Genomic DNA, 1,153,433 nt, shown 5'->3' on the forward strand with positions numbered 1-1,153,433 from the left:
CTACAATGCCTGTTGATCGCATTACGTCGTTCTTTTTAGTTCTGAGCACACAGGGAGCACATAAAGATACCTAGAAGAGTAGTGTCTCCCGCCAAGTACGAGGGCTTGGTGAGAAACTTCGCCTGAAGCTATGCAGCCAAGATTACATAACTGTCGTGCGTTTTCTTCCTGAATACAATTCTCACCCGCTTTCTGCAGGAGCAATAAAGATGCTACTCCATCGTTTTCAGTCGGAAATGTTTCATTACTCACAATACAGCTCGTAATTGTGTCCCTCTGAGTTTCATCTCTGGTCACATGAACCGCTGGCTATGAAGACAACATTTTGGCACAGACAACGGGCTGTAGGCCAGCGTAGAGAATTGGCGCAAAGCACTGGCGGTTGCCTTCTGTAACGAGAGTGCTGGAAAGTTCGTATAACGTTACGACAAACGTCTAAGTCGGATCGGCGACTATGGAGATAAGTAGCTGGAAGTTGTAGCTAACTGTTGCAAATAAATCAGTTTCAATTTTCACTGTGGTTTCCATTCGCGACCTATTGTTCCTTACTTTCCGAATACTCCCTCGTATGTCGGATCTTGGCAGTAGAAGAAATAACTACCAAAATACAAACAAGAGTCAAAACAAGTTATCATTAGCATCATCATTATCTCTTTCTAATCATCATTCTGGAAACTTTAATTCATATCTTTGAAATAATCCATTAACCCCGCACTAAAGTTATTTCTGACATTGCTTAAACAAAGCTCACATCTTCCACAGTCACGGCTAGGTACAACGTTGCCAAGCAAAAAGGTATGGACTGAGGGTCTGAGGTTGGTAGTAGGGAAGGCGAATGTTCGATTTCATTTTATTGGGAAACTTTTGGGAAAGAGTAGCTCACCCATAACGGAAATGGAGATTAGAACGCTATTGCAACCCATTCTCGAACACTGCCTGAGTGTAGGGTCCCCACCATATCGGATTAAAGGAAGGCGTCGAAGCGATTCAAAGGCGTGCTGCTAGATTTCTTACTGGTAGACTCAATCAGTAAGCAATCATTATGGAGCTGCTTTGTAAACTCAAGTGGGGATACCCATGGAATAAACGTTTTCAAGAGGCACAATTGAGGAAATTTAGAGAACCAGCATTTGAGGCCGACTGCAGAACGATTCTACTGCCACCAATGTACATTTCGCCTAAGGACCATGAAGATAAGATACGAGAAGTTAGGGCCCATATGAGGCTTTCGGACAGTTGTTTTTCCCTCGCATTATTTTCGTACTGTACGCTAAAGAAAATGGGTAGTAATGATATAAGTTATCCTCTGCCATGCAACGTACGATTGTTTGCGAAGTATGTAAGTAGATATAGATGGAGATGCACTGGTGTACTGGCCTTTGAAAACGGAAGACCGCTCGATCAACATTATTGTGACACTACGTTTCTTCCATGTGTGTCTTTTCAGGGGTGCATTCGGCTCTGAGTTCATTTTTACGGATGACAGCGCGCGACTGCATCTAACAGAAAAGGTGGAGGAAATCTTCGGACAAGAGAATATTTGGTGAATGGACTGACCTGCCTGTTCTTCCAGCTTAAATCAGATCGGGCACGTGTGGGTTATATTACGTAAAGGTACTTCAGTACGTACATGTGCAACAGTTGTCATTCAACATTTGCCAACAGCGCTGGTGGAGGAACGCAACGCTCTACTATAAGAACCGCTTGCCATCTTTGGGGCCAGTGCGGAAGCAAATTGTAGAACATTCATTGCCGTCCGTGTTGGTGGTAAACCATGTTGAGACCCATGTCTCACCCTTGTTAATGTCTACAGTACCATCAAGAATCACAGGGACTTCAATGCAATTATTGTCATTGAATAAAAATATCGTTAGTTACACCCTTAAGTTATGCACATCATTTTATCTATTACAGATATGTTTAGTACATGGCTTTCATTATTTCAGCGTTAAAATAACTGACGATGCCCGAAGTAGAGAGGATATGAAAGGCAGATTTTTAGCAGCAAAGAAAGCGTTTCTGACAAAGAGACATTTGTTAACAACGAATATAAATTTAAGTGTGTGCAAGTCTATACTGAACGTACACACATCAAAAAAAGTTTTGCATCACCTCGGTTCGGAGGGTTCCAGAACCTGTAAAGAAAATTGGAACAGAGGTCAACATAAACCTCATTTCCGCCTTTTTATTGCTCATGAAAACCACACATTGTATGTTGTTCACCATACAGCGAGACCTTCAGAGGTGGAGGTCCAGATTGCTGTACACACCGGTACCTCTAATACCCAGTAGCACATCCTCTTGCATTGATGCATGCCTGTATTCGTCGTAGCATACTATCCACAAGTTCATCAAGGCGCCGTTGTTCCAGATTGTCCCGCTCCTCAACGGCGATTCAGCGTAGACCCCTCAGAGTGGTTGGTGGGACACGTCGTCCATAAAAAGCCCTTTTCAATCTACCCCAGTCATGTTCGATAGGGTTCATGTCTGGAGAACAGGCTGGTCACTAGTCGAGCGATGTCCTTATCCTGAAGGAAGTCATTCACAAGATGTGTACGATGGGTGCGTGAAATGTCAATGAAGTCGAATGCCTCGCCAATATGCTGCCGATATGGTTGCACTATCGGTCGGAGGATGGCATTCATGTATCGTACAGCCGTTACGGCACCTTCCATGACCACAAGGGGCGTACGTCGACCCCACATAATGCCACCTCAAAACAACGAGGAACCTCCACCTTGTGCATTCGCTGGACAGTGTGTCTAAGGCTTTGAGCCTGACCAGGTTGCCTCCAAACCCGTTTCCGACTAATGTCTGGTTGAAGGCATATGCGACACTCATCGGTGAAGAGAGCGTGATGCCAACACTGATCGGTCCATTCGACATGTTGTAGGGCCCAACTGTACCGCACTGAAGCTGCACATCATGCAGCCTATTGCGCACAGTTTGAATCGTAACACGACGTCCTGTGGCTGCATGAAAAGGATTATTCAATATGGTGGCGTTGCTCTCAGTGTTCCTCCGAGCCATAATCCGTAGGTAGCGGTCATCCACTGCAGTAGTAGCTCTTGGGCCGCCTGAGCAACGCATGTCACTAGAGTTCCTATCTCTCTGTACCTCCTCCATTTCCGAACAACATCGCTTTGGTTGACTACGAGACGCCTGGACACTTCCCTTGTTGAGAGCCCTTCCTGGCACAAAGAACCGCGGTATTAACAGTCTAGGCATGGCAGAACTACAGGCAACACGAGTCGTGTACCTCCTTCCTGATGGAATGACTGGAACTGATCGGCTGTCGGACCCCCTCCGTCTAATAGGCGCTGCTCATGCATTGTTATTTACATCTTTGGGCTGGTTTAGTGACATCTTTGACCAGTCAAAGGGACTGTGTGTGTGATACAATATCCACAGTGAAAGTCTATTTTCAGGAGTTCTGGGAAGCGCGGAGAGGCAAAACTTTTTTCTTTGTGTATTTTTCTCGAGTGTAGCCTTGTGCTGAGATGAAACGATGATAAACAGTTCAGATAAGAGGCGATTAGAAGCTTTCTTAATGAAAAGCTATAGAAGAATGCTGATTACGTGGGTACATCGGGTAACTAATGAGGAGGTGCAGAAGTGTATTGGGGAGAAAATAAATTTGTGACACATCTTCACCAAAAGAAGGTATCGGTTGACAGGATTGACAGGATGCAACTTAAGTCGTCAAGGAATCGTCAGTTGGCGTTGAATGGGAGTGTGGGGGTAGAAATTGTAGAAGTTCGCCGAAGATCGACTACATCTATCCGATGCTTACGGAGCGTGTTCGCTTTATGACTGCCAGCTTGTGACGCAGAAGTGTAGTCGCTGTGGTTGCGTTTCCCCATGCAAACCTATGAACGGTGGTATCTTCCTGCCCAAAAATTTCGCATGCTAATTTTGGGACACACAAATTTTATTCAGTTTTTCGTTTGCGAAGATTTTGTTAGTTATAATGAGATACCACTGTGAATTTATGAATGATGGTAGATTTGGATGTCGAACGTTTCTCCAGATGATGTTCCACTTTCAAAATGGTCGTTTCTACACTACACGATTTCTCATTTTGGATTCAATCAGGAATTCTTGTAGTTTAGAGCGACCTTCTGCAAGTAGCTGTACTGGAAGTAATACGTCGCATCTTGCGCCTCTGAAATACTGAGGAAAAGACGCTTGTAACTGTTTGCAACAATTATTTATTGGCTGACTAGTTTCGAGCTTTGCCTATTTTACAAGCGACCTATTACGACAACAAAGAATGTTTATGAGCGAAAGCGTCGAAAGTTAATAACAACGGTGTCAGTATTAATACAGGCCAGGCGGTAAGTGCTTTCGTATTTTGTATTTGGGATATACAGGTACTTGGTGCTGGCAATTCTGTTTAAGGCATCACACTTTAGATCTGCATCGAAATGCGTCACCACTACAGTTAAGTCCTTCTGTGGAATGTCAGTGTGTGAGCATAAGATATATTTGTTTTGATTGTGGTATCTTCATTATCCAACATGATTTGATCCCCATGACAACGATATTTCATATATAATGCAGAACTTGTTCTCACTGCAGTTCAGGGTGGGTAATGCTGACTTATTTTCGTAGATATTCTCGTAATATTGACGGATGTTGAGAGAAAAGCTACTATAGTTGGAATCTGTTCTCCTTTCGGCTGCATGATTTGGCTTTAGTTCCATGACTTAGTCCTTAATAGGAAGAGCGATTTTTGTTTTTTACCAGGAAATATGTGCGGGAGAGACGTTAGCAAGTAAACCAAGTAAATTTTGCTTTTGTACTAAGAGGTATATCAGTATATTAGAACAATGAACTGACTGAACAATGATTCACTGAACATCCGCATTAAGCAAGTACTGCAATGTGTATTACTTTCATGAATACTCGTATAATGGAGATCTACAAAAATACATGAACTGTGTAAAGAAAAAATGAACGTCATGGATAAGCTTTTAATTCACAAATATCTTTTGTTCATTAGCTTATTAAACATTTAACGCACATTTTTTTCTGAAAAGTTCGAGGCATACAGTTTTATCACAATTCGCATTCTTATATGAAGCTTTCTTTTTGTTCTGGTGACGACAAAGACTATTTTCTCTTTTATTTCATGCATATCACGCAATCCTGTCTGTACTGTTCCAGTTTAACGCTTATCTCCTTCATAATTACTTCTATGAGTTTATGATCAAACATCAAAGATCAAATATCTTCCCATTAGGATTATCGCCTAAATTATTAACAGTCGTTGTATTCGGTATTCCCCAGGTTATGTTATGTGGTAGTCATCCAGCTTTAGTTGGTTCTTTTGGTTGAAAAAAAAATCCACTTTCCTTTTGTGAACAAAAGGACTGAAATTTCATAATCTGATTGGTCACCTGTGCAGGAAAAATCAACACCTGCAACAGAGTTTTATTCATCAGAGGAAGATCTTGTAACGTTCTTTATAAATAACTAATGCGTAATGTTTGTCTTACGAAAATTTTCTGTGTGATATGTTGTTGAGCAAATGACTATCTGAAAAATCAATACGCAGTTTTCATAATGAAAACAATCCCTCTGAAATTTACCCAGTCTCGTGAGCACTGAATTAGTGGCCATGTGCAATAAAGTGATAAAACTTTTTATGCAGATAAACAATGAAAAAATTTCCCTTAGCTCTACAGTCGCAACGGATGTTATCTTGGAATTCTGTTCTCTGCACAGTAGGCATAGCAAATATTCAATTTTGGCGCAGCGAAGTGCAATGCCAGAAGTAAACTAACTTCATACAAATATCAGTAGATAGGTTGGTAAATGAATAATCTCGCAAATGTTCAGTGAAAATACTGGATATTGGCTCAGCGCTGTGCACTGGTGCCCGCACTGAAGCTGTTACGAACAGTTGGCACGGTAGTATTTTTCTGACTGGTTGAAAAATAATTCCTTTTAAAAAATATTTATTGGGTTCAGATAAACACGACATGGAAGAGGTTGAGGTACTGATAGGGGAATATCCTAAGACAAAATGCTTCGGTTTGAAAACTGTATTCAAAATAAGGTTTCTCATTCACAAAATCTGATATGAAACATTTTACATTAACTTCAAAATCAGTGAACTTCTCAGCTGTTCTACAATTCTCACTAACTGTCGTAATTAAAAACACATGAGAAATAGTCTGACATCGTTTGGCAAAATAGATTCCAAAATTTAACTTCTCTGTATCAGGATAACAAAACACACAAAATACTACAAATCGGGTATACCTAATAAACCTGTACATTAAACCTGATGTAAAGTACCTGGTTCCTACATTCAAGGGTCAGTACTCTAAAAACTAGCGAAATCCACATTTCGTTGCTGCATACTTAAAACCGAATACACGCAATTTCCTTATCTTACACATTTGTTCCAGTTGCTTTACCTTCGAGTTACAGTATCAGTTCATTACTCTTCTCTAATTGCATTGAAATGTAGTCAATATTTGTTAACGATAAGTATCACTTCAATTCTTGATACTCTTGTAGCCTTACAAATTAGTAACACACAGTTTACACTTTTATAGAAATAACAACGACCTATCATATACGGGCTGTGTGTGATCACAAACAATATCGTTCGTCCATAGACCAACAACTAAATTCTCCCAGCTAGCCACTAGCTTGAAGTCTTAGATTCTACATATAACAGAGTCCAAGGGCAAGTGCCACTGCGGTCCTCGCACCCCTACTTGCAATCGATTCTGCCACTCATGCAACGTCTTTGGTTCAGTGGTGTCAAAAATACAATCCCTTCTACATATGGCAGTCGTTTCAAGTCATTTTTCATGAATTATATTAAAAAATCTGGCTCCACGTACAAGTGGACCCCTCACAACCTGTAGGTTGCTTTTTCAGTAGAAAATAAAGGATCATAATCTGAATCGTCAGATAATAAATCCACGACCCCCATTTCCTCTCCATCTACTGCTTCCCACAGACTAACTAGTTTCTCTTCAAACTTTATGGCATCCCCTGTCAGTGTTTCGCTTCGTACTCTTTTTCGTTACGTAGATGGAACCTCAGCTTTTCCCACCCGAATACTGCAAATATGCTAAGCCTTGTAACTTACGAAGATGTCTAAAACAAAAGCCAATTAGCTACATATTGTTCCACGCACCAGAAATAAATATATCACTTTCGTAAATACGACACGCAAAAAATTGCTTTACTCGGAATGTGTGTTCCAAGGACACCGTGGTATTTGAGAAAACAACTGTTATTCAATGTGTAACTGTCACCATCAACAGTGATTCGTACCACAACGCTGACAATTAAACCGTACGAAAAGACAGAGGTATCCCTGGCAACAGTGCAAACGGTATTGTCAATCTGACAAAAATGCATGCGTGCCCCTCACGGACATACTTCCTTCATACTTCCTTTTAGGGGCTAACAGTCTTTCTGGTGCAGCTAACCAGAGGAGTCTTGCATTTGTGGTGCACTTTTGTGAAACTGAGGCAACCTTCCACTAGAAGCTTTGTGAAAATATCTAACATGAATATGTTGCCTCTCATTAGAAACCACCACAGAGTTCGTCCGATACTTTCGGCGAGATAATACGAGATCGGGAGAATCTGTGGGAAATTGCGTAGCCTGTTCACTACAGACGCATTAAATGTCTGCACATTTTGTAAAATATTCGAATTCCTACCAGAATGCTTGTTCACGTGCCCCTCAATTTATATACTAAGTCTAGCCAGTTGCATATGAAATTACTTTCTGAAGCAGCCTAGGTGTACAGTGATTTGTCGTAGGCCACTTCTTCGAACCAATAGGCTTATTAAAATTACCAATGCCAACCTTAGTCTGAAGTAGGATGGTTTTGGTTTCATTTCTGACAGTTCTAGCACAGTGAGGTCTCGTGTTTCAATGACTGCCACAGATATGTGGCGATGCAGGAACGTGCTTTCGGTGACTAAACCGAGTATTTCTGAGCGAATATACCTAGCAAAGGCTCCATGACAATGGCACACAACTCCATTGAATGTGAGCAGCCTTGCTGTACGAACCAGCCAGCTGCAACCGGTTTGCTAATGTGACAAAATACATCACATTTCCTGCGATATTCCTGATCAAGGCTACGGAGCTGTTCTCATATTTACCTTTTTCAGCATTGGCTTATAGAAACTGATGTGATTTATTCTGTACAAACCTTTTTTAAAATCCAAAACCAATAGTGATTCAATCTCGACATTCACTGGCAACTGTTACGACACTACGTCTTCGAACTACACTGTATTGATAGCTTACCAAGCTCACCTTTACAACGTTTTGTATGCGTATCTTTATCGCTGTCGATATTATTTTAAAATTGTTGTTCAGTACTGTAACAGGACGCATTTTGTTACCCTTGCTACTATTGCCCTTCTTTGGCATGATTACTATGAACTCATCCTGGAGTTTACTGTTCGGTCGCTGAGAAAACTGACGTTGCCCGGGTATTTACTCATAACTGTGCCGGAGTTTTCATAAGCGCGGTATTTATTTTTAACTTATAAAGCTTCTGTGTGTGTAAAGTTCTAAGTAATATGACTGTGGACATGAACGATGATCTTCTTTGCTTCATTAACATATGACAAAGAGCCACATAGAACTGACCGCGCGAAACCTAACGGGCATGCAGCCTCTGGCCTTGCGCTTTGTTCATAGTATAGCAAACGCTCACCGGGAATAGTACATTTTTAAAGTGAAATGGCAAATTGTCAAGAATAAGCGGGATATTGTGGTATGAGAACTGACTTGCCTGTACCGCTTTCCGTGAAAATTTCCAGTTATATGATATTACATTTTTCAATCCTCTGTGGATGAAAGGTTCAGAGGAGCGAGATAATCCATGACGCCCTCCATACGAGCTACATCGCGCCTCGCTCTCAGAAGGAGTTTCCGAAGAGCGAGTCCAAGCCTGATGTTCTTGAGCTATAGGAAGTTTCGTCTCACAATCTTCGTTGAATTCTCAGGAGTGCATAGTTCTCAGCCTTTCAGCCGTTCTGGTGTATTCAGAAATACTCTACCGTCTCCTTGGCATTCTTATATGAAAAAAAAATCTAAATGTAATGAGCAGGTTGCCAACCAAGAAAAGACTGTGAATAAAACATATCGAAAGGCGCAAAATAATGCCGTTACGTTTTTAATCCACAAAGCGAAATCAGTAAATCTGTATATCTTGGCCAAATAAATTCAATGCTGGTCTGTATTCGTTAAGATAAGATTGCGGAGCTTCGTACCGAAACTGGCGTAAAGTTCCGAAAATACATGTCACTGAGTAAAAAAACTAAATGCACTATCTACTTGTTCTTTGGTGCACTATGAAAGTAACATCGTTATCTACTGTTTCTTCGTGTATTACACCGTTGTGATTGAACACGTGAACTACTAAACCGAGTAGACGATTTAAGACAAAACTTTAAATTACGTTGTCTTTTTTCCGTGTTGCGCTTTTGATGAAATAAAACCTCTATGTTGTCCCAGGCTACACTCAAGTTACCTGTGAAAACCCCAAGCAAAATCGTCTAGTAGTTTTGGAGAACTAACGTGTTCTAACAAGCAGACACGATGATTTTATAGTTTTGTTATTAGCATAGACTGATCATCGTCGTCATGCAGGGGATAGGCAAAATAATGTGAACAGTGGTAGTAATGGGATGGTTGTGTTTGACCGTCAACAGCGCAGGTAAGGCACATGTAGCGCTGGACTGTGCGTGTTCAGTACGGACTAGAAATCAGTGCAGGTTGTTTACGAGTAGTGGCCCGCATCTCGTGGTCGTGCGGTGGCGTTCTCGCTTCGCACGCCCGGGTTCCCTGGTTCGATTCCCGGCGGGGTCAGGGATTTTCTCTGCCTCGTGATGGCTGGGTGTTGTGTGCTGTCCTTAGGTTAGTTAGGTTTAAGTAGTTCTAAGTTCTAGGGGACTGATGACCATAGATGTTAAGTCCCATAGTACTCAGAGCCATTTGAACCATTTTTTTTGTTTACGAGTAGTGCACACTTCATGTTTACATTCAGAGGCCGAGGTCGACGTGCAATGAAAGACTTAATAGAGCTCCAAAGAGAGCAGATTGTGGGGGCCCGATTACCTGGCGCATTAGTAACCAGGACAGGCAACTTATTGAATGCTTCAGGAGCAACTGTTTCAACAGTCATGACAGGCTACACAAAACACTGAAAGACATCATCGTGGGCTCAAATCAAAACTAAATGGCAGAGATCGTCGTACGCTAACACGAATTGTGTCAAAACAACACAAAACTACGGCGGCTGCAGAGCTTGATGGCCATCTTCGAGAACCAGTGCCTATCGACACGGTCCGCCGAGAACTCCATAAAGCGAATATTCATGGACGAGCTGCTGTACCGAAACCATTATTGACGACGACCAACGCAAAGCAGCGTAAAAAATGGTGTCAGAAGCATAAATCCTGGACCGTTTATCTGTCCAAACGCGTCATATGGTCCGACGAGTAAACATTTGCATTATTTCCAATGTCAGGCCTGGTTTACGTCTGGAGAACGCCAAAAGAGGCCTACAATCCTGATTGCTTGATTTCAACGGTTAAGCATGGAGGTGGAAATGTGATGGTCTGATGTGGTGCGCTGTGGTATGGTTTCATCATATTCTCAAAGGCCGTGTTACAGCCAACGATTATGTGAACATTTAAGTTGATCAGGTCACCCCTTGATTCAAATGCTGTTCCCCAAAAATGGTGCTATAATTCAGGACGATAATGCACCCATTCAGACAGCCAGTACAGTACAATTGTGGTATGAGGAGTATGCAACTGAACTGCAGCGTCTTCCCTGGCCAGCACAGTCCCCGTACTTTAACATTACCGAACCCTTGTGGGCGGTATTGGAGCGCAGACTCCGGTGCAGATTTTCAACGTCACTACAGGTGTTAGAAGAGGTTATGATCGAGGAATGGCATAACATTCCACTGCATACTGTACAATCATAATATGCCAGTATTCCAAGAAGAACTGTAGCTGTATTATGGGCAAATGGGGGTCTGACCTCTTATTAATGAACCATTCCCAAGTAAGTACAGGTGTTCCCATTAATCGGCTATCCCCTGTAGTTCCCGATTCCATTTGCTATTTTCAGTTAGTCTGGTCTGCGAATGACCATGTACTGTTGATAGAGCTCTGCAGTGACGCCGTTAGGTCCCTGGTATTTTCACTGAGTAGTACAGTTGACTGAAACTGCAGTTTCGCCGTAGGTCAAAGGCGTCTCAAGATTTGTAATTTCGCCCTGTGATAAAGGGCACTGTAGAAGGTTTCCATAACTAAAGTTCCAGTTTCAAGGATGAAACCACTGCTCAGAATGACGTCAAATTTGCATAGCACATTATTGACACGGGGGGAAACCTCATGGAACAGAAAAAAATTCAATTAATAAATGGCGCTGAAAACGTCAGAATACGGACACCAACACACTGGTGTTCCTCTGTTCAGACGCCCAACATGGATGATTCCATCAAGTATTGGTCGCTACTGGTGAATTTGTTTTCAAGAACAGTGACTGTGCTCCAGTAGCCCTGCTGCGGTTCCGGACACTTAAGGGTATGAAAAAAGACATAGGTTCGATGTCTGCTGAGAGTTTAGAGAAAATGATTACAAAATTCGAAAAGGCAGGTTCTTTCGAAGTGCAACGTGGCAGTGGGAAAACAGCAGTTGAACCGACATCTATCGAAGATGTGGCCACAGCATTGCAGCGAGAGTCGAACGATGGTGTGCAAACATGCAGCGCGCGAGAAATTGCCCGAATGTTGGATACACCGACGTGAGCGGAGCTTAAAATTCTATGGGACCGCCTACTTTGCTTATCCATACTTAATTAACCGTGTTCAGCAGTTGCTTCCTGTTGACCTTGTAACACTCATATCGATTAGGTGTAGGTCTATTTTAAGTAACTGTGTATCTGCAATTGATGAAGTGCGCATTCTGTGTTGTTTAAGCTCCTTGATGTATCGCAAGAAAATTAGAGTTTTGTAATGTATATACGAAAAAAGCAAAAGAATATGTTATTTTAAATTATTATAATACGAATATGTTTATGAAAGATGTATGTTTGTTAAAAGCTGGCTCACGCTTAGGGCACTTGTATTTGTAACAAGTAAACGCTCTAAGAAAGTCACTCCGCAACGAAGTAACATTGGGCGATGTAAAAGCTGGGTTTGGCGGTCGAACTGAGCGGCTCCTTTGTGTGAGCGGCACGCAGTGTGTGGCCTAGCCTTAGCACGGTACACCTCGACGGTGCTAAGAGAGGCAGTTGGAAGCTGCATTAGAACAGATTTGCCTCGCATGTGGATCTGGCTATTATTTGGTATTCACGGCATAATGGAATGACTCTAATATGTTGAACATCCGACGCCAAGAAGAGAATTTATAGAGCATTCGCACATCAGTAGCCTTGAGTACAGTTAGCCGCCACTTCGCCTGCCATTAATCCTCGTCTGTGCTTCACAGACTTCATACATTCAGTTGCGTAACGTATTTGGCATGGACCAGCTAATTTGTGAGTTGCTTCAATAATAATCACATAAAACATCAATTCGTGTTCGAAACCATAACTTAAATCCTGATAACAAACCTACGCAGGATCCTCAGCTAAGCGCTACTAAAACAGAGCATCCTGATTTAAATGAACAATTCTGGCATCCATGTGTTTAAAAGTGATTTTTTGTCTAAAGTAAAAGGAGTAGCAAAAATTAAAGTAAGAGTAAAATTTGGATGCTTTGTTTATGGACTACACCAAGTGAAATTGTTAAGGTTGGAATTTTAAGTACAAAAATTTAAAGATCAATCAATAGGAAAGTGAAAACCTTGATTATTTAAAACCTAAAACATAAAAGTGAAGTTGGATATCCTTTTGCTAAAGTATCCTTAGTTTATTATAAAATATAGTTGAGTAGTATTATAGTGCAACATATTATTGACAAGAATATCTACTTCACAGGTGATTAAAGTACAAGTACATATAAATCATTTATGAACCAATTTTCGGTGGTACTATTATAAGTTATGCAACATTTTTAAGGGTAGTGTAGTTCTGGTACACATCACTAATGGTTCCTTTTGAAGTTAATGAAGCCCAGTGTTCCATTTTATTACTTTGCAAAGTAAATTAAGTGAATGATTAACTTATAGAGATAGTTTTTACCTTTGCAATAAACAAAGAACCTTGGTTAGTGAATCTATATCAGTTTATGGTTCCTCATCATGTTGTCCTCCTATTAAGAAAAAAATCAAGTATTAGTGTTACTAATGAAAATTTATATATGTAGAGGAGTTTAAGCAGAGTATGTAAGGTGGAAATTTAAGGAGATGAGACCTGGATCAACTGACTAAACCAGAGGTTGTACAGAGTTTCAGCGAGAGCATAAGGGAACAATTGACAAAAATGGAGAAAAGAAATACAGTAGAAGAAGAATGGGTAGCTTTGAGGGATGAAGTACTGAAGGCAGCAGAGGATCAAGTAGGTAAAAAGACTAGGGCTAGTAGAAATCCTTGGGTAACAGACAAAATATTGAATTTAATTTAGGAAAGAATAAAATATAAAAATGCAGTAAATGAAGGAGGCAAAAAGGAATACAAACGCCTCGAAAATGAGATCGACATAAAGTGCAAAATGGCTAAGCAGGGATGGTTAGAGGACAAATGTAAGGATGTAGAGGCTTATCTCACTAGGGGTAAAATAGATGCTGCCTACAGTAAAATTAATGAGACCTTTGGAGAAAAGAGAACCACTTGTATGAATATCAAGAGCTCAGACGGAAACCCAGTTCTAAGCAAAGAAGGGAAAGCAGAAAGATGGAAGTAGTATATAGAGGGTCCATACAAGGGCGATTTACTTGAGGGCAATGTTATAGAAATGGAAGAGGATGAAGATGAAATGGGAGATATGATACAGCGTGAAGAGTTTGACAGAGCACTGAAAGACCTAAGTCGAAACAAGGTCCCGGGAGTAGACAACATTCCATTAGAACTACTGACAGCCTTGGGAGAGCCAGTCATGACAAAACTATACCATCTGGTGAGCAAGATGTATGCGACAGGCGAAATACCCTCAGACTTCAAGAAGAATATAATAATTCCAATCCCAAAGAAAGCAGATGTTGACAGACGGGAAAATCACCGAACAATCAGTTTAATAAGCCACAGCTGCTAAAAACTAAGACGAATTCTTTACAGACGAATGGAAAAACTAGTAGAAGCTGACCTCGGGGAAGATCAGTTTGGATTCCGTAGAAATACTGGAAAACGTGAGACAATACTGACCTTACGACTTATCTTAGAAGAAAGATTAAGGAAAGGCAAACCTACGTTTCTAGCATTTGTAGACTTAGAGAAAGCTTTTGACAATGTTGACTGGAATACTCTCTTTCAAATTCTAAAGGTGGCAGGGGTAAAACACAGGGAGTGAAAGGCTATTTACAATTTGTACAGAAACCAGATGGCAGTTATAAGAGTCGAGGGACATGAAAGGGAAGCAGTGGTTGAGAAGGGAGTGAGACAGGGGTGTAGCCTCTCACCGATGTTATTCAATCTCTATATTGAGCAAGCAGTAAAGGAAACAAAAGAAAAATTCGGAGTAGGTATTAAAACGCATGGAGAAGAAATAAAAACTTTGAGGTTCGCCGATGACATTGTAATTCTGTCAGAGACAGCAAAGGACCTAGAAGAGCAGTTGAATGGAATGGACAGTGCCTTGAGAGGAGTACATAAGAGGAACATCAACAAAAGCGAAACGAGGATAACGGAATGTAGTCGAAATAAGTCGGGTGATGCTGAGGGAAGTAGATTAGGAAATGAGACACTTAAAGTAGTAAAGGAGTTTTCCTATTTGGGGAGCAAATAACTGATGTAGACTGGGAATGGCAAGGAAAGCGTTTCTGAAGAAGAGAAATTTGTTGACATCGAGTATAGATTTAAGTGTCAGGAAGACGTTTCTGAAAGTCAGTGTGTGGAGTGTAGCCTTGTATGGAAGTGAAACATGGACGATAAATAGTTTGGACAAGAAGAGAATGGAAGCTTTCGAAATGTGGTGCTACAGCATAATGCTTAAGATCATATGGGTAGAACACATAACTAATGAGGAGGGACTGAATAGGATTGTGGAGAAGAGGGGTTTGTGGCACAACTTGACTAGAAGAAGGGATCGGTTGGTAGGACATGTTCTGAGGCATCAAGGGATCACAAATTTAGCATTGGAGGGCAGCGCGGAGGGTAAAAATCCTACAGGGTGACCAAGAGATGAATACACTAAGCAGATTCAGAAGGATGTAGGCTGCAGTAGGTACTGGGAGATGAAGAAGCTTGCACAGGATAGAGTAGCATGGAGAGCTGCATCAAACCAGTCTCAGGACTGAAGACCACAACAACAACAACAACAATGTAAGATATTGATTATCCTTATTTGTGTTATTCAAGTCAGTCAAGACAGAAGCCCCTCATGTCCAATATTAGTTCTGCACTTCATGCAGTGATGTTTCAGTGTTTTGATTAAGTAATGTTATTAATTGTGGCCGTCATTAGCATGAGCTCAGTGCAATTTTGCCCCCCATAATTTACTGGTGTGTGTGTTATTGGTAACTGCTGCTACACACCGTAGAGAGTGCACTGTGTCAGTTGGTATCGTGTTTGCTATTACAAGGGAAATATCAACCAAAGTAACGTCAATAACTAATATCCAGTTTTATCAAATAAATATTTCCAAATTAATGTGCTTAATTAGGCTGTCGACCGCTCATGTTTTTATTGACTTATAATTTTACCATTTCTGATAACTCCCAAGGTTAAGGCTCATTTGGTTTTACTGCCAACCTCACAAAATTAAAATTATAGTCCGATACCCATAGTCCGATACCTTCTTCCATTACACACACGCACAATCGAACTTATAGACCCTCTCAGAGGTTAACAATAGCGTGTTTCACGGCCCGTTAGAGTTATAGACTGCCAGCTAGGCAAACATTCGCTCTGGAATTTTTGCTCGAACGGAAGTGGACAATGAATGGCCACGGAACATTCTGTGGACAGACGAAGGTCATTTCCATTCCCAAAGATATGTCAACATGCAGAATTGGAGAATAAGGGCAAGGAAAATCCGCACACACATCAAGCGGTACCACATCATTCTGCAAAGGTCACCGTGTAGTGCAGGTTGACTGTACTGTAGGGTTCTGTTTTTCGAGGAGATGAGACCCATGGGTCCTTTTAGCTGTACCGTCACTGTCACGCCCTACGACAGTGTTTGTGCACCAACCTTATTTCAACCCTTCAACGGCGTGAATGTACGCTTAGGTTCATTTTTATGCAAGATGGCGATCCAGTGCACATTGCACAGCCAACGAAGCGGCTGCTGCAGAGACACTACGGAAATGCTTGAAATATCAGCCTTCATTTCCCTACAGCCTAGCCGACCAGATCACCTGATCTTAATCCGTGTGACTTCCGGCTGTGGAGTTATCTGAAAGACGTATTCAGTGCACCAGTTACGAACGTAGATGAATTGAAGGTATGCACTGCGCTACGCACTCTGAACGTGAACCCCGAGACACTCCAATTTTTCGTCAACATCATGTTTCTCGATTTCAACTTGTGGCAAAATACAGTGCAAAGCAGTGAACACGTCTTGTAAGTAGGCTGTTTAAGTATTTTTATTGGTAACGCCAACACCACGTAGCGCTCTGTATGAAAAATCGCTGGCTGTGCCGTGTGCAGTCTGTGGCTGGTTTGCATTGTTGTCTGCCATTGTAGTGTTGGGCAGCGGCAGCTGGATGCTAACAGCGGGTAGCGTTGCGCAGTTGGAGGTGAGCCGTCAGCAATGGTGGACGTGGGGAGAGAGATGGAGGAGTTTTGAAATTTGTAAGAATTGTTGTCATGAACTGATATATATATTATGACTTTTAGGGTAAATACATTGTTTGTTCTGTATTAAAATCTTTCATTTGCTAACTATGCCTATCAGTAGTTAGTACCTTCAGTAGTTTGAATCTTTTATTTAGCTGGCAGTAGTGGCGCTCGCTGTATTGCAGTAGCCTTAGTAATGAAGATTTTTGTGAGGTAAGTGATTTGTGAAACGTATAGGTTAATGTTAGTCAGGGCCATTCTTTCGTAGGGATTTTCGGAAGTCAGATTGCGTTGCGCTAAAAATATTGTGTGTCAGTCTTGTATAATTTTTCTAAGGGGACGTTTCAGTCTTACGTCAGTCTCCGATGTGATTTTGCTTTTTACGCGGTTTTTGGTTCCAGGATAATCGAAAACCGATGCTACTTTGCTTTTATGCAGTTTTTGCCCTCAGGACAATTAAAAATCGATTTTTCCCACCCGATGTGGGTACGATCTTGCCGTGGAGGATGGGCTTACCTAACTAACAGTGCCACAACTGTTGACTGCCGAACTTGTGCAGTTAAGTACATTGAGCAGTACATCTACATCCATACTCCGCAAGCCACCTGACGGTGTGTGGAGGAGGGTACCTTGAGTACCTCTATCGGTTCTCCCTTCTAATCCAGTCTCGTATTGCTCGTGGAAAGAAAGATTGTCGGTATGCCTCTGTGTGGGCTCTAATCTCTCTGATTTTATCCTCATAGTCTCTTCGCAAGATATATGTAGGAGGGAGCAATATACTGCTTGACTCCTCTGTGAAGCTATCTTCTCGAAATTTCAACAAAAGCCCGTACCGAGCTACTGACCGTCTCTCCGGCAGAGTCTTCCATTGGAGTTTATCTATCATCTCCGTAACGCTTTCGCGAGTACTAAATGATCCTGTAACAAAGCGCGCTGCTCTCCGTTGGATCTTCTCTATATCTTCTATCAACCCTATCTGGTACGTATACCACACCAGTGAGCACTTTTCAAGCAGTGGAAGAACAAGTGTACTCTAACCTGCTTCCTTTGTTTTCGGATTGCATTTTCTTGGATTCTTCCAATGAACCTCAGTATGACATCTACTTTACCGGCGAATAATTTTATATGGTCATTCCATTGTAGATCACTCCTAATGCTTACTCCCAGATAATTTATGGAATTAACTGCTTCCAGTTGCTGACCTGCTAAATTGTAGCTAAATGATAAAGGACCTTTCTTTCTGTGTATTCGCAGCACATTACACTTATCTACATTGAGATTCAATTGCCATTTCCTGAACCATGCGTCAATTCGCTGCAGATCCTCCTGCATTTCAGCACAATTTTCCATTATTAAAACCTCTCGATATACTACAGCATTATCCGCAAAAAGCCTCAGTGAACTTCCGATCTTATCCACAAGGTCATTTATATATATTGTGAATAGCAACTGTCCTACGACACTCCCCTGCGGCACACCTGAAATCACTCTTACTTCGGAAGACTTCTCTCCATTGAGAATGACATGCTGCGTTCTGTTATCTAGGAACTCTTCAATCCAATAACACAATTGGTCTGATAGTCCATATGCTCTTACTTTGTTCACTAAACGACTGCACGGAACTGTATGAAACTCCTTGCGAAGTCAAGAAACACGGCATCCACCTGTGAACCCATGTCTATGGCCCTCTGAGTCTCGTGAACGAATAGAGCGAGCTGGGTTTCACACGATCGTCTTTTTCGAAACCCATGCTGATTCCTACAGAGTAGATTTCTAGTCTCCAGAAAAGTCATTATACTCGAACATAATACGGTTTCCAAAATTCTACAACTGATCGACGTTAGAGATATAGGTCTATAGTTCTGTACATCTATTTGACGTCCCTTCTTGGAAACGGGTATGACCTGTGCCCTTTTCCAATCTTTTGGAACGCTACACTCTTGTAGAGACCTACGGTACACCGCTGCAAGAAGGGGGGCAAGTTCCTTCGCGTACTCTGTGTAAAATCGAACTGGTATACCATCAGCTCCAGCGGCCTTTCCTCTTTTGAGCGATTTTAATTGTCTTTCTATCCCTCTGTCATCTATTTCGATATCTACCATTTTGTCATCTGTGCGACAATCTAGAGAAGGAACTACAGTGCAGTCTTCCTTCGTGAAACAGCTTTGGAAAAAGACATTTAGTATTTAGTCTGTCATCCTATGTTTCAGTACCATTTTGGTCACAGAGTATCTGGACATTTTGTTTTGATCCACCTACCGCTTTAACATAAGGCCAAAATTTCTTACGATTTTCTGCCAAGTCAGTAAATAGAACTTTACTTTCGAATGCGTTGAACGCCTCTCGCATAGCCCTCCTCACACTACATTTCGCTTCGTGTAATTTTTGTTTGTCTGCAAGGCTTTGGCTATGTTTACGTTTACTGTGAAGTTCCCTTTGCTTCCGAAGCAGTTTTCTAGCTCGGTTGGCTCTTTTCCATCTCTTACTATCTCGCTTGGCACATACTCATCTAATGCATATTGTACCATGGTTTTCAACTGTACTGATGGCGTACTGTACAACTCAAACCATAACCATTGCACTGGAATTCTGTCGTTTCTAGTAGAACCCACCTATGCTAAGGCAGTACACCAGGTTGACGCTCGATTTTGGAACCGATAGTCACGATTGTTTTCAATAAAATAAAAATAAAATTTCGAAAATGACTAGCCTTTACTGTACACTCTTAAGGTTCTGTTCTGTATTTTTTATATAACAGAACACCACAGGTCATCGACGAAATACCTTCGCGGAGTTTGAATGTGGTTGGTGGCAACACTGAACGCCACGATTTTCGACTTAGAACAAAATTCCAATAACTGCTTTGCAACCGATGATATTGTCTGAGGTACTCAGGGATATTTTCCAAAAAATGGTTTTTAAGAAAATGGCGGCACTCTGAAATAAATATCAATTTTTTTGACAGAAGATTCGTTATATAAATGTGCACCAAATATCGCATTAAAACGTATCGTAAAAACCCTATACACTAAAGTAGAAAGAACGCAGACTTGCAAGTTACATAGAGTGGTAATATAATTTCATGTATATTCATACTCCCGCCAACTTGAAAAATGTTGTCTGACAAAAAGGAAACAAGCTTTTAAAATTTCAAATTGTCTGTTTTAATACTGAAATTGAACAAACCCTTAACGTATAATCGGCAATGCCAGCACTGTACAGTTGGCTTTTTTTTTCACCGATGTCGTAACACACTCATTTTGACGCAATTACATCGATTAACTGGCATTCTGCTTACCAATGGAAGCGGTTTTTTGCATAATTTCGATTACTTTTCGAATTTTTCCCATCTGTGTAATTACATTTGTTCGACATTTTCAAAAACTCACGTTTTACTTCGAACGAAGAACAAACGGAATGACAAGTTAACCATACATGAGACAAGCACGTGCTTTCGAACTGTTTACCATAAACGAATCATGTTACCAAGAGAAATCTTGCTGAGAATGGTATTTTAGTTGATACTAATGCCCTTTGTGACACTATCCGAAACTAACAGGACCACCATCCTTCATTAACTATTATAGTGTTACATAGTTTGCATTCAAGCGCTCAGAGGCGCTTTACCACCAAGCAGTAAATCGCAGTTTTAACATATTTTAACATTTATTGTACACTTTATATGAATGAATCTTAAAACCAGACTCTCTATGGAATATTTTAAGCCAATAAAAAAAAGGCTACAAAAATTTATACCTTATCTACCCCCTTAAAATGCTTACAGTGCCATCTATTGATCAAACTTTCATAAACATTTTTTTCTTGACGTTTACCCCTGTGTCAATAATATGTTGTTCAAATTTGGCCTCATTCTGATGAATGGTACTCTTCCTACAGCATTTTGAAATTGGAACTTTTCTTATGGACATCCTGTATGCTTTCTAGGACGGTGTTGCAGTGTTTCATTCATTTCCTGGTTTCTACATTCTTTTAATGTAAGTCAGACATTCATCTCAAATTCTATTAATAATACTTTAACATCTATATCAGGTTTTTTATTAAATTTTGAGTGAACATAATAGTCGATGGGTTAAAATTCGCTCGCCCTCTATGCATATCTGGCAGTTTTAGACGCAAGTACAGATCGAACCTCCTTTAATGTATTCCAAAATTAGCGTTTGTTGTTGGGAGGCTCTACTTTCACTAAGGCTCTCACAGATCTAAACTATCACCAGATATACTCCACTCTTATTTAGCCCCTAAACTGAACTTTCATCATTCAGCTACATCCTGGTAAATGTCTGATTGAACTAGATACCGTAAGAGACATTTGAGCTATCTTCGATCTTTACGGCACAAGAGTTACGAACGAAATTCTACACTGAGAGGCGAGCACATCATTATCAGTGAGGCCATGGGCGGTTTTGCGGAAGTTAACAATAGAGGAGAATAGCGCATTGCGCTTACATTAGACGTTAGGTAGCTAGGCTTACCGGTAGTAGCCGATGAGTTTAATTTCAGAGCACCGTATAAACGTGACGAAGCTCGTTAGTTAGTGTCCAGTGGAAGATCCATATTCGAACAGAAGCTAGGAGGGATTAAACTGAGCTTGCGACCTACTAATCAGGACTCCTCTGGCCATGATACATAAGCTCATTCTATAGGGAATGATGTCATAAGGCCGTTGCATCCGGCCCTGAACCAAGCTGGCAAGGGAATGTGGCTGGTCCTATGTACCCTAGACACTAGCAATGGAAGAGACTCTACGTTCGAGCTGGTACCATACATGTTCTATGAAGGAATTATCTGGGGATCTTGCTGACCACAGGAGCACTTCAACATCACGTCGACTGTTCAAAGAGACACGTGCCATGTATCCACAAGCAATACTCTTCTGAAATAGACCATCACAATACTGAAACATGAGAGGCAACGTACTAGAATCAAGTGAGGTGGTGCGGTGTTTAGTACAAGAGACTCGCATTCGGGAGGACGACAATTCAAATCCGCGTCCGGCTATCCTGATTTTAGTTTTCTGTGATTTCTCTAAATCGCTTCAGGCAAACGCTGGGATGGTTCCTTTGAAAGGACATGGCAGACTACCTACCCCATTCTTTCCTAATCTGGTGGGACTGATGACCTCGCTAATTGGTTCCCCTTCCACAAATCAACCAACCAACAACATATGAGGATGCGGGATGTAAGGATGTCCATAACGCACCATTGTGCCACCAGAGTTCCGTCAGCAACTCATCCGCCAAAACACTGGAAGAATGTGACCTCTCCCCATGTCATCGCCATACTTACTGGTGATAGTCATCATGGGTAGGCAGAAACGCGATTCATCAGTGAAGACAATCCGATGCCATTCACGAGCAGTACATACTTATCAGTCATGGCATCAATCCAAACGCAGTCGTCTGTGTTGTGGCGCTTATGACTGCCTACGTGTGGGACCGTAATTCTCTAGTCTGGCAGCTGCCAGTCTCTGAACAATGACGCAGAATGACACAGAATGTTGCAGGGAGCCTAGCACTTCTTGGAAGGCGTGAGCGGATGTGCAGGTGTTACGATGTACTTGGTGCACAATATAGCGACCCGCTGGTGGTGGTCAGATGTGGTCGACCAGAGCGTTGATGTCGAGAGTGCCATCCCTCATGTTCCCAAGCAGACCAATATCGGGCGACTGTTAAATCCGAATGCCCCAGAAATCTCGATGTTACACGAGTCGACCAGCCGTCCAAATAGAGATCCACAATGGACCTATTTAAATTCTGTCAAGTTCTGGTATCGCTGCATCACATGACTATACAGCATCTACGTGTCCTTCATACTGATCACTCAACACCTGAGGCTGTTCACGGCTCTTATACACGCTACCAGGTGTGCTGACGACACCAAAACACGAAGAACAGGAACACACTCTGAAGAGCATTCTACCTGTCGCTGCATTTCTGCACTAATCATTTACATACTCGTCAATGGTGTGTGCGTGTATCCAGTGACACTAACATCCGACCATGTCTTCTGGATGCTTCCCTATTTTTCGTGTATGTGGTGTCTTTCCTCTGGGACATGCCTGAAAGAACAGACGCCATTTTGATCCCGCAGCCATTATGAATCAAGACACAAAGGAATTAATGACATTTAGCTGGTAGTGAGGATTGATTTACATCAATGGCGAAGTTGACAATTTGAGCTGGTCGGAATTCGAACGCGAGTCCGCCGTTCACTAGGCAGCTGTTCTGATCACAAAGCAATCTGGACACAGTGGTCATCACAGCTTCACAGACTCTGGCATGCCTCCCGTCAGACACACATTCTCACATTATACCACACACTACTTATGCAATGCCCCTGCCCATTATCCCCATTACTTGGCGCGTTTTGTCTATTCCCATAAGAGTTAGGACGTGGTGTGTATCTGCGTGGAACGGATCACTGGCTTACCTCACTTTAATTATATATTTTATGTCGTCTTGTTGTCTCTGTAGAGCTGTACCGTGGGAAGCTAGGAGAGGATGTTTGGTGGCCGTTATCCTCTTTCTATAACACAAACTGCATGTATTAACTGGGTTCTTTATTCCTAAGAATAGAAAATTACATAACTGTAGATGGTCATTGTGTTACAAGGTCTCTGTAATAGTCCACGCTAGCCTCACTGCTGGTGAAGTGCAAAGTCCCCAATGTACACCATTCTGGTCCCTATGTGCTGCCCGATTCTGAGCCAGAGGCTGTTACTGCGACTCGGTGACTCGTGGATGGCAGACCAGAACTCACTGGGTGTGACAGACTGGCCTTCCGGTCCGTGGTGGTGATCTAAATACTGGCGGCCAAGCGGGAGTTGGCGGTACGTTTCCTGCGATTCTCCCGTTGCAGTCTTCTCGCAACCTCTCGGCTGCCTGGTGTGCTGGTATCAGCTTGTGCCAGCACAATATGTCTGGTGTCTGTTGTTTCGAACAGGGGGCGGATGGCTTAGTGGTCTGCCAGCGTGGTAGCTCAGCGTATTTGGTCAGTGGGTTAGATGCCATGTGTAATAAAAAACAACTAAGTGAATGGATCAACAATGAACTCCACGTGGTGACATGGGACGTCTGCCCCAAACAAATGCACCAAACAGTAACAAATAAAATGAGATATAAATCAAAACGTGGGCAGTGCACCTACCTAATTAGCAGGAGACCTGGCTTCAAATCTCTGTCTAGCTCAAATTTTCAACTTCACCATTGATGTATACAGTGCATTCTAGCAGCTGATATCATTACTTTCTTTATGACTTTCAGTCGCCGTGTAAGTAGGCTGTTTAGGTTATGTTGGTAACGTCACCTATCGCTCTGTATGAAAATCACTAGCTGTGCTGTGTGCAGTCTGTAGCTGGTTGGCATTGCTGTAATATTCGCTATTGTAGTGTTGGCCAGTTGAATGTTAACAGCGAGTAGCGTTGCGCAGATGGAGGTGAGCCGCCAGCAGTGGTGGATGTGGGGAGTGAGATGGCGGAGTTTTCTGAGCGTATGATCTGGACAGAGACAGTAAATTTGTAATATTGGATATCATGGACTGATATAGATATGACTTTAGAACACTATTAAGGTAAATACATTGTTTGTTCTCTATCAAAATCTTTCATTTGCTAACTATGCCTTTCAGTAGTTAGTGCCTTCAGTAGTTTGAATCTTTTATTTAGCTGGCTGTATTGGCGCTCGCTCTATTGCAGTAGTTTGAGTAACGAAGATTTTTGTGAGGTAAGTGATTTGTGAAAGGTATAGGTTATTGTTAGTCAAGGCCATTCTTTTTGTAGGGATTATTAAAAGTCAGATTGCGTTGCGCTAAAAATATTGTGTGTCAGGTTCGTGTTGATCAGAACAGGGAAAGAGCGAAATGTCTGAGTACGTTCAGTTCTGCTCAGCACTTTGAAAATCAAATAATGTAAGAGGTTTATCAGCACAGTAATTCATTAATTTTTCTAAGGGGGCGTTTCAACTGTCAGTATTGTTATGTTATGTTAACCGGGAACCTAGAAACGACGGAGAGGCTTCGTCCCTGCCGTAGCCCTCAATGATTCACAGCCCCACAACAGGCTACAGCAGTCCACTTCACCCCTCCGCCGCCCCACGCCGAACCCAGGGTTATTGTGCGGTTCGGCCCCCGGTGGACCCCCCCAGGGAACGTCTCACACCAGACCAGACGAGTGTATGTTTGCGTGGTAGAGTAATGATGGTATACGCGGATGCGCAGATCTTGTTTCGCGCAGCACTCGCCGACAGTGTAGCTGAGGCGGAATAAGGGGAACCAGCCCGCATTCGCCGAAGCAGATGGAAAACCGCCTAAAGGCCATCCAAAGGCCGGCCGTCTCGACAAAAATCCACCCGGCGGATTGGTTCCGGGCACCGGCGCTCTTTCCCGCCCGGAAAGCCGTGCGTTAGACCCACTGTCAGTAAGGTGCCGGGACACAGAATACATACGAAAAACACTAAGGAACAGGTGTTTACTATTTTTCTGGAATTTTCAAGAATGGAAGGGAGAGGAAATTAACGAAGATATAAATTCAACAGTTTAGGAAAAACTTGGAAAGGAAAAAATGAAGAAAAAGTATTGGAAAGAATTTTTTTAGATTTAAAGTTTCGATACTGAGACGACTGGAATGCAAGGTAGGAAAGAGAACTGGCACAAAGTGGTCTAAAGTAACAGTGAGAAATTAAGGACTACTTAAAGAAACGGACTGGAACGTGGTCCCTAGAAGACCTTGACACATGCAGAAGAAAACGCAATAATAATCTTGTTACTGCCAGCTGCACTGAAGTGAATAAGCTACTGAAGTTCGATACACTAGTAACCGCACAGTGGCCGCACAGTGACCGCACGGCAAGAGACTTCCGTATGTGTGCGTGTACAAATTTTCAGGACTGCCTCATAGAGCGAGCTGACACCGCCAGCTGCCGCGGCAGCCCGGAATGGAAGCGGCTCTCTGCCCCTCTCCTGTGGCTGAGCGGCTGTGAAGAGCCGGCCGTATTGCACCGTAAAACGGAACCACCGGCACTTACTCCGCCTCGTGTAGAACTGCGGCCAGGACATGAACAAGACTTAGGACTGTCCCGTGACAGGGGTCTTTATCGTGCTCCCTACTGAGGTAGGACGCAAGACCGCCGAGCGAGTCAGTTGCATAGAGACGCGTTTAGGTCAGTGGACGGTCGCCGTCTGTGTGCATGTTCTGAGGATTCATTGCCTACAAAACGGGACCTAGTGACACAGTACTAAGCATCTCATTTATACAAGCACTAACTGGTACGCGAAATTTAGATGGTTAGTATGAGGCAGCCGTTTTCCTAAACCTATTTCTGAGCCTTCCCACGTTAAATATCATCTGAGGATTATTGCATCAGGAAACAAGAAAGTTTCTGGACGTAGTGTCATCTCCCCCTTCCTAATCCGCCTGGTGTATTGCGATATAACTGACCGTGATCGCCTATGCTTAATGAATATTTACAGTGAGTAAGGCCATAGTTACCGAAGGAAAACCACAGCGGTTAGTTGGAGGAAAGGGTACAACAGACTTCTGAAGGAAAAATCTATTCTAAACTTAAGCTAAATTCTGATGATAATTTGGAAACGGGAGCCTACAGTGTACTCGCTCACAAACGGCACAGGGGGGAAAAAGGGTAACACGTAATTATTATTATTATTATCGTTAATTCCCCATTGAGGAGAGCGTTAAAACACAATCATTAATCACAATGACAATATGGTACATAAATTGGTACATTTCAGACTCATGGCACTTTTTTCTGTCTCTTTCTTTTCTCTTCCCAAAAACCTCTCATAAATTCACTGTGCTTCTTCTTCCTCTCTTCTGTCCACTTCCTTCCTGCTTTCTCTTCTTTTGGTGGTTCATCGAATTTCTGTTTGTTGATTTTTTCTCTGTATTTTCCTCTGTTTGATATTTCTTCTGTAGAGATGTTAAGATTTTTAAGGTCTTCCATGGTTTCCTTTACCCAGTTAGTTTTCACCTTATTCGTCACCACTATGTTAAAAATCTTCTTGGTCAGCCTATTTTCATTCATCCTATGAATGTGCCCATAGAATTTTGCCCTTCTTTTTCTGATATTGTCTGTAATTGTCTCTGCCTGTTTGTACAATTCCTTTGTTGGTCTCTGTATCCAGATCCCCTGTCTCTGAACTGGCCCATAGATCTTTCACAGAATTTTCCTCTCTTGCTTTTCCATTTCCTTGATTTTAGTTCTTCCTCTGATTACTGTTGTTTCTGAGGCATACAAGGCCTCAGGTAAGACTACAGTTTTGTAATGTCTTAATTTGGCATTGATGGAAATATTTCTTTTATTGTAATGGTTCCATGTAAGTCTGAATGCTTTTTGTAGTTTTGTAGCCCTTTCTTCATTGGCTGTTGAATTCAGCCCTGTTTTCTGTATAATCTCTCCCAGGTATTTGAAACTTTCTACTTGTGTTATTTTTCCGTACTTTGTTACGTACTTTGTAACACGTAATATTTACTACAAAAATCACTTATACCAAAAATAAAACACTGGTTAGCTAAAAAGAAGGGTTAATTAAACGGTCGACAGCCCGCTAGGGCAATCAATCTCCAGAATCTTGAGAAAGGCAATGGCAAATAAATCTAACCAAATAATCACTGGCGTGGCAGCAGAAGCTTGTCACGCTTTTACACAGCACAAAAGTTAACAAGAAAATGAATGAATCAGAAATCACTTTGTTTGCAGTTATTTATTCTGAAATACTAAATTTTGAAAGTTAAATTAAATGAAGTTACTGGTTAGATGAACGACTTGCTTAACTTAAACTCTGTTGTGTAAAAAAATTACTTTGAGCAACCTCAGTGTAACGTAATGCAAAATTTAGAAAGAAGCAATCAATTTACTTTTCATTATTGAAAGATTGAACTGAATTTACTTTCAGCAAACAAGCAACTGATTTTACTTTTAAAATAACAACACTGAAATACATACCAAGCCTGCAGATGTCACTCGCTAAGCTAAACACAGGATAAATGAATTTGGGCGCTCTTAATTTATGCTGTATCTTTAGTTACTAGTTTTGCCAGTGAAATTTTCCTTTACTTCAAATAGCCCCTGTTGTGCAATACAAGAATGAACAGTAACTGTGGCAGAATATTTAAACTTAATCTGTTCTTTAGTAAACACACAGACTGGCAGTAATTAGTTAATCACTTTTCCTATTCTTACGACACTCGGTGATTGCATGGAAATGAATGAGGACAATGACAACATAGGCGCCTTATAAGTTTTAACTACTTGTAAGGTGTCCGGCAAATCTAACACCTTCCATGAAAACCCTGACATGATAACAAATCTGGCAATATGTCACATAGCTTCGAATAAATCCTGACATTAAATTAACCAAAGTAATACGATCAACAACTGAGCAAATGGAATACCACAGACTAACACAAGAACGCATAAATGCATGTCATACTTTCCCACTGTGAAACAGACGCAGTTCTGAGGGGAGAAACGATAATAGAAGCCGAGAGCAGAGCCGTGTAGGCTAGAAGGCCCTACGATAGGGGAGACTCGCATCGCCGGCCCACCACCGGGAGATCAATCCGCCAGCCCATGTTAAGAGATAGAGCCCTCCAGAAAAACAGCATAGATCTTACGATAACACTAAAAGGGCCACACCAGCTGTAAGTTTTAGCGTGACACTACACCCGTCTCTCTCACATAGCAAACATTAAAAACATTGCCCCACCACGAAAAGTATACCGTTTCTCATTGGATAGACAGAATTTTTGTAGGCAGAGCTTAAGGTTAACATTGAGACCCTGATTGGTCAGTTGAAAACACAGCCAGGTACCTTTTTCTTAAACCAACTTCGGTAAACAGTAGTAAGGAGAAGTTCGAGAGAGTTGCTACCGAGACGGCGTGGTGTGTGGAGCTGCGCCCCCCGCTGTCCCTGACGCTGCCTAACCACCGACAAGGTAATGAACGCACGAGATGCCGCATAAGAGTGCATACGTCTTCACTCAGAACTGCAGAAGTCTCATCTGTTACACCCCCTTTTTAAGTAATACTAGTGTCGATAGTCAATTAAACTTCGTGGTATTCACATTTACTACTTGAAGTTAAAATCTGAAACGCGATGATTTCTCTGTTATATAATTATTGAGAAACCACATCAGCCACTGTAACTTACGACAAGTTAAATAAGTAATCAAAGAAAATTTAGGGTCACTGTAGACCATTTTTCTCTTTTATTAAACTTAATTTAAACCTAGATTATAGATGTGATATGGCATAGTTCATCTTTCGATCCTTATAGAAGTTGGAAACGCATTCAGGGAATATTCGTTCACATTTTTGTTGAATGCAGTTGGTTTTTATCATCCTGTATTAAAATATTTCCTTTTATCAATAGTGCAATTTATAAACAATGTTTTGTGAGTAGAATAAAATTTCCAATGGTAAACTTAACTGCTTTTTCGACGTTATTTTACCAGCTAAGTAAAAATAGGAAAGCGTTGAACCCCTTCCACTAAATTTAGTTAGTATTAAGATTCTTTTACAGGGAGTGCAGTGGAGCTGACGCTGAAATCACTAAGTATTTGGTTATATCATCGCTAGTCTCACTGAACTCTTCTGAACTCTCCATGTCATGTGTGGTCTGACGTCTCCTTACCAGCAACACGTCCCAGGTTCAAACTAGTCAATTCCCTAAAAAACACACTCAGAGCGTCGTTGCGAGAAAGTGGTACGGAGACACGATTTAGAACAAACAGACACCACGCAGAACGTTAGATACTGCAGGTTATTATTCAAATTATTCATACTTTATGAAAGAAATGTTGCTGGGCAGAGCATGTATATTACTATGGTTGTCAGTTAACAGTCTTACAATGCTGTAGGTGTGCGGACGACGAAGAATGTAGCCGACGACAATGCTGAACTGCCGTTGCTGTTACTGCTGCTGCTGCTGCTGCTGCTGCTGCCGCTGCTCGATGAGAAGAACCTCGAGTCGTCTCCAGAGGCACGGATAATTATGGAACAGGCAATACTCGAAATCGCAGCTTCATCTGCCTGTCCACTTCTCCCGTGCGCTCAGTACTCGCGGGTTAACAAATCAGGCGCGTCCACACTGGCGCCAGCATAGCTGCCCACTGCGGCGGCGAGAGCGCCCAACAAACACTTCCGAACTGCTCCACGACTCGAGCTGCTCTGCCTCCTCTCCGCTCGCAAGGCGACAGAGACTCTCCATACGCAAAGATAAACAACGGCACAGCTGCTACCATTTCGTCGTTGCTATCGATACACTTCAACGAAGTTCCCTTGGCCATCAGCCAGCAGTTACAATATTTTCATTATAATTACAATCAATTATATACAGTCAAAAATAAATACACTAGTACATCGATGACGTATTAAATATAGTGTCTGTAATACAGCTTCCAGCTTCAGAATCAGACGTACACTGCAAGTTACCAATGGATACTGAACGACGAAAATTTTGGATAGTGCAGAAGGTATTTCATCTGCATTTTCGGTGTCACAATGGCTCAAAGAAGTTGTCGATACCAAGAAATCTTTATTTACGCTACTTAGTCAATGTTCACAGCTCACACTCATAAAATTCTATGGGAATGGTTCTGTTGGTAATACGCCACCTTCGATTCCAATATTTTATTATAAGTACTAGCAGAGAAATCCGAAGTTGCCGGGTACTTATTTATAGCTCTCCGTCCACGCCCGTAGCCGTCCGCTGTGGCCGAGCGGTTCTAGGCGCTTCAGTCCAGAACCGCGCTGCCCACGGTCACAGGTTCGAATCCTGCCTCGGGCATGGGTGTGTGTGATGTCCTTAGGTTAGTTAGGTTTAAGCAGTTCTACGTTCTAGGGGACTGATGACCTCCCATAGTGGTCAGAGCTATTTGAACCACGCCCGTACAAATCAGCGTCTGTCATTGTGCTTACTTGTTCATAACGTCATATTTCCTGAACTACGTGCCTTAAAATGACATACTTGCAATAAGCGGCATATGTGGTCCTGTCAGCGTAGTGTTTTGGGAACACACTTAGTAGCAAATAAGTAATAAATTTTAACGTTACGCATGATACGGCAGTTTTATACGCATCTCATTGTTTATGACGTCATATCTATAGAATTATACCTCGTAAAACGATATAATTTTGCACTTGCATTCAGTATTTTATGTGACTGCTGTCTGTAAAATGCGTCATCAATACAATTAGTAACAAAGAAGCCAAAAATTAAAACGTATTGCTCCATGCTGTAGTTTTACTGCATGAACAGCGAAAATGTAGTGAGCGGTAATATTATTATTTTGCGGGGATCGTCAGCGAGCACAAGTTTCGTAAAGGTTTGAAATTATCCTAAGTCCTCTTATCCTCAAATACTAGATAAATAACGTCTGGGAATTCGCGGGTCGCGCTCTACGCTCCTTCTCCCTACCCCTTTCATAGTCAGGTGGTTCTCTCTCCCACAAAAATTGTCGCCTGACACTAGTGTAGTACTGCATATATGTGTGCCAAGTTTGGTTGAAATCAATCTACTGGTTTAGGAGGAGATGTGGAGCACAGACACATACACATATGCATACACACAGATACATAGAAACATTAGATACATTTTTTGTTGTTGTTGTAATACACAGGGTGGTCCATTGATCGCGACAAGACCAAGTATCTCACGAAGTAAGCGTTAAACGAAAAAACTAAAAGAACGAAACTTGTCTAGCTTCAAGGGGAAAACCAGATGGCGCTATGGTTGGCCCGCTAGATGGCGCTGCCATAGGTCAAACGGATATCAACCGCGTTTTTTTTTTTTTTTTTAATAGGAACCCCCATCTTTTATTACATATTCGTGTAGTACGTAACGAAATGTGAATGTCTTAGTTGGGCCACTTTTTTCACTTTCTGACAGATAGCGCTGTAATGGTCACAAACATATGGCTCACAAATGTAGACGAACAGTTGGTAACAGTTACGTTTTTTAAATTAAAATACAGAACCTAGGTACGTTTGAACATTTTATTTCGGTTGTACCAGTGCGATACATGTACCTTTGTGAACTTATCGTTTCTGAGAACGCATGCTGTTACAGCGTGATTACCTGTAAATACCACATTAATGCAATAAAAGCGCAAAATGATGTCCGTCAACCTCAATGCATTTGGCAATACGTGTAACGACATTCCTCTCAACAGCAAGTAGTTGGCCTTCCGTAATGTTTGCACATGCATTGACAATGCGCTGACGCATGTTGTCAGGCGTTGTAGGTGGATCATGACAGAAAATATCTTTCAACTTTCCCCACCGAAAGAAATCCGTGGACGTCAGATCCGGTGAACGTGCGGGCCACGGTATGGTGCTTCGACGACCAATCCACCTGTCAAGAAGTATGCTATTCAATACCGCTTCAACCGCACGCGCGCTATATGCTGGACATCCATCATGTTAGAAGTATGATGCCATTCTGTCATGCAGTGAAACACCTTGTAGTAACATCGGTAGAACATTACGTAGGAAATCAGCATACGTTGCACCATTTAGATTGCCATCGATAAAATGGGGGCCAATTATCCTTCCTCCTATAATGCCACACCATACATTAACCCGCCAAAGTCGCTGATGTTTCACTTGTCGCAGCCATCGTGGATTTTCCGTTCCTCAATAGTCCATATTATGCCGGTTTATGTTACCGCTGTTGGTGAATGACGCTTCGTCGCTAAATAGAACGCGTGCAAAAAATCTGTCATCGTCCCGTAATTTCTCTTGTGCCCAGTGGCAGAACTGTACACGCCATGCAATTCCTGGTGGATAGAAATATGGTACGGGTGCAATCGATGTTGATGTAGAATTCTCAACAGCGACGTCTTTGAGAGCCCCGATTCTCGCGCAATTTGTCTGCTACTGATGTGCGGATTAGCTGCGACAGCAGCTAAAACACCTATTATCATAATTTGTTGCAAGTCGTGGTTGACGTTTCACATGTGGCTGAACACTTCCTGTTTCCTTAAATAACGTAACTATCCTGCGAATGCTCCGGGCACTACGATGGTGTCGTCCCGGATAGCGAGGAGCGTACATAGGACACGTCCGTTCGGCATTTTAATCACAATAGCCATACATCAACACGATTTCTAACTTTTCCACAACTGGTAAACGGTCCATTTTAACACGGGTAATGTATACCGTCAGCACTGGCAGAATGTTACGTGATACCACGTACTTATACGTTTGCGACTATTACAGCGCCATCTATCACAAAGCGAAAAAAGTGGTCCAACTAAGACATTCATATTTCTTTACGTCCACACGAATATGTATTAAAAATGAGGGTTCCTATTTTAAAAAACGCAGTTGATATCCGTTTGACCCATGGCAGCGCCATCTAGCGGGCCAGCCATAGCGTCATCTAGTTTCCCCCTTCAAGCTAGACGGTTTTCGTTCTTTGTAGATTTTTCGTTTGATGCTTATTTTGTGAGATATTTGGCCCAGTCACTATCAATGAACCACTCTGTATATGGAGTCCCCACCTCCCACCCAAGCAACCTATTCTTTAAAGAATTGAACTTCCACGCACACAACAGCTTTAACTATCTGATTACTTTGCAAGTGATTTAGTGTGTTAAATATATGACGATAAGCATGTAACACGTAAACGGAACATCACTCACGGATTAGGTGTAGGCTTGTTCTGACTGGGCAACTACGGCCTGTAGGACAGTAAAAAGAGCCATCTATGATCGTGGAACATGGGATCAGTGTGTTCCCAGTCCCTCCAGCCACTATAGCCAGTAGCTGAATCCTGAGGATGCCGCTGCTTATTTATTCAACCAGCTACTCATTTGGCCTTCCAACCTCAGACGAAATCTCAGCAAGAACCGGAAACCGAATACGGGTACTTCCGCAACAAATGAAGCGGCGCTAACCACTCGTCTGCAGAAGTGGTACGTTAGGCATATAAACCTTTACGGTTGAAGACGTTAAGTCCTAATTGCGTTGTTTTTATTACTTTCGGATCATTCACCCAGACACTAGTGAAAAAGTCAGAACAAAACCAGTGAACCTCAACAAACTGGGTTGTAATCAGAGTACAAGGCGGACCCAGAAAGTAATACACCGCATTTTTTTGTCAACAGTTCTTTATTTAACATAATGAGAATTACACAGACACGAAAGAATGGTGTTTTATCTACACGCCCTATTTTTCCACGTAATTTCTGTTCAGTTCTATGGCCTTCCTCCAGCCCGAAAAAAGGGTGTGTATGCACTGTCGGTACCAATCCTTGTTCTGCTGGCAGAGCCGGTACGTCACTGTGTGAATCACCACCCCATCGTCCTCAAAATGTCTCCCACGGATGGCATCCTTTAATAGCCAAAACAAGTGGAATTCAGAAGGGGCTAGGTCATGGCTGTCTGGTCGATGGGGTAACACTGTCCAGCCATGTATTTCGATGTGTTCAGCAATCCTCTGAGTTGCGTGGGGCCCAGCAAAACATCTACTGGGTTGCTGTGGCACCGAAGTCGCCGGAAGCGCGTCTTGAGTTTTGTTAATGTGTTGACATACTCTGAATTAACGGTACCGCCTCTTGGCATGACATCAATGAGAATCTACCTTCACAGTCCCAGAACACGGTGATCGTGACCTTACCGGCGAAAGCAGCTGCTCTGAATTTTTTTCTTCTGAGGGAAGTGGGGATGGCGCCATTCCATCGACTGACGTTTTGTTTCGGGCTCAAAATGGTGAACCGAGGCTTCATCACCTGTCACAATACTGGCCAAGAAGGCCTCCCCATCAGCTTCAAAATGTTGCAACAAATCAAGACAAATGTTTTTTTCTGTGCGATTTGTGATCCAGCGGGACCCATCTTGCACACACTTTGGAATATCCAAGAGTGCGGATAATTGCATCCACACTTACTTTGCTGGTTGACAGATGCAGCGCCAACTGCCGAGTCGTAAAGCGTCTGTCCTCAGGAATGAGAACATCAGTTCGCTGCAACATGTCAGGTTTGACAGCTGTGGACTGTCTCCCCGACCGTTGCAAGTCGTGGAGTTCCACCGAAGCCCCTTCAGATGACCTCACCCTCCGTGCCCAGCGCCTTACTGTACTTCAGTCGACAGCAGATGCTCCTTAGACTTTGCACAAGCGTTTGTGAATATTCCCCACAGTTACTTCGTCTGCAGTGACATCACCTACAGACGCCATTTTGAAACTCTCCTGCAGCTACGCTATCTGTCGGAAGTGGCGGAAACTTGGCATGCTGACTCAGTAGACTTGAAATAATACATACGTAACGTTTCGCATTAATAACATTCTTTTCGGCTGAGAAAAAAAAAACGACACATTACTTTCTGAGCAACTCTCATAATAAATTAAAACCTCATGACTCATCCAGAATGAGATTTTCACTCTGCAGCGGAGTGTTCGCTGATATGAAACTTACCTGGCAGATTTTTTGGTCGATGCATGAGAACGTGGTGTTGCATCATGTGACAGGTAGGCATGGTACACCCCAACTTTGAGGGGAGTCAAGGAAGACGCTGCGGAGATAACCGGCAAAAGTTTGTCGGTAAGATGGTTTTCGGGTCGGGAGGAGGGCGTAGTGAAAATTTGTGGTGTCTCGATGCCATGCTGCTGCTTCCTTGCCACATTGTATGAAGGCCTTTCTGACCGCAGGTTTGGCACATTTGAGCCACCAATGGAACGTGGATGTGTACTGCGGAAGGCCTCTTTCGCAAGACGGCCATGTAGTGGCAATACATTGTCGGCAGTGTGGATCATTAAGGAAAGAGGTATTAAGCTTCCAGTAACTGAGGTGGCAGAGCCAGGGAGGAAATGACGGCGCAGTGGTCCGAAAATGCAAGGGGCCATCGTTCAGCTTGGGCGACTTCATTGCCAAGGTGGGCAGAGACATAAAACCGGTTCAGTCTGCTCGCAGAATGTGCTGTATAATGGGTAATACCGGGGGTATTGTCATGAATTTTCTCCCAAACGTCCACTAGATGAAAATCTTCGATTAAGGTGAGAAGCGCCGGGAATGGTGAATAACCAGGCATTTGGTCCTGCGGATGGAGGACACAGTTGAAATCGCCTCCCATGATAAGGCGATCATAGCGTCCAGAAAACAGGGGCGCCACTTCATGTCCGAAGAAAGTGGACCGCTGCCGACGGTTCGAGGAGCCAGTCGGAGCGTAGATGTTGATGACGCGCGTGTCGAAGATGGTAACAGCCATGCCCCTTCCACAGGGAAGGATTGTCGTGTCCTTGAGTGGGATTCCTTCGCGTATGTAGAAAGCCACTCCACGCCCTGACTGATCACATGTGGACGTGTATGAGTCGTAGCCGTAGACTGGTGGTAGTGTGGCAACGCGTACTTCCTGAAGAAGGGCGACGTAGACGTCAGAGGCCCGAAGCATGTCACATATGTGCAGCTTGAGTGCAGTGCCGATCATGCTGATGTTCCATGTGGCAAACCGGTACGTTTGTTTCAGTGGTGGTGGACGCGCATCTACCATCACCAAGGGAAGTAAGAGGAGGACACCGACAGGAAGTCCCGTCCTATCAGCTGCAGTGTCTCGCTTTTAATGTTAACAGGCAGCCTTGTCCGGCGGAGGCAACTCATCCGGAGGAGGGGGCGTATCTTCCTCAATCTCGTCGGCCCATGTTCCTGTGCCGTGGGTCTGTCCAATGTCCATGGGAACTGCGCCGTGGTGAGAGAGATCTGGAGTTGTCGGCGGGGAGACAGGCATCTCAACCGGCACACCGATCGTTACATTGTGCGTGGCGACCTCCATAGTAGTCCCGTTCTGCGAAACGTCTTGTTCATCGTGAAAGTTGTCCGCCGACCTCTGCGTGGAAATGTCGGCTGGTTGGGTGTCGTCTTCGTCGTCGCGGGTGGTGACGTTTTGAGAGCCCGTGGGTGAACGGCGACTGCGTTTGCGCCTACGTGGAGCGTTGTTTGCGCACTTGTTCCTCAGTGTCGGACGACGGCAAGGAAGAGCGTCGACCTGGTTCGAAGGCGTCGGTGGGTACAATGAAATTGTCAAACAGGTGTTGTGAAGAAGTACTGTTCTCTTCAGCGTCCGGTGTGGGAGCCTGTTCGGCGGCAAGGTCGTCAGGTGGGACGTCCGCACCGTCCATAGGTGACTGGGACGGTGGGACGTGCCGATCGGAAGGACCGGGCGACGGACTGGACGAAACTGTAGACGTGGCAAGAGCCGCTGCGTAAGTGACCGGTAGGGCGGTCATCGTGGGTGTGACGGACGCTTCCGACAACGGGAGCTGCGCGACACGTCGTTGAATGCATTCAGACCGTAGGTGACCTTCTTTCACGCAACCGGAACAGGTTCGAGGTTGGACGTCGTACATTATAATGGCACGGCAGCCTCCGATACGTAGATAGGAAGGCACGTGTCTGCAACTCGATGCGGACCTGTCTAACACCGTTTAAAACGGGATAGGTCTGAAATTGTAGCCATCGTTCGGCAACATGTTCCAGAACGTTGCCATAGGGACGGAGCGCCTCGATGACGACATCTGCAGGTAGTTCTAACGGCAGTTCGAAGATCCTTATCGTCCGTGTGCCGAGACCTGCGTGATCGACGGTAACGGGTCCGACGTTGCCGTCGGAATGACAGAAGCGCAGTCCACGTTTTGCCTCTTGAAGCACCTTGTCGCACGCCGCACCGTTGATCATTTTGACGTAGACGGTACTGCTAACTATCGACAAGTGGATACCAATTAGATCCGTTGGTGGTATCTTAACTTCATCGCGAATAAATCGTTCTACCTCCAGGGCGTTGGGTCGTGCGAAGTCGGAACAAAAGTTGGAACGTAATGTCTTCTTCCGATAGTTGTGCGCCATGGTGGTCTAGAAGGGAAACCGGCACTTACAGCGGCCGAAGTAAACACAAACACACCGTGCGCGCCTCGCCCGCAGCGCTCTGGCGCGTGACCGCCTCGCAGCACTGCCGGCGGCAGACTGCCCAACTGAGCTACCGAAGCACGACTCACCCCCGGTACTCACAGCTTTACTTCCGCCAGTATCTCGTCTCCTACCTTCCAAACTTTACAGAAGCTCTCCTGCGAAACTTGCAGAACCAGCACTCCGCAATATCCTTCCTTCTGGTTCTGCAAGTTTCGCAGGAGAGCTTCTGTAAAGTTTTGAAGGTAGGAAACGACATACTGGCAGAAGTAAAGCTGTGAGTATCGGCCGTGAGTCGTGCTTCGGTAGCTCAGATGGTAGAGCACTTGCCCGCGAAAGGCAAAGGTCCCGAGTTCGAGTCTCGGTCGGGCACACAGTTTTAATCTGCCAGGAAGTTTCATATCAGCGCACACTCCGCTGCAGAGTGAAAATCTCATTCTGGAATTTCTTTGTGAATGTCCGCTGGTCGCTGACCTTTTGCATGAACAAAACGTGTGACGGAGAGTGCTTTGCATTTGGCGGGGTTCTGAATCGGCTCAGCCATTTTAAACACGACCTACTCCAACCAGGAGCAACGTTCAACTGCCGAACGACCGCGAGGAGAAAGCAAACGGTTCATGGTTAACACCAGTGTTGCCAACTTGCTCGCCAAAACTCTTCTGTTCCTCAGGCGTACGGTGTATCTTTACTTTCCCAAATACCCTCGTACCTAGAGAAATGTATCATTGTACAATACATAGTACAGAAAGTATTACATCAGATACTGAGATACGTGAAAAAATGCGACAACTTACATGTCATTTTAATTTATTGATTCTTTATTAATAACTGTATTTACAATATATTTCGCAGATATTAACAACATATACCACTGGATGCACTTGCAATCTTGTATGTTATACGACTCATAGTTCGAGTGGTACGCCGTCGTACACATTGGGCTGTGTGAAAGTGAGACTATAGAGTGACAGTCACAGGAGGTGCAAGTGGAATACGTGTGTAAATACGTGTGAAACATACTAAATATACGTGAAATATATTTTAAACGTGTGTGCGCGAGCAACGCCATGACTAGCTCATCCTAAACCCCTGGAATGATTTCAACGATGTTTGGTACACATATTAGTTACAGTCTGGAATGAAATGCTGTAAGGGTAAGAACCACCATCCTCCCATTGGGGTAAGGCTGATAACATGGAGAAAGAAGAGGGTAAGAGGAGACAGACAGATGGCAAGGGGAAAGAGGAGATAGAGAAGCAACTGGAATCACTCAACAGACGAAAGTTCACTAGATCTGACGGGATACCAATTCGTTTCTACACAGAGTACGCGAAAGTACTTGCCCCCGTTCTAACAGCCGTGTACAGCAAGTCTCTAGAGGTACGGAAGGTTCCAAATGATTGGATAAGAGCACAGGTAGTCCCAGTCTCCAAGAAGGGTCGTCGAGCAGATGCGCAAAACTATAGACCTATATCTCTGACGTCGATCTGTTGTAGAATTTTAGAACATGTTTTTTGCTCTAGTATCATGTCACTTTTTGGAAACCCAGAATCTACTCTGTAGGAATCAACATGGATTCCGGAAACAGCGATCGTGTGAGACCCAGCTCGGTTTATTTGTTCATGAGACCCAGAAAATATGAGATACAGTCTCCCAGGTAGATGCTATTTTTCTTGACTTCCGGGAGGCGTTCGGTACAGTTCCGCACTGTCGCCTGATAAACAAAGTAAGAGCCTACGGAATATCAGACCGGCTGTGTGGCTGGATTGAAGAGTTTTTAGCAAAAAGAACGCAGCATGTTGTTATCAGTGGAGATACGTCTACAGACGTTAAAGTAAGCTTTGGCGTGTCACAGGGGAGTGTTATGGGACCATTGCTTTTTACAATATATATAAATGACCTAGTAGATAGTGTCGGAAGTTCCATGCGTCTTACGCAGATGATGCTGTAGTATACAGAGAAGTTGCAGCACTACAAAATTGTAGGGAAATGCAGGAACATCTGCAGCGGATAGGTACTTGGTGCATGGAGTGGCAACTGACCCTTAACATAGTCAAATGTAATGTATTGCGAATACATAGAAAAAAGGATCCTTTATTGTATGATTATATGATACCGGAACAAACACTGGTAGCAGTTACTTCTGTAAAATATCTGGGAGTATGCGTGTGAAGTGGAATGATCATATAAAATTAATTGTTGGTAAGGCGGTTACCAGGTTGAGATTCGTTGGGAGAGTCCTTAGAAAATGTAGTCCATCAACAAAGGAGGAGGCTTACAAAACACTCGTTCGACCTATACTTGAGTATTGCTCATCAGTGTGGGATCCGTACCAGGTCGAGTTGACAGAGGAGATAGAGAAGATCCAAAGAAGAGCGGCGCGTTTCGTCACAGGGTTATTTGGAAACCTTGATAGCGTTACGGAGATGTTTAGCAAACTCAAGTGGCAGATTTTGCAAGAGAGGTGCTCTGCATCGCGGTGTAGCTTGCTCGCCAGGTTTCGAGAGGGTGCGTTTCTGGATGAGATATCGAATATATTGCTTCCCCCTACTTATACCTCCCGACGAGATCACGAATGTAAAATTAGAAAGATTAGAGCGCGCACGGAGTCTTTCAGACAGTCGTTCTTCCCGTGAACCATACGCGACTGGAACAGGGAAGGGAGGTAATGACAGTGGCACGTAAAGTGCCCTCCGCCACACACCGTTGGGTGGCTTGCGGAGTATAAATGTAGATGTAGATGTAGGAGATAGGCACCGTTTGGGCAGAGGAGGAGATGCACAGAGAGAGGGGAGGGTGAAATCGACAGAGCTTGAGAAGGAGATGCACATAGAAAGTAAAGAGGAAGAGGACAAATACAGGAGGTGGTAGAAGTAGGCAGAGAGCGGGGGAAGGATGAGATGAGGATACAGAGGGGTTGGAGGAAATATGGACAGAGAAAGGGAAGAGGAGGAGATGGACAGAGAGAAGGAGATAGACAGAGGGAGGGGGGGAAGAGGTGCACAGGGAAGAGGAGCAGATGAACAGAGAGGAAGGAGCAGATGGCCAGAGTGTGGGAGAGGAGGAGGTGGACTTGATAGAGAGAGGGGTGAAGTAGGAGGTGAGAAGATAGAGGTGGAAGGATGAGACAGGTTAATATAAGATTGGAACAAATGCATACCCAGGCAGTGCCAGGTACTCAGCTGGTACTAGAATAATATAGTCTAATTTGCGCCCCGTGATTTACGTTCCCTTACAACATATATACGATTTCTAACTTCTAAACCTTCGGCGTAAGATTTCACATCTCAATGAGTAGATTATCATAGCATTTTAAAACTTAAATCCCATGAAATTTATACATAATACTGCAAATCTAATTTCTGGTGCCCCTGGAAGCCGTTAGGTAGATAACCTTCACTGGAAGTGGCAATACCGATGCTGTTTTAGTCCAACACGTTTCGAACTTCCACCCCATTTTCACGAACTACACTGATGTTATTTCGGTGTTACACCTGATTCAGTGTAGCGCATAGCAGTAAATTAACGACTGACTTGTTACTTGTGAGTAATAAATTATCTAAGTGAGAACTAATCGGACTTTAAACAACAAATACAATAACGAACATCTACTCCACTTTTGCCAAGCAAAATGACTGAGAAACATTGAAACACTACTTCTTCTGTTAACTTATTGAGCTGCTCCTAAATGTCGATACTCAGTTCGTGGACGAAAGCTGCAATGTGTAAATTGTCAAGTGAGTCTAAAGAAGCACACTGCAAACTATATCTACATCCATATTTACATAATTACTCTGGAATGCACACTTGGGTGCCTGGCAGACGGTTCTTCGAACCATCTTCGAACTACTACTCCCCTGTTCCACTCTCGAACAGCGCATGCGAAAAATGAACACTTAATTATTTCCGTACGAGCTCTGATTTCTCTTATTTTTTATGGTGATCATTTCCCCCACGTATATTGGCGACAATAAAGTATTTTCACATTCAGAGAAGAAAGTTGGTGATTGAAATTTCAAAAAAAGATCTGGCTACAATGAAAGAATCTTTTCTTTTAATGATTTCCTCTCCAACTCGCTTATCATATCCGTTGCATTCCCTCCCCTGTTTTGCAATAATACAAAACGAGCTGCCCTTCTTTGGACTTTTTAGATCCCCTACTTCAATCCTTTCTGGTACGTTTCCTACAAAGGACAGCAATATTCTAGCATAGAACGGACAAGCGTAGTGTAGGGAGTTTCTGTAGTAGACATGTTGCATCTTCTAAGGGTTTACCCAATAAAACGCAGTCTTTGGTCTGCCTTCCCTACAACATTACCTACGTTATCGTTCCAATTTAAGTTGTTCATAACTGTAATTCATAGATATTTAGTTGAACTGACAGCCATTGGATTTGTGAGATTTATGGTTAAGCGAAATTTAAATTAAATATTAAAATGGCGCCTGTTGATATTTTCTGCGACCTATCAAAGGTATTTGTGTGACTCACATTATTCTCCAAGATAATTTGACGTCTTGTGGAATTCATTTTATAGCCAACCAATGCACAATGTCATACCTAACCAAAAGAACGCAGAACGTTGTAACCAAGGCTCACTTTTAGGTCCGCTATTGTCCCTCATGTGTGTAAAGGATCTTCCGTCCAATAGACAACAAACAGAATTAGTTCTTTATATAGATAACAGTAGTATTGCGATCAGACCAAGCGCACAGAGAGAAACAGAAGAAATGTTAAACAAAGTTCTTAAAAGTATCACTGCAAAGTTTTCTGCGAATAGTCCCACCTACAATTTTGAAAAGACCCAACATATTCAGTTCTGCACAGCTAGGGATACTACAACAATTATAAGTCTATCACATGATGAGCAAATAATAAATAGTGTGGAAACATATCGATGAGAGTTTAAATTGTGAAAAGCACAAATCACGAATCTAGTCGCACAACTTAAGCGATACTCCATAGATGCGAAATTTGCTTAGAAGTCCCTTGTGAGGGACCGTGTCAAAAGCCTTCTGGAAGTCTAGAAATATGGAATCAATTTGCGATCGACCGCCGATATCATTCACTACTACGTGCGAATAAAGACCCAGTTGCATTTCACAAGAACGATATTTTCTGTATCTGTACTGTAAATTCCGTGTGGCTAGGGCCTTCCGTCGGGTAGACCGTTCGCCTGGTGCAAGTATTTCGAGATGACGCCACTTCGGCGACTTGTGCGTCGATGGGGATGAAATGATGATAAGGATAACACAACACCCAGTCCCAGAGTGGAGAAAATCTCCGACCCAGCCGGGAATTGAACTCGGGCCCTTTTGGTATGATATTCCGTCGCGCTGACCACTCAGCTACCAGGGTCGGACTGTATCTGTATTGACTACGCGTCAATAGATCGTTACTAAGACAGTACTTCTGCCTTAATCTGGAGAGCCAGGTTTCCTTCCTCGTCGCCTGTACTGTTTTAAATTTTCGAATAAAGTAAGTTTGACGATGACTCGCTTATCAAAGCTACGGTTGACACCTTCTGCATAACTACAAAACTGTGATAGTTTGACCTCGACACAAACAGGACTCTAAATTTTACTCCTTGTTCAAGGTCCGTCTTTTTTTCAGTGGGTAGGAAAACCTGAAGAAGTGTGAGTGTAAGTACTGTTCGTAGTTCACTTAACCTGTCCGAAATTCTAGAGCGAAGGGGGGGTAGACAATAGCATTGCTTGCTAATCTCCGGAGGGGAGATGTTTATGTACTTTATGGTCTCTGTCGGTCTTCGATAAATATTTTGCAATTTAGTTGAAATAAGTGCGCTGTAACATGTTTGAACCATTATACGTCGTCCCCAGAAAGTTTGTGTATGTATCTAACCGTGTAACAGTTACTGTTGGCTTCTCTACAAATTTTAATATAGGAGCAATACACAAACACTGAGTAAGCTATGAAAGATAAGAAGATACATCTCACTGTCATTGACTGTTTTAGCCTTTGGGATAAGGTGCCTGACTTCCGCAACAAGTTTTTTCTTGATTCACTCCACTTTTGTGTCCCCACAACTGCTATAAATGTCTTTCGCCAACCAACTTGCATTCCTCTCACGCCCGTGACCGACTTCGCCACGGAAGTTTTGAGAAGTTCCTCCTGCGGCGGAGTTCTGTCAATCTGGCGGCTTTTTGTCGCCCACCCGCTGCCTTGAAGAGAGCGTGTCTGCCCCTTGAGCTCGGCTGAGTGAAGGGAGCTGGGAAGAAAGCGAAAGTGGAACGGGCTCAAGAACATCACATTCTTTATCGGTGCTCCCTTCTTCATCGCATATTTAACTTATTTCATACCAGTCACGAAGCATATTTCCCAATACAGCGATCTTTAAATAAAGTGACAAAATGAGGAGAAGGGATAAAAACATCAACACCACGGTATTCGTGGAACGTGTCACCCTAAAACGATGACAGTACTCAGGCTCGTATGTGTCGCTTCATTTATATGTTTCCGTCTCACACTAAAACGATGACAGTACTCAGTTTGGTATGTATCGCTTCATTTACATGTTACCGTTATGGATAGTTTTTTCCTTTCCATTCTTGGCGTTTTTATTTTATTTGCAGTAGACTATGATGCCTGTACGCGAAATTATGTTAGGTAATTGTAATTCTGTAAGTTAAAGTTCTGACTTACACAGAAATTGGAATAAAGTACGCAAGCATGATTGACGACTCGTATGTAGTATTATTTCCTTTATTGACTAAGAAATACACAGCCGTAAGAGTGGATGAAACAGAATTGCACTGATCCTTCAAGATTTGACACTGCAGTTAAACAAGCAGTGTATGAGGGCAAAGAGAATATTGTTCAACCTAATGCAGAGCTGGTGTTGCTATCAATGACATTTTGTTTCCATCACATTGGTACACATCGAGCAACAACTTTTTTTTTAAAGGTGATTGCCAACTAAACTTCATCCAAAAAATTTTTATGCTTACAAAGTGTTCACTTCTTCAGTTTCAACAAACGCATCATACCTCTATACTATTTTCCATGGAGTCATCGATATGATAACTTCTACAAACTTTACAAGTAGTAATTACAATACTTAACATAATGCATTACTGTTCTTATTCGCATTAGAATTACAGGTATCATTAGGGTATCACAAACCATAAATCCCAATTTTTTGAAATCATCTTACTTTTTTAAATAAGTATCTGAAATATTGTATGTCTAGCTTGTAAATATTTCACGTTGCAATGCATCCAACGGTTCTTACTATTTACTGCTTTAAAATTCTTTGAATGAATAGTTTTTTATTTTAAAAAACCTGGCTTCGATTTGAATAGTCTACGGTGACCAGTTTTTAGGGACTTATTATTTGGGGTGTACTATATAATCCCAGTAACGTATAGGTATCGGTCCATCGTCTCTAATTGTACTCTTGTCTGAAGTAGTGGTATTGCGATCGTATATATAACTACATTTACTCCTCTTTGGCAGACAAAAAATGCAATTGACTTATACAGCTACTGAAATTAGAGTGTGAAGCATCTGTGATGTTTTGAAATCTTCATGGATAGCTTCGTTTCTGTAGCAGCAGTACTCTGTTAACGTGACAAAACATAAAAACACCTACAGCCGTCCTTATGATATTATTTTATTTTGTCGCTGTCATCTTCAGGCTGTTTTGATGCGGTACCGGTTGATACGACCCCGATGCATACTCCATCAGTTGCCAGCATTACTGGATTCGCAGATAATGTGTAAGCACTTGGAGTCCGGACACATCTGCGAATCCAATTAAGCTTGCAACTGATGGGTATGCATGGGGATGGTATCCACCGGTACCGCATCAAAACAGCCTGAAGATGGCGCAATGAATCGTCGAAACTGGTAGCGACAAAATAAAATAAAATCGTAAGGACAGCTGTATGTTTTTATGTAAATATTAGTATCCGGGATTTACTTACATTGACCTCTAGTCCCTGATCACGGGAATTCCCTAGGTGCTGCAAATTCCCCTACCTCGTAGTCTTTGCCATAGAACAAGACTGAAGTGTCATCAGCATAATTTAGAACGTGATTTCCTGCACGCGCATGTAGGACTTTATTTTCCAAAATGCTTCTTACTTTTTCATACTAAATCAAACATAAGAAATCAATTTTCAGTAAAAACCCCATTTTAAAACAGTTTTATTTCTAATACGAACATCTTCTGATTGTATACAAACTTAGGAAACAAACGGGTAAAAAAGTTCGTTGCTTGCGAAAACAATACGTGCTCATCTCAGTACTCATCTCTTCCGTATTCATGTCAGTTTCCGTCATCTACCTTCTGAGATAAGTCATAGGGCCAATATTGCCTCGCATGTTTCTACATTTCCACGGAATCTAAACTGATCTTCCCAGGTCTGCTTCTATCAGTTTTTCCATTAGTCTGCAAAGAATTCGTATAGTATTTTGCAACCAAGACTTATTGAACTGATAGTTCGGTAATATTCACACCAGTCAGCACCCGCTTCCTTTGAAATTGGAATTACTACATTCTTCTTGAAGTTTGATGATACCTTGCCTGTCTCGTACATCTTTCACACCTGATAGAAGAGTTTGGTCACGGCTGTCTCTTCCATTGCTATTAGTAGTTCTGATCGAATGTCGTCTACCTCTGGGGCCATCTTTCGGCTTAGGTCTTTCAATGTCTTGTCAAATTCTTCTCGCAGTTTCGTATCTCCCATCTCATCTTCATGTACGCCTTCTTCCATCCTTTAGTATTACCCGCAAGTTCATGTGCCTTGTATAGTCCCTCTACATACTTCTTCCACCTTTTAGCTTCTCCTTCTTTGCTTAGGGCTGGTTTCCCGTGTGAGCTCTTGATATTCATACACCTGCTTCCCTTTTCCCCAAAGCCCACTTTAATTCTCCTATAGATGTTATCTATATTTCCACTAGTGAAATATGTTTCTAAATCCTTACATTAGTCCTATTGCTATTCATGCTAAACCATTTTGCTCTTCCTTTCAATCTCTTTTTTAGGGGTATATATTATTATGTTTACTATCGTGTGTTATTTTTCAAGTTAAATGCGTAATTCCCATCAGGGTAACCAGAAAAAGCTTCGAAAATGTGCGCCATGCTTTATACTTCGTAGAAAAATTCTCTTCGACCACTACTCATGCGTATTCTCGACTAGATCACTGTCACATCATCAATATATATATATATATATATATATATATATATATATATATATATATATATATAAAATACTACTAGTGTTTGAAAATAAGGTTTATAGAAAAATCTTTGGTCCGTATTATGACAATGAATCACAATGCTGGAAGAGAAGACACAACATAGAAATCCACGAACCATCACAACAAATAACTATAGTAAACATAATAAATGCTAGAAGACTACAAAGGGCTGGACATCTGATGAGAATGAAAGAAGACCAAACTGTGTTAAGAATGTTCAGGGAGAAGCCATATGGCAAAAGACCAAGGGGGAAACCCAGGAGTACTTGGTGCAATGAAACTGATTGCATATGCGAATTATTGGGAATAAATAACTGTCAAGAGGCAGCACAAGACAGGAGTATCTGGACGAATCATGTGAGATCGGCATGGGAGCTACGAGTCCCGTAGAGGCCTACTTCTACTACTACTACTACTACTACATATATTCCGTTTCACCTGTTTCATTTGTGGTATTTTTAAATTATCCATTTTCTTCAATTAAATTGAATATCTCCTGTGTTATCCAAGGATTTCTACAAGGCCTTGATATTAAGGCATAAATTTTGTTAATAATATTATGAATATAAACACCATTAATGCTACAACTGTGTATACCATCATTCAATTTTTTTACCTGTTTCGATAAAACAGAATGAACCCAATGGCGACGATGAAGCTTCACTGAAACATGCGTGGGTAAAAAGCAGAAAATTGTGTTTACTCAAGGCAGACCCCTATTGCCAAGTTCTCTCTTACGTCATTTACGTTTTGAATCTCCTGTAATTCTGATATCATATTCATGTTTCGTTCAGTACCGCAGTTCGCCACAACCTACAGCATGTTCTCACAGTTTCCCATGTTCACTAAGCTATACATTGCAACACCAATAGCTAAACATCAGCCACATACAGCTAGGGAATATCTAGAACCCCATTTTCTCAGGGGACAAGCAAAAATTTCTGCAGACATCAAGAACCAAACGCTGATTTATTCCACGGCCTTTAGTCAATAATCAATTTAATGCTGGTCTTTATTTTTCAAGTTAAAGGCGTAATTCCCATCAGGGTAACCAGAAAAAGCTTCGAAAATGTGCGCCATGCTTTATACTTCGTAGAAAAATTCTCTTCCAACACTCATGCGTGTTTTCGATCACTGTCACATCATCAAACAGCCATCAGCGGAGAGAGTGAAAGCAATAAATAAGCAAGTAAAGCGACCCCAGAATGTCCGACATGGTGCCGACAATAGGCACCTCTGTGATAAAAAAAAAAGATGAGTGAAGGAATCAACGATCAACTTGAACGGATGTCTTGTGACGTAAGCCCAGACCAAACGCAATGAACTATAAAGAACAAAATGAAAAGAAAGAAGAAAAAAGGGGTAGCGTCGTTGATTCACAATGAAAATGACTTCTGTACCGGATTAGAATCCCGCCGCTGCTTATAATAATCAGCAATGGCAGCCGAAGGCTTCCGCCATAAGAAGTCACCCCTCATTCTGCAAACGGCCTTGTCAAATAGGGCGGAGGAGCAAACAGACGTTTAGGCCCCTCTCTTGTCCTTGAGGTGGAAAACTGCTCCTAAAGGCGAGAGACTCAGCAATGATCAACGGCATGAGGATGCAGAAAGCAACTGAAACTACTAAATTAAAGAAACGTAACGTCCATCTACAGGACATGTGGCCTGTAATTGAAAAATGTCATGATGATCTCTCCGTTGGAAAAACATCGCGGAATAGTCCCCCATTCATATCTCCAGGAGGGGACTGCCAAAGAGGAGGTTACCATGAGAAAAAAAAACTGAATAATCAACGGAAGGATAACCTTCTGTTAGTCAGGGCATGGAATGTCAGAAGCTTGACGTGGTAGGGAAACTAGAAAATCGAAAAAGGGAAATGCAAAGGCTCAATCTACATGTAGTAGCGGTCAATGAAGTTAAGTGGAAAGAAGACGAGAATTTGTGGTCAGATGAGTATAGGGTAATGTCAATAGCAGCAGAAAATGGTATAATTGGAGTAGGATTCGTTATGAATAGGAAGGTAGGGTAGGGAGTGTACACTCCTGGAAATTGAAATAAGAACACCGTGAATTCATTGTCCCAGGAAGGGGAAACTTTATTGACACATTCCTGGGGTCAGATACATCACATGATCACACTGACAGAACCACAGGCACATAGACACAGGCAACGGAGCATGCACAACGTCGGCACTAGTACAGTGTATATCCATCTTTCGCAGCAATGCAGGATGCTATTCTCCCATGGAGACGATCGTAGAGATGCTGGATGTAGTCCTGTGGAACGGCTTGCCATGCCATTTCCACCTGGCGCCTCAGTTGGACCAGCGTTCGTGCTGGACGTGCAGACCGCGTGAGACGACGCTTCATCCAGTCCCAAACATGCTCAATGGGGGCAGATCCGGAGATCTTGCTGGCCAGGGTAGTTGACTTACACCTTCTAGAGCACGTTGTGTGGCACGGGATACATGCGGACGTGCATTGTCCTGTTGGAACAGCAAGTTCACTTGCCGGTCTAGGAATGGTAGAACGATGGGTTCGATGACGGTTTGGATGTACCGTGCACTATTCAGTGTCTCCTCGACGATCACCAGAGGTGTACGGCCAGTGTAGGAGATCGCTCCCCACACCATGATGCCGGGTGCCCTGTGTGCCTCGGCCGTATGCAGTCCTGATTGTGGCGCTCACCTGCACGGCGCCAAACACGCATACGACCATCATTGGCACCAAGGCAGAAGCGACTCTCATCGCTGAAGACGACACGTCTCCATTCGTCCCTCCATTCACGTCTGTCGCGACACCACTGGAGGCGGACTGCACGATGTTGGGGCGTGAGCGGAAGGCGGCCTAACGGTGTGCGGGACCGTAGCCCAGCTTCATGGAGACGGTTGCGAATGGTCCTCGCCGATACCCCAGGAGCAACAGTGTCCCTAATTTGCTGGGAAGTGGCGGTGCGGTCCTCTACGGCACCGCGTAGTATCCTACGGTCTTGGCGTGCATCTGTGCGTCGCTGCGCTCCGGTCCCAGGTGCACCTTCCGCCGACCACTGGCGACAACATCGATGTACTGTGGAGACCTCACGCCCCACGTGTTGAGCAATTCGGCGGTACGTCCACCCGACCTCCCGCATGCCCACTATACGCCCTCGCTCAAAGTCCGTCAACTGCACATACGGTTCACGTCCACGCTGTCGCGGCATGCTACCAGTGTTAAAGACTGCGATGGAGCTCCGTACGCCACGGCAAACTGGCTGACACTGACGGCGGCGGTGCACAAATGCTGCGCAGCTAGCGCCATTCGACGGCCAACACCGCGGTTCCTGGTGTGCCCGCTGTGCCGTGCGTGTGATCATTGCTTGTACAGCCCTCTCGCAGTGTCAGGAGCAGGTATGGTGGATCTGACACACCGGTGTCAATGTGTTCTTTTATCCATTTCCAGGAGTGTATTACTGCGAACAGTTCAGCGATAGGGTTGTTCTTATCAGAATCGACAGCAAACGAACACCAACGAAGGTAGTTCGGGTATATATGCCGACGACGCAAGCTGAAGCTGTAGTAGAGAAAGTGTATGAGGATATTGAAAGCGTAATAAACTATGTAAAGGGGAACGAAAATCTAATAGTCATGGGAGACTGGAAGGTAGCTGTAGGGGAAGGAGTAGAAGATAAAGGTTACGGGAGAATATGGGCTTGGGACAAGGAATGAGAGAGGAGAAAGTCTAATAGAGTTCTGCAACAACTTTCAGCTAGTAATAGCGAATACACGTTTAAAGAATCACAAGAGGAATAGCTCAGTAGGTAGTATAGTTGAAGAGGAATGGACATCTCTAAAAAGGGCCATCACAGAAGTTGGGAAGGAAAACAATTCATACAAAGAAGGTAAGAGCGAAGAAACCGTGGGTAACAGAATCAATTGATCGATGAAAGGAGGAAGTACAAAAATGTTGCGGGAACTCAGTAATAGCGAAATACAAGTCGCTGATGAACTAAATACACTAGGAACCGCGGTGTTGGCCGTCGAATGGCGCTAGCTGCGCAGCATTTGTGCACCGCCGCCGTCAGTGTCAGCCAGTTTGCCGTGGCATACGGAGCTCCATCACAGTCTTTAACACTGGTAGCATTCCGCGACAGCGTGGACGTGAACCGTATGTGCAGTTGACGGACTTTGAGCGAGGGCGTATAGTGAGCATGCGGGAGGCCGGGTGGACGTACCGCCGAATTGCTCAACACGTGGGGCGTGAGGTCTCCACAGTACATCGATGTTGTCGCCAGTGGTCGGCGGAAGGTGCACGTGCCCGTCGACCTGGGACCGCACCGCAGCGACGCACGGATGCACGCCAAGACCGTAGGATCCTACGCAGTGCCGTAGGGGACCACACCGCCACTTCCCAGCAAATTAGGGACACTGTTGCTCCTGGGGTATCGGCGAGGACCATTCGCAACCGTCTCCATGAAGCTGGGCTACGGTCCCGCACACCGTTAGGCCGTCTTCCGATCACGCCCCAACATCGTGCAGCCCGCCTCCAGTGGTGTTGCGACAGGCGTGAATGGAGGGACGAATGGAGACGTGTCGTCTTCAGCGATGAGAGTCGCTTCTGCCTTGGTGCCAATGATGGTCGTATGCGTGTTTGGCGCCGTGCAGGTGAGCGCCACAATCAGGACTGCATATGACCGAGGCTCTCAGGGCCAACACCCGGCATCATGGTGTGGGGAGCGATCTCCTACACTGGCCGTACACCTCTGGTGATCGTCGAGGGGACACTGAATAGTGCACGGTACATCCAAACCGTCATCGAACCCATCGTTCTACCATTCCTAGACCGGCAAGTGAACTTGCTGTTCCAACAGGACAATGCACGTCCACATGTATCCTGTGCCACCCAACGTGCTCTAGAAGGTGTAAGTCAACTACACTGGCCAGCAAGATCTCCGGATTTGTCCCCCATTGAGCATGTTTGGGACTGGATGAAGCGTCGTCTCACGCGGTCTGCACGTCCAGCACGAACGCTGGTCCAACTGAGGCGCCAGGTGGAAATGGCATGGCAAGCTGTTCCACAGGACTACATCCAGCATCTCTACGATCGTCTCCATGGGAGAATAGCAGCCTGCATTGCTGCGAAAGGTGGATATACACTGTACTAGTGCCGACATTGTGCATGCTCTGTTGCCTGTGTCTATGTGCCTGTGGTTCTGTCAGTGTGATCATGTGATGTATCTGACCCCAGGAATGTGTCAATAAAGTTTCCCCTTCCTGGGACAATGAATTCACGGTGTTCTTATTTCAATTTCCAGGAGTGTATACAGTAAGTGCAGGGAAGCTAAGACGAAATGGCTGCAGTAAAAACGTGAAGACATCAAAAAGAAACGATTGTCGGAAGGACAGACTCGGCATACAGGAAAATGAAAATAACCTTTGGTGACATTAAAAGCAAGGGTGATAACATTAAGAGGACAATGGGAATTTCACTGTTACATGCAGAAGAGAGAGCGGATGAGTGGATAGGATACACTGGAATCCTCTACAAGGGAAAGATTTGTCTGATGTGATAGAAGAAGTAACAGGACTCGATTTAGAAGAGATAGAGGATCCAGTGTTAGAATCAGAATTTAACAGGGCAGTAGGGATAGATAACATTCCATCAGAATCTCTAAAATCATTGGGGGAAGCGGCAACGAAACAACTATTCACGTTGGTGTGTAGAATGTCTGACTTTGGAGACATACCATCCGTCTTTCTGAAAAGTATCATCCACACAGTTCCGAAGACTGCAAGAGCTGACAAGTGCGAGAATTACTGCACAATCAGCTTAACAGTTCATGCATCCAACTTGCTGACAAGAATAATATACAGAGGAATGAAAAAGAAAACTGAGGATGCGCTGTTTGACCATCAGTTTAGCTTTAGGAAAGGTAAAGGCACGAGAGAGGCAATTCTGATGTTGCGGTTAATAATGGAAGCAAGACTAAAGAAAAATCAAGACACGTTCATAGGATTTATCGACCTGGAAAAAGCATTCGACAGTGTAAAATGAAGCAAGATGTTCGAAATGCTCGGAAACGTAGAGGTAAGCTATAGGGACAGACGGGTCATATACAATATGTACAAATGTCAAGAGGGAGTAATAAGAGTGAACGACGAAGTACGAAGTGCTCGGATTAAAGACAATGTAAGACAAGGATGTAGCCTTCGCCCCTATTGTTCAGTCTGTACATCGAGGAGGCAATGATGGAAATAAAAGAAAGGTTCAGGAGTGGAATTAAAATTCAAAGTATCAATGATAAGTTTCACTGATGACATTGTTACCCTGACTGAAAGTGAAGAAGTATTACATGATCTGCTGAAGAGGGATGAACAGTCTAATGGGTGCAGAGTATGGATTGAGAGTAAATCGAAGAAAGACGAAGGTAATGAGTAGTATCAATGAGAACTACGAGAAACTTAACAACAGGATTGATGGTTACGAAGTAGATTAAGTTAAGGAATTCTGCTACCTAGGCTGTAAAATAACCAATGACGGACGGAGCAAGGAGGACATCAAAGGCAGATTAGCAATGGTAAAAAGAGCATTCCTGGCCAAGAGAAGTCTGCTAATATCAAATATCAGCTTTAATTTGAGGAAGTAGTTTCTGAGAATATAAGTGTGGGGTAGTGAAACATGGACTGTGGGAAAACTGGAACAGAAGAGAATCGAAGCACTTGAGATGTGGTGCTACAGACGAATGATGAAAATTAGGTAAACTGATAAGGTAAGGAATGAGGAGACTCTGCGAAGAAACGGAGAGAATATGTGTAAAACACTGAGAAGGAGAAGAGAGATGATGACAGGACATGTGTTAAACAATGAGGGAATGACTTCCATGGTACTAGAGGAACCTCTAGATGGCAAAAACTGTAGAGGAAGGGAGATATTGGAATACACCCAGCAAATAATTGAGGACATAGGTTGCAAGTGCTACTCTGAGATGAGGAGGTTAGCACAAGAGAGGAATTCGCAGCGGGTCGCATCAAAGCAAGCAGAAGACTGATGACAAAAGAAAAAGATTCCTAAATACTGAGTGGACGCTGAAAACGACAGATAGTTCCGGAACTTAGAAATGATTCAACCAATCGGAAGCTCGGTTCAAACATCGTTATAATAGCGTCAGAGGCAACGGGGAAAGAAAACAAAGGAAACCTTTCAGTTCGGATTTCAGGACTCAGGTTATATACTAGGAGTTGTCTTCTCACATTGGGAGTAGACCACTGCGTGTACAAGAAAGAGAGAAGCTTTGAGGAATGGCATCACGTTCTGCAATCCGTGAGCCGCAACACGCTCATCTGCCAACACAAAGTGAAGGGTGTGACGCGAACATTAAATGTTCATCAGGGCTCGGCTCGCAGCGGGACTCATCCATCACTGAGGACAACAATTCTTCTCCAGTCAATGAGATTTCAGGCCGAAGACGTATCTAGAGACGCTTTGAACGGCAGTGGCATACCAGTCTGATTGCCGCCCGCAATATGGCCCGACAGCCAGTAGTGATGGTGTGGGGTGCGATTTATTTTCGTAACAGGACCCCTTTGGTCGTCATCCGCGCCTCCCTTAGACCACATCGGCACGTAAACAATGTTCTCCGTCCCGTTTTGTTGCCCTTGGCGGAGATCCATCCAGGGCATACGTACATTCCAGCAAGATAATGCACGCCCGCATACAGTGAAGGTTTCTACGACTTGTCTTTGCTAAATCCTACCTTGGCAGGCAAGGTCGCCGGATGTCTCCCCAATTGAGGATGTCTGGATTATTATGAGCAGTGTCCTCCAAACAGCTGGGAATTTTGACGATCTACTACGCCAGCCGGACAGAATTTGGTACGGTATCTTTCAGGAATACATCCAACAGTTCTATCAATCAATACCAAGCCGAATAACTGCATGCATAATGGCCAGAGGTGGACAAAGGCATTACTGACTTTCTCAATTTGCGAAGGTATTTACTTTGTGAGCTGGTGCGTTTCTGGCGCCAGTTGCCGTCGAGTCTCATTTTCATCTTTGAGTCGACTTCGATGCTGATTGCTCTTCTTCATATCTTTGGCGGCGGGCATTTAACTGCAGCGCGTGCGTTCTGTTGGGACTGTTGTGTGGGTATCCGCGGTGTGAGGGGCAGTGGCGTGAAACTGTGTACATAGGGCCGGCCGGAGTAACCGAGCGGTTCTAGGCACTTCAGTCTGGAACCGCGCGACCGATACCGTCGCAGGTTCGAATCTTGCATTGGGCATGGATGTGTGTGATGTCCTTAGTTAGGTTTAAGTAGTTCTAAGATCTAGGGGACTGATGACCTCAGATGTTAAGTCCCATAGTTCTCAGAGCCCTTTTTTTTTTTTTTTTTTTTTTTTTTTTTTTTACATGGGCAGCACGCGGAGAGGCCGAGTCTGCATGACGAAGGAGCGTGGCCAGCCGCTATGGCGTGTTGAATCGTGCAACGCCGATCCATTGGCCATGGTGATTTGGTTTTCCTAGAGGAAAACCAAATCACACCGTCAGGTGGTTTGCGGAGTATGGATGTAGATGTAGATGTAGATGTAGAGGTTGGAAGGACAAGTTCCTTCGAATCTGTTACAACTTACACAGGCCGAATGAATTGGAGTCGTGGAGTTGCTGAACATGCCAGTGTACTAAAAGCTATTTGGGATTGTGGTAGTTGTTTATCAAGCAACACGGTGTCGTGATCTGATACTTGACGACAGTTAAGGAAGTGTGACTACGTCATACAAACTGACATCAAGCGTGGCTAAATACGTAGCTAGAAGTGCAACGAGCAGTGCGTAAGCCAAGCATAGACATGTCTTCCATGCTACCTTGTAGTTCATTATTGTAGTTTGGCGTTTAAATGTGTGGCGAGATAATTCTTGTCATTTTAACTTTAGGACATTCTTTTAGTGGTCCTTTTGCGAATTGGTTAATAAAATTGTAAGGGCCGTGACTGGCCAAGTAACTCACGAAGGCTGATTTCATTGTAAGTATTGATCTAGACAAGATTGTGTATCTCATGCCTCAGAGTATCGTCCGCCGCTGATGTGTTTTATGTTGAAAATAATTGGCAGTGGTCGATGCGAGCTTACTGAGAGCCGAGTACCACGGTGGCAGAGTGATATTTAAGGCCCTGCCCCCCTCCCCCTTTTACATCTCGGGTTATGTTGTTACTGTCTTGTGATTTCATCCTTCCCGTGAAGAGTTATGGTGTCTGAAGTTCAATTCCAGTGCAAAGTTGAGTACATTTCTATTTCATTTGCTGTCTCGTGGATCTGTTGTATTGATTAAAATGCTTTAGTGTGCTCGCGTCTATCACTAATTCACACGCAGTATCGAAGAGGTCTCATTTTACGGGTTATTGTCATATGGTGATGTTCTAGTAGTACTTATTTCAACTGTTGGGTAATCAACTGAGTTAAGTAAACTTGAGAATTTGATTTGTCAAATTAAAGCACCTCCTTAGTCGTGGAAGTGATTTTTATTGTAATAAATCATTTAGGAATAGTGTTTTATTTAGGAAAGTTGGCTAGCCAAATCTTACAAGATTTGTGTTCTGTCACTTTAACTGATTGGAAGTAATTAGAGTTCAGATAGGAATCTTGCGGATATTAGTTCCGTCTAAGTAATAAAGTCCATCTGAGTTAGTTTGAATAGTTGTATTCAAATTTCATGTTTTATGGGTCTTCTTCTAGTTAAAGAAATTTGTTCGTCATTTATCCAACTGATCTGGCTTTATAAGGCAATCGCCTTTATAATTGTGATTTGATAATGCTTTATGATTGAGTAAAGAAATGTCTGGCAACTGTAACGGATCACTATTGTGATAGCGTTGTGTCCTTATGACCTACACCCTACTTTGAATAAATCATCCAATTTTTCTAAAATTGCAGTCATTTATTTGTCTGAACATGTACATCACATCTACTAACTTCCGTCCCATTCGGATAATTTCTTCGTGCTACGACTTTTTTTTCTTGGCACGTATTTCATGAACTACAGGGTGAAAAGCATTTAAACCGACAAACTCTGGGAGGTTGTAGTGGACATCAAAACAAGTATTTTCCCCTAATGTCATTTTTTGTTATGAGGAGTATTTAAACAGGTAGAGGAAGATTTCTCTGGCAGCAAATTATTTAAACCAACAAACACTTTTCCATTTTTTTTATCATCAAGGGACAACATATTAACACGATCCAATTTCTATTATAGTAGATTTTCAGAAATGCTTCCATTGACATGTAAGCAAAGGTTACACCGTCGGATCATGTTCTGTCTGTCACGGGCAAAAACCCCAGGAGTATCCTGAATTGTTCCTGCTGCTGCTACTATCCGGGCAACCAGATCCTCTTCTGATGCAACAGGAGTTGCGTAAACAAGGTTGCTCATCTCTCACCACACAAAAAGTCCAGAGGGGACATACCTGGGGATCGAGCAGGCCACGGTACAGGACCACCTCTGCCAGTCCACGTTTCTGGGAAACGTCGGTCCAGAAATCGACGCACACGACGACTGAAATGTGCCGGCGCCCCGTCACGTTGAAACCACATGCGTTGTCCTGTAGGGAGCGGGACGTCTTCCAGCAATTCTGGAGAGAAAATTGAAATAGTGCCTGCCATTTAATGGTCTAGGTAGCAGGTACGGCCCAATTATACAGTCCCCAACAACACATTAATGAAGAACCGCATTTGCTGAGCGCTAGTAACTGTGGCATGTGGGATATCCTCACTACAAACATGCGAATTGTGCATGTTGAAGATTTCATCACGCCCGAACGTTACTTCATCGGTAAACAACATAGAGGATGGAAATGTAGGATGCGTTTCACACTGTTCCAGGTACCACTGCGAAAACTGTGCTCTGGGTGGATAATCAACTGGTTACAGGTTGTGAGCACGTTGTAAGTGAAATGGACGTAACAAATGGTTCAAATGGCTCTGAGCAGTATGCGACGCAACATCTGAGGTCATCAGTCGCCTAGAACTAATTAAACCTAACTAACCTAAGTACATCACACACATCCATGTCCGAGGCAGGATTCGAACTTGCGACCGTACCGTCGCTCGGCTCCAGACTGTAGCGCCTAGAACCGCACGGTAACTCCGGCCGACTGGACGTAACAATTGCTCTCGAAGGACTGCTCTTGCATTCGTCTGATTCGTCCTCATGTTAAGTGCAATTGCACAAGTGCTGACTGAAGGATCCCACTCCACATGCTGCAAGACAGCTTCCTCACATTGCAGCGTTCTTACCGTGCGACGGCGTCCCTGTCCAGGTAATCTGCTAAATGACCCGGTCTCACGCAGACGTTAGTACACAGCAACAAAAGTCGTATGATGCGGGATACGGCGATTAGGACATTGTTGTTGATAAACCTGCTGTGCAGCTCGTCCGTTGTGGTGCGCTACGTAGTACGCAAGACGGACTCCACCGGTTTAAATAATTCTCGTTGGAATAAATGACATTAGGGAAAAATATTTATTTTGATGTGCCCTACAACCTCCCAGAGTTTGTCGGTTTAAATACTTTTCACCCTGTATAAACTGTAGGCATCGAAGAGGGGTTAAGAGCAACTTTACTTTAGAATGCCATCTTCCTTCATCAAAAACACAAGTAACAGACCCATGGGACTGATGTTACAGTACGAAGTAGCTTATTGTCTGCATCCCTTGCGCGACAAATTCGGGTGAAACGTATTTCTTCCATGAGCAACCCAGCTGAGTCCCGCCACGTGTCACGGTGACGTGGTGCCCCGGCTGCAGAGTCTGGTGCTTTTGAGGTAGAGTGCTTTTTAATTTCTGGCCCCCTCAATGGGTAATTATTTTTCTCCTCACTCGTGAATGCACGGTTCTGAGAAGTCGTGTGCTTTGCTGACAAAGGCTGACGTCATGAATGAGTGTATGACAACGGAGGTGGACTTGCGAAGGCGGGGCGCATTAAAACCTAAACAATGGCTCCGAATCCACCTGCATGTCAAATCACCAAAACAATGGTGGTGTAGCGAGCGCGTCAGCTAATGAAAGGGCGTAGCGCGCAGACACCTGCTGGCCGTGGCAGACCGAGAGGAAGGAGAGCGAACAGTGTGACTGACACAACACCGTGGAGCCTCGAGTTCCCTCGGTGCAATACAGGCGGCGATAAATGTTTTCCACTGTACTACATCGCGAACAAAGAGATGGCTTGAAAAATTTCAGTCGCGGTAATTTACACTACTGGCCATTAAAATTGCTACACCACGATTATGACGCACCACAGACGCGAAAGTTAACCGACAGGAAGAAGATGCTGTGATATGCAAATGATTAGCTTTACAGAGCATTCACACAAGGTTGGCGCCGGTGGCGACACCTACAACGTGTTGACTTGAGGAAAGTTTCCAACCGATTTCTCATACAAAAACAGCAGTTGACCGGCGTTGCCTGGTGAAACGTTGTTGTGATGCATCGTGTAAGCAGGAGAAATACGTACCGTCAAACTTCCGACTTTGATAAAGGTCGGATTGTATCCTATGGCGATTGCGGTTTATCATATCGCGACATTGCTGCTCGCGTTGGTCGAGATCCAATGACTGTTAGCAGAATATGGAATCGGTGGGTTCAGGAGAGTAATAAGGAACGTTTTACTGGATCCCAACGGCTCATATCACTAGCAGTCGAGATGACGGGCATCTTATCCGCACGGCTGTAACGGATGGTGCAGCCAATTCTCGATACCTGAGTCAGCAGATGGGGACGTTTGCAAGACAACAACCACCTGCACAAACAGTTCGACGACGTTTGCAGCAGCATGGACTATCAGCTCGGAGACCATGGCTTAGGTTACCCTTGACGCTGCATCACAGACAGGAGAGCCTGCGATGGTGTACTCAACGACGAACCAGGTGCGCGAATGCAAAACGTAATTTTTTCGGATGAATCCAGGCTGCGTTTACAGCATCATGATAGTCACATCCGTGTTTGGCGACATCGCGGTGAACGCACATTGGAAGCGTTTATTCGTCATCGCCATACTGGCGTATCACCCGGTGTGATGGTATCGGGTGCCATTGTTTACACGTCTCGGTCACCTCTTGTTCGCATTGACTCCACTTTGAACAGTGGACGTTACATTTCAGATGTGTTACGACCCATGGCTTTACCCTTCATTCGATCCCTGCGAAACCCTACATTTCAGCAGGATGATGCACGACCGCATGTTGTACGTCCTGTACGGGCCTTTCTGGATACAGAAAATGTTCGACTACTGCCATGGCCAACTTATTCTCCAGATGTCTCACCAACTGAAAACGTCTGGTCAATGGTGGCCGAGGAACTGGCTCGTCACAATACGCCAGTTACTACTCTTGATGAACTGTGGTATCGTGTTGAAGCTGCGTGGGCAGCTGTACCTTTACACGCCATCCAAGCTCTGTTTGACTCAATGCCCTGGCGTATCAAGGCCGTTATTAAGGCCAGAGTTGGTGGTTCTCGGTACTGATTTCTCAGGATCTATGCACTCAAATTCCGTGAAAATGTAATCACATGGCTGTTCTAGTATAATATATTTGTCCAATGAATACCCGTTTATAATCTGCATTTCTTCTTGGTGTAGCAATTTTGATTACCAGTAGTGTACCTTTAATCTGTGGTCGTAGTGCTCTAGTCCCCGTTGGTGTGACACTAAGGCTTACTGCACATCGAAATAGTGTGACCTACCTACAGAATTTCTTCTGTTGCGTTCCACTGCTCGAAAGTAATAAACGTAAACAGGACACTGAATTTGATGTCAGATGAAAACTAACAGTAGCCTTCTCCCTGGTTGCAGGCCAGAATTCATCACTAAACTAATAAGGTCAGCAGTATTTGAAGATGAGTGAAATAGTAAGATAAAAATAGCTCAAGCGGCTTTCTTATATCCCATTAAAACAGCCTTAGACGTCAACAGTGTTACCATGCCGGAAGATGGTGTCTACGGCGCTCCATACCCTCAACTGCAACACGATTGCGCTCGCGGAAATACATTATCTTATCAGGTAACACTTGTTAGTTGACATTAATATGTGGTGTGGCTGAGCTTGGCCTTTATGACGTCTGTAAGCCTGCTGGGGACTCTTTCAATGACGTGTCTGAACGTCTGTGGATGAGTGGCAGCCCAGTCTTCCTTTAAAGGCAAAACCCAAGAAGGTAGTAATGTTGGACGCTGGGGTCTGGACGTTCTAACTGGTCCCAAAGGCGTCCCATTTGGTTCAGACTAGGACTCTGGGCAAGCCAGTTCATGTCAAGAAGAGGGAAACAGTTTACTTAGAATGTCACAGTTCGGCTCGCAGAAGGGTTGCTCGTCTAAGAATGCTATCTATACATTCAATCAGCAAGAAGTACAAGCCTTAAATAATAAAATATCGCCAGTTGCCATTTTTTGTGTTCTTTCCAAGGCCTTTGTTCGTTAGATCCTGCAGATCTCTTCAAAAAACTCGAGTTTTATGTAATTGCTAGCTATACCCACACCTCATACGTGTCATACTTAACAAAAGCCATCACTTAACACTTCTGAGCTGAGATTCCGTGGTCCATACATAAGACTCTCCCCTGACGTTTCGCCTTCGACTGCGGAAGACATCTTCGCAGTATGGACCACGGCATCTCAGACCGGAAGTGTTAAGTGATGACAACACCTGCCGTGAAAGCCTTCATTCTATGATCAGAATGCAAAAGGTTGTGCTCAATAATTCAGACAATGTCGGAAAGGTAGAAAATTTGGGTGACTGGGGAGAAATCAGGAATGGAGTCCACACGGATTAATTTTGGGTCCACTCCTATTCCTTATACGTTTGAACGACCTTCCACTTTACATTCTACAAGCAAAATTTTTGCAGACGATACTAGTGTTGTGATAAATCTCGTTAGATTCAAAGCGCCAGAAGAGACAGTAAATGATATTTTCCAAAGACTTATAAAATGGTTTTCAGGAAATGAACCCTCCATAAATTTTGAAAAACACACTATATCCAGTTAATGTGGTACATGAGTCAGTAAATCGAGTAGAGCGCTCGAAATTTTTGGGTGTACATATTGACAAGATGTTGAACTAGAAGAAGCATATTACTGAGTTTCTCAAACAATAAAGTTCAGCCACTTTTGCTCTTCCTATAAAGCTCACCTTGAAAACAAACGAATCAATCTCCTGACATACGCCGGCCGCTGTGGCCGAGCGGTTCTAGGCGCTTCAGTCTGGAACCGCGTGACAGCTACTGTCGCAGGTTCGAATCTTGCCTCGGGCGTGGAGCGTGTGATGTCCTTAGGTTAGTTAGGTTTAAGTAGTTCTAAGTTCTAGGGGACTGGTGGCTTTACATGTTAAGTCCCACAGTGCTCAGAGCCATTTGAACCATTTTCCTGACATATTTTACGTGTTTCCTCTCAATAACATCTTACGCAATAGTTTTTTGGGTTTAACTGATCACTTAGAAGAAAGTATTGATTGGACAGAAGCGAGAAGTAAGAACAATTGTGGAGTTGACTCACGAACGTCATGTAGGTACCTCTATAAGGAGCTTGGCATTTTAACTGGGCCGACACAATACACATATTCGCGAAAGGAATTCGTCATATATAACCCATCACTGTCTGAGAAGAACATTGATGACCATATCTACAACACTGTCAGAGGCTGAGTTCAATATGGAGCAACAAAAATCTTTTACCATTTGCACAATAGCATGAAATGTCTAACAGGGAGCAAAGCCAGTTTTAAATCTAACTTAACAACATTTATACTGGATAAATCCTTCTTTTGCACTAACTATCTTGCACTACTAGCCAGAAAAAAAGTTTAAAAAGTATTTACAAGTACAGCTTTGCAGTAAAATATTTTTTTAATGTGTGTGAAATCTTATGGGACTTAACTGATAAGGTCATCAGTCCCTAAGCTTACACACTACTTAACCTAAATTATCCTAAGGACAAACACACACACCCATGCCCGAGGGAGGACTCGAACCTCCGCCGGGACCAGCGGCACAGTCCTTGACTCCAGCGCCTCAGACCGCTCGGTTAATCCCGCGCGGCAGTAAAATATTTAAGGCGTTTGTTAATGTTAGCCGTAATCACCTACCCTGTGAGCACTGTTATACACAACCCGTAAACTGACTCGTTACACATCACTTCAATAAAACAGTCGTTCAAATGAACTATGGAACTTGTGACTAACTAACTAACCATTGCCTCACAGCGAGCATTGCCATGCTGATACAATATATTTTCGTCTCCAAACTGTTCCTCTGTTCTACGCAGTATACAAAGCGTAAAATCTGTTCATATCATTGCGTATTTATTCGTTTTCTTGAGGGCAATAAGGGGACTACATCCTTACGAAGAAACACACCACCATACCGAAACATCACCTCCTCCACATTTCCCTTTTAGCACTGCACCCGATGGCAGGCAATGTTTTCCAGGCATTCGCCAAAAGCAGACCCTCCCATCGGGCTGACACAGGGTGCAGCGTGATTCGTCACTCCAGGTCACCCGTTTCCAGCCGTCCACAGTCCAGTACGGCCCCTCTGTGCGCGATCTCAAGCATCGCTTAGAATTGGCTGCAGAAAAGTGTGAGATATGGGGAGCTACTCGACCGTTCTATCAAATTATTTTTAGCTGCCTCCATACAGTCCTTGCGATAGCTGGACAGCTAGTAGCACTCTGGCGCACGCCAGTGATTCCCTTCGCTGATTTCTTGTGACTTGCTACAACCATCCTCTGCCATGATCAACTGTCTCTGTCCATCAATACAGGAGTTCTTCTTGATATTGGTTTAGCTATGGTTGTTCCTTCAGCTTTCCACTTCACAGCCATGTCACCAACGGCCGACACTGGCAGCTTTAGACAGGCTGAACGGTAGTGATAGATTTTTTTATTCAGGTAGCATCCAATGACTTTTCCATTTCGAAGTCACTGAACTCTCCTGGCCTACCCATTCAACTGTCACTGCTTCTCTTCTGAGAACACAACAGCCCCCGCCTCCCTTTTATACTGGGAGTTCCGCCTCTCATGTTATCGAGCGGTTGGTTACCCATAACTTAGCGGTGTCCAGATACTTAGATCACAAGTGTAGGAACAAGCAAGGAACTTCATAATATTACCAACGTTCTGTGTTAAAGGTCTATTCACCAGACGAAGTGTATCGTCGACTTGTAGATTAATACGGTGTCAATACCGTGGCTCAGAAATAGGTGTGTGTTTTGCTTACACAATTGCATAACAACTTGTAGCTAGATAACATAAGTGCCGTGTCCACTTCACTTGAGGAGCAGTTTCAGTTACATGGTAAGTACTTAATTTGCTGAGTTGGATAAAATGGCATATTGTGCCGCCTTAAAATACTTTATATAGTAAGTGGTTTATTTTCATCGGGCATTTATCAAATGACAAAAAAATGGCTCTGAGCTCTATGGGACTGCTGAGGTCATCATTTCCCTAGAACTCAGAACTACTTAAACGAAGCTAACCTAAGGACATCACACACATCCATGCTCCAGGCAGGATTCGAACCTACGACCGTAGTGGTCACGCAGTTCCAGACTGAAGCGCCTAGAACCGCTCGGCCACACGGGCCGGCATATTAAATGACAGTGTGATGGTTTACAAACAGTCTGCTTATGCAGTACCTAAAAAATACGCAGCTAAATTTTGACGCATCCATATTGTTCTCAAAGACGATCTATTTGACGATGTCTCACAACCTTAAGTTGTGCACTCAACAAAAAGAAGTGAGAAAACTAGCATGTACCTATAAACCCGTACATGTCACTTCCTCCAAACACTTTATTCCACGATACGCAGTTTAAAGAAGTATGTTTAGTAGAGCAAAATTTGCTTAATATTTCATTCGTGGAGCAGATAAACCGACAAGGCCGTATAAGACGTTTTATTTATTCTACTATAACTATCACTGTTTCGAATATTTGTTGTTGTTGTTGTTGTTGTGGTCTTCAGTACTGAGACTGGTTTGATGCAGCTTTCCACGCTACTCTATCCTGTGCAAGTTTCTTCATCTCCCAGTACCTACTGCAACATACGTCCTTCTGAATCTGCTTAGTGTATTTGTCTCTTGGTCTCGCTCTACGATTTTTACCCTCCACACTGCCCTCCAAAGCCTAATGTGTGACCCCTTGATGCCTCAGAACATGCCCTGCCAACCAGTCCATTCTTCTTGTCAACTTGTGCCACAAACTCCTCTTCTCCCCTATTCTATTCAATACCTCCACATTAGTTGCGTGATCTACCCATCTAATCTTCAGCATTCTTCTGTAGCACAACATTTTGAAAGCTTCTGTTCTCTTCTTGTCCGAACTACTTATCGTCGATCTCTCACTTCCATACATGGCTACACTCTATACTAATACTTTCAGAAAAGACTTCCTGACACTTAAATCTATACTCGATGTTAACAATTTTCTCTTCTTCAGAAACGCTTTCCTTGCCATTGCCAGTCTACATTTTATATCCTCTCTACTTCGACCATCATCAGTTATTTTGCTCCCCAAATAGCAAAACTCCTTTAACTGTCCTATTTCCCAATCTAATTCCCTCAGCATTACCCAACTTAATTCGACTACATTCCATTATTCTCGTTTTGCTTTTGTTGATGTTCATCTTATATCCTCCTTTCAAGACACTGTCCATTCCGTTCAACTGCTCTTCCAAGTTCTTTGCTGTCTCTAACAGAATTACAATGTCATCGGCGAACCTCAAAGTTTTTATTTCTTCTCCATGGATTTTAGTACCTACTCCGAATTTATCTTTTGTTTCCTTTTCTGCTTGCTCAATATACAGATTGAATAATATCGGGGAGAGGCTAGAACCCTGTCTCACTCCCTTCCCAACCACTGCTTCCCTTTCATGCCCCTCGACTCTTATAACTGCCGTCTGGTTCCTGTACAAATTGTAAATATTTATGTTATTAATACACTCCTGGAAAAGGAAAAAAGAACACATTGACACCGGTGTGTCAGACCCACCATACTTGATCCGGACACTGCGAGAAGGCTGTACAAACAATGATCACACGCACGGCACAGCGGACACACCAGGAACCGCGGTGTTGGCCGTCGAATGGCGCTTGCTGCGCAGCATTTGTGCACCGCCGCCGTCAGTGTCAGCCAGTTTGCCGTGGCATACGGAGATCCATCGCAGTCTTTAACACTGGTAGCATGCCGCGACAGCGTGGACGTGAACAGTATGTGCAGTTGACGGACTTTGAGCGAGGGCGTATAGTGGGCATGCGGGAGGCCGGGTGGACGTACCGCCGAATTGCTCAACACGTGGGCGTGAGGTCTCCACAGTACATCGATGTTGTCGCCAGTGGTCGGCGGAAGGTGCACGTGCCCGTCGACCTGGGATCGGACCGCAGCGACGCACGGATGCGCGCCAAGATCGTAGGATCCTACGCAGTGCCGTAGGGGACCGCACCGCCACTTCCCAGCAAATTTGGGACACTGTTGCTCCTGGGGTATCGGCGAGGACCATTCGCAACCGTCTCCATGAAGCTGGGCTACGGTCCCGCACACCGTTAGGCCGTCTTCCGCTCACACCCCAACATCGTGCAGCCCGCCTCCAGTGGTGTCGCGACAGGCGTGAATGGAGCGACGAATGGAGACGTGTCGTCTTCAGCGATGAGAGTCGCTTCTGCCTTGGTGCCAATGATGGTCGTATGCGTGTTTGGCGCCGTGCAGGTGAGCGCCACAATCAGGACTGCATACGACCGAGGCACACAGGGCCAACACCAGGCATTATGGTGTGGGGAGCGATCTCCTACACTGGCCGTACACCTCTGGTGATCGTCGAGGGGACACTGAATAGTGCACCGTACATCCAAACCGTCATCGAACCCATCGTTCTACCATTCCTAGACCGGCAAGGGAACTTGCTGTTCCAACAGGACAATGCACGTCCGCATGTATCCCGTGCCACCCAACGTGCTCTAGAAGGTGTAAGTCAACTACCCTGGCCAGCAAGATCTCCGGATCTGTCCCCCATTGAGCATGTTTGGGACTGGATGAAGCGTCGTCTCAAGCGGTGTGCACGTCCAGCACGAACGCTGGTCCAACTGAGGCGCCAGGTGGAAATGGTATGGCAAGCCGTTCCACAGGACTACATCCAGCACCTCTACGATCGTCTCCATGGGAGAATAGCAGCCTGCATTGCTGCGAAAGGTGGATATACACTGTACTAGTGCCGAAATTGTGCATGCTCTGTTGCCTGTGTCTATGTGCCTGTGGTTCTGTCAGTGTGATCATGTGATGTATCTGACCCCAGGAATGTGTCAATAAAGTTTCCCCTTCCTGGGACAATGAATTCACGGTGTTCTTATTTCAATTTCCAGGAGTGTATTTTAAATTTTTGGATTCCGCAGTATATGTAAGACCTCATACAACATCTAATGAATGTAAAACATAAAGAATCCAACGTTGCATGCAAGAGAGGGCCTAGTAGTCTTAATCTTGCCAGAATAAATAAATCACTAAATAAACAAATATTTAAGGACTAAGAAACAGACTCGAATCTAACTTTAGAAGTAATTTCGCCGTTCGTGTGATGTTTTCTTTTTGCACAAAATGAAGAAATTTCATCCATCGCTCAGTGAACCTTAAAGCGAGTGGTGCAATCGTGACTAGACAGCAACTGTCCGTAGCCTTCTTCATAATCAGTTATCAGCTCCAACAATTCAAGACATGTTGTAATTAATAACTCACAGATGCGTTTCCGTTGATCTAAAATTAGTGTCTTTCCTGGCGATCATAAAGAAAAGGAACGCGTTTACAATGAAGCACCTTTTATTCAATGTGCATGGAGCACAAATTTTTCATATATCGAATTTATTTGTGCCACTTAACATTTGACGTGTGCTCAATGCGAAATTCAAAAGGAGAGTAACTGAACTTTCTACATCTGCAGCTACATACATAATCCGCAAGCCACCGAAAGGTGCGTGGTGGAGGGTACCGTGTACCACTAATTGTCCCTTACCCTCCTGTTCCACTTGCACTGTCTGTACGCCTCCGTATGACACCTAATTTCTCATATCTTATCTTCGTAGTTTTCACTCGGGGTGTATGTTGGTTGGGGCAGAATCTTTCGGCAGTCAGCTTCAAATGCCGGGTCTTTAAATTTTCTCAATAGTGTATCCCGAAAAGAACGCCACCTTCCCTCCAGGGATTCTCACTAGAGTTCCCAAAGCATCCCCGTAACACATAACGTGTTGTTCGTACCTACCGGTAACAAACCTAGCAGCCCGTCTCTGAATTGCTGCGATGTCTTCCTTCAATCCGACCAGGTACCGATCGCAAACAGTCGAGCAGTACTCAAGAATAGGTCGCTCCAGTGACCTATATGCGATGTCCTTTACAGGTGAAACGCTCTTTCCTAAAATTCTCCCAATAAACCTAAGTCGATCATTTGCCTTCCCTACCACAGTTCTCACATGCTCGTTCCACCTCGTATCGCTTTGTAACGTTACGCCCAGATATTTGAACGACTTGACTGTATCAAATGGTTCAAATGGCTCTAGGCACTATGGGACTTAACTTCTGATGTCATCAGTCCCCTATAACTTAGGACTAAAACCTAACTAACCTAAGGACATCACACATATCCATGCCCGAGGCAGGATTCGAACCTACGACCGTAGCGGGTCCAGACTGTAGCGCCTAGAACCGATCGGCTACTCTGGCTGGCTTGACTGTATCAAGTTGGACACTTGTAATACTGTATCCAAACATTACAGACATGTTCTACCTACTAATGCGCATTAACTTAAATTTTTCCACATTTAGGACTAGCTGCCATTCATCAAATCAACTTCAAATTTTCTCTAAGGCGTCTTGTGTCTTCCTACAGTCACTCAACGCCGACACCTTACAGCACACCACGGCGTCATCAGCGAACAACCGCAGACTACTGCTCACTGTTTCCGGCAAATCATTTATGTACGAGGGCTGTCCAGAAAGTAAGTTACGATCGGTCGCGAAATGGAAACGACTATGAAAATCCGATAAAGCTTTGCAAAGATGTGTTGGGCAGTGTCTCTAGTATGACTCTAGGTAGAATTATGTCGCTCTTTTCACTCCTGAGCTCTAAGTGAGCGCGTAAAGATGTTATAGAAAATAGTGTCTCCCGCCAAGTAAGAGGGCCTGGTGAGAATTTTCCCCTGAAGCTATGCAACCAACATTACATAACTGTCGTGCGGTTTCTTCTTCAAGACAATTCTCAGCCTCATTCTGCAGGGGCAATGAAGATGTTCCTCTGTCGTTTCAATTGGAAATGTTTGATTACCCACAACACAGCCCGTAATTGTCTCCCACTGAGTTACATCTCTATTCAAACGAACCGCTGGCTATGAAGGCAACATTTTGGCACAGACAACGAGCTTTAGGCCAGCGTAGAGAATTGGCGGAAAGCACTGGCGGCTGCCTTCTATGATGAGGGTATTGGAAAGTTGGTACAACGCTACGAGGAATGTCTGAGTCAGAACGGCGACTACGTAGAGAAGTAGCTGAAAGGTGTAGCTAACTGTTACAAGTGAAACATTTCTGATTTTCACTGTGATTTTCATTTCGCGATCAAGCGTAACTTACTTTCTGGACAGCCCTCGTACATAAAGAACAACAGCGGTCCTGTCACACTTTCCTGCAGCACTCCTGACAATACCCTTGTCTCTGAAGAACACTCACCGTCAAGGACAACACACTGGGTTCTATTATCTAAGAAGTCTTCGAGCCACTCATATATCTGTGAACTTATTCCATTTACTCGTACCTACGCTAACAGCCTGCAATGGGGCACCGTGGCAAATGCTTTCCGGAAATCTAGAAACACGGAATCTGCCTGTTGCCCTTCATCCATAGTTATGAGTATATCATGTGAGAAAAGGGGAAGCAGAGTTTCGCAAGAGCGATGCTTTCTAAAACCATGCTGATTCGTGGGCATAAGCTGCTTAGACTCAGTAAAGTTTATTATCTTCGAAAATGTGTTCAAGGATTCTCCAGTGAACAGAAATTAGGTATATTGGTCTATAATTCTGCGGGTACGTTCTTTCTTATATACTGGAGTAACCTGCGCTGTTATCCAGTCGCTTGGGACTTTGTGCTGGGCGAGAGATATACGATAAATGCAACCTAGGTAAGGGGCCAATGCCGTAGAGGACCTTTTGTAAAATCGAGCTAGGACTCCACCCGGATCTGGTGACTTATTTGTTTTCAAATCTTTAAGTTGCTTCTCTACGCCAGGTGTGCTTGTTCCTATGTCGTTCATACGGGAGTCTGTCCGATGGTAAAATGACGGTATGTTTGTACGGTTGTCCTGCGTGAAAGACTTCTTGAAACTGACATTTAAAACTTCGGCTTTCGTTTTGCTGTCTTTAACTGCCACACCAGACTGGTCAACAAGGGACCGAATGGAGGTCTTAGACCCGCTTAGCGATTTTACGAGGGTCGTTTGAAAAGTCCGTGCAGAGTCTGAGAGATGGCACCACCGGCGCGTATTGAGGTCATGTTTAGTTAGCAACATCCTTGGAAAGAATGCACACCAAGTTTCAGCCATATTGGTCTATTTCTTTGTGTTTGGCATTCGTGTGAATCAAGAAAGTCGAGTGGTTGCCAAAAAATGGACGAAAAAGAATTTCGTGTGGTGATTAAACATTACTTTATGAAAGGCAAAACGCCTCAGGAGACTAAAGAGAAGCTTGATAAACATTACGGTGACTTTGCACTTTCGATTATAACAGTTCATAAGTGGTTTGAAAATTTTCGGAGTGGCCATATGGGCACAAGTGATGCTGAACGTTCTGGACGCCCTGTGAAGGTTATGACTCCAGAAATCTTTGCAAAATCCATGATATGGTGATAGATGACAGAATAGTTAAGGTGCGTGAGATTGCTAGTGATGTGGGCATCTCGAATGAATGAATACATAACATTTTGCATAAACATTTGGACATGAGAAAGCTATCCGCAAGATGAGTTCCGCGATTGCTCACGCTTGACCAAAAACGGAATCGTGTGGAGTGTTTCACGGATGGTTTGCAGCGGTTCAGGAAGAATCCGCAGTACTTTAAGCGTCGTTTCGTCACTGTGGATGAAACATTGATACGTTACTATACTCCTGAGACCAAACAACAATCTAAACAATGGGTTACCAAGGGAGAATTTGCACTAAAAATGTCGAAGACCATTCCTTCGGCCGGAAAGGTTATGGGGACTGTCTTTTGGGATTCGCAAAGGATAATCCTCATGGACTATCTGGAAAAGAGTAAAACTATCACAGGTGAATATTATTCATCGTTATTGGACCCTCTCAAAACCAATCTGCAAGAAAAAACGCCGGCGTTTGGACCACAAAAAAGTCCTTTTCCATCACGACAATACACCAGCACACACCGCAGCAGTTGTGGTCGCAAAATTAATGGACGTAGGACTCCAACTAATTTCACATCTACTCTCTTCTCCAGACTTGGCTCTTTCGTATTACTATTTGTTCCCTAATTTGAAGAAATGGCTGGCGGGACAAAGATTTCATTCAAACGAGGAGGTGATTGCAGCAACGAATAGCTATTTTACAGACTTGGACAATTCCTATTATTCGGAATGGATCAACAAATTGGAACAGCATTGGACGATGTGTATAAGACTAAAAGGAGACTATGTCGAAAAATAAAAAAGGCTTATCCCAAACACGTAAGTAGTTTTTATTTTTACACGAACTTTTCAAACGCCCCTCGTACATACGACTAGAATTTTCTCGGGTTCTCTTTGCTGAGGTTTGACGGTGGTAGCTGTATGGTTCGCTCATCGATTTTTCCACATACGCACGAATCTCTACTAACCTTCGCTTGTAGTCATTTGTGCGTCTCCTTTTTAACCTAGAATGCAACAGCTTCTGCTTCCTCAGCATCTTAAAAATTTCGTTATTAAACCTAGATAAGTCTTCCCCATGCATCCAAGATTCATTCGAAAGGAATTAGGTATATTGGTCTATAATTCTGAGGGTACATTTCTTTACCTTTCTTATGTACTGGAGTTGGGACTTTGTGCTGGGCGAAAGATTCACTATAAATGCAAGATAAGTAACGGGCCAGTGGCGTGGAGACTCTAAAATCGAACTAGGATTCCATCTTGACCCGATACCGAGTTATTCTTAAAACTAAATGAAACTTCGCAATCAGGCTAAAAACACCGCTTCATGCCGACAGGCCTCTGTATTACTGTCTGTCATACGGCGTAATTCGGATTCTTTAAGTGGGGGCGTGATACTGGCCATCACACGGCTCTTCTGGCAATCGCCGGCCTTGCAGACCTTGGAGCCTCTACTTTTTATTCAAGTAGCTCCTCAGTTGGCATTAAGATGCCTAATGGGCCGGACCTTTCCAGTCCTCCCACCAAGAAATAATCCTTTGCACCACTGGGAATTGAGACCGAGTCTTTCGCAAGGCAATCGGACGAGCTGATTACTCAGCTACGGAGATGAAGGGAAATTTAATCTTACCTCTGTTATATTAACATTAAGAGTGCGACAAGAATTCCCCTGCTTTTTTCAGAGGAGATTGGATAGGTGTAGAGTACATTTAAGTCCTCTACGACTGGCAGTAAATGTCTTACTACGTGACAGGAAAAGACACAAGAGTCGATGTACAAGTCATAGGTCTAGCATTAGAGGTTGACAGTGGTATGGGATAACTGCTATCAAATAAGGCGACACGTACACATCACACTCCTACGGAATTTCTGAAATCATTGCAGGAAGTGGCAAACAAAAGCCTACTCAAGTTGGTGTGTAGAATTTACGTTGCGCAACAGAATTAAACGATCACTTATTCGAAACTTCGTAATTGCCTCCCACAGCGACATACAAGTTTGAAATTCAAAACCTTCCTTTGTAACACTGCAAGACGGTGGCGCCCTGCGATCTTTGAGACCTTTCGAACAGCAGGGAGTCGACACATGCCAAGAACAGGCCAGAGCTCAGAGGTTCATCGAACGTGTAAGATGGGTTAATGACGTCATGTTGGCACCAAATTTCACCACAATTCATCTCAACGCCACCGCGGCTGTGTCACTTGATGTAAAGGTCGTCACATTCCCTATTACCCACATTTCTTTTGACGCCTCTGCGCTGTAGGTCAAAACCGCGACACCTAGAATTGGAATCACGTGGATTTCTTATGGCTGACCGTAAAAATCACTCCAGACACGCCATCGCTCAGAATGGACACGAAAAACTTCAGCGAGTGGCACAATTGGCATAAATGAAACCACCTCTTTACTTGGGCCGTTGATTCCACACATTTCGCGGTCGAAAACGACAGTTCGCAGTGAGATGAGCATTAAGACCATTCTCATGGAAACCTTTGATACTAATAAAATTTTCACGGGCTTTCAGCTGCGTCAAGTGGTTTGAAATACACGAGCTTTCGGCCGAGGTCCCCTCCTCCTTTGTCAAGTGGCGACAGTCTTCCGTTTGCTGCTGCCGTCGTTATATAGCCGCACTGCCTTCCGTGACGTCACTGGTACCTGCTCCAGCACCATCTATGGTAATGTTTACGTTGTGCGCCCTCCGCGCCCGCTTCAACCTTCCGATGCCCGGGTCCCACGCTGTGCTTAGCTGAACGCTGCCGTCTCTATCGATCGTGTTGTCACAAATTTTTCTTTCGATCGCTGCTTTTATTATGCTATCCCAGAAACTGTTAGTTCGTGTGATAATAGATGTCTCGTCGAATGCAATACGATGACTGTGTTCTAATGCATGCTCTGCTACCGCTGATTTCTCTTGGTACCGTTGTCGTGTCCCACTGACGAGTCCTGAGAGGGAGTCGAGGGACTGCAAGGATGCGCGTCAAAGAACTTACCTGACAGGAGGTCTCGTGGTCGTGGGCTGCCTGCTGTGCACCTGCTCCACTGAAAAGAGGGCTGTAGGGTGAGTTGAAATACTCGGCTGGGATCTCAGGGTACACTGGATGCAATCATAAATTCGTGCTTGCACCTCTGGCACATCCGTTCTATATACGATGGTTGTTTTTTAAGTAAGGGCCGTTTTTATTTTTAAAAAAAAGATACAAATACTTTTCTAAAAAAAACTTTTATTTTCTGATTCTATACGCTTTTACCTATTTTTCTACATAGTTGCCTTGTTTATTGAAGCACTTGTCATACCGTATAACTAAGTTTTTAATTCCCTCTTCAAAGAACTCGGTCGCCTTCTCCGACAGCCAAGAGTTCACGGCCGCTTTCACTTCATCGTCGTCATTGAAGCGCTGCCCGCCAAAATGGTGTTTCAGGTACCGCAAAAGGTGAAAATCGCTAGGAGCAAGGTCGGGGCTGTATGGTGCATGCTCCAAAACTTCCCAGCCAAAAGAATCAACCAAATCCCGAGTCTTTTGAGAGGTGTGAGGCCTAGCGTTACCGCGCAGGAGCTAAACTCCTCTTGTCAGCATGCCGCGCCTTTTGTTTTGAATTGCTCTGCGGAGCTTCTTTAGAGTTGCAGAGTAGGTATCTGAGTTGATTGTCGTTCCTCGTGGCATAAAATCCACTAGAAAAACACCGCGCCTGTCCAAGAACACAGTTGCCATAATCTTGCGCTTTGACAACGTCTGTTTGGCTTTGACCTTGACGGGTGAGGCTGTGTGTCGCAATTCCATCGATTGTCGCTTGCTTTCGGGAGTGATATGGGATACCCATGTTTCATCTCCAGTGACAATTTGACTCAACATATCATCCCCTTCTTCCTCGTAACTAATCAAAAAGTCCAATGAAGTGACAAATCTCTTCCCTTTGTGGTCCTCTGTGAGGAATCTGGGTACCCACCGAGAACACAGTTTCTTAAAGTTTAGGTTTTCAGACACAATTTTGTACAAAACCGATCTTGAAACTTGTGGAAATTCCAAAGAAAGAGAGGAAATTGTGAATCTTCTGTCCTCAGGAAGCTTTGTTTCGACTGCAGCCACCAAATCATCAGTGATCACAGAGGACAGGGCTGAGCGTTCTTCGTCGTGGACGTTTTGACGGCCATTTTTAAACTCTATAACCCATTGACGCACTTTACCTTCACTCATTGCATTCAAGCCATAAACTTCTGTTAACTGACGATGAATTTCTGCAGCTGATAGGCTTCTCGCGGTCAAAAAACGTATCACTGACCGTATCTCACACGCGGCGGGTGATTCAATAATCTTAAACATTATAAAGTAGCGCAGCGATGCGTACACGTGAGCTACGGAGCTGCAACTTGCATCAGTGTGAACGGGAAGGATGCCGGCAAGTGGCGCGGTGGCTTGTTGCGGCGTCCGCGCGAACTACGGGACTATACGCGCGAACGGCCCTTACTTAAAAAACAACCCTCGTATATACAGGTTTATATACAACGTTGACTAACTGACTTCTCAGTAGTGTAACTTCTCATAGTTCCTCGAGTTTAAGTCCCAATATCGCAAATTCGGGCACGCCGGACTAAGTGTTGACTACATGGCTATAAAGTCTCCTCGTAGGTACGCAGCACTGCAATGCGATCTCACAGCATCAGAACTCCAGCTAAACCCTATCTGACCTAACGACCTGCTGCTCCATCACAGCCATCGCTCCCATCAATGTCATCACTGTCTCAACAACATGGCGGCTAGCCCTTCTATAACGGTAATGCACCATGCAACACTTGTAGAAGTTTCCAGTACTCTTGAACATTGCGTGTGTGTCACGAGATAGCACGTGAGGCCTACGTGACAAACAGGCCGTGCGGCGCTGTCCAACGGTTGCGTCTTGCGACGGCTCTCGACCCTCGTGATGCAGTATTGCCCGCTCTTGTTAGCGTAGTCAACATTACACATAAGCCACGTCCGCTCACGTCCGCCTCGCTGGTAACAAGGGTTTCCACGCCTACATCTCACTTGAGTTTTAACTCTATTTTCCATCATTCGCGACACCGTAGACGAAAACATCTCTCGTGTTCTACGCAGCGCTGTTCAATGGTGTACACATTAGCTCCACGTGTTGCCAATCTGTTCATGGAGCACTTTGAGAACATAGCCCAGCTCTTGGAAAGCCTAGCTGCTTTTATCGTTACGTCGACGACACGTTCTCTCGTCTCATGGACGTGAAAAGCTGGGAGAATTCTTGGACCACATCAACAACATCCATGACAACATCAAGTTCACGATGGAGATAGAGACAGATGGTGCCTTGCCGTTCCTTGGTGTCCTCGTCCGCCGCAAAGCAAATGTGTGTCTCAGCCACAGCGTTTACCGGAAATCCATCCATACAGACCGATACCTGCACGATAACAGCTATCACCATCCGTCGGAGAAACGTTCTGTTCTGAGGACCTTACTGCATAGAGCCGTAACCTTCTCATATTCTGAAATCTTGCCGAAGGAACTGAGCCACTTACGGAAAGTATTCACGCAAAACGGCTACAACAAGCGCCAGATTTCGCAAGTTATCTTTCCGAAACTACGTAAGCAGGAAAACTCCGTGGAGGACTTGAAGAAGTTTGTGTTCTTGCCTTTCTATGGCCCAATAACAGGGAAGACAAACCGGCACCAAAAGAGGCTGAAAATCGATTCGATCTTCAGGACTCCAACAAAAATTCGACAACTCTTGAGGCCTGTGGAAGACGATGTAGGCCTCAGAACGCCAGGAGTCTATAAACTAGCACGTGGGTGAGGATAGTTCTATATCGGACAGACTCTGCGTACCATTGAACGGCGCTGTGTAGAACACGAGACATCTTTTCGTCTACGATACCCAGAGAAATCAGCGGCAGCAGAGCGGGCATTAGAAAACAGTCATCGTATTGCATTCGACGAGACATATATTATCACACGGACTAACAGTTTTTGGGATAGCATAATAAAAGAAGCCATCGAAATAAAAATTTGTGACAACACGCTCAATAGAGACGGCGGCCTGCATCTAAGCACTGAGTGGGACCCGGCCATCGGAATGTTGAAGCTGACGCGGCGGCCGCACAACGCAAACAGTACCATATATGGTGCTGGGGCGGATACCAGTGACGTCACGGAAGGCAGCGCGGCTATATAATAAGGACGGCAGCAGCAACCAGAAGACAGTCACCGCTTGACAATGGACGAGGAGTGCTCGGCCGAATGCTCGTGGATTTCAAACCACTTGACGCTCTTGGCATCTCGAGAAAAATTTATTAGTACATTGATACTGTTCACCGGTCCAGGGCAATTAAAGACTTCCCTAAAGACGTTGTGCGGATGCATTTGCGTCGAACGTTATCGTACCCCTTTGGAGTCCAGCTGGCCGCAATTATTGCTCTTCTGTACAGTCTGGAACCACTACCGCCAGTTGAACGTGATCCAAAGCATCAAAAGGATGCTTATTCTTTTTCAACCCTCCTGTTTCGCGTCCACATGTGGCGTGACCACGGGAGGCTGTGACATTGCCACATATGTGAATGAAAGGAAAAGAATCTCCCTGAAACCCTCACGGTTTGACAAAACCGTCGATGTTACCTAACCACCTTTACTGAGAATTTTAAAATGAACTTTCTAGAGACAACCTGCACCAAGACAACCCCCTGACATCCCTCCAATTCTGTTTCAAGTGTTGTCGAGCCCAAGGGTGACATCACAAGCCGCCACGGTTTTGCAGCGTTACAGAGGAAGGTTGTAGGCACCTTTGGAACAAATTCCAAACTTTTGCTTCGTAGTGGGAGACAATTACGTGATTTCGAAAAGGTGATTCTTTAATTCTGTTGTGCAGCGTATTATACCGGACATATGCTATCAGATTTTTGGTATACTATCATAAAAACAACACCAGAGATATCAAGGGAAGGTAAGTATGAAAACTATCGGACGATCACCTTAACAGCTGACATGAACAACATACAGAAGAATGAAAAAGAAAATTGTTCACCCTGTACATCGAAGAAGCAACAACGGAAGTAAAAGAAAGTCTCAGGATAGGATTAAAATTATGGGTGAACAATATCAGAGTTAAGATCGGCTGATGACATTGACATCGTCAGTTAAAGTGAGAATGAATTACCGGATATCTTGATTGAAAAGAACCCAATAATGAGCGTACACTAAGGAGAGTAAACAGATGCAAGGTGAAAGTAATAATGAGGTAACAGAAAAGAGATTATGATGAAAGTGAGATCATAGTTGGCGATCATTTCTCAAAGAATTCTGCTACCTAGAAAACAAAATAACACATTACAGGTGAAGAAAGCAGGACATAAAAAGCAAAGTAGAACACGAATAGTAGACATTCCTGACAAATAGAAGTCTACCAGTATCAGTCACTGGCCTAAATTTGAGGAAAACATTTCTGAGAATCTACGTCTGTACCACAGAACTGTAACAAGGAAGTGAATCATGGACTGTGGGAGGGAGGGGGGGGGATTGAGAAGAAGAGGATCGATGAGATTGAGATGTAGTGCTGCAGAAGGACGATGATGATTATGTAGACTGATAAGGTAAGTAATGAGAAGGTTCTGAGCAAAATCGGTGAGATGATGAAAAAGTGGAAGACATTGACAAGCAGAAGGGACAAGATGTAAGGATATGTGTTAAGACAGAAGGGAATAACTTCCGTGGTACTAGAGGGAGCTGCAGAGGATAAAAACTGTAAAGGAACACAGAGGATGGAGTATTCTCAACAAATACTTGAGGATGTAGAGTGCAAGTTTGCAACTTTGAGATGAAGAAATTGGTGCAATCCAACAAATCGTGGCTGGCCACATCAACCCAGTCAGAAGTGAGGCGACAGGGTGACGGTGTTCAATAAAAGTGTCTAATACTCTGAGAGGTGGTAGTACTCACTGAAAGAAGAAAAATGAGCCCGGCAAACATGGGTCCAGGAATGCATACTTTCTGAGATAAGTCCAATAAACATGGGTCCGGAAATGCATACATTCTGCAGTAAACATTTGCTTACAAGAGATGTTCAACCATGGTGTCCATTTATGACATTGCGCCCCTCTGTCCTCTGGCGTAAGGAATGATGCATCCTTTGAAGGGTACCTGGTTGTTGTTATACTTGTTTGTGACACTGTAGTGTCCGCACTTCGTTGACTGGCCTAAAGTAGATCAACTCCTTCAAGTGTCCCCAAAACCAAACGTCTAGGGAACTGATGTCTGTGGAACGAGCAGGCCAAGTTTTGCCCCCCCCCCTCCCCCCTCCCACTCCCCACTAATCCAACGGTGCTGAAATGTATGCAACAAATGTTCACGCACATTGTGATGAAACTGTTCTCGTGGGCCATCATGGATGAACCACATTTGTATTCGTTGCTGCAATGGCACAGCCTCTACCAAGGTAGGCAATACATGAACGAGAAAGTCCTGATAATGCTCTCCAGTTAACCTTTGTGGCAGCACGTGTGGCCCTATTAATCTATAACCAAGTACACCTCTCCTTACATTGATTGTGAATCAGTGTTGATGCCCTTTTTCCCGAATTGCTTGGGAATTTACATCTGCTCATACATGCTGGTTGTGGAAATTCACAAACACCATATCTTGTGAACTCTGCCTCACCTGCAAATAAAATCTTCGATGTGAACAGTGGATTTGTGGTACACTTCTGCAACAGCCATTGACAGAATTGCCGTCTGCCGTGATGATACTGTGGCCTTAGGGCCTGACCGTGCTGTAAATGATACGGGTACAACAACTGATCATGAAGTGACACCCCCCTCCTCCCCACATAAGAGAGTGAGACAAACATTCTGCTGTTGCTAATCGTCGCACACTGGTCCCAGGGGGTTCTCCCATCGAACGTAGGACACACTCCTCCATGTGAGGCATGCGGCTGTGCACGGCCTCCCACTGTTAGTCTTCTAAGGTGCAAGTTTACCTGTGTCTCTCACACACACTGGAAATACACTCCTGGAAATGGAAAAAAGAACACATTGACACCGGTGTGTCAGACCCACCATACGTGCTCCAGACACTGCGAGAGGGCTGTACAAGCAATGATCACACGCACGACACAGCGGACACACCAGGAACCGCGGTGCTGGCCGTCGAATGGCGCTAGCTGCGCAGCATTTGTCCACCGCCGCCGTCAGTGTCAGCCAGTTTGCCGTGGCATACGGAGCTCCATCGCAGTCATTAACACTGGTAGCATGCCGCGACAGCGTGGACGTGAACCGTATGTGCAGTTGACGGACTTTGAGCGAGGGCGTATAGTGGGCATGCGGGAGGCCGGGTGGACGTACCGCCGAATTGCTCAACATTTGGGGCGTGAGGTCTCCACAGTACATCGATGTTGTCGCCAGTGGTCGGCGGAAGGTGCACGTGCCCGTCGACCTGAGACCGGACCGCAGCGACGCACGGATGCACGCCAAGACCGTAGGATCCTACGCAGTGCCGTAGGGGACCGCACCGCCACTTCCCAGCAAATTAGGGACACTGTTGCTCCTGGGGAATCGGCGAGGACCATTCGCAACCGTCTCCATGAAGCTGGGCTACGGACCCGCACACCGTTAGGCCGTCTTCCGCTCACGCCCCAACATCGTGCAGCCCGCCTCCAGTGGTGTCGCGACAGGCGTGAATGGAGGAACGAATGGAGACGTGTCGTCTTCAGCGATGAGAGTCGCTTCTGCCTTGGTGCCAATGATGGTCGTATGCGTGTTTGGCGCCGTGCAGGTGAGCGCCACAATCAGGACTGCATACGACCGAGGCACACAGGGCCAACACCAGGCATCATTGTGTGGGGAGCGATCTCCTACACTGGCCGTACACCTCTGGTGATCGTCGAGGGGACACTGAATACTGCACGGTACATCCAAACCGTCATCGAACCCATCGTTCTACCATTCCTAGACCGGCAAGGGAACTTGCTCTTCCAACAGGACAATGCAAGTCCGCATGTATCCCATGCCACCCAACGTGCTCTAGAAGGTGTAAGTCAACTACCCTGGCCAGCAAGATCTCCGGATCTGTCCCCCATTGAGCATGTTTGGGACTGGATGAAGCGTCGTCTCACGCGGTCTGCATGTCCAGCACGAACGCTGGTGCAACTGAGGCGCCAGGTGGAAATGGCATGGCAAGCCGTTCCACAGGACTACATCCAGCATCTCTACGATCGTCTCCATGGGAGAATAGCAGCCTGCATTGCTGCGAAAGATGGATATACACTGTACTAGTGCCGACATTGTGCATGCTCTGTTGCCTGTGTCTATGTGCCTGTGGTTCTGTCAGTGTGATCATGTGATGTATCTGACCCCAGGAATGTGTCAATAAAGTTTCCCCTTCCTGGGACAATGAATTCACGGTGTTCTTATTTCAATTTCCAGGAGTGTATCTGCCGAACAGCTTACCAGAGGGCATTCTGCACTATGTGTAGGGTACGAGCTCGCAGGTTACGTCCATTTGCTAAAGCATAGCAGAATTTCGTATCCGACATTTCACTTGACGAATAGTAGGCTTCCATTGTTAATAAGTGGTGGAAGAGTTAAAATGAAAAAGTACTACTCCATTTTTTTCTACAAACAGCGCACGAACAGTAATCGCATATCCAAGGTTGACAGTACTGTACAATAAGGCACACAAACACAACGAAAACTACCATAGCCTACAGTACAACCCTAAAATCACAATTGACTGCAGACCACCTAATGGTAGTTAGAGTACTATGAGTAAAACACCATAATACCCGGCAGACACATTTGACAGACCGCCTATGCGATGACTACGCTAATATCCGCAACCAAGCGTCGTGCAGACGGACCTATAAACATGGGTTTATCTGGGAAAGCATGCGTTTCCGGATCCATGTTTACTGGATTCATTTTTCTTGTTTCGATGAGTACTAGCACCTCTCAAAGTATTCGAACTTTTTTTTTAACATCAAGAGTACACGGATGCGAAAGTACCATCGCGAAACGCTTATGCCTTTACAGTTTGGCGAGGTAGTCGTAATTCAGCGATCACTTTGTGATAGCAGTAGTAGTGGTAGTGCCAGACGGTGTGACCGAGCGGTTCTAGGCGCTTCAGTCTGGAACCCCACCACCACTACGGTCGCAGGTTCGAATCCTTCCTTGGGCATGGATGTGTGTGATGTCCTTAAGTTAGTTAGGTTTAAGTAGTTCTTTGTTCTAGGGGACTGATGACCTCAGATGTTGAGTCCCATAGTGCTCAGAGCCATTTGAACCATCTGAGTAGTGGTAGTACTAGAAACAGTAGTAGTAGTGTTAGCATTGCGTTATTCATCCGAGGGTTACTTTCTCAAGGGTACTGGACACTCATGATAGTAGAGCGTAACAAAAAAATCTTATATGTAGGCATTTGCGTACTTAAGATACTGCATACCTAGTTTGACAGGTATCATACTGGTGGTGTCCATGGCCTTATATTAGGAACCATCCGAGATTTGCCTGAAGTAGTTTAGGAGAACAACAGAATATCTAAACCTGGATGTGTGGATGGGGATTAGATCTTCCAGCCTCCTAAATACAAGGCCAGTCCGCATAAAACAGCGTAACCTCATTCAGTTTATTGATAGTGTACAATAACGTTACGTGTACACATTCGTCCAAAGGTGTTACTACGCCGCGTAAAAAGCTATTGCTACACTGTTCATTCATTTCTCAGCACCAATCACTGCTTACATGACACTCATTTTCGGACACTATCAGCTGACATCCGGACCATGACGGTGATATTTCATTTCCATTTTGTGTACGGCAACTTCCCATTTGATTGCCTTATAAATTGAATCCCTCTATAATGTGTCAAACATCGAGCTTTCAAAGTGGATAAGATGTTAATATTATTCACTGTAGAGTTATGGCGTAAAGTTTTCCATTTAAAAGAAACTAAATGCACGCAGTGATAGAAAAGCAGTAAAAACGAGTCTGATTTCTGACAAGTACCTCACATCCGACTAGAAACAATGGAATTAATAAGTAATGCATCTTATACTGTAGTAGCATACGATTTCTTTAGTATGGTCTTATCAATTATCCGTGAATTATTTCGACTGTGAAGTCTCATAACGAGGCAACTTCTTGTATTTCGTATATATCCTTGCTGACCGCTGTTCCTAGAACATGCGATGTGGCTCATTAACATCTAGTCACAGCAGCCGCAAAGAAAGGTCATCTATTTGATGCCAGATTTTCAAATGGGGAAAACTTTTTCGCAATATTCAAGGATCTAAGGGGTAGTTCGAACTGCGATACACGTTTACTCGTGTGTATAGTTTAATACTCAGCAAGTGATAAAAGCTCTTCGTAACGACTGAATAGACGGATACTTTTAACTGGCATTTTTTACAATATTTCATCAGCTGTGTTTCCCGCCGGTTTGATTAAATTGCTGATGGGCTGTTCATTTCCGGTCTTAAAGCTGCTAAACCAACTCAAGTTAATTGTGTTCATTGTCTGAATTAGTGCAAACGTCTTTAACTAAGATCCGTAGTTCCACACAAGTTACTAAATCTCAAAGAAGAAAACTAACGAAAAATCGAAGACCAGCGCTGATAACACTGTATACACACACCGACTGTATGTGTGGAATTGTTGTTGTTGTTGTTGTGGTCTTCAGTCCTGAGACTGGTTTGATGCAGCTCTCCATGCTACTCTATCCTGTGCTAGCTTCTTCATCTCCCAGTACTTACTACAACCTACATCTTTCTGAATCTGCTTAGTGTATTCGTCTCTTGGTCTCCCTCTACGATATTTAGCCTCCACGCTGACCTCCAATACTAAACTGGTGATTCCTTGATGCCTCAGAACATGTCCTACCAACCGGCCCCTTCTTTTTGTCAAGTTGAGCCACAAACTCCTCTTCTCCCCAATTCTGTTCAATACCTCCTCATTAGTTATGTGATCTACCCATCTAATCTTCAGCATTCTTCTGTAGCACCACATTTCGAAAGCTACGATTCTCTTCTTGTCCAAACTATTTATCGTCCATGTTTCACTTCATACATGGCTACACTCCATACACATACTTTCAGAAACAACTTCCTGACACTTAAATCTATACTCGATGTTAACAAATTTCTCTTCTTCAGAAACGCTTTCCTTGCCATTGCCAGTCTACATTTTACATCTCTCTACTTCGACCATCATCAGTTACTTTACTCCCCAAATAGCAAAACTCTTTTACTACTTTAAGTGTCTCATTTCCTAATCTAATTCCCTCAGTATCACCCGACTTAATTCGACTACATTCCATTATCCTAGTTTTCCTTTTGTTGATGTTCATCTTATATCCTCCTTTCAAGACACTGTCCATTCCGTTCAACTGCTCTTCCAAGTCCTTTGCTGTCTCTCACAGAATCACAATGTCATCGGCGAACCTCAAAGTTTTTATTTCTTCTCCATGAATTTTAATACCTACTCCGAATTTTTCTTTTGTTTCCTTTACTGCTTGCTCATAATAGTGTTTGTTTTCAATACCGTCCAGAGACAGGTAGTGCTATTTTCCTTGTTTCTACAAGAAGTGGTTAGCAATCACAGTTTAGCCAATAATCAACCGCCTTTAGTGAATTAGCAGTATAGTTAAAAGCTGATTAACACTCTATAGTAAATTGATTTCTTAGGATGGCTAGGATGTGTGGCTGCTGTGTACGGACGCAGGAGGAGCTGGCCACTCTTCGCGAACAGCTGAGCGTGTTGATGGCCGCGGTCAGCCGTCTTCAGGCTGCTGCCTCGGAGTGTAGCGGCAGTGGGGAGTCTGGTGCGTCGCATGGTGCACCCCAGGTGTTAGATGCTTCACTCACTGTCCCTGCTGTCGAGACATCTTGGCGGGTACCGGGCGCGGTTGGGCCAACCTCTCCCCAAGGGGAGTGGCGGGTTCAGCGGCGTTCGCGGCGCACGAGGTAGAGGGTCAATGTGGAGGCTGGCCGTGTGGCATCGCCCGCTCTGCCTGTGAGTGGACATGTGGCTGCTCCTTCAGCAAGGTCCGAGCAGGCACACGGGGGGAGGGGTTTATTAGTTATTGGGAGCTCCAACGTTAGGCGGGTGATGGAGCCCCTTAGGGAAATAGCGGAAAGGTCGGGGAAGAAGGCCAGTGTTCACTCTGTCTGCTTGCCGGGGGGTCTCATCCGAGATGTGGAGGAGGCCCTACCGGCGGCGATAGAGAGCACTGGGTGCACCCGACTGCAAATTGTTGCTCATGTCGGCACCAATGATTCTTGCCGTCTGGGTTCAGAGGTCATCCTCAGTTCGTACAGGCGGTTGGCGGAGTTGGTGAAGGTGGAAAGCCTCGCTCGCGGGGTGGAATCAGAGCTAACTATTTGCAGTATCCTTCCGAGAACCGATCGCGGTCCTATGGTTTGGAGCCGAGTGGAAGGCTTAAACCAGAGGCTCAGACGATTCTGCGGAGAGCTGGGGTGCAAATTTCTCGACCTCCGCTATCGGGTGGAGAAATGTAGGGTCCCCCTGAATAGGTCAGGCGTGCACTACACGCCGGAAGCGGCTACGAGGGTAGCGGAGTACGTGTGGAGTGCACATGGGGTTTTTTTAGGTTAGAGAATTCCCTCCCTAGGCCCGACAAGACGCCTCCTGAGACGCGGCAAGGCAGGAGTAGGCAAAATGCAACAAGGAATAACAATATTAATGTGCTAATAGTAAACTGCAGGAGCGTCTATAGAAAGGTCCCAGAACTGCTCTCATTAATAAACGGTCACAACGCCCATATAGTACTAGGAACAGAAAGTTGGCTGAAACCAGACGTAAACAGTAATGAAATCCTAAACCCTGATTGGAATGTATACCGCAGAGATAGGCTGGACAGTGAAGGGGGAGGCGTGTTTATAGCGATAAGAAGTGCAATAGTATCGAAGGAAATTGACGGAGATTCGAATTGTGAAATGATTTGGGTGAAGGTCACGGTTAAAGCAGGCTCAGACATGGTAATTGGATGTCTCTATAGGCCCCCGGGCTCAGCAGCTGTTGTGGCTCAGCACCTGAAGAATAATTTGGAAAATATTTCGAGTAGATTTCCCCACCATGTTATAGTTCTGGGTGGAGATTTTAATTTGCCGGATATAGACTGGGAGACTCAAACGTTCATAACGGGTGGCAGGGACAAAGAATCCAGTGAAATATTTTTAAGTGCTTTATCTGAAAACTACCTTGAGCAGTTAAACAGAAAACCGACTCGTGGCGATAATATATTAGACCTTCTGGTGACAAACAGACCCGAACTATTTGAATCAGTTAATGCAGAACAGGGAATCAGCGATCATAAAGCGGTTACTGCGTCGATGATTTCAGCCGTAAATAGAAATATTAAAAAAGGTAGGAAGATTTTTCTGTTTAGCAAAAGTGACAAAAAGCAGATTACAGAGTACCTGACGGCTCAACACAAAAGTTTTGTCTCAAGTGCAGATAGTGTTGAGGATCAGTGGACAAAGTTCAAAACCATGGTACAATATGCGTTAGATGAGTATGTGCCAAGCAAGATCGTAAGAGATGGAAAAGAGCCACCGTGGTACAACAACCGAGTTAGAAAACTGCTGCGGAAGCAAAGGGAACTTCACAGCAAACATAAACATAGCCAAAGCCTTGCAGACAAACAAAAATTACGCGAAGCGAAATGTAGTGTGAGGAGGGCTATGCGAGAGGCTTTCAATGAATTCGAAAGTAAAGTTCTATGTACTGACTTGGCAGAAAATCCTAAGAAATTTGGGTCCTATGTCAAAGCGGTAGGTGGATCAAAACAAAATGTCCAGACACTCTGTGACCAAAATGGTACTGAAACAGAGGATGACAGACTAAAGGCCGAATTACTAAGTGTCTTCTTCCAAAGCTGTTTCACAGAGGAATACTGCACTGTGCTTCCTTCTCTAGATTGTCGCACAGTTGACAAAATGGTAGATATCGAAGTAGACGACAGAGGGATAGAGAAACAATTAAAATCGCTCAAAAGAGGAAAGGCCATTGGTCCTGATGGGATACCAGTTCGATTTTACACAGAGTACGCGAAGGAACTTGCCCCCCTTCTTGCAGCGGTGTACCGTAGGTCTCTAGAAGAGCGAAGCGTTCCAAAGGATTGGAAAAGGGCACAGGTCATCCCCGTTCTCAAGAAGGGACGTCGAACAGATGTGCAGAACTATAGACCTATATCTCTAACGTCGATCAGTTGTAGAATTTTGGAACACGTATTATGTTCGAGTATAATGACTTTTCTGGAGACTAGAAATCTACTCTGTAGGAATCAGCATGGGTTTCGAAAAAGACGATCGTGTGAAACCCAGCTCGCGCTATTCGTCCACGAGACTCAGAGGGCCTTAGACACGGGTTCACAGGTAGATGCCGTGTTTCTTGACTTCCGCAAGGCGTTTGACACAGTTCCCCACAGTCGTTTAATGAACAAAGTAAGAGCATACGGACTATCAGATCAATTGTGTGATTGGATTGAGGAGTTCCTAGATAACAGAACGCAGCACGTCATTCTCAATGGAGAGAAGTCTTCCGAAGTAAGAGTGATTTCAGGTGTGCCGCAGGGGAGTGTCATAGTACCGTTGCTATTCACAATATACATAAATGACCTGGTGGATGACATCGGAAGTTCACTGAGGCTTTTTGTAGATGATGCTGTGGTGTATCGAGAGGTTGCAACAATGGAAAATTGTACTGAAATGCAGGAGGATCTGCAGCGAATTGACGCATGGTGCACGGAATGGCAATTGAATCTCAATGTAGCGAAGTGTAATGTGATGCGAATACATAGAAAGATAGGTCCCTTATCATTTAGCTACAAAATAGCAGGTCAGCAACTGGAAGCAGTTAATTCCATAAATTATCTGGGAGTACGCATTAGGAGTGATTTAAAATGGAATGATCATATAAAGTTGATCGTCGGTAAAGCAGATGCCAGACTGAGATTCATTGGAAGAATCCTAAGGAAATGCAATCCGACAACAAAGGAAGTAGGTTACAGTACGCTTGTTCGCCCAATGCTTGAATACTGCTCAGCAGTGTGGGATCCGCACCAGATAGGGTTGATAGAAGAGATAGAAAAGATCCAACGGAGAGCAGCGCGCTTCGTTACAGGATCATTTAGTAATTGCGAAAGCGTTACGGAGGTGATAGATAAACTCCAGTGGAAGACTCTGCAGGAGAGACGCTCAGTAGCTCGGTACGGGCTTTTGTTAAAGTTTCGAGAACATACCTTCACCGAAGAGTCAAGCAGTATATTGCTCCCTCCTACGTATATCTCGCGAAGAGACCATGAAGATAAAATCAGAGAGATTAGAGCCCACACAGAAGCATACCGACAATCCTTCTTTCCACGTACAATACGAGACTGGAATAGAAGGGAGAACCGATAGAGGTACTCAGGGTACCCTCCGCCACACACCGTCAGGTGGCTTGCGGAGTACGGATGTAGATGTAGATGTAGATGTAGATGTAGAACAACCGTGTCTCACTCCCTTCCCAACCACTGCTTCCCTTTCATGCCCCTCGACTCTTATAACGGCCATCTTGTTTCTGTACAAATTGTAAATAGCCTTTCGCTCCCTGTATTTTACCCCTGCCACCTTCAGGATTTGAAAGAGGGTATTCCAATCAACATTGTCAAAAGCTTTCTCTAAGTCTACAAATGCTAGAAACGTAGGTTTGCCTTTTCTTAATCTTTCTTCTAAGATAAGTCGTAAGGTTAGTATTGCCTCACGTGTTCCAACATTTCTACGGAAGTCAAACTGATCTTCCCCGAGGTCCGCTTCTAACCAGTTTTTCGATTCGTCTGTAAATAATTGGCGTTAGTATTTTGCAGCTGTGACTTATTAGACTGGTAGATCGGTAATTTTCACATCTGTCAACACCTGCTTTCTTTGGGATTGGAATTATTATATTCTTCTTGAAGTCTGAGGGTATTTCGCCTGTCTCATTCATCTGGCTCACCACATGGTAGAGTTTTGTCATGAGTGGCTCTCCCAAGGCTGTCAGTAGTTCTAAAGGAATGTTGTCTACTCCCGGGGAATTGTTTCGTCTCAGGTCTTTCAGTGCTCCGTCAAACTCTTCACGCAGTATCTTATCTCCCATTTCATCTTCATCTACATCCTCTTCCATTTCCATAATATTGTCCTCAAGTACATCGCCCTTGTATAAACCTTCTATATACTCCTTCCACCTCTCTGCCTTCCCTTCTTTGCTTAGAACTGGGTTTCCATCTGAGCTCTTGATATTCATACAAGTGGTTCTCTTCTCTCCAGAGGTCTCTTTAATTATCCTGTAGGCAGTATCTATCTTACCCCTAGTGAGATAAGCCTCTACATCCTTACATTTGTCTTCTAGCCGTCCCTGCTTAGCCATTTTGCACTCCTGTCGATCTCATTTTTGAGACGTTTGTATTCCTTTTTGCCTGCTTCATTTACTGCATTTTTATATTTTCTCCTTTCATCAATTAAATTCAATATATCTTCTGTTACCCAAGGATTTCTATTAGCCCTCCTCTTTTTACCTACTTTATCGTCTGCTGCCTTCACTACTTCATCACTCAAAGCTACCCATTCTTCTTCTACTGCATTTCTACCTCCCATTCCTGTCAATTGTTCCCTATGCTCTCCCTGAAACTCTGAACAACCTCTGGTTTAGTCAGTTTATCCAGGTCCCATCTCCTTAAATTCCCACCTTTTTGTAGTTTCTTCAGTTTTAATCTACAGTTCATAACCAATAGATCGTGGTCACAGTCAACGTCTACCCCTGGAAAAGTCTTACAATTTAAGACCTAGTTCCTAAATCTCTGTGTTACCATTATATAATCTATCTGATACCTTTTAGTATCTCCATGGTTCTTCCATGTATACAACCTTCTTTTATGATTCTTGAACCAAGTGTTAGCTATGATTAAGTTATGCTCTGTGCAAAATTCTACCAGACGGCTTCCTCTTTCATTTCTCCCCCCCAATCCATATTCACCTACTATGTTTCCTTCTGTCCCTTTTCCTACTATCGAATTCCAGTCACCCATGACTAATTTTCGTCTCCCTTGACTACCTGAATAATTTCTTTTATCTAATCATACATTTCATTTATTTCTTCATCATCTGCAGAGCTAGTTGGCATATAAACTTGTGTTACTGTAGTAGGCATGGGCTTCGTGTCTATCTTGGCCACAATAATACGTTCACAATGCTGTTTGTAGTAGCTTACCCGCACTCCTATTTTTTTATTCATTATTAAATCTACTCCTGCATTACCCCTATTTGATTTTGTATTTATAACCCTGTATTCACCTGACCAAAAGTCTCGTTCCCACTGCCACCGAACTTCACTAATTCCCATTATATCTAACTGTAACCTATCCATTTCCCTTTTTAAATTTTCTAACCTACCTGCCCGATTAAGGGATCTGACATTCCACGCTCCGATCCGTAGAACGCCAGTTTTCTTTTTCCTGATAACGACGTCCTCTTGAGTAGTCCCCGCCCGAAGATCCGAATGGGGGACAATTTTACCTCCGGAATATTTTACCGAAGAGGACGTCATCATCATTTTATCATACAGTAAAGCTGCATGCCCTCGGGAAAAATTACGGCTGTAGTTTCCCGTTGCTTTCAGCCGTTCGCAGTACCAAAACAGGAAGGCCGTTTTGGTTAGTGTTACAAGGACAGATCAGTCAATCATCCAGACTGTTGCCCCTACAAATACTGAAAAGGCTGCTGCCCCTCTTCAGGAACCACACGTTTGTCTGGCCTCTCAACAGATACCCCTCCGTTGTGGTTGTAGCTACGGGAACGGCCATCTGTATCGCTGAGGCACGCAAGCCTCCCCACCAACGGCAAGGTCCATGGTTCATGGGGAGGGTGTGTGGAATATAATTCTAAATTATCATGCATTCTAAAAATTCTCTCTTCGCTGTATCCACTTACTGGATTTTAGTTTACTGCTCCCTACCGCATGGTACAGAAAGTTGGTTAGGTCAGAGGAACGTACTTAAGGGTTGAGAAGAGTAATGTCGTAACTACTTAAAAGCGAATTCTCTTGCTTGAGGTATTTTCTTTATGGGAAAAGTTTCAGTCATAGCAGTAGCTAATTCATCGGCAAGGAATCCGATAAAGAAGTTTTCCTTTTCCCTGATCTGTGTTATAATGTTCCTCAGCTAACGAATGAGGCAGCAAGTCTTCTCCTTTTAAGCAGGTAGGGTGGGTGGCATGAAACAAAATGGCATACTTATTTTCGATTAATCATTCTAGTAGTGTCAGTTTACGAGCGTCCTACGTGCAGTAGGACCGAATACCTTGCTATTCGTCAATCAAGTTTAATAGCACCGCATTCCGTTTGTGTCTCGGCCGCAGTAATTCCAGACGCACATATTTTACTCTCTGTGCTTGCTGCCATTTCTCTTCTGCGTCCGCGTCTCTCAAATTTTCCCTAACAGCTTCCATTTGTAATTACTGCTGCTAGCTAGTGGTACGTACTTTTTAATAAAGTGGAAGGTACCGAACGCCTAGAAACACAACACTGGTGCTTTCAAAGTAATGAAAAGCTGACTAGCATTTCCTACTGCATTACGTTATTTGACGATGAGAGCGCAATAAATAAAAACTACTCCCCCTTTTTTAGATGCTCGCCTATGAGGTGAAACTGGGATTTATTCCGTGCGAAAATTTTGATGCAAATATAACAACTCGAGTGGTTGGTGAAAAGTTAATGATGAGGGGAGAGGGCGGTGGGGAGAATGGTGGCGAGAGGGTATGAGGGAGGGAAGCGAGATCTTTTGTGGCGGTCTCACTACTGAGGGTAATTCCACGGCTGCCTGCAACTGAGAAAGCTCGATTTCAGAGAAATTCTGAAAGCAGCCAATTAGTGAACTCAACTTTCTGTCATTAGCATTTCTGCTTCACCAGAAGCAAGATTCGGTTTCAGTTAACGAAGCCACATAAATGCGGAAACTTAACACTCTCTTAGTGGCGAGCACGACTCAGCTTGCAGTTCGATATTCAGAAGTTTCGTCTTCTGAAACATTTGCAGCACCGGGAGCGAAAAATTGGAGATGTTGGCTCTAGTCTCCTACGATCAATGTTGCAGTTTCTGTTATCTTTATTTCAGTAAAGTAAATCAGGCTCTGAACTGTTATAATTTTTTTTGCCGTCCTTGAGATTACTGGGACTACTTTGACTCTTGTTTTGCTGATGCGAAAATAATATAAAATTGTATACCAACTAGACTTTGGCTACCGTCGACAAGAAATATAAAATTACAGAATTCGTTAGGCCGGCACATTCTCCAACTTTTTGGGTCTCAGTGTTTCGGAAGTGCAGCTGAGACGTTTCTCAGCTTTAACTTTAGTGGCATCGCTGCAGGGGAGATTTACATACTACCAGACATTTTAGGTTTCTTCACACAAAATGTTTTTTAAACACGTGTAGGAAATACAAGTACAACAATCCTAAAGTTCAGATGTTTATTTATCACAAAAGTAGTAATTTTCATACTTTATCGCATCAAATAAACAAATGCTCAAAAATGACAATGGTGAAAGGCCATTGCCCAATATCGGGCACTTCACAAATTCATTAATTACAACTGTAATTGTTTATTGTGGGTATACACATGATACCTTTGATTACTTTATAAGTCAGTCTAATCAAATGGAATGTAAAAGAGATAAATGGGTAATGTTTATACATGGCAGTTTCCTCACTTGTAGTAAAGGAGATTTTCTTGGTCCTTACAAGCCACCTGAACCCACCTCTTGCATGGTGTGCACTGAACCCAATTTCATTCGTTGATTTCCTGCAAATAATACACTCTGTAGTACTCTCTTCTTCGTTAGTGTCAATTTTAGAACTTGTGTTCTGTGGAATATTTGTCCGGAAGTGAAGTTTTCGATTTATTTTCACTTTATTTGTTTCTTTTGCTGATCACTCTTCTGCCTGTTTTTGCATCTTCTATTTTTTAAGGCTACTTTAGTAAGCTTCTCTTCAGATTCTTTTAATTTCTTCTCCAACATTTCTTCATAGGGGCTGCCAGTTAATATTTTACTTTTTTCACTTATTCTCTTCCTACGGACAATTTTATTCCCCTCTTTCTCTGACACTGGCGAAACTTTGTCAATGACTAATAGGAATAAGGAAGAAACACAACGTACTTGCCCACCGAAGTACTCAGAAGTGCTTGGAGATGAAGCACAAGCAGAATCCACCGTGAAAGACTTGTTGATGCAATGACGGATAAGGTGGCATCTGCAGTGCATGATGGCATTAGTTCAGTCGTTGGCACAGGAGTTCCACGTATAGCCCCTGGTTCTTCTGATGAAGCAGTTAGGCTTACAGCACTAAAAACAGCCGGTCTTGAAAGAACTGGAAAGAAGTCAGTTGCAGCTAGGAAGTCTATATCTGCGAAGATGTCTTTCTTTAATGGATGGGGCCCAGTGCAGGAAAACCCAAATGTTACAAGATCCATCCTGTACACAGCAGTGTACAGCAGTCCCAACAAAACCGGCAATGCCCCTCTGAGCTGTTTTTTAAGTGGGCGATATTGGTTCATTCATCCAGCACAGACTTCATTTTAAGCTGGTTTGGAGGACCTTCATTGTACGGTCGAGCTTCTGAAGTTTGTGCGAGGAGGAATGCTTATCATATGCTCATTGTTGTTTCTTGTATACAAAATCACTTGCAGTTCCTCGTGTGAACTGTGGCCATCTAAGATTATAAGAGCAGGACTTTCCTTTGTTGGGTTCACACAAGCAACAAATACCTGTACCGAAGCAAAATAAATTTGCTGTGATCCACCGACTTCGTTCACAAGTGAAGATACTTCCCTTTGGTGCACCTTTTTTTAGCTCCTCAGCCATTTTCGTTCTTACAAATACAAATAAAGGGTGCAGGAACACATCACCTGTAGCGCTGACTGTTAGCAACACAGTTAGATATCTTCCTCTTTCCACTGACGTGATTTTTCTTGCTTGTTTTTTGATTTTTTGGGACAAATCCGTTGCGGCATTTTCATGAAGCACTAACACATCAGTTTCGTCACAGCTGAGGATGACTGAGGGATCAAACGTCTATTTTGTTAACATTGCCTCATACTTGCTATAAAACAAGTCAACTTATTCTCTGCTAAAACTGACAGCCCCTTAAATACTCGTTGATTGAGTTTTTCACAGAGTTCAGGATGGTGACCTATAAATTTGTAGTAAAATTTATCACCTACTGTCTTTTTTCTTTATTGAGTTGGTGCATAACTGTAAGGTACGAAGCCACTTCAGTTACAAATCACAATTTTTTTTATTGATTGGCATAATTCTATTATCTACATCTACCACGTTGTCAACTACGCTTGATTCGAATTCTTCTGAAAAGGTCTCCTTGAAACAACCAGTCTGTGGCTTCATTTCAACATCACCACGTTTTAAAAGATTTAATCTATCTGCCAAAGCACTTTTTGAGCAGAAAATTGAATCTAGATCAATCCTATTCCCATTTTGTCAGATAGGACTTGCACAATAGCAATTCTCGGACAAAGGTCCCCTTCGTTTCCTTTTACCCACGGCTAGAAAGGGAAAAATGGTATTAGTGCACTTTGCAGTTGCACTGATACTGTAGTTTAGGTGTCCGGAACTGAGCAAGTGATGCCTGTCCAGTAACGGGCAAAGGATGCGAGGGAAAAATATAAGTTTATCATCATGAACTGACGGTTAAAACCGCAGTTGTCACCGCTACCTATTCACAATGAAAGTGGTATCACCACAAAAAATAGATGAACACAGTCTACTCACCTAGTCTATTGCGATCTTCAGCGACAAATAGCTTCACATACAAGAGTGCACCCGCCCAACATCAATTGGAGTTATTCAGAAACATGCTCTGTTGGACGCTGGGCAGTGTCCGATTATATGCAAGTTTCCCCTGTACATTTTTAAATCCGAATTCCTTGAGGAAGTTGAAAATGTTCATGAAGCATGAAGAGAAAAGTAGTAGTTGTTGTTGTTGTGGTCTTCAGTCCTGAGACAGGTTTGATGCAGCTCTCCATGCTACCCTATCATGTGCAACCTTCTTCATCTCCCAGTACTTACTGCAACCCACATCCTTCTGAATCTGCTTAGTGTATTCATCTCTTTCTTTCCCTCTACGATTTTTACCCTCCACGCTGCCGTCCAATGCTAAATTGGTGATCCCTCGATGTCTCAGAACATGTCCTAAGAACCGATCCCTTCTTCTAGTCAAGTTGTGCCACAAACTCCTCTTCTTCCCAATTCTATTTAATACCTCATCATTAGTTATGTGATCTACCCATGTAATCTTCAGCATTCTTATGTAGCACCACATTTCGAAAGCTTCTATTCTCTTCTTGTCCAAACTATTTATCGTCCATATTTCACTCCCATACATGGCTACACTCCATACAAATTCTTCCAGAAACGACCTCCTAACACTTAAATCAATACTCGATGTTAACAAAATTCCCTTCTTCAGAAACGCTTTCCTTGACATTGCGAGTCTACATTTTACATCCTCTCTACTTCGACCATCGTCAGTTATTTTTCTTCTAAAATAGCAAAATTCCTTTACTACTTTAAGTGTATCATTTCCTAATCTAATTCCCTCAGCTTCACCCGACTTAATTCGACTACATTCCATTATCCTCGTTTTCCTTTTGTTGATGTTCATCTTATACCCTCCTTTCAACACACTGCCCATTCCGTTCAACTGCTCTTCCAAATCCTTTGCTGTCTCTGACAGAATTACAATGTCATAGGCGAACCTCAAAGTTTTTATTTCCTCTCCATAGATTTTAATATCTACTCTGAACATTTCTTTTGTTTCCTTCACTGCTTGCTCAATATACAGATTGAATAACATCGGGGATAGGCTACAACCCTGTCTCACTCCCTTCCCAACCACTGCTTCCCTTTCATGTCCCTCGACTCTTATAACTGCCACCTGGTTTCTGTACATATTGTAAACAGCCTTTCGCTCCCTGTATTTTACTCCTGCCACCTTCAGAATTTGAAAGAGAGTATTCCAGTCAACATTGTCAAAAGCTTTCTCTAAGTCTACAAATGCTAGAAACGTATGTTTGCTTTTCCTTAATCTTTCTTCTAAGATAAGTCGTAGAGCCATTATTGCCTCACGTGTTCCAACTTTTCTGCGGAATCCAAACTGATCTTCCCCGAGGTCGGCTTCTACCAGTTTTTCCGTTCGTCTGTAAAGAATTCGCGTTAGTATTTTGCAGCTGTGACTTATTAAACTGATAGTTCGGTAATTGAGATCTGTCACACCTGCTTTTTTTGGGATTGGAATTATTATATTCTTGTAGAAGTCTGAGGGTATTTCACCTGTCTCATACACCTTGCTCACCAGATGGTATTGTCAGGACTGGCTCTCCCAAGGCCATCAGTAGTTCTAATGGAATGTTGTCTACTCCCGGGGCCTTGTTTCTACTTAGATCTTTCAGAGCTCCGTCAAACTCATCACGCAGTATCATATATCCCATTTCACCTTCATCTACCTCCTCTACCATTTCCATAACATTGTCCTCAAGAACATCGCCTACTAGTCTTCGTCTTTTTACCTACTTGATCCTCTGCTGCCTACACTGCTTCATCCCTCAAAGCTACCCATTCTTCTTCTACTGTATTTCTTTTCTCCATTCCTGTCAATTGTTCCCTTATGCTCTCCCTGAAACTCTGTACAACCTCTGGTTTAGTCAGTTTATACAGGTCCCATCTCCTTAAATTCCCACCTTTTTGCAGTTTCTTCAGTTTTAATCTAGAGGTCATAACCAATATACTGTGGTCAGAATCCACATCTGCCCCTTACAATTTAAACCCTGGCTCCTACATCTCTGTCTTACAATTATATAATATATCTGAAACCTGTCAGTATCTCCAGGCTTCTTCCATGTATACAACCTTCTTTCATGATTCTTGAAGCAAGTGTTAGCTATGATTAAGTTGTGCTCTGTGCAAATTCTACCAGGCGGCTTCCTCTTTCATTTCTTACCCCCAATCCATATTCACATACTATGTTTCCTTCTCTCCCTTTTCCTACTGCCGAATTCCAGTCACCCATGACTATTAAATTTTCGTCTCCCTTCACAATCTGAATAATTTCTTTTATTTCATCATACATTTCTTCAATTTCTTCGTCATCTGCAGAGCTAGTTGGCATATAAACTTATACTACTGTTGTAGGCATGGGATTCGTGTCTATCTTGGCAATAATAATGCGTTCACTATGCTGTTTGTAGTAGCTTACCCGCACTCCTATTTTTTCATTCATTATTAAACCTACTCCTGCATGACCCCAATTTGTTTTTTTGTATTTATAACCCTGTATTCCTGCCACCGAACTTCACTAATTCCCACTGTATCTAACTTTAACCTATCCATTTCCCTTTTTTTATTTTCTAACCTACCTGCCCGATTAAGGGATCTGACGTTCCACACTCCGATCCGTAGAACGCCAGTTTTGTTTCTCCTGATAACAACGTCCTCCTGGGTAGTCCCCGCCCGGAGATCTGGAAGGGGGACTATTTTACCTCCGGAATATTATACCCAAGAGGACGCCATCTGCATTTAATCGTACAGTAAAGCTGCTTGCCCTTGGGAAAAATTACGGCTGTAGTTTCCCCTTGCTTTCAGCCGTTCGCAGTACCAAAACAGCAAGGCCATTTTGGTTAGTGTTACAGGGCCAGATCAGTCAATCATGCAGATTGTTGCCCTTGCAACTACTGAAAAGGCTGCTGCCCCTCTTCAGGAACCACACGTTTGTCTGGTCTCTCATCAACAGATTCCCCACCATTGTGGGTGCACCTACGGTACGGCTATCTGTATCGTTGAGGCACGGAAGCCTCCCCACCAACGGCAAGGTCCATGGTTCATGGCGGGAGAGAAGATTAGTGAAACAAAATCGCAATGAGTGGAACAGATCTGACACGTTTGTTCAAAGACAATAATTACACTCAATTCACCGCAAGTTTAACGGTCCACTGGACACAATTGTTAATCGGCTGTGTGATGACCGTGGACAGCATTGCATGCACTGCAATGTGCTCCCATTCTGGCCACAATGTCGGTATGAAGTTCTTGCTGCGAGGCGTTCCATTCCTCCACTAGTGCGGTAGACAGCTGTTGGATGATCGATGGAGCACATCCCAAACGTGCTCGATGGGGTTTGCAGTCGGGGGAATGGACAGAACCGTCCTTAGCTGTACATCGTCTCGTTCCAAGAGCTCTGCCCACTGCACTGTTCGATGATGTCACTCATTGACATCCACAGAGTTAGTGATAGAACCGAATGCATCACTGGAAAGACGGACATGGGGAAGTAGTATTGTGTCATAGTAACATTGAGTAGTTAGTGTGTCGTGTTTAAAGATTTAGAGGTCAATAAGCCCATGCAACGTTATGCCGCCCCGTGCCATAACACATGGACCACCCACCGATCATGTTCAACAATGCTGGATAGGTGGGATCACGTAATGCACCCAGGAACATTTTGGAACATGATCATTTGAGCGGTCAAGTATTCCGGTGTGGGTAAGCGTAATGCTAAATGAGCACGCTGACCTGTGCATCTTTGAAAACGGTACACCTGTCGCTCAACGTTACTGGTTGGTGCAATATTTCTGAGTGCGCAAGTCACAGCCAGGCGTGGGCCTGTTTGCAGTGAGTTACACTCACCAGCAGTTGTGAAGTAAAATAGAGGCCACAGGGGCGTAGAGACACTGGAAAAAGCATGCGCAACAGTTTGCATGGCGCAAGTCGCAAGCAGAACAGGCCCACTGGCCAATGTAAGTGTTATCAGTAAGTGACACTGAGCAGTGTGCTTAGCAAAAGAGAGGTGCACAGCTGCATGTAAATAGGTGCCGGTTCACTAACAAAACATTCAAGTGTGGCAGTTCTCCTGGGCGGCGGGGAGTGTCACAAGACTGGCTACACGCAGCAGCAGATGGGGCGCCGGCATTCCAGTTCACGGTGGGTGGCTGGTTCGACCCTCTGAGGCCAACGCAGGGTCCACAGCCAGCCAGCGGCTTGCCACGCAATGGCTCGCTACCGTGGGCAGACTTGTTGGCTCCCAGCACACGCCAGAGGCATCCTGAGGCGAGGGCCGCAGATGCGGAAGTCGGATACCAGGCGCTTGTTGTCGCCCATGATCTGAACCACGACGGTGAAGAAGCGTGCAGCGGGCCACCTGCGGCTCCTGGCGAGCTGCGCTGAGGTGGCAGGGGTGAAGACCACTGAGCGGACTGTCGGCTCGTCCTGACTTCGCAGCCGTACGTGGCCGACACACAATACGGCGTTGAACGGGTCACTCAAGCAGCCATTCCGTGCCAAGCCGTCTCACAGACAGCTAAGTGGCGTCCTCAGCATTGTGGGACCCGGTGATGCAGACTGAGGGGAATGCGGCACTGTAGTTGGAAACAATATATCACTTGGAAAGCTTGGACGAGTCTTAATACTGTGGCTTCTACCTCTTCCCGCCACATTTGGTGCAGCTGTTACATTCGGTGTCAGAAGTTGATACCACATTACTGTAAGACTGTACTCTTTTTCCCACGTCCGTCTCTTTAGGGGTGCATTCGGTGAATGGACTGGCCTGTCCACTTGAATCTCTTTGATCGCTTTTGAGGGGCATCGGGGAAACATATTCAGCACATCCACGTGCACCCACGACAATCCAACAGTTTTCAACTGCCCTGGTGGAGGAATGGTACACTCTATGACAACTCCATACCAGCCTTGTGGGAAGCTGCAAGAGCATGTACCGCCTTCCGTGACAATCAAGCATGGTGCAAGAGCTGAACCGTATGGCGCATGCTTCCAAACCTCCCATCGGGAACGTTGAAGCGAAGTTTACGTTGCACGTGCTGTGTGAGGTGTTACACTGTCATGCAGGAGAACAACACCTTCGCTTCAGTTTTCTCCCTGTTGTTCTGTACGATGCGGGCAGTAATGTCAGTGTTACAGTACAAATCGGCAGTAACGGTTATCCTTCTTGCCACAAACACTGTATACACAATTCCTTCACAGTCGAACTGATGTCATCACCTTCGCTGCTGATACCGCAACTTTGCGTTCCTTTTGCGCAGGCGAGGATTTGTTTCTCTCTTCCATAGATGCTCTCTTCCTTCCAAGTGTGAAATAATGCAGCCATGTCTCATCGCACCAATGATGCTTAGGGAATCATTGCCTTCCATGGAGTTACACTTACGAATTTCCAGAGACGCCTTATACGTTGAGCCTTTATATGCAGAAGACAGTGTCCACAGAACCCAGCGTGTGCCCTGTTTCTGATATTAAAAGCCTCCGTCGACGGAATGAGCACTGCCACTTGAGATGGGCATCTGATGGGCAATGTCAGAAGTAGTCACTCTGCAATTGCTGTGAATCAGTTCCTCGACTGCCTGTGGCTTATGTCGACTTCCTTCCTTCACGTCAGCATCACACACGTCTGTGAAGCCTTTATCAAACTGTTGGCACCATTTCACAGCATTTGGATGTGGCATTGCATTTGCTCCACATACCTCGAGAATTTCACAGTGTTATGCGACAGTTTTTCCCACACTGCCCGGTAACTGAAGTGAAACCTAGAATAATGAGATAGATCTAAATGGCGCAATTAATCCCCGCCGATGTGGGGATCAGTACCTGTGATTGCTAGTATTTAGCGTAGATAAAAACTTCCTATATTGCACTGCATGCTCCGCATTGTAGGTCATAAAAGCCAACCAGTAGACCCCTCAGGAGAATTCGCAAAAGGCCCTTGGACACCTGCAAGGGATAAGGCCATGTGGTCAGAGTGGTCCATGCTTTGAGGAAGCCATCACTGCGCACTGCTGAACGTCATAAGTCATTGTTGTTGTTGTTGTGGTCTTCAGTCCGGAGACTGGTTTCATGCAGGTCTCCATGCTACTCTGTCCTGTGCAAGCCTCTTCATCTCCCAGCACCTACCGAAACCTACTTCCTTCTGAATCTGCTTAGTGTAATCATCTCTTGGTCTCCCTCTACGATTTTTATCCTCCACGCTGCCCTCCAATACTAAATTGGTAATCCCTTGATGCCTCAGAACATGCCGTACCAACCGATCCCTTCTTCTAGGCTAGTTGTGTCACAAACTTCTTTTCTCCCCAATTCTATTCAATACTTCCTCATTAGTTATGTGATCTACCCATCTATTCTTCAGCATTCTTCTGTAGCACCACATTTCAAAGGCTTCTATTCTCTTCTTGTCCAAACTATTTGTCGTCGATGTTTCACTTCCATACATGGCTACACTCCATACGAATGCTTTTAGAAACGACTTCCTGACACATCTATACTCGATGTTAACAAATTCCTCTGCTTCACAAACGCTTTCCTTGCTATTGCCAGTCTACATTTTATATCCTCTCTACTTCGACCATCATCAATTATTTTGCTCCCCAAATAGCAAAACTCTCTACTAATTTAAGTGTCTCATTTCCTAATCTAATTCCCTCAGCATCACCCGACTTAATTCGACTACATTCCATTATCCTCGTTTTGCTTTTGTTGATGTTCATCTTATATCCTCCTTTCAAGACACTATCCATTCCGTTCAACTGCTCTTCCAAGTCCTTTGCTGTCTCTGAGAGAATTACAATGTCATTGGCGAACCTCAAGGTTTTTATTTTTTCTCCATGGATTTTAATACCTACTCCGATTTTTTCTTTTGTTTCCTTCACTGCTTGCTCATTATACACATACATACATATCGTATCTCCAGTTATACTGGGACAACAGAGTCTCTTTCAACGACCTGTGTGCAGTAGGGGGATGCATGCCACTTTTGGCACAGACCTGGAAGAACGCCATTGTGGACGAAACCGTAGAAAGCCAGGGTTCGTCGAAATGCACAGACCGCTGAAGATAACATTTCAGAATGGAATGAGGAACAGAAAAGTTTAGGACGCCTTTGAAGACTATGTGACACCATTACCAAGCTCAAGTCCTAGAAGACAAAATGTTTAACTCAGTGCGAAAATGGCTACGACTAGATAACGTAAATACTTTAGAAGTGACAGAGAGAGACATGGCTGTACTTACAGAGTTCAAGTCTCATTGGCCATAGACAGACAAGGAAAGCCAGTAGGACAATTCTTAAAAAGCTTGTTACTGGTTAACCACTTGAAATGAGAGAAAGGGCAGGTCAGCGTATTTCAACACAACCTGCATTGGTCGGCGCTCAGAATGTTTATTGTTCACCCAATCAGTGTTATTTGATGCCAGAATAACGCCAAGATCAGAGTCTTCCTTGTAGGAAGCATATGGCAGAAAATTACCCTGCAGCCAGATTCCATCACACAACGATCTCGACAACTAGAGATGGGCAATCCGCTCCTCAATTGGTTCAAGGAGCCAGATCATTTTAAGGAGTGGCTGATGGGTGGTTAATAAAAAATGAATGAAAGCTCACCTGATTTCCAAATGAGTCACTGGTGACTGTAATGAGCAGAATGAAAATTCTCCTGTGAGCTGCTACAACGATGTCCCACGCCACATCCTTAAGAAAACGTTTCCCAGGAAACAAAAAATATGTTATAGGCCATGGGCACATGTGGACTTGCGTACCTTGTTAGTATGTTAAGATTTTATCATCTGTGAAAACAACAGAAAATAAAGAAACGTCCTGTTCTTTTTTCAATTTGTTGACTGTCAGGCTGTACCCATTCAACTATCTCAATAGTAATCCCAGTTACAACAGTATGAAAGTAAGCACAACACAACAGACAATCCAGGCGTGGAAAAAAGATCTCAGCCCTGCTAAGAATTGAACTCAGGCCCACTCACTTTGTAGTTTGCCGCGCTGATTGCTTTTTTTTTTTATTTTCATTATTGACCGTTGTGTTTGGTGGTTGCGGGCGTCGCAAGACATCCTGTTCAAGTTCGGTGGTTGATCCTTCCACTCAGTTTTTTATTATAGAGGCCAACTAGCTCTCTGACCGAGCACACTGAGCTACCGTGCCGGCGCTGCAGGGCTACCGCAGCTAACGATAGATTTGTTGTTTAGTACAGTACATTAATGCAGAAAAAGCTTCCAGCATCATGTATGTGCACTTCATTTGAAAAGAAAACTTCAGTTTTCAGAAGCTCAATAAGTGTTTACATGCTTTTGAGTGAGTTGTTACTTCTTATCCTTTGACTAAGCATTGCACTCGGAATGTGTCGTCATGTAAGCTGCGGTCTTCAGTCGCCGCGCGGTAGGAGCGTATCCCAAGGCTAAGGCGGTCTACGCAGCACCCAGCTCTCAACAGCTCGGCACTTCCACCATTCCCTACAGTCGGACGTAAGCGGTCCACTAGCTCACTGCTCCCCACCACTTTAAGGAGTCGGACTGTAAGGTAGCTCACTAGCTCTCTGCTCTCCACCATTGTCAGGGATTGGATCACTAGCTCACTTCTCCCCACCACTCTTACAGATTAGGCTGCATGGTATCTCGCTGCTCCACACCATTCTCATGGATGAGATCACAGAGAGCAGATGACGTGGCGTCTTGAGGTTCACTTTGTTCTCTGTTGTCTACACACAGCGATACAGCTTGCAACTCGCTTTCCTGTTGAACACCTGTCCATCTGTGTTCAGCTTTTTATAAACATAACGGTACTTGTAACATATGATTATTTTAACTAAATGAGTCGATGCACACAGACTGTCTCAGGAAGAATGGTCAGTATTCAGGGGTTCGACAGGAACGATCATTTGAAGCAGAAAACTAGATGTGGACATATGCCCTATTCTAAAGTGTTTCTGAGATGGAATACATGTAAAGTTACTTTTGTACTTTTGTTTTGAATTACTCGAAATCCGCACCCTGTAGTAAAAACGTGTTGCACTGCAGATTTAAACGACATTAAATTTTCTCTAAAAAGAACCTACTCATTCTTTCTCTAGGACTTAAAGTTTGGGTGAAGAGATCGAGAGAATAATAAAAATCTTGTACGACATGCATGCGCTGAGATGCGGATATTTTGTAAGTCAATTAGAGGTGTTTCCCGACTTGATAGCTCACATGTCCTTTATCAAGTTATTTGTCTCTACTTTGTCTACACTACTCTGATACATTGTAAACAATGATAATGCACTGAATAATAAAAAAAAAAATAACAATGTAGTTAAATAAGTTCTGTTTCCGAAACCATTCAGAATAGAGGATGTGCCCACATGAAGTTTTATGCATCAAATGATCGTTCCTGGTATCTCTGAATACTGACCATTCATCCTGAGACAATCTATATGTTATGTTTATTTTTTTAATTAGTCATTTAAGCTGGACAGATTAATGTCTTCAGGGATCCTCTTACGTCAGGCCAGAGATTTATAAGTAATTACAAAACTTATTAAAATCACAGTTACTTAAAGAAATCATGATATTTTTAATATGATATCCCTTCTTCTCCGTGCATATGTTAGGCATTTGGCTGTTATGCCCTCCTTGTTGGAATTGTTGATTTTTCTCGGTCTTCTTAAATATCTCCTGCCCACTGGATAATAATATTATCAACAATACATCGAGCTACTCTTCTTAGCAATCGGATCTCTAGTGCTTGTATTCTGATGGGAACGAGTGTCTACATCTACTTCTACATCTACATCTACATCTACATCCGTACTCCGCAAGCCACCTGACGGTGTGTGGCGGAGGGTACCCTGAGTACCTCTATCGGTTCTCCCTTCTGTTCCAGTCTCGTATTGTACGTGGAAAGAAGGATTGTCGGTATGCCTCCGTGTGGGCTCCAATCTCTCTGATTTTATCCTCATGGTCTCTTCGCGAGATATACGTAGGAGGGAGCAATATACTGCTTGACTCTTCGGTGAAGGTATGTTCTCGAAACTTTAACAAAAGCCCGTACCGAGCTACTGAGCGTCTCTCCTGCAGAGTCTTCCACTTGCATGTATCATCTCCGTAACGCTTTCGCAATTACTAAATGATCCTGTAACGAAGCGCGCTGCTCTCCGTTGGATCTTCTCTATCTCTTCTATCAACCCTACCTGGTGCGGATCCCACACTGCTGAGCAGTATTCAAGCATTGGGCGAACAAGCGTACTGTAACCTACTTCCTTTGTTGTCGGATTGCATTTCCTTAGGATTCTTCCAATGAATCTCAGTCTGGCATCTGCTTTACCGACGATCAACTTTATATGATCATTCCATTTTAAATCACTCCTAATGCGTACTCCCAGATAATTTATGGAATTAACTGCTTCCAGTTGCTGACCTGCTATTTTGTAGCTAAATGATAAGGGACCTATCTTTCTATGTATTCGCATCACATTACACTTCTCTACATTGAGATTCAATTGCCATTCCGTGCACCATGCGTCAATTCGCTGCAGATCCTCCTGCATTTCAGTACAATTTTCCATTGTTGCAACCTCTCGATACACCACAGCATCATCTGCAAAAAGCCTCAGTGAACTCCCGGTGTTATCCACAAGGTCATTTATGTATATTGTGAATAGCAACGGTCCAATGACACTCCCCTGCGGCACACCTGAAATCACTCTTACTTCGGAAGACTTCTCTCCATTGAGAATGACATACTGCGTTCTGTTATCTAGGAACTCCTCAATCCAATCACACAATTGATCTGATAGTCCGTATGCTCTTACTTTGTTCATTAAACGACTGTGGGGAACTGTGTCAAACGCCTTGCGGAAGTCAAGAAACACGGCATCTACCTGTGAACCCGTGTCTAAGGCCCTCTGAGTCTCGTGGGCGAATAGCGCGAGCTGGGTTTCACACGACCGTCTTTTTCGAAAGCCATGCTGATTCCTACAGAGTAGATTTCTAGTCTCCAGAAAAGACATTATACTCGAACATAATACGTGTTCCAAAATTCTACAACTGATCGACGTTAGAGATATAGGTCTATAGTTCTGCACATCTGTTCGACGTCCCTTCTTGAAAACGGGGATGACCTGTGCCCTTTTCCAATCCTTTGGAACGCTTCGCTCTTCTAGAGACCTACGGTACACCGCTGCAAGAAGGGGGGCAAGTTCCTTCGCGTACTCTGTGTAAAATCGAACTGGTATCCCATCAGGACCAGCGGCCTTTCCTCTTTTGAGCGATTTTAATTGTTTCTCTATCCCTCTGTCGTCTACTTCGATGTCTACCATTTTGTCAGCTGTGCGACAATCTAGAGAAGGAAGCACAGTGCAGTCTTCCTCTGTGAAACAGCTTTGGAAGAAGACATTTAGTATTTCGGCCTTTAGTCTGCTGTATTGTCCAGGCAGGAGCTTCAAGGTCTAAGGAGCAGTGATTATTGTGTGCAGTAGTGGTCCAACAATGAATAAGCTTGATCATTTGGACTGTGAACAAATAAATAATGTCAGTTTATTACACGGCGTTTTTACTCTTAGCCACAAGTGCTAAAACGACTTCTTATTGTTATATAGCTGTGATTAATATCCTAGTTCACGTTAAGTCGCAGGTGGTCATTTCACTGAGTTGCATTTTTTGTTTTTATTTTTTTTCTCGTAGCTCCTTTCGATTAGTGATTAGTGCAGACAGAAAATAAGTAATTAATATACTCTTTTATACAACAATTTACGAGTTACCACGCTGTATTATCTGCAAAGAAAAATCGCTGTTCCCGTTACTCATAGTTCTTCTCGTCGCATTTCTGAATCAGTCGAATAAACCAAAACAAAATCTATGCCCATAAACACAAAGCTGCCGTTATCAATGTATGCCTGAAGAGGCCTTTGTTGCTGGGGCATGTTTTCTCTTCTGATAACTAGTTAGTTCCTGGTGCAAGTAGTAAAAAGCTGGCTGATACAGCATGCGTTGTATGCAGGTTCCATTTTTGCGGAAAGCGTTTGTTTCAGAGAACGCTCCAAAGTTGCATCGTTCCCGGTGTAGCTCGTTCTGCGGTATAGTCTTGCTCCCAAAGAACGTTATCAAAGTTTCAGAATGGGCAAGCCGACTTTTATGAGTCCGCAGCGCACGCTACAAGGCAGAGTACACAAAAGGCTTTAATTTTACGGCTGCAGATAGAATCCTACTGATCTTTACAGGAAACGTTCCTGCATCGAATTACAGCGCCGTCCAAACTAATAGCGCTGCGTTTTTTTTTTTTTTTTTAAAGAGGACACATTTTCGGGAAGTCCAGTCTGCTGTTCGAAACGTCATCTGTTTGGTCGCAAATTCGCTCACTTCGGTTGCGGTCGTTGTCAGGTGCGCAGAGCTTTCTGCCTGTCCATTCGCCATTGGTGGGCGCGCAGCCTGCTGCTGAACTAATGAGATTTTTACGGGTGATGCAGATCTCATTATCTTTCAGAGTCCATCTGCATAGGACGTGTGGGGCGATGGGTTAATTAAAAAGTTTGTTTAGTCTAGTTTAGTCCACCCACGCAGCAATAGGCTGAAAACTACGGAGACAGGCAACCCAAAAGTAGTCGTAACGAGTTACATGCAGTCTGCATTCTGCTGTCATTCCATCTCTCCTTAGCTAGAAAAAAAAATTACTTCATAATCTGGGGTAATTGTTACTGAAATCATACACAGTCCAGTCACATTGGCGGCCGGAGTGGCCGAGCGGTTCTAGGTGCTACATTCTGGAGCCGCGCGACCACTACGGTCGCAGGGTCGAATCCTGCCTCGGGAATGGATGTGTGTGTTGTCCTTAGTTTAGTTAGGTTTAAGTAGTTCTACGTTCTAGGGCTATACCATAACCTCAAAGCTGGAGGCAGTTTGTAAAAATGGAACTATTCTGTTAAAGTAATTATGGTATAAAGCAATAGAGCAGTGTTACCTTCTGAGAGGAATTGTGTTATACTGACCGTGTTGTACCTAACGGAGGTGGCTTATCGGAAGTGAAAGTCGGAAATACGTAAATATTTAAACAGTAATAAATAATATTTAACCTATACACACTGTTCAAAGGATAAAGAAAACGGTCGCCAGCCTAGTTAGGCAAGGGAATGATTAACATTCTTCTTCAAGAAAATAGTTATTAGTAGCTTTAACGGATAAACACAACTTATACTTTACCACACTCCAGTGCAATGAACTCTGACACCTGCATATGTTAGCGTTAAGGTTGAAACTAACAGCTAGAGCAGCACAAACTATTTGCAAAAATATAACAGACAACTAAACACACTATTACTTTCAGGGCTTATTCAAACTGAATGGTTTTTATAACATTACTATTAATATTCACTGCAGAATCATTAATTCGACATAGGTTCAGTATTATTGTTCAAATATTTTCCTGCCTGACATAAAATTATAAATGTAGTTCACTGCAAAATTATGAACTGGTCACAGATTAAATATCTCTTAACTAAATACTATTCTATTTAGAATGAAAGTTAAATGGAATTCACTAACAGGTTACTTCTCACTGTCTTTTGCATAAAGGAATTATTGTTTTCATAGAAGGTGGTAAAGGATAACCTGTGGATCTTATTACACTATTAATATGCACTTTCAGTACCCAAAAGAAACAAGTGCTTAGCAAGCACCCAACTTTCCACAACTGAAATCACGACTTTTCCTGCAGTGAGACACAATGTTGACAAATTTAGAAGAAACTAACTCACCTCTTAAAATTTACTGCAGGCAGCACTGTAGTCGTCACCTAAGCAAAACTTTATAAGCCTCAGTTTTAAGAACTTTTAACCTTTAAAAGAAACAGCAAATTGTCTTTATTACCACAGTCTCCTACTTTAAAGCAAATGATTAAAGAGGTGACTTTGACACTCCACAAAACTTTAAATTAGACTGTTTCCATTACTGGGAAGCTTTCAATTTTTCCACAAACTAGGACAATCGGTAATCATAGTTCCAATGGAGAGGAACCTGAGAGGTGTTATGATAGGGTAGGTACATAAATTCAGTTATAAGTTACCTTATATTTAAGCACACTAAAACATCCAATAAGCTGATCCTTCACTGTACATTATTATAGTATTCCGTTACAGTGATTGCGGAATGTGGTGGCAGCTGCATGTTCGTAGGTGGATTTGCAGGCACAATTGCTGGACTCTGTCCCTTCTTGGTGGCGATGATGGATACCAATTCCAGAATCGTTCCAGCTATTTATGCATCCATCCAAGGCATTGGAAAGTGGCAGAAAAAAACCTCTCTCGGAACTAGCACGTTATACAAGTTTTACATAGCAGTGCACAATTTGGTAGCTCGTTCCCGACTGACTCTCAATTCCATCATTCCACCTAGGCCAACCACAATTTGCGCGCGCTACTCAGTTCCGTTCCCGAGGGGAATCACACTATCTCTTACACACAAGATGACTAAGAACCCTAAGTGAGGATCAGATGTTTAACAGCAACCAAACGCATTAAATAAAACCGAATATTTGCACATATTCGTATTTCTACAAAAAAATTATTCACCAAATTCCAAATGTATACAATAAGTTTTGTCCCCTCCAAATGGGACAAATAATTTAAATGATAGATACACTACATTGCACAGAATCAGACCATGAACTTAAAGTTTTTACAAAGAAAGGAGTATACAATTCTGTGTTATCGATTCAATCAAACAACATTTACAGAAGCTGAACGATGTAACATTAAATAAAACAAAGCAAAATAAATCAGTAGAGTATTAGAGATATGGTGTTACAAGGGGAACGCGGAAAACAAGGCAGTCGTTGTCGTAACGTGGAAACGAAGCTGTTTACCTGATGTGAAAAGGGCGTTAGATGGGCTTTCAGGCCAAGCGTGAAAACATTTCCGAAACGGCTAAGTTTGTGAATTGTTCGCGTGTCTCCGAGGTTAAAGTGTATAGTGCATGGCAAAACGAGGCTGTCCAACACCGGAGCCGAGGCAACTGAGGTGCACTAGCGACCATAGATGGCACGTGTGAAAGACGTTGCGGAGATGATGTCGTGTCCTGACATAGATGGGAGAGCGAAAAAGGGGTTGCTGGTTAGTCTGCACTCCTGAGCGGTACATAGCAGAAGGCACAAGGACAATTCACAGTGAAGGCATTTACTAGAAATGCAGGTGGTGAGACTCGGTAGGTAACTCGTTGTGGAGATTCGAGGACAAACAGGGTTTTGAAATAATTGTTTATTCCTAACTAATACACTGGAGGCTAGTTCTAGGGTTAGAAAAAGCATGAATAACACTGTTACAACAGAAGCCAGTGCAGTAGTCCCAGGAGTGGATGCTAACCACAGTAGCAAACACTGGCAGCATCTTGAGGCAACAACTTAGTCGCAAAACAAAACATAATGAATGTGACACTGTTCACTGAGGCACTCCAAGAGAGAGAGCAGACTTACGCGGAGCTGGACCGAGGTTGGAGTCGACGGACGCGGATTCGGAGCCCAGATAGTCTGACTGAGAACTCTGCCAAAAAGCGGGATCTAGGGGTTTTAAAGCGTCGCGTGAGGGCACTGTTTTTCCCACTTGAAGCCATCCAGCCAAACCGCAGGTCTCTTGCAGGCGCCTGCCAATCATGGTTTAGTTAAGTCCCCTCTACTGCTCCTAAGGCGGGGATGTTAATGCAGCTGCACTAACTAAGTCTGTATTTGGTATCAACATTGTTCAGCTGAAAGCTAAACGTAACTTCTCTGCCAAATAAGGCTTGCAACATTACTGTTACACGTCATTTAGCCCCGCCCCTCGGGCTCCCCGGAGCAGGGGCTGCTGGGTCAACAGTTTTTGGTGTTTTTTCTCTCTTTGTAACCCTTGTGAGTCTACTGACGTAGCAGTTCTCAGGGTTGGTATCAAGCTGGCTTTACACAATAGTACGTGCCTGTTGGTTACAAAGTTCTATGGTGACAACCTACTACAGCGTCTAGACGACATATGAAGTTACACGTTAATTCCGTGAAGAGCAACTAACGCCCTGGGACCGCGTCTGGGGGCGTCTGCATTTTCTCAAGGCTCTCCCCTTACTGTTTACTTCATGTATAAATGTCTCTCCTAGTTCCGCCTGCCCTCAGCATCGTCTCTTCTTTGCTTCTTGGAACGCTTGTCCTCCTTTCTCACAGCTTTAAGATAACAGTACGTAGCATGGTGGCGCAGGTGAACGGGAAATTTTGAACGTTACAGTTGGCAGCACTGAAGCGCCGGCAGATGTTCGAAACTATGCACAATTGATGTGAACGCATTGCCATTTAGTAATCATGGAGAACTGGACTGGTGCGGAACGTGCAGTAGCTGTGAGAGCATTTTACATAAATGGTGATAGTGCGACTGCCACGCAGAGAACATTTCGACAGCACTACCAGCTTGGACGTCATGGACGTGTCCCATCTGCGCATGCGATTACAACGTCGGTGCGTGATTTTGAAGAAACAGGATCTGCCTTGAAAAAGAAACCTCCAGGTGGCATTCCAACGGTACATATCCCAGAGAACATTGCAGCTGCTAGAGGTGCAATCGAGAGAAGTCCTCGCCGCTCCGTTCGACAGCATGCATCTTCGCTAGGGATTAAGCGACGAAGCTTACAAAGAATACTGCACGAATTAGAGTTCCATCCCTATAAGTTGCAGATTGTGCAACACTTACATGAACGAGACCTAGCGTCACGTATGGAGTTTAGTAGCCAGATATTGGTTAAAATCAACGAAGACGTGAATTTCCTTGGTAACTTATGGATATCAGACGAAGCCCATTTCCACCTGAACGGATTCGTGAACAACAGAATTTTCGTTATTGGGCACAGGACAATCCTTGTGAGTTTCACCAGAGACCAGTACATAGCTCCAAGGTCACAATATGGTGAGCTGTATCATGTCATGGTGTAATCGGCACTTATTTGTTTGAACGTGAGGATGGTAGTGCAGTGACAGTAACATCCGTTCGATATGTTGAAATGCTTCAAACATTCTTTACACCGAGCTTAATGTTAACGTCGAAAACATGTGGTTTCAGCAGGACGGAGCCACGTCACACAGTGCTCGACAATCGATGGCAGCAGTTCGTCAATTGTTTGGAAGACGCATTATTTCACGTAACGGTGACAATGCATGGCCTGTGAGATCCCCTGATCTTAGTGTGTGCGACTACTTCCTGTGGGGATATCTTAAAGGCAAGGTGTACCGTACACATCGTGCAACAATCCATGAAGTGAAGGAGAACATTGAAAACGAAATCACTGCCATTCCCCAAGATTAGCTACACCGCGCATTCCATAGTGTTCATAACAGGCTGCTAGATTGTGAACGCCGAATGGGAGCACATCTTTCCGATGTCATCTTTAAAAAATAAAGAGACACTTTTGGACATTTTCATTGTAAAGACATACTGAATAATGGCATACTGAATACATTCACTTTAGTTAATAAATTACTAGTTTTATGAATTTAATCATGGAAATGACGTTATTTCGAAATTTCCCGTTTATCTGCGCCACCCTGTATATTACAACGTGTACAGGCGAATAGACTGCAACCATTGCGCAATTGACTGCCCAGATCAACCAACAGTGTCTTACATAATTCAGTAGGCTTCCGCGGCCAGAGTCAGTCAACATATAAGTTTTCAGGTTATGGTACCGGATCATATTGTATACAACTGCTGCTGGACAAAACCAACGTTTCGGCCACGGTTGCAGCGGCCTCCTTCTGGATTTACTGGTCCAAGAGTCATGTGTCTTCTCAGTGACCGTTCAACGAACGTTGTTACTTATGAACCTCAGCAGCAGGTTCCTGGTTCTTGTTTCAATGTTGACTGCTGAATGAGATTTTCACTCTGCAGCGGAGTGTGCGCTGATATGAAACTTCCTGGCAGATTAAAACTGTATGCCGGACCGAGACTCAAACTCGGGACCTTTGTCTTTCGCGGGCAAGTGCTCTACCAACTGAGCTACCCAAGCACGACTCACGCCCCCTCCTCACAGCTTCACTTCCGCCAGTATCTCCTTTCCTACCTTCCAAACTTTACAGAAGCTCTCCTGCGAACCTTGCAGAACTAGCACTCCTGAAAGAAAGGATACTGCGGAGACATGGCTTAGCCACAGCCTGGAGGATGTTTCCAGAATGAGGTTTTCACTCTGCAGTGGAGTGTGCACTGATGTGAAACTTCCTGGCAGATTAAAAGTGTGTGCCGAACCGAGACTCGAACAGCATTAATTTGCCAGGAAGTTTCATATCAGCGCACACTCCGCTGCAGACTGAAAATCTCATTCTGGATTTTATTTCTTTATTTGTATGGCTTACAAGGTCATTTTACAGTCTTATTTAAGGATTTCATATCTAAAAGTTTAAGTATACACCAATAATGTGCATAATATTAAAAAGGCAAACAAACAGTCCAGAGAAAATATTATAATTGAATACCTAGGTCACTTAACCACTCTACAGCTCATCGTTTCACGAAATGCAGCTCTCTGGGTCCTCCAGTAAATGTTCGTAGGTTACACTCTTCGGTCAGGTGCTCCACATTTTCTACAGGATCACCACAGTCACGCCGCCTGATATCATTGAACCCCCGTTCACACTAACAGGTAGCACATCTTCCATGCCATGTACGGAATCGATTCACAGGTATCCATAGTTTCTGGGGAGCCCAAATACTTTCACACCCTGTTAGTGTCAGATATAAGATGAGATGCAGTAGGAGAATACTTCTGTCAAACCTCTTTACATTCTTGATAAACATCATCTACAAGAGCCGCACCTTGCGTTGGCCAGGGTGGTTTTCTAGATTTGAGTCTGCTGGCAGGTGTATTCTGTAGTTGATGACATAGAAATGAGTACTGGTGAGTGAAACATTTTTGGAACTCTCTTATCGGTGCTGCTTCTCGTCTTATTAATGGAGGTGCAATATTACGTGATACAGACAGCCACGAAAGTGATGTTGATTCAGTAGTGATTATTTTCACTGCTTGATGCTATTTGACGTCAAGTATTTTTCCACACTGGAGCACAATAATCTGCCGTGGAGCACACTAATGCCAATTTAGCAGTACGAAGGGTGTCTAAATTTGCACTCCATCCTGATCCAGCTGTTTTTCTGACCATATCAGTTCCGGTGTTCACTTTTTTTCCTACGTTTTCTAAATGATTCTTAAATGTTAGAGACCGGTCTAAAACGGTCCCAAGTGTTTTCGTGTGGGTTATGTTTCAGAGGAACGTTTTCGAAGAGCACATTTAATTTCTCATTTGCCACACGGTTTTTAAGATAGTAAGCATTACCTCCGTTTTACCTGGATTTGTGTTCAATCTTCAGTTCTTGAAACAGTCGCCCATTATGTGTAAATCTTCGATCAAAAATCATTCACTCTCTCCCAGCTTTCTTGTTTGACGAGCTAGTGTAAGCTGTCAGCAAACTGTATCTTTTAGCGCTCGTGTTTGGCATATCGCTGGTATAAAGATTAAAGAGCGTTGGTGAAAACACAGAGCCCTGCGGTAGCCCATCATTCAGCCTTCACCATCTGCTCCCTTTGTCTCCAAGGAATACTTATAGTCGTCTGTTACTGAGCATGCTATCCATTAAATTAAACAACTTTTACGTGGTGTGATTCCTGAAAATTTAAGTAACAGACCATGGCGCCGTACAATGTCAAACGCGGCCATAAACTCAACAAACGCTACTGCAGTCACTAATTTGCATTAGTGCCCTGCTTCTAAGAAAGATGTTAGTGCCAACACCCGATCACAGTTTCTGCGATTCTTTCGAAAATCGGCTTGATACTGTGGAGTTATTTTGTCAATTAATGGTTGAATTCGGTTTAGCAACATCCTTTCTAGTAGTTTAGAAACGAAATTAGGTAGTGGTATGGCGATGCTTCACTGCCATCTTTACCATATTTTTTGGCAGCTACTGCCTTAGCAGCCATGAATTTATTTGAATATTTTCCAATGATCAGTATCATATCACATAAATGTAAAAGCCACTGCTTAGTTTTAGCGCCCGCGTTCTTCAGGAACTCTGGGAACATTTCGCCGTAACCAAGCGCTTTGTTTGTACGCGCACTCCAGCCCATCGGCTGTTAACTCGCGTGAGAGCTCTGGATAGGGGACTAGCTAGAGCGTTTGGAACGTAACTGTGTCTTCACAAGTATAGTACGGTTCTTTTTCTCAGCTGTTTTACAGTTCTACAATATGCGTGTCACGATTACGTTTGGTGTGCTTTGTGTTGGCATCTCTCAGGCTTAGAATCTGCACCCAGTTTCTTAGCTGCCACGCTTTACGACTCGAATGGGTGAAATAGACGCTCCCTGTAGGTTTTTGCTATTTTCATCTTCTGTGGCCATTCAGAGCTCGAAGAAGTTCGTCTGCTGTTGTATTTGAATGTATAAGTGATGTTTCTCTTATAGCTCATCACTGTCATGGGACTAACTGCATACTCTGGATATCGCTCTTTTGCGCGTGGGGCAAGGAAGGAGCTTTCCCGAAGAATGTGCTAAACATCATTATCAAATTCGGGCGTCTCCTTGGCAACAGTGGTTCACTGGCTTATCCTTCTGACCGGCACTGCAACACGGCAAACATGGTCACTGCAAAAGATGTTTATTCATGGTTTTTTGGCAGGTGGTCATATTAATGTGACTGCACGGCGTACAACCACATTTCCAACAAAAAGTTATTATACTCTCAGTTACTTTTGTTCTCATGCACAAAACGGAAAAATCCCATACAAACTAATATTGATTTTTCCTCAGCGCCTGGCACAGTTCACATTCGAAATTCTATCAAAGTGCCATTATTAGCAGTTTCTGTGCATATCACTGATGGGCTACTCTGGTAATCGATCGTTTTGTTCGCCCAAAAAACAGAATGTTTAGTGTCGTGCCCGCCACGCAAATTTTGGATACGGGTGGAGCAGATACTGTCGCAAAAGCGAAACGGATGATGCCACGATACCGTTTGGTCCTTTCGGTTCTCCTAATATTCACACGAAAATTCAAACTTATGGAGCACTACCTTAGTTCCACCCGCGAGTGCAATTACTCCGCGTACGCACTCACAGCTATCAGTTGCATCTTCCGCCATGAAGTGAACACACATAGCGACTTCAGCGTGCTAATTTTGCCTGATATAACGGTGTTGACTTTATTCTGTCAGTGCGAAGGCAAACGGAATTCTCGATCTGCGAGAGCTAGCGAACCCAACTCTGTGCTTACAAAATATCCTCTCCCCATATTCAGTCTTAAATCTCTCTCCCAATTGAAATCTTATTTCTTTGCCGATTTTTTTCTACAACACATTTATTCATTTATCCGAATGGCACTTTTACAGAGCACTTTAAATCAGTAAATCAGCTCTTGCTTTCTTCCTTCTTCTTCCTTTTTGCCCACATTAATTTCTTGCGTTCTGATCTCCCTTTTCAGAGCTCCTCGATATTATGAGGCTGCTTTCTTTTTCTCTCTTGTTCTTCCCTGAAGATCACCTTCTGAACTTTGCTCCTGCACAAGTTTCGGTTGTGTGTGTCCATTATTTCAATATTTCCTTCTTTGAGGTTATTTAAAGTCCTTATAAACCACGCTGGTTGTCCTTTAAAGTTCATTATTTTGTTAAGGATTTGTTTTGTGAGCCTGGCGCTTTCCATTCTCGCAAACAACCAAAGCATGACATTCTTACTTTGCGCATAGTATGTATTACGCTCACCACATCTTCATACATTTCTTTGTTGGGTTGTGGCCTGTTGTATTCTGTTCCTGTTAGCCATGGGGCTTATATGCTTCTAATCATGCTCCTTTCTATTTTCATTATTTTATTTATCTCACCTTTTCGCTCTAGCTTCAGTGTTTTGGCACCATACACAGCCTCTGTTCTCACGAAGGTACTGTAGTTATAAATTCTGGTGTGCCATGGTAATGCCTTCTTCTTGTATATGTTTCTGGTGCTCAGGAATGCGATTTTCACTTTTTTGCTCCTATTTGTAGACTTACTTCCTCATTACTGTTTATGGTTAGCCTCTCACATAAATATTTAAATATTGGAATGAACTGCCTTTCTTAAATCTGTTTTCATTTAAGAGTAGTTTCTCTGGCTGTCTTTGTGAAAGAGATTTGTAAACCGACTTTTCTTGGTTGCTCAGTTAGGTTTTCTATTTGAATTTTCGCATTCTCCGGTATCTCTGTGATCAGCACAATGCCATCCGCGAATTCCAAGCAATCTACACAGATATCGTGCTTTTGGTTTCCTAATTTCGTACTTTTTATATTTTTATTTCAAAGCTTTTGGAGAATTCTCCACAGAATCTGGCTTCAGATGAGGAGTTTTATCAATCTGTCTTTGAATATATATATATATATATACACACACACTCCTGGAAATTGAAATAAGGACACCGTGAATTCATTGTCCCAGGAAGGGGAAACTTTATTGACACATTCCTGGGGTCAGATACACCACATGATCACACTGACAGAACCACAGGCACATAGACACAGGCAACAGAGCATGCACAATGTCGGCACTAGTACAGTGTATATCCACCTTTCGCAGCAATGCAGGCTGCTATTCTCCCATGGAGACGATCGTAGAGATGCTGGATGTAGTCCTGTGGAACGGCTTGCCATGCCATTTCCACCTGGCGCCTCAGTTGGACCAGCGTTCGTGCTGGACGTGCAGACTGCGTGAGACGACGCTTCATCCAGTCCCAAACATGCTCAATGGGGGACAGATCCGAAGATCTTGCTGGCCAGGGTAGTTGACTAACACCTTCTAGAGCACGCTGGGTGGCACGGGATACATGCGGACGTGCATTGTCCTGTTGGAACAGCAAGTTCCCTTACCGATCTAGGAATGGTAGAACGATGAATTCGATGACGGTTTGGATGTACCGTGCACTATTCAGTGTCCCCTCGACGATCACCAGAGGTGTACGGCCAGTGTAGGAGATCGCTCCCCACACCATGATGCCGGGTGTCGGCCCTGTGTGCCTCGGTCGTATGCAGTCCTGATTGTGGCGCTCACCTGCACGGCGCCAAACACGCATACGACCATCATTGGCAGCAAGGCAGAAGCGACTCTCATCGCTGAAGACGAGATGTCTCCATTCGTCCCTCCATTCACGCCTGTCGCGACACCACTGGAGGCCGGCTGCACGATGTTGGGACGTGAGCGGAAGACGGCCTAACGGTGTGCCTGACCGTAGCCCAGCTTCATGGAGACGGTTGCGAATGGTCCTCGCCGATACCCCAGGAGCAACAGTGTCCCTAATTTGCTGGGAAGTGGCGGTGCGGTCCCCTACGGCACTGCGTAGTATCCTATGGTCTTGGCGTGCATCCGTGCGTCGCTGCGGTCCGGTCCTAGGTCGACGGGCATGTGCACCTTCCGCCGACCACTGGCGACAACATCGATGTACTGTGGAGACCTCACGCCCCACGTGTTGAGCAATTCAGCGATACGTCCACCCGGCCTCCCGCATGTCCACTATACGACCTCGCTCAAAGTCCGTCAACTGCACATACGGTTCACGTCCACGCTGTCGCGGCATGCTACCAGTGTTAAAGACTACGATGGAGCTCCGTATGCCACGGCAAACTGGCTGACACTGACGGCGGCGGTGCACAAATGCTGCGCTGCTAGCGCCATTCGACGGCCAACACCGCGGTTCCTGGTGTGTCCGCTGTGCCGTGCGTGTGATCATTGCTTGTACAGCCCTCTCGCAGAGTCCGGAGCAAGTATGGTGGGTCTGACACACCGGTGTCAATGTGTTCTTTTTTCCATTTCCAGGAGTGTATATATATATATATATATATATATATATATATATATATATATATATATATATATATATATATATATATATTTGCTGAACGTATTCCAATCTCTGTCTTCCGACACAGATTTTGCTTTCTACAGCTCCCTCTAGTACCATGGAAGTCATTCCCCTATGTCTTAACAGATGTCCTATCATCCTGTCCGTTCCTCGTGTTTTTAACCTATTACTTTCCTCACCCATTCTGTGCAGAACCTCCTCATTCCTTACCTTATCAGCCCACCTAATGTTCAAGTTTGGTCTGTAGCACCACATCTAAGGTGCTTCGATTCTCTTCTGTTTCGGTTTTCGCACAGTCCATGTTTCACTACTATGCAATGCTGTACCCCAGACGTAAATTCTCAGAAATTTCTTCCTCAAATTGAGGCCTATGATACTGGTAGACATCTCTTGGCCAGGAATGCCCTTTTTGCCAGTGCTAGTCTACTTCTAATGTCCTCCTTGCTCCGTCCATCATTGGTTATTTTACTGCCCAGGTGGCAGAATTCCTTAGCACCATCTACTTAGTGACCACCAATCCTGATGATAAGTTTCTCGCTGTTCTCATTTCCATTACTTCTCACTACTTTTCTCTTTTTTCGATTTACTCTCAATCCATATTCTGTACTCATTAGACTGTTCACATCACGTAAATCTTCACTTTGACTAAGGACAGTAATGTCATCGGTGAATCGTATCATTGATATTCCGTCACCTTGAATTTTAATTCCACTCCTGGAAACTTCTATTTTCCATTATTACTTCTTCGATGACTAGACTGAATAGTAGGGGCGAAAGACGACATCCCTGTCTTACAACCATTTTAATCCGAGCACTTCATTCTTCGTCGTCCAATTATTCCCTCTCGGCTCCTAATCATATTGTATATTACCCGTCTCTCTCGACAGCCTACCCTATTTTCTCAGAACTTGGAACACCTTGCACCATTTTACAATGTCGAACGCTTTTTTCATATCGAAAAAACCTGTGAGCGTGTCTTGATTTTTCGTTTGTGCTGTCGCCATTATCAACCACAACGTCAGAATTGCCTCTCTCATGCCTTTACCTTTCCTAAGACCAAACACATCATCATCTCACAAATCCTCAGTTTTCTTTTCCATTCTTCTGTGTATTATTCTTGTCAGCCCCGTGGATACATGGAGCTGTTAAGCTAATTGTGTGATAATTCTCCCACTTGTTAGCTCTTGCAGTATTCGGACCTGTGTGGATGATATATTTCCGAAAGTCAGATGGTATGTCGCCAGACTCATTCTACACACCAGCCTGAATAGTCGTTTCATTGGCACTTCCCCAATGATTTTAGAAATTCTGATGGAACGTCATCTATCGCTTTTGATTTATGAGATCTTAAGTCCTCCAAGGCTGTCATAAATTTTCATTCTAATACTGCATCCCCCCTAACTCTTCTAAATCGACTCCTGTTCTGGGTACATCAGACAAATCTTCCCCCTCACAGAGCCCTTCAGTATACTCTATCCTCCTACACATTCTCTCCTCTGCCTTAAACAGTGGAATTCCCGCTGCACTCTTGACGTTTCCACCCTTGCTTTTAATTTCTGTTACCCATGATTTCTTCGGGGTTACCTTCTTTGTACGTATGTGTTTCTTTCTAACTTGTGTGACAGCTCTTTTTTAGATGTCCATTCCTCTTCAATTGTACTGCCTACTGAGTTATTCCTTATTGCTGTATCTACAGCCATAGAGAACTTCAAGAGCATCTCGCTATTCCATAGACCTTCCGTATTCCACTTCTATGCCTATTGGTTCATCCTGACTAACCTCTTAAACATCATCCTACTCTTGAGCACTACTAAACTGTAATCTGAGTCTGTATCTGCTCCTGGGCACGCCTTACAATCCAGTATCTGATTTCAGAATCATTGACTGTCCATAATGTAATCTGCCTGAAATCTTCCCGTATAACACTGCGTTTTCCCAGTATACCTCCTCCATTTATGGTTCTTGAACAGAGTATTCGCTATTACTAGATGAAATTTATTACCTAACTTAGTTAGTCTTTCTTCTCTCTCATTTCTTGTCCCAAGCCCATATTCTCCTGTAACCTTTTCTACTACTCCTTGCCCTACAACTGCATTTGAGCCCTCCATGACAATTAAATTTTCATCTCCTTTTACGTACTGTATTACCTCTTCAATATCCTCATATACTTTCTCTATCTCTTTATTTTCAGCTTGCGATGTCGGCATATACATCTGAACTGTCGTTGTTGGTGTTTGTCTGCTTCCGGTTGTGATATCAATCCCATCACTGAACTTTTCACAGTAACAGACACTCTGCCCAACCTCCCATTATACCATTTTCTGCTGCTGTTGATATTAACTCGTACTTACCTGACCAGAAACTCTTATCTTCTTTCCATTGCACTTCACTGACTCGTAATACATCTATATTGAGCCTCAGCAATTCTCTTTTCAGATTTTCTAGCTTCCTTACGACGTTCAAGTTTCTGACTTTCCATACCCCGACTCTTAGAAAGTTATCCTTTAGTTGTTTATTGAACCTTTTTCTCATAGCCCCCTCGCCCTTGGCAGTCCCCTCCTGGAGATCCGAATGAGGGACTATTCCGGAATCTTTTTCAATAACAAGCCACATGTGCAGTGGATACACGTTACGTATCTTTAATGCAGTGGATTCATTGCCTTCTGCATCCTCTTGTCATTTATCATTCTTGTTTCTTCCCTCTTTAGGAGCAGTTTCCCACCCCAAGGACAAGAGAGTGCCCTGAACCTTTGTACACTCCCCCGCCCTCTTTGACAAGGCCTTGGCAGAATGAGGGTGACTTCTTAGGCCGGAAGTCTTCGGGCGTCAATGCTGATTATTAATCAAGTTTTGGCCGGTTTTGAACCCGGGAATGAGGACCTTTTGACTACTAATCAAAGACGCTTCCCCCAGACCTAATTTATATTTCAAAGCCGAATTTTTTTATAATACTGATGAGGGATTCTCTGTCAATAGAATCACATGCTTTCATGGAATCTACAAAGGTAACAGTTGTGCCTGTGTTTATCAGTTTTCTCATTTCAACGATGGTTGTTATATTCAAGATCTGATCGATCCCTGATTTCTTTTCCCGAAATCCACCTTCATATTCCCCTATTTGTGGATCTAGTTGATGTTTCATCCAATTGAGCAGTGCTTTACATAACGGACAGAAGTGATAACCCAATATAATTATTGGGGCCTTTCTTGTGCGGAGAGCATATGGTGACCGTTTTCCAGTCTTCCGGAATGTCTTCTTTCTTCCAAATTTTATCTGTTACATTTTTAAGTTTATGAATGATGTCATTAACTAGAGGCTTCCACAGCTCTGCCTTAATCCCATCCTCACTGGGTGCCTCACTTTTTTTTAACGTTCACATAATTTCTTTAAGTTCTTTTAAATTTGGGGCCGTTAAATTGTTGGTTTGAGCATAATTTTCACTACATCTACATCTACATCTACATGACTACTCTGCAATTCACATTTAAGTGCTTGGCAGAGGGTTCATCGAACCACAATCATACTATCTCTCTACTATTCCACTCCCGAACAGCGAGCGGGAAAAACGAACACCTAAACCTTTCTGTTCGAGCTCTGATTTCTCTTATTTTATTTTGATGATCATTCCTACCTATGTAGGTTGGGCTCAACAAAACATTTTCGCATTCGGAAGAGAAAGTTGGTGACTGAAATTTCGTAAAAAGGTCTCGCCGCGACGAAAAACGTCTATGCTGTAATGACTTCCATCCCAACTCGTGTATCATATCTGCCACACTCTCTCCCCTATAACGCGATAATACAAAACGAGCTGCCCTTCTTTGCACCCTCTCGATGTCCTCCGTCAATCCCACCTGGTAAGGATCCCACACCGCGCAGCAATATTCTAACAGAGGACGAACGAGTGTAGTGTAAGCTGTCTCTTTAGTGGACTTGTTGCATCTTCTAAGTGTCCTGCCAATGAAACGCAACCTTTGGCTCGCCTTCCCGACAATATTATCTATGTGGTCCTTCCAACTGAAGTTGTTTGTAATTTTAACACCCAGGTACTTAGTTGAATTGACAGCCTTGAGAATTGTACTATTTATCGAGTAATCGAATTCCAACGGATTTCTTTTGGAACTCATGTGGATCATCTCACACTTTTCGTTATTTAGCGTCAACTGCCACCTGACACACCATACAGCAATCTTTTCTAAATCGCTTTGCAGCTGATACTGGTCTTCGGATGACCTTACTAGACGGTAAATTACAGCATCATCTGCGAACAACCTAAGAGAACTGCTCAGATTGTCACCCAGGTCATTTATATAGATCAGGAACAGTAGAGGTCCCAGGACGCTTCCCTGGGGAACACCTGATATCACTTCAGTTTTACTCGATGATTTGCCGTCTATTACTACGAACTGCGACCTTCCTGACAGGAAATCACGAATCCAGTCGCACAACTGAGACGATACCCCATAGCTCCGCAGCTTGATTAGAAGTCGCTTGTGAGGAACGGTGTCAAAAGCTTTCCGGAAATCTAGAAATACGGAATCAACTTGAGATCCCCTGTCGATAGCGGCCATTACTTCGTGCGAATAAAGAGCTAGCTGCGTTGCACAAGAGCGATGTTTTCTGAAGCCATGCTGATTACGTGTCAATAGATCGTTCCCTTCGAGGTGATTCATAATGTTTGAATACAGTATATGCTCCAAAACCCTACTGCAAACCGACGTCAATGATATAGGTCTGTAGTTAAATGGATTACTCCTACTACCCTTCTTGAACACTGGTGCGACCTGCGCAATTTTCCAATCTGTAGGTACAGATCTATCGGTGAGCGAGCGGTTGTATATGAGTGCTAAGTAGGGAGCTATAGTATCAGCGTAATCTGAAAGGAACCTAATCGGTATACAATCTGGACCTGAAGACTTGCCCGTATCAAGCGATTTGAGTTGCTTCGCAACCCCTAAGGTATCTACTTCTAAGAAACTCATGCTAGCAGATGTTCGTGTTTCAAATTCTGGAATATTCCATTCGTCTTCCCTGGTGAAGGAATTTCGGAAAACTGCGTTCAATAACTCCGCTTTAGCGGCGCAGTCGTCGATAACAGTACCATCGGCACTGCGCAGCGAAGGTATTGACTGCGTCTTGCCGCTTGTGTGCTTTACATACGACCAGAATTTCTTCGGATTTTCTACCAAATTTCGAGACAATGTTTCGTTGTGGAACCTATTAAAGGCATCTCGCATCGAAGTACGTGCCAAATTTTGCGCGTCTGTAAATTTTAGCCCATCTTCAGGATTTCGCGTTCTTCTGAACTTCGCATGCTTTTTCCGTTGCCTCTGCAACACCGTTCGGACCTTTTTTGTGTACCACGGGGGATCCGTTCCATCTCTTACCAATTTATGAGGTATGAATATCTCAATTGCTGTTGCTACTATATCTTTGAATTTGAGCCACATCTCGTCTACATTCGCATAGTCAGTTCGGAAGGAATGGAAATTGTCTTTTAGGAAGGCTTCTAGTGGTACTTTATCCGCTTTTTTAAATAAAATTATTTTGCGTTTGTTTTTGATGGATTTGGAAGAAATTCACTAAAAGTGAATTTGGTTTTTGGGCTCCCTAATTGTAACGTTCGCGGTAAAAATTTGGCTAGTTCTTCCTTAAACAGTTGGTAATAGCTTCTTGTCTTGTTCCTTTTGAAATATTCATTGATTTTATGTAGCTCATTCGTGATGAACAGCCACAAACTCCTCTTCTCCCCTATTCTATTCAATACCTCCTCATTAGTTGCGTGATCTACCCATCTAATCTTCAGCATTCTTCTGTAGCACAACATTTCGAAAGCTTCTATTCTCTTCTTGTCCAAACTATTTATCGTCCATGTTTCACTTCCATACATGGCTACACTCCATATGAATGCTTTTTAGAAACGACTTCCTGACACATCTATACTCGATGTTAATAAATTCCTCTTCTTCAGAAACGCTTTTCTTGCCATTGCCAGTCTACATTTTATATCCTCTCTACTTCGACCATCATCAGTTATTTTACTCCCCAAACAGCAAAACTCCTTTACTACTTTAAGTGTCTCATTTCCTAATCTTATTCCCTCAGCATCACCCGACTTCATTCTATTACATTCCATTATCCTCGTTTTGCTTTTGTTGATGTTCATCTTATATCCTCCTTTCAAGACACTGTCCATTCCGTTCAACTGCTCTTCCAAGTTCTTTGTTGTCTCTGACAGAATTACGATGTCATCGGCGAACCACAACATTTTCATTTCTTCTCCATGGATTTTAATACCTACTCAGAATTTTTCTTTTGTTTCCTTCACTGCTTGCTCAATATACAGATTGAATAACATCGGGGAGAGACTACAACCCTGTCTCACTCCCTTCCCAACCACTGCTTCCCTTTCATGTCCCTCGACTCTTATAACTGTCACCTGGTTTCTGTACAAAGTGTAAATAGCCTTTCGCTCCCTGTATTTCTACGGAACCCCAACTGATCTTCCCCGAGGTCGGCTTCTACCAGTGCTTCCATTCGTCTCTAAAGAATTCGTGTTAGTATTTTGCAGCTGTTACTTATTAAACTGATAGTTCGGTAATTTTCACAACTGTCAACACCTGCTTTCTTTGGGATTGGAATTATTATATTCTTCTTGAAGTCTGAGGGTGTTTCACCTGTTTCATACGTCTTGCACACCAGATGGTAGAGTTTTGTCAGGACTGGCTCTCCCAAGGCCATCAGTAGTTCTAATGGAATATTGTCTACTCCCGGGGCCTTGTTTCTACTTAGGTCTTTCAGAGCTCTGTCAAACTCATCACGCAGTATCGTATCTCCCATTCCATCTTCATCTACATCCTCTTCCATTTCTATAATATTGTCCTCAGGTACATCGCCCTTATATAGACCCTCTATATACTCCTTCCACCTTTCTGCTTTCCCTTCTTTGCTTAGAACTGGGTTTCTTGTATATTCATACAAGTGGCTCTCTTTTCTCCAAGGGTCTCTTTTATTTTCCTGTAGGCAGTATCTATTTTGCCGCTGGTGATATAAGCCTCTACATCCTTACATTTATCCTCTAGCCATCACTGCTTTTATCATGATCTTTAACACGTTCTTGCGCAGTGTTTTGCTGCAAGCACGGTCAGGCACTTCGCATGCTTGTCCCGACAGGGATGATGAGGGTAGGGGGAATGGAAGGTCTCTCTCCCATCGGCCGTCGGTGCTACTATGCACTTGTCATCAGTGATGAAATTCACTTGCCTCCGTGTAGAGTGATACGTTTACTCCGCTTGTAAATTGTAGGGTAGGGTGTGTCACCAGAGCAGTGTGTTCAGCCGGCTGAAGTGGGCCTCTTCCTTATTCCACACAGTCCACCAGTCCGACGGTATTTACGATGCGTTTCGGTTTCTGGCAATGAAACGCGACGCAACAGGTGCCGATTTCTAGTTGGGTTCTGAAGAGTTAAACGGAAGGGTGTTGTTCTTTTGGGTGGAGGGGGAATCAGAGTGATGCTTAAACCAGACGTTCTTGTTGTTGTTGTTGTTTAGCACGTAGGCTACTTGTGTTGTGGATTCTGCACGTCCACAGTCACGGTCTCTCCAGTCATGCCCCATCACTGACAGTTGTTCAGCAGATGAATGGCCTGGGGTGGTTAATTCAACCAGTTTGGCTGAAAGCTATCCCCGTGTGCCAGCTGTCAGTCAAGCAATTTGGAACCTATAATCTTATTCCAAAACAATATATCTTCTACATGAATGAAAATAGAAACTTTGGATGAATTTTAGCTTACTATCAGGACTAAAAATATTTTATTTTCAAAGGGATATCCAATTTTACAAGGATATATCTTCACATGAATGCACATACAGCCATGGAGGACTTTTTACAGTCACATTCAGGATCAAAATTTTCATTTAGACTACTGCTCTCCAAAGACATACATTGTGCCTCGATTGGACGACCGACAAAAATTTAGATACAATCAACAATGGTCCATACTTCTGCAACCGTATACGAAATTTGATGTACCCTGGACTAGGAACACTTCTGCAAGAAACACACGAGCACTTAGTTCATGCTCCATATTTAAGAACACAATGTATTCAACACAACTGGTCATTACAAGTAACAAACTTTGTAAGTAGTTCCTAAGGGGACAATAAGCTCACAACTAAAAGCAAGAACTTGGAAAATAAGTCATGCTTGAGAAAACAACACAATGAAACCTTCTAGACTCAGAGTTCGTGCTGCACTAGTTTGACTACTAAATGTTAAAGTTTTCGCTCTCCTTGAGCGGAGCACATTGGAATAGACTGACACTTAAGTTATGGGCTGTGCGAGTTCACAGTTTCTACAGTCTTGTCAAATGAGTCTGACAGAGCACGTGGCCAGGTCCCTTAGCGACGAAGGCGGCTTGCGGTCGAGGTGGCGCTGGATCCGGAGAAAGCTTCTGCTCTCGGCTAGCTGCGTCGTAACTACCGTAATCACTTTTTTTTCTTTGTCTTCATTTCACTTCCAATAATGGGGTGAGCAGGCACTGGCACAATTCACCGCTCTTCAGCCAAGAGAGTTACAAAAAACATAAGCATATGAGAAAAGAATACATAAATGGTAATGCTAAAAATGGGTGGATAAACAATAACAAAAACAGATGGGTATAAAGGGTTGATGAAAAAACATAGATGACAGCCACACACCCATGTGGAGAATGATCACCGTAGACCAAAGTGAAAGCAAAGAACCACTACAGCAGGAACACAAATTAGTGACACTGGCGACACTGCTGGTGGTGATGAAACCTAGCACTGTACACGGCACTGGAGAATCACTGAAACCACACCAAAAACGTTAAAAATCACTGCACCAAAGTGGGTGAAGGATGGGGGGGGGAGAAAAGGGAGGGGGAGAGATGGTACGGTGAAACCAGGAGGGGAGGAGGGGAGTGGTGGAGGGGAGAAGGAAAGGAGCTGGAAACCTGGGGGGGGTGGAAAGGAGAAAGTAGATGGGTGGCAAGGGAACAGGAGAAAGAAGGGAAGGGAGGAGAGGGAGGGAGAGAGCGAGCCCTGATGACAGGTGGGGGGGGAGAGAAAGAGAGATTAGATCTGGTAGATGGGACGGCCAGAGTGGCCGTGCAGTTCTAGGCGCTACAGTCTGGAACCGAGCGACCGCTAAGGTCGCAGGCTCGAATCCTGCCTCAGGCATGGATGTGTGTGATGTCCTTAGCTTAGTTACGTTTCATTAGTTCTAAGTTCTAGGCGACTGATGACCTCAGACGTTAAGTCACATAGTGCTCAGAGCCAGCCAGGGGTAGATGGAAGGCGCGAGGAGTAGGCAGAAGCGACCTTGGGCGAGGGTATGGAGCATGTCAAGATGGAGACCAGGCGGCACACTGTGGTACAGGCGCGACAGTAGGCTGGGGTGGGAGAGGATGGGGGAAGCCAAAGGTGGGGAGGATCCAGTTTGTGGGAGACTAGGATTCGTATTCGTTCAAGGAACAGGAGGAGATGGGGGAAGGGGATCAAATCATACAGGATCCGCGTGGGGGATGGGAGACGGATGCAATAAGCAAGGCGGAGTGCATGGCGCTCAAGGATTTGGAGGGATCTGCAGTAGGTGGGGGGGGAGTAGATCCAAGTGGGGTGGGCATAACACAGGATGGGGTGGGTAGGATAGTGGAAGGGTCTAATACCCATGTTCGAACGGAAAGGAGTTTGAGGAGACGGAGATGGTTAAGTTCCTTGCCTTGGACTGTCTGGAGATGATGGACCCAGGAAAGGTGGCGGTCGAGGGTGACCGTAATCGTCGACGGTGCGGTACTAAATACCCGCACAGCAGAGGTACACTCCCTCCTGATTCGCTATAGTGACATTGGCCGATGCAGTAAAACGTTCGTGGCAGGAGCAACCTCTCTTGCTCAATCACATTCCATCTGTTGCTGTGGTCTGGTGAACGCGAAGCTCCTCTGTGGTCGCGCTGCAAACGGCGGAGCCCGAGCGTCTAATAGTCCCGGGGGCTGAGCTGGCAACCAATAAGACGGCGATGTGCTGCAGTGTGGCGTCAGAATTAATGGAGTAGTTACTGTTGTTACGCGGCGTCATACTTCCTCCAAAGTTGTTCGAAGGAGACGCAAACAGATCGTCTTTCACAAACCACCAAAAAAACAAAAAAAAGGCCGCATACAATGATTGCGCGAGCTGGATGCTAATAGTCCAACTGCAAGACCCGTACATCCCTGGTGTCGCAGACTTTACGATCGTGGACTTCGCTACCCGTGACGTCAACTTCGTGTTTCCGACCTCTAGGATTTTATCTGTGGCTTATTCCCTCGGCGAAGGAAGCCGCAGAAGTGTGAGAGACTCCGATCGGAAATAGCATGGTGCAAAAGTAGTTGGTTGTTGCTGTGATTTTTCCATAAGAACAACATTCCTTAAACTCCTTCTTTTATTTAATTTTTTTTTTACATTTTTGGTATTGGCTATGAACATAGTAAATTTTCGTTCCTTATTTTTTTTGCCAGACTCTTAATCTCAGAGCAGCACTTGCAACCTACGTCCTCAACTGTTTGCTTGATGTATTCCAATCTTTCTCTACAGTTTCTACCCTCTACAGCTACGTTATTCCCTGACGTCTTAAGAGATGTCCTATCATCATGTCCCTTCTTCTTTTCATTGTTTCCCTTTTTGCGAAGAATCTCCCCATTTCCAACCTAATCAGTCCACCTAATTTTCGACATTCTTCTGTATCAACGTATCTCAATTGCTTCGATTCTCTTCTGTTCCGGTTTTTCCACATTCCTGTTTGACTACCGTGCTCGAAACGCACATGCTCAGACATTTCTTTTTGAAATCAAGACCTGTTTTTGATACTAGTAGTCTTCTATTGGCCAGGAATTGAACTGTAGGGGGATAATACACTCCTGTCTTACACCCCTTTCAATCCTGGCACTTCGTTCTTGGTCTTTCAGTTTTAGTGACCCCTCTTGGTTCTCGTACATATCGTGTATCACTCGTCTTTCTCTGTAACTTAGCCCTGTTTCTGTCAGAATTCCGAACATCTTGTACCATTTTACATTGTCGAACGCCTTTTCCGGAACGACAAATACTATGAACGTGACTTGATTTATCTTCAGTCTTGTTTCCGCTACCAACCGCAATATCATAACTGTCTGTCTGGTGCCTTTGTCTTTCCTAAAGTCGAAATGATTGTCATCTAACAGATCCTCAGCTTTATAATCCATCCTTCTGCGTACTACACTTGACATCTGTTTTGATGCATAAGCTGTTAAGCTGATAGCGCGATTATTATCGCACTTCCCAGCTCTTGCTGCTATCTTCCGAGTTATGTGGATGAAGGTTTTCCGAAAGTCAGATGGTATGTCGCCAGCCTCATACATTCTACACACCAGTGTGGATAATCGTTTTGTTGCCACTTCCTCCACTGATTTTAGAAATTCGGATGGAATATTATACAGACATTCTCCCTTATTTGATCTTATGTCTTCCAAATCTCCTTCAAATTATACTTGTAATACTCTGTCTCTTCTATACGGATTCTTGTTTCTTCTTGTATCATATCATCAGAAAAGTCTTCCTCATCACAAGGGCCTTCAGTGTACTCTTTCCACCTATTCTCTCTATCTTCTGTATCTAACATTGGAATTGCTCTTAATATCAGCATTCTTACTTTTAACTTCACGGAAGATTGTTTTGACCTTTTTTATGCTAAGTCAGTCCTTCTGATTATCATTTCTTTTTCGATTCCTTCACATTTTTCATGCAGTCATTTCGAGTAGCTTCCCTGCACTTCCAATTTATTTAATTCCTAAGGGGCTTGTATTTCAGAATACGTGAGTTTCCATGAACATTTTTGTACTTCCTTCTTTCGTCAATCAGCTGAAGTATTTCTTGTGTTACCCTTGGTTTCTTCCCAGTTACCTACCTTGTACCTCTTCCCAACTTCTGTGATTGCCTTTTTCAAATGAACTGCCTACTGAACTACTCATTACTGTTCTATCTATAGCCTCAAAGAACTTCAAGCGCACCTCTCCGTAGCTTAATATTTTCATATCCCAATTCTTTGCGCACTGATTCTTCCTAACTATCCTTTGAAACTTCAACCTGCTCTTCACTGCTGAATTGTGACCTGGGCATATATCTCCTCCATAGTACGTGGAAATGTTTTAATAGCTTTTCTTTTGTAGTCTTATGTAAAAACGGATGAATAAATTGCAGTGAAACGAACACCAATGACACTTATATTTTTGCTCGACAAACATATTTGGCTGTTCATTTCCGAATATACAACGATTTACAAGGGTACGGTTAGGGAAGAACGTAAGAACACAGCTTAAAGTGTTGCGAATTGAACGAGCAGTAATGGCGATGCATCTCTATGTTTTTGCGCGTGAGGAATACGCAGTAGTGGGGGAGCTCTGGTTAGAAACACCACGGTGCAAAACTGGTTGGTCGGAGGTATCACTATACCTGTATAACCTATAACAGCGTCGGAATAAGGCGGAAAAGGTCCACGGAGCCCACCCTACATGGACGATCCATAGCTGGAGCAGAACAGTGTTGAGAAAAGCTGTTACACGCAGGTGCGAGTTCTGTGGTACTGCGTCCTGTTGAAAAATGAAATTTTTGGCGTGTTGTCCCAATTACGGAACTACCAGAGCTGGAACATATTCAGGTACGTGATATCACTAACCGCCTCTTCACAATTTTTTCCTCAGGAAAAGTTGCAAAAAGATAAGGCTCTGGAAAGTCTCTCTATGCTCGATTACTATGTGATTGCCGTCTCCCTGATGCTTTTACGTTGCGGCGGTTGACTTTTGCATTTAAATTGAACTTACTGCAGGGGTCGCCCACTGAAGGGCTGGAAATCCCTACTCTTTTGTCAGAATGCAGACAGAGAACCTGTGTTCAAGGTTATTCCATATATTTTTAAGAATACAAGTCGGTTCCGTATTTTCTGCTGCAGCTCTTAGCTATGTAATGCGGACAGGAATCTGCTGAATCTACCAGCGGACTCACGGCTGCATCAGCTCGGAGTAACAGTCGATGACACCGTGGTGGGACGGTCTGCCGTCCGCTGGCAAGCCCTGTTGATAGCCCTGCTTCAAGCTGGCAGCGACCGTGACGTATGCATTATGAAACGTCCCCTTTAAACAATTCTACAAGACTGTGCTTAAACTGACACACAGTAGTTTTTAGCGCAACGCAATCTGACTTCCAATAATCCCTACAAGAGAATGGCCCTGACTAACATTAACCTATATGTTTCACAAATCACTTACCTCACAAAAATCTTCGTTACTCGAACTACTGCAATACAGCGAGCGCCACTACTGCCAGCTAACTTTATAGTCATAATATATATATCAGTTCATGACACCAATTCTTACAAATTTCAAAACTCCGCCATCTCTCTCCCCACGTCCACCATCGCTGGCGGCTCACCTCCAACTGCGCAACGCTACGCACTGTTCACATCCAGCTGCCGCTGCCCAACACTACAATGGCGAGTATTACAACAATGCCAACCAGCCACTGACTGCACACGATACAGCCAGTGATTTTCATACAGAGCGCTACGTGGCGGCGGTGTTACCAATAAAAAAAACCTAAACAGCCTACTCACATAGCCCCCATGCTCCCCACAAAAAATTTTACAATTTGTTTTGGGCAGTGGCCAATACAGATTTGAAAAAAATTTTCATAATTATGATTACAATAACAAAGAAATCAAATGCAAACACTTATTGATACAATGTTGGTCAAAAGCTAAAATTTTCTCACAGTCCATATAGACAGTCCTGATCATTCATCACAGTAAAATTGCAGTGTTTTTCTCAAAGTCTGAGCAATAAAAGAAAATGCACACAGAAGTAGTGGATTTCCATGCAGTGTTGAAGAAGTAGTGTTGTCCTTCCAACGGAAAGACGGTGCTGACTCTTGACATGCAGACAGATAATAAGCCACAACAGAGAAAACCCACAGCAGAGTCAGTCGAAGTTTTGAAGAATATTGGCAGGTAGGTCAACACAGAGTAGACCCATTGTAGTCCTGGTAGAGATTACGGTATTGGTGGGCCACCAGAGGTGCAGACCCACTGCAGTCCTTGTAGAAATAATGGTATTGGTGAGTAATCAAAGGTGTAGACCCACCGTAGTCCTTGTAGAAATAACGGTATTGCTGGGTCATCAAAGGTGCACACCCACTGTAGTCCTGGTACAGACGGCCAGCAGCCATCTGTTGCAACCGTGCAGGTGCACAATCACCATCAAAGAGTCTTGCAGAGAATATAGCAAGTCCATAAACCACCACTTGTCCACTCACAAAGAATTTGTTTGAAATGTCCTTAGAACCAGCAATGCTGTTATCCAGTCCCTTGCTGAATTATTAACACACGTGCAAACACTATCAGTCCCTACTTCTCACATATTGTCCATATACTATGACCAACAGAAATGTGTGCAGTGAAATGTAATTTACAAGTTACTTAATTTGATGAACTGGTGTCAATTACAATTTTATAACATAAGAATACTATAACAAAGGTACAAAATACATCTTCAAAGAACTTAATAGTACAGATAACATTTGCAGTAATACAGGCTTTACAAAAGAATCTAAATAACATATACATCAGTGTTACAGGAATTATGACAGAAGCACATACATAAAAAAAATCAGAATAAATTTCGAAACATCAACTTCACACATGAGCATTAAAATAAAATAGAATAAATAATGTCTAAACATCTTTACAAAGTAAATAACATATTATTGATGCAAATTATATTTGAGGATAACAGTATTCCTCATCATAATGAATGTAGCTTAGTATCAGAACAGAAAAAATTCTATGAAACAGTACACAGAGACATGAAGAAAATAAATACACAAGGGTACATAAACACTTAGTGGGATAACACAAAAGGAAAGGACAGGGTTTGTTTTCAGGTTAACATTTGGTACTGGAGTTCCAACCCAAAACTTCATTCCATAGATCGCCCCTCTTATTTCAACATTTGCTCCAGCCAAAAAAAATCCTATCCAAGCATGCTTTCTGCATTCTGTTCTTATCCTCTTTCAAAAATAGTTTTCCTCCACTGTACACTACTTTTTTGGCCAAACCATTTTCTTATAGCTTCTCATTGCTTTTCTTCCAATTCATCATAGTTAGTTTCTTATATAGTCTACCCCCTCTTAAGCTAACTTAAACCTACTGAGCTCAGATGCTAAACTAAGGGACGAGGCAATGTAGCAGCACAAAATAATTGATACAAACAGCAATGACAAAAAAATGCAAGTAAGCATAGCGAGCAGCAATAAATGTAATAATAATTTATATCTAAACATGACAAAGCTGAAGCAGTAAAAATATTACAGTAAAAATGTTTGATATCTATGTCACAACTTAACACTAGAGTGATGCATCACTAGAACATACGCTAGCAGATAAGTTACCAAATCGTAAAAAAAATTATTTTTGTAAGTCCTGTGAAGGGAAATGTCTATTTGTGTTCTCTTTTCTAAGGAAGTAAATCATAAAATGATTCTTTACTGGGTCTGTAGACAGAAAGTAGTTATATTAGTACATGTATTAAATTTTAATTTAAACAATGCTGCGTTGCAACAAGAAACTAGATATTAAACAAAATAGGCAAAGCAAGGCGTGAAACGTCATTCGCTAGCCATAAGGCATTTCATAATGCAGTAAACAATCTTCCAGCTAGCAAGACAATAGGCATGAAACGTTTCTCATCATTTCATTTCAGTAAATATCATAAATTAAGAACTCTACAGTGCAATCATGTTTTCAAGTTTGAGGATGTCGTATTTACGATGCTTCCTACAAAGGAATGTCAATAGTGAGGATAATGGCCTCCTTTTTTTTTCTGTCTCCACCTGTGCCTCTGACAGGCACACACTAATGGCTTTTTTTCCAGGCGCCTGTCACGCAGCTGGGTGCCCACGACGCATTACGTGCAGGTGGTCACTTACTTTTCTTACTGAAAAATTTACGACAGCAGTTTCCGCTACAGTGACAGTCTCTTATAAAAATATTTTCACAGGTTGAGAATTTGCGTTATAAATGTGTAGAAAATAAAATCCTATAAATATAAGAGTGTCCAAAAAATTTTCGTCGACATTGTAATACATTCACGCATTTACGTACATTTCATAACTCTTAAAATACGATTCTTGGTTTCCAACAACCTTTTTCACAAACCAGAGTCCCTAACCACTACTCATTTTTGCTTACCTTCTTCAATATTTCATCATAACAGATACGTAGCATTATCAAATAACTCATATAGCATCAGCTTATTGATCATAAACATACCACAACAGCATAATACACATTGTCATCGTCATAATAACATCATAAAAACTCAGCTAAATCTCAAAATCATGGTAGATTTCTGCAATAACTTCAAAACCTAAAAAATATTCTCTGCTCATTTCAATAGTGTCATCTACCTCAAACGTACTTTAAAAATCATGATCCCATACCAAATACATCATTCAAAGCTCTCATAGTATAACAATGGTTCCAAAAAAATATGAACATTTCACAAAGTACAGACAAAATACAACTTCGTAAGTGTGAAGTTATCCAACGGTGTCATTACATAAACATCTGTCACTGATGTAGTAAAATAAATGTTTGTCTCTCTCAGTTAAATGATCAGATAGCTGTGTAATTTATGTTTTAGAGAAATATGGTACCGATGTGTAAAGTTGTATAAGTAAATACCATATCAGCTAGGGCTACTTGTGCTTGCCATACACATGGTACATAAAGTAAGCGTGTACCCCCCTGAGGATTAATGTAATTATACCCTCAGGTGTTACAGATTACAGCAATGGAATGAAATGTATCACGAAAAACTTTCTTTGTAATTCAACAATCTTGATAAGTAAATGGTTTAAGTACCAAATTAATCACTCAAATGCGTGCCCTGTAGTGCTAAATGTGCGTTTTTCTGTAAGATAATTCTGTGGAACTGTCGTAGTTATCGTCCTCTGTAAGCAAAGTTCTGCTGAAGTCAATGTACTTACCTCATCATAAACGAAGGTGAAATGCTTTCCGTATAGATATCGTAGTTATTACGTAACTTACCGTGATCAGGAAAGTACTGTGCTGTAACGTACTGTTGTGCTACGGAAAAGGCTGTCTCGTTGTACCTATACCACAAAAGTTACTACTAAAACATGTTTTCCTTTCCAGAATAATTCAGAAAAAACAGTGCAGATATAAAACAGAAACACCGCAAAAGCAACATTGTAAATTGTCACTCATGAGCAGCGTCGTGATAAAATCGTGTAGCTGTCACATAAACTAGCCACTGTGTCATCTGGTATCTCACAGAAAGTAAACCAAAATATTGCATTAAAATCTCATTCGCAGTACTGGTAAATGTTCTAAGTATGTGAGCCTTATAGTCGTTACGTAATCGTGCAACTAACAAGCAAGAATGTATAAACACAATAACACTGTGTCGTCTGTTCACAATAACAATGCATTCGTAATTTGTGTTTAAATAAGTTCTCTTGGTTCTTGCCTGGATATTTAACTTCAAACATTGTTGCATGTTAACAGATTCTAAGTCTGACAAAGCATATTAATATTGTAAAGTGAAAAGTTATATGCCAAAGACAAAGTTAAAAAGCAGATTATCTTTCAATAAACGGTTTTACATGTGAAATGTAGTACAATCCTTTACTCTCCCTAGTGCTCAGAGTTAACTTGAACGCAATTGTCATGCGGTATACGTCGGTAAAGAATACTGGAATTCTTCTCAAGGTTAGCGTCTATGTTATTTTTCTCTGAGCCAGCCGGCGCAGGTGGCTGCCTGCGGTGCGAGTCATTGTCTGTCTCTTTGTTGGCGGGCTTCGTTATTGGGATTACGAGACCTAACTTCTAAAAATTCACCTTGTCGAGAGTGCCCTGCTCTGTTTGAATCTCGCCAGTTCTGATACAATTCAGGTCTGTCGTTACGATCATATCGTCTGTCGTCATATCAGTAGATTCCATAATATCTTTCTTGTCGGTCACGTGGTGGAGAGCTTCTCCCGGAATTGTAACTGCGCGCTGGACCGTTGCGTCTAAAGTTATTCTGTCTCCCCTGATAATATTTATTTTGGTTCCCACATTGTCTGTTTCTCTGATTGTCTCTGTGATAGTCACTACCGCGGAGAGGTGATCTTTCCCTGTAATTATTACTACTCTGCCAACGGTTGTCATATGAGTGGTTTCTATTTTGGTCACGATTTGTATTGTGAGAATAGCCTTGTCGTGTCCAGTTATTATTTCTTTCATCGCGGAATTGTGACAGATGTGACCTGTAATTGTTGTGTTCCTGTTTTCGCGTTCCGCGATTGTCAGTGTCAATTTCCAGTTCTTGTAACAGTCCCTGAAAAGCTTCAATGTCGTCTTTGCATTGTCCTGCTAAAATAATCTGTCGTAAATGTTCAAGTAATTTGATTAAGCAAATGCGGATGAGTTCTGAGGGGCTGTATGGGTTTGAAAGATACTGATTCTTACGTAACGTGTCTTCAAAATACTTGACAAGACTTGAAAATTCAGATTGTTCGAAATGTTTCATCATTATGATGCCATGTTTTACTCGGTCTTGTGTAGCTTGAGACCAATATGCTGAGAGGAAGGCATCGTAAAATTCTCCTTCACTGTGGCAATCGTGAATGACCGATCGCATTCTTACAGCTGGTTAATCCTCCAAGTAGCCACACATAAATTCTAATCTGTGTTCTAATGACCAGTTGGGAGGAAAACATTGAGAGAATTGATGAAGCCACGCTTGTGGATGAATGTCGTTGCCAGAATTCCTAAATGTTTTGAATTTACGTGCAGTAATGAACAGCTTATAGCCAAATCATCGTGTCGGCGGATAGCATATCGGTCATTGTTACGTCGTGTCGGCGGTTCCATCTCAAAATTCGGTGCAGCTTGCCAATTTCTTTCATGATTTTCGAAATGCCCTGTGTTATTATTTTGTGGCTTTTCCGTATTTCTAAGTTCCTCTTCCCGTGTTGGAGCGCAAGTGTCCTCTGAAATATCAAATTTTTGTATTACCTGCGTCAACTGATCTTGTACTTTCTGGATTTCTCTTTTGTATTGCGTATTAATTTGATTCTGATTTTGTTTGAATTTATTAATTTGTTCATACTCTTCTGTGTCAGTGATGGCTACAGGTCTTGTGTCATTCAGATCATCATCTACCTTTGCAGATAAATTAGTGAACTGATCCGAAAGTTCGGCTACTTTCTCCGATAGTGAACACATTTCCTCAGTGTGTTTTTCTGAACCAAGTTTCAGAGTGTCCATTTGTGTTGAAATCGAATCTACTGTGTCCTTTAAGTTTTCCTGAGTTCTTGCAAGTTGTGTAACCGAATCGGTGGATGCAACTGAGTCCATTTTAGCTTGCAAGGTGTCGTGATTTTCACGAACAATAGTTTGCAATTCTTTTATGGCTGCTTCGTGATTCTGTAATGCACTTTCATGCCGCGAAAAAATATGTTGGAAATGCTCACAAATTTGTGTTTTTACGTCATTACAGATTTTTTGACATTTCGATTCAATGTTATGTAACTCAGTAGTTAAATCTTCACGAGTTTGTTCAAGTGTGGTGTCTAATTTCCGAAGATTTTGCTCCATTGTGTCTAACTTTTGAAGATTATGTTCCATTGTGTCCAACTGTTGCTGTGTTTGTCTTTGGTGTTGTTCCATTGTGTCTAACTTTTGGAGATTTTGCTGTGTTTGTCTCTGATTTTGTTCAATTGTGTCTAACTGTTGCTGTGTTTGTCTCTGGTGTTGTTCCATTGTGTCCAACTTTTGAAGATTTTGTTCCATTGTGTCTAACTTTGGCAGATTATGTCCCATTTGTTTCCGATTTTGTTCAAGCGTTGTGTCTAACTTTTGTAGCCTTTGTCCCACTTGTTGCATTAACTGTAATAACAGTGCACTGGTGTCTGAAAAATGTTCCTCAGTGCTTTTCGGCAGTGCATTTGAACCGGCAATATTCGCACTTTGAAAAGCAGAAAATGTGTCTTGATTTATTTGAGAAAACGGTGAGGACGCAAAACCTGAATCTACAGTATTTGCAAGATTGTGTCCTGTCATTTCGGAATCCTGAGGCGAGCTGTTGCCGACCGATCGATCGATAATGCTTCCCTGTTCACTAATTTTTTCACTGCCTACACCATTATTTGCAGCCCGCTCAATTTCCCTATGCACTATTACCAAATTACTACTTTGATCGTTAGTGAATTCATTACATGGTGACGCTAACACACTGCTTTCATCTTCACTGTCATTTCTCAGTTTACTTTGGAGCCTAGTATTACGTTTTTCACACGCCATTATTGTCACAATATTTCACACTACAACAGAGAAAAGCATAATTTGAAGAGCAAAATAAGACAACACATTAACATAGCACTGAAAATAATAACTAGTTAATTGAAAGCGCAGCTGCGAAATACTTGGTGCAAAGTTACATGTGTGCCACACCTGTTTTACTGTACAACAATGAAAGACTGCAACTACAAAGGAGATTCTCTCTACAATTACGAGCTAGCAATAAACAAAGTCTACACTTATTACACAAACTACAAGAAAAAAAATCAGAAGATTCCAGTGAGGTATCCTCGGCTAAGGGTCGACATATGAAACGTTCCCTTTGAACAATTCTACAAGACTGTGCTTAAACTGACACACAATAGTTTTTAGCGCAACGCAATCTGACTTTCAATAATCACTACTAGAGAATGGCCCTGACTAACGTTAACCTATATGTTTCGCAAATCACTTACCTCACAAAAATCTTCGTTACTCGAACTACTGCAATACAGCGAGCGCCACTACTGCCAGCTAACTTTATAGTCATAATATATATATCAGTTCATGACACCAATTCTTACAAATTTCAAAACTCCGCCATCTCTCTCCCCACGTCCACCACCGCTGGCGGCTCACCTCCAACTGCGCAATGCTACGCACTGTTCACATCCAGCTGCCGCTGCCCAACACTACAATGGCGAGTATTACAACAATGCCAACCAGCCACTGACTGCACACGGTACAGCCAGTGATTTTCATACAGAGCGCTACGTGGCGGCGGCGTTACCAATAAAAAAACCTTAACAGCCTACTTACAGTATATGATTCACACGTTGCTTCGGGGTGTACTCAGTCCCTCACAAATCGTTGCCCGTTTTGACCCACCAGGAGGACAGCAGTGTCGGATGTTGTGATGTCGTTATGAATGCTGACCCTAGCAAGCCAGTACGCTAGGAAACCAGATTCGTGCGACGCTGGAGTGTTAGGGCAGCTTGTGCCCTGAAGCGGAACCGTCTTGGTAGGCTCCTTCCTACCTACCAGTGCTGGCTGTTGAGCTGGATGCTGGATGCTGAACTTCATTATCGGAAAGGTTGAAATAGTTCTGAGCACTATGGGACTTAACATCTGAGGTCATCAGTCCCCTAGAACTTAGAACTACTTAAACCTAACTAACCTAAGGACATCACACACATCCATTCCCGAGGTAGGATTCGAATCAGCGACCGTAGCAGTCGCGCGGTTCCAGACTGAAGCGCATAGATCCGCTTGGCCACTCCGGCCGGTGAACTTCTTTGTCCAAGAGTATGGATCGCTGTAAGAACAACATTAGAGCAATCTCTCACAGAAAGTGTTACGCACCGTAACCAGAGAGTGGGGTGCGAACGACATGAACGCCGTCGATCCTACTGACCGAGTGCTCTCGGCCAGTGGGGGTAGGGTATTTAGGTCGTCGAGGAGCAGTTCCACTCTACCGCGTTTCATTCATAATGATCAAATTGGTTCTGATCTTCTCGAGTTCTCATCGACCTTCAGTTCCGCTATATGTACTTAGCGAATTTGTTACAGTGTCTTTATTCCTTAGCGGGGGCTAGGCGATGTTTATCCCTACCTAGTGTTTCTTACATAACGTTACGGAAGCGACTCGTTCTGCACTCTTCTAACGATTTTGTTCTGACCTTGTCTTGCTCTCAAGTGTGTAGGCTGTTGGCTCCCTGACCGAGTAACAGCGTTACACAAGTTCATTCTTTGTGGCTGGCGGCTGTTGATGCTTCCACGTGACTGAGCAACGCCGGCTGTTCGAACTCAGAAAATTTTACTCTCCCGTCCCCTTACTAATTTGACGCGTAACAATATCCTGATTACTGGACGCGAAAGTAAAATTTTATCTTCCACCTGCACGCCCAGAAATAATTCAAAAAACTACTCGTTGATTGTCGTCATTATGAAGGACTTGTAGGAATTCTATCCTGTACGGTTTAAAACAGAAACGTCGCCAGAAAACGCACCAGACAGACACATGAGACTGGCTAACTCTCGGATGGTGTGATGAGTAGACTTCCGTGGACCAAGTGAAAAACCCTGTTCAGTATTCTCTAGGTCTTTAATAAACACAGAGGAGTTCCGTTGTGTTATCCTTATACACACAAGCAGTGTTTTGAAAGTAGTGGTGCCAAGGTGCACCGTAGCTGTCTCAACGAAAACCACGCCCCGCATGTGGAGATGAACTCCATTTGTTGAAGCTGAGAAACCAAAATACCTGTTGTTGCTGTGCTATCACCATTTCGCTTTGACGCACCAAGAAGACCTCTAACGGTAAACACCTGTACTAGTTAATTACAAGTGGTGTCCAGATAAACTTTCAGTTTCAGATTTTAGCTCACGTCCTTACTTCTATCATGTCTAGGAAGAAGTGTTGCTGACCAGAATAAATCTTTTTGAAACAACCTATACTGTGCTAACGACGGCTTGAAATTTTCTAGAATCTCTTGCCATTATCGAGTCTCTTAGTTTTCATGATATTTTCTGTATCACAAGCTAGCTGAAATATGTGGAATTTGATACGTGCGAACACACAAACTGTTGTAGTAAACTGTGTGTATCCCATGATCCTCCAACCCTACCCTCCTGTGACGTTGGCCTGCGTGCCACCAGTTCAATATCTGCAGCCATCTTCGCAACTCAAGAATGCAGTGCCATATGTGGGTGCAGTCACTCCCATTTCTCCAGAAACTTTGGCTTGCAAAGCTACCAGGGAACTTGCCTTGGGCAGAAGCTGACGAAGTGACTTGAGACAGTGTAATCATGGCCTAAGTTCATACGAGAGCCATTCGGAAAGTATGTTCTGATTAGTTAGCTACACCTCCCAGCTACTTCTCCACATAATCGCCTCTACGAGTTAAAAAATTGTCATAGCGTTGTACGAACTTTCCAATACTCTCGTTATAGAAGACATCCACGTGTTCTCTCCAACAATACTCCGCCGGTACATAGCTCATTGACTGAACCAAAATGTTGTCTTCAAATCAGTGGTTCATGTGAGCAGAGATGAAACTATATTGTGGGTGATCAAACACTTCCCATTGAAAACGCTGCAGGAGCATCTTCATTGCCCCTGCACAGTGGGGACGAAAATTGTCATGAAGAAGGAGCCGCATGACAGATGTGTTATGTGGGGTGCATGACATCAGGCGAAATCTCTCACCAGGCCCTCACACTTCGAGGCACAAACTATTTCCTAGGCATCTTTCCGTGCTCACTGTGCACACAGGACTGAAAAGAGCGACGTGACGCGATCGATGGACATACTTGAGACACTGCCATACACACCTATCCAAATCTTCATCGGAGATTCCATTTCGCACCCGATCGAAACTTACTTTCCGAATAGCCCTTGTACATTCCACATTGGCCAGGATTTAGAGACTTTTCCAGGAGAGACTGAAATGGTTGGCACCCTATTGCCAGGATTCGCCGGTTGGTGTTACCTAGCATCGATCGTTGAAATCGAAAACAGCTCACCAGCGAAAGAAAGATACGACTGGAAATTCAGCGCCTTAAAGAACAAGAATGGGGGAAGAAGAATTCCCAAGCAGCACTTTTCCTGATATACATTTCAAAGAGATTTTGGAGATTACTTCCAAAGATTCGCATTAAATTTCATGCTAAGTGATTCACATGCCATTTCACATAGAGCAGTCTTGATTGCATTGTGTAGGTATGCCAGTCTGTTTTCCACCCTCTTTTCATACTTTTTAACTGGTTTCCGCATTTATCCCGATGCGTATGGTAATTTTGTGTCATTCTCAGTTTCCAGTCCGTGTTGAATGGTCGTTCTTTTGGTCCGATGTTCGAATCTATGAATATTCGACAGTGTTCTAGTGTTACTTGATTTCCACCTCCAAATATAACTTGGAAGTCACTTCTGCACCCTCCATCAGCAAAGTTGGAATTCAGTATGGTCTTGGCCCACCCTTAGCCTTGATGGCAGGTTTCACTCGCGCAGGCATACGTTCAATCAGGTACTGGAAAGTTTTTTGGGGAATGGCGGCCCATTCTTCACGGAGTGCTGCGCTGACGAGAGTTAACGATCTCGGTCGGTGAGGCCTGGTGCGAAACCGGTGTTCCAAAACATTCCAAAAGTGTTCTGATGCAGTTTAGAGCTCCTGTGTGATGCTCTGAGTAGATGTCTGCCTATTACACACTACGATCCTCGTCAGCTGTCGGCGGTCTCTGTCAGTCAACAGACGACGTCGGCCTGTACGCTTCTGTGCTGTACGTGTCCCTTCACGTTTCTACTCCACTATCACATCGAAAACATTGGATCTAGGGATGTCTCGCGTACAGACGTATGGCACAAGTGACACCCAATCACCTGACCACGTTCGAAGTTAAGCGGAGCGTCCCATTCTGCTCTCAGACACGATGTCTAATTACTACTGAGGTCACTGATATGGCGTACCTGGCAGTAGGTGGCAGCACAATCCACCTAATACGAAAAACGTATGTTTTTGAAGGTGTCTGGATACTTTTGATCACACAATGTATTATGAAAATTCACATACATAAGCAAGGCGTATGGAAAAAGTAAAGTGTCTAATTATTTATGTACCAAAGTTTTTATTATTTCAAACCACAATATTGTCCCCTTCAAAATAGTTCCCTTCGAGAGCCATACACTGGTGGAGGCTTCAACTTTTAGGGCCTTCTGTTCCCCAGGGTCCCTAAACGACATCAATTCAATTTCGCGAAAAGAAAAAAGTCTCAATGAGTGATATCAGCTGAATAGAGGGCTGTGGAACAACAGGAATGTCTTTTGAGCTCAAAAGCTACATGATGAAAGTGGCCGTGCGACATGGGGCGGTATCATGATGTAGCGTTCACTTGCGTCTGCAGTGTCCGGTCTTACTTGATTCACCGTTTCCCTGAGTCTTCCTTTCAAGCACATCTTTACAAAACACTTGGTTGATAGTTCGTCCAGGCGCAATACATTCTTCATGCACCATGCCCCTATTGTCAAAAAATAAAATCAGTGCTGTTTTGATCGTTGATTTGGTCATTCAAGCCTTTTTCGGTCGAGGAGATATCTCAGGGTGCCACTCCTCACTTCGCCGCTTTGTCTCAGGATCATACTCAATGAGCCACGAGTCATCGTCTGTGATCGCACGACTAAACCATTGGCAATCATTTCAAGAAAATCAACGAATGCGTTTCTTCGACTGTTCTGCTACTCAGCTGTGATGTTGTTGGGCCCTGTTGTGGCACAAACCCTTCGCGGTCAAAATCGGATTCTCATCGTTAAGCGTCGGCCTGATCTCACAAGAGCACGCATACGTTCGACGTTTTCGTCGGTTTTTGAAATTAAAGGTTTCCCTGGGCGAGATTCATCCTCAACCTTGTTCTCTGCCTTCCAAAAATGATTATTGCCAGCGAAAAAATTATGCTCTTCACAAGGAATGTTCCCCCGATAACGGTTGAAACTTTTCGAAGGTCACTGTCACGTATTCTCCAAGTTTAACACAAAACTTGATGGCATAACGTTGCGCTAGATTCCGCTGTTCCATTTTCGTACCACACAACAAGTACACAGCTTCACTGATGGCGCTCTCAGACATCATGTGACTGCTCTGCGGAGCTGAATCTCTGACAGAGCACCTGGAAGGGATGAACGCACCGGCCATCACAAGTAGAACAACACAGTGTTACCAGATCACTTGCAACATTGCTCGAACAGTCCAAGGGTGTACTGCCGGTGCATAGTGTCCAACGGGCACAATATTTCGGCGATCAGACATGTCGCCATCGTCAGGTGCGCTGACGAACTGGGTTCGGGCGGCCGTCTTAAATCCCCTCCCCTCGCTAGGTGTTCTCTCTGCGATCCGCGCCCGCACCTCAGCGGTCGCTGAGAAGCTGCTGGCGTCGGTGTCTGTGGTGGCGTAGGTGTAATTGGCTCATCCGCCCTAGTCGCCCGTTCGTTTTCTTTGCTGAAAAAAAAAAGACGCTCAGGAGCCCAATTCGTCAGAGCACCTGACAATGGCGACATGTCTGAGCGCCGAAATATTGTGCCCGTTGGACACTTTGGACCGGAAATGCTCCCGTGGACGTTTCGAGCAAGAAATATGCCGGGAGAAACTGAAGAATCACTCGCAATATTGTCAGTTTCATTACTTTTCTCACACACATCGTGTCATGTATGTACGTATGTTAAACATATCCTTTTAAACAACTGGACCAATTTCAGAGAATCTTGGTACACATATGCCTTATTATCTGAAAATCATCGCTGTGAGGTTAATAACCACCTACCTATCAAAATGGGTGGGGTGTAGCAACGTAAAATCTAGTGTGGCACACGACACGCTAATACCCACACTTCAGTCCTCCACTAGTGGAGAATGAAACCACTTAAAGATGTACAGCACACTTTACGCAAAATTTCAAACCAAATTTTCTCCATGACGATCCGCACAAAATGATGAAAGGGATAAAGATTATCGCTTAGTAAATTTTTTCCTGTTCATGCACTAAAACTGCTGCATGAAGCGTGACGTCTTAATTTATTACTTTTTTACTACTGACTGTATTTGGAGTATATTTTGCAGGCGGTATTCACATTTACGAAAATGGGTATGGCAAAAATGACGAAAGTATATGTTCAGTAGCTGAGGAAGTACATTAATCAAGTACACACTCGTTTGGCGTCCTGTCTGCAGTGTCTCGCAACTGGTCGTTCTGTTACATAAAATAAGTATTATACGTGGACTATGTGACTGCACTGATTATAAGATCACGTTCGTTTAGCATCACACGTACTTGTGAGGTAGGTCGTTACAGGTGAAATACGCCGACAATATCATCTTACTCAAGTAAACAACAGCAAAACAGCAACAGAAATAATCCTTCAATTACAATGTGCTGCCTTGACGTAATTTATCACTTAGACTAACACGTTAGATGAACGAACGCTGAAAAAGCATTGAAAGCAGCATCCACGCTCTGGATCAGAGTCGAGGAGCGGTAAGTGCAATGCTGGCTGTTAAACAAATTTTTGATCACGGAAGACGAGCGAGAACAATGCTTGTTCTTTTCTATGAATTCATAACGTATCTGATCGTTGAGTTTGGTGCACAACGATAACGCCATCACAGTGAGAATAACAAGCTTAGGTGTCCTTCTGGTTGTATTCATTGCTAGTAGGTCACCTAACGATGAAGAAGTTGTAGAACAATGTAAAGGACCTTAGAATCTAAGTCAAGACTTGTGGCGGGGCGGGTTTAAAAAACTCGAACGTTCGTCTGTCGTACTGTTCATATTAAATGTTCACCTAGCTGAGTATGGCTTCCGCTCTACGTCCCTTCACTCTGAAATCGTAGGTACTTACTAGACGGCGAAAAAGCAGCGTTGAAGAAAACGTCGCCTAATACCTACCCTGCTGAGTCCGCGGAGCTCTAGAGGTGGAAACAGTTCCTGTGGGTTCCTATTTATCAAGATTTCGGGTGGTAATACGGTGCATTTTGACTGAAATAAGCGTCCTAAAAATTCAAGACAATGTTTTTTATTGCTTTGGCAACACATAGGTATGGCTATCCAGTCCACATTTAGTGAATTACTCAGTTCTGCCACACGAATTTCACAGTCAAACAACAAATTCCACAAGAAAAGCAGCCAGAAATCTACATAAGTCCGAGCCAGTTACGTTTGCGATCTCAGTCTCTGCTTCCCCACTATTAACGAGTTCTACATTTGGTCTCATTCAGTGGTCTTCTACAAAAGACGTGCTCGCCGAATACTTCATAAATGAATACAGAAAACGCCACGTGGAATTTTCACTAAGGAAGGAAGTTCACACCCTATTAACTTTCCAACAAAACAATCCAAAAACTTCAAACTGTCCGTAATTGCAACAGAATTCATTGCGATTAGTTCTAAACGCGAGGAAAATATTCCTTCGTTTCACTCATAATGAGCACCGTGACATTTAACATGACCTTCTGCGTCCGATAGCTGGCGAGTGATTCTCTCAATGCCTCCCCAGTCTCTGCATATCTAAGTTTCTGCGCGTGGGAATAACTTAACCCTGACTGGCTGATAAGTCTGATGACCAGTCACAATGATCCCTCTACATCATTTTCGCTGCAAAACTTGCCTCAACCAACCACATCTCAGAGAGTAATTTGCGTCATTCTAAGTACAAATATTAATATAATGTTTAATAATAAAAAGACCGAAAAGAACAATAATCTTGATATTAGTTTAGAAACTGATTACACTTCAAACTGATATTCTGGCTGCCTTCTTACAAAAGCAATCACACCTTGACATACGTCATCAGCAATGTGGGTATAATACAGCTTACCCACGATCCAATTGTCTAATGTTTTACAGAATGTAACATCAAATTTTACGTGTGTCCAACATACACATTCTCATTCATTCCAATTTATTCACACAACAACATAATAAACAAATATTAATTTTTCATGACTTTCATACTACGGATTGCAACGTAATTAAAGTTTTTGAAAATAAAAATCCCAATTAGATGATTCTAGCCATTGGAAATTTTGGTTGTGATTTAAAATGATAGCAAAAGACAAACTGTTATTGTTCCTAACTGAAGTTTACACCCTAAGTGTCGGTTTTATGGTGTTTAGGTAATTTTGTCAATCTCCGAAACTACAAAAGTTGGAAAGATTAAGTTTTTATGAGATCTTCTACTGAATAACAAAAAGTGATATACCTAGTTTGAAAACCATTGGTTAATGTTTACTATGATTTATTTAGATTCGTAGGGGGTATGAATATACGGTCGCACTAGGTGACACGATAGCCCGTTCGCACCGCCACATAGCGTCAGCTGCGCTATGATTCATAGCTGATGTGTCTTCCTCCATCTTCCTAATAGCCACCGGCTCCACATCTACGTATCTTACTGCCACAAATGTGTCCCTTAATAACTTTCGAAGTCATAGACTGAGATTAACAGATATTTATTTGTTCTAACGACTCATAACAAAAATTAACAAAGAACAGTTCTCTAAAGCTCAAATCAAAATACAAAATGTCAAAATTCGAAATGCCGCTAACACTGTGGGGAGGTACTAAAAAGTGTGGAAGACCTTGGAAAAATACATCTACACCCGCTCTTCTGGGCAGCTCGAGAAATCAAAGCTAATGGTACATCAAGCTGCCACGAACTATGCCCAGATTAAGCACACATGTTGCGTGGCAACGTACTCAAGCAGCGAACTGCCTCACAATATGACTGGCACTATGGCAATTATAAGACTTACATTTCTCCAAAGCCAACAAACCGTGCGCCCATCAGGACAAAATGCCGGCTTAGAGACATGTGACGTTTACAGTAGCAAGTGATCGAATGATTACGAAACATATATCTTCCCCCACAACTTTCTACTTTCAAAAAATTCTACACGGAAGAAACGACTCTTGCTGTTCTGAATGCGACAGATGAAATTATTGTTTATGTGATGAAAAAGTTGAAAACTTCCCACTCTTGGTGTACAAAACGAATATCAACGAATAAGATATTTAAATGTCTCTGAGCACTATGGGTCTTAACATCTGAGGTCATCAGTCCCCTAGACTTGGAACTACTTAAACCTGAGTAACCTAAGGACATCACACACATCCATGCCCGAGGCAGGATTCGAACCTGCGAGCGTAGCAGCCGCGTGGTTCCGGACTGAAGCGCCTAGAACCGCTCAGCCACAACGGACGGCCACGAATATGAGGTTGGCAAAGGGATGGAGAAGTGTCCTATCGATCTTCCGGCATTTCCGCGCTACACGTGGTGGATGTGAGACGAAATTCGATTGCGTTCACGAAATTTTAGAGCTGATGAGGCGGATTCTCGGTGTCTCTTACTTTGATGTCCGAACAGAATAGGCAAACATGTTGTGCTCAGTTACTCTGTAAGGGGAGGGCACTGACGGTACGGCGCCTTCATTTTAGGGCTGAGAGGCGCCAGACACCAGGTCTCCCGACAGAAGCACAGAGCAGACTGCAGTCTTATATCCACAAAATCTGTCCGGCTCCCCGGGAACCTTTCCCCTCCCTAATGAGATTCTCTGTCTGCCTTCTGCCGAAAAAGAGGAACCAGAAACCCCACTGAGGGAACACCTTCCCAGTGACAAGGACGCAAAGCTTTTCTCCTATAAAATGTGTCCACTGTACTCTAAATAAAATCAGTCACATAATGCTGACAAAAATGAATCAATTTCGAGTACCAGTATGTGACAGTAATGTCACAGTAGACGTGCCATGAAGTGGCTTCAATATGGAATAAGTGTACCACGACTCAAGTACAAAATCAATACAGCACCTTAACAACGATTACATACACTACTGGCCATTAAAACCGCTACACCAAGAAGAAATGCAGATGATAAACGGGTATTCATTGGACAAATATATTATACTAGAACTGACATGTGATTACATTTTCACCCAATTAGGGTGCATAGATCCTGAGAAATCACTACCAAGAACGACCACATCTGGCCGTAATAAAGGCCTTGATACGCCTGGGCATTGAGTCAAACAGAGCTTGGATGGCGTGTAGAGGTTCAGCTGCTCATGCAGCTTCAACAGGATACCACAGTTCATCAAGAGTAGAGACTGGCGTATTGTGACGAGCCAGTTGCTCGGCCACCATTGACCAGACGTTTTCAGTTGGTGAGAGATCTGGAGAATGTGCTCGCCAGGGCAGCAGTCGAACATTTTCTGTATCCAGAAAGGCCCATACAGCACCTGCAAAATGCGGTCGTGCATTATCCTACTGAAATGTAGGGTTTCGCAGGGATCGAATGAAGGGTAGAGCTACGGGTCGTAACACATCTGAATTGCAACGTCCACTGGTCAAAGTTCCGTCAATGCGAACAAGAGGTGACCGAGAAGTGTAACCAATGGCACGCTGGGTGATACGCCAGTATGGCGATGACGAGTACACGCTTCCAATGTGCGTTACCGCGATGTCGCCAAACACGGATGAGACCACCATGACGTTATAAACAGAACCTGGATTCATCAGAAAAATGAAGTTTTGTCATCCGTGCACCCAGGTTCGTCGTTGAGTATACAATCACAGGCGCTCCTGTCTGTGATGCAGCGTCAAGGGTAACCGCAGCCATGGTAGCCCAGCTGATAGCCCATGGTGCTGCAAACGACGTCTAACTGTTCGTGCAGATGGTTGTTGTCTTCCAAACGTCCCCATCTGACACATTATTCACGTCTGATTTATTTCACTGTGTCCGTCCTGCTAATCTTGAACCCGCTGTTGATGTTGGTCTAATGAATTATAAGTTATAACATATTCGTGACTTCTATCTTGTGGTGAGGTATATAGGGGCTGACATCTTATGGAGAGCTGACCTTACCATGAAATTCCTAAAGACTCGATGGGAAGCAGTCCCTTGCCGGAACCTCGTTGAAAGAGAATCGCCGCATACAACCTGGACGACAGTTTGGTTCAATATCAGTCTTCCGATTTTGCCAATGCGTGTGGCGTCCTCGTGGTATAAGGCAGTGAATAACTTAATTTCAAAGAACGAGCTGCTTTTCCGTATTGGGATTAGTGCAACGGATTTATGTAGTTGTTGTACGCCTCCAGAAACGATACGACCTCGCTTTACTTGTGGAGGTCATATGGCAAATTGGTCTTGGATCAGGACAAAAAAATGGTTCAAATGGCCCTGAGCACTGTGGGACTTAACATCTGTGATCATCAGTCCCCTAGAACTTAGAACTACTTAAACCTAACTAACCTAAGGACATCACACACATCCATGCCCGAGGGAGGATTCGAACCTGCGACCGTAGCAGTCGCGCGGTTTCAGACTGAGCGCCTTAACCGTGAGACCACCGCGGCCGGCCTGGATCAGGACACAATTGCCCTTCCTTACTCTATCTTCTGAGGCTGCATACACTACGGACATCATATGGTGTCCAGATTCTTCTTTCTTCTCATGATCGAAAACCCATACCGATATGTGGTTGCTGGGACACTTCGTTCATTATGTTGCAGAAGGCGAGGCGGAAGTTGACATGAACTTCATGCGGTACATGATCACTGCCTATTGGACACGTTTGCGAATGCCTCGATATCGAGGCCTGTTCGCCAACATGTTGAATCTTGTTTTCCGTCGGCAAGGTGTTGGTTAATTTAATTTTTCTGATAAGTGTTTTTCTTTGTTATGTATATTCCACTCTGATCTGTTTCGGCTTGTCCTCTCCTGGTTTCCCTGTTTGTTTTGTTTTGAGTATTGACTCAACATCACTCCTGTTCTATTGTAAAGTGTGTGTAGATGAAGTGTAGATACACATGAGCGTCTGCAGTCCTTGCAATAAAATTGGGATTTTTCTAAGTTTGCTATATCGATTGTAATCTGGTTTCGTTTTCTTTCTTCTTTTAGTTTCTATTGCAAACTATAAAAAATAAATAAAAAAAACACAAAATTAAAAAAATTACTAAAAAAGCTGTCTTAAGATAATTGTTGCCACCTGTCGTGTGAGCTTGGTGGTGATTTGTTGGCTACGTTTTCCGGTTTATTATTATTATAATTCTGTTAACATAATTAATTTTTTCTCCCATTTGCAGCTTGTATTACATGATGATTTGACTATGGTATAGTGAAATGTCATGATAGTATCGAGTCATTCAGATAATTAAAAAATGGCTCGGTTCGATGAAGCGTCTGCAATGTAAGCAGGAGTTCCTATCGGGACACACATTTTACGGTATTTTTTAAAAAAAAGGTTAGTGTTCAAGCTTTGTAAAACGAACGTGCATGAGGTGACGGTTCGACTCCCAGCGAAAACTTTATTTTTGTAGTACAATTGTAAAATATTTGATATTCAAAAAAATTGCACCTACTTTAGTCGCACCTGCTGCATTAGCTACGTCTAAGTGATACGAAGGTTAACTGGCAAATGGGACCTGCCTCTGTGTCTGCCGCTCGAAGCGTTGAGGTGCGAAGTAGTTCCAGGTTCTATACCAGACTGCATGTTTAATTGATTTCGAAAATCACAACAGGCACTAATTTTCATGAGAAGTCTATGGTCTATGCGTTTTTTTAATTTACTTGTAGATAGTTATAAATATTTTTGTTCTAATAATTAAATTTAATTGAAGTAGTAAGTAGTCAAGTAACATAGAATTCACTAAAATACAGGTGGTTGTTTTAATTGTATTAGCTCTCAAATGTCATACAAATTATATATATATATATATATATATATATATATATATATATATATATATATATATTATAGGAAAAATATAGATTAAAAATTAAATTAGCATCGAATCGTCGTCTCATATGTGTCATATGTGTTCACCTTATGTAAATCAAACGGTAATCAGCAGACCACCATGAACTTTAATTTCAACACCTATGCAAAGATGCATCAGTTACATAATAGACGCGTTACGTAACAGAGACGTAGAACTTCTCTTGCGGTTTTTTCGGATTTGCTAGAGTAAGGCACCTTACTTCTTGCATATTATGTTATCCAATGTTTGAAGTAAATCTATGTCCCAACGTCGTGGCCTGAAGATGGCTTTATATATCACCACAACTGGTAACCCAGTAAAACAACAGTTTGGAAATTAGACAGCTGAAAGTTGTTTGATTTGACATTCTGTACTGAACGGCCGAGTCCAGCAACCATCTCTGAAAATATGGACATACAAAGGCGTTCTGAAAGGTACGGATTCATTTATAGTACAAAAAGTAGCGCTCGAAACTGCTGGTAGGAATAATTGTTTTCCCTTTAAATCACGTGCTCCCACAGCAGCTATGCCTCGCTACTGTCATACAGGCCACCGCTCTACCGAAGGTCCGCTGTTTCATACGCTGCCTAAGGAGTACTCAAACAACGGTCACACTAGTCGACGTAAGGTTTTTTCACATGTGACTGTCTCTTCAGCAGCCTTTCATCGTCACGAAATGCACAATATTTACTAACGTTTGCCATAAGGCGGAGTATTTTTATTCACCGGTCAGTTGCTCATCTACTAACATAGTTGTCACTCTGCCGCAATGAAATCGACTGTAGTAGGATGCATGTATATGTTTCCGAAACTCATGGCATCCTTCAAGGGAAGGTTCGTAACGCCATATTCTGGATTAGATCGGTTTCTGCCTGTGGATCATATGACGAGAAGTCACTGATTTCCGCTCCGACCAGAATATAGAAAAGAATGCATTAGAAGTTTTACCTAGAGGCAACTTTTGAGCAGTCTTGCAAGCTCCGTTTTAGTAATCGATATTAATCAATTCAAACTACACTACTGGCCATTAAAATTGCTACACCACGGAGATGACGTGCTACAGACGCGACATTTAACCGACAGGAAGAAGATGCTGTGATGTGCAAATGATTAGCTTTTCAGAGCATTCACACCAGGCTGGCACCGGTGGCGACACCTACAACGTGCTGACATGAGACCATGGCTGCGGTTACCCTTGACACTGCATCACAGGCAGGAGCGTCTATGATGGTGCACTCAACGACGAACCTGGGTGCACGAATGGCAAAACGTCATTTTTTCGGATGAATCCAGGTTGTTTACAGCATTACGGTGGTCGAATCCGTGTTTGGCGACATCGCGGTGAACGGACATTGGAAGCGTGTATTCGTCATCGCCATACTGGCGTATCACCCGGCATGATGGTATGTGGGGCCATTGGTTACACGTGTCGTTCACCTCTTGTTCGCATTGACGGCACTTTGAACAGTGGACGTTACATTTCAGATATGTTACAACCCATGGCACTACCCTTCATTCGATCCATGAGAAACCCTACATTTGAGAGGGATAATGCACGACAGCACGTTGCAGGTCCTGTACGGACCTTTCTGGATACAGAAAATGTTCGACTGCTGCCCTGGCCAGCACATTCTCCAGATCTCTCACCAACTGAAAACGTCTGGTCAATGGTGGCCGAGCAACTTTGTAAGTAGGCTGTTTAGGTTTTTTTATTGGTAACGCCGCCGCCACATAGCGCTCTGTATAAAAATCACTGGCTGTGCCGTGTGCAGTCTGTGGCTGGTTTGCATTGTTGTCTGCCATTGTAGTGTTGGGCAGCGGCAGGTGGATGCTAACAGCGCGTAGCATTGCACAGTTGGAGGTGAGCCGCCAGCAGTGGTGGACGTGGGGAGAGAGATGGCGGAGTTTTGTAATTTGTAAGACTGGATGTCATGAACTGCTATATATATTATGACTATTAAGGTAAATACATTGTTTGTTCTCTATCAAAATCTTTCATTTGCTAACTATGCCTGTCAGTTAGTGCCTTCAGTAGTTTGAATCTTTTATTTAGCTGGCAGTAGTGGTGCTCGCTGTATTGCAGTAGCTTGAGTAACGAAGATTTTTGTGAGGTAAGTGATTTGTGAAAGGTATAGGTTAATGTTAATCAGGGCCATTCTTTCGTAGGGATTTTTGAAAGTCAGATTGCGTTGCGCTAAAAATATTGTGTGTCAGCTTAAGCACAGTCATGTATAATTGTTCAAAGAGGACGTTTCACATAGACCAGTCTTGTATAATTTTTCTAAAGGGGACGTTACAACTTGATCGTCACAATACGCCAGTCACTACTCTTGATGAACTGTGGTATCGCGTTGAAGCTGCATGGGCAGCTGTACCTGCACACGCCATCCAAGCTCTGTGTGATTCAATGCCCAGGCGTATCAAGGCCGTTATTGCGGCCAGAGGTGATTGTTCTGGGTACTGATTTCTGAGGATCTATGTACCGAAATTGCGTGAAAATGTCATCACACGTCAGTTCTAGTATAATATATTTGTCCAATGAATACCCGTTATCATCTGCATTTTTTCTTGGTGTGGGAATTTTAATGGCCTGTAGTGTATGTCCCTTCCATAAGAGACAACCAGACAATTGTTTTAGTTTCTTCTCTATCATCGAGTGAAGCGGATCAACTTGGGCCACGTAATAAGGTTTGCATAAGACATATGTATCTAGTATTCGCACTTTCTAGAACAGAATAAGAGAACGCCTTTCATGCTCTAGTATTGCTCCCTGAATTTTTTCCGTAACAGACTTCCAGTTCAGCGTCACCATTTTGAGTGGACAACGATCAATGATGATACCGAGAGACGTATGCCGATGCACCGCACTAGGGAAGCTTGCGTTTACCTTCATTAGGTTTTGTACCTAAACTCTGACAAAAACCATCGATTACAGCCTTCAGTCGAGGTATTTCAGCAGAACTGCGAAGCAGAACCATCACGTCATCCGCGTATCCGCTTGCCCGCTGCAGCTTCACACAGATTCGTCAGTTACGTAATAGAAGTGTAAAACTTCTCTTGCGGTTTTCTTGGAATTGCCTGAGTAGTGCACTTTACTACTTCCACATTATGTTGTTTTGATGGCCTACTAAATGTGTACAAAGTTTTAAGTAAATCCGTGGGCCAACGTCGTGGCCTCCCCCTGTAAGAGCGATGTTGCTGGTGGCAGATACACAGTGAACAACAAATAATTTTACATTGGTACGTATAGCATAATGTAAGTTCACTTATGAAGTGTATCTTGTTATTGTTAACATTTTATGTGCAATATTCTGTATTTTAGATGAGAAGAGAGTGGTCAGTGAGCTGAAACTAGTTATCAGTAAAGATACTTTTGCGATCTAGACCTTGGATTTTTAATCTATACATCTTAACATAACACGTCGCTTGTCTCCCTGTTTGTCAGATAACAAGAAAATGACTCGTTTACAGCTATCCGTGGACCAATATCGATGATCCTGCGCCCACTATGGTCGTAACTGACGATGTCGTTGGGACAACATGGTAACACGTAGGGTTCATCTGCGGTAGCCCCATCTTAAACGCTTGTGTCTCATTAACCCATGTACTCTGTCGTCACAATTGTTGCAGATCGTCACATATCCACCTTCACAAAACGGGCCGGCCTTCGATCTGAGAGTTCTGTGATGAGGCGTATCCATCCAAAACTTTGTCGCCGACCCGTTGTCTCACCACCCTTCAACCAATTTCCACGCGTGTTCACGCACTATCACGCAGATAGCTGACCAGCTCCGCATTTCCCGAGAAAAGTTCGTGGCGCCCACCACCGGTAACGCCGGAATCAAATATGGTGTTGTCCCACCCTTAGCCTTGATGACAGCTTCCACTCTCACAGGCATACGATCAGTCAGGTGCTGGAAGGTTTCTGGGGGAATGTCAGCTGATTCTTCACGGAGTGTTACACTGAGGACAGCTATCGATGTCGATCGGTGAGGCCTGGCATGAAGTCGGCGTTCCAAAACATCCCAAAGGTGTTCTGTAGAATTCACGTGCAGGCCTGTCCGTTACAGGCATGTAATTGTCATGTAACCACTCCGCCACAGGCCGTGCATTATGAACAGCTGCTCGATCGCGTTGAAAGATACAATCGCTATCCCCGAATTGGTCTTCAACAGTGGTAAGCAAGGAGGTGTTTAAAACATCAATGGAGGCCTGATCTGTGATAGGGCCATGCAAAACAACAAGGGGTGCAAGCGCCCTCCCTGAAAAACACGATCACACCATAACACCTCTGCCTCCGAATTTACCTGTTAGCACTCCATACGCTGACACATGACGTTCACCGGGCATTCGCCATACCGACACCCTGCCAGCGGATCACCACATTATGCACCGTGATTCGTCACTCCAGACAACATTTTTCCACTGTTTAATCGCCAATGTTTACGCTCCTTACACCAAGCGAGGAGTCGTTTGGAATTTACCGGCGTGATGTGTCTCTTATGAACAGCCGCTGACCATGAAATCCAAGTTTTCTCACCTCCCGCCTAACTGTCGTAGTACTTGCAGTGGATCCTGATGCACTTTTTAATTCCTGTGTGATGGTCTGGATAGATGTCTGCATATTACACATTACGACCCTCTTAAGCTGTCGGCGGTCTCTGTCAGTCGGCCTGTACCCTTTTGTGCTGTACGTGTCCCTTCACGTTTCCATTTCACTATCACATCGGAACTGGATCTAGAGACGTTTAGGAGTGTCGAAATCTCGCGTACAGACGTGTGTCGCAAGTGACACCAACTCACCTGACCACGTCCGAAGTCCGTGAGTTCCGCGGAGCGCTCCATTCTACTCTCTCACGATGTCTAATGACTACTGAGATCGCTGATATGGAGAACCTGGTAGTACGTGGCAGGACAATGAACCTAATATGAAAAATATATGTTTTTCGGGGTATCCGGTTACTTTTGATCACATAGTTCCTAATACCTAGTCGATAACACCGTACGCTCCATGAGGTTATTCGCATACGGTACTGCTGTATACAGAAAAACTACAGCGTTAGAAAATTGTAGCAGAGCGTAAGCGCGAAAGTGTCCCGGAACTTCTTATGCTACCTCCACTATCAAACGCTGTAATAGAGGCACTGAGCATTAACGTGTATTTACTGTTAAAATTCCGACAGCATACGTTTTTAGAAGAGTCGAACAATAAATTACTTCCTCCTGCGTACATCTCACGAAAAGACCTTAAAGGTAAGATTAGAGAGATACGAGATCACACGGAGGCCTACTAACAATTGTTCTTCCCGCCCATTTAGAGGTTGAAGTTAAATAGTACACCAAGCACCTTTCACCACTTGCCAGAAGGCGGGTAGCAGGGTTTATATGTAGATGTAGATTACGCTATCTCGCAGATGCACTTTCTCGGCGTGCAACACTCCCAAATCAGTGGTTCAGATACCTCACTCGGCATAAATGAATAATTTCAGACAGGCGATAGGTGCTGGGGTAACTATAGGGAATGTTTTAAAAAATCTGAAACTGTGGCTCTACATTCTTAATATTAGCTGAAGTCGGATATTAAGCACAAACGTATTTTCGTAAGGTGCATGGAGATCGAAATACGCCCGTAGCCCAATTATTGTTAGATGCGTTGAATACAGCGCAGCTTCTAAATGATAATATTAATCTGACACAGGTAGACTTTGGGCTATTTCGGGTATCAGAAAGACAATAGCGGAGCAAATTTCTTTGATTTGGTGATCAACCCAGAAGTGGTTACTACAGAAAATTTCTGATGTCATATTGGGATCACTTAGATACATATCGTTAAGTTAGTACGTTTTTTATGTAAACCCAGGTAATAAAAGGTGTATTTTTTGCAGAAGGAGAATGAAATTTTTGTGAACATACTTCGAACATCTGGCTGTACGTTGCGACTGCTCCATGTAGCCTCCATCATCTGGGACGCATCTAGCCCAACGTTCTTTCTATGATGTACATGTACTTTGGTAAAATTCTGCGGATTGACTTTCAGACCACCGCTTGACAAAGGAAATAAAGTCTTTCTCGCTGTCAAATATTTGATCGCGCATGTGGGCCTTCAGACGACCAAAGAGGTAAAAGTCAGACGGAGCCAAGTCTGGACTGTAAGCAGGATGAGGAACAATTTTCCAAACCATTTCCCTGATTTTCTTCTGCGTCATACGGGCTGTATAACAGACAGTAACGGTCCCGGTTCATTGTAGAGCCAGGCTCCAAAAAGTCAATGAAAATGACGCCAGACTGATCCCAGGAGAAGAAGGCCATCACCTTTCGGCCTGCTTCTCGTGAAACTCTTGGTTTTTTCTTCCAAGGGCAACCGACGCCACTTCATGGATTGGGTTTTGCTCTCATGTGCGGACAAAAACAACAATCTTTAATACTGGATAATGACGCGTCAAACCACTGTTTCCACTCTTCAGTAAAGGTCGTCATAAGACACTTGCACACATTCGTCCTCACCGTTTTCATTTCTCTCGTAAATAATCTAGGCACCCAACGTACACATATTTTTCTGTACCCTAGTGACTGTACCAGTGCTACCACACTACCCAATGACAAACGAGTCATTTCAGCAAGCGGTCGTGTCGTAACACTCCTACCATTTTGGATGATTTTATCAATGGTCTCCTTATTCACATCACTCACCGCCGTCGATGGTCCACCTCATTGCGGATTGTCCAGTAGAGAGAAATCGCCTTCTTCAAACCTCTGCAACCACCGCTGGATACTGCTACAATCCACTGTGTCCTGTCCTTCCCATAAACATGGAGCAACTTCCTGTGAATCGCTGTGGCAGAGTCATCACCGGTCTTGAAGAGGAATTCCATCACCGAAAGTTGTCGCAACCTGAGATCTACTTCACGGTCCATTATGGGTCACTTATAAATAAAAGAAAATACTTTTATATACCACCTTATAGCTAAATGTTTCAAGTATGTTCACAAGAAATTTCATTCTCCTCCCGCAAAAAAAAAAAAAAAAAAAAAAAAAAAAAAAAAAAAAAAAAAAACCAGAGACGACTGTGCAAAACGTTTTGAACGCCCTTTGTAGTTGCTGGATAGGAACATTATCTGAAGCAGCAAATACTTTAGAAGAAGAGGATTGAGTTTGCCTTTGCTTTGTCCAGTAAATGGCCGTGGGCAACGGGAAGTTTCCATTGAGAAAATCTTAACGTAATTAGACAGATTCAAGCCTTTATTATCAAGAACCGCTTTTTCAATGTGCAGGAGGAAGTTTAACTTCACGATGAAATTTTGTATCCAAAAAGGTTTAGATTTTTAAGAGCGGCAGTGCCAAGGGAAGGGCGCTAAGACTCGCTGCAGTTTTAGAAAAAGTTCGTTATTCCAATAGTCCAAGTTTTGGGGAAGAGTTTTTCTTACAAGAATTATAGTTAATAGGTAGTATTACCACATAATTTAGAAAATTTTAGTCTTTCAAGAGGATTTCAATTACCTTTCTCAAGAGCATTTTAGTTTCCCATTCGGTTTTAATAGCAGAAGAGGCGCGTTTCGAAGTTATATTCCGTCTATTTCAAGGCTAGTAAGTTTAAATCCACCCTGTGATATTTTTCTGTCCTTTTTTTCGTATAAAGCCTGTAAAGGCCGAGAGCGGAGGCCAAACGGTCGAGGTCATTGAATACAAAACTGGCTGTGGAGGATGGAAGCACAAGAAACATGAATATATATTGAAAAACAAGAACCAAACTAAAAATGTAAAAAAATAGAATAACATATCGTCGCCAGATGCTTAAGAAGAAATCCCGAGTTCGATGACCGCCTATTATAGGGATTTTGTCAGGACGGGAAGATCTGGGTCGCAGTTCTCTCAGCTTCCTAAGGTCAGATGAGGAATGGCTTGTAATCAACCAATAGTTTTTATGATAGTTAAAAAGATCCGCGTTTTTATATTTAAATTTCTTGAATCGTCCAATATTTCACTTTCGGTTTTCTTCATAAGCAAAAGAAAGGAAGGTTAGATTTCAAAGTTCCGTCGACATCGGAGCGATTAGAGAGTTAGACGAGTGTTAGCGATGAAAGCAGACTTAGCCTACTGTGAGATGATTTAGGAAAATCGAATGAAAACAGCCCACAGTTGCACTAAATTATGTTTATTTTAAATCTTGACCAAGGAGCCTTCTATAATAATAAAGCCTTCTTCAGAAGTCACACTAATAAACGAAAAATGTCTTAGCCCAGCGGCTGCTTCAAGACCAATTGATTAGCATATATGATAATAATGCCTTCAAGTTCCCATCGAGTTGATTACATTTTGAGCCACAATACTATGTCTGATACGAATAATCATAAGTGCGCTCTATGCCTGAACTTAAATGAGGACGGTTGGGTGGGAATTCCTCAAGTTCGAAGATTTACGAATGTTCATGATCATCATTGTGGATCTTTTTCTGCACTAGTTTGCTTGAGGTCGCGAATGCTAATGTAAAGCAGTCTTTTATTATATTATTCTGTGAGGATAATGTAATGTGATCAAGGCAAGACAAACAAACGGGCGCGGGATTAGCCGAGTGGTCTAGGCCGCTGCAGTCATGGACTGTACGGCTGGTCCCGGTGGAGGTTCGAGTCCTCCCTCGGGCATGGGTGTGTGTGTTTGTCCTTAGGATGATTTAAATTAAGGAGTGTGTAAGCTTAGGGGCTGGTGATCTTAGAAGTTAAGTCCCATAAGAGTTCACACACACCCACCACACCAAACAAACGAGCTCGAAAAAATAGATCAGTTGTCACACTACCATTGTACGCGGATCGGTTTTTAAGTGAATACTGTCTATGACTGTCCACCCTGTGCTTACCGACTGTACCGTCACGCCGACAGTAAGTGACTGCAGAGTAGCTATCATACCTATGCAAATGTTCCGAGTATTTGCTGCTCGCTTGACAACGGCACCTCCTCCACTATGTTGTTGACGTTGACGTCAGTAGCAGGAGGCAGGTGGCAGCAGCGGCTAACAGCTGCAGCAGCTGTGAGTTCCATCTGTCTACATGTCCGCAGAACAGAGAGAAGCAAAATTGGACACACTCTGAGACCACCTGAGACAGTGTAAATTGATTGTTGATTTTAGGGAAGATACTACAGCTTGGCTATATCCTGTCAGAACATCACGAGTACTTTGGTTTATGGTTGTGAGTGTGTGTGTGTGTGTGTGTGTGTGTGTGTGTGTGTGTGTTTGCTCCTAGTGACATCATCACTGATTTTGTTCTGCCCATAGTTACAAGAGGAAGTCATATAAACGTATGGATAGGGTATGTGAAAGGGCCAAGGGCAAATAGATTATAGACCAACGTCTAAAAATGTATGAGAAGATTATCGTAACAGATGTAGGAGCAATACACAGAGTATTAAGGTAAAGGGCAGAGCCTTAGAGAGGGATTTGTACAAAGAAAGTAATTTGTCGGGTATACATGCAAGGCGGTGAACATTGTTAGGGCTAGTGGCGTGATTTCTGTTTCATGGGTAAAAGGCTTCGCAAAATTAGATATAGTTCTTATTACTTCTACATCTGTCTCTGCATACATACTCCGCAAGCCACAGTACAGTGCATGGCGGAGGGTACCCTGTACCACTACTATCACTTCCTTTCCTGTTAAACTCGCAAATAGATTGAGGAGAAAACGATTTTTTTATATGCCTCCGTATGAACTCTACTTCTTCTTATCTTACCTTCGTGGTCTTTACACGAATTGTACGTTGGCATCGTTCTGCAGGTACCTTCAAAATACTGTTTTCTAAATCTACTCAGTATTCTCTCGAATGAAAACAGCCCACAGTTGCACTAAATTATGTTTATTTTAAATCTTGACCAAGGAGTCTTCTATAATAATAAAGCCTTCTTCATAAGTCACACTAACAAACGAAAAATGTCTTAGCCCAGCGGCTGCTTCAAGACCAATAAAATAACTTCAACAGACGTAAGCCTGTTTCTAACATGGTCAAGGTTTAAAATAAACATAATTTAGTGCAACTGTATTGTTTTTCATTCGAGACAAAGTCATAACGGTTGCTGTTGTCGCTGCCATGACGAAAATAATTTCTCAGTCTTGTTCCTCGAAAAGACTTCGAATTCCCCCTAAGGAGTCCCATTTGAGTTGCCGAAGCATCTCCGTAATACTTACGTGTTGTTCACAGCTGCAAATCTAGCACCTCGCTTCTGAATTTCTTCGAAGTCCTCCTTCAATCCGACCTTGGGCGGATCCCAGACACTCGAGCAGTACTCAAGAATAGGTTCCACAGGCGTCCTATAAGCGGTCTCCTTTAGAGGTGAACCACTCTCTCTTAAAGTTCTCTCAATAAACCGAAGTCGTCCATTTGCCTTCCGTACGGCAGTTTTCATACGCTCGTTCCACCTCAAATCGCTTTGCAAAGTTGTGGCCAGGTATTTAGACACTATGACAGTGTGAAGCAGCACAAAAATAATGTTGTATTCGAAGATTACGTGCTTGTTTTTCCTGCTCATCTGCATTAGCTTACATTTATCCACTGTTAGAATTAGCTGTCATTCATTACACAAATTATAAATTTTGATTAAGTCATGTGGTATCCTACTACAGTCTCTCAACGATGGCACCCTCGCATACGCTACAGCATCATCAGCAAACAGCCGCAGATTGCTGCCCACCCTAGCCCCAAAATCATTCATGTACATACAAAATTATACCGGTCCAAACAAACTTCCCTGGGTACTCCTGGAGTTACCCTTGTCTCTGATGAACACTCACCGTCGAGGACAACGTACTAGGTTCTATTATTTAATGGGGAACGACAGGGCGACGGTCGAAAAACCAATTAGAAATTTTTTATTACGAAATTCGAATGTATGTATACTGAAGAATTGTTTCCTAAAATATTATGTGCCAGCTCCAAAAAGTAACGATTCTGTGAGCGTTTGAAGTCAAACGTGCAAGGCACGCCTCGACGTTAGAGAATCAGTTGCCACATGGCGTTACCGATGCCATCACACCTATTTTTACCGAACTCAGTAAACCTGATTTGCTGGAGTGCTGTTTGGGTGGTTTCACTCAAAATGTGAACGAAAGTTTTAATAGTATCATTTGGAGATACGCTCCAAAAATAACACCCGGCCGAAGCGAAATTGACAACATTGCTTCGAATTGGCTGTATGTCTATTCAATATATGCCATATTGCATTAATGCGGTTGGCAAATGCGCTTCAAATCAAAATCGGCGATGAAATGCCCCGATTCTGTGAAGATAGAGAAGCTAGTGGCGGTGCGTTCAGCGACGAGAAGGGCTCTGAGGACAAAAATGAGGTCAAAGTAGCAGAAAGCGGCCATCAACTAGCCGGAGCGTAAGTTTCAAGTTTGATCCCTTTTGTTTTATGTGATAAATAGTTGTAAAACTTCAAACACTTTTCTCTCAAAACCATGTTCTTCGGCATTGTTGTCGTCGTCCACGCTACAGTTTTCATCAGATTTTAATTATTTTTGCTCTCCCTTGAAGCAAACTGAATTCTCTTCCGTTCATAGTAGCCGATTTTTTTATGTTGATATTTAGCATTTTTTTCGGCCAAAACCGAGGGGCCCAAAAGTTGCCATTTTTTCATAGATCTATAATTTCGCGAAAACAAAATTTATTTTGCAAATCCCTACAATGAACTTGAGAGGTGGCAGAAGCCCCCTCTCATATTTGTATCTTACTCTGAGTAATTCGATTTTCGTCTCTAATTGCATGCGGTGAAAAGTTACTATTCCTTCACACGCAGACTTCCCACGCAGCGTCTCTCATCACCTGGGTGGTCCAGTGGCAGGCGAGTTCCGCTGAGCTTGAAAGGGTTCAGCCGACGGGTGTGAGGGAGTCGAGGGGATGCTTTCCAGAAGCCGACATTGTCATAAGAGCGGGAGCGACACGCCCAAATGCGCCTGAAGGGGCGGCTGGGCTAGAGATTCCGTTACTTCGCAGAAACTTAGCGAAAACACTTTCTGGCGGGCTACCAGCGAGGCATGGGAATGACTTGTGTTCCCCGGCAGTCTGGGCGGGCAAATTCCCGCGTTTTTTGCAAAATCGTAACTGTGGTTGGCTTGCTCAGGGCATAGATCCGTGACGTAGCAAAATCGGCGCAGAAATTGGCGCCAAGAATCTCCATTGGTGGAATAGTAGTGCTTCGGCAATAGAGTGGAATTCTCCGCGGTTTTCGAGTTGCTGATTGGAACGTTTAACCACGGCCACTGTCGTGGGGGCGGGAATGTTCTGTGTTCGGCTTGTAGGGGTGCTCATGTGGGAGTCGGCTCTCGCCTTTCGGCCGGGGTATGTTAGAAGACAGCTCTCGCTGCTCTGGACAGCCTGCCTTCCGTTGGCTGTCTAATATACTCTTATTTAATTGTAACTGTTTGACGAAGTTGCTCAAGTTTCGACTTCAACGTAACTTTCCGAGTACAGTTGGCAATTGAGCGTTCTGCGTACAAGCGGCCTATGTTGTCTGTCTTGAGCAGTTTTGGCTAACGTTGACTGTGTCGGAGTTACTGTGTGACTTCGCTTGTTAAAATCAATCACTGTACTGTCAGTGTTTGTGTAGCGAGCCTTCTTCGTCTCGCTCAGAGGCGCGTTTGTATTGCTAGGAAGTCTTTAGTCTGGAACAACCAGACCAGGATAATTTGTTTCGAGCTATACTCGCGACATTATCATCACCACGACGGGACGTCGAAGCAGCCAGCCATCGCCTCCGGTACGCCAGATCGCGTGTCCTTGCAGTTAAGAAGACAGCTTGGTAATGTACGTCCGCAGCACCGGCAAAGCAGGCGATTTTGCTGGGTGATAATCAGAGCTCAGCAGAGCGCGCCTATTCGTCTTTTCTAACTTTGTTCTGTCTTGGGTGTTCATTGTCTGAGTTCTCACTACTGTAGCAGCAATTAATGTTGGGTTGGTTGTGTGTTTCTCTTAAGATCTGAGTTGGAAGGAATTGGCTCCACATACCACTTCGTGATAAATGTCACAATCTAGTTTAGGGACAACTTCAGCTTCAGACCATTTATTTGAGTATCCAATTTGATTATTGTAAATGTTTCATGTGTTTTGTATATTATTTTAAGTTTAGTCATAATAAATCATGTTGTTATTTTGGACAGAACTTTCATTCTGTTAATCGGTAGAGCAACCCTATTATTTCTCACTCCGTTAATGGAACTTTCTTTTATTTAACTTACTTATCAAATTAAATTATTGCAGGTGCCAAACTCTTTTCTACTCCACTTGCAGGGTCGATTATAGTCAGTTCGCGTTTCTTTTTAATCCATGTGCAACAGCAAAAGTCGGAGTTAGAATAGGGGGGGGGGGGGGGCTTAGAGCATCATTTACATATGCAGATTTTAGAAGAATTTAGTGTTACATACACTGCTAGCCCCGGCACCTCGCAAACTAAAATTACATCTTAAAGGTAACGACAAGTGGAGTTACAGCGACAACCGTCGATCTACTTCCTTTCAGAGCTGCCTCGGGAATATGCCAATTGCACAGAGAAGATGTTAATATTTTTCACTAACAAATGCCACTAAAAACTTCAATGTATGCTTAATTCATTGCAGCAAACCCCATTTGTGTACTACATTCCAGGACGGAGAAAAAAATTCCTGAATTTGACCAGTATTACCGATCGTCACCCTGTCGTTGTCCCTTAGGGAGTCTTCGAGCCACTCACATGTGGTACTGTGGTGTACTGAGGAGGCACACAAGAAGAGTGTGGGACAGTTGGTACCAGAAGTACTGTGGACGTCCGTCGCTGCGCGAACCAATCACGCTGACCGCGAGAATCTCGCACCCTGGAACGGCAGCGCCACCACAGAGAGAGAGATGGGCGCTTAAGTAAGCGCGCACGAGCGTAAGTTCTCAGTAGCAAGTTATAAGTCAGTAGGAGTCTTGCAGTCCTAGGTGGTTTAAACCCACAAACCGCCCACTAGAGAGTTGCTTCACCATGTATCACCACTTTCATTAATTTAAGAGTATGAGTGTATATTAGTCTGCTATTGCAAAAAACCGAATCAAAAACACGCTGCAGAACTTCTTCTTCGTTTGAAATATCGGCTGTTTTATTATTTTGTATAATTTAAAGGAACTGTGCTATTACTCTATGTGCAGATTAAGAAAATTGTTTATTTTCTGAATTCAGATAAGATTTTAGGGTGCAGGTCTTCAGTCATGGGTACATTCCATTCTCAACAGAGCAACTTTACCTCCCCAGCGCCGGCCGCTGTGGCCGAGCGGTTCTAGGCGCTTCAGTCTGGAATCGCGCGCCGCTACGGTCGCAGGTTCGAATCCTGCCTCAGGCATCGATGTGTCTGATGTCCTTAGGTTAGTTAGGTTTAAGTAGTTCTAAGTTCTAGGGGACTGATGACCTCAGATGTTGAGTCCCATAGTGCTCAGAGCCATTTAAACCTCCCTGGTTATGGAGCTTTATGGTGACTGATTTTTTTTATTTCTTTAAAAAATGAGAAAATCTTGTCCAAGAGTCAATAAAAATGTGCAGAAAAATTTACTTTGATTGCTTCAGCAGTTTTTCCAAGAGAATCGTAAAAATCACGTGTATCGTAGGCTCACTGAACAATAGTAACCCTTTAACACGCTCATCTACATTTTATTTATTTTAAAAGGTGGGAAATGGGAAATTCTTCATACCAAGCGTTGATCATATGAATTCTTCCGACTTCCACAAAATTTTTCGAATAAGTGACCTGCCTGACAAAATCTTCTCGGGTTGCCAACCGACTCGTGCCGTCGTGTAATCGCAACGTCTCGACAAGTTTCCTACTAGCCATCTTCAGACTTCGCCTGAAGATGAATAGGAAACTTGTCGAAACGTTGCGGCAACGCGGCTCCAGGGGCCGACTGAAAACTCGAGAAGATTTTATCAACAGAATTCGCAGAGGTCTGTATTCCCGTAGACGTGAACAGCGCCGCTTACGATCAGTCTCAGGGAGCTACAGAGCTCACTACGATTACTGCAATCGCGCCAGAAGAATGCCTGCGGGTGCTGCTCTCGATGGATCTCTTCCGTGGCGCACACAGGAAAGCGACCGAGAACGACAGCCGTCCATCGCGTCGCAGCGCCGCCCACCCGATATGCAGGCGGCAGCACCTGTTGATCCTACAGGGAAGGGGCGGGGCGGCGGCGGCTGGCGGCGACGTGCCTCCCTCTGTTTCCCCTGGGGACTCCCCTCTGTCGACGATCAGCTGGGCACGGCTGAAGGCTCACGTCACGAGATCCGGCTCGTCTCGGAGACGAACCGTTACTTGCTACCGCTGCGATATTATCTCCCCCTCGAACCTAATGTAGTGCCTATGACTGACTGAAACAGTGGAATGGAAGGCAAAGCACAGTGATTTGCGAAATATGGATGTGGAAATTCTGCAAGTTGTAGAACGATTCATACGATTTCACAGAATCATATCCTCTACCCGAAGAAGATACACTACTGGCCATTAAAATTGCTACATCAAGAGAAATGCAGATGATAAACGGGTATTCATTGGACAAATACATTATACTAAAACTGACATGTGATTACATTTTTCACGCAATTTGGGTGCATACATCCTGAGAAACCAGTACCCAGAACAACCATCTCTGGCCGTAATAACGGTCTTGATGCGACTGGGCATTGAGTCAAACAGAGCTTGGATGGCGTGTACAGGTACAGCTCCCCATGCAGCTTCAACACGATACCACAGTTCATTAAAGAGTAGTGACAGGCATATTGTGACGAGAAGGTCCTCAGCCACCATTGACCACGTGTTTTCAATTCGTGATAGATACGCAGAATGTGCTGGCCAGGGCAGCAGTCGTACACATTCTGTATCCAGAAAGCCCCGTCCAGGACCTGCAACATGCAGTCGTGCATTATCCTGCTGAAATATAGGGTTTCGCAGGGACCGCATGAAGGGTAGAGCCACGGGTAGTAACACACGTGAAATGTAACGCCCACAGTTCAAAGTGCCGTCAATGCGAACCAGAGGTTGAAACGTCCCCTTAGAAAAATTATACACGACTGTGCTTAAACTGACACACAATAGTTTTTAGCGCAACACAATCTGACTTTCAATACTCCCTACAAAAGAATGGCCATGACTAACATTACCCTATATGTTTCACAAATCACTTACCTCACAAAAATCTTCGTTACTCGAACTACTGCAATACAGTGAGCGCCACTACTGCCAGCTAACTAAAAGATTCAAACTACGGAAGTCACTAACTACTGATAGGCACAGTTAGCAAATGAAAGATTTTAATAGAGAACAAACAATGTATTTACCTTTACAGTCATAATATATATATCAGTTCATGACACCAATTCTTACAAATTTCAGAACTCCGCCATCTCTCTCCCCACATCCACCACTGCTGGCGGCTCACCTCCAACTGCGCAATGCTACGCGCTGTTAACATCCAGCTGCCCAACACTACAATGGCGAGTATTACAACAATGCCAAGCAGCCACTGACTGCACACAGCATAGCCAGTGATTTTTCATACAGAGCGCTATGTGGCGTTACCAGTAAGAAAACCTAAACAGCCTACTTACATAGCCCCCATGCTCCCCACAAAAAATTATACAAATTGTTTTGGGCACTGGCCAATACAGATTTGAAGAAATTTTTCATAGTTATGATTACAATAACAAAGAAATGAAATGCACACACTTATTGATACAATGTTGGTCAAAAGCTAAAATTTTCTCACAGTCCATAAAGACAGTCCTGATTATTCAAAACAGTAAAATAGCAGTGTTTTTCTCAAAGACTGAGCAATAAAAGAAAATGCACTCGGAAGTAGTGGATTTCTAAGCAGTCTTGAAGAAGTAGTGTTGTCCTTCCAACGGAAAGACAGTGCTGACTCTTGACATGCAGACAGGTAATGGGCCACAACAGAGCAAACCCACAGGAGAGTCAGTCGAAGTTTCGAAGAATACTGGTAGGTAGGTCATCACAGAGCAGACCACTGTAGTCTTCTTAGAGATTACGGTATTGGTGGACCACCATAGGTGCAGACCCACTGCAGTCCTTGTAGAAATAATGGTATTGGTGGCCCATCAAAGATGCAGACCAACTGTAGTCCTTGTAGAGACGGCCAGCAGCCAACTGTTGCGACTGTACAGGTGCACAATCACCATCGAAGAGTCTTGTGGACAATATAGCAAGTCTATAAATCACCATTTGTCCACTCACAAAGAATTTGTTTGATGTGTCCTTAGAACCAGCAATGTTGTTGTCCAGTCTCTTGTTGAATTTTTAACACACGTGCAAACACTATCAGTTCCTACTTCTCACATACTGTCCATATACTATGACCAACAGAAATGTGTGCAGAGAAATGTAATTTACAAGTAACTTAATTTGATGAACTGGTGTCAATTACAATTTTATAACATGAGAATACAATAACAAAGGTACAAAATACATCATTAAAGAACATAACAATACAGATAAAATTTGTAGTAATAAAGGCTTTACAAGAGAATCGAACTAACATATACATCAGTGTTACAGGAATTATGACATAAGTACATACATAAAGATCAGAATAACTTTTAAAACATAAACTTCACACATGAGCATTAAAACAGAACAGAATTAATAATGTCTAACATCTTCACAAAGTAAATAACATATTATTAATGCAAATTTTATTTGAGGATAACAGTATTCCTCATCATAGTTCTTGTATCTGAGTATTAGAAAACTTCTGCAACACAAGTCTCATCAGATAAACACACAAAGACTGGGAGAACGCAAATACACAAGGGTACACAAACACATAGTGGGATAACACATGGAAAGGACAGGGTTTTTTGTCAGTGTAACACCCGGTACTGCAGTCCAACCCGAAACTTCATTCCATGGATCTTTCGTCTTATTTCAACGTTTCTTTCCACAAAAAAATTCTATTCAAGCATGCTTTTTGTGTTTATATGTTCACATTTTTCTTACCTCATTTATTATTTTCCATTATCTTACCTCATCATTTATTTCCAAGAAAATCCTACCTAAACCTGTTGTCCCTAAACCCTACTTATTTTTATTCTTGTCCTCTTTCAAAATACTTTTTTTGGCGAAACCATTTTCTTATAGCTTCTCAATGTATTTCTTCCAATTCATCGCAACTCGTTCTCTTATATAGCCTACCACATCATAAGCTAACTTAAATCTTCTGAGCTCAGATGCTTAACTAAGGGACGAGGCAATGCAGCAGCACAAAACAATTAATACAAACAGCAATGACAAAAAATTCAAATTGGCAAAGAAAGCTGCAATATTACAACTAATATAAGGCAATGAGCAGCAAACAAGAAAAATAAATCAGTAGTAAAGCTGGCTTAACAGAGTAATGCAAAGTGAAATTTAGTAGGACTATGCGTGGCAAACAGCAGTAGAAAATGCAATAACTTATATCTAAACATGACATAGCTCAAGCAGAAAAAAAATTACAGTAAAAATGTTTAATACCTACATCACATCTTACACTAGGGTGATGCATCACAAGAACATACGCTAGCAGATAAGTTACCAAATGGTAAAAATATTATTTATGCAATTCCTGTGAAGGGAAATATCTATTTATGTGCCCTTGTGTTCTTGGAAGTAGATCATAAATTTATTATTGACTGGATCTGTAGGCATAAAATAACTATATTAGTACATCTATTAAATTTTATTTTAACCAATGCTGCAGTGCAGCTAGAAACTAGATATTAAACAAAATGAGTAAATAAATACATAAAGCAAGCCATATGGCATTTCTCTCAACTAGCAAGACAATAGCCGTGAAATGTTTCTCATCGTTTCATTAGGCATTTTAGTAAATATCATAAATTAAGAGCTCCACTGTATAATCTTATGTTCTCAAGTTTGGGAGTGTCGTATTTGCGATGTTTTCGACAAAGAAATGTCAATAGCGAGGATAATGGCCTCTTTTTTTTCTCCACCTGTGCCTCTGACAGGCACACACCAATGGCTTCCTTTTGTCAGGTGGTTGTCGCGCAGCTGGGTGCCCACGACGCATTACGTGCAGGTGGTCACTTAACTGTCTTATCGAAATATTTATGACACCAGTTTCCGCTACAGTGACAGTTTCATATAAGAAATTTCACAGGTCAAGAATTTGCGTTACAAATGTGTAGAAACAAAATCCTATTAATATAACAGTGTCCAAAAAATTTGCGTCCGCATTGTAATACATTCACACATTTACATACATTTCATAACTCTTAAAGTACGATTCTTGGTTTACAACAACCTTTTTCACAAACCAGAGTCCCTAACCACTACTCATTATTCCTTACCTTATTACACATATACATATTCATAGACACTTCTTCAATATTTCATCATAACAGATACGTAGCATAACCAAATAACTCATATAGCATCAGCTTAAACATACCTCAGCAGCATAATTCACATCGTCGTCGTAATAATAACATCATAACACCTCAGTCAAATCTCAAAAACGTCGTAGCTTTCTGCAATAATTTCAAAGCCTAAAAAAAATTCTCTGCTCATGTCAAAAGTGTCATCTACCTCAAATGTACTTTAAAAATCATGATCCCATACCAATTACATCATTCAAAGCTCTCATAGTATCAAAATGGTTCCGAAAAATTGTGAACAGTGCACAAAGTACAGACAAAATACAATTTCATAAGTGTGAAGTTATCCAACTCTGTAATTACTTAAATATCTGTCACTGATGTAGTATAATGAATGTTTGTCTCTCCCAGTTAAATGATCAGATAGCTGTGTAATTTATGTTTTAGAGAAATATGGTACCAATGTGTAAAGTTGTATAAGCAAATACCATATTAGCTAGGGCTCCTTGTGCTTGCCAAACACATGGTACACAAAGTAAGCGTGTACTCCCCTGAGGATTAATGTAATTATATCCTCAGGTGTTACAGATTACAGCAATGGAATGAAATATATCACGGAAAACCTTTGTACCATTGCACTTCAAATATCTTTAAAAATAAATGTTTTAAGTACAAAATTAATCACTCAAATACGTGTACTGTAGCGCTAAACTGTGCGTCCTTTTGTAAGATAATCTTTGTGGAAGTGTCGTAGTTATCGTCCTCTGAAAGCTAAGTTCTGCAGAAGTCAATGTACTTACCTCATGACAAACAAAAGTGAAATGCTTTGCGTATAGATATCGTAGTTAGCACGCTTATTGCCGTGATGAAGTAAGTACTGTACTGTAACGTATTGTTGTGCTACAGAAAAGGCTGTCTCATTGTAGCTATACCACAAAGTTACTACTAAAACATGTTTTCCTTTCCAGAAGAATTAAAAAAAAACTGTGCAGATATAAAACAGATACACCACAAAAGCACAATGTAAATTGTGTCACACATTAGTAGCGTCGTGATATAATTGTGTAGCTATCAAAGAAACCAAATGCTAAGTCATCTTTACTCTCACAGAAAGTACTTCAAATAAAGAATGTCTTTTCAACTAAACCAAAATGTTGCATTAAAATCTCATTAACAGTATATGTTCTAAGTATGTAAGCCTTATAGTCGTCACGTATCGTGCAACTAACAAGCAAGGATGTACAAATAACAACACTGTGTCGTCTGTTCACTATAACAATGCATTCGTAATTTCTGTTTAAAAATGTTCTTTAGGTTCTAGACTGGATAGTTAACTTCAAAACATTGTTGCATGTTAACAGTTTCTAAGTCTGACAAAGCATACTGGAAATGTGAAGTAAAAAGTTTTATGGCAAAGACTAAGTTAAAAAGCAGATTATCTCTCAATAAGCGGTTTTACTTGTGAAGTGTGGTGCAATACTTTACTCTTCGCACTACTCCGAGTTTCATCTTTAAAGCAATTATCATGTTGTATACGGCGGTAAGGAATGCTAAAATTTTTCTCAATGTTAGCGTCTATGTTATTTTTCGCTGAGCCACCCAGCTCACGTGGCTGCCTGCGGTGAGAGTCATTGTCTGTCTCTTTGTTGGCGCGCGTCGTTATTGGGATTTGGAGACCTAACTTCTACAAATTCACCTTGTCGAGAGGGCCCTGCTCTGTTTGAATCCCGCCAGTTCTGTTGCAATTCAGGTCTGTCGTTACGATCATATCGTCTGTCGTCATGTCGGTAGATTCCATAGTTTCTTTCTTGTCGGTCACGTGGTGGAGAATTTCTCTCTGAATCGTAACTGCGCGCTGGACCGTTGCGTCTAAAGTTATTCTGTCTCCCTTGATAGTAATTATTTTGGTTCCCATATTGTTTGTTTCTCTGTGATAGTCACTACCGCGGAGAGGTGATCTGTCCCTGTAATTATTACTACTCTGCCAACGGTTGTCATACGGGTGGTGTCTGTTTTGGTCACGATTTGTATTGTGAGAATAGCCTTGTCGTGTCCAGTTATTACTTCTTTCATCGTGGAATTGCGACGGATGTGACCTGTAATTGTTGTGTTCCTGTTTTCACGTTCCGCGATTCTCAGTGTCAATTTCTAATTATTGCAAGAGCCCCTGAAAAGCTTCAATGTCGTCTTTGCAACGTCCTGCCAAATAATATGCCGTAAATTTTCCGGTAATTTGATTAAGCAAATGCGGATGAGTTCTGAGGGGCTGTATGGGTTTGACAGGTACTGATTCTTGTGCAACATGTTTTCAAAATATTTCACAAGACTGGAAAATTCAGATTGTTCGAAATGTTTCATCATTATGATGCCATGTTTTACTCGGTCTTGTGTAGCTTGAGACCAATATGCTGAGACGAAGGCATGATAAAATTCTCCTTCACTGTGGCAATCGTGAATGACAGATCGCATTCTTACAGCTGGTTCATCCTCCAAGTAGCCACACATAAATTCTACTCTGTGTTCTAATGACCTGATGGGAGGAAAACAATGAGAGAATTGATGAAGCCATGCTTGTGAACGAATGTCGTTGCCAGAATTCTTAAATGTTTTGAATTTACGTGTAGTAATGAACAGCTTATAGTCAAAATCATCATGTCGGCGAGTCGCATGTCGGTCATTGTTACGTCGTTTCGGCGGTTCCATCTCAAAATTCGGTGCACCTTGCCAATTTCTTTCATAATTTCCGAAATGCCCTGTGTTATTATTTTGTGGATGTTCTGTATTGCTATGTCCCTCTATCCGTACTGGGGCGCGAGTGTCCTCTGAAATATGTAATTCTTGTATTATTTGAGCCAACTGATCTTGTACTTCCCGCATTTCTCTTTTGTACTGTGTGTTGATTTGATTTTGATTCCATTTGAGTTTTCTAATTTGTTCATACTCTTCAGTGTCAAGGCTAGAGGTTTTGTGTCATTCAGATCATCTACATTTGTAGATAAGTTAGTGAACTGATCTGAAAGTTTATCCGATAGTGAAATTATTTCCTCTGTGTGTCTTTCTGAACCAATTTTCAGAGTATCTACTGTGTCCTTTAAGTTCGCTTGAGTTTTTGCAAGTTGCGTAACCGAATCGGTAGATGCAACTGAGTCAATTTTAGCGTGCAAGGTCTCATAATTTTCATGAACAATAGTTTGCAGTTCTTTTATGGCTGCTTCGTGATTCTGTAATGCATTTTCATGTCGCGAAAAAATAGGTTGGAAATGCTCACAAATTTGTGTTTTTACGTCATTACAGACTTTTTGACATTTCGATTCGATGTTATGTAACTCATTAGTTAAATCTTCACGTGTTTGTTCAAGTATGATGTCTAACTTTTGAAGCTTTTGTTCCATTGTGTCTAACTTTTGAAGATTTTGTTCCATTGTGTCTAACGTTTGAAGCTTTTGCTGTGTTTGTCTCTGATTTCATTCCATTGTGTCTAACGTTTGAAGATTTTGTCCCATTTGTTTCTGATTTTGTTCAAGCGTTGTGTCTAACTTTTGAAGATTTTGTTCCATTGTGTCTAACTGTTGCTGTGTTTGTCTCTGATTTTGTTTCATTTGCTGCATTAATTGCAATAATAATGTATTAGTGTCTGGAATCTGTTCCTCTATGCTTTTCGGCAGTGCATTTGCACCGGCAACATTTACATTTTGACAAGCAGAAAATGTGTCTAACGGTGACGACGCAAAACCTGAATGTACAGTATTTCCTAGATTGTGTCCTGTCGTTTCGGATTCCTGACGCGAGCTGTTGCCGACCGATCGATCGATAATTCTTCCCTGTTCACTAATTGTTTCACTGTCTACACCATTATTTGCAGCCCGCTCCATTTCCCTATGCAATACTACCAAATTACTACTTTGAACATTAGTTAATTCATTACATGGTGGCGCTAACATACTGCTTTCGTCTTCACTGTCATTTCTCAGTTTACTTTGGAGCCTAGTATTATGTTTTTCACACGCCATTATTGTCAAAATATTTCACACGACAACACAGAAAAACACAATTTGAAGAGCAAAAATAAGAGAACACATTAACATAGCACTGAAAATAATATCTAGTTAATTGCAAACGCTGCTGCGAAATACTTGCTGCAAATCTACATCCATGCCACAACTGTTTTACTGTACAACAATGAAAGACTGCAACTACAAAGGAGATTCTCTCTACAATTACGCGCTAGCAATAAACAAAGTCTACACTTATTACACAAACTACAAGAAAAAAAATCAGAAGATTCCAGTGAGGTATCCTCGGCTAAGGGTCGACATATCCCCTTAGAAAAATTATACACGACTGTGCTTAAAGTGACACACAATAGTTTTTAGCGCAACGCAATCTGACTTTCAATAATCCCTACAAAGGAATGGCCCTGACTAACATTAACCTATATGTTTCACAAATCACTTACCTCACAAAAATCTTCGTTACTCGAACTACTGCAATACAGCGAGCGCCAATACTGCCAGCTAAATAAAAGATTCAAACTACGGAAGGCACTAACTACTGATAGGTATAGTTAGCAAATGAAAGATTTTAATAGAGAACAAACAATGTATTTACCTTTATAGTCATAATACATATGTCAGTTCATGACACCAATTCTTACAAATTTCAAACCTCCGCCATCTCTCTCCCCACATCCACCACTGCTGGCGGCTCACCTCCAACTACGCAATGCTACGAGCTGTTAACATCCAGCTGCCCAACACTACAATGGCGAGTATTACAACAATGCCAACCAGCCACTGACTGCACGCAGCACAGCCAGTGATTTTTTCATACAGAGCGCTATGTGGCGTTACCAATAAAATAAACCTAAACAGCCTACTTACAAGGTGACCGAGATGTGTAACCAATGGCACCCCATACCATCAAGCCAGGTGAAACGCCAGTATAGCGATGACGAATACACGCTTCCAATGTGCCTTCGCTGCGATGTCGCCAAACACGGATGCAACCATCATGATGCTGTAAACAGAACCTGGATTCATTCGAAAAAAAATGATGTTTTGACATTGTGCACCCAGGTTCGTCGTTGAGTTCACCATCGCGAGCGTTCCTGTCTGTGATGCAGCGTCAAGGGTAACCGCAGCCATGGTCACCCAACTGATAGTCCATGCTGCTGCAAACGTCGTCAAACTGCTCGTGCAGATGGTTGTTGTCTTACGAATGTCCCCATCTGTTGACTCAGGGATTGAGACGTGACTGCACGATCCGTTACAGCCATGCGGATAAAATGCCTGTCATCTCGACTGCTAGTGATACGAGGCCGTTGGGATCCAGCACGGCGTTCCGTATTACCCTCCTGAACCCACGATTCCATATTCTGCTAACAGTGATTCGATCTCGACAAACGAGAGCAGCTATGTCGCGATACGATAAACCGCAATCGCGATAGGCTACAGTCCGACCTTTATCAAAGTCTGAATCGTGATGGTACGCATTTCTCCTCCTTACACGAGGCATCACAACAACGTTTCACCAGGCAACGCCGGTCATCTGCTGTTTGTGTATGAGAAATCGGTTGGAAACTTTCCTCATGCCAGCACGTTGCAGGTGTCGCCACCAGCGCCAACCTTGTGTGAGTGCTCTGAAAAGCTAATCATTTGCATATCACAGAATCTTTTTCCTGTTGGTTAAATTTCGTGTCTGTAGCACGTCATCTTCGTGGTGTACCGATTTTAATGGCCAGTAGTGTAGAATCCTCGTATGGATTTTCTTTTTGAATATCAGTACAAAGTTTTTATTTCCAAAAGAGCAGTCCTATTTTACGAGGGTGATAATTTAAATGCAGGAAAGTGACCCTGAGATTTTCGTTAAGATACAAGATATGTTATTGTTTTCTTTTCATCCTAGAGTCGTGGAGAGACTTACTTTACGCCATGGTATATGAAATGGATGCAGTTGTCACCAAACACGCATAGGCTAAATATTGGTGTGCGAAACTTAAGGACGGAAATAACTTTCGCATAATGAATCATTGTCAAGTAATATACCTCGATGAAACAGGGTCCACACACAGAAGGAACTGCTATAGGACAAAAGGTAGCTGAAAGAAATATGCCACGAAACGAACAGAAATAACACTTTTATTCAAAGGTAATAATTACACTGAATTGACCGCGTTTCGTGATGGTCCCTTGAACATTACAAACGATTGGCCATGGTTCTCAGCAGGATGTGTGCCCTTACGGTTGGCGAAGCATGCGCTGCAACGTCCTGACGTACTGTCCACAACGTTGGCAAGGAGTTGTTCTGTTAGGACTTTCCACTTCTCCATCAGCCAGATTAACAGTTCCTGGATGGTGGTTGGCGCATGTGGACATACTGCTGCACATCTCTGTAACGTATCCCACATGTGCACGATGGGTTTTAATTGGAAGAAACAGGCTGGCCAGGACATTTGTCGAATATACCCTCGTTCCTCGTGAGCATCCACAAAATTGTAATCAGGGCTGTATGCAACCATGGAAACATGCACAAGGGAAAGGAGTAAAGCGTCAAAATAATGTTGACCGATTGGTGTACCGTGTTCAAGTATTTGGGATCTGTACACTCATTCAACATTATGCCTGCTCTCACCTTAACAGCTGGGCCACCAAGACGACCATGTTCGTCAGTGCTGGACGTGCCCTCATACGGCCAGAAGCAGAAACAAGTAATGCAGCCAAGAACATTCTCGAACATGATCGCTTTGGTGGAACAAGTGTTGTGGTATGCGCAGGCGTAATGTTGCATGGCCTCACTGACCACAAAATCTTTGATCACACCACACTCTCTGGTCAACGTTGCGCAGGCGTAATGTTGCATGGCCTCACTGACCACAAAAATCTTTGATCACACCACACTCTCTGGTCAACGTTACTGTGACACTGCACTTGTTCCCCATGTGGGTCTTGTCAGGAGTGCATTTGGCACTGACTTCATTTATCTGGATGACAGTGCACGACCACATCGAAAAGCGTAGACGTGGGAGGTCGTGCAACGAGAGGATATTCGGCGAATGGACTGTCCTGCCCCATCCCCCCGACTTAAATCCCATCGGAAAAGTGTGGGGTGCGTTGGGGAGACTTACCGCAGGACGCCCGCATGTACCGACGACTATTCAGCAGGTATCAACCACGCTAATGGAGAAATGAAATGCCCTACCACAAAACTCTTTATTAACCTTAAGTTAGTGTAGGAGCACTTTGATAAATTTCCGGGAGTCCATAGTGACCTCTTAAGAAAACATGACCCAACCGTTTCTAATGTCGAGAGGACCATCATGAATCTCTGTGACTTCACCGTAATTATTGTCTTTGAATAAAAAGATCATTGCCGTTCGGCTCGTTGCGTATTTCTTTCTGTTACTTTGTGTACTATACTTCAGCAGTTCAGTCGGTATGTGGTACAAAAGGAAGGAAGCAAGATTGGGTTTAACATCCTGTTGACATAGATGTCATTACAAATGGAGTACAAGCGCGGATTGCGCCAAGGATGGGGAAGGAAATCGGTCGTACCCTTTGAAAGGAATCATTCCGGTATTTACCTTGAGAGATTTAGGAAAACGTAAATGTGGATGGCCGGATCCAAGTCTAAACCGTCGTCCTCTCGAACGTGAGTCCAACGTGATAACAGCTGCGCCACATCGCTCGATCTGTATATGGTACAACTTTCATCGAGATATGGATCTTGGCTGTGAAACATTGTGTGAAAGTCTCTTTCACCCCTAGGGTTTGCTCACCACTGTATATTTCGTGGAAATAAAACAATTCTAATGTATTCTGTTAACATTTCCGCAGTTGGTATCTGTTATTCATGGTAAATCTGATCTTCAGTTGCATAATTATTTGTGATTAATAAATATGAGTCATGTGAGTCAGCTTATCAGTGTGAAATGAAAAAAAAAAAACATCGCCACTGAATCCCAGAATGGGACTAACAAATTACTCACTAAATCATCTTTACATGATCTCGGTCTGACGCACAAGTTTAACCTATTAGGAAATTTCATGTTAGAGCGCAGTCCACTGCAAAGTGAAAATTTCGTTCTGGAAACACCCATGCATAATGCGTTAAATTCGGTTCAGCTACACTGCATAGGTATTGTTTGCTTAAAATACTTATTTTTTTAAGGAATGTGTAATTTTTTCGACCGACCACACAGCCTTATAGGGAATCAGTGCCTCGTCTAACAATTGTGGGTTATTGTAAACGTTGGTCTGAGAGGAACCCACATGCCTTGCTCATACTGTGGCATCAAGCAGTCAGGCCTGCAAGATGAGTGGTCTGCCAAGCGAGTGGACTCATTCGTATTTATCGAGTAACATGAACTCTAGTGCTCACAATTGAGTTACAAGTTATTCTCCTGTTTGAATATTACGCAACGGAAACGGAAACGCACATCTGACTATTAGTAATTTACACATCTCTGACTGTTCACTACCCACTGGCAATGCCACATTTTCTTTCTTATATAACGGCTTTGGCCATCGCACTGAATATGAATGGCGCACACATTATGAATTCTGGGTATCATGACAACATACTATTCGAAGGAAAAGGCCACCAATCTTTTTCTTTTCACTATCTTATTTATTCCGATAAATTCTATAACCTAAACACACAAATTCTATAACCTACAACAATAACACATGAGAAATTCCGCCCAGTGGGCATGGCTTTACATTGGTGACTCTCTATCTTACGGTTCCCCACAAAAGTTCCTGAAATAGAGAAGTTATTATTCCAAACTACTCTTAAGTATCTCACATACATACCATGTCTCCACTCTTTTGTCTTTACGGAGCACACCTAAGACAGGTCCTTCCAACACTAGATCCAGCGGCAGAGTGCCGAAACATGGCCGTTCTTCGGGTCAGCTCGCACCTCCGTCGAGGTGGGGGCGCACCATGTTACCGTATTGGTCAGACACATTACAGGCGCTCAAAGCTCAGGTAAATTTCATCTCTTTGGTTCCACCAAAGGTGACCAAAGAACCGTCTCAAAGATGATCATATACTGCACATTCACTATCTGCGGTTAGCAGACGACCATACATTCATTCATTTCGCAAATCTCACCAAACTGGATGTAGGGATTTATTTTGTGGGAGTGCACATGTGATCAATTAAATAAATAAATTGTCATTCTTTCCTACACTGGTATCCGGCTTCGGTGTATTAAGTGAAATTGAGTTATTATTACAAAAAATATGTTGTTCTGACAAGAATAACGAAGAATGTTGTACCTATTTTCAATGTCGGGCGGTACTGTACGCTTTCAGGTCCTCCAGTTATCTAATTGTTAACGTACAATATTGATCACTATTACAAATTATATCTCCGTTTTTTAAGTTTCATCCCTAAACACATGGACTATTGAGTTGTTCGATTTTTAATGGACTTGTTTATATTTAAAGAGTGGTGATTGCACACTCATTGCAACCATGATTCGCTAGAGGGGTTTTGTACACAACGCTAAGATGTCTTTCACTATAACAGTGCTTAGTCGGATGAAATTAAATGCTAAATAAAATATGTAAATCTTACTAATAATAGCATAAGAGTAACTGATTTCTAATTATTATTATGTCGCAGACAACGCGCTCTTTCGAAGCCGAAAGTTGTGTAATTTGATTTTCATATTAGTATTCATATCTCCAAAACCCCTATTACACAACACTACACTGCCTAGTAAAAAAAACTGAAGCACCCAGAAGAGGAGGAGGAAACTAACTAAATCTTGGCGGGTTGAAAGGTTATGTGATATTATTACAGTGACTACAAAATCGAATCAAATGGACAAGGAACTTGGCAGCATCGCCCCACTTATCAGTTTACATGCGATACATCTTCCGTACCACGAAAACCGAATTTCGAAAACCGTTTTTCGCTGTCATGTTCACATGTTCATGTCTTAAGTGGATTTGCTAGCCCAGTTAAGTATGGCGCCAGGAAAGCAGCTGTTATAGTTTCTGATCTAGTCAGCACTATCACTATTTCTCTTAAATTAGACGAAGTGAAAACAGCTTCAGTCTAATATTTGTACTTATCCTTCACTGTACAAAAGCCCCTCCGTCCATACATGTGTGAAAATAAGACTAAATCTGAGTTTCATTCAGGAAACAATGCCGCGCGGGGTAGCCGAGCGGTCAAGGGCGCCTTGTCACGGTCCGCGCGGCTCCCCCCGTCGGAGGTTCGAGTCCTCCCTCGAGCATGGGTGTGTGTGTCGTCCATAGCGTAAGTTAGTTTAAGTTAGGTTAAGTAGTGTGTATGCTTAGGGACCGATGACCTCAGCATGTTGGTCCCATAAGAGCTTACCACGAATTTCCAATTTTCCAGGAAACAATACTACATAATTCTGTGTTTGAATTCAGCTGATCTGTACCGCATAAATATTACACTGAAGCGCCAAAGAAACTGGTATAGGCAAGCGTAGTCAAATAAAGAGATATGTAAACAGGCAGAATACGGTGCTACAGTCGGCAACACCTACATAAGACAACTAGTGGCGGGCTGGCTCTGAGCACTACGGGACTTAACATCTGTGGTCATCAGTCCCCTAGAACTTAGAACTCCTTAAACCTAACTAACCTAAGGGCAGCACACACATCGATGCACGAGGCAGGATTCGAACCTGCAGCTGTAGCGGTCACGCGGTTCCACACTGTAACGCTTAGAACCGCACGGCCACACCGGCCGGACAGACAACAACTGTCTGGCACAGTTGTTAGATGGGCTACTGCTGCTAGAGTGGCAGGTTATCAAGATTTAAGTGAGTTTGAAAGCGGTTATAGTCCGAGCACAAGCTTTTGGAAACAGCATCTCCGAGGTAGGAATTGTGTGGGCATTTTCCCATAGGACCATTTCACGAGCGTACCGTGAAAGTGTCTTGACAGGAGGATATAAGATGAACATCAACAAAAGCAAAACGAGGATAATGGAATGTAGTCGAATTAAGTCGGGTGATGTTGAGGGTATTAGATTACGAAATGAGACACTTAAAGTGGTAAAGGAGTTTTGGCATTTGGGGAGCAAAATAACTGATGATGGTCGAAGTAGAGAGGATATAAAATGTAGACAGGCAATGGCAAGGAAAGCGTTTCTGAAGAAGATAAATTTGTTCACATCGAGTATACATTTAAGTGTCAGGAAGACATTTCTGAAAGTATTTGTATGGAGTGTAGCCATGTATGGAAGTGAAACATGGACGATAAACAGTTTGGACAAGAAGAGAATAGAAGCTTTCGAAATGTGGTGCTATAGAAGAATGCTGAAGATTAGACAGGTAGATGACATAACTAATGAGGAAGTATTGAATAGGATTGGGGAGAAGAGAAGTTTGTGGCACAAATTGACCAGAAGAAGGGATCTATTGGTAGGACATGTTCTGAGGCATCAAGGGATCACCAATTTCCTATTGGAGGGCAGCGTGGAGTGTAAAAATCGTAGAGGGAGACCAAGAGATGACTACACTAAGCAGATTCAGAAGGTAGGTTGCAGTAGGTACTGGGAGATGAAGAAGCTTGCACAGGATATAGTAGCATGGAGAGCTGCATCAAACCAGTCTCAGGACTGAAAACCACAACAACAATCGTGAATATTAGGAATACAATAAAACATCAAATCTCCAACATCGCTGCGGCCGGAAAAAGATCCTGCAAGTACGGGACCGACGATGGCTGAAGAAAATCGTTCAACAAGACAGAAATGCAACCCTTCATCAAACTGCTGCAGATTTCAATGCTGGGCCATCAACAAGTCTCGGAATGACAATCATTCACGAAACATCATCGATATGGGCTTTCGGAGCCGAAGGCCCACTCGTCTGTTCTTGATGACTGCACGGTGTGGTATCGATAGCTACGATGCCACAACGTAGTTCCGCTCTGCTAGGTTGGCACTACGACAGACAGCGACGACAGCGCCCTCTAGCCGGTGCTGTCGAGGTTTACGAGCTCTGCGACTGCTTCAGCCCGTTTGATCAGGTGCAGCCAGCCACCACCTTGCAAGTTAGGTAATATGTTTGCGTATATTTATCCAATAGTAAAGGTGCTTAAACCGTATTTGCAGTACCGAGAGATTAGTACCTTTTCCTGTTGTTGTTCCTTACCCACGTGCCGCCTCCCAGGCGGGACACAAAACACGCCACAAAGCCTTACGTCTCACCTGGGCTCGTCAACACCGACATTGGACTGTTGATGACTGGAAACATGCTGCCTGGTCGGACGAGTCTCGCTTCAAATTGCATCGAGCGGATGGACGTATACGGGTATGGAGGCAACCTCATGAATCCATGCACCCTGCATGTCGACACGGGACTGTTCAAGTTGGTGGAGGCTCTGTAATGGTAGGGGGCGTGTGGGGTTGGAGTAATATGGGACCCCTGATACGTCTAGATGCGACCCTGGAAGGTGACGCGTACGTAAGCATCCTGTCTGGTCACCTGCATCCATTCATGTCCATTATGTATTCTGACGGACTTGCGCAATTCCAGCATGACAATGTGACACCCCAGAATTGCTACAGAGTGGCTCCTGGAACACTCTTCTGAGTTTAAACACTTCCACTGACCATCGAACTTCCCTGATATGAACATTAGTGAGCATATCTGGGAGGCCTTACAAAGTGCTGTTCATAAGAGATCTCCACACCCTCGTACTCTTACGGATTTATGGACATTCCAGCAGGATTCATGGTGTCAGTTCCCTCCAGCACTACTTCAGACATTAGTCGAGTCCATGCCACGTCGTGCTGCGGCACTTCTGTGTGCTCGCGGCGGCCCTACACGGTATTAGTCAGGTGTACCAGGTTCTTTGGCTCATCAATGTATGTGCTTAAAAGGACGTTTCAGAACCGGTTGCGTTTATGTGGGAGCGAAAGTCGATTGCGGAACAGGAAAACCGGCAACTAGAAACGGATTTCCAGGATCTATTTTAAAGTTTTTACATGACCACGAAGAAGCGGTATTGCGGGAGTCCATTTACAAAATCCTGTTTTGGGAGCCCCATGTAAACGGGGTGTGTGTGACATTCCACTCATTCTGGCCTGGATGCATGCTCTGATTCAGATGGGAAGGGTGTCATAAGGCCGTTTGTTTCCTCTCTTGAGGCAAGCTGCCCCACACCTGTTGTGACAGTTCCTTGGCGTCCTGGACTGGGGTGCAGCTAATGTCCCAGCTGGTCCCATTCATGTTATGTCAGGGGGTTTAATGAGCACGGGAGCTTCTTAACATCACGCAAACACTTCATAGGCGTGTCATGTGTGCAGCAGCATTTTCCTATTGAAAAATGGCACCTCAGGCATTGCCGCATGAGAAGTAACTCATGAGGACGCAGGATGACCGTGACGTACCGTTGTGGTGTCAGCCATTAGCAATCGTCACCTGTGGGGCGACGGGTTATTATCCAAACCGTCGTTACTTCTTTATTAAGCCTGTGGAAAGACACTTATACTGTCTTTGCGTGCTTTGCACCTACCCTGTCCTTTTACGAGAGTCTCAAAACTATTTCAGCCGTCGGCCAGAAAGCAATGGAGAACATACTGACCGTAATTCCCAGTCTGCAAATCCACATTACTCTTTGTGCTCACTGAAAGAAAATGTTCCCACTTGCTGTTTACTCGGGATCAGGAACTGGCTCAAATGGTTCAAATGGCTCTGAGCACTACGCGACTTAACTTCTGAGGTCATCAGTCGCCTAGAACTTAGAACTACTTAAACCTAACTAACCTAAGAACATCACACACATCCATCCCCGAGGCAGGAATCGAACCTGCGACCGCAGCGGTCGCTCGGCTCGAGACTCTAGCGCCTAGAACGGCCACTCCAGCCCGCGATCAGGAACTACGACTATAAATAAAAGTTTTGGGTTTTAACTGATTGATACATTCCGCAAAAGTTCACACGCACAAAATTTAATAATATCCCCAATAATAACAATAATAATGTCCCTATCGGAAACAGCATTATCAACGGTTCAGAGGCGAACTCTACGGGAAGTTCCAAGTAAAGTGGTCTATCGCTCTGACTTCTCATCACCAAAAGTTAATTGCTCGGCTTAAGGGGAGTTAGAACGGAAAATTTAATTTTACATTATGGATTTTTATCTCATTATAAAATTTTCAATTTTTGACAAGTTTGCCTGTATTTCATTGTCTGTAACTTCACACGCCACATGTTCAACACAGTGTTTCCCTTTATTCGAAAATCTATTACCACGGAACCCACGTTTCTTAAAAACACTTCGTTTTGGCGTCATCCTTTATTTTTTAGAGATTTACCAATCTATTCATCACTTTTCCTCGGAAAAACGTTAGCACTTCCACATACAACGCATGTTTATACAATCAACTACACGATACTGTTTCTGACAGTGTTACCAGTACAAACACGTAATTTAACCTTTGTAACGCAGCAATCCACAGCCTTCTATATAAAAAATTATCGATTTTATTAGATCTTGAAGTAATGCAAGTAAAAATTTTAACATTTGCAACCGGTGTAGATTATATACAAAAATAAAATACTTCATATATATATATATATATATATATATATATATATATATATATATATATATATATATATCACTTACAATCTCACATGGGAAGTATTTTTTTTATATAATCTACACTGGTTGTGTCAAAATTTTACTTGCATTACTTCAGGATCTAATAAAATCGATAATTTTTTATATAGTAAGCTGTGGATTACTGCATTACAAAGGTTAAATTACGTGTTGTACTGGTAACACTGTCAGAAACAGTATCGTATCGTTTCATGGTATAAACATGCGTTGTATGTCGAAGTGCTAACGTTTTTCCGAGGAAAAGCGATGAATAGATTGGTAAATCTCTCAAAAAGTAAAGGATGACGCCAAAACGAAGTGTTTTTAAGAAACGTGCGTTTCATGGTAATAGATTTTGGAATAAAGGGAAACATTGTGTTAAACATGTGGCATGTGAAGCTACAGACAATGAAATACAGGCAAGCTCGTCAGTATCTAGAGAAACACCCATTATTGCTTCGAAGACTAAAATAAAACGTTGTGATACACAACGTTTACAAAACGAAAGTGATGTAAATGGTAAGTTAGGCTATATTCTGATAGATTTACACATCTTAACAACGGTCTTAGGTGAATGTGTGTGTTGTGAAATATGTGGAGGACCAGTTAGCTTACATGAAGACAGTGAGGTATCAAATGAACCAGGCAAGAAACTAATCATTAATTGTGCCAGTTGTACATATACTAATTCATTTTGGAATTCTGATAAGTGTAAAGATAATTATTTTGAAGTAAGTGTTAGGTGGTTTTATGGATTGAGAGCTATTGGCAAAGGACACACTGCAGCAGAAACAATATGTGCCGTGATGAATATGCCACGCCCACCTTGTAAAATCGACCAGTATGCAGGATTCATTGGAACTGCTGTGGAATCTGTTGCATGCGAGTCAATGAACGGTGCTGCAAACGAAGCTGTTGAAATAAATGATGGTATGACTGATATACCAGTAGCTTCTGATGGTAGTTGGCAGAAGAGCGGCCACAGTTCTAAGAATTGTGTTGCTACGGTGACCAGTGTGGATGCTGGAAGGTAAGAGATTTCCAGAGTTTAACCAAACATTGTTATAAGTGTAAATCAGGAATGAAAAGGACATATCTGTGACAGAAATTATGAAGGAATGGTATGGAGCCCTCTGCAGTTTCTGAAATTTTTAGGCGATCTGTGAACGAAAGGGGAGTGTGTTATACTAAGTTCTTAGCTGATGGAGACTCAAAAGCATATAACAGTGTAGTAGCCGCTCAGCCGTATGATGAGAAGACTATCACAAAACTGGAATATGTTGGTGATGTCCAGAACAGAATGGGCACCAGGTTGAGGAAGTTGAAACAAAGTTGGGGAGACAACAAACTTTTTGATGGTAAAACCATAAAAAACAGGCTGACACACAAAATCGTTGATGAACTACAGCAGTATTATAGGATGGCCACTAGAAATAATACTGAGGATTTGTTGAAAATGAATCAGGCAGTATGGGCTACGTGCAACCATAGACTGTCAACTGATGAAAAATCAGTACACCGCCTTTGCCCTCCTGGACTTGATTCATGGTGCAATTACCGCAATGCCAAGTACTCAAACAGTTCATACAGCCATAAACATTCCATCCCAGGAGCAATAGTGGTTTTCATAAAAACTATTTACAGAGACATGGCAAATCCTGAATTACTGAAGACGTGTTTGCATGGTCAGATTCAAAATCCCAATGAGTCGTTCAATAATCTTATATGGACTCACTTAGCAAAAAATGTTTTTGTTGGAATGAAGACACTAAAGTGGGGGGGGGGGGTCAGTGATGCTGTTATTGCTTTTAATTATGGCAACATTGGTAAGTTGAAACTACTACAGCATATGGGAATTAATCCAATAGCAAATAACGAACTTGAACTGAAGGACAAGGTTCGCATTGATAAAGCAGGGCATGCAGCACAGTTGGCCACTAAGGAGTCCAGAAAGAAGAAAAGAAGGAAGAAACTTGGAAAAAGATCAAGAGGATATTATGCAGTATGGTACAGGGTGCTTTTGAGTTACTAAAGGTAAAAAATAAGCATTTAGTAAGTGAGTTACAGTCTTTTCAAACATTAGAAGCCGTTCCTGAAAATTTACATTTTCTGTTGCATTTTTTCCTAAACCTGTGAAACCACTTCGAGTAGAGTATTCAAATTTTCAGGGAGTAATAACGTACATATACTGAGTATACCGAACTAAAAAGAGAACATAATGTTATGTATAATTAAAATAATTTAGGATAACGTACAAAAAAGTACACAAAATTTTAACGGTGTAATTAAAAATTGAATTTCCGAAAGCAGTGGCTGAAACGCAATTATTGTAGTTCAGTAGACTTATATGTTCTGTAAAACTTTCATGTCAATGGCTACAGTGGTTCCTGAAATACAAGGATGCCAAGTCACTAAATTAAACATTGTGGAGATAGGATGTAAGTATTAAACCTGTAAATATTGTTAGTTTAAATTTAATTCATGTACATAATTTTACTGTTTATTGACTGAGGATCATTAAAATTAAAGAAACTCAAGTTTTTCTAATTACATTTTTGTAATGTATTTATCTGACATGTTCCACACCCAGGAGGATCGATCTTTTATGGATATATGGACTGAATAATTAATCTAATCTAATATGCTCGCCACTTGCTACGCAGTTTTGCCAACATTATGGGCGGCGCGCAAACAATAATTTCCGTGAAATCCAAGCGATCTAGAACGGTGTACAGTCACCGCGATTACACTTGCCACTTTTACCGAAAACGCAGTCAAGTCTGACCAGCTCTGACATCATCCGAGGCAGGCGTTTGACTGACGCGAACAGTTGATATCACGGCGGGAAGTGTCTCTCGTCGTTGCCTCCGTCGCCATATTTAGATATTAGCGCAGCGGACCGGCAGGCGGAACATCTGCTACCACCCGCCCTGGGCACATGTAGCGGTATCTAAATAGCCCCTTTTTTTGGACATGTATTAATTCATATCTGTGTCGTTTAACAATTTACAATCTCCTTACTTTTTATATCAGTACAGTTAGGTTCGCTTTAATTACTGGACAAGTTATAGCTGGATCACGTTTAAACTAGAATTTTTAGAACGGAACCAACAATAGGACAGACCTCTGATCTTCCTCTTTAACATTCCTTGCATTCATACTTGTTTATAATATATTCTTGAAACTTGGTACACGTGCATTATAGCATTATTGTAATCGCGTGCTGTAATGAGAACTTCCTGTTACAAAAATAAGTGACACTTAATCCATCATGAATAAGGGCGTTTTCGTTATAAACTAGGTTTTTAGTAAATATTCATAAAATGAAGGCTTTCACGACAGTATGTTTCAGCTGCCGAGAATTCTTCCGGGTTGTGTGGCCGTGGTCCATGGAACTCTTCTATCCCTGACGTTTCGTCCAAAGTTACGTTGGACATCTTCAGAGGTGCTCCTGGTTGTGCTGAGCCTTGCCGACTGACGAGTCGGACGTCGAAGAACGGCCTAAATACCGTGGAAAGTGGGCGTGGTCTGGATTTCACGTGATAGCAGAGATCAACCTTGTCAAGGATAAAAACTAACTATCGATTATAGTACGTCAAAGATAAAAACTTCTCATCGATTCTGTAGCGCCACTGTCCATATATCGGTGAGTTTCATAGCTTCTTCTTTTCTGTTAAAATTATCACCATGTGTATATATTTCGTTGGCTTCTCTATATAGCTGTGGATAATAGTTCGTCATAATAAATAAAACTTAAGTTTCTGAAAATTTCACTACGTGATCACCCGACAGAAGAGCATGTTCCATCACGGCTGACTTTGTTTTCCCTTGTCGGCAAAGACTTTTATGTTCCTTAAAACGTGTATTCACACTTCCATTTGTAGTTACAATGTAGACCCTACCACATGTACACGAAATCTTGTATACACCACTTGCAGAAAGAGGGGGACGTTTATCCTTAACGGAACGAAGTGCTTGGATTATTTTCTTAGTTGGTCTGAAAATCGGTCGAACGTTATGTTTCCTTAAAATCTTGCCTATTTGATCCGTTACTTTTTTCATGAAAGGTAGAGAAACCGTGTTCTTCCATTGCTGTGTCCTATCGTTGTCCTTAGGCCTCCTGTTATTCGGTGGCAAAACTCTATTTATTTCTTTGCCCATTATTCTCAAAAGCCTGCTTTGGAGGTTTTAACTCAGCGTCCTTTTAGCTCTGTCCACTAGACTTTTAATTACACCTCTTTTCTGTTGTGGATGACGATTGGAATCCTTATGTAAGTATCACTTGGTAACCTTAGGAAAGATTTTATGTTTCAAGCTGCCATCAGTCTGTGTCATAGTAAATAACTTGAAAACTAATAGGGCTAAGGTATTGCGTCACAGAGTTAATGTTTTTATAGCGAGATGAGGTTAAGTACGAATTTCCATCTTTCTAATTTTTAGCGCGTTCATTTTCCTGTCAAAATTCCGATTTTGACCAAAATATTGCTCTGGTCTCGTTCAGACTTGTATGTTTTAATTGTGATATACGTTTTCAGGCCCTGAACAATTTTTAGCTTTCCAGTTCTATTATTTAGCGCAACTTATTTTTTCTTAAGATTGTATATTTTGCGTAACATATTCGTTTGATCATTCTGATTCTTATTGTGTTAACATTAATACACTGAAGCATACGCTGACGATCTTTGGGAAAGTTATCCTAATTTTTAATTTCACTCTCAGATTATGATGTAGTCGTGTATTTGTTAAGCACTGACGTGTTATGATGACGTGACGCAGTTAGTAGTGAACTGGAGTAAGTCCCCGCACACTAGCTCGTCTCTGTACCTCTCACAATGATAAAGCGCTTGTTTCGCCTCAGCGCCCAATGACTCCTCACACCATGAGACCAGATGTAACACCCGTGTGCCACACCGGACACTGGAAGAATGAGGTCTCTCCCCAGGTAGCCCCGAGACACGCCGACCATGGTCACCTGGGGTACAGAAGAATGTCGATTCGTCACTCACAATCAGTACAGTACGACGTCATTCATCCACTGGCCGTGCTTCCCGGTCACGACACCAACCAGTAGCCAACACGTGGGACAGCAATTCCCTGGTGCGGTTGCTACCAGCATCCAGCCAACGGTGCGCGATGAAACAGGAAATTGGAGGGAGTACATTAATTGTTTACGGATGAGAGATGAAGACGTGAAGGAGTTAAGATGAAATTTGTGGACAATACAGCGACCTTCCCTTGGGGTGGTCAGGCGTGGCCGACTGAAACCTAGATGTCCTGTGTACCTGCCCTCAGGTTCTCGTTCAGTCCACTATCGGGCCACTGCTACACCCAAACGCCCCATAATTCTGGATATTGCACGACTGGCCCAGGGCAGCTAACTGGAGACCTACAGTGAGGTCCTTTTGAGACTCTGTCACGTATAACCTACCATAGGCCTCGTAACAACACTGAATACGAATAATATTCTCAGTGATGGTAGCGGGACTCGGATGTTCTGTACAGAATGTCAGATCAATCTACTTGCCAACCTGTTATTTTATTGGGCTACCAGTTTCGGCGATTTGCTGCACCAACTTCAGGCCTCCCTAACCGATCTGAAGGAAGATTCCAACCTCGGTTCCGGTCGAAATAGGAGCCAGCATTCAAAGATTAGTATACGCAGATTTCTGATTGATACGGCGATCACTTCAAAATGGTTCGAATGGCTCTGAGCACTATGGGACTTAACTTCTGAGGTCATCAGTCCCCTAGAACTTAGAACTACCTAAACCTAACTAACCTAAGGACATCACACACGTCCATGCCCGAGGCAGGATTCGAACTTGCGACCGTAGCAGCAGCGCGGTTCCGGACTGTAGCGCCTAGAACCGCACGGCCACCCCAGCCGGCAAGCGATCACTTCAAACTTCATCTGCCAACAGATGATGATGTCGGTCAGGGGACCTGAGGATGGCGTAGTACATCGCCAAAACTCGTTACCCAATAAAATAACAGGTTAGAAATTAGACGATTGAAAGGTGTTTGTCTTGGAACACTAATGCACTCTGTTGGCCGTTCTACCTATCACAGGGAATTGCAACCATAATTCTTTACACACACCCCTCCCCATCCCATGATTTACACATGTGCAGCGCGGGATTAGCCTAGCGGTCTGTGGGCGATGCAGTCATGGACTGTGCGGCTGGTCCCGGCGGAGGTTCGAGTCCTCCCTCGGGCATGAGTGTGTGTGTGTGTGTGTGTGTGTGTGTGTTTTATCCTTAAGATAACTTAGGTTAAGTAGTGTGTAAGCCTAGGGACTGATGACCTTAGCAGTTAGATTTCACACCCATTTACACATGTAAGAAGTCAGAAAATTATTGACATAACTTACAGAATCGGTATATGTGCCATTTTGTAGCAAATGATCTCAAGTTTCACACAAAGTGTCAAGTGTGTAAGGGGTCAACCGCTCCTTACGTATTGAGAACAATATATCTTTGCCTCACGCAGGTGGCAGGAGGTACTATCGCCCAGTGCACCAGGGGGTAGTCAGTGCTGAGACTCCGAACAAGTAAGTTTTTGGCTGTTCAGCGAGCAGGGAGGATTTCGGCAGGACGGCCGACAGCGTTTAGAATTGTTTAACGGCTGTGTGTGTCACTCAACGCTGTGAGCCTGGCCTCCAGCAAACACGTAAAAGGCGTTAATTAAGTGATTTCGTTAGTGTGTTTAAGTCTTCATTGGTGCACTGTGATTACGCGACAACCGCGCCGGACACCCACGATTTGGGCTGCGGTGAGGAGTGTGTATTCACTGCCACATGAAGAGTATTGGCGTGTGACGACCTGTGATGAGATAACCGTTATTACTTTGTGAGACGCAGGGAGCAACTGCCTCAGCCGTGCTGTTTAGACATAAAGTACAGAACATTAACGACAAAGTGTGTACCGATTACTGCTACCTGTCATCCTAATTAACTTGATACGAAACAAATCGCGTGCAACTATTAACCGATCAGCCTTTATGTGTTACACAAGGTCAAACTACTCTAAACTGTTAGGCTATAATCCACTAGTCAATAACGGAGCGTTTACATAGGGAGTGTTTCAACTGTCATTTTGGTTCGATGTGACTACCATTTGTGATGCAGCAAATATCCCTTCGGTAATCAAATTCTTCCCATACTCGGTGCTGCAAATCGGGAGTAACTCAGCAGCGTAGATTAGATTTTTGAGGCCGGCTAAATTGTTTGGTAGGGGAGGAACGTACACATAGTCTTTAATGAACCTCCAGAGAAAGAAACCCAGCGATGTCAGTCTGGGAAGGCAGGTGCAATGCGATTGGCCCTTCACGGCCAATCCACCGACCTGCGATGTGATTATCGAGGAAACCTCGAACTTCCGTGTCGTAATGAGGTGTAATGAATCAAAGTTAAAACTGTTTCCTATAAAATTACACATCTGCCGATTCTGTAAGTTATCTCAATAAATTTCAGTGTAGATCCAAACTTGCACCGCAAATATTGGGGAAATGGAAAACGCTGTTGATATGAGGTTTTCACAGTATCGGTTGGTAATCAGGGGCTCGTACTGTTAGCCAATAAACAGACCGGAGTAACACTTGGAATGAGTATTTTTTATGCATACACTTTTTAACTGGAACAATGGCTATTGACATTAACAAGTTAAGAGTAGGGTAAACTAGAATGTCCATGTTGTTTGTTGCAGGATTCTAGTGCAAATATTTTATCAGATATCGAACTGTGTGAAGTTTCCACACCGACCTTAATCTATGCCAGTCAACCTGCGAAGTTGCTAGATACGATGTTGTTATGTTTGCTTACAGTGAACTTAGATGTTCCTCGAGGGCATTTCGACTTACTAGTCAGTTAGTTGTATATAAATCGAAGATAGATGGGGCAGAAAGGAAAGGAAAGGGAAGGAATTATGAATGTGAGCTGCATCGCGACATTATGCAGAATCAGCGGCGATGAGTAAAACTGTCTGCCGCACCAAGATTCGAACCCAGGATCTCCTGATTACTTTTTTAATTTTATTTTATTTTTGCCAGGAACAGGGTAAATGAACAAAATATCTTTATTGGTACAAGCTTAAATACAACAGAAATGCCATCCTTCCGGCTGAAATAACACGAGACATTACACTCGGATAAGGCGAGCAATTTTTATGTTAACAAGGTGTAGGAAAAAAAAGGATAATAATACTGATGTAAGCCAATAGCTGTGAAGCAATAGACAGTGGAGTGGGGGGAAAGCCTACGTTTTCTGTTATAGTGCATAAAAGAAAGGAGGAGCGTATCCATGCGCCTACTCCACTGCGGGATACAATATAGAACCCAGCGCTGTCGGCTTGTGGCAAGATCCAACTGAGCTGGGGTGACGTAAAGATCGCGTGTAGGTAATGGGCGAAGAAGGCACCGTAGCGCGGTCGGTGCTCAACTTCACTGTGTGCAGTTTGTAAGTACTGCCAGAAATCAAGGCGTGATTTGTCGCCATCATTATACATGTAGGTGATCGTCCATCCCTTGACCCATACAATCGCATGGTTTTTGGTGGCGGGGAAATAAGTATCCTCAGGATGGATAGAGGTCCATGGGTCAATCGAGTCCGGCGGAAGGCGGAGGTAACAGGCAACGAACTGTCGGCCAAGTTTCCAGACGTGCACAAGTCAATTGGTGGACATCGTGATCCATGAGGTGGCAAATGGAGCAAAGTGGAGAGTCCGTTAGTCCGATGGCTTGAAGACGTTGATTTGCGGCGAATTTTCCACTTGTGTCGTGGTACCATGTTGCCCGGACGTTGGAGGGAAGGAAAGGCTGATGAATATGACGCCAGACCGTGGACCACCGCTTGGACGGATGTCTCAGTTCGACATTGTTGGTGGATGTGGAACGAAGCAATGGGGTGTAAAAATCTTTAGGTCGAGGAGAACGCGTGGTCGTTAAGTGTGTGTGAGCATAACTGAAGTCGACAATGAAATCAGAAATGTGCGTCAGGTGGTGCTTGATGTGTCCGACTGGTACTGGTGGTGTTATGGTCGCGGGCACAAGGATTTCCAGCAAGCTGCGCGTAAGGGAGGTGCCCCCGTGCCACTGCTTGTGCATGGTAGACGTGTACAAGGACCCTGCTCGGAGTCGCACATTGACAAGGTCGAGGCCACCCACTCGCGAGGGAAGGGTGAGCGTGTCGTAGCGGATCTTGAAGAGCGAACCGGCCGTAAGAAAGTATCAGAAGGCAGTCTGGAGGCTGCGTCCAATAGTTGATGGCAGCGGAAGGACCTGTGCGATGTGGACTATTGTGGACGCCACATGTTGATTGAGGTATTGGACACGGTGGAAAGAATCGAGTCGGGGTAGAAGATTTTGTCGCACCGTCGTGCGGATAGTTTGGAGGGCACGCCGAAAATTGATGGCAGCGGAGCGGCGCACGGTGGAGGTGAAAATCATACCAAGGTATCGTAGTTTCTGTACACACGGGAGAGGTGCTAAATCGCCGAGTGAGAGACCGCGTCCAATGAACATCGCCGCGGATTTAGCCACATCCAAGTTGCTGCACGCTGCAGTTCCGTACGTTGATATCAAATCAAGTACAGTGTGTGTTTCACTCCGTGAGCGGATCAAGAGAAGGAGGTCGTCCGCATACGCACGACATCGAAAACTGTGCTGTCGCAAAGTGAGACCAGAAAGGTGGCTCGTCAGACTCCCGATGAGTGGCTCCAGGCGTATGGCATAGAGTAGGGTCGAAAGTGGGCAGCCTAGTCTTACGGAACGCCGTATCGCCACTGGTCCCGCCACACGGCCACTGACCTGAATCAGCGATTCGGCGGTGCCGTACAGGCGCCGGATTACGTCGATAAAGGCTGGTGGAAAACCCATGCGGTTCATCACGGAGAACAGAAAAGGATGCCGCACTTTGTCGAATGCGCTGTCAAAATCAATGGCAACCACTGCGGCGCGGAGTCTGCTCGCCGCTGCCAGTGCAATTAAATCGCGACATTCTCCTGTGGCCGTTTGTATATTAACTGAGCCGCCCGGAGTTGTCTGTTACGGGGACAGAATGCTAGGCAGGACTTTGCGGCACCGCGTCGCCAGGAGGCGTGTAAAAATTTTGTAGTCTGCGTTAAGCAGAGTCAGGGAACGGTAATGTGCTTTCGTCACACCCAGTGTCGGTTTGTGGATGGGTATAATAATGCCCGTGACAAAGGATGGCGGTACGGCGTTCCCCATCGTCATCAGTTCATGAAACATCGTCGTGCACCGTGACGCTATTAGTGTGAGCAAAGCGTAATAAAATTCTATCGGCAATCCGTTGACACCAGGTGACTTATTCAGAGCACCTTTGTTGATTTCATTCTGACCTCGTCACGCGTGATTGGCTCCATCAGCTCGTCCGTTTCATCGCTGGCGAGGGTGCGAGTTAAGTTTGGTAGCACATACTCCTCAGCGTGGTTGTTGGTAGTTTCCTCCTGGTACATTGTGCGGTAGTAGTCTACAAAGGCACTGACGATGTCGGTCTGCAAATTCTGGGGGCGACAGGTGTTGATCTCGGTGATGAGTCGTTGTCGTCGATGTTTCCTATAGGAGGCGGTATGATGCATGGTGGGGTGTTCTTGTTCCGTCGAATCTTGACATCCGGTTCGCACCATAACCCCCTGCAGTCCACAGCGTGTCAACGTTACAATTTGAACCTTAATCCTGCTGCGTTCCCCCTGGGTGTCCGGGGTAGGCGGCTGGGTGTCCAGGTCGTGGAGAACGTCGTAGAAATAGTCGGTAGTGTGCCGGCGCCACGTAGTGGCTTGTCCACGAGAAGCATGTGCAGGAGAATACGGGTTTCAGAATGAACAGAATAGTGTCAGAGACATTCTGAAGCCTCATCATTAGTTCAGTCAAATAAGTACATTTGTAACGAAAGTGAGCAGCGTCAGTGTTGTATAAGCAGAGGAAGATGTTATATTTTTCTGTCTCTTCTTGGAACTAGAATTTTATGTTCAGGAATTGAGTGGTATCACTGAATTGTGTACTTGTCTGTTTACCCTAAATGGCAGTATTTGTCAACAAATGTATCGTCATTAAGCTAATGACGATAGTTGGCAAAGGCAATAAAGCTAGGACGTGACAGACGTCACAAAGCATTAAATGTCAAACAAAAATAAGTTTTATACAATACAACCAGCAATGAACCGAGAAGTAATTATAAAATGGCAATAATTTTATTTATTTTGAACAGTTATATTAAGTCATTGAAACGCAGAAAAGGTTCAGATTGAGGTCTCAGAAGTTAAAAAAGTTATAGATTATATTATACAGAGTGAAATAAGAAATGAGCATCGGTAGAGGTGAAACAAACAGTATGAATTAGACGCAGACAAACATTTAACCAACATGCTGAAGAGAAGGTTCAGTATTGCCTCACGTCTTCCGACGTTTCTACGGAACCCAAACTGATCTTCCGCAAGGTGGGATTCTACCAGTTTTTTCATTTGTCTGTAAAGAATTCATGTTCGTATTTTGCAGCTGTGGCTTATTAAACTGACAGTATGGTAATTTTCACACCTGTCAACACCTGCTTTCTTTGGGAGTCGAATTATTAAATTCCTGAATGAGATTTTGACTCTGCAGCGGAGTGTGCGCTGATATGAAACTTCCTGGCAGATTAAAACTGTATGCCGGACCGAGACTCTTGAAGTCTAAGATATTTCGTCTGTCTCATACACCTTGATCACCAGATGGAAGAGTTTTGTCAGGGCTGGCTCTCCCGAGGCCATCAGTTGTGTAAGTAGACTGTTTAGGTTTTTTTTATTGGTAGCGCCACATAGCGCTCTGTATGAAAATCACTGGCTGTGCTGCGTGCAGTCTGTGGCTGGTTTGCATTGTTGTTTGCTATTGTAGTGTTGGTCAGTTGGTTGTTAACAGCGCGTAGCGTTGCGCAGTTGGAGGTGAACCCATATGAAACGTCACCTTAGAAAAATTATACATGACTGTGCTTAAACTGACACACAATATCTTTAGCGCAACGCAATCTGAGTTTCAATAATCCCTACAAAAGAATGGCCCTGACTAACAACAACCTATACCTTTCATGAATCACTTACCTCAAAAAAAATCTTCGTTTCTTAAACTACTGCAATACAGAGAGCACCAATACTGCCAGCTAAATAAAAGATTCTAACTACAGAAGTCACTAACTACTGATACGCATAGTTAGCAAATGAAAGATTTTGATAGAGAACACAAAATGTGTTTACCTTAATAGTGTGCAAAAGTCATTATATATATATATATATCAGTTCATGACTTCCAGTTTACCAATTTACTCTTTCTGGTGGACATACGACGAGACCGTCCGCTCTTAAAACTCCACCATCTCTCTCCCCACGTCCACCACTGCTGGCAGCTCACTTCCAACTGCGCAACGCTACGCGCTGTTCACATCCAACTGCACAAAACTACAATAGAGAATATTCCAACAATGCCAACCAGCCACAGACTGCACACAGCACAGCCAGTGATTTTCATACAGTGCGCTACGTGGCGTTACCAATAAGAAAACCTAAACAGCCTACTTACAGTTGCTCTAATGGAATTTTGTCTACTCCAGGGATCTTGCTTCGATTTAAGTCTTTCAGTGCTCAAATTCTCACACAGTATCATATCTCCCATTTCATCTTCATCTACGTCCTCTCCCAATTCCATAATATTGCCCTCAAATACATCCACCTTTTACAGACCCTCTATGTACTCCTTCCACCTTTCTGCTTTCCCTTCTTAGAACTAGTTTTCCATTTGAGCTCTTGATATTCGTAGTGGTGGTTCTCTTGTCAACAAAGATCTCTTTAACTTTCCTGTAGGCAGTATCTATCTTACCTCTAGTGATATATGCCTCTACATTCGTATATTTGTCCTCTGGCCATCCCCGCTTAGCCATTTTGCACTTCCTGTCGATCTCATTTAAGGGATGTTTGTATTCCTTTTCGCCTTCTTCATTTACTGCATTTTTACATTTTCTCCTTTCATGTATTAAATTCAATACGTCTTCTGTTACCCAAGGATTTCTACTAGCCCTAGTCTTTTTACCGACTTGATCCTCTGCTGCCTTCACTATTTCGTCTCTCAAAGCTACCCATTCTTCTACTACTGTATTTCTTTCCCCCATTATTGTCAATCGTTCAATAATGCTTTCTCTGAAACTATCTACAACCTCTGGTTCTTTCAGTTTATCAGGGCCCATCTCCTTAAATTCCCACATTTGCAGTTTCCTCAGTTTTAATCTACAGTTCATAACCAATAGATTGTGCTCAGAGTCCTCATCTGTCCCTGGAAACGTCTTACAATTTAAAACCTGGTTCCTAACTCTCTGTCTTACCATTATATAATCTGTTTGGAACCTTCCAGTTCTGCAGGCCTCTTTCATGATTCTTAAACCAAGTGTTGGCTATGATTAAGTTAAGCTCTGTGCAAGAGTATAGTTTTGACCGGGATCAAGGTACCTTTAGTAGCTCCGGATTCCTGAATTGTACTTTTAATGCTAGAATGTACCTAGAATATAATATTGAAGCACAACAGGCATATTACAATGTTAAATATGCCAGAAGAAAGATGGAATAAGCTTCTGATTACAATCAGACATAACGAACACAAAACTGTTAACTGTTTTGAGGAAGTGAACTGGTTCGTCTCATTTCTTTTGCTGTAAGTCAATAAAGAAAAAAACATTATTTTTACGCTAATCTCATATTTCTTTCTGTTTATCAGCTGTGCCAATGAGTGTTACATTGTGGTGACACATCTGCCACAGATAAAATTAGTCTAGTGAAAGTAAACTGCCGGCCGATGTGACCGAGTGGTTCTAGGCGCTTCAGTCTGGAACCGCGCGACCGCTACGATCGCAGCCCCGAATCCTCCCGCGGTCAGAAAAATGGTACCAAATCCTCCCACGCCCGCAAGGGTCTGATAAACGATAGGACCGAATCCTCCCGTGTGAAGCAGGTAGCTCTTCTGAACGTTATGAAAACACAAAGCAAGCAGAGGAAAGTATATGAAGTTACAGTAGAAGATGTAAAAAAATTTTCGTGTGTATTGTATGTTTAAAAGTTTTCTTTTTTATCTTATTAAGATAAAGCCCAGCCGGCACAGTGCCAGCGATTGAGTCCCGCTCAAGGCCACGCGCAAAGCGTGCATATAAGTAAATCAATATTTTATGTTTAAAACATCGGAGGGTAGGGGAAGTAGATAAGGAACATGGCACGGATAAATATATTATTGTCTATAACACAACATACAATGTGTCAGTTTGGGAGAATTCGGTCCTGATACCTGCTTCCCTACCTGGTTTCGGGAGGATTCGGGGCTGCGCCCGCTGCAGATGTTGCAGCACTCGTGTGTTGTCTGGTACACTACTGGCAATTAAAATTGCTACACCACGAAGATGTGCTACAGACACGAAATTTAACCGACAGGAAGAAGATGCTGTGATATGCAATTGATTAGCTTTTCAGAGCATTTACACAAGGTTGACACCAGTGGGACACCTACAACGTGCTGACAAGAGGAAAGTTCCCAACCGATTTCTCATACACAAACAGCAGTTGACCGGCGTTGCCTGGTGAATCGTTGTTGCGGTGCCTCGGGTAACGAGGAGAAATGCGTATCATAAAGTTTCCGACTTAGATAAAGGTCGGATTGTACCCTATCGCGATTGCGGTTTATCGCATCGCGACATTGCTGTTCGCGTTGGTCGAGACCCAATGACTGTTAGCAGAATATGGGATCGGTGGGTTCAGGAGGGTAATACGGAACGGCGTGCTGGATCCCAACAGCCTCATATCACTAGCAGTCGAGATGACAGGCATCTTATCCGCACGGCTGTAACGCATAGTGCAGCCACGTCTCGATCCCTGAGTCAACAGATGGGGACGTTTGCAAGACAACAACCCTCTGCACGAACAGTTCGACGACATCTGGAGCAGTACGGACTATCAGCTCGGAGACCACGGCTGCGGTTACCCTTGACACTGCATCACAGGCAGGAGCGCCTGCGCTGGTGCACTCAGCGACGAACCTGGATGCACGAATGGCAAAACGTCATTTTTTCGGATGAATCCAGGTTCTGTTTAAAGCATCATGATGGTCGCATCCGTGTTTGGCGACATCGCGGTGAACGCACATTGGAAGCGTGTATTCGTCATCGCCACACTGGCGTATCACCCGGTATGGTGGTATGGGGTGCCATCTTGATCGCATTGACGGCACTCGTGGCTCTGCCCTTCATTCGATCCCTGTGAAATCCCACATTTCTGCATGATAATACACGACCGCATGTTGCAGGTCTGTTTGGGCCTTTCTGGATACAGAAAATGTTCCATTGCTGACTTCGCCATCACATTCTCCAGATCTCTCACCAATTGAAAACGTTTGGTCGATGGTGGCCGAGCGACTGGCTCGTCACAATACGCCAGTCACTAGTCTTGATGGTATTGTGTTGAAGCTGCATGGGCAGCTGTACTTGTACACGCAATCCAAGATCAGTTTGACTCAATGCCCAGACGTATCAAGGCTGTTATTACCGCCAGAGGTGGTTATTCTGGGTACTGATTCTCAGGATCTATGCAGCCAAATTGCGTGAAAATGTAATCACATGTCAGTTCTAGAATATTATATTTGTCCAATGAATACCCGTTTGTCATCTGCATTTCTTCTTGGTGTAGCAATTTTAATGGCCAGTAGTGTATTGTCATGATGAAGGAGCGGGTGCGCCGGCCGTTAGTGCCGAGCGGTTCTAGGCTCTACAGTCCGGAACCGCGCGACTACTACGGTCGCAGGTTCGAATCCTGCCTCGGGCGTGGATGTGTGTGCTGTCCTTAGGTTAGTTAGGTTTAAGTAGTTCTAAGTTCTAGGGGACTGATGACCTCAGATGTTAAGTCCCATAGTGCTCAGAGCCATTTGAATCATTCTTTTGGAGAGGGTGCTCCATGTGAGGAACAACTCTTCGAACTGGAAACTCGATTACAGTACGATGGGTCTCACGCACTGACGTAGTTCGGTTACACACCGTCATGTTACAGCCTACATTTCGGATACATCTAGGGCAATGGCTTAAAAACTGTAGACATGAAGAGTAAAGATGTCGAATTTTAAGAAAATTAGTTTTATTTTAAAATCTGTAAGTTTTCACAAAAAAATGCGGAGACATTTCTTTTCAGCACGCCATCGTATATCTGCACGAACGCCTACAGGTTCATGTTACTCGCTGCTTTGTAATAGTAGCTTCACGTGTGCAGTTTATGAATACGAATGTGTTAGTAGCAGCTGCTGCAATTAATTTGTCCCTACCTCCCCAGCGACTGTTTTAGCGAGATTAAAGAATGAAAGTGATACGTGCGACAGCGTCGGTGGCGAGATGTTATCGTCAGGAAACATGGCCGCCGTACTGTGCACGCAGACGGCGCTCTCACGCCACGTCCCACCCCCACCACCACCACCTAAAGGGTGCTGGTGACGTCTGGGCTTGATGGCTGACCGGTGGCCACACGGCCAGTATGTACCTGCCCAGGATAAAGCAAGCACACCGGGTAAGAACATAAGTCACCAGCTGGAAACATGGCGCTTAACCCCCACTCCAGTTTGGAAAATCCACTCAGTTCGGTATGGAAAACAGTCCACTAATGTCTTCAAGTATGGCATATCGAGCTGAAACGCCTCTGTGATTTTCAGGTGCCCCCACTCTTCGAAAGAGCACTAGACTGATTAGGTGACATGATCTCTGTGTTCGAAAAATCTGGATAGTGAGGTCTGTGGAGGTGTAACTATGCGTGGTGCAAAAGTACTCATCAAGGTTCCAAGTCCCGAAGGCAGAGGTTCACTACTCTCCCACCAGGCAGCACGTACATCTACATCTTTTCAGTTCTGTTTTGGACCGTCGTGGCAGTCGGACGCTTGTGGCTGGTGAAAATGCAGTAACGCCTTTCTCACACGGGACGTGTTTCTCATCGCCAGACGTGGTGTCCGTCGTGTTTGTTACCACGTCTCACGGAACGTAATGTAGTCCTCTTCGTAATCTGAGACATAAGCGCTCTCCAGCGGCAGTCTGCGCCGTCTGGCATTTAAATCACGTACAGCAAAACCCCCTTTTCGCACTCTTCAGGGAACTGACCCAAAAATAAAAATGTGAAATTTAGTAAAATGTAAAATACAGGAAAGTGTGGAAACACAAAAAGTGAAAACGATTAAATTACTCTTACTGCCATTCTCCTTACGTTGTTCAAAATCTGAAATATATAAAATTTTAATTTTGCTTATTTAAAAAATGTAAAATAGTTAGTTGCTTTTGTTTCTTCCTAGCAGCAGTTATTTCTGCTTCTCTCTCCATAGTACACAAAGCATGAAGTCAGTGGCCGAGTGCTGACACAACAAACAAAGTGGCTCTGAGCACCATGCGACTTAACGTCTGAGGTCATCAGTGGCCTAGAACTTAGAACTAATTAAACCTAACTAACCTAAGGACATCACACACAACCATGCCCGAGGCAGGATTCGAACATGCGACCGTAGCGGTCGCTCGGCTCCAGACCTTAGCGCCTAGAACAGCACGCCCACTCCGGCCGGCACACACAAACACATGCACAGGTTTCCTTTCTATTTCCGATCATGTCCAGTGGTGTAAATAATACATGGAAGCAACTTTCCGGAAACCGCATTAAAAATTTATACTTGTTACAGATAAACACTATAAAATTACTTTAAAGAAAACTTGTAAGACAATACTGATTAAAAGATTATAAAGTTGGCGGTCTTCGTAAACAGAGATTAATAGGCTCTAAATCTACAGCTTCCGGCCGATGAGGAGGTCACTCGGTTCAACGACATCCTGGGTGAAAAAGCGGGCGGAAATCGTCGACACGGAATACTTTGAGGCGGTTTGATTACGTGTGACATCACGTCACACCAAACTAAGACGGCGCGCCTACTACGGATTAGCGTATTTCATGCGGAAATAACGACTGGTGAAAGTTCGTTACAGAGACAGCCGTCTTCAAAAGCGGTGGTTATTTGTTTAATGACTGTGAAATTAGATGAAAGCTGTTGTAATTCAACGTAAAGAGAAGAAGGAAGGTTGCTACTAAAGTGATTACCATCATATCGTGATCATCATTAACGTAGGGACTCAGCATACTTTCCCATACTATCAACCACTGCGAACCTATAATACAGATAGCTATGACCCAACACGTCAACAATGAAAATGTTCCTTAGCGCGCTAACGCTCTGTAACATGATCAATAACTCTGCGTGCGGTCTACATTTTTTGCTTTGCTGACTTTGAGCAGGAATACGATGTACTTTTTGCAGAAATCTGTATGAAAATAAACGTAGAGGGTCGTGATAGCGTAAAACAAAACTTAAAATGCGGGAAATGATGTAACATGGACTCGTTAATGACGGGAAAGCATTGCATTGAGAGAATATAACTTCTGTTGGGAGCAAGAAAAACGAACGTAGGAAGCGGGTAAACATAAAATGAACGTGAAAACGGCGTTTTACTTTAGTTTCTTTGCGAAAATTGAACGCGAGTTGAACGTCCGCGTTAACTCTGTTAGCAATTGTCGCAGACAAGTGGAGGCAATCGCAAATAAAATTCTCGATGCGTCAATGGCATGAAGAGCGAATAATCTGATATACATTCCGGCAGAAGTTATTCGTTATCAGTAAGTAAACTGAATTTTCATCCCATTTTCTGTTTTAATCTGAATAAAATTAAACTCCAGCGTTAATGTCATTAACGCTGGAGTTTAAAAGTAACGTATTTCATCAGAAAAAGATCGAGATTCGTTTCTTAATGTCATTTGAATGGAACAGGAGATGATCATCGAAAAACATATTTACCAGTAAGATACAAACATGCCGTCCATAAATGTAAAAGACATGAATACATGTGAGCTTCACAACAGCAAAAAATTCCAGTGCGTAATTTGAGTACTTCTGACAGTCTGGCAGTTACGTTGAGATTTCTGAGCCCTGGCCGCAGTCGTTGCCCTTTGCAGTAATAACTGCTGCAAATACATACAAAATAAATAACATCGACTACTGCAAGTAATGCCTCTATTAAATTAATGAGAAAGACACATAATCATTTAGAAAACAAAAGACGAAAACAGGTAGACAGAGATGAACGCGAATTTGCTACCTTTCGCTTCACAGTCTTCGGATTACAGGCCCCAGCTTTTACGGCGACGCTGACAGATGCTCCCACTACAGCAGACGATCTACAGACCTATCGCTTAACGACCATCAACATTAACACCATTCGGACACGTACGAAGTTGTCGCTGCTCCAAGATATGCTAAATGCATCAGACGTTGACATTGTCTTTCTCCAAGAAGTCTTCGTCGCCGATTTCCCTGGTATGTATGGTTATACGGCTCATGTGTCCCACGCCTCGCCAACTAAAAGTGGAGTCGCCATTCTCCTCAGAGGGGGCCTCCAGGCGGAGGAAGTGCGATATCTCCCCGACGCTCGAGTAATGGCCGTAACGGCGCTAGGCGTCCAGTTCATCCATGTGTACGCTCCTTCCGGAACGAACTGCCATCCCGACCGATCGCTCTTCTTCGCAGAGGGAATAGCACCGCTTTTTCAGAGCAGGCACAATGATTTGGTAATAGGGGGCGATTTCAATAGCACCTACAGATCAGCTGCCACGCCATTCACCGTGCCCCGAACCTGGGACACTCATCAGCGTTCTCCAGCTGGTAGATACATGGGAACATGTCCGAGGAAATAGACCGGGATACACCCTTTTCACAAGTCACTCGTCTAGTCGCATCGATAGGATATACGTCTCCCGTTATCTCGCGGCAACAGTAGCGAAGCGGAAGTGTGGCCAACAGCCTTTCCCGATCACGAAGCCTATATGTGTGCCGTCACCCTTCGTCGCCAACGGATGTGGCGCAGCCGACATCGCTGCAATTTAAACCTTGCTCATCTCGCTTCTCCGGATTGTCAACGCGCCATCGAAGACACGTGTTTGAGGCACGCCTCCTCCCGACGTATCCTACATCGATCAGTTGGTGGTTAAACTGCGCCAAGCCGACCCTACGGAAAACCTTTATTACGTATGGTCGTGAGACTGCTGCTTGCAGGAGGCAGACCCTCGATTTTTATTTCACCGTCCTTCGCGAATGCGCCGCCTTGCCAGCCACACCGCAACGATAGATGACAGTGCAGCGTGCGAAGGCACAGACCGTAGCCCATATACGCGACTCCTCGAAGGGACGATCGTCCGAGCGCGAACACAAGACAGACTCGCAACGGAACGACCCATCATGTACCACGTCATCCGAGAACGTAAACTGCGAAGACTGGCGCTGATACATGCCATCACCACTGAGGACGGCCGTCACCACACCACACAACGCGATATTGGTGCAGTCTTCATCGATCATTACGCACGACTTTATTCTGCTCACCGTTCTTGAAATGCCCAGGCTATCAGGCCAGAGTGGGTTAGGTTGGAGAAAGGGGCCAAAATGAGGTTGCTGTCAGTTGCACTAAACATACAAACTCTATTTGTCTACACACAATATGTAAGTAGGCTGTTTAGGTTCTTATATTGGTAACGCCGCCGCCACGTAGCACTCTGTATGAAAATCACTGGCTGTGCCGTGTGCAGTCTGTGGCTGGTTTGCATTGTTGTCTGCCATTGTAGTGTTGGGCAGTTGGCTGTTAACAGCGCGTAGCGTTGCGCAATTGGAGGTGAGCCGCCAGCAGTGGTGGACGTGGGGAAAGAGATGGCGGAGTTTTGAAATTTGTAAGACTGGATGTCATGAAATGCTATATATATTATGTCCATTAAGGTAAATACATTGTTTGTTCTCTATTAAAATCTTTCATTCGCTAACTATGCCTATCAGTAGTTAGTGCCTTCAGTAGTTTGAATCTTTTATTTAGCTGGCAGTAGTGGCGCTCGCTGTAATGCAGTAGTTCGAGTAACCAAGATTTTTGTGAGGTAAGTGATATGTGAAACGAATAGGTTAATGTTAGTCAGGGCCATTCTTTAGTAGAGATTTTTGGAAGTCAGATTGCGTTGCGCCAAAAATATTGTGTTTCAGTTTAAGCACAGTCGTGTAAAATTTTTCTAAGGGGACGCTTCATACGTCGACCCTTAGCCGAGGATACCTCACTGGAATCTTCTCATTTTTTTCTTGTAGTTTGTGTAATTAGTGTATCTTTTGTTTATTGCTAGTGCATAATCATAGAGAGAATTTCCTTTGTAGTTGCAGTCTTTCATTGTTGTACAGTAAAATAGTTGTGGCATGCATGTAGTTTTGCACGAAGTATTCCGCAGCTGCGCTTGCAATTAACTAGATATTATTTTCAGTGCTATGTTAAGGTGTTCTCTTATTTTTGCTCTTCATATTGTACTTTTTTGTGTTATCGTGTGAAATATTGTGACAATAACGGCGTGTGATAAACGTAATACTAGGCTCCAAAGTAAACTGAGAAATGACAGTGAAGACGAAAGCAGTGTGATAGCGCCACCATGTAATGAATTAACCAATGTTCAAAGTAGTAATTTGGTAATTGTGCCTAGGGAAATGGAGCGGGTTGCAAATAATGGTGTAGGCAGTGAAACAATTAGTGAACAGGGAAGCATTATCGATCGATCGGTCGGCAACAGCTCGCCTCAGGATTCCGAAATGGCAGGACACAATCTTACAAACACTGTAGATTCAGGTTTTGCGTCCTCATCGTTTTCTCAAATAAGTCAAGACACATTTTCTGTTTTTCAAACTGCGAATATTGCCGGTTCAAATGCATTGGCGAATAGCACTAAGGAACATGTTTCAGACACCATTGCACTGTTATTACAATTAATGCAACAAATGGGACAAAAGCTTCAAAAGTTAGACACAATGGAACAAAATCAGAGACAAACACAGCAAAAGCTTCAAAAGTTAGACACAATGGAACAAAATCTTCAAACGTTAGACGCAATGGAACAAAAGCTTCATAAGCTAGACTCAGCGGAACATACGCTTGAACAAACACGTAAAGTTTTAACTACTGAATTACATAAAATCGAATCGAGATGTCAAAAAGTCTGTTATGACGTAAAAACACAAATTTGTGAGCATTTCCAACCTATTTTTTCGCGGCATGAAAGCGCATTACAGAATCACGAAGCAGCCATAAAAGAACTGCAAACTGTTGTTCATGAAAATCATGAGACCTTGCAAGCTAAAATTGACTCAGTTGCATCTACCGATTCGGTTACGCAACTTGCAAAAACTCAAGAGAACTTAAAGGACACAGTAGATACTCTGAAAATTGGTTCAGAAAGACACACAGAGGAAATAATTTCACTATCGGATAAAGTAACCGAACTTTCAGATCAGTTCACTAACTTATCTACAAAGGTAGATGATGATCTGAATGACACAAAACCTTCAGCCTTCACTGACACTGAAGAGTATGAACAAATTAAAAAATTCAAACAGAATCAAAATCAAAACAACACACAGTACAAAAGAGAAATGCAGGAAGTACAACATCAGTTGGCTCAAGTAATACAAGAATTACATATTTCAGAGGACAACTCGCGCTCCAGTACGGGAAGAGGGACATAGAAATACAGAACAACCACAAAATAATGACACAGGACATTTCGGAAATCATGAAAGAAATTGGCAAGGTGCACCGAATTTTGAGATGGAACCGCCGAAACGACGTAACAATGACCGACATGCGACTCGCCGATATGATGATTTTGACTATAAGCTGTTCATTACTACACGTAAATTCAAAACATTTAAGAATTCTGGCAACGACATTCATCCACAAGCGTGGCTTCATCAATTCTCTCATTGTTTTCCTCCCATCTGGTCATTAGAACACAGATTAGAATTTATGTGTGGCTACTTGGAGGATGAACCAGCTGTAAGAATGCGATCGGTCATTCACGATTGCCACAGTTAAGCAGAATTTTATCATGCCTTCCTCTCAGCATATTGGTCTCAAGCTACACAAGACCGAGTAAAACATGGCATCATAATGATGAAACATTTCGAACAATCTGAATTTTCCCGTCTTGTGAAATATTTTGAAGACATGTTGCACAAGAATCAGTACCTGTTAAACCCATACAGCCCCTCAGAACTCATCCGCATTTGCTTCATCAAATTACCGGAACATTTACGGCATATTATTTTGGCAGGACGTTGCAAAGACGACATTGAAGCTTTTCAGGGGCTCTTACAAGAATTAGAAAGTGACACTGACAATCGCGGAACGCGAAAACAGGAACGCAACAATTACCGGTCACATCCGTCGCAATTCCGCGATGAAAGAAATAATAACTGGACACGACAAGGCTATTCTCACAATACAAATCGTGACTAAAACAGACACCACCCGTATGACAACCGTTGGCAGAGTAGTAATAATTACAGGGAAAGATCACCTCTCCACAGTTGTGCCTATCACAGAGACAATCAGAGAAACAGACAATATAGGAACCAAAATTATTATTATCAAGGAAGACACAATAAGTTAAGACGTAACGGTCCAGCGCGCAGTTACGATTGCGGGAGAAATTCTCCACCACTTAACCGACAAGAAAGTAACTACAGGAACTACCGACATGACGACAGACGATATAATCGTAACGACAGGTTTGAATTGCATCAGAAATGGCGAGATGCAAACAGAGCAAGGCACTCTCGACAAGGTGAATTTGTAGTAGTTAGGTCTCCTAATCCCAATAACGGCGCGCGCCAACAAAGAGACAGACAATGACTCGCACCGCAGGCAGCCGCGTGCGCCGGCTGGCTCAGAGAAAAATAACATAGACGCTAACCTTGAGAAAAACTCCAGTATTCTTTACCGACGGATACCGCATGATAATTGCGTTCAAGTTAACTCTGAGCACTAGGAAGAGTAAATGATTGTACTACATTTCACATGTAAAACCGTTTATTGAAAGATAATCTGCTTCTTAACTTTGTCTTTGCCATAAAACATTTCACTTCACATTTCTAGTATGCTTTGTCACATTGAGAAACTGTTAACATGCAACAATATTTTGAAGTTAACCATCCAGTCTAGAACCTAAGGAACATTTTTAAACAGAAATTACGAATGCATTGTTATAGTGAACAGACGTCACAGTGTTGTTATTTGTACATTCTTGCTTGTTAGTTGCAGGATTACATAACGACTATAAGGCTTACATACTCAGAACATATACTGTTAATGAGATTTTAATGCAACATTTTGGTTTAGTTGAAAAGACTTTCTTTTTTTGAAGTACTTTCTGTAAGATTAAAGATGACTTAGCATTTGGTATCTTTGATAGCTACACGATTATATCACGACGCTACTAATGTGTGACACAATTTACATTGTGCTTTTGCAGTGTATCTGTTTTATATCTGCACAGTTTTTCTGAATTCTTCTGGAAAGGAAAACATGATTTAGTAGTAACTTTGTGGTATAGCTACAATGAGACAGCCTTTTCTGTAGCACAACAATACGTTACAGTACAGTACTTACTTCATCACAGCAATAAGCGTAGTAACTACGATATCTATACGCAAAGCATTTCACTTTTGTTTTTCATGAGGTGAGTACATTCACTTCTGCAGAACTTAGCTTTCGGAGGACGATAACTACGACACTTCCACATAGATTATCTTACAACACGACGCACAGTTTAGCGCTACAGTACACGTAGTTGAGTGATTAATTTTGTACTTAAAACATTTATTTTTAAAGATATTTCTAGTACAATGATACAAAGGTTTTCCGTGACACATTTCATTCCATTGCTATAATCTGTAACACCTGACGATATAATTACATTAATCCTCAGGGGGGTACACGCTTACTTTGTGTACCATGTGTTTGGCAAGCACAAGGAGCCCTAGCTAATGTGGTATTTGCTTATACAACTTTACATATCGGTACCATATTTCTCCAACACATAAATTACATAGCTATCTGATCATTTAACTGAGACAGGTAAATATTTATTTTACTACATCAGTGACAGATGTTTAAGTATTTACACGGTTGGATAACTTCACACTTACGAAATTGTATTTTGTCTGTACTTTGTGAAATGTTCATCTTTTTCGGAACCATTTTGATACTCTGAGGGCTTAGAATGATGTATTTGGTATGGGATCATGATTTTTAAAGTACGTTTGAGGCAGATGACACTTTTGACATGAGCAGAGAATTTTTTTAGGTTTTTAAATTATTGGAGGAAGCTACGACGATTTTGAGAGTTGACTGAGGTGTTATGATGTTATTATTACGATGACTATGTGTATTATGCTGTTGAGGTAGGTTTATAATCAATAAGCTGATGCTATATGAGGAATTTGATTATTCTACTTATTTATTATGATGAAATATTGAAGAAGTGTCTACGAATATGTATATGTGTAATAAAGCCAGGAATAATAAGTAGTGGTTAGGAACTCTGATTTGTGAAAAAGGATGTTGGAAACCGAGAATCGTACTTTAAGAGTTTGAAATGTGTGTATATGCGTGAATGTATCACTATGGTGGCGAAAATTTTTTGGACACTACTATATTTAAATGATTTTATTTCTACAGATTTGTAACGCAAATTCTTGACCTGTGAATTTTTTTTTTTATATGAGACTGCCACTGTAGCAGAAACTGGTGTCGTAAATATTTCGATAAGACAGTTAAGTGACCACCTGCACATAATGCGTTGTGGGCACCCAGCTGCGCAACAACCACCTGACAAAAGAAAGCCATTAGTGTGTGCCTGTCAGAGGCACAGGTGGAGAGAAAAAAAGGGGCCATTATCCTCGCTATTGACATTCCTTTGTAGAAAGCATCGTAAATACGACACCCTCAAACTTGAAAACATGATTACACTGTAGAGTTCGTAATTTATGATATTTACTGAAATGAAATGATGAGAAACATTTTATATCTATTGTCTTTTTAGCTGAGAGATTGCTCATTTTGTTTGATATCCAGTTTCTATCTGCACTGCAGCATTGGTTAAAATAAAATTTAATAGATGTACTAATATCACTATTTTCTGTCTGCAGACCCAGTAAAGAATCATTTTATGATGTACTTTCTTAGAAAAGAGAGCACAAATAGACTTATCTCTTCACAGGAATTGTGAAAATAATTTTTTTTACGATTTGGTAACTTATCTGCTAGCGTATGTTCTCGTGATGCATCACTCTAGTGTTAAGATGTGACATAGGTAGTAAACATTTTTACTGTAAATTTTTTTCTGCTTCAGCTTTGTCGTGTTTAGATATAAGTTATTGCATTTGCTGCTGCTGTTTGCCAAGCATAATGTTACTGAATTTGCGCGCAGTCCGGAACCGTGCGATTGCTACGGTCACAGGTCCGAATCCTGCCTCGGGCATGGATGTGTGTGATGTCCTTAGGTTAGTTAGGTTTAAGTAGTTCTAAGTTCTAGGGGACTGATGACCACAGCAGTTGAGTCCCATAGTGCTCAGAGCCATTTGAACCATTTTTTGTTACTGAATTTGACTTTGTATTACTCTGTTAAGCCAGTTTTACTACAGATTTATTTTTCTTGTTTGCTGCACGGCGCCTTATATTAGTTGTAATATTGCAATTGCTTTACCAATTTCCATGTTTTTGGGTCATTGTTGTTTGTGTTAATTTGTTTTGTGCTGCTGCATTGCCTCGTCCCTTAGTTTAGCATCTGAGCTCAGTCGATTTAATTAGCTTATGAGGGGGTAGCCTACATAAAAGAATGAGTTGCGATGAATTGGAAGAAATGCACTGAGAGGTTATACAAAATATTTACAGAAACCAGGTATAGGTAGGATTTTCTTGGAAATAAATGATGACGTAGGATACTGGAAAATAATTAATGAGGTAAGAAATATGTGAACATATAAATACAAAAAACATGCTTTGATAGGATTTTTTTGGTGGAAACAAATGTTGAAATAAGACGAAAGATCTATGGAATGAAGTTTTGGGTTGGACTGCAGTACCAAATGTTACCCTGAAAACAAACCCTGTCCTTTCCTTTTGTGTTATCCCACTATGTGTTTGTGTACCCTTGTGTATTTATTTTCTTCCTGTCTCTGTGTACTGTTTCATAGAATTTTTTCTCTTCTAATACTTAGCTACATTCACTATGATGAGGAATACTGTTATCCTCAAATATAATTTGCATTAATAACATGTTATTTACTTCGTAAAGATGTTTACGCATTATTTATTCTGTTTTGTTCTAATGCTCAAGTGTGAAGTTGAGGTCTCAAAAGTTATTCTGATCTTTTATGTATGTATTTATGTCATAATTTTTGTAACACTGATGTATATGTTATTTCGATTCTTTTGTAAAGCCTGTATTACTGCAAATGTTAGCTGTACTATTATGTTCTTTAATGATATATTTTGTCCCTATGTTATTGTATTCTCATGTTATAAAATTGTAATTGACACCAGTTCATCAAATTAAGTAACTTGTAAGTTACATTTCATTGCACACATTTCTGTTGGTCATAGTATATGGACAATATGTGAGAAGTAGGGACTGATAGTGTTTGCAAGTATGTTGAAAATTCAGCAAAGTGACTGGTTAACAGCATTGCTCGTTCTAAGGACATTTCAAAAAAAAAATTGTGTGTGCACAAGTGGTGGGTTATGGACTTGCTATATTATCCGCAAGACTCTTCAATGGTCATTGTGCTTCTGCACAGTCAAACAGATGGCTGCTGGCCATCTCTACAAGGACTACAGTGGGTCTACACCTTTGATGACTCACCAATACCATTATTTCTACAAGGACTGCAGTGGGTCTGCACCTCTGGTGGCCTACCAATACCAGAATCTCTACCAGGACTACAATGGGTCTACTCTGTGTTGACCTATTTACCAATACTCTTTAAATCTTCGACTGATTCTGCTTTGGGTTTGCTCTGTTGTGGCCCATTACCTGTCTGCATGTCAAGGGTCGGTACTGTCTTTCCGTTGGAAGGACAACACTACTTCTTCAAGACTGCATGGAAATCCACTACTTCCACGTGCATTTTCTTTTACTACTCAGACTTTGAGAGAAACATTGCAATTTTACTTTGATGAATAATCAGGACTGTCTTTATGGACTGTGAGAAAATTTTAGCTTTTGACCAACATTGTATCAATAAGTGTGTGCATTTGATATCTTTGTTATTATAATTATGAAAAAATTTTTCAAATCTGTATTGGCCAGTGCCCAAAACAATTTGTAAAATATTTTGTGGGGAGCATGGGGGCTATGTAAGCAGGCTGTTTAGGTTCTTATATTGGTAACGCCGCCGCCACGTAGCGCTCTGTATGAAAATCACTGGCTGTGCCGTGTGCAGTCTGTGGCTGGTTTGCATTGTTGTCTGCCATTGAAGTGTTGGGCAGTTGGCTGTTAACAGCGCATAGCGTTGCGCAGTTGGAGGTGAGCCGCCAGCAGTGGTGGATGTGGGGAGAGAGATGGCGGAGTATTGAAATTTGTAAGACTGGATGTCATGAACTGCTGTATATATTATGAGTATTAAGGTAAATACATTGTTTGTTCTCTGTTAAAATCTTTCATTTGCTAACTATGCCTACCAGTAGTTAGGCCTTCAGTAGTTTGAATCTTTTATTTAGCTGGCAGTAGTGGTGCTCGCTGTATTGCAATAGGTCGAGTAACCAAGATTTTCTTGAGGCAAGTGATATGTGAAACGTATATGTTAATGTTAGTCAGGGCCATTCTTTCGTAGGGATTTTTGGAAGTCAGATTGCATTGCGCCAAAAATGTTGTGTTTCAGTTTAAGCACAGTCTTGTATAATTTTTCGAAGGTAACGTTTCAGGGACATTTCATAAATATTAAACAAGAATGCAAAACACTCAAAGTTGTAATGGTTCTCCTTTGATTAACTTTAGATCGGCTGAAGGCCATACTCAAAATCAAAGACGCAAGGCCTAAGTAATAAATTTACATAGAAGGTTGTTCTGGAGGTGTCACCCAAAAAAATTTTCTAAATCTTCAATGTAAAGAGGCTGAAGGCCTTAGCACTTTAATTTTAATGGAACTCGGCTGGAGGCCGCATATTGAGGAATAAGAAGTGTTTCAATCCAATGGCAGAAGGTCTAATCTTAAAACAATTGAAGCAAATTCGGCTGTAGGCTCCAAACAAAAACATTACAACCGTATGCCTTACGGGCAAGACAAGAACATTAATTTAAGAGACATTAAAACTCGGCTGAAGGCCACACATCAGCAAAATAATTTAACGGCTTATGGCCTTAAAAGATTTTATGTAAAATTCGGTTGAAGGCCCCAATAGGAACAACAATCTCATGCCTTAAGGGCAAGACAAGAACATTAATTCAGGATATATAAAACTCGGCTGAAGGCCACACATCAACCAAATGACTAAACCTCAAACAGGGAAGTTACTATGAAACAGACTCAGAACGGCGGTCAGAAGTTCCAAGGTTCGGCCTGGAAGAGTAACACTAGTGCCCGTTTTGGCGAGACTGGCAGCCTGACTAACAGTCTCTTAATCGGAAGGCTCCCCAACCGATAGACAGCCGACCGACCAATCAACCAAATCAATTCCGCTCGGCTCAACCAGCAAAACGACCACAAGATTTCAATACATCGACAAACAGAAGCTGGCTGAGGTGTCCGTACGGTTGTAAGCGCTTCAGTCTGGAACCGCGTGACCGCTACGGTCGCAGGTTCGAATCCTGTCTCGGGCATGGAATGTGCGTGATGTCTTTGGGTTAGTTAGGTTTAAGTAGTTCTAAGTTCTAGGGGACAGATGAAATCAGGTGTTAAGTCCCACAGTGTTCAGAGCCATTTGAACCATTTGACACACAGACAATTGGAACAGACAACGACCAACAACACCTCAGCCGCCGAACTACACGCCTCCAGCGGCTCCAGCCCGACTCTGTGCAACAGGGGCTTGCTTGCTGCTCCATGCCAACCGACTGTCTGGACTGGTGGTCCGTCTGCGACTGCTGCTCCGTCGCGATTGCACTGCTGGTGTGTCTCCCTCTCACTTTCTTCCTTCGGACGGACGACGTCCGGGAGACACTGGCTCCAACCTAACCACGCAGAGGTATCCCAACGATGTCTCTGTACAGGAAGGAACCGACCCAAATACACGTCGTCGATGAGCTGACCAACCGACCGACCAACCAATGGTCGTCCCCACTGGTACTGGCTGTGCGGACCTCACTGGAGCTCCATCCCCGACTGCACTTCTGCCGCGTTCTAACTCCACCTGACTTCCAGACACAGGACTACCTGGAAATACTATCACAGTTGGCCAGAGATAGTCCGACAGTGCAGTTATCAATGCGAGTTGCTGCTGCCACTCATGGGCAAATAAGGCAGGAAGTTAGTGACGCCAGAGAATGGAATAAGAAAACGAGGCGGTAGTACCGTATTAGAATATGTCAAACAATAAATGGCACCAACAAGAGCCGTGTGCGATTCAGTTCCGACCCAACGACGGTGACAAGAGTCTCACAACTGGTTTATGGCATTGTCCCACAGAATTTACATACTGAATTATTGAACGACATTATCGACGCCATAGGTAAAGGAGCGGCAAATAAGTCTCCTAGCCGCGATGGGCTCCCTGTGGAGTTTTGTAGAACTTTCCACTATTTACTGGCTCCCAGGTTCACAGACATCTGTAGGGCGCTTACATCCCCCGCAGTGCCGCTCCTCGCGACCTTTGTAGGAGGAATAATTATACTGGTTCACAGACCTAAAGGTGGGGCTCGAACACATGATTACCGCCGCTAACACTAGTCAGCTGCGACATGAAGATATTCACCAGACTATTGGCAAACCGTATACGACCGAACCTGCCTTACATCATCTCTCTAGATCAGGCTTCCCTAGGGGATATCAATAACATCCACACACCACTGTGTCGATACCGTGACATACTAGCCCTAGTGAAGGCACGCCGTATCCCGGGAGCGCTGGCATCACTAGACTTTAGGGAAGCGAGTGGATCACGCGCACCTAACGTCCGTTCTCCAACACATGCAATTAGCAAATGTCGTGAAGCGCCTCCTACGACAGGTGACGTCCAAGGTGCTCGTTAACGGTGTCTCACGCAGTTCCTCCTGATTTTCCGATCGGTGCGTCAAGGTTGCCCCTTGTCGACGTTACTGTATACTCTGGCACGCTCCTCTGTGGCCTCCGTCAACTCCTCACCTGACTCACGTGACGTCACATTTCTCTGGACAGCATATTATGCAGACAACATGGTTCTCGTAATCTGCAATTGTGCTGATGTAACCAGCGCACTAGAATCGATTACCACATGCGGTATGTCTTCTGGCAGCAGTCTCAACGTCAGCAGATGGGTCTCCATGGCCATAGGACACGGGTTGACCCCAGGGTATGTCGACCACCTACAGCTTCGTGGCACTATCAAATGTCTCGCGATAGACTTTCACGACGGCATACGCCGCTTATTTCAATAAATTCAAGTGTAGATCTTCAACCTTCGTCTGCGGACCCTCGACCTTCTTTAGGGGACACACTTCGTCAATGTTTACCTCGCATCGCGCCTTCCACACATAGTGCGTGTTCTTCCAATACCGTTACTCATGGCGGCATTCGGAGCCTACGTAAGTACAGGCATGCTCTTCAAAGTCAGTTATGATTCGTTGACCCTTCCCCCGAAAGTGGAAGCCTTAGTCTAGTCCATGTCCACGACAGGGCTGTGGCCCTGTTTGTCAGCTCGCACATCAAGCTGTGGTGCCATCACCCGGAAAGTTTGACAGGTTTGCCGCTGGAGTCCTTAGCTCCGTCCTCCCTTATGCCCCCACTGACGACGCAAGACATAGCCCCACCCTTCTACTACTTCGGGAACTTTTACATTGAACACAGCTATGTCCATATCACAGTACCACCAACGAAACAGGCGTCGGATATATATCATGTCCTACAGCAGAGGCGCCCACCCAACATTGTGGAGGCCAAAAACCCTCAGGTTAATTGTAAGGTGGTGTGGCGGACGATACATACGGTTATACTGGATATAGATGTCCGATCGACATGGTACATCACAGTCAACGGTAAACAGATCACCCGATCACGCCTCCACAAGATAAATACGACAGAATCGCCACTATGTGTAGACTGCGGAATACCGGACACGGACAAGCACCATCCCACATATGGTGTAGCAGAAGACGTATGGCGCATGGTGCGACAAATTTTGTCGTATTTTTTCTACAACTGATTCCGGAACACATCACACCTCGGCTTCTACTATTTCCGGATGCATAGTATTTTCTGTGCACCAAAAGCAACGCAGTCACGTGGATGCATGGGCATGCTACAATACTTATTTCACGATGGGCCTAAATGTGTATTAGACTTTTGGAATTACCTAAAAGAACTTCATTGCAAGATTGTACGGAACCCAAAATACACAGTATTTTTCTAATCATTTCGGGAGTGCCCTACGCGACCCTCCACGCAGTTGGATCATCAACAGGCAGTAGAAGACACCCATTGACTGAGCTGAAAAGAATATGTTCGATTCTCGGTGGAATAACATACGACATGCGTGAAGACGTACCTGGATGATGAAGCGTAAGGAAAGTAATGACACACCCTTCTTCATCGTGTACGAAGCATTTTTTTTTTCGTTTTCCCCGAAGATATTACCTCAGTGTAGGAAAGTACCGAGATATTGTTACTCAGAGCACGATGTGTTCATTTATTTTTGATGTGATATAAAATAAATACAAATTACGAATATATTAAAATAACTAAATAAAAATAAATTTAAAAAATTCTCACAAAAGATTTCCTCTTACTATCCCCGATACCTTCTCAGGCGAGGGGGACACTGTGGGCAGGCCTCGAGTTACGACCCCTGCCCGCTCTACCCTCCCCGCCGCCCTTTCCACGACTCAAAAAACATAAAAATAAATAAAATAAAATAAAATAGTGCAAGTGCACTGATTTGCTGTTGATTGTCTCAGGTTCGATTTCTGCTGCTACCAACATTTTTTTCATTTAATTTTGTTTTTCGTAATGTTAAACATTTAATTATTAAATTAAAATATATTTAAACAATTTAATTTATATATGTAAAATTAATATATTCCGTTTAGTTATGATTACTACCCTCATCAGTCAAAAGGCAACTGGCCATCAACTTGCAGCACGTTGATAAAATCTTGCACGAGCCACCACTGCCATTATTGTATTAGGCTAGGTATCCACTGGATATGTAAATATGTGACAGATTGTCATATAATGGTATGCATCATACTACCGCCTGACACCATCACGTCCTTTTCTCGTGGTGTCATCTGACCAAATGAATGCAGTCTACGCTTTATCTAGTGTGTCCGTTGCATATTTTGCAGATTTTTTTTCCCTACATATATGCATTGGACGCACAAGGGATTGCAGGTTGATGAAACAATAGATGGAAGCAGAATGGACAAGAATGATATATTATGTAGTCAAACACTTACATGAGATAAAATAACAGGACACTGCAGAGGGCATCAGCAGGGATTTCACAAGACAGTTAATTCTCCCATTTGCTGAAATTACATAAGTAGATTTCTTATGTAAACAAGTCATCTACTTAAACATAAATCCTTGGATTACTAGACTATTTTTATTGTTACAAAATTTCTCTGGTATTTTAATGCTCTAGAAACAAATGGTATTCAACATAAAATTGTCAAATTTCTTGAAATTGGTCTAAGAAACTGCTTGACACCGAAGCTCAACTCATACACTCGTCTTCAGATTTAACACGTTACACTACCAAGCCCCACATCCTGCGTTAATTAATTTTTACTTAGGATAGTTTCCTGGGAAGGAGAAGTGAACTTCTCAGACTACATGTGCTTCTTTTGAAATCAGCGAAAATTGCTAGTAAAATAATTCTTTAAATACTTTTCCTGACAAGAAAAATGAATTAACCAGAAAATGTGGTCGGATGTCTATGTATCACCATGCTCATAGGAACCATTGGCGAGTTTCTAAATGATTTACAGTTGCAACTGTCTGTGTCACGTAGAACGACCATCAAAGGGCACTAGTGCTATTAGTGTTTAGTTTTGTTGCTGGTCCCGGCAGGGCTTCTATGGGGTGTGAACAGCATCAGATGTCGAGTGATCGCTGTGGATGATATGGAGCTGCCAAACACTCATGTGAGAAAGCGTTATCAGCCCCTGACTGAGAAAGCGACCTTATCGTGGGTCTCCTTTTGTCCACCTGGTCGAATCCTGCCATATCCAGGTTTGTGCGGCATTGGATATGACGTTGCTCCAGTGTTGTACTGCATGGAAACTTGAGGGCAGTCTTACTCCTGACAAGTCGACGACATCTCACGAACACAGGGGACGAACCACGCATTGGGCACCGAGCACATTATAACCCCTCCACATCCGCGCCACCCGAGAACAAGCAGTGGACTGACTGCAACGTTCTGTGTCACCCCATATCAGTGGTTGGAGATCAGCAGCAGCCAGACCAGGGAATCACTGTCCTACAAGTATTCTGCCACTATCACTAGAACACAAATAGCTGTATTTGGAGTGTTCCCTTGACCAGGAAGTATGGACTGCTCATGAGTAGTGTCACATTGTGTTAAGTGAAAGAACTGCGGTTCAGTACTGATACCCCAGAAGCTTATCGTCGACACGTATGGCCGTGATCTAGACAGGGCCCCATTCTTCCAATTTTGGAGACACGTAACGGTGTTACTGCTCACTTCATGGTATGGGAATCCGTTGCGTCTGATAACAGTACACGGATGATGGTGACTGAAGGAACTATGAGGTGCGACAATAAAGTAATGAGACTGATTTTCTTTGCAAGATGTGGCAACCCTGCAGGCTTGCGTAGGCACAATATCTTTGACACTGCTCTATAAACTGCTTTTAGTCCAAGTGGCACATCGATGCAACTGCTCAGTCGTGACTTGTGCTCTAATAAGTTAACACGTGTTTGTGTCTCTCCTCACAGAAATGGAACCGCATAATATTGTGTAATGGTATGCCATTTCTTTTTGCGTTAAATTGGGTGAAAATGAGAGAACAACCTACCGTAAGTTTCAGAAGGCTTTTTGAGAAAAGGTTATGTCAAGAGCTCAAGTTTTTTGTTGACATCAAATGTTTAGTGAAGGCAGAACAAATGTTGAGGATATTGCGGATGATGCTTTAGTATATCGAGAGGTTGTAACAACGGAAAATTTGTACTGAAATGCAGGAGGATCTGCAACGAATTGACGCATGGTGCAGGGAATGGCAATTGAATCTCAATGTAGACATGTATAATGTGCTGCGAATACACAGAAAGAAAGATTCTTTATCATTTAGCTACAATATAGCAGGCCAGTAACTGGAAGCAGTTAATTCCGTAAAATATCTGGGAGTAGGCATTAAGAGTTATCTAAACTGGAAAGACCACATAAAGTTAATCGTCGGTAAATCAGATGCCACACGAAATTCATTGGAAGAATCCTAAGGAAATGCAATCCGGAAACAAAGGAATAGGTTACCGTACAATTGTTCACCCACTGCTTGAATATTTCTCACCAGTGTGGGATCCGTAACAGATAGAGTTGATAGAAGAGATAGAGAAGATCCAACAGAGAGTAGCGCTTGTAACCTCCCCCTCACTTATCGACCTTAATGACAGTGAAAAATTAAACCGCGTGTACCTAATGGAAATTTGGGAAAAGCACTCGCAACCGAAGTTAATCTGTCGGTAAAGAGGGAGGAAAGGGTTACATCTAAATGAAAGGAAAAATGCAAATGAAACTGGTGGAAATTAATTTTGAAAAGGGGTAAAGTTAATAAAGAAAGTAAATGATCTGCCATTACGTTAGCAATTAACTAGTGGTAATTAGATATTTGAGATTTGGAGGAAATTAAGATCGCCAGTCCTATGGACAATTACTATAGTAATTGAAAAAGAAAGGTTATTACACATATAATTAGCACTAGAAGCGTGGCAACTGAAGGTTCACACATGTAGTGTGGAAACTGAAAGTTTGTCAGATGTAATAAATTTCGCTACACTATGACTTAATGTAGCAAAAGAATTAATAAAACCGGAAAATTTAAAGTTAATTTAGTGACTGAAATTAATAGTGAGCTCTGTTTCTAAAGCACATCGAAATTCAGTCAAATACGGTTAGTCTTGGGCTACTTCAACAATCATTTCAAAAGCTACTTGAATCTACGCAATTTAGAAATGAGAGATTTAACTTTGAACTTGAATTAAATAATTCCGAACAATTGACAACAGTAACATTTAGTACGTACCAAGCTGAGCTGTAGTCACAGGTAAGCTAAAATATGGTAACAAAACTCGCACTCATAATTTTGCTTGCGCAATCTAAATATTGTAGCCAGCTTTAAATAGTTTAACTGAACTTTGAAATTAAAGCAGTGAAATGGAATAATATTACTTTAATGCTGGCGTTTGTATTTCAACGACACTCGGGTTCATTCCGGAAAAGGAACAGACCCTGCCTGGTAATGCAATTGAGGCAATGAGCAACAAATGTTCATGCTAAGTTGCTGTAATTATAGTTACGAAAATGGTACAGTTTGAAAAGCTGCGGTCTGCCACAGAGTTCTAAAACTTTACGTGCTTCCAGTCTTCCTTGTTGGTTGATTGAAGGTTTGAAGCCGTCGATCGCGGAGGTGGCGACAGTCACTCATTGTCGGCCGTCGCTGTTGCAGAAGCTGGATGTTGGCGCACTTTCTTCTCGACACGGTCACCTGGCGAAACGGGCTCTTGATGTGCGCGAGGTAATGCTTCCCGTCCGCGACACCATGTCATAAACTAACATAGCAAGTCGAGCACAATAACATGCTGCCCAACCCCGAACGCGCGGCAACTCGCGGGAGCGTCACACAGCACACCTGCTCCACCGCCCTACCCCAGCCAGACTCTCCTCTGCCCGCGCTCCACGCGGCAAACACTACCAAAGATCCTAAACACTTTGGTTCTCCACACGACCTATCGATGTAATCGTTCGATTGCATAGTTTTCCCTAGGCCAGACCCAGCGCAAAAATATAAATATTGTTTTCAAAACAAATCAATTATACATCGACACACACACACACACACACACACACATATATATATATATATATATATATATATATAGTAAAACAATTACAATATATAAAGACACAGAAATGTCATATCTTCAGGTAACAAAATAAGGAAAAATCTATAGTACAATAGATGGAAATAGGAGGATATGCGTTTCCGGCGTTACACGTTCTCCTTACAGGGTCATTTAGTAATCGCGAAAGCGTTACGATGATGATAGGTAAACTCCAGTGGAAGACTCTGCAGGAGAGACGCTCAGTAGCTCGGTAGGGGCTTTTGTTGAAGTTTCGAGAACATACCTTCCAGAGGAGTTCAAATGGTTCAAATGGCTCTGAGCACTATGGGACTTAACATCTTAGGTCATCAGTCCCGTAGAACTTAGAACTACTTAAACCTAACGAACCTAAGGACATCACACACATCCATGCCCGAGGCAGGATTTGAAACTGCGACCGTAGTGGTCACGCGGTTCCAGACTGAAGCGCCTAGAACCGCACTCACCTAGGACTCAAGCAGTATATTGCTCCCTTCTACGTATATCTCGCGAAGAGATCATGAGAATAAAATCAGAGAAAGTAGAACCGACAATCTTTCTTTCCACGAACAATACGAGACTGGAATAGAAGGGAGAACCGATGAGGTGCTCAAAGAACCCTTCGCCGCAAACCGTCAGGTTTGCTTGCGGAGTATGGTCTTGGATGCAGAAGACCGCACTGGATGACCATCAACCTCGCAGAGGGATGTCAACTTGGCCAGGGTGCGTGACCTCGTACGATCTGATCGAAGATTATCCGTGAAAATTATTGCAGAAGAACTGAACATCAATCAAGAAACGGTTCGTCTAATAATAACTGAAGATCTTGGTATGAGAAAGATTTGTGCAAAAATGATCCCCAAAAATCTCGCTCAACAACAGCGAGAAACATGGAAAAATGTGGCAGCCGATCTGTTAGAGCAAACGGAAATCAATCCAGAATTGCTGTGGCGTACTATCACTGGTGATGAAACTTGGTTTTTTTTCAGTACTATCCAGAGACAAAACGCCAAAGTTCGCAATGGTGCTCAAAGGGATCACCCAGACCAAAAAAAGCCCGCTTGTCCAAGTCAGAAGTGAAATGCAAGCTTGTGTGCTTCTTTGATTCCAAGGCATTGTTCATAAAGAGTGGGTGCCTCCTGAACAAACAGTTAATCAGTATTACTACAAATAAATTTTAGAAAGACTTCGTAAAAGAGTTTTTCGTGTCCGTGCCAACATTGCTGATAATTGGACTCTGCATCACGATAATGCGCCATCCCATATTGTTCTGTCAGTACAGCAACTGTTAACCTCAAAACAAATTTCAGTACTACCACAGCCACCTTATTTACCAGATATCGGTCCGTGCGACTTTCTGCTATTTCCAAGAGTCAAAACGACAGTCAAGAGACACCGTTTTCAAACAACACAAGATGTCCAAAAAGCTGTGACGAGGGTCTTGGAGGACATTACAGAAGATGAGTTCCGGAAATGTTACCATCAATGGCAGAAGCGCTGGAATAAGTGTGTCGAATCAGAAGGGAACTACTTTGAAGGAGGCAACACTAAACTTGGCTAAAACGGTAAGCAACATTTTTTTTCACATTAGTCTTATTGCTTTATTGTCGCGCCTCGTATGTCGGCATAATAGTACGTCACGGACACACTACGACCTCATGTGTTACGTCTCATGCGACGATATTATGGTGCCATTTTTCAACAGGACAATCCTGGTATACACACAGCCCGTGTTTTTATGAACTAGCCAAGTAATAAATACTCCCATAGCCAACAAGATCCTCTGATCTGACCAGACAGAACATCTGTGGGACAAGCTAAGACATACATTCCATCACAGTGCCAGCATCCAGCATCGAAGATAAGCTACAACAGATGTGGACCAGATTCTCTCACGAGAGGCTACAACGACTTCATGACACCTTTCTCAACACGCCAGAGAGGGTGCAACTTCAAACTAATAAGTAGGCTCACACTGCTAAGAATTTTATTCGATTTCGTAATCACTAATATAATATCACGTATCCTCTCAACCCGTGAAATTCCATTCCGTTAACTGTTCCCTCTCTGGGTGCATTACGTTTTTTCTCAGGAGAGTATAGCGTAAAACGCTTTTAAGAATTTTGGGGCAAAACTAGGGAACATCACTTTTACAACCGTGTCTGCGTGGTCATTGACACACGACAGCTACACCCTCCCACAACTTGAAATAAACTTTCTTCTAGTGATATTAGAGGTTCTTTTGGTCCTACATGCAACATTGTGCCTATACCAAGCTGATTAGCTTCTTGCCGTCCATCACTGTGTCGCGCAACTGACTTGGAAAATTCAAACTGATTTGATGCTTGTGTATGTTGCATGGTATTGCACGACAGCGGACTCCTTTTTGTTTCACCTGCGCGTTGTCGTGCAAAATCGCGCGATTTGTCTCAAGTTCACACACTCAGTGGGCATTAGGCCTACTGACAGGAACAGTCCATTCAATTCCGTGTCAAATGCCAAGTAATTTAAATAACATTATATTTTGCCCACACTTAACAATAGAAGTACCGGAATTCGCCACATCGATAATAGTACCATGTGGGTCATTTTTGACCCATGGTAGTTAATCACTGGTTTGAAACTTCTTGGCAGATTAAAAATGTGTGCTGCACTGAGACTCGAACTCCGGACCTTGGCCTTTCGCGGGCAAGTGCTCTACCATCTGAGCTACCCAAGCACGACTCAGGCATCGTTCTCATAGGTGTGCGTCAGTCGGCCTTGAGTAGCTCAGATGGAAGAACACTTGACCGCGAAAGGCAAAGGTCCCGAGTTCGAGTCTTGGTCCAGCACACAGTTTTAATCTGCCAGGAAGTTTCATATCAGCGCACACTCCGCTGCATAGTGAAAATCTCACACTGGAACCACTGTTTTATTCGTATTTGGGTGGTATTATAAGTGCCGCTTTGTTGACAGTGTGTTCAGAAAGACTATAAAGTGTAAGCAAAGGATAATTTGGTATCTAAAATGAATAGCACACTGTCGAACATACATTTTCAGAAACACTTTTCTTATTTTAAATTTTACAGAAGAAATTACACAGTCTTTCATCAATCGTCATTAAAACAAGTAAGTAAAACAATGTTTCAATGTTTTTCTTTATAAAAAGTTTGAAACAGAATCAAAATATTTTATTTATGTGAGTACTAATTGTATTCTTACTTTTATAAACAAATTAAGTACCGAGTGTTAGTGAAAGATTCCAAAACGCAGCAGGTGACCGAAAAGCGCCGTGTGTTTTCTTGCGTATTGTAATCGAGGAACAAAAACATAAGAATGAATAACTTCGATCTATAATTATAAATATTTGGAAATCTTTCAGAACAAAGACTTGGCAGAATTGCCTAAGCTGGGATGGGCTCACAGTTCAGACATTCGACAAGAGTTTTTGCTTGGCAGCTTTTTCACACACATTTGTCGCAGTTGAAGCCAAAGTCTGATGTTTCGTTCCTCTTTTGCTGTTTTGTTGTTTGCAGGAAACCTGATTTGACAACACCTGCTGTTTCCATATTGGCCAGCACCGGTATCGAATTCCTGCAAGGGGAGATTGGCCCCTCTCTGCAGTTTGTGCCGGGCAGCAAGCTAAACTGCGACCCTGAGGATAAACTCTGGGCGAGAAAGCGGTAAATGATTCAAAAACTGTGTTAGCGTTCATCATGGCAAGGTCAAGAACGTTGTAGAAGACACGCACAGGCCATCGGTGGGTGCTAGCTCGGACTCTGTAGTGTCTAGCCATTTGGTCAACTATATGGACCCCACCTTTAGTCTCCTTATAAAATTCCTCAGATTCTGTGAGTGTCTTCTCCTTATCCTCAGTCAGCTTACATCTAGCATGCATGCTACTCAGAATAATGATTTTTTTTTCTTTTTCCGTTGGTATACTGTGAGAAGATTGTCGCCTGATTTGTGTGTTGCGTACAATACGTCATCTCCACTTCGCACCGCAGTAGAGACCCCTTTGAATGATCTTCAAAGAGCGTCACCTAAACTCGTTCCTTTTTGTTTCACCTCATCCGCCATTTTCACGGAGGTGAAGTTAGTCGTGATGTTTCGTAAGGGCCAAGCGCCTGACATCTGCTATTGTGTAAGGGAACTATTAGCCGTGCCCCAGAGGGGAGGGGGAGAGGCAGTTCTCCCACTGTATAATATGTTGCTCTGTAGCTCCCAGCGCCGTTCCGTAGGTCTGCATGTTAAAACAGAAAGGTGTGCTGATGTAAAATATCGCTGGCATCCGAATTCTTAATATTTCACATTCTTTTTGGCCCGAAGTGTCGTAACATACTGCAACATCTAGTAAATAACGTCTAGGAACGCCCAGAAACTATTTGGTATCTGAAAATCGGTGTCTCTGAGATCAAATTGCGTAAAAATACGTATGGGTCAAAAATGACCCACATTGTATTACTGGTATAACAGTTAAATTTTTCATACTTCTATGTGGGCTAGGGGGATGAAATTTTGGTGAATTGTACAACACCATAAATAATGAAAAGTCACAGGAGAGTATGGTCCTGCAATGATTTCGGAAGGGGGTATGGACCTCGAAAATCGCTCGAGGGTCAAAAACGACCCACGTGGTACTTCTAGTGTTAATAATAATAATAATAATAATAATAATAATATCCGTGAACTGTCAGTGAAAAAAATAAAAATGGAAATGAGTGTACGGCATTGTTGGCCGAGAGGCCCCATTCGTGGGAGTTTGGCCGCCATATTGTAAGGTGACGCCACATTAGCTACTTACGAGTCACTGATGATGAAGGCCACACAACACCAAGTCCCCTGCCAGGAATCGAACCCCGGCCCCGTGCGTCGTAGGCGGTAACGCTACCGCTACGCTACGGAGAGCAATAAGGCCTCAACATCACACTATAATGGAGTTCTCGAAGTTCAAATTATTACCATTATTTTAGGGTAAATAGAAAAAGAAGCAGCCTACGTAAAATAGATAATGTGTACGCTACTAAATGTGGAAAACCATTAACATTTCAGAATCACATTGGTATTAAAGATAAAAACACTTAAAAATTATATAAATCGTGAGGAGTCTCAAATTCCTCCAAATTATATCGAAAAGTATGATGCTACTCTGAAAATCCTCTGTGGAGCGAAAATTTCAGCTACCTTATTGAAAAAAGACAAAAGAACGTTGGAGATATATGTTGTAAGTAATGTCTCACTACAGATCAAAACAATTCGTCACGAAACAAAGATTACGGTAATTTAGCCTGAAGTGTTAAAAGCCGCATAAGCCAGAAAAGCTTTGTAGTGCGATAAACTAAAAAAAAGAACAAAAATAGAGAAGCACGGCGTACATTCTCGAAACTCGTTGCTGTCAGCATCAGACGTCCATCACAGCTTATCAGAATAATTTAACAACTCTTCAGCAGTGTCCGTACAGCAGGTACATTATAGCGGACTCAGCTGACAACCTTTGCTCACGCGTTTGTCCTTTCACACGCAAGCCTGAGCTCTAATAGGCTGTTGTCATGAAAGTCAACCACACTTGGACGCAACTATAACGAGTTCTTCCTCTGCTGTAAGTGTCATCTCGTAACATTGATTGTAAGTCACCAGACGCTGTAAATGCGAAATCTACCATGCGGCTTACCTAAACAGTTCGGGTGCAACTGCCGTGACGTTTAAAATAAGAATAAAAATGCATGGACAAGAATTTTACACCATAATGTACCGTTACTACAAACATCTGAGTAATAAATATTTGTTTTGTAAATAAAACTGCATTTTCCTGCTGCTAGTTACTTTACTTATCCCATACGCGTTTCGCCTTCTCTTGTTATAAGGAATTATCAGTGGGATCTATAACGATGCAGTTTTGTTAGTTTTAGACTATGAAACATTCATTTCGCGATTTTTTTTTATAAAAAAGTAATTACTTACGATTTGCTGGTGTGGAGGTCGCACTACCACTTTTATCACTGCCATGTAATCACATCTTTGTGTTCTCGGCTTCCACACACTGTTCACCATGTTTCTCACTCTTTTTTGTGTTGGACAATTGTTCTTTTGTCACTCGATACTACTATTTCGTCGTACACTGTTTTTCACAACGTAAATATTGCGACCCCATTAAGTGTTTCATTTTCTTTGGTATGTTTACCTATTTGTTGCCAACCTAAAGAAGTATATGTTCGAGACTGACTTCTGTTCTGATGTTTATACCGTGTGTGTGTGTGAGTGAGAGAGAGAGGGGATAGAGCCAACGAGATTTGTGTGTGTGTGTGTGGGGGGGGGGGGGTGTACTAACTGTTAGCGAATGGTTGAGAAGTTTGGTAAGAGCTGATTTGACTTTTCGTTTCAATATTCTGCGGAAACGCAAATCAGCAAATCGTAAATAATTACTTTTTTTACAAAAAAAATCGGGAAGTGAACTGTTTAATATTCTCAGTACAGCCTAACCTTACAAGCTTTTCGGATTGTTTCTGACCACCATGTATAATGCTATTAAATATGCCTAAGCCGCGCGGTCTGGGGCGCCTTGTCACGGTCAGTGCTGCTCTCCCCGTCGGAGGTTCGAGTCCTCGCTCGGGCGTCTGTGCTGTCCAGAGTGTAAGTCAGTTTAAGATAGATTAAGCTGTGTGTAGTCTTAGGGACCGATGACCTCAGCAGTTTGGTCCCATAAGACCTTACCACAAAGTTCCAAATACTGTTTCTTATTAAGCTGAGTATTGTGTTTACGTGAATGATAAACTGTGAATCGTTTTCGAACAAGTCTTTAAGTGAGGAAGTGGATTATGAAATTAAAAAATACTTGGTGTTATTTAAAGAAGACGTCCCACTTTTCATATCTTCGAAACGTACGAAGTTACAAAAGAGACAGTCATGGCGGTTAATGTTCTCTTACTAGTATCTGCACCGCTAATGCCAATCCGGCCACTGCGCATTCAAATTTCTAGAACGTTTCTCGCAGGTTTTTTTTTTTTACAATATGTTTCAATATTAACAAACGCTGTAATTGTCTTCTCAAAGGCTATCGAAAGCAGTTATGAAAAGTATACGGCTTCCTTTAAAGAAAGTTACTTGCTTCAGTACTTGATACCAGCGCTAAAAACATTAACCGAACAAAACAACCGTTCACGATATAAATGGTATGTTACGTCTTACGTCACTCATCCTTTATCTATATCTCAGCGCCCGCTGCTTTGTTGAAGTAAACTGTGTGGTCTGCAAAGATTTTTTTATTTCTTCGATGGAATTTTTATCTTGTTCACAGATTCTAACACCTTCTAAACGTTTCACGCTGATTAAGGCCGTAGAGGCATGGTCTTTTCCGTATATACTTCTTACGAAAAAGCGATTCCGGTAACTGTAATCCAAGGTTTTTGTTAATCATGCCTTTTGGTGATGTTTCCACAGAAACTTTCGCCCCCTAACAGAAATTTCTATATATGTAACGGAGAAGTGGCACGCAGGGTGACAATTATTGAACTATATAAAAAACGTAAATTAGTTACAAACTACGTTCTGTACACACTGTATTCAAGATGTAAACGTCACTAAAGATATTCAACTGTAGCTTATCACATGTTCGATATGCTGCTGCCATCACTGGCGATGATGGAGTGCGCACTAACACCGAAATTCTGCATCGACCCGATGAAGTGTCGGAGCATCGATGCTGTCGATGACCTCCTGAATGGCTGTTTTCAGCTCAGCAGTGGTTTTAGGGTTGCTGCTGTTCACCTCGACTTTAATATATCCCCACAAAAACGAGTCGCATGTGTTCAGATCTGGAGAATATGGTGGTCAATCGAGGCCCACGCCAGAGCCATAAGGCGGCCCCCAAAGTGCCCTTCCAGTACATCAGACACTCTCCTGCTTCGATGGGGTCGAACTCCGTCTCGCACAAGCCACATCTTGTCGGAATCAGGTCACTTTGAAAATGGGGCGAAATCATCTTCCAGAACCTTCACGTAGCGTTCGGTAGTCACCGTGCCATCAAGGAATATCGCACCGATTTTTCCGTGTCTGGACACTGCACACCACCCTTCTCGATCGCTAAATGCGGATTCTCCGTCCCCCAAATGCGCCAGTTTTCTTATTGACGAACCCATCCAAATGAATGAAATGATAATTCAATCAAGGCCCTAAGCTGTGGACAGGCGTTGATATACATCAACGGGGACAGTTGAAAATGTGTGCCCCGACCGGGACTCGAATCCGGGATCTCCTGTTTACATGACAGACGCTCTACCCATCTGAGCCACCGAGAGCACAGAGGACAGTGCGACTGCAGAGACTTACCCCTTGCACGCTCCCCGTGAGACTCACATTCCCAGCTTAACGTCCACATTCTACATTCGTAATGTCCCTGCCGATTACACTCACGACTCGAAGCAGACAATCTTACGGAGTCCCGTAACAGTTCCGGCAATGCGTGTCCATCCAGCACAGAAGAAGGCCAATGGCCGGTTGGCATTAACGATATATGAAGATTGTATCTGTTCTTTCGGACATGTCCGAAACAACAGATACCATCTTCATATACATCCAAATGAAAGTGGGCTTCGTCACTAAAATAAACAATAATGTGCATACTTATTCCCATCGACCCCCGCGGCCTACCGTGTAGTTTGAACATCCCAACGCAAACCGTTCAAAAGTTAAGACGATTTTGCTTCATACGGTTCCATAAATTTCATCCCGTACAAACTTTCATAAAATTAGCTTTAACAATTTTTTAATATAATGAAATATTTTGTCAAATATTTTCATCCCCTTTGGTGCTGACTTTCCAAAAACAGTGAAACACCCTTTTGTTTCTAATCAAGAAGCCAAACTCAAATTTTCATAGATTTGGCTTTAAAAAAGCTTTCATAACGAAATACTTCATAAAAAACGCACTCATGGGCTCAATTTCCAAAACCAGTGAAACACGTAATTCTTTATTTCTGATAGAGAAGTGAAATACCAATTTTCATAGATATCGCTTTAAAACTACTTCATTAATTCTTTAATAATGATTAATTTTCAGAAAAAATTTTCACACACTATTTTACCCCTATAGGACTTAAATTTCAAAAGATGCTGAATTATGTTATTCTTTATTTCTGATCAAGAAAGCCAATACTGGTTTTGGTAGATCGTTTCAAAATTGCCTTAATAACGACATATTTACAAAAAAACCTTCATATTTCACGCCTTCAGAAGTGGAATTTGGAGATAGCTCTCGTTCAACGACGCCTATACTGTAACTTTCAAGATTATACCTGTGGTGGTTTGGGGTGGGCGATGATGCGTATGTGAGTCAGTCAGTCGGGACAATGCCTTAGTGACTGACTCACATACGCATCATCACCCACCACGAATCACCACAGGTATAATCTTGAAATTAACAGTGCAGGTGTCGTTGCACGAGAGCTTTTTCGAAATTCCACCCCTGGGTGGGGGGGGGGGGGGGGGGGTGGGGGGTGAAATAGGGGATGAAAGGTTTTTTGAAAATATGTCGTTATTAAGGCTATATATTATACTAGTGGACCCGACAGACGTTGTCCTGTATTCTTTTGTTTGATATTTAAATGATACCCATCTTCTCCTTCTTCCCAAAGTATCAATGGATATTGCAAAGCGTCGTAAGAGCGATGACTCTCTTCAGTCGTATGCACTGTGTTATCTCTGCATTGGATTCGTATGTCTCGACGTTCAAATGCGTCGCCAACCATAGCAACTGCAATTTCATTAATGGTCGGTGCATTATATCGGCCCGCGTGCGGCTGGTTGCTTGGTTGGTTTGGGGAAGGAGACCAGACAGCGTGGTCATCGGTCTCATCGGATTAGGGAAGGATGGGGAAGGGAGCCGGCCGTGCCCTTTCAGAGGAACCATCCCGGCATTTGCCTAGAGTGACCCGCGTGCGGCCCAGATGGTACTTTGCTGTATAGTTGTCGTTTTACAGTCTATTTGAAACGGTATTCAACAACTGGACCAACTGGTTGTGATTCTGTAAAAACGGTTCTAAAATACCCACAATTTCTCGCTCCTACATCTGCTCGATATAGTTGTACTGGCAGCGTGCGTTTACTTGCTGCCCCTCATCACCCATTAAGTAAATTTGCAGAAATTTTGAATCGGTATCGGGCATCGGCATTAAGGAACCAATTTGATGATACACTTGGACCTGAATCTTAAACGCTAAGTGGAAATTGCGGACATCCTCATTCTGAACGATTTTTATTGCTCCAAAAGATGTCACTTCAAAGCATGAATTGAATGGTTCCGGCGGCGAATTCAATGGTGGCAATACAACTTTTCCAGACGCGCAGAAGAAACCGGCCGATTCACGTTAGTATTTGTGTGCATGACTGTGTCGGCATTGTTTGTTCTTAGCGCCGATTACAATTTGCGAATGTGACGAATAGTCAATGTCCGACTCATGTTCAAACGCAAGGCGAAGAAGTGATGCACGTGTCAATGAGCGGTACACTTGGAAACGCTGTTGTTCACGTGTTCTGAATGTGTCGGTGACTCGTTGACGGGCCAGTCTTTGTCTCAATGCATTAGCTCGATGCCGGCCGTGGTGGCCGTGCGGTTCTAGGCGCTTCAGTCCGTAACCAAGGGACTGCTACGGTCGCAGGTTCGGATCCTGCCTCGGGCATGGATGTGTGTGATGTCCTTATGTTAGTTAGGTTAAAGTAGTTCTAAGTTCTAGGGGACTGATGACCTAAGATGTTAAGTCCCATAGTGCTCAGAGCCATTTGAACCATTAGCTCTAAGACGTTCGTTGCGTTGATCTTAACTTTCAATAGCAAGTCTGATTGCAGCCTGGTTTCTTAAATTTTCATTGTCCGTCAACTGATCTTCTGCCGATCTATTTAACAGACGGCTCTGGACTAATTGTGAATTCCGAGTCCGTCGACCAATTTTTCCTCCTCGTCCACGAAGACAAGGCATTGTTTTATGTGCGTAACTAATATGTGGATATAATACACTTGATATTCACTGAAATACGACACCTGAAATATCAAAAGACACCGTAAAAAAACGAAAATGTCAAAATAACGAAACACACATAATATAATACGCTCAAATTAAGATGTCGAGAAATAAACGAAATCCTATGCACGTAACTTATATCTGAATATAACACGCTCAATATTGCACACAAAAATGTAACGCCACCTACCGCGCTGATTGAAGAATGTAAATTTTCCAGGACCCCACTTGAATGCATGCACAAAAATTCATTCAAGTCGATCCAGCCGTTTAGTTGCAGTATGGGTAAATAACCTAGATACCGACTGCAGCGCCATCTGCAGGGCTGATTTGTGAATCTAAATCATCCACGCCCACACTTGAATGCATTCACAAAAATTCATTCAAATCAATCGAGCCGTTTCGTTGCAGTATAGATAAATAACATAGATACCGACTGCAGTGCCATCTGGCGGGATCATTTGTGAATCTAAACCATCCAGGGTGCCACCCAAACGCATGCAAAAAAAAATCATTCAAATCGGTCCAGCCGTTTAGGAGGAGTTCATTGACATACACACGTACAGTAGAATTATATATATAAAGATATGTGTGTGTGTGTGTGTTTCTATATGCCGCACTTTATCATACTTCATCTGCGTCGCCATCGATACCTGTATCTTGGAACATTGTTGCTATCGTAGACCGGTTACTCAGTGGTAAAATAAGTTCACAGATGAAGGGAACGTCAACAGGAACCTCGGAAGTGAACGAAGGTGGCGGTGGTGGTGACACGGCCTTGGGGCGCTGGAAGGGCCGTATCGACCGGCGCGCTCAAATTAAAACAGCACACTATTGGCTCAGGGTGCGCTCGGCTAATTAAATATCTGTCGCCTCCGCGGAGAGCTTGCGGGGGATCCTTCTGGATTAGAGGGGAGAATAAACGTTGACGGCGGCGCTGTGGCCGAGTGATTGCCTCTTAGCGGGCCAGTTCCCAGCACATTTCTTCTTCCCACTCAGCCTTACGACTCTTCGCTTTCTCCGCAGTCCCTGGAAATGAAGTGATGGCCTTTACCGCACCGGATGCAAACTGTCGCTTGACCACAAACTTTAAGTCACTTTAAAGCCCAAAGTATGTACATCAGTACACCTGTTACAACACCGAGACGGTTTGTCAGTACAAACATGAATACGTGAGTTTTTGTATATATCTACGGTTAACATTTCTCAGAGTTTTAGCTATATGCCCTACAAAGACGTATGAAGTTTGGGTTTCTTCACTCACGAAAGGAGTCGTGCAGCTTGTCACAAACAATAACGCATGTTTCCAAAATCATTTTAAATAAATCAACTGTGGACTCTTGGTGAAATATTGCAAATCAAGTAAACAAACATTGTTTTCAGATGGTTCAAATGGCTCTGAGCACTATGGGACTTAAATTCTGAGGTCATCAGTCCCCTAGAACTAAGAACTACTTAAACCTAACTAACCTAAGGACATCATACCCATCCATGCCCGAGGCAGGATTCGAACCTGTGACCGTAGCGGTCGCTCGGTTCCAGACTGTGGCGCCTAGAATCGCTCGGCCACCCGGCAGGATTTTTGCCTTGTTTCACAAATTTTTTTATGGTTACTGCACAACCTAGGTTTCTAGTTATAAGCTCATTTTAAGTATATTGTTAATTCCAGATATCATCAAGCAGAGGTAAACATTATGATAAGGCAAAAATAACCACCTAAACTTCTTAACGTGTCAATCCTTGGCTTCAATGACCATTTTTGACAAATGACATATGGAATTACACAATTCACCAATTAACTAACAAGACTGTAGAATTCTAGGAATAAAGTTACACATCAGCCTAAAACTTTTTGTCTACTAATGGACTGAGGCCTAAAGTTTAGATTTAGTTAACAAGTTAAAGATGTTAAGGTTCCCGAAAATGCAAAATTAGTCTCTTTTGATGTACGAGGGTTGGAAATTAAATAGTGGCAACTATATATTCACAACCGATACAAAACAGTTATATGTTTGTATCTGTTATTGTCCTTCGAAGTACTCACCAGCATTGTGTAGAACCCGTTGCCAGCGATATGGAAAGGGTAGTATACCGTTAGCAGAGACTGTTTTGTTGATGGTGCGAATGGAGCGGTCTACTGCCTGTCGAATCTCTGGAACAGTTCATCGTCGGAATCAAGTCAAAGTCTCAAGGACTTAAGTGCGGGGAGTGTGGTGTATGGTACAGTACTGCCCAGTCCCATCGACCGAACAGAACAGCCACAGCTTGCAATGTATGCGCCCGCGCATTGTCGAGCAAAATGATGGACGGGTTGCGCAGAAATTGTCGCGGCTTCTTTAGCAAAGCTGGTCGCAGGTGATGCTCGAAAATCGAACAGTAATACTGTGCATTGACGGTCTGCCGCGGAGGAACGTAATGTGTTAGGATGACGCTATCACAGTCGTATACCTGAATCACCGTAACTTTGAACGACAATAATACGTGCCACTATTCCAACCCTCGTACATAGCTTGCTGACAAGCATTCTGTTCAAAGACTGTGCAGATATAGTGTCACATTATATTCACGTAAGATTAATTCAGAAGAAGAAGTGAGTACAGTGGAATATTGTTTAAATCAAAGTAATTTCTGTTTTAAGATGAAACGTCCCCTAAGAAAAATTTAAAAATGACAGTGCTGGAAAATCTCTTACGTTATTTGTTTTTCAAACAGCTGAGCAAAACTGAACGTACTCAGACATTTCTCTCGTTAGTTATTCTGAGCAGCACTAAACTGACACACAATATTTTTGGGGCACCGCAATCTGACTTTTAATAATCCCTACAAAAGAATTTCCCTGACTAACAATAACCTATACCATTCACAAAATCACTTACCTCACAAAAATCTTGGTTACTCGAACTACTGCAATACAGCGAGCGCCAATACTGCCAGCTAAATAAAAGATTCAAACTACTGAAGGCACTATTTACTGACAGGCATAGTTAGCAAAAGAAAGATGTTGATAGAGAACAAACAATGTATTTACCTTCATAGTGTTCAAAAGTCATCATATATATATCTATCAATTCATGACATCCAGCTTTACAAATTTCCTTTTTCTGACGAACACACGTCCAGAAATGGTTCAAATGGCTCTGAGCACTATGGGACTTAACATCTGTGGTCATCAGTCCCCTAGAACTTAGAACTACTTAAACCTAACTAACCTAAGGACATCACACACATCCATGCCCAAGGCAGGATTCGAACTTGCGACCGTAGCAGTCGCGCGGCTCCGGACTGAGCGCCTAGAAGCGCGAGACCACCGCGCCCGGCACACACGTCCAGATCGTCCGCTTATAGTAACCTCTGAAAACTCTGGCATCTCTCTCTCCACATCCACCACTGCTGGCGGCTCACCTCCAACTGCGCAACGCTACGCGCTGTTCACATCCAACTGCCCAACACTACCATAGTGAATATTCCAACAATGCCAACCAGCCAGAGACTGCACACAGCACAGTCAGTGATTTTCATACTGAGCGCTACGTGGCGTTATCAACATAGAAACGCAAAGAGCCTAGTTACAAAGCTTGCTATTACAAGCAACCAGATGATCTGGCAATGGGCTCACCTTTATCCTCCTTACTAGCAGAAATGTTCAAGGACAAGTGGGAGGCCGATTTTCTTAAGAGGGAACCATTGGAAAAACATGATGTGTATTGGTGCTGAGATGCTGAGGATATTCTTTGTTTGTAGAAAGGTTCGAATGGATAATTCCACAAATTTGTAAAAAAAAAATGAACCAGTCAGCAAGGACTTAGGGGAACCCAGCGTAAATTTTCTGGACGTTTGCCTGAATATAGAAGACAGCAACCATAAATTGAAAATTTATCGAAAAGACTCCTTCACTAATTACAGCTTCCTGCCAACATCCTACAGCCTATAAACATGCACCACATGATCCACCATCCTCTTTCTATTCCCAAGTTCCGAGAAGACTTTGGCGAGAAACTTAATACAATAAAAACAACAGCTAGAAATAATGAATTCGACGCCACCATCATTGACAAAATTCTCAGTAGAAAGATGAAGAAGGAAGCCAGGTCCCTACTGCCTGCAATGAACAACACAGACTTACTGGGAAAATGTCAAACAGAAAAAGTACATTTTGAAAGCAGTTCTCGGAGAATCACCGTATCTCTATATCCCTCAGACAATAGGTAGTTATTCGGGAGGACGACGGTGCAATCCCGCGTCCGGCCACCCTGATTTAGGTTTTCCATGATTTCCCTAAATCGCTCCAGGCAAATGCCGGGATGGTTCCTTTCAAAGGGCACGGCCGACTTCCTTCCCCGTCCTTCTATAACCCGATGAGACCGATGACCTCGCTGTCTGGTCTCCTTCCCCAAAACAACCAACCAACCAATAGGTAGTTGCTTCTTCACTGCAAAAGACAAACAACCAGCCATCACAAAAAGTATGTATTTTAAGATGATATGACGGGAGTGTAAATCTTGCTAAATTGGACAGACCTGGCGGTCAGTCAGCACCAGGCTTAAAGAACATCATAGAAGTAGAAGATTGAAGAAGCCTGATTCAGCCTTTGCCAAACACAGCCTTTAAAAAAAAAAGAAAAAAACACACACACAAATACATAATACATGTACAAGTCTTACACGTGGAGAAGAAGGGATAAAACTTACCCAGTTAGAAATTCTAAAAATTAAAAACGAGGGATGTATATCCCGCATACCTATTATTAAATGAACACACCCAATTTAATTATTCGCCACTTTTAGATGATACCACTACTCCTAGATAGCAGGAAAAATTTCGACCTCAAACCGTGAGCTGATAAAAAGTTCTAGGCGAAGCATAACTTTATTCATACGTATGTTTAGTCGTATTAGAGTAACTGCTGTATTTTGTAATTCCATATGTAATTCGTCAAAAAATGGTCCTTGAATTAATTTTACATTAAGCCAAGGATAGATACATTAAGAAGTTGAGATGTTTATCTTTGCCTTATCATTATGATTATCTTTCCGTTATTATCTTTGGAATCAGTAATGGACATGAAAATGGGATTATAACCCGAAACCCACGTTCTGCATTAACCATAATAAAATCTGTGAAACAAGCAAACAACACTGTTTGTTTAGCTAATAACGTATGTTTTCAATATAAAACCGAAATGAAATAACTACTCATCCGATGTACGAGGGTAAGGTCTTCTATTGCTTTTTATAAGTACACAACTCTGTTTGTGTGGCAGTTGGTCACACTGTTATGAAGAGTGCTCCACGCGCTGTGTGTAAACATGCGCACGCCGCGCTGAGGCGCTCAGTCTTGGCTTGGAAGTCGCTGAGAATGGAGCTCCCGTTGGATGTTACCGCCAAGTAAGAATTGCGAGCATTTTTTCGGCTTTTGAACGCAAAGGGCACTGCGCCGATTGAAATTGATCGCCAATAGACCGAAGTGTGTGGTGAGTCGCGTATGGATGTCAAAAATGTTGGTAAATGGCGTAGAGAGTTTGCAGCTGGTCGGACCGAAATTCACGATGAAGAAAGGAGGGGGTGACCGTCAATTTCTGAGAAGACAGTGTTGAAGGTTGAGCAAAGCATGCGTGAAGATCGGCGGATCACCCTGGATGATGTATGCACATTGGTTCCTGAGGTTTCCCGAAGCATCGCTCACTGAATTTTAATGGAAACACTGAACTATCGGAAGGTCTGCGCAAGATGGGTGCCACGCATGCTGACTGAGGACCACGTGCGGCAACGAGTTGATGCTTCCCGTGCATTTCTTCAGCGCCTTATAGCCGAACAGGACAACTTCCTGGACTAAATTGTCACGGGTGAAATCCGGGCATACCACTTTAAACCTGAGACCAAGCAATAATCACGCCAGTGGCGGCATCCTTCTTCGCCAAAGCTTCGGAAATTCAAATAAGCACAGTCTGCCGGTAAAGTCATGACAACCGTGTTTTGGGATCGGAAAGGGGTATTGTTGATCGACTTTATGCCCACTGGGACCACAATTAACGCTGACAGGTACTGTGAGACTCTGAAAAAACTCAAACGGGCAATTGAGAACCGGAGACGAGGAATGTTAAGCAAGGGCGTACACATTCTGTATGACAACGTTCGCCCACACATCGCTCGGCAAACCGTTGTTCTCCTGCAACAGTTTCAGTGGAACGTAATCACCCACCCACCCTATAGTCCTGACTTGGCACCCAGTGACTATCACCTGTTCCCTAGGTTAAAAGAACATTTGGCCGGAAAGCGATTCAGCTCCCACGACGGGGTGAAAGAAGAGGTTGGTAATTTTCTGAAGAGCATGGCGGCGAGCTGATATGATGTGGGGAGACAAAAACTGCCACAGCGTCTACAAACATGGATCGACAAAAATGGTGATTATGTCGAAAAATAGCTAAATGTTCAAGCTGTAAACTGATGTAAACCATTGTAGAAATAAACAGGTGTATGTACTTATAAAAGAATAGGACACTTTCCTTTTGAGATTACCCTCGTAATTATATTTTCCTGTAGACATACTGAGTCTCAGTTACGTCTTCGGTAAGGATAGAAGTTGAAGTCATGAGTTAAAAGAAGCGGAAAATTGGCTAAGGTGTGAGGTGAAGTTTATTTTAGGGAGGGCATTCGACTAGGATGGTCGATGTATGTGTGTAGGCGTTGGAACGCGCCTGTCGCTCCTGCCGCGCTGAATGGCTGTTCACACTTACTGGTAGAGGCACACTAAGAAGGGAGACTCCCCATGGCACCCCGCACAGATTTCGTGGTAAGATGGCCCAGTGGATAGCCCATCCAAAACTGAACACAAATTAACCACGAAAACAGCAAGAACGTTTGCTTAACTGTGAAAAAAGAAGGAAAATAGAAACAGTGAAAGGTCCCAGCTTAACAAGTGCAACATTGAGCGAAATGAAAAAGCCACCGATCGAGAGTAAGTGGTCACATTGTTGGACTGCGAAACGACCGAGTCGGTTTGAAAACTCCATCGTGCCATTTATTTATTTACTTATTTATTTTCACAACGTTATGAACCGTCCGTCCAGTCGCTGAAATGTTTGTTCTCTTGCTATAGTCTTGGTAGGGTTCATACTACACAGTGGTTATAGAATATGAGTCAGTGGTAAGAATACGTTACTGTTGCAAGTAAATGTTATGAATAGCGACAGCAGGGGAGATACCACATAGACGTCTCACAGTAACGAAAGCAACAAATAAACGGATGTGAACTATGTTACGTCTACGTCTACCTAGATACTCCGCAAGCCACCGTACGATGTGTGGCGGGGGATTCCCTGTAGCACTACTTGTCATTTCCGCTCCTGAGCGATGCGAAAACGAGTGTCTGTACACCTCCGTATGAGCCCTAATTTCTCGTATCTTATCTTCCTGGTCCTTACGCGGCGGCAGTAGAATCGTTCGGCAGTCAGCTTCAAATGCCGGTTCTCTAAATTTTCTCAACAGTGTTTCTCGAAAAGAAAGACGACTTCCCTACAGGGATTCTCAGTTGAGATCTCGAAGCATCCCCATAACACGTGTTGTTCGAAGCTACCGGTAACAAATCTAGTAGTCTGCCTCTGAACTACTTCTCTCTCTCCCTTTAATCCGACCTGGTACGTATCCCAAACACTCGAGCAGTACTCAAGAAGAGGTCGCACCAGCGTCCTACATGCAGTCTCCTCTACACTCTTTCTTAAGTTCCCCCAGCAAACCGATGTCGAAGATTCGCCCTCCCCACCACAGTTCTCACACTCTCGTCCCACCTCATATCGCTTTACAGTGTTACGCCGAGACATTTAAAACGACGTGACTGTGTCAAACAGGACACTAGTAATACTGTATCCGAACATGACATGTTTGTTCTTCCTACTCACGTTACAACGAAGGAATTGAAGAATCAATACTTCCAAAACGGAACGCAACGTCAAAAACGTTAAGACCATATGTTTTGACAGAACACAGAGAAACTGTGTGATCGAGAAACTGTGTGATCGAGAAACTGTGTGATCGAGAAACTGTATGATCGAGAAACTGTGTGATCGAGAAACTGTGTGATCGAGAAACTGTTGTCTTTATGTGTTGCTTCTTATGTGACAGACTATTATGTTCTCATCATTTCCTTGGGAGTGATTCCAATGCAGGAGGATCTGCAACGAATTGATACATGGAGCAGGGAGCGGCAATAGAATCTCAATGTAGACAAGTGTAATGTGCTGCGAATACATGGAAAGAAATATCCATTATCATTTAGTTACAATATAGCTGGTCAGCAACTGGAAGCAGTTAATTCCATAAATTATCTGGGAGTAAGTATTATCCGTGATTTGAAATAGAATGATCATATAAAATTGATCGTCGCTAAAGCAGATGCCAGTCTGAGATTCATTGGAAGAATCCTAAGGAAATGCAATCCGAAAACAAAGGAAGTAGGTTACAGTACGCTTGTTCGCCCACTGCTTGAATACTGCTCAGCAGCGTGGGATCCGTAGCAGATAGGGTTGATATAAGAGATAGAGAAGATCCAACGAACAGCAGCGCCCTTCGTTACAGGACCATTTAGTAATCGCGAAAGCGTTACGGAGATGATAGATAAACTCCAGTGGAAGACTCTGCAAGAGAGCCACTCAGTAACTCGGTAAGAGCTTTTTTTGAAGTTTGGAGAACATACCTTCACCGAGGAGTCAAGCAGTATGTTGCTCCCTCCAACGTATATCTCGCGAAGAGACCATGAGGATAAAATCAGAGAGATTAGAGCCCACACAGAAGCATACCGACAATCTTTCTTTCCACGAACAATACGAGACTGGAATAGAGGGGAGAACCGATAGAGGTACTCAAAGTACCCTCCACCACACACCGCCAGGTGACCTGCGGAGTATGGATGCAGATGTAGATGTACATCACATTCACATTCATACGAACACCTAAATCGGGCAAGGAGGCATATCTCAAGCACTCACCAGGCGTACAAATTAGGCGCTTCGATGAGAGATTTTTATCAAACGACACATGTACTGTCACTAATGTTATGTATGACACTCCACACGTGTTTTCCGGCATATGTCACTCATGCACCAGGCGTACAAATCAGATGCGTCGATAAGAGATTGCCATCAAATGGCATATTGGTTAAAAACAGTCTTGGTTGCAATTTTAGTTGTTTTTTTTTCCAACGACGCGTTTCGCCTGATTTAGGCATTTCCAGGTTATCTTAATAGAAAACAGAGAACAAACACATATATTTAAGAATAGCGATGGCATTGTGCAGACTTGGATAACTATAAGCAAGTATAAACAGATCACCAATTGAAAGGGCAAATACCTTATTTTGGTATTTCTTAAGAATCTTTTAGTCAGTGTCACCAAAGGGCATCGTCGAATATATCAGGCCAACATCGCCTTCGTTAAACTCAGTAAATCTTCCATCACTAATTCATTGCATGACACACCAGAAGTGTTTTCCGATGAAAGATTCGGTTGAGTTGTCGCCTTGTCATCAAACGTTTACGGTTCCCATTCGAAAGCCACTTCCTTTCGGCTACTAATAGAGTAGTTGTGCACAATCGCCTTTTATTATGGACCCCAGCCTTACACCTCGCTATTGCAAACGGACGTAAGAACGACACAGACACAAATTTGAATACAGAAAAAAATTGGCACGAAAAAGTTTTGAAGCCATCACGTCCATTTTGTAGTTCAAAGCCACAACCACTTACCCAAGACGCCACGACTACACGATACTGCTCTATGTAGCAAATCTTGTGCTAGGACCGTTCACTGTTTCTATTTTGCTTTTTTTTCGCTGTTCAGTACACTTTGTCCCTGTTTTCACGCTTAATATATGCTCAGTTTTTGATACGCTGTCCACTGGATCCTCTGACCACTACATCTGAGGGGAATGCGTTGGTGAGTTTCCTTCGTAAGAAGTCCAGCAGTTCTGCACAGCTGCTCATGCGACCTGGCTCATGCTCGCAACACAGCAGTGAGCAACCGTTTATCGCTTCAGGGTTGCTCATTAACGTGTTTTGTGGCAAATTTATTTGTAAGACTATTGTATTGTTTGTAACGCCGGAAATGCATATCCTCCTATTTCCATCTATTGCACTATAATTTTTTCCTTGTTTTGTTACCTCAAGATATGACATTTCTGTGTCTTTATGTATTGTAATTGTTTTACTATTTGTATGTGTATATTTATGCATTTATGTGGATGTATAATTGGTTTGTTTTGTAAATATTATTTGTATTTATACGCTGGGTCTTGCCTAGGGAAAACTATGCTATCGAACAAATACATCGATAGGTCGTGTGGAGAACCAAACTGTATAGGATCTTCGGTAGTGTTAACTCTGCCGCGTGGAGCGCTGGCAGATGGGAGTCTGGCTGGGGTAGTGCGGTGGAGCAGGCGTGTTGAGTGACGCTCCCGCGAGTTGCCGCGCTTTCGGGGTTGGGCAGCATTTAATTGCGCTCGACTTGCTATGTTAGTTTCTGACACGGTGTCGCGGACGGGAAGCATTAGCTGGCGCACATCAAGAGCCCGTTTCGACTGGAGACCGTGTAGAGAAGAAGGCGCGCCATTATCCAGCTTCTGCAACAGCGACGGCCGACAATGAGTGACTGTCGCCACCTCCTCGATCGACGACTTCAAACTTTCAGTCAACCAACAAGGAAGACTGGAAGCACGTAAAGTGAACTGTATGGCAGACCTCAGCTTTTCAAACTGTAAAATTTTTCTCACTAAATTACAGCAACGTACCATGAACCTTTGTTGCTCATTGTCCCAATTGCATTACCAAGCAGGGTCCCTTCCTTTTCCGGAATGAACCTGAGTGTCGTTGAAATTCAAACGCCAGCATTAAAGTAATATCATACCATTTCACGGCTTTAATTTCAAAGTTCAGTTTAGGTATTCATAGGTGGCTACAATATGTAGATTACATAAGCACAAATTACGAGTGCGAGTTTTGTTAGCATATTTTAGCTTACCTGTGACTGCAGCTCAGCTTGGTACGTACTAAATTTTACTATTGTTAATTGTTCAGAATCATTTAATTCAAGTTCAAAGTTAAATCTCTTATTTCTAAATTGCGTAGATTCAAGTAGCTTTTGAAATGATTGTTGAAGTAGCCCAAGACTAACCGTATTTGACTGAATTTCGATGTGCTTCAGAAACAGAGCTCACTATTAATTTCAGTCACTAAATTAACTTTCAATTTTCCGGTTTTATTAATTCTTTTCCTACAGTAAATCATAGTGTAGCGAAATTTATTACATCTGACAAACTTTCAGTTTCCACACTACATGTGTGAACCTTCAGTTGCCACGCTTCTAGTGCTAATTATATGTGTAATAACCTTTCTTTTTCAATTACTATAGTAATTGTCCATAGGACTGGCGATCTTAATTTCCCCCAAATCTCAAATATCTAATTACCGCTAGTTAATTGCTAACGTAATGGCAGATCATTTACTTTCTTTATTAAATTTACCCCTTTTCAAAATTAATTTCCACCAGTTTCATTTGCATTTTTCCTTTCATTTAGATGTAACCCTTTCCTCCCTCTTTACCGACAGATTAACTTCGGTGACGATTGCTTTTCCCAAATTTCCATCAGGTACACGCGGTTTAATTTTTCACTGTCATTAAGGTCGATAAGTGAGGGGTAGGTTACATGTTGAGAACTGACAACGAAATTAAACATTATGAGAACTGTCAATGGAATACAACACCTCTTCTAATATTTTGATGATGCAAAGAATGGGGATCAACTAAGTAAGAAACATGGTATTTCTTATGCCCGTTGCAGCCGTATGACGACTGCCGTTTTAGGACGAAATTTAAATTGACAAATTTATATTTAGCTATCACTTTACTTTAACGTTAAACGTAAAAATACAGAATGTCAATGAATATTACTTTTTTGTTTTTCAATAAAGGATCAACGTCTAGTACAACTTTTCGTGTAATGCTGATTCGAAGACAAGCTGCTTGAACGAAGGCAATTTCGAAGTCCATCGTGAGAGATGCAGGGTTCTATCCAGAAGCGTCAAAAATAGTCCATACGTTTCTCCCTTTTTGTTTGGCAGCTAAGCGTATACAACTAGAACGGTGTTTGTTTCCTCCCAAAAACTACATAAATCAAAAAAGTTTTGCATTACCCCGGTTCCCAGAACTCCTGAAAACAGACGTTGACTGTGGATATTGTATCACAGACACAGTCCCTTTGACTGTTCAGAGATGTCACTAAACCCGCCCAAAGATGTCAACAAGCATTGATGAGCAGCGCCTATTAGACGGAGGGGGTCCGACAGCCGATCAGTTCCAGTCGTTCCTCCAGGATGGAGGTACACGGGTCGTGCTGATTGTAGTTCAGCCATGCCTAGACGGTCAGTACCGCGGTTCGATCGCGTCCGCTTTGTTACTTTGTGCCAGGAAGGAGGCAACAAAGGAAGTGTCCAGGCGTCTCGGAGAGAACCAAAGCAATGTCGTTCGGACATGGAGGAGATATAGAGAGACAGCAGCTGTCGGTGACATGCCTCGCTCAGGCTGCCCAAGGGCTACTACTGCAATGGATGACCGCTACCTACGGATTATGGCTCGGAGGAACCCTGACAGCAACGTACACCATGTTGAATAATGCTTTTCGTGCAGCCACAGGACGTCGTGTTACGACTCAAACTGTGCGCAATAGGCTGCATGGTGTGCAACTTCACTCCTGACGTCCATGGCGAGGTGCATCTTTGTAACCACGATACCATGCAGCGCGATGTAGATGGGTCCAACAACATGCCTTAGATACACCGTCCAGCGAGTGCAGCAAGTTTGGAGGTTCGGTGCTGTTTTGGAGTGACATTATGTGGGGCCGACTTCGCCGCTGGTGGTCATGGAAGGCGCCGTAGCGGCTGCACGATACGTGAATGCCATCCTCCGACCGATAGTGCAACCATATCGGCAGCATATTAGAGGGGCATTCGTCTTCGTGGACGAGAATTCGCGGCCCCATCGTGCACATCTTGTGCTTTCCTAAACTGTGTTATTCCCTCAGGATAACGACGTCGCTCGATAGAATGACCAGCATGTTCTCCAGACATGAACTCTATCGAACATGCCTGGGATAGGTTGAAAAGGGATGTTTATGGACGACGTGACCTACCAACCACTCTGAGGGATCTACGCCGAATCGACGTTGAGGAGTGGGACAATCTGGACCAACAGTGTCTTGGTGAACTTGTGGATACTATGCCACGACGAATACAGGCATGCATCAATGCAAGAGGACGTGCTACTGGGTACGTACCAGTGTGTACAGCAGTCTGGACCACCAGCTCTGAAGGTCTCGCTGTACGGTGGTACAACATGCAATGTGTTGTTTTCGTGAGCAATAAAATGGGCCGAAATGATGTTTATGTTGATCTCTATTCCAATTTTCTGTACAGGTTCTGGCACTCTCGGAACCGAGATGATGCAAAACGTTTTTTGATGTGTGTATTAAGTTCGGCGTAAAGTATAGAAAAGTGTCCAAATTGCTTGCTCGAACTCTTGAACGTTCCACCCACAAAGAATGACTCGCAGTTTGATAAACACGTTTTTCCCTTTTCGCTGGCAATCACTAGTATTCTGTCATTCCATCCCCTGTTATCATCTACAAGTAAAATCCATCATTCATCAGTAAATTATTTTCTTGAAAGAATGTTCCTCCAGACTCGGTCGGATCTTGCGAAGTTCCCATGCACTGTAACAATTGTTTCGCACTTCTGTGTAATGGAACGATGTTATTAAACTGATGAACCTGTAGTGTCTGTTTCTTTTGCCAGCTTCTTTGTGCTGACAAATAGTTTTCGCACTTCATTTGCAGCTTCATCTGGAAAACAAACACGGCTAGCTTTTCTAAATGATTGGTTCAAATGGCTCTGAGCACTATGGGACTTAACATCTGAGGTCATCAGTGCCCTAGAACTTAGAACTACTTAAACCTAACTAACCTAAGGACATCGCACACATCTACATCTACATCCATACTCCGCAAGCCACCTGACGGTGTGTGGCGGAGGGTACCCTGAGTATCTCTATCGGTTCTCCCTTCTATTCCACTCTCGTATTGTTCGTGGAAAGAAGGATTGTCGGTATGCTTCGTGTGGGCTCTAATCTCTCTGATTTTATCCTCATGGTCTCTTCGCGAGGTATACGTAGGAGGGAGCAATATACTGCTTGACTCTTCGGTGAAGGTATGTTCTCGAAACTTTAACAAAAGCCCGTACCGAGCTACTGAGCGTCTCTCCTGCAGAGTCTTCCACTGGAGTTTATCTATCATCTCCGTAACGCTTTCGCGATTACTAAATGATCCTGTAACGAAGCGCTCTGCTCTCCGTTGGATCTTCTCAATCTCTTCTATCTATCTTCTCAATCTCTTCTATCTATCTATCTCTGGTACGGATCCCACACTGTTGAGCAGTATTTAAGCAGTGGGCGAACAAGCGTACTGTAACCTACTTCCTTTGTCGTCGGATTGCATTTCCTTAGGATTCTTCCAATGAATCTCAGTCTGGCATCTGCTTTATCGACGATCAACTTAATATGATCATTCCATTTTAAATCACTTCGAATGCGTACTCCCAGATAATTTATGGAATTAACTGCTTCCAGTTGCTGACCTGCTATTTTGTAGCTAAATGATAAGGGACCTATCTTTCTATGTATTCGCAGCGCATTACACTTGTCTACATTGAGATTCAATTGCCATTCCCTGCTCCATGCGTTAATTCGCTGCAGATCCTCCTGCATTTCAATACAATTTTTCATTGTTGCAACCTCTCGATACACCACAGCATCATCTGCAAAAAGCCTCAGTGAACTTCCGATGTCATCCATCAAGTCATTTATGTATATTGTGAATAGCAACGGTCCTATGACACTCCCCTGCGGCACACCTGAAATCACTCTTACTTCGGAAGACTTCTCTCCATTGAGAATGACATGCTGCGTTCTGTTATCTAGGAACTCCTCAATCCAATCGCACAATTGGTCTGATAGTCCGTATGCTCTTACTTTGTTCATTAAACGACTGTGGGGAACTGTGTCAAGAAACACGTCATCTACCTGTGAACCCGTGTCTATGGCCCTCTGAGTCTCGTGGACGAATAGCGCGAGCTGGGTTTTCACATGACCATCTTTTTCGAAACCCATGCTGGTTCCTACAAAGTAGATTTCTAGTCTCCAGAAAAGTCATTACACTCTAACATAATATGTGTTCCAAAATTCTACAACTGATCGATGTTAGAAATATAGGTCTATAGTTCTGCACATCTGTTCGACGTCCCTTCTTGAAAACGGGGATGACCTGTTCCCTTTTCCAATCCTTTGGAACGCTTCCCTCTTCTAGAGACCTACATCCATACCCGAGGCAGGATTCAAACCTGCGACCGTAGCGGTCGCGCGGTTCCGGACTGAAGAGCCTAGAACCGCTTCAACTGCCGGCTGAATCCATGTTACTAAAGAATTCATGCACAATACTGATGATTGTGAGATATGACCTATAAACTTCTCCGACCATTGTGCATACCACGTTTCATTCAGGTATATCCGACAAAAAACTTATCGTGGGTCGTGGGGTATGGCAGCTTAATGCCTCTCTACTGCAGGACGCTGCACTTAGGCAACAGACTAGACAGACTTGCCACAAACGCTTACGTTCCCAAACGAGGTATCGGGAGCGGATCGTTTGGTGGACCGAATATGCAAACTCCGTCCTTGGTAAAATCCATTATACATTACGCAATAACCCCTAGTATACGGGCGTAAACAAACAGCGGAATATAACTTCTCCTGTTTACGAGACCTTTATCAACAACCAGGAGGCTTTTCGGCTAACGTAATCAAACTGAAACGCTTTAAGTCGAAAATAACCTCCCCAGTCCGGCAACGTCTGGACAGGGTGCGCACGCGGTCTCGAGGCAAGGGTGATCTCACGCAGGAACGTACGTCGTTATACCATGTAATAAGGGAGAAAAGCAGAGGGAAACAAAGAATAATAACCGCGCTGGCGCACGATGACGGAGGAGAGGACACTGCTCAAGCCGCCATGAAATAATATGTGGTGAAGTATTATAGGGATCTCTACGCTGGAACGGAAATAGATAGACTGGACGCTGAAGAACTTTTAACAGATGTTACGAAGGGAATACATGAGGTGGATAACACCAGTGTAATCGAACATACGCTAGTGACCATTAAAATTTCTACACCACGAAGATGACGTGCTAGAGACGCGAAATTTAACCCACAGGAAGAAGATGCTGTGATACGCAAATGATTACCTTTTCAGAGCGTGTTGAGACGAGGAAAGTTTCCAACCGATTTCTCATACACAAACCGCAGTAGACCGGCGTTGCTTGGTGAAACGTTGTTGTGATGCCTCGTGTAAGGACGAGAAATGCGTACCATCACGTTTCCGACTTGGTAAAGATCTCATTGTAGCCTATCACGAACGTGGGTTTATCGTATCGCAACACTGCTGCTCGCGTTGGTCGAGATCCAATGACTGTTAGCAGAATATGGAATCGGTGGGTTCAGGAGGGTAATAGGGAACGCCGTGCTGGATCCCAACGGCCTCGTATCACTAGCAGTCGAGATGACAGGCATCTCATGCGCTTCGCTGTAACGGATCATGCAGCCACGTCTCGATCCCTGAGTCAACAAATAGGGACAACAACCCGCTGCACGAAGTTCGACGACGTTTGCAGCAGTATGGGCTATCAGCTCGGAGACCATGGCTGCAGTTACCCTTGACGCTGTATCACAGACAGGAGCGCCTGTGATGGTGTACTCAACGAAACCTCGGTGCACGAATGGCAAAACGTCATTTTTTCGGATGAATCCAGGTTCAGTTTACAGCATCACTATGGTCGCATCCGTGTTTGGAGACATCGCGGAGAACGCACATTAGAAGCGTGTATTCGTCATCGCCATACTGGCGTATCACCCGGCGTGTTGGTATGGGGTGCCATTGATTACACGTCTCGGTAACCTCTTGTTCGCATTGAAGATACTCTCAACAGTGGACGTCACATTTCAGATGTGTTACGACTGTGGCTCTACCCTTTATTCGATCCCTGCGATACCCTACATTTCAGGAGGATAATGCGCGGTCGCATGTTGCAGGTCCCCTACGGATCTTTCTGGATACAAAAAATGTTCGACTGCTGCCCTGGCCAGCACATTCTCCAGATCTCTCACTAACTGAAAACGTTAATGGTGGCCGAGCAACTGGCTCGTCACAATACGCCAGTCACTACTCTTGATGAACTTTGGTATCGTGTTAAAGTTGCATGGGCAGCTGTACCTGTATACGCCATCCAAGCTCTGTTTGACTCAATGTCCAGGCGTATCAAGGCCGTTATTACGGCCAGAGGTGGTTGTTCTGGGTACTGATTTCTCAGGAACTATGCACCCAAAATGCGTGAAAACGTAATCACATGTCAGTTCTAGTATAATATATTTGTCCAATGAATACCCGTTTATCATCCTCATTTCTTCTTGGTGTAGCAATTTTAATGGCCAGTAGTGTAATATGTGGGGAAGTATTGGTAGAAAGGGCTCTGAGCACTATGGGACTTAACATCTGAGGTCATCAGTCCCCTAGAACTTAGAACTACTAAAGACATCACACAGTCCGGCCGTTGTGGCCGTGCGGTTCTAGGCGCTTCAGTCTGGAACCGCGCGACCGCTACTGTCGCAGGTTCGAATGCTGCCTCGGGCATGGATGTATGTTAGGTTAGTTAGGTATAAGTAGTTCTAAGTCTACGGGACTGATGACCTCAGATGTTCAGTCCCACAGTGCTCAGAGCCATTTGAACTACTGTATTTTTAACGAAGCTCCAAGGAACAAGTTAGCTGGTCCCTATGGGCTTCCGGTCGAATTTTATGAACGCATGTCGGACGTAATGGGGAATGTGCTCAGAGATATGTACAATGATTTGTTAACTAACCAGGCGTTCCCTCCTACATTAACGGAGTACCGAAAGAAAACAGACAGCAAGAGGTTTCACGATTTACTCAACGCTGACTTAAAAATTCTGACTTGCCTCCTGAATAGAAGGAGGTAGCCACACCTGCAAAATGTCATAGGTCCGTACCAAACGATTTCAGTAAAGGAAAGATCAATGCTAGTTACCTGATGTGAGTATAGGGTCGTCATAAACCTCACTTGGATAAGTGGCAATAATCTTCACTTAATCTTTTTAGATTCTGATAAAGTCTTTGATGGGATTAATCATGGCTTCTTATTCAGCACGGTGCAGAAAATGGGTTTCAACGATCACTTTATAACTGTCATACGTAAATGTATCAGTGAGGTTTTCTCGAGTATTATAAATCAGTGGACAACTGACTGAAATATTTACAGTTCAACAATCATTATGTCAAGGATGTCCACTATCAATGACATTATATGACATCGCTTTCGACAGTGCACCAGAAATTGAGATGACAACAGATCTTCAATATTAAGACAGTTTGTCACGGTTATGCTGACGACGTAAGCGTTCCTGTAAATTCGAATAATGACGTCGATGAAGTGCGACGTTTGGTACACCGGCACTCACGATCCTCTGGCGCAAAATTGAATTTTCAGAAATCCAAAATAATGCATCTCGGTTCTTACAGTAGTGGAATAGGTGCGCACAGGTTGGATGTAACCGAAGGGGGACTCCAACTCACATTGTGGTTAAAGGCGAATCATAAGCTCATGGCTACGAACAGTTGGGAGCAGAAACTTAATGTCATCAGGGCCTTGATGAAGGACCATAACATGAGATCGTTAGATCGAATGCAGAAAGTTCAGTTTATAAATGCATACATACTTAGCAAAACATATCATGCGGCAGCAGTCCCACCGATACCGCACATCACCGCACAAAAAATATTAGCTGCAACGTGTTGGTATGTGTGGAGACAAAATATCTTCAAAATATCCTTCCGCATGGTGACTTTGCAGAGGCACAATTGGGGACTTGTAATTAAAGACGTTAAATCTAGATGTGGCGCACTGTTCCTAACTCGTGCTTTTAAACTAATACATGCCACTAAGAAAGGCATTACGAAACTTCTATTCCTCTCGTTAGATCCTGGGGACAGGAATGCTCCTGTTAATGTAGCCTAGATTACGTCCGAAAGTACAAACCAACACTAGAACCATTAATCATTATATTACCAGAAATCGTCTTCACGACCCAATTCATGTTAAACATCCTGCTAAAAACTGGACGAACACTTGGAGAAATATCAACAGCAAAATTCTACCAACTAGAGTCAGTGCCGTATGGTATGATGTTGTAAAAGAAACCGTACCCTCAGCAGAACGATTATGGAAAATCGTATTGAGACCATCTCCATACAGCGACAAATGTCAGCTTATATAAACCGTTGCATACATGCTCTTATGTGAAAATAACATTAGAATTTGGAGCTGGACTAGGAAGAAATTGGCACTTATCAACAGAACCACAGAAAGTCATATCCGGATAACTGAAGTTTTACAACCCGACTGGAAATGTTACCTGTCCACAAAGAATAACAGTTATTCGTGGCTTCTTGGACAGTTTGTGTTTTGCGTGGTAACAAACAAAACTTCGAACTTAGAAGAGTACATTTTTTATATTGCAGAAGAACATTTTAAGTTGAAGAAGAATAACAAATATAAGAAATGGTTTAAAATTTTTTTATCTGTTGCTTTACTTGGACTACAAAGAGGAGGGCGGTTTTAATGATTAGAAGCAGAATACTTATTCTTTATTTCTATTATTCCTCGAATATTTTTTTACCTTGGTTCTAAAATGAGAACTGTTCTAATTTGGGCAAAACCCCTCTTGCTTCTAATTTCGTTCCATTTGTTGAAAAATACAGGGTGTTTCAAAAATGACCAGCATATTTCAGACGGCGGTCTGGGAAACTCTATAGTACGATATTTTCCACATATCCACCATGCGTAGCAATAATATGGCGTGGTCTCTGAATGAAATTACCCGAAACCTTTGACAACGTGTCTGGCGGAATGGCTTCACATGCACATGAGATGTACTGCTTCAGCTGTTCAATTGTTTCTGGATTCTGGCGGTACACCTGGTCTTTCAAGTGTCCCCACAGAAACAAGTCACAGGGGTTCATGTCTGACGAATAGGGAGGCCAATCCACGCCGCCTCCTGTATGTTTCGGATAGCCCAAAGCAATCATCGAAATATCCATTCAGGAAATTAAAGACGTCAGCCGTGCGATGTGGCCGGGCACCATCTTGCATAAATCACGAGGTGTTCGCAGTGTCGTCTAAGGCAGTTTGTACCGCCACAAATTCACGAAGAATGTCCAGATAGCGTGATGCAGTAATCGTTTCGGATCTGAAAAATGGGCCAATGATTCCTTTGGAAGAAATGGCGGCCCAGACCAGTACTTTTTGCGGATGCAGGGACGATGGGACTGCAACATGGGGCTTTTCGGTTACCCATATGCGCCAGTTCTGTTTATTGACGAAGCCGTCCAGGTAAAAATAAGCTTCGTCAGTAAACCAAATGCTGCCCACATGCATATCGCCGTCATCAATCCTGTGCACTATATCGTTAGCGAATGTCTCTCGTGCAGCAATGGTAGCGGCGCTGAGGGGTTGCCGCGTTTGAATTTTGTATGGATAGAGGTGTAAACTCTGGCGCATGAGACGATACGTGGACGTTGGCGTCATTTGGACCGCAGCTGCAACACGGCGAACGGAAACCCGAGGCCGCTGTTGGATCACCTGCTGCACTAGCTGCGCGTTGCCCTCTGTGGTTGCCATACGCGGTCGCCCTACCTTTCCAGCACGTTCATCCGTCACGTTCCCAGTCCATTGAAATGTTTGAAACAGATCCTTTATTGTATTGCTTTTCGGCCCTTTGGTTACATTAAACCTCCATTGAAAACTTCATCTTGTTGCAACAACACTGTGTTCTAGGCGGTGGAATTCCAACACCAGAAAAATCCTCTGTTCTAAGGAATAAACCATGTTGTCCACAGCACACTTGCACGTTGTGAACAGCACACGCTTACAGCAGAAAGACGACGTACAGAATGGCGCACCCACAGACTGCGTTGTCTTCTGTATCTTTCACATCACTTGCAGCGCCATCTGTTGTTAAAAATTGTAACTACTGTAATTTCGATAGTTTGTCCGCCTGAAAATGTACTGTTGTCCCAAGCATATTGCAACAAACGGTGTATTTCTATTGTTGCTCGTTTAGTTTTTATTGCCGTTTCAAATATACCGGTCATTTTTGAAACACCCTGTATATGACTTCCTGACAGACATCATATGCCTCCAGTGCACAATAACTTAAATTGTGAAAATGTTTTTGAATGACTGTTTGTTATGGATTTTTCCGTCACTTTTTTGCCTCTAAGAGATACTGACGCCGTTGGAAAAGGCAGTCTGTTATTTATTTTACCTTAATTAATATTTCAGTTTTGTTCTACAATCTAAGTCGTATATGGGAATAAACAGAATACATCGGAATAATGAAGCAAGTCAGTGACAGGTATGAGGGAGGAATTGTGGACAGGACTCGGATCTTCGACCTCTGCCCTCCTTGCCTCCATCTGCCAGTTGCTGAAAGTCTTCTCAAACACAATATTAAAAAAATTTACACAAATTGTGAGCGGGTGACAGGTATGGGGGCGGCATCGTGGAGAGGCATCAGAATTCTTGACTCCTGCCCTCTTTGCCGCCAACTGTCTGACCCTCACTCGCACAAAAAAAAAAAAAAGTAAGCAAGAGATTCGAGTTCAGATACCGACCTTGGCACGAATTTTAACCCATTACGTCAGCTCCTATCCTTATTGAAGATCAAATAACTCCAATCGTGTAATTTAATTTTTAGCCATGAATTTTTATCGCAGAAAATACTTTAAATTACAAGCAAAATTACTCACAAATGGCATTTTGCACAGAAAATACATATGTTTCACTCCAAGTAGACAGCTACGGTGGCAACCAAAGGAGAAGGAAAGAACAACGCTCTGTAAAATTTTACAGTGAATTGCTATATATTTGTTTCTCAGTGTATCTCACCGTTTACAGTAGGGCTAAATCAAACGAACGCATTGCTACTGAAGCATATTTTGTAAACGCGAGTAGCAATAAAAGTGATTTGCTCTAGGCATCATCAGAGTCTTAGGTAGGTTCATAAGTTCGTACAGTTTTTGTTTTGCATTGTGGTATTCCGATTGGTGGGTTTACTTATCAATTGTCATTTTTATTTGCAGTTCACTGTTGCCGTTTGACTTAATGTATTGTCATTTTGTGATTTGCAGATAGTGGAGTAGTGGACGCCAGAAAATAGAGTGCGAAGTGGAGAAATCGCAACATTTCAGGCATATTCTTCTGTTTGAGTTCAGTAGACAGGCAGCCAGAAACATTTACACCGTGTATGGGGCTAATGCCATTGGACAAAACACTGCAAGAAAATATTTCCTCGTTTAAAGGAGGATCGTTTTGACATTAATAGCTATCCACGTTCAGGAAGACCTTCAGAGTTTCATGAAGATCGTTTAAACGCATTAATTCATAACGTGTACTCGAGAGCTGGCAAATGTGATGAACTGTGACCATTCCATCATCGTGCTATATTTGCTTGCAATGAGGAAGTTTAAAAACTTGGGCGTATGGGTACCACATGCTCTAAGCCAAAATTACGCAAATCACCGACTTACTGTTCAGGTACACAGTCGTCATTGTTAGAAGTGAAGACCTGTGTTCGTAACATTAACCCGACTTATCCCAACCCCCACCTTTCGAAAGCAGTTCAAAACTTCTACTTCTAGCAAACGAAGCGCCGGAGTAGCCGTAAAATTTTATTTCAGTTTTGGTAATTATTTCTAGATAAACGAAACCACCAACGCCATCTTGCTGCAGCTCAGCGATATTCACGAACAGCAGAGAAGCATGCTGCGGTCTTCACGAGGTAGATTACATCTGAGAGTCAGCTATCAAAAATCCGCCGCCACTTGTGTTGTCGTATCGTACAAAAGAAACCCCTAACTGAATGACATATGCATGTGCACCACATGTAAACAATAGTATCAGTTTTCCTTAAGGTGCAGACAGGTTGGCGGTGTAGTAATTACTTTCGCAGCACTTAGATTTCTCTCGCTCCTAGAACTTAAAAAAAAAAAAAAGATGGTGTGAACGGCTCTGAGCACTATGGGACTTAACATCTATGGTCATCCGTCGCCTAGAACTTAGAACTACTTAAACCTAACTAAATTAAGGACATCACACAACACCCAGTCATCATGAAGCAGAGAAATTCCTGACCACGCCGCGAATCGAACCCGGGAACCCGGGCGCGGGAAGCGAAAACGCTACCGCACGACCACGAGCTGCGGACCCTAGAACTTCACAAACAATTAAAATAGCAGTATTAACGGTACAGTTTATGAAGGAAGTACCGTAACTTTTCATTGCAACTCCGCCCAATCCTTGCGACTGTATTTGTAAACAAGATTAAAGGCTATATCAATTTACTGGATCTTATGAGTCTGAAACTGTCTGTTGTGAAACATTACAGTAGATATCATTCAGCTGACGACTACATTCAATCGAGACATTATACAGTAGCGCTATTATTGAGCACTGCACTCAAGTACCACGCAGTTTTACAAATTACTTAACTCCAGCTATGGCTCACATCTTTACATGCTAAGAGGACATAGGGTAATAAATTTCTGTTCATTACAATCGATCTGAACTTTTGCTACGCGGTTCTGTTAACATACGTCAGCAAACCTATTCTGTTCACTTACTCTGTGCATGACCACTCCAAAAAACTTACGTAAGAAACTTGTTCACTGTTACCCTTTCGACATAACAGTTAACTGACAGAATTATGGAATTACAACTACAGCATCATTCACAGCATTTATGATTTATATCTGTTTATGTGGATCACAGTATTCATTGTGTGTGTGTGTGTGTGTTTGTTTTGCACTGGTTATTTCATTCAGATAGCTAGCTGTCAGATATTTGCATAAATACTAGGGTTGCTAACTTTTTCTTTTGTCAAAATATGGGAGACTTCGACCCGACAAAATTAGTAGGTCTAACACAATTTACTTACCTCTTAAAAGAGGTATATTGCATGGACCAACCAAAAAAACTTCTTCATAACAATTATAAGTTGAAGATCTACAGAATTTTTTACTTCAAATTATATTTGTTTGCATTTTTGGCAGCAGTCTGAAATTTGCGATCGTTCTTTACACATTGGACAAATTCATAACATGTGTAACAAAAATTAACACTTATTTGTAGTTCAGCTTTCATTAAATCTAGATTGTAACGGGTCCTAACATCAGACCAGTTGCTGTTCATCAAAGAAAAGATGCCCACGAATACTCACTTTTGAACTGTGTTACCGTCTGTGGCAACTTTTGTATTTATTATATTTTTCAAAGAACAAAATTCATTGTACAGGTTATCCCCATGTCTACCTGAATATGTGTAAGCATTTTCTGAAAATCATTAAAATTAACTGAATTCCTTAGGGACAGTGGGAGCAAGAACTAAATTGTAGCATTGTAAGAAGGGTTTACACTTTTTTACAATGTAAATATGAAAGGTATCGTAAAATTCAACAAGATTATTTTGTATTTTCTTCTGATTGACAGGATCTGATCTATTTAAAATCTTGTGTCTATTGTTTACAAAAAACAGTCATCTTTTCTTTGCCAAATTTTCTTTGACAAAGCTTCAATGGCACTACAGGACTCCATTATAGTTAAATCTAAAATCTCTAGATATTTTGAGGTTTCCAAAATAATATTTCCAATGTAAGAAAGAAATCGAAGATATGCTTCGCGAATTAACATTTCGCTTGGACCCTCGTCACTAAAATAGTTTCAAAGCCTTAGGTGTTTCATTTGTGCTTCGAAAATAACTTGTTATTGGCTCCCAGATTTTTGTGAGCCTATAAACAGCTGGTGTGAGGGTCAGCCACCTAGTAGGTACATGCCTTAAAATTTCACACCAATCAGTATCAAAAAAATTAAAAAAGAACTTAATTCTTCCATGCGCTTCCCTGCATTTCTATGTCTACATCTAACATATCTGAAGCATGTGGATTATGTGATTTTTTTGCAATTTGTTTTAAATATTTTGTTATTTTTCTCACTCAGTTAGTTCAGCTCGGATTTATTTTTGCCATAATTGAAACTAGCATTATTGGCACTATAAAGCGAGATGTTATTTACATTTCATGAGTGAGATTCGTTTTTTGTCAAAGCATGAATGCCACTAGCAAACTCATCTGCTTGAACCACAAAATCTAATAGTTTATTTCTGATGCCACCATAAGGTTCAAAGTACCTGATTTATTTATTTATTTATTGTTCCATGGGACCAAATTAAGGAGAAGTCTCCATGGTCATGGAACGAGTCAATACATGAAATTATAACACGATATTAGAAACAGATAAAATGAAATATAAAAAAACATATTCAGTTGACAAGTCGTAAGTTTAAATAAAGAAAATCAACAATGTAACACTAGAATTTGCTTAATTTTTTAGCTCTTCCAGGAGCTCCTCGACAGAATAGAAGGAGTGAGCCATGAGGAAATTCTTCAGTTTAAACTTAAAAGAGTTTGGGCTACTGCTGAGATTTTTGAGTTCTTGTGGTAGCTTATTGAAAATGGATGCAGCAGAATACTGCACTCCTTCCTGCACAAGAGTCAAGGAAGTACATTCCACATGGAGATTGGATATCTGCCTAGTATTAACTGAGTGAACGCTGCTAACTCTTGGGAATAGGCTGATACTGCTAACAACAAACGACATTAAAGAAAATATATACTGTGAGGGCGATGTCAGAATTCCCAGACTATTGAGGTTCTCGAACTTACACCACATATAGCTCGAACAGCCCGTTTTTGAGCCAAAAATACCCTTTTTGAATCAGAAGAATTACCCCAAAAAATAATACCATACGACATAAGCGTATGAAAATATGCGAAGTAGATTACTTTTCGTGTTGAACTGTCACTTATTTCTGATACTGTTCTAATGGTAAATAAAGCAGCATTTAGTTTCTGAACAAGATCCTGAACATGGGCTTTCCACAACAGCTTCTATCTATCCGAACGCCTAGGAACTTGAACTGTTCCGTCTCGCTTATAATATGACCATTCTGTCTGATCAAAATATCGCTTCTTGTTGAATTGTGAGTTAGAAACTGTAAAAACAGAGTCTTACTGTGATTTAGCACCAAATTACTTTCCACAAGCCACAAACTTACTTCATGAACTACATTATTTAAAACTGTTTCAATATTACACACAAGATCCTTCACTATCAAGCTGGTGTCATCAGCAAAAACAGAAATATTTTTGAATCACCTGTAACACTAGGAGGCATATCATTTATATACATAAGAAATAGCAGTGGCCCCAGCACAGACCCTTGGGAATGCCCCACTTAACAGTACCCCATTGGGACTGAACATCACTACCACTCTCAATATTGAGGAGAATTACATTCTGCTTTCCGTTCTTAAAGTAAGAGGCGACCCAACTGTAAGCTACTCCCCTTACTCCATAATGGTCCAACTTCTGCAGTAATATTTTGTGGTCAACACAGTGAAAAGCCTTCATTAAATCAAAGAAAGCACCTAGCGTTCGCAACCTTTTATTTCACCCGTCCAAAACCTCACAGAGAAAAGAGAATATAGCATTTTCAGTTGTTAAACCATTTCTAAAACCAAACTGAACATTTGACAGCAAATTATGTGAATTTAAGTGCTTCAGTAACCTCGTATATACAACCTTCTCGATAACTTTAGCAAACACCGATGGTATAGAAACAGGTCTAAAATTGTCAACATTATCGATGTCTCCCTTTTTATAAAGTGGCTTCACTACCGAGTACTTTAATTGGTCATGGAAACCGACCACTCCTAAAGGAAAAGTTACAGATATGGCTAAGTACTGGGCTAACATACATAGAACAATGCTTCAGTATTCTGCTAGATACCCCGTCATATCCATGAGAGTTCTTGGTCTTTAGTGATTTAATTGTTGACTCAATCTCCCTCTTGTCAGTATCATGGAGGAGCATTTCAGGTAACAGTCTCGGAACACTTTTTTCTAAGAGCGCTATATGATTTCCTGTTGAGAATAGGTTTCCATTTAGTTCACCTACTATATTCAGAAAGTGATTATTAAATACTGTACATATATGCGACTTTTCAGCAACACGGACATTCCCACTACGCACTGATTCTATATCCTCGACCTGTCTCTGCAGACCAGCCACTTCCTTTACGACTGACCATGTGGTTTTAATTTTATCGTGAGACTTAGCTACTCTATCTGCATACCACGTACTTTTTGCCTCCCTAATAACATTTTTAAGCACCTTACAATACTGTTTGTAATGGGCTGCTGCATTTAGATTTTTACTGTTTCTAACGTTTTGATTTAATTGCCACTTTGTTCTACAAGATATTCTTATCCCTCTAGTCAGCCACCCAGGCTGCCTGTTTGTGCTAGTACCCTATTTTGAACTTTATAACGGAAAGCAACTTTCAAAGAGTACGAGAAAAGTCTTGAGAAAAGCTTTATATTTATCGTCTACTGTATCAGCGCTATAAACATCTTGCCACTCTTGCTCCTTGATAATGTTTACAAAGGTCTCTACAGCAACTGGATCAGATTTCCTAAACAGCTGATGACTATATTTAACACGTGTTGCAGCACAAAAATCTTTTAGAGTTAAAATTTGTGCATCATGATCTGAAAGGCCATTCACATTTTTGCTAACAGAATGTCCTTCTAGTAATGAGGAACGAAAAAAAAATGTTGTCTATGGTTGTTCTACTGTTCCCTTGCACTCTCGTTGGAAAGAATACGGTTTGCATAAGATTATATGAATTAAGGAGGTCTACCAGCATCCTCTTTCTTGCACAATCACTTATACAATTAATATTGAAGTCACGACATATAACTAACTTTTTGAATTTCCCATAAAGTGAAGCAAGAACCTCCTCTGGCTTTAGCAAAAATGTTGTGAAATCGGAGTTTCGGGATCTATAAATAACAAGTTATCAGTTTAGCTCCGTTAAATTTAACCACACCTGCACAACATCCAAACACCTTTTCAGTGTAGTACTTTGACACATCAATTGACTCAAATGGGATGCCGTTTTTCACATACGTGGCTAGTCCCTCACACCGCAAAGAGCTCCTCCAAAAGCTGCCAGCCAACCTGTATCCTGGTAAAGGAAGCCTCTGAATTATCTCCTTATTTAAGAAGTGTTCAGATATACCAATAATTTCAGAGTCAACATCTACACTCCTGGAAATTGAAATAAGAACACCGTGAATTCATTGTCCCAGGAAGGGGAAACTTTATTGACGCATTCCTGGGGTCAGATACATCACATGATCACACTGACAGAACCACAGGCACATAGACACAGGCAACAGAGCATGCACAATGTCGGCACTAGTACAGTGTATATCCACCTGTCGCAGCAATGCAGGCTGCTATTCTCCCATGGAGACGATCGTAGAGATGCTGGATGTAGTCCTGTGGAACGGCTTGCCATGCCATTTCCACCTGGCGCCTCAGTTGGACCAGTGTTCGTGCTGGACGTGCAGACCGCGTGAGACGACGCTTCATCCAGTCCCAAACATGCTCAATGGGGGACAGATCCGGAGATCTTGCTGGCCAGGGTAGTTGACTTACACCTTCTAGAGCACGTTGGGTGGCACGGGATACATGCGGACGTGCATTTTCCTGTTGGAACAGCAAGTTCCCTTGCCGGTCTAGGAATGGTAGAACGATGGGTTCGATGACGGTTTGGATGTACTGTGCACTATTCAGTGTCCCCTCGACGATCACCAGAGGTGTACGGCCAGTGTAGGAGATCGCTCCCCACACCATGATGCCGGGTGTTGGCCCTGTGTGCCTCGGTCGTATGCAGTCCTGATTTTGGCGCTCACCTGCACGGCGCCAAACACGTATACGACCATCATTGGCACCAAAGCAGAAGCGACACTCATCGCTGAAGACGACACGTCTCCATTCGTCCCTCCATTCACGCCTGTCGCAATACCACTGGAGGCGGGCTGCACGATGTTGGGGCGTGAGCGGAAGACGGCCTAACGGTGTGCGGGACCGTAGCCCAGCTTCATGGAGACGGTTGCGAATGGTCCTCGCCCATACCCCAGGAGCAACAGTGTCCCTAATTTGCTGGGAAGTGGCGGTGTGGTCCCCTACAGCACTGCGTAGGATCCTACATTTTCCTGTTCTTGAAATTCGACGCATCTGAAGACATAGAAAAAAAAGGTCTTGCACTTCTCTGGATCATTAAGCACATCTAGGAAATCACTTACACTTTGTGGCGTCGCAACTAGTGCGAGCGCACAGTTTTCTATCAAATATTTACTGTGAAATGTAGACAGACTGTAAAGTAGCCATCAGATTAGCATATGTGCTGTAGCGGGCAGATTACCGGTGTCCGTTCGTCTGACGTCACGACCATATGGCATGTCTGTACCGTGAGAATGTAAGACCTGTGCGCTAACTAGCCGCGTGTATAACGTGGAACTTTCATCTTTAATAACTTCTAACTGAGGAACCTGAGGAAATTAAAAGTTAATATACTAGTTTCTGTTATGAATAAAAATAAGTCATCCAAATTTGAGCTTTGAAACCTGCATATTTTGGAAATTAGAAAAATCTTACAGAAAACGCAAATTTCTACAATTTTCGAGTCTAAATAAATACCATTAGGTATAGATCACCTTCAGTGACCATCCAACTATGAAACAAAATCACCTTCCGTGCTTTTGTATTTATTTTGAGAATTTTACTTTTAGAAATTCACCTATAACTTTGTTAAAACCATAAATGTTTTGAATTTTTGTGAACAGTTATTTTATATGAGTAGGTGAGAGTGAATGAGTGTGCCTGAGTGAATGAAAGAGGGACATTCGCCATTCTTTGCAAGTGTATAAAATCTAGGTTGGAACTCGCAAGTGTTCAGACGATGTAACCGTGGGAACAGAGTCGCCAGTGGTTCCCCATCTTAGTGAATGTCGGATGTCCAAGAGTGTATGGTATTGTACAAGCAGCCAGAACGTTCGCGAGTATTTAAATAATTTCTGGAAATAAAGTAAAGTCTAGTTTTCCTTTCGGTTTGTTAAATTATACAGTAAATTTTGTGTAACAAGAAATCATGACGTAAATGATTCAGAAGTCATGACTGGTGCGTGCTAGATTTTGGCGCGAGGCGCACCCAAAGAGTTAATTCTGATTGGCTGTGTGATGTGTGAGCCAATGAGATGCGAGGACGGTTAGCAGACTAGGAGAGTGAGTCGCGAGTGGATGAGGAGTCGCGAAGGAACTGTGATCGAGAAGAGACATGCTTGATGTGTCCTCGCGAATAATGTGTAAAATGAAGTCATAAAACGGCTTCATCGGTTCGGTACTGTGCGATTTGAGACTGGAAGAGTCCAGTAACGCGTAGTGTGAGTTTGAGCGAGTTGTGACTTTTCGTTCCGCGAAAGGACGCGAGTAACTTCAATAATTAAAAGCGTGGCGGTACTTCGTAAACTTTTACTAAGTGCTTATGGCGAGCATTAACGTTAAAAAACGAACTATTATTGAACATCGACTGCAAACGTGTATGTTAGAAAATCGTCTGTGTTGCAGTTAAGTAAATTCCGTAACTTTGAAAGCTAATTCTGGCGGGGTTTGAGTGTGGATAGAATTGTGAACTGAACTTTCTTCAAACGTAGATTAGCGGGCTGATGATCAGGCTTAAAGACAATAAAGAGCTTAAATAGAATTACCAACTTCGCGTTCTCGTTTGAGTAAACAATTACTACCATTCCAATAACTCAATTTATTTAGGAAGATTGCTCATAGATTGTATTTCAGCAAACATGTATCGCGGCCTCCGGTGAGCGGCTATTAAATTGCAGTTTCTTCAACACTGCTTTTCTGCAATTTTTCCAGTAGCTGCTATCAGGAGAGGCGAGTGCAGCAACTACCTAAGAAACGAGGTAGGTGGATTTTCTTTCAGGGAAAGGAAACTGCGCGATAAGAGCCTGACCCGTCGCAAGTGGTGCATCGACCGGGAAATAAAAATAGTAAATTCCAGTGAATTTAAAAAAAAAAAAGCAGTAGTGACAATTACCGGACAATACAGAAGTGCTCGCTATGTGTAGGAACTGTGTAGCGTACAAATTGATATCGCCACGTGAATAGGAAGGACAGTGAAAGTGTCCGTGAACTGTAATGTGTTGTACGGAACGGAAGAATTTTTCGGTGACTACGCGCCGATTGGAATAGCAGTCTACGACGGCGTCTGGCAGACGACGAGCTACGGAGACTACGCAGAGGCGACGACAGCAGTGGCAGTTGGCAGCGCTGATTCGAGCGGGGGCCCGGAAACTGGTACAGCATTGCAGTGTATGGTGAACGGACCCGCAGTTTCATCTAGCAGCAACGCAGCACGCCGAAGCACAAAGTTAAGTACAGTGCTTTTGAAAACTTTGTGTGTTTGTGGAGTCAAACTGAGAAAAATGGCTGAGTTTCAACCAAGTGACAAAAAGGCGGAACTAAGTTGTGATAGCGGGATGGAGACAGGGGAAAATGACCCCATGAATTTTAGTTTAGACGTGTCTCAACCCAATTTCAGTAGTAGTTTGACTGATTCATCCTATGTTAATTATAGTTTAGAGTCAGATCCAAATATGTCAGTGCCCAGTGAGTTACAGTTACCCATGCCGGTAGTTAATGTTAATAGGGACATTGTATCAGCAAATGAGGGGGCGAAGGATAATGTCGCCAGTATGCTGATGAATCTATTAACTAAGATGAACGTGTTGGATTCCAATATGTCAAGTAAGATGGATTCCAGTATGTCAAAATTGGAAACTAATATGTCAAGTAAAATGGATTCAAAAATGTCTAAATTAGGATCTGATTTAAGTAATGAGATGACTAAAATGGGCGCTGATTTAGATTCCAAAATATCCGATCTCAGAGACTGTTGGAAGCAAGATTTAGCAGTGCTCAGTAGTAAAGTAAATGTTGAAATACAGCAGGTTAAACTAGAATGTACAGAAAATATTGTTCAAGTGCAAAGTGAATTGACGACACGAATCGAACAGGTTACTGAGGATCAACAGCAATTTAAATCCCATGTTGATGCAGAATTAGATAAAGTATGTGAGCACATAAAAGTGGTAGAGAATTCCAATGAAATTAATCATGCCGCCTTAGAATGTAAAGTAAATGATACCAAAATTCGGTGTGAGAAACTTGGAGAGCAAGTTGTAAATAAGGTCAATAATTTAGAGACTCACATAAGCCATTTCAGTGAAAGTGTGAATGAGCAACTTTGTGGGCATGAATGCAGACTAACCAAAGTAGAACAGTGTGTTTCTAACCATAGTGGTAGTATAATTTCCAGTGGAATAATTGAATCTACCGAGGTTGCGTATGTTACCCACAGACAGTTTTTAAAATTTGACCCAAGTAAGAACATGCACCCCAGAGAATTTTGGAACGATTTTGAAGACGTTTTGCCGAAAGTATGGAGCGATAAACAAAAGATAGGCTTTATCACTTCAAATTTGATGGGAGAGGCCAGAGTATGGGGGAATTTAGCCTCTGAAAAATACGCGAAATTGTCAGAATTTAAATTAGCGTTCTTTGAGGAATACTGGGGAAAGAGAAAGCAGATGGATGTTCTTAATCGGTTCTGGTCGGGAGAGAAGTATGACCCCAAGAGAGAGGGCATCAAACGATTTGTTCAAAGGTGGGTAACAACTCTGTCCTACCTTAGTAATAAGTTAGAAACAGAACAGATCATATTAGGGGTAGAAAATAAGCTACCGTGGAACTGGAAAACTAAGATCATATCTGCGCCCCGAGATAACATTGACAAGTTCGTACAGTATTTAGAAAGGGTTGAATCCGTCCAAAAAGAAGAAGAAAACATGAGGAGGGAGCATCGCCCGCCTGCTAGGCAGAATGACAATCGCGCAGATGTAAACATTAATAGGATGGGTGTTCAGAGAGGCGGCGGATACCGTGGCAGTTCACGTGGTAGAGGAAGAACATATGTTAACAGGTTCAATGAACGCGAGCAGTATGACAGCGGCCGACAGATGTCAGGAGGTGAGGCGGTCAGCTGGAGGCATAGTGATGACGCACCGCGCTCGGAAAACCATTAATTGTCTACGAGTGTGCTGGCGATCGTAGGCAACAGCGTTTAAAGTTAAATCCGCTGGCAAAACCATTCATAAGAAAGCAGCCTGAACGACCACCTAACATAAATGTTGTTGCTACAAAATTTAGGGAGGATAACGTAAAACAGACAGAGATAGTAGCTTTAAGTCAAGTGGAGGTTAATGAACCAATTAACTGTAAGAATAATCATAAGAAGCCACTTATTGAAGAACTAAGTACTAGTTATAAGGGTAATAATCAGAAAGACATTATGCACAGTAAAACTAATGAAGAGCTGTCGGATAGGGGTGAGAACAGTAATAATGGCAGGGTTGTGACTGTGCTTGATAAGATAATTGATGTTGTAGATAGTTACGAAGAAGAGGATAGATTAGAGGAGGAGGTAGAGGTTAATGACGACGCCTTGGATAGGGTCGTAGAAAAGGAGGTTAATGAGAAAGAGGGGGAAACATTGGAAAAATGTTTTGACTTAGCAATAGTGGATAGGCTAATAGGAGCTGCCACTAGAATTGAGGGTGATAATAAGCATGAAATAAACCCTGTAAGTGTGAATGTGATTGCCACCCAAAAGACAGGCTTCGAAAGGAGAGAAATTGTGCAAGATTTATTGGAGGAAGCAGAACCCAAAATAAATAAAGAGTACTTAGGGCAACCGATAGTAGAGCTAAGAGTATTAAATGAACCAGTTAAATGTTTGATAGATACTGGATCGGAAGTCTGTGCAGTATCCCAGAACTTGGTAAATGAACTCCCTAACAGTAAACAGATTGTTAAGATGCCAGTAAGTGGCTTGAACATTGTAGTAGCAACCGGTAAGACTAAGAAGACAGTAAAACAGGAAGTGTTTCTACCCATAGCATTTAAGGAAGTAGAAATAAGACAGAACTTCTTAGTTATAAATGGACTGAGTGTAGACATATTGGTGGGGGCTGACTTTTTGAATAAATATGAAGGATGGGTGAATTTTTCTACCAATGATGTTATGGTAAAAATTAAGGGTAAACTAATTACTATACCTTTCATCGGTAAGCAGCTATGTGAGGATCCTGAGCAGAATGATTTTCCTATATGTATTTGTAAAACAGAGAAATTCTTGGAGGGCTATAATGAGTACGGTGGCAAAAAAGTAGAGGATCCGTCTGAGCTTGTGAGTGTCAGAAATAGAATCGTAGAGAAGCCTCACCCAAATGCTTATAGACTGGAGTTTGTGAAATCACATAAGGTGTTAGGGCTTAGGAACATTGTGGATTTGAAAAGATATGTTCAAAAGAGAGACGTGGCCAGGAGTGAGTAGATACCTCAGAGAGCTTTGCACTCTTTGCAGAGCTAAGTGCGTGACGAGCACTAGGTCTCGAGTCGTTTGACAATATTTCTTCCACTTTCTTTTCCGTATTGTCAACCTACCTCTTCTTTCATTCAGAACTAAAATTCTATCGTCTTTCCTTCTTCTCTATCGTAGTTTTTAAGTGATAAAGTGTTTAAGTAATGAGTAGGAAAGAACCTCAGTGCAGTATAGGTTAAGCGTAAGGAATGAGTGTAAGAGAAAATCAAAAAGGATTAAGATACCTCAGATAAGTAATAAGTCTCAGTAAAGTAAATGTTTGGCCTAAGGTGTGAGTAATGCCCTTAGAAAGGTAAAATAACTAAGAAATGTAAGAGCCTCAGAAAATATGGTGACGAACATTGAAGCTGTTTGTTAAGTAACAGAACGATATGTTAAGACGTAGCATTAAGCTAATGTTTAGGAAAGGAAATGGAGCAGTACAGCAAAACTGTCTGTTCAATGAAGTCAGAGCCTCAGGAGGTGATTTAGTGGTAAAATGAGTAAAGGTACAGTGCAACAAGGTTGACTGTCAAAGGGGTAAAGGAAGTTAAGTTAAAGGGACAGTGCAGCAGGACTGACTGTCAAATGAAGAGAAATATGTGAGAAAAGGAGAAAGAATGAGCATAGTGTTTGGCTAGCTCGATATTAGGAAAAAGTGAGGCTACGAAGGTGAGTAAATAAAAAGCTTAATGTTGGTAACCAGAGGTGGCGTTTGTTGGTAAACAGAGGAGATGTTTGTAAACAAAAGGAAGTGAGGCTACGAATGTAAACAGAGCTGAGGCGACGTTGGTAACTCAGGAGGTGGATGTATGTTAGAAAGTATGGGTAACGAGGTTTCGCAGATTAGTAGGAAACGCTTTAACAAATACTAACCTGAGTGTGTGAAGTATGAGTATGAGAGTTGTAAATTAAACCCGAATGTGACTAGAGAAAACCTGATGTTGACAAGAAATTGAAGTAACTCCAGATATGTGAGATGAGGAAAGTACCCATGACATCGATTCCATTTTTGACCAGAGACACACAAAGCTCCCCAAGTTTGTCGTAGAGATTAGTATAAGGATTGTAGTGTTGATAAATGAATAAGTAAATATGTATTTTTCAGTGTTTAATTTATGATACAGGACTACAGGAGATTGCCTGGAGACAGAATTGTAATATTGATAATTTTGTGTATATTTTATATTGTTGTGTATTGTACAGGAACTGGAGAGTCACCAGTGCTGGCGGAGATTTATTATGTATTTGTGAACTATTTGTAGGAATTGTTTTTCTTAGTATTTCTTATGTAACCATAACTTGTTTGATTATGAGATGAAGAAGTAATTAAAGAGTAAATGTGCCACTTCGGTACTGCATTAGGAAAGTCAATTCACTTTTCACTTAAAAAAAAAAAAAAAAAAAAAAAAAAAAAAAAAATTTGAAAATTGTACATACTGTAAAGTAAATTTTATCAAAAATATGAGACTTTAGAGTCAAGCAGATAGCGCCATTTATCGCTGCTGTAGGTTAAGACGTAGCAGTTAGAAAGGGAACTGAGGCCAGCTGATGTTTCAGGTGCGCCGAAGTAAACAGAGGTGGTAGCACGAGACTTGAAATGGACCTCCCAAGCAGGACCCGGTCGAACTACGAGTGCTATCAAAATCTTAAGTGTAAGTGGTAAAAAAGTGACGCTCACCATAGCGATAGTAGTGTTAGTGTGCGTGTGACGTACATCAAGATAGTATTTAGGTTTGTTTTCTCTTTCAGGAATTTGTAAATAGAATTTTGTAATCTGAAAAATTTTTTTTTGAATGATGATAAAAGTGCATGTTTAGATATAAGATGTTTTGTAGGTCGTCAGCCCTAGGTATAAGTGGATGATTGATGTACAGGAACTATAAATGTTAAATAGCTGTTTGAGTAAATCTTTAATAGAAATTTTTTTAGAAAACTAAAAGTTTGTCATGAATGAAAAAATTTAGTTTCCTCAGGAGGTGTGTGGCGTCGCAACTAGTGCGAGCGCACAGTTTTCTATCAAATATTTACTGTGAAATGTAGACAGACTGTAAAGTAGCCATCAGATTAGCATATGTGCTGTAGCGGGCAGATTACCGGTGTCCGTTCGTCTGACGTCACGACCATATGGCATGTCTGTACCGTGAGAATGTAAGACCTGTGCGCTAACTAGCCGCGTGTATAACGTGGAACTTTCATCTTTAATAACTTCTAACTGAGGAACCTGAGGAAATTAAAAGTTAATATACTAGTTTCTGTTATGAATAAAAATAAGTCATCCAAATTTGAGCTTTGAAACCTGCATATTTTGGAAATTAGAAAAATCTTACAGAAAACGCAAATTTCTACAATTTTCGAGTCTAAATAAATACCATTAGGTATAGATCACCTTCAGTGACCATCCAACTATGAAACAAAATCACCTTCCGTGCTTTTGTATTTATTTTGAGAATTTTACTTTTAGAAATTCACCTATAACTTTGTTAAAACCATAAATGTTTTGAATTTTTGTGAACAGTTATTTTATATGAGTAGGTGAGAGTGAATGAGTGTGCCTGAGTGAATGAAAGAGGGACATTCGCCATTCTTTGCAAGTGTATAAAATCTAGGTTGGAACTCGCAAGTGTTCAGACGATGTAACCGTGGGAACAGAGTCGCCAGTGGTTCCCCATCTTAGTGAATGTCGGATGTCCAAGAGTGTATGGTATTGTACAAGCAGCCAGAACGTTCGCGAGTATTTAAATAATTTCTGGAAATAAAGTAAAGTCTAGTTTTCCTTTCGGTTTGTTAAATTATACAGTAAATTTTGTGTAACAAGAAATCATGACGTAAATGATTCAGAAGTCATGACTGGTGCGTGCTAGATTTTGGCGCGAGGCGCACCCAAAGAGTTAATTCTGATTGGCTGTGTGATGTGTGAGCCAATGAGATGCGAGGACGGTTAGCAGACTAGGAGAGTGAGTCGCGAGTGGATGAGGAGTCGCGAAGGAACTGTGATCGAGAAGAGACATGCTTGATGTGTCCTCGCGAATAATGTGTAAAATGAAGTCATAAAACGGCTTCATCGGTTCGGTACTGTGCGATTTGAGACTGGAAGAGTCCAGTAACGCGTAGTGTGAGTTTGAGCGAGTTGTGACTTTTCGTTCCGCGAAAGGACGCGAGTAACTTTAATAATTAAAAGCGTTGCGGTACTTCGTAAACTTTTACTAAGTGCTTATGGCGAGCATTAACGTTAAAAAACGAACTATTATTGAACATCGACTGCAAACGTGTATGTTAGAAAATCGTCTGTGTTGCAGTTAAGTAAATTCCGTAACTTTGAAAGCTAATTCTGGCGGGGTTTGAGTGTGGATAGAATTGTGAACTGAACTTTCTTCAAACGTAGATTAGCGGGCTGATGATCAGGCTTAAAGACAATAAAGAGCTTAAATAGAATTACCAACTTCGCGTTCTCGTTTGAGTAAACAATTACTACCATTCCAATAACTCAATTTATTTAGGAAGATTGCTCATAGATTGTATTTCAGCAAACATGTATCGCGGCCTCCGGTGAGCGGCTATTAAATTGCAGTTTCTTCAACACTGCTTTTCTGCAATTTTTCCAGTAGCTGCTATCAGGAGAGGCGAGTGCAGCAACTACCTAAGAAACGAGGTAGGTGGATTTTCTTTCAGGGAAAGGAAACTGCGCGATAAGAGCCTGACCCGTCGCAACTTCTAGGAGTTAATAGGTTTTTTGCAATAGACTCTGCCTTCATCCTACCACAATGTATTTTTTTGGCCATATCTGAATCCATAAATACGTTCTTTGTAGGTTTATTTGCACAGTTCATGCTAATATAACTTAGGTTGTGCTTAATTGTATGATACACAAACGATAACTCACCCACTGCAATTTTGTCGGATTCACCACTAGTGGGACTATCATTTAGGCACTGAAAATAGCTGGATATCTTAGATGTGTTACTTCCCCTAACTCTACTTTTGTGTCCTTCGGTGTTGGCGTGGTGCTGGTAATCTGTATTACCACCATGCGCTACGCTAAATTCGCGCTTGGAAAGGGCGCAATACGCTCTCGAATTGTTTCCTTTTGCAGAATTAACCCATAAGTGAATTTCTTCCCATTTCTACCGACACGAATGGAAGTACTTTCCTCTCCTTTTATGCGGAGTTTTGGATTTTTTAGTTTCGCGTAACTCGGATCAGGCAGAACGACAAAGAAAGAGGATAATCGCATCGTGACTCGCGACACCGAGCTATGTTTTGTGTTCCTTATATATCGATGGCGGTACTGTGTCGATATTACTATACCGTACCGATTAATCGATGTTGTAACGATCGTCCAGCAACGTGATTTGACAGATATGCGGCAGGTTTAAATCTTAATCGGTGTCATTTTCTCAAATACGGGAGATTGTATCTCTCGTATAAAATTAAAACGGGAGACGGGAATAGGCTTACATATTCAGAAGAATACGGGAGTTCCCGTACAATACGGGAGAGCTGCAACCCATAAAATACATTCGTTCAGGTTGGAAGTTTTTCGGATTACGTTGAATTTGACAGAAAGGGCGTGGCAACCCGGGTTGTATCCAATAAGCAACGTGCATGGTGCGTACTGAGATTACTAGTGTTCGATCCAGTAAAGAGCGTTCTGTCTATCAGGGTGGAAATGAATGGCGGGTTGTGGATATTAATTTTTCTCGCATTTCTTAAATAGTGTTGGAGCTACCGGAGAGTACGTCAAAGAGTTGCAAGCTCCACAAACTTTCTTAAAAACTGTCTTAACCCATCTGCAAACAGCCTCGGTGGTTAACCGGGCAAAACGTAGAGTAGTTAGGACTGTTCTAGGTGCTCACAACAGAACACAGCGCTTCACTGTCGGGTGTTATGCGAAACACAATTCGCTATAAACACGTACACAAATGTTTGTGCAATATTTGAAGACTGGAAGTGTTTTGTAAAAACTCCAGTAAGGTCCGGAATGCAAAGTTTAGTTTGCAAAATGGCGCGAAACTGGCTGTGAAGCGAATAAAAACCGTAACTATCCGCAAAGAGTTCAGACACCACAAAACATTGCTCATGTGAAGGAAAGCCTGGAACAAAACCGACGGAATCTCAGCACTATTTATGTGTGCTAGAGGGAAACTGAGAGACGGTCGTGTCGAAACGTTATCATTAAAGACCTCAGCTTCGTGAGCTACTTCACCGAGTAGTACAGGCTCCAGATCACGAAAACTGACAATGGCCAACAGACCAGTGTGTTAACCCCACGACCCTGCACCATTCCACATCCAACGACGCCGTTATAAGAGGACGGCACCGTGGTCGGTCGGTACCCATGTGCTCGTCAGGGAGTGTGGACGGAGTATCCGTTTACGTTTTACATTGTACCTGCATCTCTATCATTGCTGCTTTAGGCCGGTCGCTGCGGCCGAACCGTTCTGGGCACTTCAGTCCGGAACCGTGCTGTTGCTACGGTCGCAGGTTCGAATCCTGCCTCGGGCATGGATGTGTGTGATGTTCTTAGGTTAGTTAGGTTTAAGTATTTCTAAGTCTAGGGGACTGATGACCTGAGATGTTAAGTCCCATTGTAAGGTGTCAGGCAAATCCAACACCTTCCATGAAAACCCTGACATGATAAGCAAATCCAGTAGTAGGTCACATAGCTCCGAATAAATCGTGACATTAAAGTAACCAAAGTAATACCAGTAACGAGTGAGCAAATGGAATACCACAGACTAACACAAGAATGCCTAAAACCATGTCTTACCTTCCCCCGTGAGACCGATGCAGTTCCGAGGGGAGAAACGAAAACAGAAGCCGAGAGCAGAACCGTGTTAAGCTAGAAGGCCCTACGATAAGGGACGGAGTGGGCACCCACGTCGCCAGCTAACCACTAGCGCCACACAACCCGCACGTTTTAGCGTGAGACTGTTTTGTGTCTCTGTTACGTCAAGGACCACCCCCCAGCCCATGTTAAAAGCTAGAGCCCTCCAGAAAAACAGTATAGATCTTACGATAACACAAAAAGGGCCACTACCACTCGCAAGTTTTAGCGTGAGACTTTTTCGCGTGTCTGTTACATTAGGACCCCCCCCCCCCCCCCCCAGCCCATGTTAAAAGATGGAGCCCTCCAGAAGAACAGAATAGATCTCACGATAACGCTAAAAGGACCACAACAGCTGCAGGTTTTAGCGTGAGACTTTTTCGCGAGTCTGTTACGTTGCAAACTTTAAAAACATTGTCCCACCACGAAAAGAATAATGTTTCTCATTGCAGAGACTGAATCTTTGTAGGCGAAGCTTAAGGTTAACATTGAGACTCTGATTGGTCAGATGAAAACACAGCCAAATAGTTTTTTTTAAACTAACTTCGGTAAATTGTAGGAAGGAGAAGTTAAGAGTTGCTTCCGAGATGGCGAGGTGAGCGGAGTATTGCTGCCGGCCGCTGCCCTGACGCTGCCTAAACACCGACAAGGTAATGAACGCACGCGATGCCGCGTTTTTGAGCGCTCAAGGCTTCACTCAGAACTGCAGAAGTCTCATCTGTTACACCCCCTTTTTGCGTAATACTAGTGTAGATCGTCAATTAAAGCTCATGGCGTTCACATTTGCCACTTGAAGTAAAAATCTGAAACGCGATGATTTTTCTGTTATGTAGTTATTGAGAAGCCACATCAGCCACTGTAATTTACGACAAGTTAGATAAGTAATTAAAGATAATTGAGGGTCACTGTAGACCATTTTGATAGTTTGCTCTTTTGTGAAACTTAATTTAACCCTAGATTATAGATGTGATATGGCATAGGTCATCCTTCGATCCATTGTAGAACTTGGAAACCCATTCAGGGAATATTCGTTCACCCTTTTGTTTAACGCAGTTGGTTTTTACCATCCTGTATTAAAACACTTCCTTTTATCAATAGTGCAATTTATAAACAATGTTTTGTGAGTAGAATAAAATTTCCAATGGTAAACATAACTGCTTTTTCGACGTTATTTTACCAGCTAAGTAAAAATAGGAAAGCCTTGAACCCCTTCCACTAAATTTAGTTAGTATTAAGATTCATTTACAGGGATGCAGTGGAGCTGACGCTGAGATCATTTAGTATTTGGTTATATCATCGCTAGTCTCACTGAACTCTTCTGAATTCTACATGTCATGTGTGGTCTGGCGTCTCCTTACCAGCAACAGGTCCCAGGTTCAAACTAGTCAATTCCCTAAAAAACACGCTCAGAGCGTCGTTGCGTGAAAGTGATACTTAGACACGATATATAACAAACAGACACCACCATGAATGTTTAGACCATAGTGCTCAGAGCCATTTGAACCTTGCTGCTTTACTGTTGCGCACACGTTTAAGCGTCCAGACGAACTTCCGCGAGTTGAGTTCTGTGGTGATATCTAGCTAAAGTGGAATCAGAACTTTTGGACTAGTTTTTCATTTCTTCAGGTGGCACCTGGTTCTGCTCGCGAGGGTAAGTGAACTCACAGAATTTGCTTCATTGCGCACCAGAAAATCCCCTTCTGTAGAATGAAGATCTTGATCTCAAGATCGTTGTTTGGTACACAGTGCCTGGTATCCCGCCTTGTAACACGGTTCTTTTAACTAACAGGTAATCCTAACTGGTATGTTCAAAAAATCGTTTAATCCGTATGTGGATGAACTCACTGAAGACGAATGACTTCATGGATATTTTAGCAAAACGGAGCAACAGCACACACACCACCTTAACAATCTTCCAATGAGTGCGCGAGGTGTTCAGGGAGGCAGAGGACAATTTGCAGAGGCAAGGCATTCTCCTGGCCACCTCGACCGCCTAATCTGTCTTCCTGTGATTTTTACCTTTGGGGCAAATTGAAGGGTCAGATAACTGAAGTAATCGTCACATGCTGGAAGAGCTACAGCAGAATATTGAAAAAGCTTTAGATGCTATCCACCAGGCACAGTGTCCGCCACCAGTAGCTGAGTGGTCAGCGTGACAGAATGTCATACCTTAAGGGCCTGGGTTCGATTCCCGGCTGGGTCGGAGGTTTTCTCCGCTCACGGAGACGCGCAAGTTGCCGAAATGGCATCAAATCGAAACGCTTGCACGCTTGTACCGACGGGAGACCCTAGTTACAAGACATTTATTTATTTACCAGGCACAGCTGCTGGACCAGACCTGTTTCAGAATTTGATAACTAGAGTACGACGTTGTATCACCGTCAACAGTGTCCAATTACAGAATCTTTTGTGACATTCATTTACAAGGGTCAGTCCCACAGCAGTCTTATAGCAGATATTTTCCAGGTGACTTTAATTTTGCCCCTCCAGCATTTACGGAGCTGCTAGGTTGAAGTGGGCAGCGTCGTGGAGGTTAGGTATAATGTGGGAGGACGAATGGTACGATACGACGGCAATTGGGATATAACCAGCTAGGGTGGCGGCCGAGCCAAGGTCAAGGGGAACAACAAAAGGGAGGGAGGGGAGGCTTGAGAAGGGAGAGGAATAGAGAGGACTGGGTTAAAAATGATTGGAGAGATACATGTCAGGGTAGATTTTGTTGTCAACGACTGGGAATCAGTTAAAATTGTGCTGCGGAATGGTACGGAGAGTGTGTGTGTGTAGAGTGGATGGGGAGGGTTGATATACACTGTGTGATCAAAAGTATCCTGACACCTGGCTGACAATGACTTACAAGTTCAGGGCGCCCTTCATCGGTAATGCTGGAATTCAGTGCGGTGTTGGCCTACCCTCACCCTTGATGACAGCTTCCACTCTCGCAGGCATACGTTCAATCATGTGCTAGAAGGTTTCTTGGCGAATGGCAGCCCATTCTTCACGGAGTGCTGATCTGACGAGAGGTATCGATATCGGTCGGTGAGGCCTGGCACGACGTCCCAAAACATCCCAAAGGTATTCTGTAGGATTCGTGTCAGCACTCTGTGCAGGCCAGTCCTTTACAGGGATGTTATTGTCGTGTAACCACTCTGCCACAGACCGTGCAGTATGAACAGGTGCCTTCCCTGAATTGCTCTTCAACAGTTGGAAGCTAGAAGGTGCTTAAACCATCAGTGTAGGCCTGAGCTGTGATAGAACTTCACAAAACAACAAGGGGTGCAAGCCCCCTCCACGAGAAACACGAACGCACCATAACACAACCGCCTCCGAAATTTGCTGTTGGCACTATACACGCTGACAGTGACGTTCACCGGGCATTCGCCATACCCACACCCTGCCATCGAGTCGCCGCATTGTGTACCGTGATTCCTCACTCCACACAACATTTTTCCATTGTTCAATCGTCCAATGTTTACCCTCCTTACACCAAGTGAGGCGTCGTTTGGCGTTTTCTGGCGTGATGTGTGGCTTATGAGCAGCCGCTCGATTATGAAATCGAACTCTTCTCACCTCCCGCCTGTCAAAGTACTTGCAGTGGATCCTGACGCAGCTTGGAATTCCGCTGTGATAGTCTGGATAGATGTTTGCTTATTACACATTATGACCCTCTTCAACTGTCGTCGGTCGCCGTCAGTCAACAGACGAGGTCAGCGTGTACGCTTTTGTGCTGTACGTGTCCCTTCACGTTTCCACTTCACTATCACATCGGAAACAGTGGACCTGGGGATGTTTAGGAGTGTGGAAATCTCGCGTACAGACGTATGACACAAGTGAAACCCAATAACCTGATGACGTTCGAAGTCCGTGAGTTGCGCGCCGCATTCTGCTCTCTCACTATGTCTGATGACTACTGAGGTCGCTGATATGGAGTAACTGGCAGTAGGTGGCAGCACAATGCACGAAATATGAAAAACGTATGTTTTTGTGGCTGTCCGGATACTTTTGATCACATAGTGTATGTCCAGCAGTGTGCCAGGATTCGTGATTATGGGGAAAACTATGGGATTTCTGGGGTCGATATTACCGGACGTATGGGATATAAGGAGGTGTTTAATGTGGCGGCGAAAAGTTACGAGCTGATAGAGGATTCTTGTACAGGAGGGTAAACGGATTCAGAAAGCTACTCGAAGTGTGAGGCATTCCGGGATTTTGAGGGAGTGGAAGGTTGTTGGTGCAGCAGATTCCAGGCGACATTCGTGTAGGAGAGGACAGGTTGGCTTAAGGTTTGGCGAATGTGGAGAATGATGGAATGATGCAGTATCCATGTTCGGCCAGTTAGTAGTTTTCTTCTTTTGTAGGATTTCTGATGGATGGTGATGTTTCCATGTTAGTTTACAGTCAAGAATTAATGTGAGATACTTAGTGTGTTTGTAAATTAAATAAGGCGGTCAGAATCTGTAAGACAAACGCCTTGGAGGCGGAAACTGCGGGTCATTCTTCCTATAAAAATTATTTCCTGGATGTTGGAGGGACTGATCTAGGCAAGAGACTGGTTCCACCACGATATGAACTTGGTGAAATGGATTTGAAGAGAGCGTTGGGATTTCTGGCGGGCAGGATTTAGGGTTAGGAAGGCAGTGTCATTAGCCTACTGCAGGAGATGGACAGAACATAGTGGCTTAGGCATGTCAGCAATTTAAAGCTATACAGGAGTGGAGAGGGAACATGGCTTTAGAGCACACCTATAGCACGGCAGAAGACATATAAATTGGCATTTTTAATAGCTGTAAAAGACTGATGGTTCTATAGAAAGGACTAATTAACCTGACATATTTAACTGGAAATTCGTATGTCCAGAGATTGAAGAGAACGCCGGAGTGCCATACATGATAATACGTTTTTTCTAGATCAACGAATGTAAGAACAGCGAACTGACGATTATTAAGCTGGTGGGATCAGGTAGAAGAGTTGGTCATCGGAAGAGGAATTGGGACAGAAGTCACATTGGTTTAGGTGATTGTGGTCCTATCGATGCATTGGTAGGGGATGGACTCAAAGACTTTGCTCAACACAGAGGTGTAGGCGAGCAGTAGGCGAAGGTTTCAGCAGGGATCTTAGAGATTTAGGAAAAGCAGGATTCTGGGAGGTTTTCTACAGTTCACAATAATAGCCTGTGTAGAAGATATTGTTGGTTGCTAGGAAGGTAGGGGATCATTCTTTTATATGTCTATGTAACACTACCGTGACTGGGAGCACCATAGCGTTTCTTGAGAAGGACTTGTTTGCTGTGGTGACTCGTATGTTTAGTTCTGTCATTGTTATGCCATCCAAATGCTCTAAAAATTGGGACAAAGGGCGGGACAGTGGGATCTGTACGTTCTTGGGTTGTAGGGAATAGGGTGTAGTTGACACAGTAGTCGTCAGGAATGGCTAAGATGTCGGAGAAATAGAATACGAAATGATTATTTTTACTCAAGTTGTCTTTAGGTAATGTTTATTGTGGAGGAAAGGGTTGTAAGGTGCAGCGTTATTGCCAGTGAGCTGGTGGAAAGATTGTAGAAGTTTATAGGGGGTTTAGAGTTAAGTCTGTCGCATTTTTGGCGATATCCTTAGCGTTTGAGAGGTTTATAATGGGTCTATCTACTTGCCAGCGGCGGGTAAATGTGGGAAAGATTAGTGTGATCAACGGGATTCGTGGAGATGGATCGAAACTGATTAAGGGAGAGTGGGGAACTTATGGCCGATACGTGTGGTTGGGATGTGATAGGATATCGTATCTAACAAGATATGCTGTAAAAAGGAAACTGTATGAGAGACTTCATCAGGGGCTGTCATGTCACTGGATGACTTCAGATGTGGGCATCAATGGATTTCGAGTAGGCATTCTGGTGTGTGGGAGTAGCCTTGGATATTTTTAGTATGTATATTGGGACTGAGTGTGTGAGATACTGCTTAGTTCCAGTTGAAAAACGGACCTGCAATAATACAAACAATATTAGCTGAAACTATGATCACATCGTGTGTGAAACTACGTTTGTGACGAGTCTGATGCGGAATGGGAACTTTATCACCTTGGAGGCTATCAGTAGACCGACGCGAAGCCGATCCTACCACAGAATTTCAGCTTGGGTAAAGTTTTCGAAGTTAAGGTCTGCGGCAGTAATGTAGGTGAAGAAGGTATTCTCTCTGTAGATGAGGAACTCATAAGAAAGAGGATAATTAGCTGGAATGTACACTGACCGACTAAAAAAAAAAAAACGACGTGCATGTTCGTCTGGGCGCTTTAACTGACAAGCTACCAGAAGACATGGTCAGATGTCAATGTAACTTCATACATTTATACACCATCAGCGGGTATGAAAAGATTAAAGTTGAAATTCTTTGTGAATTGCCACTAGACTGCATCAGTGTTCTTCGTGTTTAGTGTTTCTACCAGGCCTGACAGATTTTATATGGTCCAGTCAAATTAATATGACCACCGCCAATGTTCGTCAATGTGCAATAACCACCAACACATTTCCTTTCCTCATTTTGCTCCTTTTCCTCGGGGCCACAGAGGTGAGACAGCACTCTTTCATGGCAGTTAGACGATAAGGAAGTCATGAGGACTGGACTAACAGAGCAACTATATTCCCACTGGTGCCTCACTTCTGTGGACTTTTCCAATGGGTATGAGCAGTCGCGGAACCTGGTGGGTGGCATCTCTGTCATGTTTTGTGTTCAGACATAATGACCTTTCTAGACTCTGAGAAGCTCATCTGCAGAAAAGAGCACGGTTTTAGGAAATAGCGGTCATACGAAACACAGGCTTTCGACTCAGTTCCGCACTGTCGCTTGCTCCAAAAAGTGCGCGCTTGCGGCCTATCCGATGACATATGCGGTTGGATAGAAAGTTTTCCAACAGAGAGCAGTATGTCGTCCCGAATGGGGTGATTTACATATACGATCTGGTTGATGGTATTGAAAGCGGCATTAGTCTGTTTGCCGATGTAGTCTACAGGAAAGTAGTATCACACAGAAGTTGGGAACAAATCAATGAGGATTTGCAGAAAATAAATACGTGGTGTAATGACTGGCAGTTATCTCTCAATATTAGTAAGTGTAACCTAATGCGTATAACAAGGCGAAAATCCCCATTAATGTAGGAGTACAAAATAAATGCCCAGTCTTTTGAAGCTGTAATATCCGTCAAGTATCTAGGAACGACTATCGGAAATGATCTTAAATGGAATGATCAGATTACACAAGCAACGGGAAAGGCGAGCTCCAGATTGTGGTTTATTGGTAGAATCCTGAACCAATCACCTGACCACGTTCGAAGCCTGTGAGTTCCGCGTCCCATTGTGCTCTCTCACGATGTCTAAAGACTACTGAGGTCGCTAATGTGCCGTACCTGGCTGTAGGTGGCAGCACAATGCACCTGATACGAAAAACGCGTGTTTCTGGGGGTGTCTGGATACTTTTGATCACATAGTGTACTTCTAAGTTACCATAGAAATAACTTTGTAGATAAAATTTAATATCTGTTCAGACTGTAGCTTTGATGCTACACAAATAGTAAGTAGTTTAAAACACTTCACTTAAAAAGTTATAAGAGTCGAGGGACATGAAAGGGAAGCAGTGGTTGGGAAGGGAGTAAGACAGGGTTGTAGCCTCTCCCCGATGTTATTCAATCTGTATATTGAGCAAGCAGTAAAGGAAACAAAAGAAAAATTCGGAGTAGGTATTAAAATCCAGGGAGAAGAAATAAAAACTTTGAGGTTCGCCGATGACATTGTAATTCTGTCAGAGACAGCAAAGGACTTGGAAGAGCAATTGAATGGAATGGACAGTGTCTTGAAAGGAGGATATAAGATGAACAACAACAAAAGCAAAACGAGGATAATGGAATGTAGTCGAATTGAGTCGGGTAATGCTCAGGGAATTAGATTAGGAAATGAGACACTTAAAGTAGTAAAGGAGTTTTGCTATTTGGGGAGCAAAATAACTGATGATGGTCGAAGTAAAGAGGATATAAAATGTAGACTGGCAATGGCAAGGAAAGCGTTTCTGAAGAAGAGAAATTTGTTAACATCGAGTATAGATTTAAGTGTCAGGAACTCATTTCTGAAAGTATTTGTATGGAGTGTAGCCATGTATGGAAGTGAAACGTGGACGATAAATAGTTTAGACAAGAAGAGAATAGAAGCTTTCGAAATGTGGTGCTACAGAAGAATGCTGAAGATTAGATGGGTAGATCACATAACTAATGAGGAAGTATTGAATAGGAACGGGGAGAAGAGAAGTTTGTGGTACAATTTGACCAGAAGAAGGGATCGGTTGGTAGGACATGTTCTGAGGCATCAAGGGATCACCAATTTAGTATTGGAGGGTAGCGTGGAGGGTAAAAATCGTATAGGGAGACCAAGAGATGAATACACTAAGCAGATTCAGAAAGATGTAGGTTGCAGTAGGTACTGGTAGATGAAGAAGCTTGCACAGGATAGAGTATCATGGAGAGATGCATCAAACCAGTCTCAGGACTGAAGACAACAACAACAACAACAACACTTAAAAACTGAAATGTGGTCACATTATGGCCATCATGTTACACAAATGGGTGCATCGTCCTCAGTTTAAATGAAACAGTGAAAATCTATTAATTTTATTGAGTGTACTTCTTTCATACAAGTTACGTATATTTCAATTTTTTCTGGTCATTATTTTATTTCCAGTAATTTATTTCCGGAGTTTACCCCAACAGCAATATCTGCAACCATTCCTTACTACTAACCGCCTGTACCACCTTAGCTCCTTTATTATACTATACAAACCATTCATAATTTTAATCATATGTAAGAAGATTCAGATATTATCTCGATAAATGTCAGCAGTCAAGTGCAACGTCTAATCGGATTCATCACTGTGTCTAAGTTAGTTATCGAGGTAGGACATATCTTCATCTAGACTAAAACTGATATGACACAAAGAAATTTAATAACCACAATTCATTCGTGTCTGAGAAGGATAATCATAACTACATCCAGAGATGAATAATTCCTTAAACAAGACATTAATGCAGAGTATCCCCAGGTAGACTGTAACAGTAGTAACAAAATATATGACCATGTAGGGGAACCCGAGGTAGAATGGGGTACTGGGGCAGAATGAAGATGTACGTATTTTCGTGTCAAGGAGGTGCTGCCAACGATCGACAGTAAGTGGAACTAGTTCAGACAGCTCCCACTCAACCATGGGAGCCACGTTTGTTTGGTTCTCGTAAGTGTTGGATCGTGAAGGTTTCGTTGTGCTAATTTTGCTCCTGCCTTGTACCTTCTAGCGAATTGGAAACAAGAAAAAGTATACCTACTTATTTACAATACGACTATTGTTAGTAGTTGCTTAAAATATATTTAATAATCTTTAGTTTCATGCGGTTAAATGTTTGTTTTCGTATCTTTGTTTAGTGGCCTTACCTCCATAATCTAAACCATGTGAGTGGGGCGGAATGGGGAAGTACCCCATTCTACCCTCCTTCATTTTTAACAAAGAGATCGGTTTTATTAGGCCCCTAATCTGTTTTGCTTTCGATTTCAGATGGTTCGAGTATATAAGAGAAAAAAATAGGCAGTCGTGGTCTACTGAGGACATGAACAATGCTGTAGAGGCAGTTAAATCTGGCCATTGTGGGTATTTGAAGGCCTCAAATCAATTTGACGTTCCCCATACTACTCTGGAAAGATACGTCAAAAAAAGAAGGGAAAACACTGACTACAAAACTGATAAAATACCTGAAAAGTTTAAAAACATATTTACAGAAGAACAGGAACTTGAGCTTGTTAAGCACTTAAAAACTATGGAGGCTAGGTTATTCGGCTTAACAATCAAAGAACTGTGTAACCTAGCTTATTAGTTGTCTATAAGAAATGGCATTGTTCATAGATTTAAAAATGAAATTGCAGGCTAAGATTGGGCCAACGGGTTCCTTAAAAGACATCCTACTTTATCTGTTCACCAACCCGAAGCAACATCTGGTGCAAGAGCCATGGGTTTTAATAATGTAGCTGTCGATATGTTTTTTTCGTTACTACTAAATTTAACTGACAAACACGAACTAATGGCTTCTCAGATATTTAACTGTGATGAAAGGAGTGTTTCGGTTAACCTTGAAAACCAATTAAAGATCATAGCTTGCAAGGGGAAACGTCAAATAGGATCGTTAACATCCGCAGTAAGGGGCGAAACTGTAACCTGCCTCATTTGTATGTCAGCAAGCGGAGCTTACATGCCTCCAATGCTTATTTTTCCACGAAAGGAGAAGCAGAAAGAATTTGAGTTAGGACTGCCACCAGGAGGTTGGGCTGAGGTCCACAGCACAGGATGGATGACCACAGAGGCATTCTTTGTATAGTTTCGAAAATTTGTGGAATTTTCTAAGGCATCAAAAGACTTCCCATTTCTTCCTATATTAGATGGCGACTCAACACGTACCAAGAATATTGACGTTGTAGACTACGCGAGGGAGAGTGGCGTTTCGTTGCTACGTTTACCACCACACTGCTCTCACGGACTTGAGCCGCTTGATGTTTCTTTCATGAAGCTTTTAAGCCTTCATTATAGTGATGAGCTTCGAAAATGGCTACGAAGCAACCCAGGGAAAGTCGAAACTCTCTTTCAAATTTCATCTCTTTTTGGTTCAGCTTTCATCAAAAGTGCAACAATGAAAACCGCTATTAAAGGTTTCGAAGCTACAGGAATATTGCCCACGGACCCACCCATATTCACCGATGCAGATTTCCTCCCGGCAGACACAACTGACATCGGACACGATAGGCTGTCAGATAAAGAGGTTATTATATCTGGAGCTGGACAACTGGAATTGCCTTCACCTATCACACCAGCTAAAAAAGACGGCGCTAACATGTTAGATAATCAAGGTGGCGAGGTTTTTCATCGAATTGTAACAATGAACTGCTGCCTAAAAATGACAAAGTTATTGAGGCTAATTGTTGTAGTCCTGGGTGCTCTTGGATGACAACTGACAACACACGGCCTCCTCATTTCATATTTCGCCTGAAATTACGATGCCCTTGCCAAAATTTAACGAAAGCACAAAAATGGCGAAACGAAAGAGAAGGAGACCGTTGTTTTAACTGATTCATCGTACAAAAGAGAGTTAGAAGACATTATTAAAGAAAAAGAGGAAAGAACTTTGCCAAAGAAGAAAGAGCAACGAAGAAACTATTTGCGAAAGAGAATGAAATTAATAATTCAAAAAAAAAAGAAGGAAACGGCCTGAAGATAAAGGGAAAAAAGAAGGAGAGAGCATCCAATACTAATTAGAGTGATCATGGGAGAAGTTTTGAATGTGAATGTTTATATTCTGGTGGATTTTATTCAAAGTCTGTTGAAGGTTTGGTCGCTTGTTCCATGTGCAAAAACTAGGCACACGATTCTTGTGCAGGAACAGAGAGCAAAGATGACAAGTCTCTCCTCGTGCATGAATTTTGTAAAAAGCCTTAAGAAAAGGATGCAATACATGAAAACTGTAGTTTGACATTAACATTCACTTTAAACTAAATAAATACCGAGAAAGCCAATATTTTCGGCATTTCTGATAATTTTGAACGTTTTTATAATCACTTGTACTTACCACCTCAATCTGCCCTGTACAGTGGGCAGATGGGGTAAATGACATACCTTTCTGTTTTCGAGTGAAAAAATATTGTTCTTGCATTTTTGTGGTTAATACATTATAATGTGTTCATATAAAAATTGGTAATTCTCTCATTTAACACTTTTGCACTTTTAATCAATGTTTTCAACTCTGTACCCCATTCAACCCCAGTTTCCCCTATGTCATTACTACGCATCATCAACATTTTCGCTATTATAATTTTCAACATTACTGCAAAAATGAGAAATATGGAATTTTAAAATAAAAATATAGTTCAGCATTTGCAACACAAAACCTTATCTGAATATCATAAACTCAAGCATTGAAACCATTGAAAAGTACACAAATACTTACAGACTGCATATTGGTTTGCTACTTTACACATGCCAAAATGACTTAATACTGTGTGGCATAAAAAAATCACACATCTTGATTCATGTCCAAACTACAATACATACTACCAGATATCTCAATATGTCTCAAATCAAGCCAAAGATGGGCACACTCCAGTCTTCATCACTTCCTCTCTGTGTGTTCAGAATAAGTTCAATATGTCTTCACTCCTCCTGGGTAACATATCTCTCTCCACTACTGTCAACACTTTCACTCCTTATCAAATTGTAATTGCTGTGGGCTCTAGTCACATAAATATTTATGAAAAGTTAACTATATAAAAGTGCAAGATGCATATTACTACACAAACAGCTAATGCAATTAATAATTACACTTCTCTCCACCCTCTAGGACTTAAATATTTTTACATTACTGACATGATGGATTCCATGGATTTTGCTACATTAAAGTGTTTCCACTTGTATTGCATTTTGATGCCGAATATGCACCCTCATATGGTCTCAGATATACAGTGAAAAACTTGTGTATCAGAGAACATTACTTACTCCATAGGTTATAATATCTTACTGATACCTCTCGCTTTTCTACTATGGTCTTCATGACTCTCCTACATTTATCAAAATTTTTTGCGCCATTTGGATGTTTTCTGAATATTTGTTAATACTAATTGCACCACCTCTCTTTGTCTTAATTTAGTGATGGGTAGAAGTGATACTATGCATTTGATCTTATCCTTCGGAGGATAATTTTTTACAACCATGATCAGTGGTTGAGGGATTGAGTCACCAGATAGCTCATTTAAGATAATTTCCAATGGCTGCATGAAAGAACAACCTTCTTAGTTCCTTCATGACTCATTCAGAAGTGTTGGACACTGAATGGCAATGCAAAACAAAAATCATTTTAATGTTGTGATGATGAAGAGAATGCTTTGATATCATTGACCAGAATTGGAGTCCATTGTCCAATAATTCCTTTTCCCTATGACCAACCTTATGTAGAAAATGATTAGAAAAGGTACACATGATCTACCTGCTGGTAGATCTTCTCAGTGCCATAAGAGAATAATTTTAAAGAGGTGCACAATGAGACAGTATTGACAGTTTTGACTTTTGACAAAGTTTGCAGGTAGCCAAGACCTGGTGGTTGTGGTTCTTGATATTCAAAAAATAGGATGTTTCAGAGAGTTTATTGAAACAATTTATTGATAGAGAGTGAGCATAACTTAAATGAAAGTACCTGATTAACTAGTTCATTCAGGATCCATACAACCCAATGAGAATCCTCTCCTCTTCTTTTTGTGAATAAAATATCACTTTAACGAAATAGTAATGTCCAATAACAAAACTGTTCTGATCTCTCCATTTTTTACTTTCACTTCTTTCCATATTAGATCTTTGCCTTGCTCCTTAGCAATGTTTCCCAGAGAAGGTGTAATAAAATTACCAAAATCATCATTCTGTAAGTACACAATAAAAAACTGTTTGTCCAGAGAGCCTCCAGAGTACCAGGAGTGATTACTATCTTGAAACTGAATTCTTGGAGATATTATGCCAACCTGGCCAAATGACTGAGTTAATTTTGCTCTAATTAAAAATTCAACTGCTCTATGATCAGTATAGATTTTAGTTGTTCAATGAAATAGTGAACACCTCATTTTCATGGAGCCCCCTACAATGGCTAAGGCCCTGCAGTTCTGTTACTGAGTAACTGCACTCTCATTTCACAAGCACCCGGCTTACAAATTCAATTGTTTGGTCCTCACCGCTTTACTACTTCAGCTTCATGAAACAATTCAGCACTCTGACCTGCCCTGGAACTTCCTAGTCTGGATGAGACAGAAGATGCTCCATGACAAGAACCTGTGTTATATTTTCAAATTCTGTTTGTGCCTGGGCATCCTAAACCCAGAGTGTTTCTTACCTGTCAGTTCACACAAATGTAGTGTGCCCAAGAAATTCAGATGTATCAATAAATTATAGGAACTAGATAATATCAGAAAAAAACAAAGGTATTTCCTTGTTTTAGGTACTGGGAAGACCAATGTCTTCTACTTTTTCAGTATTTGGTAAAATCCCTTATGCTGATATGGCCAAGAATATGTGCTTCAATCAAACATATCACTTTCCTAACTTAACTGTCATCCCATATTCTTTAAAAGCACCTAGCAGCAAATCCAACACTTCATTGTGATTCTCTCAACTTTCTTTTGCCATTAAAACATCATCAACAGATATTATCAACCTCTTCTTAAGACCCAAGAAGAATGCCATTAATGCCTCTAATAAATGCAGCTGAACTAATATTCAAGCAAAGAATAGCTTGTGGAACTGGTAGCAGCATGGATGCAACTTTATCTGTTAGTAACTGGCTTGTAGATCAGTTGTAGGTAAAACCTTAACACCATGAAATTCCTGCAATAACTCTTCTAGAGTTAGTGATCTATTGGTTTCTGGCATGAGCATTGTATTGTTTGTCTAAAATTTAACCCTAGTCTAATGTCATCTCCTCATTTTGGCACAATTAAAAGTGCATTATTACACCACTGTTATGAAAAAGTGCATTATTACACTACTGTTTTGAAAAAGTGGAACAGCAAAACCAAGAGATGTGATTACAATGAAATTTACTCCACCTATTAGGGACATGACACTACAAAAAAATATTAGCATTACAGACCTGTACATGCACTGTGACTGTGGAAATTCAGTATGAAGTAGTGCTACCACATGCTGCTTTCAGAGCCTCTACACATTGTGCCATGGAATCAAAGAGCACCTGATTATGCTGCTGAGGAATACTTTGCCACGCAATATGCAGGCACGTTCACAAAGTACCAACTGTGGTCACAGGAGGACCTGAATGAACAAGTTGCCAACATACCATGTCCTAGACATGTTGGACAGGCAACAGGTCAGGTGAACATGCAGGCCTAGGAAGCAGTGCCTGTCATTCTTTAAAGAAGTTTTGCACGTTCCTCACCACACACACTCCGGTGTTGTCCTGCTGAAGTATGGGATGAGGAATGGCCTGAGGAGGGGCAGGGCGTCAGGCTGTAAAACCTCCCTGATTTAGTGGTAGCTTTTCGAAGTGCCCTCGAGGCACAGGAGATGAGATCACATCTTGTAAGCAATGCCTCCCCAAACCATCACACTGGGCATTTCTGCTCTATATTGCTTAACAGTACAGTCTGCTCAATTGCAATCACCAAGGCAGTGTCAAACACATATGCAGCTGTTACTGTAGAACAAGTTGAAGTGGGGCTCATCCAAAAACATTACATTTGGCCACTCAGCATGCCACTGTCAGCTTTCATGTGCCCATTGCAGTCTGCTGCTTTTATGGCTTATGGTACACATGATGCCAGTCCAGCTCACAGAAGATGGCATCAAACCACTGATGCAGATGTGTTTACACCCGTTGCAGTGCTCCAACATTGCGTCCACATAGTGGATTAAGCTGTTCTATCCATTATGGCCAAACAGACAAGATGGCGGTCATCTTGTGCTGTGGTCACATTCTGTCATCCAGTACCTGTCGGGACTGTGTATGAGCCTCTTTGCTCCACTGGTTCCACATAAACCTTACTATTGAAGCAGCATGCTCTGTACAAGCTGCAATGTAGCAGAACAGACCCACCACCAAGAAACCAATTATTCAGCCCTGTGATGTCAGTGAGGCATAGTGACACTTGATTACAAGTTTCCACTTTGTATGACAGCTTTGCACCAACCGAATGTTGAATAGCACTGATCTGTCTGGTCACACAAAAAGAGGGCAATGTAGGGCCAGAATGCATACTACCTCTCTGCCATTTAAATCACTTATTATGGTTTTGCTGTTCTACACATCCTCTTATCATGGTATGTTACAGACCTTTGCTTCTCAATGCTTCGCTTTCTACAATCAGTAGTATACAAGAGTTAACCAGTGACTCAGGCACCTGTAACTCTTAATACTTTCTCTTTGCAAATTACTGATATCAAATATAGTTCAACACAGAATCTCTTATGTTCTCTAACTTGAAATTGATATGAAAATCCCTTATAGTTTCTGCGTCCTTACAGAATGCAGATGAGTGATGGCATAAAACTTCATATAAACTTCTGTTCACTACTTCATTGGCCTCCTCTGTTTATTGAACCTTGTTCACACTAAAGCCTTTGTCACAGCCTACTAATAGAATGGCACTAGATGTATTCTCTTTCGCAACAGACCTCAACTTAAAATATACTCTTGGCTTCATTAAAAATTTAATGCTATTACTTGCATTCCTTTCTCTAATATCATGTTTATTAAAGCACAATTTCAGTGTCAACCCATTATACTCAAACAACACTCCAACGTGACTTAAGTCCATTACTGCTTGATGTGTGAACAAGAAGTCCACACACAATACTGATCAACTACAAGGTTTCACAGAACCAAAAAAGTTTGCAAAAAACCTTTTGGCCTACCTTAACAGAAGTATCAGACTTGCTATTGTATTCCTCTGCTCATGATCAAATAAAATCTCCCTCATATACCCATAATTCATCATTTTCAACAGTTCATAGCCATGGTTCATTTGGTTGGCAGCAACCAGTGCAGCTACAGAATTCAACTGTCAATGAAGTGGTGGCATAGTCTCCATCCAAATGTGATTTCTCAGCTCAGGTAATCTGAACTTCACAATCACTGGATACAAATTGTTATCACTCCAGTGGCTGACTGTATTACTACCTCCATTCCTTCATTACTGATATGTCTGCCGTATCAATTGTTCCTACTTTTCCTCTAATCATTATTCTTAGTCTCATACATAAATTTTTTCCAAACCTCAATTTGTTATTCCCCGTATCTTGCATACTGCACATTATTTTCCGTACTAAAAACATTGAATTTGTCCATTTGTCTTGATTGACACGACTACTCTGAAAATTTTGCTTCTTGATGTCATAGTCAGGTTGATGTGACAAACTCTACAAACTTTGCAAATCATCTTTTACATGAGCAGCAAGACAAATCTGGCATGAATGTCAAAATAATTTCATAAGACAGGCATGAATCAACTCAGTAGGATTAAAAGGATTGTATAAAAACTGATTATATATGTCCAAAGAACTGAGCAGGACTGCCAAAACAAGAATTGAAAAAAATCATCATCAGGACATATATTTGACTCCATTCTACACTCCATTAGACCCATGGACGGATAAAATTACTTGTCTAAGCTCTTCACATGATTCCCAACTTCTGCCTAATTTTTGGATTCATAGTGCAGGTTTACTTTCTAAATAAAAACACAGAAATTCAACTTTGTGACTGTATGGCCAAATAGGTGGAAGCGAATAACTAAATTGTTCCAACCAAGCACTCAGCTGAATACTGTTGTGAGAATTTCTCGAAACTTTTTTACAGTTAAAAATTGAGTCTAGTTGAAACTAGATATTTTTTTCAGTATGTACCTCATCTATATAAGGATCTCCCCTACTCTGCTGTAGTTTGTTCCTTTCACAATGGCACCTAGAACTAGGTCCACCTGCATTGAATATATTCATACCTTCATCAGGTATTTGACCTCTACTATTTTGTAGCTCTTCTCTAACACCTTTACCCATAACCTTTTAATTTTTCAGAGTTTCTCACTTAATTCTTCTATCAATTCCTTACTTCTGTTGATTTTTAGTTACCCATCTTTATTCCGAATAATGATTTTATTTCCTCCAAGTCACCCTTCCTGACTGTGATCATACTACTAGAACTCTGGTTTGAATTATTCACTAATTGAGTACTTGAATGTCCTAGTTTACCTACGTTTCCCCTACTTGTCCACTCTCCTTTCCAGCACTAAGCTTTAGTTCCTTAAAGTTCTCTTCGAATCCTAGCATCAATCTGGTAAGGCATAAAGCTTGTTCTCTCATTTGAGGAACATCCTGTTAACCTGGTATCAGCTCTGTTCTTTGTACAACTATAATTTTTTACTCACTCGCCTTTCTTACACCCTGAAAAAAAATTTTGTACATGCTCAGCGTGCCTATTGTTTTTGCATTTTTTCAATAATGCCAGGCTTCTTCTCAACACTAGAAAATTTACCATCAAACTACCTTTGGAACTCTTCCAATAGTATATTTGCTTGATGTCTTCCCTCAAGGACTAATACACAGAGGCGACAGAAGTCATGGGATAGCGATATGTGCATATACACGTGGAAGTAATATCATATACACAGGTATAAAAGGGCAGTGCATTGGCAGAGTTGTGAATGTGCTTTTGAGAAGATTCATGCAAAAAGGTTTCAAACATGATTATGGCTACATGACAGAAATTAACATACTTTGAAAGTGGAATGGTAGTTGGAGCTAGACACATGGGACATTCAATTTCAGAAATTGTTAGGGAATTCATCATCCCAAGTTCCACAGTGTCAAGAGAGTGTTGAGTATACCAAATATCATGCATTACCTCTCAACATGGACAACACAGTGGGTGGTGGCCTCTATTTAACAGCAGACAGCAGCAGCATTCATGTAGAATTGTCACTGCTAACAGACTAGTGACAATGCGTGAAGAAACTGCAGAGATCAAACTGGAATGTTTGATGAATGTATCAGTTATCATAGTGTGGCAAATTTGTTGTTAATGGTGTACAACCACAGATGACCAATTTGAGTGCCTCTTCTAACAGTATTTTATTGCCTCCAGTGCCTCTCTTGGGCTAGTGACCACTTCGGTTGACCTCAGATGACTGGAAAACTGTGGTCTAGTCAGATGTGTCCCAATTTCAGTTGGTAAGAGCTGATGGTAGGGTTCAAGATTGGAGCAGACCCTACAAAGCCATGGACCCAAGATGTCAACAAAGCACTGTGAAAGCTGCTGGTGGATCCATAATGGTGTGGATTGCATTTAAATGGGATGTACTGGGTCTTCAGTCCAACTGAACTGATCACTGAGTGGAAATGTTTATGTTTGGCTACTTAGTGACTATCTGCAGCTATTCATGTTCCCGAATAATGGTACGATTTTTATGGATGACAATGTGCCATGTCACAGGGCCACAATTGTTTGCGACAGGTCTGAAGAACATTCTGGACAGTTGAAACAAATTATTTGCCCACCCATCGAATTTTTATGGGACTTAATTGAGAGGCATGTTCATGCACAAAATCATGCACCAGCAACACTTTAGAAATTATGAATGGCTACAGAGACAGGATGGTTTAATATTTCTGCAGGGGACTTCCAACAACTTTTTGAGTTCATATCATGTCAAGTTGCTCCACTGCACCGGGCAAAAAGAGGTGCAACACAAAATTATGAGGCACCTCATGGATTATCAGCTCAGGTGTAGTTTTGTCTGCAACTATTTAGCTGTCCTCAGGAAGCACCAAAATTAACCCTTTATTTTTCAGTCATCTGTTTCCATGGCCTTAATTTTTGCTTCCAAATTTTCATTATACCTCTTCACACTAGTTTCTATTTTTTGTGATACACCTCTGCTACATTCCTTTAAGTCCATCTTTAAATTTTTCATCAAGTCTCTACCACTACAATTCCTAATAGCTTCTATTACTTGTAATTCCCTATGACACTTTTTTTTTTCAAACTGATTGTCTTGACACTTCATTCTTCTGTTAGTTGTTCTATGATCCTATTCAAGCCTAATACTAATACATATTTAGACTGATTGTAACATTTTTCTGTAGTTACACTAACAGTCTGTTGTTCAGCATGTGAAGAACAAACCACCAAGGCTTTGAATCACATTTACTGCTAATTTCCAATGTTTGAACTACATCAACACTACCTAGAATATCACCTTTTTCTCAGCTACTGGTACTCTGCCACTAGCATGACTGCTAGTTATAACACCTTCTAGCTGATCGCTAATTCCACTAATTAAATCAACTGAAAAATTCACTGAATCAGTAATCTGTGTAACCCTCAGTCTCCTCCTCCCTCTATCTTCTTCAAAATGTTCCCTTCATCTCATTATGACCAACTACTGATTTTCGATTTCAACTGATAGAAAATTCCACCATAGAGATAAACCAGAAATTAATTCACAAATTCCAGTTTACAAAACAATTTACCAGTCAACAAAATATTTTGGGTAAACCTGCAAAAATCAGTATTCCCTACTGCATGCATGTATTAATACACCCTGTAGATGGCCTGATGTAGCTCAACCAATAAGTAACTTCTGTATACCACACATTGTCATTTCCTGTCCTTATACATGGGATAAGGAAACTGCATATTAGATTCATTTACTCCAAAGGGTCTGACAATGCCACACAACCTGACAAGAAAAACATGAGAGCTCAGCACACACAGGTCTGTCACTCTTCAACTTGACTTACCATGCATTTACATAATTGTCCTTATTATACAACAGCAACTTCTAATAGACATCTCACTTAGGTAGGGACAAGTTAAAAATCCGGACTAAGATTAACCACAAAATATTTGTTATTATCTCAGAAAGGCATGTGATGGGAACTTAAGTCTGACTAAGTTAATGAAATTGAAAATTTCACATAAACTTCTGATTCATTAGAATAATTACAATGAGAAGCCCTCACACAGATTAATACAACACAAACCATCTGCAGTACTTGACACAGTCACATTTTTCTTGATTCCTCAATCAGTAGTATTAAAAGAGAGAAACAGAAATATTGCCAATGTCTTTGATGAATGAGATAATGACTTACCAACTTTCGATCATGGGACGCAAACACAACTAAAGTGCTATATAGTGATCTCAGTCTAATCATCACTCTGCTGCACACTTCTTAGGAAACCCTAATAAGTCACAATGCCTCACTCTACCAAGATATAATAGTGTATTTGCCCTCAATACAAATTCCATTTTTTTTTCTTTATTGTTGTTTCATCCCCCTCCCCCATGTGTAAGTTGGAAGGAGGCACGTGATGTGCTGGCAAGAATACAATCAACCTTACTGTCGAGCCAGTATAAAGCAGTCATTAACTTAAACTTTAAAACAAAATAAGAAGGTGACATATATACCACAAATTTAAAAATATTTTAAAAGGTGATGTTAATGGGAGAATGAACTCTTGAGAAACACTTTAAGAACACTACGCACTTGGAAAACACTGAACATGACTGAAGAGACATTGACAATTAAAAATGGAGCTCCATGCTCTTTCTCTAAAACTGGAAGAGGACTTGCTCTGGGATGGTAGTTTGTTGATGAAAAGAAAGATTGATATTGAAGGAGATAGGAGAGTAGTGGTGATGAGGACGGAGGACTGGTGAGAGGTGGTGATGAGACTAAGGTGACAGACAGGGCTAGCTGGTATTGGGATCTATAAATATGAAGGGAAATGAAGTTGGGGGGGGGGGCAAAAAGGAAGGAAAAAAGAAGGAGTTGTGGTATGGGAGAGGATGAGGAGGGAGCAATTGCAGGGGGTTGATTCAGAGGTTGTAAGATGGGTGTATCCTGGGACAGAGTTTTTGGTCTGGGAGAGGAAGGAAGGAAAAAAGAAGGAGTTGTGGTATGGGAGAGGATGAGGAGGGAGCAATTGCAGGGGGTTGATTCAGAGGTTGTAAGATGGGTGTATCCTGGGACAGAGTTTTTGGTCTGGGAGAGGAAGACAGTTGAAATTTCTTTGAGAGAGGACTTGTAGGGTGTGTTGTTTGGCAGTTGGTGTGATGTGCAGGTAGAGACATGGCAGCACACAAGGATTGGAAGGCAGAACAAACACAATAGGATTGCTAGTGTTGGGCTTGCAGGTAGTGTAGGTTATTTGGAGGTGTTCAATGTGAGTGAGGAGAGGAGGGAATCTGACAAGTTGGTAAAGGATCCTAGTGGGGAAATGTAAGCGGATGTGGAAATCAAGATGGAAAGCATGGTGTTTGAGGATCTGGAGGGACTCAAAACAGGAAAGCTTGGGCTAACAGCTGTTAGAGTTGTGAAGGGTCCATATCGACCAAGAAGTTTTCGGAAGACTTCAGAAACCAGTTGGATACAGTGATCACTATAATAACATGAACAACTAGATGACTTACCTGGTTTTGTGTAGAGAGGCCTGAAAATTGTGCCAATGAGTCACTGAAACTTACAGATAAATAAAATTACAGCTGTTGGTATCTACTTTCTGCAAGTCTTTGACCAGCTGCTGTACCATTCTATTTACACAACATGTTATTACAGAAACTTAATTATTACTGGTCACCAAGGTGATGAGATTATTGGGAAAGCTTCTTGGTTCAAAGAGTTATGCAAGTGGTTCAGGGATGTGTTCCTGGGAGATTGCTGGCAATAAGGACCAGCCAGGTAATGGTAAACTAACAGACCTGATTGGTAAGATGGACATTTCTTTTTTTAGCAATGCCAATTTATGTTGGCAATAGAATATAGTGCTTATCCTGACAGTCTGGTGTTTTTTATTGGGGGTGAGTTTTTAAGTGGGACCCAGCAGACACTTCTGCCAGTGTCCTAGAGCAGTTAACACAGTCTCTGTATTCATCACAGAGGGCCTTGCAAATGACAAATGCTAGTCGCCATCAGCGAATAGCAAGATGTTGTGAACTACCAGCTAGATACTGAGCCATCATGCAATGCTGTTGCTCATCATTTCTCTGTCACTCGGCTTTACCTGATATGGGCTCCATTGATTAATTTTTGTTACTTTTATCTTTATTGATGCTTAATAACAAGATAATATGATACTGTACATTTCTGCATTCTTTCCTCCCAATTTCATTGCTTATAATACCCATGATCTGGTGCTTTGTTAGTCTTGAATGTAGCGTACATGGCAATTAAAGAGTCGAATTTGGAATCTTCCTGCTCACCTACATGGCTACTATTAAGTTCATTTAATCAGAGTTAGAAGTTCCTACCTGGTGGGCTTGAGTCACATGTTTGCAATGTCACATGGTATGGCATCACCTTCATTTGGTTCTATTTATTAGCAGAAACAGCGGGCAGCCAAAGTGTTCCACCAGATATGCCCATCACATGCCAAATAGCTTTTAGTTACCAACAAGAAAGCAGTACTTCATACAAATAAAATTTAGGCTACTTTGAAAAGGTACATAGAACTTCTGCAGATAGAGTGAACTCCTGCAGACCTTGAGTCTAGCAAATATCTATATCAAGTCTGATGATGTTAAGTTATTGCTTTTTCCCCAGAACCTACAAATTACCCTTCTCCCTGGCATTCAGGGAATATAATCAATGTAATGTCACAAACATCTGCATCAATGTGAGTCAAACTGAAGTAACTCATGATGAAATTAACATATCAACTAAAGTTAGCCATTCAAGAATACTCGTGTAGGAATCCTGCTTGTATGCACACCATAGTAAGACCTGAAACCAGAGAGCAAAGTTCCCACTGACAGATTACGCCAAAACATTGTAATCTCTAAATAATAATATTATCAACCTTTAGGTAATGTAGCAGTCTTGTATGTCAGTGAACAACCTGTAGTTTCATGTGTACTTTATAAATCACCACATATGTTATAGCTGTTTAAGTATATTAATGAGTCTGAAGTTGACTTTCTTCAAATTAAACATACACTGGTTACCTACTCATAGTTTCACCGTCCTTCAATCACCTTTCAAAGAGAAAGTTGTTCATAACAGCAGCACATGAACAATCAACCACCTTTGCCATTTACAAATTGTTCATTCCCAGTCACTGGACCTTAGCAACCTGTCCTCTGTCAAAATTGCTTATGCTACTGGATGTCTTCATTTGTGGCCCTCATTGCTGCTAGGATGATTCCCCATACATTTCTGCTCTGCGTACATACTTTCCTTACTATGTTACTTGACCAAAACACCATCAGGTAGCTTTCATTCAGGAAATGGCAGTGAAAATGTGTGCTGAGCTGTGTATTTGCTTTATCACACTTACCATATCAAGTGAAAACTTATCACTATTAGTGCAAATAAACAGCTGTGATGCTTACTTTATTACTTCTTTCTCTATTACTACTTCTTTTGCTTGTCATTAATGATACAAAGTTGTGATAATGAAGGATATGAAGATGTAGTATTTGACTTCCTCTACATCATGAAGACATTGTATGTATCGTCTAGTTATTTCTCTTTTGTGTCATTAGGAAGAATTAAATATTTTTCAATCTGAAAGCATTATGATACCAAAACATTACTTGTACTCCCAACAATCACCAGAGGAAAGTGAAGCATTGACAATGTAGTTAAACAAGTACTATGAATAGTAAACAACTGGACTTTTGAAAAGCAATATATTGTCTTTTGTTCAGCAATGTTTCATTAAGTACATGTACACCAACTAACAGATTAGTTCATTGACAATAACTTATAGTCCCCCACGTGGCCCAGATTTTGAGGAGTCAATAATGTAGCATGCCATTTGAGATTCATAAGTTTTTTATTATTGAAGCAATATCAGTAACAGCCAATCAGCTCCTTCCATCAGTCTAATGTATAAATCAGTTTATGGCAAGGTGCTGACAATTCAGTCACATCAAAGAAATGATAAGTAGAACACAGAAATTGAAATTCACAACATGTCATCATGAAGCTGTCCAGAAATACAAGATTATTGTGAAGATAGATAAGGAGTTTTATTTTTAGTAAGGAAAATATCTTAAAGTACTTTTCCATACTTTCAAGTTACATTGAATTCACCTGGTATACAACTACACAAATACATGACAATGTTTGGCATCTTTATTCCTGAATTTTATAATTTAAATGTGAATTCCCACAACACTGTACACACACCACAATTACGTTCAGACAATTGATAACTGTAAAGCATGGCTTACAACAAAATTATGCAAAAAGCAAACTTCAATTTCAAAAGAATAATTAATGCCTAACACTATGTGTGTATTTTTAAATACATCAGTGTTATTAAAGTAGCAGCACCCACCCCATCTCTGAGCAATAAAGCAGGAGAATCAACTTTGAAATGTGACAAGGATGCTTCTAACTGATTTCTTCAAACACATTTTCCAAGAAATGCTAAGATCTTGTAATCACTATCTCGTGGATGAAACAGACATAGGCATACTTCAGTTCCCAACACTGACAAACCAAAGGGACACACAACACAATGAATAAATAAAAATATAAAAAGCTGGATACTGGATGGGCAGCATATTCTTACAAATAACTTAGCTAAAAATATCAGCTACTCACAATACATAGGAGTTTCAAGGAAGGAGGATGTTGGGTTCAATTTTCTTTTCTGTCCAATGAACAGAGAAAACGAGTAGCGAGCTTTAAACATTCAGGTACTTTTACATCATATTCCCAGTACTGAAGTTACATCACTCCTACTTTCACTGTTTGTTGTAACCTCACTGCTTTACCAGACACTCAATTATTTTATTAGTCAGATATATGTGAAAAGTTGGTCTCTCTGCATACTTAAGAAACAAACTCACTAATATTGGATACGAGCATACAGCCTTAGTCACATTAAACAGTCATTCTTCTTGGCAAAATGTGTTTTTCATTTTTCTTTCTTCAGTGTTAGAACATACGACAAGTGTTTCCACAAAAAAGTTATTTCAATAAAAACATCAAATTCACTGACAATATTAAAGTAAAAATTGTGGTGTTGCTAATATTAGTCACATGCATTACTTTATCAGTAGTACTAATATTGGACAGTGGAAGTGGAACAGACTTTATACGTAACTTAGCTAAAAATATCAACTACTCAGAATACATAAGAGTTCAAAGAAGGATAAGAAACTGTTCCAAAAATTAACTCCCTGAACACGACCATACTACAAAGAAAGAGCAATATCTGACCAAGACAATTATAAAAATGAAAAGCAACTAGTTTTGGAGTAGACAAACAGAAATTTTAAAAATACTAATGTGTCTGTTAACACATTTTTTAATGTTACACATAGTGACTACAGATCACAGGGTAAAAATTTCAGTTTCTCTCTTTCAGGACCACATATGGTACAGTAGCTTGCTTCATATTATGATTGCATAAAAAATATTTGCTTTCCCAAAACACACAAATGTTATTTAAATTTTGTAATGTTCGAAGAAAATGCGTGATCAAAAGAGAATTTTTAAGGAACAATTTTTTTCCAATTTTAATTAATTTATTTTTTCATACTGATACTTAAGAGGAAGGTAGTAATGTTGTGAACAATTTTGCAGCAAAGTGACATTCACTATTTTAGTGGACAAAGAAATTATTCTGGAAAGTAAATGTTAGATTATAATTGTTTTTGGCGAAGATGTGTGTGTAATTTTTAAATGGAATGGAATCATTCTCAAAATATGGTATTGAAAAGAAATGACTTTGTAAAAATGTACATATTCATGATTTATATTTGCATTCTCACTAGCTCCCATTAACAAATTAGAAACAAAGTTCAAATAAATAACTATTTCTACCACATAAGATGATTTTTAGTTTTATTTTTTAATTCACTGACTAAGAACAAATTTCGTTTCACAATCTCTCCTAGTCTAACAATGTATCAAAGTTTCCATGTGCACTAATAAGATTAAATATTCCATCGGTACCAAAAAGAAAGTTTGTTGTTAACAAAAAGATTATAAGCAGTACTACACAATGGTATAACAATACCATACCATCACTTTCTGTGCAGACTAGCTACACAGAAGATTCCTTGTATAAATTAGAGCTACTCTCTACAAATGTTTATAGACTTGAAGAAAATAGGCCACCGCTATATTGCAGTGATACTCAGGAATGCCATAGGCATTTCATAGAATTTTAAAACAATCTATCTTCAAGTAAATTCATATTACTATCGTTCATAGCCTGTGTTCGACTTGTGGTATAAATATGACAACTTTGAGTAATAAAATACTATATCACTTATATCTGCAATAAATAAGCTAATAAAACTAATTAACCACATCTTACTATTTAATCTACCTAAAACACTTATCAAAATTAAATTTGTTCATAAAAGATATCTTAATCTCATTAAATGCAGGTAATGCACAATATAGTTATCCAATCATATCTCCCAGTGAGTCTACCATTGTTTTTCTTCCTACTGGCAAGATACTGGCTTGGTAGTACTCCCACATGTAGACATATCTTCACAATTGTCTGAACGTACACAATAATTACTGAATTCTGATTTGGACCCATTCCACACAGTATGACACATGTAAACTAGTAACACTGGAAGGCTTCCCAAAAGGTACATCTTCCCAGCACTGTGACCATCCTTATGTCACAACTGAGGCTACTTACATCAAATGTGAATAAACTTAACCAATGTATAATTACTATTTTATATTGGACTTCCTGACAGTGAGACACACAAAAATATTTAGAGGGACTGTATTTATATATGGTAAAGTACAATATGTTAGCATTATCATAGTTCAGGTCAGGTAACAGATGCAACAATGCAACATCAACACACTAAGTACTAAAGCCTATTCAGTTTTCAACATCCACTCAGAGGAGGGAAATGAATTCTTAGGAAGTTATTACAGACAGATTTGAACAACATTTAAAGGCCTGAATATTAGGCTACATACCTAAGCATAGTTGCTGTTCCAGTTTCTTCAAAAAATGTATCTAAATGAAGTGGCACCATTTCTTCAGTGAGAATACACAAATGGCTATATCCTACATTCTAAAGAGTATTCAACTCCTCTTTTAAAAATTTAAGTACATACTGTCATTTATCATTAAGCGTAAGTCAATTTTTAATAGGCTCCCATATAGCCACAATTAAGAACATATCACTAGCCTTCCTCATTTGCATTGAAACAAATGTAAACCGACTGCTGCATCCATAATGGGTGCTCCCTGTCATGTCAGCAGAATTCCAACTGACAAGTGCAGTAAAAGATACACTTGCATAGTTCTGCAGCTGAGTTCATTTCAGGTTAAATTTTGACGAGTAGAACTTCTAAAATAATTTCCTTGTAACAACCAACCTACACGGTTCTGAACATTGCACGGTATACTAGATGCAGTAATGTGAAGTACGTGGTTTTTAATGGTGAATATGGAAATCCTCGAAAACTTTGGCACAACATTACCAGTCGACAGAGCACAACCTGTCTCTCACACTGCGACTTCTGCAATTGGAGCTGCTCCTTCCTCATTTAATTTTGCGTCATCATCACAATATTCCAAGACTAGCCGGCCAACCGGTGCAGATGTAAATCAATTTTTTTTTGTGAATATTTTACACAGTACCTTATCACAGGATAACAATCAATACCCTGTTTGTCGTAGTAAATCTCTCCTGCATCACTTTTGCCAATTCACATTAAATATATTACATGTGAAGTGGTACTATGTGTTTTTGTGGTGACAAAGCAATACAGGTAATGTCGGTATCTGGTAGCAGTGGGCACTAAGTAATAAACTTGGCTGGTATAGATTTACCACAATAAAAGAATAATGAAGTATGTGGTATGAAAGGCACTAAAGGAGCAACTGTGTGAATAATTTTACTGTCGCGTTATTGTTGTTGAGCTGATCCGGACTACCTTGTCAGATTTTTTGCTGAAGTGATTACACAAGTGGGGTGTTGTGTGGTACTATTGTCAACAGGTGGAAGTTTGTTTGGAGCTTATAGTCGTGCAAGTGAATCTCAAGAAATGTAAAGAAAAAGGTACATTATGTGACCACAAAGTGGCTTAAAGGAGATAATGAAGCAAGAAAGCAATGCAAGGGGAAAATGAAAAAGAATAGGTATAATTGATACACCGAAATTTTGTAGTGAATTTAAAACGAGCAAAATTAATTTAATAGGAGCAAAATTTTGGTTTGAATAGGTAGTGGGGGAAGCAGAGCAATAATGTAAAGAGAATGTTGAGTGATTTTTTAAGTAACTAAGTTCGGGAGCAAATTAAGGAGTAGTATAGTAATTATTGTTCTGGGAAATACAGAAGTCTTCGTTTTTTAACGTTTTGCGAGATGAGACTGTCGATTTATCAAAGTACAGAAAGCAATACCTGGAAAGAAACTGACAGTTTCAAGTCGCATTAAGTGAAAGCTCGGTGTGACACACTTTTCACAAGATACTTGGCTAAAATACTGTCGGCTGTGGCTACCAAACCAGAGATCGGATACATTCAGTTTCACGTGAGGCTAAGCGCGGCCGGATTCGCAGTCGGAAACACTCAAACGACGACTGAGAAAAGGATATTCCGTCAGTGAACTCGGCAATTACTGTACTACGATTCGGTCGCCCGCTATTTCCGGCCTGTGGCCGGGAGAGTCAGTACGGAGAGGCGAGACGAACGTTCCAGCAGGAGCACCCCCGAGAGAGAGAGACGGAGGCGACGGTCGCCTGCGAAGGCACTTGTCGGGCAGCGGGGCGGCGGCGGCACGGTCGTCAGGAGTGGTCTCCCCCGTCGGCGGCGTCGGTGGCGGGGGCGGGGGCGGCGCCGGCGTGGGCGCGCGACACGACGCGCCAGAGGCGGCGGATGGCGTCCAGCGACATGTTGGGCGCGCCGAAGAGGAACTGCGGCGGCGGCTCGCCGGCCAGCACGGCGGCCACCTGCGCCTCGGACAGCACGAGCGAGCCGAGCGGCGTGTGCGTGAGGTTGGCGCGCGCCGCCAGCGTGCCCGTGACGTGCACGTCGTCGATCCAGAAGTAGGGGCCAGCCTGCGCCTGCTCGTACAGCAGGAAGACGACGTCGGGCGAGTAGAGCACGGCCCAGCCGGCGCAGTAGGCGGGGTACACGCGGCCCGGGTACTCGAGCGGCGACACGCGCCACTTGCTGCGCCACGAGCGCTTCACGTAGGCGTAGGGGAACGGCGCGCACAGGATGAGCCGGCGCGCCCCCCACGGCGAGAGGGCGCGCGCCAGGAAGGAGAGCAGCGCCGGCGCGTTCACGAACACGTCGTCGTCCGCCTTGAGCAGGTAGCGCGCGCCCGGGCAGTGGTACGCAGCCCACTTGAGCGCCATCACGTGCTTGTACGTCATGTTGCGGTACGAGTCGCGGAAGTTGCCCTGCACCAGGTCGCCGTGGCGGCGGTTCTCGGCGTCGAGGCGCGCCTGCCGCTCGCCGCCGCCCACGTCGCCCAGCAGGAAGAGCACGCGGAAGTCGGCGCCCGCCCGCGCCGCCGCGCCGCCCCACGTCGCGCGGATCGTCGCGCGCTTCTCCGCGTTGTCCGGCGCCGAGTGCACCAGCACCAGCAGCAGCGGCGCGCGCTCCGCCGCCCAAGGCCCGCCGCCGCCCCACGACGCCGAAGGCGACGACTGCTGCTGCTGCTGCTGCGGCGTCGACGCATTCGCCGCTCCTGAGGACATTCCACGACCCTGTTGTAGTCACCAGACCAATGTGAGAAAGTTAGCCGGCCCGAGTGGCGCTACAGTCTGCAACCGCGCGGCTGCTACGGTCGCAGGTTCGAATCCTGCCTCGGGCAAGCATGTGTGTCAGGTTAGTTAGGTTTAACTAGTTCTATGTTCTAGGGCACTGATGACCTCACATTTTAAGTCCCATAGTGCTCAGAGCCATTTGAACTTTTTTTTATGATTCCTTACAACAGGAGAAAGCGGAACCCGTATGGCATAAATAAAGTAACTAGCAGCAGGAAAAGGACTGGAGGGATAGAACAATGTAAGTATGCAGAGTCTCGCGGTGGTAACATTGAATAAAAAAACTCCATTTCTCAGCTGCGCCAAGCGATTAAAACTAGGCGAGCGTTTGGCCGAAAGCTCGTGTAACCGCAGAAGCAAACCTTAGAGCTCTTCATTAGCGATAGAACAACGATCATCAAATGTATCAGAATCGATGCTCAGTATTGAATATACAGGGTGAAAAGTATTTAAACCGACAAATTTTGGGAGGTTGTAGGGAACATCAAAACAAATATTTTTCCCTAATGTCATTTTTTCCAATGAGAATTATTTAAACCGGTTGAATCCGTCTTACGTACTACGCAGTGCACCACAACGGACGAGCTGCACAGCGCGTTTATCAACAACAATATCCTAATCACCGTATCCCACATCATACGATCTTTGCTGTTGTGTACCAACGTCTGCGTGAGACCGGGTCATTTAGCAGATTACCTGGACAGGGACACCGTCGCACGGTAAGGACGCTGCAATTTGAGTAATCTCTCTTGCAGCATGTGGAGCGGGATCCTTGAGTCAACACTCGTGCAATTGCATGTAACATGAGGACGAATCAGACGAATGTAAGAACAGTCCTTCCAGAGCAATTGTTACGTCCATTTCACTTACAGTGTGTCCACAACCTGGAACCAGCTGATTATCCACCCGAGCACAGTTTTCGCAGTGGTACCTGGAACAGTGTGAAATGCATCCTACAATTCCATCCTCTGTGTTGTTTACCGATGAAGCCACGTTCGGCCGTGATGGAGTCTTCATCATTCGCAACTCGCATGTTTGGAGTGAGGATAATCCACATGCCACAGTTACTAACGCTAATCAAGTGCGGTTCTTCCTTAATGTTTGGGTCGGTGTTGTTGGGGACTATTTAATTGGGCCGTATCTGCTACCTACGCCATTAAATGGCAGGCACTATTACAATTTTCTCGCCAGAGCGTTGACAGAATTGCTGGAAGACGTCCGGCTCCCTACAGGACAACGCATGTGGTTCCAGCATGACGGGGCGCCGGCACATTTCAGTTGTCGTGTGCGTCGATTCCTGGACCGACGGCTCCCAGAAACGTGGATTGGCAGAGGTGCTCCTGTACCATGACCTGTTCGATCCCCAGATATGTCCCCTCTGGACTTTTTTGTGTGGGGAGACACGCGCAACCTTGCTTACACAACTCCTGTTGCATCAGAAGAGGATCTGGTTGCCCGGATAGTAGCAGCAGCAGGAACAATTCAGGATACTACTGGGGTTTTTGCCTGTATCAGACAGAACATGACCCGACGGTGTAAACTTTGTTTACATGTCAATGGAGGCATTTTTGAAAATCTACTCTGATTCAAATTGGGTTGTGTTAATGTGTTGTCTCTTGGTCATAAAAAAAAAATAGAAAAGTGTTTGTTGGTTTAATTAATTTGCCGCCAAAGAATTCTTCCTCTACCGGTTTAAATACTCCTCATAGGAAAAAACGACATTAGGGGAAAATATTTGTTTTGATGTCCCCTACACCCTGCCAGAGTTTGTCAGTTTAAATACTTTTCACCCTGTATATATCAAAGTACGCTGTGGGGGTATACATGAAAAAAAAAACTTCAGCGTTTCTCCTCAAAATTACATATGTATGATATCTGTACAATGTTTGGTTCTTGTGCAATAAATAATTAAAGTGTTCCCTGACTTTATGTACACCCTGTACACTATGTGATCAAAAGTATCCTGACACCTGACTGAAAATGACTTACGTGTTTGTGGCGCCCTCCATCGGTAACGCTGGAATTTAATATGGTGTTGGCCCACCCTTAGCCTTGATGACAGCTTCCACTCTCGCAGGCATACGTTCAGTCACGTGCTGCAACGTTCCTTGGGAAATGGCAGCCCATTCTTCACGGAGTGCTGCATTGAGGAGAGGTATCGATGTCGGTCGCTTAGGCTTGGCATGAAGTCGGCGTTACAAAACATCTCAGTCGTGTTCTATAGGATTCAGGTCACGCCTTTGCGCAGCCCAGTCCTTTACAGGGATGTTACTGTCGTGTAACTACTCCGCCACAGGCCGTGCATTATGAACACGTGCTGGATCGATGGACTGTCAACGACAAATCTATTACGTCAATACTCTGCAAGCCACCCGGCGGCAGTGTGCGGCGGAAGGTACCTGTTCCGGTCGCAGATGCCCCGGAGAGGGAGGGAGGGAGGGGGCGAATGATTGCATTAGCTCTAAGTTCTCAAATTTTCTGATTCTGGCCATTTCACGACACGTGCGTGAGAGGAAGCAATACGTTCTCCGACTCTTCCTGGACGTACTTTCTGGAAATTTCCACTGTAAACCTACGTGTGCACAGCGCCTCTCTTTCAACGTCTGCCACTGGAGATTGTTGAGCATCTCTGTGATATGCCAGCGACGACTACACGGTCCCACGACGAAACGAGCCGCTCTTCCTTTTGAATCTACAGAAATTTTAATCACTCACTTGAGACAAATTAGTGTTCTACGACCACAACATCAGTGATTCACAATTGCAGTCAACTGATACAGCCGCGTGCAACAATTTGCTAGGATATGAAATGGAATCACCACTCAGCCTGAATTGCAGGTAAGGCAGACTTCGCTTCCGTGGCATATTACTGGAAAAACTCAGTCAGCCTACAGAGGGGACTCTTGACTAACCACTTGGGCGCCTCATCTTTGACTATCGTTCAACTGCGTGTGCTCCGTACGATATAGGACAAACGGGGTACATTGGACATATACAAAGACCGGCCGCATGAGTGTTCACAGGCTATTTTGACTCATGGGAATGCTGAAGATTTGATATGACGCACTGCTGAAGATAGATGCAAATCATTCCGCGAAGCCTAATTGCAAAATTTCAAGAACCAGTATTACGTGAAGAATCTACGGATGTTCTCGAGCACACCATTTACTGCTCCCGCGATGCCGTGAACACAAAGCATTATTAGAGCGCAGACGGGGGTATTCATGCAGCCGCTCTCCCGACAGGAATGGAAAGGAACGCTAGCTTGTTCTGCCATACTAAATACACCATTCCATGTAGTTAACAGCGGCTTGCGGAGTGTTGGTGTAGATGTAGATGTAGATTTTACTCTAAGCGTGTCCCAGTCACAAATTTTATCAGTATTAAATTTGACGCACGAACAGATGGAAGATCCAGGGTGCTAAATCTGGTGGAGATATTTCTCTCGTGCAGTTCGTAAGGTTACCATGTCGATCATGGTGCCAAATGGCTTTTCGAGGTCCAGCGCGCAAGTGTTTTCAAAGAATCACCGAGCAGGAGTGAAATAAAATAATATTAAATAGTGTTATAACTAAAAGCGAGATACACACCGACAGAAGGTAAGGAATGGAAAATGCGATAAACGTAACATATTAAGAATTCTGGCACAGGTAACCTACGAAGAAATCACGAAGGCCGGCCAGGGTGGCCGAGCGGTTCTAGGCGCTACAGTCTGGAACCGCGCGACCGCTGCGGTCGCAGGTTCGAATCCTGCCTCGGGCATCGATGTATGTGATGTCCTTAAGTAGTTCTAAGTTATAGGGGACTGATGACCTCAGAAGTTAAGTCCCATAGTGCTCAGAGCCATTTTTTGAAATCACGAAGGAAGTTGCAACGGCTTCAAATAACTGAAGTGTTCAACAATAACAGTCGTGCATGCACGATGTGAAACGTTAATTTTTCTAAACGATAATTTTAATGTGGAATATTCCCGAGCGATGTGAACCAGTACGAAAATAGCTTTGTAAAGTCGAATGACTAGTGGGATTGTAATACTGCTGCTTAAAAGTTACTGATTATAATTTGAGTACTTCTATATAATTATTAAATACGGCGTGTTTGACCATTTTAATTTCAGTACACGTAGTTCAGGAAACCAATGGTTTCCCTGATACGAGGTATCGCGACTGACAAGGAGAAGGCACGAGAGAGAGCCAAACGATTCGGCTCACTAACATGAAAGTGGCGTGGCTCAGGGCTTCGCCTTCCATGCCGCCAACCCGCAAGGCACCTGCACTTAGCGGGTTATCGTCAGCTCGACCCCTGCGATCAGGCTGGTTTCCGCGGTATCTGGCTCAGCCCCCAGAGGGCCTCCCGGTACGCAGCCAGAGGGCGGAGAAGACAACGAGAGGATCGCTCCAGTCGTACACCTGCTGCATCCGCTGCAACTTCGATAGCGAATTCGAAAATCGTAACCTTCCGCAGCGCGGAGCCGGTTATGGGCAGTTCCGCTAGCCGGCGACTGGTGTATCATTACAGTTAGGAAACAGCCTTGTATCGGTGGTCGCCTTCGACACGCGGACAGCTGCGCACTCGCGACCTGTGCTCCGAGGCTTTGTTTCGCGCCGTTGACAAGTAGTGCTGCTCGTACGACTGAACTTTGAATATTCTTTTCGAGATAAGACTTTTCATTGGACAAGGGAACGTAATCTACGCTGTCAAGAATCTATTTTTGTTTCTTTTGTGACGAAGTTTTCCTTCACATCACTAAGAAGAATTTCTGGAGAACTTTTATTTTGTTGTAGCGCATGAAAAACAGCAGACTGTTTCTGTTCGAAGTTTACTCGTTCAAATAAAGAAAGTTTAATTGCATCTACTTGTAATTTTGTGGCAGTATTGTGAGTCAGGGATACTGCAGAAAGACTAAGACATTTGTGCTCCAAACAATACTTCCCCGCCAGCCAACCCCCCTACATTTTTGACAAAATCACCCATAAGGTTCAAGACCCAAAATTGACAGAATCGGTAGATAAGTCAAATCTCAGTAATTTCGTCATCATAGACGGAGTCCGCAAACGCATATTTGCCATGAATCGGGGAGAAACTTTCTCGACTGCCGCTAATGTACCCATACGTAACGAAAGTGTTGGTTGCGCAGCGGTCAAGGCATCTGCTGCGAAATAGAGAACCGGCGTTCGATTCCTAGATGAATTCTGTATGTTTTTTTTTCCATTTGTATTTTCTCTGCAGCCAAGTTGGTTAATCAGGTAAGTACATCGATTAGAAATAAAAACCCGATATGCAAGCAAATCTCTCGAAATACGAACCCTTGTCGCGGGTGGTGGTACACACAAAATAATACATTCGTACACAGAGAATCGTATTCCGTCACAGTGTTCTAGGCATTTCACTCTGGAACCGCGCGACTGCTACGGTAGCAGGTTCGAATCCTGCCTTGGGCATGGATGTGTGTGATGTCCTTAGGTTAGTTAGGTTTAAGTAGTTCTAAGTTCTAGGGGACTGATGACCTCAGCTGTTAAGTCCCATAGTGCTCAGGGCCATCTGAACCTTTTTTTTTATTTTTAATCTTCGCGGTTTAGAAGAGATCAGTCATTTATCTGATACGTTAAAGATATTTATTTCACTTGCTGCAAATCTGGGAAATTGACAAATTCAATTCACAAAACATACCTTAAGATACGTTGCTGGGAACTAGGTTTTGTCGGATATTGGATTCCTGGTGTGGACGAACTAATACCGTCATGTATGACAGCACGTCTATAGAGGACAAGGGTCAGGCAACTTCCAGGGTGAAAGTAATACCATCAAACTGCACACCTATGCGCCCACCATGTGACGTTTATTTTCATCGCGAAGTTAAAGTTTTTGACTAAGAGGCTTGCTTCAAAATTGCAATCTGCAACCGGAAACCCTGCGAGAATTGCACAATCGCGCGGATGCAATAACGAATCTCGGCACGATTTATGATCTCGTTTCAAGACCGATTTTTCAGGCAATGTTATCGTATTCAGGATATGCATTAAAATTAATTTCCGTAAAAAAAAATATTTTAAAACGTACGCCAAGCTTGTTTTCCGTCGAATCTTCGGAAGGAACGATGCAGTTGTGTCAAGACTGCATTCATTAGACGTTCCTTGGTGCCGGGACCATATTTCCTTCGGATGTTTACATGACAAATACTGTCAACTGGGATAACATTGACCCTTTGAGTGTAACAGAGGAAAAAATAAAGATTCGGTACCACACAGCTCTTAAATACGTCAATGAATATCCATATTTCTTGTCTTAAGCGATAGATAGCAGCACTAGCTAGCTTAATTGTGCACTGTTTCTGTAGTTCACGAATTTGCCACTGTAGCAGCACTTATGTGACACGTATTTTACTCTAGGTACAATAGTGATATTCCGACTTTCATCTGTTACAGAAGTAATTTAAATGTTGGTAACGAGTTTTTGTCATTGCTTCATTTGTTAAGATGGAAGTGTAGCGAAAAAAATTCAATTTATTCATTATTGGTCGCCGCGAAAGTCTAAAGTGCGTCAGAGCCCCGGTATGGTGAAAGTTATGGAGGTTCTCGTGTATCACTGTACTGGTGTTATTATAACGCATTACGTTCTTCCACGGCAGACCGTCCATGCACAGTACTACTGTTCGGTTTTGGAGCAGCACCTGCGACCATCTTTGCTAAAGTATCGGCGACACTTTCTTCGCAACCGAACCATCATTTTACACGACAATGCGCGGGCGCATACAGCGCAAGCTGTGGCTGCTCTGTTCGGTCGATGAGACTGGGAAGTACTGTACCATTCACCATACTCCCTGGACTTAAGTCCTTGTGACTGATTTGATTCCGAAGATGAATGAACCGCTTCGTGGCATTCGCTTCCGAACTGTTCCAGAGATTCGACAGGCAGTAGACCGCTCCATTCGCACCATGAACAGAACAGGCTCTGCTAACGGTATACCACGCGTTCTGCATCGCTGGCAAAGGGTTCTACACAACGCTGGTGACTACTTTGAAGGACAGTAACAGGTGCAAACATGTAACTATTTGTATCGGTTGTGAGTAAATAGTTGCCCCTATTAGAGTTCCAACCCCCGTACATATCTTACACATGCACATTAGCGGGAGTCTTAAGAATTTTCTTTTTAGATTTCTAGGAATATATACCTTTGCGGTCCCCTTATGACGAAAACTGCTCATTTTCCAGTTACATGTCGATTCCGCCAATTTTGAGTTGATTGCCACTGAAGAATTTTGGTTTCCTAAAAAAGGGGGGTGGGGGCCGGACTTTCATTTCAGGTTGAACACAAGCGACATGCCAAATATGAGCCTAGCACACCGAAGAACCAAAGAAAATGGTATCTGCCTAATATCGTGTAGGGCTCCATCGAGCATGTAGAAGTGTGTTGCGCACACGACGTGGCGTGGACTCAACTAATGTCTGAAGTGGTCCTGAACTGACACCCTTAATCTCGCAGGGCTCTCCATAAAACCGTAAGAATAAGAGGGGGTGGAGAGCTCTTCTGACCAGCACATTCCAAGGAATCCCAGATATGCTCAACAATGTTCATACATGTGGAATTTGGTGGCCAGCGGAAGGGTTCAAACCCGGAAGAAAGCTCCTGGAGACACTATGTAACAATCCTGAACGCATTGCCCAGCTGGAATTGCCAAAGTCCGTCGGAATGCAGAATGGCTATGAATGGATGCAGATGCTCAGAATGCTTACGTATGTGTCTCCTATCAGAACACAATGCAGACGTATCAGGGTTCCCATATCACTCCAAATGCACACGCCCCCCCCCCCCCCCCCCCCACCACCATTTCAGAGCGTACAATCAATAGCTTGACAGTCCCCTGCTAACACGCAGGGTCCACGCATTCATGGGGTTGTCTCCATACCCGTACACGTCCATCCGCTCGGTACAACTTGAAACGAGACCCGTCCGACCAGGCAACATGTTTCCAATGGCAACAGTCCTATGTCTGTGTTGACAGGCCCAAGCGAGGCGTAAAGCTTTGCGTCGTGCAGTCAAGGGTAGCCGAGTGGGCCTTCGGCTCCGAAAGCTCATATCGATGATGTTTCGGTGAACGCTAACACTTGCAGATGGCCCAGCATTTACAGCTGTAGCAATTTGCGTAAGGGTTGCACTTCTGTCACGTTGAATGATTAGTTAGTCCAGTTCTTGCATGATCTTTTTTCCGGCCGCATCGATGTCGGAGGTCTGATGTTTTGCCGAATTCCTGATATTCACGGTACATACATGAAATGGTGGTACGGTGAAGTCCCCACTTCGTCGCCGCCTCGGAGACGTTGTGTCCCATCGCTCGTGCAACGACTCTAACACCACGTTCAAACTCGCTTAAATCTTGATAACCTACCACTGTAGCAGCAGTAAGCTAACAAATACGTCAGACATTTTCTGTCTTATAGAGAAATTGCAGACCAAGCACCATATTCTACCTATTTACTTACCTCTATATTTGAACACGCCTACCTATACCAGTTTCTTTGGCCCTTCTGTGAATGTTGGACGCGTCTGAGGCATTCTCCTTGTGAGTACGTGGACACGTTTTAACATTCCCCGAGGATCCAAACTACAGATAAGCACTTGAGGACAGGCACAGTACAGAATGTCATAAGGGCACAGCTCATGTGAAGACAGGCTTCAGCACGTCTCGTCATCAAAGTCCGCGTACGCTCAAAAATCCCGGGTGCGTTCCGAATCGCTTGATAACCATCCACACTAGGTTGCCGGTGTTCATCGCCACTATCAACAAAACCTGAATACATTGAGCACTTAAATATCCTAAACACAAAAAAAAAGAATGACAGCTAACCCTAAACATGGATAAATGTAAATTAATGCAGAAGAATAGGAAAAAGAATCCCGTAATGTTTGAATACTCCATTAGTAGTGTAGCGCTTGACACAGTCACGTCGATTAAATATTTGGACGTAACATTGCAGAACGATATAAAGTGGGACAAGCATGTAATGGCAGCTGTGGGGAAGGCGGATAGTCGTCTTCGGTTCATTGGTAGAATTTTGGGAAGATGTGGTTCATCTGTAAAGGAAACGACTTATAAAACACTAATACGACCTATTCTTCAGTATTGCTCGATTATTTGGGATCCCTATAAGGTTGGATTGAGGGAGGACATAGAAGCAATTCAGAGGCGGGCTGCTAGATTTGTTACTGGTAGGTTTGATCATCACGCGAGTGTTACGGATATGCTTCAGGAACTCGGGTGGGAGTCTCTAGAGGAAAGGAGGCGTTCTTTTAGTCAATCGCTACTGAGGAAATTTAGAGAACCAGCATTTGAGGCTGACTGCAGTACAGTTTTACTGCCGCCAACTTACATTTCGCGGGAAGACCACAAAGATAAGAGAGATTAGGGCTCGTACAGAGGCATATAGGCAGTCATTTTTCCCTCGTTCTGTTTGGGAGTGGAACAGGGAGAAAAGATGCTAGTTGTGGTACGAGGTACCCTCCGCCACGCACCGTATGGTGGATTGCGGAGTATGTATGTAGATGTAGATGTAGATGCTTCCAGGAGACGTGGGAGGCCATGGTATCGGCGTGCCTCGACCAGTACAGTTCTTGTGGAAACGCTATTTACCAGTATTTAGCAATCCGAAAAGGAGATAAAATCAACGAAGTGCAGGTTATCACTTCGAAATTTAAATCTCACTTGCGGTGTTTCGAAACACACGTCGCCTAAGACATCGCCGGTTGCGGTGGCCGAGGAGTTCTAGGAGCTTCAGTTCGGAACCGCGCGACTGCTATGGTCGCTGGTTCGAATCCTGCCTCGGGCATGGATGTGTGCGATGTCCTTAGGTTAGTTAGGTTTACGTAGTTGTACGTTCTAGGGGACTGATGACCTCAGATGATAAGTCCCATAGTGCTCAGAGCCATTTGAACCTTAGACATCGAAATTGTTTTAACACTGGCATGACTGCACTTGTGTGTAACAAGTGTGTAACCGTTGGTTTCCGGACCCGTTTCTCTCCCCCTCTGTCTAGAGGGTGTTCGAAACTTCCCATGACGAACTTCTAGTACTTTGAGAGGGTAGTGAGTACATAAAACCTTAAACAGAAACCCATGTGCAGGAAGGTACCTTTTCCGTGCTACAGCCACTTGAAAACATGTCTGCTTGGTAGATGTGCAACAGGCTGATGTCATTTGACGTCTATCCTGCGTCTCTGACCTGGTTCGAGCCTCACTCGTGTGTCCGTCAGCACCAGACCAATATAGTTGAGTACACGCTTGCAGAGTACACCGACCTAATCCTCCTGAATGGCGAAGCTCGTGGTAATGGAAGAGCTGCTCGTCGCCTTTGTCAGGATCGTTTTCCACAACGTCCGACCCCCGTCGCATACACTTTCCGCCACAGTTACGCAACGGCTTCGAGATAGTGTCAGCAGACGTGACTGGGGTGCTCCAAGGAGACGCCACCCACCCGATTTGGAAGAGACCGTACTGCATCACGGTGGGGAAAGCCCGTCCACAAAAACACGATCTATTTCTTTGACTACTTATGAACAAAACTGTAAAACAAGTGATGCATTGGGTCGCGTCAGCAACAGGTTTTCAAATGGTTGTAATGCGAGAACTGTACGTTTACGATCATGGGTTCCAGTTCAAGACATTATCTACTCACTCCCCTCTGCAAGACCTGTAAGTCTGTTGCGGGAATTTCTGAATACCCTGTATAATAGTCAAACAGCGTGTACACTGATGAGCCAAAACAGTATGACCAAGTGCTGAATACCTTGTTTGTACATCTTTGGAATGTTGTACATTACCGATTCTTATTATCGGGGATCCGGCAGTTTGGTGGTAGGATCGTGGAGGTATGTAGCATTAGACGTCTAAGCACAGGTCACGTAATTTGCGTAAATAACGGGCCGATGACTTATGTATGCGAAGATGGCGTCCGACAGCGACCCAGAAGCGCTCCATAGGATTTGCATCAGGCGAATTTAGTCGCGGAGACATCAAAGAGAGCTCACTACACTGCACTGTAACGTGGTTCTGGCCCCAAGACGCGAAAAACTATACTGCTGAAAGAGGACGTCACCGTCGGGCAAGAGACGAAGCATGACTGGTAGACCACTTGGAAAATGTAACAGGTAACTTAAAGAGACTGACTACACTACGCTTGTCCGTCCTCTTTTGAAGTACTGCTCCGCGGTCTGGGATCCTTAGCAGTGAGTATTAACGGAGTACATCGAGAAAGTTCAAAGAAGAGCACCACGTTTGTATTATCGCGAAATAGGGGAGAGTGTGTCGCCGACATGATACAGGATTTGGGGTGGACATAATTAAAACGAAGCCGTTATTTGTTGCAGCGGAAGCATCTCTGGAAATTTCGATTACCAACTTCCTCCTCCGAATGCAAAAGTATTTTGTTGGCGAATACCTACACACTGAGAAACATCGTCATAGTAAAATAAGGGAAATCAGAGCTCGCACGGAAAGATATAGGTGTTCGATTTTTTCGCGCGCTGTTCGAGATTGGAATAATCGAGAACTATTGTGAAGGTTGTGCGATGAACCCTCTGCCAGGCGCTTAAGTATCCATGCAGAAGGGATGCAAGAGATTCGCAGCTCTCAGCGTGTCTTCCATTACCACCACAGCTGCCATGCAAGTGCAGGAGAATGCCTCCTCGATAAATAGTATGGACAAGAAGGGAATAAAAGCTTTTGAAATGTGGTGCTACAGAAGAATGCTGAGGATTAGATGGGAAGATCACATAACTAATAATGAGGTATTGAATAGAATTTGGCGAGAAGAGAAATTTGTGGCACACCTTCACTAGAAGAAGGGATCGGTTGGTAGGACATGTTCTGAGGCATCAAGGGATCACCAATTTAATATTGGAGGGCAGCATGGAGGGTAAAAATCGTAGAGGGAGACCAAGAGATGAATATACTGAGCAGATTCAGAAGGATGTAGGTTGCAGTAGGTACTAGGAGATGAAGAAGCTTGCACATGATGGAGTAGCATGGAGAGCTGCATCAAACCAGTCTGGACTGAAGACCAGAACAGCAACAGCATATTACTGGTCTCACCAGGCTGCGTCCGTGGCAAGCTTCACGTTTCGAGCCGCCGTCCACCTCGATGAAGGCGTTTGGGGAGAGGATCTAGTCTAGTAAAAATGTCATTTTCCCGAAGAGCCGACTCGTTTCCATCGATCGACTATCGAATCCCGAAGGTCCCGCGCCCACTGTAAACATTGATGATGTTCTTCTAATAATTTCCGGGTATGCAGCCGGATCCCGTCGACATTCTGCCACGATATTTCGGCCCAGAGACGTCCGGCCATCATCAGGTGAGTACACAACCACTGAAGAGCCCAGGTGCAGTCGCGGTATTTATACCGATGATCGGTTGGTAGGACATGTTCTGAGGCATCAAGGGATCACCAATTTAATATTGGAGAGCAGCGTGGAGGGTAAAAATCGTAGAGGGAGACCAAGAGATGAAGGATGTAGGTTGCAGTAGGTACTGGAAGATGAAGCTTGCACAGCATGGAGTAGCATGGAGAGCTGCATCAAACCAGTCTCTGGACTGAAGACCGCGACTGCACCTGGGCTCTTCAGTAGTTGTGTACTCACCTGATGATGGCCGGACGTCTCTGGGCCGAAATATCGTGGCAGAATGTCGACGGGATCCGGCTGCATACCCGGAAATTATTAGAAGAACAAATACGCCGGGAAAATTTCAGAAGTCACATTGATGATGTTGTTGGATGAACATGTGAACACATGGGGTGCTCTACTGCGGAGCTCCATGTTCAACAACGTACGATGAACGGTGTGCTCCGAAACACTTGTGCGTTCACCAGCACTGTGCTTTTTCCGCAGAGATGCCACAGATCACCATCTATGCTACTTTTCAGAGCAGACAAGCCTCCATACTCCACGTTCTGAGAAGAGTCGTGAACGTCCGTCCATTTAACGCCTAGTGGTAGTTTCACTCTCCTACGTGTTTCCGCAGATGCTCACGACAGTAGCACGTGAACATTCGACCACCTTCGCCGTTTTCGAGATACTCTTCACAGAGTCCGCATAATAATAATCTGCCGTTGGCAGAGGTTGAAAATAGCGCTTCAGTTCTAAATTACACTACTACCCATAAAAATTGCTACACCACGAAGATGACGTGCTACAGACGCGAAATTTAACCGACAGGAAGAAGATGCTGTGATATGCAAATGATTAGCTTTTCAGAGCATTCACACAACGTTGGCGCCGGTGGCGACACCTACAAGTGCTGACACGAGGAAAGTTTCCAACCGATTTCTCATACACAAACAGCAGTTGACCGGCGTTGCCTGGTGAAACATTGTTGTGATTCCTCGTGTAAGGAGGAGAAATGCGTACCATCACGTGACCGACGTTGATAAAGGTCGGATTATAGCCTATCGCGATTGCGGTTTATCGTATCGCGACATTGCTGCTCCTGCTGGTCGAGATTCAATGATTGTTAGCGGAATATGGAATCGTTGGGTTCAGAAGGGTAATACGGAAGGCCGTGCTGGATCCCAACGGCCTCGTATCACTAGAAGTGGAGATGACAGGCATCTTATCCGCACGGCTGTAACGGATCGTACAGCCACGTCTCGATCCCTGAGTCAACAGATTGCGACGTTTGCAAGATTACAACCATCTGCAAGAACAGTTCGACTACATTTGCAGCAGCGTGGACTATCAGCTCGGAGACCATGGCTGCAGTTACCCTTGACGCTGCATCACAGACAGGAGCGCCTGCGATGGTGTACTCGACGACGAACCTGGGTGCACGAATGGCAAAACGTCATTTTTTCGGATGAATCCCGGTTCTGTTTACAGCATCATGATGGTCGCATCCGTGTTTGGCAACATCGCGGTGAATGCACATTGGACGCGAGTATTCGTCTTCGCCATACTTGCGTATCACCCGGCGTGATGGTATGTTGTGTCATTGGTTACACGTCTCTGTGACATCTTTTTCGCATTGAACAGTAGACGTTACATTTCAGATGTGTTACGACCCGTGGCTCTACCCTTCATTCGATCTCTGCGAAAGCCTACATTTCAGCAGGATAATGCACAATCGCATGTTGCAAGTCCTGTACGGACTTTCTGGACACAGAAAATGTTCGACTGCTGCCCTGGCCAGCACATTCTTCAGATCTCTCACCAACTGAAAACGTCTGGTCAATGGTGGCCGAGCAACTGGCTCATCACAATACGCCAGTCACTACTCTTGACGAACTGTGGTATCGTGTTGAAGCTGCATGGGCAGCTGTACCTGTACACGCCATCCAAGCTTTGTCTGACTCAAAGCCCAGGCGTATCAAGGCCGTTATTCCGGCCAGAGGTGGTTGTTCTGGGTACTGATTTCTCAGTATCTATTCACCCAAATTGCGTTAAAATGTAATCACATGTCAGTTCTAGTGTAATAGATTTGTTAAATGAATACCCGTTTATCATCTGCATTGTTCTTGGTGTAGCACTTTTAAAGGCCAGTGGTATACTTTATTTTCACACGACTGGTTTCGGACTGTTGTAAGCCCATCCTCAGGTGTCGTATTGCAAAAGACTTGAGATAATTTTCACACACCACAACACAAATTGAAAAAAAAGTTAAAAAGGTTTTGAAAACCACCCTTGGTCAAACTCGCTTATCTCGGCGGATTTCTCTGTTTTATGCCAATATATTCGCTAGGGTTTTCCCCGTCCGTGCCTGGTCAGCTTACATGCTTTTGTTGGAGTTTCACGTACCCGCAACGCCACCAGGCGGCATCCATTCACGCTGTGGGCAGTGGCCATAATGTTTTCGCTGGTCAGTATGTAACTCAGGACATTGTATCATCTGCTAAGTTACAATTAACAACGGTGTATCTACACTGGTGCTCATAAATTAAGGATATGCTGATACATGGTGAAACAACGCTCTGGTTGGCGGTTTCTGGGTTTCAATCACCTCGGAGTATGACCATGGGGTGAATTGACCTGTAGTCGCCGCACGATGGCGCTGGCAGCGGTCCACATATGCAGAGGTGTGTTGGTGCATGTCAGAGTTCGGGGCAGCGAGTAAGTATGCAGACGTTTTCAAACGTGCTAATGGTGACTGTGTATTGGCTCGAAGAACACACACTGATGACGTTATGACGGGTAGAATGATAGGGCGACTGGAGGCTGGTCAAACACAGCAGCCGGCCGGTGTGGCCGAGTGGTTCTAGGCGCTTCAGTCCGGAACCGCGCGACCTCTACGGTCGCAGTTTCGAATCCTGCCTCGGGCATGGATGTGTGTGATGTCCTTAGGTTAGTCAGGTTTAAGTAGTTCTAAGTTCTAGAGGACTGATGACCTCAGATGTTAAGTCCCATAGTGCTCAGAGCCATTTGAACCAAACACAGCAGGTCGTAGCACGGGCCATCCATGTGCCACAAAGTGTGATCTCACGATGATGGCAATGATTCCTACAGACAGGAAACGTGTCCGGGCGCTACAGTACGGGACGTCCACGGTGTACAACTCCACAAGAAGACCGATATCTCACCATCAGTGCCCGCAGACAGCCACGGAGTACTGCAGGTAGCCTTGCTCTGGACCTTACCGCAGCCACTGGAACAGTTGTCTCCAGACACACCGTCTACAAATGACTGAACAGACACGGTTCATTTGCCCAGAGACGTGCAAGATGCAGTCTACTGACCCCTGGTCACAGAAGAGCCCGTAAAGCCTGGTGTCAGAAACACAGTACATGGTCATTGGGATACTGGTGCCAGGTTATGTTCACGGACAAGTCCACGTACAATCTGAACAGTGATTCTTGCCAGGTTTTCATCTGGCGTGAACCAGGAACCAACCCCTTAACGTCCTTGAAAGAGACCTGTTTGGAGTTCGTGGTTTGATGGTGTGGGGTGGGGTGGGGTGGGGTGGGATTATTATTGGTGCACGTACACCCCTGCATGTCTTTGACAGAGGAACTGTAACAGGTCAGGTGTAACAGGATGTCATTTTGTACCAGTATGTCCGCCTTTTCAGGGGTGCAATTGGTTCCAACTTATCCTGATGGATGATGTCGCAGGGCCCCACCGAGCTGCCATCGTGGAGGAGTACCTTGAAACAGAAGATATAAGGTAAATGGAGTTGCGTCCCTGTTCTCTAGACCTAAACCCCACTGAGCACGTCTGGGATGCTCTTGGTCGACGTATCGCTGCATGTCTTCAAACACCTACAACACTTCAGGAGCTCCAACAGGCACTGGTGCAAGAATGGGAGGCTATACCCCAGCTGCCGCTCCACCACCTGATCCAGCGTATGCAAAACCCGTTGTGCGGCCTGCGTACGTTTGCATGGTGATCATATCCCATATTGATGTCGCGGTACATGCAGAGGTAACAGTGGCGTTTTGTAGCACATGTGTTTCGGGACGGTTTTCTCAACTTATCATCAATACCGTTGATTTACAGATCTCTGTCTTGTATATTCCCTATGTGCCTATGCTATCAGTGCCAGTTTTGTGTAGTGCCACATTCTGCAATTATCCTTAATTTACGAGCATGAGTGTATATCAAAAAACCGAAAGAGGGGGGAGGTGGGGTGGGGGGGGGGATTCATACTAGTCACACGGTAAACTCCTTTAATCTTCCATTTTTCACCTGTACCCGAGTTCATCAACGTAACTAAATAATTTCCGATACTCATGGTTAAATCTGCGACGGTCACATAAACATTGTAAATACAAAAAGAGGGGAGGAGAGTTATAAGTTGGCCCAGGAAATTTCTGTAGAATGCATTCGTTATTGCTTTACTCCTGGCGCAATAATCAGTTTTTGCTTACTTACATAATCGCCATGAGAAATCCGGTCTGCACCTCAGAAAACACTGTCATTAACGTTCCGATATACTGAATCGACTTCGCCTTACTCTGTGCAAGGCCATCGGTTTCCACAGACTACTTTAATGCTCTTTACTTACGGCGTAAAACTGGGCTAAGTTTCCCCAAAGATGAGACACTGGGCGCGTATTCGGGAGGATAGGGTGTTCAAGTTCTCATCCAGCAATCCATTTAGGTTTTCTCTGAATGACCTAAATTGGCGAATGTCCAGCGAACGTCATCTGCCAGCGTGCACAGTGCCAACAGTAAAATTCGGAGGCGGTTGCGTTGTGGAGTGGTCGTGTTTTTCATGGAGGGGGCTTGCACCCCTCATTGTTTGCACCTTCTCGCTTCCCACTGTTGAACAGCAATTCGAGGATGGCGACTGCATCTTTCAACACGATCGAGCACCTGTTCTTAACCCACGACTTGTTGCGGAGTGGTCACATGGACTGGCCTGCACAGAGTCCTGACCTGAATCCTACAGAACACCTTTGGGATGTTTTGGAACGGCGACTTCGTGCCAGGCCTCACCGACCAACATCGACACCTCTCCTCAGTGTAGCACTCCGTGAAGAATGAGATGCCATTCGCGAAGAAACCTTGCAACATCTGATAGAACATATGTCTGCGAGAGTGGAAGCTGTCATCAAGGCTAAAGGTGGGCCAACACCATATTGAATTCCAGCATTACCGATGGAGGGCGCCACAAATTGTAAGACATTTTCAGCCAGGTGTCCGGATCCTTTTTAATCAGATAGTGTACAGGGTGTACATGAAGTCCGGGAACACTATCAGTTATTTATTGCACGGGAACCAAACATTGTACAGGTATTATACATATGTGATTTTGAAGAGAAACCCCAAAGTGTTTTTTTTTTTTTTCGATGTATACCGCCAAAGCGTACTTTGGTATTCTGCCGACAGTCAGCACTAGTCGCAATCATGGGGAGTTTCTGTGTGTTGGAGTTCGACAAAACAAGTGTGCTACAGATGTTCAGCGTATGGTTAGAACGAAGTACGCCGGCCGTTGTGGCCGTGCGGTTCTAGGCGCTTCAGTCCGGAACCGCGTGACCGCTACGGTCGCAGGTTCGGGCATGGATGTATGTGATGTCCTTACGTTAGTTAGGTTTAAGTAGTTCTAAGTTCTAGGGAACTGATGACGTCAGAAGTTAAGTCCCATAGTGCTCAGAGCCATTTGAACCATTTCTGAACAAACTGTGTAACAGTTTAAAGCCCTATTTCGCAATTACCGATAATGGACCTAGATGCACTCTTCGAATTTTAGGAAAAAAATTGTTTTCTTTGTTTCTTTTGTGAGGCTCAATACTTTTTGCAGTGACCTAGTAATTGAGCGAACTGGTCGTTGGCTATAACACAAATAATTTATGATGGTTGGGTAAGAGAATGTCTTGTATGATAAACAATAGCCCAGAGCAATCTTGATGCAGCCTCCTGACCAAGGTTTACACGCAACAGATGCTTAGGTCATGGCTCATAGTCAGTCAAGAAATAAACCAGACCCATGCTGGAGTTGACATTTTCATCCTCAACCACTGCCTGCCATTTGGAAAGGATGCATGTACTCTAAGAGCACTTTCCCATTTGTCTCTGTCCCTTGCCGTGAGTTAATTTCCAGTGAATGAGCTCTCTCTCTCAATGTCTGTATTTCCTAAAGTCCTAAAGACGCTTCTCACTCCATCTGATCTCCGTCCTATCCATCCAATATGAAGCAGCTCGTTGTCACGCGGCACTAGGTACAGTGCCTCCACTGACAGTGTCGAGAGCACCAGGCAGCTGCGAAAGCACACTCCTCTGCCCACATCTCGCCACGATTGTGTTATACAGGACATAAAATCCCATCTGAGGCCTGCGATTATTTTTTATGTTAATAATTGGCAACCAATGCTGTACAATCGCAACAAAGATATGAGATGTTCAATTGACTCTTATCACAAGATGTTACGCGTTTCGGGATACACCCATCTTCAGTCATCACGAACATCAACTCCCTCCTAACCAACCAATTGTCAAGGCTGTACGCCTGGTTGGTTGGGAAGGAGTTGAAGTTTGTGATGTCTGAAGATGGGTGTATCCCGAAACGCGTAACATGTAATAAGAATCAATTGAACATCTCATAACATTATTGCGATTGTACAGCACTGGTTGCCAATTATTTACGATTGTGTTAGCTGCGATGCAAAGTCCAAGTGCTCATATGCTGACCGCAAAACATATATTACAGCAACCTCTAGTTAGTTATTTTGATCCTGGCAAGTCAGTGCCCTTTCTGTAAATATTTTGACATGTTTATTCAACGTTACTTCTCGTCTAGGCACATGCCCAAGTGTACTATCTGATCCAAAGTATCCGGACACCACTACGTAATCGGGAATTGACCACTAGAGCCGTATCCGCCAGTACAAAAAGAGGGGGGCAATGTTGTCTTGTGAGTAGAGAAGCATTAACACTAGAATGGATCGGTCAGAAGAGCTCAGTTACCTCGAACGTACTCTAGTCACTGGGTGTCACCTGAATAGAAAATCCATCAGGACACTTCAACCCTTCTGAAGCTGTACAAGTCGACTGGTGAAGTGGTTGCTTAGTGGAAATGCGAAGGTACAACGAGAGCTAAACCAAGATCTTGCACATTTGTTGTGGGACGGAAATTGGCGGATGAGGTGTACATGAACGGATAATTTGAAGACTTATTCAAATTGAGGAAGTCTATGAAACGTTGGTCCACCTCTGGTCCTTATTCAGCTTGGAGTTGATTGATTGAGTCGTTTGATATCGTCCTGAGGGATATCGTGCCAAATACTGTCAAATTGGCGCGTTAGATCGTCAAAATCCTGAAATGGTTGGAGTGCCCTGCCGATAATGCTCCAAAACTTTCAGGAGGGATGCGGCGAACTGCCTGGCCAAGGTAGGGTTTAGCAAGCACGAAGACAAGCAGTACAAGAAATCCTCGCAATGTGTGAGCGTTCATTATCTTGCTGAAATTTAAGCCCACGATGGCTTGCCATCAAGGGCAACAAAACAGGGCGTAGAGAATCATCGACGTACTGCTGTGCTGTAAGAGTGCCGCAGATGACAACCAGAAGGATCCTGCTAAGAAAAGAAATGGCACAGCCCACCATCACTCCAGGTTGTGGGGTCGCATGGTGGCGGAAAGTTTGGTTGGTATCCCACTGCTGTCTGATGCGTGTCCATACACGTCTTCGGCCTGGAATCTCATTGATTGGAGTAGAATTGTCTTCAGTAATGAGTCCCACTTCGAACTGAGCGCTGGTGACTGGTGAAGACGCGCCTCGACACGCTCCAGACAGCGGTGGGCTATCAACTTGATCGTCACTCACCCTATGGCTCGACAACCATAGTTATGGCCTGAGGTGCCATTTCTTTTCATAGCAGGACCCTTTTAGTTGTCATCCGCGCCATCCTTACAGTAATGCAGTACGATGCTCTCCGTCACCTTTAGTTGCCATTAATGGCAAGCCATTTGGGCTTGCATTTCAGCAAGATAATGCCCGCCCGCATACAGCTGTAACTTCTACTATTGAACCCCAACTTTGGCCAGCACAATCGCCAGCTGCATTCCGAATCGAGGACGTTTGGAGCAACATGAGCAGCGCACTCTAAAAGCTCGAAATTTTGACGATCTAACGCACCAATTGGACAGAATTTGCCACGATATTCCTCAGTAGAGCATCCAACAATCCTCTCAATCCACGCCAAGCTGAATAACTGCCTGCATAAGGGCCATATGTGAACCACCACGATACTGACTTGCTCAACTTGTCAAGCTCTTTATCTTTAATAAATCATCCAATATTCTGGAGTAATAATCACTTCTTTATCTGTACAGGGACATCACATCTACCGATTTCAGTCCCATTTGGATAATTCCTTCGTGTGCGTCTTCTCCGAGAGTATTTGTGGCGTTCAACATTCGTCGAACCAAATTTATTTATTATTGTGAACTATGACCTCAACCAGCCGCTTCAGGACTTCAATTTGGCACCTACTGTTCAGGGACTTCAGAGACACTTTAGTGTATTCTCATTTCATAGGCATTTGGACTTTAGTGCTGTGTGAGTTAAGACCAAGAAGATTGTTTTTGTCTATTACTGTTTAAACTAAATTCAGTCGAGAAAGATTGTGTTGTATTGACTGAAATGAACTTGGAACTCATTGCATACCTGGGCCTTCTTTCCTTCACCACCTGTATCTGTTACTTTAGCACTTCCCTTCCCAGAGTTCCAACCTGAACCCATTCGAAGACCCTTGGGATGAGTTAAATCATCGACATCGCTCCAGATCCCCAACTTCCAACATCACAACATCATCTCTGTTCGGCTCTTGAGGAGGAATGGTCTGCCATTCCTCCACAGACACTGAGATATCATTAAAAGTGTTCCACACATACAGGCAAAGGTTTGACAGATACATTAGTCGTGTCCAGTAATAGGTTCAAAATGGCTCAGATGGCTCTGAGCACTATGGGACCTAACATCTGAGGTCATCAGTCCCCTAGAACTTAGAACTACTTAAACCTAACTAACCTAAGGACATCACATGCATCCATGACCGAGGTAGGATTCGAACCTGCGACCGTAGCGGTCGCGTGGTTCCAGATTGAAGCGCCTAGAACCGCTCGGCCACACCGGCCGGCCAGCAATAGGAGTCCAGACACTTTTGATCCGACAGAGTATCTCGTAATCATGTTTATTTTGTGTTATTTTCATCTGATTCAACAGTACAGTACCACTGTAACTTCCTCGTAAACCTATTTATTTAATTACTTATTTATTTATTAGTATCACAGAATGACCCAGCACCTTGGTAACTACGTTAGGCCGTTTGCTTCTAACAATTAGTAACAAGCTCTTAGAGAGACTTTTCGTCTTTTCTACAGCTTCTGTCAGCGATGTTATTTTTCTTGCCTTTTATGAAAAAAAGATGATACATAAAGTACATTTCCGGAAAGAAAAAATATTTACTACATTCGTAAGGAGAAGTAATAGAAGAAGGGAAAGTTTTAGATCACGCAAGATGCCCCTTTACGGAAGCCCTCCCACATGAAGCAGCCAGGTAAACACTTCGAACCTGCTTCACCCGAATTACCATATTCTATTCTACTATGGTTAATACTGTACGTATAAATGTATGTCATGAGATTAACTTACGTGGACTGTCTACGAGGTTTAACACTCCTATTAAATGCGAACATTTTAGATTAGGCTTTACCGTGACTGTTATTAACATCGAATGAAACAGCAAGTTCACTGATACCAGACATACCAGACATTATGTATCACCACGACATTTGTTAGTATAATATGTGTGTATGTTGTCTTACGATTTTTGGAAGAACTTGTGCCACTGTCTAGTCGAGAACCAAAAGACTATTTCAGAACACTGATTTTGGGTTTTTTTGGCTAAAAAGTAAACGTAATACTAACGAATGTAAATACACCTGATGTGGGAGGTTTAAACCTCCGAAGCGCGTCCTGGAAATAAACAAACAGTACTGGCAATAGTAAATTTGTTGTTTCATTCGACGTTAACAGTAGGATTTGTTACTACAATTATTTCCTCCATTTGTCCACGTCCTAAGCTGGAGAGGAGCGTCGGATGGGTAACCAAGAGCCTTGTCTATCCGAAAGGCACTTCTTATGTACCGAGCGAGGTAGCGCAGTGGTTAGCACACTGGACTCGCATTCGGGAGGACGACGGTTCCATCCCGTCTCCAGCCATCCTGATTTAGGTTTTCCGTGATTTCCCTAAATCGCTTCAGGCAAATGCCGGGATGGTTCCTTTGAAAGGGCACGGCCGATTTCCTTTCCAATCCTTCCCTACACCGAGCATGAGCTCCGTCTCTAATGACCTCGTTGTCGACGGGACGTTAAACACTAACCACCACCACCACCACCACCACAAAAATATGTTCAAATGTCTGTGGATTCCTAAGGGACCAAACTGCAGAGGTCATCGGTGTCTAGAGTTAAACATTACTGAAACTAACTTAAACTACACTAATGGCCATTAAAATTGCTACACCACGAAAATGACTTGCTACATACGCAAAATTTAACCGACAGGAAGAAGATGCTGTGATATGCATATGATTAACTTTTCAGAGCATTCACACAAGGTTGGCACCGGTGACGACACCTACAACGTGCTGACATGTGGAAAGTTTCCAACCGATTTCTCAAACACAAACAGTAGTTGACTCTCGTTGCCTGGTGAAACGTTGTTGTGATGCCTGTGTAAGGAGGAGAAAGGCGTACCATCACGTTTCTGACTTGGATAAACGTCGGATTGTAGCCTATCGCGATTTCGGTTTATCGTATCGCGACATTGCTACTCGCGTTGGTCGAGATCCGATGATTGTTAGCAGAATATGGAATCGGTGGGTTCAGGAGGGTAATACGGAACGCCGTGCTGGATCCCAACGGCCTCGTATCACTAGCAGTGGAGATGACAGGCATCTTACCCTCATGGCTGTAACGGATCGAGCAGCCACGTCTCGATCCCTGTGTCAAGAGATGGGGACTTTTGCAAGACAACAACCATCTGCACGAACAGTTCGACGACGTCTGCAGCAGCATGGACTATCAGCTCGGAGACCATGGCTGCGATTACCCTTGACGCTGCATCACAGACAGGATTGCCTGCAGTGGTGTACTAAACGATGGACCTGGGTGTACGAATGGCAAAACGTCATTGTTTCGGATGAATCCAGGTTCTGTTTACAGCATCATGATGGTCGCATCCGTGTTTGGCGACATCGCAGTGAACGCACATTGGCAGCGTGTATTCGTCATCGCCATACTGGCGTATCACCCGGCGTGATGGTATGGGGAGCCATTCGTTACACTTCTCTGTCACCTCTCGTTCGTAATGACGGCACTTTGAACAGTTTATGTTACGTTTCAGATGTGTTACGACCCTTGGCTCTACTCCTCCTCATTCGATCCCTGCGAAACCCTACATTTCAGCAGGATAATGCACGACCGCATGTCGCAGGTCCTGTACGGGCCGTTCTGGACACAGAAAATGTTCGACTGCTGCCCTGGCCAGCACATTCTCCACATCTCTCACTAACTGAAAACGTCTGGTCAATGGTGGCCGAGCAACTGGCTGGTCACAATACGCCAGTCAGTACTCTTGATGAACTGTGGTACCGTGTTGAAACTGCATGGGCAGCTGTACCTGTACACGCCATCCAAGCTTTGTTTGACTCAATGCCCAGGCGTAACAATTCCGTTATTACAGCCAGAAGTGGTTGTTCTGGGTACTGATTTCCCAGGATCAATGCACCCAAATTGCGTGAAAATGTAATCACATGTCAGTTCTAGTATAATATATTTGTCCAATGTATACCTTTTCATCATCTGCATTTCCTCTTGGTGTAGCAATTTTAATGGCCAGTAGTGTAACTTATGCCCGAGGAAGGGCTCGAACCTCCGGCAGGAGGGGCTGCGCAGTCCGTGACAGGGCGTCTCTATCCGCGCGACCACTCCGCGCGGCGATCGCACAACATTTCAAACCCGTTTCCAGCGTATATGTGATCATGGGTCCTTTGAGACAAACTAACGGGTGGACTGTGCGTGCACCAGATTTTGAGGACCGGAGTCTACAGGATATTCAGACGAATCCTAGTGCAAGCTCCAGCGAAGTGGCCCGCCAACATGGTGCGGTTATATGTACCCTGCATGACAACCGCTGCTAGCCTGCTGCAAAGAGTTGGACATCTAATGTCACGTGGATGTGATGCAGTTCTATACTATGTTCCGGTAACATGTGTTGTTATGTAAGTCTGCAGGCTTTCGTCGCCGTTGTCACTGAAGTTAAAATCTTCTGGGTCATTAGGTCGCGTCATGTTTCTTCTAAAGTGTTCGACGTTTCGACCCCTCTGCTGTGATTCTCTTCAGGATCTTTTTGGTGTCCACTACTGCTAGAACACTGTCAGAGACGAGTGTCGCGTCCACTTATAAATGGGGAGTTCTCCAACACGAACGCCAGAAAACTCCCCCTTTATAAGTGGACGCGGCACTCGTCTCTGACAGTGTTCTAGCAGTAGTAGACACCAAAAAGATCCTGAAGAGGATCCCAGCACAGGGGTCGAAACGTCGAACACTTCAGAAGAAACATGACGTGGCCTAATAACCGAGAAGATTTTAACTTCAGATCTGTTGTTGTTGCACACAGACAGTCAATTTCTAGACGCATGTTCACAGGACCATTCTTCCTCCATTTCCAGTCAGAAATCCGTCTCTGCACGAACGTTCACCCTGTATATCTGTATCTGGTGATACTGATGTGTTAATACCACCATTTGTTTCCGTAGCAGTGTTTGAATTTGTGTTGCCCCATGCATCATGTTGTTGTCGCCTTGTATATGGTCGTTGCTGCTTGTGAATCTCGTGCAGCGCTCTTGATATTTCATCAGTGATGCGGCTAAGCATGATCCATGTAGGTGGGTCTCTTAAGTGGAGGTAGGACGCCAAACGGGCCGACTTGGAGCAGGAGAGGCACCACAGGACATTTTAATTTCCACTGTCTATACTTTCACAAATAAATTCATGAAACTCTAACAGAATGACCAGGAAGGATTCAGGATTCATAGTCATAGCACTGGAAGCTCAGAAACGTAACAAACCACTTTTTTTTTTTTTACATGTGAAATTTCATCATTTTTTCACTTACTACTGCCTGCATTTGTTGCTATAGGTACACTTCTTCCTAAGTAAGAGAGATTCTTCGATGGCTTTGTACAGCATACAAACCATAGTTGCAGGTGTATGAAACTCTATAAATTATTTTATTTATGAAAAAAATTAATTAACTGTTACATTTTAAAGATCATGTTTAGAAAAAAACTCAAGTTTTATAGTTAATTATCTCAATTCTTTTTCCACGGTTTTTTAATAGACTTGGAAAATTCTAGAGTTTCGTACACCTGTAGCTAATGTTTGTATGCTACGAAAAATTCATCGAAGAATCTCTCTTACTTACAAGGGAAACTCCCCATCGCACCCCCCTCATATTTAGTTATAAGTTGGCACAGTGGATAGGCCTTGAAATACTGAACACATATCAATCGAGAAAACAGGAAGAAGTTGTGTGTAACTATGAAAAAAATAAGCAAAATATATAAACTGAGTAGTCCATGTGCAAGGCAGGCAACATCAACGATAGTGCGAGCTCAGGAGCGCCGTGGTCCCGTGGTTAGCGTGAGTAACTACAGAACGAGAGGCCGTTGGTTGAAGTCTTCCCTCGGGTGAAAAGTTTAATCTTTTTATTTTCAGACAATTATTATCTGTCCGTCCGTCTGTCCGATGCGAGGTAACTGCGCCGTAGTATGGGGACGCTACACCTAAACAAACATCGAAACACGCGACGTCAGTCGACTACAGCGCACGGAAGAGAGAGTATTCCTGCTAACGAGGCTCCCTGGCTGGCAGTTGACTGTTCGCTACTTTGGACGAGAGTGCATTAAATACGTGAGATGTACTCGTATTCCGTGGGCAATATGAATCCAGTAAATATAGCTCGCGACTTCAATAACAAGGTCAATGAATATTTTCCGAACTGTATGGAATCGGTTGACCTATGACCTTGCGATCATATGTTTCCGGGTCCCATTGGAGAGGCACGTTCTTTCGTCTACTGATCGCACGGTTTAGCGGTGCGGTCGCAAAACACAGACACTAAACGTATTACAGTGAACAGAGACGTCAATGAACGAACGGACAGATCATAACTTTGCGAAAATAAAGAAAGTAAACTTTTAGCTCGAGGGAAAACTTGAACCAAGGACCTCTCATTCCGCAGCTGCTCACGCTAACCACGGGACTACGGCGCTCCTGAGCGTACACTATTCCTGGTGTTGCTTATCTTGCACATGGACTACTCACTTTGTATATTATGCTTATTTTTTCATAGTTCCGCCCAACTTCCTGTTTTCTCGATTGATCTGTGATAAGTTTTTCAAGACCTATCCACTGTGCCAACTTATAACTAAATCTGAGGGGGGTGCGACGGGGAGGTTCCCTTGTTAGGAATAAAGGTGTACCTACAGCAACAAATGCAGCTAGTTATAAGAGAAAAAATAATGAAATTTCACATGTAAAAAAAAGGTATTTTGCTACGTTTTTGAACTTCCACTGCGATGAGTGTGAGTCTTCAATCCTTTCTGGTCACGATGACAAAGTTTTATGAATTTATTTGTAAAAGTATAGACAGTAGAAATTAAAGTGTCCTGTGGTGAGTCTCCTGCTCCAAGTCGGCCCGTTTGACGTCCTACCCCCCTTGAAGGTTACCCCCGTGACTTCGATTTCTGTCATCGGTTTCACGTGTTGTAGAGCGCTGCGGTGACAGCGCGCGACTCACCTGGGCCGAGGGCGGCGGCCGCGGGCTCGCCGCACGGGTAGTTGTTGATGAGGAAGCGGAAGCCGCGCAGGTCGATGAGGGCGGCGGCGTCGCCGGCGGGCAGGCGCGCCAGCGGGTAGGGCGGCGCCGAGGCGGTGGCGTTGCCGGGCAGCAGCAGCAGGTAGGCGGGCTGCGGCGGCCGCGTGGGCGGCGCGTCCCCCAGGCCGCCCGCCGGCCAGCCCAGCAGGCGGTACAGCGACAGGCACAGCGCCGCCGCCGCCGCTCCCCACACCAGCGCCGGCAGCCGCTTCTCCAGCATCGCTAGGCGCGCGCGCCGCCCCCGCCTCCAGCCATGGCCTCCTGGACGGACCGGGAGAGCAGTCAGCGGCAGTGCAGTGAAGGAAGGGCGTAAGCGAAAACGCTGGGTAGGTGGGAGAAAGAAAAGTTCTGTGTGTCGGAGCAGGGAAGTAGAGGTGTGAAGTGACGGAGGGATGGGAGTGACGAAGGGAAAGGGCGAGTGTGAAGGCCACAAGTAGTACAGTGAAGGAGCAGGGAAGTGGAGGTGTGAAGCGTCAGAGGGATGGGAGTGACAAAGGGAAAGGGCGAAGTGTGAAGGCCACAAGTAGTACAGTGAAGGAACAGGGAAGTGGAGGTGTGAAGTGTCAGAGGGATGGGAGTGACAAGAGGAAAGGACGACGTGTGAAGGCCACAAGTAGTGCAGTGCAAGAAGGATGTAAGAGTGGTAAAAGAAAAGGCAGGAGAGTGGGAGTATTAAAGAGACAGGCTAGAGTGTAAATTAGATGTGCAAAGTGAAAGAGGAATGAGAGGGACAAGGGGAAGGACGAAGATGGAAGACCAATAGCAGTGCAGTGAAGAAAGAATGTAAATGGAAAAATCTGGGCAAGCAGGAGAAAGAGAGAAATTTGGTGGGTTGGAGTAGGGTAGTACAGGTGCGAAATGCAGGGCGGATAACAGTGACAAGGGAAAAGGACGAAGTGTGAAGTTCTCAAGTAGTACAATGGAAGAAGGATATAAGAGTGGTAAAAGAAATAGGCGCAAGAGTGGGAGTGACAAAAGAGTGAGGCTGGAGTGGAAAGTAGAGGTGCAAACTGCAAGAGGAATGAGACAAGGGGAGACAAAGAAGAGTGATGACCAGTAGTAGTGCAGTGAAGGAAGAATGTAATTGGTGAAACCTGAGCAAGCAGGAGAAAGAGAGAAATTTGGTGAGCTAGAGTGGGGTAGTAGCGGTGCAAAATGCAAGAGGGATAACAGGGACAATGGAAAAAGGCGAAGTGTGGTTAAAAATGGTTCAAATGGCTCTGAGCACTATGGGACTTAACATCTGTGGTCATCAGTCCCCTAGACTTAGAACTGCTTAAACCTAACTAATCTAAGGACATTACACACATCCATGCCCGAGGCAGAATTCGAACCTGCGACCATAGCGGTCGCGCAGTTCCAGACTGAATTGCCTAGAACCACACGGCCACTCCGGCCGGCAGCGAAGTGTGAAGGTCACAATTAGTACAGTGGAGGAAGGATATAAGAGTGGTAAAAGAAAAAGGCACCAGAGTGGGAGTAACAAAAGAAAGATGCTGGAGTGGAAAGTAGAGGTGCAAAGTCCACGAGGAATGAGAGGGAAAGGGGGAAAGGACAAAGAATGATGCCCACTAGTACTGCAGTGAAGGAAGAAACTAAACGAAAAAACTGTGTGTGTAGGAGTAATAAATTAGATGGGTTTGATTGGAGAAGTAGAGGTGTGAAGTAAGACAAGTGTATGTAGAAGAATGAGGTGAGCATAGGTAGTGTCAAAAAATATGGGAAAAAGTGTTGCAGATATGGTACGCGAGTTGGCATGACAATCATTAAAACAAAGGCGTTTTTGACTGTGGTAAGATACTTTCATGAAATTTTAATCTCCAACATACTCTTCCAGAAGTGAAACTACTTGTTTGCACCTATGCATATAGCGAAAAATCACTGTAATAGAACAAGAGAAATCAGAATTAGCATGGAAGAATTGAAGTATTTTTCTCCCCTGAGCCATTAAGAGAGTGGAATGGTAGGGAATTTTGTGAAACTGTAGTTCGATAAATCCCCTGCTAGACAGTTATTATGAGTGAATTGCAGAGTAGTCGTGTAGATGTAGATGAAGGTCTGTATTATGAGCCCAAAGAAGGAGTCTGTAAAGGTTAAAAAGGCTGAGATCAGTAGCAGTGAAAATGAGGAAAGAATTGCGTCTAGCAAAAGGTGAGAGAGTAGGAGAAAAAGAGAAAGTACATGGACTGCAATTGGAAGTAGAAGCGCAAAGTCCAGAAAGTGCATGTAGAGGAATGTGAAGGGGTAAAAGGAGGGAAGAAGAAGATTTAAGGTCAGTAGCAGAGCAAACAAGGAAAGATGTAGGGGTGGTGAAAGAAATGAGATGGTAAAGATGGAGGGAGAGGGGCCAGGGAGATGGGGCCAGGGGGGAAGGAGGGAGAGGGAGAGGTGGCGACCTGGAGGCAGAAGGTAGAGTCGCAATGTGCAAGAGCTGCGTACATCAGAACAAGGAGGAGGACAAACAAGAAGTAAGACGAGCTTAGTAAATCAGTAGTAAGGAAATGAATGAAGCATGTATGAGTAGCAAAAGAAAAGTAGGAAGTGGCTTTAAATGTCGGAATCCAGCCTACACCTCAGAGACTTGCCATCCTATTCAGTGTGGTGGGGTATGCGTAGATTGCTACTAACTTTAACAAGTTATGAAGTATGAAAAGTATACTTGTATTTTTTGGGCAAGTGGTGAGATGCAGTGCAGCGCAGAGTTGTACTGTGTTGTCTTGTATTCTTCTGGTATTGTTAGGTAAAAAGAAGGAAGCGAGAGGATGAAACTCGGCGTCAGAATATGTCCCAATCCTCTCCAAGCACTACAAGGGTCCGGTCAATTTACTATTCTCATTAGCAGACAGATCTCCATCAAGAACGTCACAAAGTATTAGTCCATGTGGCACTGAAGGGGCGTTTGATATTTTATCAGTAACACTACAGCAAAGTCTGTCGAACGAGTTTGCCATCTAGTGAAATAATGGCGCTGAAAACGTTTTCCCTCTCCACGGTTCGAAACAGTTTATTTGAGCTCTATAGCGTATGAGTGTGACAGCTACTTAGACTGTGGAGACTAGAGGAGTACTCTGAAGACGGTGAAAGAAGCAAAGAAGAGTGTTTGACAGAACAAAACTGGGAGAAGAAAGGTAGCGGGTAAGAAGAAAGGGAGAGAAAAAAGAGCATGAGATAGAAAGATAGTAATATACTGGGTGTTGGACAGTCCTTAAATCACGTGAACAGGAATATTGGGGCAAGAAGAGGAAACCGTTCATCCAGAATACCTGTTCACTGTCTTACCCCCACGTCATTTCAGTATATTACAGTGAGAATGGTAGATCAAAGAAATGGAACATATAGGAGAGACAGATACAAAGAAAAAGAATTAAGAGAAAGCAGGATATTTAAATATGAGAAAATATGGCTGCTTAATGAAGAGTATTATTATTATTATTATTATTATTATTATTATTATTATTATTATCATCTTTTGTGTTCAACACGCAGCAGTTTTTATTATTAGCGTCATTTCAGGTTTTTAATGTTTGACAAATTAGTGAAAGATATAAAATGATATATAGAAGGACTGTTTCATATGCAGATGCTAGAAAAGGTTTAAAAATCTCAATCTTTGTTAGTATCAAGAGAATGGTCCAGCCACTGAGACACATTAAAACATACAGCAGTCCACATAACACTCAAAATTTGAAAATATTTTCCACATTCGAATCGCCCTTCCCAACAAAAAATGGCATGTCATTATCTAGGCGGATTTTCTCACGTTATAGAAAAAGGGGTGATTAAGGATGTGGAAAGGGTTACGACGAGACCCTGCTAAGACTTTCGCATCAAGTGATTTACAGAAATTGCGGAAAACCTAATTAAGATTGCTGTCCAAGTATTTTAACATCGCATTTGCAGGAAGCGATTCCACTAATCTGATCATCGCGCAAGGGGTGCCCTGCAAAATGTCTGGGAGATTCGACAACCTGCTCCTAGTGTTATATACCATAGGTTTGATTGGTGCAGAAGTATGCCACAGAGCCACAGGGAATTTAAAATGGGTCGAGCTAGCTGTAAGCGAAATGTTATTGGCTCAGACGTTTCCAGCCTTTTTCTTAGTTTTTTTTTTTTTAATTGTTCTGCAACTCGTTTCCACTGTGTGTCATCATCCAGCAAACTTTAGATTTCTTTGAATCCGTGTATACCAAATATCGATAATTTTGAAATATTTTCGATATGTATTTCAAAATTATAGATATGTGGTAGACAACAATTTCAAACGTTTTGAAATCTGTCACACGATAACATACTGTCGAAACTAGTTGAAACAAAATAGGAGCTTTGTGGTACATCATAATGTCTTTTATAAAACTATGGAGCACACCTTTGATATATTAGCTCCGTTTGGAAAACAATGCTATTACTAACAGACTGTGAAAAACACTGTCAACATAGTCTATTTCACGTGAAGTTCAGAAGCGCGTGCCACAGATCACGTCAAGTACAGGCAAATCTCGTTATACGCGATAATTACGTTCCGCGAAATCGTCGTGCCAACCGAATTTCCGTGAATCGAGTCATTTTAAATGTAGAATTAGGTTTTGGTTTATTTACATATTAAGTTCAAAACTGAAGCGCTTCTTAGCATATTTACCATCTTCACACGCAAATCCTTTCTAGCTGAAGAGTTGTTGCTAGGTGCTTGTAACACATTTGAAATGTCACACTATTCTGCACAGAACTGTTTAATCGTGAAGAACTTTGAAAGGAATTTTTTCTTTCTCAGAATAGCCCTTCAATTCTGTATTCAGTTCATTAACAAAATACTCACTGAAAATGGCTAAAGTCATCCAACACTTTTTGTTCGATCTCCAATGAAGTCCCAAGCTCGCTCTTGTCAAGTGCCCTAAGACTTTGCGATGGTGGTTTTAATTTGCAATCCCCTGCAGCATTTCCTCCGAAAAGAAGGGTGCATCGGGTCTTCGTAACCCTTAATTGAGGTGCTGCTTTTTCATCAATAAAAACGAACGTCCGGCTAGGCTGTTGTTTCCAAAACAAGCCTGTTTCACCAAGGCTGAATAACTGCTTCGCAATATATATACTTTCTCTCTAATTACTTCTTAAATTCCTAGGCTCCAGCTTCACCCACCTTAACTGCCTCTCCTGTCATTTTAATGTTGTGAAAGCCAAAATGATGCTTGTTGTAGCTATGATTACCAACCTGAGGTGGCCGAGAAAGTTGCTCGATTGTCCTGTTCTGTCGTTTAATCTGCACACACGCTCATGGCTTTAGCTTGAATAGCAGCTTTAGTCCAATGACTTAGCATTTTTTCCACTCTTTCCATCGCCTCCGAGCGAGGTTTGGCCATTTCTAGTCACACTTAACTCACCTGAAGAACAAGCAGTTTTACGAACTGACTCTGCGTTGTCACAAACACTTCTGCCAGTGGCTTCACGAATTAAATCCGAAAGCACACACAATGTCAACAAAGCGCTGATTTTTTTTCATATTGAACCAAAACTTCTAACTTTTGTTCTACTAAATACACGCTTCTTTCCTTCGAGAGGCACGCTTTCTTCTCTTTTACCCAAAATTTTACACACAGACGACGTCAGGTGCAAATCACACTTCTACTGACCTGAACTGATGATCCATATCTCGACCACGCATCCACGAGCAGATGGCAGCACTTGACGTAAAATTTTGTTTATGCGAAACCGCGGATAGAGAATCCGACTATAAAGGGGGCCTACTAGTATGCAATTTCCGATGAAGAAGACGAATGGGCTATCCACTATTATTCGTTACACTGATATGCTATTTCTAGATTTCCGGAAAGCTTTTGACACCGTTCCTCACAAGCGACTTCTAATCAAGCTGCGGAGCTATGGGGTATCGTCTCAGTTGTGCGACTGGATTCGTGATTTCCTGTCAGGAAGGTCGCAGTTCGTAGTAATAGACGGCAAATCATCGAGTAAAACTGAAGTGATATCAGGTGTTCCCCAGGGAAGCGTCCTGGGACCTCTGCTGTTCCTGATCTATATAAATGACCTGGGTGACAATCTGAGCAGTTCTCTTAGATTGTTCGCAGATGATGCTGTAATTTACCGTCTAGTAAGGTCATCCGAAGACCAGTATCAGTTGCAAAGCGATTTAGAAAAGATTGCTGTATGGTGTGTCAGGTGGCAGTTGACGCTAAATAACGGAAAGTGTGAGATGATCCACATGAGTTCCAAAAGAAATCCGTTGGAATTCGATTACTCGATAAATAGTACAATTCTCAAGGCTGTCAATTCAACTAAGTACCTGGGTGTTAAAATTACGAACAACTTCAGTTGGAAGGACCACATAGATAATATTGTCGGGAAGGCGAGCCAAAGGTTGCGTCTCATTGGCAGGACACTTAGAAGATGCAACAAGTCCACTAAAGAGACAGCTTACACTACACTCGTTCGTCCTCTGTTAGAATATTGCTGCGCGGTGTGGGATCCTTACCAGGTGGGATTGACGGAGGACATCGAAAGGGTGCAAAAAAGGGCAGCTCGTTTTGTATTATCACGTTATAGGGGAGAGAGTGTGGCAGATATGATACACGAGTTGGGATGGAAGTCATTACAGCATAGACGTTTTTCGTCGCGGCGAGACCTTTTTACGAAATTTCAGTCACCAACTTTCTCTTCCGAATGCGAAAATATTTTGTTGAGCCCAACCTACATAGGTAGGAATGATCATCAAAATAAAATAAGAGAAATCAGAGCTCGAACAGAAAGGTTTAGGTGTTCGTTTTTCCCGCTCGCTGTTCGGGAGTGGAATAGTAGAGAGATAGTATGATTGTGGTTCGATGAACCCTCTGCCAAGCACTTAAATGTGAATTGCAGAGTAGTCATGTAGATGTAGATGTTACAGTTAACACTGCAACTAAAATGCTGCTTTGATTTAAATGACATGACAAGAAATTTCTCGCTGAGACATGCAGAAAGCAACAACACGTGGGGACTGCGATCTCATAAGAACAAACACGGGAGTATTCCAACAAAAAAACGTAAGAGCCGATTCGAAAAATAGATATTAAATCCTGGAGTGTGTATTCCGTTTACAGCTATCTCATCAGGGATGCAGCCGTTGTTTCCGTGACGCAGTATGCTAATCGATTCCAAAAAAATTCCTCGGTAAACGGCACCGCACGCCATCCGGTCGTTTTCACTTCGTGTAATGCTGATCCTGAACAGTCTCCCCGATTTCCAGATAAGACGGTACTGCCACGTCTTATTGCCAGTCGGCTGCCCTATCTAAATGTTGATTCTAATTCTTTCCACCCGTTAGTTTCGTCATCAATTATTACAAGCATACTACCAAGATACCGGTCTGTTATTAAGAACAGGAGTATTCCTGGATTAATTTTCTGTGCATCATTAAACTGGAAACGACATACACTCTGTGATCTAAAGTATCCGGACACATGACCGAAAATGACTTACAAGTTCGTGGCGCCCTTCATCGGTAATGATGGAATTCAGGCCCACCCTTAGCCTATATGGGAACTTTCACTCTCGATTGCATACGTCCGATCAAGTGCTGGAAGGTTTCTTGGGGATTGGCAGCCCATTCTTCACGGAGTGCTGCATTCAGGAGAGGTATCGATGTCGGTCGGTGAAGCCTGCCACGAAGTCGGCGCTCCAAGCTCTGTGCAGACCGTCCATTACAGGGGTGTTCACTCCGCCACAGGCTGTGCATCATGAACAGGTGCTGGATCGTGTTGAAAGATGCCATCGCCGTTCTCGAATTGCTCTTAAACAGTGGGAAGCAAGAAAGTGCTTAAAACATCAATGGAGGCCTGTGCTGTGATAGTGCCACGCAAAACAACAAGGGGTGCAAGCCCCCTCCATGAAAAACACGACCACACCATAACACCAACGTCTCCGAATTTTACTGTTGGCACTACACAATCTGGCAGATGGCGTTCACCGGGAATTCACCATACCCACACCCTGCCATCGGATCGTCACATTATGTACCGTGATTCGTGAATCTAAACAACGTTTTAGACTGTTCAATCGTCCATTATTTACGCTCATTACACGAAGCGAGGCGTCGTTTGGCATTTACCGGCGTGATGTGTGCCTTGTGAGCAGCCGCTCGACTATGAAATTCAAGTTTTCTCACATCCCGCCTAACTGTCATAGTACTTCCACTTTGAAATTCATGTGTGATGGTCTGGACAGATATCTGCCTATTACACAGTACGACCCTCGTCAGCTGTCGGCAGTCTGTCAGTCAACAGTCTGAGGTCGGCCTGTACGCTTTTGTTCTGTACGTGTCCCTTCACGTTTCCACTTTTCTTTCACATAAGAAACAGTGGACCTAGGGATATCTAGGAGTTTGGAAATCTCGCGTACAGAGGTATGACGCAAATAACACCCTATCACCTGACCACGTTCGAAGTCCCTGAGTTCCGCGGAGCGCTTCACGATGTCTAATGACTACTGAGGTCGCTGATATGGCGTGCCTAGAAGTAGGTGGCATTACAATGCACCTAACATGAAAAACGTATGTTTTTGGGGGTGTCCGGATACTTTTGATCACTTAGTGCAAGCATGAAAGATTGTACTTAACTTAAGCCTCTGTAAGGTGAATCATCATGAGGGGAAAAGAAATTTATGCCTGAACTGACTAAAAGAAACGGTCATTTGAGAAGACACACCCTAAGGTATCAAGGAGTAGTGACTTTGGCGAGTTCCTGGCGGCTCAGAAGCAAAGTTTTAAGACTACGGAGCCGAAGTTCTAGTGTTGTTGAGGTCTGCCAGATATAAAGAGCATCAAAGAATTGTACGTAAAGTTTGGAGAGACTGTCACAGCTGGTGGCAGGGCAAGAAGCAGCAGACCTGGAGTGAATGACGTTACTGCTAATACCAACCGAACAGCATTTCAGCACAAACCGGTGAAATCGACGCGTGTCGTGTTTCCCGACAGACGGAAACATCAGAGCGTTATGGTGAAGATTTAAACAAACGGCTGCATTTCTAGGCATAAAAAGAGCATCAACCTTCCCTGTATTGATCAACCAAGTGCTACAGGCATGGAACTCCATCCTGCAAACTGACATCCGACGCTTGCATTCAACATTTTCGCCGCTACACCGGTTATTAATGTACCAGCATTTTACGTTTGCACTGTATTTTCTCGCGCTTCAATTAACCTGTGAATTAGCAACGGTAGTGAATTAGATGTGTTACACGGACAAATGTATTCACGAAATTTCATCACTCTTGTTGTTGTGGTCTTCAGTCCAGAAACTAGTTTGATGCAGCTCTCCATGCTACTCTATCCTGTGCAAGCTTCTTCATCTCCCAGTACCTACTGCAACCTAAATCCTCCTGAATCTGTTTAGTGTATTCATCTCTTGGTCTGCGTCTACGATTTTTACCCTCCGCGCTGCCCTCCAATACTAAATTGGTGATCCGTTGATGTCTCAGAATCTGTCCTAGTGTCCTAGCAATCGATCCCTTCTTCTAATCAAGTTATGCCGCAAACTCCTCTTCTCCCCAATTCTATTCAATATCTCCTCATTAGTTATGCGATCTAATCTTCAGCATTCTTCTGTAGCACCACATTTCGAAAGCTTCTATTCTCTTCTTGTTCAAACTATTTATCGTCCACGTTTCACTTCCATACATGGCTACACTCCATACAAATACTTTCAGAAAAGACTTACTGATACTTAAATCTATACTCGATGTTAACAAATTTCTCTTCTTCAGACACACTTTCCTTGCCATTGCCAGTTTACATTCTATATCCTCTCTACTTCGACCATCAGTTATTTTGCTCCCCAAATGGCAAAACTCATTTACTACTTTAAGCGTCTCATTTCCTAATCTAATACGCTCAGCAACACCCGATTTAATTCGCCTACATTCCATTATCCTCGTTTTGCTTTTGTTGATGTTCATCTTATATCCTCCTTTCAAGACACTGTCCATCCCGTTCAGCTGCTCTTCCAAGTCCTTTGATGTCTCTGACAGAATTACAATGTCATCGGCGAACGTCAAAGTTTTTATTTCTTCTCCATGATTTTAATTCCTACTCCGAATTTTTCTTATGTTTCCTTTACTGCTTGCTCAATATACAGATTGAATAACATCGGGGATAGGCTACAACCCTGTCTCACTCCATTCCCAATCACTGCTACCATTTCATGCCCCTCGACTGTTAAAACTGACATCTGGTTTCTGTACAAATTGTGAATAGCCTGTCGCTCCCTGTATTTTATCCCTGCCACCTTCTGAATTTGAAAGAGAGTATTTCAGTCCTGTATTTTATTTTCCGTCAGTGTATACGATGAACACGTGTGGGGCAGGGAGTCTACGGCCGTGTTTACACAGCTGCGGCAGCCGACTGCAGAGGCGGCGGTTCCACCGCGGCACACGCCACGCGTTAAAGCCCCAGCCGCGCTAATCGTGTTTCCGGACGCGACTAAATTTGTCGGTCAGGACGCCGGTCGTTAGTCGGGTAGTGTCGCCGGCACCTATGACGTCACGCCGGAAGCTGCGGCGCTGGCGGCCGCAGTGAGCGCTAGGAACTGTGACGTAGTGCCCAGTGTGACGCACGAGAAGCAATTTACGAGCCGCGAGACGCCTACAAAGAGGGCCGGAGGTTGCAATCTCGAATTGTACGCGACAAGACCGACTGTTCGTAAACCTTCGTGTGGGCTGGAATCTCGATAATTTTACCTTCAACATGTCGTGAGGATGCTATCCCCCACACCAGAGAAGCGACGTCCTCTTCTATCCATGACAGGTGGCGCCAACACTACAGCCTGAACTACAAACATTTGCCCACTTAGCACGTTAACAATGAGACGGATGATTCAGCAACAGCCGCGTCACTTCGAATAAAACACCCAAGCTTTCGATAGTTGACTCCGCCGTCATCAGGAGTTAAAATCATTTACGTAGGTGAAACAAAAGGAACTTGATAACTCGGGTTTGACTGAACACTGCTTAGGAAACGGGCATAAAATACAATTTGAAAATATGAGACTTTCGCTCAAACGTCATCATACTGATGATTCTGTTATAAAAGAAGCATCCAAAATTTGAATAAATGGCGATAATTTTAACAGAAATTAGGGGTACACACTTAGTGGGGCATGGGTATGGACTTTGAACAGTTAATGAAAGGAACGGCGGAGACTTGACGGTTGTAGCCAGGAGGGAGCGGCAGTTTCAAACGTGGCGCCGGCTTTCAGTGATCCTTCGGAAATGGTGTAGTGATCGCCTATTTATACACGTAAAAATCTGATATATATATATATATATATATATATATATATATATATATATATATATATATATATATGTGTGTGTGTGTGTGTGTGTGTGTGTGTGTGTGTGTGTGTGTGTGTGTGTGTGTCCAGACCACATAAATATTCTACTCGTCAACCTTCGTTACCCAACAGTAATCACTATATTTTACTGTTTGGCCGAGGTAACTTGACGATTCCGCTAGTGCTCCCAGAAGCGAAGAAAATCGGCACTACTTCAAGGATATTCCTTTGTCTCCGAGCGCTGCCAGCGTCAAACTGCCCCTAGACGCAAAGTATTGCGCAAGTTTTGAGTCCACTAGCAAGTAACTTCTGTAAGTGAGGTGTTTCCTTACGTTGACTTCTTCAAGTCATAGTCCAAGTTTATTTCAGGAACCTTCTGCAAGTACTTTTTGCAGAAGTGCAGTTTTCTTGAAAAACGAGAGCAGCCGCCAGTGTTGTTGCTTTAATGAATAAGAATTCTGACGAAACACAAAAATAAAAGAATAGAAAAATTTTAGAGTGTACATTTTTATCATGTTTATGTTACCAGGAAACACTATTGATTTAGTTAAAATCAAAGAATTTCACTTAGATTGAATACTTTCAGGGAGTCGTGTGCAAATTTTGGAGATCTCTTGTTAAATACATAATCAAATATTCGACTGCAGGAAACAAATGTGCGTTGCGATATGTCACTACGAGCCGGCGTTTTTATTACTCTTCGGTTTTGCAAGGAGTTTTTACTACTTTTATTAATAATGTAATTAATTTATGTTTGCGGTAACATTTAAAACAACCACCGTTCTGTTTTCGGCTCTGGTGATACAAATTGATTGGTGGACGCATTTCGCACTTCCTTTACTGTCGATGCCAATTATGTGTGTTTCGGTGTTGCAATAGTACGTTTGTTTTGGCTCATCTGTCTTTGTACCATTCTCCTTTCCGTCACTGATATTTTCGCTCCGGTACTGAGTGAACACAATTTCTGCGTGTTGGAGAATAACTTCCACGAAATGACGAATTCGGCAGACATACAGGAAGACGGAAGAAACAAGGACGAATTTTCACCCCACAGTGGAGTGTGCGCTGATTTGAAACTTCCTGACAGAACTGTGTGCCGAAACGGGACTAGAACCTCGAAACCCTGTCTGGCACATGGTTTCAATTTGACAAGAAGTTTCATGCAAGAAACTGTTTTCATTAACTTGCGAACTTCCTGATGTGTACGAAAGTAGCGGACATTGACGGCAAGGGAGGGGGGAGGGGGGGAGTTACAGATATGGTGTGGTTCCTAATATTCCACCCAATTCTGTGATTGTGTGAATAATGCGCCATCGTACAGCAGGAAGTTCGACAGAACGATTAATAAACATGATTTCAAGATTATGATATTATGAATGATTGCGCGAAAACTTCGACTCAAAGTGAGAAAGGCTGAACTGTTACCGAAAGTAAAGAAAAATAAACCGGCCGTAAAAGCGTACGTCGTGGATAAAATCGTTGAGAGCGGAGGGCACAAAAATAGTCCGTTTATCGCTCTACAACTGCGATCTAAATCTAATAGAACTGGCACGATCCAAATTCATCGACTTTCATTTTTCATTACTGTCGGTAAATAAACAATACGTAAGTTGTAGTAAAACTCTCTTGCATGAATATGTCAACAAATTAGCTGATTTGCGATCTGACGGAAGTGTCAGCTAATGGGATAATATTTCCGCGAGTGCTGCCTCCCGTTTTGTGTTAAACACAAAACGCAGCTGGTGGTGCCATCAATGGCTAGAAGCAGCCAACACTGCCTTCCCCTCACCGCCCCTCACCCCTTCTCACGTCAACCGTAATGCGGAGGCACGGCTATTCCCGACAGCCACCGCGCCTGTAGTCAACTTATGGTGGACAAACAGTAGTTTGCAGAGAAACAGGAGATCCGCCTCTCAGACTGCGCGTCACTCACTAAGGTGAAAAGTCACAGGATACCTCCTAATATCCTGTCGAACTGCCTTATATCCGGCGATACATAGATACTGCACACTGCACGGACTTAACAAGTCGTTGGAAGTCCCTTGAGAACATACTGAACCATGCTGCCTCTACAGCCGTCCATAATTGCAAAAGTGTAGCCGGTCCAGTACTTTTTGCACGAAGTAACATCTCGACTATGTCCTACAAATGTTCGTTGGGATTCATGTCGGGCGATCTGGGTGGTCAAGTCGTTCGCTAGAAATGTCCAGAATGTTCTTCAAACCAGTCGTGAATAATTGTGGCCCGCTGACATGGTGCACTGTCATCCATAAAAATGAAGTCCATGTCTGACAGCAAATGTTCTCAAAGTAGCCTAATATAACCATTTGCAGTCAATGATCGGTTCAGTTGGACCAGATGACCCCATCCATTGCACGTAAACACAGCCCACTTCATTATGGAGCCACGACCAGCTTGCACAGTGCCTTGTTGATAACTTGGGTCCTTGCGTTCACGGGGTCTGCGTCATACTCGAACCCTGCAGTCAGCTCTTTCCGGCTGAAATCGGGACTGACCAGGCTATGGTTTTACAGTTGTCTAGGGTCCAACCGATATGGACACGAGCCCAGGAGACGTGCAGTAGGCGATGACGTGTTAGCAAAGCTGTTGGGTATCCACCCGATTAGCTGTGAGGTCTAACGCACTGCTTTTCGGGCGGGAAGGCGTGCCGGTCTCCGGCACCAATCCGCCCGGCAGAGTAGTGTCGAGGTCCGGTGTGCCGGCCAGTCTGTGGATGGTTTTTAAGGCTGTTTTCCAACGGCCTCGGTGAATGCGGGCTGGTTCCCCTCAGTTACACTATGTCGACGATTGCTGCCCGAACATTTTCTCCACATACGCGTACACCATAATTACTCTACCACGCAATCATTTGGGGGGCTACACTCGGGTGATGTGAGACGTTCCCGGTGGGTCCACTGGGGGACGAACGGCACAATAACCCTGGGTTCGGTGTGGGGCGGCGGTGGGGTGAGTGGACTGCTGTAGCCAGTTGTGGGGTTGTGAACCACTGAGGGCTACGGCACGGACAAAGCCTCTCCGTCGTTCCTAGGTCCCCAGTTCAGTACAGTACAAAAGGCAGTTGGGCCGGCCGTATGCTGCCTTAGCCCATTAACGCCGCATTTCTCCGCAATGTCCTAAAGGATACGGTCGTCGTACGTCCCACACCGATTTCTGCAGTTGTTTTATGCAGTCTTGCTTGTCTTTAGCACTGACTTCTCTACGCAAACGGTCCGCAGCTCGTGGTCTCGTGGTCGCGTTCTCACTTCCCGAGCACGGGGTCCCGGGTCCAATTCCCGGCAGGGTTAGGAATTTTCACCTGCCTCGAGATGACTGGGTGTTTCTGTTGTCGTCATCATTTCAACTTCATTCCTGAAAGTGGCGAGTTTGGACTGAGCAAAGGTTGGCAATTTGTACGGGCGCTGATCACTGCGCAGTGGAGCGCCCCACAAACCAATCATCACCATCATCTACTCACACGCAGCTGTTCTCGGTCGTTAAGTGAAGGCCGTCGGCCACTACGTTGCCGGTGGTGAGAGATAACGCCTGAAATTTGGTATTATCGGCACACTCTTCACACTGTGAATCTCGGAATACTGAATTCCCCAACGATTTTCGAAATGCGATGTCGCATGCGTATAGCTCCCTCGTCCGAAGGCTGTAACTTCCGTCGTGCGGTCGCAGTCGCGTCGGAAACCTTTTCCCATGAGTCACCTGAGTACGCCAATGGACTGTCCTTTTCTACCTCGTGTACGCAGTACTACAACCATCTGTATATGTGCATACCGATATCCCGCGACGCTTGCCACCTCACTCTAAACGAGAACTTCGAATTTTTCTGCGTTCTGCAAGGACCGCAACTTTGTGACGGTGTACAAAGTTACTATGACTTGGCTCGAACTGTAATTTTAGCACCGAGCAAGGTGACGGAGGGGTACAACAAAACACTCTTATTTGAAAGCATTTCAAATATCTGTCGGGTCATCCTGCTTGAACTTTTCTGTGATTCCTTAAATGCCGCAGTGGATATACCGGTTCCCGTGAGATCACCGAAGTTAAGCGCTGTCGGGCGTGGTCGGCACTTGGATGGGTGACCATCCAGGCCGCCACGCGCTGTTGCCATTTTTCGGGCTGCACTCAGCATCGTGATGCCAATTGAGGAGCTACTCGACAAAATAGTAGCGGCTTCGGTCAAGAATACCATCATAACGAGCGGGAGAGTGGTGTGCTGACCACAAGCCCCTCCTATCCCCATCGTCCGCTGAGGATGACACGGCGGTCGGATGGTCCCGGTAGGCTACTCGTGCCCAGAAGACGGAGTGATTCCTTAAAGGAGAAGCCACGTGATTTCTTTGATAAGTGCACCGTCAATTTCTCTCCAGTCCTGCCCCAAAACGAGCTCGTCCTACGTCTTCTGTCACCTCGCCGTGTAACGATAACTCACGGGTTGTTGTTGTTGTTGTGGTCTTCAGTACTGAGACTGGTTTGATGCAGCTCTCCATGCTACTCTATCCTGTGGAAGCTTCTTCATCTCCCAGTACCTACTGCAACCTACATCCTTCTGAATTTGCTTAGTGTATTCATCTCTTGGTCTCCCTCTACGATTATTACCCTCCACGCTGCCCTCCAATACTAAACTGGTGATCCCTCGATGTCTCAGACCATGTCCTACCAACCGATCCCTTCTTCTAGTCAAGTTGTGTGACAAACTCCTCTTCTCCCCAATTCTATTCAATACCTGCTCATTAGATATGTGATCTACCCATCTAATCTTCAGCATTCTTCCTTAGCACCACATTTCGAAAGCTTCTATTCTCTTCTTGTCTATACTATTTATCGTTCACGTTTCACTTCCATACATGGGTACGCTGCATACAGAAATGAGTTCCTGACATTTAAATCTACACTCGATGTTAACACATTTTTGTTCTTCTTTCCTTGCCATTGCCATTCTACATTTTATATCCTCTCCACTTCAACCACCATCAGTTATTTTGCTCCCCAAATAGCAAAACTCCTTACTACTTTAAGTGTCTCATTATGGATTTTAATACCTACTCTGAACTTTTATTTTGTTTCCTTTACTGCTTGCTCAATATACAGATTGAATAACATCGGGGAGAGGCTACAACCCTGTCTCACTCCCTTCCCAACCACTGCTTCCCTTTCATGTCCCTCGACTCTCATAACTGGCATCTGCTTTCTGTAGAAATTGTAAATAGCCTTTCGCTCCCTGTATGTTACCCCTGCCACCTTCAGAATTTGAAAGAGAGTATTCCAATCAACATGGTCAAATGCTTCCTCTAAGTCTACAAATGCTAAAAACGTAGGTTTGCCTTTCCTTAATCTTTCTTCTAAGATAAGTCGTAGGGTCAGTATTGCCTCACGTGTTCTAACATTTCTACAGAATCCAAACTGATCTTCCCCGAGGTCGGCTTCTATCAGTTTTTCCATTCGTCTGTAATGAATTCGTGTTATTATTTTGCAGCTGTTGACTTATTAAACTTATAGTTCGATAATTTAGATCTGTCAACACCTGCTTTTTTTGGGATTGGGATTATTATATTCTTCTTGAAGTCTGAGGGTATTTCGCGTGTCTCATGCATCTTGCTCACCAGATGGTAGAGTTTTGTCAGGAATGGCTCTCCAAAGGCTGTCAGTAGTTCTAATGGAATGTTGTCTACTCCGGAGGCCTTGTTTCGACTCAGGTCTTTCAGTGCTCTGTCAAACTCTTCACGCAGTATCATAGCTTCCATTTCATCTTCATCTACATCTTCTTCCATTTCCATAATATTCTCCTCAAGTACATCGCCCTTGTATAGACCCTCTATATACTCCTTCACTCACGGGTGTCCGTAGGTAAAATGACGCCTGTTTCTGCAACGACACAGCGGAAGGGAAAAGAGCAACAGGTGTGTCGCACGCGTAACGCGTCCGATCGCGTTGCAGGTGTCTGACCTCGATGAATGGCGCCGGCCTTCCCGTTTCGCGGTGAACGCTCGGCCGGCGTAGCCGTGCTTCCGCCACTGTCACTGTGACTGTGACGTCACAGCGGGCGTCAACGCCGCACGTGCCGGCAGACCGCGTCGCCAGACCAGCCGGCAGCCGTGCTGTGACGTCAGCCTTCACAATTGGGAGCAATTCGTATCGATCTGTCAAGGTCGAGGGTCGAGCGAGGGGGGCGGCGGCTGGGCGCCAGAGAGCGAGCGAACGCACGCACCGCCGGCCGCAGCGGTCGCTCGTCTTCAACGCAGGGCGGCGCGCCGAAGATCGATTCACAATGGCCGGCGGAGCGGAAGGCGACGTCGCCGTAAAATGATAGTCCTTTCACGCTAGATGGAACGTCAATACAAGGTCACTACGCCGTACCCAGTGCCGGACGCTCCGAGATACCATCGGTGACACAAAAAGTTGTAATAAACGGTACACAGTTGTGTAAAACTTGAGGACGGATGGAACGATGACATTAAACAATGCTGGACGCACCCTCATACGGCGAGGAACCGTAATGCACAGGAACATAGTCGAAAACGATTGTCTTGGTCGTCCAGGTGTGGGATGGCATCTACATCTACATCTACATTTATACTCCACAAGCCACCCAGCGACGTGTGGCGGAGGGCACTTTACGTGCCACTGTCATTACCTCCCTTTCCTGTTCCAGTCGCTTATGGTTCGCGGGAAGAACGACTGCAGGAAAGCCTCCGTGCCCGCTCGAATCTCTCTAATTTTACATTCGTGATCTCCTCGTGAGGTATAACTAGGGAGAAGCAATATATTCGATGCCTCATACAGAAACGCACCCTCTCGAAACCTTGTAAGTAGGCTGTTTAGGTTTTCTTATTGGTAACGCCACGTAGCGCACTGTATAAAAACAACACTGGCTGTGCTGTGTGCAGTCAGTGGCTGGTTGGCATTGTTGTAATACTCGCCATTGTAGTGTCGGGCAGCGGCAGCTGGATGCTAACAGCGCGTAGCGTTGCATAGTTGGAGGTGAGCCACCAGCAGTGGTAGATGTGAGGAGAGAGATAGCGGAGTTTTGAAATTTGCAAGAATTGGTGTCATGAACTGATATATATATATATTATGACTATTAAGGTAAATACATTGTTTGTTCTGTATTAAAATCTTTCATTTGCTAACTATGCCTATCAGTAGTTAGTGCCTTCAGTAGTTTGAATCTTTTATTTAGCTGGCAGTAGTGGCGCTCGCTGTATTGCAGTAGATTGAGTAAGGAAGATTTTTGTGAGGTAAGTGACTTGTGAAACGTATAGGTTAATGTTAGTCAGGGCCATTCTTTTGTAGGGATTTTTGAAAGTCAGATTGCGTTGCGCAAAAAATATTGTGTATCAGTTTAAGCACAGGCGAGTATAAATTTTTCTAAGGGGACGTTTCATATGGTCGACATATGAAACGTCCCCTTAGAACAATTTATACAAGACTGTGTTTAAACTGACACACAATAGTTTTTAGCGCAACGCAATCTGACTTTCAAAAATCCCTACAAAAGAATGGCCCTGACTAACATTAACCTATACGTTTCACAAGTCACTTACCTCACAAAAATCTTCCTTACTCAATCTACTGCAATACAGCGAGCGCCACTACTGCCAGCTAAATAAAAGATTCAAACTACTGAAGGCACTAACTACTGATAGGCATAGTTAGCAAATGAAGATTTTAATACAGAACAAACAATGTATTTACCTTAATAGTCATAATATATATAACAGTTCATGACACCAATTCTTACAAATTTCAAAACTCCGCCATCTCTCTCCCCACGTCCACCACTGCTGGCGGCTCACCTCCAACTGCGCAACGCTACGCGCTGTTAGCATCCAGCTGCCGCTGCCCGACACTACAATGGCGAGTATTACAACAATGCCAACCAGCCACTGACTGCACACAGCACAGCCAGTGTTGTTTTTATACAGAGCGCTACGTGGCGTTACCAATAAGAAAACCTAAACAGCCTACTTACATCCTGGACAGCAAGCTACACTGCGATGCAGAGCTCCTCTCTTGCAGAGTCTGTCACTTGAGTTTGCTTAACATCTCCGTAACGCAATCACGCTTACCAAATAACCCTGTGACGAAACGCGCCCCTCTTCTTTGGATCTTCTCTATCTCCTCTGTCAACGCGATCTGGTACGGATCCCACACTGATCAGCAATACTCAAGTACAGGTCGAACGAGTGTTTTGCAAGCCTCCTCCTTTGTTGATGGACTACATTTTCTAAGGACCCTCCCAATGAATCACATCCTTGCACCCGCATTACCAACAATTAATTTTATATGATAATTCCACTTCAAATCGTTCCTTACGCATACTCCCAGATATTTTACAGAAGTAACTGCTACCAGTGTGTGTTCCGCTATCATATAATCATACAAAAAAGGCATAACGTTGCACAGACAGAGTGGACCAATTCGCTTCAAAACCTGGACAGAACAGAAGTAGAGAAAGGTGCGCATTCCGACTTTGGTCCCGCGAAATCTTGTGTACAATGAGCTAATGCGTACTTGTCCAATGCTGCGGTAGCATTCCTGTCAAAAGTCGATCGGTATGATAGGTGCGGTGACAGTTGCGGTAAACAGTGAATATGACGATGACACGTTTTTCCGACGCTGTTCGCATCGCCTGTTTAGTATATTACAGCCATACTGCTCATTTGTCAGGATAAAGTAGGATGGGAAGCATTCCCAAAGTTAACTTTACGACATTTTGAACTAGTATAATGACGTATATCATAGGACTAAACTACTACCGATATTATCCAGAATAGTTTGCTACACAGTTTCCTCTGTGTGGCCCCATTGCTGTCCTACTATTTTAATAGTACAGTCAACGAGTTCAAATGCATTTGCGTTCGCATAAATGCTTGTTTTGCAGTGGACTGCAAGTTTTCTACTGTGCGGCCGTGCCACACTGTAAACTATAATTGTGCAATAATGCACAATATTCTGTGATAATTCCCGGATAAAGTGTTAATGCACGGATATGCCTGGTCTGTTGCCGATTAGTCGGGGCTCAAAAGATGCACAGGAAGCTCGGTGTAAAAATATTCCGCATTAGAGTGAAGTGAGAAAACTGTGCATGACGCATTCCATATGCTTCTGACATCTTCGCATCCACTCGCATCGAGATCCCAGAGAATGACAACTGGAGAAGATGAACAGCATAAGTAAGATGGTTCAAATGGCTCTGAGCACTATGGCACTTAACATCTGAGGATATCACTCCCCTAGAACTACTTAAACCTAACTAACCCAAGGACATCACACACATCCATGTCCAAGGCAGGATTCGAATCTGCGACCGTAGCCGTTGCGCGGTTCCAGACTGAAGCGCCTAGAACCGCTCGGCCACACCGACTGGCCATAAGTAAAATATTTGCTTTTCAAACCATCTCCCAGTTGGCAACACAACATCGACTCTTCTCAGAGATTATGACTCAGGAGATGATTGTGACTATGATTTCGATTGAAAAATGTAGGATACTCAATAATATGACAATTTATACTTCTAATTGGGTATCACTGACATTAAAACACTTACTCCAACCCGGTATATTTATAATTTCTGACTCGGCAGATATGAGCGGCCATCGTGCTCTTAATAATCGACCCCAGGGATATAACATTTTTGTAGGATTTTATATCCATTTTTCTATTATGTCCTGGTTTTGAAGCGAGTTGCCCACTTTGAGGTGCACTGACGTCCAAATCTTTTAATTTATTTATAATTATATTTATATTTATTTTATATTTATTTATTTTATATTTAATTTATTTATAATTTCTGACTCGGCAGATATGAGCGGCCATCGTGCTCTTAATAATCGACCCCAGGGATATAAGAATAACATTTTTGTAGGATTTTATATCCATTTTTCTATTATGTCTTGGTTTTGAAAGTTGTCCACTTTGAGGCGCATTGACGTCCAAATCTTTTAATTTATTTATAATTATATTTATATTTATTTTATATTTATTTTATATTTAATTTATTTATAATTTCTGACTCGGCAGATATGACCGGCCATCGTGCTCTTAATAATCGACCCCAGGGATATAAGAATAACATTTTTGTAGGATTTTATATCCATTTTTCTATTATGTCCTGGTTTTGAAGCGAGTTGCCCACTTTGAGGCGCACTGACGTCCAAATCTTTTAAAACCGTAGTCTCGCCACTCAACATTAGTATGACACCATACCCCTTCCCCATGTGCGTCTTTTCAGGGATGCATTCCGCCCTCACTTCATTCTTGTGGATGACAGTTGGAGCGGCTCTTGGAACGACAGGATATTCGGTGAGTGGACTAACCTGACTGTTCCCCCGTGTTAAATCCCACTAAGCACCTGTGGAAAGGGTTGGGATGACGTATTGCTGCTCGGTGATATGCAGCAAGGACCATCCGCCGGTTCCCAACCGCGCTGATGGAGGAACGCCTAATTGCCAAGTGTGCATTTCCGTCAGTGGTGGTAACACAGCTTTCGAAAAACTATGGTTCAAACGGCTCTGAGCACTATGGGACTTAACATCTGAGGTCATCAGTCCCCTAGAACTTAGAACTACTTAAACCTAACTAACCTAAGGACATCACACAACACCCAGTCACCACGAGGCAGAGAAAATCCCCGACCCCGCCGGGAATCGAACCCGGGAACCCGGACGTGGGAAGCGAGTTGAAAAACTTTGTCTCGCCTTTTATAACGGTCAGCGCACCATCGTAAGTAGCAGTGATACCAGGCTTAACAAGCTGGTTAAGTAATTGTCAATGTCAATAAAATTCACAAATAGTCGTGTACGTCTATATACTATTTTATCTTATTCTGAAGGTAACCAGTTTCGGCATTTCATTATGCCTTCTTCATGCCCCATACCCTCCTATCCAAATTAACTTGCCGTATAGCGCCACAGTTTAATAAGCCAAGGCTGCAAAATACTAACGCGAATTCTTTACAGACGAATGGAAAAACTGCTAGATGCAGACCTCGGGGAGGATCAGTTTGGATTCCGTCGAAATGTTGGAACACGTGAGGCAATACTGACCTTACGACTTATCTTAGAAGAAAGATTAAGAAAAGGCAAACCTACGTTTCTAGCATTTGTAGACTTAGAGAAAGCTTTTGACAATGTTGACTGGAATACTCCTTTTCAAATTCTAAAGGTGGCAGGGGTAAAATACAGGGAGCGAAAGGCTATTTATAATTTGTACAGAAACCAGATGGCAGTAATAAGAGTCGAGGGGCATGAAAGGGAAGCAGTGGTTGGGAAAGGAGTGAGACAGGGTTGTAGCCTCTCCCCGATGTTATTCAATCTGTATATTGAGCAAGCAGTAAAGGAAACAAAAGAAAAATTTGGAGTAGGTATTAAAATTCATGGAGACGAAGTAAAAACTTTGAGGTTCGCCGATGACATTGTAATTCTGTCAGAGACGGCAAAGGACTTGGAAGAGCAGTTGAACGGAATGGACAGTGTCTTGAAAGGAGGATATAAGATGAACATTAACAAAAGCAAAACGAGGATAATGGAATGTAGTCAAATTAAATCGGGTGATGCTGAGGGAATTAGATTAGGAAATGAGACACTTAAAGTAGTAAAGGAGTTTTGCTATTTAGGAAGTAAAATAACTGATGATGGTCGAAGTAGAGAGGATATAAAATGTAGACTGGCAATGGCAAAGAAAGCGTTTCTGAAGAAGAGAAATTTGTTAACATCGAATATAGATTTATGTATCAGGAAGTCATTTCTGAAAGTATTTGTTTGGAGTGTAGCCATGTATGGAAGTGAAACATGGACGATTACTAGTTTGGACAAGAAGAGAATAGAAGCTTTCGAAATGTGGTGCTACAGAAGAATACTGAAGATAAGGTGGATAGATCACGTAACTAATGAGGAGGTATTGAATAGGATTGGGGAGAAGAGAAGTTTGTGGCACAACTTGACTAGAAGAAGGGATCGGTTGGTAGGACATGTTTTGAGGCATCAAGGGATCACAAATTTAGCATTGGAGGGCAGCGTGGAGGGTAAAAATCGTAGAGGGAGACCGAGAGATGAGTACACTAAGCAGATTCAGAAGGATGTAGGTTGCAGTAGGTACTGGGAGATGAAGCAGCTTGCACAGGATAGAGTAGCATGGAGAGCTGCATCAAACCAGTCTCAGGACTGAAGACAACAACAACAACAACAACAACATAGCGCCACAAATCACTGGATGATGGACCAACAAAGACTGAATACCCAGGTATGTTGCAGTTGGGGACCGTCGAACCTGGGCATGTAAAAACTGCCCCGTTAGCAAAGAGTACAGCCAAGGGATAGAAAAATTGTAAGAAGCAAACTGAATGGCGGCAATAACATTAAGGATCTCTACAGCTGGGTCATACCCGCCATCAGGTACACTCCACGCATTGCGAAATGGAGACAAGCAGAGCTACAGAATCTGGACAGGCAAACAATAAAGCTCGTGACAATTCATCATGCACTTCAGATCGGAGTGACATCGACTGCAGTACTTGTCCAGAAAAGGGAGCAGTGGAGTACTCTTGTAACGTATGGCAGACAGTGGAAGAAGAAAATCATGCCCTGGCAGACTACGTGGAAGGTAGCCAAGAGTCAGTCAAGTATCAACACCGGAAAGCTGCACTCCAGTCTGCCCAACACATGGGCAGTTTTTGGACAAGATCGAAAGCTACATAGATAAAGGAAAGGCCAGGTCTTGGTTGACCAACGAGACCCCAAAAAATTGATTTTTGCTGCACAGGAACGAGCCATAAGAACTATCCCTGCCAAAGCCAAAATCAAGAAATCACTAAAAGATCGTACACTAAAGTGCACACTCTGCAAAGAAACTGAGCAAACAACTGACCATATCTCGAGCTACTGCAAAAAGATCACTCAGACTGATTGAAGCAGAGGCACAAAGCTGCACCACGAATGATCCACCGGAACTTGTGCCAGAATTACCATCTACCAGTGTCAGGGAACTTTTGGGATCAGAAGCTAGAAAAGTTGTCGAAAACGAACATTTCGAATTACTGTGGGACTTCAGACTTTTGCAATTTTATTACCTAAGTGAACGGCCAAAGTCCCTTAAACCTCCAGATGCACATAAAAAACTTTAGGTATCGCAACTGTTCAGCAAAGAGAGAATGTGGGTCATTGACACTGCCATCCCTGGTGACAGCTGAATCGAGGATAAACAAAAACTTGCCACAAAGGGGACTTGAGAATCGAACTATAGCTGCTCTGGGTTAAAACAGTGGAAGTGATTCCAGTGGGTTCCAGTATACTAGGAGCAGTGCCGAAAGACCTGCATGGGCACCTAACAACCACTGGCGCTGATGAAATAGCCATCTGACACCTGCAACAAGCCACTTTACTGGGAACTGCATACTTGATATATCACGCAGTCCCTGATACTTGTGAAGTGTGTGAATAGCGATAAAATACGAAATCCAGAATAGCGACACCATTTGCTATACTCTCTGTTGTCATAGTAAAACGTCAATATGCACTATACAAATGATTATCTTTGAAAGCATCATCGCGTTATATTCAAAGCATTTTTATACTAATTGTACAGCAAAGTGACACGCTCTCCAAAAAACGTGAAGCGTCCAGAAAAGGAGGAGGAGACGAAATGAAACATCACGGGCTGAGGGGGTATGTGATACTATTTCAGTGATTCAGAATGACAAAGAAGTAGAAACCCACTGATCGGTATGAGATTGTACCCTCTCAGGCCAGGATTCATGCACTGATTTGGCTGGGAAGGGCGTCAAAAAAAAAGTATATAAACGTTGTACTATCTCCCGAGGCTAGCTGGACAGCAACTGTAGTAGCTGGTCCTTGATATCGTGGATATTGGCAGTAGCTGGTCATTGATATCCTCGATACTGACACTGGGACAGAGATAACGTCCGAGCTGGTCCCATGTATGCTCTGTCGGGAACAGATGCAATGTGCGGACGAGCATTGTCCTGTTGGAAAATGGGACCCCTATCCCGTCGCGTGAGAGGTAACACATGAGGACGTAGGATGTCCGTGACGTGGCGATGTACCCTCAGAGTTTCCGCTATCATTTGCACCCTTGATGTCACGTTATATCCGATGCCGCCACCCCCCTCCTACACACACACACACACACACACACACACACACACACACACACACACACACGCACGCACACGGGCTGCTGTACCAGTCCAAAACATTAGAAGAACGAATTAACTTTTCATAACTGGGATTCACTGTCATGTAAAATTTTTTGAAAGACACCATGTTTACGCCAGTGACTGTTAAACTTTTTATTGCAATTTCGCCCTTAGGCCATTATGAAGTGCAGATGTTTAGGCTTTAAGCCATGTCAACTTCATACACGCTGACACATTTATATGTCGTTGTCATTCGCTGTTATATACTTCCTAACGCTCGCACTACTTAGCAGCGGTAAGAATGTCTATAACAGCAAATGACGACATATAAATGTGTCCGCGTGTATATAGCTGACATGGCTTGAACCCTAAACATCTGCGCTTGATAATGGCCTAACGCCGAAATTGCAATAGTGGAAATAGAAAGTTTAACAGTCACTGGCGTAAACATGGTGTTTTTCAAAAAAATTGAAGAACGTGTCCTCTTTTCAAGTTAATGCAGAACAGGTAGAGACTAAGCGTTAGCAAGATGGAGGAACTGGGACACAGTAATATGGATGGATGTTGCATGGTGGGCGTTGACCGAAATTACGGCAGGAGATGATGGTCAACGCATGAAGGTGCATGGAAAGTGGATATCGTGACCCAGCAGGGTATCTTGATTGGTGATAAGGTGCTCCAGTTTCCCAGGGGTAGCACTGAGTAATGAGGCTGGACGAGTTATCTCGCATGGCGATAGTAACTTACATAAACAAACCTTCCTACTGGATCTGTCTGTGTACAACCGAAAACCGCAAGGAAGTCCCTACAGTGGTCCCTGTGTTTAATCTTCACGCACGTACAGAAAAACGTATGCACGGATGTATAGATAATGGTAGGTATTTGCGGCAAGAGTTCGAAGCTAAGCGAGTAATGGAGTCTGCGTGTAACCAACTATTGGCGCCACGGGCGAGCCACTAGCGTCGGGGCAGGTCATCGGAATTCACTGCGCGGCGGTTGGTACCACAGGCGGCGAACGCCCCGCCATTCTAAAAGTACGCGCCGCTGCGCGCCAGGCATGTTTATACGCGCCGGCCATTCACCGCCGAGGTCGACAGCTCGACGCCTAGGCTGGCCGCGGCGAGGGCTTCCATCGATCCGACAGAAGGGAGGGCGGAGTCTAGAACGCACCCCTCTGGGTGACGCCTAGAACTTACCGAGACACTCCACTCTGAACAAAGAAACATTGGAAAAGGTGCGTTACGGTTGTCCGTTAGCAAAAGTTATCTACATCTACATCCATACTCCGCAAGCCACCTGACGGTGAGCGGCGGAGGGTACCTTGAGTACCACTATCGCTTCTCCCTTCTATTCCAGTCTTTTATTGTTCGTGGAAAGAAGGATTGTCTGTATGCCTCGGTATTGGCTCTAATCTCTCCGATTTTATCCTCATGGTCTCTTTGCGAGATATACATAAGAGGGAGCAATATACTGCCTGACTCCTCGGTGAAGGTATGTTCTTGAAACTTCAACAAAAGCCCGTACCGAGCTACTGAGCGCCTCTCCTGCACGGTCTTCCACTGGAGTTTATCATCTCCGTAACGCTTTCGCGATTGCTAAATGATCCTGTAACGAAGCGCGCTGCTCTCCGTTGGATCTTCTCTCTCTCTTCTATCAACCCTATCTGGTATGGATCCCACACTGCTGAGCAATATTCAAGCAGTGGGCGAACAAGCGTACTGGAACCTACTTCCTTTGTTTTCGGATTGCATTTCCTTAGGATTCTTCCAATGAATCTCAGTCTGGCATCTGCTTTACCAACGATCAACTTTATATGATCATTCCATTTTAAATCACTCCTAATGCCTACTCCCAGATAACTTATGGAATTAACTGCTTCCAGTTGCTGACCTGCTATTTTGTAGATAAATTATAAGAGATCTACCTTTCTATGTATTCGCAGTACATTACACTTGTCTACATTGAGATTCAATTGCCATTCCCTGCACCATGCGTTAATTCGCTGCAGATCCTCCTGCATTTCCGTACAATTTTCCATTGTTACAACCTCTCGATACACCACAGCATCATCTGCAAAAAGCCTCAGTGAAATTCCGATGTCATCCACAAGGTCATTTATGTATATTGTGAATAGCAACGGTTCTATGACACTACCCTGCGGCACACCTGAAATCACTCTTACTTCGGAAGACTTCTCTCCATTGGGAATTACATTCTGCTTTCTGTTATCTAGGAACTCACACAATTGGTCTGATAGTCCGTATGCTCTTACTTTGTTCATTAAACGACTGTGGGGAACTGTATCGAACGCCTTGCGGAAGTCAAGAAACACGGCATCTACCTGTGAACCCGTATCTATGGCCCTCTGAGTCTCGTGGACGAATAGCGCGAGCTGGGTTTCACACGACCGTCTTTTTCGAAACCCATGCTGATCCCTACAGAGCAGACTTCTCGTCTCCAGAAAAGTCATTATACTCGAACATAATACGTGTTCCAAAATTCTACAACTGATCGACGTTAGAGATATAGGTCTATAGTTCTGCACATCTGTTCGACGTCACTTCTTGAAAACGGCGATGACCTGTGCCCTTTTCCAATCCTTTGGAAAGCTACGCTCTTCTAGAGACCTACGGAACACCGCTGCAAGAAGGGTGCAAGTTCCTTCGCGTACTCTGTGTACTCTGTATTTGCCATTTCATTCGCCTTTGTAATAGGAAATGTGAAAAATTGAAAGCATCTTCAAGTTTTACTGTTTGTGTGTGTAACTAAATCTTGTGTTAACACTTTGCTGTCCGCACGTCTCGTACAAATTTATTCGCTTGGGGCCGGCAGCATTAGTTCAGATTACTTTGCTTGTCGCCGGCCGCTTGTAACCTATCCGTTGATGACAAGCTTCAAACACGTTGACTTTTGCGCGCTTTAATTTTCCTGAAATCCTCTATTTTGCCGTATCGTTCCAAAAACTTGAATTTTCTTTTAAAGTAACCTCTCTCCAAGTTCTACACTGTTATAATAATCATCCATGCAGAAGTGATGCCACTTTCCATCACAAGGTGTCAAAATTCCATCACTATCTTTGCTGAAGACTGTTTAGCGCCGGAGTGTATCTTGAAAGAGGAAATGTATCCAGTACTCGAATCACACAGTATCCGAATGAGTATTCCGTATTTCGTAATTTTCGACGGATTGTAAACTTTAAAATTTAACCGCCCTCGCCACGGCTATCATTATTCAATTTGAGATGTCTTCACTTAGATTAAACGTTTCTTCAAACTTTTTGGAAAAATAATCAATTACGAATTGCACTTTAACAAGAAGGTCTGCATTATCCGATTTATTGTTGCTGTCGGAAAAATGTAAAAATGATAATATTTGTCTGAATTAGTTGCGGGACATCGTTTTGCGAAATATCGGATTCGTTGGCCAAAATCATCGATCCATGCTTTTTTTACATTTCCCAAAAGGATAGCAAGCCCAAACCATTTTCTAAGTTCGGGTCCGGTAACGTCGACAAATTTGGCATTTTTTAATCAGTTTCCTCCTGTTGAAATTTTGACTGCAGTACTCTTTGGTTTCTTTGCTAATATATTCAGTTACATCGTTCCTAATATATAATTCTACGATATCCTCGACACTCTGTGTATCTTTGGGAAATACGTTTGGACCGGGGGATCCTTCAAATTTGTTACTGATCCTAGGTAAATCAAAAACGGACCACAGTGGACCGTCTTCTTCGTCTGATTCAGCCGAATCCGTTGGCAACCGTAGTCGTTCGCCGAATTCTCCTGCACGTATTTCGCTGTCTTCCTACGATTCTGCTTCACTTTCATTTTGTTGATATCCAGTATCTTGTTCCCAATCAGCCGAGTCGTCCGGAACGTCAGACAAGACGTCCGCCCATTCATCGTAAATAATCCTATTGTCTCTTTTGTCCATCATGATGAAAGGGCACAAGTACTTACAAAAACAAAAAACTTGTTGTCGTGTGTGTATCGTTACCTAAACAAAACGCCAACCGAATGCAAAAGATACTTAAGTGCTGTCGCCGGCCACGGAGAGATACAATACTCACGACACCACTGTGGTGTCACCGGACGGCATAGTGTTAAAATTTCTTACTGTTATGTTGCAGTCAAATGTACGAGGGGAAGTCAAAAAGTAAAGAGACTTTTGCAATTTATCGCCATAGGGCTTGGTAACACTGCTATACTTCGTTCATTACACGAATAAACCTGATGTAAGCAAACGCAAACGCAATGATTGGTCAGAAGCCATAGCACACGCACACTGGTGTTAAGCTCCTGGAAGTAGGTCCTACTTATGTATCAGGTATATTATTACTACGTTACGTTAAACGAAACTTTAAGATATTCAAATGTATTAGCAGCCAACAACGTTTTTCTTAATCACGCTTTAGCTGCGTAGTTTTTATTTCAAAAATGGTGTATAGTCACAGCTTCTGCACTGTTGTGCTTTGATTGTCGCGCTGTTATTATGCAGTATGAACATGGCTGAGGCTGCTTCCTGTTCCGTAGTGAAACACGCGTGTGGGACACGGTTAAAAAGTGTCGAGAAATAGGATGTTCTTAATATTTGTCGTCAATTTACAGAGATAATCGGGTTTGAAGTTTTCCGACAATTTGTATCATATACAGTTGCAGCATAGTAGTGCATTCAAGTATAGCGTAATTGGTAACGTAATATATTGGAAGCTCAATGCACTAAATGGTTCCTTGGTTCAAGTCTCGCTGCACCCAATTGTTTTCTCGTTTAATTCAAATTATCTACATTTCGTAATTGTTAAATTCTTCGTCATATTTTATAAATAATGCACGTCTTCTTGTTTTTAATTACATATTGGACGCGAAATTCCTGTTTTCATTTCAAATATAAGTTCTCAGTTAAGAAAACATAGACTAAACATTTCATTTTTAAGACAAACACGAAAAACCAAATACTGTTCATCTGGACTATGTCCATAGTTTTAGACCACAGATGTAGATATGTATCGTAAAAACACGTAAAACAATCATTTTCACAGCATCGAACACACCATAGAAATGCTGCATTTTTACATTTGCCGCTCTACTATTACAATATGAACTCAACAGAACTGATGTGGGGTGAAGTTACGAGATTCGGCCCGAGAAGTAACAAGACTGTTAAGCTGCCTAGACGTACTGCAGCTAACGCACGCAGCTTTTTCACGCGTAACTGCTGAACGTTCGCGGGGTATAGAAGGCATTTAAATGACATTCGAAGATACATTGTTTCTTTGCCCGTCTCTTTTTTACGTCTGAACTGGAGCTGCTCGCATCATTGCAGTATAGTTCGACCGCTGGTTGGCCAGTGCTGTTCAAGTTTAATGCGCCAGTAAATCTGTTTCCCCGCACATTATCGCTCAGTCTATGTGCGTTTAACACAGCAGAAAAGTATCTTTATGTTCAAATGTGTGTGAATTTCTAAGGGACCTAACTGCTGAGGTCATCGGTCCCTAGACTACACACTAATTAAACTAACTGAAACTAACTTATTCTAAGAACAACACACACACACACCCATGCCCGAGGGAGGACTCGACCCTACGGCGGGAATGGCCGTGCAGTCCGTGACATGGTGCCTCAAACCGCGCGGCCACGCCGAAGGCCGAGTGGCTATTCTTATGATCGTACTTTACTATATTGGTCACAACTTGGCTTCCGTTCTACGTGAAACGAAATCCACTGAGATTCAAGCAAACGTGGAAGAATACATGGCGTAATGTTAATTCCTATGATGAACGGAGTATTGTTTCCGGGACTTAAGTATTGTCGTCTGCAACAATTCTGCACAAGATGGCAGTCTTATTCCCACGTTACTCATATTGTAGCAGACCGTGAAACATGGCCGCTCTATTGTCGATCTGCACCAAGCAAGAAATGAGGACAATGAGTGGATTCTCTTTTTGGCGGAAATTAATCGTGGAATGCAAGCGCAGTACGGTAACGTATCAACGAATGGATTGGGCACTCGAAACATGGAAGAACTTCCCTAAGCAAGAAGATCGGGCACGCCATCGACGCCATCAATTAAGGACAATTTGGAAGTCGCTAAGGGCACACTGATGGAAAATAGACAAGTCACGTTGGGCGAAATCGCTAATACTTAACTTATCAGTCATGGTTTAGCGTATTCCATCTTACACGAAAGGCTAAATTTCCGGTAAGTGTGTGCACGGTCAGTACCGAAACAATTGTCAGCGCAGCATACGGCACAAAGAATGTACATCGCACGTAAACATCTGACACGTTATCATAGCGAGGTTCAAAATGGCTCTGAGCACTATGGGACTTGACGTCTGAGGTCATCAGTCCCCTAGACTTAGAACTGCTTAAACCTAACTAACCTAAGGACATAATACACATCCATGCCCGAGGCAGGATTCGAACCTGCGACCGTAGCAGCAGCGCCGTTCAGGACTGAAGCGCCTAGAACCGCTCAACCACAGCGGCCGGCTCATTGCGAGGGAGAAGGATTTTTACAGCAAATCTTTACTGTAGATGAAACGTGGGTGCATCGACACGAACCAGAAAGTAAGTCTGTGAGCGTAGTTTGGAAACGCCCGTCATCACCAGAAGTTCACACATTTAAACGTTAACCATCGGCTGGTAAGATAATGCACTATTCTCGGATATGGAAGGCGTGGTAGCCCTTCATTTCACCCTAACAGGCGAAACCGTGAACTGTGACAACTATTTTGATCTGTTGCGAACTAAAGTGAGACCTGCAATTAGACCCAGAAGTCGCGGAAGTCTGCGAAGAGACGTCATCCTGCAGCAAGGTAACGCTCGCCCACATTATGACAACGGACTGCTGAAACACTAAAGGATTTAGGATTCGAACTACTGGAACATTTGCCATACAGCCCAGACTTGGCTCCAAGCGATTTCTGTATGTTGGGACCATTTAAAGGAAGCGCTCAAGCGAAGAACCGATACAGAGTCAGTGATGCTATACAAAGCTCATTACAGTGGCAACAAAACATCTTTTCCGACAGAATCAAGAAACTTGTGAAACGCTGGACAAAACGCTATGAAGTGCAAGAAGGTTATGTGGTAAAAAAATGGACATTTCAGAGTTCTATCATTAGAATAAATATTCGTTTTCTCAAAAGTCTCTTCATTTTCTGACTTCCCCTCGTACTTTGTTGATTCCATGTCTCGTCTAAATATCTTCATGTTTTGTAATGAAATCACACCAATGTCATGTCTTTATCAGCATGTGCAATAATTGTATATGGTGAGACAGTCTTCGCCCGAGGAAAAAGTTAGGATGCACTCGACAATGAGGCCATTAAGGACCGAGCACCAACTGCAATGGGCAAGGATCAGGAAGGAAATCGACAGTTTTCTTTTTTAGCGAACAATACTGGGTTCGGCTTACATGGTTCACGGAAATCGAAGAATGTCCGGAAGGAGATTTAAACGTCCCACAAAAAAAGAAGTCGAGTATCTGGACCACAGCGCCACTTTACTCGATACCACAAGCATATTAGATCTTCCACAACGCACAAGAGTGTACACGTGTGATATCCTTCGTCTTGGTGGGCGTTACATGTGTAGTGTGGACAACAGAAAATGTAAAGTGAAGTTAAAATTACGGAGGAGCTGCAAGTAGCATGTAACTTTTCCTTTATTTTGACATTATTTCACTTGACCTACGCGAGCATCGTCAGAACTATGGAAATACAATATGTTACACCACTATACGAAAAATCAGGAACCACAGTACAACTACAGGAAGTTTCTGATGACTTCTGTGATTACTATAGTTCTTTATACTAAACTGCCAGTGTAATATTTTGGTATCTTTCGATTTTATTTGTAGAATAATACTCTCCATAACAGATCCATAGTCCATAACGTATAGTTTATTTGCAATTCATTTGTAATTTTTTTTTAAAATTTGAAGTTTTCGATTTTAACCTACTTAAATCACATACATTATTAAACTACTGCTGCATGCGTAAAGACTACTTTACTTTCTAATTGATGTATTCAGCTGTATTCGTTTGATTAGGTCGTAGTTGCACGATGCGTTTTTTCATTGTTCTTTGTTCCTCTTCACAGGAAAAGGAGATAAAAAATATTCTATGAACATGACACACCCAGAACGAAAACCAACTACTTCAGACGATTATTTGAACGCTTTTGGTTTCCTACTCACCAAATCGAAATTCGAATTGGATAAACAAATTCTATCAAAATGAGTATTTGATATACACACATCAAAAAAAGTTTTTCATCACTTCGGTTTCGAGAGTTCCGGAACCTGTACAGATAATTGGAGGAGAGATCAACATAAACATCATTTCTGCCCTTTTTATTGCTCATTAAAACCACATACCGCATGTTGTTCCACCATACAGAGAGACCTTCAGAGCTGGTGGTCCAGACTGCTGTACACACCGGTACCTCTAATACCCAGTAACACTTCCTCTTGGATTGATGCATGCCTGAAATCGTCTTGGCATTCTATCCACAAGTTCACGAAGGCACTGTTGGTACAGATTGTCCCACGCGTCAACGGCGATTCGGCGCAGATCCATCAGAGTGATTGGTGCGTTACGGCCTCCATCAACAGCCTTTACCTATCCCAGGCATGTTCGATAGGTTTCATGTCCAGAGAACATGCTGGCCGCTCTTAGTGGAGCGATGTCGTTATCCTGAAGGAAGTCATTCACCGGATGTGCACGATGCGGCACGAACTGTCGTCCATGAGGACGAATGCTGCCGATATGGTTGCACTATCGGTCGGAGGATGGCATTCATGTATCGCAAACCTTCCATGCCCACCAGTCACGAACGTCGGTCCCACAAAATGCCACCCCAAAACTCTACCTTGCTGTACTCGCTAGACAGTGCGTCTAAGGCGCTCAGATTGTCTGGTTGGAGGCATATGCGACGCTCATCGGTGAAGAGAACATGATGCCAATCATGAGCGGGCCATTCGGCATGTTGTTGGGCCTGTCTGTAACGCGCTGCACTGTGTCGTGGCTGCAAAGATAGATCTCGCCACGGACGTCGGGAGTGAAGTTGCGCATCATGCAACCTATTGCCCACAGTTTGGATCGTAACTCGACGTCCTGTGGCTTCACGAAAAGCATTATTCAACATGGTGGCGTTGCTGTGAGGGCTACTCCGAGCCATAATCCGTAGCCAGCGGTTATCCACTGCAGTAGCAGCCCTAGCCCTTGGGCGGCCTGAGCGAGGCATACCATCGACAGTTCCTGTCGCTCTGTATCTCCTCCATGTCCGAACAACATCGCTTTGGTCCACCTGGTCACTTCGCTTGTTGAGACCCCTTCCTGGGACAAAGTAAGAATGCGGACGTGATCGACCTGCGGTATTGACCGTCTAGGTATGGTTGAACAACAGACAACACGACCCGGTGGAATGACTGGAACTGATCGGCTGTCGGATCCCCTCCGACTAACAGGCGCTGCTCATACATGGTTGTTTACATGTTTGGGCGGGTTTAGTGACATTCTGAACAAAAGGACTGTCTCTGTGATACAATATCCACAGTCTTCAGGAGTTCTGGGAATACGGGTGATGCAAAACTTTTTTTCATGTGTGTATATTGTCTCTTCATTATGTATACGTATTTCCTCAAATTACACTCTCATGCATCGATTTCGTTGCAGTAATAAAAAAAGGAGCCACGATGAAGGTCAGGCATTCAGACGGCCGGTGTGGCGGTTCTAGGCGCTTCAGTCTGGAAACGCGCGACTGCAACGGTCGCAGGTTCGAATGCTGCCGCGGGCATGGATGTGTGTGATGTCCTTAGGTTAGTTAGGTTTAAGTAGTTCTAAGTTCTAGGGGACTCATGGCCATAGATGTTAAGTCCCATACTGCTCAGAGCCATTTGAACCATTTTGTGGCATTCAGCCTTATATTACGAGTATCCCATAATTCAATAACTTAAAATGCAGTAGTATTACAGTAGCATTACAGGATGTACATAAATCTTCCTACAAAGCAACACATTTATCTAAAAACTTATTATTTATATTATTTCGCACCCTTTTTTAAGCACTGTTGCTATCCAGTTGTTTTACAAAATAAAAAATAAAAAGCATTGTAAATGCCAGAGTTCCCTGTACACGGGTCGCGTGATGTTTATTGGCGACGGTTACCACACATGACGTTTCTTTTTGTTTCCAAGTATTTCTTCTGCTTTTGCAGAAAAAAAATGGTTATGTCCGATGCCAGTGGTGGAATGGTCAGATTTATGAAATCCAAAAGAAAGTAATAAAACAAGCAAATGTCAAAAATGGCTCTCAGCATTATGGGACTTAACACCTGAGGTCATCAGTGCCCTAGAACTTAGAACTACTTAAACCTAACTAACCTAAGGACATCACACACATCCATGCCCGAGGCAGGATTCGAACCTGAGACCGTAGCAGTCGCGGGGTTGCGGACTGAAGCGCCTAGAACCGCTCCGCCACCGTGACCGGCCAAGAAAATGTCCTTTCAGCTATGAGTAGGCCCTGTAAACCTACGACATAGATTCAAATCCTCCAATTACAGAACATAAATCAGTGACTAACACAGGGAAATAAGGAAAGATTCATTTTAGGATAGCACAAATGAACACGAATATGGAAGGAAACAGTCTGCAACTTGGCTGGTGCAACCACCGCAGCATTCGTTTCGTAAAAATAAAGAACGTTTTATAAACTACGAAACTGAACAGCAATTAATTTAGGACTATAGTATATTGTCACTAATAATCAACAATATAAATCTACAAAGGAACAAAATTTGATTTATATGAGGAGAGGGAGAGAGGGGGGGGAGGGAGGGAAACATTAAATATCGGATATTCTACAAACTGCCTGATATTTATTTTATGAGTACACGCAAACTGATTGACAGAGCAGAGCATCAACAGCTCTGACGGATAAAGCATTAATCACTTATTTAAGGTTCATAACTTTACGTTCCAAGTAAATCATTCACGAAATACTACTGTACAACATTCGAGAGATTTTATGTACAATTTTACTCCTTCACAGATACCCTTTACCTGTCCCGTTTTCTAATACGCCACAGCAGACGTCCCTATCGAATTTACCTCCACTTGGTGCTGTCTTTCGTCGTTGCGCGGAACACCGAAAGACAAAGGAGTGCAGTACTTACTGCTGGGGCCGAATAAATAATTTTTACCTGAAACGCCCCAGGACAACACTTGGATCAATGGGCGGTCTGACACGCATCAAGAATTTACGGCAGCCCCGAGGGTCGCCATCGACTGACGGTTTTGCGGTTATGTGGCCTATTCTGCTATTGGCTCTTCGTCGTGGGAAGACGCTGAGAACACCGCCGTGTTCTGATTATTAATGAACGGCAGTACACAGGAATACACACGGAAGGGAAAAAGACTCCATCAGTTCAAACAATCTGACACGTGTGAACAGCGCCCGTTTAAGACTGACGATAGAGACAAGAATCACCACGTAAGACAACGTTCCACGAAGCGTTAACATTCGTCGGCAATTTCAGACATCGATCACTCCAGCAAATGTTGATCTTGTAGTCCCGATGAAGTATGCAGCTTGCAATATACCGTAGACGTGAGGGAACCGACGTACAAAGCCCACACAAACAAACTTATTTTTACAGATTGGAAAGCACTATTCATCTGAGAGAAGACACGATAAAGTGTGCAAGTGTACGTAAAAATCGTTTTATTACGCTAAGACATTCAAGCGCCAGTGTTCAGATAATACCAAAACATTGGCTGTTTCGTTTTTATATTATACCCTTACAAAATTACTTTTTCACGATATGTTCTCTTTCACATGTCTAATCCTCTCTACATCCCATTTCATCTAAGAAAAAAACAAATTCCAAAGATTACTTAAGGCTCTAGAAGTCTGTGGAAACTTCTGCAAATTAAATATTTCTCCCAAAAACTCGAAAGGAGAGAAGTTGTAAAGTCGCAGTTTGGAGAACACAGTATATGGAGATCATCTGATATTTCAAACTGTGTACCGCATCAATACTGCTACACTATTGGCTAGTAAAATTGCTACACCACAAAGATGACGTGCTACACATTGCGAAATTTAACCGACAGGAAGAAGATACTGTGATATGCAAATGATTAGCTTTTCAGAGCATTCACACAACGTTGGCGCTGGTGGCAACACCTACAACGTGCTGACATGAGGAAAGTTTCCAGCCGATTTCTCATACAGAAACAGCAGTTGACCGGCGTTGCCTGATGAAACGTTGTTGTGTAGCCTCGTGTAAGGAGGAGAAATGCGTACCATCACGTTTCCGACTTTGATAAAGGTCGGATTGTAGCCTATCGCGAATGCGGTTTATCGTATCGCGACAATGCTGCTCGCGTTGGTAGTGATCCAATGACTGTTAGCAGAATATGGAATCAGTGGGCTCCGGAGGGTAATACGGAACGCCGTGCTGGATCCCAACGGCCTCACATCACTATAAGTCGAGATGACAGGCATCTTATCCGCATGGCTGAAACGGATCCTGTAGCCATGTCTCGATCTCTGAGTCAACAGATGGGGGCGTTTGCAAGACAACAACCATCTGCACGAACAGTTCGACGACGTTTGCTGCAGGACGGACTATCAGCTCTGAGACCACGGCTGCGGTTTCCCTTGACGCTGCATCATAGACTGGAGCGCCTGCGATGATGTACTCAACGACGAGCTTTGGTGCACGAATGGCAAAACGTCATTTTTTCGGATGAATCCAGGTACTGTTTACAGCATCATGATGGTCGCATCCGTTTTTGGCGACATCGAGGTGAACGCACATTGGAAGCGTGTAATCGTCATCACCATACTGGCCTATCACCTGGCGTGATGGTATGGGGTGCCATTGGTTACACGTCTCGGTCACCTCTTGTTCGCATTGATGGCACTTTGAACAGTGGACCTTACATTTCAGATGTTTTACGACCCATGGCTCTACCCTTCATTCGATTCCTGCTAAACCCTACATTTTAGCAGGATAATGTACGACCGCATGTTGCAGGTCCTGTACGGGCCTTTCTGGATACAGTAAGTGATCGACTGCTGCCCTGGACAGCACATTCTCCAGATCTCTCAAAAACTGAAAACGTTGATCAATGGTGGCTGAGCAACTGGTTCGTCACAATACGCCAGTCATTACTCTTGATGAACTGTGGAACCGTGTTGAAGCTGCATGGGCAGCTGTACCTGTACACGCCATCCAAGTTCTGTTTGACTCAATGCCCAGGCGTATCAAGGCCGTTTTTTACGGTGTGAGATGTCTGTTCTTGGTACTTATTTCACAGGGCCTATGCACCCAAACTGCGTGAAAATGTAATCACACGTCAGTTCTAGTATAATATATTTGTCCAATGAATACCCGTGTACCATCTGCATTTCTCCTTTGTGTAACCATGTTAATGCCCAGTAGTGTAATTGGGATCCTACGACAAAGAGGAATTTCTGTAGGTCAATTCGGAGTATCTTCTTTCCCTTATTATAATCTAAATACACTCACATTCAGGAAAAAAAAAACATTACACCTAGACTGAATAGAGATAAGACGTTCATATTTGCGGGACATTTACATTAGTATGTCGTGCAGAAATTATTAGCATTTCAGTCACCTCGGTTCAGCATCTGTCCTGTTGCCTAGCATGCACAGGGTCCACATGGGCTCTGATAACTTGTTCCATGCGTGTGGCATCGACACGTATTAGGCGCCCAAGGCGACCTGTGGTATAGCTTTACTGCATTCACCTGGTTCCAAAGTTCATCTGTCGTGGTTGGCATTGGGTCACAGCACTGCACCCGTCGTTTCGCCGTATCCCACACATTTTTGATTGGCGGCAGGTCTGGTGATCTGGCGGCCCAGGGCAAAACGTTGACATCCCGTGACAGCAAGAAAGCACCTGTTCGTGCAGCAACACGTGGCCGTGCATTGTCCTGCTGAAAAATGTCGTCTGGGGCGTTGTGGAGAAAGGGTATGGCTACGTCATTCACGTGCGTCACAGCGGTCACAGTGCCCTGGACACGCACTAACTGTGACTTGTGGCTGTACCCAATGGCACCATAAGGCCTTGATTTGGCGCTGTGCCCGCATCTCGTGGTCGTGCGGTAGCGTTCTCGCTTCCCACGCTCGGGTTCCCGGTTCGATTCCCGGCGGCGTCAGGAATTTTCTCTGCCTCGTGATGGCTGGGTGTTGTGTGATGTCCTTAGGTTAGTTAGGTTTAAGTAGTTCTAGTTCTAGGGGACTGATGACCATAGATGTTAAGTCCCATAGTGCTCAGAGCCATTTGAACCATTCTCACTTGGCGCTGTATGTCTAGTGCGAATGCAGTTACTGCGATGCCGCTCCCCATGTCTGCGGCGAACCAAAATGCGGCCACCATTTTCAAACAAACAAACAGAACCTGTATTCGTCCGAAAACACTAACAGATGTCACTCCTGTCCCCAGTGACGTTCTTCCATACAGCACTGCCGCCTATCATGTCTTTGCACTTTCGTGAAAGGTAGGCGGAGATGTGGGCGACGCGCACGTAAAGATGCATCAGATTCCCTCAAGCCAATAATGCGGCCTGTTTCAAACTTACTGATTTAACGGTACGGTTCGCGCATACGTCTGCGAGGCGTCCTGCACGTCTACTAAAGTCACGCTGATCCATTACCTTCGGTTTATGGCGACAACGAGGGCCGCAACCACGTTTTACCGGTAGGTGGTGTTGCGCTGATATCTATATTGAGGTAGAACCCGCAGTCCTACATGGTTCAAATGCTAATCATGAGATTGATGACATCATTCGCAGCATTTCCCGCCGTTTACAGCACTGTATTGGTGCCAGAGGTGGTCACACTTTATATCGAGCACATTAACCAGTTGTCAGAATGTGTGTGCAAATGCGTTAAGTAGGGCAAAAACGAAGAATATTTTTGTCTACCGTTGTGGTTGATTACGTTCTGTATTCTTTGCATCGTTTCTACTTTACTATTACTGGAAAGTTGCACAGGTCGCACCAATATTCAAGAAAGGTAGTAGGAGTAATCCACTAAATTACAGGCCCATACTGTTAACGTCGACATGCAGCAGGAATTTAGAAAATATATTGTGTTCGAACATTATGAATTACCTCGAAGAAAACGGTCTATTGACACACAGTCAACATGAGTTTAGAAAACGTGCTGAGTGCTATTGACAAGGGATTTCAGATCCATTCCGTATTTCTGGATTTGCAGAAGGCTTTTGACACTGTAGCACACAAGCGGCTCGTAATAAAATTGCGTGCTTATGGAATATCGTCTCAGTTATGTGACTGCATTTGGGATTTCCTATCAGAGAGGTCACAGTTTGTAAAAACTGACGGAAAGTGATCGAGTAAAACAGAAGTGATTTCTGGGGTTCCCTAAGGTAGGGTTACAGGCCCTTTGCTATTTCTTATCTATGTAAACAATTTTGGAGACAATCTGAGCAGCCGGCTTCGGTTGTTTGCAGATTACGCTGTCGTTTATCGACTAATAAAGTCATCAGAAGATCAAAACAAACTGCAAAACGATTTAGAAAAGATATATGAATGGTGCAAAAAGTGGCAGCTGACCCTAAACAGCGTAAAGTGTGAGGCCATCCATAAGAGAGTTAAAAAGAACACGTTAAACTTCGGCTTCACGATAAATGAGCCTAACCTAAAAGACAAATTCAACTAAATACCTAGGTATTACAAATGCAAAAAATTTAAATTGGAATGGACACGAAGAAAATGTTGTGAGGAGGGCTAACCAAAGACAGGGTTTTATTGGCAGGACACTTAGAAAATGTAACAGAGCTACTAAGAAGACTGCCTACACTATGCTTGTCCGTCCTCTTTTAGAATACTGCTGCGCGGTGTGGGATCCTTACCAGATAGGACTGACGGAGTACATCGAAAAAGTTCAAAGAAAGGCAGAACGTTTTGTATTCTCGCGAAATATGGAAGAGAGTCACAGAAATGATACAGGATTTGGGCTGGACATAATTAAAAGAAAGGCGTACTTCGTTGCGACGGAATCTTCTCACGAAATTCCAATCACCAACTTTCTCCTCCTAATGCGAAAATATTTTGTTGACACCGACCTACATAGGGAGGAACGATCACCACGATAAAATAAGGGAAATCAGAAGTTGCATGGAAAGATATAGGTGTTCGTTCTTTCCGCGCGCTATACGAGATTGGAATAAAAGAGAATTGTGAAGGTGATTTGATGAACCCTCTGCCAGGCACTTTAATGTGATTTGCAGAGTATCGATGAAGATGTAGACTTGTTTATACTATTGGCAAAAGACACGCAACCTTGCAAAATTTCCGTTTTTTAGTTTCATTTTGGACACGAGTGTACTTTGCTCTTACTCTTTTTCTACTGGAAACACAAACTCCCCACCTCCTTTTATACTGGCGGATTTGGTGTCCGCAATGCACACAGTCCAATTCCCCATTACACAGCGGTGTCCGGATACCTTTGAACATATAGAGTCTTCACCAAAAGTTGAAACATTCGTGCCGGAAACGTTGACGCCTAAACGATTTCACGCCTCGTTACACTGTTCGGCCGCGGTTTAAATTAGAAAGACGAATAGCAAGATGTTACGTTCAAACTGCGACCAGTGTCTACCGACCTCAAATGGCGTCACCGGAGCCAGCAACGAGTTTAGGGGATGGTGTCGGCACCCACGAGTCTGTAAACGCGCTGTAGCGGAGCAGCTGCCAGCTAGGCGAGAGTTGAGGTGGGGGTGGGGGAGGGTGGGCTAGGGTGGCGGTATCGACCTGAGGAGGGACGCCGACGCCGCCGCCGCCACTGCGCCAGCCAGGGCTCTGGCGCGCCTCAGGGACGCCGGGGGCGGTCTTTGTCCCGCCGCAAAGCCGCCGGCGGGCGCCGCCTCCACGGCGCGGTTCCTCAGCCGACCACTGTGAAGTCGGACACCGGACCAGCCCGTAGGGCCGCTCTGGCACAGTGAAACCAAGACAGCGTGAAGCGGGTATTACACTACTGGCCATTAAAATTGCTACATCACGAAGAAATGCAAATGATACACGGGTATTCATTGGACAAATATATTATACTAGAACTGACATGTGATTACATTTTCACGCAATTTGGGTGCATAAATCCTGAGAAATCAGTACCCAGAACAACCATCTCTGGTCATAATAACGGCCTTGATACGCCTGGGCATTGAGCCAAACAGAGCTTGGATGGAGTGTACAGGTACAGCTGCCCATGCAGTTACAACACGATACCACAGTTCATCAAGAGTACTGACTGGCGTATTGTGACGAGTGAGTTGCTCGGCCACCATTCACCAGACCTTTTCAATTGGAGAGAGATCTGAATAATGTGCTGGCCAGGGCAGCAGTTAAACATTTTCTGTGTCGAGAAAGGCCCGTACAGGACCTGCAACATGCGGTCGTGCATTATCCTGCTGAAATGTAGGGTTTCGCAGGGATCGAATGAAGGGTAGAGCCACGGGTCGTAACACATCTGAAATGTAACGTCCACTGGTCAAAGTTCCGTCAATGCGAACAGGAGGTGACTGAGACGTGTAGCCAATGGCACCCCATACCATGACGCGGGGTGATACGCCTGTATGGCGATGACGAATACACGCTTCCAATGTGCGTTCACCGCGATGTCGCCAAACACGGATGCGACCATCATGATGCTGTAAACAGAACCTGGATTCATACGAAAAAATGACGTTTTGCCAGTCGTGCACCCAGGTTCGTCGTTGAGTACACCATCACAGGAGCTCCTGTCTGTGATGCAGCGCCAAAGGTAACAGCACCCATGGTATCCGAGCTGCAGCAAACGCTGTCGAACTGTTCGTGCAGATGGTTGTTGTCTTGCAAACGCCCCCATCTGTTGACTGAGGGATCGAGACATGGGTGCACGATCCGTTACAGCCATGTGGATAAGATGTCTGTCATCTGAAGTGCTAGAGATACGAGGCCGTTGGAATCCAGCACGGCGTTTCGTATTACCCTCCTGAACCCACTGATTCCATATTCTGCTAAGAGTCATTGGATCTCGAACATCGCGAGCAGCAGTGTCGCGATACGATAAACCGCAATCGCGGTAGGCTATAATCGGACCTTTATCAAAGCCGGAAACGTGATGGTACGCATTTCTCCTCCTTACACGAGGCTACACAACAACGTTTCATCAGGCAACGCCGGTCAACTGCTGTTTCTGTATGAGAAATCGGCTGGAAACTTTCCTCATTTCAGCACGTTGTAGGTGTCGCCACCAGCGCCAACGTTGTGTGAATGCTCTGAAAAGCTAATCATTTGCATATCACAGCATCTTTTTCCTGTCGCTTAAATTTCGCGTCTGTAGCACGTCATGTTCGTGGTATAGCAGTTTTAATGGCCAGTAGTGTAGCAGCATCTACTGGCAACGCTCCTTAAAGCTTTAGTGCAATTGTCGCTCACAGAGATAAAGGAAATAAAGTACTCCGCCGAATTGCTGAACCGTACCACTAACGTCGATTTGGAGGAGGATTTTGGGACGTATGCTGTGCTCGAACTGTATGAATCAACTCTAAGAGAACGATGTATTGTTAAGCAGCCAACAGGGATGCAAAAAATATCGTTCTTGTGTCACACAGCTCGCTCAAAAATGGCTCTGAGCACTATGGGACTCAACTGCTGTGGTCATTAGTCCCCTAGAACTTAGAACTACTTAAACCTAACTAACCTAAGGACATCACACACATCCATGCCCGAGGCAGGATTCGAACCTGCGACCGTAGCAGTCGCTCGGTTCCGGACTGCGCGCCTAGAACCGCGAGACCACCGCGGCCGGCCCACACAGCTCGCTCTTTACGCTCACTAAGTAATGAGTGCTATCGACAGCGGAAGTGAAATTGATACCACGTTTTTAGGCTTTTGACACTGTTCCTCACAATCGACTTCCAATTACACTGCGTGACCATGGAACACAGTCTCACTTGTCTAGGGGGGCAGAAGAAACACCTAACTCTTTCCGTTCGAGCTCTGATTTCTCTTATTTTATTATAATGAGAATTTTTCCCTACGTAGGTGGGTGTCAACAAAATATTTTCGCATTCGGATGAGAAAGCTGGCGATTGAAATTTCGTAAATAGATCTCGCCGCAAAGAAAACCGCCTTTGTTTCAGTGACTGCCACCCCTCGCGTATCATATCAGTGAGACTCTCTTCTACTGCGCGATAACACGAAACGTGCTGCCCTTCTTTGCACTTTTTCGATGTCCTCCGTGAATCCTCCCAGGTAAGGATACCGTACCGCGCAGTAGTATTCCAGTAGAGGACGGACAAGTGTAATGTAGGCTGTCTCTTTAGTGGGTTTGTCCCATCTTGTAAGTGTTCTGCCAACAAAGTGCCGTCTTTGTTTCGCCTTCCCCACAATATTATCTATGTGGTCTTTCCAATTTAAGTTGCTCGTAATTGTAATTCCTAGGTATTTAGTCGAATTGACAGCCCTTAGATTTGTGCGATTTATCGTATAACCAAAATTTATCGGATTTCTTTTAGTTGGTTGGTTTGTGGGGGTGAAAGGGACCAGACTACTTAGGTCATCGGTCCCTTGTTCCACGACCATAATAATACACGAAGAAAAGTCCAACAAGCAATAAACACATAACGGAGACGACAAGGGACGACACAGTACAAGAAAGACATAGACGAAAACCAGAGAAAAGAGATGAAAAGACACACAGAGTGCGACGGTCATTGGCCGACCATGAAAATAAAACTGGAAAGGCCAACAACCAAGGGACACATTAAAACACCACAAACTAAAACCCCAGGCCAAAAGCCACAGTCGACACTAAAAAAAATAAAAAGGGACTCTCATATTGAATGATAAAAACCCCCTGCTCGAATAAAACGGAGAACTAAGTCAGCCATAGTAGAGTCATCGGTTAAAAGAGCAGGGAGTGTATCAGGCAGCGCGAACGTCTGCCTGAGGGCAGTTAAAAGTGGGCAGTCTAGTAAGACGTGTACCACGGTCAGGGCCAATCCGCAGCGACAGAGAGGCGGGTCGTCACGGCACAAGAGATACGCGTGCGTGAGCCGGGTATGTCCTATGCGGAGCCGGCAGAGGACGACAGCGTCCTTGCGAGACCCCCGCATGGAGGAGCGCCACACACTGGTTGTCTCCTTGACTGCCCGAAGTTTGTTGGGAGAGGGCAGGGTGCGCCACTCATCACGCCAAGCTTCAAAGACCTTCTGCCGCAATACGGATCGGACGTCACTCTCTAAAAGACCGATCTCCATGGCCGGGGAACTGACCGCCTGTTTCGCCAGGTCGTCAACCCGCTCGTTACCCGGGATGCCGACGTGACCCGGGGACCAAACAAAGGTGACAGAGCGGCCGCAACGGACGAGAGTATGGAGGGACTCCTGGATGGCCATCACCAGACGGGAACGAGGGAAACACTGGTCAAGAGCTCGTAAACCGCTCAGGGAGTCACTACAGATGACAAAGGACTCACCTGAGCGGGAGCGGAGAAACTCTAGGGCACGATAGATGGCAACCAACTCGGCAGTGTATACACTGGAGCCAGCTGCCAATGACCGTTGCTCACAATAATCCCGTAGAGTGAGAGCGTAACCAGTGTGACCAGAGACCACCGAACCGTCGGTGTAGGCCACCGCCGCGTTCGGAAACTCGGCCAGGATGGAAAGAAAGCGGCGGCGGAGGGCCTCCGGAGGCACTGAGACCTTCGGACCCTGTGCCAAGTCGAGCCGAAGGCACGGTCGGGGCACACTCCACGGGGGCAGACGGAGATTGGCCCGGAAAACAGGCGGCAGAGGAAAAAAGTCGAGGCCACGGAGAAGGTCCCGGAGGCGAACCGCAATGGGACACCCTGACCGGGGCCGCCTGTCTGGAACATGGACGATCGAGCGCGGGAACAGGAGACGGTAGTTTGGATGCCCTGGCATGCTATAAACGTGCGCGGCATAGGCGGCCAGAAGGCGGTCACGCCGGAACCGCAATGGAGGGACACCAGCCTCCACAAGTATGCTGTCGACGGGGCTTGTCCGGAACGCTCCCGTGGCGAGGCGGATCCCGCAGTGGTGTATGGGATCCAGCAATCGCAATGCTGAAGGCGAGGCAGAACCGTACGCCACACACCCATAATCAAGGCGGGACTGGATCAGCGCTTGATATAGGTGGAGGAGGGTGGACCGGTCGGCACCCCACCTGGTGTGGCTTAAGCAACGGAGAGCGTTTAAGTGCCGCCAGCATGTTTGCTTCAGCTGCCTAATATGGGGCAGCCAAGTCAACCGGGTATCGAATACCAGTCCCAAGAACCGATGCGTCGCGACCACAGCAAGAGGTTCACCGTCAAGGTAAAGGCGCGGCTCAGGGTGAACCGTGCGACGCCGGCAGAAATGCATAACGCAGGTCTTCGCGGCCGAAAACTGGAAGCCGTGCGCTACAGCCCATGACTGCGCCTTGCGGATGGCACCTTGCAGCCGCCGTTCAGCAGCGGCGATGCCACTGGAGCTGTAATATAGGCAGAAGTCGTCCGCATATAAAGAAGCCGCGACGGACGACCCCACCGCCTCAACGAGCCCATTGATGGCAATTAAAAACAGGGACACACTGAGGACAGACCCCTGTGGGAGCCCGTTCTCCTGGACCCGGGAGGAACTATGCGACGCAGCCACTTGCACGCGGAAGGAACGATACGAAAGAAAATTCTGAATAAAAATCGGGAGCGGGCCCCTAAGGCCCCACCCATGAAGTGTGGCCAGGATGTGATGGCGCCAAGTCGTATCGTATGCCTTCCGCATGTCGAAGAAGACGGCAACCAGATGTTGGCGGCGCGCAAAGGCTGTACGGATGGCAGACTCCAGGGAGACCAGATTATCGACGGCAGAGCGGCCTTTACGGAACCCACTCTGAGACGGAGCCAGAAGGCCCCGAGACTCGAGGAGCCAACTCAACCTCCGGCTCACCATACGTTCCAGCAACTTGCAAGGAACGTTGGTGAGGCTTATGGGGCGATAGCTGTCCACCTCCAGCGGGTTCTTGCCAGGTTTCAATACGGGGAGGACTATGCTTTCCCGCCATTGAGACGGGAAAACACCCTCGACCCAGACGCGATTGAAAAGATCTAGGAGGCGTCGCTGGCAAGGCACTGAGAGGTGTTTCAGCATCTGGCTGTGAATGCGGTCTGGTCCAGGAGCCGTATCAGGGCAATCAGAAAGTGCGCTCTGGAATTCCCATTCGCTGAAAGGAGCATTGTACGACTCCGCGTGGCGCGTGTGAAAGGAAAGCCTCCGACTTTCCAACCGCTCTTTCCGGGAGCGGAAGGCCAACGGGTAGTTCGTTGACGCGGAACACTGAGCAAAATGCTCTGCTAACCGGTCCGCAATCGTGTCGGAGTCGGTGCACACTGCTCCATTCAGCGAAAGCCCAGGGACAGAGACAGGTGGCCGATAGCCTTGGAGTCGCCGAATCTTGGCCCAAACCTGCGATGCAGAGGTACGGACGCCAATGGTGGAAACATAACGTTCCCAGCACTCCTGCTTCCGTTGGCGAATAAGGCGTCGGGCTCGGGCGCGGAACTGTTTAAAAGCAATGAGGGTCTCCAACGACGGGTGCCGCTTATGGCGCTGAAGAGCCCGCCGGCGATCTCGAATCGCCTCTGCGACCTCGGGCGACCACCACGGCACAGTCCTCCGCCGAGGTGACCCGGATGTACAGGGAATCGCAGATGCCGCCGCAGAAACGATGCTGGTGGTGACCGACTGAACCACCGCATCAATCGGATCAGTGGAAGGAGGTGCGATCACTGCGACAGATGTAAATAAGTCCCAATCAGCCTTATTCAGAGCCCATCTGGAGGGGCGTTCAGAAGAGTGACGCTGTGGCAGTGACAGAAAGATGGGGAAATGGTCACTACCACATAAGTCGTCATGGACCCTCCAGTGGATGGATGGTGAAAGTCCGGGGCTGCAAATAGAAAGGTCAATGGCCGAAAACGAGCCATGGACCGCACTAAAGTGGGTCGCCTCTCCCGTGTTTAAAAGGCAGAGGTCAAGCTGTGACAGAAGAGTCTCGACATCTCTGCCCCGGCCAGTAATCGCGGCGCTACCCCACAAGGGGTTATGGGCGTTAAAGTCGCCCAGCAACACAAAGGGAGGCGGCAGTTGTCCTATCAATGCAGCCAACACATGACGAGAGACATCACCATCCGGCGGAAGGTACAAACTGCAGACAGTAATAGGCTGAGGCGTCCACATCCTTACAGCGACAGCCTCTAAGGGTGTATGAAGAGGCACACACTCGCTGTAGATAGAGTTAAGGACGTAGACGCAGACTCCACCAGACACCCTCTCATAAGCTGCCCGGTTCTTATAATAACCCCGATACCCTCGTAGGGCAGGGGTCCGCATTGCCGGAAACCACGTTTCCTGGAGGGCAATGCAGAAGAAAGGGTGACTGCTGACGAGTTGGCGGAGCTCAGCAAGGTGGTGGAAAAAACCGCTGCAGTTCCACTGGAGAATCTCTTTGTCCATGGGCGAAATAGGCGTGAAGGGACCGAGGAGGCGGATCACGTCACTGGGTCACCTGCTGTCACCGATCGAGGACCAGTACAATCGGCGTCCTTGGCGTCTGAGGGTATGGCGAGATCCAGGTCCTCAGCGGACGCCAGGATCTCCACCTCATCCCCAGACGCAGAGCCTGTACGGAGCGGTGGGGTGGATGCCACCGCGCGTTCCTTGGCCTTAGAGGCCTTCTTCTTCTTCGTCTTCTCTCTCTGCTCCTTGGGCTTTACTGGCTGGGAGGGCTCCACCGAGTCAGTCTCCGGGACGGAGGAGGAGCGGGAAGCCCTGCGACCAGCCGCTGGCCTGCTTTTCAGCCATTGGCTGACGTCACCCTTCCCAGAGGTGGAAACCTGGGAAGGGAGGGACCCGAGGGATCCCTTGCGAGAGAGAGTCGCCGAAGAAGTCGGACGCTTCTCCGGCTTAGAGTTGGGGACTTGTGTCCCCGATGGTTGGGGGGTCGTTGCTCCTGAGGTAGGTGGTGCAGGAGCAACAGATGGGGAAGTGCCCCCCACCATCAAGGGGGCAGGTGTAGTATTCCGGCTCAGAGTGTTCAGTGGAATCGGTGCAGCAGATGACAAAACTACTGTTTTGGCAGCGGTGGCATAGGAGCTGGTCAGAGCCACAGGATGTAGCCTCTCGTATTTCCGCTTAGCCTCAGTATAGGTCATGCGGTCCAGGGCCTTATATTCCATGATCCTTCGTTCTTTCAGTAGAACCTTGCAGTCTGGCGAGCAAGGGGAATGGTGTTCGCCGCAGTTCACACAGATGGGAGGCGGCGCACATGCAGTATTAGGATGTGAAGGGCGTCCACAATCTCTGCATGTCATGCTGGAAGTACACCGAGATGACATGTGGCCGAACTTCCAGCATTTGAAACACCTCATCGGGGGAGGGATATAGGGCTTCACATCACATCGGTAGACCATCACCTTGACCTTTTCGGGTAGGACGTCACCCTCGAAGGCCAAGATGAAGGCACCGGTGGCTACCTGATTATCCCTCGGACCCCGATGGACGCGCCGGACGAAGTGAACACCCCGCCGTTCTAAATTGGCGCGTAGCTCGTCGTCTGACTGCAAGAGTAGGTCCCTATGGAATATAATGCCCTGGACCATGTTGAGACTCTTATGGGGTGTGATCGTGACGGAAACATCCCCCAACTTGTCACAAGCGAGTAACCGCCGTGACTGTGCAGAGGATGCCGTTTTGATCAATACTGCCCCAGAGCGCATTTTGGACAAGCCCTCCACCTCCCCAAACTTGTCCTCCAAGTGCTCGACAAAAAACTGAGGCTTGGTCGCCATAAACGATTCCCCATCGACTCGTGTACAGACTAAATAGCGAGGTGAATAAGGTTCGCTGCCAACCGTAGCCTTTCGTTCCTCCCATGGTGTGGCCAGGAAGGGGAACGATTGTGGATCATATGCCTGAGCGTTATATTGAGGCCGAGAACGCTTAGAGACTGCTGGCGGCTGGCCGCCAGCAAGAGATGATGTACCACGCTTCATCGCGGGTCATCCGCCCTGATGCCACCTACTCCGACCAAGGGCCCTCCCCACGGGCGCCACCCAGCCTCAGCAACGACCACCTGGCGGGATGGCCATTGCCGGGAGTCCCGATGCCCCAAGGAGACAGGCATCTACTCCTTGGCATACGCGGGGAGTTAACGGCGCAGGCATCAGTAGAGCGATCCCTGTGTTGTCAGGGGGCTACAACCGACAGGGTACATGGCGGCCCCACCACAACGGACTGGCTACCGTGCTGGATTTCAGGTGAAATGTAGTCCATGATCGTCATTGGCGCATAAAGCGACACAGCAGAGCAGACTGCAAAAACCGCACCCAAGAACAAAGCCACGCCCTAGAGATGGTGAGTGGGCGGGACAGCTATGCGACGACGACCAACCAAGCTAGAGATGGTAATGAGCGATGGACACATTGCACCTTGTAAGGCGCCCTTCCCCAATCAGCTCGCTCTTCGGAAGAATTTAGAAGATGGAGGTCAAACCCGGTAGGGGACCATCACATAAGGCCGAAACGTTTGAGACTCCTTTTAGTCGCCTCTTACGACAGGCAGGAATACCGTGGGCCTATTCTTACCCCCGAACCCACAGGGGGGTTTCTTTTAGTACCCATGTGGATGACCTCACACTTTTCTTTGTTTAGTGCCAATTGCAACTTTTCGCACCATACAGAAATTCTCTCTACATCATTTTGTAATTGGAATTGATAGTCTGATGATTTTCTAGACCGTCATCTGAAAACAATCTAAGGGGGCTGCACAGATTATTACCTAGTTCATTTATGTAAATCAGGAACAGCAGAGGGTCTATAACACTATCTTGCGGAACGCCAGATATCACTTCTGTTCTACTCGATGATTTACCGTCTATCACTACGAACTGTGACCTCTCTGAGAGGGAATCACAAGTCCAGTCACACAACTGAGACGGTACTCCATATGCACGCAATTCGATTAATAGTCGCTAGTGAGGAACGGTATCAAAAGCCTTCTGGAAATCTAGGAATATGGAATCGATCTGAGATCCATTGTCCACACAGCTAGCTGTGTTGCACAAGAACGATATTTTCTGAATCCGTGTTGGTTATGTCACAGTTCGTAACAGTCATCGAGTAAAAGAGAAACTGTATCTCGCCTTCCCCGAGGTGGAGTTATAGCCCCTCTGTTTCCCTGATCTACAGAGACGATTTAGGAAACAATCAAAGCAGCCCATAGTTTCTTTGCAGATGGTGCTGTCATTTATAGTAACAGATGATCAAAACGAATTGCAAAATGGTTTAGACAAGATATCTATATGATGAAAAAAGTGGCAGTTAACTCTAAAGACTTAAAACAGTGAAGTCATCTCCACACGAATTTTAAAAAGAATCGACTACATTTCGGTTACACGACAAATCACACAAATCTAAAGGCTGTAAATACTTAGTGGGTTACAATTACGAATAACTTCAGTTACAACGATTACATGTTTACATCTACATCTACATCCATACTCCGCAAGCCACCTGACGGTGTGTGGCGGAGGGTACCCTGAGTACCTCTATCGGTTCTCCCTTCTATTCCAGTCTCGCATTGTACGTGGAAAGAAGGACTGTCGGTATGCTTCTGTGTGGGCTCTAATCTCTCTGATTTTATCCTCATGGTCTCTTCGCGAGATATACGTAGGAGGGAGCAATATACTGCTTGACTCTTCGGTGAAGGTATGCTCTCGAAACTTTAACAAAAGCCCGTACCGAGCTACTGAGCGTCTCTCCTGCAGAGTCTTCCACTGGAGTTTATCTATCATCTCCGTAACGCTTTCGCAATTACTAAATGATCCTGTAACGAAGCGTGCTGCTCTCCGTTGGATCTTCTCTATCTCTTCTATCAACCCTACCTGGTGCGGATCCCACACTGCTGCGCAGTATTCAAGCATTGGACGAACAAGCGTACTGTAACCTACTTCCTTTGTTGTCGGATTGCATTTCCTTAGGATTCTTCCAATGAATCTCAGTCTGGCATCTGCTTTACCGACGATCAACTTTATGTGATCATTCCATTTTAAATCACTCCTAATGCGTACTCCTAGATAATTTATGGAATTAACTGCTTCCAGTTGCTGACCTGCTATTTTGTAGCTAAATGATAAGGGACCTATCTTTCTATGTATTCGCATCACATTACACTTGTCTACTTTGAGATTCAATTGCCATTCCGTGCACCATGTGTCAATTCGCTGCAGATCCTCCTGCATTTCAGTACAATTTTCCATTGTTGCAACCTCTCGATACACCACAGCATCATCTGCAAAAAGCCTCAGTGAACTTCCGATGTCATCCTCGAGGTCATTTATGTATATTGCGAATAGCAACGGTCCTATGACACTCCCCTGCGGCACACCTGAAATCACTCTTACTTCGGAAGACGTCTCTCCATTGAGAATGACGTGCTGCGTTCTGTTATCTAGGAACTCCTCAATCCAATCACACAATTGATCTGATAGTCCGTATGCTCTTACTTTGTTCATTAAACGACTGTGGGGAACTGTGTCAAACGCCTTGCAGAAGTCAAGAAACACGGTATCTACCTGTGAACCCGTGTCTAAGGCCCTCTGAGTCTCGTGGACGAATAGCGCGAGCTGGGTTTCACACGACCGTCTTTTTCGAAACTCATGCTGATTCCTACAGAGTAGATTTCTAGTCTCCAGAAAAGACATTATACTCGAACATAATACGTGTTCCAAAATTCTACAACTGATCGACGTTAGAGATATAGGTCTATAGTCCTGCACATCTGTTCGACGTCCCTTCTTGAAAACGGGGTTGACCTATGCCCTTTTCCAATCCTTTGGAACGCTTCGCTCTTCTAGAGACCTACGGTACACCGCTGCAAGAAGGGGGGCAAGTTCCTTCGTGTACTCTGTGTAAAATCGAACTGGTATCCCATCAGGACCAGCGGCCTGTCTTCTTTTGAGCGATTTTAATTGTTTCTCTATCCCTCTGTCGTCTACTTCGATATCTACCATTTTGTCAACTGTGCGACAATCTAGAGAAGGAAGCACAGTGCAATCTTCCTCTGTGAAACAGCTTTGGAAGAAGACATTTAGTATTTCGGCCTTTAGTCTGTCATCCTCTGTTTCAGTACCATTTTGGTCACAGAGTGTCTGGACATTTTGTTTTGATCCACCTACCGCTTTGACATAGGACCATGAATAAAGTTCTGGAGAAAGTAAACCGAAGACTGCAATTTATTGGAACAACTCTTAGAAAATGTAACAGGTCTACTAAAGCAACTGCGTACGTTATGCTTGTCCCCTCTTCTCTGGAGTACTGCTGTGCGGTGTGCTATCCGCATCGGATAGGGTTGACGAAGGACATCGAAAACGTTCAAGAGCCGTTTTGTACTATCCCGAAATAAGGAATAGAGTGCCATGGATATGATACACGAACTGGCGTGGCAGTCATCAAAACAAAGGCGTCTTTCGCTGAGGCAGAACCTTCTCATGAAACTTCAGTCACGAATTTTCCCTCACAGTGTGAAAATATTTTGTTGGCGCCGCCTACATAGGCAGAAACGATCATCATAATAAAATAAAACAAATCAGACCTCACACGGAAATACTGAACTGTTCCAGAATGAGAAACAGCTTAAAGATGGTTCCTTTAACCCTCTTGCCAGACACTTTATTGTGAACTGCAGAGTACACGTAGACGTAGAACTCTGCAAACTTCACGAGATCTCTCTCCCGAGCAAGGCCGATTCGAGAACATTTTCCCCAAACAAACGACTTGTAATTTAGCCCCCCCCCCCCCCCCCCCCCGTTCCGCACTCTTTCACCCATCTCAGTTTTCGCTACTAATTTTGATACGCACTTTTCACTGATTTTGCACATAGGCACCCCTCTTAGCTTGTCGCCCCAACTTGAGGCTACTAATTGTAATACGTCCTGCATACAGGGTGATCAGCTGCCCATACCAATGTCGTTTTATGCAACCTGCAATGTTAATTCTGGGCCTCAAAAACACGTGCGAGATTTTCATAATCTCAGGCTCGCTACGCGCAAACTATGAGACCTACAGAAAAAATGAACAGCACCTTTTTGCCGGATATTTAATGTAGTTCAATTTTGTACTGGGATACTTTTCCGCTACACGCAGTGGTTTTCGAATTATTCAAGAAAATCACACAAAAGTAACCTTCGTGCGCACCCCCTACTCACTCAACCCTCACCAGCCAGGATTTTTATTATGTTGTTCATGGCATTCCCTCCTACCAATGCACACAAATTTGCGACTGTACAAATTATTTCTTACAGTCGACCTTTTTTTTGGTCTCTACTGGCTGCCATTATTACGCCACTTGCTTTATGAAGCAATTAAAGATTGTAAAATTGATGTTTGTGTTTAATAACAATCACGTCGTTGTATTCGTCAGGCCTTATGACTACGAAACTACTGTGTTGTGAGAGTTTAGATCGAATTGTCAACGTAATTAGTTGTAGCGTAACATTAACAACAGTTTTTCGTTTCATTACCTTTATGGACATGTTTAAGTTACTAATGTTAATGAAACAGCCGGCTGTGCTTGTGGCGTAATAGCTCAACAAATAGAGACTAAAAAAGTTGAATATAGGGAATAAAACGTGTAGTCGGAAATTTTTGTGCAGTGGTAGGACAGAGTGCTAAGAAAAAAGTAATATAAATACTAACTTCTGAGGGATGAGTGTGGAATTAGAGGAGCGTTTCAAGAATCTCTCCAGTACCTTTTTCTTGAAGCGAAAACCGTGATCTCCAGCGAAAACGTATCCAGTAAAATTTATACACTGGTGTCGAAAATTAAAGCAACAAACCGTTATTTCCCCATCCTGTACAACGTGTTCTGCACGGCGTATGGCATTCCGCTCAACGGACAACCACGCCAGCGATGATGTCAGGGCGTTTATCAAACGACGTAATGTTTGCCGGGTAGTCCCACATCCACAGTCGCTGTGTGCACACTAACAGATGGTGCAGTGTGGCACACAGAAGACGGCTACGGGACACTCTGTGGTGGAGGGCCTTAGGAAGAATGGAAGCAGGACAGTCACAAACTGGTATGGCCCGTTGGCTTAGTGTGAATCGTTCTATTGTTTTTCGGGTGAGACGACAGTTTATAGAGACCGAAACTCCGAAACTGAATGCTGAACACCAAAAAAATGGTTCAAATGGCTCTGAGCGCTATGGTACTTAGCATCTGTGGTCATAAGTCCCCTAGAACTTAGAACTACTTAAACCTAACTAACCTGAGGACATCACACACATCCATGCCCGAGGCAGGATTCGAACCTGCGGCCGTAGCGGTCGCACGGTTCAAGACTGAAGCGCCCAGAGCCGCTCGGCCACATCGGCTGGCTGCTGAAGACCAGGGCAGGGCCGTCCACGTGTGACGTCAAAAAGAGAGGACCCTTATTTGCTGTAAGGATACGATAGTATCCCCATAGTACTTCACGACAACTGGCATCTGACCTCGAAGCATCCACTGGACGTGTTGTACCGAACCAAAGGGTGTACAGAAGGCTTTGGCAGAGTGCCATTTACTGTCGGAGACCTGCTGTATGTGTACCTCCAAAACGTCTTCACAGAAGAATGGATGAACGGTGCGCAATATTGTTTTCACTTATGAGTACCGATTCGGTTTGGAGAGTGGTTCTTGACGGATTCGCATCGGGAGGGAACGTGGAATACGATTTCGGGATCCAAACAACGTGGAAAGAGAGCAGTATCAAGAATAATCCGCAATGGTGTGGGCATGGATTATGTTGACCAGTCTAACACGTCTTCTGAAAGCTTCACTGCTGTCAGGTATCGTGACGAGATCTTGGGACCTCATGTGTGGTGGTTGTGGGGTGCTGAGGGCTCAGACTTCGTACTGATGCACGACAGTGATCGACCTCGTCGAGCACAGGTGATTGATATTTAGTTGGAAACGTGGGATATTCCACGTATGGCGTGGGCTGCTCGCTCGCCCGATTTGAATAGAATAAAGCATGTCTGGGATGCACTAGGGAGACAGGTTGCAAACGGCAGCATCCACCAACCACTCTCCAAGACTGATGAGCAGTTGTGCATGAAGAATGGGCGTTACTTCCTCAACATGAGATTGGTGACATAATTCACAGCATGCCCCGCCGTTGTCAGGCCTATATTGCTGTCAGAGACGGTCACGCCCCATACTGAGCACATTAACCAGTTGTAGGGATGTGTGCGCAAATCCAATTAGTCGCAAAAAGCCAAAAATATTTTTGTCTGACATTACGATTGTTGCAGTTGTTTACGTTCTGTATTGTCTGTTGCTTTACTTTTGGACACTAGCATAATTTAATTACATCAAATATCCTACAAAATGTCCTGTTCATTTTTGCTGTAGAACTACACAGTTTAAGCCGGCAGCTGTGGCCGGTTCTAGGCATTGCAGTCCGGAGCCGCGCGACTGCTACGGTCACAGGTTCAAATCCTGCCTCGGGCATGTATGTGTGTGATGTCCTTAGGTTAGTTAGGTTTAAGTAGTTCTAAGTTCTAGGGGACTGATGACCTCAGATGTTAAGTCCCATAGTGCTCAGGGCGATTTGAACCATTTGAACTTAACAGTTCGCGGATATCGAGCGAGAAAATATGAAAATCTTGCGACTTGTTTTTGAAGGCCAGATGTACCTTTGCAGGCTGCATAAAATGACAGCGGTAGGGGCAGCTGAGTAACCCCGTAGATTTCTTACAGTCGCTGTGTCGCCTAGTCCTTAAAGTGACCATTCTTCTAGAGGTATTTCGCCCCGCAAGTAAACTTCCCAAAGACTGAGGCAATAGTATGAAGCAATGAGCCTTTTGGTTGTCAGTTGTAGAGGCACATCGCTCAGAAGATTTCGCCATGGAGGCATATTGGAAACGAGCAGTTGGCCGCTTGTACCGCCACATTCGAAAATTTGTTTTCCTCTTCATTTGACCTTGAGCAGAGGAAATGAGTAGCTCTGCACTCTGTGTGTAGAGGGAAAATTACGCAAAAGAGTGACAGCAGCGGTCTGCAACAAAGGTTGTGGCTTTCGGCGATCATAATGGGGTTAATTGCTTGCAGCGCAATATCAACGCCTCCAGCATTTGGGTCACCAGAATAGTAAGTAACTTTAGTGGTACTTTTAATTTTTCGCGGCCAAAGGTCGAAGATTTTTCAGCCCAAACTTGGGATACGTCCAATGCCTTATCTCAAGTCCTCGCCACTGGGAATCTACGGAAGTGGAGCAGAATCGTTTAAAGGCTAGTTATGTTCTTTGTTCAGCAATCTTCAGCGCGATTTGACTCTTCCGGGACCATTGGAACCTCCAGATAAGAAGTGGCGTTTATCAAAGGTATGGTGAAGTTATTCAGCCTGTTTGTGACCGTGTCTAGGAGTTTGGTTCCGTAAACACAGTCTTGTATAGTTTGCCAACCGGTAGGGGTTTCACTCCAGTGGTCATTAGTCAGTATGCTTCATTCAGGGTTATATTTGTGTGTGTGTGTGTGTGTGTGTGTGTGTGTGAACAATTGTTTGAGCGCAACAAAAAGGTTGAAATGGATATGTGCTGCAACAGTTATACAAAGATGAAGAGACTTGCACAGGATAGACTAGCGTGGACTGAAGACCACAACCATAGAAAAAAAATTGATAGCTTTTCACATGAAAATAAATCAGTTTCTTTTTATCTAGTGCGTTTAATTTACGTCTATGGTACTTTTATCTGTTTGCTTCAACTTCAGTAGAATGGACAAAATCTACAGTTACTTCAACTGCCATGTTTGCGAAAGTTTCGTATATTAACAACATACGTAAAAAAAATTCTTTTTACAAGATCTCATTTTTTTTCCTAATACTTTCCGGGAATGCAGCCGGATCCCGTCGACATTCTGCCACGATATTTCGGCCCAGTGACGTCCGGCCATCATCAGGTGAGTACACAACTACTGAAGAGCCCAGGTGCAGTCGCGGTATTTATGCCGATTCTCGCGCACGTGTTGACATGCGCGGCATAGCCGAGTTGTACGTGCTGCCCTCGGTGGTGAAAGTAAAAGATCATCTAGTCATTGAGTATCGAATGACGCTGTCTATTCCGCTGTGAATGTATAATTTTAATAACAGGATTCCAATTTTTATCCAGTTGAAAGCCGTTGTCACGATTTATAAGATTATCGGCAAGACGTATTTCCACTGATTCCTTGATTACGGAATCCCAAAATCCGGAAACCGGAGCTAAAATTTTTGTTCCATTGTATTCCATTGAATGTCCCAATGAAATACAGTGCTCTGCTACTGCCGATTTTGACGGTTGCCGCAGACGGGTGTATCTTTCATGTTCTGTACATCGTTCATGGACAGTTCTTGTCGTCTGGCCAATATATGCAGAGCCACATTCACAGGGAATTTTGCAGACGCCTGCTTTCTTCAGTTGTAAATCGTCTTTAACGGATCCAACCAGGGCCCGGTTCTTTGCTGGTGGACGGAAGATAACCTTGATTTTATTCTTCTTCAGTAATCGGCCTATTTTCGACGACACATTCCCGGCGTATGGAAGAAACGCAGTTGATTTAAAGTCGTCATCAGCGTCCTCAGTGCGCTGCTTCTTGTTATGACAGTTGCGCATGGCCTTTCTTATTTGGCGTGAAGTGTAGCCATTCTCTTTAAAAACCTTCTCCAAGTGTTCTAATTCTGCGTGGAGGTTTTCATCGTCCGATATTACATGCGCTCGATGTATTAAGGTACTGAGAACACCGGCTGTTTGTGCTGGGTGGTGGCAGCTTGACGCCTGGAGATACAGATCTGTGTGAGTCGGTTTCCTGTACACAGAATGTCCTAATGACCCATCATTTTTACGGCATACTAGCACGTCTAGAAATGGTAAAGTGCCATCTTTTTCAATCTCCATCGTGAATCTGATGTTCTCACGTAAAGAGTTTAAATGGTGAAGGAATTTCTCCAGTTCCTGTCTGCCATGAGGCCATACAACAAAAGTATCATCTACGTACCGCCAGAAGACCGTAGGCTTTAAGACAGCAGACTCAAGTGCTTTCTCCTCAAAGTCCTCCATAAAGAGATTAGCTACCACAGGGGACAAAGGGCTCCCCATGGCGACGCCGTCTGTTTGTTCAAAGAATTCGTCATTGAATAAAAAGTACATTCGATCTTTGGCAAAAACATTTGACAGTCGGCAGCAGAAACCAAAACATTGCAATACAACAAGCGTTCAGCGCATAGTGCTGTGGAATGTGGAAAAAACCGCAAATTGGCGTTCATAAGAAGAAGAACAACACCAAAAATGCAACAGGAGCGTAATATGTAAGAAATTGTCCACGCAACCTGTAAGTACAGTTCAAAACATTACAACCTAATAGGAAATACCAACCACCAGAACTGTTTATAACCTATAGGCACAATGACAAAAATGTAAGTAAAATAGCTAACATATGTACATATTCCAGGCCACTGATGATGCCTTGCACAAAATAAAGGCGAAGCGCATATGGCACTAAAATTGTGTTTTATTCAGTTGCTGTCAGACGGTCCATAAGTAAAAATTATCAATATACCGTAACAGTGTTGGGTAGTGTCTCTAGCATGACCGTCAATCGCATCAAGACGTTCTTTTCTTTAATATCCGTTCGTAATTTGTACTGTACCTCTCATTATGAATATGTTAAGCTTTATCACAGATACTATATTTAATACGTAATCGATGTAACAGTGTAGTTATTTCTGACTGTATATAACTGACTGCAATTATAATGAAAATATTCTAAATTGTTATGTAGTTAAATGGTTTAAGGAACCTTCTCCCTTTGGAAATATCTGTTGTACTTTCCTCCAAAAAAGCGGTGTTATTTTCCTACGGTAACGATACCCTCACTCACTGTAAAATTTCATTAGGCATACGCGATCACGGTCAGTTACAACAGAATCCAGCAGGGTGATTAGGAAGGGGGAGGTTACGCACTCTCAACAGTACCGAAAGTTTTGCCATCTATTTCACACTGGTACCAATACAGGACCCAAAAAGTGCAGCAACTGAAACATCATAATCTTCAGCAACATTCTGAATTTGCTCTTCGATTTCAGGCACAGATCGAAGTTGACGACATGTGGCCGAATAATATTCTATGGAGTGACAAGGCACATTTTACACTCCAGGATGCAGTGAATACACAGAACTTCGGAATTTGGGGTTATGTGTTGTGCACGAAGAGCCATTTGCACTCTCCGTATGCGACTGTGTGGTGTGTATTAACAAGCACCTTTACCCTCGGTCCATTGTTCTTTGAGGAGAATACACCCAAAGAATCCGTCCGGTGTTTTTTGCGAAACTGTGGTTCAAAATAATTGTTCAAATGGCTCTGAGCAGTATGGAACTAAACTTCTGAGGTCATCAGTCCCCTAGACTTAGAACTACTTAAACGTAACTAACCTAAGGACATCACACACATCCATGCCCGAGGCAGGATTGGAACCTGCGACCGTAGAGGTCGCGCTGTTCCAGACTGAAGCGCCTAAAACAGCTCGGTCACACAGGCCGGCGTTCATCCGTAAAGGAACCGTAGATCTGACGGTAGTGAGACCTATTTTTACCTACTGATTGAGTGTTTGAGATCCGTACGTGATCAGATTAAAGGAAGACTCAGAAGCAATTGAAAGGCGAGCTGTTAGATTTGTTACCGCTAGGTTAGAAAAACACCTGAGTGTTAAAGAAGGAGCTTTGCGAACTCAAAAGGGAATTCCTAGAGGGGAGGTGACATTCTTTCCAAGGAAAACTGTCTAGAAAATTTATAGAACAGGCATTTGAACCTGACAGCACCAAGTTTCTATTGTTGCCAACATACATTTCGCGTAAGTGGCACAACGATAAGATACACTAGATTACGGTTCGTACGAAGGCCAACTGATAGTCTTTTTTCCTAGTTCTATCTGCGAAAGGGGAACAGGGAGGGAAATAACCAGCAGTGGTACAGGATATCCTCCGTCACGCACCGCACGGTGGCTTGCGGAGTACCTACACTACTGGCCAATAAAATTGCTGCACCAAGAAGAAATGCAGATGATAAACGGGTATTCATTGGAGAAACATAATATACTGGAACTGACATATGGTTACATTTTCACGCAATTAGAGAGCATAGATCATGAGACAACAGTATACAGAACCACCACCTCTGGCCGTAATAACGGCCTTGATACGCCGGGGCATTGAGTCAAACAGAGCTTGGATGGCGTGTACAGGTACAGCTGCCCATTCAGCTTCAACACCATACCACAGTTCATTAAGAGTAGTGACTGGCGTATTGTGACGAGCCAGTTTGTCAGCCACCATCGACCAAATGTTTTCAGTTGGTGAGAGATCTGGAGAATGTGCTGGCCAGGGCAGCAGTCGAACATTTTCTGTATCCAGAAAGGCCCGTAGAGGACCTGCAACAAGCGGTCGTGCATTATCCTGCTGAAATGTAGGGTTTCGCAGGGATCGAATTAAAGGTAGAGCCACGGATCGTAACACGTCTGAAATGTAACGTCCACTGTTCAAAGTGCCGTCAATGCGAACAAGAGGTGACCGAGACGTGTAAGCAATGGCACCCCATACCGTCACGCTGGGTGATCCGCCAGTATGGCAATGATGAATACACACTTCCAATGTGTGTTCACCGCGATGTCGCCAAACACGGATGCGACCATCATGATGCTGTAAACAGAACCTGGATTCATGCGAAAAAATGACGTTTTGCCATTCGTGCATCCAGGTTCGTCGTTGAGTACACCACCGCAGACGCTCCTGTCTGTGATGCAGCGTCAAGGGTAACCGCAGCCATGGTCTCAGAGCTGATAGTCCATGCTGCTGCAAACGTCTTCGATCTGTTCATGCAGGTGGTTGTTGTCTTGCAAACGTTCCAATCTGTTGACTCAGTGATCGAGACGCGGCTGCACGATCCGTTACATCCATGCGGATAAGATGCCTGTCATCTCGACTGCTAGTAATACGAGGCCTTTGGGATCTAGCACGGCGTTCCGCATTACCCTCCTGAACCTACCGATTACGTATTCTGCTAACAGTCATTGGATCTCGACAAACGCGAGCAGCAATATCGCGATATGATAAACCGCAATCGCGATAGGCTACAATCCGAACTTTGTCAAAGTCGGAAACGTGATGGTACGCATTTCTCCTCCTTACACGAGGCATCACAACAACGTTTCACCAGGCAACGCCGGTCAACTGCTGTTTGTGTATGAGAAATCGGTTGGAAACTTTCCTCATGTTAGCACGTTGCAGGTGTCGCTACCGGCGCCAATCTTGTGTGGATGCTCTGAAAGCTTATCATTTGCATATCACAGCATCTTCTTCCTGTCTGTTAAATTTCACGTCTGTAGCACGTGATCTTCGTGGAGTAGTAATTTCAATGGCCAGTAGTGTATGTATATGTACCGTTACGCCTGCATGTTATGTAGACCTTCTTGTGCAACGTGTGATTCCTGTTTTGGAACGCAAGCGTGTGGAAACTTCTCTTTCCACGCAAGATGGGACAACACCTCATATCGCTCGCCCAGTGAAAGATGTGCTTAATGCAAGCTTCCACGAATGAGTTACCTCTAGAGGTTTTCCAGAAACGTGGCCTGCAGGATCACATGATCTGAATCCATGTCACGTTTGGCTCTGGGGATATATAAAAGATAGTGCTTACCGGGGACACGTTCGGCCTCTACCTGCTCTGAAGGCCAGTATACAGAAACACTTTGCTCCGATTCCACCGGAACTTCTGTCAGCGACTCTTGATCACGTCCTTTTACGGCTGCAGCATCTCGTCGACGGCTTGGTGTAAACGGCGGTTAGTAATACCTTTCTTACTTGCCTGACCTTTCCTGCCCGCGACAAAAAATAGAAACACCTACAGCTGTCCTTATGATTTCATTTCGTCGCTACCAGTTTCAACGCTTCGTTGTGTCATCTTCAGGCTGTTTTGATACGGTAAAATTTGATATGATCCCCATGCATAACCCATCAGTTGCCAGCATTACTGGATACGCAGATGTGGCGGCACTATCAACTGCCAGAAACCTCCTGCTAAAAGGATGGGAATACACAAGTTTCCTGCCCGCATGTCGTTGCTAATACATTACACATGAAAACATTTCTTTGCGTTTTTCTCACATTCACAGCGCCAGATTTACACCTGGTGGCAAAAACTGGAACTAAATTTTTTTCAGCGTAAGTCGGTTCCGCATTAACGCATTAGAATATATACCAAGTTGCGCTGCCATACGACTGTTTAGCCGGCACTGGACCTCTGAATAGCTGCACTGTAATTGTAAGCACCGGGGCGGGGTTGAGTCAGTGAAGCCACCGACTGGCTGCCGGTTCTCTCCACGTAACTCGTTTTGTACTTGGTGGCGGCTCTGCCGGAGGAGAGTGTAGCTGAGGAAACTGAATGGAGAACAGCACGGTTGTGGTCCCACCTGTGGCTTGACCGAGCGGCAATTATTCAGCCGTCCGGTCGCTGGGCAGACAACGCGGCCACGCCTACCTGCACGTCACGTCACGAAACCATCTGCTGGCTGTCTTGATCGGCAGGAGTAGGCCTCTTCTGGAGGCAGCACACCGACAGTACCGGCTACGTTGATTGCAGAACAGACTTTGGCCAAGATCATACTTACTACTCAGTCACATCACAGCGAACAGTTCGCGTGACAACACACGACAAGGGATTTCAAACTGATTACGCATTCCTTGATCTAAAGAAGGCTTCTGACACTGTACCACAAAAGCCACTTGCGGTGAAAGTGCGTGCTTATGGAATATCGCCTCAGTTATGTGACTGGATTCGTGATTTCCTGTCAGAGAGCTCATACTTCGTAGTAATTGGCGGAAAGTCATCGAGTAAAACAGAAGTGATTTCTGGCGTTCCCCAAGGTAGTATTGTAGGCTCTGTTCATAATCTATATAAACGATTTAGGAAGCAATTTGAGCAGCCATCTTAGGTTGTTTGCAGACGATCCCGTCGTTTATCGTCTAGTAAGCTCATCATAAAATCAAAGCAAATTGCAAAACGATTTAGAAAATATATCTGAATGATGCGAAAATTGGCTCTTTACCCTACATAACGAAAAGTGTGAGGTCATCCACATGCGTGCTAGAAGGGATCCGTTCAACATCGGATACACGAGAAATCAGTCAAATATAGAGGCCATAGATTCAACTAAATACCAAGGAATTACAATTATGAACCATTATTTTTGAAAGAACACGCAGAAAATATTGTCGTTCAAATGGTTCAAATGGCTCTAAGCACTAAGGGACTTAACATCTGAGGTCACCAGTCCCCTCGACTTAGAACTACTTAAACCTAACTAACCTAAGGACATCACACACTGCCATGCCCGAGGCAAGATTCGAACTTGCAGCCAGCCAGGGTGGCCGAGTGGTTCTAGGCGCTACAGTCTGGAACCGTGCGGCCGCTATGGTCGCAGGTTAGAATCCTGCCTCGGGCATCGATGTGTGTGATGTCCTTAGGTTAGTTAGGTTTAAGTAGTTCTAAGTTCTAGGGGAGTGATGACCTCAGCAGTTAAGTCCCATAGTGCTCAGAGCCAGTTGAACCATTTTTTTTTTTTATTTTTTTTATTTTTTTTTTTTTTTTTTGAACCTGCGACCGCAGCAGCAGCGCGGTTCCGGACTGAAGCGCCTAGAACCACTCGGCCACAGCTGCCGGAAAATATTGTGGGCAAATCAGAGACTGCATTTTATTGGCAGAACACTTGGGAAATGTAACAGATCTACTAAAAAGACTGCCTATGCTACGTTTGTCCGTCCTCTTATGGAATATCCCTGCGCCGTGTGGGATCCTTAGCAGGCTGGATTAACGGAGTACATCGAGAAAGTTCAAAGAAGAGCAGCACGTTTTGTGTTATCGCGAAATAGGGTAGAACGTGACAGGAACATGATACAAATTCGGGATGGACACCATTAAAACAAAAGTCGTTTTTCGTTGCGCCACAAACTTCTCGCGAAATTTCATTCACCAACTTTCTCCTCCGAATGCGAGAATAGCTTGTTGATGCCTACCTACATTGGGAGAAACGATCATCATAATCGTAGAATAAGTGAAATCTGAGCTCGCATGGAAAGATATAGGCGTTCGTTTATTCAGCGTGCTGTTCGAGAGTGGAATAATAGAGAATTACTGTGAAGGTGGTTCGATGAACCCTCTGCCAAGCACTTAAGTGTTATTTGCAGAGTACCCAAGTAGAAGTAGGTAGATGTATAAGAGAGAGCAATTGTGATGAAGATTTTCTGAAGTTTTCTCCGAAGTCTCGGAACATTCAGTAAGACTGTTGCTATTGCATCCTCCCTCTATTGTCTTCTTGGTCTTTTGATTAGCCTGTAACAAGCATGCTTTTGGCGGTACGCATATACTGATCTTCATTCCACGTGGAACAAACACTTCCTTTCCAATACTTATTCATTCTTGCCACCTGCTACCCCTGTCCCACCATCTCTTTTGCATTTTTTTTTTTGCTGAAACTCTTGAGTTTTTGTAATTTTTCCCCTGAATGCAGGGCCGTTTTCCACACTTTTGTGTGCTACTATCAAGATCTGTACATCTTCCTTAACTTTTACCGCCTATAAACAATGAAATTCGTATTTCTTTAACTTTTTCAAAGAAGTGAGCCTCCTCTTGTCCATTTCCTGTAAGTGGCCATAAAATATACTCCTCTTTGTACCTCTTATTTTCTCAGGTTTTTCATACACCTCCCTGTTGCTTCTCAATTTCAAAAGCCTATTTTTGTTCTTTGGACCCAACACTTTTCCTACTCCTCTTCCTTCGTTCTTTCTTTCTTCTCCAAATTATTTGTCTTTCTCGTCGTGTTTGTAGTCAGGCATAGAGATACCAGGTTTTAATCTCCACAAAATAACGCTTCAGTTTTGGCAGTAAAAGGTAAGGGTTTTGTATTGTACGTGTTCTTTGTTTTTCATTTTCCTGGCCCTCTTTATGTTAGCTGCTCTGTCCAGAGCATTTGGTTGGATTATTTTTCCCAGGTACTTAAATTCTGAAACTTACTTTATTTTCCATACTTACTTTGGTGCATCTTTAACGTTCGTCATATATACTGGTTTTCCGAAACTAAATGTGTTATCCAGTTTCTTCTGCTACTCCTGGTGATTGTTTTGTTGTATACTGTAGCTTGTCTGCTAAGACAGCAGCAAAACCTAATCAAGCAATTTTAAAATTCTCTCTGTTTGCTCCAAGCTTCACTTTCATTATTCCGTCTTTTTCTGTCTTTGTTCTCCGTTTTCCAATACGCAAATAATTGATAATGGTGGCAGTCCATTCCCCGCCTCACGTCTGTTTTAGTTTCGAAATGTGATATTTTGCTTTTATTTATTTGCTATAGAACCGACACCGACAATGTTTATCAATTGCTCAATATATATATATATATATATATATATATATATATATATATATATATATATATATATATTGGATGTACGATCTAATCACCGTCTTCTCCCTCTCTGTGTCCACCTCATCCAATTCCTCCCCTCCTCCCCCTCTATGTTCATTTCCTCCTCCCTCTCTGTCCGCTTTTCCAGAACTTGGAGCCTTTTGATTGGGAATTGGAACCAGTGGTATACTAGGTGTGAGAAAGGCCTCTCCCGGTCCTGGATCTGTCTGGGTAGTGACTCTACTGACTGTATTTCGTGTGGTTTTAATCTGCGAACGGGTAAGATTAGAAGGTTTCGTACGATTCACATTCCGCAGTAGTATTCTAATCATAAGTCGATAAGCCGTAAGTACAACTTTCTTGTTTTCTGTTAAAACCGAGTGTGAGGAATAAAACGAAAAAGTTAATTGTTGAGTACATATATTTTGTGCTGGAAAGCGGCCATTGAGAAAAACCCCCTGACGTCAGCCAGGTAGTGGGGTGGTACACCATCTTGCATTTAGTAAACATTTCGTTCCTTGTCATCATCATCATCATCGAAATTATAGTAACATATCCAAGTACAGTGTCCCGTTAATAGCTCTCTCACGGAAAGAAGTGGGACCGTCCATGTTGTTCCTGCTCAGTGCACAAAAGACATTCAGTTTAGGGTATCACCAACATGTTGCAATGTCTGATGTGGATTTTCACTGCCCCAAATCCTACAGTTGTGTCTGTTAATCATGCCACCTAAGTGAACAATCGACTCGTCAGAAAAAAAATGGTCATCCTCAAGTAATTTACTTAACATATCGGCACTAAAGTTCTTGCGATCAGTTTTATCCGTGTCTTTTATTGCTTGTACGATCATGTCTGTACGGTTTCAAATGCAACACGCACGCCAAGCACTCGTATGCAGGATTAACAGTTCTCGAGATGCACGCCGTGTCTATTTCGTAGGGCTGCTGACAAAACGTTGTCTCTTTCGCTCAATGATGTCGTCAGATGTGCTTGGACGACCTGATGATTTCCCATGTCTTACCGAGCACCCTGTTTCTATGATTTCCGATGTCTTACCGAGCACCCTGTGTCCAGGCAACATTTATGCCACTCATAAAATGTAGGCCTTCTGGGAGGATCTTTAGCGTACTTGGTATGGATATGACGCTGGACTGCTGTCGCCGACTTCGATTCTTCAAACCAAAACACACAGCTATCACGCTCGGGTCCGGTGAAGGCAGCCGCTAGCGCTCCTTACGGTGCGGTTCGGCACTAGCGAAATACGCGAGACAGAGCTTTGTTTTTCCCTACAAATTGACACTACAGTCACTTCTGCAGTCACTATGAATTAATTTATATGAATTTTCGAAGTTGTATGGTCCTTATTAAAACACTCTGTAAAGCTGTATTGCAAAACTTTCCTGGTACCCAATGTATTTGTATGGATATGTATCCCCCCCCCCTCCTCCCCCAAGATCACGTAATTCGATACTTCCCATTTAGCCGTTTGTGCGACGGCAAAGGAAAAATCGTACTACGATCTTGTGCGGTAAAACAGTTTCGGAAGGACGAACTTGAGACCAACACTGGCACACGGTCACTTGCGTGATGACGCGACACCAGGAACAGCTGAGACCTGTCAAGGCCCCAGTGGCACAGCACGGTCACGGTCGCGAAGCGGCCGTGCGTGGGACAGCTGCAGGCAGCAGGTAGCAGCCAGGTGACAGATATAGGCGTGACGTGTCGTGACGTGGAGCGGCGCGGTGAGCCGTCGAGCGTCACGCCTGCCCAGTGTCTGGATGTCTGCAGCGCCGACGCGACGAAAATATCGCGACGCGGTGCGGTGCGGGGGAAACCCTTGTCCCCCTCTGAAGGGGTGTACCACTGTTGGCGCCGTAACGCTGGGTGCAAGGTGTTTTCCCAAGTGCCCGTCAGAGACTTCAACTTAATTATAGAAACCGCTACAAACAGTCGACATTTTACACGACATGGTCTATATCCCCTTTTCCTTACCTAAAATTACCAAGAGTGGCTTGCATTTATCATGTCTCTCGTCCAGCGCTAAGTCCGACGCGACTGGGAAAAGGCACATCTGACTCTTGCGAACAAGAATGGTGCAAGAACGGACCCGCAAGACCAGAGACATATACCCTTAATATCGGTTTGCCGCAGAATTCTTGAACGTATTCAGAGAAGTGAAACTTCCCTTCGCACCTCCCCCCCCCCCCCCCTCCACCAGATTTAGTGGTAAGATGACCCAGAGGGACAGCCTGTCAATAACTGAACAAGATCAAGCATGAAAACAGGAAGAAGGTGTACTGAACTGTGAGCAAAATAGGAACAGTGAACGGCCCAAGTTTAGTAAGTGTAACATCGACGGAAGGTGAATGGCTGGGGCGTCGTGGTTAAGTGGTCACAGTGTTGGACTAAGGACCAGACGAGCCGGGTTCAGAACTCCATCGTGCCATTTTTCTTTCCACAACATTATGAACTGCCTGTCCGGTCACTGAAATATTTGTTCTTCGGAAAATTTGTTCCTATGGGACCAAACTGCTAAGGTCATCGGTCCCTGCCGGCCGAAGTGGCCGTGCGGTTCTAGGCGCTGCGTTGCCAGTTGCACACGACGCACGCGCCAAGAGAAGCAGCGCCATAGTATAGCATAGTTTGCAATCTTACGTTTATGGGGGAGCGCGCAGTTCATGAAGTAAAGCCACCACGGCCGCATTAACCCTTTCGCTGCTACAAAGACAAGCTCCCTGCATTCCGCGCCGTGCCCGATTTTGACACTGCACTGCTCGCCTGTGCAGACACATCGTGTTCGGACTGCTATGACATTCTTATCATTCGATTTCACAAAAACTATTTGGCCCAAAAATTAGATTTTTACACATCTTCTTGACTGATACCTTCCCCCCATAAATGACTTAATTTTGTTTCTATGTTCAAGGCAGTTATTATGCAGCATTAAGTATAGTAAACCATTGCACGAAATTTTGAAGAGTTTGCAGAGGTAAAGTCCATAGAGTATACTTTCCGTATGGTCCATTTCACTTGCCACAATGTTGGGAATGAAATGTGGAAAAGATACCTAAATTTCATATAAAATTTACTGTATAACAATATCTCATTTAAGTACCACATAGGCGTCGTATGTAATATTGAGAAATATTCCGTCTTTCGCGACTGTAACAAAAGTTTTATTTACACTGCGCACGTCTGGCTTTATTTTAAAGCACTTCAATCAATCAAAAGGAAGTAGACATAATATATTAAACAAAACTGTGGACTTACAAAAACATTAGGACTTGAATATACCGTCTATCAGTGAAGTGCTCTGAGCTATGTCAAATATAATTTTTGTGTGTGGCACACACAAACATCATTTATTTGCTAAAACACTAATCAGCCAACAAAACGTTGAATATTGTGTTACCGCAGCACAAAACTACGAAAGGTGACTTGGCAATGGAGGAGACAAGATATTGTCCACTGAAGATGCTTCAAAAGAGAGAAACGCGTCTGGTGTAAATCAGTCGCTTATTACAGTTGCAGAAGAGGAATATATTTCAGTACTATTGGTAAAACTGCGACTGTGGTAAAATAAAGCCAAACGCGTCCGGTGTAAATAAAACTTTTATTACAGTCGCGAAAGACGGAATATTTCTCAAAATTACATACCACACCTATGTGGTACTTAAATGAGATATTGTCATACAGTAAATTTTATATGATATTTAGGTATCTTGTCCACATTTCATTCTCAACACTGTGGCAACTAACATCGACCATACGGAAAGTATACGCCATGGACTTCTACCTCTGCAAACTCTTCAAAATTTCGTGCAATGGTTAACTACATTTAATGCTGCACAATAACTGCGTTGAATATTGAAACAAAATTAAGTCATTTATGGGGGCAGGTATCAGTCAAGAAGATGTGTAAAAATCAAATTTTTGGGTCAAATAGTTTTTGTGAAATCGAATGATAAGTGTGTCAAAGCAGTGTGAACACCATGTGTCTGCACAGGCGAGCAGTGCAGTGATGACAAAATCGCGCACAGCACGGAATGCGGGGAGCACGTGTCTGCAGCAGCGAAAGGATTAATGAAGAGAGAAAGCACTAGAAATTTCAAAAAATTGCATTCAAACGATATAATTCGTGAAGTAAGGCACTTCGATATTATTTTTAAATAATGAAAATATTAAGCACCGCCGAAGTTTTGAAATCATATCCTTTCGCGTAGAAGCCCAACACCTTAAGCGTCACGCTAACGCAGCTCATCTGCTTACATCACGCCATGAGAACTGTAACAAGTCACGCAAAATACTGACAAACACTGTTGGTATAACTATGATCTACTCACGCTTCGTCGAAGTACAAAAGGAAATAAACAATTACCGCTGTTCTTTATTGCGAGAAAGCGGTTCGTGAGATTGATACAAGCACCTTTCCTTGCTATCGCCTGAATTAGGACTTTTATTGCTTGTTTGGTTTAATTAATTAATAGAATATGAAGCAATTGGTATAAAGAATGCTTTTTCCAAACTTTCTATAAAAGAAAGTCTGCTATCAAGACATTGCTTTTGTTCTATTACTTTATTTCTGACTGAACGTTTCTAAAACTGAAGACACTTGTCCATCCCCTGCACTGCAGTCGAGATCTGGCAACGTCGTTCTCTGTTCATTGGCTGCCTGTGTTGTGACGTCAGATGCGCAAAACGAACCTAAACTCGGCCGCCAACATAAATGACACGCACTTTAGGCGCTTGAGCCTGGAACCGCGCGACCGCTACGGTCGCAGGTTCGAATCCTGCCTCGGGCATGGATGTGTGTGATGTCCTTAGGTTAGTTAGGTGACTGATGATCTCAGATGTAAACTATGTTACAACAAAGGAATTCGAGAGCCAAAACTTCCATAACAGAACTCGACTACAAGGACGTTGAAAACGTATGTTTTACAAGAGCACAGAGAAACTGTGTGGTTGTGAAACTGTTGCGTTCATTTGTTGCAGCTTATGTGACAAACTATTATGCTTTCATCATTTCATTGGGAGTGATTTATGTTTTCATCATTTCATTGGGAGTGATTTATGTTTTCATCATTTCATTGGGAGTGATTTATGTTTTCATCATTTCATTGGGAGTGATTTATGTTTTCATCATTTCATTGGGAGTGATTTATGTTTTCATCATTTCATTGGGAGTGATTTATGTTTTCATCATTTCATTGGGAGTGATTTATGTTTTCATCATTTCATTGGGAGTGATTTATGTTTTCATCATTTCATTGGGAGTGATCACTTTCAGATTCGTACCAACACCTAAATCGGGCAAGGAGGCATATCTCATTCACCAGGCGTACAAATTACGTGCGTCGATACGAGATTCCTGTCATATGACATACGTACTGTCACTAATGCCGTGTGTGAAACACCAGACGTGTTTTCCGGTGGAGGATTTGGTTGACTTGTCACCTTGTCATCAAAAGTTTGCAGTTGCCATTCGAAAGCCATTTCCTCTCGGTTGCTAATACAGTATCTGTGCAGAATCAACTGTCATTGTAGGTCCCTACCTTAAACGCCACTGTTGCAAACGGACGTTACACCAAGACAGACACAAATTTGAATACAGCGAACAGCGGTGGGGAAAAAAAGAAATAGAATTGGGCCGAGGGAGGTTTCAACACGGCTCGACCGCTTGGCAGTCCAAAACTGTAACCATTTAAGCACGACGCTGTTTATTTTCTCGACTACTCTGTATTGCACTTCTCGTTGTTGGATCGTTCACAGTTTCTATTTTGCTTCTGTTTTTTTAATAGTGCAGCACACCTTCCTGTTTTCAAGCTTGATACGTGTGCAGTTATTTACGCGCTGTCCACTGCCCCTCTTACCATTAAATCTGAGGGGAGTGCGATGAAGAGTTCGAACATAGTAAATTTTTTTGACACCGATAAGCTTTTTCCCACGAATCAGCACGGCTTTAGAAAGCACCGCTCGTGGAAAACTCCGCTTGCCCTTTTCTCGCATGATATACTGCAAGCTATGGGTGGAGGGCTACACGTAGATTCCATCTTTCTAGGTTTCCGGAAAGCACTTGACGCGGTGCCCCACAGCGGACGGAAACGCATCCGAGACGGCTGAGTGGCTCCAAGACTTAACTACGTCATATGCTTGACTTGGCTGCAGTTTGGGGGACATCTGAGAGATACAGTACATTATTCTACAAGAATCAAGTTTGCCAAGATCTCTTGTAACGTTTGCTATTATTTATTTATTTAAATGTCAAGTTCCGTAGGACCAAATTGAGGAGCAAATCTCCAAGGTCATGGAACGTGTCAGTACATGAACTTACAACATAAAAAGTAATAACAGATAAAAATAAATGTTCATGAACCTGAAAGAAAATCAGTTCATAAGTTTAAGCAAACGCTGTCAGCAATACAATGAGAATCATTTTAATTTTTCAAGGATGTCCTCGACAGAATAGAAGGAGTGACCCGTGAGAAAACTCTTCAATTTCTATTTGAAAGCACGTGGATTAATGCTAAGATTTTTTAATTCGAGTGGCAGCTTATTGAAAATGGATGCAGCAGTATAGTGCACACCTTTTTGCACAAGAGTTAAGGAAGTCCGATCCAAATGGAGGTTTGATTTCTGCCGAGTATTAACCGAGTGAAAGCTGCTTATTGTTGGAAATAAACTAATATTGATAACAAGAAACGACAATAAGGAATATACATATTGAGAGGCCATTGTCAAAATACCCAGACTCGTGAACAGAGATCGACAAGAGGTTCGTGAACTCACGCCACTTACTGCCCGAAAAGCACGTTTCTGAGCCGAAAATACCCTTCTAGAATGGGAAGAGTTACCCCAAAACATAACACCATACAACATAAGTGAATGAAAATAAGCAATGTACACTAATTTACGTGTCGATAGATCACTCACTTTCGATACCGTTCGAATAGTGAAAATGGCTGTATTAAGTCTTTGAACAAGATCCTGAACGTGGGCTTTCCACGACAGCTTACTACCTATCTGAACACCTAGGAATTTCAAATGTTCAGTTTCACTAATCATATGCCCGTTCTGTGAGATTTAAACATCGGGTTTCGTTGAATTGTGTGTCAAGAACTGTAAAAATTGAGTCTTACTGTGATTTGACGTTAGTTTAGTTTCTACAAGCCATGAACTGAGGTCATGTACTGCTCTACTTGAAACCGAGTCAATGTTGCACACAACATCCTTTACTGCCAAGCTAGTGTTATCAGCAAACAGAAATACTTTAGAGTTACCCATAATACTAGAGGGTTTCGACAGATTGATGTTGTCACAACCATTACATCTTGAAACATTATAAGCAGTAAAAAAGAGTTGCTAGCGAACTTCGAAAACTCCATTCTTCAAGAATAGTACTTCTCAAGTCATAGAACCCAGTATCTTTTCCTCGACAGCGAGTGATCATAAAAGACAATGGTATCTGAGTCTATGTGATCATTCCATTTCATATCCCAACAAAGTCTTACACCCAGCTACTTGTATGAGTTGGCTGATTCCAGCAGTGACTCTTTGATATTGTAGCCACAGGATACAACGTGCACAATTTTACATTTCTGAACATTTAAACGCAGTTTCCAATCTTTGTTCCGCTAAGAAACCGTGTCAAGATCTGGGTGAGTATTTACGTTGATTCTTTCAGACAGTGTTTCAGCACAGATAATTGCATCATATGCTGAAAGTCTGATTTTACTATTAATATTGCCTGCAAGGTCATTAATATACTACATGAACAACAAGAGTCCCAACACACTTCCCTAGGGTACACCTGAAGTTACTTCTACATCTGACGATGCCTCTCCATCCTAGATATCGTGCTACGTCCTCCCTACGAAAACGTCCTCCGTCGAGTCACAAATTTCATATGATACCCCACATGATCGTACTTTTGACAATAAGAGTAGGTATGGTACTGTGTCAAATACTTCTCGGATGTCAAGAAACACTGCATCTACGTGACTGTCTTGATCCAAAGCTTTCAGTACTTCGCGTGGGGAAAAAGCCGGTCGGGTTTCACACGACCGATGTTTTGGGAATCCATGCCGCTTGGCACTGAGGAGGTCATTCTGTTCAAGACATTACGTTTGAGCTTGGAATATCTTCTAATATTCTGCAGCACATCGATGCCAAGGACATTGGACTGTAGTTATTTGGATCACTTCTATTACCCTTCTTACAGATGGGTGTGACCTGGGTTTTTTCCAAGAACTGGGCACGGTTTTCTTTTAGGAATCTACGATAGATTATAGTTAGAAGCCGGCCGCGGTGGTCTCGCGGTTCTAGGCGCGCAGTCCGGAACCGTGCGACTGCTACGGTCGCAGGTTCGAATCCTGCCTCGGGCATGGATGTTTGTGATGTCCTTAGGTTAGTTAGGTTTAAGTAGTTCTAAGTTCTAGGGGACTGATGACCACAGCAGTTGAGTCCCATAGTGCTCAGAGCCATTTGAACCATTTTATAGTTAGGAGAGAGGCTGACTTAGCAGCAAATTCAGTACAGAATCTGATGGGGATTCCTTAGGGCCCTGCAGTTTTCTTTAATTTTAATGATTTCACCTTTTTTACTACTACCTGTATTTTGTTGATAGCATCCACATAGAGCAACGAATGTACATGCACATTTATCATTCTACGACACATAGTTTAGGAGATATGACGTCAAACATTGATGTGCCTGAAAACCTAGCTTTTCATAATGATGTTTTCACTGGGCAGCCAGTGTGCACTGATAAGAATCTTACTGGCAGATTACAACTGTGTGCCGGACCGAGACTCGAACTCGGGAACTTTGCGTTTCACGGGCAAGTGATGTACCGGTAGAAAGGGAAAAGGTGCCGAGTTTGTCTCGGTGCGGTGCACAGTTTTAATCTGTCAGGAAGTTTAAACCAAACTTCTGCTTAAAACGGGGCGCAAATTGCACAAAATATATTCATCCAGTGTTTGGTAATATAAATAGTTATCAACTTCCACCAAACTTTAAATACAATTTCAAAACTTTTCTAAACTACTTCTCGCGGCGGACGTGCTTATCGTCAAACACTGAACACATTAACGCTTCTGTGAATTATCCGGAACTCTGCACCTATTTTTATATGCGGGACTTCGATTCTTCAAAGAATCTTGGGTTTACTAGTGTACTTCTGACGCCCAAACCTCTAGATGTCAGACACTCGGATCGGTACCAAACGTTATGTGTCGATAGAGTATCAACGGAAACTCCGATTTAGTTCGTACTCTGTGCTGTCGTCCTGTAGAACATGGATAAACGTTAATTAAAAGCATCACCAGAGCTATGTAACGCAGGAAAAGCGTATCTGTTAGTAATTGTATTGTAGATCTCGCGTGGGTGAGAAGGTATTTCACGCTGCATGGTAGGACGGCAGCGAGGTTTCTTCCAGGATAATTATAATGTGAAAGGATGTACTATGTTTATTTTGTGAATAATAAAGGTTTCTGTTTCTCCTACCTTCCTTAAAACAATAAAAATAAATAAAATAAAACAAAAAAGATAAATAATTAAAAAATAAAACAACCTCACTCCTGACATTTCCTCTCTAAAAAAAGAAGGTAGATCGTTCGGTCTTAAACCAAAGGTGCCGTGTTCAAATCCCACTGATGGCCAGCTTTTTTAACTGTTTACGCGTGAATCAGAGAACATTTTCCTCATAAGTAAAATGTCTTTCCGGAGTTTGTAGCAATGCTCTTTCCGCAATTTGCTTTCGCTTCGTTAGTTAAACGTTATGTACTTACTACTGCTCTTATTATAGTGTTTATTATTAATTATTATTATTGCTATTACGTTCGCACGTGCGTCGCAGTTGTTTCTTTGTTTTTCTGTACTGATTGTATATGCTGTGCAACTACAAATGTACTCTATACGTTTATTACTGTCAAAGAAACGAAATGAAAGTAGACTGCCAAGTGAGCATTGCTGTAAACTCCAAACAGTCCTCTTATATGTCATAACACTTTCACGCATAATATTGGGGTTTGAACCTGGGACCAATGGTAGGAGGATTTAACGGTTTACCAACTTTCCCACGAAAACAACATGCGCTAGTTACTCACTGTTTCGCTTTCGATGTGCTCCATAGTTCTGATGTTACTGTTAATTAACATTTACGGCCGTTCTGCTGGAACTAAATCGGAATTTTGGTTGCTACTCTATTGACATACAACGTTTGGTACCGATCTGTCTAACATCTGAAGGTTTGGGTCTAAGTGAGCGTCATCCGGAGCTCCACATTGATGGTCGTTTGACTAAGCATTTTACTACTTTTGGTCTGAGGCATTCCAGAGCAATACGCTGACATCTGTTTCTAAACAGTTTGGAATCACAGTAGCGGCTACTACGGTTCTCTTCATGATATACGAGTAACCTTCGCGATGGTCACATAGCTCACCATGAATGCTCTTCGACACCTCCATATCGGATCTTTAATCACACTGAGACGACGCGCAACTGAACACTACCGATGTTAGAGTCGTACTACGGCTGATTGTTCAAGTGATCGTCCACTGCAGTGGGCAAGGATTCTCTGGGCGCAGCTAGGCCGTAACTTAGAGAGCCTGTCGTTTCCAGAAACACCGGATGCAAAAAAAGGTTCAAATGGCTCTGAGCACTATGGGACTTAGCTTTTGAGGTCATCAGTCCCTTAGCACTTTGAACTACTTAAACCTAACTAACCTAAGGGCATCACACACATCCATGCCCGAGGCAGGATTCGAACCTGCGACTGTAGCGGTCGCGCGGTTCCAGACTGTGGCGCCTAGAACCGCTCGGCCACCCGACCGGCGACCGGATGCAAATTTGACGTAAGTTCGCATGGCTGCGAATTCCACTGTGAGCCGTTTTCATGTATCCGAATAGGACACGTATGTGCAACTGCTTTTTGGTAAATAGACACGTGAAAAACTTTTGCTTAAATGTGGCCAATATACTGAAGAGACAGGGAATGGACGTAAGATCCAATAGGATGAAGGAAAGTGGCAGGTAGTTCATACTTCAGCGAATAACAACTACAGCCTGAGGAAGAACGCAACAATTCCAGTTGCAAAGAAGGAGGTGCTGACAGTTAGGAATATTGGCCAAATCTTCACGGAAGATGATAACAGCCAAACAGAATAAAGATTTATTGAAAACCTTGACCACGGTTTCGGTATATCTAAATATATCTTCATCAGAAGCAAAAATACAGTAAAATCACATTCTGCAGTGAAGATGCATAAAGCAATCGTGCCAAAGGCGTCGTCAGTAGTTAAAATATCCTCTCCATCTGTGTAGCTAAGTACTGATAGCATGCAGTGTTCGCATCGACCTTCTGTTCATAATTATGCTGTGCAGATGGAGGTGATATTTTAACTATTGACGACGCCTTTGGCACGATTGTTTCATGCACCTCCACTGCAGGATGTGATTATAGTGTATTTTTGCTTATGATGAAGGTATATTTATATATACCGCAACTGTGGTCAAGGATTTCAATAAATTTTTATTCGGCAACTGTTTGGTTGAAAATTTTCAACAGTTTAAAATTTTGTATTACCACAATATCAGTTTGATAAGTTGTTGTAGCAAAAAAACCGACCCTAATTATTTACAGAAGAATGGAATAACTTGCAGAAGACAATCTCAGAAAAGGACAGTTAGGCTCTCGGAGATATGTAGGAACAAGTGAGGCAAAATAATTCCTACGACTATATCTTAGAGCATAGGCCCAAGAAAGGAAAACTTAGGTTTCTAGCATATGTAGATACGTAGAACGCTTTTTACAATGCTATCTTCAGTATGTTCTTCGATATTCTGTAGGCAGTACGGGAAAATACAGGTTGTTGTTATTTTTTTTTTTTTGGGGGGGGGGGGGGGACGGAGACCTGACAGCGAGGTCATCGGTTTCATAGGATTAGGTAAGGACGGGAAAGGAAGACGGCCGTGCCCTTTGAAAGGAACCATCCCGGCATTTGCCTGGAACGATTTAGGGAAATCACGGAAAACCTAGATCAGGATGGCCGGACGCGGGAAAATACAAGGAGCGGAAGGCTGTTTACAACTTGTATGTATGGATGTATGTGCGAAATCTTATGGGACTGAACTGCTAAGGTCATCAGTCCCTACGCTTACACACTACTTAAAGTAAATTATCCTAACGCCAAACACAAACACACACCCATGCCCGAGGGAGGACTCGAACCTCCGCCGAGACCAGCTGCACAGTCCATGACTGCAGCGGCCAAGACCGCTCGGCTAATCCCGCGCGGCTACAACTTGTACAAAAGCCGCACTGCAGCTACAAGAGTCGAAGAACATGAAACGGAAGAAGAAGCTAAGAATGGAGTGCGACACAGTTGTAACCTGTTCCCGACGTTTTTTCACTCCGTACACTGAGCAAGAAGTAAAGTAGATCAACGAGAACTGGCAGGCAGCATGTGCAGAACTGAATACTTCCGAGCTGGGTGATGGTGGCTCTCCGCCTGCAGGTACCGATTCATGAGGATACGCTTCCGGTACACTGTGTGTCCCAGTGTACTATGGTTCTGTACACGCTGCCCGCCCGCGTCTACGGGATTAAGTGACACTAACACCGAAGATGAACTGAGGGAGCTACACCACACGTTCCGCGCCAACGGCTATGACAACAACATTATAAGGAAGGCGGCCGAGGCCAAAAGAAATGAAACACTATAAGAAAGCAAGGAAGAGAAACTTCCGCTAGTGCACTTACTTATTGTAAAGGGCGTCCGTGAACGGCCGGGCAACATCCTCCGCCGACGAGGTTTCAAACCGATTTTCCGCAGCGGCCACAGCGTCCACAACATGACAGGTTCCCACGATGGCTGCAGTCAACAAACTAAATACTGACGCGGTGTATGAGCTACAGTATGAGTGCGGAGCTGTCTACTTAGGTGAGACTGAGAGGAAAGTCAGCACGCGAGTGGAAGAAGAAAAGAAAAAAAAACTGCGATTGTGGAACAGGACCGTGCCTGAGTATTGGCTATCTCGTTACAGGAAGCTCGCGTGCTGGCGGAAGAGTCGCGGACGAGGCACCGCAAAATCCGGGAGGTGAATGGAATTATTAAGGAGCCTGACAACATCAGTAGAGGGGCTGACTACGAACTTCCGGCTTACTGGCGCTGTTCGACAGGCCGCAAGCGGTCACGGTGCAAAAGCGTCGCCTCGGCACAGACGCAGCTGCCTAAACAAACAGCCATATAGGAACAGTCGGCGCGTTGCTGCGCACACCACGAAGAAAAACTCGTCTACCAGGAACTGAGCACTGATTCGCGGACTGTCGCCAATCACTGACAAGCACGGCAGTCCACATACAGCTTCTTCGCTACCGTCTCCCTTTTTTCATGACTAGCCTGTCATATTCCAGGGCCAACAAAGTTGCGGAAATATTACGTATTGACAACGACTGTCTGCAATAAATAAATTCTCCTCTCCTCCAACAAAACTGGTCCTGTGCTGAGGAAGGCCGTTGCAATACGGTCGAAACGTCGGTTTTACACAAACAGTTTTATACTCCTGGCAACCGCAGCTGTTGAAATGCATGAGGTCAGGAAGAACTCCACTTACAGTTGATAAAATTATATATACACTAAGGTGGTATCTGTTCTTTCGGACCAGATGAAAATGTGTGCCCCCGACCGGTACTCAAACCCGGGATCTCCTGCTTACATAGCAGACGCTCTATCCATCTTCTTTTCTTTCTTTTTTTAAATCTCATTTTGTTCTACATTGTTCGTTGAATTTGTTTGTGGCGGACGTCCGATGACACTCGTTCAGGTTGTTCGTTGATCCGTTTACTCAGTTTTTTATTACAAAGGGAAGTTAACCCTCTTACCGAACATCCATCTGAGCCACCGAGGACACAGAGGATAGCGCGACTGCAGGGATTTATCTCTGGCAAGCGTCCCGCGAAACCCACATTCTCAACATATTGTCCCGCACTACTTTTGTAGTGCCCCCGCTCATTACACTCATTACTCGCGGCGCGTTGCCGGTACCCGTAAGAGTTCGGGCACAGAGTGTGCATTCGCAAAGGAGATGGTGAGCCTTAACGATATATACTAAGAGGGTATCTATTCTTTCGTACATGTCTGTCCCCGTTAACGTATATCAACGCCTATAAGCAGCTAAGGGTGTTCATTTCATTGTACGTTGATAAAATTGTTGTTTATTAAGAGACCACCGGTTTCGCGCCTTTTAGCCCCATCATCAGGTGAACCTACACGGTAAAAATCAAATTACGGTACGAAAATTAATAAAGGAATGGGAAATTTCCTGGTAGATCAAAACTGTGTGCCGAACTGTGTCCCGAACTCGGGACCTTTGGTTTTACGGGCAAGAGCTCTACCAGCTGATGCTACCCAAGCACGACTCACGCCCCACCCTCACAGCTTTACTTCTGCCAGTACCTCGCCTCCTACCTTCCAAACTTATAAGAAGCTCTCCTGCGAACCTAGCAGAACTAGCACTCCTGAAAGAAAGGATATTGCGGACGCATGGCTTAGCCACAGCATGGAGGATGTTTCCAGAATGAGATTTCCACTCTGCAGCAGAGTGTGCGCTGATATGAAACGTCCTGGCAGATTAAAACTTTGTGCCAGACCGAGACTCGAACTCGGTACCTTTGTCTTCCGCGAGCAAGCACATAGGCCCCTAGTTAAAGTCTCTGTCCTACACGCAGTTTTAACCTGCCAGGAAGTTTCATATCAGGGCACGCTCCGCTGCAGAGCGGAAGTTCATTCTTCAATAAATTAATGCCTAAAATACACTCACAACGTTCAAAGATGACAGACATATCCTTCGGTCCTAGTCAAACTGTACTACTCAGAGAATATCGCCAATTCCGCCCAGCGTGGCCGAGAGGTTCTCGGCGCTTCAGTCTGGAACCGCACTCCCGCTACGGTCGCAGGTTCGAATCCTGCCTCGGGCATGGATGTGTGTGATGTCCTTAGGTTAGTTAGGTTTAAGTAGTTCTAAGTTCTAGGCGATTGGTGACCTCAGATGTTAAGTCCCATAGTGCTCAGAGCCATTTGAATCATTTGAATATCGCCAATACTGTGGCAAGCGATAGGTAAACAAGACGTGCTCCACTCTTTAAAATTTTCCTGCGTCTAAAATGAAAAAGAAAATATTTTATGGTGAACTGTCGCTAAACTTTTTAAAAAAGAGGCCACTCACTAGAAAATATTTTCTTTTTCTTTCTAGACGCAGAAAATTTTGATGGGTGGAGCACGTCTTCTTTACCTTTCGCTCGCCATAGTATTGTCGATATTCTCTGAATAGTCGGCTCTGACTAGAATGATGGGTACGCCTATGATCTTTTAACGTTGGGAGTATATTTTAGACATTCCTTTATTAATTTTAGTATCCACAAAATGTAGTGACATTGAACTTTTTACCGTGTAGGTTGACCTGGCGTTGCGTGTGTAAGCCGCGAAACTGGTCTTCTTTTAATAAACAACAACTTCCCCAGTTGTAAGCCGGGTTCTACCTAACATCATGTCGGTTGTACAGTTTATAATTAAAGTTACTTTATACAACTCCATGGTACAACACCCAGAAGAATTTTCGCAATAATGGTATCGGCCCCGGAAGCCTACGTAGTTTTGTCAAAATCTTCGGATTTTGTCGATGATACTGTAATTATGTCAGTGACAGCTAAGAACTTGGAAGAGCACTTGCATGGTATGGAGAGTGTGTTGAAAAGCGATAGTATAAAAAACCATCAAAATAAAAAGAAAAGGTAATGGGATGTATCCGAATTAAATCAGCTGATGCTGAAGGAATTAGTTTATCAAATGAGAAATCAATAGCAGTAAATGAATTTTGGTATTTGGGCAGTTAAATAACTGATGATGGTGGAGGAAGACAGAATATAACATGTAAACTGCCAATAGAGAGAGAAGCATTTATGAAAAAAATAAATGATGTTAACATCGAACATTAAGTGTTAGGAAGCCTTTGCTGAAGCATTTGTTTGGAATGTAAAGTTAGTTTCATGTTCCATGGATCATTGTGAACCATAAATTGTAAAGATGTGTGATGAGTCGTTTTATATTCACTTCATAAATTAATTTGTAAATACGGCTACATACTAACATCAGTAAATTATTTTTAACTAGTACGAAAAAAAGGAAATTTTGTTTCTCTCTGGAGTCACAACCTCCAAATGCTTAATAAAAGAAAACATGGTCCCTATTATGTTATAATATAGACAAGAGAATCTTTATTTAAATTGTGAGATTAGCTAATTTCGACGCTTTGTCATTTTCAAGCATATTTCATACTGCGAAAACATCCTTTCTGCCAACCAAGGACAATGCGGTACCGTTCCAGGAAAATCTGGTAAATTTACAGGCCTGGTCTCCTCAGAGCGCCGAATGTACACTTACAGAACACCTTTCCCGCTTTTACCACAGTCCAAGCTACATTTTATAAAAGAAAAAAAATCGAAGTTTGAGTTGCAGCTTTAGAAATGGACGTTGAAATCTAAGTCCCTTGAAAAGATCAGAAATGAGGCTCTCCTCTGAATCGGCGAATGAAGAAGTACGTGGAAACACAGACTAGAAGAACGGACAGGGTGCTCGTGTAACGCTCCTCCTTGGTTGCAATATGTATTATAGCGTATTATACGCTACTGCGTAATAGATGTAGATGTCAGATTCATTAGCAAACGTTCGCAATATGATGTTTAACGTTGTCATATTAATGTGGATCTATTCAAAACGCGAAGCTGGAATATAATGTCTATTTTTAACATGTAGTTAACAATAATTTCATAATTACGACATGTAATACGTAATATTGCACTTGCACTTGAAAATGACAAGTGGTCGAAAGCAGCTAATCGCACTATTTAAATAAAAATTGTATACATTACAGCCACCTACGGACGATGTTTTATTTTTTAAACACGGGCAAGAACAGAACCGATTTTTTTTATAAAAAAAACGCGATAGAACAGAAGAACATCTAAATTTGAATGGGTGGCTTGAACATCTACTGGGGCCATACTGGATTAAACTGGGAAAAGAAATTTACGACACAACTTGATTAAAGGGGGGATCGACTGGCAGGATACATCCTGAAGCACTAGGATACTATTCATATTAATTTAGTAATGAAGAGTGTGTTTGTGTGTGTGTGGGGAGGGGGGGCGGGGGGAGGGGGATTGTATAGGGAGAGCAAGGAACACAGCATACAAGTTGTTGGATGGGTGTGGCAGTATTTTTGCAGAGATGAAGAATGTTGCACAGGATAAATTAGCATCGAGAGCTGCATCTAACCAGTCTTCAGAGTATGACAACGGTGGAATAACAGAGTGAAACCAGGTGAACAACTAAACACAAAGAAACTACAGCAAAAAAAGCGATGGCAGCAGCAGTCAAAATACACTGAAGAGCCAAATATCGGTAGGGCCCCCGCGAGCACGCAGAAGTGACGCAACACGACGTGGCATGGACTCGACTAGTGTCTGAAGTAGTCCTCGAGGGAAGTGACACCATTAATCGTGCAGGGTTGTCCATAAATCCGTAAGAGATCCCTGCTGAACAGCATGTTGCAAGACATCCCATATATATTCAACAATGTTCATGTCTTGGGAGTTTGGTGGCCAGCGGAAGTGTTCAAACTCAGAAGAGTGTTCATGGAGCCACTCTGGACGTGTGGGCTGTCACATTGTCCTGCTTGAATTGCCCAAGTCCGTCGGAATGCACAGTGGACATGAATGTATGCAGACAATCAGACAGGATGCTTACGTACGTGTCACCTGTCAGAACCGTATCTAGACGTATCGGGGATCCAATATCACTCCAACTACACACGCCCCACACCATTACAGAGATTCCACTAGCTTAAACCGTCCCCTGCTGACATACAGGGTCCATGGGTTCATGAGGTTGTCTCCGTACCCGTAGACGTCCATCCGCTGGATACAATTTGAAACGAGACTCGTCCGACCAGGCAACGTGATCCCAGGCGTCAACAGTCCATTGTCGGTGTTGACGGGCCCAGGTGAGGCGTAAAGCTCTGTGTCATGCAGTCATCAAGGGGTCACGAGTGAGCGTTCGGCTCGTTTGTTCCTTCGGAAGAACAGCTGTGAAACACTGTACGTAAATTGAGAGAGGATACTGCTGTCAGCTGCAGCGGGACATTGTGCGGAATCGGCGGCGACGAGCGAAAATGCACCAGGGGGACTGCGGATAGTTGGCTATCGGTGGGGGTGTGGATAGGCCTTGAGGCGTACCGAGGTGTACCGCGCAGTGGTCACCGAATCTGCCTGTTGAGCAGGAGATCCCGGGTTCGAATACCCGTCCGGTACACATTTTCGCTCGTCGCCGATGATTCCGCATAATGTGCCGCTGCAGCTGATAGCAGTGATCCCCCTTCAGTTTGCGAAATAGAAGACAGTTTTTGCGAATTTAACTGGGGCGGAGGGTCGGGGGTCCTCGTGAGTCCGGTGGGGGTGCGGTGGTGGATGCTCGCGCGGCGCCAGTCTGCGGGTTGAGACCAATCGTTGTGACACCGGCAAAAGGCTGATCGGCTGGGGGTCAAGGGACAACGCTATGAAGTCAGCAGTCCCTGGCTCAGTATTTCATATGGAGCAAGGCCCCCCTCCAGAAATGCTATCGGATGACAACAGTAGGCGAGAGAGCTGGAAGTGAGGCACTGAAGCTAATGTGAAGAAAGAGATGCGAAATAATTTACGGAGAAATAAAAGTAAATAAGACGTGTGAGAAACAAAACAGAGTGGATGTTTTTTTCTAGCAGCGACTGCTAACTCTACAATTATTGGATTAATTTGTCCGGCAGCCTCATCGGTTCAGACAGGCAGCGTCAAAATGGTACACGTTCTGACCTGTCAGCCAGCACCCAGAGATGCTTGAGAGAGGTTGTATTTACCATGTCTGTCAAATGTTCACAGCCATCCTGATTTCGTTTTTCCGTGATTTCCCTAAATCTCTTCAGACAAATGCCGTGATGGTTCCTTTGAAATGGCATGGCCGACATCATTCCCTAATCCGATAAGATCGATAACCTCGTAGTTTGGTCTCCTCCCCCAAATCATCCCATCCCATCAAATGTTAAAATGTGTGTAAATTCCTAAGGGACCAAACTGCTTATGTCAACGTTCCCTAGACTTACACGCTACTTAAACTAAAGCCGGCCGGTGTGGCTAAGCGGTTCTAGGCGCTTCAGTCTGGAACCGTGCGACCGCTTCGGTCGCAGGTTCTAATCCTGCCTCAGGCATGGATGTGTCTGATGTCCTTAGGTTAGTTAGGTTTAAGTAGTTCTAAGTTCTAGGGGACTCCCATAGTGCTCAGAGCCATTTGAATTTGAACTTAAACTAACTTATGCTAAGTACAACACACACACCCATGCCCGAGGGAAGACTCGAACCTCCGGCGGGAGGGGCCGCGTAATCCGTGACGTGGGGCCTCTAACCGCGCTGCTACTCCGCGCAGCACCATGTCTGTCGCGCATCGTGGATTTCGAACAACGGGCGAGCATTAATTTCTGTGTTTCAAGTTGCAGAAAAGTGCCAAGTAAATTCATGAAATACAGATTGAAATTTTCGCTCTGCAGCGGAGTGTGCGCTGACATGAAACTTTCTAGTAGATTAAAACTGTGTACCGGACAGACATTCGAACTCGGGACCTTCGCCTTTCGCGGGCAAGTGCTCTATCGATCGAAATACCCAAGCAAGACTCACGGCGCCTTCTCATAGCTTTACTTCCGCCAGTGCCTCGCCTCCTCCCTTCAAAACTCCACGGAACCTCTCCTGCGAAACTTTCAAGACTATCACTCCAGGAAAAAATTATGCTGCGGAGACATGACTTACACCCAAACCTCCAGACTTCAGACTCTCAGATCTCTACCAAACGTTGTATGTCGCTAGAGTATCAACGAAAAGACAGATTTAGTTCGTGATATCTATTGCCGTCCAGTAGAAGGTGCGTTAACTGTAATTCAAAGTAACGCCAGAACTACGGCGCAGATGAAAAGTGGATGTGTGAGCGACTGTTTCGTATAGATCTCTCATTGGAAAGGTCCCGCGTTCTATCCCCACTAATAATATTTTTTTCTGTTCACGCGTGAAACTGTTATAACATTTTCCTGACATGTAAAAGGACTTTTCAGAGTTTGTAGCTACATTATTTTGGCATTCTGCCTTCGGTTTGTTAGTTGAACGTAGCAAATGTATAGAATACATCTGTATAGAAAGGTGTGGTGTTCTGTCGCAACGGCTTGTTGCGATGCGGTAGACGAGCAGCGCTGTAGTTGGCAAGGTCGCAGCGGAGGTGTTTGCCATTGCCTTCCTCTACATCTACGTCCATACTCCGCAAGCCACCTGACAGTGACCGTAATGGGATGAATGATGATGATGATGAAGACGACACAACAACACCCAATCATCTCAGTCCCTGACCTCGCCGGGAATCGAACCCGGGACCCCGTGCGCGGGAAGTGAGAACGCTACCGCAAGATGGTTCAAATGGCTCTGAGCACTATGGGACTCAACATCTTAGGTCATAAGTCCCCTAGAACTTAGAACTACTTAAACTTAACTAACCTAAGGACATCGCACACACCCATGCCCGAGGCAGGATTCGAACCTGCGACCGTAGCAGTCCCGCGGTTCCGGACTGCAGCGGCAGAACCGCACGGCCACCGCGACCGGCTGCAACCGCAAGACCACGAGCTGCAAACAACGAAATGAAAGCAACGTCCCAAAAGAACATTGCTACAAACCCCGAAAAGTCCTTTTATAAGTGTTTTAATTACCGTTTATGTATGCTCTGCTGCACGAGAGCACACAGGACGAACAAATCAATGTTTTTGTTGATGCATACAACGTTTGGTACCGATCGGAGTGTCTGGCATCTTGAGGTTTGGTTGTTAGCCACAACCTGGGAGATGTTTCCAGAATGAAATTTTCAGCCTGCAGCGGAGTGAGCGCTGATATGAGACTTCCTGGTAGATGAAAACTGCGTGCCGGACCGAGACTCATTCTGGAAACATCTGCCCGGCTGTGGCCAAGCCATGTGTCCTCAATATCCTTTCTTCCAGGACACCTAGTGTTGCAAGTTCCGTGAAGTTTGGAAGGTCGCAGACGATGTACTGGCTGTGAGGGCGGGTTGGGTAGTTCAGTCGGTTTCGCACACATCGCGGCCTTCATTGTGAAACGCAGTTATGCTCTCTTCGGCCTTCCACGAACGCTCCTACCGGGGGCGAAGGATTTCTACGTCCTTTTCCGGAGTGATGCCGCCCGCAACGCCGTGGAACACAAGTTCACATTGTTGCGATGAACTGCGATTTGGCCGTCACAATCATGACAGTTTCTTTCCGACGCATATCAGATCGACTTGATGTTATGCGACCTGTGGCAAGAAGTATCCAAATGATCAGCGGCTCCAGGCCACAAGACCCTGCTCGCCGTCTTTCGTAGTGTCGACGAAGATCGTCATCGATTCAACTGTGTAGCCGTTGTTGATGTCTGGTTGAGGGGGCAACAAGTGGTCGCGTGCCTCAATATGTTATTGACCCCGAGTCCTTTCTTTACCCAGAGGAGGAATATTTTGCTGCAACAAAGTCTCGGACAGTTCTCTGGCTAAAGGTCTGGACTTCGGCATATCTATATGAGGATGCTCATCACTCGTGTCTTGATATTTGGCAATACCTGCAGACTGCACACGCCGCGGTAGCGGGCAGTTCTCGTTACCGCGGCTATTTTGCCACTTATCTTAACAGTGTTTTTAACGCGTCTCCACTGAAGCTGACGTGTTCCCGGCGTGGCAGATGTACATCCGATTAGGAATGAAACATGACGCGCCTACGCCTTGGATATCTCACCGCCTGCCATCCTTTATCACCTTGCGGGATCCCCAGGATTCCGGGTGGGTGGACTTGTTTTAATTTGGTTTTCCTCTGTACAAAAAATGAAATAAATAAATAAGCAAAATTAATATGAGCAATGTGAGGGCGCAGCACGGTGGCGGGAAGGGGGAGGCATCGTGGCCTGGTCTCGGGATTCTACGCCTGGCCATCTTGTCTCCTCCAACCTGTAGCTGACTGTGGCCCGAACAAACCGAAAATCCAATCACAAATTAATTAATTAATTAATACAAAAATTAAAATTTAAAATATGCTCTCCTCATTTTTAAAAGGGGGTAGCGTAAAAAAATGGTTGGTAGAGCGTTTGTCTACGAAAGACAAAGGTCCCGTGTTCGAGTCTCGGTCCACTGCACAATCTGCTAGAAAGTTTCAAACTCATGAATTGTTGATATTGGTGTATGGCGATATTGCTGCAACTCTGAAGACTGTGTGTGCCTGGTATGGGCGATTTAAAAGCGGAAACGAGTCGGTAGAAGACGAGGAACTTTCTGTATGTCCATTCACTTTAGAAACAGAAGTAAACGTGCAAAAGGTGGAAAAAATTATCCAATAAAACGGGCGAAAACTATTCCAGAGGTTACTGAAGGCCTTGGCTTCTGGTACGTCTCCGTGAAAAACATTTTAACCAATAATTTGCAAATCAGACAGATGAGTGCAAAATTTCTTCCCAGGCATTTGAGTGATGAACGAAGAAAATCGTGTGTCTCTTTGCACAGATTTGAAGGATCGTCTTCATTCAGATTCTGGCTTCGTGTCCAAATTTGTAACTGGAGATGAAACTTGCGTCTATGGGTATCATTCTGGGACGAAAATTCGGTGTTCACAGTGCATCTTCTCGTCCTACAACGGCGCGTCAGCCAAAATCGTGTATAAAAGTTGTGCTCACTTTTTTTTTTTTACTTTTTCGGTATTGAAGACTTATGGGATAAAACTGTAAGCACCAAATTTTACGAGGGCATGCTGCAACGCCTGTCAAACGATGTACGAAGAGAGGGACCAGAAAAATTGGCCAATGGCTTCCTTCGTCACCAATAGAAGGCGCTTTAGGGAAACAGTGTCCACATCCAGCTTACTCAGCAGATTTAGCACCATGTGACTTCTGGCTCTTCTCAAAAATTAAAACCGTAAAAAAAAAAGGAAAACGTTTTGACACAATTCCTGATTCTGAGGAAGCTACAACAGAGCCGCTGAATGCCCTTCCAAAAGAAGACTTCCAGAAGCGCTTCCAGTCATGGATTCAAATCGAGCTGGGTGGCGCAGTGGTTAGCACACTGGGCTCGCATTCCTGAGGGCGACGGTTCAATCCCGCGTCCGGCCACCCTGATTTAGGTTCTCCGTGATTTCCCTACATCGCTTTAGGCAGATGCCGGCATGGTTCCTTTAACAGGGCACGGCCGACTTCCTTCCCCATACTTCCCGAATCCGATGAGACCGATGACCTCGCTGTTTTGTCCCCTCCCCCAACCTCAATCAGCCAACCACGGATTCAAAGTTGGAATAAATGCATTGCTAGCCAAGGACATAACTTTGAAGGAGATTAAATCAAATTCCATGTAACCTTATTTCTTGTTTCTAGTAAAATTATTCACCGTATTTTTTGAACACACTTCGTAGATTGGGGCGATACGTAGGTCCTAATTAAGGACGCAGACAGTTATCGCGTAAGGAATATATTGTAGTCGGAGATTCATAGAAGTAAAAGTAACGAGGCTAAATACGTAATGGACGTCAGCTGATCTGGAAACAATATCGTGTATACAAGATTCGGAGTGAACTCGTGTAATTTAACGCCCGACAGATTCTTATTGCAGTAATATGGCGTATACTTACAGTGAATAGTTATGCTTTATGTTTCTTAAATACTTGAAGGGCGAATTCTGGATGCCACAGCACCAGGTAACACCACGAAAACTACACTCGTGCCATTAAATTAAGGATAATGCTGGTACATGTTGAAACAACGCTCTGGTGGGCGGTTTGTGGCTTTAAATCACCTTAGGGTATGACCATGCGGTGCATTTGACCGGCGGTCGTCGCACGGTGGCGCTGGTAGCAGTCCACATACACAGAGGTGTGTTGGTGTGTGTCAGAGAGCGGTGCAGCGAGTAGGTGTGCAGACGTTCTCAGACGTGCTGAGGCTGAATGTGTGATGAAGAGGGCACAAATTGATGACGTTATGAGGGGTAGAATACTAGGGCGACTGGAGGCTGGTCAAACACAGCAGGTCGCAGCATTTGCCCTCCGTGTGCCACAAAATGTGACCTCAAGATTATGGCAAGGATCCCAGGAGACAGAAAACGTGTCCAGGCGCTACAGTACGGAACCTCCACAGTGTACAACACCACAAGAATACCGATATCTCACCATCTGTGCCCGCAGACGGCCACGGAGTACTGCAGGTAGCCTTGCTCAGGACCTTACAGCAGCCACTGGAACAGTTGTCTCCAGACACACAGTCTACAGACGACAGACCAGACATGGTTTATTCGCCCGGAGATCTGCAAGACGCATTCTCCTGACCTCTGGTCACAGCAGAAACCGTAAAGCCTGGTGTCAAGAACACAGTAGATGGTCATTGGAACAGTGGTCCCAGGTTATGTTCACGGACGAGTCCACGGAATAGTGTGAACAGTGATTCTCACCGGATTTTCATCTGGTGTGAACCAGGAACCAGATACCAACACCTTAATGTCCTTGAAAGGGACCTGTATGGAGGGTGTGGTTTGATGGTGTGGGGTGGGATTATGATTGGTGCACGTACACTCCTGCATGTCGTTTTCAGAGGATCTGTATCATTTCAGGTGTGTCGGGACGTCATTTTGCACCAGTATGTCCGCCTTTTCAGGTGTGCAGTGGGTTCCACCTTCCTCCTGATGGATGATAATGCACGGCCCCACCGAGCTGCCATCGTGGAGGAGTACCTTGAAACAGAAAATATCAGGCGAATGGAGTGGCCTGCCTTTTCTCCAGGCCTAAACCCTATCGAGCACTTCTGGGATGCTCTCGGTCGACGTATAGCTTCACGTCTTCAAACCCCTTGGACACTTCAGGAGCTCCGACGGGCACTGATGCAAGAATGGGAGGCAGCTGCTCGGCCACATGATCCAGAGTATGCCAACCCGTTGTGCGGCCTGTGTACGTGTGCATATCCTATATTGATGTCGGGGTACATGCGCAGGAAACAGTGGCGTTTTGTAGCACATGTGTTTCGGGACGGATTTATGAGCTTATCACCAATACCGTGGACTTACAGATCTGTGTAGTGTGTGTTCCCTAGGTGCCTATGCTATCAACGCCCAATTTTGTGTAGTGCCGCGTTGTGCGGAACCACATTCTGCAGTTATCCTTAATTTATGAGCATGAGTGTAGGAGACAGTTCCTGTACATAGAATGACACATATGCTCAAAGTGACGAAGCATAATCCTGATATTTACTTTTGAAGGTCTAAGAGGTGGGCCCATTGGATAGATTTTTCTACCAGTAGCATGTACAGGGTTTTTCACGCGCTTGGCCTGCGCTCTCTGTGGCTTCCTCTGCCCTACCTCTCTGGGCCCGGCCTTCGACAGTGACACTGACCGCGTGTCTCAGAAACTGTGCGACTGAGTGTATGGGTGACTTCTTTAGAGATTTTTCTCAACTTTCCATTCGGTATGGTATACACAGGGGATCGACGAGCGTTTCCTCTGCTGAACGATGCAAAAACAGAATCTTGCGTGCAATGTCGGCTTGCATTCATATGAAAATCTCCGAGTGCGCGCCCTCTCAATAATTACACGATACGTAGATTAGTGAAGATAATTTCAAGAGACTGCATCCGTATTAGACAAACGAAGATTTAGAGAACCCATTTGTTTCAACTGAAATTAAATTACACAGGGAAGAGGAGGCATCGGAAAGAAGTCCGAAAACCACGGCGCCGTTTAACACTTTCATGGCATCTGCTCAGAGAGCTGTTTGCAAACTCAAAGTGAGTTCGACTCCTCCCGCGAACATGACTGCGTGCAGGAGAGCTTCTGTGAAGTTTGGAAAGTATGAGACGAGGTACTGGCGGAAGTACATTTGTGAGGACGCGGCGTGAGTCGTGCTTGTGTGGTTCAGATGGTAGAGCAATTGCCAGCGAAAGGCAAAGGTCCTGAGTTCGAGTCTCAGTCCGGCAGACATTTTTAATCTACCAGGAAGTTTCATGGCTGCGTGTGTTGCTCTTAGCATAAGTTACTTTAAGTTAGTTTAAGAAGTGTGTAAGTCTAGGGACCGATGACCTCAGCAGCCTGATCCCATAGGAATTCACACTCATTTTTTCTGAGACCATACCACACAATGACGGAAGGGCATCAACTAAATCGGGTACTGTTGCTCGACGACATTATTGCAACTGTCTGTTCCACTCTGTGCATGATGGGGAGTTTGCTCCTGAAATGCTCTTCTAGTTTTGTTGAATCATGACTGCATTTGTCAAGGTACATAAATTTGGAGAACAACTGGAGTTCCGAAAATCTTCATCAGTTACATCAACAGCCTCTGTATGATGTGAAAACAGAAGGGTGATGAGCAGTTATTTCAAGACGAATTATTGGGCCGATCATTTTCCATTAATTAAAAAATTATGACAGGTATGTGAACAATATACTGCATATTTTTAAAAAAATACAATTCACGCGGCTCCTTGTTCTCCAGATCCAAATACATGTGATGATTATCTTCGGGGTTTGTTAAAAGATATATGCAGACAATCACTACACATTCGAAGAGTTAGGCTTCCGCCAGTCATTGCCCAAATTTCACTATCCTAAAGACATCGAGCGTTTGGTAATGTGTTCAGAAGGTGACAGGGCTGCTCTTGCCACGGAGGGGCATTGTTCTCAGCAGCAGCTGTAAATAAACGTAGGCTTAATTTAGTCAGATTGCATCACTGTTTACGCTCAACTCGCGGGGAATCGCGCACTGCCGTCTTTCGGAAGAAGCAGCCTACAGCGGCTAAATCTTCCGTGCGAGCTGTGGGCTATGGGCATCCCCCAGGCGTCGTGCGTGGAACACCCCGTATGTTTAACAGTGGCGGCTCGTGCAAACGTTTACCAACGTGCTACCGTATGGCGGCCTGTAGCCTTTTCACTTACAAGGAGAGTATCGTAGCTCAATTGAATATACAGGGAGACAACTGCTGAGCTACATGAGATGAAATCGTCATAACTTGTGAACGGTTTGCGTTACGACGCTCAAACTGCATGGTTGGCCGGGGAGCGCGATGGGAGTTAGTGTGCGCATGTGCACTCGTCTTATTGTTATCGGCCATTTGCATGCAAAAATATCACGGTAAGCAAAATTGGCGCGTTTGGGGTACTGGGAAACCGCAGTTCGCTATCGAGAAGCCTCTTTACCCTAAACTGGTGACTGTGTGGTATGCAATGTCCAGTCACGGAATAATCGGTGCGATATCCCTTGATGGCACGGTGCCTACCGAACAGTACATGAAGTGCAGGAAGATGATTCCATCCCCAATATCCGAAGTGACCCTGTTTTCGACAAACTGTGGTTCATGTAAGACGGACCTAGAGCTCATCGAAGCAGGTGACCATTTGATGCCCTGGAGGAGCACTTTGGGGACCGAATTCTGATTCTGGCGTACCCAGAGGACATTGGCATGGGCCTCGACTGGCAGCCATATTATCTGGACGTGAACACAGGCGACTCTTTGTGTGGGGCTATATTGAAGACAGTCCCAACGGCCATGCCGCAGTGGTAACACCGGTTCCCGTCAGATCACAGAACTTACGCGCTGTCGGGCTGGGCTAGCACTTGGATGGGCGACCATCCGGTCTGCCGAGAGCTGTTGGCAAGCGGGGTGCACTCAGCACTTGATCGAGAAGTAACGGTTCCGGTCCCGGAAACTGACATACGGCCGTGAGAGCGGTGTGCTGACCACGTGCCCCTCAATACCCGCATCCAGTGACGCCTGTGAGCTGAGGATGACGCGGTGGCGGGTCGGTACCCTTGGACCTTCATGGCCTATTCGAGGGGAGCATATTAAAGAGAAGGTGTACAGCAATAATCCCAAAACCATTGCTGAGCTGAAAACAGCCATTCAGCGGGCCATGGACAGAATCGATGTTCCGACACTTCAGCGAGTCACGCAAGAATTTCGCTATTCGTCTTCCGCACACCATCGGCGATGCTCGAAAGCATATCGAACATTTCATAACCTAGATTAGTGTATGTGTAGTAACGTTCACATGTTGAATAAAGTGTGTGCACACAGTAGTTTGTAACTAATTTACCTTTTCTCCATGTGGTTCAATAATTGTCACCCTGTATTAATTTTGCATATGTCATGTGAACTCTTTAAATACATTTAAATTTTATAATCGATAGTTTAACAGTGCGAGGGACAAAATAAAATGAAAAACATGTTTGTAGCAGCGGGAATAGAACCCGAGGCGCAGAACAGCCAGTCAGTGTGCTTGACCACTTTTTCTTCTCCCTCTCTCTCTCTCTCTCTAGACTTCTTCCACTGTTGTAGGCGCTACAGTCTGGGACCGCGCACCCCCTACGGTCGTAAGTTCGAATCCTGCCTCGGGCATGGATGTGTGTGACGTCCTTAGGTTAGTTAGGTTTAAGTAGTTCTACGTTCTAGGAGACTGATGGCCTCAGCAGTTAAGTCCCATAGTGCTCAGAGCCATTTTTTGAACCATTTCTTAACTTCTTCCACCTCAGGCGTTGGCCCCTAACGCCCATACTACCCCCAAAAACCTATCAAAGCTACAGACAAAAACAATATCTAATGCCACTGCCGCCTTCACACCACAGGCTAACTAGGACAAATGTATGCCAGACTCAGGAAACTTCGCCCACCAGCAAACGAAAAATAACCCCCCGGACAGGACACAAAGGCTCAATGGTACCGGCCGGCCGTAGCGTAATCCTCACTCAGGCCACAGGCGTCGCTGGATGCGGATATGGAGGGGCACGTGGTCGCACACATCTCCCCATGCCGTAAGTCAATTTACGAGACCGGAGCCACTACTTCTCCGTCAAGTACGTAGCTCATCAGTTTCCCTCGCGAAGGCTTAGTGCACTCCGCTTGCCAACAGCGCTTGGCAGACCGAATGGTGTCCCATCCTAGTGCTAGCCCAGACCAACAGCGCTTAGCTTCGATGATGCGATGGGAACCGGTGTTACTATTGCAGCAAGGCCATTGGCACGAGCACGAGTAGGTTACAAACGCTCATTCGACCAATATTTGAATATTGTTCGTCAGTATGAGAGCCGTGAAGCATAGGACTGAAGAGCAGCACGTTTGGCTACAGGTTCATTTAGCAAGGACGAAACGTCACAAACATGGTCACCTAATTCCAGTGGCAGACACTGCAAGAGAGGCGTTCTGCATCCCTGGTCTACTGTTAAATTTCCTAGAGCTTTCGATCTTAGAAGAGTCAACCAATATATTGCTTCGTCCAACTTACATCATGCGATATGGCCATGAAAGCAGAAACAGACAGATTTCAGATCACACGGTAGCTTACCAGGTACCAGTCTTCTGAGAACATTCGCGACTGGAACAGGTAAGGCCACAAAGTTACAGTGGCACACGAAGTGCCCTTCCTCTCGCACCGTAAGGTGGTTTGCGGAGTAGACTAAATACAACCGAAATACACAACTGGTCATTAAAATTGCTACAACAAGAAGAAATGCAGATGATAAACGGGTATTCATTGGACAAATATATTATACTAGGACTGACATGTGATTACATTTTCACGCAATTTAGGTGCGTAGATCCTGAGGAATCAGTACCCACAACAACTACCTCTGGCCGTAATAACGGCCTTGATACGCCTGGGCATTGAGTCAAACAGAGCTTGGATGGCGTGTACGGGTACAGCTGCCCATGCAGCTTCAACACGATACCACAGTTCATCAAGAGTACTGACTGGCGTATTGTGACCAGCCAGTTTGTGGGCCACCATCGACCAGACGTTTTCAGTTGGTGAGAGATCTGGAGAATGTGCTGGCCAGGGAAGCAGTCGAACATTTTCTGTATCCAGAAAGGCCCGTACAGGACCTGCAACATGCGGTCGTGCATTATCCTGCTGAAATGTAGGGTTTCGCATGGATCGAATGAAGGGTACAGTCGTAACACATCTGAAATTTAACGTCCACTGTTCAAAGTGCCGTCAATGCGAAGAAGAGGTGACCGAGACGTGTAACCAATGGCACCCCATACCATAAGGCCGGGTGATACGCCAGTATGGTGATGACGTCTACAGGCTTGCAATGTGAGTTCACCGCGATGTCGCCAAACATAAATGAGACCATCATTATGCTGTAAACAGAACCTCGATTCATCCGAAAAAATGACTTGCCTTTCGTGCACTTAGGTTCGTCGTTGAGTACACCATCGCAGGCGCTCCTGCCTGTGATGCAGCGTCAAGGGTAACCCCAGCCATGGTCTCCGAGCTGATAGTCCATGCTGCTGCAAACGTCGTCGAACTGTTCGTGCAGATGGTTGTTGTCTTGCAAACGTCCCCACCTATTGGCTCAGGGATCGAGACGTCGTTGCACGATCCGTTACAGCCATGCGGATGAGATGCCTCATCTCGACTGCTAGTGATAGAGGCCGTTGGGATGCAGCACGGCGTTCCGTATTACCCTCCTGAACCTACCGATTCCGTATTCTGTAACAGCCATTGGATCTCGACCAACACGAGCAGAAATGTCGCGATACAATAAAGCATAATCGCAATAGGCTACAATCCGACCTTTATCAAAGTCGTAAACGTGATGGTACGCATTTCTCCTCCTTACGCGAGGCATCGCAACAACGTTTCACCAGGCAACGCCGGTCAACTGCTGTTTGTGTATGAGAAATGGGTTGGAAACTTTCCTCATGTCAGCACGTTGTAGCCGGCCGAAGTGGCCGTGCGGTTCTAGGCGCTGCAGTCTGGAAGCGCGAGACCGCTACGGTCGCAGGTTCGAATCCTGCCTCGGGCATGGATGTCTGTGATGTCCTTAGGTTAGTTAGGTTTAACTAGTTCTAAGTTCTAGGGGACTGATGACCTCAGAAGTTGAGTCCCATATTCCTCAGAGCTATTTGCATCAGCACGTTGTAGGTGTCGCCACCGGCGCCGTCCTTGCGTGAATGCTCTGCAAAGCTAATCATTTGCATATTACAGCATCTTCTTTCTGTCGGTTAAATTTCGCGTCTGTAGCACGTCATTTTCGTAGTGTAGCAATTTTAATGGCTAGAAGTGTATCTGCCCTTACCATAAATCATGGGCGCCTTTCTGGTTGCGTGCTAACATTCTGCTATCAGACCAGTTCTCCGTGATAAGCCACCAGTGTCGTGTCTGGAAAAGAAATATACAGGCACCGCGGAGGCCTCGGATGGCTCCTACGGCGCCGAGGAACTTCACTCTTTCTGGGTGACTTGCGAGCTACTTGACGGCACTCGTCCGATATTGATGAGGTTCGATCCCAGTCGGTCAATTAAGCAACGGAATGAAAATTTAATTACACCACACTGCGGACGCCGCATCACGAACCGCCACCGGAGGTCAAGGTACGTCGACGGGAGCCTTCAAGTAATTACGCGTAATTTCACTGGAGAACTGTTTTTCCCAGCCTGTTATCCTCCCCGATGACGTCACTCTGAAAAGACTGTCGGATACTTCTGCTATGTCGCTCGTTCAACGAGGACGTCCGGCAAACAAGCGACAGGGCTGTGGGGAGGGACATGTGAGAAAGTTACAACTGAAACCTACCAGACATGTTATTAGTGCTAAATAATTATCCCTGTCACGCTGGCAAGAAACGTCCATACAATTCGCTGCCAGCGACACTTCTCCGTTGACAACTGTTACGGGGTGATCGGAAATTCCCGTAACAAACTTCTAGGACTGGTAGGAGGGAGTGAGTATATAATATTCTGAATAGGAGCTCACGTCCGGAAACGTACTTTTTCCGTTCTACAACTACTTCAATCAGATGTGTAACGCGTCCACGGCTCCTATGGGTAAGAGGAAAGTCTCAGACTTGTTAGTCCTGATATGTAATAGGGTAGACGTCTAGACGTGCGTAGTTACAGCGAGAGAGGTGGCTCACTGGTTAGCACACTGGACTCGCATTCGGGGACGACGGTTCAAACCCACGTCCGGCCATCCTGGTTTAGGTTTCCCGTGAATTGCCTAAAACGCTTGAGGCAAATGCTGGGATGGTTCATTTGAACGGGCACGGCCGATTTCCTTCGCCATTCCTCTCTAATCCGAGCTCGTGCTACGTCTCTAATGACATCGTTGTCAAGGGACGTTAAACCCTAATGTCCCCCTGCCCTCTTCCTCCTTCGCAGGTACAATCTCCGTAGCCACGTTGGCGATCGTCACATCGATCCAGTGTTGTAATACTTCAGTACTGTTCCGTACTTACAGTATAGTGGGTTCTTTTTAGTTTTAGGAACAATTGAAACACGTAATGTTAAAGTGTTAACACAGACCAATATACTTAAGTGGTGCTGCACGGGATTACCCGAGCGGTCTTGGGCGCTGCAGTCATGGACTGTGCGGCTAATCCCGGCGAAGGTTCGAGTCCTCCCTCGGGCATGGGTATGTGTGTTTGGGCTTGGGATAATTTAGGTTAAGTCGTGTGTAAGCTAAGGGACTGATCAGCTTGGGAGTTAAGTCCCATAAGAATTCACACACATTTGAACATTTTGAACGGATGTTTCGTTATGTTTCCTTTCGAACTGTTACCTAATAATTATACTGAGTCACGCCTACTTCAATTCCTGGAGTAGAAATGGATGAGTTAAACACCTGAATTGAAACCGTATTCAAAATATTATGGACTCACTCCTCTCTGCAGGTCCTAGAAGTTTCTAACGGTAATTAACGGACACCCGGTAGGTGGCTATGTCTTATAGTGACACTTTCAGCTGTGTTCTATATTAGGACCTTGTGGTTGAATGCAGTGAATTTAGAAGTGAGAGAAGCTCTTGTTCTGTATACTTCCATCCCCTGATGTTCTAGAGAGACTTGTGCAGAACTAAGTCAGATAAAATGGTGGACATGTTTTTAACGTGCAACATTGTCGAGCTCAAAAGTGGATTAAAACTCGAATCTTACTGTTGCACAATGCCTCCTCTAAATCCACTAAAAATACCATCTCGCGCATTTTTACAATTCATTTGTTAATCAATAATTTGTTAGGTTGTGGGACAGGGTCATTCAGCTGCTACGATGTCAATTTCTGCAACCCCCAATGTTTTATGCCTGGCCTTCAAAAACCAAGCGCGAGAGACTTTCGTATTCTCTCCATCGCTACGCGTAAACTCTTTGTTCTACAGAAAAAATAAATAGGGCCTTTTCGTAGGATATTTAATGTAGTTAAATTTTTCACTGCTATACGTTTTCGCTGGAGGCCGTAGTTTGCGAATTATTCAAGAAAAACACAATCAACCCCCCCTCCCAGGTGAAGATTATCGTTGTGTTTTTCGTGACATTTCCTCTTACCACAGTAAAAAAAAACATCCGACTGTACGAATTTTTTTCCAATTCGACCTTTCTTCGTCTCCATTGACTACCATTGTTACGCCACCGGCTTTGTGGAGCAGTTACAAATTGTAAAATCGACGTTTGTGTAAATGCTACGGAACAGTTTTCTGAATCTTAACAGCATAAAATAAAGAATTACAACGCTATATTCGTCAGGTCTTCTGACTATACAAAACTAAGGTGCTTTAAAGGGTTAACCTTGGGTTGAACTGTCAACGTAGTTAGTTTTAGCGTAGGTAGGTTTAAATTAATAATGTTAACGAAATAGCCGACCTCGCTGGGGGCGCAACAGCCCAATAAATATAGAACGATAAAGTCGATTATCGCGAATAGTTCGTACAGTCGGAATTTTTTGTACAGTGGTAGGACAGAGCGCCACGAACAACGTACTGGAAATCACGACTGCTGAGGAAAGAGTGTGGGGTTTGAGGTGCATTTGAAGGCCACTTTTATTAAATAACTCGAAAACTGTGGCCTCGAGCGAAAACAATCCCTGTACAAAATTTATCTACATAATTACATCGGTATCAGTTGAATCATCGTGTCCATTTACTATTAGCCCTTAAATCTCGGGATGTTTCAAAAATTTGAAGTACTTTCATTGTATTACGGGGTCGTGCTGAAAAGTAGCGCATCCGAAATTTTTATGTGGAAGCTCTTAAAGTTTTCAAAATATAACAATGTTAATATTCTACAACTTTATTCTTTGTTTTCGTGTGTCCATCCTTTTAGCAGGAGGTTTCTGCGACGACGGCCGTTTACTATCGTGACAAGTAAATAAAACCAACTACAGCCGTCCTTATGATTTTATTTTATTTTGTCGCTACCAGTTTCAACGATTCATTGCGTCATCTTCAGGCTGTTTTTGATGCGATACGAGTTGATATGATCCCCATGCATACCACATCTGTTGCCAGTATTACTGGATACGCAGATAATGTGTCAGCACTCCAACTATCAACTGCCATTCTAGTTAATCCTACTCTAGTTAATCCTAGGAATACCAACAGGTTCTCCGTAACGCGTAATACCAGGAAGGGTCGGGTGGGATGGGGTGATTCTTTGTTAAATGTGGTTATCTTTCATATACAGTATACTTTGTACTGGTGTATAAGTAGGGTACAGGAACTGAAAATATCTTTCAGTACAAACATAGCAACACCAACGAATTTTCCGTGATGTTTACACCGGGTGGAGGGGTACTTCAAGCCCATCACATAAAAAATTTTAAAAAATTTCCGATTTAGTTAACTGTCGTTGACTTTCATTCACAACACACCTTTTAGAGTTATGTAGATGTGTAAGAAGGGTCTTGATATTTGTTGCGAAAAGCCACATTCACTACTAAGATTTAAAATTTTGGTTTAAGTTTTACCGGAAAATTTAAAACACTTACAGATTCTCATATGAGAAATCATTAAAACCAATTTTTTTTTCAAATTTTTTAGTATAAAGCACCAGACTAGATTACGACAATTTCACACTTTGCGCACAAACTAACACTCGCCCCCCGGTATTACGAGGATGAAGATATGTATTTTACAGCTCACGTTTACGAGACATTTTTGCTTCCAATCTTTCCATATCCCGGAATTCTGACCATTACTTCTGTAAGACCCTGCCTATGTTTAACAGTAGGGTACTAACAGGACACTTGTTCTTATTCCCTGTATCTTAAGAACGTCATCAGCATACAAGCTCTGAACTGACCTTATTGAACGCTGAGGACTACCATAGTTTCGTAAAATAGTAATCATAAAAATTGGAGATCTTACTTTCTAACTGAAGCTCACAAGGCTCGGGAATTTTACAGTTTTTCGACGAATATTCTGATAACTACACTACTGGCCATTAAAATTACTGCACCAAGAAGAAATGCAGATGAGAAACGGATATTCATGGGACAAATACATTATACTAGAATTGACATTTGATTACATTTTCACGCAGTTTGGGTGCATAGATTCTGAGAAATCAGTACCCATAACAACCACATCTGGCCGTAGTAGCGGCCTTGATACGCCTGGGCATTGAGCCAAACAGAGCTTGGATGCCGTGTACAGGTACAGCTGCCCATGCAGTTTCAACGCGATACCACAGTTCATCAAGAGTACTGACTGCGTATTGTGACGAGCCAGTTGCTCAGCCACCACTTACCAGATGTTTTCAATTGGTGAGAGATCTGGAGAATGTGCTGGCCAGGGCAGCAGTCGAACATTTTCTGTATCCAGAAAGGCCCGTACGGGACCTGCAGCATGCGATCGTGCATTATCCTGCTGGAACGTAGGGCGTCGCAGGGATCGAATGAAGCGTACAGCCACGGGTCGTACAACATCTGAAATGTAGCGCCCACCGTTCAAAGTGCCGTCAATGCGAACAAGGGGTGACCGAGACATGTAACGAATGGCACCCCAGACCATCCCGCCGGGTGATACGGCAGTATGGCGATGACGAATACACTCTTCCAGTGTGCGTTCACCGCGATGTCGCCAAACACGGATGCGTCCATCATTACGCTGTAAACAGAACCTTGATTCATCCGAAAAAATGACGTTTTGCCATTCGTGCAGCCAGATTCGTCCTTGAGTACACCATCGAAGGCGCTCCTGTCTGTGATGCAGCGTCACGGGTAACCCAGTCATGGTCTCCGAGCTGAAAGTCCACGCTGCTGCAAACGTCGTCGAACTGTTCGTGCAGATGGTTATTGTCTTGCAAACGTCCCCATCTGTTGGCTCAGGGATCGAGACGTGGCTGCACGATCCGTTACAGCCATGCGGATAAGATGCCTGTCATCTCCACTTCCAGTGATACGAGGCCGTTGGGATCCAGCACGGCGTTCCGTATTACCCTCCTGAACCGACAGATTCCATATTCTGTTAACAGTCATCTGACCTCGACCAACGCGAGCAGTAATTCGCGATACAATAAACCGCAATCGCGATAGGCTACAGTCCGACCTTTATCTAAGCCGGAAACGTGATGGTACGCATTTCTCCTCCTAACACGAGGCATCACAATAACGTTTCACCAGGCAACACCGGTCAACTGTTTGTGTATGACAAATCGGTTGGAAACTTTTCTCATGTCAGCACGTTGTAGGTGTCGCCACTGTGGCCAACCTTGTATGAATACTCTGAAAAGTTAATCATTTGCATATCACAGCATCTTCTTCCTGTCGGTTAAATTCCTCATCTATAGGGCGTCATCTTCGTGGTGTAGTAATTTTAATGGGCAGTAGTGTAACATACTGACAAAAAGTATCCTTTGGGAAGTATCATTTTGGAACTATCAGGCAACTATTCATATGCATGACGGGACATGTTGTTGTTGTTGTTGTGGTCTTCAGTCCTGAGACTGGTTTGATGCAGCTCTCCATGCTACTCTATCCTGTGCAAGCTTCTTCATCTCCCAGTACCTACTGCAGCCTACATCCTTCTGAATCTGCTTAGTGTATTCATCTCTTGGTCTCCCTCTACGATTTTTACCCTCCACGCTGCGCTCCAATGCTAAATTTGTGATCCCTTGATGCCTCAGAACATGTCCTACCAACCGGTCCCTTCTTCTTGTCAAGTTGTGCCACAAACTCCTATTCTCCCCAACTCTATTCAATACCTCCTCATTAGTTATGTGATCTATCCATCTAATCTTCAGCATTCTTCTGTAGCACCACATTTCGAAAGCTTCTATTCTCTTCTCGTATAAACTATTTATCGTCCATGTTTCACTTCCATACATGGCTACACTCCATACAAATACTTTCAGAAACGACTTCCTGACACTTAAAACTATACTCGATGTTAAAAAATTTCTCTTCTTCAGAAACGCTTTCTTTGCCGTTTCCAGTCTACATTTTATATCCTCTCTACTTCGACCATCATCAGTTATTTTGCTCCCGAAATAGCAAAACTAATTTACTACTTTAAGTGTCTCATTTGCTTATCTAATTCCCTCAGCATCACCCTATTTAATTCGACTACATTCCATTATCCTCGTTTTGCTTTTGTTGATGTTCATCTTATACCCTCCTTTGAAGGCACTGTCCATTCCGTTCAACTGCTCTTCCAAGTCCTTTGCTGTCTCTGACAGAATTACAATGTCATCGGCGAACCTGAAAGTTTTTATTTCTTCTCCATGGATTTTAATACCTACTCCGAACTTTTCTTTTGTTTCCTTTATTGCTTGCTCAATATACAGATTGAATAACATCGGGGATAGGCTACAACCCTGTCTCACTCTCTTCCCAACCACTGCTTCCCTTTCATACCCCTCGACTCCTATAACTGCCATCTGCTTTCTGTACAAATTGTAAACAGCCTTTGGCTCCCTGTGTTTCACCCTTGCCACCTTCAGAATTTGAAAGAGAGTACTCTAGTCATGACGGGTCATAATGGGGTGGAAATGCGCCCAGTACAAAGGAGGCGGGTGTCCCAGAGGGCCCACTCCAGCTCAGTGAGAGACTGCTACGTCGCAGAGCGCTGAGGGCCGCTAGCGGCCTCCAGTCCTGTGAGCTGGTCTCAAGACGTGGCTCCCCCTTGTGTAATCTATTACCAGCGAGATCGAGTTTGCGAACACTGTTAGACGTCGGCAGACTACGGCCGAGTGGGCTGAGCGCAGCCGCGTCTGCCGGCACCTGTGTACCCCCCCCTCCCCTCCCCCCCCCCCCCTCGCGCCCGCCAATCCGCCACGGACGGGCGCGCCGAAAACTCGCCTAATCCCATCGAGGACAAGAGCCGAAACAGCGCCGCCCCGAGTCTGAGGAACTACCTCCAGGGCGCTAAGTAATTGGAAACTCGGTCCGGTCGCGGCGGGGACTCCGTCAGAAGGGTGGGGCACTGCTTCCGCGCCTGCGCGAACTGGCATTCCATTAGCGGTTCCCGGGGAGCTACGTGCCTCACGTGGGCGGTTACACACGGCCTTCTCACAGCAGGGCGACTCCCACTGAGCGTCGACGAAACTGAACGGCAGACATCACCGGCAAGTGGAGTGTTAACACCAGACGGGACGCCACCGCTACCTCCCTTCGCTTAGCCTTCTACTGGAATCTGAAAATAAGCTTATGGGGTAGGTACCTTCCGCGTTCTACATCTACATCTACATACATACTCCGTAATCCACCATACGGTGCGTGGCGGAGGGTATCTCGGATCACAACTAGCATCTTCTCTCCCTGTTCCATTCCCAAACAGAACAAGCGAAAAATGAGTGTCTATATGCTTCTGTACGAGCCCTAATCTCTCTTATCTTATCCTTGTTGTCTTTCCGCGAAATATAAGTTGGCGGCAGTAAAATTGTACTGCAGTCAGCCTCAAATGCTGGTTCTCCAAATTTCCTCAGTAGCGATTCACGAAAAGAACGCCTCCTTTCTTCTAGAGTCTCCCACCCGAGTTCCTGAAGCATTTCCATAACACTCGCTTGGTGATCGAACCTACCAGTAACAAATCTAGCAGCCCGCCTCTGAATAGCTTCTATGTCCTCCCTCAATCCGACCTGATAAGGATCCCAAACGCTCCAGCAGTACTCAAGAACAGGTCGTATTAGTGTTTTATAAGCGGTCTCCTTTACAGATGAACCACATCTTCCCAAACTTCTACCAATGAACCGAAGATGACTATCCGCCTTCCCCGCAACTACCATTACATGTTCGTTCCACTTCATATCACTCTGCAATGTTACGCCCAAATATTTAATCCACGTGACTGTGTCAAGCGCTACACTACTAATGGAACATTCAAACATTACGGGATTCTTTTTCCTATTCATCTGCAATAATTTACATTTATCTATATTTAGAGTTAGCTGTCATTCTTTACACCAATTACAAGTCCTGTTGCTCGAAGTCAGAATGTGGCAGCAGAGTAAAGGAACTAGCAATGATGGAGTTTATTACTGGATAATACGTGTTCCTGATGAAACCCGCCAGGGTAGCCGAGAGCGCTAACGCGCTGCTTCCTGGACTCGGGTAGGCGCGCCGGCCCCAGATGGAATCCGCTCGGCGGATTACCGACGGGAGCCGGTATGCCGTCCGGCCTGGGTGTGATTTTTAGGCGGTTTTCCACATCCCGCTAAGTGAATACCGGGCTGATCCCCAAGTTCCGCCTCAGTTACACGACTCACAGACGTTCGAAAACGTTCGCACTATTTCATGACATACACTGGACGCAGACAGCTGGTGTACACTTCTACCGTCCCGGGGTTCGGGGTGGCGTCAGGAAGGGCATCTGGTCACCCTCTGCCATTAACACAGCGAAATCCGTCATAACAAAGCCGACCCCGCGCTGGTGCGGGACAAAGGTCCCGAGAAAGAAAGAACGTGTTCCTGATGAAGTGTGATTGTGTTCGTCTTATGATTATTGTGACATTTCGCCAGCACAACTGGCTGGCATTGTCAAAGCTTCGCCCTCCATTGTTGGTGGTGAACTGGAGCCGAGCTCGCGGCCGCAGACTATGTATACCTGGCACACCAACGGCCGAGTGCTTCTCCGCGGTCATTTCAAGTGCAGTTCCCCTCTTGCTACCTGCGACGGTCGTTCGCTGTAGCACAGGAAGCCAGGATCCGTTCACCTTGAGGCTTTCTTGTTTCTTGTTGAGCTTATTCCCTTGTTTCTGTGTTCCTATACCTTCCCTGAACAAGCGGGTGTCACAGCTCTTCTCTACAGCAAGAACTTCCGTGTCGGCGTTCTCCACCTGCTCCGACCTGCAATGTCACTCATGTTCTTTGATCCGGTCAAATGTTTTTTATTCCAGTCTTTGACCATAATATTATTTCTTTAGACGATGACCGGAAAAGTCCGTAATGACCATCCTCAGATCTTTGAGTAGCCAGTTGCAATAATGACTGCGTGGACGATGCGGCCTATTCTACACCTCATTTTAGATTATATGACGATGCTATGCTGATTATATTTATATGTTTTGTCGATGCCATTATGGCCTTATCACTTTAGGACATGGTGTAAAAAAAGATCTGAGGATGGTCATAACGGACTGAAACCGGTCACCGCCCAAAGAAATCATATTGTGATCAAAGACTGGAATAAAAAACATTTGACAGTATTGGATCACTGTTTGTATACGCGACCATGTCGCAGTTGGTGAAACTTTGATCCGGTGTTGATTGATCGTCCAGTCGTTCCGGCCTAAACCTTTCTGCATGTGCATGATATGCGGTATATTCCCGATATTGCAAGTGCCCCCCCTTTTTCCGTTGCCACTTGCAATGTCGGAAATTACCGCATACGAGTCTGGGTTTCGAAGAAATTTAGAACACGACTTATCTTAGGAGATAGGTTAAGGAAAGGCAAAGCTAGGGTTACAGCATTTGTAGACTTAGAGAAAGCTTTTGACAATTTTGACGAACACTCTTTTTGAAGTTATGAAGGTATCAGGAGTAAACTACTGGAAGCTTGTTGTTGTTTACAACTTGTACAAAAACTAGAACGCGGTTATAAGAGTCGAGATGCATGAAAGAGAAGCAGAGATTGTGAAGGGAATGAGAGTGGGTTGTAGCCGATCCCCGATATTATTCAATCTGTACATTTAAAAAGCAGTAAAGGAAACCAAGGACGAATTTGGACTAGGAATTAAAGTTCAGGGAGAAGAGACAAAACCTTTGAGGTTCGCCGATGACATTGTGATTCTGTCAGAGACAGGAAAGAACTTCAAAGAGCATTTGATGGGGATGGACATTGTCTTGAAAGGAAAATATAAGATGACCGTCAAAAAAAGCAAAACAAGGACAATGGAATGCAGTCTAATTAAATGAGGCGATACTGCGGGAATTTGATTAGGAAACGAGACAAAGTAGTGGATGATTTTTGCTATTTGGGCAGCAAAATAGTTGACGATGGCCGAGGTACAGAGAATATAAAATGTAGACTGGCAATGTCAAGGAAAGCATTTCTGAAGGAGAGGAATTTGTTTACATCGAATGTAGATTTAAGTGTTGGGAAGCCATTTCTGAAGGTGTTTGTATGGCGTGTAGCAATGTATGGAAACGAAACATAGTGCGATAAACAGTTTAGACAAGAGAATACAAGATTTATAAATGTGGTGCTACGAAAGAATGTTTAAGATTAGATGGATCGATCACGTAACTAATGGGGAAGTACTGAATACGAGGGTGAATCAAATGAAAACGTTAAAAATTTTTTAAAATATTATTTATTGTGCAGAAGTGGTAAAAAGCTATATCACTTTTCAACATAATCTCCCCTACGGTCAATGCAAGTCCTTCAGCGCTTACAAAGTGCATAAATTCCATAGAAGAAAATTGTTTTGGTTGTTCGCGCAACCAATCATGTACCGCGTGGCGTACCTCTTCATCAGAACGGAAATTCTTTCCTCCCATTGCGTCTTTGAGTCGTCCAAACATATGAAAAACACTTAGGGAAAAGTCTGGTGAGTATGGTGGATGAGGAAGATACTCAAAATGCAGGTCTGTGATTGTTGCAACAGTTACACGGGCAGTGTGTTGCCTTGCTGCAAAAGGACACCTGCTGACAGCAATCCACGTCGCTTTGATTTGATTGCAGGCCGCAGATGTTTTTAGGAGATATGTGTGCACTAGTGACAGTGGTCGCTCTAGGCATGTAATGCTCCAAAATGACGCCTTTTTCTCCCCAGAGACTCAGGATAACCTTCCCTGCTGATGGTTCTGTTCGAAACTTCTTTTGTTTTGGTGATGAGGAATGGCGCCATCCTTGCTCGCTCTCTTCTTTTCCGATTGGTGGAAGTGAACACAGGTTTCGTCCCCAGTAACGATTCTTGCAAGGAATCCATCACCTTATCGTTCAAAGCGCCGAAGACGTTCATCAGAAGCATCAACACGTTGTTCTCTCATATCAGGAGTCAGCTGCGGTGGTACCCATCTTGCAGACACTTTGTGAAACTGGAGAACATCATGCACAATGTGGTGTGCTGATCCTTGACTAATCTGCAAACATGCTGCAATGTTATTCATAGGCGCTGCAGTCATGGACTGTGCGGCTCGTCCCGGCGGAGGTTCGAGTCCTCCCTCGGGCACGGGTGTGTGTGTGTGTGTGTGTGTGTGTGTGTGTGTGTGTGTGTGTGTTTGTCCTTAGGATAATTAGGTTAAGTAGTGTGTAAGCTTAGGGACTGATGACCTTAGCAGTTAAGTCTCATAAGATTTCACAGACTTTTCTTTCTTGTCATTCAGTGTCACTCGGCGGTTTTCCTTCGCTATGTGTGCTTTGCACTATGCTGCCACCTACAGGCCATTCTGCACGCTGTTCGTAGCACGCTTACCAACTTACAGAATAACGGCGCGAAATTTCGATTTGTTATTACAAATTTAAGGTTTTTATTTGACTCACCCTCGTAAAATTGGGGTAAAAAGAAATTTGTGGCACAGCTTGAGCAAAAGAAGGGATCAGTTGATAGGACACATTCTGAGACATCAAGGGATCATCAATTTAGTACTAGAGGGAAGTCTGTGATGGTGTGTGTGTGTGGGGGGGGACTGAGTACAGTAAGCACATTCAGAAGAATGTGGGTCGTAGTAGTTTTTCGGAGATGAAGAGGCTTACACACGACAGAGTAGCATGAAGACCTGCATCAAACCACAACAACAACAATTACAAATGACATTCAGTAGAACATGTACCTGTTACCACCTGACCCCAACATGGAAGTTCCTCCACTCTTGAATGATTGTGGGTGTAATAAATGCATGCAGCTAGGCACATTCAGGTGGAGGCTCTTACTTAGCTTTGCAGTAGCAGCCTGGGGAGGCAGTTGAACATTTTCGAAGCCAGCTCTGATGTCATGAAGTCGGCGCTACGCAGTGCCTGCAGTCGCGTCTGCACGCTCCCTGTCGCTGGACCGCGTGGTTGGCCATTTCGCGAGACACCGTCTTTGAAATTTCAGCCGTTGAATGAAGCGAAAAATCTTAGGTCAAGAGAAGCGGACGTTTTTCCTCCTGTCTACTGATTGAAGGAAACGCCTGCTCTTGCTAAAAGAAGCAGTTTGGTCACTGTTCAATGTACCCCACCAAGGTTTTGTCGCTCTCTGTATGTTGAAACTAGACAGTTCAAGTCTTAGACAAAATTTCGCGGGACATGGATGAGAGCAGTTACAACAAGCAGTCGCCGCTTCTTTATTAAATAAGTAGTAGTTTTGGATTTTCTCTATAACGGCGAAATTCCATCGTTAGGAGCAATGCCTAATTCTCGCGAGTGACGGTTTCAGGATCGTTTTTACGTAAATTCGGAAGGTACTGGTTTCCGTGTTTGATCGGTCACATGAAGCTTGTCATGCAAGGTGTGCCCAATGGTTCGTATTGCTGTGAGTCACGAGCGGTTTTGATGGTTCAATTAGTAATGGACAGTGGTGAACTTCATTTTCGAGTGTTTATGTGTGAGTAATTCCGCGTCCATGTACCGCTCCCTTACGCCACTCGTTCCTCGTCCCTTTACTGATTCAAATGGCTCTGAGCACCATGGGACTTAACACCTACGGTCATCAGTCCCCTAGAACTTAGAACTACTTAAACCTAACTAACGTAAGGACTTCACACAACACCCAGTCATCACGAGGCAGAGAAAATCCCTGACCCCGTCCCTTTACTGACATCGCTGTGTTAGTATTTTTTCCTCGTATGTAACCATAGGTTTAGTATTTTTATGAGTGTTCCACGTAGATGCAGTCTTAGGAGTACGCTAAATTCATGAAGTAAACGTTTATAATGCAGTTACGTAGTTCATTAAATTTCATGCACCCCAGCACGTGCCAAGTGTCCTGAAATCTTCAGCGTTCTCTGCCCTGTTAGAGATAATTACCTAATGTGTTAGCAAAGTGTGATCTCTGATCGGTCGTCCCGGAGCTCAATAATTAAAATTCCGTTGCGAGTTCTCTCTTTAGAATAGTGGGTAGGGCTAATAATCAGTTAAAATTTCATGAAACTTTAGAAGACTTGTCACTCAGAACCGAATAAATGATTTTAATTACCGTTTTTGTGCACAGTTAGCGTCCAGCTACACTAATTCCTTATTATAACGAGAAGTGGACCACTTTTATCAGCAGCACGATCCACTTTGAACTTTTCCATCTTGGGGTGCACGAGAGTGTGTGAAACACAAACAGTTTTAGTCTGAAAACCTCGCAGTCTGTGCATGGAATGTTCTGTGTTGTCATCGCACATGGCATATGAATTTTAGAGACAAGTCAGATACAATACATGTTACCTCTGTACATTGTTTCACCTCTTTTCAATCCGTAATTTCTTCTTCATCCAACAGTGTCACTTTCCACTGTTTATAAACTGACTGCACAGTCTAATCGGTAGTATAATGCCGCCTTGCAAACTAAGAATTGCTCAATGTATCTAAGCAGTGTACCCATTCAAAACCACAAAGTGCTGTATATACTCCATTAAAAAGTTTTTTTTCATAGAAGCAGTAGACAAACGAAATGTCCTCGGCGTAAGTCGGCGAATCGGAAGCGGATATTTACGAACTGCGTAATGACATGGAAAGCTTTAACCAGCATTCCATGAATGACACATCGTAAAACTCAGAATAAGTACATCTTTAAGAATTCTGAGACGAATAATAAACTTTAATCTCTTCCTCCAGGCGCATAAATTATAGCGACGGAAGATGTCAGATAAACAGTACTCTAAAACGCTGACATGAGCTCATCCGTTGGAAAAGCCGGTACCGATATGAAAATTACACTACTTCAAAGTCGTCTTTTACTTGATATACGTGTTCTAAATGCTTGCTGTTAAAAGTTATCTGCAAATTCGCCAAATACAATTGCAGGACACTGCTACGTCATAAAATCACCGCTAACAACTTTCGCCTCCGCGCCCGACCCTTCTAACGGAAAGAAGCAGTTTCCTTCTATTCAAACACGTGCCGGGCTTGCAGTCGGCCATCGTTCATTTCAGCTCAAGTCTTCGAAGTCTCACCCCAGGCTGAATGGCAGTCGGTCAATCGCAGTATCGTCCAGTAAAGTTAGCGACGACAGGTTGCACCCTCAAAACTTCTTGGAATACTAAGTTCGCCGAAAAATTTTAAAATTCACATTTTCGTCTCTTTTAAACGCTGTGAACAACTATGTAGCAGTTTTCTGCAACTGTGGAGCATTCATTTACTACATTCAGAACAATGTATTACTTTCCATAATTAGTTTCGAACTACATAGGGAATTTTGAGGTTACGTTCGATCTCCATGTGCCGTATATTTGCTTGGTTTTGTACTGTCGACGATCGAGTTTAACGATGTTCAAGAGAGAAAGTAATATGACACTCACAGGTTCTGATTACAAAGAGAGAGAGAGAGAGAGAGAGAGAGAGAGCGAGAGAGAGAGCGGGGGGGGGGGGGAGGGGGGGAGGGAGGCAGAGAGAGGTGGGAAGGGTGGGGGGAGATGATGCATTTATCTACACACTACAATTTAGCAATGTTAGCAATTTCCTTTGCCATGGAATACGTACTTGTGGTGATATTTCCAGAGCTGCTCTGACACCTATAGAATGCAGCCGTACCTGAAAAGAAAAATCGAGTAAGAGCCTGAGTCAGTCATGCAATACGAATAATACATCATCTTGTGGAAACATTATCACATCTAACATAACAAAAAAAAGGCACAAAATGTTTTAAAACTCTGATGATCAGCTCACATTAAAACACTGGAAAAGGAACTCCACTGAAACCAACGAATTCTCCATATGAAGTGCAGTAATACAATGGCACCATTTGACTTAGATAATAATAATACTAAACGCTCCAATTCAGTTATTGTGATGAATGGTTGTACTAGACGTCAATTTTCTGCAATCTTGCTTTGGTAAGCAATAAATCATCTACGTTAGAAATAATATGTAGCTATCAATTTGTCAAGATAATACGCTGTGCTGTTGGAAACCGTGTAACGTGTAGTAATATGAATAAGTAAATCTAAGGGTCGCATATTTCAATTTTTGTTAATATAGTGAGAGCATGAACGAACTTTTATCCTAACAAGTACAGCAGATCAGTGTGAACAGGAAAATCGAAACTGAAATTTAAACGATGATCTTTCACAAATCACAATTTCTCCAGCACATACTAGTCCTGCTTCCACTTTGTTCCCTATCCTACTGTGAAGCTATCAGGTTTTTTCTTTCTCTACCCTGTACAAAGGCACTCCACTCCAGTGGTGAAGACAGGTTACTCATTCTAACAAAGGTGGTTATTCTGTTGAGTGTCCAGCAGTATGATGTAAATGCACCAAGGCGGCCAACAGATCATGTAGAGAATCCACTAGTGATTTCATTAATTTGTGGTTTCATTTTGGTTTCCAGACTTGTTCTGGATGATCAGATACTGTCACTTCCGAAATAAAGAGCAGAGCCATACACACATCAAAAAAAGTTTTGCATCGCCTCAGTTCCGAGAGTTCCGGAACCTGTACAGAAAATTGGAATAGAGATCAATATAAACATCATTTCAGCCCTTTTTATTGCTCATGAAAACCACAGATTGCATGTTGTGCCACCATACAGCGAAACATTCGGAGGTGTCGGTCCAGATTGCTGTACACACTGGTACCTTTCATACCCAGTAGCACGTCTTTTCCCATTGATGCAGGCCTATATTCGTCGTGGCATACTATCCACAAGTTCATCAAGGCACTGTCGGTCCAGATTGTCCTACTCCTCAACGGCGGTTCGGCATAGGTCCCTCAGAGTGGTTGTTTGTTCACGTCGTCCATAAACAGCCCTTTTCAATCTATCCCAGACATGTTCGGTAGGGTTAATGTCTGGAGAACATGCTGGCCACTCTCGACGAGCGATGTCGTTGTCCTGAAGGAAGTGCCGCCTGGGGTAGCCGCGAAGTCTCAGGCGCCTTGTCACGGTCCATGCGGCTTCCCCCGTCGAATGTTGGAATCGTCCCTTGGGTATGGGTGTGTGTGTTGTCGTTAGCTTAAGTTAGTTTAAGTTAGATTAAGTAGTGTGTAAGCTTTGGGACCGATGACCTCTGCAGTTTGGTCCCATAGGACCTTACCACAAATTTCCAAATTTTTCATGAAGGAAGTCATTTACAAGATGTGCACGATGGGGGAGCGAAATGTCGTCCATGAAGACGAATGCCTCGCCAATATGCTGCCGGTATGGTTGCACTATCGATCGGCGGATGGCATTCACGTATTGTACAGCCGTTACGGCGCCTTTCATGACCACCAGCGGCGTACGTCTGCCCCACATAATGCCACCCCAAAACAGCAGGCAACCTCCACCTTGCTGCACTCGCTGGAAAGTGTTTATAAGGCGTTCAGCCTGACCGGGCTGCCTCCAAACACGTCTCCGACCATTGTCTAGTTGAAGGCATATGCGACACTCACCGATGAAGAGAACGTGATGCCAATCCTGAGTGGTCCATTCCGCATGTTGTTGCGCCCATGTGTATCGCGATGCATGGTGTCTTGGTTGCAAAGACGAACCTCGCCGTGGACGTCGAGAGTGAAGTTGCACACAGTTTGAATCGTAACACGGCGTCCTGTGGCTGCAGGAAAAGTATTATTGCTGTCAGGGTTTCTCCGAGCCATAACCCTTAGGTAGCGGTCATCCACTGCAGTAGTAGCCCTAGGGCGGCCTGAGCGAAGCACGTCATTGTCAGTTCCTTTCTCTCTGTATCTCCATGACCGTACAACATCGCTTTGGTTCACTCCGAGTCCCCTGCACACTTTCCTTGTTGAGAGCCCTTCCTGGCACGGAGTAACAATGCGGACGCGATCGAATCGCCGCATTGACCGTCTAGGCATGGTTGAACTGCGGACAACACGAGCCGTGTACCTCTTCCCTGGTGGAATGTCTGGAACTGATCGGCTGTCAGACACCTTCCGTCTAATAGGCGCTGTTCATGCATGGTTGTTTACATCTTTGGGCGGGTTTAGTGACATCTCTGAACAGCACAGTCAACGTCTGTCTTCAGGAGTTCTGAGAACCGGGGGTGATGCAAAACTTTTTTTGATTTGTGTATTAAATCCCCTAGTTGCAAGTGCTACAAAGGCGTCACCAGATAAAAGGCAACGCAGGTCTTATAAAAAGAAGCGACAACCTTAAAGACGAACAGAGTGCTGAACAACATTTGTGAACGCCTTATACCCCACTGCAAAGCTGTATCACATTTCAACATAATCTCCCCCACGCTCAATGCAAGTCCTCCAGCGCTTACAAAGTGCATAAATTCCTTTAGCAAAAAATTCTTTTGGTAGTCCGCGCAACGACTCATGCACCGCGTGGCGTACCACTTCATCAGAACGGAACTTCTTCCCTCCCATTGCGTCTTCGAGTGGTCCAAACATATGGCAATCACTTGGGGCAAGGTCTGGTAAGTATGGTGGATGAAGAAGACACTCAAAATGCAGGTCTGTGATTGTTGCAACTGTTGTACGGGCACTGTGGGGCCTTGCATTGTCATGTTGAAAAAGGACACCTGCTGAGAGCAATCCACGTCGCTTTGATTTGATTGCAGGCCGCAGATGATTTTTTAGGATATCTGTGTATGATGCACTGGTGACAGTGGACCCTGTAGGCATGTAATGCTCCAAAATGACGGGTTTTCGTCCCAAAAGAGGGTCAGAATAACCTTCCCTGCTGATGGTTCTGGTCGAAAGTTCTTTAGTTTTGGTGATGAGGAACGGCGTCATTCCTTGCTCGCTGTCTTCGTTTCCGGTTGGTGGAAGTGAATCCAGGTTTCGTCCCCAGTAACGATTCTTGCAAGGAAGCCATCACCTTCTCGTTCAAAGCGCCGAAGAAGTTCTTCACAAGCATCAACACGTCGTTCTCTCATTTCAGGAGTCAGCTGCTATGGCCCCCATCTTGCAGACACTGTGAAACTGGAGCACATCATGCACGATGTGGCGTGCCGGCCCGCGACTTATCTATAAACATGGTGCAATGTCATTCAGTGTTACTCGGCGGTTTTCCTTCACTATGGCTTCAACTGCTGCAATGTTCTGTGGAGTCACAACTCGTTGTGCCTGACCTGGACAAGGAGCATCCTCCACTGAAGTCACACCATTTGCTAGACTTGCTGCTGTGACAAACATACATCACCGCACCGGACCTTCCTTCGTCGATGAATTTCAGCAGGTTTCATAACTTCACTACAAAACCGAATAACAGAACGCTGTTCTTCCCTGGTGCAAGTCGCAAGTGGGGCGGCCATCTTTATACTGATACTGCGACGGTATGTATGCATCTGCACTATGCTGCCATCTACAGGCCATTCTGCACGCTGTTTGTATCACGCTTACCAACTTACAGGATAACGGAGCGAAATTTCGATTTGTTATTACAAATACTGATCTGCGAACGAATTGGCACTGACGTAAAAAGGAATCTGGCAGTTCACTGATGCATCGGCAACGAAGGCTGGAATTTGGACGCCAATACCGCAACTGGACATCCACTGTCTGGTGACAGGTGGCCTTTGCACATGAATGACGTTGTATGCTCCAGTGGCGTGAAATGTCTGAAAGCCAACACCCTACAATTGTCGTCAGAAGACTGCAGGCTGGAGGAGGCAGCGTTTTGGTATGAGGAATACTTCCTGGAATTCTCTGGGTGATCTCGACATTCTGGAAGGTAGAATCTACCAAAGCAAATACGCATCTATTTTTGGAGACTATGTCCACCCCAATATGCAGTTTGTTTTTCCAAGGTACGATGGCATATACCAGCAGGACAATGCAACAGGCCACACAGGTTGCAGTGTATGTGAGCGGTTCGAAGAGTGCTAGGGTCAGTTTACCGTATTCCTCTGGACACCAAACTCGCCGGGTTTGAATCTGTGGGACCACCTCTATCGGGCTGTTCGCACCATGGATCCTCAACCGAGAAGTCTAGCGCAGCAGACCACGACATTGCCGTCAGCATGAGTCCACATCCCTGCTTGTGTCCTCTAGAATCTCACCGATTCTCTTACTGCACGTCTTGCAGTGGCTTGCACTGCAAAAAGTGGTTATTCACGCTTTCCATAGGTGGTCCGTTAATGTGACTGGACAGTATTCACTAAGGTGACAAAGTTATGCGATAACAATATGCACAAATACAGGTGGCGGTAGTGTCACGTACACAAGGCATAAAAGCGAAGTGCGTTGGCGGAGCTGTCATTGGTACTCAGGTGATTCAAGGGTAAATCATTCTGACGTGATTGTGGTTGCACGAGTGGAACTAACAGACTCCGAACGCGGAGTAGTAGTTAAGGTTAGATGCATGGGACACACCATTTGGAAGAACGTTAGGGAATTCAGGGTTCCGAAATTCACAGTCCCAAGAGTGCGCCGAGGCATTACCTCTCACCACGGACAACGCAGCGGCCGACGCCCTGAACTTAACGACCGGAAGTGGCGGCTTTTCGTTGAGTTGTCAGTGCTAACAGACAAGAAACACTACGTAAAATTACAGCAGAAATCAGTGTGGGACGTACGACGAACCTGTCCGTCAGGACAGTGCGGCGAAATCTGACGTTAATAGGCTATGGCAGCAGACGACAGATTCGAGTTCCTTTGGTAACAGCACGACATCGCTTGCAGCGTAACCATGTCGGTTGGACAACTGTGGCCTGGTCAGTTGCATCCCGATTTAAGTTGGTAACAGCTGATGGTACGCTCCGAGTGTACCACAGATGCTCGTCGGTCCCATCGGAGTAAAGAAGGATGAGAAGGAAGTCAGCTGTGCCTTTTCAATGAAACCATCCCGCCATTTGCCTCAAGCGATTTATGGAAATCTCGGAAAACCTAAATCAGGCTCACCGGACGCTCGTTTAAACAGTCGCCCTCCCGAATGCGAGACCAATGTGCTAACCATTGCGCCATCACGATCGGTGTGTGGTGCAAACCAACCGAAGTTATCAACGAGGTGCTGTCCAATGTGGTGGTTGTTCCATAATGGTGTAGGCTATATTTACGTGGAATTTACGTGGGATGGACTGGGTCCTCTGATCCAGCTGAACTGATGACTGACTGGAAATGTTTATTGTAAGGAAGTTAAACACCGACAGCCGCCCTTACGTTGTAATTTGTTGTGTAGCTACCAGTTTCGGCACTTCAGTGCTCCATCTTCAGGCCTTAGTTGATGCTGAAGGGGTTGTCACGATCCATAAACACGATGCATCAGCGGCCAACAACAGGTTTACGCTAACTAACTGTAACTGTGATTTCGTCTCTGCAACCATCAACTTATGATCGGCTACTTGCTGATCGTTTGCAGCCATTCATGGGCTTCGTGTTCCCAAACAACAACGGAAATTTTATGGATGACAATTCAGCCGGTCATCGGGCCGCAAGTATTGACAAATGGTCTGAACTACATCGTGGATAGTTTGAGCGAATGGTTTAGCCACCCAAATCGTCTGCCATGTATCCCATCGAACGTCTATTGGACATAATGGAGAGGTCAGTTCATGTACTAAATCCTGCTGTGGAAACACTTCAGCAACTGTGACCGGCTATAGAGGCAGCGTGGCTCAATATATCTAAAACGGCCCTCCAACGACTTTTTGATTCCACACCACATCGAGTTGCTGCATTACACTGGACAAAAGAAGGTGCGCCAAAAATATGGGGGTATCCCATGACTTTTGTCGCCTCAGTGCGTATCACCTAGCTCAGCCTCCAGACATAAAAATGATTTTGGTGTGTTAGCTACCTTTTGTATGCGGCAAAGTATGACCCAAAATGCACCATACATAAACTGGTCAGAGACTATATTTTTTATCGTTAAGCTTTCGAAATATGTCTGGTGGGTTACCTAATTCTAAATAAAAAAAAATAAAAAAAAGCACTCCCTCTTCAGACCACAAGTGGATCATCGGGACCATCCGACCGCCACATATCCTCCTCTGAGGACGTGGATAGGAGGGGCGTGTGATCAGCACACCAACTCCTGGTCGTTATGATGGTTTTCTTCGACCGGAGCCGCTACTGTTGGGTCGAGTAGCTCCTCAGTTGGCGTTACGAGGCTGACTGCACCCCGAAAAATGGCAACAATGCATGGCTGCCCGGGTGGTCAACCATCCAAGTGCCGGCCACGCCCGAAAGCACTTAACTTCGGTAATCTGACAGGAACCGATGTTTCCACTGCCGCAAGGCCGTTTCCACTTAGTTCTGAAGTATCACTATAAATATGAGCAATGACGAAAAGAGAGCCAATTTATTATCAAACTGCGATGTAACATGACGAAGAATTCTTTTTCTTTCCACCGAATAGTTTCCTCAAAATCGAATGCCAAAGACGGTACAGTGACCAACACATAATGATCGCAAAACAGTGATTTTTAATTTTTTACGTGATTTTTAAAGGTTTTACTGGGAAACTGAAAACGGAGGCCGCTGCAGCTTTCCTCCGTTTACATCAAACGATTCTTTTAGAGCCACAGCAGGTGACTCGATATTCGGCTGCCCTCATTCCAATTCTCGTGGGTACGATATAGGCTGCCCTCGCAGTGGTACATCCACGGTCGCGGAAGCAATTTGCTGGTGTGGCCCCAGGCTTAATCGCCGCTGTACAGTAGGAAAGGCCGCTCGTTGTGTGCGTCAGTCAGCGCAGCGGCGACACAGGAGTCGAGTTGCTGCTGCAGCGAGAGGCCGCCGTGCGGTTAAGCAGGCGGGTCAGCGCCGCAGCCCCAGGGTAACCTAGCGGTCGGCGCGCCGCTGCGCCCCGACTGGAAATAGCATGGCCCGCGGCGGGCTCTGTCAGCGGTCTGTGCTGTTAATGAATTTCCCGACAGGCTGCGGACCGCCTAATTGGATGCGCGCGGCGGCTGCAGCAGTGTAATGGCCCGTAGCTCGGCCCGCAGTGCAGGGCACCGCATCGGCACTGTTCTGTCCGTTTCCGGCGGTTCATCGCATTGGCCCGCGTAATGGAAGGCCAGCACGAATGTGTTACTTCGTGTCCTGCCCTTCTGCCCATGACCACCCGTGTTACCCGGAACTACGCCCAGGGGTGGTGAGACCATCCATTTCGGGCTAAAAACATTCTTATTCCTCTTCGACTTCGACGTTTAGTTACCTTTCCTGAGATCTTCCTCGTAATTTTCTGTTTGTACACTTCGACTCCCACGGTAACGCCGGAAATGCATATCCTCCCATTTCCATCTATTGTAGTATAATTATTTGCGTTATTTTGTTACCTGAAAATATGACATTTCTGTATATTTATGTATTGTATTTGTATATGCATTATTTCGATGTGTAATTGGTTTGTTTTGCCAATATTATTTGTATTTTTACGCTGGGTCTTGCCGAGGGACAATTATGCTATCGAACGATTACATCGATAGGTGGTGTGGAGAACCAAAGTGTTTAGGATCTTTGGTAGTGTGAACTCGGCCGCGTGGAGCGCGGGCAGAGGAGAATCTGGCTGGAGTAGGGCGGTGGAGCAGGTGTGTTGTGTGACGCTCCCGCGAGTTGCCGCGCTTTCAGGGTTTGGCAGCATGCAGTTCCGCTCGACTTGCTAGGATAGTTTCTGATACGGTGTCGCGGACGGGAAGCATTAGCTAGCGGACTTCAAGAGCCCGTTTCGCCTGGTGACCCGGTCGAGAAGGAGGCGCGCCAACGTCCAGCTTCTGCAACAGCTACGGCCGACAATGAGCGATTGTCGCCACCTCCTCGATCGACGACTTCAAACCTTCACTCAACCAACACGGAAGACTGAAAGCACGTAAAGTTTTAGAACTGTATGACAGACCTCAGCTTTTCAAACTGTTTCAAAATTACAGCAAGTAGCATGAACCTTTGTTGCTCATTGTCCTAATTGCATTACCAAGCAGGGTCCCATCCCCTTCCGAAATGAACTCGAGTGTCATTGCAATTCAAACGCCAGCATTAAAGTAATACAGCATTCTGTTTCACTGCTTTAATTTCAAGGTTCAGTTACAGTACTCATAGCTGGCTACTATATTTAGATTACAAAAGCACAAATTAAGAGCGCGAGTTTTGTTACCATATTTTAGCTTGCCTGTGACTGCAGCTCAGCTTGGTACGTACTAAATTTTACTATTGTTAATTGTTCAGAATCATTTAATTCAAGTTCAAAGTTAAATCTCTTATTTCTAAATTGCGCAGATTCAAGTAGCTTTTGAAATGATTGTTAAGGTAGCCCAAGACTAACCTTATTTTATTGAATTTCGTGGTGCTTCAGAAACAAAGGTCACTATTAATTTCAGTCACTAAATTAAGTTTCAATTTTCCGGTTTTATTAATTCTTTTGCTAAATTAAGTCAGAGTGTAGCGAAATTTATTACTTCTGACAAACATTCAGTTTTCACATAACACGTGTCAACCCTCAGTTGCCACGCTTTTAGCGCTAATTATATGTACATTAATTTTTCATTTTCAGTTATTATAGTAGTTGTCCACAGGACTGGCGACCGTAATTTTCCCCAAATCTCAAATATCTAATTAACGCCAATTAATTGTTAAAGTAACGACCGCACATTTACTTTCTTCATTAATTTTACCCTTTTCTCAAAATTAATTTTCACCAATTACATTTGCATTTTTCCTTTCATTTAGATGTAACTCTTTCCTCCCTCTTTACCGACAAATTAACGTCGGTGACGATTGCTTTTCCCAAATTTCCATTAGGTACACGCGGTTTCATTTTTCACTGCCATTAACGTCGATAAGTGAGGGGGAGGTTAAACCATACTTACAAGCCGCAAAAGAACTGTACAATACAGGTGAAGGGTTCTTCGTAGCAGTGTTATCTACAGGATGTCTACACTGTTGTTGAGGCAGTTCAAAAACTGTAAATTGTTTTGTACGACTTAGGACACGACCCTAAGGAGAGGTGGGATACAGATTGGTGCAGCAACGGTCGCCGCAGGAAAGCCGAACAGGAGCAGATATGATTATCGAACAGATTAACAAAGCAAACAGGAGCTTCATTTAACTTGAAGAGTACGAAATGGTGGAGATCTCTTCCCAAAACCACGTTGCCTGGCATCCCAGACATGCTCAATAATCTACATCTGCATCTACATGGATACTCTGCAAATCACATTTAAGTGCCTGGCTGAGGGCTTATCGAAGCACCTTCACAATTCTCTCTTATTATAATCTCCTATAGGGCGCGGAAAGAATGAACACCTATATCTTTTCGTACGAGCCCTAATTTCCCTTATTTTATAGTGGTGATAATTCCGCCGTATATAGGTCGGTCTCAACCAAATATTTTCGCATTCGGAGGAGAAAGTTGGTGAATGGAATTTCGTGAGACGATTCCGTCCCAACAAAAAAAGCCTTTCTTTGAATGATTTCCAGCCCAAATCCTGTATCACTTCTGTGACACTCTCTCCCATATCTCGCGATAATACAAAACGTGCTGCCTTTCATGGAACTTTTTCGATGTACTCTGTCAGTCCTACCTGGTAAGGATCCCACACCGCGCAGCAGTATTCTAAAAGAGGACGGACAAGCGTGGTGTAGGCAGTTTCCTTAGTAGGTCTGTTCCATTTTCTAAGTGTCCTGCTAATAAAACGCAACCTTTAGAGTTAGCCTTCCCCAAAACATTTTCTATGCGTTCTTTCCAATTTAAGTTGTTTATAATTGCAATACCTAGGTATTTAGTTGAATTTACGGCTTTTAGATTAGACTGATTTATGGTGTAACCGAAGTTTAACGAGTTCCTTTTAGTACTCATGTGGATGACCTCCCACTCACATGTTTATGTCTGGGGAGTTCAGTGGTCATCAAAAGTGATCACAATAATTGAGCTCGCTGCTCAGTTTTGGTTATTGATAACTTGATACCAGTGTCTGAGTTTAATTTGTACAGCACTGAAGAAGATCACCATGTGATCGAAAATCTATTCTGCTATCAATAAAACATCAATATTACGGCCAACGCTGACCTTCCTTTTAATTTGAAATTAAGTGTGTTAGCTGTAACCAGTTTTATCCGCAAAATTCTTGGAGTCTTGGCGGACTATTAATTGCCTCGAGTATGAACAACAATTGTAGGTCACCTCCAGTTCAGTTTGGCGCTTGTATGTGTAGCAACACCGGGTGTTACTTCTGCGTTCTTGGCAGGAAAAGTTTGTTTTGTCTGGAATGAAAAACAGCCCACAGTTGCACGAAATTGTGTTTATTTTAGACTTTGACCATGGTGGGCTGTTTATCATTCTAGATAGTTTCGTAACGGTTGCCGTTGTCGCTGCCATGACGAAAATAATGAAGTTTGGTTTGTGTTAAAGTGGATATTGTACCTAAGAAGCGGCCAAAATAGTTGCTCTGCATGATAACACATGTATGGCTGTAAGAGACATTGCTCCTATTGTTGGGAAAAATTTAGTGTTTAGGGCATATAGTGATACTGCCTCATTATCTCCAAAGAGAAAAGAAAACGTGGACGAAAATGAAAAACAACCCCTAGAACTGACAAAACGCTACTTAGAAGGAGCAGAATTCATCCTGAGGACAGCACTTACAGAGACATTTATTCGCTACTGGTGTCGATGCTGGCTCTTCAACGGAAAGGCGTAAGCTTCTTAATTGTGGGTGGAAGCCGCTAAAGGAGTAGGAAACCAATTTTTAACACCTGCGGTGAAGGAAAAACTGTTGGCACGCAGCAAAATATGTAAATTCTGGACTTTGAATGACCGGAAACCCGTAATTTTCAGTCACGAGTTTACTGTTCAAGGGTACAAAGCAACGGCTGTCAGGCCAAACTCCCATGGGACAGTGAAATCCGAGCATCTTAAACATACTCTGAAATACCACCCCGAAAAAAATTTCTTGAGGGTTTTCTTCCCTGCAAGTAGCTCTGGAGCACTAGTTGCAGTCGATGGTGTGATGAATTCAATGAAATACACGTAAATCGTCAGGCGCAGGATTATGCCATTCCTAAAGAACTCTGCACATGGTGGAGGAACATTTCATGACTTCTAAAGCAGTCAAGACATTCTTTGAAGAAGACAACATTAATGCGCTTCAGAACCCTGGCAGTCCTATCGAGAATTTCTGGAGTTTTGTGAGAGGCGTCTTGGTAAAGTGGAACGTTCAACACAACTGTGCATGTTAGTAAATGTGGTTAGAGTGGTTTCATGACGATGAACTACAAAACATTTGCTATAGACTGGTCGAATCTATGCCACAACTTGTTCAGAAGTTTACTGAAGCAAAAGCAGGACACAGTAGTTATTAACATTCACTAAGCTACTAACTGTTTTACACATGTAGTAACAAATGCGCACAGCTAAAGTTTAATTGTCTTGTCCCGATTAATTTGCACAGTGCTGTACTCAGTATGAATGTATATCGATACATGTGGTACATGTCATGCCAGTTTGATGTCTATTGCTTGCCGCCTTATGGTGTTACAGTTTTGATGGTAAGGCGTGTAGAAATTACAAGTCAGTGTGTATGTTCCAGTAAAGCAACGACTGATTGGCGGCTGACGGTGTGCCGACCGTTACTCTGCTGCAGTGGAGGGCTTCAGTGAAGGTCGACGAATTTGGCGCCGTTAAAAAACCAGCCTTGGTCCCTCAGAGCATGGTGAAAGATTGGTTGCCATGATAAGTGGCAGCACAGGTTGATAACTCGCCTATAGCGGGATAAGAACACACACAAAACAACACGGCGCGATGCATCGCGTTTGTCAACAAGGCGCCATCACAGATCGGGGGGGGGGGGGGGGGGGGAGGGGGGGGCAGGACTGTTCTCGTGTGACACATGCGTATCAGAGGTAATGCACTGGGCCCCTGAATCACCTCTCGCCGTTGAACGGTACAGAGGCCTACTGGTTGGTTGTGTATATCGATCTGTTCGCATACTGAACCTCCAACAAGGCACTAACATTCCCTTTCCCCAGTTCACATCTGTTTATTTTCGTTTCTTTTCTTTTTTTTTGCGATCTCTCCAAGGTTTTCGATTGTGTAGATCATGATACTCGCTTAGAAAAACTCGAGTGTTATGGAATCAATGGCTTTATGCACAAGCGCATGCAACTTAAGAAACAGAACGCAAAACTTTGAGCTCCATAATTCAGACAATGTCGGAAAGACAGAAAACTTTTAGTGACTGCGTTAAGTCGTGGAGTGTATACTTCCCGCGACCTAACGCAGACACGACATCCGTCACTGACAATGGCCTTTTTATCGATTAACGATGGTTTTTTTATCGACTGAGCGGGGCTGAAAACTACACCTAGCCACTCCAATTGTTACTCTGCGGCATTCTGTAACGTATGACACATCGTTTATATTGGCACCAGAAGATGCAACTTACAAGTTGTGAAACCGATTGTGTGGGTTTATAAGTGACCTGAACAGTTACAGCGGACCATTGGACATTTCGTTCAATTTCATTTTAATAGTTTTAACACCTGCATTTAAAAAAAAAAAAGAAAACTGTTCACGGTATGAATTGTCAGGCAATCATGGGTAACTATTTTAGCTGCGGTTGCCTCTGTTTTAAAATTATCTGCAACTTTCAAGTTAATTTAAAAAAGTCAACGGACTCTTTAAGTCCCATTAACTTTCTTTGAGTCAGTTAATCGTTAATTCGGTACCTTCTATATACTGGTTGTTCAAAAAGGCAGTATAAATTTGAAAAATTAATAAACCACGGGATAATGTAGATAGAGAGGTAAAAATTGACACACATGCTTGGAATGACATGGGGCTTTATTAGAACAAAAAGAAAGTTCACAAAATATCCGACAGATGGCGCTGGACAGCAAAACTGCTACTGCGACGGGTGAGAGGTACGCCGACATGTTACAGAATTGCGTCATCCCCAGCCTGGCTGATAAACACCTGCTGGAACGTACGATGTTTATGCAGGATGGCGCTCCACCGCATATTGCTAGACGCGTGAAAGATCTCTTGCGCGCGTCGTTTGGTGATGATCGTGTGCTCAGCCGCCACTTTCGTCATGCTTGGCCTCCCAGGTTCCCAGACCTCAGTCAGTGCGATTATTCGCTTTGGGGTTACCTGAAGTCGCAAGTGTATCGTGATCGACCGACATCTCTAAGGATGCTGAAAGACAACATCCGACGCCAATGCCTCACCATAGCTCCGGACATGTTTTACAGTGCTGTTCACAACATTATTCCTCGAATACAGCTATTGTTGAGGAATGATGGTGAACATATTGAGCATTTCCTGTAAAGAACATCATCTTTGCTTTGTTTTACTTTGTTATGCTGATTGTTGCTATTCTGATCAGATGAAGCGCCATCTGTCGGACATTTTTGAACTTTTGGTTGTAATAAAACCCCATGTCATTCCAAGCACGTGTGTCAATTTTTACCTCTCTATCTACATTATTCCATGGTTTATTAAGTTTTCAAATTTATACTGACTTTGATCACCCGCTACTATTTATGACAAAAACGATGCTGCGTCACCTGCGGAAATCATGTTCTGACAATGTCGGGTCGTGCAAGTGTGCGGCTACGCTGGTGTGCGAGAAACTCATTTAAACGTTGGAGTGCCAGCGAGAATGATGCCGGGGGTTACACTATCATATATATTTGTGAAAGTTGATATGTCAGAGCAATTTTACAATGTAATAGAGGACTTCGTCAAATCTAGCCTTTCGCCAAACAAATATGATCACATCTATAGCCTCGCCGTAGGTTTGATCCGTAAAAGTCGTTCGCCTTTTGTCCACTGCAATGTGAAATGTAACCGCTTAGAGCGCTGGCATCACTACAGCTATAGCCGGCCGCGGTGGTCTCGCGGTTCTAGGCGCGCAGTCCGGAGCCGTGCGACTGCTACGGTCGCAGGTTCGAATCCTGCCTCGGGCATGGATGTGTGTGATGTCCTTAGCTTAGTTAGGTTTAAGTAGTTTTAAGTTCTAGGGGACTAATGACCACAGCAGTTGAGTCCCATAGTGCTCAGAGCCATTTTGAACTACAGCTATATGACGAATCAGTAGTGTGTTTGTACACTTGGCCTCAAATTTATGTGTTCCTTCGACTCTTCTTGTTTCGACTTGGGGAGGGTAGGGGAGGAAGGAGGGGAGGAAAGGGCAGAGCGCGTGGTATTAATCGTGTGTTATGGGTAGGTGTAACATGCTGCAGGCGACTTCACATCCACAATAACAGCTACAGCCATCCATCTCTACATCCGAAAACACCCAGGCAGCTTTTCAGCAAGCCGTAATAGGTTTTGCAGTTTAGTCTCACGAGTTAACTATTAACTTAATTTGTTTCATCATATTAGACGCCACCCCCCAATGAACCATGGACCTTGCCGTTGGTGGGGAGGCTTGCGTGCCTCAGCGATACAGATAGCCGTACCGTAGGTGCAACCACAACGGAGGGGTATCTGTTGAGAGGCCAGACAAACGTTTGGTTCCTGAAGAGGGGCAGCAGCATTTTCGGTAGCTGCAGGGGCAGCAGTCTGGATGATTGACTGATCTGGCCTTGTAACTCTAACCAAAACGGCCTTGCTGTTGTGGCACTGCGCAAGACTGAAAGCAAGGGGAAGCTACAGCCGTAATTTTTCCCGAGGGCATGCAGCTTTACTGTATGGTTAAATGATGATGGCGTCCTCTTGGGTAAAATATTCCAGAGGTAAAATAGTCCCCCATTCGGATCTCCGGGCGGGGACTACTCAAGAGGACGTCGTTATCAGGAGAAAGAAAACTGGCGTTCTACGGATCGGAGAGTGTAATGTCAGGTCCCTTAATCGGGCAGGTAGGTTAGAAAATTTAAAAAGGGAAATGGATAGGTTAAAGTTTGATATAGTGGGAATTAGTGAAGATCGGTGGCAAGAGGAACAAGACTTTTGGTCAGGTGAATACAGGGTTATAAATACAAAATCAAACAGAGGTAATGCAGGAGTAGGTTTAATAATGATTAAAAAAATAGGAGTGCGGGTAAGCTACTACGAACAGCATAGTGAACGCATTATTGTGGCCAAGATAGACACAAAGCCCATGCCTACTACAGTAGTACAAGTTTATATGCCAACTAGCTCTGCACATGACGAAGAAATTGAAGAAATGTATGATGAGATAAAAGAAATTATTCAGGTAGTGAAGGGTGACGAAAATTTAATAATCATGGGTGACTGGAATTCGTCAGTAGGAAAACGGAGAGAAGGAAACATAGTAGGTGAATATGGACTGGGGCTAAGAAATGGAAGAGGAAGCCGTCTGTTAGAATTTTGCACAGAGCATAATTTAATCATAGCTAACACTTGGTTTAAGAATCATAAAACAAGGTTGTATACATGGAAGAATCCTGGAGATGCTGAAAGGTATCAGATTATATAATGGTAAGGCAGAGATTTAGGAATCAGGTTTTAAATTGTAGGACATTTCCAGGGGCAGATGTGGACTCAGACCACAATCTATTGGTTATGAAATGTAGATTAAAACGGAAGAAATTGAAAAAAAGTGGGAATTGAAGGAGATGGGACCTGGATAAACTGACTAAACCAGAGGTTGTACGGAGTTTCAGGGACAGCATAAGGGAACAATTGACAGGAATGGGGGAAAGAAATACAGTAGAAGACGAATGGGTAGCTCTGAGGGATGAAGTAGTAAAGGCAGCAGAGGATCAAGCAGGTAAAAAGACGAGGGCTAGTAGAAATCCTTGGGTAACAGAAGAAATATTGAATTTAATTCATGAAAGGAGAAAATATAAAAATGCAGTAAATAAAGCAGACAAAAAGGAATACAGTCTCAAAAATGAGATCGACAGCGAGTGCAAAATGGCTAAGCAGGGATGGCTAGAGGACAAATGTAAGGACGTAGAGGCTTATCTCACTAGGGGTAAGATAGATACAGCCTACAGGAAAATTAAAGAGACCTTTGGAGAAAAGAGAACCACTTGCATGAATATCAAGAGCTCAGATGGAAACCCAGTTCTAAGCAAAGAAGGGAAAGCAGAAAGGTGAAAGGAGTATATAGAGGGTCTATACAAGGGCGATGTACCTGAGGACAATATTATGGAAATGGAAGAGGATGTAGATAAAGATGAAATGGGAGATACGATACTGCGTGAAAAGTTTGACAGACACTGAAACGCGTGAGTCGAAACAAGGCCGCGGGAGTAGACAACATTCCATTAGAACTACTGACAGCCTTGGGAAAGCCAGTCCTAACAAAAATCTACCATCTGGTGATCAAGATGTATGAGACAGGCGAAATACCCTCAGACTTCAAGAAGAATATAATAATTCCAATCCCAAAGAAAGCAGGTGTTGACAGATGTGAATATTACCGAACTATAAGTTTAATAAGCCACAGCTGCAAAATACTAACGCGAATTATTTACAGACGAATGGAAAAACTGGTAGAAGCCGACCTCGGGGAAGATCAGTTTGGATTCCGTAGAAATGTTGGAACACCTCAGGCAATACTGACCTTACGACTTATCTTACAAGAAAGATTATGGCATGACAGGGAAGCAGTGGTTGGGAAGTGAGTGAGACAGGGTTCTAGCCTCTCCCCGATGTTATTCAATCTGTATATTGAGCAAGGAGTAAAGGAAACAAAAGAAAAATTTGGAGTAGGTATTAAAATGCAGGGACAAGAAATAGAAACTTTGAGGTTCGCAGATGACATTGCAAATCTTCCTCTGTGCTGGATGCACACGCATTGCCCGAACTCTTACGCAACTCGGTCTGTCGCAAGTAATGAGCGTCATGGGCAGGGCCACTTCGAATGTAGTGTGTGGACATTCAGTTGGGAATGTGGGTCTCACGGGGAGCGTGCAAGGGATAAGTCCCTGCAGTCGCACTATCTTCTGTGCCCTTGGTGGCTCAAATGAATTTGTGCGTGTCCTGGGACATCCGTGCGTGTCCTGGGACATCCGCACCGAACAAATGTAGCGAACAAAATCGAACGAGAATTTAAAAAAAGATGGATAGAGCGTCTGCCATGTAAGCACGAGATCCCGGGTTCGAGTCCCGGTCTGCGCACACATTTACAACTATCCCTGTTGATGTATATCAGCGCCTGTCGGCAGCGTATGGTCATGTATTAATTATCATTTCATTATCATTAAATGTCGCTTAATAACGGATCAACGATACGAGCCTTCTAGAGAGAATATGATAACCAAGACTGGAGTTAAATATCAAATGGTTAAGTGCTAGCGTAATGAATAACATTGTCATTTCTCTAGTTGGTTCACACCCCGTTACATGCAATTTTATTTCATGTTATTTCTGTTAACATTTTCTGCTACTTTCTCATGAATGTCATACAAGTATTTTCTGTAATGTTGGATGTTATTTACATACAGTCCGATTTGAGAACGGAGTATGAAATACGAGGGGTAGTCCAAAAGTTTCTAGCCCGAAATAGTTACCGTAATGTCTCGCACAAACATCACCACCCACTTTTACGGTGACCCTTTGTATGTCTGCAAGTCAAATTTCTCGGCTCCAGTTTCGTTAGTTTTGCCGCTAGGATACGTTGTATACCGTAGTGCAAGCAAAATGGCGAATATCGAGAGAATCGAGGACTGTGCTGTGACTGAACATCTTCATTTGAAGGGAATGACACTCAAGGAAATTGCAGAGGACATGCGGAGTACACTCGAGGACAGTGTTCCGTCTTATGCAACAGTGAAAAACTGGGCGTCAGACTTCAAACATGGAAGAACAGGTGTGGAAGATGCGCCAAGGAGCGCAAGGCGTGTCACCGTTGCTATTGGTGAAGCAGTGTAATTCACGATAAGATTTTGCAGAATCGCCGAACTACGTTGCGGCACACTGAAACCACATTGGAATATGCCATGGCCGCGCTCATGACATTGTTGTGGATATTTTGTGAATTCAGAGACTTTCATCTCGGCGGGTCCCGGAAGACCTGAATGCAGATCAGAGACGGGAGCATGTGCAGTGTTGTGAAGAAATCGTCCGGCAATTTGAAGCGGGTGAAGACAGCTTTATTGCAAGGTTTGTAACAATGGGTGAAACGTGGGCTCATGACTTTGATCCTGAGGCAAAAAAAACAGCCGCAACAATGGAAAAATCCTTCATCCCCTAGGCCAAACACATTCCGGGAGCAAAAATCAGCCGGTAAGCTGATGCCATCGGTCTTGGGGGACGCAGAAGGGGTAATTATGGTGGATTACGCAAAAGGGCATAACTAACAATGCATCATACAGATCAGGGGTCTCCAAAACTGCGGCCCGCGGGCCGAAACCGGCCCGCGTCAGCTGGCCGGACATCCCCGGTATCCGGCCCGCCAAATATTTTGGTACCTATACTGCCAACAACTGAGTTTCGAAACCTATCGCGACCAATACACCGCGACATGGGCTCTGCTACTCGCTACAAGACTACGTAACTAAACTTATTGTTGCGCCGCTTGAAATAACAATGCGTTGATATACTCAACCTCTGTTACGTCTTGCAGTAATAGTGTTGCTAACAATGATTTTGAGATTTCGTTGACTTTGCAGGACGCTTTCGTGAAGAATGTTCAGTGACATACTTTCTTGTCGGTGAAATTTCCCAGAGTAAAATACGCCAGAATTTCGGTCAGGTACGTCCACCAATCAAAATTATGTAATTAAATTGAAATCGTAGTTCGTTTCAGTGCTAGCTATTCCCACAACCTTAGCTTTTTGCCATTGCATCTTTCCTTTAGCCTTACATTACGGTGATCGTGGAGTGCTAAGGCGCTTTAATCCCACTAGGTAGATCTTGGCCCTTATGACTTCGTGAAGGAGTCAATGTGGCCCACGGACTAAAATGTTTGGAGACCCCTGACACAGATGGTTCAAAAAGTTTCTCCACAGTGCCGTATGATAGCTACCCGCGCGTGCCGTATGGCGGCAGTGAATATACCGAAATGAAACTCAGTGAAATACAAGTTATTAATTTATTAAATATTCATTTTTACTTAAAAATTTTCTCATTAAATGTTGAAAGCGTCCCCCCTGTTGTTTAATACACAATTCAATTCGTCTACTCATGTTTCTACACACAAGCTGTAGCATTTCTTCTATAACGGAAGCTTAGGCTGTTGACTTCTCTGAACAGAGAATGGAGATTATCGTGTGATATAGTGATCTGCAGGGAGGGCAATCACACAACTCAAACTACATATGTGATCCTGGGAGCAAGCAATGATCCAAGAAGCACACATTCCTTGGAATTTACTTTGAGAAGTACTAAAGTTGAGAGTTGAAGTACAACTTAAAGTGGATATTGCAGTTTTCAGTTCATCGATGGATTTTGGACGGTTTTCATAGACAGTTGCTTTCGCTGCATCCCAGAAGAAAAAGCAGGTGATGTTAGGTCAAGCGATCGCGGAGGTCAAAGTTGCTGTATGCGATCACCAAAACTATCAGCAAGCAGTGGCACTGAAACGCGAGCTGTATGAGAGGTTCCGCCACCTTGTTGAAAATAACCGTTCAGTATTTCACTTAACACAAGTTCTCCTATGAATGGGTACAGAATATCACTGCAGTATCGTTGTGCGTTTATTGTTTCGTTGAAAAATATGGGACCCACAATCCGACGTCTAGAAATTGCAATCCAAATTCCTATTTTCATAGAATGAAGTGATTCCTCATGAATACACAATGGATTTACACTACTCCACATACGAGAATTTTCCGAGTTTATGTACCCGTATAAATGAAACCAGTGAATAACATTTCATTAAGAACATCCCTTCCATTTTGTTGAACGAAATTTTTGAATCATTGACAATAATGCAGTCTCTTGTCATGATCAGTATTTTGCATTTCTTGCACGACTGTCACTGTGTATGGGAAAAGCTCTTATTCCTCCCTTACAGCTGTGTGGGCCGTTCCGACACTAACATAATTTCCTGGACGAGTTTTCTGACTGACTTGTTCGGACTCATGGACATTTTATCGGATATATCGAGTAGCTTATCCTCAGACAAAACGCTAGGACGACCACCTCTCGCTGCATCTGTCACTAAACCTATACTTCGAAATGTGTTAACCAAATCTCGCACAGTAATGCGATGTGGGAGTGTTGTGTCCGGGGAAACTGAATTAAACGTTTGACGAACTGAAACTGTGTATTTACCGCCAGCTTTGAACATTTGTTCGACTAAAAACACACGTTCTTCAATCGTTAGCATTTTAACAGCGACAAGAACGGAGCAAACGAACACAGGAACTGAATTTAAACGTTCACGTCAAGGCGTAATGACACACATTAACTATACTCCTGACGCTGGCTGAGATAAACGAAAGAGTGGAATGTTGAGAGACTTGTGGTACACCCTGTACTATTGCACCCTCCTGCGCCGTTTGAGAGAAGAGATAAAGAAAAAAAAAAGGCGTGGGAAAATGGCGCGCGGAGTTGTTTTGCATCAGTAAAACTCACCGGCGCACAAAGACTTCGCAACACTGGAAACTCTGAGTGACTGCGGGCTCGAACTGTTATATCATCCGCCACATTCTCCAGATTTGGCTCCATCAGAAATTTTTTCCCAAATCTAAAGAAAGGACACAAAGGACGATGATTTGACAATGATGATGCTGCGATTGGCGCTATGAACACTTGGTTGGGCTCGAAATTGGTTGCCTTTTATTTGTAAGATTTGCAGAAGTTATCTGAGCGTGCCCGCAAGTGTATTAGTGTACACGGGTATTATATTGAAAAATAAATTGATATTATGAAATTTCTGTTATTCTTAATTTGTTATGATGGGTCCCCCTCGTAAGTATTTAGTGATTTTCTAGTGTGTGGTTAGGCTGGAACCTAAGAGGACAGCTTAAATTGCTGCGAGTGAATCGAGCAAACGCATAGTTGTGACGACCACGGCGGACAGAGCCATCACACCGACGTCATCTCAGACGCCGTCGCAATCTGTTCCACCGCGCTACCGTGGCGCGGGGCGCGGACGGCGGAGGGAGCGCGCCGCGGGCGGAGGGTATTTAAATCGGCCGTCGCCGCGACCGAACCCAGTTCCCCCTGAGCAGCCATAGCGTACGGATCTCCGTGCCGGCGCGTTCACAGGAGCTCAGTCCGTCAGTTCACCTGATGATGGCGACATGTTTGATCGCCAAAATATTGTGCCCGTTGGACACTATAGACCGGCAATACACCCGTGGATATTTTGATTAATAATATTCATGTTCTTCATGTACACAAACTCGACATCCGATCGTGCACCCCTTAACATTGCGCTTGGCGTCAAAATAACGTCACGTGTGCGGGAACTGGTGTGAAATGAGCATTACCCGTACAAGAGCTCGTTCCAACTCGGTGAGCTGTTGACAATGACGTCTTTGTCGCCTTAAAGGCATTCTTCAGTAACATCAACTGACCAAATCCAATCTCAAAAGTAACTAACGGTGTGTATTTAAGGCAAACCTGATTTCCATTTTCAGAGTGGCATTACTAGCGCCATTATTATGCGACTGTCGCGAAATTTGTATACTCATAACTTTTCAGATGTAGAAAGACATCTAAGAACTTTCGTTTAGGTAGCGCAACTCCTTCGTCTTGTTGCAATTTTTTTTCCATCAGTGAGTTTATGTACTGAAGTAAACACTCTAGCGAAAAATAACGGGTCAACCACAAGCTAAACAAGCTAAAAATGGTTCACATGGCTGTGAGCACTATGGGACTTAACATCTGAGGTCATCAGTCACCTAGGACTTAGAACTGCTTAAACCTAACTAACCAAAAGACATCACACACACCCATGCCCAAGGCAAGATCGAACCTGCGACCGTGGCGGTCGCTCGTTTCGAGGCTGAAGCTCCTAAAACCGCTCGGCCACACCGGCCGGCCGCTAAACAAGTTAAGCTACGTGATGAAATGAACGACGGAGGAAATGTTTTATCGATTGGTGTAGCTTGATCACAGAAATATTTCTCTATATTCTCACTCAAATTCTGCACAAGATCATGACATGCTCGAATTTCTGAGTGTATCTGGCTTTAATTAGAGAGATAGCTACTAGATATTCGATGGACACGAACATGCGCTCCCCTTGGTACCACCCACCAACTGCAAAGCCAACATTATGCAAATTGGCGTGCAAATAAGTTTTTTTATAGACATCGTGGCATATTCGACACTGATCGAGTACCACGTGCTATGTTGAATAACAACGATACGCTCGTTAAGGCAGCCACCTACTACGAAGAGACCAGCAAGAAGAACAGGAAGAAATGAACGTGGTGCTGCGGTTACCGAAATCTTGCCACTAGTAACAACCTGGTCAGATACAGAATATAATCTGGCAACAAACTCTGATTCAGCTGTCCTACACATCCAAAACTTCTACCAAATCAGTTCAGATACGTGTTGTGGTGATTCCTGTCTTTATTTCTATGTGCGGACCATTGTTTTGGTCCCCTTGAACTCGTTCTGAAGAGGAAAAGAATAAAACTGTATATTTAATTCCGACTGCGTGCTACAATGCTGTCTAAATATGTCACTGTACTCGTCTATAGGCAAGGAAACTTTTTGATATACAGGGTGCCCATAAAGTCCCTTTACAGCTTCAAAATTTTATTACAACGGCAGTTGAAATAATTTAACAAAATTTCTTTTGTTGTAATCACTGTTTACTAAAGTTTTTATGTATACTAAAATTTTGGCATTTCAGACACACTCTTGATGGAAGGAACTGAACCTCTATTAAATGACAACTCCTCAAGAGACGGCATAATGTGTGTCCTGATTTACTGAGACAAAATCGGACGTTCAGACTCAACGAAACTTCAGAACGGAGTATGAAAGAGATCCGCCAACGCGCCCTTCAATCCGTGCATGACACAAAAAATTTATGGAGACAGGGACAGTGTTGGATAAAGGGACGAGCGGGCGACCAAGAACATCCGAGGAAAACATCGATCGCGTGCTGACTTGAAGCAAAGGATTCGTAATGCCGTAGCCACCATTGATGACGCCGTGCTACAGCGAACATGACAAGAAATCGAGTACCGTCTTGATGTGCTTCGTGCAACTAAAGGCGCCCGTACGGAGGTCTATTAAACACTGTCAAAAAAACTTTTATAAACACTGATTACAATAAAAGACATGTTGTTAAAATATTTCAACAACTGGCGTTGTAGTAAAATCTTGAAGTTCTAAAGGGACTTTATGGACACCCTGTATCTCTCTCTCTCTCTCTCTCTCTCTCTCTCTCTCTCTGTGTGTGTGTGTGTGTGTGTGTGTGTGTGTGTGTGTGTGTGTGTGTGTGTGTGCGTGTGTGTGCGTGTCCAGATTTTTCTATTTACTGTTTCTAAGACAAGATGTCACAACTATAATTTAGCTCTATTGAGCACATTACCGACGCTCAAAAGACCAGTGATCAGCCATCGAAGCGTTTTCTTGTCATTCGTAACACATGAGAACGAGTTCAAAGTGCAGGAGGATATCAAGCGTTCGCAAGCGGTGAACAACAGGGAGTTCAGCTTCCCGCTGGCGTTGCCATCTGCCAGTCCAAACTTGCCAGCAGTACTGAACAGTAACCTCGTTAAAAATTTACCTACTGTCGGTAACTCTGGAGTGACGTTTGCTGACGAAATTACTACTGAATAATTCATTCTGCGCCAGAACGCCGCCAATGAACGCTCCGAAAGGTACCGCGAAAACTTTAATTTCATCATCAAGTTGCATCCAACACTAATCAGACAGCTCATCGATGCATGAAATGGGGCCGCGCGGGGGCCTTCACATCGTATTCGTCTAGTCTCAAGTTTTAGTGACAAAATAAAGCCAGTATATCAAAATTTGTAAACGAGACTTCGTCACCACTTACCTGCAGCACGTAATACGAATGCACCGGCACTCCCGTAATGTGCTGCCGATCCAGCACGAAAATTTTGAAAATTCAGTCATATTGAGATATAATGTGTCACGAATAAGACACAAAGGCAACTCTGATATGCGTGATGGACGCCGTTCCGTAACAGACAGCAAAACTGTTAGGATGTGAGGACAGAATTTTGCTGTTCGCATTGACGGATAACGGACACATGGAACACCGAACAATGGAAAGGCCAAAAGTTATTTTAAACTGTTATAACGCTGTGTTTTTGTAAATAACACCAAGGAGAGTCAGAAGGAATAACATTAAGTCTAGATTCATACCCACGCCTTATTTGCTACAAGTCGATGTCTTTCGATACAGCTGGAAATTACAGAATGGTCTAACTTAACACCGAGAAATACACGATTTGTGAAAAAATTAAACAACTCAATAGTCAGACATAAGTTCCGCGCGTACTTAATTTCCGGAGGTACTTGGATCGTACAAAATAAGGCTACACTCTTTTGCGCACGAAGAGCAAGACCAAAAGAGAAAAGAAAGCTGAATTTGTTGGTGTAAACGTTAGGACTATAACTGCCGCCGTCCACCGCAGTCTCGAATCTGAAAAGACACTGAACGGAATATTACATGCTGTAAGCAATCTTTAAAGTATTCTCAAGTGGAAGATAATACGATTCGAAGGATGAGTAATAAATAGTTAACAACAACAACAACAACAACAACAACATTAATATCATATACGACGGCTACGTTATTTTTTTTATTTTTTATTTCCAAACGTTTAATCTACTTCTCTGCATAGCTTCCGCTCTGACACACACATCTGTCGCAGGATGGTAGCAATGTTCCAATACCTTCGTCATACACAGGACAATGCGCACAGACCCATGCCCGAAGGAGGACTCAAAACTCCGACGAGGGGAGCCACGCGAACCGTGACAAGACACCTAAGACCGCACAGCTACCGCGCGCGGCAACGCTGCCTGTGCAACATTTCCTGACAAAATATGTTACGACCCTGTTAGCTACACCCCACATTCACCAGACCTTGTACCACGCGACATGTTTCCAAGAATGAAATGAGACATGTAAGAAAAGAATTAATCGATGTTGCTGTGGTGAAGAAAAAACCGACGGAGGCGGTGTCAAGCATCACAAAAGATGGATTTAAATAATGTTTTGCAAAATGGAATAAAAGATTAGACAAGTGTATTAGTACAAGTAGAAGGGGATTGAAGGTTTGTGCTTAAAACATGTTCAGTTTCTTTTGGGCACCCCTCTGCTGAGGAAAAGACCAGCGGTGAGCTTAAAGAGTTGCCCCACGTCACAATCCGCTAGTTGAGGAACGTGTGAACACTGGCAATAACGGGATACGATCGTAGCGCTTCTAAATTCTGTTTACGCGTGCCAAGAGGTATGGACTGTTGTCGACAAATACTAGGAGCTAGAAGTCGACGAGCCTCTACGCTGACCATAAACAGTCCAGTCGGGTTCACTGGAATTAATTCTGCAGAGCCGATAAATCTCCGCTTCTCCGCTGCAGCTGTCGGCCTGCGACCACCATTAATCCTTCAGGGGCTGCGCTGCGACGGACAAGCGGGAAGAAAGGGCAAGGGGTAGCCGCCGAGGAAGCTACCATCAGTATGATAGGCTGCCAGGAAATTGAGCTGGCTCAAATGGAGAGCGGAAGGTCTATTTCTGAATTATTTCCTGCTCGTAGGAAAGAGGCTACAGTTTGGAGCAAACATTCGACTAGTTGCAAGTTTCTGTTTTTTCCATGTCAATTACGAGCTTTGCTTGCTAATTGAGTTTCTTTCTTCACCTAAATATTACAAACAGGCGTTCAAAAAGTTTTGCACAGTCGTCTCTTTTTTTTGTGCACATACTTGGACCATTTAGCTGTAAGTTGGTATATAAAGGTATTTTCTTTTATTTACAGGTGAGCCATAATGGAGCTTGAAGTAGATGTCATGTTGCGACAACGGTCGGTAATGGAGTTCCTCTTTACGACCGGCGATGACTCTGCGACATCTACATCACATTTAAGTGTCTGGCAGAGGGTTCATCGGACCAAACACCGATTCACAGGAAGTTGTTCCCTGTTTATGGGGAGGACACAGTGGATCGCAGCAGTATCCAGCGGTGGTTGCAGAGGCTTAAAGGAGATGCTTTCTCTCTACTGCACAATCCAAGATGCGGTAGACCATCGACGGCAGTGAATGATGTGAATAAGGAGACCATTGCTCAAATCGTCCAAAATGACGTGTGACGCCACGACAGCTTGCTAAAATGACTCGTTTGTCATTGGGTAGTGTGGTATCACTGGTTCAGTCACTAGCGTACAGAAAAATCTGTGTGCGTTGGGAGCCTACATTATCGACAAGAGAAACGGAAACGATGAGGAAAAATGTGTGCGAGGGTCTGGAAACAATGTTTAGACAGCGTCATGACCCAGTATGAAACATGGTTGTTTTTGCCCCAACCTGAGAGCAAAACCCAATCCACGGAGTGGCGTCATCAGGGTTCCCCTCGGAAGAAGAAACCAAGACTTTCCACGAACAGCAGGCCGAAAGGTGGCGGCCTCCTTCTTCTGGGATCACTGTGGTGTCATTTTCATTGACATTTTGGAACCTGGCTCCACAATTAACCGGGACCGTTTCTGTTTGTCATTAGACAAGCTGCGGGGTGCCATCGAGACCCACAGACCACAGCTCCAGGTTCAACTCATCAGACTACACCATGACTATGTCACACCCCATATAGTCCTCGTGACGCAGGAGAAAAATCAGGAAAATGAGTTGGAAAATTGTTCCTCGTCTTCCGTACAGTCCGGATTTGCCTCAGTCTGATTTTTAACTCTTTGGTCGTCTGAAGGCCCATTTGCACGTTGAAACATTTGATAATAAGAACGACCTTATTCCTGTGTCAAGCGATGGTGTAAAAGTCAAGCTCAGTATTTTACCAAAGCGCATTTACATCATGGAAACAACGTTGGGCCAGATGCGTCACAGCTGATGGAGGCTACATTGAGTAGGGTCAACGTATAGCTAAATGTTTCAAGTATGTTCACAAAAAATTTCATTTTACTCATGCCAAACATAAAAAAATTAGAGACGACTGTGCAAAACTTTTTGATCGCCCTTTGCAAAATCGGAATGGAGGAACAATCGAGCATGAGAAAATTGGACTTAAGATTGAGGCTGCAGTCATCTGAGCGCTGCAAGAACGTGATGCAAGAACAAGACGATTTGCGGATAGCCAGCAGAATAATTTCGGTGCTAAAAATACCGATCAGACAGTCTCGCTGCATTCGTCATGCATGGATATGAAACAAATCTGAGGTTCTTTGAAAAACACTACAGACTTCGAATATTTCTGCTTCTTACGTCGGATCGAAAAGGCGAGATATATTTAATATAATATGTATTTTCTCCTTATCTAATATATGTTTTCAAACCATCAAGCACTTCTCATCCGCTCTGCACATTAGCCTCGTCCAGCTTTCCATTTATGTCTTGCCTTTTACCTGCTGTCTCCTCAACTTGCACTAGCTCGTCTTCTAATTCGCTTCTTGCAAATCCGAATTACCTATTTTCTTCAGACGTCGTGGTTTGTCTAGCTAAGTGACCCAGCCGCCGTAAACTCAGTTTCTGGACAATCTTTATCAGGAAACCACGTATAAAACATCCTCATTGTTTGTCTTTTCCACATTTCGATTATTCCTCTTCCTGTCCTTCCTTGTCATATCCACGGTACACTTTTCCAATGCTCGTTGGATATTAATTAGCAGTCACAGCTAGTCTCGGTTAACGCAGCTTTTCTGAACCTGTTCAAAAATTAATTAACAACGAACGGTTGTGTTTTAGTAGCTGGCGTGTTTCGTGAATTATATTTGTAATATTTCCTTGTAAGCTGCACGGTGCCAACTGGTTATCACTTCAACGCATTTTTTCAGTGCGAATTGGTACAGTTTTATCGTTTATATACCAGAATTTTAGGTTAAATTTATCCCTAATTCTAAATAATAACTGGTTCGACTCAGAAACTGATCTATCCAGAAGGAGATGTTATGCAAAAATAATTTCAGTTTTTTTCGCAGGCCGGTGTGGCCGTGCGGTTCTACGCGCTCCAGTCTGGAACCGCGTGACCGCTACGGTCGCAAGTTCGAATCTTGCCTCGGGCATGGATGTGTGCGATGTCCTTAGGTTAGTTACGTTTAAGTAGTTCTAGGTTCTAGGGGATTGATGACCACAGAAGTTAAGTCCCATAGTGCTCAGAGCCATTTGAACCATTTTTTTAAATTTCAGTTTCTTTTTTAAACTGTTTTCATCATCTGCTAGTGATCTTCAGTTAACAAGGTAAATGATGATCATCCACAGCGATATGCCTTGTTCGCTGCTTTCCAACTTCAGGCTAAGTTGAACACAATGCCGAACTCACTCTTTTTTCAGTACGAGCAACAGGTGCATCGCTGCGCGCGAGTGAAATGGTGCGGCAGGTGGAAATGTATTAAGGATGAAGTATGCGGGACAGTACACGTTCACTGTAAAAAAAGCATCCGCGTTGTAGGCAAGAACCCGAAAATAAAATCCTGACACTGGAATTTTCCCCTTATTCAGTTGTGCTACATACAAGGTGTAACGGGTGTAAGTGCAGACACTTATATACGTGACAGGGAGCGGTCTACCAAACAAAATTATGTCAGTATTTGCGTCATTTGCAGACTAGTAACTATAGCCCATAGGCATAGCAAGTCCTATGCCGGCCGGGGTGGCCGAGCGGTTCTAGGCGCTGCAGTCTGGAACCGCGAGACCGCTACGGTCGCAAGTTCGAATCCTGCCTCGGGCATGGATGTGTTCAAATGGCTCCGAGCACTATGGGACTCGGTGCCCTAGAACTCAGAAATACTTAAACCTAACTAACCTAAGGACATCACACACATCCATGCCCGAGGCCGGATTCGAACCTGTGACCGTAGCGGTCGCGCGGTTCCAGACTGAAGCGCCTAGAACCACACGGCCATTCCGGCCGGCCATGAATATGTGTGATGTCCTTAGGTTAGTTAGGTTTAAGTAGTTCTAGGTTCTAGGGGACTGATGACCACAGCAGTTAAGCCCCATAGTGCTCAAAGCCATTTGAATCAAGTCCTATGTTTTTAGCTTGGTCAACATATTGATAGCCTTACGTACTGTCAATATCAGAAATATTGCCAAGTATTGTTGATGGCCCTAAAAGTATTCTAACTATTGTCAGAACGAGCTGAGCGTTTGAGGTCTGGTATTGACTGTTTGACAATATATACCATTCAGTTGTTGACAGAGATTCATGAGGTAGCCACACGTCGTTAGAGATGCACTGTCTATGTTTTGAATTCGTCTCTGTTCATTTCAGTAGATATTCACCGTTCACTGGTCTACTTTATTAAGCGAACGAAAAAATGATGATTGAATTTATCATGTGCTATAGAAACAAATCCATGCATCATCAATTTTTGGTAGTAAGTTCCTGTGGCACCAAACTTCTGATGTTATCGGTCCCTAGGCTTACACACTGCTTAATCCATCTTAAACTAGCTTACGCTAAGGACGACACTTACACCCAAGGTCGAGGGAGGACCTCAACCTCCGACGGGGGAAGCTGTGCAAAACCGTGGCAAGGCGCCTAGACCGCGCGGCGCAACATCAATCTTCGAAGGTACTGTGTACAGGGTGAACATTAATAAAACCAACAAACTGCAGGGACAGATTCCCTACGGCAAATGGACGAAAAAAGACCTTATGAACATGTGTCCGGAAACGCATTGTTTCCACGGTAGATGGCGCCGACGAATGACACTTCCTCTGACCACGTGTCGTGTGTTCCTTATGTTTTACAGGTGTCCCGGATAGTAGCAGTTTTTATATTGGATACACATTGACGTACTTTGGCTTACACCATGTTGGCTGGCCACTTGCCTGGAGCTTGTACTAGGGTTCTCCTGTATCACCCGATGCTCCACATCTGTTGTATGCACAGTCCGCCACCTCCTTGTAGGTTCGTCTATCTCAAAGGACCCATCATCACACAAATGCCCAACAAGGGCTTGGTATGTTGTGCGATGTAGTTGGTGTCTATGAGGGTACCTGTTTTGGTATAGCCTCACTGCTTTTTGATCGTTTCCACCTGCTTGGTCGTATACAAACACCGTCTCCGCTTGTTCCCGACACGAGAACCGGATTCTTCTGCTGCTTACAGTACGCTGCGCCCATCACACAGCCAGTAACACACAAGAAACAAACGGCACGTGGTCAGAGGAACTGTTATTCGTCAACGTCACCTATCATAGTAATGATGCATTTTCCGGACACACGTTCATAGGAGCTTTTCTTCCTCCATTTCCACTCAGAAATCTGTCCCTGCAGTTTGTCCGTTTTTTAATGTTCACCCTATGTATACCAGGTGGTTATAATTAAACTTTAGCTATTTAACACGTTATGACACGGAAACTAATTACCGTACGAGTACCAAACTTGGTAGCATAATGTCAAGGACATTGGGAATAAAAATAATGTAGCATCAAGTGAAATACTTTTAATGTGCTGCTACGGTACATCATTACTGCTACAAAAGGGGCTCAATATGGCGCCCCATCAGTGTCTAGGAAAATTTGAAAGCGCAGGGTTGCCATTCTGTACAGCAGAAAGAACCATGTCCGTAGGTATGCTGGCTTTCTCTCTTCATATGCTGCGCTTCAGGTCAGCACATGTATTGTAAGTAGGCTGTTTAGGTTTTTTTATTGGTAACACCACCGCCAAGTAGCGCTCTGTATGAAAATCACTGGCTGTGCCGTGTGCAGTCTGTGGCTGGTTGGCATTGTTGTAATACTCGCCATTGTAGTGTTGGGCAGCGGCAGCTGGATGCTAACAGCGCGTAGCGTTGCACAGTTGGAGGTGAGCCGCCAGCAGTGGTGGACGTGGGGAGAGAGATGGCGGAGTTTTGTAATTTGTAAGACTCGATGTCATGAACTATCATATATATTATGACTATTAAGGTAAATACATTGTCTGTTCTGTATTAAAATCTTTCATTTGCTAACTATGCCTATCAGTAGTTAGTGCCTTCAGTAGTTTGAATCTTTTATTTAGCTGGCAGTAGTGGCGCTCGCTGTATTGCAGTAGCTTGAGTAACGAAGATTTTTGTGAGGTAAGTGATTTGTGAAACGTATAGGTTAATTTAGTCAGGGCCATTCTCTTGTAGCAATTATTGAAAGTCAGATTGCGTTGCGCCAAAAATATTGTGTGTCAGTTTAAGCACAGTCGTGTATAAACTGTTCTAAGGGGACGTTTCATATGGACCAGTCGTGTATATAATTGTTCTAAGGGGACGTTTCATATGTCGACCCTTAGCCGAGGATATCTCACTGGAATCTTCTGATTTTTTCTTGTAGTTTGTGTAGTTAGTGTAGCCTTTGTTTATTGCTAGCGCGTAATCATAGAGAGAATTTCCTTTGCAGTTGCAGTCTTTCATTGTTGTACAGTAAAACAGTTGTGGCCTGCATGTAGATTTGCACCAAGTATTTCGCAGCTTCGCTTGCAATTAACTAGATATTATTTTCAGTGCTATGTTAATGTGTTCTCTTATTTTTGTTCTTCAAATTGTGTTTTTCTGTGTTGTCGTGTGAAAAATTGTGACAATAATGGCGTGTGAAAAACGTAACACTAGGCTCCAAAGTAAACTGAGAAATGACAGTGAAGACGAAAGCAGTGTGTTAGCGTCACCATGTAATGAATTCACTAATGTTCAAAGTAGTAATTTGGTAACAGCGCATAGGGAAATGGAGCGGGCTGCAAATAATGGTGTAGGCAGTGAAACAATTAGTGAACAGGGAAGCATTATCGATTGATCGGTCGGCAACAGCTCGCCTCAGGATTCCGAAATGCCAGGACACAATCTTGCAAATACTGTAGATTCAGATTTTGCGTCCTCACCGTTTTCTCAAATAAATCAAGACACATTTTCTGTTTTTCAAACTGCGAATATTGCCGGTTCAAATACATTGCCGAATAGCACTAAGGAACATGTTTCAGACACCAGTGCACTGTTATTACAGTTAATGCAACAAATGGGACAAAGGCTACAAAAGTTAGACACAACGCTTGAACAAAACCAGAAACAAATGGGACAAAATCTTCAAAAGTTAGACACAATGGAATAAAATCAGAGACAAACACAGCAACAGTTGGACACAATGGAACATAATCTTCAAAAGTTAGACACAATGGAACAAAATCAGAGACAAACACAGCAAAAGCTTCAAAAGTTAGACACAATGGAACATAATCTTCAAAAGTTAGACACAATGGAACAAAATCTTCGGAAGTTAGACACCACACTTGAACAAACTCGTGAAGATTTAACTACTGAGTTACATAACATTGAATCGAAATGTCAAAAAATCTGTAATGACGTAAAAACACAAATTTGTGAGCATTTTCAACCTATTTTTTCGCGTCATGAAAACGCATTACAGAATCACAAAGCAGCCATAAAAGAATTGCAAACTGTTGTTCGTGAAAATCACGACACCTTGCGAGCTAAAATGGACTCAGTTGCAACCACCGATTCGGTTACGCAACTTGCAAGAACTCAGGAAAACTTAAAGGTCACAGTAGATTCGATTTCAACACAAATGGACACTCTGAAACTTGGTTCAGAAAAACACACTGAGGAAATGTGTTCACTATCGTAGAAAGTAGCCGAACTTTCAGATAGTTCACTAACTTATCTACAAAGGTAGATGATGATCTGAATGATACAGAAGAGTGCGAACAAATTAGGAAATTCAAACAAAATCAGAATCAAATTAATACACAACACCAAAGAGAAATCCGGGAAGTGCAAGATCAGCTGACACAGGTAATACAAGAATTACGTATTTCAGAGGACAGTCGCGCTCCAACACGGGAAGAGGGACTTATAAATACGGAAAAGCCACAAAATAATAACACAGGTCATTTCGGAAATTGTGAAAGAAATTGTCAAGGTGCACCGAGTTTTGAGATGGAACTGCCGACACGACGTAACAATGAACGATATGCTACCCGCCGACACGATGATTTTGACTATAAGCTGTTCATTACTACATGTAAATTCAAAACATTTAAGAATTCTGGCAACGACATTCAACCACAAGCGTGGCTCCATCAATTCTCTCATTGTTTTCCTCCCAACTGGTCATTAGAGCACAGATTAGAATTCATGTGTGGCTACTTGGAGAATGAACCAGCTGTAAGAATGCGATCGGTCATTCACGATTGTCATAGTGAAGGAGAATTTTATCATGCCTTCCTCTCAGCATATTGGTCTCAAGCTACACAAGACCGAGTAAAACATAGCATCATAATGATGAAACATTTCGAACAATCTGAATTTTCCAGTCTTGTCAAATATTTTGAAGACATGTTACATAAGAATCAGTATCTTTCAAACCCATACAGCCCCTCAGAACTCATCCGCATTTGCTTAATCAAATTACCTGAACATTTACGACAGATTATTTTAGCAGGACGATGCAAAGACGACATTGAAGCTTTTCAGGGACTGTTACAAGAACTGGAAACTGACACTGACAATCGCGGAACGCGAAAACAGGAGCACAACAATTACAGGTCACACCTGTCACAATTCCGCGATGACAGAAATAATACATGACAAGGCTATTCGTACAACGTAAATCGTGACGAAAACAGACACCACCCATATGACAACCATTGGCAGGTTAGTAATAATTACAGAGAAAGATCGCATTTCCGTAGTAATGAATATGACAGAGACAATCATAGAAACAGATAATATGGCAACCAGAACTATTATCATCACGGGAGACGGAATAACTTCAGACACAACGGTCCAGCGCGCAGTTACGATTCAGAGAGAAATTCTCGACCACGTGACCGACAAGAAAGAAACTATGGAATCTACCGACATGACGACAGACGATATGATCGTAACGACAGACCTGAATTGCATCAGAACTGGCGGGATTCAAACAGGGCGGGGCCCTCTCGGCAAGGTGAATTTGTAGAAGTTAGGTCTCCTAATCCCAATAATGACGCGCGCCAACAAAGAAACAGACAATGACTCGCACCGCAGGCAGCCGCGTGCGCCGGCTGCCTCAGAGAAAAATAACATAGACGCAAACCTTGAGAAAAATTCCAGTATTCTTTACCGACGTATACCGCATGATAATTGCGTTCAAGGTAACACTGAGCACTAGGACGAGTAAAGAATTGTACTACATTTCACATGTAAAACCGTTTATTGAAAGACAATCTACTTTTAAACTTTGTCTTTGCCATAAAACATTTCACTTCACATTTCTAGTATGCTTTGTCACACTGAGAAACTGTTAACATGCAACAATGTTTTGAAGTTAACTATCCAGTCTAGAACGTAGGGAACATTTTTAAACAGAAATTACGAATGCATTGTTATAGTGAACAGACGACACAGTGTTGTTATTTGTACATTCTTGCTTGTTAGTTGCAGGATTACGTAACGACTGTAAGGCTTACATTCTTAGAACATATACTGTTAATGAGATTTTAATGCTACATTTTGGTTTAGTTGAAAAGACATTCTTTATTTGCAGTACTTTCTGTGAAATTAAAGATGACTTAGAATTTGGTTTATTTGACAGCTACACGATTATATCACGACGCTACTAATGTGTGACACAATTTACACTGTGCTCTTGCAGGGTATCTGTTTTATATCTGCACAGTTTATCTGAATTCTTCTGGAAAGGAAAACATGTTTTAGTAGTAACTTTGTGGTATAGCTACAATGAGACAGCCTTTTCTGTAGCACAACAATACATTACAGTACAGTACTTACTTCATCACGGCAATAAGCGTAGTAACTACAATATCTATACGCAAAGCATTTCACTTTTGTTTATCATGAGGTAAGTACATTGACTTCTGCAGAACTTAGCTTTCGGAGGACAATAACTACGACACTTCCACAGAGATTGTCTTACAGCAAGACGCACATTTAGCGCTACAGGACACGCATTAAACTATTTATTTTTCAACATATTTGAATTACAAAGAAAGTTTTCCGTGATACATTTCATTCCATTGCTGTAATCTGTAACACCTGAGGGTATAATTACATTAATCCTCAGGGGGGTACACGCTTACTTTGTGTACCATGTGTATGGCAAGCACAAGGAGCCCTAGCTAATATGGTATTTGCTTATACAACTTTACACATCGGTACCATATTTCTCTAACACATAAATTATACAGCTATCTGATCATTTTACTAGGAGAGACAAACATTCATTTTACTACATCAGTGACACATGTTTATGTAATTACACTGTTGGATAACTTCACACTTACGAAATTTTATTTTGTCTGTACTTTGTGAACTGTTCACATTTTTTCGGAACCATTGTGATACTATGAGAGCTTTGAATGACATATTTGGTATGGGATCATGATTTTTAAAGTACGTTTGAGGTAGATGACACGTTTGACATGAGCAGAGAATTTTTTTAGGTTTTGAAATTATTGGAGGAAGCTACGACGATTTTGAGAATTTGAGGTGTTATGATGTTATTATTACGATGACGATGTGTATTATGCTGTTGTGGCATGTTTATGATCAATAAGCTGATGCTATATGAGGAATTTGATTATGCTACTTATTTGTTATGATGAAATATTGAAGAAGTGTGGACGAATATGTATATGTGTAATAAGGTAAGGAATAATGAGTAGTGGTTAAGGACTCTGGTTTGTGAAAAAGGTGGTTGGAAACCAAGAATCGTACTTTAAGAGATGAAATGTTTGTAAATGCGTGAATGTACCACAATGCCGCCGAAAATTTTTTGGACACTGTTATATTTACAGGATTTTGTTTCTACAGATTTGTAACGCAAGTTCTTGACCTGTGAAATTTTTTATATGAGACTGCTACTGTAGCGGAAACTGGTGTCGTAAATATTTCGGTAAGACAGTTAAGAGACCACCTGCGCGTAATGCGTCGTGGGCACCCAGCTGGGCGACAGCCACCAGGAAACAAGCCATTAGTGTGTGCCTTTCAGAGGCACAAGAAAAAAAGGGATGCCATTATCCTCGCTATTGACATTCCTTTTTAGAAAGCGCCGCAAAAACGACACGCTCATTACTTGGAAAAGATACTTATTTACTTCTGACACCTGACAATGACAAGCGTCTTTCTACGAGAGTTGAGAGAATTTGTACTAACTTATGAAATGTCACATGACTATTGAATGATATTTTTATGCTTTGTCCATAGTTGCTTATTTCATTTGATATCTGTTTTCCAGCTGTGTTGCAGCATTGGTTTTATAAAATTAAATGCATTTGCTAATGTGAACACTTTCTGTCGACAGATCTATTAAATAATTATTTTATGATCCACATTCTGCGAAAAAGGAGCTCTTGGAATGGAAAGAGCAATAAGAAGCGACTAATAACAGTAACTGTATATATAATTTTCTTTTCAAGTACTTGGTAATTTGTTGTAGCATTAGTTTTTGTGGTGCAGCACTTTAATTGCATAGACATTAAGATGTGAATAGACATTGTCCTTAACTGCATTGTTGTCTTTAGTGTAACATTTTTTCTGCTTGAGCTTTGTCATGTTTAGGTATAAGTTATAGCATTTGCTGCGGCTGTTTGCCATGCATATTGCTACTGAATGTCACTTTGTATTACTAGCTTAAGCCAATTTTATTACTGATTTATTTTTCTTGTTTGCTGCGCATTGCCTTATATTAGTTGTAATATTGCTGCCTTTTTTTGCCAGTTTCCATTTTTTTATCATTGCTGTTTGTGTAAATTGTTTTGTGCTGCTGCATTGCCTCGTCCCTTAGTTAAGCATCTGAGCTCAGTAGATTTAAGTTAGCTTAAGAGGGGGTAACCTATATAATAATGAGTTGCGATGAATTTGAAGAAATGTACTGAGAGGTTATATGAGAAAAGTACAGAAAGCAGGTATAGATAGGACTTTTTGGAAATAATGAAGAACGAAGGCAGATCTCCGAGAAGTAAAGAAAGTTTTGTTTGCAAAATACTGCAGTAAAACAAACCCTGCCCTTTCCTTTCGTATTATCCCTCTATGTGTTTATGTACCCTTGTGTATTTGTCTTTTTCCTGTCTTTATGTGTTTAGCTAATAAGATTTATGTCGTAGAATTTTTCAAATACTATGTTATTTTCTTTGTAAATATGTTCAGACATTATTTATTGTGTTTTGTTTTAATGCTCATACGTGAAGTTGATGTTTCAAAAGTTATTCTGATCTTTATGTATGTACTTATGTCATAATTAATGTAAGACAGATGTGCATGTTTATTTCTATTCTTTTGTAAAGCCTGGATTACTGCAAATGTTATCTGTACTATTATGTTCTTTAGTGATATATTTTGTGCCTTTGTTATTGGATTCTTATGTTATAAAATTGTAATTGACACCAGTTCATCAAATTAAGTAACTTGTAAATTACATTTCACTGCACACGTTTCTGTTGGTCATAGTAGATGGACAAAATGTGAGAAGTAGGGACTGATAGTATTTGCACATGTGTTAATAACTCAGTAAGGGACTGGATAACAGCACTGCTGGTTCTAAGGACATTTCAAAAACAATTTTTCTGAGTACACAAGTGGTGGTTATGGACTTGCTATATTATCCGCAAGACTCTTCAATGGTGATTGTGCACCTGCACAGTCAAACAGATGGCTGCTGGCCATCTCTACAAGGACTACAGTGGGTCTACACCTTTGACGACCCAACCAATACCATTATTTCTACAAGGACTGCAATGGGTCTGCACCTCTGGTGGCCCACCAATACCGTAATCTCTACCAGGACTACAATGGGCCTATTCTGTGACGACCTACCTACCAATATTCTTCAAAACTTGGACTTACTCTGCTGTGGGTTTGCTCTGTTGTGGCCCATTACCTGTCAGCACTGTCTTTCTGTTGGAAGGACAACACTACTTCTTCAAGACTGCATGGAAATCCTCTACTTCCATGTGCATTTTCTTTTACTACTCATACTTTGAGAAAAACACTGCAATTTTACTTTGATGAATGATCAGGACTGTCTTTATGGACTGTGAGAAAATTTAACTTTTGACCAACATTGTATCGATAAGTGTGTGCATTTCATTTCTTTGTCATTGTAATTATGAAAAAAAATTTCAAATCTGTATTGGCCACTGCCCAAAACAATTTTTAAATTTTTTTGTGGGGAGCATGGGGGCTATGTAAGTAGGCTGTTTACGTTTTCTTATTGGTAACGCCGCCGCCACGTAGCGCTCTCTATGAAAATCACTGGCTGTGCCGTGTGCAGTCTGTGGCTGGTTGGCAATGTTGTAATACTCGCCATTGTAGTGTTGGGCAGCGGCAGCTGGATGCTAACAGCGCGTAGCGTTGCACAGTTGGAGGTGAGCCGCCAGCAGTGGTGGACGTGGGGAGAGAGATGGCGGAGTTTTGTAATTTGTAAGACTCGATGTCATGAACTATCATATATATTATGACTATTAAGGTAAATACATTGTCTGTTCTGTATTAAAATCTTTCATTAGCTAACTATACCTATCAGTAGTTAGTGCCTTCAGTAGTTTGAATCTTTTATTTAGCTGGCAGTAGTGGCGCTCGCTGTATTGCAGTAGCTTGAGTAACGAAGATTTTTGTGAGGTAAATGATTTGTGAAACGTATAGGTTAATTTAGTCAGGGCCATTCTCTTGTAGCGATTATTGAAAGTCAGATTGCGTTGCACCAAAAATATTGTGTGTCAGTTTAAGCACAGTCGTGTATAATTTTTCTAAGGGGACGTTTCAGTATGAATGTTCCCCTGGTAAACCCTGTGCTTCAGGTAGCCCCACAACCAGAAATCACAGGGAGTGAGATCAGGTGGTTGTGCTGGCCAACCATTTGTAAACGATCGGCTTATAATTCGATCGTTTCCAAATGTGTTTCGGAGAAGCATGTGAACTTCACGAGCGACGTGCGATGGGTCCTCATCTTGCATAAAAACTGTTGAGTTCAATGCGTCTCTCTACTCTCGGGTGGTTCAAAAATGTTCAAATGTGTGTGAAATCTTATGGGACTTAACTGTTATGGTCATCAGTCCCTAAGCGTACACACTACTTAACCCTAAATTATCCTAAGGACGAATACACACACCCCTGCCCGAGGGAGGACTCGAACCTCCGCCGGGACCAGGCGCACAGTCCATGACTGCTGTGTCTTAGACCGCTCGGCTAATCCCGCGCGGCTTCTAGGGTGGGTGTGACATGCTGGCGAAGTATATCGCAGTAACGCTGGCCAGTCACATTGCAAGTCTTTGGTACCTGAGCGCCTTCCTGCTCACGTAGCCGTGAAGCCACACCATACGATGACACGTTCACCATACAGAGGAACTACATGCAGCACAGTGACTGGAGGTGAAGATCCCCACACTCGGCAATTCTGTGCGTTCACCTCAGCCGTCAGAGAAAAATGAGCTTCGTCTGTCCATAGGATGATCCAGGGCCAGGCCTCGTCAATTTCAGTAAGTGGAGAGCGAAGTCAACACGTCGTTGTTCGACCTGCGGTGCAAGGGGCTGTACGATATGGATCTTGTATGGAAACCATTTGACAGCGGTTTGAAGCACCTTCCGTACAGTGGTCCACGGGATGTTCCACTGTCGTGGCACAGCACGCGCACCGCCTGACCATCGGGAATTGCGTGCAGCGTCGTCTGCCATAGCAACAGCGATTTCATCAACCACCCGTGGTGTAACCGGTCGTCGGCCTCTGAATTACGGTTTCGGTTGGTTTGTTTGGGGGGGGGGGAGGAGGAGACCAGACAGCGAGGTCATCGGTCTCATCGGATTAGCGAAGGACGGGGGAGGAAGTCGGCCGTGCCCTTTCAAAGGAACCATCCCGGCATTTGCCTGGAGCGATTTAGAGAAATCATGGATGGCCGGACGTGGGATTGAACCGTAGTCCTCCCGAAAGCGAGTCCAGTGTGCTAGCCACTGCGCCACCTCGCTCGGTCCTCTGAATTACGCCCAGTTCTCCAATTGATTCGAACTTCTTCATCATGCTCCACACAGCAGGTGGAGAAAGAGGACTCTTCCGTAATCCTTTCAGCCGGCGACATTCCCGAAGTGCAGCTGTAGCATTACTGTTGTTTCCATAATAGAGCTTCACCAATAATGCCCTCCTCTTTTTGTCCAAGCTCGTGTTGACACGTCAACAAGTCCACTGCGACTGGTTAGGCACTGTCCTTTTATTAATCTGAAAAACTGCTTCTACATCGAAAAGTACATCATATACTGTACATGCAACGGCTGGTAAGAGGTCTGCGAAATACATGTCAGTCTGACTAAATTTTTACAAAACGTGGAAAAATGTTCTTTGCCCAAATATATTCTTACAGGACAGATATAACTGCTTCACAGGTTTCGATGATACGTTTGTTAACTGTGTCTGTTGATATTACAACACTAAACTTCAAGTATTCTAATGACCTACCCGTCGTCAGAAATTTCAAAATTACTCTCAGTATCTTGTCGACTGCGACTGCCTCTTCTCTGTTTCGTGTGTTATCTATATTAATAAATATCGTACGGCGCAGAACAGATCGGGAAATAGTTTACGAAATTTTCCGGATCCGTCGTCCTGGTTTCGCCAGTAACTTTCTCAGCCATATTTCCTCTTTACGTCATTTTTCCCCAGTTGTAGCTAATATAGTTGTGGCATACAGTTTCTTTTGGGGGTCCGACATCTTAACGTTTCGAATTAGCACTCAGTTGACTATATTCACAATATTATTGATGGTGTGAGGGTCGCTTCAGTATAATGAAGCGTTGACAAACTAGTACTTAATTTTTCGCGGAAAATAACTGCTTATAACGTTTGCATTTTGCTATCTGATATATTGGAAAACTGATTTTTAAGTTCAGTATTTGGACGGAGTACACTAAACGATGAGAACAGAGTTACTGCTAATGCTGTTTGTATGAAGGAAGATGTGGTTATACCATATTACCATTAGTGTTGCATCGATAAGAAGCTTTTATTCTTATTTGAGCACCTCAGAATCCTAAGGGTTTAATCCCTCACTCGCCAGTAATAAACTTGCTACTCTTCTCAGGAGTGCTGTTACAAGAACGATTTAATTAGTGAAATGCCCACTGTTAGCTTGCTGATTCGCCGCTCCTGGCGTTCAGTCTCGGCAGGCATTACCGTCTCCTCGTGTAATGGTTACTGAGTGAAGGAGCAGGTTGCGCCGCGGTTTAACGGCGTCCACCGAAGCGGAAGAGGGCGCCTCGCCATTAGGAGATTACGGGCTAAATGAAGGGAGGCGTGTTTATGTTGCTGTTGAGGGCATTAGCGGAGCTGTTGGGCTCTTATTATTAACTGCTTCCTAGCAAGTGATAGGCATACTCACCCGACAATAGCACTTTAATTTACGCAGTTTGCTAACAGCTGCAAAAGCAAAAAGGTCGTCTGCATACGCAGACGTTACATATGAGCCCACAATGATGACTTCGTACCATCAAGGAGGACACGCGCCCAGACAATGAAACGGGACAACAGATGACACGCAAACCACGAGAATATAGAGATATACTGGAAATTATTCTGTACATTCCATCGGACAGATTGGTGAAAGTTTTAAAAGTTGCTTTGAAGAGCACAATGATACACGTAAAGTGAATAACAACAACAAATCATCCGCAGCCTCAAACTAGCGGGACAATAATCTAAAAAGACAGGAAATGAACGAGCCCTCCACGCTACTTAAAAAATTAGGACAATAATATGCACAAACTTAATAAGTAAATATGCTGAGAGGGTAAATGTAATTCTGAAGTCAGTTTGCTGATACAGTTTTCCTAAATTCTAATACTACTTTTTAATTATATGAAAGAATGCTAGTGTCTCAGATTAGCAAGAATGTAAATGTCCAGATTTCTTTCGTGCTTCTCCTATCTTTAACCACTGTAACCCATTTCCACATGCGATCATTTCTTTCGTCGTTCCACCCGTTAGGGATTTGTAACAACTTGTGTTGTATCTGATGTAGTATAAATTTACAGTTACATCCAGTGTTATGTAGCAGTGCCAAACTGGCAAAGGAACGCTTCATTTACCAATGATAAGCACTTTTATCGTCACCTCTAAGTATATTCAGTAAGACACTGTTCTGTTAATACCATGTAGAAAACGTCGCATAAATGTACGCATGCAGATGTTGCAGAAAACAGAATATGAAGACAGATTCACGGGCCCAAGTAAGTTCTGTGCATAATTTAAAATACTTCTGTTCAAGGCTCAAGGCGCAACTGCGCCAAGCGGACGACTCCTGTCCGTATAGATTAACCGTTTTGCTTCCACGCATCAACACCTAGCATGCTGCCCAGGTGAAAACAAGCGTTAATGGCCTGCTCTTGCCACATGTACTTGGTGCTACTAACCTAGCTAAAAACATACTACTCATATATAGTGTTAAGGGTGTAAGTGGAGATATTTTTATTGGTGACTGTGGACAGTGTGCTCATTATCATCATCAGTACTTACTTCATTTGCAGACTAATAATTACAGCTATTAGGAGTAGCATGTTTTTAACTAGATTAGTACCACCAACTAAAAATGGCTCTGGGCAGTATGGGACTTAACATTTCAGGTCATCAGTCCCCTAGAACTTAGAACTACTTAAACCTAACTAACCTACAGACATCACACACATCCATGCCCGAGGCAAGATTCGAAACTGCGACCGTAGCAGTCCCGCGGTTCCGCACTGAAGCGCCTACAACCGCACGGCCACTGCGGCCGACACCACCTAGTACACGTGGCAAGAGCAAGCAATTAATGTTTATTTTCACATGGACAGCAGTTCAAGTGTTGACGCCCGGATGAACATCGGTTAACCTATACTGACAGGCGCAGTCTACTTGGTGCAATTACGGCCGTCAGGTAGGAAATGTTTGCGGGAAGAACAACTAACACACTGAAGTGAGTACATATTAAGGTACTAATGACCACAACATTTGCAGTGAGACCCCTAGCAATCGTTTACAGAGAAAAGGATGTTGTTGCTGTTGTTGTGGTCTTCAGTCCTGAGACTGGTTTGATGCAGCTCGTCATGCTACTCTATCCTGTGCAAGATTCTTCATCTCCCAGCAGCTACTGCAACCTACATCCTTCTGAATCTGTTTAGTGTATTCATCTCTTGGTCTCCCTCTACAATTTTTACCCTCCACGCTGCCCTCCAATACTGAATTGATGATTCCTTGATGCCTCACAATATGTCCTACCAACCGATCCCTCCTTCTAGTCAAGTTGTGCCACAAATTTCTTTTCTCCCTAATTCTATTTAATACCTCCTGATTAGTTATGTCATCTACCCAGCTAATCTTCAGCCTTCTTCAGTAGCACCACATTTCGAAAGCTTCTACCATTAGTTAATTCCCGAACAAGCAATATTATGTTCGAGCAGTGAAAGAGAGGAACAAATTTTTGTGTGTGCCTGCCAGTTCCATGCACAAGTTTTCAATTTAGTGTTTCGTCACGACATATTTACCTTCCAGTGAACGTTAATTATTATGGCGATGAAATAATACGCAGGCAAATATACGCTTATTGAAATATTAAACAAACCAGAAAGAGTGAAACAAAAAGATTCTTCGTGTTGGCGCCGTATAACTGACGCGTTGACCTTGCCGCACGTTTTACAATGCTAATAACGTTATTTGTTCGCCGTATATGCCAAAATACTGCAGCAGCGGGCACTGAACGATACTTGTTTGTTGTTTATGGCTTAATTAATGCGAGTGATTAAATTCAGCAGTTCCGCTGCTCGCCGATGTGATCCGTGTCGAATAATTCGGAGTGTTTATGCAACAGTCGGCAAGCGACGGCTGCAGACAGCCCCATCTGCGTGGCGTCCCAGACAAGTCTCCAAGCGTTTAATAACACCGCGGCCGCACAGTTGCTGCCTCAACTGAATCTCGCTGACTGGTGAACGACTCCCAGATCTATCGTTTGCACAGCTGTACCGCGCTGGCAGAACCCTACGCTAGGCTAATGGTGACCACAAATTCATATAAGAATCAGATGCCAATAAACACACAAAAATTGCATGTTGCACGCAACTACAGCGCGAACGAAATACTGTGCACACGAAAATAAATGTGTCTATAAACAGAAGCTGAACTGCGTCCGATCCATCGGCCACCATACGATAGCAGTCCAAGCATTACTTCATCTTTGGGACCTGATCGTCCAATTTTTGTAGTGAACGAATCACTGTTGCAATGGGTCAGACGCCGAAACCAAATGAGTCCAGTCATTTCCATCCCAGCACGTCGAGTAGCTTGAGACTGATTACACTCATGCTCATAAATTAAGGATAATGCTTATACATGGTGAAACAACGCTCTGGTGGGCGCTTTGCGGGTTTAACTCACCTCGGGGTATGACCATGCGGTGCATTTGACCTGCAGTCGTAGCACGGTGGCGCTGGCAGCAGTCTACCTACGCAGAGGTGTGTTGGTGCATGTTAGAGTACGATGCACGCGAGTAAGTGTGCAGACGTTTTCAGACATGGTGACTGCGTGTTGAAAATGGCTCAAAGGACACATATTGATACGTTATGAGGGGTAGAATACTACGGCGACTGGAGGCTGGTCAAACACAGCAGGTCGTAGCATGGGCCCTCCGTGTGCCACAAAATGTGACCTCAAGATTACGGTAACGATTCCAGCAGACAGGAAACGTGTTTAGGTGCTACAGTGCGGGACGTCCACAGTGTACAACACAAGAAGACCGATATCTCACCATCAGTGTCGGCAGACGACCACGGAGTACTACAGTTAGCCTTCCTCGGGATCTTACTGCAGCCACTGGAAAAGTTGTCTCCAGGCACACAGTCTACAGACGACTGAACAGACATGATTTATTTGCCCAGAGACCTGCAAGGTGCATTCCACTGACCCCTGGTCACAGGAGAGCCCTTAGAGCCTGGTGTTAAGAACACAGTACATGCTCATTGGAACAGTGGTCCCAGGTTAAGTTCACAAACGAGTCCAGGTATAGTCTGAACAGTGTTTCTCGCCGGGTTTTCATCTGGCCTGAACCACGAACCAGATACCAACCCCTTAATGTCCTTCGAAGGGACCTGTATGGAGGTCGTGGTTTGATGGTGTGGGGTGGGATTATGATTGGTGCACGTACACCCCTGCGTGTCTTTGACAGATGAACTGTAACAGGTCAGGTGCATAACTGCCATCGTGGAGGAGCACCTTGAAACAGAAGATATCAGGCGAATGGAGTGGCCTGCCTGTTCTCCAGACCTACACCCCATCAAGCACGTCTGCGATGCTCTCGGTCGACGTATCGCTGCACATCTTCAAACCCCTAGGACACTTCAGGAGCTCCGACAGGCACTGGTGCAAGAATGGGAGGCTATACCCCAGCAGCTGCTCGACCACCTGATCCAGAGTATGTCAACCCGTTGTGCGGCCTGTGTACGTGTGCATGGTGATCATATCCCATATTGATGTCGGGGTACATGCGCAAGAAGCAGTGGCGTTTTGTAGCACATGTGTCGCGGGACGATTTTCTCATCACCAATACCGTGGACTTAGAGATCTGTGTCGGGTGTGTTCCCTATGTGCCTATGCTATTAGCGCTAGGTCTCTGTAGTGCCACGTTGTGTGGTACCACATTCTACAATTATCCTTAATTTTTGACCATGAGTGTATAAACGGGTTACTGACTGGTTCATAACCACTAGCACTAAGGGCGGCATCCCATTCATTACACCGATTGTGACTCGTTTGTGATTTGCATGGTAGCTCTACGGGCGGAGTGACTCGCCGTTCGGATTCAGAGGCAGATAATTCATCTTCACTGAAACACGTCGAGAGGTGGCGTATTGCCTCAAATCTCCTTCTAGCAATCATTCACGTGGTTCCCCTCTACCATTTCGCGAAGGTTCTTTCAACAAGGACACGACTAAGATACGAAGAGGTACGTTTCTTGCACAACAGTAAAGGACATTTTGTAAGGAAGACTATTTTATATGGCATGTTGTATCACTCCTTCGTGAGCCACGCTGTGAAACAGCTGAGAGTTCTTGGTACTGCTGCATCTAACGTTCTCATTGCTATGCAGTTGCGAGTAATCAGCATCTGATGCAAGATTTACTAAGGCAACTAGCCATTTTCCTCCTTAATGACGTCCATCTTGTGAGATTATGGATCACAACTTGGCAGCTCTCCATGCTACTCTATCCCGTGCAAGCTTCTTCATCTCCCAGTACTTACTGCAACCTACATCCTTCTGAATCTGCGTAGTGTAGTCATCTCTTGGTCTCCCTCTACTGTTTTTACCCTCCACGCTGCCCTCCAATGCTAAATTTGTGATCCCTTGATGCCTCAGAACATGTCCTACCAACCAGTCCGTTCTTCTTGTCACGTTGTGCCAAAAACTCCTCTTCTCCTCAATTCTATTAAATACCTCCTCATTAGTTATGTGATCTACCAATCTAATCTTCAGCATTCTTCTGTATTACCACATTTCGAAAGCTTCTATTCTCTTCTTGTCCAAACTATTTATGGTCCATGTTTCATTTCCATACATTGCTACACTCCATACAAATATTTTCAGAAACGAGTTCCTGACAAATCTATACTCGATGTTAACAAATTTCTCTTCTTCAGAAACGATTTCCTTGCCATTGCCAGTCTACATTTTATATCCTCTCTACTTCGACCATCATCAGTTATTTTGCTCCCCAAATAGCAAAACTCCTTTACTACTTTAAATGTCTCATTTCCTAATCTAATTCCCTCAGCATCACCCGACTTAATTCGACTGCATTCCATTATCCTCGTTTTGTTTTTGTTGATGATCATCTTATATCCTCCTTTCAAGACACTGTCCATTCCGTTCAACTGCTCTTCCAAGTCCTTTGCTGTCTGTGACAGAATTACAATGTTATCGGCAAACCTCAAAGTTTTTATTTCTTCTCCATGGATTTTAATACCTACTCCGAATTTTTCTTTTGTTTCCTTTACTGTTTGCTCAATATACAGATTGAATAACATCTGGGAGAGGCTACAACCTTGTTCACTCCCTTCCCAACCGCTGCTTCCCTTTCATACCCCTCGAATCTTATAACTGCCATCTGGTTTCTGTACAAATTGTAAATAGTCTTTCGCTCTCTGTATTTTACCCCTGCCACCTTCAGAATTTGAAAAAGAGTATTCCAGTCAACATTGTCAAAAGCTTTCTCTGAGTCTACAAATGCTAGAAACGTGGGTATGCCTTTCCTTAATCTTTCTTCTAAGGTAAGTCGTAAGGTCAGTATTATCTCACGTGTTCCAATGCATACTCATCGCTTTCTTACGATTTGTGGGATCTGGAGATGGTTGCATAAACAAACGCGCTTGGACATCTGAGAAAAACATTTGGATCGCCATGGTAACGAAGGGGACAAGTTCTTAGACAGGATCATTATTGGTGACGAAACATAGATCCATCATTACGAGTCGGAGAGTAAACGGCAGAGTGTGGAATGGAAACATCCAATTACGCCGTGCAAGAAAAAGTTCAAGACCCAACCATCCGCAGGAAAACTGATGCTTATGGTTTTTTGGGAAGCACAAGGTCCAGTACTGGAACATTATGGGGAAAGGGGCACACCAATAAACAGTGTACGTTACAGTGAGATGCTTACTGCCAGGCTAAAGCGGGCATTTCGAAGCAAACGCCGAGAACTGCTGTCAAAAGGTGTTGTGTTGTTGCAAGACAATGCCCGTTCGCATACTGCTGCCTACACTGCTGATCTGAAATGCTTCAGAAACTCAGATTTCAAATACTGGATCACCCTCCATATAGTACCGGTGTTGCCCCTTCTGACTATCACTTGTTTGGCTCACTCAAACAGGTATTAAAGGGCCGTCGATTTGCCTCGGACGAAACAGTGAAAGAAGCGGTCCATTCCTGGCTCGCAGCTCAACCGAGAACCTTGTTTTATGAGGGCATCAGGAAGCTTGTACAACGATGGACCAAGTGCGCTGAAACGCAAGGAGACTATGTCGAAAAATGATGTTGTTGTAAGTTTCCTATTTGATTATAAATAAATTTTCTACCTACATTGCGGATAATAATCGACTGATGGTTGGAGTGCTGACACGTTATCTGCGTATCCAGTAATGCTCGCAACAGATGTGGTATGCATGGGGTCAAAAACAGCCTGAAGATGACGTAGTGAAGCGTTGAAATTGGTAGCGATTAAATAAAACAAAATCATAAGGACGGCTGTAGGTGTTTTTATTTACTTGTCACATTTCTACAAACTCCGAAAACTCTTTTTCAGCTCAGGAAAATGCTCTCCCATATGACAGTTTCACGCAGAAACAGTTAAAATACAACCGTCGTGATTGGCGGTTTGAACCTCAAATCCTTCGTACAACGACCTACTGCTCTACCAACTCGCCCACGGACTCCTCGTGTATACAGGGCGGTCCATTGATCGTGACCGGGCCAAATATCTCACGAAATAAGCGTCAAACGAACAAAACTACAAAGAACAAAACTTGTCTAGCTTGAAGGGGGAAACCAGATGGCGCTACGGTTGGCCCGCTAGATGGCGCTGCCATAGGTCAAACGGATGTCAACTGCGTTTTTATTAAAATAGGAACTCCCATTTTTGATTACATATTCTTGTAGTACGTAAAGAAATATGAATGTTTTAGTTGGAGCAGTTTTTTCCCTTTGTGATAGATGGCACTGTAATAGTCACAAACATATGGCTCACAGTTTTAGACGAACAGTTGGTAACACAAGGGTTTGTTTTAATTAAAATACAGAACGTAGGAACGTTTGAACATCTTATTTCGGTTTTTCCAAAGTGACACATGTACTTTTGTGAGCTTATCATTTCTGAGAACGCATGCTGTTACGCCGTGATTACCTGTAAATACTACATTAATGCAATAAATGCTCAAAATGATGTCCGTCAACCTCAATACATATGGCAATACTTGTAACGAACATTCCTCTCAACAGCGAGTAGTTCGCCTTCCGTAATGTTCGCACACACATTGGCAATGCGGTGACGTATGTTGTCAGGCGTTGTCGGTAGATCACGATGGCAAATATCCTTCAACTTTCCCCACAGAAAGAAATCCGCGGACTTCAGATCCGGTGAATGTGCGGGCCATGGTATGATGCTCCCACAACCAATCCACCTATCATGATGAAACATGCTATTGAATACCGCTTCAACAGCACGCGAGCTATGTGCCAGCATCCATCATGTTGGAAGTACATCGCCATTCTGTCATGCAGTGAAACATCTTGTAGTAACATCGGTAGAACATTACGTAGGAAATCAGCATACATTGCACTACATAGATTGCCATCGATAAAATGGGGGCCAATTATCCTTCCTCCCATAATGCCTCACCATACGTTAACCTGCCAAGACCAATGATGTTCCACTTGTCGATGCCATAGTGCATTTTCGGTTGCCCAGTAGTGCATATTATGCCGGTTTACGTTACCGCTGTTGGTGGATGACGCATCGTCGCTAAATACAACGCGTGCAAAAAATCTGTCATCGTCCCGTAATTTCTCTTGTGCCCAGTGGCAGAACTGTACACGACGTTCAAAGTGGTCGCCATGCAGTTCCTGGTGCATAGAAATATGGTACGTGTGCAATCGATGTTGATGTAGCATTCTCAACACCAACGTTTTTGAGATTCCCGATTCTCGCGCAGTTTGTCTGCAACTAATGTGCGGCTTAGCCGCGAGAGCAGCTAAAACAGCTACTTGGGCATCATCATCTGTTGCAGGTCGCGGGTGACGTTCCACACGTGGCTGAACACTTCCTGTTTCAAATGGCTCTGAGCACTATGCGACTTCACTTCTGAGGTCATCAGTCGCCTAGAACTTAGGACTAATTAAACCTAACTAACCTAAGGACATCACACACATCCATGCCCGAGGCACCATTCAAACCTGCGACCGTATCGGTCGCTCGGCTCCAGACTGTACCGCCTAGAACCGAACGGCCACTCCGGCTGGCACTTCCTGTTTCCTTATATAATGCAACTATCCGGTGAACGGTCCGGACACTTGGATTATGTCGTCCAGGATACCGAGCAACATACATAGCACACGCCCGTTGGGCATTTTGATCACGATAGCTATACATCAACACGATATCGACCTTTTCCGCAATTGGTAAACTGTCCATTTTAACGCGGGTAATGTATCACGAAGAAAATACCGTCCGCACTGGCGGAATGTTACGCGATACCACCTGCTTATAAGTTTGTGACTATTGCAGCGCCATCTATCGCAAAGCGAAAAAAGTGGTCCAACTAAAACATTCCTATTTCTTTACGTACTACACGAATGTGTAATAAAAGTGGGGGTTCCTATTTTAAAAACGCAGTTGATATCCGTTTGACCTATGTCAGCGTCATGTAGCGGGTCAACCATAGCGCCATCTGATTTCCCCCTTCAAGCTGGACGAGTTTCGTTCTTTGTAGTTTTTTCGTTTGATGCTTATTTCGTGAGATATATGGCCCGGTCAGTATGGACCACCCTGTATATTGCTCACAGGTATTTTATTCGGTGCTATGTTTGTTCTGGTGTTGTTTTTGATCAACGTTTACGCCCATTACGTTCTGCTGGAGGACAGCTCTAACTAAATCGGAGTTCTGGTTGATACTCTATCGATATTGTAACCGAGTAACCTCTTTCGATGCTAGTCAGCTGTCAGGATGAGCATTACTGCAAAGGGCATTTGATTCTAAGGCATTATGTCAAGGTGAAGAACACTAAATAAATTACTTTTTCTCTCTTAACAACATGTGGGGAGGGTGGGTTCTTCCTTGGCTCGGGTATGAGGTAGAATGAAACAGCATTTTTTCATAAGATAACTTTTATTGAAAGATTTGTACAGTGGTTACCTTACTGGATTGTTCTGGCTGGGAGAGCGGCAGCTGTGTCGTTTGCGGAGCCTTCTGCTGTGTGAGCAGCGGCGTCTGATTACGCCTGGCTGTGTGTATCTCGTGTCGCCGTTTCGCCCAGTTGACTGGAGACGCGCATCGTGAGGTGGCCCGTTTAATTATTGAGAACGAAGTCGTGAATCAGATGTTGTTACCTTGGATGTGGCGTCCCAGTGTTTCTCTTCTCTATACGGTCGCGTGTGTCAGTGTTGTGCGTCGGCCAGCGGAGCGGCGCAGCGGGGGAAGGCCAGCGTCCCGGACTCGAACTACGGACTCCAGCTTGCCAATCTTCGGCTGTCAGATCTTCATCACCAGCTCACAGGTGTGCTGATGTGAGGCCGTCTCCTTCCCGTCCTCACGAGTCTCCCGGGTACGTAAAAATCAGTCTTCAAATACCTTCTAACTTCTGGCGGCGAGGCTGCTGCTTGCTACTCCATTACAGCGGCGGACTTGGTGCTTCTGTGTACGATGTAGTCTCTTCCTGCATGACGGTTTTCAGCACCGAAACTGAACTGAAAACTACTCTTCCTTTTCTCTTGTCGGGCCCACTGCGTCTGTCGTATTTATTTACTTCAGTTCACCGGACGTGAACGACTTCACGGTCATTGCCTCTTCTGTCACGTTAAAAAGCTTCTCGAAGAATCTTCTTAACGTCGGTCATTGGCTCTTGGAATGTACGCGAGGGCCTTTGATCACATGTGAGAATTGAGAAACACGTGAGCCGGTCGGGCGATGCCCTGACGGCTGAATCGACAGCTTCCGCTTATGTGGCGAGGGCGATGGCTTCTCCTGAACGTGCTGACTTGCAAGCGCCGGCTGTTGCCACTGCTGCTCTGCCCGCTGTTTGCCAGTGTGTAACTCTTCTAAACTAAACTAAGTTTTCCATTTATTTTCTAATTTCTATTTCACTTCACATTGATTTCACCATTTTATTTACCTATCTTAAGTACCACTCATCAATATACATTGTTTGGTGCAGATCTGAGTGCCTGACGTCTGGAGTTTTGGGTGTCAGCCGCACCGCGGCCAGAGGAGGTGCAGCCGCGCCGCGGCCAGAGGAGGTGCGTCGAGGTGAACGCTCGCTCGGCCGCTGGCTCCCTCTCGCGCTCGCTGACAGACCGGATATAGGGGCGCACCTCCACGCATCGCACGCTCCGCTGGCGCACCTAATTGTCATTCACGGTGTGCCCGCCGCGGCACGGCGCCACGGATGCCGCTCGCCGGCACGGCGGGCCAGCCCAGCTCGTATCGATTCGCAGAGGCAGCAGACGCGGCCGGTGGCGGTGGCAGGACCGGCGCCAAATATTTGCCGTTTAATCAGCAGGAGTGACAGCAGCGGCTCCGAGCGCCCGCCCGCCGGGCGCTGAGCGAGCGCGCCGTCGATCCTCGCCGGTCGCTGGCGGCTATCGACTGTCGGCTGTCGACCTGCCCGCTGCTCAGCGCCTGTCGCGTCGCGTCGTTCTTCGCTCGTTATATCCACCTCCTCCGGCACCACAATAGCTTCTTTCTTTCCCTTCGCCGCTGTTCGTAATAGCTGGAACCGAGCAGCTGCACACGATAACAAAGCGTGTCTGGCGCGATGAAAGTAACTTCTCCATCTGGCGCTAGTCTCCCCAAGCACCCTCCCGATTTCTCTCTCAACCCTTTCTCTCTCTCTCTCTCTCTCTCTCTCTCTCTCTCTCTATCTCTCTCTCTCTAGGCGCGGATCGAAGAGGGCTTCTCCGTGCATTACACTCACCAGCTATAGTTTCTTTTTTCTATTTCTTTCTTTTTTTTACCAGTTTCCGAGTAATCACTTCCAGATGCCTCTGTTTTTCATGAATATCGCATCAGTAAAGCCTTCAGTAAAGCCAGTTGACGCTAAACAACGAAAAGTGTGAGAAGATCCACATGACTTCCAAAAGAAATCCTTTGGAATTCGATTACTCGATAAATAGTACAATTCTCATGGCTGTCAATTCAACTAAGTACCTGGGTGTTAAAATTACGAACAACTTCAGTTGGAAAGACCACATAGATAATATTGTCGGGAAGGCGAGCCAAAGGTTGCGTTTCATTGGCAGGACACTTAGAAGATGCAACAAGTCCACTAAAGAGACAGCTTACACTACACTCGTTAGTCCTCTGTTAGAACATTGCTGCGCGGTGTGGCATCCTTACCAGGTGGGATTGACGGAGGGCATCGAAAGGGTGCAAAAAAGGGCAGCTCGTTCTGTATTACCAGGTAATAGCGCAGAGACAGTGGCAGATATGATACCCGTGATACGCGAGTTGGGATGGAAGTCATTAAAGCATAGACGTTTTTCGTCGCGGCGAGACCTTTTTACGAAATTTCAGTCACCAACTTTCTCTTCCGAATGCGAAAATATTTTGTTGAGCCCAACATACATAGGTAGGAATGATCATCAAAATAAAATAAGAGAAATCAGAGCTCGAACAGAAATGTTTAGGTGTTCGTTCTTCCCGCGCGTTGTTCGGGAGTGGAATGGTATGATTGTGGTTCAATGAACCCTCTGCCAACCATTTAGATGTGAATTGCAGAGTAATCATGTAGATGTAGATGTAGATTTATGTCTTCCAAAATACTATCTTGTACATAATAATAAAGGTTACAGGTTCTAAAAATAGCACAACTTGCAAAGTAGGTTAGAAATAAGATTAATAATTTTGCTCACACAGCATATGTTCGCTTTATCGGGCAACAACAAAGTTATTGACTGTGGATGGTATCGTCAGAACGGAAATAATGAAGCCACCGTTAAAAAGTCGTTAATTTTGGCAGTTAATTTGAATGGATTCCCACGTAGATTTCGTCAAAGTTGTTGTGGCCCATCTTGTTAATTCTAGGGTGATTCCACTTTGACTGCTAGAAGGTCCAGATCTGTATTTTAGCAATATTTGAAGACCTAACAAATGCGTCTTTCAGGAAATTCTTAATGATCAAACAATCCCAGATCAGAACAATGGTATGGTAGAAATAATTTTGGACTTGGTGTTCACGATCCACATTTTTATTAAACTTCTTGTAAATTCACATATACTTCTTCATTGTCACATCATCAAGAAAACAGTTTTGTATCAATCTTCATACATTTAATTTCCACTTCAATCAAACTCAAGACTTGACTGTTCTTCTACAAAGCGAAATAACAACTTAACCACTGCAAAGTGAAAAAAAGGCTGCTCTGTGCGCATTCGCGCCAAAACGGTTACAAGTAAGTCACAGATTATGTTAGTCTCACAGAAATGAATACATACAAGAACCATATGACGGTAATATATCGATACATCGGAGTACCTATACATTAATAAAACCAAATGTGAATATTATCACAAAAATATGCCTGTTACTTCGCAGAAAAGTAGTACGATATTACTGGTATCGAGAACTGGGGTTGGAGTGCCGTAATGGTCACGTAAATAAAGAACCATTACAAGGTCTTCTGAAAATTTGTTTTATCTGACAACCGAAAACGATTCGCCACATTGATTTAGTTATCTTCACTGACCTCTAGCAGAAATTATTTCTGTACAGTATTACCGTTATTTGTGTAATACATTGAAAAATCCGTCTCAGTTACGAAAATTTTCTGGTCTTTACCCAGGTTTCGGCTAGAACAATCTAGCCTTCTTCAGAAGCATAAAATTACTATAGCATGCCAGAGTAAGGCATAGCCAACATTAAAAATTAAAACCTATAGTACCATGGTACCATGTCGAATTAAAACTATTTAACTGAAGTCAAGCTCCGGCATCACTTCACCACGAGGTCGGTTGGCAGCGGCAACTACATCTACATCTACATCTACATGACTACTCTGGAATTCACATTTAAGTGCTTGGCAGAGGGTTCATCGAACCACAATCATACTATCTCTCTACTATTCCACTCCCGAACAGCGAGCGGGAAAAACGAACACCTAAACCTTTCTGTTCGAGCTCTGATTTCTCTTATTTTATTTTGATGATCATTCGTACCTATGTAGGTTGGGCTCAACAAAATATTTTCGAATTTGGAAGAGAAAGTTGGTGACTGAAATTTCGTAACAGATCTCGCCGCGACGAAAAACGTCTTTGCTTTAGTGACTTCCATCCTAACTCGCGTATCACGGGTATCATATCTGCCAATGTCTTTGCGCTATTACCTGGTAATACAAAACGAGCTGCCCTTTTTTGCATCCTTTCGATGTCCTCCGCCAATCCCACCTGGTAAGGATCCCACACTGCGCAGCAATATTATAACAGAGGACGAACGAGTGTAGTGTAAGCTGTCTCTTTAGTGGACTTGTTGCATCTTCGAAGTGTCCTGCCAATGAAACGCAACCTCTGGCTCGCCTTCCCGACAATATTATCTATGTGGTACTTCCAACTGAAGTTGTTCGTAATTTTAACACCCAGGTACTTAGTTGAATTGACAGCCTTGAGAATTGTACTATTTATCGAGTAATCGAATTCCAACGGATTTCTTTTGGAACTCATGTGGATCATCTCACACTTTTCGTTATTTAGCGTCAACTGCCACCTGACACACCATACAGCAATCTTTTCTAAATCGCTTTGTAACTGATACTGGTCTTCGGATGACCTTACTAGACGGTAAATTACAGCATCATCTGCGAACAGTCTAAGAGAACTGCTCAGATTGTCACCCAGGCCATTTATATAGATCAGGAACAGTAGAGGTCCCAGGACGCTTCCCTGGGGAACACCTGATATCACTTCAGTTTTACTCGATGATTTGCCGTCTGTTACTACGAACTGCGACCTTCCTGACAGGAAATCACGAATCCAGTCGCACAACTTAGACGATACCCCATAGCTCCGCAGCTTGATTAGAAGTCGCTTATGAGGAACGGTGTCAAAAGCTTTCCGGAAATCTAGAAATACGGAATCAACTTGAGATCCCCTGTCGATAGCGGCCATTACTTCGTGCGAATAAAGAGCTAGCTGCGTTGCACAAGAGTGATGTTTTCTGAAGCCATTTTTTATTGCAGAAACAGACTCTATGTAGAAAGAACTACGTACATTTTCTCTTAAATATTTGTATTGATTCTCCGTATTTGGCGCTGTAGTTCAAGAAAATCCATGTTCTCATTTTTGTGTGTAAAATAGTTACAGATAAATAAAAAATACTTATTTACTTCTTGATTTTTGATTCGCTAAAACTAAGTAGTTAGTTAGCTAGCCAGATGATTTGTTTGATAATTAAAAGTTGTGTGGCCTCATGACCACGAAGAAAACAAAACTTATCCAAATCTGCGGAAAAAATTAATATTGGGTCAACATCTGTAAAACTCTAATTCCTCTCTCTCAAACCCCACCTTAAAGGGAGAGTTTTAGTTTTAGCGAATCAAAATTTACGAAGTAAAGAAGTATTTTTTATTTATCCGTAACCATTTTCCACGCTAAAATTAGAACGTGGATATTCTTGAATTACAGCGCCAACTACCAAGAATAAAAACAAATGTTTAAGACAATATGTACGTAGTTTCTTAAGTAGAATCTGATTATGCAATAAAAATTTAAAAAATGGGGATTCCGGTTTGAAATTTTAAATTTTAGCACCAGCAGAGGTCCCACTCGAAAATAATCAACTTTGGATTCTACACATTTTTTTGTGTGAAGCTTATTTTTCGAGTTCTGGTTTGTCGACTTAAAATTTACGCCCTGTATGACGCTGAAAATGTAGCACGTGTCCCTGCAAAACAAACAGCATAGCATAAATTTCAATAAATGCCATCAGTGAGACCGCTTATAATACACTAATACGACCTATTCTTGAGTACTGCTCGAGCGTTTGGGATCCATATCAGGTCGGATTGAGGGAGGACATAGAAGCAATTCAGAGGCGGGCTGCTAGGTTTGTTACTGGTAGTTATGATCATCACGCGAGTGTTACGGAAATGCTTCAGGAACTTGGGTGGGAGTCTGTAGAGGAAAGGATTTGTTCTTTCCATGAATCGCTACTGAGGAAATTTAGAGAAACAGCATTTGAGGCTGACTGCAGTACAATTTTACTGCTGCCAACTTACATTTCGCGGAAAGACCACAAAGATAAGAGAGATCAGGGCACGTACAGAGGTATACAGGCAGTCATTTTTCCCTCGTTCTGTTTAGGAGTGGAACAGAGAGAGAAGATGCTAGTTGTGGTACGAGGTACCCTCCACCACGCACCGTATGGTTGATTGCGGAGTATGTATGTAGATGCAGATGTAGATGTGGTTGTCGGTTTGTTAATGAATTATTGAATGATAAAATATTTCGTTGTTATACTTACTCTAAATCCATGGTGTGATTGGACTGTGGTTGTTGAATTTTTATAAAAAAATGCAATTGTCAGTTTTTCCCAATAGCGGACTGCTACTCACAACTACTGACAGAGACCTGAAAGAACGATTGTTCAGCAATTCTTAAATAAGGATTACAATAGTATAGAAGTCCACTGTTGTACAAAAAGAAGACACCTGATGAACTAAAGTCCTGTCATATGTACCATTAATGTACCCCTGAGCATTAATGGGTTAAGTGGGACGCTGTTGTTGTTATTGTGGTCTTCAGTCCTGAGACTGGTTTGATGCAGCTCTCCATCGTACACTATCCTGTGCAAGCTTCTTCATCTCCCAGTACCTACTGCAGCCTACATCCTTCGGAATCTGCTTGATGTATTCATCTCTTGGTCTCCTTCTACGATTTTTACCCTCCAAGCTGCCCTCCAATACTAAATTGGTGATCCCTCGATGTATCAGAACATGCCCTGCCAACCGATCCCTTCTTCTAGTCAAGTTGTGCCACAAACTCCTTTGTCATTCTACTCAATACCTCCTCATTAGTTATGTGATCTACCAATCTAATCTTCAGCATACTTCTGTAGCACCACATTTCGAAAGCTTCTATTCTCTTTTTGTGTAAGCTATTTACCGTCCACGTTTCACTTCCATACATGGCTACATTCCATACAAATACTTTCAGAAACGACTTCCTGACATTTAAATCTATACTCGATGTTAACAAATTTCTCTTCTTCAGAAACGCTTTCCTTGCCATTGCCAGTCTACATTTTAAATCCTGTCTACTTCGACCACCATCAGTTATTTTGCTCCCGAAATAGCAAAACTCCTTTACTACTTTAAATGTCTCATTTCCTAATCTAATTCCCTCAGCATCACCCGACTTAATTCGACTACATTCCATTATCCTCGTTTTGCTTTTGTTGATGTTCATCTTATACCCTTCTTTCAAGACACTGTCCATTCCATTCAACTGCTCTTCCAAGTCTTTTGCTGTCTCTGAAGAATTACAATGGCATCGGCGAACCTCGAAGTTGTTTTTATTTCTTCTCCATAGATTTAATACCTACTCCGAACTTTCCTTTTGTTTCCTTTACTGCTTGCTCAATATACAGATTGAATAACATCGGGGATAGGCTACAAGCCTGCCTCACTCCCTTCCCAACCACTGCTTCCCTTTGACACCCCTCGACTCTTATAACTGCCATCTGGTTTCTGTACAAATTGTAATTAGCGTTTCGCTCTCTGTATTTTACCCCTGCCACCTTCAGAATTTGAAAGAGAGTATTCCAGTCAACATTGTCAAAAGTTAATCTTTCTTCTAAGATGGGATACGCTGTGCTGGAAATACGGTAAGTGGATGTGGAGCAGTGATTACGTCACTGCCGCAAGTCGAGATGTTGTGGAGGAAGAGGACCCGCAGCAGGTAGGTGCGGGCGCGTGCCGAACGAAGCAGACGGCGTGGTTACTCCCCTCCCCCCTCCCCTCCCACCGTGGCCGGAGCATCGCGTGCTGGGGCTTAAGTGGACAATGGGCCGAGCAGCCTCGCACGCTCTTCAATCTGTGCGTGCGCGTGTCCGCAGGCCGCAGCTGCTGAAGCTCAACCGGCTAGTGTGAGAACAGCAGCCTCTCTCTCTCACACGATTTTACAGAAACTATTCGGCAATCACTTCGTTAATGACAGTTCTTTTTCCGATTTGTTCGATATAGTTCGTTGCGTTTGGTCAGGGAGGACATCAGAAGACATCCATTCAAGTTGATCGTTGATTCCTTTACCCAGTTTTTTTGTTTTGTTTTTGTTACTGAGCACTCTGACCGAACACGCTGAGCTACCGTGCCGGCATACAGCAGAAGGGGGTTCACTGTTGTCAACTGCAGCGGGACATTAACCGGAATCGCGGTGGCGAGCGAAGATGTGTACCGGACCAGGATTCGCACCAAGCTAGGAAACCTATTCGGCAACCAAGTGTGAGTTTTTATGTTGATGAGCTAGTAAGTGGAACTTCTCGCAATTATTCTGACACCGTTCAGTGTGTTTATGAGCGTTGCAAGTGTCCGTGGCCACCACAGTAGTCCTGCTCGTGGGAGGCGTTGACCAGACTGACTTCGACCCTCTGTAGCCTCAGTGAGTGACTTACCTCCTCTCTATTTGTTTCTCAAGAAATGTTCTGCAGTCCTCCGAAGTACGTTGGATCCACTTTCATACACAGCTTTTCATTTTATCAGTTTCTATAAAACTCACTCAGAACGTTTATTTTCAAAAATGTACGACAGAACTATTCTGCACGTACAGTTAGATCTATGTTATAGTGCAGCAGGTACCAACATAAAGAAATGGGCAATTTCATCGCTTTAGGCTCTTGCACCGTTGCACACGACCATCCTATCACTTTCCCATATAGCAAAGGCAGAGATGAAATTAGATCTTGGCCATCCTAATTGACATTTTATATAGTTTACAGAATTTAAATCCAGCTATTTCCCGCGTAGTTCGCTGACGAAATTTCTTCTCCGATTGTTGACAAAATAAGATGGTGATGAAGTTTGAAAGTCCCGATGCCAACTTGGATTATGCGAAATTGTTGTAAGGATTTTTGGGGAAAATGATTCGAAAACGATAAGGAAAATATTACTTAAAGAGTTAAATGATTTTTAAAATTACTCTGGAACATACTATTGAATAAAGGAGAGGCTTTGTTCTTCAAAAAAATTCACAATTATAGGAAAATGATTCGGAAATGGAAAGAAACTATTATTTGAAGAGTTAAGTGATTTTTAAGATTTCTCAGGAAGATATTATTATCGGATAAATGAGGGGTCTTTGTTCTTCAAGAAGCTCACAATTACAATCCACGATTTTTAATGCGCACTTAACGTCCAGTACGCGAAAGAACTTGCCCGCCTTCTAACAGCCGGGTAACGCAAGTCTCTAGAGGAACCGAAGGTTCCAAATGATTGGAAAAGAGCACAGGTAGTCCCAGTCTTCAAGAAGGGTCGTCGAGCAGATGCGCAAAACTATAGACCTATATCTCTGACGTCGATCTGTTGTAGAATTTTAGAACATGTTTTTTGCTCGCGTATCATGTCGTAACCCAGAACCTACCCTGTAGGAATCATCGTGGATTCCGGAAATACCAATCGTGTGAGACCCAACTCGCTTTATTTGTTCATGAGACCCAGAAAATATTAGATACAGGCTCCCAGGTAGATGCCATTTTCCTTGACTTCCAGAAGGCGTTCTATACAGTTCCGCACTGTCGCCTGATAAAGAAAGTAAGAACCTACGGAATATCATACCAGCTGTGTGGTTGGATTGAAGAGTTTTTAGCAAACAGAACACAGCATGTTATTCTATATGGAGAGACGTCTACAGACGTTAAAGTAACCTCTGGTGTGCCACAGAGGAGTGTTATGGGACCATTGCTTTTCACTATATATATATATATATATATATATATATATATATATATATATATATATATATATATATATGACCTAGTAGATAGTGTCGGAAGTTCCACGAGGCATTGTTGTAGCATTAGAAAGTTGCAGCGAAATGCAGGAAGATCTGCAGCGGATAGGCACTTGGTGCAGGGAGTGGCAACTATCCCTTAACACAGACAAATGTAATGTATTGCGAATACATAGAAAGAAGGATCCTTTATTGTATCATTATATGATTGCGGAACAAACACTGGTAGCAGTTACTTCTGTAAAATATGTGGGAATATGCGTTCGAAACGATTTGAAGTGGAATGATGATATAAAATTAATTGTTGGTAAGGCGGGTGCCAGGTTGAGATTCATTGGGAGAGTCCTTAGAAAATGTAGTACATCAACAAAGGAGGTGGCTTACAAAACGCTCGACCGACCAGACTTGAGTATTGCTCATCAGTGTGGGATCTGTACCAGGTCGGGTTGACGGAGAAGATAGAGAAGATCCAAAGAAGAGCGGCGCGTTTCGTCACAGGGTTATTTGGTAAGCGTGATAGCGTTACGGAGATGTTCAGCAAACTCAAGTGGCAGACTCTGCAAGAGAGGCGCGCTCCATCGCGGTGTAGCTTGCTGTCCAGGTTTCGAGAGGGTGCGTTTCTGGATGAGGTATCGAAGATATTGCTTTCCCCTAATTATACCTCCCGCGGAGATCACGAATGTAAAATTAGAGAGATTCGAGCGCGCACGGAAGCTTTCCGGCAGTCGTTCTTCCTGCGAACCATACGCGACTGGAACAGGAAAGGAAGGTAATGACAGTGGCTCGTAAAGTGTCCTCCGCCACAAACCGTTGGGTGGCTTGATGTACTTTCTCTTACTGCTTTTGGTTCGCAAACAGAAAGTGCAGCCCACTAATCTGAGGGGAAATACGATTAAGAAGCGGAAGAGGAAGAGTTTAGTGTTTATAGTCCCGTCGACAGCGAAGTCGTTAGAGACGGAGCACAAGGTCGGATTAGGGAAGGATTGGGAACGAAATCGGCAGAGCCCTCTATAGGGAACCATCCCGACATTTGCCTGAAGCGATTTAGAGAAATCACGGAAAACCCAAATCAAGATGGTCGGACACGGGCTTGAACAGTCCTATTTCCGAATGCGAGTCTCGTGTGCTAATCACTGCGTCACCTCGCTCGGTGAAGCGGAGGAGGATTGCCTGTTTGCACTGAAAGCACAAATTCCTGTGTTATCTACATCTACATCCATACTCCGTCAGCGTGTAGTGGCGGGTACCTTGAGTACGTCTATCGGTTCTCCCTTCTATTCCAGTCTCGTATTGTTCGTGGAAATAAAGATTGTCGGTGTGGCTCTGTGTGGGTCTAACCTCTCTGATTTTAAAGCCCGTACAAAGCAACTGAGCGTCTCTCTTGCAAAGTCTTTATCATCTCCGTAACACTTTCGCGAATACTAAATGATTCTGTAACGAAGCGCGCTGCTCTCCGTTGGATCTTCTCAATCTCTTCTATCAACCCTATCTGGTACAGATCCCACACCGGTGAGCAGCATTCAAGCAGTGGGCGAACAAGTGTACTGTAGCCTACTTCCTTTGTTTTGAGATTTCGTTTCCTTAGGAGTCTTCCAATGAATCTCAGTCTGGCATCTGCTTTACCAACGATTAATTTTATATGGTCATTCCATTTTAAATCATTCCTAATGCCTACTCCCAGATAATTTATGGAATTAACTGCTTCCAGTTGCTGACCTGCTATACTGTAGATAAATGATAAAGGATCTTTCTTTCTCTGTATTCGCAGCACATTACACTTGTCTACATTGAGATTCAATTGCCATTCCTTGCACCATGCGTCAGTTCGTTGCACATCCTCCTGCATTTCAGTACAATTTTCAATTGTATACCACAGCATCAACCGCAAAAAGCCTCAGTGAACTTTCGATGTTATCCACAAGGTCATTTATATATATTGTGAATAGCAACGGTCCTACGACACTCCCCTGCGGCACACCTGAAATCACTCTTACTTCGGAAGACTTCTCTACATTAAAAATGACATGCTGCTTTCTGTTATCTAGGAACTCCTCAATCCAATCACACAACTGGTCTGATAGTCCATATGCTCTTTGTTCATTAAACGACTGTGAGGAACTGTATCAAACGCCTTGCAGAAGTCAAGAAACACGGCACCTGGGAACCCGTGTCTATGGCCTTCTGAATCTCGCGAGCTGGGTTTCACACGATCCTCTTTTTCGAAACCCATGCTGATTCCTACAGAGTAGATTTCTCGTCTCCAGAAAAGTCATTATACTCGAACATAGTACGTGTTTCAAAATTCTACAACTGGTCGACGTTAGAGATATAGGTCTATAGTTCTGCACATTGTTCGACGGCCCTTCTTGAACACTGAGATGACCACATGTCTCCTCCCTTCAATATATGACAAATTTAGGAATCGTTACTTTAGGCAAATTCGTCGCGAGTAGGAAAGAAACGAACACTGCATCTGGAAGGATGAATACAGCACCCAACAGCAGAAGATAGCCCTCTACTTTTAGGATTACGGTAGAGCGGTCGGACCCATTCTACTCGTTCTTCAGGTACTTCAGGGTGCCACATGAGATCGCGTGGTACTCTGCCAGAAGCTACGATGAAGTTCAATTATTTAGTAACTAACAAATGAAGTCAACATAAATTAACTTCAAAAGTTGGGCCGAAATTATGTAAGCACTGTCTCACTCTTGGAGCAGTGCTGCACGTCTCTCGTTGACACGTAATGGTTACATCACACATGGGATCGGAGCTACGCTGGCGCCTAGCGTTAGGCAGCCCAGCAGGGCGCAGTCAGTGGTGGGTGAGACGCCGCCCGCAGCCCACAGGCCGGATGGAATTCCCCGCGGACGCAACAAGCTGCTGGCGGCTGTGCGGTGTCCGCGCTGTCGGGCTGTAATGCCGGCCGTCACGGCAGCTCCCCCGCTGGTCCGCCTCAACAGGTAACTCGGCACGGCTTCCCCCGAGCTGCACTCCCTCACCTTACGCTAATCCCTGCGCACATACACACAGTTTTCTCGATGTTTAGTCTGAATGTATTCTGCCTTGTACGTTTTACATTTACTACCCGTTTAGATTCAATTGCGTTACTATTTCACTGTCAAAGACGACATTTACTTCGTGTTTGCACTCTCTATGTGGAACATATTTTTCAGTGTTCTTGACCAGTACTGTGTCCTCTGTGATTGCTGTTGTTGGTTATGGTTTGGTGACAGCCTGATAGACCGAAAACAAACTAAATACATTAATACTACAGATCCAGTGGTCGTCAAACAGCGGCTCGCGGGGCATATGTGAGCAGGATCAACTATATGTGCGACTATTATTTTATAACAACTAGGCTTTTCCTCGCAGCTTCGCTCGTGTACGTGTTCGATGCAAGTATCACACACGTCTCCTCCTCCCCTATTCTGCTGATCTCCTCTTCCTCTCTCCCTCTATATCTCTTCCTCCCCACCTCTGTCCACGTTCGTCTCCCCATCTCTGTTCACCACCCTCTGCTCCTCCCTCACCCTGCCGATTCCCTCCTGCCCTCCTCTCCCATATCTCTCTCAGTGCATCCCCCCCCCCTGATCCCCCCTCTCTCTCTCTCTGACCATCTCCTCCTGCACACACTCCTTACATGTCACCTCACTTCACTATATTCAACACCTCCTTCCCCACCCCTTACCTCATCGATCAAATCTCCCCCTCTCCCTATCCATCCTCCTCCTCTCTCTGTTCATCCTCCTGTCCCCCTTCTCTCCCCAACCCACCCCTCCTTCTTCCCACTATATGTCCATCCTTCGGCGCCCCCTTCTTCCTGCCCATTCTCTCCTGCCCCCTCCATCTATCTGTCCTTCCTCTCAATCCCATGTCCCCTTATCCTACCCACCCATTCCCTGTGTCCATCCTGTCCTCTATCCATCTCGTATTTCCCCTGGGTCACACCCATTTGCACATGTAGCCCCTGCAAAAAAATGTCAATGAAGCAGGCCCCAACATGCCTCTTCAGTAGCACAGCTTCTATGCAAGGGGTATGGAAACCCTTTTTTCCATGATGTGTAAGCTACCATGAAAAGCAGCCAATATAACAGACTGATACTACTTCAACACAACATGCCTGTTGTGCTGGGCAGCCAACATGTCAGGGGCTGGAAAACAGTTCTTTACTCCTTAGGTGTAGGTTGTCCTACAAAGATGGTTGATACTATTCCCACACAACACATCTATCTTGCAGGGCAGCTTATATGGCAGGGGCTTAAAAACCACATGTCTGTATTTCTGTAAATATTACAACTAAAGTGTTACAAGCCCTGTTATGTTGGTCATCTTCGGGAAAAAGTTCGTGTGCTAGATTTGCCCCAATTCGCTCCACGGACCTGGCAGGAGTTCTTACACATACATACACACATATATAACAAGATTTTAAACATGGCTGAAACAGCAACTGTTGAAATTCTTCACGGTAAATGATAACAGCCAAACAGTTGTAGGATAAAGATTTATTAAAAAATAAATACAGACACAGTAATTTTTCAAATTGTGATTAATTGTAACTAATGTCGGTCATTTCGGCTGTGAGCTAGGTGAAGTTGGCCACTTGGGGTCAGAGGGGTAATTTAGGGCGGCCAAAGCGGAGTCAGAGGGATGTGAGAGGGGAAATGTTATTTTGTTTGTCTACCAGCACTGACGTCTTAAGGGCGCATGCGACTCATGCTGATCAGCTACTACAGTACAAATTTTGACACAGAAGCATTACAGAAACAGCCTCCTTCAATTACAGAACATATTTGTAGCAACGAATATGAAATTAAGGCAATGAGTAGAAGAAAAATGACATTCAAAACATTTAGAAAAAATTTCTGATCATGTCTCATTTTGCACAATACATTTAAAGATAAGTAAAATTACTGCTAATAATCAATAAATTGTCGTCTAGAAACTGAAACCAGAGACTCAACTCGATCATAAGTTGTTGCCAACGAAACACAGGTGTTGTCATTCCCTTTTACTGTGGTGATTTGGTTGGCTGCTTCGACACAGCAACGAACAGTCCTGTTTTGCCTTATTGTACCTGTGGCACCGAATCCAACCTGTTTTATTTAGTTCTACAAATAGATAGTATGAACTAAAAAAATTATCAGAATATATATGGCTGTGTGAGTCAGCAACACACACGTAGCATTTCCTTCACGACTAGATTTTGCAAAAGTTGAGAAGCTTCAGAGACAGCCTTCCAACGATACTGATCAAAATTGTAACAATAGCCATCACTTCCATACCCAAAATTTATACCCAAATCTAATGGGTTACCCTTTCAGCAACTGTTTCAGAGAATAAATACCATAGTACCTGAGCATCATTTCATCAATCGAGACATTTTCATCAAAATTCCTCACTTCTGTAAGTTTATATTCACAGTGACAACCAAACTTCTGACACTAAACACTCAATCTCTTTCATTACCACTCGCTTCATTATTATCTACAAAATGAAGTACTGATTTTAGTCCAGTGTATTTATTACGTGATATGGCACTTTTTATAAGAGGTACCATCAGGTTACCTTCAGACGGATAATCTCTCTGTTTGGGCAATGTGTGGTATCCAGACAAAATTAAGAAACCGATAAAAACTTTCAGTTTGTCTAGACTTTCAGTTCGTCTAAACTTTCAGTTCGTCTACTATGGTAGAGTACTGTGGCTTGTTTTTCCACTGTTTTGCATACTATTCAGTTTATTCCATATTGCTATTTAGGAACTCAGAAGTAAGCAAATTCTCAACAATGTACAATGCCGTACAACCTTACAGAGCTTTCACAACATTTTTACACTTAATTTGTGCCAGACTACCTACGTTGCCAGAACTGTAATTAGAATCTGTCTCAGACCATACTACCATTCGTTCACTTTTTTGTCTTATTAGAAGAACGATTCTGCGGTTGTGACTGAGCGTTGGCATTAGATGAAAATGCCGCAGAACAGCTTGGAACGTCGTCCTCTGGCATATTGATTTCCACTGTTCCTGGACTATGCATAAGATGGCCTGTTTCATCATCATCGGTACTCTCCTCATCTGTTAGTTCATGGACATCAGGTGGTAAAGCAACCATGTATGTCCCTATATCCTCAGAAAACAAGTATTCTACAGCCTCCTTGGCCGATCTGAATGTTTCCTACCGATACATATTACAATTTCTCAAAGAAAAGGAAATTGAGTAGCGTATTATAGCACCGCAGCAGTAGCGGGACAAAGATCGTTTCAGTCCAATTTGCTAGTGCAGGTTGCCTACACCAGGGGCAGGTATGCACTCATTGCAGGTTGTCCCACTACTCTCAGCGTCCTATTTATAGGACACAATTTTCAAATCAATTTTTTTAGTACGAGATTATCAGTTTTTGTGCTCAGGTACACTGTCGCCAACACACCAGTAGGCAAAGGGGTTGCAAGGAGATCGATAACAGGCGCTGAATCAAGGGCGCCTATCAAGAGAGAGGCCAAAGACAGACTCGCAAGCAATGCGCCACCAACGCCCTCTTGACCGCCAGTATTTAGACCGCTGTCGTGGACTGGAGGGCACAGTCAGGGTGACAGTCAGGTCAGAGGCAGTCACAGACAGTCAGCCCAGTGGCAGTCAGTTTACAGTCGCAGTCTCAGTCACTATTCTAGTAGACGTCTGTCAGTGCACGTCACCGGCCACGAGACTGTGGTGTTTATGGCAGGACTTGTACTTCACCTGTAGTGAGGCTAACGTGGACTATTATGGAAGTGCTTGTGCCACAGCACATGGATAGTTTAAAGATAAGTAGCTTTCTGTTCTGGTAAATAAAGAATCCTGCTAATAAAACAGTGCAGTTGTGTTTTATGAACAGGATACCGGTCACCAAACACCATCCTATCCTTGCTTCCCACAGTACAAGACTATACACTGTCAAAGACAACACAAAAGTTTTCAACGGGTATTTTATACAGCTGGCATAAATAGACTTTTAACATTCAAATACTAAGTAATTTAATTTACTGACCCTTCTCATAGGACTTCTAGTGAAAAAGAAAGAAAATCATGTGCACAGGAAAAAATTGACTAATTTTGACATAAAAACATATAAAAAGAAACCAAGAAATTTGGTCTCCAAACTGAGGTTTTAGCTGAAAGTGTGGCGGCAACAATGAAAGCAGACAAAAACTACGCGGCGTCATTTTTTGCATGATTCAGCAATGGGAAGAAACTTTCCTATAGCTAGGACGCTGGGCGCTTATCAGTAAACACCATTGCTACATTAAAACTTATAGACGATCTGTGGGGTAAGCAAAAAGATCATATCGTCCGTATTCAAGATTAACCATCAACAATAACTCATGAAGGTAGGAGACGAGGTACTGGCAGAAGTAAAGCTGTGAGTACCGGGCGTGAGTCGTGCTTCGGTAGCTCAGTTGGTAGACCACTTGCCCGCGAAAGGCAAAGGTCCCGAGTTCGAGTCTCGGTCGGGCACACAGTTTTAATCTGCCAGGAAGTTTCACTCATGTACGTGTTCAGCTCTTATTCGCTTCTAAAATACGCAGTCTAACAATGAACTGAGACATTAATTGCTTCAACGATGAGAGTCTGACCATTTCAAACATGCCATATGAATCTACATTGTCAACACCGACAAGACTCGTGGTTTGAAATACGTCAGCGCAATGGAATGATTCTCTAAACTATACGTCGAGAGGCAGGGACGTTGGAAGACTAGGCACAGGAGAACAATAACTGATATAGTATAATTACAGTCAACTGTAGCGCATTCTAATTAATTTACATGTCCTGTTAATTCCAAACAGCGGAGCTATTAATGAAAGACGGAAAAAATCCGTTATCTGATTTATTTCTGTGGAAGCGTGGCATTATTATCTTATTCAGCACGCAGCCGGTCTACGCTGAAGTCTGAGAGGTTTTTGCCGACGTTGCCAAGGCAAGCGAAGCTATTACTACACACATTTCGTGCCTCATCAAAAGTTACGACCCATTTCGTACGGCGTCCTTATCTGACGCAGACAAACTGCTTTCTGTCTCAAGCTTTTAATAGTGAGAAACAGACGAGGTAAAAGCATTCTGCTGTGTTTTCAACCTTGGCAGATTTGTTTTGTTGGTCAAACCTAACGTCTGTTTCTTGCATCTCTTCATTTCTGTTGCTTGCAAACTATCCGTTTCGTACAACGGGAAATACGGTGTATTTCACATCACCGACTGTCTGCAGTATGCACTCATACTAACTCTGCTCTTATGGTTCTTTCCACAGCCTTCAGATTGTGTTGTGGCTTCCAGAGGCAACAAACATTTAATTTCCAATAGTTCATATAATTATACCTTCCCTTTACAAATTGACAATACTATCATACAAAGCTCATAAATATGTAGGATATTATTACATCATAGGTTTAACCCTAAGTCAAGTATTAAACTCATAAACTGAGACAGCGTAACTCAGAGGCGAGCAAATTTCCGAGTATATATTCATGCAGTACTTGAGAATATGAGTACTTAGCGACATCCAACAAATTGTACCCATAATTTCAAATCTTTTCAAAACTTTTCACTGACACCTCCCAAAAAATAACGAAGGGCAGTAAGTTTATCGTTAACCGCAATTTCCGTGTTCTTCATCTACATATACACTCCGCTAGCCAACAATTGCTTTGTGGTGGAGGGAACAATTCGCGTCGAAGTCATATCCCCCCCCCCCCCCCTTTGTTACACTCGCGGATTTTCACCTTGTTATACGCAGTAGGTTACACTTACTAATTTTGAGAGATAACTGCCAGTCGTTACACAACGCATTTATTTTCGTGGCAGCAATTTTCAGCATATTGTATCACGTTTTAATTTATTACTTGTTCATTAATAACTCTAGTCCCAACACATGTTGCAGGCAGTATCCACATATACCACTGAAGACACCTACAAAATTATATACTGTACGACACATTGTATATAGGAAAAAGTAGCTTTTCATAAACAAATAGACAACGACGGGAAAAAATGTCAACACCAAAAAGATGAAATTTCCGGAAGCCAGTTGTCTAGGTAACATATTTAAGTGTCTAACATTGCAGATAGCAGGTTCAAGAAAGTCCGAGAAAAGCCACAGCAAATATGAAACGCTGCTAGATTAATAACCGGTGTAACAGTCAGAATGATGAACCCAAGCATGCAAACATTCAATCATTGTGCTGTACAGATTCCGGATGTCCGTTTTTTGGATGGAGTTGCATGCCTGTTGCACTTGATCGGTCAATACAGGGACGGCAGCTATTGCTGTTTGTTGGCGACGCATACGTTTTCGTCCGAAGATGTCCCATATGTGCTCGGATGGAGACAGGTCTGATGACCGAGAAGGCCATGGCAACATGCCGACATTCTGTAGAGCATGTGGGGTTACAACAGCGGTTATGTGGACGGGCGTTATCCTGCTGGAAAACACCCTATGTAATGATGTTGATGAATGGCAGTACATCAGGTCGAAGCACCAGGTTGAAGTACAATTTTGCAGTCAGTGGATACCCACGAGAATGCTCCTGCTGTGATACGAAATAGCTACAGGTGTAACCACATTCTGGCAGCGCACGGACAGGATGGTTGCAGGTCCTCAACTGGCCTCCTTCTACCCAACACCCGGCCATCACTGGCACCGAGGCAGAACCAGCTTCACACAACAAACCTTCACCCTGCCCTCCAATGAGCTCTCGCCCGACACCACTTGAGTCGCAAATGGAGGTGGTTTGGGGTCAGTGGAATGCACGCTACAGGGTGTCTGGCTCAGAGCTGTCCATGAAGCAACCGATTTCTAACAATTCTTTGTCCCAACTGCTGCTCAAGTTGCTACCGCAGATGCAGCACGATGCGCCAGAGGCACAAGCCGAACACGATGGTCTTCCCCCTCAGTAGTGCCACATGGCCGCCCAAGGCCTGTCTTGTTGAGACTGTACTTTCTCGTGACTACCGCTGCCAGCAGTGTTGTACAATGGCTACACTCCTGCCACAGGGCGGTGTTGATAATGGCCTCTTTGTGACCTTAAAGCACTCTTGAGTAACTTCAACTCAGCACACCCGCCCAACCTCGAAGATAACGAACTCTCACGACCGATACAGCGTGTGTGTGAAGAAATCATCATCTGCATCCTTCTAGTGGCGCTACTATCGCCATTCATATGCCACTGGCATGAAATATGAACGGACATCATCATTCAAATGTAGAAAAATGCGTATCAGCTTCCGTTTATGTCAAACAACTCCTACTTGGTGCTCCGATTTTTTTTCCATCGGCGTATTTTCGTTATTGTATTGGACTCGCATTTGGGATTTGGTTCCTTTGAAAGGACACAGCACATTTCCCTTCGCATTCTTTCCCAATGTGAGCTTGTGTTCGATTCAAACAACATTCTCGTCGACAGAACTTTAAACTCTAATCTTCCTTCCGTTCGATTACTGCACCGAACACAAGGTAACCAAGAGAAATTGAATCTTTTATTTAAAGTTTCAACATTTATAGCTGTAAAAAAACTCCGAGTTACAGTCGGCGAAAAAAAATAAATTTAGGACATCCATGTACCGTTTATGTCGACGCACTGAGTATTATCCTACACTTTCCACATGGTTGCCCATTGACTCACTTTGCTATTCGCCTTTTGCTATTCGTTGCTGTTGTTGTTGTTGTTGTGGTCTTCAGCCCTGAGACTGGTCTGATCAGCTCTACATGCTACTCTATCCTGTGCAAGCTTCTTCATCTCCCAGTTGAGGCGTAGCGCCTTCGTATCGCTCCTGTCACGTGTTAGGACGATATCGTTACAGGCAAGAGTCATCGACAGATGTCACCAGCTGACATGGACCTGAGTTACAGAGCTGCACGTAGTTGTACTAGTAGGCGGCAGAAGTCAGCAGTTGACGGACAGTGCTAGCAGTCGTAGTCAAAACAATGTTGTAAAGTTATGTTTGATTAATATTTAATGTATTAGTATAAATGTAATTGTTTAATATGTGTAGTAATTAGCAGTGTTAGTGTTGCATGAGTGAAGAAGAACAGAAGTAAATGAAAATTGTTTTGTTTAATCACGAACTACCAGTTAAACTACACAGGGGATTTACTATAAGTTTATGGTAGTAATAAATCGTGAGTAGAACACAAATTAATCGGTAATTTCAGAAGGAGTAATTTTATATTTGATACTTTTCTAAATTTATTTATTTAGCAATTGCCATAGAAAGAAATGTTTTACTATGATTGGTCATTGAAGTAAATCGCGGGTTAGCTCGGGATGATAGTGCAACCTCATTTGCTGATTGTGATATGAGCCAATCAGAAAAATGCAGGCTGGCGCCAATCTATGCTGGGAACAACGCCTTTGGTGTGATCTAGAGAAGTCGGGGCTGAGGGTTCAAACTAGTAACATCTCATTGAAAGCAGCTCCGACGAAAGTACTGTATAAAATAGCGGAAAAATGCTAATTACGAGTTCGCGAAGTAGTACAAAGTGTATTTAAGTGAACGGTATAGTGGAATTTCGGACGGAATATCAAAATTATTGCTTTTGACCGTTAGTTAAAACCGCGTGACGTGTTGTGCGGTCTAAGACTGCAACAGGTATTACGTGTAGAGAAGAGTGCACAACAATTGAGCGAGCATTTTCGTAACTAAACGATTTAGTGAACTCTATTAACTTCAATTAAAACTTTTATTTCAGTACTAGCCACTTCCCGTTTACCGGACAATTATATGTATGTTGCGACCTGCAGTAGACAGTAGTGATCTAGTATTGTCTACCACAGCTTTTAGCTAGACAAGTAGATATTGCTGGACATTGGCAGGGCGGTAAGAAGTAACGTGCCGCGCCGCACGGTACCTTCTGCAACCTACATCCTTCTGAATCTGCTTAGTGTATTCATCTCTTGGTCTCCCTCTACGATTTTTACCCTCCACGCTGCCCTCCAGTACCAAATCGCTGATCCCTTGATGCCTCAGAACATGTCCTACAAACCGATCCCTTCTTCTAGTCAAGTTTTGCCACAAGCTCCTCTTCTCCCCAATTCTATTCAATACCTCCTCATTAATTATGTGATCTACCCATCTAATCTTCAGCATTCTTCTGTAGCACCACATTTCGAAAGCTTCTGTTCTCTTCTTGTCAAAACTATTTATCGTCCATGTTTCACTTCCATACATGGCTACACTCCATACAAATACTTTCAGAAACGACTTCCGGACACTGAAATCAATAGTCGATGTTAACAAATTTATCTTCTTCAGATACGCTTTCCTTGCCATTGCCAGTCTACATTCTATATCCTCTCTACTTCGACCATCATCAGTTATTTTGCTCCCCAAATAGCAAAACTCCTTTACTACTTTAAGTGTCTTAGTTCCTAATCTAATTCCCTCAGCATCACCTGACTTCATTCGACTCCATTCCATTATCCTCGTTTTGCTTTTGTTGAAGTTCATCTTATACCCTCCTTTCAAGACACTGTCTATTCCTTTCAACTGCTCTTCCAAGTCCTTTGCTGTGTCTGACAGAATTACAATGTCATCGGCAAACCTCAAAGTTTTTATTTCTTCTCCATGGATTTTAATACCTACTCCGAACTTTTCTTTTGTTTCCTTCACTGCTTGTTCAATATACAGATTGAATAGCGTCGGGGAGAGGCTACAACCCTGTCTTACTCCCTTTCCAAACACTGCTTCCCTTTCATTCGATATGAAATCAGTTACAAACAAAATAGTCCTTGGCTGTAAGGATGGTAGTTTCTCCCACACTAAGCTTGCATCTCACTTTGTGAGAAATTCGTAAGTGTATTTAAGCAGTACTTACCAGCAAGAAGTGGAGAAGTTAATGAAGTTCATACAGAGCCAATGCAGTCATTTTCCATACCTAGAAAACAAAAAATTCTATTTAGTGAAATTACACATATAATCTTCTTTTAAAATTGGCATGTGCACAGAAAGCCTTCAGCACAGTCAATTAAATATGTGTATGGTTACTCGTTTTTAATGCTGTCTAGAGGATCTACGAAGACAATGTAACTGAACGACTAAGTTTTTCACTAACTGCAATTAGCTTTTCCGCCATCACGTAAAACAGAAGGGGGCTACCAGAAGGACACTGGCTGTCTTCTCTTCCAGTGACGATGATAGCCTTTTTTAATTAATAAATCAGAGACCAGGTTACCGGACTGTAGGGGTAGTGCCTCTAAATACTAATCGAAAGGATCTGGATTCCGGGCTTGATGCCAGCTAGTGCTCACATCTGGAACTGAAAAACATTACAGTCCGATTGAAATTGCTTAACAGCTGACAGTTCAGGCGCTGGAGCTGGTTTCCTCCAAGCAGAGCGCTCAACGTCATGGCCGAATCTTTCGCCGTTGCCAAATGGCCACAACAATTTGTCAGCTCACGTCCAATTCATTGTCCGGCATACTTCGTTACTGTTTGGATCGCGAATCACGGGTGGTCTTTTATTTCGTATTGCATCACACATGACAACAACACCAGTAACGATACACACACACACACACACACACACACACACACACACACACACACATGCTAAACAAGACACGATTCAGCGTCACATATGCAGTTGTCATGATCACAGGGAACGACTTATATTAGATAAAGTTTTGAGGACGTTGATTTAAGATAAATGTTTGAAGGCTGCAATTCATTCTTGCGACTGGAGTTCCACAGTCATAACAATACGTACGTAACCCTACGTAATGGCGTAGCGCAATGGCGACTGCACAAATCCGACGAGTAGAAGGTCGAAGGTTCGAATCTGGTTAAATGTAGCGACGTTTCTTTTTATTTCTAAATCTAATCAAAAGACTTTGATTATTATTTTTATTCAGTTAATTGGTTTAAATTTTTTTATATTTTTTGCCGAGTCATCATCGTATTGACTCTCTTTGCTCGTATTTTTCTTCCAAATATTAATTTTTAATTTCGAATCTGCCTGTATCGTCTACAATCTGCAACCAAGTGCACGACATCCCGTACAGCCAGTGTGAGCATAGTTACAGGTAACTAACTATAGCGAGAAACTACAGTTTGCTTTTGCCGCTGAAACTGAATTATTTCTGCCTCAAGTTGTTCTTAGAGGTTAGCTGTAATCGTCGTGACCAAAGCGACAGTGATTTTAGTTCTGCCGCAGATTGTAGACCGCCGTTTCTTCGGATTAGCATAGAAGATGAGTTTAAGTTCAGCGCTACAAAACACATAGTCTGCCGTAATTCAGTCATTGGTCACTTAATTTCAAATGTCTCAGAGCATACCGTATTTCCGCCATACCTCCCGGCGGCAGCTTCCAACATTGCTCCGCCTTACATATTAACAGCATTTCGGAAGCGATCCGCCGTGTTTGTGTGTCATCTATAACCGACTGGTAGCTGGCAGCCGATGTGGCAAACACTGTAGCGGCAAGTGACAGGCGTCAACCATCAAGTAATTTTAATCGGACTATAGCAACGGAGTCCGCAGCTCGTGGTCTCGCGGTAATGTTCTCGCTTCCCGGGCACGGGGTGCAGGGTTCGATTCCCGGCGTTGTTAGTTATTTTCACCTGCCCCGAGATTTTTTGACTCTCGGTTAAGCTGGGCGCCCCACATCCGATCCACCGCTACCAAGTGTGAAGAAGGTTTAAATGTAATGAGATCACTCACTCGTGTCTGGCGGGGAGCGCACCAGAGTGTTTTACTCACCATATACCGAGAGATAATTCGATCTCGATTAGACTATGGCTGTCAATTCTACCACACTTCTCCAAATTAGATACTCTTCAATACAGGGCCATTCTTACCTGTCTTGGAGCCATGCGATCGACGCCCACCAACGCCCTTTTAATAGAAGCAGGGGAGATGCCCTTTAGCATTAGGCGCCAGATGTTATCGGACAAATTCTACATTCAAGACAGGGCCACTATGTACAGTTCCGTCTATCAAAGTAGAGATAGCGTTTATCGACTGTGGATTGCGTCCCACAGAAGGTATAAAGTGCCAGCCGTTTGTGCCAGCTTTGACACTTGGTCATCTGTCACACATTCTATACGGCGTTCAGCGCATCTACCTGTTTTTTAATATGATCTTCAAACGCTCTGCTCCCAGATCCCAGCCCATTATTTAAGTACGATCTCGCTGGACAGTACTAATGTCAACGTTGGCTTCAGCCGTCTCGTTCAAACACAATGGCCGGGTTTTCTCTGTGTATATACCGATGGCTCCAAAATTCCGCAAGATGAGTGTACAGGATGCGCTTTTTTCTGCCCTCAGATCCAGATCCGCAAAACCTTCAAACTGCCTACGAGCACTTCTACTTTACGGCGGAGACAGTGGCAGTTTTGGAAGCACTTAAGTTTGTCTCTAGCACTTCCTTCCCCAAGATATTGATAGTATCTGACTCGCAAAGCTTTCTTAAAAACATTCAGTACAGTCGATGGAACAAAACAACCAACAGTTATATCTTGGATGTGATATCTGAATATATTCGCAGCACACGCACGATTTGTTGTGGGTACCTTCCCACTCTGGTATCCCCTATAATGATGAAGTTGATGCATTAGTCAAACAAGCGGCAACCTTAGGCACCGTCCTGGATCTGCACCTTCCTTATACAGACTACTTACGTGAAATGAAGGATCACGCAAGACAACAATGGCAGGAAATGTGGAACGTTTCTCAACAGACAAAAGGCGGTTATTACGCAGTGCTACAACCTCGGATTCCTTCACAGCCGTGGTTCATGAGGACACATCTGGACCGATCCACGATTTCTACCATCATAAGACTCCGCTTCAATCATGCCTCTTTCCCACAACAGCTACATCGGATCAACGTTTACAGTTCACCAGCATGTGAGTGTGATCCTGAGTCGGAAGCTGATGTCAACCACATCTTATTTATGTGCCCCAAATTTCACTGTGAAAGGTTGATCTTTCTGAAGACATTGCTGGGTATGGGCTACCATCTTCAAATGGTTCAAATGGCTCTGAGCACCGAGGGACTTAACATCTATGGTCATCAGTCCCCTATAACTTAGAACTACTTAAACCTAACTAACCTAAGGACATCACACAACACCCAGTCATCACGAGGCAGAGAAAATCCCTGACCCCGCCGGGAATCGAACCCGGGAATCCGGGCGTGGGAAGGCTACCATCTTCTTCAATCAGCTTCTTCTCTTTTGTGTACTAAAGACGTTCGTCTATATAAAGTGATAGTTAACTTCATCAAGAGTACTGGTTACAATCTGTAGGTTTTAATGGTGTACGTAAATTATAAATACACTCCTGGAAATGGAAAAAAGAACACATTGATACCGGTGTGTCAGACCCACCATACTTGCTCCGGACACTGCGAGAGTGCTGTACAAGCAATGATCACACGCACGGCACAGCGGACACACCAAGAACCGCGGTGTTGGCCGTCGAATGGCGCTAGCTGCGCAGCATTTGTGCACCGCCGCCGTCAGTGTCAGCCAGTTTGCCGTGGCATACGGAGCTCCATCGCAGTCTTTAACACTGGTAGCATGCCGCTACAGCGTGGACGTGAACCGTATGTGCAGTTGACAGACTTTGAGCGAGGGCGTATAGTGGGCATGCGGGAGGCCGGGTGGACGTACCGCCGAATTGCTCAACATGTGGGGCGTGAGGTCTCCACAGTACATCGATGTTGTCGCCAGTGGTCGTCGGAAGTTGCACGTGCCCGTCGACCTTGGACCGGACCGCAGCGACGCACGGATGCACGCCAAGACCGTAGGATCCTACGCAGTGCCGTAGGGGACCGCACCGCCACTTCACAGCAAATTAGGGACACTGTTGCTCCTGGGGTATCGGCGAGGACCATTCGCAACCGTCTCCATGAAGCTGGGCTACGGTCCCGCACACCGTTAGGCCGTCTTCCGCTCACGCCCCAACATCGTGCAGCCCGCCTCCAGTGGTGTCGCGACAGGCGTGAATGGAGGGACGAATGGAGACGTGTCGTCTTCAACGATGAGAGTCGCTTCTGCCTTAGTGCCAATGATGGTCGTATGCGTGTTTGGCGCCGTGCAGGTGAGCGCCACAATAAGGACTGCATACGACCGAGGCACACAGGGCCAACACCCGGCATCATGGTGTGGGGAGCGATCTCCTACACTGGCCGTACACCTCTGGTGATCGTCGAGGGGACACTGAATAGTGCACGGTACATCCAAACCGTCATCGAACCCATCGTTCTACCATTCCTAGACCGGCAAGGGAACTTGCTGTTCCAACAGGACAATGCACGTCCTCATGTATCCCGTGCCACCCAACGTGCTCTAGAAGGTGTAACTCAACTACCCTGGCCAGCAGTATCTCCGGATCTGTCCCCCATTGAGCATGTTTGGGACTGGATGAAGCGTCGTCTCACGCGGTCTGCAAGTCCAGCACGAACGCTGCTCCAACTGAGGCGCCAGGTGGAAATGGCATGGCAAGCCGTTCCACAGGACTACATCCAGCATCTCTACGATCGTCTCCATGGGAGAATAGCAGCCTGCATTGCTGCGAAAGGTGGATATACACTGTACTAGTGCCGACATTGTGCATGCTCTGTTGCGTGTGTCTATGTGCCTGTGGTTCTGTCAGTGTGATCATGTGATGTATCTGACCCCAGGAATGTGTCAATAAAGTTTCCCCTTCCTGGGACAATGAATTCACGGTGTTCTTATTTCAATTTCCAGGAGTGTATATCTTCCTGATGACGATATTTCAGAATTGGTGTGAATTGTAAGCCAAGACACTTTTAATTATTTTCCACTTCAACTCAATTCAATTTTCAAAACATTTTGTACAAAACTGTAACAGTTAAGCTTTTTATTCTTGTAAATATTCAATTATGCGTACATTGTCACCATGTGTTGCCGATGGCTAAATTGAGTACACACTCAAAGGCCAAATAAACAAAAACTGGCTGTTGTTGTATCGTCTTCATCATTATCATTCATCCTCATAACTGTCGGAGGAAGGCAACGCCAAACCACTTCCATTAGGACTTTGCCCAGTACGGTGGTGCGGGTCTCACGCAGCGTCTCCCTAAGCTCTGTGAAGAAGCATGGGACTTCATTTCCATAGCAACGGCAGCCAGACGCTGCCAATACAAGGAGACATTCTACCAATTACCTTGTCAAAATAGGAGGAGCAGTAAATTGGTTCAAATGGCTCTGAGCACTATGGCACTTCTGAGGTTATGAGTCCCCTAAAACTTAGAATTACATAAACCCAACTAACCTAAGGACATCATACACATCCATGCCCGAGGCAGGATTCGAACCTGCGACCGTACCAGTAGCGCGGTTCCGGACTGAAGCGCCTACAACCGCTCGGCCACAGCGGCCGGCAAAATGAAGAAGAACATGGAAGCGTTCATCGTTTTCTTCGCTCAACGTGAGTGCTATGTGGAAGTGACAGGAGCGACAGACAAATAAATTCACATCAGACAGCCGATACTTTATAAAACGCGTTATCTTTAGGCGTAGAAATTTATGTATATAAAATATGTGTTTGCTGGCAGTTTAATTACTCCATAAAGACGTTTTCCCTTCTTCCCCCATAGAGACGTTTCCACTAGTTTTTTTAGGTCACACTAATATGGCAACTGTCTCTAATGTTGAGTCCTCTCTGAACACGGATCTCGCTAATTGGATTCATTCTGCTTCCAGTCCCAGGAGAGAGAGCTGACTGACTGCAGGTACGAAATACGAGGGCTATCCACAAAGTACATTACGTTTTGGAATTAAGAATAAATAAAGTATTGGAAATTTTTTTTAATTATATGCAGATGAAAGCCACACTTAAATACTACTTTTCTACATAGTTGCCATTTAAATTAAGGCACTTATGGTAGCGATGGACGAGCTTGGAAATTCCTTCGTCGTAAAATTGAGCCACCTGCGCCTTCAAACACGTGGTTACCTCTTCTTGAAGCTGTGCATCGTCATCAAAACGCTACATAGCCAAACACTTCGTCATTGCTGGGAATAAGTGGAAGTCGCTCGGTGCCAGGTCGGGACTGTACGGCGGATGAGGAAACAACTCCCACTTAAAAGATTCGAGAACTTCACGAGTGGCATTTGCCGTGTGGGCCCGGGCGTTGTCGTGAATCAGCAAGATCTTTGAGCCCAACTTTCCCCTGCGCTTGTTTTGTATTGCTCTTCTGAGGTTGTGCAGAGTTTGGCAATACCTTTGAGAGTTTATTGTAGTGCCTCTTTCCAGGAAATCCACAAAAATCACACCTTTTCTGTCCCAAAAGACAAGTCATTACGTGGTTGAAGGCGCAGGCGGACGAATTTTATGACGAAGGAATTTCCAAGCTCGTCCATCGCTACGATAAGTGCCTTAATTTAAATGGCAACTATGTAGAAAAGTAGTATTTAAGTGTGGCTTTCATCTGTATATAATAAAAAAATTCCAATAATTTATTTATTTTTAATTCTATAACGTAATGTACTTTGTGGATAGCCCTCGTACAACGGACCGAACCCTGAGGGAGGCGTGTGAACTTGGCTACCGGCGGCAGACATGCGGGTGTGACGTCAGAACGCCCCTCCAGAGGTCGGCGAGAACGCATCCATGTCACGCCATGCCCGACACGGGCGCCGCCCCCAGGGGGCGCCGTATGGCAACTCAGCACCGGGCTGCAACGTCCACGAATATGCACAGCGCAATCGGGGAAGCGTTAATTTCGAGGGACAAAAACAACAGTACGGGGCGTTGCATAAAGTTTTAATTTTCACCTACAAAAAACGAAGTTAGATACGAGCGTCATTCGGAAAGAATAGAACATTTTGTTTTAACAAGTGGCCGCGTCGCCTCTGCCATCACTGTCGGCCGACCACTGACATTGTTACTCATCCGCTTCAGTTGCTTACTGCTTATCTCTGCGGCCTTAAAGTGTACAACAAAATTGACGATCCTACCAAGTGTGAGGTGTCCAGTTTTTCCGCTTTTTAAATGCGCAAAAAATCCGCCCCATCGACATTCATACACTCATAAGACAGGTATAACACTATCATATTTCTTTGTCCAAGTTGACATGTCACAAATTTATGTCAAAGAAATTTCATAGTGTAGTAAGGAGCTTTGTCAAATCTCGCCTGTCGTCAAATACATATGATCAAATATAGAGTCTCAACGTAGATTTGATCATAAAAGTCGTTCGTCTTCTGTTCACCGCAATGTGAAATGTAACCGCCTGGAGCGCTGGCGTCGCTACAGCTATTTGACATCTCTGTGGTGTGTTTGTAAACATGGCTTCAAAGTTCGTGTGTTCCTTCGACTCTTTCTTTTTTCTTTTTTAATAAAGTTCCTTCGACTATGATTTGGGGGGGGGGGGGGGTTAGCAAGGGGCACAGTGCATGCTACTAATTGAATGTTGATGGGCAGATGGAATATGCTGCAGGCGACTTCACGTCCACAATTACCGCTACAGTCATCCACTTCTACATCTGTTAACATCCAGGCAGCTTTCCTGCAAGCCAGATTAAACGATGTGGTCACACTCTAAAATAAAAAAAAATATTTCTTAGCTTTCCATTCCAATTTATCTATTTTTAAACTCTGGATGCCACAAGTTAAAAAGCGCTTAACATGATTCGTAATTAGTATTAATTTTGTAGTTGCTAGAACACTAATTCCATTAGCTACATTATTCACAAATGAAAATGCTTCTTATTGCCCATATAGTGTACGAAAGTTTTATTTACCTTCACATATTCCCTCCTCAGAGCTTTATAAATCGCTTCACATGTTTCTGGAATTATTTCGGTTAATGTGCAATGTGATATTCTAGAGCTGTGTTTTAAACTAGAGTCGCTCTCTCCTATATCAAGAAATCAAAATTCACAGTTTGCCTGTCTTCTGCACACACAGCATTTCTCAAGAGAGTATTCTGTTTTGTAATATGAGAAGGCACTTTACTGAGCAAATACATACACACTCGTCTATTCGTAATTCATATATGAGACTCGACTTCCTCCACTTGCTGCTCTCGTAACAAATTTTGTGGAGTGCTTTTATTATCTAAACGTAATACCTATGGATTCAGCCAAGTATGTTTCTTTTTTTTATTCCGCTTCTCTTCCAAATACACACACAACGCAATTATGGTACTAGCAACTGCAGCGCGTAATAGAAGTTGTTGTCCGGCATCTTGAAATTTGGCGAAACATATGACGACAGTGTAATACCCCTTTTAAGTGCCACGTCAAAGATCTTTGCCAAATAAATTTGACGAATATTTGATGATATTTCTTTGTCAAAGGAATATGATAGTGTGATACCGACTTAGCTGAGGTTTACGGTAATGTGATGAACGAAGTGTCAGTTCGGAAGTGGTGTGTCATGTTTAAAGGCGGACGGAAGAATGATCACGACGAAGATCGCTCGGACTAGACCTCAGTGGTGAATGAAAGATTTATAACAAGGACTGAAACAACAATCCAAGAAGAGAGGCATTTCACGATTAGTGACTGCACTCGTTCTTTTCAGAAATTTCAAGAACTTTGTTGTACGAGATTGTTAGTGTAGATACTGGTTATAAGAAAAAAGTGTGTGTCAGGTAGGTTCCTCGAATTTTGTCAGACGAACACAAAACAAAACGAAAGGTAGTTGTATTGATATTTATAAGTCGCTATGAAAAGGATGGTGATGAATGTTTGAATTATATTATCACTGGTGATGAGACTTGGACACCAAATTTCACACCAGGAACAAAGCGCCAATCAATGCAATGGAATCATTCGCAATTCTCAACGAAACCTAAAAAAGCAAACACATTTTGAGCTCCAGAAAGATTATGGCTACAGTGTTTTGCGGCAATAAGGGTGCCCTGCCCATCGACTAAAACCCTAGAGGAGCCTATTGTCAGACGCTTCTCAACTATTTCGCCCATTAAAAACAAGCGGCGTGGAATGCTAACCACTGGATCCATTATCCTTCGCGATAATGCAGCCTGGTGCAAAGCGGTTACAACTTATTCCCCACAGTGAAAGATAGATTGAGTGCACAACGCTACTGAAGTGATTATGAAATTAAAGAAGCCGTTCTCAGTGGTTCAACACCTTGGTGGTAACTGACTATTCTGAAGGGATAAAAAAGCTGTTGAAACGGTACTAGTGCCTGGCTAAGTAGAATAGTAGATTGCTTATCAAACTGTATGTAAAACGTAGTTTCGTTTTATTATAGCAAATAACAATTTCTGTAGAAAAAAGTTTTCTGCATTCCGAATAACTCTCTTAATTAATGTTTTGTTTGTTTACAGTTACATGACTGCAGTCCTCGTATATATCGAAATCCCCGTGCCACTGTACCGTAGTACGCCGCTAGGTGAGACAAAACTAAATAGTGCAGAACGTTGACCATATCGATTATAATGAGATAATTCATTTTCGGCATTTGGAGGGGAACAACACTGCAACAATGCATGCTGAGTTGGCCGACTTGTACGGCAATAATGCGACGTCATGCAACAAACTCGTTCGGTGGGGTGAGACGCTCCCATCGTGATGAAATAATGACAGATGAGAAACGATGATGCAAGGGACCATCAAAAAATGGTTCAGATAGCTCTGAGCACTATGGGACTTAGAACTACTTAAACCTAACTAACCTAACGACATCACACACATCCATGCCAGAGGCAGGATTCGAACCTGCGACCGTAGCGGTGTTAGCGGTGGCGCGGTTTCAGACTGTAGGGCGTAGAACCGCTCGGCCACCCCGACCGGCAAGGGACCATCATCCTGTGAAGAACCCAGTAATCGCGAAAGAAGGAGATCTCCCGGTACTCGAAGACCAACGCACAACATTCGAGGCGATGGGTTAGCCGTCATGACATTTGGGACGTTAGAAAATTTGTCTTCCGGGTACCGAGAGCCTCCACACACCCAAAAGCGTCCACCGAAACGAGGCTGATGCCCAGAGATGAAGGAGAAACGCTATCAGTGAAAACATGGGTTTTACCACCGCCAAAAGTGGGAGGCAGACAAAACAAGATTAGACGAACTACAGTACGCGCAAAACCACTTCAGCAATCATTTCTCCCGCGCTACAAACGTGAATGGAATGGGAGAAAGCCCTAATAACTGATACAAAGGGGATGTATCCTCTGCTACGCACTTCAAAATGGTTTACTGAGTATGGATATGTATGTAAATGGGCCACGCAGTGCTTACACTACCGTTGCGCTAACATTACCAAATTAATGCTCCACGCGCCTTGACAATCTCTTCTGCAGACAGTCGTACCAACTGCCAACTATTACATAATACCCTTCCACGAAAGTGAAAACTAGGGCAGAGTAGTTACAAATGCTTACAGGATTCGTGAAATCAAAACTAATACTAATGGTGCTAGTTGCCACTTAATTCGTATCAGTTCTCATAAACAACTGGAAATGAAAAAGTGCGCTGACCGTAGTGGCCGAGCGGTTCTAGGCGCTTGAGTCTGGAACCGCGCGACCGCTACGGCCACAGGTTCGAATCCTGCCTCGCGCATGACGTGTGTGTGTGACGTCCTTAGGTTAATGGTTCTTGGCTCTGAGCACTATGGAACTTGACTTCTGAGGTCACCAGTCCCCTAGAACTTAGAACTACTTAAATCTAACTAACCTAAGGACATCACACACATCCATGCCCGAGGCAGGATTCGAACCTGCGACTGTATCGGTCGCTCGCTTCCAGACTGTAGCGCCTAGAACCACTCGGCCACCCTTAGGTTAATTAGGTTTAAGTAGTTCTAAGTTCTAGGTGACTGATGATCTCAGCTGTTAAGTCCTATAGTGCTCAGAGACATTTGAACGATTTAAAAATGTGCCATAGTAAAACTTACACTCTGGCACTAAAAAGAATGATTAAAATTTTGAATATATATTAAAAATTATATAATGCTGAACGGTAAGCATACATAAATCACCTAGAATAAGTTTTAATATGTCTCATCTGTGCCTAATTCATTATTAGTATCATAATTATCATTATCATAATTATACTGAGTGTTTCAATAGTCTCAACAATGAATTCGCTTATTGCGTGATCGACGGCAGTTACTTTCTTCCAATTGTTGGACCCGCCTGCAGTAATTTTCCCACGCGTCAGTAACAGAAACGATTCACTGGCGGTCTTAAACACTGTCATTCGACATTTTCAATGAAATGTTGCGCCCCCTAAACAAAATTTTCACTTTCATGCAAGCCAGCTGCAACGCAAGCATGATTATACAGCAGCAACTAGCGTAAGGTTGCTATCGACGAGTGGGCTCGATTTCTCTGTGGATATTCGCAATAAGTGCATTCTAGCAGTTATTAAGTTACCCCGTGTTGCCAAAGATTCGCCATCTTAGCAGTGTCTTGTTCCACGAAAATAGAAAGCAGCAGTGAAAAAACGGTACGAATTACACCATGTCTTAGTAACTGACTAGTATTAATGATTGAAACGTCATACTGATAAGGCAAGACTGCTTTAATTTCTGCACCCGTTTCTGTAAAGTCACATCGTTTTGTCAGATACACAATGTACTGTCGAGCGATGCAGTGCGATTTTCGTTGAACCTGTCACCTCGAATTTTGTCTAATGGTAGGCTTAAGAAGGCTACTACGAGCAAACTTTAAGTAATGGTTTTCGTTATACGTTTTCTAATAATTTGTAAGTGGTTTGATAATCAGTCAAATATGTTTTTCTTTTTTACCTTGGAAGGCGACAGTTTGTACTTTTAGCCGCCCACCTTCGTTTAGAACACATGTTATTTGGTTCCAGACGTCAAAATACTTCTAAAATATGAAATGTACTGCCACCTATTTAGACGTGTGTAGTATTTAAGAGCTATTACACTATTGCCCATTCACGGAAACTGACACATGTTTTTATTTTACAAATGTTTCATTAAGAGCGAATATTTAGACTTCTGTGTCTACTTTAATGAAATGAAAAAGATAATGTTCAAGTTACACTGAAAATAAAATGTTTATTACACTATCCGAGGACTTTATTGCACATTTTCTTCAGGTGGTAGTAACCTTCCCCTACACAAGCATGTGGACTTTCTCTTTAACCATTTCGTCGAACACATGTGGCTTTTTAGCTGGTCAATGTTCTAGAATTATGGAGAAAAGAGCTTGCTTCCTCATGCTCTCATTGCAGCTACTGCAACATCCCCGCTTTGGTGTCATACGCTGTTAGTCCACCTGACTATCATGGAATGGAGCGTTGTCCGTCTCAATGACTGTCTTTGCAAGAAGATTTGCGAGAACCATATTCGAAATGCAGGAATAATCAACCGAATAAAATGGTTATCACAGTCATTTCATGAAGATGTAAAGACACTGACATGTGACAGGGTTCGCATCCACTGCCTTCAGCATACCAGCCTCACAGCTTACCCACTACGTTACGAGGCGACGGAAGTTCAAAAATCGACGTTGTTATTACAGCTTTTGTCATTTATGGATGGCAGTAAATTCATTTTTGTTAATTGTTAATTACTCGCAAACGAGGGCCTAACAGGCAACTAAATAATAATAGCTGCACACAATTAAACGGTTTAAAAATGTCGACTCCACCCTGAAGTCCTTTCCTTGTATGGGAAAAGGCACGAAGAGTTTCTGCAATAAATAACCGTCCTTTTACACAATCAAACAAACCTCTACACACACACACACAAACAAAATTATAATTTAAAGTAAATCAGACATAGAGGAAGGAAGCTTCCAGTTGCTGTGGAACTGAAAAATTTTAATTAAAATTTAACTCATTTTTGCCCGGAGAAAATAGTGATTTCCCAGGGTTATTTTTGCAGACATTCCGAATTCTTCTAACAGAGCTGATTATTGCACCTGCGTACGTCATTGTTGGTCTCATCGGCTGATCACCAGATGAATTAATTTGGGACAAGGCACAACAATTACTTCGCATTGTCTACAACTCTACATACACGGCTGGCAGCAGCCGGACACAAAACGTGAGATGGCGAAGGTTGACCGACTTCTATCGATCCAGAATTATGGAGCCCTCGCTCACCTCTTTTGTGGACAAACTTGACGAACCATCGCGAGAAGGTGATGTTGCCAGCTTTATGGAACTGCCATCGTGTGGTGCTAAGGGATTACATTCTTAACAAACGGGGGATGCTTACACCCGGGGACGATGACATCCACGGCCCAAGCTCTTAGAAAAATGGAGAAATATATTGTTGTCATGCGTTTTTCATTCAAGAAAATGATTTAAATGTCGGTGTTATGCAAGTCTGTAACATTGTAGGAACTGGAACTTTTTATGGCTGCTTAAAGTCGCCCTTCGTCTTCCAAAATATTAAAAGTACTCCATACCACTATGTCTAGTCGCCGCCCGCCCCCCTCTTCATCACAAGTTATCGTATGTCGTATGGGAGCCCTTGCTAAGAGGCAAACCGTCACATCAGTATTATACAACCGAAATCTCCTGACAAGGTTACAAGAAGCTGTCAAGACGAAGGACCGTGTGGTAATCTGTCCGACACGGTGCTTTTGAATCACGGCAATTAAACTCAATAGTTCACATGACAGTTATACTGAAATACAGTAGCTGCGTGTGCGTGTGAGACAGCTAAGTGGCACTGCTTGACAGCAGAATTGTCAAACGACTACAAGATCGGAAGGAACGCGAAGAATGCGTCAGGAAGGGCAACGCATCGTATCCACAACAGAGACGGATGAAAACTAACTGCGGACGCATATTTAGACCTCTGAGGATGGGGTGAATCGTTGGATGCAATAACACGTACGACACCTTGAACTGTTTTAACACGTAGCTTGGAACTTAAACAGTGGCAACACTGCTGTGGAGACACTTATGCAACGGGATTTACTATTGTAGCTGAAAGCGCGCGTTGTTGACATGCCCACCCTACCTCCAAGCAAATGGACTCGCCCGTCCCACGACACCGGCGTGGGCACAAACGAGGGAAACACAGTCACTTGTGAGCGAGCGGTCTAACGTAACGGAGTCACTGTGTTGTCGAAACAAGAACAACGTAGTTGGATCAAGATTGAATCTGTCAGAGGTCGTACAGCACGACAGTGTCATCAACGTCTTCAAGAGGCATGCGGGGAATCGGCGTTGCCCTACAAAGCAGTGGCACTTTGGGTACAATTCTTCAACGAAGGTCGGCAAACTGTGGTAGACATGCATCGGGCAGTTCGTCCTAGCGTCTCTGAAGAAGAAGCGCATGCTGTTGCCGCGTTAGTGGACAGTGATCGATGCCATTCGACTCGTGAGCTCGCCCACGAAACCGGATTAGCGCATACGACTGTGCTTGGCTACCTGAAAGAACGCCTGCACATGCAAAAAATTGCAACATGATAGGTTCCGCATGACTTGACGGAAATGCAGAAACGGATGCGTTACGACGCTGCTCAGACGCGCTTGGAGCGCTAGGAGCACGAAGGAGAGGATATCTTACGCCGTATCGTAACACTGGATGAGACATGGTTCACACCGTACGAGCCAAAATTGAAACGCCAATCCAACGAATGGATTCATTATGGGTCGCCGCGGAAGTCGAAAGTGCGTCAGAGCCCCAGTAAGATGGAAGTTATGATGATTCTTGTGTACGATTGTGATGATGTTATCCTAACGTACAAATGGTTCAAATGGCTCTAAGCACTATGGGACTTAACATCTGAGGTCATTAGTCCCCTAGACTTAGACATACGTAAACATAAGTAACCTAAAGACATCACATACATCCATGCCCGAGGCAGGATTCGAACCTGCGACAGCAGCAGCCCTGTGGTTCCGTATTGAAGCGCCTAGAACCGCTCGGCCACACCGGCTGGCCTATCCTAACGCATTAGGTTCCTCCACGGCAGACCGTCAGTGCACAGTATTACTGTTCGTTTTTGGATCATCACCTGCGACCAGCTTTTGCGAAAAAAGCGGCGACACTTTCTGCGCAACCTACCCATCATTTTGCACGACAATGCGTGTGCCCATACTGCGCAAGCTGTAGCTGCTCTGTTCGGTCGATGGGACTGGGAAGTACTGTACCATCCACCGTACTCCCCGGACTTAAGTCCTTGTGAGTTTGGTTCAAAATGGTTCAAATGGCTCTGAGCACTATGGGACTTAACATCTATGGTCATCAGTCCCCTAGAACTTAGAACCACTTAAACCTAACTAACCTGAGGACATCACACAACACCCAGCCATCACGAGGCAGAGAAAATCCCTGACCCCGAACCCGGGAACCCGGGCGTGGGAAGCGAGAACGCTACCGCACGACCACGAGATGCGTGCCTTGTGACTTTCATTTGATTCCAAAGATGAGGGAACCACTTCGTGTCTTTCGCTTCAGAACTGTTCTAACGGGTTGTACACAACGCTGGTGACTACTTTGAAGGACAGTAACAGATGCAAACATGTAACTCTTTTGTATCGGTTGTGAATAAATAGTTGCCACTATTTAAGTTCCAACCCTCGTATCTACTACCGGTCAATAAACACGTGCAACTCATAGAAGTTGTTCGGAGCGTGTTCCATAGCGCACCACACTTGTTTCACGGCTCTATACGTAAGGTGGCAACGGCTGGCCGCAGTGGGAACACCAGTTCAGGTCAGAAGTTAAGTGCTGTTGGGCTTGGCTAGCACTTGAATGGGTCACCGTCCAAGTCTGCCGTGTGCTGATGGCAAGCAGAGTGCACTCAGCTTTTTGTGGCCAACTAAGGAGCTACTTGATTAACAGGTAGCGGCACCGGTCACGAAAACTGAAACGACCGAGAGTGCGGTGTGCTGACCACATGCCCTCCGCATCCGCATCCGGTGACGCCTAAGGGTGAGGACAACATGGCGGCCGGTCGGTACCGTTGCGCCTTTCAGGCCTGTTCGGACGGTGTTTGTATATTCTACAGTACGCTCATCAGGAATAAGGCTAAGTGGCCATGTGCAGTGTTTTTCTCACTGGGTGAGTTGCATTTAGTGACAAAGATTGTTTGTACCTCCGAGTAACGCACCATTGTTCTCGTTTCGCCCCTGTTGCGCGATGCATTATTCGGAAAACGCTCACGGATCTCTTTCGAAAGGGACAGTGCAGCTTGCGACATGACAGTTTCCCTTCGTTATCAGTTCCTCGTTTGGCCACTGTCGGCAGCCGAGCTCCCTGTATGAATGCCGGACGAGATGATGTCGGCGGTATGCGCCACTCGCCTCTCAATGCAGAATGTTGTCCGGTGTCCGATGTAAACTCTCCGAAACCGAGTTAAACCGACTACTGAACAACAAACTGCTCCGGGCGTTGTATGAAATTTGCACCTGAATAGGCCTGGCTGACGGCGTGGTTGCAATATCCACATGCACGGCGTAGTAGCCGCAGCACCCTATGTTGTGTAGGAGGTGTACTGTTGTTTGTATATTTCTAGACAACGCACGGCTGCGGTGTGCAATGCTCCTGTTAATCTCCGGCCTCTGTAGGTGCATGGCTTGTCCAAGATCGTCGTATTGCAATCTGCTTTTGCAGTGGTCCTTGGGGTACTTCTGCGAAGTGACTTCACAAATCAAGTTGCTAGAAATTTGCGAAAGCATACGTGCTGCTGCTCAACATATTTTTAAACAAATCTTGCAAGAAAATTTGCCAGATAATGCTCTGCGTTCCTTCAGCGTATTGCCCTTAGTATACGGCACAACTTCTCAGAGTTTCCAATCGGCTCTCCACTGGAAAAAAAAGTCTATTCCACGTTGAATTACTTCTGGAGATGGCACTTCCAGATCTTTCTAGTCAATTCTTGCAATGATAATTTAACAAACTTACTTAACACACTGCACTGAAACTGATCATTCCAGAAAAACAGTAGCTAACAATTACAGCTGTCCGGTTCATAGTTTGGAAGATCTATGAAACCTTTACGAGATTTTAAGCATAGGCCTAATGCTCTAATGCTGTGGTTCTCAAAGTGTGCGCCCTAAAACATTTACCGGTGCTCCTTGTAATATTTTAGAAAAACATATGGCCAAATATAAAAGAACATACAGCTACACAATTTTATCTATCTCACGACAGGTGTAATACGTAACGAGTCCTCAAGTTCTGTCGAATAATTCAGTTTGGTTAAGGAAATAAGCAATACTTATTCTCCTTACAGTATCGACAGCATTCTTAACGTTTCATGTCGACTGTCTTCTCTCTTCCACTGCTACAAATCTTAGCTATCTACCAATAGCGGCTGTTCGGGAACTGGGCAAAGATATTTGAAAATAATTAGCGTGATCAAGCCATCGCTGGCCCATCTGGGTCATCCTTTACATCACCGAGAAGTGTAAGGAAATCTAGGCAAAGTGTAATTCGCAGTGGAGCGAGAAAAATAATTATTCGGATGGCAGACTGCTGCAGTCTGGGGAAACATAATGGTCAAATAATTGTCACATTGCTACAACCATAACAATATGGAGTGCTGGGAGCGGTTAATTCATTTAATAATGGGAGCAAAATTAAGAGAAATCTCAGAGCAAGTTGTTCAGATGGCAGATATTATACTAATTGAAGACCTGCCAAAACCCGTTTATGAGAAACATGGAGACAGAACACAGACGGTTGATTTTACACACAGAAGTCAGGTGGTTGTTGAGGGGCAATGTACTTACCCGTGTGTTTTTCGAAGAAATGAAACATTTATATTTTTGTTACCTCCTTCAGAGTGATTCTGAATTACCAGATTGCAGTATTTGGCCGATATATTTCAGCAGTTCAATATTTTAAACACAAGCATGCAAGGGAAAGAAGAAAATATCCTCACATCCACTGACAAAATTAGAGTTTCACAGAAAACTACAAATATGGAAAAGAAAAGCTGTTCAAGGTAACTTGTAAATGTTCCTGTTGATAAGGAGCATGTGCGTAAATGAATACTTCCAACAGTAGTAGATATATAAGTTTAGAAGAGAAACAGAGTTCATATTTTCCATCCCTCAATACTGAAGAGTACGACTGGATTCGAAATTCATTCGTGGAAACTTAAAGTAATTTCGGCTTAACATTACCAGAAGAAGAAGAAATGGCAGGTATATCTACTCATCGCGGACTGATGGTTAAGCGTAAGGAATTGTCTCTTGAAACCTTTTGGACTTCTATGAAAGAAGAATATGTGTCGATATCTAAAAAGGCTTTGAACGTTTTATTTCAGTTTTCGACGTCATATTTATGTGAATTGGGATTTTCTGCCCTCACCCCCACAATTAGAGGTAAAAAGAGAGGAACTCTTCAATGTTTTGACGAGGGAATAAGAGTTTATGTTTCAAACATATTTCCAAACAATGAAGAAATTGGGAGGACACACCAGGCTCATGTTTCTCATAACCAGTAGAAAGAGCAGACGTACGGCAAGTTTCATTTGTATTGCATTATTACAGAAAAAACTATAATTTGAATTACTCGTTAGTTTCATTGCATTATTTCATTTCAATACGTTTCACTTAATAATTTCTCTCGCCTTTTATCTTGGCAGGGTAGGAGGCAACACGGCGCTGGGCCGCCCCCTTTGGGTGACAGTCGTGCTTTACAGATCTCTCACATTTTTATACAAAAATTATTTGTTCATATTGTGATAATAAATGTTTTTTATTAACATAATTTGTATTTTCTGTAGTCTGGACGCCAAATTCAGACTAAAATGACTTAATTGTTGTTTTGTCATAGTATATATTTCCTGTATTGACTACTGCAAAATATTCCTCAGAAATGTGTATACAAGGTGTTACAAAAAGGTACGGCCAAACTTTCAGGGAACATTTCTCACACACAAAGAAAGAAAATATGTTACGTGGACATGTGTCCGGAAACGCTTACTTTCCATGTTAGAGCTTATTTTATTACTTCTCTTCAAATCACATTAATCATGGAATGAAAACACACAGCAACAGAACGTACCAGCGTGACTTCAAACACTTTGTTACAGGAAATGTTCAAAGTGTCCTACGTTAGCGAGGATACATGCATCCACCCTCCGTCGCATGGAATCCCTGATGCGCTCATAGAGCCCTGGAGAATGGCGTACTGTATCACAGCTGCCCACAATACGAGCACGAAGAGTCTCTATATTTGGTACCGGCGTTGCGTAGACAACAGCTTTCAAATGTCCCCATAAATGAAAGTCAAGAGAGTTGAGGTCAGGAGAGCGTGGAAGCCACGGAATTGGTCCACCTCTACCAATCCATCGGTCACCGAATCTGTTGTTGAGAAGCGTACGAACACTCCAACTGAAATGTGCAGGAGCTCCATCGTGCATGAACCACAATTTGTGTCGTACTTGTAAAGGCACATGTTCTAGCAACACAGGTAGAGTATCCCCTATAAAATCGTGATAACGCGCTCCATTGAGCGTAGGTGGAAGAACATGGGGCCCAATCAAGACATCACCAACAATGCCTGCCCAAACGTTCACAGAAAGTCTGTGTTGATGATGTGATTGCACAACTGCGTGCGGATTCTCGTCAGCCAACACATGTTGATTGTGAAAATTTACAATTTGATCACGTTGGAATGAAGCCTCATCCGCAAAGAGAACATTTGCACTGAAATGAGAATTGACACATTGTTGGATGAACCATTCGCATAAGTGTGCCCGTGGAGGCCAATCAGCTGCTGACAGTGCCTGCACACGCTGTACGTGGTACGGAAACAACTGGTTCTCCCGTAGCACTCTCCATACAGTGACGTGGTCAACGTTACCTTGTACAGCAGCAACTTCTCTGACGCTGAATTAGGGTTATCGTCAACTGCACGAAGAATTGCCTCGTCCATTGCAGGTGTCCTCGTCGTTCTAGGTCTTCCCCAGTCGCGAGTCATAGGCTGCAATGTTCCGTGCTCCCTAAGACGCCGATCAATTGCTTCGAACGTCTTCCTGTCGGGACACCTTCGTTCTGGAAATCTGTCTCGATACAAGCGTACCGCACCTCGGCTATTGCCCCGTGCCAATCCATACATCAAATGGGCACCTGCCAACTCCGCATTGAACTGCCTTCAAAACCACGTTCGTGATGAACACTAACCTGTTGATGCTATGTACTGATGTGCTTGATGCTATTACTGTAGAGCAATGAGTCGCATGTCAACACAAGCACCGAAGTCAACATTACCTTCCTTCAATTGGGCCAACTGGCGGCGAATCGAGGAAGTACAGTACATACTGACGAAACTAAAATGAGCTCTAAAACAGAAATTAAGTGTTTCCGGACACATCTCCACATAACATCTTTTCTTTATTTGTGTGTGAGGACTGTTTCCCGAAAGTTTGGCCGTACCTTTTTGTAACACCCTGTATAGTGCACCCGCAATTACGCTACTGGCCATTAAAATTGCTACACCACGAAGATGACGTGCTACAGACGCGAAATGTAACCGACAGGAAGAAGATGCTATGATATGCAAATGATTAGCTTTTCAGAGCATTCACACAAGGTTGGCGCCGGTGGCGACACCTACAACGTTCTGACATAAGGAAAGTTTCCAACCGACTTCTCATACACAAACAGCAGTTGACCGGCGTTGCCTGCTGAAACGCTCTTGTGATGGCTCGTGTAAGGAGGAGAAATGCGTACCATCACATTTCCGACTATGATAAAGGTCGGATTTTAGCCTATCGCGATTGCGGTTTATCGTTTCGCGACATTGCTGCTCGGTTTGGTCGACATGACTGTTAGCAGAATATGGAATCGGTGAGTTCAGGACGGTAATACGGAATGCCGTGCTGGATCCCAACGGCCTCGTATCACTAGCAGTCGAGATGACACGTATCTTGTCCGCATGGCTGTAACGGATCGTGCAGCCGCGTCTCGATCTCTGTGTCAACAGATGGGGACGTTTGCAAAACAACAACCATCTGCACGAACAGTTCGACGACGTTTGCAGCAGCATGGACTTTCAGCTCGGCGACCATGGCTGCGATTACCCTTGACGCTGCATCACAGACTGGAGCGCCTGCGATGGTGTACTCAACGATGAACCTGGGTGCACGAATGTAAAAACGTCATTTTTTCGGATGAATCCAGGTTTTGTTTAAGAATCATGATGGTCGCATCCATGTTTGGTGACATCGCGGTGATGGCACATTGGAAGCGTGTATTCGTCATCGCCATACTGGCGTATAACCTGGCGTGATGATATGGGGTGCCGTTGGTTACACGTCTCGGTCACCTCTTGTTCGCATTGACGACACTTTGAACAGTGGACGATACATTTCAGATGTGTTACAACCCGTGGCTCTACCCTTTATTCGATCCCTGCAAAACCCCACATTTCAGCAGGATAATGCATGACCGCATGTTGCAGGTCCTGTACGGGCCTTTCTGGATACAGAAAATGTTCGACTGCTGCCCTGGCCAGCACATCTTCCAGATCTCTCACCAATTGAAAACGTCTGATCCATTGTGGCCGAGCAACTGGCTCGTCACAATACGCCAGTCACTATTTTTGATGAACTGTGGTATCGTGTTGAAGCTGCACGGGCAGCTGTACGTGTACACACCATCCAAGTTCTGTTTGACTCAACGCCCAGGCGTATCAAGGCCGTAATTACGGCCAGAGCTGGTTGTTCTGGGTACTGATTTCTCAGGATCTATGCACCTGAATTGCATGAAAATGTAATCAAATGGTTCAAATGGCTCTGAGCACTATGCGACTTAACTTCTGAGGTTATCAGTGGCCTAGAACCTAGAACTAATTAAACCTAACTAACCTAATGACATCACACACATCCATGCCCATGGCAGGATTCGAAGCTGCGACCGTAGCGGTCGCTCGATTCCGGACTATAGCGCCTAGAACCGCACGGTCATTTCGGCCGGCAAATGTAATCACATGTCAGTTGTAGTATAATATATTTGTCCAATGAATACCCGTTTATCATTTGCATTTCTTCTTGGTGTAGCAATTTTAATGGCCAGTAGTGTATTTGCGACCTTTCAAATGCGCCCAAAGCTCAAAATGTTTGAGAATTACTGCTCTAATGAAACGTATTTCTCTAATCATCCACAGGACCTCTAACATACCCGGAAGTGAAGGCGTTTGGTAAAGCAAAGGACACTGTACTTGATGTTGGTACCTGTCAGAATTTGTATCTACATAACGAATCCGCCAATGCTTCGCAGTTGCTACTTATGTATGGGAACTGAACAAACATCCTGGAGTCCCTCCTCCCCTCCCCACTCTCTCTCTGACCATTCCCCCCCCCTCTCTCTCTCTCTCTCCCTCTCTCTCTCTCTGTCTCTATCTATCTCTTTGCCTATATTCTCCTCCTCCCCCTCTCTTTGTGCACCTTAAGCCTCTCGCTGTCCATCTCCTCCTTCCTTCATTCTATGTCGATTTCGTTCCCCTGGTCTCTGTCCGTCACCTCTTCTCCCCTCTCTTTGACCCTGAGCCCTGTTTATTGTTGTTGGAAAGGAAAGCGTGATATGGAATTGAAGTCGCCTACAGTGAATGGGTACATAGGTCCGGATCATTGCTATATGGAGTATGAGAAAGACCTCTCCAGCTACTGGATCCATCAGGATTCCGTATGGTCTCAATCTACAAACGGGTACCATTACAGAGTTTCGGATGATTCAGATTCTGTAGTAGTACTCTAATCACAAGCCGGTAAGCCACAAATACAATTTTTCTAATTTCTGTAAAACTGACGCCGAGGAAGACAACAAAATAGCACATTATTGTGCATACAATTTTTGTTTAAAATTAAGGAGTAAGAATACATACGGAAGAAAGAATTTGCCTAATGGCCTGCAGACTTCGAGCAAGAAAAAATGAACCACACATTTTCACAGGAAGGCATTTTCTTTCTCGCAGTTGGTTTTAACGGAAAATCTGTAGCCTATGTGTATCTGTGTGTTTGTTAGAACATCGTGTAAAAATTTGAAGTAAATCGTTGACGCACTTGTTTTACTAATTTTTGTTATTAATACCGTTTCCCTATTATACCAAATATATTTTAAAAATATGTAGCTTATTTCGGTACATACATTTCTGAGAGAATGGAGCAAAAATTTAAAGTAATTCTGTCAAATATTTTTCGAGATTTTTAATAACAACTTCACACACCGACTTCTCTTTCTATAGTAGTATTACAGGAAACAGATAAGAGGAAGAACTGGCCCATATGGCAGCAGCATGTCGAAGATCGACTGAAGAACGGAAAGACCCAAGTCACTGTAAGAAGGATAGGTTGCTCTAAGGGAAGCAGAACATGTTCAGAGAACTATAATGGGTATCCGAGAAGTGTACGCATCCCTGTTGACTTCATAGACCTGAGTAAATGAATATTTGTACTTTTGGCTTCTCTTCTGTGTAGTCGACGTAAAACAATGATTCAGTTGTGAAGCCATGGCTGATGCGAGCTGACACGATCACACTCTTGAGTAGCAATTAGTGACGTGTGTGTGTGTGAATGTACAAACGTCCACAAATACGCAAACAGTGACATGAGATAATTAGTGAGACTAGAGATCTCTTTGTTGTAGCCTCGCCTCGTAAGAGATCCGCGCTCTGACGTGAGTGCGAAAGAAAGGTCACGTAGTGGGACGTGAGAAAACGCGAAAGGAAACCGCTGGAGCGCTGTTGCTCAACCATCGTCCATTCTGTAAGAAGTATGAAGTCGGATAAGGTTAATGACTTAGGTCAACACGAGGGAACCCCGATGAGACTGACTACGGCAAAAGCACGGCTGCGCGAATGCAGAAGCTACCCAAAGAATAGAATGTGAAGCCAGCGGTGGAAACAGAAAGTTTAATACAACCTGAATTCCAAGTACCGTGGCCAATGGATGACCTCATTATAAAAAAAATCGAAAATAAAAGAATTTAGATCGATATTTGTGAATGAAGTTTCTGGCAATGACTGGGTGCGTCTGGTTGCATCCTCCCTTATTTTATTGTCTGGATCTTGTCTTAAGCTATGATGAATGTGCGATGTTTTAGTATTAAGTATTGCTAATTCTTTAATTATACTGGATAAACAAACGTCGGTTTTCAACTAATTAAGGAGGAAACAAAGGAAATTAAAGGTTTCCATAAGCAATTACGGATGGAGGATTGCATGACCAAGGAGACCAGAATTTGGCGTATGAAATTGCGCTAGCACAATTCGGAGGCAAAGGTCTTTGACCTTAGCGTCTGTGAAGGTTATATGTTTTTTTTCAGCGTATCTTTGAACTTGCCAAAATTCATACAGCCAGGCGATGTGGCCGAGCGGTTCTAGGCGCTTCAGTCTGGAACCGAGCGACCGCTACAGTCGCAGGTTCGAATCCTGCCTCGGACATGGATGTGTGTGACGTCCTTAGGTTAGTTAGGTTTCAGTAGTTCAAAGGGACTGATGACCTCAGATGTTAAGTCCCATAGTGCTCAGAGCCATTTGAGCATTCATATAAGTAATTTTAATACTACGCTGTGATTGGCAGACGAGGAGGGGAAGGGAGGCGTGGGAGGCACAATGGACAATTGGACCATTTAAGATTTTTGAAGTTTATTTTGTTTGTCTGTTTAAATTACATGAATATTAGGGGTTGCCTCATATACGCTGTGAAGAAGAGGAAGAGGAGGGGAAAGGAGGGGGGAGGTGGGCTCTGATGCCATCATAGGTAAGGTGGGGGGGGGGGGGGTGGCTCATGACGTCAATGACCTGGGTAATATGGAGTAAACAAGGTAGGTCACAATATGCAATTCAAACAAAGTGGTCCAGAATGCCAACAGTTCTTTCTTTCTTTCGCTTACGCCATAGTCCCGCAGCGATCGCAGGGTCGGCGGGGTTACAGCGGATTTGGCAGTGTTAGTGTTAGTGATGCCCTTCATGCCGCCACCATGTACCCCCCAGGACGAAATCAGTGTACCCCAACTGTCCGCGTCTAGTGTAAATCGTGAAATAGTGTGGACGTGTTTCAAATGTCTGCGACGTGTGTAACTGAGGAGGAACGTGGGGAACAGCCCGGTATTCACCTAGCGGGATGTGGAAAACCGCCTAAAAGCTACATCCAGGCTGGCCGGCACACCGGCCCTCGTCGTTAATCCGCTGGGCGGATTCGATCCGGGGCCGGCGCGCCTACCCGAGTCCAGGAAGCAGCGCGATAGCGCTCTCGGGCTACCCTGGCGGGTGCCAGAATGCCAACAGTTAATACTACGTAATTCCATAAATTAATCTGTGTTCCTATCACAAGGTAGACGTGGTAATCCCCTTACACTGTACGTCGGGCACTGATTAATTTTACATGACACATCCAGAAGAATTTAATTCAAATCTCAAGATGTCATTTATTAACTGATTGCCACCAACACAGGCGTGTTGCCAATGGGGGCATTGCGAGGGACAGTGCTAAAGATTTAACCATCACCTCGAAAAAATCACGCTGCGACAGTGAAAATTCTCCTCAGTCTCCACAGGTCTTGAGGGTAACCGTCGGTACCCATCGACCGAGTGTCATCCACCTCAAATGGTGTCATTAGATGCGGTACGGGGGGATTTCGAGACCTGGAGCCGCCAGTAGTTTGTCAGTAGCTGCTGAATTGGCATCACGAGGCTGAGTGCTTCCCGATCCAGTACTGCCACCAAGAAAAAAAAAATCCTGCCAACACCGGTAATCGACCCTGGGACAGCCACCCTGAGCACTTATTCCCCCTTCTTCTTCTTCTTCTTCTTCCTCCTCCTCCTTTTGTTCGTTACTGTTCGTTGCATTTGGTCGGGGCGGACGTCGGATGACGCTCGTTCAAGTTCATCTTTGATCCATTCACACAGTTTTTTATTTTATTTTTATTTGTTACAGGGGTTAGCCCGCCCTCTGAACGAACATTCTGAGTTACCATGCCGGCTATCACTCAGCTACAGAGGCGGTCACACCTTAAAACTTATAATTGTTTTATTTCTTTATATATTCACCCTTCGATGCAAAACGTTTTCCCCAACGGTGTATAACTTGGAAGAGAAGTCTGCATTTAGGATTTTGAGGAATCGCTCCACCTCGAAAATCTCGCCGTCGTCATTCTGACAATTCCTGATACTTAATAATTTCTTGAATCGAGGTAAGTTGAGGTAAGAACCAAGGTTCCATGTCGGGAAGAATGCAAGGGAAGGGGGTACGAAATTTGAAAGCAAAAAGAATCAGCAAGGGTGACTGTGCCCAGCGCAGAATGAGACGGGGTCGTTGTCATCGAACTGAAGCCCACCGTGGGCAGCTTCCAACCACGTTTCGTTTTGGCAGCCAGCCGCTGCCTCATCAGGAGGTATCTGCAGTACGCTCCTGTGGCGGTTTGCGCCGCACAAGCATAATCCCATACCAACAAACGACCGCCGTCCCAAAAAATACTCGGCTAATCATGGGTAGGTTTTCGTCTTTTTCAGTGTTCCTGAATCCACACTTTTCCGCTGCTTTGTTCGTACCTGTGTCTAGATTCCATAGCGACACACCCATCTCTCGACCATGGCGATTGTTTGGATGAAGTCATCTGTCTGTGCCTGACACAAGCTGCGTTATCTCCGCCGCTAGCTCGGTTCGTGCAAGAAATTTAACACTGGCCCACTGCTGATTCTCACTGATTCCACTCCCTCTCGATAGAGAGCCAGGGTCTCCAATCCTCTGCAGAGAGAAGAGAGGACCCGGGTGGTTTGAAAGGCTTCAGCGCGTCTGCTCGACTGCTCACCGCACTCACGTTTGAAGGGGGGGCCTGTGTAGTCGCGGCGGCCGCGCGGCTTTTGCCAAACCTGCCGGCGTCCGCACGTGACGTCACGTCAGTCATTACAGTTCGTGCAAAGACAAGCCCACAATTGCTCAAGTGGAGGAGAGCATGGTACATAAAGTTAGGGAACTCAATGCGTCGATTCTTTTGATACAAACATTTACTGTGGAAGTGATGTTTTTAATTAGTTATTGAGTAAAGATAGTATCAGTAACGACTTTTTCCACGCTGTTCAGTAACATCTGCACTAATTTAGTCACAGAGAAAAATCGACCTCCCACATAAAGCGCTCACCGAGGCGAATCGAATGAGCAATTCACATGTTTACTTGAGGACTTAATTTGCTAATGAGAGGTTCCTACTTCATCATTAATGAAGGTCAACGCATCTACTTACACAAGTTAGATACACGAATATCATTGCAAGAATGTGTTGGAAAAGTTGTCTACGTTTAACTATCGATTTTTACTAATAAATTACATTTTTCATAGTTTCACTCATTGCTCAAATTCTATTAGGAAAATTTGGATACCACCAGTGAAAAGGGCAGCTCATTTCCTGCAAGACTGAGGTTCCACTTGTATGTTTATTCTAAATGTTCAAGGTGCAGTTAACAAAAACTAGATATTGCTCTCATTAGGGGAGATCGGGACGGAACGGGCCGCCTAGCGTTTGGAGCAAATTTTGGAGGTCTCAACGATGAGGGAAAAAAAAAAAAACAGAAAAATTAGGAACCCTTTATTCAAACATTTTTGTAATAAAATTCGCAAATGAAGATAGCACAAAATAACATATTTCGTTTGAAATATCAATAAATTAACTAAACTGTACGTTTTCGTTTCGTTGTCGAATGGGTAAGGTCATCCCGTTTCGTTGTGGAAGATGATGCGCTAATCTGAGCAGCTCTTTCATGGTCAAACCGAAATGTCGCTTCTCTAGATCCTTAAGCTAACTGCCGAGTTCTAACTCTTCCTCCTTGGTGGAAATAAAATGATATTTTCCTCGGATTTTGTCAGTTGTTAAAAGGGGACTGTTCTTTATTCCACTTTTACGTAGCGTTTTAAAGTAGTCAAAGACACGACAAATTGTTTAGATATTTTTTCGGGGTCATCGTTTTAGTAATTACCGATTCAACATCTTGTTCCATGTTTTTCGTGGACCAGTTTTGTCAGTCCGTTTTCCGTACATAATGACGTACTACCTGAAAACGAGAAAGGCAAACCATGCGGCAGAATTCGTCAACGAAGAATGAAAGACGACCGGGAAGGAACAGGCTATATCAGTAAGCCGTTCCGCCCCAATCGCAAATCTAGTGCGAAAATATTCTGTAACCACTGTGAACAATTTTTTTCCAACTGCTTTATTTACAAATATAGCTATGAGCATGCTTATTTACATAGACTAAACTTTGATTGTAAAGAAAAAAATATGGCAGACTTCCTTTACTTGGAACTGGTCCAGAAAATTGTAGTAGTACAAAGAATTCGCTCACTTTTATAGCAGACTGCGCAAATCGCACGCCGCAACAGTTGCAGTCTTACTGAGTCATAGAACACATTTGTTGTCCAAACAGTTGTCCGTCAGAGCGTATCCTAGCGCTCCTAGACGAAATTAGACGTCCGAGACCATTCTCATCCCGTAGTTCATTCCGCCCTGGTCTCTCCTATGTTTCATTCGCAAGCACTTTATGATTGTGGAAACACTGTTTATCAAGAAATTTATAATGTGTCATTTTAATCGGCGTTTCAGTGCGCGTCTTCTGACACTTTCAGATTTAAAACGGCAAGTAAGAACCAAATGCTGTACTTCGGCCTGGTGAAATTTCCTACTATCTGTTTCACGAATGTCACAGAAAACAGAGACTACAGCCATTAAAAAAGGAGAACGCCGTCTTGGCTTTTGGTCAGTTAACCAGAAGTGCTTGATGAGGCAGGATAAATATCTCTTTGGTAAATGATTTAGTCGTTCGAGTAATTTCATTGTGGGTGGGCTGGACTTCTGTTTTGTCACGGGTTGAGGAATTGCGGACTTCGAATAATTTCGTTGCAACTTGGGATTTGAACCCCGACAGTGCTCTGTGGGCTCAGAATTTTTCGCGTCTGTAGACAATCAGAGTTATTTCGCCGTGCGTCTGTTGGACTTGTGTTTTCGGGAGTAGAACCAGAGTGGACTTCATTCAGACAGCACAGTGCGGACATTGAGGAATTCGCCACTGAGGAGATTTGCACTTCGAATTTTTTTGTTTTGTTTTTCAGATTAATTAAAATTTATAGCAATTTTCAAACCACTGTATGGGGCTCCTGTACCATTCAGACCTAATTACTGGCAGCAAATAAGTTTCCACCAGTCCACTACTTAATATGTGGGATTATTGTACACATAGTGAATTCTTCTCAAATATAATCTCTTCTTGGGCACCTCATTTACATCCCACAGCAGTTGCTCCAACCTAATACACATTTTATGATGATTATGTTAATCAGTGATAGTTAAAATTTGAATTTTTATTGAAAAAGCGACGAGTGCGACTACAAATCTCACAACTAGGGTTGCCATCTATAGCTGCGACCTCGTCGGGACACTCTGAGATGGGGTGTAGAGGTGAAGTAAAACGTTCAATTACTTTTTATTTACAACTCAATTACGTGGAACCTGTTGTGGCAGAATTAGTTCAAAAAAAATGGTTCAAATGGCTCTGAGCACTATAGGACTCAACTTCTGAGATCATTAGTCCCCTAGAACTTAGAACTAGTTAAACCTAGCTAACCTAAGGACATCACACACATCCATGCCCGAGGCAGGATTCGAACCTGCGACCGTAGCGGTCTCGCGGTTCCAGACTGCAGCGCCTAGACTCGCACAGCCACTTCGGCCGGCCAGAATTAGTTGGTCCACCATATTTTTAGAAGGTTTTCACCCTTTTCCACAAGTGTTTTTTCCCTTTTAAATATTTATAAAACTCCATGAAAGTGAACTTGTAGCTAACGAGCACTGTAAGAGTCAGCTTGTAGTTAAGCTGGCACTGTAAGGTTGATTCCACAGTTCCTGGCATCAGTCGATTTCTCTTATCAGTCAACTGGGCCGACATCCGCGAAAATACTCTTTCCACAGTGGAGTTGTGTGCGGGAACAGAAAACAAATACTCGCATAACTTTAGCAGTTGGCATTGTGTTCAGGATTTTCGGTTTACTTGAGAATGTATATCTCCCTTCCTTCTTCGGAGTGTTTAGAGTTCCACTCTCCCGAGTCAAGCTTAATTTCTAAACAGCTCTGCAGATACATATATTACTGAAAACAATTGTCGCTTGAAATATTCACATCGTTTTAGTCAGGTGTAATAGTGATTCGAATCATCACCCTATCTGGGGTTTCAGAGAGTGCCATCCAATCAAATTCTTGATATTTACTAAGAGAAATAACCAACTTTTTCCAGCAATCAAACGCTATGGTATAGAAAGCCATTGTCTGTTCCTCAAAGTTGGAATTCAAATTAATTATTTCTTGGTTTGGTTTTTCTTTTCTTAATTTGTTCATATTCATCTCGGTTTGTTTGCAAATACAATTTGCAGTCTTCCTTTCATTCAGACGTCTTTGAGTGTCACTTGCTATATTTCTTATTTCAGTTACAGAGAATTTATTCTTCCCATGTTTTTTTTTCTTTTTTCAAACAGAGCTTACTTTGACTGTGGAGACATGAAGTAAATTTCACTGATCGCCCTACTGAAAAAAATCGGAATTATATTAGGTGGCCTGACTTCGGCGTCAAAAACTTGTGACACGACCTTGTCAACATAAACTTCTTGTCATAAACGAAATAACAGACGCCGTATTTACATGTTGCGCTAGTAGATGCTGATACTTTAATACTTTGCAAAATCGAGGCAAAACTGGGTCTTGCTAGGATGTCGGGTCACGGAGCCCCATAACGGCGACGCGACGGTCCCAGTATATCGGGACGGATGGCAAACCTACCTACGACGCAGAGACGAGCGGACGGCCATTTAACGTTAACGAGTGGTCGCTCCGACACTGAGTTGCAAATTTAATACTGTATTATAATCTGCCACTTCGTTCTTCAGACATTTTTGTCAACAGCGGGAGCATCCGCGCAACCTAGCCAATTTGTCATAGACTACAATGAACCGCAAAAGAAGCTGGTATAGGCACGTGTATTGAAATATACAGTACATACATGTAAACAGGCAGAATACGGCGCTGCGGTCGGCAACGCCTATATAAGACAATAAGTGTCTGGTGCAGTTGTTAGATCGCTCACTGCGGCTATATTGGCAGGCTATCAAGATTTTAAGTGAGTTTGAACGGGGTGTTATAGTCGGCGCACGAGCAATGGGACACAGCATCTCTGATGTAGCGATGAAGTAGAGATTTCCCCGTACAAATGTATCGTGAATATAAGGAATCCCGTAAAACATCTAATCTCCAACATCGCTGCGGCCGGAGAAAGATCCTGCAAGAACGGGACCAACGACGACTGAAGAGAATCGTTCAACGTGACGGAAGTGCTACCATCCCGCCAATTGCTGCAGATTTCAATGCTGAGCCACCAACAAGTCTCAGCGTGCGAGCCATTCAACGAAACATCATCGATATGGGCTTTCGGAACTAAAGGCCCACTCCTGTACCCTTGATGATTGCACGACACAAAACTTTCGCCTCGCCTGGGCCCGTCAACACCGACATTGGACTGCTGATGACTGGAAACATGTTGCCTGGTCGGACGAGTTTCGTCTCAAATTGTATCAAGTGTATGAACATGTACGGGTATGGAGACAACCTCATGATTCCATGGCAACTGCATATCAACAGGGGACTGTTCGAATTGGTAGAAGCTCTGTATGGTGCGGGGCATATGCTGTTGGAGTTTTATGCGATCCCTGATACGCCCAGATACGACTCTTGACAAGGTGACACGTACGTAAGAATCCTGCCTGATCACCTGCATCTATTCACGTCCACTGCGCATTCCGACGGACTTGGACAATTCCAGCAGGACAATGCGACACCCAACACATCCAGAATTGCTACAGAGTGGCTCCAGGAACACTCTTCTGAATTTAAACACTTCCGCTGGCCTCCAAACTCCCCTGATGTGTACATTATCGAACATATCTGGGATTCATTGTAATGTGCTGTTCAGAAGAGATCTCCACACTCTCTTACTCTTACGGATTTAAGGACAGCCCTGCAGGTTTCATGGTGTCAGGTCCTCCAGCACCACTTCAGACGTTAGTCTGCGGCACTTGTGCGTGCTCTCAGGTGCCCTACACGATATTAGGTACGTGTACCAGATTTTTCTGGCTCTTCAGGGCAGCTGCAGTCAAACAAAGAATTAATCACGTAATTTCTTCGAGTGATGATTAAAACTTTATGAGCACCGCTCATACTTGTGACTGAGCTGCAGCTATTTTCCATTGCAGATTCTTTACCTGCTCTCGAGTTTCTCGTAACCGTCGGTTGTATAATTCCTTCTGCGTGCGTCTATTCGGAAAGGAAGGCGGTTCTTTAATGGCGGCTTCCACAGCGTGGCGACAATGGCTGGCCGTCCATTGTTGAGAAGGTAAGGGGGGAGGGTTTAGCGCTGCCGCTGTCTCCCCTCCCCTCCCCGTCGCTCACCCCCTGAGGACGGAGCCCGGTACAGTCGGCGGCGCTTCATTAACAGGCGGTAATTAACGCCGGTGGCGCTGCGCTGCGCTACCATTTGTGCCCGGGCGATTGTGGCTGCCCTGCCGGCCGGCGGAAGTCCGCGGCGCACCCAGGCAGCGGTGTGGAAGGAGCGGGGATGTCGCGGTATCCAGAGTCCCCCAGTCTGGCGACCAACTGCCAGAGACTGATCAGGGGTCAGTGTGGTGTGTCTACTGCGATGACAAAAGCCAGGCGATACCTCCTATTACACCGAGCAGTGGTTAGCACACTGGACTCGCATTCGGGAGGACGACGATTCAATCCCGCGTCCGGGCATCCTGATTTAGGTTTTCCGTAATTCCATGCTGGAATCGTTCCTTTGAAAGGGCACGGCCGACTTGAAAGGGCACGGCCGACTTCCTTCTCTGTCCTTCCCTAATCCGATGAGACCGATGACCTCGCTGTTTGGTCTCTTCCCCCAAACAACCCAACCCAACCATACCTCCTACTATCGTGTAGGACCATTTCCCACCCGGTGAAGTGCAGCAACTCTACCTGCCATGGACGGAATAAGTTATCGGAATTTCCCTGCTGAAATATTAAACCATGCTGCCTCATCAGCCGTCCATAATTGTGAGAGCGTTGCCAATGCACGATTTTGTGCACGAACTGACCTCTCGATTGTGTCCCATAAACGATCAATGAGATTAATGTTAAGAGATCTTGGTTGCCAAATCATTCGTTTGAATTGTCCAGAATGTTCTTTCAAACCAAGAGAGAACAACTGTGGCCCAATGACATGATATCTCCGGCCGATGTGGCCGAGCGGTTCTAGGCGCTTCCATCTGGAACCGCGCTACCGCTACGATCGCAGGTTCGAATCCTGCCTCGGGCATGGGTGTGTGTGATGTCCTTAGGTTAGTTAGGTTCTAGGGGACTGATGACGTCAGGTGTTGAGTACCATAGCGCTCGGCGACAGTTTTGACATGACATCGGTGTTTGGCAATATGATGTCCATGAATGGCTGCCCCTGTAGCCGAACACAATGATTTCCATTCAATGATCGGTTCCGTTGGCCCAGGGGATCCACTCCATTCCACGTAAACACAGCCCACATCAGCTTGCAGAGTGCCTTGCTCACAACTTGGGTCCATGGCTCTGTAGTGTTTGCGCCACAATGGAACCCTACCCTCATCTGACCTGGCCACAGTTTTCCGGTCGTCTACAGTCCAATCTATATGCTCACGAGCCCAGGTGAGGCACTGCACGTGTTGTCGTGCTCTAGCTGAGGCACTACCTTACGTTGTCTGCTACCGTAGCCCACAAACGCCAAATGTCAAAATGCTGTCCTAACTGATACGTCAGTCGTATGACCAACGTTGACTTCTGCTGTTATTTCACACAGTGTTGCTTGTCTGTTAGCACTGACATGTCTACACAAACGCTACTGCTCTCGGTCGTTAATAGGTGGCCGTCGGCCACTGAGTTCTCTGTGACGAGAGGTGATGCCTGAAGTTTGGTATTATCGGCACATTCTTGACACTCAGCATCTCGGAATAGTGAATTCTCTAAAGATTTCCGAAATCGACTGTTCCGTGCGTTCAAAGTCTGTCCACTGACGCCGTGCAGCCGCAGTCACGTCGGGAACCTTTTCACATGAATCAGCTGAGTACAAACGACAGCTCCCCCAATGCAATGCCCTTTTATACCTCGTGTAAGGCATACTGCCGTAATCTGTATATGTGCATATCGCTATCCCAAGATTTTCGTCACATTCGTGTAATTACCTTTATGTCTGTGCTACAAAGGCAACTGCATCTACCGGGTGATTATAGTTAAACTGACGGTGTTCCGAGTGCTGCAGTGTGGGTTGTACACATCGCACGACGCTGAAACATCTTAGGTAAGTTTATTAATCGGTGCGCTGACGGAGTAGGCTGGAAAATAGAATAGTTCCACTTTCTGCCACCAGGTGAAATATCAGAATGTGGTTCGAGTGCGAGAAAATATAGGGAAAGATCAAAAACATGATAACGGTTGTTCTGGCGCGTTTATATATAATACGATTATAGGTTACAACATGTGGAAATTAAAATGTCCTGTGGTGCCTCTCCTGCTCCAAGTCCGCCAGTTTGACGTCCTACCCCCCTCAACGCCATTAAACGTTAGGTAAAATTCCGACATTTTTCGACAATTATTCGCAAACGAGAGCGCACCACGGAGAACGGCTGCAGGGTGTGATTCCTCGGATATGAAGTACATCAAAAAAAGTCGCCCCCAGCACTCGTCACCTCTCCTTCTTACAAGGGAACCTCCCCATCGCACCCCCCTCAGATTTAGTTATAAGTTGCCACAGTGGATAGACCTTGAAAAACCGAACACAGATCAATCGAGGAAAAAGGAAGAACTTGTGTGGAACCATGAAAAAAATAAGCAAAGTATACAAACTGAGTAGTCCATGGCAAGATAGACAACATCAAGAATAGTTTGAGCTCAGGAGCGCCGTAGTCCCGTGGTTAGCGTGAGCAGACGCGGAAAGAGAGGTCCTTCGTTCAAGTCTTCCCTCGGGTGAAAAGTTTAATTTCTTACTTTCAGACAATTATTATCTGACAAACTCTTATGTTTTCATCACTTATTTGGGAGTGATTATCACATCCACAAGAAAACCTAAATTGGGTAAAGTAAAAGAGTCTTTTTACCCATTCGCCAAGTGTACAAGTTAGGTGGGTCGATAACATATTCCTGTCATGTGACGCACATGCCGTCTCCAGTGTCGTATAGAATGTATCAGACGTGTTTTCCTGTGGAGGAATCGGTTGATCTATGACCTTGCGATCAAATGTTTTCGGTCCCCATTGGAGAGGCACGTCCTTTCGTCTACTAATCGCAAGGTTTTGCGGTGCTGTCGCAAAACACAGACACTAAAGTTATTACAGGGAACAGAGACGTCAATTAACGAAAGGATAGATCATAACTTTGCGAAAATAAAAAAAGTAAACCTTTCACTCGAGGGAAGACTTGAACGAAGGACCTCTCTTTCCGCAGCTGCTCACGCTAACCACGGGACCACGGCGCTCCTGAGGTCACACAATTCATGATGTTGCACATCTTGCACATGGACTACACAGTTTGGATATTTTGCTTATTTTTTCATAGTTCCACACAACTTCTTCATGTTTTCTCGATTGATCTGTGTTCAGTTTTTCAAGGCCTGTGCCAACTTGTAACTGAATCTGAGGGGGGTGCGATGGGGAGGTTCCCTTGTTAGTATAAATTTGCGGTGGAGACAGACAGTAAAGTCTTTGGACCGCGCTGTGACGTCCCCTCCGTTTGCTGCCCGCATATACGTGACAGCTGCTTGTGCCGCAACTCCTTTCGCACGCGGCAGGTAGCTCCGTGTGGAGAGTCGCCAGCCCGCGTGGAGTGGGGTGGACGTTGTAGGGTGTGTCTGCTACCTGCTGGCTCGTCGGCCGGAGCAGGAGATGGGGAGGGACGCGGCTGGCAGACGCGGGCGGGGGCCGCATCGGCCGGCTGTGCCCCAGTTCCGACGCCACGCGGGCGCCAGCCATCGACCCGGGCACGGCGCACACTGCCTGCCTGCCTGGCTGGCTGGCGGCCCCAGTCTGCAGCCTGGAAGGCGGCCGCGGCGCGCGGCCGTGTCTGCTTTCCTGCGGCGCAACTCTCAGGGCCGCGGGCGGTAATACGGGCAGCCGGGCGAACCTCAAGTACTTTGACCTCTCTGTCCGAACACGCGATCTAGTGTTATTTTTTTATCAAATGCTAGCTGAGCACCGGGCGTTGCCCAGGTATATACACTACTGACCATTAAAATTGCTACACCACGAACATGACGTGCTACAGACGAGGAATATAACCGACAGGGAGAGGATGTTGTGATAAGCAAATGATTAGCTTTTCAGAGCATTCACAAAAGGCTGGCCCCGGTGGCGACACCTACAACGTCCTGACATGAGGAAAGTTTCCAACCGATTTCTCATACACAAACGGCAGTTTACCGGCGTTGCCTGGTGAAACGTCGTGTAAGGAGGAGAAATGCGTACCGTCACGTTTCCGACTTTGATAAAGGTATGATTGTAGCCTATCGCGATTGTTGTTTATTGTATGGCGACATTGGTCTAGATCCAATATCGAAGCGGTGGTTCAGGAGGGTAATACGGAACGCCGTGCTAGATCCCGACGGCCTCGTATCACTAGCAGTCGAGATGACACGCATCTCATCCGCATGGCTGTAACGAATCGTGCAGCCACGTCTCGATCCCTGAGCCAGCAGATGGGGACGTTTGCAAGACAACAACCGTCTGCACGAGCAGTTTGACGACGTTCGCAGCAGCATGGACTATCAGCTCGGAGACCGTGGCTGCTGTTACCCTCGACGCTGCATCACAGACAAGCACGCCTGCGATGGTGTACTCAATGACGAACCTAGGTGCACGAATGGCAAAACGTCCTTTTTTCGGATGAATTCAGGTTCTGTTACAGCATCATGATGGTCGCATCCGTGTTTGGCGAAATCGCGGTGTACGCACATTGGAAGCGTGTATTCGTCATCGCTATGTTGGCGTATCACCCGGCGTGATGGTATGGGGTGCCATTGGTTACACGTCTCGGTCAACCATTGTTCTCATTCACGGCACTTTGAACAGTGGACGTTACATTTCAGATGTGTTACGACCCGTGGCTCTACCCCTCATTCGATCCCTGCGAAACCCTACATTTCAGCTGGATAATGCACGACCGCATGTTGCAGGTCCTGTACGGACATTTCTGGATGCCGATAATGTTCGACTGCTGCCCTGGCCAGCACATTCTCCAGATCTCTTACCAATTGATAACGTCTGGTCAATGGTGGCTGAGCAACTGGTTCGCCATAATACGCCAGTTACTACTCTTGATGAACTGTGGTATCGTGTATAAGCTGCATGGGCAGCTGTATCTGTACACGCCATCCAAGCTCTGTTTGACTCAATGCCCAGCCGTATCAAGGTAGTTATTACGGCCAGAGGTGGTTGTTCTGGCTACTGATTTCTCAGGATCTATGCACCCACATTTCGTGAAAATGTAATCATATGTCAGTTCTAGTATAGTATATTTGTCAAATGAATACCCGTTTATCATCTGCATTCCTTCTTGGTGTAGCAATTTTAATGGCCAGTAGTGTATTTATCCGAGTTTAATTGGCCAATCTCCAGCTTCGTCCTCTCTTTACCCATCTCCTCCGCCCACCTCTCTGTCGTTCTCCCTCTCATTGTTCATCTGCTCCTACCCCTTTCTGCCATCAGCTTTTATCATCTAATCCTCTCTGTCCACTTTTCTCTTTCTCCGTCCATCCCTTTCTCCTTTACTGTCTTTGTTCCCTCGTCCCCACCTCTCTGCCCATCTCGTCCTCTACCCTGTCAGGCTTCATCTGCTTCTCCTCCCTCGTCTCTCTGTCCTTCTGCACCTCTTTCCTTTATCCATCCATTTGCGTAACCTTCACTGTCCATCTTCCCCTCCTTGCAGGCCGGATTTCTTCTTCGTAGGGTGAAGATGAGAGGAGGCATGTAGGTACCTGTGAGTACTGGTTGGCTTCCTATATATGACCCAGTCTACCATCAGGTTTTCTGTAAACTTCCATTTCGAGGAAAGGCACCACCCTATTCTTTTCTATCTCCGAAGTGAATTGGATTCTGCTGTGCTGCACACTTTAACCAAGAGGGCTCACGGGATCAGCGATAAGGAACATCTGATGAGTGAACTGCCAAACCTTAAGTCCATTTTTGGTGCTAATGGTTATGGGATGAAACTAACACATAAAACTATGGTGACAAAGACTGAAGGCAATACAGGAGAGCAATTGGAAGCACAAACCATCGCTCTGCTTCCATATCACTGAACGGGTGGGCAAAATTCTCCGCCTATCAGGTATCAAATCGATTTTCCGAAGCAGCAACACAATAGAAGATGTTCTTTGTCCAGCGAAAGATACAGTTGACAAACTACGTGCTGCTTCAGCTTACAAAATCAGATGCGAATGTGGTTTAAAGTATGTAGGCGAGACGGGACGTCGCGTCAGCACACGGATATCTGAACACGAAAGATATATCCGACTAAGACAACACACCAAGTCAGCTCTAGCAGAGTAACAGGATGACTGCGGCAGATTCATTTTGGTGAAGCTCGCGTGTTGGCGAAACAGCCTCTTACTTTCAGGAGGAAGATTAGAGAAGCAATAGAAATAGCCAAGCGATTCGCCAAGATGAACCCAGAAGACGGGTAAGGACTTGCGACGCCTTGGCTGCCAGCAATAACAGCGTTACGCCCGACGACAGCTCACGTGAAGCAATACATTCAGGCGTGCGGGAGACCGCAGCGACCACAGGTACATGGAGTACTGGCGCGCCTCAGCCGGCGCTAGAAAGCAGGAAAGCAACGCCACGTCACAACTGCCACCTGGTTTTTCCATTTGCCGATTACCACCAACGACGAGCAGTAATGCAAACATCAATCAAAACGTCTGGTTTCCACGGATGAAAAAAGAAACAATGAAAACACCAATAAAGAACTTCTAACATCCGTCTCTTTCATCCTTAATAGCCTGTCAGAATTAGATAACAGCCATGTCTGCAGGTATATAAGAAATAAAGTTTTCTCATTCAGCGGAAAACAAAAAACACCCTGGAGAAGGTCACTTGCAATAGTGACCGAAACATCGGTAGTTTTACATATTGATAATACGGTCACAAACCCAGAAAAATTTAATTGGTTCTTGTCAGATGCTTTAAGAATAAGTCAAACCCATACGAATAATAACAATACTGCGGTTTGAAATTAGAATCACAATTTTAAATTCATCTGGCGACTTTTTTCTGTGGGGACACAGTAAAGATCTGGTGTATGTACCGCCTCTACCACGTGATGTAGCAGACCTCTGGGAGGGAATAGCGGAAGCGACTGCCACAGTCGACGATGCCATGCATGGCACCAATTCGATTAGCGTAGTGACGTCTGCCGGGTCACTCATGGTACGCACATCGAATGTTTGTAAAAAAGAAATACAGAGTTGCTCTTCAAAATGCAATAAGTATGACATCTTTACATTGTTTAGTTCATGTGCAATAAATAATTCAAAGTGTTCCTGGACTGTATGTACACCCTGTATAAAAAACTGATGTCGTTGCGAGTACTGCAGTGCGGGCTGTATACATCGCAGACCCTGAAACAACGTAGGTACGTTCATTAATCGGTGCACTCGTGGAGTATGGTGAAAAATAATAATTCTGCTTTCTACCAAATAGAGCACTGTAAGCACTCAGAATGTAAAAGGTTTCCTGTTTTGGCGTCAGTATGCCGTTTGTCGCTTCGTGAAGCATATTGACCTCCTTTTGTGTACCGATTGTTGGTGTAAAGGGATTGACGTTTTGCATACAAAATGCAGTGGCTGGTGAGAAGAGAGGCCGTACGCTGCTGGCAAAGTTGTCTTACCAGAACGGCAGCAATAGCAGTTCTGCGCTACGGGAATGTCGCCCACAGAAACAGCTGCGTAGAGGCCCCATGTCAGTGAGTGGGCTAAAGAATGTGATCGAGAAATCTGAAGAAAAGAGAGAGTAAAGTAGTGCAGCGTGGACAGGGAGTCGGCCCATTCCGATGGGAGTAGAAGAAATTGCTTTAGCTACAGCCGGCCGTGTAGGACAAGCCTCAGATTTTAATAGTGCCCGGTCTGGGTCATGAGAATTCTCTCTTCCCTGATCAACAGCTCAAAGGATTTTGCAGCGCATTTTACAATGGTGTCCCCACAAGGTTCAGAATGGGCCTCAAATAAGCTTCAAGGACACGTATCTAAATGGGGGGGGGGGGGGGGGGTGCCGTCAATGCACAGAGCAGTCGACATGGTGTTCTAGTCGGCAACTTGCATTGCAGGAACATCCACTGCACTCAGTTTATGTGATTGTGTGGCGTGGTTTCACAGCTCCTTCATTCTCGGTTCGTTTCTCTTCGAGGAGATAACACCTGGCGGCTCTGTTAGATGTACAGTGACATCGACACCTTGTCAGGACCTCCTTGTGCAATAGTGGTTCTAGCTTTCCAAGAACATAACTGTATAGACACCATTATTTTCATGCAACATGGGGCCACACCACACGTCCCTTGCCAGGTGAAAAGTTTGGTTTAAGAAACCTTCGGTAACGACTATATTATCCCTAGTTCTCTAGACAGTTTCAAGGTAGGTGGCCTTCCAGATCTCTCGACCTAGATAACTGACTGTGGGGATTTCTGAAAGATCTTGTCTATGAGGGATGTGTCCAGAGTCTGTAGGATAATGTACGATATAAAATCGCTCTGATTACTCTATACTGTCAGCATGACCAGGAAGGGTTCAGGATTCAAGCTCATAGCAGTGGAATTTCAAAAATATAACAAAATATATATTTTTTTACATGTGAAATGTCATCATTTTTTCACTTAGTATTGGCTGCATTCATTCACATAGGTACACTTTTCTTCATAAGTAGGGGAGATTCTTCGATGAATTTTGCACAGCATACAAACCATACTTACAGGTGTATGAAACGCTAGAATTTCCCACTTCTATCAAAAACTGCGCTAAACACTGAGATTATTAACCATAAAATTTGAGTTTTTTCAAAACATGAAGTTTAAAAAGTAACAGCTCATTCATTTTTCGTTAATTAGATAAATTTATACACCTGTAAGTATGGTTTGTGTGCTGTGCAAAATTCATCGAAGAATCTCTCTTACTTGTGAAGGAAAGTGTACCTATAGCAACAAACAGAGTGAAAAAAATGATGAAATTTCACAAGTAAAAAAAAATTATTTCGTTATACTTTTGAACTTTCATTTCTATGAGTTTGAATCCTGAATCCTTCCTGGTCGTGTTGACAAAGGTCTAGGAATTTATTTTTAAAAGTATAGACAGTGGAAATTAAAATGTCGTGTAGTACCTCTCCTGCTCCAAGCGGTCCATTTGACGTCCTACCCCCCCCCCCCCCCCCTTAAAGTATTGGTCTATAGACTGGTCGCGTGGTGTAATGGGTAGGGGTAAGGCATTAACGTGAAAGAAGATCGTGGATTCTAGTCTGGTTGGCTGTCTTACATTTTTTATTTCTAAATTCTTATCGAAATGACGTTGATAATTATTTTTATTCAATCATACAATGTAGGCTTTCACGGCGGGTGTTGTTTTTAGTTGAAACTTCCGGGCTGACAGGTCGTGGTCGATGTATAAATTTCCACCTAACGTTCCGTCTCCACCTGCGGGAGACATCTTCAGAGGTAGTTGGCGGACGGCCTCAGAAGATGTCTCCCGCAGGTGGAGACGACCACAGCCTCTCAGCCCAGAAGTTTCAACTATTTTTATTCAGTTAATTAGTTTAAACGTACTTTTTTATTTCTATTCCTTTATCACATTATATTATTAACCGCTGAATTTTTCATGCGTTCTAATTTTGTCCACTCGGAATTTTTGTTAAAGTGAATTTAGCTATATTTACATATTTTAGTATTTCAATACTTTAAAATGCCGATTTATCGGCCAAAAAACGAAAGACGAAATAACCTGTTTGTACTGACTGTGCAATGATGTCAAAATGCGTTTTTCGTTACAAGATGTGCTTTATTGGATGGTAATCGACAAAAAAAAGCATTTAAAATACTGCCTTAATTCCTACTACACTATGGGCAAAATAACACAAATGAAAATTTAAACGAAAGAAGGGATTACAACCAAAACGAAATTCGAGTAAAATGAGAAGTAGACATAATGTCCGTTTGCAACCTGTAACCGCGTAAGTAACCAGCAGTCCTTAGTGGCTCGCCATCACAATTTTTTATATTAAATATCTTTTGCCCTTTTGGCATATTTATTATTTTATAAATAATATATAAGTACTGCCAATCTTTGACGATGATTCTGTACTTATACTCTGTATCATACGTTTTTAGTCATAATTCTGTGCCGGCCGCGGTGGTCTAGCGGTTCTAAGCGCACAGTCCGGAACCGCGCGACCGCTACGGTCGCAGGTGCGAATCCTGCCTCGGGCATGGATGTGTGTGATGTCCTTAGGTTAGTTAGGTTTAAGTAGTTCTAAGTTCTAGGGGACTGATGACCATAATGCTCAGAGCCATTTGAACCATTTTTCATAATTCTGTTACCATGTTATAGACCATTCTTTGATTTAAATTGTGAGGAAGACACTCCTAGCAGTGCTGAAACCCGGTTAATTCATTTAAAAATAGTGACCGAGGGCTGTTTTCTTTTAACTGTAACTATTCACGGTCTCTGAACGTGCAGCCATGTACAAAATTTTGCTAAGTTACTACGTAAGATTAACCAAAATCATTGAAAACGATTTCAAGCGGAAGAAAGAATGATAGGAAGAGAAATGAGAGCAAATAAAGAAACTGATACGATGAATAAAATCATGTCACAAAGGAACAGAAATCAATAACTACACTTAAACCAATTAACTGAGCAAAAATAATGATAAGGTCATTTCGATAAAGATTTAAAAATAAAGAAAACTTGAAGTATCTGACTAGATTGAAATCCACGACGTTTTGCACGTAATTTCCCAACCCTATCCACTACACCAAATAACCAGTCAGTACGATATTACTTATTTAATGCCAAGAGCGTCACACAAAATTTCGATTTTTTTTATTTTTTTTTTTTTTTTTTTTTTTTTGTCAGTCGTTCACAAACGAGGGCCCAACAGGATAAATGGCTGCAGGGTGTGTACCTGGGCTCATAACCTACATTACTGTATAGATGGTTTCGTGAAGCCCAACCCACTGCTGGGGACCTCTCCTTGTAAGTTGACCAGTTTCGATTGGCTAGACGATCATCTTCAGATCTACAGTAGATAGGGAAAAGCGTTGTTCATAGTCTCTTCTGACTATAGTACGCAGCTCTGAAGAATATTTGCAAGGCGTAGGACAGGGAGCGGAAACAGTCCTTCCCCTCTCTCCATTCCACCCCACGGCTGCATGTGGTCAGTGATATGGGCCGTCCAAAAAATATTGCCCCAACGGAAGACTTCCCAGTTACCCTTCCTGTGGGGTGCTTACCTTTCGACATTACAAGTGGTTCAAACGGCTCTGAGCACTATGGGACTTAACATCTATGGTCATCCGTCCCCTAGAACTTAGAACTACTTAAACCTAACTAACCTAAGGACATCACACAATACCCAGACATCACCAGGCTTCGACATTACATTAACGATAGTTTTACAACAGCGTAGATTCCAACACGACCTGCAGCTGCATTCCTGCCGTGTGCTTTCCTCTCAGCTGCCGACAGTATGTCCAGCATGTATTGTATTCAGGGTATTAGGATAAGCATGTATTCTATTGAGGGTATTAGGGTAGAAGTGCAGATATTCTGATGATTGGTACCTCAATGTATACCCACTCCCGGTGTGTTAATTGTTTTTTTTTTTTTATTCTCTAGATGTCACAACCTTGCCGCAAACACATCAAACGATTTACTATCTGATGTTTGCTGCATGATCACAACTGCACCACTAAGTGGACTATGCCTGTCAGTATAGACTAAGCACTTTGCGTCCATGTGTCCACATGTCCACACCACAACAACTGACCTCCCTTGGGAAAAGTAAGCATTAATGGCTTGCTCTTGCTATATATATTTGGAGGTACTAGCCAACCTAAAAATATACTACTCCTAACAGCTATAATTATTAGTCTGCAAATGAGGTAAATAATGAAGTAATGTTCTTCAGTATATTCTCCTCAGTCTCCAACAGAAATTTCTGCACTTGTATCCCTAACACTCTGTAGATAAAAGTAATGGAGAACATACCAATAAAATATCATTACAATGCGCAATTCGCAGCATATACTGTTTCATGAAACCTGTCGTGGATTCTGTTAAGGTATAAAGTTTGAAGCAAATGCGCATCCGTTAGAGAGCGAAAAGGGGCGCTCATTTTTTTTAAGCTCCCTACCCTTATCGACTTCTTTGGATAATTGAACTGTTCACTGAGTTTACAGCAATCTGACAAGATAAAGGGGTTCATTAAATCGGATACACAACCAGCTATTAAACTGAATCGTGTGGATAAACCACTGTGCACACTGCATCCTGTAAGTATGGGTCGTCGCCGCCGCCGTCGTCATCACAATCTATAGTTTGCAATCCCTGGCTCGGTGTGTTCAGAAATCTGCCTTTCCACCCTGTCCCGTTCTCCCACCACGTTTCTGTCTCTACTACGTCCCAGTCTTTTCCTCTCTTCTCCACACATTCCTTCACTCCAACGATCCAGCTGTCTCTCGGGCCTCCTCTAGCCTTCTACGTCATTTCACAGACCTGTCCCAGTATCCTGCCAACTCCCATTCTTTTAACATACCCACGTCATCTTGATCTTGTTTTTCCTACGGTTTCTTGTACTGGCTTCTCTTCCAGTATTTCTCTCACCGTCTCACTCCTCACTCTATTCATTATGTTAAGTCCCACTCTCCTTCTTTAAAATTTGACTTCGGACGTCTCTGCTTTTCCCCCATTACCCAAGTTGCGGATGCCACGTACTGCAACATGGTGCAGTTGGTATAACATCTGCTTACTTTTTGGTCGTACACTCTTGCTTCATAGCCAGCTTCTTACACTCTGCTGTAAACCATGGGGTTGCCTTCCCCACTATCAGTACTGTTGCTTTGCATCGTGCCCCCCCCCCCAAGTCAATTCAACTTTCTCAGTATCTTCAGTAATTGCCCTGTGATCGAGAAATGCTCCTGGCTGTTGAACGTAGCACGGAAGCAATATACACTCCTGGAAATTGAAATAAGAACACCGTGAATTCATTGTCCCAGGAAGGGGAAGCTTTATTCACACATTCCTGGGGTCAGATACATCACATGATCACACTGACAGAACCACAGGCACATAGACACAGGCAACAGAGCATGCACAATGTCGGCACTAGTACAGTGTATATTCACCTTTCGCAGCAATGCAGGCTGCTATTCTCCCATGGAGACGATCGTAGAGATGCTGGATGTAGTCCTGTGGAACGGCTTGCCATGCCATTTCCACCTGGCGCCTCAGTTGGACCAGCGTTAGTGCTGGACGTGCAGACCGCATGAGACGACGCTTCATCCAGTCCCAAACATGCTCAGTGGGGGACAGATCCGGAGATCTTGCTGGCCAGGGTAGCTGACTTACACCTTCTAGAGCACGTTGGGTGGCACGGGATACATGCGGACGTGCATTGTCCTGTTGGAACAGCAAGTTCCCTTGCCGGTCTAGGAATGGTAGAACGATGGCTTCGATGACGGTTTGGATGTACCGTGCACTATTCAGTGTCCCCTCCACGATCACCAGAGGTGTACGGCCAGTGTAGGAGATCGCTCCCCACACCATGATGCCGGGTGTTGGCCCTGTGTGCATCGGTCGTATGCAGTCCTGATTGTGGCGCTCACCTGCACGGCGCTAAACACGCATACGACCATCATTGGCACCAAGGCAGAAGCGACTCTCATCGCTGAAGACGACACGTCTCCATTCGTCCCTCCATTCACGCCTGTCGCGACACCACTGGAGGCGGGCTGCACGATGTTGGGGCGTGAGCAGAAGACGGCCTAACGGTGTTCGGGACCGTAGCCTAGCTTCATGGAGACGGTTGCGAATGGTCCTCGCCGATACCTCAGGAGCAACAGTGTCCCTAATTTGCTGGTAAGTGGCGGTGCGGTCCCCTACAGCACTGTGTAGGATCCTCCGGTCTTGGCGTGCATCCGTGCGTCGCTGCGGTCCGGTCCCAGGTCGACGGGCACGTGCACCTTCCGCCGACCACTGGCGACAACATCGATGTACTGTGGAGACCTCACGCCCCACGTGTTGAGCAATTCGGCGGTACGTCCACCAGGCCTCCCGCATGCCCACTATACGCCCTCGCTCAAAGTCCGTCAACTGCACATACGGTTCACGTCCACGCTGTCGCGGCATGCTACCAGTGTTAAAGACTGCGATGGAGCTCCGTATGGCACGGCAAACTGGCTGACACTGACGGCGGCGGTGCACAAATGCTGCGCAGCTAGCGCCATTCGACGGCCAACACCGTGGTTCCTGGTGTGTCCGCTGTGCCGTGCGTGTGATCATTGCTTGTACAGCCCTCTCGCAGTGTCCGGAGCAAGTATGGTGGATCTGACACACCGGTGTCAATGTGTTCTTTTTTCCATTTCCAGGAGTGTACCTCCCGTGGACTAACAAGACTGAAGAAATGATCATGTTAGCAAATCCAGTTTTATAGGCACTGAAAGCCAATAGTGGATAAAGTACTTGCTTTTAAACATGGAACAAGCCTGTTAAATATAGGTATTTGTTTTTATTACTATGAATTTAAATTAACCTCAGTTTGTTTGTAGCAAGTTTATAATCCCTCATCAATCTTCTTCAGTCCAACATCACTCATATTTTTTAGCCATCTGAAAAAGTCAGTTTCTTTCAACCATTCCACATTATAAATATTTCAGGTATTTAGATACTTCACCCGAAACTGATGAAGACTAGGGTGTAATGTAATATCTGCTACCAGTCACAACTGAAGGTGATTTATGTATGACACTACCGTTTCGGGTTTTGCCTTTTTTTACCTTACTATACTGGCGAACTTAGTCCCCTCTGAGGACAGTTTCCTTACATCGATACAAGAAACATATGTCTAGTAAACGTAGGATCTAAAATGCCCACCTTAAGAGCTATGAGCATTTGTTCAGTAGAAGAGATGTGTTTCATAGTAGCGAAGATGAAGAAGTGATCATAGCTTATAAGGTATGCATTATAGAGCCCATGTTTACTACACAGTTGTTCCTTGTTTTGGTGTAAGGAGCCTGTCCTCTAAGTCTGTAAACGGAATTCAGTTACACACTATAGATTTAGTTTCCCGATTCCACGCTCGGTGTTGGTCTTCACTGTCTAAATAAAAGGTATACTACCTGATGTTGACTAAATAGATACACGTCAACGAGTAGGACGTGGCGAAGCGACATTTGTTGAGAACACTAGTCTACTCACATATAGCTGAAGTATGCGCATCAGTTGCACAGCAGGTGCGAATATCGATACACGCTGCTGCTACCACTCGCGGAGAGAGAGGATAACAGCATAATGGTGATAACCGCGGGAGACTAAACACATAATAGCAATCAGTGTTTAATCCAAGGCATAACATGAGCCAGTCACGGCTCAGTCTCATTCACTCCTTCACAATGCTGCTGTATCTTCTCACTGTCACTATCTCTCTCTTCCTCCTTGTCATTGTCAAAGACTGTCTCTCATTATCACTGACCCACTCCCACTATTTCCTTCTCTTTATTACCATCCTCCATGCTCTGTTCCTAGCACTGCTCTGTCAACATTGCTCCACTGCCACTGTGTCCCTGTCTTTCTCTCACTCTGTCATTGTCTCCTTCATTCTGTCGTCACTGCAACCACTATCCACTACCTTCCTGCATTCACTAGCTTTCCGCCTGTTTCCCACTGCCTCTGTATCCTCCTCTCTCAGGATAAAACAGCGTGAATATGTTCCCATACCAAAATCTTTGAGAAAAATTGTACAGGTGATGTGGAAGACAGAATGAAGCAGCTGTTAACCAACTTATCATTCACAATCTTTTAATCATGACCATATTCGCCTTTTTCGTACTCCCGTAGGAGTATTTTCCGTTCATTACCTTTTCTTCCATGCTACAGCAGGGCACCTCATGCGACATGAACTTCATAAATTACCGAACTTTTTATAGTTTACGTATGTGAAACCGAAGCAACGCAAGACTATAATTTTACACCTCAGACCAGATTTTACGTGTTCAAAAGTTTTGCATGTGGTTTAGTACAACATAGGGTTCCCAGAAGCCTTCTGATGATAACGAAGAAACTCATCAGACTAACAAGTTTGTTTGCGTGGCCATCCTCCGCTGCAAGAATAGAAGTACATGTTTTGTGAAGAAAACGGCCTTTTCTTGCTGCAACTTAATTTATTTTTCTCAGAGGCGTTTCGCGTTTTTCGTACTCTAAGGCATCTTCAGTGGCATGTAGAACGATACAATTTTGTTATTTTTAGATAATCAAACAGTTCACGTGGGATTTTTTGTATAAATAATAAAAATAAAATAAAAACAGTTCACGTCGCTTTTTCACGTAAATAATAATTATTTAGATAAAAAACGTGACATCGACCGTTTGATAATCTAAAAATAACAAAATTGTATTGTTGCAGATTCCATCGAAGATGCCTTAGAGTAAGAAAAAAGCGAAACGCGTCTGCTAAAGATAAATTAAACTGTACCAAGAAAAGGCATTTTTCTGTACAAAACAAAAACTTTACAGAATATTTCTCTGTGCTACGTCATTTTATAAACTACGTCTTCGCCCCACACGTGATAACGTGTATAAGAGGCTAAATTTGAACCTCTGTCTCTCGGAAATGGATAAACAGATCAAAAAAAATTTCAAGACTGTTCGAGAACGGTATCTTTGGAATACGTCGTAAAAATTTCAGTCATTTTCTGTGCATCGCTGTCCTGGAATTCGCGGCTCGGTTCTGGTAACCAAAATCTATGTTCTTCGGGTTTTCTCATGAACAGCTGATGAACTAAATGATAACCCCACATCCCCTTAAGACGTAGTGTAGACCACATCTAATTCGAAAAGAACCAACAGATTTGCCACATTTGCTAAGCTGGACGTTCAGTATAATATTCAAACTATAGTCTCTCTACTGTAGGACAGTTACAGTAAGAATATCCGTGTCTTTGCTATACAAATGGTCCCTACCGTAAGGGCTATGCACAGTTGACTCCATGGGAGTAAGAGATTGTGCAAAATTCGAAAAAGTTTGCAATGAAAAATAGGGTTCGCTACGATTTTGTGTCTGGTGCATATTACATAATATATTGCTGCTTATGAAATTTAGCTACGATATTAAATGTTTCTTTACACTTGGAGTTCTCCATCTGTCAACAGTCTCTAGAGAATTGATCTGGCTTAGCGCGCTCATTTGCGATCGTACCGCGCCACCAATAAGGCCACAGTGAAATATCCACAACATTCCTGAACAACACAACGTATTTAATAAACGGTTTAAGATATAGAAGTGACATTTTGGCAACTGATAGTACACAAAGAGGAGAGTATTTTGACGTACAGTTATTATGCAGAACTTCATTATTTACCATGTTATTCCACTAACTACAGACTCTTCTGGTGAAAGAATGTAATTTTTAAGGGCCATCGATACCTGGTGAAAGTACAAATGTTGTGGGTTTTAGGACAACATAAGCGAAGTCATTACAGGTTTACTTTGTACCGAGTATGTGGTTTTTCATAATATTCTGACCTTACTTTTCCTCAGTTCCTCACTTAAAAAACTTAATATACCACTTTTTCAGAATTCTCTCGTAATTGCGCTTGTACAACATGATAGAGAGATCAGACTGTGTAAGCTCCACTGAGTTTTAGCAAAAGAAGTAAATTTTATAATGGCAACAAGAGAAATGTATAGATTTTCCTCAAAATTCACCACTCGTGACACTTCTCTGAAAGTTACAAATGATTAATAAACCAGGTGTCTGCCCCTGGTAACTGAGTGGTCAGTACGACAGAATGTCATACCTAAAGGCCTGAGTTCGATTCCTGGCTGGGTCAGAGATTTTCTCCACTCAGGGACTGGGTGTTGTATTGCCATTATCATCATCATTTCATCCTCATCGACAAGCAAGTCGCGCGAAGTGGCATCAACTTGAAAGACTTGTACCAGGCGAACTGTCTACCTGATTGGAGTCCCTAGCCACATGGCATTTACATCTTTTAAAAACCAAGATAAATCGCTGCATTTCGGCGGAATTCGTTTTCCATACAAACCAAAGAAGAGGTGACAGATCTTTCTGAATAGTCACCATGCAAGTGTGGACATGGAGCAGTCCCGCTTACTATTTACCAATAATATGAGTGAAGGCTTCAGTTTAAAACGGCACTTCCCCTCCAGCACTCGGCATTTCCCCTACAGGGCTCTGAGCGACCCCCCACCACTGCCGCTCTCCCCAACCTTCCCCAGCCAACTGCGCATCTAGCGGCCACAGTATTCTGTGTGTACTATACATTTCTGTTGCCTAAACAACGGGAGGTATGAGGCCTGAAAAAAACTCTTTTTCATGTGCAGCATTTTGGAACCTCTTTGGTAGCACATACTGTCACATGCATACCGAGAATACACTGAACAGCCAAACAAACGTGCACCTGCCTAATAACGTGTAGGATCCGTGCAAGCACACAGGAGTGCTGCAACACGACGTGGGAGGGACTCAGCTAATGTCTGGAGTACTGCTGGATGGAACTGACATCATGAATCCTCCAGGCCAAGGAGATATGCTCAATAATATTCATGTCTGGGGAGCTTGGTGGCCAATGGAAGTGTTTAAGAACTGGAGAGTGTTCCTGGAATCACTCTCTTACAATTCTGGATGTATGGGTTGTCGCATAATCCTGCTGAAATTGCCCAAGTCTGTCAAATTACACAATGGACACGAATGGATGTAGGTTACAGGATGGTTATGTACATGTTACCTGTCGCAGTCGTATCTAGACATTTCAGGGGTCCCCTATCATTCCAACTGCACATGCCTCACACCATTACAGAGCCTCCACCAACTTGAACTGCTGACATGCAGGGTCCATGGATTCGTGAGGTTGTCTCCATACCCATCCATCCACTCGATACAACATTGGCACGGTTTCAAATAGTGCAGTACATGACCTCAGTTCATGAATTGTAGAAAATGAACTAATGCTAAATCACAGTAAGACTCAGTTTTTACAGTTTCTAACACACAGTTCAACAAAACCTGGCGTTTCAATTTCACAGAATGGGCATATGATTAGTGAAACTGAACAGTTCAAATTTCTAGGTGTTCAGATAGATAGTAAGCTCTCGTGGAAAGCCCACGTCTGACCAAAAATATTTACTACAAGAAACGTATATCTAGAAAAACAAAACTAGAACACTACACCACAGTGGTACGACCAGAATGTTTATGCGGATCTGAATGTCTAACGATGAACTATAAGATGGACAAACTAGAGGTACTGGAAAGAAGGATTATTAGAAAAATAATGGGTGCAATGAAAACTGCAGATGGTTGGAAAAATAAGGAGGAAAGTAATGAGGAGATCTACAAAAATATAGAGGAACTATCTGAAATAATGGCCAAACGAAGATTAACCTTTTTTCGACATCTCTACCGAATGGATGGAAATAGACTAACAAAACAAATACTCCTATATTTCTGGAAGAAGAAATCGACAATAGCGTGGACTACAGAAGTAAGAACAGATCTTGAAAGAAACAACACCAAAGGATCAGAAATAGCAGAAAGAAACCGTTTTTAAAACAAAATGCTAAATTTGGAAGGCTTTCAAAGCAGAAGAAATAAAAAATCGGGAACAACATGGACAGGAGAAAGGAAGAGACTTCATGGGGAGAAAATGACAGAATAGTGGAAAAATAGGAAACAACAACAGAGGAAGAAGAGGAAGTGAAGTTGTTAGCGTGATCTTAGTTGGTCAATATGACTGTAAAAATAATAATAATAATAATAATAGTAATGTGACGTGTCAGGACGGATGGAAAATGTCGCCTTCACCCCGTTATCGCACCATATGTGGAGATTAGCTCCAGAGGACAACCCTTTTTTTTTTACGGCAAGCACGGACGGAGTGTTTGCAGGAGAGGGAGAGGCCTGCCCTGTATTTCGGAGTGAGCGGCAGCTGCAGCCGCCCAGTGTGTGTCGGGATGCTTCATCAGGCCACACGACAGCGGTGGCGCGACCCCGCGTCAAATCAATAACTCAGCCCGGTTGCCGGTGGGCAGCGGCCGTGTACTGCCATACCCGCCGTGCCGTGCTGGCCACCCCTGGCAGGCGGCTGCTATCACTGCTGGACCGCGGCCGCGCCTAAACACGCGGGAAGTCTGGCTTGGCGTAGGGTGGCCGGCTACAGCGGACCAGCCTACCCGGCAAGTACCACCTATCACAACTGCTCCAGTAGTGGGACTATCCCTCAATACCGTAATAACTAAGTACTAGCGCTCTACAGAGCAGGGCACGGTAGGTAATGTTAGCAGTGGCACTTTCTGGCAGATTAAAACTGCGTGCCGGATGCGAACTTGCCTTTCGCGGCCCGATCTATCGAGCCAGGGCTGACTACACAACTCCACAGCCGCTTTACCGCGATTTAAATTAGCTGGCTTCTGACGTTTCAGGTCTAAAGTTGCGACGTTGTTGTTGTTGTGGTCTTCAGTCCAGAGATGCAGCTGACCCGCCAGGGTAGCAGAGAGCGCTAAGGCGCTGCTTCCTGAACTCGGATAGGCCCGCTGGCCCCGGATGGAATCCGCCCGGCGGATTAACGACGAGGGCCGGTGTGCTGGCCAGCCTGGATGTGGTTTTTAGGCGGTTTTCTACATCCCGCTAGGTGAATACCGGGCTGGTCCCCACGTTTCGCCTCAGTTACGCGCGTCGCAGACATATGAAGCACGTTTGCACTATTTAACGATTTACACTAGATGCAGAAAGCTGGGGTACACTGATTTCCTCCCAGGGGGGGAGGGGGACGGGGGGTACAGGGTGGCGGCAGGAAGGGCATCCGTCGACCCCTAAAACTAACCTTGCCACATCTGTTGTAACCACGCCGACCCTGCAATCGCTGCGGGGCTATGTCGTAAGCGAAACTGGTTTGATGCATCTCTCCATGCTACTCTATCCCGTGCAAGCCTCTTCATCACCGAGTAACTACCGCAACCTGCGTCCTTCTGCATCTGCTTACTGTTTTCGTCTCTTGGTCTCCCTCTTCATCATGGACTGTGCGGCTGGTGCCGGCGGAGGTTCGATTCCTCCCTCGGGCATGGATGCGTCTGTTTGTCATTAGGATAATTTAGGTTAAATAGTGTGTAAGGTTTAGGTTAAATAGTGTGTAAGCTTAGGGACTGATGACCTTAGCAGTTAAGTCCCATAAGATTTCACACCCATTTGAACATTTTGTTCTCCCTCTTCGATTTTTACCCTCCACATTCCCCCCCCCCCCCCCCCAAATACTAAACTACTAGTCAAGCTTCTTCTCCCCAATTCTATTCAGCTCCTACTTACTAGTTACATAATCTGCCCATCTAATCTTCAGCATTCTTCTGTAGCACCACATTTCGAAAGCTTCTCTTCCCTTCTTGTTCAAACTAGTTGTCATCCGCGTTTTATTTCCATACATGTCTGCACTCCATATTGATACATTCCGAAATGAGTTTCTTACACTTAAATCTATACTTGATGTTAACAAATTTCTCTTCTTCAGAAACGCTTTCCTTGCCATCGCCAGTCTACAATTTATACCCTCTCTACTTCGACCATCATCAGTTAATTTGCTCCCCAAATAGCAAAACTCATCTACCTCTTTAAATGTCTCATTTCCTAACCTAATTCCCTCAGCATCACCTGATTAAATTCGACTACATTCCATTATCCTCGTTTTGCTTTTGTTGCTGTTGATCTTATACCTTACTTTCAAGACACTGTCCATTCAGTTCAGCAGGTGTTCCGGGTCCTTTGCTGCCTGTGACAGAATTACATTGTCGTAAGCAAACCTCACAGTTTCTGTTTCTTCTCCATGGATCTTACATCCTACTCCAAATTTTTCTTTTGTTTCATTTACTGCTTGCACAATATGCAGATAACCTCAAGGATAGACTACAACCCTGTCTCACTCCCTTCTCAGCCACTCCTTCCCTTTCGGGCCCCTCAACTCTTATAGCTGCCATCTACTTTCTGTACAAATTGTAAATAGCCTTTCGCTCCCCTGCCATCTTCGCAGTTTGAAACAGGGTATTTCAGTCAACATTGTCGAAAGCTTTCTTTAAGTCTAGAAATGCTAGAAACGTAGGTTTGCCTTTCCTTAACATATCTTCTAAGGTAAACCTTAGGGTCAGTATTGCCTCGTGTGTTCCAACATTTGTACCGAATTCAAACTGATCTTCCCCGAGGTCGGCACCTAGCAGTTTTTCCATTCGTCTGTAAAGAATTCGTGTTAGTATTTTGCAGCCGCGACTTATTAAACTGATAGGTAATTTTCACACTTGCCAACACCTGCTTTATTTGGGATTGGAATTATTATATTCTTCTTGAAGTCTGAGACTATTTTAACTAGACAGAAGAACTCGTCATAAGGAAGAGATGAAACCAACACTTCTGAAAAGATTTGGAAACAGCTGCCTCAAACTTCTTCAACGTCTTCACACTGAGCTGTGGCGGCTAATTCCACCGTCCCACTATCGGTAGTTTCTAGCTGGAGTCTGACCAGACGGCGCGTATTAGCCCCTCGTGTGGCTATCACTGCCCCAGCTAGGCTTCAAAAGCGACCTCTCGAGCGGCGTCGAGAGAGAGAGAGAGAGAGAGAGAGAGAGAGGGAGAGAGAGAGCGAGAGGCCTTGCAACAGCGCAGTGCAGGGAGTTTACGTGCAGCCTTCGGAGCTGGAACTGCAGCTGGAGCTGGAGGCAGCGCCAGTGCTTGCAGCAACGGGCACGCGGTAAGGATCGGAACAACGTCTTCTCCGGATCGTCTTTCACTCTTCTTCGTCAGGAATGGGTAGAAGGCAAAGATTTGGTTCGCCTATGCCTTCCGTGTCTGGTTGCTCAACTCTGTGGCCGATTTCGCGTTCCGCAAGCTGTCTGAGCAGACGTTCGTCTTTATATTCATTGCGTCGTCACGCACGCCTTTGTTATTTGACTCTGTGTGATTCTTGGAACAATTTATTGTCGAGTCTGCTCAGTGTGTTTTTGAAAAGACTTCTGTTAATCTGCTAGTCATCGTTATCTCTAAAACCTTGCCGTGGTTAATGTTGTTATGGCTACATAATATGCTGTCCTTTCACACATAATTACACTGAAGGGACAGAGAAACTGATACAGGCATGCGTATTCAAATACAAGAGCTACGTAAACAGGCAGAACACGGTGCTGCGGTCGGCAACGCCTATAGAGGACAAGTGTCTGGCACAGTTGCTAGATTGGACGTTTAAAGGAGTTTGAACGTGGTGTTACAGCCGGCGCACGAGCAATGGGACACAGCATCTCAGAGGTAGCAATGAAGTGCGGATTTTCCCGCGCGACCATTTCACGAGTGTACCGCGAATATCAATGAATCCGGTAAAACATCAAATCTCCGACGTCACTGCGGCCGGAAAAAGATACTGCCAGAACGGGACCAACGACGACTGAAGAGAATCGGTCAACACGACAGAAGTGCAACCCTTCCGCAAATTGCTGCAGATTTCAATACTGGGCCACCAACAAGTGTCAGCTTCAATGAAACATCATCGATATGGGCTTATGGGCTTTCGGAGCCTTGATGACTGCACCACACAAAACTTTACGCCTCGCCTGGGCCCATCAACAGCGACATTCCACTGTTGATAACTGGAAACATGTTGCCTGGTCGGACGAGTCTCGTTGCAAATTGTATCGAGTGGATGGAGATGTGCGGGTATGGAGACAACCTCATGAATCCATGGAGCCGTCATTTCACCATGGCTGGTGTGGGGCGTGTGAAAATGGAGTGATATGGGACGTCTGATACGTCTAGATACGTCTCTGACTTGTGACGCGTATGTAAGCATCCTGTCTGATCCCTTGCATCCATTCATGTCTGTAGCGCATTCCGACGGGCTTGGGCAATTCGAGCAGGACAATAGGACATGCGACACGTCCAGAACTGCTACAGAGTGGCTGCAGGAACACTCTTCTGAGGTTAAACACTTCGGCTGGCCACCAGACTCCCCAGATACAAACATTATTGAGCATATCTCGGAAGGCTTGCAACGTGCTCTTCAGAAGAGATATCCAACCCGTCATACTCCTGCGGATTAATGGACAGCCCTGCAAGATTCGTGGTGTCAATTCCCTCCAGCACTACTTGAGCCATTAGTCGAGTCCATGCAACGTCGTGTTGCGACACTTCTGCGTGTTCACGGGGGCCCTACACGATATTAGGCACGTGTACCGGTTTCTTTGGCTCTCCAGTGTATGTCATGGGTCTACGATGTTTTTAAATTGTTTTACGGGAGAGAACAAACCATTTCTGAATTTCAGTATTTGTCTTCACTATGTTTTAGAAGTTTGTGTGCTCTCTTGTAATACTAATAACCGGCCCTTTAACTTTTTTGAGTTATGACCTCCAGTTAATGGTAAGACCTCGCAATAACCTTGTTGTCGACAGTGTCTTCCACCTTAATCTTCCATGCCCTGGCTCATTATTACCACGAAGAAATCATCTGAAAGCACTAGTGAACCTTGTTGGTGATATAGGGAAACAATTTCCCCAACTCGACAATTCTGGTTGCTCAAAACTTTGTATGAAATTAACAGCCACGCGGAGCGATGATAGCACCCACGCGTCACGGTATCCAGTCAAAAACACTTCCTATGTCTCTCATAAAACGGTAGTCTGCACAAACTAGAAATTTAAATAGGTCTGTTTATAAATAAATAAATCTTCTGCTACCAGTCACGATTTTTTCTTTATTTTACTATTTGCACGACGCATTTCGAGAAATAATTCCTATTTTCAAGTGCGTTTTTTTTATGTGTGTTAAGCCATTTCTTTTGATTTTGTCAGTGTGTGTGTGTGTCTGCTTCATTTTGTTGACTTTTAAGTTTTCTAATGGTCCATTTGTGTAGAGTCTCACACACACTTAACATCACACACAACTTGTACACTTTACACATCGAAAATATCTTATTTTCGATGTGGAAAGTGTATAAGTTGTGTGTGATGTTAAGTGTGTGTGTGTGTAAAGTGTACAAGTTGTGTGTGATGTTAAGTGTGTATGAGACTCTACACAAATGGAGCACTAGAAAACTTAAAAGTCAACAAAATGAAACAGACTCACACACACTGACAACATCAAAAGAAATGGCTTAACACACATCAAAAAAACGCACTTGCAAATGGGAATTATTTCTCGAAACGCGTCGTGCGAAGAGTAAAATAAAGAAAAAATCGTGTCTGGTAGCAGAAGATTTATTTATTTATTTATGTATAAACAAACCTATTGTATCTACAGTCGCAGGCTTTCAAAAACCATTTATAATGGATCAAATCCGATAGAAATTTTAATGTTTTAGGTACTGTCGAAACAGCACGAGCAACCCCTAACAGAACAACGACAGACGCACAAACTGGACTGGTAGGCCGGGAAAGGTTCTGTACGTCTATTTGCAGAGTGCGTGGCTAGTGGGTTGCTGTCAGAATTTACCGTGTTTGTGGAGTGCAGCTCTGCTGACGTATGCAGGAACGTCGCGACCTCCAGCTACAAGGACTTTCTGGTGAAGCGTCCACATCTGCGGTTTCCCACAGTTCCGGTTATGTGATGGCTCATAACAGCCAGTGGTGTCCCAGATCGCCTCGCTGACTTTCCTTTCTTAACTCTTTCAGAATCTCTGGGTATAGCTGTGTAAATTAACCTTTAGCGTGTCGCAGCTGCAATAGAAGATTTTTTTTTTTCCAATGGAAACTTGAGGTACACATTTGGACATCACTATAAAAATATCGGTAAGTCAATGTAGCAGTGAGTAGAAACTCGTGACCACCACAACTGCTCTTCCACGTCGTTCTCTGTCGCTGACAGAATGACAATGTCATGGAGGAAGCATGTCACCAGTGCCAAAATGGTATTTCCCAAGTCTCTTAACTCACTTCACCGTACAGTACTTCGCACTCTGGCAATATGTTGCTGCAGTGAGGCCGAGTGAGTGACAAATGAACTGCGCGCGAGGAAGCTTTATTTTCAAAAGATCGTAACTGTCTATTATGAGAACTGCGGCCTAAATTTTCGCGGGGGATCGGCTGAGGGGGCTGGTATCGAGCACGTTCGCTTTTTTCTCCTTAAAATATGAAGTGGCGTTGGTGATGTGCCCGTGTTAGACAGGTATGTGGAAACTCAGTGTCCTTCAAAGTAGTCAACATGTTACGCTGTTCGCGCTTCTGAGATACCCTAAAGGCCTGCTAACAAAGCTAAACACGAAGAAGACTAAAGCACTATGACGGACGTTCTAACTGTCACGGAGACCTGCAAACCATAACCATTTGCATTAAATGTATTCAAAATGGTTCAAATGGCTCTGAGGACTATGGGACTTAACTTCTGGGGCCATCAGTCCCCTAGAACTTACAACTACTTAGACGTAACTAACCTCAGGACAAAACACACATCCATGGCCGAGACAGGATTCGAACATGCGACCGTAGCGGCGAGATTCCAGACTGTAGCGCCTAGAACCGCTCGGCCACACCGGCCGGCTTAAATGTATTTGCAATTGCAAGTATGGACAACCATCAGCTGTATAATGGAGTGATGACAATAAAAATTTGTTAAAATGACGGAATTCCCCCAGCTGTATTAAGGTGTTGGTTTTATTGGAGACTAGTTTCGATGTTGTTACAACATCATCTTCAGGCCCATACTAGTTGATAGCAATCGTATGTGTTTAACACTAGTAGTCAGTGGTTACATAGGCATGTTCCATGCATGGAACAACATCGAAACTAGTCCCCAATAAAACCAACACCTTAATACAGCTGGAGGGATTTTGTCATTTTTTAACATATAATAGCTGACGTCCCAAATCCTCCATTTCAATTATGGATATACGAAGATAAAAATTTGTGACGGGCGCGGACTCGAACCCAGATTTTTCGCCTATCCGCATATCGCGAGCGGTCCCTTTACCCATTTCATTAAATTTTTTTTCTTGGTCGTTGCGGTCGTCACATGACTTCCGTTCAAGTACGTTTGCTGATCCTTCCACTCAGTTTTTTATTACAGAGACCTACCGGCTCTCTGACGGAACACGCTGAGCTACGATTTCGCTACCCGTGCACGACGCACGGATCAACTCAAACTTCCATATGCCGTCAACCATGCGTCTGCAACCTGTACTTGCACATCCATTATGTATATTCCCGTACAGATGGGACATTTTACTTGAAAGTCGGTTGCCCGGTGTTGGCGGATAAATGCGTGTGTAATTCCGATTTATGGTGCAAGGTTCCGTCAGACATGCATGCATGTCCAGAGGAACCTTGTATCGTAAATCGGAATTTGACGGGCACTGCCATACCGTGTAATCATTTACATACCCAAATGGCTCTGAGCACTATGGGACTTAACCTCTTAGGTCATCAGTCCCCTAGAGCTTAGAACTACTTAAACTTAACTAACGTAAAGACATCACACACATCCATGCCCGAGGCAGGATTCGAACCTGCGACCGTAGCGGTGGCGCTGTTCCAGACTGTAGTGCCTAGAACCGCTCGGCCACTCAGGCCGGCCATTTACATACCCGCCGATGGTGTGTACCTGTACGAAGGTACACTGACATCAGACCATGTATTCTGGGTGCTTCAGTTTCTTTGCAAGGCATGTAACACCGACGAAGATGCGGAATCACAGGTGCAGGAAACTGCCGAAAGACTACGAGAATTTTCGTGAAGTAAGTCAGCAGTTGGGAGGGTTACAACTTTGCGGCTCTCAGCCGGCCGAGGCACAAACAAACGAGTCCGCAGAGCCGCCGCTGTTTCGCCCGCATACAGAGGAAAAGGAGCGACAGGGATGGCAGCCAAGGAGGGCCTGGAAGACGGCGCGTGTCTGCCTGCTCAGTGCATGAGGCAGCCAGAGATTAAAGACCCGCTGCCGGCACAATGGCACGTGGCGACCCTCCATCAGCGCCCGCGTCCAGTATTGTCATCGGAAATGGCGCGGCCGCCAAGTCACCACGTTATTGTGCCTCCGCTCCTGACGTAGCCAGCCAGTGGCGTGACGCTGACATCAGGACTCCGGAGGAATTCGCTCTGTTTCATGACAGTGGTGGGAGCTGTAACGACCAAGGTCGAAACTATACGTTTCGAATCTTCCTACTTTCTACATGAATCGCTAGGATTCCCAAGAGATGTCCTGAAAACAGCTGTACAGCTAAAACGAAAGTCACTTGTCAAAGAGCACGCGAAGGAACTTGCCCCCCTTCTTGCAGCGGTGTACCGTAGGTCTCTCGAAGAGCGTAGCGTTCCAAGGATTGGAAAAGGCACAGGTCATCCCCGTTTTCAAGAAGGGACGTCGAACAGATGTGCAGAACTATAGACCTTGTAAGAGGTCCATGATTAAGTAATTTGTTGCTAGCGCACTCGATCTGATGTAATTTCGATGCATTGCTCACGCACTGCCTGCGATATGTAAGCTGTAAGAGGATCTCAGACCAGAGACTAGTGTTGTATGCAGTAGGAACTGTGTAGTAGTAGCTAGCATCGTGTGTGTGGAGTTGGCAGGGCCGGTCGTGTGGAGCGATGGCAAAGCCTGAGCATTGTAGTATAAGTTAACCGCAGCCTCGCGCTTATGTACTATTGTTATGTCAAGTCCTATGTAAATGTCTTTTTTTAAAAAAATCTCTTAATAATGATCTTTCTTATAAAAAATTATCTTTTGATAATCATTCATCTCAATTTAAAGAATTTGTTAATTTCTCCAATCCATGGTCACCGCGATTATTGTAAAGAAAAATCAGTTGTTTCTTTTTATACTTGACAAATCTATCGGCCAGCATTGCACACAGGGCTGTGCCAGAAGATTTCTTATAGGAGCAGATATATATGCGTTATCCAGTGACCTTATTGAGGTAAGAATCTTCAATTTATACAGAATGATCTTACAGGTCCATGACGCACCACTGCTGACGTCCAAAATTTACCAGTTTCAACCCACAGTCAATTATTGAAAGGTTATAAATGAGCCACAATTTTATTGAGAGGTTAGTCACATTTTTATTACTCCAAGGTTACGGAAGTGAACTGTTGGGTAGTTACACTGATTGTGAATTATATAATTAAACATTTTTATTATTGGTACGTTACGGAATTTGTTTATTGGGAGGTTACGCTAAATGTCAATGTTATATTTTTTATCTGTTGGGAGGTTACAACCTATATCTCTAACGTCGATCAGTTGTAGAATTTTGGAACACGTATTATGTTCGAGTATAATGACTTTTCTGGAGACTAGAAATCTGCTCTGTAGGAATTAGCGTGGGTTTCGAAAAAGACGATCGTGTGAAACTCAGCTCGCGCTTTTCGTCCACGAGACACGGAGGATCCATAGACACGGGTTCCCAGGTAGATGCCGTGCTTCTTGCCTCCCCAAGGCGTTCGATACAGTTCCCCACAGTCGTGTAATGAACAAAGTAAGAGCATATGGACTATCAGACCAAATGTGTGAATGGATTGAAGAGTTCCTAGATAATAGAACGTAGCATGTCATTCTCAATGGCGAAGTAAGAGTGATTTGAGGCGTGCCGCAGGGAAGTGTCGTAGGACCGTTGCTATTGACAATATACATAAATGACCTTGCGGATAACATCGGAAGTTCACTGAGACTTTTTGCGGATGATGCTGTGGTAGGTCGAGAGGTTGTAACAATGGAAAATTGTACTGAAATGCAGGAGGATCAACAGCGAATTGACGCATGGTGCAGGGAATGGCCAATTGAATCTCAATGTAGACAAGTGTAATGTGCTGCGGATCCATGGAAAGAAATATCCTTTATCATTTAGCTAAAATATAGCAGGTCAGCAACTGGAAGCAGTTAATTCCATATCTGGGAGTAGGCATTAGAAGTGATTCAAAATGGAATGACCATATAAAATTAATCGTCGGTAAAGCAGATGCCAGACTGAGATTCATTGGAAGAATCCTAAGGAAACGCAATCCGAAAACAAAGGAATTAGGTTACAGTACACTTGTTCCCCCACTGCTTGAACATTGCTCACCAGTGTGGGATCTGAGCCAGATAGGGTTGATGGAAGAGAGAGAGATCCGACGGAGAGCAGCGCGCTTCGTTTCAGGATCATTTAGTAATCGCGAAAGTGTTACGGAGATAACAGACAAACTCAAGTGGAAGACTCTGCAGGAGAGACGCTCAGTAGCTCGGTACGGGCTTTTGTTTAAGTTTCGAGAACATAACCTCCCTTCTACGAATATCTCGCGAAGAGGCCATGAGGATAAAATCAGAAAGATTAGAGCCCACACAAAGGCATACTGACAATCCTTCTTTCCACGAACAATACGAGACTGGAATAGAAGGGAGAACCGATAGAGGTACTCAAAGTACCCTCCGCTACACACCGTCAAGTGGCTTGCAGAGTATGGACGTAGATGTAGATGTACAAGGAAGAATGGAAGGAAGGCAAGAAATAAGGTTAACATTAACATCTAATCTTTGTGTTCAAGGTCCAGTCGACAGCTAGGTCATTAGAGGCGGAGGAAAAGCTCGGATTAGAATGGATTGGGAAGGAAATCGACCGTGTACATTACAAAGTCACCATCCCGGCAATTGCCTTTGGCGATTTAGGAAAATCACGGAAAACCTAAATCTGAATGGCCGGACGGGGATTTGAACCGTCGTCCTCACAAATACGACTCCAGTGTGCTGACCACTGCCGCCACCTCGCACCGTTAATTCGCACGTGTCGTTAGGAACGGAACACAAAGGAGTTAGCACCGTGTGCGAGAGACGTTCAATAAGCAATGTAGCACATTTGTTTTTTTCTGAAATCGATTTTCTTTTATTCTGGATTCCAATACACCACATGATTCCTCACTCTTTTGGCTATTAATCTGTATTTTTCAACTCAATCTCCGTTCAGCGCGACGTCTTTACGCCACCTTACTGGGATGGCGTGTATGCCCACATGGTACCACTCTATTGGTAAACGTCGGACCAACATCTTGCTGCATCAGTGCCCTCACGATCATCCACGACTGATTTCCCGCTGCGTGCATCCTTTATTGTGCCAAACAGATGGAAGACGCATGGTGCGAGAAGGGGGTTCTAGGGTGGATGAGGAGGAACAGTCCAGTAAAGTTTTCTGAACTCCTCTCGGGTGCACAGACTTGGTTGAGGTCATGCGTTGTCATGGGGAAGGATAAGTTCGTTTCCATTGTTGTGGCGGTAAACACGCTGAAGTAGTTTCTTCAATTTCCTCAAGGTAGCACAGTACCCTTCATAGTTAATGGTTCCACCATGAGGGAGAACATACAAAAAAATAACTCCATCAGAGTCCCACAAGACCGTCGCCATGACATTACCAGCTGATGAAGCGATGAAGCGACTTTGAACTTTTTCTTCCGAGGAGAAGCTGTGTAGCGCCACTCCATGGATTGCTGTTTTGTTTCCAATTCAAAGTGATGAACGTTTCATCGCCTGTGACGATGTTCGCCATATTGAGCCGCTTCGTAACGCGCAAGTAACTCAGATGTTCATTGCCCTTTTTTCTTCTTCTTCTTTTTTTTTTTGTGTCGAGTGCTAGGAACCCAGGGGGCACACGCCTTTGAGTATCCCAACTGGTGGAGAAGTGTGTCAGCACTACCAACAAAGGCACCAGTTGTGCAGCGAGGTATTTGACTGTGATCCACCGATCACCTCGAATGAGTGAGTCCGCACGTTCCGACATTGCACGGGTCACAGCTGTGTGGACGGCCACTGTGGCCGAGCGGTTCTAGGCGCTTCAGTCCGGGACCGATCTCGTGCTACGGTTCAGGTTCGAATCCTGCCTCGGGCATGAATGTGTGTGATGTCCTTAGGTTAGCTAGGTTTAAGTAGTTCTAAGCCTAGGGGACTGATGACCTCAGATATTAAGTCCCATGGTCCTCAGAGACATCTGAAGAATTTTTGAACCATAGCTATGTGAGGCCGGCCGTCACCCGGGATATCGGACAGTTTACGCGGCTTTGTTGCGATGATGACAGACGCCCGCCCAACGACTCATTGTGGTTTTGTTCACTGCCATGTGTCTGTACACATTTTGAAAGTGCCTATGAATATTTGCGATACCCTGGTTTTCCGCCAAAATAAAGTCAATGACAGCTCTCTACTTCGTTACAGACGCCATTTTGAAGTCTACATAAAGCTACCAGAAATTTGTGACAGATAAAGATTTGTTGTTCGTTGACGGTTTAAAACTGCGCCCTAAAAGAAAAACTAAAAAAACTCCTCCCGATCAGGCCATGAACGCCCAACGGTTCCGACCGGCCGCCGTGTCATCCTCAGCCCATAGGCGTCACTGGATGTGGATATGGATGGGCATGTGATCACCACACTGCTCTCCCGGCCGTATGTCAGTTTCCGAGACCGGAGCCGCTACTTCTCAGTCAAGTAGCTCCTAAGTTTGCCTCACAAGGGCTAAGTGCACCCCGCTTGCCAAGAGCGCTCGGTAGACCGGATGGTCACCCATCCAAGTGCTAGCCCAGCCCGACAGCGCTTAACTTCGGTGATCTGACGGGAGCCCGTGTTACCACTGCGTTAAGGCCGTTGGCAGACCCTAAAAGAAAACCAGTTCGATATTTCGACAGTAATCCTATTTACAGTACCATCATTTTCTCTACCGAGCTGAGCTCTTGTCGAATCCACGTTTTCTGACATTTGTTCGAAATCTCTCAAACGAATGTTTCAATGGTTTCTTCCATGATACCACGACCATTTTCAGCCCCTTTTTTGTGTATGGCTGTCTGCGTCCGCAGCTGAGAGTGTGGCTGAGTGCCATATGGAGGAGCCGGGTTCGACCCTGGTACTACCACGGATTTTCCATTTGTGGGAGAACTATATCGGAGTGCACTCATGAGGAGAACAAGGCAAGTGATATAACCAGATATCCCAGAAACTAAGTGGAGGAGCAGTCAGAATATGCGAACAAGTTTCTCCGCTTATACTTAAGTATTCGAGCGTTTCTGAGAAGACGACAGTCAAAGTTTTCGAGGTAATGTACGCGCCTTTTAGCAGAGTAAACAGCCCAGCTAAAGCGGTGACACAGTGTCTAACGTCGCAGTTTCACACTTTTGCGCCCTTTGTTCGAAACCCGGTTATCATTATTATGTTTTAATTTATATACTCGTTCCAACGATGTTTGTAGAAGATTACTACGCGAATGTTTTCCGACGTATACTGAAATAGCGTTGTTCTTATTCGTCTACAAATCGTGTGTCTGGTGAATGAATGTTCAAAAGATTTAAAGAAATTCGTTCGTTTAGGTTTACACCTGATGGAAAATGCGTTGACACTGCTACGTTAACATTTCTGCAATCCAGGTACCACTTAGCAAGTATCATTGCTTTATACTGAGACACAGTTATTAGAATGAGACCCTGACCCTTTATCCAGATGTGTCATAGTAATTGCTTGATATTGTCAGTGTTTGTCATTTTACTTTACAGTAATAAACTGAATTAACTGCGATTCCTGTTTAAATACGTAGCTAACGAACTCGCTATTCACTACCCTGGAGCGACTACGATTTGTCTACATCAGAGTGCAGAGCCACTCTATATATAAAAAAGAAAATACACACGCATACGCTAGAAGTGTAGACCGCCATCTTTCGTGAGCGAGAAAATTTCATCGGCAATTTGTCGATAGTTAATTGTAGGCCAGCGAGGTGCGAAGCAGTTTCGGACGTTGAAGGACGCGGAGGTACCTGAGCAGCTCTGGTACCGTGGCAAACGCAGCGAACAGATCTTCACAGTTAGACAGTGAGCAATGCTACGACCATGCTGTTAACGAGCTACGATAATAGCGTAGCCGCGATGAGGTTTGAAGTCAGAATAACCAGCGCTTATCGGCGCGTCGCCGCCCTCTATTCACGTGCACGTAGTGTAGCGGTTTTGCGGCACACGGTCGATGGTTGCCGGCAGACCATCATAATTTTGGGAGACCGCGTTGTAAGAGCGGCAGGCGGATATCCTGTGGCCGCGCGTACGCCTCTGCTCCCAGCGGTCCGCAGCGGCCGACCTCCGCGTTGCGTGTCCTCCAGTCGGGGCCTGTGACTGCGACACGCCTGTGATAACACTGGCCTTCACGAGAGTCAGCTACTCACTGACAACACACGCACTAGCAGCGTGCTAGCGGCTGCGAGAAGGTCTCTGGCAATACGACAAAACACGGCACCCACTCACACCTCGTGTACTTCGTTTTGACGTAGCGAAGTGCGATCGTCTTTTTGTGGTTTTGGAAGCGTCATAGGGAATACGGGATGGGGTGAGTAAGTACGAGGGTTGCCCAGAAAGTAATGGCTCAAAAAATGGCTCTGAGCACTATGGGACTTCAGTCCCCTACAACTCAGAACTACTTAAACCTAACTAACCTAGCGACATCACACACACCCATGCCGGAGGCGGGATTCGAACCTGCGACCGTAGCGGTCACGCGGTTCCAGACTGTAGCACCTAGAACTGCTCGGCCACCCCGGCCGGCAGAAAGTAATAGAACGCATTATTTTTTTCTCAGTCGAAAACAATGCTCGAATGCGAAATGTTACGTACGTATTATTTGAAGTCTCCTGGGTGAGCGCGCCTAGTTTCCGTCACTTCCGGCAGATAGCGTAGTTGCAGGGCAATTTAAAAATGGCGTCTCTAGGTGATGTGCGTTACAAGCAACGTGCCGTCATTGAATTTCTCACTGCAGAGAGAGAAACAGTGGGGAACATTTACAGACGCTTGTGCAAAGTCTATGCAGCGTCTCCAGTCGACAGAAGTACAGTTAGTCACTGGGCACGAAGGATGAGGTCATCAGAAGGCGGTTCGGTGGAGCTCCACGATTTGCAGCAATCGGGGAGACCATCCACGGCTGTCACACCTGACAGCCCTTACCTAGCCCCCTCAGACTTCCATTTGTTTGGGCCATTAAAGGATGCCATTCGTAGAAGTTTTGAGGACGACGAGGCGGTGATTCACACACTAAAGCACTGGCTCCGCCACCAGCACAAGGATTGGTAGCGACAGGGCATACACGCCCTTGTTTCGCGCTGCAGGAAGGCCATGGAACGGGATGGCGATTACGTGGAAAAAGAGGGTGTGTAGATAAAGCACCATTCTTTCGTGTGTGTAATTCTCATTGTGTTCAGTAACTAATTGTTGAAGAAAAAAGTGTTGCGCGTTACTTTGTGGGCAACCCTCGTAGATCATTTTTCCTTCTTTTTTTTGGAAAGCATGCATGTAAGGGGGAACGTGATATGCCCAAACTTCTGTGTGCGCAAATTATTTTTGTGTTAAAGTCACTTTATTATGGTACTGTTGTGGGTGATCATGACTGGGTACGTTGCAATCGTTTATGTGACATTGTTTATGTGGTGGTCAGAGGGGTTGTTATTCAGCCACTAAGTGTTTCAAATGGTTCAAATGGCTCTGAGCACTATGGGACTCAACTGCTGTGGTCATCAGTCCCCTAGAACCTAGAACTACTTAAACCTAACTAACCTAAGGACATCACACACATCAACGCCCGAGGCAGGATTCGAACCTGTGACCGTAGCAGTCGCACGGTTCCGGACTGCGCGCCTAGAACCGCGAGACCACCGCGGCCGGCCACTAAGTGTTTCATCAGTTTTTTAATAACGATGTGTATTCATGTTTATTTGGTCATTTGTTTCGTGTTTCTTTTCTGTGACTGCCTTTCGAATTTGTAAGTTTTCTTATAGTGTTAGGAGACGTTTCTTTGTTACGGGGAATGTGGTTATTTTCATGTTTATTTCAATCTACATCTACATCTACAAAGTACTCTGCAATTCACACTTAAGTGTCTGGCAGAGGGTTCATCGAATCATTTTCATACTGTTTCTCTACCATTCCACTCTCGAATGGCGCGTAGGAAAAAGGACTACCTAAATCTTTCCGATCGAGCTCTTATTTTATTACGATGAGCATTTCTCACTACGTAGGTGGGTGTCAATAAAATATTTTCGTATCCGGAATAGAAAGTTGGTGACTGAAATTTCGTAAATAGATCTCGCCGCAAAGAAGAACGCGGTATTTTCAGTGGCTGCCACCTCAACTCGCGTATCATATCAGACACTCAACCCTATTACGCGTTAACACGAAACGAGCTGCCCTTCTTTGCACTTTTTCGATGTCCTCCGTTAATCCTACCTGGTAATAATCCCACACCGCGCAGCAATATTCCAGCAGAGGACGGACAAGTGTAATGTAGGCTGGCTCTTTATTGGGGTTGTCGCCTGTTCTAAGTGTTCTGCCAACAAAACGCCGTCTCTGTTTCGCCTTCCCACAATATTATCTAAGTGGTCTTTCCAATTTAAGTTGCCTGTAATAGTAATATCTTGACAGTCCTTAGATTTGTGCGATTTGTCGTATAACCAAAATCTATCGGATTTCTTTTAGTGCCCATCTTGATGACCTCGGACTTTTCTTTGATTAGTGCCAATTGCCACTTTTCGCACTATACAGAAATTCTCTCTTGATCATTTCGTAGTTGGAATTGATCGTCTGATGATTTTACTAGACGGTAAATTACAGCGTCATCAACAAACAATCTAAGGGGGCTGCTCAGATTATCACCCATTTATGTAAATCAGGAACAGCAGATGGCCTATGACACTGCTTTGCGGAACGCCAGATATCACTTCTGTTCTACTAGATTATGTACCGTCTATCGCTACGAACTGTGACCTCTCTGGGAGGAAATCACGAATCCAGTCACACAACTGAGACGACACTCCATATGCGCGCAACTTGATTAATAGTCGCTTGTGAGAAACGGTATCAAAAGCCTTCTGGAAATCTAGGAACATGGAATCGATCTGAGATCCCTTATCGACAGCACTCATTACTTCATGGGAATAAAGAGCTAGCTGTGTTGCACAAGAACGATATTTTCTCAATCTGTGTTGGTTATGTATCAGTAAGCCGTTTTCTTCAAGGTGATTCATAATCTTCGAGTACATTTGTGGTAGCGTGGTGGTTTTGTTGTCGGAGGAGTTCTAGGAATGTTGAAACTCTGGTACCATATTTCCTTGCTCTTTCACGCTCTTTATGCCTTATTTCAGTTGTTCTGCTGGCCTGATAACTCAATAACATAAAATAAAGAGCTGTAGTCACATCAAACCGCTATGGCTTGTAAATCGTAAGACGAGCTCAGCTCACAAATGCGAGCTTGACTGTACGAATGGATGTAGTTCACTTTGTAGCTAATAGATGGCTCTTTAAAGAACAGTATTCCAGAACGAAGTACATGCATCGCGTGGTAGCTGACCTTAGTAAACAACCAACATGGAGAAGAGAGTTGTTCGTGGTGATGAAGAGGTGGGTTTCCAGCAACCGCTAGAGTGTGCACAGTTCCCTGAGAATTCCGTCTGCAAGAGACCACCAGCGACTAGCACTTTATGAGTCTCCAGACAAAACCATGTACTCATTTCCCAGTGGACATACTCTTAACTGAGAAGAAAAACAATGTCACAACAAGTTGTTTATGAGCTACTCACGAGAAAAACGAAGTGAAACTGAACCCTAGTGAAAAAAATGTAGTGTTGCTTTACATTCAGAAGACTGTTCCGAGGCACGGCGTACGCAGAAACCACCTGCATCTATTGACTGCTATGGAATTCACAGCTAAGTGCCTGGCATACGGTTCTTTGAACCACATTCTCACGTTTTGTCTACCATTCCAGTCTCGAACAGCGTGTAGGGAAAATGAACACCTACGTCTTTCTGTACGAGCTCTAATTTCTCTTACTAGATTATCATCTCTCCCTATGTAAGATGGCGACAGTAAAATATTTTCACACTCAGAGCAGAAAGTAGGTGATTGAAATTTCGTCACAAAAATCTCGCCGCAATGGAAAAAACATTTGTTTTAATGATTGCCATCTCAACTCGCTCTTCACATCCGTGACAGTCTCTGCCCTATTTCGCGATGATACAAAATGAGCTTCCCTTGCTTGAACTCTTTCAATGTCCTCCGTCAATCCTATCTGGTAAAATTCCCAAACCGCATAGCGAGACGAACATGCGTAGAGTAGTATGCCATTTAGCAGATCTGTCGCATTTCGTACAAATTGACAACAAAATGCATCTTTGGTTTGCTTTCCCCACAATATTATCTAAGTGATCGTTTGAACGTAAGTTGCTCGTAACTGTAATTCTTAGGTATTTACTTGAACTGACAGCTTCAAAATTTGTGTGATTTATCGTGTAACCGAAATTTAACGGAGTTCTTATTTGTAGTCATGTGGACGATCTTACACTTTCCCTCATTCAGAGAGTATGGCCACTTTTTACACTACACAGATATAGTGTCTGGGTCATTTTGCAATTGGTTTTCATTTCTGATGACTTTACCACGTGATAAATGGCAGTAGCAACTGCAAACAGTTTAAGAAGACTGCTCCTATTGTCTCCTAATCCGTTTACATAGATTAGGAAAATATAGTAGCATACAATACATCCTTGGGGAACGCTGGAATCACTTCTGTTTTAAGTTTTAACTTTCCTTCGATTACTACCTACTGTGACCTTTCTGGCAGGACATTACGTATCCAACCGCACAACTCAAGCGATATCCACTGGCACGCAAACGATTAGAAATGTCTTCTCAGGAACGCTGTCAAAAGCCTTCTGAAAATCTAGATATATGGAATTTGTTTGATATCCCTTATCGGTAGCACTCATTACTCTCTGAGACTAGAGGAAGTTGTGTATCACATGAAATATATTTTCTGAATCGGTGTTAATGACCGTTACCTTCGAGGTAATTCATAATGTTCGAATCGAGACATACTATCTACTACGTAAAACTATTATACACGCTGATATAATATACTAAATCTGATTTTACAGCAACCAGGGGGTATTTAAAAATCATGTCAATGGCTTAAGTATAGAGCATCACAGTTCCTATACGGTGAAGTCGGTGAAGTTTTGATATATCTTAGTGTCACAAAAACGAAAATATTTTCGTACTGAAATCGGACACCTATGAGTAGTATAACTGTCGGGATTGAAAAGAAAACGAAGCAAAAAAATCTGTAGTAAGAATAATTTAGTACTGTTTTGAAACAGTACTTTGAAACATAACTGTTAATGATCTTGGCAAACAGCGGTAGTTGTTGTCGTTTTTGTGGTTTTTCGGTTCAAAGGCCGGCCGCTGTGGCCGAGCGGTTCTAGACACTTCAGTCCAGAATCTCGCTGCTGCTATCATCGCAAGTTCGAATCCTGCCTCGGGCATGGATGTGTGTGATGTTCTTAGGTTAGGTTGGTTTATGTAGTTATACTATCAGTTTAATAAGTCACAGCTGCAAAATACTAACGCGAATTCTTTACAGACGAATGGAAAAACTAGTAGAAGCCGACCTCGGGGCAGATCAGTTTGGATTCCGTAGAAATGTTGGAACACGTGAGGCAATACTGTCCCTACGACTTATCTTAGAAGCTAGATTAAGGAAAGGCGCACCTACGTTTCTAGCATTTGTAGACTTAGAGAAAGCTTTCGACAATGTTGATTGGAATACTCTCTTTCAAATTCTGAAGGTAGCAGGGGTAAAATACAGGGAGTGAAAGGCTATTTACAATTTGTACAGAAACAGATGGCTGTTATAAGAATTGACGGACATGAAAGAGAAGCAGTGGTTTCGAAGGGAGTGAGACAGGGTTGTAGTCTCTCCCCGATGTTATTCAGTCTGTATATTGAGCAAGCAGTGAAGGAAACAAAAGAAAAATTCGGAGTAGGTATTAAAATCCATGGAGAAGAAATAAAAATGTTAAGGTTTGCCGATGACATTGTAATTATCTCAGAGACAGCAAAGGACTTGGAAGAGCAGTTGAACGGAATGGATAGTGTCTTGAAAGGAGGATATAAGATGAACATCAACAAAAGCAAAACGAGGATAATGGAATGCAGTCGAATTAAGTCGGGTGATGCTGAGGGAATTAGATTAGGAAATGAGACACTTGGGGAGCAAAATAACTGATGATGGTTGAAGTAGAGAAGATATAAAATGTAGACTGGCAATGGCAAAGAGAGCGTTTCTGATAAAGAGGAATTTGTTAACATCGAATATAGATTTAAGTGTCAGGAAGTCATTTCTGAAAGTATTTGTATGGAGTGTAGCCATGTATGGAAGTGAAACATGGACGATAAATAGTTTGGACAAGAAGAGAATAGAAGCTTTCGAAATGTCGTGCTACAGAGGAATGCTGAAGATTAGATGGGTAGATCACATAACTAATGAGGAAGTATTGAATAGGATTGGGGAGAAGAGAAGTTTGTGGCACAACTTGACCAGAAGAAGGGATCGGTTGGTAGTACATGTTCTGAGGCATCAAGGGATCACCAATTTAGTATTAGAGGGCAGCGTAGAGGGTAAAAATCGTAGAGGGAGACTAAGAGATGACTACACTAGGCAGATTCAGAAGGATGTTGGTTGCAGTAGGTACTGGGAGATGAAGAAGCTTGCACAAGATAGAGTAGCATGGAGAGCTGCATCAAACCAGTCTCAGGACTGGAGACCACAACAGCAACAACATTCCACTATCCTCTTTTTCCTTTTCTTGATGTTCCTCTTCTATCTATATGGCAAACAGATTTGTAAGAAAAAAAACACACTGTTACAGTCACCGCTGTAGCCGTTTTAAAATAAATCGAAACGCGTATAGTCTAAGTAAGACTTTCGTTACAGTCGCAAAAGATGGTGTTTGACCTCGATTACTTTCTCGGCTGCGACTGCGGAATATAGTCCAAAAACAAATACTGTATTACTGAGTTAATGCATAATATGTAACAGCAGTGGTCGATCACACTTAGAAATTTCAGCAAAACTCCTTCAAAAATGGTTCAAATGGCTCCGAGCACTATGGGACTCAACTGCTGTGGTTATCAGTCCCATAGATCTTAGAACTACTTAAACCTAACTAACCTAAGGACATCACACACATCCATGACCGAGGCAGGATTCGAACCTGCGACCGTAGCAGTCGCACGGATCCGGACTGCGCGCCTAGAACCGCGAGACCACCGCACAAAACTCCTTGGCAGAGGATAAAAACACGCGAGAAGTAAAAGGAAAACGATCTGACGAACAGACGACGGGTCTTTATTTACTTTTTTACGTGTCTTATTCCTTGTACGTTATGATGTTGTTGGGAGCACTTCGCTCTTGTAAGGCAACTGGCAACCAGATGGGAGTGACTGACAGCTCAGCTCCGGTATTCCCCTTGCTAACCTTGAAAAGCGCTGCACGAGCCCGCGGCAACTAACACGTGAGTTCGCGCAGTAACGGAGTTCGCACGGGCTGGGCGATATCGCAGACTCGGCTTGGTGGATGTAAGGGGCTGTCCGTGGAGGGTGCGCCGATCAATAGCAGCGGCCACAAATCCCTCCCGCTCTCCAGTTTCGTATCCGATCGCTTCAGTCCCCGCTTTCCCCTACGAACTATCTGGACCACGGCGGGATCTGATAGGTATTCCGACGGTTTGCCTCAAAACGACAAATACACAACTGCACAAGCGTATCTCATTTTTGCTACATTTGGTGTCCTTTTCAAAAAGTACAGGTACGAGCAGTACACTGTGTACAACGTCAACAGGTGAAACTAAAGGCAAGATGTCGAAAACTTTGAATGTTTGCTTTCTGAGCTCAGTATTTGCGCTGTGGTCTAGACTGTTGACATACTGTTACAACTGTCTAGTTTATGGTAATATTTTTAAAAATCAGTCCCTACATCTACATAATACTCGCAAGCCACCTAACGGCGTGTGTGGAGGGTATTTCTGCGAACCAAATTTTCGTAAACTTTGAGTGTTTGCTTTTTTGGGCTCAGTATTTGTGCTGTGGTCCAGGCTGTTAACATACTGTTACAACCCTGTGAGGAAGATAACACACAGGAGCAGAGAAGATGGCGGATGAGGGTACGAAGACAATCATTTACAGCAACAAATCATATTTATTTTCAGCCACGCTAAGTTTTAGTGAGTTAGAAAACGAAAATCTATATAAATAAAAAAGTATATGTGAGAAATATCTTTACCAAAAATTTCGAAAAATTCTTGACATGTTTACTTTAAATTTTTACGCAGTACTCTCATGAACATTCTGATGAACATAGGCTACAGTGGAACGTTATTAGAAAATAGGAAAGCTGTACTGTTGGTTTATAGGTTATGATTAGAACCAACTCCAGAATTTGTATATGCAGTAACAATAAACAGGGCTCAAGGTCAGAGTGAGAAGGAAAAAGGAGATGGACAGAGGTGTGGAAGAAAATGGAGGTAGAAAAGCGGAGAGGACGAGACTGGCAGAGAGAGGAGGCAAGAGGACTGGAGAGGGTGGGGGAGGAGAAGATGGACAGGGAAAGCGGGCGGCAGGAGATGGACAGAGAGGGTGGGAGGAGGGGAGGGAGGAGAAGGAAGAGGAGATGGACAAAGAGAGAAGGACGAGGGCATGGGCAGAGACCGTTGATTGGGGGGGGGGGGGGGGGGAGAGGGGCAGAGGTGGAGTAACAGATTAGGCGGTATATCCAATTCACATATACATCAGAAACGTGTGCTTTCTCATTTCTTCCTTGCCCATTTAACCAAACTGCGTCACAGCAAAGCGCGGCTGCAAATCGTTTGCAAGAAAACACAGGGAGTTAGAAAACTAAACACAATAAATAGTATTTAAATATCTGCAACATTTCGCGGTCCTGTCAGCAACTGTGTAAATATTAATTTTAATAATTAACAGCTTCGGTTGCACTGTTTACCTAGAATTTACCTAGGTGACGGCAGGAGTGGCCGAGCGGTTCTAGGCGCTACAGTCTGGAACCGCGCGACCACTACGGTCGCAGATTAGAATCCTGCCTCGGGCATGAATGTCTGTGATGTCCTTAGGTTAGTTAGGTTTAAGCAGTTCTAAGTTCTAGGGGACTGATGACCTCAGAAGTTAAGTCCCGTAGTGTTCAGAGCCATTTGAACCATTTACCTAGGTTTCAGTCGGGATAACTCAACCTTCTTCAGAATAACAGTAACTACAGTTTGTCTATAGTGGACATCGCCAAGCTAAAACTACAATCCATAAATTGTCATCAAACTATAAAACTTATCTGGAACTGCCTCGGCCCCACTTCGCGTAGAGCACTCGTGGCTGCCACATCCCGGTCGCGAAGTGGGGCCGAGGCAGTTCCAGATAAGTTTTATAGTTTGATGACAATTTATGGATTTGTAGTTTTAGCTTTACGATGTCCACTATAGACAAACTGTAGTTACTGTTATTCTGAAGAAGGTTAAGTTATCCCGACTGAAACCTAGGTAAATTCTAGGCAAACAGTGCAACCGAAGCTGTTAATTATTAAAATTAAAACTAACAATAAATGGTGTTAGTCACGAGTCAATATTTGGTATCGTACAAACATTACTGCCTCGCTAGGAGCAGTTTCTTTACGTAAACACTCCTGTTATAAAATACCAACAACTGAAACTTATCTGAAATTCAATTTCCTTGGATGGTGCTAAGCTTAAATTTCTTTCTTTTTTTGTACACACGTTAAGCACCCATTGCTTAAATACAGGGCTACTATAAATGATTCATTCGTTTTCAGAGCTCTATATTTTACGAAGTAATTACTTGTAGAACTATAACTGATGCATGAATTAGAAGCGTAAACTCACTAGTTTTGCACTCTTCGTACGTTCATAAGTGTTCCTCTTGCCACAGCGACACACGTCCAAACGAAAGTCTAGTTCGTTCAGTACCGTACGTAGCAACAACCTGTCAATGCCCATCGCAGCACCATTGACGCTTTCTCTGAACTGTTCCAGTGTTCTTGGCACTGGATGTACGTCGTGGCGAACATCTGTGCTTCAATGAGGGGGTGAGTTGTCTTGTTGGTACAATCTTCGAATCAGCAGTCTGTAGTGGAAACAACCTCAACTGCATTATACAATATCAACGCAGGGCCGGTATTACACTATCATATTTCTTTGTCAAAGTTGATATGTCAAATATTTATGTCAAAGAAATGTGATGGTGTAATAGGGCATTTTGTCAAATCACATTTGTCGTCAAATAAATATGATCAAATCTAGGGCCTCGCCGTACATTTGATCATAAAAGTCGTTCGTCTTCTGTTCACTGCAATGTGAAATGCAACCGCTTGGAGCGCTGGCGTCGCTACATCTATTTGAAGTCGCTGTAGTGTGTTTGTAAACATGGCTTCAGAGTGTGTTTTTGTATATATAAATTTGGTTCGACTAGAGTGAGGTTGAGCAATCCACCTCTACATATGGTAGCACTGAGGCGGCTTTTCGGCAAGCCAGAATAGAGGATATGATCACACTCTAAAATAAAAATTCTATCTTAGTTTTCCATTCTACTTTGTCTGCTTTTGAACTCTGAATGCCACAATGTAAAAAGCGCTTCATCTGCTTTTTCCTTTTTATTTAACCCCACTAATTAAATTATTCAAAAATAAAATATTTCTTATTGCCCATATAGTGTAATAAACATTTATTTACCTTCATATTTCCCATTTAGTGCTTTATAAATCGCTTCAGACGTGCTTATGTTTCGGAAATGAAGTGGTAGTGCGATCTCCAGACCAAATGAGAGGGGACGCAGATGCCAACAAACTATCTCACTGGAGATGCCTTAGAGTAAAAAAAGCCGAAATCATAGTTGTAGGAAGAAAAGGCGGTTTTACTTACAAAACAAATATTGACATTTTCAATTCAAGCAATATTCCAGGAAATTACCTCATCGGGATACAAGAATTATCTATCAGTCAGCGATTTTGAGCATTACTGTTCTAATATCAAAGATAAAAGTACAGACATTCACGCCACAAACGCTATCGTATGCGGCTAATTATACGGATTCGAAGATGGAACGTTGGGTTTAACACATGTGACTAGACTCGGAAGTCGCTTTAGATACAGGAGCTCCCATTAGCGCCAAATACGTGGCTTTTAAAATTCGCCATTTTTTACCCTCTTCGTCATCTCACCCAACCTTCTCCGGTTTTCAACTTACCTACCGCGTTTATAGGGGATTCTAGGGTCCTTCCTTAGTGGCTGGTACCTCCTTTACTTCTCTCTTTACTTTTAATAGGACCGAGGGTTTCAAGAGTGTGACTTCTTCATCGTCATGTGCCTTAGCACTGAATCGCGTTTCGGTAGTGCAGCCAGCAACGTGTAAATGTGTTTCCTACATAAGCGGTTGGCGTACGTCAACGGCCAGCAGTGAACGCCCGCTCCCGCTGACACGCTGGCGACGGACATTTACTTCCTGCTTTCCCCCACGATCACCCCCCCCCCCCCTCCCCCCCGGCCACGACTGCGCAGATGACTCACCGGCCACGTGCCTCGTGGGCAGTGAGTGTCAGCTGGAAAACAAATCTCCACGGTTACGCACCGACAGTTTGTGCCGGTCGTCAGTGTGAAGTGCAGAAGTAAGACTGTCATTTGAGTAAATAAATGAGACTGAGCAGTGAACTAATTATCTCTATCGTGCGCATCAAATGCTTACATCCCGCCGAAACGTTACAAGTGAATTATCTGTTAACAAATATCTTGTCTCCAGTGACAGGACACCACAATGACGTTTTAGATTGAGAATACATGGGGAAAAACTTATCCAGACTCACAAAATGAATGAGTTTCGTCCATAATGACGACATGAAAAAGCAACAGAAAATATGCTACACATACACCTTACATATTTTTCTGCGTTTCTTAACTTCCCTTTCCTGATAATCTTCACACAAATGTCGGTCTACTGCCCAAGAAACTGACAGCTGTTAGCACCTTTTGATAAGCGATGTGACATTTTACACAATGTGGTGAATGTCTTTCCACTTCAAAAGTTTACAAATGTACAAAACAACTGTCAGTTTGCAGATGGTATTCTAGTGCGACCCGGGTGCTGAAGCTCTTGACTAGAGATCCAGCACTGATATAGTCATATAAATCAGGAATACTACATCAAGGTATAACCTTTTGTTGCAGATTTTTTTGTGTAGGACCCCTACAGACACCCACACACACACACCAAATCGCAAACAGAACGTATGTGCGTATGTCACTTAAAATATGAAGTATCAATCTTAGTAAATTTCCAAAGCGTGCGGGGGATGAAGCAGCAAGAAGGCAGAGTCAAACAACCCTTTTTTCCCTCACGACACTTATGTAAGTAAACACTGCTGCTAAACAAGTCACTCAGAACGAACTTTATATTGATGCTTCATTTTAGAACATTTATTGGCCCAATCTTCGCTAAGGGTGGAAACAAGGACCATGTTAAACACAGTCGTTTAGCTTACTTGGCGCTACAATCTGGAACCGCGCGACCGATGCGGTCGCAGGTTCGAATCCTGCCTCAGGCAAGGATGTGCGTGATGTCTTTAGGTTAGTTAGGTTTAAGTAGTCCAAAGTTCTAGGGAACTGATGACCTCAGAAGTTAAGTCCCATAGTGCTCAGAGCCATTTGAACCTTTTTTTTTTTTTAGCTTACTAAAGAAGAATTTATGTGTAAAACACTAGACAAACGCTTCATATAATTTATGTACGTAGGACGCAAAAACAATTGTTACTTAATTAACCGCGTCGTTGTCTAGCAGAGCTGAGATTGCGGGTTGAAAGTCCGCTTTGGAAATAGGCGTAGTTTTCAAACGTGGAATAATGTGCGTCTCCTACATATGATTTATCAAATGGTGATATAAAAAAATCCGTCGCAACAAGCTGAGTAGAAGCGGCAACGGAATTGTGGCTTTGAGGGTTAATACCTGTTGGGCTAGAAGCCAGTAATCAATCATTTATAGTCAGTACAGTATTTTAAGAAATCACAGGCTTAAATGTGCGTGAAATCTTATGGGACTTAACTGCTAAGGTCATCAGTCGCTAAGCTTACACACTACTGAACCTAAATTATCCTAAGGACAAATACACATACTCATGCCCGAGGGGGGACTCGAACCTCCAGCAGCATAGTCCATGACTGCAACGCCTTAGACCGCAGGCTTAAATATAGCGTGGAATTGCACACACGTTCCCCCAAAAAGGTCCTCAGCAAAGCTGATGTTGCTACTTTTCGTTAGACGCAGCATCGATGTCGGTTAGGTACATTAAAGCGGAGACTGTTGTTACTTGCTTTCACAACGGAGTCAGCCAGTATCCTCAGCGGACAGGGTTTGAAAAGTCTCCTTTGGCCACAGAATACACTCAGCGGACATGGTTTGAAAAGTCTCCTTTGGCCACAGAATACACCATAGTATTGGGCATGACTGTGTACGTTGCTTCATTTAACAGCAGGCGAGGGAGATACTTCGGCGGAAAACCGTTGTCCGTATCAGGAATTTGGGCGGCTGGGAAGTGACGTCATTCTAGCAGCTATATTAATTGATACACTGTCACAAAACTCAACACACACATAGAAAACTCAGAAAGTTATGTACTGTTGCAGCCGTACTTCAGGTTCACGCCACGAGAGCGCTGAACTGAGCAGTTAGGAAAGATGGCGACAGGCGCCGATGTTAGCGCCATGTTGTGCTTGAACTGCATCCACATTACTCTGCAGAAACGAAGTTCAACATAAAGATCCACCAACAGCAAACTCCATTCGGCGATGCTATGCGTCGATTAAAGCTTCGGGATGGCGCGGCAACGGGAAATCGAGGGGTTAGTTTGCAGTGGATTGTACTGTACAAGTCTCCAATTTGGCTTTTCACGAAATGTTCCACCTCTACCTCCATGTTACGCTTCTGAGGTGCGGGGATTTCGCTACGTACCAGAACTGCGCGGGCGACTTTCGCACGTAACCCACTGAAGTCAACGAAGAGAGCAAGCAGAGAGTTGAACATACCATAACCGACCGTTTGGAAGATATTAAGGAGACGACTGCAGTCTTACCGCTTGCATTTACTACAAGTCCTGAATCACGATGGCGAAGTCAGGCGCTTTGAATTTTCGACACAGTTGCAACAGCTTATGGAAGTCCTGGGTTTTGTGAGAAAGTCATCTTCCGTGATGAATCACTATTTTGTTGAATGGCAGACTTAACAGGCACAACGTGGGAATCTGGAGGACAGAGAATCCCCACACTATCGTGCAGCACATTCGAGAGTCATTATAAGCTAGTGTGTTTTGTGTAGTCTCACGGTTTAAGGTTTACGGTCCCTTTTTTCTGTGAAAAGAAATGTTTAACCGGACATGCTTATGTCACACCTAGAGAATAACGTCTACCAACAGGATGGTTCGTACTCCACCCCACTTCCATCATGAATGTCGAGAATTCTTAAGCAGAAACTGAGAAACCGATGAATGGGTCGTAGTGGGGTTGACGATCAATAATTCATGTCAGGACCTCCACGCTTCCCTGGCTAACCCCACGAGTTTCTTTTGTGTGGAGTTATTCACGGAAGATTCAGTATTTCCGGCTACTCTACCAAAACTGCGAGCTCACATGAGCAGTGCTTTTGAACAGATTGATACGGACATGCTGCACCGAACGTGGAAAGAACTTGATTACCGACTTGATATTTGCAGAATCAGTATGGGAGCAGACATGGGGCACTTTTAATACATAAAAAAGACCTTTTTGAGTTTTTCAAGCTGTGCGCAAAGCCCAGTGACATAATGTAAATAATATAGTACATCAAATCTGTAAGGTAGTTAAGGTCATTTATAAGAACGTTGAATTTGTCTGTAGAAAGGTTGTAACGCCAGCAGACAGTAACAAAACACAATAAGACCTTAGGAGTATAAACCATTGGCGCACGGGTAGGCAGCTGACACTGACGGTAAGTAAGTGTAGGGTGTTGTGCGTAAATAGCCGATGACACCCATTAGTGTTGGGTTATGCAACTGGCGAAAACTAGCTGAAAGCAAATGACGACCGTAAAATACCTTGTAGCATTCCGTATGGGCCGAAATGAAGTAGAATACCTAAGTAATAGGACACTTTGCCGACGGCATGACCGAGCGGTTCTAGGCGCTTCAGTCTGGAACCGCGCGACCGCTACGGTCGCAGGTTCGAATCCTGCCTCGGGCATGGATGTGTGTGATGTCCTTAGGTTACTTAGGATTAACTATTTCTAAGTTCTAGGGGACTGATGACCTCAGAACTTAACTCCCATACTGCTCAGAGCCATTTGAACCATTTTTTGAATACGACACGTTGTTCATCGTAAGAATAAGCCTGAGCCGGGAGGTGTGACCGAGCAGTTCTAGGCGCCTCAGTCTGGAAGAGCACGACCGCTACGGTCGCAGGTTCGAATCCTGCCTCGGGCATGGATGTATGTGATGTGAAGTCCCATAGGGCTCACAGCCATTTGAGCCAATAAGCCTGACCTAAAAAAACATAAACGCAGTGATTAGTCAGAAGCCGTAGCACACGTACACTGGTATTGCTACGCTCGTGAAAGTAGGTCATTCTTATGTATTAGATATCTTGTTACCAAGTTACGTTAAATGAAACTTTAAGATATTCTAATTATTAACAGCCATGTTTTTTTTAATGACTCTTTCGCTATGCAGTTTTCATTTACAAAATCGTGTAGCCACAGTCCTGTACTGTTGTGATCTGATTGTCGCGCTGTTTATACGCAGTATGAAAATGGCTTGACGTTGCTTCCTGCTCCATGCGTGTGGAAGACGGTTGAACACTGCCGAGAAATAGGTTTTCCTTAATGTTTTTCATAAATATAAAGAAAACACGGGTTTGAAGTTTTTCGAGAGGCTGTATTTGATATAGTTGAGATACAAACACACACTGCTTGTATAGCGGACTCGGTAGTGTAGTAGATTGATAGTTTGGTGCAATTCGTGCTTCGCTATTTCAAGTCTCGCCTTGGTCATACTTTTTTCGTTCAATCTGAAATGCCTACGTCTCGTAATTATAAAATTTATCATCATTATTTATGAACAATTCGGGCCATCATTTTTCTTGTTAATACTGCACGCGAAAGCCCTGTTTTCATTTTAAATATGAATTCTTAATTATCGATATTTTATGAACTTTTGTTAATACAGGTTTCTTAAATTAAGGAAACACAACAATTTGGGACAAAAATGATAAACCAAATGTTATTCATTTGGACTATGTCCATACATTCGCTGCCTTTTTAGATTTGGCAATATACCATTACAATATGAACCCAACAGAACTGATCTGGAGCTAAGTTAAGGAACCTGTCTTGAGAAATAACAAGACTGTTAAGCTGCTAGACGCTCTGGAACTAACGCACGCCGCTTTTTCACACGTCACTGCCGAACGCTGGGGGTATTTAGAACGGCATAAAAGGCGAAAATGCGGCGCCTGGGTGGCTTCGTGGTTTCTGTTGTTGATCGACTCTGTATCAACGTAGCAGATGGCAGTTCCAGAACTGAAATGTATTCCTCGGATTCGGATAAGGAAAGAGCTAAAAGATTACCAGACAACCGACTGTAATTGATGCCTTCAGTGGCTTCAATTTGAAATCCCTGCAGCATGCCCTTTCATCACACAAAGCTGTCTAAGAAAAATTACTTTGTGTTTAAGTTGGACGTTTTGTCGAATATTATATCATTCTCTTTAAAAATTAAACGACATTCGAAGCTATATTGTTTCCATGTTCGTCTCCTTTTACGTCTGAACTGCAAAAAATGGTTCAAATGGCTCTGAGCACCATGGGACTCAACATTTGAGGTCATCAGTCCCCTAGAACTTAGACCTACTTAAACTAACCTAAGGACATCACACACATCCATTCCCGAGGCAGGATTCGAACCTGCGACCGTAGCGGTCGCGCGGTTCCAGACTAAAGCGCCTAGAACCGCTCTGTCACAGCGGCCGGCCGTCTGAACTGCAATTGCTCACACGGCTGCATATTAGCTGGACCAGCTGGCTGTCCAGTGCTGTCCGGTAAAGCTGTTGTTCTGCGTTATCACTCTGTCTGTGTGCGTGTAACACAGTGCAGAACTTATCCTTATGATCGTACTTGACTGTACTGGACACAGCTTAGCTTAGGCTCCACGTGGAACGAAGTACAACCACATTCAAGCAAACGCGGAAGAATACGTGGTGTAATGTTTACATCAGGTTTATAAGGATGAACACAGTATAGCTGTTGGAAAAACACATACCAGTTAAGATGCGCTGGCAGATTCTTAAAATAAACTCTAAGTAGGCTGTTTAGGTTTTTATGTTGGTAACGCCACGTAGCGCTCTGTATGAAAATCGCTGACTGCGGTGTCTGCGGTCTGTGGTTGGTTGGACTCATTGTTGGAATATTCGCTAGTGTAGTGTCGGGCAGTTGGTTGCGGGGGCGTTGTGCAGTTGGAGGTGAGCCGCCAGAAGTGGTGGGTGTGGAGAGAGATGCCAAGGTTTTGAGAGGTTACAGTAAACGGACTATCTGGACGTGTGTCCGCCAGAAAAAGGAAATTTGTAAAGATGGATGCCATGAATTGATAAATATATATATGATGACTTTATTAAGGTAAATCTTTCATTTGTTAACTATGCCTATCAGTAGTCAGTGCCTTCAATAGTAAGAATATTTTATTTATCTGGCAGTATTGGCAGTCGCTGTATTGCTGTAGTTCGAGTAACGAAGAGCTTTGTGAGGTAAGTGATTCATGAAAGGTGTAGGTTATTGTTAGTCAGGGTCATTCTTTTGTAGGCATTATTGAAAGTCAGACTGCGTTGCGTTAAAAATATTGTGTGTCAGTTTAGTGTTGATCAGAGTAAGTAAAGAGAGTACGTTCAGTTTCGCTTAGCTGTTTGAAAATCAAATAACGTAGAAGTTTAGTAGCACAGTCATTTTTAATTTTCAAAGGAGACGTTTCAAAACTTAATTCATCGCGTATAAACCATTTGTTCGTCCAATTATTGACTACTAATCTTCAATCTGAGACCATGATTACATCGGATTAGTGGGTTTACACCACGAGGTCGTTTGGTAAGCCCGAGTGCATTATGGAGATGGTCAGCGAACTCAAGTGCAACAAGGGAGACCTACACCGAGAAGTTTACTGTTCAATTTCCGAGGACGCGCGTTTCCAAGAAAAATCGGATAAAACGTAGTACTTTCTCTCACATATGTCGCGCCGCGTCACTACGATGAGAAAAATCAGAAAAAAATTACGTTTTACGTAAGTTTGGCGGCACTTTTTATTCGTCTCAAACGGAACAGCGAGATATGTGGGGAGGGAGGAAGGGGAGATATAATAGCGATATCCGAAGTACTCTGAGCTGCTACAAGATGTAAGATGGCTCGTGAAACAGATGTAGATGTCTAAACAATTTTAGTTCTGATTTCAAGCAAAATTCAGTGCCTTTGTAGTTCGTACATCCAACCCCTTTCGTACACCGATTAATTACAAAACAAGTCTCCTTTACAGGCCGCTGCCAAGAGCACTAAACATGTCTGAGAATATATCATCACACCGTTACAATAGCAAGAACGATACGCATATTATCAAGCGAGCATTACGATGATACAAAATTGCTGTCCGAACTCGGTAAAAGACGAGCTAGACTTGACAGCGGACTGCCATGATCGCGGTAAGTGCAACTTCTGCTGAAAACAGAAGATGTGTGGAGAAATGTGAAATTTCGAAACATGTTAGTGATAGATTCTTTCTTTTTCGGTTCAAATGGCTCTGAGCCCTATGGGACTTAACGTCTGAGGTCATTAGTCCCCTAGAATTTAGAACTAGTTAAACCTAACTAACCTAAGGACATCACACATCCATGCCCGAGGCAGGATTCGCACCTGCGACCGTAACGGTCGCGCGGTTCCAGACTGAAGCGCCTAGAACCACTCGGCCACAACGGCTGGCGTTTTTCGGCGTAGTCGTCATTTCGGCCACTCGTTTATCTACTGAGTAGATGCCATTCCTGGCGAACGACGCCTCGACGTTTGCAAAATATCTATTCTCTCTCCAATTGATTCAGTTTCTACCGTCAGGTGTTGTGCCTCGAAGAATTATGATATTCTTCCTTCAAATCCAGACCTCTTCTCGAGTACTGTTTCATCATTTGCCCACAAGATCGCCGCAATATTCAGCAGTTGACATTTCCATAGTAATGTAGAGGTATGTTCCATTTACCCTACTACCTGTTATACATCACTGGCAGTATACCGAATCAATCTGGAGCAACCTGTGGGTCGTATGTGGTAAAGGCAGGTTAAGGAATCAAGATCAATGGACGACACAAAAAGAAACGAAAGGAGGGTAAAAAAGTAGTAACGATAAACACAGAAGCACGAAATTGTCGGGTTACTTCAATGGTATTCGCGGAAGGGCTTCCTCGGGCACGGTTTCAGATCCGTACGTGCCGCCGGAACGAATGCACGCAAGCCAGGCAGAGAGAGTTCTCAAGCCACCTGGCGGGGCTTACTGGACACTAACTCCTCATTACCTGTTGCAGGGCCCCGGAACGAGTTGCTAAATTAACCGTCGCTGTGTAGCAGTTAGTCCGGCAGTCGATGGAAACTGCCAGCCACAGAACAGGACTGGCAAACAAGTGGTCTTCTGAGCAAATAAAAACCTGCCGTCTCAGTTGATTCTAAAAGCCCTGCAACGGATTTTATGGTTGCCCGACTTTAAATAATGAATCGTCCACGATGAAACACCGTGAAAGTATTAGAGATATTTGGGTTGCTGTAGCTATGCGTCACAGTATATTGCAGCACGTCTTACTGATTTTCAGGTTTATCTGCATACAGAATACAAGCTAAACGAAAGCATTAGTTACTAAAATAGTCCAAAACTGGACTGTCGAATTATGAGGCAAAACGTATGAAGGTAGCTAACCGAACCAACAATTCTGTTCATAAATATTTTGCCGGCCGGTGTGGCCGTGCGGTTCTAGGCGCTTCAGTCTGGAACCGCGAGACCGCTACGGTCGCAGGTTCGAATCCTGCCTCGGGCATGGATGTTTGTGATGTTCTTAGGTTAGTTAGGTTTAAGTAGTTCTGAGTTCCAGGGGACTGATGACCACAGATGTTAAGTCCCATAGTGCTCAGAGCCATCATAAATATTTCCCAAACAATAAGAGCGGAAAACCAGATCTATATGAGAAAGCAGGAATCCATCAATTAAGAATGTAATACACGTGATGGAAGATTTACAGTGCAATCTGGGAGAACATATGACACGGCATATAAGAATTATGTAGAAGTATGGAAATACGGATAAAATCAATCAACTTTTGCTTATCACTTACACTAATGCAAAATTACCGCAAAAGATACAGATATGGAAAGCATAAGAACCAAGTACAAGAGACACCTGACCCTTCAAAAAACACTACTATACACGTGAAACAACAAAATAAAAACCAGCTCGCAGCTCATTAGACTAACCAAGCTACCTGCCACTTTTTAAATTAATGAAAGACCACTTTTTAAATTAATGAAAGACACAGCAAAAATTAACCATGGACATATGATCCTACCTAATGTTAAATGTCCTCCCCTCCACATCCCCTTGATTCTCTCTCTCCCGCAGTGGTTAGCACACTGGACTCGCATTCGGGAGGACGACGGTTCAATCCCGCGTCCAGCCATCCTTATTTTCCGTGATTTCCCTAAATCGCTTCAGGGAAAATCCTGAATGGTTCCTATGAAAAGGGCACGGCCAACTTCCTTCACCATCCTTCCTTGTTCCCATGAGAACGATGACCGCGATGTTCGGTCTCCTCTCCCAAACAACCCAACCCCCTCTCCCCCCCCCCCCCCCCCCCCCGCCAACCTCTCTCTCTCTCTCTCTCTCTCTCTCTCTCTCTCTCTCTCTCTTCACTAACTTGCAGTATTACGCCAAAAGATTATTCGAGCACTTACAAATTGTAAAGTTGCTGCCTGTGTAAATTTTATGTACCAGTTTCGTGAATTTTAACAGCGTAAAATAAAAATTAAATCGTTGCATTCGTCAGGCGTTCTGACTATGAAACTACTGTGCTTGTAAGGGTTAGGTTTGGAGCTAACTGTCAACGTGACTAGTTTTAGCTTAATATTTACAGAAGTCGTTCTTCTTTCACTACCACCACGGACACGGTTAAACTGATAATGTTAACGAAAACCGCGCGGGATTAGCCGAGCGTTCTAGGGCGCTGCAGTCATGGGCTGTGCGGCTGGTCCCGACGGAGGTTCGAGTCCTCCCTGGGGCATGGGTGTGTGTGTTTGTCCTTTGGATAATTTAGGTTAAGTAGTGTGAAAGCTTAGGGACTGATGACCTTAGCAGTTAAGTCCCATAAGGTTTCACACATATTTGAACATTTTATTAACGAAAAAGCCGACTAGGCTGGTGCCGTAGCAGCCCAATGAATAGAGACTGAAAGAGGTTGAATATCGGAAAAAGTTCGTCCGAAACTTTTGTGCAGTCGTAGGAGGGAGTGTCATGAACAACGTGCTGGGAATCCTGACTGGTGAGGATCGAGTGTGCGCTGGAGGTGCGTATGCAGACCACTTTCGTACGCTTTTCTTAACTCGAAAATCGTGGCGTCCAGTGAAAACGTATCCCAGTATACAACTTGACTACATTAAATTTCTACAGTAAATTCCCTGTTCATTTTTTTTAGGAACAATAATTCGTGCGTAGCAAGCGAGGTAACGTGAAAATTTCACGCGTGATTTTGGAAGCGCGGATATAACACTGCGGGTTGCATAAAAGAAAAACGGTAGGAGCTGCTGAATCACTCCATATACAGGGTGAGTCACTAACTGTTTCCATCTAGAATAACTCCGAAAGTATGATAGTAGCTTAAAAGTTTGTGGGACAAATGTTGCATGGGACAACAGGGGCCACAATATGACGCTGGTATTTTGTTGCTAGGTGGGGTCGCGTCAGAGATATGTGGGTCATCTTTGTTTTTTTAAATGGGATACTGTAGTTTGGTACTTATTTTCTGAAAGCGGCTATCCAGACGAATCCAATGATGTGTACCAGTAAGGTCAACGAAGGTAGCAAAGGTGGCACGGACGTCCATTTACAGAAGGTGTTCGAAGTGATGACCATTGGTATCAATGAAGTGCTGCAATCATCTTATCATGGATTGAGTGGTATACCTTATCATTTCGTTACTTGACCGAAGCACATGCTCTGACAGTTCTCTCTCGTATATCGTGCAAATAGTAAATATTCGCCGAATACGGCGTATCCATCTAACGTGCCATCTGGATTTTCTCTTGTGGGGATACATAAAAGACGTTGTTTATAAAGACGTTCCAACTACACCTGGAGGTATGCGAGAGAGCATTGTCAGAGCATGTGCTTCGATAAGTGCCGATGTGATAAGCAATACCACTCAATCTGTGATAAGAAGATTGTAGCATGCATTGATACCAATGGTCATCACTTTGAACACCGCCTGTGTGTTCATGCCATCTTTGTGACCTTCGTTGACCTTCAAACACCTTACCGTTACACACCATTGGATTCGTCTCGATAGCCGCTATCAGAAAATAAATACCAGACTATAGCATCCCATAAAAAAACTTCATATCCCTGAAGCCACCCCACCTAGCAACAAAAAACCAATGTCATATTATGGCCCCCGTTGTCCCATGCAACTTTTGTCCCACAAACTTTTCAGCTCCTATCATACTTTCAGAATTAGTCTTGGTGGCAATAGCCAGCGACACTATATAATATAAAAAATACTGCGTTTGCTATTTGACTACTCAAAAGGACCATGAAAAACAGCGCTGAATGCAAAACAGAGCAAAATTTCTATGAAGGCAGCTTTCGTAAAATTTTACAGGAGTAAACTGAAGGGCTAAGGACACAAAAACCGCAGAAGACGAAGCAGGTTCCTAGCAACTGAAAAATGGTTAGGGTGAAAGCACAATCAAATATTTTATATTACAATCTCTGATAGGAATAACGGAAAAGTCTGTAAAAAGAAATAACAACCGCCGCTGGGAAAATTGTTCTCGATATTCACAAGGAAAATATTTTTAATCGGTAAGTATCAACATGGAGAGCTGCATCAAACCAGTCTCAGGACTGAAGACCACAACAACAACAAGTATCAACATGGAGAAACGTAATACATATCACAAAACCACCACTGATGATGCTTTGTGAATAAAACGTGTAACACGTCTGGTGTTACATACTGTTAATTTAAATTGTACTTCAGGACATCCCAAAAGATACTTTTGTATTGAAAGGATCATCCGGTAATTCCACAGTAGCAGACGCCTGATGGTAACTATGATTTTAAATTAACCATGAGTTTATAAAAATGGTTCAAATGGCTCTGAGCACTATGGGACTTAACATCTGTGGTCATCAGTCCCCTAGAACTTAGCACTACTTAAACCTAATTAACCTGAGGACATCACACACACCCTTGCCCGAGGCAGGATTCGAACCTGCGACCGTAGCAGTCATGCGGTTCCAGACTGAAGCGCCTAGAACCGCACGGTTACACCGGCCGGCATTAGTTTATAAGTCCTCTAGTGTATGTATACATCTGGTATACCGAAGTTTTATGCTTTTGATACGAATAAAACAAATACGCTTAAGACACAATAACCATATAATGACTGGTTTTAATAATAGTCAAACTATATTTAAATCAAATTACAATGAAATGAATACCCTTAGCTGCATACAGACATTGATATAAGTCAACGGGGACAGTTGAAAAAGTGTTCCCCGACCGGGACTCGAACCCGGGATCTCCTGCTTACATGACAGGCGCTCTATCCATCTGAGCCACCGCGAGCCCAGATATTGCGACTGTAGGGACTTACGTCACCCATGTCTGCAGCTCGTGGTCTTGCGGTAGCGTTGTCGCTTCCCGCGCACGGGGTCCAGGATTCGATTCCCAGTAGGGCCAAGAATTTTCTCTGCCTCGTGATGATTGGGTGTTGTGTGTCTTTCATCATCATCGACACGTAAGTCGCCGAAGTGGCGTCAAATCGAAAGACTAGCACCAGGCGACGGGAGGCCCTAGCCACACGGCATTTCCATTTCCACGTCTCTCATGCCTCCCGCGAGACCCACATTCGCAACATATTGTCCTGCACTATATTCATTGTACCCCTACCCTTATACTCATTACTCGCGGCTTTACTGCCGACTCGCGTAAGAGTTCTGGCACTGTTTGTGCATATATTTATTTAAATCGAAATAGGTAGGTACTACGCACGGTCACAGATCTTGCCATGTTTACGTGTATGTGAGCTCTACATCCCGCAATTAAATTGATACCAAATGTTCAAATGTCTGTTTAATACTATAGGACTTAACTGCTAAGGTTATCAGTCTCCAAACTTACACACTACTTAACCAAAATTATCCTAAGAACAAACACACACACTCATGCCCCAGGGAGGACTCGAACCTCCGCCTGGAGCAGCCGCACAGTCGATGACTGTAGCGCCTTAGACCGCTCGGAAATTAATACCAATAACGTTGATTATATCTGCAACCGATAATGTCCGTGATACATTGGTAGCGGGAGAGTGGCAGCTTACAACGTTTGTATGCCTAAAAGTCCATCTTACTGAGAAAATGATGACCGGAAGTTTACAGAGTCAATATTACAAAGTGCTCTCACCGCCGCGTCGTTAAAAATTGTCCTTAGAACGAATAACTTAGTCGTCCACTCACGCTGACTCTGCCAACGGTCGCCTTGAAACGGTGAATCAACCCTATGACGAAGCGCTGTGCACACTGTTGGTCACCTCCAACCTATCACCAGCAGCCACAATAAGCTCTAGGTGGCCGTACCTGAAACAAAGACGAACGTCTGTTACGAAGCATGCTTAGAAAACTGCCTAAGCAATAAACAGTTCAAACAGCATCATTATTTTATTAAGTTCCACAGATATACAGGAAATGGGATGTACCATGAAATACTCGATCGCAGACAATGTTACTTTTCTCCGGTTGGATTTGACAGAACGAAGTAACACAGCGGTTAAAGCACTCTAGTCGAGATGATTCCTTTGAAAATGACTGCCGATCTACTTCACCATCTTATCAAATTCTAGGCGGCTTTTCGCGGATGATGCTGTAGTATACAGAGAAGTTGCAGCATTAGAAAATTGCTGCGAAAGCAGGAAGATCTGCAGCGGATAGACAAATGTAATGTATTGCGAATACATAGAAAGAAGGATCCTTTATTGTATGATTATATGATAGCGGAACAAACACTGGTAGCAGTTACTTCTGTAAAATATCTGGGAGTATGCGTACGGAACGATTTGAAGTGGAATGACCATATAAAATTAATTGTTGGTAAGGCGGGTGCCAGGTTGAGATTTATTGGGAGAGACCTTACAAAATGTAGTCCATCAACAAAGGAGGTGGCTTACTAAACACTCGTTCGACCTATACTTGAGTACTGCTCATGAGTGTGGGATCCGTACCAGATCGGGTTGACGGAGGAGATAGAGAAGATCCAAAGAAGAGCGGCGTTTTTCGTCAGAGGGTTATTTGGTAAGCGTGATAGCGTTACGGAGATGTTTAGCAAACTCAAGTGGCTGACTGCAAGAGAGGCGCTCTGCATCGCTGTGTAGCTTGCTGTCCAGGTTTCGAGAGGGTGCGTTTCTGGATGAGGTATCGAATATATTGCTTCCCCTTACTTATACCTCCCGAGGAGATCACGAATGTAAAATTAGAGAGATTCGAGTGCGCACGTAGGCTTTCCGGCAGTAGTTCTTCCCGCGAGCCATACGCGACTGGAACAGGAAAGGCAGGTAATGACAGTGGCACGTGAAGTGCCCTCCGCCACACACCGTTGGGTGGTTTGCGGAGTATAAATGTAGTTGTAGATATAGGTTGTGTTCAGTCGCTAATGACCGCACCGTCAACGGGCTGTTAAAACCCTACCTACATTTAAAAGTTGAACAGTCGGAAAATGGTGAGAAATCTGGCAGACGTATAGCAAATGTGGCTAAAGCTACGTATTGGAACCCCCCCCCCTCCCCCCACTCCAAATGGTTAAAATGGCTTTGAGCACTATGGCACTTAACATCTGAGGTCATCAGTCCCCTAGAACTTAGAACAAATTAAACCTAACGAACCTAAGGACATCACATACATCCATGCCCGAGGCAGGATTCGAACCTGCGACCGTAGCGGTCGCGCGGTTCCAGACTGAAGCGCCTAGAACCGCTCGGCCACTACGGCCGGCGGGACTTAACTGCTAAGGTCATCAGTCCGTAAGCTTACACACTACTGAACCTAAATTATCCTAAGGACAAACACGCATACCCATGCCCAAGGGAGGACTCGAACCTCCTCCGGGATCAACCGCACAGTCCATGACTGCAGCGCCCGAGACCGCTCGGCTGATCCCGCGCGGCGCTTGTCGCATTAATTCTCTACGTAAATCCGATCTTTTGATAATATCCGCCGTTGTCTTCGACAGGAGAGTAACTGACGGTCGATGACGTAACAGAATAACACAGATAATAACCACTGTGCCCACTGCGAACAGAGATTAAATTGGCGTCGAAGATGAAACGTCACTACCAACGTCCTGGTTTCCATCACGAAGTTTAATACAGGACAGATTCTTAAGCTGCTTCTTGGTGTTCAGTGCTTACTTCCAAGCACTACTGCCCACGAATTTCGTACCTGTTTTGAATTACACAGCTTCTCTGACTAACTTCAGTAGTCTGAAGTGTGTGCTTAAATCAGTTTCTCCTTAAACAAAAACTTACGCGTCTGCATAAGGCTGTGTTCGGCAACAGCAGATTATGTCACATCTGCCGCTGAAGGCTTGTATAGCATTGCGGATCGTTTCAAGTAGACTGCTTCACGAAGCTACATTCACATGGAATATTGCAAATGCCTGGAGCTGTGATGTCCTGACTCGTTCACATAACGCAAAATCTCCTTGATTATATGGGGCTGCCCAAAGACGGTTTTAATCATGTATCTGTTGATGATTGGGCCAATTTTACTTCACTTTGCTCCACAGGAAGGTGTAACGTTACGAGTATGTGGGCGAGTTATTCGCCCACCAAGGCCTAGCACTCAGGAGAGATGAAACATCACGGAGGAACGCTAGTCCAGGGCATACGGCATAGACCACGCCATGGGGTTGCCTGTCTAGCTTTTTCGGCCAGGCAGGTGAAGAGGCAAGGAGCATCACCGCAAACAGGTATACGTCAAAGCTGGAAATTTGGACAGCTGTCACGCATGGCCTTTGTCCAACAGTTGATGTTCCAGAAAGTGGCGGAGTGTCATTCATAAAGCTGGCTAAGTCAAGGCTCACAGAACCTCGACAGCAAGTTGTGTAGTTTTTTAGTGAACAGTTTACCATTTTGTCAGTAAGTTTATTCGAACGTTGGTTGCAAGTGGTATTAAAAAACTGTGCTAATTTATGAGGGGACAATCGCATGTGTTAGCGGACACATGATTTAAAAAAAGAATCAAAAGACACTTCTGTCAAGAACGCGTAAATGTTTAAACAACACATAAGGACAGTCTGTCGTCATTTATCGTGAGCAAATTTGCACAATAGTGCTGGCTTCTTTATTTATGAACCAACTATTACTCATGTGTATTATAATTGATCTGAGTGTAACCGAATGTTGATGTCTTCCCCGATGGCGATTTCATCTTTCAGCTGTATAATTGTCCGTATCTGGGAGCCAGCACCGTTCTACAGTGGTTTGAGGAGCATAATAGCAAACTCACACTGATGTCTCGGCGTCTGAAATTGCCTGATATAAATCATACGGAACCCATCTGAGCCGCTGTCGGGTGCAATAGCCCCCTACGCAAATCAGCGGCAGCCGGCCGTTGTGACCGAGCGGTTCCCTTCAGTCAGGAACCGCGCTGCTCCTGCTACGGTTGCAGCTTCGATTCCTGCGTCGGGCATTGATGTGTGTGATGTACTTAGGTTAGTTAGGTTTAAGTAGTTCTAAGTCTGATGACCTCATATGTTAAGTCCCATAGTGCTTAGAGCCATTTGATTTGAAAATCAGCGGCCCGTTATTACGTGATCTGTACGTAGACATCTAACGCCACATATGTCCACAAACCTAACAACAATTTGTCGAATCCGCAGAATCAGTGATGTATGTCGTTCCAAAGACGGACAGACAAGCTGTTAATCAGGTGGTTATAATATTTTGGCTCATCAGTGTATGACAGTATTCTCTAATACTAAAGAAACTGCCCATAAACGTCGTATAGGGTAGGATTGTTTCCCGTATGACGGGAAACAGGGCGAGTTATACTGCGGTGGCAGAGCGGATGGGAGGAGCATGGGTGGGAGAGAGGGTTAACAAACGATGACAGGCATTAACACTGAACCGCCGGACGGCTTACCCGGAACTCTTTAACAATCACTCACCGGGGTCCGATTTCAGTTTGTTGCTCGTTCGTGCTGCGCAGAGTGCCGTTTCATGGACGTGAATGACGTCAGCAGCTTCCGAGGTATAATGGCCGTGCCGTAACAGTCTGTGGGAAATTCAACATTCTCATCAGCAATTTGGCAGCCCTCCTGGTATTTTTAGCCGAATAACGGGAATGTTTAGTGTCTTCCAGAGATATTCTTTATGGCGCCATGCGTCACGTTTATTAGGATTACAACTCATTTCCTTTTCAGAATTTTGCCAGTTACAGCAAGCTGTTATCACGTCTTCGGGAATAGGTAATGATAATATCAACCCTTCTCTGTGTCAAACTGGGAGTCGGAATTTATTTTTCCCTCACTACTACCCTGAAGTATTTTCTGAACCGCTTTTCTTACCAATATTTAGGGGCTAACGCTTTCTTTATGACTGTTACTTAGCGCATGTTTTAGTTCGGCGATAACTTGTTCTAATGCAAAAATGGACAGAAAGAGACAGAGAGAGTGATAATATTAAATTATTTGTTGTTATTTGCAAAATCGCAGAGCTCACGTCCTTCCTGGAAATCAGTAGCCTCCGTGCCACAGGAGGAACTTGGTCGATTGAAATACAAAGCAGAAAGTAGGGGAAGCTACATTAGACTCCCCAGGAGGTTGTGTGTTTACAGTTACTACCACGAACATTAAGTACGATGAAGTACAAAATAAACTACATTAATCGGCGTCGGTGAACTTAACACAGATGTTTCTGTCGGTCATTAGATTCAGATACATCGCTTGTCACGGGAAGACGGCTCCAACTTGATGGCACAGAAATACCTGGCATACAATGGAATATTAACTTGCACTACCAACTGGAAAAAAATACGCGTAAGTTAAAAGTGGTAAGGACAAATGGTTGTGCGAACTTACACCAAGCACATTATCAACAACTATTTCGAAAAACTAGTGCAACAGCTCGCATGTAAAAGAATTATGTCAAATCGACATTCTAGGAACGAATCCGATACTTTTAATAACACTACCAGTCAGACAGGGGTTAACAACATCGACGCTGTTCCAAAGTTTTGCCTTTAATCAAGAAAATTATGATTTTACTGGTGTCTGTTAAAAATGATACGTCGTGACTAACATCCTATCTAAAAGACGAAATTATAACATTGAGAAAGAATCCGAGAAGAGCAGAGGAGCTTTGATTACAGCTGTAGCATCTCGTAACTCGAACTTTATCTAAACATCGAAAATAATGAAGCATGGCAAAAATCCAGCACTGTTTAATAGTACCTTTCGGATAAGGGCACCCGTGAAAATTTCTTTGCGTAAAGCCTACAAATTGTCAGTCAGAGATCCTTATGAAAATGTTTCAGGTAATTGTTGTTAAATTCTGCTCTCATTTAAATTCAATAAACGGATTCAAAACGTTCATGCAATCTTCCTTGAACTTTTTTGTTGTTAAATTCTGCTCTCATTTAAATTCAATAAACGGATTCAAAACGTTCATGTACTCTTTCGTGATTTTTTGTTGTTGAACGATTTCATGGCCCCTTCAGCTGCCATTATCTTTATTTCTTGTCATTGTACAATGTCCTTAGGCCATTTTCAAGTATTTTATGGATAATTTTTTATTATTAAATTATGTCTTGTATGTCGTTGCTCCTATGACTCCATGTTATAATATAAATCCAAAATGTTTTACGCTATTGTTGAAGCACGTTACTTTCGAGCAATTGTTGCGAAGCTCGTGATTGTGTTTGATGTCGAAACTGAAGACAACTTACGGAAGCCAAAATATTCAATCGTGTAATTAAAAAGTATATCTACGCCTTACGATAGTACCATACCAATGTACCGAACGTGGATCAATGTATCGTATTTTTGTCTCCAATGTTTGGTTTTGATATGGATCCCTCGTGACAGTGCACTGAATGAGAGAATGCAGCTGATAATGCACAAGACTTGTAAAAATCTTTGTCCCCATTATCAGTTCAGCAGTATAGGTTTCCAGGAGTATTAGACTTTTGAGTATAAGCTGATGACGAAATGCGTGTAAAATTTATTACTAGATTCCGTATAGTACAGGACAAATATCTTTCTTCCAACGCAAATTTCCCTTCTGAAAAAGACTGCACTCTTAAGTGTAAACTTAATTTTATGTATTGAATGAGAGTGAATAGATTTCGAAACTAAGTTAAACTGCTGACGAGGTGTATAATGACTGAGCCGGTGGGTTCACATTCCAGTAAAACAAGAGTGAAATCCCGTCACCATTGATCCTGATGTAGACCCCACATAGTTCCCCAACTCACTAAGGCCAAATGAAAAGCTGAGACCATGGATGACTTTGATTTGTAGGTGACGCTGTTCACGTGACTGCAAGCTGAGTGCAAGAGTGATTCAGTGCACACGATCCATCACACGGCCAATCGCAGGCGTAATTAGCTCTAAAGGAGAAAACGCCGTCGTACTAAAGAGATTTCTTCAGGTGCTTTCATTCGTCTGATAAATATCTGTACAGATTTAACGTTAAGATTACTGTGTCCGGCAACGAAACACAAGCAGATACAATGGAGTGCGAAAACGTTCTTGGTATCACGCTTAAGATGGTATTTGTTTTCGCATCATTAAGGATTGTTGGCAGAGATAACATACGCGAATATTCAGCAACAGAAGTCCATAGTCAGCCAATAATGGTAGTATTTAGAATTTTACAAAGGATTGCAAAAAGAGAAAAACTGACAGGAAGTGACTCTTCTTGGAACTATCTGCAATGAAAATAAAAAACGAGGCTTGATTTAACGCTTGTATTATTCTATTTGTGAAAATTGACTCTCTCTCTCTCTCTCTCTCTCTCTCTCTCTCTCTCACACACACACACACACACACACACACACACACACAGATTTAAAACAGAGATGAAGAGATTGTAGCCTTTGGAGTATCTACTTTAACCCTTTTATCAAAGATTAGTATCTATACCTTCACCTATCGATACTTTTTTCCATACTCTTAAGAATTCTTACGATAATAGAAAAGTACACACACACGGACACTGTGTAATCTCACAGTTTTAACTTAGAACGCTTATTTCTTACGGAGTGTTGTTAGTGGCACAACTTCTCAAAGTAAACAGCCGTTCGACGGCATTCTTGTTTCGTTCTATGTCGGCGGGCCTTTCCCGCGCTCAGACGCCACATCATCAAGCTTCTGGTGGTTTCTACGCTGTTCTTTTGTTTGCAAGTATGCTGACACCATATTTTGTAGCGCACGGACACCGAAGCGTTCTATTTTCAGGCAGCATTTATATCAGAGGCACTCCATACCATTAGCTGAAACATTGAATTATGTGCTGGACAAATCCACTCACAGGAAGAGAGTATCGCCGAAAGCGAGCGAATCATGATAATTGGGGCCAACGCGAGCTCCGAAATGAAATTTTTCACATACTCATCGCTTGTACACAAAAAATAGGAATGAGTCGAGAGCTCACGCCTGCTTACAAACTTAAGCTGCTTTTATGTTAAAAAAATAAAAAAAATAAAAAATAAAAAGCGCCAGCGCGGGAAACACTTGGGTGCGACGGAGCATATGCATCTAACCTAATATGTTCCCCTACAGACTTAAAGTATCTTAAGGCGTGCACAATTTAATGGGTTAACTAAAACTATTGGATTTTTACGGTATTTCCGTTTTTTATACTGGACGCTTACAAACACGCACGTACACATACATACACACACACACACACACACACACGCACACGCCATTCTGTAATCAGATTTCAACAGTTTGAACAAACGACGACCGACTGCAGTTCTAAGATAATTCGGGTCCACAAAACATAATGGCGCGGCTTCACCTTGCAAAGCCATGAAGGGAATCACATGACTAGGGTTTAGGAAACTGGGGTTTCATTGCCAACACTCATTTTTTTCCATTTATGTTGGGGAGGGGAGGCGGGAACATCTGTTTTGGCCAATCTCGATGAACTGAGAGAACGAATGTATTCTGCAACTACAGAGGTGGTCCGGTCGTGTTTCGATTTTGGTAAGAAAAAGGGTTTACACAGCTAGGTTACTTCTGAGTAAGAATGTTTGATATCTGTACCAGTTTATTCGCCGTTAATATAGTAACGCTTTCCTCTTTATGCTATTCAAAGCGTTGTGGAGGGATGTAAGTACGTATACGTTAGTTGGGTCCAAGCAAAGGTTAAGGTAGGAACCCGTAGTATAGGTGGAAATCAATGTGCCAGAGAACGCCGGCAATATGACAATGCCTTTGAGCGTCTACCTGTTCTACTATATTTGGAAACATATTGGTAATGCGGCCACTTTTAATGGAATTGATTAGGGGTGACTTAGTACACATCACTTGCTTTACAATTCCACACATTAAAAGCCAAAGAAATTGTTCGGTAACCTTTGACGGGTTCTCTTCGACGTGATGCAGTACGGCCTCTTCCATTTCCTGTGTGCGGTGTCTCCTTGGAGGACCACACTCACGCACGCTGACGGTGGAGGTAGCCGTTGCGTAATCGTGCCGTTGTCGAGACCGATCTTCACAAACGCGACGAACAACCCTTCCATTACCGCGAGCTTCGTCATTCAGAGGGACCATATCGGTGTATTCTGCAAACGTTTACTCGACCATGTCGCTCGAACACTCCCAGACATGCGAATGGGGCTCGAACTAGGCCAGAGACGCAGCCACCTCTCACCATGACTACTCTGTTGCATACCTACCTAGCAAACACGTCGGCGCGTTGGCCGACGTGGTTTCCTGTTCAAAGTATAGGCGAGTGGAACAGGGTTGGAGGGATCAGATAGTGGTACCGAAGGTACCCTCCGCCACACAGCATTAGGTGGCTTGCGTAGTATGATGTAGATAAGTTTGTGACGTAAATTTCGAGACACTCTGTGTACATTCTGCGTTCATTTACTTATTTCTTTTGTTTTATTGCCTGTCACACTTTATCTGCATATTTGTTTACTTCAACTGAATTTTCCTTCGGGGCTTCACAGAACATGGTAATAACATTAAACATGAAACTCTTTCCTAATTTCCTGCAAAATACTGTTTATTCCATCTCGAACTGGTTTTCAGGTTCTTTAGTTGAGAACTTCCGATGGCTTAAGAAGTCAAAGGCGGTTCATGATCAAATAAATAGTATTTTGCTGAAGATCAGAAAAGAGTTTCTCATTCGATATTTTTATTTACTTCTGTGCAACGCTCTACATTCCTAAACGGAGAAAAATTCTTCTGATACTTCTATTAACTACTGTATGCAGCACTAGCACCTACCGCAGTAAATGAAGGCTTTCCGTCGGCGTAGTGAAGTACACACTGCGAGTAACACCACGTGGTGTTTAGACATAGCCTGCTGCTACGAAGATCCTGGTGGAGCTGTGTTTCTGGGTCGGGTTTTCGACATGTCCCCACAACGATAAGACCAGAAGAGAGGGCTTGACATCTTACGGAGTGTGATCTCCTGATACAACGCCTGGATATATTAAGCTGCTCCTCTGCTGTCCATTTGGCGATCCTCCTCAAAACGTGCGGGCCGGGGGAACAAGCGGACGTACTTAACGGCAGAGTTCAGATGAAGTATGTGAAGGTCGTAGCTTAACAGTTCCCCTCTTTCCCTCAAAACACCCACAACGACAGTTATGAATTTCTTTAAAGGCCACTCCCTACTAACATACGCCATGTCCCACATTTAATACAGATCATCTTACGAGTCAACAAACCCGACTCTGTGTGTGTGTGTGTGGGTGGGTGGGTGTGAGTGTGCGTGTGCGTGTGTGAGAGTGTGAGTGTGAGTGTGTGTGTATGTCGCACCTCCAAACACAACACTCGCCGCACGCTGCCGCGCGCCTCTTGAAGTCAGAAATAAACAAAAACGTTCTTTGAGATTATATAATTTAGAACGCTGATCGAAAACCCATATATATAGTCTTCTGACTGATTTGATGGCGCCCGCCACGGATTCCTCTCCTGCGCTAACCTATTCGTATCAGTGTTGCACTTGCAGCGTACGTCCTCAGTTACTTGTTGGGTACATTCAAAGCTCTGTCTCGCCCTACAGTTTTTACCCTCTACAATTCTAGTACCCGAGTCTCCTAGTCCCCCCGTGAGGGGTCTCCTAGTCCAGGTGGCAGATAGGGGAATGCTCTCTAGATATAGAGGGTACCGGGGAAATAAAATACCCGGGGTGGACCAAAACTAGCACGGGCAGGAGAGACTCGCTCAGCCGCGGTGAAGGCAACCCTCCTAGGAGTAGAGTACCCCAAAATCAAGACTCCTGGTCCTCCAGGTTGGGGGTTGTGCAGAGGGCCACCAACGCACTCATGTAAAAATACGAAACGGTCAAGATACTCAACGGCAGGCTCGGAAACAGGACAGGATTTACTGAAACAAAAACAGGCTAAGCTACAAGGAATTCTCTTTCAGATCATGGAATATTAGAAGCCTGTATCGTCATGGATCTGCCCAAATACTAGCAAATGCCATTTCACCTGTTTCATTTAACCTTGCTTTTGAGAAGATCGATAGAGAATTTTCTAAACCAGTCCACAAGGCAACCAGCTACAGGATGTGGACATTACAAGACTTGCCTATGCAGATGATGTAGCACTAATATGTAGTTCCAAAAGAGAATTAATCAAAATGATGCAAAATTACTACAAAATTGCTGAGAAAACAGGATTACATGTTAATGAAGAAAAGAAAGAATACCTGCCCATAAGTAAGAAAACCAGAAAAGATGGATTCAATTTCAAGACTGTTGACCACTTCAAGTACCTAGGAAGTCTTTTTTAGTAATAACAACATAACAGATATAGAAGTAGATGCCCGTTTATCAACAGCATACAAGACACTTTTTAGTTTCATCAAAATTCTAAGAAAAAGATCACTTAGCAGTAACTTCAAAATCTGCTTATATCAGTCGAACATTATACCTGTGATCTTATATGAATGTGAAACATTAATATTTTGAAATAAAGATGAAGAAAAGTACTAAGGAAAATTTTTGGACCTGTATAAGACGAAGAATGGAATGAAGAATAATAAGCAGAAATGAAGAATTAAGAGGGCTGTACAAACACTTTCACATCGTAGAAGTGCTCAAGAGAAGAAGGTTGAATTGGGCAGGCCATATAGCAAGAATGACAGAGAATAGACTACCTAGAATGGCATTCAGCGGAACAATAGATGGAACCAGAGGAAGAGTGAGACCCAGAATCAGATGGCTGGATAACATTCGGGAGGAGACAATTAGGACGAACAGCAACTGGACAAACAGCACATTGGACAGGCAGAAGAGGAAGAGGCTCATAGAGCAGTCGTATGGTCGATAAGGCCCTTGCAACATGTAAAGTAAGTAAAAATCTCCTAGTCCCAGCGCAGAAAACCATCATTCCTCATCAGACCACCTGATTTTATACATCCTTCTGTACCACCACATCTTAAACTTTTCGATTCACTTCTGTTCCGGTTTTCCCATTGTCTGTGATTCACAGTTACGGTATTCATTGTAGCATACAACAATTTCAAATATATTGGAAACAATAAAACCAGTTCATACAAAAAACAAGTGTTGCTCTTGACATTTTACAACATGACTTGACGTAGAGGTTACTCGTATGTTACAGGTTTCATAGAGGGAAACGGTCGTAAATACATCTACTATACTATAACCTCTTCAATCATAATCCGTAGTTCTAACACTCTTAGCTGTGTACATTACAGTAAAAATGAACCTGTTTTTCATTTACCTTATTTCTGTAAAGCCATATACTCAGGATGTCAGGACATTTGCAAAGCTTAGTTGCTACAATTAAACATCATGGTAATGGAAACGGTTTTCAGCTCAGTCGGAATGTCCACGGAAGCTGTTGCGTTGCCATACTGATGGCAATTTCTGTGGAACATTGTCTCCGAATTATTTACTCCGTTCTCAATATCGGGTGAGGTATTACAGTGCAAGCCACGCATATTACTCGGCCGACTTTCCACATTTGCTGACTGAAGGGGCTCGAATTGTAGCGTGTATAGAGTTTTAAAGCTACTGTAGACTATCACAAGCGTAGATTGCAGTACTTCTCCTAATTGCATTGGTCAGATATGATTGTTCCCGCATTACGTGTATGTTAGGTGTGTTCATACCTATCGGGCGCTACCTCATAACTATTACTTTCTTCACGTACGCGATCAGTATCTTACTAGATTCTCCTAAGAACCAGAACTGATGAATCGTCTACAAACTGAGTGAGGGTATATAAAGGGCTGGGTAACCTACAGAACATTTTTGTTCTACATAGTTATGCTTCCGTCTGCTACATAAAAGTAAACAGCTTGTATAGCAAAATTGAAATTCAGGTTCTATCCGAAATTGTTGGTTTGTAATGTGAAACAGAGGGATGTGGCAGTAAAAATAAAGAAAACAGTACAGACTTATCATAAAGAGCTAGAAAACACAATTTACCACCAAAAAGGTAAAATAAAAATGCAAAACAAAAATACATTAGACACTGCTTCAAGATTTCATCGAACTAACATTCATGAACAACTTTTCGCATTTATCAATAACAGAAAAACCTTTTGCCTCAGATCATTATGAAGAACGTTCTGCTGAGTACAAAATGAGAACAATTATATATAATGGACTAACACCGAATGATGTGCGGTTCTAATTATGAGTAAAACAACCAACCAGTTTCTGTCCCACACATTCATTTATGTTTCTTTTCGTACCAGTGCTACAAATACTACCAATAATCCTACCATTTACTAATACATCATTGTTGTGCACCAAAACTGCCGAAACATAGTCTTGGTAAGGTGCAAACTCGAGGCGTATAACATGGCGGTCCGTAATGAAACTATGAGGGTGTGTGAGAAACAGCGTCGTGCTGCACTCGAATTTCTAACCAGAGAAAACGTTCCTCCAATTGAAATACATAGAAGAATGAAAGATGTGTACGGTAAAGACTGCGTCGACATCACTAATGTGGTACATTGGGTTGCTCGTGATCGTAATGAGGGAAATGGTGGTTGTAACCTCAACGAGTGTGACGCGAATCAGAGTGGACAATCTTGGACGGCAACCGACAAGACTCATCGGAAACCTGTTGATGAAAATCGCGGGGTAACACAGAGACAGCTCTCAGGTAAGTGTGTCATATCACGAAAGGGAGTGGACGCCATCATTGCAAAACTGCGGTACAGAAAACTGTGGGCCTGGTGGGTGCGTCGAATGCCCACTCTTGACATGAAACCAAGGAGGTTGTACATTTATCAGCAATTTCTTTTACCTATTGAGCGAGCGGGTGATGAGCTACTTAACAACAATCACAGATAATGAAATTTTTGTTCACCATTTTGACCCGGAAAACAAGACAGTATCAATGCAGTTGCGCAACAAAGGGTCACCCACGCCAAAAAAAGTTCAAGCTCATGGCATCAGTGCAGGCCGGAGTGGCCGAGCGGTTCTAGGCGCTACAGTATGTAACCGCGCGACCGCCACGGGAGAGTCCTTAGAAAATGTAGTCCGTCAACAAAGGAGGTGGCTTACAAAACACTCGTTCGACCTATACTTGAGTATTGCTCATCAGTGTGAGATCCGTACCAGATCGGGTTGACGGAGGAGACAGAGAAGATTCAAAGAAGATCGGCGCGTTTCGTCACAGGGTTATTTGGTAAGCGTGATAGCGTTACGGAGATGTTTAGCAAACTCTAGTGGCAGACTCTGCACGAGAGGCGCGGTGTAACTTGCTGTCCAGGTTTCGAGAGGGTGCATTTCTGGATGAGGTATCGAATATATTGCTTCCCTCTACTTATACCTCCAGAGATCACGAATGTAAAATTAGAGAGATTCGAGCGCGCTCGGAGGCTTTCCGGCAGTCGTTCTTCCCGCGAACCATATGCGACTGGAACAGAAAAGAGAGGTAATGACAGTGGCACGTAAAGTGCCCTCCGCCACACACCGTTGGGTGGCTTGCGGAGTATAAATGTAGATGTAGAAGTTGCAGGTTCGAATCCTGCTTCGGGCATGGATGTGTGTGATATCCTAGGTTAGTTAGGATGAAGTAGTTTTAAGTTCTAGGGGACTGATGACCTCAGAAGTTCCATAGTGCTCAGAGCCATTTGAACCATTTGAGCATCAGCCAGCAAAGTCATACTCAAGTTGTTTTGGGATGTTCAAGGTGTGGTACATTTGGAATTCATGTCTAAAGGCATCACCATAAACTCTGCAAGGTACTGCCAGACCCTCAGAAAACGGAAAGCACTAATTCCTAGAGTTCGTCCACACATTGAGCACCTTCATCTACAGCACGACAATGGCGGACCACACACTAGCAATGAGACCTATGCAACAACCCGACGCCTCGGGTTCATCGACCATTCTGCATACAGTCCCAACTTCGCACCATCCGATTTTCATCTATTTCCAAAACTTAAAGAGGACGTCACTTTGGTCGTGATGAAGTGCAGCAAACAGAAATGATGATGTGAGTCCGTCAACAAAGTCGAACGTTTTACAGTGACGCTATCAGCACACTGATCTCTCGTTGAGAGAAATGAGTTCGTCGCCAGGGTGACCATGTTGGGAAATAAATTTGTAGAGCTGAAGCATGAAGTTGAAGAATGTTAATAACGTATCTTTCATTTAAAAAGCTGTGAGAGTTAATAATTCGGAGGCATTACTTTTCAGCTAATCCTCTTAACACATATCATTTCCAGCTACAGTTAGCTGCTAGCTGTACTGAGGCGGAAGTTCTCGCGTCTCTTTAGACGGTACCTTGAAACGAGTCTGTGACCTCGCGTACCTTTGCATTGAGATGACGTCAGCGCACAGTCCCACTGTGCATCGCAGGCGACGGGCGGCGTTTCCTTTACGAAACAGAGCCCAGCGTTTTGTTTGACATAGCGGAGAACGTCCCCAAAACAAGGCACGCTTTCTGCAGCTTACCGCGAGACCTCACCAGTCGTTTGAATCAGTCGACGAGCGCAACCTAGTAGAGACCAAAGGGCCTTTGACAAGCTCAGCTTTGTCGGAGTCTGCACATCTGGTCTGCAGTATTGAATTCGCATTTACCCATATAACTGCCAACCCACAAGGCAGCTTTCACGCACTCCTGAATCAATAGTCGGAGAGTGCAGACTTAATTCTCCCTATGGCCAAGTTACGTAGATTTGCTTATATGACAAATATTATTCTATGTAGTGCTATTACTTACGAAGTTATAAAAAAATAGGTCAATATGAATGAAATTGGAGGAAGGGGCTTCTAAAACATGTAACGTTTTCGCATGTTGATATTTTTGAAGGCACTAAAAATTGAGAAAGACGACTGGTTTAACTATCTGGGCCGTAGAGTCGTTCTTCGTGTTGTTACAGTACTTTGTACCGTAAATAGGGAGAAATGATACTGTAATGAGAAAGTCGGTAAGTGCTTACGACAGATTTATAATAGCATTGAGGTACCTGCTGATCTGCAGTTTTCTGCTTTGATAACATCCTTCATCGCTGAACCATATCGTTGCGGAACCATGTCATGCCTTATGTGAAATACTAAAGCACTTCAAGTGCCGCCAGGCAATTTTTTCACTAGGCAATTCATTCACATGCACCTATTTGTTTGTGCGAACACTGTCTATACAGACAAGTCGATGCCATGTCGGAGCGTGCAACAAGCCCGTAACACCGGGGAAGGGCGAGTGCGGGGAGCAATGTGCGTGCGCAGAACCAACACTTTTCTCCGTTCTGCGCATTACGTCACTTTCTGTCGAGAAGCTCTGCTCAGACCACGCGAGCTCTTCCGTGTTGAAGCAAGTGGGTTTTGTGTTCTTGATCTTTGCTTTTCTGTTCTGTTGAGTTTGTTCGTTAATGACAATAACAATGCGGAATTGGACTGTGGCTGTATGTAAAAACTGTAATCGGGAAACTAATCACAATTTTCCCAAATATCCACGAACGGGTGATCAGCTGGTTCAGCTTTGCAGAAGCAGCTGACGGAATTACCGTTAAAAATGCTACTACCAGTACCTGTTGCATACAGTTCAAAGAGATCGACACTGAACCTGAATGATACCTACTCGTGCTCCAATTACACATCCTGTCCGAATGGTCAGATTGAAAGCGAGCCTAGTGCTTGTTTCAAATGAGTGTAGTTTATGAGTGACTAGTAATTCAACCAGTTTAGATTCCACTAAATCACTGAGATATTATCTTCTCTCTGCCTTGCATTTGATCAGACCCAGACTAAAGCTTTCGTACTGTCACTAATAAAGTTTTATGAAATCAAGTAGTCATTTGAGATGGTTCTGAAGAAGTCACGCTAAAGGTTGGACGGGTTGCACAAGTAATGTTAAGAATACAGTTAAAAACTATTTACGAATAAAATCACAAGTACTTCAATTACTAACAACAATGATCATCAAATGAATGCTTGATACTGTTTGTATAACACGGAAATGATTTCAATCAGTACTTCTTAACACGTGGGAAAAGCCCCCAGCCGGCCTGATTGGCCGAGCGGTTCTAGACGCTATAGTCTGGAACCGCGCGAACGCTGCGGTCGCATGTTCGAATCCTACCTCAGGCATGGATGTGTGTGATGTCCTTAGCTTCGTTAGGTTTAAGTAGTTCTATGTTCTAGGGGACTGATGACCTCAGAAAGTTAAATCCCATAGTGCTCAGAGCCATTTTTTTAAGCCCCCAAATTGAAATAGATACTCCAGTACGATTTACCATGGCTAGTGTCATTCTCGAAGGAGGCCCCCACAAACATGTGTAGCAATTCCAATTTTACCGTGTAATTTGTGACGTTTGACGTCGTAACATTGCACTCTGCCAACATCGTTTGACGCAACTGCGTGTTTCCACGTGTCCTTGCGGCTGGAGCTCAGTGTTCGGTGACAATATACCGCCATCCTTGCGGGTTAACATCCCACAGATGTTCGGGTTCACATGCGGTTCCCCTTCGTCGAAATGTCTTGGCTCAAACTCGTCTAGGGGTTGAACCGCACGTGTCGCGTTACACGCCCTAAATTAGACACTTGTGACCCTTTGGTTAAATTGTCCAGCTGATGGCAAGTTTGCAAAATACAAAGTTAACATAAGAAATAATAACCGTAGTAATAATATCAGGAACTAAATTAACGACACATAAATGATGTAGGTCACATAATTGCGATTTGGTTAGAATAATGTTTATTCCGAAAGCAAACCAATAGCGAAAGTGGCCCTATTTAGAGTTATTGTTACGCTTGTTACGCTCGAGTGCATATCCATTTGACATAGTTCGATCATTCACAGTTTCATCGCGAATTACCAGTCCAAAATTCCACCTCGGTAAGTATGCTAAAAGTTAAGAGTTCACAACAGGCGCGCGACGGCTCAACGCTCAGAGTCCCGCGATGCCACACATCGCGAAATTTTCTAAGTCGTTTAACTTCGTAGCTGCCTGAAGACCGACTGTCCGCTTTCGCGTCTCAATCCGAACTGTTCACTTTGCTGCTTTCACGTCTGCACCCGCACTGCCCTCTGGCCGTCCCCGGACGAGTTTCCCGCGCGCCGAATATCCTCGCTCATCTTTAAGTGTCTCATTTCCTAATCTAATTCCCTCAGCATCACCCGATTTAATTTGACTACATTCCATTATCCTCGTTTTGCTTTTGTTGATGTTCATCTTACATCCTCCTTTCAAGACACTGTCCATTCCGTTCAACTGCTCTTCCAAGTCCTTTGCCGTCTCTGACAGAATTACAATGTCATCGGCGAACCTCAAAGTTTTTACTTCGTCTCCATGAATTTTAATACCTACTCCAAATTTTTCTTTTGTTTCCTTTACTGCTTGCTCAATATACAGATTGAATAACATCGGGGAGAGGCTACAACCCTGTCTCACTCCTTTCCCAACCACTGCTTCCCTTTCATGCCCCTCGACTCTTATGACTGCCATCTGGTTTCTGTACCAATTGTAAATAGCCTTTCGCTCCCTGTATTTTACCCCTGCCACCTTCAGAATTTGAAAGAGAGTATTCCAGTCAACATTGTCAAAAGCTTTCTCTAAGTCTACAAATGCTAGAAACGTAGGTTTGCCTTTTCTTAATCTTTCTTCTAAGATAAGTCGTAAGGTCAGTATTGCCTCACGTGTTCCAACATTTCGACGGAATCCAAACTGATCCTCCCCGAGGTCCGCATCTACCAGTTTTTCCATTCGTCTGTAAAGAATTCGCGTTAGTATTTTGCAGCTGTGACTTATTAAACTGATAGTTCGGTAATTTTCACATCTGTCAGCACCTGCTTTCTCTGGGATTGGAATTATTATATTCTTCTTGAAGTCTGAGGGTATTTCGCCTGTCTCATACATCTTGCTCACCAGCTGGTAGAGTTTTGTCATGACTGGCTCTTCCAAGGCTGTCAGTAGTTCTAATGGAATGTTGTCTACTCCGGGGGCCTTGTTTTGACACAGGTCTTTCAGTGCTCTGTCAAACTCTTCACGCAGTGTCGTATCTCCCATTTCGTCTTCATCTACATCCTCTTCCATTTCCATAATATTGTCCTCAAGTACATCACCCTTGTATAAACCTTCTATATACTTCTTCCACCTTTCTGCCTTCCCTTCTTTGCTTAGAACTGGGTTGCCATCTGAGCTCTTGATATTCATACAATTAGTTCTCTTCTCTCCAAAGGTCTCTTTAATTTTCCTGTAGGCAGTATCTATCTTACCCCTAGTGAGATAAGCTTCTACATCCTTACATTTGTCCTCTAGCCATCCCTGTTTAGCCATTTTGCACTTCCTGTCGATCTCATTTTTGAGACGTTTGTATTCCTTTTTGCCTGCTTCACTTACTGCATTTTTATATTTTCTCCTTTCATCAATTAAATTCAATATTTCTTCTGTTACCCAAGGATTTCTAGCAGCCCTCGTCTTTTTACCTACTTTATCCTCTGCTGCCTTCACTACTTCATCCCTCAGAGCTACCCATTCTTCTTCTACTGTATTTCTTTCCCCTATTCCTGTCAATTGTTCCCTTATGCTCTCCCTGAAACTCTGTACAACCTCTGGTTCTTTCAGTTTATCCAGGTCCCATCTCCTTAATTTCCCACATTTTTGCAGTTTTTTCAGTTTTAATCTACAGGTCATAACCAATAGATTGTGGTCAGAGTCCACATCTGCCCCTGGAAATGTCTTACAACTTAAAAAAAGTATTTCCTAAATCTCTGTCTTACCATTATATAATCTATCTGATACCTTTTAGTATCTCTAGGGTTCTTCCACGTATACAACCTTCTTTCATGATTCTTAAACCAAATGTTACCTATGATTAAGTTGTGCTCTGTACAAAATTCTACTAGGCGGCTTCCTCTTTCATTTCTTAGCCCCAATCCATATTCACCTCGTATGTTTCTTTCTCTCCCTTTTCCTACACTCGAATTCCAGTCACCCATTACTATTAAATTTTCGTCTCCCTTCACTATCTGAATAATTTCTTTTATTTCATCGTACATTTCTTCAATTTCTTCGTCATCTGCAGAGCTAGTTGGCATATAAACTTGTACTACTGTAGTAAGTGTGGGCTTCGTATCTATCTTGGCCACAATAATGCTTTCACTATGCTGTTTGTAGTAGCTTACCCGCATTCCTATTTTCCTATTCATTATTAAACATACTCCTGCATTACCCCTATTTGATTTTGTGTTTATAACCCTGTAGTCACCTGACCAGAAGTCTTGTTCCTCCTGCCACCGAACTTCACTAATTCCCACTATATCTAACTGTAACCTATCCATTTCCCTTTTTAAATTTTCTAACCTACCTGCCCGATTAAGGGATCTGACATTCCACGCTCCGATCCGTAGAACGCCAGTTTTCTTTCTCCTGATAACGACATCCTCCTGAGTAGTCCCCGCCCGGAGATCCGAACGGGGGACTATTTTACCTCCGGAATATTTTACCCAAGAGGATGCCATCATCATTTAATCATACAGTAAAGCTGCATGTCCTCGGGAAAAATTACGGCTGTAGTTTCCCCTTGCTTTCAGCCGTTCGCAGTACCAGCACAGCAAGGCCGTTTTGGTTAATGTTGCAAGGCCAGATCAGTCAATCATCCAGACCGTTGCCCCTGCAACTACTGAAAAGGCTGCTGCCCCTCTTCAGGAACCACACGTTTGTCTGGCCTCTCAACAGATACCCCTCCGTTGTGGTTGCACCTACGGTACGGCCATCTGTATCGCTGAGGCACGCAAGCCTCCCCACCAACGGCAAGGTCCATGGTTCATGGGGGGGTTTTTGCTATTTAGGAAGTAAAATAACTGATGATGGTCGAAGTAGAGAGGATATAAAATGTAGACTGGCAATGGCAAGGAAAGCGTTTCTGAAGAAGAGAAATTTGTTAACATCGAATATAGATTTATGTATCAGGAAGTCGTTTATGAAAGTATTTGTTTGGAGTGTAGCCATGTATGGAAGTGAAACATGGACGATAACTAGTTTGGACAAGAAGAGAATAGAAGTTTTCGAAATGTGGTGCTACAGAAGAATGCTGAAGATTAGATGGGTAGATCACGTAACTAATGAGGAGGAATTGAATAGGATTGGGGAGAAGAGAAGTTTGTGGCACAACTTGACTAGAAGAAGGGATCGGTTGGTAGGACATGTTTTGAGGCATCAAGGGATCACAAATTTAGCATTGGAGGGCAGCGTGGAGGGTAAAAATCGTAGAGGGAGACCAAGAGATGAATACACTAAGCAGATTCAGAAGGATGTAGGTTGCAGTAGGTACTGGGAGATGAAGCAGCTTGCACAGGATAGAGTAGCATGGAGAGCTGCATCAAACCAGTCTCAGGACTGAAGACAACAACAACAACAACAACATTACTCAGAGCTAGGAATACCTTAGTGCACATGGTTCGGTGATGAGGCGTACTTCCAACTCAATGGTTATGTAAAAAATCAGAACACACGTTTGTGGTGAAATGAAAATCCACGCGCACTTGTCGAGCAACCCCTGCATTCACAAAAAATTGGCATGTTCCGTGCGATCACACAGCGTCGCATCTTCGGACCAATTTTTTCGAGTCTACTGTGACGACTGCAGTTTACATCGAAATGTTGATGGAAATTTGTGAACCAGTTGGACGATGAAGAACTTGCCCTCGGCTGGTACTAACAGGATGGCCCTACACGCCACACGTCTCGAGTGACCATGGCTGAGATTGAATAATTTTTTCCCTGGCAGAGTGATTCCAAAAGGACTGTGTCCCCCAAGCTCACGTGATATAACACCACCTAACGTTTTCCTCTTGGGTGGCCTAATAGGCGAGTTCTACAGGAACAATCCACGCAACCTGGAAGATTTACGAGAGACGGTCATCCGTTAAATCCAGGCAATGACACCAGAGGCTCCGGCAGTAACTTTCTAGAGTCTGCAGCGTCGTGTTCAACTGTGTTTACAAGTCGAGGGTGGTCACTTCCAGCGCCTTAAGGATTCACCTTTATTTCCGCGTGATCTAGGTATGGCATGTTCATTTCATTTCCTGATTTTTATGCGAAGCCTTTAAGTGTAATTTACGTAAATGTTTGTTTATGGGTCCTCTTTCGACTGGGACACTCTGCATTAACATCTCAACCTCAATCAAATCCTTACACATTGCAACCACCTAAACTCACACAACAAGACAACACCAATACAACCTCACTTTCCCAAGAACCAACCAACAGTGCTGTTCCACGTTGCCGGACAGAGTCCCCAGGTAGTAGCGGAAATAGGCAGAAAAAATGCGGTCCGGCTACTTGTACCAGCTTACACAAATAACTACTGACCACTCTCACTGTAAGCAAGCATTTTTTTAAATACTTCCACGGACTGTTGCTTTCATTCTGGTGTGACGTATGCCGCCTATTTTTCATCGCCCGTAACAATTTGGCTTAAGAAATCATCACCGTTGTTGTGGTACCGCTCAAGGAAAGTCAATGCACTGTCTAAACGTTTGGGTTTGTGCACATCCGTCAACACTTTTAGTACCCAACGTGCGCACAATTAACGGTAATTCAAGTGCTCGGTCACAATGCCATACAAAACACTACGAGAAACATTAGGAAAGTCATCCTGCAAGGAGGAAATCGTAAAGCGTCTGTTTTCTCTTACCTTATTGTCCACTTCGTGAACTAAACTTTCATTTACGGCCGAAGGACGCCCACCCCATTGTTCATCATGCAAATCTTTAAACGCTCTCACCCACTTTCTTACCATTCCATAACTCATAATGCTTTCTCCGTAAACTGCACAGATCTCACTATGAATATCGATCGCTTTTAGGCCTTTAGCACTAATAAATCTTATAACAGCCCGTACTTCATTGTCGGTGGGACTCACGATTATCGGAGACATCTTAAACACTCAGTATACAACGTAATCAAGGAAGAATCAGACTATAATGGCGTCAGTGCGTAGATTAAGGTACAGGCTTTCATGTAAAAATAAAATTATTGAGATATCTTAGCACGTCTTTTTTTTTAATTTCAAAACGGTACTTACTTTAAAAACATGTCTCTTATATCGGCTGTTTCATACAGAAGACAAACTGGAAAAATGCTAACAACAGAATGGCCAGTTGTCGAACCGCGTCAATACTGTTCGTTAATATTTCATGTACTGACAATAAGACAACTGACGTATTGACATAATTATTGATCGTTTGAAGGCAGTAAGTGGAAGCGTGTACTTCTGTTGTTCAAACCCAGCGGCGGCGAAATGGAGCAAAGAAAAGCTTTTACTCATCTACGCTATGAACAGCAAAGCCGAGCGTCGACGGAATTATTCGAAAATACGTCCCGGGCGGAGCACAATGCGAGCGCCTCGCTTTCTGTCCCGCGAACTTCTTTCCGTGAGCCGGATCCCGCCACCGGGCAGCCGTTTACCCACCCACCCGCGATACAAAGGAAGGAGTATCGCGTACGCTGTTTGCGAATCACGTGAAATTCGTTGAGAAATTTCGTGCTTTACCGCTTTGTGTGCTGTGTTTCTACAGCAGAGGTGGAGAATCAGTCCATTGTTCTTTTGCATAGCTGTAGAAAGCAAAAAAAATTGCATTTTGACTGACTAAAATAACCGCTGCGCCGCATCGCTCAGCAGAGGAGCTAAAGGGAGGGAAGGCTTGTGGGAAACAAAGCGTGAAGCGTCTGGCGGTAGGAAACCCATACATACAGCGATTACTCGCAGGCGATTTTTTATCAGACTCATAATAAACGGAAACAATACTCAAACAATTTCGCCAAAATTTGGATAGACGTCACTCAACAGGAGTGAAACTACATGGTTCCAGAAACCTTCTCAAGTCTCAAACATTGATAGTGATCGGGCCAAATATCTCACGAAATGAGCATCAAACGAAAAAACTACAAAGAACGAAACTCGTCTAGCTTGAAGGGCGAAACCAGATGGCGCTATGTTTGGCCCGCTAGATATCAACTGCGTTTTTTTTTTTAATAGTAACCCCCATTTTTATTACATATTCATGTAGTACGTAAAGAAATATGAATGATATAGTTGGACCACTTTTTTCGCTCTGTGATACATGGCACTGTAATAGTCAAAAACGTATAAGTACGTGGTATCACGTAACATTCCGCCAGTGCAGACGGTATTTGCTTCGTGATACATTACCCGTGTTAAAATGGACCGTCTACCAATTGCGGAAAAGGTCGATATCGTGTTGATGTACTATTGTGATCAAAATGCCCAACGGGCGTGTGCTATGAATGCTGCTCGGTATTCTGGACAACATCATCCAAGTGTCCGGAGCGTTCGCCGGATAGTTACGTTACTTAAACAGTAAGTGTTCAGCCACATGTGAAACGTCAATCACCACCTGCAAACAAATGATGGTGTCCAAGTTGGTGTTTTAGCTGCTGTCGCGGCTAATCCGTACACCAGTAGCAGACAAATTGCGCGAGACTCGGGAATCTCAAAAACGTCGGTATTGAGAATACTACATCAACATCGACTGCACCCGTATCATATTTCTATGCACCAGGAATTGCACGGCGACAACTTTGAACACCGGACGATGACAGATTTTTTGCACGCGCTCTATTTAGCGACGAAGCGTCATTCACCAACAGCGGTAACGTAAACCGGCATAATATGCACTATAGGGCAACGGAAAATTCACGATGGCTGCGACGAGTGGAACATCAGCGACCTTGGCGGGTTAATGTATGGTTCGGCGTTATGGGAGGAAGGATAATTGGCCCCCATTTTATCGATGGCAATCTAAATGGTGCATTGTATGCTGATTTCTTACGTAATGTTCTATCAATGTTACTACAAGATGTTTCACTTCATGACAGAATAGCGATATACTTCCAACATGAGGGATAGTTGCTATCGTGATTCACCGACAACAGCTGACAACATGGATCAGCGCATTGTCAAAGCATGTGCTAATATTACGGAAGGCGAACTGCTCGCTGTAGAGAGGAATGTCGTTACACGTATTGGCAAATGCATTGAGGTTAATGGACATCATTTTGAGCATTTATTGCATTAACGTTGTATTTACAGGTAATCACGCTGTAACGGCATGCGTTCTCAGAAATGATAAGTTCACAAGGGTACATGTATCACATTTGAGCAACCGAAATAAAATGTTCAAACGTACCTACGTTCTGTATCTTAATTTAAAAAACCTACCTGTTACTAACTGTGCGTCTAAAATTGTGTGCCGGCCGGGGCGGCCGAGCGGTTCTAGGCGCTACAGTCTGGAACCACGCGATCGCTCCAGTCGCACTTTCGAATCCTGCCTCGGACATGGATGTCTGTGATGTCCTTAGGTTAGTTAGGTTTAAGTAGTTCTAAGTTCTAGGGGACTGATGACCTCAGACGTTAAGTCTCATAGTGCTCAGAGGCATTTGAACCATTTTTTTTCTAAAATTGTGAGCTATATGTTTGTGACTATTACAGTGCCATGTATCACAAAGCGAAAATAATGGTCCAACTAAAACATTCATAATTCTTTACGGCCGGCCGCGGTGGTCATGCGGTTCTAGGAGCTACAGTCCAGAACCGCGGGACTGCTACGGTCGCAGGTTCGATTCCTGCCTCGGGCATGGATGTCTGTGATGTCCTTAGGTTAGTTAGGTTTAAATAGTTCTAAGTTCTAGAGGACTGATGACCTCAGAAGTTAAGTCGCATAGTGCTCAGAGCCATTTGAACCATTTCTTTACGTACTACACGAATATGTAACAAAAGTGGGGGTTCCTATTTTAAAAAAACGCAGTTGATATCCGTTTGACCTATGGAAGCGCCATCTAGCGGGCCAACCATAGCGCCATCTGGTTTTCCCCTTCAAGCTAGACCAGTTTCGTTCTTTGTCGTTTCTTCGTTTGACGCTTATTTCGTGAGATATTTGGCCCGGTAACGATCAATGGATCACCTTGTATATGGAGACTAACGATGAATGAAAGTTTTTAGCAAGGCCAGGATTCAGAACCGATTGCGCTAACGACTGCGGCAGCGTGGCACGGTGACTTTGTGCAACTGCACGGACGACCCTGGTGCGTGTCCCTCCACAGTCCAAATCCCCATTGATGCCTCAGTCCGTATCTTATTCCCCCTAAACACGAACAGCATTGCGGAGCCTCTCCAACTACATTAGAATGGATCTCAGCATCGAACGAAACAACGGAGGATCCTACTTGAAACTGAAGCATAGGTACTTTAAGGAAAACCTTTTCCTTTAAACATCCAATTTATTTTTCATACTTTAGATATTTTTACCGTACGTTGATATACGTATTTGAGAGACAAAATGTCATTTTTCCACATAACCGTCCGCAGCTCGTGGTCTAGTGGCTAATATTGCTGCCTCTGGATCACGGGGTCCCGGGTTCGATTCTCGGCTGGGTTGGGGATATTCTCCGCCCGGGAATTGGGTGTTGGTGTTGTCATCATCTCATCATTCGAGGCGTGGCGAGACTGGAAATGGAAAGACAGGGAACTCGTACGGGCGCACATGACCACGATGTTGAGCGCCGCACAAACCAACATCATCAACCACATAACTTCCGTCCATTTCATCTGCTTTACTAAGACCTGTGTACTGTACGTTAGAAGCCTGGGCCAGCACGTTTAAGCCACTGCTTATCCGCCTTCACAAGGGAGAAACCATCTTCAAATCTTCTTCCGCAAAGGGAACCCTACAGTTTACCGACGATGTGTAATGAAACGGTGCCACAGCAGGGCTATAGGGTGGGTGCTGCAATGTTGTACGCCCAGACTTTGTGACCTCGTCAACACTCGCGGATCCCACCTGCTTACTAAAAAATGGTTCAAATGTTTCTGAGCATTATGGGACTTAACATCTGAGGTCATCAGTCCCCTAGAACTTAGAACTACTTAAACCGAACTAACCTAAGGACATCACACACATCCATGCCCGAGGCAGGATTCGAACCTGCGGTCGTAGCGGTCGCGCGGTTTCAGACTGAAGCTCCTAGAACCGCCCGGCCACACCGGCCGGCGCCTGCATACTGTGAACATTTTTTGACACCAATTGTTTCAATTCCCCTTCACACACCCGCATGTCCTATCCCCACTCGGATTGACAGTTGGCTCACTGATATGCATTTCTCAAACAAAATCAGATTGTGAATACGCTACACAATGGCAGGAGACTGTGCAGTGCTCGGTCTGCTTTTCGGAGAACAGGCTATCACACTTTCATCAAATAAGCTGCTTACCCAACAACTAACTGTACTGTAATCAACAGTGGCATCCCATGCATCTTCTTCAGTATCTTGTGAGTGTTTGTCACAGCGTCCTCACGAGACAGGAACTCGTACAACAGCGCTTTGCTTCAGACATACATCAAGAGCATCTGCCATCTAGGCGGAAAATTACGATACTAGCCTTATGCCAAAAGACTTTAGCAGAAATTAAAGAAAATATTTACAATATAAGTCTTACAACTTTTCAGAATACTCTCCACAAAGACTTATACGTTTTTCCATCCTTTGAAACTACTTCAGAAAAGGCTCAGTCCGAACTACCTTAGGTAAGAGCACTGTTGTATGCCGTGATATGCTTTTTGCCGCATGAAATACGCTGCCCAACATTTCTTTCCTATTTCTTTGCTAACAGGAAGAAGTTACACGAAACTGGTTTTCGTAAAATGAAGAACAAACCGCCTTCAGTCACAAGTTGCGTTTATTTACTGCACTATGCATTTCGAGCCCTCGACGCTCATCTTTAGGTTATTTAGTTGTTTGCAATTTAACATTGTATGATGTCTGCTTCTGTTGTCCAGTTGGTATACACAATACACATATTTAATTTTGCACTACATACTGGGATATATATAGTCACACACTTTTTCATGTTTACGTTCTGCTACTACCATGTGCAAAAAAGTGTGTGATTATTATATATCCCAGTATGTACTGCAAAATTGAAGATGTGTATTGTGTATACCAACTGCACAACAGAAGCAGACACCATACAATGTTAAACTGCAAACAACTAAAAAACCTTATGTAAATCACTAAAAAGCACCTGAAGATGAGCCTCCAGGGCTCGAAATGCATAGTGCAGTAAATAAACGCAATTTGTGACTGAAGGCGGTTTGTTCCTCATTTTATGAAACACTGAAAAACAATGGATAAAACTGATTTTATCGTGAAGCAGAAGGTGCTCACTCTTCGACTATGGGCACTGTGACCTTCAAGTGGCGATAACTTGGGGCAGACATTAAGTCGTGTACCACTCAGCACTGACTGCGCGACGTGTGTCCAAGTCACAGAGGTGAGATGACCAATCCTAGTGAAGAAAGGCGGCGCCATCTTATTTCCTCAGCTCCCATTTCTAACTTCCGTCAGTGATTCTTCAACTGGGATGCATCGTACTGAAGAGTGCCTCCTCGTTTAGGGGTCATCATGGTACACCCAATTTTCGCTGCAGTAAATCCAGTATTTTGGTTCCCTTCAGTGTCACAAAATGTGAGAAGAGAATCATTTGCGACGATATTCCTCGCAGTATCAATGTTTTCTGAAATCAGTGCCGCTGCAGGGTGACCGGGACGAGGTTCATCTTCAAAAGACACCAGCCCCCTTGAAAATTCACGACGCCAATTTCCAACGGTGGCCCTAAAAGGGGGAAGTGCACCAAAAACACCTATCACACAATACTGACATTCTACTGTATTTAACTTCGTTTTGCAATCATAATCACTGCACGAAAATCGCAAACGCGACAAGAGACCTATCTCTGCGCTGTGTATTTCTTTTTGTCTTTGATCGTTGCGGACGTCACATGATATCCGTTGAAGTTCGTTTGTTGATCCTTCCACTCAGTTTTTTTTATTATAGAGGCCAACCGGCTCTATGACCGAACACGCTGAGCTACCGTGCCGGCAGTTGTTGATCGTTGTGTTTGGTCGTTGCGGACGTCACATGACTTTTTTATTTTTATTTATTTATTTATTTATTTATTGTTCCGTGGGACCAAATTAAGGAGAAGTCTCCATGGTCGTGGAAAGAGTCAATACATGAAATTATAACACGATAGTAGAAATAGATAAAATGAAATACAAGAAACGTATTCAGGCGACAATTCGTAAGTTTAAATAAAGAAAATCAACAAAGTAGCACTGGAATTTGCTTAATTTTTCAGCTCTTCCAGGAGCTCCTCGACAGAATAGAAGGAGTGAGCCATGAGGAAAGTCTTCAGTTTTGACTTAAAAGAGTTTGGGTTACTGCGAAGATTTTTGAGTTCTTGTGGTAGCTTATTTAAAATGGATGCAGCAGAATAGTGCACTCCTTTCTGCACAAGAGTCAAGGAAGTGCATTCCACATGCAGATTTGATTTCTGCCTAGTATTAACTGAGCGAAAGCTGCTAACTCTTGGGAATAAGCTAATATTGCTAACAACAAACGACATTAAAGAAAATATATACTGTGAGGGCAATGTCAGAATTCCCAGACTATTGAATACGGGTCGACAAAGGTTCTCGAACTTACACCACATATAGCTCGAAAAGCCCGTTTTTGAGCCAAAAATACCCCTTTTGAATCAGAAGAATTACCCAAAAAAATACCATATGACATAAGCGTATGAAAATATACGAAGTAGACTACTTTTCGTGTTGAACTGTCACTTATTTCAGATACTGTTCTAATGGTAAATAAAGCAGCATTTAGTTTCTGAACAAGATACTGAACATGGGCTTTCCACAACAGCTTACTATCTATCCGAACGCCTAGGAACTTGAACTGTTCCGTCTCGCTTATATGCCCATTCTGTCTGATCAAAATATCGTTTCATATTGATTTGTGAGTTAGAAACTGTAAAAACTGAGTCTTACTGTGGTTTAGCATCAAATTATTTTCCACAAGCCACGAACTTATTTCATGAACTACATTATTTGATACTGTTTCAGTATTATACACAAGATTCTTCACTACCAAGCTGGTGTCATTAGCAAAAAGAAATATTTTTGAATCACCTGTAATACTAGAAGGCATATCATTTATATAAATAAGAAACAGCAGTGGCCCCAGCACCGACCCTTGGGGAACGCCCCACTTGACAGTGCCCCATTGGGACTGAACATCACTACCACTCTCAGTATTGCTGAGGATTACCTTCTGAGCTTCTGCTTTCTATTGTAAGCTACTCCCCTTCCTCCATAATGGTCCAACTTGTGCAGTAATATCTTGTGATTAACACAGTCAAAAGCCTTCGTTAAATCAAAGAAAACACCTAGCGTTCGAAACCTTTTATTTAATCCGCCCAAAACCTCACAGAGAAACGAGAATATAGCATTTTCAGTTGTTAAACCATTTCTAAAACCAAATTATACGTTTGACAGCAAATTATGTGAATTTATATGCTGCAGTAACCTTGCATATACAACCTTCTCGATAACTTTAGCAAACAACGATGGCATAGAAATAGGTCTATAATTGTCAACATTATCCCTGTCTCCCTTTTTCTAAAGTGGCTTCACTACCGAGTACTTTAATCGGTCAGGAAACCAACCACTCCTAAAGGAAAATTTACAGATATTGCTAAGTACTGGGCTAAAATACATAGAACAATACTTCATTATTCTGCTAGACGACTTCCATTCAAGTTCCTTTGTTGATCCTTTCACTCAGTCTTTTTTTCAATGTATTACAGTGGCCAACCGGCTCTCTCTGACAGAACATACTAAGTTACCGTGCTGGCTTTTGTAATCATAATTAATCAATGCACTAAAATCGCGCGAGAAGAGACCTATCTTTGCCCTGTGCCCGAATCAGTAATGCCTGCGGCTTCGTTCACCGTTTGCTGCGCTGCCTGGTTCGAAATCCAGTGGTGGGGGAACAGCCCTGCGCTCGCTCCTAAGTCGAGATACAACGCCCTTTCAAACTTAAATAACCCCACTGTCAGACGTACGGTTTAAGAGCTGGGAAAAACCTTCGGCACAGTCTTCGTAGCGCGCCCTCCGGAGACAGGTCGAATTAAATTTGATTACAAGTGGGAAGAACGTTTCTATGACCTTCGTGAATAACAAAGAGTTTGAACCAAGTCGGATTTTTAAAAAATATGTGGTGTATTTCTTTCTTTTTGAGAGGCCGTTGTATACAGGGTGTATCATAATTAATGTCGTAAACGCATACAGTTGAAAGTACTCGATACTAGGAACAAAAACAGTCTCAGTAAACATAGGTTCAAAAAAATGTTCAAAAGTGTGTGAAATCTTATGGGACTTAACTGCTAAGGTTATGAGTCCCTAAGCTTACACACTACTTAACCTAAATTATCCTAAGGACAAACACACACACCCATGCCTGAGGGAGGACTCGAACCCCCGCCGGGACCAGTCGCCCAGTCCATGACTGCAGCGCCTTAGACTGTTTTTTTTTTTTTTTAATCTCATTTTGTTCGTCATTGTTCGTGTAATTTGTTCGGCGCGGACGTCCGATAACACTAGTTTTAGGTTCTACGTTGATCCATTTACTCAGTTTTTTGTTACAGAGCGTAACTAACCCTCTGACCGAACACGCTTTAAATAAGAGTTAGATTTTCACTCTGCAGCTGAGTGTGCGCTGATACGAAACTTTCTGGCCGATTAAAACTGTGTGCCGGACCGAGACTCGAACTCGGGATCTTTGCTTTTTTTTTTTTTTTTCGGCTGCAGGAGCAGGACGACGGGTAGGGCAGGGGTCGACACCCGAAGCCTGGCCATACCGCCGCCACACCCAAGCAACGTGTTCGAGGATCGAAGGACCAGGAAGAGGATGTAGTTATCTAATTTCTTTGGGAAATCCAACTGAGCTACCCTAGCACGACCGCTCGGTTAATCCCGCGCGGCTAAACATAGGTCTGCGAGATAACTGTGACTTAGTGGTTACCAACCACTACTGACGTTGTTCCGTGTAAACAACGCAATCCGGTCCGCGGTGTGGTCTCTGTTTACATTTTCGAGACGGAGTTGTAAACAGAATGGAGACGACATTACAGTACCATCAGGAGTGCCACTAATTTCAGATGTTTGCAGAGCTTCAGCTGTGTTGACGAGCGTTGGTGGTGTTTTGGAATATTACAGTGAAGACCTGTGCGGGTATGCATTTTGTGTACGGTAGGGCTAACGGCAATACACGGGAGCCTGTACGCTTGTAACAAGAAGTATAACTCTTCCTGAAGGCACGTCTCGAGTCGAACGTTTACAATGGTGCATCAACGCCTGCGAGAACCTACGAGCTTTGTAAATGCTGTGGGAGCGGTTAGGACTGCATGAACTACGCCTGTGCTTTTAGGATGTGGTGCTGGAAACAGTCTAACACTCCCCAGAAATCTCGACAAGGACACTTGCCACACAAATTCCAGGAATGAGCCACAGTAGTGCGTGGAGACTACGCTACGTACACGCACCTCCTCGAATGAGATCAGTGTGTTACTGAGGCGGATTTTGGTCATACATTAACATTCTGCCAGAGGATGCAACAACAAACTGTAGGCAACCACACTTGACGATAACATTTTATTTACAGATGAAGTATTGTTCCCTCTTGATGGCGTTTTAATTATCAGAGTTCGCACGTTTGGAGTCGTATAGGCTCCAACCCACATGAGTCTCCAAATCAGCGACATCTGTATTTAAATAAGTGGTTACTGGTATTAGGAGATCGCCTTATTGGGCCTTACACGTTAGCAAAAGAAACACAGTGGATGTAATTCCTTCTGTTTCTGCTGCATCATCTTGCAGGATTGCTTCACGATGTTCCCCTCAGACTAACGCCAGCGGCTGTGGTACATGCATGATGGAGAACCGGCGCGTTTTCCTGCTATGTTGAGACGATATCTAACGCGCCGATATGGCCAAAGATGAATGGACGACGAGGAACTGCCCCGTGGCCTCCAAGATCAACTGATCTGAATCCCATGGATTTCTGTGTTTGGGGTCATCCTATCGGTGTAGCATACGCCACGGCTGAAGAAAAGGAGCAGTGTATCCGGGAACATGGACGTAACTCTGGACACCTCCATTAACTACGAGTACAGTCATGTTACTGTTGTGTTCATTTGAAACACCTGCACTTCTACCAAAGTATCTCCGATAACTTTTCTTAGTGTTGTACAGTAATGTTGTCCTTTTCTAACTGGGATGACGTTTACACAGAATAGAGTGAGTGCTGGCTGATAACCTCGAAGTGACAATTATCTTGGAAACGGTTCGTTTGCGTACCTATGTTTACTTAGACTTTTTTGTTCCCAGCACTGAGTACTTTCAACTGTACGCGTTTACGCCATTAATCATGATACACCCTGAATAGCACGTCCGACAGCAAGACACAAGCCGATAAGCAGTAGATAAAATTCACAGGCACATGAGAAAACAAAACCGAATGTCACCACATTTACAATTACTTTGCAACTAATCTGTAGCTACTACGAAACACACACCTTGGCGGAAAAAAAATGTTACATGGACTTCTTCGCTAATTCATATGCACCAGAGAGAATTTCTGCAACACGTAAGGAATTTACTTTTGCTGCAATGTTATGGGTAAACGAATACCCCACTCGTCATATTCAGGATTTGCATAGAGATGCAGTTGTTACGGGTTCATAACAGGCGACGTACCACAGGCGATAAAAATGCAAATGAACTCCCTGGCGGATAGCGCATAGCATCGGACAAGTTCCAACACAGCCAACAGCTGCACGAAAAAACGTCTACAAGACTAATCACATGTTCATAAATATTCAAAAAGTTATTTCTATGAAGAATTCTTACCCCGCCTCAGCTACCAACCAATTACATAGGCAGTATTACGTTCTCTGTTGCGCTTTTCGGAGCATAGTTGCCATTTCGCAGTACATCTGCAACGTTCGTTCAATTCACCGACGTTAACAGAAGATTCGTGTGTCAGTGTCATCCTACAGATGTGATTTGCCAGTAAAGAAAGAGACGGTGGTTCCTATTCACTTGTGTACTCTATTAACCACAGATGTTCAGAAAGATTCTTTTCAACTGAATTCTCTTCGATAACTATTGTCCTGTTATACTGAGGTACGCTAGCACTTGCTGACCATGATTCGCTCTTTTCATTTCTCAAACAACGTACTAAATTTAGCTGTTATACTGTGTTAAATTAATTATGAATGTCTGATGTCTGGAAATAGAAGGGAGTTTGTAAAAGCAGCCATAGAAGTCACTATCCGAAGGAAATATAAGGTGCTGTGAAGGGGTAGAGAGTGATTCAACATTTACCAGGTTAATGGCTCAAAATAAAATCGCTGCTGTCTCATGTTAGTCAAGGAATCGAGAATTGTAGGTTCACTTTATCGTTGTCGACTCTGGGTCGTTTTCCGCAATGAGGATCATCTTTCAAAATCGTTTGCACTACACACATTCTTGGTGTTCTAGGACCCTCTTCGCAGGCGAAGAACATTTCACACGAGGATGGAACAATGGAAACAAAATGCGTATTCTCTCATATGATCGCGTCCTTGAAACGTCTTGTCCTTCGGCGTTGTGACGATTTAAGCCGTGAGACGAATAGTGGACCAATAATCGTATGTGTATTCAGAAAGAAGACGCTAAGAGAAGTTTACAGTACGGGCTAATTCTTACTCATATATATATTTTTTTCATTATGTCAATAAACTGCGGTGTGGCTTTCATTTCTGGATATTTTATATAAGTTTTATGGATGATACGCACAATTTAAGTTATGGCACTACTTCAACCCGTTGATTCGTAGAAGATGTACGAACCAAGAAATTCAGTATCCATAACGTATTTCCTACATTACAAATTCACACTGTTTTTCTGTAGCTAAAAAATTACGCAGAATTTTGTAATCAGGGGATTTCTCTGACGGAATATTCTTAAATCTTAATACAAAAGTTGGTGTGTGAATACAAGTCACATTTTATGGAAGTTGGAGAAAATGGATACTTAGGTTAATGGAAAGTACTGAAACTGAAGTGGCAGTTATCATCAGCAATATTCAGAACAAGTCGCTTAAAATGAATGGCTAAATCGGTCCAAATCATTGGTGCAAAGCTACGGTTGACATATCTAGCTGGGACCTCGTCGGGGTGTATAAATGACTTCAAATAATTACTTTTTATTTAGAACACAATTACATGGAACTAATTGCGGCAGAAGTAGTTGGTAGACCATATTTGTTTGGAGCTTTCATCTTTTACGGCAAGTCTTTTTTCACTTTTAAGTATTTACAAAACTCCATGCAGGTACAACTTGTGGTTTGTGGTTAGCCTGGCACTGTAAGATTGATTCCACAGCCCCTGCAACAGTCGATTTCTCTTATCAGTCCACTGGGCCGACATCAGCGAAAATACTCTTTCCACAGAGGCGTTGTGTGCGAGAATAAAAAACAAATACTCGCATAATTGTAGCAGTTCACATTTGCGTTCAGGATTTTCTGTTTCCACGGGGTCGTTAGACTTCCATCGTTACGAATCACGCTTAGTTTCTAAAAAGCTCTTCAGATTCCTGATAATAATTGTGGCCTTAAATCTTCACACCATTGTTTTCAATCATCACCCAAGCTAGGGTTTCAGACAGCGTCATCCAATCAAATACTTGACATTCATTAACAGAAACGCTTATTTCTCTAACTAGCCAAATGCATGAAAGTTATAGTCTCCTTTTGTATCCCGCCTGGAAGGCGGCGCGTGGATCTGCTCCTGTAAACTGGAGGATAGGCCGAATGTAGGAAGTGAGTAGGAGCAGGAAAAGGTGAAATGCTTGATACTGAAGTGAAATTAAATGATCGTATGGCATTGTTGGCCGTGAGGCCCCATGCGGGGAAGTTCGGCCGCCGTTTTGCAAGTTGACGCCACTTTGGCGACTGGCGAGTCAATGATGATGAAAGACACACAACACCCAGTCATCACGAGGCAGAGAAAATCCCTGACCCCGCCGAGAATCGAACCCAGGACCCCGTGCGCGTGAAGCGAGAACGCTACTGCAAGACCACGAGCTGTAGACGAATGCTCGGTACTGCAATTGGGTTATAACTCTTTTACTTAACCTTGCGTAAAGATGAGCACGTAGGTGCGAAGCCGTTCATCCATCAAATCTAACAGCTACCAGTAGTTGGACAAACTATCACTGAAGTAACACAGGCTGTAATTGCTAGTTCCCTATGAAGTAGAAATAATGTTGCTGGGTCGTCTCCTCGGCAGTGGGTAGGATCTGCAGCGGCGCTCGTAGAGTTGAAAAGCGTCGGCTAGAGGGCGCTGTCTACGTCTGTGTCGTATTGCCAACCTACGAACTTGCACCTACGCCGTGGCATCGTAGCTATCGATACCACATCTCTTTCTCAAATTTCGAAATCAAATTCATTATTTCTTGGTTAGGGTTCCGTTTCTTTAATTTGCTCAAATTCACCTTCGTTTCCACGCCAATAAAACTCGCTCACTTCCTTTCATTCAGACATATTTGAGTGTCGATTAATACATTTATTTCAGTTATCGAGGCCTGAAACTACATTAGGTAGTCTTTTTTCGGCTTCAAAAATATGTTTTAATGAACTCCACATCTTAATAATTCTCTGAACTGTGGTGGTGGTGGTTAGTGTTTCACGTCCCGTCGACAACGAAGTCATTAGAGACGGAGCGCAAGCTCGGGTTAGGGAAGGTTTTGGAAGCAAATCGGCCGCGCCCGTTCAAAGGAACCACCCCGGCATTTGCCTGAAACGATTTAGGAAATCACGGAAAACCTAAATCAGGATGGCTGGAGACGGGATTGAACCGTCGTCCTCCCGAATGCGAGTCCAGTTTGCTAACCACTGCGCCACCTCGCTCGGTATTCTGAACTGTGGGCATTAACGATAGCCATCTTGTTTTTGGATGAGGTAGAAGACCATTATGGCTGACATCAACGTGTAAGTAGGATTCTTTCGGTATCTGTCCTTACCTTGTTTACTGAATAATGATTAAATATTTTCTATAACGATAATTTCAGTGTCGACAGTTAAGATTTCAGCAACGCTTTATATAGTACTGTGAAGAATATGGGCAGGTCATTCAATACCTTCTACATTTTTCCTGGTTCTTCTTCAATTTGGTGAAACACATCCCGCTGGCTGCGTCGATGAAGCCCTGCGAAGTTGGTATTGGTATTGTGTCCACAATAAGCGATCAATTTCTGTAATGGAATTTGATATAGTCTTAAAGTGTCTAGACAAAATTTTGCAACTGTCTCCGATGTTTCGTTATTCAGCATATCAAACCTCAGCAGCTTTTGTTGGATTCCATTAATTTCAGTAAAGTGTTGAACAACTAAAGGAAAAATGTTTTAAGCCTTGTGGTTCGATGCGTTGGTGTCTATGTGGTAAAATGAAACTTTTTGCCATTGTTTTGTGCATTCGGGTACAAAGTGTGGTGTGGCGCGAGAATATTTTTAACGATCGCTGAAGTTTTGGTCCTGGGTGTAGACTGCTTTGCCGCGACTTTGCAGTCAGGAAGCATTCCTACATCTACAGCTGTATCTGCAAACTACCGTGAGGTGCATGGGAGAGGGCTTTCTACGTGGTCTATTCACGTATGGAGCACGGGAAGAATGAATGTGCGTGCAGTAATTATTCTAATAGTATTATCACGAACCCTATGTGGGTGATACGTAGGGGGTTGTATTACATACACTCCTGGAAATTGAAATAAGAACACCGTGAATTCATTGTCCCAGGAAGGGGAAACTTTATTGACACATTCCTGGGGTCAGATACATCACATGATCACACTGACAGAACCACAGGCACATAGACACAGGCAACAGAGCATGCACAATGTCGGCACTAGTACAGTGTATATCCACCTTTCGCAGCAATGCAGGCTGCTATTCTCCCATGGAGACGATCGTAGAGATGCTGGATGTAGTCCTGTGGAACGGCTTGCCACGCCATTTCCAACTGGCGCCTCAGTTGGACCAGAGTTCGTGCTGGACGTGCAGACCGCGTGAGACGACGCTTCATCCAGTCCCAAACATGCTCAATGGGGGACAGATCCGGAGATCTTGGTGGCCAGGGTAGTTGACTTACACCTTCTAGAGCACGTTGGGTGGCACGGGATACATGCGGACGTGCATTGTCCTGTTGGAACAGCAAGTTCCCTTGCCGGTCTAGGAATGGTAGAACGATGGGTTCGACGACGGTTTGGATGTGCCATGCACTATTCAGTGTCCTCTCGACAATCACCAGAGGTGTACGGCCAGTGTAGGAGATCGCTCCCCACACCACCAAGCCGGGTGTTGGCCCTGTGTACCTCGGTCGTACGCAGTCCTGATTGTGGCGCTCACCTGCACGGCGCCAAACACGCATACGACCATCATTGGCACCAAGGCAGAAGCGACTCTCATCGCTGAAGACGACACGTCTCCATTCGTCCCTCCATTCACGCCTGTCGCGACACCACTGGAGGTGGGCTGCACGATGTTGGGGCGTGAGCGGAAGACGGCCTAACCGTGAGCGGGACCGTAGCCCAGCTTCATGGAGACGGTTGCGAATGGTCCTCGCCGATACCCCAGGAGCAACAGTGTCCCTAATTTGCTGGGAAGTGGCGGTGCGGTCCCCTACGGCACTGCGTAGGATCCTACAGTCTTGGCGTGCATCCGTGCGTCGCTGCGGTCCGGTCCCAGGTCGACGGGCACGTGCACCTTCCGCCGACCACTGGCGACTACATCGATGTACTGTGGAGACCTCCCGCCCCACGTGTTGAGCAATTCGGCGGTACGTCCACCCGGCCTCCCGCATGCCCACTATACGCCCTCGCTCAAAGTCCGTCAACTGCACATACGGTTCACGTCCACGCTGTCGCGGCATGCTACCAGTGTTAAAGACTGCGATGGAGCTCCGTATGCCACGGCAAACTGGCTGACACTGATGGCGGCGGTGCACAAATGTTGCGCAGCTAGCGCCATTCGACGGCCAACACCGCGGTTCCTGGTGTGTCCGCTGTACCGTGCGTGTGATCATTGCTTGTACAGCCCTCTCGCAGTGTCCGGAGCAAGTATGGTGGGTCTCACACACTGGTGTCAATGTGTTCTTTTTTCCATTTCCAGGAGTGTATATTCAGGCACTCAGTTTTACAGTACAGTATATATGTGAGAAGACTGACTCAAAATACATTCCACTGAACATCACTAATTAGCCTCGCCAGTATTTGGCGAAATGGTGCGTTACGCTTAGTCTGCTGCCAAACTGTGCGATGAGTCAAGTCTTTTATGAATGTAAACCATACTAGTTTTTCTACAGGAATACTGCAACAACTACGTAACTGTAAAAATGCGGCGTTTATCATGTGAGGGAGATGGCGAGGTAATTACTATTTCATCTAAGTTCTATGATGAATATCGCCTCAGAACGCGTAAATCGTCAAAGATGAAATAAAATAGTATCTAATTTTGTATATGAAGTTCTCGAGTATTTCTTAGCATCGCATCCTGGAAATTTATTTTCTTTTGCCTTTTCTTTTCGTTCCATTTATTAAAATGTTGCCGGCCGTTGTGGACCAGTGGTTCTAGGCGCTTCAGTCCGTAACCGCGCGACCGTTGCGGTCGCGGGTTCGAATCCTGCCCCGGGCATGGATGTATGTAATGTCCTTAGGTTAGTTAGGTTTAAGTAGTTCTAGGGGACTGATGACCCCAGATGTTAAGTCCCATAGTGCTCAGAGCCATTTGAACCACTTGATTTTATTAAAATATTAATAAATACAACATGTTGAATATTATTTTGTTTTGTTTGTGATTTAAGTAACATAGTAGTTGAAAACAAAAAAAAAAAAAACAAAAAAATCGGGCAGAGATTCGACCCAACGACTCTCGAATTACAGTTCTCTACTCGTTCCGCGGCGCGAGGCTCTGCCTTCTTTTTCTTCATCTTCTCCTCCTCTCTCTCTCTTTCTCTTTTCATTTTGTTCGGTACTGTTAGTTGCGTTTGGTCTGGGCGGACGTCAGATGACATCTGTTCGAACTTGACCGTAAGTTCCTTTGCCCAGTTTTTATTACAGATAGCAAGCAGCCCTCTGACCTAACACTCTGAGCTACCGTACCGGCGTGCCTGGAACCTAAACCGACAAAAATGAATCATTCCTCGCCCAGCCCTTGCCAAGAATAATATTTTCTCTAAACGCTTGGCCACTTAGCGCTCCATCTTCCGTTACTTTCATTTCCAGCCAAGCCGTGCATATGCCATAAATCTGAAGGAAATACGTGATGACAAGGAGGCGCGTTCCTCTTGTAAGACGGTAGAAGCGGTACTGTCCTTTTTTTAGATTTCGGGCTTTGTATATATATTTTCTGTGTTCCAGCTCAAATGACTCTGAGCACTATGGACTTAACATCTGAGGTCGTCAGTCCCCTAGAACGTAGAATTACTTAAATCTAACTAACCTAAGGACATCACGCACAAAAGTGCCCGAGGCAGTATTCGAACCTGCAACCGCAGCAGTCGTGCGGTTCCGGACTGAAGCGCCTAGAACCGCTCGGTCACAAAAGGTCGGCGTTCCACAGCTCTGGCTGTAGATGTACGTTTCACATTCTTGGGCTTGTCTCGTGTGCATGCTCCTACATTCCTACAGAGAACAAACACATGAACAATAAGCTCGTGACTTGGGTCTTTATTACACTGTAAAAGATATCTGCCAAACATTTTGTCAAACTACTTTGACCAAACAACTTTATTGGGGCTACAACGTCACTGTAAAATTTTTCGTCCCAGTTCGGGAATGGATGCTGAACAGCAATCGTGTGTATAACAGTATTTAATTCAATTTTGACGGTGAGCAGATTGCTTTAAAAGAAAGTGAAATTGAAGTAGTTATAGGTGAAATCGTGGATGGCTAGAAGAGAAGTTCGAAGCGTACACCAGAATTAGTTCCATGAGCTGCAGTGGGAAGATAAAACTACGAAAATCATCCGAGAATGGACAAACAAACATTTCAGTTTGCCCTTGTGAACGTAGCCCCTCATTCTTGCAAACAAAAAACTTGTTTAAAAGCTATCATTTCATAAATTCATTCATCATAATCGATGTGTTTGGAAGGCCTGCAACAATGTCATTCATGATTTCATTAATCAAACACTGCACTCCTACTTATCTTCATCCGCCAAACATGACGTACTTCAAGAATTTAATTTCATTTTCTAAGCCAGAATTTACATAGGTGGCTGTTCTCCCTCTCAGGTGCTCCGGCTGTCTTTTTATGGTTTACTGCAATCGTGCGTATTTATTTTTCCCAATTTTCCGAAACACGGCATAAAATACTTATGTATATATTTGCACCTGATAATGAGAAAAAATTCTTGAAACAAGTTGTGCTACGCATGAGAAAATACGTAACTGGTTCTGTGTTTCCCTATTTAAATCATGAATACCATTTCTGCTGAAGATCATCTCTCGGTTAGGTTGATTTTTAGCAACAGGCGAAAGCTATTCCAGTTTTCAATGTAGAACTCGAATCCCACGGTGTACCATTTGACGTATTATTCCAGAAAATTGTGAACCAAAATACAAACCAATCAAGGGCGAATTTGTGAAGGTTAGGTTAGGTTATTTCGAGTACAAATAAATACATCTATTTCACTAACGGAACCTACACTTTACTGACATCACTTGATGTTCCACATCGCCACACATTCTTCAGAGCATTTAATTTCTTTCTTGCCTCACCCGCAATGCAGTCATTTCGATTGCATCTAACTGCTGCATCTACTTGTTTTAAAACAAAAAATTGGTTCAAATGGCTCTGAGCACTATTCGACTTAACATCTGTGGTCATCAGTCGCCTAGAACTTAGAACTAATTAAACCTAAGGACACCACACACATCCATGCCCGAGGCAGGATTCGAACCTGCGACGGTACCAGTCGCGCGGTTCCGGACTGAGCGCCTAGAACCGCGAGACCACCGCGGCCGGCTGTTTACAACATTCTAACCGCCTATTCAAGATATTGTAACCATCGTGCTTTGTGTTATGCAAAATTTAAAATTGTTCATATTTTGCAACGATTACTGTGGTGACAGCCACGCAGCAAATATACTTAGAAGCCATTTTACAGGTTAATGGCTCTAAAGCAAGTGAAACGACAAGTATACAGTGGCGAACTTTGATCAAAGCTAGGGCCACTTTCTAAATGATGTCTCTTATAAAAGCTTTCCTCGTATCACAGAGTAACAGTAGCGACATCCCGCCTCGTTTTTATTGCCCACAGTGATGGCAGCGCGCCAAGCGGCCAGCAAGCGACACTTCCGGATGCGACATCAGATAAGTGCGAACACAATATACTGGTTCGCAACATAGTTTTTACAATAGGGAGTTTATGTAGCGCCGTAACAATCGATAATAACTAAAAAACGACACATTTGTCATTATTTAGTTTCCTAAGGATCCTGTGAGGTACGAAACTATTTACAATAGGGCAGTTTATTTACAATTCTCTAGTAACGTAGAGACATTTGCGTAATAATGTCGTTCTCCTTTAAAGCGAAAAAATTGCTAGTAAACACCAGAGGACGCAACCTTTTGCGTAAACACATTGTATATCTACCCAACGAAGCAGAGTTTCTTTGCTACACTTTATGCCACATCAGTGAATGTGGGAAGCAATAAACCTGCAGTGAATGTAATACCTACCTTATGTAACGAACCAAATAAGTCAACACAACTGCAGCTTAAGAAAGACCACACAGACGTGATAATAAACCGTCAAAAGCAATTCCACACCTGTTGCTAAATCTGAGCCACAAACGGTAAGAACCTTCAGCACATTCGCATTCGAAGCAAAAGTAATTACATTTAGAAATATATTCGAGTATTAGAAAGTCGAGTGAAGTATAAGAACAGACGAATTAGTAGACTCCATAACAATTTGTGTTTTTTAAGTGTCAAGGAAAGTGCCTATGATAATAAAACATACATCAACAGAAATGTACGCCTCCCATGCATGAAATATGTATGTATATTCTCTTGCTTTCCAACAGTATAAACTGCAGATATACGCATAATGTTACTTATTTCTTCATGAATAAGTCTTAGCTTAAATCATTGAATCAGTGTAATTTGGCTGTTTTTACACTATTTCACGATAATCCATGTCACTTGGTAATTAACTAACGCAGGGAACGCAAAATATAACAACTTTTTCGTTAATTAGAAAGTAATTAAAAACGAACGTTATGCTTTCTCACCGCCTGGAGCGCTAGTGTCGCTCCAGCTGTCAAACGGTAATAGTTTTCGCACCAAAGAGAGTCGCATCTGTATGTATTATGAGTTATTGTTCGTAAAATATTAACATATCCATTCACCGATACTTTTTACAAAAATGTCGGTAAATATCGGTGATTTTTCTCTCGATTTATCGACATAAAAATGGTAATATCGGCGGCGGATATTTTTATTTTGTATTGTTTTTTTTCAAAAGTTCCGGTAAATATTTGAAGTTACTGTTCTGAAATTGTAGTAGAACATCATCTTGCTTTCAGTGTAAGAAGGTGTTGTTTTGAGCATTTAAAACGTCTCGTCTTTCTCTTTGACTGTGTGAAGCAAATACATGTGGCACAAAAGACGTGGTCCGATTGCACTGTGAGGAGGAGCGGGTGTTCACGGTGTGAATGGAATAAGATATCCGAAGAAGAAACAGCACATCAGCTATGTATAAAAAAAATTAAAATAAAATAAAATAAACTATTTTTAACGTAACTAGTCTGCTATTTCTTGACGTCGCCGTTCTTCAAAAACAGTTGCTAAAAATGATGAACAAAAATCTAAAAGACAAATGGTTCAAATGGCTCTGAGCACTATGGGACTTAACATCTGAGGTCGTCAGTCCCCTAGGACTTAGAACTACATAAACCTAACTAACCTAAGGACATCACACACCCATGCGCGAGGCAGGATTCGAAGATGGGACCGTAGCGGTCGCGCGGTTCCAGACTGTAGCGCCTAGAACCACACGGCCGCTGAATGACAAGTCTTCGCGGTAAGCAGAGACGCGTGAGGGGAAACGCTGACGTGATCGGCCCTACCAACAGAAACTGCAAAATTTAGCTTTACCACGCAGTTTTGACACTACAAACGCTAGGTGGCTGGCGTTGGCAGGAATGAAAAAACAGGAAAATCGACATGAAGTATTCCTTACAAATGCGATATGTGACAAAACGGAACGACGGGCCCGTCGGACACCTTTTGTTGTGCCATTTACATGCAGTTACCATTGTTAGCAAAGTGGTTATCGCCAAGTGTGAACATGCATCGTTATCTTTTCAGTTCTTGTTCAAGGCAGGCTGCTAGCTTGTTGATGTACATCTAATAATAAATCAATACGTAAATACACAGCTCAAACACTGGCAGTATACTTACAATGTGCAGCCAATATTTTTATAGGCAGGTGCGTCATTATTTTTTCCGTCGATATATAGCAGCTGTTTTTGATATACCGAGAGCCGGTAATGATAATTTTTAATTAGAGAGCTATACATATAAAAAGTTCTCGGTTTACTTGCCGCGTCAAATTTGGATAAAATCCCAAGCTTTCGATTACTACCTCCGTCATTTTCGTCAGAGGTAGAACTGACTGTCGTGGGCCGGGTTTTTTTTTCCTTTAATGATTTTCAATTCCCCCCCCCCCCCCCCCCGAAGGGGACGGGCTGGCAGCAGCTTAGTACGCTGCTCTACAGCCTACAGAATTTTATTTTAAAAAACGGAAGAAGAAAAGAATCAAGAAAAACAGGCTATAAAACGGTGACGTCAAGTGTAAATTGGCGGAAAAATGCGGAAAGGTAAAACAGAAAGCAATAGGGGTTGGCAACGTTAATAAAAGACACAGGAATCAAACAAGTAACATAGTACACACACAATTAAAAAACACGGCGGCAGTCTGGTTTCCGTTCGCAAGAGATAAAAAGCACACCCAGCGACAGTATGATGGCCGTTAGCAACACTTCCAGAAGCATTGGCGGGGGGGGGGGGGGGGGGGTTGTCGTGGACCGTGAGGCTTCTGCTTTTTATAAGCAGTGGACGGCTTCTCATTGGCAGGATGACGTTACGGTGAAACCGGCGCCTCCTGAGAAGGCGGCCTCAATATCCATACAATGCCAATGAGAAGCCTTCCACTGATTATAAAAAGCGGAAGCCTCACCGTTCCACGGCAGTCAGTTTTACCCCTGATGAAGATGACGGAGGTAGTCATCGAAAGCTTGGGATTTTATCCAAATTTGACGCGGCAAGTAAACCGAGAACTTTTTATGCAAGGACTCCGTCGCGAAAGACTTCGTTGTCAGAGAGCTATACGATTTCCGATACTTTTAAAATTAGACAGTCCTAGTATTAGACTGTGCTAGTATACTGTCAAAGATTTAACCAACGGGCTTTGATAACATATACAGAGAGATATGACCAGGGCCAACGAAATAAATAGCCTTCACACACCACTACTGGCCATTAAAATTGCTACACCAAGAAGCAATGTATATGATAAACGGGTATTCATTGGACAGATATATTATACTATAACTGACATGTGATTACATTTTCACACAATTTGGGTGCATAGATCCTGAGAAATCAGTACCCAGAACAACCACCTCTGGCCGTAATAACGGCCTTGATACGCCTGGGTATTCAGTCAAACAGAGCTTGGATGGCGTGTACAGGTACAGCTGCCCATGCAGCTTCAGCAAGATACCACAGTTCATCAAGAGTAGTTCAAATGGTTCAAATGGCTCTGAGCACTATGGGACTCAACTGCTGTGGTCATCAGTCCCCTAGAACTTAGAACTAATTAAACCTAACTAACCTAAGGACATCACACACATCCATGCCCGAGGCAGGATTCGAACTTGCGACCGCAGCAGTCGTACGGTTCCGGACTGCGCGCCTAAAACCGCGAGACCACCGCAGCCGGCATCAAGAGTAGTGACTGGCGTATTGTGACGAGCCAGTTTGCTACGCCACCATTGACCAGACGTTTTCAGTTGGGGAGAGATCTGGAAAATGTGCTGAGCAGGGCAACATGCGGTTGAGCATTATCCTGCTGATATGTAGGGTTTCGCAGGGATTGAATGAAGGGTAGAGCCACGAGTCGTAACACATCTGAAATGTAACATCCACTGTTCAAAGTGCCGTCGATGCGAACAAGAGGTAACCGAGACGTGTAACCAATGGCACCCCATACCATCACACCGGGTGATACCGCAGTATGGCGATGAGGAATAAACGCTTCCAATGTGCGTTCATCGCGATGTCTCCAAACACGGATGCAACCATTAGTATGCTGTAAACAGAACTTGGATTCATCCGAAAAAATGATGTTTTGCCTTTCGTGTACCCAGGTTCGTCGTTGAGTACACCATCGCAGGCGCTCCTGTCTGTGATGCAGCGTCAAGGGTAACCGCAGCCATGGTCTCCGAACTGATAGTCCATGCTGCTGCAAACGTCGTCGAACTGTCCGTGCAGATGGTTGTTGTCTTGCAAACGTCCCCATCTGTTGGCTCAGGGATCGAGACGTGGCTGCACGATCCTTGGGACAAGATGCGTGTCATCTCGACTGCTAGTGATACGAGGCCGTTGGGATCCAGCACGGCATTCCGTATTACCCTCCGGAACCCACCGATTCCATACTCTGTTAACAGTCATTGCATCTCGACCAACGCGAGCAGCAATGTCGCGGTACGATAAACCGCATTCGCGATAGGCTACAATCCGACCTTTATCAAAGTCGGAAACGTGGTGGTACGTATTTCTCCTCCTTACACTAGGCATCACAACAACGTTTCACCAGGCAACACCGGTCAACTGCTGTTTGTGTACGAGAAATCGGATGGAAAGTTTTCTCATGTTAGCACGTTGTACGTGTTGCCACCGGCGCCAACCTTGTGTGAATGCTCTGAAAAGCTAATCATTTGCATGTCACAGTATCTTCTTCCTGTCGGTTAAATATCGCAATCTGTAGCACGTCATCTTTGTGGTGTAGCAATTTTAATGGCCAGTAGTGTATGTGGGCGCGACAGCAGTATGTCGGAAGCTACCTACATAGCTGGTTGTTACGTAAGTCAGCCACATCATTGGCGTCTATTACAGTCACATTGTAGCGTTGTTGGCGTGAACTCTATTGCGGTCACAATGATTCCGTGTCAACACCTGTTAAGAAACCTCAGCTCTTCTACCTGTCGAGCATGAGATCCTGATGCGGAAATTAGGGGAACTTCAAGCAAACCCGGACACAGCTCACAGGACACCGTAGAATCGACGTGTTCGTATCACGTAAGCTCCGACTCCGCCGCGACACATCTCTCCTTCTGCAAGCTACGAGCGTTCCTGCTGCGTGGGGCATCAGCTGACCGCGGCGTGAGAGAACAATGTGGACCGCGCGCCAGGGACAGCAAATAGCGGGAGGGGGGGGGGGGAGGAGGAGGGAGGGAGAGAGAGCACGCGGTCAGTGGGCGGTCCGCGGCCGTGTTGGCAACAGCGGACCGAGGCGCTGGTGGCCCCGAGAACACAGCAGCGCCGACGCGCCACCAGACTCCCAGTCAAGGTGAGCCAAGCCGAGCAGAGCCTGCCGGGGCCGAGTCCAGACAGCCGCGGCCAGATAACCATCGCCTGCCAGCTAGGGTGACGCACCTCTTAATTACGTACGCCGCGCGCTCCCGCGGGCTTACTCCGGCCGACACAATGCCTGCTAATTAGGCTCCCGAGACCTTCGAGGCACATTTTCAATGCCGCTACACACCACCACGTGTAGAATAAAGGCAACCAACTCAACGGTTAGGAAATTGTGAATTTCGGTGGAGCATCGTCATCTCGTCCTCGCACGGTACGCAAAAGCAAACGTCGGTGACGAGCAAGTGTTATGTGACGTCATGACGTGGGATTCCACTTTTCGCCGCTTTTTCGATCGGGTAAGGCAGACAAGTAAGATTTTGTACTTGGTGGAGAGGAATGTGGCCAATGGTATACAATATTAAACTTCCTGGCAGATTAAAACTGTGTGCCGGACCGAGACTCGGACTCGGGACCTTTGCCTTTCGCGGGCAAGTGCTCTATCATCTGAGCCAGCCAAGCACGACTCACACCCCGTCCTCACAACTTTACTTCTGCCAGTTCCTCGTTTCCTACCTTCCAAACTTTACAGAAGCTCTCCTGCGAAGAGACTGGGTGATGATTGAAAACACTATTATGTAGCTGACTAAAAATGGTGTGAAGATTTCAGGCGAAGATTGTTTTCAGGAATTCATGAATCTGAAGAGCTTTTCAGAAACTAAGCGTGACTGGGACGAATGGAAATCTAAACACTCCACGGAAGAAGGTGGATTTATTTCTTAACGAAACCGAAAATCATAAACGCAAAAGAATTATGCAAGTATCTGTTTCTTGTTCCTGCACGCAACGCCACTGTGGAAAGAGAATTTTCGCCGTGTTGGCCTAATAGACTGATGAAAGTGTTGCCAGGGACGCTGGAATCAATCTTACAGTGTCAGTTTAACTGCAAGCTCATTCGCATCGAATTTTATAAATACATAAAAGGAAAAAAAGGAGACGTTGAATAAGTCCAAAAAATATGATCTACCAACTATTTCTGCACACAATAAGTTCCATGTAATTGTGTTCTAAATAAAAAGCAATTGCATTAAGGAAATTTTCTACTTCATTTCTACTCCCTCAGTGTGTCCCGACGAGGTCCCAGCTATGTCCAGCACACTGCATCGGATTTATTGTGAAAGTAGTAGATGTGTATAAAGACGTAAACACTCATGACGGGGTTACATAGCGTCTTTCGTATCATAAGTAACAAAATAAGGGGTCTGAATTTCATGGATATGTATTGGTATAAATGCACTCACTGTACTGTTGTTTTATTGTATTGTTAACACTTCATGTAAACTCCGTTTTTCTTAATTACCTCAAAAAATTTCTGCGCCATTGATTTTGTTAGCACTTGTAGTTCTTGAATGCAAGATGCTTGTCACGTGATAACATTTTTTGAATAGGTCTGTAAATCTTCAACAAGTTGAGAAGAAGGACGGTTTGTGGCCTTTGCTCCTCATAATAGTAATGTTTTCTATGCCTCGTGTAATTTTCTACTTTGCCCATATTTTCTGTTCTGTCTACATCGTGCGCCCAATTTAATCTAATTATCAGTCACTGCACTTTAAGTGTTCAGCTTTTTGGCAATTTGAGCATTAGACCTCCCCAATTCTTTCTATTTCCCGATCTTCGTTTCTTCACCACATAGTAACTGTTTTCCGCGGCTTTATATGGGGATTTATTAGACAACATTCGCCGTCACTAATGTTATCTGTCTCCTACCTGCAGTAAAGGCACGCCCATTTACACCCGAATCAGTGATGTCTTGCTATACACTGTACTACTAAATCAAATACAATACCATTTGACTGCATTTGTCAATATGCTGGGATCTCATACTATTGCATTACACTGTGTACAACTATTCTAGGCGACAATGTCAATTCCCTACAAATATCCGTTACCTTATCCTACTGTGGAATAAGGCATGCCAGATTTTGGGTATTTATTGCCTGAAATGAAGGACCATTACCTTTTCTTTTGCATCACGCATTGGCTTGCTAACTTGCTTAGTGTTACGTGTAACTGCAGCGTCCTGATTAACTCTGAAGATGTGGAGAAAGTACAAGGAGTTATTTGCCTTTTCGTTGCGCGACATGAGCGGAACGTTGCCGGGTGTTTAATTTCCAGTGCATTTAGTTACTGGATACGAAGTACCTCTTCGGAATTGAAACGGTCTTTTCGCAGATAACGGCTGCAAGAAGTTTCTATGCTAGTCGTTGCAAATGGCAATATTATTACGATGAGGCACTTGAGTGCAGCCGTTTCGCGCACTGGAATTTCCCAGGCATTAATTCCCGGCGAGCGTTATTGCTCCGCGCAACACTGAAGTCCAATCTGTACTGCGTTACTGCACGCGCAGGAATGAGGTAGAGAAGCACAGGAACAACCACAGAATGCAAGTAGAGAAAACGAAAACAAGAGAGGCACAGGGAAATGTTTAGAAGGAATCGAAAAAAAAACTTTGTATGCACACGAAATAACAAAGGTCGTCTAATTTTGAATCCACAGTAACAAGCAGATAGTACGTTTCCACGCTCATGCCGCTATCTCACTTTTATTTGCTAGTTTGTCGCGAGCTTCAAACAGCTATTTCTGCGTTCGGACATGATCAACAACTTCAGTTTCAGTATATTTCATGGACTCCGCAGGAACGTATTTTGGGGTCCCATGCGGTAGTGGCAAGCATTCTTACCCACGAAACGGGGAACCGGATTACGAAGAAGCTACGGTACTCAAAGACGACGGAGGCCGAACGATTCTCAATTAAGCACGCTGTGGTAGATGTCACTATCCAGTACTGTAACAGGTTACAATACAAACTATCCGTCCAACCACCTTCTACAAAAATAGGAGGGTATTAGGGGGGAGGGGGGCGGGCCGGATGTCATGTTCATTGTAGATTTAGCGTGTAGATCAGACGGAGTGTCTATGTGAAGCCTACAGTTTTAGTGTAGTCTATATGAATTCTACAATCAACTCGAAATATATGCATGCACAAGACTGTTCTGAACACTGAAAACCGGGGACAGATGGCTCAAGGTATAACAATTCAGATTTGATTATTTTCTGCGTACCTGTGTCCACAGTCCAGCAATATTTTCGAAAGGTCATTTACTGCCTAAACTTCACTTTTCCTTTTTCTTCTTCTTCTTCTTCGTCATTCTTCTTCTACATCTACACACATACTCCGCAAGCCACAGTATGTTGCATGGCAGATGGTACCTTGTACCACTACTGGACATTTCCTTTATTGTTCCACTCGCAAATGTAGCAAGGGAAAAACGACTGAAAATTCCTGGCAGATTAAAACTGTGTGCCCGACCGAGAATTGAACTCGGAAACCTTGCCTTTCGCGGGCAAGTTCTCTACCAACTGAGCTACCCAAGCACGACTCACGCCCCGCCCTCACAGCTTCAATTCTGCCAGTATCTCGTCTCCTACCTTCCAAAGTTCACAGAAGTTTTCCTGCATACCGAGTTCGAGTCTCGGTCCGGCACACAGTTTTAATCTGCCAGGAAGTTTCATATCAGCGCACACTCCGCTGCAGAGTGAAAATTACATTCTGGAAACATCCCCCAGCCTACGACTAAGCCATGTCTCCGCAATATCCTTTCTTCCAGTAATGCTAGTTCTGCAAGGTCTGCAGGAGAGCTTCTGTGAAGTTTGGAAGGTAGGAAACGAGGTACTGGCGGAATTAAAACTGTGAGGACGGGTCGTGAGTCGTGCTTGGGTTGCTCAGATGGTAAAGCAATTGTCTGCGAAAGGCTAAGGTCCCGAGTTCGAGTCTCCGTCCGGCACACAGTTTTAATCTGCCAGGAAGTTTTATATCAGCGCACACTCCGCTGCAGAGTGAAAATCTCATTCAGGAAAAACGACTGTTTATATGCCTCCGTAGGAGCCGAAATTAATCTTATATTTGTAGTTCTTGCTCAAATTGTACGTTGGCGACAGTAGAATCTTTCTGCACTCAGCTTCAAATGTACGTTCTCTGTATTATCTCGACAGTGTTCCTGGACAAGAACGTCGCCTTGCCCCCAGGAATTCCCATTTGATGATGAGGATGATGATGTCTGGTTTGTGGGGCGCTCAACTGCGCGGTTATCAGCGCCCGTACAAATTCCCAACCTTTGCTCAGCCCAGTCTCGCCACTTTCATGAATGATGTTGAAATGATGAGGACAACACAAACACCTCGAGACAGGTGAAAATCCCTGACCCCCGGGAATCGAACCCGGGACCCCGTGCTCGGGAAGCGAGAACACGACCTCAAGACCACGAGCTCGACGAATTCCCATTTGAGTTCCTGAAGAATCTCCGCAATAGTTTGGTGTCGGTCGAACCTACCGGTAACAGAAGTACCAGCCTGCCACTGAAATGCTGCGATGTCTTCCTTTAACACGACCTGGTGCAGATTTGAAACATTTGAGCAGGTGGTATTCTATTTGCAGTCTCCTTTACAGGTGAACCACACTTTCCCTAAACTCGCCCAATAGCCCGAAGCGTACCATTCGCCTTCGCTACTACAGTCCTTACGTGCTCACTCCTTCCCTTTCATGTCGTTCCATCGTTAACTCTAGACATTTAATTGATGTGTGTATCTCAAGCAGCACATTACTAATACTGTACTCGAACATTGTGGGGTTGTTTTCCCCACTCATGTGCATTATCCCGCATTTTCCTACACTTTGAGCCAGCTGTCATTCATCGCACCAACTATTTTGTCTACGTGATCTTGTATCATTCTGCAGTCACTCAACGACGACAGTTTCTCGTACATCACAGGGTCATCAGCGAACAGCCCCGGATTACTGCCCACACAGTCCGTCAGACCACATACGTATATGGAGAATATCACACTTCCCTGGGGCACTCCTAACGATACACTTGTCTCTGATGAACAGTCGCTTTCTGGGACGACATACCGAGTTATGTTACTTAAGAAATCTTCGAGTAACTCACGTACCTGGGAACCTATTCCGTAAGCTCGTACCTTCGTTAACACTCTGCCGTGGGGCGCCGTGTCAAACGCTTTCCGGAAATCCAGGAATATTGAATGTGCCTGTTGCCCTTCATCCAAGGTTCGCAAGATATTATGTAATCAAACGGCAAGTGAGTTTCGTACTAGCGATCGTTTCTAAAGCCGTGCTAATTCTCGACAGAAGCTTTTCCGTCTCAAGTAAATTTTATTGTATTCGAACCGAGAATATATTCAAGAATTCCGTTAAGGTTATTGAGCCATGCTGTGGCTCGCGTTGGTACTGTTTGAAGGTTTCTGCCCTCTGTTGGAGGCCAGAGGGTATCGTTTAGTTGGCATCGTCGCTGTTGTTTGTCTTCTTCTCGTGTTGACAGGTGCCACTCGGTTTCGCAAGCGTTGCCTGTCCGCAAGTGGCAGCAGCGGCGGTTATCGATATGTTGTAACTGTTGCCCTATATTTGGGGCGACTTCGTTGTTTTTCCGCATCGTGAAGTGGGCGGAGTTCGATTGGAGACTGAGGAGAAGCCAGGTCTTGGCAGTGCGAGAACACGCCGGCACCGCTGGTGGCACGCATGAACTGCCGGATGGAAGGGCTGCGGTCACAAGGGTGCACGACCTCGTAGTAAACCGGATCCAGCAAGCCTTAAGATGAGTGCATTTCAATTCAGGTAGAGAAACCTCCACCATTGTGGGATCTCGCGAGTCTCCAGTGACTTGGGTTCGTGTTGCTGCTCGTAGTGTCGCTGAGGCGAAGAGCAGAGAGTGGAGTGCTTTCTACTCTGGTGGTAGTGGTTCCTTTCTCGTTCCGGGCGCTCTAACCACAGTATTCTGGGGACGTAGCGGAGACCGCCGGTTCCGGCTTTAGCGTATTATTTCATCGTTGCATTTGGTTTCTCTGACGTCAGGTAGCTTCAGCAAGATTCTCATTAGTCATTCGTTAGACTGCCACTAGTCTGAGTTACCATCTCGTGGAGTGAATGCAAATGCAACCCTTGGCTGCCTATCTCATCGCTCGCGAAAAAGTTTGTTGCCGGACCATCTCAGAGGTCGATTCCTGGAGCTTCGTCTGTGGCCCCTTGTGTTACAAAGTTTATCATAATCTTATTTCACCCGTTTGGTGATCAGTTGCTTGTTTTTTTTTTAATTAACCTTTGCTATTGTATTTGCTGTTTTACAGAAGATTTCTAAATTTTTTATATTATTGCCGTTCCTGGCGTGTAAGGACTTCAGCTGTGATTGTGGTCACTTGCTTTAAGATTTTAATTTGGTATTTGTATTTACGCAGTAAGCCTTTAAAATCTTATTAGCTGCCATTCCTGGCGTCTGACGCCTTCTGCTGTGTTTGTAGTGACTTGCCTTTAATATTTCAACACCTGTAATTTGTAAGTTGCAGCGAGTTTTAAACAATTCTTAATTTATTGCCATTCCTGACGTGTAAGGTCTGCTGCCCATATCACAGTGGCTTGTTTTTAAAACATTATCTGTTGTATCTGTATGTAATGGTGATTTGCTAAATTTTAGCTCACTGAAAACACTATTATCTGCACAGTTGTTTATTCCTTCATTAATACTTGTACAATTGTCATGTGTGAACGATTTCGTACAATTCTCCTCTGTGAACGATTTCTTGAATGCGAAATTCAGATCTTGACCTTTCGTTTTGCTGTGTCCTACTGCCACGCCAGACTGTCCAACAATGACTGGATGGGGGCCTTCGACCCACTTAGCGATTTTACGTAGGACTAGAAATTTCTCGGGTTCTTAGCAAAATTTATTGCCAACGTACGATGGTGGTAGTAGTTGTTTGCTCCGCGCATCGATATTTTTACAGAAGCACAAATCTCCGCTATCTTTCACCTATCGTCATTGGCACGTTCTCTTTTGAGCCAAGAGTAGTATTTCACTGGTTCAAATGACTCTGAGCACTATGGGACTTAACAGCTGAGGTCATCAGTCCCCTAGAACTTAGAACTACTTAAACCTAAGTAACCTAAGGACATGACACACATTCATGCCCGAGGCAGGATTCGAATCTGCGACCGTAGCAGTCGCGCGGTTCCGGACTGAAGCGCCTAGAACCAATCGGCCACTGCGGCCGGCAGGAGTAGCAGGTGTATCATGCGTTAGGCCTTGCACGGCAACTACATTTGGTCCTTCCATATTTCTACTTGTCTTTATGGCATCGTTTACCTTGCGAATTAAACTGCCAAAGATGTTGTGGTAATACTGACTACTCCATTCGCAACGGACAGGATACGCATTTTTTTGCGTATTTTCTTCACGTTTTTAATTTACATAAAATATTTGCACTTCCTCCTAACATCTATATTTCTTTTGTAATAAACTTTGTGTATCCTGTCGTGTTCCGGAGAAATTTTATCTTATTGCCAGAAAACTGATATTATCTTTTTTTCTGTATCCAACATTCATTCCCAAACAGCAACTTCGGTACTGACATTTAACTTAAGTTTCTGTTCTTACTTCATTTTGGAGAGATCTTCTAATGATAACATTCAGAAGTTCAATTATTTGCGAGTTATTTTAAATTTATTTTTTCGCCGCGATCGTGATTTTGGCTTATAAGGCCCTTTTTAAGAGATAGCTCAATATGAAATACGACAATGCATCATTATAGTGACGCTCTACACGACGAGCTGTCACTTGGAAATGACACTAAAAGCAGAAAACGTCGATCGTGATGAATAAACATATTTAGGAACAGGTGGAGAACGTTGCCCTTTGTACGTCAAATCTGCTTTAAAGAGAGGCATTGTACTGAGTATAGTGACGGCTACATGTATGGATAAATGTGACCAGTATTTGAGAAAAAGTTAAGATTAAGCAAGGAGACCGGAAACCAGTCTTGTTTTCCCTCTGGACATCTGTCCGTTCCATACTCTTTCCGATCAATCCCATTGCAACAACATGGCGACCAGCCAGCAGTGGGAGCTGTCATGAGAGATGGATGACTAATTTCAGTGCATTGCTCTGGATGCGCACCGGAGTAAAAAGCGCTACTCGTCAGGGTATCAGTTTTCTGAAGTGCCGACCTCGAACACTCGTCGCAGGAACTGAGTCATACACGCCATTGCACCCGCATCAAGCCTCTGCGACGCGTTCTCTTCAACAAGGCAAACCAGTATCTGCTCCCGCATTGTGCTCGTTAAGAGCTACGTACTCCGTTGAAACCTGTTGGACTGCGCGTTCAGCTGCTCCACGACGTTTCAATTGATGTCTTCGCACCCAGACGCCCACTACCTGCAGTCACTTCTCCACGGTTGTGCCCACACTTCGTCACTTCACTGTTTCGTCGCCAGTCTCTGTATCGTAGATACGTACCTCATCACATTTAAGAGTTTGCGATGTGCAGAGACCACTCTCTCATTCCATTAAGATCTGTCTTAACACATCCTGATGTATCATTTCGTCTTCCCACCATTCTCGAACACAACCATGCGTACCTACTTACCCCGTATTCCCACTGATGTTGCTCTGAAAACTTGAGAACGGTATACATCAAGTAACATAGTACACACATCAAAAAAAAGTTTTGCAACACCTCGGTTCCGAGAATTCCGAAACCTTTACAGAAAATTCTAATATTAATCAACATAAACACCATTTCCGCTCTTTTTATTCCTAATAAAAACCACACACTGAATGTTGTATCAATATACAGCGAGACCTTCCAGGTTGCTGTACACACCGGTATCTCTGATACTCAGCAGCTCGTCCTCTTCCATTGATGCATACCTGCATTCGTCATGGCATACTATCCACAAGTTCATCAAAGCACTGTTGGACCAGACTGTCCCACTCCTCAACGGTGATTCGGCGTAGATCCCTCAGAGTGGTTGATGGGTCACGTCGTCCACAAACAGCGCTTTTCAATCCATCCCAGGCATATGCGATAGGGCTCATGTCTGGAGAACATGCTCGCCACTCTAGTCGTGCGACGTCGTTATCCTGAAGGAAGTCATCCACTAGAAGTGCGCGATGGGGGCTCGAAATGTCGTCCATGAAGACGAATGCCTCGCCAATGTGCTACAGATATGGTTGCACTATCTATTGGAGGATGGAATTCTCGTATAGTACAGCCGCTACGGCGCCTTCCATGACCAACAGCGGCGTACGCCGGCCCAACATAATGCCACCCCAAAACAGCTGGGAACCTCCACCTTGCTGCACTCGCTGGACAGTGTGTCTAAGGCGTTCAACCTGACCAGTTTTCCTCCAAACACGTCTTCGACGATTACCTGAATTAAGGCTTATGGGACACTCATGACAATCTTGAGCGGTCCATTCGGCATGTTGTTGGGCTTATCTGCACAGCGCTGCATGGTGTCGTAATTGCAAAGTTGGGCTTCGCCATGGACGTCGAGAGTGAAGTTGCGCAACATGCAGCCTATTGCGCACAGTTTGAGTCCTAACACGACGTCCTGTGGCTGCACGAAAAGCTTTCTTCAACATGGTGGAGTTGCTGTCAGGTTTCCTCCGAGCCATAATTCGTAGGTAGCGGTCATCCACCGCAGTAGTAGCCCTTGGGCGGCCTGAGCGAGGCATGTCATCGACAGTTCCTGTCTCTCTGTATCTGCTCCATGTCTGAACAACATCGCTTTGGTTTACTCCCAGACGCCTGGACACTTTCCTTGTTGAGAGCTCTTCCTGACAGAAAGTAAGAATGCGGACGCGATTGAACTGCGGTATTGACCGTCTAGGCATGAGTGTACTACAGACAAAACGACCAGTCTACCTCCCTGGTGGAATGACTGGAACTGATCGGCTGTCGGATGCCCTCCGTCGAATAGGCGCTGCTCATGCATGGTTGGTTACACCTTTGTGCGGGTTTAATGACATCTGTCAAAGGGACTGTGTCTGTGATACAATATGCACAGTCAACGTCTGTCTTCAGGAGTTCTGAGAACCGGGGTGATGCAAAACGTTTTTTGAGGTTTGTAGTTTTATGTTGTCGGCAACCGCAGCCGAAGTTCTCGTTATTTGACAGGTAAACTGCTTCCACCTGTATATAAACTTTTATTTATAGGAGCACGATCGGTTTCGTGATATCGGATTACATCCACAGAAGTACATCTGACCAAGGTATAAAACATAGAGTCGACATTGTGATATAAAAACGGATAACAATCGTAATAATGTAAGCCGTGTGACAACCACAATGAAAATGCATATCGCTAAAACGTGAAGCACACAAGATGGTAAGGCTGGGGAACTCTTACCCACAAGAAACAGGGCGTCACAAATCAAATTAGCCAGCTGAATAAATTGACATGTCAATAATCTCGTTAATCTACAATGAAATGGAAAAAATCCCAGCCAGTAGCTTCGATAGCGCGACGTTTAAAAAGCTCACATCATATGAAAAGGCGGTGGACAGCAACCCTTTAACCTCCTCTCCTTATAGGGCCACACTGCTGGTCAACGTACTCGCGTGTCTCGTGGAAGATGGTACTAGCGCCATCATTCAAAGAAGCGTGGAAATTCGTTGACATTGAGGCGCGTCTCCATATTATCATAGGAATAATAGAGATCCCCGTTTCACAATGTTGTAGTGCACCCTGTAAAATGTTTTATCATAGAATACGGATAAAACCAAAATACGATGGTCGGTCAAAAAGTAATGCCTCCCATTTTTTTTTCTACTTAAAAAAATTAAGTTAAGTGAAAAATTTGAATTTGGCGCCATTCCTCAAACCTTCTTCTGCAATCCACTGCAGTAGTAACTTTCTGTGTCAACAGGTGGCAGCACAGCAGAAGTTTGTAAAATGGCCGACATCGATGTTCGTTTGAGACAGCGTTGTGTGATTGAATTCTTGAATGCAGAAGGTGAAACGCCCATACGCATTCATGAAAGACTGAAGAAGGTGTATGGTGTTGTGACAGTGGATGTCAGCACTGTTAGACGATGGGTTCGTCGTTGTAAGGAAGCTGAAGGGCAAACACCGTTGACTGACGAAAAGCGGAGCGGCAGGCCGGTGAGTGCAGTGACTCCACACAACATTCAGCAAGTTGATGACATCATTCGTGGTGACCGTCGGGTGACTGCAGATGAAGTGTGTCGCATTATTTCTCTTAGTAAAGGCAGTGTGATCACGATTACTCAAAAGTTTGTGCACGGTGGGTTCCAAGAATGTTAACCGATCAGAATAAAGAGGCAAGGAAAACAATAGCCTCCCAACACTTGCAGCGCTTCCGTTTGGAGGGAGATGAGTTTCTGAAAAAAATTGTGACCGGGGACGAAACATGGGTGCATTTTTTTGAACTCGAATCAAAGAGGCAGCTAATGGAGTGGCGTCACACAAGCTCGCCGAGGAAGAAAAAATTCAAAACTGTGCGATCGGCAGGGAAAGTTATGGCAACAGTTTTCTGGGATACAGAGGGTGTGATTCTGGTTGATTTTTTGGAGCAGGGATGCACAATAAATTCTGTTCAATACGTCACAACCCTCAAAAAACTTAAAGCACGTCTTCAGCGAGTTCGCCCAACAAAATCAATGGCAGATGTTCTTCTTTTGCATGACAATGCAAGACCACACACCAGTCGTCACACCTCTGACGAGATTGTCAAAATTGGATGGGAAGTTTTGCCTCATCCCCCATACAGCCCTGACCTGGCACCATCAGACTTCCATCTGTTCGGGCCACTAAAAGAAGCTCATCGTGGGATTCATTTTGAAGATGAGGAGGCCGTCAAAACATCCGTGCGTCAATGGCTTAGGAAGCAGAGCTGTGATTTTTACCGTGCAGGGATACATGCCCTTGTTCAAAGATGGACCAAAACTGTAGAGATGGGCGGAGATTACATTGAAAAATGACAAAATGATCCTCAATGTTGTGGTTTTCAACCTATGTAATTGCATTTAAATTTCCTGACAATTAAACGTAGAAAAAAAAATAGGAGGCATTACTTTTTGACTGACCCTCGTAGACTGGACGGAAGAGCGTATACTGCAAAGCAGAGAATCAATAATCATGCAGAAAAAAAATGTTATTGTGTCCTTCACAGGTGGTCAAAGTTGGATAGCAAATCGTACTACCTTAACTTCACCTGACTGTCATGGGTATGTTGGGGTAATAAGAGTATTTTTAGACTCCGCACAATTTCAGTACGTATCTTCCAGAATGTTTAAGGTCTGGCCCTTACCTTCTCGGTGTAAGACTTAAATTATTAGCGACACTTGTTAGAGTGCCAAAATCACCTAAGTGGTTACTAAAAGCAGACTTCGAATTGCTCAAACTTTGGGGTTCCCTATGCCTTCTGCCAGCGTGCCCCACACATCACGCCCATCTGTCGCAACTGAGGCAGAGTACGCCAGTATCGCCGCATTTTCCATTAGCGACCCGCTCTCTATATCCTAGTCTTTGGCCAGGATTCCAAGGAATGAAGAACGCCGGCTTTACCTTTCTTGTCCCAAGCCTTTTTCCCTAATTTTTCTGAAATTGTGAAAAAGAACGGTATCATATGGTAACCAGTGAACTCTTCTTCGCCCTCGCCCAAACCCTGTGGTGTGCTTTCATCTCTATTTGACTTCTCCCTAGTCCTAACCAGTTCTTTTTTACGCACTTTACCCTTGTAAATATTCATAACATAATTGTAGTCGTATTCACTGATACATGCGGTGTCCACAATACGCTGAAATTCCCGGTTGCGCGCCTCCTCAGACAAGGTACCACTTTGAAGGCGATATAACAGTGATCTAAAAGCTGCGCTCCTGTAGACAAGGGGCTGATTTAAACCGTAGTGTATAACAGTATCAGTGTATAACAGTATCCGTCATTGTAGCCTTCCCAAAAATATTTTACTCAGTCCTTGTACTTTCTGAGCAAATTTATAAATCTAAGTGAGGTAGCCACCCACTTTTTCCTCCTGTGGCAGTGATACCATATACGAAAGCTGGTTTCGTCCTTAAATTTTGCACATCAGTCTGTGTGAGTCGCTCGAGAAATATCTAACAGAACCCAGTACGTTGAACTGGGTGGCTTATGTTCCACAGAAACTGAAGCCGCGATGCGACGAAGCGTACTACACCTGTAATACTGCCCGCGCGGCTGAGACGTTGACGGGGGGGAGGGGGGTGTGGTCCACTGCTGGTGGGCTGGATGGACTGCTGTGGCCTGTTGTGAACCACTGAGGGCTAATGCGGGGACAAAGCCTCTCTATCGTTTCTAGGTCCCCAGTTCAATACACGCAATACACAAACACACCTGTAATATTCTCAGCATACATAAACGGTTTATCAGACGAGATCAACAGCAGTTCAAGACCGTTCTCTACAGACGCTGGTGCTCATTGCACAGAGTCGTTAGACGATAGTATGGAGCTCCGGAGAGAGACGGTCAAAATTTTTACTTTGTACAATAAACGGTAGTTCTCTTCGCATGTAGAAACAATTAAAATAATACCTGTACCAAAAATAAAGAACTCTACAGTAATCGATTACAAAATCGGTGGTAAACATTCTGAACACGACACATCGGTTTAAGTGTTAGACGTAATACTAAGATGCGATATGAAACGGAACGATCGCTTACACTCAGTATTAGGGAATACAAATGTAGAAATCAGATTCATTGAAAGGATCTAAGAAAATGACATCTTACACAAGACAGCAGTGCGACCAATTCTAGAGTATTATTCCAGCGTTTGGAGTCCTTACAAAGTAGGCATGACAGCAGAAATCGAACGAATTCCGAAACGCGCTGCCAGGATAGTAAGACGTCGGTGTAGTCAATATGAAAATTAACAGGCAACTTCAACAGGAATCCTTGGAAGGATGATGCCATATGTCTCATGAGACCCTGTCAGGTATAGAGTATTTAGAGAGCCTGAATCCGAAGCAGTCCCGCCAACATGCAGGCTGTTGGATTGTAGTTCAAAAATCGGTCTGAGCACTATGTGACTTGACATCTGAGGTCATCAGTCCCCTAGAACTTAGAACTACTTAAACCTAACTAATCTAAGGACATCACACACATCCATGCCCGAGACAGGATTCGAACCTGCGACCGTAGCAGTCCGCAGTTCCAGACTGTAGCGCCTAGAACCGCTCGGCCACCCCGGCCGGCTGTTGGATTGTAGTTTTACTGGTACAAACGAAAGCAACAAGTAAGGACAACACGCCTAATAAATAAAGGTTATGACATATGCACTAAATGCAGTCATGCCAGTGTTAGAACATGGTGGGGTACCATCTCCCACACTGGACAGAAAACGCTGTGTGCACGTGTAGCATTCGAGGCGGTTGCCACGTCTCCACACGAATTTTAAAATGAGGGAATGGCTGACAGTCAGTTCACGTACGGGTAGTGCTAATGACAATGCACGCGAGGTAGCACGATTGTATCACAAAGCGTCAGGCAGCCACACAGTGGAGTGTTCACCTGGTTCCATCACTGCCGGCTCGAGACCACTTCATATAAATCCAACATGCAGCGTGCAGGTAGGACTTGAACAGTGTCGACACCACAAATGGGAGCATGTATTACAAGTGGACGCAGTGCTGGGGACAAATATGAGAAGGTTTGCAGCAGCAAAACGCATTTCGCCCTGTACTTTGTGGCGGATATAACGTGAGGGGCAGCTGTACCCATATCATGTGCAAAGTGTGCACGGCCTGGCCACACCTTATTTTCCTGCCCGGATGGCCTTCTGCCAGTGGCTGCTTACACAATGCGGGGATGATGTATATTTCCTCGAAAGCGAGCTATTTACAGATGAGGCATGCTTTGCACGAAACGGTATTATGAACATCTGCAAAGTACACACATCTGGGCTCATGAGAAGCCACATGACAGACGGCACGTCAGCGGAGACTTTCCGTTAATGTCTGACAAAGTGGCGTTGGTGTGCGGTTGATAAGACGACACTTCCTATCTCACCAACCTACTGGTAGTCAGTACCTGATTTCCTGCAACACAAGCTAACCGCCGTTTCAATTACTTTCGTTGTGGCGAAAAGATCGGGGTCCGCAGCTCGTGGTCGTGCGGTAGCGTTCTCGCTTCCCACACCCGGGTCCCCGGGTTCGATTCCCGGTGGGGTCAGGGATTTTCTCTGCCTCGTGATGACTGGGTGTTGTGTGATGTTCTTAGGTTAGTTAGGTTTAAGTAGTTCTAAGTTCTAGGGGACTGATGACCTCAGAAGTTAAGTCCCATAGTGCTCAGAGCCATTTGAGCCATGCGTGAAGCGTTCAACGAATTCGGAAGTAAAGTTCTGCCTACCGACTTGACAGAAAATCCTAAGAAGTTTCGGTCTTATATTAAATCAGTGAACGGATCTAACCCATCTGTCCAGACACTCTGACAAACGACACAGAAAAGACTGAAATACTAAACGTCGTTTTCCAAAATTGTTTCGCAGAGGAAAGTGCCTACTTTAATTTTTCGGACGATCGACAAAATGAGTGACCCTGAAATACGTGACCGTTGGACAGAAAAGCAACTGAAATCGCTCAACAGAGGGAAACCCACGGAACCTAACAGGATATCAACACAATTCGACATAGAGTATGCGAAAGAACTCCTCCCTCTTTTAGCAGCAGTATACCGTAGGTCTTAAGAGGAGCGAAGAGTTCCCAATGACTGCAAAAAAGCACAGAGCAGATATGTTTTCCAGAAGGATCGTTAAATAGATGCACAAAACTATAGGGCTATCTCCCAGCTCTGGAAAACTACTCCAGATACACGTGTGGGACATGTTTTATTAGATTCGCCAGAGCAATAACAACTAAATAAATGGAAATCGTGCTTTACTTTAACATCGTACAGTTTTTCTATGGTTTCGTATTAGCGCAGTTACGGAATTTCAAGCAAAATCTTTTTTAACCGTAACTCCGTAACTAAACATTTGCCGACCTATGTTTACAAGAACTTTTTTCTTTAGTTCTACTTGTAGAATAACACATTAAAGTATTTGCACATCTCCGTGAATCACACTATATATATATATATATATATGACCTAGTAGATAACTTTGGACGTTACATGAGGCTTTTCGCGGATGATGCTGTTGTACACAGAGATGTCGCGACCCTAGAAAATTGAAGCAAAACTCAGGAAGACCTGCAGAGGATCCACTCATGGCGCAGCAAGTGGCAGTTAATTCACAACACAAGACAAGTGTTACGTATTGCGAGTACATAGACAGAAAGACCAATTATTGTATGATTACCGATTGGCAGAACAATCAAAGGACGTAGTTACATCCATAAAATATGTAGCAGTATGCGTACGGAGCGATTTAAAGTGGAATGACCACAGTAACACAAATCGCGGGTAAGTCAAGCACCAGATAGATTCACTGGAAGAATCCGCAAGAAATGTAGTCCATCAACGAAGGAAGAACCTTACAAAACTCTCTTTCGCCCAGTACTTGAATACTGCCCGTCAGTAGCGGTTCCGTACCAGAAAGGACTGATAGAGGAACTAGAGAAGGTCCAAAGAAGAGCAGCGCGTTTCTTTACACTGTCACATATTAAGCACAAAAGTGCACAGAGCTGATCAACGAACTCCTGTGGCAGACGCTGGAAGAGGCTTTCTGCTGCATCACGGTACAGTTTACTGTCAAAGTTCTTAGAGCGTACGCTCCTAGAACTGTCAACAAATATATTGCTTCCTCTTATACAATGTCGTCCATTGATTGTGACCGGGCCAAATATCTCACGAAATAAGCGTCAAACGAATAAAGTACAAATAAGGAAAATCGTCTAGCTTGAAGGGGGAAACCAGATGGCGCTATGGTGGCCCGCTAGATGGCAGTGCCATAGGTCAAACGGATACCAACTGCGTTTTTAAAAATAGAAATCCACATTTTTATTACATATTCGTGTAGTACGTAAAGAAATATGAATGTTTTAGTTGGACCACTTTCTTCGCTTTGTGATAGATGGCGCTGTAATAGTCACAAACATATGGCTCACAATTTTAGACGAACACTTGGTAACAGGTAGGTTTTTTTAAATTAAAATACAGAACGTAGGTACGTTTCAACATTTTATTTCGGTTGTTCCACTGTGATACGTGTACCTTTGTGAACTTATCATTTCTGAGAAAGCATGCTGTTACAATGTGATTACCTGTAAAGACCACAGTGATGCAATAAATGCTCAAAATGATGTCCGTCAACCTCAATGAATTTGGCAATACGTGTAAGGACATTCCTCTCAACAGCGAATAGTTTTCCTTCCGTAATGTAAGCACATGCATTGACAATGCGTTGACACATATTGTCAGGCGTTTGCGGTGGATCACGATGGCAAATATCCTTCAACTTTCCCCACAGAAAGAAATCCGGGGACGTCAGATCCGGTGAACGTGCGGGCCATGGTATGGTGCTTCGACGACCAATCCATCTGTCATGAAATATGCTATTCAATACCGCTCCAACCGCACGTGAGCTGTGTGTCGGATATCCATCATGTTGCAAGTACATCACCATTTTGTCATGCAGTGAAACGTCTTGTAGTAACGTCGGTAGAACATTACGTAGGAAATCAGCATACATTGCACCATTTAGACTGCCATAGATAAAATGGGGGCCAGTTATGCTTCCCCCCCCCCCCCATAATGTCGCACCATACATTAACCTGCCAAGGTCGCTGATGTTCCACTTGTCGCAGCCATCGTGGATTTTCCGTTGCCCAGTAGTGCATATTATGCCGGTTTACGTTACCACTGTTGGTGAATGACGCTTCGTCGCTAAATAGAACGCGTGCAAAAAATCTGTCATCGTCCCGTAATTTCTCTTGTGCCTAGTGGCAGAACTGTACACGACGTTAAAAGTCGTTGCCATGCAATTCCTGGTGCATAGAAATAGGGTACGGGTGCAATCGATGTTAATGTAGCATTCTCAACACCGAAGTTTTTGAGATTCCCGATTCTCGCGCAATTTGTCTGCTACTGGTGTGAAGATTAGCCGCGACAGCAGTTAAAACACCTACCTGGGCATCATCATTTTTTGCAGGTCGTGGTTGATGTTTCACATGTGGCTGAACACTTCGTGTTTCCTTAAATAACGTAACTATCCGGCGAACGATGCGGACAATTAGATGATGTAGTCCAGGATACCGAGCAGCATACACAGCACATTTTGATCACAATAGCCATACACCAACACGGTATCGACCTTTTCCGCAATTGGTAAACGCTCCATTTTAACACGGGTAATGTATCACGAAGCAAATACCGTCTGCACTGGCGGGATGTTACGTGATACCACGTACTCACACGTTTCTGTCTATTACAGCGCCATCTATCACAAAGCTAAAAAAGTGGTCCAATAAAAACATTCATATTTCTTTACGTATTACACGAATATGTAACAAAAATGGGGGTACCTATTTTAAAAAAAAACGCAGTTGATATCCGATTGACCTATGGCAGCGCCATCTAGAGGGCCAACCATAGCGCCATCTGATTTCCCCCATCAAGCTAGACGAGTTTCGTTCTTTACAGTTATTTCGTTTGATGCTTATTTCGTGAGATATTTGGCCCGGTTACTATCAATGGACCACCCTGTATATATCTCGCGGAAAGACAATGATAATATAATTAGAGAGATTCGACCCAGCACGGAGGCTTACTGGCAATCTATATCGCCGCGAACTATTCATGACTGGAGCAAGAATGGGGAGAAATATGAGCGTTACATGAAGTACACACCGCAAAGTGGCCTTCAGGGTATAAATGTAACTGTAGATGTAGATGAACACTGGCCACGAAGAACAGTTGTAATGTGTTCAAAAACGGTTAAAATGGCTGTGAGCACTATGGGACTTAACATCTGAGGTCATCAGACCCCTAGAACTTAGAGCTACTTAAACCTAACTAACCTAAGGACATCACATACATCCATGCCCGAGGCAGGGTTCGAACCTGCGACCGCAGCAGTCACGCGGTTCCAGACTAAAGCGCCTAGAACTGCTCGGCCACAACGGCCGGCAGTTGTAATGTGTTTGTCCTGAAGTACCCATCTATTGTTTGGAACGTGGGACACCCAGCCGTAACACTTAAAATCGGGGAAACCGTTGATTTGTGGATGTATGCTTAGTACGACTGTTTTCTTATCTCATTATCCACTGATGCCCCTTTCGTTTGTACCTGTAATAAACACCCTGCATACTTATCGTAGGTGTGATGAGAACAAGATGAGAGAGATCGGGGCATGTCCCAAAACACAACGGTACTCATTTCCGTCTCGCTCACTACGCAAATGGAATGCGAATGGAAATCGATGATACTGTACGCCGGACCAGTCACCATGTAACGTAAAACGGATTGCAGGGAATGCGTACAGATGAAGCACATAATGCTGGGAGGAAATGTTTAAAATATTTCGCATTGCGACCGTGCTTCATACACGGCGGCTACATTATGTGTGCCCGCAGGGCCCGGATTCCATTCGTGATTGCCGACATAGCTCGCAAATATGGCCGCCGTTGCAGCTTTCTCAGCGCCGGAGGCCAGCCATTTATTTCTCGGCTCCATACCAGCGGCGCGTGCCACAGGTACACCGGGCACTGCAGCAGCTACGCGGAACAAATTTAATATCGACGTGGTGCGCCAAATCCTTCACAGCGGCAGTCGCGAAATACTTGACACGCTGCAGCCAGTGTGGAGTCGCAAGACTGTTACTCGTACAAAACGATTACTACACAGGGTGGCCCTAACTTGTGGAGAAGCACTGGATGTGATATTAATAGTGGAAGACGCCTCCGCGAGCATGGACTGTACGAGGCGCTGGAACCATTCTGGAGAGGGATTAATTTACATGTCTTGCAGTCCCATGCAAGACTCTTCTAGTGTATACATAGTACATCCCACAGGAAGGCAGACTAATCCGGAGTAATATACAATACGTTTATTTTTAGTTTACATGACTTTCTTAGAAGAAACATTAAGGAAAGGCAAACCTACGTTTCTAGCATTTGTAGACTCAGAGAAAGCTTTCGACAATGTTGACTGGAATACTCTCTTTCAAATACTAAAGGTGTCAGGGGTAAAATACAGAAAGCAGATGTCGGTTATAAGAGTCGAGGGGCATGAAAGGGAAGCAGTGGTTGGGAAGGGAGTGAGACAGGGCTGTAGCCTATCCCCGATGCTATTCAATCTTTATATTGAGCAAGCAGTAAGGGAAACAAAAGAAAAGTTCGGAGTAGGTGTTAATATCCATGGAGAAGAAATAAACATTTCGATGTTTGCCGATGACAGAGTAATTCTGTCAGGGAGAGCAAAGGACTTGGAAGAGCAGTTGAACCGAATGGACAGTGTCTTGAAGCGAGGATATAAGATTAACATTAACAAAAGCAAAACAAGGATAGTGGAATGTAGTCAACCTAAGTCGGGCGATGCTGAGGGAATTAGCTTAGGAAATGAGACGCTTAAAGTAGTAAAGGAGTTTTGCTATTGGGGGAGCAAAATAACTGATGATGGTCGAAGTAGAGAGGATATAAAATGTAGACTGGCAATGGCAAGGAAAGCATTTCTGAAGAAGAGAAATTTGTTAACATCGAGTATAGGTTTAAGTGTCAGGAAGTCGTTTCTGAAAGTATTTGTATGGAGTGTAGCCATGTATCGAAGTGAAACATGGACGATAAATAGTTTGCACATCAAGAGAATAGAAGCTTTCGAAATGTGGTGCTCCAAAAGAATGCTGAAGATAAGGTGGATAGATCACGTAACTAATGAGGAGGTATTGAATAGGATTGGGAAGAAGAGAAGTTTGTGGCACAACTTGACTAGAAGAAGGGATCGGTTGGTAGGACATGTTTTGAGGCATCAAGGGATCACAAATTTAGCATTGGAGGGCAGCGTGAAGGGTAAAAATCGTAGAGGGAGACCAAGAGATGAATACACTAAGCAGATTCAGAAGGATGTAGGTTGCAGTAGGTACTGGGAGATCAAGAAGCTTGCACAGGATAGAGTAGCATGGAGACCTTTCCACTCACGGCTTCGGCTCTATGTGAGAGGCTCAGAATGAAAACACGATGTTTTACCACCTATTACGATGCAAGACATAAAGTCTGGGTCCCTAGCCGCCTATCTTTTCATATCTCTGCAGTGATCCACCCTGCAGTTATTGTCAGTGAGTTACGTGTAGCACAAAGCGACAAGAGATGATCTTTCTGCCCAGCTTTTCAGTTACAAGTTTCAACCACTTTTTGATCATTTTCTTCGACTCAAACTGTCGATGATGTTCCCAGACGTCGATCATGTTCAGTGCTCTCTTGACCAGCACCAAGACTTGTATACAATCTAGAAACATTTTTACGACTCATTGCTTCACAACCGTAAACAGTCTGCATCATTTCGAAAGTACATAAGGCACTTTTACCCAATTTAAAACAAAATTTAACGTTCGCTTTGTGTCCAATAGTTTCTTTTCCAAATTCAACACATATTATTAAAGTTCTACATGTAACAAGCAGTTTGTGATGCCAGCGGTGTTAAATTTAAAACGGCAAGTGGTCAAATATCACGTCAGCTAATTCAAGCATGTGTTCACAGAGGCATTACGCATCACGCGTTCAGAGAGGCAGCAATAGTTACGTGAATATCGTATCTGTCACCTGTGCTGTGGGACAGACTGTGTACGGTGCTGAATTCATCGAAAGTGCACGTTTATCGGCTGTGTCCCGTAAATGCTCGATTTTGTTAAGATCTGTTCATCTGAAGGGCCAAGCCATGTACGTTAACTCACTGATATGTTCATCAAGTAACTTACGTTCAACTAAAGACTGTTGGGACAATATCCCCTGTCAGAGTTTCCCAACACCAGAAAGGGCGGTGTTTAACCATAATCTTCCTTCTTGCTTTTTTCTTCTGTGAAACGTATTAGTTTCCACGTTTCGTCACGAAAAAACCGTGTTAAAATTATTAAGAAACCGTGTTAAAATTATTAATCTGTGGGAATTCCGCCCATCACACATTTCGTTTACAACTCCGAATACTGAGGCTTGTGTCCCGTGCTAAGAAGATACGGTGTCGATACAACAGACACTTTCAAGCCACAAAGACACTCCTAGGAGACTGTGAGATAGGCACAGCTCCAAATCTATCAGTACATTTATTTTTCTGGTTAGTGAGTTGGATACTTATTACCTAAACTATGCTCAACTTGTGAATAATTCATACAGAGTAATATTTAGACTCACTAAAAAGTTAACATTTTGTGAGTGCCAGCAACTGCTGCACATCTGTTTGGTCTTGGAATCAGTACTAAGAGGTAGCTGGTAACAAACCTTAGTGCCTCTGTTAACCATTTCCTTGAAAATGTATTTCCGTTTTCCGGGTGCTCCGTAACCGCTCCCCGACCTTGTTTCTTGACAAATTATTTTGTGCAGTCTGAGGTCTCTTACCTGCAACAAAATGAAACAGTATGAAAAGCAAGAAGACATGAGTGATCCTGAAAAGGGGAAAAAGAAGAAGAATCTTACAAACATAATGATACAAGACCTCCTCGTTTAACTCAACTTTTACAGTATCTGCTTTTTTTTTTGTCGTTCGCTTTCTTTGGATTCACTCGGTAAATTGACGGAAGTCTCCTGCATATCGTATCTTATGTATTAAACTGTCACCAATCTCTGGTGGCATATAATATTTTAGCGTAGTACCAGCCACAATGCACGATGATAAACTTGTCTTCAACTAATTTTTGAATTGCTTAATACTTTTGGTACGTCGGTTCATAAGGCAGTTTCAATTCTGATTACATGGACCATTTAGAAACACTAGTCAAAAGTGTGTGTTTGTGTTTGTGTGTGTGTGTGTGTGTGTGTGTGTGTGTGTGTGTGTATGAGTGTGTGCGTGTAAGTTTAATTTTTACGGGCGTTCTACATACTTTACATGGCGTACACCCCATCACTCTTGATAACAGTTACCACTAAAGCAACATTTTTTGTGCAGTTACGTAGCTTCTTCCTTCAATATCCCGTCATATGGAAGTGGCAACCGTTGATCAGTACAATGAAAGCAACGGCAGAGATAGGCTAAACACTTGGACTGGATCCATACACATCAGGTGTATGGTCATTTAAACTTGTAGTTGAGAACAGTAAATACGAAATATACAGTTCATTATTTTCTTGAAGACATTATTTGTGACTATAGAGTGGAATGTAATTGTGCAGTTTTTCGAGTTCTGCTAATAGAAAGCAAGTGGCATCCCATATAAACAAACTAACTGGAAATTATTCAAATAATATCAGTTCGTCGCTCAGAGTTTCTTACAGCTTCAAGATAACGGATTCACGACCTACTTTCTGTTTCCTGCGTAGGGGACAACAACTGTAGAAGATCGCAGGTTGGTGACCATTTATTAGAGCTTATACACTCCGCTCAGGGCGGTGGAAGCAAATAGGCACCTTCCGAGTGTTACAATCTTGGTACAAATGAGATCAGTGACAAGTCATCTGTGGTAACACGGAGGAGGTATGAAGGAGAGAAGTTTTCTAGGCAAGGCGTTTATCACATACGTAAATACCACTCTCTTTCTCCTTGTCTCTCTCTCTTCCGACTTGTCGTTAAGACTCCAAAAGAGATGGTTTGATGACGTGAAGCTGGTGGCTGAGACACGATGGTACCAGGTGACTCAAAATCGAAGACAATGGAAACCTAGGGAAGATGCCTATATACAGCAGTGGATTAAGATAGGCTACAAAAGAATATCTTTAAGAAAGGAATCAGATGCCAGTGCATGAAAAGCCGAGAAACGAAAGAGGAACAGCTTACAAAAATAGCTAGAAGTCTTGAGTGATTTACTGCGAAAACGTCTGATAGCACCAGCACTGTAGGTACACAAGAATTTCCGTGTTCATACAATTCAGAGTACGTAAGCTGTTCACTGTCTACAGCTGAACAACTTCGACTGAAAATGCTTTAACGCCTGCGCAGAAAATCACTCTCTCCGAGCAGGTTTATTTGAAATTTTTCACTGATACTAGTTGTTGGCCAGAAAATGTAAGCGGGGCTTCGAAAAATGACTTTGTTAAGAGAGGGGCGTGTGAACTGCAGAATAAAGATGCATTTTTTCCAATAGAAAATATTGCCAGACTTTGTCTAAGAGTTGGTTTTATAGGATAGTATTTATAAGACATGGCGGTCATATTGTTTCAAATGGCTCTGAGTACTATGGGACTTAACTTCTGAGGTCATCAACTACTTAAACTTAAGGGCATCACACACATCCATGAGATCCAGAGTATCTGCCATGTAACATTCGCTCAGTCTTGTTAGAGTGCATGGAGCTAATATTGAAACAAAATCGGTGACTTTTTTGGCACTGCGCAAAATGTTTACCCATTTTTCTCGAGTTATACACATGGCCGAGGCGTTATTAAACATGACGTACAATGAATGCTAAGCAATTCTGTGACAAAGCGTGAATCGTCCATGTGCTTGCTGAGCACATTGAAAGCATAATAGAAGTTATGGAAGTATTGAGGGGTGGATCAGAAGAAATCCCGAAAACCAAAGGAGATTCAGGCTGTTTGTTTACACCATGAACTATCCTCCAATGGAGACCATTCCTTGCTAAAGTGATTGATGCTCAGATATACCTGCAACCAAGAAGCCTTTATCAGTGTGTTCGAAAGTTATAGGTACTGACTATGAAGAAAAGCGTGATTCTCTAAATACAAAAGCGTCGAGGACACAATGCGAGAGCCGGCCGGTGTGGCCGAGCGTTTCTAGGCGCTTCAGTCTGGAACCGCGCGACCGCTACGGTCGCAGGTTCGAATCCTGCCTCGGGCATGGATGTGTGTGATGTCCTTAGGTTGGTTGGGTTTAAGTAGTTCTAAGTTCTAGAGGCCTGATGACCTCATATGTTAAGTCCCATGGTGCTCAGAGCCATTTCGCGAACACAATGCGAGATATGAAATATATTTGATATTTCTATAGAAGGAAGTATAGCATAACTTGCTTCGTGTTTTACGCGTGTCAGTGCTTCCTCGACGTGACGTAATAGAAACTATATAACGAAATAGTAAGAAAACCAGTTGCATAAAAGAAATTTAATTTCTTTTTCAGGTTTCGGGCACTTAGTTCCCTTCTTCAGAATACTACGCCTATCCCATTATTTGCGAGTGTCAGTAATAAAGTGCATACGGCAAGATGGCATGGTCATGTAGTTTTATGCTGACCCTGTAAACTGCATGAACTACTGTGTCCGCACAAAACTAGTTTATTTATTTATTTCTTTAAATGTCAAGTTCCGTAGGACCAAATTGAGGAGCAAATCTCCAAGGTCATGGAACATGTCAGTACATGAACTTACAACATAAAAAGTAATAACAGATAAAAATAAATGTTCATGAACCTGAAAGAAAATCAGTTCATAAGTTTAAGCAAACGCTATCAGCAATACAATGAGAATCATCTTAATTTTTCAAGGAACTCCTCGACAGAATAGAAGGAGTGACCCATCAGGAAAATCTTCAGTTTCAATTTGAAAGCACGTGGATTAATGCTAAGATTTCTTAATTCGAGTGGCAGCTTATTGAAAATGGATGCAGCAGTATACTGCACACCTTTTTGCACAAGAGTGAAGGAAGTCCGATCCAAATGGGGGTTTGATTTCTGCGAGTATTAACCGAGTGAAAGCTGCTTATTGTTGGAAATAAACTAATATTGGTAACAAGAAACGACTATAAGGAATATACATATTGAGAGGCCAATGTCAAAATACCCAGACCCGTGAACAGAGGTCGACAAGAGGTTCGTGAACTCACACCACTTATTGCCCGAACCGCCCGTTTCTGAGCCAAAATTATCCTTTTAGAATGGGAAGAGTTACCCCAAAACATAACACCATACGACATAAGTGAAGGAAAATAAGCAAAGTAGACTGATTTACGTGTCGAAATATCACTCACTTTCGATACCGTTCGAATAGTGAAAATGGCAGTATTAAGTCTTTCAACAAGATCCTGAACGTGGGCTTTCCACGACAGCTTACTATCTATCTGAACACCTAGGAATTTGAACTGTTCAGCTTCACTAATCATATGCCCGTTCTGTGAGATTAAAACGTCAGGTTTTGTTGAACTGTGTGTTAGGAACTGTAAAAACTGAGTCTTACTGTGATTTAAGGTTAGTTTATTTTCTACAAGCCATGAACTGAGGTCATGTACTGCTCTACTTGAAACGGAGTAAATAGTGCACACAACATCCTTTAGTACCAAGCTAGTGTCATCAGCAAACAGAAATATTTTAGAGTTACCCATAATACTAGAGGGCATATCATTTATATAAATAAATAATTTATATAAATAAATAATTTTATGTAGACACTGAATTAGTGTTGACGGTAAATTGAGTTCATGGTTCAGAGTAGTTGCAGGGGTAAGACAAGGCTGCAACCTGTCTCCACTGATGTTCATATTATTTATGGATCATATGTTGAAAACAATAGACTGGCTGGGTGAGATTAAGATATGTGAAGACAAAATAAGCAGTCTTGCATATGCGGATGACTTAGTTGTGATGGCAGATTCGATTGAAAGTTTGCAAAGTAATATTTCAGAGCTAGATCAGAAATGTAAGGACTATGGTATGAGGATTAGCATCTCCAAAACGAAAGTAATGTCAGTGGGAAAGAAATATAAACGGATTGAGTGCCAAACAGGAGGAACAAAGTTAGAACAGGTGGATGGTTTCAAGTAGTTAGGATGCATATTCTCACAGGATGGCAACATAGTGAAAGAACTGGAAGCGAGGTGTAGCAAAGCTAATGCAGTGAGCGCTCAGCTACGATCTACTCTCTTCTGCAAGAAGGAAGTCATTACCAAGACTAAGTTATCTGTGCACCGTTCGATCTTTCGACCAACTTTGTTGTATGGGAGCGAAAGCTGGGTGGATTCAGGTTACCTTATCAACAAGGTTGAGGTTACGGATATGAAAGTAGCTAGGATGATTGCAGGTACTAGTAGATGGGAACAATGGCAGGAGGGTGTCCACAATGAGGAAATCAAACAAAAACTGGGAATGAACTCTATAGATGTAGCAGTCAGGATGAACAGGCTTAGATGGTAGGGTCATGTTACACGCATGGGAGAAGCAAGGTTACCCAATAGACTCATGGGTTCAGCAGTAGAGGGTAGGAGGAGTCGGGGCAGACCAAGGAGAAGGTACCTAGATTCGGTTAAGAATGATTTTGAAGTAATAGGTTTAACATCAGAAGAGGCAACAATGTTAGCACTGAATAGGGGATCCTGGAGGAATTTTATAAGGGGGGCTATGCTCCAGACTGAACGCTGAAAGGCATAATCAGTCTTAAATGATGATGATGATGATGATGACTGAATTACATGACCATGGTATTTGGCCGTATGCACTATAGTATTGACACTCGGAGACAATGTGATTGGCATAACCTCCTGAAGAAGTGCACTTAATACCTGAAACCGGTAAAGAAATTAATTTTTTTTATCAACTGGCTGCTTATTATTTCATTGTGTACGACTACCGTTGCTGAAGATGCATAAAATACTATAACGGGACATGACGTCACAAAACTGTAGCACCTCCATCGTGAGTAAGGGAATCTTTACCATGCCCCAGTGGCCGTCTTGCGGCGTGAGCACATTAATTAACTAAATTAAAATACGATACCAGTCCCACCAGCGAGACCGCAGTTACCCCGTGGGGCTGCGGCAAGCCGATGGCGTCATCGAGCCGGCTGCAAGGGCCGTTGGTGTAGGTCACCGGTTAACGGGACAGGGGAAGAGTGATAGGTAGGGGGAAAGGTGTAGGGGGGGGGGGGGGAGGCAGGACGCGGAGCGGCGTGGGCAGCAAAGCGTTTCATGTAACCTGCGAGCTTTCCTCGTCACGACTCGGTGTGTGCAGGAATTCCTGGAATGCCAATGACGCTCTGGGGACCTCGATGGCATCGCGCGACTGAATTCGCAATTTGCTATCGGAAAGGTCACACGTTCGATACAAGCTCAACAGTTACCGGCGATCGACGCTGTTCGCCGTTTCACTGCAAATGCTGATACTTGTCGTTTTCACCCACGGGAAGACAAAGGCGTGGATTAAAGTGCTGTCTTCCGCAATCTCTTCTACGAAAGAATGGCTGAATATTAAAATTGAACCTCTCGCCGACCATGATGGATAACGATGAGGTGGAAAATAGGACTAAACCCTAAGTAGACTTATGACAGTGTTTTCTTTACATCTGGTTGTAATACATATTCTTTCGTAGGAAGTGTAGCAGAATTCATTTATGTAGATTTTTTCTACAAATAGTTCAAATGGCTCTGAGCACTATGGGACTTAACTTCTGAGGTCATCGGTCCCCTAGAACTTAGAACTACTTAAACATAAGGATATCACACACATCCTTGCCCGAAGCAGGATTCGTGGTTCCAGACTGTAGCGCCTAGAACCGCTCGGCCACCCCGGTTGGCCTACAAATAGTATTGATGCTTTATGATTTATTTATGTTTGTTTTGAATTTTCTTTCGCTGGTTATTTGTGTTATAATTAGTACGTTTTATTTTATTTTATTAGAGCGACACATGCAGTGGCCATATGGCAAGCTGGAAATGGTTTTGGAAAAATATTGCGCTCTTAACTAGACAATCTCATATACAGATACTAACGTCAATGTTTTATGGGCAGATACAAAATTTTGTTCGAACAGTAAAAATAATACGTTCAAATGGTTAAATGGAAACTTGTTTAATACCACAGACAATCATCACAAATTACAATTTTGCAATATACAGAGTACTTAAAAAGTAAATTGCGGTAAACAAAAGGAAATATTTGGCGACATGCTAAGCACTGTGTGTAACAGTGCAGGGATTGGATAAAATCCACAGATCTTGCTGATTATGACTGATTTTCAGCCAGGGGACTGTGGTCTTGGGAAGAGAACGGCGGAGACTGCAGCACGCTCTGACCGATAGGGTAACAGTGAAGTCCCAGACAGAGCCCTCAAAATGGGAGAGGGTCACACACTGAAAACGACGGCGAATCAGGCCTGTCACAGAATATCTTCGAGGACGTTCCACATCGAGAAGTGTTAGTAATTTTAACATCCAAACCAGCAAAGCAAAATTTTCTGCAAAAATCGAAATCGAGACCTTGGTGGAGCATTTTATTGGTGTTTATTGGAGCGAAAGGCTATTTACAATTTGTACAGAAACCAGATGGCAGTCATAAGAGTCGAGGGGCATGAAAGGGAAGCAGTGGTTGGGAAGAGAGTGAGACAGGGTTGTAGACTCTCCCCGATGTTATTCAATCTGTATATTGAGCAAGCAGTAAAGGAAACAAAAGAAAAATTTGGAGTAGGTATTAAAATTCATGGAGACGAAGTAAAAACTTTGAGGTTCGCCGATGACATTGTAATTCTGTCAGAGACGGCAAAGGGCTTGGAAAAGCAGTTGAACGGAATGGACAGTGTCTTGAAAGGAGGATATAAGATGAACATCAACAAAAGCAAAACGTGGATAATGGAATGCAGTCAAATTAAATCGGGTGATGCTGAGGGAATTAGATTAGGAAATGAGACACTTAAAGTAGTACAGGAGTTTTGCTATTTAGGAAGTACAATAACTGATGATGATCGAAGTAGAGAGGATATAAAATGTAGACTGGCAATGGCAAGGAAAGCGTTTCTGAAGAAGAGAAAGTTGTTAACATCGAATATAGATTTATGTATCAGGAAGTCGTGCCTGAAAGTATTTGTTTGGAGTGTAGCCATGTATGGAAGTGAAACATGGACGATAAATAGTTTGGACAAGAAGAGAATAGAAGCTTTCGAAATGTGGTGCTGCAGAAGAATGCTGAAGATAAGGTGGATAGATCACGTAACTAATGAGGAGGTATTGAATAGGATTGGGAAGAAGAGAAGTTTGTGGCACAACTTGACTAGAAGAAGGGATCGGTTGGTAGGACATGTTTTGAGGCATCAAGGGATCACAAATTTAGCATTGGAGGGGAGCGTGGAGGGTAAAAATCGTAGAGGGAGACCAAGAGATGAATACACTAACAAGATTCAGAAGGATGTAGGTTGCAGTAGGTACTGGGAGATGAAGAAGCTAGCACAGAACAGAGTAGCATGGAGAGCTGCATCAAACCAGTCTCAGGACTGAAGACAACAACAACAACAGTTTATTGGATTGTGTACTATTCGTGTCTTCCCATTTCTGTGAGATGTGGCGTGGAGTAAGTATCATCAAGTCAGAGTACTAGGAATATCTAGTTCGAGTGCTTCGACCTCCATTGTTGTTTTGCTATTCTGTCTGCCAATTCACCACATGAAGTGCCAATGTGACACGGCGTCCAGAGAAAAACGGTGGATGTCCCTGTACCACGGAGAGAATACCGCCGATCATGTATGGCAGATACCAGCTGATGTTTTGCGTAACTTTTCACTATTTTTTGCCATGCTCTCGAGCAGTCGCTGCATATAGTTAAATTCTGTCGAGGGAAGTTCATCATGTTTTGTAGTTCCCTATACATCGCTATTAACTATGCTGTACAAACACTGCATTCTTTTGGAAGAGAACCGATTCGGGTTGTGTACATTGGTACAGCCGACTCTTTCATTATCTTTGGCCGTCTGTGTAAAGGAGATTCAAAAAATCGGGAGTTACACCATAGATCCATCCTTACTACTGGTTGGGAAACCCATAATGGACGCCTTCGCGATTGAGAATATTGCATAAAGGTAACTGGAGAGTATGTTGAAGATCTCGTCGGTCACCCAGTGGTAGTGTTACTGGTCGTTCTGTTCTAAATAATTCTGATGGAACTGACATAATGCAGTAAGTGGACGGGGGGGGGGGGGGGGAGTCGATTAGGAAGTGGTGGCTGGGGAGGGGGAGAGGGAGGGTAGTCTTTCCGGGAGATGTTCCGTGCGTGCGAAATTAGTTCATACTCAAATACGATGATTAAACGGGATGTTCAAAAAGTCTCTCCGCAGTGCCGTATGATTGTTCGCCTGCCCGGTTACTTCCCTTCAAGTGGACTCTCCCAGCGTTCCACTGTTTCGTTTATCTCAGCTAGCGTTAGTAGTATCGTTGGTGTGTGTCGTTACGCGCTGACGTGAACGTTCAAGTTTGGTTCCTTTGTTCGTTTGTTTCGTTTTTGTCACCGTTTAATGCTAACCAGTGAAGAACGTGCGTTTTTAGTCGATCAAGTGTTTAAAGCTGGCGGTAAATACACAGTTTCAGTTCGTCAAACATTTAATTCAGTTTTCCGGGAGACAACACTCCCACATCGCGATACAGTGCGAGATTCGAGTAATAAATTTCGAAGTACGGGTTCATTGACAAACGCACCGAGAAGTGGTCGTCCTAGCGTTTCGTCTGAGGACAAACTACTCGATATTTCCGATAAAATGTCCGTGAGTCCGAACAAGCCAGTAAGAAAACACGTCCAGGAAATCGATGTTAGTGTCGGAACGGCCCATACAGCTGTAAGGAAAAAATTAGAATTTTTATCATACAAAGTGACAGTCGTGCAAGAACTGAAAAATACTGATCATGGCAAGAGACTGAATTTTTGGCAATGGTTCAAAAATTTCGTTCAACAAAATGGAAGGGCTATTCTTAATGAAACGTTTTTCACTGAGGAGCGTGGTTTAATTGGTACATGAACTCGCAAAATTCTCGTATCTGGAGTACTGCAAATCTATTGTGTATTCATGAGGAACCACTTCATTATGTGAAAATAGGAGTTTGTATTTCAATTTCTAGACGTCGGATTGTGGGTCCCATTCTTCTTAATGAAACGTTTTTCACTGAGGAGCGTGGTTTAATTGGTACATGAACTCGCAAAATTCTCGTATCTGGAGTACTGCAAATCTATTGTGTATTCATGAGGAACCACTTCATTATGTGAAAATAGGAGTTTGTATTTCAATTTCTAGACGTCGGATTGTGGGTCCCATATTTTTCAACGAAACAATAAGCGCACAACGATACTGCAGTTCACAGGAGAACTTGTGTTAAGTGAAATACTAAACGGTTATTTTCAACAAGACGGTGCAACCGAGCATACTGTCATTGCTTGCTGATGTTTTTGGTGATCGCATAATTTCACAGCGACTTTGGCCTTCACGTTCGCCTGACCTAACACCACCTGACTTTTTCTTCTGGAGTGCAGCGAAATTAACTGTCTATAAAAACCGTCCAAAATCCATCGATGAATTGAAAACAGCAATACCCACTTTCACTGCTTCTGTTACAGAAAAAATGTTACATCTTGTGCTCGGAAACATGATTAGACGAATTGAATTGTGTATTCAACAACAGGGCACACTTTCAACATTAAATGTGAAAATTTGTAAGTAAAAATGAATATTCAATAAATTAATAACTTGTATTTCACTGAGTTTAATTTCGGTACATTCGCTGCGGCACACAGCAAGCGCGGCTAACGATCATACGGCACTGCGGATAGACTTTTTGAACACCCCGTACTAGGGGCAATTAAATAAAAACGACACATACTGAAAAAAGTAAGTAAACTGTTTATTATTTCAGAAGCAGTCGCCACAACTGAAAATACATTTTATCAGGGTGTGAGAAAAAACGGTCAACGCCTTCAACGAAAAATGTTAACTGTTGCCTGTAGACAATGATCGTTCCCAGGTACGCACCTCTTCGTCTGAAGCGAATCGATGGCCGCGACTGTCTCTCCTAAGGACTCCAACAATATGGAAATCGCATGGCGAGAGATTGCGATTGTATGGAGAATTCGTATGGCCCACCCAGAGAAACATGTGCAGTGTAGCTGAAACAACTCTGACAACATGTGGGCCCGCACTGGACTTGCTTCGGACGAAGAGCTTCCCACCCGTATACGATCATCGACCCGTTGGTAGCCGCAAGCATCTTTCCATGAAAGCACTAACCGTCTTGTCTCACAGTGGAATACATGTAATTGGAGTTACAGCGATTACGGTGAAAAATAAAGTTCTGTAGGACGATCCATCCATTCCGGGAATCGAGGTCACTGTCATCGACACCACCCGCACAGATTCCAAGACTTTCGGGAATATTTTAAGTTTGAAGTAGGATAACAAATGATGTAAGAAAAATGTTTTTGAGATAGAATTACAATTTAACAATTTTCTAATACGAGGATCACTCCAAAATAAATGCACACTATTTTTGTAAAAATACAGTTTTAATTCTGCATGTGTGAAAGTTTTTCAGTGTGTAGATACATCCTTCCCGCTTGCTTTCAAACTTAGTTCAACCTGTTCCCGTGAGTGGCGCCGTCACAGCATGTCTTCAAGATGGCTGCTACGCTTGACGCTTGTCAGAAGCAACGTGCTGTCATAGATTTCCTGTGCTGTGAAAACGAGACAGTGGGAAACATCCACAAGAGATTGAAAAAGGTGTATAGAGATGCTGCTGTTTATCGCAGTACAGTTAGTCGGTAGGCAAGCAAGTTACGTGATGAACGCGGGCACGGCAATATTGAGGATTGTCCTCGCAGCGGCAGGCCTCGTACTGCACACACTCCAGACAATGTGCCGAGAGTTAACGAATTGGTGACTGCTGCAAGCGCTACGTTGGGATAGGGGAAGGAAGTGTTTGCGGAATAGTGAAAGTGTTGGCGTTAAAAAAGGTTTGTGCCAGGTGGGTTCCCAGGATGTGGACAGTTGCTCACAAAGAAACAAGAAAAACTGTATGCAGCGAACTTTTAGAACAGTACGAGAAAGGTGGAGATGAATTTCTTGGAAGAATTGTGACAGGTGATGAAACATAGCTCCATCATTTTTTACCAGAGACGAAGAGGCAATCAGTGGAGTGGCATCATGCAAATTCACGCAAGAAAAATAAAATTCAAAACCATACCTTCTGCTGGAAAAGTTATGGCTACAGTGTTTTTCGATTCCGAAGGACTCTTGCTTGTGGACGTCATACCAAGTGGAACCACCATAAATTCTTATGCATATGTGACGACACTGAAGAAACTTCAAGCTCGACTGAGTCGTGTTCGACCACATCGGTAAAAGCAGGATGTTTTGCTGTTGCACGGCAATGCACGGCCAGATGTCAGTCAAAAAACCACGGAAGCGATCACAAAACTCGGATGGACAACACTGAAACACCCGCCTTACAGTCATGGCTCCATGTGACTATCATCTCTTTGGGAAACTGAAAGACTCTCTTCGTGGAACAAGGTTTGAAGATGATGACTCCCTTGTGCACACTGCCAAACAATGGCTCCAACAGGTTGGTCCAGAATTTTACCTTGTGTGTATACAGGCGCTGGTTCCAAGATGGTGTAAGGCAGTTGAGAGGGATTGAAATTATGTGGAGAGTGAAAATATTGTTCCTAAAGGATGTGTCTATACACTGTACAACTTTCAAACATGTAGAATAAAAGATGGTTTTTTTAAAAAAAAATAGTGTGCATTTCTTTTGGAGTGAACCTCGTATTTTTCCCTTCACTTTTATTGTAGAACCTTACTTCTTGCCAAACTTCATGATTCTAGGTCAAAGAAAAGTACCCATAGGTTTCAAAGAGCGACTTTTCGAGTATCAAAACACGTGACACAAATGGCCGTATCTTTTGATTGCACTGGGTTAGAAGCTTCAATTTTTTACCTCTGTAAGGAACCGTAGACCTTACTATGTTACTATGTGGCATAAATTTCAACTTGATAGATACGCCCGTTCCTGAGAAAAAGCTCTGACAGTCGGACACACAGACAGACGGACAACAAAGGGATTTTACGACTGGGTTACGGAACCCTAAAAACGGAAAAAAAGAAAGAAAATAATATTACGCTGTACCTCGTTACATCAGGACGAAGAACCCCTGATATAGTCTTGAAAGATTCACGATCGGCACTCAAAGCTACCATTATCTTTCACCAGCATTCCATCTTTGAAAGAAGCTCTGCTACAAACAGTGCTAGACTAGCATTTCTGGAAGGAGGCATACCGCGGAGAATCTTTCACCCTCCACTTCGCTGTAGAGTGAACGATGAATGTCGCTGTACCTCCTCTCTGATTTGACAATGCACGGCACACACCTGCAATTCCTGAGAAGACACTGAGTTCCACTGCGCTGGAGACGGAAGCAGACGTTCCAGTGCAATATCCGGAACGGCTGGCCGGCTGGAAGCATTTGGAGAAAAAGAGCGTTGCCCCTCCTCGAGCACTGCCTTTCTTGCAGGCAACGAGCGGGCTCCATTGGCGCCTGTACAGCTTTGTGTTAATCAAGTTTGGCGCAGCGTAAATCTCGCTGCTGAATGCAAACAGTGTGCACCTACATACAACGCAAATGATGGGCTGCAGTTCGGAATACTGTCTTCTTGTTTTGAAGTCTACCTTCCACAGTAGCAGTCTTACATATACACTATGCGGGACACCTGGCTGAAAATGACTTACAAGTTCGTGGCGCCCTCCATCGGTAAGGCTGGAATTCAATATTGGATTATTTTAAGCAAACGCCGAAGATTCCTGCCTATGAGCGCCGCTTATCACAACGGAAGTCTGTCTCATCGGCGGCGTCGCGGGGGTTGCTGATTAGGCGCTTGTGGTGGGCGGCAGACTGTCGCATCGCGCCAACTCCAGGTGACTCCATTGGCGAGGACCCAACCCTATGCACTGCGTGTAGTACACGAACGACCGCCAAACGACAGGTCGTGCGCTGGGGCCTGTGTGTGCACAATTATGCATCTCGTCAGATGCAGCTAGCGAGTGTGCGAACGATAGTATTAGCCGGTTATATCAGTACGATCAATAACTCGAAAATTTATATGTCCAGTGTCAGTAGATGTTCACCAGAGTAACGAAAAAGAAATACTCCCATAGATAAAGGATTAATCAAAGCGAAACAGGATCGACTACGTGCTGCCAGAAGGAAATCTCATAAAACAAAAAAGGGGTAAAAATGTCGAGCGTAAGTCAATTATTATCCGCAATTTAGTTATATTTTTGTTTTACAAGGATTACGCACGATGAAGGATCCGGACGACCGTTTACTGCCACAAATGAAGAAACCATTGAGCGTTCACGTGAAACGATACTCTTCGACAGACAATTAACTATTGACGAAGTGGCACATCGTTGGCAAATTAGGCACGGTTCTGCCTACCAAATCATCCCTGCCTACCAAATCATCCACAACAGACTTGGGTTTCATAAAGTTTGTGCTAGATAGGTCCCAAAACAACTCACACAGTTGCATAAACAAAAGAGCTTGGACATCTCCAAAAAACATTTGGATCTCTATGGTAACGAAGGGGACAACTTCTTAGACAGGATCATTACTGGCGACAAAACATGGATCCATCATTACGAGCCGGTGAGTAAACGGCAGAGTATGGAATGGAAACATCCAGATTGCCGTGCAAGAAGAAGTTCAAGACCCAACCGTCGGCAGGAAAACTGATGCTTACGGGTTTTTGGGACGCACAAGGTCCAGTACTGGAACATTATGGGGAAAAGGTCACAACAATAAACAGTGTACGTTACAGTGAGATGCCTACTGCCAGGCTAAAGTCTGCAATTCGAAGCAAACGCCCAGGAGTGCTTTCAAAAGGTGTTGTGTTGTTGCACGAGAATGCCCGTCCGCATGCTGCCCACACCGCTGAAACGCTCCGGAAACTCAAATTTGAAGTACTGGACCATCCTCCATATAGTCCCTATCCTGCCCCTTCTGACTGTCACTTGTTTGGTCCACTGAAGCAGGCCGTCGATTTCCCTCGAACGAAGCTGTGAATGAAGTGGTCCATTCCTGGCTCGCAGCTCAGCCAAGAACCTTCTTTTATGAGAACACCTGGAAGCTTTTACAACGTTGGACCAAGTGCGTTGAAACGCACGTAGATTATGTCGAAAAATCATGTTCTAAGTTTCCTATTTGATTACAATACAATTTTATAACTACATTGCGGATTATAATTGATTTTTCCTCGTAGCTTAGCGGACGTCACTTATTACGATATTGTCCACGTGAGATAAAGAACATCTCGCGTGGAAGTGGTATGTCACTCCCCTGGCAATCTGTTGGGCAATATTGCCTAAATATAAATTTTTCTTTTCTTCATCAGCATCTTTTTGAAGCACTCAAGCCTTGGGAAATACTTGCAGATACGTTTCCTCACTCGTCTTTTTATTCTCTTTATTGGCCGAATGGAACAGCCAGTGGTTTCTGCAACCCTCTGAGGCAGAGTTTTAATGAGATTTTTGCTTAATTGTTTGCCTCCTCTTACACAAATTTAAAGGTGTTTGTAAACGATCAGGCATCTCACACATGAAAACATTTCCAACTTTGTACGCAGGGTGGACGAAGGCTGCGGTGCCACGCTATGTTTTGAAGAGATAGCTACGAAAACCTGAAGATGGGCAGGCGACACGCAACTGACGCGGCCGCAGTTTCGGAACAGTGGGATGGAATCGACCAGCAACCACGACGAGAACGCGTTTCGGCCAGGGGCCAGTTTTTTGCGTTACCTGTGTAACCCATCTTCGTCACATATTTAAAGGAAGCAGGCGTTACGATAAGACAGATGACGTGAGACTCCTTATGAACCACTGTTTTCGCAAGAGAGAAAATTGCGTTTGAGTAAAAACTGTCCAAATTTTCCACGGACCGTTGATCCTGCTAACCTCTATCTCCAATACGACAACGGTACGGATAGGGAGAGGTGGGGGAGGGGGGGGAGTCAAATGCAAACATTAAATATTTTTTAAAATTTTTATTAATCAAAAGTGAAACACAAATGCACCATTTATCGACATAAGCCTCCTTGTCTTTCAAAACAATTCCTCCTGCGTGTAGGAAGTACATGTATTCCATCGAGGAAAAACTCGAAGCCACTGGTGCGCCGTCAGCCGCACTTCTTCATCGAAACGAAATTTCTTTCCTCCAGTCGCCTCTCTGAGAGGTCAGACATGTTGTAATCAGTCAGTGCGAGGTATGGTGACTATGCCGAATGTGGCAGAGTATCAAAGTGCAGATCATAGACAGTTGCCATTGTTGCACGGGCAGAGTGAGGCCGAGCATTGTCAAGTTGCAAACTGACAGCTGTAGACAGAAGTCCGTATCTTATTGCAAGTCGAAGCTGATTTGAAACTTCATGACAGATTAAAAATGTGTGCCGGACCGAGACTCGAACTCGTGCCCTTTGCCTTTCGCGGGCAAGTGCTCATTGTCGAAGCTGATTTCTTAACACTTTGCCGTCCACACGTCTCGTAAAAATTTATTCGCTTGGCGCCGGTAGTGCTAATTCAGATTACGTGGTTTGTCGCCGGACATTATCGGGAGATTATAAATTGTTACGTTTTACTGATCTCATCGTTAGTTCTCATAAGCTCTCAACCCTGTTCCCCTACTCTCATGAAATTTCGAAGATATACTTACGTAAATAAATACAAAATTTGTTTGTTTGATATATTTGTTTATTTGCATTGTCTTTGGTACTTAATATATCTCTTTCATATGATATGCAGCAAAACAGTCTCCAAGTTGTAACTCAACTCCACAAGACTTGGACATTAAGTTTATTGTTCTTTCTTTGTGTTTGTAACATGCATGGCACTTTCTTCGTTTTCGTTTATTCGTTTCGGAAATATGTAGGCGTATTACTGGTGTTGCATTACGTGACCGGAAAGTCTCTCAACCGGATCATTATGAGACGTACGCGATGTAGTGCAACCTCCAAGTTTTGCTCCGCGCATTCATCTTAAACAATCGTATCGTCTCTTTCGTTTTCCGTGATGAAAGGGCACAAGTACGTATAAAAACAAAAAAACCCGTTGACGTGTGTAACTTATTGTTACCTCAACAAAACACCAATAGAATGCAAAAGGTACTTAAGTGCTGGCGCAGGTCACTGTTCGATACTATGCACACAACACCACTATGGTGTCGCCGGCCACTGAGCGATACTATGCTCACGACACCACTGTGGTGTCGCCGGCCACTGAGCGATACTATGCTCACGACACCACTATGGTGTCGCCGGCCACTGAGCCATACTATGCTCACGACACCACTGTGGTGTCACCGGCCGGTCACCGAACGGCAGAGTGTTAACATGTTGGAATATGATGCAGTGTTCAAGACAACGCCTTGTTCATCCCGAAACAGAGTCCGCAAAACCAGAACTGCGTTCGGAACTTCTTGGGTTTTGGTGATGAAGAATGGCGCCATTCTCTGCTTGCTCTCTTTCTTCCGGGTCGGTGGACGTGAACACAGGTTCGGTCTCTTATAACGCTTCAGGGCGCCGCAAAAGTTCTTCACAGACGCCAACGCGTCTCTCTTTCACCTCTGCAATGAGTTTAAAGACAATTTGCGAAACTTGAGCACGTCATGAGCGATGTGCTGTGCTGAGCTATAACTGATGTACAGGTTTGTAACTATTTCGTCCACCGTCACACGGTGATTTTCCATCACATTGTCTTGAACTGCTGCAGCAGACTCTGGTGTCAGATCGCGGTGTGCCTTGCCCGGGCTCTGAGCGTCTGTCACAGAAGTCGCTCAATTTCCGAACTTCCTAATCCACCCATACACTTACTACAGTGATTGGCATGCATTACCATAATGGACCTTTATTCACCAATGGATTTCAGTATGCTTCGTACCTTTAGTGCTCAGAAAACGTGTTACAGAACTCGGTTCTTCCTTCGTGCATGTCGCTAGCTGGGCAGCCATTTTGAATTGATATTGTGGCAACATTTCGTTTGTCTGTTGTATGCTGTTGTAGGTCATTCCTTACAGGATTCCTTACGTCATTACTAACAGTACTGCCGACTTACCATATGTCGATTTTTAGTTAGACTACACTTTTAAGGTTTTCATTTGACCCCCTCGTGAAATATACGTACAAACTCCCCGATAAAGAGAAAAGAAACAGTACAAATATAAAAATTTTCTATTTGCACATTTCGAATTTGTGCTGTAGATTTTTTGTGAAAACGTCGGGATGAAAAGTTCAGTGTTTCGTACTAATATGTAATTTAATTATCAGTGTCTTTAAGACGGTTGCACAGAGTAGTATAATGGTTACAGAACAGATGAATCATGTGCTTCGATTGTCGCTGCCCGCTGTACGCCTAAGGGGTCAGCTTCCTAAACGCTTTGCACCATTACCTTCATTTCTTTTGTAGCTCTCGCATTCGCTTGCCACTGGACTCTTTAGACGTTTTTAATTACTTTTGACATTAGTTTTCCTCTGACTTGCAGTTTTCATAATTCCGTGCGTATTTACGAATAATGTGAGACATCTTTCATTATTTTGTAACTTTCAGCTGAATAGCTATTTTCACTTGCATTTCGGCGAATGTTTTTATTCACTCACTTTGGGCCCTTGAATACTCAGAAAGTTCTTCACAAACGCGTTTAGCTCGGACACTGATTCTGATTTCATACCAGAATCAGTGTCCAAGCTAATTCATAAGAACCAGTCGCACGAGCACACTGGGACCATGACGTCACATGCAAAACAAATTCTGTGCGGCAAACACTTATGACAGAACTATTGGCTCAAATGGCTCTGAGCACTATGGGACTTAACATCTGAGCTAATCAGTCCCCTAGAACTTAGAACTATTTAGACCTAACCAACCTAAGGACATCACACGCATCCATGCTCGAGACAGGATTCGAACCTGCGACCGTGGCGGTCGCGCGGTTCCAGACTGAAGCGACACAACTATTCGTTGTGGGCTTAACTACGCTTTAAGCATTACTAGTGTAGCAGCTATTAGGGATTCTAATTTGGTGCTACTCTGTCACAATTTTTGTCAGTTCCACCGATGAGAAAATATACTTTTTCACGTAAAACCATTTTGACATGCTTGAATTTTATGACAGAATTTGGTGAACAACCATGCGCATCGAAATTTTACTTCAATGTCAGTTGACACTTAGTCTGAACCCTATAAAAACGGTTGGAATACCTGTTTCATTATTTAAAAAGCGAACCGTCCTGCCACATATCAGCGCTCCCTGTCAAAATAGTTACAACAGTAGTTCCGGCAACACACTTTTTCCACCCGCACCTCATTCTTGCTTAAGTGAGGTGGCGGGTCATTACCTGAACACCTCGCTCCCTCCTCTTTTCCATATTTAAAAGTCAATCTAGATGTGCCACACCGAAACAGGCACGTAACAATACCACTCTTAAGAAACTGTTCTTCATTTACTGAATAAAGGCAGTGTTTCATAATTAGCCAATCTTTTAAAACGGCATTCTCTTGAAACATCTAATTTTAACTCAAAAAAAAGTAAAGGTTTTCACCTTTCCCCTGTAGAGGTCGCCATTTCCAGAGGAGATGCAAGAAGTAAGCGTCTTCTATCTCCCTTATCTAAGGACCGGATTGTTTCAATCGAGGAAACCGATATCCGAGAAAATGTCACTTTAATGGAATTCAGGGCTCTTGACCGACGTAGAATGCAATTAAGCGGAGAGCCACTGGCGCTCAAAAGAAATTAAAGGCGGAGAGACTGGATCTAAAATGCCCCCAACTGCACGGGGCAAAGTGCCAGCAAAGCAGGCGCCTCCACTAAACCTAGAAAAACGTTTACAGTTGATGGCACGGCAGAAGTCGGCTAGAGAGAGTGTCCACAAGCAGAAGTGGGCGATATTCGCAAGATCCAAAATAAAATTATAATTAAAGTATCTCTACCGATTATAAGCGGGCTATAATTCGTTCCGTTTCAATGTCCTTAAATTGATTTGCCAGCTGAAAAAAAAAAAACAGGATTTTTAGCAAAAGAAATAATAGATTAGTAAAAAACCGCCTAGGGCGCTTTAGACTAACGAAGTGAGGTTTTCAGAGCGAAGATTCCTATGTGCCTGGAGCTCAAAGTTTATAATTACTGTATACAGTCAGTTCTGACCTATGATGGTAAGAAACTTACTGTATATGCAAGAACAGTTCACCAAGTTGGCGTTGGTGATCAATCTAAAGATAAAAGTTGGGAATTATTGGAACGAAAGGAAAACAAAAAAACCTGTCACGGTAGAGACTGCAGAGGAAGAGGCAGCTGGCACAGCTATAGTTGTAGTGAAAATTAAAGTGGGCGGGGACATGAGGCCCATGGACCAAGTATTATTCCCAGAAACACATCTATATGACTACTCCACATCTACATCTACACTCCGCAAACCACCGTGAGATGCATGGCAGAAGGTGTCTCATTGTACCAGTTTTTCATCACAGTGAATATAGCAAATTTAAATTCAAAACTTGAATGACCACTTGTGGTATTATCAGTCGACAGCAAAACATTTCTAGCATGCCCAACTTAACAAAGTGATGCCTTCTGGCTTGTGGGTTAAGCCTAGTTTACACGTCGACACTGGGTTGCACGCAACTAACTTTGCTTCCGGCCACTGCGCGTGCGCGGCGCATGGTTCAGCAACTCGTTGGAGAAACTAAACACTTTCGACTTGTTCCAACTTAGCCGACGCTAGTTGCACGATTCTTGAGATTAGGTTTGTCGTGTCGGTAGAGTGGAAACAAATTGACGTATGAAGTGGGGAACGGAGGAACTTGTTCGCTTATTGGATATGTATGCTAGCCATAGGTTGTTTGTGGGATTTAAATTATGCTGACTACAAAAACAAGCAGCATGAGATCGTCATTCGCGATTTGAACACCGATAAATTAAAAGTGTCTGAGCTATGAAGCAAAATTCATTAAATTAGGAATACATATACGCACAAATAAGTTAAGAAAAATACAGGCATGCGAAACATCTGACTGTAGAACCGCTCACTTCTAGAAACCTAAAGACACGTGTACCAGGATAATTGTTAACAGGAAGAAAAGTTACACAAATGTGGGAAGCTTACTTCTTTATCCAATATTCATTTATTCAAATGTCATAGTAGTCCTTCCCATTCCAAAACTGATACGACTGAACTTTGAAATGTTGCCACGGTACAGTTTCATCTTCAAGAAAATAATTGGGAAACCATTCTCTCGTTAATCCTACATACTTCGAAAAATTATTGTAGCTTTGCATTTATACTTCTTGTTTCTTGGTGGCAAACTTCATTATCGACATGCTCCTGGTCTGTTAGCTGTGTTTGTACATTTTCTTGGGGAGCTGTTTTTCTCTGGCGAACTGGTACGTGTAACCTATCAATTATGTCAACTATTTCTAGCGGTGGTGGTATTGGCTTTTCATACACGCGAAATTTGGAAACGAGAACCCCAAACGCATTTTTTACAACATAGCGAGCTACAGTCTTTCTTTGAAACTCAATGGACCATGTGTTGAGAAAAGCTTAATTACGTATGTTGTTAATGTAAATACGCTATCACGAACTAAAACTGAACCTTCTAACAGAACGACAGTTCTGGACTCTAGATAGCATGCAACGTGATTTGTAATTTCAGTACTGCTGACGATCCATCATACTGTACAATATTTGTCTTTCTTCCTCGGTTTCCGTCAGATCACCGAAGTAAAGCTCTGTTGGGCTGGGCTAGCACTTGGATGGGTGACCATCCAGTCTGCCGAGCGCTGTTGGCAAGCGGGGTGCACTTAGCCCTTGTAAGGCAAACTGTGGAGCTACTTGATTGAGACGTAGCGGCTCCGGTCTCGTAAACTGACATAAGACCGGGAGAGCGGTGTGCTGACCACATGCCCATATCCGCATCCAGTGACGCCTGTGGTCTGAGGATGACACGGCGGCCGGTCGGTATCGTTGGGCCTTCATGACCTATTCTGACGGAGTTTAATTTTTAGCAGTATTAACTATCTACAAGAAACGTGGGCTGTTCTGGTGGCATTCTTGGACAACTGAAACAGCTTATATCAGCAAAATCGCTGAGCAACCAAACTAACGTTTTTTTTTTTTTTTTTTCTTTATTCAGTCACGAACCCAAACACGTTTCTCATTCCTTTTCTTAAGCATTGATTTCATGCAAACAGGCATTACATCCGTCACTTCCCTTGCAGGTGCCAAAGTATACATTGTAGACACAGTTATGTCACTCACAAAACGACGGAACAGAAACGAACGCTGATGTGTCCATTTCTAAAGTAATGCTACCAGTGGGGCTTCGTCTAAACTAGCCCTTAAGCCTTACTTTTCACGACACTAGTTTCACGCAACTGCGCTACCGGCCACTGGACATACGCGCCGCGCGTTTGCGCAACTCGTCGGTGAAACTAAACACTTTCGGCGTGTTCCAGCTTTGGCGACACTAGTTGCATGAGTTTTGAGGTTATGTGTAATCCTAGAGTGAAAACATACTGAAATATGCAGTGAGGAGCGGAGAATAATGTTCGCTTTTTGGATATCCATGCTATGCATAGGTGTTTGTGGGATTTCATTGAGGCTGATTACCAAAATAAGCGATATATTGCTGCTCCTGAGACCTTCACCTTCAAAGTTTGATAATATCTGAGCGGCAGGGCAAAATTTATGGAATTAGAGGCCGGCCGGTGTGGCCGAGCGGTTCTAGGCGATTCAGTCTCGCAACCGCTACGGTCGCAGGTTCGAATCCTGCCTCGGGCATGGATGTGTGTGATGTCCTTAGGTTAGTTAGGTTTAATTAGTTCTAAGTTCTAGGGGACTGATGTTAAGTCCCATAGTGCTCAGAGCCATTTGACCATTTATAAAAAAATTAGAAGTAGATATACAACTGAATTAAAAAAATACAATCAAATGTAATTGTAGCTGTGGAAATACTCTTGTTCTAATTGGCCGACTCCTTTTTTAAGGGATATTGTTGACAGAGGGGAAGACTACACAAATCAAGAAGCTGCATTCTTTATTTAATATTCATCCATTTAAAACGTCGCAGCAATGCTCCCCATTCACACATGTTTGAATTTTCAAATATTTCCACTGTACATATCTTCAAGAGAGTAGTTTGCAAACCATTCACTTCTTAATGCGGCCTATTCGAATAATTACTGCTGTTAATGTTAATAATTATTACTGTTAATGTGAATAATTATTGGTGATAACGAAAAAGTGTCATCACCAACTAAATCCGCATCTTATTATAGCATGCCGAGTGTTCTCGATTGTAACGCACGCAATGTGATATGTAATTTCAGTTCTGGCGAAGTGCTTCATGTATTACAGTTTCGTTATTTCTTATCGCAAAATTAACTCTATTTAGAAGAATGCTGAGCAACCGTGCTGACGTCATCTTTTCATCTAGTCAAAAATAGAAACACGTTTCTTATTTTTTTCTTACGCAGCGATTCCACACAACAAGCTTTAACTCCATCACAACTCGTGCGACGTGCAGCTGCCAAAACTTTCATTTCAGACACGACTCAGGAACCCACAAAACGACGAAACTTAAGTGTGAACTGCTTTCGCCGTGTCGACAGTCAAACATGAACCCATTTGCATGCAACTCATTCCACCCAACGAGTGGCGCAACCCAATGTCGTCGTGTAAACTAGGCTTTAGTTACAGCGTTCTTTCGACGCACAATATGCAAATGGAACAAGGAAGAAGGAGGGAAATGATAGTGGTACACACAGTGAGATGGCTTGCGGAGTATCGAAGCAGACATCTCATTCGAATTTTGTTATTTCGTGCACACGCACTGCTGTCGCTACAGCAGCTGCCGACAGCAACTTCGACATTATTTATCGCGGCGTCTTTGTGGGAGCGTCAGCCACGGACCGTGGACGGGCTGTGGCCGGCGCTGGCGTGAAGAGAGGAGAGCTGCCGCCATTATTACTGCCGCCCTTAATGCGTGGGCGTTGGCGGAATCTGCCTCCTGCCAGAGCTCCGCTAATGCCCACTTAGGCGCACCCGGCGGCAGCTAGTCCTCGCGGGATGCCGTCTGGCGTTTTCTACGGAGCACCCACGGTGTGCACACGTGACACTAAAATCCATTTGGGTCGCGGACAGTGGCGTAATTAGAGTAAAGTAGCCAGGTGTCCCCATTTCACTGGGAAAATTTTTGTTGGAAGTGAAAAATTATGGAAGGACAAAGGAAAGCGGAAAGAGGGAGAGCCAAGAACGGAGCATAAGAAGGTGTAGGAGGAAGAAGAAAAAGGTGGTGATAATGACGATGATGATGAATGAAGAGAGGGGAGAGCGAAGCTGTAGGAAAAGAAATTATCCATATCTACATACATCTACATACATACTCCGCTAGCCTCCAAGCGGTGTGTGGCGGTGGGCACATTTCGCCCCAACGTCATATTTCCTCCCGTCTGTTCCACTCGCGGATCGCGCGAGGGAAAAGCGACTGTCTGAACGCCTCAGTAACGAGCTCTAACTTCCCTAATCTTTGAATGGTGATCATTGCGCGATTTGAAAGTTGGTGGTAATAATATATGCTCTACATCCTCGGTGAAAATCGGATTTCGGAATTTAGTGAGCAGCCCCTTCCGTTTAGAGCGCCGTCTATCTGCAAGTGTGTGCCACTTCAAACTTTCTATGAGATCTGCAACGCTCTCGAGATGGCTAAATGTACCAGTCACGAATCTTGCCGAACTAACGTATTGTAAGCTATTTCCTTTGTTGAAAGACTGTATTGCTTTAAGATTCTACCAATAACCCGCAATTTGCCGTACCCGATACCTGTATAATCTGATCATTCCATTGGAGACCATTTCGAGTAGTCACACCAGATACTTGACGGATGTTGCCGGGCATTTATTTTGTACTCTTACGTTAATGGGGATTTTTGCCTTGCTGTACGCAGTGGGCTACACTTACTAATATTAAGAGATAACTGTCAGTCATTATACCACGCATTTATTTTCTGCAAATCCTCATTGATGTGTTCACAGCATTCGTGTGACACTACTTTCCTGTAGAGTATAGTATCATCAGCAAACAGTCTAGTGCCTCTGTCAATACTATCAACCAAATCGTTTATGTAATCCGTAAAAAGCAGCGGACCTACTACGCTGCCCTGGTGCATACTTGAAGTTACGCTTGTTTCTGTTGAAGTCACCCCGTTCAGGACGACATACTGCTCCCTGTCTGTTTCTCCAACCGCGTATGTCATCGGATAGACCGTAAGCGCGCACTTTTTGCAGCAAGTGACAGTTTTGGAGCTGAGTCGAACGCCTTTCGAAAGTCGAGAAACATGGAATCAGCCTGGGGGCCGCTATGTAGAGCCTGTTGTATATCATGCACATAGAAGGCCAGGCTCTGTTGCACATGGCCTCTGTTTCCTAAAACCGTGTTGGTTTCTGCAGATGAGCTTCTCCGAGTTCTATGATTCTACAACAAATTATGAGGAAATTCGTAATGAACTGTGTTAAAAAAAAGTTCCATTATGTCTGGATCTCTCTGGTACAGATACGCTTGTGTTTTGTTTTGCGGCTACTAGATGTAAACGCAAGGAATGTATAAGCAGCATAGTTTGCTTTGTATTACGCTTTTGCATTGATCAGAAATGAACCAATGAAAAACGAATCACGTGATTGTTCCAAGCAATGTGACATTCAATTGTGTGCACGCTCTCCACCGATCGGAACTGCATTGATACCAAGCGAGGAGAACTGTTTGAATGTAACCATTCGAGCCAATCGTGCACCGCTGTATTCACAATTTCATAGCTTCTTATACGTATAATTTTTTCTATTGCGACCCAAACATGTTTGTATGTAAATATAGTGTATTTCACGAGTGCACATCGTAATAGTGAAATATGCAGCTAAACTTGGTAAAACTGAAATATGGACGTGAAAATGATAAAAAGTGTGTAACTAAGAGGCAAAACTGTCACCACAGCGTAACCATAATAACGGTGCTTTTATCTTTGTTAATTTGCAACAGTATAAACATGCACATGAATGTATAAACACCTGAGGATGGGCGCAAGCCCGAAACCGGTCGTGTGACAAATAAATAACCTTTTATTGTGATTGGTAGCGGATATTTTTCTACACCCTATAAAGGAACAGTCACTGAGTTCGACAGTGTCCACTATGGATACAATTCATTGTCGGAAGAAATCTTTTCTTTGTATTACTGAATATGGTATGTTTCATTGCCCTTCGTGAACGCGAATATAAAATGGTTAAATATATTAAAGACTACTGTCATCCATACCAATTATTTTGAGACTCACCGTCTATTTTAGAAAATTCGTTCGAAAAACCTGAGCGAACCATTACTTGCGTCCATTCAGCTTCACAACTCGCAGAAGACCAGTAACATCTGCCACTCACTCTTTTCACTTATTTCAAGACAGAGATGAAATTGCTCAATTGAATGCCTATTCAGTAATAAGGAAAATGCGACGAACAAAATAAACGATGAAAACATTACACAAAAGCACAGAACCAAACGAAAATAATTATGCCGCAGACAGGGGAGGTGTGATTTATTACAAGCGTGTGTAATGTTTGCCTAGCAGAGCTTTTTCGAGCCGTCTGAACACATGGAACTCACTCGGTATGTACGGGGAGCGGTGAGGAGCCTTAACTGCTGAGTAGGCGGGTGTTCGAGGCATTCAAATTTCATATCCTGCATTGTTGCTAAGGTTGAACGAACAATATGGAAACCAGTGTTGCTAAATCAACTTTTCTAGAACTAACTCTGGCTTCTTATTAACACCATTTAACAGGCAAATGAGTGATTTACCTGGGGTCCGGTAGAAAGTTTTTTTTCTTTATCATTCGGCTTCTGCTCTACCTTTTTTCTTGACTATAGAAAAGCATTGAAACCCACGTTGATTAAATAAAACTTTTTTGCACTGAAGTGAGATTTCAAAACACTGTTCAGCAGGTTTATTTATGAATAACTCATCTGCTACCAGCCACGATTTTCTTCAAAAAGAATTTCGTACAACCCGTTTCGGGGAATGATTCTCATTTTCAAGTGCGTTTTTTGGTTTGTTATGTCATTCCTATGTGATGTTGTTGATGTGTGAGATTCTGCTTCATTTCGTTGACTTTACTGCAATATATAAGAAAATACCCGATTTTTAGTTGGATGTCGATTTTTTTGTGAAGTTAGTGCCGAAATTTAGAAAAATTTGTACTTACTGCTTCCTTATGGTCCATTTGTGCAGAGTCTCACATACACTAAACATAGCACACAACAAAAGTGTACAACAGGTATATTTACTATCTCGCCTTAATCTATATATTTCCGTTTGTTCGTATTTTACTGCATTTTTGAATTTTCCAGGAATTTATTATTATTATTGCCGTATTGAGTTGTACCACAGCTTGCAGCTAAATTCATTAAGAGCAATTTGCACAAAAAACAGCTGATTCGCTAATATTACAGCGACTGGCATCTTGCATCCGAGGCTAGAGATACGAGGTACCACTCTGCACAATTCCGCTCCAGAATTCAGAATATTTGATCTACAAGCAGCATACGGGTCTACAGCTTAGCTGCCGCCCCCGTTCTGTTTCGTTAATCACCTGCGGCGCTGGACTGAAACTGAGCTGGTGTGAAACTCACATCAATGAGCACGTGAGAGGTTGGCAACACTGGCGGCGAGTGCCGGTACCTGGTGCGGCTGCTGAAGCGCCTCACGACCTTGACACCAGCTGGCGGCTGTTGCCCTCAGCGCGACGCTCCAGTTGGCTGTTCTGCCAACTGGCGGGAAAAAAACGAGGGAATTTTTACGTCAGGAACTCACTCCGCAGGTACAGCAGAATGGCTTAAACATGAGCACAACTTCCTAATGTAGATAGCTCCAGTTCCATGGAAACCAAAGCTTTGCAGTTAGAGCGCTGTTACCTCTGAAAGACGCGTCTTAACGTGTCTACGTACAACAAAGGAGACAGAACGCAGAATACATAGCATATGCACGGCTGCTACAAGTGTTGACCCACCATCAGTGCGAAGTAGTGAAACTTCCTGGCAGATTAAAACTGTGTGCCGGACCGAGACTCTCGAACTCGGGACCTTTGCCTGTCGTGGGCAAGTGCTAGTTCTGCAAGGAGAGCTTCTGTAAAATTTGGAAGGTAGGAGACGAGATACTGGCAGAAGTAAAGCTGTGAGGACGGGGCCTGAGTCGTGCTTGGGTAGCTCAGCTGGTAGAGCACTTGCCCGCGAAAGGCAAAGGTCACGAGTTCGAGTGTCGGTCCGGCACACAGTTTTAATGTCAGGGAGTTTCATATCAGCGCACACTCCGCTGCAGAGTGAAAATCTCATTCTGAGTGTGCGAAGTAGTAATTCTGGAGTAGAAATTTCTCATATTAATTCTGAAATTTTCCCGTCGAATGTTCAAACAAATTTAGGGGTTTGCAGCCAGTCGTAGTTTCATTCATTCATTGCACGACATTCCGACTGGGCACCTGCCAGTCAGCTTTAGGTGTGCCACCGATGACTGAGAAGAAGAGCTCTGTACCGCCCCAAACAGCGCGCTGCGTGTATTCCGCGCATAGGTAAAATTCATTTTGTTGAAAGTACCGTAGTAAGAATCCTATGTAACTTTCAAGTGAAAGTGATATTCCGCCTGCCATATAGGATTGCAGACCTGGGATCGGTGAAGAACGACTTGTTACTGCGGTAGGCCGGGATTCACAAAACACCTTGTCAGTGTAGTATCGCTTACATAGGACAACCACACGCACTGAGAAATAACGCTGCACTGAGCATCAACCTTGCACTCCCTTTTGCAACCAAGCAAGTCTGCTACTGCCGAACATCACTTCCACTGGAGCATGATAGAACTGTGATTCCGACTACTACTACATCTTCTTGGGACGCCATTATTAAGGAGTCCGTGGAAATAGATCTAGTGGAAAATCTGATGAACCGTGATAGCGGCTACGAGTTGGACAGTGCGTGCAACTCCATCATCTCCACGATTTGTTCCAATCGAAGACTACATTCTGCGCGAACGGCGCGGCGAGTGGCACCACAAAGGACAGCAGAGTTTCACGGTTTTACCAGCGAGGGCGCTGCCGCGGATAAGTGTGGTCCATCTGTCAAGAATACTTACAGCTCGCTGTATAAGGCCGGACGTAGCGAGTCTCCGTCAATTGCAGAGGTTTTCTTCCCTTGGTTCTTCCCTTGGCAATTTTTCTCCCTCTGCCCTTCAAACCGCTACCTCTCGTTCAACTTTCGACCCAATCCATCTCCAGATGAGCGCGTGTTAATAGTTAAACGCACGTAAGAAAACTTCGCAGTACTCATATCCTGCGAGACCTCACTTTAGTAAAAGCTGACCCTTATGCAGAGAGGGCAGTAGACCTTTTGTGTTGGCCATCATGCCGGTGTAGACGTGGAGGGGCTCTACCTCTTTCTAGAAAAAAATGTCTTCGTCTGTCTTCGATGGCTCACCTGAAGGGGATCGGCAGATGCCCAGTCGAAATATGAATTAAACGACGACTGGCTGCAAGCACGAAATTTGTTTGAACAGAAACAGTAACGAATTGCTACTGTTTGGGACGTTCCTAACTCGTTCTGGCACCAAGTCAGTCTCCTTTTTTCCGAAAAAAAAACTGGAAGAAAATGTCAGCACTGTATATTAAACTGCAACACTGACGGAAATAATTAGTTGCAATATTCTAAGAGTTGCCCCCATCTCTCTATATACGTCTTGCCGCATTAATTAAAATTAATGGATACCTACAAGAGTTAGGTTCACAACAACCAAACAACCAAATTTTAAGACTACATCTCCGCCACTCCTCTGCCCCTCCCTCACTTCCCCCCTATTGGCCGAAAAAAATGAGAAATTTAAAGAATAAAGTAAACGCAGTGCTTTCCTGGGACGTAACCCTTTCTCTCTCTTTCCGATACAACATTTCTTTTAGTAAACGTAAATCCAGAATAGTTAATTATAAGCATAGTTACATTAATTTTTTGCCTTACGGACACTGTCTAGAATACTGTCGCTAGGCTGCATATGATAAAAAGGACTGTGTGTCAGTGGGTACGTAGTTTCTCCCGTACAGTCAGCAGAAAAAAAATGCTTCTGGAAATGAGGTGTATCCTCTCACAAAGATACAGCCTGTGGCGAGAATTCTATAACTCACACTTTATGCTGGTAACAGTCAGTTTTCCCTAGTGTAATGACGCAATTCAGGCAGTGCGTTGTAAGTCAGCACCACTACAGTTATTTCTGAGAAGTCGCAATCTGCACATCTAAAAAAATGGCTCTGAGCACTATGGGACTCAACTGCTGTGGTCATCAGTCTCCTAGAACTCAGAACTACTTAAACCTAACTAACCTAAGGACATCACACACATCCATGCCCGAGGCAGGATTCGAACCTGCGACCGTAGCAGGCTCACGGTTCCGAACTGCGCGCCTAGAACCGCGAGACCACCGCTGCCGGCTCTGCACATCTGTGCGCTATTAGGTATGATAAGAACCTAGGCCATTATACGATCATGCAAAAGGAACGTCTCTTTGATCGTCGCCTCTTATTAGACTCTACCCCAGTTTGGCAACGTGGGTAGATTACAGAAAGCGGAAATGATTTACCGGTTCTTCAATGACGAGGTCATTTAGACATGGCACGCAAGCTCAGACACTGACAACGAAAGAAAACTCTATCCTTACCTACCCTGTCATTCGCCTTAATTAATTTCCAAACCTACACCTGAGCAATGCGTTATAGGACATTTGTTGTCAATATTTACCACATTTGGTATTGAACCTCTGAAAATGGCCCGTCTGTTTCATCTAACGTGGAAATATCCAACGTCTTATAGAATACTCATGAGAGCGGCGTGAAGTTTGCGGAAGTGTGTGTAATATACATATAATAAAAAGTTTCCGTCTATACTACGTTCGTAACTTTATTTCTACGAAGATTCGGCGGCGAATCTCACCGTTGGTTGAAATGCAGGCGATTATTAAAGAGAACTATTCTCTTTTTTCGAAATTAACAATAAATATGGCAGTAACATGAACCATTTATTAAACGAGAGTATTCAAGATTCCTCTGTCAACACTCCCTATCCCGGCAGAAAATGGCGAGAATGTAGCAAGGTCACCTGTGATGAAGTGATGTGCCTAGAAGAATGTTGTGCAGTAGAACCTCGCTAATCCGTCCACTACGGCGCCGGGAACATGGTGGAAGCTCAGATAAGGTCGGACTGTCAGAGAAACACTTTTGTTGACAAATAACATCATACTACAGTGCAGTACAACTTTAATTTTCAACTCTATGTACTATATGAAATATTGTTCCATGCTAAACTACAACGGAAAGAAAACTTTGACACACACAAAAAAAAATTTAAACGGAAGTGTAATGTGCTGTAGTGTCTGTTCTCCAAAATACTTCTGTACCGTATAGTAAGGCATTGTTACTATGAGTGAAAGTTTATAACATTTGTACTTGCTGTATTACTGACACACAACTGACGCTTCCCGTTCCCGGGTTCGATTCCCGGCGGGTCAGAGATTTTCTCTACCTCGTGATGACTGGGTGTTGTGTGATGTCCTTAGGTTAGTTAGGTTTAAATAGTTCTAGGAGACTGATGACCATAGATGTTAAGTCCCATAGTGCTCAGAGCCATTCTGAACACACAATTGATTTGCACTTACATCTTCTAAATCATATTCCTTAGCGGACTACAACCTTGATTCTGCCGCAATGTTCCGCAATTTCCTGATCTAACTATTGAGATAGACGCGGAACTTATATTCGATGTATTGAACGGATACTTGAAATGCAGTTTTAGCACCTATTTGTGATACTCGAGCCGTATGTTCATAATCATCGTCATCTTCTCGCTCGTTCTCATCTGTTGTTCGAGTTACAGCGTCAATGGGTCGGTCGTCAGTTAATTCTGCTTCTGTTGTGCAGTCAACGTCGGCTATACTGTGCTCAATATCCGGTTGTAAAGACAGCGTCACATATTTACGTTTAGTTTAAAAAAAAAATTGTAAATTCGTGGTAAGATCTTATGGGACCAAACTGCTTAGGTCATCGGTCCCTAGGCTTACACACTGCTTAATCTAACTTAAACTTACGCTATGGACAAACGGACACCCATGCCGGAGGGAGGACTCGAACCTCCGACTGGAGGAGCCGCGTGGACCGTGACAAGACGCCTTAGGCCACGCGGCTACGCCGCACGGCTACATTTAGTTGGTGCCGTAATTTAGTTTTACACACTTTAATAGTAAGACGAACACTTGTCAATAATGTATTAATAAATAAATACTTGCATAACTATACTTACTGATAGAGTTGGAAACAAGTTATTTAATCCTAAAACTGATCAAACTATCGTAGCTAGCAGCTGTGTCTACAGATCCATATCGCAGACAATGAGGCACTGACAAATCCTGTACCAGCGGCCCGTGTACGTAAACACAGGAACTGGAATGGTCGAACTAAGAGGGGAGCCGGTCCACCCGATGAAGGTCTAGCTTGTGCGTCCGCCAGGTCTGTTGTTGGGCTGGCGGTTATTATATATACACACACAGACACACACACACATTAAACGAAGTATAAAAGTACCGCCAGAAATGCATACCTAGACGTAAATGACGATAATAGCCAAGCCCGAAGGTTGTGCTGTTGTATCTGACCACGGACGGCACCTGTCGAATGCCCTTAATACATTGCATGGGTCAGCCGTGGTCAGAACTGTTTTTTGTAGTTGTGAGTGTATGGTCGGTGCTTCCATAAGCAAGGTACCAGAAGTGTTCCTTGTTTTTAAGAGGCACCGTATTGAACTTTCATGCAGTTTACAGGGAATGCGAAAAGACATCATCCGCTACGTGACAGAGCGGATGAAGAAGTGTGGTCGTAACGGACGGTCACTGAAGACAATTGTGTCGAAAAATATGGGGACGACTGTTGCAAAACTCATTGCGCAACGAAATGTCCCATTCGCAAACCCTGTCAACACCAAAAGAACTCGAAAGGAGGTCCGTATGCACGGAGCTGCAGAGGGGAATGGAATTCCAAGACCAATCGTTAGTGGTGGACTACATGCCGAAGCCATGAAACTGAATCATGGGGCAATCAGACGGTCAAACACATGGTGCAGGAATGCCCACTAAGGGCATATAGGGTGACCCACAGGATTTCCTAATGGCGACCCAAGAGGCAATCGACTATTTATTATCTAGGCTGGACCTCTGCTTGTGATTGCTCTTCTCTGAGTGTAAATTTACAATTGGCGGTGTCCTTATATACAAACTGTTATTTATTGCTATGTTTATACATATGTGATTTTTTAAAATCGTGTTGTTTCTGTAATTTTTACTGTGACGTTATGAGCCATTCGCAAAATAAATAAATGGAGCAATGTCAAAAATTAATTTGGTCGAATGAGTCGTGTTTCACACTGTTTCCAACAACTTGTCGAATTTAAGTCCCAAGACAAATATGGCGGGGTTCGGTGATTATTTCGGGAGCCATATCGTGGCATTCCATGGACCCTGTGGTTACTCTGCAAGATCGCAGTGTGGCTAAGAATTATGTGACCATTTGGGCTGATCAGGTCCATGCCATAGTACAGTGTTTGTTCCCCAGTAGTGATGATGTGTTCCAAGACGACAGGGCCGCTGTTAGCACAGTTCACATCATCCACGAATGATTTTGTGAACACGAGGTGAATTATCGCATCTCCCCTAGCGTCCACACTCACCAGATCTCAATATTATTGAGCCTTTGCGGTCTGTTTTGGATAGAAGAGTCCGCGATTGCTACCCACTCCAGCATTGTTACCTGAACTTTCCACTATTTTGCAGCCAGAATGGTGTAAGATTCCCTTGAAAACCGTACACGACATTCCGGGACGACTGGAAGATATTGTGAATGACAACGGTTTTCTAGGTCATATTACCCGCGTTACTGTATTGTGTCTTTGGTGTTTCCATATTGTTGTCCATACCTGTGAACAATGTGGACAGAAACAATGTGAACAGCTTGTAAAGGTGCCGCAGGGTAGATTGTGCAGCGATGTACTTGTTAAGAAAAAAATGGATACATCGCGCCGTTTACCAGTTGATTATCATTGAAGTTAGCCAATCAGATCGTTGCACGCGCAAGTTCAAGCGGCCTGTGAGATGCAGTTCTTGTCAGTTGTTCTCGTAGTGCAGACATTAGCACCAGAGACTATTCAGCCTCTGGCTCGCGTACGATCTTTACTACCTTGTCCCATGTCCCATTTTTGTATAGCTCTCTTTTTATTACATCAAACGAAGTACACATTTGGCAACACAGTCTGGTGGACCCGCTTGGGTTTGCGCGCGCATTGGTCTGGTTAGCTATCTTCAATACTAAGTGACCCGGAAACGGCATGGCGTATCGATTGTTTTTCTGAACAGTTATTTCCCATCACGACCTACCTTTGGAAACCCCTAAAAGCAGTTCAGACCGTTTCTGACCATCCAGTATACACAGTGTGCCCCAGTAGGAAAAGGTATATGACAGGAACGATAATTCCAGGCCAAAAACTCTAGTAAACAGGGGTTCTAAATTGCAAAGCTCAAGAGCTGTGAGCAGTTGGTCATCTTCACTACTGTGAAACATTTCTATTGATCAAGACCGCCCCGCCACCCCCAGAGACTTTCACACTATCGTTCTCCAGAATGTTTTTCTGTGCTTTTGTGTTGATGGGACACGTGATCACATCAAGGGACAGCGGGAAGAGTTCGATGCCTCTACATGACGGGACTCCGCAATGTGACAGTTCCGTTTGCCTCAAAGCAACCACGTTGTAAACACCACTCGATTCTCTTAATTGATTATGAGCAAATTATAGATTCGTTTTTCCTGAGTAAAATTAATTTGTACATGGTATTTGGATAACCTTAGCCCAAAGACACTTTGTACATAAAAATAAATGTTTGTGACCAATTCCCTTACGTTCGTGTAGGTCCCTCTCCTAATACGTTCCTATAATACGTTCCTATAATTTGCAGATGCTGCACTTAAGTGCAATTGCAGACACGCGCGGAAAAAACGGGCAACACTCAAATGTTAAAGCTTAGATATAAGTGTTGTCATCTATTGCTAGTTACGGGAACTATCAAAACTGATATTGGTCTCACCCCTAAATATCACATTAGAATATTGAGGGGCTGAGGCGGTCCTAGGCCCTTCAGTCCGGAACGGCGCGACTGCTACGGTCGCAGGTTCGAATCCTGCCGCCTCGGGCATGGAAGTGTGTGATATCCTTAGGTTAGTCAGGTTTAAGTAGTTGTAAGTTCTAGGAGACTGATGACCTCAGATGTTAGGTCCCGTAGTGCTCAGAGCCATTTGAAATTAGATATTGAGGGGTGAGACCAATGTCAATTTTGATAGTCCCCGCACCCAGCAACAGATGGCAAAACTTATCTCCAAGTTTTTACGTTTGAGGGTTAGCACGTTTTTCCGCGCACGTCTTCAGTTTAAGATATTGTGATTCCATTGAGTTAATATGTAAATGCTGCACCCAAGTGCAATTTAATACTACATTGTAAATATTCCGGTCTCTACCAGGTTTAACACAGTATGTCAAGTATGAAACTTGGAAACTGCGTACATGTCTGGACGTACTGTAACTCACGAAGCGCAAGTTGTCCAGACAACATTCACCCAGGATTTAAGATTGATAGCACCTTGCGGCTTCCACCAAATTCTGCTTATAATTTGAAGCCTTTTCGAGACTTTTAAACATTGGAGATTGGTTCTTTAAGAAATTGTGGATGGGGGGATGGGGAGAAAGACGGGGGAGGGGCGTTACGGTGTGACAACAACAAAAAGAAAAGCGTTTTAAACTGTGAGCTGAGAGTATGGCAAGTGGCTCGGCAAATAAGGGCCGGTTATGTGCTGTTTTAGTTGTACCACATCGTTGAACGTTGTCCACAAAGCACCACTTGCGCATGTATTCATGAATTAATGAAGAATGCGAGCCACCGAAACGGATAACCTCACATTATCGTTCGCACTTGCATTCTGTAATCTACATTCACAACCACATCCAAAGTCGATCGTCCGTCGCAGCATCTCGGTACAGTTACTGACGCAACGCGCAAATACTGCATTACGCAATAGTTAGGCCACGTCTGTGTGTATGGCTGGCTGATTACCTCCGTTAGCACTTCGATTAGTCTCCCGTCTTCAGTCTCGTGCAGAGCGTACAGTCACGGAACTAGACCTGAACAGTATGTTACACATTGCAGTGAAGATGGTAAGCAACTCTTGCAAACAACGAAATATCGAACGCTATATGCTATTGAAATGAAATGAGCGTATGGCATTGCTGGCTGCGAGGCCCCACCGGGAAATTCGGCCGCGGAGTGCAAGTCTTATTTCAGTCGGCGACACATTGGGCGACTTGCATGCTTGTGATGAGGATGAAATGATGATGAGGGCATCCAAGAGCGGAGAAAATTTCGAACTAGGCCGGGAATCGAACCCGGGACCGCTGCATGGTATGCAAGCATGCAAGCACTCAGCGAAGCAGGCAGACTATCTGCTACTAACCACACTGCACGGGGGTAGAATGAATAAAAGTGCAATTAATTTTCTTCCATTCGCATTTGTATTACGAGAAAATAAGTAAACGAGATCATTATTTTGGGGACGATACTGGGTCGACGGGTGTGCCATGTAAAGATTTTCACAGTGACGGGGAAAATGTATCGATACGTAACAGTTACGTATCAAAATTACAACACCATGAAAGCGGCATGTGTATTGGCGCTTGGATGTGCAAATGATTAGCGTTTCAGCGCAACCGCACAAAGTAGCTTCGGATGAGGCCAACGGTGTGCGGACATTTGGCACGACTTTACCTGCTCTGAAGGGTTGGGACCCTTGTCTCCTCCTCGTCACTCGCCTCCCGACCCGCAGTAAAGGTACTTACTGAGCCTTTCCGCTGGTTTTCTTAACATAGGACCAGAATCTCTATGGATTTTTCGCCACATTTCTAGAGAGAGTTTCGATGTGGAAACTATTAAATGCATCCCGCATTGAAATCCGTACCAAATTTCGAGCCGGTCTCGGTGGCCGAGCGGTTCTAGGCGCTTCAGTCCGGAACCGTGCGACTGCTACGGTCGCTGGTTCGAATCCTGCCTCGGGCATGGATGTGTGTGATGTCCTTAGGTTAGTTAGGTTTAAGTAGTTCTAAGTTCTAGGGGACTGACGACCTCAGAAGTCAAGTCGCATAGTGCTCAGAGCCATTTGAACCATTTTGAACCAAATTTCGAGCCACAGTAAAACTTCGCGAGTCTTGAAGATTTTGCGCTCATCTAAATTATACGTGCCTTTTTCGGTGCTCCTGCAGCAGCTTCCTGTCGTGTCTCGTGTATCATGGGGGAATTCAGTTCCGTCTGATATTAATTTATTTGGTATGAATCTCTCAGCCGGCCAAGTTCGAATCCTGCCTTGGGCATGGATGTGCGTGATGTCCTTAGGTTAGTTAGGTTTACTTAGTTCAAAGTCTAGGGAACTGATGACCTCAGATGTTAAGTCCAATAGGTCTTAGAGCCATTTGAACCATGAATCTCTCGAGTGCTGTGGATACTATTTCTTTTAACTTAAGCCTCATATTGTCTTCACTTACATAGTTTGGAAGGATTGGAGACTGTCTCTTACAAAGACGTCAACCGAATTTTTAGTTGCTTTTATAAATATATATATTTCGCGTTTAGTTTTGGCGAATTTCTTTGTTACGGAATTGCGCCTCACAACGTCTGTGTGTTCACTAATTCCTGTACCCGTCGTGACGTCCAGTATTATTTGTGGCTAAGAGGTAAGTGTGTTTTCGTAACCATTCACAATTTGAATGGCCTCGTGAACTAATTGTTCTAAATAATTTTATAAAAAGCATTTAGAACAATTATGGAAGTTGTTTTCTATCTACAGTAGCGTCTGAAAATGTATTTTTGTCAACATACGGCAGGTAGATTGAAGTCACTGCCAACTATAATTGTAACTGTTTCATCTGAGACCGGGGGTTAGTAGAAGGAGCCAGTTATTAATTTATTTCTGTTGTCGAATATAACCTCTGTCCATACTAAGTCACAGGAAGTACCTGCTTCAACGTCGCTTGTGAGCTGGAACACACATTATTTTTCCTTAAGTTGTGCCGCTTGTTTCTGTTGTAGTGGAGATCATTACAATTACAGATTTACCCTCCAAAACCAAGGATGCTTCCTCTGTGACCCTGTAAATACCAGAGCTAAACAATGTAGAACAACAACCTACGGTACAAGCATATCATTCTGTATTACTTCATTTCCTTATTTCTAACATTTTAAAATTGTACGTCGACTTTAGATGACATGTCAATCATAGATGTTCTTATCTCTGTTTATGAACGTACTTTCAGTCATGTTTTGAACATTGTTCCGCTACACTTAATTAACTAATGTTTCGCCGCAAGGGATATCGAATTTTAGAGAGTAAATTAATATGAAGTATGTCGTTCTTCTTTTCAGACATTCACATACCCATTTCTTCTTTCTTTATTGTCTTTTGGGCAGCAGTTGTAGTAGTTAAAGTAGGCACAAATGCAGCGATCAAAATGAAATGATTTGTGAACATTCGCATTCTATTTACAGCATTCCTTTCTTGTTGCTCCCATGGCGATGGACTGTTTCTATCGCAACCAGTAAGCGTAAAGGAAGCTACTGTACAGACAGAGGGATCTATATTTATACTTGGCAGAACTAATTACATACTGACATAACGATCGGAATTGCTTTCCTTTTCCCAAAAGATATAAATATTTCCACTTCGTAAAAGAAGTTCTGTATTTCGCCAAGATGTCGAAGAAAAAGGTCCCTTACGTACTGGTTGTATCGAGTAAGATGTGTAGACGGCGGTTTGAAAGCGGACAGAAGAAGTACGAGGAAGGGCGGCCCTTACCTGAGAGATCGCTACCTGGCGAAGGGGCAAGTGTGGCAAATGTCCGGCATTCGAGGCCAACTACGATCCGTACGTAAAGGTACGTTTATACCGGCTGTAAAAGACATACGTTGCCGACAATTATATCCCGACACTGTAGTCCGACGATAATGCAGCCACACGTACTACAACGTTACCGACCACTGTAGCCCAACAATACATTTCCGGGCCAGAAGGGTTTACAAGGGACCGCACTGTTGCCACAAAATTGACAGAAGCGAGCTAGTGGAAGTTCAGTTTTAAAGTAAAATTTTGTCACTCGATCCGAGTAAAAACCCTAAGATGTTTTGGTCTTACGTAAAATAAGTATGACGTTCCAAATCCTCTTTTTCATTCACTCAGTCACCATACTGGCATCGAAACGGAAGACACCAAAGAGAAGGCCGAAATACCGAATTCGATCTTACGAAACTGTTTCACAGCGCAATGTCGCCCCCCTTTCAACTATCGTATGAACGCCAAAGGGGTAGATTATTGAGATAATCAAACACAGGACAGTTGAACACCTACAATCGGTTAGCAGTGGAAAGGCACGAGACCCAGGTGAGACACCTGTAACATTCTGATATCACTTTGCAGCAATGTTGATAGCAGTGTTATTGCGGTTCACGTAGACGCACTTTAAGCCGACATTATGCAGCAACTTTCTCATTCAGTAACCGCATTTGAATGTTTGTTGGCTGTGAGATCATGTCAAGCCTCATCTAAAACCGGTATTACACGACACACTTAACGTGTACAAGTCAGTTCTAGACCGCCAGCCAACTTGCTGCAGAAGGTGTGAAACTACCAGCTGCATCGGGACTTGGTGCAGGATCAGCGACGACGAGTGAAAATGCGTACCGGACTGGAACTCGAACTCAGGATCTCCTGCTTAGTAGGCTGTTGCGTTACGCACTGCGCCATCCAGACACAGTGTTCATCACAAATGCGCGGAATATTTCTGTAGCCCCCCCCCCCCCCCCTGTTGACCAACATTCCCAAACGAACACGCATCACGCATTCGTGTAACTCGTTCGCCTTGATGGTTAATGAATCCACAACTTTCACTGCGTATGGACATTTACGTTCGACCTCCAGCAGGAACCTGGAAGTAGCGAGCATGGAGGACATGGACGGTTGCGAGTAAGTAACACCAGGTGGAGTCTGCCGGGGAGTGTGTCGAGGTAGTCCGCGCATTTGTGATAAACACCGGGTGGTGCAGTGTCTAAGGGGGATGTTGATGAAACTGACCAAAAATGTCAATTTTCGATTTATTTTTTATTTGTTAGTACAACTCATGGGCAATACCTTCCCAAAATCTCAATGTTGAAATCGCATCCGAAGTGCCTGAAAAATAATTAAAAGTGTGATGCGGCCTCCCTGCCACGCCCACGTTTTGAAGGAGCACTTCTATACCAGCTCAGTGGACAACGATTCTGTGTATTACTTTCAAGCAAACGTGTGCGGGATACATCAAGAAGGCCGTGATACATAATCTTTGCTTTTATAGATCATATTTGGCCGATCCTGCACTTCTCAAAACGTGTGTTCATGGCAAAACCCAAAATCCAAATGAGTCTCTAAATTCACTCATATGGAAATGATGCCCTAAAAGCACATTTGCATCTGCTACTGTTGTCAGACTTGCAACTTATGATGCAGTTATTGTATTTAATGATGGGAACGTCGGGAGGGTGAAGGTATTAGAAAGAATGGGCTTCAAGGTAGGAAATTTTACTCAAGACATCCTTAGAAAAACAGATTTACAGCGCGTCTCTGCAGCTGAAAAGTCAGCTGAAGATCTGGTAAAGGACAGAAGACAGACAACAAGAAACCAGAAGAGAAGCCTTGAAGGGAAAGACGACCCGGAGTAAAAATGTGGGGCCTTCTGAAGAAGTGACAAAAGGAAAAAAGTTAGGTTGAACTTAAATTGCGTTTCCTAAAAAGTTTTTTTTTAAAGTTTATGTACCTTTTCCTCAGATTCTGTGAATGCTTCAATTATGATAATTTGTACACATATTTCTGTAAACCTAATAAACGTTCTCTCAAGAGCAAATTTAAAAATTCTGATTGCAAGCTCAGATATGGGGCCAACTTCTTGGAATTTTGCATGAATTTTAAAATTGTACTTGTGGAATTATAATTAAAAAATTATGAAAATTCTCCTATTTGACCTATTCCAAAAACCTCATGACATAAGCTTACAACATATAAAGAGATGAAACAGAGAAATGTTTGTAGAAATCTCTTGAATACTTTCTGAGAAAAAGGAACAAACATAATTTTTTGAAAATAAAACTTCAAATTTCATTCAAAAAAAGTCGAATATACACTCCTGGAAATTGAAATAAGAACACCGTGAATTCATTGTCCCAGGAAGGGGAAACTTTATTGACACATTCCTGGGGTCAGATACATCACATGATCACACTGACAGAACCACAGGCACATAGACACAGGCAACAGAGCATGCACAATGTCGGCACTAGTGCAGTGTATATTCACCTTTCGCAGCAATGCAGGCTGCTATTCTCCCATGGAGACGATCGTACAGATGCTGGATGTAGTCCTGTGGAACGGCTTGCCATGCCATTTCCACCTGGCGCCTCAGTTGGACCAGCGTTCATGCTGGACGTGCAGACCGCGTGAGACGACGCTTCATCCAGTGCCAAACATGCTCAATGGGGGACAGATCAGGAGATCTTGCTGGCCAGGGTAGTTGACTTACACCTTCTAGAGCACGTTGGGTGGCACGGGATACATGCGGACGTGCATTGTCCTGTTGGAACAGCAAGTTCCCTTGCCGGTCTAGGAATGGTAGAACGATGGGTTCGATGACGGTTTGGATGTACCGTGCACTATTCAGTGTCCCCTCAACGATCACCAGAGGTGTACGGCCAGTGTAGGAGTGTAGGAGATCGCTCCCCACACCATAATGCCGGGTGTTGGCCCTGAGTGCCTCGGTCGTATGCAGTCCTGATTGTGGCGCTCACCTGCACGGCACCAAACACGCATACGACCATCATTGGCACCAAGGCAGAAGCGACTCTCATCGCTGAAGACGACACGTCTCCATTCGTCCCTCCATTCACCCCTTTCGCGACACCACTGGAGGCGCGCTGCACGATGTTGGGGCGTGAGCGGAAGACGGCCTAACGGTGTGCGGGACCGTAGCCCAGCTTCATGGAGACGGTTGCGAATGGTCCTCGCCGATACCCCAGGAGCAACAGTGTCCCTAATTTGCTGGGAAGTGGCGGTGCGGTCCCCTACGGCACTGCGTAGGATCCTACGGTCTTGGCGTGCATCCGTGCGTCGCTGCGGTCCGGTCCCAGGTCGACGGGCACGTGCACCTTCCGCCGACCACTGGCGACAACATCGATGTACTGTGGAGACCTCACGCCCCACGTGTTGAGCAATTCGGCGGTACGTCCACCCGGCCTCCCGCATGCCCACTATACGACCTCGCTCAAAGTCCGTCAACTGCACATACGGTTCACGTCCACGCTTTCGCGGCATGCTACCAGTGTTAAAGACTGCGATGGAGCTCCGTATGCCACGGCAAACTGGCTGACACTGACGGCGGCGGTGCACAAATGCTGCGCAGCTAGCGCCATTCGACGGCCAACACCGCGGTTCCTGGTGTGTCCGCTGTGCCGTGCGTGTGATTATTGTTTGTACAGCCCTCTCGCAGTGTCCGGAGCAAGTATGGTGGGTCTGACACACCGGTGTCAATGTGTTCTTTTTTCCATTTCCAGGAGTGTATATAATCAAAGGATTTTATATGTAAATGTGTTACTTTCATGTAAAGTGTGGTACAACATTTCATTGCCATATCGCCAAAACTGTGGATTTGGTGCGTTTTTGAAATAGTGCGTGTTTTTCATCAACGTCCCCCCTTAACGCAACTACCTGGTAAGCAGCACGTCCCGGGTTTCACCAACACCGACTCAAAGGAAGGCCTCGGCGCTTGTTGGTGATGTCACGTCAGCTAGCCACGGCGAACGCCAGGTCTGTTGCAGACAGAAACGCCTGGGCGTGCTTATCACTACAAATCTCTTATTTATGGACAAACTGTTTGGTATTGTTTCGGATTCTGCAGTTTTATTTAGGTGAAAGATTTTCTTACTACCGTAAAGCTACAAATGAAGATCATAGTTCTGTATGACTGAATCCTGTCAAAACAAACGTAGATCAATATGAGAAGTTGCTTTGCCCCATTGCAAGCTTCGGAAATTTCACATTCAAGAAACTATATCTACTTGGTTCATTTTGTTATCGAAACTTGCCCCAACCCCCCTACAATAAACTCGTTTCTTTTATTTATTTATTTATTTATTTTCGTTTGACATCGTCACTGGAAATGTGAACTAAATTACATGTGTAAATGTCCAACTGTTGCCAGTCATTAGATTACAGTCGTTTTCAACGAAAGGAATTCTAAACCGGAAACAAAATAGCTTCATACATCGAAAATACTGCTGAGCTTAAACTTTTTTGAACATGCACATTAGAAAACATAAATATTCCCCTCTTTCAACTGAAAGGAGAAACTTTATAAGAGAAAAAAAATTATTTGATAACACAAGTATCTCTCTTTTGCCTCTCCTTCTGTCCCCCACCCCCTCCCCCAACGTTTACAATCGCAAGATATTTCATTAACACTCAGTGCTCCTCACCCCATACTCAACCAAGGTACCTAAAGAAGAGCACCAATATGTTCACAGTTTCTTGTAAAAGCAACCCAGTGCAAAACTAACTTCCTCAGATTTACAAATAAGGTAAAGGAGCACGAATTCTGTTGCTGCTGGACCATGAAGTTGTTTTTGTATGTCAATCCTTAAAACAGGTGAAAATTTAAGTTCAGGAGTACTCTATTTGTTAAGAAGTGTAAAGAATTGCACAATTAATTGATTGCAGAAATCTCTCAGAACAATGTGTGTTGGTCGACTACCGCCAATAGTTTCACATTTTCCTGTGTCAGAGAGGGAGACACCATCATTTTGAGTATGCCTGCAACAGACCTGGAGTTCGCCGTGCCTAGCTGACGTGACGTCAAGAACAAGCGGCGAGGCCTTCCTTTCAGTCGGTGTTGGTTTCACTCATCGTCGCACGAAGTGCCGATGCAATCGGTATCATTAGTTCCTTCCCTTTCCTGTTCTTTCTCCCCCCTTCCCCTCAACATACATAATTTGTATCACAGCTGCTGATCCTGTATAGTGTCTGTTCTTCTGGGCAGGTCCGAAAGCACCACGCAGTCACCTAAGTAAAATTCTGTTATTTGCCATGCTTTCTAATGTTGCAGTTTTAATGGCCGTCTGTATAATTAATTTACAGCCATAAGTGGTACCAGTTTGCATTATGGTTAGGCTGAGGCGAAAATCCCCAGAAAATTTAAGTATTGCTTCGATCATATACTATTTAAGCATCTTCTGATCGCGACGTAACTGTATCCTTCCTCTAATTACGTTATCTCTATTCTCACTGCGGTTCTAGGCGCTTCAGTCCGGAACCGCGCTGCTGCTACGGTCGCAGGTTCGAATCCTGCCTCGGGCGTGTGTGTGTGTGATATGTCCTTAGGTTAGTTATGTTTAAGTAGTTCTAAGTCTAGGGGACAGATGATCTCACATGTTAAGTCCCATAGTGCTCAGAGCCACTTGAACCATCTGACTGCATGAGCAACAAAACTAGACATAGGCGAGGCTGTGACACTCCACATTATGTAATCTGTACATCGGTTGTTCACAGAAAACATTTTCATCAGGAATATATGTCCTGTGATGAGAATGTTTTCGAATAGTCTCCAGCCATAATGTTTTCTAACGTATTTGATATATGTGATTTTCGATCTCTTCTGAGCTTATCTTGAGACGCTACAAATAATTAGAGTCAAGAACGTAATGCCTTAACTAAACAGAAATACTAAAGTGAGGCGTACTCTGAACATCAAAAGCATTTATGAATTGTTATACTGAAGTGAAACTATGATAACTTGAAACCTTCCGGGCAGATTAAAACTGTGAAACTGTGTGCTGGACCGAGACTCAATCTCGGATCCCGAGTTCGACTCCCGTTCCGGCACACAGTTTTAATCTGCCAGGAAAGTTTCTTAACAATGCACACTCCGCTGCAGAGTGAAAATCTCATTCTATGATTAACTTCTTTATACTCTTCTCGTGTACACTGTGTAAGATGAAATTCTGAATTCTGTGGTTTCAATATATTTAAAAAAAACTGTGACTGATTATAGAGCAAATTATGCACTTACGGTGTGTGTTGAACACTGCTAACGGTAGTACATCTGAGGAGAAGCGTCATTAATTTTAGTGACGAATCTGTACTTGAAGAGTACTTGCTTCGCCACGATTCAAAATTCACATTTTCATGTGAGTTTTGACTTCTTTCACTAATGCGAATGGAAGTTAACGTCTCTTTCCTATCTCACCATAAGATATTGTCTGAAGAAGTTGCCGATAACGTAGGAACGTGTTCGCGCGGAGTGGCCGCTTTGTTTGAGGCGTCCTGTCACGGACTGCGCGGCCCCTCCCGCCACAGGTTCGAGTCCTCCCTCGGGCATGGGTGTCTGTGTTATTCGTAGCATAAGTTAGTTCAAGTAGTGTGTAAGTCTAGGGAGCGATGACCTATGCAAAATGGTTCAAATGGCTCTGAGCACTATGGAACTTAACTTCTGAGGTCACCAGTCCGCTAGAACTTAGAACTACTTAAACCTAACTAACCCAAGGACATCACACACATCCATGCCCGAGGCAGGATTAGAACCTGCGACCGTAGCGGTCGCGGTTCCAGTCTGTAGCGCCTAGAACCGCTCGGCCACCTCAACCGGCATGACCTATGCAGTTTGGTCCCTTAGGAATTCACACACATTTAAACATTTTGTAGGAACGTGTCCTGCCATATATGTTTTATGGTTGGCCATGAGGCAAAGAGCTAACCGCAATTACTTCTTGCGATACCTAGAAGGAAGATTTGTCTTTAACGAACTAAATGCGACGAGATTATTGCAGACGCAACTAACCGATTCTGAGTTTAACCCCCGTGCAAATTTTACGTGTTTTGATTACCTGATAGTAAACTGCTGTAATTTGTGATTTGGCAGGATCTTTGCAGAGGTGGGTTGCCCCACTGAGTCCACCGCCTTAGGAACCTGAGGAGATGGGGAAACTCTGGAACGTTCTTAGTGTAAGGAGAAATCGAAGGACTTCCAGTAACGTCAACGGGAATTTTCTACACTTTACTGATCTTTGTTTGGTTGCGAGTGAGATGGTGTTATTAGCTTCGTAAGAGGATGAATCTATGACCTGGACACAGGTCCGACATGGAGAGAAGGGACGTTCAGAGGAATACGGCCTTCTCACAAATCCCCCGTTCCGCAGACGGATTATCATTTTAGGGCAATCCAACGAGTCGACATTGCAGTGGCATTGTGCGGGTTTTTAATTTTTACGTCCTCTGGCAGTTTAAAGCAACGCCGGTGACGCGTATCCGAAACTGCTTGTGTGCCACAGTAATGGAGAGCGTTGGTGCGAACCCGCCGATCACCCCGAGCGACGCCGTGCAGTGGCACCATTGCACAGCGCTAAGACCGGATGCCCTTATGCCCTTGCACTGGCTCGCGTTCCTGCTGCTAAGAGACTTGTCCTTGGCGACATCTCTGCTCGGAAAGGGAATACCCAACAGCATTTCAGGGAAGCGAGTCCCAATGGGATCGCTTCATTCCGGATGAACCCGTGTGCGATCGGGCGCAGCATTTTTATCTTTCGTACGCTGTTGACGCTATGGCACACATCACGAAAGCACAACGTTTATAAATGAAATACTGCGGGAACGGTTTGTCAGAATATGATTCATGGAGCATTGTGTTATGCCACTGCAGTAATTTTTGTGATAAAGGAGAGAGAAATAAAACTTGGCCCGTATTTTCAATACGCGAGTGCACGTGTTGCTGGTTTCTGCTTCTGGAACATTCACGCATTGTAGAGATTCACCGAAAACTTACTTTGTAATTTGGTTTGTAATAGTCGTCTGGACGAATAGTGTTGCGTCCTACAATTAAGTGTATATTTTGTCCTTGAATTATCACTTAGCGAGACGTAAAACGTGAAGTACGGGAATTATGGTACTAATAACAGTCTCATACCATAATCTCAGTGTCCATTGTCTATTTTGCACCCAGTTCACTATCACTCTCTGTGTGGTGCGACGTCGGCCGGGGTGGCCGTGCGGTTCTAGGCACTTCAGTCTGGAACCGCGCGACCGATACGGTCGCAGGTTCGAATCCTGCTTCAGGCATGGATGTGTATGATGCCCTTAGGCTAGTTAGGTTTAAGTAGTTCTAAGTTCTAGGGGACTGATGACCTCAGAAGTTAAGTCCCATAGTGCTCAGAGCCCTTTTTTGTGGTGTGACCTCTGTCTTGACCGCCGAATTAACGAAAGTATTGTTAACGATTCGCTCGCAGCTAAAACATTGTGACAACCAACAAGTGTGTAAATGTCACTGCTGCAAGTGATTCGAAGCAAACAGCAGAAATTTCGTAACAAGTTGGAACGAAGTATCTTTGCTAGTCGCTTCATTTGCAAGGGTTTCTTTTTTCTTTTAATCAAGTTGAAGTCATAAAATCCAAGAAACTCGCTCCTGAAAAAGCACGCTCTTATATGTAAATAACATCGAATTTTGCACAACATACTTCTGTAACATGAATAAGAAAAAAACCAGAAACGCTTACAAAAGCGACTATGGAAAAAAACAAGTGTTAGCACGTGGAAGGACGCTAACGTAATTCCTCTGACACCATGAATACATGCCTCTTACGACAAGAGCACGCCCGTTCATGTGTATAATTTTCTGCATCAGTATCACTTAAGATCTCCTAAGCGCTTTATACTGCTCATGTGTCGTTAACTGACATTTAATTGAAGGCACGCGAGGAAAAACGGGCTAAGCCTCAAACGTAAAAGCTTAGAGATAGTGTTGCCATCTGTTACTGGGTACGGAAACTGTCAAAACTGACAGTGGTCTCACCGCTCAATATCCTAACGTGATATTTATGGGTGAGACCAATGAGAATTTTTATAGTTCCTGTACCCAGAAGTAGATGACAACACTTATCTCTTAAGCTTTTACGTTTAGGATTTAGCCCGTTTTTCCGCGCATGTCTTCGATTCCGTAGCAAATTGTGATGTTTGCGATAAATGCTCCACGTGTCACTGCCTTGAAACGGCATAGTGTCATACCACTGAAGTTATAATAGAGAAACAAGAAAACTGGGTGAAATCCGATACTTAGTCTCCAAAGCAGCAAGCAAGGTACGACAGCCCGGAAATACTTAGTTTCGGGCTGAGCAGTCCCTAACGATAAGCGTTAAGACTCAAAATGGTTCAAATGGCTCTGAGCACTATTGGACTTCACATCTGAGGTCATAAGTCTCCTAGAACTTAGAACTACTTAAACCGAACTAACCTGAGGACATCACACACATCCATGCCCGCTGCAGGATTCGAACCTGCGACCGTAGAAGTCGCGCGGTTCCGGACTGATGGGCCTTGAACCGCTCGGCCACAGCGGCCGGCAAGCGCTAAGAGGCGAATCATATCGACACAAGTATTAAATGAACTACAGAAAGCACGAAAACATAGATTTACCTGACGCGATTTCAAAAAGGGCTGCTCTTTCTAAATTCACTCTGACCACTGCGCAGGTTACATCAAATTTCGCGACCTCTGTTCACAATGGTAAGAATAGCTCCTCTTACTAGAACGTCTCATTCCTTACAAATACGCAAGCACCTTTTGTGTGATAGTGTGTTGATACGTTACTTAGCTGAATATCGCAAGACAGAATTTGACTTCCTCGCAGCCATGTGCTGGCAAGTGACAAAAGACGCCGCTTTTAGACTTTCCGCTGAGTCCTAGCCGCCCGAACAACCGGCTACCAAGCGCAGTCGTAGTTACTAACGGGACAGCCCAAACATTCCTACACACTTACGGCACACTGAGGAACCGTGCTGCGTATCACAGCCTTATCGGTGTCTTAAGGTCATTGCTCCGTGCTATATGCCAGCTACCACTGCACTGCATCTTTGAGGCGCTGATTGGTCGTCGCGCTGAACAAACTCAACACACACTGTCCACATTTCTAATTTCACCAGCCATAACAGAGCTTTCCAAGCGCCGCTATGAATATCTGCGTCGCCGTTATCAATCCGTAATGTGACGCCTTGCTTGTTGTGCACGTAATGCCTGGTTTACAACGCAGCCAACTGCTGCAAACGGTAAACGAGCGCGACCGAACGGGCATTCGATCACTTTCTCTAGTGTTCCGCTGGTTCTCGGTCTTTAAGCGAACCATCGAAGGAAATACAAGTGCCCTCCGCTACAACGCTACTAGCAATACCGAAAGCTACCGTCTGTTATTTTGCGGTGCTATGCGCTACAGTCTGGAACCGGGCTTCCGCTACGGTCGCAGGTTCGAATCCTGCCTCGGGAATGGGTGTGTGTGAGGTCCTTAGGTTGGTTAGGTTTAAGTAGTTCTAAGTTCTAGGGGATTGATGACCTCAGAAGTTAAGTCCCATAGGGCTCAGAGCCATTTGTTATCTTGTCTCCTTTTGTTGTTGACATGAATTTACGTGAGAATAGTTTGGTCTTGAGATATTGTAATTTTGCTGATAGAAGAATATAGATGTCATAGGTTCTTTTGGGATCCACAGCACAAATACCAAAGGAGAAAAAAAGTATGTTTGACAGAAAATTTCCGAAGCACTCTAAGGTCAAATTGGTTGCGTGAGAAGGCGATAAAAAGCAATATGCTCACATGCTCAAGAATATAAAAAGCTTTTCCCTGTCATTAAATGGATGGTCGAGTCCACTTTGCCTGCGTTTTTATTCTTTAAGGGTATTCAGTTTCATTTCACATATTTCAATATGCTACACTAAAATTTCTTCACATTATAAATCCATTACGCCATCTCATCTCTAACACGTTTTGAAGTCACAGCTGGCACGTCAGCCATCTTGTATTGTAATATGATGCACCAGAACACAATCTCTACCGCAAATGGCGTTTGTTATTGTGGTATGGTAACTGGCTTCAGTCATACCCAGACCATCTTCAGGCCAGTAGCCGGCTGCAGTGGCCGAGTGGTTCTAGGCGCTTCAGTCTGGAACCGCGCGACCGCTACGGTCGCAGGTTCGAATGCTGCCTCGGGCATGGATGTGTGTGATGTCCTTTTGTTAGTTTTAAGTAGTTTTAAGTTCTAGGGGACTGATGGATTCAGATGTTAAGTCCCATAGTGCTCAGTGCCATTTCAGGTCAGTAACGTCTCGACTGGTGACGTGGTGTCGGTGCGCGGAGCCGTTCTAAGTAGTGTACTAAAGGGCACCTGTTAAGCATGCACGAAACTAAATCGTTAAATTGTTTAAAATTTTTAATTCAGCTGTGATAAAACATAGAATTCAGAACACATACACATTATCAGTTAGTTTCAGCATGTCCGCCCCCGGTAGCTGAGTGGTCAACGCGACAGACTGTCAATCCAAAGGGCCCGGGTTCGATTCCCGGCTGGGTCGGAGATTTTCTCGGCTCAGGGACTGGGTGTTGTGTTGTCCTAATCATCATCATTTCATCCCCATCGACGCGCAAGTCGCCGAAGTGGCGTCAAATTGAAAGACTTGCAGCAGGCGAACGGCCCTCGTCACACGACATTTCATTTCAGTTTCAGCATGAGTAGATTGGAGTGGGTCTATGATGTAATAAATCATGAAAATAGAATTTATGAAATTTGTAATAATTATGAAATGTGCTTTGACCCACGTACGCGCAACGCCGGATAAAATACCACGTTCTAAAACTTCGTATCAAAACAAACGCAAAAATATTAAATTAAAAGGATAAAACGTAGCATATTTAAATCTGGAGCAGGATGTGAGTAAATAGACGTAGATTTATTAAGCCTACCGGGACCATTCGACCGCCGTGTCATCCTCGGGGGAGGATGCTGATAGCAGGGGCGTGGGGTCAGCACATCTCCCGGTCGTTATGATGGTATTCTTGACCGAAGCCGCTACTACTCGGTCGAGTAGCTCCTCAATTGGCATCACGAGGCTGAGTGCACCTCGAAAAATGTCAGCAGCGCATGGCGGCTGGATGGTCACCCATCCAAGTGCCACCCACGCCCGACAGCGCTTAACTTCAGTGATCTCGCGGGAACCGGTGGATCCACTGCGACAAGGCCGTTGCCAGACGTAGACTTATGAATATTTTTATTAAATACGCATAATGCAAAATCAGTGTCAAGTGTACTGTTTCGGCAAGATGGCCCAGAGAAAGTAGCAATCTTGAGGTTGAGTGGTGATCAAGCTCTCGAGGAAGGAAAAAGAGTGTTTTGTCTGTTTGATCTCGGTCGATAAGCTTGGTATGATCAGACATTCGTGTAGCAGCGTGTAAAAGCTGTTCAGTATTATTGTATTATGGACTTTTAGCAAGGTTCTAGAAGAACGCAGCTGGTATTATAGTACTGTTCGAGTGAGTACCAAAACTGATAGCAGTGTCTAAGTTAACTCGATCTTTTCCACTTCAGTGGAACTGTTGCAATCATTGAAAATTATCGAAGCTGTGATATACGACGGTGGTTATAGTAAGTGCAGCAAATCTCCATGATCAAATCGAACATATTTTGTTGCTCCCTTGATGGATGATGGTACGCTTGATTATCCCAAGGATCATATACAGACTTTGAACATTGTACAGAGTACAGTTCATTGTCGACAGCCGCCTGTATTTGTCGGTGCGGCGGCTGCGAAGGAAAATACAGAAAACCGATTTTAGTGCTGTTATCAAACATTTTCATTTGAAGGGTTGGATTGCCGCACCGTTCAAAACAGAACTGGATGAAGTTCACGTGGATTCTGCTCCATCACTCAAGAGCATTTACTTTTAGATTAACGAAATCTAATGTGGTCGGACAAGCACCGACGACGATGCAAATTCCGGTCTCCAATGGACGTCACTAAACAGAAAACGTCGACAAACTCTACGATGCGGCAGGGCAAGACTGCCGAATAAAAATTATTAAGGTTGCTGAGACTGTAGGCATCTCAGCTGCACGGGTGCATAATATCTTGCACGAAGAATTGGCCTTGAAGAAGCTGTGTGCCTCGTGGGTGTAGCAATTGCTCACAGCCGACCACAAGCGCATCCGGCACATTTCCACGCAATGTCTGGCGGTGTTTAACTGTAATCCGCAAAACCTTTTGCGCCGACTTGTGACTGTTGATGCTCTCTGGATCCATCATTACACACCCTAGTCGCGCCAGCAATCAAAACAATGGACGGAGTCTGGTGGAAGGGCACCGAAGAAGGCAAAGACCACTTATTTCAGCTGGTAAGGTGGTGGCCACTGGATTTTGGGATTCCCAATGAATAATCCTCACAGATCATTTGGAAAAAGACAGAACAATAACTGGACCCAGTTACGCTTTATTTTTGGACAGTCTGAAACTTGCGTTGGCTGAAAAACGTTCAAGTTTGGCACGCAAAGCACCAGACTTAGCCCCAAATGATTTCTTTCTGCACCTTAACTTAAAGCTTTAGCTTGTTGGGAAGAAATTTTCTTCAAATGAGGTAGCGATATTTGCAGTCAACGAGTATTTTGCAAAGTTTGACAGAACATATCTTTCAGATGGGATGACAAAGCGGTAGGATCGCTGGATCAAGCGTGTAACTCTCAGAGAAGACTATATCGAGAAGAAAGTGAGTTGTTTACAAATCAAACATTTCTTCTTACTTTTTTACCAGACTTATCAAACAACTCTCGTATGTGCTACGAACTACGAGATTAGTTACCTGTCGAAACTTTCGTTTGTCGCTCTGCTCTCGAAACCTTCTCACAAAGCCCTTCCAACATCGAGAGCGTTGTACGTCCCTTGGCTATACCTATGCCGTCAATCATTTTGGGATCACCAGATGAACAAGTTTGTTGCTGTCAGGTGCGATGCTATAAACGGTTCTTTCACAATGATCAGCCAAAGAATCTAACAATAATACACTTGTTTCGGCATTATTTTGGCCACTCACACACTTAGGCCGGCCGGAGTACCGAGCGGTTCTAGACGCTTCAGTCTGGAACCGCGTGACCGCTACGGTAGCAGGTTCGAATCCTGCCCCGGGCATGGATATGTGTGTCGTCCTTAGGTTAGCTAGGTTTAAATAGTTCTAAGTTCTAGGGGACTTACGACCTCAGATGTTAAGTCCCATAGTGCTCAGAGTCATTTGAACCATTTGAATCACACACTTACGCATTCGCCAAGTTTCACCAGGTTCGTTTATTTATACTTCGGAATGTTTTCTTGTTAGACGTAGTACGCACATTTAATATTTGTCCTTGGCCCAGTTCATTTAACAATAAACAATTTTATACCATTAAAACGTTTTTAGTTATTTGCAATTTCTTCATCCCTGGCTAAGCGGTAACTATTAGTCGTCAATAAAAAGGTGCTGTAACTTTTTTTTGTAAGAAATTTAACGTGGTTTGATTTTTTACTGAGAAACAGCTTCCCTAGAACCCGCTGTTTTCAACTTGTCCAAGAAAAACATAATAAAGTAACCTTTAAATGCTGCCTCCCACAACCCCAAGCCAACACCTCACTGGTTCGGATTTCTTTTTTTTAATTTTTTTTGTCGTCACTGTACTATTAAGGAAACTAACATGAAAGAAAGGTTACTCAAGCTGTATTTGCGAGAAACTGAAAACTGGCCATCTTCGAAAGAAACTTTGTTGAGAAATCAATGAGACACCTCTAACCCTACAAGAAAAGATCTGCCAAGTTGGTCTCAGGAACGATTGACCTTCAAGGCCTACAATATAATTTTCCTCTCTCTTTTACCTTTAATTTTCATGCTTGGGGCACAAATTGTGCTATTATCATTTCAGACTTATTACCAAGTTGCTAAGTCATTTATTTTATTAGTTATTTATTGCCAAATTATAGACCTGTTACCAGATGTTTAAAACAGGTCGTACATCTCACAATTTTCGTTTTTCATCTTTCTACAGTTTTTTTTTCTTTTGTTAGTTGGTTGGTTGATTCGGAGGGAGGGTACCAAACAGCGAGGTCATCTGTCCCATCGGATTAGGGAAGGATGGGGAAGGAAGTCGGCCGTGCCTTTTTACAGGAACCATGCCGATATTCACATGAAGCGGTTTAGGAAAAAGTTACGAAGTGAGAAATGGTAATGGTACCATTTGTAGGACCTTAGGCTGAAATACATTAACAGAAGTTTTCTTATATGGCTAACCCTATGTTTTCCTGAGGCAGTATGTCTAGTCTGTATAACCTATGGTTTTAGTTTCGTGAATGGTCCTGTAATAGAAAAGGCTAGTATAGTACTCGATACAAAGTCGTGAGTATTGTAATGACATATGACTTTTTTTGACATTTTGTCCTTGGTCATCTAATGGTGGTGGTGGTGAGTTCCTATGGGACCAAAGTGCTGACGTCATCGGTCCCTAGCCTTACACACTACTTAATCTAATTTAAACTAATTTACGCTAAGGACAGCACTCACACCCCACGCCACGGGGCCACGCCACAGGGAAGACTCGAACCCCCGATGGGGAGCCACGCGAACCGTGGCAAGGCGCCCTAGACCGTGTGACTCATCTAATGTTATATGAGCCTATAAATGCTGTCGAACTAAAAGTATGTTATTTATAAGCCACAATTTTATATAAAATTAATGTTTGAAAAACGATAGAAAAAAACAACTATTAGTTCTGTTTAATAGTACAATCCCTATAGTAATAAGAAATGACGTAAAGTAAAAGGTACAGCTCCTAAACGATATTTTCTGGGCAAGTTTGAAGTTGAAATAATCATGTAATTAGTAAGAAATTGAAAGTTTTCGGAAGTAACTGTTTACAGATAGCATTTCCCAAAATATCAACTTTTGTCTAAATTCAATTTGTGTCAACTTTTCTTTTGTTCGAAAACGTAATGTTATACTTGGATATATGTAAACTCGCAACTTTTCATTGTAAGTTTGTTAATTTAAAAGGTTATGGATCTGTAAAACAGCATTGTTACAACATTATACAAACATCGGTGGCCACAGTACTGTAAGTCAGTTCTACATTTTTCCTTTACTTAATAATTTTTTGAAAAATATCATTTACTAACTCTTCTGTTGCTTTCTCTGTAATAGTATTTATTATAACACAATTATCGTCTGCAAAACGTACCTATTTTGTTTGATGAATGTTACGTGGAAGGTCATTCAAATATTTAAGGAATGGGAGTGGACCCAAAATTGAATCCTGTGTGACAATTTCTACCATGTGTTTAGGAGCATAAATGAAGTTTATTCAGAAGTGTATTTGTAAGTGGTGCTAATGGAAACATTAAAGATGTGTTATCGGCCGCACTTCCAATTGCGCTCGCCTCAGCGATGCCACCGCGTTTCCTACAGCCGCCACCGCGTCACGGCGGCGCTGCCTGCCACGAACGATTACGCCGCTGGTAATGAGATGCAAGCATCCCCTCTCCGGAGCTCCAGCGGCCGGTGCAGGGAAGTTCGAATATTCTTGCGATGATTCCATTTTGTGTGTCTGCCACTTGAATAATATTTTCAGACTTGCATAGTAGCCAGAAGTCGACATCATCTGGACAGAAATTGTATTGAAGAGTGCCAGATTTATAAATCTTTTGTGTCTGTAAATATTTCCACATTCAGATCTGTTAGCAACTGCCGCTGGAAATATTATTTTTAGCCCGACCGGTTGGCCGTGCGGTCTAACGCACGGTTTTCCGGGCGGGAAGGAGCGCCTGGTACCCGGCTCGAATCCGCCCGGCGGACTTGTATCGAGATCCGGTGAACCGGGCCAGTCTGTGGATGGTTTTTAGGCGGTTTTCCATCTGCCTCGGCGAACGCGGGCTGGTTCCTCTTATTCCGCCTCAGTTATAGTATGTCGGCGATTGCTGCGCAAACAAGTTCTCCACGTACTCGTACACTACCATTACTCTACCACACAAACATAGGGGTTACACTCGTCTGGTGTGAGACGTTTCCTGGGGGGTCCACCGGGGGCCGAACCGCACAATAACCCTGGGCTCGGTGTGGGGCGGCGGAGGGGTGAAGTGGACTGCGATATTCGTCGTGGGGTTGTGGCCCACTGCGGCTGCGGCGGGGACGGAGCCTCTCCGTCGTTTCTAGGTTCCCGGTTAAGATACAATACAATCTATTATTTTTCCTATTTGATATTAGGCGTGGAATAAATTAATATCTGAATTCTCTGTTCATTGACAGCAACTGTTCCTCACTGCTGTATCCACTTAAGAACCACACATCGTGCAAGGAAGACAAAACAAAGTAGATCAAATGCAAAATGTTGTCAGGTTATTTCTGTCTTAAAGTCCAGTAGCTAACCAATCTACGTCCAAAAATAAGTATTTTAAAAATCAGTTACTTCCGCACAGTGTCTGACGAAACTGGCTTGTTGTTCCAATGAAACCACCTGCAAATTTCAGTCAGTGTTAAGGCGAAATAATGATTTTTTTACTTTAAACAATCGGAGCTATGTCAAACTCATCAGTTAAAGGGATGCCATTTATTTTTATTTTCAGTAATCTCATTGTCATTATATCATTAATTTCGTAGTGTAGGTAAATTCGAACAAGTGAATTTTACCACATAAGTCAATTGGCAATTTTAAAGAGTACTGTTATCCAGAAGCAGTAATTACGTGTATACGACCTCTAACGTTAACAAATTCGCAGCCTCCGACATCGATTCCGATAAAGCTACCCCCGTTACATCACTACTGCAGGAACAAAGAGTTTAAGACAATATCGAACTAACACTAGTTAAAGTAAGAAGAAATAGAGAAACTAAGTATATATTGTCTGCAGGAGAAGGGAAGATCTCCGCTAGTAACATTCTCTGCTCCACACTACATTGTCCTCCACAGCGTTGGCGCTATGAACTGTTCTGATTACGCAGTTACGGGCGCATGTTGATCACTGCAATGGAACGTCAATATGCGCTCTCCCCTAGTACCCATTAAGCTACGTGCTGCAGCTCCACGGTAGCTGTTTGCATGTCCTCTCCTGCGCACATAAGCCGTCACACACCGGTAACACACGTCTCCAAGTGTCAGAAAGCGGTCATGTGTCTCGTCATTCCGCCCACGGTATCGGCAATCGTCTTGTTGGTGGAGCCACCGTAATATTTAATCAAGAGTGTCCACTGGAAACTTAAGTCAGAACGACACCACTCCGTACAAATAGGAGTTTTATTGGTCGACCATGGATTAACTTTAGTATTTTCGTCATTGTGAAAAGACAGGTTCAGTGCTGCACGAGAGCTGGTATTCTAGACAGCCACGATGTTTTAGTAGTATGCGCAAGTGCCAGCGGATCTCACCCTCTGAGGGTTCCTTACAAACTTAATTGTGTATGTAGATGATGCTGCTACAAATTTTGGTACGTAAATTTGCGAGTACCAAAACATGTGGCTTAAATGGCACCTGCCATGAATTTCAACTGTATACCAGCACCATTTCGAGAGAGAGAGAGAGAGAGAGAGAGAGAGAGAGAGAGAAAGAGAGAGAGAGAGAGAGAGAGAGAGAGAGAGAGAGAGAGAAGATCCTAACAGACGAGAGGGACAACAAAGTGATATTGTAAGAGTTCCGTTTCTGCCTATGGTGATACGGAATCCTTAAAAGGACGAGATACACCTAATCTTTTACTTTATAGCTTCAGCTTTAGAATGAAGCTTTGTCATAAACTACACATGGACAAATTTCAGCACCAATTTTTCTAGCACAATTTTGCAGCACGTTTCTGCCATAAGACGGCCAGCAGCGTGATATTATCTGTTACCCTCTGTGAAGCCACAGTACAACTGTAGTGCAGAGTTTATTACGCACCAGTTGTCGAAAATGGGTGACTTACTTTACGCAGCATGTTTAGGGACAACATAAGCCCATTATCAAGTTAGACAAAAATCATTGCTTCGCATTACCGCACACACTAACAAACATGAATGTGTTAAATGGGATGACAGAAGTGGCCAGTGCGCATTTCTGGACCACTGTACTCATGTTTTTGTGAAAAGCAGCCACCAAGCTAATCTACTTTGTAGTCAACAACTCTTGACGTTTCCTGTTTGTAATTTATAATGTACGCAGTCATTATTTGATATTTAATACGCAAATTGTACCCAAAACAGGCGCTTTTGAGCGGTCGTTGTCCCGTAGCACTGAACCGGTGTACTTTCGTATCACACAAGTTATAACAGTAAGTCGGTGTGTTTATGAACTGGCTCGTGTTTGTATCTTGCCGGTAAACATCTCTGTCACTGTTAGGCGAGCAGCTTTGCAATCTCCTCTTTCATTCGAATAAAATTATGAAATGATTTCAATCTTGAAATCTGTGTGATGAAGAAGTACGTTATTACAGAGTGATGGTAGTCAACACAACCTCGAGAATTAGGATATTATGCAAGCGCAAATTCATATTTAAAACCGAAAGTGGGATGAAAATTCAACTGAGTTAACGAGTAACTTCTACTGGTGATACTTCCTGACAGATTAAAACTGTGGGCCAGACCGAGACACGAACTCGGGACCTTTGTTTTCTCGGGCAAGTGCTCTACGAACTAAGCTACCCAAGCACGACCCACGACGCGTCCTCACAGCTTCAATTCTGCCAGTACCTCGTCTCCTAGAGCACTTGCCCACGAAAGGCAAAGGTCCCGAGTTCGAGTCTCGGTCCGGCATACAGTTTTAATCTGTCAGGAAGTTTCATACCAGAGCACGCTCCGCTGTTGAGTGAAAATGTCATTCTGGTAACTTCCACTAGTATTATTTCAAATCGCTGTACAGCATTATGTAGTACCTGCACCGTTTAAGCCATCGACGAGTCCCCAACCGTATTCGGGATTTTCTCTACTCTTCTTCGACGGTCGCCAACAGAGTTGACGCAGCAGTTTTATGCGCCTTAATTTTCTTAAAGATACTGCGTGGTTTGCGACCCAAATAAAGCCGAGAACGGTCCGGATCACGTTAACCAAACTCAACTTGCGTACCGATGGCGCCCTGGTTCTTGTGAGGTCGGATGCCTCCCGTTCGCGTCTACGTCAACGTTAGCTGTCTCGTCCCGTGGGAGGACGGCTTAAGCATCGTGGGGAAACGAATATTCACTAGTCATTTCGGACCACTCTCAACAGACGTGTTGAGCACCGTCGCCACACATGAGTACTACAACCGGGAAAATCTGCGGCTGCGGAGCGATGTCTAACTTGAGGGACACAGAATCGTGTATAATGAGACACAGTTTGTCTAGTGACCCGAGTAATACACATACAAATCGAGTTGTACGGATCAACGATCAGTGTGAAGAACTTCAAACTAAGAAGTAAGGGATATTTCGTTCTTTCGTCAGCTAAACGTACCTGTTCTACGAGATTACTCTGCTATTCAGAATAAAGTGCCTGGCAAAGGGTTCAATGAACCAACCACCTTCAAGCTGTCTCTCTACCGTTCCACTCTCGAACGGCACACGGGAAAAACCAGCACTTAAATTTTTCTGTGCGAGCCCTGATTTCTCTTATTTTATCATGATGATCATTTCTCCCAATGTAGGTGGGTGCCGACAGAATGTTTTCGCAATCGCAGGAGAAAACTGGTGATTGAAATTTCATGAGAAGATCCCTTCGCAACGAAAAACGCCTTTGTTTTAATGATTGCCACTCCAATTCACGTATCATGTCTGTGACACTTCTCCCGTATTTCGCGATAATACAAAACGAGCTGCCCTTCTTTGTACTTTTTCAGTATCATTCGTCAGTCCCACCTGATGCGGATCCCACGCCTCACAGGAATACTCCAGAATGGGGCGGACAAGCGTGGAGTAAGCAGTCTCTTTAGTAGACCTGTTGCACCTCCTAAGTGTTTAGCAATGAATCGCAGTCTTTGGTTTGCTCTACCCACAATATTATCTATGTGATCGTTTCAATTTAGGTTATTTATAATTGTAATCCCTAAGTATTTAGTTGAATTTACAGCCTTTCGATTTATGTGACTTATCGCGTAATCGAAATGTAACTGATTTCTTTTGGTACTCATGTGAAAACTTCAAATGGTTCAAATGGCTCTGAGCACTATGGGACTCAACTGCTGTGGTCATTAGTCCCCTAGAACTTAGAACTACTTAAACCTAACTAACCTAAGGACATCACACACATCCATGCCCGAGGCAGGATTCGAACCTGCGACCGTAGCAGTCGCACGGTTCCGGACTGCGCGCCTAGAACCGCGAGACCACCGCGGCCGGCGTGAAAACTTCACGCTTTTCTTTATTCTGGGTCAATTGCCACTTTTCGCACCATACATATATCTTATCTAAATCTGTTTGCAAGTCGTTTTGATCATCTGATGACTTTACGAGACGGTAAATGAAAGCGTCATCTGCAAACAATCTAAGACGGCTACTCAGATTGTCTCCTATGTCGTTAATATAGATCAGGAATGTTAGAGGGCCTATAACACTTACTTGGGGAACGCCGGATATTACTTCTGTTTTACTCGATGACGTTCCGTCTTTTACTACGAACTGTGACCTTTCTGACAGGAAACCACGAATCCGGTCTCACAACTGAGGCGATACTCCGTAGGCACGAAGTTTGGTCAGAAGACGCTTGTGTGGAACGGTGTCGAAAGCCTTCTGGAAATCTAAAAATATGGAATCATGTCGATAGCACTTATAACTTCATGAGTATAAAGAGCTAGTTGCGCCGTTTCACAAGAACGATATTTTCTGAAACCGTGCTGACTATGTGTCACTAAACCGTTTTCTTCGAGGTACTTCATAATGTTGGAATACAGTATATGTTGCAAAACCCTACTGCAAATAGACATTAGTGATATAGGCCTGTAATTCAGTGGAAACTGTTACGTTCCGACATTACAGACGATGTTTTTTAAGGCATCAAACCTAGCGTACTGTTCTCTTTTTAAACTCTTAAGCGTATGATGATTAGTTTTCTAACTGCATGCACTGCATCTCCAAGCCAGTACATAGTAACAGATTCAGAACTGTAATCCTTTTTAAATTAGATTCCGTTGAGAGAAGCACAAAGCATTGTCTCTGCCAGCTGACAAACGGGGATTTTCCGGACGCTGAAACTAAGCTCTCATAGACGAGAACACAGCAAGTGCCATCTATCGATTTCCCAGAAACTTCGCTCAGCGGAAGGGGGGTCAAAATAAGCGAAAACGTGTTTCCGCTTATCCGTAGACACACGACCGTTTCTGAGAAAACGACAGTGTAAGTTTCCGGCGTAATTCATATCCGTTTCAGCAGACTGAAAACTGAACTGAAGCGGTCGCACAGTTAGGTAGCATCATATTTTCACACTTTCGCGCCCTCTGTTCGAAACCCAATTATAGTTTTTATTGCATTTTATTTCAGTTGTCTACCCACGTCCGTAGAGGATTACTACACGAATTTTCCTTATCAAATCAGGGGATACAAGGATGTTATACTAATTGTAAAGTTACGACTAGATTTAACAATAAGTGTCATACATTTATTATGTAATAGATGTGCGTATACGATATTGCAATACCTGAGTTATTCCAAATACGATGCGAAATTGCTTCAGATATTTATGCGTGTCCGAAGGAAGAGACAATGCAAGCGACTACAGCCCTTATGAAACACATGAATTGTGCTCGCAGTTGCGAAAACGGACAGCCATCAACTGTAGAATGGAATGACGGCAGTGACCGGCTCTCGAACTCTGATTTCCCGCTTATCGCGAGCGGTCACCTTACCACTTTTTTTTAATATGCCTCTGATCATTTTATTAAAAAAAGAAAAGGATAAAGAAAGGTGTACAATACGTGAGTATATTTTATTTGTTGTTCATTTTGTTACGTTTTTATTTCCGGGGGTGTCCACAGCAGCCAGACGGCGGGATGTCCTGGTCAGCTTCAGCAAGGGTGAAACACCCTATAATTACCGTTGATGTCTCTCATCAGTCCATCGTGTGCAATATCTCAGTCTTTTCTCACGCCCAGTACACCCCAATGGTCCGGAGAGCTCGTAAACAACGACGCCAGGTAATTCGCAAAGAGCGTACCATACGATGCATTGCGCCGTAAAATTGTGTAGTTACTCGTTAAAATAATGCCAGAAATCTTACAACCTGCAACGCTGTCTTTAAAAATGTATGACAATGCCATACCCTTAACCCACACCGTGGCGTTATGACGAGTAGCAGGAAAGTAAGTGACGTTGGGATGGATCAGTTCGTACGCACTGAGGCGTCCGTCGCAGCAACAATGCCAACATGCGCCGTGTGAGGAGCCAGCAGTCGGTAGCCGTACCACAAATGAAACGCTGCATATCGATGTCGACAGCAGCGCATCTGGGGCAGAGAAGAGCCTCGGCAAGATGGTTCATGTGTAAACGTCGTCGGGTGGGGAATTTATCTGTCGTTGTCAAATACCACAGCGCCCTGACCGTGGTGGGACGAAAGGCGTGTGTATCTTACTCCACACTCGCCTCTAGCCAACTGCCGGATGTAGGCGTTCAACCACATTAGCAGCCAGCATCCGTTGAAAGTAGCACTAGAAGTCCTTGGGGCTAGGAACCCGCGTGGTCGGCAAGGCTTCCAACAGGCAACTCATGTCGACCAGATAGGTTCGACAGTGTCACAGCTCTGGCATGATATGCCCAACAGGAATCGGCAGACGGAAGGATTGAGGCACCACCTCCTGAACCAGTGTACCAGTTAAGGTGTCCTTGTCCGAAGTACGTAGGCGATGCATCGTCCGCAGTAAGAGAGCGCGCGCCTTGCTGTACACGTTTATCATTCCAATGCTGCCTGCATGTGTGGGCAACGTTAGAGTCTCGTAACGGTTCCTGAACACCCTACCCTCGAAATGACAGAAGGCCGCCTGGAACTTGGCAGTTACCATAGCGCCCATCGGTAGAATGTGAGTGTAATGATTAAGTTTCGGAGCGAGGTAGACGTTGACAAAATGTACCCGCAAGATCAAGTCAAGTGTTCGAAAGGTGTGGAGACGAAATTGCGTGCGGATCACATTAAATAGTCTGCGATACGTATCTGATGCTGTACGCTGCACGTTCCCATGGAAGGTCACTCCCAAACACTTCATCGCGGGGACATTGGTAATGGGCACTGGCTTACTCATATGCAATACTCTGCCCACATCCATGCAGGTTGATACGGCTCCCGGCCACCTCTCCGTATTGCTGAAGCCACGCTAGCACCGTACATGTATCTTCTGCCGACCTCACCAAGAATACTACATGGTCCGCATAGGTAAAACATTTAAAATGCGTATCGCGGAGGCGAATGCCCTCCGAACACTGTCGTATACCATGAAGGGCAGGCTCGAGCGCAACGGCGAAGAGAAAGGCTGAAGGGGCATCCTTGTCGCACTGAGCGCTCAACAATGAACGGTGGCGACCGGTAGCCATTCACCAGAACTGCGGAAGGGGCTCCGTGGATGAGACGTAGAACCACACCTGTCGATATTGAGGACAGTCCCATCTTCTCTAAGACAGCCTGCAAGAAATGGTGGTCAACTCGGCCAAATGCGTGGTCTAGGTGTACCGCCACGAGGGCGCCTCCTAAGCTGCATGCCGACATGAGCTCCACAACGTCTCTATAAGATCTTAACGCCGTGTGTATATCACTGCCACCTCCCAGACGTGTTTGGTCGGCACGAATGGCATCTTCGACAATAGTGAGGCGGCGAGCACGAAAAATGCAGGCGAACAGCATCAATTACATCAATGGATGGAAGTCTTGCGGTCTGCACCGCACTTTTGGTTTTGGCACAGGGACGATCATGTCCTTCAAAAATTCGGGTGGGGGAGACTCTGAAGTCCGGATCCATTAGTTCGCAACACCTCTGCTGCCAAACTTCCCCCAACAGGTCAGAAAAGATGCTATAAAATCCAATCGGAAGACCATCAGGTCCAGGTGATTTGTTTCTCGCACCCACCGAGAGAGCCATGCGCATTTCTTCCTAACATGACGGCCTCCAAGAATGTGGCGTCGCCTTGCGACCTACCCGAAGGTGGCAGGCCGTACAGGACGTCGTCAGTGTCACTGTCACGCCATTGCTCTACTAGATAGAGAGTGCGGTAATAATCTGTGAGGACACGGGACATGACGCTGTGTGTCTCTGCACGTTTCCCGTCCGCAGAAATAACTGCCGTGATGAGTCGCCTCTTACGGTGTTTCCGTTGTCTGACGAAGTGATAAAGAGAGGTACGTTCCTGTGGGATGGAATCTTGCAGTCTTGTTCGAACCCGCGTGCCGTCCAATCTGTCAGCCGTGATCTGCAGAAGCCGTGCCTGTGTCCGGTGGACGGCCATTTGGCGCTTTGACGAAGGTTGTTGTGACGCTAGTTCCCGCAAGACCGTGCAGTAAAACTATGAGGTGGACCGGAGCCAAAGCGCCCTGTCTCGTCCATACGCCATGAGAGTGCGGCGAAGAGCTGGTTTGGCGCAGTATGTCCACCGTCGTGTCGTGGAATGGTAGCCGTCGCTAACATTTGTGCCAAGTATCAGTGACGGCTACATGGCAAGCCTCTTGCCGGAGAATGTCCAAGGTCCTCTACTACGGCTCGTCTGTTCTCGTGGAAGAGTCACGGCGCAGATGAAGGCCTGTTGGTCGGTGAATGCAATGGGTCACAGCTCAGCACTGACAGTTGCTGCCGAAGATCCCGGGAAACATAAATCCTGTCCAACCTGCTGGCCGAGTGGCTGGTGAAGTGCGTATATCCGCGTCGGTCACCGTGGATTAGCGCCCACACAGAATGCAAAGCGAGATCTCTGACCATAGCATGAAGGACTCCACATGGGACACGATGAGGGATCTGATCCTCAGGGTGGTAAGTCGCTGTTAAGGTCCCCGCCCACCACCAGGTGCTCTGTAGCGCGTTGAAACAATGGAGCTACCTCAGTGGAGTGATAGTGTTCGCTCTCGAGGCTTCGCAGTACCAGACGGGGCATACAGATTCACAAGACGGACTGTGCCGATGGTGAGCGCAGTGCCTCTCGCTGGTGGCAAAAACTGAATACCTGTTGGTTCGATACCATCGCGTATTAGTATAGCCGAACCACCACCACAACCACAGTCGGAAGTTGGGTCGACGTAATACGCGTATCCATAAACATCCAGGCGCAGATCAGGCCGCACCTCTTGAAGAACCACGATATCAATGTCCGCCGCCCCAATCATCTCCTTTAACAACTGAGTTCGGTCCGCCCCCGGTAGCTGAGTGGTCAGCGCGACAGACCGTCAATCCAAAAGGCCCGGGTTCGATTCCCTGCTGGGTCGGAGATTTTCTCCACTCAGGGACTGGGTGTTGTGATGTCCTAATCATCATCATTTCATCCCCATAGACGCGCAAGTCGCCGAAGTGGAGTCAAATCGAAAGACTTGCACCAGGCGAACGGTCTACCCGACGGGAGGCCCTCGTCACACGACGTTATTAACTGAGTTCTGATCGTGGAACTAATGCCGTTGACATTGACTGTACCTATCCGATACACCTGGGTCATGTGATAGCACCATGATGTATGCTGCAGTCGTTTAAGCCAGTATGCGCCACGACATCCGTCCGACCATCCCTGTCACCCACACCGCATGTACGAGTGTGAGTCAAATGAAAACCTTAAATAGTTTTTTAAATATTGTTTATTGTGCAGAAGTGGCACAAAACTTTTCAATATAATCTCCCCCCGCTCAATGCAAGTCCTCCAGCGCTTACAAAGTGCATAAATTCCATTAGAAAAAAATTCTTTTGGTAGTCCACGCGACCACTCACGCAGCGCGTGGCGTACCTCTTCATCAGAACGGAACTGACCCATGACTACTCTGTAATAATGCTGCAATGTCATTCAGTGTCACTCGGCTGTTTTCCTTCACTATGGCTTCAACTGCTGCAATATTCTGTGGAGTCACAATTCGTTGTGCCTGACCTGCACGAGGAGATCTTCCACTGAAGTCACACCATTTGCGAACTTCCTACTCCATTCGTAGAGTTGCTGCTGTGACAAACATGCATCACCGTACTGAATCTTCATTCGTCAATTAACTTCTATAGGTTTCACACCTTCACTAAGCAAAAACCGAATAACTGAACGCTGTTCTTGCCTGGTGCAAGTCGTAAGTGGGGCGGCCATCTCTATACTGATACTGCGCAGGTATGTGTGCATCTGCACTATGCTGCCACCTACAGGCCATTCTGCACGCTGTTCGTAGCATGCTTAGCCGGCCGTTGTGGCCGAGCGGTTCTAGGCGCTTCAGTCTGGAACCGCGCGACCGCTATGGTCGCAGGTTCGAATCCTTCTTCGGGCATGGATGTGTGTGATGTCTTTAGGTTGGTAGGTTTATGTAGGTCTAAGTTCTAGGGGATTGATGACCTCATATGTTAAGTCCCATAGTGCTCAGAGCCATTTGAGCCAATTTGTAGCACGCTTACCAACTTACAAGATAACGGCGCCGAATTTCAATTCGTTATTACAAATTTAAGGTTTTCATTTGACTCACCCTCGTATTATTGATCGGCTGAGACAAGACGCCAGTCCAACGAGCCGCCGGCATCTGGTTGTCGCTCGAGTCTGATATCATTCTTTGCATCTCCATCTCGGACGCCCAATCACCAAGCTGGAGGTGTGGTACGTTAGGCGACGCATAATGTTCATCCAGTGCCGCAAAATCGCCGGCACCATATTGAAGATGTACACATACCGTCGCAGTATCAGCATAAATATGGCCGCCCCACTTGCGACTTGCACCAGGGAACAACGACGACGAATGTTCAGTACGGTGATGCATGTTTGTCACAGCAGTAAGTCTACGAATGGAGTAGGAAGTTCGCAAATTGTATGACTTCAGTGGAAGATGCTCCTCGTCCAGGTCAGGCACAACGAGTTGTGACTCCACAGAACATTGCAGCAGTTGAAGCCATAGTGAAGTAAAACCTCCGAGCGACACTAAATGACATTGCAGCATGTTTACAGATTAGTCGTGGGTCAGCACAACATATTGTGCATGATGTGCTCCAGTTTCACAAAGTGTCTGCAAGATGGGTGCCACGGCAGCTGACTCCTGAAATGAGAGAAAGACGTGTTGATGCTTGTGAAGAACTTCTTCGGCACTTTGAACGAGAAGGTGATGGCTTCCTTGCAAGAATCGTTACTGGGGACGAAACCTGGGTTCACTTCCACCAACCGGAAACGAAGAGAGCGAGCAAAGAAAGGTGCCATTCCTCATCAGCAAAACCAAAGAAGTTTCGAACAGAACCATGAGCAGGGAAGTTTATGCTGACCCTCTTTTGGGAAGAAAAACGCGTATTTTTGGAGCATTAGATGCCCAGAGGGACCAATGTCACCAGTGCATCATACACAGATCTCCTAAAAAATCATCTGTGGCCTGCAAGGAAATCAAAGCGACGTAGATTGCTGTCAGCAGGTGTCCTTTTGCAACATGACAATGCAAAGCCCCACACTGCCTGTACAACGGTTGCAACAATCACAGACCTACATTTTGAGTGTCTTTCTCATCCACTATACTCGCCAGACCTTGCCCCAAGTGATATCCATATGTTTGGACCACTCAAAGACGCAATGGGAGGAAAGAAGTTCCGTTCTTATGAAGAGGTTCGCCACGCGGTGCATGAGTGGTTGCGCCGACTACCAAAAGAATTTTTTTCTAAGGGAATTTATGTACTTTGTAGGCGCTGCAGGACTTGCATTGCGCGTGGGGGGAGATTATGTTGAGAAATGATACAACTTTGCACCACGTTGGTTACGTTGTCGGTTGCGATGTAGAGGTCGTGTCTGCACGTGGTAGCTGGATGAGGCGTCGCTGCAGGCATTCAGAGCGTACATGTCCTTCCTGCCCCGCACCCTGAACAAGTCCGCTGTTGACCGTCACAAATGACTACCGCTCGATAGCCACCAACGGTCACGTACGATGGGATGTGTTTGCGCAGTTCGATTCGCGCCTGACGCACTCCATTCAGTACAGGATACGTCTCAAACTTATGCCACTTTTCTTCCACGTGACTTAGTACTTCCCCGTAAGGCCGCAGCTCGTTCACGACAAGCGTGGCCGGAACTTCAAACGGCAGCTCGAAGATTCGTATGTTCCGAACGCCGAATCCTGCATGGTCGACAGTGACTTCACCAACGTTGCCGTCTGAGTTGTGGAAACGATATCGATCGCTGGAACGTCGAAGAAGTCGTTCGCACTCTGCTTCATCGACAAGTTTCAGATAAACTGTGCTGGAGACGATCGAAAGATGTATACCGATAAGTTCCTGTGGATAAAAAAATAATGACTGAGCACTATGGGACTTAACTTCTGAGGTCATTAGTCCCCTAGATCCTAGAACTACTGAAACCTAACTAGCCTAAGGACATCACACACATCCATGCCCAAGGCAGGATTCGAACCTGCGACTGTAGCGTCTAGAATCGCTCGGCCACCGCGGCCGGCTCCTGTGGATCGACGTGCATTACTTCACGCATTAAACACTCTACTTCGTATGCCTTAGGTCGTGCGTACTGGGCATCGAACGTTACTTTAATCGTGGCCTTTCTATAAGAAAGCGCCATCGTCGTTCGAGGTGATCTGTTTACACTGCAATACCACTACCCGAGCGAGTAAACAACGGCACGCTTGCGGAGCGCCAGACATAGCCCCACGCTCGTCCGCTTGACAACAGGGCTGAGAGCCGGCTGGCTATCCCAACACGACTCACCGTCATATATAACGGATATGCGATGTGCGAGGGCAGGTTGTAGGCACATATTTGACGGCGTGTGGTAGATGGGGTCTGACCGATAAACGGAAAATCTGCGTTCGAGTCCTAAGCCGGCACAAATTTTCAGTGTCCGCATGCCATTATAGAGTGTCGTGCGGTAGCTATCAGCTCGTGGTCGTGCGGTAGCGTTCTCGTTTCCCATGCCCGGGTTCCCAGGTTCGATTCCCGACGGGGTCAAGATTTTCTCTGCCTCGTGATGACTGGGTGTTGTGTGCTGTCCTTAGGTTAGTTAGCTTAAAGTAGTTCTGACTTCTAGGGGACTGATGACCATAGATGTTAAGTCCCACAGTGCTCAGAGCCATTTCAACCATTTTTTGCCATTATAGAGCTGTTGATTGTCCATATGCGCTATTGTGAACACCTTTCATAAATGCGTGTACGGTGTTTTCAGCGCTGACAACCTCTTTGAATTATCATATTCTTATACTTCATTTTTATATTAAATCTTACATTTTATTCTTACGATTATTCTCCAGGAAGATTTGGTGCTTTCCCTTGGATGAACCGACTGTGGAAACACGGCGAACAAGGAAATTCCGAATACCACGAGCACCACGCGAAGACGGTTTTGCTGCAGCGGTATTCTTGCTTATGAAGCTCACTTGGTAAAGAAATCTCATTCACATGACAAGACTTCACGCGTTGGCAAGAAATGCCACATTTGTTGTTGCTGTAACACTTAGTTACTAGAAATCTCATTTGTACACGTTTCACACGTAATAAGGTAAAAAAAAATTGCTACACCAAGAATAAATGCAGATGATAAACGGCTATTCATTGGACAAATATATTATACTAGAACTGATATGTGATTACATTTTCACGCAGTTTGGGTCCATACATCCTGGGAAATCAGAACCCAGAACAACCACCTCTGGCCGTAATAACGGCCTTGATACGCCCGGGCATTGAGTTAAACAAAGCTTGGATGGCGTCTACAGGTACAGTTGCCCTTGCAGCTTCAACACGATACCAACGCTCAAGAGTTCAAGAGTAGTGACTGGCGTTTTGTGACGAGCCAGTTGCTCGGCCACCATTGACCAGACGTTTTCAATTGGTGAGAGATCTGCAGAATGTGCTGGCCAGGGCAGCAGTGGAACATTTTCTGTACCCAGAAAGGCCCGTACAGGACAAGCAACATGTGGTCGTGCATTATCCTGCTGAAATGTAGGGTTTGACAGGGATCGAATGAAGGGTAGAGCCACGGGTCGTAACACATCTGAACTGTAATCATCATTATGCTGTAAACACAACCTGGATTCATCCGAACAAATGACGTTTTGCCATTCGTGCACCGGGGGTTCGTCGTTGAGTACGCCATCGCAGGCGCTTCTGTCTGTGATGCAGCGTCAAGGGTAACCGCTGCCACGGTCTCCGAGCTGAGTCGATGGTGCTGCAAACGTCGTCGAACTGTACGTGCAGATGGTTATTGTCTTGCAAACGTCCCCACTGTTGACTCAGGGATCGAGATGTGGCTGCACTATCCGTTACAGCCATGCGGATAAGGTGCCTGTCATCTCGACTGCTAGTGATACGAGGCAATTGGGATCCAGCACGGAGTTCCGCATTACCCTCCTCAACCCACCGATTCCATATTCTGCTAACAGTCATTGGATCTCGACCAACGCGAGCTGCAGTGTCGCGATACGATAAACTGCAATCGCGATAGGCTACAATCCGACCTTTATCAAAGTCGTAAATGTGATGGTACGCTTTTCTCCTCCTTACACGAAGCATCACAGCAACGTTTCACGAGGCAAAGCCGGTCAAATGCTGTTTGTGCATGAGAAATCGGTTGGAAATTTTCCTCATGTCAGCACGTTCTAGGTGCCGGCACTGGCGCCAACCTTGTGTGAATGCTCTGAAAAGCTAATCATTTGCATATCACGGCATCTCCTTCCTGTCGGTTAAATTTCTCGTCTGTAGCACGTCATATTCATGCTGCCTCAATTTTAATGGCCAGTAGTGTAATCTCCATGCATTGCGATGGCCATACACCACCTTACTAGGAGGGCTTTTATGCTCTCAAGGTACCATTCTACAAGTTGACTTCGGAGCCAGCGTCTTGCTTTACCAATAGTCTCCCCCTCATGCACGTACTGCTTCCGGCGGAGAGCATCCTTCATTGGGCCAAACAGATGGTAGTCGGAAAGCGCGAGATCCGTTTTGTAGAGTGCCTGAAGAAAGACCTGGCGTTGTCATGGAGAAGTTGGCTGGCATTATTAAGGTGACGAACACGCTGAAGTCGTTTCTTCCGTCTCCTGAGCGTGTGTGCAACCGGCCGGCACCCACGAAATCAAATGGGTGTGGGCAACCTTGTTGCGATGATGACGCCTTGCCCATCGATTCTCCGTACTTTTGTTCACTGCCTGGTCTCCATAGACAATCTACAAATGCCTATGAATATCTGCGATGCTCTGGTTTACCGTCAAAAGGAACTCAATGACAGCTCTCTGCTTGTAACGCAGCTCCGATATAGACGCCATTCAGAACTCTACATACAGGTTCGCCACTTGATGAAACTTTAGGGCTGAAGCGGGAATATTCCACTATGTCCCACAGCAAATTTCGCATTTTTTCCAGCCGAAATTGACCCAGAAAAAAATGTATACTGCTTTCGTGCTCTGAGATAAACATGAACAACATATTGCGAAAATATATGGCTTGGCGAGGGTGAAATATCATTCCAGACAACATTACGTGGCGCTACCCTGTGAGTACATCGTATGACGGAACAAGCCACGTGAAGGCCTGACGGCCACTGCAGCACAGTGCCGTAACACTGCAGACTGCAGGCACCTTGACACTGTGGGGAAGGCACACAGAAGAGCTGCAAGTTATGCAAGCGCGTGCACTCTAGATAACAAGACGGAACTGTTCGCGACAACAGGTCAGAAGTTGCTCGCAACACTCGTTACGTACACAAACTGCTCAGGACACGCCGCAGTTCAGCCACCACATTGGATCAAATTTGAAAACCACTGTGTCGCATATAAACGGGAAAACGCATTCATCATCATCAACGTCATACTTTCCACAATAGTCCGTCCTCTGCGTGTCCACCGCTACGTTCTTAACGCCGCTGTACTTACTACCGTCCAGCATATCACTCAAGATCTGAAATCTCTTTCTCCCTACCCTCCTCATCCCTTCCAGATGTTTCTCTACGACTGTTTTTGTAAGCCTCCTCCTTTCTTTCTTTCGAATATAGTCAAATGGTTCAAATGGCTCTGAACACTATGGGACTTAACAGCTGTGGTCATCAGTCCCCTAGAACTTAGAACTACTTAAACCTAACTAACCTAAGGACATCACACAACACCCAGCCATCACGAGGCAGAGAAAATCCCTGACCCGCCGGCAATCGAACCCTGGATCCCGGGCGTGGGAAGCGAGAACGCTACCGCACGACCACGAGATGCGGGCCCAAGTATAGTCGTTTACTCATTCTGCAGGAAGATACCTTACGGAGTGAACGATTATGTCCGACTCAACATTTCAACACAGAGAATTACTTACCATTGTAGATGCGTGTGGTAACAGGCAGCATACACTGTTATCGGTTACTTCAGGTATATATGTAGACAGTGATTAACCTGCTTCATATTTTGTAAATTGGAGGTGGAGTGGGGAGAATGGAAAGGGAAGGGAAGGAACTAATGGTGCCGGCCTGTGTGGCCGAGCGGTTCTAGGCGCTTCAGTCAGGAACCGCGCGACCGCTACGGTTCGAATCCTGTCTCGGGCATGGATGTGTGTGATGTCTTTAGGTTAGTTAGGTTTAAGTAGTTCTAAGTTCTAGGGGACTGATGACCTCAGGTGTTAAGTCCCATAGTACTCAGAGCCATTTGAACCATTTTTGCGTACCATCACGTTTCCGACTTTGGTAAAGGTCGGATTGTAGCCTATCGCAATTGCGGTTTATCGTACCGCGACATTGCTGCTCGCGTTGGTCGAGATCCAATGACTGTTGGCAGAATATGGAATCGGTGGTTTCAGGAGGGTAATACGGAACGCCGCGCTGGATCTCAACGGCCTCGTATCACTAGCAGTCGAGATGACAGGCATCTTATCCTCATGGCTGTAACGGATCGTGCGGGCACGTCTCGATCCCTGAGTCAACAGATGGGGGCGTTTGCAAGACAACGGCCATCTGCACGAACAGTTCGACGACGTTTGCAGCAGCATGGACTATAAACTCGGAGACCACGGCTGCGGTTACCCTTGACGCTGCATCACAGGCAGGAGCGCTTGCGATGGTGTACTCAACGACTACCCTTGGTGCACGAATGGCAAAACTTCATTTTTTCGGATGACTCCAGATTCTGTTTACAGCATCATGATGCTCGCATACGTGTTTGGCGACATCGCGGTGAATGCACATTAGAAGCGTGTATTTGTCATTGCCATACTGACGTAGCACCCGGCGTGATACGGGGCGCCATTGGTTACACGTCTCGGTCACCTCTTGTTCGCAGGATAATGCACGACCGCATGTTGCAGGTCCTGTACGGGCCTTTCTGGATACAGAAAACGTTCGTTTGCTGCCCTGACCAGCACGTTCTCCAGATCTCTCAGCAACTGAAAACGTCTGGTCAATGGTGGCCGAGCAACTGGCTCGTCACAATACGCCAGTCACTACTCTTGATGAACTGTGGTATCGTGTTGAAGGTGCATGGGCAGCTGTACCTGTACACCCCATCCAAGCTTTGCTTGACTCAATGATCAGGCGTATCAAAGCTGTTATTACGGCCAGAGGTGGTTGTTTTGGGTACTGATTTTTCAGGATCTATGTACCCAAATAGTGTGAAAATGTAATCACATGTCAGTTCTAGTATTATATATTTGTCCAATGAATACCCGTTTATCATCTGCATTTATTCTTGGTGTAGCAATTTTTTTTACCTAATTACGTGTGAAACGTGTACAAATGAGATTTCTAGTAACTTAAGTGTTACAGGAACAACAAAGGTGGCATTCTAAGAGTAAACAAAAAATAAAAATGTGAATCACTGATGCAATTCCAGCTAAAAGGTTGTTCAATAAATGCAACTGGTTCCACTTGGTGCTTCGCCATCGTTATCTGATATCTCCAACAGCGCCTTTCAAGGGTATCTGCAACGGAGGCATTCTGCTTCGCTACTGCCTCAAGGAAAACAGCATCCTTGCAGTTGCCTGTCTCTTCCTTCGCTCATGGCTGACAAGGCAGGACGTTCGGCCGTTAGTGTGATGCGGCACAGAACATTAATCGCAGCTTGGCGTTCCCCAGCTGAGTGGGGGGTTAACGAAAACTCTGCGTAAATAATTTGCGAAGAGCGTACGGTATTTTGCTGTGCGTTCGAGGACATTGTGAGCATTTTGCAGGAACCACCAGTAATCAAGCTGCTCTTTCTCTCCGTCGCTAAAGCTATAGGCGACGATAATTGCTTTGAACAATGTAAGCGCATGTTATTTTGCAGCGGGAAAGTAAGATTCATCTGGGCAGAGTAGGGTCTGAGGGTCAATCATATCAGGTGTGACCCGGAGGTAACAACATGCTCGCTACTTTGAGATTCCCGCACGCAGTCGAACGTAATTGTGCATAAAGTTCATTGCCAATGAAGGCGAATCAGTTGGGTGAATGCGTGGTGTCTCTTCTTTCGAACATGTTCATAAAGTGCTTCATACGGACTGAGAGAGTTTCTTCTCCATAACCTAATTTTTTATTCATATCCGTATGGAGGATTAAACAAAACAAAAAAAAAACAGTGCTGAGAATGACTGAGTTCTAAACAAAATTTTGCGAAGTGGAAGTGGGAATTTTCAGAATAACTCGTAACAAAGTACGACACTATGGTAACTGACATTTATAATACTTCCAAGTTCAAAATACATTTTCAATCCCTAGGAAAATTTTGAAATTTATGGTAAAGCATTTAATGACTTATTCTCATAGCCATATGTGCCACTCTATGTACTACTTCTGCAGGATTTTGTTACGCTTTGCACCAGCGTTGTTACTCTGCTATTGTTCTTTCATATTTTGAGTAATGTTACGAAGTCCTATCACTGAAGTACTGACGGACCAAAATAGTACATGTTTTCATATGGACGTGTTAACATGAACACTTAATTCCAGAATGAAATTTCACTATGCAGCGGAGTGAACATTCGTTCGTTGTACCTGCTCGGGACGGACGTCGTAAGTCATTCGCCCAAGTTTGTCGTTGATCGGTTAGCTCAGTTTTTTTATTACAGAGGGCAGTAAACCCTCTGACCGAAAACTGAGCTACACGTTCAACAGTTGTTCTATTATCAACTGCAGTATATACAACACTGGGAAAACATCAAGGCCAATTATCTCCGTAAATTTATGAAAAACATTAAGAACAGTCTGTTTCTCGGCACTTTTTAACCGCGTTCCACGGCGCGTGTTTCACTACGGAACAGAAGCCAGCCTCCGTCATTTTCATACTGCGCATTAACAACGCGACAGTCAGGGCACAGCGCTAGAGGCTGTGGCTGTGCACGGTTTTTGGAATAAAAACTACATAGCTAAAGCGTGATTAAGAAAAAGGTTGATGGCTGTCAATACATTTGAATATCTTAAAGTTTCATTTACCGTAACTCAGCTATAAGATATCTAATACATAAGAAGGACCTACTTCCAAGAGCGTAACAACACCAGTGTACGTGAGCTACGGCTTCTGACCAATCATCACGTTTGTGTTTGTTCACATCAGGTTTATTCTTATGATGAACGGATTATAGACCGCAGTACCGATTTGACTGATGACAAAGTCTCTTCTGACGCAGTCTGCGTGCTGGCGAAACGCGCACTGCTTTCCCGCCCCTATATTTAAAGTGCGTCTGTCGACTAGTCTAGTCATATATCCTCTAGTCATATATCCCCCCCCCCCCCCCCAAGTGCTGCAGAGAACACGCAATCTCGCACACCTGAGCGCAGTCCGAATGTGCTGTGCGACTAGCTACCAAAAACTGAACGAATCAAAAATCTCGAAGCCGGTAAGTAATAAATACCCTGCTGTCGGGACCAAAGCGCCGGTTGAGCCAGTATCAGGCGAATGCCGTTCGCCGGCACACTAGGGGAGATTTCAGGCGCCGTAAAAGCCAGCTTTAACGGGCCGACCGGTCTCTGTGGCAGAGCCGAGCATCCACGTTTCTCGGAAAGCCTCTCCTATCGGAAAGCCTCTCCTATTGTTCTTTTGCAACGAAGAGGCGGCTACCAATGGCATCTCGCTAGCGGTAAATAGTACAGGTAAATATTCCTCACTTAAAGACAAGAAAAACACAAAGAAAGTGGCTCTGTGCACTATGGGACTTAACTTCTGAGGTCATCAGTCCCCTAGACTTAGAACTACTTACACCTAACTAACCTAAGGACATCACACTCATCCATGCCCGAGGCAGGATTCGAACCTGCGACCGTAGCAGCAGCGCGGTTCCAGACTGTAGCGCCTAGAACCGCTCGGCCACTTCGGCAGGCAAAAACGCAAAACATACATCATACGGAATGCGATACTCCCCTGTAGCAGGATCAACTAGCGTTTTACGCCATTAGCATTTTGCTCGGTTTGACATATCTTCTCCACCTTCGGCTAAATTTCTCGTCTTGAAATCCGAAGTGCTTGTGAACTGCAGATTAAAACTGAAAAAATGCTGACAAGTAAGAAATTACGGAGGTAGAACCTCGATAAACTGAAAATGCCTCAGGTGGTTTATTCAGTGAGAACATTAAGCAACAACTGATTGGAACTGGGGAAAGAAATAACAGACGACGATCTGTTGCTATTGAAAGCACCAGAAATTCTAGGATTACAAACAAGGTATTGAGTACGGGCGACGAAAGGAGAAAATACTCTTAGAAAAATGCAATACATTATTGTTCTAAAGTACTGCTCGAGCTTGACTGCAATGATGTTCTTTTGGTTGCTACAAATCTTCAAGCAGAAAGGTATATGTATTAATTTTTTTTGGAAGAGGTTGGGCGACGGGGAGAGGTGCCTTGCAACAATGTCTAGCAACAATGTGATCTCATACTGCCGATTATTCCCTAAGAAAGTGTCTTGTATTAACTGGGATTTGGCGTTCGTTAGCTCTGGTCTGAAGACACTGTTGGACTTTTAAAAAAAAATATTCTTCCTACTCTGCGTGCGTGCAAATACCGTCATGGTACAAACTCATAAATTAACCCCAAGAAATAAGCCCTGAAAAACACTGAAACTGCGAAGATTAAACTGTATCAGGTCATCTGCGAATCGAAATGTGCAGAAGATGATGGCCAAAGGAAATTGGAAAATTTTCTAAGAAGCGGAAGCCCACGCCTTTCTTCGCCCCGGGAGGGCAGAATACTTCGTCGATTAAGCCGGAAAAACAGGAGTGCTACTTCTGTCGAATTGGCAAAACCATGACAACAGACAACGGGAGTTGATTCCAGGTCATCAGTTGTTAGGAAAAGACTCTGTGCAATGGGAACGAAGGCTACAGTTGCCTAGAAGAAGCTGTTTTAACTGCTGCAATGAGGGAAAGGAGGCTGGTACGGGGGTGACTGCACGTAAAATGGGCAAATGAGCCGTGAAGGACGGTGGTATTTTCACATGAAAGCCGACTTTCCGTGACGAGTGACAGATCACAGCTCGTCGGGTGTGAACCTGATGAAAGACTGGATCGTAGGTCCCCTGTGCGAACCATGAAACATGCACCATTTGTGGGGAGCTTTAACATACCAAGGTGTTGAAGGTTGTACTTTGTCCAGGGAACATGAAGAGTGATCAATGCGAAGTTGTGATTCGGCCCCATCTGATGTTCACCACATGTGTTTCCCAGATATGCAGTGGATTTTACAACAGGATCTGGTTCCATGCCACACATGAAAAAGGTTTGGTTATTCTAGCTTTGTGATATAATTTCAGAGATTACTGCAGTTACATGTTGTCCAAATCCATCACTTCAGATTGGTTCTGTCACGAATGAGTTGTGTTAACAGAGAACTCCGTGGCTGGGAAATTCGCCAGACCTTAATCCAACTGAGTATTTATGGCGACTGTTTGGGAAAAGGGTTCAGAAGAAGAAGCCTGCAACAAATAGGAGCTGTTGGAGGTGATTGTGAAAGTGTAGCACCACGAAATTGACATCAAAACCGTTAGAAAATTGATCGACTCCATGCCTGACAAGATTGAAGGCAGTTGTAAGTGCCAAGGGGGTCGAATAAAACACTAAGGTCATTTTAAGTATGACTACTGAATAATGAACTTTTGATACACAGCCAAATTAAATGAAAATTTCATCAAAATATTTAACTCACACATCGTTAGTGACATGGCAGTACTGTTGACGTATTTCCCAGAATTAAAATATTAGAGACAATCTTGTCTTTCATTATAATATTCCTTCTCACTTGTATACTATCCTTCTTTAATAAAAAGCCGCCCGCTGTGGCCGAGCGGTTTTAGGCGCTTCAGTACGGAAGCGCGCTGCTGCTACAGTCGCAGGCTCGAATCCTGCCTTGGGCATGGATCTGTGTGATGTCCTTAGGTTGTTAGGTTTAAGTTGGTCTAAGTCTAGAGGACTGATGACCTCAGATGTTAAGTCCCACAGTGTTTGGAGCCATCTGAACCATTTTTATTAAAAATTTGAAATTTGAAAGGTGAATGGCCTTTTAGAAATTATATGCCAAAATTCTCATAATTCTATAGGGACGCTAAACACTTTGGAACAGTAGTGTGTAATAAATGTAGCAGCAGAGGGGAACACACGTTTAAAAAATTCAGTGACAAGAAGTGCAAAATGGCAAAGCACGAAAGAGTTGCGAAGATGTGCTAAGCTGTCGAATGAGGCATGACTTTGGGAAAAATAGACGCCGTGTATAGAAAAATTGAAGAAACTTTTGGAGAAGGAAAAGCAGCTGTATAAATAACAAGAGCTCGGACGGCAAGCCAATTCTAAGCAAAGATGGGAAATCTGAAAGCAATGTGTAAGGAAACGAAGTTTAACACAGTATTATAAAAATGAAGGTGGAAGTAGGTGACGATGAGATGGGGGAGATAATATTGCGAGAAGAATTTCACAGTACAATGAAAAACCTAAGTCGAATCAAAAACTCTCGATTAGACGACATTCTCTCAGAGTTATTGAGATCCTTAGGAGTATTTATATTGTCCCCATTCCTTACAATTTTTTTCCCAAGCTTTCTTATGTCTAACTACACCTGGACGCCTTCGCACGTGGGCCGGCCGCGGTGGTCTCACGGTTCTAGGCGCGCAGTCCGGAACCGTGTGACTGCTACGGTCGCAGGTTCGAATCCTGCCTCGGGCATGGATGTGTGTGATGTCCTTAGGTTAGTTAGGTTTAAGTAGTTCTAAGTTCTAGGGGACTAATGACCACAGCAGTTGAGTCCCATAGTGCTCAGAGCCATTTGAACCATTTGATTTGAACCTTCGCACGTGACTTCACTTTGTATTCATGAGAACCAGGGTTCATATCATAAACACCCAGTGTTTCCAGGTAATCACTTTTAACAGAAAAACTGGTGTCCTCGAACAAGGCCAGTCCTATTTTTCTCCAAATAAGTTACTGTTCAGTACGTAATATCCTCGACGTATACAAGAGAAACTTTTAAGGCATGATTGTGCTCAGCTTGAAGGTTGGTGCAATTTCGAAATATAGAAAGGTCTTAGTCGCAAAATTCTTTATCAAGCGTTTAAAAATTTCATCATCAGACTGAAGCTGTGGAATGAAGTATATACCTTTGCAATGCATTCCGTGTAAGTCTGAACGAAATCCATTAACTCCGAAATAGTATGACCACTATTACGATTGCCTAGGCATCAGTTTTTTGTCAGTCAACGGCCATAACTTTACATCTTTGACCACAATGTGCTACGACGTTTTGAATGTCCTCACACATCTACTTAAAGAGAATTGGTAAACATGTCCGATATCATAGCTTTACAATTTAATATAAAATAAAGGAAAACTGTAAGATTTTATTTCAAATTGTTGACACTCATCTACGCTTCCGGTTTCGGAAACTGAAATACGGCCAGGAGAGCGGTGTGCTGACCACATGCCTCTCCATATCCGCGTCAAGTGACGCCTGTGGGCTGAGGATGACCCGGCGGCCGGTAGGTACCGTTGGGCCTTCATGGCCTACTCGGGAGAATTTTTTTTTCTTCATCTATGCTTAGCTAAATGATTGTACTGTGCATCATCCTTTGTTTGTTCGACTAATGTAATAATTACAACTAGTCATGTAAGATTTCTTTGTGTGAAGGTTATAGCCTGATAAGAGCAGGACATATTTTCAAGTTGTTACCACCAATCTTGCCTCACCTAAATGATTCTGTTACGTCATTATCACATATCCTTCGTCTATTATAATTTGACTACATTTTGTGATACTTACGTACATTTATTTTGTGATGGTTGTGAACTTATTCCTTCCCACTTATATTTAACCTATTATTTATACTGGTTTTATGTTTATATTGTACCACACCAGTTCTTGGTCACAATCGTCTTGTTTTGATTATTGACTAAATACTACCTCTGTAACGTTTTTTACAATGTTACATAACGATGCACTTTTCATGCTGATAGTACGACTTTTTCTTCCACAAAAGTAGCAAAAACGTTTTTGTCAAATTTGTTCAAATGGCTCTGAGCACTATGGGACTTAACATCTGAAGTCATCAGTCCCCTAGACTTTGAACTACTTAAACCTAACTAACGTAAGGACATCACACTCATCCATGCCCGAGGCAGAATTCGAACCTGCGATCGTAGCAGCAGCGCGGTTCCGGACTGAAGCGCCTAGAACCGCTCTGCCACAGCGGCCTGCGACATGAGCATCATCTGAGTGGAGAAGTAACAAGTGGCCCCGCTCAAAACTTGCTGCGCGGTGATGCAGCACTCTCGGTCGCGTTCGTGGACAGGCTCCACTGGTACCCGGCTTCACGGGCGTTCGCTGGCTGGCCTTCGCGTAGCACCGACAGCTCCAGCCTAACGAGAGGGACCGCTGCGAGGCGTAGGTGTACCCGGTCTCTCTCTCTCTCTGTTACTTTAAGCTCTGATTCCTGGCACAGTGTCTTAAGTCGCCCCTGCTTTTGCTTAACGGAAAATTTGAGTTACTTGGCTGTCGAAAGTTTGGGCTGGGAAATTTGTAACATTGGACGACAGACTTACTCCCAACGTACACGTGCCAGTACTGAAATAAAACTTTTCAGTAAAAATTTCTCAAATTTCCGTTATTTTGATGCACCAAGGTCAGTGATGGGGTCATTCATACATTCATTCCACACACAGAGTTCCGTAACTTACCCCTTAAAGGAGGGCTGTCAGGAATGTGGAACGATGCAAGTTGCAAACTAACCGGCGGAACCAACTGCTGTTACCTGCTTCTGTAGAGTATGCTGACAACAAATCATGATTGGCACTAATCCACTCAAACAGATATTTATGGTAACTTTTATTATAAAGTTATGTCCCACAGACCAAGTTCTGTATTAGTGGAGATAGCGAAAAGTACAACGAGGAGAAGGACCCACCACCACAGAGCCGAAATGATTAGTGGCTGTACAGTGCGTAGTACTACATGGGCTGTTGTCTGTGATGCAGTCGATTAACGTAGTGCGAGGGAAGGCTATGAAATAATCGATTTCAAGTAGGAGACAGGACAGACAAGACAACACAGAAAAACTCAGAAGACAGGAGACAACCACAGACAAATTCAACAGATCAGGAATGTATGAACTCACGTGCAACACTTCCCAGTCATACTCAAAGCTGTGGAAAGTATCAGCACCCACAGCACATTTGCTGACCGCCTAATGCCGCATAATCACCAACCAACTACAACAGCATCAGATTTTTGAAAAACACTGAAACCCAGCCATGGCCCATACCAAAAACCAACTACAGAAGAGAACTTCCCCGTACAGAAGGCAAACAAGTTTTAAATGAATATACTACAGTTTGCAAAGGCATATTATATAACACATTAAAAGAACTTTATGGAAAATACAACACAAACAGATAAAGGAGCTCACACACACACACACACAGAGAGAGAGAGAGAGAGAGAGGGGGGGGGGGTTAAAGTAAACAAAATTCAAATTTGGCGCCAAACTCACTCGGGAACAAATGAGGGCCGAAGGGGTAAGGACTCACGACGACGTGGTGAGCAGCGCGTTTTGTGAAGTAAAAAGGCGTTTGTAAAGTCCAAATTACTCAAAGTACATTTGATATGTGTATGCAGTGCCCTCAGAACGCAGAAGGAAGAGGATCGATTACAACAGAACGTGAGTAATAACAAAAATATACGCAAAACATTTTGTCACACCAAAATAACAGTTTTAAAAATGAAGAGAGATGCTAACTCGCCGAAAAAAATCACATTTACATAGTTTGGTTTCCAAATGACAAGCTATCAGTGCAGGACACCATACAGGTGGTCCTGCGAATCCATGTTATGTAAAATCAAGGTAAGAACAAAAACGAATAAAAAGTATCTTTAGGGCTAATTTTGTTGGATCAGTTACATCCTAAAGTATGTTCAGTTTTTACAGTTTTCCAACAAACAAAGCCCACTGCTGATGGCACGGAGATACCGGAACACATTTGGGTAACAAGAAAAACAATGTTTTGCATAAAACGTGGAACTTATATACAATAATATCACGACTGTGTAGTGTGGTGCTGTTTTACAGTGTAGACACTCGTACCGCAATGTACACACATCAGGAGAAGGCGGAAGTCGTTCTTATCCCTGGGGCAAGCGTGAGTCAACGGGAAGCAGCAGCAGATTACAACAGCCGTTATACAAACCAACGTAAGCCTGATCGCGGAATGATTGGTGGTCTAATGGATCGTCCTAAGGCGATAGAGAGTCCAACTCGAACGCCATCTTTTACTCATGGTCGTAAAGGGTCGTACTACATCGTCGGCGGACACGAAACCAGCCAATTTGGAAAAGGTCGATGACGAGTCCACAAATCTCACTACCCCTTTCTGGCCAAAAAAATACCACTGGTTGTTGGTGCGCGTAAATTGGTTACGTGTAGACCAGCAACCAATCACGTCACGTTTGGATCAGTGACGTGTGAATGGTGCCGTGCGTGATTGTAGAGCTCGAAAATGTTGAGTACGTAGCAGACTGCGAATGTTCAAAAACGGGGAGTGTGACTTCCTCTGCTAACAAACGAAGTTTACCTATTGTCCCGAACTCGCTCTTGTTACACGAGGGATTTTTTGGTTTCTTAATATTAATTCTGATGATTATTTTGTTTCTGTGACACAGATCGAAGATTTCTCGGTGGCCTGGCATTTTTGCTACTACTGTTGTTTCACAAGGGAGAAACATGGTTCAGCTGGCTCTGAGCACTATGGGACTTAACATCTGAGGTCATAAGTGCCCTAGAACTTAGAGCTACTTAAATCTAACTGACCTAAGGACATCACACACATCCATACCCGAGGCAGGAGTCGAACCTGCGACCGCAGCAGTCGCGCGGTTCCGGACTGAAGAGCCTACAACCGCTCAGCCACTGCGGCCGGCTCACAAGGGAGACGAAATACCAGAAAGCAAAATGGTATTTAGTTTTTACAATATATGGACAAAGAAATATCCCAAACTATGCATAATCTAAACGGATAAATATTTCAATGAATTTTCATTTGAATGTGAAAAGGTCATATCTATTTAACAAGATACAAAAGGGCATAGACGCTATTTTCTACCACCTAAATGGGGCATAGGCGCTATTTTCTACCACCTAAATGTTGTTTGCTGTGCTTGTCAGTAGGTATTTTCTAGAGCAAATACATTTAGATGTTTTTACGTAAGTGTATGGACAAAACTTCTTCAACTCTTTCAGTTCTCAGGATTGTGGAGAACTTACTCAACAACATACGTCAAGAACAACCACTATGAATTTTGCTTTTATTATTGGTTAATTCTTACCATTCTTGTTTCATCATCGTTGCTGTATTTTGATTGTTTCGTAAAAAGGGATCATGTTCAAACCGCACAGCAGACAACTCTGACAGTGCATGCATTTTTGGCGCTGACGTGTAAACGAAAACAGCCACTCGAGAGAGATGAGATTTAGTAGAGGAATAAAACGCCAGGAGCGCTGCTATAGACTTATTTACCAATAGCAGTTGCCTGAGAGAAAATGTCGCTCACGAAAATGTGCCTTATGGTCCTGTAGGTAATATCATAATCATCAATCTAGTGCTGAGAAAGTAAGTTACTGGGAAGTGACGCTAGACATGTAGGACAGAGACAGTGATGGTGGAAACTATGTGAAAGTAATAGTGAAAGAGGGTTGGAAACTCATACTTCATAAAAAAAAACTTTACATTCGAACATTGTACAAAAGTGAATTCTACTCGTAACCAGGACTGGAGACGGTGTAACAAGAAAAACTGTAACTCCAAATTTTTACAATAAGTGTTCATGTTTTTCTAGGCATGTTGGAAATAACACTCATGATCCACTTTCAGTACAAGAGATACGCAGTAAATCGGTATAAAATTGAATGGAAAAAGGAAACAAGGTGCGTTTTGTAATCTAATGAACATCATGTCAGAAGATTCATAATCACATTAGTGAAGAAAATGCATCTTTTCCATCTTGTTATTTGGGAAGATGTGTCTTGTGTTGTATGCAGAATGGCACATACGTGTGAGAGCTTTCCTGTCTTTTTAACTCTGAATCGGTTCACTAATATTTACATTTCCTTGTATCACTTCAGAAGAAAATGGTTCAAATGGCTCTGAGCACTATGGGACTTAACAGCTGTGGTCATCAGTCCCCTAGAACTTAGAACTACTTAAACCTAACTAACCTAAGGACATCACACACATCCATGCCCGAGGCAGGATTCGAACCTGCGACCGTACCAGTCGCGCGGTTCCGGACTGCGCGCCTAGAACCGCGAGACCACCGCGGCCGGCACTTCAGAAGAACACAAACCAAGTTTTACATCTGGTCAAATAGTGTCGGCTTGGTTCCTTACCAAAAACTAATAAGCAAGACAGCATTATCAGTACCTGACAGTTTGAAAGGACTTCGTTGTGGGTCTCCATTTAGTCATCTGGTCGAATCATGCAATATCCACGTTTGTGGGACAGTCAGGTGTGCTGGAATGCACTTGACAGCAGTCTCACTCGTCGTCGGTCTATAACGTCTGACCTCTACAAGGGAGGATCGCCGTACTGTGCACCAAGCACATCTTAACCCCTTCACATCTGTACCAGCCGTTCCAGAACAGGTGATAACTCTCCGAATCATTGGTCGGAGACTACAGTACCTGCAGCTGAACTGGAGTGATTTACTGTCCACATGTGCAGGCTGCCGCTATTACAATACAGCACAGACGGCTGCGTTTGGGGTGGTGCTGTGACCGGAAAGCACTGATTACTGTCTGACGGCATCGTACTGTGTTCAGCGACGAATCGCGATTCTGCGGCGAGTACTGCAGCGACCTGCGAAGTGAAGGCGTTGAGTGGTCTCATCCTTTCAACGTTTAGGAGATGCACACTGGTGTTGGCCATGGAGTTACGGTGTGGAGATCCAGAGGTACGACTTTAGGTCACGACTGGGTCTGAAGGGATTCTAACGACAGTGGTACGTCACGGACATCCTGTGTCCTCATGTGTTAACGCCCATGGGACAGATATCTTAGTGCCATTTTTCAACAGAACAATGTTCGCCTGCACGTAACACGTCTCCCACTGAACTGCTTGCCCCAGATGTTGAGATACACACGTGTCAGCAAGATTTGACTCAGGAAAGGCTACAACACCCTAACCAATCGCATCTGTGCGTACATCCTTGCCAGAGGTGACTAAGTTACATACTGACAAACGGGGTCGCCCTACCAAGTTCTTTGTGAATTTCACTCGGTATTGTAATCACAGAAATAACATCACATATCATCTCAACCTGTGAGTTTTGATTTCGTTTGCTCCTTCCCTTGTGGGAGCTTTACTTCTGTCAGGCAGTGCATTTTCTTTTTCGTCATATTATGTCAGTTAAGTAATTTATGATAATTTACCTTTTCGTAAATTTTATAATAAAACGTTGAACCGGCCGCCGTGGCCGAGCGGTTTTGGGCGCTTCAGTCCGAAACCGCGCTACTGCTACGGTCGCAGGTTCGAATCCTGCCTCGGGCATGGATGTGTGTGATGTTCTTAGGTTAGTTAGGTTTAAGTAGTTCTAAGTCTAGGGGACTGATGACCTCAGATGTTAAGTCCCATAATGCTTAGAGCCATTTGAACCATTTTTAAAATGTTGATAGGTCTCATGTATAATTTTGGTATCTGAATCAATTGTGAGCGAGCAGCCATGTTGTAAAGCTATATCGCAGAAATTAGGTTATTATCTCTGGTGTGGGCAAAGGCGCAGTAGCGGATAATGGTTAGCCGTGGTAAGTGAGGAAGCAATCGTTATGTTTCAAATGTAAAGTCTCAGTTTATCGATGTGTTTAATCAAGATGATTATGTAATGGTAACTGATCTGAGAAGGAGGAAGTGTAATGGAATCTTTTATTTACGTGAACAGGAATTATAAGGTAACTTTTTAAGTCACTCTTTTATTTTGCAGCGCCATTTTTCACCTACCTTTCTTTCAAAATTTTTGATCGATCATGGTTTTTTCAAAAGTAGAAAAAACCTTCTCTGTGTAGATATAGTACAAGTAATTTAAAGCTTTAGCACAGCGGCGCGCAAGACAGAGCAGTACTGCAACGCCTTATCCAAATTTGCGCAGAATAGAGGTACAGACTAAATATTTTGATGGTTGTTTATTCAGTCAGGGCCAACTTATCCATTCAAAGACAGATTTTTCTGTATCGTATATTAATTTTAGTTCTGGGACCTGCGTTCAGTTTTCCAAAACTAATTATCGTAGGTTTTATGTCAAAGTTCATAATTCAGGCAGTTTATACTGTTCAAAATTCTTGTAGTCAGGTAACTCACTTTACCAGTATTAAAGGCTTGCCTTCTCGTTACGGCAATTCATTTATCTAATACGACTCATAATTACTTCTGCGACCGGTACGGTCGCAGGTTTCAATTCTGCCTCGGGCATGGATGTGTGTAATGTCTTTAGGTTAGTTAGGTTTAAGTAGTTCTAAGTTTTAGGGGACTGATGACCTCAGATGTTAAGTCCCATAATGCTCAGAGCCAGTTGAGCCATATCGAGGCCTAACTGGACAGCAGCCGCTACATTATGGAAGATTTAGATCTCAACAAGCTGCCCTATTTCAGCAAAACTACACACCTTATTTCTGAAGCATACCACGCCACAGTTGATGATGAAAGACAAGCCACAACCGGAGACTGAGTGGTGCCAATTTCGTAAGCTTCTCGTTCGTCTGAATTGTCACGTGTCATATTCGTCACGCTCCTCTAGCAACCAAGATTGATTCCGTGGACTTAACGTGTAATGTCCATTTCATTCACTTATACTCTCCTTGGTGTTCTAGTCTTCACTATGTTCGACTATTATCGCATGAATTAGATGGATCGACGAAAAACGAAATCGAGAGGTATTATAGAGCAATTTCCTTGTAAAATCTCTTTGCCAGAAGGGGAAAACTGTGTAAACATCGTTTTCACCCCTGTTGGATAACTTACTCAGATGATCCAAAGCACTATGACAACCTGGCCAGGTGTATGTGGGTCCAACCTTTGGAACTAAAATACAACAGCGGTTCTGTGTGGTATGGATTAGACTAGATTAGATTAGTACTTGTTCCATAGAGCATGAATACGGCACTTCGTAATGATGTGGAACGTGTCAGGTTAATAAAAGGTGTCTATACTAGATATTACATTACACAAAATATTACATGATACTTAATATTTTTAATTTTTTTGAGGGTGTTGGGGAAATTACCCACTTATTATATCCAAAAATTCGACAAGCCCTTGGTAGATATACAGAGGTACGTAACCAAATGCCTACGTAAAAGGCCCGCATCTCGTGGTCGTGCGGTAGCGTTCTCGCTTCCCGCGCCCGGGTTCGCGCGTTCGATTCCCGGCGGGATCAGGGATTTTCTCTGCCTCGTGATGACTGGGTGTTGCGTGTTGTCCTTAGGTTAGTTAGGTTTAAGTAGTTCTAAGTTCTAGGGGACTGATGACCATAGATGTTAAGTCCCATAGTGCTCAGAGCCATTTTTGAGCCTACGTGAAGGCACGCAGTTTCCGTAAATTACGGGCCGATGGTTTGGTGGCGCGGAGCTGGCGTCTGACAGCTTCCCAGAAGATTTCCATCGAGGTCAGATTTGGGGAGTTGGCTGGCCAGGTATGTTATCGCTACATGAAACGTAGCAATTACAATAACAGACATGTAAGACTATAATAATTCAATGTTGTGAATCAAGAAGACTCACCAGATCTCTTTCTGTAAATTCCAGATTTATCGAATATTGTAACCTTGAGGAGTCTGTATTCACCAGTACTGTGTAACTGCTTAAAGGCTGAAAATGCGCCAAGACTGCTTGTTAGTTAAAATGGTGGGTGAACGGGGTTTTAATTATGTTGCACCGTGACACGCAGCTATGTTAATTATAAAGTCACGTAGAACTGCAAAGACTGTGCAACAAGATTTGACTAACCCGTCATCCTTCGGAAATCTCTGTAACTTATGCTAACAAGATCCGTTATGCACAAAGTTTTGAGGAATCAAGCAGATATAATATAGATTTGTTAGACATACCTGACATATTGTAAATTACTTCTGTTATTTAGCAGTTCACAACTCCAAATAATGCCCTTAGTAATCGGTATACTCAACCACATTGCATTTATTTCATTACTTTGCAATTTCTTGTACAATGGCTTTCTTCAAGACAATGCAGAATTAATATCGATCACTTTAATACAGTAATTTCCAATGCGTATCGTACTTTGAGCTCAGTTACAGGTCAGAAAGTAATCTTGTTCACTGTCCACAGAACGCCAAGTTAACTTTATCAAGTCTTTGTTATTACATCTCTAGAAGCGTTCCGTTGAGTAATATAGCTACATAAAACATGAAAAAAATGAAAGGTTCTTACGAAAGTCATACCTTCTGTACCCTTAATTTTATCATATCCTAAATGCATAGAAAGTAAAGTTTACTGGGATATGGCGGTACGACACGGGATATTAACCTAGTTCACTAGCAGGCTCCTGAAGCCACCGAAGCACGATTCTGGCCTTGTTACCCCGCTGGGAAGATGCAGTCACCATCTGGGAACACAGCAAGCATGGAGGGATGCAAGTAGGTCGTAACAATGTTCACGTAATCCACATCTGTCATGGTGCCTTGGATTAGCACCACAGGTTCAGGCGTCCAAGTCAATGTCCCCCAGACACCCCCCCCCCCCCCCTCCCCAAATGTTCCATAGCACAGTAGTGTCCACACGGAGTATCCAGGCACGACCATTAAACTGGCTAAGATGTCTTTCCAGCAATCAGGCGACATGTTTTCGTTTATCCACGGTCCACACACTGACCCGTGCCTGCAATCTCAATTGATAATGTCGGTCAATACGGGAATACGCAGATGTCGTTTGTAGAAGAACTTCACACTTGTGCCTGCACCAGCGTTGTACTCTGCCATCAGGTCACACAGCCCAGCCTGCTTTACAGTTACAGGCGAGCCTCCGGCCTCCACGTTCGGTGATGAGGCGTGCACGTCGGTCACCTCGTTACCAACGCGTGGTTTCACCATCGTCCAACCACATTCCGCAGACGCCCTCAACAGCAGCGAGCTAACAACTTCTCTGTTTCCGATACTCGTTCTCAGGTGACAGGGCACAACTACCTGTCCTCTGAAAATATCGATTACGTCTGAATTGTCCATTTGCGACCCATGTCGTTGCAGGAATGATTCCCCATTCCTGTCCGCGCCGCTTATACTGTCTGTCCACTGCGCCAAAAGGCGGCATTTAGTATCGCAGGTGTCACTGATTAATGGTTTGGCTCACGGAATTTGAAAGAATATGAGCCTGAAAAGAGTAAGAATTATAGAGAGTGAAGCGATAAAAGGCGCAACTTTAGTTCGGAACATTGGGGCCATGGCTGTAGCATAGAACTAAGCGAGGTTACGAAACTCAATAGCTTGAAAAGAAACATGCATCCAACTATACAGATTCGCTGACCATTGTTTAGCAGCGGTGAGCCAGGAACGTTACCTTTTTCCCCTCTTTTAGTCGAAGCTAACCGACTCGATTACAGCGTGAACAACGTCTTAAAGACCAGCAGTAGAGGTGAAGTGTGGCCTTTGTGTAGACATAATGCCGGCCTTCAGAGAAACGTTAAAAGAACAGTTAGCGCTAGTACTACATCAGTCATTCAGTTGCGACTTCGGAGTCGTATTCTAGGTGTGCTACCGATGTACCAATCTAAGGTGCTCGTGCAAAACGACGCACTTTTGAAAGGGCGTATTGTTCACCTTCTCAGGGCTAATATTTTCGTGTACTGGATTACGCTTCGTCCCCTGAGAGTTTTTCTACCATGTATGATATAAATATCAATTTACTTTTGGAAACTATCTACGGCATTCAATTTATTATTTTCCTGTAACTCATTTTTATCTGATATTGCGATTTCTGAATTGAGTGCATCAGGCAGTTACAAAGCCTTAAGGTTCCGTGCAAATTCCACTCCACATGTGTTCATACAAATAATAAATATATACCGTACCGTACTACTAAAGGCCATATCTACATATTCTGCAAACGACTGTAGTGCATGGCAGAGGCTACGTCCAACTGTACCAGTTATTAGAGTTTCTTCCCTATACATTCAAGTATGTCGCCTGTATGGCATCCTTACCAGTTGGGTCTGATTCAAGAGATTGAGAAGGCCCAAAGAAGAGCGGCAAGATTCGTGACTGGTACATTCAACCATCGTGAGAGCGATACAAATCTCATTAAAAGTTTGAAGTGGGACACACTTGCAGATAGACGACGCACTTAACGGAAGGGGTTGCTCACTAAATTCCGAAATCCGATCTTCGCCGAGAATGCAGAGTATATATTATTACCACCAACTTTCAAATCGCGCAATGATCACCATTCGAAAAAAAGGGGAAGTTAGAGCTCGTAATGAGGCGTTCAGACAGTCGTTTTTCTCTCGCGCGATCCGTGAGTGGATCAGAGGGGGGGGGGGAATATGTCTTTGGCGCGAATTGTGCCCTCTGCCACACACCGCTTGCTGGCTAGCTGAGTACATTCGTAGATGTAGATGTTTAAATGCCTTTGCGAGTAGTGTACTTAATATAATCTTATCCTCACGATCCCTATGTGACCGACATATAGGGAGCTGTATACTCGTAGAGTCATCAGTTTCAGCGGGTTCTCTACGTCGACCTTCCAGGGCCTGCCTGTGCACTTTGTTCAGCATCTTTGAGACAAAAATGGTTCAAATGGCTCTGAGCACTATGGGACTTAACTTCTGAGGTCATCAGTCCCCTAGAACTTATAACTACTTAAACCTAACTAATCTAAGGACATCACACACATCCATGCTAGAGGTAGGATTCGAACCTGCGACCGTGGCGGTCACGCGGTTCCAGACTATAGCGCCTAGAACCGCTTAGGCAATCCGGCCGGCTCTCTGAGACACAATTTTGTCTTTGAACCCTTCCACTGATCAGTGTCTGCATAGAAAAACAATATGGGGTTGTGGGTCCGCCTTGATACAAAAAACTTTTGTTGCTCATTTATTCCCCCAAACTAGTTTCAACGACAAACATCACCATCATTAGTGGGTTCATTCCAAAACATGTAGAAATAGCATACTTAAAACACTCTAAACATTGTTATATGTGTACTATTTTGTTCCAAATACTGTTTCCGTGAATGATTTCATAATATCTTCTTTACTATACAGCATGATTTTACAGGTGTTGCCGCTGGTTGTTTTGTTGCCGTTTTTCTCATGACATCTGCAACTGTATGAGTGGCTATTAAACAAATACAATAACGTTTACTAACAGCAACTCATACAGCCGCAGACGACATGAGATAAACGACAATAAAAAACCCAATAAATATTCCGGAAACAGGCAACAATTGTAAACTCATGCTGCGCGTGGCAACAATTGTAAAATCGTGCTTTGACGTATAGTAAATAAGGTATTATGGAATTATTCAGAGAAACAATATTTGGAACAAAATAGCACACATATAATGTTTTACAGTGTTTTAAGTATGCTATTTCTGCATGTTTTAGAATCAAAGAAGCCACTGACGTTGGCGATCGATATCTGTCGCTGAAACTAGTTCTGGGGAAATAACAAATAATAACAGAAGCGTTTTGCGTCAAGTAGGACCACAATCCCACACTGTAATCTCCGAGACTCTCTCACGCGGGTCCTACAAACATCTGACCATTCGTGCTGAACCTCCTCTGTATACGTTCAGTATCTTCAACATCCCTTGTCAGTCCTACTTGGTATTGGTCCCACACACTTGAGCAATACTCTAGGATGGGTCGCTCTATTTACCTAGTACTTTGCCGATAAACCGAAGCCTACCACCTGCTTCATCGACTACTACCCTGCCATTCTACTTCATATCAAATGGTGCAAATGGCTCTGAGCGCTATGGGACTTAACATCTGAGGTCATCAGTCCCCTAGAACTTAGAATTACTTAAACCTAACCAACCTAAGGACATCATACACATCCATGCCCGAGGCAGGTTTCGCCTAGGACAGGTCGGCCACAGCGGCCGACCTACTTCACATCCAGCGAAGCGCTAGACCCAGGTATTTGTATATGATGACCGATTCTGATGACCTCGATGTTGAGCGCCCATAAGCCCCCCAACCGATTCCAACTGTATTTTATACTAACTTTTTGACAATGTACAATCATACGATACTACATTTTTTAGTTTTATGAATTACAGAACTTTATATTTTCGAACATTTAAAGCAAGTTTCCAATCTCTGCACCACTTGGAAATCTTCTCATGATCTGAATATTTATGCAGCTTTTTTCAGACAATACTACATTATAGATAACTGCAGAACTCCCAGGTTACTATTAATATTGTCCGCAAGGTCATTAATATACAACATGAACAGGAAGGGTCTCGACACCCTCAGCTGTGGCTCACCCAAAGTTACTTCTGCGTCTAACGACGACTCTCCATCCAAGGCAACCGGCTGCTGCTCCCTACCAACAATCCTCAGTCCAGTTAAAACAAAGTTTCGCGTGATACACTTTCGACAAGAAGCGTAGATGTGGTACTGAGTCAATGCTTTTCGGAAATCAAGAAATACTGCTTCTACCTAACTTCCTTGATCCAAAGCTTTCATTACGTCGTGTGAGGAAAGTCTGACTTGGGTATATCACATGCCATCGTATGTGCTGACATCGAAAACTAATTTAATAACCATTTTTGCTTAAGATAAGACTTGATTTGCCTGCACCGACTGTAAGTAGCGAAGTTGTTGCAGCTGAGTGCGAGACGGAAAAAGTTGCTTAGTTTTCCTGATGATAGTCACATAGAACTTGAATTATGCCCTGAAACAATAGTACAATCTATGAGGGTTGGAACTTAAATAGTGGCAACTATTTATTCACAATCGATATAAATGAGTTACGTGTTTGCACCTGTTACTGTCCTTCAAAGTAGTCACCAGCGTTGTGTAGAACCCGTTGCCAGCGATGTGGAAGGTGTAGTATACCGTTCGCAGATCTTGTTCTCTTACTGGTGCGAATGGAGCGGTCCAAAGTTATGCCGATTCTCGTGTATGACTGTGATGGTGTTATCCTAACGCATTGCGTTCCTCCACGGCAGACCGTCAATGCACAGTATTAATGTTCGTTTTTGGAGCATCACCTGCGACCAGCTTTGCGAAAGAAGTGGCGATACTTTCTGCGGTACCCACCTATCATTTTGCACGACAATGCGCGGGCGCATACAGCGAAAGCTGTGGCTGCTCTGTTCGGTTGATGGGACTGGGAAGTACTGTACCATCCACCATACTCCCCGGACGTAAGTACCTGTGACTTTGATTTGATTCCGAAAATGAAGGAACCACTTCGTGGCATTCGCTTCAGAACTGTTCGAGAGATTCGACAGCCAGTAGACCGCTCCATTCGCACCATCAACAGAACAAGGCTCTACTAACGGTATACTATGCCTTCCACATCGCTGGCAACCGGTTCTACATAACGCTGGTGACTACTTGGAAGGACAGTAACAGGTGCAAACATGTAACTCTTTTGTATCGATTGTGAATAAATAGTTGCCACTATTTAAGTTCCAGCCCTCGTATAACATAGCCCTTTTCTAATTAAAATCTAACGCAATGAATAAGGGTGAGTTTTTGTTATTCACTTCTGTATACGATATCAGCGAAATGCTACCACTGACGCGCCTAACACATGACGTACAATAATCTGTCACCAGGTAGTGCTGTAGATGCTGTTGCAAGTATTATTATTTTTTTTTTTTCAGTGTGAGCTGGAACGATCGATGGCAATCTTACAGTTAGTCTGTCGGCTGGTAGGCGTGACAAATGCAGCGAAGAATTTTTAATCAACTGACGCAAAAGTTCCTTTCATTTACATTGATCGCAGAACCACGATGAATACCAAGTCTGTAACAATGCAGAGAAGCGCTGGCTGCCGTAATAGCCTTTTACGGAAAACGGCGACGAATAGCAAATGGCAGCAGGGCACGAATTGCACGATATTTTATTGTAAACTCGCTGTGGAACGGCATGACACACAACTGAAACTTTTGTTGTTATCTCTATAATACTTTTAAACAATTAAGGGTCGAAAGAATGGCAAGTGAATATATATTCAAACGCGAGTTATATCTACACTAGTTTCCGTATTAGTCAAATATCACTAAACATTAAGACGCTAATTTCTTCTTTCGTACCTGCATCGTATTTTACAGGAATCCTGTCAATGTTTCGATCGATCCTATTGGCAGCTTCTATTTCCGGATTAGAATGATGAGATTTCGTGTGTTAAAATATGGCAGAATAGTCGTTTTAGTTACTTCATTAGATTGTTTCACTATTTATAATTTTTATAGTCAATTTTGTTTGTACGTGGTATCGCAGAATTCTTCTGAGCGTGTGTTCTTTATGCACTAAAGTTCGCTCTGCATGTCTGAACAGCAAAAAGAAAGTACATAGTAAAGCACGACGATATTCTTTGACATTATAACAGGTAAATTTTTATGAGCTGATGTTAGAATTGGCATGTAGTTTTTATGTAAAAAAAAAAAAAGGGACAAAATAATAACAAGTATTTCGTATTAATATGTACGCCAAGAGAAGTAGTTGGAATGAGAAACTTGAAGTCCTTCACAAGAAACTCAAATCACGAGTCTTTTTCAGAGAAATGAAGAGCAGAATTAAAGGCTTCGACGCAAAAGAACCCTTCGTAATAGGGCAAGATGGCACAATAAAAATTGGAGAGAAAGAGGTGTGCGAGGATTAAAAGAATCTGGATACCTGGCTGAAAATGACTTACACGTTCGTGGCGCCCTCCATCGGTAATACTGGAATTCAGTATGGTGTTGACCCACCCTTAGCCTTGATGACAGCGTCCACTCTCGCAAGCATACGTTCAGTCAGGTGCTGGGGAATAGCACCCCATTCTTCACGGAATGCTGCACTGAGGAGAGGTATCGATGTCGGTCGGTGAGGCCTGGCACGAAGTCGGCGCTCGAAAACGTCCCAAAGGTGTTCTATTGAATTCAGGTCAGGACTCTGTGCAGGGCAGTCCATTACAAGGATGTTATTGCTGTGTAACCACTCCACAACAGTCAGTGCAATATGGACGGGTGCTCGATCGTGTTGAAAGATGCAATCGCCATCCCCGAATTGCTCTTCAACATTGGGAAGCAGTAGGTGCTTAAAACATCAAGCCTGTGCTATGATAGTGCCACGCAAAAAAACAAGGCGTACAAGCCCCCTCCATGAATAACAAAACCACACCAAAACACAACCACCTCCGAATTTTACTGTTGGCACTACACAACCCTGGCAGGTGACGTTCACCGGGCATTCACCATACCAACACCCTGCTATCGGATCGCCACATTGTGTACCGTGATTCGTCACTCCACACAACGTTTTTCTACTGTTCAGTCGTCCAATGTTTACGCTCCTTACACCATTCGGGGCGTCATTTGGCATTTACCGGCGTGATGTGTGGCTTATGAGTAGCCTCTCGAGCCTGAAATCCATGTTTTCTCACCTCCCGCCTAACTGTCATAGTACTTGCAGTGAATCTCGATGCAGTTTGGAATTCATGTGTGATGGGTTGGATAGATGCCTGCCTATTACACATTACGACCCTCTTCAACTGTCGGCGGTCTCTCTCAGTCAACAGACGAGGTCGGCTTGTACGCTTTTGTGCTGTACGTGTCCCTAGACGTTTCCACCTCACTGTCACATCGGAAACAGTGGACCCAGGGTTGCGTAGGAGTGTGGAAATCTCGAGAAGAGAGTATGACACAAGTGACGCCCAGTCACCTGACAACGTTCGACGTCTATGAGTTCCACGGAGCGCCCCATTCTCACGGTGTCTAATGACTACTTAGGTCGCTGATATGGAGTACCTGGCAGAAGGTGGCAACACAATGCACATAATATGAAAAACGTATTTTTCTGGGGCTGTCTGGATACTTTTGATCACGTGGTGTAATTTAGGATTTGCTGATTGCAGAAGCAGAGACAGTAAAGTGGGCACACTTATGCTCTATGGACGAAAGTTAGGGTAGTCTAGACAATGCATCCACCACGGCAGAAGTAGCAGAGGCAATTAAAAACCTCAAAAACATGGCATCAGGCAATGATGGTATCTGTGCTGAAGAGATCAAGTGAGGTGGTCCTGAAATAGAAAGAAGTATGCACAATATAATAATGGATATCTGGAGAAATAAGAAAATACCCAAAGACTGGAAAGAAGCCATTTAATACCACTACAAAAGAAAGGAGACATGAAAGTACTGGATAACTACAGGGGCATCTCTCTATTAAACGTAGGGTACAAAGTTTTGTCTAGAATCTTGCTGAACAGAGTTAAAGAACAACTGGGGCCGACAATAGGAGAGTACCAGTGTGGTTTTAAAAAAGGGACGAAGTGTACAGAACAGATATTTTGAATAATAAGGATAATAGAACACAGACACATGAAAGGTAAAAAGACAATAGTGACATTTGTGGACTTCCGAAAGGCCTACGATTCAGTTGACAGAAGTACTCTGCTTGATGTGTTAGAAGACAGAGGACTAGATGCTACAACACATGCAATAAAAAAGGAAACGTTAAGCGACACTACTGCCAGGATCAGGTATCGCAGTACGCTGTCAGACAGCTTCGAAATAAAAACAGGAGTCCGGCAAGGGGATGGACTGTCACCAATTTTATTTAACCACGTCTTGGACGAAGTAGTGAGACAGTGGAGACAACTAAATAGTAACATGAAAATCAAAGATGTGCAAATAGGGTATAAGGTCAAACATAATGCAACAGCGGACTGTCTGTCATCCGCAGATGACGTGGTACTCGTAAATGAGACAGAAGAAGAGGCAAAGACAGCACTAAAATATGTAGCCGAAACAGCAGGAATGCAACATGTCATACGGTAAACAACTGAGTGAAGGAAGTCAGAGATGACTGGAAGGCTGTAGGAATAAAAGAAAGGAATCTGCACGCGGTAATCCTGGACAGGGAGAAGTATAAAGAGTTGGTGTATGGTCACAGGTGGCCGGACACCAAAATCAGAGTTGTCTTAGCAGAAGAAGAAAGAAACAGAAGAAGCGAGAGAATGAAGAGGTAATGGGAAGAAAGAAGACTTGCAAAACAAGCCACACATGATCCTGAAGGGTCCTAACGAAGCAGAAGAAGAATATGTGATTTAATTATAAATCTCGGGCTCATTAGGTTTATCAAGTGTACTGAAGGTTGTGTAACGGTGTACGTAGCAGCATTATGAATGAGGTCAGCATGATCAGCAGTGTCATCTTTCATAAAATATGAACTTCGGTGGGCTCAACATAAAATTGTGCGTTGATATGCCAGACGGGCGTTCTTTTTCTTTTCATTTCATTCTCGCCCTTGTCTTTCTTATTCACTCGCTACTGGACTTTTTATGCTTTCTGGATTCATTTCCGAGCGAGCTTTCCTCTGACTCAAGTCTTCTATAATTTGGAGCATATATACGAGTCATATAAAACACCTTCCATTATCTTGTGTGTTTTATTTCGTTTGATTATTTATTGTTTATTTTTATTTGGTTTGACTTGGTTTCATTATTTTGTGATTTACAATTTACCAATTTCTAGCTTTACAACACAAAGCTAATTTCTAACGATTATGAGCTTGGGCCTACACTGGTACGAAGGCGTCACAGGCAAAACAAATACTGGGCGACAAACATTTACATATGCGATCTATACGTTGTTGCCTCATTGTTGACGCGTTATTAGTCATCGTTATTACGATTCAAATCTGATAATTTTTTGCCACCCAAGGAGGTTTCACCGGCGAGCGAATACACACGAAAGGAATATGGAGTGCCTTTGTCATTTAAGCGTTAATTGTGTACGAATTCTCCTGCGTCCACGTCATTACAGATAGATATTTTTCACGCAAATCATTTCTCCATCTTCGTTATTCAATTTTCCTAAAGTTTATTCGAAGAAGTAAGACACCGTGGAGAACCGAGCACGCTACATTTATGATCTCACATTTGATGCGAGGTTATGGTTTAATGTTTTCATCAACATCCACACATTATTACTATTTTTGGAGTGAGATTGTACGAGTAAAGCCGACGTTCCCTTCTTTAAGTAATCGTTCGGGTATTCACCTGAAAAGAAAAAGCACGAAAAAGCTATACACCCGACTGAGATTTGAGGCACTATCCACCCCAATACGAATCCAACGTTTATCACTAAACCACCTGGCGCGGGTATATCAGTGCTCGAGTCAGTTTTAAGTATATTTTGGTTAAAAAGATGAGCCTCTGCTGTCCACACTAGAAGAATTATTGTATGGCACCGATGTGGCACTTAAAATGGATTTTCGAATTTTTTTCCCCACTGTCAGCAGAGGTGCATATTGTAGTAGGACTTAAAGTTTTAAACGATTGTGTTCTGACGGTCAGCCAAAACTACAGTGCCCATAAACGTTACAGTGTCACTGCCTGAGCTCTATGAAGAGCGAAAGAATGAGTAATTAATGGTGTATTCGTCGATGGACAAATTTATGGGCCAGGGTTGCAAAAGCAGATAATGGGAGCAGACATCATGAAGAACGATCCTTGACGAATGTGATGAACCACGTAAAATTGGTATCTTGCTGTCACTAATTGCTGTAAGAATCTGCTCTTGATAAACACTGTCTGCTAACTGTTCCTCAATGCAGCACGTCATCGGCTGGTTACATAACTGTTCACTACATCTCTGATGCCAAAGTAACTTATTCTGCAATAGGAATTGTTTCTTTTAGGCTGCCGACAGGCAAGTGTTAAACAGTGGGCTAAGATTACCTTCGTGTCACCTTTCCATTTCAACTAATAACGGGTGTTTACATAGCCAATGAGTATTCCATCTTCATTAGATGGATGACAGGAACTAGAAGGACACATCCACTTGGTACAGTGCTGATGACTTACGGTTATCAGTTATCTGATTAGTGGCACCTCCGAACCTTTAAAATGTGAAGAAAGCTTGTGGCAAATCACATGAAGTCTACTGAAAAGAAGTTCTACCTGACATCGGCGTCTATCAACAAACATTTGGAACTGAAACGATGCAACAGTCAGTTCGTTTGACAAATGTGAAATATGAAAGATAACAAGCGTTTCAATGACATTTGAGATTCAGCTTATGTATGATTATCAGCAGCAGTTTATTTTTTTTTTTCTACACCGGAAACACATGGCCGCGAACTTCCCACTGAATGACGTCATCAATTAAGTATACACGCTAGTTTATGTACCTTAATTATGTCATTCTTAAAGCGTAAATGATTAGTTCTAACGATGTAGTACCACTATTAATAACCATTATCCACAAGACAAAAAAAAAATGCTGACCCTCCTTTGAATTGAAAATGTTCAACGTAATCTGCTGCTGCTTTTGTCATGCATTTGTGCAACATTTATCAAAGTTACGTCTATAATTAACAACGCCAAACTGTAGTCTCCACAAGGTGATGGTGAAAGAGTTTTCAGTTGAGAAGTCAGCACTCCATTTCCGGGAAGCAATGCTAGAAGGAAGTCTACAGGTTACGCTCACGTAAGTTTTTAAGTATGGCCAACGGTTAGAAAAACAGAACTAAGTGTTAAGTAAGTATATTGCTGATTACGCATTACTACATATTATTTACATATAAATGATGTTATGAATGACGATCAACAGGGCGTACAACATACGTGTTGCTAAAATAAAATTCGACATGGAATCAAGAATGCTTGTAATTTATGCGAGCATTCACAGATGATGCTTCTGCGTCTCTAATCGTTTTTCATCTGACGATTATATCTCTGGAAGTTAGATATTGAGAACTCTACATACTTTGCTAGCCATCTTTTTGAGTCCCTCAGATTTCACTACTAACAAAAACACCTGACTGCCTTCAGAAGTCTTTCGCGGAAGTAAAAATTTCTTGGCGTCTGTCTGTACCCGCTTCACTGATCTTCCCCCGCACCCACGATTTCTCTGTATTATTCGTTCCGCTACTGCAGCAGGACAACTTTTTCTTCTGCATTGTGTATACTGGCGCGAAATATTCTCTCGTGCAATGTTGACCTGAAAGTTTACCCACATCCCTTGCGACCAAGTCACACACAAGAAATTATTACGTGTTTGTCATAATTATAAGTATGATCCAGCTACACTTTTCACTGGTGGTTTATTTCTAGTCTGTGCCTGAAATATTTAAAATGTGAACACGGACGCTACGTGCCAGCGTCACAAAAACAAGTGCAAGAACGAAACACTCTCTGCTTTTAGTACATTTGTCGTTTGTATGTGTACAAACTAGTTCCTTGCAAACTGAAGATAAAAATAAAAACTGCATGGTTTATGCCGTAGTTAAACGACTACAACGAGAGGTTTTGACACTCGATGTGTGTAAACACTTTCATCCTTCATCACCGTACTACAGTGTACATAAAGTGCAGCAGAAAGTTAGTAATGTAACGTCTACCAGATGTAGAATTCCAGAAGACGGTGAGAGATTAGCTGAGGCTGCACGCATTGTATTTAATTATTCCACAGATTCCTCAGGCACAGCAACGACGAACTGATTGCTGTAGTCCACGGCAGTCTTATGCTAAAACAAGTCTAGCCGTGGAGTTGCACTTTGAGTAACAAGTTACGGACAGCTGTGGAGAGTGTGGGCTGGCCTCGTGTTTTGTTGGCGCGTCGGCAGAAGAGTGGAGTGGTGCGTAGCAGAGCAGCGCAGGCTGGGTTGTGTGCAGCAGGGAGAGTGCGTGGACTGACCTGACAGCGAGAAGATGCGACCCGGGATCCTGGCTCTATTGATCACGGCGCCGCTGCGCTCCGCACGCCAGCAAACACAAGACTGCCGCCAGTATCCCGCCACGGCCGCCAGCTCCGGGCAGACCAGGCCTGGGGAGGCGTGGTGGGGGGAGGGGTGCGAGGGAGAGAGGCAGAAGGAGAGAGAGAGAGAGAGGTGGGACACCGCAGCAGAGCGACGAAGATAGCGCGATCTGCTGCGCGTGAGGCACAGTGCTGACGGGATGGTTGGAGGGGGGCGAGGGGGGGGGGGGGCGGCAGTAGGGAGGCAGCGCTGCCGCCGCCGCCGTTGCCATGTCGACCTGCCGCTGCTGCGGCTGGCGGCAGATTCCCCTCCGTGTGACACATTGCCCGTGGTTCGGGACGGGATGCTGCCGTCTTGCTGCAGCAGCGCGTTCTCCCAACACAAACTGGCCCCGAGACGGCTCCAACTTCATCCCAGAATCAGCGTCTGGTGCTACTCTGCTACAGATGGGAAAGAATGTGGTAGCCCGAAGGGAAGTATACAAGCTTCCGCGTCTATCACGAGTCAGCGTGTGCATAAAACGTGGGTAAAACGTGTTAGGAATGGTATGTAGACGGTTGTGAACTACAGTCCGATCCACGAGCGATAGCAGTACGCACAGGTCAAACGGATTGTGGGTCCACCTTTTAGCAAAACAATTTTGTTATTTATTTATTCCGCCAAATTCGTTTCAGCGACAGATATTGCCATCATCAGTGGGTTCTTAGTCCTCTCCCGGTAGCTGAGTGGCGAGCGCGACAGACAGTCAATCCAAAGGGCCCGGGTTCGATTTCCGGCTGGGTCGGAGATTTTCTCTGCTCAGGGACTGGGTGTTGTTTTGTCCTAATCATCATCATTTCATCCCCATCGACGCGCAAGTCGCCGGTCCATTACCTCTGTCGTGACGGGCACAAGAATTTCCTTGACTTCTGGCTCTATTTGCAAGAAAGATTTCATGCTATTTCCGGGCATACCAGATATCGACAATGCTTCGCAAACTACCTATGGAGTGCCTTTTACAGCCCGCCGTGCAGCTGGAATGTTCCAGGCAGTGGCAGATGAGGTCATAACGAACTGCAAACTAGCATATATTGAATAATCTTTATCAGTGGGCGCAGTCGGTGGGAAGCCTCACTACGACGTGGTAGCTCTCTTTTCATGTTATTTACGTTTAATATCTTCGATGGTGTCTTCATTCTGTTTTAATTTTCCAGGCCTGATTAACTATGACTGTTCGCACATTGATACCTCTATAAATAAAAAAAAGATGAAAAAAAGTGGGCAGGAGACCTGCGTTTGAATCCAAATAAATACACAAGAACAAACTAAGAACAAAATGAACAACAAATAAAATATTAAGTATTAAAAAAAATGTGGCGTCAAATCGAAAGACTTGCCCCAGGCGAACGGTCTACCCGACGGGAGGCCCTCGTCACACGACATTTCATTTATTTCAGTGAGTTCTTTGGCTCTTATTTACCACGCGCCAAAGCATGATTTTACAAATGTTGCCACTGCTTCCCGCACATTTTCTGCGTTTTTTTGTTGCCGTTTTTCTCGGTATACATCATGTCGTCTGCAAGTCCGTTGGACGGCTTGCAGATGATATGGCGTATGCTGGGAAAAACGGCAACAAAAAAAAAGGAAAAAGCACAGAAAATATGGCGGAAACAGCGGCAATAGTTGTAAAATTATGCTGTGACGTATAGTAAATAAGAATCGATGGTCCCACTGATATTTGTCGCTGAAAGTAGTTTGAGGGAATAAATTAATAAATAAATAACGAAAGCGTTTTGCATCAAGGCGGACCCACAATACGTATTGGTGTTTTTGTATGCAAACATGGACCAATGGAAGAGTTTCAGTATAAAATTATTATTCTTTTTGTTGCCGGCAGAGGTTCGAGTCCTCCGTCGGGCATGGGTGTGTGTGTTTGTCCTTAGGATAATTTAGGTTAAGTTGTGTGTAAGATTAGGGACTGATGGCCTTAGCAGTTGAGTCCCGTAAGATTTCACACACATTTGAATTTTTTTTTTTTTTTTTTTTTTTTTTTTTTTTTGCTGGTCCAGGTGAGGGTTGCGGTACCCAGATACACATGCTTTGTGCTCTGTGTTAAGTATGTAACCTACTTATTTTATTTATTTATCGTATGGCGACAACATCAAATACTAAGAAATACATACAGTTTAAAATTATACACTTAAGGATTTAAGCACAGAGCTAATGCGTTCAAATTCTTATAGTTAATAATTCAAGAATATGAAAAGGAGGACATTTAGAGTATACAAGCAGACTATTTTTGTGGCTGTGGGATCAAAGTGCTAAGGTCATCAGTTCCTAGGCTTACACACTACTTGATCTAACTTACGCTAAGGACAACACACCCACGCCCAAGGGAGGTCTCGTACCTCAGACGCGGGGAGAGGGGGGGGGGGGGGGGGGGGGGAGGGAGCGGCGCTGCGCGAACCGTGGCAAGTCGCCTGAGACCTCGCGGTGATAACGGAGTATGTAACCTACAAATAACATTTCTCACTTGCTTGTTTAGTATTGTTTCGCTTTCTACCACCATCAGCCATGACAACTCGCAACAATCAGAATAAAAATTCACTAACTCGCTAACTTGGCAGAGCACTTAGCAGATGCTACGGGTGCTTTGTAGAAACTGCCCACACTACTCTTGTTCGTCCTCTTTTAGAGTACTGTTTTGGGGTGTGGGATCCTTACCAAATAAGATTAACGCAGTACATCTTGCAAGTACAAGGAAGGGAAGCACGTTTTGTATTATCGAGAAATAGAGGAGAGGGCGTCACGAACATCATACAGGATTTAGGGTGGATATTACTAAAATAAAAGCGTTTTTCGTTGTGGCGGGATCTTCTCACGCAGTTTCGATCCCCAACTTTCTCCTCTGAATGCGAAAATATTTTGTTGACGCCGACGTACATGGGAAGAAACGATCATCATGACAAAGTAATGGAAATCAGATCTCGTACGGAAAGATGTATCTACATCTATATTTACATTTACACTGCGCAAGCCACCCAACGGTGTGTGGCGGAGTGCACTTTACGTGCCACTGGCATTTCCTCCCTTTCCTGTTCCAGTCGCGTATGGTTCGCGGGAAGAACGACTGCCGGAAAGCCTCCGTGCGCGCTCGAATCTCTCTAATTTTACATTCGTGATCTCCTCGGGAGGTATAAGTAGGGGGAAGAAATATATTCGATACCTCATCCAGAAACGCACCCTCTCGAAACCTGGACAGCAAGCTACACCACGATGCAGAGCGCCTCTCTTGCAGGGTCTGCCACTTGAGTTTGCTAAACATCTCCGTAGCGCTACCACGCTTACCAAATAACCCTGTGACGAAACGCGCCGCTCTTCTTTGGGTCTTCTCTATCTCCTCTGTCAACCCGACCTGGTACGGATCCCACACTAATGAGCAATACTCAAGTATAGATTGAACGAGTGTTTTGTTAGCCATCTCCTTTGTTGATGGACTAAATTTTCTAAGGTCTCTCCCAATAAATCTCAACCTGGCACCCGCCTTACCAACAATTAATTTTACATGATCATTCCACTTCAAATCGTTCCGTACACATACTCCCAGATATTTTACAGAAGTAACTGCTAACAGTGTTTATTCCGCAATCACATGATCATACAATAAAGGATCCTTCTTTCCCTGCATTCGCAATACATTAAATTTGTCTATGTTAAGGGTCAGTTGCCACTCCCTGCACCAAGTGCCTATCCGCTGCAGATCTTCCTGCATTTCGCTACAATTTTCTAATCCTGCAACTTCTCTGTATACTACATCATCATCTGCGAAAAGCCGCATGGAAATTCTGACACTACCTACTAGGTAATTTATATATATTGTAAAAAGCAATGGTCCCATAACACTCCCCTATGGCATGGCAGAGGTTACTTTAACGTCTGTAGACGTCTCTCCATATAGAATAACATGCTGTGTTCTGTTTGCTAAAAACTCTTCAATCCAGCCACACAGCTTATCTGATATTCCGTAGGCTCTTACTTTGTTTATCAGGCGACAGTACGGAACTTTATCGAAAGCCTTCCGGAAGTCGAGGAAAATAGAATCTACCTGGGAGCCTGTATCTAATATTTTCTGGGTCTCATGAACAAATAAAGTGAGTTGGGTCTCTCACGATCGCTGTTTCCGGAATCCATGTTGATTCCTACAGAGTAGATTCGGGGTTTCCCGAAAAGACATGATACAAGAGCAAAAAGCATGTTCTAAAATTCTACAACAGATCGATGTCAGAGATATAGGTCTATAGTTTTTCGCATCTGCTCGACGACCCTTCTTGAAGACTGGGGCTACATGTGCTCTTTTCCAATCATTTGGAACCTTCCGTTCCTCTAGAGATTTGCGGTACACGGCTGTTAGAATTTGTTGCCGCTGCTTCCGGCACATTTTTCTGCGTTTTTCTTTCTTTTTTTTTGTTGTTGCCGTTTTTCTCGTCATACATCATGTCGTCTGCAAGTTCGTTGGACGGCTTGCAGATGACATGGCGTATGTTGAGAAAAACCGCAACAAAAACAAAAAAAGCGCAGAAAATATGGAGGAAACAGCGGTAACATTTGTAAAATTATGCTGTGACGTATCTACATCTACATCTACATGACTACTCTGCAATTCACATTTAAGTGCTTGGCAGAGGGTTCATCGAACCACAATCATACTATCTCTCTACTATTCCACTCCCGAACAGCGAGCGGGAAAAACGAACACCTAAACCTTTCTGTTCGAGCTCTGATTTCGCTTATTTTATTTTGATGATCATTCTTACCTATGTAGGTTGGGCTCAACAAAATATTTTCGCATTCGGAAGAGAAAGTTGGTGACTGAAATTTCGTAAAAAGGTCTCGCCGCGACGAAAAACGTCTATGCTTTAATGACTTCCATCCCAACTCGTGTATCATATCTGCCACACTCTCTCCCCTATAACGTGATAATACAAAACGAGCTGCCCTTTTTTGCACCCTTTCGATGTCCTCCGTCAATCCCACCTGGTAAGGATCCCACACCGCGCAGCAATATTCTAACAGAGGACGAACGAGTGTAGTGTAAGCTGTCTCTTTAGTGGACTTGTTGCATCTTCTAAGTGTCCTGCCAATGAAACGCAACCTTTGGCTCGCCTTCCCGACAATATTATCTATGTGGTCCTTCCAACTGTAGTTGTTCGTAATTTTAACACCTAGGTACTTAGATGAATTGACAGCCTTGAGAATTGTACTATTTATCGAGTAATCGAATTCCAACGGATTTCTTTTGGAACTCATGTGGATCATCTCACACTTTTCGTTATTTAGCGTCAACTGCCACCTGGCACACCATACAGCAATCTTTTCTAAATCGCTTTGCAACTGATACTGGTCTTCGGATGACATTACTAGACGGTAAATTACAGCATCATCTGCGAACAGTCTAAGAGAACTGCTCAGATTGTCACCCAGGTCATTTATATAGATCAGGAACAGTAGAGGTCCCAGGACGCTTCCCTGGGGAACACCTGATATCACTTCAGTTTTACTCGATGATTTGCCGTCTATTACTACGAACTGAGACGATACCCCATAGCTCCGCAGCTTGATTAGAAGTCGCTTATGAGGAACGGTGTCAAAAGCTTTCCGGAAATCTAGAAATACGGAATCAACTTGAGATCCCCTGTCGATAGCGGCCATTACTTCGTGCGAATAAAGAGCTAGCTGCGTTGCACAAGAGCGATGTTTTCCGAAGCCATGCTGATTACGTGTCAGTAGACCGTTCCCTTCGAGGTGATTCATAATGTTTGAATACAGTATATGCTCCAAAACCCTACTGCAAACCGACGTCAATGATATAGGTCTGTAGTTAAATGGATTACTCCTACTACCCTTCTTGAACACTGGTGCGACCTGCGCAATTTTCCAATCTGTAGGTACAGATCTATCGGTGAGCGACCGGTTGTATATGAGTGCTAAGTAGGGAGCTATAGTATCAGCGTAATCTGAAAGGAACCTAATCGGTATACAATCTGGACCTGAAGACTTACCCGTATCAAGCGATTTGAGTTGCTTCGCAACCCCTAAGGTATCTACTTCTAAGGAACTCATGCCAGCAGCTGTTCGTGTTTCAAATTCTGGAATATTCCATTCGTCTTCCCTGGTGAAGGAATTTCGGAAAACTGCGTTCAATAACTCCGCTTTAGCGGCACAGTCGTCGATAACAGTACCATCGGCACTGCGCAGCGAAGGTATTGACTGCGTCTTGCCGCTTGTGTACTTTACATACGACCAGAATTTCTTCGGATTTTCTACCAAATTTCGATTCAATGTTTCGTTGTGGAACCTATTAAAGGCATCTCGCATCGAAGTACGTGCCAAATTTCGCGCGTCTGTAAATTTTAGCCCATCTTCGGGATTTCGCGTTCTTCTGAACATCGCATGCTTTTTCCGTTGCCTCTGCAACAGCGTTCGGACTTTTTTGTGTACCACGGGGGATCCGTTCCATCTCTTACCAATTTATGAGGTATGAATATCTCAATTGCTGTTGCTGCTATATCTTTGAATTTGAGCCACATCTCGTCTACATTCGCATAGTCAGTTCGGAAGGAATGGAAATTGTCTTTTAGGAAGGCTTCTAGTGGCACTTTATCCGCTTTTTTAAATAAAATTATTTTGCGTTTGTTTCTGATGGATTTGGAAGAAATGGTATTGAGCCTAGCTACAATGACCTTGTGATAACTAATCCCTGTATCAGTCATGGTGCTCTCTATCAGCTCTGGATTGTTTGTGGCTAAGAGGTCAAGTGTGTTTTCGCAACCATTTACAATTCGCGTGGGTTCGTGGAGTAACTGCTCGAAATAATTTTCGGAGAAAGCATTTAGGACAATCTCGGAAGACGTTTTCTGCCTACCACCGGTTTTGAACAAGTATTTTTGCCAACATACCGAGGGTAGGTTGAAGTCCCCACCAACTATAACCGTATGAGTGGGGTATTTATTTGTTACGAGACTCAAACTTTCTCTGAACTGTTCCGCAACTGTATCATCGGAGTCTGGGGGTCGGTAGAAGGAGCCAAATATTAACTTAATTCGGCTGTTAAGTATAACCTCCACCCACACCAATTCGCACGGAGTACCTACTTCGACTTCACTACAAGATAAACCACTACTGACAGACACAAACACTCCACCACCAATTCTCCCCAATCTATCTTTCCTGAACACTGTCTGAGACTTCGTAAAAATTTCTGCAGAACTTATTTCAGGCTTTAGCCAACTTTCTGTACCTATAACGATATCAGCTTCTGTGCTTTCTATTAGCGCTTGAAGCTCAGGGACTTTTCCAGCGCAACTACAACAATTTACAACTATAATTCCGACTGTTCCTTGATCCAAGCTCGTCCTGTAACTGCCAAGCACCCTTTGACATTGCAGCCCATCCCGCACTTTCCCGAGGCCTTCTAACCTAAAAAACCGCCCAGTCCACGCCACACAGCCTCCGCTACCCGTGTAGCCGCCAGCTGAGTGTAGTGAACTGCTGACCTATTCAGCGGAACCCGAAACCCCACCACCCTATGGCGCAAGTCAAGGAATCTGCAGCCAATACGGTCGCAAAACCGTCTGAGCCTCTGATTCAGACCCTCCACCCGGCTCTGCACCAAAGGTCCGCAGTCGGTTCTGTCAACGATGCTGCAGATGGTGATTCTTTTTGTTGCCGGTTCGAGGTGAGAGTTGCGGTACGCGGATACACATGCTTTGTGCTCTGTGTTAAGTATGTAACCTACTTATTTTACTTTATTTATCGTATGGCGACAACAGAAAATACTGTGGAATACATACAGTTTGCAATTATACATTTAAGGATTTAGGCACAGAGCTGTTGTTGTTGTGGTCTTCAGTCCTGAGACTGGTTTGATGCAGCAGCTCTCCATGCTACTCTATCCTGTGCAAGCTTCTTCATCTCCCAGTACCTACTGCAACCTACAACCTTCTGAATCTGCTTAGTGTATCCATCTCTTGGTCTCCCTCTACGATTTTTACTCTCCACGCTGCCCTCCAATACTAAATCGGTGATCCCTTGATGCCTCAGAACATGTCCTACCAACCGATCCCTCCTTCTAGTCAAGTTGCGCCACAAACTTCTCTTCTCCTCAATTCTATTCAATATCTCGTCATTAGTTATGTGATCTACCCATCTAATCTTCAGCATTCTTCTGTAGCACCACATTTCAAAACCTTCTATTCTCTTCTTGTCCAAACTATCTATGGTCCATGTTTCACTTCCATACATGGCTACATTCCATTCAAATACTTTCAGAAACGACTTCCTGACATTGAAATCTATACTCGATGTTAACAAATTTCTCTTCTTCAGAAACGCTGTCCTTGCCATTGCCAGTATACATTTTATATTCTCTCTACTTCGACCATCATCAGTTAGTTTGCTCTCCAAATAGCAAAACTCCTTTACTACTTTAAGTGTCTCATTTCTTAATCTAATTGCATCAGCATCACCCGACTTAATTCGACTACATTCCATTATCCTCGTTTTGCTTTTGTTGATGTTCATCTTATATCCTCCTTTCAAGACACTATCCATTCCGTTCAACTGCTCTTCCAAGTCCTTTGCTGTCCCCGGGCGTTGTGGCCGTGCGGTTCTAGGCGCTACAGTCTGGAACCGAGCGACCGCTACTGTCGCAGGTTCGAATCCTGCCTCGGGCATGGATGTGTGTGATATCCTTAGGTTAGTTAGGTTTAATTAGTTGGAAGTTCTAGGCGACTGATGACTCAGAAGTTAAGTCGCTCAGAACCATTTGAACCATTTTGAACCTTTGCTTTCTGTGACAGAATTACAATGTCATCGGCGAACCTTAAAGTTTTATTTCTTCTCCATGGATTTTAATACCTACTCCGAATTTTTCTTTTGTTTCCTTCGCTGCTTGCTCAATATACAAATTGAATAACATCGGGAAAAGGCTACAACCCTGCCTCACTCCCTTCGCAACCACTGCTTCCCTTTCATGCCCCTCGACTCTTATAACTGCCATCTGGTTTCTGTACAAATTGTAAATAGCCTTTCGCTCCCTGTATTTTACCCCTGCCACCTTCAGAATTTGAAAGAGAGTATTCCAGTCACAGAGTTAATATGTTCAAATGGTTCAAATGGCTCTGAGCACTATGGGACTTAACATCTATGGTCATCAGCCCCCTAGAACTTAGAACTACTTAAACCTAACTAACCTAAGGACATCACACCACACCCAGCCATCACGAGGCAGAGAAAATCCCTGACCCCGCCGGGAATCGAACCCGGGCGTGGGAAGCGAAAACGCTACTGCACGACCACGAGATGCGGGCAGTTAATATGTTCAAATTCTTATAGTTAATAATTCAAGAAAAATTTTAAAAGGAGGACATTTAGACTATAAAATCGGGACTGTTAATTAAGCTGGATACGTTTCATAAGAGTTCAACATCTGTTGAATGAAGCCAATTGATAGAAGAGAATATTTGTGGTAAGTTCCTGTCGGACCAAAGTGCTCAGGTCATCGGTCGCTATGCTTACACACTACTTAATCTAACTTAAACTATCTTACCGTAAGGATAGCAGACACAACCACGCCCGACGTGGCTACCCCGCGCGGCGATAGCAGAGTATGTAACCTACAAACATTCTTTCTCACTTGCTTGTTTAGAATTGTTTCGCTAACTACCACCATCAGCCATGACAACTCGCAACAATCAGAATAAAAATTCACTGAATAACTCACTAATTTGGCAGAACACTTAGCAGATGCTGCTGATGCTTTAAAGAAACTGCCCTCCGATGCTTGTCCGCCCTCTTTTAGAGTACTGTTTCGGGGTGTGGGATCCTTACCAGATAGGATTAACGGAGCACATCGAGAAAGTTCAAAGAAGGGCAGAACGTTTTGTTTTATCGAGAAATAGGGGAGAGGACGTCACGAACAACATACAGGATTTAGGATGGGTATTATTAAAACAAAAGCGTTTTTCGTTGTGGCTCAATCTTCTTACGCAATTTCAATCACCAACTTTCTCCTCAGAATACGAAAATATTTTGTTGACGCCGACGTACACAGGAAGAAACGATCATCATAAAAAAAAGTAATGGAAATCAGATCTCGCTCGGAAAGATGTAGGTGTTCGTTTTTTCCGCACGCTGTTAGAGAGTGGAATAATTGAGAATTATTGTGATGGTGATTCGATGAACTCTGTGCCAGGCACTTAAGTGCAGAGTACCCATGTAGATGTAAATGTACTGTCACGTTTAATGTATTGGGTACGATATTAACAGCAGAACGCTCAGAGTAGGGATGGGAATAACCGACAACTTAAAATCTATACCTTTATTTTAATTCTGAATAACTGGTACTTTTCGGTATTTGCTTCGTCTCGGTTGTAACAGGTGTTTTGTTATTACCAGATAAAGAAACCGGAATATCAGTTGTCCATAGCGACAGTGCTAAAATTTTCGGTTTTTTAATTAACATTTTTTAATAAACCAGTATTTTTATTAGTAAAATTTTCATTTCTCTGAAATTTTACTTTTTTATACGAAATGAGAAAAGCGGTCTGAGATAGTTTAATAACAATACCGACAAAAGCGCGACACAAGAATTGGTACAGCATGGCAGAGACAATAATGTACCGCGCCATCCCTAGTGTGGAAGTACAGGTTGTTTATAAATCAATATCGGGGTTTTAACGCTTTATAATATTTATTATATTAAACTTAAAGTTAAAAATTACATGTCAAATGAAAGAGCAACTCAAACAGTTTCACCAAGAACCTTATAAGTGTTCAGTGAGAGCACCATTTGTCACACGGTACACATCAAGTCTGTAGCCGAGTTCTTCCCAAACGTTGATAAGTGTGTCTTCAGTGATTGTAGCAACAGCTGCTTCAATCCGGTTTCTTAATTCAGAGAGGTCTGCTGGTAGCGGAGGCACATACACACGACCCTTGATGAAGCCCCAAAGGAAAAAATCGCATGGCGTTAGGTCGGGCGAACGTGGAGGCCAAGCAAAGCAAGCCCTGTCATTGGGCCCCTTGCGGTCTATCCAGCGCTCGAGTACAGTGAAGTTCAACCAATCGCATACTTCGCTATGGGAGTGAGGTGGCGCACCATCTTGCTGGAAAATAAAGTTCTCTGGCTCATCTTGTTCCAGCTGAGGGAAGAGCCATTGCTCTAGTGTATCAAGGTAAGAAGTGCCAGTTACAGTAAGTTCACCAAAAAAGAAAGGCTCATAAACTTTCCGCCGGGATACGGCGCAGAAAACAGTTACTTCAGGAGAATATCGTTGCATTTGTACCAGCTCGTGAGGATTATCTGGGCACCAGATGCGCACATTATGAGTGTTAACATATCCACTAAAGTGAAAGGTCGATTCACCACTGAAGACAACATGATCCAGGAAAATCTTCATCGCCATGAAACAACATTTCGTTTGCGAAGTTGGCACGTAATACATGGTCTGCCGGCTTTAGAGCCTGTAATGCCTGTAAACGGTAAGGATGTAGTTGTACGCGTTTTCATTAAACTTTCCAAACAGTTGACACGGGAACTTGTAATTCACGATTAGCCTTCCGGACTTTCTTTGGGCTACGAGTGAACGACTCTCTCACTCGCTCAACAGTCTGTACACTAACTCTTCGTCGTCCTGTGCTCTTCCCTTTACTAAGGCAGCCGGTATCTTGAAATAGATGATAGCACCAACGAATATTATTATCACTTGGTGGATCACAACCGAACGTCAGCCGGAACGTATGTTGCACAATAACTACAGATTCGGTCTTTGCAAACTGCAAAACACAAAACGTTTTCTGTTCACTAGCCGCCATTTTCGCTAGTACCGCTGTCTAGCGGATTGCGACGGAAACATTGCGGGCTGCACATGCACACTGGTGCCAAACACAACTGTTTGAGTTGCTCTTGCATTTGAAATATCATTTACAACGGTAAGTTTATTGTAACAAATATTATAAAGCGCTAAAACCCCGATATTCATTTATAATGGTTCAAATGGCTCTGACCAATGTTGGACTTAACATCTGAGGTCATCAGTCCCCTAGAACTTAGAACTACTTAAACCTAACTAACCTGAGGACCTCACACACATCCATGCCCGAGGCAAGATTCCAACCTGCGACCGTTGCGGTCGCGCGGTTCCAGACTGTAGCGCCTAGAACCGCTCGGCCACACCGGCCGGCTATTCAGTGATAAACACCCTGTATTTTACTATGTGAGGTATGAAGCACTCACTGTTAGCCTAACCGTTATTGACTAGTGGTTTATAGCCTAACAGTTTAGAATAGTTTGAGCGTATGCAACAGATGAAGGCTGATCGGTTAATATTTGCACGGGAGTTGTTTCGTACTAATCCAACAAAGCTAATCAGGATGTCAGGTAGCAATAATCAGGACATACTTTGCTGATAATGTTCCGTATCTACTGTCTAAACAGCACGAGTGAGGCAGTTACTCCCTTCGTCTGACAAATTAATAACAGTTAACTCATCACAGGTCGCCTATTAATGTCATCACACGCCAATATTCTTCACGTAGCGCTGAATGCACAATCCTCACTGCAATCCAAATCATGGGTGTCCGGCGCAGCTGTCGCCTAATCACGATGCACCAATGAACACTTAAACACATCAAACAAATCACTTAGTTAATGGTATTTACATATTTGCTGTGGGTCACGCCCACGGCATTGGGTGACACACGGCCGTTAACAGCTGTAAACGCGGTCGGCCGTCCTGCTGAAATTCACCCTGCTAACTGAACAACTTACTTGCCCGGAGTCTCAACGCTGACCACCACCCTGGTGCACTTGGCGCTCGATTATCGATAGTACCTACTGCGACCAGCGTGAGGCAAAGATACATTGTTCTCAATACGAAAGGGACAGTCGACCCTTTACAGGTATCGGTGGAGTATAATATTCCATTTGTTACAAAATTTTGAAAACGGGAGGAGCCGCAATAAACTTTCGACATCATACAAGGAAAAAACTTAAAACCTCATAATTCATTCATTCATACAACGGATGTAGAAATTAGCTGATCTGCTACCTGTTACTACATAACATGCCTTTATCTGCTTGGAGGCCTTGAAAATGGACAAATTAATAAAAAAAATACAGTTCTCCAACATCAGTTTTTTTCCTTTGACACTGACTATTCGTAATGCCCAAATAATGGTATGATCCTAGATTGCAACATGGTTTTGGAGCAGAGTATAAAAACAAAACAAAAAAAGAAAGAATTAAAAGGAGAACACAGGTGATTATTTGCGTTCTTCAACCAGCGAGCGAGCTGGGGGCAGACCAATTTTTCTTTTATTTGCCTCTTTCATTTTAATATTTTGATTCTATGTATCGTGAAGCTGAGAGAGTCAAATTCTTAATCTTCGTTCCATTTCTACGTTAATTACAGGAAGTAAGAGGAATAAAAAACAGGGACCGGTTCTTCAGAAACGGGTTATTTTTACGCGGTTTTGACAGTCAGAAATACCGACATAACCGCCATCCCCAGTGTGGTGTCACCGCCAGACACCACACTTGCTAGGTGGTAACCTTTAAATCGGCCGCGGTCCGGTAGTATACGTCAGACCCGCGTGTCGCCACTATCAGTGATTGCAGACCGAGCGCCGCCACACGGCAGGTCTAGTTCAGAGAGACTCCCTAGCACTCGCCCCATTTGTACAGCCGACTTTCCTGGCGATGGTTCACTGACTACTTACGCTCTCATTTGCAGAGACCACAGCTTAGCATAGCCTTCAGCTACGTCATTTGCTACGACCTAACAAGGCGCCATATTCAGTTATTATGTCTTCTGAACAGATAATCTTGTGACTCACGTACCGTCAAGAGCGACGTTCATCATTAATGGATTAAAGTTAAGTATGAAACTAATTACGTCCGCTTTCTGAATTCTAATTCCTTGCCATGTTCCAGACCTCACGTCAGTAGAGTCCCTCCCTGCTCACGCCAGCCTGAGTGAGCTAAAACGCGTGCATTTCGGCCTCCTCTAGTAACACGGGGTTGGCTCCTCTGCCACGACAACACCCAGCTCAGAGACTGCTAAACGTTCATTGGCTGTCGATCAATGCGTGACGTAGACTAAAGCGCCAAAGAAACTGGTGTAGGCGTGCCTATTTAAATACAGAGATATGTAAACAGGCAGAATAACTAGGCGCTGCGGTCGGCAAGTGTCTGGTGCAGTTGTTAGACGGGTTACTGCCTCAATGGCAGGTTATCAAGATTTAAGTGAGTTTGAACTTCGTGTTATAGTTGGTGCACGAGCGATAGGGACACAGCACCTCCGAGGTAGCGATGAAGTGGGAATTTTCCCGTATGATCACGTATGTACCGTGAATATCAGGAATCCGCTAAAACATAAAATCTGCAACATCGGTGCAGCCAGAAAAAGATCCTGCAACAACGGGACCAACGAAGACTGAAGAGAATCGTTCAACGTGACAGACGTGCAACCCTTCCGAAAATTGCTGCACATTTCCATGCTGGGCCGTCAAAAAGTGTCAGTGTGCGAACCATTCAACGAAACATCATCGATATGGGCTTTCGGAGCCAAAGGCCCATTCGTGTACCCTTAATGACTGCACAATACGAAGTTTTCAGCCTCGCCTGGGCCCGGCAACACCAACATTGGACTTTTGATAACCGGAAACATGTCGCCTGGTCGAACGAGTCTCGTTTCAGTTGTAATGAGCGGATGGACCTGTATGGGTATGGAGACAATCTCATGAATCCATGGACCCATCATGTCAGCAGGGCGCTTTTCAAACTGATGGAGGCTTTGTAATGGTGTGGGGCGTGTGCAGCTGGGGTGATGTGAGATCCCTGATACGTCTAGGTACGATTCTCACAGGTGAGACGTACGTAAGCATTGCTCTTATTACTTGCATCCATTCACGTCGATTGTGCATTCCGACGAACTTGGGGAATACAGGAGGACAATGCTACACTCCACACGTCCAGAAGTGCTAGAGAGTGGCTCCAGCAACACTTTTCTGAGTTTAAACACTTCCGCCGACCACCAAAGTTCCCAGACATGAAAATTATTGAACATATCTGGGATACCTTGCAAAGTGCTGTTCAGAAGAGATCCCCGCCCCCTCGTATTCTTATGGATTTATGGATAGCAGTGCAGGACTCATGGTGTCAGCTCCCTCCAGCACTACTTCAGACATTAGTCGAGTCCATGCCACGTCGTGTTGCGGCACTTCTGCGTGCTCGCGGGTGCCCTACACGGTATTAGACAGGTGTACCAGTTTCTTCGGCTCTGCAGTGTGGGAGTGCAGAAGGAATCTAAACTAGACCGCCATCGTTTGTGACTCCAGTTATAGTACCCAGTTTTCGACTACGTGGACAGAGCACGACAGACGTATTGTTTCCCTTGATAGCGGACATCCAATTGAGTTTCTAGAATGAGTGCTAGTTCTGCAAGGTTCGCAGGAGAGCTTCTGTAAAGTTTGGAAGGTGAGGTACTGGCAGAAGTAAAGCTGTGAGGACGGGGCGTGAGTCGTGCGTGGGTAGCTCCGTTGGTAGAGCACTTGCCCGCGAAAGGGAAAGGTCTCAAGTTCGAGTCTCGGTCCGGCACACAGTTTTAATCTGCCAGGAAGTTTCATCCAATTGAGTTGCTCCACTAATAAATGTTTTTAGAATTGTGTATAGCAAAGTACTCTTACCTCTTCTCGTTAAAAAACTGAGAAATTTGCAACTACCAAAAAATTTTCGTCTGCAGCTTCAGGTCCCAGCCACAAGAAAAAAGATTAATGTTTATGAATCAAAGAATTACCAGTCCGGGGATGACTACAGGGGTTAATTCTCCCACGTTATTTGGCATTTACAAAAGTGATCCATCCTGCCAGATGGAAGTTAGCATACTTCAATAGGCCGATGATCTGCGTGTTTATGTTACTGATTAACATCCACATCTACAAACATACTCCGAAAGCCACCTTACGGTGCGTGGCGGTGGATAAGTTGAACCTCTACTAGTCATTTGCCTTCCTGCTCCATTCGCAAACAGAGCGAGAGAAAAATGTTTTTGTATATGCCTCCGTACAATTCTTAATTCCTCTTATGTTATGTTCGTGGTACTTACGAGAAACGTGCGTTGGCGATAGTAGGATCGTCCTTAGTCAACTTCAGTTGCTGGTTCTCTAAATTTTCTGGATAGCATTTCTCGAAAAAAGCATCACCTTACTCCAGGGGTTCCCATTTGAGTTCCCCAGCCATCTCTGTAATACTTGCATGTTGTTCGAACATCTAACAGCCAACCTCTTAATCACTTCGACGTCTTTCCCTTAATCTGACCTGGTGCGGATCCCAAACAGTGGAACAGTATCTAACAACATGTCACACTGAAGTCATGTGTGCTATCTCCTTTGCAAATGAAACAAATACTCCTAAAAATCTCCCAACAAACCGAAGTCAGCTATTCTCCTTCCCTACCACAATCCTCACGTGCTCGTTCCATTAATCTCTTTGCAACGTTACGCCCAGATGCTTAATCTACTTGACCACGTGAAGCAGCATACTAGGAATGCTGTATTCGAACATTAGGGATTGTTTGTCCTACTCATCTACGTTAACCTTAGAGCAAGCCGCCATTCATCACTCTAACCAGAAATCTTTCTTGTATCCTCCTACGCACCACGATATCATCAGCAAACAGCACCAGATTGCTGCCCACCTTGTCTTCCGAATCTTACATTTGTATATAATAAAATCGGTTCTATCACACTTCTCTGGGGCACTAATGACAATACCTTTGCCTCTGATGAACATTCGCAGCCGACGACAGCGTATTGGGTCCTATTACTTAAGAAGTCTTTTAGCCACTCACGTGTCTGGAAACCTACACCGTATACTCGAAACTTCGTTAACAATCTGGAGACCGTTAAAAACAATTTGAACGAAACAATGCACAACTTCAGATACTGGCTACAGGTAAACGAATTTGGTAAAGACAAAGGGCATTGTTATTTCCAATGGTGAATAGCTGCTTCTGTATCAGAGCTACAAAGAACCGGTGCCGAGTCATGATTTATATCGATCTAGGGACACGATAGGATTGTGGGGAATGAGAAAGTTGACCAGTTGTCAGAGAAGAGAAGAAATAACGGAACGCAAGATGGATACATTCCAGCGGATGAATCAGTTGCTATAGTCAGAGACATGGGCAAAAGCTGCTACAAGAAAGTGTGGTAGACGAAGATCTGCACAAGGGCATCAGGTGCAAGCAAATCCACCCATCCAGAATGAGATTTTCACTCTGCAGCGGAGTGTGCGCTGATATGGAACTTCCTAGCAGATTAAAACTATGTGCCAGACCGAGACTCGAACTCGGGACCTTTGCCTTTCGCAGAAGAGCTTCTGTAAAGTTTGGAAGGTAGGAGATGAGGTACTGGCAGAAGTAAAGCTGTGAGGACGGGTCGTTAGTCGTTCTTGGGTAGCTCAGTTGGTAGAGCACTTTCCAGCGAAAGGCAAAGGTCCCGAGCTCGAGTCTCGGTCCGGTACACAGTTTTAATCTGCCAGAAAGTTTCAAATCCACCCATTTTTACACTGAAAATTGGGATATGAAATGTGTCTCAACTGACACAGGGAACAAGCAATAATTCGTAAGGGCCACTCTTCAGTTGAAATTCAACTACGGCGGTTACTGTCAGCACTTGTATAGAATCCACATCTTTTTTCGTTTTTGAATCATTAGTCTCCTGACTGGTTTGATGCGACCCGCCACGACTTTCTCTCCTGTGCCAGCCTCTTCATCTCAGAGTAGCACTTGCAACCTACGTCCTCAGTTATCGTACCATCACCATACCGCGACTATGGGGAGATCCAGGATGTCAATCACATCTACTCTGGCCGCCCTAATACACAGGGAATCAGACTGTCTATTAAGGATCCGGTCCACATGAATCAAGAATTTCCTTCGAATGTGTTAAAGATCCTAAGTACAATGGATATCATCGTCATATATTACTGTGCTCATTGCTGGTCGCTTTTAAAACGAATAGACTCTCTTTCTAAGAAACGCTGGCACCACTCGCGAGAGAAACAATGTAGCATCTCCATCGATCGCGGATTTCTCCTCAGTATTTTTTGCGCTCAATTATTCGCGAAGTATTATACTTAATAGAGAATGTATGACAGATTCGATGTGATTAGCAGGCTTATAACGCATGTGTTGGGATGTGAAGTTACTGTCGTCTGTGTTCCGACATGTGCAAAGAAAATGACTATGTCTGGTCGTAAGTGAGGTCCGGATTTGATGTGGAAAATTGCGATTTCAACAGTTCGATATCCATAAGGAGAATGAAAGATTTTATGCGTTAACTTATGTCCAGTCATAACGAGAATATAGACATTAATACATTACTGGCCATTAAAATTGCTACACCACGAAGATGACGTGCTACAGACGGGAAGTTTAACCGACAGGAAGAAGATGCTGTGATATGCCAATGATTAGCTTTCCAGAGCATTCACACAAGGTTGGCGCCGGTGGCGACACCTACAATGTGCTGACATGAGGAAAGTTTCCAACCGATTTCTCATACACAAACAGCAGTTGACCGGCGTTGCCTGGTGAAACGTTCTTGTGATGCCTCGTGTAAGGAAGAGAAAAGTGTACCATCACGTTTCCGACTTTGATCAAGGTCCGATTGTAGCCTATCGCCATTGCGGTTTATCGTATCGTGACATTGCTGCTCGCGTTGGTCGAGATCCAATGACTGTTAGCAGAATCGGTCGGTTCAGGAGGGCAATACGGAAAGCCGTGCTGGATCCCAACGGCCTCGTATCACTACCAGTCGAGATTACAGGCATCTTATCCGAATGGCTGTATCGGATCGTGCAGCCACGTCTCGATCGCTGAGTTAACAAATGAGGACGTTTGCAAGACAACAGCCATCTGCACGAACAGTTCAACGATGTTTGCAGCAGCATGGACTATCTGCTCGGAGACCATGGCTGCGGCTACCCTTGACGCTGCATCACAGACAGGAGCGCCTGCGATGGTGTACTCAACGACGAACCTGGGTGCACGAATGGCAAAACGTCATTTTTTTGGATGAATCAAGGTTCTGTATACAGCATCATGATGGTCGCATACGCTTTTGGCGACATCGCGGTGAACACACATTGGAAGCGTGTATTCGTCATCGCCATACTGGCGTATCACCCGGCGTGATAGTATAGGGTGCCATTGGTTACACGTCTCGGTCACCTCTTGTTCGCATTGACGGCACTTTGAATAGTGGACGTTACATTTCAGATGTGTTACGACCCGTGGCTCTAGCCTTCATTCGATCCCTGCGAAACCATACATTTCAGCAGGATAATACACGACCGCATGTTGCAGGTTCTGTACGGACCTTTCTGGATACAGAAAATGTTCGACTGCTGCCCTGGCCAGCACATTCTCCAGATCTCTCACCAACTGAAAACGTCTGGTCAATGGTGGCCGAGTAACTGGCTCGTCACAAAACGCCAGTCACTGCTCTTGATGAACTGTGGTATCGCGTTGAAGCTGCATGGGCAGCTGTACCTGTATACACCATCAAAGCTCTGTCTGACTCAATGATCAGGCGTATCAAGGCCGTTATTACGGCCAGAGGTGGTTGTTCTGGGTACTGATTTCTCAGGATCTATGCACCCATATTGCGTGAAAATGTAATCGCATGTCAGTTCAAGTATAATATATTTGTCCTATGAATACCCGTTTACCATCTGCATTTCATCTTGGTGTAGCAATTTTAATGGCCAGTAGTGTATTTGAACCTGAGATTAAGCCCAGAGCGACAGTCACAGCCACCATTAGTATGTACTTCCAATACTTCGCTCATTGACACATGTCAGGAGGTTGGGACTGCAATCGTAATATTTAACTGTAATTACGGTGATAGATATGTGGCTGGATTCCTGGGACGGCTCTGCCGGCAGTTTCGGAGCATGGCGGAGGTAGGCGGTGACTAGAACGAACTGTCATTTCCAGCTTAAAGCTGTTTTCTCGTGGCGGATAGAAAGAAAAGTTCCAACTGGCATGCTAGTCACTTGTTGCCCGCAGCAGCGCGGGCAAATCCCAGCGGCGACCCTAGCGATGCTCTCTGGACAGTTGAATACTGATATAATTGAGCGATTCAATATTGTTCACTACCAACAGTTCGTAGTGGACTTATTGATAACATTCGAATTCCTACCAATCTAATCATCCCTGGTTGCCCACTGTGGCTGGGGTGATAGATTCTGTCAGGCACACGCATCCAAGAATTGCAACTGCAGTTACAGCTGCAGTATTCTCCGACCTCTGAGCGTTGGCGCTGGCGATGTACGACTGACGGCCTTACACCGTGGAGACAAGTGGAGTATGAGCGCGCGGGATGTGTATGTGTTTCAGCGATCTCCAACATCTACCCATGACAACAACAACAACAACTACTACTGTTACTAAGCACTGGATGACAGTTCAAGTCTCTCTTGTTTAGTGCTTCTCAACACATCGCACTTCCATTTGGTTCAAATGGCTCTGAGCACTATGAGACTTAACATCTGAAGTCATCAGACCCGTAGAACTCAGAACTACTTAAACCTAACTAACCTAAGGACATCACACACATCCATGCCCTAGGCAGGATTCGAACCTGCGACCGTAGCGGTCTCACGGTTCCAGACTGTAGCGCCTAGAACCGCATGGGCACCCCGGGCGGCGCACTTCCAATGATATTTGTCTATCCTATATGTCTATCCTATCATGCACTAGGCGCTTCCTCCACCTTTCGAATGTAGAGAAGAAAACCAACTTAGGAATCATATAGTGCTTTAAAAAGCTAATCATGTAAGTAGGCTGTTTAGGTTTTTTTATTGGTAACGCCACCGCCACGTAGCGCTCTGTATAAAAATCACTGGCTGTGCCGTGTGCAGTCTGTGGCTAGTTTGCATTGTTGTTTGCCATTGTAGTGTTGAGCTGTGGCAGCTGGATGCTAACAGCGCGTAGCGTTGCACAGTTGGAGGTGAGCCGCCAGCAGTCGTGGACGTGGGTAGAGAGATGGCGGAGTTCTGAAATTTGTAAGAATTGGTGTGATGAAGTGATATATATATATATATTATGACTACTAAGGTAAATACATTGTTTGTTCTCTATTAAAATCTTTCATTTGCTAACTATACCTATCAGTAGTTAGTGCCTTCTGTAGTTTGAATCTTTTATTTAGCTGGCAGTAGTGTCGCTCGCTGTATTGCAGTAGCTTGAGTAACGAAGATTTTTGTGAGGTAAGTGATTTGTGAAACGTATAGGTTAATGCTAGTCAGGGCCATTCTTTCATAGGGATTTTTGGAAGTCAGATTGCGTTGCGCTAAAAATTACTGTGTGTCAGTTTAAATAATGTTTCTAAGGGGATGTTTCATATGGCGACCCTTAGCCAAGGATACCTCACTGGAATCTTCTGATTTTTTCTTGTAGTTTGTGCAATTAATGTAGATTTTGTTTATTGCTAGCGCGTAATTGTAGAGAGAATCTCCTTTGTATTTGTAGTCTTTCATTGTTGTACAGTACAACAGTTGTGGCATGCATGTAGAGTTGCACCAAGTATTTCGCAGCTGCGCTTGCAATTAATTACATATTATTTTCTATGTTAATGTATTCTCTTAATTTTGCTCTTCAAATTGTTTTTTTTTCTGTGTTGTCGTGTGAAATATTGTGACAATAATGGCGTGTGAAAAACGTAATACTAGGCTCCAAAGTAAACTGAGAAATGACAGTGAAGACGAAAGCAGTGTGTTAGCGCCACCGAGTAATGAATTAACTAATGTTCAAAGTAGTAATTTGGTAATTGTACATAGGGAAATGGAGCGGGCTGCAAAGAATGGTGTAGACAGTGAAATAAGTAGTGAACAGGGAACAATTATCGATCGATCAGTCGGCAACAGCTCGCCTCAGGATTCCGAAATGACAGGACACATTCTTGCAAATACTGTAGATTCAGGTTTTGCGTCCTCACCGTTTTCTCAAATAAGTCAAGACACATTTTCTGTTTTTCAAACTGCGAATATTGCCGGTTCAAATGCATTGCCGAATAGCACTAAGGAACATGTTTCAGACACCAGTTCATTGTTATTACAATTAATGCAACAAATGGGACAAAAGCTTCAAAAGTTAGACACAATGGAACAAAATCAGAGACAAACACAGCAAAAGCTTCTAAAGTTAGACACAATGGAACAGAAATCTTCGTTACTCAAGCTACTGCAATACAGCGAGCGACACTACTGCCAGCTAAATAAAAGATTCAAACTACAGAAGGCACTAACTACTGATAGGTATAATTAGCAAATGAAAGATTTTAATAGAGAACAAACAATGTATTTACCTTAGTAGTCATAATATATATATCACTTCATGACACCAATTCTTACAAATTTCAGAACTCCGCCATCTCTCTACCCACGTCCACGACTGCTAGCGGCTCTCCACCAACAGCGCAACGCTACGCGCTGTTAGCATCCAGCTGCCGCTGCCCAACACTACAGTGGCAGACAACAATGCAAACTAGCCACAGACTGCACACGGCACAGCCAGTGATTTTTATACAGAGCGCTACGTGGCGGTGGCGTTACCAATAAAAAAACCTAAACAGCCTACTTACAATCACAACGTCAAATTTCCGATTGATCAATTTATTGTTTCCTATATTAGTACTGTGAGCACCTGTCCAGCCCCTCCCACAGATTGTTTCAGGTCATAGCATGCAACTGAACTGAAATTTGAAATTTACAGCTACCTGCAATATAATGACCTAACAGCGCCAGTATCGACCAATAGGAAGCAAGGGAGAAAAACTTGGAATGGTGAAGAGAATGGTTTGGAAATTGGGCCGTTGCGGGATCGAATCACGCCAAATATGCCAGTTGTAGTTTCCACCAATAGAATGGAAAAAGACTGGCTACACATAAAGGGTATTTATTTGATTAGTTAGACAAGCAATAGGGTCATGGAATATTTCCAACACATCCACAGCTGGGGTTTGCCAGGTATTCACTACTTTGTTCAGAACAATGGCGTGATTGGTGTGGCGCATGGCAGACGCTACCTACTACTTCTCAAATATGCTTGTTCCATCCGCTACAGGTTTCCATAGCAAAGGAAGTCTGGGAATAAAGGGATTTACCAACTACCAACGCTAGGTCTGCATCAGTGGCGAATGGGTAGGGGAGGGGGTGGAAGGGAGGAGGGGGGTGGACTCCTTGGGCTGTGTGTGTTTCCACATATTGGTTCACAGAAACGGGAAGCAAACATTTGATAGAGACACAGGTAGAGCCACTGTTTTGACAGGAATTTCACACATATTGACATCAAACAGTTGCCACCACCTGGTAATTTAGTTGGTGATTAGCTCAACATCCGGCCTGTGCATTGCACGAGCCGGCTCGTTGTGTGGCAGCTGACATCAGTCATGCGGTCCAAGCATACGTAGTGCGGTCTCTCTGGCACTGGCGGCGTGGTGCAGCCTGCCAAAACGGTCACGGCCTGGGCGTGCAATGTGCTGCAGTTGGTGCGAGAGATTTTTAACAGTGTAATTGCTTGTGGTGAGTATGTTGTCGTCGATTTCGTGACGGTTTCCCTTGCATGATCAGAAGAAAGCAGTCTCTTTAATTACTGATTTTCTATGTATTTTACAATACCTGCAGCTTCCTAAACAGCAGAGAGTGATGAGCAAGAGAGATCCATCCCTGCAAATAGAATTTTATAAGTAAACAGTACTTCCTTTGCTATGTAATTGAATTTCCTGTCATGAGGTCCTTCCTCTCCAGCATAGACTGAGACCTTTAGACTCCAATTTCCAGGTAGGGGACGGGAAGGTGAGTGTTGGGGTGGGTGAGAGGAGGGCTTGGGGATTTACCAGAGGTGGAGGTGTTAATTAATTCCTTTGATATCAAAAGTGTGCATGTATTGGTGAGTGGTTTCCTAGAGGGTTGTGTGAGGTGGAGGGGGAGGTGGAAGGGGTAACGTTGAGGAGAACAACAGGTTAAGCGGGGTCTAATTTTTGCAGCCATTCAGAATGGGGTGATGCTGCCATTCTATGTAGTATAAATTTGGCAACAATGCAGTGTGATGATGCCATCTTTGGCCTACTATTTGGAAAATACCCTTTGCCATGCACTTAGAGTTTGCAGAATATTGTAATAGATATAGTTATTGTCGTCTTGGTATGAAGAAGTGGCTTCCTTGGCCACTGAAATTGTGTATGAGCTCAAGAACGTTTGCTGATGATGTAACAATTTTGTTCAACATTCCTCTGTGAGACATCACCTCCTGTAAAATCCTCATAGTTCCACATATTAGCTATTAAACTGATACAATGCTCTCAAACAAAGCTTTGCTTCCACATTCTCCAATTAACGTTTCCAGCAAATTGTAATTGGTTTGCTTCTCATCACTTGAGACATACCTGCCTAGTGTTGCTTAAAACCTGTTGTCTGCATGTACAACTCTGCACATTTTCGGTAGTGCATGAAGCATGTGCGTGTTGCTCTGCCTATATAGCCGAAAATCGATGGAGCCTTAGGCAGCTTGAATTGCCCGAATTCTTTAGTAAAATTATCTCACAGCTCGTCAAATATGCTTCAAGAAAATGCTTCATCATACGTGATTGCCCATTTCATTGTCTATCTTCAACAATAAAGCCAAAATTGGCCACGAACATATATATTTAGTCAGTTTAGTCAGTTGCTTCAGACTTTCTCGTTTTCTTGTGCTACGAGCTTTTTATAGGCAAGTCAGAGAGGCCAATGGGATCTACCCAAGGACACATTCAGATCTTTTCTTAAATTTATTTATTTGTTGGCCTTTGTGTACATCAGTACAGCCGGTCCAGACTGACTGTGCTGCCTATCGCTTGTAGGCATCAGTGTCTCATGTCTACAATTTCTGAGAAATTATCGACAGGTTTCTAATAAATCGAATAAACACACACACACACACACACACACACACTAAACGGAATGGTTCCTGTTAAACTCTTAACATGGATTTCACAAGCAATTTGCAAGTTTATATTCGTATATTCATTATAAATTAACAAAAGTAAACGAAATTAGTCATTCATATGGAATGGACCTTACTCTCAGCAAGTCCAAACCAATGATAACTGATTGAGGAGTACAGGTTCAACTCACAGGAAGGAATTGGAAGTCGTACATTCTTTCATTTTTGTTGGGTCAACCATTTGTGACACGGAAGGCTGTGAAGATGAGATAAGAAAACGGATCACGCTAGCGCGTGTGGCTGTGTAGAAGCACACCAAGATCTGGCAGAACAATGGAATAGCGAACTTCACAAAGGCCCATTTTGTTAAAACACTTGCGTTTTCCGTCTTCTTTTATGGTTGCGAGACATAGACCCTTACCGCATACAGCTTGCAGTGCATCGATTCATTTGAACTTTGGTGCTGCCGCAGGATGCTGCAAATAAAATGGACTGAAGGAGAACAAATCTATATTACTGAGCAACTCAGTATCTCCATGTGCCTTTTTTTTTCATGCCAGCCAAACAGTTCTCCAGTTCTTTGGCCAAGAGATGGAGAAAACCTAGAGAAAATAATCAGGGAAGGGAAGGTAGGAGGCAAGTGACCGATGGGAAGACCAGTGAAAAGATAGATTGATCATCTAGCAACGATTGTTACTGCCACCCTGCATAAAAAAAGTGGTCGTCGTTCTACAGGCACACATAAGTATAAATCAAGATGTGGTATTGCTTCCAAATGAAGTGGTTTCCACACAAATATCGCGATACTGAACATACACTATGTGATCAAAAATATCTGTACACCTGGCTGAAAATTACGTACAAGTTCGTTGCGCTCTGCATCGGTAATGCTGCAATTCAATATGGTGTTGGCCCACCCTTGGCGTCGATGACAGCTTCCACTCTCGCAGGTATACGTTCAATCAGATGTTGGAAGGCTTCTTGGGGAATGGGCTGCCATTCCTCATGGAATTCTGCACTTAGGATAGGTATCGATGTCGGTCGATGAGACCTGGCACAAAGTTGGCGTTCCAAAACATCCCAAAGGTGTTCTATAGGACTCAGGTCAAGACTCTGTGCAGGGTAGTTCATTACAGGGACATTATTGTCGTGTAACCACTCCACCAAAGGCCGTGCATTATGAACAGATGCTGGATCGTGTTGAAAGATACAACAGCCATTCCCGAATTGCTATTCAACCGTGGGAAGCAAGACGGTGCTTAAAACATCAATGTAGGCCTGTGCTGTGATAGTGCCACGCAAAACAACAAGGGGTGCAAACCTCCTTGAAAAACACGACCGCACCATAACTCCACCGCTTCCGAATTTTACTGCTGGCATTACACAACGCTGGCAGATGACATTCACCGGGCATTCGTCACACTCACGCCCTGCCACCGGGTCGCCACATTGTGTCCCGCCATTTGTCACTCCACACAACGTTTTTCTACTGTTCAATCGTCCTATGTTTACGCTCCTTACATCAAGCGGGGCGTCGTTGGGCATTTACCGGCGTGATGTGTGGCTCATGAGCAGCCACTCGACCATGAAATCCAAGTTTTCTCATCTCCCACCTAACTGTCATAGTAGTTGCAGCGGATCCTGATGCAGTTTGGAATTTCTGTGTGATGGGTTGGATAGATGTCTGCCTATTACACATTATGACCCACTTCAACAGTCGGCGGTTTCTGTCAGTTAACAGACAGTGTCGGCCTGTACGCTTTTGGGCTGTATGTGTCCCTTCACGATTCCACTTCACTGTCATATCGGAAACAGTATACATAGGGATGTTTAAGAGTGTGGAAATCTCACATACAGGCGTCAGATTGCGTTGCGCTAAAAAAATATTGTGTGTCAGTTTAAGCACAGTCATGTATAATTGATCAAAGGGGACGTTTCATGTGTCGACCCTTAGCCGAGGATACCTCACTGGAATCTTCTGATTTTTTCTTGTAGTTTTTGTAATTAGTGTAGCTTTTGTTTATTGCTAGCGCGTAATTGTAGAGAGAATCTCCTTTGTAGTTGCAGTCTTTCATTGTTGTACAGTAAAACAGTTGTGGCATGCATGTAGATTTGCACCAAGTGTTTCGCAACTGCGCTTGCAATTATCTAGATATTATTTTCAGTGCTATTTTAACGTGCTCTCTTTGCTCTTCAAATTGTACTTTTCTGTGTTATCGTGTGAAATATTGTGACAATAATGACGTGTGAAAAACGTAACACTAGGCTCCAAAGTAAGCTGAGAAATAATAGTGACGACGAGCGTAACTTATCAGCACCACTGTGTAGTGAATTAACAGACATACGAAATGGTAATTTGGTAATTGTGCATACGGAAATGGAGCGGGTGGCAAATAATGGTGTAGACAGTGAAACAAATAGTGAACAGGGAAGCATTATCGATCGATCGGTTAGCAACAGCTCGCCCCAGGAATCCGAAATGACAGAACACAATATTGCAAATACTGTTGACTCATGTTTTGGGTCCTCACCGTTTTCTCAAATGAGTCAAGACATATTTTCTGCTTGTCAAAATGTGAATGTTGCCGGTAAAAATGCACTGCCAAAAAGCATAGAGAAACAGATTACGGACACTAATACATTATTATTGCAATTAATGCAACAAATGGAACAAAACCAGAGACAAACAGAGCAAAAGCTTCAAAAGTTAGACACAATGGAACAAAATCTTCAAAAGTTCGACACAATGGAACAAAATCTTCAAAAGTTAGACACCACACTTGAACAAACACGTGAAGATTTAACTACTGAGTTACATAAAATCGAATCGAAATGTCAAAAAGTCTGTAATGACGTAAAAACACAAATTTGTGAGCATTTTCAACCTATTTTTTCACGGCGTGAAAATACATTACAGAAACACGAAGCAGCCATAAAAGAACTGCAAACTATTGTTCATGAAAATCATGAACAATAGTTGCAAGCTAAAATTGGCTCAGTTGCCTCTACCGATTCGGTTACACAACTTGCAAAAACTCAAGAAAACTTAAAGGGCACAGTAGATACGATTTCAACACAAATGGACACTCTGAAACTTGGTTCAGAAAAACACACAGATTAGATTAGATTAGATTAGATTAGATTAGATTAATACTTGTTCCATAGATCATGAATACGACACTTCGTAATGATGTGGAACGTGTCAGGTTAATAAAAGATGTCTGTACAAGAAATTACATTACACAAAATATTGCATGACACTAATGATTAAGTTTTTTTTTTTTTTTTTTTCTTACTTTATATCAAAAATTCAGCCAATGAGTAGAAGGAGTTGTCATCTAGAAATTCTTTTAATTTATTTTTAAATGTTAGTTGGCTATCTGTCAGGCTTTTGATGCTGTTTGGTAGGTGCCCAAAGACTTTTGTGGCAGCATAATTTACCCCTTTCTGTGCCAAAGTCAGATTTAACCCTGCATAGTGAAGATCATCCTTTCTCCTGGTGTTATAGGTATGCACACTGCTATTACTTTTGAATTGGGTTGGATTATTATCAACAAATTTCATAAGGGAATATATATACTGTGAGGTTACTGTGAGGATCCCTAGATCCTTAAATAGATGTCTGCAGGATGACCGTGGGTGGGCTCCAGCAATTATTCTGATTACACGTTTTTGTGCAATGAATACTTTTCTACTCAACGATGAATTACCCCAGAATATGATGCCATACGAAAGCAGTGAATGAAAGTAGGCATAGTAAGCTAATTTACTGAGATTCTTATCACCAAAATTTGCAATAACCCTAATAGCATACGTAGCTGAACTCAGACGTTTCAGCAGACCATCAATGTGTTGCTTCCAGTTTAACCTCTCATCAATGGACACACCTAAAAATTTTGAAAATTCTACCTTAGCTACAGACTTCTGTTCAAATTCTATATTTATTACTGGAGTTTTGCCATTTACTGTACGGAACTGTATATACTGTGTTTTATCAAAATTTAAAGAGAGTCCGTTTGCTGAGAACCACTTAATAATTTTGTGAAAAACATCATTTACAATTACATCACTTAGTTCTTGGTTTTTGGATGTTATTACTATACTTGTATCATCAGCAAAAAGAACTAACTTTGCATCTTCATCAATGTGGAATGGTAAGTCATTAATGTATATCAAGAACAGTAAAGGACCTAAGACCGAACCCTGTGGGACCCCGTGCTTGATAGCACCCCAGTTTGAGGAATCAGCTGTTTTAACATTACACGAACCACTTATTTCAACTTTCTGCATTCTTCCAGTTAAGTATGAATTAAACCATTTGTGCACTGCCCCACTCAAACCATAATGATTTAGCTTATCTAAAAGAATTCCATGATTTACACAATCAAAGGCCTTTGAGAGATCACAAAAAATACCAATGGGTGATGTCCGGTTATTCAGAGCATTTAATATTTGATCAGTGAAAGCATATATAGCATTTTCTGTTGAAAAGCCTTTCTGAAAACCAAACTGACATTTTGTTAGTACTTTATTTTTACAAATATGGGAGGCTACTCTTGAATACATTACTTTCTCAAAAATTTTTGATAGAGCTGTCAGAAGAGAGATTGGGCGGTAGTTGTTGACATCCGACATATCCCCCTTTTTATGCAATGGAAATAATTTCACTATCGGATAAACTAGCCGAACTTTCAGATCAGTGCACTAACTTATCTACAAAGGTAGATGATGATCTCAATGACACAAGACCTGTAGCCTTCACTGACACTGAAGAGTACGAACAAATTAGAAAATTCAAACAAAATCAAAATCAAATCAATACACTGTACAAAAGAGAAATCCGGGAAGTACAAGATCAGTTGGCACAAGTAATACATGAATTACATATTTCAGAGGACACTCGCGCTACAGTACGGGAAGAGGTACATAGAAATACGGAACAACCACAAAATAATAACACAGGGCATTTCGGAAATCATGAAAGAAATTGGCAAGGTGCACCGAATTTTGAGATGGAACCGCCGACACGACGTAACAATGACCAATATGCTACTCGCCGACACTATGATTTTGACTATAAGGTGTTCATTACTACACGTAATTTCAAAACGTTTAAGAATTCTGGCAACGACATTCATCCACAAGCGTGGCTTCATCAATTCTCTCATTGTTTTCCTCTCAACTGGTCATTGCAGCACAGTTTAGAATTTATGTGTGGCTACTTAGAGAATGAACCAGCTGTAAGAATGCGATCGGTCATTCACGATTGTCACAGTGAAGGAGAATTTTTATCATGCCTTCCTCTCAGCATATTGGTCTCAAGCTACACAAGACCGAGTAAAACATAGCATCATAATGATGAAACATTTCGAACAATCCGAATTCTCCAGTCTTGTGAAATATTTTGAAGACATGTTGCTCAAGAATCAGTACCTGTCAAACCCATACAGTCCCTCAGAACTCATCCGCATTTGCTTAATCAAATTACCTTAACATTTACGACATATTATTTTGGCAGGACGTTGCAAAGACGACATTGAAGCTTTTCAGGGACTCTTACAAGAATTAGAAATTGACACTGACACTGACAATCGCGGAACGCTAAAACAGGAACACAGCAATTACAGGTCACATCCGTCGCGATTCCGCGATGAAATAAATAATAACTGGACACGACAAGGCTATTCTCACAACAGAAATCGTGACCAAAACAGAAACAACCCATATGACAACCACTGGCAGAGTAATAGTTACAGAGAAAGAAAGCATTTCCGTAGTAATGAATATAACAGAGACAATCATGGAAACAGACAATATGGCAACCAGAACTATTATTATCACGAGAGACAGAATAACTTCAGTCGCAACGGTCCACCGTGCAGTGATAATTCAGGGAGAAATTCTCCACCACATGACCGACAAACAAGAAACTATGTAAACTACCGACAAAACGACAGACCTAAATTCCATCAGAAATGGCGAGCTTCAAACAGGGCAGGACCCTCTCGTCAAGGTGAATTTGTAGACGTTGGGTCTCCTAATCCCAATACAGGCGCGCGCCAACGAAGAGACAGACAATGATTCGCAGGGCAGGCAGCCACGTGCGCCGGCTGGCCCAGAGAAAAATAACATAGACGCTAACAATGAGACAAATTCCAGCTAATATGGTATTTGCTTCTACAACTTTACACGTCGGTACCATATTTCTCTAACACAGAATTAGCAGCTATCTGATCATTTAAGTGAGAGAGACAAATATTTATTTTACTACATCAGTGACAGATGTTTACGCAATTACACAGTTGAATAATTTCACACTTATGAAACTGTATTTTGTGTGTACTTTGTGAACTCTTCATATTTTTTTGGAACCATTGTGATACTATGAGAGCTTTGAATGTCGCATTTGGTATGGGGCCATGATTTTTAAAGTACATTTGAGGTAGATGACACTATTGAAATGAGCAGAGAATTTTTTTTAGGTTTTGAAATTATTGCAGAAAGCTACGACGTTTTTGAGATTTGGCTGAGGTTTTATGATGTTATGATGATGATGTGTATTACGCTGTTGCGGTATGTTTATGATCAATAAGCTGATGCTATATGAGGAATTTGGTTATGCTATGTATTTATTATGATGAAATATTGAAGAAATGTCTACGAATATGTATATGTGTAATAAAGCAAGGAATAATGAGTAGTGGTTAGGGACTCTGGTTTTTGAAAAAGGTTGTTGGAAACCAAGAATCGTACTTTAAGAGTTATGAAATGTATGTAAATGCGTGAATGTATTACAATGCCGGTGAAAATTTTTTGGACAGTTATATCAATAGGATTTTGTTTCTACAGATTTGTAACGCAAATTCTTGACCTGTGAAATTTTTTATATGAGACTGCCACTGTAGCAGAAACTGCTGTCATAAATATTTCAGTAAGAAAGGTAAGTGACCTTGACGTAATGCGTTTTGGGCCCCCACCTGAGAGGTAGTCGTCTGACAAAAGAAAGCCTTTTGGTGGAGAGAAAAAAAAGAGGGCATTATCCTCGCTATTGACATTCCTTTGTAGAAAGCATCGCAAATACGACACTCTCATTACTTGGAAAGATACTTACATCTGCACACCTGATTATGACAAGCGTCTTTCTACGAGATTTGAGAGAATTCTTTACTACCTTATGAAATGCCATATGACTAATGAATGATGTTTCATGCATTCCTTTGTACATATTTGCTCATTTTGTTTAATATCTAGTCTCTAGGTGCACTGCAGCATTGGTTAAAATAAAGTTCAATAGATGTACTAATATCATTATTTTACGCCTACAGATCCAGTAAAAAATAATTTTATGATATACTTCCAAGAAAACAAGGGAACATAAGTAGACATTTCTCTTCACAGGAATTGCATAAATAATTTTTTTACAATTTGGTAACTTGTCTGCTACAGTAAGTTCTTGTGCAGCATCAATCTAGTGTTAAGATGTGACATAGGTATTAAACATGGCCATTTTTACTGTTATATTTTTTCTGCTTGAGCTTTGTCATGTTTAGATATAAGTTATTGCATTTGCTGCTGCTGTTTGCCAGGCATATTGCTACTAAATTTCACTTTGTATTACTCTGTTAAGCCAGTTTTACTACTGATTTATTTTTCTTGTTGCCACACATTGGCTCATATTAGTTCTAATATGGCAATTTCTTTGCTAATTTAGATTTACTGCTGCTTTCTTTGCCGATTTGCATTTTTTTGTCCTTGCTGTTTGTGTTGATTTATTATGTTCTGCTGCATTGCCTCGTCACTTGGTATATATATCTGAGCTCAGTAGATTTAAGTTAGTTTAAGAGGGGATAGAATATATAAGAAACTAATTATGGTGAATTGGAAGAAATGCATTGGGAAGCTATAAGAAAATGGTTTGGCCAAAAAAAGTAGTGTACAGTGGAGAAAAACTATTTTTAAAGAGGATGTGAACAGAATACAGAAAGCATGATTGGATAGGATTTTTTTGGTGGAAATAAATGGTGAAATAAGAGGAAATATCTACAGAATGAAGTTTTGGGTTAGACTGCAGGACCAAATGTCACACTGAAAACAAACCCTGTCTTGTACCTTTGTGTTATTATGCTATGTGAATTTGTGTTTTTCCTTTCTTTATGTGTTTAGCTAATAAGATTTTTCTGATGTTTAGATATTATTTATTCTGTTTGTTTTAATGCTAACGTGTGAAGTTGATATTTGAAAGTTATTCAGACCTTTTATGTATTTACTTGTGTCATAATTCCTGTAACATTGATGTATATGTTTATTTCTATTCTCTTGTAAAGCCCCTGTGACTACAAATGTTATCTGTATTGTTATGTTTTCAATGATATATTTTGTACCATTATTATTGTATTCTTATGTTATAAAATTGTAATTGACACCAGTTTATCAAATTAAGTAACTTGTAAGTTACATTTCACTCCACACATTTCTGTTGGTCATAGTATATGGACAATATGTGAGAAGTAGGGACTGATAGTGTTTGGACTTTTGTTAATAATTCAGCAAGGGACTGATTAACAGCACTGCTGGTTCTAAGGACAATTCCAAAAACTTGGTGCGTGCACAAGTGGTCGTTTATGGACTTGCTATATTCTCCGCAAGACTCTTCGATGGTGATTGTGCACCAGCACAGTCGTAACAGATGGCTGCTGGCCGTGTCTACAACGACTACAGTGGGTCTGCATCTTTGATGGCCCAATAAATCTCTCAAATGTGTGTCCTGTACTGCTAAATGTGCGTCTTGCTGTAAGATAATTCTGTGGAAGTGTCGTAGTTATCGTCCTCTGTAAGCAAAGTTCTGCTGAAGTCAATGTACTTACCTCATCATAAACGAAAGTGAAATGCTTTGCGTATAGATATCGTAGTTATTACGTACCTTACCATGATCAAGAAAGTACTATAATGTAACATATTGTTGTGCTATGAAAAAGACTGTCTCATTGTAGCTATACTACAAAAGTTACTACTAAAACATGTTTTACTTTCCAGAATAATACAGAAAAACTGTGCAGATATAAAACAGATACACCGCAAAAGCAACAATGTAAATTGTGTCACATATTAGTAGTGTCGTGATGTAATCGTGTAGCTGTCAAATAAACTAACCACTATGACATCTGGCATCTCTCAGAAATTACTTTAAATCGAGAATGTATTTTCAAGTAAACCAAAATGTTGCATTAAAATCTCATTAGCAGTACCGGTACATGTTCTAAGTATGTCAGCCTTATAGTTGTTACGTAATCGTGCAAATAACAAACAAGAATGTACACACACAATAACATTGTGTCGTCTGTTCATTATAACAATGCACTCGTAAATACTGTCTAAATAAGTTCTCTTGGTTCTTGGCTGGATATTTAACTTAAAACATTGTTGCATGTTAACAGATTCTAAGTCTGACAAAGCATACTAGTAACGTGAAGTGAAAAAATTTATGGCAAAGACTAAGTTATAAAGCAGATTATCTTTCGTTCTAAGGACAATTACAAAAACTTTGTGCGTGCTCAAGTGGTGGTTTATGGACTTGCTATATTCTCCGCAAGACTCTTCGATGGTGGTTGTGCACCTGCACAGTCGCAACAGATGGCTGCTAGCCATCTCTACAAGGACTACAGTGGGTCTACACATTTGATGACTCACTAATACCATTATTTCTACAAGGACTGCAGTGGGTCTGCACCTCTGGTGGCCCACCAATACCATTATTTCTACAAGCACTGTAGTGGGTCTGCACCTCTGGTGGCCCACCAATAACATAATCTCTACAAGGACTACAGTAGGTCTGCTCTGTGATGGCCTACCTACCAATATTCTTTAAAACTTCGACTGACTCTGCTGTGGGTTTGCTCTGTTGTGGCTCATTTCCTGTCTGCACGTCAAGAGTCAACACTGTCTTTCCCTTGGAAGGACAACACTACTTCTTCCAGACCGCATGGAAATCCACTACTTCCGTGTGTATTGTCTTTTACTGTTCAGACTTTGAGAAAAAAACTGCAATCTTACTATGATGGATGATCAAGACTGTCTTTATGGACTGTGAGAAAATTTTTAGCTTTTGACCAACATTGTGTCAATGAGTGTGTGCATTTGATTTCTTCGTTATTGTATTTATGAAAAAAAATTCAAATCTGCATTGGCCACTGCCCAAAACCATTTGTAAAATTTTTTGTGGGGAGTATGGGGGCTATGTAACTAGGCTGTTTAGGTTTTCTTATTGGTGACGCCACGTAGCGGTCTGTATAAAAATTACTGGCTGTGCTGTGTAGTCTGTGGCTAGTTTGCATTGTTGTCTCCCATTGTAGTGTTGGGCTGTTGGCTGTTAACAGCGTGTAGCGTTGCGCAGTTGGAGGTGAGCCGCCGGCAGTGGTGGATGTGGGGAGAGAGATGGCGGAGTTTTGAAATTTGTAGGACTGGATGTCATGAACTGCTATATACATTATGACTTTTGAACACTATTGAGGTAAATACATCGTTTGTTCTCTATCAAAATCTTTCATTCGCTAACTATCCCTAACAGTAGTTAGTGCCTTCAGTAGTTTGAATCTTTTATTTAGCTGGCAATAGTGGCGCTCGCTGTATTGCAGTAGTTCGAGTAACGAAGATTTTTGTGAGATAAGTGATTTGTTAAACGTATAGGTTAATTTAGTCAGGGCCATTCTCTTGTAGGGGTTACTGAAAGTCAGATTGCGTTGCGCAAAAAAAATATTGTGTGTCAGTTTAAGCACAGTAATGTATAATTTTTCGAAGGGGACGTTTCAACATGGCTGCAAAATGAGGAGTCAGCACTCTTGGTCTCTTGAACACAGAACACCTAGGCAACTGCTTCCCCATCACTGTGTAAGATGAGATTAAATGCAGAGGTCCACCACCTTCAGATAGCTGTTTTCAAGTTCTCCACAATGCCGCAAACTCTTCCAGTTTCCATATGTTGTGATGTCCTCCACGTTTTTTTTCAATTAGAAACACTGTCTCCCTCTTTCATTTTAACCTTCCTGTGTTGCGGGAGCAGCATAGTTTACACCATGCGATGTCCAGATTTTTATGAGGGCCAATGGGTCGAAATGTATTAATACTGAGTTAGCACCTGATACAGACCTCAAAGTCGTGGTGGAAAAACGAAGTGTACAGCAGTGTACAAAACTGTAGTCATACACTGCATGGATGTGTTATAGTGGAAAAACAATGTATCAAACTCCTTATGAAAGAACAACACAGGGACCCTGTCCTGAGACTGAGAATCTGTGGGATATGTTCCTCCTACAGTATGGACGACGAACCTTAACAGCGGTCTTTGAAAGTGACTTCGAGCACCAGTCACCTTCTCCAATGAACCATTACCTGTTTATTTAATAGGATCGTCATGTATGCAGCATGAAGACAGTGTTTGTTTGCGATAAATCAGAAGATAGGAATCTGATAATATCTTATCGAGTTTTTTTTTGTTTGTTTTACATGGGAGAGGAATTCATGGTGGGCTGCAACAAATCAGTTGGAAAACGTGACTAAAGCAAAAGTTTTTTCTATTGGTACAAGAGATTGGTTGGGTGACATAGGTGGATGTACCCTGAGAGAGGCAGATCTCTTTCAGATGGCAGTACCTTTATGTAGTTGGGAGATGCACCACAAAGCAGTAACAAAAGCCTCGTCTTTCGTCCAGTTCCAGTATGATGTGAAGTCTTCCTAATTTTCCTGATAAGAAACACCGCCATAACTGCTTGTATTGTCTTTTCTGCTGCCTCGCGTTGTAGAAGAAAGCTTTATTTGGCATTGACGTTACATATTGCACACAGTTGGTAGAGTTATGACATGTTCCCATTTCTGCTGAGAGGTCAGAACACGGTCCTCTCGCATTAACTCAGCTGACCATGCAGAAAGTGGTAGGTATAGAGCTCTCGGAATTCAGTCCAGTCCCAACTTAAATTTGAACTATCACATGGATAAAGCTGCAGGGAGGATGTGGCAGAGACTGAGGAACAGGTGCAAGATGCAGAGAGATTTTCTAAAACCACGCTGGAGTTTTGGTGTGTGGGCTCTTTAGCAGAGCGGTTCGAAAAAGGTGACTCGTTTTGGCATATGAGAGTGCCACAAATACGATTCACCAGTGGCTGTAATCATTAAAAGATGTCTCCATAGAATCCAACCAAAGTATGTGGTTGAATGGAGAGACTTGATTCCAACTCACAGACAGAATTTCTACCACAAAGCCTAACACTATAGATATGAAAAGCGGGTTACTGGTCATAGGATTTTGTACATTTTGTAACCTCCCCCTCACTTATCTACCTTAATGACAGTGAAAAATTAAACCGCGTGCACCTAATGCAAATTTGGGAAAAGCAATCGTCACTGAAGTTAATTTGTCGGTAAAGAAGGAGGTAAGGGTTACATCTAAATGAAAGGAAAAAAGCATATGAAATTGGTGGAAATTAATTTTGAGAACAGGGTAAAATTACTAAAGAAAGTAAATGTGCGGTCGTAACGTTAACAATTAATTGGCGTTAATTAGATATTTGAGATTTGAGGAAAATTAACTGAAAATGAAAGATAAATGCACATATAATTAGCACCAAAAGCGTGGCAACTGAAGGATGACACATGTTGTGTGAAAACTGAATGTTTGTCAGAAGTAATAACTTTCTCTACACTCTCACTTAATTTAGCAAAAGAATTAATAAAATTAAGTTAATTTAGTGACTGAAATTAATAGTGAACTTTGTTTCTGAAGCACTACGAAATTCAATAAAATAAGGTTAGTCAAAAGCTACTTGAATCTACGCAATTTAGCAATAAGATATTTAACTTTGTACTTGAATTAAATGATTCTGAACAATTAACAATAGTAAAATTTAGTACGTACCAAGCTGAGCTGCAGTCATAGGTAAGCTAAAATGTGGTAACAAAACCCGCACTCTTCATTAGTGCTTGTGTAATCTAAATATTGTAGCCAGCTATGAATACTTTAACTGAACTTTGAAATTAAAGCAGTGAAATGGAATGATATTACTTTAATGTTGGCGTTTGAATTTCAACGACACTCGTGTTCATTCCGGAAAAGGAAGGGACCCTGCTTGGTAATGCAATTGCGACACTGAGCAACAAAGGTTCATGCTAAGTTGCTGTAATTTTGTAAGGCAAATGGGACAGTTTTAAAAGCTGAGGTCTGCCATACAGTTCTAAAACTTTACGTGCTTCCAGTCTTCCTTGTTGGTTGATTGAAGGTTTGAAGTCGTCGGTCGAGGAGGTGGCGACAGTCACTCATTGTCGGCCGTCGCTGTTGCAGAAGCTGGATGTTGGCGCTCCTTCTTCTCGACAGTCACCAGTCGAAACGGGCTCTTGATGTGGGCCAGCTAATGCTTCCCGTCCGCGACACCGTGCCAGAAACTATCATAGCAAATCGAGCGCAATTACATGCTGCCAAACCCCGAAAGCGCGGCAACTCGCGGCAGCGTCACACAACACGTGTCCTCCACCGCCGTACTCCAGCCAGACTCTGCTCTGCCCGCGCTCCACGCGGCAGAGTTAACACTACCAAAGATCCTAAACACTTTGGTTCTCCACACGACCTACAGATGTAATTGTTCGATAGCCTAGTTTTCCCTATGCCAGACCCAGCGTAAAAATACGTATAGTATTTACAAAACAAACTAATTTTACATCAACATAAATGCATATATATGCAAATAGTAAAACAATTACAATATATAAAGGTACAGAAATTCCATATCTTCAGTAAACAAAATAAGGAAAAAAATTATAGTACTATAGATGGAAATAGGAGGATATGCATTTCCGGCGTTACAATTTCTTGTGACTTCAATCTAGTGCTGCATTTCTTACGTGATTCCTCACATAACACACCATCTCCTGTATGTGATCATCCTTGCTCCCCTGTAACCCTATGGTTACGTCACAGAACCTGTGTTATACTCGTACTGTCTACATTGTATGGAGATAGAATGTGTTAAAACTACTGTTTGTTAGAGTGGGAAATATCTAGCAGTGGCATGAGGCAATTGCAAATATCGGCTTAATAACACTTTCCTTAGTCGAATTACTTTCTGAATTCGGTGAGAAGGGTAATTTTACAACGAGCTTACACCATTGACAAAGTGCTCCTGCACTTTTGATCTGTTAATACACACCTCGCGATCACCATCTATGCTCTCTGTCATGGTATTCGCATAGAAGACCACTTCATTCGGAAGCAATAGCATATCTCGATTTATAATTCATGTATAGTTTTCAACATGGATATCATTAGCGATACTATGGTGTGCCTGCATAAACAAGGCCGATTTTTTGTATGCAGGGTAACGGTAAAATGATCGCTGTGACGTTATTTTTAATAGCTGGTCACTTGTTAGACGATTACGTCTCTCTTTCTAAGAAATGTTGGCATCACTTGCAAGAAAAACAAATGGAGCATGTCCTTTGATCGTGGATTTTTGCTCAATATTGTTTGGAGTCACCACCGTTCAGTTATGCAAATGTAGACGAGATGTGGCTCAAATTCAGAGAGTAGCAACAGCAATTGAGAGATTCATACCTCATAAATTGGTAAGAGATGGAACTGATCCCCCACGGTACACAAAACAGACCCGAACGCTGTTGCAGAAGCAACGGAAAAAGTTCAGAAGAACGCGAAATCCCGAATATTGGCTAAAATTTACAGACGCACGAAATTTGGCACGGACTTCAATGCGAGATGCCTTTAATAGGTTTCACAACGAAACATTGTGCTCGAAATTTGGTACAAAATCCGAATGGTCGTATGTTAAGTACACAAGCGGCAAGACGCAGTCAATACCTTCGCTGCGCAGTGCCGATGGTACTGTTACCGACGACTGATCCGCTAAAGCGGAGTTATTGAACGCAGTTTTCCGAAATTCCTTCACCAGGGAAGACGAATGGAATATTCCAGAATTTGAAACACGAACAGCTGCTGGCATGAGTTTCTTAGAATTAGATACCCTAGGGGTTGCGATGCAACTCAAATCGCTTGATACGGGCAAGTCTTCAGCTCCAGATTGTATACCGATTAGGTTACTTTCAGATTACGCTGATACAATAGCTCTCTGCTTAACAATCATATACAACCGCTCGCTCACCGGTAGATCTGTACCTACAGGCTGGAAAATTGTGCAGATCGCACCAGTCCCCTGGAACTTTCCGCCGTTCGAATGATCTCTGATAGATGATGGATAAGAATGGTGCTATATTTGTAGCATAATCAACATATAATCTTACGTGGGTACCATCTGGGCCAGATGCCTCCCTGGTGTCGAAGGTTCTTAAGGGTTTCACAATCCCAGATACACTAAACATTACTCAGGCCCGGTCCTCACAGCTTTACTTCTGCCAGTATCTCGTCTCCTACCTTCCAAACTTGCCCGCGAAAGGCAAAGGTCCCGAGTTCGAGTCTCGGTCGGGCACACAGTTTTAATCTGTCAGGAAGTTTCATATCAGCGCACACTCCGCTGCAGAGTGAAAATCTCATTCTGGACACTAAACATTATCAGCCATCCTTGCGCTTGTTCGATAGTTGAAATGGGTAGTGGTGCTGCAGCCCTCTACCGTCAACGGAGTTTTTGAAAGCTGGGTTTAGAATTTCGGCCTTCTGTTTATCATCATCCGTTATAGACTGTTGTAAGAAATTCTAGGCACAATGCAACAATAAGTATTCAGGTGCCTGACCAGCAGAGAAGAGCCTCTGAAAGGTGCTGTTTGAAAAGACTGCATTCACCAGGAAAGCTGACAGCAAGGTAAATATGATGTCATAGCCAGCACCACCGCTGCAGAGTACGTGGGAAGGGCCAACATAAATAACTCACCTTCCTTAACAGATGTCTCATTGCTGAGTGCTGAGTGCTGATTGCCGACTGCCCAATACGTAGTCTCAGCCCATGTGTCAGCTGCAGCTATCCAGTGTGAGGGGGGGGGGGGGGCTATGGAGATTTATCCTCGGCACACCTAGCTGTCGTTGATTGCTTGTGGAACCACGAGTCTAGCCGGCCGCTGTGGCCGTGCGGTTCTAGCCACATCAGTCCGGAACCGCGTGACTGCTACGGTTCGAATCCTGCCTCGGGCATGGATGTCTGTGATGTCCTTAGGTTAGTTAGGTTTCAGTAGTTCTACGTTCTAGGGGACTGATGACCTCAGATGTTGAGTTCCATAGTGCTCAGAGCCATTTTTTTTTAACCACGAGTCTGGCTGGAAGGACGCTGCTACTGCCAGCTACACTGCCAAGGGGCGACACTGATGAGGTGCAGAGACTGCCATCACCCTGAAGCCATGCTGGAGGCTAGACCTGTTTGACCTAGATGCTATCTGCATTCGAGAGGGGGGCACTGCTGCTGTCCCAATCCTGTGGCTGACGCTGATCATGCCGACTCCTGACACCTAAATGGGGGGCTAAGAGCGAAACTCCTGCAGGCCAGCAAGGACTTCAAGTGGACATGGGGCGTAACTCCTGAGTGCAAACCTTCAACATCAACGAGTGCACTTCGGAGCTCGATATATAGAGCTGGAGGCTGCTGGAGTCCACAAGTGAACGAATGCCGCAAGGCACAGCACCCACCAACCAATGCTTTGCTGTGCAGGCGGTACTGAAGGTGAGCCTACTGCACTGACGAGGCGCAGTTCTGCTGGCCCATCTGAGGCATGGAGCTTTGAAAACAATCCTGTATTGCTGCCTTACGAATTTGTAAGTGTCTATGATTCTTTCTTGGCACTCTTGAGGGTAAGTCCGTACCTCTTGGTCTGTTGGGTAGCATTGCTGGCTCTGGACTCCAGGGACCTGGGTTCGATTCGGGGCCAGGTCGGGAATTTTCTCTCCTGGGGACTGGGTGCTTTGTCTTGTCATCATCATTTCATCATCACCCAGGAAGGTGGCGCGACTGGAGTGTGTAAAGATTGGGAATTTGTATGGGCGCTGATAACCAGGCTGTTTGTAAGGTGTGAGGCAAATCCAACACCTTCCATGAAAACCCTGACATGATAGCAAATCCGGCAACATGTCACATAGCTGCGACTAAATCCTGACATTAAATTAACCAAAGTAATACGATCAACGAGTGAGCAAATGGAAAATCACAGACTAACACAAGAACGCCTAAATACATGTCATACATTCCCGCCGTGAAACAGATGCATTTCCGAGTGGAGAAACGAGAAAAAAAATGGTTCAAATGGCTCTGAGCACTATGGGACTTAACATCTTAGGTCATCAGTCCCCTAGGACTTAGAACTACTTAAACCTAATTAACCTAAGAACATCACACACATCCATACCCAAGGCAGGATTCGAACCTGCGACCGTAGCAGTCGCGAGGCTCCGGACTGAGCGCCTAGAACCGCGAGACCACCGCGGCCGGCGGAGAAACGAGAACAGATGCCGAGAGCGGAGCCCTGTAGGCTAGAAGGCCCTACGATAAGGGACACCCCATAGCCAGCCGACCGCCAACAACAGCCCCCAGCCCATGTTAAAAGATAGAGCCCTCCAGAAGAACAGTATAGATCTTACGATAACACTAAAAGGGCCACACCAGCTGCAAGTTTCAGCGTGAGACTATACGCGTCTCTTTTACGTAGGAAACATTAAAAACATTGCCCCACCACGAAAAGTATAACGTGTCTCATTGAATAGACAGAATTTTTGTAGGCAGAGTTTAAGGTTAACATTGACACGCTGATTGTTCAGTTGAAAAACAAGCAGATACCTTTTTCTTAAACCAACTTCTGTAAATTGTACTAAAGAGAAGTTAGGGAGTTGCTACCGAGACGGCGAAGTGTGTGGAGCTGCGGCGCCCGCTGTCCCTGACGCTGCCTAACCACCGACAAGGTAATGAACGCGTGTGATGCCGCATAAGAGTGCATACGTCTTCACTCAGAACTGCAGAAGTCTCATCTCTTACACCCCCTTTTTACGTAATACTAGTGTCGATCGTCAGTTAAACTTCGTGGCATTCACATTTGCTACTTGACGTTAAAATCTGAAATGCTATGATTTTTCTGTTATATAATTATTGAGAAGCCACATCAGCCACTGTAATTTACGACAAGTTACATGAGTAATTAAAGATAATTGAGGGTCACTGTAGACCATTTTTGATAGTTTTCTCTTTTATGAAACTTAATTTAAACCTAGATTATAGATGTGATATGGCGTAACTCTACCTTTCATGTGTGGTCTGGCGTCTCCTTACCAGCAACAGGTCCCAGGTTCAAACTAGTCTATTCCCTAAAAACCACGCTCAGAGCATCATTGCGCGAAAGTGGTAAGGAGACGCGACTTAGAACAAACAGACACCATGCAGAATGTTGGGGGTTCGATTCTTGGCCAAGACGAGAATTTTCTCCCCTGGGGACTGCTTGTTTTGTGTTGTCCACATCTTTTCATCATCATCCAGGAAGGTGGCGAGACTGGACTGTGTAATGATTGGGAATTTGTACGGGCGCTGATAACCAGGCTGTTCAGTGCCCAACAAACCAAAAATCATCAATATCAATTGTAATTATTCTCTCACCACTGCATACCACCCAGCTCTCTCCGTAGGACTACATGAGTCTGCGACAAGACTCTAGCCGGCCGTCGTGGCCGAGCGGTTCTAGGCTCTTCAGTCAGGAACCCCGCGACTGCTACGGTCGCAGCTTCGAATCCTGCCTCGGGCATGGATGTGTGTGATGTCCTTAGGTTGGTTAGATTTAAGTAGTTCTAAGTTCTAGGGGACTGATGACCTCAGAAGTTAAGTCCCATAGTGCTCAGAGCCATTTGAACCATTTGACAAGACTCCTACACTTGCGACGTCAGGAACATGGATGACAGAGGCAAGTATTTTGGAAAATACGAGTGAATCAAAAAGTCATTGGAACTTTTATGCGACGCATGTTTCTTGGTGGGATTTTATTCCAGAAGAAACAATCACGCCATTGGAGGGGGTGATCTTATACAGCGATTGGCGGTCACGTATTGTTTGGCAATAAGGAAATTGTAGGCTGTACGATTCAGCAAAAAATTGGAAGTCTATCCAGGAATGGAGGCGGGTGTAGACGTAAGTGTTGAGAAATTGTTCAGATGGCTCTGAGCACTATGGGACTTAACATCTGATGTTATCAGTCCCCTAGACTTAGAACTATTTAAACCTAACTAACCTAAGGACATCACACACATCCATGCGCAAGGCAGGATTCGAACGTGCGATCGTAGCAGCAGCGCGGTTCTGGACTGAAGTGCTTAGAACCGCTCGGCTACAGCGGCCGGTTATAAGAGTTCGACGGGGGTCTTGTTGTAGAACAGATGGCTGTGAGCTGCCGTCTCCACTCGAGCAGCCGAATGGGGATCCACAGTTCGTTTTGGTGGAAGCATGACCCTCGCCCTGTACTTCACAGAGACAGTCGATGTGGCAATGGTATGCACGCTTCATGCTGCATATTATTAGTTGTGTCAGCACCTCAGGAGAACCCTTGTTAGAATTTAGTCATATCACTGCAATTATTTGTTCCACATCTAGCAGTGTTTTGGTTGATGCATGCTTTTCTTGGTCCAACGGTCAGGCCAGCAGTCACTGTGTTCATTTAGTTTACAGCACACGGATCATGTTTACAGCGTCAGTTGCGTCGAAAGGGCATGTTCTCAATACTTCCAAGTAACTCTGAGAGCCAACAGGTTCACTTGGTGTAATCCATCCAGTGTAGCTTTGTAACATTTGCTCAGGTTGTTCGGTAGTCAGATGCATTTCATGTTTGTGTTTCAACTGAATAAATTAATGTGTTCATTGAAAACTTGTTTCTGTTAACACCATCACTTAAACTCATTTTTAATGTTACGCAATTCGCTTGAGGACCCACACTTAGTACAACAAATTCTTCGTGTTGGTTAATTCGTTTCAGCACCGTAATTCTTGTGTCTTAAAGGTGTGCCTCGCTCTTAACTAACCATCTGAAACACATGCGGGGTTTTGCAGCTCTCACGTGATACTTTGTATTGGTCTTGAAACGCCCTGTCAGTCCAGTTCTTTCAGCATCTCTTTGACACTCTTCCATGGCTCAAACAAACTTGTGACCATCCATGTTGCCCCTTTTTGTATACGTTTACTATCGCCTACTAGTCCTATTTGCTGTAGATTCCACGCCCTTCAGCAACATTCTAGGTGGGTCGCATGAGTATTTTGTACGGTATCTAGTTTGTAAATTGAATGGATTTCCCTAGTATTCACCCAATGAACTGCACTCTTCCACCTGGTTTACCTATGTCTGAACCTAGGTGGTCGTACCATTTCATATCCCTTCAAGTTGTGGTACCCAAATATTTTTATGAGTTGATCGATTCCAATTTGACTCGTCGTCATAGGATACAACGTTTTATCTTTCTGTAAACAGCAAAATTTTATATTTTTTGAGTTTCAAAGGAAGTTGTCAATCTTTGAAGTCTTATCAAGATCCGATAGAATATTTGCGCAGCTTTTTCCAGATAGTACATCATTACAGATATCTGTATCATCTGCGAAAACTCTGAGTTTCCTATTATTATTCAGATGGCTCTGAGCACTATGGGACTTAACATCTGAAGTCATCAGTCTCCTAGAACGTAGAAGTATTTAAACCTAACTAACTTAAGGATATCACATACATCCATGCCTGAGGCAGGGGTTCGAACTTGCGACCGTAGCAGACGTGCGGTTCCGGACTGAAGCACCTAGAGCCGCTCGGGCACACCGGCCGGCCTTATTAATATTGTCTGGAAGGCTGTAAACAGCACGAACGGAAATAGTCTCAACACACTATCCTGAGGCTCTCTCGAAGTTACTTCTACATCTGCTGTAGGCTCTCCAAGACAACATGCTGGGTCCACCCTACAAAGAAATCGTCAATCTTGTCACAAATTTCGCTTAAGTCACCATATGATACTACGTTTGATACCAAAAGAAGGCGTAGTGTTGAGTGTAATCAAGAAATACTGCAACTACCTGACTGTCTTGATCCGAAGCTTTCAGTATGTTACGTGAGAAGAGGGCGAGTTTAGTTTCACATGATCGTTGTTTTCGGAATTCATATTTGTTGACATGCAGGAGATCGTCCTGTTCAAGATACCTCACAACATCAGAGCTCAGAATACGCTGAAAGGTTGTACAACAAATGAATGTCGAGAATGTTGGACAGTAGTTTTGCGGAACACTTTTCCTGCCCTTCTTGTAGACGGGTGTGACCTGTGCTTTCCTCCAAGCAATGGGCACAGTTTTTTTGTTGGAAATATCTTCTGTATATTATGGTTAAAAGACGGGTAAGTCAGCGGCAAATTCGGTAGGGATTCCATCAGTCCCTTGGACTTTCTCCACTTTTAACGATTTCAGTTGTTTCTCAACGCCACTGACTCTAACATCTTCATGTTCGCAGTGGTACGAGAATTAAACTGCAACAACACTCCTGGAATTTTTTTTTGCAAAGGAAAAGTGGAAAATGACAATTTCAGTATCTATCAGTACCTAAGAAAACAAGAGAACTTTTGTAGAGAAAGTAGATGAAACTCTGAAGGAAATTTGAAATTGATAAGTATACGGTAAAGTTACGTTGAAGATAAAGACAACTAATGTATGAAATCCAGTCTGAAGAGGGAAAGCGGGAAAATTACTTTGTGTGGTACCTCCATAAAACAAGTAGCAAACAAACAAAAAAATTTCATGAATGAATATTGATTCTCAGCTGATGTAGTGCTCACAGACCAAGATACTTGCAAACTGAATGTCATCCGTATGTTTTGCCCTAACAGTCTTGTCATTAACGCGTCTTTTAGTTACATACTATGAACACACATGTGTTAGCTATGTAATTCTTTTCCGGAGAATAAACATTAAAAAATGAACACAGTTTTCAGATTTGCCATAAGAAAATACTGAGAAGTGGTAATTGAGCCCATTATCAGAATATTGGGTATTCGAATTAAACTGTGTGAGTACATTTGCCAGTCAGTTGTGTATAACAAAAGAAACATCGATAATTACTGCACAAAGAAGTTCTGTCCATGGTCGTGGAGCAAGATTTAGACCGAATTTAGGTTTACCAGAAAAGAATAAACCTGAAAGTCAAAGCAGTGTTTTCCAATAAGAAATGAAACTGTATACAATAAATTGCCCACGGAGATAGATTATAAAAATGTACTTATTTTTAAAAAAGCAGTCGGAAAGTAGCTTTTAAGCAATCCGTTCTATACATTGGAGGATTACTTAAGCAGAATATAGATTTGGCGAAAAATCCAACACCGGTAAATAACGATAAGGGAACATCTGTCACGTAAACCAAAATGAATTTTTACTCTCCAGCAGAGAGTATCAAATTTCTTTTAATCGGAGTAACCGGTTTCAATCCTTAAGGATCATCTTCAGACTCCAGAACGGCAGGTGGACTTCCATGGAGCAGGCTGCGCCGACCCACGACGCTGAACTGATTATTGTATTAATATAAGATCACTTTGGAAAAGATTATGATGGAGACATTGGAGGAATACACACAACAAAAAGTATAGGGAATTTCTTTTGGAGGATCAGTTAAAGGCCTTACGATACATGCACTAGCTTTTGCAGATGATATTGCTGTCCTATCGACAAATATAGCAGATGCAATTAAACAAATAGAAATCTTAGCAAAGAATGCAGCTAAATTTATTTATAGATATCACAAGAAAAAACTAAATTCATGCCTAACAAATGTAATGAAATCAAAGAATTGCACAAAATTATTGGATGTGTCGAAAGGGTCAAACACTTTAAATATTTGGGAGAAACAATAACGGATACTGGGCATAGAAAAAGAAGCTGTCAAACTTCGAGTAGCTAAACTTAGCAGGGCACACATTTTACGAAGTGCATTCAAGTTCTAAGGCCACCGATTTTTTTTCTCCGGACTGGAAAGAGATAGAAACATGCGCATTGTTTTAAAATGAGGCCGCGTTCATTGTCAATACGTCCCAGAGATGGCAGCACCATACGGCAGATGGAATTTTACCGCCAGCGGCGAGAATGAGAACTGTTTTAAATACTTAAAATGGCGACGTTTTCCTTACTTGAACAGCGTTCAATCATTCGTTTTCTGAATTTGCGTGGTGTGAAACCAATTGAAATTCATCGACAGTTGAAGGAGACATGTGGTGATGGAGTTATAGATGTGTCGAAAATGCGTTCGTGGGTGCGACAGTTTAATGAAGGCAGAACATCGTGTGGCAACAAACCGAAACAACCTCAGGCTTGCACAGACCAGTCTGACGACATGATCGAGAAAGTGGAGAGAATTGTTTTGGGGGATCGCCGAATGACTGTTGAACAGATCGCCTCCGGAGTTGGCATTTCTGTGGGTTCTGTGCACACAATCCTGCATGACGACCTGAAAATGCGAAAAGTGTCATCCAGGTGGGTGCCACGAATGCTGAAAGACGACAACATGGCTGCCCGTGTGGCATGTTGCCAAACAATGTTGACGCGCAACGACAGCATGAATGGGACTTTCTTTTCATCGGTTGTGACAATGGATGAGCCGTGGATCCCATTTTTCAATCCAGAAACAGAGCGCCAGTCAGGTCAATGGAAGAACACAGATTCACCGCCACCAAAAAAATTTCGGGTAACCGCCATTGCTGAAAAAATGATGGTGTCCATGTTCTGGGACAGCCAGGGCGTAATCCTTACCCACTGCGTTCCAAAGGGCACTACAGTAACAGGAGCATCCTACGAAAATGTTTTGAAGAACAAATTCCTTCCTGCATTGCATCAAAAGCGTCCGGGAAGGGCTGCGCATGTGCTGTTTCACCAAGACAACGCACCTGCACATCGAGCTAACGTTACGCAACAGTTTCTTTGTGATAACAACTTTGAAGTGATTCCTCATGCTCCCTACTCACCTGACCTGGCTCCTAGTGACTTTTGGTTTTTTCCAACAACAAAAGACACGCTCTGTGGCCGCACATTCACCAACCGTGCTGCTATTGCCTCAGCGATTATCCAGTGGTCAAAACAGACTCCTAAAGAAGCCTTCGACGCTGCCATGGAATCATGGCGTCAGCGTTGTGAAAAATATCTACGTCTGCAGGGCGATTACGTCGAGAAGTAACGCCAGTTTCATCGATTCCAGGTGAGTAGTTAATTAGAAAAAAAATCGGTGGCCTTAGAACTTGAATGCACCTCGTAACACAGAAAAATGGCTATCTCGAATTGCAAAGTTACTACACTGCAATACAGTGGACACAAAAAACTGGTGAAAAATGGGTAAAGATGAGCAATGAAAAGAGCTACCAGTTTATTAAACCAGTCACAATGGAAATGAGAAAGAGAAAGCTGATGTTCTTTGGACATCTGGTCAGAATGGATGATGGCAGATTAACGAAGAAAATGTTCAATATCATTCAACAGAGGAAAACACCCAACTCTTGGCTGCAAGGTATAAAGAAAGATCTCGGGTGAACTTGGACTTACAGAAATGGACGCAATGAACAGTGGCAAATACAGAAAGGCAATAACTGAATTCGAGGTTTTTCAGGAGGCTCCAAAACCGAAGACCAACAGGAAACTAACAGCTGAACATCTGGAAAAAATGGCAGCAGGCAGAAGACCAGCCTGAGGGAAGAGAAAGAAGAAAGTGAACATGAAATAAAATGTGTAACACGGTCCTTAGTTGGCCAAATCGTGTAAATAAAAAAAAATAAGATCGCTGATAATAAATCAAATAGGGGTAATGCAGGAGTAGGTTTAATAATGAATAAAAAAATAGGAGTGCGGGTAAGCTACTACAAACAGCATAGTGAACGCATTATTGTGGCCAAGATAGACACAGAGCCCATGCCTACTACAATAGTACAAGTTTATATGCCAACTAGCTCTGCAGATGATGAAAAAATTGATGAAATGTATGATGAGATAAAAGAAATTATTCAGGTAGTGAAGGGAGACGAAAATTTAATAGTCATGGGTGAATGGAATTCGTCAGTAGGAAAAGGGAGAGAGGGAAACATAGTAGGTGATTATGGATTGGGGCTAAGAAATGAAAGAGGAAGCCATCTGGTAGAATTTTGCACAGAGCACAACTTAATCATAGCTAACATTTGGTTCAAGAATCATAAAAGAAGGTTGTATACGTGGAAGAATCCTGGAGATGCTAAAAGGTATCAGATAGATTATATAATGGTAAGACGGAGATTTAGGAATCAGGTTTTAAATTGTAGGACATTTCCAGGGGCAGATGTGGACTCTGACCGCAATCTATTGGTTATGACCTGTAGGTTAAAACTGAAGAAACTGCAAAAAGGTGGGAATTTAAGGACGTGAGATCTGGATAAGCTGAAAGAACCAGAGGTTATACAGAGTTTCAAGGAGAGCATAAGGGAACAATTGACAGGAATAGGGGAAAGAAATACAGTAGAAGAAGAATGGGTAGCTCTGAGGGATGAAGTAGTGAAGGCAGCAGAGGATAAAGTAGGTACAAAGACGAGGGCTGCTAGAAATCCTTGGGTAACAGAAGAAATACTGAATTTAATTGATGAAAGGAGAAAATATAAAAATGCACTAAATGAAGCAGGCAAAAAGGAATACAAACGTCTAAAAAATGAGATCGACAGGAAGTGCAAAATGGCTAAGCAGGGATGGCTAGAGGACAAATGTAAGGATGTAGAAGCTTATCTCACTAGGGGTAAGATAGATACTGCCTACAGGAAAATTAAAGAGACCGTTGGAGAGAAGAGAACCACGTGTATGAATATCAAGAGCTCAGATGGCAATCCAGTTCTAAGCAAAGAAGGGAAGGCAGAAAGGTGGAAGGAGTATATAGAAGGTTTATACAAGGGCGATGTACTTGAGGACAATATTATGGAAATGGAAGAGGATGTAGATGAAGACGAAATGGGAGGTAAGATATTGCGTGAAGAGTTTGACAGAGCACTGAAAGACCTGAGTCGAAACAAGGCCCCCGGAGTAGACAACATTCCATTAGAACTACTGACGGCCTTGGGAGAGCCAGTCATGAGAAAACTCTACCAGCTGGTGAGCAAGATGTATGAGACAGGCGAAATACCCTCAGACTTCAAGAAGAATATAATAATTCCAATCCCAAAGAAAGCAGGTGCTGACAGATGTGAAAATTACCGAACTATCATTTTAATAAGTCACAGCTGCAAAATGCTAACACGAATTCATTACAGACGAATGGAAAAACTGGTAGATGCGGACCTCGGGGAGGATCAGTTTGGATTCCGTAGAAATGTTGGAACACGTGAGGCAATACTGACTTTACGACTTACCTTAGAAGAAAGATTACGGAAAGGGAAACCTATGTTTCTAGCATTTGTAGACTTAGAGAAAGCTTTTGACAATGTTGACTGGAATACTCTCTTTCAAATTCTGAAAGTGGCAGGGGTAAAATACAGGGAGCGAAAGGTTATTTACAATTTGTACAGAAACCAGATGGCATTTATTAGAGTTGAGCAGCATGAAAGGGAAGCAGTGGTTGGGAAAGGAGTGAGACAGGGTTGTAGCCTCTCCCCGACGTTATTCAATCTGTATATTGAGCAATCAGTAAAGGAAACAAAAGAAAAATTTGGGGTAGTTATTAAAATTCATGGAGAAGAAGTAAAAACTTTGAGGTTCGCCAATGACATTGTCATTCTGTCAGAGACGGCAAAGTACTTGGAAGAGAAGTTGAACGGAATGGACAGTGTCTTGAAAGGAGGATATAAGATGAACATCAACAAAAGCAAAACGAGGATAATGGAATGTAGTCGAATTAAGTCGGGTGAAATGAGACACTTAAAGTAGTAAAGGAGTTTTACTATTTGGGAAGTAAAACAACTGATGATGGTCGAAGTAGAGAGGATATAAAATGTAGACTGTCAATGGCCAGGAAAGCGTTTCTGAAGAAGAGAAATTTGTTAACATCAAATACAGATTTATGTATCAGGAAGTCGTTTCTGAAAGTATTTGTTTGGAGTGTAGCCATGTATGGAAGTGAAACATGGACGATAAATAGTTTGCACAAGAAGAGAATAGAAGCTTTCGAAATGTGTTGCTACAGAAGAATGCTGAAGATTAGATGGGTAGATCTCATAACTAATGAGGAAGTATTGAACAGGATTGGGGAGAAGAGAAATTTGTGGCACAACTTGACTAGAAGAAGGGATCGGTCAGTAGAACATGTTTTGAGGCATCAAGGGATCACAAATTTAGCATTGGAGGGCAGCGTGGAGGGTAAAAATCGTAGAGGGAGACCAAGAGATAAATACACTAAGCAGATTCAGAAGGATGTAGGTTGCAGTAGGTACTGAGAGATGAAGAAGCTTGCACAGGATAGAGTAGCATGGAGAGCTGCATCAAAACAGTCTCAGGACTGAAGACAACAACAACAACAACAACAGTGCCACTTACACAACTTATTGAATATGAGCACCAGAGACGACAACAACATGCTACACAGCGCCAGATTGGAGGCCAAAACTGAAATAAATTTTTTTTCCATCGTAAATCGATTTTGCATTGACGCATTAACATATCTAGTAAGTTTCCCTGCAATGCAATAATTAAATTCCACTCTGCACCTCTGTGAATCGCCGCTCTTTAATTATAATCACCTGGTGGTATTCAAGTTAATTGTTCCATGAATCATTAGTCCGCAGTTTATAGAATCAAGTCGTGGCTGTGCACAATTGTCTGCACAATTAATGGGCGTTTGTATGTTCTGGAACGAAGACCTCATTGGTTTCCTTATGTAAACAACCAGCCATTTACAGTAGCCGAATTTAATGACTCTTATGTAAACAAATTGCTCACTTGGGAGCACATTTTGTTTATTTAGTATGTAATTGATGAACAATAACTGTTATGATAATTACCATAATTTACAGGCAAGATGGCGGCCTTGTTTCATGTTTGCTCAGTTGTTCAACTTGTAAAGTGATAAGGTTATTTTAATCATGCTAATTTATGACCCCAAGAAGAATGACATCTTCCCACCTTCACTGCACACCCGTGTTGCTGTTCGACATTCCCCACCCCACTGAACATTAGTGTCATCCCAGTATCCCGAGACAGTTGTTCTTAACCAGTATTTCACTGCAGTAACATCAGCATCAGTAAATTCAGGTGATATTGAAAATTTCGAGTATAGAATAGCACCCTGCGGTACTGACCTAGATTTCACGCACCAGCACTATTTTGTTTCCTGGCTAATTTTTGCCGGTTCTTTTAAGAAGACACACATTCATTTCATTCTATTTGACTGACGTCCCACACTTTTTAAGAAAGTACACTTAAATAAGGTTTTGTGAGTATTTTTAACGATTTTTTAAGGGAGTACAAGTAAATACATGCACTTCCAGATTAATTCCGCTGCTATCTTTAAGAAAGACACATGTAAATATTGGTTTTGTGGAAATTTTTCATGTTGATCTCTTTTGAAGACACACGTAAATCTTTGGCTAGTGCCTTTGTCCCATTTTAGCGCAGTGTCAGCATGGTTAAGGTCAGATTTGACATGGTTAATTTTAAGGGGTGGCAGGATGCCATTCTAGTCGCCACCCCTTACCGCCCGGGACTGAATTACTGTACCCCATCTGTCTGCATCTAGTGTAAACCATGAAATAGGGAGAACGTTCTTCAGATGTCTGTGAAACGTGTAACTGATGTGGGATGTGGGGACCAGCCCAGTATTCACCTAGTGGGATGTGGAAAACCGCGTAAAAACCACATCCAGGCTGGCTGGCACACCATCTCTTGTCGGTAATCCGCCGGGCGGGTTCGATCCAGGATTGGCGCGCCTACCAGAGTCTAGGAAGCAGCGCATTAGTGCTCTCGGCTAACGTGCCAGGTAAAGACACGTATAAATATGGGTTTGTAAATATCACCACCATACGTTTCCACAGGCACTTTAATGTATGAAGCTCTTTATCGTTTTGGGGTAACTTTACCGATTTTTCAAGAAGACACACGTAAATACTTCACCGCGAATGTATAAAAATTTTCGGCAGTGTACCTTCTGGAAGCATCCTGCTGGTGGGTATGGTCTTAATGATTTCTTTTCCTAGTATTACAAATGGTTCTGAGCACTATGGGACGTAACATCTGAAGTCATCAGTCCCCTAGACTCAGAACTACTTAAACCTAAGTAACCTATGGATCTCACACACATCCATGTCCGAGGCAGGATTCGAACCTTCGACCATAGCAGCAACGCGGTTCCGGACTGATGCGCCTAGAACCGCTCGGCCACAGCGGCTGGCCCTAGTATTGCAGAAACAGCTACTTTCTTTGAGGAACACAGATGTAAAAATATTGGTCCCAACATCGTGGTAACCTATCAAATTTCTCTGATATTCGGCATTAAATAACTTTTATTTAACTAAGTACACGCCAGGCCTACGTATTGACGTAAACGAACTTATGCTCCGCAATTCTTGCGTATCACATAACTGCCAGATCACCTAACACATACGATTATATTGGACTTAAAGAAAAAGCCTTGTACGCTCCTGTATAGGAATGCATATGCATTCACGAAGCCTGCACCAGGCCAGAACAACCTGTGCGAGTTCGCATGCACCTAGCAGATAGACGACACTTAGAGCTCACACCGTTGCATGGCAATTTAGCGACGCAGAATGTCGGGATGGAACCCGAATAAGTACTACATCTACGTTTAAAGAAACACCACACAATATACTGTCTCCCAAGACCACCAAAAGCGTACTGTGGTGATGTGCTCATAGCCTCTACCGTATGTCTGAACGATACACCTTGACGCAGGCAACGCTCACCTCTGTGATAAGAGGGAGCTAAAAAAAACCGCCCCTCCACTGCTGGACACAAGTGAAGGTCAGCGCCTCTGTACCTCATTAAGCAGCCTCCACAACCCTCACCCCCCCCCCCCCCCCCCCCCACACACACACAGACGGGAAGGGCCACTACAAGCCGGCTGCAAAGTCCAGAGGAACATTTCTTTAAACGAACTGTGGGAGAAATTACGAAACTAATTTAGGCATAGCGTGAATTTCCGATATGCAGTCTATCATCTACAGACTATCTGATCGAAAGAATCCAAACTCTTAATAGTGGACGTTAATACGAGATCCGTCTACTGGTAAAATCGGCAGCCATGTTTTAAAAGAGAAAAAAGTGTCGTGGCAGACGAGTCTGAGACGTGTGGGTGGGATTTGCAATGTGCCGTAAGTGCTTCGTTTTTGTTTCCGAGGTATCGTTCCATAATACCTAACTTATCGACACTGCTTAACGTCTTCCGTATTGTAAATGCACGGAAACGGATATGAAATAATGTGAACACAGTACGAGGAACGGCAGGGGGAAGACTCTTTCATTCACTTCGAAGATCCAGCAAATACATACAAAAAGCTGCCATACACTACGCTTGTTCTACCCTTCTCTCGATTACGTATGCGCGAGACAGAATCGTTACCAGATAGGACTGATGGATGACATCTAAAACAATTTCGCTAAGAAGGTTGAATCATTTTTGCATTTTCGCGAAATGAATGACAGATTTCCCTATATAGGCCTCCATACCATTTAGCGAGTAATTTTCTTGACTGCAATGATTTGCTTTAGCGAATTATAAAAAACTACGGGCTTCAGGACATATTTTTGTACGGATTCAGCAACCTTCTAGTAGAGGGAACTCCAATATGCCGACAAAGTCGACCCTTGCACCCGTAACACTTGAAAGCGGACTACCCTATTTGCTATGATGATTTTCAGGTAGTTTTAATCATAAATGTGAATGAATTTGTGAATTCGATGAATGTACTCAACCTCTGTAGTATTACATTCTTTGGTCAGAGAGGTTACTTCCTTTGAAGAGGGTGTATATTGGACAGTCTGGCAGTGGTTTGAATAGGTTAGAAGCTGCCGTGCTGTGTAGGCAGCATTATTTAAAAAAGGGTTTTGTTCCAATATGTTTTGAGAAAAGAAAATGAGATTATATTAATGTAAGAAAGTTCAAAGGGCACTTTTTATGGTAATCCAGTTACTTTTATATCTTTGTAACTGTGTAGTTTCTTATTGTTAGAATACTGCCTATGGTTGAAGTTCGCTTTAGAAATCTTATACTGTAACGCAGGGTCCTGTCTTATACTTGAAACAAGTGTGAACGGGCATAGAAAATATTTTGCTAACTTGTCATGGTGTGAAAACTTTATGAAAAGGTGTATTGTTGTCATGGCTTAATGAATCATAGTTAAACTTGGAGTCTTGCTCTCATTTTCAGTCGTTAAGATTAGTTTCTCATTTTCATTTACTTTCGCGATTGTGTTTGCACACTCGCATTGCGCATCGCGAGTTGTGTATTGAAAAGCAATTTTATGAAAATTAGTGAGATACCTTCTTGCAAGTACCGTAAATAAAATCTGATTTTTTACAGTAACATTATTGTTGCCAATAGCAACAGGTTGCAGAAGAGACGAGCGCTCCGTGCGTACAGGTACGCCAATTAATTTAATTACTACCGAAGCTCATGTCCATTGAAAAGCACAGTGTTTTTCAGTGTTTTTGTAAAAATATTAGTATCAGTTCTGAGGCTTAGTAACAGTAAAAGATTTCAGTAAAGTGCTATTTTGTGAATTTTCGAGCATGTTTATCAGAAGGTCTGATGCGTCAGTTCTTATTCTCATTTGTTCTGCAATTACAATAACAATTCTGATACAGTGATTGTTTGCAAGACCAAGATAAAGTTTAGCTATGTTCAGGGCCAGCCCAACACTTCGGCAACACTGGGGCGCCGCCACGGTAACATAAACAAAAGCTCACCATCTGATTGGCAGTTGTGGATGCGCGAAGCACGTGCGCCAAGGCCGCGTCAACTGTCACAGCCCCTATCCCGTCGCACGCACTGTAGTCTGGATTCCTAAACGTGTAGCATGAGCTCCACAGATTTCCATTCAAAATTAAATTTTTACAAAGATTTACATGTTTCCCGATGTCAAAATAAGCTTTACACGTATCTCAGATACCAACCTGACACAAACATGAGTTTAAATAAATACGAAATGTTTCACTCTATACTGTCAAAAGTACCCGTGAAAGGTCTCTGTTGGATTCCTTTCATGTTAATTTCTTAAATCTGTCTGCTAGAGAACAGTAGGACCAACGTCGGAACAGGTAACTACGCTTTCTAAAAGCAAAGAGGTTTCTATTCTTGGTATGGTCCTGTCCGTCCCTTGTCATGTTGGTATAGGAAGCTGCCTCTCTGGTCACTTCCGATTGTATCTGTGAGGCACCCTCGGTAGGGAGCCACGCCAGTCGGTCTGCGGCGAGTGTCTGAAGTGGTAAGATCTTCGGCTAAGCACGTGTCTGCTAAGTCTGTAGGACAATGGATTTCTTAAGTTCCGCTTAACTGAAAATTTAATTACCTTTGTGTCAAGTTTAGATCTAAAATATCTTACGTTATCTTAAATTGCAATGCAGTGTAATTCGAGTGTGAAGTTCAGAATATCTTCTAGTAGTTGCTTTGTCACTACTTTGTGAGTAAAGTGGAACCATGTGTTGATGATCCGTATAACTAAGATCATCAACCTTAAATGCGAATGTGTATGAGATTACAATGTCTCGTATTGACAATATTTTTCAATATAGCAACTTTTCTTTATGTTCAACCCACGTGGGGTGTACTTTGTGAGACCAGTACCACGTGCTTCTACATTTGTTTGACCCATCAGGTTAACAGTATGACGATAGTAACCAGTTCGAGGTTTTTCTTTTCAAAATTGCGTTTTGATGTAATTTATTTTAATTATCAAAAGTATTTTGGAGCTACACTCTTTGTGTAAACCAAGTTGACCACGTGAAGCATGTGGTGTAATCACCAAAATAGCCCTCAGCTATTCTTTTCGAGAAGATTTCACAGACAATTAGTATGAATTTAGTATACCAGTGTGTGGTAATTTCATGACAGACAGGATTGCGCTATGAACATAACTTCTTTGGGTGAAAGTTGAATTAGTTGGTTGTGGTTAATTTCCTCTTGCATATGTTTCAACGTTATTTGTGTGTTATTTTATGAATGCAGTGTTGTATGCAGTCTCCCAATTTTGGCTCCATATTTGATATCTTCCATAAGATTACAAACTCACATTTTCACAACCCTAAATAAGGCACCGGTTTAGTTATGAATCAAGTTTAATATGCTGAAATTTTAACGGAACAATAATCAATGTTAAAATTAATGTTCAAATATCTTCTGATTTCCTGGAAATTGAAATAAGAACACCGTGAATTCACTGTCCCAGGAAGGGGAAACTTTATTGACACTTTCCTGGGGTCAGATACATCACATGATCACACTGACAGAACCACAGGCACATAGACACAGGCAACAGAGCATGCACAATGTCGGCACTAGTACAGTGTATATCCACCTTTCGCAGCAATGCAGGCTGCTATTCTCCCATGGAGACGATCGTAGAGATGCTGGATGTAGTCCTGTGGAACGACTTGCCATGCCATTTCCACTGGCGCCTCAGTTGGACCAGCGTTCGTGCTGGACGTGCAGACCGCATGAGACGACGCTTCATCCAGTCCCAAACATGCTCAATGGGGGACAGATCCGGAAATCTTGCTGGCCAGGGTAGTTGACATACACCTTCTAGAGCACGTTGGGTGGCACGGGATACATGCGGACGTGCATTGTCCTGTTGGAACAGCAAGTTCCCTTGCCGGTCTAGGAATGGTAGAACGATGGGTTCGATGACGGTTTGGATGTACCGTGCACTATTCAGTGTACCCTCGACGATCACCAGAGGTGTACGGCCAGTGTAGGAGATCGCTCCCCACACCATGATGCCGGGTGTTGGCCCTGTGTGCCTCAGTCATATGCAGTTCTGATTGTGGCGCTCACCTGCACGGCCCCAAACACACATACGACCATCATTGGCACCAAGGCAGAAGCGACTCTCATCGCTGAAGACGACACGTCTCCATTCGTCCCTCCATTCACGCCTGTCGCGACACCACTGGAGGCGGGCTGCACGATGTTGGGGCGTGAGCGGAAGACGGCCTAACGGTGTGCGGGACCGTAGCCCAGCTTCATGGAGATGGTTGCGAATGGTCCTCTCCGATACCCCAGGAGCAACAGTGTCCCTAATTTGCTGGGAAGTGGCGGTGCGGTTCCCTACGGCACTGCGTAGGATCCTACGGTCTTGGCGTGCATCCGTGCGTCGCTGCGGTCCGGTCCCAGGTCGACGGGCACGTGCACCTTCCGCCGACCACTGGCGACAACATCGATGTACTGTGGAGACTTCACGCCCCACGTGTAGAGCAATTCGGCGGTACGTCCACCCGGCCTCCCGCATGCCCACTATACGCCCTCGCTCAAATTCCGTCAACTGCACATACGGTTCACGTCCACGCTGTCGCGGCATGCTACCAGTGTTAAAGACTGCGATGGAGCTCCGTATGCCACGGCAAACTGGCTGACACTGACGGCGGCGGTGCACAAATGCTGCGCAGCTAGCGCCATTCGACGGCCAACACCGCGGTTCCTGGTGTGTCCGCTGTGCCGCGCGTGTGTTCATTGCTTGTACAGCCCTCTCGCAGTGTCCGGAGCAAGTATGATGGGTCTGACACACCGGTGTCAATGTGTTCTTTTTTCCATTTCCAGGAATATATATATATATATATATATATATATATATATATATATATATATATATAATATATATATATATCAGCGGTTGCCGCAAGATGACTATTAAAAGATTATAACTGATGTTAGCCTGGTTGGCAATTTGGTAAACTAGACTGGATATCTGGTGAAACAGTTGCTCAGTAATGCAAGGATAACTTCCCTAGATAGCTCACAGCTTTTAACCCTGTTTTATTATCTTGAATATCAGCACCGCTTTCAGAACAACTTAATGCATCAACTTTTCACCCGAAAACCTATTAGTGGATATTAATATGGGTTACATCGTGTAAAAAATGAATGTTCAAATGTGTGAAATCTTAGCAGACTTAACTGCTAAAGTCATTAGTCCCTAAGCTTATACACTACTTAACCTAAATCATCCTAAGGACAAACACACACACCCATGCCCAAGGGAGGACTCGAAAATCCACCGGGACCAGCCGCCGCACAGACCGTGACTGTACATCGTGTACATTCGTAATTTACAACGTCCTGGTTTCGAAATGAATATCTCGAAGGCAGTAGTTTTTAATGAATCCTCTTTTAATGGTAGAAACATATGGAGAGGTGGATTAATAGCTCCCTCAGAGCAATGTCCAAATAAGGTTTGCTTGTACACCAATATCGTAATTGAAGAGTAGTGGATACTCCCATTTTTATAAGCATTAAGTCACAATACATTCAGTGTCAGCTACCAGTCACTGCACTTTTTTAACGACAGTTGACGTTTCTGGTGATGATGTAAAAGATACCCCGATTTGGCACGCACACAGTACTCACCAAACAATGTTGTCTCTCACTACATCATTTGCATCTGATTTAAAGTGCTTGCAGATGTGTTTCTGGTTTATCACAGTTAGTATGGTGCCTGAAAATAGATAGAAAAAAGGGAATGGCCTCCTCATCACCATTTGGTAGTGCTAAATCAGTCACTCATTTTACATGAAAATAAAAATTCTTTTATTCGATATATTCACAGTGCAGTTAGATAGGAGGTGGCTACCAATCACCTTTACTATACGAGAGGAGTGAATGGCCCCCTCATCACCATTTTGTTGTGCTACATCAGTCGCTCATTTTATATGAAAATAAAATTTTTTTTATTCAATATATTCACAGTACAGTTTAATAGGAGGTGGCTGCCAACCACCTTTACTATACGAGGGCTTCTTCTCTGTGGATGTCATGGCTATTCCTCTGATAAAAACGTCCGTATTAGCTCCTCATTTTCTCCTTGCAAACACTTTACGCTCGTATGTGGGAGAATGTAAACTGTTTCCTCAGAGCAGTAGAGATTCACTTGTCAGCCTCCCTTTTGTCAGAGTTATCACTCACCCTCAAACATTCTTAGCATTCAGTCTTCGATATGTGGTACTTGCGTCTACCTGATTTTGACGGGTAAGCCCGGCTGTAGGTGTCCGCAGCCAAGTCACAAAGCCCTGCGAATTCTCTTGAAAACCCATCACGTTGTGACAGCACCGTTCCATTAGTCAGAAGGCTGTTTAGGTTTCTACCAATCACTGGCGTTGAGAGCTATCAAAACTAGAAAAAATAGTACGCCAACACACAGGGAGAAATTCGCAACCATGAAGACTCTTACATCCAGATATTTTTTTGATTGGTATTGCTTCTAGTTATTTGTTGTTCGTCATATAGTACAACTGTAGAAGGTCTCTTAGGCTATTTTAGATTCACAGTTACATTTATGTACATTCAGCTCTCACCAGTCGTCAACTCATATATGGGTCTTCAATAATTTTATTACTGGCTTATCAGCCAAGACAGAAATCAAGTCGCTAGGCAAATCGTTATAGCCTACAGGTGCCTATAGATAATATCCCACATCTAAATACATATTCCACAAACCATTGCATGGTGCAATATATGTCAGAACAATATTATCGATTTGCTTCGTTGGTATTCCACTCGCGTAATGATCGAGTAAAAGTGTGTCTCTGTACGTATCCTAATCTCCTCTACAACTGCTACATCAGAAAAAGGTTTTTTTACTAGAGGGAAAGTAGGGGAACAGGTCTCCAATGCAATGACCAAGGGAGCCTTGCTGCTGCATCTCTAGTACATGAAGACTGAACTAACAAAATCTGGTGCATAGCACCTACAATTTGCGGCCATGAATGATTATCTACAAATACGAGTCTGTACACATTCTAATCACCTTTATTGTATCCGTATGTAGAGGATGCTAAACTGAGAACCTCCAGATAAACAACTAAACGGCGAAAACGTATATTTAGTTTTTTATTGAGACAAACGATTAACAACTTCCAGCACCATCTGAAGCTTCAGCAGCCGTTTAGAGTGTCTGCTGACCGCCAGTCTGAATGAATGCAGCGCCTGGGACAGGGGTATAACAATTGCGCCACCAGCATTCCCCAGACATCTTTGAACTGTGCATCTACAGAAAAAGTTGACGGAAGCTTATTGGCGAATATTTTCCCACGTGGCCCAACACAACGTCCCAAAAATTTACATTTTACTCTGAGTGCAATTGTTTGTTGAGAACCTTGACCTACAATCTGCGCCTTGAACGACCTAGTTTATCGTGATCTTCTATCCACGGCGATAACCCTCTTCCATTTCGATTGACACCGCTCTCGAAATTTTTCTCCGTAGCTTGATGTATCAGCCCAGGCCCTACATCCTAATGCACCATACACCAACTACATCTCTGCAACCAAGACTGTTCCATCTTCGACTATCAGGCGAGATCTGTAAACAGTGGTATACTTCTCTGATCACACTGTCTTCTAAGCTAGGGTCAAAACGTCGATGAGATAGTCAGCTGTGTGTTATAAAATACAGACAGTTAACAAACGCACGATTCAGGTGGCATTGCTCATTTGAGAGCTCGCACCGCCTGGAAAATCCATTCTCAATCGTCTGTTCCTTGCCGAAATTTGCTCAGTCTAAGATCATTTACAAACTCTATAACTTTGTTTGGAAATGTTCGTTAATGAGCAAAAAGCCGAGCTTGTGTGTGAGGTCAGCGATGCCGCATTCTCAACCGATACGAGATCAGATACAGCTTTAGCGAGATGCGACGACAACGCGTGGTTGGGTCAACAATGAGTTTTACTCTCGCTTGTTTTCGAACGCGCGCCACCGTGGCAGTCGTTACGTGTACACGTACATTTTTTAAGTGTTCAACAAAGGATGGTACGGAAGGTGCTGCCAAGGGACGAGAAAAACCGAGAGGTTGAAAAGGATACCAGCGTTTTAGTTCTGAATAAACGGTATTACTTGGTATTTGTGTTGTCTCCGTTACTGGAGGTGCTTTTAATTTTTTCTAATAACTGGATGAAAACACCGAAATATTAATTAGCCATAGCAGCAGTTCTAAAATTTTTCGTTTTTACATGAACCTTTTTTCAAGAACGAATGATTCTTATTCGTAAAGTTTATACTGCTTCGAGATATTGCTGCACTATACATTGAAGAGCCAAGGGAACTGGTACACCTGCCTAGTATCGCGTAAGCCCCTACGGCCTCCGTGAGCATGCGTAACTGCCTCAACATGACGTGGCATGGACTCGACTGATGTCTGAAGTAGTGCTGGAGGGAACTGACTCCATGAATCCTGCAGGGCTGTCCATAAAATCGTAAGAGTACGAAGGGGTCGAGCTCTTCTTAACAGCACGTTGCATGGCACCCCAGATATTCTCAATAATGTTCATGTTTAGGGAGTTTGATGTTCAGCGGAAGTGTTTAAACTTAGAAGAGTGTTCCTGGAGCCACTCTGTAGCAATTCAGGATGTGTGGGGTGTCGCATTGTCCTGCTGGAATTGCCCAAGTCTATCGGAATGCACAAAGGACATGAATGCATCCAGGTGACCAGACAGGATGCTTACGTACGTGTCACCCTTCAGAGTCGTATCTAGACTATCGGGGGTCCCACGCCACTCGAATTGACACTAACCACACCATTACAGAGCCTACATCAGCTTGAACTGTCCCCTGCCGACGGGCAGAGTCCATGTATTCATGAGGGTGTTTCCGTACCCGTACATGTCCACACGCTCGATACAATTTGAAACGAGACTCTTCTGACCAGGCAACATGTTTCCAGTCATCAACAGTCCTAGAAAGAACTTTACCATTTTATTCATGCACGTGTCAATATTGCATACCCACCCCCTCCCCTCCCATTTACGCCCTGATCTTGGAGAGGCCAAGTCTGGGTATCTTCCCTGGGCGGCAATTTCAGGGGGCGCCAAGTTAATATTCTTGAAGAAAAAATCTTGTTACACAAAGAGCCAAGCAACCAGCCTAAGTTGGCCTATGGTTTATTCTTATCATACTGAAACGCATCCCAGTTGGTTTTTGAACCTTTTTGAACATATAATAAGTTGATTTCTGAACGAATCATAAGTTGATTTCTGAATGCGTGTATAGAGCATGTGATGTCTCTGCCAGGGGAATTTTCGTCGATTTCTGAATGCGTGCATAGAGCATGTGATGTCTCTGCCAGGGGAATCTTCGTCGTATCCAGGAAAAAAATATTCCCGCAGATAAAAGCGGACGGGGCTGTAAGAGATTGTAGAGGTAAGCCGAATAAACCAGAAGGGGTAAACGCCAATCACTACATCTTTATGTGGTTGACTGGGTGTGTGAATGATCAGCGTTGTTATAATTATTAGCGAAATTCATAGACTGAGACTACCAGGAATAACACATAAGAAATACACATTCGGTGTATCCAAGAAAATGAAATTTTGATAGAATTTTTTTGGCTAGAACGCTACGTTACTAAGGACCAATTGTATAGTCCCTGGTTAGCAGCTGCCTAAGTTCTGTTCTCGGAAGAGCGCGGAAAACGCGCTGCACGAACGCGTAATAATGCCAAACCGCAGAATAAATGTGGGGTAATTCTGATTCTGATTCTGGCAGGGTTAGCGAAGTTTACCGAAGAATAAGTTTTGACAGTAGCTGGAAGGGTTATAGAATTAGTGATGACGAGAGGAAATGGGGACATCACACAAATTATATGGAAGAATATGAAGAGTGCAAATGTATACAAAAATTTCGTACTACTACTTTTCAATCTCATACTTGAGAAACTGGAGCGTGTGAATGAAACGTGATACTATTTCCTAACATAGAACATTTTACTTGTAGTAGGCCTACAGGCATGTGATATTTGTATTTAGTGAATTACGTTCTGTCGTCTTATGTAAATGAGGTAGATAAAAATGACAATTTGTGCCGAAACAGTGTCGCTTATTTGTCGCGTGTTACAATGCTGCAATATTACAAAGGCCTGTTTTATCTAGCAGACAATGACAAAATTGAAGTAATCAGATCGAGAAACCACACCAGTCTCGGGTGCTATTTGTATCAACAGCCTTTTCAGTATTAGACAAAACATTTTGATTTTTTTCTGTAGCAAAACGTTTGACGTATTTAATGAGGTAATAGATTCTTTCGCAGAAAGGAAAGCATGCCGTGTAAAGCTGTTGCAAAATTAGAGAGAAAAAAATGTTTTAGACTCAAGAATTGAAGAAATGTGTACTGTCTTGCTTGTCTTTTGTCTTTACTGGTTTTATGTTTACTATAATTTTATGTCACGTAAAAAAGGAAGTTATTAGCTAACAGGCAATAAAGAGTGCAAATTTTCTTAAGAGTTGTTATTCTCTAGGTCACAAATAATCCCACCCAGTATTAACTGTGACTTTTTTTTAAGGAGGGTAGAACGCAAACCGGGTGACTGGGAACAGGAGAGGCACCATAGGACATTTTAATTTCCACCGTCCTGAATATAGGTTTGCTAGCTTCCCCCTGAAGACGGGCAGCAGCCTTTTCAGTAGTTGCAGGGGCAACAGTCTGGATGATTGACTGACCTGGCCTTGTAACAGTAACCAAAACGGCCTTGCTGTGCTGGTACTGGGAACGGCTGAAAGCAAGGGGAAACTACAGCCGTAATCTTTCCCGAGGGCATGCAGCTTCACTGTATGATTAAATGATGATGGCATCCTCTTGGGTAAAATATTCCGCAGATAAAATAGTCCCCCATTCAGATCTTCGGGCGGGGACTACTCAAGAGGATGTCGTTATCAGGAGAAAGAAAACTGGCATTCTACGGATCGGAGCGTGGAATGTCAGATCCCTTAATCGGGCAGGTAGGTTAGAAAATTTAAAAAGGGAAATGGATAGGTTAAAGTTAGATATAGTGGGAATTAGTGAAGTTCGGTGGCAGGAGGAACAAGACTTCTGGTCAGGTGACTACAGGGTTAAAAACACAAAATCAAATAGGGGTAATGCAGGAGTAGGTTTAATAATGAATAGGAAAATAGGAATTCGAATAACCTACTACAAACAGCATAGTGAACGCATTATTGTGGCCAAGATAGATACGAAGCCCACACCTACTACAGTAGTACAAGTTTATATGCCAACTAGCTCTGCAGATGACGAAGAAATTGATGAAATGTATGATCAAATCAAAGAAATTATTCAGATTGTGAAGGGAGACGAAAATTTAATAGTCATGGGTGACTGGAATTCGGTAGTAGGAAAAGGGAGAGAAGGAAACATAGTAGGTGAATATGGACTGGGGCAAAGAAATGAAAGAGGAAGCCGCCTGGTAGAATTTTGCACAGAGCACAACTTAATCATAGGTAACACTTGGTTCAAGAATCATAAAAGATTTTTCGACGTTATTTTACCAGCTAACTAAAAATAGGAAAGCCTTGAACCCTTTCCACTAAATTTAGTTAGTATTAAGATTCTTTTACAGGGAGTGCTGTGTAGCTGACGCTGAGATCATTAAGCATTTGATTATATCATCGCTAGTCTCACTGAACTCTTCTGAATTCTACATGTCATGTGTGGTCTGTCGTCTCCTTACCAGCAACAGGTCCCAGGTTCAAACTAGTTCCCTAAAAACACGCTCAGAGCGTCGTTGCGCGAAAGTGGTAGGGAGACACGATATAGAACAAACAAACACCACCATGAATGTTTAGAGTGCCAACAGGTTCACTTGGTGTAATCCATCCAGTGTAGCTTTGTAACGTTTGCTGAGGTTGTTAGGTAGTGAGATGCATTTCATGTTTGTGTTTCAACTGAATAAATTAATGTGTTCATTGAAAACTTGTTTCTGTTAACACCATCACTTAAACTCATTTTTAATGTTACACAATTCACTTGAGGACCCACACTTAGGACAACAAATTCTTCGTGTTACTTAATTCGTTTCAGCACCGTAATTCTTGTGTCTTAAAGGTGTGCCTCGCTCTTAACTAACCATCTGAAACACATGCGGGGTTTTGCAGCTCTCACGTGATACTTTGTATTGGTCTTCAAACGCCCTGTCAGTCCAGTTCTTTCAGCATCTCTTTGACACTCTTCCATGGCTCAAACAAACCTGTGACCATCCATGTTGCCCCTTTTTGTATACGTTTACTATCGCCTATTAGTCCTATTTGCTGTAGATTCCACGCACTTCTAGGTGGATCGCATGAGTATTTTGTACGGTATCTAGTTCGTAAATTGAATGGATTTCCCTAGTATTCGCCCAATGAACTGCACTCTTCCACCTGGTTTACCTATGTCTGAACCTATGTGGTCGTTCCATTTCATATCCCTTAAAGTTGTGGTACCCAAATATTCCAATTTGACTCGTCGTCATAGGATACAACGTTTTATCTTTCTGTAAACAGCAAAATTTTATATTTTTTGAGTTTCAAAGGAAGTTGTCAATCTTTGAAGTCTTATCAAGATCCGATAGAATATTTGCGCAGCTTTTTCCAGATAGTACATCATTACAGATATCTGTATCATCTGCGAAAACTCTGAGTTTCCTATTATTATTCAGATGGCTCTGAGCACTATGGGACTTAATATCTGAGGTCATCAGTCCCCTAGAATGTAGAAGTGTTTAAACCTAACTAACCTAAGGATATCACATACATCCTTGCCTGAGGCAGGGGTTCGAACTTGCGACCGTAGCAGACGTGCGGTTCCGGACTGAAGCACCTAGAGCCGCTCGGGCACACCGGCCGGCCTTATTAATATTGTCTGGAAGGCTGTAAACAGCACGAACGGAAATGGTCTCAACACACTATCCTGAGGCTCTCTCGAAGTTACTTCTACATCTGCTGTAGGCTCTCCAAGACAACATGCTGGGTCCACCCTACAAAGAAATCGTCAATCTTGTCACAAATTTCGCTTAAGTCACCATATGATACTACGTTTGATACCAAAAGAAGGCGTAGTGTTGAGTGTAATCAAGAAATACTGCAACTACCTGACTGTCTTGATCCGAAGCTTTCAGTATGTTACGTGAGAAGAGGGCGAGTTTAGTTTCACATGATCGTTGTTTTCGGAATTCATATTTGTTGACATGCAGGAGGTCGTTCTGTTCAAGATACCTCACTACATCCGAGCTCAGAATACGCTGAAAGGTTGTACAACAAATGAATGTCGAGAATGTTGGACACTAATTTTGCGGAACATTTTTCCTGCCCTTCTTGTAGACGGGTGTGACCTGTGCTTTCCTCCAAGCAATGGGCACAGTTTTTTTGTTGGAAATATCTTCTGTATATTATGGTTAAAAGACGGGTAAGTCAGCGGCAAATTCGGTAGGGATTCCATCAGTCCCTTCGACTTTCTCCACTTTTAACGATTTCAGTTATTTCTCAACGCCACTGACTCATGTGTGTTCATAGTATGTAACTAAAAAACTAACATCTTCATGTTCGCAGTGGTACGAGAATTAAACTGTAACAACACTCCTGGAATTTTTTTTTTCAAAGGAAAAGTGGAAAATGACAATTTCAGTATCCATCAGTACCTAAGAAAACAAGAGAACTTTTGTAGAGAAAGTAGATGAAACTCTGAAGGAAATTTGAAATTGATAAGTATACGGTAAAGTTACGTTGAAGATAAAGACAACTAATGTATGAAATCCACTCTGAAGAGGGAAAGCGGGAAAATTACTTTGTGTGGTACCTCCATAAAACAAGTAGCAAACAAACAAAAAAATGACATGAATGAATATTGATTCTCAGCTGATGTGGTGCGCACAGACCAAGATGTTTTGCCCTAACAGTCATGTCATTAACGCGTCTTTTACTTACATACTATGAACACACATGTGTTAGCTATGTAATTCTTTTCCGGAGAATAAACATTAAAAAATGAACACAGTTTTCAGATTTGCCATAAGAAAATACTGAGAAGTGGTAATTGAGCCCATTATCAGAATATTGGGTATTCGAATTAAACTGTGTGAGTATATTTGCCAGTCAGTTGTGTATAACAAAAGAAACATCGATAATTACTGCACAAAGAAGTTCTGTCCATGGTCGTGGAGCAAGATTTAGACCGAATTTAGGTTTACCAGAAAAGAATAAACCTGAAAGTCAAAGCAGTGTTTTCCAATAAGAAATGAAACTGTATACAATAAATTGCCCACGGAGATAGATTATAAAAATGTACTTATTTTTAAAAAAGCAGTCGGAAAGTAGCTTTTAAGCAATCCGTTCTATACATTGGAGGATTACTTAAGCAGAATATAGATTTGGCGAAAAATCCAACACCGGTAAATAACGATAAGGGAACATCTGTCACGTAAACCAAAATGAATTTTTACTCTCCAGCAGAGAGTATCAAATTTCTTTTAATCGGAGTAACCGGTTTCAATCCTTAAGGATCATCTTCAGACTCCAGAACGGCAGGTGGACTTCCATGGAGCAGGCTGCGCCGACCCACGACGCTGAACTGATTATTATATTAATATAAGATCACTTTGGAAAAGATTATGATGGAGACATTGGAGGAATACACACAACAAAAAGTATAGGGAATTTCTTTTGGAGGATCAGTTAAAGGCCTTACGATACATGCACTAGCTTTTGCAGATGATATTGCTGTCCTATCGACAAATATAGCAGATGCAATTAAACAAATAGAAATCTTAGCAAAGAATGCAGCTAAATTTATTTATAGATATCACAAGAAAAAACTAAATTCATGCCTAACAAATATAATGAAATCAAAGAATTGCATAAAATTATTGGATGTGTCGAAAGGGTCAAACACTTTAAATATTTGGGAGAAACAATAACGGATACTGGGTATAGAAAAAGAAGCTGTCAAACTTCGAGTAGCTAAACTTAGCAGGGCACACATTTTACGAAGTGCATTCAAGTTCTAAGGCCTCCGATTTTTTTTCTCCGGACTGGAAAGAGATAGAAACATGTGCATTGTTTTAAAATGAGGCCGCGTTCATTGTCAATACGTCCCAGAGATGACAGCACCGTAGGGCAGATGGAATTTTACCGCCAGCGGCGAGAATGAGAACTGTTTTAAATACTTAAAATGGCGACGTTTTCCTTACTTGAACAGCGTGCAATCATTCGTTTTCTGAATTTGCGTGGTGTGAAACCAATTGAAATTCATCGACAGTTGAAGGAGACATGTGATGATGGAGTTATAGATGTGTCGAAAATGCGTTCGTGGGTGCGACAGTTTAATGAAGGCAGAACATCGTGTGGCAACAAACCGAAACAACCTCAGGCTTGCACAGACCAGTCTGACGACATGATCGAGAAAGTGGAGAGAAATGTTTTGGGGGATCACCGAATGACTGTTGAACAGATCGCCTCCGGAGCTGGCATTTCTTTGGGTTCTGTGCACTCAATCCTTCATGACGACCTGAAAATGCGAAAAGTGTCATTCAGGTGGGTGCCACGAATGCTGACGGACGACCACATGGCTGCCCATGTGGCATGTTGCCAAACAATGTTGACGCGCAACGACAGCATGAATGGGACTTTCTTTTCATCGGTTGTGACAATGGATGAGCCGTGGATGCCATTTTTCAATCCAGAAACAGAGCGCCAGTCAGGTCAATGGAAGAACACAGATTCACCGCCACCAAAAAAATTTCGGGTAACCGCCAGTGCTGAAAAAATGATGGTGTCCATGTTCTGGGACAGCCAGGGCGTAATCCTTACCCACTGCGTTCCAAAGGGCACTACGGTAAAAGGTGCATCCTACGAAAATGTTTTGAAGAACAAATTCCTTCCTGCACTGCAACAAACACGTCCGGGAAGGGCTGCGCGTGTGCTGTTTCACCAAGACAACGCACCCGCACATCGAGCTAACGTTACGCAACAGTTTCTTTGTGATAACAACTTTGAAGTGATTCCTCATGCTCCCTACTCACCTGACCTGCCTCCTAGTGACTTTTGGTTTTTTCCAACAACAAAAGACAAGCTCCGTGGCCGCACATTCACCAACCGTGCTGCTATTGCCTCAGCGATTATCCAGTGGTCAAAACAGACTCCTAAAGAAGCCTTCGACGCTGCCATGGAATCATGGCGTCAGCGTTGTGAAAAATATGTACGTCTGCGGGGCGATTACGTCGAGAAGTAACGCCAGTTTCATCGATTCCGGATGAGTAGTTAATTAGAAAAAAAATCGGCGGCCTTAGAACTTGAATGCACCTTGTAACACAGAAAAATGGCTATCTCGAATTGCAAAGTTACTACACTACAATACAGTGGACACAAAAAAATTGGTGAAAAATGGGTAAAGATGAGCAATGAAAAGATCTACCAATTTATTAAACCAGTCACAATGGAAATGAGAAAGAGAAAGCTGATGTTCTTTGGTCATCTGGTCAGAATGGATGATGGCAGATTAACGAAGAAAATGTTCAATATAATTCAACACAGGAAAACACCCAACTCTTGGCTGCAAGGTATAAAGAAAGATTTCGGGTGAACTTGGACTTACAGAAATGGACACAATGAACAGTGGCAAATACAGAAAGGCAATAACTGAATTCGAAGTTGTTCAGGAGGCTCCAAAACCGAAGACCAACAGGAAACTAACAGATGAACATCTGGAAAAAATGGCAGCAGGCAGAAGACCAGCCTGAGAGAAGAGAAAGAAAAAAGTGAACATGAAATAAAATGTGTAACACGGTCCTTAGTTGGCCAATTCGTGTAAATAAAAAAAAATAAGATCGCTGATAATGGTTTTTCTTAAATTATTTCCATATGTAATGGATTAGGGAAGGGACGTGGACACAAAATGTCGAAATACTGAGAAAGGTATAACGTTGATTTTTGTTATTTAGTGCCACTTACTGGCGTTCTACACATCGGAGCGTGGAATGTCAGATCCCTTAACTGGGCAGGTAGGTTAGAAAATTTAAAAAGGGAAATGGATAGGTTAAAGTTAGATATAGTGGCAATTAGTGAAGTTCGGTGGCTGGAGGAACAAGACTTTTGGTCAGGTGAATACAGGGTTATAAATACAAAATCAAATAGGGGTAATGCAGGAGTAGGTTTAATAATGAATAAAAAAAAAGGAGTGTGGGTAAGCTACTACAAACAGCATACTGAACGCATTATTGTGGCCAAGATAGACACAAAGCCCATGCCTACTACAAGAGTACAAGTTTATATGCCAACTAGCTCTGCAGATGATGAAGAAATTGATGAAATGTATGATGAGATAAAAGAAATTATTCAGGTAGTGAAGGGAGACGAAAATTTAATAGTCATGGGTGACTGGAATTCGTCAGTAGGAAAAGGGAGAGAAAGAAACATAGTAGGTGATTATGGATTGGGGCTAAGAAATGAAAGAGGAAGCCGTCTGGTAGAATTTTGCACAGAGCATAACTTAATCATAGCTAACACTTGGTTCAAGAATCATAAAAGAAGGTTGTATACATGGAAGAATCCTGGAGATGCTAAAAGGTATCAGATAGGTTATATAATGGTAAGACAGAGATTTAGGAATCAGGTTTTAAATTGTAGGACATTTCCAGGGGCAGATGTGGACTCTGACCTCAATCTGACCTGTAGATTAAAACTGAAGAAACTGCAAAAACGTGGGAATTTAAGGAGATGGGACCTGGATAAACTGAAAGAACCAGAGGTTGTACAGAGTTTCAAGGAGAGCATAAGGGAACAATAGACAGCAATGGGGGAAAGAAACACAGTAGAAGAAGAATGGGTAGCACTGAGGGATGAAGTAGTGAAGGCAGCAGAGGATCAAGTAGGTAAAAAGACGAGGGCTGCTAGAAATCCTTGGGTAACAGAAGAAATATTGAATTTAATTGATGAAAGGAGAAAATATAAAAATGCAGTAAATGAAGCAGGCAAAAAGGAATACAAACGTCTAAAAAATGAGATCAACAGGAAGTGCAAAACGGCTAAGCAGGGATGGCTAGAGGACAAATGTAAGGATGTAGAAGTTTATCTCACTAGGGGTAAGATAGATACAGCCTACAGGAAAATTAAAGAGACCTTTGGAGAGAAGAGAACCACTTGTATGAATATCAAGAGCTCAGATGGCAACCCAGTTCTAAGCAAAGAAGGGAAGGCAGAAAGGTGGAATGAGTATATAGAAGGTTTATACAAGGCCGATGTACTTGAGGACAATATTATGGAAATGGAAGAGGATATAGATGAAGACGAAATGGGAGATAAGATACTGCGTGAAGAGTTTGACAGAGCACTGAAAGACCTGAGTCGAAACAAGGCGCCCGGAGTAGACAACATTCCATTAGAACTACTAACGGCCTTGGGAGAGCCAGTCCTGACAAAACTCTACCAGCTGGTGAGCAAGATGTATGAGACAGGCGAAATACCCTCAGACTTCAAGAAGAATATAATAATTCCAATCCCAAAGAAAGCAGGTGCTGACAGATGTGAAAATTACTGAACTATCATTTTAATAAGTCACAGCTGCAAAATACTAACACGAATTCATTACAGACGAATGGAAAAACTGGTAGATGCGGACCTCGGGGAGGATCAGTTTGGATTCCGTAGAAATGTTGGAACACGTGAGGCAATCTGACCTTACGACTTATCTTAGAAGAAAGATTAAGGAAAGGCAAACCTATGTTTCTAGCATTTGTAGACTTAGAGAAAGCTTTTGACAATGTTGACTGGAATACTCTCTTTCAAATTCTGAAAGTGGCAGGGGTAAAATACAGGGAGCGAAAGGCTATTTACAATTTGTACAGAAACCAGATGGCAGTTATTAGAGTTGAGGAGCATGAAAGGGAAGCAGTGGTTGGGAAAGGAGTGAGACTGGGTTGTAGCCTCTCCTCGATGTTATTCAATCTGTATATTGAGCTAGCAGTAAAGGAAACAAAAGAAAAATTTGGAGTAGGTATTAAAATTCATGGAGAAGAAGTAAAAACTTTGAGGTTCGCCGATGACATTGTCATTCTGTCAGAGAAGGCAAAGGACTTGGAAGAGCAATTGAACGGAATGGACACTGTCTTGAAAGGAGGATATAAGATGAACATCAACAAAACCAAAACGAGGATAATGGAATGCAGTCAAATTAAATCGGGTGATGCTGAGGGAATTAGATTAGGAAATGATTCACTTAAAGTAGTAAAGGAGTTTTACTATTTGGGAAGTAAAATAACTGATGATGGTCGAAGTAGAGAGGATATAAAATGTAGACTGTCAATGGCCAGGAAAGCGTTTCTGAAGAAGAGAAATTTGTTAACATCGAATACAGATTCATGTATCAGGAAGTCGTTTCTGAAAGTATTTGTTTGGAGTGTAGCCATGTATGGAAGTGAAACATGGACGATAACTAGTTTGGACAAGAAGAGAATAGAAGCTTTCGAAATGTGGTGCTACAGAAGAATGCTGAAGATAAGGTGAATATATCACATAACTAATGAGGAGGTATTGAATAGGATTGGGGAGAAGAGAAATTTGTGGCACAACTTGACTAGAAGAAGGGATCGGTTAGTAGGACATGTTTTGAGGCATCAAGGGATCACAAATTTAGCATTGGAGGGCAGCGTGGAGGGTAAAAATCGTAGAGGGAGACCAAGAGATAAATACACTAAGCAGATTCAGAAGGATGTAGGTTGCAGTAGGTACTGAGAGATGAAGAAGCTTGCACAGGATAGAGTAGCATGGAGAGCTGCATCAAAACAGTCTCAGGACTGAAGACAACAACAACAACAACAACAACAGTGCCACTTGCACAACTTATTGAATATGAGCATCAGAGACGACAACGACATGCTATACAGCGCCAGTTTGGAGGCCAAAACTGAAATTAATTTTTTTCCAGCGTAAATCGATTCTGCATTGACGCATTAACATATCTAGTAAGTTTCCCTGCAATGCAATAATTACATTCCACTCTGCACCTCTGTGAATCGCCGCTCTTTAATTATAATCACCTGGTATTCAAGTTAATTGTTCCATGAATCATTAGTCCGCAGTTTATAGAATCAAGTCGTGCTGTGCACAATTGTCTGCACAATTAATGGGCGTTTGTATGTTCTGGAACAAAGACCTCATTGTTTTCCTTATGTAAACAACCAGCCATTTACAGTAGCCGAATTTAATAACTCTTATGTAAACAAATTGCTCACTTGGGAGCACATTTTGTTTATTTAGGATGTAATTAATGAACAATAACTGTTATGATAATTACCATAATTTGCAGGCAAGATGGCGGCCTTGTTTCATGTTCGCTCAGGTGTTCAACTTTTAAAGTGATAAGGTTATTTTAATCATGCTAATTTATGACCCCAAGAAGAATGACATCTTCCCACCTTCACTGCCCACCCGTGTTGCTATTCGACATTCCCCACCCCACTGAACGTTAGTGTCATCCCAGTATCCCGAGACAGTTGTTCTTAACCAGTATTTCACTGGAGTAGCATCAGCATCAGTAAATTCAGGTGATATTGAAAATTTCGAGTATAGAATAGCACCCTGCAGTACTGACCTAGATTTCACGCACCAGCACTATTTTGTTTCCTGGCTAATTTTTGCCGGTTCTTTTAAGAAGACACACATTCGTTTCATTCTATTTGACTGACGTCCCACACTTTTTAAGAAAGTACACTTAAATATGGTTTTGTGAGTATTTTTAACGATTTTTTAAGGGAGTACAAGTAAATACATGCACTTCCAGATTAATTCCACTGATATCTTTAAGAAAGACACATGTAAATATTGGTTTTGTGGAAATTTTTCATGTTGATCTCTTTTGAAGACACACGTAAATCTTTGGCTAGTGCCTTTGTCCCATTTAGCGCAGTGTCAGCATGGTTAAGGTCAGATTTGACATGGTTAATCTTAAGGGGTGGCAGGATGCCATTCTAGTCGCCACCCTTTACCGCCCGGGACTGAATTACTGTACCCCATCTGTCTGCATCTAGTGTAAACCATGAAATAGGGAGAACGTTCTTCAGATGTCTGTGAAACGTGTAACTGAGGTGGGATGTGGGGACCAGCCCAGTATTCACCTAGTGGGATGTGGAAAACCGCGTAAAAACCACATCCAGGCTGGCTGGCACACCAGCTCTTGTCGGTAATCCGCCGGGCGGGTTCGATCCAGGATTGGCGCGCCTACCAGAGTCTAGGAAGCAGCGCATTAGTGCTCTCGGCTAACGTGCCAGGTAAAGACACATATAAATATGGGTTTGTAAATACCACCACCATACGTTTCCACAGGCACTTTAATGTATGAAGCTCTTTATCGTTTTGGGGTAACTTTACCGATTTTTCAAGAAGACACACGTAAATACTTCACCGCGAATGTATAAAAATTTTCGGCAGTGTACCTTCTGGAAGCATCCTGCTGGTGGGTATGGTATTAATGATTTCTTTTCCTAGTATTACAAATGGTTCTGAGCACTATGGGACGTAACATATGAAGTCATCAGTCCCCTAGACTCAGAACTACTTAAACCTAAGTAACCTATGGATCTCACACACATCCATGTCCGAGGCAGGATTAGAACCTTCGACCGTAGCAGCAACGCGGTTCCGGACTGATGCGCCTAGAACCGCTCGGCCACAGCGGCCGGCCCTAGTATTGCAGAAACAGCTACTTTCTTTGAGGAACACAGATGTAAAAATTTTGGTCCCAACATCGTGGTAACCTATCAAATTTCTCTGATATTCGGCATTAAATAACTTTTATTTAACTGAGTACACGCCAGGCCTACGTATTGACGTAAACGAACTTATGCTCCGCAATTCTTGTGTATCACATAACTGCCAGATCACCTAACACATACGATTGTATTGGACTTAAAGAAAAAGCCTTGTACGCTCCTGTATAGGAATGCATATGCACTCACGAAGCCTGCACCAGGCCAGAACAACACACCTGTGCGAGTTCGCATGCACCTAGCAGATAGACGACACTTACAGCTCACACCATTGCATGGCAATTTAGCGACGCAATATGTCGGGATGGAACCCGATTAAGTACTACATCTACGTTTAAAGAAACACCACACAATATACTGTCTCCCAAGACCACCAAAAGCGTACTGTGGTGATGTGCTCATAGCCTCTACCGTATGTCTGAACGATACACCTTGACGCAGGCAACGCTCACCTCTGTGATAAGAGGGAGCTAAAAAAATCCGCCCCTCCACTGCTGGACACAAGTGAAGGTCAGCGCCTCTGTACTTCATTAAGCAGCCTCCACAACCCTCACCCCCCCCCCCCCCCCACAGACGGGAAGGGCCACTACAAGCCGGCTGCAAAGTCCAGAGGAACATTTCTTTAAACGAACTGTGGGAGAAATTACGAAACTAATTTAGGCATAGCGTGAATTTCCGATATGCAGTCTATCATCTACAGACTATCTGATCGAAAGAATCCAGACTCTTAATAGTGGACGTTAATACGAGATCCGTCTACTGGTAAAATCGGCAGCCATGTTTTAAAAGAGAAAAAAGTATCGTGGCAGACGAGTCTGAGACGTGTGGGTGGGATTTGCAATGCGCTGTAAGTGCTTCGTTTTTGTTTCCGAGGTATCGTTCCGTAATACCTAACTTATCGACACTGCTTAACGTCTTCCGTATTGTAAATGCACCGAAACGGATATGAAATAATGTGAACATAGCACGAGGAACGGCAGGGCAAAGACTCTTTCATTCACTTCGAAGATCCAGCAAATACATACAAAAAGCTGCCATACACTACGCTTGTTCTACCCTTCTCTCGATTACGTCTGCGCGAGACAGAATCGTTACCAGATAGGACTGATGGATGACATCTAAAACAATTTCGCTAAGAAGGTTGAATCATTTTTGCATTTTCGCGAAATGAATGACAGATTTCCCTATATATGCCTCCATACGATTTAGCGAGTAATTTTCTTGACTGCAATGATTTGCTTTAGCGAATTATAAAAAAACTACGGGCTTCAGGACATATTTTTGTACGGATTCAGCAACCATCTAGTAGAGGGAACTCCAATATGCCGACGAAGTCGACCCTTGCACCCGTAACACTTGAAAGCGGACTGCCCTATTTGCTATGATGATTTTCAGGTAGTTTTAATCATAAATGTGAATGAAGTTGTGAATTCGATGAATGTACTCAACCTCTGTAGTATTACATTCTTTGGTCAGAGAGGTTACTTCCTTTGAAGAGAGTGTATATTGGACAGTATGGCAGTGTACTTGGTTTGAATAGGTTAGAAGCTGCCGTGCTGTGTAGGCAGCATTATTTAAAAAAAGGGTTTTGTTCCAATATGTTTTGAGATAAGAAAATGAGATTATATTAATGTAAGAAAGTTCAAAGTGCACTTTTTATGGTAATCCAGTTACTTTTATAGCTTTGTAACTGTGTAGTTTCTTATTGTTAGAATACTACCTATGGTTGAAGTTCGCTGTAGAAATCTTATACTGTAACGCAGGATCCTGTCTTGTACTTGAAACAAGTGTGAACGGGCATAGAAAATATTTTGCTAACTTGTCATGGTGTGAAAACTTTATGAAAAGGTGTATTGTTGTCATGGCTTAATGAATCATAGTTAAACTTGGAGTCTTGCTCTCATTTTCAGTCGTTAAGATTAGTTTCTCATTTTCATTTACTTTCGCGAATGTGTTTGCACACTCGCATTGCTCATCGCGAGTTGTGTATTGAAAAGCAATTTCATGAAAGTTAGTGAGATACCTTCTTGTAAGTACCGTAAATAAAAGCGGATTTTTTACAGTAACATTATTGTTGCCAATAGCAACAGGTTGCAGAAGAGACGAGCGCTCCGTGCGTACAGGTACGCCAATTAATTTAATTACTACCGAAGCTCATGTCCATTGAAAAGCACAGTGATTGTCAGTGTTTTTGTAAAAATATTAGTATCAGTTCTGAGGCTTAGTAACAGTAAAAGATTTCAGTAAAGTGCTATTTTGTGAATTTTCGAGCATGTTTATCAGAAGGTCTGATGCGTCAGTTCTTATGTTCATTTGTTCTGCAATTACAATAACAATTCTGATACAGTGATTGTTTGCAAGACCAAGATAAAGTTTAGCTATGTTCAGGGCCAGCCCAACACTACGGCAACACTGGGGCGCCGCCACGGTAACATAAACAAAAGCTCACCATCTGATTGGCAGTTGTGGATGCGCGAAGCACGTGCGCCAAGGCCGCGTCAACTGTCACAGCCCCTATCCCGTCGCACGCACTGTAGTCTGGATTCCTAAACGTGTAGCATGTGCTCCACAGATTTCCATTCAAAATTAAATTTTTACAAAGATTTACATGTTTCCCGATGTCAAAATAAGCTTTACACCTTTCTCAGATACCAACCTGACACAAACATGAGTTTAAATAAATACGAAATGTTTCACTCTATACTGTCAAAAGTACCCGTGAAAAGTCTCTGTTGGATTCCTTTCATGTTAATTTCTTAAATCTGTTGTCATTTACGGCATACATTCCACTTCTAAATTTACTGTGGTGTTCTGACTCTGGGAGGAGACTGAGCAGTGGAACGTGTTACTTTTACACATAAACAAGAACGATCTGTCACACTACTACATTTTAAAACACAGTTTATATGTAATTCATGTCACACAGTCTCATATGGAACCTTGCGCGTTATTTTATATAGTGTATATGATAAGATACTGCCATCCCCGTTCCCTTCTGTGTGAAAGTATGACCGAGCGAATGTATTTCTCGTTGCTTGCTTGAGGGTAGCGGACAAGCCTGTCTGCTAGAGAACTGTAGGACCAACGTCGGAACAGGTAACTACGCTTTCTAAGAGCAAAGAGGTTTCTATTCTTGGTATGGTCCTGTCCGTCCCTTGTCATGTTGGTATAGGAAGCTGCCTCTCTCGTCACTTCCGATTGTATCTGTGAGGCACCCTCGGTAGGGAGCCACGCCAGTCGGTCTGCGGCGAGTGTCTGAAGTGGTAAGATCTCCGGCTAAGCACGTGTCTGCTAAGTCTGTAGGACAATGGATTTCTTAAGTTCTGCTTAACTGAAAATTTAATTACCTTTGTGTCAAGTTTAGATCTAAAATATCCTATGTTATCTTAAATTGCAATGCAGTGTAATTCGAGTGTGAAGTTCAGAATATCTTCTAGTAGTTGCTTTGTCACTACTTTGTGAGCAAAGTGGAACCATGTGTTGATGATCCGTATAACTAAGATCATCAATCTTAAATGCGAATGTGCGTGAGATTATAACGTCTCGTCTTGACAGTATTTTTCAATATAGCAACTTTTCTTTATGTTCAACCCACGTGGGGTGTACTTTCTGAGAGCAGTACCACGTGCTTATAGAATTGTTTAACCCATCAGGTTAATAGTAAGATGATAGTAACCAGTTCGAGGTTTTTCTTTTCAAAATTGCGTTTAAATGTAATTTATTTTAATTATCAAAAGTATTTTGGAGCTATACTCTTTGTGTAAACCAAGTTGACCACGTGAAGCATGTGGTGTAATCATCAAAATAGCCCTCAGCTATTCTTTTCGAGAAGATTTCACAGACAATTAGTATGAATTTAGTATACCAGTGTGTGGTAATTTCATGACAGACAGGACTGCGCTACGAACATAACTTCTTTGGGTGAAAATTGAATCGGTTGGTTGTGGTTAATTTCCTCTTGCATATGTTTCAACGTTCTTTGTGTGTTATTTTATGAATGCAGTGTAGTATGCAGTCTCCCAATCTTGGCTCCATATTTGATGTGTTCCATAAGATTACAAACTCACATTTTCACAACCCTAAATAAGGCACTGGTTTAGTTATGAATCAAGTTTAATATGCTGAAATTTTAACAGAACAATGATTTATTTCTTTTTATTTAAATTATATATATATATATATATATATATATATATATATATATAGTCGTCTTGCGGTAACCGCTGATATATATATATATATATATATATATATATATATATATATATATATATCAGTGGTTGCCGCAAGATGACTATTAAAAGATTATAATTCATGTTAGCCTGGTCGGCAATTTGGTAAACTAGACTGGATATCTGGTGAAACAGTTGCTCAGTAATGCAAGGATAACTTCCCTAGATAGCTCACAGCTTTTAACCCTCTTTTATTATCTTGAATATCAGCACCGCTTTCAGAACAACTTAATGCATCAACTTGACACCCGAAAACCTATTAGTGGATATTAATATGGGTTACATCGTGTAAAAAATGAATGTTCAAATGTGTGTGAAATCTTAGGGGACTTAACTGCTAAAGTCATTAGTCCCTAAGCTTATACACTACTTAACCTAAATCATCCTAAGGACAAACACACACACCCATGCCCGAGGGAGGACTCGAACATCCGCCAGGACCAGCCGCCGGACAGACCGTGACTGTACATCGTGTACATTCGTAATTTACAACGTCCTGGTTTCGAAATGAATATCTCGAAGGCAGTAGTTTTTAATGAATCCTCTTTTAATGGTAGAAACATATGGAGAGGTGGATTAATAGCTCCCTCAGAGCAATGTCCAAATAAGGTTTGCTTGTACACCAATATCGTAATTGAAGAGTAGTGGATACTCCCATTTTTATAAGCATTAACACACAATACATTCAGTGTCAGCTACCAGTCACTGCACTTTTTTAACGACAGTTGACGTTTCTGGTGATGATGTAAAAGATACCCGGATTTGGCAGGCACACAGTACTCACCAAACAATGTTGTCTCTCACTACATCATTTGCATCTAATTTAAAGTGCTTGCAGATGTATTTCTGGTTTATCACAGTTAGTATGGTGCCTGAAAATAGATAGAAAAAAGGGAATGGCCTCCTCATCACCATTTGGTAGTGCTAAATCAGTCACTCATTTTACATGAAAATAAAAATTCTTTTATTCGCTATATTCACAGTGCAGTTTGATAGGAGGTGGCTACCAATCACCTTTACTATACGAGGGGAGTGAATGGCTCCCTCATCACCATTTTGTTGTGCTACATCAGTCGCTCATTTTATATGAAAATAAAATTTTTTTATTCAATATATTCACAGTGCAGTTTAATAGGAGGTGGCTGCCAACCACCTTTACTATACGAGGGCTGCTTCTCTGTGGATGTCATGCTATTCCTCTGATAAAAACGTCCGTATTAGCTCCTCATTTTCTCCTAGCAAACACTTTACCCTCATATGTGGGAGGATGTAAACTGTTTCCTCAGAGCAGTAGAGATTCACTTGTCAGCCTCCCTTTTGTCAGAGTTATCACTCACCCCCAAACATTCTTAGCATTCAGTCTTCGATATGTGGTACTTGGGTCTACCTGATTTTGACGGGTAAGCCCGGCTGTAGGTGTCCGCAGCCAAGTCACAAAGCCCTGCGAATTCTCTTGAAAACCCATCACGTTGTGACAGCACCGTTCCATTAGTCAGAAGGCTGTTTAGGTTTCTACCAATCAATGGCGTTGAGAGCTATCAAAACTAGAAAAAATAGTACGCCAACACACAGGGAGAAATTCGCAACCATGAAGACTCTTACATCCAGATATTTTTTTGATTGGTATTGCTTCTAGTTATTTGTTGTTCGTCATATAGTACAACAGCAGAAGGTCTCTTTGGCTATTTTAGATTCACAGTTACATTTATGTACATTCAGCTCTCACCAGTCGTCAACTCATATATGGGTCTTCAATAATTTTATTACTGGCTTATCAGCCAAGACAGAAATCAAGTCGCTAGGCAAATCGTTATAGCCTACAGGTGCCTATAGATAATATCCCACATCTAAATACATATTCCACAAACCATTGCATGGTGCAATATATGTCAGAACAATATTATCGATTTGCTTCGTTGGTATTCCACTCACGTAATGATCGAGTAAAAGTGTCTCTCTGTACGTATCCTAATCTCCTCTACAACTGCTACATCAGAAAAAGGTTTTTTTACTAGAGGGAAAGTAGGGGAACAAGTCTCCAATGCAATGACCAAGGGAGCCTTGCTGCTGCATCTCTAGTACATGAAGACTGAACTAACAAAATCTGGTGCATAGCACCTACAATTTGCGGCCATGAATGATTATCTACAAATACGAGTCTGTACACATTCTAATCACCTTTATTGTATCCGTATGTAGAGGATGCTAAACTGAGAACCTCCAGATAAACAACTAAACGGCGAAAACGTATATTTAGTTTTTTATTGAGACAAACGATTAACAACTTCCAGCACCATCTGAAGCTTCAGCAGCCGTTTAGAGTGTCTGCTGACCGCCAGTCTGAATGAATGCAGCGCCTGGGACAGGGGTATAACAATTGCGCCACCAGCATTCCCCAGACATCTTTGAACTGTGCATCTACAGAAAAAGTTGACGGAAGCTTATTGGCGAATATTCTCCCACGTGGCCCAACACAACCTCCCAAAAATTTACATTTTACTCTGAGTGCAATTGTTTGTTGAGAACCTTGACCTACAATCTGCGCCTTGAACGACCTAGTTTATCGTGATCTTCTATCCACGGCGATAACTCTCTTCCATTTCGATTGACACCGCTCTCGAAATTTTTCTCCGTAGCTTGATGTATCAGCCCAGGCCCTACATCCTAATGCACCATACACCAACTACATCTCTGCAACCAAGACTGTTCCATCTTCGACTATCAGGCGAGATCTGTAAACAGTGGTATACTTCTCTGATCACACTGTCTTCTAAGCTAGGGTCAAAACGTCGATGAGATAGTCAGCTGTGTGTTATAAAATACAGACAGTTAACAAACGCACGATTCAGGTGGCATTGCTCATTTGAGAGCTCGCACCGCCTGGAAAATCCATTCTCAATCATCTGTTCCTTGCCGAAATTTGCTCAGTCTAAGATCATTTACAAACTCTATAACTTTGTTTGGAAATGTTCGTTAATGAGCAAAAAGCCGAGCTTGTGTGTGAGGTCAGCGATGCCGCATTCTCAACCGATACGAGATCAGATACAGCTTTAGCGAGATGCGACGACAACGCGTGGTTGGGTCAACAATGAGTTTTACTCTCGCTTGTTTTCGAACGCGCGCCACCGTGGCAGCCGTTACGTGTACACGTACATTTTTTAAGTGTTCAACAAAGGATGGTACGGAAGGTGCTGCCAAGGGACGAGAAAAACCGAGGGGTTGAAAAGGATACCAGCGTTTTAGTTCTGAATAATCGGTATTACTTGCTATTTGTGTTGTCTCCGTTACTGGAGGTGCTTTTAATTTTTTTCTAATAACTGGATGAAAACACCGAAATATTAATTAGCCATAGCAGCAGTACTAAAATTTTTCGTTTTTACATAAACCTTTTTTCAAGAACGAATGATTCTTATTCGTAAAGTTTATACTGCTTCGAGATATTGCTGCACTATACATTGAAGAGCCAAGGGAACTGGTACACCTGCCTAGTATCGCGTAAGCCCCTACGGCCTCCGTGAGCATGCGTAACTGCCTCAACATGACGTGGCATGGACTCGACTGATGTCTGAAGTAGTGCTGGAGGGAACTGACTCCATGAATCCTGCAGGGCTGTCCATAAAATCGTAAGAGTACGAAGGGGTCGAGATCTCTTCTTAACAGCACGTTGCATGGCACCCCACATATTCTCAATAATGTTCATGTTTAGGGAGTTTGATGTTCAGCGGAAGTGTTTAAACTTAGAAGAGTGTTCCTGGAGCCACTCTGTAGCAATTCAGGATGTGTGGGGTGTCGCATTGTCCTGCTGGAATTGCCCAAGTCTATCGGAATGCACAAAGGACATGAATGCATCCAGGTGACCAGACAGGATGCTTACGTACGTGTCACCCTTCAGAGTCGTATCTAGACTATCGGGGGTCCCACGCCACTCGAATTGACACTAACCACACCATTACAGAGCCTACATCAGCTTGAACTGTCCCCTGCCGACGGGCAGAGTCCATGTATTCATGAGGGTGTTTCCGTACCCGTACATGTCCACACGCTCGATACAATTTGAAACGAGACTCTTCTGACCAGGCAACATGTTTCCAGTCATCAACAGTCCTAGAAAGAACTTTACCATTTTATTCATGCACGTGTCAATATTGCATACCCACCCCCTCCCCTCCCATTTACGCCCTGATCTTGGAGAGGCCAAGTCTGGGTATCTTCCCTGGGCGGCAATTTCAGGGGGCGCCAAGTTAATATTCTTGAAGAAAAAATCTTGTTACACAAAGAGCCAAGCAACCAGCCTAAGTTGGCCTATGGTTTATACTTATCATACTGAAACGCATCCCAGTTGGTTTTTGAACCTTTTTGAACATATAATAAGTTGATTTCTGAACGAATCATAAGTTGATTTCTGAATGCGTGCATAGAGCATGTGATGTCTCTGCCAGGGGAATTTTCGTCGATTTCTGAATGCGTGCATAGAGCATGTGATGTCTCTGCCAGGGGAATCTTCGTCGTATCCAGGAAAAAAATATTCCCGCAGATAAAAGCGGACGGGGCTGTAAGAGATTGTAGAGGTAAGCCGAATAAACCAGAAGGGGTAAACGCCAATCACTACATCTTTATGTGGTTGACTGGGTGTGTGAATGATCAGCGTTGTTATAATTATTAGCGAAATTCATAGATTGAGACTACCAGGAATAACACATAAGAAATACACATTCGGTGCATCCAAGAAAATGAAATTTTGATAGAATTTTTTTGGCTAGAACGCTACGTTACTAAGGACCAATTGTATAGTCCCTGGTTAGCAGCTGCCTAAGTTCTGTTCTCGGAAGAGCGCGGAAAACGCGCTGCACGAACGCGTAATAATGCCAAACCGCAGAATAAATGTGGGGTAATTCTGATTCTGGCAGGGTTAGCGAAGTTTACCGAAGAATAAGTTTTGACAGTGGCTGGAAGGGTTATAGAATTAGTGATGACGAGAGGAAATGGGGACATCACACAAATTATATGGAAGAATATGAAGAGTGCAAATGTATACAAAAATTTCGTACTACTACTTTTCAATCTCATACTTGAGAAACTGGAGCGTGTGAATGAAACGTGATACTATTTCCTAACATAGAACATTTTACTTGTAGTAGGCCTACAGGCATGTGATATTTGTATTTAGTGAATTACGTTCTGTCGTCTTATGTAAATGAGGTAGATAAAAATGACAATTTGTGCCGAAACAGTGTCGCTTATTTGTCGCGTGTTACAATGCTGCAATATTACAAAGGCCTGTTTTATCTAGCAGACAATGACAAAATTGAAGTAATCAGATCGAGAAACCACACCAGTCTCGGGTGCTATTTGTATCAACAGCCTTTTCAGTATTAGACAAAACATTTTGATTTTTTTCTGTAGCAAAACGTTTGACGTATTTTAATGAGGTAATAGATTCTTTCGCGGAAAGGAAAGCATGCCGTGTAAAGCTGTTGCAAAATTAGAGAGAAAAAAATGTTTTAGACTCAAGAATTGAAGAAATGTGTACTGTCTTGCTTGTCTTTTGTCTTTACTGGTTTTATGTTTACTATAATTTTATGTCACGTAAAAAAGGAAGTTATTAGCTAACAGGCAATAATGAGTGCAAATTTTCTTAAGAGTTGTTATTCTCTAGGTCACAAATAATCCCACCCAGTATTAACTGTGACTTTTTTTTAAGGAGGGTAGAACGCAAACCGGGTGACTGGGAACAGGAGAGGCACCATAGGACATTTTAATTTCCACCGTCCTGAATATAGGTTTGCTAGCTTCCCCCTGAAGACGGGCAGCAGCCTTTTCAGTAGTTGCAGGGGCAACAGTCTGGATGATTGACTGACCTGGCCTTGTAACAGTAACCAAAACGGCCTTGCTGTGCTGGTACTGGGAACGGCTGAAAGCAAGGGGAAACTACAGACGTAATCTTTCCCGAGGGCATGCAGCTTCACTGTATGATTAAATGATGATGGCATCCTCTTGGGTAAAATATTCCGCAGATAAAATAGTCCCCCATTCGGATCTTCGGGCGGGGACTACTCAAGAGGATGTCGTTATCAGCAGAAAGAAAACTGGCGTTCTACGGATCGGAGCGTGGAATGTCAGATCCCTTAATCGGGCAGGTAGGGTAGAAAATTTAAAAAGGGAAATGCATAGGTTAAAGTTAGATATAATGGGAGTTACTGAAGTTCGGTGGCAGGAGGAACAAGACTTCTGGTCAAGTGAATACAGGGTTATAAACACAAAATCAAATAGGGGTAATGCAGGAGTAGGTTTAATAATGAACAGGGTTATAAACACAAAATCAAATAGGGGTAATGCAGGAGTAGGTTTAATAATGAATAGGAAAATAGGAATTCGAATAACCTACTACAAACAGCATAGTGAACGCATTATTGTGGCCAAGATAGATACGAAGCCCACACCTACTACAGTAGTACAAGTTTATATGCCAACTAGCTCTGCAGATGACGAAGAAATTGATGAAATGTATGATCAAATCAAAGAAATTATTCAGATTGTGAAGGGAGACGAAAATTTAATAGTCATGGGTGACTGGAATTCGGTAGTAGGAAAAGGGAGAGAAGGAAACATAGTAGGTGAATATGGACTGGGGCAAAGAAATGAAAGAGGAAGCCGCCTGGTAGAATTTTGCACAGAGCACAACTTAATCATAGGTAACACTTGGTTCAAGAATCATAAAAGATTTTTCGACGTTATTTTACCAGCTAACTAAAAATAGGAAAGCCTTGAACCCTTTCCACTAAATTTAGTTAGTATTAAGATTCTTTTACAGGGAGTGCTGTGTAGCTGACGCTGAGATCATTAAGCATTTGATTATATCATCGCTAGTCTCACTGAACTCTTCTGAATTCTACATGTCATGTGTGGTCTGGCGTCTCCTTACCAGCAACAGGTCCCAGGTTCAAACTAGTTCCCTAAAAACACGCTCAGAGCGTCGTTGCGCGAAAGTGGTAGGGAGACACGATATAGAACAAACAGACACCACCATGAATGTTTAGAGTGCCAACAGGTTCACTTGGTGTAATCCATCCAGTGTAGCTTTGTAACATTTGCTGAGGTTGTTAGGTAGTCAGATGCATTTCATGTTTGTGTTTCAACTGAATAAATTAATGTGTTCATTGAAAACTTGTTTCTGTTAACACCATCACTTAAACTCATTTTTAATGTTACACAATTCACTTGAGGACCCACACTTAGGACAACAAATTCTTCGTGTTACTTAATTCGTTTCAGCACCGTAATTCTTGTGTCTTAAAGGTGTGCCTCGCTCTTAACTAACCATCTGAAACACATGCGGGGTTTTGCAGCTTTCACGTGATACTTTGTATTGGTCTTCAAACGCCCTGTCAGTCCAGTTCTTTCAGCATCTCTTTGACACTCTTCCATGGCTCAAACAAACCTGTGACCATCCATGTTGCCCCTTTTTGTATACGTTTACTATCGCCTATTAGTCCTATTTGCTGTAGATTCCACGCACTTCTAGGTGGATCGCATGAGTATTTTGTACGGTATCTAGTTTGTAAATTGAATGGATTTCCCTAGTATTCGCCCAATGAACTGCACTCTTCCACCTGGTTTACCTATGTCTGAACCTATGTGGTCGTTCCATTTCATATCCCTTAAAGTTGTGGTACCCAAATATTCCAATTTGACTCGTCGTCATAGGATACAACGTTTTATCTTTCTGTAAACAGCAAAATTTTATATTTTTTGAGTTTCAAAGGAAGTTGTCAATCTTTGAAGTCTTATCAAGATCCGATAGAATATTTGCGCAGCTTTTTCCAGATAGTACATCATTACAGATATCTGTATCATCTGCGAAAACTCTGGGTTTCCTATTATTATTCAGATGGCTCTGAGCACTATGGGACTTAATATCTGAGGTCATCAGTCCCCTAGAACGTAGAAGTGTTTAAACCTAACTAACCTAAGGATATCACATACATCCTTGCCTGAGGCAGGGGTTCGAACTTGCGACCGTAGCAGACGTGCGGTTCCGGACTGAAGCACCTAGAGCCGCTCGGGCACACCGGCCGGCCTTATTAATATTGTCTGGAAGGCTGTAAACAGCACGATTGGAAATGGTCTCAACACACTATCCTGAGGCTCTCTCGAAGTTACTTCTACATCTGCTGTAGGCTCTCCAAGACAACATGCTGGGTCCACCCTACAAAGAAATCGTCAATCTTGTCACAAATTTCGCTTAAGTCACCATATGATACTACGTTTGATACCAAAAGAAGGCGTAGTGTTGAGTGTAATCAAGAAATACTGCAACTCCTGACTGTCTTGATCCGAAGCTTCTAGTATGTTACGTGAGAAGAGGGCGAGTTTAGTTTCACATGATCGTTGTTTTCGGAATTCATATTTGTTGACATGCAGGAGGTCGTTCTGTTCAAGATACCTCACTACATCCGAGCTCAGAATACGCTGAAAGGTTGTACAACAAATGAATGTCGAGAATGTTGGACACTAATTTTGCGGAACACTTTTCCTGCCCTTCTTGTAGACGGGTGTGACCTGTGCTTTCCTCCAAGCAATGGGCACAGTTTTTTTGTTGGAAATATCTTCTGTATATTATGGTTAAAAGACGGGTAAGTCAGCGGTAAATTCGGTAGGGATTCCATCAGTCCCTTGGACTTTCTCCACTTTTAACGATTTCAGTTATTTCTCAACGCCACTGACTCATGTGTGTTCATAGTATGTAACTAAAAAACTAACATCTTCATGTTCGCAGTGGTACGAGAATTAAACTGTAACAACACTCCTGGAATTTTTTTTTTCAAAGGAAAAGTGGAAAATGACAATTTCAGTATCCATCAGTACCTAAGAAAACAAGAGAACTTTTGTAGAGAAAGTAGATGAAACTCTGAAATTGATAAGTATACGGTAAAGTTACGTTGAAGATAAAGACAACTAATGTATGAAATCCACTCTGAAGAGGGAAAGTGGGAAAATTACTTTGTGTGGTACCTCCATAAAACAAGTAGCAAACAAACAAAAAAATGACATGAATAAATATTGATTCTCAGCTGATGTGGTGCGCACAGACCAAGATGTTTTGCCCTAACAGTCATGTCATTAACGCGTCTTTTACTTACATACTATGAACACACATGTGTTAGCTATGTAATTCTTTTCCGGAGAATAAACATTAAAAAATGAACACAGTTTTCAGATTTGCCATAAGAAAATACTGAGAAGTGGTAATTGAGCCCATTATCAGAATATTGGGTATTCGAATTAAACTGTGTGAGTATATTTGCCAGTCAGTTGTGTATAACAAAAGAAACATCGATAATTACTGCACAAAGAAGTTCTGTCCATGGTCGTGGAGCAAGATTTAGACCGAATTTAGGTTTACCAGAAAAGAATAAACCTGAAAGTCAAAGCAGTGTTTTCCAATAAGAAATGAAACTGTATACAATAAATTGCCCACGGAGATAGATTATAAAAATGTACTTATTTTAAAAAAAAGCTGTCGGAAAGTAGCTTTTAAGCAATCCGTTCTATACATTGGAGGATTACTTACGCAGAATATAGATTTGGCGAAAAATCCAACACCGGTAAATAACGATAAGGGAACATGTGTCACGTAAACCAAAATGAATTTTTACTCTCCAGCAGAGAGTATCAAATTTCTTTTAATCGGAGTAACCGGTTTCAATCCTTAAGGATCATCTTCAACTCCAGAACGGCAGGTGGACTTCCATGGAGCAGGCTGCGCCGACCCACGACGCTGAACTGATTATTATATTAATATAAGATCACTTTGGAAAAGATTATGATGGAGACATTGGAGGAATACACACAACAAAAAGTATAGGGAATTTCTTTTGGAGGATCAGTTAAAGGCCTTACGATACATGCACTAGCTTTTGCAGATGATATTGCTGTCCTATCGACAAATATAGCAGATGCAATTAAACAAATAGAAATCTTATCAAAGAATGCAGCTAAATTTATTTATAGATATCACAAGAAAAAACTAAATTCATGCCTAACAAATATAATGAAATCAAAGAATTGCATAAAATTATTGGATGTGTCGAAAGGGTCAAACACTTTAAATATTTGGGAGAAACAATAACGGATACTGGGTATAGAAAAAGAAGCTGTCAAACTTCGAGTAGCTAAACTTAGCAGGGCACACATTTTACGAAGTGCATTCAAGTTCTAAGGCCTCCGATTTTTTTTCTCCAGACTGGAAAGAGATAGAAACATGTGCATTGTTTTAAAATGAGGCCGCGTTCATTGTCAATACGTCCCAGAGATGGCAGCACCGTAGGGCAGATGGAATTTTACCGCCAGCGGCGAGAGTGAGAACTGTTTTAAATACTTAAAATGGCGACGTTTTCCTTACTTGAACAGCGTGCAATCATTCGTTTTCTGAATTTGCGTGGTGTGAAACCAATTGAAATTCATCGACAGTTGAAGGAGACATGTGGTGATGGAGTTATAGATGTGTCGAAAATGCGTTCGTGGGTGCGACAGTTTAATGAAGGCAGAACATCGTGTGGCAACAAACCGAAACAACCTCAGGCTTGCACAGACCAGTCTGACGACATGATCGAGAAAGTGGAGAGAAATGTTTTGGGGGATCACCGAATGACTGTTGAACAGATCGCCTCCGGAGCTGGCATTTCTGTGGGTTCTGTGCACTCAATCCTTCATGACGACCTGAAAATGCGAAAAGTGTCATTCAGGTGGGTGCCACGAATGCTGACGGACGACCACATGGCTGCCCATGTGGCATGTTGCCAAACAATGTTGACGCGCAACGACAGCATGAATGGGACTTTCTTTTCATCGGTTGTGACAATGGATGAGCCGTGGATGCCATTTTTCAATCCAGAAACAGAGCGCCAGTCAGGTCAATGGAAGAACACAGATTCACCGCCACCAAAAAAATTTCGGGTAACCGCCAGTGCTGAAAAAATGATGGTGTCCATGTTCTGGGACAGCCAGGGCGTAATCCTTACCCACTGCGTTCCAAAGGGCACTACAGTAACAGGTGCATCCTACGAAAATGTTTTGAAGAACAAATTCCTTCCTGCAGTGCAACAAAAACGTCCGGGAAGGGCTGCGCGTGTGCTGTTTCACCAAGACAACGCACCCGCACATCGAGCTAACGTTACGCAACAGTTTCTTCGTGATAACAACTTTAAAGTGATTCCTCATGCTCCCTACTCACCTGACCTAGCTCCTAGTGACTTTTGGTTTTTTCCAACAACAAAAGACACGCTCTGTGGCCGCACATTCACCAACCGTGCTGCTATTGCCTCAGCGATTATCCAGTGGTCAAAACAGACTCCTAAAGAAGCCTTCGACGCTGCCATGGAATCATGGCGTCAGCGTTGTGAAAAATATCTACGTCTGCAGGGCGATTACGTCGACAAGTAACGCCAGTTTCATCGATTCCAGGTGAGTAGTTAATTAGAAAAAAAATCGGTGGCCTTAGAACTTGAATGCACCTCGTAACACAGAAAAATGGCTATCTCGAATTGCAAAGTTACTACACTGCAATACAGTGGACACAAAAAAACTGGTGAAAAATGGGTAAAGATGAGCAATGAAAAGAGCTACCAATTTATTAAACCAGTCACAATGGAAATGAGAAAGAGAAAGCTAATGTTCTTTGGACATCTGGTCAGAATGGATGATGGCAGATTAACGAAGAAAATGTTCAATATCATTCAACAGAGGAAAACACCCAACTCTTGGCTGCAAGGTATAAAGAAAGATGTCGGGTGAACTTGGACTTACAGAAATAGACACAATGAACAGTGGCAAATACAGAAAGGCAATAACTGAATTCGAGGTTGTTCAGGAGGCTCCAAAACCGAAGACCAACAGGAAACTAACAGATGAACATCTGGAAAAAATGGCAGCAGGCAGAAGACCAGCCTGAGAGAAGAGAAAGAAAAAAGTGAACATGAAATAAAATGTGTAACACGGTCCTTAGTTGGCCAATTCGTGTAAATAAAAAAAATAAGATCGCTGATAATGGTTTTTCTTAAATTATTTCCATATGTAATGGATTAGGGAAGGGACGTGGACACAAAATGTCGAAATACTGAGAAAGGTATAACGTTGATTTTTGTTATTTAGTGCCACTTACTGGCGTTCTACACATTGGAGCGTGGAATGTCAGATGCCTTAACTGGGCAGGTAGGTTAGAAAATTTAAAAAGGGAAATGGATAGGTTAAAGTTAGATATAGTGGCAATTAGTGAAGTTCGGTGGCTGGAGGAGCAAGACTTTTGGTCAGGTGAATACAGGGTTATAAATACAAAATCAAATAGGGGTTATGCAGGAGTAGGTTTAATAATGAATAAAAAAATAGGAGTGTGGGTAAGCTACTACAAACAGCATAGTGAACGCATTATTGTGGCCAAGATAGACACAAAGCCCATGCCTACTACAATAGTACAAGTTTATATGCCAACTAGCTCTGCAGATGATGAAGAAATTGATGAAATGTATGATGAGATAAAAGAAATTATTCAGGTAGTGAAGGGAGACGAAAATTTAATAGTCATGGGTGACTGGAATTCGTCAGTAGGAAAAGGGAGAGAAAGAAACATAGTAGGTGATTATGGATTGGGGCTAAGAAATGAAAGAGGAAGCCGTCTGGTAGAATTTTGCACAGAGCATAACTTAATCATAGCTAACACTTGGTTCAAGAATCATAAAAGAATGGATAGTGTCTTGAAAGGAGGATATAAGATGAACATCAACAAAAGCAAAACGAGGATAATGGAATGTAGTCGAATTAAGTCGGGTGATGTTGAGGGTATAGATTAGGAAATGAGACACTTAAAGTAGTAAAGGAGTTTGGCTATTTGGGGAGCAAAATAACTGATGATGGTCGAAGTAGAGAGGATATAAAATGTAGACTGACAATGGCAAGGAAAGCGTTCCTGAAGAAGAGAAATTTGTTAACATCGAGTATAGAGTTAAGTGTCAGGAAGACATTTCTGAAAGTATTTGTATGGAGTGTAGCCATGTATGGAAGTGAAACATGGACGATAAATAGTTTGCACAAGAAGAGAATAGAAGCTTTCGAAATGTGGTGCTACAGAAGAATGCTGAAGATTAGATGCGTAGATCACATAACTAATGAGGAAGTATTGAATAGGATTGGGGAGAAGAGAAGTTTGTGGCGCAACTTGACCAGAGCAAGGGATCGGTTGGTAGGACATGTTCTCAGGCATCAAGGGATCACCAATTTAGTATTGGAGGGCAGCGTGGAGGGTAAAAGTCGTAGAGGGAGACCAAGAGATGACTACACTACGCAGATTCAGAAGGATGTAGGTTGCAGTGTGTACTGGGAGATGAAGAGGCTTGCACAGGATAGAGTAGCATGGAGAGCTGCATCAAACCAGTCTCAGGACTGAAGACCACAACAACAGCAACAGCTTCCATTACAAAATATATAAGTGTGCATTCCACAGAGCGAAGTACAGTAACACGCGATAGAAAAATGCTGTGTGAAGAGGTGTGCCACTGCACTTTGGCACATATAAGACCGAATAACATGCTTACGTTTCCTCGAACATATATTTTTCGATACATCAAACTCCTCAGAAAAACGAGCGCTGGAAATTGAATATATGTTTGAAAAATAGATACTTTTAAAATTTTTGACGTCCTATCTCAAACGCTGAGGGGGGGGGGGGGGGAGGAGAGGATCGGGAGAGGGAGGCTCCACTATCAAATTTTTACCCCGGTTCGGAAATATCGCAGATCCGGGGCTGCTCCCATTGTCATAATACCCTTTACTTTTTCAGATCACGTTCGTAAAACTGAAGTGATATCAGGTGTTCCCCAGGGAAGCGTCCTGGGACCTCTGCTGTTCCTGATCTACACTCCTGGAAATTGAAATAAGAACACCGTGAATTCATTGTCCCAGGAAGGGGAAACTTTATTGACACATTCCTGGGGTCAGATACATCACATGATCACACTGACAGAACCACAGGCACATAGACACAGGCAACAGAGCATGCACAATGTCGGCACTAGTACAGTGTATATCCACCTTTCGCAGCAATGCAGGCTGCTATTCTCCCATGGAGACGATCGTAGAGATGCTGGATGTAGTCCTGTGGAACGGCTTGCCATGCCATTTCCACCTGGCGCCTCAGTTGGACCAGCGTTCGTGCTGGACGTGCAGACCGCGTGAGACAAAGCTTCATCCAGTCCCAAACATGCTCAATGGGGGACAGATCCGGAAATCTTGCTGGCCAGGGTAGTTGACATACACCTTCTAGAGCACGTTGGGTGGCACGGGATACATGCGGACGTGCATTGTCCTGTTGGAACAGCAAGTTCCCTTGCCGGTCTGGGAATGGTAGAACGATGGGTTCGATGACGGTTTGGATGTACCGTGCACTATTCAGTGTCCCCTCGACTATCACCAGAGGTGTACGGCCAGTGTAGGAGATCGCTCCCCACACCATGATGCCGGGTGTTGGCCCTGTGTGCCTCAGTCGTATGAAGTCCTGATTGTGGCGCTCACCTGCACAGCACCAAACACGCATACGACCATCATTGGCACCTAGGCAGAAGCGACTCTCATCGCTGAAGACGACACGTCTCCATTCGTCCTTCCATTCACGCCTGTCGCGACACCACTGGAGGCGGGCTGCACGATGTTGGGGCGTGAGCGGAAGACGGCCTAACGGTGTGCGGGACCGTAGCCCAGCTTCATGGAGACGGTTGCGAATGGTCCTCGCCGATACCCCAGGAGCAACAGTGTCCCTAATTTGCTGGGAAGTGGCGGTGCGGTCCCCTACGGCACTGCGTAGGATCCTACGGTCTTGGCGTGCATCCGTGCGTCGCTGCGGTCCGGTCCCAGGTCGACGAGCACGTGCACCTTCCGCCGACCACTGGCGACAACATCTATGTACTGTGGAGACCTCACGCCCCACGTGTTGAGCAATTCGGCGGTACGTCCACCCGGCCTCCCGCATGCCCACTATTCGCCCTCGCTCAAAGTCCGTCAACTGCACATACGGTTCACGTCCACGCTGTCGCGGCATGCTACCAGTGTTAAAGACTGCGATGGAGCTCCGTATGCCACGGCAAACTGGTTGACACTGACGGCGGCGGTGCACAAATGCTGCGCAGCTAGCGCCATTCGACGGCCAACACCGCGGTTCCTGGTGTGTCCGCTGTGCCGTGCGTGTGATCATTGCTTGTACAGCCCTCTCGCAGTGCCGGAGCAAGTATGGTGGGTCTGACACACCGGTGTCAATGTGTTCTTTTTTCCATTTCCAGGAGTGTATATAAATGACCTGGGTGACAATCTGAGCAGTTCTCTTAGACTGTTCGCAGATGATGCTTTAATTTACCGTCTAGTAAGGTCATCCGAAGATCAGTATCAGTTGCAAAACGATTTAGGAAAGATTGCTGTATGGTGTGGGAGGCGGCAGTTGAGACTAAGTACCGAAAAGTGTGAGGTGATCCACATGAGTTCCAAAAGAAATCCGTTGGAATTCGATTACTCGATAAATAGTACAATTCTCAAGGCTGTCAATTCTACTAAGTACCTGGGTGTTAAAATTACGAACAACTTCAGTTGGAAAGACCACATAGATAATATTGTGGGGAAGGCGAGTCAAAGGTTGCGTTTCATTGGCAGGACACTTAGAAGTTGCAACAAGTCCACTAAAGAGACAGCTTACACTACACTCGTTCGTTCTCTGTTAGAATATTGCTGCGTGGTGTGGGATCCTTACCAAGTAGGATTGACGGAGGACATCGAAAGGTGCAAAACACGGCAGCTCGTTTTGTATTATCACGTAATAGGGGAGAGAGTGTGGCAGAAATGATACGCGAGTTGGGATGGAAGTCATTAAAGCAAAGACGTTTTTCGTCGCGGCGAGATCTATTTACGAAATTTCAGTCACCAACACTTTCTCTTCCAAATGCGAAAATATTTTGATGAGCCCAACCTACATAGGTATGAATGATCATCAAAATAAAATAAGAGAAATCAGAGGTCGAACAGAAACATGTAGGTGTTCGTTTTTCCTGCGCGCTGTTCGGGAGTGGAATGGTAGGGAGATAGTATGATAGTGGTTCGATTAACCCTGTGCCACTTAAATGTGGATTGCAGAGTAATCATGTAGATGTAGATGTAGATGAAATGGCTTTGACTGGTCCCTAATGGTTCCTTCCTAATTCCTGTGTGTATGCTCCACCTATCGCGATATCAACGTTGACGTGAAGTAACATTCTGAACTAATTACCTCTTTTTACTTAAAAATTACATGTACTAAAAGAAAGTTTTTCCTGCTGTTAAATTCCGTGGAATTATCGCCTAGAGCAAGAAATTTCATTACATTTTTGTTCTTCTATACTTACTTCAATTGGGGTCAAATGGCTCTAAGCACTATGGGACTTAACATCTGAGGTCATCAGTCCCCTAGAACTTAGAACTACTTAAACCTAACTAACCTAAGGACATCAGACACATCCATGCCCGAGGCAGGATTCGAACCTACGACCGTAGCAGCAGTGCGGTTCCGAACTGAAGCGCGTAGAACCGCTCAGTCACAGCGGCCGTCTCTATATTTACTACCAGATACAAATTAATACCTGTTGATAGTTTCACACGTCTACTGCTATTTGTAACTCGTCACTATTTCGAGAAGATGTCACCTATAGTCACTCAGAATCATCTAATTAACGTCAAATTCAATTATGATCCGAAGTTGTCAATACGGAGGATAATACACTGCTTCATAATAATTATCAGATTTTTAGATAGCTTTTTTTTCTAAATGGTTACACTTATTTGTTTTCCGTCAATACATCTGCGTCATCGAACAAATTACTTTCCACTTTCAGTGCTCATATATTTGTGTTGACACATATTAATAAAATTAATAAAATGCCTGTTCGTAATTTCAGAAGAATTCGTTTAAGCTTCATAAAGAGTGACGCGTAATCTGCATTAGCGGAACATCATAGCTGGTCGTTAGCGGAGTATACCACGTCTCATTAGCCACACAAACGGCGCGGCTTTAAGCTAACGAGATAAGGTCCAGGTGCCTTCACCGAAGTCTTTAGTCTCAGGCAAGCCTCCGACGCCACTTTTCGCTTTGGCATTACCAGTATGTTGTGCGCGCGACATTGTCGTAACGATGTCTCCTTGTTAGTACACGTGGGCGTTAATATTTCCACGCCTGTAAACAGGCGTTTGATACCCTTTTCTACACTACAACTGTAATAAACACCTAAGTTGGCATGGTCAAAACTGGCCAAAAATAAATGGTACATGTCTTACAGCAGTGACAAAAGACCTTCAGACACACGGTCTAGAAATGTCATCAGCCTAACAAATAGCCTGACGAATCTTGTTTCGCTAATTTACAACAGTTTATCTTCAGGGAATGATTTCGTCCAAACTGTTGAAATATTCTCCACTCTCTCGTATTTCATATTATTTTGACTTGAAATTTCTGGTGATAAACAGAGCACATCGGCTGACAACGAGAAAAAAAATCTGACGTCTGAAAGCTAAACAAGAAAGTACCATAAACAGACTGCTTATATTAGGAACCGGAGGTTAACACGTGTGCTTGGCTCTAGTGAAAAGCAGACCTTCCTTTCGGTTCTGTTTCTTCGAAGTCCAGCAGAACGTCATCAACCTGTATACTCATCTGATCTAGTCTGCAATACAAATGACAATACGTTGCGCTCCACCACTCTGATAACGAATTTTACTGCGACTCTGGCCTCAGAGCCTTATAAATTGCCCGCACAAATCGAAATATTCAGAGCGAATGGCACCACACAAAAGTGTAACAATAGCCCCCATGAATGAATACAGGGTACTTTTTGGACTCCTGTGCTAACCTAAGAATCCGGTACTCACACATCACGTCCACAGACGGCAATAGTTTCGCCTCCGTAGCAATTCATCAATTGATGCTTGCCTATCAGTTCTCTTTCCATGATATCATTTAATTTCTGACCATTTAATATAAGAGCGAATGCTCCCGTCTTTTGTTGGGAGCGCAAATAACGGATAAATATATTCACTACTGGCTCGTTCATTAACTCCTCATTATAATATCAGATTTGTTTCAGTCTTCATGGATTCTCTTTACACACAGTGCATCAGGTGTACCTTGGCTACAAACTTTTTATGAGACTTTTTTTGTAAGTGACAACGAAATTCTTTCAACGCCCCAGGCGAATCGGAAAACAGAACACTAGTCCTTCGCAATGTCTCCTTCATTGTTTCTTTCTGGATGCCCGATACCGTGTTCACATCATTCACTTTCTCCCTTATCTCGTCCTCATTCTGTTTCTGCCTTTTAACGACCGGTTTTTCAATTTTATTCTCTCTCCAAATTGTCTGTACTGCAATTAATCTATCAAATGTTCACTATTCTCCTCTTCTGGATATTGAGCTTGTAAGGTTCTTGTTCCTCCTCCCTCCCTCCTCCCCCCACCCCTCCCCCCTTTTGCGACTACGCCTCGCTACGACGTCGCCTCTCTCCAGTATAATTTTCCGTCCATTAATTTTTTTGTACTGAAAATAGAGGGCTCTGACAACAGTTAACAAAGAAGTTTTGCTGCCGCTGAATAACTCTGCCTCGAGATGAGCAACACACAGTTTTTTAACAGTTGGGTGTTCTTTTATTTTCTTAATACACATATATGTGGCGAAGAACAGCATTTTCTTGAAAAGAGTCCAAGTTTGTTACACGTGGTTCTGTTCTTTTCTTGCCGGGTGTCCGCAGTTTGGATGAACCAGGCACTTCGCCTTCTACGCAATATTTCTCCTTACAAATTTTGACTACAATATTTTTACTTATCTTTAAGGCATCTGCAGTTCTTTCGCCTACTTCGTTAGAAGCAATAGAGCTGCGCCATTCTCTCTCTCTCTCTCTCTCTCTCTCTCTCTCTCTCTCTCTCTCTCTCTCTCTCTTTCTCGAAAAGTTCTCGCTCAGAGCACACAATCTCACGTGCATCAACACGCAAAAAATGTGTAGATGGCTGAACTTTCCGTTTAGCAGCCACACTTTTTTGTACACTTCTACAACAAGCTTCAGACATTCTGTAGCGCGAGATAAACTTGCAGCATAGAGAAACAAAGCACACAAGGAAACAAATTCTTTACCCTACCGGCAGCGAGCGTCGACTACAACTGCATACAGTAGCCGCTACGTGCAGTAGCAGAGAGATTAGACAACGGTGAACGAAACAGAAGGCTCGGCCGGCGCGTTGTCAGATTGGCTGTTGCTGTGGTAGCACCCCTGTGAACAGGTAGGCGTCGATCACTTCGTTATTCTGATCCGGGTAAAAATGGTATCATTGGGGGAAGTGGCAACAAAACGACTGTTCACGTTGGCGTGTAGAATGTATGAGTCTGGCGACACATCATCTGACTTTCGGAAAAATATCCACACAATTCCGAAGACTGCAATAGCTCACAGGCGCGACAATTATCGCACAATCAGCTTAACAGCTCATGCATCCAAGTTGCTGACAAGAATAATATAGAGAAAAATGGAAAAGAAAATTGAGGATGCTCTAGATGACGATCAGTTTGGATTTTCGAAAGGTAAAGGCACAAGAGAGGCAATTAGGACGTTGCGGTTTATAACACTTGCGTCTGCTACCGCTGCACCATAACCTTAAAGCTGGAAGCAGGTTGTGTGATAAAACTACTTTATTAAAGCAATTATAGTACAACACAACAGAGCAGTGTTACCCTCTGGGAGGAATTTTGTTATGTTGACCGTGTTGTACCTAATGGAAGTGGCTTATCGGAAAATGAAAGTAAATATTCTAACAGTAACAAACAAAATTTAGCCTATCTGCACTGTTCAACGGATAAAGAAAACGGTCGCCAGCCTAACTAGGCAAGAGAATGATTAACATTCTCTTTCAAGAAAATAGTTATTAATAACTTTAATGGATAAACACAACCTATACTTTGTCACACGCGAGTGCAGTGAACTCTTGACACATACATATGTTAAGGTAAGATTGAAACTAACAGTAAGAGCAGCACAAAGTATTTGCAAGATTATAACTGATACCGAAACACACTATTACTTTCAGGGCTTACACAAACTGAATGGTCTTTATAGCGTTATTATTACTATTCACTGCAGAATCATTAATTCCATATAGGTTAAGTCTCTCTCAGTTAAATACTTTATTATTTAAAATGGAAGTTAATTGGAATCCACTAACAGGTTGCTTCTCACTATCATTTGAATAAAGAAATAATGTTTTTCATAATTAGTGGTCTTCCCATTACTTGTTACCTAGCATTAACACAATCGGCAATCTGTGGATCCTGTTGTATTATTAATATGCACTTCCAATACACAAGAGAGACAAACACTTAGCAAACATGAGTATATAACGTTACAAACTGCAGTTTTCCACTTTTACTACATTGAGAGACAAAATTAACATATATGTAAGATACTGACTCACCTTCTGCGATTTACAACAGGCAGTAATGTGATCATTTACTAAGCAAAACTTTATAAGCCTCAATCTTAACAACTCCTAATTTGAAGTTGGCAACAACACATTAATAAGCAGTTTTACTAGGAAAATTATTTTTAGCAAGCATCATTAACTTTAACTTTCTTTTTCCTATGTTCAAGAGGCATTAATTTGCAAAAACACTGGTCTTTAATGTTATTTCAGTAGGGACACTCGGTAATCACTTTAGTTCAAACGGAGAGGAACCTGAGAGGTGTTATGATAAGGAGAAAAATCAAGGTAGGTACTTAAACTCAGTTATAAATTACCTTATATTTGAGCATACTAACACATCCATTTAGCTGATCCTTCACTGTACATTATTATAGTACTCCTTTAATGTGATTGCGCAATGTGGTGGCAACTGCAAGTCGGTAGGCGGATTTGCAGACAGAATTGCTGGACTCTGGCCTTTCGTGGTGGCGATGATGAATACCAATTCCAGAGTCGTTCCAGCTATTTATCCATCCATCCGAGGCATTGGAAAGTAGCAGAAAATATCCTCTCTCGGAACCAGCACAATATGCATCTTTTACATGGCAATGCACGGTTTGGTTGCTCGTCCCCGACTGGTGGCTCGCCCCCAACTGACTCTCAGTTCCACCTTTTCTACTTAGGCCAACCACAATTTGCGCGCGCTACACAGTTCCGTCCCCGAGGGTAACCACAACACCTTTTACATACAAACTAACTAAGAACCCTAAGTGAGGAACAGCAGTTTACATAACAGCAACCAAATTCATTCAATAAAACAGAACATTTGCACATATTGACATTTCTACCAAAAATTATTCACACAAAACAAAGAATTTAAATGACAGATACACTACTTTGCATAGAATCAAATCAAGACATCAAAGTTCTTACAAAGAAAGGAGTATACAGTTCTGTGTTATCTATTCAATCAAAAACATTCACAGAAGCTTAACGATGTAATATTATATGAAATAAAAACCAAAATAAATCATTGGAGTATTAGAGCTATGGTGTTACAGGTTGATAATGGAAACAAGACTAAAGAAAAATCAAAATGCATTCGTAGGATCTGTCAACCTGGAAAAACCGTTCAGCAATGTAAAATGGTGCGAGGTGTTCGAAATTCTGAGAAAAATAGGGGTAGGTTATAGGTAGAGGCAGGTAATGTACAATATGTACAAGTGCCAAAAGGAAAAAATAGGAGTGGACGTCCAAGAACGAAGTGCTCGGATTAAAAATGGTGTAAGACAGGGATGAAGTCTTTCGCCCCTGATGTCCAATCTGTTCATCGAAGAAGCAATGATGGAAATAAAAGAAAGGTTCAGGAGTGGAATTAAAATTCAAGGTAAATGGATGTCAGTGATACGATTCACTGATGACATTGCTATCTTGAGTGAAAGTGGAGAATTACATGATCTGCTGAGTGGAATGAACAGTCTAATGAGTACAAAATATGGACTGAGAGTATATCGAAGAAAGTAATGAGAAGTAGCAGAAATGAGAACAATGAGAAACTTAGCACCAGGATTGACAGCCATTAAGTAGACAGAGTTAAGGATTTCTGCTGCCTAGCTACCAATGACGGACAGAACAAGGAGGACATAAGAAGCAGACCAGCACTGGCAAAAAGGCCATTCCTGTTCAAGAGTAGTCTACTAGCATAAAACTTAGGCCTTAATTTGAGGAAGAAATTTCTGAGACTATACCTTTGGAACACAGCATTGTATGGTAGTGAAACATGGACTTTGGGAACACTGGAACAGTAGAGAATCGGAGCATTTGAGATGTGCTGCTGCAGACCAATATTGAAAATTAAGTAGATTCATAGAGAAAGGAATGATGAGGTTCTGCGCAGAATAGGAGAGCAAATGAATATGTGGAAAACACTGACAAGGAAACGGGACAGGATGATAGGACATCTGCTAAGACATCAGGGAATCACTTCCATGCTACTAGAGGGAGCTGTACAGGGTAAAAACTGTAAAGAAAGACAGAGACTGGAATACATCTTGCAAATAGTTGAGGATGTATGTTGCAAGTGTTACTCTGAGATGAAGAGGTTGGCACAGGAGAGGAATTAGTGGCAGGTCGCATTTAAGCTAATATGCGTCTTGTGCTTTCACTTTAATCAGTGTAATACATATCTGAGTCTTTCGTCAGTACATAGTCACAACATCGACTATGGACATACTGAAGACTAAAACATGCATTACACTAACTGAAGATGGGTGAAAGTCCGAAACGCGGATTAGCCTAAATAAAAATACATAACGAACTGACTGATGGCTATATTTATTGAAATAATACAGTTCACAGCCACAGAGTTCAACAGCAAGTTAAATGGATAAGTTATTGACATTCTAGGTTAATGGGTCATGTGAAATACGATCGCTGTCATATTCAACACTTTGGTTACACTGGCTGCTATTGTTGTCACATATTGAGTGCATCAGGGCTGCTGTCCCTACCTCGCTAAGATGCACATGCCTTACACCTTCCCGTTGTCTTCATTCTACGTTCTGTGGTCCGCCATAATTAACATGTAAGTGTTTGACTCTTTCGAGGAAATGTACATAATTTTCATAATTATTGCATGGCGCTCTAACCAGTTCTCGCCGAATATAGAAGGACAACATACTTGTAAGGTGGCAGAATAAATCAAGGTCAGATTTGCACCTTACATGAGAGCTTTATACATCGCAATGAGAAGGTGAATATGACACCTAGCGTAATTAAGCAGTTATGGGCAAATTTGTCTATTAGTACATAATGCAAAAAGGGATGCCTGCAATTGACCTTAATTAACACATCATTCCTATATCATGAATGTCTTTGAGTGGAAGGTGGAACAAACAGTGCGAGTCATTTGAGTTTGAAAGGCAGAGCGACAAGGGCAGAAGCGAAGGTGCGCCGCAGGGGTTACCACAGAAACCACTTAAAGGGGTGGCAGGAGGTAAGTCAGCGACCTCGACCAGGTGATTCAGGCAGGAGAAACGCTCCAACCATGCACGTGTATATTGCCACTGAAGACTAGGGCTGAGTACATATTTTCTCGCATAACGAGAAACACAGGGAAAGTTTCTGCTGGAAAATTCAGCAAAGGTTTAATCAGTTTTATGGGAATTTCAGCAGAAGAGGGCAGCCTAGCGGACGCCAGCTCGTCGCAGCTTAAGGTAAGAACTGCGTGCAGAGGCGTACACTTTGTTGGTTCACCATGCTGTGTCCACTGTAAACCCTAGCGGCCTTGGGTATCTTTCGCTCAATTTGTCACATAACTAACCATCCAAAGTAGACTTGATTGTCATCCTAAATAGTACCGAACTTTGAACCGGAATCGGACGATTTTCGTAGTTCTGACCAACATCATAACTTATGTGTAGGAATTTTTTTTAAAGAAACTTCTAATTAAACTCTAATATTGTTGCGTTTAGGATTAACATTCTTTCTGAGAGTTAATATTTAATCTTGTTGTGTATAGGATTATTTCACTCTCTGATGTTGGCGAGATGCGTCATCCTGACAACTGTTATTATGTTGTCAAATTGAAAACTGTGTAAAAGCGTGTATTTTTGTGCTAAAAATTGCGACATTAAACATGTCATTTCACCTCACACAGTTATTCTCAATGATAGAATAACTAACCACATTACATACTTTCTGTACCCGGGGAAACATTTCTACAGCCACACCCACGCCAAGTTGCTAAGTTAGTTTCCATAAATACGCACAGAATCTTGTCAGTGTACCACGATCTGGTTGGGACTTATTAACACTCCAGAAATCTATGAGCAGTTTCTGCAGGCAAATTCTTTTTTATAATTTTATCCTGGAACTCCTGTGAATCATTGCAACCATTAGCGACATCATTCGCCATCTAACGGCATGAGCCCTGAAATATCGTGCCACAAAATACATTTGTTCTTGTTACTTGAGGATACCAGTAACATGTCCATAAATCCCTGTACGAGTAGTTTCAGGTGCATATTCCCCTGCAGGTCTATATAAGTATATTTTTGACAACGAATAAATGCAGCTTTCGTTGAAGTAATATGTGAATGCTGCTACATAGTCTGTGACAACTTTGAAATCTCCTTGATGGTTTTAAACAGTTTTTTATCTACTATTTTATCATGCCCCAGCTGCTCTGTTTGAAATGATGCGCATGCTGTTCGCTCACCAAAATTGTCCGCCTGCTTAGCTGAGTGGTTACGTGCATGCCTAACATGCTGCGGGCTCGGGTTTGATTCCCGGCCGGATTTGAGAGTTTCTCCTCTTGTGGACTGGATGTTGCAATGTCGTCATCATTTCATCCTCATCGCCGGCATGCGAGTCGCCCAGTGAGGCGTCGACTGAAATAAGACGCGAACTCGCTGGCCGAACTTCCCTGGATGGGGCCTCCCGGTCGGCAACGCCATAAGATCATTTCATTTTTTCCCTTAAAATTAGTGTTCTGATCAAACGTGATCTTTTCCTTATATTACTTAATTCTTGAATCACTGCTTACTCATGTTCTATACGCTTATGGTCAAAATGCACAGCTAAAGTGCGATGTTTTTTTAACTTCCAACCTTTTCACTATCTTTCCTTCAGATTTCTCATCTTGTGTATCAGAATTTAAGATAAGGTCTGATCACTTTTGAAACCACTCAGAAACACCCTACTGCTCTAACTTTACTCCGTACTGGGCAAACTGTTTTTCAATGCCACTTTTTATGTGTGATTTCAATTTCGTCATTTTTGCTGACCATAATTGACTGCTTCATTCCACATGTTTGTCTCTGCAATTCCATTTCGAGACTATCTACTGTTTCAATCAGTGACAACAGCAAAACATTTTCACCATCTGACTTTACCTCTGGAACCAATTACTCCGATATTTAATCTGTGATTTCTTGGGTGTCATCAGTGCCTGCAGAAACTGAATTGTTTAAGTTGCTTTCCAGTGGTTCGAATGGTAAGAGGATATGCTGAAAAAGATGTCTTCGAATTTTTTGCGTCTAAAGTCTTGAAGCTTTTTGAATGAAACAAAGGGTATTAACATTTTATGTCTTAATTCTTCATGGCTACGTATTTGTAACCCTCTGCTGATAGAGGTTTCCGAACTGTAGAGTGTAACATGGCGGTGTATAATGTAACTGTGAGAAACAGGATGCTGTAGTCGCACAACTGAGGAGAGATCCGGCTACCTTGCTGGTCAAGTTAGGGTGTCAAGCACGAAGACAATAAGTAGAAACACTCGCCGTTTGCAGGTGAAATATAAGCCCGGGATGCCTTAACATGAAGGGCAACAAAACGGGGCATAGAATACCGTCTAACTATCGGCGTGGCGTAAGAACACCGCGGATGACAACCGAAAGGGCCCTGTTATGAAGCAAAATGGCTTCCAGGCCATCACTCCTGGTTGTCGGGCAATATGGCGGGCGGCAGTCATGTTGGTATCCCTCGCTATGTGGGGCGTCTGCAGACACTTCTTCGGTCTGGAATCTCTTGGACTGGAGTAGAATTGCCTTCATGAAAGAGTCCCCCTTCGAAGTGATGACCGGCGAAGACGCCCTGGACAGCTGTGGGATACCAACCAGGTCGTGGCCCGCCATACGGCCCGACAGCAGGGACTGACGGTAAGAATTTTAGCGCAAACGCAATCTGACTTTCAAAAATCCCTACAAAAGAATGGCCCTGACTAACATTAACCTATACGTTTCACAAATCACCTCACAAAGATCTTCGTTATTCGAACTACTGCAGTACAGCGAGCGTCACTACTGCCAGCTAAATAAAAGATTCAAACTACTGAAGGCACTAACTACTGATAGGCATAGTTAGCAAATGAAAGATTTTGATAGAGAACAAACAATGTATTTACCTCAATAGTGTTCAAAAGTGATAATATATATAGCAGTTCATGACATCCAGTCTTACAAATTTCAAAACTCCGTCATTTCTCTCCCCACATCCACCACTGCTGGTGGCTCACCTTCAACTGCCCAACGCTACGCGCTGTTAACAGCCAACAGCCCAACACTACAATGGCGAGTATTACAACAATGCCACTGACTGCACACAGCACAGACAGTGATTTTCATCAGAGCGCTACGTGGCGTTACCAATATGAAAAACCTAAACAGCCTACTTACATAGCCCCCATGCTCCCCACAAAAAAATTTACAAATTGTTTTGGGCAGTGGCCAATACAGATTTGAAACATTTTTTCATAATTACAATAACAAAGAAACAAAATGCACACACTTATCGAGACAATGTTGGTCAAAAGCTAAAATTTTCTCACAGTCCATAAAGACAATCCTGATCGTTCATCACTGTAAAATTGCAGTGTTTTTCTCAAAGTCTGAACAGTAAAAGAGAATGCACACGGAAGTAGTGGATTTCTATGCAGTCTTGAAGAAGTAGTGTTGTCCTTCCAACGGAAAGACAGTGCTGACTCTCGACATGCAGACAGGTAATGGTCCACCACAGAGCAAACCGACAGGAGAGTCAGTCGAAGTTTTGAAGAATATTGGTAGGTAGGTCATCACAGAGCAGACCACTGTAGTCTTGTTAGAGATTACGGTATTTGTGGGCCACCAGAGGTGCAGACCCACTGAAGTCCTTGTAGAAATAATGGTACTGGTGGGCCATCAAAGATGCAGACCCACTGTAGTCCTTGTAGAGACGGCCAGCAGGCATCTGTTGCGACTGTGCAGGTGCACAATCACCATCGAAGAGTCTTGCGGAGAATATAGCAAGTCCATAAACCACCACTTGTGTACTCAAAAAGTTTTTGGAATTGTCCTTAGAACCAGCAATGCTGTTAACCAGTCCCTTGCTGACTCACCAACACACGTGGGAGCACTAACAGTCCTCTTTTTTTTTTTTACATATTGTGCATATACTACGACCAACAGAAATGTGTGCACTGAAATGTCTGCTTACAAGTTACTTAATTTTCTGAACTGGTGTCAATTACAATTTTATAACATAAGAATACAATAATAATGGTACAAAATACATCATTAAAAACATAACAATACAGATAAAATTTGTAGTAATAGGGGCTTTACAAAAAAATAGAAATAAACATATACATCAGTGTTACAGGAATTATGACGTAAGTAAATATATAAAATAATGAGAATACTTTTCGAAACATTAATTTCACACTTGAGCATACGAACAGAACAGAGATAATAATAACTAAACATCTTTACAAAGTGAATAACATGTTATTAATGCAAATTATATTTGAGGATAACAGTATTCCTCATCATAGTGAATGTACCTTAGTACTAGAAAAATTCTACAACATAAATCGTATTAGCTAAACACATGATGACAGGTAGAACACAAATATACAAGAGTACACAAACACATAGCGGAATAACAGAAAGAGAAACGACAGGGTTTGTTTTACTGCAGTATCTTGCAAACAAAACTTTCTTTACTTCTGGGAGATCTCCCTTCATTCATCATTATTCCTAAAAAGAAAAAGTCCTATCTATAATTTCTTTCTGTATTCTATTAATATTTCTTTCAAAATAATTATTTCTCAGTGTACAATACTCATTTTGGCCCAAATCTTTTTCATTTAACTTCTCAATGCATTTCTTCCAATTCATCGCAACTCGTTCTCTCATATAGCCTACCCCATCTTAAGCTAACTTAAATCTACTGAGCTCAGATGCTAAACTAAGGGACGAGGCAATGCAGCAGCACAAAACAATTAACACAAACAGCAATGACAAAAAATTCAAATTGGCAAAGGAAGCAGCAATATTACAACTAATATAAGGCAATGAGCAGCAAACAAGAAAAATAAATCAGTAGTAAAACTGGCTTCACAGAGTAATGCAAAGTGAAATTTAGTAGCACTATGCCTGGCAAACAGCAGCAAATGCAATAACTTATAACTAACCATGACATAGCTCAAGCAGAAAAAATAGTACACTAAAGACAACAATGCAGATAAGGGAAATGTCTATTCACATCTTAATGTCTATGTAATTAAGGTGGTGCACCACAAAAGCTAATTCTACAAAAAATTACCAAGTACTGAATTGAAAATTATATATGCAGTTACTGTTATTAGTCCCTTCTTATTGTTCTTTCCATTCCAAGAGCTCCTTTTTCGAAGAATGTGGATCATAAAGTAATTATTTAATAGATCTGTTGACAGAAAGTGTTCACATTAGCAGATGCATTTAAGTTTATTTTATAAAACCAATGCTGCAACACAGCTGGAAAACAGATATCAAATGAAATAAGCAACTATGTACAAAGCAAAGCATAAGAACATCATTCAATAGCCATGTGGCATTTCATAAATAGTAAAAAAATCTCTCATCTAGAAAGACAGTAGTCATGATCAGGTGTGTAGCATAATCTATTTCTCGTCATTTCATTTGGCATTTCAGTAATATCAGAAAGTACGATATGTTTCCAAGTAATGAGCGTGTCGTATTTGCGATGCTTTCTACATTGGAATGTCAATACCGAGGTTAATGGTCTCCTTTTTTTCTCCACCTGTGCCTCTGAAAGGCACACACTAATGGCTTTTTTCCAGGCGTCGGTCGCGCAGCTGGGTGCCCATGACGCATTACTTACAGGTGGTCACTTAATTTTCTTACCGAAATATTTACGACACCAGTTTGCACTACTGTTACAATCTCATATAAAAATTTCACTGGTCGAGAATTTGCGTTTCAAATCTGTAGAAACAAAATCCTGTAAATATAACAGTGTCCAAAAAATTTTCGCCAGCATAGTGTTACATTCACGCATCTACACACATTTCATAACTCTTAAAGTGCGATTGTCGGTTTCCAACATCTTTTTCACAAACCAGAGTTCCTAACCACTACTCATTATTCCTTGCTTTATTACACATATACATATTCGTAGACACTTCTTCAATATTTCATCATAATAAATATGTAGCATAATCAAATTCCTCATATAGCATCAGCTTACTGATCATAAACATATCGCAACTAGCGCAATACACATCGTCACCATAACATCATAAAACCTCAGCCAAATCTCAAAATCGTCGTAGCTTCCTCCAATAATTTCAAAATCTAAAAAAAATTCTCTGCTCATGTCAAAAGTGTCATCTACCTCAAACGTACTTTAAAAATCATGATCCCATACCAAATACATTATTCAAAGCTCTCATAGTATCACAATCGTTCCGAAAAAACATGAACATTTCACGAAGTCCAGACAAAATACAATTTCATAAGTGTGAAGTTATCCAACTGTGTAATTACGTAAACATCTGTCACTGACATAATGAAATAAATGTTTATCTCTCTGTTAAATAATCAGATAGCTGTGTAACTCTGTGTTAGAGAAATATGGTTCCGATGTGTAAAGTTGTATACGCAAATACCATATTAGCTAGGGCTCTTTGTGCTTGCCATACACATGATACACAAAGTAAGCGTGTACCCCCCTGAGGATTACTGTAATTACACACTCAGATGTTACAGATTACAGCAATCGAATGAAATGTGCCACAGAAAACCTTTGAACCATTGTAATTCAAAAATCTTTGAAAATAAATGTTTGAAGTACAAAATTAATCACTCAAATGCGTGTCCTGTAGCGCTAAATGTGCGTCTTGCTGTAAGATAATCTCTGTGAAAGTGTCGTAGTTATCGTCCTCCGAAAGCTAAGTTCTGCAGAAGTCAATGTACTTACCTCATGATAAACAAAAGGGAAATGCTTTGCGTATAAATATCTTAGTTATTACGCTTATTGCCGTGATGAAGAAAGTACTGAGCAGTAACGTATTGTTGTGCTACGGAAAAGGCTGTCTCATTGTAGCTATACCACAAAAGTTACTACTAAAAGATGTTTTACTTTCCAGAATAATACAGAAAAACTGAGCAGATGTAAAACAGATACACCGCAAAAGCAGCATTGTAAATTGTCACTCATTAGTTGCGGCGTGATAAAATCGTGTAGCTGTCACATAAACTAACCACTGTGTCATCTGGTATCTCACAGAAAGTACTTCAAATAAAGAAGGTCTTTTCAAGCAAACCAAAATGTTGCATTAAAACCTCATTAGCAGTGCCAGTATATGTTGTAAGTATGTAAGCCTTATAGTCGTTAGGTAATCGTGCAACTAACAAGCAAGAATGTACACACAAAGTAACACTGTGTCGTCTGTTCACAATAACAATGCATTCACAGTTTCTGTTTAAATAAGTTCTCTTGGTTCTTGACTGGATATTTAACTTCAAACATTGTTGCATGTTAACAGATTCTAAGTCTGACAAAGCATACTAGTAACGTGAAGTGAAAAGTTTGATGGCCAAGACAAAGTTAAAAAGCAGATTATATTTCAATAAACGGTTTTACATGTGAAATGTGGTGTAAACCTTTTACCCTTTATAGTACTCAGAGTTTGAACTTGAATGCAATTATCATTCGGTATACGTCGGTAAAGAATACTGGAATTTTTCTCAAGGTTAGCGTCTATGTTATTTTTCTCTGAGCCAGCCGGCGCACGTGGCTGCCAGCGGTGCGAGTCATTGTCTGCTATCTCTTTGTTGGCGTGCGTCGTTATTGGTATTAGGAGACCTAACTTCTACAAATTCACCTTGTCGAGAGTGCCTTGCTCTGAATCCCGCCAGTTCTGATGGAATTCAGATCTGCCGTTTTGTAAGTAGTTTACATAGTTTCTTGTTTGTCGGTCATGTGCTGGAGAATTTCTCCCGGAATCGTAACTGCGCGCTGAACTGTTGCGTCTGAAGGTATTCTGTCTCCCTTGATAATAATTGTTTTGGTTTCCATATTGTCTGTTTCTATGGTTATCTCTGTCATATTCATAATTACAGAAGTGCGATCTTTCTCTGTAACTATTACTCTGCCAGTGGTTGTCATGTGGGTGGTGTCTGTTTTGTTCACGATTTGCGTTGTAAGAATAGCCTTGTCGTGTCCAGTTATTATTTCTTTCATCGCGGAATTGCGACAGATGTGACCTGTAATTGTTGTGTTCCTGTTTTCGCGTTCCGCGATTGTCAGTGTCAATTTCTAATTCTTGTAAGAGTCCCTGAAAAGCTTCAATGTCGTCTTTGCAACGTCCTGCCAAAATAATATGTCGTAAATGTTCAGGTAATTTGACTAAGCAAATGCGGATGAGTTCTGAGGGGCTGTATGGGTTTGACAGGTACTGATTCTTGTGCAACACGTCTTCAAAATATTTCACAAGACTGGAAAATTCAGATTGTTCGAAATGTTTCATCATTATGACGCCATGTTTTACTCGGTCTTGTGTGGCTTGAGATCAATATGCTGAGAGGAAGGCATGGTGAAATTCTCCTTCATTGTGGCAATCGTGAATGACCGATCGCCTTCTTACAGCTGGTTCATTCCCTAAGTAGCCACACATAAATTATAATCTGTGCTCTAATGACCAGTTGGGAGGAAAACAAAGAGAAAATTGATGGAGCCACGCTTGTGGATGAATGTCGTTGCCAGAATTCTTAAATGTTTTGAATTTACTTGTAGTAATGAACAGATTATAGTCAAAATCATCATGTCGGCGAGTCTCATGTTGGTCATTGTTACGTCGTTTCGGCGGTTCCATCTCAAAATTCGGTGAACCTTCCCAATTTCTTTCATAATTTCCGAAGTGCCCTGTGTTATTATTTTGTGGCTGTTCCGTATTTCTATGTCCCTGTTCCCGTATTGGAGCGCGAGTGTTCTCTGAAATATGTAATTCTTGTATTACCTGTGTCAGCTGAACTTGTACTTCCCGGATTTCTCTTTGGTGTTGCGTATTAATTTGATTCTGATTTTGTTTGAATTTCCTGGTTTGTTCGAACTCTTCTGTGTCATTAAAGACAACCGGTTTTGTGTCATTCAGATTATCATCTACCTTCGTAGATAAATTATTTAGCTGATCCGAAAGTTCAACTACTTTCTCTGATAATGAACTGATTTCCTCCATGTGTCTTACTAAACCAATTTTCAGAGTATCTACTGTATCCTTAAAGTTTTCCTGAGTTTTTGCAAGTTGCGTAACCTTATCGGTAGATGCAACTAAGTCAAGTTTAGCTTGCAAGGTGTCGTGAACTATAGTTTGCAGTTCCTTTATGGCTGCTTCGTGATTCTGTAATGCATTTCCATGACGCGAAAAAAGGTTGGAAATGTTCATAAATTTGTGTTTTTATGTCGTTGCAGACTTTTTGACATTTCGATTCGATTTGATGTAATTCAGTAGTTAAATCTTCACGTGTTTGTTCAAGTGTGGTGTCTAACTTTTGAAGCTTTTGCTGTGTTTGTCTCTGATTTTGTTCCATTGTGTCTAACTTTTGAAGCTTTTGCTGCGTTTGTCTCTGATTTTGTTCCATTTATTGTAATGTATTAGTGTCTGGAATCTGTTTCTCTATGCTATTTGGCAGTGCATTTTCACCGGCAACATTCACATTTTGACAAGCAGAAAATGTGTCTTGACTCATTTGAGAAAACGGTGAGGACCCAAAACCTGAATCTATACAGTATTTACAATATTGTGTTCTGCCATTTCGGATTCCTGAGGCGAGCTGTTGCCGACCGATCGATCGATAATGCTTCCTTGTTCACTACTTGTTTCACTGCCTACACCATTATTTGCAGCCCGCTCCATTTCCCTATGCACAATTACCAAGTTACTACTTTGAACATTAGTTAATTCATTACTCGGCGGCGCTAACACACCGCTAACACACTGCTTTCGCCTTCACTGTCATTTCTCAGTTTACTTTGAAGCCTAGTATTACGTTTTTCACAAGCCATTATTGTCACAATATTTCACACGACAACACAGAAAAGCACAATTTGAAGAGCAAAATAACAAAACACATTAACACAGCATTGAAAAATAGCAGCTGCGAAATACTTGGTGCAAATCTACATGCATGCCACAACTGTTTTACTGTACAACAATGAAAAACTACAACTACAAAGGAAATTCTCTCTATAATTACGCGTCAGCAATAAACAAAAGCTACACTAATTACACAAACTACAAGAAAAAATCAGAAGATTACAGTTATGTATCCTTGGCTAAGGGTCGACATATGAAACGTCCCCTTTGAACAATTATACAGGACTGTGCTTAAACTGACACACAAGAATTTTAGCGCAAACGCAATCTGACTTTCAAAAATCCCTATAAAACAATGGCCCTGAGTAACATTAACCTATATGTTTCACAAAAATCTTCGTTACTCGAACTACTGCAATACAGCGATCGCCACTACTGCCAGCTAAATAAAAGATTCAAACTACTGAAGGCACGAACTACTGATAGGCATAGTTAGCAAATGAAAGATTTTGATAGAGAACGAACAATGTATTTACCTCAATAGTGTTCAAAAGTGATAATATATATACCAGTTCATGACATCCAGTCTTACAAATTTCAAAACTCCGCCATTTCTCTCTTCACATCCACCACTACTGGCGGCTGACCTCCAACTGCGCAACGCTACGCGCTGTTAACAGCCAACAGCCGAACACTACAATGGCGAGTATTAACAACAATGCCAACCAGCCACTGACTGCACACAGCACAGCCAGTGATTATCATCAGAGCGCTACGTGGCGTTACCAATCTAAAAAACCTAAACAGCCTACTTACAACCCTTACAACGAAGTGGTACGTCGACGATATTCTACGCCCTGTTTAGTTGCTCTTCATGGCAAGCCATTCTGCCCTTACATTTCAACAGCATAAAGACCGGACACGCAGGCGAGAATTTCAACTGCTTTAACTCCGTCGTCGACAAATACTACCTGGGTCAGCAAGATCGCCTGATGAGAACATTTGGAGCGTTATGGACAGGGCCCTCAGACCATCGCAGGATTCCATCTACTGCACCAGCTATGCAGAATTTGGCATGGTATCCTTCAAGGGGACATCCAACAACTTTATCAACCATTGCCAAAAAATGATTCAAATGGCTCTGAGCACTATGCGACTTAACTTCTGAGGTCATCAGTTGCCTAGAACTTAGAACTAATTAAACCTGACTAACCTAAGGACATCACGCACATCCCTGTCCAGGGCAGGATTCGAACCACTGCCAAACCTGATAACTGCTTGCATAAGAGCCAGAGGTGAACCAACGCATTATTCACTTGATCAGTTTGTGAAGACCTTTCTCTTGAATAAGTCATTTAGTTTTTCTGAAATTGTAGTTTTTGTTTGTATGTACATGTACAACATTTACCGGTTTCCGTTCCATTCAGATAATTCCCTCTTGAAGCGTCGTTTTTTCTTATGTTAGAGGGTATTTGATGCCACTTTCACGACTTTCGCAGGGATGAAGACGAAGTGAGTGGTTAGGGCAACACTATCACCCAGTCCCCCAGAGAAGAAAATGTTCGATCTGTCTAGAAACTGAACCCGGGTCGCCATGATTTAGAGACAGCGATGCTACCCACAAGACTGCTACCACAAAAAATGTAAAACAAAAACTGAGTGAAAGGATCAACAACGAACTTCAACGGATGTCGTCTGACGTTCGCTACGACCAAATACTAGGAACTATTAAGAACAAAAAGAAGTGTTAATATGCTTGCCTCCCATGCGGCGGGCCAGGGCTCGATTCCGTGGCGGGTTGGAGATTTTTCTCCGCACGTGGACTGGATGCAGTATTGTCCTCATCATCATTTCATCCTCGTCACCGGCGCACAAGTCGCCCAATGTGGCGTCGACTGAAATAAGACTTGCACTTGGCGGCCGCACTTTCGCGGATGGAGACTCCCGGCCAACGATGCCACACGATCATTTGATTTTTCTGACAGTAGCTCACGACAGTTGCATCTGAACACTCGAGCAGCTTTGCCGTAGAGATATTCGTTCGTAGGCGTAACAATGATCTGTCCTTTGTCAAAGTCGTTTATCACAATGGATTTCTCCATTTGTAGCCCATATGTTCGATAGGGTGGTCCCCCTTCCGTGTCTGCTCCGCTTACACGCTTTTGTTACCGGGTCACGTGCCCGCAACGCCACAGACGGCATCCAATGTCGCAGTGGGCAGTGGTCATAATGTTTTGGCTTATCAGTGTTATGTTTCAATCTGTCGTTCTAGGTAGAAGAAACTTAGGTGCCCATACAGCCAGAGTATCGGTAGCGAGTGGCGTGACGTGGAATGGAAAGCTATGTTGTTACCCGGCAGCACTAGGTGCCAATTTGCAGGCCGATGCTGTTGTGTGAAATCGGTGATTGGCACCGCTTGGGGTCATATGGCGATATTGCGTATTGCAGTCGTTAGTGGAAAGTCTCAATAGTGAGGTATCATCACGAAATTATCGGCGTAAATTTATTTCAGGCTACGACAAATTGCCGATTTTTCCCGCTCCTTCATAGGTCATGAGTCATTCGACTGACATGATCTGTCGACCATTTCTTTCTACAAATCTTTGTACCTGTGTGTCTTGCTTTATTGAATATCTGTCTTACATATTCAGTTGCTCAACAGTCGCTATGTTTCCTCTACACTGCTCCTTCCAGCGCCACGTTCAAGGGAATGGGGAATAGGGGGGGGGGGGGGGGTGAGGGGTGAGTAGAGAGTATAAAATATCTGGCCTGGTTATCAAGATAAGAATGTCCGAACGATTCCGCTTACGTATTTCTACCCTCGCCTTAGTACCACCAACAGTCTCTAACAAAATCGTTATCGACGGCACATGGTATACTACTGTTTCTCCCCACTTCCCTCCAGTACCAGTTTGACTGTGCCTGATTTCGTTAGAAGATGTGACATTCGGCTAGCCATTTTCTTGTAGCGGTATTCTGTACATCTACATCTACATGACTACTCTGCAATTCACATTTAAGTGCTTGGCAGAGGGTTCATCGAACCACAATCATACTATCTGTCTACTATTCCACTCCCGAACAGCGAGCGGGAAAAACGAACACCTAAATCTTTCTGTTCGAGCTCTGATTTCTCTTATTTTATTTTGATGATCATTCCTACCTATGTAGGTTGGGCTCAACAAAATATTTTCGCATTCGGAAGAGAAAGTTGGTGACTGAAATTTCGTAAAAAGGTCTCGCCGCGACGAAAAACGTCTATGCTGTAATGACTTCCATCCCAACTCGTGTATCATATCTGCCACACTCTCTCCCCTATAACGTGATAATACAAAACGAGCTGCCCTTTTTTGCACCCTTTCGATGTCCTCCGTCAATCCCACCTGGTAAGGATCCCACACCGCGCAACAATATTCTAACAGAGGACGAACGAGTGTAGTGTAAGCTGTCTCTTTAGTGGACTTGTTGCATCTTCTAAGTGTCCTGCCAATGTAACGCAACCTTTGGCTCGCCTTCCCGACAATATTATCTGTGTGGTCCTTCCAACTGAAGTTGTTCGTAATTTTAACACCCAGGTACTTAGTTGAATTGGCAGCCTTGAGAATTGTACTATTTATCGAGTAATCGAATTCCAACGGATTTCTTTTGGAACTCATGTGGATCACCTCACACTTTTCGTTCTTTAGCGTCAACTGCCACCTGACACACCATACAGCAATCTTTTCTAAATCGCTTTGCAGCTGATACTGGTCTTCGGATGACCTTACTAGACGGTAAATTACAGCATCATCTGCGAACAATCTAAGAGAACTGCTCAGATTGTCACCCATGTCATTTATATACACTCCTGGAAATGGAAAAAAGAACACATTGACACCGGTGTGTCAGACCCACCATACTTGCTCCGGACACTGTGAGAGGGCTGTACAAGCAATGATCACACGCACGGCACAGCGGACACACCAGGAACCGCGGTGTTGGCCGTCGAATGGCGCTAGCTGCGCAGCATTTGTGCACCGCCGCCGTCAGTGTCAGCCAGTTTGCCGTGGCATACGGAGCTCCATCGCAGTCTTTAACACTGGTAGCATGCCGCGACAGCGTGGACGTGAACCGTATGTGCAGTTGACGGATTTGGAGCGAGGGCGTATAGTGGGCATGCGGGAGGCCAGGTGGACATACCGCCGAATTGCTCAACACGTGGGGCGTGAGGTCTCCACAGTACATCGATGTTGTCGCCAGTGGTCGGCGGAAGGTGCACGTGCCCGTCGACCTGGGACCGGACCGCAGCGACGCACGGATGCACGCCAAGACCGTAGGATCCTATGGAGTGCCGTAGGGGACCGCACCGCCACTTCCCAGCAAATTAGGGACACTGTTGCTCCTTGGGTATCGGCGAAGACCATTCGCAACCGTCTGCATGAAGCTGGGCTACGGTCCCGCACACCGTTAGGCCGTCTTCCACTCACGCCCCAACATCGTGCAGCCCGCCTCCAGTGGTGTCGCGACAGGCGTGAATGGAGGGACGAATGGCGACGTGTCGTCTTCAGCGATGAGAGTCGTTTCTGCCTCGGTGCGAATGATGGTCGTATGCGTGTCTGGCGCCGTGCAGGTGAGCGCCACAATCAGGACTGCATACGACCGAGGCACACAGGGCCAACACCCGGCATCATGGTGTGGGGAGCGATCTCCTACACTGGCCGTACACCTCTGGTGATCGTCGAGGGGACACTGAATAGTGCACGGTACATCAAAACCGTCATCGAACCCATCATTCTACCATTCCTAGACCGGCAAGGTAACTTGGTGTTCCAACAGGACAATGCACGTCCTCATGTATTCCGTGCCACCCAACGTGCTCTAGAAGGTGTAAGTCAACTACCCTGGCCAGCAAGATCTCCGGATCTGTCCCCCATTGAGCATGTTTGGGACTGGATGAAGCGTCGTCTCGCGCGGTCTGCACGTCCAGCACGAACGCTGGTCCAACTGAGGCGCCAGGTGGAAATGGCATGGCAAGCCGTTCCACAGGACTACATCCAGCATCTCTACGATCGTCTCCATGGGAGAATAGCAGCCTGCATTGCTGCGAAAGGTACTAGTACTAGTGCTAGTACTAGTGCCGACATTGTGCATGCTCTGTTGCCTGTGTCTATGTGCCTGTGGTTCTGTCAGTGTGATCATGTGATGTATCTGACCCCAGGAATGTGTCAATAAAGTTTCCCCTTCCTGGGACAATGAATTCACGGTGTTCTTATTTCAATTTCCAGGAGTGTAGATCAGGAACAGCAGAGGTCCCAGGACGCTTCCCTGGGGGACACCTGATATCACATTGTTTCTAATCACTCTTTCTACTTAATTTTAACACTCTTATGTGCTGACGTACTTCAAATGCCTCCAGATTCTTCTTCTCCAATATGCTAATACTTCTCCTGTCTCTCCTGTACAACACTGTTCTCTATACAGACAGTATCAGAATCTTCTGCCACAGTTTCTCGTCAGGTTTGGTCATCAGTGGACCTGTTCCGTGGAAGAAAGTTTCCTTCACATGTGCCATTTTGTAAATGAGTTGTTTCGTTTTACAGACTACTTGTGTAATATTGCTTACTACATATGTAAATTCTCTACGTTGTTCTCTTCCTGCGACTATCCTGCTTTTGATGTTGAACAAGTCCCTATTCTTGTCGCTAATACACTTCATCGCTTTCGTCGTTGTCTATCCTTGACAACAGTTCCCCGCTTAATGACATATCCATTCAGATGTCTCTTTTGGTGAGGCTATTTTCTCTGTGAACATTAACGCTGACATCTGTCCCAGCTGCAGTTGTGCTTATGTTCTGAAATTATCGCTTGATTTTATCTAGATTGCCCATACTTATTACGAGTTCGAACATTTTATTTTGGGATCTTTGACTAGATCAACATATGCTGCTTGGATTATTCATTTTTCTTCCGTCCATAATTAATCACAAACTTACAGCCTTCGCATTCTACCTAATTCGTATATGAAACAACCCTTACCTTTATTCAGTACGTTTCCAAATTTAATTTCTACTATTTTGCACAGTGCCGGCCACGGCGTGTCAAACACCTCGCGGACAGTCTGGAGGAGGGGGAGGTAGAGGAGGGGGCGAGGCTCGCGGTATTTCGGCTTTGCTAGGACTGTCTCGGAAGAACTCGGTAAAGCGCGACATCTCATTCAGTGAGGAGGTGTGGCAGTCAATCGGTCGGCACAACTTTGTTGAGTTTGCCAGAATCCCGGTGTCAGCACTGTTTATCCTTTGCTGTGCAGGACGTACACAGGTCCAGTGGCAGCTTGCATAAAGAGAGGCAGTCTAGCGACCTATCGTCACAAAAGCTTAAAAACGAATGGGAATGGCAGAAGAAAGGAATGGTAATTCTCAATATTTGTTATGCCGTCACATAATCGACGGGAACTGCAAATTAACTATGAAACTACATTACAAATCAAAAAAATCGAGGATTTATGTGACAGTCAAAGAGCAATAAATTACAACGATCGACAGACGGAATTACTTGTTCCTGACACTAAGAAGAACTTAGTGCTAAATTTCCTGGCACGGAGCACGTGAAGAAATTATTGGTACGAATACTAAAATTTATGATGTCGCACGTACTATTGCACTGTCAGTTGGAACAGTTTTCGATGGAACTGAGAAAAGAGTGTGGAGACTTTAGGTATTACTGCAGAACACGTTGGTGAAGTCAAGGGGTATGCCAGGACCGATTTTTCAATTTAAAATTCTCTATTGTTGAATTTACAAAGGAAAAAAGAGTGCAGAAACGAAAATTGTAATGTGCAGAATAGTTTGCGTACACTGCATTTTAAGTGGACTCGACTGCTCACTGCCCACAGTGTGACATTGCACGGTGAGAAACAACTTTTGTCTGATTTGATGGGGATGCCTTTAAATAGAAAAGTGCGGCGTAGACACGACAAATTCTAATACAGTCCAATTTCCTAAAGATGCTGGCGTTAAAGAAAATGCGAGGTCTGAAGAATTCATTATGGCCTAGAAAGAACTGCATGAATAGTTTTCTAAACTTTTTCAGAACAGTGCCAGTCTTGCACCTACTTTCGAGCTGTTTTGGAGACCATTTGCCATTTCAGTTGAAAGCGCCCCTGTGTATACGCAGATGAATGGCATATTCTCTCGCATGTTACCCTGCGGATGAAGGGCAACAGGCAGCTTCCATATTCTTACATTTCCAGAATGCATTCGACACATTGTCCCATTGCAGACTGTTAAGTAAGGTCTGAGCAGAAGGAATAGATTCTCAGTAATGTGAGTTGATCGGAGACTTCTCACATAACACGATCCAATATTCTCCACGCCTGAGTGTTCATCGGATACAGAGGAATCGTCAGGGTTGGCTCAGAGAATTGTGATAGGACCGTTCTTTTTCTCCATATACATAAACGATCTGGCAGCAATCTACCACAGTTTGCTGATAATGCTGTATACAGTTCCGTAAAGTGTCGTCGTTATCTGACAATAGGAGGATACTGGACCAACTGACAAAATTTGAATTTTTTGTAATGAATGACAGCATGGTCTAAATGTGCTCCCCAAGTTAGCCGCGCGGTGTAATGCGCTGCTTCCCGAGCGGGAAGGCGTGCCGGTCCCTGGCACGAATTCGCAAGTTGGATTAGTGTCGAGGTCCGGTGTGCTGGCCAACCTGTGGGTGGTTTTTAAGGCGGTTTTACATCTACCTCAGCGAATGTGGGCTGGTTCCCCTTATTCCACGTACGCGTACACGGTTGACACTCATCTGGTATGGTACGTTCTGGGGACGGGGGGGGGGGGGGGGGGGGGTTCCACTGGGGGCCGAACCGCACAATAATCCTGGGTTCGGTGTTCGGTGGCAGTGGGGTGGGTGGTCTGCTGTGGCCTGTTGTAGGGTTGTGAACCACTGAGGGCTATGACGGGACGAAGCCTCTCCGTCGTTTCTAGGTCTTCAGTTCAATACAGTACAAGACAATGGTCTAAATGTAGAAAAATATAAGTTAATGTGGATGAGTAGGAAAGACATTCCTCTATTGTTACAATACAAGATTAGTGGCGTGTTGTTTGACACAGTGACTCTGATTAAATATCAGAGCGGTACGAAATGGAACGAGCACGTAAGTTTGGTGTTAGGAAACTCGAACGCTCGACTTCGGTTTTTTTTTTTTTTTTTTTTTTTTTTTTTTGGAGAATTCTAGGAAAGTGTAGCTCAACTATAAAGGAGACCTCGCATAAAATACTAAAGCGACCAATTCCTGAATTCTGCTCGAGGGTTTGGACTCCCGCCAGGTAGGATTAAAGGAAGGCATTGTAAGGCATCGAAGCAATTCTGAGGCGTGTTGCTAGATTTGTTAGTTACAGGTTCGATCAACGCCACTAGTACGCAAAGTGCTTCGTGAGCTCAAATGGGAATCTAGAGGGCAGACGACGTTCTTTTCGCGAGAAGCTACTTGGGATATTTAGAGAACCGGCATTTGCAGTTGACTCCAGAACGATCCTAATGCCGCCAATGTACATTTAGCTTAGGGACCAAGAATGCAAGATAAGATAGATTAGTGCTCATGCGGAAGAGACAGTCGTTTTTCCTTCGCTCGATTTGCTAGCGGAACAGGAAAGGAAATCACTAGCAGTGTTAGAAGATATCCTCCGCGAAGAGCCGTACGGTTGTTTGCGGAAAATGCATGTAGATGTGAATGTAGACAACCGATACGGTTCCTTCCTCTCACTAAGTGGACAAAATACAAGTTCACGAATTAACGGACCAGATTTTGTGTCTGGATTCGTGATATCCTAGTAAACAAAACTCAGCACGCTTTTCTTATAGGGGCGAAATTACCAAATGTAAAAGTATACTCTTGAGTACCCCTAAGAAGTAGTAATCTAATTTGCAACGTGAATAACGATGGATCGTCCTTAACCCTAGGATGCATATACAGGGCCTCCAAGGCTCTTGTATGTCTTCATTTTAAAAACAAAATTCTGTAATTTTTTGTTTAATTTCAAACTGCTTTCCAGTACTCTTTCACTAACACTGTGACATTCCTCCTATCAAGTCTGAACGAGATACCTTTTTAAGTTTTTTGTATAATTCAATATGTTTACCCATACACCGTGAATGTATAAGCAGGGCTTCAGAAGCCCTCACACATTTATAAATGTTCTTTAGCCTATATTGTCTTCAACATTTGTTTGGGAGCTGTTATTAATTCAACAATAGCTGTAGTGGTATTTCCAGCAACAGGAGTGCCAACAGCAGCAGTAGCTGTGTAGTAGTAACAGTATGACTAAAAAATAATGTACACTACTTTCATATATTGGCGATGTCGGTGTATTATTGATATTTTTGCTAGTATTATATAGTATTGTTATCCTGTGCTTCTCTTGTCTGCCTCATTGTTACTGTAGTTTGTTTATTGCTGCAAGGCCCATATTGTTACGAGTATGACTCGTTTAGTGCCGCACAAGCTGCTGTTCTAGAGACACGCCTTTTGCTATGGCTTCGACACGCAAAGCAAGTGAATCAGTACATGCAAATGCAGCTAATTTTGAAAGTGTTGTGGCTCATTGGTTTGAAGAAGATGGTTCTTGCGAGGAAGGAAATATTTTTGAAGATGCAAGTAGTGAAGAATCAGCCAATGAACCTGAAGATATGAATATTGACGCAGATGAGAGTCCTTCCGATAATATTACTTCATCAGAGTCTGAAAATGAAGAACCACCACCAAAAGGTATAGAAGACCACACGTACATTAGTCGGAATGGAACGATTTGGAAATTAGATCCTCCTGCAACTTTTCATACACCTGTCCATAATGTCGTAAAGAAGGCACCTGGTCCAGCCCGTGGTTTGAAAACCTGTAAATCTAAGGATGCCTGGGACTATTTCTTCTCCAAGGGAATACTAGAGAAAATCTTCAACTGCACAAATATTGAAGGCAGAAGAGTGGCTGCTTTACGTGGTAAAACGCGGAAAAACGTTTCGATTGCTGAAATGGAGGGTTTTCTTGGTCTTTTACTGCTTTCTGGTGTTGAGAAGAGTTGGGATGTCCCTGTTAGAGAATTATTCTTGGGTGAAGAGGCAAATCCTACATATAAGGCCACAATGTCAGTAAATAGATTAGAGGATATAAGGAGAATGATTAGATTTGATGACAGGCGCATCCGTGAAGCTCGATCTGCAGATGACGAACTTGCAGCTGTTCGCTATGTATGGGAACTATTTCCTGACAAGTACAGAAATAGAATGATTCCCAATGATTCGCTCACAGCTGACGAACAGCTAGTCCCATTCCGTGGAAGATGCAGCTTCACCCAGTATATGCCCTCTAAACCAGCCAAGTATGGCATAAAAATATTTTATTTATGTGATGCTACATCTGCATATGCTTTAGACGGAATTGTTTACACGGGAAGGAAGCCCCATGAACCTATTCAGAAAAATCTTGGACTGCATGTGGTGAAAGATCTTGATAAAAACATTGAAGGATCATCAAAAAGCATTACTGTTGACAACTTCTTTACTAGTGTGCAGCTGGCAGAAGAGATGCTTCAGAAGCAAATTACAGTGGTGGGAAAAATCAAACAAAATAAGCCAGAAATACCTAATGAGATGAAACCATCTGCCTCAAGAGCGATTCATTCCTCTTTGTTAGCATTTAGAGGTGACATTATAATGGTGAGTTATGTTCCCAAAAAGAAAAAGTCTGTAGTTCTCATTAGCACAATGCATCACGACAGAAACATTGATGAAACTCATGCAAAGAAGAAACCAGATATGATGAAGTTCTATAACTCTACGAAGGGTACTGTAGATCAAATTCACCAGAAAATTCGTTATTACACTTGCAAGAGACCAACAAGAAGATGGCCATTTGCATTATGGATTAATATGATGGACGTCGCAGCAATGAACAGTGAAATTTTATTTTCCGCCCAACATCAGACATACCATAGTGGAAGAAGTGATGAAAGGCGTTTGTTCCTAAGAGATTTAGCAGAGGAAATGGTAAGACCACTAATGGAACTTCGTATTCAGATCCCTAATCTTCCAAAGAAAATCGTTGATGCCATGCAAAGGTGTGGTGTTCAAAAAGATGTCATATTGCCGAACCAACTACCCGTTTCAGGACAAAGAAGAATCTGCAATTATTGTCCACATAATAAACACAGAAAAAGTGCTATGACATGCATTAAGATTTGTAAGGAACATAGTGGCGTTCTTTGTGCTTCTAGTTTGTCACATGTTGAAAACTAAGAAAAATGCAATTTCATGTGAACACTGAATAATAACTTTTAGTCAAAATATTACCTATACACATAATGTTGTGAAAAATGAGTATGTTTTAATTGAAGAAATTGGTTGTAATAAATGTTATAAAACTGCAACTTATAATTGAATTAATAAAATTATTTAAATATGTTGTATGTAAATGGATGTAACTAATAAAAATTCACTCTTAGAGTTTATTTCAAAAATTAATAAAATGTTAATCAGGCCCACCAAATCCTGTTACTGCATCTTAGGAATCTTTCAATATGACAATAAATTTGACAGAAATAAATTTAACTCCAAAGAATGATTATATGAAAAGAGGAAAATTTTAAATTAGTTCAGGGCCTTGGAGGCCCTGCATATGAATTCATGTGTGTTTTCGGCACCATGCATCCTAGGGTTAAGGCCGCAACACCTAAAACGTTTGGCAAATTGTTAGTAGGCCTTCTGAGAATCGACGATACGTCCAGCAAATGGTGGTCAAACCTTCAAAGATAGCCGTTGTCTTCAAATTGCATCTTAAATAATGACACCAAAATTTTGAAACTCCTTGTAACTGGTTTATAGCCGTTTTCGAGGCAAGCCCTTACGACAAAACCTGTGACGCTAAGTCACCTGGTGGCAACGATTAACTTCCGGAAGCGCAACGCAAATGGTAGTAGTGTTTCTCTGAGGAATCCGTTAGTTAACATTACTAGAGGAGATTTGCAAAGCTTAACGAGATTTAATGCAAAGAGCTTCTTCTAGCAGACAAACATACGTATGTTTACGCTGTCCTCTGCTGACATGCAGGGTCCATGGTTTCATAATGTTGTCTCCATACTCGTACACGTCCATGCTCTCGATACAATTTGAAACGAGATTCGTCCGACCAGACAACATGCTTCCAGCCATCATTGCCGGTTCATGATGATTCGCCCATCATTTCTTTAACGGTGATAGTTATTGTGATATTTACGTGAAAGTAAGACACTCCGCGAAATTCGGAAAAGTGTGCAAAGAAAAGTAGAGGACTGTATTATTTTGAGTTTGGTTTACATTACTTAATAATACGTTGTTGCAGATGAATTTAGCTAACATATTGAATTTTTCTTCGACTTGGGTAGTGGTATATATCTGTCACCAATCTCGAGAAAAATTGATCTGCTGTAGCATACACATTTGCGATCGCGCCGCGCCAGCAATAAAGCCAGAGTGAAATATTCACAACATTCCTCACATTTCTTAAACGGTTTCAGATATAGAATTAGATTTTGGCAAATGATAGCACGCAAAGAGGGAGTATTTTACCATAGTGGTAAAACATCCTTATCTAAAGTGTTATTCCAATAACTATAGATATTTTCAGTGAAAGGAAGTATTTTTTAAGGGCCATCCATAGCTCGTGAGACGAGAAATACTGTGGGTTTTGGAACAATGTATGTGAAGACATTACCCTTTTTTTTGTACTGAGGATGTGCTCTTTCATAAGCTGTTGACTTTACTTTTCCTCAGTTCCTCACTCAATCAACTTAATAATCCACTGTGTCAGAATTCTCTTGAAATTGTGTCTGCACAAAATGTTACTAAGGTGAGACGGGGTAAGCTCCTCTGTGTTTTGACGAAAGAAGGAAATTTTGAGGTGTCAACCAGAGAAATTGTAGGTTTTACTGAAAATTCACCACTTATTACGCTTCTCTGAAAGTTACGAGTGGTTGATAAGTCAGGCGAAAATAAATCGCTGCTTTTTTAGCGGAATTCTTTTTAGATACTAACTGAAGCAGAGGTGACAGTAGATCTTTTTGTATGGTCACCATGCAAGTGTGCGTGGGGAGGGGCCCCACTTAATATTTACAAATTAGAATGACACTTCCCCTCCAGCGCCCGGTATTTCCCCTACAGGGCTCTACAATAGCAAATATTCCAACAATGCAAACCAGACACAGACTGCACATAGCACAGTCAGTGATTTTCATACATAACGCTATGTGGCGTTACCTACATAAAAACCTGAATAGCCTACTTATAGTATAACGAAACGACGACAGGAATATGCATAATGAATGTATGAGTGCAGCTTGAGGACCATGGTTGACGACCTATTGAAATTTAGGTCTGACTGTGAATCGTGCTCGGATAGCCTAACTGTGAGGTGGCCGCTCACGATAAGCGGGAAGTCCGCGTTCGAGTCCTGGTGGGACACCAACTGCGAATACATTTCATGCAAAAACAGAAATGTCGCTTTCGAAGGTTAAAAACAAAACAGAACCATTTAGCTGATTATCAGAACACCAACTATTAGAAAACATGTAATGAAAACAATTACTTACATTTTGTACACTCTGTCCTACTTAGGCCAAAGACTTCACAAAATTCGACTGGCTCATTCAATGCAACCCGCACTGCATCGCTTGACACCTTGTCTCTGTTCACAGCACGTAACTTTATGTTGTGAGTATGACAAAATGGTGTGAATTACTCGTACTTTCCAATGATGCCTGCAGAAACAGTGTGACTATTACCTAGAGTTGCCACATCCAGCTGGGACGTCGTCGTGGCACTCTGGGATGGGGCTGTAGAAAAGAATTTAAAAAAATTGTATAACATCATTACTTTTTATTTGGAACACAACTGCGTGGAACTTGTTGCTGCGGAAGTAGTTGAAACGCCATATTTTTCGGAAGATTTTCCCTTTTACGTATCTAGAAAACTCCATGTAATTCAGCTGGAACAGGGTGGGGCCAATAAAAGTGGCCCGGACGAATGGATACGACTGAGCGTGAATGTATGCATATAACCACACCCCGTGACGCTCGCACCACTCGTACGCTCGCATCATCCACACCGGTTCAGAGCGCAGTGCGGGCTGTGTCAGTGTGAGTGGAGCAGTGCAATGGGGACGATGGTACTCACAGCGCAGGAGCGGGGATTCGTTGTGGAAAGTTACGTTGAGAAGTTTAATGCTGTCAAACTGCCAGCAAAGAGTGCCACGCAACGACTAGACTTAAAATGGCGTATCCGGTTTGAACAAGCCAAACGACATTCCGAAACCAGGGCCCAAAAGGGCCAAGAGGTGAGTGATGATCACTTTCAACATCTGTGTAATTGGGTAACTACAGTATTTCCTTTCCTCTGCTCCTTTGTTTCTTTGAAGCCTGGACCTCTCTTCTCCGATCCACTTTCATTTGCTCCAACTAGTAGTTAAACTGGCACTGTAAGATTGATTCCACAGTCCCTGGCAACAGTCGATTTCTTTCACCAGTCAACTGGACCGACATCAGCCAAAATACTCGTTCCACAGTGGCGTTGTGTGCGGGAATAGAAAACAGATACTCGCACACTTGTAGCCGTTGGCACTTATGTTCAGGATTTTAGGTTTACTTACGAAAATAAATCCGTCTTTCTTCCACGGAGTCCACTCTTCTAAGTCACACTTGGTTTCTTAAGAGCTCTTCAAGAAATAGCCCTTTTTTTCTAGGTAACCAAATGCTATGGTATAGAAAGTCGTTGTCTCTTCCTCGAATTTGGAACTCAAATTAATTATTCTTCGGTTAGGACTCTCTTTCATTAATTTGCTCAAATTCATCTTGGTTTGCATGCAAATAAAATCATTAGTCTTCCTTTCATTCAGACATTTTGTAGTGTTTCTTATTTCAGTTCTCGAGACTTTATTCTTCTCCATGCTTTTAAAGTTTGACTGCAGAGACATAAATTAAATTTCACTGATCGTACTACTGAAAAAATCTGAAATTGTTTTAGGTGGCCTGCCTTCAGCGTCAAAAAACTGTTTTAATGGAACCAAAGCTTAAGAATTCTCTCAAATGCGGGCATTTTGTTTTTGAGTGAAATAGAGGAGTCCGATGACTGAAATGAACGTATAAGCAGAACTCTTTCAGCTTCTCTGCCCTATTTTCACGAAGATTATTTCAATGTCGACACTTAAAGACTCCGGCAGTGCTTGATATAGTACTGCGGAGAATATGAGCAGGCCATCCCATTCCCTTTACATGTTTTCATCTTCTTTAATCTGGTGAAACACATTCCTCCGGCCACGTCGATGAAGCCTTCGAAAGTTGGTACTGGTATTGTCTCCACAAAAAGTGATTATTTTAGCTAATGGAATTTGCAGTTGTCTTAAAGTAACTAGACAAAATTTTGCAATTGTCTCCGATGTTTCGTTATTCAGCGAATCAAACTTCAGCAGCTTCTGTTGGATTCTGTCAGTTACAGCAAAGTAAAGAATAATTAAAGGAAACATCCTTTCAGCCCTGTGGTTCGAAGCGTCGGTGTCTATGTAGTAAAATGAAAATTCTTGCAATCGTTTTACGCATTCAGACCGGAGTGTGGTGCGAGAATATTTTTAACAATTTCTATAGCACTGGTCCTGGTTGGAGACTATAGTTTGTGGCGAGTTTGGAGTCAGACACACTGCGACATTCAGCTTTACGGTACTGTCAAGAGAACTGAAGGTATGATTATGCTTGACGACTTTATAAGCTGCTGTTAGTTTTGCAGCAGCAACGAGCACTTCTTCCTGAGTATCTTCTTTCATCGTGAATGTAGAAAAATGCTTTGATGTCAATGCTACGGTGAATCTGTTTTATATGACTCTCAGCAGAAATGCGATACACCTCCGTCAGTTACTGAGATAAAACAGCTACAAATCTCACATGTCCTTTATTAACAAACGACAACTTTTTCGTGTAAGCATCCGAAAAGTGACACTTTCTCTTCTCATCCTTAGGCATTTTCGTGATCTATGATAAATGTATTAGACGGTAAACAGTCGACAATGACACTTTAGTCACCGAAGTACACATCATTATACACTTCACGCCCTGTATACCCGCAATGAACACTTCAAACATTGCTAACGTCCGTTCGTTGTTCGTATTACGTTTACAAATAGTTGTCTTATGACATAGCTATTTCAAATGAGAACTGCCTGATCTTTGGCGTGGCGCTGCAGAAATACACTCCTGGAAATGGAAAAAAGACCACATTGACACCGGTGTGTCAGACCCACCATACTTGCTCCGGACACTGCGAGACGGCTGTACAAGCAATGATCACACGCACGGCACAGCGGACACACCAGGAACCGCGGTGTTGGCCGTCGAATGGCGCTAGCTGCGCAGCATTTGTGCACCGCCGTCGTCAGTGTCAGCCAGTTTGCCGTGGCATACGGAGCTCCATCGCAGTCTTTAACACTGGTAGCATGCCGCGACAGCGTGGACGTGAACCGTATGTGCAGTTGACGGACTTTGAGCGAGGGCGTATAGTGGGCATGCGGGAGGCCGGTGGACGTACCGCCGAATTGCTCAACACGTGGGGCGTGAGGTCTCCACAGTACATCGATGTTGTCGCCAGTGGTCGGCGGAAGGTGCACGTGCCCGTCGACCTGGGACCGGACCGCAGCGACGCACGGATGCACGCCAAGACCGTAGGATCCTACGCAGTGCCGTAGGGGACCACACCGCCACTTCCCAGCAAATTAGGGACACTGTTGCTCCTTGGGTATCGGCGAGGACCATTCGCAACCGTCTCCATGAAGCTGGGCTACGGTCCCGCACACAGTTAGGCCGTCTTCCGCTCACGCCCCAACATCGTGCAGCCCGCCTCCAGTGGTGTCGCGACAGGCGTGAATGGAGACGTGTCGTCTTCAGCGATGAGAGTCGCTTCTGCCTTAGTGCCAATGATGGTCGTATGCGTGTTTGGCGCCGTGCAGGTGAGCGCCACAATAAGGACTGCATACGACCGAGGCACACAGGGCCAACACCCGGCATCATGGTGTGGGGAGCGATCTCCTACACTGGCCGTACACCTCTGGTGATCATCGAGGGGACATTGAATACTGCACGGTACATCCAAACCGTCATCGAACCCATCGTTCTACCATTCCTAGACCGGCAAGGGAACTTGCTGTTCCAACAGGACAATGCACGTCCGCATGTATCCCGTGCCACCCAACGTGCTCTAGAAGGTGTAAGTCAACTACCCTGGCCAGCAAGATCTCCGGATCTGTCCCCCATTGAGCCTGTTTGGGACTGGATGAAGCGTCGTCTCACGCGGTCTGCACGTCCAGCACGAACGCTGGTCCAGCTGAGGCGCCAGCTGGAAATGGCATGGCAAGCCGTTCCACAGGACTACATCCAGCATCTCTACGATCGTCTCCATGGGAGAATAGCAGCCTGCATTGCTGCGAAAGGTGGATATACACTGTACTAATGGCGACATTGTGCATGCTCTGTTGCCTGTGTCTATGTGCCTGTGGTTCTGTCAGTGTGATCATGTGATGTATCTGACCCCAGGAATGTGTCAATAAAGTTTCCCCTTCCTGGGACAATCAATTCACGGTGTTCGTATTTCAATTTCCAGGAGTGTAGTTCCAGCCCCGTACTAGTGAAGAAGTTCTGTATTTTCTCGAACGATGGCGCTGGACCTAGAAGGTGCTTGCATCGTCGGCACAGGATATGCAACATGCAACGCCATCTGTGAGACGACCTTCTCAACAAAAACTTGTTCACATAAATAAAAGTAATTGAGGTTACATTTACATTTTGCGCTAACAGATGGCGTTACTTCAGCACTTGAGCCAACCTCGTAACAGTATTTTGCAAAATCGGGACAAAATTGGGTCTTGTCCGGATGACAGGACAGTAAGGCCCCATAACTGTGACGATCGTGATACATCGGGATGGATGACAATCCTACTATTGCCAATAACTACAATGTTTTAATCACAGATACTACTCAATTACAAGAACATAGCGCAAATCTTACATTTTCTCATTGTTGCTTTGTTTCTACGTGGAACACCTCACCAAAAAGATGGTGAATCTTTAACAGCAATGCTCTTATTATCAATGTCCAGAGAAATCGAGTTGGCCCATCAATGGAGCCAGCCGATCGATAGCAAACCTTTCCCTACAACGGTTCACTGACACTCCGTCGGCATCTGAGAGAGACATCTTAGGATATAAATCGGCAGCTGCCTCAACAAACTACTAATTTAGACAACACGATTCACAAAAGATAGACGACATACGAGTAGATACATTTGTGACTAAAACATTGATCGGAAATGTCAGAAGGAACAATCAGCAATCTGGAGTTTAATAAGGTCCCTTACGAAGTTAAAATCGTTTCATTTTGTCGGCTCTTTCCTATCAGTATCAAAAGCTACTTAAGCTTTCAGTTCACATTATTCCAAGTATATCGGAGAAAGCTTCGTTCAATAAATCCAAGTTTTCCAAGACTATTACTGGAAGGCAATTCAAACAACAAATGTCGTCTATATGAAGTGTTTGTACTTCGTCTACGAAATTTGTTCGCTTTTACGCCTCTGAGAAATCAAAACGTAATATTCGAAACAGACGTTCAGACATTTACAACAGTCGGCATTAATTACTAATAGCAACTTTAAAATTAATTGAATGTTTCACATTAAGAAGAATTTCCTACCATAATCATCTGCGAGAGAATCGAGTTTGGCAAGAGAAGAATGCTCGTCTGTGAAACGGTCGCACCACCTCGGTTTGAGAGTAAAGAGTGAAATGTTGGCTCTCTGATACGTACTGGTGACCTCAGAGAAACAAAAAGCTTGCTCTGAATTTCTGCAGAAGCCAGTTACTCGCTCTTCAGAACATCAAAGGCCTTTCAGCTGCTTCCAGGAACCCGTGTGGCAGCAGTCAAGACATGATAATTTGCGAATGTCGTAGCGAACTGTGACATGACATTCTCTATACCGGTTATGGTTTCCAGGAAACAAATTGTAGGGAAAGTGTATTCAGCAAACTTTTACAGTTAAAATTACCTGTCACTGTACGGATACATATTTTATAATCGTTATGCTTTTATCATTAAAGGGAAATTCAAAATAAATTATAGTGAAAAAATGGTTCAAATGGCTCTGAGCACTATGGGACTTAACTTCTGAGGTCATCAGTCCCCTACAACTTAGAACTGTTTAAACCTAACTAACCTAAGGACATCACACACATCCATTCCCGAGGCAGGATGAGAACCTGCGACGCAGCGGTCGCGCGCTTCCAGACTGTAGCGCCTAGAACCGCTCGGCCACCCCGGCCGGCAAATTATAGTGAACCCTTGCTTGCTCCTGCAGTTTTTCTTGAGAGCAACCTGAACATCTAATTAGCCCACTGTAGTGGGACAACATAATGCAGAAGACAAGGAAATATCAGTGTAAAGCACGACGGTGGAAATAAATAAACAAAAAAATTCTGTAAAACCATTACTTGCCTGTGAAGTAATGGAAAATTTACAGTACTGCATTACTGAAGTCAGTTGGGAGTTTCTATTAAATATTGTAACACTAAGTACCAGTTCTCTTGTGATCAGAGAGAATCATTTCATGTACTGGAAATTTTTCTATAAAAGCTGTTAGCATTTTGGAGCTAAGAACCACTGACAGTCTCATAGTTCACTAGAACTGGTCTTTTCCAAGGCTTAATGTAATGGACATTAATCACATTTACCGTATATGAGGTAACGTAGAAGGTAAGTATATATGCATTTCAGCCGTAAAATGTACACTAATTTCAGCGGCAATAGAGCAAACACATTTGTACTGCGGGCGCAACATTTCGCCCCTGAAGGAACACAGGGAGAGTAACCAAACGCAGGTGATTTAATGAGTGAGGAGGAATGGAGTGTCGAAATGATACTCAAATGAAAGACTCTGTTTTAAGAATCCTTAACACGGCTTTGACATATTTCTTGTAACTACATTTAATCTTACAGTGCAAACTTTGGTCGTGTAGAGTACGGTGGCTATTCATTTTTATCAGTGAAGTAAGATAGGCTCATTGGCATACACGCACTAAGGAATACGGTTCTAGGCATCGAAAAGGTGTACTTGGCTCGAGATCTTTAATTTCTGTCTCTTACTACAACATTTTTAGGTATATCCAACAGAAATATTAGTTCTTAGTTGAGTAAAGAAAGAGGAGAAACACAAAGATATTCAAATCATAATTTTTTAGCGTCATATATATATATATATATATATATATATATATATATTAGGTATCGTAAGAAGCAGAGATTATATTCTTCATCATAATTTTTGTTGAGAGAAGGCGATTTCTACCAGGAAAACTCTGAAATGCAAAAAGTATGTTCTTGGACATAAACTATCTATCAAAAAACACAAAGCTGAACAATACGGTACTGAGGTCACATAGTGGAGGACTGCGGTGAAATCGTTAAATGTAAACACAGAGACAAATACTAAAAAATAACTGACACACCACTTGGCTGATAACGAAAGATGACTAGAATACTTTCTCGTATCGCTTTAAACAATACTGTGATTACAACTGATTTGGTTCTTTATTTAAAGTAGCACTACTATATGAGATTTTCAAAGGCCTGGACTTTTATATAATCGGCCAGGACACAAGGATTGATCTTTGTCTGGTCAACACTGTTCTCATTTCCTGAGCATCATTCCATAGTGTATAAACAAATAAAAGCGATGGTTTATAAATATTTATGTAGGCCTATATGGATGCAAGACTTGCGACACATTTTGCCAGTCATTACCAGTTATTCGGCGAAAATTTCTCGTCGCCATCTGTTTTATACGACACTGTGAATATTCTGTTGCCGGCTCGAATACAGAGAAGACGAAAATTTAATTGATATGCTGCAATTGGAGATGCTACAAGGATGCCGCTTTGCTCTATTCCCGAGATAAGTGATTTAAGAGTTGCTAAGCTTCTCATTTCACTAACAGTTTAAAAGCACCCCGTGGAGAAACTTCGTGACGTATAACCCCTACAGCTGAACGTGCATTTCTTGGATATTCTTTTCACCTCTCAAACAGCTCTCAGTCTGTGTATTAAAGACCGAGATAATGTTAGTTATGAACATATGTGAAGTATCATATTTCTGATTTGAGAGGAAGTATCGTGCATAGGAACTTCAGAAAGTAAGCTACACATGCCATCCCACTCTTAAGACCATTGCGCGACAAAACTGACACATTGTCACAGGATAGAGTATGTTCCAGGTTTCGTACACGCACTGTTGCTGCGGTGAGTTACATTGTGCAAATGAAATGGCACGGCAACTGGAAGCGTACTCCAAAGCTGAAGTTTGTGGAGAAGTACGATACTTACGCGAAAAACGTCTAAGTTCCACACACATTCACCGTGAAATTCTGGTTGAGTATGGACGAAACGCAGTGTCGCTTGCACCCGTGGCGAAATGGTTCCAAGAATTTGACCTACGCCGCAAATACATGGGTGACGCCGACCAGGAAGTCCAATCTTGCACCATGCCTTTCGGCAAGTTGGAAGAACATACGGATGCGAAGACGTTTCTCAACGATGAGGACAATCGCACAGCTGTTCTGGAATGGCTGCCTGGCCAAGAAGCGGATTTCTGTCGTCGACGAACTGAACGATTGGCAGAAAGCTCCGGTGGTTGTTCATAAATACTCGGTGACTATGTTTGAAAAATAGTGTCAAGTGTCTGTGTCACTTTGAAGTATATTGCAGCACTGAGTGCAAGTTACTTGGCTGGTCATATTAATGCGTAACTTACTTTTCTAACAGCCCTCGTACATCAACAGCGATACCCTGTAGGTCACTTATTGTAACAAATACTTCTCCACTCACGTAAGGAGAACGCAAAGAATGCTTGTAGACCTCTGAGCGAATGTTGTTCGCCTAATTGTATTTTCATGATATGTGCAGATACATTCTACGGTGGAGAATAGTCATCGTTCCTTACCTTAAATACGGTTCTCGATATATTCTAAGAAGTTTCTTGCGAGACGTACGGCGTTTTATTCGAGCACCTATCATTCAGCTCTTTGTCTGCAATCGATTCCCCAGTTAGTCTGTCGTAACTGGGTCTCCTACGCTTACACAGTATTCAGTTGTTGTCCAAACAAGTATTTGAAGGCAATCTCTTTCGTAGACAGCTTGCAATATTGCAGTATTTCCAGCAATGAATCGTAGACTACTGTACGTGAACAAAAGTATCTGGGCACTCTGCTGAAAATGACTTACAAGTTCGTGACGCCCTCCATCGGTTATGCTGGAATTCAATATGGTGCTGGCCCACCCTTAGCCTTGATGACAGCTTCCACTCTGGCAGGCATACGTTCAATCAGGTGCTGGAAGGTTTCTTGGCGAATGGCAGCCCATTCTTCACGGAGTGTTGCACTGAGGAGAGATATCGATGTCGGTCGGTGAGGCCTGGCACGAAGTCGGTGTTCCAAAACATCTCAAAGGTGTTCTACAAGATTTAGATCAGGACTCTGCGCAGGACAGTTCATTACGGGGATGTTACTATCGTGTAACTACTCCGGAACACGCCATGCATTATGAATAGGTGGTCGATCGTGTTGAAAGATGCAGTCGCCATCCCCGAATTTCTCTTCAACAGTGGGAAGCACAGAGTTGCTTAGAACGTCAGTGTAGGCCTGTGCTGTGATAGTGCCACGCAAAACAACTAGGGGTGCAAGCCTCCTCCATGAAAAACACGACCACACCATAACACCACTGCCTCCGAATTTTACTGTTGGCACTACACACACTGGCAGATGACGTTCAACGAGCATTCGCCATACGCCCATCCTGCCATCGGATCGCCATATTGTATACCGTGATTCGTCACTCCACACAACATTTTTACACTGCTCAATCGTCCAGTGTTTACGCTCCTTACACCAAGCGAGGCGTCATTCAGCATTTACCGGCGTGATGTGTGGCTTATGAGCAGCCGCCCGAGCATGAAATCCAAGTTTTCTCACCTCCCGCCTAACTGTCATAGTGCCTGCAGTGCATCCTGTTGCCGTTTGGAATTCCTGTGTGATGATCTGGGTAGATGTCTGCCTATTACACATTACGACCCTCTTCAACTATCGGCGATCTCTGTCAATCAAAAGATGAGGTCTTCCAGTAGGCTTTTGTGCTGTACGTGTCCCTTGACGTTTCCACTTCACTATCACATCAGAAACAGTGGACCTAGGGATGTTTAGCAGTGTGGAAATTTCGCGTGCAGACGTATGACACAAGTGACACCCAATCACCTGACAATGTTTGGAGTCCGCGAGTTCCGCAGAGCGACCCATTCTTCTCTCGCACGATGTCTAATGACTGCTGAGGTCGCTGATAATGGAGTAACTCGCACCAGCTGGCAGCACAATGCACCTTATATGGCCGAGCGGTTCTAGGAGCTTCAGTCTGGAAGCGCGCGACCGCTACGGTCATTACTTCTGTAGCCAAGAGTACCACACTCATACACATCGTGACGTGCATTTGTCTGTGTAAGAGATAGTTGCTAACCTTTGCACTAGACATTACTGCATGTTTCTATCAGCTAGAATTTCCTCGTGGATAAGTACGTCGGTGAAAAGCCACTCACTGTAGATGATGCCACGCACTAAGTCATGGATATACCATAGGAACTTATTTTCTTTAAAGCGAATCGATGATATACTGAATGAAAAGCTTCTAGAAAGACTTGAAACACTGAGGACTAGTTTCCTGTGTCCATTGCCCTCAGGAAGTTGAGATTGGCAGTATCGATATTTTCGGAAGCCGTGGTGATTTCCATGGAGGTCATTTTGTTCCAGATATGCATAGTTGACACATAGAGCTTTCGCACTAGTAGTTTTTCGAGTTACCTACAAAGGGGTGTAGTGATTCTTCAGCATCCATACTACACGTTTAAGTTTAGAAAACAAGTTCATGATAACAGTTTCAAACGTCGCAGTCGACATAACTGCAAAAACATTGTCTGGCTTTGTATGATTACCGTGGCTCTATTGGCTACTGCTCTTTGCCTTCACCAAAGAAGACGAAGTAAATATTCCCGAATTCCAATCAAGAGCAACCACGAAGATGAGAAACATACAAGTAGATATCCTAGGTGTAGCTTAAATTACTTAAAAAAGACAAGGCTTTCGGTCCAGATGGTATATCAGTCAGGTCCCTTTCAGAGTATGCAAATTCAATAACTCCATTTTTAGGCATTAAATACAACCGCTCACTCATAGAAAGTTCGGAACCTAAAGACTGGAAAATTGCTCAGCTCACACCAATACCCAAAAAAGGAAGTAGGAATAATCCGTTGAATTACAGGCCCATATCATCAACGTCCATTTGCAGTAGGGTTTTGGAACACATACTGTTTTCGAACATTATAAAGTACCTCGAAAACAATTTATTGACACACAGTCAGCACGGATTCAGAAAATATCACAACTCTTTATACTTATGAGGTAATGAGTGCTATCGACAGGGGATATCAAATTGACTCCATATTTTTAGATTTTCAGAAGGCTTTCGACACCGTTCCTCACGAGCGTCTTCTAACCAAACTGCGTACTTACGGAATATCGCCTCAGTTGTGAGACTGGATTCGTGATTTCCTGTCAGAAAGGTCACAGTTCGTAGTAATAGACGGAAAGTCATTGAGTAAAACACAAGTAATATCCGGTGTTCCCCAATGATGTATTATAGGCCCTCTATTGTTCCTGATCTGTATTAACGACATAGGAAACAACCTGAGTAGCCGTCTTAGATTATTTGCAGATGATGCTGCCATTTACCGTCTTGTAAAGTCATCAGATGATCAAAACGACTTGCACAATGATTTAGATAAGATATCTGTATGGTGCGAAAAGTGGAAATTGACCCTGAATAAGGAAAAGTGTGAAGTTATTCACATCAGTACCAAAAGAAATCATTTACATTTCGATTACGCGACAAGTCACATAAATCTGAAGGCTGTAAATTCAACTAAATATTTAGTGATTACAATTATAAATAACATAAATTGAAACGATCACATAGATAATATTGTGGGTAGAGCAAACCAAAGACTGCGAGTCGTTGCTAATCACTTAGAAGGTGCAACAGGTCTACTAAAGAGACTGCTTACACTACACTTGTCCTTCCTATACTGGAATATTGCTGTGCGGTGTGGGATCCGCATCAGGTGGGACTGATGGATGATACTGAAAAAGTTGAAATAAGGGCTTCTCATTTATATCATAGCGAAATAGGGGAGATACTGGCACAAACATGATACGTGAATTGGAGTGGCAATCATTAAAACAAAGGCGTTTTTCGTTGCGACCGGATCTCCTCATGAAATTTCAATCACCAGTTTTATCCTCCGACTGCGAAAACGTTCTGTTGTCACCCACCTAAATAGGGAGAAATGATCATCAAGATAAAATAAGAGAAATTAGGGCTCGCACAGAAAAATTTAATTGCTCATTTCTCCGTTCGAAGGCCGCACTAACCCTTTGTCTACATGTCAGTGCTTATATATACGCATCGGAATCGTACTGGGTTACATATACGCTACACACATACGGAAAATTGTTGATCACTCTTATAATTATTACCTTGGAAGAGACGAAAAATCACTTGTAGTTACAATCTGATATTAAATTTTGTGTATTTCGCAAGTTGCATTACGGTATTGAAGCATATAATTTTTCAGTGATTCATATAGTTCCTTCTATCAAGTACAGATACGCTGAAAGTCAAAATCAAACATCTGTAAATGTCAAATTTTGACTTTCAACTATCTCTTGAAAATTGCAGAGCAATTACAATAGAATTTTTTACGTTTTTCGTATCTTTTTACTACATCACCCGAGGGAAATTATTTTCAAATACGTAACAGAGTTTTGAATGCATGCGTTAATGAATTTACTTGAAAAAATACAGCAACCAATCATTTACTGTAAAGCAGCATTTACTATATCACCGATTTACAACGTACCAGTGCATATAAAAGGGTGTGTCATTTGTACATAATATCGGAATAAAAGCATACGGTCTACTGAGTAGAGGGCAGCTGCAGCATTCGAAAATTCACTCTACGAAACATAATAATGATGAATATACAACTGATTTACAATTATGACGAGTGAACAATGTGAAAAAAGGAAACTTCTTGGAACAAATAAAGTTATTTACAAAAAGTCGCTCGTGGCTTTGTATTTTCAAGTATGTTAGTACACAACCAACATTATCATAGATAAATTAATGTGTACGTGCACTAATCTTACCGTTGGTGATGTCTCAGTGACGTAAATGAAAATAAAAATTTGAGTTTCAGTCATTAGCTAATTTACGGACTGCTCCTACTATGCAAAGAGATTTCCGAGTACGGGAAAGTCTTGTGTACGGTACGTGAAAATTGGGAAGGCTCTTGTTAACCAGTAGGTAGGTTGCGTGGGACGGTTTACAGGTTGGAGGGGCTCCAGGATGTACGAGCAACAGTATGACCATATTTCGTACAGTGAGCTCGAGTTGGAGACAACATGCAAATTAAGTGTCCTTGAATTCAATATAATTGTTTGTAAAAATATCTATTTTACAATATTTTTTGATTTACAGGATATTTGAGGAATTACTGCGCGTGTACGGTAGAGGTCTGTACCTCGAGCCAGTTTTTTAATTCTAGTCTTCACTCTCTAACTTCAGTCTTTTTCACACTGAAGATACCTTTTCATGATATGAGGATAGCCAGCTGTTGTTACAGGAGCAAAGAGCGATTATTTCAGTTTCTTGCAATCATAATTTTCTTTGTCACATAAAAGTAAAGTTTTTCTGTTCTTAATTCAGTGCTGTTCTAGTTATGCATAAACAAATTAAATTAAACTAAAATAGTAAATAATTACGATGGATATTTATTATAATAAGCATGATGTAAGTTTTCCCGCTATTTTATTATTTTAGAATGTATGAACCTTTTATTACTGTGGGAGTAAAAGTTTATCTTGAGCCATCTGGTGGTTGTGTACCAAGATCACGGCCCAAGATTAAACTCATTAATAGGTACACAATAAACATTGTTTCAGTAACTCCCCTATTAATTGTGATAGTTGTGAACGAGCAAGAGGTGTAAAACAAGACCATCAGATTCTTCCAGAAGTCTGCCAGGAGTTTCAGTAGTCGTGGGGGCTCGACTACAAATGAGAACAACAGTGAAAGATTTCGTTGTCTCAAGAGCCCCTCCACAGCGATATTTAGGAAAAAAAACATAATTATGCTCCTTACAAAAATTGTCTAGCCCAACAGGTATTTAGTCCTGAGGAAGAAAATGAGTTGGTCGATTACTTCGTAACTGCCTCCAAAATGCACTATCCATTATCTCGAATTGAGCTGCTAAAACGCATTTCACTTTGGTGCATCACAGAGTGATAGCATACCTCCATTTTGAAAAAAAAAAACCAAACGGAGAAGCTGATTTCACGAAATGCCACGAACGACTGACCCTAAGAAACCCCGAGGCAACGAGCCTAGCTCATTCAACATATTTCGATAGGCACAATGACACAACGGTCTTCAGCAGTTTAAAATCAGTACTGTATGCCCTTTATTAGGTGGTGTAGATGAAAAGACGCAGCGTGCTATACTTAGCTTTTGTAGCAGTATCTTCCAACCTGTTATAAAGGAGCCACGTATAATACCTAAAGTATAGTGTTGCCCTCTAGGAGGATTTTGAATTTGACCGTGTTTTACCTAACAGGATGAGGGTATCGGACGTGAATATCGTATTGTTAGCAATTGGTAGAAAACAGAAAAAAACTAATTTTGTTAAAAGTTACAGTAGCAGAATTCTTGTAAATGAAATAATAAATCGGTCGCCAGCCTAATTAGGCATAATAATGTGGAAACATTGTTTGAATGAATCTATTGTTACCTGTGGAAAAGAAACTTCCATTACTTCCTTATCAATGAACTGCAATGAACCTATACAGTAACCAGACGAACTACATAGTGAATAGTAATAGCTATGAGTAGCAATCACAGAAATGAACAGAAACTTTATCCCTGTTAACCACAATCTCCACTCCTACCTCTCAATAATGTAACACAAAAATTGTTCTCAAAGACAACGCAAGACTAAATAGCACCTGACAAAAGACCAAGTTTGATTACCACACAAAAGCACATCACGAAACCAACAAGATAGCACTATTGACATACCTTTTAAATATACTCTTTTAGATAACCACTTCAGGTTCCTTTAACTAGAAAATAACTATTCATTTGGTTTTGTTTCTCATATAAAACATTGGAATGGAGGCCCGCATACTACCCCTCTTTATAAATCTGAACTATTCACACTTTTCAGAAAATAGTTTTCATTATGATACCAGCTTAGTTACTTTCCCACTTAAGATCATTTACCTTGCAGAGCTTTTAAACAATTTGCACTGGTAATACTCTGTACAGACTTTGAAACGTTCCCATAGAAAAATCATGAATGACTGTGTTGGTAAACTTCTACGTTGTTTGATACAAAGGCAGCGGAGTAAAACTGAACGTACTCAGACGTTTCTCTCTTTACTTATTTTGATCATCACTAAACTGACACACAATATTTTTAGCGCAATGCAGTCTGACTTTCAATAATCCCTACAAAAGAATGGCCCTGACTAACAATAACCTATACCTTTCATGAATCACTTACCTCACAAAAATCTGCGTTACTCGAATTACTGCAATACAGAGAGCGCCAATACTGCCAGCTAAATAAAGGATTCTAACTACTGAAGGCACTAACTACTGATAGGTATAGCCAGCAAATGAAAGCCTTTGATAGAGAACAAACAATGTATTTACCTTAATAATGTTCAAAAGTCATCATATATCTATATCTATCAATTCATGACACCCATCTTTACAAATTTCCTTTTTCTGGCGGACACACGTCCAGATCGTGCTCACATAGTAATCTCTCAGTCTTGCATCTCTCTGTCCACATCCACCAATGCTGGCGGCTCACCTCCAACGTGCTGCTCACACAGCACAGTCAGTGATTTTCATACAGAGCGCCAATACGTGGCGTTACCGACATAAAAACCTAAACAGCCTACTTATAACTTGAACTATGACTTCAAGTAAAAATTACACTTTAAATAGCATCAATAGGGATTTTTACTGACAACTTTTTGTGTAGCTGAACTTTAAAACACTGACAGTTGGCCGGCCGGAGTGGCCGAACGGTTCTAGGCGCTACACTCTGGAGCCGCGGGACCGCTACGGTCGCAGGTTCGAATCCTGCCTCGGGCATGGATGTGTCTGATGTCCTCAGGTTAGTTAGGGGAACTGATGACCACATGTCCCATAGTGCTCAGAGCCATTTGAACCATTTGAACTGACACTAGTAAAATATAAACAAACCAGAACGTATTAGAGATTTTCATATACAGGGTGTTACAAAAAGGTACGGCCAAACTTTCGGGAAACGTTCCTCACATACAAAGAAAGAAAATATGTTATGTGGACATGTGTCCAGAAACGTTTACTTTCCATGTTAGAGCTCATTTGATTACTTCTCTTCAAATCACATTAATCATGGAAAGGAAACACACAGCAACAGAACGTACCAGCGTGACTTCAAACACTTTGTTACAGCAAATGTTCAAAATGTCCTCCGTTAGCGAGGATACATGCATCCACCCCCCGTCGCATGGAATACCTGATGCGCTGATGCAGCCCTGGAGAATGGCGTATTGTATCATAGCCGTCCACAATACGAGCACGAAGAGTCTCTACATTTGGTACCGGAGTTGCGTAGAAAAGAGCTTTCAAATGCCCCGATAAATGAAAGTCAAGAGGGTTGAGTTCAGGAGAGCGTGGAGACCATGGAATTGATCCACCTCTACCATCGGTCACCGAATCTGTTGTTGAGAAGCGTACGAATACTTCGACTGAAATGTGCAGGAGCTCCATCGTGCATGAACCACATGTTTTGTCGTACTTGTAAAGGCACATGTTCTAGCAGCACAGGTAGAGTATCCCGTATGAAATCATGATAACGTCCTCCATCGAGCGTAGGTGGAAGAACTAAAATGAGCTCTAACATGGAAATTAAGCATTTCCGGACACATGTCGACATAACATCTTTTCTTTATTTGTATGTGAGGAATGTTTCCTGAAAGTTTGGCCGTACCTTTTTGTAACAACCTGTATTCAATAATTAATGCCTCCTTTTATATCACTGAAATTAATAATCTAACTACTCACTCCTACATATTTTTGCATTCAGAACTACATATTGTTAAATAACACAGATGATCATCAGTATTTTCACACACAGGATACTCGGATATTGGTCATTATAAGGAGAGGACCCTGATACGTTCCATAAAAGGAAACAATTCACGGTTCGAACACAAAGTTTAGTATTATTTGGATTATTATTGCAAATTAATTCACACAAATTGGTTCATACTGTTATACAGTTCTAGCGTCTTGGATCTGATGAAGTGGTGGCGAGCACGTGGCGGCTACCTGGTGTCTCCCTTGGCAGTAATATGCTCTGTTAAATTCTTCTTGGCGACGTGAATACGATTTTTAGAGCCATTTCCAATGTGAGAGCACCATTTTACAACCGCAATTATACCCGAGGCCATTCCAACTCAGTTTGGTACTGGATGCCTCACTCGGCACCTGCGCTGTTGACTCATCGGATGCGGGCTACTGACTCCGTACCGTGCTCTTCGCTTGCCCTCCAGAGTGAACGCCAATTTCACCTTTTGGCGCGCGCCAACTCACTTCCGTTCCGGAGAGGAAGTACTATGTCTTTTTCATTATACCGGGTGATTATAAAGTCAGGATAAATTTGAAAACTTAATAAACCACGGAATAATGTAGATAGAGAGGTACAAATTGACATACATGCTTGGAATGACATGGGGTTTTATTAGAACCTAAAAACAAAACAAAGTTCACAAAATGTCCGACAGATGGCGCAACTGCTACTGTGACGGGTGAGAGCACGCTGATATTGTTACGGAATTGCATCATCCCCAGCCTGGCTGATAAACAACTGCTGGAACGTACGACGTTTATGCAGGATGGCGCTCCACCCCATATTGCTAGACGCGTGAAAGATCTCTTGCGAGCGTCGTTTGGAGATGATCGTGTGCTCAGCCGTCACTTTCGTCACGCTTTGTCTCCCAGGTGCCCACACCTCAGTCCGTGCGATTATTGGCTTTGGGGTTACCTGAAATCGCAAGTGTATCGTGATCGACCGGCATCACTAGGGATGCTGAAAGACAACATCCGACACCAATGCCTCACCATAACTCCGAACATGCTTTACAGTGCTGTTCACAACATTATTCCTCGATTACAGCTATTGCTGAGGAATTATGGTGGACATATTGAGCATTTCCTGTAAAGAACATCGTCTTTGATTTGTCTTACTTTGTTATGCTAATTATTGCTATTCTGATCAGATGCAGCGCCATCCATCGGACATTTTTTGAACTATTGTTTTTTTTTTATTCTAATAAAACCCCATGTCATTCCAAGCATGTGTGTCAATTTGTACCTCTCTATCTACATTATTCCGTGATTTATTTAGTTTTCAAATTTGTACTGAGTTTTTGATCACCCAGCACAATGCAAGTTCCTAAGTATGAGCCAGATTTTTACATTATTATTTCCTTTACATAAACAATCATAGTTTAGAAAGTCTTATTATTTAAATACACTCCTGGAAATTGAAATAAGAACACCGTGAATTCATTGTCCCAGGAAGGGGAAACTTTATTGACACATTCCTGGGGTCAGATACATCCCATGATCACACTGACAGAACCACAGGCACATAGACACAGGCAACAGAGCATGCACAATGTCGGCACTAGTACAGTGTATATCCACCTTTCGCAGCAATGCAGGCTGCTATTCTCACATGGAGACGATCGTAGAGATGCTGGATGTAGTTCTGTGGAACGGCTTGCCATGCCATTTCCACCTGGCGCCTCAGTTGGACCAGCGTTCGTGCTGGACGTGCAGACCGCGTGAGACAAAGCTTCATCCAGTCCCAAACATGCTCAATGGGGGACAGATCCGGAGATCTTGCTGGCCAGGATAGTTGACTTAAACATTCTAGAGCACGTTGGGTGGCACGGGATACATGCGGACGTGCATTGTCCTGTTGGAACAGCAAGTTCCCTTGCCGGTCTAGGAATGGTAGAACGATGGGTTCGATGACGGTTTCGATGTACCGTGCACTATTAAGTGTCCCCTCGACGATCACCAGAGGTGTACGGCCAGTGTAGGAGATCGCTCCCCACACCATGATGCCGGGTGTTGGCCCTATGTGCCTCGGTCGTATGCAGTCCTGATTGTGGCGCTCACCTGCACGGCGCCAAACACGCATACGACCATCATTGGCACCAAGGCAGAAGCGATTCTCATCGCTGAAGACAACACGTCTCCATTCGTCCCTCCATTCACGCCTGTCGCGACACCACTGGAGGCGGGCTGCACGATGTTGGGGCGTGAGCGGAAGACGGCCTAATGGTGTGCGGGACCGTAGCCCAGCTTCATGGAGACGGTTGCGAATGGTCCTCGCCGATACCCCAGGAGCAACAGTCTCCCTAATTTGCTGGGAAGTGGCAGGTGCGGTCCCCTACGGCACTGCGTAGGATCCTACGGTCTTGGCGTACATCCGTGCGTCGCTGCGGTCCGGTCCCAGGTCGACGGGCACGTGCACCTTCCGCCGACCACTGGCATTAATGTCAAGGAGATGAGGAAGAGAAATAATGCAGAATTAATTCAACTGAAACACTTTTAATATGCTGCTACGATACAGCATACCATTACGTACCGGTACCGTTACTGCTACATTGTCCAGAAGAGTCTGAAAGCGCAGGATTGTATTCTGAACAGCAGAACAAAGCATGCCCGTAGGTATGCTGTCTGTTTCTCTTGATATGCTGCGCTTCATATCAGCAGATGTGCGTGAATGTTCCTCTGGTAACCGAGCGGTCTAAGCCGCTGCAGTCCTGGACTGTGCGACTGGTCCCGGCGGAGGTTCGAGTCCTCCCTCGGGCATGGGTGTGTGTGTGTTTGTCCTTAGGATAATTTAGGTTAAGTAGTGTGTATGATGACCTTAGCAGTTAAGTCCCTTAAGATTTCACACACATCTGAACATCCTCTGGTAAACCCTGTAATTCAGGTAGCCCCACTATCAGGAATCACAGGGAGTAAGAACAGGTAAGCGTGCCGGCCAATAATTTGGAAACCATTGGCTGATAATTCGATCTTTTCCAAATGTGTTACGGAGAGGCAGGTGAACTTCACGAGCGATGTGCGGTGGGGCCCTATCTTGCATGAAAACTGAGGTCAATGCGTCTCTCTCCTCTAGGCTGGGTATGACATGATGAACATAGCCGTCAAGCCACACCAATACGGTGACACGTTCACCAAGGCTGGGTATGGCATGATGAACATAGCCGTTAAGCCACGCCATACGGTGACACGTTCACCGTACATAGGAACTTCATGTACAGTGACTGGAGGTGATGATCCCCACACTTTGCAATTCTGTCTCTTCACATCACCCTTCCGGGGAAAGTGGGCTTCGTCTGTCCATAGGATGGTCAAGGACCAGCCCTCGTCAACTTCAGTCCTTGCGAGAGAGTAGGGAGCGAAGTCAACACGTCGTTGTGCGTACTATGGTGCAAGCTGCTGTACGGTATGGATCTTGTACGGATACCATTTGAGAATGGTTTGAAGCACCTTCCGAGATGCTCAACTGCCGTGACACAGCACGCGCACTGCCTGACAATCGGGAATTGCGCGCAGCTTTGTTTGCCACAGAAACAGCTATTTCATCAGCCACCCGTGGTGCAACCGGTCGTCGGATTCTTCCAGTTCTGCAGTTGATTCGAACTTCTTCATCATACTCCGCACAGCAGGTGGAGAAAGATGATCCTTTCGTAATCCTTTCAGCCGGCAATATTCTCGAAGTGCAGCTGCAGTATTACTGTTTGCTAATAGAGCTTCACCAATAACGCCTTGCTCCTTTTGCCCAAGCTCATGTTGACACGTCAACAACTGCACTGCGGCTGGTCAGTTGTGTGAGACTATGAATCACGATGACTGATCACGGCACCTGGCGGCCGTAGCTGGGAATGGAAACTAGAGTTCTGACTCCATACTCTGGACATCAATGCTACCAAGTCTGGTAGTCGCACGATAATTAGTATCTATGTTACAATGTGTTAAACAGGGAAAGTTTGATTATAACCACCTGGTATATATGTTGCACTTAAGATATGTAACTGAAACAGCAACCAATCACAATTATGGTTCAGCAAAGTTAATTTGGATAAAACCAAGGCCGATTTTTTACACATCTATCTTCAGATTGTTGTTACGAGTTTCCTTTTGTTTTGTTGCTGGGGCCTCGTTTTGTACCCTTTATTGGTTTTCTGCAATAGAATAGAAGGAACGACTTCTGTTCACTATTTGGTAACGTTTACTATCGATATATTCCTTATGATCTCTATCAAAACATTTATGATAACTTTAAACCCTTTTCATAAATGTTTTAATAGATGTCATAAGAAATAAATCTATCGTAAACATTACCAAACAGTGAACAAAATGCTTTCTGTTTATCCTAGTGCAGGAAACCAATAACGGATACAAACCTAGGCTACAATAAGAGAACAAAGCGAAACGTTTAACAACGGTCGGAAGATGGGTTTGTAAATAATCCGAAACGGTTCACGATTTAATCCAAATAGGCCTTGTTAAACCGTAATTGTGGCTGGTTGCAATTTCAGTTATCAACCATTTAGTATTAGAGCCACGGTTCTGAACATGTCAATTTTCGACAAAATAGCGGTATCTTGGTCTTGTTTTACAACCACGTTGTTATTGGCCGATTCATAAATGTAGCGTCGATTTCGGTCCTGTTCTGCAGTCAAGATGGACGCGTAACTTTACAGAAACGTGCCGAAACAATGTCCTCAATCTCTTTTTTTCTTTCACTCCCTCGTACAGCCCTTAACGAACTGCAGGCTACCTGGAGCGCGGATTCCGACGCCAGATCGCACTGCAGCACAAACTTTGGAGCAATACGTGCCCGCTACCAGCGTCCCAATTCCCACAAGGGCGGCCACGCCCGCTCCCTTCTCTGCATAACGCAGTCGCAACAGTAGCTTACCGCTCCCTGTGGACGGAGAAGGCCCGTGATTGCTTGCTGAATATACTTTCACTTTTACACGGCACAGCCACTGTAGTGCTCTTTGAACGACATGCCGATGCTGTACTGTAGCTGCGTACATTTATAAGTAATATTTGGAGCTTAACACAACACTCGAAAAACTATGTTCTCTCTCAGTCTAGGGAATGAGACTTTCTCAAACTCAGTGGTGTGGATTACAGCGCCAAATGCTGTCGTACAGCTGCGAATTCTGAATTACAACTGAAAAGAAGAGGCCTGCCTTGGTTCAGTCCTAGTTTGTTGCTCTAGCGTCAAATCTGAGGGTAATTTTCGGAGATTTCCCACATTAATCAAGTCGAGGGCTGATCCAGGGCTATGCCGAAACTGAATCCCTTTTCTCCACTTCGTGGAACATTGCAGTCGCATTTTTTGTTGGTTATTTTTGGTAATATCCAACAGGATGTTGTCAGTCGTTCTGAATTTTTGAATTTTAGATTTTTAGAACATTGTTGGAATGCAACAGTTTTTTTCTTAATATTTCCTATCTGTATTTCATTACTCATTGATTACCATGGATGTAATCGTATGATGATGTATTTTCAGATATCAGAAGATTACACACATTATTCAGATAAACATACTGTTTACGTATTGAAATTTAATGCTTGAACTGGCGATCAGGGGCCGTGTAGATCTTGCGCCAACCTTACAAACTACCTTTTCCAGATCCTGGCCTGGGCTGATTCCACCCAATCTCTCTGTGAATCCTAGTTATTGCAGATCTATCCCTTGTCCGTCCTTTCAAGCTTGTTCTTGGTCTTCCCTGCTGCGCTTTCCCTCAGGCCCTCCTACCATTACCTGATCTTTGCTTTTTCCACAGTACTGGGCCAGCAACTTCTGCTTCCAGTACTACAAAGAACCCGATTGATGTTGCTACCTTCCACACATAAACATCGCAGTCTGCTTTGCAGAAACTGCGAATGAAATCATTCTTGTCGTCGCTGTGGTCTTCCGTTGGTGTGAAGCAGATCTCCATGCTGGTTGATCCCGTCTATTTATTGCATCCCACATCCACTTGAACCTGTTTACTGGTATCAACTCTTGGTCTCCCTCTACACTTTTCCCCGTTCTTCCCGACATTTTCACATTCTTCTTTGATACTACTGGATGAGTCTATCTTTTAATATTTCTTCGTCTTGCTGTCTCCTCCATACATTTTATTCCTTCGCTGGCTCAAAAATCTTGCTCCTGGTTTTTCTGTCAAATACTATGTTTTTCGCCATCGCTATTGGTGGTACGCGATGTTTCTACATCGTATAACGACAAACAGTATATTGCATGCCTTCATTTTAACTTTCGTTGAGCCGAAAATAGGAACGGACATCAGTCTCAATGGAATCTGCAAATGCTAATATATGCAGTTGATATGAGTATCAGAGTCAGAGAAATAATGATAAAAGCAGTAGTGCAGCGAAGGTGAGTTGGAATTAACTGGGATGAATCACAACGTTCTCAGGGATTAACATATGGGGTTGGGTTGGGTTGGGTTGATTTGGGGAGGAGACCAAACCGTAAGGTCATCGGTCTCATCAGATTAGGGAAGGACGGGGAAGGAAGTCGGCCGTGCTCTTTCAGAGGAGCCATTTGCCTGAAGCGATTTAGGGAAATCACGTTAAATGGCCGGACGCGGTTTTGAACCGTCGTCCTCCCGAATGCGAGTCCAGTGTGCTGACCACTGCGCCACCTCGCTCGGTCGACCTATGGGAGAGATAAGGATGAATATAGTTGCTAACTTTAAATATCTGGGATCACATTTCAACCGGAGGAATAGTGTCCAGATGGAAGTAAAACCAACGAATCGTTAATGCTTCCAGGTTTTATAACACCCTGAGGTCAATCATGTATCAAAACAATCTACATTAGAAATATTACGCGGGTAAAGATACTCTTCTGAGATGCAATTACTTTTAAATATTTTCTGTCAAATTTAGTGATTCGAGTTGGACAAGTTATCAGACTCATCAAACCATATAAATATAAAATGGCAAGTTTAGAATTTTGCGCCCTCTTGGATAAATTTACGCGGTCGCCCATGGACAGCAATATCATTTTATACCTTCTTTTTCTTCTTAGCTTCGTGTCCTTGACTTTTGGCTACATTAAAATCTTCGTCTCGTTTAGTGTGACACTAAATACTCCCCTGAAACTGCAGTCTTCTCGAAGTGAGCCCGGAAGGAGGAAAGAACTGTTTGTATACATTTTTTTTCTAGCAAATATCAGATGAACCAGAATTAACAGTTCCATGATCAACGCTGTGTATGAAATGTACCACAGTTGTTCGTCATTATCTTTTTGTGTTACAGCGGTTTTATGGGATCTGGCTCGGAAGTCCAGTGAAGCAGTACGTTATCCAATATGCTTCTCAAAATTTGATGTGACGTTCCGCTGCTTGTGCATGGGACTTTGCGTGCGTGTCACGGTTAAATCTCTACAGTCAGTCACACGTCACGTGTGGACACGCTGGTAATGAAGGCAGTGTCAAACCGTCTGTCACGGATTCCTCGTGGCCCAACCCAGCGGCGAATTTGCGAGCACTTGTTAATTCCAGAAAAAACTTTGGAATCCACTGAACTTTTAGTCTGAAGTCATTTGAATCCATGCATAAACTGTTACTCGCTGTTTAGTCGTTCATCAGTCGTGTTGGAGATAGATTAGACATGTTATCACTCTGACTGCACTCCCAAAACGTCTGGAAACTTTTTAACTACGAAAACGCGGTACCTTCAACATTTACTCTTCGTATCTTTATATTTACTAGTAGTTAGAAAGAACCATCCTTGTTCAGAATACGATGACCTTGTCGTAAGTACGCTTTCTTTGTAACTTGTTATCATAATTGATCGTTATTACATGTGCAGCGAAAGTGCTATCGTTTAGTGTAACCAATAAAGTTAATAATGTTGCCTCTTACGTTTGCACAAGCTTCCTGTGACAATGATGGGGTTAAGGAAAACCGTTTATCGATTATTTTTCTTTTATTACCATCAGGCATGTTTCATTGATTTGCACCTCGGCAATGTTGTTAAAAAGAATTAAAAAATTGACTGTTCGTGCTTTTGTGTTCTGTTAGGCTACAAACAGCTTGTCGCAACATGCATCGCTACTTTGGTTATGTAGTTGCCTACCACAGTAAAATTAGAAAAAAAATTATAATTTGAGATTAGGGTGATAGCACTTTAGAAAAAGGAAGTTTAACGTGTCTTGCGAAACTCTCTCTATTTTTTTTAAGTATCCGGATACCCCTGTGTAATATGGAACTGACCGCTAGATGTCACAAGAGTCGGATCCCCGAGTATCGAGTATAAAAGGAAACGGGAGGTATTGTGTTGTCCGTAGAGAAACAGTAACAGCAAAAAGGGTCGGTAAAGAAAGCTCAGTGACTTCGAACGTGGTTTAGTAATTGAATTTCACCCACGTAATAAAACCACCAGGGACTTTTCAACCCCACTAAAGCTGCCCAAGTGGGGCACTGGTTGAAATTCGAAAAAGTTTACAATGAAAAATTGAGGTCGCTTTGATTTTGCGTTTGGTGAATATTACGTAGTACGTTTCAGCGTATAAAATTTAGCTAACATATTGATTTTTCCTTTATACTTGGGTGGAGATCTCTATCTGTCGTCAATCTCGAGAAAACTGATCTGACGTACCACACTCATTTGCGATCGCGCCGCGCTAGCGATAAAGTGAGAGTGAAATATCCGTAACATTCCTCATGTTTCATAAACGGTTTGAGATATCGAAACGAGATTTTGGCACATGATAGCACGCAAATAGGAGAGTATTTTGCGATACGGTTATTACGCCAAACTTCATTATCTACTGTGTTATTACATTAACTACAGACTTTTCTGATGAAAGAATGCAATTTTTAAGGGCCAACGGTAGCTGGTGGAACGGGAAATGCTATGGGTCTTAGAACAATGTAAGTGAAAACATTACACGTTTATTTTATACCGAGAATGTGCTTTTTCATAAGATTATGACCTTACTTTTCCTCTGTTCCTCACTTAATAAACGTAATGTTGTATCCTGCATAATCTTCAAATATGGGGTACCTAGGAAACCTGCTTTCTCGGATCGCTAGATAACAATTCAAGCAAATCGTATTAATGAATTTTATTACAGAAAATAAATGACAATACTAAACTTTGAGAAAGATAGCTGTGTCGCAAGCAAAGGGCGACATGCAAAATTAACAATCTCTTCAGTATATACAACTCCTAATACAAGTGCTATAATACAGATGCGGCTTCTATCCAGGTCGCTGATCTTGATACTTCCATAGAACTAGTAGAACTCTGCCGCATCCAGTCGGGTGCAGTACTTGTGTTCTCTTCGTGTAGAGGGCTCTGCCATCGCCTTGTCTTCCTAGACAGGGGTCGGTCGACGTGCATGTGGCTGACGTCTTCTTCACAGATCTCTCTCTGCAATATCGTTCCTGACTGGCGTGCCGGCCCTTGACTTAACGTGGAACGCTTAATAACCACTTTTAAGAATTGTTTTGCAACTGCGACTGCACATGTTAGGGAGATTAGACTGTGTAAACTTCACTGTTTTTCCGGAAAATAAGCAAATTTTAAGGTGGCAACAGAGAAAATGTGTAGGTTTTACTGAAAATGCACCACTCATGACGCTTCTCTGAAAGTTACAAATGGTTAACAAGCCAGGCGAAAATAAATCGTTGCATTTTCGGCGAAATTGTTTTTAGATACTAATCAAAGCAGAGATGACAGTAGATGTTTGTGAAAGGCCACCACACAAGTGTGGGCGCGGAGATGTTCCACTTAATATTTGCAGACAATGTGAGCTTACACTTCAGTTCAGAATGGCGCTTCCCCTCCAGCACTCGGCATTTCCCCTACAGCTCCTGCCCGTAACCCCAACCACTACCGCTCTCCCCCATGTGTGCCCTGCCATCTGGGCATCTACGCTATTCCGCGCACACTATGCTGGCGGGCTGGGATCGTTGAGTATTGCAGGAAGTGGTTGTAAATATCGCGTTGAATCAGCGGAAGTGCGACCAGGAATCCAACTGTCACGATGACTGTGAGTAGGGAGTTAAAATGAATGGGTTCCTCGTAGGCCACACATTTTCTGCGTCAATGCTAAGCGACTTTTGAGGTGGTGCGAAGAGAGACACTGGATGTCTGGAAGAAGAATGATTTAGAATACACTGTGGGAATCCAAAGGACGGTTTGCGTTTGGCGAATGACTGGCGAATGTTGACTGACGTCGAGCGTGATGGTAAGACTGAAGTACGGAGTAGATGGTGCTGGGATTTGGTGGTGCTTTTCGTGGTTAGGGTCCGGTCACCTTATAGTGTTTGAGAAAACGTTAAACCGGAAGGATATGAACACTTCGTACGACATTTTGTACTGCTTGCAGTAGAGGATCAGTCCACAGGCGATGACTGTTGTATCTACATCTACATCTACATGATTACTCTGCAATTCACATTTAAGTGATTGGCAGAGGGTTCATCGAACCACAATCATACTATCTCTCTACCATTCCACTCCCGAACAGCGCGAGGGAAAAACGAACACCTAAACCTTTCTCTTCGAGCTCTGATTTCTCGTATTTTATTTTGATGATCATTCCTACCTATGTAGGTTGGGCTCAACAAAATATTTTCGCATTCGGAAGAGAAAGTTGGTGACTGAAATTTCGTTAATAGATCTCGCCGCGACGAGAAACGTCTTTGCTTTAATGACTTCCATCCCACCTCGCGTATCATATCTGCGACACTCTCTCCCCTATTTCGTGATAATACAAAACGAGATGCCCTTTTTTTGCACCCTTTCGATGTCTTCCGTCAATCCCACCTGGTAAGGATCCCACACCGCGGAGCAATATTCTAACTGAGGACGAACGAGTGTAGTGTAAGCTGTCTCTTTAGTGGACTTGTTGCATCTTCTAAGTGTCCTGCCAATGAAACGCAACCTTTGACTCACCTTCCCTACAATATTATCTGTGTGGTCTTTCCAACTGAAGTTGTTCGTAATTTTAACACCCAGGTACTTAGTTGAATTGAGAGCCTTGAGAATTGTACTATTTATCGAGTAATCGAATTCCAACGGATTTCTTTTGGAACTCATGTGGATCATCTCACACTTTTCGTTATTTAGCGTCAACTGCCGCCTGCCAGACCATACAGCAATCTTTCCTAAATCGCTTTGCAACTGATACTTGTCTTCGGGAGACCTTACTAGACGGTAAATTACAGCATCATCTGCGAACAACCTAAGAGAACTGCTCAGATTGTCACCCAGGACATTTATATACATTAGGAACAGCACAAGTCCCAGGACGCTTCCCTGGGGAAGCAGCATTACAGAGTACCCTCTTCTTACGCAGCACCTGCAGGGAATGGTTTGTGGGCATTAACAATCATGAAGTGGACTGGCCTGCCCAGAGTCGCGACATGAACCCACAGGAACACCTTCGGGATGAGTTAGAATGCATACTTCACTCTAGATTCCAGCGTCCATCACCACTACCTTATCTATTTTCTTGTTCTCTCAGTCATATGCACAATTTTGTCTCTAAACAGTTGCTCCATTGATGGTGAATTTATCTAATAAGTTTTCTGTAAGTTTCTATATTTACTACGTCTATTTTAATACATTAGCTTGTTTAGTATGATTTGTGTTAACAATAAATTGTGTATTTTGATAAGAAAAATATGCGCTCACACAATCCCCAGTCGCTACGACTCCGCAGCCTATGGTGAGGCTAAATCCGCCACATCAAACTCAACCATCAGGTGCTTAGTTCATACAGCAACTACAAGGAGGTGTCCAAAAAGTTCCTGAAACAAATAAGTTAACATTATTACATCTTGAGCAGACGTTATTCTGCACCGTTACTTTCAGAGGCGTCACCTTGGGAGTAAATAAATCAGTTCCACCGTTCCTCCATTTTCGAAATGCACCGTGGTTCTTTGTTAGGTGTTTAGTACCCTCAGCGATTTCGCTCGAATCGTCTCCACTGTATCAGATATTCACCCGTTCAACCTGATTTCCATCCTGGGAAAGAGGAGCGAGTCATATCGTGCTAATGCAAGTAGGCTGTTAATGTGTTTGTGAGTTGGCAGCGCTATGTAGCGCTCTGCCTTAATAACTCTGACAACGCCGTGCGTACTCTGTAAGAGACTCTTTGTGGCTGGTCGGACTCGCAGTTGTAGGTGAACAGCCAGCAGTGATGGAAGACGGGAGTGAGTAGTCAGCAGTGATGGAGGTTAGAGGTCGATAATTCGCAGTGTTGGAGGCTTGCAGTATTAGCGCGAGCGGACGGTCTGAATGTACATCCGTCATATGACTGGCCAGAATCGCTGGCTAGTTCGTGGATATTTTGTAGGAATCATGCTCGCTGATCTCAGGCCCGGTGTTATCCAATAACATGCGGGCCCCACCCGTAGAATCTAGTCCTTTAGCTCTGTCTTCAGGTCGGGTCGCTTCGTGCGTGGGGACATCGGCGGATTTTCTCGGTTTATCGCCGGATCCAGAACTGTGGTACGTGTTCGATAGCGCAGAGGCTACGGGCGAGGGATTTCAAGAGTTGCGGCTGTGTCTCGCTGGTAATAAGTCGCATACTGCGATGTTTTTAAGACGTTATTTGGCTTTAGTACATTTTAGAATTTTGAAACTCGTTTATACCGTCGAGAAAAACTTGTTACAGACAATAGCTGGAATAAAACTGTGGCGATCTCGTGCGGTTTCTGCGCTATGTACTCATCTACGCTGTTCAGTCACGTTAATGGGACCACCTGTTGAAAGCCTGAATAACCAACTGTTGCAGCGGGGACGGCTGAAAAAAAAATAAAAAAATAAAACCGTTAAAGAGGTTCTGGAAGATACCGATTGGCATGTGCAGTCATTCCGACTAGGTTTCTCGGTTCAGAAGATATGGTGCGTACAGCCTAATCGAAGAGGTCCCGTCCGCAGCTCGTGGTCGTGCGGTAGCGTTCTCGCTTCCCACGCCCGGGTTCCCGGGTTCGATTCCCGGCGGGGTCAGGGATTTTCTCTGGCTCGTGATGGCTCGGTGTTGTGTGATGTCCTTAGGTTAGTTAGGTTTAAGTAGTTCTAGTTCTAGGGGACTGATGACCATAGATGTTAAGTCCCACAGAGCTCAGAGCCATTTTTTGAAGAGGTCCCATAGATTCTAAATTGGGTTTATGATTCCCGACTGTGCTTAAATGCGGCAAGTTTGGTGGCCTGGGGAGTCAGTAAAGTCATCCTCGTGCTCTTTGAATTATGCACGTACTCTCCAGGCTGTGTGGCAGGGTGCAAGGTGCCATCGTGCATAGGAACAACAGGCTGCATGTGCGGTTGGCAAAGATCCCTAACGATAGAAGCACACTTGCGTCGATCCACTGTGCTTTCCAGAATGACGAGATCACCCAGAGACTGCCACGAAAACACTCCCCAGACCATAACGCAACCTCCACCGGCGTGCATCATTAATACGAGTGTGGTAAGTTCATACAGGCCAACGGCCATCTGACCGACGGAGCACAAAGCGTGATTCATCTGAAAATGTCACTTGGTGGCACTCAATGAAAGCTCAGGAGGAGTAGTGGCGCGCAAAGTCCAGCCAACATCGCCGATGAACTGCAAAGAGCATAGGTGTACGGACCAGGAGCCTGCTGTGAGGCCTTTACGCAGCAACAGTCGCTGAGCAGTTGTTTGAGGAACACTGTTGGTAGCCCCTTGCTTCATGTGAGCGGTCAGTTGCTCAACAGTTGTACGTCTGTTCGCCCGTACACATCTCTGCAGCCGCCTTCTACTCCTGTCTTCTGTAGTCCGTCGTGTGCCACAGTAGCCTCGGCGTCCGTTTTGGATAGCCCATTTTGCCACGCACGATATCCTTTAACTGCGGCGGCACGCGAAAACCATAGCATCCACCCTTGGCCCGAAAGCCAAAGATCAGCCTCCTTTCGACCTCAGATAAATCGTTCCGTTTCGGCATTACGACCACCGCACTGTTTTCCGCCTGCCCCGAGACGCTTTATTGACTCTCCACTGCTGTTGCTGCCACGAGCCGTCTGTGAGTGGTTATATAAAAAAAATTGCTCTGAGCACTATGGGACTTAACAGCTGAGATCATCAGTCCCCTAGAACTTAGAACCACTTAATACCTAATTAATCTAATGACAGCACAAACATCCATGCCCGAGGCAGGATTCGAAACTGCGACCGTAGCGGTCTCGCGGTTCCAGACTGATGCGCCTAGAACCGCTCGGCCACATCGGCTGGCGTGGTTATATCGCGCTGACGTCGAACGTGGTCGGTAGTCACATGAATGTGACGGGGCACTGCATTTCTGAAAAGAATAATCGCACAAAACGGGTGAAAACATGCATTGCCAAAGGCAACATTCCAGTCACACGGACATGATCCACAGGCTCTGAGATACTGAACCTGAAGACTAAAAGAATGAGTCAATATAATTTCGACGCACTCATAAGTGACTGCGTTTCATTTTTGTTAGCACTTTATGCATATATCAGAAAAAGTTTTGCATTCCCTCGGTACCGAGACTTCCGGAACCTATACAGAAAATTGGAACATAAACATTATTTCCACCCTTCTTACTGTTCATGAAAGGCACACATTTCATGTTGTACCACCATACAGCGAGACCTTCAGAGGTGGTGGTCCAGATTCCTGTACACACCGCCGGCCGCAGTGGCCGAGCTGTTCTAGGCGCTTCAGTCTGGAACCACGCGACCGCTACGGTCCCAGATTAGAATCGTGCCTCGGGCATGGATGTGTGTGATGTCCTTAGGTTAGTTAGGTTTAAGTCGTTCTAACGTCTAGGGGAATGATGACCTCCGATGTTAAGTCCCATAGTGCTCAGAGCCAATTCTGTACACCGGTGCCTCTAATACCCAGTTGCACGTCCTCTTACATTGATGCATGCCTGTATTCGTCGTGTGATACTGCCCACAATTTCATCAAGGCCCTGTTGGTCCACGTTATCCCACTCCTTAACAGCTATTCGGCGTGGATCCCTCAGAGTGGTTAGTGGGTCACGTCGTCCATAAAAAGCCCTTTTAAATCCATCCCAGGCATGTCCGATAGGGTTCATGTCTGGAGAACATGCTGGCCACTCTACTCGAGCGATGTTGTTATCCTGAAGGAAGTCATTCACTAGATGTGCACGATGGGGGCGCGAATTGTCGTCCATGAAGACGAATACCTCCCAGTATGCTGCCGATGTGCTTTCACTATCGGTCGGAGACTGGCATTCACGAATCGTACAGCCGTTATAGTGTCTTCCCTGACCACCAGCGGCGTTCATCGGCCCCATATAATGCCACGCCAAAACAGCAAGTAACCTCCACCTCGCTGCACTCGCTGTACAGTGCACTGCCCCCCAAACGCGTCTCCGACGATTGCCTGGTTGAAGTCATATGAGACACTCATCGGTGAAGACAACGTGATGCCAATCCTGAGCGATCCTTTCGGCATGTTGTTGGGCCCATGTGTAACGCGCGAAATGGCTTCGTGGTTGCAACGACGTACTGTGGCTGCACGAAAATCATTATTCAACATGGTGGCGTCGCTGTCAGGGTTCCTCCGAGCCGTAATCCGTAGGTAGCGGTCATACACTACAGTAGTAGTCCTTGGGCGGACTGAACGAGGCATGTCAGCGATAGTTCCTGTGTCTCTGTATCTCCTCCATGTCCGAACAACATCGCTTTGGTTCACTCCGAGACGCCTGGACACTTTCTTTGCTGCGTCCTTCCTAGCACAAAGTAACAATGCGAACGCGATCGAAATGAGGTATTGACAGCCTAGGCATGGTTGAACTACAGACAACACTAGCCGTGTACCTCCTTGCTGGTGGAATGACCGGAACTGATCGGGTGTCGGACCCCTCCGTCTAATAGGCGCAGCTGATGCATGGTTTACATCTTTGGGCGGATTTAGTGACATCTCTGAACAGTCAAAGGGACTGTGTCTGTGATACAATATCCACAGTCAACGTCTATCTTCAGGAGTTCTGTGAACTGGGGTGATGCTAAACTTTTTTTTTGATTGGTTTAGTTGGCGTAAAGCTTCTGCAGCAGCAAATTGTGTTATAATGATTAGTGGTGAGTTTCAGTGTATTCTGCCGAGTTGTGCCATTTTCTGCGCAAGATATGGCCGACAGACCCAGTCGTCTTCTTAGGTTTTGGTGTTATACATGCTCACTGCCTGGTTGGCATCGTGCAACAACAACAACAATAACAACAACAACAAAATGGCTCTGAGTACTATGGGACTTATCTTCTGAGGTCATCAGTCCCCAAGAACTTAGAACTACTTAAACCTAACTAACATAACGACAGCACACACATCCATACCCGAGGCAGGATTTGAACCTGCGATCGTAGCAGTCGCGCGGTTCCGGACTGAAGCGCCTAGAACCGCTCGGCCACCGTTGCCGGCCGCATCGTGCAACAGAAACAAGACACAGTAATGCATGAAGGCATTTACCTAGACAAAAATTTGGTTTCTGAATCGACGGCACTCCTTTCAGAAACTTCAAGGTTTAGATTACTAGGAAAAGCGTGCTCTTGATCTTTTGTGAAGAAAAGTCGCAAACTTGTAAGTTAATGGATGTAACAAAGTAATATGTAGCAGAGTAATGAACATAAATCAGGTAACTTTTAACTGGTTTAAACAATTCATGCTTTCCTTTTTCCCCTTCGGAGATCTTTTCTGAAGGTTTAACTCAAATTTTGTAGCTTAGCTTTCATTATATTTTCGTCTACAGTCGCAATATCGTCTAGGAATGTTTCAACCATCTCTTCGTACGCCCCGTTTTTTCTATTATTGTTCGTGTAATGGTCATGTTTCATGGCTCATTATCGACAAATAAAGTATTTTGTGATACAGCTGGATAAGTTTTTCGATGTGGTCAGTGGTCCACTCCATCGACATACTGGAACTTGCTGTCACTTGGAAACCTAAGGAAAGCCCACGGACGTTCTGAACGTGACTCATCGCCGAAACCCGCCCTAGTGTGCTCAGTTGTAAAGGACAGACTGCCTGTTCCGGGAACAGCAGCTGATGGTTTGAAGGTCGTGTCTTCACTAACGCTCAGTCGGTGATAGGATGTGTTCCAGAGTTCGCCGGAAACGTCCGTAGCCCGCTGCCAAAATCCGCTCTTGCGTGGACAGCTAATTAGTAGTGTCGGAGATTTGTGACTCTTTAACCTCGTCTCGGAGGTCAGCACAAGGCTGGCGACCGTTATCATAGTCGTGTTTACAAACACGGCAGGGCAGAGAGTTTATCAAGGTTCCGTCACCAGTAGCTCTGTAATTGCATCACGGAGCGAAGTTGTGCAGATGTGGGGCTCGCAGACACAACGACACGACAGGCGGGGGGGGGGGGGGGGGGGGGGGGGGGGGGGGAGCTGCCTCGGGCGCCAAGTTGAGGGGGTCGCCAAAATGGGCAGAACCGTTACAACAGTTATTATGGTTTCTGGGGAGGTAAACAAATTAATTAAACCAACCTTAGCGTAAGCTGCAGCACAAATTATAAATACTTTTTCTTATATTCCTGGCAGTGTTACAACTTTTAAATATATAATGCCTGAGCTGTGCCCGTGTTACATAAATTACAAGCACTGGCTGAGTGTCCGGTCATCCGCAGACGTTAAATTTGTTTATACACTAGTATTGCGACACCCACGCCACAGTAGCAGGAGCACGAACTGTGAATTTATTTTGCGTTTATTCTCGATTCTTGTAATCGTAAGCGATGTGGCAGTGTTCTGTTTTTGTTCCTTTTTTGCTGCTGATGGATGAATTGTTGGTATTGTAAACTAAACTAGTTCTAATTGGTTCAACTATGATTATTTGTTTTAGTAACCGTAAGAGATCCGCAGCTCGTGGTCGTGCGGTAGCGTTCTCGCTTCCCACGCCTGGGTTCCCGGGTTCGATACCCGGCGGGGTCAGGGATTTTCTCTGCCTCGTGATGGCTGGGTGTTGTGTGATGTCGTTAGGTTAGTTAGCTTTAAGTTGTTCTAAGTTCTAGGGGACTGATGACCATGGATGTTAAGTCCCATAGTGCTCAGATCGATTTCAACCATAAGAAATCAATTTATTTGCGTACGGAGTGTGGGAAGATGTAAAAACAAAACTATCTGGAACAGAATTCAGGAAGTTTACCATAGAAGATGAAACAGAGAACTTAACTCTGTTAATGTCAACTTGGTTCAGAGGAAATACAGAAGGTGAGTGAATTACTAGTCAGATAACTGATGTAGGTCAAGATAAGTTGAAATCATCATGGTTTTGTCTCATTGTTTGTTCACCCCTGATAATAATGTTCTTGGTCTAAGCGTTTTTCGTAGTCCTGAAGTGATCACTCTTTTCACAAATCTATGTTAAATGCAGTAGTTGTATTATGTTATGGAATTAGTTATCGAAATACGTTATAGTTAAAATATCTTTTCAAAAATCAGTTTACCATAAAGATTGAGGGACAATACTTTTCTCGAAGAATTAACTTAAAAACAACGCTTGTTCACGACACAGTCACAGCGACCGTGAAGGGTCAGTGTAGATATTAAAAACCATCTGCATGCATAAACTACCGTACTTATACACATTGTACTTATTAGCATTTTAAGCCCCAAAATTATCTGTGTCCAATGAAACAGTCATTCTTTCTTTTCCATACACACCATTAATATGTTTTTCTTTTTTCAGTCAATTGCAACACTAGTTTAGCACGCTCTGCCGAAACGGCAAACCTTTCAGGAATAGAAGTTGACAGACATACAGTACTTGCGTCTAGCTACTGAGAAACTTGCACCTAAATTACTTGCTTTGTTTTGCATGCCATGCAAAACTGCATCATGATAACTTATCTGAGACAAATCTTTCTCATTTGGCTAAGGATGGTCTCACTCTTTTTGGAAAAAGTTAAATGATAAGCTTCCAGAGCACGAAAACTCATTGAGCCACAAAAAACAACTTTGCTGTAGGAAAACTTCTTTAAAAAAAGGTTACATTGACAAAGAGTTGCAACAACGAATAGCGGAGGAGAAGAGCGGCAAAATAGAGCAGCCGTTTTAGAGCTTCAGATAAAAGGCTTGACTTTGGCAATCCAAGGGTGGGAAGTCCTTAAACACGATTGGCTTATTGCCTTGCTAACACCCTGCACTGAGAGAGGACGTAAGTTGACACACCAAACGTCAAGTCAGTTGCTTCTCAACGGATCGAAGATGAATTTTTGGAAATAACGGGATTAAAATAAGGGTTGTATTAAAGAAGGAACATACTTTACTACCATGTTCGATTGCAGACCTAATATAAAGTCATGACGCAAGTTATCAGATATGTAAATTTCAATGAAAGTGGTTCACAGGTTTGTGAAAGTTTCATTGACTTTTTAACGATTAGTGACAAGACAGGATAGGCGCTTTCTGAAGTAATATTGCAGAGAATCGAATGCGATGGGCTGCAGCTTAAAAACTGTCGAGGCCAGTCTTACGACAATGCTGATAACATGGCTGGAAAATGTGAAGTTGATTCAAACTCATCCACAAGAAGAAAGTAAGTTAGCATACTTCGTGACGTGCGCTGCACAGTCGTTAAATTTAGTTGGAGTAAACGCTGGCAGTGCGTCGCGCAAGGCAGGAACTTATTTTGGAATAATAAACAGCCTCTGTTTATTCTATGTGTCGCGTACTTACAGATGGTAGATTATGCTGAAGCATGTGCCGTTATCTCTGAAGCTACAGAGCTCTACCAGATGGTCAACAAGAGAGATGCTGTAACAGTTCTGTGCAAACATCTCGAAGAGATAATCAACACTTTAAATGAGCGACATCCATCCCTGAGACTACAGAAAGAAGCAACAGAGCTTTTGAAAAATGTCAGTATTTTTCAATTTATTAGAGCTACTTGGTTTTGGTTCAAGCAGCTAATATAAACTGACAATTCAAACAAAATTTTCCAAAAGAAGATATCATCCCTGACCGATTTATTAACCATATAAACCACCTTATCGACGAGTTTCAGGAAACTCTAACGAACACTACAACTGTAACAGACTTAATCTCGGAAACTAAGGCCATAGCTCGAAAGTACAGATTGGATCGTTAGTTCAAAGAGGTGTAGAAACGGAAAAAGAAGAGGCTGGTCGACGAAGATTGTGAAGATGACAGATGGAATGAGACAGCTGAAAAAAGGTTTCACGAGACGATCTTAGCAATAGCAGATCACATCGTTAATGAACGTGGGAACAGGTTTCATGCGTGACAAAGTATAAACAATTTTTTTGGGTTTTTGCACGGGGCTTAGCTGAAGGCGTTAAAGGAGGCTGACACTGAAATCTGGGAAAGCAGTTAACTCATATGTCTAAAAATGACCTTAATAGGGGTGAATTAAGAATAGAACTGCAGAGTTTCAAATTTCATTCTTTTAATTAATACCAACCATGAAAACACCTGCAAAAATTTTGACCAGAAATTGCCAAAATGGATTACACGATGCACATATGAATGTGAGAAAGACACTTAGGATTTTTGTAACAATGCCTGTTTCATTTTCATCAAATGAAGGGAGTTTTAGTAAACTGAAACTAATAAAAACATACTTGAGAAACAGGACGGCATATCAACTAGGAGTATTTTCAGCACTGAACATTTGTTAGCGTGTAGGATCTCATACGGTGCCCTTATTAACAAAAGAAGTCTAGTAAGATTAAGAGTTATGTTACAGTATTTGTTCATACCGCTTCTTTGTTTCAGAAAATATCTCAAGATTTCATTTTTTCAAAATTTTTTTAGACGAATGCCTTAAAGTTACATAATACGAAATAACCTTTCTTTTAACTGCTTCTTTGCTATTGCGGAGGTACAATTTTATTTGTTTATTACTATTTGAATCATCTATCCAAAGGAAAGCTTTTACTATAAGTTCTAAGGAATTAAATTCACCTAAGGCCTTAACTTTTAACTTCGGGCGTTATTAATTTTTCCAGTAATGGAATGCTTACACTAAGAAAATCTTGGTTTTAAAATTAGATTTGACTTTCTTAAAGTGCGTTATTTTTTATTTAACATTAAATATTTTGCCTTCTTTAAGAAGATTAATTGGTAAAGTTAGTTTTTATGTTAGGCCTGGGCCTCTATTTTTTAAAAAAAAGTTACATCCGTATATTTATTAATGTGTGATTTAATTCGTTTCGTTTGTGTTCTCTTGTCCGTAAGTAAAAGTATTTAATATAACCTCAGTTTTTTCGTTTGTATCAGATCTCATTACAATTTTATCCCGGGAGACGGACACCGTACATTCGTCCTTTCGACACGGACGTGATTTTGCAACTTCACGCAGTAAGAAACAGGATGAGAGAATCGTTGTAGATGTATCCCATAACATTCCCTTCCTGTTTTAGAGCAATAGTTCTAGGCTGAAAGATCGTGGGAGAATAAACAAAGAAAGCTCAAATATCGGATCAGCAGTCGTTCTAATTTTTTTTCAGAAAATACTTGTATGATCTTCCCTTGTAGAACGAGACCGTTCAGACTGAAAACAGAAGTAAAAACCTTAGAACAGCCACGACCGCTTTTATTCAGATTACCTGTTTTGGTGAACTATGTGAAACAGTGTCAAGTGCCATGAACAACCTTTCAGACTGTATTAAGGACGCTCCCTTCTTATGTGCCTGACTCCACTTTTGATACTTTACATATCTGACACTCACTGAATCTAGTTCCACTGTCGTGTACTTCCAAGAACTTTTTTTTAGTATGAAAGATGGGAAGAGTCTCCATTCAGCCTCATGAAAACAGCGGTGGGTCTGTGTGGAGGAAAAGTAGAGGGGCATTATCTAAAGACAACAGTAACTACAGGCGCAGTGGCGTATCAATCACGTGTCTTGTTTGTACTACTGTTCAATGACGTCTTAGACCAGACAATGGACCAAGCATGACCGTGCAGGGTGTCTCAAACCTTTAGGATGAAACTGAAATAAGTGATGTGGGCCCGCAACCGGAAATGGATATTTATTGTGTTATAGACATACAAGGCTTACACTGCACAGCAACAGCGTACTCATAGTAATTACTGAAAGTGACGACCTTCAACCTCAGTGGCAACGCCGAATGAAGTTCTGCTGCTCTCTCGCAAAGATCCCTGGTGTCTGTTGTCTCATGAGAAAGGCAGCTTGGACCCTAGGAAGCAGGTCTCCAGCCGTTTCTAAGGGGGTTTCATACACCATCGTCTTGACGTAATCCTAGAGGAGAAAGTCCAGAGACGTGGCATCTGGCGATCGCCCTGGCCATGGGACAGAACCTCTCCTTCCAATCTAGCGGTGAGGGTACGTGTATTTCAGGTACTCGTGGATATTAACACTGAAGTGGGCTGGTGCACCGTCGTGTTGAAACCGTATGCTTTGGCGGATAACAATGGGTGCACTCTCCAGGAACTGCGGCAGCATATCTCGCAAATACACCCAAATAATGTCGATCTGTCAAACGGGGAGACAGCAGAGATATAGCTATTAGGTGATCTTAGCCAATACCCACCCATACGTTGACAGAGAATCGTTGCTAGTTGCCACCGATTTAGATGACGTGGGAATTGTCCACACTCCCGACATGGCTGTTGCGGGTGCTGAAAACGCCATCACGGATGAATAAGGCCTCATCTGTGCACAATAAAAACTGTACGAAGTTCGGAAACACAGCATTGCAGTGGATAATCCATTGACAGAAGTGAACCGGTTGTTCGCAGTGCTTGCACGTATTCATTGTGATAACAGCGCAGTTCCACCAACACTCTCCACACTGTATCCTTCGAAGTGTGCATTTCAAGGGTAAGTTGTGGGTGCTTATTGTTAGGCTGTCAGAAATGTCTTTGGCGGGATCCTCGGCCGGCTCTCCAAGGTATGAACGGCCAGGTCTTTCGTAAGTTGGAATTCATGGAGATAAGCTTCTTCTAATTCAGATGACGTCTGTTGAGGAAGCCTTCAGTGTACATTCGTGTTGCTTTACGGGCTCTACATGCATGTCTGCCGACTCCCTTGACGAGTAACGTTCCATCTTTGACTACGCGCCTTGCACTCGCTGTACACACCGCACGATGGACACATCACCAGTTGTCTGATGCAACGGGAAACTGACACCCGGGACTGTAGTGTTTCTGCGGCACACGTCAAGTAGCCGGTGCGATGCATGCGGTCGTCACATGACACATGTGCTATGATCTAAGTTGTGTACAGTATGTCTCTTTAATGGTGAGGTTTATGCACTTTCTATCACCCACTGCCTGTTCCAGCGTACAAAAGATACCCAGGATCTTCGCGAGAGTGCAGTAGAACTTCATCCGACGTTGCAGTGCGTACATTCAGACTGGTGGCTGTCACTTCGAACAGTTACTATGAGCTTTGTTATTATTCCGACCTGTACGCTTTATATGTCTATAACACAATACGGTTTCCGACCATTCGTTCTCCATCTCAATATAATCGTTTGTGGATCCACTGTAACCTGTTTCAATTTGACTCAAAAGCTTTGAGACACCCTGTAGACATGCGAAACTGCTAAGATACGACAGGTAGTGAAAAAGTGTTAATTATCACCTCAAAAAAATAAAGAAACGTAATGAAATCATTTTTACTTGAGGTGGGCTGTCAGTTTTCAATAGAGTGAAAGTAGACGAAAATCCTCCAATAAAAGCCTTCGCCACATCTTTTCCTTGAGTATCTTTAGCGTACAGGAACTCTTTGTAACTAGATACCTTGAATGACTCCTTACATTCTCTTGGTACATCCCTGCCTGAGCCGGCCGCGGTGGTCTAGCGGTTCTAGGCGCTCAGTCCGGAACCGCGCGACTGCTACGGTCGCAGGTTCGAATCCTGCTTCGGGCATGGATGTATGTGATGTCCTTAGGTTTGTTAGGTTTACGTAGTTCTAAGTTCTAGGGTACTGATGACCACAGATGATAAAGTCCCATAGTGTTCAGAGCCATTTGAACCATTTTTTCCCTGCCCGATGTTTAATCAGAGTTTGTAGTTTTCTTGTACGACGTAGGCCACCAACGTTTAAAACTTAAAACATCGTCCGAGGTAACATCATAAACAGAAAAACGTTCGGACGCACTTGCATTAAACATAAGCTCAGAATGCTGATGTGGTGTATATATTCTGTCCACCTTCCTCAAGAGCGGTTTGATACTTCCAAAGTCCCTGTCGTATGGCGAAAAAGAGTGTCAACGGACTGGAAAGTTATGCATAATCGTCTCAAACCCACCTCTGTCACAGAGATTCAATATGAGGTGCTTGACATTACATGGAATTTCAGTGTCCAAGTAATGTAGCACCATAGAACAGACTTCATCTGGACCTTTGTACGCTTCTCCCCGCTTACAGTTTCGAACGATTAGTTTTTAAATCGTGTACTGAAAAAACATTTAACCAGAGCTATCTCAAATAAAATACCTCCTGTACAGGCATATGAGACAAAGGCAGGTTTTGCATTAAGTCAAATGCCAATGTCATAGTGTCATCGTATTTATTCTGGGACGCTTCTTTCATAGCTGAATAATATTTTTTGGATCTTCTTTTATGCAAAACCATTTCAGTTGCTACATTCCGCTTTGCGTTTTCACTCAGTGCTTTGTCTTTCAGTTTTACAGATAATCTTTCTCACGTTGAACAAACGTCAGCTTGTGACCGACCAAACGAATATGAGAAGTTCTCTTTGAAGTATTTGTAATAGAAGCTTTACTTAACTCTGTCTTGTAGATCAGGGTTATCTAGAGTGAACACATTGTACATTTTTTACAACATCAAGTCGCGCATCAAGGTATTTCTTTGGTTTGCCTCCATAATGGATTACTTTCACATCAAACTTCTCAATTTGTTTATGAAAGCGTACACAAATTTCACCTGCAACACAGTACCCACTTCTTGACTTCCCCCTCCTGTCCAATGGGCTTTTATTGAGGACAGAACATTTGTTGATTCTCTTAATTCTGTTGTTTGAAATGCCAAAAACTTGCAAGAAAACATTTCTACATACTGGAGTTAGAACACCATTCAGTTTTAAACTGTACTTACAAGAGTGTGATTTTTTGTTGTAACATAATTCATCAATAGGCATGTCCGCGTTTTCTTGAACCTCATCTTGACCTTGTTCCTCTACGTCAGGGTTTTTACGCCTACGTTTTCCTAGCATAGCCTCAACCAATGTTTGCGAGTAGTTGTCTTGCGTGTTTTTACTCCCCAAAGAATAAAAGTTATTCCAAAGTACCTGTATAGATTCTTCCGTAAGTTTTGAATGACATTTATAGCTACACTTACGGTTTACAATGTTCGGAGGGCCTCTCTGTGCGACCTCTTTTCCTTTGTGGGACACTTAGCTCAGTCCTTGCACTGTAGCCTTCGGAATAACGTTCCGCTTGTATTTCTCTTCATGTCACACTGTACTCCTTTCGCTTAGGATTAGGCTCATCGTCTGAAGTGTCAGACATGATTTAAGACCTGCACACTACTTAATAATCACTAAATACACCTATAATTACACTACAAACACGCACTCGATCACTCCGTGTTTTTACCATAACAACAACAGACTGTGTAAAAACAAAAGAAGGGTCACGAAACACGTAATCCTAACAGGGCCACCAACCGTCATGAGCAGAGGAATTAATTTACCGCAGAAAGAACCTAAGTGACGGTGCTTGGGTTCTTTCTGAAATAAACACATTATTTACACAGCTGACTAATAGCAGTCCTTATATGGAAGATAGGCTATTTCTGCAATAAGGTATTTATCTCCAAATAGTAACATCCCATCAAAACCTCCATATTGTTAAAAGTGACAATTAGGTGATTTCTGAAATAACCGATTCAATTGATAAAATAGACTGTTGTGCGCTAATTCGTTGTCCGCATTTTATGGTGAACAGTGCTACAACAATCCATATTGAGCTGGTAGGAACGAACGGCAGCACTGTAGCGTCATATGACAGCGTCTAGGTGCCACAGATGCTCCCAGTGGGGTGGAACAAGCGTGAATGACGAAAAACGAAGTGACGAACCATCTATAAGTGAAGAACCGCGGGATCCCCAGCAGGGTTGAGTTTCTGATGCTGGAAGAGCGGTGTATCACAATTGTGGCGACAGCGAGTTAAGTGAAAATCGGTCATGCTCCGGTTTTCAACATCTTGCAGGCATTTTGAACGTGACGAAGTCCACCGGTGGCTGGGTTTCTCGAGTGCTAATACACATTCAAAAATTCCAAGTGACCAAACGAGATATTGCAGCTGTGTCAGGCCAAATTACTTCTTCAGTGTTAGTTGTATCACTGTAACTCCGGGAATGACGGGAAAAGCCATCAGGGAAATATATGGATTCACTACTTCGGTGCCAGTAACGCACGAATCGGCACACGAGCATAATACTGAAATCTCCTGATGAGATTATTTACTTAACCTGATCACATTAGGCCTTCTATTACATCGTACCAGGATTTCACACATACAGTACTTCTTCTTACCCTCTTGTTAGCTAAGAAATGACAATAGTTTTAATATTACAGATAGCAATAAAACAGAACCAATACGAGTGGCGTTGAGTAAGTAATGCAGCACATTTTTTCTGAAAGCAGATTGGCGTTCAAATGGTTCAAATGGCTCTGAGCACTGTGGGACTTAACTTCTGAGGTCATCAGTCCCCTAGAACTTAGAATTACTTAAACCTAGCCAACCTAAGGACATCACACACATCCATGCCCGAGGCAGGATTCGAACCTGCAACCGTAGCGGTCACGCGGTTCCAAACTGAAGCGCCTAGAACCGCTCGGCCACCTCGGCCGGCTTTTGCAGTAGGGTTTTGGAACGTATACTGCATTCGAACTTACGAAGTACCTCGAAGAAAACCATTTATTGACACATAGTCAGCACGGATTCCGAAAATATCGTTCTGCGGAAAACAACTAGCTCTTTATACTCATGAAGTAATGAGTGCTATCGAAAGCAAGATGTCAAATTGATTCCATATTTTTAGATTTTCAGAAGGCTTTACCCGCAGTTACTCACAAGCTTCTTCTAACCAAACTGCGTGCCTGTGGAATATTGCTTCAGCTGTGCTACTGGAGTCGTAATTTCCTGCCAGAAAGGTCACAGTTCGTACTAATAGACGGATAGTCATCTAGTAAAACAGAAGTAATATCCGGCGTTCCCCATGGAAGTGTTATAGGCCCTCTATTTTTCCTGATCTATATTAACGACATGGGAGATAATCTGAGTAGACCTATTAGATTATTTGCAGATGATGCTGTGATTCACCGTGTTGTAAAGTCATCGGATGACCAAAACGAATTGCAAAATGATTTAGATAAGATATCTGTATGGGGCGAAAAGTGGCAATGGACCCTGAAGTGTGAAGTTGTTCACATGAATACTAAAAGAAATCCACTACATTTCAATTACGCAATGAGTCACACACATTTGAGACCTATAAATTCAAATAAATACTCAGAGATTGCAATTACAAATAACCTAAATTGGAACGATCAGAAAGATAATATCGTAAGTAGCGCAAACCAAATACTGCGATTCATTGGCAGAACACTTAGAAGATGCAACAGGTATACCAAAGAGACTGCTTACACCACACTTGTCCGCCCTATTCTGGAGTATTGCTGTGCAGTGTGGGATCCGCATCAGATGGCACTGACGGATGCATCGAAAAAGTGCAAAGAAGGGCAGCTCATTTTATATTATGACGAAATAGGGAACATAGTACCACAGACATGGTATGTGAATTCGAGTGGCAATAGTTGGAACAAAGGTGTTTTTCGTTGCGAGGGGATCTTCTCATGAAATTTCAATCACCAGTTTGTAAGTAGGCTGTTTAGGTTTTCTTATTGGTAACGCCGCTTAGCGCTCGGTATGAAAAATCACTGGCTGTGCTGTGCGCAGTGTGTGTTTAGTTTGCATTGTTGTCTGCCATTGTAGTGTTGGGCAGCGGCAGCTGGATGCTAACAGCGCGTAGCGTTGCGCAGTTGGAGGTGAGACGCCAGCAGTGGTGGACTTGGGAAGAGAGATGTCGTAGTTTTGAAATTTGTAAGAATTGGTGTCATGAAGTGATATATATATTATGACTACTAAGGTAAAAACATTGTTTGTTCTCTATTAAAATCTTTCATTTGCTAACTATACCTATCAGTAGTTAGTGCCTTCCGTAGTTTGAATCTTTTATTTAGCTGGCAGTAGGGGCGCTCGCTGTATTGCAGTAGCTTGAGTAACGAAGATTTTTGTGAGGTAAGTGATTTGTGAAACGTATAGGTTAATGTTAGTCAGGGCCATTCTTTCGTAGGGATTTTTGGAAGTCAGATTGCGTTGCGCTAAAAATATTGTGTGTCAGCTTAAGCACAGTCGTGTATAATTTTTCTAAGGGGACGTTTCAAGTTTTCTCCTCCGATTGCGAAAACATTCTATTGGTACCCACATACATAGTTAGAAATGATCATCATGATATCATTAGGGCTCGCGCAGAAAAATTTAAGTGCTCGTTTTCCCGCGTGCCATTCGGGAGTGGGACGGTGGAGACAGCTTGAAGGTGGTTCATTGAACCCTCTGCCAGGCACTTTATTGTGAATAGCAGAGTAATCACGTAGATGTAGATGTAGATGTATATAGTAGCAGATAGAAAACGTACTTTGGGTTATCTCACATTTAAATGCAGATTTACTTTCACGTTTTCTAATACGGCTAGACAAAAAATGTTTACTCATCAGGTGATGTTTCTTTCTCAGTAAATATCAGTAATCAAGACACGGCTGAATATTTCCGTGGGTTCATCAGTTGCCAAACTTGAGTTTCTAGGATCAAACAGTATCTTCAAACGGAATAGTCAATGATAAGAAGTTACTTAATCATCTACAGATTAAATGTTATTGGAATCTGAGGCTTGTACTTACAGTGTGAAAAGGTCTCGTTCTGATATATTCAAAATCAGGAGTGACATGAGTGCCTATCCCTGCGGTGCTTAAATCTAAGACACTACACACGATATGTAAACGCCATTGGGTCATAGTTGGTACCAAACGCATTGCCAGAGAGCGTTGTTCCTGGAAAAATATTAACATCACCCTTGATATAATGTTCGGTATATGCCATTTACGATATTGATTGTTTCTTATTGCACTGCCAAATTTCTGTTCTGACGTCTGCCTGGCGAGGAAGTGAAGTTGCTAGGTACAGTGTGCAATCTGCCACCTTTAATGAACTGCAGCCGGAAAACCACTTTTCTGCTACCGAGGATCTTTGGTCTGAATTAGCAGTACATCTAAATCATACTCCGTGTGCCGCCTAACTGTGTCTGCAGCTGTGTACTTCTACTACCACTAGCTGATCCTCCCCTCTCTGCTCCATTCGCGAATGGCACGTGGAAAGAAATATTTCTCTATTCCTTTCGTGGGGCCTATCTCTTATCAGAACTAACGCATTCTTCGAAAGAAATGCGATAGCAACTTTACTTTTTCTACTAATAACAATTTGAAAAAAAACCTCATTCATAATTTACATTCTATGCGTTCCCCTTTACAAAATTCTGGTGTCTACAAAATTGTCTGCGATACTTGCTCCTCTTACTATATAGGACAAACTTGACTTGCCTTCACTACCAGATATAAAAAACACTTACTAAGAAAAAATTGCACTACCCCCCAAAATTCGTATTTTCCCGACCACCTTGTAATTACAGGTCATTCACCTAAAGCCATCTGCGATAGCAACATCTTGCACACCGAAAAGAAAGAGCGTAGACTAGATATTCTAGAAGAATTGGAGATTTTCAAGCATTTTGCTCGAAATGATAGCCTCATCCTTAACGAACAGCTACAGCTACGTAACAAAAATTTTTTCAACGGTATAAAGCCGTTACTCGATATTTGACTTCGGGTCTCCTTGTGCAGGTTGCCGAAATGTTCTTTTCCTTCTAAGGTAGTCATATGTTTTCTAATTATCAAATTTTTCTTGGCTGCATTTCACGTCAATATTGCTTTCTGTAAGTTGTCATTCAGTCCTATCTACATTTTCATAATGATATTTTCATGTTTTATCTTACTGTTATAAGCTTTGATGTAGCCAAAATGTTTTGTTGCATGCTACTATCAAACAAACATTGCTTTCCATTATGTACCAAATATTGTTCATTTATAACCATTTCTGCCTATATTTCAATGTGAAGTAGCCTAATTGTATCTACGGCTACTAGATAGTTCGCTCGTTACAGTGACATGTTCACCTGGCCGCATTTGTTAACGCGTTTTTGCAGCCTGCACCACGCAAGTAACGAGCAGCCCTTAGTGGCTCGCCATCACAGTTTTCTTTATCTTAAATATCTTTGGGAGTAATGCCCTTTTGGCATATTTATTATTTTATAAATGACGTATAAGGACACAGCTGGCCATGGCAGTAGAGTCAGCATGGTTCCACATACCTGTCACTACCATCTAAAACCTCACTGAATTTCTTCCTGCACAGCTTTCAGTGGTCCAGACTGCAAAAGGAGCTTATTCAGGCTTTTCCGAGGTGGTCACATTAATGTGACTTTACAGTGTATATTGTTTTAAAAAAGTTGTCCAAAAATTTGAGACGGCCATGTTTCATGCAATTGTTTTAAGAAAATGCACACTCACCATTATCGGCACCTCACTTAGCACTGATATTGTGAAAGTGGGTCTGCAGATTATGCTATCGAAGAATGTAAACGGTAGAAAATACTGGTTCTCTCAGTCGATTCTAATCCTTTTTTGTCTTTGTTTATGCATTATGCATTATTCCCCTTTTGTCTTACTTTTGTCAGTTTCCTGTATTTTGCTGGGTCTTTTTGTGCACTCACTCACAAACTGTGTAGGATTGATTGGTAGCAGGTTTGATCTGTAGTGAATGTGTGCCTTTTGCTGGCTGTAATGTCCTCTGCACACAGCCATAGCATAAATCCATACACATGGAAACTGAATAGTATCGCATGCTTGAAACTTGTAGAGTTCTTTGCCATTTTTGAGGTTCATAGTTTTCATGTTACTTTATTTTCCAAATTTACCTGAGAAACTTAGAAATTGATATATATCAATAACCTATTCAGCAATACATTCTAAATTTCTAGGACAGGTATCTGAAATCTTGAATGATGTTGAATATATCATTTTTTCAAGGGGGGACGGAAGTTTTCTTATCTTCATAATAAAACATACTGTAAATGAAGTTATTAAGGACTATATATTATCACCACATGAAGTACTACCGTTTTCGATTCTAATTTTCGAAGTGACTGCTTCTGATGGGCAAGACAATACGAAGGCATTCGTTTGTGTGGACCACTACTGTGACGTACACAGTTTTTATCTGTCAGACATATATAAAAATTTCAAAGCATTTAATTAGTTACATTGCTACTGTAATTATTCTTTTTGAACAACGTGAACGTAATTCGAGTGTAATTCAGCGATCATGTTAACCCTGATATGCCTTGTGATGCATTACTCGAAATGCATAAACGAGCATGGAGTGAGAATGCATACAATTTTACAGTTAAAAGCGAAGGTGATGATTTAAATAACGGACGTTATTGTGTTAATGTCAATAGTTACACAGGGTGTACATAAAGTCCAGGAACACTTTCAGTTATTTATTGCACAAGAACTAAACATTGTACAGATATCATACACATTGCATTTTGAAGAGAAACTCTAAAAGTTTTTTTTTTTTTTCAATCATTCGATATGCGAACCATGAGTGACCCGGCAGACGTCAGTACGGTAATCGAATTCTTGCCACACCCGTCGCAGCAATGCAGCATTCTCGACTGCGGCAGTCGCTTCCCGTATTCTCTCCCGGAGCTCTGCTACATCACGTGGTAGAGGCGATACATACACCAAATCTTTAATGTGTCCCCATAGAAAGAAGTCACACGAAGTGAGATCTGGTGATGAGGGAGGACGTTTCATGAAACAGCTGTTCCCTTCTGTAGCACGGTTGATCCATCGATGAGGCAGCTCCGTGTTCAAGTACCTACGAACTTCACGAAGAAAACCGGATGGAGCCCACGCCTGCAAAAAGATGAACGGAGATTTCGATAGCATTTGAGACATTAACCATTGCTGCAACATGTCCAAGTAGGAATATCCAGTGACAGTGCTCTCGGGGAAGAAGAATGTCCTGTACAGTTTTCGACGTGACCAGGTACAAAAAACTTTTACCTTGGGGGAATCAAGCTCAAATTCTATGCATTCGTGTGGATGCTTTGTACCCCAGTGTCGAAATTATGCCTTTTCACTTTCCCAATAGTGTGGAAGGTGACTTTGTCGCTAAAAATTAAGCGTCAGACAATGCCAGCCCATCGTCATTCAACTGTTGCAACTGCGAACAAAACTCAAAACGCTTGTCTTCGTCGTCATCATTCAGCTTCTGCACCGGCTCCAATTTGAATGGTTTCATAGACAGCTTCTGTCGCCGGACTTTCCACACTGTCATTGGAGCCATTTCGAGTTTACAGGATGCACGACGCACTGATTTGTTTGGACTCCTTACGAATGTCTCTCGTACACGCTCCACATTCAGTTCACGTACACTGGGACGTCCGCTTCTTTTTGCTGGGCACAAGCAACCCGTCGTAACGAATTTGTTGTGTCAGTGATAAATGACCTTCCTTGTTAGTGGCTTCTTACCATACTTGGTTCTAAGCATCCACTGAACAGCTGTAGCAGACTTCTTTTTGTCGAACTACAACACACAAAAAGCTCGCCTGTCACCTGAACTCACTATGTTTGTGTCTAGCGCTGACTATTGGAAAATTACCAGACTAAGCTGGTGAAAAAAAAACTTTCATGATTTCTCTTCGAAACGACATATGTGTGATATTTGTACAATGTTTAGTTCCTGTGCAGCAAATAATTGAAAGTGTTCCCAGACTTTATGTACACTATGTATTTGCATTTAATCTACCATATTGAAGCTCAGGAGCAATAGAAGAGAAAAGACACTTAAAATTCATCATCAGGTGCATGTGAGCAGTTGCATATTTTGGTATAAACTGAGGTGGTTGCTTATAATCATTTCAGATGCTGATGGAGCTGCAGTTATCAACAACAGCAACATGCTTCTCAGTTACATTAGATGAAAGACTAGCCTTAAAAATCAGGTATAGCAATCTCGACGAAATATGCACATGAAGCTGTCACTGCTGCAAAGAAAGGGAAGCTGAAGCTGGGGTCTGTGGTCGGAAAAGTACTTGCATAAGTTTCTCAATCGCAATAAAGATCGAGTCAAGAAGGGTAACTGTTCCGAATGGGGAAGAAAGACCAAGAAGAAGATGAAGATGTTAATGGCAAAGAAAACCATGTAATTTTGAATGCTGAAAGCAGAGAAGGAAGCGCAGACATTGGAGGAAAAAAGGGCGGTGATCGAAATGAGGAAGATAATGAAGAAGAAGATGAAAAAGAGGTTTGAAAGAAAATTATAGCAGAGACAGGAGGTAGACTGGCAGCATCATTTTTAATAAACTGTTAGCCGAAATACTGATACTGTAAATAGCATCAAATTCAATTTGATATCAAGAATTGTGGGTGATTGGTGATTCGCCAAGAGATGCCAATGGTAATGATTTAATAATTTACAATGTAAAATAGCCAGGAATGAAAGGACTATACAATCCATTGTTTAAAATAAAACCCACAGCATGACATTAGTTAATATCCTCATGGCTACCCCTGCTTATACAGAAAAATTCCTCTCCTGCATACCAATGTCTCTTCCGAAGACCACTAAATCCCAACAGAGGCTATATATATATATATATATATATATATATATATATATATATATATATATATAACGCTAGGCCTGCAATAGAGAACAGTATTGGATCATAATTGAGAGATAATGAAATATGCATCTGCATGGATGTCCGCTGGAGTAAAACAAATGAATTGGTAGAACGATTGCTTTTTTTTCTGGCAAAATTTCATATTATATTGAAATAATGTCTGTTATGGAAGAAGCTGCGATTATCACTAGAAATTCAAGTAGCTTTGTATAAGAATGGCTGCAGAAAATGAAGTGAGAGACTCAACTGCAGAATGGTAAGTTGGGTGTGAAAACATTCCGTCAGTTGAAAGACAGCCACAGAAGGTATGATCCGCAAATTCGAAAACTTGGGAACAGTAGATAAAATTGTTGTGTTGGATTCTGTGTTTCAAACAGATGCTTTGGAACATGGGAACTGCAAGGCTGATGTATTCGATTTCAGAGGAAGACTGAATATATCGGCAGTTCTAGGGCCAATACTACAAACCTGTCACAGAAGGTAAATGTCTAACTTTATTTATTTTTTTATATCTAGAGATAATAACAAGTGCACATGCGCGTTATCAAAATAAGACTCATCCGTTACATGTGTGTCTTACATTAAAGCGCCAAAGGAACTGGTATAGGCATGCGTATTCAAATACGGAGATACGTAAACAGACACAATACGGCGCTGCGGTCGACAACGCCTGTAGAAAACAACAAGTATCTGGCGAATTTCCTAAATCGGTTACTGCTGCTACAATGGCAGGTTATCAGGATTTAAGCGAGTTTGAACTTGCTGTTATAGTCGGCGCACGAGCAATGGGAAACAGCACTCCGAGACAGCTATGAAGTGGGGACTTTCTCGTACGACCATTTCACGAGGGTACCGTTAATATTAGGAATCCGGTAAAACATCAAACTTCCGACATCGCTGCGGCCGGAAAAAGATTCTGCTAGAACGGAACCACAGACGACTGAAGTGAATCGTAAAACATGACAGTAGTGCAACCCTTCCGCAAATTGCTGGAAACTTAAATGCTGGGTGATCAAGAAGTGTCAGCGTGCGAATCATTTAACGAAAGATCATCGATATGGGCTTTCAGAGCCGAGAGCCGACTCGTATACCCTTGATGACTGCGGAAGACTTTACGCCTCACCAGGTTGGTTGGTTGGTTGGTTTGGGGAAGGAGACCAGACAGCGTGGTCATCGGTCTCATCGGATTAGGGAAGGATGGGGAGGGAAGTCGGCCGTGCCCTTTCAGAGGAACCATCCCGGCATTTGCCTGGAGAGATTTAGCGAAATCACGGAAAACCTAAATCAGGATGGCCGGACGCGGGATTGAACCGTCGTCCTCCCGAACGCGAGTCCAGTGTCTAATCACTGCGGCCTCACCAGGGCTCGTCAACATCGACACTGGACTGTCGATGGCTGGAAACATGTTGCCCGGTCAGACGAGTCTCATTTCAAATAGTATCGAGGGATGGACGTGAACGGGTATGGAGACAACCTCATGATTCCATGGATCCTGCATGTCAGCAGGGGACTATTCAAGTTGGTGGAGGCTGTGTAATGGTCTAGGGCGTGTGCAGTTGGAGTAATATGGGACCCATTTTACGTCTAGATACGACTCTGATAGGTGACACGTATGTAAGCGTCCTGTCTGATCACCTGCATCCATTCATGTCCAATGTGCATTCCGACATACTTGGGCGATTCCAGTAGGGCAATGCGTCACCTCACACGTGCAGAAACGTTACAGAGTGGCTGCAGGAACACTCTTCTGAGTTTAAATACTTCCGCTGGCGACCAAACTCCGCAGTCGTGAACATTACTGAGCACATGTCGGATCTCTTACAACGCGGTGTTGAGGAAAGATCTCCATCCCCTCCTATTGTTACGAGTTTATGGACAGCCCTGTGGGACTGATGCCGTCACATCCCTTCAGCACCACTTAAGGCATTAGTCGAGTCCATGCCACGTCGTGATGCGGCACTTTCTCTTGATTGCGGGGCCGTGCGCGATATTAGGTAGGTGTACCAGTTTATTTGGCTCTTCAGTGTACATCGCCAAGGCGTGTTAGTTGAGTTGTATGTCGCGGCATGATGGCCTAGCTTCAGACTGTCATACAATTATGCAATTTTCATCACTACTGGACAAGAATGATTTCATGTCCAACCCTGAAAATGTAACACGCTGGCTGTTGATGTATTATGGACGTGTATTACGATAGTTAAAATGTAATGCGTAGGTTATAAAACTAATATCAAAAAATAATTGTAATACACTGGTTATCGATATACAAGCTATGCACTTGATGTGTTACGAAAATATAATGTAAAACTTCCGTAATGTATTAATAACTGCATATCATAACGTTTTCCTTGTAGCAGGCAAGGCGAATGGTCGAGTTCCGATTATTAGGAGAATTACAGGAAAGTGTGGTACATCTGTAAAGGAGACCACATATGGACACTTGTGTGATCCATTCTTCAGTACGGGTCGAGTGTTTGTGATCCCCACCAGGTCTGACTGAAGAAAGACATTGAAGCAGTTGACAGGCGACCTGCTAGATTTGTTACTGTTCGATCAACATGCGAGTGTTGCGGAAACGCTTCGAGAATCCGAGTTGGAGTTCCTAGAGGGAAGGCAATGTTCTTGAGGTCATGGAAGAATATAGAGAAAAGTTAGAGAACCGACATTTCAACCCGAATTCAGGACGATTCTACTGGTGTCAGAGTACATTTCCCGTAATGATTATGAAGATAAGAGAACTTAGGGCTCGCACGATTGCATACAAACTGTCGTTTTCCCTCGCTCTGTTTGCGAGTGGAATAGGAAAGGAAATGACTATTTCTGGTACAGTGTACCCTTCGGCACGCACCGTATGTTGGCTTGCAGAGTACCCATGTAGATGGAGATGCGTTTTTGAACCTTTCGCGGCAGATAGAATATTCCATCTCCTTCGTGCATGTATGCAATTGCCTAGATTTTTATCATGTGACAGCTCTGAGAGTGTGCATGAGTGAGGACTTGGCTGTGTGCAAACAAGTGAAGTACGAAGGACGTTCAATAAGTAATGCAACACTTTTTTTTTTGAAAGCAAGATTCAAATACACCATATTATTCCCCACTCATTCGGCTACAATCCGTAGTTTTCAACATAATCTCCGATCAGTGAGACGATCTTACGCCACCTTACCCGGAGAGCCTGCATGACTGCATGGTACAGCTCTACTGTTTGACTTCGCAGCCCACGTCTTGCTGCATCAATAACCTCCCCTTCATCCACGTACTGCTTTCCGATGAGTGCATCCTTCAGCGGGCCAAAGAAATGGAAGTCGACTGGTGCAAGATCCGGGCTGTAGGGTTCATCAGGAAGTACAGTCCAGTGACGAATTATGAGCTCAGACTTGGTTGAGGCCTTGCGTAGTCATGCAGAAAGAAAAGTGTCTTTGCGTCTTTGTGGCGACGAAGAATCTGAAGTTGTTTCTTCAACTTCACAGCTATGTGCGGGCAACCGAGACGCAGGAGATCAGACAGGTCTGAGCGACCTCGTTGGATAATGACAGACGCCTCGCTTAACGATTCGCCGTGCTTTTGTTCACTCCCAGGTCCACGTAGACCTTCTGCAAGCGCCTATGAGTATCTTCCGTGCTCTGGTTTACCGTCACATGAAACTCAATGACAGCTGTCTGGTTGAAACGCACCGCCGTTACAGACGCCATTTTGAAGGCTACGTACAGCGCTGCGACCTATTGGAACTTCATGAAACTATAAATGCTGAAGCAGAAATATTCGGCTAAGTCCCACAACAAATTCCCCGTTTTTTCAACCGAAATTGGCCGAGAAAAATAATGAACGGCCCTTGTATATGCCTGCTCCAATCTGCAAGGCAGACAGTTCCCCAATTGCAATCAACACTGGACGAAAATGATGTCATCCCCTCCTCCCCATCCATACCACAGGAAGGTCTCTGATTGATTGTTTCCCTTTTATGGCTGTAAAACAGTGAGCCTTTATTGGGAGAGCTCGAAATTAGCGACACAGTTCGATTAGAAGGTCTTTTACTGTCGTGTCCGCAATAAAGACATGTGGCTTAAGAAGGAATAGAAAAATGTCTCTAGATGTGTTGATATTGCAATAAAATACTGAGCTGTTGTTATGAGAGCTAAATGTGTGTGTTACCTTATAATTTCTCTGATTAGCTTATTTCCAACAAAGGGGCGTGTTTTGAGGAGTTGAGAATTCTTATCTGGCTAATAGCAGAGCTAAGTATGTGTTTTGGCACATGACTCCCCCACTTTTGGTTTGAACCTGCTCGCTTGCTAGAAAATCCTACAGATGTACTAACAGGAAGAGTAAATACTTATCATTCACTTGCTGCCATCAAAGGAAAGGAGAAGAGAGAATTCTTTTTCCGTCATAACCTTTCTTACACGTTCTTTCTTCACATAATTTCAGCAGTATTTAAGGACAGGTGTGGTTCTTCCGCGTGCAATAATTCACACCTGACACTGTGAAGAACTTGGCTGTTCCTTCCGGTGATTGCTACGCGGTGAATAGTGGATGGGGCGACTGGTACGGTGGCTCACCTCGATGAATACGTAAGACGGGCCGAGGAGAGGCAGCATAAAGAATTCCATTAGCAGGCTGGAGCGCGGCGCCAGCAGCTGTGTCGTCTGCTGCCTACCTGTGGGCGGCGATTGGTGTGGTGGGGCTAGGGAGGGGGTAAGGGGAAGAGGAAAACAAGAGAGTTACCACCGGAGGGGTACCGAGAATGGACGGCTGTCACGCGCTATCGTCAGCTTCTCATACCACTCCAGTCTGCATACCTACAGAAAAGGGAATTAAGAGAGAACTTACATTTGGTTGATGAGGAAACACTAACAATTACTGCAGAATCTGGGCCATTGTGGAATAAGTGGAGAAGCTCACAGCTGATTCACCTCTTACTTTACGAACAGACAAGAGAAAGTGATTCTACGCAGTACTGAGAATACCTACGACGTGCAGTGCCAGCGGGACTCCGTTAACTGGGGAATGCCCCAAGGGTCGGTGCTGGGGCCGCTACTACTTCTGATTTATATGAGTAACAGGCGTTCTAATATTACAGATGATCCTAAAATATTACTGTTTGCTGATGACACCAGCTTGGTAGTGAATGATGTTCTGTGCAATACTGACACACTGTCAACTAGTGCAGTTCGAGACAGCAGTTCATGGCTTCTAGAAACGAATTGATGCCAAATCACCGCAGTTTTACAGTTTCCAAGGCGCAATTCAACAAAAACTGACATTTCGATCACACAGTATGGGCATACAAATACTAAGACTGGACAGCTCAAATTCCTAGGCATTCTGATAGTTGGTGAGCTGTCGAGGAAAGCCCATGTTCAGGATCTTGTTCAAAAACTAGATACTGCTTTATTTACCATTAGAACTGTATATGAAACACGTGACAGTTCGACACGAGTAGTCTGCTTATTTTCATTCGCTTATGACACATGTATTATTTTTTTTTGGGGTAACTCTTCGGGTATTTTTGGCTCAGAAATGGGTAGATCGAGCAATATGTAGTGTAAGTTAGCGAACCTCTTGTCGACCCATGTTAAGTAGTCTGGGAATTATGAGACTGACACCTTAGTACGTATTTCCTTTAATTCGTTTGTTGTTAACAATATCAGCGTATTCCTAGGTGTTCGCAGTTTTCATTCAGTCGATACTAGACAGAAATCCAGTCCGCATTTGAAATGCCCCTTCTTGAAACGCCCTTCTTGAATCTTTTGCAGAAAGGCTTGCAATAATCTGCTGCATCCATTTTCAACAAGATGCCGCAAGAATTAAAAGAGCTTGGCAGTTATCCACGCATTTTCAAGTCGAACCTGAAGAGTTTTCTCCTGGCTCACTCCTTGTATTCTGCCGAGGAACTCGCGGAAACATTAAAGATTTAAGGCAATATCTGATTGCGTTTATTTAAACGTACGGCTTGTCATTTGCATAGGATTCATATATGTTTCATTTTATCTGTTATTGCTCTTTTTTATAATTTCATGTATTGACACGTTCCATGATCATGGAAACTGCTCCTCCTTATTCAGGAAGCTGGCGAAGTGCACGAAGCTAACCACTGATTCTGAAGAGTGAAGTGGTGCGATTATACAGTGGCTAGGCTCTTTCAGGAGCTGACTGAACAAGAGGATCTGAACACATGAAGTGGGAGCTGCTGCTGTGCGAGAACTACTGGCCTCCAGGTCCTCATAAATACCATCCCTCCCCCCCCCCCCTCCCCACAGGTTAGTTCCTCACTCCCAGATATGCTCAGATACCCACTCTGTACACGATCCTACTGAGGTGTGTACATGGTGCCAAACACCTCTGCCTCCATCACCTGCTCACTGATGTATTACTGCTGTGCCTGATGAAGTATCCAGTAATCTACCAAGGACTTAGTCTCCTGTAGCAGCAGACAACTGAGCAAGGGACCATATGCATATCACCAGGCACCTTAGCATCATTGCTCCCCTTCTGGGTCACTACCTCCTGCTTGCAGCCACTTCTCTGGTGGGATGAATGTTTGAACCTGGGCTGGGGGCAGCCCAACCTCTCTGCCACTGCTCACTGGTTCGTGGAAGGTTCAGTCGCCGCTGATCACAACCCGGCACGGGCGCGGGCCTTCGACTTTGGCTGGACACCGTCTATAGTAGTATGGTATACGGCGACATCAAATTAGACAGTGTGCTACAAGCAGCGCCTGACAACTTTTGCGTCAAATAATACACTACTGGCTATTAAAATTGCTACACCACGAAGATGACGTGCTACAGGCGCGAATTTTATCCGACAGGAAGAAGATGCTGTGATATACACATGATTAGCTTTTCAGAGTATTCACACAAGGTTGGTGCCGGTATAGACACCTACAACGTGCTGACATGAGGAAAGTTTCCAACAGATTTCTCATACCCAAATAGCAGTTGCCCGGCGTTGTCTGGTGAAACGTTGTTGTGATGCCTCGTGTAAGGAGGAGAAATGCGTACCATCACGTTTCCGACTTTAATAAAGGTCGGATTGTTGTCTATCACGATTGCGGTTTATCGTTTCACGACATTCTGATCGCGTTGGTCGACATCCAATGACTGTTAGCAGAATATAGAATCAGTAGGTTCAGGAATGTAATACGGAACGCCGTGCTGGATCCCAACGGCTTCGTATCACTAGCAGCCGAGATGATAGGCATCTCATCCGCATGGCTGTAACGGATCTTGCAGCCACGTCTCGTTCCCTCAGTCAGCAGATGTGGACGTTTACAAGACAACAACCATCTGCACGAGCAGCTGGACGACGTTTGCAGCAGCATGGACTATCAGCTCGGAGACGACGGCTGCGGTTGTCCTTGACGCAGCATCACAGACAAGAGCTCCTGCGATGGTGTACTCAACGACGAACCTGGGTGCACAAATGGCAAAACGTCATTTTTTCGGATGAATCCAGTTTCTGTTTACAGCAGCATGATAGTCGCATCCGTGTTTGGCGTCATCGCGGTGAACCCCCATTGGAAGCGTGTATTCGTCATCGTCATACTGGCTTATCACCTGGCGTGATGATATGGGGTGCCATTGGTTACACATCTCGGTCACCTATTATTCGCATTGACGGCACTTTAAACAGTGGACGTTACATTTCACATGTGTTACGACCAGTGGCTCTACCCTTCATTCGACCCCTGCGAAACCCTACATTTGAGCAGGATAATGCACCGCATGTTGCAGGTCCCGTACGGGCCTTTCTGGATACAGAAAATGTTCGACTGCTGCCCTGGCCAGCACATTCTCCAAATCTCTCACCAATTGAAAACGTCTGGTCAATGGCGGCCGAGCAAATGGCTCTTCACAATACGCCAGTCACTACTCTTGATGAACAGTGGTATCGTGTTGAAGCTGCATGGGCAGCTGCACCTGTACACGCCATCCGAGCTCTGTTTGATTCAATGCCCAGACGTATCAAGGCCGTTATTACGGCCAGAGGTGGTTGTTCTGGGTACTGATTTCTCGGGATCTATGCACCCAAATTGAGTGAAAATGTAATCACATGTCATTTCTAATATAATATATTTGTCCAATGAATACCCGCTTATCATCTACATTCCTTCTTGGTGTAGCAATTTTAAAGGACAGTAGTGTGGTATGGTACACGGCAATCTCGAATTACACAACTGCTTCAAGCAGCCTCTGACAGACTTTCGGGTCAAAAAATTCGTTTCAGGTTCTAAACATTCATGGTGGTGTCTGTTTGTACTATATCGTGTCTCCCTACCACGTATTTTTTAGGGAATTAACTAGTTTGAACCTGGGACCTGCTGCTGGTAAGGAGACGCCAGACCACACATGACATGTAGAATTCAGAAAAGTTCAGTGAGACTAGCGATGATATAACCAAATACTTAATGATCTCAGCGTCAGCTCCACTGCACTCCCTGTAAAAGAATCTTAATTCTAACTAAATATTGTGGAAAGGGTTCAAGGCTTTCCTATTTTTAGTTAGCTGGTAAAATAACGTCGAAAAAGCAGTTAAGTTTACCATTGGAAATTTTATTCTACTCACAAAAAAAACCTTATAAATTGCACTATTGATAAAAGGAAATGTTTTAATGCAGGATGGTAAAAACCAACTGCGTTCAACAAAAATGTGAACGAATATTCCCTGAATGGGTTTCCAAGTTCTACAGTCGATCGAAGGATGACCTATGCCATATCACATCTATAATCTAGGTTTAATTTAAGTTTCACAAAAGAGAAAACTATCAAAATGGTCTACAGTGACCCTCAATTATCTTTAATAACTTATCTAACTTGTCGTAAATTACAGTGGCTGATGTGGCTTCTCAATAACTATATAAAAGAAAAATCATCGCGTTTCAGATCTGTTCTTCAAGTGGCAAATGTGAACACCATGAGTTTTAATTAACGATCGACACTAGTATTACGCAAAAACGGGATGTAACAGATGAGACTTCTGCAGTTCTGAGTGAAGCCTTATGCGCTCAAAAATGCGGCATCGCGTGCGTTCATTACCTTGTCGGTGTTTAGGCAGCGTCAGGGCGGCAGCGGCCGGCGCAGCAGCCATCCAGCTCGCCGTCTCGGAACCAACTCACTAACTTCTCCTTACTACAATTTACCGAAGTTAGTTTAAAAAAACTATCTGGCTATGTTTTCATCTGACCAATCAGGGTCTCAATGTTAACCTTAAGCTCCGCCTACAAAAATTCTGTCTATCCAATGAGAAATGTTATACTTTTCGTGGTGGGGCAATGTTTTTAATGTTTGCAACGTAACAGAGACGCTGAAAAGTCTCACGCTAAAACTTGCGGGTGGTAGTGGCCCTTTTTGTGTTATCGTAAGATCTATACTGCTTTTCTGGAGGGCTCTAGCTTTTAACATGAGCTGGGGGTTGTCCTTGACATACCTGAGACGCGAAAAAGCCTCACGCTAAAACGTGCGGGTTGTATAGTCGTACAGGTAGGCTCGCGGCGTGGGTGCCCAGCCCCTCCCTTATCTAGCTTAACACGGTTCTGCTCTCGGCTTCTGTTCATGGTTCTCCCCTCGGAACTGCGTCTGCCTCACGGTGGGAAGGTACGACATGCATTTAGGCATTCTTGTGTTAGTCTGTGGTATTCCATTTGCTCACTCGTAACTCGTATTACTTTGGTTAATTTAATGTCACGATTTATTCGGAGCTATGTGACATACTACTGGATTTGCTTATCATGTCAGGGTTTTCATGTAAGGAGTTGGATTTGCCTGACACCTTACAAGGTCATGCACTGACCAGTGGTGCCACTCTTTACATCATTTACCCTTGACTACAGAAATGTGTGGCTGTAGGGTGCTGCCCCAACATTGTACCCTGTTCTTTTTGACTGTTACAAATAGTCTTCGTACTATCCGGGGTGTTGATAGCACTTTGGAGCTCCCTAGTGACTCCTTCCGCTGATTTTATGCGATTTTGAAAGCTATCCTCTGCGGTGTTCGACGGTTACTTGCTGTCTGGTAACGTCTGTCTGGTCTTGGTTTAGGTGGGGTTGTACCTTTGAGGCTCCTTACCGTCCCATTCTACTATTACTGCTTCTCTACTAACAACACAACCCTCCACTTCTTCTTTTATACTAGTGATCAATACCGTATTACACAGAGGTGTATGGTTTTTTTTGAACGCACAGTGCACTACAGAGGTCACCAGTTCTAATGCGACATAGGGTCCAAGTTTCCTTCTTTTGGATGACTAGACCATTCTTTAAAATACTCCTCGATTAAAATTCTGAAAGTCTGCCTGACATTATAATTAGACACGTTGTTGCTAAGTGGCCAAGAAGTCGAATATTTGCGTTCAGCTTCAATATTTATATACATAAGCTGAATAATAACAACGATGTTGTTGTTGTGGTATTCAGTCCAGAGTCCGGTTTGATGCAGTTCTGCATGCTACTTTGTCCTGTGCAAGCTTCTTTATCTCATAGTACCTACTGTAACCTACATCCTTCTGAATCGGTTTAGTGTATTCATGTCATGGTCGCCCTCTACGATTTTTACCCTCCATGCTGCCCTCCAAACTAAATTGATTGCTTCCTCAGAATACGTCCTACCAACCGATGACTTCTTCTAGTCAAGTTGTGCCACAAATTTCTCTTCTCCCAATTCTATTCAATACCTCCTCATTAGTTATGTGATCTACCCACTTAATCTTCAGCATTCTTCTGTAGCAACACATTTCGAAAGCTTCTATTCTCTTCTTGTCTAAATTATTTATCGTCCACGTTTCACTTCCATACATGGCTATACTCCATACAAATACTTCCAGAAACGACTTACTGACACTTAAATCTATACTCGATGTTAACAAATTTCTCTTCTTGAGAAACGCTTTCCGTGCCATTGTCAGTCTACATTTTATATCCTCTCTACTTCGACCATCATCAGTTATTTTGCTCCCCAAATAGCAAAACTCATTTACTACTTTAAGTGTCTCTTTTCCTAATCTAATACCCTCAGCATCACCCGACTTGATTCCACTACATTCCATTATCCTCGTTTTGCTTTTGTTGATGTTCATCTTATATTCTCCCTTCAAGACACTGTCGATTCCGTTCAACTGCTCTTTCAAGTCCTTTGCTGTCTCTGACAGAATTACAATGTCATCTGCGAACCTTAAAGTTTTTATTTCTTCTCCTTGGATTTTAATTCCTACTCCGAATTTTTCTTTTGCTTCCTTTACTACTTGATCAATATTCAGATTGAATAACATCGGCGATAGGCTACAACTCTCTCTCACTCCCCTCCCAAAACAGCTTCCCTTTCATGCCCCTTGTGTCTTATAACTGCCATCTGGTTTTTGTACAAATTGTAAATAGCCTTTCACTCCCTATATTTTACCCCTGCCACCTTCAGAATTTGAGAGTATTCCAGTCAACATTGTCAAAAGCTTTCTCTACGTCTACAAATGCTAGAAACATAGGTTTGCCTTTGCTTCATCTGTCTCCTAAAATAAATCGTAGTGTCCGTATTTCCTCACGTGTTCCAACGTTTCTACGGAATACAAACTGATCTTCAAATAGGTCGGCTTCTACCAGTTTTTCCATTCGTCTGTAAAGAATTCATGTTAGTATTTTTCAGCCGTAGCTTATTAAACTGATAGTTCACTAATTTTCACATCTGTCAGCACCTGCTTTCTTTGGGATTGGAATTATTATATTCTTCTTTAAGTCTGAGGGTATTTCGCCTGCCTCATACATCTTGCTCACCAGATGGTAGAGTATTGTCAGGGCTGGCTCCCCCAAGGCTATCAGTAGTTGTAATGGAATGTTGTCTACTCCCGTGGCCTTGTTTCAACTGGTCTTTCAGTGCTGTGATAAACTCTTCACGCAGTATCATATCGCCAATTTCATCTTCATCTATATCCTTTTCCATTTCCATAATACTGCTGTCAAGGACATTGCCCTTGCATAGACCCTCTGTGTACTCCTTCCACCCTTCTGCTTTCCCTTCATGCTTGGAACTGGGTTTCCATCTGAGCTCTTGATTTTCATGCAACTAGTTCTCTTTTCTCCAAATGCCTCTTTTATTTTCGTGTAGGCAGTATCTATCTTACCCCTACAGCAATAATAATATGTTATTCACTTTTGGGATCTGTTGGATCGCTTGATATACAAAAATGGAATTTTCACAGTTTTTAGTTCTTCTTTGTGCTCATATTAATTTTTCGGTCGTCAGAGCAAGCTTTTCTGTTCTTCGTGTATTTTTCTTGCAGTCATGAACTTTCTGTTTGGTACCTGAAAAGATGTTATTCCAGCTTCCTTACGTTTCTTTCTACTGCACCGAACCATTCTATTGTTGCACTTTTAGCTTTACTGCGATTTTCGCAAAATTCCCTAACCTGCCTAGTTGATCTGGTTGGTTCCATTTTTTAATTTCACCCATAAAATTTTTGCCGGCGTTTTTTCACATCCGATCATATGTTGGCATACTCTTCAATTTCTTCATTTGCTCTTAATCTTTACGATCCTTCTTCAGTAAAAGTATGATCCAAAAATTTTCTGATTGCTTTTCGTTCTATCTTTTGGTTTTCATCGTTGTGTATCTTTCTGACCAGATTCAGTTTTTCAATCCCGTAAAGACACTCTGGTTTGATAACTGTATAGGAGTGTCTCAGTTTCGAGTATTTAGAGATGCATTTTTTGTTCGGGATATCTTTTGTAAGTCTGAAGTCTGTTTGCATTTCGTGGCAAAGAGTTTCGTAACTGATCTTTTCCAGGCCAGTCTCTTCAATAGTTTCCCCTAAATGTTTGAAACGACAAACTCTTTCTACTTCCCTGTATTTGCGAGGGCGCTCTGAAATGTTATCCCTATGAATTTTTCACGGGAAAACTTTTAAAGCTGTTCAAATAAAGCAAACATTATTAACATTCTACATCCGTATTCTTCATATCTAGATGTTTGCAGACCTCTGCTGCTAGAGGGCTCCTGATTGCACCATGTAACTTATTACTGTCTAACGTAACTATGTCGGTGCGTGATAAACAGCGAGTTGTGATCGGGTTTCGAAATCGAAGAGATCGTCCACACAAGGAACACAATCTTCTTGAAGGAGACAATGCTAGATCACGAACGAGGGATGCGTCATTTGCAACAATCGGACCCCTTTGATTCATTGTCACAAATCATTCTCCATACAGCGCCGACTTGGCTTCACCCGATTTCAGGCTGTTTCCAAAACTTAAAGGACACCTTCGAGGACTTCACTTTGACAGTAATAAAGTGGTGCAAGCAGAGGTGAGGTTGAGACTCCGTCATGGAAGTCAAACATTCTAGTGACGGTATCAACCAACTGGTCTCTCGTTGGGGTAACTGTGTACCTAGCCAAGGTGACTATGTTGGGAAATAAATGTGTAGAAATGAAGAATAAAGAAGCAGAATCTTAATAACGTATGTTTCGTTAAAAAAAGTTTAAGAGTTTTCGCATAAAAAATTCGGAGGTATTACTTTCCAGAATTAAGTGTTGCTAGGTATGTAATTCATTTCTTGAAATGATATTGGAGACCTACTCTGTCTGCTGCTTTCTTATAAATTCTGTTCGTTTTTTGCTGTTGAATATCTTGACAGACAATCGCCACATGGTCTTCAAAAGGTAAGCTGCCTATCTTAATATCGGTTCTTCTTAATTTGAACAGTTTGTCAATTTTAACGCCTAGTTCCTGTTTTCGGCACTTTTCGATTACTTTTTTTAAGCACAGCTGAAAATTAATAGAGAGAATTTGTTGCCTTATCTTACGACTGTTTTAATTGCGAAATTTCTCTCTTCAGTTTTACCTTATACTTTGTACCATTTAGCTTTTCACCAATAACTACAGTGGTTTTGAGGTCCAGAGCTTGTAACTTCAGAATCTGGGAGCGAGGCTTGCGGCCCACTGAGTCATATGCCTATTTAAAGTCGACAAAAGTACTAACTACTTTCTTACTATATTTTTTTTTAAGTCTAAGAATTAGTTTCAGAACTAAATTTTTTTTCTGGACAAGATTTATTTTGTCTGAAACATGCAAGATATTGCCAATTTTGCATTCTGTTTGCTGTTTGTTCGGTCCAGAAGACAATGACACAGAATTTAGAATGGGAGACGAAGAATAAAACATCTATAATTATTAACAACAGTTCCGTCTCTCTTTTAATGCAGTGGCTGTACCAGTACAGCTTCCTGCTCGTCCAAAATTTTCTCAGTCCGCCGCATATTTTGCAGCTCAGTGTAATTTCAGTTAGTATTGGTTTGTCCATTACTTTCTGCAGTTAAAAAGTATTTTTCATCAGACATGTTTCTCTTTTACTTATAAAGCATCTCCTGTGGCTATTCTGAAAACAAGATATAAGTAATATGTTTTCACATTTTGTTATCCGTAGATAAAATCGTATTTTTTATGGTTTCATTTCATTTACGATGCTTTTACCTCCTGTACGGGTATACATATTCTGATGGGCACTGCCTTTTCCTTCGTTGATAGCAAAGGTTTAAAGCGGAGAACAGTTATGTGTACATCCAATTTTTACAATTTTTGAATCTGTCTTTCGTTGTACTCATTCGGTAGTTTCACTTTACTTTCGTAGAGTTTACTAGGGAAACAGTACAGTAATTTCACGTGTTTTGCAAACTCGTCACAATGTGTATGTTTCTACAACCGTTTTGTATGTAGTTTGTATCACCAAGGTGTGAATGCACTTTTTGCCCCTTTATTTTGTTGCGTGTGTGTGCGTGTCTGCACGTGAGCCTGCACTCGTGTCCTCGTGTGTGTGCTCGTGCGTGTGTGTGTGTGTGTGTGTGTGTGTGTGTGTGTGTGTGTGTGTGTGGCCGGCCGGGGTGGCCGAGCGGCTATAGGCGCTACGGTTGCTGGTTCGACTCCTGCTTCGGGCATGGATGTGTGTGATGTCCTTAGGTTAGTTAGGTTTAAGTAGTTCTACGTTCTAGGAGATTGATGACCTCAGATGTTAAGTCCCTTAGTGCTTAGATCCATTTGAATTTGCATTATTAAGAAGGAAAAGGGGGTGGGGCGGTATTTATACTATCTAGCCAATAGTATGGAACCGGCCGAAGTGGCCGTGCGGTTCTAGGCGCTACAGTCTGGAACCGAGCCGGTTGCGCAATAGGCTGCATGATGCACAACTTCACTCCCGACGTCCACGGCGAGTCCCGTCTTTGCAATCACGATACCATGCAGCACGGTACAGTTGGGCCCAACAGCATGCCGAACGGACCGCTCAGGATTGGCATCACGTTCTCTTCGCCAATGTGTGTCGCGAATACCTTCAACCAGACAATCGTCAGAGACGTGTTTGGAGGTAACCCCGTCAGGCTGAACGCCTTAGACACACTGTCCAGCGAGTGCGGCAAGGTGAAGGTTCCCTGCTGATTTGGGTTTGCATTATGTGGGGCCGGCGTACGCCGCTGGTGGTTATGGAAGGTGCCGTAACGGCTGTACAATACGTGAATGCTGTTCTCCGACCAATAGTGCAACTATGTCGGTAGCACACTAGCGAGGCATTCGTCTTCATGGACAACAGTTTGCGCCCCCATCGTGAACATTTTGTGAATGACTTCCTTCAGAGTAACGACATCGCTCGACTAGAGTGGCCTGAATATTTTAGAATAAATGCGTCTTTTATCTCCTTGGCTGCGTGCCTATATAAGGTTTTATAGAACGCACGAATGTCGGCTTCCATCCAGCCTTTGCACAAAAAATCTTTTGGTTTAGATTCATGATGGTAATATCGACATTACATGTGGTCTGTGGCCACGCCTGGACACAAACCAAATTATTCGAATCTTCTTATAGAACAAGAAAAAGTTGATCGATAGGCTTGGTAAGTGTATAGGTTATTTATTACGTTATCTGTTTAGAATTTTCCGTTTCCATTCATGCTGTTGTCGCGGTTTTTTCCTCGCTTCACCTGGTCCGCGTTGTGTAGCGGTTTCCGTGCTCTCTCTCTTTCTCTCTCTAACTTGTCTCTCAACACACTCAGTACTTAAGATCACAAAAGACTGACTGACGCTTGCACTAAATTACCAAAAGTAAGGGAGCGACATTGTCGTGACCTGGCGCGAAGCATTATGATATACTGCATGTTTCGAAAGGGCAAAACATTGGCGAGGTGCGAGTGGGACTCGAATACTGTGGGTTCCGTACGAATCTTAATTATGTATGCAGGCAGCTCATCCATTTCGAGAATCGAGTATCTCGATCATTTTTGCCTGTTATTGGTCCCAGGGATTCCAGAATTTCCGAGAATCTTTTAATTTCAATAATATAAACTTGAAAAAAAAAGTCATACAGGAGGAAGGCGTCCATTCTTATAATACTATGTAGTTCTGCTTTCATTCTGACTGAGTCACAATGGTAAAAGTCAAGCATCATTGCTCATTTGACGAAAGTCGGCGAATGTTTGTTTCATATACAACTTGAACGCCATGTCTACATCCAGTAATCGTTCTTGGATATCTGATACTGGATAAATTCCAAAACGCGTCATATGAGCAACGAAGTAATTCCTTGCCTGATGGTTGACTTTAACCATCGCGACCCGGTCAGCCTGAATGTAGAACTACTTATTACTATAATTTCAAGTTTGACATCGGATAACAAATGACAAAAGAAATATTTGTTCGTGTGATATAATTACGAGTTGACAATTTGCGGATCTTTTTCTTTGCTTGTACGGCGAAACATTGCTTCTTTTTCATTTTCATGATTCTAGGTCGACGGGAGTACCCTATACCAGATGTAGGAGTATGAAACCGGTATCTGGTTGCTGTAATTACACGTCTGTTGAAACTGATAAACAATATTTTATTCAAAATAATCTCGATTGGTAGTTATACATTGTGATGACCTAAACTCAGAGGAAAAATAATGATCAAAATCTGAACTGTAAAGTTATCCAAAATTCTAGTCGGTAAACCACACTCTTTGTTATACTTCTCAATTGGTCACGATCCCATTTTGTTTATGAAATAAAACTCTAATATTCACGAGAAACTGCTCTGAAATTAATCTGAACCGACAAAATTGTGTATATATTCTCTCGAACTTCAAAGACATCTAAGACAATATCTGAAAGCAATTAGAAACAGTGACAAAATTTCGTGGATCACACACAATACTGTTAAAAATCGCATGAACACTGGGGGTTTCCACCATACATCTACCCACTTTTGAGTATAACCAGTGTCTCTTAATACTACGACTCGTAGCAATACAATATCAAAAACTTATGACTGGGTAAACAGTCACTACGTGATTTGACAGCTGACATTTATAATTCCCGCTCACGTCAGGAAAAGCACCAGTACGGGAATAGCAGCTTTTAAGTTATTGGTCAGAACGCAAGCAATTATGGCGGTCGCCGTAATTTTAGCGCGACGCCATATTTCGCGACCAAATGCTCTTGTTACTCACTGTCATATATCTAGTCTCATAACAATACATAAAACTACATAAAATAGCTACAATAATTTTGACATGCAAGGAGAATTAGTTCTAATGAGAGGAAGAAGTTTATATTTACTGGTGTTTCAACAATGACTAACAGGCAACCTTTAATTCACTGATTGTAATTTTATTTTCATTAGCAGAAAGCAAACGTAAATTAAACAAAGAATTTATTTGAATAGAGTCTGTAATTCTTATACTATTAATAGGGAAAGAAAGTTTGTAGGTCAGGGGATAGCGTTCGGCGAAATCGCTTAACTTTTTGTTGCATACGAAGCGTTGCGTTGGGCAGCACGATGTCGGCGGGTTACGATGATGAGAGCAGGACACAGGCAGTTCCGCTGGTTAATCTTCTCCGGCGAAACGCAAATAAAGTTCCGGCACAGCTGTATCATTAACCCCGTGGTGATTAACAAACCACAAGACGCCAGTCTACGACCGTTGTTGACATGTCCTCTCTTTCAAAGTACATTTCGTAGAGATAGCTCGTTTTTACACTTTATGCACTGTCCGTGACGCTATCGTCCTTAATTACACAGTTCGTCACATTCATATAGTCTTAGCCACAAATTCACAGTTCGTAGAGATGTTCTTGTGTGTGAAGCACACCGTAAACAATGTCCACGCTGTTCTCCCATTTCAAACTTCGACGTCACTGAAAGTCATTTATATTGCACGGTTAATTAAAGTCTTCACTTTCACGGCTTGATAGAATGTCATAGACAACAGTTACACCACCCAAAACCAATACCAGCAAAGTTCATTCCCATAAAAGCACTGTCCGTGTCGGCCACAACAAAGTATTGTTAGCGGCACTTTCATAGTCCGGTTTTTTTTGCTCTTAAAGTTCGCTGGCTATGACATTACATACCGCAGTGGTAAAGAGAATTAACAATCTGATAGTTCGGTATCACTATCCATACAATTACGTATGCTTTTTGATAAGACACAGTACCATTTTTCCACGCACGCTTCACAGACACACCATCCACCATCACCTCTATCACACAACAACCTTTCGACTATCGATATCACTATCGCTGTCCCCTGTCTGTAGATGTTATATCGTTATCGTAAATTACATAAATCTTTATAAATGTTATTGACTGCATTTTTCACAATTAATAATATTCCACAAGAGAACTTTACAAAGTTTACCACAGGTACAAAGCAAGAAACATATTTATTCATTGGCAAACAAAATAATCACAATTACATCTTTACATTTAAAAACCTCAGTAGAATGTTACATAATCACAATTATAAATTCCCATATGAACAAAAGAAAAAGAATGGAAATCTAAAGAAAATCACGAAAAAAAATTTATATGCGTAATTAGCAATGTCTTCACAACATTTATCCCACCTTTTCGGCAGGCTATGAATGCCACGCCAGAAAAACAGTTGTTCTTTTAAATACAACCAGTCAGCGAGCCATATTCGTACATTTTCATACGAATTGAAGCGTTGTTTAGCGAGAGCGTGTCCCAGTGATTCATATAGATGATAATCGGACGGAGTCATGTCTGGAGAATAAGCCGCATCTCCTAGTATTTCCAAACTAAACGTTTCCAGCGTTTCCTTGAGCCATTTTGCAGTGTGTGATGGAGCGTTATCATGGAGCAGTATGACTTTTTGCTGCCTTTTTCCATATTCCGGTCGTTCTTCACAAAATGCTCGATTTAAATCGGTCATTTTGCTGTTGGTAGCGATCAGTGTTAACGGTTCCACCAAGTTTTAGCAGCTCATAATTGATGACACCCTTCTGATCCCACCAAACACAGAGTACTGTCTTCTTTCCAAAGCGATTTGGTCTTGCAGTGGATGTCGATGGTTTACCTGGATTCACCCACGATTTACGACACTTAGGACCCATTTTCCATCACCTGTCACTAATCGGTGGAGAAACGACTTTCTTTTGTATCTGGCGAGCAGCATTTCACAAGTGGTTCCAATGGTTTAAATGGCTCTGAGCACTATGGGACTTAACTTCTGAGGTCATCAGTCCCCTAGAACTTACAACTACTTAAACCTAACTAACCTGAGGACATCACACACATCCATGCCCGAGGCATGATTCGAAACTGCGACCGTAGCGGTAGCGCGGTTCCAGACTGAAGCGCCTACAACCGCTTGGCCACGTCGGCGCGCTCACAAGTGGTCTTTCGAGTTGATTCCTGCCTTTCATTTAGTTCTTGCGGAACCCATTTTTCCACATTCTGCACCTTTACCACAGCTTTCAACCGAAGAGAAACAGCTTTCTGCATCACATTCGATTGTTCCGCGAGTTTCTGTTGAGTTTGGGTATCATCTTCATCCAATAAGGCCTGCAATTCGTTGCCTTCGAACTTTTTCAGTGGTTTCCCACCCTCGTCGTTTATCACGTCACCATTTTTGAAATTTTTTAACCACTCGGTACACTGTCTTTTCTAATGAGCATGTTCGCCGAAAGCTTCGACATTCATTCGACGCGATTCTGCAGATGTTTTTTCAAATGACAACAGAAAACCAATGCTGTCCGCAAAAGCGTAGTTCGTAGGCACAAAACCCGACATGTTTACGGTTTTAAATAAATGCCGATGTATGGAACTTGGGTTACTGTGCGTTGGCATTCGTCGTCAGCCGTTACAGGAAGCAGATGGCGCTGCAGACGCGGTCTCACGGTCTCTACGCTGATGGCAAGCACCGTGTGTAGGGAAATTCCTGTTTCATACTTCTACACCTGGTAGGTCGCGAATATTAAAATATGTGACATAAAAGGATGTATTTTTTGATTGCATTGACTTAGAAGCCTTAGTATTTACCTCGCCAAGGGACCTTGGACCACAGCGTGTGACATTAACTTCACCTTGATACGTACGTCTACCCGTTCCTGGGAGAAAGGGTTTTTAATCGTAGTTCGATTCCCGGGGGGTCAGGGATTTTCTCTGCCTCGTGATGACTGGGTGTTGTGTGATGTCCTTAGGTTAGTTAGGTTTAAGTAGTTCTAAGTTCTAGGAGACTGATGACCTCAGATGTTAAGTCCCATAGTGCTCAGAGCCATTTGAACCATTTTTTAATAGTCGGACAGGCGGACAGACACAACAAGGTGGTCCAAAAGGTCCCGTTTTTACCGATTAAGGTACGGAACTCTAAAAATGGAGTAATTTTATTCAGCTCGCAGGATTTGACACTCACCCCAATATATAACGCCTTATTTACAGCAACTGGTTGACTTAGCAAGACTACTTTTTAGCACGTGGCAGAGTGTGACACTGATAACCGGTTGGCATTCATAATTCAGTATGGCAGAAACTGTCACATGGCAGATTTTGAAATTCACCACCTCTTTTAAGCTAGTTAGCAACTTTTTGCGCAACCTTCATACGGTTCGGAAGACATCCACCTTCGTGAGGATCAATGTTGAAACACACTGTAGACTACCTTGGTTTTGGTTTCCGTAAGTGAAAGGAAGGAATAACGGAAGAAAGAAAGATTAGGTCAGGTCATTAGAGACGGAGCACAAGCACGAATGGTTTGTTAAGGTTGGGGAAGGATATCGGCCGTGCGCTTTCAAAGGAATCATCCCAGTACTTGGCTGGAGCAATTTAGGGAAATCAACGAAAACCTAAATCAGAATGGCCAGACGCCTATCTGAGCCGTCACCCTACCAAATGCAAATCCGTTTCTTAAATCGAATAATGTAAATACTCTTACAGCATTGTCATCTCCATCTGAGATGCCGATCCCCACTTAGCGACTACTTGTTATCTTCTGAAGATAATAAAAGAGTCTTCTGTGTGGTGACAGAGTTTTCGTGTGAAAACGCAATTAACACAAGAGAAACTACCTGAACGTCTCTTAAAATTGAAATTAAAATTCTTAGGCTTACAGCAGCTAAATTATTACAAATGTGATATTGTACTTTACAGTAATGAAAATTTGACCCACAGAAGATGACGCATTGGTGTAGAAACGTGTCTGGGTAAATATAAAAAGTAAAGTAATTGTGTTTGCATAAGGCTGATTTCCAAAACCACCCAGTTTTTAAATCGCAAACACGGAAGAAAGAAAAGAGGAGCTCCAAACGTTAGTAAAATGATTAAATCACCCAATTAAAATTAAGGAAGTAGAAACTGCAAGCTCTTCTGAATGCCTACGGTATACTGTACTGGCGAACGATTTAAGTTTTTTGTGAGCACCCGCCTGCAAGACACAAATGGGAAGACACAGAACAATGGTAGACAGTCGGAGAAGGCAAAAATAAATACCTTGATTCATCAGAAGTATCTCTTTTTAAGTTAACAGACTGTGTATTCTTTCCAGTTCACTCTGTGAAATGACATACACCACCTGCTAATCACTCACTCTCACTCTTTCTTCAGGACACCTTATGTACCCCAACCCAAACCGCTAAGGACAAGAAATTGAAATTTTAGGGAGAGTGTTCATCTTTATACCGTAGGCATCGGTTAATAAGGGATTTCTCGAGATTCAACTCCGAAAGGGGGTGAAATAGTAGATTAAAGTTTTATGAAAATATGTTGCTTTTAATGTAATTTTGAAGCTAAGAAAATTGGTATTTGGTTTCCCGGACAGAAATAAATAGATACGTGTTTCAGCATTTTTGTGTATTTAACCCATGTAGGGGCGAAACAGTGAGCGAAAGTTTTTTTGAAAACAAGTCATTGTTAAAGCTACATAAATGAAAATTGGTATTTGACTTCTCGGTAAGAAATGGAAAAATTCGTCTTCCATTTTTTGGAAAAATTCTAGAACTAAGGGCATAGAATAGGGGATGAAAGGTTTCGTGGAAATATTTCTTCCAGAAAGCAATTTTGAAGTTTACTCTAAGAAAATTTGAATTACAAAATTAAGTGTTTCAGTGTTTTTGGAAATTATACCGCTAAGCATAGAAACTTGGAATTTGGAGAGGACGTTCATCTTATACTGTAGGCGTCTACAGTAAGGGACTGCTCGAAATTCCAGCCCTAAGGGAGGAAGTAGGGGATTAAAGATTTTTCTTATATAAATGATTGCTAAAGCTACTAAAGCTACATCGATGAAAATTGGTATCTCACATGTTGGTTATAAATAAAAGAATTTAGTGTTTTTGGAAATTTAGCCGCTAAGTGGGTGAAATGGTGGATGAAAATTTCTGTGAAAATAATTAATTATGAAAGCGTTTTAAAGCTAAATACTTGAAAATTTGTATGTGGCTTCTCGGTTAGAAATAAAAAATTAAGTGCTTTTTGGAAAGTGAAAGCCTAAGGGGGTGAAATAGGGGTTAAAATCTTTATGATAATACTGCGTTTTATAAAACTTTTCAGAGCTAAACCCGTGAAAGTTTATATTTGACTTATAAAGAAATATGGGTTGGGGAATGAAAGTTTCTGTGGCAACATCACCACAAGAACTCAAAAGACAGAATCAATAAAGACCTCTGACTTTAGCTACCAGAATCGCTTTGTGATCAGAACAACATTCGGAAAATATCGTTCTTCTATGACCTAATTAGCGTGCAAAGTTTAGAAAGTGGTGCAATTTTTAACATAAAAATTCGATGAAAGAAAAACAAAAAACAAAAATGTGCAGACCATACAATCTACGCGAACGAAGCGGCACGCGCTAAGTTAGCTACTCGTAAGCTGTGTACCGTACTGATTTTACGTTAAGCTACGGACTTGCTTACGGATAGTTGCTACCGAGGTGTGGAGCGAGCCCAGGTACCGTTTTACAGTAAATAAAATTTGCGCCCCCGGGTGGGCTCGAACCACCAACCTTTCGGTTAACAGCCGAACGCGCTAGCCGATTGCGCCACGGAGGCCGACGACCGAGTGTGCTCTGATTGCTGTATTTACAAAAAGGCGATAACTTGCGCTGTCGTTTTTCGAAAGATAAAATAAAATTGTTACAAGTCAGTTTTTAGATGTGTGGAGTAGCAACCGATTTCCAGTTACAATTAGGAATTAAGAATTATCATTTAATAGGCGTTGAACGTTTATTTTTTTGTATTATAAGTACTAGGGCCGATATAAGACTGTGCTGCACGGAGGACTTCGAGAGCTTCATGAGAAAGGAAATAGTAACAATAACAATACAGAACTTACTAAGTAGTGAGACATATGTAAGTAATATGTGAACGGCTAGTACGCAAGTAGCAATTTGTGAATTCCGTAGATAAATGTAGGAAAAACCATGCTACGATGTCCAAAGAGGTAGTATTATACCCAAGCATGGCGTACAGTACGTTACGTGTTAGATGGCTTATATCTACAGGGGTTGTGGTGAGCGGAGGAAGTTGGCCCACGGGGTGTGCGCGTGTAGGGAGGGGTGGGGTGAGATGGGGTGGGGGTGAGGGGGGACAGGCCAACCACGCCCGCCTCTGGCAGCGTAGCTACGTTAATCTGTAGTTCATGCTGCCGCGAAAGCGGGAGGCACGCAGGGAAGTAACGTTAGGTGAAATAATGTTCGTAATTAAAACTGAAATCACTTATTAACATGTTTTCTAAGGATGTTAAATGCAACAATTCCGTATACTCATCACCAGGAAAGGAAACCGTATGAAACCAGTAAAGCCGCGATTCTCTAAGGAATCGAACTGCCGTCTGTAAAATAGCTTCAAACGTCTGATTACATCTGAAGTAATGTGTTAGACTTTTGAGTTTAAGCACGTTAACGAGGAAAACGGTTAGGAACATTCATTGGAAGCCGCAAAGTGCTCTTATTGTGAAAGGCCGGAAAACACAGACTCGATAATTTGCGCTCTGTTTCAAGCAAACGTTTTCCACGCGTGTCCATGTTTACGTCATATCTCCTGGATTATGTATCGTAGAATGATATAATTTTGTAGGTACGTTCAGTGATTTATGTAGATATTGTCTGCTAAGTTTATTGAGACTAGGGTTAATAGTAAAGAAGTAGTAAGGTAAAACTCATGCCGGATGCAATACTTAGACTGCTTGTACAGTACTGCTAGGCTTCTTACCTTTCATAAATTTGTGAGAAGTATCTACGAGTAAAAGTTTCATAAAGGATTGAAATTGGTTGCAAAGTTTATAGGAAGTCGCAAAGTGCTCTCAATCTTAAATACTGTATGAGCATAGCCCGTGTATTTGCGAGCCGTCGATTATCTACCTCAAGAGAAAGTTCTTTTATTAAAAATTGAACGTAACATTATACGTCTTACTGATAGGATTATGACAGCATTTTAAATTCGGTAAATAATTAAGCGAAAATCAAACTTTTTCTTGTTCCTGGAAGCCGCTAGATAGGTAACCTGCAACTATCTAGCGGTTTAATAATTAGGAGTGAAGTATAGGATCTTTCATTAAGATCGATACTTTTTAAATTGTTATTTCCATTTTCTAATACATTTTTTGTGCTGTCAGATCTGAGTGGGATTTCACTCTACATTGTTGGGAGCCAACAAATTTAGTTTGTATATGTCTTCTGTTTATATATGTCTGCTGTACAAAATCTTGATCATGCGTTATTATCAAGTCGGTGACCCTTAATTAGAGACTTTTGAGGGACACTGCTTACTATTATCAGGGCCGACACAGAAAATAAGCTGTGGACAACAGATCTACTATGTTTCTAATGTAAACAGTTACACACAGGTGCATTTGTAGTAGGCTAGGGATGGCTGGTATACAGACTTCAGACTGTCGAGTGCCAGCAGGATGTCAACTTGTATGATAGCGGTAGACAGTGTCCGTAAGTTATATGTCACTCGCGTTCTCATCATGCAGCTATATGGCAACTCGTAGCTGCAGCGTGACAGCTTTCACAACCCATCCACTCACCCACATCTCACAGTCGCGGCATTATGAAGGATTGAAAAGCTTAACACACATCATAACACAAAATAGAGACACTGCAACGGTTTAATGCAATCCAGGTGATATTGTTCACCAATGCATACAGTAATTTTAGAGCAAGCTCATTCCTAGAGTGATTAACAGTCAACTGAGTCAAGAATATTTTTTGTTGAATATCGATATAGCTATAGCTCCCAGCAGAAATACGCCCTTCTATTTCATTGGTGACAATTCGTTACACTCTAGTCCAAAACCTATCTTTATAAGCTAACAGGTCAGAACTAAAATTATTCTATGAGTACAAATCACTATAGTGTCATGTTAGCAATGCATTTTTTGTGAACTCTCCAGTGAAGACATTTCCAGGGGCAGATGTGGACTCTGACCACAATCTATTGGTTATGAACTGTAGATTAAAACTGAAAAAAATTGCAAAAAGGTGGGACTTTAAGAAGATGAGACCTAGATAAACTGAAAGAACCAGAGGTTGTAGAGTGTTTCAGGGAGAGCCTTAGGGAACGACTGACAAAAATGGGGGAAAGAAATACAGTAGAAGAAGATTGGGTAGCTTTGAGAGATGAAATAGTGAAGACAACAGACGATCACGTAAGTAAAAAGACGAGGGCTAATAGAAACCTTTGGGTAACGGAAGAGATATTGAATTTAATTGATCAAAGGAGAAAATACAAAAATACAGTAAATGAAGCAGGCAAAAAGGAATACAAGCGTCTCAAAAATGAGATCGACAGGAAGTGGCAAATGGCTAAGCAGGGATGGCTAGAGGACAAATGTAAGGATGTAGAGGCGCATATAACTCAGTGTAAGATAGTTACTGCCTACAGGAAAATTAAATACACCTTTGGAGAAAAGAGAACCACTAGCATGAATATCAAGAGCTCAGATGGAAATCCAGTTATAAGCAAAGAAGGGAAAGCAGAAAGGTGGAAGGAGTATATAGAGGGTCTATACAAGGGCGATGTACTTGAGGACAATATTATGGAAATGGAAGAGGATGTAGACGAAGATGAAATGGGAGATACGATACTGCGTGAAGAGTTTGACAGAGCACTGAAAGACCTGAGTCGAAACAAGGCCCCCGGAGTAGACAACATTCCATTGGAACTACTGACAGCCTTGGGAGAGCCAGTCCTGACAAAACTCTACCATCTAGTGAGTAAGATGTATGAAACAGGTGATATACCCTCAGACTTCAAGAAGAATATAATAATTCCAATCCCAAAGAAAGCAGGTGATGACAGATGTGAAAATTACCGAACAATCAGTTTAATGAGCCACAGCTGCAAAATACTAACATGAATTCTTTACAGACGAATGGAAAAACTGTTGAAACCTACATCGGGGAAGATCAGTTTGGATTCCGTAGAAATGTTGGAACACGTGAGGCAATACTGACCCTACGACTTACGTTAGAAAATAGATTAAGGAAACGCAAACCTACGTTTCTAGCATTTGTAGACTTAGAGAAAGCTTTTGACAATGTTGATTGGAATACTCTGTTTCAAATTCTGAAGGTGGCAGGGGTAAAATACAGGCAGTTATAAGAGTCGAGGGACATGAAAGGGAAGCAGCGGATGGGAAGGGAGTGAGACAGGGTTGTAGCCTCTGCCGGATGTTATTCAATCTGTATACTGAGCAAGCAGTAAAGGAAACAAAAGAAAAATTTGGAGTAGGAATTAAAATGCGTGGAGAAGAAATAAAAACGTTGAGGTTCGCCGACGGCATTCTAATTCTGTCAGAGACAGCAGAGGACCTGGAAGAGCAGTTGAACGGAAGCACTACTCAGCAGCTTCTAAGTTAAAATTCACATTAACATACCTAACAGGTCTAATGGTTCGTAAGATAAAGTTAGCAGCGATGTATCACAAAAGTCAACAATAAAGATCGCCGAGAAATGTGATATTATATATATTTTAGCAAGGGTTCACATGATGCTATGGCAGTTGAATCCTGGAAGAAAGTAAACTCGATTGCAGGGAACAAATACTCTGAACACCATGTGGAGACTGGTAAAGAGAAAGCGCAAATGAGACCAGCTTTCATGTCCATACCAATTATCATACGAAACCAAGAGCATGGCGTGATGTTAGTCGATCTCAGTGTAAGAACGGACTGTCCTGGCCTATCACCACTGACAATTAAACATCCCAGTCAGTGGGTCGAACCATATGATGGAGGTTTGCTTTCTGTGATAGCTTCCCACACTACTCTGCCGCAAGGTCCATACCAACTCATCTGGTTCGTTATGTATGTCCACTTGTTGGGATAGTAAACTATGTAAATATAAGATCAGTATTGTGAGTGAATTGGAAAATAATGACAAGTACCATACAATTATTTAATACTGTTTGTAATTTATTTGTAGCAGTACATCATCATCAACATCTGATACAAGGTGTAGCAGCTATGAGCTGAACAGTGACATTCCTATGGCTAAAGTTCTATGTCATGATGACATGTTCTGTCTGAAATCGTCTAGCAACAAAACCAGTCATCTTCCTCGTCATCATCATTAGAATATGTACCATGCCAAAATAATTAGACTGAAAGGGAACTGTTAGATCTGTTTCATATAATCTGTCTCACTATCGACTTGTTTCAATGCCTTTCGCTGCCTGTTTTAGATGACAGCTAGCCTCAAACATATACACAACACTTACAAAAAAAGAATTATATACTCACGGTGTGTGATTGAAAGTTAACATCAGTGTCATTGGGTGACATATCAATAACTACTCCATCATTTAATATGTTGTCCACAACTGTAGAGATAATAAATGCATAGCTACTCAATTCATGGGCACACCCAACAGTTATAAAAAAGAAAACTGCGTTCACTGCCTGCATACATCTTCATCATTCAACAATATATGGTATAACATCATGGAGATCAGTGAAGACTTGTGCAGCTTGTAAGTGGCATCATCTTCAGCCATTGATGGCCTCTATATCAGATCTAATATAATGTATCATCATGATACGATGCAAGGGTACTGAAAAGCCACACACTAAGCAGAAATTTTGTTTATTCCCACCGTTAAGGGTAAGAGGTAGTCTTCAACAACAACAACATCAACAACAAGAAGCATGAAAAGCCGCCGCGCGGTATTAGCCGAGCGGTCTGAGGCGCTGCAGCCATGGACTGTGCGGCCGGTCCCGGTGGAGGTTCGAGTCCTCCCTCGGGCATGGGTGTACGTGTTTGTCCGAAGGATAATTTACATTAAGTAGTGTGTAAGCTTAGGGACATAGTACCTTAGCAGTTAAGTCCCATAAGATTTCACACACATTTGAACATTTTTTTGAACATGAAAAGCCATCATGCACCATTTTAGGGGGAATTTAAACTGCGGCTCTGGATATGCTATAGAACAATGGGAAGCTTTTAGTCAGTGATTAAATGAGTAAACTACCATAACACATCGTAACAGCGCCATTTTAAACAACCAGACATTGGAACGGTAATTAGACGCCCTGGCCATAAGTTAATGGACAAGGGCTGGAGTCAGGCAGATTAACATTCCACAGTGCATGACTTCACATCCCGCTAGCAACCAACACAGATTCAGGTATTTAAAATGGTATACATAATGTTACGGGTACAAACTCTCTGATACTTTTGAACTAGATGCAAATAATACAAATTATAGTCAGATAGAAGATAGTACAATATGATTTACTAAGAGTAACTTAGAAATAGATACGCACGGTGTGGCAAAGCAACTTAAAACACGCAAAGGCAAGGCCACCAGTCCAGTTAGTGTACCATTCACGTTCTCCTCAGAGTATGCTGAAACAATAGCTCCATATCTAGCAGTCATGTACAAACCTCTAGCTCGTAGAAAGATCGCACAAAACAACAATATCCAAGAAAGGAAATAGGAATATTCCGCTGAGTTACAGACGCATATCACTATCGTCGATATGCCGTAGGATTTCGGAACATATAGCGTGTTCGAACATCAGGAATTACCTCGAAGAAAAAGATTTATTGACAAATAACCAAGAAGGATTCAGAAAATATCGCTCTTCTGAAACACACCTAGTTCTTTATTCCCTCGAAGTAATGAGTACTGTCGGTGGGGGATGTCAGACTGATTCCATACTTTTAGTTTTCCAGAAGGCTTTTGACACCGTTCCTCACAAGCGACTTCTAATCGAATTGCAAGCTTATGGAGTATCGTCTGAGTTGTGTGACTGGATTCGTGATTTCCTGTCAGTAAGGTCACAGTTCGTAATATTTAACAGAAAGTCATCGAGTAAAACAGTAGACCTATCTGGCGTTCCCCAAGGAAGTGTTATAGGCTCTCTGCTGTTCCTGATACATATAAACGACACAGGAGACAAACTGAGTAGCCCCATTAGAGTGTTTGCAGATGACGCCGTCGTTTTCCGTCTTTTAAAGTCATCAGTTGATAAAAACGAATTACAAAATGATTTAGACAGCATACCGGTATGGTGCAAACAGTGCCAATTGACTCTAAACAATGAAAAAGTAAAGTCGTTCACATGAGTACTAAGAGTAATCCGTTAAATTTCGGTAACACGTAAATCACAAAAATCTAAAGGCTGTAAATTCAGGTAAATACTTAGGAATTACCATTACGATTACCTTAAATTGGAACGATCACATAGATAATGTTGGGGGAAAGAAAACACAAGTCTCCGATTCATTGGCAGAACACTTACAAGGTGTAACAGGTCTGCTAAAGAAATTGCTTACACTAGACTGGTCCGCCTCCTCCTGGAGTACAGCTGCGCGGAGTGAGATTCAAATCAGATAGGACTCACGGTGGACAACGAAAAAGTTCAAAGAAGGGCAGTTCGTTTTGTACTGTTGCCAGGTAAGGAAGAGAATGCCACCATTATAGCACAGGAACTGGGGTAGAAATCATTAAAACGAAGGCGTTTTTCATTGCTGTAGGACCTTGTCACGAAGTTTCAATCATCAGCTTTCTCCTCACGGTGTGAAAATATTTTATTGGCGGGCGCCTAGATAGGGGTAAATCATCATCATAATTAAGCAAGAGGAATCAGAGCTCTCATGAAAAGATTTAATTGTCCGTTTTTCATATGCGCTGTTCGAGAGTGAAACGGTAGAGGAGTAGTTCGAAAGGGGTTTGATGAACCCTCTGTCAGACATTTAATTATGGATCGCAGAGTAATCATGCAGATGTAAATGCAGATCTCTTCATTTTAAATGAAAATTTCGCGCTATTTTAAATTAGGACAGGTTTCTGAACTTTGTGTGTGTGATGCACTTTCACTGTGATATAAGAGCGCCGGAGAAAACTCTGTAGAAGTGACCAAGTTCCCCTACCTCGGATTCTCTGCTTCAGACTTACTGCATTTCAGGCATGAAACAGGAGGCTAGGTCTGGCATCTTGGATTCTATACTATTAAGAAGTACCCAAACTCACAAGATGAGTAGTACTTACACTGAGTCAACACAGTGACACCCAACAAAGAAAACTGCCAAAAAGAACTAGACATCATACTGCAAATAGTCACAAACAATGGACGCAATGTGACCGTTGTCACAAAGCTCAGCAACAAAATTAAAAAAGAAACAAACGAACTGAAAGGCACAAACAGCAACATAACATAACCCAACATAAACACATACACTTGATACCATATCAACAACACAGAATAATGAGGAAAATGCAAGGGAAGATACAGGATGGTACAGAACGACATACAAATAGAAACGCACACATAAAATCACCAATATTTTCAAAAGACGGCAGACAGACAGAGAGTTCGATTTTCAATAAAGAAAAACATAAGAAAGCCTGAAAGTATGTAACGATACCATACGAACAGCTAGAATTCTTTATCCACTCCCTGATAACTATTAGACCAATACTGAAATTTTTGCCACCCTCTCCTGTATTGGCCACAATGCCCCACGTAGCCCCCTTCAGCCCGAAATGCTTTACCATAATGGTAACATATGTGAAATGAAACACACACACACACACACTCACACACACACACACACACACACAGACGTTCGCACACAAACAACTGTAGTTAGCTTATGAAATATGAAAAATACAAAACAAAACCAAACTGTGACGTGGAAATTTGTAGATGTTATACAAATGAAGTGTGTGCTCGAACCGAAACCTATGACCAGACGAGAGAAAACACAGGCTCCTGCTGGAAGAACTGTAAGTAGTAATTTATTGATGCAAAAATTGTGACGTCAACTATTTTCTAAACTGTAAGAACCGCATTATATAAACAAGATCGTGTTATTCCATATTAAATCCAAGACGAATGCCCTAACATAAATCGGGAAATGTGTCTGGAACGTCAATAAACATAGGCTGCAGCAAGAAAAGGGCATTTCAGTTAATAAAACGAATACTTACATAGACTGCTCTGTGAACTTAAGGACGTGAAAGGTACAGTAATATAACATTGATCATTCGTTTGTAGTGAATGAAAGTTGTGGGAGCATTTTTCCAGAGGTGTCTCAGTCATGTACAAAAATCTGAAAGTCAAATGGCTGGAGGTCAGCGTGTCTGCAGCGCCAAATGGAATTGGCTTCTCAACTTGAGGCAGTTGAAGGACGGGAAAAAGACAATGTGTGTCAATCAGCGAGCAGTCACGGCGCAATGTGGTGGTGTTCGTCGTTGGAAGATGGTCCGGAGACATCTTCCGGATGACTTTACTTAGGGAAGAACAAGCTGGAACCTGGAAGTAGGCCAGTGTGCGACGAGTGTTTTCCAGTAGTTTGGTATTACTGACAGCACTGTTTGTGTGCATGGGAAGCGTTCCGAGCCGCAGGCCCTGTTGCGACCACGGTCAGCTACAGCAGCATGAGACTGCTACACTTTGCAGACGGCAAGAAGCCACGCCAAACAGTGGGTGCAGATGCATCCACATTTAAGGATACAGGATACTTATAAATGGTGGAAAAATCGAAATGTTTAATGACTTTATTAAATTCTATAGTCTTTTCTGATTACATTGATATACACATTATAGCATTTCAAAAAATAACTATATATACTAAATACGCCCCCTTTATTTCTGTTACAGAAACCAGTATTATTTCGAAATGAAATGTGAAATTTCTCTTTCCAGCGATTATACGTATGATATATTCTATATGTTGTAAACAGTGCAGGTTTCTAGTGCCTGTAAATGATTATCTTTGCTAATATTTACTTTTGTTTCGCTAAAGCAGTTTGTTCACTGTTACTGAATGTTTGTTTCCCAAGTGCTTTATATATTTTCGGAAGTACATATCCCTTAGAGTGCAATAAATAAGAACTCTGCCACGCAACAAGAAATTCAATAAAAGGAAATTCAGTGGTAACCAGTTCAAAAACAAAGCAAGCCACACTGTTGAAAGTAATCTACCTATCAGTTCTTCGTGGAAGAAACTCCCACATGGCACGCCTCCTGGTGATCCAAATTTTTATGTTAAGAATGACGCTGTTTGTAGTGGATTTGTTGTTGTTGACGTGGGCATCTTATCTTCTTTGATAAAGGAAGTGGCGAAATGCAAACAATGTGATGCTGTAAGCTGTATGGAAACTACAACAAAGTAGCAAGAAGGGTTTAGCATCAAAATTAGTTGCTCTGTGTAGGTCGTGCAGTAAATCTACCTCGAAAATGACTTCGAACATTGCGCATAATTCATATGATGTGAATTTGAAGTTAGTGTATGCAATGCGTGCAATAGGAAAAGGAATAAAAGCTGCTCAAACTTTTTGTGGTTTGATGGGCCGTCCTTCTCCTCCCAGTGGGTTCAGCAAGCACATAAAAATACTTTTAGGTGCCTTGACGGTGATGTTTAAAGCATCTATGAAACGTGCAGTAGAAGGAACTGTTGCACTTGATGGGATATGGCAACGTCGGGGACAATGTTTCCTTGAGTGCTGTTGAAAGTACTACTTCTCTGGAGAATGGAAAACTGTTGATGTTGAGTGCTTATCTAAGTACTGCCACACCTGCCATGGTAACACTGAAGGACAGATTGAACATCAGTGTTCTAAGAGGTATGATGGTTACAGTGAAGGTATGGAGTGTGATGGAGCTCTAAAAATATTTGAGAGGTTTGTGCCCGTTTATTACATTAGATATACAAACTACAAGCTTTCTATAAAATTAATTAGTTCAATGTTTGGTAACAAAATTGGAGTGTTGTGGACATGTGCAAAAGAGGATGGTTGCTAGATTGAGGAAACTACAGCTATAAATGAAAGGAAAGCCGCTATCTGCTGGAAAATCTCTGTCTGTCCGAAGGAGATTGACAGAAACTGAAATAGATCTTCTTCAGAGTTATTATGGACTGGCCATTAGACAAACTGCACCTCTGAATGATGTTACAGCAGTGAGAAAAGCTATATGGGCCACCTGCTTTCATAAGTTGTCCACAGATGACGACAATGTTCACGGACTTTGCCCTAAAGGAGCAGATTCTTAATGTGGTTACCAAAAAGCAAAGGAAAGTGGTCAAGTATACCTTCATAAGCATTCTCTTCCTGAGCCTCTTATAAATGAAATAAAACCAATTTTAGACGCCTCAGTGACCCTGTTTTGATTAGTAAATGTCTTCATGGGGGCACTCAGAATACAAATGAAAGTTTCAACCAATGCATATCGGAAAGATTACCCAAGAATCTTTTTGTAGGACTAAATACATTAAAAGTTGGTATACTAGATGTAGTGATATGTTTCAGTCATGGAGTGATAGAGAGGTTGGAAGTCCTGAGAAATTTTGGTATAAAATGTGGCTCTAATATGGAAGATCAATTGCTTGAGTGTGACAGACAACGGGTGTCTGAAGCTCAAAGATCCGCTCTTCAAGTTACCAAAGAAGCAAGAAGTGCTAAAAGGAGTGCCAAGAGGAAGCGTGAAGATGAAGAAATGCTGCAGGATGAGGACTACGCTTCAGGAATGTTCTGAGGCACAGTTTAATTGGACTCATGTCTTCATTCGTAATTTCCCGCAAGTTGCGTTTTTCATAATTCAACTACAAAACTTTCCAAAAGTTTATAAATCATTGCTTCAGTTTTTTCTGTAGCTTGCAGTAGTCCATACTTATGTAGAACACCTAAGCTTTATAGCACAATCAACTAAATTATAGAAAAAATAACACTTTTATTTCGGAAAATAATTATAAAAACTAAAATGTAAGATGTGATATTTTTTATCCTTGTAGCATACATGATAGTTGGAATTAAATAGATCTAGTACCTCAGCCATCATGTCATGCATATCAGGTAAAATTTTGCTCTCATTCAATGTATAACATTGGAGTAAATGGTACCTCACTTTGAGGAATCATTTTGGAAAAAAAAAATTGCATCAGTTTCATTGTAATTTTTAATAACCTTGAACCAGTTAAAATTATTCAAAATACTTCTAATCTGTTTAGAAAATGTGCTGGATTACCTGATATCAGCAAAATATGTGTAATACATATACATTATAAACAGTGCCTGAAAGAAATAGGTTTTGATTTTTGCGTAATATTGAGCCGGAAAAGTACCCTGTATCCTTAACAGGAGTGCAAGGCACGCAGTCCCACGCTCCACAGTCGCACTGCGATTGCATGGGTGAGGTCTCTTAACCGTGCTACCAGTGCGTTGTGATCCGCTGACACCCGCACATCGGCGGGGCCATCTGCGATGTTACCAAGAGCATAGGGACGGAAGCAACGAGGGGTGTACCCCCGTGGTCTTTTGGGATGCGAGCAGATTGAGTCTGAGTAATGATTCTGTACGTACCCTCAAATGGTGAGACATGAGAACAAGTAGTGCACCCATGAACATGATCGTTTTGTAGGTCCAGGTATTATGGTGTGGGGAGGTGTAATGTACGGAGGTACTGACCTCCCAATCTTTGAACACGGTACACTCCCCGGTAAAATTTATTGTGGCACTGTGCTCCTTCACCATGTGCGTCTTTTCATGGGGGTATTCGACCCTGAGTTCATTTTTGTGGATGACAATGCACGGCCACCCGAACAGGGCTGGTTGAGGACCTCTTGCACCGAGAAGATGTTCGGCGAATGTACCCTGATTTAAATACCATCGAGGGGTGGGGAAAAGTACTGAAGCTCAGTCCTCCAGTGGTTGTCAACCACACTGGTGTAGGAATGGGGTACTCTACTACAAGAACCCCTTACCAACCTTGAGCCCTGCGCGGGAGCACACTGCAGAGCACACATTCCTCGAATGTGGTGTTCACACACCTGCTACAAGTTGAGATAATAAAATTACCGTTTGCGACCGTTGCTGTAGCGCATATGAAACCCATCGCGACCTCGATGCGGATATATAAGCATAGACATGTAGGCAAGCGGTTAATTGACTCTCGAACTGGAACATTATGATTGTCCCTTATATGATCATGTCACTCCTTTTCTAGTGTCCAGGGGACCGTCATAGATCGTGGTGATTTGAGCGAATTTATTGTCTTTGAATGAAAGTTTCATTTCTAAGTGTCTCATTATGTTTTACGAACCTCCAGCACGATGGAGCAGCTTGGGTAAGCAACAGAACGAAAAACAGACGAAGTTAAAAGTTTTTTTACTTTTAATTGATTGCGTGACTAATTTCGGGCACTGTAAATGTCCACCGCACATTTTTGACATATTCGGAAATGGCATTTTCGACATTGTTATTTTGATTTGAAAATGGGTCTCGGCCCGAAACTAGTCATCGAATGAATAAAAAGTAAAAAAATTGCAACTTGGACTTGTTTTTCATTTCATATTGTGTTTTTGTTTCAGTTACGTTCTGTACTATACAGTAGTAGCTATTTCCGTGTGTGACTCAAGTTTCTTCGAGAGGTGTCACTTGGCAGTGGTACATCGTGTAAAAGTTACTTCTGTTTTAAGTTTTCCAAATCAGTGTACTTGCTGCGGATGACGTCCACACGAGCGAACTTTCTACCAGAGCAGTACTTGGTACATATCAGTATCAAACGCATTCACGCGAAAGATAAGAGAAATCGGTGACGAGTTTCTGTTGTTCCATCTTGGCTAAATTGAATGGGAGTGCCACTGGTCAAGGACTTGAAGAAACTAAATACCGACAGCCGTAATTTTATGAGTTATTTTATATGATTGTCAGTTTTCATGCTTCGTATGTCATCTCAACGTCTGTGTTTTTATAGGAATCACTAGTTTCAACTGGCTACCATAGCATTTTTAAACTTCTCTGTAGCTGTGGACTTTCCACACATATGACGTCAGCTGCTCTGGTAATGAAGGAAAAAAAACAATAAAATTACGGCTCAGAACAAATATTTAATCTCAAGTCAGTAATTCGCCACAGATTACTTAATTAAGCATTTCTGCAGGAAAAACAAAATTTTTAACAGATGTTAAGGATGCTCCCAAATTCCTAAAAGCAGATACTGAGCAAATAGAAAGCGTAAAAACATTCAAATATTTATGGGAGATAATCCAAGAAAACGCTTTGGAAAAAACTGCAATACAGGAAAGGTTGCACAAAATGGGGAGAACATATGGTATGACTAAAGAGCTCTACAATAAAAAAGTGCCTATCCCAAAACGGAAATTAATGCTTTAGAACACAGTAGTGAAGCCAGAATGCCTATATACAAGCGAATGCCTTTCATTAAAGTACAATTTAGATACATTAGAAGTACTAGAAAGCGAATTGTAAGAAAAATATTAGGAGCACAAAACACAGCAGATGGTTGGAAATTACGCAGTAATGCTGAAATATACCAAAATACAGAAATTATTTCAAACTTAAAGAGAAAGAGAAGACTCATGCGTTTTGGACATTTACCTCGAAAGAAAGGCACTAGATTAACCAACAACATTTTTAAATATTTGTGGGGTAAGAAGCCCACAAGAAGCTGAGTCAGGGGAGTAAAAAAGGATTTAGAAAGAAACGACATAGAAACGGAAGATATAAGCATCAGAGAAGCCTTTCGGGAAAAATGGAAGGATTCTAAGGCAGTGTGGCTAAGAAGACTGGTGCAAAATCGTCTGAAGACAGAGAGAAGAAAGATAGTGAACAAATGAAAGCATACTGGAAGAAAAGAAAGGAACAAAGAACGAAGGACTGAAACTGGAACGTGGTCATCAGATGGCCTATTCGCAGTAGTATACAGGGTGGCCCATTGATAGTGACCGGGCCAAATATCTCACGAAATAAGCGTCAAACGAAAAAACTACAAGGAACGAAACTTGTCTAGCTTGAAGGGGGGAACCGGATGGTGCTATGGTTGGCCCTCTAGATGGCGCTGCCATAGGTCAAACAGATATGAACTGCGTTTTTTAAAAAATAGGGACCCCCATTTTTATTACATATTCGTATAGTACGCAAAGAAATATGAATGTTTTAGTTGGACCACTTTTTTCGCTTTGTGGTAGATGGCGCTGTAATAGTGACAAACATATGGCTCACAATTTTAGACGAACACTTGGTAACAGGTAGGTTTTTTAAATTAAAATACTGAACGTAGGTGCGGCTGGTGTGGCCGAGCGGTTCTAGGCGCTTCAGTCTGGAGCCGCGCGACTGCTACGGTCGCAGGTTCGAATACTGCATGGATGTGTGTGATGTCCTCAGGTTAGTTAGGTTATAGTAGTTCTAAGTTCTAGGGGACTGATGATCTCAGATGTTAAGTCCCATAGTGCTGAGAGCCATTTGAACCATTTAAACAGAACGTAGGTACGTTTGAACATTTTATTTCGGTTGTTCCAATGTGATACATGTACTTTTGTGGACATAACCTTTGTGAGAACGCATGCTGTTACAGAGTGATTACCTGTAAATACTACATTAATGAAATAAATACTCAAAATGATGTCCGTCAACCTCAATACATTTGGCAATACGTGTAACGACATTCCTCTCAACAGCGAGTAGTTCGCCTTCCGTAATGTTCGCACATGCATTGACAATACACTGACGCATGTTGTCAGGCGTTGTCGGTGGATCACGTTAGCAAATATCCTTCAACTATCCCCACAGAAAGAAATCCAGAAACGTCACATCCGGTGAACGTGCCGGCCATGGTATGATGCTTTGACGACCAATCCACCTATCATGAAATATGCTATTCAATACCGCTTCAACGGCCCGCGAGCTATGTGCCGGTCATCCATCATGTTGGGAGTACATCGCCATGCTGTCATGCAGTGAAACATCTTGTAGTAACATCGGTAGAACATTACGTAGGAAATCAACATACATGGCACCATTTAGATTGCCATCGATAAAATGGGGGGCCAATAAACGTTCCTCCCATAATACCGCACCATACATTAACCCGCCAAGGTCGCTGAGGTTCCACTTGTCGCAGCCTTCGTGGAACTTCCGCTGTCCAACAGTGCATATTATGCCGGTTTACGTTACCGCTGTTGGTGAATGACGCTTCGTCGCTAAATAGAACGCGTGCAAAAAAACTGTCATCGTCGGGTAATTTCTCGTGTGCCCAGTGGCAGAACTGTACACGATGTTCAGAGTCGTCGCCATGCAATTCCTGGTGCATAGAAATAAGGTACGGGTGCAATCGATGTTGATGTGGCATTCTCAACACCGACGTTTTTGAGATTCCCGATTCTCGCGCAATTTCTCTGCTACTGATGTGCGGATTAGCCGCGACAGCAGCTAAAACACCTACTTGGGCATCATCATTTGTTGCAGGTCGTGGTTGACGTTTCACATGTGGTTAACCACATCCTGTTTCCTAAAATAGCGTAAGTATCCGGTGAACGTTCTGGACACTTGGATGATGTCGTCCAGGATACCGAAGAGCATACGTAGCACACGCCCGTTGGGTATTTTGTTCACAACATCCATACATCAACACGATACTGACCTTTTCCGCAATTGGTAAAACGTCCATATTAACACGGGTAATGTATCACGAAGCAAATACCGGCCGCACTGGCAGAATGTTACGTGATACCACGTACTTATGCATATGTTACTATTACAGCGCCATCTATCACAAAGCGAAGAAAGTGGTCCAACTAAAACATTCATATTTCTCTACGTACTACACGAATGTGTAATAAAAATGGTGGTTCCTATTTAAAAAAAACCGTTGATATCCGTTTGCCCTACGGCAGTGCCTGCCATGGTGGTCGAGCGGTTCTAGGCGCTTCAGACGGGAACCGCGCGACTGCTACGGTCGCAAGTTCGAATCCTGCCTCGGGCATGGATGTGTGTGATGTCCTTAGGTTAGTTACGTTTAAGTGGTTCTAAGTTCTAGGGGCCTGATGACCTCAGATGTTAAGTCCCATAGTGCTCAGAGTCATTTGAACCATTTGAAGCTATGGCAGTGCCTTCTAGCGGGGCAACCATAGCGCCATCTGGTTTCCCCCTTCAAGCTAGACGAGTTTCGTTCTGTGCAGTTTTTTCGTTTGATGCATGTTTCGTGAGATATTTGGCCCGGTGACTATCAATGGGCCACCCAATATATATGGGTCTCGTTATTTGTTTTCTTCAAGTTCAAATCGGTGACGAGTTGTATGTATGCTCCGCTCATGACTAACTAGCGCACAGCTGCTGTGGGGATTGGATCGTCGCCAGTCAAGCGTTTGGAGCGACTTGACACCTGGGTGGCGCATCGTGGGGGGAGCAGCAGGTGAAGGCTCGTGGGCGGCGGCAGTGGAGTGCACACACGGTGCGGTCGCGGCTGAGGCAGCGCCATGTCACGGAACGGGGAGGCAAGGCCAGCAGGACACGAGACGGGAGGAGAGGAGACGGGGAAGAGAGCGGCGTCGCTAATTAATCGTGGCGCGGCGTGTAATCACCCCGGCCAGGACAGCCGGTGTTTTGTGGCCCCTAGGGCAAAGGTGAAGGACGGCTGGCTCGCCACGGCTGCGCCACACGGGGAGCGGTCCGGTTCCACGCGGCGCTCACACTGGCGTCTACCTGGCGACCGGCTTTTGTTGCCAGAGGGCGAACGACGCTACCACTCACTCTGCTGCAGTGGTAAGCGCGTTAGAAAGCGGATGTGTGCTGGAGCTAACACAAGCAGTGTGCTACGGAGCGGCAGCAATGGATGCTCGAGCTAGTAAATTGTTGTAGGAAGAGCCAGAAGCAGAAACAACGTCCCACTGTGGCTTACCGTAGAGCTGCCAGTTACCAGCATAGGCAGCGGTTGGAACGCGTGGCTTGTGAGAGAGACAGACAGCACACTGCCGACTGCGCAAAGTGTTCACGAGTGTATAGAGCAGGTACTTCCTCATCAATAAAACTGCAGACCAGACCCCTGTCCAGCTCACTCAGTTGTGTGTGTGTTTAGTAATATCTACGCCTCTATTTTATTCAAAATAGTATTCGCGACAGCATTTTATGTGAAATGTGAATGATCAATTGAAGACATGAAGTCTGTAAATGAACCCACATGTTTTTCTACACCTACATCTAGATCCATACTCCGCAAGCCACCTCACAGTGCGTGGTGGTGGATACTTTGAGTACCTCTGTTCTCTCTTCTATTCCAGTCTCGTATTGTTCGTGGAAAGAAAGATTGTCGGTGTGCCTCTGTTTGGGCTCTAATCTCCCTGATTTTATCCTCATGGTCTCTTCGCGAGATATACGTAGGAGGGAGCAATATACTGCTTGACTCCTCAATGAAGGTATGTTCTCGAAACTTCAACAAAAGCCCGTACCGAGCTACAGAGCGTCTCTCCTGCAGAGTCTTCCACTGGAGTTTATCTATCATCTCCGTAACAATTTCGCGATTACTAAACCATCCTGTAACGAAGCGTACTGCTCTCCGTTGGATCTTCTCTATCTCTTCTATCAACCCTATCTGGCTCGGACCCCACACTGGTGAGCAATATTCAAGTAGTGAGCGAACAAGTGAACTGTAACCTACTTCCTTTGTTTTCGGATTGCATTTCCTTAGGATTCTTCCAATGAATCTCAGTCTGGCATCTGCTTTACCGACGATCAACTTTATATGTTCATCCCATTTTCAATTACTCCTAATGCCCACTCCCAGATAATTTATGGAATTAACTGCTTCCAGTTGCTGACCTGCTATATTGTAGCTAAATGATACAGGATCCTTCTTTATATGTATTCGCAGCACATTACACTTGTCTACATTGAGATTCAGTTGCCATCCCCAGCACCATGCGTCAGTTCGTTGCAGATCCTCGAGCATTTTAGTACAGTTTTCCATAGTTGACATAAATGTCCCAAGAATGTGACTGAACTTTGATCCTATTATCGTAAAACTAATAAAAATGACTTCATCGTTAATAAAAATAATGAATACTTATGGTCAACGATATATTTTAATATTTTGTAAAAAAAATTGTATCTCAGACAATACCCATGTAGAAATACAATGAGAGTCTTAATCTTTTGCTACCTATGATTTTGCAGAAAAATCCTCCTTTTTCTTGTTCGAGCTCAGAGGATGTGATTGATGTCTCGTAACACAGAGATCTGTAAAAAAACTGTACTAAAATATTGTTATGTTTTAACCGATATTTGAAAATAGAGTTTATATGTTATTGAAACGAATGTTCTTTGTCTGGAATATTATTTCATTGTAATTCTTGTCCTATATGTATGTTAAGTTTCCTGTTCAGCTACCAAAGAACGCAGTCGTTAGCGCTATTGATCTACAGCGCAGTTTACTGGTAAATGGTGAATATTAATGTGTCTTGTAGGATTGAGAAATATTTTCAAATGTTAACGCATATAGTGGAGGTGAAAAAAGATTTAATATACCAGTAAAGCACAGCCTGATAAGTGGTTGTCTTATGTTAGCCGTCATATTAGCAAAATGTTGCAGTGGCAGTTTTAAATTCATTTTCTGTAGAAACTTAAATATTGTTGGTTACAAGTACAATAATAATTGTGTACTACTGGCCGAGTACCCACTCTGAGGTAATAAATCCCACTTAGACTGTGAATACATCGAACTTCTATTACTGGAAAAAGCATCTTAGGTGATTTGAATTGTTATCTGCTGATGTATGAAGCCTGGTATTTTCGTAACAATTTTTATGAAATGTTTTGACAGGAAGATACATTAGTGTTCGTGTGGTATTGTGTGACAGAACTGTTCGTTTTGCTTAAATAAAAGTGTAGTCACCTAGAGATAACAGTAGTGTTAAATTTGATAAACGATCTGCAACTAGCATAGTCTTTCAAATAACAGCACTGAAATTTATAAAAATCATTAATCTTGTTTAGTTTAGATTACTTATCACACATTTAGCTTGTTTGTTGCTTATAAAGGATTACTTTTGTCAATGAGCTTAGTGACATTTACACTGCTTGACAGACAACATTGCTACACGTTCTCAGGTGCAGATTTCTTTAACAAAATAACGTTCATTAGCCAGGAAAAGCAGTGATTAAATAAAACCTCATGCTGCATTAATAATAAGTAACTAATTTTATTGTAATCTTGCTGAACTTGTAGAACACAACATACGCACAATTACACCACACGTGACAGTGTGTGTGTGCGCGCGCGCGCGCGCGCGCGTGTGTGTGTATGTGAGTGTGTGTGTGTGTATGTGTAAGCAGTCTGTCTCATTCCTTTCATCATCTGCAGTTAATGTGTGCTACCCAGACAATGTGTAACTTAACCACACGTCTCCTTCTTTCTATCTAAGTGAAACTTCTTAAAATCGTTTACTAAAACTTCCCAAAGATGGTTAAGAAACAATTTAATTTCTAACTTAAACTCGTGTGCTTTGCAAAACACTGACTGTGCTGAATTATACAGCGACTTAATATGGTTTGCCCAACACTGTCTTCAAATCGAAGCTAACTGTTTCTGTAAAATGTAGTGCTACCTAAATGCAACCTGTGTTCTGATGTAAATGAGCAACTGAACTTGCGAAGAAATTCCTGGCCCTAAACTGTATTTTCACTTACCTCGTGTCTGGACAAACATTTCTGCTGGTTACTCCAAAGCTTCACACAGCATACAGCAACAAAGCAACATTAAAAAACTACAACTGAAAATCCCGTACCACGAAGTGCAATGTGCATGCATACATAATAAAGAGAGTGAAGGGTGGAGATTTTAACTGATAAGGAACGACTTCTTACAAAATTCAAATGAAAATCTATATTCAAAAGTAAGACTTTAAAAATCAACTGAGTGTTCAAACACGACTTTGAGAAATAACTTTAAGCAAGGGCAATCACATCTTCTTATAAGAGCAACCTATGTAACAAGACAACTATCTGAACTTCGTTACTACACTGTCAATAACACAAAACAATACTAAATATGGAGTGTTCAAAAAGTCTCTCCACAGTGCCGTATGATTGTTAGCCGAGCTTGCCGTATGATTGTTCGCCTGCTTGGGTTAGTTCCCTTCAAGTGGATTCTCCCAACATTCCACTGTTTCGTTTACCTCAGCCGGCGTCAGAAATATCGTTGGTGTGCGCCGTTACGTGTTGACGTGAACGTTTAAATTTAGTTCCTTTGTTCGTTTGTTTCGTTTTTGTCACTGTTAAAATGCTTACCATTGAAGGGAGTGTGTTTTTAGTCGAATACGTGTTTAAAGCTGGCGGTAAATACACAGTTTCAGATCGTCAAACATTTAATTCAGTTTTCCCGGAGACAACACTCCCACATCGTGATACTGTGCGAGATTTGATTAACAAATTTCGAAGTACAGGTTAAGTGACAGATGCACCGAGAAGTGGTTGTCCTAGCGTCTTGTCTGAGGATAAAATAGTCGATATTTCGGATATAATATCCACGGGTCCGAACAAGTCAGTTAGAAAACTCGCCCAGGAAATCGATGTTAGTGTCGGAACGGCCCACACAGCTGTAAGGAAAAAATTAGACCTTTTCCCATACAAAGTGACAGTCGTGCAAGAACTGAAAAATACGGATCAAGGCAAGAGACTGCATTATTGTCAATGGTTCAAAAATTTCATTCGACAAAATGGAAGGGATATTCTTAATGCAACGTTTTTCACTGATGAGGCGTGGTTTCATTTATCCGGGTTCATGAACTCGCAAAATTCTCGTATGTGAAGTACTGCAAATTCATTGTGTATTCATGAGACACCACGTCATTCTGTGAAAATAGGAGTTTGGACTGCAATTTCTAGACGTCGGATTGTGGGTACCATATTTTTCAACGAAACAATAGACGCACGACGATACTGCAGTGATACTATGTATCCATTCACAGAAGAACTTGTGTTAAATGAAATACTGAACGGTTATTTTCAACAAGATGGCGCAAGCGCGAATACAGCTCACTTTTCAGTACCAGTGCTTGCAGATGTTTCTGGTGATCGCATAATTTCACAGGGACTTTGACCTCCACGATCGCCTGACCTAACATCACCTGACTTTTTCTTCTGGGGTGCAGCGAAAGCAACTGTCTATAAAAACCGTCCAAAATCCATCGATGAATTGAAAACTGCAATATCCACTTTCACGTGTTCTGTTACAGAAGAAATGTTACAGCTTGTGTTTGGAAACACGATTAGACGAATTGAATTGTGTATTCAACAACAGGGAGGACACTTTCAATATTTAATGTGAAAATTTGTAACTGAAAAGGAGTATTCAATAGATTAATAACTTGTATTTCACAGAGTCTCATTTGTGTATATTCACTGCCGCATCCGGCAAGCGCGGCTAACACTCGTAAGGCACTGCGCAGAGACGGTTTGAACACCCCGTACAAAGACTTAATATTGTTTGCCCTACACTGTCAACAAATCGAAGCTAACTGTTTCTGTAAAAATGCAGTGCTACCCTGAAAATGCGCAACTGAACTTGCAAAGAAATTCCTGGCCCTAAACTGTGTTTTCTCTTACCTCGTGTCTGGTCAAACATTTCTGCTGGTTACTCCAAATCTTCTCACAGCATACAGCAGCAAAGCAACATTAAAAAACTACAACTGGAAATTTCGTACCACGAAGTGTAATGTGCATACATACATAATAAACAGAATGAAGGGTGGGAATTTTAACTGATAAAAAACGACTTCTTAACAAATTCGAATGAAAATCTATATTCAAAAGTAAAACTTTAAAAATCAACTGAATGTTCAAACACGACTTTGAGAAATAATTTTAAGCAAGGGCAATGTCATGTTCTTATCAGAGGAACCTATGTAACAAGACAATTATCTGAACTTCGTTACTACACTGTCAATAACACAAAACAATACTAAATACTTGCTTGCTTACCTCAGCTCCCAACATTCCAGATACTCACAAATAATCTACTTTGCTTCTCTCTACATAATCCTCAGAGTCTACTGCAACTGATACCTCGCTGACCACTGGGTTACATTCCGTTTTGTCTTTGCCTGGACTGCTTAGTATGGGTTTTTGCTTGGGGTCAACAGGCTTACGTTGTGTTCCTGCTTCATTCATTAACTTCCAGTTGTAGGAGAGGAGGTTAGTTTTGCAGCTCTCTGAGTGAGTCTGTTGCCTTTTTTGATATCGACCAATCCAGAATTTCTACGCCAACTGTTGCCAATGCACAAGTTTCTCTTAAACCTTGCCACCACAATTAAAGATTTAGACGATGATTTCTATCTTCTTGAGGGCGAGGACTCACTCCTTCCCACACAACTTGTCTGAATCAAATTTCTTGTCCGTCCCTATAATCAGCCAAGTTCTCTCTAGCGTGAATAACATTAACTCCAACGTTCTTTGTTTTGCCACAAACAAAGCTTATTTCATCAAGCATCCCGATAGGCTTCAGATTACTACCTTGTACTGCTCTACGACGCAGATTAGCTGCAAAGTGGGCATAAGTGCTTTTTTATTAAATCCATTTTAGTGTTCTAACTTCACAGCAGTGCAGTCATACGAAAGTAGATAAAGATAGGAGGAGAATAGAAATCTATAATCTGTCTCAAACGTCACTACATCTGACAATAAACCTTCTTTTTTCCACTGGAAATAGTTTAACATTTGAAAATACATTTGGCATCGAGAAACAGATGCCAGTTGTTTAATACATTCAATAATAATTTTGTTATCAATAATATCCAGAGATTTAACATGGATTATAAAGTTCGTTACATTACAAAGCAATGACTTAAGAACAATGAATTTTTATACCGGCTAATCAACACAGCTGTTCAACGCTGCATGTGTGAGTGTGTGTGTGTGTGTGTGTGTGTGTGTGTGTGTGTGTGTGTGTGTGTGTGCTACAGTAACCGAGAGCGAAGAGTAGAACTGGAAATGATAAGCCGTTGTCAGCACCTCGAGCCCTTCCTAACTTTTAATATCAGGAGTATCATCACATCCCCTACTTTAATTCGTAAATTATACACTCTAGCACTAAAAACTTAAAAACTTTTTTATAAATGTCCAGATTTTGGGCATTGAAAACTGCTTTTGGCAAATTCCCGGGCAAATGCCCATTTGTAATTGCCCTGCCCACAGGGCATTTGCCTGGCCCACATCACTAACTCTTTTCATACGAAATGTTTGAGCAACCGGAAGCCTAGTGTAACAAGTTTATCTTTAAGTTTTCTGTTAGGGTCAGAAAGGCGTGTCCAGCTTGAGTAGCCTGTCATCCGGAGCCTGTTGGTGAAAGCTGTGACGGCTTTTCACCTTGGCAAGACCCTCGTAGGATAACTACGAAGTGTGGGGAATCATCCATCTTTTGTGGTCCGTGTTTTCCAGATTTATTCAATTTCTCGATGGTATATTTGTATGGCCATTTGGTAACAGTTCGTTGATATATGAATGTGACTACCGTTTATACTGGTTCTCAGTAACTGAGGACACTTCGTGGCAATAGAATTTATTTTTCGCTACACATTTTGTTGAATGTGTTTCTGGCTATCGCACCTTGTTCCTCGTTATTTAAGTTTATTATTGTTATTATATGGCCATTCCTTCATTTTTAGGAATGGTCGAGCAACCTCATGGTTCATTGTGTGTGTGTGTGTGTGTGTGTGTGTGTGTGTGTGTGAGAGAGAGAGAGAGAGAGAGAGAGAGAGAGAGAGAGAGAGAGATAATTTGTCTACTACGGCAAGAAGAAAGTAGTCTTGATTATCCTCAGATATCTTGTATAAAATTTAAATGTACAATTTTTGTTTGACATGGCCAAAGCATTTTCTTTGCTTTGTGGCATTGATCAGCTATGTAGCCGGTGACAGGAATCAGCTGTCACCTAGTTCTTATATTGTATAGCTATGCGTTCTCCATAATTGGCCCCTTCTGGACTGTGTCTCTAATTTTTTAAATATCCATGCTGTTGTTCATTATGGTGATTAATTTCCTGTCCTCCTTGGTCTGTGGCATAAGCACAGTATGTCCCTCAGAAAAACAGGAATTAATGATTTACCTGTGTTGATCATTGTGAAGATACCGCTAATTGCGACAGATAATTTTTATTTCTTTCTTTCGGTTTTTTTTCCTTTTATTATGTACACATATATTTGATGGCTAGAATATTTATTGTTTATTCTACAGTGTTTTCTTTTATTTGTATTTTCAAGCAAATTCCTTATTGATTTAGTATGCAAAATTTAAACTTAACGTTTGATCTTCTTCGTAATGATTTTGTTGAAAGCACTGTGTAAAATTAAAGGTAGACATATAGAAACGTTGTATGAAGTGTGGTGCGAGAGCAGCATCAATAGCTGAGGTCGAACAGTGCGTCAGCGAATAAGCAGTGGTGGCATGTACATGTGTGTGTTGTGTAATCATTCCAGAAAGGAACACAAGAAAATTTATGGCCGCGTTTTTATGTTTTGGTCACAGCTTGAACTAAATTTCGACGTGAACATTATGAAAGAAAATGGTAGATTGTCTGAATTTACGAGCTTCGTGGAGTACCACACACGTCACTGACAACGTACACGCATTGTGAGAATCGAACTGTTTGCAAAGTCTGTTGCATAAACTAATGTACTTTAAAATTTGTATCGTGTTCGCGACTTAATGAAATGCTCCGCGCGTTAAAACTTGAACCACTGCTGCGGAAAGATATAAATTATTTATTACGAGTTGGACTGTCTTCGCCGGAACTGTTAATTCGCGAAAATGACATTGTCTAAAACTATACACGGAACATTGATAACAGAATCGTGTATGTAAAGAAAGTCGTAAATACACACACACGGACTTGGATATGTGCAGTTACGACTATTTTCGACCAGTCTATGACAAAAAGAATGCCATAAAGAATAATATTATCTCCTGGAGATTCATATACTGAGCAAGAGGAGACATTTGCTGCTATTACCAATGCTTTCCGCCAATTCTCTACGCTGGCCTAAAGCTCGTTGTCTGTGCCAAAATGTTGTCTTCATAGCCAGCTCTTCGTTTGAGCAGAGATGAAACTCAGTGGGAGACAATTACGGGCTGTATTGTGGGTAACCAAAACGTTTCCAATTGAAACGATGCAGGAACATCTTCATTGCCCCTGCAGAATGAGGCTGAGAATTGTCTTGAAGAAGAAACCGCACGACAGTTATGTAATGTTGGTTGCATAGCTTCAGGGGAAAATTCTCACCAGGCCCTCGAAATTGGCGGGAGATACTATTTTCTATAACATCTTTACGCGCTCACTAAGAGCTCAGGAATAAAAAGAGCGACATAATTCTACCTACAGTCATACTAGAGACACTGCTCAACACATCTTTGCAAAGCTTTATCGGATTTTCATAGTCGTTTTGTGGGGCGGCGGGTGGAATTTATTGTTATTGAAATGAATGTGGAATGTCTTTCCCATCGATGCACCATATGTGGGGCGGCGGGTGGAAATTATTGTTATTAATAATAAAATGTGGTGTAGAAAAAATGCATTTCCCGGCCGAGTAGCAACATATGTGGTGCGGCGGGTGGAATTAATTGTTAATGAAATGTTCCTTTGATTTATTTAATGCTGCTGTTTGCGTTCTCAACACTGGCTCTCTAACTACAATATTGGCAACCAGAAAGTGATTAGCAAAACGTGAAGCCTGTAATTAGAATTCCTAGTGCCCACTTCAACTGAGAAATACACTTATAGCTACAGCTTATAGCTCTGAGGAATTAGGAGATTGTCTGGGATTCATAATCAAAAACGATTCACTCTAAAATGTTCACTATATTCTGAAAGTCACAGACCAAAAAGAATCCACACAATCCAACTGCCAGAGCAGTTCAGAGTCTAATGCGCTGATGCAACTATAACTGTTCCAATTAAATGTTTAAGTGAATCCTCGCCATAATTTGATGATAAAGTTCATCAAACGCCACGCTAAATAATGGTAGAATGTCCGTCCCTCGGCGCCACGTGAAAATACGACATACGCAAACTGAAGATAGATCATTAAAGTCATCCCAGAATTAGCACTTCACTCGAAAACGATTTCATGGTTACGCGTATCCCGAGTAACTTATTACGGCATCCGAGGCTGTTTATAGCAATGATACCGACGCGACGCGACTCCCGGCACAGATGGTGCGTTAATCAGTGTCTGGAGAGAACTTGGGCCTTTTATTCTCTCGCGTGGATCTGCACAGAGATAACTTGTCCTCCGATGTGTGATGGAGTTCGCATCAGTTATTGCTTTGCCTCCCATGCATGCCGATGTAATGCGTATTCACATGTAGATTGTCTTCTTGGGTGTCTCTTCAGCACAGTTCTGCAGTGCTAGCTAAGCAGCTAGCAGGTGTGGCCAGCGGGTGGTGACGCTGCGCGGCAGTTTGCGGTCCAGCCTCCGGGTTTGGGTGTTGTGTGACCGGCCAGCACGTTCGTAAAAGGTGCGGGCGGCCGCTTGGAAGAGGTCACGGAGCAGAGGTACTTCCGCGATGTCGTGAAGATGAGCGGTGGGGAAATCGTACGGCAGGTGCAAGGCCAGCCGAAGGATGCGATTCTGCAGTGTCTCCAGCTTCTTCAGGTTCGTGTCGGCGGCGTTCCCCCAGACGACGGCGGCGTATTGGAGTACAGGGCGGAGCAACGCCTTGTTGAGAGTGATGCCTAGTCGCGGTGGTAGTCGGGAACCGGGGTTCAGCACCGGGTACAGGATGCGGAGCCGGTTCCGCACTGTGGCCTTCACTTCTCGGATGTGCGTAACCCACGTGAGTCGGCGGTCGATGGTGACGCCGAGGTAATGCGCCGTTGGACGCCACGGGACAGGGCTGCCATCGACGGTGAGCGGTTGCAGACCTGCAGGAACGAGCCGCCTGGTGACGATCAGGAACTGCGTCTTGGCCCCATTGAATTGTAGACGCCACTTGACGGCCCAGGCTGCCAGGGTGTCAACGGCGAGCTGCAGACGGCGGCGCATGACGGCGGCATTGAGGCTCCTCGTATATACAGCCGTGTCATCCGCGTACAGGGCTAGCCGCACACGGTCAATCTTCGGCGTATTAGAAGTGTACAGCGAGTACAGGAGTGGTCCCAAGACCGAGCCCTGTGGCACACCGGCGTTGATGCGGCGGACGGAGGACAAGCCATGCGCGATCCCGCACATGGAAGGTTCTATCGGCAAGATAGGAATGGATGAGACGGACGTGCGACGTCTCTTCAATGACGTCATCTTCGTCGCGTACCTCCAAGTAGCGTGGGAGCCGGTCAGCAACCAGGACAGCGTCGGTCGGGTCTTCGATCGGCCTAAACGTAGCCTCAAAGACGTGTGCGAGGGCATCAGCCTGCGCAACTGGTTCGCAGACAGCCTGACCATTGACCAGCAGCGGAGGGATACATTGCGTGCGGCGTAGGAAACGCTTCATCGTCTGCCAGGCCGTGCCGTCGTCAAGACAGAGGGTGGCGACCTTGTTATTCCAGTCGCGATTGCGATGGTTGTCAATGGCGGCCCGGATATCCCGCCGCGTCCTGTTGAGGAGGCGCTTGGTGTCGGCATTTCTCGTCCTTGCCACTCCCGGTAGACCCGGTTCTGCTCAGTGATGGCCGCAAGGATGTTCGGCGGCAGCTGGCGGGAGTAGTCAGGTGGAGTGCGAGGTCGGGACGGCGTTGCTATAGTGGCAGCGTCGATAGTGGTTGCCGCAAAGTGCAGAAGTGCTGCGTCCGAACCAGCTTCCGCAGGGGGCGGCGCGGCGGCGAGTGAGTCCGTCACAGCTCCTTGAAACCTGCCCCAGTCGATGCCAGCAACTGAGATGCCTCGCCTCGGCTGTTGAGGGCGTCTAGGTCGATATCAAAAACCACTGGGATATGATCAGAAGACAGTCCTCGTCGTGGCGGTGATCTGATGAGGGATGCCCTTGACGACCTCGATGTCGATTATATCCGGGAGGCCACGGGCAGGGAAGATTGTCGGGTCGTACGGCCCCACCACAAGCACATGGTGACGTTCCGCTACCCGGAGCAGGCAGTGGCCAGCGACATTGGTGATCCTAGAGTTCCGGGACACATGTTTACTTTTGAAGTCCCCGGCGAAGAACACCTGCCCCTTCAAGAAGAGCAGAGCGTCGATGTCAGCAGGGTCCAGTGGACGAGACGGCGGTCGATAGGCAGCGACGAACGTGATGGCACCCGCCGAGGTGTGAACGACACCAGTGGCCTCCAGGGTTGCCAGTGCTGGAAGTTGTATCACGTGATGACGAATGCCATTGCGGACGTAAACGGCTGTCTCACCACCCGCCGTCAGTCGATCGGTGCGATAGCTGGAGTAGTTGGCCGCCCCGACGTCGACCCCAGGTGGGTTTCGTTGATAAGGCAGACGTCGACGGCTTCATCTCGAAGAAATCGGCGAAGTTCGTCAGCTTGAGTGCGGACGCCGTTGGCATTCCACGCGACGACCGTGAGCCCTCTAACGCTGCCCATGGTGCATCTGGTGAGTTGCTGTGACAGGACGTCAATCAACTTCGTAGCACTGGTCACCAAGGCAGTGAGCTGCGCGACGGGGTTGGGCAGGTCAGCGGTGGAGGCAGCCGGCGCGGCCCCGTCGCTGGAAGGGGGAGGCGTGGCTGACTCGCTGTGGGAGTCCACCTGGGGCTGCTCGACTGATGGTGCTCAGCGCTGGGTACCCACGGGGCGGTGACCCCCGCGCCGGCGATTGGCGGTGCGCGGTCCGGCCGACGTCCCGGGAGAGGCAGTACCCGGCTCCGCCACTAGCAGCTGTGGTGGAGGCGCAGGAGCCTCAGGTGTCGGCACGGCCTCGGGCGCGGCAGGAGCAGGAGCAGCCGGGACCAGGTAGGGCGCCCCTGACGTTGCCGCCGCGATAGAGACGCCGGGCCGTCTCGTTGCTGGCTTCTTCGGATGTGGCGCTGGTGTTTGGCCACGTTGGCGAGCGATGGCACGCTTCCACACCTCACACCCACGATAGCTGGGCACGTGAGCACCGCCACAGAGTGCACATGTCGGCTTCTCGGTGGCGGACGGGGGCACGCACTTCCTGCGTGGGCGCCGGCGCGTTTAACACATCTGTCCGGCATAGAGCAGTGGCGCGCGACGTGATTGATCCCCTGGCAGAGAAAGCACTGCACAGGGCCTCTCCTGGAGCAAAGATCTTCGTTATGAACCGGAACGTCGGCGACCTGCGCCAATTGGTAGAGTTTGCGGTTCTCCACGGTGTCGGAGCAGACGACCAGGAAGAGCGGCATATCATCGCGTGATTTAGGCGACTTCATCTTCACGACTGCCCGTATGTAGAAGCCCAGGTCAGCGAGTTCACGATGTAGGTGATCGGCTTCCATATTGAATGGGAGGTCCCGGATTACAATCTTCAAGACCTTGTCAGGTGCGGAAGCGTGGGTACAGAACGAGATACCACACTGAGACGCCTCCTGAGTGACCCGGCGACAGTCGTCAGCAGTGCGGAGTGTGACCCTGTACAGGTCTCGTCCGGCAGGCTTCACGGTGTACACGGCCGTTGTCCAGCTGCGCAACAGCTTCTGCAGGTCCCCATAGGACCACCGGCGCAGGATCGCGCGGCAGCTGGTCCGGCGCGTCAGCGAGCGCGTCGAATGAGTTGGCGACGGCAGTTGGAAGCGTCGTCGATGACTGCATGCGCCTTGCAGCGCGCCGGGCCGGGACAAAACCATCAGCGTCAGGGCCGAAATCTTGCTTGGCCCTCTTCTCGATCGGCGAGCTGTGAACAGCGGACGCCGTGGCTGTTGCCCTCCTCTTCTGTTCCCGCTTCGTCCGTGTGGCTGGGGGGCGGTGGAGCTCTCATCTTCAGAATCGGGGAGCGCAGCAGACAGCGCTGTCTTCAAAGTTTCTGGAGCTGTGTCCATCAAATCCATAGCCATCTGGGGGGCCAGATGGGGCCGCCGACGGCGCAAGCGCGGCCGGACGGCGATCTGCCACACCCTAGCAAGCGCAGGTACGTCCTTCTCGCGGCTGCACATCTCAGCGACTGTGTCGTCGTGCATCTTGTCCTGTTATTCTCGCGCAGTGTTCTTATATACAACGCCGCGGTGCGGACGGCTAAGGGAACGCCTGATTAAATTCGCTGTCCCGACTAGCCGCTGGGCTAGTAATGAACCACTTCAAGTTATTGAATAAGTCATTGCTTGCTTTGCTGAAGGCCAATGAAACTCTCAATTTAAATGTGCAATCAGCACACAGGTAAGTAATCATAATAAGAGTCTGACGTGGCTAAGTCCAATATTTTGGGCGAGAGAATTAATTTAATTACACTACACGCAGTAGACTAGCTCTGAACTTGCCCTTTGGAGATACACTATCGCTATAGTTTTATAGTTATTTAGTTGAAACTTCTCACATCTTTATGATTATAGCGGATCTCACTTCTACTTAAATTTAAACATCCTAGCTTTATTTATTCGCCTACTTAATCTATCTTGCTTCCTTAATTTTTAAGACAAAACCAAGAAAATCATGAATTTCAACTAAAATTTTAATTTATGAGATCCGGAATACTGTCTCTACTAAATTATTATGCAAACGGAATCTAAATATAATTTTTTAAGTTTCTAGCTCTTTTCTGTTGCGCCAATGATTTTTACAGAAAAACGTCATAATTTCGAAAATGGTTAAAGTTATTGAACTGATATTCAACACATACTGATTTTGTATTACTCCTGACATGCTAGAAACGTTTCAGGTTATTTACTTGATTTTTAAAGTATTGCGCAACATTTATGACGTCAGAGCTAGTTACAGCGGACTGGTGGCACACAATGGAAAGACTGCTGTGAATTTTATACGGCGTGAGTAGGCTGCTTTCCTACAGTTTCCATTTCGCGACCGATCTTAACTTACTTTCTGGACAGCCGTCGTATTTTCGGTACTTATTTTTATTAGGTATTCTTTCATCGCACTTGTACTGTCCCCTAAACACGTGACTTCTTATGTGAGCTCGCCCTTGCTCACTTGCTTTGTTGCCGCCACCGCTTTCATATTGTCTCCTTTGACGGGCCCGCGTACCGCCATCCGCACCAGTTTGCCCATTTACTGTTGCAGTTCCGCGTTTTCCGCAGACTCGGCCGTTAAGACTGCTTTTTCGGCGACCGCCGCCACTTCCGTCTCTCCTGCCTCTCTCTACGCAAGCGCATCTCACGTCGCAATCGTTGCGATGGTTATTGTTTTGGTTGCTATTGAAATTGTTTCTGTTCTGGTTATTATTGTTTCCGCCGACGTTCACTGTCACGGTACCATGCGCCAGTATCACCCGCTTCCTTCAGAAAAGATGTACTCTTTTCTGACAACTGACCCTTCATATATTCGACTTTTTTAAATATCTCCTCGAAATACAACTTCATATTTGTCTCTTTACTCGGTCGGTTGCATGTATTATTGCAAAACATCGTCCATTTTATAAACAGAGAACTATATTTCTTCAACTTTGCTCAAAAATTCCTCCAAAGTTCGGCAGTCGTCAGTGGGATGCACTACCCAGCTACTTGAGTCCTCTGCTAACTTCGTCCTCCCTATTTTAATTCGATCCTTTTCAGGCAATGCTGACTGGTTGGATCCCTCCCTTTGGATCGAACTTTTCAATTTAGAAGCTAGCATGACTGGGATGTGCCCCTCCCATTGTGAACGCAGTAGCCAAATTCTTTACACTTTCTAGATTTTTTAGCTGCCCTTTGATTTTATTAGTTTCGGATCTCAAACTCTCTACTTCCTTGTTTTGAACTCCACAAGTTTGTGATTCACGTCAGCTTCTAAAGAATGAGTTTTGCCCTGAAAATCAGTAGTAATCGCCTCTACTCTTTCTTGCAATTTCTTTTATGTTTCGCTTTGAAACTTCCCCATCTGTCCCTTCAAAGTATTTACAGATCGATCCAGTTCACTACGAATTTTCGTCTGCTCATCACTCACTGTTTTAATTTCCTGATTTATTTTCGTCTCGAAACCCCTACAAATTGAATCGATATCTTCAGTTAGTATGCTACTCACTGCATCGTACAAATCCTCTTTTTTCTTTCACTGCTTAACTGATTTAAGGCCTCCAGTTTGTCATCAAGCTTGTCACCTAACTCACGTACCTTTTATGTTCTTTTATCGTCAAAATCTATGCGTAATTAAGAAGATGTTTCGTCTTTTAAGACACACATATCACTTCTTAATTCACTCTTCATCGAACTCATCCTGTCGTTCACTGAGCCTATACCAGTTTTCATCAAACCCATCACTTTAAATAACTTACTCAAATTGTGCAAATCCACACTGCTAGTCTGATTTAGTGCTGGTTCAACTTTTGTTTCTGCCTACGTTCAAAAATGGTTCAAATGGTTCTGAGCACTGTGGAACTTAACAGCTAAGGTCATCAGTCCCCTAGAACTTAGAACTTCTTAAACCTAACTAACCTGAGGACATCACACACATCCATGCCCGAGGCAGGATTCGAGCCTGCGACAGTAGCGTTTCTGCCTAGGTCTCCTGTACATAGTTTGCATCTTCTGTGGACGTTTCTCTCGAATCCTCCTGATAGGAATCATCAACCTCTTGCTTCATAGCCACACTGTTTACGTGTTCCATATTTGTTGAGATTCTCAACCTGCTGTCCTTACTCAGCTCACCATTCAACAATTCAGACCTCGGCCCTCGCCTTTGTGGCTACCGCCCCGCCTCCATTGTCAATTTTCTATTGTTTGACAAAAAAATTCCCCTAACCAATGTTAATGTTGTGGGGTCTTGGCCACTCGTCGCTAATAGGGTGCCTACTAGATCCAGACTTCTCAGAATGCTACACAACAATTTCAGACAAATAACATTAGTAGCTATATTTCTAGAAAGCAATTGACAGTACTTAACTTTGGAGCTACATCAAATGGCCCCAGCGACAGGCGACATGAAAACAATAAAGTTCTTGCTATACTCAAAGTTCCTGGAAAGTGACACGTCACTGATAACTACCGTCAGCCAGCAGGTGCCGATCTGCACGGGCCGGCCGGGGTGGCCGGGCGGTTCTAGGCGCTACAGTCTGGAACCGCGCGACTGCTGCGATCGCAGGTTCGAATCCTGCCTCGGGCATGGATGTGTGTGATGTCCTTAGGTTAGTTAGGTTTAAGTAGTTCTAAGTTCTAGGGGACTGATGACCACAGCAGTTAAGTTCCATAGTGCTCAGAGCCATTTGAACCATGTCATCTGCCCGGCCGAGGCTTTCAGGAGCATCGCTTTTATTCACGTCTTGTAGGGGGCGCGCCTGTTATGGACAGTCCTGCAGGATTTATGGTGCCAAATCCCTCCAGCACTACTTCAGACATTAGACGAGTCCATGCCACGTCGTATGCGGCACTTCTGCGTGCTCGCAGGGCCATAAACGATATTAGGGAGCTGTACCACTTTCTTAGGCCCTATGTACTCTCTTAGAGATAGAAGAATAAGGAGGTGAAGAAGAAGAAGAAGAAGAAGAAGATGAAGTAACAAAGAGGTCGCCAATACTACACCTGTTAGTCACCTTGTACATAATGCCACATGCTATCACCTTTTCCTTTTCCTCTGGCGCAACTAGAAGGTAATAACCCTCTCAATACAGTTATTTAAACAGCTACTGAGATGAAATAGATGTGTGGTTATTATTACGCCCTGTGTTGTAATTCAGAAGGGAATGTCTACAGGAGTGAGTGACAGCAATCCATTTTCTCATACGACATAGTATTCGGTAACATTTCATTTTACTTGGTATTACAGCACTGTTCATGATGTGAGCACAAATTGCATTGCACCACTGTATACGAGGTAAGCTGCAACAATAATTGTTCGACATTGATTGTTTCTCCCTCTATTCCGACATACTTGGAATTAGGCTAAATAACGGAATAAAGCAACGTTTACGTTATGTGGATCCGTGTGGCAAAGACGTTGTTTATCGCCACAACACTGTTACTATGACTTCTACATGACAGCAAAGAACTGCTTTATATTATAAAAGTTCATTTACACTCGATGATAGCTCCCAAGGTCAGGGACCTCCAGCAGTATATTTACGGTAAGGTGGTGTATATATTCTCTCACATAGGCATTGCACACGCAAGTAGTGGTGGTTATTTTAGAATGAAAACATTTCCTTCTGATGACAGAAGCGAAATGTAGTCTAGAGCCTCTAGGTGCCATGCATGGGGTTTATCTGGTATACATCTACACCTACATCTACATCCCTACTCCGCAAGCCACCTGACTGTGTGTGGCGGAGGATACCTTGTGTACCTCTATCGGTTCTCCCTTCTATTCCAGTCTCGTATGGTTCGTGGAAAGAAGGATTTTCGGTATGCATTTGTGTGGGCTCTAATCTCTCTGATTTTATCCTCATGGTCTCTTCGCGAAATATACGAAGGAGGAAGTAATATACTGCTTGACTCTTCGGTGAATGTATGTTCTCGAAACTTTAACAAAAGCCCGAGCTACTGGGCGTCTTTCCTGCAGAGTCCTCCACTGGAGTTCATCTATCGTCTCCGTAACGCTCTCGCGATTATTAAATGATCCTGTAACGAAGCGCGCTGCTCTCCGTTGGATCTTCTCTATCTCTTCTATCAACCCTATCTGGTACGGATCCCACACTGATGAGCAGTATTCAAGCAGTGGGCGAACTAGCGTACTGTAACCTACTTCCTTTGTTTTCGGATTGCATTTCCTTATGATTCTTCCAATGAATCTCAGTCTGGCATCTGCTTTACCGAATAATCAACTTTATATGATCATTACATTTTAAATCAATCCTAACGCGTACTCCCAGATAGTTTATGGATTAACTGCTTCCAGTCGTTGACCTGCTATTTTGTCGCTAAATGATAAGGGATCTATCTTTCTATGTATTCGCAGCACATTGCACTTGTCTACATTGAGATTCAATTGTCATTCCCTGCACCATGCGTCAATACGCTGCAGATCCTCCTGCATTTCAGTACAATTTTCCATTGTTACAACCTCTCGATACACCACTGTATCATCTGCAAAAAGCCTCAGTGAACTTCCGACGTCATCCACAAGGTCATTTATGTATATTGTGAATAGCAACGGTCCTATGACACTCCCCTGCGACACACTTGAAATCACTCTCCATTGAGAATGACAGGCTGCGTTCTGTTATCTAGGAACTCTTCAATCCAATCACACAACTGGTCTGATAGTCCATATGCTCTTACTTCGTTCATTAATCAACTTTGGGGAACGCATTGCGGAAGTCAAGAAACACGGCATCTACCTGTGAACCCGTGTCTAAGGCCCTCTGAGTCTCGTGGACGAATAGCGCGAGCTGGGTTTCACACGACCGTCTTTTTCGAAACCCATGCTGATTCCTACAGAGTAGATATCTAGTCTCCAGAAAAGTCATTATACTCGAACATAATACGTGTTCCAAAATTCTACAACTGATCGACGTTAGAGTATAGGTCTCTAGTTCTGCACACCTGTTCGACATCCCTTCTTGAAAACGGGGATGACCTGTGCCCTTTTCCAATCCTTTGGAACGCTACGCTCTTCTAGAGACCTACGGTACACCGCTGCAAGAAGGGGGGCAAGTTCCTTCGCGTACTCTGTGTAAAATGGAACTGGTATCCCATCAGGACCAGCGGCCTTTCCTGTTTTGAACGATTTTAATTGTTTCTCTATCCCTCTGTCGTCTATTCCGATATTTACCATTTTGTTATTTGTGCGACAATCTAGAGAACGAACTACAGTGCAGTCTTCATCTGTGAAACAGCTTTGGAAAAAGATATTCAGTATTTCGGCCTTTAGTCTGTCATCCTCTGTTTCAGTACCATTTTGGTCAGAGAGTGTCTGGACATTTTGTTTTGATCCATCTACCGCTTTGACATAAGATCAGAATTTCTTAGGATTTTCTGCCAAGTAAGTACACAGAACTTTATTTTCGAATACATTGAACGTCTCTCGCATAGCCCTCCTCACACTACATTTCGCTTCGCGTAATTTTTGTTTGTCTGCAAGGCTTTGGCTATGTTTGTGTTTGCTGTGAAGCTCCCTTTGCTTCCGCAGCAGTTTTCTAACTCGGTTGTTGTACCACGGTGGCTCTTTTCCATCTCTTACGACCTTGCTTGCCACATACTCATCTAACCCATATTGTACGATGGTTTTGAACTTTGTCCACTGATCCTCAACACTATGTGTACTTGAGACAAAACGTTTGTGTAATCTGATTTTTGTCACTTTTGCTAAACAGAAAAATCGTCCTACGTTTTTTAATATTTCTATTTACCGCTGAAATCATCGATGCAGTAACCGCTTTATGATCGCTGATTCCCTGTTCTGCGTTAACTGTTTCAAATAGTTCGGGTCTGTTTGTCACCAGAAGGTCTATTATGTTATCGCCACGAGTCGGTTCTCTGTTTAACTGCTCAAGGTAGATTTCAGATAAAGCACTTAAAAAAATTTCACTGGATTCTTTGTCCCTGCCACCCGTAATGCACGTTTGAGTCTCCCAGTCTATATCCGGCAAATTAAAATCTCCACCCAGAACTATAACATGGTGGGGAAATCTACTCGAAATATTTTCCAAATTATCCTTCAGGTGCTCAGCCACAACAGCTGCTGAGCCAGGGGGCCTATGTAGACATCCAATTAACATGTCTGAGTCTGCTTTAACCGTGACCTTCACCCAAATTATTTCACATTTCGGATCTCTCATGGGTACCACATCCACATACGAAATCTCCAGTCATGGTCTTAACTGACTGCAATTTCTTTAAATTTACCCAACAGCTTTTTGCAAGCGATAAGCGATAAACCACTTTTTTCGAATGGAGTATACCAACGCAATACGATCCTGTAAGTCTTACAGAGCTTCTGCCGCTAAATATCCTCTGGATCATTTATGTTGATGAGGCTGCTTAGCAGGCTCACCACAACCTATCACGTAACGTATTTTTATCAGTAATGGCGTTCTATAAACCACTTTAAGATGCCTGCAGATGAATCTGAACCAGACATATGCTTTTGCTGTACGCACCCCACTTTAGCTAGCTCCAGATGCTTACTTACTCCTAGGTATTTTACTGTAGTCAATGTTTCCAGCGACACTTTATTGAACCATAGAGGACACCTAGACATATTTATGAGCCATAATTACGTTTATTTACTTTCGGATCAACGGCCAGTCTCTTACCACCAATCAACCATTCTCCAAATGTCTCCCTGTAACTGGCTACTGCCTTCTTATAGACTACCGCACCACCTGCAAACATCCTACTTTTACATCTAAACAAATACTCAGAAAACCACTGTACAATGAATAGCGGAGGGGACACCATAGGAGTATTATCGTTTCTCTTTCTTATCCCACTATAACATACTGATAAAGGGAAAACTGATTGCCCATATGTCTCTGTACATGCTCCAATCTCTGTTATCATATTTTTGTGACTTCTATGTCACATATACGATACTCATGGCATAACTTTATCAGAGTCTTAGTTAAATGTTGTTTCTTGAAGTTTAATTAATAGCGTTTCGTGAGTATACCGACTTTCTTCGAAAGAAGTATAACCGAATAACGCGATTATAGCAAGTTCATTGAGCTTCCTATAATATCCGCCTGCTCATTTACAATGGTGCGGCTGCTTTGCGGATCAGCCATAACAATCACGTAACTCGATTTTATTAGTAGTGGTGTTCGGTAAACCACTTACTTCTCGCAGTTACTTAGGAGTTCTATATATATATATCCATATTACACATATATGAACATGGTGGACATCACATGCACAGGTACAGCGGATTCTACACCCCTGAGAAGGAGATGAAGGTAGATGACTCGAATTCTTTCTTTGGCTACAGCAAGTCGCCGAGTAATCCTATTAAGCCTGCTTACCACTTTCACTCGTGACTCTCAATAACACTCACAACCCACATCGATGGTCCCACGAAAACCCACGTGCCTTGATGGAGATGCATTCTCAAGAACACTTCTTTGTAAATAGGTGGTATGGTATGACAGCCATTAAGTTGACTGGACCTCTTGTATTAGCACTTCGTCTTACAAGGCCTCTTCATCCAGACTATTTAAAAAATGAGCTTCCAGTGTTATACAGAGAGGTTTCTTTGCCTACGGGGATGGGTAATTTATTCCAGGAAGGGTACCCTGCGAATTTTAGTCGTTAGGAGATACCTCATCAAAATCTAACATTCTGGAGAAGGTTAATCAGGAGAGATGGTCATGTTTTTCCACCACTAACTAGCTTAGATCTCACACTTACAGGTTTTTGCTTCGGGGATGGTTGAAAGGCAAAGTTTACAAGGAAAAATTAAACATAATAAATGATTTAATCCTTCTTAGCATAAAAGAACACCATGATGACATCAGAAGAGCTACACTTGGTGTTGTCAAGAGAATGCGAAAACGCACTGAAGTTGGATGTAGAATTTATAATAATGAACATCAAACTAAATAATTTGCCTTTGTATTACAGCTTTCGCGAGTAGTTGGATTACATTCTGTAAGCTGTACGTACTGTGGAGCAGAAATCCACCGACACTTTCAGAGGCTTTTGAGGGACACCTACTGAATACTTCTATAAGATGGATCTACAGTCTCCGACAGCTCATAACAAAGTTGCTGCATTTCGTTCTGTTTCTCGCTCCCATTAGCCTTGTACCTGTACTGCAGCAAAATAGTGCATAACAGTGCAAATGCAGACGACATGTGCTGTGCATCTTGTTTACATCTGCTCTCGCAACACTCTGCTCACTGTTGACTACCGGGCGCCTTGCCGTGGTTCACGCGGCTCACCCCTCCCCCCCCCCCCTCCCCCCCGCTCCTGCGTCAAAGGTAGGTTCGAAGGTTCGAGTGGTCCCTCGGACATGATGTGTTGTCCTTAGCATAAATTAGTTTAAGTTAGATTAAGTAGTGTGTAAGCCTAGGCCCGGTGACCTCAGCCATTTGGTCTCATAGGAATTTACGCCAAATTTCCCATTTTAATATTTTCGTTCAAGCTTGTATTCAAGGCTACTCGTTTTCTGTATTGGATATGCTTTTTCGGCCAGTGTTAGTTGTATCGTAGAGACTCGATTAACTGGATTAATTCTGTATGAGTCGGTTAGGTACGTTGTCATATGGCTGATTATCTTTCTGGAGTTTACTCATAATGTTAGACGTTTATCCAAAACGAGAGGAACAAATTGAACTTGTTAAAATCAACAAAAATCAATGTTTATTGAGAGTCTGGAGACACATTTTCGTATGTACTGACTCATTTTTCATAAAAGTATAAACTACTGCAACCTTAATCATGAAATACCGAAAAGAAAGTCACAAAGTCACTGTGATTTAATTTTGTTTAAAATGTTTGGTAATTGTCTTTAGACATAAACAGTATTTGCTCTTCATCCCTGCTAGATCACGATTCGTTTTAATTGTAGTAAACTCACAATGTGTTTGTTTTTTTTGAATCATTTGAAAGCTGTTCGCACGCCTTGAAATGCTTTCGCATTAGATGGTCCTGCATCATTTTCTGCATCTATGTTTTCTTCTGTTTCATGTTCTTGCATTCCTTACTGTTCGTTTGCCTTGAATGTGTTGAAAACAGTTTCCGCATCCGAATGAGCTGAAAACTTTGATCGTTACTGTCACAACTGAGCCATTTTTTCATATCTTTTTATCTTTAAGCGATAACAAGACTCTCTTGCCTTTGAAATTTTTAAGCACAGACGTACCAGCTCGACATGTCCGTGCACGTACGGACTAGATTACAGAGATATTTGCTCGCGGTTATTCGCGAATCCGCATAACTGAGGCCCGGATAAACGAGTCTCCACTGTATGTTAGCAGTGGTACACGGCAGTGCTTTCGACAGGTCGACTGGTGAAGAGGTGGCCGATATGCAGCTCGTGTATGGGTTCACTGATTGCAATGGAAGAGCGGCACAATGATGCTCGTTGAACTGTCCCCGCTGCGACGGCAGCCACATGAAGATGGGGTGACTGGTCTGTAGTTGATGACTGACAGGCACCAAACCGGAGAAATCGCTGTCCATCACCCTTTCCCTCTCAGACGGGTAGTGGCACATGTAGTGCCATAGTGCATGTTCTCGTGGCAGGTATTTCATCACCTAAAGGACAGTTCAGTTTAAAGAAAAGGGGCAGTGGGAAAGATACTGAAAAAATAACAGCCAGTAACTGCAATCAAATTTGAATAGAAAGAGTGTAACGGGTGCAAGTGCAGATATTTCCATTTGTGATATAGGACTGCGTAATGAACAACATTACATCATTGTCTACATTAGTTACGGACTAATAATTATAGCTACCACAAGTCGTAAGTATTTAGGTTAGTTAGCACCTCCATCTGTGTGTGGCAAGAGCAAGCCATTTGTTCTTATTGTCCTCTGGGCAGCAGGTCAAGTGTTGAAGTGTGGATGCATGGACTCAAAAATGGCAGTCTGTAGTCTAGACTGACAGGTGTAGTCCATTTAGTGCTGCATCTACAATGATGAAAAAAAAATGAAAAAAAAACAGGTTGTAAAGTTTGTGACGTGTTTGTCAGGAAACTGTTCGACGAAGAGGAAAAATAGCCAGTACTCTGATGTGTGTAGATATTAAGGTACCACGTATAAAAAGATCTACCGTGTAAGCAATACATCAGTGGTATTAGCTGGTTGGCGAAACTTAATCTTATGGCAGAAAATGATCGAATAAGTTTTATGACTTATTAATTGAAGATCTGTCCAGTCTGTTAATACTAAGCAGTCATACATGCATTTGATGAAGCATATACGAGCATTGGACTAAGGGTTAACATCCAGAAGACGCAAATCCTTCATCTGCCAGTAAGTAGGCTGTTTAGGTTTTTATATTGCTAATGCCACGTAGCGCTCTGTATGAAAATCACTGGCTGTGCTGTGTGCAGTCTATGGCTGAGTGGCATTGTTGTAATATTCTCTATTGTAGTGTTGGGCAGTTGGCTGTTAACAGCGCGTAGCGTTGCGCGGTTGGAGGTGAGCCGCCAGCTGTTCTGGATGTGGAGAGAGAGATGGAGGAGTTGTGAGAGCCGATGATCTGGAGAGAGACAGCAGATATGTAAGACTGGATGTCATGAACTGATATATGTATAATATGACTTGTGAACAATATTAAGGTAAATTGTTTTTTCTCTATCAAAATCTTTCATTTGCTAACTATGCCTATCAGTAGTTAGTGCCTTCAGTAGTTTGAATCCTATTTTTTGCTGGCAGTAGTGGCGCTCGCTGTATTGCAATAGCTTGAGTAAAGAAGATTTTTGTGAGGTAAGTGATTTGTGAAAGGTATAGTTTAATGTTAGTCAGGGCAATTCTTTTGTAGGGATTATTGAAAGTCAGATGGCGTTGTGCTAAAAATATTGTGTGTCATTCTAGTGTTGATCAGAATAGGTAAAGAGCGAAATGCGAAATGTCTGAGTACGTTCAGTTCTGCTCAGCTGTTTGAAAATCAAATAACATAAGATGTTTATCAGCACAGTAATTCATTAATTTTTCTAAGGGGACGTTACATATGTCGACCCTTACCCGAGGATACCTCACTGGAATCTTCTGATGTTTTCTTGTAGTTTGTGTAATTAGTGTAGCTATTGTTTATTGCTAGTGCGTAATTGTAGAGAGAATCTTCTTTGTAGTTGTAGTTTTTCATTGTTGTACAGTAAAACAATTTTGGCATGCATGTAGATTTGCACCTAGTATTTTGCAGCTGCGCTTGCAATTAACTAGATATTATTTTCAGTGCTATATTAATGTGTTTTCTTATTTTACTCTTCCAATTGTGCTTTTCTGTGTTATCGTGTGAAACATTGTGACAATTATGGCGTGTGAAAAACGAAATAGTAGGCTCCAAAGTAAACTGAGAAATGACAGTGAAGACGAAAACAGTGTGTTAGCTGCACCGAGTAATTAATTAACTAATGTTCAAAGTAGTAATTTGGTAATTGTGCATAGGGAAATGCAGCGGGCGGCAAATAATGGTCTACACAGTGAAACAATTAGTGAACAGGGAAGCATTATCGATCGATCGGTCGGTAACAGTTCGCCTCAGGAATCCAAAATGACAGGACACAATCTTGCAAATACTGTAGATTTAGGTTTTGCGTCCTCACCGTTTTCTCAAATAAGTCAAGACACGTTTTCTGCTCGTCAAAATGTGAATGTTGTTGGTGCAAATGCACTGCCGAAAAGTACAGAGGAACAGATTCCAGACACTAACACATTATTATTGCAATTAATGCAACAAATGAAACAAAATCAGAGACAAACACAGCAACAGCTTCAAAAGTTAGACATCACACTTGAACAAACATGTGAAGGTTTAACTGCTGAGTTACATAACATCGAATAGAAATGTAAAAAAATCTGTAATGACGTAGAAACACAAATTTGTGAGCATTTACAACCTATTTTTTCGCGTTGTGAAAATGCATTACAAAATCACGAAGCAGCCATAAAAGAACTGCAAACTACTGTTCATGAAAATCACGACACCTTGCAAGCTAAAATTGACTCAGTTGCATCTACCGATTCAGTTACGCAACTTGCAAAAACTCAGGAAAACTTAAAGGACACAGTAGATACGATTTCAACACAAATGGACACTCTGAAACTTGGTTCAGAAAAACACACTGAGGAAATCAGTTAACTATCGGAGAAAGTAGCCGAACTTTCGGATCAGTTCACTAACTTATCTACAAATGTAGATGATGATCTGAATGACACAAGACCCGTAGCCTTCAGTGACACAGAAGAGTATGAACAAATTAGAAAATTCAAACAAAAACCAAAATCAAATCAGTACACAGTAGCCGGCCGCGGTGGTCTCGCGGCTCTAGTCCGGAGCCGCGCGACTGCTACGGTCGCAGGTTCGAATCTTGCCTCGGGCATGGATGTGTGTGATGTCCTTAGGTTAGTTAGTAATTCTAAGTTCTAGGGGACTGATGACCACAGATGTTAAGTCCCATAGTGCTCAGAGCCATTTGAACCATTTTTTGAGTACACAGTACAAAAGAGAAATCAGTACAAAATCATTTCACACAGGTAATACAAGAATTACATATTTCAGAGGAAACTCGCGCTCCAACACGGGAAGAGGGACTTAGAAATACGGAAAAGTCAGAAAATAATAACACAGGGCATTTCGAAAATTATGAAAGAAGTTCGCAAGGAGCACTGAATTTTGAGACTGAACCGCCGAAACGGAGTAACAATGACCGATATGCGACTCGCCGACATAATGGTTTTGACTATAAGTTGTTCATTACTACACGTAAATTCAAAACATGTAAGAATTCTGACAACGACATTCATCCACCAGCATGGCTTCATCAATTCTCTCATTGTTTTCCTCCCAACTGGTCATGGAGCACAGGTTAGAATTTATGTGTGGCTACTTCGAGAATGAACCAGCTGAAAGAATGCGATCGGTCATTCACGATTGTCACAGTGAAGGAGAATTTTTATCATGCCTTCCTCTAAGCATATTGATCTAAAGCTACACAAGACCGTGTAAAACACAGCATCATAATGATGAAACATTTCGAACACTCGGAATTTTCTAGTCTTGTCAAATATTTCGAAGACCCATACAGCGCCTCAGAACTCATCCGCATTTGCTTAATCAAATTACCTGAACATTTACTACACATTATTTTGGCAGGACGTTGCAAAGACGACATTGAAGCTTTTCAGGGACTGTTACAAGAATTGGAAATTGACACTGACAATCGCGGAACGCGAAAACAGGAACACAACAATTACAGGTCACATCCGTCACAATTCTGCGTGAAAGAAATAATAACAGGACACGTCAACGCTATTCTTACAACGCAAATCGTGAACAAAACAGACACCACCCATATGACAACCACTGGTAGAGTAATAGTTACAGAGAAAGATCGCATTTCCGTAGTAATGAATATGACAGAGACAGTAATAGAAACAGACAATATGGCAACCAGAACTATTATTATCATTGGAGACAGAATAACTTCAGACGCAACGGTCCATCGTGCAGAGATAATTCAGGGAGAAATTCTCCAGCACTTAACCGACAAGAAAGAAACTACAGGAACTACCAACATGACGACAGACGATATAGTCACAACGACTGACCTGAATTTCATCAGAACTGGTGGGATTCAAACAGGACTGGGCCCTCTCGGCAAGGTGAATTTGTGGAAGTTAGGTCTCCCAATCCCAATAACGACACACGCCAACAAAGAGATAGCAGACAATGACTCGAACCGCAGGCAGCCACGTGCGCTGGCTGGCTCAGAGAAAAATAACATACACGCTAACCTTGAGAAAAATTTCAGCATTCTTTACCGATGTACTAGGTACCACATGATAATTCCGTTGAAGCTGCAGCTCTGCATAGTAGGAAGAGTAAAGGCTTACACCATATTTCACATGTAAAACCGTTTATTGAAAGATAATCTGTTTTTTAACTTAGTCTTTGCTATAACATTTTTCACTACACGTTACTAGTACGCTTCGTCAGACTTAGAAACTGTTAACATGCAACTATGTTTTGAAGTTAACTAACCTGTCTAGAACCTAGGGATCATATTTAGATAGTAATTACGAATGCATTGTTATAGTGAACAGATGACACAGTGTTATTGTGCGTGTACATTCTTGCTTGTTAGTTGTATGATTACTTAATGACTATAAGGCTCACATAGAGCATATACCAGTACTGCTGACGAGATTTTAATGCAACATTTTGGTTTACTTGAGAATACATTCTGGATGTAAAGTACTTTCTGTGAGATTAAAGATGACTTAGCATTTGGTTTCTTTGACAGCTACACGATTATATTCCGACGCTACTAATGTGTGACACAATTTACATTGTTGCTTTTGCGGTGTATCTGTTTTATATCTGCACAGTTTTTCTAGATTCTTCTGTTAAGTAAAACATTTTTTGTGGCAACTTTTGTGGTATAGCTACAATGAGACAGCCTTTTTAGTAGCGCAACAATACGTTACAGTATAGTACTTTCTTCATGCGGTACTGTACGTAATAACTACGATATCTATACGCATAGCATTTCGCTTTTATTTATTACAAGGTAAGTACATTGACTTCCACAGAACTTTGCTTACGGACGACGATAATTACGACACTTGGCACATTTTTTACCCTTAAGTGATGACAGAGATTATCTTACAACAAGACGCACAGTTTAGAGCTACAGTACACGTATTTGTGTGATTAATTTTGTACTTAAAACATTTATTTTTAAACATTTTTGAATTACAAATATACAAAGGTTTTCCATGATACATTTCATTACATTGCTGTAATTTGTAACACTTGATGGTGTAATTATATTAATCGTCAGGGGGGTACACGCTTACTTTGTGCACCATGTGTTTGGCAAACACAAGGAGCCCTAGCTAATATGGTATTTGCTTATACAACCTTACACATCGTTACCATACTTCTCTAACACAGAATTACACAGCTATCTGATTATTTAACAGAGAAAAAAACGTTTTTTTACAACGTCAGTGACAGATGTTTACGCAGTTACACTTTTGGATAACTTCACACTTATGAAATTGTATTTTGTCTCTACTTAGTGAACTGTTCATAGTTTTTTGGAACCATTGTGATACTATGAGAGCTTTGAGTGACGCATTTGGTATGGGTTCATGATTTTTAAAGTATGTTCAATAGTGACATGAGCAGAGGATTTTTTTAGGTTTTGAAATTATTGCAGAAAGATACGACGATTTTGAGATTTGACTGAGGTGTTATGATATTATTACGACGACGATGTGTATTATGCTGTTGAGGTATGTTTAGGGTCAATGAGATGATGCTATATGAGGAATTGGAGTATGCTATGTATTTATTATGAGGAAATATTCAAGATGTGTTGATGAATATGTGTATATGTAATAAGGTAAGGAATAATAAGTAGTGGTTAGGGACTCTGATTTGTGAAAAAGGGTGTTGGAAACCAAGAATCGTAGTTTAAGAGCTATAAAATGTGTGTAAATGCGTGAATGTGTCACAATGCCGGAGAAAATTTTTGGACACTGTTATATTCATAGGTTTTTGTTTCTAAACATTTGTAACGCAAATTTTCGACCTATGAAAATTTTTATATGAGACTCTCACTGTAGCGAAACTGCTGTCGTAAATATTTCGGTAAGAAAGCTAAGTGACCTTCATGTAATGCGTCGCGAGCGCCCAGCTGTGCCAACTGCCTGGAGATAAAGCCATTAGGTGGAGAAAAAAAGGGACCATTAACCTAGCTATTGACATTCCTTTCTAGAAAGCATAGCAAATACGACACGCTCGAACTTGAAAACATATGATAACACTGTGGAGCTCTTAATTTATGATATTTCCTTAAATGCTTAATGAAATGATGAGAAACATTTTTACATCTATTGTCTTTCTAGATGAGAAATTTTTTCTGCCTTTGAAGACGCCATTTGCCTAGTGAATGACGTTTCATATGTTGCTTTATATATATATTTGCTCATTTCATTTAATATCTAGTTTCTAGCTGCACTGCAGCATTGGTTAAAATAAAATTTAATAGATGTACTAATATAGATATTTTATGCCTACAGATCCAGTAAATAATAACTTTATGATCTACTTCCAAAAAAACGAGGGAGCACAAAAAGACATTTCCCTTCACAGGAATTGCATACATAATTTTGGCAATGACTTGTAACTTTTTAGTAGTGTAAGTTAAGGTGATGCATCACTCTAGTATTAAGATGTGACATGGGTATTAAACATGACCATTTTTACTGTAATATTTTTTCTGCTTGAGCTTTGTCATGTCTAGATATAAGTTATTGCATTTTTGCTGCTGTTTGCCAGGCATAGTGCTACTGAATGTCACTTTGTATTACTCTTTTAAGCCAGTTTTACTACTGATTTATTTTTCTTATTGCTGCACATTGCTCATATTAGTTGTAATGTTGCATTTGCTATGTTAATATAGGTGGACTACGTAGTCGGCCTTTGGCTGTGGAGCGGTGCGGTACGTCCCGGCCGCTCCGTGTCGCGTTTCCGGGTGTGTTGTTGTTTACCGCGCCGGCGCGCTAGTGTTACGTATTGCCGTCACGTTCCTGACACACGATGGCTCTTTCGTATCGGAAAGCCACGATCAAGCTGCAGTTCGACACTACGTACTCTAGACCCAAGGCCCACGAAGTAGAGCGTTTTTTACGCGATGTGGTACATGTTGATCCTAACGAGCTGATCAGTATCCACTTATCTATTGTCTCCAGCGTCGTATATCTTAAGTTCACTGACGACGAAGCATGTGACAAACTTCTCAGACGCTCGACGGCAGGTTATCGGTTCTGCCACTCAGACGGAAACGTGGGTGTGGTGACGCTTGAACGTGCTGCATTGGGAATCCAAAATGTGCGCGTGTTTGAGCTCCCTTTTGAAGTTCCAGCGGATTTGGTCACCCTTGCTCTTCGACCCTATGGAACAGTTCTCGGCCACACGGCCGAAAAATGGAAGACCTTCGACACCTACCCTGTCCTTAACGGGGTGCGACAAGTCCGTATTGACCTGCATCGCCATATTCCTTCGTATCTCACGATCGCTGGTTGCAGGGCAATAATTATTTACGACGGTCAGCCGAGAACCTGCTCCGGTTGTGGCCAGACGGGACACATGCGTACCGAATGCCTGCAACGCCGTCTCGCGCAGACACCCTCGACCGACCAGATTCGTCCGTCGACACCGACCTCTCTGCCGATTACGTATGTTGCGGCGGCGAGACGGGAGACGCCAGCTGTATATGACGACCCCACTGTATTGGTGCGAGCTTTGGAGGACCCTGCAGTAGCTTCCACGGAGCCCCAAGCGTCTTTCAGTGCTGATGCTACTGATGTCCTTTCGTCGGACCCCGGCGCACCGTCACAACGGCTCGCCGACGGTGCGATGGAAGTTGAAGCACAGGATGCAGCGTCCTCCCCTTGCCCTACGTCGGAAACAGAGGCGCGGCAGCGTAAGCAGAAATCACCCAAGCGTCATAAGAAGCGGCGCAAGACAACCGACGACGTAGAACAGCCCGAGGCGACACCGCTGGATGACGAGGTGTCTCAACCGCTCCACCGCGCCGACACAGGCGACCCTACCGTCTCACACGGTTCGACGTCTTCTCCCACTACCGCTGGGTCTGGACCACATGGGGATGCGGGAGATCACCGCAGCTCCGACACCGGGGATGCACCCTTGCCTCCGTCTGCCTCTCGAGATCCAGTGGTGTCAACGTCCCTGGGCGACTGGGCGCAGGAGATGGAGTTGCAGGATGCGTTTCAGAACCAAGACGATGCACCGATGCCGATGGCAGCGTCTACGCGGCCGGCGACAGACGCCTAGGACGGCATGAGCACCTCTCGTCGCTGCCTAGCACTTCGCAAGACCGGCGCTCCACGTCACGACTACTGCCCTCCTGTCATACCATGGTCACCTCCCGAGACTTGATGGACCAGGCATACCGCCTCGCCACGATCAACGTCAATGGCATTACATCTGATGTCAAGACCCGTATGCTGAAGGATACGTTACGCGCTGCGGATCTGGACGTTGTTTTCCTTCAAGAAGTCCGATCAGGACTCTGTCTCGATGCCTACGGATATGACGCCTACACTATGCCTGCAGATGTGGGCGGCGGAGGTACGGCGATTCTACTGCGGGAAGGGATAATGGCCACTGATGTCTCCTATTTACCGTCGGCCCGGGGGGTCGCACTCACGATTGGTACAGTACGTCTGGTGAACTTATATGCTCCTTCAGGCACCGGCAAAAGGAGAGAACGGCGCACCTTTTTTGCCGAAGATATAGCCCCGCTCTTCCAGGGCAATACCGACCACTTGGTAGTAGGCGGCGATTTTAATTGTGTGCTCCGCCCATCCGACCAGGAGCCACACTATACCACCTGCCCGGCACTCCAGGCACTTGTACAGGACTTGGCCTTGTTGGACACCTGGATCATCCAACACGGCGACCGTCGAGCACACACCTACTTTACTAGTCACTCCGCGAGCCGTCTGGATCGAGTCTACGTCACCCGCGGCCTACGATCGGCCGTTGTCGACGCTGAGATGTGGCCGGCAGCGTTCACGGATCACCTCGCATATGTGTGTACTCTCACCCTTCCCCGCCAGCGCGTCCGCCGAAGTAGGGGTCCGTGGCGCCTCAATGTGGCCCTTCTTGATGAGATAAATTGCAGACGCGCAGTCGAGTCCACATGGAGCAATTGCCACCGGCGTTTACCCGCCTACCGTTCTGTACTTCAATGGTGGTTACGGTGTGCAAAACCCGCACTGTGCCGAACATTAGTCAGCTATGGACGCGACCGAGCGCGCTGGTATACTGCGACTACTGATTTTTACTATACTGCGCTCCGCGAACTGGCTGTACAACCGCCGTCGCCAGAGCGACAATCAGCAGTACAACGCGTCAAGGCACAATTGCTTCGTATCAACGCCGTACGTCTTGAGGGTGTGCGGGTGCGAGCGAGGACGACTGATGATGTTCGTGGTGAACGACCTTCCCTCCACCATATCATTCAAGAACGCCGAAGACGCAAGAGGCAGCTCATTACCGAGGTTGAGACGGAGGACGGGCGACGCGTTGACGCACAAATGGATATCGTCCGAGCGTTCACACAGTCATATAAACTCCTTTACGAGAGGGAGTCCCACATGAATGTAGGGGTCAGGGAAGTCCTATCTGACCTACCAGTCTCTCGGAACCTACAAGATGATGCTACGCTCTTGTCGGCGGTGACTTTGGAAGAACTGCGAGAAGCTCTGTTGCGTGGCTCTCCCAACAAAACGCCTGGCCCTGACGGCCTCCCTCTTGAATTTTACAAGCGGTTCTTTGATCTCATGGGCCCAATGTGGGTCAGGATGTACAGTGAACTCCTGGACGCCGATTTTCAGGTACCATCTGACTTTACTGAGGGTCTCTTGATCCCTGTGCCCAAACCCGGCGGAGGCCGTCGCCCTCTTGATTTTCGCCCGTTGACAATGCTAAACACTGACTATAAGCTGTTGACACGCATGCTCCGTGAGAGGCTCAAACCTACGGTAATGGCGGCCATTCACACTGATCAAACCTGCCTCGGGGGCGACACTAATGTGTTTACGACTTTAAGCACCTATAGAGACGTGGTGGCGCTCATGCAAACTTGCCGCCTCCAAGGCGCTCTTGTTGCGCTGGACTTCGACCATGCTTTCGACCGCGTTAACCATGGTTTCCTGCGTACTGTTATGGAACACATCGGTGTCCCGCGTCTGACGACGTCTGTTGTGCTTCGATTGATCCATGGGGCTGTCACGAGGATTATGATCAACGGCTGTCGGTCCGCCCCCGTCCGTGTCAACAGGTCCGTCCGGCAGGGTTGTCCTCTTTCTGCCATGCTCTTCGCCGTTGCCCTCGAACCAGCTCTTCACGGACTACGGCGACGCTTAGAAGGACTTACCCTCCGTTCCGTAACCTTTCGATGTGGTGCATACGCCGACGATGTGATGTTCTTAGCACGGTCTGGTGACGAAATACACACGGCGTTTTCCTGGCTCCACCAGTATGGGGCGGTGGCAGGCAGTGTGCTCAACCTTCGGAAATCACGCTACATGGAGGTAGGACGAGGAATGCCTGCAGGTCTGGCCGTACCTCTGACAAAGGTCCCGATGCTCAAGTGTTTAGGGATATCACGCCTTCGACAAATACAACGCACGGCGGCCTTTACGTATCGTATGGTCTTACGACGACTCCGTTTAGAGGCTCGTCTCAATAAATTCAGATCATTGAACATTTTGCAACGCGCCCAATACGTTAATGTGTACATGGCTTCTCACCTTAACCATTACGCCCATGTACTGCCGATAACGGACACGATGGCTTCCAGGATACAGGCAGTGTTTGGACACGTGGTGAACGATGGTGCTGTTTTCAAGATCCGTTTTGTTACGCTTACTTTACCCTTCGACAAAGGCGGTGTTGGACTCACTCACGTCAAGCACAGAGCGCTGGCACTGTATCTCCGTTCCATGAGGCGACTCTGGCTTTCACCAACAGCCAGTCTCCCCGGCCTACTGATTGAAGAAGTGGCCCCACGTACGCTGTACCCACCGGTACCAGTTGGACATTTATCGCCCTCGCTGTCACACATAAGAACGTTTTTGGTAGAGCATAGCTATGTGTTGCGGGTTATATCGGAGACACGGAATCCGACAGCGAAGACTTATTATAGTGCTCTCCAGCACTGGACTCCGGATAACGACATTGTACGGCGCCACCCTACGGTCGACTGGCCACGAGTATGGCGAGCCATCCACGCGCCGTTCCTGTCTACTTTCGTGCGATCGACGTGGTATGTGGTCGTTAACGAGAAACTTCCAACCCGACAACGGCTGCATGCCATTCACCTAATTGACGACCCTGTGTGCCCCCGTTGCACGACGTTAGACACGGACGAACATAGACTGAACTGTGGCCCCGCGCGTGAGTGCTGGAAACTGATCCGCCAGATCCTGGCTTTCCTGCTCCGCCGCCCCTACGTTTCGATTTTACCCCAAGAACTCTTTCATCCCGACGCTGTCTATTTCCCTATGACCCGGATGAATACGGTTAATTGGGTACGAGGAATGGCGATACACTACATATACCGCGATGGAGACAAAGACGTCCTCGATTTATGGTACTATATGATCGACGAGTTTCTGGTCTTAACGAACAGACAGGATTACCGGAATCTTTTTGCGAACTGTTTGGGTTCGTCATTCATGGACCCACCACCCAGCTGGGGTGTGCCGGGTGTGAGAAGACATTAACTTGTAGATGTGATCTTTCCACGATTCCCCTATGGTAACAGAAACAGTCTCTGACTGTGTGCAGCGGCCCCGGGCGCTCCAACGATTGGTGGCTGGTGATGTCCAATGCAATGACGACCGCCCGTTCCTGGCCGCCCGCCTAGCAATGTGACCGCGGCGAGCAAGATGGCCCTTTTTAGTTCACTTTATTGGCAACTTTTTGCGCATGGCTGCCTTGTTTTCTTTAATGCATTCTCAAAAAAAAAATGTAGTTAGTAGTTTGTGAAATAAGCATTGTAGGCTGTGATTATATTTTTGTTGAGCTTAATAATTAGTGTGTGTAGAAACACCATTTTCTTTAAGTATTCATTGACATATTTCTGTACATGTTATTTGCATAAGTGCCTTAGTACAACTTCAGTTTTGTGGCTTTGTCATCGCATTTCCATGAAAGTAACCAAAAAGATGGGAGGTTATTTTATGCACAGACTGATTTTTTCTTTTCTTTTTTTGTAATATTTTTATTTTCTATTTGAAGTGTAAAATTTGAGCTTAATTGTTATGTTCTGCACCACAAAGGTGAAGCTTTGTAAGACTTTTCCCAATAAGTTGTTTTCCTGTGTACTATTTTGTAATTGAATCTCATTTGTATTAAAAAAATAAATTTTGTACTATATAAAAAAAAAAAGGTTGGTAGAGCACTTGCCCGCGAAAGGCAAAGGTCCCGAGTTCGAGTCTCGAAAAAAAAAAAAAACTAGGGGTAGCGTCTTTGATTCATAATCAAAACGTCTTCGGTCCTGGATCGATCCCCGCCACTGCCTAAATTTTGATAAATAATCAGCATTGGCGGCCGAAGACTTCCGGCATAAGAAGTCAGCCTCATTCTGCCAACGGCCTTGTCAAAATAAGCGGAGGAGCGGATAGAGGTTCAGGGCACTCTCTTGTCCTAGGGGTGGGAAATTGCCCCTAAAAGCGGAAGAATCAGCAATGATCAACGACATGAGGATGCAGAAGGCAATGGAAACCACTGCATTAAAGACACGTAACGTGTATCTACAGGACATGTGGCCTGTAGTTGAAGAAGTGTCATGATGATCTCTCCATTGGCAAAAGATTCCGGAATAGTCCCCCATTCGGATCTCTGGGAGGGGACTGCCAAGGGGGAGGTTACCATGAGAAAAAGATTGAATAATCAACGAAAGGATAATGCTCTATGAGACGGGGCATGGAATGTCAGAAGCTTGAATTGGTAGGAAAACTAGAAAATCTGAAAAGGGAAATGCAAAGGCTCAATCTAGATATAGTAGGGGTCAGTGAAGTGAAATGGAAGGAAGACAAGGATTTCTGGTCAGATGAGTATCGGGTAATATCAACAGCAGCAGAAAATGGTATAACAGGTGTAGGATTCGTTATGAATAGGAAGGTAGGGCAGAGGGTCTGTTACTGTGAACAGTTCAGTGACCGGGTTGTTCTAATCAGAATCGAAAGCAGACCAACACCGACAATGATAGTTCAGGTATACATGCCAATGTCGCAAGCTGAAGATGAACAGATAGAGAAAGTGTATGAGGATATTGAAAGGGTAATGCAATATGTAAAGGGGGACGAAAATCTAATAGTCATGGGCGACTGGAATGTAGTTGTAGGGGAAGGAGTAGAAGAAAAGGTTACAGGAGAATATGGGCTTGGGACAAGGAATGAAAGAGGAGAAAGACTAATTGAGTTCTGTAACAAGTTTCAGCTAGTAATAGCTAATACCCTGTTCAAGAATCACAAGAGGAGGAGGTATACTTGGAAAAGGCCGGGAGATAAGGGAAGATTTCAATTAGATTACATCATGGTCAGACAGAGATTTCGAAATCAGATACTGGATTGTAAGGCGTACCCAGGAGCAGATATAGACTCAGATCACAATATAGTAGTGATGAAGAGTAGGCTGAAGTTCAAGACATTAGTCAGGAAGAATCAATACACTAAGAAGTGGGATACGGAAGTTCTAAGGAATGACGAGATACGTTTGAAGTTCTCTAACGCTATAGATACAGCAATAAGAAATAGCGCAGTAGGCAACACAGTTGAAGAGGAATGGACGTCTCTAAAAAGGGCCATCACAGAAATTGGGAAGGAAAACACAGGTACAAAGAAGGTAGCTGCGAAGAAACCATGGGTAACAGAAGAAATACTTCAGTTGATTGATGAAAGGAGGAAGTGCAAACATGTTCCGGGAAAATCAGGAATACAGAAATACAAGTCGCTGAGGAATGAAATAAATAGGAAGTGCAGGGAAGCTAAGACGAAATGGCTGCAGGAAAAATGTGAAGACATCGAAAAAGATATGATTGTCGGAAGGACAGACTCAGCATACAGGAAAGTTAAAACAACCTTTGGTGACATTAAAAGCAAAGGTAGTGACATTAATTGTGCAACGGGAATTCCACTGTTAAATGCAGAGGAGAGAGCAGATAGTTGGAAAGAATACATTGAAAGCCTCTATGAGGGTGAAGATTTGTCTGGTGTGATAGAAGAAGAAACAGGAGTCGATTTAGAAGAGATAGGGGATCCAGTATTAGAATCGTAATTTAAAAGAGCTTTGGAGGACTTACAGTCAAATAAGGCAGAAGGGATAGATAACATTCCATCAGAATTTCTAAAATCATTAGGGGAAATGGCAACAAAACGACTATTCACGTTGGTATGTAGAATATATGAGTCTGGCGACATACCATCTGACTTTCGGAAAAGCATCATCCACACAATTCCGAAGACGGCAAGAGCTGACAAGTGCGAGAATTATCGCACAATCAGCCTAACAGCTCATGCATCGAAGCTGCTTACAAGAATAATATACAGAAGAATGGAAAAGAAAATTGAGAATGCGCTAGGTGACGATCAGTTTGGCTTTAGGAAAATTAAAGGCACGAGAGAGGCAATTCTGACGTTACGGCTAAAAATGGAAGCAAGGCTAAAGAAAAATCAAGACACGTTCATAGGATTTGTCGACCTGTAAAAAGCGTTCGACAATATAAAATGGTGCAAGCTGTTCAAGATTCTGAAAAAAGTAGGGGTAAGCTATAAGGAGAGACGGGTCATATACAATATGTACAACAACCAAGAGGGAATAATAAGAGTTGACGTTCAAGAACGAAGTGCTCGTATTAAGAAGCGACTAAGACAAGGCTGTAGCCTTTCGCCCCTACTCTTCAATCTGTATATCGAGGAAGCAATGATGGAAATAAAAGAAAGGTTCAGGAGTGGAATTAAAATACAAGGTGAAAGGATATCAATGATACGATTCGCTGATGACATTGCTATCCTGAGTGAAAGTGAAGAAGAATTAACTGATCTGCTGAACTGAATGAACAGTCTAATGAGTACACAGTATGGTTTGAGAGTAAATCGGAGAAAGACGAAGGTAATGAGAAGTGGTAGAAATGAGAACAGCGAGAAACTTAACATCAGGATTGATGATCACGAAGTCAATGAAGTTAAGGAATTTTGCTACCTAGGCAGTAAAATAACCAATGACGGACGGAGCAAGGAGGACATCAAAAGCAGACTCAATATGGCAAAAAAGGCATTTCTGGCCAAGAGAAGTCTACTAATATCAAATACCAGCCTTAATTTGAGGAAGAAATACCTGAGGGTGTACGTCTGGAGTACAGCATTGTATGGTAGTGAAACATGGACTGTGAGAAAACCGGAACAGAAGAGAATCGAAGAATTTGAGATGTGATGCTATAGACGAATGTTGAAAATTAGGTGGACTGATAAGGTAAGGAATGAGGAGGTTCTACACAGAATCGGAGAGGAAAGGAATATGTGGAAAACATTGATAAGGAGAAGGGACAGGATGATAGGACATCTGCTAAGACATGAGGGAATGACTTCCATGGTACTAGAGGGAGCTGTAGAGGGCAAAAGCTGTAGAGGAAGACAGAGATTGGAATACGTCAAGCAAATAATTGAGGACGTATGTTGCAAGTGGTACTCTGAGACGAAGAGGTTAGCACAGGAAAGGAATTCATGGAGGGCCGCATCAAACCAGTCAGTAGATTGATGACAATAAATAAATAAATAAATAAATAAATAAGTTTACTGCTGCTTGCTTTGCCACTTTGCATTTTTTTATTTTTTTGTCATTGCTGTTTGTGTTAATTGTTTTGTGCTGCTGCATTGCCTCGTCCCTTAGTTTAGCATCTGAGCTCAGTAGTTTTAAGTTAGCTTAAGAGGTGGGATACTACATAAGAAACTAACAATGAAGAATAGGGAAAGAATGCATTGAGAAGTTATATGAAAAAAGATTTGGGCAAAAATGAGTATTGTACAATGAAGAATAATTATTTTAAAAGAGGATGAATAGAATACAGAAAGCAGGTATAGATAGGACTTTTTGGAAATAATGATGAACAAAGGGAGATCTCCAAGAAATAAAGAAAGTTCTGTTTGCAGATTACTGCAGTAAAACCAACCCTGACCTTTCCTTTGCGTTATTCCGCTATGTGTTTGTGTACCCTTGTGTATTTGTGTTCTTCCTGTCTTTATGTGTTTAGCTAATAAGATTTATGTTGTAGAATTTTTCTAGTACTAAGCTACATTCACTATGATGAGGAATACTGTTATCCTCAAATATAATTTGCATTAATAATATGTTATTTACTTTGTAAAGATGTTTAAACATGATTTTCGAAAGCTATTCTGATCTTTTATGTATTTACTGATGTCATAATTCCTGTAACACTGATGTATATGTTTATTTCTATTCTTTTGTAAAGCCTGCATTACCACAAATGTTATCTGTATTGTTGTGTTCTTTAATGATGTACTTTGTACCTTAGTCATTGTATTCTCATGTTATAAAATTGTGATTCACACCAGTTCATCAAATTACGTAACTTGTAAGCATTCATTTCACTGCACACATTTCTATTGGTCAGAGTATATGCACAATAAACGAAAAAAAGAAACTGTTAGTGCTCGCACGTGTGTTGATAATTCAGCAAGGAACTGGTTAACAGCATTGCTGGTTCTAAGGACAATTCCAAAAACTTCGTGAGTGTACAAGTGGTGGTTTATGGACTTACTATATTGTCCACAAGACTTTTCGATGGTGATTGTGCACCTGAACAGTTGCAACAGATGGCTGCTGGCCGTCTCTACAAGGACTACAGTGGGTCTGCACCTTTGATGACCCACCAATACCATTATTTATACAAGGACTGCAGTGGGTCAGCACCTCTGGTGGCCCACCAATACCATAATATCTACCAGGACTACAGTGGGTCTACTCTGTGATGATGTACCTACCAATATTCTTAAAAATTTCGACTGACTCTGCTGTGGGTTTGCTCTGTTGTGGATTATTACCTGTCTGCATGTCAAGAGTCAGCACTGTCTTTCTGTTGGAAGGACAACACTACTTCTACAAGACTGCATGGAAATCCACTACTTCCGTGTGCATTTTCTTTTAAAGCTCAGACTCTGTGCATAAAATTGTAATTAATACTGTGATGAATGATCAGGACTGTCTTTATGGACTGTGAGAAAATTTTAGCTTTTGACCAACATTGTATCAACACGTGTGTGCATTTGATATCTTTGTTATTCTAATTATGAAACATTTTATCAGATCATTATTGGCCACTGCCCCAAAAGTTTTGGAAACTTTTTTTGGGGGGCATGGGAGCCATGTAAGTAGTCTGTTTAGGTTTTTGTATTGGTAACGCCATGTAGCGCTTTGTATGAAAGTCACTGGCTGTGCTGTGTGCAGTCTATGGCTGGGTGGCATTGTTGTAATATTCTCTATTGTAGTGTTGGGCAGTTGGCTGTTAACAGCGCGTAGCGTTGAGCAGTTGGAGGTGAACCGCCAGCAATGGTGAATGTGGGGAGTGAGATGGCGGAGTTGTGAGAGTGGATGATCTGGAGAGAGACAGCAAATATGTAAGACTGGATGTCATGAACTGATATATATAATATGACTTTTGAACAATATTATGGTAGATAAATTGTTTTTTCTCTATCAAAATCTTTCATTTGCTAACTATGCCTATCAGTAGTTAGTGCCTTCAGTAGTCTGAATCTTTTATTTGGCTGGCAGTAGTGGCGCTCGCTGTATTGCAGTAGCTTGAGTAAAGAAGATTTTTGTGAGGTAAGTGATTTGTGAAAGGTATAGTTTAATGTTAGTCATGGCAATTCTTTTGTAGGGATTATTGAAAGTCAGATGGCGTTGTGCTAAAAATATTGTATCATTTTAGTGTTGATCAGAATAGGTAAAGAGCGAAATGCGAAATGTGTGAGTACGTTCAGTTCTGCTCAGCTGTTTGAAAATCAAATAACGTAGGTCTTACCAGCACAGTAATTCATAAATCTTTCTACGGGGACGTTATAAGCCTACTCCTAACTGTGTCGCCATACCCCCAACAATCGCAGTTCAATGGCAAAGTCCTGCCGAACATAGAACTTTACCCATAACGTGGCAGCTATATTTCAGTAAATCCAGATATTAACGATGAAATCGAACACCGCCGCAAATGGTGCAAGTACGGCTTCTGGTCGTGTGTGGGTAAGAGCCTTTGATAATCATAACATCAGAATTAAGACCAAGTTCTACGTTTACTAAACTACCGTTATACCGCCTCTCGGCTCCCTCTGTCGGAGGTTAGAGTCCTCTCTCTGGCATGGGTCTGTGTTGTCCTTAGCGTAAGTTAGTTTAAGCTGGATTAAATAGTGTGTAAGCATAGGGACTGATGACCTCAGCAGTTTTGTCCCGTAAGATGTATCATCTTTTACGAAGGAGAGCGATACATTACTTACAAAAGGCACAACGATCTCTGGGCAAGTACCATCAGCGCTGCTTGAAACGGATGCTAAGGGTGAAATTGCCAGAGTGTTATGGAAGAAGCAAATTGTACTAGCACTGAAGCTATGGTCAGCTAGCGTGAAGGGACACAACTGATCTTAGTATCCCCTCGATGAGTAATAAGTTCAGAATTCTGCAAGCAGTTGCCTCCTATTCCGGTCGACTGTATTCCACTACCGTTTCAGAAAACAGAGAACAACATCGGTGTATGTTTGGATGAGCATCTCAGCTGAGCAGAAAATGCTGTCGCCATGTGCGGGGCGACTTCCACTGGCGTCTATGTCCTCAAAGAGCTTCGGATGTGAAACGTACACTCGTTCTAACAAACCTTCACTTTTGCGGTGTAATTCAGCATATGATTTTGTTGATGGAGGTCAGAGGGGGAGGGGGGAATGGATTATTGATTCAGCTGCCTCTGAATATCACGCAGAATCAGCGGTGAGTGAAAATGTGTGCTACACCATGATTCGAATCCAGGTTCTCCTGCTTACTAGCAGTTGCGTTAGCCAATGCGCCACCAGGAACACATCACTTATCGCAACTGTACGGACTACCTTAGCACGGACCTCGGCCGATTCACGTTCCCACCGAGAGCCAACTATCCGCAGTGCCTGTCCATTTTCTTCATGCTCGCTATCCAGATTCCAGCACCAGGTTGGACCTACTTGTGCAGGATCACATTGTTTCCGTCTAAAAAAAAATTATGTATTCCCAATTAACCCTTCGTCGCTCTCCTGAATAACACTCGTCATCCACATGACTTTCCTGCTCAATTTTGTCTGAGGGGGCAGGAATGAGATCGCACCATTTTCAGCACCTTTCTGTTAACTCTCCAGCAGTTAGCTCCAGTCGTTGTTGGATTTCAGTTACGAAAGATACATTGTTTATGAAACATTGTTACAGTCTTAAGGACACTTGTCATCCACGCGAGCTTTGCTGCCACAATCTGAAACAAAGTAAGTCTGTATTACTTTTATTGCTTTCCTAGATTCAATCGATCTTTCGTGTGCGTAAATTTGGACTTAGTGAAACTGGCTGCAGCTACCTTCCGTGATACTTAGTATTCTCTTTATTTTTAGATTGTGGAAGAAATGTCAAAAAAACTTCAGACAGAGTTTAGTAGAGATCCTAATGTATGGCTGGAATTGTTCAATGAGCTGAGTGATGAAGATGCTCACAGTGATAGCGCTGACGCAGAGACTCAGGACTGTGTTCATGAAAGCGGGCATGATTCAGAAACAAGAAGTGCCAGAGAATGATGAATATTAGTCACAGGAAGGAGTAACTCAAGAGGATACATTTCTTTTAGGGAAAGATGGAATAATTAAACGGAGGAAAAATAAATATTCTACCACTGTTAGAAGCAGATCTTGCAATATTAATACGCATTTGTCTGGACCAAAATATCAAGCTCGTATAAAAAAGAGAGAAACAGAAATTCTGAATTTGATCTTGGATGAAAAACATAATAAGCATTATCGCAACATGCACTAATATATCCATCAATGAAGTTCGTGGTAACTTCTCTAGGGAAAGGGATGCTAAAGAAACAGGCGCGATAGATATCTGAGCTTTCATTAGTTTGTTATATCTGTGTGGATCTTTGAGATGGTCTACGAAGAGTATATCAAAATTGTGGGATAACTCAAAGGGAAACGGACTTGAAAACTGTTATTTATACACAAGTGAAAACCGATTCAGGTTTTTGTTGAGATGTCTTACGTTTGATAATATCCGTGATAGAGGTGTTCGCAGAGAGACTGACAAGTTGGCTCCTATCACAGCTATCAGAGAGGTACTTGAACTACTCACGAACAACTGCCAAAAATATTTTTCACCTAGTAAATATCTTTCTGTTGACTAACAGCTTTTGGCATTTAGCGGAAACTGACCATTCAATTCAGGCAATATATCCCTAGGAAACCAGTAAAGTATGGGTTAAAAGTGTTTGCTTTGGTTGATGTAAAAATAGCTTACAATTTGAATTTAGAAAAAAAATGACTCTGAGCACTATGGGACTTAACATCTGAGGTCATCAGTGCCCTAGAACTAAGAACTACTTAAACCTAACCAACCTAAGGACATCACACACATCCATGCCCGAAGCAGGATTCGAACCTGCGACCGTAGCTTGAATTTAGAACCTTACGTCGGTAAGCAACCAGAGGGACCATGTAATGCCAGTAAATCAGTTGAAGATATTGTTCTTCGAATAGTCGAACAATTTCAGACTTTAGAATATATTATACTGTGCACGAATATTAAATGTATTATATTTAGATTAAATAAAAAAACATAAAACCGTCATAAAGAGTGTTCAAAGTATACAAATAGACCGCTTGCTTTGTGGATGACACCTGACATCCGCGCGAGTGACCATGTCACGAATTTTCGCGCGAGTAACGGAGGGTTAAGGGTTGAGAAAGAAAACCAGGAAGACCACAAAAACAATACAAAGATCGATTAAAAGACAACAGGAAAAGCTGTGAAACAGAAAATGGCAAATGGGAAACTACTGCACTTAATCGTCCAGTATGGAGTCGTAATGTTTGCTAAGGAAATCAGTGCTTTGAGCAACTGAGGCGGAAAACAGAAAGTGGCTAGGGCAATGCTAGGTAACAACGGGAGCTTTTGAAGATAAACAACGATAAGCAGCCAGTCTCCACCAGAACAAATGTGTGTCAAGAATTCGGAAAAATGTGCAACGCCAGGACTGGCCTATACAGTCACTTAAGATCCCATAGAAACTGAGTTCTGAAGACGACAGTCATACTCGTCAGCGAGTGATAGCCCATCATTCTGTTTGAGGTTATTGTAAGACTTTTGTAGCAGACTCGAATATGTTGTTGGAATTATGACATTAATTTTATTTGGCTATCCTTCTGGCATGGACGGCCGTTATCGCTACGCCACTCGCGTCGTATTCCATCAAAAATTGTCCACGTTACAAGTGTTATTGAGTTACTCTGTGTTGTACAGCTTGCAAGCTTGTTCACTGTTGTGAAGGTATCTTCACAGAAGCAAGGGCGACAGGGGTAACAAACCGAATAAATCATATTTACATTATTAGTCTGTAATGAGTCCACATGTTACACGGTATGTGTATATTACCACGTGCTGAAATATTTACTATTGCTCTTGAAATACTCTCTGTATCGAAGAGGACGGTACACTGCTTTGATTTCACTCTTCACAATTTAAGAAATAGTATTCGGAACCGCCAAATATTACGAGCAGGCTTGAAATTGTCGTCGTGAGTGTGTTGTTGTTGTTGTTGTTGTGGTCTTCAGTCCTGAGACTGGTTTGATGCAGCTCTTCATGTTACTCTATCCTGTGCAAGCTGCTTCATCTCCCAGTACGTATTGCAGCCTACATCCTTCTGAATCTGCTTAGTGTATTCATCTCTCGGTCTCCCTCTACAATTTTTACCCTCCACGCTGCCCTACAGTACTAAATTGGTGATCCCTTGATGCCTCAGAACATGTCCTACCAACCGAGCCCTTCCTCTAGTTAAGTTGTGCCACAAGCTCCTCTTCTCCTCAGTTCTATTCTGTACCTCCTAATTAGTTATGTGATCTACCTATCTAATCTTCAGCATTCTTGTGTAGCACCACATTTCAAAACCTTTTATTCTCTTCTTGTCCAAATTATTTATCGTCCATGTTTCACTTCCATACATGGCTACGCTCCATACAAATACATTCAGAAACGACTTCCGACACTTAAAGCTATACTGTACGTTAACAAATTCCTCTTCTTCAGAAACGCTTTCCTTGCCATTGCCAGTCTACATTTTATATCCTCTCTACTTCGATCATCGTCAGATGAGTCATCATTAACACAGCGAAAAACTGAAAACACCTGATCTGCGAAAATACTGAAACAACCCCTGCAAATAAAAAACGAAAACGAAAATACGGAAATAGAAAATACAAGCGACAAAATCTTTCGTCAATGTTGTCAATAAATGTAATTTGTGCCGTGTTAGACAGTGCCACTGTTCTTAGTCAGCTCTAGTTTCGCTTAGCACGTAATGAAGACCAAGCAGATGGGCTGATAGGACGCACTAGAGAGGAAGCATAAGGTGACACTGATGCGATCTGACAGCATAAAAGAAATTACCTTTGGAAACGTTAATTATATACCTGTTAATTCCTATGTATGGAAGATCTTCAAGTGAAACACCTCTAGAGATCGCTACAGACACAGTTTCTCCTCCCGCCAGGGGAGGTTTGTCACTCGAGTCGGCGGCTCCCTGAGTGAAAGGAGCAGCGAAATTGAGGGAGTCCCAGACAAGACGTACCATAATTGAATTGCAGCAGAGAGGACTGGCGTAGAAACTCGGCTCACTTCTCTTCACTGTAACTGGCTCATTTGAGGGCTTGTCGCTAAATGGTGCGTCATGTTATGAGTCGAATCTGTAGCGAACATGTTTCTTTAGACGTAGAGAAAACACATATTCACATACAAATTAAAAGATAAACTTCGACATATAGAATCTCTAAGACAAGGCTTTTAGGAGACCATACTTATAAATTATCATTGTCTCTACGATGATAAAACAGCCGCAACAGCGGCAAACTGAGCATCTGCTTTAACAAACGTATTTACTGTGAAGCCAAGAAGATCGTTATGTTAGATAGACGCAGAGCAGAGGAACCCAAATTAAACTTGTAATCCATCCAATTTCTCTTACTAGAACAGTTGTATTACACGCTTCTTCTCCACTGACAGCCGCTATTGACAGGGGATCTAAAGTTGATTCCGTATTTCTAGATTTCCGGATAGCGTTTGACACCGTTCCTCACAAGCGACTTCTAATCAAGCGGCGTGCCTATGGGATATCGTCTGAGTTGTGCGACTGGATTCGTGATTTCCTGTCAGGAAGGTCGCAGTTCGTAGTAATAGACGGCAAATCATGGAGTAAAACTGAAGTGATATCAGGTGTTCCCCAGGGAAGCGTCCTGGGACCTCTGCTGTTCCTGATCTATATAAATGACCTGGGTGAAAATCTGAGCAGTTATCTTAGGTTGTTTGCCGATGATGCTGTAATTTACTGTCTAGTAAGGTCATCCGAAGACCAGTATCAGTTGCAAAGCGATTTAGAAAAGATTGCTGTATGGTGTAGCAGGTGGCAGTTGACGCTAAATAACGAAAAGTGTGAGGTGATCCACATGAGTTCCAAAATAAATCCGTTGGAATTCGATTACTCAAAAAATAGTACAATTCTCAAAGCTGTCGATTGAACTAAGTACCTGGGTGTTAAAATTACGAACAACTTCAGTTGGAAAGACCACATAGATAATATTGTGGGGTAGGCGAGCCAAAGGTTACGTTTCATTGGCAGGACACTTAGAAGATGCAACAAGTCCACTAAAGAGGCACCTTACACTACACCCGTTTGCCCTCTGTCCGAATATTGCTGCGCAGTGTGGGATCCTTACCACGTGGGATTGACGGAGGACATCGAAAGGGTGCAAAAAAGGGCAGCTCGTTTTATATTATCACATAATAGGGGAGAGACTGTGGCAGATATGATACGCGAGATGGGATGGAATTAATTAAAGCAAAGACGTTTTTCGTCGCGGCGAGATCTATTTACGAAATTTCAGTCACCAACTTTCTCTTCCAAATGCGAAAATATTTTGTTGAGTCCAACCTACATAGGTAGGAATGATGATCAAAATAAAATAAGAGAAATCAGAGCTCGAAGAGAAAGGTTTAGGTGTTCGTTTTTCCCGCGCGCTGTTCGGGAGTGGAATGGTAGAGAGATAGTATGATAGTGGTTCGATGACCCTCTGCCAAGCACTTATATCTGAATCGCCGAGTAATCGTATGGATGTAGATGTAGACAGAAAAAATCGCAACATCAAGAAGGCGGTGGTTCATGGTGTGGGTTCCTGTAGTCACGTACTAGTTTATGAACCACGGGCAACGTATGAGTGGCCAAGTAAGTGGTCCCGACAGTCGCGATACCAGTTACTCAGGAATAAGGCTGGGCATCTCGGACATATTCTGAGTCGTGGTCACCTTTGTGCTCATACGGCAAAGACTACCAAATCCACCGGTTAGTCCCTCAACCGTTAGGGGTAAAACCCAATGGGACTCGGGGCAAGTAAGGGTAGCAACCTGCTTCCCTGGTACTTTAAATATAATGCTGGCAACAATCAGAGCAAAATGCCTCGGACCTTTGGAGGTCGCGGAGTCCCACCTCTAAGTGACAAACCAGGGACTCCTAAGTTACGACTTGGCAGACAAATGGTACTGAGATGGGGAGCTATTAATATCAATGGGGGCTACTCTGGGAAGAAGGTAGAGCTGGCAGAGGCTGCAAGTAAGATGGAGCTGGACGTTTTAGCTGTTAGTGACATTCGGGTAAGGGGTGAGAAAGAAGAGGAAGTGGGAGAATACAAGGTCTACCTGTCAGGAGTCAAAGCTGGAATAGCACAATGGGGTGTAGGGCTTTACATCAGGAAAGAAATGGAACCCAGCGTAGTTGCAATAAGGTATGTAAACGAACGACTGATGTGGATAGATTTGACAGTGTCTAGCAAGAAAATTAGGATTGTGTCAGTATATTCGCATTGTGAAGGGACAGATAAAGGTAAGATGGATAGTTTTTATGAGGCACTCAGTGATGTAGTTGTTAAAGGACAAGGACAGTGTTCTGCTCATGGGTGATTTTAACGCCAGTATTGGAAATCGAACAGAAGGGTATGAAAAGGTTATGGGTAAATTTGGAGAGGATATGGAGGCCAACAGGAACAGGAAACAACTCTTGGATTTCTGCGCCAGTATGTGCTTAGTAATCACAAACTCCTTTTTTAAACATAAGAACATTCAATTCAGGAAGGCTGTGAGGGTCACATGTGTATTCAGGGGATTCTTTAATGACACTGATCATTATTTAATCTGCAGTGAAATTGGGATTGTGAGGCCGAAAGTGCAGGAGGTCGGGTCCATATGTAGAGTGGAGAAATCAGGCACAAGTGCATAACAGCGATCTCAGAAAGATACCAATTACTTGAATGTAGTCAATTACAGTCATTGGAAAATGAATGGACAAGGTACAGGGACACAGTACTAGAAGTGGCTAAAGAATGTCTTGGAACAGTAGTGTGTAAAAGTAGGATGAAGCAAACAGCTTGGTGGAATGACACAGTCAAGGCAGCCTGTAAAAGGAAAAAGAAGGCGTATCAAAAATGGCTACACACTAGAACTCAGGTAGACAGAGAAAGTTATGTTGAAGAAAGAAACAAAGCCAAACAGATAATTGCAGCATCCAAGAAGAAATCTTGGGGAGACTTTGGAAACAGGTTGGAGACTATGGGTCAAGCCGGTGGAAAACCATTCTGGAGTGTAATTAGCAGTCTTTGAAAGGGAGGTAAGAAGGAAATGACAAGTATTTTGGACAGGTCAGAAAAAACGCTGGTGAATCCTGTGCATGCCTTTGGCAGATGGAGGGAATATTTTGAAGAGTTGCTCAATGTAGGTGAAAATACGATGAGTAATGTTTCAGATTTCGAGGTAGAATGGGATAAGAATGATTATGGAAATAGGATCACATTTGAGGAGGTGGAGAAAATGGTCAATAGATTGCAGTGCAATAAAGTAGCTGGCGTGGATGAAATAAAGTCGTAACTCATCAAATACAGTGGAATGTCAGGTCTTAAATGGCTACACAGGATAATTGAAATGGCCTGGGACAGACTGGACAAAAGCAGTAATCACACCAATCTTTAAACATGGAAACAGAAAAGATTGTAACAACTACAGAGGTATCTCTTTAATCAGCGTTGTGGGTAAAATCTTCTCAGGTATTGTTGAAAGGAAAGTGCGAGTAGTAGTTGAGGACCAACTGGATGAAAATCAGTGTGGGTTTAGGCCTCTTAGAGGTTGTCAGGACCAGATCTTTAGTTTCCGGCAAATTATGGAGAAGTGCTATGAGTGGAACAGGGAATTGTATCTATGCTTTATAGATCTAGAAAATGCATATGACCGGGTTCCTAGGAGGAAGTTATTGTCTGTTCTCCGAGATTATGGAATAGGAGGCAAACTTTTGCAAGCAATTAAAGGTCTTTACATGGATAGTCAGGCAGCAGTTGAAGTTGGCGGTGAATTGAGTTCATGGTTCAGAGTAGTTGCAGGGGTAAGACAAGGCTGCAACCTTTCTCCACTGATGTTCATATTATTTATGGATCATATGTTGAAAACAATAGACTGGCTGGGTGAGATTAAGATATGTGAACACAAAATAAGCAGTCTTGCATATGCGGATGACTTAGTTGTGATGGCAGATTCTATTGAAAGTTTGCAAAGTAATATTTCAGAGCTAGATCAGAAATGTAGGGACTATGGTATGAAGATTAGCATTTCCAAAACGAAAGTAATGTCAGTGGGAAAGAAATATAAACGGATTGAGTGCCAAATAGGAGGAACAAAGTTAGAAGAGGTGGACGGTTTCAAGAACTTAGGATGCATATTCTCACAGGATGGCAACATAGTGAAAGAACTGGAAGCGAGGTGTAGCAAAGCTAATGCAGTGAGCGCTCAGCTACGATCTATTCTCTTCTGCAAGAAGGAAGTCAGTACCAAGACTAAGTTATCTGTGCACCGTTCAATCTTTCTACCTACTTTGTTGTATGGGAGAGAAAGCTGGGTGGATTCAGATTACCTTATCAACAAGGTTAAGGTTACAGATATGATAGTAGCGAGGATGATTGCAGATACTAATAGATGGGAACAATGGCAGGAGAGTGTCCACAATGAGGAAATCAAAGAAAAACTGGGAATGAGCTCTATAGATATAGCAGTCTGGGCGATCAGGCTTAGATGGTGGGGTCATGTTACACGCATGGGAGAAGCAAGGTTACCCAAGAGACTCATGGGTTCAGCAGTAGAGGGTAGGAGGAGTCGGGGCAGACCAAGGAGAAGGTACCTGGATTCGGTTAAGAATGATTTTCAAGTAATAGGTTTAACATCAGAAGAGGCACTAATGTTAGCACTGAATAGGGGAACATGGAGGAATTTTATAAGGGGGCTATGCTCCAGACTGAACGATGAAAGGCATAATCAGTCTTAAATGATGATGATGATGATGATGATCAAGAAGGCGTTGTGCAACATAAACGAAAGTTAGGAGATGTGTTTCTACTTCTGAAACATGATGTCGATTAAAATTTGGCGCCAGTCATATAAGAGACCGCCAGTAGTGCAACTATGAGGATGCAAACCAGATTTGCTTTGAATACGCGCTGTAACGGTCGTGAGCGTTGGTTAACTTGGAGATTGGACGTGGTGATTTGACTTTGGTCAAGACGAGACAAGGACGCTATTATCAGTACCTGACTGAGTTAGAACTGTGTCGTGTAATAGGTCTACGAGAAACTGGATGTCCCATCTGCGATACTGCAGAAAGACTTGGCAGGAATGTACCCACTGGAAATGACTAATGGCATTGGTGGTCACCAGAACCTACAGTAGCAAGAAGAGAGGGCTCCGGACGGCCACGTGGCACTACTGAGAGGGAAGACCATCGGTTCGGCACATGGCTCTTGAGCGTCGTACTGCGTCTGCAGCTGTAATTCAAGCAGCAGTTCAAACAACTGACTGTTACAAATGACAATACGAGAGAGGGAAAGTTGCTTCTCACCATATAGCGGAGATGCTGAGCCGCGATAGGCACAATAAAAAGATTCACACAATCATAGCTTTCTTCCATTAAGGCCTTTGTCAGCAGTAGACACAAGCACACACACGCAAGCGCAACTTGCAGACACACCTGCAGTCTCAGAGAGCTGAAACTACACTGCGATCAGCAGCACCAGTGCATGATGGGAGTGGTCACTGAGTGGGGGTAAGGAGGAGGCTGGGGCGGGGAGCGGGAGGGATAGTATGGTGGGAGTGGCGGACAGTGAAGTGTTGCAGTTTAGATGGAGGGTAAATGAGAAGGTGCGGAGGGGGGAGGGGTAAGTAGCAGAAAGGAGAAAAATAAAAATAAAAATAAGAGAAATTAAAAGACTGGGTGTGGCGGTGAAATGACGGCTGTGTAGTGTTGGAATGGGAACAGGGAGGGGGTTGGATGGGTCAGAACAGTGACTAACGAAGGTTGAGGCCAGAATGGTTACGGGAACGTAGGATGTATTGCAGGGAAATTTCCCACCGGCGCAATTCAGAAAAGCTGGTGTTGGTGGGAAGGGTCCATATGGCACAGGCTGTGAAGCAGTCATTGAGATGAGGGATATAATATTTGGCAGTGTGTTCAGCTACAGGGTGGTCCACTTGTTTTTTGGTTACAGTTTGTCGGTTGACATTCATGCGGACAGACAGCTAGTTGGTTGTCATGCCTACATAGAATGGAGCACAGTGGTTGCAGCTTAGCTTGTAGATCACATGACTGGTTTCATTTGATGTGATAGGTAATGTTAGTTACCGGACTGGAGTAGGTGGTGGTAGGAGGATGTATGGGACAGGTCTTGCGTCTAGGTCTATTACAGGGGTATGAGCAATGAGGTAAGGGACTGGGAGCAGGCGTTGTGTAAGGATGGATGAGTATGTTGTGTAGGTTCGACTGTTACAAATCAGTTACTTGAAGGACAGCTCCGGGCCACCATATAGTGTGCATTCCACTGACCCCACACCACCGCCGTTTGCTACTTCAGTGGTGTCAATCAAGAACTCACTGGAGGGCAAGGTGAAGGACTGTTGTGTTTTCTGATGAAAGTTGGTTCTGCCTCGGTAGCAGGGATGGCCGTGTCTTTGTTAGGAGAAGGCCAGACGAGGGCCTGCAATCAACCTGTCTGTATGTTAGACACACTAGACTGTAATGGGACACCTTCTGTAGCATTACTTTTCCGCAAGCGTAATTGTCATTACCAGTATTATTTTCCGAATTCTGGACGAGTCAGTGTTATCTCAGTTGCTTTTCTGAAAACTTTCATATAATTATATACACAATATACTATATTTTTCAATCTAAAATTTATGGAAAGGCATTACTTTAAAAAATATTTTAATCTCGATGTTATAATCGATAAGCACTAGACCCGCCAGGGTTGCCGAGAGCACTAACGCTCCGCTTCCTGGACTAGGTTAGGCGCACCGGTCCCCAATCGAATTCGCCCGGCAGATTACCGACGAGGACCTGTATGCCGGCCAGCCTGGAAATGGTTTTCAGGCGGTTTTTCACATCTTGCTAGGTGATTACCAGGCTGGTCCCCACGGTCCGTCTCAGTTACACGACTCGCAGACATTTGAAAACGTTCGACAATGACAAGGCTTCCATTAGATGCAGAAGGCTGGAGTACACTAATTCCATCCTGGGGGGCGACAAGAAAGGCATCTGGCCACCCTCTGCAACTAACACTGCCAAATCACTATTAACACGGCCGACCCAGCGTGACTCGGGGCAAAGACCTCAAGAAACAAATCGATAAGTACTAGTTCAGAATGTACAGTTAAAATTATTTTGTTTAGAATCATTTGAAATTACGAATTATTGGGACACTTAAATTTTTTATTGCTAATTACGAAGCCAGTGCCGTATACTATATTTATTTCTGAATTAATTCATGAAATAATAATCGAAAGTAATAACGTAACAGTAACTAGCAGAAATTCATTTGTTAAGAAAAATTGTAAACTCTTTGGAATATTGTAATTTCCGCGGAGTGTGAAAGTCATAAGCATGACTCTGAGGCGATCGGATGTATTTTTGTGCGAACAAAGTTATTTGGACTTTGTTTATGAGAAAAATCAAATACTGTATAGTCTATTAAAGCCATGCTGGGTAGCCACACAGTCTGAGGCACCTTGTCACAGCCCGTCGGATGTACGAGTCCTCCCTCGGGCATGAGTGTGTGTGTTATCCTTAGCGTAAATTAGTTTAAGTTAGATTAAGTAGTGTGTAGGCTTAGGCACCGATGACCTCAGCAGTTTGGTCCCATAAGACCTTACCACAAATTCCCAAAATTTCCAATCCATTAAAATGTGAGAAAATATATTTAAGTAAAAAATGCTGCAATCTTCAGATTTATTTAGTTCAAATCAACCGTGAGGACCTGATGTGACATTTTTCAGCTTCAAGAATCAGACTGCTAGACAAGAAGAACTGGAACCAACTTAGGTGTTCGTTTTTCTCGCGCGCTGTTCGGGAGTAGAATGGTAGAGAGATAGTATGATTGTGGTTCGATGAACCCTCTGCCAAGCACTTAAAAGTGAGTTGCAGAGTAATCATGTAGATGTAGATGTAGACATTACAAGCTAAGTAAAGTAGAAAGTTTATTGTAATCTTCACTCCTCTCAAATCTTCATAAAACACTTTGCCTGGACTGGACATTGTTTAATGTGGACAATAGGTGGAAGTAGGAAGGAGGGGGGAGATTACAACCTGCACTGGGAGTTATGGTTTGGGGTGTGATTTCGTATGACGGCAGCAGCACTCTCTTGGTTATCACACGCACCCTGGCTGCAAATTTGTACGTCAGTTTGATGATTCGACCTGTTGTACTGCCATTCATGAACAGCGTTCCGCAGAGTGGTTTCCAACAGGATAACGCTCGCATAAAAACCGCTGTTGTAACCTAACATGCTCTACAGAGTGCTGAAATGTTACCTTGGTCTGTTCGGTCACCAGATATTTCTCCAATCGAGCACATATGGGACATCATCTGACGACAAATCTAGCGTCATCCACAAACAGCATTAACGGTCCCCGTACTGACCGACCAAGTGCAACAGGCGTGGAACTCCATCCCACAAACTGATATTCGGCATTTGTAGAACACAATGCATGCACATTTGCAAGCTTGGATTCAACATTCCGGTGGTTACACCGGTTATTAATGTACCAGCATTTCACATTTGCAATGGCTTACTTCGCGGCTACATTAACCTTGTGATCTTGCAATGTTAATGACTAAAATATATTACCTAGACAAATGTATTCCAGAAATTTCATTACTCTACATTAATTATTTTATGGTGATGCGATTTCAACGGCAGTCTATGTTCTAACAATAAAAAAAGGAGAGTTGTATCAAATGACTTTTGAGAGACTAGTTTAGATGAGAGTCGTAGGCATTTCAGAAGTAACCGGAATGGCTGTTGGATAGCTTCTTCTTGTGTGCGAATTAATGTTAAGTTTTAATTGGTCACCAGTCGCCTTCCGCTTCTGTATCGTTGCGATTAATGGGAGTGACTGCTATGTGAATGTGACTATGTTGTTGTTGTTGTTGTCTTCAGTCCTGAGACTGGTTTGATGCAGCTCTCCATGCTACTCTATCCTGTGCAAGCTGCTTCATCTCCCAGTACCTACTGCAACCTACATCCTTCTGAATCTGCTTAGTGTACTCCTCTCTCGGTCTCCCTCTACGATTTTTACCCTCCACGCTGCCCTCCAATGCTAAATTTGTGATCCCTTGATGCCTCAAAACATGTCCTACCAACCGATCCCTTCTTCTAGTCAAGTTGTGCCACAAACTTCTCTTCTCCCCAATTCTATTCAATACCTCCTCATTAGTTACGTGCTCTATCCACCTTATCTTCAGTATTCTTCTGTAGCACCACATTTCGAAAGCTTCTATTCTCTTCTTGTCCAAACTAGTTATCGTCCATGTTTCACTTCCATACATGGCTACACTCCAAACAAATACTTTCAGAAACGACTTCCTGATACATAAATCTACATTCGATGTTAACAAATTTCTCTTCTTCAGAAACGCTTTCCTTGCCATTGCCAGTCTACATTTTATATCCTCTCTACTTCGACCATCATCAGTTATTTTACTTCCTAAATAGCAAAACTCCTTTACTACTTTAAGTGTCTCATTTCCTAGTCTAATTCCCTCAGCATCACCCGATTTAATTTGACTACATTCCATTATCCTCGTTTTGCTTTTGTTAATGTTCATCTTATATCCTCCTTTCAAGACACTGTCCATTCCGTTCAACTGCTCTTCCAAGTCCTTTGCCGTCTCTGACAGAATTACAATGTCATCGGCGAACCTCAAAGTTTTTACTTCGTCTCCATGAATTTTAATACCTACTCCAAATTTTTCTTTTGTTTCCTTTACTGCTAGCTCAATATACAGATTGAATAACATCGGGGAGAGGCTACAACCCTGTCTCACTCCTTTCCCAGCCACTGCTTCCCTTTCATGCCCCTCGACTCTTATGACTGCCATCTGGTTTCTGTACAAATTATAAATAGCCTTTCGCTCCCTGTATTTTACCCCTGCCACCTTTAGAATTTGAAAAAGAGTATTCCAGTCAACATTGTCAAAAGCTTTCTCTAAGTCTACAAATGCTAGAAACGTAGGTTTGCCTTTTCTTAATCTTTCTTCTAAGATAAGTCGTAAGGTCAGTATTGCCTCACGTGTTCCAACATTTCGACGGAATCCAAACTGATCCTCCCCGAGGTCTGCATCTACCAGTTTTTCCATTCGTCTGTAAAGAATTCGCGTTAGTATTTTGCAGCCGTGGCTTATTAAACTGATAGTTCGGTAATTTTCACATCTGTCAGCACCTGCTTTCTTTGGGATTGGAATTATTATATTCTTCTTGAAGTCTGAGGGTATTTCGCGTGTCTCATACATCTTGCTCACCAGCTGGTAGAGTTTTGTCATGACTGGCTCTCCCAAGGCCGTCAGTAGTTCTAATGGAATGTTGTCTACTCCGGGGGCCTTGTTTCGACTCAGGTCTTTCAGTGCTCTGTCAAACTCTTCACGCAGTATCATATCTCCCATTTCGTCTTCATCTACATCCTCTTCCATTTCCATAATATTGTCCTCAAGTACATCGCCTTTGGATAAACCTTCTATATACTCCTTCCACCTTTCTGCCTTCCCTTCTTTGCTTAGAACTGGGCTTCCATCTGAGCTCTTGATATTCATACACGTGGTTCTCCTTTCTCCAAAGGTCTCTTTAATTTTCCTGTAGGCAGTATCTATCTTACCCCTAGTGAGATAAGCTTCTACATCCTTACATTTGTCCTCTAGCCATCCCTGTTTAGCCATTTTGCACTTCCTGTCGATCTCATTTTTGAGACGTTTGTATTCCTTTTTGCCTGCTTCATTTACTGCATTTTTATATTTTCTCCTTTCATCAATTAAATTCAATATTTCTTCTGTTACCCAAGGATTTCTAGCAGCCCTCGTCTTTGTACCTACTTTATCCTCTGCTGCCTTCACTACTACATCCCTCAGAGCTACCCATTCTTCTTCTACTGTATTTCTTTCCCCTATTCCTGTCAATTGTTCCCTTATGCTCTCCCTGAAACTCTGTACAACCTCTGGTTCTTTCAGTTTATCCAGGTCCCATCTCCTTAATTTCCCACATTTTTGCAGTTTCTTCAGTTTTAATCTACAGGTCATAACCAATAGATTGTGGTCAGAGTCCACATCTGCCCCTGGAAATGTCTTACAACTTAAAACCTGGTTCCTAAATCTCTGTCTTACCATTATATAATCTATCTGATACCTTTTAGTATCTCCAGGGTTCTTCCACGTATACAACCTTCTTTCATGATTCTTAAACCAAGTGTTAGCTATGATTAAGTTGTGCTCTGTGCAAAATTCTACTAGGCGGCTTCCTCTTTCATTTCTTAGCCCCAATCCATATTCACCTATTATGTTTCCTTCTCTCCCTTTTCCTACACTCGAATTCCAGTCACCCATTACTATTAAATTTTCGTCTCCCTTCACTATCTGAATAATTTCTTTTATTTCATCGTACATTTCTTCAATTTCTTCATCATCTGCAGAGCTAGTTGGCATATAAACTTGTACTACTGTAGTAGGTGTGGGCTTCGTATCTATCTTGGCCACAATAATGCGTTCACTATGCTGTTTGTAGTAGCTTACCCGCAATCCTATTTTCCTATTCATTATTAAACCTACTCCTGCATTACCACTATTTGATTTTGTGTTTATAACCCTGTAGTCACCTGACCAGAAGTCTTGTTCCTCCTGCCACCGAACTTCACTAATTCCCACTATATCTAACTTTAACCTATCCATTTCCCTTTTTAAATTTTCTAACCTACCTGCCCGAGTAAAGGATCTGACATTCCACGCTCCGATCCGTAGAACGCCAGTTTTCTTTCTCCTGATAACGACATCCTCCTGAGTAGTCCCCGCCCGGAGATCCGAATGGGGGACTATTTTACCTCCGGAATATTTTACCCAAGAGGATGCCATCATCATTTAATCATACAGTAAAGCTGCATGTCGGCTGTAGTTTCCCGTTGCTTTCAGCCGTTCGCAGTACCAGCACAGCAAGGCCGTTTTGGTTAATGTTGCAAGGCCAGATCAGTCAATCATCCAGACTGTTGCCCCTGCAACTACTGAAAAGGCTGCTGCCCCTCTTCAGGAACCACACGTTTGTCTGGCCTCTCAACAGATACCCCTCCGTTGTGGTTGCACCTACGGTACGGCCATCTGTATCGCTGAGGCACGCAAGCCTCCCCACCAACGGCAAGGTCCATGGTTCATGGGGGGAGGAATGTGACTATACAGAACCTTAATGTGACTATACAGAACCTTAATATTTCATTTTCATGAATGCTGAATTTAATATTGACAGAAGGGCAGAAATGAAGTTTTTAAGGTTTAACGTCATTGGATCCGGAACACGGAATGGCATGTGTGAAGGGGGAAATATTTCGTGGCGTTTTCAGTTGAACAATCCAGTCATTCCTGTTGTTATTACAAGCAACTAGCGAACCCGGCAGTTTTTCACAGTTGCTAAACATTTGTAGGACTTGGATGCTTACCGCTATCCTCTCTGTCCACCTCCTTGACCCTTCCTCTCTACCCTCCTAAGCCTCTTTCTAACCCTGAGTACTGTTTATTGTTATTGTAAACGTAAACCTGATTAGGAATTGGTGTTGCTTAAAATGAATGGGTAAATAGGATTGGCTCACTGACATATGGGGTATGAGAGATATCTCTTCAGCTGTTTGACCTTCAGTGACGTTATTTTACATGCTTTTATTCTGCAAATGAGTAGGATTACTAAGGTTCGGATGATTCAGGTACCGTAGTAGTATGCTAATCACAAGCCGATTAGCCACAAATGTAATTTAACTGTTTTCTGTGAAACCGGCAGTGAGGAAGAAACCAAACAAAACACTGTTGTGTATACAATTTTCGTTTGAAACTGCATATAAGGAGGAAGTATATATATAGAAAAAACAATATTTTTAATGGCTTAGATACCCTGTTATTTTCGCTGGAACTGACTGCGAGAAAGGAAACGAAACTGCACAATCTCACAGCACAGCAGAACATTTTCCCTCTCGCATTTAGATTTAACAGGAAACCTGCACATTGTCGTTTGGAAAAAAAGTAGTCTATGTCTGTCAGAAAGGTTATTAGTGTAAACTGTAAAAATCTGAACTAAATCGGTGAAGAACTTTTCGATATTTTTGCTAATAACGATCTCTTTCCTGTACGATGGTAGCGTGATGCCGGCTGTTGTTAGTCGAGCTGCGGTCATGTGTCAAATAGTTTTAGCTTGTGACTTCGGTTTTATAAATCTGATGGAACAGAATAACCATGGGAGCAGTTGCTTTTTTAATTTTTATTTCTGTGACAATGATTTTATATCAGCTGGTGCGTCTGATGTATCGTTATATCCAAATGATTTATACATGTTAAGCTACAGTCAGGTATGCGGTACTGTACAAACAGTAATGTATATAGTGTAACTTATGTAAGCCCTCCCTCAAACCTGTCATGTTATATCTCCACAGATCCGATGATGGCACCCTTAGTGTTTTGAAACCGGTCATCTAGTAAACAGTATTTAAGCGATCTTGGCTTTTGAATTATTTCTGAAAGAGAAAGTTTCAGCGGACAACGTCACCGGCGTTACCCTCTCCCATCTTGAACAGATGACTACGGCTGCAATACGAAGCATCACGAAAGACGACTGGAAGAAGGCGTGTGATAAAGTGAAAACTATTATGGAAGAATTCTGGCACAGAAACGCACTGGTGGACGAAGCTATTGGGATCGTAATTATTCAACTTCAACCAGGCAGTGACAGTAAAATTCCGTCATGTCGTTCTGAGGATATATCGGACGAATCAGGTTCAGACTCAGCAATGACAGCTGCTTCGTACATCAGGAGCAGCTCTACCGAGTCAGCAGATGAGGCAAAAATGCGTGCAGAAGAGCTAGGTGCTCAGCCCCTACATATGGACTAAAGGTTGTTGAAAACATTGTATTAACCTTTTTTTCACTAGGTCACACATTTAGTTCCTGTCTTTCTTTTTTCATTTGGAATCCTTGTTTATGTGATTTTAATCATTTTTATTTATCCATCATAATATTTAAACGTTTGGAAATGCTGATGTATTGATTAAAAAACAAAAGTAGAATAATCTGTTTATATTGGTTGTGCAATGCGGTAAAAATCTATTTTTCGCCACATAATTTAATAATATAGTGATCAAAGTAATTTCGATAAAGATTGGAAAATAAAAATAAAGTCAGAGCACGTGAAAAGATTTGAACTCACAACCTCTTGTACGTGTTCTCCACTGTACTGCACTACTTCCGCTGACTGTATGTGATCTCTATTTTACTGATATAGATCCTTACGCCAATTTCTGAAACACTTTTTTTTTGTCCATTACTTGCAGATGAGGGCCCACTAGGGTGAATCGCTCCAGGATGTGATACCTGGACCTCTAACCTACACCCCCTCCAGTGGGGTCCTCGCTTTGTTAGTTACTAGATCGAACACCAAAATTTCTTTTTCATTTTCGTTTCTTTTGCTCTCCTGTAGAATAGTGTATTAATGGTGAATCCATTTTTAGCTGTTGCTTGCCCAACTCATGTTAATAGATCCAAAAATAAACGTTTTACTTTAATTTCGCACAATTCTCTGTAGAAGACTGAGTTAATAGAAAATCTGTTACACGTTAGACTCAGTTATTAGATCGTAATACAACAGATTTTTCTTTCATTTCCTGCCTTTTCCAGTAGAACAATATATTAAAAGCGAATGTAGCATTGTCTCCTAAACGCACGCACAGCTGCGTTGTTCGACTATGAAACAACAGTTTTACATTATTATTGTTCATTTTGACTGTTTTTCTGTGCAAGAATTTTTTAGAATCCATATTAGGTATATTAGCCACGTATTCCAAGTACAGTTCAAGAACTGTACTGGATTACATTTTCATTGAACACACTTATACCACTCTTGCATCATCCGAAACAATCAATAGCAATCTGGTCAACAAGTTGGCTTCACTTATAATATGTTCATACTTCCAAGATGTAGTTTTCATTTTAATGAAGAACGGGTCATACATGCCTTTTCTTTACTTAAAACTGTGTATTGTTAAATGCCATTATGTACATAACCATCATGTATTGATATATTAGATATGTCGTCTGTAGCTTGATGTCTACATTGCATTTGATGTGTTTAAGTCTGTACATTTGCAAGTATGTATTTTGTTTAGCAATCACTTGTCTTGATTACATAAGGAATTCTTTCTATATGGCTCTCAAATGTATATGCAATTGATAAGCCTCTAATGTCTTTAGCTAAAGTTTTATACTGCTTAAAGAATATTACTTATTAGTACTATAAACGTGTGTTGTCATTATCCCTTAAAGCGAAATTTGAGTGTGCAGTTGGTTACGCTGTTATTATTTATTCCCCTCCCCTTCTTTATTATACTAACATTACTGACATACTAAGCTTCCAATTAAGCACTGCAATAAAACTTTATTTATGTATGAAGGTTTCCTTTAAATATAGTCGATATGTGACAGTAATTAAGTACAATAACGTAGATGCATATAAACACTGAGTGACATTTAAAACTGTTTCTGAGCACTGTATTTTAGCTTACTTTAATGTTATAATGAGATTTCTATTACATTTATGATATAACTGTCGCTTGTTTACATAAATTTCATCAGGTACATGCAATGAATATGACACCAAGTAAAATTAGGAATTTATGTTTTCTACCTTGTAGTGTAATATATATGTTATCTTATAGCTTGCAGATAGCAACTGTTTACAAGCGACACTTACCAAAGATGCTCATAAAAGATAGTACAGTCCTCTACATTACCAAGTAACTTGTCATCGAGATATTTTTATAGTACATGACGGAAATATTCTTTTAAAGATCATTGATCAGCTTCTCATTAATTTGTATAAGTAATACTTACAGTCCTCATTTTATCTTTGGTACGGCTCGGTACATATTTAGAATTTGGATGTTAGCTTTGAAAGTCCTCTCATATATTTACATTCATGGCATGCACTACACATTTTAAGTAATGACTAATGCAACATGGTGGCTTAAACCATTTTAACCCTTAGGTATTCATGTTATTTTGCACATCTTTACAAAAACTGTTAACATTTCCTATACAGTACATATAATTATTTGTATCTTTGGATAGCATCTGTGAAAATGGTCCAAGATCGAAACTGGTAGAATTTGGGTTTAGAATAAAAACAGTTGATGGTTCAAATATGCATTTTATACATCGTTTCTTAACCACTGAACGATTTCCAGAACAGTGGTGCCAGTTGAGTTTGTTAATATATCGCTTTTCCTAGGCATGGTCTGCACTTCAGTATGTATTGGAAGGGGAGGGTGCCAAATCTTATACGTTATAGTGGAGTGTGGAAGGATGTGACAACTCACGGGAAATTTCCTGTAGCAGTTGGTGCTACAGCTGCGCATTTTTCTGACTGAAAACAGCTGATAGATATGCCTGCTTCATGGAAGTCTCTCTAATAAAGGATTCACCTTGAAAATGATCAGCTATCTTTATGATGAAGGAATTAGCATATTTCGTCAAAATATGAGAGGTATTAGAGATAAAGTAAGTGAACTGCTTATAGGTGTTGACTCTGAGATTGTTGGTATATCAGTGGACAATTTAAGTGATGTAACAATTCAGATGGTTCCTTTACTGCAATAACGGATTAGGAGATCTCTGTGAAATTGGGGACAAGTACATAAAAACCAGTTTTCCATATGAGTCTACTGATGTAGCAAAGCACTGCATTAAACAGGTCTTCCAATGTTATGCAGAAGCAGTTGAATTTATTGAAACTAAACTTTTAACTGTAGCTGTTTATTGGTCCCCTAACTCCAATTTCAAGACATGTCTATTGAAACCAGGGGGAGCTCTTGGTTCACTTTATTGAGAGTGTCAAAAATATGTTGTATGTGATGATTTCAGAATTAATTCTATAACTGATTGTAGAGGAAAAATAATGTTGGAAGATCTCCTAAATTCATATCATCTAATGCGGACTGTATTCTCTCACTACAGCGCAAGGAAATAATAGCACAATCATAGAGAACATATTCGTTCATTCTTCATTATTAGAGGGCCATCCCGTTAGTAAAAAAGTGAATGGCCTCTCAGATCAAAATCCACAAATTTCAACACTAAAAGAATGTGCACACACACACACACACACATACACATGTTAAATATAAACGAGAACTATTTAGAAAAGTTAGTCCTATGGAAATAGAGACATTTTTAAACCTCATCACAAACCAAGAGAGGAAGCATGTTTACATTTTTGATATTATAGATGATAAATGTGAAGCTTTCCTCAATATATTTCCGATGCTCTTTGACAGCTGCTTTCCATTATACGTTTGAAACAGGTTAGTGCCATAAGGATATCATGCAGAACAGAGTGACAATTACACTGACGGAAAAGAAATTACAGCACGATGAATGAGTTATGCGATATAATCGAAAGTTGGTAGATGTGTTCCTACATCTGAAAGATGATGCCTATCAAAACTGCGCGCCTATCGCATAAGAGTGGCGCTAATAGCATCGTTACCAGGATGCAAATCATGTTTGCTTTATACACGGCGTAACAGTTGTGAGCTCTAGCTACCTCTGAGACTGGCTGTGGCGAATTGGTGTTGGCAAGAATGCGTTTAAGGCAAAAAAAGTCGCCATTACCAACGAGGTCGTGTAACAGACACTACCGAAAGGGAAGACCATCGTGTTCGTTTCTGGCGCATCATACTGCATCTGCAGCACAATCTGGGCAGCAGTTTGCACTACAGTGACACAACAAACTGTTACAAATCAGTTACTTGAAAGACAGCTCCGAAACCGACGCCCTGTAGGGTGCATTCCACTGACCCCAAACAACCGCCACATCCGACTTCAGGGGTGTCAAGCGAGAGTTGATTGAAGTGCAGTGTGGAGTGCAATGACCGACCAAGTGCAACAGGCATGGAACTATATCCCACAAACTGATTTCCGGCATCTGTACAACACAATGCATGCACATTTGGATGTTTGCATTTATCATTCTGGCTGTTAGGCCAGTTATTAATATGCCAGCATTTCACAATTGCAATGGCTTATCTCGCGCTTACATTAACCTTGTGATCTTGCAATGTTAACCACTTAAATACAATACGTAGACAAATGCATTCCCCAAAATTTAATTACTTTACATTTCTTGGTGTTGGGATTTTTTTCTGTCAGTATATATAACATTATAAACAGTCACAATCGAGCTGAAGTAGCCCATTACAAACAGTAGTGTAAGGTGCTTAAAATGTTATTCGAAAGGCAAAAAGCATGTGGCAGCTAACTCTCAGGATAAAATTAAAACTATATGGTCAGCAGTGAAGGAAGTGTCTTGTCAGCAGCACTAGCTCGAGGATACAAAGTCAGTACGTGTGAAAAATGTTTCTGTTACTGACAAGCCACATATTTGTACAGTACCTAACGATCACTTTCTGACTATAGTAGGCAAAGTAAATAAATTTTTTTCTACAGGGAATAAGATAACTCTCTTAGAAAATGTGCTGTCAGGACTGCTACAAGAAATATACCTTCGTGATACTGACAAGTGGAAAACTGAGTCAATAATCAAATTACTGGAGGCTTCGGGGACTCATGGATATGACGGAGTATCTAGCAGAATGTTAAAGCACTGTGCTGCATATGCTAGTCCAGTATTTACCATTTATAATGTTCCGTTTGGGAATGGTCAGTTTTCTGAAGGATTAAACTACTCAGTAGTAAAAGGGATATTGTAGACGATTTTAGATCTGTTTGTATGCCATCGGTGCTGGTTAAAGTTATAAGCTGTGATCTTAGGGCTGACGAACTTTATCTTTGGAAATCATGGCATATTCGGAAATAAATAGCCGAATATTTCTGAGAACTACGATTATAAATAAGACCGCTAATCACCGTGACAAAACAAGGGAAATCAGAATTCCTACGGGAAGATATTGGTGTTCGTTCTTTCCGCGCGCTATAGGAGACTGGAATATTAGACATCATTAAAACAAAGGCGTTTTTCGTTGCGGTGGAATCTTTTCACGACATTCCAGTCACCAACTTTCTCCTCCGAATGCGAAAACATTTTGTTGACACCGACCAACATAGTGCAAAACGATCACCATGACAAAACAAGGGAAATCAGAGCTCGTACGGAAAGATATCGGTGTTCGTTCTTTCCGCGCGCTATAGGAGACTAGAATAATAGAAAATTGTGAAGATGGTTCTATGAATCATCTGCCAGGCACTTAAAAGGCTGTTTGTATATGGTTATCTGGTGATTTCAGTTGACATAATTTGCTGTCGACATACAGTTTGGTTATAGAAGTGGTTTAACAAGAGAAAATGATGTGCACTATTTTCTCTGTGAGTCTCTGGACGGATAAAAAAAAAAGTTCCGGACACTAGGTATCTTCTATGGTTTAACTGAGGCGTTTGATTGTGTTGATCACAGCATATTATTGCAGAAGTTGGATCATTATGGAATAACAGGAACAGCTCAAAACTAGTTCATCTCATTTCTCATACTTCAAGAACCGACAGAAGTAGGTCATTCTTCATAGTAATGAGAACAGCTGAGTCCTGGAGTCCGGCTGGGACACGCTTAAGTTGGGGTGAGGAGGGGATAGATATTAAATCACAATAACATTCAGTTTTCGTAGTTTCTAACACAGAATTCAACTAAAACTAACACGGATGGCCATGTGACTAGTGAATCTTAACAATTCATATTCGTAGGGTTCAGGTAGATGGCAAGCTGTCATGGAAAGCGTATGTTCTGGATCTTGTTCAGAAAATTAACGCTGCTGTAATTACCATTACAACAAAACCAGAAATAAGTGATAGTCCAACATGGAAATTAATCTAGTTTGCTTATTTTTATTCGCATTTGACATGCGATATTATACTCAGGGTATATCTTCCCATCAACAGAGTATTTTTGGTTCAGAAAAGGCCAGTTCAGGCAAAATGTGATGTAAGTTCACGACCCTCTTGTCGACCACGCACACAAGTCCGGGAATTCTGACATCATTCTCTCAAAATATACTTTCTCTAGTATCGTTTGTTATTAACAATATGAGCTTATTTCCGAAAATTAGCGGTTTCACGCACTTAAAACTACTCAGAAATTCAGTCTGCATTTGAATCGCGCCTGCTTGACTCTTGTGCAGAAACGCGTGAATTGGTCTGCTGCATCCATTTTCAATAAGCTACCACAATAATTAAAAAATCTTAGCGCTAATCCATGCACTTTCAGGTCAAAGCTGAAGAATTTCCTCGTGGTTCACCCCTTCTACTGGAAATCCCTGGATAAAAATTAAGTAATTTAATGTGTTATATTGTCGGTTATACTAGTTTTTACTCAGTAGCTTGTCACTTCCATACGATTTGTGTAAATTTAATCTTATCTGTTATTAACGTTTCTGATATTAATTACATGTAATGATTCGCTCGATGACCATGGAACTTCGCTCCTCTGTTTGGTCTTACGGAATTAAGCGTGTAAAATAAAATAAAAATAAATGGATAGCTCTGATTACTTTCACAGACCGAAATATATGTCTCGACTGATGGATTTTACAATTTTTATCAATTTTTTCCTTAATATTTTAATATTTCCTTGTTTCTTTCCTTCGGGGCGTCGAAGGCATCTTATACTCCCCAGCACTACCTTGGACGGCACAGCCCATTTACGCTCCTGTTATTACTGTTGGATAGTTTCTTTAATTCTACTGTGATAACCGTACGCATGCCCTCTTAAACAACACAAACCGCGATGTGACGCACTTTCCAACAGTACAAGCGTCTCTTCAACGCCGTGTGACGTTGCCTAGAAACGGTTTGAGACGAGTCGAATGGCGAGCAACACGAATGTTCCTTCCCCTTTCAACAACAACTGAAGAAACAGTGAACTTCGCTGTCTCTGGTAAGCCAGCAACCAACATCTAATATCTGCCAGTCCAGGCAAATTCTGGTGGTCGATTCCATCCATCAGGTTTGACCAGTGACGACGTATGTAACATCATATGTTTACGATGCGAATCATGTAAGTGGCTTGTTATTAAATGTTATCTATGGTTCTCTTAGTAACTGACGTAAATTATGCTGCTATCACAAATATGTCGCGATTTCCTAGAGGGTGATTAGGCAGGGATCTGAGAGGACAGCCTAAATTGCTGCGTCTGGAGCGATTAGCGGTTGTACTTATATCGTGGTTCTATGAAATATTTGGCTATTTATTTCCGAATGTGGCATGATTTCCAAAGATAAAATTCGTCAGGAACCAAAGAGCACAGCTTATATTGTTGCGAGAGAACGATCTGCAATCACGTTTGTAATCTAGGCTCTCACAAATATTTGGTTGTTACTTTTCTGAATGTAGCACGATTTACGAGGCTGAGGTTAGACGAATATTTGGCTTTTTCCAAATATGGTACGATATGCGAGGGTGAAGTTAGAAAGGAGTCTAAGAGGACGGTTATACAGGTCAGTTACAGTTCTCCAGCCTACTCTTAGTGTTTTCTTTTTGTGATTTTGCATTACGTGTGTTCTTATTACTTTTAGGATTTCTTCTGTTGGTTTTTTTCTCTCTACTTGAGCTACATAGGTCATGTATTCTTGTCGATTTCACAGTTTGTTATTTTTCACTTTTCTGTAGTAGCATACAGAGCGACACGAAGTTAAATCCATAACAAAATAATTCACAGTCAATAAAAATCACGAAAAATAACGGATTGTGGATTCGACAGTTAATTGATATCTCGATGACAATTCTCAAAAGAATACATAGCACATATCTATTGCGTAGTACAGAACGTAACACCAAAAACAAAAATTCTGTGTCAGTCCTTTTCACGCACCTACTACTAAAACGTGAAAAATAAGGAAGCATGGAACTAGAACTGACCTATATACGCCAATTCTAGTTATGGATTGCAAGTTTTGTTTTTTATAATTCGCAGTACAGAAAACGACACACACACAGATCTGTATAGCAAATAACTGTATACACCAACCGCAAAAACTCTGAACACGTTTGGTATTTTTCAAAGCAGTGCAGAGAGGAAAAGCAAAACAATACCCTATATTCTTCAACAAAACACTGCACATACCTACTGTTCATTCTTTTCGAATTTTCATTTGTGGTATGTCTCATAACTGTCGATTAAACGTTCCATTATTATGTACTTTTCATCAGGTGTGGGTTGTTAATTCCATATGGATTTACTGTATGGATCGCTTCCTCTACTGCTGCACAAACGCCCTAAATAACAAACTCATACAGGTCAATTGTAGTTACCGATTCCAAGATTTCTTATGTGTTGCAGTAGAAAAAGAAGCAAAACCAAAACTAGAAATCCTGTAACAAAGGTCTTCACACACAACCTAAAAACGCTGAAAATAATGAAGCGTGGAATCGACAACTAGAATTGACCTGTATAGCTCAATTCTAGTTACCGATTGCAAGATTTTATTTTCTCGTGAATTTTCGTTATATGTGTTGTGTGTTTTCATTAAGGATCACTGTGTTACTTTCTCTTCATTTCCTGCGTATGTCGTTACCATTTATTTCATTTTGCGTGTAAGATTTTAGTTTGCCCCTGTCCAAATCCCCGCGGTAGCCCCTTAGATTAAATACTAATAGAATTACGCTGTTGCATAATAGTACGAGTTCACTATGCGTGGTATTGTAGTGTACTTTGAAGATCGCCTGTGGTTCTTTCACTTACTCGCTTAAACTAAGATAATAATTTAATTCACTCATCTATGTTTAGTTTTTTTCTGTTGTTAATTTCTCTTTCTTTACCTCAATTACTTTGCTATGTAGCTCGTGGCTATTTAATTACTCTCGTGAACTGCGATCATATTTTATCATATGTTATTTTTTTCTGTGATACATTCGTTTGTTGAGGAATAAGCCTCTTGCTTTCAGATGTCGCCTCTAGGTAGCATCTTTGATGTAGGTATAATGTCATTGGTCAAAGGCTAACGGCAGAATCGGGCACGCGAATTTTTCTTGTTTTCTGTATTCGCTCCATAAGCTCGGTACATCACCACGGTGTCTTCAAACACAAGTCTTCTGCGGACATATCGTAAGACATAATACATTTTGCATGAATTTCTAACGAATTATAGATGGATTTCAGGCATTAATTTCTGTGTTTGACAGGTGACATATTTCCGTTTTAAACCACTGGTCTCTTCACGGAGTGAAATGTGTTCTGAATTTTTTTCCCTACTTACGCAGATATCATTAAATGAGGTGGGTCTATTTTATCGTCTTTGTGTCAGCTCATTTCATATCCTCCATGCTAATATAGTGGTCTCAGTCCTTAATTGGAAAGGATCATTCGAATTCTAGCTGCTAACGTGTTGGTTCATTTCGCTGCCAACTTCGGCAATCAAGTCATGCTGTGCGCCACACGCCTGCCGCTGTAGTCGTCCTTTAATGCAGTGTTTCATTTCGGTGATACCTAACTTAATAGCAGAGAGCACCATTTATACGTGACCTCTTACCCCACACCCAAGCGACGTATCGCTGCCATCATCACGAGCAGTTATCGCTGCAGTCGCCCACACAACACGCTAAATATTTAGCTGCCAATTTCAAAGTGTATTTTGAGTTAACACTACATCAGGAATTTATATAATCTAAAATTATCCGCTGTGTTTAGCAACATTTTGTATGTCGAATAATACTCGTAAAAGCCAAGAGCTGAAATGTATTAAACTTCTTTTGGAATTTTTCGGTTCGAAATTGTAACGTTGTAACCTCCCCACAAAATAAAATAGTGTAACTTCCCAAAAAATAAAATAATATGAATAATATTCTCATTTAGCGTAACTACCCAACAGTGAAAATATAATACAATGTGACAAACCTATAACCTTTCAATAATTGACAGTCAATTTAACCTGGTAAATTTCGGACGTCAGCAATGCTGCGTCATGGCCCTGATACATCATTCTGAATAAACTGAAAAATCTTACCTTAATTAGATCGCCGGATAACGCGTATATATCTGCTCCTGTAAGAAATTTTCCTGGCGCAGCTAAGTGCAATGCTGGCCGATAGATTTGTCTTATAAAAAAGGAAGGAACTGACTTTTCTTTTCAATAATCTAGATTTCCAAGGATTGGAGAAATTAGTAAATTCTTTAAATTGAGATAAATGTTAAAAATTACTTTTTATGAGAAAGATTATTATTAACAGATTTTTTTTAAAACATTTACATGGACTTGATGTAACAATACCACATATGCGCGAGGCTTCTTTTACCTTATCCTACAACGCTCAGGCTCCGCCATCGCTACACATGACCGGCCCAGCCAACACGATACACCAGACACGACTGCTCGCAAGCAACAACTTACTCCTACTGGCACACAGTTCCTACTGCAGTCAATACTGCTCTTTGGTCTCAGATTCTCTTCTAGCTTACATATCGCAGGCTGCGCGTGAGCAATACATCGAAATTACATCAGCTCGAGTGCGCTAGCAACAAATTCTTTAATTATGGACCTATTACAACGTATCAGCTGAGATGGTATTCAGACTAAATGATCTGCTCCTCTTCTTCTTTTTCCTGGCCTTTATCCCTTATCTTCAGGAGACGGCTTGCTAATCTGAATTTGCATGTTAGCGGTATATGGTGGCTGAATGCTCTTTCTTACGTCACCTATCCCCCCCCCCCCCCCCACACACACACACACATTTTTGGGAGGGACGGGGATGTGGAAGCAGCTTCGGCAATTCTGACGAGCGCGCAGCATTACTTCCGTGTGCGTGCGCCTTTGTCTAATAGGGTCAATAAAATCGGGTCTTATCAAATTTTAATGCTATGCTACGTTGTTGACAGTTAATTTTTCTCAGACTTGCTGTGGGAACTAAGTACTCACGAAAAACCAAACCTATGCATGCAGAATGCATACTTTTGGAAACTCAAACACATTTTTAAGGTTTTATGAGCAGGGGCTTGCAGGAACAGAAGATACATAGTAAACGTAAATGAGCAGTAAATTTTACGTGCCACAAAATTTATCCAGACCACTTTATGCGAAATTTGCACTGTAAAGGAGATACACGGAGGAAAATGAGCTTTTCGTGATGTCAGTTGGTTTTTCCAACATGACTACGAGCGCACATGAGCTCCAATGTCCATAACTTCGATTTCACGACAGGGGGCCAGTTCATATAACAGACTAAAAAACGGCAACTAGCAGAGTAATTCCGCTCGAAGATCACTAATTAGACTGACCTGTACATTTGCATAGTTCAATCATATTGTAGCTCAAACATGTGATTACAATACGACCCCAGGACAGTCATTTCGTTTACCATAGCGTTTGCATAATTCGGATCATTATTGTATAATCATTAATGTATAATAAACATAAAACTGTCATCAACATCAAAGTAGATGTCACGAAGTTCGTACCATCTCTTTCCTGACCCTCACATCGGTAAAAAGGAAGAGACAACGCAAGGTTTTCTAAATGACTGGAAGTGCATGGTGTTACGGCATTAATGACAGCGCATCTAAATTTTATCTATTGTGAAGCACAGTCAATAACAGAAACACAATTTCAGTTGCTTTATCGATTCTGTCTATGGGCGACTGTGATCGATAACCACTGTTGTGAAAGAGAGAAAACCGTAAAAACTATTTGCATTCTGAGAAGTTGTGAGATTCATACATCTTAACTCATATTATAAATCCTTCACACAAGGTGAGGGCATTTCATAACATTTCGTAGCTTACATTGAAGCAAGAAACACATATCACAAAGATTCGTAACTGCTGCTGGTCATAATCACATTTGCATACGCTCTCTTACTGACTTGTGGATGTCATTGTTACCTTTATGACAAGGAAACTTCATCGTCCACACTGAAATCTGTAATTCAAAAGTTATGTTAGTGGATTTTTTAAAAGAAAACTAATAACTTCGACTTCGCCTCTGCTGCAACTGTCGATAACAGAGCAACCAAGACGATTGCCGAAAAGAGACAGTCACATTTACTATGTGATTGTCCGCAGTCCAGTCCACGTCTAGTGTGATAAATCAGTCACGACACAGCAGCTCTTTCCAGATACACAATGCGACAATAGCACTCCAAGCGGACAGTAAGCCACGCTAGTGAGTACAGCATCGGATGAGAGCCGGTAGTTTCGTTTACATTGGAGAAAACATTGGCACTAAGTAAAAAATTATATCACATTTTTGTTTCTTTAAGGATACTGGGATGTATACAGTACAGGCCAGTTTATTTACGATTCTCTTTTGATATACAGGCATTTACTGCAGGATGTATTTCCTTGTACAACAAAACATGGCTACTAAAGAGTAGAAGACCTGACCTTTTGCAGAAAGACCTCGTACAAATATCCGACGTTGTGAGGATTCGTCCCCTATACTTCCAGTCAAATCAGTGAATGTGGAACATAGGAAACTTGTATGGAATGCAATACTGGAATGCAATACCTACAGTATCTGACGCAACAAATAAGCCACTGTAGCTAAAGAGAAAACCACACATACTTGATAATACAACATGAGAATCTTCAACACATTCGACTTTGATCAAAAAGTAATTACATGATATTCGTGTTTTAGAAAGACAAGTGAAGTGTTGAAAGTACGAATCAGTAAACTCCATACAAAATTATTATTGTTGTTGTGGTCTTCAGTCCTTTCATGCTACTCTATCCTATGCAAGCCTCTTCATCTCTGCGTAACCACTGCAATCTACATCCCTCTGAACCTGTTTACTGTATTTATCTCTTGGCCTCTCTCTACGACTTTTAACCCTCCCACCCTGCCACCCTCTCCCTCCCCCCCACCCCGTCCCCCGTGTTTCCTCCAGTACTAATTAGTGGTCCCTTAATGCCTCAGAATGTTTCCTACCAACCGATCCCTTCTTTTGGTCAGGTTGTACCACAAATTTCTCTTTTCCCTAATTCTGTTCAGTACCTCCTCATCAGTTATGTGATCTACATATCTAATCTTCAGCATTGTACTGTAGCACCACATTTCAAACGCTTCCATTCTCTTCTTGTCTAAACCGTTTATCGTCTGTGTTTCACTTCCATACATGGCTGCACTCCATAGAAATACTTTCAGGAAGGACATTCTGACACTCAAATCTATACTCGATGTTAACAAATTTCTGTTCTTCAGAAAAGCTTTTCTTGCCATTGGCAGTCGACATTTTATTTCCTCCCTACATCGATCATCGTCAGTTATTTTTCTTGCCAAATAGCAAAACTCGTTTACTAATCCCCTCAGCATCACGTGATTTAATGCGACTATGTTCCATTATCCTCGTTTTGCTTTTATTGATGTTCATTTTACATCCTCCAATTTTTTTGTTTGTTTCCTTTATTGCTTGCTCAGTATACAGCCTGAATAACATTGGGGATAGGCTATAACCCTGTCTCACTCCCTTCTCAACCACTGCTTCCCTTTCGTGCCCCTCGACTCTTATAACTGCCATCTGGTTTTTGTACAAGTTGTAAATATCCTTTCGCTCCCTATATTTTACCCCTGCGATCTTTAGAATTTGATAGAGAGTACTCCAGTTAACATTGTCAAAAGCTTTGTCGACTCTACAAATTCTGGAAACGTAGGTTTTGACTTTACTTATTCTATCTTCTAAGACAAGTCGTAGAGTCAGTATTGCCTCGCGTGAACCCATATTTCTCCGGAATCCACACTGATCTTCCCCAAGGCAGGCTTCTACCAATTTTTCAATTTTTCGTAAAGGATTCGTGTTAGCATTTTACAGCCGTGCCTTATTAAACTGATAGTTCGATAATTTTCACACCTATCAGCATCTGTCTTCTTTGGAATTGGGATTATTATGTTCTTCTTGAAGTCTGACGTTATTCCGTTTGTCTTATACATCTTGCTCATCAGATGGAAGAGTTCTATCATGGCTGGCGCTCCCAAGGATCTAACGGAATGTTGCCCACCCCCGGGGGCTTGTTTCGATTTAAGTCTTTCAGCGCTTTATCGAATTCTTCACGCAGTATCATATCTCCCTTCTCATCTTCCTCTACGTCCTCTTCCACTTCCGTAACATTGCAAGCACGTACATCTCCCTTGCATAGACCCCTATATACCCCTTCCACCTTTCTGCTTTCCCTCCTTTGCTTAGGACTAGTTTTACATCTGAACTCTTGATATTCATACAGGTTGTTTCTTTTATCCAAAGGTCTTTAATTTTCCTGTAGACAGTATATATATTACCCTAGTGATATGTGCTTCTGTATCCTTACATTTGTCCTCTATCCATTCCTGCTTAGCCATTTTGCACTTCATGTCGATCTCATTTTTTACACGTTATGTGTCAAGAAAAATGGCTGTCATAATAAGGACAAACAGCTGCAGAAACAAACTGCTGTTTGATTTTTAAATCAGTGAAACAAATCAGGGCAAGAGATTTAAAATGTTACCGGTGCACGTTCATAAATCGCAACGTAGCTATAATTTGCCGCTGCGCCGGCACCAGTGAACGCGACAATGGTTGAAGTATTACACTGACGTTCGTCTTGAAATTTGTTGCTTATCTGCACTAATGAATGTGACTTCAGCTGTAATACAGTTGTAATACAAGTCAATGAACAGAAGGGAAATGCTATTTTAACATCTATCTCCGCGTACCATGTCACATCGCTTCTTTCCGAACTGTTGCGAAGCCGAAAGTGTTCTTTACCAGTATGGGCTAGGAATATCTTCATCGTCATTGATCAATAAATGCTTTATTTCATTCTTCTTTCGTTTCAACCTCTTTGGGGTACGGTGGATCAACCATTTCTTTGTGCGTTGTTCTTTTCTTAGGGCCCAGTATTTCTTCATTCTTTCTGATCTTCTTTCCTCTCTTCTTCCGAGATAAAGGGTTTGGATTTTTGTGTAGATTTCTCTTGCAGCCCTATATTTTCATCTTTAGTAATTACATTCCTGGAAACGGAAAAAAGAACACATTGACACCGGTGTGTCAGACCCACCATACTTGCTCCGGACACTGCGAGAGGGCTGTACAAGCAATGATCACACGCACGGCACAGCGGACACACCAGGAACCGCGGTGTTGGCCGTCGGATGGCGCTAGCTGCGCAGCATTTGTGACCCGCCGCCGTCAGTGTTAGCCAGTTTGCCGTGGCATACAGAGCTCCATCGCAGTCTTTAACACTGGTAGCATGCCGTAACAGCATGGACGTGAACCGTATGTGCAGTTGACGGACTTTGAGCGAGGGCGTATAGTGGGCATGCGGGAGGGCGGGTGGACGTACCGCCGAATTGCTCAACACGTGGGGCGTGAGGTCTCCACAGTACATCGATGTTGTCGCCAGTGGTCGGCGGAAGGTGCACGTGCCCGTCGACCTGGGACCGTACCGCAGCGACGCACGGATGCACGCCAAGACCGTAGGATCCTACGCAGTGCCGTAGGGGACCGCACCGCCACTTCCCAGCAAATAAGGGACACGGTTGCTCCTGGGGTATCGGCGAGGAACATTCGCAACCGTCTGCATGAAGCTGGGCTACGGTCTCGCACACCGTTAGGCCGTCTTCCGCTCACGCCCCAACATCGTGCAGCCTGCCTCCAGTGGTGTCGCGACAGGCGTGAATGGAGGGACGAATGGAGACATGTCGTCTTCAGCGATGAGAGTCGCTTCTGCCTTGGTGCCAATGATGGTCGTATGCGTGTTTGGCGCCGTGCAGGTGAGCGCCACAATCAGGACTGCATACGACCGAGGCACACAGGGCCAACACCCGGCATCATGGTGTGGGGAGCGATCTCCTACACTGGCCGTACACCTCTGGTGATCGTCGAGGGGACACTGAATAGTGCACAGTACATCCAAACCGTCATCGAACCCATCGTTCTACCATTCCTGCACGTCCAGCACGAACGCTGGTCCAACTGAGGCGCCAAGTGGAAATGGCATGGCAAGACATTCCACAGGACTACATTCAGCATCTCTACGATCGTCTCCATGGGAGAATAGCAGCCTGCATTGCTGCGAAAGGTGGATATACATTGTACTAGTGCCGACATTGTGCATGCTCTTTTGCCTGTGTCAACAACGAATATTAACACATAGATACAATTCTGATCCAGCAGCCATTATCAATTAAGACACAAAGGAATCACAGAAATTGGCTGCAAGCGGACATTGATTAAAATCAATGGGCGAGGGGCACTACCATATTAGTGAGTGGTTAACTCCAGAATTTGGGTCTGACGAGAGGAATGTTAAGGCAGTTCGTGCAGCTGCAATTTGGCTCAGTGGTCACCACCCTTCTTTTACTTCCGCCACTTCTCTTTGACCTGAGCTACGTCCACACTGCGATACTGCCGGTTGACATCCACGAATGCGATCTATGGTTTCCTTCAGCAGCACAGGTCACCGAATGTCGTTGAGGGGATCTTCCACACGTCGACTGGAATGTCGTTTGGCGATCGGTGAATGTTCCGTATCTTGACACTAACGTCCAGTCTTCACGGTACCTTACTGCCAATGGGAAATAAGTATGTTGTTCAAATGTGTGTGAAATCTTATGGGATTTAAGTGCTAAGGTCATCAGTCTCTAAGCTTACACACTACTTAACCTAAATTATCCTAAGGACAAACACACACACACACACACCCATGCCGGAGGGAGGACTCGAACCTCCGCCGGGACCAGCCGCACAGTCCATGACAGCAGCGCCTCAGACCGCTCGGCTAATCCCGCGCGGCGGAAGCAAGTATGCGGGTCACGCCTTCACAGGATTCATCTCGCAGTCACCCCATTGGGTGTAAACTGTGATGTTATGGACACAGGCGAGCACCGCCTGATGTGCAGATCGGCTAGAAGTATCTGTTTCTTGGAGCGACAGATGTTGTCCCTAATTACCCGTACGACTTTTCATCAGAAACCTATTCAAGTGCTCCTCTTTCCGAAAGCGGGATATATCCCGCAAGCGAAGACGAACTTTGTGAGGTGGATATGTGGACACGCAACACACTACTTGTTTGCTGATGGCGAGAAATATATCCTTCACTTTTGGCAGTTGCTTAATGAACACTATTGCGCAGTTGTCCGCAATCCAAGATACGGACAATTTTTCTCCATTTTCGCCTTTAGTGTCTTCTTTAACCCACGCCAGAGCTGTGGTGTTCCTGTCATGAAGAGTTGATCCCCGCCACTTCCACACTTAAGAACCGAAATATTCACTGGTAAGCGGAATGTTATTCTCGGAAAAACTATATGTTGATAGTCTCATTAGTCTGACATCTTGCTGCGCGTTCCTTTCCGCGTGATGCTGATTTCGTGGTACTCTCGGTGGTATTAATGACAAAAATGTCCGCCTCCGTAGCCCAGCGGTAGCGTTACCGTCTACCACGCAAGGGGGCCAAGGTTCGATTTCCAGCAGAGGACTGGTTGTTGTGTGCCCTTCAGTGGCGGCAACTAAAAAAAGACTTGCGGCCGAACCCCGGAGTGGATATCCCGGCCCGTAAATGCCATACGATCATTTCATTTTTTAATGTCAAAAATAAGTAAATAAAAATAGAAAAGAACAAAAAGAAAAATAAATAAATAAACGATGTTCATTGTACGTCAACTCCACGTTCCCTACGGGTAAGAAAAAAAATGGTCAGAGCATTTGCCTACGAAGCAAGAGACGTAGTTTTGAATCCCTGTCTGGTACAGATTTTCAACTTTTCCCAGTGATTTTAATCAATGCCCCTTCCAGCCAGTGTCTGTATTTCTTTTGTGTTTTAACAAATATCAGCATTTAAAACGTGTAATTGAAAGTAGTAGCCCAGTACTGTATGGTTTTGTAGTAAAACGTTTAAAATAATGCTCACGTAACATTGGATCCTGCTGGCATTTAGTAGGGCACATACAAGGCTAGTGACATGTTCCGGCTGACTACAATGTGCGTACACTAGCAATAGGTTAAGCTATGGGAGGTGTCGCTTACTGCGCGTAGCCGCACTGAGCAACAAATGCCTGATGCAGCAAATAAAACGGTTAACAGTTACAGTTAGAGCAGAATAAGACTATGAAATAGTAATAGAGGGGAAGGGGGAGTCGATAAGGTTATACGGCATGTAAAGCGCAAGCAGGCTAAGGTAAACAGTGGTAATTGTTTGCATACATGTGCATAAAGCAACACGAGAAGAACTTGTAAATAAATATGGGAACGTAGCAAGTGACAATATCTAAAACAAATACAATTCGTATAGCATGATAACATAGAGTAAAAAAGGCATAAATACGTAAAGCGGTATTAAGCATCACTCAGCTAAGCTGAAAAAAAACGATGCTTATGAAATGGAGAGAATGTAACAGATTAAATGCAAGTAAAAATGGCGGTGGGAGGCGGGAGTGATTATAACCAATGAAGTAACGTACCAGGGAAGGTAGCCGTGAATGATAAAGCATGCTGTGTCAACAAATTAAAATCGAATGGATGTAGCATTCTCAAGAAAGTAAAGCAGAGTACATCGTTAACTGTGAAAATAGTGAATAAAAACGAAAATGCGTATAGCCGAACTGAGCAGTACACACGAAACTTGGAAAACTGGGATGGCAACTGGGTGGCTGCGATTTTCTAGTCCTATCAAGTTTCCATTGTATACAGGGTGGTCCATCAGAAGTTTCGGATGAGATTATCTCGAAAACTATATATCGGGTAAAAATAGTGGGTAAGACAAGTTCGTAAGCTCAAAGGGGGACATCAAATGATACTAAACGTGACCCCCAGCCCTCACCTCCTTGGGTGGGGCGGGGACAACTTTTAAATCTTAAGTGGAAACCCCCATTTTTATTGCATATTCGGATTCTCTATATAAAAGTAATCAAGTTTTGTCTGAAACATTTTTTAAACCATTAACAGGTGGCGGTGAAATCGAGAAAAATTAAAATTGGTGAAGAACTCCGATTTATTTAGAATGATCCGAGAAGGGTGCATCAAATCGATACAACATGTGCACCAATTCTTTCATTATGCCAAATTAAGCGTTTTTTTTTTTTTTTACAAAATTTATCCTACCCACCTCAGTTTTTGATGGAGGGAGGCGGAATGGTGATAAAATCTCGTTAGGGAACTCTTCACAATTATATTACTCGCCCGACTGTGGCTCTACCATGGCCAAACTGCGAACTAGGGCTCAGTATAAAGGTGGGTGCAATGCGATTCGCTGCTTAGCCTGTCTCCCTCCTGGTAGATGTAACCAGAGATTTGCAGTGCAGTGCAGTCAGACGTCACTTCACTTCCAGATTGTGAAACCTAAGTATGAACTCCCTTAAGTAAGTTATTCTTTAGCGAAACGTGGCTCACTATCCTCCTACATAGATTGTTGATGTAAGTTAGGTGAATACCATAACAATTAGGCTGCAACTGCGCAATTGTATGCGGTTCGTTTTCCAAACAGACGACATCCAAGCGAAAACATTATTCGAAACTGCACTCAACGAGCTCGAAATGGATACATGCGCCGTCCACCTCGTCATCGCGAATACAATGAAAATGACGCTCGTACCCTTATCGTTCTCGCCTGTGTTCAACTGGATCCCGAAATGAGTAGCAGTGCGATTCACAGACAAACAGGAATACCGAAATCAACTGTTCTGAGGATTTTGAAGGCAGATAAAAATCATGCATTTCATATCACACTGACACAGGCATTAACGCCGAAAGATATGCAAATACGCGTGCATTTCTGCCAATTGGCCTTGGAAATGATAAGAGATGACACTGATTTTTTAGATACGTTATGTTCACCTATGAAGCCACATTCAAAAACAATGGCGAATTAAATCGTCATGATTGTCATTATTGGTTCCCTGTCAATTCACACTGGCACAGACCCGTTGACAATCAACACAAATGGTCATTAATGGTCTGGTGTGGAATTTTAAACGGTTACGTGATAGGACCGTATTTTTTTGACCGAAATGTTACTCGGTAACCTTATTTGCAACTTCTCCACAATGATTTGTTGGAGCTAATGGAAGATGTTTATTTAGAAACTAGGCAAAGAATGTGGTTCCAACAGGACGGTGCAGCTCCCCGCTATGCTAAAAATATGAGGAACGTTTTAAATTTACGGTACTCTGGTCGGTAGACAGGACGTGGCGGACCAATTCAGTGGCCTCCACGTTCACCAGACCTAACGTCTCCTGATTTTCTCTTGTGGGGTTATTTAAAAAATATTGTTTATGAAAGACAGCACACAACCAGAAACGATATGGAGCAACGCATTTGGCAGTGTGTGCTGCTCAAAACTATGGACAACTTTCGCAAACGAGTGACTTTATCCATTGAAGCAAATGGGGATAATTTTGAACAATTTCTTCGTGGCTAATTTCATTAATTAAGCTTCCCAAATTGTGAGAGGCAAGTGGACTCACACTAATGAAGCACCCCAACATGTGAAAGGCAGGGGACTTTCTTTCCTTTTTTGTTTTTTTAAAAAAATCTTATGCGACTTAACTGCTAAGGTCATCAGTCCCTAAGCTTACACACTACTTAACTTAAATTATCCTAAGTACAAACACACACACCCATGCCCGAGGGAGGACTCGAACCACCGCCGGGACCAGCCGCACAGTCCATGACTGCAGCGCCTCAGACCGCGCAGGGGACTCACACTAACGAAGCACCCTATGGGAACATCGTTCTACTACGTCCATGTCGTTGTTCCTGGGTAACGCTAAAAGTGGGATACAGTACATTTTGTACAAAAATAGCTTAATTTGTCGTAACGAAAGAATTGGTGCACATTTTTTATCGATTTGATGCGTGTTTCTCGGATACTTCTAAATCAAGCAGAGTTCTTCCTCAATTTTACTTTTTTCTCGATTTCTGTCAATGGTTTAAAAAAATGTTTCAGACAAAACTTGATTACTTTTTTTATGGAGAATCCGAACCTGCAATAAAAATAGGTGTTTCAATTTAAGATTTAAAATTTGATTACTTTTTTATGGAGAATCCGAATCTGCAATAAAAATAGGTGTTTCCATGTAAGATTTAAAAGTTGCCCCCCGCCCCACCCAAAGGGGCGGGAACTGGAGGTCACGTGTAGTATCATTTGATGTCCCCCTTTGAGATTACGAAGTTGCCTTACCCACTATTTTTATCCAATGTCTAGTTTTCGAGATAATATCATCCGAGACTTCAGATGGAGCACCCAGTATATAGTGATTGCGAAAGTCACAGTATTTTCCGTCGCATTAACAGTGGTAAACTTACATTCAGCAGGGCTGTTGACAACCATTGCTAGAAAGTGAGAGAATTCTGTAATGAAATGACGATAATAGGGAGTGAGCGGCCCACCTCGTCCCCCTCCCTCTGTCCCTTCCCCTTCACCCTTCTGTCCTATCTTCCCTCCCCGCCTCCTGCGGACGCCAACGTACTGGCGTACTGAACAGCGACAAAGTACCTGTTTGAACGTTGCGGCTGGCAGCAATTGAAAACATGACGTCATAATCACGGAGACCACCGATTTGTTCTATGTATATCGAATAGAACTAGGGAGCAAAGTGACACTGCTATGGGAACAGACGCTAGCATCTATTGTTTTAACATTAAATCTTGTGATTTTATTGGTTGATTTTTATGGCTGGCGGAGGGGAGGGGAGCGGTTGTATGGTTGAAGAGGAGTGCTTAGAAATTAAGCACTGTTCTCATGCGTGAAAAACTTAGTTTACATTCTGTTGCGTTTAGCGAAGTAAGCTGCAATTATTCACATATCTGAAAGTAACTGTTCATGAATAAATTGTATCTTATGTCACTGAACCAGTGAGATTCGGTTCTTTTTAAATTTGCTTCACGATCGTTAATGTCTCCTTACTGATGATTGGAACGCAAGAGTATAATAACTGTGTCTTTAATGAAGTAGAAACATAGTCAAAAACAATGCCGCCGGCCGAGAAACAGCAACAACTGGGAAGTAACCGTTTTTGTGACATTTTACGAGTTCCTAACAAGGAGAAAATTATGTAGTTCCATCTGTTTGTTTTGGTAGTTTAGTTGTTGAATTTATGGGTGTTAATTTAACATTTAATAGACATAGTACTTGCGTTTTCGTCAGTGTCTGCTGTAGAGTTCCGCAGCGCGTGAAGATAGTCGCTTGTTTGTCTGTGTAGTGAAGTTTTCCTCCACCTTTAGAATGGATAGGGACTGAGACGCTGTGTGAGGATGCGAGCTGAGTTGGTGAGACTTCGCTTCGAGTTCCAGGCTCTGTTGGCTTTGGTTACACACGTTGAGGCTGTAGTGGACAGGTGTCACTGTTGTGGACCGGCCGTGGGAATCCAACGGCCGTCAGCACGACCCACGACGGCGTCGATCTGTCTGCACCTGTGGTCTGCCCGGTTGCTGCTCGCACTGAGGTTGACCCATCACCTGGTAGGAGGTCACCTCGGTGCGTGGCTGGCTATGACAGACCTTCCTGGGGGCCGAGCGCAAGGCCTCACTAGTCTGACAAACATGTTCCAGGTGCTATCTGTGGCTGCAGTGTCCCTCTACCAGATGCAGTGAGTCGCTTGACCTGTTTCAGAGGAAATCTCTCAGCCTGCAAGATCCGGGAAGTCACAGACGATGGGATTATTGGTAGTTGGAACCTCCAATGTTAGGTGCATTATGGGGCCACTGAGGGACATGGCTGCCAAGGAGGGGAAGAAAGCCAGTATGCACTCCATGCACATACCTGGTGGTCTATACATCCAACCAAATACTTGATATTTATTAAAAGAAATAGCAAATTTCTCTAAGTAATCGAATGTTGTGCCATAGAAAGCCATTGTCTGTTCCTGAAATTTCGAAATCAAATTAATTATTTCTTATTAGGGTTCTCATTCTTTAATGTGTTGAAATTCATCTTGCCTTGCATGCCTATAAAATTGGCAGTCTTCCTTTCATTCAGACATCTTTCAGTGTCGTTTAATATACCTCTCACTTCAGTTAACGAGACTTCAATCACCTCCACCCTTTTCATATTTTTCTTTTTTCAAGCAGAGCCAAGTTTGAGTGTATAAACAAGAAGTAAATTTGACTTGTCAAATTACTGAAAAATTCTGAAATTATTTAAAGTGGTCTGCCTTCGGCGTCGAAAACTTGATTTAATGGAATCCAGAGCTTAAGAATTCTCTCAACTGCGGGCATTAGCGACAGCCATCTTGTTTCTGAGTGAGATGGAAGAGCCTGATGACTGACATCAACGTGTAAGTGAAACTCTTTCAGCTTCTCTGTTCTTACCGCGTACACCGAAAAATAATTAAATATTTTCATGACGATTATTTCAATGTCGACAGTTAAGACTCCAGCAGCGCCTGATGTAGTACTGTGGAAAATATTGGCAGGGCATCCAATTCCTTCCAAATTTTTTCTTAGAGCTTTTTTAATTTTGCGAAACACTTTCCGCTGGCCGCGTCCGTGAAGCCCTCCGAAGTTGGTGTTGGTATTGTCTCCACAAAAAGGGACTAATTTAAAAATGGGAATCGGCGTTGTCTTAAAGTGTCTTGACAGAACTTTGCAATAGTTTCCGATGTTTCGTTGTTCAGCGAATCAAACTTCAACATCTTTTTTCGGATTTCGTCAGTTTCAGTAAAGTATTGAACAACTAAAGGAAACATCTTTTCAGCCTTGTGGTTCGATGCGTCAGTGCCTATGCCGTAAAATGCAACATGGTGTTGTTTTACGCGTTCGGACACGGAGTGTGGTGCGAGAATACAGGGTGATTAAAAAAGAATACCACAACTTTAGGAATTTAAAACTCTGCAACGACAAAAGGCGGAGCTAAGCACTATCTGTCGGCGAATTAAGGGAGCTATAAAGTTTCATTTAGTTGTACATTTGTTCGCTTGAGGCGCTGTTGACTAGGCGTCAGCGTCAGTTGATGCTAAGATGGGGACCGCTCAACAGAAAGCTTTTTGTGTTATTGAGTACGGCAGAAGTGAATCGACGACAGTTATTCAGCGTGCATTTCGAACGAAGTATGGTGTTAAACCTCCTGATAGGTGGTGTATTAAACGTTGGTATAAACAGTTTACAGAGAATGGGTGTTTGTGCAAAGCGAAAAGTTCTGGACGGCCGAGAACGAGTGATGAAAATGTAGCACGCATCCAGCAAGCATTTGTTCGCAGCCCAGGAAAATCGACTCGCAGAGCTAGCAGAGAGCTGCAAATTCCACAATCAACTGTATGGAGAGTCCTACGAAAATGGTTAGTTATGAAACCTTATCGTCTGAAATTGGTTCAAACACTGTCTGCAGCTGATAATATGGAAAGAATCGATTTCTGTGATTTTATCCTTCCTCAAATGGAAACAGATGAATCTTTCGTTACAAAGATTGTGTTTAATGATGAAGCATCTTTCCACACTAACGGGAAAGTCAACCGTCACAATGTCTGTATATGGGGCACTGAGAATCCGCGGGAAACAACTCAGTATGAACGTGACTCGCCTAAGGTGAACGTTTTCTGTGACATTTCAGCCAATAAAATTTTTGGTTTCTTTTTCTTCGAAGGTGCTACTGTAACTGGACTACAGTATCTGGAGATGTTAGAGAATTGGCTGTTCCCTCAGCTCGAACAAGAAGCACAACAATTCATATTTCAGCAGGATGGAGCGCCACCACATTGGCAATTATCTGTCCGTAGCTACCTGAACGTCAACTACCCGAGGCGATGGATCGGCCGCCAGGCAGCCCGTGACAGAGCACTTCATCACTGGCCTCCAAGAAGCCCTGATCTTACCCCCTGCGATTTTTTCTTATGGTGGTATGTTAAGGATATGGTGTTTCGGCCACCTCTCCCAGCCACCATTGATGATTTGAAACGAGAAATAACAGCAGCTATCCAAACTGTTACGCTTGATATGCTACAGAGAGTGTGGAACGAGTTGGAGTATCGGGTTGATATTGCTCGAGTGTCTTGAGGGGGCCATATTGAACATCTCTGAACTTGTTTTTGAGGGAAAAAAACCTTTTTAAAAACTCTTTCTAATGATGTATAACAGAAGGTTATATTATGTTTCTTTCATTAAATACACATTTTTAAAGTTGTGGTATTCTTTTTGAATCACCCTGTACTTTTAACAGTCGCTGTAACTTTGGTCCTCGACGTTGACTGCTTTGCAGCGACTTTGGAGTCATGAAACATTGCGGGATTCAGTTTTGCGGCATAGTCAAGAGAACTGAAGCGTTTATGATGCTTGATAACTTTATAAGCTGTTGTTAGTTCTGCAGCAGCAATCAGCAATTCCTTCTTGGTATCATATTTCATCATGTAGAAACAGGCTTTGATGTCGATGGTACCGCGGATCTGTTTGAATGGTGCTTCACCTCTGCCTTTTCTTCGTGAGTTACTGGGATAAAACAGCTGCAAATCTCACACAATGCTTCCTGATTCGTACGCACATCCTTTCTTGATAAGAGACCATTCTTTTGTGTAACCATCCGAAAAGTGGCACTTTCTCTTTCCATCCTTAGGCATTTTTGTAAGCTATGGTAGGTTTATTAGACGATAAACAGTCGACAGTAACACTTCAGTCAAAATGGTTCAAATGGCTCGGAGCACTATGGGACTCAACTGCTGAGGTCATAAGTCCCCTAGAACTTAGAACTACTTAAACCTAACTAACCTAAGGACAACACACACATCCATGCCCGAGGCAGGATTCGAACCTGCGACCGTAGCGGTCGCGCGGTTCCAGACTGTAGCGCCAGAACCGCTCAGCCACCAGCGGCCGGCACACTTCAGTCATCAACGTGCACGTCATTATACTCTTTAAAATCTATGTATCCGCAGTAAACACTTCAAAAATTACTAACTTTCGCTCGTTGCTCGTGTTACGTTTAGAAAGATAGCTGTTCATATGGCAAATGATCGATTCTTCCACGTGGTGCTTCTTAAATAGTTCAACCCCCCTATTACTGGAGAAATCTGGCATTTTCTCAAATGATGGCGCTAGATCCAGAAGGCGCTTGCATCGTCGATGCAGGATCGCAATATGCAACGTCATCTGTGAGACGACCTTGTCAACATAAACTTGTTGACATAAGTAAAACTCGCTGAGGGTGCATTTACATGGCCGCATTTACATGTTGCGCTAACAGATGATGTTACTTCAGTACTTGAACCACGTTCGTAATGGCATTTTGAAAAATCGAAACGAAGTTGTGTCTTGTCGGGATGTCAGGACAAGAAAGTCCATAATGGTCTCGATACATCGGGACGGATGGCAACCCATAACTGAAATTTTTTCTGATTTCTTTACCAAATGGCACCTCAAGAAGTTTAAATGACAACATAGTCACCATCTACTACGAGCACATACCGATTTCTGGTCTATTATGCACAGAGTATCTTCTCTTGCTGCAGGCTACAGTTCGATTCACGAACGACGGCGATTTGCGCAGGTCATGCACTGCATGGACTGGAATTGCATAGTTGCCGGTTCCAAGCGAAGGTTACGGTACGTGCATTAGGGTGGGCATTCGTCCCGATATATCGGGACCGTCACCGTTATGGACCTGCTATTGGATTACTGGATACTGGATAACAGAGGGCTAGTTATAGATACTTAACTTAATGTTGTCTATGCAATTTTTTATTGTGATACAAATACATGATTTTTTTAGAAGATGTAAGCTATATAGACAATTGACAATAAAAATTTAATGAAGTTATTTTTCCAACAACGGGCTGTTGATTCTATGATTGCTTCCTTGTGACACAGTAAATACACCGTCTAACAAACATAAAAAGCTCCTATAGTTCTCATCAGGTAGGAAGGCGGCCCCATTTTGTAGCCATTCTGAGCATCCCCCACCGTTGACTGCTAGCAGCCAATAAGATTAATTCTCTTTGCAAGCGGATAGCCACGATTTATGAACTAGACTGCTAGAATCTCTCTCCTGCATGCTGCGCTGTTGCCGAATTTCGTGAAAATGCAGTTTCATTCGCAGAGCGACCGAATTACTCATTCAGATGTCGGTGCTACTTTCTTGTAGCAGTATAGCTGTGAACATGTATCTGTAAACGTTTGAGTGTGATTTCCATATGAATATATCCGGTGATGACAAAAAACGTGAAGTACCTCAAAGCAGCTTTAAATAAATTGCGTGCCAGTGAAGTATCGTTTTAGTTGTGCGACTGGATTGTGATTTCCTGTCAGAAAGGTCACAGTATGTAGTAATCAACGGAAAATCGTTGAGTATAACATAAGCGATATCTGGCATTTGCAAGAAAATGTTATAGGTGCTTCTGTTCCTCATCTAATAAACCATTTAGGAGACAATCTGAGCTGCCCACTTAGATTGTTAGCGGATGATGCTGTGATTTACCGTCTTATAAAGTCATCAGATGATTAAAACAAATTACAAAACAACTTACACGAGATATCTGAATCGTGCGAAAAGTGGCAGTTATCTCTAAATAATGAAAAGTCTGAAGCCATCAACATTAGTACTAAAAGGAATCCGGTAAATTGCGGTTTACAGGATAAAACACACAAATCTAAAGGATGTAAATTTAACTACATACTTAGGGATTACAATTACGAATAGCTAAAACTGCAACGAGCACATGGGTAACTTTGTGTGGAAAGCAAGCCAAAGACCGCAATTTATTGGTAGAACACTAAGAAAATTTAACAGGTCTAATAAAGAGACTACTTACACAACGCTTTTACGCCCTCTTCTGAAGTATTGCTGTCCAGTGTTGGATCCACAGCAGATAGGATTAATCGAAAAAGTTCAAAGAAAGGCAGTTCGTTTTGTATTATCGCGAAATAGGGGAGAGACTGCCACGGGTATGATACGCGAATTCGGGTGGCAATCATCAAAATAAAGGAACTTTTCGTCCCGGGAGGATTTTCTCATGAAATTTCAGTCGCCAACTTTCTCCTCAGAGTGAGAAAGTACTTTGATGGCGCCCATCTACATTGGGAGGAATGTCCATCATAATAAATAAGAGAAATTTGTGCTCGCACGAAAAGATCAAAGCGTTCGGAACGGCAGAGAAACAGCTTGAAGGTGGATGTATGAACGCTGTGCCAGGCACTTAATTGTGAATTGCAGGGTTATCGTGTAGATGTAGATGCTTCACAAGCAAGGTTTATGTACCGCATTTATAACTTTTTCAAATGTGAATGTGAAAGCTATACTTCTATTTTTGATATTTTGAAGCCTCAAGAAAGAACTGCAGAATCACGTATCGGAAGAGAACTCTACAGATAATAGCAAGGAAAAGTGTTGGAGCTGTAGAAACTTCAAGAAAATTTGTTGTCGTGTCGCCTGGAAAGCATCGAAATCGCAAGAAACCTGTAATACATATAGACGATTTTGACAACGATTTTTAAAGCCCTTCTTTTTTGAAATGTATGTAAGAATGGAGTGCCCAACATACCAAAAACCTGTTACAATTATGCCTCAGCAAATTAGCTTCAAAGGTAGCGCTTTGTCAGTGCAAAGAATTTTAAAAGACATTGGTTTCATATACAGGGTGTTTCAAAAATGACCGGTATATTTTAAACGGCAATACAAACTAAACGAGCAGCGATAGAAATAAACCGTTTGTTGCAATATGCTTGGGACAACAATACATTTTCAAGCAGACAAACTTCCGAAATTGCAGTAGTTACAGTTGTCAACAACAGATGGCGCTGCGGTCTGGGAAACTCTATAGTACGATATTTTCCACATATCCACCATGCGTAGCAATAATATGGAGTAGTCTCTGAATGAAATTACCCGAAACCTTTGACAACGTGTCTGGCGGAATGGCTTCACATGCAGATGAGATGTACTGCTTCAGCTGTTCAATTGTTTCTGGATTCTGGGGGTACACCTGGTCTTTCAAGAGTCCCCACAGAAAGAAGTCACAGGGGTTCATGTCTGGCGAATAGGGAGACCAATCCACGCCGCCTCCTGTATGTTTCGGATAGCCCAAAGCAGTAACACGATCATCGAAATATTCATTCAGGAAATTAAAGACGTCGGCCGTGCGATGTGGCCGGGCACCATCTTGCATAAAGCACTAGGTGTTCGCAGTGTCAAAAATGGTTCAAATGGCTCTGAGCACTATGGGACTCAACTGCTGTGGTCATCAGTCCCCTAGAACTTAGAACTAATTAAACCTAACTAACCTAAGGACATCACACACATCCATGCCCGAGGCAGGATTCGAACCTGCGACCGTAGCAGTCGCACGGTTCCGGACTGCGCGCCTAGAACCGCGAGACCACCGCGGCCGGCGTTCGCAGTGTCGTCTAAGGCAGTTTGTACCGCCACAAATTCACGAAGAATGTCCAGCTAGCGTGATGCAGTAATCGTTTCGGATCTGAAAAATGGGCCAATGATTCCTTTGGAAGAAATGGCGGCCCAGTCCAGTACTTTTTGAGGATGCAGGGTCGATGGGACTGCAACATGGGGCTTTTCGGTTCCCCATATGCGCCAGTTCTGTTTATTGACGAAGCCATCCAGGTAAAAATAAGCTTCGTCAGTGAACCAAATGCTGCCCACATGCATATCGCCGTCATCAATCCTGTGCACTATATCGTTAGCGAATGTCTCTCGTGCAGCAATGGTAGCGGCGCTGAGGGGTTGCCGCATTTGAATTTTGTATGGATAGAGGTGTAAACTCTGGCGCATGAGGCAATACGTGGACGTTGGCGTCATTTCGACCACAGCTGCAACACGGCGAACGGAAACCCGAGGCCGCTGTTGGATCACTTGCTGCACTAGCTGCGCATTGCCCTCTGTGGTTGCCGTACGCGGTCGCCCTACCTTTCCAGCACGTTCATCTGTCACGTTCCCAGTCCGTAGAAATTTTTCAAACAGATCCTTTATTGTATCGCTTTTCGGTCCTTTGGTTACATTAAAGCTCCGTTGAAAACTTCGTATTGTTGCAACAACACTGTGTTCTAGGCGGTGGAATTCCAACACCAGAAAAATCCTCTGTTCTAAGGAATAAACCATGTTGTCCACAGCACACTTGCACGTTGTGAACAGCACACGCTTACAGCAGAAAGACGACGTACAGAAGGGCGCACCCACAGACAGCGTTGTCTTCTATATCTTTCACATCACTTGCAGCGCCATCTGTTGTTGAAAATTGTTACTACTGTAATTTCGAAAGTTTGTCTGCCTAAAATGTACTGTTGTCCCAAGCATTTTGCAACAAACGGTGTATTTCTATCGCTGCTCGTTTAGTTTTTATTGCTGTTTCAAATATACCGGTCGTTTCTGAAACACCCTGTATGTTAAGAAGAGTGTTTATAATTCAAAGAAGTGACATAGAAGCAACATGAACCACGTCACTGATGAAGAGACACGATTGAAGAGGAGGAGGTAGTTCTAAGGTGTTTTATTTTGACGAAAAATGAGTGCATCAGAATAATTCCATAAATACCTTCTGGAAAACGAGTGATGGTACTGGCGGTTTTAAAGTTCCAGTAGGAAAAGATTCTCGGATACTTATTCTGCATGTTGGCTCTTCTGGTTGGTTTCCTTAGAGTCAACTTGTATTTAAGCGTAAGAAATATAGCAGTGACTACCATTCGTAAATGAACGCTGTCACTTTCAAGAAGTGTTTCACTAAACAATTCTTTTTATACCTTGCTTCGAAGTATTCTTATTACCATCCCAGTTGTCATTTAGCTGTTAACGGGGAAACGTGCAAGTACGAGAACAAGGAAAGCGGATATCGTGCTCGGGCTGAAATAGAAAAAAAATTTCGGACAACATAAGCCAAATAATTGCTGGACCCCTACAACTCGTTAATTTATAAAAACCACGTGACAGAATGTACAAATTTGACTTCCTTAGACGTGAGTGTTATCACACACTTTTGCGATTACCCACGTATCACTGTAAGTACAACAGAACAGAATTAATTTCCGCATAGCATAGAAGCTACACTCCTGGAAATTGAAATAAGAACACCGTGAATTCATTGTCCCAGGAAGGGGAAACTTAATTGACACATTCCTGGGGTCAGATACATCACATGATCACACTGACAGAACCACAGGCACACAGACACAGGCAACAGAGCATGCACAATGTCGGCACTAGTACAGTGTATATCCACCTTTCGCAGCAATGCAGGCTGCTGTTCTCCCCTGGAGACGATCGTAGAGATGCTGGATGTAGTCCTGTGGAACGGCTTGCCATGCCATTTCCACCTGGCGCCTCAGTTGGACCAGCGTTCGTGCTGGACGTGCACACCGCGTGAGACGACGCTTCATCCAGTCCCAAACATGCTCAATGGGGGACAGATCCGGAGCTCTTGCTGGCCAGGGTAGTTGACTTACACCTTCTAGAGCACGTTGGGTGGCACGGGATACATGCGGACGTGCATTGTCCTGTTGGAACAGCAAGTTCCCTTGCCGGTCTAGGAATGGTAGAACGATGGGTTCGATGACGGTTTGGATGTACCGTGCACTATTCAGTGTCCCCTCGACCATCACCAGAGATGTACGGCCAGTGTAGGAGATCGCTCCCCACACCATGATGCCGGGTGTTGGCCCTGTGTGCCTCAGTCGTATGCAGTCCTGATTGTGGCGCTCAAGTGCACGGCGCCAAACACGCATACAACCATCATTGGCACCAAGGCTGAAGCGACTCTCATCGCTGAAGACGGCACGTCTTCATTCGTCCCTCCATTCACGCCTGTCGCGACACCACTGGAGGCGGGCTGCAAGATGTTGGGGCTTGAGCGGAAGACGGCCTAACGGTGTGCGGGACCGTAGCCCAGCTTCATGGAGACGGTTGCGAATGGTCCTCGCCGATACCCCAGGAGCAACAGTGTGCCTAATTTGCTGGGAAGTGGCGGTGCGGTCCCCTACGGCACTGCATAGGATCCTACGGTCTTGGCGTGCATCCGTGCGTCGCTGCGGTCCGGTCCCAGGTCGACAGGCACGTGCACCTTCCGCCGACCACTGGCGACAACATCGATTTACTGTGGAGACCTCACGCCCCACGTGTTGAGCAATTCGGCGGTACGTCCACCCGGCCTCCCGCATGCCCACTACACGCCCTCGCTCAAAGTCCGTCAACTGCACATACGGTTCACGTCCACGCTGTCGCGGCATGCTACCAGTGTTAAAGACTGCGATGGAGCTCCGTATGCCACGGCAAACTGGCTGACACTGACGGCGGCGGTGCACAAATGCTGCGCAGCTAGCGCCAATCGACGGCCAACACCGCGGTTCCTGGTGTGTCCGCTGTGCCGTGCGTGTGATCATTGCTTGTACAGCCCTCTCGCAGTGTCCGGAGCAAGTATGGTGGGTCTGACACACCGGTGTCAATGTGTTCTTTTTTCCATTTCCATCGAAGATACACTGAAACGCTCGTACATGAAGCAATAGCCGACATTCACCTTCGGCGTGGACACACTGTGAGCGGTGCGCTGAAAAGTTTCAGAAATAAGCTTTGACAGGGAAGTGGAGATGGATAAAAGCCTTGAACCTATCATCCTAAATTTACAATCAGATGGTTCGGTCATGGATTCGGATAGCAGATAGTATTGCGATGTAGACTTTGTAACACTGTAAAGTAGTGATCTTTCTTGGTTTCAAAGACTCGTCGTTTAAAAATGTTTCTGTCAAAATATCATTTGAATACATAGTACATGGAACTTCCTAGCTTTTATTGATAAGGGATATGTAGCCTGTGAAGTATTCGGACTATGATGTTCAGCACGTTGACCAAGGAAAAGCTATGCTTTTCTCAGCGTGTTGTATGCTTCAGTTTCTCGCGAGGATGCGGCCGGATAAGTTACTCAACAACTCCAATATTTCGACACGTAAAACCCCTGTCATGAAAATGCCTCATAATGAAAGGAGGGTTATCTGGCGAGATACCGGTTGTTTTCGACGTTATCTGTGACCATTCTGTCGCGTTATTCACAGAAGATAGTTAATTGCTAGTTCGTTCAAAGGTTCATAAATGCGTGCTGCGACTGTAATGTCGAACAAATTAGTTTAAACTCACAGTGCCTGTTGACACTGAAAAATATGATAACATACTGACAGTTTTTACGATAGTCCTTTGAACTGGTCTTTGCTGTCAGTGATTCTTTTTTACGCATAGTGATTTACATTGAAATGTGGAGAAACACACCCACATACGCGCGTTATTCACATTTAATAGAAGCAGTGGTTTCGATTTGAGTTTTAAGTTTACTTCGTTGTGTATTACATTTTTACTTATAATATACTCCAAATCACAATAAATGGATTTATTGCAACCATTTTCGATGATCTTGCCGTTAGACAATCGTCGTTTCTTTCTTTCTTTCTTTTTTTTTAAGTGTACTTGACGTCTTCAAAAAGCTGCGTCAGCTGTTCTCGCCTTCCGACGTCACACAAACAATTGCTGTAAAGCGATGGACACAACCTCAAGACGTGAAGTACGATTTCTCTCATGAAGACAGCTGATCGAAATCGGTTATAAAATTTATTATCCCTCATAGATTTGAACGTATAATATGATGTACAGTAGGCAAATAAACCTGATTGTTGTCCGCAGCAACACAGTTCGGCCACACGGACGTTGTTTGCCCGATCTCTGCCGTCAAGCATGCGCAAACCTCATCCCCTCCACGCTTCCCTATCGCTCTACCTGTACGTGGCCCGCGCTATAGTGGCGAGAAAGCCAACCACAAGACACAGGAGGTTCTATACCTACTTCTAGAAGACTTGCTCTGCAAACCACAACTGATCGCATGCCGGAGGGTTCATCGAACCACCTTTACACTAATTCTCTAGTATTCCGCTCTCGAATAGCGCGCGGAAAAAAGAACGCCTGTATCTTTCCATGCGAGCTCTGATTTCCCTTATTTTATGATGATGATCGTTTCTGCCTATGTAGGTCATCATCAACAAGATATATTCGCATTTGGAGGAGAAAGTTGGTGATACTAATTTCCTAATAAGATCATGCCGCAACGAGAAAAGCTTCTGTTTTAATGATGTCCATCCCAAATCTTGTATCATGTCCGAGACACTCTCTCCCCTATTTCTCGATGATACAAAATGTGCTTCCTTCTTTGAACTTTCTGGATGTAGTCCATTAATCCTATTCTGTAAGGATGCCACATTGCGCAGCAGCAATCCAAAAGAGGTCTAACAGGTGGGGTGTAGGCAGTCTCTTTGGTAGATGTGTTACATCTTCTACATGTTCCGCCAGTAAGTCGCAGTCTTTAGTTCGCCTTACCCACAACATTATCTGCGTGTTTTTTCCAATTTAAGTTGTTCGTAATTGTAATAGTTACGTATTTAGTTGAACTTAAGACCTTTAGATTTGATTGCTTTATCGTGTAAACGAAGTTTAACGGATTCCTTTTAACACTCATGTAGATGACCTCACACTTTTAATTAGGGTCAATTGCCAATTTGCCAACCACACAGATATCTTTCTTACATCGTTTCGCAACTTGCTTTGATCTTCTGAAGACTTTACTAGTCGACAAACGACAGCGTCGCCTGCAAACAACTTAAGACAGTTGCTCAGATGGTCTCCCGAATTGTTTACACAGATAAGGGACAGCAGTTGCCATGTAACGGGAACGCCAGAAATCACTTCTGTTTTACTCGACGACTTTCCATCAATTACTGCCGACTGTGGCCTCTCTGACAGGAAATCACGACTTCAGTCACATGATTGAGACGACATTCCATAAGCACGCAATTTGGTTACAAGCCGCTTGTGAGGCACGGTGTTAAAAGCGTTCTGAAAATCTAGAAATGCGGTATCAATATGAAATCCCTTTTCGATAGCACACAACACTTCATGTGCGTAAAGAGCTAGTTGTGTTTCACAAGAACGATGTTTTCTAAATCTGTGTTGACCATGCGTCAATAGACCATTCTCTTCGAGGTAATAAATAACGTTCGAACACAATATATGTCCCAAAATCCTGCTGCACATCGATGTTAATGATATGGATCTGTAGTGTATTACTCCTATTGCCTTTCTTCAACAATGGTGTGAGCAGTGCAAATTCGCAGTCTTTGGGTACGGGTATTTCGTCGAGAGTGCGGTTGTTGTTTTTGTTCAGTATGGAGCTATTCCATCAGCATACTGTGATACGACCTAAATGGTTTGCAGTTTATACCAGAAGACTTGCTTTTATTAAGTGATTTAAATTCTTTCCCTAATACGAGGATATCTACTTCTAAGTGACTCACGTTGGCAGCTTTTCTAGCTTCGAATTCTGGAATATTTACTCCGTCTTCTTTGGTTAAGGAATTTCGGAAGACTGGGTGTAGTAACTCTGCTTTAGCAGTACTGTCATCGATAGTATTTCGACTGCTTTCGCGCAGAGAAGCACTGATTGTGTCTTGCTGCTAGCATATATTACATACAACCAGCATCTCTTTTGATTTTCTGCCAGATTTCGAGACAAAGTTTCGTTGTGGAAACTGTTATAAGAAATTCACATTGAAGTCCGCGCTAAATATCGAGCTTCCGTGAAAGATCGCCAATCTTGGGGATTCTGCGTGCGTTTAAATTTGGTATGCTTTTTTCGTTGTTTCTCCAACAGTGTTTTGAGGGATCAGCACCGTCGTTTTTTTGGCATAAATCTCTCAATTGCTGTCGCTACTATTTGTCTGAATTCAAGCCACAACTGGTCTACATTTAAATTGTTAATGTGTAAGGACTGGAGATTATGTCTCGGGAAGGTGTGATGTGAATTTCTTCAGCTTTTTTGAATAGGTATATTTTGAGCTTAGTTTTGGAGTATTGTGGAGTTACAATATCCAGTCTCGCTACGACAATCCTGTGTTCACTAATTGGTTGCTTAAAGGTCAAGTGTGTTTTCACAACCATCTACTATTCGAGTGGGCTGATGAACTAAGTACTCGAAATAATTTCCAAGGAATGCGTTTTGCACAATTTCAGATGATATTTCATGTATACCTCCGGATTTAAACATGTATTTTCGCCAACGTATCGAGGGCAAATTAAAGTCGTCACCAACTACAGTTGTATAGTAAGATACATATTTGAAATTAAATTCAAGTTTTCTGCGAACCTTTCAGCAACTGTAGCATCTGAGATGGGAGGTCGCTAAAAGGATCCAATTACTACTTTATTCTGGTTGTCGAGAATGATCTCTACCCATTGCATTGTATTATATTGTATGGAACCCCACAACAGCCTACAGCAGTCCACTGATCCCACTGCTGCCCCACCCCGACCCCATGGTTTTTGTGCGGCTCGGCCCCCAGTGGACACCCCCCCCCCCCCCTTCCCCCGCCCACGGGAACGTCTCTCACCGGACGAGTGTAACCCCAATGTTTGCGTGGTAGAGTAATTATGGAATTATGGTATACGCGTACGTGAAGATAGTGTTTGCGCAGCAATCGCCGACATAGTGTAACTGAGGCGGAATAAGGGGATCCAGCCCGTATTCGCCAAGGCAAATGGAAAACCGCGTTAAAAACCATCCACAGACTGGCCGGTATTCCAGGCCTCGACACTATTCACAGGGACCGGCAGGCCTTCCCGCAAGCAGTGCGTTAGACCGAACGGCTATCCGGGAGCCTCTACCCCACAATTTCGGTGCTACTTCTAACAGCAAAAAACACGAAAGCGCCAAATGTATTTAGACTATCCTTTCTGAACACCGTTAGGTGCTTCGCAAAAATTTCAGCTAAACCTATTTACCGCTTTTGCGGGCTTTCAGTGCCTGTAACGATTTGAGCATCGTTGAGTTCTATTAGCGAGTGAAACTCTGATGCTTTCCTAATACAGCTTCGACAATTGACAACTGTTATATCACTGATTCCTATATCTACGTTCTTCTTGTGTTCGACATCCACCCTTTGGACTGAAGCTGTTTTTCTGTTTCCTCAATACCCTGTAAGCTAAAGAAAACCGCCCAGACCACGTCAAACAGCCCCCACCAACCGTGTAGTCGCCTCCTGCGTGCAATGGACTTCTGATCTATTAAGCAGAACCCGAAACCCAACCACTCTATCTTGCAAGTCGGGGTATCTGCGGTATCTGAGCCTCTGATCCACAACCTCCACTCGGCTCTTTTACCAGAGGTCCGCAATCGGTCCTGTCGAATATGCTGCAAATATACGTATATATACACTCAGGTTGGGTGATGACTGAAAACACTATTATGTGCCTGACTAAAAATGTTGTGAAGATTTCAGGCGACAATCGTTTTCAGGGACATATGTATCTAAAGAGCTTTGTGGAAACTAACCGTGACTCGGAAGAAAGGAAGTCTAAACACCCCGTGGAAGACACGTGGATTTACTTTCTTAAGAAAACCGAAAATCCTGAACGCAAAGGTCATCTGCTAAAATTATGCGAGTAATTATTTTTTATTCCCGCACACAAAGCCATTATGGAAAGATAATTTTCGCTGATGTCAGTCCAGTGGACTGGTGAAAAAAATCGACCGTTGCCAGGGACTGTGCCAGTTTAACTACAAGCTGACTTGCATGGAGTTTTATAAATACGTAAAATAGAAAAGAGACTTGCTGAAAGAGGTGAAATCTTCTGAAAAATATAAGTGTACCAACTACTTCTGCCGCAACAAATTCCATATAATTCTGTTCTAAACAAAGAGTACTTATATTAAATAAATTTTTACTTCATTGTTGCACCTCCATCTCAGAGTGTACTAATGAGGACCCCGCTAAATATGGTAGCCCTAATTATGAACAATATGGAAAAGTAAAATGCACATTTCTTACGTGAGCATGTTTAGCTCTCGCTATGACAGTCTGTCAACACCGTCTTTAAGTTCCTTATTTTGCATCCTCCTCTCTCGTCCTGTTGTCAGAAATAAGTTGACCATAACAGCTAGAGAATAGTGGTAACGTAGAAGCTGAGTTTGCTCTCTTATGTGTAATCTATTCAGGCAGGCGGGGATCAACTCCATAGAGCGATAACGTAGATGACAGACATTACTTTCCACGGAAATAGTTGCTCCTCCTCACTGTTGACACACGAGCCATCACTGCATCAATGAACGTAAGCGATGTCTTTCAGCAAACGAAAGAGCGTCTCTTTATACAAACAGTCGATGTCAGAAGCTGCTGCATGCGTGTTCCATATATGTGAAATGGAACACTCCGTATGCCAGAATATGAAACACATCACGAGAAACATGGTTGTTAGTTTGGCCTTTAGAATCACGCCGTGTCTAAATCAGGAGTTCGAATATTGAATAATATTTTTTGTAAGTATCGTCTTACGAGTGGTTGGAAAACTTAAGGGATAATTTCTGTAAACATACACGTTTACGGAGGACTAGGGAAATCGAAGTTGCTATTTGCACAACAATACATTATTTCGTTTTATATACTTTATTTTGAGCCCACGCCAAAATTCTGGACAATTGATACGTCACTTTCGCTAGAGATTGTTTTTCCCGCCACGTTATTTACTGTCTGACTGTTTTCCCGGCGGCAAATAATTGCTCTTTGAGTGGCGTATACAAACGAACAGCAGTCACTTCGGGACACTTGTCTTGTTCGCTCTGCAGGTAATTTCCAAGAATATTGCCCCCAACGATATCTGTCGAACGTGCCACTCGATGTCGACAACAGGATTCTCTGGTGTAGCGAATTATTGTAAACGTTTAGTGCGTTGCCAGGGAAACAACGTTTATCGTTTTCGGTTGTGAATTGCAATGAGTGAAAGCGATGCAGTTTACAGTCCTGATAACAGGAGTGATTTTGAGAAAAAAGGATTGCTACCCGCAGCTTATACAACACGAGGAATAGTGCATGAAGAAGACGTGGCGGGTGAGAAAAGTAAGTAAAGTTACTACTTTCATTTTTAATTGAGGTAACTGAAGCGATGTATGTCAAACGTATGGCTTTCGCAGAACAATATACCGATTGTGAGAATCAACACGTAATGTGCGGCGAAGCGAGCGAATTTTCCAATACAACATGAAACTAATATCTCGTTTTATATTAACATGAAAACATAATAACAACTGACACAGAATTTTATTTTGTGTTCCCAGTACCTCGGAAAAAGATTTCTCGCCGTAAATGAAACAGAAATTCAACTTTCATTGCGCATTATGAGACCGACGTGTACCCAGTAGTGATTATGCTCCGATGTACACGCGAAAATTTGTGCTGTGTGTTCTTCGGGAATGTGAAGAAATGGTTATGCCAAGTTTTTTACTTTTGTATAACATACATCAGCACATATGTGCTAAAAGCGCACGCAGTTCAAATGGATCAAATGGCTCTGAACATTATGGGACTTAACTTCTGAGGTCATCAGTCCCCTAGAACTTAGAACTACTTAAACCTAACTAACCTAAGGACGTCACAAACATCCATGCTCGTGGCCGGATTCGAACCTGCGACCGTAGGTAGTCAGTGGCTTGTAACAGACAACAAATTAGCTATATGTTATTGATGCAGTAAATCAGTAGTAAGTTTCTGGTCAGTTTTATGGGTATAATTTATTGCATGACAAGTTTATGATCGTAACTTGTAATAAGTTCTGCTGATGCTGATGGCTCGTAACACTTAGTTGCTGCAACAGTCCGATGAACCGTTTTATATGGAATGCATTTAAACAATCCGATTGTTATCTACGTTGTGTTTTTGATATACCGTTGACCGTTGTTCTTAATAATAGTATAACTTACTGAAAATAGAAAAATAATTATGAGGTACTCATGACTCAAACTGCCTCGGCACTAGCTGCAGTAAATCTGAAATATTTGCTAGCAGGTTGCGCAACGTCTAAGGTTTGCTTTTCTGGCAGTGCGCACGAACGAACCCGCCTGTGTGTGTGTGTGTGTGTGTGTGTGTGTGTGTGTGTGGTATTCCTCAAGATCGGAATATTAATTTTGGTATCCCGCACTTCTCAGTTTGAGATTGTCTTCACCTCCAACTGCATGTAAATAAAATATTGGGATTACTGAGTTGCGAGTTTCGCGTCGAAAATATAGTGCATGTTTAATTTCATCAGTTGCGTAAATTCGTGTTCTAATGTAACAGATAGTGTGGGGAAGGTTTGACGTTGTGGCAAACAGGACTCCAAAACAGAAGTGTTAGTCAGTTTTTTTATTCATTGTATCTCCTTGCGGAAGACAGTCATTGACTTTCTGCAGTAAACCGAGCAGTGAAAACAGAAATTCCAATGAAGAAAGTACAAAACAGCATTCGTATTGGAAAACAGCATCAAAGTTGGTATCATGAAGACGGCATCTTTTTCGAACACAGGAGGGGCTATGAACTAATTTGGCATAGCAGTTGTAATGATAACGGACTTCCGCAGGTACTAAACACAAAATCGGTTGTGGTGTTGTGCAATCTTTCTACCGAAATCATCATGGCGTTTTCTGATTTCTCAAGTAGAGTGTGTTTCTGAGTTAAAGAACGAACTTAAAATATTCCGCAACGCTTTTGGAGTGGCTGTTTTAAACACTGTATCACGGTTTTCAGCACATATAGGGCAACCTTTTTGAAACCGAGTATTCAGTTCCGAAGAAAAACTAAAACTTATATCATTTATATGTGCAGCTTTCCGGTTAATTAGTTTCCTTACATTATGTTGTTTATTATATTCAAGTAGACGTATGTTATGCGGTTCAGTCATTCCAACGTTTTGTAGAAGTGTATGAGACTCATTTCATCGTTCCTTGATGACACCTATCAAAGTTTCCAATCATTTTCTTTGCTCTTGGTGTCTCTTCTATCGAAATAGATTTACTCTAAATAAAACAGTTGGTGAGAGCAGCATTATTCTTCTCCAGGCTACAGAAAGGAAAAGAGAGTAAGAATCCGCACTACATAACACAACAAACTGAACTCTCCCGCACTCATTAATTTAATTTAGTATTTGTTTTTTATCTGAAGATTTCTAATAGGCTTTGTTTTTTTTATGTATTTGATCCTCTCCTGTCTTGACTATTACATCTCTTAAAGATAGCCATTCGTTTTCTGCAGTAATGCTTTCTTCTATTCTAGTCAACCGGTGCCTAATGCTCACTCTGAGACTCTCAACAACCTCTGGTTCGTTCAAGTCACCCAGATCCCATCTCCTTAATTTCCTACCTCTTTCGCAATTTACTCAGTTAATCTAGAGTTCGTAACCAATAAGTTGTGATCAGAGTCGACATCTGCTCCTGGAAATATCCTACAATTTAAAATATTATTACCATACCTATGTCTTACCTTTTTATAATCATTCTGAACCCGCCCAGTATCTCCAGGTCTGTTCCATGTATATAATCTTCTTTCATGATTTTTAAACCAGGTGTTATCGATGATTAAATTATCCTCTGTGCAGAATTCTACAAGGCAGCTTCCTCTTTCATTCCTTTCCCCCAGGGCACATTCACTTAATGTTTCCTCCTCTCTTTCTTTTCCTACCAATGAATTTCAGTCCTCCATTACAATTAAATTTTTGTCTCCATGAAGTATCCGAATGATTCTATGAATCTCATGATACATTTCTTCAGTCTCCTCATCATCTGCTGATCTAATTGGCATATAAACTTGTACTACTGTGATAGAAGCTTGCTTTGTGTCTATTATATTAGGTCAGATTAGATAATAGGTGCAATTTTCGTTCCAAAATATCCATAGTTAGGAGATCCTCTGGGATATGGAACATGCCAGAAAACAAGACTCCACAATAAACATTTACTGAAAATGAACAGACATGCTACTGTACCTTCCACAGATCCCGAATTAAATTGCCGTTGTGAATGTGGAATCGGTCAAAACAACAAAATATTAAGCATATTTCCATTTAAAATGACATAAAACTTGTCAGCGTATATGAAATGTTTAATACGCTTAGTTGCATATGATAATTCTTAGGGTATTAGAGCCACGTACCACAAAAAAAGAAAAAAAACTCTTTTATAGCACTTATTTACAATGGTCGCATTACTGCAAAAATTTGTGTGGAAGTCAGATTGTATGCAATATTCGCATTATGTGATATTGTTAACAACATACACGCATTAATCAGTTCTGCTAAGAAATTAATCAGTGCAGTAGAAGGAGTTAGCCACAAACTATTCCTTTAGACTCCTCTCAAACTGAACTTCATTATGAGGTTAACTTTTTATGGCTACTGGCAAGTTATAGAAAAAGCGTATTGCTGAATAATGGACACATTTCTGAATCAAAGTTAGTGACTCTATATCTGTGTGAAAGTTATTCTTATTTCAAGTCTGATTCTATGAACTGAGCTGTTGGTTTAAAAGAAGTATGTATTTTTAATGACAATTTTTTTCTAAAACAGCCCTCTATAGAACGTTTTTAAGTTCAGACCACAAATAATTCGTATTGCACGTTTTTAGGTTGAGAAAACTTTAGCTCGGCTTCATGAGTTACCCCAGAAAATAATCGCCTATGGCATTATGGAATGAAAGTAAGCATAGTTCGCTAGGTTCTTTGCTTTTATATCACCAGTGTCTGACAACATTCGCATAGCAAACAGTGATTTGTTAAGGCACTTCAGCAGTTCTCTGATACGCTCCTCCCAGTTAAATTTAATATCAAACTCTAAGCCCAAGAATTTAACACGGTCAATTTCTTCCAGCTGCTTTTCGTCACATTTTAGGCCTATATTGCACCAAACCTTTTACAATTTCATAACTACTTAAAGTATATATCTTGGCTACGGTAATACGTTCACTACGCTGTTTTCTTATTCATTATTAAACGCACTCCTGCAGTACACTTATTTGACGTTGTACTTATAACCCTGTAGTCACTTGAGCAGAAAGGGGACTGATGACCTCCGATGTTAAGTCCCATAGTGCTTAGAGCCATTTGAACCATTTGAACTTTAGTAGAAGTCCTCTTTTTGCTGCCACCAAACTTCACTGATTCGGACTGTATCTAACTTCAACCTATCCATTTCCATTTTCAAATGTTCTAACCTACCTGTCAGGTTAAGAAATCTAGCTGGCCACGTTCCAATGCGCAGAACGACAATTATGTTTCTCCTGGTGAGGCATGCAAGCAACCCCAGCGGTGTACAAGGTCTTGGTTCATGCGAAAGTATAGTCCGATTGTTCAGAAGAAATTTCAGATTTGGTATGATGAGCATACTAACATTGTTCCTTTTTTCTTTCCTAAGCAGATTCTTTTGAGCAGCGTCGAAGCGACGATTTATTTTGATAGTCGAATCCCTTTTACTCTCTGTGGAAGACATCTTCCGCACCAAATTTAAGTCTGTGATGTGGGTACCAGTTTTTATTGGGTTTTCTTTTGGTAAGTAGTTGTGTTCGATTCTTGAAATTACAGACTGTTTAGTGAAATGAAATTTCAGATTTCGTATTATGAACATGGTAATAATTTCTCTCTTTTCTTTCACTGGCAAGTGCATATAAGTTTTGCTGAAGCGACGATTTATTCTGACCATCCAGTGCCGTTTCCTCAGCATGAAAGACATCTCCCGCACAAAATCTAAGTTTGTGATATCGGCAATAGTTTTATGTCTTTCTTTTGGTACGTAAGTGCTTGTGGGTTAAATATTCGAGTTTAAGGGTCACTTATTGAGTTGAAAGTTTCAAATTTCGAATCATGAACATAGTGTTAACGTCCTCTGTCCCTTCTTTAGCAGGAAGGGGCAGGATATATGGATGCGACGATTTAATCTGCCACTGAATGAGTTTTGCGCTGCTTGTAAGACGCCGACCACACAAAATTTAAATTTGAGGTGTGGGCATTTGCACTTATATGTTCTTCGTTTGGTAAATAAAGGCTTCCGGATTGAGTATTTAAAATTACTGATTGCTTACTCAGATGATATTTCAGGTTTCGTTGTAAAACAATTTTAAAAATTCTTCTCATTTCCTTCATGACCTAGATCATCTAAGCTGTGCTGAGGCACCGATTTATTCTGACAACTTCATGGCTTTTGTTCCGCAAAGAAGATATCCCCCACATAGAAATTACGTTTGTGACCTGCGCAACAGCTTGTTAACGTCTTACTTGCGGCAGGTAACAGCTTATACGTTAAATATTCGAGTTTACGAGCTACTTATTGAGATGACATTTACAAAATTTCGTGTAATGTGCATACTACTAATGTGTCTCTGTAGTTCATTCGTTAGCAGGTTGAGGCGGGGAGTGTGAAAACGAGGAATTAATTTCCGATTAGTATTACATTGTTTGTAAGACGCCTCCCACACGAATTATAAGTTTGAGATGTTGCGTTTGAATTTTTTCATTTGGTAAGTAACTGCTTGTGTGTTAAATATTCGAGTTAGCGTGTTACTTATTGGGAAAAAATTTCGTATAATTAACATAACATCTAATTGTCTCTCTTCTTTCGTTAGCAGCTTGAGGCGGGAAATGTGGAAACGAGGACTTAATCTCCCATTGAATCACTTTTGCGCCGCTTTTGAGACGCCCAAAGCACAAAATTTAAGTCTGTCACGTGAGGAAGCGACTAAATATGTCATATTTTTGGTAAGTAGTAATTTGTTGTTTACGTTTTAGAAATTACTGGTTGCTAATGCAGAAGATATATCAGGTTTCGTAATACTAACATTTTAACAGCTTCCTTTCTTTCATTAGCAGGTTCATCTCAGCCATGCTGATGCAACGATTTATTACGACAACCTAATGGATTTTTCACTGTACAGAAAAGATTCCCCACACCAAATTTATGTTAGTGGTGTGAGTAACAGCATTTTTATGTCTTCGTATTGGTAAGTAACTGCTTCTGAGTTAAATGTTTGAGTTTACATGTTACTTATTGACATTAAATTTACGCATTTCGTTTAATGTACATAGTATTCGTTAGCAAGTTGAGGCTGGATGTGTGGAAGTGACGATTTAATCTGCCATTGAATGAGTTTTGCACCGATTGGGAAACGGCCAATGCACAGAATGTCAAATCTTTTGTAAGTAGTAATTTGTTATTTGAGTATTTGAAATTACTGATTGCTTATGCAGAAAAATTTCAGCTTTCGTAATATAAACATTTTAACCATTTCTCCAATTTGTCTCGTTAGCATGTTCATCTGAACTGTGGTGACGACGATTTACTCAGACAACATAATATCTTTTGCTCTGCACTGAAGAGATTTCCCACAAGAATTTAAGGTAGTGGTATGAGCAACAGCTTTCTTTACGTCTTTCTATAGGTACGTAACTAGTTGTGGGTTAAATATTCGACATTACTTGTTACTTATTCAGATGAAATACACAAATTTCTTGTGATGCACGTAAGTGCTCATTCGTTAAATATTCGAGTTTGCGTGTTGCTTATTGAAGTGAAATTTACACTTTTCGTATAATGAACGAACTATTAATCTATCTCTGCTCTCTCGTTAACAGGTTCAGGCGCGATGTGAGGAAGTGAATAACTCATCAGCCGTTGAATGAGTTTTGGACAGCATGTCCAAAACACGAACTTTAACTTTGTGAAGTGGGAAAGGAAACTGATGTGGCTTTTCCTTCGTAAGTAGTAACTGGATGTTCTTGTATGTGAAATTACTCGTTGCTTATGAAGACTAAATGAGAGGTTACGTAGTACAAACATCTCACGATTTTCCGTCATTTCTTTCATTAGCAGGTTCATCTGAGGTGCTCTGTGTGGTGGCGATTTACTATCAGGGCTTAATGCCAATCGCACTGCCGAGAACTGACCACCACAAGAAACTTGTGACAGTAGAGTGCGAAGGAACTTCTTATTCCACTTTAATTTGGTAAATAACTGCCTGTGGGGGCAATATACGTGTTTAAGTGTTGTTTATTGAGGTGAAATACTTACTTTTTGTGCAATTTTATGATAGTAATATGTCTCTTTTCATTCGTTAGCAGGTTGAAGCGTAATTAGTGTGAGCGATGATATCATCTGAGAGTGAATGAGTTTATCAGTGCTTGTGAGATGCACAAAGCAAAAAATTTAAGTTAGTGATATGGGGTAACGAAAGAAGAAGTCTGTTCTTCTGTAAGTGTGGCTTTTTTCTAGTTGTATTTGAAATTAATCACTGTTTATGGTGAAAAATAACAGTGTTTTATCATGCGACCGTTATGACAGTTTATCTTATTTCCTTCATTCGCAGCTTCATCTAGTGTGCTGCGGAAACGCTTCATTACGCCAACGTAATGGCACTTGCAGTCCACAGAAGAGACACCCCACAATAAATCTGAGGCAGTGAAGTGGAAAATAGTCAGCATTACGTCTTATTAGATAATCAACTGCCTGTGGAATAATAATCGTGTTTAACTATTATTTATTCATGTGAAATACATTGTTTTTGTGTAATGTTTATACTAGTGACGGGTCTCTGTACATTCGTTAGCAAGTAAAAGGTGATGTGTGGAAGCGCCGAAACATTCTGACAGTGAATGAGGTTATCAGTACTCGAGAGACGCCGAAAGCACAAAATTTAACTTTGTGATATGGGGTAACGAATCAAGAAGTATCTTCTTTGCTAAGTGTCAATTTTTTTCTAGTTGTATTTGAAATTACACACTGTTTATTGTGAATAAATAACATTTTTTACCATGCAAACATAATGATTGTTCCTCTTATTTGCTTCATTCGCAGGTTCTTCAAAGAGTGCCGAGTCAACGCTCTACAGGTATAATGCCAACGTAATAGAATTTGCAGTGCACAGAAGACAATTCCACAAGGTATTTAAGATAGTGAGGTGGATAACAGCATCTGTTACGAATTTTGGTAAGTAACTGTGTGTTTGAGGTATCTACCTGTTTAAGTGTTGCTTATTGAGGTGAAATACATTATTTTCGTTTAATATCTACACTAGTAACTTGTGTATCTTCGTTCGTTAGCAGGTTGAAGGATGATGTGTGTAAGCGACGAAATGATATGACAAAAATGTAAAATTACACATTGTTTAATATGTATCAATAACACTTTTTAATACGGAACTGTTAAGACTGTTTCTCTTACTTGCATCGTTCACAGGATCTTCATAGTGTGCTGAGGCAACGCTTTATTATACCAACACAATGGCATTTGCAGTGAACAGAAGAACACCCCTAAGATATTTAAGATAATGTGGTGGTATACACATTCTGTTGCGTCTTTTTTGGTAAGTAACTGCATGTTGGAGAAATATACATGTTTAAGAATTACTTATTGAGGTGCAATACACCATTTTCGTTTAATGTCTACACTAGTAATTTGTGTCTGTTCATTAGTCAGCAGGTTTAAGCGTGGTGTTCGGATGCGCCGAAAAATTCTGACAGTGAATGGGTTTATCAGTGCGTATGAGAGGGCAAAGCATCAAATTTAATTTTGTGATGTGGGATAACGAATGAAGAAGTCTTTTTTTTGGTAAGCGACAATGTTTTCTAATTGTATTTGAAATTAGAGTCTGATTAATGTGAATAAATAACACTTTTAACCACGCAACCGTTATAACTGTCTCTTATTTGCTTGATTCGCAGATTCTTCAAGGTGTGCTTTATCATCCCAATACAATGGCATTTACCGTTCACAGAAGAGACACCCCAAAGGTATTTAAGATAGTGAGGTGCAGAAGTGATTCAGTTCCTTTTTTTTTTCATAAGTCACTGCCTGTGGGAGATAGATACTACTTTAAGTGTTGCTTATTGTGTTTTAATACATTATTTCTGTTTAATGCCTACTCTAGTAAATTGTGTCTATTCATTCTTTAGCAGGTTGAAGCGTGCAGTGTGGAAGCGTCGAAAAAATTTGAGAGTGAACGAGATTATCAGAGGTTATGAGAGCACAAAAATAAACTTCGTGATGTGGGGTAACAAATGAAGATCTCTCATTTATGGTAAGTGAAAAAATTTCTAGTTGTATTTGAAAGCATACACTGTTTGCTGACAAAAAATTACACTTTTTAACACGCAACCGTTATGACTGCGTATCTTACTTGCTTCATTCGCAGGTTCGTCAAAGTGTGGTGAGGCAACGCTTTATTATGTCAACACGATGGCCTTTGCAATGAATAGAAGAGACATCCCACAAGATATTTAAGATACTGTGGTGGAAAACACATTCTGTTACGTCTTTTCTCGTACGTAACTGCCTGAGGTGGAAATATAAATGTTTAGGTGTGCTTATTGAGGTGAAATACATTATTTTTGTTTAATGTCTACACTAGTAATTTGTGACTGTTCTTTCGTTAGCAGGTTGAAGCGTATTGTGTGGAAACGCCGAAAAATGTGACAGTGAATGAGTTTATAAGTAATTATTAGACTACCAGAGCAAATAATTTAACTTACAAACGAAGAAGTCTCTTCTTACAACTGTCAGATTGTTGTAGTTGTATTTGAAATGAGACACTGTTAAATGTGAATAAATAATCGTTCTTATCATACAACCATTATGACTGTTCAAAATATTAACTTTATTCGCAGGTTCATCACAGTGTGGTTGGCAACACTTTATTATGCCACCGCAAGCAGAAAATTTAACTTACAAGTGTGGTGTAACGAACGAAGAAGTCTCTTCTTTGTAAGCGTCACACTTAGCTAGTTGTATTTGAAATGACACACTGTTTAATGTAATTAAGTAACAGATTTTATCATCCAACAATTATGACTGTTCCTCATATTTGCTTTATTCCCAGGTTCATCACAGTGTGCTTCGCAAAGCTTTTTATGCCAATGCTATGGCATTTTCAGTGAACAGAAGAGACACCCCACAAGATATTTAAGATAATGTGGTGGAAAACAGATTCTATTACGTCTTTTTTGGTAGTCAACTGCCTGAGGGAGAAATATACCTATTTATGTGTTACTTATTGAGGTGAAATATATTATTTTCGTTTAATGTCTTCACCAGTAATTTGTGTCTGTTCATTCCTTAGCAGGTTGAGGTGTGATGTGTGGAAACGCCGAAAAATGTGACAGTGAATGTGTTTATCAGTGCTTATGAGACAACCATAGCACAGAATTTATCTTACAAGTGTGTGGTTACGAGCAATGAAGTATCTTCTTTGTAAGTGTCAGATTTTGCAAGATGTAATTAAAATGACACACTGTTTAATGTAATTAAATCTCAGTTTTCTTCATCCAACCATAATGACTGTTGCTCACATTTGCTTTATTCGCAGGTTCACCACAGTGTGCTTGGCAACGCATTATTATGCCAACGCAATGGCATTTGCAATGAACAGAAGTGACTCCCCACAAGATAATGTGGTGGAAAACACATTCTGTTACGTCTTTCTTGGTAAGTAACTGCCTGAGGGAGAAATATACCTCTTGAAGTGTTGCATATTGAGGTGAAACATATTATTTTCGTTTAATGTCTTCACTAGTAATTTGTGTCTGTTCATTCCTTTGCAGGTTGAGGTGTGATGTGTGGAAACGCCGAAAAATGTGACAGTGAATGTGTTTATCAGTGCTTATGAGACGACCATAGCACAGAATTTATCTCACAAGTGTGGGGTTACGAGCAAGGAAGTCTCTTCTTTATAAGTGTCAGATTTTGCTTGTTGTATTTAAAATGACACACTGTTTAATATAATTAAATCTCAGTCTTTTTCATCCAACCATAGTGACTGTTGCTCATATTTGCTTTATTCGCAGGTTCACCACAGTGTGCTTGGCAACGCTTTATTATGCCAACGCAATGGTATTTACTGTGAACTGAAGAGACTCCCCACAAGATATTTAAGATAATGTGGTGGAAAACACATTCTGTTACGTCTTTCTTGGTAAATTCTGCCTGAGGGAGAAATATACTTGTTTATGTGTTGCTTATTGAGGTGAAACGTACTATTTTCGTTTAATGTCTTCACTAGTAATTTGTGTCTGTTCATTCCTTAGCAGGTTGAGGTGTGATGTGTGGAAACGCCGAAAAATGTGACAGGGAATGTGTTTATGAGTGCTGACGAGACGACCAAAGCACAGAATTTATCTTACAAGTGGGGGGTTACGAGCAAAGAAGTCTCTTCTTTGTAAGTGTCAGATTTTGCTAGTTGTATTTAAAATGAAACACTGTTAAATGTAATTAAATCTCAGTTTTTTTCATCGAACCATAATGACTGTTGCTCATATTTGCTTTATTCGCAGGTTCACCACAGTGTGTATGGCAACGCTTTATTATGCCAACGCAATGGCATTTGCAGTGAACAGAAGTGACTCCTCACAAGATATTTAAGATAATGTGGTGGAAAACACATTCTGTTACGCCTTTCTTGGTAAATTCTGCCTGACTGAGAAATATACCTAATTATGTGTTGCTTATTGAGGTGAAATATATTATTTTCGTTTATGTCGTCACTAGTAATTAGTGTCTGTTCATGCCTTTGCAGGTTGAGGTGTGATGTGTGGAAACGCCGAAAAATGTACAGTGAATGTGTTTATCAGTGCTTATGAGACGACCATAGCACAGAATTTCCCTCACAAGTGTGGGGTTACGAGCAAGGAAGTCTCTTCTTTATAAGTGTCAGATTTTGCTTGTTGTATTTAAAATGACACAGTGTTAAATGTAATTAAATCTCAGTTTTCTTCATCCAACCATAATGACTGTTGCTCATATTTGCTTTATTCGCAGGTTCACCACAGTGTGCTTGGCAGCGCTTTATTATGCCAACGCAATGGCATTTCCTGTGAACATAAGAGACACCGCACAAGATATTTAAGATAATGTGGTGGAAAACAAATTCTGTTACGTCTTTCTTAGTAAGTAACTGCCTGAGGGAGAAACATACCTCTTGAAGTGTTGCATATTGAGGTGAAACATATTATTTTCGTTTAATGTCTTCACTAGTAATTTGTGTCTGTTCATTCCTTAGCAGGTTGAGGTGTGATGTGTGGAAACGCCGAAAAATGTGACATTGAATGTGTTTATCAGTGCTTATGAGACGACCATAGCACAGATTTAATCTTACAAGTGTGAGGTTACGAGCAAGGAAGTCTCTTCTTTGTAAGTGTCAGATTTTGCTAGATATAATTAAAATAACACACTGTTTAATGTAATTAAATCTCAGTTTTTTTCATCGAACCATAATGACTGTTGCTCATATTTGCTTCATTCGCAGGTTCACCACAGTGTGCTTGGCAACGCTTTATTATGCTAACGCAATGGCATTTGCAGTGAACAGAAGTGACTCCGCACAAGATATTTAAGATATTGTGGTGGTAAACACATTCTCTTACGCCTTTCTTGGTAAATTCTGCCTGACTGAGAAATATACCTAATTATGTGTTGCTTATTGAGGTGAAATATATTATTTTCGTTTATGTCGTCACTAGTAATTAGTGTCTGTTCATGCCTTTGCAGGTTGAGGTGTGATGTGTGGAAACGCCGAAAAATGTACAGTGAATGTGTTTATCAGTGCTTATGAGACGACCATAGCACAGAATTTCTCTCACAAGGGTGGGGTTACGAGCAAGGAAGTCTCTTCTTTATAAGTGTCAGATTTTGCTTGTTGTATTTAAAATGACACACTGTTAAATGTAATTAAATCTCAGTTTTCTTCATCCAACCATAATGACTGTTGCTCATATTTGCTTTATTCGCAGGTTCACCACAGTGTGCTTGGCAACGCTTTATTATGCCAACGCAATGGCATTTCCTGTGAACATAAGAGACACCGCACAAGATATTTAAGATAATGTGGTGGAAAACAAGTTCTGTTACGTCTTTCTTAGTAAGTAACTGCCTGAGGGAGAAACATACCTCTTGAAGTGTTGCATATTGAGGTGAAACATATTATTTTCGTTTAATGTCTTCACTAGTAATTTGTGTCTGTTCATTCCTTAGCAGGTTGAGGTGTGATGTGTGGAAACGCCGAAAAATGTGACATTGAATGTGTTTATCAGTGCTTATGAGACGACCATAGCACAGATTTAATCTTACAAGTGTGAGGTTACGAGCAAGGAAGTCTCTTCTTTGTAAGTGTCAGATTTTGCTAGATATAATTAAAATAACACACTGTTTAATGTAATTAAATCTCAGTTTTTTTCATCGATCCATAATGACTGTTGCTCATATTTGCTTCATTCGCAGGTTCGCCACAGTGTGCTTGGCAACGCTTTATTATGCTAACACAATGGCATTTGCAGTGAACAGAAGTGACTCCCCACAAGATATTTAAGATAATGTGGTGGAAAACACATTCTTTTACGTCTTTCTTGGTATGTAACTGCCTGAGGGAGAAATATATCTCTTGAATTGTTGCAAATTGATTTGAAATACATTGTTTTCGTTTAATGTTTTCACTACTAATTTGTGTCTGTTCATTCCTTAGCAGGTTGAGGTGTATTGTGTGGAAACGCCGAAAAATGTGACAGTGAATGTGTTTATCAGTGCTTATGAAAGGACCATAGCATAGAATTTATCTTACAAGTGTGGGGTTACAAGCAAGGAAGTCTCTTCTTTGAAAGTGTCAGATTTTTCTAGTTGAATTTAAAATGACACACTGTTTAATGTAATTAAATCTCAGTTTTTTTCATCCAACCATAATGACTGTTGCTCATATTTGCTTCATTCGCAAGTTCACCACAGTGTGCTTGGCAACGCTTTATTATGCCAACGCAATAGCATTTACTGTGAACAGAAAGACTCCCCACAAGATATTTAAGATTATGTGGTGGAAAACACATTCTGTTACGTCTTTCTTGGTAAGTAACTGCCTGAGGGAGATATATACCTCTTGAAGTGTTGCTTATTGAGGTGAAATATATTATTTTCGTTTAATGTCTTCACTAGTAATTTGTGTCTGTTCATTCCTTAGCAGGTTGAGGCGTGACGTGTGGAAACGCCGAAAAATGTGACAGTGAATGTGTTTATCAGTGCTTATGAGACGACAAAAGCACAGAATTTATCTTACAAGTGTGGGGCTACGAGCAAAGAAATCTCTTCCTTGTAAGTGTCAGATTTTGCTAGTTGTATTTAAAATGACACGCTGTTTAATGTAATTAAATCTCAGTTTTTTTCATCCAACCATAATGACTGTTGCTCATATTTGCTTCATTCGCAGGTTCACCACAGTGTGCTTTGCAACGCTTTATTATGCCAACGCAATGGCATTTACTTTGAACACAAGAGACCCCCCACAAGATATTTAAGATTATGTGGTGGAAAACACATTCTTTTACGTCTTTCTTGGTAAGTAACTGCCTGAGGGAGAAATATACCTCTTGGATTGTTGCAAATTGAGGTGAAATATATTGTTTTCGTTTAATGTTTTCACTACTAATTTGTGTCTGTTCATTCCTTAGCAGGTTGAGGTGTATTGTGTGTAAACGCCGAAAAATGTGACAGTGAATGTGTTTATCAGTGCTTATGAAAGGACCATAGCACAGAATTTATCTTACGTGTTTGGGGTAGCGAGCGAAGATGTCACTTCATTGTAAGTGTCAAATTTTGCTAGTTGTATTTAAAATGACACACTGTTTAATGTGATTAAATCTCAGTTTTTATCATGCATCCATAATGACTGTTGCTCATATTTGCTTCATTCGCAGATTCAGCACAGTGTGCTTGGCAGCGCTTTATTATGCCAACGCAATGGCATTTACTTTGAAGAGAAGAGACCCCCCACAAGATATTTAAGATAATGTGGTGGAAAACACATTCTTTTACGTCTTTCTTGGTATGTAACTGCCTGAGGGAGAAATATACCTCTTGAATTGTTGCAAATTGATTTGAAATACATTGTTTTCGTTTAATGTTTTCACTACTAATTTGTGTCTGTTCATTCCTTAGCAGGTTGAGGTGTATTGTGTGGAAACGCCGAAAAATGTGACAGTGAATGTGTTTATCAGTGCTTATGAAAGGACCATAGCATAGAATTTATCTTACAAGTGTGGGGTTACAAGCAAGGAAGTCTCTTCTTTGAAAGTGTCAGATTTTTCTAGTTGAATTTAAAATGACACACTCTTTAATGTAATTAAATCTCAGTTTTTTTCTTCCAACCATAATGACTGTTGCTCATATTTGCTTCATTCGCAAGTTCACCACAGTGTGCTTGGCAACGCTTTATTATGCCAACGCAATAGCATTTACTGTGAACAGAAAGACTCCCCACAAGATATTTAAGATAATGTGCTGGAAAACACATTCTGTTACGTCTTTCTTGGTAAGTAACTGCCTGAGGGAGAATTATACCCCCTGAAGTGTTGCTTATTGACGTGAAATACATTATTTTTGTTTAATGTGTTCACTAGTAATTTGTGGCTGTTCATTCCTTAGCAGGTTGAGGTGTGCTGTGTGGAAATGCCGAAAAATGTGACAGTGAATGTGTTTATCAGTGCTTATGAGACGACCAAAGCACAGAATTTATCTTACATGTGTGGGGTATCGAAGGAAGATGTCACTTCTTTGTAAGTGTCAGATTTGGCTAGTTGTATTTAAAATGACACACTGTTAAATGTGATTAAATCTCAGTTTTTATCATCCAACCATAATGACTGTTGCTCATATTTGCTTTATTTGCTGGTTCAGCACAGTGTGCTTGGCAACGCTTTATTATGCCATCGCAATGGCATTTGCAGTGAACAGAAGAGACTCCCCACAAGATATTTAAGATAATGTGGTGGAAAAGACATTCTGTTTCGTCCTTCTTGGTAAGTAACTGCCTGCGGGTGAAATATACCTCTTGAAGAGTTGCATATTGAGGTGAAATATATTATTTTCGTTTAATGTCTTCACTAGTAACTTGTGTCTGTTCATTCCTTAGCAGGTTGAGGTGTGATGTGTGGAAACGCCGAAAAATGTGACAGTGAATGTGTCTATCAGTGCTTATGAGACGACCATAGCACAGAATTTATGTTACAAGTGTGGGGTTATGAGCAATGAAGTCTCCTCTTTGTAAGTGTCAGATTTTGCTAGTTGTATTTAAAACGTCACACTGTTTAATGTAACTAAATCTCAGTTTTTTTCATCCAACCATTATGACTATAGCTCATATTTGCTTTATTCGCAGGTTCACCACAGCGTGGTTGGCAACGCTTTATTATGCCAACGCAATGGCATTTGCAGTGAACAGAAGTGACTCCCCACAAGATATTTAAGATAATGTGGTGGAAAACACATTCTGTTACGTCTTTCTTGGTAAGTAACCGCCTGAGGGAGAAATATACACACTGAAGTGTTGCTTATTGAGGTGAAACATATTATTTCTGTTAAATGTCTTCACTAGTAAATTTTGGCTGTTCATTCCTTAGCAGGTTAAGGTGTGATGTGTTTAAACGCCGAAAAATGTGACAGTGAATGTGTTTATCAGTGCTTATGAGACGACAATAGCACAGAATGTATCTTACAAGTGTGGGGTTATGAGCAATGAAGTCTCCTCTTTGTAAGTGTCAGATTTTGATGGTTGTTATTAAAATGTCACAGTGATTAATGTAATTAAATCTCGATTTTTTTCATCCAACCATAATGACTATAGCTCATATTTGCTTTATTCGCAGGTTCACCACAGTGTGCTTGGCAATGCTTTATTATTCCAACGCAATGGCATTTGCAGTGAACAGAAGTGACTCCCCACAAGATATTTAAGATAATGTGGTGGAAAACACATTCTGTTACGTCTTTCTTGGTAAGTAACTGCCTGCGGGAGAAATATACCTCTTGAGGTGTTGCATATTGAGGTGAAATATAATATATTTCACCTCAATACGCAACACCTCAAGAGGTATATTATATTAAACGAAAATAATATTTTCGTTTAATGTCTTCACTAGTAACTTGTGTCGGTTCATTCATAAGCAGGTTGAGGTGTAATGTGTGGAAACGCCGAAAAATGTGACAGTGAATGTGTTTATCAGTGCTTATGAGACGAGAAAAGCACAGAATTTATCTTACAAGTGTGGGGTTATGAGCAATGAAGTCTCTTCTTTGTAAGAGTCAGATTTTGCTAGTTGTATTTGAAATGTCACTCTGATTAATGTAATTAAATCTCAAATTTTTTCATTCAACGATAATGACTATAGCTCATATTTGCTTTATTCGCAGGTTCACCACAGTGTGCTTGGCAACGCTTTATTATGCCAACGCAATGGCATTTGCAGTGAACAGAAGTGACTCCCCACATGATATTTAAGATGATGTGGTGGAAAACACATTCTGTTACGTCTTTCTTGGTAGGTAATTGCCTGAGGGAGAATCATACACGCTGAAGTGTTGCTTATCGAGGTGAAATACATTATTTTTGTTTAATGTCTTCACTAGTAATTTTTGGCTGTTCATTGCTTAGCAGGTTGAGGTGTGATGTGTGGAAACGCCGAAAAATGTGACAGTGAATGTATTTATCAGTGCTTATGAGACGACCATAGCACAGAATTTATCTTATAAGAGTGGGCTTACGAGCAAGGAAGTCTGTTCTTTGTAAGTGTCAGATTTTGCTAGTTGTATTTAAAATGCCACACTGTTTAATGTAACTAAATCTCAGTTTTTATCATCCAACCATAATGACTGTTGCTCATATTTGCTTTATTCGCAGGTTCACCACAGCGTGGTTGGCAACGCTTTATTATGCCAACGCAATGGCATTTGCAGTGAACAGAAGTGACTCCCCACAAGATATTTAAGATAATGTGGTGGAAAACACACTCTGTTACGTCTTTCTTGGTAAGTAACCGCCTGAGGGAGAAATATACATCCTGAAGTGTTGCTTATTGAGGTGAAACATATTATTTCTGTTAAGTGTCTTCACTAGTAAATTTTGGCTGTTCATTCCTTAGTAGGTTAAGGTGTGATGTGTGGAAACGCCGAAAAATGTGACAGTGAATGTGTTAATCAGTGCTTATGAGACGACAATAGCACAGAATGTATCTTACAAGTGTGGGGTTATGAGCAATGAAGTCTCCTCTTTGTAAGTGTCAGATTTTGCTGGTTGTTATTAAAATGTCACCGTGATTAATGTAATTAAATCTCAGTTTTTTTCATCCAACCATAATGACTGTTGCTCATATTTGCTTCATTCGCAGGATCACTACAGTGTTCTTGGCAACGCTTTATTATGCCAACGCAATGGCATTTGCAGTGAACAGAATTGACTCCCCACAAGATATTTAAGATAATGTTGTGGAAAACACATTCTGTTACGTCTTTCTTGGTAAGTAACTGCCTGAGGGACAAATATACCCCCTGAAGTGTTGCTTATTGAGGTGAAATATATTATTTTCGTTTATGTCGTCACTAGTAATTAGTGTCTGTTCATGCCTTTGCAGGTTGAGGTGTGATGTGTGGAAACGCCGAAAAATGTACAGTGAATGTGTTTATCAGTGCTTATGAGACGACCATAGCACAGAATTTCTCTCACAAGGGTGGGGTTACGAGCAAGGAAGTCTCTTCTTTATAAGTGTCAGATTTTGCTTGTTGTATTTAAAATGACACACTGTTAAATGTAATTAAATCTCAGTTTTCTTCATCCAACCATAATGACTGTTGCTCATATTTGCTTTATTCGCAGGTTCACCACAGTGTGCTTGGCAACGCTTTATTATGCCAACGCAATGGCATTTCCTGTGAACATAAGAGACACCGCACAAGATATTTAAGATAATGTGGTGGAAAACAAATTCTGTTACGTCTTTCTTAGTAAGTAACTGCCTGAGGGAGAAACATACCTCTTGAAGTGTTGCATATTGAGGTGAAACATATTATTTTCGTTTAATGTCTTCACTAATAATTTGTGTCTGTTCATTCCTTAGCAGGTTGAGGTGTGATGTGTGGAAACGCCGAAAAATGTGACATTGAATGTGTTTATCAGTGCTTATGAGACGACCATAGCACAGATTTAATCTTACAAGTGTGAGGTTACGAGCAAGGAAGTCTCTTCTTTGTAAGTGTCAGATTTTGCTAGATATAATTAAAATAACACACTGTTTAATGTAATTAAATCTCAGTTTTTTTCATCGATCCATAATGACTGTTGCTCATATTTGCTTCATTCGCAGGTTCGCCACAGTGTGCTTGGCAACGCTTTATTATGCTAACACAATGGCATTTGCAGTGAACAGAAGTGACTCCCCACAAGATATTTAAGATAATGTGGTGGAAAACACATTCTTTTACGTCTTTCTTGGTATGTAACTGCCTGAGGGAGAAATATATCTCTTGAATTGTTGCAAATTGATTTGAAATACATTGTTTTCGTTTAATGTTTTCACTACTAATTTGTGTCTGTTCATTCCTTAGCAGGTTGAGGTGTATTGTGTGGAAACGCCGAAAAATGTGACAGTGAATGTGTTTATCAGTGCTTATGAAAGGACCATAGCATAGAATTTATCTTACAAGTGTGGGGTTACAAGCAAGGAAGTCTCTTCTTTGAAAGTGTCAGATTTTTCTAGTTGAATTTAAAATGACACACTGTTTAATGTAATTAAATCTCAGTTTTTTTCATCCAACCATAATGACTGTTGCTCATATTTGCTTCATTCGCAAGTTCACCACAGTGTGCTTGGCAACGCTTTATTATGCCAACGCAATAGCATTTACTGTGAACAGAAAGACTCCCCACAAGATATTTAAGATTATGTGGTGGAAAACACATTCTGTTACGTCTTTCTTGGTAAGTAACTGCCTGAGGGAGATATATACCTCTTGAAGTGTTGCTTATTGAGGTGAAATATATTATTTTCGTTTAATGTCTTCACTAGTAATTTGTGTCTGTTCATTCCTTAGCAGGTTGAGGCGTGACGTGTGGAAACGCCGAAAAATGTGACAGTGAATGTGTTTATCAGTGCTTATGAGACGACAAAAGCACAGAATTTATCTTACAAGTGTGGGGCTACGAGCAAAGAAATCTCTTCCTTGTAAGTGTCAGATTTTGCTAGTTGTATTTAAAATGACACGCTGTTTAATGTAATTAAATCTCAGTTTTTTTCATCCAACCATAATGACTGTTGCTCATATTTGCTTCATTCGCAGGTTCACCACAGTGTGCTTTGCAACGCTTTATTATGCCAACGCAATGGCATTTACTTTGAACACAAGAGACCCCCCACAAGATATTTAAGATTATGTGGTGGAAAACACATTCTTTTACGTCTTTCTTGGTAAGTAACTGCCTGAGGGAGAAATATACCTCTTGGATTGTTGCAAATTGAGGTGAAATATATTGTTTTCGTTTAATGTTTTCACTACTAATTTGTGTCTGTTCATTCCTTAGCAGGTTGAGGTGTATTGTGTGTAAACGCCGAAAAATGTGACAGTGAATGTGTTTATCAGTGCTTATGAAAGGACCATAGCACAGAATTTATCTTACGTGTTTGGGGTAGCGAGCGAAGATGTCACTTCATTGTAAGTGTCAAATTTTGCTAGTTGTATTTAAAATGACACACTGTTTAATGTGATTAAATCTCAGTTTTTATCATGCATCCATAATGACTGTTGCTCATATTTGCTTCATTCGCAGATTCAGCACAGTGTGCTTGGCAGCGCTTTATTATGCCAACGCAATGGCATTTACTTTGAAGAGAAGAGACCCCCCACAAGATATTTAAGATAATGTGGTGGAAAACACATTCTTTTACGTCTTTCTTGGTATGTAACTGCCTGAGGGAGAAATATACCTCTTGAATTGTTGCAAATTGATTTGAAATACATTGTTTTCGTTTAATGTTTTCACTACTAATTTGTGTCTGTTCATTCCTTAGCAGGTTGAGGTGTATTGTGTGGAAACGCCGAAAAATGTGACAGTGAATGTGTTTATCAGTGCTTATGAAAGGACCATAGCATAGAATTTATCTTACAAGTGTGGGGTTACAAGCAAGGAAGTCTCTTCTTTGAAAGTGTCAGATTTTTCTAGTTGAATTTAAAATGACACACTCTTTAATGTAATTAAATCTCAGTTTTTTTCTTCCAACCATAATGACTGTTGCTCATATTTGCTTCATTCGCAAGTTCACCACAGTGTGCTTGGCAACGCTTTATTATGCCAACGCAATAGCATTTACTGTGAACAGAAAGACTCCCCACAAGATATTTAAGATAATGTGCTGGAAAACACATTCTGTTACGTCTTTCTTGGTAAGTAACTGCCTGAGGGAGAATTATACCCCCTGAAGTGTTGCTTATTGACGTGAAATACATTATTTTTGTTTAATGTGTTCACTAGTAATTTGTGGCTGTTCATTCCTTAGCAGGTTGAGGTGTGATGTGTGGAAATGCCGAAAAAGGTGACAGTGAATGTGTTTATCAGTGCTTATGGGACGACCATAGCACAGAATTTATCTTACAAGTGTGGGGTTACGAGCAAGGAAGTCTGTTCTTTCTAAGTGTCAGATTTTGCTAGTTGTATTTAAAATGTCACACTGTTTAATGTAATTAAATCTCAATTTTTTTCATCCAACCATAATGACTATAGCTCATATTTCTTTATTCGCAGGTTCACCACAGTGTGCTTGGCAACGCTTTATTATGCCAACGCAATGGCATTTGTAGTGAACAGAAGAGACTTCCCACAAGATATTTAAGATAATGTGGTGGAAAACACATTCTATTAAGTCTTTCTTGGCAAGTAACTGCCTGAGGGAGTATTATACCTAATTATGTGTTGCTTATTGAGGTGAAATATATTATTTTTGTTTAATGTCTACACTAGTAATTTGTGGCTGTTCATTCCTTAGCAGGTTGAGGTGTGATGTGTGGAAATGCCGAAAAATGTGACAGTGAATGTGTTTATCAGTGCTTATGAGACGACCAAAGCACAGAATTTATCTTACATGTGTGGGGTATCGAAGGAAGATGTCACTTCTTTGTAAGTGTCAGATTTGGCTAGTTGTATTTAAAATGACACACTGTTAAATGTGATTAAATCTCAGTTTTTATCATCCAACCATAATGACTGTTGCTCATATTTGCTTTATTCGCTGGTTCAGCACAGTGTGCTTGGCAACGCTTTATTATGCCATCGCAATGGCATTTGCAGTGAACAGAATTGACTCCCCACAAGATATTTAAGATAATGTGGTGGAAAAGACATTCTGTTTCGTCCTTCTTGGTAAGTAACTGCCTGCGGGTGAAATATACCTCTTGAAGAGTTGCATATTGAGGTGAAATATATTATTTTCGTTTAATGTCTTCACTAGTAACTTGTGTCTGTTCATTCCTTAGCAGGTTGAGGTGTGATGTGTGGAAACGCCGAAAAATGTGACAGTGAATGTGTCTATCAGTGCTTATGAGACGACCATAGCACAGAATTTATGTTACAAGTGTGGGGTTATGAGCAATGAAGTCTCCTCTTTGTAAGTGTCAGATTTTGCTAGTTGTATTTAAAACGTCACACTGTTTAATGTAACTAAATCTCAGTTTTTTTCATCCAACCATTATGACTATAGCTCATATTTGCTTTATTCGCAGGTTCACCACAGCGTGGTTGGCAACGCTTTATTATGCCAACGCAATGGCATTTGCAGTGAACAGAAGTGACTCCCCACAAGATATTTAAGATAATGTGGTGGAAAACACATTCTGTTACGTCTTTCTTGGTAAGTAACCGCCTGAGGGAGAAATATACACCCTGAAGTGTTGCTTATTGAGGTGAAACATATTATTTCTGTTAAATGTCTTCACTAGTAAATTTTGGCTGTTCATTCCTTAGCAGGTTAAGGTGTGATGTGTTTAAACGCCGAAAAATGTGACAGTGAATGTGTTTATCAGTGCTTATGAGACGACAATAGCACAGAATGTATCTTACAAGTGTGGGGTTATGAGCAATGAAGTCTCCTCTTTGTAAGTGTCAGATTTTGATGGTTGTTATTAAAATGTCACAGTGATTAATGTAATTAAATCTCGATTTTTTTCATCCAACCATAATGACTATAGCTCATATTTGCTTTATTCGCAGGTTCACCACAGTGTGCTTGGCAACGCTTTATTATTCCAACGCAATGGCATTTGCAGTGAACAGAAGTGACTCCCCACAAGATATTTAAGATAATGTGGTGGAAAACACATTCTGTTACGTCTTTCTTGGTAAGTAACTGCCTGCGGGAGAAATATACCTCTTGAGGTGTTGCATATTGAGGTGAAATATAATATATTTCACCTCAATATGCAACACCTCAAGAGGTATATTATATTAAACGAAAATAATATTTTCGTTTAATGTCTTCACTAGTAACTTGTGTCTGTTCATTCATAAACAGGTTGAGGTGTAATGTGTGGAAACGCCGAAAAATGTGACAGTGAATGTGTTTATCAGTGCTTATGAGACGAGAAAAGCACAGAATTTATCTTACAAGTGTGGGGTTATGAGCAATGAAGTCTCTTCTTTGTAAGAGTCAGATTTTGCTAGTTGTATTTGAAATGTCACTCTGTTTAATGTAATTAAATCTCAAATTTTTTCATTCAACGATAATGACTATAGCTCATATTTGCTTTATTCGCAGGTTCACCACAGTGTGCTTGGAAACGCTTTATTATGCCAACGCAATGGCATTTGCAGTGAACAGAAGTGAGTCCCCACAAGATATTTAAGATGATGTGGTGGAAAACACATTCTGTTACGTCTTTCTTGGTAAGTAACTGCCTGCGGGAGAAATATACCTCTTGAGGTGTTGCATATTGAGGTGAAATATATTATTTTCGTTTAATGTCTTCACTAGTATCTTGTGTCTGTTGATTCATAAGCAGGTTGAGGTGTAATGTGTGGAAACGCCGAAAAATGTGACAGTGAATGTGTTTATCAGTGCTTATGAGACGAGAAAAGCACAGAATTTATCTTACAAGTGTGGGGTTATGAGCAATGAAGTCTCTTCTTTGTAAGAGTCAGATTTTGCTAGTTGTATTTAAAATGTCACTGTGTTTAATGTAATTAAATCTCAAATTTTTTCATCCAACGATAATGACTATAGCTCATATTTGCTTTATTCGCAGGTTCACCACAGTGTGCTTGGCAACGCTTTATTATGCCAACGCAATGGCATTTGCAGTGAACAGAAGTGACTCCCCACAAGATATTTAAGATGATTTGGTGGAAAACACATTCTGTTACGTCTTTCTTGGTAGGTAATTGCCTGAGGGAGAATCATACACGCTGAAGTGTTGCTTATCGAGGTGAAATACATTATTTTTGTTTAATGTCTTCACTAGTAATTTTTGGCTGTTCATTCCTTAGCAGGTTGAGGTGTGATGTGTGGAAACGCCGAAAAATGTGACAGTGAATGTGTTTATCAGTGCTTATGAGACGACCATAGCACAGAATTTATCTTATAAGAGTGGGGTTACGAGCAAGGAAGTCTGTTCTTTGTAAGTGTCAGATTTTGCTAGTTGTATTTAAAATGTCACACTGTTTAATGTAATTAAATCTCAATTTTTTCCATCCAACCGTAATGACTATTGCTCATATTTGCTCTATTCGCAGGTTCACCACAGTGTGGTTGGCAACGCTTTATTATGCCATCGCAATGGCATTTGCAGTGAACAGAAGTGACTCCCCACAAGATATTTAAGATAATGTGGTGGAAAACACATTCTGTTACGTCTTTCTTGGTAAGTAATTGCCTGTGGGAGAAATATACCTCTTGAAGTGTTGCATATTGAGGTGAAATATATTATTTTCGTTTAATGTATACACTAGTATTTTGTGTCTGTTCATTCCTTAGCAGGTTGAGGCGTGATGTGTGGAAACGCCGAAAAATGTAGAGTGAATGTGTTTATCAGTACTTATGAGACGACAAAAGCATAGAATTTATCTTACAAGTGTTGGGTTACGAGCAAAGAGGTCTCTTCTTTGTAGGTGTCAGATTTGGCTAGTTGTATTTAAAACGACACACTGTTAAATATAATTAAATCTCAGTTTTTATCATCCAACCATAATGACTGTTGCTCATATTTGCTTTATTCGCAGGTTCACCACAGTGTGGTTGGCAACGCTTTATTATGCCAACGCAATGGCATTTGCAGTGAACAGAAGTGACTCCCTACAAGATATTTAAGATAATGTGGTGGAAAACACATTCTGTTACGTCTTTCTTGGTAAGTAACTGCCTGCGGGAGAAATATACCTCTTGAGGTGTTGCATATTGAGGTGAAATATAATATATTTCACCTCAATATGCAACACCTCAAGAGGTATATTATATTAAACGAAAATAATATTTTCGTTTAATGTCTTCACTAGTAACTTGTGTCTGTTCATTCATAAGCAGGCTGAGGTGTAATGTGTGGAAACGCCGAAAAATGTGACAGTGAATGTGTTTATCAGTGCTTATGAGACGAGAAAAGCACAGAATTTATCTTACAAGTGTGGGGTTATGAGCAATGAAGTCTCTTCTTTGTAAGAGTCAGATTTTGCTAGTTGTATTTGAAATGTGACTCTGTTTAATGTAATTAAATCTCAAATTTTTTCATTCAACGATAATGACTATAGCTCATATTTGCTTTATTCGCAGGTTCACCACAGTGTGCTTGGAAACGCTTTATTATGCCAACGCAATGGCATTTGCAGTGAACAGAAGTGACTCCCCACAAGATATTTAAGATGATGTGGTGGAAAACACATTCTGTTACGTCTTTCTTGGTAAGTAACTGCCTGCGGGAGAAATATACCTCTTGAGGTGTTGCATATTGAGGTGAAATATATTATTTTCGTTTAATGTCTTCACTAGTATCTTGTGTCTGTTGATTCATAAGCAGGTTGAGGTGTAATGTGTGGAAACGCCGAAAAATGTGACAGTGAATGTGTTTATCAGTGCTTATGAGACGAGAAAAGCACAGAATTTATCTTACAAGTGTGGGGTTATGAGCAATGAAGTCTCTTCTTTGTAAGAGTCAGATTTTGCTAGTTGTATTTAAAATGTCACTGTGTTTAATGTAATTAAATCTCAAATTTTTTCATCCAACGATAATGACTATAGCTCATATTTGCTTTATTCGCAGGTTCACCACAGTGTGCTTGGCAACGCTTTATTATGCCAACGCAATGGCATTTGCAGTGAACAGAAGTGACTCCCCACAAGATATTTAAGATGATTTGGTGGAAAACACATTCTGTTACGTCTTTCTTGGTAGGTAATTGCCTGAGGGAGAATCATACACGCTGAAGTGTTGCTTATCGAGGTGAAATACATTATTTTTGTTTAATGTCTTCACTAGTAATTTTTGGCTGTTCATTCCTTAGCAGGTTGAGGTGTGATGTGTGGAAACGCCGAAAAATGTGACAGTGAATGTGTTTATCAGTGCTTATGAGACGACCATAGCACAGAATTTATCTTATAAGAGTGGGGTTACGAGCAAGGAAGTCTGTTCTTTGTAAGTGTCAGATTTTGCTAGTTGTATTTAAAATGTCACACTGTTTAATGTAATTAAATCTCAATTTTTTCCATCCAACCGTAATGACTATTGCTCATATTTGCTCTATTCGCAGGTTCACCACAGTGTGGTTGGCAACGCTTTATTATGCCATCGCAATGGCATTTGCAGTGAACAGAAGTGACTCCCCACAAGATATTTAAGATAATGTGGTGGAAAACACATTCTGTTACGTCTTTCTTGGTAAGTAATTGCCTGTGGGAGAAATATACCTCTTGAAGTGTTGCATATTGAGGTGAAATATATTATTTTCGTTTAATGTATACACTAGTATTTTGTGTCTGTTCATTCCTTAGCAGGTTGAGGCGTGATGTGTGGAAACGCCGAAAAATGTAGAGTGAATGTGTTTATCAGTACTTATGAGACGACAAAAGCATAGAATTTATCTTACAAGTGTTGGGTTACGAGCAAAGAGGTCTCTTCTTTGTAGGTGTCAGATTTGGCTAGTTGTATTTAAAACGACACACTGTTAAATATAATTAAATCTCAGTTTTTATCATCCAACCATAATGACTGTTGCTCATATTTGCTTTATTCGCAGGTTCACCACAGTGTGGTTGGCAACGCTTTATTATGCCAACGCAATGGCATTTGCAGTGAACAGAAGTGACTCCCTACAAGATATTTAAGATAATGTGGTGGAAAACACATTCTGTTACGTCTTTCTTGGTAAGTAACTGCCTGCGGGAGAAATATACCTCTTGAGGTGTTGCATATTGAGGTGAAATATAATATATTTCACCTCAATATGCAACACCTCAAGAGGTATATTATATTAAACGAAAATAATATTTTCGTTTAATGTCTTCACTAGTAACTTGTGTCTGTTCATTCATAAGCAGGCTGAGGTGTAATGTGTGGAAACGCCGAAAAATGTGACAGTGAATGTGTTTATCAGTGCTTATGAGACGAGAAAAGCACAGAATTTATCTTACAAGTGTGGGGTTATGAGCAATGAAGTCTCTTCTTTGTAAGAGTCAGATTTTGCTAGTTGTATTTGAAATGTGACTCTGTTTAATGTAATTAAATCTCAAATTTTTTCATTCAACGATAATGACTATAGCTCATATTTGCTTTATTCGCAGGTTCACCACAGTGTGCTTGGAAACGCTTTATTATGCCAACGCAATGGCATTTGCAGTGAACAGAAGTGACTCCCCACAAGATATTTAAGATGATGTGGTGGAAAACACATTCTGTTACGTCTTTCTTGGTAAGTAACTGCCTGCGGGAGAAATATACCTCTTGAGGTGTTGCATATTGAGGTGAAATATATTATTTTCGTTTAATGTCTTCACTAGTATCTTGTGTCTGTTGATTCATAAGCAGGTTGAGGTGTAATGTGTGGAAACGCCGAAAAATGTGACAGTGAATGTGTTTATCAGTGCTTATGAGACGAGAAAAGCACAGAATTTATCTTACAAGTGTGGGGTTATGAGCAATGAAGTCTCTTCTTTGTAAGAGTCAGATTTTGCTAGTTGTATTTAAAATGTCACTGTGTTTAATGTAATTAAATCTCAAATTTTTTCATCCAACGATAATGACTATAGCTCATATTTGCTTTATTCGCAGGTTCACCACAGTGTGCTTGGCAACGCTTTATTATGCCAACGCAATGGCATTTGCAGTGAACAGAAGTGACTCCCCACAAGATATTTAAGATGATTTGGTGGAAAACACATTCTGTTACGTCTTTCTTGGTAGGTAATTGCCTGAGGGAGAATCATACACGCTGAAGTGTTGCTTATCGAGGTGAAATACATTATTTTTGTTTAATGTCTTCACTAGTAATTTTTGGCTGTTCATTCCTTAGCAGGTTGAGGTGTGATGTGTGGAAACGCCGAAAAATGTGACAGTGAATGTGTTTATCAGTGCTTATGAGACGACCATAGCACAGAATTTATCTTATAAGAGTGGGGTTACGAGCAAGGAAGTCTGTTCTTTGTAAGTGTCAGATTTTGCTAGTTGTATTTAAAATGTCACACTGTTTAATGTAATTAAATCTCAATTTTTTCCATCCAACCGTAATGACTATTGCTCATATTTGCTCTATTCGCAGGTTCACCACAGTGTGGTTGGCAACGCTTTATTATGCCATCGCAATGGCATTTGCAGTGAACAGAAGTGACTCCCCACAAGATATTTAAGATAATGTGGTGGAAAACACATTCTGTTACGTCTTTCTTGGTAAGTAATTGCCTGTGGGAGAAATATACCTCTTGAAGTGTTGCATATTGAGGTGAAATATATTATTTTCGTTTAATGTATACACTAGTATTTTGTGTCTGTTCATTCCTTAGCAGGTTGAGGCGTGATGTGTGGAAACGCCGAAAAATGTAGAGTGAATGTGTTTATCAGTACTTATGAGACGACAAAAGCATAGAATTTATCTTACAAGTGTTGGGTTACGAGCAAAGAGGTCTCTTCTTTGTAGGTGTCAGATTTGGCTAGTTGTATTTAAAACGACACACTGTTAAATATAATTAAATCTCAGTTTTTATCATCCAACCATAATGACTGTTGCTCATATTTGCTTTATTCGCAGGTTCACCACAGTGTGGTTGGCAACGCTTTATTATGCCAACGCAATGGCATTTGCAGTGAACAGAAGTGACTCCCCACAAGATATTTAAGATAATGTGGTGGAAAACACATTCTGTTACGTCTTTCTTGGTAAGTAACCGCCTGAGGGAGAAATATACACCCTGAAGTGTTGCTTATTGAGGTGAAACATATTATTTCTGTTAAGTGTCTTCACTAGTAAATTTTGGCTGTTCATTCCTTAGCAGGTTAAGGTGTGATGTGTGGAAACGCCAAAAAATGTGACAGTGAATGTGTTTATCAGTGCTTATGAGACGACAATAGCACAGAATGTATCTTACAAGTGTGGGGTTATGAGCAATGAAGTCTCTTCTTTGTAAGTGTCAGATTTTGCTGGTTGTTATTAAAATGTCACAGTGATTAATGTAATTAAATCTCAGTTTTTTTCATCCAACCATAATGACTGTTGCTCATATTTGCTTCATTCGCAGGATCACCACAGTGTTCTTGGCAACGCTTTATTATGCCAACGCAATGGCATTTGCAGTGAACAGAAGTGACTCCCCACAAGATATTTAAGATAATGTTGTGGAAAACACATTCTGTTACGTCTTTCTTGGTAAGTAACTGCCTGAGGGACAAATATACCCCCTGAAGTGTTGCTTATTGAGGTGAAATATATTATTTTCGTTTAATGTCTTCACTAGTAATTTGTGTCTGTCCATTCATAAGCACGTTGAGGTGTAATGTGTGGAAACGCCGAAAAATGTGACAGTGAATGTGTTTATCAGTGCGTATGAGACGAGAAAAGCACAGAATTTATCTTACTAGTGTCTGGTTATGAGCAATGAAGTCTCTTCTTTGTAAGTCTCAGATTTTGCTAGTTGTATTTAAAATGTCACTCTGTTTAATGTAATTAAATCTCAATTTTTTTCATCCAACGATAATGACTATAGCTCATATTTGATTTATTTGCAGGTTCACCACAGTGTGCTTGGCAACGCTTTATTATGCCAACGCAGTGGCATTTGCAGTGAACAGAAGTGACTCCCCACAAGATATTTAAGATGATGTGGTGGAAAACACATTCTGTTACGGCTTTCTTGGTAGGTAATTGCCTGAGGGAGAATCATACACGCTGAAGTGTTGCTTATCGAGGTGAAATACATTATTTTTGTTTAATGTCTTCACTAGTAATTTTTGGCTGTTCATTCCTTAGCAGGTTGAGGTGTGATGTGTGGAAACGCCGAAAAATGTGACAGTGAATGTGTTTATCAGTGCTTATGAGACGACCATAGCACAGAATTTATCTTATAAGAGTGGGGTTACGAGCAAGGAAGTCTGTTGTTTGTAAGTGTCAGATTTTGCTAGTTGTATTTAAAATGCCACACTGTTTAATGTAATTAAATCTCAGTTTTTTTCATCCAACCATAATGACTGATGCTCATATTTGCTTTATTCGCAGGTTCACCACAGTGTTCTTGGCAACGCTTTATTATGCCAACGCAATGGCAATTACTGCGAACAGAAGAGACTCCCCAAAGATATTTAAGATAATGTGGTGGAAAACACATTCTGTTACGTCTTTCTTGGTAAGTAACTGCCTGAGGGACAAATATACCCCCTGAGGTGTTGCTTATTGAGGTGAAATATATTATTTTCATTTAATGTCTTCACTAGTAATTTGTGTCTGTTCATTCCTTAGGAGGTTGAGGTGTGATGTGTGGAAACGCCGAAAAATGTGACAGTGAATGTGTCTATCAGTGCTTATGAGACGACCATAGCACAGAATTTATGTTACAAGTGTGGGGTTATGAGCAATGAAGTCTCCTCTTTGTAAGTGTCAGATTTTGCTAGTTGTATTTAAAACGTCACACTGTTTAATGTAACTAAATCTCAGTTTTTATCATCCAACCATAATGACTGTTGCTCATATTTGCTTTATTCGCAGGTTCACCACAGCGTGGTTGGCAACGCTTTATTATGCCAACGCAATGGCATTTGCAGTGAACAGAAGTGACTCCCCACAAGATATTTAAGATAATGTGGTGGAAAACACATTCTGTTACGTTTTTCATGGTAAGTAACTGCCTGAGAGACAAATATACCCCCTGAAGTGTTGCTTATTGAGGTGAAATATATTAATTTTATTTAATGTCTTCGCTAGTAATTTGTGACTGTTCATTCCTTAGCAGGTTGTGGTGTGATGTGTGGAAACGCCGATAAATGTGACAGTGAATGTGTTTATCAGTGCTTATGAGACGACAAAGGCACAGAATTTATCTTACATGTGTGGGGTAACGAGCGAAGATGTCACTTCTTTGTAAGTGTCTGATTTGGCTAGTTGTATTTAAAATGTCACACTGTTCAATGTAATTAAATCTCAGTTTTTATACAACCAACCATAATGAGCGTTGCTCATATTTGCTTTATTCGCAGGTTCACCACAGTGTGCTTGGCAGCGCTTTATTATGCCAACGCAATGGCATTTGCAGTGAACAGAAGTGACTCCCCACAAGCTATTCAAGATAATGTTGTGGAAAACACATTCTGTTAAATCTTTCTTGGTAAGTAACTGCCTGAGGGAGAAATATACCTAATTATGTGTTGCTTATTGAGGTGAAATATATTATTTTCGTTTAATGTCCTCACTAGTAATTTGTGTCTGTTCATTCCTTAACAGGTTAAGGCGTGATGTGTGGAAACGCCGAAAAATGTGACAGTGAATGTGTTTATCAGTGCTTATGAGACGACCATTGCACAGAATTTATCTTACAAGTGTGGGGTTATGAGCAATGAAGTCTCTTCTTTGTAAGTGTCAGATTTTGCTGGTTGTATTTAAAATGTCACACTGTTTAATGTAATTAAATCTAAGTTTTTTTCATCCAACCGTAATGACTGTTGCTCATATTTGCTTCATTCGCAGGTTCACCACAGTGTTCTTGGCAACGCTTTATTATGCCAACGCAATTGCATTTGCAGTAAACAGAAGTGACTCCCCACAAGATATTTAAGATAATTTGGTGGAAAACACTTTCTGTTACGTCTTTCTTGGTAAGTAACTGCCTGCGGGAGAAATATACCTCTTGAAGTGTTGCATATTAATGTCTTCACTAGTAATTTGTGTCTGTTCATTCCTTAGCAGGTTGAGGTGCGATGTATGGAAACGCCGAAAAATACGACAGTGAATGTGTCTATAAGTGCTTATGAGACGAGAAAAGCACAGAATTTATCTTACGAGTGTGTGGTTATGAGCAATGACTTCTATTCTTTTTAAGTGTCAGATTTTGCTAGTTGTATTTAAAATGACTCACTGTTAAATGTGATTAAATCTCAGTTTTTATCATCCAACCATAATGACTGTTGCTCATATTCGCTTCATTCGCAGGTTCACCACAGTGTTCTTGGCAACGCTTTATTATGCCAACGCAATGACATTTGCAGTGAACAGAAGTGACTCCCCACAAGATATTTAAGATAATGTTGTGGAAAACACATTCTGTTACGTCTTTCTTGGTAAGTAACTGCCTGAGGGAGAAATATACCTAATTATGTGTTGCTTATTGAGGTGAAATATATTATTTTCGTTTAATGTTTACACTAGTAATTTGTGTCTGTTCATTTCTTAGTAGGTTGAGGCGTGATGTGTGGAAACGCCGAAAAATGTGACAGTGAATGTGTTTATCAGTGCTTATGAGACGTCCATAGCATAGAATTTATCTTGCAAGTGTGGGGTTACGAGGAAGGAAGTCTGTACTTTGTAAGTGTTGGATTTTGCTAGTTGTATTTAAAATGACACACTGTTAAATGTAATTAAATCTCAGTTTTTATCATCCAACCATAATGAGTGTTGCTCATATTTGCTTCATTCGCAGGTTAACCACAGTGTGCTTGGCAACGCTTTATTATGCCAACGCAATGGCATTTGCAGTGAACAGAAGTGACACCCCACAAGATATTTAAGATAATGTGGTGGAAAACACATTCCGTTACGTCTTTCTTAGTAAGTAACTGCCTGAGGGAGAAATATACCTCTTGAAGTGGTGCTTATTGAGGTGAAATATATTGTTTTAGTTTAATGTGTACACTAGTAATTTGTGGTTCTTCATTCCTTAGCAGGTTGAGGCGTGATGTGTGGAAACGCCGAAAAATGTGACAGTGAATGCGTTTATCAGTGCTTATGAGACTACAAAAGCACAAAATTTATCTTATATGTTTGGGATAACGAGCGAAGATGTGACTTCTTTGTAAGTGTCAGATTTGCCTAGTGGTATTTAAATTGACACACTGTTTAATGTATTTAAATCTCAGTTTTTATCATCCAACCATAATGAGTGTTGCTCATATTTGCTTCATTCGCAGGTTAACCACAGTGTGCTTGGCAACGCTTTATTATGCCAACGCAATGGCATACGCAGTGAACAGAAGTGACTCCCCACAAGATATTTAAGATAATCAGGTGGAAAACCTATTCTGTTACGTCTTTAACTGCCTGAGGGACAAATATACCCCATGAAATGTTGCTTATTGAGGTGAAATATATTATTTTTGCTTAATGCCTTCGGTAGTAATTTGTGACTGTTCATTGCGTAGCAGGTTGAGGTGTGATGTGTGGAAACGCCGTAAAATGTGACAGTGAATGTGTTTATCAGTGCTTTTGAGACGACCGTAGCACAGAATTTATCTTGCAAGTGTGGGGTTACGAGCAAGGAAGTCTGTTCTTTGTTAGTGTCAGGTTTTGTTAGTTGTATTTAAAATGACACACTGTTAAATGTAATTAAATCTCAGTTTTTATCATCCAACCATGATGACTGTTGCTCAATTTTGCTTTCTTCGCAGGTTCACCATAGAGTGCTTTGCAACGCTTTATTATGCCAACGCAATGGCATTTGCAGTGAACAGAAGTGACTCCCCACAAGATATTTAAGATAATGTGGTGGAAAACACATTCTGTTACGTCTTTCTTCGTAAGTAACTGCCTGCGGGAGAAATATACCTCTTGTAGTGTTGCTTATTGAGGTGCAATATATTATTTTCATTTAATGTGTACACTAGTAATTTGTGTCTGTTCATTTCTTAGCAGGTTGAGGCGTGATGTGTGGAAACGCCGAAAAATGTGACAGTGAATGTGTTTATCAGTGCTTATGAGACGACCATAGCACAGAATTTATCTTACAAATGTGGGGTTATGAGCAATGAAGTCCCCTCTTTGTAAGAGTCAGATTTTGCTAGTTGTATTTAAAATGTCACTGTGTGTAATGTAATTAAATCTCAGTTTTTTTCATCCAACCATAATGACTGTTGCTCATATTTGCTTCATTCGCAGGTTAACCACAGTGTTCTTGGCAACGATTTATTATGCCAACGCAATGGCATTTGCAGTGAACAGAAGTGACTCCCAACAAGATATTTAAGATAATGTTGTGGAAAACACATTGTGTTACGTCTTTCTTGGTAAGTAACTGCCTGAGGGAGAAATATACCTAATTATGTGTTTCTTATTGAGGTGAAATATCTTATTTTCGTTTAATGTCTTCACTAGTAATTTGTGACTGTTCATGCCTTAGCAGGCTGAGGCGTGATGTGTGGAAACGCCGAAAAATGTACAGTGAATGTGTTTATCAATGCTTATGAGACGACAAAAGCACAGAATGTATCTTACATGTGTGGGGTAACGAGCGAAGATGTCACTTCTTTGTAAGTGTCTGATTTGGCTAGTTGTATTTAAAATGACACACTGTTAAACGTAATTAAATCTCAGTTTTTATCATCCAACCATAATGACTGACGCTCATATTTGCTTCATTCGCAGGTTCACCACAGTGTGCTTGGCAACGCTTTATTATGCCAACGCAATGGCATTTGCAGTGAACAGAATTGACTCCCCACAAGATACTTAAGATAATGTGGTGGAAAACACATTCTGTTACGTCTTTCTTGGTAAGTAACTGCCTGAGGGAGAAATATACACTCTGAAGTGTTGCTTATTGAGGTGAAACGTATTGTTTTTGTTAAATGTCTTCACTAGTAAATTGTGGCTGTTCATTCCTTAGCAGGTTATGGTGTGATGTGTGGAAACGCCGGAAAATGTAACAGTGAATGTGTTTATCAGTGCTTTTGAGACGACCATAGCACAGAATTTATCTTACAAGTGTGGGGTTATGAGCAATGAAGTCTCCTCTTTGTAAGTGTCAGATTTTGCTAGTTGTATTTAAAATGTCACACAGTTTAATGTAATTAAATCTCAGTTTTTTTCATCCAACCATAATGACTGTTGCTCATATTTGCTTCATTCGCAGGTTCACCACAGTGTTCTTGGCAACGCTTTATTATGCCAACGCAATGTCATTTGCAGTGAAAAGAAGTGACTCCCCACAAGATATTTATGATAATGTTGTGGAAAACACATTCTGTTACGTCTTTCTTGGTAAGTAACTGCCTGAGGAGAATTATACCTAATTATGTGTTGCTTATTGAGGTGAAATATATTATTTTCGTTTAATGTCCTCACTAGTAATTTGTGTCTGTTCATGCCTTAGCAGGTTGAGGCGTGATGTGTGGAAACGCCGAAAAATGTACAGTGAATGAGTTTGTCAGTGCTTATGAGACGACAAAAGCACAGAATTTATCTTACATGTGTGGGGTAACGAGCGAATATGTCACTTCTTTGTAAGTGTCAGATTTGGCTAGTTGTATTTAAATTGACACACTGTTTAATGTAATTAAATCTTAGTTTTTATCAACCAACCATAATGACTGTTGCTCTTATTTGCTTTATTCGCAGGTTCACCACAGTGTGCTTGGCAACGATTTATTATGCCAACGCAATGGCATTTGCAGTGAACAGAATTGACTCCCCACAAGATATTTAAGATAATTTGGTGGAAAACACATTCTTTTACGTCTTTCTTGGTAAGTAACTGCCTCAGGGAGAAATATACCTCTTGAAGTGTTGCTTATTGAGGTGAAATATATTATTTTCGTTTAATGTGTACACTTGTAATTGGTGTCTGTTCATTTCTTAGCAGGTTGAGGGGTGATGTGTGGAAACGCTGAAAATGTAACAGTGAATGTGTTTATCAGTGCTTATGAGACGACAAAAGCACAGAATTTGTCTTACATGTGTGGGGTAACGAGGGAAGATGTCACTTCTCTGTAAGTGTCAGATTTTGCTGGTTGTATTTCAAATGTCACACTGTTTAATGTAATTAAATCTCAGTTTTTTTCATCCAACCATAATGACTGTTGATTATTTTTTCTTTATTCGCAGGTTCATCACAGTGTGCTGAGGCACCGCATTAATTTGCCAACATAGTGGCATTTGCATTGAACAGAAGAGACGCCCCACAAGATATTTAAGGTAGTGAGATGGTTAACACATTCTGTTACGTCCTTTTTGGTAAGTGTGGTGTACATGGTTCCGCGTAGTCAGCGCGTACACAACTTTCCCACTAGAGCGCGCCCCGTTAAGCACAACAGCGCAGGCGCAGCGCTCGTCCGTCTTCGCTCTTCTCCATGTCGCTGCCATAAAGACGGACCAAATTATGCTTCCGCCTATCCGCGTATTAATATGTAACGCAGTCAATGAGATTGCTGCTAACGTAGAACCTTTTTTCTTCGCGGATGTCACTTGCGCACTGATACCTGAACGCTCGACGTATTAGAACCAGTGTACAGTCCTCCGATTAACCATTCTGTATTTGTCTGCACCAGGCCGTACCAGTCTATAGTCAAGTTTCAGTCTGCGCCTAATAAGATTATTATATTCCTTTACATAGCCGTGATGAGAAATGTATAGACACATTGTCAAGTATCAGAGATATGTGAGAATAAGATTAACGTACCAAGACCAAAGGAACTTCATTATTCAATTGTAAACAGCATCCAGAATCAAGTTAGGTAAAATGAATAATTTTTTTAATTTAATAAATGTGTGAAAATTAATGAAATTCTGTTTAAAGATGGTCTCCGTCAATCTGCTACTCTATGCGTGCAAGTGGCATTTCTATTGTCTGACCTAACAGCAGAAGATAAACACGCCACGATAAGACCACGAGTCACATTGCTGACACTCGCCTACTTCGTTAGAGCGACAAGTCAAATAATCTGATGGTGTGTGTACCGAAGGTCTTACAGTACGCACACCACAGTAAGTAACTGCCTTATTGAGGTGAAATACATTACTTTCTTGAATTTAGATACCAGTAATGTGTCCCTTTTCATTCTTCAGCAGGTTGAAGCGTGATGTGTGGCAGCGACATTATAATTTCACATGAATGACTTTATCAGTGCTTGTGAGATAACCGAAGCACAAAATTTATCAGTGCTTGTGAGATAACCGAAGCACAAAATTTAACTATGTGATGTGGGGTAACTAATGAAGTAGTCTCTTTTTTTTCGTAAGTGTCAATTTTTTCTAGTTGTATTTGAAGTTATACACTCTTTATTGTGAATAAGTAACAGTTTTTATCATGCAACCATTATGACTGTTCCTCTTATTTGCTTCATACGAAGGTTCGTGAAGTAATGGCATTTGCAGTGCACAGAAGAGACACCTCACAAACTATTTACGATAGTGAGGTGGAAAACAGACCCTATTGCACCTTTTGTGGTAAGTAACTTTACGTTGGGAAATATTCGTGTATATGGGATGGCTTATTGACGTGAAACTCATTATTTTCGTGTAATGTTTACACTAATTTGTCTCTGTTCATTTGTTAGGAGGTTGAAGTGTGATGTGTGGAAGCTACTAAATGATCTGAAAATGGATGAATTTCGCAGATCTTTGTGAATCTCCCAAAGCAAAGTATTTAACTATGTGATGTGGGAAAGCGAATGAATAAGTCTCTTCTTTGGTAAGCGGTGATATTGTCTTGTTGTATTTAAAATTACACATTTCTTATGCTGAATAAATTACAGTATTTATAATACAAAAATTTTAACAGTTTATTTCATAATACTTATTCGCAGGTGCATCAGAGATGTACTGAACTGACGATTTATTATGTCAGCCTAATGGCATTTGCACTCCTGACAACAGAGTTCCCACAGGAAACTGAAGATAGTGGAGTTGGGAAGAGCTTCTTTTACGTTTTTGCTATGATAACTGCATGTAGGTGAATTTTTCGTGTGTTTAAGTATTGGTTATTGAGACGAAATTTATTTATTTCGTGTAATCTTCATTCTTGTATGTGTCTCTGTTCAGTCTATAAGCTAACATCCCAAAGATGTTCGGGCTCACATGCACTTCCTCTTCTTCGAAATATGTTGGCTAAGACTCGTTTAGGGATTGAACCGCACTTGTCGCGTTACACGCCCCATATTAGACACTTATGACCCTTTGGTTAAATTGTCTGGCTGATGGCTAGTTTGCGAAATAAAAAGTTAACATAAATTATAATAACTGTAGTAATAATATCGGGAAATAAATTAACGACCCATTAACGATGTAGGTCACAGAGCTGCAGTTTGGTTAGAATAATGTGTATTCAGAAAGCGTACTAACAGCGGAAGTGGTCGTATTTAGAGTTACTGTTACACTCGGGGGCATATCCATTTGACACAGTTACATCATTTACAATCTCTTCGTGAAATACAAGTCCAGTACTCCACGTCGTTATCTATGTGAAAAGTTTGAGTTCACACCAGGCGCGCGGCTGCTCACCGCTCAGAGACTAAGTCCCGCGATACCACACAACTTGAAATTTTCTAAGTCGTTTCACTTCCTAGCTGCCTAAAGACCGACTGCCCACTTTCGCGTCTCAATCCGAACTGTAGCCTTTGAATGTCACGGCCAGTAGCCTTGTACCAATGAACTTTGTGATAAATAAATATGAAATGTAGATAGTGAAGATCGACAAAGCGTTCAGATTTTAGCGTTTATGTCTTTATTACAAAACTTGTTAATTTCACTTTAACATTAAATCCTAAACTATTATAGATATGCGCAATATTTAAGTTTTTCTGGGACCACTATGAAAATTTAAGAAGGATTGTAGATTAAAATTACTGTGGCTTCATTGCCTGAATTACTACAGAATTAAATAGTTTTCATAAATGTTTCCCTTTATGGCCAATTTTAGGTCCGCCATATTTAACACTGCTGCATCTCCCTGAGCACTAACAGCTCCTACAGGGTTTTTCTATGACGTAGGTTCTCGTCTGTCTCATTCACACACTACAGCGCTTAGGCCTGAAGAGCCTGGCCTCATTCAGCACAATAGATGTCAGTGAATTTCCCCGTTTCGTGGCGAATCTGCGCTCTTTGTGGCACAGGGTCCTAGACGACAGTATTCGTTTCACAATTCCTGGAAGGCTGTCCCTTCCGGTCATATACTTAAATGAGAGCGAAATGCTTGTTAATTCACAAATCGTTAGCAAGTTGAGCCGAGATGTGAGGAAGCCAAGTTATAATGTGTCACTGCATGAGTTTTGTACTTGTTGTGAGACGCCCAAAACACAAAATTTAGTTTTGTGATGTGGGGAAGCGAATGAATGTCTCTTCTTACGTAAGTAGTAATTTTTTCTTGTTGTATTTGGAATTACACATTGCTTAAGGTGAATGAATTATAGTCATCAGAATGCAAACATTTCATTCATTCGCAGATTCATCTGAGGTGAGCTGAGGCATGGATTTATTATGAGACCCTAATTACATCTGCACTGCAGAGAAAATAACTTGCCACAAGAAATTAAAGATAGTGGAGTTGGAAGAGCTTCTTTCATGCCTTTCCTTTGGTAAGTAACTGCCTGTAGGTGAATTGTTCGTGTTTAAGTATTGCTTATTGAGATGAAATTTATAAATTTCGAGGACTGTTCATACTGATAATGTTTTTCTGTTGATTGTTGAGCAGGATGAGACGGGATGTGAGGAGCCGCGAAATAATGTTGTACTGAATGAGTTCTGCACTGGTTGCGTGACGGCCATAGCACACAATGCTTGTGAGATACACGAAGATCAAATTTTAACGTTGTTATTTGGTGAAGCTAGTGAATGTGTCTCTTCTTTGCTAAGTAGCAATCTGATGTTGGTTTATTTGAAATTACTGACTGCTTATTCAGAGAAAATTACAGTTTTCATAATACAGACATTTTACCATTTGCTCTAATTTCATTAATTCGCAGGTACATCTGTGATGTGATAAGGCGACGATTTATTGTGACAACCTAATGGCATTTACACTGCCAAGAACAGACTCCCCATAAGAAATGTAAGTTAGTGGGTTGGAGAAAGCTTCTTTTAGTCTTTATGTAGGTAAGTAACTGCCTGTGGGGGAAACATTTGTTATTAATAGTTGCTTTTAGAAATGAAATTCATAAATGTCGTGTAATGAAATATACTAGTAATGTGTCTCTGTTCCTTCGTTAACAGGTTGAGGCGGGATGTGTTAAAGGGACGAAATAATCTTCCACTGAATTTGTTTTTGCACTGCTTGTGAGCTGCTTGTAAGTACAATATTTAATTTTGTGACGTGGTGGAGCAAATGAATATGTACCATCTTTGGTAAGTGGCACTAGTAGCAGCAGCAGTAGTAGTAATTGCTTTATGCATCTGTAGATCTCTTTCACAAGGATATAGGACATGTCAAAGTATTTACAAGTTTAGACTAATTTAAAATAATCTAATTTGTATACACATACATTTACAGACTTCCAGTTAGAGAGAATCATTAGATTTACTCCTGGTATACAATAATTATTTTACAAATATCTTATTAAATAATGAAATGACACTGTTCACACATATTTCGCTATCAGTCACTGCACACACTATACACACATTGTTTCACAACACTTCACTCACTACACACACAAACATACACACATTGCTGTCGCTGGACCATTTTCTGTACCACAACTTCCCATTTGCTATCCTGAAAAACTGAACCACCATCCATCTATAATGAGTGAGATGTTAGCTCAGAAAGAGGAAGAGGTGTTAGTACTGTGCTACACATAGCTTGGAAAAAAGAAGGAAAAACCAGTGTGTGAACGTGTTATGTGGAATGTTAGATGTTTTATAATCATTGTTATTATTTATTTGTATAACGTTTTTTACCAAACCCCTACTCTTTTTTATCTAAGTAATCCTTCAGAGTATAAAATGTACTGTGTAACAGATACTTTTTAGCTCCCTTTTTAAATAAGAGTATTTTTGCAATTTCTTTAATCTCTTTTGGTAATTTATTGTACAGTTTTCTTGCTTGGTAGAAAATACTGTTTTGAATATTATGTTTATTTTTTCTCAGTGAAAGTAAGTTGAGTTTAGCTCTTGTTCCATGGTTTCTGCATTGATTACCATGCTATTGTTGATGTGTACAACTGACTGATAAATATATTCACATGAAGCAGTTACAATCCCCATTGTTTTGAAAAGATCTTTATAATGAGTTCGACTACTATTTTTGTTTATTATTCTTTTGGCTCTTTCCTGGAGTTTGAAATTCTGTTCATATTTTGTTTGTTTGTTCCCCAAAAAAGAGTGCCTTAGCTAAGAACTGAGTGTACATACAAGTATGAATAGTATGTAACTAAAAGACACTGCATGTTACACACTGATGAGAGGATTATAAGGGAATAACATGCTGATGACATTATGTTTGTGAGTACCTTTGTATGTTCACACCACTTCAGCTGAGAATCAATATTCATTCCTAGAAATCCTACATTTGTTTCAGTCTGCACAGGTGCCCTCTACATTTAATTTAACATTGTCATTTCCCCTCTTCAAACTGAAATTTATAGCATTAGTTTTCTTCATGTTCAATGTCACTTTATTGCTTATTGACCAATTGTAAACTTCCTTGAGAGTTTCATTTGCTTTCTCTGCAAGGAAGTTTCTTGTTTTCTCAGCGACTATAATACTGCTATCATCAGCAAAGACAATGTTTTGACCATGAGTAACACTACTGGGAAATTCATTGATGTATATCAGGAACACTATTGGTCCTAATATGCTACCTTGGAGAAAACCTATATTAAAGTATTTTTGTTCTCATAACTGTTTCACTGAATGTTTAGATCTATTTGAAGTATGTGTAATCTCAACTTTTTGTACCCTATCTGCTAGGTATGATCGAAACCAGTCATTAGCTACCCCTCTTATTCCTATTGATTCTAATTTATTTAATAGAATCTTGTGGCTGGCTATATCATAGGCCTTAGAAAGCTCCAAAAATATGGCAGTGACACACTCATCTTTGTCAAGAGCATCAAGTACAACTTTTGTGAATTCTACTATGGCTGACTCCATATTTTTGCAAATTTGGAAACCAAACTGTGATTCACTTAAAAGATTGTACTTATTCAGGTAATTCATTAATCTGTCTTTCATAATTGCTTCTATTATTTTTGAGAATGGTGATGGCAGGAAAATTGGCCAGTATTTCTCTGTCTTCCACATTACCTTTGTTAAGCAAAGATACAATTCTTGCCTGTTTTAACTGCTCTGAAAATGTCCCTGATGTGAAGGATTCATTTATTTTGTTTGTTAAGGGGCCTCGTATAATCTCTGCCCATTGTTTCAGTACATACATTGGTAATTCATCTAAACCTACCGACTTTTTATTGTTTAGTTTTTGAATGGTTTTATTGACTTCATTCTCTTTGTTTGGAAGTAACATCATTTTATTTAGTGCAACATTATTTATGGGTGTTATATTTGTTTTTGGGAATTTTTGCTGTAAGTCATCTGCAATATTTGAAAAATGCTCATTCATATAATTTGCTAAGTGTTGTGGATTATTTATTACCCCTCCCATAGCAGTATGTCATTCTGTGTTTGTTTGCTTTTCCCCTTTCCTTTTTTTATGACATCCATGACTGCTTTGTTTTATTCCCTGCATTATATATAATTTTTTCATTAAACAACTTCTTTGTAGCATTCAGCACCTTCCTATAGATCTTCTTGTATCTAGGATATAAATTTAGGAATTCTGGATCATTGCAACTATTTTTCATGGAATTGAAGTATATAAGTGTTTGGGAGGACTTCTTAATATTTGCTGCTATCCATCTGTTTTTGTGAGATGTTGATACAGACGCACATACTTTTGGAAATGTCTTTTCAAAGTTCAATTTAAATAATGTGGAGAAATTCATGTTCAGATTGATTTCCTTGTACACTTTATCCCAGCTTTGTTTTGCTAGTTCTTTTGAAAAATATATTATTTTTATTTCTGATGAATGTTCTTCGTAGGCATGTAGTTTAGGGAATGATTTGATGCCTGATTTTACTGAAACTGAAAGATTCAACGCTCAAATGGAAAATATGGGTTACCTATCTGAAAAATTTGACAATAAAATCCAGTCGCTTGAAAATCAAATTGTGTCACTTAAAATGACAATAGACAATGAAATGAGAAATTCGATAACTTAAAAGTAGAGTGAGAAGAACGACTAAATACTAAATTTAGTGAACTAGAATTAAATGTTTCCATGGATATATCTTACCTACACACTGAATTTATGGGTAACATTAATGAGTGGAGAATAAATATGAAAAAATTTAAAAGGGCATAGTGATTTGTCAAATAAAATCTGTAACTGTGAAAGTAGTTACTTGAAGACTAATTTGCAAATTGAGGATCTGTCTAAGAAGATGTCAGAATTCGACACTTGCAAGGGCATAGATAAATATTTAAAGGACCAAACTAAAAAAAATTAGATAATGATCTTTCTGAGTGAATAGAAGATAAAATCAGGAAGTCGAAGAGAAAATCAATACCACTCACGAGTTGAAACAAGCTGAGGTAGTTAAGGAAAAACATATGGGAAATGATGGACTGACAAAGTTATTTACTAGTGAGTTTCAGGCTATTCAAGAGAAAGTAATTGAAAAATTACCCAAGCGGCAAAGTGAAACAAACTAAAGACAACTATTCTTAAGACAGGCTAAGGAACAATAAACCCTGTAGTGAAGTAAAATGTAACTGTTGTGGGAATATACTTGATAAATTTGGTGATTGTTATGGAAATAAAAATGGCATTCGTCCCAAGAGAATGCTTGTCGTCCTTATGGGTTGAGAGAAGTATGTTCAAAAGCAGACTGTTTTCTACCTTTTCGACTGAAAAAGATAACATTCATCCAAAAATTTTCATCAACTATTTTAAGCGTATTTTTCCTTGTAGTTGGTCTGAACTTCAGTTTGTTGTGTCCAAGATCACAGACGAAACAGCACTATGGGCTGCAGAAGCGTGTGAGAACTGTAATACATGTGCGGAGTTTGTGCATTTTTTCTTGGCAAAATACTGGTCGAGTAGCAAACAAGAGACTATGAAAGGTGATGTATCAACTGGAGTTTTATAATAGTAAACCAAGTTCATTAAGATACTATATCGCGAAGTACATTAATAAAACGAGGTACTGGAATGATCCTATTTCCCGTAGAGAAGTGATAAGTATTTTTGAAAGGAAGATTACTTAGTCATATACGTGAGAAACTTATAAACTTGGCTATGACATGGAACAGTTTCTGTATGTAGTAGATCCGATTGATGCCTGAGAGTATGGAATAACAATCAAATGTCTAACTCACAACATTATTATTATTATTATTATTATTATAGTAATATTAACAATGACAACCGACATAGAAGTACTAAACCTATACTACACGAAGGAGGACAAGCGACATCTCATGACTATAATAAAGCCAATAATAACAATCAATATAACCCTATTATACTAAAGAGACCTATGGAATTAATAATAATCAGGTGAATCAGATTAGTACAGGAAGGCCAAATCGTAAACGCAGATATTCGAATAATCAGTGTGGTAGTTAAGTCAGACGTGTTATATACCCAGAAGACAATCCTGATACTATAAAACCTTGGAAAGACCCTTCGAAACCTCAAGTTCGATGGGTAGATGCAAATGTAACTCAACTAGCACAGCAACCACAAGGACCGATACCACTAGGTGCCGCAGCCAAAAAGTAGCAAACGGAACAACTACCGAATTGTTGAAGTACTTGAACCACTGAATATGACAGCTACCGAGAGATTAAACTAGAGCCAGTTTCTGAAAGCCTTCCTAGGATGGCTGCAGAGGATGAGGTGGTCAGGCATCACTTAAAAGTGAATGTACTGAAGTATAATGATGATGTGGACCCAAGGGAGGAACTGATTGAAGGAACACCTTACATTTCGAATAAGTGTGGACAAATTTCGCAGACAGTAATTCAAGCAGTAATAAATGGTATTGATGTTGAAATTTTGCTTGATACTGGAGCAACTATTAGCGTAATGATGCGCGATTGTTTAAAACAAATTAGTCGAGGAGCGAAAATGCTTACATTTCACGTCACTGGATGTACTGAATCTGGATAATTTAGTGCGAAAGCACAAAAGGTCTCAAAGCAGGCACGAGCCCACATTATGATGCGAGGTAGTTTCCATAGAAAGTACCTTTTTATTGTTTCAAGAATGAGTGTACCATGTGCTTGGGGTCTAGATTTTTTGTGTGATGCTGGAGCAGTCATCAATTTAAAAGAAGGAACATGTACCTTGGACTCCAAAGGTGACGTTTTGACAGTCTGTACGATAAAGGGTCAAATAGTCCCGTATCAGTATTGCATGAAGTTAATGGTTAGCTGTATTGGTATTGACTGTAATTTAGTTGATGATATTTTCTAATTTGAATATATTGGAGAAGAAATGAGTCACGCTACACTTCAGGCGAAAATCTCCGAATACCTATCTACAAGTCAACGAGAACATTTGTGTTGCTTGATAAGTAATTATCTGCCCGTATTTAGCAAACGTCCCGGAATAATCAAAGGTTTTGAATACGACATTAAGACGTATCCACGACAATCTCTTTTTGCACTTCCTCCTCTGTTCCTTGGGCAAAGAGAGAGGCAGCCAAGAAAGAAATTAACAAAATGTTATAGTGGGGAATTATAGAGCTCTCTCATTCCTAATGTTGTAGCCCTCTTTTGGCGGTCCTCAAAGCGAATGGTGACGTCAGGTTAGTTCTAGACACCAGAGAGATTAACAAGATAATCATACCGGTACAGCAAGACCTGATAATTTGGATGAGTTAATTCAGAAATTCTGTGTGCCCACTTTCTGACATCCCTTGATATGAGAAGTTCGTACTGGCAAACGAAAATCTCAATTGAACGTCGAAAGTACTGCTTTTATTTTTCTGGGCAGAAGCTACCACCGATTCTCTCTCATGTCGTTTGGACGAAATATCAGTGCAGGTGTATTTATACCGGCCATACACACTGTACATGGACGAGATTTGTTCGGTAGAGTTACCTTGTATGTGGACGACCTATTGATCACTACTGAAACATGGGAGGAGCATCTCGATCAGCTTGAAAAAGTATTTGCAAAATTCTTAGAGTGTGGAGTAACAGTAAATTTAGTGAAATCTAGATTCGCCAGAAGTCAACTGAAGTTCCTAGGACATATAATTATGCCGGACGGTATTACGCCAAATCCTAAGAAAATGAGTGCTGTCAAAGAGTGTCCCTATCCTAAAAATAAAATGGGATTAGCCTCATTTTTCCGTCGATTTTTGCCTAACCAGTTAATCAGCCACGAATGTTTATTACAGTTATGATGAGAGATCATCATGTGGAAATGGACTCCTGAGAGCAGTCAAGCGTTTGAAAAAATCCGAGACGCTTTAGTTAACACCCAGTTGTTACATCATCCAAAACTTGAACAGTATTTTTACATTCCCACTGATGCTTCTCAAACAGGCCGAGGCGCTACGTTTTTCCACATGGATGATCCGCAAGATATGAATATCATTAAGATTACAGGATTCGCAAGCAGAACGCTTTCTAAATGTGAAAGCGCATACTGTACCACAGAGTTAGAGGTAGTAGATATGGTATGGTCGCTTAAAAAGTTTAGATATTTTGTCTATGGAAAAAGAATAACGATATTTTGTGACCATAAAGCTTTGTCTTATATTTTAATGGGAAGAATGTTTCACTCAAGGGTAACCTGTTGGGCCTTGTTACTTCAAGAATATAACAGTTAAGTGCAATATATAAAAGAGAAAGGCAACGTTGTATCTGATGCTCTATCTCGTTTGCCTAGAAGACAGGATAGTGAAGAATTTGAGGAACAGACTTCAGGTTTCTAAGTAATGAATCTGTCTATTGCATTTCGTGAGAAACAAATTTCAAAGTTGTCACAATACGTCGCAGTTGCGAGAATAAGATCGTCACTGGAAACCGATTCGAGATTTAACTAGCCAAGGAGCTACTAATCATTTGCGTACTCCATATACTTTACAATCAAATATATTATTTTGAAGAAAAGCTCATGCCGAACCATGGAAAGTATGCGTTCCAAAGGAACATCTGGAATCTTTACTGTGGTACACACATCTGAAGTGGTGACACTTTGGATCTTTAAAATGCAAAGCCAAGTTAGCCCAATATTGCTACCATCTGAATTTAGAACGCTTGCCTAGTAACATGCTAAAGAAATGTAAGATTTGTCAGAAAACTAAACCCATCAGCTATTGCCGAAAAATTGAATTACATCCAATCATACCACACCAACCTTTAACACTGATATCTTGTGATGTGTGTGGACGATGTCATAATACTCGTGGAAGGTTTAAGTATATTCTGGCATTCTACGATATTTTTTCGAAGTATGTGATATTGTATCCTTTGAGGGATCTACATGTGCATCGTGTGTTAAAGAAATTTTTCAATGATTTCATAACAGAGTTTGGAAAACCGAAGTTGATAATGACACACAATGCTGCCTAACGCACCAGCAGCATCTGGAGACAGACTATGAAGGAATACAATATTAAATCACGTTTTTATCCCTGTGGCAATTCAATCTAAAGATTGTTCCGTAAGTTAAATCGGTTCCTACATACATATACCACACATCATCATTACAAATGGATCGAGTGGTTACCAGAATTTGATACGATTTATGACGACTTGTCTCATACTTCTACATGGATATTCGCCCAACAAGTAACGTATGACAAGGACGATTATCAAGACTGGCTAAAGGGATGGCCACAAATTGAATAAGACAATATCGCTAGGGAGGACATCTCGAAGAATGTTTACTTAAATCTACAACATAAAGCTCAGTCATGAACGGCAAAATTCGATAAAAATGTGAAGAAGGTAATAACTTATGCTGTTGGAGAAGAAATATTGTTGAGAAACCATCCCAAAGCCTCGATAAACAAAAAATGAAATAAAAAATGGCAGTATTTATACACTCCTGGAAATTGAAATAAGAACACCGTGAATTCATTGTCCCAGGAAGGGGAAACTTTATTGACACATTCCTTGGGTCATATACATCACATGATCACACTGGCAGAACCACAGGCACATAGACACAGGCAACAGAGCATGCACAATGTCGGCACTAGTACAGTGTATATCCACCTTTCGCAGCAATGCAGGCTGCTATTCTCCCATGGAGACGATAGTAGAGATGTTGGATGTAGTCCTGTGGAACGGCTTGCCATGCCATTTCCACCTGGCGCCTCAGTTGGACCAGCGTTCGTGCTGGACGTGCAGACCGCGTGAGGCGACGCATCATCCACTCCCAAACATGATCAATGGGGGACAGATCCGGAGATCTTGCTGGCCAGGGTAGTTGACTTACACCTTCTAGAGCACTTTGGGTGGCACGGGATACATGCGGACGTGCATTGTCCTGTTGGAACAGCAAGTTCCCTTGCCGGTCTAGGAATGGTAGAACGATGGGTTCGATGACGGTTTGGATGTACCGTGTACTATTCAGTGTCCCCTCGACGATCACCAGAGGTGTACGGCCAGTGTAGGAGATCGCTCCCCACACCATGATGTCGGGTGTTGGCCCTGTGTGCCTCGGTCGTATGCAGTCCTGATTGTGACGCTCACCTGCACGGCGCCAAACACGCATACGACCATCATTGGCAACAAGGCAGAAGCGATTCTCATCGCTGAAGACGACACGTCTCCATTCGTCCCTCCATTCACGCCTGTCGCGACACCACTGGAGGCGAGCTGCACGATGTTGGGGCGAAAGCGGAAGACGGCCTAACGGTGTGCGGGACCGTAGCCCAGCTTCATGGAGACGGTTGCGAATGGTCCTCGCCGATACCCCAGGGGCAAGAGTGTCACTAATTTGCTGGGAAGTGGCGGTGCGGTCACCTACGGCACTGCGTAGGATCCTACGGTCTTGGCGTGCATCCGTGCGTCGCTGCGGTCCGGTCCCAGGTCGACGGGCACGTGCACCTTCCGCCGACCACTGGCGACAACATCGATGTACTGTGGAGACCTCACGCCCCACGTGTTGAGCAATTCGGCGGTACGTCCACCTGGCCTCTCGCATGCCCACTATACGCCCTCGCTCAAAGTCCGTCAACTGCACATACGGTTCACGTCCTCGCTGTCGCGGCATGCTACCAGTGTTAAAGACTGCGATGGAGCTACGTATGCCACGGCAAACTGGCTGACACTGACGGCGGCGGTGCACAAATGCTGCGCAGCTAGCGCCATTCGACGGCCAACACCGCGGTTCCTGGTGTGTCCGCTGTGCCGTGCGTGTGATCATTGCTTGTACAGCCCTCTCGCAGTGTCCGGAGCAAGTATGGTGGGTCTGACACACCGGTGTCAATGTGTTCTTTTTTCCATTTCCAGGAGTGTATATTGGACCATACAGGATAATAGAAATTCCTCATGAAGAAAGTTACGTACTTGCTGGCTGTTATTCTGAAGTGATAAAAGGTTTATTCCACCACACAGAGATAAAGAAATATTATCAATGAGAAGATATGTACAATTTATGAAGAGAAAATAAAGGAAAAGAGAATGAGAAGAGTATTTACCAACAGGACACCGATATTAGACTGCAGCCACAGGATGAGCTACAAGATGTATTACTTTGTTCATTATTTTATACATAGTTAAGAAAATTATTTTATTCAATTATTATTAAATATAATGTATGTGTTATGGCAAACACACCACAATAATATTATTTGAGAAGATTAAAGTGAAAAAGTTCACAGAAAAGGAAACCTCTGGAAAAAAGATTGCCAACCTGAAGTAAGCAGCTTCAAGCCGTTAAACAGACAACAGATGCTGTAACCCAAATTTCAAGGAAATAAGCTTTATTAAAAAAAATTGTGAAACAAATTCGCCGAATAACTGTATGAAATACACATTCACTTCATTTTTCTGTTGACAAAACAATATCAGGCGAAGACACAACACTTGCTCCAGAGAGAATCGCAAGACAAATGTTGGAGAAGCAGAGATGATGTTACCAGCTGAAATATCATTCAACGCGAAACTGTACGCGGCGCGTTTGAAGAGCAAGAAATAAGATGATGAACGAGCCGACTATAGCTGGGTATACTGCTCGGTGGAGGTCGCAGCTCTATCCGTTTTCTGTCGAACGGACTGCAACCCCTGCCTTGTGCAGACAGTTGAAAGCACTTCTCACCAAATATTGAACTGTAGTGAGAGTGAAGTGCATCGTGTCAAAAAGGTGAAATTCGAACAAATTCATTGTCATTTGGAGACGGGCAATTTCTGTTAGGTCCCATTTACAATTACTCATGTAAAATGTGGTGTAAAGTGTATGTTACAACTTGCGGTATGAATCTTGGGATGGCTGAACTAAGGTATAACAGCACAGTACACAACCCTAGCACGCTCCAGTGAATCCTGTAACGTCTTCGATCTTACCGTGACATTACAGATTGGGGGGCAGTGTAGCAATGCAAGGAGTACCAAATTAGTTATAAAAGTCAGTAAATTAGTCAACGAACACTTTTTTTCACTACAGGTATTTCATTCATTCCAAGCAAGTATCGATTCGTGACGTCATCGTTTACACACGAGTTGACTATAAACTGAATCCGTTTTAGCAAACTAATAGTTTCTTTCAGGTGATAAAATTTTATTCATTATGAAATACAAGTTATTGAAGCTTATTCAGAATGGGAAATGTTAATTAGTAATTGCAGGCCAAAATTTATCTGTTTAAGATGAAGGTGTTGTGAATTTGTGTGCATGAAAGAGTGTGAATTTATGTGCGGCTTTTCTCTGAGACGAGTTATCACTTAGAGTGCTAAAAGTGCAAGTGTACAGTTTGCTGACCTGAGCGGTGAATTTTACTTTTTGTGATTTTCACCAGAATGGAGACAAATCCGGTTTCATTTAGACTTTACCTGAGATAGACACATCCCGTTATTACAAAAGAGTCGTGAGCCCATTAGGGAAAACTGAAACCTGTGAGCTCGATGTGAAATACGTTAACGCTAGTGCGTGATCGAGCTGTCCAGTGAATCGCCTACAATAGTTTCAAACTTTACTGTATGATTTAATGATGAGGGCGTCCTCTTGGGTAAAATATTCCGGAGCTAAAATAGTCCCCCATTCGGATCTCCGGGCGGGGACTACTCAGGAGGACTTCGTTATCAGGAGAAAGAAAACTGGCGTTCTACATATCGGAGCGTGGAAGTCAGATTCCTTAATCGCGCAGGTAGGTTAGAAAATTTAAAAAGGGAAATGGATAGGTTAAAGTTAGACATAGTGGGAATTAGTGAAGTTCTGTGGCAGGAGGAACAAGACTTTTGGTCAAGTGAAAACAGGGTTATAAATATAAAATCAGATAGGGGCAATGCAGGAGTAGGTTTAATATTGAATAAAAAATAGGAGGAATAAAAAATAGGAGTGCGGGTAAGCAGTACAAACAGCATAGTGAACGCATTATTGTGGCCAAGATAGACACGATGCCCACGCCTACTACAGTAGTACAAGATTATATGCCAACTAGCTCTGCAGATGATGAAAAAACTGATGAAATGTATGATAAGATAAAAGAAATTATTCAGGTAGTAGAGGGAGACGAAAATTTAATAGTGATGGGTGACTGGAATTCGACAGTGGGAAAAGCAGGAGAAAGAAACGTAGTAGGTGAATATGGATTGGGGCTAAGAAATGAAAGAGGAAGCCGCCTGGTAGAATTTTGCTCAGAGCATAACTTAATCATAGCTAACAGTTCGTTCAAGAATCTTGAAAGAAGGTTGTATACATGGAAGCACCCTGGAGATACTAGAAGGTTTCAGATAGATTATATAATGGTAAGACAGAGATTTAGGAACCAGGTTTTAAATTGAAAGACATTTCCAGGGGCAGATGTGGACTCTGACCACAGTCTATTGGTTATGAACTGTAGATTGAAACTGAAGAAACTGCAAAAAGGTGGGAAATTAAGGCGATGGGACCTGGATAAACTGCAAGAACCAGAGGCTGTACAGAGTTTCAGGGAGAGCATAAGTGAACAATTGACAGGAATGGGGCAAAGAAATGCAGTAGGAGAAGAATGGGTAGCTTTGAGGAATGAAATAGTGAAGGCGGCAGAGGATCAAGTAAGTAAAAAGACGAGGGCTACTAGAAATCCTTGGGTAACAGAAGAGATACTGAATTTAATTAAAGAAAGGAGAAAATACAAAAATGCAGTAATGAAGCAGGCAAAAAGGAATACTAACGTCTCGAAAATGAGATTGACAGGAAGTACAAAATGGCTAATTAGGGATGGCTAGAGTAGAAATGTAAGGATGTAGAGGCTTATCTGACTTAGAGGTAAGATAGATACTGCCTACAGGAAAATTAGAGAAACCTTTCGAGAAAAGAGAACCACTTGCATGAATATCAACAGCTCAGATGGAAACCCAGTTCTAAGCAAAGAAGGGAAAGCAGAAAGGTGGAAGGAGTATATAGAGGGTCCATACAGAGGCGATGTTCTTGAGGACAATATTATGGACATGGAAGAGGATGCAGATGAAGATGAAATGGGAGGTATGATAAATGGTTCAAATGGCTCTGAGCACTACGTGAATTAACATCTGTGGTCAACAGTCCCCTAGAACGTAGAACTACTTAAACCTAACTAACCCAGGACATCACACACATCCATGCCCGCGACAAGATTCGAACCTGCCACCGTAGCGGTCACGCGGTTCCAGACTGAAGCGCCTAGAACCGCACGACCACACCGGCCGGCGGAGATATGATACTGCGTGAAGAGTTTGACAGAGCACTGAAAGTCGAAACAAGGCCCTGAGTGTAGACAACATTCCATTAGAACTACCGACAGGCTGGAAGAGCCAGTCCTGACAAAACTCTACCATCCGGTGAGCAAGATGTATGAGACAGGAGAAATTCCCTCAGACTTCAAGAAGAATATAATAATTCCATTCCCAAAGAAAGCAAGTGTTGACAGATGTGAAAATTACTGAACTATCAGTTTAATACGTCACAGCTGCAAAATAGTAACGCGAATTCCTTACAGACGAATGGAAAGACTAGTAGAAGCCGACCTCGGGGAAGATCAATTTGGATTCCGTATAAATGTTGGAACACGTTAGGCGATACTGACCCTACGACTTGTCTTAGAGAATAGATTAAGGAAAGGCAAACCTACGTTTCTAGCATTTGTAGACTTAGGGAAAGCTTTTGACAATATTGACTGGAATACTCTCTTTCAAATTCTAAAGATGGCAGGGGTAAAATACAGGGAGCGAAAGGCTATTTACAATTTGTACAGAAACCAGACGGCAGTTATAAGAGTCGAGGGACATGAAAGGGAAGCAGTGGTTGGGAAGGGAGTGAGACAGGGTTCCCCGATGTTATTCAATCTGTATATTGAGCAAGCAGTGAAGGAAACAAAAGAAAAATTCGGAGTAGGTATTAAAATCCATGGAGAAGAAATAAAAAGTTTGAGGTTCGCCGATGACACTGAAATTCTGTCAGAGACAGCAAAGGACTTGGAAGAGCAGTTGAACAGAATGGACAGTGTCTTGGTGAGCAAAATAACTGATGATGCTTGAAGTGGAGAATATATAAAATATAGACTGGCAATGGCAAGGAAAGCGTTTCTGAAGAAGCGAAATTTGTTAACATCGAGTAGTGATTTAAGTTTCAGGAAGTCGTTTCTCAAAGTATTTGTATGGAGTGTAGCTATGTATGGAAGCGAAACATTGGCGATAAATAGTTTAGACAAAAAAAGAAAGAAGCTTTCGAAATGTGGCGCTACAGAAGAATGCTGAAGATTAGATGGGTAGATCTCATATCTAATGAGGAGTTATTGAATAGAATTAGGGAGAAGAGGAGTCTGTGGCACAACTTGATAGAAGAAGGGATCGGTTGGTAGGACATGTTCTGAGGCATAAAGGAATCACCAATTTAGTACTGGAGGGTAAAAATCGTAGAGGGAGACCAAGAGATGAATACACTAAGCAGATTCAGAAGGATGTAGGCTGCAGTAGGTACTGGGAGATGAAGAAGCTTGCACAGGGCAGAGTAGCATGGAGAGCTGCATCAAACCAGTCTCAGGACTGAAGACCACAACAACAACAACAGCTGCAAACGCGCTTTGACTTAATGCACGAAGTCGGAAATTAATTTTGAGGCAAGTGCTGATTTTGACAAAAATGATCCGAAAGTTTATTCAAAATATCAAGGTTCTGTTTTAATTGAGATTCACATTCCTTAACAACACTATAATGCAGATTAATTAATTCATTAGAACGATTTGCGACGTAATAAGTCCCATTAAACATAATGTTACACGAAATGTGCTGACCGCGTGTGAGTATGAGAGTGATTTTATGTCCAGAAATGTCAACAAACCGTCGGTTTGAAAAGTTAAATTACTAATTGTCGATTGTCCCACACCACTACTGAACGTGTTGTATAGTGCCTCTTCACAAGAGATCTCAAGAACCCGCAATAAACAAGAAAAAAGAAGAAGACTAAATGAGAGGCATCGGTTTTCGTCTGTACAGAAGAGATTCCCCACACAAAATTCAAAGTTGAGTGGGCAAAAGATTCTTTCATGTGTTTCTTTACGTTAGTAATTGCTTGTGTAAACGATATAAGGGTTAACGTATTACTTACTGAGGTGAAATTTACAAACTTCGTATAATATATGTACTTGTTATGTGTGTCTGTTCTTCCGTTGGAAGGTTGAGGCGAGATAAATGGAAGACGCGAACGAATCTGCCATTGAGTGAGTTTTGCACCGCTTATGAGACTCCAAAGACACAGAATTTAAGTTTGTGAAGTGGGGAAGCGAATTAACATGTCTTTCCTTTGGTAAGTAGTAATTAGTTCTCTGAGTATTGTAGATTACAGATTGCTCATGCAGAAGAAGTTTCAGGTTCCGTAATGCAAGAATTTTAACAGGTTCATTTGTATCATTAGCAGATTCATCTGAGCTGGGCTGAGGTGACGATATATTCCAACATAGTGGCTTTCCTCTGCACGGAAGCCATCCACCACACCAAATTTATATTTATGATATGAGAAATTACTTTCGTTTGA

General features: G+C 43.0%; 1 protein-coding gene and 1 non-coding gene across 2 annotated transcripts; both read right to left on the reverse strand.

The window, feature by feature from the left end:
- Window positions 1-299,245: 299,245 nt before the first annotated feature.
- Window positions 299,246-780,393, reverse strand: LOC126365963 (beta-1,3-galactosyltransferase 4-like). The gene is made up of 4 exons (XM_050008759.1): window positions 780,307-780,393; window positions 445,563-445,613; window positions 332,494-332,832; window positions 299,246-305,126 (listed from the first exon to the last, which is right to left on the reverse strand). The coding sequence occupies exons 3-4, from the start codon at window positions 332,789-332,791 to the stop codon at window positions 304,216-304,218; spliced, it is 1,209 nt and encodes a 402-aa protein (XP_049864716.1). The 5' UTR covers window positions 332,792-332,832; window positions 445,563-445,613; window positions 780,307-780,393; the 3' UTR covers window positions 299,246-304,215.
- A 201,608-nt stretch (window positions 780,394-982,001) lies between these two features.
- On the reverse strand, window positions 982,002-982,075 carry Trnan-guu (transfer RNA asparagine (anticodon GUU)). The gene has a single exon. It is a non-coding gene; the product is annotated as a tRNA-Asn (tRNA).
- Window positions 982,076-1,153,433: the final 171,358 nt, after the last annotated feature.

This window comes from Schistocerca gregaria, chromosome 4 (genome assembly GCF_023897955.1).
Source record: "Schistocerca gregaria isolate iqSchGreg1 chromosome 4, iqSchGreg1.2, whole genome shotgun sequence".
In the NCBI taxonomy this organism is placed as follows: domain Eukaryota; kingdom Metazoa; phylum Arthropoda; class Insecta; order Orthoptera; family Acrididae; genus Schistocerca; species Schistocerca gregaria.

Bases quoted from the DNA above. Each gene is read 5' to 3' on its own strand.
- LOC126365963 (XM_050008759.1), bottom strand. From the start codon at position 332,791: ATGCTGGAGAAGCGGCTGCCGGCGCTGGTGTGGGGAGCGGCGGCGGCG. The intron at 305,127-332,493 runs GTGAGTCGCGCG...GAATGTCCTCAG, and splicing joins GGCCGCCGCCCTCGGCCCAG to GAGCGGCGAATGCGTCGACG.